The sequence below is a fragment of the Paramisgurnus dabryanus genome, chromosome 22 (assembly GCF_030506205.2).
Source record: "Paramisgurnus dabryanus chromosome 22, PD_genome_1.1, whole genome shotgun sequence".
Taxonomy (NCBI): Eukaryota; Metazoa; Chordata; class Actinopteri; order Cypriniformes; family Cobitidae; genus Paramisgurnus; species Paramisgurnus dabryanus.
Genome location: NC_133358.1, coordinates 28,990,005 through 29,990,004, shown reverse-complemented (window position 1 = coordinate 29,990,004; position 1,000,000 = coordinate 28,990,005). Strand labels below are relative to the sequence as shown.

General features: G+C 36.9%; 69 protein-coding genes, 5 long non-coding RNA genes and 2 pseudogenes across 138 annotated transcripts in view; 40 read left to right on the top strand and 36 right to left on the bottom strand.

Moving 5' to 3' along the window:
- Nucleotides 1-4,671: 4,671 nt before the first annotated feature.
- Nucleotides 4,672-40,473, bottom strand: plekha4 (pleckstrin homology domain containing A4). 2 transcript variants are annotated; one of them, XM_065258806.2, is made up of 19 exons: nucleotides 40,336-40,473; nucleotides 36,451-36,523; nucleotides 36,278-36,373; nucleotides 35,585-35,657; nucleotides 34,784-34,884; nucleotides 34,570-34,688; nucleotides 34,203-34,412; nucleotides 24,681-24,903; nucleotides 24,524-24,589; nucleotides 23,842-23,910; nucleotides 15,503-15,583; nucleotides 14,808-14,945; nucleotides 14,306-14,404; nucleotides 14,127-14,235; nucleotides 13,992-14,047; nucleotides 13,156-13,617; nucleotides 12,788-12,903; nucleotides 11,626-11,717; nucleotides 4,672-10,346 (listed from the first exon to the last, which is right to left on the bottom strand). In XM_065258806.2, the coding sequence occupies exons 1-19, from the start codon at nucleotides 40,374-40,376 to the stop codon at nucleotides 9,376-9,378; spliced, it is 3,195 nt and encodes a 1,064-aa protein (XP_065114878.1). In that variant the 5' UTR covers nucleotides 40,377-40,473; the 3' UTR covers nucleotides 4,672-9,375. The 2 variants fall into 2 exon arrangements, with proteins under 2 accessions (XP_065114878.1, XP_065114879.1); XM_065258807.2 differs by lacking the exon at nucleotides 40,336-40,473 and adding an exon at nucleotides 37,563-37,689.
- A 2,985-nt stretch (nucleotides 40,474-43,458) lies between these two features.
- Nucleotides 43,459-46,290, top strand: LOC135740440 (C-reactive protein-like). 2 transcript variants are annotated; one of them, XM_065258804.2, is made up of 3 exons: nucleotides 43,459-43,598; nucleotides 45,047-45,099; nucleotides 45,583-46,290. In XM_065258804.2, exons 1-3 carry the CDS (start codon nucleotides 43,594-43,596, stop codon nucleotides 46,203-46,205), a joined length of 681 nt encoding a protein of 226 aa, XP_065114876.1. In that variant the 5' UTR covers nucleotides 43,459-43,593; the 3' UTR covers nucleotides 46,206-46,290. The 2 variants fall into 2 exon arrangements, with proteins under 2 accessions (XP_065114876.1, XP_065114875.1); XM_065258803.2 differs by having other exon boundaries at nucleotides 43,469-43,598; nucleotides 45,580-46,290.
- Nucleotides 46,291-49,867: 3,577 nt separating this feature from the next.
- LOC135740441 (C-reactive protein-like) lies at nucleotides 49,868-52,128 on the top strand. Its single transcript, XM_065258805.1, has 3 exons — nucleotides 49,868-49,903; nucleotides 50,380-50,432; nucleotides 51,423-52,128. The coding sequence occupies exons 2-3, from the start codon at nucleotides 50,384-50,386 to the stop codon at nucleotides 52,049-52,051; spliced, it is 678 nt and encodes a 225-aa protein (XP_065114877.1). The 5' UTR covers nucleotides 49,868-49,903; nucleotides 50,380-50,383; the 3' UTR covers nucleotides 52,052-52,128.
- An 876-nt stretch (nucleotides 52,129-53,004) lies between these two features.
- On the top strand, nucleotides 53,005-56,346 carry LOC135740437 (C-reactive protein-like). 2 transcript variants are annotated; one of them, XM_065258799.1, is made up of 3 exons: nucleotides 53,005-53,112; nucleotides 53,447-53,505; nucleotides 55,630-56,346. In XM_065258799.1, exons 1-3 carry the CDS (start codon nucleotides 53,108-53,110, stop codon nucleotides 56,247-56,249), a joined length of 684 nt encoding a protein of 227 aa, XP_065114871.1. In that variant the 5' UTR covers nucleotides 53,005-53,107; the 3' UTR covers nucleotides 56,250-56,346. The 2 variants fall into 2 exon arrangements, with proteins under 2 accessions (XP_065114871.1, XP_065114870.1); XM_065258798.1 differs by having other exon boundaries at nucleotides 53,447-53,511.
- A 6,283-nt stretch (nucleotides 56,347-62,629) lies between these two features.
- Nucleotides 62,630-67,010, top strand: LOC135740438 (C-reactive protein-like). 2 transcript variants are annotated; one of them, XM_065258802.2, is made up of 3 exons: nucleotides 62,630-62,782; nucleotides 65,831-65,883; nucleotides 66,305-67,010. In XM_065258802.2, exons 1-3 carry the CDS (start codon nucleotides 62,778-62,780, stop codon nucleotides 66,922-66,924), a joined length of 678 nt encoding a protein of 225 aa, XP_065114874.1. In that variant the 5' UTR covers nucleotides 62,630-62,777; the 3' UTR covers nucleotides 66,925-67,010. The 2 variants fall into 2 exon arrangements, with proteins under 2 accessions (XP_065114874.1, XP_065114873.1); XM_065258801.2 differs by having other exon boundaries at nucleotides 62,631-62,782; nucleotides 66,302-67,010.
- Nucleotides 67,011-72,599: 5,589 nt separating this feature from the next.
- LOC135740436 (C-reactive protein-like) lies at nucleotides 72,600-74,123 on the top strand. Of its 2 annotated transcripts, none has more exons than XM_065258797.1 (3): nucleotides 72,600-72,645; nucleotides 73,248-73,324; nucleotides 73,426-74,123. In XM_065258797.1, the coding sequence occupies exons 1-3, from the start codon at nucleotides 72,641-72,643 to the stop codon at nucleotides 74,034-74,036; spliced, it is 693 nt and encodes a 230-aa protein (XP_065114869.1). In that variant the 5' UTR covers nucleotides 72,600-72,640; the 3' UTR covers nucleotides 74,037-74,123. The 2 variants fall into 2 exon arrangements, with proteins under 2 accessions (XP_065114869.1, XP_065114868.1); XM_065258796.1 differs by having other exon boundaries at nucleotides 72,604-72,645; nucleotides 73,423-74,123.
- Nucleotides 74,124-75,675: 1,552 nt separating this feature from the next.
- Nucleotides 75,676-79,251, top strand: LOC135740435 (C-reactive protein). The gene is made up of 3 exons (XM_065258795.2): nucleotides 75,676-75,776; nucleotides 77,418-77,487; nucleotides 77,577-79,251. Exons 1-3 carry the CDS (start codon nucleotides 75,699-75,701, stop codon nucleotides 78,191-78,193), a joined length of 765 nt encoding a protein of 254 aa, XP_065114867.1. The 5' UTR covers nucleotides 75,676-75,698; the 3' UTR covers nucleotides 78,194-79,251.
- A 29,524-nt stretch (nucleotides 79,252-108,775) lies between these two features.
- Nucleotides 108,776-113,317, top strand: prr35 (proline rich 35). The gene is made up of 2 exons (XM_065259058.1): nucleotides 108,776-110,345; nucleotides 112,579-113,317. Exons 1-2 carry the CDS (start codon nucleotides 108,979-108,981, stop codon nucleotides 113,249-113,251), a joined length of 2,040 nt encoding a protein of 679 aa, XP_065115130.1. The 5' UTR covers nucleotides 108,776-108,978; the 3' UTR covers nucleotides 113,252-113,317.
- A 29,076-nt stretch (nucleotides 113,318-142,393) lies between these two features.
- metrn (meteorin, glial cell differentiation regulator) lies at nucleotides 142,394-147,477 on the top strand. The gene is made up of 4 exons (XM_065258794.2): nucleotides 142,394-142,735; nucleotides 143,337-143,767; nucleotides 144,923-144,982; nucleotides 145,747-147,477. Exons 1-4 carry the CDS (start codon nucleotides 142,635-142,637, stop codon nucleotides 146,058-146,060), a joined length of 906 nt encoding a protein of 301 aa, XP_065114866.1. The 5' UTR covers nucleotides 142,394-142,634; the 3' UTR covers nucleotides 146,061-147,477.
- Nucleotides 147,478-156,772: 9,295 nt separating this feature from the next.
- On the bottom strand, nucleotides 156,773-170,006 carry ccdc78 (coiled-coil domain containing 78). Its single transcript, XM_065258792.2, has 14 exons — nucleotides 169,805-170,006; nucleotides 168,337-168,468; nucleotides 167,814-167,900; nucleotides 167,398-167,730; nucleotides 167,239-167,280; nucleotides 167,055-167,137; nucleotides 164,510-164,588; nucleotides 163,265-163,390; nucleotides 162,999-163,186; nucleotides 162,683-162,848; nucleotides 162,583-162,608; nucleotides 162,444-162,513; nucleotides 159,902-160,002; nucleotides 156,773-159,823 (listed from the first exon to the last, which is right to left on the bottom strand). The coding sequence occupies exons 1-14, from the start codon at nucleotides 169,883-169,885 to the stop codon at nucleotides 159,697-159,699; spliced, it is 1,641 nt and encodes a 546-aa protein (XP_065114864.1). The 5' UTR covers nucleotides 169,886-170,006; the 3' UTR covers nucleotides 156,773-159,696.
- Nucleotides 170,007-171,663: 1,657 nt separating this feature from the next.
- ift140 (intraflagellar transport 140 homolog (Chlamydomonas)) lies at nucleotides 171,664-208,070 on the bottom strand. 2 transcript variants are annotated; one of them, XM_065258790.2, is made up of 30 exons: nucleotides 207,932-208,070; nucleotides 207,196-207,354; nucleotides 204,834-205,058; nucleotides 204,631-204,752; nucleotides 204,283-204,425; nucleotides 204,032-204,207; nucleotides 203,865-203,956; nucleotides 203,686-203,792; nucleotides 203,461-203,600; nucleotides 200,202-200,405; nucleotides 199,629-199,701; nucleotides 199,454-199,545; nucleotides 199,205-199,332; nucleotides 197,846-197,963; nucleotides 197,596-197,711; nucleotides 197,357-197,495; nucleotides 197,139-197,270; nucleotides 196,972-197,007; nucleotides 196,447-196,655; nucleotides 178,694-178,871; nucleotides 178,079-178,269; nucleotides 177,835-177,930; nucleotides 177,607-177,739; nucleotides 177,255-177,527; nucleotides 174,782-174,964; nucleotides 174,293-174,499; nucleotides 173,992-174,204; nucleotides 173,750-173,916; nucleotides 173,529-173,670; nucleotides 171,664-172,355 (listed from the first exon to the last, which is right to left on the bottom strand). In XM_065258790.2, exons 2-30 carry the CDS (start codon nucleotides 207,340-207,342, stop codon nucleotides 172,167-172,169), a joined length of 4,371 nt encoding a protein of 1,456 aa, XP_065114862.1. In that variant the 5' UTR covers nucleotides 207,343-207,354; nucleotides 207,932-208,070; the 3' UTR covers nucleotides 171,664-172,166. The 2 variants fall into 2 exon arrangements, with proteins under 2 accessions (XP_065114862.1, XP_065114863.1); XM_065258791.2 differs by lacking the exon at nucleotides 196,972-197,007.
- tmem204 (transmembrane protein 204) lies at nucleotides 181,546-192,417 on the top strand. The gene is made up of 3 exons (XM_065258789.2): nucleotides 181,546-182,434; nucleotides 184,240-184,395; nucleotides 190,201-192,417. The coding sequence occupies exons 1-3, from the start codon at nucleotides 182,185-182,187 to the stop codon at nucleotides 190,443-190,445; spliced, it is 651 nt and encodes a 216-aa protein (XP_065114861.1). The 5' UTR covers nucleotides 181,546-182,184; the 3' UTR covers nucleotides 190,446-192,417.
- Nucleotides 208,071-208,862: 792 nt separating the features above from the next.
- telo2 (TEL2, telomere maintenance 2, homolog (S. cerevisiae)) lies at nucleotides 208,863-218,413 on the bottom strand. The gene is made up of 21 exons (XM_065258788.1): nucleotides 218,292-218,413; nucleotides 217,890-218,206; nucleotides 214,583-214,863; nucleotides 214,443-214,511; nucleotides 214,219-214,366; nucleotides 214,015-214,117; nucleotides 213,847-213,915; nucleotides 213,387-213,528; nucleotides 213,125-213,261; nucleotides 211,783-211,889; nucleotides 211,625-211,714; nucleotides 211,449-211,537; nucleotides 211,282-211,373; nucleotides 211,088-211,204; nucleotides 210,935-211,006; nucleotides 210,703-210,867; nucleotides 210,513-210,601; nucleotides 210,252-210,351; nucleotides 210,103-210,167; nucleotides 209,902-210,017; nucleotides 208,863-209,817 (listed from the first exon to the last, which is right to left on the bottom strand). Exons 2-21 carry the CDS (start codon nucleotides 218,195-218,197, stop codon nucleotides 209,705-209,707), a joined length of 2,472 nt encoding a protein of 823 aa, XP_065114860.1. The 5' UTR covers nucleotides 218,198-218,206; nucleotides 218,292-218,413; the 3' UTR covers nucleotides 208,863-209,704.
- Nucleotides 218,414-219,654: 1,241 nt separating this feature from the next.
- Nucleotides 219,655-253,289, bottom strand: rab11fip3 (RAB11 family interacting protein 3 (class II)). 3 transcript variants are annotated; one of them, XM_065258784.2, is made up of 14 exons: nucleotides 249,283-253,289; nucleotides 246,562-246,655; nucleotides 242,122-242,195; nucleotides 236,935-237,104; nucleotides 232,111-232,329; nucleotides 228,006-228,140; nucleotides 227,035-227,070; nucleotides 226,863-226,950; nucleotides 226,527-226,771; nucleotides 223,465-223,546; nucleotides 222,343-222,480; nucleotides 222,111-222,266; nucleotides 221,869-222,009; nucleotides 219,655-221,778 (listed from the first exon to the last, which is right to left on the bottom strand). In XM_065258784.2, exons 1-14 carry the CDS (start codon nucleotides 251,869-251,871, stop codon nucleotides 221,662-221,664), a joined length of 4,284 nt encoding a protein of 1,427 aa, XP_065114856.1. In that variant the 5' UTR covers nucleotides 251,872-253,289; the 3' UTR covers nucleotides 219,655-221,661. The 3 variants fall into 3 exon arrangements, with proteins under 3 accessions (XP_065114856.1, XP_065114858.1, XP_065114859.1); XM_065258786.2 differs by having other exon boundaries at nucleotides 232,111-232,296; XM_065258787.2 differs by lacking the exon at nucleotides 228,006-228,140 and having other exon boundaries at nucleotides 249,283-253,288.
- Nucleotides 253,290-253,632: 343 nt separating this feature from the next.
- Nucleotides 253,633-258,660, bottom strand: decr2 (2,4-dienoyl CoA reductase 2, peroxisomal). 4 transcript variants are annotated; one of them, XM_065258781.1, is made up of 10 exons: nucleotides 258,550-258,660; nucleotides 258,228-258,350; nucleotides 258,044-258,112; nucleotides 257,041-257,092; nucleotides 256,831-256,966; nucleotides 256,567-256,691; nucleotides 256,316-256,409; nucleotides 255,402-255,506; nucleotides 255,125-255,313; nucleotides 253,633-254,750 (listed from the first exon to the last, which is right to left on the bottom strand). In XM_065258781.1, exons 2-10 carry the CDS (start codon nucleotides 258,326-258,328, stop codon nucleotides 254,716-254,718), a joined length of 906 nt encoding a protein of 301 aa, XP_065114853.1. In that variant the 5' UTR covers nucleotides 258,329-258,350; nucleotides 258,550-258,660; the 3' UTR covers nucleotides 253,633-254,715. The 4 variants fall into 4 exon arrangements, with proteins under 4 accessions (XP_065114853.1, XP_065114854.1, XP_073669278.1 ...); XM_065258782.1 differs by having other exon boundaries at nucleotides 258,545-258,649; XM_073813177.1 differs by lacking the exon at nucleotides 258,550-258,660 and having other exon boundaries at nucleotides 258,228-258,532.
- Nucleotides 258,661-259,320: 660 nt separating this feature from the next.
- Nucleotides 259,321-267,247, bottom strand: chlsn (cholesin). 2 transcript variants are annotated; one of them, XM_065258777.1, is made up of 8 exons: nucleotides 267,122-267,247; nucleotides 266,646-266,805; nucleotides 266,037-266,135; nucleotides 265,863-265,946; nucleotides 265,337-265,417; nucleotides 260,771-261,009; nucleotides 259,716-259,797; nucleotides 259,321-259,613 (listed from the first exon to the last, which is right to left on the bottom strand). In XM_065258777.1, the coding sequence occupies exons 2-8, from the start codon at nucleotides 266,793-266,795 to the stop codon at nucleotides 259,431-259,433; spliced, it is 918 nt and encodes a 305-aa protein (XP_065114849.1). In that variant the 5' UTR covers nucleotides 266,796-266,805; nucleotides 267,122-267,247; the 3' UTR covers nucleotides 259,321-259,430. The 2 variants fall into 2 exon arrangements, with proteins under 2 accessions (XP_065114849.1, XP_065114850.1); XM_065258778.1 differs by having other exon boundaries at nucleotides 267,037-267,176.
- Nucleotides 262,943-265,325, top strand: LOC135740423 (G-protein coupled estrogen receptor 1-like). Its single transcript, XM_065258776.2, has 2 exons — nucleotides 262,943-263,583; nucleotides 263,744-265,325. Exon 2 carries the CDS (start codon nucleotides 263,815-263,817, stop codon nucleotides 264,943-264,945), a length of 1,131 nt encoding a protein of 376 aa, XP_065114848.1. The 5' UTR covers nucleotides 262,943-263,583; nucleotides 263,744-263,814; the 3' UTR covers nucleotides 264,946-265,325.
- A 112-nt stretch (nucleotides 267,248-267,359) lies between the features above and the next one.
- On the top strand, nucleotides 267,360-270,048 carry uqcc4 (ubiquinol-cytochrome c reductase complex assembly factor 4). The gene is made up of 2 exons (XM_065258780.2): nucleotides 267,360-267,566; nucleotides 268,052-270,048. The coding sequence occupies exons 1-2, from the start codon at nucleotides 267,499-267,501 to the stop codon at nucleotides 268,389-268,391; spliced, it is 408 nt and encodes a 135-aa protein (XP_065114852.1). The 5' UTR covers nucleotides 267,360-267,498; the 3' UTR covers nucleotides 268,392-270,048.
- Nucleotides 269,748-273,576, bottom strand: h3f3d (H3 histone, family 3D). Its single transcript, XM_065258779.1, has 4 exons — nucleotides 273,467-273,576; nucleotides 272,295-272,441; nucleotides 270,349-270,502; nucleotides 269,748-270,264 (listed from the first exon to the last, which is right to left on the bottom strand). The coding sequence occupies exons 2-4, from the start codon at nucleotides 272,420-272,422 to the stop codon at nucleotides 270,136-270,138; spliced, it is 411 nt and encodes a 136-aa protein (XP_065114851.1). The 5' UTR covers nucleotides 272,423-272,441; nucleotides 273,467-273,576; the 3' UTR covers nucleotides 269,748-270,135.
- A 1,352-nt stretch (nucleotides 273,577-274,928) lies between these two features.
- On the top strand, nucleotides 274,929-277,010 carry c22h8orf33 (chromosome 22 C8orf33 homolog). Its single transcript, XM_065258769.2, has 5 exons — nucleotides 274,929-275,190; nucleotides 275,852-276,072; nucleotides 276,143-276,233; nucleotides 276,333-276,479; nucleotides 276,557-277,010. The coding sequence occupies exons 1-5, from the start codon at nucleotides 275,166-275,168 to the stop codon at nucleotides 276,790-276,792; spliced, it is 720 nt and encodes a 239-aa protein (XP_065114841.1). The 5' UTR covers nucleotides 274,929-275,165; the 3' UTR covers nucleotides 276,793-277,010.
- Nucleotides 277,011-277,145: 135 nt separating this feature from the next.
- Nucleotides 277,146-287,230, top strand: anks3 (ankyrin repeat and sterile alpha motif domain containing 3). 6 transcript variants are annotated; one of them, XM_065258763.2, is made up of 16 exons: nucleotides 277,146-277,772; nucleotides 278,151-278,336; nucleotides 278,484-278,682; nucleotides 278,784-278,905; nucleotides 279,013-279,094; nucleotides 279,268-279,385; nucleotides 279,942-280,079; nucleotides 280,175-280,300; nucleotides 280,420-280,532; nucleotides 280,639-280,803; nucleotides 280,886-281,010; nucleotides 281,093-281,234; nucleotides 281,361-281,592; nucleotides 285,127-285,186; nucleotides 285,280-285,372; nucleotides 285,444-287,230. In XM_065258763.2, the coding sequence occupies exons 2-15, from the start codon at nucleotides 278,158-278,160 to the stop codon at nucleotides 285,357-285,359; spliced, it is 1,881 nt and encodes a 626-aa protein (XP_065114835.1). In that variant the 5' UTR covers nucleotides 277,146-277,772; nucleotides 278,151-278,157; the 3' UTR covers nucleotides 285,360-285,372; nucleotides 285,444-287,230. The 6 variants fall into 6 exon arrangements, 5 of the variants coding, with proteins under 5 accessions (XP_065114835.1, XP_065114834.1, XP_065114833.1 ...); XR_010529183.2 differs by having other exon boundaries at nucleotides 277,146-278,336; nucleotides 285,127-285,203; XM_065258762.2 differs by having other exon boundaries at nucleotides 277,146-278,336; nucleotides 285,280-285,368.
- Nucleotides 287,231-287,398: 168 nt separating this feature from the next.
- Nucleotides 287,399-296,462, top strand: LOC135744582 (uncharacterized). Of its 2 annotated transcripts, XR_010530764.2 has the most exons (3): nucleotides 287,399-287,533; nucleotides 288,005-294,105; nucleotides 294,577-296,462. XR_010530764.2 is itself a non-coding variant. In XM_065262808.2 (2 exons), exon 2 carries the CDS (start codon nucleotides 288,153-288,155, stop codon nucleotides 293,799-293,801), a length of 5,649 nt encoding a protein of 1,882 aa, XP_065118880.2. In that variant the 5' UTR covers nucleotides 287,399-287,533; nucleotides 288,005-288,152; the 3' UTR covers nucleotides 293,802-294,570. The 2 variants fall into 2 exon arrangements, 1 of the variants encoding a protein (XP_065118880.2); XM_065262808.2 differs by lacking the exon at nucleotides 294,577-296,462 and having other exon boundaries at nucleotides 288,005-294,570.
- A 235-nt stretch (nucleotides 296,463-296,697) lies between these two features.
- Nucleotides 296,698-305,721, bottom strand: wdr24 (WD repeat domain 24). Of its 2 annotated transcripts, none has more exons than XM_065258760.2 (13): nucleotides 305,651-305,721; nucleotides 304,468-304,537; nucleotides 303,922-304,118; nucleotides 303,275-303,635; nucleotides 301,723-301,900; nucleotides 301,145-301,569; nucleotides 300,753-301,018; nucleotides 300,569-300,678; nucleotides 300,411-300,496; nucleotides 298,059-298,163; nucleotides 297,537-297,871; nucleotides 297,261-297,445; nucleotides 296,698-297,102 (listed from the first exon to the last, which is right to left on the bottom strand). In XM_065258760.2, exons 3-13 carry the CDS (start codon nucleotides 304,021-304,023, stop codon nucleotides 296,934-296,936), a joined length of 2,322 nt encoding a protein of 773 aa, XP_065114832.1. In that variant the 5' UTR covers nucleotides 304,024-304,118; nucleotides 304,468-304,537; nucleotides 305,651-305,721; the 3' UTR covers nucleotides 296,698-296,933. The 2 variants fall into 2 exon arrangements, with proteins under 2 accessions (XP_065114832.1, XP_065114831.1); XM_065258759.2 differs by having other exon boundaries at nucleotides 296,701-297,102; nucleotides 297,537-297,874.
- Nucleotides 305,688-308,015, top strand: LOC135740418 (uncharacterized). Of its 2 annotated transcripts, none has more exons than XM_065258767.1 (6): nucleotides 305,688-305,821; nucleotides 305,925-306,069; nucleotides 306,548-306,641; nucleotides 306,793-306,952; nucleotides 307,070-307,222; nucleotides 307,628-308,015. In XM_065258767.1, the coding sequence occupies exons 2-6, from the start codon at nucleotides 305,927-305,929 to the stop codon at nucleotides 307,825-307,827; spliced, it is 750 nt and encodes a 249-aa protein (XP_065114839.1). In that variant the 5' UTR covers nucleotides 305,688-305,821; nucleotides 305,925-305,926; the 3' UTR covers nucleotides 307,828-308,015. The 2 variants fall into 2 exon arrangements, with proteins under 2 accessions (XP_065114839.1, XP_065114840.1); XM_065258768.1 differs by having other exon boundaries at nucleotides 305,709-305,772.
- Nucleotides 308,016-309,385: 1,370 nt separating this feature from the next.
- On the bottom strand, nucleotides 309,386-348,811 carry rhbdl1 (rhomboid, veinlet-like 1 (Drosophila)). 3 transcript variants are annotated; one of them, XM_065258757.1, is made up of 9 exons: nucleotides 348,632-348,811; nucleotides 343,061-343,185; nucleotides 325,387-325,545; nucleotides 322,213-322,437; nucleotides 321,968-322,116; nucleotides 321,770-321,882; nucleotides 317,827-317,927; nucleotides 316,511-316,571; nucleotides 309,386-312,966 (listed from the first exon to the last, which is right to left on the bottom strand). In XM_065258757.1, the coding sequence occupies exons 2-9, from the start codon at nucleotides 343,064-343,066 to the stop codon at nucleotides 312,695-312,697; spliced, it is 1,086 nt and encodes a 361-aa protein (XP_065114829.1). In that variant the 5' UTR covers nucleotides 343,067-343,185; nucleotides 348,632-348,811; the 3' UTR covers nucleotides 309,386-312,694. The 3 variants fall into 3 exon arrangements, with proteins under 3 accessions (XP_065114829.1, XP_065114828.1, XP_065114827.1); XM_065258756.1 differs by lacking the exon at nucleotides 348,632-348,811 and adding an exon at nucleotides 344,315-344,430; XM_065258755.2 differs by lacking the exons at nucleotides 343,061-343,185; nucleotides 348,632-348,811 and adding an exon at nucleotides 339,112-339,583.
- A 149-nt stretch (nucleotides 348,812-348,960) lies between these two features.
- Nucleotides 348,961-350,160, top strand: h1-0 (H1.0 linker histone). Its single transcript, XM_065258758.2, has one exon. The coding sequence runs from the start codon at nucleotides 349,124-349,126 to the stop codon at nucleotides 349,727-349,729; it is 606 nt and encodes a 201-aa protein (XP_065114830.1). The 5' UTR covers nucleotides 348,961-349,123; the 3' UTR covers nucleotides 349,730-350,160.
- A 2,632-nt stretch (nucleotides 350,161-352,792) lies between these two features.
- On the bottom strand, nucleotides 352,793-367,594 carry rhot2 (ras homolog family member T2). The gene is made up of 19 exons (XM_065258754.1): nucleotides 367,409-367,594; nucleotides 366,480-366,538; nucleotides 366,311-366,392; nucleotides 366,188-366,231; nucleotides 364,262-364,315; nucleotides 364,123-364,175; nucleotides 363,936-364,044; nucleotides 363,285-363,386; nucleotides 363,108-363,206; nucleotides 362,915-363,023; nucleotides 358,751-358,871; nucleotides 357,401-357,485; nucleotides 357,174-357,319; nucleotides 356,619-356,719; nucleotides 356,405-356,535; nucleotides 355,973-356,053; nucleotides 355,778-355,900; nucleotides 354,795-354,994; nucleotides 352,793-354,706 (listed from the first exon to the last, which is right to left on the bottom strand). The coding sequence occupies exons 1-19, from the start codon at nucleotides 367,443-367,445 to the stop codon at nucleotides 354,589-354,591; spliced, it is 1,854 nt and encodes a 617-aa protein (XP_065114826.1). The 5' UTR covers nucleotides 367,446-367,594; the 3' UTR covers nucleotides 352,793-354,588.
- Nucleotides 367,595-367,626: 32 nt separating this feature from the next.
- On the bottom strand, nucleotides 367,627-388,509 carry wdr90 (WD repeat domain 90). Its single transcript, XM_065258753.1, has 41 exons — nucleotides 388,267-388,509; nucleotides 387,929-388,023; nucleotides 387,374-387,550; nucleotides 386,659-386,797; nucleotides 386,407-386,577; nucleotides 386,192-386,318; nucleotides 384,755-384,822; nucleotides 384,343-384,464; nucleotides 384,043-384,258; nucleotides 383,821-383,883; nucleotides 383,610-383,690; nucleotides 383,430-383,540; nucleotides 382,025-382,170; nucleotides 381,885-381,942; nucleotides 381,695-381,813; nucleotides 381,450-381,611; nucleotides 381,243-381,373; nucleotides 381,048-381,164; nucleotides 380,740-380,975; nucleotides 380,500-380,645; nucleotides 380,255-380,385; nucleotides 379,263-379,393; nucleotides 376,593-376,754; nucleotides 376,347-376,475; nucleotides 376,090-376,264; nucleotides 375,874-375,990; nucleotides 375,570-375,802; nucleotides 375,294-375,396; nucleotides 375,059-375,180; nucleotides 372,846-373,002; nucleotides 372,576-372,766; nucleotides 372,271-372,439; nucleotides 372,026-372,155; nucleotides 371,755-371,926; nucleotides 371,552-371,674; nucleotides 371,294-371,474; nucleotides 371,075-371,205; nucleotides 369,014-369,157; nucleotides 368,727-368,846; nucleotides 368,457-368,541; nucleotides 367,627-368,302 (listed from the first exon to the last, which is right to left on the bottom strand). The coding sequence occupies exons 1-41, from the start codon at nucleotides 388,277-388,279 to the stop codon at nucleotides 368,145-368,147; spliced, it is 5,562 nt and encodes a 1,853-aa protein (XP_065114825.1). The 5' UTR covers nucleotides 388,280-388,509; the 3' UTR covers nucleotides 367,627-368,144.
- Nucleotides 388,510-388,860: 351 nt separating this feature from the next.
- On the top strand, nucleotides 388,861-399,702 carry cluap1 (clusterin associated protein 1). 2 transcript variants are annotated; one of them, XM_065258774.1, is made up of 13 exons: nucleotides 388,861-388,919; nucleotides 389,183-389,244; nucleotides 389,449-389,560; nucleotides 389,669-389,753; nucleotides 389,907-390,083; nucleotides 390,185-390,364; nucleotides 392,783-392,916; nucleotides 392,995-393,136; nucleotides 393,290-393,362; nucleotides 398,786-398,896; nucleotides 399,031-399,083; nucleotides 399,314-399,340; nucleotides 399,462-399,702. In XM_065258774.1, exons 2-13 carry the CDS (start codon nucleotides 389,223-389,225, stop codon nucleotides 399,642-399,644), a joined length of 1,299 nt encoding a protein of 432 aa, XP_065114846.1. In that variant the 5' UTR covers nucleotides 388,861-388,919; nucleotides 389,183-389,222; the 3' UTR covers nucleotides 399,645-399,702. The 2 variants fall into 2 exon arrangements, with proteins under 2 accessions (XP_065114846.1, XP_065114847.1); XM_065258775.1 differs by lacking the exon at nucleotides 399,314-399,340.
- A 140-nt stretch (nucleotides 399,703-399,842) lies between these two features.
- On the bottom strand, nucleotides 399,843-415,826 carry nlrc3 (NLR family, CARD domain containing 3). Its single transcript, XM_065258770.2, has 19 exons — nucleotides 415,382-415,826; nucleotides 410,209-410,387; nucleotides 409,837-410,097; nucleotides 407,925-409,746; nucleotides 407,563-407,649; nucleotides 407,377-407,460; nucleotides 406,966-407,049; nucleotides 405,806-405,889; nucleotides 405,639-405,722; nucleotides 405,405-405,488; nucleotides 405,047-405,130; nucleotides 404,879-404,962; nucleotides 404,684-404,767; nucleotides 404,401-404,484; nucleotides 404,209-404,292; nucleotides 404,037-404,120; nucleotides 400,507-400,590; nucleotides 400,336-400,419; nucleotides 399,843-400,105 (listed from the first exon to the last, which is right to left on the bottom strand). The coding sequence occupies exons 2-19, from the start codon at nucleotides 410,297-410,299 to the stop codon at nucleotides 400,015-400,017; spliced, it is 3,444 nt and encodes a 1,147-aa protein (XP_065114842.1). The 5' UTR covers nucleotides 410,300-410,387; nucleotides 415,382-415,826; the 3' UTR covers nucleotides 399,843-400,014.
- Nucleotides 415,827-415,986: 160 nt separating this feature from the next.
- On the bottom strand, nucleotides 415,987-433,364 carry LOC135740421 (uncharacterized). Of its 2 annotated transcripts, none has more exons than XM_065258771.1 (13): nucleotides 433,214-433,364; nucleotides 430,746-431,622; nucleotides 428,962-429,142; nucleotides 428,744-428,886; nucleotides 428,077-428,327; nucleotides 425,631-425,933; nucleotides 425,271-425,538; nucleotides 422,778-422,928; nucleotides 422,549-422,682; nucleotides 420,542-420,616; nucleotides 418,204-418,350; nucleotides 418,020-418,116; nucleotides 415,987-417,136 (listed from the first exon to the last, which is right to left on the bottom strand). In XM_065258771.1, the coding sequence occupies exons 2-13, from the start codon at nucleotides 431,560-431,562 to the stop codon at nucleotides 417,073-417,075; spliced, it is 2,631 nt and encodes an 876-aa protein (XP_065114843.1). In that variant the 5' UTR covers nucleotides 431,563-431,622; nucleotides 433,214-433,364; the 3' UTR covers nucleotides 415,987-417,072. The 2 variants fall into 2 exon arrangements, with proteins under 2 accessions (XP_065114843.1, XP_065114845.1); XM_065258773.1 differs by having other exon boundaries at nucleotides 428,744-428,883.
- A 1,258-nt stretch (nucleotides 433,365-434,622) lies between these two features.
- On the bottom strand, nucleotides 434,623-436,872 carry LOC135740043 (uncharacterized). Its single transcript, XR_010529148.1, has 5 exons — nucleotides 436,765-436,872; nucleotides 435,691-435,816; nucleotides 435,043-435,131; nucleotides 434,890-434,960; nucleotides 434,623-434,721 (listed from the first exon to the last, which is right to left on the bottom strand). It is a non-coding gene; the product is annotated as an uncharacterized lncRNA (long non-coding RNA).
- A 9,896-nt stretch (nucleotides 436,873-446,768) lies between these two features.
- Nucleotides 446,769-458,506, bottom strand: sbk1 (SH3 domain binding kinase 1). Of its 2 annotated transcripts, none has more exons than XM_065258750.1 (4): nucleotides 458,384-458,506; nucleotides 456,096-456,280; nucleotides 455,717-455,919; nucleotides 446,769-450,925 (listed from the first exon to the last, which is right to left on the bottom strand). In XM_065258750.1, exons 1-4 carry the CDS (start codon nucleotides 458,485-458,487, stop codon nucleotides 450,152-450,154), a joined length of 1,266 nt encoding a protein of 421 aa, XP_065114822.1. In that variant the 5' UTR covers nucleotides 458,488-458,506; the 3' UTR covers nucleotides 446,769-450,151. The 2 variants fall into 2 exon arrangements, with proteins under 2 accessions (XP_065114822.1, XP_065114824.1); XM_065258752.2 differs by lacking the exon at nucleotides 458,384-458,506 and adding an exon at nucleotides 457,965-458,311.
- A 4,962-nt stretch (nucleotides 458,507-463,468) lies between these two features.
- gnptg (N-acetylglucosamine-1-phosphate transferase subunit gamma) lies at nucleotides 463,469-466,871 on the bottom strand. Its single transcript, XM_065258749.2, has 10 exons — nucleotides 466,620-466,871; nucleotides 466,383-466,437; nucleotides 466,169-466,291; nucleotides 465,824-465,907; nucleotides 465,621-465,714; nucleotides 464,391-464,505; nucleotides 464,231-464,313; nucleotides 464,024-464,149; nucleotides 463,853-463,934; nucleotides 463,469-463,718 (listed from the first exon to the last, which is right to left on the bottom strand). Exons 1-10 carry the CDS (start codon nucleotides 466,666-466,668, stop codon nucleotides 463,627-463,629), a joined length of 903 nt encoding a protein of 300 aa, XP_065114821.1. The 5' UTR covers nucleotides 466,669-466,871; the 3' UTR covers nucleotides 463,469-463,626.
- Nucleotides 466,872-467,057: 186 nt separating this feature from the next.
- tsr3 (TSR3 ribosome maturation factor) lies at nucleotides 467,058-469,704 on the top strand. The gene is made up of 6 exons (XM_065258747.2): nucleotides 467,058-467,562; nucleotides 467,671-467,878; nucleotides 468,031-468,224; nucleotides 468,379-468,546; nucleotides 469,062-469,116; nucleotides 469,246-469,704. The coding sequence occupies exons 1-6, from the start codon at nucleotides 467,442-467,444 to the stop codon at nucleotides 469,364-469,366; spliced, it is 867 nt and encodes a 288-aa protein (XP_065114819.1). The 5' UTR covers nucleotides 467,058-467,441; the 3' UTR covers nucleotides 469,367-469,704.
- Nucleotides 469,705-471,188: 1,484 nt separating this feature from the next.
- pdpk1b (3-phosphoinositide dependent protein kinase 1b) lies at nucleotides 471,189-481,783 on the top strand. The gene is made up of 14 exons (XM_065258748.1): nucleotides 471,189-471,311; nucleotides 472,924-473,118; nucleotides 473,573-473,615; nucleotides 473,747-473,884; nucleotides 474,273-474,417; nucleotides 475,742-475,839; nucleotides 475,936-476,011; nucleotides 476,193-476,261; nucleotides 476,341-476,437; nucleotides 476,520-476,693; nucleotides 476,887-477,116; nucleotides 477,200-477,257; nucleotides 480,064-480,216; nucleotides 480,308-481,783. Exons 1-14 carry the CDS (start codon nucleotides 471,288-471,290, stop codon nucleotides 480,413-480,415), a joined length of 1,608 nt encoding a protein of 535 aa, XP_065114820.1. The 5' UTR covers nucleotides 471,189-471,287; the 3' UTR covers nucleotides 480,416-481,783.
- An 822-nt stretch (nucleotides 481,784-482,605) lies between these two features.
- Nucleotides 482,606-493,221, top strand: kctd5b (potassium channel tetramerization domain containing 5b). 2 transcript variants are annotated; one of them, XM_065259056.1, is made up of 7 exons: nucleotides 482,606-483,288; nucleotides 486,270-486,378; nucleotides 486,458-486,549; nucleotides 489,666-489,761; nucleotides 489,896-490,006; nucleotides 491,262-491,387; nucleotides 491,596-493,221. In XM_065259056.1, the coding sequence occupies exons 1-7, from the start codon at nucleotides 483,091-483,093 to the stop codon at nucleotides 491,623-491,625; spliced, it is 762 nt and encodes a 253-aa protein (XP_065115128.1). In that variant the 5' UTR covers nucleotides 482,606-483,090; the 3' UTR covers nucleotides 491,626-493,221. The 2 variants fall into 2 exon arrangements, with proteins under 2 accessions (XP_065115128.1, XP_065115129.1); XM_065259057.1 differs by lacking the exon at nucleotides 489,896-490,006.
- Nucleotides 493,222-494,314: 1,093 nt separating this feature from the next.
- On the top strand, nucleotides 494,315-498,024 carry ube2ib (ubiquitin-conjugating enzyme E2Ib). Of its 2 annotated transcripts, none has more exons than XM_065258745.1 (7): nucleotides 494,315-494,464; nucleotides 495,305-495,412; nucleotides 495,557-495,640; nucleotides 495,730-495,802; nucleotides 495,885-495,994; nucleotides 496,957-497,036; nucleotides 497,327-498,024. In XM_065258745.1, exons 2-7 carry the CDS (start codon nucleotides 495,347-495,349, stop codon nucleotides 497,388-497,390), a joined length of 477 nt encoding a protein of 158 aa, XP_065114817.1. In that variant the 5' UTR covers nucleotides 494,315-494,464; nucleotides 495,305-495,346; the 3' UTR covers nucleotides 497,391-498,024. The 2 variants fall into 2 exon arrangements, with proteins under 2 accessions (XP_065114817.1, XP_065114818.1); XM_065258746.2 differs by having other exon boundaries at nucleotides 494,320-494,464; nucleotides 495,336-495,412.
- A 1,199-nt stretch (nucleotides 498,025-499,223) lies between these two features.
- Nucleotides 499,224-510,757, bottom strand: LOC135740628 (uncharacterized). Its single transcript, XM_065259091.2, has 10 exons — nucleotides 510,746-510,757; nucleotides 510,100-510,687; nucleotides 504,742-504,805; nucleotides 504,477-504,597; nucleotides 504,202-504,377; nucleotides 503,978-504,120; nucleotides 503,142-503,310; nucleotides 502,959-503,049; nucleotides 502,804-502,870; nucleotides 499,224-501,453 (listed from the first exon to the last, which is right to left on the bottom strand). Exons 1-10 carry the CDS (start codon nucleotides 510,755-510,757, stop codon nucleotides 501,148-501,150), a joined length of 1,737 nt encoding a protein of 578 aa, XP_065115163.1. The 3' UTR covers nucleotides 499,224-501,147.
- A 1,826-nt stretch (nucleotides 510,758-512,583) lies between these two features.
- cog7 (component of oligomeric golgi complex 7) lies at nucleotides 512,584-524,645 on the top strand. Of its 2 annotated transcripts, none has more exons than XM_065258744.1 (18): nucleotides 512,584-512,746; nucleotides 512,930-513,115; nucleotides 515,894-516,042; nucleotides 516,588-516,704; nucleotides 516,793-516,961; nucleotides 517,178-517,260; nucleotides 517,350-517,472; nucleotides 517,554-517,752; nucleotides 518,758-518,885; nucleotides 521,382-521,536; nucleotides 521,614-521,730; nucleotides 521,804-521,869; nucleotides 521,952-522,132; nucleotides 522,212-522,352; nucleotides 522,439-522,522; nucleotides 523,225-523,339; nucleotides 523,437-523,580; nucleotides 523,981-524,645. In XM_065258744.1, exons 2-18 carry the CDS (start codon nucleotides 512,950-512,952, stop codon nucleotides 524,145-524,147), a joined length of 2,304 nt encoding a protein of 767 aa, XP_065114816.1. In that variant the 5' UTR covers nucleotides 512,584-512,746; nucleotides 512,930-512,949; the 3' UTR covers nucleotides 524,148-524,645. The 2 variants fall into 2 exon arrangements, with proteins under 2 accessions (XP_065114816.1, XP_065114815.1); XM_065258743.1 differs by having other exon boundaries at nucleotides 512,584-512,797.
- Nucleotides 524,646-527,836: 3,191 nt separating this feature from the next.
- Nucleotides 527,837-600,396, bottom strand: kcnc3b (potassium voltage-gated channel, Shaw-related subfamily, member 3b). 8 transcript variants are annotated; one of them, XR_010529182.2, is made up of 7 exons: nucleotides 600,180-600,391; nucleotides 584,669-585,328; nucleotides 561,955-562,933; nucleotides 561,680-561,868; nucleotides 550,485-550,535; nucleotides 542,017-542,057; nucleotides 527,837-532,122 (listed from the first exon to the last, which is right to left on the bottom strand). XR_010529182.2 is itself a non-coding variant. In XM_065258740.2 (7 exons), the coding sequence occupies exons 1-6, from the start codon at nucleotides 600,192-600,194 to the stop codon at nucleotides 542,023-542,025; spliced, it is 1,899 nt and encodes a 632-aa protein (XP_065114812.1). In that variant the 5' UTR covers nucleotides 600,195-600,392; the 3' UTR covers nucleotides 527,837-532,122; nucleotides 542,017-542,022. The 8 variants fall into 8 exon arrangements, 7 of the variants coding, with proteins under 7 accessions (XP_065114812.1, XP_065114813.1, XP_065114814.1 ...); XM_065258740.2 differs by lacking the exon at nucleotides 550,485-550,535 and adding an exon at nucleotides 551,122-551,142 and having other exon boundaries at nucleotides 600,180-600,392; XM_065258741.2 differs by lacking the exon at nucleotides 550,485-550,535.
- A 4,290-nt stretch (nucleotides 600,397-604,686) lies between these two features.
- On the bottom strand, nucleotides 604,687-614,299 carry LOC135740403 (uncharacterized). Of its 2 annotated transcripts, none has more exons than XR_010529181.2 (4): nucleotides 614,188-614,299; nucleotides 607,414-607,500; nucleotides 606,304-606,345; nucleotides 604,687-605,537 (listed from the first exon to the last, which is right to left on the bottom strand). It is a non-coding gene; the product is annotated as an uncharacterized lncRNA (long non-coding RNA). The 2 variants fall into 2 exon arrangements; XR_010529180.2 differs by lacking the exon at nucleotides 614,188-614,299 and adding an exon at nucleotides 607,677-607,804.
- A 1,120-nt stretch (nucleotides 614,300-615,419) lies between these two features.
- On the top strand, nucleotides 615,420-622,168 carry dnaaf3 (dynein axonemal assembly factor 3). 3 transcript variants are annotated; one of them, XM_065259054.2, is made up of 12 exons: nucleotides 615,420-615,729; nucleotides 619,294-619,376; nucleotides 619,569-619,681; nucleotides 619,869-619,962; nucleotides 620,151-620,311; nucleotides 620,381-620,557; nucleotides 620,649-620,771; nucleotides 620,905-621,027; nucleotides 621,315-621,525; nucleotides 621,623-621,737; nucleotides 621,833-621,907; nucleotides 622,005-622,168. In XM_065259054.2, exons 2-12 carry the CDS (start codon nucleotides 619,295-619,297, stop codon nucleotides 622,141-622,143), a joined length of 1,413 nt encoding a protein of 470 aa, XP_065115126.1. In that variant the 5' UTR covers nucleotides 615,420-615,729; nucleotide 619,294; the 3' UTR covers nucleotides 622,144-622,168. The 3 variants fall into 3 exon arrangements, with proteins under 3 accessions (XP_065115126.1, XP_065115125.1, XP_065115127.1); XM_065259053.2 differs by lacking the exon at nucleotides 615,420-615,729 and adding an exon at nucleotides 618,903-619,045; XM_065259055.2 differs by lacking the exon at nucleotides 615,420-615,729 and adding an exon at nucleotides 618,903-619,045 and having other exon boundaries at nucleotides 621,846-621,907; nucleotides 622,005-622,139.
- A 680-nt stretch (nucleotides 622,169-622,848) lies between these two features.
- Nucleotides 622,849-640,192, bottom strand: LOC135740402 (carnitine O-palmitoyltransferase 1, liver isoform). 2 transcript variants are annotated; one of them, XM_073813114.1, is made up of 20 exons: nucleotides 639,929-640,192; nucleotides 638,897-638,991; nucleotides 638,096-638,238; nucleotides 637,185-637,324; nucleotides 636,505-636,676; nucleotides 636,292-636,393; nucleotides 635,563-635,700; nucleotides 635,238-635,315; nucleotides 634,947-635,054; nucleotides 633,541-633,628; nucleotides 632,570-632,765; nucleotides 628,944-629,132; nucleotides 628,743-628,848; nucleotides 628,330-628,446; nucleotides 627,396-627,560; nucleotides 627,090-627,218; nucleotides 626,839-626,994; nucleotides 626,512-626,625; nucleotides 626,052-626,144; nucleotides 622,849-624,796 (listed from the first exon to the last, which is right to left on the bottom strand). In XM_073813114.1, exons 3-20 carry the CDS (start codon nucleotides 638,234-638,236, stop codon nucleotides 624,671-624,673), a joined length of 2,358 nt encoding a protein of 785 aa, XP_073669215.1. In that variant the 5' UTR covers nucleotides 638,237-638,238; nucleotides 638,897-638,991; nucleotides 639,929-640,192; the 3' UTR covers nucleotides 622,849-624,670. The 2 variants fall into 2 exon arrangements, with proteins under 2 accessions (XP_073669215.1, XP_065114806.1); XM_065258734.2 differs by lacking the exon at nucleotides 638,897-638,991.
- A 1,089-nt stretch (nucleotides 640,193-641,281) lies between these two features.
- On the top strand, nucleotides 641,282-653,948 carry fam171a2b (family with sequence similarity 171 member A2b). Its single transcript, XM_065258733.2, has 8 exons — nucleotides 641,282-641,605; nucleotides 642,341-642,568; nucleotides 644,595-644,687; nucleotides 645,120-645,272; nucleotides 647,919-648,098; nucleotides 648,193-648,306; nucleotides 649,627-649,753; nucleotides 649,851-653,948. Exons 1-8 carry the CDS (start codon nucleotides 641,509-641,511, stop codon nucleotides 651,382-651,384), a joined length of 2,526 nt encoding a protein of 841 aa, XP_065114805.1. The 5' UTR covers nucleotides 641,282-641,508; the 3' UTR covers nucleotides 651,385-653,948.
- A 2,326-nt stretch (nucleotides 653,949-656,274) lies between these two features.
- dcakd (dephospho-CoA kinase domain containing) lies at nucleotides 656,275-660,714 on the top strand. Its single transcript, XM_065258732.2, has 5 exons — nucleotides 656,275-656,510; nucleotides 656,884-656,996; nucleotides 657,194-657,397; nucleotides 657,486-657,573; nucleotides 658,245-660,714. Exons 2-5 carry the CDS (start codon nucleotides 656,885-656,887, stop codon nucleotides 658,528-658,530), a joined length of 690 nt encoding a protein of 229 aa, XP_065114804.1. The 5' UTR covers nucleotides 656,275-656,510; nucleotide 656,884; the 3' UTR covers nucleotides 658,531-660,714.
- A 10,783-nt stretch (nucleotides 660,715-671,497) lies between these two features.
- Nucleotides 671,498-684,453, bottom strand: LOC135740398 (C1q-related factor-like). Of its 2 annotated transcripts, XM_065258728.2 has the most exons (3): nucleotides 684,367-684,453; nucleotides 677,967-678,757; nucleotides 671,498-672,606 (listed from the first exon to the last, which is right to left on the bottom strand). In XM_065258728.2, the coding sequence occupies exons 2-3, from the start codon at nucleotides 678,609-678,611 to the stop codon at nucleotides 672,427-672,429; spliced, it is 825 nt and encodes a 274-aa protein (XP_065114800.1). In that variant the 5' UTR covers nucleotides 678,612-678,757; nucleotides 684,367-684,453; the 3' UTR covers nucleotides 671,498-672,426. The 2 variants fall into 2 exon arrangements, with proteins under 2 accessions (XP_065114800.1, XP_065114801.1); XM_065258729.2 differs by lacking the exon at nucleotides 684,367-684,453 and having other exon boundaries at nucleotides 677,967-678,912.
- Nucleotides 684,454-684,669: 216 nt separating this feature from the next.
- On the top strand, nucleotides 684,670-686,957 carry LOC135740396 (UDP-glucuronosyltransferase 2C1 pseudogene; annotated as a pseudogene).
- A 2,245-nt stretch (nucleotides 686,958-689,202) lies between these two features.
- Nucleotides 689,203-694,514, bottom strand: LOC135740399 (receptor activity-modifying protein 2). The gene is made up of 5 exons (XM_065258730.2): nucleotides 694,366-694,514; nucleotides 693,945-693,983; nucleotides 692,782-692,808; nucleotides 692,552-692,705; nucleotides 689,203-690,825 (listed from the first exon to the last, which is right to left on the bottom strand). Exons 1-5 carry the CDS (start codon nucleotides 694,421-694,423, stop codon nucleotides 690,585-690,587), a joined length of 519 nt encoding a protein of 172 aa, XP_065114802.1. The 5' UTR covers nucleotides 694,424-694,514; the 3' UTR covers nucleotides 689,203-690,584.
- Nucleotides 694,515-700,742: 6,228 nt separating this feature from the next.
- Nucleotides 700,743-706,435, top strand: LOC135740397 (C-C chemokine receptor type 7-like). The gene is made up of 2 exons (XM_065258727.2): nucleotides 700,743-700,961; nucleotides 704,287-706,435. Exon 2 carries the CDS (start codon nucleotides 704,289-704,291, stop codon nucleotides 705,486-705,488), a length of 1,200 nt encoding a protein of 399 aa, XP_065114799.1. The 5' UTR covers nucleotides 700,743-700,961; nucleotides 704,287-704,288; the 3' UTR covers nucleotides 705,489-706,435.
- A 4,753-nt stretch (nucleotides 706,436-711,188) lies between these two features.
- Nucleotides 711,189-713,570, top strand: LOC135740395 (C-C chemokine receptor type 7-like). Its single transcript, XM_065258725.2, has 2 exons — nucleotides 711,189-711,664; nucleotides 711,771-713,570. The coding sequence occupies exon 2, from the start codon at nucleotides 711,773-711,775 to the stop codon at nucleotides 712,868-712,870; it is 1,098 nt and encodes a 365-aa protein (XP_065114797.1). The 5' UTR covers nucleotides 711,189-711,664; nucleotides 711,771-711,772; the 3' UTR covers nucleotides 712,871-713,570.
- Nucleotides 713,571-714,783: 1,213 nt separating this feature from the next.
- LOC135740392 (voltage-gated potassium channel KCNC1-like) lies at nucleotides 714,784-717,284 on the bottom strand. Its single transcript, XM_065258721.2, has 3 exons — nucleotides 717,129-717,284; nucleotides 716,514-716,997; nucleotides 714,784-716,315 (listed from the first exon to the last, which is right to left on the bottom strand). The coding sequence occupies exons 2-3, from the start codon at nucleotides 716,967-716,969 to the stop codon at nucleotides 715,515-715,517; spliced, it is 1,257 nt and encodes a 418-aa protein (XP_065114793.1). The 5' UTR covers nucleotides 716,970-716,997; nucleotides 717,129-717,284; the 3' UTR covers nucleotides 714,784-715,514.
- Nucleotides 717,285-717,625: 341 nt separating this feature from the next.
- On the bottom strand, nucleotides 717,626-735,695 carry LOC135740394 (voltage-gated potassium channel KCNC1-like). 2 transcript variants are annotated; one of them, XM_065258724.2, is made up of 3 exons: nucleotides 735,573-735,695; nucleotides 720,987-721,473; nucleotides 717,626-720,801 (listed from the first exon to the last, which is right to left on the bottom strand). In XM_065258724.2, exons 2-3 carry the CDS (start codon nucleotides 721,440-721,442, stop codon nucleotides 720,004-720,006), a joined length of 1,254 nt encoding a protein of 417 aa, XP_065114796.1. In that variant the 5' UTR covers nucleotides 721,443-721,473; nucleotides 735,573-735,695; the 3' UTR covers nucleotides 717,626-720,003. The 2 variants fall into 2 exon arrangements, with proteins under 2 accessions (XP_065114796.1, XP_065114795.1); XM_065258723.2 differs by lacking the exon at nucleotides 735,573-735,695 and adding an exon at nucleotides 721,611-723,894.
- LOC135740588 (C-C chemokine receptor type 7-like) lies at nucleotides 724,945-726,882 on the top strand. Its single transcript, XM_065259052.2, has 2 exons — nucleotides 724,945-725,235; nucleotides 725,342-726,882. The coding sequence occupies exon 2, from the start codon at nucleotides 725,344-725,346 to the stop codon at nucleotides 726,442-726,444; it is 1,101 nt and encodes a 366-aa protein (XP_065115124.1). The 5' UTR covers nucleotides 724,945-725,235; nucleotides 725,342-725,343; the 3' UTR covers nucleotides 726,445-726,882.
- On the bottom strand, nucleotides 733,394-735,700 carry LOC135740393 (voltage-gated potassium channel KCNC1-like; annotated as a pseudogene).
- Nucleotides 735,701-739,334: 3,634 nt separating this feature from the next.
- On the top strand, nucleotides 739,335-769,080 carry fmnl1b (formin-like 1b). 4 transcript variants are annotated; one of them, XM_065258720.1, is made up of 28 exons: nucleotides 739,335-740,037; nucleotides 740,222-740,661; nucleotides 748,372-748,455; nucleotides 753,680-753,760; nucleotides 753,870-753,943; nucleotides 754,038-754,121; nucleotides 756,332-756,454; nucleotides 756,672-756,759; nucleotides 756,847-756,923; nucleotides 757,011-757,104; nucleotides 757,964-758,038; nucleotides 758,461-758,571; nucleotides 759,691-759,840; nucleotides 759,933-760,034; nucleotides 760,116-760,350; nucleotides 760,477-760,617; nucleotides 760,733-760,857; nucleotides 762,668-762,870; nucleotides 762,963-763,197; nucleotides 763,329-763,397; nucleotides 763,486-763,566; nucleotides 764,208-764,337; nucleotides 764,586-764,749; nucleotides 765,235-765,336; nucleotides 765,453-765,560; nucleotides 765,715-765,829; nucleotides 766,072-766,187; nucleotides 766,412-769,080. In XM_065258720.1, exons 2-27 carry the CDS (start codon nucleotides 740,515-740,517, stop codon nucleotides 766,161-766,163), a joined length of 3,090 nt encoding a protein of 1,029 aa, XP_065114792.1. In that variant the 5' UTR covers nucleotides 739,335-740,037; nucleotides 740,222-740,514; the 3' UTR covers nucleotides 766,164-766,187; nucleotides 766,412-769,080. The 4 variants fall into 4 exon arrangements, with proteins under 4 accessions (XP_065114792.1, XP_065114791.1, XP_065114790.1 ...); XM_065258719.1 differs by having other exon boundaries at nucleotides 765,712-765,829; XM_065258718.1 differs by lacking the exon at nucleotides 766,072-766,187.
- A 129-nt stretch (nucleotides 769,081-769,209) lies between these two features.
- Nucleotides 769,210-824,480, bottom strand: srcin1b (SRC kinase signaling inhibitor 1b). Of its 3 annotated transcripts, XM_065258713.1 has the most exons (21): nucleotides 824,216-824,480; nucleotides 803,895-804,130; nucleotides 797,642-797,665; nucleotides 790,568-790,775; nucleotides 790,043-790,335; nucleotides 788,995-789,737; nucleotides 788,836-788,919; nucleotides 788,626-788,666; nucleotides 786,280-786,303; nucleotides 785,302-785,462; nucleotides 783,590-783,765; nucleotides 783,360-783,490; nucleotides 783,109-783,256; nucleotides 782,817-783,019; nucleotides 782,408-782,619; nucleotides 781,998-782,283; nucleotides 781,777-781,919; nucleotides 781,510-781,695; nucleotides 781,300-781,419; nucleotides 779,007-779,150; nucleotides 769,210-772,970 (listed from the first exon to the last, which is right to left on the bottom strand). In XM_065258713.1, exons 2-21 carry the CDS (start codon nucleotides 804,084-804,086, stop codon nucleotides 772,947-772,949), a joined length of 3,543 nt encoding a protein of 1,180 aa, XP_065114785.1. In that variant the 5' UTR covers nucleotides 804,087-804,130; nucleotides 824,216-824,480; the 3' UTR covers nucleotides 769,210-772,946. The 3 variants fall into 3 exon arrangements, with proteins under 3 accessions (XP_065114785.1, XP_065114786.1, XP_065114788.1); XM_065258714.1 differs by lacking the exon at nucleotides 781,300-781,419; XM_065258716.1 differs by lacking the exons at nucleotides 781,300-781,419; nucleotides 786,280-786,303 and having other exon boundaries at nucleotides 769,210-779,150.
- On the top strand, nucleotides 779,371-797,232 carry LOC135740391 (uncharacterized). The gene is made up of 3 exons (XR_010529179.1): nucleotides 779,371-779,448; nucleotides 781,516-781,655; nucleotides 797,057-797,232. It is a non-coding gene; the product is annotated as an uncharacterized lncRNA (long non-coding RNA).
- Nucleotides 805,598-808,157, top strand: LOC135740587 (uncharacterized). Its single transcript, XR_010529218.2, has 5 exons — nucleotides 805,598-805,792; nucleotides 806,051-806,121; nucleotides 806,678-806,774; nucleotides 807,124-807,277; nucleotides 807,568-808,157. It is a non-coding gene; the product is annotated as an uncharacterized lncRNA (long non-coding RNA).
- Nucleotides 824,481-827,683: 3,203 nt separating the features above from the next.
- Nucleotides 827,684-839,281, bottom strand: grb7 (growth factor receptor bound protein 7). Of its 2 annotated transcripts, none has more exons than XM_065258711.2 (15): nucleotides 838,938-839,281; nucleotides 836,817-836,979; nucleotides 834,516-834,651; nucleotides 833,893-834,049; nucleotides 833,246-833,367; nucleotides 833,037-833,111; nucleotides 832,060-832,197; nucleotides 831,855-831,965; nucleotides 831,660-831,758; nucleotides 831,487-831,567; nucleotides 828,963-829,079; nucleotides 828,800-828,872; nucleotides 828,623-828,707; nucleotides 828,454-828,547; nucleotides 827,684-828,352 (listed from the first exon to the last, which is right to left on the bottom strand). In XM_065258711.2, exons 2-15 carry the CDS (start codon nucleotides 836,975-836,977, stop codon nucleotides 828,206-828,208), a joined length of 1,596 nt encoding a protein of 531 aa, XP_065114783.1. In that variant the 5' UTR covers nucleotides 836,978-836,979; nucleotides 838,938-839,281; the 3' UTR covers nucleotides 827,684-828,205. The 2 variants fall into 2 exon arrangements, with proteins under 2 accessions (XP_065114783.1, XP_065114782.1); XM_065258710.2 differs by having other exon boundaries at nucleotides 828,623-828,710; nucleotides 838,938-839,280.
- A 965-nt stretch (nucleotides 839,282-840,246) lies between these two features.
- On the bottom strand, nucleotides 840,247-845,597 carry arf2b (ARF GTPase 2b). Its single transcript, XM_065258712.1, has 5 exons — nucleotides 845,442-845,597; nucleotides 844,636-844,791; nucleotides 844,239-844,349; nucleotides 841,684-841,808; nucleotides 840,247-841,279 (listed from the first exon to the last, which is right to left on the bottom strand). The coding sequence occupies exons 2-5, from the start codon at nucleotides 844,781-844,783 to the stop codon at nucleotides 841,118-841,120; spliced, it is 546 nt and encodes a 181-aa protein (XP_065114784.1). The 5' UTR covers nucleotides 844,784-844,791; nucleotides 845,442-845,597; the 3' UTR covers nucleotides 840,247-841,117.
- Nucleotides 845,598-846,543: 946 nt separating this feature from the next.
- LOC135740373 (uncharacterized) lies at nucleotides 846,544-862,790 on the top strand. Of its 7 annotated transcripts, XM_065258678.2 has the most exons (7): nucleotides 846,544-847,109; nucleotides 851,268-851,485; nucleotides 857,632-857,713; nucleotides 857,839-857,949; nucleotides 858,865-858,926; nucleotides 859,143-859,542; nucleotides 862,331-862,790. In XM_065258678.2, exons 1-7 carry the CDS (start codon nucleotides 846,714-846,716, stop codon nucleotides 862,658-862,660), a joined length of 1,599 nt encoding a protein of 532 aa, XP_065114750.1. In that variant the 5' UTR covers nucleotides 846,544-846,713; the 3' UTR covers nucleotides 862,661-862,790. The 7 variants fall into 7 exon arrangements, with proteins under 7 accessions (XP_065114750.1, XP_065114748.1, XP_065114749.1 ...); XM_065258676.2 differs by having other exon boundaries at nucleotides 846,552-847,109; nucleotides 858,865-859,542; XM_065258677.2 differs by lacking the exon at nucleotides 846,544-847,109 and adding an exon at nucleotides 850,780-851,149 and having other exon boundaries at nucleotides 858,865-859,542.
- A 149-nt stretch (nucleotides 862,791-862,939) lies between these two features.
- On the bottom strand, nucleotides 862,940-873,269 carry map3k14b (mitogen-activated protein kinase kinase kinase 14b). Its single transcript, XM_065258669.1, has 15 exons — nucleotides 873,074-873,269; nucleotides 872,003-872,185; nucleotides 870,248-870,317; nucleotides 868,535-869,711; nucleotides 868,320-868,454; nucleotides 868,108-868,237; nucleotides 867,894-868,022; nucleotides 866,477-866,581; nucleotides 866,235-866,398; nucleotides 865,746-865,896; nucleotides 864,910-865,668; nucleotides 864,676-864,749; nucleotides 864,484-864,598; nucleotides 864,169-864,275; nucleotides 862,940-864,070 (listed from the first exon to the last, which is right to left on the bottom strand). The coding sequence occupies exons 2-15, from the start codon at nucleotides 872,175-872,177 to the stop codon at nucleotides 863,867-863,869; spliced, it is 3,495 nt and encodes a 1,164-aa protein (XP_065114741.1). The 5' UTR covers nucleotides 872,178-872,185; nucleotides 873,074-873,269; the 3' UTR covers nucleotides 862,940-863,866.
- Nucleotides 873,270-873,600: 331 nt separating this feature from the next.
- grnb (granulin b) lies at nucleotides 873,601-884,259 on the bottom strand. Its single transcript, XM_065258673.1, has 16 exons — nucleotides 884,140-884,259; nucleotides 883,298-883,387; nucleotides 881,371-881,514; nucleotides 881,064-881,186; nucleotides 880,890-880,988; nucleotides 880,643-880,793; nucleotides 880,337-880,369; nucleotides 880,109-880,200; nucleotides 879,861-879,990; nucleotides 877,673-877,770; nucleotides 877,259-877,492; nucleotides 876,945-877,187; nucleotides 876,441-876,704; nucleotides 875,676-875,924; nucleotides 875,170-875,391; nucleotides 873,601-875,075 (listed from the first exon to the last, which is right to left on the bottom strand). Exons 2-16 carry the CDS (start codon nucleotides 883,298-883,300, stop codon nucleotides 874,962-874,964), a joined length of 2,199 nt encoding a protein of 732 aa, XP_065114745.1. The 5' UTR covers nucleotides 883,301-883,387; nucleotides 884,140-884,259; the 3' UTR covers nucleotides 873,601-874,961.
- Nucleotides 884,260-885,156: 897 nt separating this feature from the next.
- pus3 (pseudouridylate synthase 3) lies at nucleotides 885,157-888,789 on the bottom strand. 3 transcript variants are annotated; one of them, XM_065258691.2, is made up of 8 exons: nucleotides 888,677-888,789; nucleotides 887,662-888,097; nucleotides 887,188-887,459; nucleotides 886,828-887,011; nucleotides 886,441-886,550; nucleotides 886,151-886,329; nucleotides 885,378-885,574; nucleotides 885,157-885,347 (listed from the first exon to the last, which is right to left on the bottom strand). In XM_065258691.2, the coding sequence occupies exons 1-8, from the start codon at nucleotides 888,724-888,726 to the stop codon at nucleotides 885,300-885,302; spliced, it is 1,476 nt and encodes a 491-aa protein (XP_065114763.1). In that variant the 5' UTR covers nucleotides 888,727-888,789; the 3' UTR covers nucleotides 885,157-885,299. The 3 variants fall into 3 exon arrangements, with proteins under 3 accessions (XP_065114763.1, XP_065114762.1, XP_065114765.1); XM_065258690.2 differs by having other exon boundaries at nucleotides 885,157-885,574; XM_065258693.2 differs by having other exon boundaries at nucleotides 885,157-885,574; nucleotides 888,737-888,781.
- Nucleotides 888,790-889,258: 469 nt separating this feature from the next.
- On the top strand, nucleotides 889,259-894,833 carry naglu (N-acetylglucosaminidase, alpha). The gene is made up of 7 exons (XM_065258671.2): nucleotides 889,259-890,008; nucleotides 890,549-890,696; nucleotides 890,802-890,948; nucleotides 891,101-891,186; nucleotides 892,039-892,295; nucleotides 892,493-893,220; nucleotides 893,366-894,833. Exons 1-7 carry the CDS (start codon nucleotides 889,596-889,598, stop codon nucleotides 893,855-893,857), a joined length of 2,271 nt encoding a protein of 756 aa, XP_065114743.1. The 5' UTR covers nucleotides 889,259-889,595; the 3' UTR covers nucleotides 893,858-894,833.
- A 2,870-nt stretch (nucleotides 894,834-897,703) lies between these two features.
- On the top strand, nucleotides 897,704-905,265 carry coasy (CoA synthase). Of its 2 annotated transcripts, none has more exons than XM_065258687.1 (10): nucleotides 897,704-897,884; nucleotides 899,297-900,010; nucleotides 900,206-900,420; nucleotides 900,496-900,627; nucleotides 902,363-902,552; nucleotides 902,965-903,029; nucleotides 903,113-903,197; nucleotides 903,280-903,377; nucleotides 904,182-904,328; nucleotides 904,794-905,265. In XM_065258687.1, exons 2-10 carry the CDS (start codon nucleotides 899,335-899,337, stop codon nucleotides 904,875-904,877), a joined length of 1,692 nt encoding a protein of 563 aa, XP_065114759.1. In that variant the 5' UTR covers nucleotides 897,704-897,884; nucleotides 899,297-899,334; the 3' UTR covers nucleotides 904,878-905,265. The 2 variants fall into 2 exon arrangements, with proteins under 2 accessions (XP_065114759.1, XP_065114758.1); XM_065258686.2 differs by having other exon boundaries at nucleotides 897,704-897,888.
- Nucleotides 905,266-906,519: 1,254 nt separating this feature from the next.
- Nucleotides 906,520-913,794, top strand: LOC135740380 (uncharacterized). The gene is made up of 6 exons (XM_065258696.2): nucleotides 906,520-907,212; nucleotides 911,854-912,071; nucleotides 912,143-912,230; nucleotides 912,486-912,596; nucleotides 912,871-913,038; nucleotides 913,307-913,794. Exons 1-6 carry the CDS (start codon nucleotides 906,805-906,807, stop codon nucleotides 913,637-913,639), a joined length of 1,326 nt encoding a protein of 441 aa, XP_065114768.1. The 5' UTR covers nucleotides 906,520-906,804; the 3' UTR covers nucleotides 913,640-913,794.
- An 850-nt stretch (nucleotides 913,795-914,644) lies between these two features.
- Nucleotides 914,645-931,870, top strand: LOC135740381 (uncharacterized). 6 transcript variants are annotated; one of them, XM_065258700.2, is made up of 6 exons: nucleotides 914,645-915,080; nucleotides 923,169-923,386; nucleotides 923,582-923,657; nucleotides 923,927-924,031; nucleotides 924,340-924,561; nucleotides 925,323-925,679. In XM_065258700.2, exons 1-6 carry the CDS (start codon nucleotides 914,754-914,756, stop codon nucleotides 925,659-925,661), a joined length of 1,287 nt encoding a protein of 428 aa, XP_065114772.1. In that variant the 5' UTR covers nucleotides 914,645-914,753; the 3' UTR covers nucleotides 925,662-925,679. The 6 variants fall into 6 exon arrangements, with proteins under 6 accessions (XP_065114772.1, XP_065114773.1, XP_065114774.1 ...); XM_065258701.2 differs by lacking the exon at nucleotides 914,645-915,080 and adding an exon at nucleotides 918,343-918,675; XM_065258702.2 differs by lacking the exon at nucleotides 914,645-915,080 and adding an exon at nucleotides 918,794-919,021.
- A 3,164-nt stretch (nucleotides 931,871-935,034) lies between these two features.
- On the bottom strand, nucleotides 935,035-937,813 carry LOC135740385 (uncharacterized). The gene is made up of 4 exons (XR_010529178.2): nucleotides 937,569-937,813; nucleotides 936,759-937,250; nucleotides 936,534-936,632; nucleotides 935,035-935,112 (listed from the first exon to the last, which is right to left on the bottom strand). It is a non-coding gene; the product is annotated as an uncharacterized lncRNA (long non-coding RNA).
- Nucleotides 937,814-940,722: 2,909 nt separating this feature from the next.
- Nucleotides 940,723-948,067, top strand: LOC135740382 (uncharacterized). Of its 3 annotated transcripts, none has more exons than XM_065258704.1 (6): nucleotides 940,723-941,112; nucleotides 945,270-945,487; nucleotides 945,672-945,753; nucleotides 945,887-945,997; nucleotides 947,060-947,293; nucleotides 947,497-948,067. In XM_065258704.1, the coding sequence occupies exons 1-6, from the start codon at nucleotides 940,810-940,812 to the stop codon at nucleotides 947,683-947,685; spliced, it is 1,137 nt and encodes a 378-aa protein (XP_065114776.1). In that variant the 5' UTR covers nucleotides 940,723-940,809; the 3' UTR covers nucleotides 947,686-948,067. The 3 variants fall into 3 exon arrangements, with proteins under 3 accessions (XP_065114776.1, XP_065114777.1, XP_065114778.1); XM_065258705.1 differs by lacking the exon at nucleotides 940,723-941,112 and adding an exon at nucleotides 943,130-943,477; XM_065258706.2 differs by lacking the exon at nucleotides 940,723-941,112 and adding an exon at nucleotides 943,844-944,190.
- A 1,810-nt stretch (nucleotides 948,068-949,877) lies between these two features.
- LOC135740374 (uncharacterized) lies at nucleotides 949,878-961,229 on the top strand. 2 transcript variants are annotated; one of them, XM_065258683.2, is made up of 12 exons: nucleotides 949,878-950,420; nucleotides 952,275-952,498; nucleotides 952,693-952,774; nucleotides 952,927-952,995; nucleotides 953,110-953,313; nucleotides 954,574-954,754; nucleotides 954,892-955,071; nucleotides 956,495-956,557; nucleotides 956,679-956,726; nucleotides 960,132-960,346; nucleotides 960,489-960,648; nucleotides 960,763-961,229. In XM_065258683.2, exons 1-12 carry the CDS (start codon nucleotides 950,250-950,252, stop codon nucleotides 960,921-960,923), a joined length of 1,758 nt encoding a protein of 585 aa, XP_065114755.1. In that variant the 5' UTR covers nucleotides 949,878-950,249; the 3' UTR covers nucleotides 960,924-961,229. The 2 variants fall into 2 exon arrangements, with proteins under 2 accessions (XP_065114755.1, XP_065114757.1); XM_065258685.2 differs by having other exon boundaries at nucleotides 949,885-949,986.
- Nucleotides 961,230-963,104: 1,875 nt separating this feature from the next.
- On the bottom strand, nucleotides 963,105-972,205 carry LOC135740370 (myosin light chain kinase, smooth muscle-like). Its single transcript, XM_065258672.1, has 14 exons — nucleotides 971,955-972,205; nucleotides 971,503-971,598; nucleotides 969,866-969,993; nucleotides 969,079-969,235; nucleotides 968,678-968,989; nucleotides 968,186-968,282; nucleotides 967,898-968,101; nucleotides 965,733-965,950; nucleotides 965,456-965,579; nucleotides 965,231-965,383; nucleotides 964,223-964,352; nucleotides 964,043-964,133; nucleotides 963,824-963,964; nucleotides 963,105-963,685 (listed from the first exon to the last, which is right to left on the bottom strand). The coding sequence occupies exons 1-14, from the start codon at nucleotides 972,100-972,102 to the stop codon at nucleotides 963,480-963,482; spliced, it is 2,205 nt and encodes a 734-aa protein (XP_065114744.1). The 5' UTR covers nucleotides 972,103-972,205; the 3' UTR covers nucleotides 963,105-963,479.
- A 4,582-nt stretch (nucleotides 972,206-976,787) lies between these two features.
- riok3 (RIO kinase 3 (yeast)) lies at nucleotides 976,788-985,355 on the bottom strand. Its single transcript, XM_065258689.1, has 13 exons — nucleotides 985,070-985,355; nucleotides 984,261-984,376; nucleotides 982,393-982,535; nucleotides 982,204-982,311; nucleotides 981,720-981,829; nucleotides 980,786-980,929; nucleotides 980,573-980,700; nucleotides 980,311-980,493; nucleotides 980,041-980,200; nucleotides 979,702-979,782; nucleotides 979,510-979,599; nucleotides 979,326-979,433; nucleotides 976,788-977,422 (listed from the first exon to the last, which is right to left on the bottom strand). The coding sequence occupies exons 1-13, from the start codon at nucleotides 985,103-985,105 to the stop codon at nucleotides 977,312-977,314; spliced, it is 1,518 nt and encodes a 505-aa protein (XP_065114761.1). The 5' UTR covers nucleotides 985,106-985,355; the 3' UTR covers nucleotides 976,788-977,311.
- Nucleotides 985,356-985,733: 378 nt separating this feature from the next.
- tmem241 (transmembrane protein 241) lies at nucleotides 985,734-989,906 on the top strand. Its single transcript, XM_065258709.1, has 15 exons — nucleotides 985,734-985,886; nucleotides 986,076-986,122; nucleotides 986,213-986,290; nucleotides 986,366-986,447; nucleotides 986,659-986,736; nucleotides 986,851-986,879; nucleotides 987,114-987,165; nucleotides 987,518-987,572; nucleotides 987,678-987,723; nucleotides 987,822-987,857; nucleotides 987,938-987,972; nucleotides 988,203-988,272; nucleotides 988,421-988,514; nucleotides 989,472-989,545; nucleotides 989,648-989,906. The coding sequence occupies exons 1-15, from the start codon at nucleotides 985,815-985,817 to the stop codon at nucleotides 989,703-989,705; spliced, it is 906 nt and encodes a 301-aa protein (XP_065114781.1). The 5' UTR covers nucleotides 985,734-985,814; the 3' UTR covers nucleotides 989,706-989,906.
- A 2,470-nt stretch (nucleotides 989,907-992,376) lies between these two features.
- The window catches only part of rbbp8 (retinoblastoma binding protein 8), an 8,748-nt gene continuing 1,124 nt past the window's right edge, over nucleotides 992,377-1,000,000 (bottom strand). Inside the window, exons 3-18 of the mRNA XM_065258675.1 lie at nucleotides 998,348-998,443; nucleotides 997,941-998,038; nucleotides 997,773-997,845; nucleotides 997,477-997,628; nucleotides 997,299-997,394; nucleotides 996,680-996,750; nucleotides 996,222-996,295; nucleotides 995,424-995,703; nucleotides 995,223-995,325; nucleotides 993,890-993,960; nucleotides 993,678-993,777; nucleotides 993,435-993,593; nucleotides 993,249-993,306; nucleotides 993,078-993,165; nucleotides 992,844-992,985; nucleotides 992,377-992,711 (exon numbers count right to left, since the gene is read on the bottom strand). Coding sequence (XP_065114747.1) covers nucleotides 992,608-992,711; nucleotides 992,844-992,985; nucleotides 993,078-993,165; nucleotides 993,249-993,306; nucleotides 993,435-993,593; nucleotides 993,678-993,777; nucleotides 993,890-993,960; nucleotides 995,223-995,325; nucleotides 995,424-995,703; nucleotides 996,222-996,295; nucleotides 996,680-996,750; nucleotides 997,299-997,394; nucleotides 997,477-997,628; nucleotides 997,773-997,845; nucleotides 997,941-998,038; nucleotides 998,348-998,443 — 1,765 coding nt within the window. The 3' untranslated portion in view covers nucleotides 992,377-992,607. The remainder of the gene's footprint in view (nucleotides 992,712-992,843; nucleotides 992,986-993,077; nucleotides 993,166-993,248; nucleotides 993,307-993,434; nucleotides 993,594-993,677; nucleotides 993,778-993,889; nucleotides 993,961-995,222; nucleotides 995,326-995,423; nucleotides 995,704-996,221; nucleotides 996,296-996,679; nucleotides 996,751-997,298; nucleotides 997,395-997,476; nucleotides 997,629-997,772; nucleotides 997,846-997,940; nucleotides 998,039-998,347; nucleotides 998,444-1,000,000) is intronic.

Genomic DNA, 1,000,000 nt, shown 5'->3' with positions numbered 1-1,000,000 from the left:
CCACGCTTACTCCTCCGGTGGGGCCGGAACTATAAATAGACACTCCAAACACGCACAATGATTTCACCTCTGCAACGTATTTACAACATCCCAGCTGTACTCACATGTCAACCCGTCTCATGTTGCTTTCTTCACCCAGTTATCCTCGTATAAATTCCTCCTCACGGTAAACATCCACCTCTTCCGATTTCTTTCTTCCCCAAGGGAACTAGATCGTCGCTCTCCAGCCTCCAACACAGCCAACAGCACACCAAAACTGGCACCACAGAGAAACACAATCAAGAAAAAACACCCCGATGGTGATTTCAAACCTACTTATATCTGCGGCTCTTCCTCCTCGGTGTCCTATCAGCGATCGCTTCAATTATTACCCCCACCTGCACCTAATACAGGCTGATTTGGGCTTCGGGACAAACCCGGAAGTTCCGATGTTTTTCTTCCTTCCGGGCGGAACTCATCCTTCTTACCTCCGGTTCCGCCCTTCAAAACGTCACCATGTGACACGCATCTCCGTGAGACTGGGTTGCATTTATAACAAAAGCTGAATAGCTGCATTACCACCTCAAGGTTTCACAGTGTTTACATACTGTAAATTTGTGTTGCACTGACTAAACACTTCAGGTTAAAATATGTGCAATACATTTTTAACAATTTTAGACTTTAGGCTGTGCTGTAATTTTCTACTTTTGTATAAGTTATAAAGATAGCAACTGAACTTATTGAAATAGTATTACAGATTGATCATAAGATATTGTGAAGTATCATCACTAAATAAAAAGAGAGAAGGCTGCAGCACATATTAAAACACATATTATTTTTTTCTCAAGGAACCCGTACTTCAATTCTTCCACAACATTACTGAATTGTGACTCTGGTGCTGTAGAGGTCTTAAACCGTGGGTTTAGCTCTATAAGGGACCTGGGCTGTGAATCTGAAGATGTGAAGGCCCTGGGCTGTGGCTTTTGTGCTGTTAAGCCATAACTATGCAATAACAATGGAAAAGTGATGGACCAGGGCAGTGAGTGTGAAGTTGAGGTAGACCCTGACCATGGCAATGTCCTGAACAGTGACTCTGGCGCTGTAAAGGTAAGCACATATTCACCAGTGATATTCACACAGTCAAGCAAAAATGGGAAGTTTGAAAACATACAACTGAGAATGTTATGAGTTTCCGCTAAAACAGAGACTTTGAAGAAATTAAACAGACCCAGATGGGCACAAATATATTGATTCTCTCAAAATCTTGGCTTCTGTATGTCAAACATGATTTTTATAATAAATATTTGCATCAACAATTTTTTTTTATTTAGAACAAGGTCTGATATGATTAAAAGCATTTATTTCAAATGAGCAAAATTTTGAACATTTCTTTAAAAAAGGCTTTAAAAATCGATCTTCCATTTGAAACATTCACTATAGCATATTTTTGTTCAAAAAAGAGGCTAAAATAAAATACGCCATAATGCCTAAGCATCTTTATAAAAAATTATAAATGTAAAAAAAAAACTTAAATGTGGTAAACTTCTCGCATCAGTAATGAGAATCATTTAAACGCTCTGAAAAAAGTGAAAGTTGAATAAATTTACATTTTAGGTGTTAATTGAAATAAAATTTTAAGTTAAACCAACTTTTCACTTTTTATAGTGCAGTGTGACAAGAAAATATTAAACTTTTTACTAAAAGTTTATTAAGTAAACTATTAACCTGGTAGCAATTTGAAAGGTACTGGCAGATGCAAAATCAAACATAACGATCAAAAATATGTGTATGTGTGTGCAGTGGCGTAGCAAGTCAGTCTCGGGCCCATATGCAAAAAAATGTACGGGCCCCCTTAAGCCAGCTAGATTTTTCTCTCTAAACAATTTCTTTACTGTTCACTGTTTTAGGATCTTAGTTTTGCATTAATCTCTCCATCCTAAACTAAGTAAACTAGGTTATGTATGTTTTTTTTTGTATGTTCTGTAATCTGTATACACCCCCAGCACACACATGAGTTTTGATGACTTACCTCTACCTGTTAAATTTTGTATTCTCTCTTTGCGAAAGTCTTCAAGTGTCTCTTCAAAAAGAGAACCAGAATCAGACAAAGACCGCAAACTCTAGAGAGACACAAAATAGAAGTGTAGATCATTCAATGCTTTCTTTTCAATAACATCATAATGATAACAAACATTACAGGACCTGACAGAATTAAACAATATTTCAGACACACTTCTAACAGTAAAGGTGCTTCATGATGCTATAGAAGAATCATGTTTTGCTAAATGATTAAAAAAAACCTTAAACATCTGAAAAACATTTCTGTTTCTGTTCATCACTACTCGTCGTACGCTACGTCCTACGACAAAACTTTCTGCTAAACGTGCATTTGGCACTAATGGAAGGTAGTTATTATAGTTTATAAAGTTTTAAATATGAATATTTTTCTTACAAAATCACATTGATTACCCTCAAAAGGCCTTTATTAACCCCTGGAGACATGTGGATTACTTCTGTGAGAGATAGACACAGTTTTTGGGCTTGAAAGTTGTGGACCCTGTTTACTGTTATAACTTTTGGAAGAGCCAGGACATTTACTAAAATAACTCAAATTGTGGTCATCTGAAAGATGAAGGACATATGTATCTCGGATGGCTTGAGGGTGAGAAATCATGGGATACATTTCATGTTTTTGACAAACTATCCCTATCTGAGACCTACTGTAAAAACTTCAATCGATGAGGCCTGCCAACTAAAAAGGGGAAAACTTTTCCACATTTTTGGAGTAGAGAATAATGGTAGACAGATTAATCGGTTTTGCCGATTAATTGGTTTTGCCGATTAATCAGCACTGATTGTTCATTGGTGTAACCATTGGCTTACATTTTTTTGCTGATAGTTGTCCTCAGTTGGACTTTATTTCACAAAGTATTTACTTTAATACCTTATTAAACGATTAATCGGTTATCTGCAATTACTGACCAACCTAGTATCGGTATCAATAAAATCAACTATCGATCAATAATGTTTACTTTTTGACTTATTCAGTATTCCAAACATGCCATGATAAAACATGACTATTTTCCGGATCTTCAAAACTTATGAACAAAAATCTCTTTATAGAAAATTATAAATGTAAAAAAAAATTAAAATGGGGCATCGGTAATGAGAATCAATAAAGTCATGTACACACACTAAAAAAGTGAAAAGTTGAATAAACTTAAATTTTTTGGTGTTACCAATTGAAGTAACAATTTACGTGGAACCAAATTTTTACTTTTATAGTGCAGTGTAATAAGAAAATCTGAGACTTTTTACTAAAAATTATTAATCGGTTATCGGCAAGTACGGACCAATCTAGTATCGGTATCAGTAAAATCAACTAATCCTCCAAACATGCCATGATAAAAACATTTTCCGGATCTTTAAAACTTATAAACAGAAATATAATACATTGTTTTAATTTATCAGTAAATCTGTAAATGTGATTGTCTTGCAATACAGCACATACACAATACCACTTTTGTCTTTTTTGTTACCTGCATTAAACTGATGTGATCACGTGTGGGCAAATGCTTGTTCAGTTCAGCATCTGTGCTCCACGGTTCATTAGTCTCACGTCCCAGAAGTCCTTCGGCTCGACTTACTGCAGACTTCTGATCTCTGATCAGCTGTGTCTCTACATAGTGCTGTTAGGACACAAACTATAAAGTCTCCTCTTTATCAGCTGCTAACTCACCTTGTAAGACTTCACATCTTCTCTTAGCATCTGAAGATTTCTATCTGTCAACTGGATTATTTTCTGGTATTTTCTCTGTGCTTCCTCTAGTTGTTTCTGTTGAGCCGGGAATTACCTTAGGGATGATATTACTTTTCAACATGTAACATGAAGTGTAACAAAAACAATAATAACCATATTAATAATAAAATGTCTTAATACCTGTTTCTCTATATTGTCTGCCACAGCTGTTACAGCATCATGGGTTTTGTTGGGTTTACCGGTGTGCAGTTCTTCATGATGCTCAAAATGAGTTTGACAGAATTACTTCAAACACACTAGGACTTGACAGCTCTGCGTTTTGTACCAATGCAGATGTCACACTCCACATCTCCAGGTCCAGCATGGAGGCGAGCAGGAACAGCGGCCTGGATCTGAATCATCTTCAGGTTCTCTATCATTTCAGCCATAATGATGTTTTTACTTTAAACAGGTTTTGTAGTAAACCTCTGCATGCACAGAGGACATCTGTAGACACATGTCCGATCAGCTTGATTCCAGTGCTCTTTAATACAGATCATACAGTAACTACGTGCAATATAGAGAAACTTTGTTGTGGTGTCTCATAATAAATGTCTTTTATTAAGACCAAAGGTAATGAAGGATGTATTTCCAGTAAAAAAAATACTGTACTGGATTGAAGGTGATTGGTAGATGTCTTGTTACAGTATTGGATGACTTAATTATTATATTACCCTTATATTTACAATAAACCTACACAATGCTAAAGGTTTACCGAAATAAAAAAGTGTTGTTCAAACCACAGGCTTTGAAAAATGATTTAGAAAATTTTCTTAAAAAAGTATAAAATGTTACACTAGTCTGAAAATGTAAAAGCTACAAACAAAACAACATAAAAGTGCATAATAATATAACAATAAAAGTACAAAGTTCTTTTAGTTATCACTTTTTATTATGTATAGACCATTATTAGCCACATATGAGATTACGGAGTTAGACAACATTTTAACATAGTTGTTCACACAGATAACAGATAAGAAATGCTTTATTAAAAATGCTTTATTCCATTTAATCTCAGTGACTAATTATTTTTATTCATTCTGAGGCATTACATTTTACAATTAATATTACATCTTATGAAAATGCTCTTGTTTATTCAACATCAGGGACGTCACTAGGATTGGAAGACGGGGGGGCTCAGCCCACAGAGTATTTGTAACTTGTGTTTGCAAAATTTTTGCACTCACATCTGAGTTACAATTATGTCAACAACCAGTCAAGAAACCAAGATGTTAACAAGTAAAACATGACAGACATATCCTCCTCTTCCATTTCTACTCTGTTAAATAAAAGTTACTGTAATGTTAGCTTTTAGACACATCAAAGCTGCATGGGGGAATTTAGGCCAGACTTTGCTCCTGATTAGTTATTCTATAAGCAATGACTTAAATGCTATCTGCAAATTGGTCACATGAAACATCCAAAATGTCCATAAACAGAGGTCAGACAGCTAAAAAGTTGGTAAGTTAAACAAATGAGAAAAAGCAGTACAAGAAATAGAAAAAAATTGGCATCACTGCATACTTTACCAGGTAAGCTATTGACCAGGGCTCTCAAGTTTTGAAGACAGGCAAGAGTGACACCCCTCCAAATACCCCCCCCCACCACCCCAAATATTATTTAACTATTAGGTTGTATACTACTAACCTTATTGCAATCCACTATTCCATTGTATTCCCTGTGTGTCATATATGGGACTAGAAAATGTTCATTTGGGAATGGAGATTTTTTTACAATGAAGACTTCCTGATTCATTATTCACTGTGTAAATACACGTACACATTTCCAGTACAAACACATCATTTTACTGTTTGCATTTCTATGCTCACATAGAAACCTTAGCCAAGGATTTTTTTTGACAAAATAAACTTTTAACCAGAAAATAAGATAAATGTGTGTGTTCACATAAATGTAAACATAAACCGGATTTGCTAATCTTATAGGTTAATATTATTAGTTGATAGCCACTGTGTTAATCTGGAAATTATACAGATCTAAAATTTAGAAAAGGGGAATGACCAACAAGTGATCTACCTTAATACTGAGTTGTCAAGATGCATTATGATGTGGTTTTCAGGACAGGGTTTAGATTAAGCCAGGACAAGGCCTTAGTTATATTAGGATGTTTATGTAGTTTTTACAAGCACAAAAATATTACAGGTGTGCATCTTGAGACAAAACAACGTGACTGATGTATTTTAAGATATGTTAGTGCAAGCTACTTTTAGTTAAGAACTAAAACTCAAACAGGCATTTTAGTCTTGAACAAGACTTAAGCCCTGTTTGGGAAACAGCCCCTATGTCTATACTGTAGGTCAGGGGTCTCCAACCTTTTTATAAGCAAGGGCTACCACAATGGATAAAACAATCTGGATGGGTACTTACTACTTTCTGATATAGTTTAATCAAAACGTTTTTCTTTTACTTGTTGTTTTATTTTACTTTACTTGTTGATACGTTTTAGTATTGTTTAAAATGTTAAGATAGGTAAACCAAGCCAAGCTAATATTAAAAATACCATGTTGAACCCTCAAAAACTTACTAGGAATACACATTATACTACCATACCAAAGACAAATACACAGGTGCCTTACACTTTTTAAAAGGAAGGAGTTCAAATGTTAAAATATTAATATTTTAAATGAAATGAAACAAACATATTTAATAAGCTATAATTTAATTATATTATTAGATTTTAAAAAAGCTATTTTACTGCAAATATAAGGTGAAATGCCCATTAAAAGCTCAATTTGCACGTTTGATCCAGTTTTTCCACAAAAAAAACTAGTTTTATAAAAGGATACACTTCACAATCACCTGGTGTTTCGCTGCATGAAATGATCTGCCTGATGCGTTCAGTACAACAACTGTACATAATGCAATGCATCACGCCAGCACATGACTTTAAAACCTGTTACGTTAATAAGCAATATATAGACGCGTGCTTTTACTGGTGACTGACCTGCTCCCTTCCTGGAGAATATTTCTGTGATTGATTTTGCAGCATCTCGCTGCGTCTGTCTCTCTCTCTCTTTCACATGTCAACCTGAGACGACTGCACGGCGGGTCAGAACAGCCGCCAGGTCAACATGGCCAGTCCGCCCTGCACACACCTTGTACTACTGATGTTCGCTCTGCTCGGCCCCCTGCGGATTGATAAACGCGCTAAATCCATGCTGCTGACTCAGATCAGGGGAGGAGACGAAACTTGACGCAGCATGACGCCTTTCATTGGTTGTTGCGTTAAATCTTACCCAGATACAATGGTGCTATTTTCTGATTGGCTATTGTGTAGCCTATTTCTTTTTTTTTTGATTGGCTGATAAGTGGCAGGCTCTAGGGGATACGCGCTTGATTCCTGCCGGTTTCCATAGTGAGAGCGGCGCGACCAGATAACTTTTGTGCGCTGCGGGCCTGCGGCATATATTAAATATATTATAAATAGTTTTCTGCGTGAGAAATACAATGTGTGGCGGGAGTGCGTGACAAAAGACCGAAATGAGTGACTGTCACGCTCAATGCGTTACACTTGAGAGCCCTGTCATTTAGGGGGGCTTAGGAACATTTTGGGGTAGCTTCAGCCCCCCTAAAATAGGCCTAACGACGTCCCTGTTCAACATCCTCATTTCTGTAATGTTTTATCTTTAACATTTTTATTCTATAATGCTGCTTTGCCACAATGAAAAATTTTGATTTTTTTTTAAGCTTTTCTTTAATATACAGAATAAAGTAGCTAAGAAATGTTTATAAGTTTTATAAGACAAATGTTTCTCATGATCGTATCTACAGTAAGGAGGCGTGTACACAAAGGCGCTACGACGGCGACCAGCGTTCATTTTAAATAGTTTCCAATGGAAGGGTCGCGCTTTTCAAAAACACCAGCAGTTGGCGTTTTTTTTCACGCTCACAAAGTTTTATTTTTTTAATTTTGGGTGAAACGCTCAGTTCGCAGTGGTTCAGTGGAGGAGGACAAATCATTCAATGGCATATCGTTCAACGTCTGATAAACAAAACAGAAGTCTCTTCAGACTTTTTAGCTGAAAAAACGCTGGCAAGCGCCCACAGGGCAACCTTCCGAACCCTCTGATGAAGCCAACACAGAAGTGACTTAAACTGCAATTCATCAACTGGGCACTAGAGGCTGACTCCAAAAGGAAGTGAATCCCCATAGACCCCCATGTTAAAAAACCCAAATTTACAGCAGAAAATAATATGTTTACAGCCTGGTACAAAAAGTGTTTTTGTTCTATATAGCTAATTTTGCCCTTCATAACAACTCTGAGGGGGGTGAATTATTTTATAACTCATCCATTTAAGTTATATTAACTTATTCGCCTTTTAAAGTTGCCCGTCAGCATTTTTTGTCATTTTTACAAAGGTTTCACAAAACGCATTTCAGGAAAAATTTCCTCTATAAATATATAAGCATACAAATACATCAAATTAAAGAACAGACCCTTTGCTTTCAAACAAACAAACAAAACGTAAAAAAAAACTTTCATCCCATATATTTTATCTCTGCTTATAACTGTTACATATGGAAAATTGCATTTTTGTTAAGGAATTTTGTTAGAGATCAGTTTCAGAACGATTATCAAAACATAAACAGAGTTTAAAATTAGTAAAAAAAAATTGCTTCAGTTTTTTTTATAAATTGGGTAAGTTGCTGTCACTACCGTCAAGCTACGCTGGCTTGATTTCAGCAACCAGTCACCTTAGGCCCACGCACGTTCCGCCCCTTTACCCATTTTCGGTTATCTGCAAGTGATGCATGGTGACCATAGACTGTAAAAAAAATGGACGACGACCGTTCGCTCTCTTCCATTGGTGAAAAGTGAAGCCATCAGTGTCCCCCGATACGGCGCTGACATCTTTGGTCTTAAGTCTGTAAAGTAGCGTTTTTCGGACCAGTCCTGCGCAGTAGTGAGCAGGAAGTAAAACTGTGAAATCAAGGCCCCGCCCTCGCTCTCGCAGACGTGACACCACCATTTTTATATCATTAAATAACTAACTAAAAACAAACTTATATTAAAAACAAACACTTGTATTTACATAAGAGTGATAAAAACTACAGTAAATGACAGAAACCAGCTTCGGAAAAAAATTGAAGTGTAAAAAAATTGTTTTGTTGGTCTCAAGTCCCATTGAATAACACGGGGGAGGTGGGGTTTATGACCTATACTGGGACAAGTAACTGGGGGGCGATCGAGAAGTTTTGGCTTCACTTTTCACTTTTTACAGGACGCTGCCAAGATGGCGATGGCAGGCTCCGCCAACAATTGACTTCAAAAAAGCTCTTCACGTATGGTTGACGTCAAGGACACTACGTCTATATTTTTTACAGTCTATGGTTTAAACGCATTGGTGTAAACGCCCCCTAAACAGCACCTCAGTTATATAACCTGCAGTTCATGAGCTTTCATTTATTCCTCCAAAGTTCGTATGCTTTTCTGATTGATTTACTATTTCACTACACAGTTCACAATAGACGTAAAAGAAAATCTTATTCAATCATTTCACCTTGCTTTGACTTACTGTTCAGACATATTTTTTTTCTCAAACTGATTCTTACCCTTTAACTTTCTTAAGTTAACAGTTTACAGACTGGTGCTTACAACGGTAATCCGTGGCCTGCAATCCCGCACATGATGATTGACAACAGAACTCTTCATGACAGAGCTAAAAACGTTCTGGCCCTTCTCTCGTTTCCATGTGACTTCACTTCCTGTTTTACTCTTTGACACCTCTTGACACCTACTACCTTCTCTATTCAATGTGTTGTACTCTCCATTAACCTTAGTGGCGGATTTCAGCGAGTGAGATTCATCATCTACTGATGTTTGTGTTTCACTAGCATTTTCTGATGTGGGCGAGATCATCTGGATTTCCTCATAGATGCACTGGTCTGGTTTGGATTGGTCAGTGGTGCATGTCGATTGATCGTCAGATGTTGTGATTGGTTGAATGTCTATCGGTCGATTGTGGTCATTGAAGGATTTTCCATTGGTTTCCCAGAGTTTTGTCAATGTGAGTGTTTCTTTAGGACTCTGGTCTTTCTCTAAGTCTACTCCATTTTGTCCCTCATGATCACCAGATGGATGTAAAGGTCCAACTAACTTGCTTTCTTCAGAAGTTGAGGTGTTTTCAGCATTTTGGTTTTGATTGGTTTCTTGGTTTTCCAGAGACAGGAGAGATGCTTGAGGTTTCGGATTCTTACGGTAGACGGGGACGAGCTCGCACCATTGCCTTTTCGACCGAAAGCACTCTGATTTCAGATTAGTGGAAACGCTGAACTTTTGTCCATCAGAGCTTCGGTTCTTCTTTTGAGGTTTGTGTGTTTGATTATTTCTCTGATGTCCTTTAAACACAGTAAGAGTTGAAACATGATTGATGGAGTGGCTTTCTATGACGATGATGTCATTGCGAGAAGATTGTTGTGATGTCATATTCTCTAATTTAGTGGACACTTTTACGTCATCAGACTGAGGGGTTATTGGAGCGCCCGCCTCTGTGCTATTGCTCTGAATTTTGCGTCTGTCAGTGATGTAGCTATTACTTGAGGCAGAATCTGAAAATTAAGAAACAGATAACAACCAGATGAGAAACAATCAAAGGATTACTCCACTTTCATAAGTTCTGATAATTTACGTACCCCATGTCATTCAAGAAGTTTATGTCTTTCTTTGTTCAGTCAAAAATAAATTGTGAACCACAACAATTTACAGTTTCAATGCAGCTTCAAAGGACTCTAAATGATCCCAACCGAGGCATAAGAGTCTTATAGTGAAACAAGGTCGCACCGACGCATCACACTGCTGGTACAAGACGAGACGGTGTGATTTCATTTTTTTTGCGAAAATGAGGATCTTTCATTTGATCAGACCCTTATGCCTCAGTTGGGATCGTTTAGTAAACTGTCAGCTGAAGTCCACTATATGGAGAAAAATCTTGGAATGTTTTCCGTAAAAAACTTAATTTCTTTTCGACCAAAAAAAGACTTAAAGAGCACCTAATGTCCGAATTACATTTTTACATTTCCTTTGGTGTGTAAGTGTGTATAAGTACATGTTAACGATATGCAAAAGATACAAACCCCAAAGTAAACGATGACGCGAGTTTACGTCTCCAATGTAAATCTCTTTTCTTAGACCACAACAAACACACGGATTGTAGGCAACAGTTTACTTCCTGGGATTGGTGATGTAGACAAGACCGACATTATCATAATTCCTCCCGCTTTGTCTTATTTTTGAAAAATGACTTTATGACTTAGTATTTTTGTCTTGTTTTCAGTAAAAATTTCTAAAAATACTTAAATTAAGTTGTATTTTCTTGATGAGCAAAATGACCTAGGAAAATATGTCTAGTTTTTAGTAAATTAGTGCTTAAAACAAGCAACAAAATCTGCCAATGCAATAAAAAAAATGTAAATCAAGAATTTTTTTTCAGTTAAAATTTTATGCAGTGCTGTTAGCATTGCATTGTGAGCGAATCTTTTAAACATGGTAAGGAGCGTCACATTTCCAGCTGACGAAACAGGGAAACAGAGCTTTTTAAATCCATGCGTTTCAGGAAGAGAGTGAAATCTGGAGCTACAAAAATGTATGGTATGTGGAAAATAATGTGTTTTTAACCATAAACCATGCAAACAGATTGTATTATACCAAATACACAAAACAATATAACATTGTTTTTAGCAATAAAATAGGTACACTTTAAAAAAACATAAACATCTTGGATGACATGGGTGTGAGTAAATTATTAGGACTTGGTTTTTTATGAAAGTGTAGTAATCCTTTAACGCTTTAAATTAATACAGATATTGATATCAGGATGATTTTAAACACCTGCTGCGCACTTGTTGGTATCAGTCTCTTTCTCATTGGCTGTAATAAGTCCCAAGCGATGAATGTCGTCTGTGAAGTGTCCTGTGGCCGCACTTGAAGAGAAAAAGTTTATAATATTGTAATTTTAACAGTGGAAAAATGTTTGTTTCTAAATAAATAGTTAACCACAAAAATAAAATGTTATATGTGCTGCAGTGCTTTAATGGTGTATGGCAAACCAAATCAACATTTACAATTTTACTGTATGAAAAAAACAGTGTGATACTGTAAATATTATGGTAAATATCCTCTTTTGTGCACGTGGAAGAAAGTCACACGAGAGGTAAATGTTTGGGTTCACTATGAAAACACTTTTGTCAAGAGGAAATAGAAAATAATTGATTTGATTATGCCATTGTTAGACTAAAACAAAAAATTTACATGTGATCCAGTTTGTGAAAACTCAAGTATACACTGCCAAAAATGATTTTCAATAAAAAAATTCTTAGTATTTTTGACTTGACTTCAGTATAAATATCTAAAAATTCTTAAACTAAGATGTTTTTTTCTTGATGAGCAGAACGACCCAAGAAAATAAGTCTAGTTTTTAGACCAAAAATATCAAATTTAAGTGATTTCGTGCATAAAACAAGCTGAAAAATCTGCCAATGGGGTAAGCAAAAAAATCTTGAAAATTTTTCTTAAACACTAAATTGAAGAAAAATTCAAGAAAAATTTGCTTACCCCATTGGCAGATTTTTTTGCTTGTTTTATGCACAAAATTACTTACATTTGATATTTTTTGTCTAAAAACTAGACTTATTTTTGCTCATCAAGAAAAAGCATCTTAATTTAAAAAAAAATTATATTATTGAAAACAAGACAAAAATACTAAGATTTTTTTTTATTGAAAATCATTTTTTTGCAGTGTATACATAGTCACATAAAATTATCCTACATAATTTAAAGAAAATTCTGTTAAAAAAATATATTGGTATCTTTAATATTGACGGAGTAAGATCATGTCAAAGATTGAAATCAATGTGAAACATTAATGCTACTAATCTTATCATTATATTGAGACTTTCGACTGGATTTCACAGACATGTTATTTATACTTTTGAGCTAAAATGGCATGAAAGCTGAAGAATTGAAGCATCACATTTTAGACGCATATTCATACCTTCGATTTCTGTCCTCACGCTTCTTGTGTCTGACTTTATTTTCTGGTTTCTGAGAGGTCATGGTGAGCTCACCGTCAGACTCACTGTTCGTGAGACTCAAGGCTCCGGGTTCGTGCTGAAACATGCATTCATGCACACAAGCGCATAAACATCTTATTATAATGATTGCTGTTTGCCGAAATAAAAGGAGCAAACATGCAACTCTTTGGTTGGTTGGTTATAGTTGGTTAGCTTCAGGAGGCCATGCTGGTAGAACTAGTAACTACACCTTACGATAAAAATGCTTAATTTCACGTCAACCATAAGCTTCGATAAAGGAAGCAGGATTACACCTATTTGAAAGAAAAAGTTTTTGCATAACTTGTACCTGCTGCTGGTGATATTTCCAGCTCTTCCCATCAGTCACTGCAGGAAATTCCTTCTCTTGAGAATCTTTGACTCTGCAGTTTGGATTTAGTGTTTTCTGCTGTCTCTCCTCTGAAAGATCAGCCCATCGGCAGCGTCTGGTCTTGTCGGTCACCTCGCGGGACATTTTGTTAGGTTTCTTCAGGTTGCTCATCCTGCTGTTTTTCAGACCGGACTGCTGGGGGATTTGTTCAGACAAGGGGTCCTCTAAAAAAATGCGCTCGGCAATGAGTGATGTCGGGAGGGTCGATGTTACCACACGTGTCAAACGCAGTGGCTCGTGAGAGACTTCGGTGGACATGTGCAGGTTGGTGTCATGTTCAGTGTTGGTCTGACCGTCACCGGCAGAGATGTCTCGAGGGCATCTCGTATAGCTCTGGTGAACTTTCGTGAAGTCCTGCTGCTCAAGTTGAGTCATGCAGTCCTGTTACATGAATTAATTAATCTTAAAAGGTATAACATCAAGCACTTTGGTAAAAAAATAAGCATAGTGACCAATGCGAATCATGCAAAGCTCAAACCAATGAACTGATCCTGAGCGAGACACTCACAACAGGTTGCTCAATTTTGGGTTGATCTGATGATCAAACCAGATGTTAACTAGTTTACTACATCCATGTACAGGGAAAATTTGCCCTGACAACAAATTTTATCAATGAAGCCACCGTCATACAGTTTGAACACAGAATATACAGCGACCTCTAGTGGTTCAATGTTTATCAGCGTGTGATTCAGCTGTGCATTTATACATAGATTATTTTTTTATGTTAATGTTCTCTATAGTGAGACTTGCATTACCATGTCATGACCTCTGAACTCTCCTTCAAAGTAGGAAACAGGTTTTGGATGAGGAACTGGAGAATATAAAGAGAGAGAAAACGATGACACGCATGATAAACAAACACATTGAGGGAGTTAAAGACGTGTACACACCTGCTTGTGTCTGTAGACCCATTAATGCCATGAAGCGGTTCTTATTGACTCCCAAACCGCACAAGATGTCCTCCATCATCCAGAGCTGTCGCTGGGATTGAATCTGCTCCTGTGACAGCGATAAACATCATCAGTCCTTTTCTTAGCCTATGAGGTTATGCGTGTGTGTGTTACAGTACCTGTGGTGATCCAAAATGTAAAATGTGTTGGAGATGTGAATGAAACACAGAGAGTTCACTCTCCATTCGTTCATAATCGGTCCATAGTCGGTCCATCTCCTGAAACAAACAACGGCAGACAGGTTACAAGTCATTTGTTGCTTGAATTTTTTTAATTTTATATTAAAACGAAGATGTGACATCATCTTGTGTAAGGCAGCTTGGATTAATGTACCTGCTGCCCTTTACTACAGTTATAACATGGTTATTATTAGTACAAAATAACTATTTTAAAAGGATGGATTTGGAAGTTGTTGTATGCAGTGTGCACTTTTACTTAAATGCAAAAGAATATTATTTATGTTAGATGTCATAACTTTGAAACATGCAATGTGAGGTTGTGTAAAACCAGCGCACACTACAACATGAAATATTAACATTAAACACTGCATTTTATTTCACAAACAATTTTTTAAGCAATGTAAGTGAACATAGCCTCAAAAAGACACAAAGAATACTGTACCAATGACACATCACATATTTTGGCTCTGAGTGTAACCAGTTCCTCCTGAAGCAAAGCCTTCTGGGATACTTTTAGTTCCTCAGGATGCATCTCATTCATCTCAAGCCATCTCATTTCTAAAGTGTACTCGACACTTTTCTAACAAAATGAAAAAGATGGAATTAAGAAAGTAGGTACATGCATTCTGTAAATGCATCCATTGCTTTAGTTTTTCTGTTTATACATACACTTAAAAAAATAAAGGCACTTAAATGGTTCTTTATAGTGATGCTACTGAGGATCCATTTTTGGTTTCTAGTGCAACATGCTTGAAACTGTTCCTTTCATATATTTTAATACATTTCAATTGAAATAAAATGTTATTAATATAGTTATCAATTAACCTTTTAACAATGTCTTTGTAAGTTTGCATTGTCCTCGGAAATCGATTATAATGTAATAAAACAGAATTTATTTTTTCTTTGACTATTGGCTATTTAGTCAACTTATGATGAATAACAGTCATCATATTAGATTAGACATGCCTTCTTACATGAAAATTATATATTTAAATAAACAATTTATATTCTGTAAAACATTTTTCCATTATAAACAAACTTTTGTTTAGATGTTAAAGTATATTTATGGAACCATAAAGCTTAAAATTTTACTTTTGAGAAACCTTTATTTTTAATGTGTGTTTATGTGAGACTGACTTTATCTGCTTGTAGCTGAGACAACTGCTTTGAGAGTGATTGTAAGAGTTTATCACAACCACACAAACGGGTCAGCACCACCTGAGAGAGAGAGAGAGAGAGAGAGAGAGAGAGAGAGAGAGAGAGAGAGAGAGAGAGAGAGAGAGAGAGAGAGAGAGAGAGAGAGAGAATTTTGAATTTTAACAACCACTTTATTATAAAAAACAGTTATTTCAAGAAAAAACCACCAGAAAAAACAAAACAAATTACATTAATTCAGCTATGAAATACAACTCATCATTTGGAACAGAAAACATACCAACATCACTGCACCATTCAATCTTAAAGACACTGATTGCATTCATCAATTTGTAATAGTTGAAATCAACAAAGATTCTTGATTTGAACATATTCTTAAAAATTGTAACTAAGTCTTGTGCATTTTTCTGTTCAATTTCATTTTTCCTAGAAATATAAATAGCCTGCTTAGCTTGACCAACAATGAAATTCATTAAGTGACACCTGTATTTCTGTAGTTTACTGTATTTAAAACCCAATATAAAACCTTGCTTTGTAAAAGAAACACTTAATAATGAAAATAAAAAATCTAAAAGTTCAAAAAGTGGAGAAAGTCTGTCACAATTCATAAAACAATGAAAAATTGTTTCTCTCTGTAAACAAAAAGGACAATTCCCATTTGTATTGGGATTCATTTTTGTCACAAAAGAATTTACAGCTATGGCACCGTGCAAAATTCTCCACTGGAGATCTCCTGCTCTTTTAGTCAATGGTGGTTTGTACAGTACTCTCCACTGTGGTTTAATTTCCTCTGTCAATCCTAAATTGTTTCTCCAAACTGTGTCAGTTCTATCTTTTAACATGTTTTTATTAGTAAGCTTCACAATATATCTGTAAAGCACCTTTCCTTTAGCTGTGCAAAAATCTACAATTTCATTTTCTTTCAAGCACAACAAAGGACTATTAAAACTGAATTCTTCAAGATCAGGTATCAAATGGATGTCTGGAAAAAAAACATCAGCATCAGTGTGAATAAAACCCATGCTATATTCTTCAAGTATGTTTTTTTCTTCAGAATTTAAAACACAACTCAGTTTGTCTAGAAACTTTTTAGCAAATCTCACTGATCTTATACCCAGATGTAAAGCAAGATTTTCAACGTTTTTTAGTCCCGGTCCTGCTTTGTCAACAATATCTTTCAATTGAAACATATTTTTTGACACAAGTAAATCTTTAAGTCCTGGAATGTCATTTCCTGACACATCAAAGCGACTTCCAAAGATCACAGGTTCCTCAAGCAACCAAAAAAGAGAAGTAGCTGACTCAGTCCATTGATGTTTAAAAAGTCTCCACACTTTAAAGAGACTTTTATAAAAGGAAGGTAGTCCAGTTAAATCTAGGTAAATAAAATCCATCAAGAAAAGCGCAGCATGAAGTCCCATTCCATTCACTCTACGCAAAATGCTTTGAGCCAATGGCTTCCAAACTACATTTTGTGGTCCCATGAGTAATCGTTGAATAAATTGTAACCGATATGTCGCTCCTCTACTAACAAGATTTACCAAACCTTGACCTCCTTCCTCTCTTTGCAGAAAAAGAACACTTTGAGGAGTCCAGTGTAGATTGTCCCAGAAAAAATTAACCATTTCTCCTTGAAGTTTTGGTAAAAGTCCCACAGGTGGATCTACGCATGCAAGTTTATGCCATAGAGAGGACCCCACTAAGTTATTAATTATAAGTATCCGACCCCTGTACGACAGTTGCGGAAGTAACCATTTCCATTTCTGGAGACGTCCTCTTATTTTTTCTAGCATGCAATCCCAGTTCTTTTGAACAAAGTCTTCATTACCCAGAAAAACTCCAAGGTATTTTAAACCACATTTCTTCCAAGTTAAGCTTCCAGGTAAAGTAGGAGGTCCTTCATTCCAATCACCCATTAAAAGGGCTTCACTCTTTAACCAATTGACTTTAGCAGAAGAAATTCTATTAAAATCATTAACAATTGTCTCCATTTTTGTAACATCATCAGCATCAGAGATAAAAACAATTATATCATCAGCATAAGCAGATAGATGCACAGAAGCATTACAGTGTGGTATATAAAAACCATTCAACTTTGTTCTTAATTTATGAAGTAGGGGTTCAATGGCCAGTGAGTATAGCATTCCTGACATAGCACATCCCTGTCTAACTCCCCTCTGCACTTCAAAAGGAGCACTCAAACCACCATTGACTTTAAGTATACTTTCAATGTTATTATACATGGCTTCAATCATATTTATAAAAACCTGACTAAAACCAAAAGCCTCTAAAACATCTCTCAAATATGCGTGTTCAACACGGTCAAAAGCTTTTTCTTGGTCAAGCGAAATCAAACCACAATTTACATCAAATAACTTTGCAACCTCAATGACATCTCGGACTAACGATATATTGTCAAGGATTGATCTATTGGGTATACAATAGTTTTGATCAGGGTGTATTACCTGACTCAACACTTTACTTAGCCTAGTGGCTAAAGCCTTTGATAATATTTTGTAATCGGCACATAAAAGCGATATTGGCCTCCAATTACTTATATTCTGAAGATCCCCTTTCTTAGGCAACAAAGTGATAACAGCTCTTCTACAGCTTAACGGTAACAATCCTTTGTTTAAACTATCATTAAGAACCAAATAAAAATCTTCACTAATCACTGGCCATAAAATTTTATAAAAATCAACGGGAATCCCATCAATACCAGGAGTCTTTCCATTTTCCATGCTCATCATAGCCATGTATAATTCGTCTTTTGACAGAGATTGTTCAAGCATATTGTTGGCTTCTTCTCCAATTTTTGGAAGGTCATTCAAAAAAACAAAACTTTCATTTTCTCTTTGAGACAACTCACATGTATATAAATCCGAGTAAAAATTAACAGCATGTTTACGTATTTCACTATGTTCCGTAAGTTCTTTTCCTTGGTTAGAACGCAAAGAATGAATAATACGGCTTTGACCATTTTTTCTTTCTAAGTTAAAGAAAAACTTAGATGGTGCATCCATTTGTGTAATACTTTGAAAACGCGAGCGAATTAATGCACCTTGTGCTTTCACACCTAATAAGTCTGCAAGCATTTCTTTTTTAGATTTACTACTTTCAAAGCAATTACCATCGCCTGTAGAAGCTGTTGTACACAAAAGTTCTACTATTTGATTTTCTAACTTTTTCATTGATTGGGCCATTTCTTTTGTAACATTGAAAGTATATTCCTGACATAACTGTTTAATGTGGACTTTACCACAATCCCACCATTGTTGTAAAGAAGTATAAAAAAGTTTTTGTTCTTTAAAATTTTCCCAAAATACTTTAAAAATCTCTATAAAATTCTTATCTTTCAAAAGTGATGTGTTTAAATGCCAATAAGCACTCTTTAAAATCACAGAATTAATAAAAAAATTCCCAATAACTGAACAGTGATCAGAAAAACTAACTGGAATTATTTTACAATCTCTAACAAGATTTGCTTGAAAGTTAAACACATAAAGCCTATCCAGTCTTGCCATGGAAATAAGATTCTCTCTACTATGTGCCCAAGTATATTGTCTATTTCTATCATGTACTTTCCTCCAAATATCACATAAATCAAATGTTTTTATTATTTGAGTAAGGGCTTTTTGTGATGCAATATGTGGCTCAAGGTGATTTCTATCTAATTTATCATTTATTGTACAATTAAAATCTCCACCTAGGAACAACATTTCTTCTGAATTTAGATCTTTCATAACTTCATTAATTTTTTCAAAAAAGACTATTCTTTCAGCTCCCTTTGTGGGAGCATAAATATTTAAAAAATTAATTACAACATTTTCAACCTTAGCTTTAATTTTTAAAAATCGCCCTTTAACTATTTCCTCTATTTCACAAGAACTTGGTAAAAATTGCCTTGAAAACAAAATAGCTACACCTCCACTGTTAGAAGCCAGATGACTCATATAAATTTGACCATCCCATTCTTTTTTCCAATTTATCTCATTATTTAAATCAGTATGTGATTCCTGAACAAAAATGACATCAAAGTGCTTTTGTTTTATAAATTCAAACAAAACCATTCTCTTCTGACTGTCTCTAGCACCATTTAAATTGAGAGTTCCAATTTTAAAATCTCTCATAATAAATGATTTTTTAAAGAAACAAAAAATAAAAGAAACAGCCAGTAAAGCAAAAACGTTTACCAAAAAAAAGAAATTACACCATCTCTTGTTGTTCATCTTTAAGGATTTTCTTTTTGAGTTTGCTCACAAACTTCCTGAGACGATACACTTCTTTATCAACAAAAGCACCTTCTTTCATTAAAATCTTAGCATCATTAATAAAAGTTAATCGATCAGGAAAGTAATCTTCAACCTGAACTCCAGGTAATCCTTTGGTTTCTTTCAAAAATTTGCAAATGTCATCAACTTTATATAATGTTGTATTATTTTCATTTTCATTTTGCGATGAAAGATAAGAACAGTCAGAGGTATTTGAGTCTGTAGAATCAGCATCATTATCTGAGATTAAACTTTCATTTTCATTTTTGTCTTTTTTTACTTGTTTAATTGCCTTACTCTGACAATTTTTTTTCCTTTTTGTGGGGACTTTGAATATAGACTCTGTTTCCATCTCCAGTTCAACAACACCCTCACTGACCTGCACATCATTAGTTGTCATGTTTTCTGTACCTACAATAATGTCACTGTTTTTATCAGTAGTATCAAAACACATAAGGTCAGGTCCAGAAAGAGAACCTGCAGTAATCTCAGCCATAGTGGGTTTATTTGGTTTATTCACAACTAACCCACCAGAAACTGATGGAACAACAACAGGAGCCCCAACATCCTCTGTAACAGACACAGCTCTAGCTTGATTATTCTCAGAGGTTGTCTGTACAGTAGCATTTTCTTCCATCTTTTCAGGACAAGCACGTATCAAATGGCCAACTTTTCCACAACCAAAACACTTCATTATGCTTTCAGATGATGCATAGACTGTATAGTTAAAATTCTCAACTTTTACATTAAAAGACAGGTTAAGCTCATCGGTATTATTCTTCAAAATCATGTAGACTTGCCTCCGAAAAGACACAACATGTTTCAGCAGCGGAGATTTACAGCCAAGAGCAATTTTCCTAATAGGAGAGACCAGGGGCGTAGGAATGAGTTTAACATTGGGGGGGACACATATCGGAAACCTGACAGATCCGTTAATGATTTGAACAGAAATATGTCATACATTGCAAAACATTCACCGACATACTTTATTCTACTAAAATGATATAATTAACGTGTTCACTTCTAATCATGTTCAAACTTTCCTTTCATGATCAACAATCTAAAATCACCTCACCCTTCATATAACACCTACCTGGAGCTCAGTGCTAGCTCTCCCTGCATTACCCTCACCAGTGTCACCACTGTTAGTTTCCAGCTGAACTTCATCTGATCTCTAATATGAAAGTAGTGGAAATGGACAAGGTATAGAAAAATACTGATGGGAATGTCATGAACAAGCAAAAAACACACATACAGACTAACTCATCATGTTCTTTTACAATCATCATCCTAAATACTGTTTTTAGTGTCAAATCGCTTTTCTCCATTACATTACTGGAAAGTCTGCCATATTTTCACCAGCCTTTGTTGGCTAGTAAGGTTAATAGTAACAACGTTTACCTAGCAAGAGTGTAGCGTTACTAGTTAGATGTTGAATCACAACATCAGCTTAATATCAACAAGTCTAAGGCATGGGTAAAAGTGAAAAAAAAAATCACAACGTGGCAATTTTAACATGATAAATTATCTATATGGTATTTTGAGCTAAAACTTCACATATGTTCTCTGGGGACACAAAAGATTTGACATTTGAAATCTTAAAAAAGTCTTGTGAACTGAAACTTTATGTAAATAGGTGAGACCAATAGCATTTTAAGGAGAGATGTTTTAAACTGCTTTAAAATTGTCAGTTTGCATATTTTAAATGCCATTTTAATCTCTAAAATATACTTCAGTATTTACTTCAGTAAATACACTTTCAGTGCATGTTTATATTTTATTTTCTTCTGATTAATAGTAAGCTACCACTTTTTTTTGCTATTAATGCAATATTGAAGTCTCATGTGGCATATATTGCCAACTGTCACTATAAAATACAGGACCAAAGGTGGGCTACAGCAGCAGTGCAAGTATGGTTTTGTGTGAATATACATTGTATTGTTTTAAGCCATTTGTCAAAATGATAGTTAATCTCCTAATTTATAACTTTTATGCCTACAACATATGGTAGGTTTATTAATAGTTTGTTAATTTACAGCTTTACTTTTAACACAGTCCTTTAATTGAACCATTCCCTTTACTATATGTCTAAAACAAACTTGTGACTCCTGCACTAAGGGTTAAAAAAACGTTATCCCCTTCATGTTAATTTTTGTGACAAACTAAAAAAACATCTTACATAGATTTTGCTATTTAAAACACACGTACAGGCTGTGACTCACGCATGAGAATGTCCAAGCAAAGTTGGAAATGCTTTTGGGGCATTTCAAATTGAGGCGAAACAGCTACAGTAAATTATCCACTTTATAAAAAGAAAATATGAAATCGTATATCACCCCTGTAATGTACACTCGACGGGACGGGGTCTGTGATTGGATGACAGGTGTCGGTGATCATTATCATGTGCCGTGATCAGCAGCACTGCTGCTTATGCTGCGGGTTCGACTTCGAGCAGCGGTGCTGGAACCGACAGGCGGATGACATCAAAGTACCATAAAAGCATTTCGATAGCAGTCTCCTCGTATGTTTTCTTGAATCGCTCTCACAGGATTTTGATGTCATCTGCCTCTAGGTTCTTGTGACGCCACATGAAGTTTAACAAACATGTACAGTCACTGATTAGATCAGCATAGCAGTTAAAAAACGGGACGCGAGTGGTCATGTAACGGGACAAATCCCTAGGCATACAGTGCAAAGACACCAATTTTACCAGCTTAACACACTACAGTCTGAAAACCCGGAGCGAAGTGATTACAGAATGCTTACTGTGAAGAGAAGAACATGCTTTCGCTCCACTCCAGGCTTTGATCAAATCCCGCTTAGCAAGAGGAATACACGTCGTCTTTATGCAAAGCGAATTTAAAAATTTTGCAATTGACGAAGAACTTTAATCCATGGCTTACGTTAGACATAAAATATAATTATCCTCCTGGACAAAATTTATACCAACTAACATTTCCTTTCTTTCTTTTCTTCCCCAGTAGAAAGAAATCATTTAAACTGAACTGCTGCTGTCTCTTCATATTAACCTCAGACGACCTGTCGCCAGCTTCAGACCCCACTAGCCGTTGAGGGGGTGGGGCGGGCCGGTGAAAAGACGCTGTGTTGCGCTTTCAAAATAAAAGCACGCGAGTTAAAGATTTTAAAATCAAATATTTTTCAAATAATTTTTGGGGGGGACAAATGAAACTGTCTTCAATATTGGAGGGGACACGTCCCCCCCGTCCCCCCCGGTTCCTACGCCCTTGGGAGAGACTATTTTGCCAAAAAAAGACAATTCTTTAGCAATATTAGCATCGGCAACAAAAGGGGGGACATTTGACAAGATAACCTTTCTGGAAGGACTACTAAGAGGGAGTACAGGTGTAAGCATATCATTAATAACAACTCCTGTTTGAACAACTTCATTAGCTTTTTCGATTGAGTTTAAAAACAAAACAACCGCGTTGTTCATCTTAGACGCAGAAACAATAGAGTTGCAACCCACCACATTGCCAACCGCTAAAGCACATTCCTCTACACTAACTTTGGACAAAATTTTAATCCCATGACGCCGTGTTAGATCATCGCTGCTCGTAACACCTGGGGTAGCCATGCTACCCGGCAAAAAAACCGCGACGCCGGGGGCAGAACCCCGCAACTTTTTTCCAAGAAAACAACTATTCTTTTACAACGATTACCCACAATACATATAAACAAAACACACAAACAACTATAGAAAAGTTAGAAAAAGATCGCATTCAAACTCACCACACGCTCTACTCAGACGCTCCACAAACGTTCGCACATGCGCACACAGAGAGAGAGAGAGAGAGAGAGAGAGAGAGAGATTCAACATGGCCAAACATCTATACTCTAACACACGCACACACACAAACAAAACAACACACAAAACACGCACACGCACACACACACACACACACACACACACACACACACACACACAAACTAAACAACACAGAAAACCCCACCAACATATACAAACAAAAATCACACATAAACACAAAACACACAAAACACACACACACACGTTTATAAGAGTAAACTCACATCTGTATCATTCTCCAGATCTCTGATTGGTTGTATTTCTCTCTCTATGTGAACGTCTGATTTCCCCATCTGGGACAAAAAAGAAATTTGACTGAAGGTGAAATTTTTCCCGCCATCGTTAATTAAGAGAAAAAATTTGCATAATAAGTGTTTCTGAAAAATTATGTTAATCTGCAATACCACGATTGTCCACTTACCAAATTTATGAAAAAAACTGAAGTAAAAACGTTATTTATTAATTTAAAACTCTGTGTATGTTTTGATAATCGTTCTGAATGTGATCTCTAACAAAATTCCTTAACAAAAATGCAATTATTTCAGTTTTTTGCTTAAAACAAAATACCCATATTTAAGAGTTTATAACCAGACTTATATATAGACTTTTTAATAACTTTCCCCCCATTTTTTTGTTGTTGTTTGTTTAAAAGCAGAGTGTCTGTTCTTTTATTTGATATATTTGTATGTTTATATATTTTTTAGAATAAATTTTTCCTGGAAGGCATTTTGTGAAAAAATGCTGACGGACAACTTTTCAAAAAATGGCTGGCAGGAAATGAGTTAAACATGCACATATTGTGAATGATGGGTGATAAAGTTCTGCTGTGTTTTGTGAAAGTTTTCGAGTTTTGCAGAATTATGTTATAAGATATAATCAGATATTATTTTTGGGTATTTCTCTTACCTTACACAGTGTCATGTGTTCAGCTGTGTGGTAGTTTGAACAGTAACACAATGCACATGGAAAACTCTGAAATTCATTTCAAGAGGTAAAGTGAGTATAAAATGTAGTTTATTTATGATATGATCAGCAGTTTAAAAAATATAATCCTGATCCTCACAGTGTCGGGCAGATGTCTTCTCTCTGTGTAGATGCAGGGTGATAGAGGAGCACTTGAGCAGTTATCCATCGGCCAGCCGTCAATATTACCATGACACTGCAAACCAAACTGATCTCTGGGAAAAGGAGGTAGCGTTCCCAAGGTATCTCTCGGAAGTAGGAAGGTAAAAGGCTCTTCATCTGTTTTTCCCAAACTCTGAGAGGGCTGCATAGCTTCAGGATCACTGAAAAAGAAAATGACAGATGAATAAGGTATGGAAATACTTTCTGACATCTTGTATGCATTTAGGTAAGATGTAATCATTAATATGCATAAAAAAATCATTTGTCCTTGTTTTTATTCATTTTTATAAATACAAAATGTATCTTGTTGTTTAAGCTGTTGACTTTTTAGTTCTTTATATATATAAGTGTAACCCCCTTGAGTTATGCTTGAGTTGTTTAAAACAATGTATACCAATGTTTGTATGTTTGCTGCAATACTACATCTAACCGCTAGGGGGCAGTAAACAATGCAATATGTGAGTGAGATATTCAGTGCAAGATTCAGATGAAGAAGCCAGCTCAACTTGCTTACACGTGGCTGGCAGTAGGTGCAATATATTATTTCAATTTCGTTATGTTCTTTATTTCAAAGTGTATTTATGTTTACTAAGACTCTTGTTGATTGCTCAGGTTGATGTTGCATCTCATCTCTGAAACAGTCAATGCTTCATTTTGAGTGCTTTTGTTTTTGAGAACTCTGGTGAGTTTTTGCTGATTCATGCATTACTTTGGATTAATTGACATTATCTTTCACTAGTTGTTGTCATAGAAAAAAACCAATCAGAGATGTTTATGATGATTAAACGTGTATTTTTATATGTGTAGGAGATTGAAATGTCATTAATTTATGTACAACATTAATTCATCTGTTTAAATTGAATGTTTGCATCATCATTTGTATGTAAATGAAAACAGAAAAAGAACAAATAAGATGTTGTGCAGTGAGATAATAGATTCAGGCACTTTTATGTGGTTAAGTGTGCCTATGTTAACATTGCTGGATTAACAACTGAGCTCATGAACATTTTGTGCACCTGATATAAGATGTCAAAGTATATAGAAATGTTTAATGTGACTTATTTTGTGCAGATTGGTTTTTTTTTAATGTCGATTCTGTTGATCCACGGTTGAACGGCGAGCCAGTGCCTGATCTTTGATTCAAAGAGCCATCGCAATTCCATGCGGATCCGTTGAACTTGAGATAAGCACACAAACACTACCCGGGTAGAAAAAGTAACAGAAAAAGGCCTTTACACATCCACATTTGAACATTAAACCCATACACACACACATAAAGGAGGACTATTGAGACTTTACACTGGACAATTTTTGGGTTCAATATCAAGTTTTGTTCTTTCTGGTTGAGTATGAATCCATTGTGAATTGAGACCATTGTGATTTCATTTACATTGTGGGAATTGTTCATTTAAAACTTTGTATCTGTAATAAAATTGCCGGCTGTTAATTAATTGAATATACTTTAACCCAATTCTTTAATATCTTAAAATCCTCCTAGAGCCGAACCTAGGCTTTACTTTACATTTGTTGAGTATACTATATTGAATACTTACCCATCTGTTTCCGTGTTACATACCTTTTCGTGGCGAGCCAGCCAGGAGGATTTTTTTTTTACAGCCGGTTACAAGTATATTTGGACAGTGGTGAAATTTCAAGTTTTATTTTTTGAAGAATATTTGTGATTGAGCACAATGAGTATGTCTGATATTGAAAAGTGTTACAATGTCAAAGCACAATGTTCATTATGTGTGTTAGGCATTACTGATAATGACACAGATGATGACATTACTGCAACTTTTGAGAAATATGGTGATATTGTGAAAGTAGTGAGAGTAGCTCCCCCTACTGGGCAGACAGGACAGTCCATTATTATAGTTGAGTTTGATGTACACACTCCAGTCACACATCTTGAGCCTAATTTCCCACTGGAAGTTAAGAGTGTGAGAAATCCAGCAGTTACATGGTATGCAGATAGCATCAAAGTACTAGCACAGCGCTCTGCACAGCCCAGTGCCCAAGTGCCAAGTTCATCCATTGAGTCAAGTGATGACAGTGATAATGCTGACCCCGAAGAAGTCCCTTCTGACAACAGTGACGTCATTCCAAAGAGGTATATAAAAAGACAACCTTTTAAGAAGCCAAAATCAAAGTCACGTGTCTTAAGCTCAGACAACATCCCTGATCCTGCTGTGAGGAGAAAAATGACAAAGCCTGCCTCTAACACACTTACCAATGATGACCTAAACCCTCCTGAGATACAGCGTATTGTGGTTGAACATGTCATCAAAAATGATTCTTTTTCTGTGCAGACACACTCCAAATGGCTGCGTTCCTTCTCAGGAAAAGTACCTAAGCCCCCAGGAGAAGCTGATTTTGATACTTGGTGTCTTCATGTTGACCTTCTGTTGCAGGATTCACTTCCCATAGATATCCAGCGAAGGAAAATCTTAGAGAGCCTCTTACCACCAGCTTCAGATGTGGTTAAGCAGCTTGGTTCCACAGCTCCTCCTAGAGACTATGTGAAGCTCCTAGACTCTGCATACGGCTTAGTTGAGGATGGTGATGAAATCTTTGCTCGTTTTCTGAACACCAACCAAGATCCTGGGGAGAAAGCATCTGATTATTTACAAAGACTACAAACACTGCTTAGTACTGCGGTTTGGAGAAATGGTGTAAAACGGTCATCTGCAGATCGTCAGTTGTTGAAACAATTTCAGCGTGGCTGCTGGGATCATTCATTAATACTTACCCTTCAGCTGGAGTCAAAAGCGAAGACACCACCTGACTTTGCAGAGTTTTTGTTGCTGCTCAGAACTGAGGAAGACAGACGTACGGCAAAACTGGACAGAATGCAAAGGCATTTAGGCAGTTCAAAACCTAAAGCTGCCATTCATAGTCGATCTGTCATTGACATGTCTCCTTACGGTGACTCAGGGATGCTGCAAGCCTACATTTCCGAAACAGAGGCTTTGAGAAAACAGGTAGCTGATCTCCAAATGCAGCTTAGATCCTCCAAAACTGAGGAGAAGAAGAAGAAGAAACATGAGTCTGGATTGACAGAATACTCAAAGACTGTGACACCTAAAGTGGAGATGTTAGCTCAACCAGTCACAGCTAAACCACCAAAACCTTGGTTTTGTTTCAGATGTGGTGAAGATGGCCACATAGCCAGGGCATGTGAAGGTTCCATTAACAAAGCGCTTGTGGACCAAAAGTATAAAGAGCTCAAGGTGAAACAAGATGAATGGAAAGTGAAGAATGGAATGCCGTTAAACTGGACGGGGTTTCAGTAAAGGGACATACTGGGGCCCATTGCAGTAGAGGATGTCCCAAAGAAATGAACGAAAAAGAATTAAGATGTCAAGCTCACTCGAATCTTCCTACAAATGAAAGTGAGTTAATCTCTGGCATAATGGGTCCTAAATGCATAGCTCAAATCATTATTGAGGGACAACTTTGCAACGCTCTTCTTGATTCAGGGTCACAGGTGACCACTGTGTCCAAATCTTTCTATGATACATATCTCTCATCCTCTCAAATTCTTCCCCTAGATGATCTTATTGAAGTTGAAGGAGCTGGGGGGCAAATTGTACCATACTTGGGCTACACTGAAGTGAGCATACATTTTCCAGAAGACATTGCTGGAAAAGCCGAAACTGTTTACACACTTGCACTTGTCATCCCTGACTACAAGTACAATGCTGAAGTTCCAGTGCTTGTTGGCACCAACACGCTAGACCTATTATTTCAGTCTTGTTTTGGAAATGACAACAGTTACGCTGCCCCCAAAGGCAAATTCCGATACTCGCCCCTTTTGAAAGCTCTATTGCACAGATACACCCTGGGACAAAGCAATGGTAAAGTGGGCCAAGTCAAGCTACAGGGAAAGAACCAAGTCACCATTCCAGCGGGTCAAAAGATGGTCCTGGATGGGTATGCTAGGAATGTGTCTACAATTGCTGACGCTCCACTCGTAGTAGAGCCATCCACTCCCTCCAACCTCCCTGGTGGTCTGCTTTTGTGCAGCTACGTCCTGACCAGCCCCAGGAGGACCTCATTTAAAGTCCCCATTATCCTCCAGAATGAAACTGCACATGAAATCACACTCCCAGCTAACTGTTGTTTAGCTGAGCTCTATGCTCCATCAGCTCTGTCTACATTAAAGAACACCACAGCTGAAGAGAAAGAGAAAAGTGTTGTGTCTTCCACTACAAAAGTCAACTGCAATGCTGTATGTTCCACTAATCCCAAAAACAATTTCATGTTCAACTTCACAGACTCTTCTCTCTCAGAAGAATGGAAAGAAAGAATCACAACAAAGCTTAACTCCATTCCTGAAGTATTTGCAGTGGGTGAGCTTGATTATGGGCACACTACAGCTGTCAAACACAGAATCCGTCTTTCAGATCCAACTCCTTTTAAACAGAGAGTGAGGCCCATCCATCCCTCAGATTTTGAAGCTGTTAGGCTTCATCTTCAAGAGCTTAAAGATGCAAAAATCATCCGTGAGTCGGAGAGCCCTTTCGCTTCGCCAATAGTTATTGTAAAGAAGAAAAATGGTGCTATCCGCCTGTGTGTAGATTACAGAAAACTAAATAATCAGACAATCAAAGATGCTTATGCACTGCCGAATATTGAGGAAACATTTTCTGCGTTGACAGGATCCAAATGGTTTTCCGTCATGGACTTAAAGTCAGGTTATTATCAAGTGGAGGTTGAGGAGGAGGATAAACAAAAAACGGCATTTGTAACACCTTTTGGATTCTGGGAATTTAACAGAATGCCGCAAGGAGTAACAAACGCGCCCAGTACATTTCAGCGTGTTATGGAAAAGTGCATGGGCACCTTGCATCTTAAAGAAGTCCTTGTCTTTCTCGATGACCTCATTGTCTTCTCAAAAAGCCTGGAGGAACACGAGGAACGCCTTATGAAAGTTTTGAACCAGCTGAAAGAGTTTGGTCTAAAGCTATCTCCGAACAAATGCCACTTTTTCATGAAATCCGTTAAATATCTCGGACACATTGTTTCGGAGAAAGGCGTAGAAACAGACCCTGAAAAAATCTCTGCACTTACCACCTGGCCAAAGCCGACAAACATCAGTGAGCTGAAGTCCTTTTTGGGCTTCACTGGATACTATCGGAGGTTCGTCAGAGACTATTCCAAAATTGCCAAGCCATTGAATGCCCTAACAGTTGGCTATTGTCCACCTCGAAGGAAAGCAAAGGGCTTTAAACCTCCCTCCAATTCTGATTTCAGGGAACCTTTTGGGGGAAGATGGACACCTGAGTGTGACACCGCATTCCAGACACTAATCCAAAAGCTGACCACCGCCCCGGTGTTGGGATTTGCGAATCCAAAACTACCGTACATCTTACATACAGATGCTAGTCTTCATGGTCTTGGTGCAGCCTTGTACCAGGAACAGGATGGTCACATGAGGGTGATTTCATTTGCCAGCAGAGGTCTGTCAAACTGTGAAAAGCGTTATCCCACCCACAAGTTAGAATTTTTAGCGCTAAAGTGGGCAGTGACAGATAAGTTTTATGACTATCTGTATGGGGCAGAGTTCACCATCATGACTGATAATAATCCCCTCACATATATATTAACATCCGCCAAGCTTGACGCTGCAGGGCACAGGTGGCTCGCGGCCCTGTCTACTTTTAACTTCAGCATTCAGTACAGAGCTGGAAGAAAAAATCAAGATGCCGATGGCCTCTCCAGACGACCACATGATCAAGTCGGCCCTGATTTCAGTTCTCAGGCTGAAGATGACCGTATCAATCAGTTCATCTCCAAGTTTTTGAAAGGAGAAAATAAGGTTTCCTTTCCAGAAGAAGCTGTGAGAGCTGTTTGTCAAAAGCATCAACTCTATGATTGCACAGTGGAAAACCAAAATGCTAGCTTACCTGTTGCTCTGGAATGTCTTGCCATTGAAACTGATGCCATCCCAGTGGAGTTCTATCAAGCTGAGTATATTCCTGGTTCCTGTACTCTTCCCAGGATGTCACAGCAAGACTGGGCTGCAGAGCAAGCAAATGATCCTGTCATTAGTAGAGTGACTGACCTCTTAAACACTGGAAAACGTCTTTCTTACCGTGTCAGACAACAAGAAAACAGAGAAGTTCAGCTTATGCTTCGACTGATTCACCAACTTGTAGTCATTGATGGAGTCCTCTACAGGAAGCGTATGAATGGTGGAGAGCCTCTCTATCAGCTAGTTCTACCCCAGAAGTATAAGGAAGTTGTCTTAAAAGCTTTACATGACTCCATAGGTCATATGGGAGTGGAGCGGACTTTGGATTTAGTTCGCACACGGTTCTATTGGCCAAGGATGTCATTGGATGTTGAAACCAAGGTCAATACTTGCGAGAGGTGTATCAGAAGAAAGGCAAAAGCAGAAAAAGCATTTCCCCTTGTTAACATTGAGACCAGTCGACCATTAGAACTAGTCTGCATGGACTACCTTTCTCTTGAGCCAGATGGTAAAGGTACCAAGAACATTCTAGTCATCACTGATCATTTTACCAAGTATGCGTTGGCCATTCCAACAGCTGATCAAAAAGCAAGGACAGTTGCTAAAGCACTTTGGAATAATTTCTTCGTTCATTATGGGATACCAGAACGCCTGCACAGTGATCAGGGTCGAGATTTTGAGTCTGCTGTGATCAAAGACCTTTGTCTTCTACTTGGTATAAAGAAGACTAGGACCACTCCATACCACCCACGTGGAAATCCTGTGGAGCGGTTCAACCGAACTCTTCTCCAAATGCTTGGAACTCTCCAAGAAGAAGACAAGATCAGATGGCGTGATTTCGTGCAGCCTCTGGTACATGCCTATAACTGTACGAAAAATGACACCACCGGATTTTCTCCTTATCAGCTGATGTTTGGGAGGCAGCCGAGTCTTCCAATAGATGTAGCCTTTGGTATCAAACCTGAAGGTGAAAAGAGAGTTAGTCACGCCGAGTACATCAAAAAGCTTCAAGAAAGTTTGCAAGAGAGCTACAAGATTGCTGTGGAATACAGTAGGAAAACAGCTTCTCGCAACAAGCAACGATATGATCTGAAGGTGAGAGAATCCACTTTACAAGCTGGGGACCGTGTTCTCGTTAAGAATGTTGGCATAAGAGGCAAGCACAAGATAGCTGACCGTTGGAGCAAGACCATCTACCAAGTCGTAAAACAAATAAATTATTCTCCTGTCTATGTTGTCAAACCTCTTACTGCAGATGGACCTGAAAGGACCCTCCATCGAGATCTACTCTTGCCTTGTGGATTTTTAAACCCAGAAAAGTGTGATGATGAAAACAACAAGATGGAGGAAGAGGAAAAAGAAAAGACGACTTGCTCTAAGGAACCACCAACAGCTCCAGTTAATGTTGTTGAACAACCAAGTGATGGTGATGAAGAACCAGATTCCTACTTCCCAGAAATCATGCAGGATAGACCATATCCTACAATAACAATTGTCAAGGACATGCCCTGTTCACGGGAGATGGAAGAAAATTTTAGTAAGCCAACCCTAAATCCACATGCACAACCATTTCTGCCTTTTGGAGGTGAAGATAACCTTGACATTGAAATTGAACATGTGCAAGTTGATGAGGAAAACGAAGAGGAAGAGGCAGAGTCTCTAGCTGGAAAGGAAAAAACAAACTTACCTGAGAACACCCTGGAAGAAAATGTGGAACACTCACTTGTGAAGGAACAGGATTTGGAGAATGTTGATGTCAACAGTGATGAGTCTATGGAGGAGTCGGTCAGCCGAATGGAACCTATTGAAGAAAAAAGAGAGAGAATGAGAAAAGAGGAAAAATACAGTGAAATGCTGATGGATGAGAATGAAAGAAATGGAAATACCCCTGTGCAGGAAGTACCAGAGCTTAGACGTTCCACAAGAATAAGAGAGCAACCTGTTCGACTAACTTACCCCTCATTAGGAAACCCCTTAGCATTAGTTATGCAATCCCTGTTAAGTGGTTTAAGCAAAGCTTTCACACAAGCCCTTGAGTCAGATGATTTCCCTGAGGTTAGAATGCTAACTCCTGATAGATCAGTGGTTTTATAGGTACATGCAGAGACGCATGCAAGTTCAGGAGGGGAGGATGTAACCCCCTTGAGTTATGCTTGAGTTGTTTAAAACAATGTATACCAATGTTTGTATGTTTGCTGCAATACTACATCTAACCGCTAGGGGGCAGTAAACAATGCAATATGTGAGTGAGATATTCAGTGCAAGATTCAGATGAAGAAGCCAGCTCAACTTGCTTACACGTGGCTGGCAGTAGGTGCAATATATTATTTCAATTTCGTTATGTTCTTTATTTCAAAGTGTATTTATGTTTACTAAGACTCTTGTTGATTGCTCAGGTTGATGTTGCATCTCATCTCTGAAACAGTCAATGCTTCATTTTGAGTGCTTTTGTTTTTGAGAACTCTGGTGAGTTTTTGCTGATTCATGCATTACTTTGGATTAATTGACATTATCTTTCACTAGTTGTTGTCATAGAAAAAACCAATCAGAGTTGTTTATGATGATTAAACGTGTATTTTTATATGTGTAGGAGATTGAAATGTCATTAATTTATGTACAACATTAATTCATCTGTTTAAATTGAATGTTTGCATCATCATTTGTATGTAAATGAAAACAGAAAAAGAACAAATAAGATGTTGTGCAGTGAGATAATAGATTCAGGCACTTTTATGTGGTTAAGTGTGCCTATGTTAACATTGCTGGATTAACAACTGAGCTCATGAACATTTTGTGCACCTGATATAAGATGTCAAAGTATATAGAAATGTTTAATGTGACTTATTTTGTGCAGATTGGTTTTTTTTTAATGTCGATTCTGTTGATCCACGGTTGAACGGCGAGCCAGTGCCTGATCTTTGATTCAAAGAGCCATCGCAATTCCATGCGGATCCGTTGAACTTGAGATAAGCACACAAACACTACCCGGGTAGAAAAAGTAACAGAAAAAGGCCTTTACACATCCACATTTGAACATTAAACCCATACACACACACATAAAGGAGGACTATTGAGACTTTACACTGGACAATTTTTGGGTTCAATATCAAGTTTTGTTCTTTCTGGTTGAGTATGAATCCATTGTGAATTGAGACCATTGTGATTTCATTTACATTGTGGGAATTGTTCATTTAAAACTTTGTATCTGTAATAAAATTGCCGGCTGTTAATTAATTGAATATACTTTAACCCAATTCTTTAATATCTTAAAATCCTCCTAGAGCCGAACCTAGGCTTTACTTTACATTTGTTGAGTATACTATATTGAATACTTACCCATCTGTTTCCGTGTTACATAAGTCTTCCACTTTCAACTTAAATTTAGTTGTAAATGAATTGTAATGTAATTAAAAGGGGGAGAGGTGTGGTGAAAGATGGTATACACGATACTGTTATTGTCCTTTTAGCTTTTCGATCATGTACCATAGTTTGAATCCGTGTCTTCCTCTCAGCTCCGGTGTCTTCATTTGAATTCCCATCATGTGTTGATCATGCAAAGTTGGTTCTGTCTGTACCCGGGTCAGTTTTCCTGCCATCTGGGCGTTTCTTTCTGGAAACGTTGGTGTCTGTTGGACCTCATCCATTTCTGTGTCATCTCTCATCTGAGTAAAGTCCTGAAAACTGCTACAGCGTCTAGATAAGAAGACAAAAAGACAAACCTAAAATTCGTGACCCGGTCTGTGAAAACCCAGCTGATGTTTTTTTGACTGTTTTCTACATAAATTCATTGTACATAATGTAAAGAACATTCTGTGAAAATATGTGATATCTGTAATATCAGGAAATTCACCTGTTGATGATGTCATCAGCTTCCATGTTTGCCGATTGGCTGAGAGCCCTGACCCAACCTAGCATATCCTCCTGAGTGTCTGCACTTAAGATATACGGGCGCATCCCCTGATGAACAATCTGCGCACATATTTGCATTTACATGATCATACAGAAACCTGTTATTGATGTACATATCCATACATGCAGGTTGCACAGAAGACACCGACTCTCACCTTGAATGCATATTTGCGGTTCCTGCATTCTCGAGGTGAGCAGTACAGAATCCTGTAGCTGGGTAGAGGAATACTGCCCAAGACCGACTCCTCTCTGCTGTCTAAACATTACAGATCAGATTGAGAAGAATGATTAAATACTAATAAATGATATGTGCTAGAAAAACTATTTAAAGGGGACATATCATGAAAATCAGACTATTTCCGTGTTTAAATGCTATAATTGAGTCTAACTTAGTTTTGGTAAACCATTCTCTGCAAGCATGTGGAAAAAATAGGTCATTGAAATATGGCTCCCCTTGTGATATCAGAAGGTAATAATACCGCCTTGAATCTGTTATAATAAATTATCTATATGGTATTTTGAGCCAAAACTTCACATACGGACTCTGGGGACACCAAAAATGTATTCAACATCTTAAAAAAAGTAAAATGTCCGCTTTAATACACTAATATACACATAAGAAAATGTTGCATTTGCTTTTTTGCCTTTATATTTACACACTTGGCCAATGCCTTTTTCCAAAGTGACTAACACTGCATATAAGTTTTAACTACATATTTTTATCAGGATTATACATATGTGTAGTAGAAGAAGCATTAATCCCTTGCCACTCTCTTTGCAATCTGCACTGACCTAAAACTTTGACTATACATAATATTTTGAAGTTTTTAAATAATCCAGTTATTGCAAACCATTGTGGTGTACTGCAATATGCACTTCTGCAATATTTCAATATATCTGAACACAGACCATTGTTTACAGAACATACTATATAAAACAATCATTTAGATTCATACCTTTATAATAATACAGGCAGTAATTTGAGAGAACAAACCATCTTCTCTTCCATAACTTCAACCCAGTGCTGTCCTACAGATATAGAGACAATAAGAGAATTAGCTTTGCATTGAGTTTACATTAAAGGTGCGGCGTGTAAATTTTAGCAGCATCTAGTGGTGAGGTTGCGAATTGCAACCAATGGCTTAGTCCACTGCTCACCCCTTGCTTTTGAAACACATAGAGAAGCTACGGTAGCCGCCGCCAGACAAGCATGTCATCGACAGAGACAACTTAGTAAAAAAGATTGTCCGTTAAGGGCTTTTGTAGAAAAATGGCGGCACAAAATGGCGACTTTCATGTAAGGGGACCCCGGTGTATGTAGATAAAACAGTCTCGTTCTAAGGTAATAAACACATAACGGTTCATTATGAAAGGTATTGTATTAGACACGGCGCTAACTTATGTTATTTTAATGAAAATATTTTAATATTTTTCCTTTTCATCATGTAAGACATCTTTATGTAGTATCAGCTTTTTTACAGAAAATACATTCTTTCAAAAACAAATAATTTATTGTCACAAAGTTTATATTTGCAGTAAAGTCCCTTGAGCTATTATTCATCTGTGCATATACATCATTATCTGGTGATGCTCACAAAACCCAAAGTAAAAAGAAAGATTTTATAGTAGATTTTTATAGTCTGTGTTACTCTTTTGTAAAGCCATCCTCTGATCACCACAGGACAGTTTGGGTCTCTCTTCACTGCCTGGCATCTCTTTCCAAACGTCTGCACCTTTTCATGACACTGTAAGCAGATAATCACACATCAGTGTGCATGAAGTATATACTCGTATATGTTTATGTATGTGTTTTATAAGTGACCTTGTCTCTGGTTGGCATGAAGGACACTGTGGCAACGCTGGATGCCTGACTGACTCTGTCCTGATCCTCCATCCTGGAGAAATGAAACAGAAAGAAACATCAATATCAGGTTAAACAACAACAACGACAAAAATCAAATGAACTCTAAATGAAAACTCAGATTTTAGTTGAAATAACAAGTGCCAAAACAACATTTAACCTTTATTTCAACAGGTGCAAAAATACAATATACACTTGGTACTGAAAAAAAATAAAAAATTAGAGCTGTCGATTTATAAAAATAAAACAAAATGCAAACAACTTAAAATTATAAACTTTTAATTACAACTTAATATTATCAATATTTGCCAAGTAGAAATAATTAGAAAAAGGTTTGCAAATCATTGCATTCTTTTATTTACATTCATATAATTTTATAAGGAATTGGGGTTTGTAAAAAAATGTTTAGTACATAATGTTTATATTTTATGTTGCTTGTTTTATCCAAGGCAATTGGTGATCTTGACACTGAGTAAAGTATTCATATGCAAGGACGGCTTTTAACATGTAAAAATCTTCTAAATAGTGTCAATATGAAAGGCCCCTGTTTACTGTTTGCTGTCACTATTTTTGCAGTTCTGTTTAATTACACTAGTGGTGCAAAACAACATTAAATCAACTAATATCATTCATTTTGGAAGATAAATGAGTGTACATAGACAACTAGTCTTTGTCATTGATTTTAGAAGTGTCTGCTGTCTGTAACATTCATTTTTTTATACCTGCTTTATTGCTTAACTTTCACATTTTTAATAGATTCTACCAAGATTTCTACCAAGCTACTGTGAAACCTACTGCTGATAGAAACTGTAAACCAGCACTGTAATCCAGTACTGTTCAGTAATGGTTGGGAAATCCTGATGCATTTTATTATTCAGACATTCATTTTGTCTACGTCATTTCTTCTAATCCCACTGACATTCTTTAGTCATTTGTTATTTATCAGAATAAGAGAGCTATTGTACAGATGCAAACAAGACAAAGTTCATTCTCATGCAAAGAACACAGCATCAGAAGTGTCAGACATACAGTAGGAGTATTAGTTTACATGCACAAAGACTTTAAATACTGACCGAGCTCAAGGGTTTAAGTGAAGTGTAGTGCTCCAGATATCATTCATACACAAATTCAAGATGTCTTATAGATTCTACTGTGTCCTTATTCTATTCTGGGAACATCCATCCCATAATTTAGAGTGACATATAACAGCTGTTTCCCTGGACACTGGATGCACTCAAAGAGTATGTGAATGTACAGTATGTGTGGGTGTGGGTGAGAGCGAGCGAGCGAGAAAGAGAGAGAGAGAGAGAGAGAGAGATTTAATGTCTCTATTTTATTAATACAGTATATATGGGTCAGTGACAAAACAAGCTACAAAAAATATTTAAAAAAAAAACATCTTTTTAAAACAGATGGAATGAATATTTTGAGTCAGGAATCATGTGTTTTGAAAAGTTTTATTGATTAAACATTTAAGTCCATGTAATTTTTTTATAATTATAAATGTCAGGTGGTACAACAAAACATGGTCTGTTAAGTTTTAATGTGCTCCCTGTATTGTGCTGATTCTTTGTTTACTTGATCGAAAATAATAATCTAATAATTTAATTACTTAAAAGTGTAAAAAAAAATTCAGATAAATCTATAATTTGAGTACAATAATTTTAAAAGTGCATAATAACAATTATAGATCATCTTAGCTTGATTTAGTTTATTATAACTAAAACTATTAGCTAACTTATTCACTTTTTAAAATTATGTATCAATGTTTTTTATTTCATAGGGACGTTCATTGCAGTTCTAACTTGAGTTTTGCAACTAATTAACATTGCAGTCTTCTAGTTGGATGCCATTATAAACTTTTCCCTTTTATACCAAGTTATCATAAATATAATAAAAAACACAATTAAAAGATGTTTGTTAAATATTATTTTTCTAAATTTACATTGGTTGTACCACCTGGCACAAAAACTATACCAATCTACCTTTTGTGAAAAGGCATTGCCTCTTGTGTGTCTTGTGACCGATTGCATCATTACGTCAGCTAAGAATGTGAAGTGCTATTTGCTCTTGTGACTGACTACGTCATGCTGGTTTATGTTTGAATGAGATCTGACTGTGCGTTCTTCATGTAAAGTATTCGTATGGCTTCAGTTCGCAAGGTTTGCACCGCAAATGGTTTGTAATACTTTTATACTGTTTTATGCAATAAATACCTGACTGTACTTTTACTTGTGTGTTGTGATTAATATGGTTGAGAAGTGGTTGGGTTTAGGGTGAGGATGGGGTTAGATGCTCCAAAATATATTTAAAACCAAAAATGTTTATGAAACCATTTCTACATTTACAAATTCATAAAATTAAATGTGTCTAACCTGATGTATAAGGCAAAAACCTTAAAACGTAACAACAGGTTGTATTTATAAGCTACTGCCACAAGAGGACACTAATCCCTTAATACGTCACTTTACGTCGTAATAGGGTGCTTGCACAAGCGACCTATGAGGTTGTTATTTTTTGGAGGACAGTCTCATTTAGGCCCATGAATGTGATTGTACCACCTTGACATTTAATAACATCCAAACTGTTGGACAGAAGGTTTTTATTGATCCCAACATCAACTTATATTTGTGAAATGTGATTTAAAAGCAAAGTATTTTTAATAGTTGTGTTAAACTGATAAATTGTATGGACCTTTGCCCCGTCTGCCATTTTACAAGTTTGATAGGATGCCTTTTAGAGTAAATAATGCCCCTGGACTTATAGCTATACTAAAACTAAAACCTTAATAAGAAATGATGATAATCTTAAAATCTAACTTGTATTTTTAAATCTTATTTATTAACAATAGTTAATGTGTTAGCTAAAACTAACAATAAGCTGTATATGATAGCATTTATTATTCTTTGCTTAAGTTAGTTTATATCATTTCAATATCAGTTGTTCATGTTAGTTTATTGTGTATTAACTAATGTTAAGAGATACAGGTTTTACATATTAAAATAACACAAGCTAAGTCCAAATGATGTAGATATTGTTCAATGTTAGATCATGTAAACTAATTTACCAATGTTAACAAATATTTTTATTGTTTCTTGTAACAAAGAGTCAATGGCCATCATATGTCATTATCATCAGGCTAAGCCTTTCAGGCAACAATTATTTTTTCCTAAATATCTTTTATTTGGTTTCAGCGGAATTGAGTCAAGACTACAGATCATGTCGCTGTTTATTAGTAAAGCTGTTTTCGTTTATCCTTAAGAAACAATTCAAAAGCATTAAAGATAAACTGAAGAATCACAAACATATGAAGATTGAGTATTTTAGGTGTAGGAGTGTGCGTGTCTGAAATATGACTGCACAATGTCTGCTATGTAGCGCACATACAGATGAAGCTTGTGAATGACAAAGCAGGAATTGTTAAAGGTCTCTCTCTCTCTCTCTCTCTCTCTCTCTCTGTATGCGAACACAGAGTGATGGTAGAATTTATGACATTACATTTTTCAATAATTTACACAATGTTATAATCAAATGACGTGATAAACTATTTTGTGTATATATTGAATATCATATGCAACACTGAAATATATTTTAGGTTAAAAATAATGAAGTGGAGTCTTTATCTGCACGACTGAGACTTTCCTTGAGAAAGACCACACAAGTTCACATACACAAAAATACACAGGCGACCAAAAAACCAAAATGACTGAAGCCAAACACATAAGACATTAACAAGTGTCTTAAATGATCAAATAAATTTTACATCAACAAAACAGCTGCAAACACAAACCACTTAAAGTAAAACAATATCAATATTCACCCTGTATGAGATTAAAAACTAATTACCTGCTCTGTTTTTTGTACCTGACAGCAAGTTCCAGCGACATGACGCTCCGAGCATCTCACCCTTTAAGAGACGAACGCACAACACGGCCACACAAACGTACAAGACAGACACACAAACTCTGCGGAGGTTTAAATCTCTCTTTCATCCATGAACACTGAATCCTCTGTTTCCTCACTTCACTCTCAGCATTCAGAAATTAACCTCTCACACCAGATCTTACTTTACTAAACCTAACACTTTTAATCTCACTATACATACAGATGACAATTTTATCATTCAATGTATAGTAAGTTACACAATTAATACACAAGTATATGTTTTTCTGTGTGGTCATTATTTGAATCCTTCATTTATTTTGCGGGTCACATTTACATACTGTATAGGCATTTAGCAGACGCTTTTATCCAAAGCGACTTACAAATATTAAGAAACAATAAAGTGATTTGTCATAAGGAGGCAATAATACAAGAGGTGCTAATTACCAAGTTAAGGTTTATTGCATTCATCATTACATTTAATTGTTAAATTGTCTCTTAAGTCACTACTAAATTCACAACTGTAAGTACATATATGCAATCTATTCTGTGCGTTTCCATTAATACATACATGTATAATAAAATGTCCATGTACATAAAAAAAAATCATTATTTACATACCACAGATAACATTTGATAATTGTGGTGAGATCATAGTAAATTTGTGGTTACAGTGGTTTTACTTGGACTTCTCTTTCGAGGGGTGCAAATTCAAAATATGTGTCATGCGTGTTGCTCGTCATGTCAAAATATGTGTTTCTGCTTCATGTTAACCATGTGCATCATTCATCTTGTGACAATAAGTGCCTGCTGACAATAAGTGCCTGCTACACAGGCGTTAAAAGGATTTATGATAAAAGAGTCAAATTTTGAATGAACTCGGACTTGTCACGCACTCGGGTGAATTTGTACTCGGACTTGACACTTGGACATTTTGGACTCGGAAAATATCCCGAGTACAGTCGAGTCCACGTCATGTGCAACATTAAAAACAGCATGAACTTGAGTTGAGAAATTAATTAATGTCTCGTCTCGTACACACTGCAAACTTTCGAGAGTGACAACCGCATTTAAATGCAGGAGTGAATCCCCTAAATGTTCGTTTCATGTCTGTATGGAACAAGACTCACTCCCGAAAATGTGATGATTGACACAGAAATAACCATAGCAACGTTCTGCCGTCTCGCGTGCTTATCACTTACAGCTTTGACCAAAATAATCTAACAACATTGTGTTTTGCAATGAACCTCCGTCCAGGCCTTTTGTATTGTACGCTTCTTTTGTGAGGCTGCTTCACAGCACGCGGTCTTGCAGTGTTGCCAGGTCCTCTGCTTTTTTGTACGTAAATACCGTAAATTACTGAAGTGTGTGTGTACAGAACAGGATTAAGCATTAAAAGGTGAAGTAACAACCCAATTTAATATGCAGTGAGTACGGGACCGTCTCCCCTCCGATGTCCTCAAAGTCAGCAATAATTTGTTTTGCTAACAAAATCATAGAGAATTTATTTGCAAGACATCTGGTAAAAAGAAGAGACCTTTATATCCCTTTCTTTTCTTTGAAATCAGTTTTGATAGGAAACTAGTTGACATAGAATAAAAATGTTCAATGGCAATGACAAGATGCAATAGAGGTATTTTAATACATTTTTATATTGCCATTGGTTAAATGGGTTGAAGGGTTAAAGTATTAATAGAAAGTAACCATTTACAATACAAATTTTGTATCTTTTTTCAATTTAAATTAACTTTTAAAAAGTGACATTGACGAGCTGAGCATTTCACCCAAACTTTAAAATGTCGCAACTTTGGGTGCTCAATGCCTAACCTCGTCTTGGTGTACATGCCTGCTAACGTTATGTCAAAGATTGAAATTGAAGTGAAATCAAACTTTGCAGCGCCAAATCTCATCATATTATGAGACTTCAGCCTGTATTTCACAGACAAGGACATGAATTCAAAACAAAAAAGCCTTTCAGAAATTTTAGGGACCTAACTAACCAGTTACAAACCTCTGTTGGAGATAAAGTGTACAGTGACGATGTTTGTTAATTGTCGTCTTTTTGTCTAGCAGGTCTTGAAGATAAAGTGCTTCTGTTTCCTGAGAAGACCGCTAACAGCTATGTTAAAATCACTCCAGAAAAACCCTGAGCCTCACAGCTTTCCACTTTTTTAACTAATTAAATGTCGAAGGGGGTCATATAGACCCCAAGGACCAATTGAGGGTTAATAAGATTTTTAATAATCAAGGGTTTAGGTGAAGTGTAGTGCTCCAGATATCTTACATGAAATGTTTGGTTACACTTTATTTTGATAGTCCACTTTAGACATTCTCCTAACTATAAATAACTTTGCAACTACATGTCAACTAACTTTTATTAATTTGCAACCATACGCCAACAAACTGTCATTAGAGTATTAGTAGACTGTAAGGGTTAGGGTTAGGAAAGAGGTTAGGTTTAGTTGAATAAGTTGACATTATAGACAGTTGAATATCTGTTGAGATATCATTACAATAAAGTGTTAGTAGATATAAAGCAGACAGTCTACTAATTCTCTAAAGATTGGTAGTTGATAAGTAGTTGCAAAGTAACTTATAATTAGTCAAATGTCTAAAGTGGACTATCGAAATAAAGTATTACCAAATGTTTTACTCACTTTGTGAATACTGTACATGGGTCTTGGCACATAACCTGTGATGTCATTTTATTAATAACAGATGTTCTTATCTGTTTATGCCACGTATACAGAAATAAAGTTTTTGTTTTAAGACCGCAACCTGAAATTGTCTTTACAAAAAGCCCCTGTAACCTTTACAATAAACTGAGCATTAAGCAACTGCCTGTTGGTAGCTTATTTGTTCCCAGGATCCTGCATGTAAACCCTGGTGCTCTGGTCTATTCAACATAAAGGTGCTATAGAGTTATTCTCACATTTGATAAAGATAATACTTAAATATTTTTTAATAAATAATTTTTCCAAGTACTTATCGCAGTGTAGGAATAGTGGGTTAAGCAAAGAAACTTTGTATAGATGTGTTGCACAATTCTTGCATGCATCAAACTTTCAAGAAAACAGCCTGAGGGGCCTGAACCCCAGTAGAGATTTATGTCTTGCAACGCCCCTGCCAGACGCATTTAAATTCTCAAGACTCGCTCAGTTGTGATCAGATAAACCGTTCACCTGATCCTACTAAACTTCTCTTATATTAATATCAGGCTGTATGTGGTGAGTATTCTGCACTTGAACCTCTTCTTCTTTTATTACCTGTGCGAGACAAAATACTTTTCGTTTTGTAGTTGTAATTGTCAGATTACATTTTATTGTGTGCTCATGTGCATCTTATAAGTGGAGTGCAGACGATCATAATAATTGATTGTGTTATGTATGTTCTTATGTTGGGTTATGCAGCTATTCACGTTTACCAGTCCAGTGCTAGTTTGTTTAGCCTGTTTCTTGATATTAAGTTATAGTAAACAGCTATGTAAGTAACTGTTATTAAAGTTAAGAGATGTGTCATATTATGTGTTTATACATTTTATAGTTTGTATGTTAATGATACATTGTCGTATAATAATGCGCTATTGGTAGCAGATGAGTGTAAAATTTGGTGTTTATTGGGGAATGTTTTGTTGTTTGCTGCAGGCAGGGTGACCCATGGGGTTAACTATGCAGGCTTTTTCTTCTTTGGCTCATAAATTGTGGAATTCCTTGCCCTCAGAGATTAGAAATGCAGAACCCCTGGGTGTTTTTAAATCCCACCTTAAAACTTACTTTTTAGGGAAGCTTTTATGTGATTAATTTGTTATTAATTGGCTTCTATTTATTTTTTGTTTGGTTAGTTTTAGTGCCTGTAGTGTTATGTGTATCTCTTAATTTCATCTTTTATGTCAAGCCCTTTGAGATGATACTTTTTAAGGCGCTATACAAAATAAAGTTTATTATTATTATTAATATTGGGCTTACAATTTGACAAGTGATTAAAACACAAAAAAGTCAGTTTATATATTTAAGTGTATTAACTTATTTCCCGCCAGCCATTATTTGAAAAGTTGCCCGCAAGCATTTTTTTGTGATGCTGTTTTAAACACTTTCCAAGTTCCCTAGCTCATGAATCAGTCTATGAATCCCAATTAGGGATGGGATGATTACCGGTTTCACGATTTACAACAATAAAATGTCCTGAAGGTTAGTATTATCGTTTAAAATTTAATTATCATTACAACCATGTTTGATTACCGTGATTTAGAAAACTCGCGGTAAATCCTGTCCAGCCAGAATCAGTTTGACGCAGGCGCGCACATGCAACATAGTTTTTTGCACAAGAAGGCATTTAAGGAATAATGAATTGTATTCATTCACGGTAAACTTATTAGACATATTTTTTTTACCACAGAAATATTTTTTTCTGAAACTTTTTTGAAAATCACAAAATAAAAAGCTGGCAGGAAACTTTTCAAAAAAGGCTGGCGGGGAATGAGTTAACTATATCACACCCTAGTATGCGTCTTTCCTGATACCATTTAACACAGGACAGCCAATTAAATTAATTTTAACTTTCTATATAGTAAAACTGTATTTTCAGTTGTCCATTATACTTAATTTATCATCAACTATACTGTCATATTGATATTATTTTTTCATTGTTCTTCTCACTCTGTTTTTTTTATCTGCAGCAAGATGCTGGAGTTAGCAGTTTTCCTCCTCGGTTTGCTGCCTATGACATCTGGTAACACATTTTATATTTAGTAAATTACATTCATTTCAAAGACAGAATTTTACTTTACAAAATACAAAACCCCAACATGTGACCCAGTCTGTGAAAACCTAAAGTCATGTTTTGACTTTCAAATCATCCAACATACAGAACAATGAAATATAACCTTGAAATCTTTAATTTTGTAAGATCATGTCAAAGATTGAATCTGAAGTTAAATCAATGACTCAAATTAAACTTTGATGCTTCAAATCTCATGATTATTTGAGAGTTCAGCTTGGATTTCACAGACGAGGTCACAAATACAAAACACACTGTCAGAATGTAACAATTTTGGGGTCCTTACTCATCGGGTATAAACCTCTGTTGGATGTAAACAGTGGAGTAATGATTTTTAGTGAAGGCTTTTTAACTTTTTCACCAGAAGAAGTGCCGTTGCCTAATTTTTGTAGTGCAGTAATGATGTTTGTTAATTGGCATTTTTTTGTTTAGCAGGTGGTCTTGCGGATAAAGTACTGCTGTTTCCAAAGAAAACCGATGAGAGCTATGTTAAAATCAATCCAGAAAAACCCCTGAACCTCAAAGCTTTCACTCTATGCATGCGTGTCGCCACAGAGCAACAAGGACAGAGAGCTATGTGTGTCTTTTCCTACCGTATTCCTGATATGAATGATCTTCGTGTTTGGATTGAAAAAGACAAAACCATAAGCTTGTATATTAGTCGTGCCGATAGTAGAGTGTATTTTAACTTGCCGCCTCTCTCCAACTTCCTGACGCACCTGTGCTTCACCTGGAGCTCATTGACCGGTCACACTGCCGCTTGGATGAATGGACAACGCACTATTTACCAGAAATACGGAATAGGTTGCTCCGTGCGTCCCGGTGGCGCTGTGGTGCTCGGTCAGAATCCTAATGAACTTCTGGGTGGTTTTAATGCGGAGCAGAGCTTTGTAGGTGAAATTACAGATGTGAACCTGTGGGATGAAGTTCTCACTGCGAAAGAGATTAAGGGGGTTTATGCAAATACAGCAACAGTAAAAGTGCCAAATGTAATTAATTGGCGCACAGCTGAATATGACAAACAGGGCAATGTGGACATGATAAAGGAGGATTTCTGATTCCACACACAGATGTTTTTCTATTGATCTGTTTTATCATATATACAGTCATATGAATTAACAAATAAATCTTTCTGAGCATTAACTTGAGTGTTTTTGCATCATTTGGATAAACGATTTTTAGTGCTGAAGAAAAATAACAACTGAAGGGGATCGGATGTTTTAATGATCCTATACAAAAGTACTGTATGCTGTTATTACTGTCTATGAAGTCACTGACGTTGTACTGTATCTTCTTAATAACAATCAGGTGATTTTAGCGCCATTGTTATTTTGTATGGTTTTACGGGCTATGTGACGTCAGAGATCGGAACTGGGAGTACATCGATCTAGTACGAGTTCACGGGTGGGAAGTCACGGGTTTGACTGCCGTTCCAATGCACTTTCACGTTTTAAAGGTTGGAAAAACATGGGTTACAGGTTGCCTGGAGCTTAAATGAATAATAAGCTGTTTATAGCATTTATTATTATCATATGTTAATGTTAGTTTACTGTATATTATTTCTATAGAGGGTATGTATTTACATCACTTTTCCACGTGACCACACTAGAGCTCGCCCTGTTGAGTGGCAAACATTCAACAAAATGGCTGATTTTCATAGCGGCTGCTGCGAAATTGCCAGTAAAACTGACTATTATCCCCTTAAATTGAATTTAGTTGGCCTTAACAGGAGTTTGTGGACATTGACATTCACCGTGTTTTTGCTGATTTCACACTGTATACAAATTCTGCCGCTTTTCTTTTGCCACTCAGTGGGCGTAACCGCAGTCACTTTCGCCGAAGGTGACGTCATGTGCATAACAGATGTTCATGTAAGCTCATTGTGCAGTAATGCTAACAGATACAAAAAAAGTATTAGGTAATGTTAAAAATAACATGTTAGATAACTAATACAAATAAATTCATATAATGTAGAAGTAGTGTTCATTTTTACTTCATGTAAACTTAACTTTAATGATGTTAACAAATGTAACCTTATACTGTGTAAAGAGCCACCCAAAATAAAATAAAGTGTTATCTTTTTTTATTGTTCCTTGTAACAAAGAACCACTGCCCATCAACATTTTTTGTAAATATGATCAAGATAAGCCCTTCATGACGTTTTTCCTAAATATTTTTTATTTGGTTTCATTGGAATTGACGAGGCAGAAGCCAAGCGTGTGCATGTGTGCACAATGTTAACACAGATATTGTCTGTACATAAACCATAAAGTAAATGGCACTTAATATTTTGCAAGGGCGTAGTTTTGATTTGAATTTATTTTTTACCCTCAACACTTATATGACAATGTGGATGTTCTTCTATTTAAATGAAATACATATGTCAAAAGATACTTTAATACTTTGAAAAATATGCAAAATATGCTGTTCCAAATTATTATGCAGAATGCAATTTAACCAAATTTATGACGATATAATGGATTAAAATGATCTAAAAACAGATATCTGTCAAATGTGCTGCATGGAAACAAAACAATCATTGACCAAAAAACAAACACAATGTAAAAAAGCAATGTATTTACACAAGTTAATAATACATGAACATATCTTTGACACGACTTTAACTCTCGATTCATTACAATTCTAAGTATACAAGTATAGATTTTGTCTTTATTTCACTTGAAGACGCTTGTATTGCATCCTTGAGTTGATGTTTTGAATTTTAGTGCTGTCCACCTCATCTTTCATATAATGATGCTCCACAGGCTCTTAAATTGAACTAATGTCAGAGGATGATGGTGGTAATACCTTGATTTCTTTCTTATTTTATGCCCATATGAATTAAAATATGCTAAGTGATGCTTTTTGCAGCATGGGATTGTGTATTATCCCCCACGATTCCCTTTATATCCCACTGTGAAAAACATCTTTTTAGGAACAAATTGATTACATGTGTACTGACCTTTGGCTGTTTTATGGATTATGATTGTGGACTACCATGTTGTGGATTACCAATCAAAAGGATAAGGTATTTATTATTTTTATTCATTGTGTTCTTGCTAAGGCTGTTTATTCATATATTTATTTTGAAATCAGAAAAAATCCAAAGTGCTCAGAAATACCTGAAGAAATTAATTTAGAAAAAATGTTGTTAGGTGCTCTTTGGTATGGGGTATGCAAAATGTGAAAAAGGGAATCCAAGGCACTCTAATATATAGAAAATATAAAAAGCCTTTATTTAGACATGGCTATAACATTAAAAACATTAACATTGGGCAGCAACCCACGCGTAGCGGCATACCCTTCTTCAGAAGACCCTTAATGCTTTTAATGTTATAGCTATGTCTAAATAAAGGCTTTTTATATTTTTCTTATATATGAGAGTGCATTGGATTCCCTTTTTTCACATATATTTATTTGTTTTATTTTTATCTGGTCATTTGGTTATGTGCAAATATAGTGTAGCATTTTAATGATTATTGTCTTTTTTATTATGACTTTGTGTATATTATGGATAGCCTTTATTTTATCTTATCTTAGTAACTTGTTAAAACTTGTTAGCATGCTAATAACATGAACAACTGATATCAAAATGATATAAACCAGGGGTGGGCATTCCTGGTCTTGGATGGCCACTGTCCTGCAAAGTTTAGCTCTAGCCCTAATCAAACACTGACATTGCATAAATGTAATCAAATGATGTGATAAACTTTTATAGTGTGATTATATGACTGATAAGTACATTACGGATTAAGATAAGTTTATTTGGGATTGAATATCATGTGCATCACTGACGGATATATCAGGATATCTATATGCCCAGCTGCACTACTTCCTGAACTTCAGCCAGCTCCTTGTTTCCTGTCTGCCATTATTGGACAAACTGATTAATTCAAGTGTGCCTGACCTCAGTAGTCACAACAACAATAATCAGACACATCTGGATTAATCAGTTTATCCAATAATGACAGACAGGAAAAAAGGAGCTGGCTGAAGTTCAGGAAGTAGTGCAGCTGGACATAAAGCCTATTTATGTTAATAAAGTGGACTCATTGAGAAAAGTCACAAAGCCTCACAATCATAAAATATACACAAAACAGAAATCATAAACTGTTAAAATGGCTAAAGTCAAATAGATAACACAAACACAGATAAGACAAGTGTCTTAAATGATGAAAAAAATTTAACATTAACAAAACAGCTGCAAACACAAACCACTCACAGTAAAACAATATCAATACTCACCCTGATAAGAATAAAAATTCCCAGATCCGTTTTACCTGCTCTTTTTTATATATACATAAAATAATGCTCAAACGTACAACACGGCCACACATACGCACAACACGGACACATTTAAATCCCTCTTTCATCCATAACCACTGAATCCTCTTATTCCTTACTTTACTCTCAGCACTGAGAAATAAACTTCTCACACCAGATCTTAGTTTACTAAACCCAGCACTTTTATCGAGGACAACTTTATCATTCATTGTATCGTTAATACAAAAGTATCTGTGTGCCTCCATTAATAAGTATCATTACATAATGATTAATAAAATAATAATTGTGTCGTAATAATATGTTACATCAACTGCCCATGTACATAAAAAAATTATGACACTTTTGGGCGTCGCTGGGCCCTACCTGAGTTTGGGCTCAACCCCTGATGCATTTAAATTCTCAAGACTCGCTCAGTTGTGATCAAATAAACCGTTCACCTGATCTGACTCAACTTCTCTTATATTAATAACGGGTGAGTATTCTGCACTTATTCTGTTATATATTACGCATTTTACACGTATGAAATATCATTAGCAGTGAATTTCAATTACTATGGTAGCTATTAACAATGTAAATACTACAAAATTGTCTAGTCTTCACCCTTTATAGCCTACGAAACTATTGACATACAAAACGATGTTGGTGCAGGGGTCCTGTTATGTATGACATTATAATTTTTTTCCCTTTTTATTTAAGTTGGGCCTGCTACATGTTACGTAATAACATGAAAGGCAATAATAATTATTAATGTGCAAATATAGATTACATCTCTGAATAACCTATTTTATATAGTATATAATACCATTTAACATTTTAACTTCTAGTAAAACTGTATTTTCAATTGTCCATTATACTTTATTTATTACCAACTATTTACTGTCAAATTGAAATATTACATATATATATTTTTTCATTGTTATTCTGTTTTGTTTTCCTTTCGATCTGCAGCAAGATGCTGAAGTTAGCCGTTGTCCTCCTCTGTGTGCTGCCTTTGGCATCTGGTAACACATTTTATATTTAGTAAATTACACAAAGGCAGAATTTCTCTCTTTAATATTATATAATATTAAAATATATATAGACTGTTTCATCAGAAGCATGCAGCATCTGAACCGGATTGTACTTCCAGTCTGTATTTATTTATTGGTCTGACTAGTGGTTAAACTGATCTCTGAAACAAATATCTTTCGATAATAAATTTTTTGGTTTGCTAAAGATAAGGGAAGATGACGAGCATGGATCACAGCTGTGCTGAGATGTTTGGCAGACAAGAATTCAATGACCTGTTGCTAACACTGTACACTGTACATTTATTTTGCACAGTAACATTAGCTCAATAGTTGATCAGCGTTATGTAGCTTAATATATTAACAAAGGAAATTTACTTGTCATTTATTTCCCTTGTTATAAAAGGACTCTGCTATTATTTATTCTCTGTGGAAGTTTTGTTGCGTTTAATCCACAAAAGCTATTTGTTTATGTTGTTTCTGCTGAAACCGTCTATATATAAAATATTGAAAAATGTTCATGCAAAGGCAATCTAAAAAGCACAAAATTAAGCATTCAGCTCCAGAGGGTCATTCTTTGCAGAAAACTAAGCAAAAATGCAAAACCCCAACATGTGAACCAGTTTTTGAATTGAAACCCATAAAAATGTTTTTTGTGAGTTGATAAAAATCATCCAACATAACGTAAAGAACACTCTGTGAAAATATAACCTTGATATCTTTAATTTTGCAAGATCATGTCAAAGATTGAAACTGAAGTGTTTAATCAATGACTAAAATTAATCTTTGATGCTCCAAATCTCAGTGAATTTCACAGCCATAACAATTTTGGGGTCCTAACTCACCAGGTATAAACCTCTGTTGGATGTAAACAGTAGAGTAATGATTTTTAGTAAAAAAATTTTTTTTTACTTTCTCACCAGAAGTAGTGCCTTTGATACATTTTTGTATAGTGATGTTTATTAATTGTCTTTTTTTGTTTAGCAGGGGGTCTTGCCAATAAAGTACTGCTGTTTCCACAGAAGACTGATTACAGCTATGTTAAAATCACTCCAGTAAAACCATTGCACCTTACAGCTTTCACTTTATGCATGCGTGTCGCCACAGAGCTGCAAGGACAGAGAGAGCTTGTTCTCTTTTCCTACCGTATGCCTGAAGAGGATGAGCTTAGTGTTTGGATTGAAAAAGACAGAACCATAGGCTTGTATCTTGGTAGTTCTAGTGCGGGAGTGCGTTTTATCTTGCCTACCCCTCTCTCTACCATCCGGACGCACCTGTGCTTCACCTGGAGCTCATCGACCGGTCTCGCGGCCGCTTGGATGAATGGACAACGCATTATTTACCAGAAATACAAAAAAGGTCTCACCATCCGTCCCGGTGGCACTGTGGTGCTCGGTCAGGATCCTGATTCACTTTTGGGTGGTTTTAATGCAGAGCAGTGCTTTGTAGGTGAAATTACAGATGTGAACCTGTGGGATCAGGTTCTCACTGCGAAAGAAATTCAGTGGTTATATTCACAAAGCGCATCAGTAAAAGTGCCAAATGTAATTAATTGGCGCACAGCTGTGTATGCTATAATTCCAGGAAGCAATGTGGAAGTGGTGGATTTTTGATTCCACACAAAGATGTCTTTTTATCTTTTTCAAGTCTGTACATCATATACAGTCATATGAATTAACCAATTAATCTTTCTGAGCATTACAACTTATGAATTAATCAATAAATCTTTCTGAGCATTACAACTTGAGTGGTTTTGTATTTTTTGGGGAAAAAAAGTTTTTTAAGGGTGCAGAAGAAAAATAACAAATTCCATCATGCTGACAACTGAAGGTTATGTTTTAATGATCTTATAATTGTAACAGTATAGATTACCTTGTTATTACTAGGGCTCCAACTAATAATTAATTTCATAATCGATTAATCTGTCGATTAATCAATGAATCGGATAATAAAAAGCATTAATTTCCAACCCTTTATTCAAAAATAGAACTGAAATCTTCAGAAAGTGCACAAACATGTTGGTCCTTGAACATCCTGTTAAGCTGTTAAAGTAATAAAAATAAAATAAAAATTGTCTAACACAAAAAACATGCACATGTATGCTGTGCGTGCGTGCGTGCGTGCGTGCGTGCGTGCGTGCGTGCGTGTGTGTGTGTGTACCTGGTAATTATCACATTGTGGGGACCCCACAAAGATAGGAATACCAGTAGTTTTGTGACATGCGTTCAATGAAACCGTCTATAACAGCACAGAGACTTTACAGAGTATCAGAGTATCTTTACAGTGGGAAAGTCAATCGATGCATGTGCGTCCGATGAAATGGTCTATGGATTATTGATTATTATAACAATCTACCATTAACCAAGAACTTTACAATTGTTAATATTCTGAAATACATTTATGAAGTATGCAGCCTACAAATGTGACCTCTGAAGGCTGCAGCCTCCGGGTTGGGAAATGTCCTGCATGTTGTCATTTTTTGTAATATTATGTCAACTGCCCATGTACATTAAAATAAATAATTGACATGTTTGGACATCCCTGGGCCCTCCTACCTGAGTTTGGGCTCAACCCCTGATGCATTTAAACTCTCAAGACTCACTCAGTTGTGATCAGATAAACCGTTCACTTGATCTGACTGAACTTCTCTTATATTAATAACAAGCTGTATGTGGTGAGTATTCTGCACTTGAACCTTTTCATTTAAAGAGATATATAAAGTATTTAGGCATGCATTATCCACATACAGTAGTGATAAAATATTACTATACGGTTACCATAAATAAAGTAAATAGTATTATTTTTTCCTCTATCTTTCCTTTTATAGGCCTAGAAACTATTGGTGTACATAAAGATGATGTGCAGGGGTACTGTTATATATGACATTATAAAATAGCATTTTTTAATTTTAGGTCAAGCTTTTAATCCATTGACTTATCGACTATTTACTGGCAATTTAAAATATTACATTAATGATTTTTTTCATTCTTATTCATGCTGTTTTGCAGCAAGATGTTGATGTTAGCAGTTTTCCTCCTCGGTTTGCTGCCTATGACATCAGGATTTGGTAATGGTAACATTTTATATGTATTATTTAGTAAATCATATTATTTCCAAATGAAGGATTTGACTCTTCTACACAAGAGGCTTTGCTTCAGGACCCATATTTTACATCAGGCATAAAGTGACACAGTACCAAAGTTAATGCTCTTAAGCTTTTCAGGTCATTTTTGGACATACCACAGATAACATTTGATAATTGTGGTGAGATGTAAATTTGTGGTTACTGTTGTTTTACTACAAACAGACTAAAAAGCTTACGCTGTAAAAAAGCAGCATGAAGTTAAAACAACTTTCGCAAGTCAGTTTAACATCCCTGTACTATTTTAAGTTTTAGCTTGTGAAAAGTTGACATAACTTGAAATTGTGTGCAGTTTGTAGTCTAAAAATGTATACATATTTTTATGCAACTTTAACTTAAAAAAAACTAAGTTAAACAACTTCAACTAGTTTTGCTACCCGTTCTCACCAAGATGCGTACAAATGACACGCAGTGTGATTATCGTGCAATAGATACGCCAAATTCCGATTTTGCGTGCATATGATACGCCAGTCCTTCCCATTCACTTATATGGCGAATCGTTTCGTGACGTTTTATTTATTGTTTTCTCATTTGTTTTCTGTTTTTTAAACCATTTTCGGTTTGGGTTTAGGGTTAGATTTCACATTTGTTTAAGCAGGTTATTTAATATACAGGTTTCTCTATGTTTTTATCTATATTTAAGCCATGGTCGCTTGGAGTTGGGGTAAGAGTTGGGGTTTGGGTTAGGATGTCATTTTTATATAATAAAAAGTTGCTCTAACCCTAAACCCAAGCGAAAATGGGAAGAAAAAAAACAGAAAACAAATGAGAAAACAATACATAAAACGTCACAAAACGATTCGCCATATAAGTGAATGGGAAGGACTGGCGTATTATATGCACACAAAATCGGAATTTGGCGTATCTATTCACAAGTCAAAAATTAAAACAGTAGGTGGAATTGACTTGCAAAACCACATTGCACATTAACTTCATGCAGCATTTCTTACAGTGCGCGGATGCAATCTAAAAATCACAAAAAGTGCAGACAATGATATTGTAATCAGGGAAAATTTTGTTAAATACGTGTAATTTTACGAAATGTCAATAAATGAACTGTTTTCAACCATTAAAGTTGTTGCAGTCATTGTTGACCTAATCCAGCTAAGGGCCCCTCGTTGAAGTAGCTTCGGTTGGTTAATTTTTGAAGAAAAGTAAATAAAAATACGAAATCCCAATATCAAGGTTCAAGAAGCTTTGTTATCATTTAAACCTACAGCTGATGCAATACACAGTGAAATGAAACAACGTTTCTCCAGGACTATGGGAGCTACACAAACAACAGAGAGTCAACAGTATATGCCACAGGACAGATAATATGGTGCTGGCCATAGTGCCATGTGACACTGCACTGAATAATGGTAGCAGCAGTAAGGGGGGGGGGGGGGGGCTGGTACACACCAAAGTTTTTAAATGCGGCTAAAAAACGCCAGGCGGACACCGAATGCCAGCTTTTTTTCAACTGACTGCCAGCTTTTTCAGCTGATCATTTTGGTTGCTTTGATACTTCTGCTATGTTTATCAGTCATTGAACGATGCGCCGGTTGGTTGTTGTGATGTTTATCCCGCCCGTCCTCCACTGTGATTGGACGGACGTGTGAGAACTGACATTGACAAGCTGTGCTTTTCACTCAAAAAGTTGAATATTTTTCAACTCTCAGCGCTGAGAAAAAAATTTAGAGACCACTTGATCGCTTTTGTTAGAGATCGCTTGATATGTCCTATAATTGTGTGTAACATTGTGCGTTTCTCGAGCCAGCCTCAAAACCAAGGTACAAATAGACTGTTACTTATTGCTTTTTATGCTTTTGAATGTAAAAACCACGCAAACATCATAAGTAGAGCTCAGACAACAGAATAAAACAATAAAATCGGCTGATGCTCCAAATCTCATGATTATATTTTGAGACTTCAGCTTGGATTTCACAGACAGGGTCATAAATACAAATCAAATAAGGCGTTCAGAATGTAACATTTTTAGGATCCTAACTAAACCTCTGTTGGATGTTAATGATGTTTGTTAATTTTCTTTTTTGTTTTGTTCCGCAGGGGGTCTTGATCTTGATAAAGTACTTCTGTTTCCAACGCAGACCAATTACAGCTATGTTAAAATCACTCCAGTAAAACCACTGCGCCTTACAGCTTTCACTTTATGCATGCGTGTCGCCACAGAGCTGCAAGGAAAGAGAGAGGTTATTCTTTTTGCCTACCGTACACCTTATTTCGATGAGTTAAACGTTTGGATTGAGAGCGACGGACGCATATCTTTCTATCTCAGTGGTGATGGGGTGTTTTTTAACTTGCCTCCTCTGTCCACCTTCCGGACGCATCTGTGCTTCACCTGGAGCTCATCGACCGGTCTCGCTGCCGCTTGGGTGAATGGACAACGCAGTATTTACCGGATATACAGAAAAGGTCACACCATCCGTCCCAATGGCATTGTGGTGCTTGGTCAAGATCCTGATTCATTTCTGGGTGATTTTGATGCAGAGCAGAGCTTTGTAGGTGAAATTACAGATGTGAACTTGTGGGATGAGGTTCTCACTGCGAAAGATATCAAGGGGTTATATTCACACAACACATTAGTATACATGCCAAATGTAATTCATTGGCGCGGAGCTGAATTTGACAAATACGGCATTGTGGAAGAGGTGAAGGATTATATTTGATTCCACACACAGATGTCTTTCTATTGATCTGTTTTAAGTCTCTTTGTCATATACAGAGTCATATGAATTAACCAATAAATCTTCCTGAGCATTACAACTTGAGTGGTTTGCATTATTTGGAAAAACAGTGGTAAATAATTATTAAGGTGCTGTAGAAAAAAAATGACATCATGCTGACAACTATAGGGGATGTTTTAATGATCTTATAAATGTAACAGATACTGTTATTACCCTATGAAATCACTGAAGTTACAATGTATTTTCTCAAAAATAGTCATTTTAGCCCAAAAGTAATACAGAAAGGGGGTAGAGGGTGACACGGGAGTGGATTTTCAAACCTCTCCCGTCCACTCCCACAAAAAAATTCTGTCCCGTCCAAATTCCACGAAAAAACATCCAATCCTGTCCCGATCCCAGAAGAATGACTCCTATTCCCTCCCATTCCCTCCCACTCCCGTGTTGTTGTTTTTTACAGAAATCTGACAATTACAGTAAAAAAAAAACAGTACGGTATGTTTGTAAAAACAACTTAAATGTCCTAATACGCTTCTATATTCTATATTCTGTCTTTTACTGAATGTGCTGTTTTGTTTGGGTTTCGAAATGTTTGTCTGAGACGCGTTGTGTTTGTTGATGTGCATTGCCTCTCCCCTGCGTGTTTCATCAACTCAGCACTGAAAGAGTTATTTCCTCTAAAATAATAATAAATGTGTCTTTTTGAAGACAGCCACTCGTTCGTGTCATGGTTGGGTGGCTAAACCGAAGCAACAATGGTAAGAGAATATGAGAAAACAGTTAAGTAGCCAATCCGTGACATTGATACGGAAAAGAAAGTCTGTGGTACGGCCACAGAAATGTGCGGAGATCCGTGAAAATGATACGGATAAATGAGCAATATATTCCATGACTATACCACAGAAATTCGTGAGATCAGGTTGGGCAAATCATTTAAAGTGCATTATCATCATTATAAAGGGGTGTTTTTTGGACATGGCTTATCCTAGTCCCAGACTAAAATGCATGTTTGAGCTTCATTTTAAAACATCTTATTACACGGCTCTCTGGAATGCTTGATTCTGATTGGTCAGTTGAGACATTTGCAGGTTCGTTCTTTTCAAATAATATCTGCTCCAAAGTAATAACGCATAGCCGGTACTACTTGTACGAGTAAAATCGCTCTGCGCCAATAAAGATCAATAAAGATTACTGTTTGGCGCCATCTTGTGACAAACACTGAACAGCCACAATTAAGAATGGAAAATTTTGACATTAATTTTAACATGTACGGAAAAAACAAAACATTTAAACAGTGGATAGAAGAACGAACAACGACAAGACAAGAGAGCTTACTGAGACTGAACTTGACAAAATAGAGCATGACAGCTACGAAGCCAACACACAAAAAAATACAGAATGGGCATTAAAACTTCTCAAAGACTAAAAGAGAAAAAAATGGAGACAGACAAGTATGAAAGGTATTACGATCATTTTATGCATCTGTGCAAAGTTTCGCGGAAGGAGAAAATTTTAAATTTAAAACAAATATGCCAATAAAATGTTTCAAATTCATATTCATGTCCAGTTTTTTTCTTATGTGGCAAGTAGCCGTGTAATAAGCGGGATAATGTAGAGACAGCCGGTAGTTATCGGGAAATAAGCCCCGGCAGTGATCAGGACCCGACGCGAAGCGGATAACTACCGGCTGCCTCTACATTATCCCTTACTTGCCTCAATGCATCTTAAAAATATCAGTGATATTGTTTGTCTCAAGATGCACACCAGTATTGTTTTTTGTTTTTTGTATGGTACGTTTGTAAAAACAACTTAAATGTCCTAATATAACTTAGACCTCGTCCTGGACTAATTTGAACCTGTCTGGGAAACTAACCCAAAATGTTTTGGGAATAAAAGAGTTCATATGCATTTGCATGGTACTATTGAAAAATTGTCATGCGAAAACGTTCAGACAATTTTATTGTAACTACATCATGAAAAAGTTTGTTAAATACACGAAAAATGCAGCATTTTTGTCAAATCAACATATATTTTAATGTTACTTTAACTTAAAAAAATACTTGATCTTTTAAAGTTATGTCAACTTTTCACAAGCCAAAACTTAAAATAGTAGTTTAAATTGACTTGCAAAACCAAGTTGTTTTAACTTCATGCTGCATTTTTTACAGTGTAGATGTCATTTTAAATGTAAATAATTAGGGTTACAGCTGTTTTAAACCATTAAAGTTGATGCAGTCACTTTTGACCCAATCCAGCTATAAGGGCCCCTTCGAAGGGTTAACATGTAACCGACTAGTCCTTTTTAAGCCAATAGTTAGTGGAGCCTGTCAAAAAGCTCTTCACAAACCTATGGGTGACATCACAGATACTACGTCCATATTTTTAACAGTCTATGATTCAAACACACATCAACATACAGACGTACAAAGGTCACCGGATACAACATTCTCAAGGGTGTAGATTTTGGTTAAATACCGCTGTACACATTTATGCCATTAATGTTACAAAGTTCATAGGTTAAAGAATGGTAGGGGTCTTCTTCTTTGTGATGACTTAACAAACAGCTTTTATGGTTTGTGTTTATTGTGTTCAGTGCTTACTAACCAACAGATGGTGCTGTTTTCAACACTTTGATGCTTTGAATCTTTTTCTCAGAACAGTCAGAAGAATAGTTGATCATACACAGTCGGTGTCTACACAGGTCAGTTTTCCTGCTGTCTGGATGTTTCTGTGTGGAAATGTTTTAAATCTTGTCTACTAAGATGAGTTTAATTGGTCTTTTTTTGAAGGCAGTATATATATATATATATATATATATATATATATATATATATATATATATATGCATTCTTCTTCCCATAATCCATTGCATGTGTTTCAGCGTTCGAATTGAGGGGGTCTGGGGGGTCCCGGACCTTCTATGAGCCTTGAGGGACCCCCATAAAGTACAAAAATATAAATATTAAATTAAATAAACTAATTCAAATGATTTCTGTCTGAAATAAATATAAACTCTAATGTGCGCCTTGTGCTGTGTTCTGGAGGAATTGACAGACGAGTTAATGTTTGTCTGCGTGTGGATTATTTTCACCTCAGTGGTGATATCTTTAGTAATCTTTAGGGTTAGGGTTTTTAAAAAGTATTCTCAAACTAATGTTTCATAACAGTGGCGAGGCTACCCACTCAGATTGACGGCTGGTCCACCCAGTCAAAAGAGACACCAAATATTTTTTTGGGGAAAAGCAGAAGAAATCACGCATAAATGATAATAAATCATAGTCTCTTTAATACAAATAGCTCAAATACGCATCATTCAGAAATAAATAACTTTTTATAAAAGGTTTATCATTTGCATGTGTTTTTTAAACCTTGCAAATGTTAGCATGCAAGCAGTTAGACCGCAAGATGTTAAAGTGAGCTGTTTTGTGTGCGCACAGACAATGATGCACACACACATACTCATGAAAGGACGCACGGAGACGCGCGTTTCCTACAGCATGCAAACACAAAATGATCTTGAAATACGACACCTATTTTCATAAAAACATTCAGTTATGTCTTAAAGTGGGTGCAAACGATAACAGATCTTTGTGGTGGTCTGAAAGTAGCAGTTCTTATCTGCTTATGTTTGTGTCATTTATATTAACAGAAAACAAATAAAAATCGCTTCTGTATCTTTAAAAAGACGAATTAATGTATAAAATGAAGAAGACAGTGTTATTCATTTGATTCTATTTATGTAGGCTACCTTAATACTACTGTTAGATCTTACTTTATTTGTAACTTTGTTCTTTTTTATTTTTGTATGCTCATAATTTCTTAATTTGTTCTTATTTTATTTTTCCACCCCCAGTTTTGCTGATCCGAAATTTATTCGATCTATGACTCAAAAAACGCATTGTAATCCATTTAAAGCAACACTATGTAGTTTTTTTACTTTTAAATAATGTCTCTAAAATTATTTCAGTGATAGAGCAACTTTTAACTGGACAAATTGTACTGTTGCTGCAACCTGAGCAGCCTCCTAGCTGCTACAAGCACACTCTGAAAGTGGCGGTGGAGGGTAGGAAACACAGCCCCGCCCCTCCCCCTGCCTGCAGAAGAGTGTCTGATACCAGGCACTGTTGCGCTTTTCAACCACATGGGGGAGCTGTAAGTCATTTTTACATGGAAACTACATAGTGTTGCTTTAACCAATACTATATAGTAAAATTATGTAATTTGAAAGTAGACATTGAGGTCCACCCTATTTCACCCCATTCTGTTTAAAATGTCTGGCCTTGCCAGTGTTTCATACTAATTTGAGGGATAAAAAATGTATAGGGTTTGAGTTAATGGTAATTTGGGGTTTCTTTGATTAAAACCAGTATCAGAAATCACGTTCACCATTGCGGTCTGTAGCGTTTAATTATTAACACTAAATCAAAACTAAACAATAGATTTGTAAATTAAAAGGTTTAATAACAACACTGACTTAAAGTTACAATTGAAATGGTTACACTATAAATGCATGAAATGGTAAATAATACAAACAATTAATTGTTTCCTATGTATGTGAGATATTACCTGATAGTATAGAGAACAGAGAAAGAAAGAACGTGTAAAAGAAAGAGAATCATTGAGAACTGGAATCTTGGCCTAAGAACTCAGGTGAAGAAGAAAAGCAAAGAGAAAAAGGCAAAATGCCAAAAGGCAAAAGCCCAGAGCTCATGAAAACCTTAACCTTTATCCTCTATCCCTTGACCATGTGACTAAACGTACATGATACATTCAAACTGATCAATCAGAAGACCACCTTTAACCCCCACTGTCTTTGATCACCATCAGTAAGCACAGGAATGCAGATGGTACAGAATGGAAATGGGGGTTGTGACAAGTTGTGACAAAGTAATAAATTACTATATTTTCAACACACAAATACACATATTTGTGGTTCCTATTCTCGAGGTGAGCAGTACAGAATCCTTTAGCTGGGAAGAGGAATACTGTCCAGGACCGACTTTGGCTTTGTGTTTGCAGATACCTTTATCTAAAGTGACTGACACTGCATTTGAGTTATAAAACAATCTTCTCTTCCATAACTTCAACCCAGTGCTGTCCTACAGATAGAGACAGTAAGAGTTAGCATTACATAGCTCACAAAAAAAAACAAAGTAAGGACATTTTTTAGTAAAAGTCTGTGTTATTGTTTTGTAAATCCATCCTCTGATCAGCACAGGACAGTTTGGGTCTCTCTTCACTGCCTGGCATCTCTTTCCAAACATCTGCACCTTTTCTTGACACTGTAAGCAGATAATCACACATCAGTGTGCATGAAGTATATACTCATATATGTTTATTATTAATGTGTGCTTATAAGTGACCTTGTCTCTGGTTGGCATGCAGGACACTGTGGCAACTCTGTCCTGATCCTCCATCCTGGAAAAAAAAAGCATCAATGTTAAACAACAACCAACTTAAAATGATAAACTTATATTACAAATATCAATATTTGCCGCGATCATTCAAATGCATTATTTTATGGTGAGAGATAAGAATTATAAATAAATCGAAAAAAAGGTTTGCAAATCATTGCATTCTTTTGATCACATCTACATAACTTTATTTTGAATTAGGGTTTGAAAAAAATGTTAGTACAACATATTGTTTATATTTTAGGTTGCTTGTTTTATCCAAGGCAAATGGTGATTTTTTTTTTTAAACAAGGTTAACTTGGAATTTACAGTGCCTAAACTTTGTTAGCATTAGCAAGAAGTTAAATACATAGCCTACTGTACAGCACATTTTGTATAGAATAAATAAAGCAGAAAGTGTAGTAGATTTTGCAATAGTGTACTGTATATGCTAACAGTTAAGACAGAAGTACGGTATGCTTTTTACCTGCTTTTATTGCATTTTTAATAATATTTTTAATAATCAAGGGTTTAGGTGATGTGTAGTGCTCCAGATATCTTTCATGAAATGTTTCACCCACTTTGTGAGCTCTTGGCACTGTGAGGTTATTTTATTAATACCAGATGTTCTTGTCTGCCAATATGCCACGTATACAGAAAGTTTTTGTTTTAAGACCCCACCCTGAAACTGTCTTTAAAAAGCCCATGTAACCCCACAATAAATTGAGCATTAAGGAATTGCCTGTCCGTGGCTTATTTGTTCCTGCATGTAAACCCTGGTGCTCTGGTACAAGGTCTATTCAACATAAGAGTATAGCTTTATTCATCCATTAGGAATGATAATACTTAAATATTTTTAAATAAATACTTTATCTTTTCCAGTACTTATCGCAGTGTAGGAATAGTGGGTTAAGAAAAAAAAACTTTGTATCGAAGTGTTGCGCAATTCTTGCATGCAGCAGACTTTCAAGAAAACAGTCAGAAAAATGAGGGGCGTGAGCCCCAGTAGACCTTAAAGTCTTGTAACGCCCCTGCCTGACGCATTTAATTTCTCAACATTCGCTCACTTGTGATCAGATAAATTGTTCACCTGATCTGACTGAACTTCTCTTATATTGATATGTGGTGAGTATTCTGCACTTAAACCTCTTCTTCTTTTATTAAGCGAATAGAAAGCAGATGCTGTTGACGAGTGAATTTACAACCTGTGCGGGACAAAATACGTCCCGTTGTGTAGTTCTAATTGTCAGATTAAATTGTATAGTGTGCTCATGTGCGTCTTATAAGTGGAGTGCAGACGATCATAATAATTGATTGAGTTATGCATGTTCTTATGTTGTGTTAATGTAGTGTAATGCAGCTATTCACGTTTACCAGTGCTAGTTTGTTTAGCCAGTTTCTTAATATTAAGTTTTAGTAAACAGCTAAGTAGTGTATGTTATTAAAGTAAAGAGTTATTGTGTGTTTATACATTGTATGTCAATGAATGAGGGGAGAAGCCATAGTTTGCATATTAATGATATATTATCATATAATAATGCGCTATTGGTATGAGTTGAGGATAAAATAGTGTACCCTAAAATTATTGGGAAATGTTTTGTTGTCTGTTGCAAGCAAGGCCGGCCCATGGGGTTGTGGGGCACTAGGTGAGAGCATGAAAATTGTCCTAGCACTGCAATTTGACAAGTGAAATTCAAACACACAACAATGCCAACTTATATATTTAAGTGTATTGTTGTTAAAGTGCAAAAACTGTGCAACAGGGCTACAGTAATTAATACAAATGTCATGGATATTACTACAAAATAATTACTATCCAAACTATTCCTACGCCCAATGACGCAAATTTGCGCGAATTAGGGTGCGACTTTCTGCGCGTACTGTCACTGAACCGGAGCCGGCATTTTCCATGATGATTATACGGTCATAATTTCATGTATGAGCCAGTGTGAGGATGAAATTAAGAAGTGTACTGATACATCATACGAAGATATATTCAATCGTTTATATGTTGTTCCTCGGGGTGACGGGTCTTCAATGCGCAAATATAAAAGCACGGAAACATAACAGAAAGTATCTATATAGTGGGACAGTCAGTCGAGTGTTTAATACATGGAATATACCGAGACTGTTTTTAATCTATACATGTGATGGTTTAAAATGTAATTTCTGTCCCTTGTGAGTTTTTTTTTTAAACGGCAATTTTTAATCGACTTGTTTGAGTTTTTATGGCGACACATGAAGCTTCACGCGATCTGACAGCAGCAGTAAAGTATGCTTCTCATTCAACACATTGAAAGTTATTTAAACAAACCATAATAAACATATTAAACTACTATTACATGTTTTCAGTATTGTTTTCGTTTTATGGAAATTATTATCCTAAGACATGAGCTTATGAAATGATTTGCTTATTTAAAAAAAAATAATAATTTAAAACATAACAAAAGTAACGTTACGCGCAAACACATCACGAATTATTATAAACATTTACTAATATGTAGTAAGGCTATATATTCTGTACTGTAATCTCATTTTATAATAATATATAGTAGCAGAATTTATAAACAAGCTAAATCAGCATATTTTTATCAGTATAATATTAGTTGTTGAATAACATATTGAATAATTATTGTATTTATTGTTCACTGTCAGTTTCTATTAAATGTTTTACTGGATGGATGTGTGGATACAGTTAATAAATGCACGTGCGCCACAAAATACGTGAAATAGTCACGCATTATTTTGCTCAGTTTTGCGTGGTATTGTCACGTATTTCCATCATATTGGTTACTCAACTGTTTTACTTATGGGGTTAGAACAACTTTCTGTTACATAAAATGACATGCTTACCCAAACCCAACTCTAACCCTAACGTCAGGCGACAATGGTTTATAAAGCATACGAAAAAATATTAGTAACCAATACTTAAAGTGACATCCTAACGCAAACAGCAAATCTAACGCCAAACCGAAGCGACAATTGTTTAAAAATAGGAAAAACAGCCCAGTCTCCTGAAAATGCGTATAAATAGCACGATGTGTAAAACTCGTGCAATACATACGCCAAATTCCACTTTGGCGTGCATATGATACGCAAGTCCTTCCCATTCACTTAAACGGGGCATCTTTTTTGTCGTTTTATTTATTGGTTTCTCAATTTTTTTGCTATTTTTTAACATTTTCGCTTGGGTTTAGGGTTAGAACAACTTTTTGTTATATAAAAATGACATCCTAACCCAAACCCCAACTCTAACCCCAACTCCAAGCGACCATGGCTTAAATATGGACATAATGGTAAAAAAGGACAAAAACATTGAGAAACCTGTATATTAAATAACCTTATTAAGCTAATCTAAAATCTAACCCTAAACCCAAGCGAAAATGGTTTAAAAAACAGTAAAAAATTGAGAAACCAATAAATAAAACGACAAAAAAAGATGCCCCGTTTAAGTGAATGGGAAGGACTTGCGTATCATATGCACGCCAAATGGGCGTATGTATTGCACGAGTTTTACACTTCGTGCTATTTATACACAACCTCAGGAGACACGGAAACGAAATGCGTGGCATGGGCACGTAAAATGGTGGAAATACGTGACAATGCCACGCAAAACTGAGCAAAATAATGCGTGACTATTTCACGGAAAGTTGTGAGATCAGGTTGGTTCTTGTGCATGTATTATAGTTGAAACAAATGTTTTGTAGAGATTTACTGCGTTTGTATCAGCCATTATGGCAACACCTAACTGCCCTAGACTATACTATAACAACATTGCTTAATATGTTGCACTTAATAAAACTCAAACACTAAAATATAGCCTATAAGTTGTCATTTTCATGTGTTTTAATTTCACTTGTCGTGAAACTGCAGTGCTATGACAATTTTAAACCAGTGGAGCCCATTTTCATGGTCTCACATAGGGCCCCAACCCTATGGGCCGGTCCTGCTCTAACTATTCGCTACAATAATTATTAATGTGCAAAGATAGGATTGCGTCTTAAAATAACCTAATACAATTTAACACAGGACATGAAGTTGAACTTACTATATAGTAAAACTGTATTTTCAGTTGTCCATACTTTTTTTATTATCAACTATCAAATATTATTTTTACCTGATTAAATAAATTATTTTTTCATCGTTATTCTTACTCTGTTTTTTTATCTGCAGCAAGATGCTGGAGTTAGCAGTTTTCCTCCTCTGTTTGCTGCCTTTGACATCTGGTAACAAATGTTATATTTAGTAAATTACATTCATTCATTCATTAAGGCAGAATTTCACTCCATAATATTATATAATATTTAAATTTATACAACAGTTACATTTTTTTGCAGTTAAAGTCATGTTTTTGTGATTTATGTAAAGAACACACTGTGAAAATATAACCTTAAAATCATGTCAAAGATTGAAACTGAAATGAAATCAATGACTCAAATTAAACTTTGATGCTCCATATCTCATGATTATTTGAGACTTTAGCCTGGATTTTACATCCAGGGTCACAAATACAAAACACATTCTAGAACGTAACAATTTTGGGGTCCTCACCGGGTATAAACCTCTGTTGGATGTAAACAGGCTTTTTTTAAATGTATACTGTAGTGCAGTAATGATGTTTGTTAATTGTCTCTTTTTGTTTAGCAGGGGGTCTGGCGGATAAAGTACTGCTGTTTCCACAGAAAACCGATGATAGCTATGTTAAAATCACTCCAGAAAAACCCCTGAACCTCACAGCTTTCACTCTATGCATGCGTATCGCCACAGAGCAACATGGAGCAAGAGAGGGTATTCTCTTTGCCTACGTTTTGCCTGATATGGATGATCTTAGTGTTTGGATGCAAAGAGACAAATCCATAAGCTTGCATATTAGTCCTCATTTTAATAAAGTGCGTTTTAACTTGCCTACTCTTCTCTCCACCTTTCGATCGCACCTGTGCCTCACCTGGAGCTCATCGACCGGTCTCACTGCCGCTTGGATGAATGGACAACGCAGTATTAACCAGATACATGGAATAGGTCTCGCCGTCCGTCCCGGTGGCACCGTGTTGCTCGGTCAGAATCCTAATTCATTTTTGGGTAACTTTTATGCCGATCAGAGTTTTGTAGGTGAAATTACAGATGTGAACTTGTGGGATGAGGTTCTAACTGCGAAAGAGATTGAGGGGGTTTATGCAAATACAGCAACAGTAAAAGTGCCAAATGTCATTAATTGGCGCAGAGCTGAATATGAAATACACGGCAATGTGAAATTGGTGGATATTTGATTTCACACACAGATTTCTTTGATCTGTTTTAAGTCTGTTCATCATATACAGTCATGATTTAACCAATAAATCTTTCTGAGCATTAACTTGAGTGTTTTGCATCATTGGGAAAATAACAAATTTTAATCATGCTGACAACTGAAGGGGATGTTTTAAGGATCATAAACAACAGTATAGATGCTGTTTTTATCTTATGAAGTCAGTGAAGTTGCACTGTATCTTTTGAATAACAGACAGGTCATTTTAGCCTAAAAGTGATACAGAAAGGAGGTATGTGTTTACTTTTATCATCAGGGGTTTTTAAACCCCTCCAATAGGTTCTGTGTGGTCCCTAGAAAATTTCAGAGAAAATGGTAAAGAAAACTGATAAAATTTATTTATTAGGTGTTTATCTCTTATTTCTTGCTACATACATTGCAGAATAATTTATATTTGCATTTGGTAGACAGCTTCCAGAGTGACTGACAGTGCATTTTATCAGTAGGCCTATGTGAGATTCTTGGGCATCAAAGAAGCGCTTGAATATACTTTTGGTTGGCAGCTGAGCGCATCGGTAAGAAAATGGAGGGGAGAGCAAATATATTTGAATAAAAAAAGTTTTTAACCAAAATGCATTCTTATGTGGTTCATTAAAATCTTAGGCATATATATTCTTTATTTATTAACAGAATGGGAGGCTGTATAGTAAAACTTCTGGATTTTGTGGGGGTCCCATATAATTGTCACCATCTTTTATCCCACTGCGACAGCCATGTTTGTATGTGTCTGAATTGCTCTAATAGGCTACATTTTTAATTGTGGCATTATGAACTAATATGATTTGACACACACACACACACACACGCATGCACACAATAGTGTGTTTTTATTAACCAACAGATGGGGCTGTTTTCAACACTTTGACGCTTTGAATCTTTTGGGAACAGTCAGAAGAACAGTTGATCATGCACAGCCGGTGTCTGCTGTCTGGGTGTTTCTGTATGGAAATGTTTAAAATCTTGTCTAATATGCCTTCAATAAAGGCAGTATATATGCAGTCTTCACTGACTATAATATCACATAATCCATTGCATGTGTTTATGTTGAAAATTATTAAAAGGCATTGTTTGCAGCATAGGTTAAAAGAAGTAATTTATTAAATTATAAATGTCCATTCTTTTGCATTACTTTAAGTTTCAACACCATGTTTGTAACACATCCTCATCCCATGGCGTCAATATTTGACGCCACTTGACCATGCGTCAATATGTTACGCGGAGGGTATACCCTTCGCGTCATTTTTTGACGAACTGGGGACTTCAATACTATTAGGTAAGCGAAATTAAACAGTTGTCGCCTGACATTGGGGTTAGGGATAGGTTTGGGTAGGGATGTCATTATGTAAATCTAACCCTAAACCGACGCGAAAATGGTAAGAAAATGGTACGAAAATAGGAAAGAGAATGCAACGGACTCAATAGTATTGAAGTCCCCAGTTCGTCAAAAAACGACGCGAAGGGTATACCCTCCGCGTAACATATTGACGCATGGTCAAGTGGCGTCAAATATTGACGCCATGGGCTGTTGTAGTCCTTAAAGTTGCAGTATAACTTTTTGTTTTAACAGCTTTACAGACATACAAAATACATTTGTACGCATTCCTATTCATAAATATTAAAATCGTGGTAATTGGCATTTCTTATTCATATTAATGACAGGTTTTAAGTCGTATTGTCTGATTTATTATTTTAAGTCATTTACCTAATGAAATGTTCATGACTTTCAGAGAATTACACAATATTAAACAAGACTACACTTTAAAACCTTAAAATAAATAACATTTCTGTAATCATTTAACCATTTTGTAATATTTAGTTTGTTTGCCATGACACGCAGAAACAGGTTTTCTCCTACAGTATGATGTATGCAGCCATCTTGATCCCATTTCTCATCAGCAACCTTAAAGGACAAGTTCGGTATTTTACACTTAAAGCCCTGTTTTCAGATTGTTTATGATGAAATAGAACGGTTTTGACTGAAATTTGGACATATGATGCTGACCCGAGAATTTTCAGTTTCTGTGGTATCACCCCCCACCTCTACAATGGCTGCATAGGTGCACTGGAACAATCCTTCTTAAAATGCATTAAACTTTCGTTTACAAAGACGTGAAACTTACTGAGTGGTCAGGGGTGTTCACTGGTATGCTCACACAAAAATAGCTGCAAAAGATGCTTTCCAACAGGTGTTTTAGCATTCGTTGTAAACTTGTGGACCTATTTTTCCAAACGCCTCACACCCGTACATTCTTCCGTTGAGAGCTTGAATAATAGACAGTCCAGCCCAGTTGGTGATGATAATCCACCTTTGCCAAGAATACAAACAACTCCATTTCCGTTCCCGGCGGCGGAGTAATTCCGTACCTCACAGCACATCTAATACAAGTCAATGTAGTTGGATAAAACTACGATAAAACCTGTTGGAAAGCATCTTTTGCAGTGAATTTTCTATGAGCCTATCAGTGAACACCCCTGACCACTCGGTGAGTTTCACGTCTGTGTAAACGAAAGTTTAATGCATTTTAGGAAGGATTGTTCCAGTGCACCTATAGACCCATTGTGAGGGTGGGGGGGGTGATACCACAGAAACCGAAAATTCTCGGGCCAGCATCATATGTCCAAATTTCAGTAAAAACCATTCTATTTCATCATAAACAATCTGAAATCAGCGCTTTAAGTGTAAAATACCAAACTTGTCCTTTAAATGTCAAATCTAATGTTTATAAGTTTGAATTCATATATTGCGCTTCAAGAAGCTTTATGACACATTGCTTTACAGCATTGATATAAAACGCTTATTGGCTCTTGCATGCTACATCACAGATTTGCGACATTTCCGTCTTTCAGTCGATGTACTTTAGAAATTCGAAAACATTGACAGAGAGAAGCTGGATAAAAGGTTTTTGTAGATTAATAACTTTAATGCTTCTGTGTACTTTATATACTCCAGAAAGGACCAACACATCGTCATTTTAACTACTTTTGGTATTGCTTTTGAAATTTCGATAAAAATAAATTATTGTGATTACACTTGCCTGTCTGTTATGCTTTTTATTTCCAACAGTTCATGCTTTTAATAAACTGTTTTGGGTAGGTTCAGAGTGTATTAACAGCTTAAAAAATATTGTAAATGCTATATTGTTACAAAATTTTCCTACACATTTCTGTCCGTTATGTTGCATAATATAAAAAGAATACATTACGTTTTTATTTTATTTTTTTGTATAAAAAGGTTTGGGTTTAATAAGGTAAGGTTTAGGGTAGGATTAGGGTGGTAACATTATCAATAAAAAGGTTAAAGGGAAATTATAAAGCAATCTTTATGGTACAGTATGAAACACACTGTAAAAAAAATCCGTAGAAATTGCAGCTGGGTTGCCGGAAATTTACCGTAGATTTAAATTTATGTTATTTACTGGCAACATTTTGTTCAAAGTTGAATGAACATTTAACATTTACAAGTCTTTGTCTTTACAGAGTAAAACTAAAAAAACAGCATCAAGCAAAACGTTCTGGGAAACAAAATCTGAAGCAAAAAACAGAAAAAGGTTGATGATGATTTCTGGTTCCCATAATGCTTTGCATGAGGCTGTTATTGTATAGTTTTATTCTGTAAAGATAAAGACTTGTTAATATTTAAAATTTATTTAACTTTGAACAAACTCTTGCCAGTAAATAACATAAATTTAAATCTACGGTAAATTACCGGCAACCCAGCTGCAATAACATTGTAATTTCTACGGAATTTTTTTACAGTGCATTTCTTGCTGTAAAAACATAATAATGCTATGATTCAAAGCAAATACGCTTACATTGTACTCTTCAACATCTATTTAAACGTGCAAAAAAGTATGTTTTGTGTTTTTGAAAGTTACGTGTTAATAATACGTATTAACAGTGAGACCAGGCTGTATTGTCAGTGTTGCCTTAAGAAAGATTGTCTAGATTATCTGTACTATCACAGGCCTTAAATTCGCAATAATCCATTGTGTAATCGAGTGTGTCAGTTTGTCTGATGTAGACTTGGGGAAGTTGGACACAGAACCCATCTGATTCAGTTTATCTATGTGGACATACATCAGAAAGACGTCTGTGGTCAAGTTTATCAAATATCACTGACTGTGTTTTATTTACCCTCCGGACATTTTCTTGAAAATAACTTTTTGTTATATGTTTTTATGTAGAGCATTTTTACAGTGTTGCATTGCCTTAAAGCAGCTGTACATTAACAAGAAGACACAGAAAACAGGAAAATTAATTCACTGTGAAAGAATTCAGTAGAAATGACAGTGTTACTTTATTTTTACCATAAATTTAAATTGATGTTATTTACTGGCAAGAGTTTGTTCAAAGTTAAATCAATTTTAAAACTTTTCAGTCAATTTTAAGTATTTATCTTTACAGAATAACAGCCTCATGCAAAGCATTCTGGGAACCAGAAATCATCATCAACCTTTTTCTGTTTTTTGCTTCAGATTTTGTTTACCAGAATGCTTTGGGTGATGCTGTTATTTTAGTTTTACTCTGTAAAGACAAAGACTTGTTTATGTTTAATGTTCATTTAACTTTAAACAAAATGTTGCCAGTAAATAACAAAAATGTAAATCTACAGTAAATTACCGCCAACCAGCTGCATGTAACACTGTAATTTCTCTTGACTTTTTTTACAGTGTAAATAAATAGAATTAATAGAAAATGTTGCATTATTAAAAACATTACTGTCTAATAAAAAGATTGTAATCGACTTGGTACAGTACATAGTTTAAATTTTTAATCAATTAATGTGATAAATAACAGGTATGATCATGACATGGAAAAGGGCCTTAAAAAGAAGAGGAACTGGAGTTTAACATAGAGAAAAATTGCAATAATAATATAAACAGGTATACAAAATCCATAGAGAAAGTGCAGTAGTACCACGAAAAGTACATAAGCATTGCATAAAATGGTGCCTTTAAGAATGTAGTTGTTGGACTTTTATATTAAAAATTGACAAAACCCTGTCACAACGTATGTCTATACTGTATGTCTACAAATTATGTTAAATAAAGTCAGAAAATGTTTATATAAACCATTCAAATTTTTTCAAACCAATTTTCAACCAATTACCCAACCAATTTTCTACCAGTTTTGAAAACTAAATCTTCCATGTTTTGTTAAATGATCCGAACCTCACTCATACAGGCTGAAAACTGCTAGATTCTGGACACCAGCACAGACTTGAAAACACTGACAGTCTCTTATTAAAGGGATAGTTCACCCAAAAAAAATTAATTCTCTCATCATTTACTCACTTTTATGTTTTTACAAACATGTATGAATTTATTTGTTCTGATAAACATAAAGGAAGATATTTTGAGCAATGCAAGTATTTTTTCCAAAAAGTATTGGGGTTTTTACAGACTTGGCATGTATACAAATATAAGTATGAATATTCCGTGTCTCCAGTGAAATAAAAAAGTATATAACAATAATACAAAAACAATTTTGTAATATGTACTTTGTTACATCACTTTAATAAAAAAAATTAAATGACACGCCTGGGCGTCCCTGGACCCTCCTACCTAAGTTTGGGCTCAACCCCTGACACATTTAAATTCTCAAGCCTCGCTCGTTTGTGATCAGAATAACCGTTCACCTGATCTGACTGAACTTCTCTCCGATTAATAACCGGTTGTATGTGGTGAGTATTCTGCATTTGAACCTTTTCTTTTAAAGAGTTATATCTTACAAGAATTGTAGTGATGAAATAGCAACAACAATGTACAGTATCTCTTACTGTACATTTGTCATTGATAATGTAAATACTAAGATGTTGTCAGGTTAAAGGAGGCATTTGCCTTTTTTAGTCCAAGAAATTATTGCAGTATAGAAAGATGATGATGTGAGGGTCTTGTTAAAATTATTTAAAAAAGTCTGGCCTACAACAGTGTTTATGACAATATTTGCAAAACGCAATGACTATTGATGTGCAAAAAGATGACCACATTAGATTTTAATATTAACATGCAGTAGGCTATTGTAAATATATTAAAACTGAATTTTCAGTTGTGCACTAGAAGGAAATCGTTAAAAAATAATTATAAAACAGTTAGTTTCAGTCCTTGATTCTGATTGGTCAGTAGTTGTACTTTATTTCTGATAAAACCCAGCTTTTTATAATTAGGCTATTTGTTTACGATAATGCTAGCTGCTGTTTACCCAGCGACCATTGTCAACTACTGTCAACTATTACACATGCCATTTTTACTATAATTATTCTTGTTTTGTTTTTCTTTTGTTTAGCAGTACGATGCAGCTGATAGTAGTCTTCCTCCTCTGTGTGCTACCTGTGGCTTCAGGAGCTGACATTGGTCACACAGGTAACACATTTTATATGAGACTTGCATTTCACAAACATAGTCGCTTTGTTGATATAAACTGTATGTTAATGTTTGTAAATTGTCATCCTGTTCTTTAGCAGGAAGTCTTGGTGGTAAAGTGTTTATGTTTCCGAAGAAGAGCGATGACAGCTACGTTAGACTCGTTCCACAAAAACCACTGAGCCTCACAGCTTTCACTCTATGCATGCGTGTCGCCCCAAGGTTGCATGCACCCAGAGAGGTTATTCTTTTTGCCTACCGCACACTTCATTTCGACGAGTTGAACGTTTGGATAGAGAAAGACGGACGCATATCCTTCTATCTCAGTGGCGCAGGAGTGTTTTTTAGGTTGCCTACACTCACCTCCTTCAAGACCCACCTGTGCTTCACCTGGAGCTCATCGACCGGTCTCACTGCCGCTTGGGTGAATGGACATCGCACTGCTCACCAGGTGTACCAAAAAGGTCACGCCATCCGTCCCGGTGGCATTGTGTTGCTCGGTCAGGATCCTGATTCGTTTCTGGGCGATTTTGATGCAGAGCAGAGCTTTGAAGGTGAAATTGCAGATGTGAATCTGTGGGATCAGGTTCTCACTGGAAATCAGATTAAGGCATTATATGCACATAATAAACACGGGGGCAATGTGATTGATTGGAACACCGCTAAATATGCGATAAATAAAAATGTGCATGTGCTGAAGGATGATATTTGATTTTACACACAGATGTGTTTTTCATCAAAGTCTGTTTATCATATACAGATTAACATGATTTAACCAATAAATCTTTCTACAACATCAGTGTTTTTGCATCATTTGGGAAAACAGAGGTAAATATGGTACCTTTTTATCATTTAGAGAGCTTTCTAGAATGAGGCATCATGAAAACAACAACAGCATATATACTGTAAATCACACATTTAAAAATACTCTGCTTAATATGCAGCATAGATTTTTTGATTTCAAGGTTGTTTTGAGAGGCATTATTTCCAGTTTATATTAGTAATTTTACATACAAAAATTACCTCATATGGCAAAAAAAAATATTTTTATATACATTTAAATTAATTTTATTTAATGGTTTTGGAATATGTTTATAAAAATATATTTTTACCAATTCACCATTATATTCTTTTTTTAAATTTTGAAATATATATATATAAAGCATTTAAACTATATTTTAGCCCTCCATATATTTCAAGGAAATATATTCACGTTGCATTGAAAGAAAAACTTTGTGTTTATGTTACAAAACTTTAAAAAAAAAAACTAACCGTTTGAATACGTCTTCAAAAACATAATTCTTAAAATTAACATTTATTTAGCATATAAAATATATTTTGACCAAGGATACATTTCTTGCCATATGCACTGTAAAAAATTGCAGTATGAAGTTTTTTTTAAATCAATTCGACCTACTATTTAACCAGTTTTGACCTTGAGTAGCATATAAAAGTTAAAGTAGCATAAAAATATGTTTATTTGATAAAACGCAGCATTTTTACAGTGTGGATTGTAAACTTAAAAATTTATTTGCTTGCACTTTAAATGCATTTTGAAATGTATGTTGATATATGAAGGTTGAAACTAAATATATTTTCAAATTCAAAAATATATTTAATTAGGCTTTATTTAAATGTATTTCGCATATATTTAAAACATATATATTTTTGTCCAGAGAAATGTATTTTTGCCATATGGGACTGTAATAGAACATTAGTAGCATCCTCTTTTAACCAAAGCCACATTTACAATTATGCATTTTACAAAAGGTTTTATCCCAAATGACTTACAAGTGTGTATTTTTTTATTATATCAGTGCATTTAAACTTTTTGGCAAAAAATCAACACATAAAACAATTTTAAACTTAGAATTTGAATTAAAGAGACATGGTTAATTACACGAAGTAGTGCTGTTGATTAGTAGCCTTATTTTCTGATGCTTTATTACACAAAATGTATATAAAAATTCATGTATTTTATATAAAATGACATTAAAGGGTCCCCCTGGCACCACCTTGCATCCCCTAGGAGGGGCCCACCACGCAGTTTGAGAACCACTGGGTACTAATTTTCTGCAAAATCATTTTTAATAAAAACTAATCAACAAATATAATCTGTGAATGTTGCAATTACATGGAACCCTAAAAACTCAATTTTCAAGATTAAATAACAAGGGGTACAAGTTGTAAAATAATTCAGTATTTAGTTCTGGAATATGTATCTACTTTTCATATTAAATGGACTTCAGGACTATATTAATCTATGTTGTTTAATGATTCGATATATATGAAAGTGTCTTTGTGACTTTGGTCTCATGACTGTTTGAATTGACACACAGTATCATCCTTTGTTTGGTTTGGTTTGTTTGAGGCGATGTCATTGTGTCAGGAGGGAAGCAGATCTCCAGTGTCTCTTTACTCTGAGAAGGAAACTAACATTCATCTCCACACAGTAAGTACTTTTAAAGCCATTTGTATTTTACATTATTTTAAAAACATTAAAACATATTAAATGTAAGACTTTTTGTAAAATGTATAGAGTAAATTAATTGTATGCTGAGATTTTTTTATGAATTTATCATCTATCCATTCACTTCAACTAATGTATTGTTCTTTATTTATGATTATTACTTCCACATTACAATAAAAAGTATTATATTTTTAGATTATATAAAATTAAAGTACTTTAGAAAACAAATGGTCAAAAAAATTGTCCCTAGCTGTCACTGGGGTAGTACCCTTTTAAAAACTACACCTTTCCACCTAAAGAGATCATATTAGTCAGAAGTACATATTGTAAATGCATACACACCTGTGTACTTAAATGGTATGTATAGGACCTTTTTTTAAGGGTACTGCGTCAGTGACAGCTGCCGACCATTTTTCTGACAGTGTAGGATATTGAAAATTGTGTATATGGGTGTTGTCTTGAAAATACAATTGTTCCTGTAAAAATAACCTGCAATGTCCACAGGACAGGATTTATGTCATTCGCCAAATACGATCATGTGATCCTTTAAGTTATTGAAATTGTCTTTAATATGTTTTATTAACAGTATCAGTTAAAGGTGCAGTCTGTAAATTGTATGCAATATAATTTACATAACTATATTATCAGTGGTGTATACAGACTTTACATAATGAACGTATTCTTATATTAATGAACGTATTGTTTATATTACCATTTTTATTTGGGTCACCTTATGTGGAAGTCGCCATTTTTAGTCACCTAAATAAAAAAACTGCCATTACGTTGTCTCAGACAATGGCGTGTTCGTCCTGTGGCAGCTACCGTAGCTTCTCTATGTGTTTCGAAAGGGAGGGGTGAGGAAGGGAAAAAGTTGCTAGTTGCAATTCGCAATTTTCCCACTAGATGTCGCTAAAAATCTACAAAGTGGACCTTAAAGGGGGGGTGCATGATTTTGAAAAAACCACTTTGGAAAAGGGAGTTGGGCTGAGTACCAAAACACACTTGTAGCCAATCAGCAGTAAGGGGTGTGTCTACTAACCGACATTGCTGGCTGGGTTGCGTATGGGTCTATCAAAAGAAGGTCCAGATTCTATTAGGGTAGGGGCGCGTTTGTTTAGGTGATTTCAAATATCAACATTGGCTTTCAGAGATCATGCACCCCCGCCTTTAAGGATGCGTGCACACAAAAGCGTTTACGCTGGCGTATGTTTCAATTGTTTCCAATGGAAGCCCCGCTCTTTTCAAAAAAAGAGTTTGAGTGCCAGCAGTTGGCGTTTTTTCAGCGTTTACCGCTGAGCGCCAAGAATTTTAAAAAGTTCAACTTTAGGTGAAATGCTCAGCTCGTCAATGTCACTTTTCACTCAGCCGTCCAATCATAGTGGAGGAGTGTCGGGACAAATATCACAACAACCAGCCGGCGCATTGTTCAACAAATGATAAACAAAGCAAAAGTATATGGCAAATGCCTACAATCAGCGTCCGCCTGGCATTTTCAGCAGCTTTTAAATGCTTTGGTGTACATGCCTCCTAAGAGGAATTTTTTTTAAATCTTCTGCATTGATTCCTCAAACTCTGTAGCAATTGTTATCTTTTAACATTGACATCTTGCTCTGTATCTTTTAGACTTGCATCAAGATGATGTTATCAGTGCTTTTACTTTCCTTTATGTTTTCTCTGACAGCAGCTACAGAAGGTACAGTACCACATTTCACATAATGCATCAAAAGCTTTGCTCTATATCTTTATTTTATTGTATTGTTTTATTGTTTGTTTTTCCTGCAGTGGGTCTTAGTGGCAAAGTCCTGCTGTTCCCATACGAGACAGATTTCAGTTTTGTTAAACTGACCCCTAAGAAACCTCTCGCGCTTACAGCGTTCACCCTCTGCATGCGCATCGCGACAGAGCTGGAGGGCGAGCGTCAGATCATCCTGTTTGCGTACCGCACACCCGATTATGACGAGCTGAACGTGTGGAGAGAGAAAGACGGGCGCGTGTCCTTCTATCTCAGCGGTGATGGGGCGTTTTTCCACCTGCCTCCTCTCTCCACCTTCCGGGCACACCTGTGCCTCACCTGGTCCTCGCGCAGTGGGCTTACCGCCTTTTGGGTGGACGGGAGGCGCACCGCGTTCCAGCTGTACAAAGCGGGTCACAGCATCCGTCCGCGCGGCACCGCGCTTCTCGGTCAGGACGCGGACAAATATCTCGGCGACTTTGAGACTGTGCAGAGTTTTGCTGGTGAGCTCACGGATCTGAACATGTGGGATTACGTCCTCACTGGGAGTCAGATTAAAGCCCTGTATTTTAACCACGCCCAGCGCGTGCCCATCGGAAACGTGTTTGATTGGAGCACCATTGAATATGAGATTCATGGAAATGTGTTGGTGGTGCAAGATGAATAAATCACAGTGGATCTCAACCTTATTGACTTCAAGGCCCCTTCATTGTCCACAATAATATTTGAAGCACTCACTCACAATTCCTTGAGAAATATTATTTTAGCTTATTTTAATGCATATTTTGAATCATTTTAAGTAATCTTGAAGTTTGGCCCATTGGTTGAGACACACTGGTATTACACACACAAAAAAAGTAGAAAAGCTGTCACTGTGGCAGTACCTTTTAAATAATATACCTTTGTGCATATTATACCATGGAGGTACATATACCCAAATGTACCCAAATGGTTCATATTAGGACCCTTTAAAGGGTACCGCCCCATTGACAGCTTTTATATCCTTTTGAAAACATACAACAATGTGCAGTTAGTATAAACAAACATTTAAAAAAATTAAACATATTGTTTATAGTAAGAGCATGTTGGCTAATGCATTCGTTCACTGTTATGCAATTCAATGAATGAATTATTATTGTGAAGTTTTAACAAGCCGCTTTTAACTGCACTTGAGCTGAACTAACCAAATAGCTAAACATTGTTTGAGGTAATGCAGCTTTTCTAAAACTGAAATTATCACCAGTTAATACACTATAAAAGTAATAGCAATAATAGCAAATAGATTTGAAAAAGAAGTGTTACCATTAGGATACATGGAGATATCCAGGAGATGAAGTTCCTCAAAAGTTTGTACTGCTGATGTTAATCCCCCAAAATCCATTGCAAACTCTGATTTAACATTTTCTTATGTTGATTGTCATGTTTCATCTGAAAATACAACATATTACAATGTAAACAAGCATGATGCTTGCATTATTTCAACAACATATAACAATATTGAACATTTTTGTCATGATTTAAAAAATTAAGGGGAAATATGGAATGTACAGTAGACCTAACAATTTATCAGCATTTTATTAAAATATGTATATGAGTATATTATGTTGAAAGTGTTAAGTTACTCATGGTTAAGACTGCATTGTCTGAATGTGACCACAAGATGGCAGCACTAACCTAAAATACTTAAGATGCACTTTCATGTATTAAAACAGGATCAAAACAGTGCTTAATGTCTTATTGTGTGAATTTAGTTCTATTATTTTATGTGTTCTTATACTTTCTAAAATTTAAAAAGAATGCATAAGTTAATGCGTAAGTATTGTATACACACCCAAATAATACACAAAAAAAATGTGTCCAAACAACACTAAAACAGTATCTTGTTTTCCATGCAATTAATCTGTGTCTGACAAAAAAATAAACAAACACCCTGTGATGTTCAAATCTTCATTTTATACTTTACTCAAACATATATATTAAGTCATAGTATGCATTCAAGGCATTTATTTTATCAGTACATCCTGGGATTGGGCTCAGATTATTAATGTCAGTGCTTACGTTACTGACGGCCTGCAGGCACTGAAGTCAGACTTTGCATTGACTAAGCAATAATGATACAGCTTTAGCTCATTGACAAACATAACATGAACCTCCAGAATGATTCGAGACCCTGATAACAGCTGTGTGACTCTAAGCATTACCTATAGATTTGCTTTCTTTTATATTTGTCTGTCAGAAGGGTTTAAATAATGATGGATTGGAGCATGATTTATTAGCTAACCACACGTTGCATTCATGACTTATCAACTATAAAGAAGGCTATGCATTTGATAATTATTAGCAAGTGTTTTTTAACAAGATGTCTTTAGTGCTTGTGTCCTGGAACAATATGTGGCTCTCTAATGCTGAAGATCCCTCTGGTGAGCGGTGGTTTATAGATTGGTTAACAATAGTTAATGGCTTGACCTGCATAAATGTGTTATTGGCGTTGTAATTGTTGTTATTGATTACATCTGTGTTCATCCTACATAAACTACAATACAAGATCAAATGTATGTAAATATTTTTAATGTAGATTCAACTTATATTACCTGTGAATACACTTTTATTGTACAGTACATAATGATGAAAATACCCTTAAAATATGTATTAATACGTACCGTACAAATGTGTATAGGATTTGGTACCATTATGTACCTCTGATGTACTAATATTAACGTTTTAGGCGCAAAACTAGATTTTTTTAAATGGTATGGCCCAGTAACAGGTCAGGTACATATTTTGACCATTTTTTCTGACAGTGTATACAGCAAGTGTAAACTGGGATACACTTTCTTTGTGCAGCTGTAGGCCGGTGTTGTTCATGAGTAATATAATCCAAATCTCTGGAGATTTTAGTGCAAAATAAAGGTAGAATTCATATTTCATATCATGACAGTATTGTGAGAAGAAAATATAGCAGGAAGATAACAAAAGTGTAGTTGAATGTGTAGATGATTTTGTGTCTTTTAAGGATGAGAGAGACAGAGAGATATAGATGAGGGTTATTCTGGGCATGTGTCTGCGTGTATGTGCTGGTATAAAGTTTTCCACATGACAGAAGAGATGAGGAACAGGGGCAGGCCGCTGGGCCAGACAGCAGGACTGTGTGTGTGCGCGCATGTGCATGTGTGTGTGTGTGTGTGTGTGTGTGTGTGTGTGTGTGTGTGTGTGTGTGCATGTGTGTGTGTGTAAAGACAACAGCAGGGCAACATTCTGGAAGGCTTCAAGCAACTCCAAATAGATTTCAAGGCAAAAGATATTTGCATAAGTTAGACGGGGCTCAAAGTCGTACTGGAGCGAGGCATGTGCTCATTGAACAGATGGAATAATCTTTGGGCTCTTCTGCAGAAATTACAACTTATTCAAACATAAAAGTGTGTTTGCGTCCTGAAAAAACCCTTCTGAACTTTGACTTTTAAATGTTCATCTCTGAAAAATAAAGGTGACGTATGAATTAAAAAGTATTTGGAAAATTTAGATCAATGTTAATAAATGCTGGTTTATCACGTCTTATATGGAATTGTATTAACTTTAACCAACGTCATAATTTAAAATGAAGTCATAAATTTCTCAAAAATGATAAAATTATCTGTGTGTTTATGGAGTAGGATCATTTTTAGCAAATAAAACCTTAAGTTCATCTCTTTTCTTCATATAATGTAAATCTACGTGTTCAGAAAACTTGCAACATGAGTTGTTTATAATACTTGTATAACTTTTTCGGTAAGTTTTTGCACTTTTGTCTGTTATATTTTCTGTTGTTGAGAAGTAGGCGGAGTTTCGTATTTGTGCTCTAGAGGGGACCTACCGGCAAACAAGTTTACTGCATGCTTTCAGATTAGTGAGAGAGTGCGGCTTCATGGTTTTTAAATCTGGTTTAAATGAATTAAAACTATTTTAGCCTTAAGTAACCCAGTATGAATAAAAATATTAAGAGTAAACAAATAAAATATGAATTCTTATATTTCTATTTCATTAATAGCTCAGACAAAATCTAAATTGGCTCTGGTTTGGGGGGGGCAGTAACCCCCCCGCCCACCCGAACTCAGCCTTTGGGTACATTTAGGGTCAAGTTGGGGTTAGGTACCCAAAATATCTTTGAAAGTATAAATATTTATAAAATTATTTCCACTTTGACAAATGCAAATAATTATATAATGATCTGATGCATAAAGCAAACAACTTTAAACAATGAAGTATCCTGCATAAAAAAAATGAGACCAAGTGTCACTATGTGATAAGTGAGAATGTGTTGAAAAATGACAAAATATGACAAAAAGTGCCCTGAAAATGATTAAGCATTGCATTGCATTGGAAGCACAGAAGGTCATGGGTTTGATTTTCAGGGAAAAAACTTACTGACAAAATGTTAAGCTTGAATGCACAGAAAGTCATTTTGGATAAAATTGAATTGTTGATTAAGTGATGAACTTCACACAAATCAGTGTTTGCTGGTGTTTCATTAGCCATTAAATGCAACGAAGAAGACAAATATGACAAAAAAAATACTTTTCTGTCTATCTGTCTGTCTGTCTTTCTCTCTCTGCAGTACGATGTTGCTTCCCTCTGGGCAGAATGAAAAATTCACCACTGGGTCCCATTACAGTCAAACTACATCAGGACGAAAGAGAAAAGCACCAACGCACACACAGAGAGACACACAGACGCTTAGCATTTAAAAGCACAGTATTCGAGTGACCGCACTGCACGACACAACCCTCATACCCCGAGCCTCAACACCGAGACCTCGTTGGCATCTTTTCTCACAGCTTTAGTGTCAGGTGATCTTTCAAAGGTGTAAAAGGTCATCTGTAACATGTGTATGTGAGAGATGCTTCATTTGTCCTACAGGACACAGTAACCATAACGACCTGAATCAGGACCACTGGTATGGACATCTGCACAGGGACAGTAGTTCCAAAACTGATAAGCTACTGATAAATGATCTTTTTCGGCTGTTTCACACAATTAAAGGAGTCAGAGGACAGGATTGAGGTTTAAAAGAGTCAGCAAAATAAAAAAAATGTCTATGGTAACTAACAGCTTCATATTCACAAACTTTAAGTTGAAAGTAAGCATCTTAAAGCGCTAACTTAAAAATAATGTGTGGAATATATGAAGATAAAGATGTCAGATAAAAATGATTGATGTAGAAAGGAAACTGCAGTTGCGACTGTGTAAAGCTGCGTTTACACCAGCCGCCGTAGAGGCGGCAAGCGCGGATGATTTACACGTTAAAGGGGACAGAGAATGAAAAACCATTTTTACCTTGTCTTTGTTGAATAATGGTAGTCTACCCACATTCACAAACATACAAAAAGTGCTAAACATGCTAAACATCTCAGTCTCATAGAAATTCCTCTTTTAGAAATGTCATCCAGAAAACGGCCCAATCTGAAAAACTGATGCTTATGACATCACAGGCATCTCACTGCCCCTCCACTTTAAAAAAATGAGAGTGGCAGCAAAGTCAGCCAATCAGTAATGAGATTGCAAGTTAAGCCAGTAGGGGGAGCCAAATAGGTGCAAAACCACTTGTTTAAAATCCCCCACCCTAATGGAGCTATCTGAGAGAGATTTTTAGGAAGCTTCTAAGGCATTACAGACACAAACAAAAAAATTTGTCTACATGTCACCTCACAGAACAAGGATAAATACTCTGTTCAATCATTCTATGTCACCTTTAAGTCAATGCAAAGACGCGATAAGGCATCCTCTTAAATTGAGAGTTGCCGCTGGAAACACGCGAGTTCAAAAATCGGAACTTCGGCAGATTTCCGTGTCGCGTTACCCAATCAGGACCTTGCTGTAGTAGTGACGTGATTACAGGAAGCGAGCGGAGTGGCGGAGTCTCAGCGGAGTGGCAGAAGCCCCTCCTATGACGCGAATTTCCGTGTGAATATCTCGAATGACTAGAATTTCATGCGCTGCTTTCACAAGAGAATAAAGTGAGTGAACTCAAATGTTCAAGCGTACAACTACGCGCGAATAACGTTTTCGTTTTTTTAACGTTTTTGCCGCCTCTACCGCAGCTGGTGTAAACGCATGGTAATACATTACTTGACTTGAGAAAATTAAAAAATAACTTATGAATAAGAATACTTTTATTACTTCAAAATTAAACTAGTTAGTTGAACGTCAGACTAACAGACAGAGAAACGAGCCGAGTGTCTTTCAATGCTGGATTCCCCTGCCGTCACCCCTCCATGATTTCAGAGGTGTTAGTCACTCGCCCTTATGAACATATGCAAGCTGCCAGTGTACAAGAGAGAGGGTGAGACTGGGGGCGAGAGAGAGAGAGAGAGAGAGAGAGAATGAGATGATTAAAAATCACATGTAGAGAGATTATTCACAGTGGGAATGTTGACTTAATACGCCTCATGGCTAAGAGACAGCACACAAACACACACACATAAACATGCATATGATAATATAAGTATTATTCAGTGAGCGTGCAGAAGTGATGAAAAAATGAATAAATAGAGAGACAAAACATATGAAACAAATAAAAATACAGGACATTTGATCATTGTCATTGTTAGTTTTTCCCCAAAACATTGTTCATACAAAAAACCGGGTCACCTGGGTGATGGTGCATGATGTTGAAAGACCTGAAACACCCCAGGAACATAACTATAGATGTGACCCAACACATGGCATAATGTTTCATTAATGTACAGATCAATACGTAGAAATTGTATCTACATTTGACACAATTGTATCTACAACTCGATACTGAACTGAAGATCTGATGCTTGCTTCTGTTGTAGGGTAAAGAATAGTGAGTAATAAGGGTGAGTAGATGATAACAGCATTTTCCCTTTAACACTGAAATGCACATCATAGACACCTTAATAATCCACCAAATCATGGACATCGACAGAGTCGATCTTATCTCTGTGTCATCATCTCCTCTGAAAGTACTTGAGGTAAAACATGGATGCAGGAACACATCAGTGGGGTTCAGGTGTGGACTCACTAAATCGTTTCTATGAGCACAGGGACATTATCATCCTGGGACAGAGAAAGACCAAAACAGTCAGACGGTACGCACTTCATTAACCAGTTTTTTATCCACACAAACAAATCAACAATATTTCAATTTTACTTCTATAGTCATTTTTCCAGAAGCATCACTACAAGAAGACTTCTACTAAAGTCACACACACACACACACACACCGGTTCTTGGTGCCAGTAGGCAAGGACTTGCCTGAAAGATTGAAAGCAATTAAAACTATCATCTGCAATGGCTTTAGGCAGGCCTGTGGCTGCAAGCAAGAGCTGCCAGCCTGCATCAGACTCCAGAGAGAGAGAGACCGGGAGACAAATGAAGGAGATATTATATTTGGCACTAGATGGCCACCAACACAAGATATTAATACAGTGCAGAAGCTGTTTGGATAACAGCAGTATAGATAATAAACTCTGTTTGAATCACAGTTATGGGAATCTCATAAGAGAAACATGAATCCACTGTGACAGTCTAATCTAAATTTGCAAAGGGTTATAAGCTTTTCAACACTAAACCATTGAATTAACCTCTTCTGATAAGCAAACTTACACAATGCAAAAGTGAATACAAATTTTTCGTTCCTCTTCAGGGGGTATAAGAAGTCAATTAAAGGTCCACTGTGTAGATTTTATCTAGTGGTGAGATTGTAAAATGCAACCAACGGCTCAGTCCACAGCTCACCCCTCCCTTTCGGAATGCGTAGAGAAGCTACGGTAGCTGCCACAGGACAAACATGTCATCGTCTGAGACTATGGCCCTGTCCCAAATGGCACACTCGGGACTTATGGACTTCCTTAGAGTCCACACTTTGACGACATCATGTAGTGCAGACCTTAGGGACCCTTGACGCAAGTCCACGAGGGTGCACCGGAGTCGTATATTGGGACAGACTCGAGCGTCACGCCAAAAACAGGAAGAGAAGCACGTTAGTGTAACTTCCTCCCTTCCGTCGTCTGATTGGTCAGATTGCTCTTTCGCATGGACTTCTGGGTTGGTAAAGTGCGCGAAGCCTGCTGCAGTGCGGGACCGCATCAAGGGTGCAAAGGGGGCGCTGATGAGCACACTTCAGAGTGTAAAAATGACAGATGGGACCCTACGGAATCGTAGACTAAGTAAGCACGCGCAATTTAAGTCCACATGAAGTGCGCCATTTGGGACAGGGCCTTTGTAGGGACAAAACGCGTACTGTAGAGCAGTTTGTCCATTTAGGGCTACTATAGAAACATGGCGGCGACTTCCATGTAAGATGTAGATAAAAACGGCTCATAATAAAAGTTCATTTTGTAAGGTCTTTATACACCACTGATAAAAATTGCACCTTTAAATTTTACAAACTTCACGCTATAAACAAGGTACATATCAGCTTGTTTTTTGCTATTTTTAGTGAAATAATGCAAAATACCTCAACATTAACATTTATTGTCATAAGACACATCTCAGTTGGTATTGGCACAAATATTTTGTATCGTTGCATCCAACGCAATCCCATGGTAATTCGTAGGTATTTTACAAGGTGGCTAATTCTTAATAATTCATACAGTATGACCACATTTGTAAAAAAAATGTATGATTTGCCCTTGCCCCTGTGACGTTGGGGTTAGGGGCGGGGTTTCGTTATTGTTTTTTATGATAATTGTATGTTTTTGCATAATTAACTTTGTACGAATTCTTGTGAGATTAAGCTGGTGCATCCTTAAAAATATGTCTAATTTAGTTCAGTAAAATTGTGACTTTTGTAAATAATCAGACTCACACAGAACTTAATTGTGTGTGAACAGAATTAAAAAGTCAGCCGTGAGTAAAAACTGAACAAAATCTAACTGTGATTCCAATTCTTCATATTTTCCTCATTTTTGTTCATTTCTTCTGTCTGCAGAGTTGTCACACTAACTCAGTGTCTACATTATCTCTTCTCATTCTTCTCTGTCTCTCTCTGTTTCTCAGTGACAGGTCGAGTTGTTCAGAGTGACAGGTTGATATCGCATTCCTAATCGCTGTCCGTGCCACCAGCCCAGAACCAGTCGACCCAGCCCTCGGGTGCCAGAACCCATCACTCACACACACACACACAGGCATACACATTTATACACACAGTCACTCATCTCAGTCAGGACGGACCCTGCGGTGCTGTGCCACATCACTGTCCATATATCCTACAGCAAGAAGAGGACAGACAGGAACACTAACCCGTGTGTTAGGTCCACACACTCACATACGACCGTCATGAGCCATCACCTCTCCTGATACACAGACACATATAGATTTCAGTGCAGGGACAATCGAGGACGACCTGTGGTGCCAGACTACATCACTGTCTACATCTGTACTAATATTCAGGGGTCAGACAGGAGAGTACGGCCACAAACACACACACAGATACACACACACACACACAGAGAGAGACAGAAACACAAACACACACAGACACACAAACATACACACACGCAGACAGAGAAAGAGAGAGAGAGAGACGGAAACACAAACACAAACACACACAGACACACACACAGAAAGACAGAAAAATAAATAAACACAGAGACATACACAGACACAAACACAGAGAAACAGGGACATACACACAGACAGACACACATAGACAGACACAAACATAGAAAAAAACACACACACAGAGATATACACAAACATACACACACAAACAGAGAGAGAGAGACACACAAACCCGAGAAAAACACACACAGAGACAAACACGAAAAAACACAGAGATACACAGACACACGCATACACACAGAGACAAACAGACACACGCACAGACAGAAACACAAAGAAACACACCGACACAAACACATACAGAGACAAGCACAAAGAAACACACAAGACACACGCACAGACAGAAACACAAAGAAACATAAAGAAACAGGCACAAACACATACAGAAACAAACACAAAGAAACACAGAGACACATGCACAGACAGAAACACAAAGAAACACAGAGACACACAGACACGCATAGACCGAAACACAAAGAAACACAGAAACACACAGACAGAAACACAAAGAAACACAGAGACACATGCACAGACAGAAACACAAAGAAACACAGAGACACACAGACAGAAACACAGAGACACACAGACATATGCACACACACATACAAACACAAAGAAACACAAAGACCCATGCACAGACAGAAACGCAAAGAAACACAGAGACACACAGACAGAAACGCAAAGAAACACAGAGACACACAGACAGTAACACAAAGAAACACAGAGACACATGCACAGACAGAAACATAAAGAAACACAGAGACACACAGACATATGCACACACACACACATACAGACACAAACACAAAGAAACACAAAGACCCATGCACAGACAGAAACGCAAAGAAACACAGAGACACACAGACAGAAACGCAAAGAAACACAGAGACACACAGACAGTAACACAAAGAAACACAGAGACACATGCACAGACAGAAACATAAAGAAACACAGAGACACACAGACATATGCACACACACACACATACAGACACAAACACAAAGAAACACAAAGACCCATGCACAGACAGAAACGCAAAGAAACACAGAGACACACAGACAGAAACGCAAAGAAACACAGAGACACATGCACAGACAGAAACGCAAAGAAACACAGAGACACACAGACATATGCACACACACATACAGACACAAACACAAAGAAACACAGAGACACATGCACAGACAGAAACATAAAGAAACACAGAGACACACAGACATATGCACACACACATACAGACACAAACACAAAGAAACACAAAGACCCATGCACAGACAGAAACGCAAAGAAACACAGAGACACACAGACAGAGACGCAAAGAAACACAGATACACACAGACAGTAACACAAAGAAGCACAGAGACACATGCACAGACAGAAACATAAAGAAACACAGAGACACACAGACATATGCACACACACACATACAGACACAAACACAAAGAAACACAGAGACACATGCACAGACAGAAACATAAAGAAACACAGAGACACACAGACATATGCACACACACATACAGACACAAACACAAAGAAACACAAAGACCCATGCACAGACAGAAACGCAAAGAAACACAGAGACACACAGACAGAAACGCAAAGAAACACAGAGACACATGCACAGACAGAAACATAAAGAAACACAGAGACACACAGACATATGCACACACACATACAGACACAAACACAAAGAAACACAAAGACAAATGCACAGACAGAAACACAAAGAAACACAGAGACACACAGACACATGCACACAATCATACAGACACAAACACAAAGAAACAAAAAGACACATGCACAGACAGAAACACAGAGAAACACAGAGACACACAGACACATGGACACAATCATACAGACACAAACACAAAGACACACAAAGACACATGCACAGACAGAAACACAGAGACACACAGACACACGCACAAACAGAAACACAAATAAACACGGAGACACATGCACAAACACATACAGAGACAAGCACAAAGAAACACAGAGACACACGCACGCATGCACACACACACACACACACACACACACACACATATATACAGAAACACAAACATCGAGAAACACGCAGACACACACATACAGAGAATGAGATACCTATAGAGTGAGAGAGAGAGACAAACCCAGGGAAACACATAGATGTCAACTACGTCAATTTTAAATGATTTTATGTTTCACATAATTTCATAACTTTTATAAAAGTAACTGTACAGTATACTGTTAACATTTTAAAGAAACAAACTTGTTTCTTTACAAACTATTTTTGCCTTAGAAATATGCTTGTGTTGCCCATGGTAAAATAAACATTTCCTTATCTAATGCTATGACATTTATGAATTTTTACAGTCATTTTTATTGTTCATCCATTTTGTCAGATTTATTTGTCCATACACGTATCTGGACCACCACATAGGAAGACATAAACAGAACAAATGGTAACCCAGGGACAGAGATGTGCTCTTGGGCTTGTGAATTATTAACAGTTACTAATATGTCCTAAAATGTCTGTTTGAAGCGTCCATTAACAACCTGTCATATCTCTGTCTTTCACCTGCTCTCTTTCTCTCTCTCTCTCTTATATACACATATAGTTTAAAAGTTAAAAACTAGATATGTAATTATGTGTGTTTATTTGTATGGAGGTTTAAATGCTTCTAGAGTTTTCTTCTTGAGTTTTCAGTCTGTTATTTATCACTCCACCTCTGTCACACACTTTCTCTCTCTCTCTCTTTATTTTTCTCGCTTGGTTTCGTGCCTGCCGGTCTATCTGCACAGTCGAGCTGGTCGTTGCCGCAAGCGAAGAGAAGCTGTCGTTTCTTGTTAACATCTTTGTGGTGACCATGTTCCATGATTAGAGCTACTGTGTGTGTGCGTGTGCGTGTGCGTGTGTGCGTGTGTGTGTGTGTGTGCGTGCGTGCGTGCGTGTGTGTGTGTTTAGTGATGCTCACCCCCTCTCAACACAACCCCTCCGAGTCAGTCTTAAAGATCAGTGATTTGGTCAATTGGCCTGGCACATCCTATAGCAGTCAAACCCTGTAACACGCCAGCAGACCGGTCACACATCCAGCACTCGCAAACCTCTCCGTGTACACATTTGTGCTTAAAAAACACAGACAGATGAGGAGAGATGGATGGACAGATTTGTTAATACTCAGATAAATGTTATAATAGATAGACAGACAGACAAACTTCATAATACTCAGACAGATAGATTTCATAATAGACAGACAGTTTTTATAACAGACAGACAGGCAGGCAGACAGACATATAAGAGATAGACAGGTCTCATAAAAAACAGACAGATTTAATAATAGACTGACAGACTTTGTAAGAGATAGACAGGTCTGATAAGAGAAAACAGAGAGATAGACAAACAGACAGATTGACAGTTTTTATAAAAGACAGACAGGCAGGCAGGCAAGACAGACATATTTTATAAGAGTTAGACAGGTCTCATAGGAGAAAAACAGACAGACAGATAAACAGTTTTTATAACAGACAGGCAGGCAGGCAGACAGACCAATTGTATAGTAGACAGACAGACAGACAGATAGATTATATAACAGACAGACAGATTTAATAATAATAGACAGCTTGACAGGCAGACAGACAGATTTTTATTGTAGACAGACAAACAGACAGATTTTATAAGAGACAGGTAGACAGACAGATTTGTTTAGTTGAAAGACAGACAGAGACAGACAGGCTGGCAAACAGACAGATTTATCACAGACAGACAGGGAGACAGATTTTAAAATAGACATATTGACAGGCAGACAGACATATTTGTTTAGTTTAAAAACAGACAGACAGACAGACACAGAGACAGACAGGCTTGCAAACAAACAGATTTTATCATGGACAGACATATATTTACAGTAGACAGGCAGATAGACAGATTTGTTTAGACAGACAGACACAGACAGGCTGGCAAACAGACATATTTTATCATGGACAGACAGGCAGACAGATTTTAAAATAGACATATTGACAGGCAGACAGACATATTTGTTAAGTTTAAAGACAGACAGACAGACATAGAGACAGACAGGCTGGCAAACAGACAGACAGATTTTAAAATAGACATATTGACAGGCAGACAGACATATTTGTTAAGTTTAAAGACAGACAGACAGACAGACAGACATAGAGACAGACAGGCTGGCAAACAGACAGACAGATTTTAAAATAGACATATTGACAGGCAGACAGACATATTTGTTTAGTTTAAAGACAGACAGACAGACACAGAGACAGAGACAGACAGGCTGGCAAACAGACAGATTTTATCATGGACAGACAGGCAGACAGATTTTAAAATAGACATATTGACAGGCAGACAGACATATTTGTTTAGTTTAAAGACAGACAGACAGACACAGAGACAGACAGGCGGGCAAACAGACAGATTTTATCATGGACAGTCAGGCAGACAGATTTTAAAATAGACATATTGACAGGCAGACAGACATATTTGTTTAGTTTAAAGACAGACAGACAGACAGACACAGAGACAGAGACAGACAGGCTGGCAAACAGACAGATTTTATCATGGACAAACATATATTTACAGTAGACAGGCAGACAGACAGATTTGTTTAGTTGAAAGACAGACAGACACAGACAGGCTGGCAAACAGACAGATTTTATCATGGACAGACAGGTAGACAGATTTTAAAATAGACATATTGACAGGCAGACAGCTGGACAGATTGTATAGTAGAAAGACAGACAGATTTTATAATAGACAGACAAATTTATATAACAGACAGTCTGCAAACTGACAGATAGACAAACAGATTTATCTCTTTCTTTACTCCCATTAAATATTACATTTGACAGAAGTCTTGTGTTAATAATAGATATCACAGAAACCAGACGAATCAGAAATAATAAATTTTTAAAGCAACAAATTTATGGCATAAAAGTTGCATTTAGCTCTTCATACAGAGATGTTTCTCTCCACAATAAAGCAAACATGCTACAAAAGCACACAAACATAAAGCATCAGGTCACGTTTACAGTTATAGTTTTATAAAAGATAAAGTCTGGTGATTATAGAGAAGGTATTTGTGTGTTTGTTGTGTACATGAGCTGATGTTGTGTTTTATTTCATCAGTCCAGTAATGGGCAGTGTTCGGCCTGAGGCAGACTTACTCAATGTGATGTCATTTCTTAACACCCTCGGCTGTCAATCAAACAGGTTTATCTCCAATAAATGCTGATATAAAGTACATCGAGTTTTTTACCTTTGTGCTGCTAACACTGTTAATGCTGAGGTACAGGAATATGTAGGAAAGGATTTTTTCAATAATGTAAAGAAGAAATATACTGATTGTTTTGGTAATTAATATTGTCTAGTTTTGCTTATAAATTGTAACAAATAATGCAAAATAGTTTATTACCCGATTCTAAACTTTAAAATCTTGATAAACTATATATCTTTGGAAAGCTCTTAGAGTATAGTTTTCATATTTCATCACCATTTTCAAAAAATTATGACATAGTGAGTTTCTAAAATTTCATGGTCCAACAGGTGGGCCCAATTTGTTATTACATATTTATAACACTATAGTATTTTAAACCTAAAACACATTGACAAACTATATATCACTGGAAAGCTCTAGTTTTCATATATCATCACCATTTTGCTGATAAAATGATGTTGTGAGAGTCGTTTTCTAAAAAGTCATGTCATATATGTCATATATTTATAAAACTTAAACCTTATTCTAAACCTAAAAAACCTTAACAAACTATACTGGAAAGTTCAAGGTCATTTGATAATAGAAATGATGTTGTGACAGTTTTTTGTTATGATCCTGCCCCCCATAGGAATGCATATAAATTATATATATATTTTAACACTATATATCCTATTATAAATCTTCAAAAATGTTGCCTATATCATTGGAAAGCTATAAAAAAATATTTTTAATTCATATTTCAAAACCTTTTAGCAGTAATAATAATGCAGTGACAGTATTTTATTAATTTGTGACAAGAGTATGCTGCAAACCAATGACACCTAGTGGCTGCTGTTGGTAAAACCACTAAATAAGTGACACAAACCTAATTTTTTGTTATTTTTAACTTGAAATTGGTATCAAAACTACTTGTGACTAATGGCTTCATGTTTTTAGCATTTTCTGTGATGAAACAATTACATTTTTATAACTTTTTTTATAATTATTGCATTATTTTTATTTATTAAAACAAATTTAAACTGTTAACTGTTTATTATTTTCACCTCATTGAAACAAATTAAAACAAGACCAAGATTAGGCTTCAAGACCAAAAATTGGTGCACATTCACTTTTTACCCCCAAATTCAAAAAAAGAGGTGGTTGACAGTTAAGAGGTTAAACAGTGACAGCAGATGTCTTCTTAACAAACTGTATATGAAGAATTATTCATCTGTGTCCAAAGTTTAATGCCGTACCTACAGTATATGACAGCGAATTTAAACAAATCAAGGTTACAAACCTACAAAAAGAGCAAATACTTAAAGAGCTAAAGCTATTAAAAAGCAAATAAAACCTTCAGCCAGGCTCTTTTAATAAACGTTAGAAACATTGTGCCATGATGAGAGACGCAGACATAAGAGGAGAACACGACTGCCAAAAACTCAAAGCGAATATGAAAAGAGCAAAGGAAAATGATAAAGAGACACAGGGTAAAAGAGAAAGAGAGATGGTGGCAGAGTGAGTAATATTGCAGCGTGGCTTCCCTCTAGCTATGGCTTCTTGACTTGTTTATGTATGGCGGAGAGATGGGTGAACATATGGTGTACTAAAGCGTGGACTTGTCTTCCCCACACCCACAGGGCGCTCTGTCTCACTGTATAACTCACACATGAACACACAGGGCAGGGTACTGCATGGTTCCTCTGACAATGTGCACTGATTATCTCTTTTCTGCATTGTGATAGTGACATTTTTCAATCACTTCTCTATGATATTTCAGATTAAAAAACCTGCGTGTCACTCAGTATCCTCTAATATTCCTGAAAGACTTCTCATAACATCTGAATGGGCTGCAGTTTTCAGCTCACGTACCCTTTGAAACCTGCTTGGGCAAAATCGGCAAATGCACGGTGCTGGAGTTTTCTTGTGGATGATTTTTGCTCTACTTGCATACTGTCTATCCAATAAAGGCCCAAACATAACCTCTTTGTTTTAACATAACCCTGTTGAAACCATGATTTTTGGCAGATTAATTAGCACTATAAAAACAGTTAAAGAAAAACTATGACAAAACTTTGGTTAACCATGGTCTAACGATCACTTTGGTGAAATCATGACTCTTTTAGTAATGAAAGAACATTTAGGGACCATTTTTTAAGAATGTTGCTTTTTGCTTTCAAGTAAAAATATCTAACATTATGCATTTGGCAGATGCTTTAATCCAAAGCAACTTATAGGGCTCTATTTTAACGATCTGAAACGCAAGTGCGAAGCGCAACGCGCAAGTGAGTTTGTGGGCGGATCTTGGGCGCTGTTGCTATTTTCCCGGCGTGAGAAATAACTCTTGCGCCGGGCGCAAATCAATAAGGGGTTGGTCTGAAGTAGGTTCATTATTCATAGGTGTGGTTTGGGCGTAACGTCAAATAAACCAATCAGAACGCTAGCCAACATTCCCTTTAAACGCAAGGGCGCAAGTTCCATGGCGGGTTGCTATTATTATGACGGATTTACCAGGCGCACGCCAGGAGCGGTTCACAGCCGAGGAGACCGACGTCCTTGTACGGGGGAATCCCACGCTTGCCAGCATAAATCGGGCACGCCGTGTAACGGGAGGTGGATCTGCCTCAGGACTTGACGCCAGCAGAGGACATCGCTGCGTCCACCCTCACCGCTGAAAGGGTTTGGGGGCTTTGAAATCGGACCCAAGAAACGCAAGCAAGGTCCAACCCCAACGTACTCTTACAAATCAAGTTCATATACATTAAGGTTTCTTATGAAAACATTTTAACTATTATTTACATAAAATAAACGTAATACAGCCACACAACAAAGTTATGAAAATATTTTAATCGTTATTTGCATGAGAATAAATAAAAAATATCACCACAATGCTCACCACTATGATTCCCCTTATCTCGTGTATTAATATTTTTAAGTGTAACAATTTATGATTTGCAAAAATAACTGTTGCATCTGTGTAGATTAGATAAGCAAAGTGTATGCGCGTTGTGCACGCTATACATTATGGTCAAGCATGCGCCCTTAAAATAGCATAATGAACCACGCGCAACGCGCCACTGACTTTAGACTAGTTTTTTTTGGTTAGTAGCGCAATTGTTTTTTGAAACTGCAAAATAGCATAAGAGATGGTTTGCGCCGCAACACGCCTCCTTTTTGCGCTGAACCGCCCAGGGAGCGCAAGTTCATTCCCTAGTTTGCTGACGTGCATCTGTGGAGGGAAAAACCCCGCTGTGCGCCGGCGCAAAATACGAATGATACATGCGTCACTGACAAAGTCAATTGCGCTGGGTGCAAGATAGGGCCCATAGTGTTACAACTGACCCCGCTGTGTTACAACTGACCCCGCTGTGTTACAACTGACCCCGCTGTGTAAAAATGTTTTCCATCTTACGCTGACTGGTGTTATGTTTTAGGACAAGTGATTGTAACAAGACAGTGATTAAAATAATATAAGGTTGGATTTTGATGAATTACACACCCAACTCAGAAATAAAAAAAACATTAGATGAAGAAATTTACTTTCATGCCTTCAAAACACTCTTTGTTCAATATCTTAACCAAAACACATCAAAGAGATCATCATACAAATTGTATATAAACATTTAATAGTCTTGTTATTGTTTCAGTTTTGTTCTAAAAATGTTTAGATATATTTTTAATAAAATTGTTACTATTTAAAAAAAATATTATGTTAAAATATTGATTATAATTGATTGTTTTAGAACAGGAATGGAGTGAGGATTCACAGCAACACACACTGACACACGCAAGACCGAGCAGAAATTGAAAGGATCATCCAAACACACAGACAAACGTCCCTAAAGGTCGAAGCATTTACAAATACACACGCGCACACATACACGCTCATACACACATTTACTCCCTACAGGTCAGTGAATTCACACACAACAGAAGCCTGCAGGTTGTTTGCAGCACACACACACACACATGACAGCGACACACACACAGTCTGTAGGGAGGGGTGATTGACAGCTCTTCTGATGGCGGGTGGCAGCAGCTGATGTTTCCTCTCATTTCCTCTTCCTGTTGCCCGGGTCAGGTGACACCCACAGGTGCATTGGTGAGCAGCCCTACAGCGCTACTGTTCAACTTACATATGGACTCTTTCTCTCTGTGTGTGTGTGTGTGTTTATGTTTGTGTGTTTGTCTGGGATGAGGCGTAAGGGGGGGTCAGTTACTCATAGATCAGAGTCACAGAGGCAGAAAGCAGATGTTCCCCATCACTGTCACACAAACACATACACTGACATTAACAACACACCCGTTAAAGATCCAGTGCCTCAAACGCTCCTGGACACATATACACCAACACAAATGTCACTCATAGTTCAGACGAGCACACTACATACAAAAGACATTATTTCTGCTGTTTAGGAACAGTTTTCTGGACAGGGTTTAGATTAATCCAGGACTACCCTTATGAAAATTAACCATGTTTTTTTGTGGCACACATGACACACGAAGAGCAAAATGTCTTAAAGTAGCAATCTTCATGTGAAGAGGTTTGGGGATATGGTTGATTATGAAGACGCTACAGACATATGATGTACTTCAAACTCAGATTTAGGGTCTTTCCCACCTTGAAACCGAAAATAATAACTGAATTAAGTAACATTAAAAGTATGTTAGTGTTAAAATGCTGGAAAGTATCACATAACTCGTCTGGGTTATATACTTATGCTGCAATAGTTAGCCTGTTTGGAACTGAGTGGATATTAAAGCACAATACTGTATAACTTGCATTACATGCGAACGGTCCCTACGCTAATAGGATTTTGTTATTCTTTGTTAGTCTCGTCCTTGATCCCGAGGACAATGAGACTAACAGACCCAGTTCTGACTGCCTTGAAGGTCATCACACCACTGATCTACTGGCCTCCCTGCAACATGACGTCCAGCCGATGTCTGACCAAAGACCACTGGCCACCTCCATTTAATCTACTTATTCGTATATACCATCAAATGTATTAAATAGTATCAATTATATAGTATATCCTCTATAGAATCAACTATGTCTGGCTTTCTCTCAAGGGTTTTTTCCCTCCTAGGACTTTTTCCTCCTGACTAAAAAGCCGGAAGGTTTTTTCTCCTAGGAGTTTTTTTCATCCCCTAGGGAGTCAGCTGACATTGGCTTAACTTAGAACCCTCTTCTATACATTGGGTCAAAAAAGGGCTAACCCACCCGTTGGGTTAAATTAACCCAGAGAATGTTTTTGTTTGACCCAACAGAAGCCAACATAGGTTAAATTATAACCCAACGGACTGGGTTTGTCCCTTTTGACCCAACGCTGGCTTGAAAATAATCCAGTATTTTTAGAGAGTATTTTGTACCATTACTAATGTTACTAATAATTTATTAACACTAAAACATTTAAAGTGTTTGGTAACATGTAAATGAGTGCTGTTCCAGACATTATTTCTGTGTTGAGGTGGAAAATTAACACAGTCTCACCCCATGTCGTCAATATTTGACGACACTTGACCATTCGTCATATGTTGACGCGAAGGGTATATCTTTCGCGTCATTTTTTGACGAACTGGGGACTTCAATACTATTACGTCCGTTGCATTCTCTTTCCTATTTTCTTACCATTTTTGCGTCGGTTTAGGGTTAGATTACGCAAAATTAAACAGTGTACGCGAAATTAAACAGTTGTCACCTGGCGTTGGGGTTAGAGTTAGGTACGCGAAATGAAACAGTTGTCACCTGGCGTTGGGGTTAGAGTTAGGTTTGGGTAGGGATGTCATTATGTAAATCTAACCCTAAACCAAATATTGACGACATGGGGTGAGACTGGGTTGGGAAAATATCCTAAATCTGAGTCTAGAAATCAGCATTACATCCAGAAACTGTCTAGGGGTCTGGTGTAACAAGCCTAACACTATAGTGTTACTTCAGTAAAAAAAAAATAACATGAAATTAAAACATTTGAGAGAAACACAGCTCATCAATAAAATTAAATATCTGACAAATATCACTGTACTTTCGCACAATAACTATTATACCTCATGTAGCAAAAAATAATTTTTAATTATCCCACAGGAAACGCTTCCATACGCACACACATTCACATTCTCGCTCTCTCTTTAAAATGTTGTATTGATCCAAAAAACATAAGAAGTGATAAAAAGAGAAAACGCAGGGGAGGAAGGAGTGAGAAAGAGAAAGAAAGAAGGGATAGTTGAATAATTGATATTTGCTGAGAGCTATATGAGTTTTCTTAATGTGCCTCAAAGCATACGCTAAGAGTACTGCTGCTGCTGTTACACCCAACATCACATGACTCTCACACACACGCACACACACACACACACACACACACACACACACACACACACACACTTACTTAGCTATCTAAATAAGGACAAACCATATAATATTTCTCAAGTTATCGTGTTAAGTTAGGCCGGTCAAGATATTCAACTTTCACACAATACGATTATCATGGCTATTGCTTTTGTGTGTGTGTTTGTAATCTTCTTTGATAAATGTGTTGGTATTAAAGTAATGATGTACCCTGTGAAAATGTATAACTGCACAGCTGGATGGGTGTATTGGCCCAGCGGCCGCAGTGCCTGCGTGTGTCTGTCATGTGCCTTGGGTCGCTCTCTCCAACTCATAATGAACCCTAGCTGTCAGCCTCACAGATGCCTCGACATACGGACACACAATATCTACTTTATCTTCAGGTTCACACACTGATACATGAATGCACACTTCATTATCATCAGGTACACACACACACAGAGAGAGAGAGGTTGCTTGTTTGTAGCTCAGGAAACTTCATGTGTTTCTCTTAGTTGTGTTTTATTTAAGGACTTTTAACTTCATCTGAGATGTTTCCATTAAAAGTCTTTGGGAAAAACACAAATTTTAATTTCTTTAAAATGATATCAAATTAGTTAAATAAATGTAGATAATATATATTTTTTAAAAATATCTGTGCAGAGTTTTGATTTTAAAAAAAAGTTTATTGTATGAACAGCCAATTTTCATGATTTGCATATAAATAGCACGTAGTGTGAAAAGTCGTGTATAATACATATGCCAAATTCGCCAGTCCTTCTTGTTCACTTAATACGGCGCATATTTTTGTGTCCTTTTAAGTATTGGTTTCTTTTATTTTTTAGTTTTTTTACCGTTGTCGCTTGGGTTTTGAAAAACGTTTTGTTACATAAAATGACATCCTAGCCCAAACCTCAATTCTAACCCAAACTCCAAGGGACCATTGTTTTTAAAATAGACAAAACATGGAGAAACCTATACATTAAATTACATCCAAAAGCAAATCCCAAATATTTATACGCACTTCATGAGAATGGGTTTGTATGAAACATGCTATACTGGTAAATCTGAGCACAGTTTAAGACATTGCTGAGGTCTATTGCTGAGATATAGTGATAGGCCAATAAATTGCAGAGGCCAATATATGGATTTTTTTAATTATTTTATTTTATTAAATGTGTTGTTTGTAATGAAAAGACACTCAGTGTCACTCAATGTAAAGCCGAAGTCTGACAGACAGTAAAATGACCAATCATTATTCACTTTTTTATGACTTTATGTTGTGTCACACACACAACACCACACTACTTCAACACACTTATTCAAACAGTACCGTGAGATGTCAGATCCACATTATTTATGTCTTGTAAATATGTTGTAAGTACTTTAAAAAGGTATATATATATAAATATTATGCATAACAATTGTTTATTTAGTTTCACCAATTTTCTGTTTGTTTCAGACTGATCTCACAGAAAGTCGTGTAAAAATTTGATTTATTTATTTGTGTCCATGGCACGAAATTCAGCTTTTTTGCCTTGAGCATGAATGTCTTTTTCCATGTCACTCGCACAAATTTCTATAAATAGTTTTTCGTGTCCATTGGACGACTTCCTTTTTTATGTCATTTTATGTATTGTTTTCTCATAGTTTTTTACCATTCACTCTAAAAAACAAACGGTGCTATATAGCACCAAAACAGTTGCTTTGGATCGTAACGATAGAAGAACCATTTTTAGTGCCATATAGCACCGGTGAAGCACCAGTGAAGCACCAGTGAAGCACCTGTGTAGAACCATATAGTGCTATGTAGAACCATATGTGGTGCTATAGTGGTGCTATATGGCCCCTATATGGTTCTACACTGGTGCTTCACTGGTGCTTCACTGGTGCTTCACCGGTGCTTCACTGGTGCTTCACCGGTGCTATATGGCACTAAAATGGTTCTTCTATCGTTACGATCCAAAGCAACTGTTTTGGTGCTATATAGCACCGTTTGTTTTTTTAGAGTGTTGTCACTTGGGGTTGGAACCACTTTCTGTTATATTTTTAGACATCCTAACCCAAACCCCAACTCCAGATGAGAATAGATTTAAAAACGGAAGAAAAAAATGGAGAAACCAATACATAAAAGCGACAATTATTTAAAAATAGGGGCATAAAACAACATTTAAAAAGTTGTGCCACGGACACGAAAAACTATTTATAGAAATTTGTGTGATTGACACGAAAAAGACATTTGTGCACAAGGTAAAAAAAAGCTTCATTTCGTGCCATGGACATAAAATGAATCAATAAATAATAAATAAATCAATCACATTTTTTGTGACTTTACGATTTTTTGTGAGATCATGTTAGTTTGTTTCTTACTTCCTGTAATAACATTTCTTTTAGATTTGCCTCATATAGGCCACACAGCTTTCTTAATATTGACATCGGCCATATCAGTTGACCACTACTCACATATACTGCATGAGATTACTGTTGTTGTTTTTTTTCAACACAGATAGGAGACCTCGTTGTCCGGATCACCAGGAAAGAGCCACATATGAAGATTCTTTATAATTTTTCATAAAACAATAACAGCATGTCAGTTTGAAATGACATAACATTAAATCAATAATGACAGAATACATTTTTCCTTAAAAATTCACAATTTTTTGGTTCCTAACAAACCGTAGTAGGTTTTCTCTCTCTCTCAGCTCATGTCTTAAGCCTCTCGATCTCAGTTGCCCCCCTCCACCTCTCTTTCTACAGATGGTTAGGCCCTACGGATCACGCTGTCACAGTTCATCTTCTCTTCTGTGTGTGACAGCACGTCTGATTCTTCAGGAAAGGTTCACCCCCCCATACACACACACAAACACAATGACATTTCTCTGAGGACCCGTGTGTTCATGAACATCTCTCTCGGTTCACATATACACGGAAAGAAATGTATTGTATATCGGTCACTAAACCCTTTTGGTGGTGTGATTTAAAATATCTAACGTTTTCTGTAATAAGTATTAAACAAGATCGGTTCACTTGCAAAATGGCAAGACTTGTTTAAAAAGTGTCAATGTGGTTTAAAAACATTTAGAGACATTTATGCTTAAAACAAGAAAAACATAAACATTTAAGTTATAATAAAAGAAAAATAACCTTAAAGTGATAATTATAAAAAGAACTAATAATTTACTCACCCTCAGGTCTTTCAAGATGAGGTTTATTCCTTCAGTAAATAAGATTTTAATCTGAAATCGTGCGTGGTCTTTAGTGATTCATGAAAAGCAAGGTAACAAAAAAACAGATGCAAGAAATAAAATAAATCCGCATTGCTCCTGATGATATACAAAGATCATAAGAAGTAAAACGATCAATCTGTGCAAGAAACGAAACATTATTTTCCTGTGAATGAAGCATAAATCAGAATAAATGACGTGATGTAAAGATGGCCTAAAATATACAACAAAACCGAACATTTCCTCAGAGACAAACCGTGAACTTGATGTCATGTTTAACTGTCGTAAATGAATTTTGTGGCTGGTTTGTGTTAAAGATATTTAATAATGCAAGCTGTGCATGGAGACAAACCACTGCATTACACTTAAGAACCACAGACAGACAGAAAACACCACAAAAACACTGATGGGCAGCGGATCAGAACATCTTCAGTACTTTGGATTATTATTTAAATGGAGATGTTCAAGCTTTCTCCAACCAAACCGCATATATGTTATGAATGATTGATGTTTATTTACCTGGACTGTGTATCGTGCACATGAAAACTTTATTCTGCAGCTATATCCAGTCATAAACTGGGTCAAACCACGAATCCAAAGAGGTGACAGAAACAAGCCTGCAAAGAAATACAGCTAAAGACTTTTCAACTAAAGGGATAGTTCACACAAAAATCTTTTTTTCATCCTCATGTTGTTCTGTATGAGTTTTTTATTTTGATGAACACAAAAGAAGATATTTTTATAAATGATGGTAAGCACACAGATGACGGTACACATTGAATTTCATCATATTTGTGTTCCTACTATGGAAGTCAATGGTTACAATCAGCTGTGTGCTTAACAACATTTATCAAAATATCTTCTTGTGTGTTTATCAGAAAAAAACAAATTCAAAAAGATTTAGTACAACATGAGGATGAGAAAATGATGACAGAATTTTCATTTTTGGGTGAAGTATCCTTTTAAAGTAATAGATTGACCAAAACAAAATGGGTAACACTTTACAATAAGGTTCATTAGTTAACTACATTAGTTAACATGAACTAATAATGAACTGCACTTATACCGCATTAATCTTTGTTAATGTTAATTTCAACAATTACTAATACTTTACTAAAATCTTGTTAATGTTAGTTAATGCACTGTGAACTAACATGAACAAAAGCTTTATTTCTATTAACTAACAACTAACAAAGATCAATAAATACTGTAACAAATGTATTGCTCATGGTTTGTTGATGTTAGCTAATACATTAACTAATGTTAACTAATGAACCATATTGTTACCACAAAATGAAATATCTGTCAACATTTACTTAACCTTATTTGGCATTGTTTATTCTGTAGATCACGAAATAGTTTTTTATAAGATTTAATACACATTAATATACAAAATAAAGGTTCCTAAAATGTTTTTTGTAGTGGAAAATGACAATGAAAAGGTAAAAAATAAGTTATTTAAAGAAAGTTCCCCAAAATAGCATCACTGCAAAGAAGCCTTTATAGCATCTTCATTTTTAAAAATGCATAATTTTTTATTTATTTAATTTAATTTAATTTAATTTAATTTAATTTAATTTAATTTAATTTAATTTAATTTTATTTTATTTTATTTTATTTTATTTTATTTTATTTTATTTTATTTTATTTTATTTTATTACTTGTTTAATGTTGAATTCTTTTATTTGACATATTTTGACAACAAAAACATACACTTCTTGTAATGCACATGAATTCAGACATGAGTTTATAAAGTGCTGGCGTCAGATTCCCTGAACTTTCCATCTGTGACTCGAAATTGCACGGCGGCCCAATTAAGTAATCTGTCCCTGTACTCTCTCCACATCTCCTGTATGGACTGTACCGGGCCAGTTTCCTAATTTGGACCCACTTGTGCTTGTGCCAATAGCAGCGGAGGCAGGAGGGGCCTGTGCCTGATTGTACTGCCCCAAGGCATCCCTCCTAGAGAATATATATATATATATATACATGCCTCTCTCTCTCTCTCTCTCTCTCTCTCTCTCTCTCTCTCTCTCTCTCTCTCTCTCTCTCTCTCTCTCTCTCTCTCTCTCTCTCTCTCTCTCTCTCTCTCTCTCTCTCTCTCTCTCTCTCTCTCTCTCTCTCTCTCTCTCTCTCTCTCTCTCTCTCTCTCTCTCTCTCTCTCTCTCTCTCTCTCTCTCTCTCTCTCTCTCGTGTGTGTGTGTGTGTGTGTGTGTGTGTGTGTGTGCATCTCTCCCCTCATAAAACACCAGAACGCACATCATCATCATCATCATCATCTGCCTCTGTGGGACACAGATGACACACACACAGTAAGTGAACATCATCATGATCTGTAGATGAAAGTTGTGATGTAATAGTTTTGAATAGATGAAGCTCTTTATGTGTGTTTGGAGTTATTGCCACTGATTAACTAAAGTTTTAAATGAAACAGCTGTGTGTTTCAGAAATCGCATACGCTTTTGGATAAGAGAGTCTGTTTAAAAGGATTTTATATGTGATGTGTGAAAGTCTGTGGAAGTGGTTTTCTTGTGTTGAAAAGGGGAAAGTTGTCACACAAGTTAAATCTCTCTATATATAGTAGGGTTTTGAGTCAAACTGTTTAATTTTGGTTTGAGTAATGGTGTATTTCTCTAGCAGTGTTTTTTTTTATGTGACAGAATAAACTACATGAAATGCATATTATTCAATTATAAAAAATATTCTGTTTAGTTTATGCACTTTGTACACATATGAGTATATGAAATTAAAGTTTTTTTGACTTCTGCTGAACATATGTGTGTTCAAGTGCCATCTAAAAAATCTATTAAAATAATCAATTACCTGCTGTTCAATTCCAAACTGTTTCATCTGTAATATGTCAAATGAGAAATGTGTATATTTATGATTTTTTAAAGAGTGTTGAACAAAAGTGTCACTTGTACATTTTCTGGCAAAAAAAAGGATAATAATTATTCTTTTAAAGAGAGGATTTGTAAAATTTGTTTGGTTTATAAAATTTTAATTATTTGAATTTTTTCAATAGTAAATTTAGGCTAGAAAGCTACATAGATGTTGCACTGTGTCATTATAAATGTACCACATAACTCAGGACTAAAAATAATTTTTTACTTTTATTCTGTTCTAGACTCTTCATTAAGAGATGCTTTGAGATCTCATGTGTCCAAATTCATTAAATCATTCTGCAGATATATGAGGTACGAGCTACAAACACACACAAACATGCATACTACACAACAATACACAATCAGTTATATGTGTTTATTAGTAGTAATAGTGTGTGCAGTATTAAATTATAAGCTGAAGTGTTAAGTGTGAGCTCTTCATACACTTACCTGCGGGATATTTCAAACCTAAATTATATTAAAGCCTAATGTCTAATTTTATTCTAATGACTTCAAGAGTTCTGTCTCTTCAGAAAGAGGTTAACACTAAATACTGACTTTTACCTAAAGAAGACATTTTGCAAAAATACATGGATGATCATTTAAACTTTGCTAAAGTAACAAAGATGGTGGTGGTCTGTCCAACAAAAACTTACACTGTAAACATTTTCTGTAGAAATTACAGTATTACTGGTAACTAGCTGCCAGTAACTTACTGTAGATTTTACATTTATGTTATTTACTGGCAACAGTTTGTTCAAAGTTAGATGCACATGAAACATTTTCAGTCTTTATCTTCTACAGTAAATTACTGGCAACCAGCTACATAATTACAGCAAATTTTTACAGTGCCACCAAAACTTAAAAATACTGTATATAACACTCTTAAAAATGCTGGGTTGTTTTTAACCCATGCTGGGTAAATATTGAACATTGATGGGTTAAAAATGACCAAACTTTCATCTCTTACAATGCATTTGGTGAAATTTGTCATTTTTAACCCAGCGATGTCCAATATTTACGCAGTGTGTGTTAAAAACAACCCAGCATTTTTTTAAGAGTCTAATATACAGTATATTTTTAAAGACACTCTTTGCTTTCAGTCAATCCATTCATTAGCTTTGTGTGTGTGCACGCATGTGTGTGTGTTTGGATTTGTTAGTATGTCGATGCTTTTAGCAAGAGTCCCTATTTAATTGAGACGATACATATTTAACAAAAACGATCAGAGCGAGTCTATAATGGTCATTACCAAACCCTGAGGGCATTGAAACTCACTTACACACACACACACAGCACAGAGACTGCCCCGCAGTCAGAACAACTCTAAAATCATTTTATTGATTAACAATAACAGCAACATTTCATGTCCAGATAAACCAGAAAACAAGGAGGTGTGGGGGGCAAAACCGCAATAACTGCAAACACAACACAGCTGTTTTTAGGTTTAAAAAAATGACAACATACAAAATCTCACACAGATAGACTGCATGCCGTCGAGATTTAAAAGTATCTTTATATTGCTGGATACAGAATTTTTATGTGTTTTGACGCACCTATAATACAATAATTACTGTAAAATAACCAGATCACAATGTGGGATCCTGTAAAGAGAAAATACCCCTAAATCCTTTGCGAATTCAAAACATAAGACTTATTGAGTTTAAATAGGTAGACAGACATGAAGTTGCAGATATGAACTCATTGTTACTCTGACTGTTGTAAGAGATGAAAGTTTGGTGAAATTTGTCCCCATTCATCTTCCTTAAAGTTAAATGACTGCAGGCTGTAACCGTGCACAAAACCTGGAGATATGAGCAGAAAACTCAAACCTCACAGCAACACATTTCCTGACCCAACCGCTTTTCATTTCTTTTAGTTTTCCTTTCTAGTTTTCTACCTGCAGGATAACGCCAACAGCAAAAATAAATCATCAAGAGGAGAAAACTATTTTAAATCACCTAAACTGCTGTATATTTTTAACTACATTTTGATTTAGTTGTTCCTGTGCTTTGTTGTGCTTTTATAAATAAATTAATTGTTTTCTTCACACTGTACTTTAGTTGATCCTTTATACCAGACTCTGATGTAATAATTTAATATCCAGTTCATATGATCTCCTTGTAATTATATTCATATTTAAAAAAGAATTTTAGCAGATTCAAGCCAACTCTGGGCCAGATCCACATCGGATCTGTCCCGAAGTCCGCAGCTCCGGTGGGGATCCGGCCCAGTCTCGTCTGCTGTATTTATCATAAGGAAAGAAATCACTTGAATTTTAAGCATTTAACTAATATATAGTTGTCTGTATAAAAGCAGATTTTTGTTTCTATGACAAAACATAATAAGAACAGTGAATACAAACTACAAAAGAAGAGACAATAAACACAATAAAAATGTATTGTTAAAAAAAATATGAATAAATTGTAAGATATCTAATAGTGACACAGTAACTTGCTTAAATAGTTAGATAGTTGTGCATCAGAATTAATGTATTTATTTTGTGTATAGCAGCTTCATTTGAGTAAATGATAATGGTTCAATATAAATAAATAATACCACATTTCTTTAACCCCAATTAAAAACCAAATCTGAAAAGTGAATCTGTAAAATGGTAAATCACTGCTTTTAGCAAAGCCCTGTGGCTCGTATTTCATTCAACGAACCGCAGGACAAAAGTAATTCCTTTAGAAAGTCTCAGAACAAAAGGCAACTGCACAGAAATACACAGATATGAGTTAATGAATGAAAGGAGTGAAGGATTGTTGGTGGACGCTCTGATAAAATGAGCAGTCAATCTGTCTTGACCCACATTCTTACACTAATGATGCCTGCCGGGCATGATGCCAATCTCTCATTAACACACATACACACGGGCGACTCGCATCCCTCTGCCCTTTATCAGCATGTGCCTACAGCTGACCTTCAGGGTTAAACTGCAAATATTACACTCAACACTAGAGACAATTCTCAGGTGCAGACCCCTCTTACTGTACAAACTGTACAAACTGTACACACACACATCACTGCAGAAGAAACACACACACACACACACACACACACACCTCTTGCTGGGGTAGATGGAGAACCACACACAAAGTCAAAATTAGTACTATTTATTTTCTTTTTAATATTTTTGGTCTTATATATTGTGAATAATGCATTGTTGCATATCATTTCAAAACATCTCTTTAACTCTCCTCGCCATTGACGAGTTATCTAGTCAATTAAGAAAAAACATTTGCATAAAAAACATGTTCCTGATAAGGTTTTATAATAATCTGTAATACTGCGATTTTCCACTAGATGGCACACTTACCCAATTTATAAAAAACTAAAGCAAAAAATTTCTTTTTTTACTAATTTTTACTATGTTTTGATAATCATTCTGAGTCTAATCTCTAAAAAAAATTCCTTCACAAAAATGACACTTTTTCGTTTTTTTGCTAAAAAATATAATTTTTTAAAACAAATTCCCATATATTTAAGAGTTTATAAGCAGAGAAAAGATAGTATTTTTGTCTTGTTTTCAGTAAAAAGATCTAAAAATTCTTAAATTAAGATGCTTTTTCTTTATGAGCAAAACTACACAAAAAACAATGAGTCTAGTTTTTAGACCAAAAATATCAAATTTAAGTGATTTTGTGCATAAAACAAGCAAAAAAAAAAATCTGCCAATGGGGTAAGTAAATCTTTCTTGAATTTTTCTTGAATTACGTGTATAATTCATTGGCAGATTTTTTTTTTTTTTTTTTTTGCTTGTTTTATTCACAAAATCACTTACATTTGATATTTTTGGTCTAAAATCTAGACTTATTTTCCTGGGTAATCAAGAAAAAGCATCTTAATTTAAGAACTTTTAGATATTACTAAAAATCAAGACAAAAACTTTAAGAATTTTTTTCTTGAAAATCATTTTTTGCAGTGTAAACATTTATTAAACATTAAATATGCATTAGATGTTGAGTTTTTGACCTTATTCAGATAATATTCTGAATACTCATTTTCTAATCAATTTCTTTGTTTTTTCTCTCAACAGCTGAGATGAACACTTTGGACATCTGATGGTTACATATCTGCGTGATTTTCTTTCCAACGTAAACAGTTACTCAACAACTAAAAAAAAGTTTTTCTTTATCCAAACTTGATTCAATAACCCAAAAACCCATTCGGCTGCAAACACAAAAACCCCAAAAGCCAAAGAACCCTGTTCTTCTACAATCACACTATCATTTCCTTACATCCGTGTGACCATAATGTCGAAGGAAGACTGTAAGGTGGGCTGTAAACACAAGGAAAGAAAGCCGAAAAAGCCGCACTACATCCCTCGACCGTGGGGCAAACCCTACAACTACAAATGCTTCCAGTGTCCCTTCACCTGCATGGAAAAATCCCACCTGTACAACCACATGAAATACAGCCTGTGCAAAAACTCCTTATCTCTGCTCATCGAATCAGACTGGCCCTATAAAAAAGGCAGCCCGCTTCAACCGGACCATCTCCGACTCCAGCAGGGAAATCTACGCTCCCGCAGTCCTACCAAGAGTCAATCCGAGCAACCCGGGATGCCCGAAGAACCTCCTCATTCAGATCTGGAGGTGGGTGAGAACGCAGAGGGAGAGACTGGAGAGAAAGATGATGAGGTGATGGAGCCAAACAGATCTGCAGTTCTCAGTCCAGAACCGACTGAGACGTGTCCTAAAGGAGGAACCCAACGTTCCAAGCAGGAAGCGGACCTTGTGATGGCTGACATGTTCTCGCTCGAAGAGCAACTCTTGCGAGCGCGCTCGGTTGAAGTGGAATCCAAACTGAGACACTACAGGTTGTCTAAAACATGCCTCACTGGACCGGCCGCTTTGCTTTCGGAGCAATGGCGCATCCTTAGCAACCAGACGTCTAGTACCAAACCCAAATCAGACACCATCCCATCTTCCTTGTCGTGCTACCCTCCGCCAGCGTCAACAGGACAACTAGAAGGTTCTGACGCTCCGGGTTTCAATCTGTCTTTGCTTGGCGTCGGATACCCGCTGGCCCCCGGGCTCCTCTCGTATCTAAACCCTGCATTGGGCATCCCTGCGACGCCGGGCACAGCGAACCCAACAGCACACGCTCAGATCTCTCCGCTACCCTTCCTGGGATCAAACGCACAGTTCGGTCATGCGCAAAGACAATCAGATCGACCTCTGATTCCTCCTCAACTTTATTACCCTTTCCTTTGTGAGCACAGCTTTGCAGCCACACCTGCCTCAGCTGCTGGTAGCGAGACGAGTAAAATTATCAAACCTACCACGGTAGGTCTGACCTCACCTGGGTCGTACTCCTCCAAACTCAACCTGTGGAAGGTTCCGGCTTTGCGGCCGGTGTCCAATCAAACCTCACCTGCGTCCTGGCTTTCTCCAAAAAGTTCCTCACCTAAACCGAGTCACGGCGTAAAGGAGAGGCTCAGATCGAGAGAGGAGAAGAGCGGCTGGCACCAGGACGCTTCCTTCACCAGAGAGCAAAGTTTAAAGAGGACGACGACATCCATGGACTCTCACGGTGCACCGCTGGAGAAGAAACCAGCTTTTGAGTTTCCAATCGACATTAAAAGCTCTCAGAAATCCAGCAGGACACCTGTACACAGGTAAGACTTTTATTCTTAGAAAGAAAATTATTCAAAAATGGTGTGCACATCCCACAAACCCAAACAGGTGTAAGATAAGAAAGAGTAAAATATAAGAAAAACTAAATTTATATATAACTTATTTATGTTTTCCCCTTTTGTGTTAATGGCCTCAAGCTGGCAAGATCATTTCAAGTTTGTACAAAACGTGATAATATTTCCAAGAGCATTTTTTGTGGTTCCCAACCTGAGGTCAGGGCCCCACTTAGGGGGGCGCCAGAGTTCATGAGAGGGGCATGGGATCCAATTTGCTTTGAGCTCCAATAAATATATATTTAAATGATATATAAATATATTTTAAGTTCAGAATCATATGCTTACAATGCCAAGATAAGGTAGTTAAATATTCAGTTGTGTAAAACAATTATTTCAATTTTCTTGCTCCATCTCAACATGCTTGTCACAGTAATGGTCGTATGTGTACTTGGGGGGCCCCAAGGACAAAAGCTTGGGAACCACTGCTTTAATGGACTCTCCTGTGCTTAGTGACCTACCAAGAAATAGTGCAAAATAACTTTCATTTTCCTTAAACTTTTTTATTTCTATGTTAAAATAGATTTTAAATCCCAACTGTTTCATGTCCATACTTCACTCAATCATTGAAACAACCTAGCATATTTTAGTCCAGCTTTTAGGTGAAATTTTTTGGACCACACTGTGTATGTATTACATATTTAGGGATCACAGAAAGCATTTACAGCAGTCAAACATTGAGCTACATTCTTAAAAATAAAAGTGCTTAAAGGGTCTTCTCACAGCGATGCTATAGAAGAACCATTTTTGGTTCCTTTCAGAACAATTAAGTCAAAGGTTCATAGAGGAACCATTTCTTTTATAACTTTTTATAATCAAAAGACATTTTTACTTTTTGAAACAGGATGTTTAAAGGAATATTCCACTTTCATAAAAAATTATGATAATTTACTCACCCCCATGTCCTCCAAGATGTTTATGTCTTGTTTGTTCAGTCGAAAAGAAATTAAGTTTTTTGAGGAAAACATTCCAGGATTTTTCTCCATATAGTGGACTTTAGTGGACCTCAACGGTTTACAGTTTCAAAGCAGTTTCAAAGGGCTCTAAACAATCCCAACTGAGGCATAATGTTCTTATCTCACAAAACCCTCATTATTTTACCAAAAAAAATGAGTTTTTAACCAGAACTTCTAGTCTTGCACTGACCTTACATTTTACGTAATCACGTCGAAAGGCAGACTGATCTCACTGAAAGTCATTTTATAGCACGCAAAATTTTATTAATTTATTCGTGTCCATGACGAAATTCAGTTTTTTTGTATTTTTCGTGTCACTTGCACAAATTTCTATAAATATTTTTTCGTGTCTGTTGCACGACTTTCTTTTTCGTTTCATTTTATGTATTGTTTTCTCATAGTTTTTTCCTATTTTCTTACAATTGTCGCTTGGGGTTGGGGTTAGAATCACTTTCTGATACATTTTAGACACCCTAACTCAAACCCCAACACTTTAACCCAAACTCCAGGTGACAATGATTTAAAAATAGGGAAAAAATAATGAGAAAACAATACATAAAATGACACAAAAAAGAAAGGCGTGCCACGCACAGGAAAAACGAGTGACATGAAAAAGACATTTGTGCTCAAGGCACTTAAAAAATGAATTTCGTGCCATGGACACGAATAAATTAATATAATTTTTTGTGAATATAACACGACTTTCCGTGAGACCGTTGTCAAACTACCGCTCCAGTGTTCACACGTGTCAAGAAAGAGGAGCGTTCAGATGTTGTTGTATGTGAAATTATACTAAACTGTAAACTGTCCACTAAAGTTCACTATATGGAGAAAAGTCCTGGAATGTTTTCCTCAAAAAAAATCATTTCTTTTTGACTGAACAAAGAAGACATAAACATCTTGGATGACATGGGGGTGAGTAAATTATCAGATTTTTTTGTGAAAGTGGAATATTCCTCCAAGGTTCTTTATGTAAACCCAAAGTGGTTCTTGTATGGCATCGTGAGGCACCTTAATTTTCAAGTCTAGGACTCTCTCTCTCTCTCTCTCTCTCTCTCTCTCTCTCTCTCTCTCTCTCTCTCTCTCTCTCTCTCTCTCTATCTCTCTCTCTATCTCTCTCTCTCTCTCTCTCTCTCTGTTAATCTGCACACTCAGGTTGGAGTTGATAAATGGTGTTTAGTTTCAATTAAACTGTCTTTCCTCAGCGCCCGCAGTGAAGCCGCCTCCCCACTCCATGTGTCTGAACAGCTGGAGGTGAGACAGAGAGAAATGGAGAGAGAGACGGACCCTGCGGCTGCGCTCCTGCAAGATTTCTCCACCCTGCTGCGTGAGTACCAGAGCACAGAGCAGAGAGCCGCATCACTTCCGGAACGGAGCCACCTGTGGGCTCACCTGGGAAAGATCCGCACAGAGCTGTCGCATATTCAACAGGCGCTGGAGCGGACAGCTCGATTCAACGAAGGTCCCCTCGACTTATCCGTCAAAAAGCATCCGACGGGAACGACAAACATGTCAGGAGCTCATGTAGAAACTAAAGACACGGCCGAGGAAAACTACTCGGACACAGAAGAGGATGAAGATGAGGATGATGAGGATGATGGACAGACAGTAAGAAACAAACAGAAGTGTTCTTTGGACTCTTTGATGAAGCTTCATCAGTCACAGATGCCTGTGGTGAAGACTGAGGTGATGTCTGACGTAGGACTCGCGATTCGTTCTGATAGCGCCAATGTTCTGTGGCACAGCAGAACCACGAAGTGTGAAGCCGACTCGAGCGTTCTTCTATGTTCCAAAACCCCAAACAGACCTCCGTCCATACAACATCTAGACACACTGTGTCCGACAAGCCCATTAACAACCACTGATACGATGGTGTAGTTGATATAAATAACCGCACATGTCAGAAAGAGATAAACTTTCCTAATTTGCACAAACACAGGGGTGCAGAAGTCTGAGAACACTCTTTGCTATATGTTTTCCAGTTTTTCATAAAAATTTGAGTGAATTGACACTTAATGATTTATTTTGCTGTAATGACACCATGTAAAAAACATGATGATCCGTGTAAAACTCTTAAAAATAAAGGTGTTTCACAATGCCATAAAAGAACCATTTTGGATACATGGTTCCTTAAAGGTGCAGTGTGTAAATTTTAGTGGCATCTAGTGGTGAGGTTGCAAATTGCAACCAACGGCTCGTCCACAGCTGCTACGGTAGATGCCACAGGACAAACATGTCTACATCAGAGGCAACTTGTTAAACAAAGTTTGTCCATTTAGGGCTTCTGTAGAAACATGGTGACACAAAATGGTGGCTTCCATGTAAGGGGACCCGCAGTGTATGTAGATAAAAACGTGTTAAAGTAATTAAAACATAATTGTTCATTATTTGAGGTCTTTATACACCCCTGATAATATAGTTAGTATATTATATTGCATTTCTGTCAAGAGATTTTTCTAAAACTTACACACTGCACCTTTAAAGAACCCTTAACATCCATTTCTGTTTCACGTAAGGTTCTTTGTAGGGAAAAAAAGGATCTTTACATTATAAAAATATGCTTCTTTGATTGAATGGTTCTCTATGGCACCTTTATTTTTAAGAGAGTATAAATACTGTAGAATCTCAAATATTTCTTATTCATTTTACATCACAAATGTTTTAATTGTTTACATTTATAAAAATTTATAAAAAAGTGAAAGATTGTGAATCACAGATGTTTCATGTGGTCTAAGACCTTGAACTCTACTGTATACCAAAGCACACTGTAAAAAAATTTGTTTTGCACTGACATTTTTTAAGTTTTAAAGGGGACATATCATGAAAATTTGACTTTTTCCATGTTTAAGTGCTATAATTGGGTCCCCAGTGCTTCTATCAACCTAGAAAATGTGTAAAATAACAACCCAGTAACTTAGTTTTGGTAAACCATTCTCTGCAAGCACGTAAAAAATAAGTCATTGAAATTTGTCTCCCCTTGTGATGTCAGAAAAGAATATTACCGCCCCTTAATCTGCACTATCCAACCATGGCACTGCCATTTTTGCTCACACCTACAAAGTGGAAATTTTATCATCTTATACTAAATTATCTATATGGTATTTTGAGCTAAAACTTCACATATGTACTCTGAGGACACCAAAGATTTATTTGACATTTTTAAAAAGTTTTGTGAAATGTCCCCTTTTTTATCAACTTGGATTTACAAGTTAACTATGAGTTGCTGTAACTTCAAGTTCCACACGTAACTTGATCAAGTTACAACAACTCATCACTTGTAAATATAGTTGAAATGACTTGTAAATCCTGGTTGATTAAACCTAAAAATGATTTTTACAGTGTATAAGTTCATTTGTGGACCACAAGATTTATTCATCATGTGAAAGCTGAACAAGTATGCGATTGATGTATGGTTAGGATAGGACTATATTTGGTCGAGAAACAACTTTCTGAATATCTGGGATCTGAGGGTGCCAAAAAAAACTAAATATTGAGAAAATCGCCTTTAAAGTTGTCCAAATGAAGTCCTTAGTAAAACATATTACTAAGGATAAATAAAGTTTTGATATATTTATAAAATATCTACATGATCTTTATTTAATATCCTAATGATTTTGTGCATTTAAAAAATCTATAATTTTTTTATCCATACAATGGCTATTGCTACAAATGTGCAACTTATGACTGGTTTCGTGGTCATAGTAAAATAAAATGATTTCTGATGTGCTCTGATATAAACGTTAAGTACATAAGCAGATCTGAATTAAACTGTATGTAATAGGCTACATGCATTTGATTTTCCACTTATAGACCAACATGATTTACATTCCCTCATTTCATAACGGACAAAACCTTAAAACATAAAATAAACTTCAATCTATGAGCACTGACCACTGACGTTCTCTCATCATAATTATTTTAATCATTATCAATAATTGCGTGAGTGCAAACTTTGTAACAAAATTGTATTATATGTTTGTGATATATGCATGCATTTCTCTTGCATATTTGATTTGTTTCATATTGATTCACACATACAAATTCCCAGAGACACTTCAAATGATATTCCAAAGAGATGAATGTTTCACAATAAAACAATAATGCATAAACATTATTTGCAAAAAAAAAAAAAAAAAAACATAATTTTTGTCTTGTTTACAGTACAAATATTTAAAAATTCTTAAATCAAGATGTGTTTTCTTGATGTGCAAAATGACCTAAGAAAATAAGTCTAGTTTTTAGACAAAAATATAAAATTTAAGTGAATTTGTGTTTAAAACTGCACAAATTCACTTAAAAATTTGACTTTTTTCTAAAAACTAGACATTTTAGTTAAGTAATTTTGCTCATTAAGAAAATGCATCTTAATTTAAGAATTTTTAGATATTTATACTGAAAGCAAGACAAAAATAATGAGTAAGAAAGTCATTTTTTGCAGTGTACTGACATTACTGTCTAATCTGTGTACATTAAAACTGTATTTATGAAAAATACTGAAAATTCTGTAAATTAAAAATAAAATAAAATAAAATGAAAAGCATTATGCCAATATTTTATGGAGATATTTTTATGTTTTATAAACAGATGGACTTAAACGTTTCATGTTTCTATAGCGCAATGTTGTGAGGTAAAATGTGCTTGAAGGTAAACTGGTTTATAGTTAACATCATGTGTGCTTACATGTGCACTGTATTGATCCTGACATGTTGTTGTGCATTGATAAAGGTGAACGTACCTGAGCAGAGAGGTTTCTGAAACTGAAAGGTTAAATCTCCAGAGGGCAACACAGAAGCTTTGAGCGACCCGCACAACACCTCTCCTGTCTGTTTACTTACACACCAACCATGAAAGGTCACCTAAACACAGGTGACAAAGTTCATTGTGGTCACAACAAAGAGGTCAAACCCAAATAAAATCTGTAGTTATCATTTTGATTTTGGCATTTGTGTTGTAAAGTCAGCTCAGATTAATTTTCATATGACATACATAAACAATTATGTAATCTGTGGCAAATGTAATACAAATGAACTTGATATTTTTTTAAATCAAGGTTAGATAAATTCAGATGTTATTATATTTTTTTTAATAAAAGAAAAAGTATAATCATAGGTTTTAATAAAATATAAAAATGATAAACACTCAAGAAAACATGAATAAATTAGATTCATTTTTTATGTGATATCCTTAAAAAAAAAAAAAAATATATATATATATATATATATATATATATATATATATATATATATATATATATATATATATATATATATATATATATATATATATATATATATATATATATATATATTTGCTTCATATGTCTTTCTTAATTCATGAACCACAAAGCTATACCTATAATACAATTAACTAATTAACCTTAATTTCCATAACATTATTTAAATAATAAAAAACATTAGCTTATTTTATATTATTATTTCGATTAGCAAAATATCACATGTAGACCAAATTTGTAAATCCATAATGTATTTCCACTATTTAAATTTTAGGCATTTAAAAGTATTAAAATCTATAAATTAATGATGTATTTTTGATTTTGAAGTAGTATACTCTTAATAATAACATTTCTGAAAGGGTTTTTCCACAGTGATGCCAAGAACCATTTTTGGATCCCCAAAAATCTTTTCTAAAAGAATCATTTTTTTCTTACCATTTTATATCTATATAACATTTCCTACTACAAATAATATTTTGTGCAGCCGATTCGGTGGATGTTAAGGTACTGAACCACACAGCTCGACAAAGTACCTTTAAATAACCTTTATTTTTACGAATGTACTGTAAAATGCAACCGCAATTTCATCAATTAGTGTTAACTAATTGTCCAAAATAGCAAAGTTAGGTCTTTAAACGCGTCATTGAGAGTTAAATGAGGTAAAACATTAAGCGTCACGCTCTCACCTGAGTCCAGCGCTCGTGCAGTGAATGTGTGAAGCTCAATCGCGCCCTCTAGTGGATGTGAAGTAAAGCCTGCTAAAACAAAATCACCAAAAGACTTCGTTACACAATATGCCTGAATATTAAACATATTTATACAACTCTGCCATCTTCAACAAAAACAGAAAAAGTTTTCAACCACAAATATTACAAAAACATCTGACACTTCAAACCAAAAACCTCATATTTACTGAATGATTGTTTCGAGCAGTGTTATTACTGCACGTAACTGCAGGGGGCGCTAAAGATCTTTCTGCATCTGCTGCTGGACATCCACACATCACAGACCTAAGTTTCATTCAGTGAGCACTAATGACAGAAAACAATGAGTTTTTATTGTTATATGATCATCACATCAACATTTCACAGGCTTGCTTTCATTTGCACTTAATGCATGCAATGTTTAATAAACATTACTGCTGTTTTCCTTATATGTATAAAAATACAAGAAAACTAACTCTAAAATACATTTTATTATTAAGCAAAGTGTCCTGCGTGTTAATCTAACACCTAATTTGAAGTATAATTTAAAACATTAATAAAGACTACATAGAACACTGAAAAACAGCATTTTTATACGTCCCTGATCTCTATCTCTATACTTTACCTTTAAATATAAAGCATAAAATTCTTCAGTTGTCTGTATTTTTTGTATTTTTGTGTGTCCATATCCCATATTTGCTTTAAATATTTGTTACCATCAAAAAAGTCATAATATTTCAGATAAAATGCACATTTTAGTCATGTCCCCAGGATTTCACTCAGTCCTGTTACCCAAAACATTCCCCCCCCTGACAATTTAGGAATATACCACAAGTCACATTTTCAAAAGGAAGTTAAATCATCTTCTGAAAGCCATGTGAAGATCAAAAATTACTCATTTTCTTTTCTGTATATTTTATGACTGTGATTGTCAGTCTTAATGTTCAGTTCAGTGTTCAAGTTGAGGGGGGGCTGGGGTGGTCCCGGACCTCCTATAAGCATTGAGGGACCCCCTATAAAGCACAAAAATATAAATTAGGGAGTCCCCTAGTTTTTATTAAAATTAAAATACTACATTAATTTAAAATTCTCATGCTACGCTGCCGCAAAGCAATACTGTCCATTATTTGTCCCAATTTCGCAATAAACTAATCCTAAAGATTTCTGTCTGAAATAAATGTAAACTCTCCAGTGGGTCTGAGGGGTAAAAAATTGTTAGGTTTTGAGTAATTTGGGGTTTCACGGATTACATCTCAATATGTGAAATAATCACAGCAACCCTATAATGATGGGGAGGGAGGACTAGGGAAGCCGAACACTGGTCCTGTTACCTGTATTATTTCTTTGAAGTTATCGGTTTATTTTCAATAAAGAAGAAATTGGTAAATTACTAACATTTTCTCAGTATGTTCATGATATTAGTACATATTTAATGCAGCTATATTTCATGTATTTTTTAAATCTATGCTATGCCCTGTTACTTTCAGTCCTGTTACCAAAATGCCTCCATCCTCCATTAATAAACCATGTTAAAAAATAAACTAGATATCTGAGATTGACCTATACTCATTTTGAAAAGTAAAATATGTGTGTTATTAGGTTTGGTGTTAAAAAAAAGATAAAAATGAACTTTAATTTTGATGAGTTAAAACATGCAAATGGCATTCCCTTTAATATATAACACTGCGAGACAAATAGAAATAAATCTCAGACTTCCTCTGATCTGACATTCTGGACATCCAATCATCCTGGATTTCCAAAAGTATCTTTAAAAACATCTATAGGACTTTAGGATCTAGAACTGGTGAACGTTTTCACATTTCACTTCACAAAATAGCTTACAGATGCCAATTCTGGAATGACTGAAGAGAATCACATCTCTATAGATCACATTAAGATCTTGTGCACAAAACAATTACTGTGTGTGTGTGTGCATGTGTGTTCAGCTCAGTATAGCAGGATTAAGATTGATCCTATAGATAAACATACACACACACACACGAACATAAACATAGACACAGCGCATTACTGAGATCTACACAGCTGTGACGGCCAATCCTCAACAAATCCCATGAAATGAGTCATGAAATCCATAAAAACCCCACATTTACTTCAAAGACAAAATCAAGTCATATAAACAATACAATGAAACCAAAACCATTATTTTTTCATTTGTGAATTACATCTGAATACAGCTGACTTTTCATTTACAGTTTTAAAAATAAATGTGTCTGAAAGGATCTTTGCAGTGCCATGAACCATTCAGTCAAAGATTTTTTTGAATAGCTGTTTCTTTCATAACTTTTTATCATTTCCGATTATAAATTATCTTCAGATGTTAAAGGTTCTTCATGGAACCATTCAGCCAAAATGGTTCTTCTATGGCATCGTAAAGCACCTTTATTTTTATGAGTGTAGCTCAACTGGTAAAGCATTTGCTTTAAAGCAATAGGTCACCAGGGAAGACACATACTGATAAAATGTACACATTGTGTAAAATGTCTGTCAAAAGCATAAATGTAAATAAAAACATTAAAGAAAGGTTTTGTCGGACATGCACGTCTTTAAACTTTAACATGCTAACTGTTTACTTAAAAACCAAGAGACAGTAAAAGAGAACGAGCGTTTCTGTCCATTGGCAGAGTTTCAGGTAATCCTGATCATCTAAACGTGAGGTGACGCTTCAATGAGCAATAGAGACAAAAGCCTTCAGTGTCCTCGCTGTGTGTTTGTGTGTTGGCAGGCTGACAGCGCTCATTCACAAACATTCATTCATAAGTATCGCTTTCATTAAATACAACTCTTAATCCACTTCACTCTCCATTTATAACCACAATCACATACTCAACACTGTATTTTAGTCTGCATGCCGTCGCGTTCATTTTATCCGTCCTGTACTATTTAGGGCCACTCACTGTTGCCCTCAGCTGTGGGGTCAGAGGTCACACACACCCTATAATGAATGTTTCCTGTTTAAGGGGGAATAAAAACACCCTGCCCTAGGGAGACACTTTTCAGTCACACAGTTTGAGCATCATTGTTATTACAGCTCAGACTAACACTTTACTATATATAGTTTTACTATAGTTAAAGCATAGTACAGTTTAATTTATTTCTGTATTGCTTTTCTCGATTTTGCATTGCAGCGAAGCAGATTTACAGTAAGTACAGTAAATATTGCACAGGTATTACTTGTAAATCCAGTTATTATTCTGTGTTAGGACATATATAAGCATCTGTTATGTGAAATAAGCTAGTTTAAGAAAGTACTACATAAAAAATTACTTTATTTATGCTAAATACTAACATTTTGTACAGGGGGTGTAAACTTATGAACTGTTTAGAAATAGAATGTTAACTTGGCATATTGATTACCATTTGTTGAACCAAGGTTTTACTACAAAAACTTTTTTATTTTAATTTTCACAAAAGTTCCACAAAATGCATTCCAGAAAAAAATTATTCTAAAAATATATAAACATACAAACAGACCCTCTGCTTTCAAACAAACAAACAAACAAAACTAGAAAAAAAATTTCATCCTATCAATATTTTTTTATTTTTCTTATAAACATATTAAATATGGGTATTTTATATATATATATATTTTTTTTAGCAAAAAGCTGAAATAATTGCATTTTGTAAAGGAATTTTGTTAGAGGTCAGATTTCATTTTTGTATATTGCAGTATTACATATTAACATAAAACCTCATCAGAAACACATTTTCTGCAAATGTTTTCTATTAATTTACATGATAACTCGTCAATGGCTGGGAAAGAGTTAACTTTATGCTGCATTTTTTTAACAGTGCATTATTTTTTTTTTGTGGAAGCATGTTTTAAAACCATGGTTATTTTTTGTAAGGGTTGTCCAAACTCTTTATGCTACAAACGAACAATACAGGTGTGCTATTACATTTCTAAGCTACTGAAAATTGGTCTTTCAGGTGCTAAAATGAATGAAATGTATAAGATGGGAGCCAAGGGGTATCTAGAGACACAGGGGTGAGGCTCTTTTTAGTAAACTGTAATTTAAGTAACCAGTAAGTAACGGCTTTAACAACTACCCACAATGCCTTCGCAGCCCCTCATGACACTAACAACACCCTATAATGCCCTGACTTTGTGACAGCGAGTTTTATAAAAGCAAACACTACTTTCATTTTCAGAAAATGTAAACGGATAGTATTTCATGCACTTAGTGTTTTCATTCAACAGACAGACATGCAGCTCTGCTTACTCGAATTACACAACACAACAAGTCATGAATAAAGAGAATTCCCTCGAAAATCTGAATCAACCCCCAACACACACAGACACACAACAATATAGAGACCAGGATGAAATTAACTTGTACACTTTAAGTAAAGGCTCTAATAAGAACACAGTCAGGGTTTACAGTCTAATCCTATCTAAACTTTTTTAAGTCCCACAAGAGGACTTTATTCTCTACTGTAGGTTTAAGATGCCTTGAAGAATTTAAAAACAGCTCTCATAAACTCTTTCTTTATTTTATTATCAACAATTTGCAGATTATACAAAGAGTATCAAATGATTTTTGTAGACTATAATTTATAATAATATATATACATTTATTTATTTATTCATTTATTTAGAAAATGTACATTTTATTATTATTACTTTTTATTAGGTAACACTTACAATAAGGTTGTATTTGTTACTGCATATGTTATGCAGTAATGCATATTAGTTAATGCATATGTATTAGCTAGCATGAACTATCAATAAACAATCCTTAGCATTTACTCAGTTCATGAACATTTTATCATTTACTAATATATTATTAAACTCAAGCATTGTAACTTTTAACATTAGTTAATGCACAATGAACATGAATAACTGCATTGGCATTAAATAACATTAGCACGAATTAATACATGCTGGAAACTATGTCGTTTATTCTTTATTAATGCATTACTAATGTTTACTAATATAACCTTATTGTAAAGTTTTACCAATGTTTTTGAAATGCAATAGGCTGCGGAATAATAAAGCAAATAAGTTGATACAATTACCAAATTGTGAAAAGCGCTATATAAATAAAATTGAATTGAATTGAATTTAAAAAACAGAATAGATGCGAAAATCTTCAGTGTTGTTTAAATGCATAGGTTGAGACCTCAAGAGATGCATCTTGATAAAATGACACAAGAACGTATATGCAAAATGTGACTACACTGAAAAATATCAAATATAACATAGTTTTGATCTATTTTCAATTTTCTGTCACAACAAAATTCCTAAAGTTGGATGCTCCAAATCCCAACATTACATTATAAAAGTTTAACCTGGATTACACAGATGTATATGTATATATATATATATATATATATATATATATATATATATATATATATATATATATATATATATATATATATATATATATATATATATATATACACTGTGAAAAATTATTTGCAGCCTTACAGTTTTTTGTTGAATGAACTTACAAATAATCGCAACTTACTATTATTTATCTTGACTAGAGATGAGTTGTTGTAACTACAGATGAGTTGTGTAATGTAAGGCAGCATTTTTTTTACTGTATATATATATATATATATATATATATATATATATATATATATATAAATGATAAATCATTGATTTTAAAAGGAAAGCACTTTTCCTAATTTGTTTGTATATCAGCTGTTTGTAACAAACAATTCAAAGCAGACAGTCAATTGTTCACTGTAAATCTCACAAAGGACCCTCATTCACATCCCAATCTTTTCCCTCTTGTTTTACCCCCGTTGTCTCTGCAGAGGTGAACCCCTGTGGGGCTAAACACACACAAACACACACCGGTGTAATAGAGGCAATGGGGTGTGTGTTTAGCCCCCGAGGGAATTAGATGAGCTGATGAATGAGAAAAGAAATTTTGGAGGGAACTTCTTGTGGAGTCAGGGGACACAACACACCCCCTCACACAAACACAGTGTTGTGTCTGTCCAGACAGGGTGTGTGACCCTAGGGCGCAGTCTTTGGTCTGATGGAGTGGATGTGTTCGTCGCAGATGTGCCATCGGTTTCCCTCCAAAATTTACTGATTTACAATGTATCAATAACAAAAGAGTCACACAATCACCGATCACTCACACAACAGAAGCCGAAAGGCAGAAAATAACAAGAAAAAGGACAAATTAACTTCACGTCAAAGAGCGTCCAGCTGTCGAGTTATAATTTTGACATATAATATGCATAAATATAAAATAAAAGAATAAGAATTCATTTCAGGGATAGTTTAAACTTTCAATTGTCAGGAGATTGGTAACATTATATTATAATAGGTACAAAGCTTCACCTGTAATGTAATACTATTGATGATGATCCTTTTGAAGAGCTTTAACTATATACTATACACTTATAGTTAAAACGGCAGAAACTGCTATTCTTTTAAAAGCTGCTTGACTTACAGTACAAAAAAATTAAGATAAAGAGAAATAACATGCATATGAAACAGACAGAAAAACACAGAGATAGATGAGATCCCAGCAAGCAATTTAGCGTTTTAAAGAAGTTCAAACACAGCCCAAACGTCTCGGCTAAAACTCGGCCTGTCAGTGAAAATTTGATCAACGTCTAACCTAGGGCTGGGCAAAAAAATTGATTTTTCGACTAATCGTTTTTTAAATTGTGGTCGATTAAAAATCGATTCTCAACGAGCAGATTCGATTTTTTTTTCATATTTATTTCCGCAAACATTGAACGGAGGAATGGAAGCATTTTAGATTTCGCTAGCAAGACGTGTTGTGGCTTTTAATTTCTTTTTATTAATTACCCACTTTAAACTGCTGTTCACTGTTCTTTTTTATTAATATAGTATGTGTATTAAATCTATATCCATTGAGTTGAATCGAGAATCAAGTATAAAAACCTACCTGAGAACCGGAATCGAAAATTTAATCGAGAATCGAAATCGAAACAATTTGATAGCTTGTGAATCGAAATCGAATCGATCTGGAACATCTGAATCGATACCAAGCCCTAGTCTAACCATAGCCCAAAAATAAATAAAAATAAATAAAGGAACCCAAACACCTTGCAATCACCAGCTGTGTTTCCATTACCCCTCAAATTGCATAAATGGACATTGCAAATTGAAAAACAGCCAATTGAAACAGGGCAATATCACCCATTTATCGCAAAAAAAAAGTTTTTACGCTTGCATGAGGTGGTTTTTAAGGCAATTCAGAAGAGGTGTATTTCACAAAACTAAAAAAATTAGGGCCTAAACATGCTCAAAACTCATGAAAATTTGCACACTCGTCAGAAGTGTGTAGGTTTCACAATTGGGTGTGTAGAAACAGTTTATTTGCATTTTTAGGTCACCCGATGTATGTCACATAATTATTATTTAAAAATGAAGTGGTGCGTACTGCTCCCAAGTATAAGAGGTTTTCCTTGCCAATAATGTTTGAATAACACTCCTACATCTTTTTTTGATATAAAATAATTGTATTACCTCCAAGAAACACCTATACAAGACTTTCCTTTGCATTTCCGTTTTGATAAAATGCCTACGATTAAAAATAATGCCTAGTGTGGTGGATATAATATTAAGGCTCTTCCCAATACCTCCCCTTCCCCTACATTTTGCCCTAACCCTTGCTTTTGCACGCATGTGTAGGGCATCACATTACTTTAGGAAGCAAGACGGAGTGCTATTTTCCCCTTAGAAATCAACCCTCAAAATGTAGTCAGGACCGATGCAGGCTTAAAACGAAGTGGGAGATGAACTTACCCAGGATACCTTGCGAACCCAGCGAGCTAGTAAAACTTTTCGACCAAGATGGCGGACGCCGCTGGAAAAGAACAACTATATTTTTGCAAATACGCATGTTAAAATTCTTGAAATTGTTGGAATATGTTACTTTGAACACTGGTTTTGAACACTAATGTTAGAAAATATTTCACGAAGCTATCTGACAACGACGTCTCCCGACTGCTTCAAGAGAGTCTGTCCATCATATATACATCTGATCTGGGAAGTTTTGTCAATATTCAGGATGCGTGTTCCAGCGTTCACATGAACACGTATAACCCGGGCTTATCGAGAGTTCAATCATATTAATAATAATCACGCTGGAAAACCAAGTGGAAGTTTTAAGGGGGTAAAAATGGGCCACAGCCTTATAAACCTATCAACATCAGTCGACGTGATGTTTGAAATGACTTATTGCCAGAGGAAAAACTATGTTTTAGCATATCATCGGCAGCATTTTTGTCAAATCAACAAATATTTTTATGTTACTTTAACTAAAAAAATAAGTTAAACAATTTCAACTTGATTTTATAAGTTCTGTCAACTTTTCACAAGTCAAAAGCTGCAATTTACTAAATCAAGCTGTTTAAGTTTTTTAATCAACATTTAGAAAATATTGCATAAGTTTTGTGCAAATCTGAAACAGCTACTTACACTATGGAATATACATCTCACAAGTTATTTAGGCAAAAATTACGAATTTCAATTTTATTTTGATTAGAAGTGGGTGAATAAAATCTAGAATGAAATCTTATATATAAATATATATCCTTATGAAAACTGCCAGTAACCTCCAGTGTCTCAAACTATGTTCTGATTTAACAAAAAGACAAACTAACAAACTCAAGCATGTCTGCAAGGTACGTCAAGTCCTACTATAAGAAAAGACAACAAGTGGAACAGAACTGCAACCACAAGAAATAACCAAACCAATTAATAACATTGCACAAATTGAAAGGATTCTGTATTTAGTTATCTTATTAACAGTCTTTGATTACCAACCTATAGGAGTGGTTTCCCGGACAGGGTTTATCCTAGTCCCAGACTAAACTGCATGTTTGAGCTGCCTTAATTTAAGAACATCTTGCACTTATATATATATCAGTGTCTTGTTTTGTCTCAAGTTGCACATCAGTAAAGTTTTTTTTCTAAGGTATGTTTGTACAAAAAGGCCTAGTCCTGGATTAATCTAACCCCTATCTGCCCCATAGACATCTTCTTTCATACCTTAATTTTTTTAAACGTGTATGTATTTGTAAACATGTATTTATTAAGTTTCTCAAAAATGGTCCAAAATGATCCCTTGCTGTCAACGGCACGGTACCCTTTCGAAAAGTACAACTTTGGACCTAAAAGGCCGGTTTCCCGGACAGGGTTTACATTAATCCAGTACTAGGTCTTAGTTATATTAGGACATTTATGTAGTTTTTACAAACAAACCTTACAAAAAAAATACTGGTGTGCATCTTGAGACAAAACAATCACATTGGGTATTTTGAAATTAGGGAAGCTCAAACATGCATTTTAGTCTGGGACTATAAGCTCTCTCCGGAAAACTGGAAAACCTAAATGGCACATATTAGGAACTTTTGATAGGTTACTGGCCCACTGACAACTTGGGACCATTTTTTTTTAATCAGTGTATGCTTTGACAATGTAAAGACCCACAATGTAAAGTTTGTGTGTGTGTCCTCTCTCTTCTTCAAAATGTGCAATGGTCTGTTTTCTGGTCAGTAATTAGATAAATGAAACCCGGACAAATGATGGTTGTGCATGTGGGCCAATGTGTGTGTATGGATGTGTGTGTTAGTGTATGTGTGCGTGAGTGTTTGACTAATGATCTCTGACAACACAGACTCAGGGGTCAGTTCGGGTCAAGGCAACAGGTCAGAGGGCAGCTTTTCACAGTCACTCAATTGCACCGTCATTAAACCGTGACATGCTACCATTTCCCTACTGTGAGCATGTTGGTCTGTTATGCTTGCAAAATTGACTTCTATATGAAATATTTTAAACCACTTCCCTGATATCCAGAATGCTGATCTAAATCGCTTTCATCTGCACAATCTCAGGTCACACAATTTGCATGCTCGGCTCCATTGTGCTTGTATTGATCCGCACTAACACAACCAAATCCCCGGGGAAACCTTATTTATCCTGGAGCTCCATTCCTGAATTCCCCCGGAATGCTAAATGGTGCTAAAATTGTCTTTTGGGCTCATATTCACTCAGATTGACTCTTTATGTGTCTCGTCTTTGTATCTGAACCTTTCCATACGCATTACCATCACAAACGTCAGAACCTCACTGACCCGAGCAGTCAATTAGAAAGCACATACATATGCAGACACATACACCAGCGCGGCCCTCTATTCTGTGTACGAGGGACTTTTTGTTTGTAAATTTGGTGGAAAACTATTTAGATGAGCTAATAAGAAAGGTGAGCAATAAATGCAGAATATTGCGGGTTCACATCTCTGACCATGGGTAACACTTGTCTTGGTAATGACTATTTCTGTATGTCAGGATGACTGGTTTTAAAGTGATCACTCCCACCTGTTAGATGATCCACTCGCACTTAGTTTTTGTGAGAAAGACCACCAACCCCTAAGGAAGTCCTTATAAGGAAAATATCCTGATAAACATTTAAAAGAACTCCTTAAAATCACATGAATGGTTAATAAACGAATAATGAGTTTCATGCTTTTATAATGTAAATACCAGTGTTGGGGGAAAGTTACTTTTAAAAGTAATGCATTACAATATTAATGCAATGCAATAACTAATTGCATTACTTAGTTAATTTGAATAGAATGTAATGCTTACGTTACTTTTAAGTTACTTACTTTGCAGGGTTTTTTATGACTGAGAAGTTCTGAATTCAGAAATTGAATTTTCCATGGCAAAAATGTTCAGCTTTGGTCTGCCATCTCCATTTCTGACTGAAACTGTTCATGCATTTTTTTTTCAAGTAACTCAAATATTAATGTGTACATTTATAAAGTAATGCTTTACTTTACTTGTTACTTCAGAAAAGTAATATTATTACATAATGCACGTTACTTGTAATGCGTTACCCATAAATAAATGCATAAATTATAAGTAGCCTAAGCCGGTGGTTCTCAAACTGGGGGCCGCGAGATGGTGTCAGGGGGGCCCCAGTTTTATGACATTTTATAAAATACATTCATTTATCATAAAATTCTGTGTAATTAAACCTAAAAAATAAGGCTAATGATCAACAGCACTACTTTGTATAATAATTTTTTTAGTTTAATTATAATTTTAGCATGTTTAATTAACGTTTTAGCACGTTTTACGTTTAGGGGGGCCGCGAAGGAATGCACCGTACATAAAAGGGACCGCACGCTGAAAAAGTTTGAGAACCACTGGCATAAAGAATGCAATGCCTTGCTGATGTTTTGGATTCAAACTATTTCTTTAAAACGTTCATCTAAAGTGCAAAGTTTCAGAAAGCGCAAACTTTCGGAAGTATTGGACTTTTGCAAATCTAAGCACATTGTGAGACACGGTTGAGATGAATCATTTAACTCTCCATTGAACCTCATTGCTGTCTTGGAGAAACAGAAGAGATATTAATGAGATCTTGTGATTTGTTCCTCTTTCGGGTGCGGTTCTTGCTAATGCAGCCTGTTTAATGAATCCTCTTTGACTTTGGTCTGAAAGGAGTGCAGATATTTCAGATGACGGTGCTGTCGGCAGGGGGAGGTGGGACTCTTAAGAGGTCAAACTGCATCGGCATGCTTTCATTGTCCATGAATGCGACTGCGTGAACGTGTATGTGAGAGGGTGTGAGCTAATCATGCTTAATGCGAACGGACACACAATGAGAGAAGAGTCCAGACTGAGGGACGGAGAGAGCAGAGATATCCGTCAATGAAGTAGAGAATGTTGTGGGGGTGTTGAATGGAGGATGGGTGGACACACTTAAAATGATGAGATGCAGAAATACTGCGAGAGAGAGAGACATGCAGGGGGATGGTAAAGACACAAAATTAAATTGAATTTAAAGTGTTTTTCTAAATGCACCTAGTGAGATGCATCCTGGGTAACTTTTAAAGCATCACTGAAGAACAACTGAAGTTAATGAAGAACATCACCAAAGTCTTGATAAAAAAACACTTGATAAAAAAATCACTGGGCTGTTGAATGCTGTATTCTGATTGGCTGAGAAATGTTGAATGGGTGTTGATTATTTTTTAACAACTGCACACCTAACTTGTCAAATTTCATAACCACCTTGGGTGTAAAACTACAATTTGTAGGTTTTTTAACACTCCAGTCATTTGATCTGTGAACAGATCTGTGATCAGTTGAAGTACAGCAGCGGCGTGTGAAAATGTTTCTTTGTGATTGTCAGTGTTGTGCTAAAGGCAAGTCAAATATTCTTACAACATTTAAGAGGAAAAACAATAAATAAACATGACTACACAGCTGTAGTTTAACTGTGAAAGTACACTATAATATATGTGTTAGTATGGATGCGTGTGTGTTCAGCGTCGCTTGTGTTTACGGTAGATTCGCTTTCACGTTTCTCCCGAGCTCTCGTTGACACACTCGCTCATTTTCCCGAAACATCACAAGACCAGGACTGTGTTCTCAAACACAATTACCAAAATGTTACAACTTTAACTTGACTCTTTGAGCTGGGCCAGTAATCGCCATACTCACATCACCTAGAACACCCTAAAAACTACCAAAAAATTCCTAAAAACATAAACAACCCACAACACCCTAATAACTAACAACCCAAAAACTAACTACACCAGCCTAAAAACTACCCCTGTAAAACAAACTAAAAACAGCTTACAACACCCTAAAACATCCAAAAAAAACTCTATAAACTACCCACAGCCCCATAAAAATACCCAAAGCACCCTAACATCAACCTACAACACCCTAATAACGACTCATAACACCCCAAAAACTAACCATACCAGCCTAAAAACTACCCCTGTACAACAAACTAAAAACAGCTTACAACACCCTAAAACATCCAACAAAAACTCTATAAACTACCCACAGCCCCCTAACATCAACCTACAACACCCTAATAACGACTCGCAACACCCCAAAAACTAACCATACCAGTCTAAAAACTACCCCTGTACAAAAAACTAAAAACGGCTCACAACACCCTGTAAACTACCCATAACACCCTAAAACAACCAAAAAAAACTATAAACTACACACAGCTCCCTAATAACAACCCACAACACCCCCAAAACTAACTACAACAGCCTAAAAACTACCTACAACATTCTACATTCAACCCACAACACCCTAAAAACCACACAGCACCCCAAAAACTAACCACAACAGCCTACAACCACAAAACACACTAAAAACATAAACTACCCACAACATCATATAAACTACCCACAACACCCTAAAACAACCAACAACAACAACAACCCTATAAACTACCCACAGCACCACAAAACCACCCAAAACACCCTATATATGAACCCACAACACCCTCAAAATGACCCACATCCCCCAACAACTAAAAACAAAAGCCTAAAAACAGCCTACATCACACTTAAAACTACCCACAACACCCTAAAACAACCAACAAAAACCCTATAAACTACCCACAGCCCAACAAAACTACCCAAAGCAACCTAACATCAACCCACAACACCCTAATTACGACCCACAACACCCCAAAAACTAACCACAACAGCCTAAAAACTACCTACAACATTCTACAATCAACCCACAACACCCTAAAAATGACACACAGCACCCCAAAACCTAACCACAACAGCCTAAAAACAACCACAAAACACACTAAAAACAAACTACCCACAACACCCTAAAACAACCAACAACAACAGCCCTATAAACTACCCACAGTACCACAAAACTACCCAAAGCACCCTAATATGAACCCACAACACCCTCAAAATGACCCACAACCCCTCAACAACTAAAAACAAAAGCCTAAAAACGACCTACATCACACTTAAAACTACCCACAACACCCTAAAACAACCAACAAAACCCTATAAACTACCCACAGCCCAACAAAACTACCCAAAGCAACCTAACATCAACCCACAACACCCTAATTACGACCCACAACACCCCAAAAACTAACCACAACAGCCTAAAAACTACTTACAACATTCTACAATCACCCCACAACACCCTAAAAATGACACACAGCACCCCAAAACCTAACCACAACAGCCTAAAAACAACCACAAAACACACTAAAAAACATAAACTACCCACACCACCCTATAAACTACCTACAACACCCTATAAACTACGAACAACACCCTAAAACAACCAACAACAACCCTATAAACTACCTACAGCACCACAAAACTAAACACCCTATATATGAACCCACAACACCCTCAAAATGACCCACAACCCCCCAACAACTAAAAACAAAAGCCTAAAAACGACCTACATCACACTTAAAACTACCCACAACACCCTAAAACAACCAACAAAAACCCTATAAACTACCCACAGCCCAACAAAACTACCCAAAGCAACCTAACATCAACCCACAACACCCTAATTACGACCCACAACACCCCAAAAACTAACCACAACAGCCTAAAAACCACCTACAACATTCTACAATCAACCCACAACACCCTAAAAACGACACACAGCACCCTAAAAACATAAACTACCCACAACATCATATAAACTCCCCACAACACCCTAAAACAACCAACAACAACCCTATAAACTACCCACAGCACCACAAAACTACCCAAAACACCCTATATATGAACCCACAACACCCTCAAAATGACCCCCAACAACTAAAAACAAAAGCCTAAAAACAACCTACATCACACTTAAACTACCCACAACACCCTAAAACAACCAACAAACTACCCACAGCCCAACAAAACTACCCAAAGCAACCTAACATCAACCCACAACACCCTAATTACGACCCACAACACCCAAAAAAAACTAACCACAACAGCCAAACTACCTACAACATTCTACAATCAACCCACAACACCCTAAAAACGACACATAGCACCCCAAAACCTAACCACAACAACACCCTAAAAACATAAAACTACCCACAACACCCTAAAACAACCAACAACAACAACAACAACCCTATAAACTACCCACAGCAGCACAAAACTACCCAAAATACCCTATATATGAACCCTAAACCCCCCAACAACTAAAAACAACACCCTAAAACTACCAACAACAACCTTATTAATTACCCACCAACTACCCAAAGCAACCAAAAAACAACCCACAACACCCTAACAAGAAACCACAACACCATAGCCTTCAAACTACTTACTAAAACTACCCAAAACTTCCTACAAACTACCCACAACACCCTAAAACTACCCACAGCTTCTAAAAACTACATACAGCACCCTAAAAACTACCCACAACACCCCAAAAGCACCGTAAAAGTACCCACAACACCCCAAAAGCACCGTAAAAGTACCCAACACCATCAAAACAACCCACAATAGCCTAGCATCCTGGCACTAAACTTTGCATGGGCAAACATCACTAAAATAAATTGTAAATAGGGACTAAAAAGCAGGACTTACACATAGGCAATAAAAATATAGACTGAATGTATTCGAGCTAAAGCGTTTGGCAAGATCTTTCAAAGATTGGAAGCCATAACTTTCCACTCTTTCAACTTGAGTATGTCTGCCTTTCTCACAATCTCACTGTCTCAATGTTCTTTCATCTTACCATGGTAATAATGTAAGAAGTGGCTCATTGAGGAAATACACACAATGCTATATTTAGGGACAAACCCCTATCAGAGAGCTGTGAAAATGACACTGTTCTTCTCAACGCTCTTTCTCATGTGTGTGTGTGTCAAGAAGAAAGACTGCAAACACAGCTGGATAAAGATCTTAAGAAGACTGTTCATCCCCCAAACACAGAAAGCAATAACCAGACCGGAGAATCGCTGACCAATCAGTTTCATGGATCACTACATGACCACTGCAAACATTCAGGCAGGAATTAAATCAAATTGTAAGTTCTTCAAACTTGGTTTCAGTATTTATTTCAGTTTAGATAAAGAACATATTGATATTTTATTATCAGATTTATCCACCGCATTTGCAAAACTGTAACGGATATGGCAGAAATTAGACACTATTCATCAAAACACTATTGCAGTAAACACTAAGAGTCAAGATGCATGCATGCATGCATACAAACATGCACAATTGCATGCACACGCACACAAACACGCACATTCACTTTTGCTTTCATGGCTCTGTCCTTTGAAGTGGCCAGCGGAGAACAAAAGCCTCACTTTACACACAGCAGATCAGCAGGGAACACACTACACACACACACAGACACGCACACACGCACACACAAACACACCTCAGCAGGGCTACTGGACATGAGATGTTTAATAAGTCAAAGGTCCTGTCATAACCACATGAAAGACACACTCACATACACACTCATATGTGTACACACAAACACGCACAAACGCACACACTATACATAAAGATAAATTGCATTGACCATACAAAAGAATATTTGATTTGCTTATAATGCAGTAAGATGAAAGAGAGCCACAGCGGGGCCACAACGAGGGCAGGGCAACATGCAGAGAGCTCCATTTACCCCCAACCACCCCATCCATCCCCCTCACATAACTGCAGTGGATTTATCAGATCTTCAGATAAATTAGTTTTCTGCATCACTACAACTTAATCCTAACTTTAACTTTGACTAGATCTTACTGACATTTGTTCATTTAGTGCATAGTCTGCCTTCAGATCAAGATAAGTATTGCAATTAAAATGTAAATGTTATAATGGTGCTACTATTAGGATTGAGTAGATTATAATTATGGCTTTTGACTGCACTATCATTTAAAAGGTCACTTCATTGAAATGTTTCTCATGATCTTATTGATCTGAATGCGTATGCTAAAATATTTTAAATAGATTTATAGAAAAAATATAACTCCTTCAGTATTGTTTGAAAACATCTCACGGAGAGACATTAAGAAGCTAAATGAAAAAATGAAAAGACAAGCAAGTTCAAGCCGAAACATATTAAGTTTTGTTAGAACATGTAATTTCATAGTTTTTTAGTTTACTATTATAATGTCCAAAAAAATGTGAGCCTGTCTGTAAAATTCAGGTTAAAGTCTCATAATCTAATGATGATATTTGTATGCATCAGGTAATATTAAATATATCATGATTATACTAGAATGTTATTTACCTTGTGCACTGTGACTTATATACATATATTAAAAGTTTAATTCTTAAGCATTTATACTATAATGATACTTTACTCAAGGATGCATGTGCATGTATGGTTTAATGGATATAAAGACTTTATAAAATGATTATCATTTGCATGTGAAGCCTAACAATAATAAAACTGACTGAATCTTGTTGAATCTTGTCAAACAGACCTTGCAAATATGTAAAACTAAGTGTGCAAAAAAAATTAACACTGGGGACAAGCCTTGCAAATAAATCAAAAGAAATTGCAATGGTTCCCATTATAAAAGCATTAGCTGTTTACCAATACAGAATTTCTTGATAAACTTATTACATTGTTATTTAATTGTATCCTATTGGTAACACATTACCAGTACAGACCATTATAGTTTCCATTAAAGTCAATGCAACTCACATTATAACCATTAATGTGGACATTTCACGACTTTTTAAAGATGTCAAATAAATCTTTGGTGTCCCTGGAGTGCATGTGAAGTTTTAGCTCAAAATATCATATAGATAATTTATTATAGCATGTTAAAATTGCCACTTTGTAGGTGTGAGCAAGAATGTGCCCAATTATAGCACTTAAACATGGAAAAAGTCAGTTTCATGATATGTCCTCTTTAAATCACAAGACTGGGAAACAATTAATAAGGAAAATGACATTGATAAGGCATATGGTGAATTCTTAAGAATATTTGAACTTTTATATGATAAGAATTGTCCAATAAAAAAATATTACAGTAATTATAAATATAGTGATAGGCCGTGGATTTCAAAAGGATTACAAAATGCTTGTAAAAAGAAAAATACACTTTATAGAGAATTTATTAAACACAGAACTGCAGAAGCAGAAAAAAAATATAAGAAATATAAAAATAAGTTAATTATGATCATGAGGACTTGTAAGAGAGAATACTATAGTAAATTATTACAAAATAATAAAAATAATATGAAGGGTATATGGAATATACTAAATGGTATTATGAGAAGAGGCTCAATACAGTCTAATTGTCCCCAGTACTTTATTGATAATGAAAAGAACATTAATAATGGGGAGGATGTGGTCAATAATTTTAATAGATTTTTTGTAAATGTTGGACCAGATTTAGCTGAAAAAATTCCTATTACACAGATAAATGATAATAAATTTAATGAAATTATTGAAAGAAATCAATGTTCAATGTTTCTTAAAGAAGTTGAAGAAAAAGAATTAATAGATATTGTTAAAAAATACAAAACTAAAGCATCCACTGATTGTAATGAAATAGATATGAAGATAGTAAAGAATGTAATTGAGGGGATTTCAAAACCATTAACTTACATCTTTAATTTGTCATTTCAAACAGGTCAATTTCCTACAAAAATGAAAATAGCAAAAGTAATACCTCTATACAAATCTGGAGACAAACACCACTTCACAAATTATAGGCCAGTTTCTTTATTACCACATTTCTCAAAAATTTTAGAAAAACTATTCAACAACAGATTAGATAATTTCATTGATAAATACCAATTACTCTCGGACAGTCAATATGGTTTCAGAAAAAGTAGGTCAACATCACTAGCATTAACTGAACTTATTGAAGAAATTACTAATTCTACAGACAAAAAGAAATATGGAGTTGGGGTATTCATTGATTTGAAAAAAGCATTTGATACAATTAATCATGTAATATTAATCAATAAACTGGAAAGGCTAGGGATTAGGGGGATAGTGTTGAACTGGTTAAGCAGTTATTTAAAAGATAGGAAACAATTTGTGAAGTTGGGAGAGTATGCATCTGATTGTTTGGACATTAAATGTGGTGTCCCCCAGGGGTCAGTACTAGGACCAAAATTATTCATTCTCTACATAAATGATATATGTAAGGTATCTGATCTACTGAAATTTGTACTATTTGCAGATGACACAAATATCTTTGGTTCTGGTCATAATTTGGAACAACTCCTGGACACAATCACTTTAGAATTAAACAAAATAAAACAGTGGTTTGATATAAATAAGTTATCACTAAACTTGAGCAAAACTAAATTTATGTTATTTGGAAATAGTAATTCAATCAAGCAATATCAGCTAAAGATCGATAATGTGAACATCGAAAGGGTCCATGAAACAAAATTTCTTGGAGTGATTATTGATGACAAGGTTTGCTGGAAATCTCACATAAAATATATCCAAACTAAACTGTCTAGAAGTATTTCAATCTTGGCTAAAGCTAAGTACATTCTAAATTACAGATCACGCTACACTTTGTATTGTTCACTGGTGTTACCGTATTTAATGTATTGTGTAGAGGTTTGGGGAAACACATACCAAAATTCATTGCATAAATTATTTATACTACAAAAAAGAGCAATAAGAATAATTCATAACACAGGATATTTGGAGCATACCAACTCATTATTTTTACAGTCTAAAGCATTAAAACTAATTGATCTGGTTGAATTTCAAACAGCTGTATTTATGTTCAAGGCTAGAAAAAAGTTATTGCCGGGCAATATACAGATAAGGTTTTTTGAAAAAGAGGGGGGTTATGGGTGTTATGTCGTGGAGTGAATGACACGCGTGTAAATACATCATACACCGACACCGTCTTGTAGCAACATAACTCTTTACTGTTGTTAGCAGTAGCAAGCATTACAGACACACTGCGCATGCGCACAGCACATGCGGGAACACATAAGGTCCTTAAAGGGGTAACACCAGCATAAAGAAATACATAACATATTCCTCCCCTTTTACTTTGAACAACAACCATAACAATTTTCATTATTATTATTTAACATTTTCCTACTATTTGAGAAAGAGGGTAGACTACCTCATTTCTCAGGCTAAACCCTGGGGATTATTCTGCCCCAATGCTGTGGGTTAGCCACTAAACTAAAGATCTAACCTCTGCGGTGCTTTCCGCATTCTTGTGGGATAACGTGGAGACACAGGCACCTGTGGTGTTTTTACTGGAGGCTTGATAACAGTTTCTGGGACAGGAGATGTGTCTTCAAGCGGGATGATTTCAGTATCCGTCACCACTGGTTTGCTGGTAAGTTGTGTAGGAGACATTTCAGGTACTCCTTCCTGGCCAGAATTTAAGGATGTTTTTGGTAGGTGAATCTGGGTTTTACACGGAACATCACTGGAGACCGCTGCAGACAACATCTGATCAACATGTCTCTTCCAGGTCACATTGTCCTTCGTTTCGACTGCATAGGAAACAGGGCCTGTTTGCGCGATCACTGTAGCAGGGACCCATTTGGCTCCTTTTCCATAGTTACGAACAAGGACATTGTCACCTCTGTTAAAGCTCCTGAATTTTGCCTTGCATCTCCTCTCCACCTGCTTTTGCTGTTGTAACAGTACAGTCTGTTTAGTTTTCACAGGTCTCAAGAAATCCAGTCGGCTGCGGAGTTGTCGTTTCAGCAATGCCGTAGCTGGAGAGACTTTGGTGATGGCATGAGGTGTGTTTCTATATGCCAAAAGAAAAGCGTTTAGTCTTTGGTTCAAAGAGCCCTTGCCCTGGGATGCCTTTATGGCTTTCTTCAGAGTCTGCACAAATCGCTCTGCAAGGCCATTAGTCGATGGGTGATAAGGCGCGGACCTGATGTGCTGAATCCCATTTAAGCTTAAGAAAGACTGAAACTCATCAGACACCAGTTGGGGACCGTTATCACTTACAATCTGTTGTGGCAACCCAAAACGACTGAAAACAGATCTGAGCTCCTCAATAGTTTTCTCTGAAGTGGTGTTTTTCATGATGGCAACTTCAGGCCATTTACTGTGAGCATCGACCATCACAAAGAACATGTTATTCTCCAGTGGACCAGCGAAGTCGATATGCACCCTTTGCCATGGCTCCTCTGGAAACTCCCATGGATGTAAGGGGGCTGTCTGGGGCATTTTTCGCAGATTCTGACAGTCTGGACAGATTTTGGCTTCCTCTTCAATCTCAGCATCTAACCCAGGCCACCAGAAGTAGCTGCGTGCAATTTCTTTCATCCTCACTACGCCAGAGTGGCTGGTATGCAGTTCCTTAAGCAAGGGTTTTCTCAGTGGTGGGGGTATAATGACCCGATAACCCCAAAGTAAGCAGCCAGATTGTACCGTCAGCTCATTTTGGCGATTCATATAAGGTCTAAGATGGTCAGACATCTTTCCTCTCTTACCCTGTGAAATCCAGTCCATAACTTCAGACAAGACTGGGTCATTTCTTGTAAAACGTTTCACTTGTGCAGCCGTGACCGGTGCATTATGCACTTCTTTGAAGTAGAAGATATCAGCTTGTGAACGTTCTGGAGGTGTATCTGGCAGGGGCAATCTGGACAAACCATCCGCGTTGCAGTGTTGCTCGGATCTCCTATACCTGATGTCATATTGGTGAGCTGACAGCAAAAGAGCCCAACGCTGCATGCGACTTGCGGCCAGTGAGGGGATGCCAGATTTTGGACCAAAAATTGAGGTAAGTGGTCTGTGGTCTGTCAGTAGCGTAAATTTGCGCCCAAAAAGGTACTGGTGAAATTTCTTGACGCCAAATACAATTGCCAAGGCTTCTCGTTCGATTTGGGCGTAGTTACTCTCCGCTTTGTTCAGGGTCCTTGAAGCAAATGCAATTGGTCTCTCATCACCGGACGGCATCACATGAGAAAGTACAGCGCCAACACCATACGGTGAGGCATCGCATGCCAACTGTACTGGCAGTGATGGATTAAAATGTGTGAGTACCTCCGATTGGGTTAATGTGCACTTCACATCTTTGAAAGCCTTCTCGCATTTTTCAGTCCATTTCCATTGTTTGGACTTATTCAACAGCTCATGTAGGGGCCGTAGCTTACTCGCAAGATTTGGCATGAACTTTGCATAGTATGTCAATAGACCCAGAAATGAGCGAAGCTGGCTTACATTCTGTGGATATGGTGCTTCGATGATAGCCTTTACCTTGGATGGTGCTTTGTGAAGGCCAGCGCTGTCGATGACGTGTCCTAGGTATTCGACAGTTGGACAAAAGAATTCGCACTTGCCTTTCTTTACCCGCAGACCGTATTCACTCAGTCTCTGCAGTGTTGCATTCAAGTTTCTGAGATGATCTTCATCATCTTTTCCTGTGATGAGCAGGTCATCGAGATAGCACTGTACTCCATTTAAGCCACTTAAGATCTGGTCCATGGCCCGCTGGAACAAAGCCGGAGCCGAAGTTATGCCAAATGGGAGCCTCTGGTACCTGTATAGGCCTTTGTGGGTTACAATGGTCAGCAGTTCCTGGGAAACAGGATCGACATGCATTTGAAGGTAAGCTTGACATAAGTCTATTTTGCTTAATTTTTTACCGCCTGCTAAACCAGCAAAAAGATCGTCAATTAGCGGCAGAGGGTACTGTTCCACGGTTAAGACAGGGTTGATAGTGACTTTAAAGTCACCGCAGATTCTGACTGATCCGTCTTTTTTCATTACAGGAACAATTGGTGTTGCCCATTCGCTAACACTCACCTTCTTTAAAACTCCTGTTTTCTCCAGACGGTCAAGTTCCATTTCCACCTTTGGCTTAATCGCGTATGGAACAGGGCGGGCTTTTAAGCACTTTGGTGTGCTGTCCGACTTAATGGTCAGCTTTACTGTAATGTCTTTCATGCTGCCAAGTTCCTCAGAAAATACCTCTGCATGTTTCCTTAGGATGTTTTCTAGGCTGGCTGACTCTTTCACAACCAAATGTACTTCTTGCCAATTTATTTTTATTTTCTCCAGCCATGATCTGCCCATCAATGTTGCGTGACTGCTACCTTTCACAATGTAGATTGGTAGTTTTACATTTTGCCTGTTAAGCTCCACAGTCACGTCCATGACTCCTACTAGAGGTACCAGCTCTCCTGTATATGTCTTTAGGGTCAGCTTAGGCTTCTTTGGAGACAGATCCGGCCAGTTCTCTTTGTATGTTGATTCTGCCATGAGCGAAACGGCGGCTCCTGTATCCACTTGCATGGGAATGGCCTTACCATCCAGCAGTGGTGTCACCCAGTATCCATCTGAATTTGAAGACACAGACATTACATGTGCCAATTCATTTTCATCTGAATCATCTGATTGCTGCATTGCAGTATAATCCACTTGATGAATGTGTTTCTTTTTTACTTTTCTGGCATAGACTTTCTTTGCTTCCATAGGCTTGCTTGCGTTCACTTTTTCACTTACATTCAACTTTTTGCTTTGACATGCCCGTTCAATGTGTCCTTTTCTTCCACAGTTATTACAGTCTTTGTCTTTAAACCAGCATTCTTGTGGCAGATGCCCACTCTTTCCACACCGATAACAAGTTCTCTTGCTGTCTTGTTTCGGTTTTTTCCTGTATACTTTGTTCACTTGGGTGAAAGTGCTCAACTCTTGTGCTTCTTTTGCAGCCATCTCCATGGAAACGCTGATTTCCATTGCTCGTTCCAATGTCAAATTACTTTCGCACAAAAGACGTTTCTGGATGGTTTCACTTCGCAGTCCGCACACAAATCGGTCTCTTATAGTGTCGTTCAGCGTTGCTCCGAACTCACAATGTTCAGAGAGACGTTTCAGAACAGCAACAAACTGCGCGATTGATTCTCCCTCTAACTGGTTGCGTTTATGAAAGCGAAATCTTTCGGCAATAATGAGGGGTTTTGGTGCGAAATGTTCTTTGAGCAATGTTACAACGTCCCTGAATGAGCAATCGCTAGGCTTATTGGGCTGGACCAGGCTACGCAGTAGATTGTATGTTTTGCTTCCCATTACACTCAGAAAGGTCGGTACGAGAACTTCGTCTTTAATTCCGTTAGCCTTAACAAAACAATCAAACCGCTCCGTGTACGAGCTCCATTGCTCCGTATTTTCGTCATATGGTCCAATTTGTCCCACTAATCCAGCCATCTTACAAGTTAATGCACTTTTCACTCACTGTTTGTGTATGTTGATTTTCCTTTCGCCGAGCATGTGTCGATCGTCCCTGACGTCGTGCCCTTTTTAACTTTCTCTATTTCACTCGGCGGTGTCACAATGACACAATATCGCGTTCATCCTCGTCGCCAGTTTACTTTGTTATGTCGTGGAGTGAATGACACGCGTGTAAATACATCATACACCGACACCGTCTTGTAGCAACATAACTCTTTACTGTTGTTAGCAGTAGCAAGCATTACAGACACACTGCGCATGCGCACAGCACATGCGGGAACACATAAGGTCCTTAAAGGGGTAACACCAGCATAAAGAAATACATAACAATGGGTTAAGGGGATTGTCACATTTTAAGACTCCTAATTTTCGAACTACAAGGAAAAGTTTTTGTTTATCTGTCAGTGGTGTCAAACTGTGGAATAAATTAAATAATGAATTAAAACAATGTACAAACATATTACATTTTAAAAAGATGTGTAAAAAAATTATATTTCAGAGGTATAAAGACACAGGGTGTTAATAATAATTTGAGTGTATTTGTAATAACTAATATGTGTATAAATAATATTGTGTATGTGTAATATTTGTATGTGCACTTAAAGATTTACAGATTATATATATTTAAAAAAAAGTAAAGTAGGGATTTAAAGGGGTAGGAGTACATAAGTTTTACTTCTTCCTACTCCCTTTTGGACATGTGAATTGAGTTGTTTTATATCTATAACTTTTTATTTTTTGTTACCATGTGTTTTGTTTTCTCTTTTTTTTCTTTTCTTTCAATTTTCTATTTTGTAATTGCATTTACATGTTCAAAACAAAATAAATAAATAAATAAATAAATTCTTTTTTTTTTAGCACAAACGGTTGCATTTGATTATTTTTAATTAAACCACTTCATTGAAACAAACAGCATCCATTGGCTTAATAAACAACGCGTCCTAACGTCACTACCAACTTATGTTATCTTTCAAATCCTTCCTATAAACTCAGAGGAGACTGATTAAATATTCTTCTGTTGTGTGAATAGAAGAGATGTCATTCATTAGACTCGATCTCCACGCCTCCAGCTCTGTGGGTGTGGTTTAAAGTTTTGCCCAGTCCTCAAACTCTTGCTGGTCTGCGGCGAGACTTCAGTCTGCAGCTGCGCGCCCGGTGTCCATTACGCGCACTGGTCACACGGTACGGACTGATCGGAGGAAAGAGAGGGAAAGTTTAGTGCAGACAGGCCGGTATTTAAGATACTTGAAGAGTATGGGATCGATAGATATTTATTGTGTTTAAAACAGAGTTTGGAAGGCAGGAGAGAGAAGGACCTGAAGTGCGTGCGTGCGCTCTAATCTGGATAACCGGAGTATCACTTTACGCGCAGAGATGGCGGTTTCGGGTTTGAGAAGTTTCGCGGTTTGGATTTCATTTCTGACGGGTTTTACGATGGCCAGTTACTCAGAAGACCAGTGCAGCTGGAGAGGAAGGTAAATATCAAACATGCATCGCATCATATATATGCATTCCGTTACGTGTGATCTCATGCAGTCTTGCAATGCAGTTTTGCCACATGGGAGGATTTTTGTAAAATTTTGTAAAAAGAATCTAAATTAATTTTTATTAGTGCAATATGTTCTCATCTCACAATGTATATTGTGTCGGAATAGTGCAATACCCAGATAGACAAGTTTGTCTGCTGGCTGCATGTTTAAAGTTCGTTAGATGTTTGCGCAAATGCAAAAGCGCAAAAAAATTAAGCGAGGTACATAGTTTGTCCAATATATTTAAGTATAAAACGTGTGACTTGAATGTTGAAACCCTTAGGGTATGTTTTCCGTTACTGCAGAGACTTTAAATGGCTGAATGTGCATTAAGAGTAACCAGTAGATGGCGTTTGCTTTTCCTTCAACATTACGCATTGGCCCAATTACTCAAGAAAAGTTTTGTAAGGACAGTTGGAATGATAAATAAAAGCTTTACAGTTTGTATACTTTTTGTGTTTCTGGATCTAATTATTCTTCTGCACCAGAATAAATGAAACCTATTCTGTAATATGCCTAACGTCAAGTCTTCTCTATCTCTCTGCAGTGGTCTCTCTCAAGCAGTCAAAAATGTGGAGCAGGTTTGGTTGAGGTGTGCAGAGGGCTCGGTTGAGTGGCTGTACCCTGCCGGAGCCTTACGGCTCACTCTTTCACCCCGGCTGCCGTGGAGTGCCATGGGTCCTGGCGAGTCCAGCAGCCGTCCGGTTTCAGTCTGCGTCAAGCCGGATCAGCACTGGCGTGGGGCTCAACTCTACCTGGAGCGAGGTGGTGTCCTGGAGCTTCTGGTGGGAGATGGGGATGAGAAACCCAATCCACAAGTGCGCTGCTTCAGTGCCATGCCTGGAGAGCGACCGGCCCTCTTCCTACAGGCGACACCTCACCAAGACATAAGCAGACGCATAGCAGCGTTTCGCTACGAGCTGAGAGGGGATTGGACAGCGCAGCTGTCAGTCAACACAGATCCAATCAGCAGCGAAGGTGAGGTTTCTGCAAGCAAAAACCAGCTGTGATTTTGTGCATCTTTTAAATGAATGAATGCATTTGATTGAATCTCAATGCAATGATGCAGAATTATTTTGCAATGGTCGAGAGTAACATGGGTGATGCCCAGAAATATTTTATAGTGACCAATGGGATATGCAATGCTGATAAAGCATAATAATAGCATAATAAAGTTTTAAAAACTACTAAACTATCCAAGAGTAAAGATTACGTTTATTTAAATGTAATTTTACTTGACAAATGAACTTTTAATAGAGATGATGATGATGGAGATTTAGAGAAACCAAGATAGATTTAAAATTCTGAATCCATCAGATGCTTTCAGACAGACAAAAACTTCATTCAAACTTTCAAAGCTTTGAAACAAGTTGCAAAGTTTTGCAACAAGTAACAAGCCACAAAACTTTACATTCGGTCTGTAAAGTAAATTCTTTACATGTAAAGTTTCTGGGTCATCTCTGCCGGACAGCGACTTCCAGCCAGCGGTAAGAAACGGGGGGTGGGAGTGTTTGGATTTGAAGAGAGGAAAAACGAGGGGGAGGAAGGAGAGACAGACAAAAGCTTAGTATGGGGGGGATCCGTCTCTATAGAGGGCCATTTCAGTGAACTGCATGAGAGCTCAGTCGCCGTGGTTACGGGGGGGTTGGGGGGGAACTGCACAACTTAAAAAGTGGATCTTTTGTTCGGAGTTTTGGGAGCAGAGCGGACAAGGGAAAAGACGTTTAAAAGTTTTAAAGGGCCGACGACATTCTCTCTCACGCGCACCCACGCTGACACCTGTTGCACTTTTTAAACTACACGGTCGATTTTTAATAAGTGGGAACTTTAAGTCATGAGTCAAGGTGGTGGTTTTGTGTCTAAGTAGCATACTATGGTATTACCATTTGATATTGTTACTTTACCACAGCACCACCATGCCTGCATTCACACACATGGTTGAGAGGGAAGTGTTAGGTGTTGAAATGAGAGGATACACACCTCTGTCGTTGGCTTTGATCAGGTGAGATAGGTCACGCCTAACAGGAGCTCATTTACGACTGCGCTGGGGTTACAAAGCTATAAAGTAACAGCTGCACGTTAAATCTACATCTCATGTTTCTCTTCTAACCTTCTCTCTTTCTTCTTCTGTAGGAGTTTGCAGGCCGTGCAACAACACAGAGATTTTAATGGCCGTCTGCACCAGTGACTTTGGTGAGTGCTTAAATTTGTTTTATTTCTTTACATAGCCAAAGCAGGACAAAACACACACATGGTGCAGTTATCCTAAAGCTATCAGTGCTTAAATGCATCGCCCCGGGGCTTTTAAAGTTCACACATTTGCAAATTTCAGATTCAAACTCGGGTATGGGGTGAAATGAAGAATACAATACAATTACGGTACCAAAAGTGCATTGGAGACATTTTCTTAACAACAGCTAACTTATTTAGATAATAACAACCACAACAACTGAGCAATCCTCACCAGACCTTATGAACAATAAAAAGCTCAGTTAAAGGTGCAGTGTGTAAATTGTAGCAGCATCTAGTGGTGAGATTGTGAATTGCAACCAGTGGCTTAGCCCACTTCTCACCCCTCGCTTTTGAAACGCATAGAGAAGCTACAGTAGCCGTCACCGGAAAAACATTTCATCGTCGGAGTCAAAAAGTTTGTCCGTTAAGGGGTTCTGTAGAAACGTGGTGACAAAAAATGGCGACTTCCACGTAAGGGGACCCTCGTGCATGTAGATAAAAACATCTCATTCTATGGTAATAAAAACATAACGGTGCATTATGATAGGTCTTTATACACCCATGATTATGTAGTTTTGTATATTATATAGCATTTTTGTCAAGATATCCTTCTAAAAATTACACACTGCACCTTTAATGTTTATATGTAAGTAATGATATCTATAGGTTTGTCATCTTCTGTACAAATATCATCTTTCTAACATTTCTGTCTTGTGTTTTTTCAGTGGTTCGTGGAAACATCCGGTCCGTTGAGACAGACTCGAATCTGAAGGCGGCGGTGATCAAAGTTAGCGCTACTCGGGTCTACAGACAGAAGTTTGCATTGTTCCCCGAATCGGGGCGTCTGACGCGGTCTGGAGAGATTCGGACGGCGCTTCAGTGCGGCGTTCGGCCCGGACCCGGCAGCTTCTTGTTTACCGGCCGTGTGCACTTTGGGGAGGCGTGGCTTGGCTGCGCCCCACGTTATAAAGACTTTCTGAAGGCGTACGAACAGGCCAAACAATCCCTAATGATTCCCTGTACTCTGGTTAATGACTGATTGAAGTACCGTGAACATGTTTGGATGAAACTTGACTCACAGAAGATTCAGCCGTAAAATCGCGGCTGTGTGAGAAGCACCATTCTCCTGAGGTTTGCTGAACGAAAGACAGATGTTAAGGGTTAATTGGAGGAAAAAACACTGGATGGGAGAAGTGCTTTGGACTGTAGGGTTATCAAGACCCGCTTTTTAACTCAGGAAGTTTTTCTTTGGACACTTTGTGGTATGAAAATATATCACTGAATATCCAAAGTCGACGCTGGACACGGTCAAACTTCGCCTGCGGGTTGAGGTTTTCAATAAGCTGTACGCAGTGCATGTAGCGCAAGTGTCTTTGCAGTATTTAACGGCAACGAAAAACGAGAGTATATATTTTTAAATTCTCATTTATTTTTTAAAATTTGCACTGATATGAAGAAGAGGACCGTGGCGAGATATGAACGCTGCAAGCACTGAGAACCAAAATGGATTTGATTTTATGTAGCATAGCACAGGAAGAGATTTCTATATATGTATAGATCTATATATATATAGTGAGAAATATATATTTCTATAATATTGGATGGTTTATATGCTAACACATGAGAAAAGTAACAAAAAGAGAACAAATAGTCATAGCATATTAATCATTTCATGGTTACAGATAGCGGGTGCAGATTACCTCCAACATCACCTTTACTCTCCATCAGTTATGCATTTACGTTTATGGTTGTTCTGGTCTAAAATCATCATACATTGACATTTACTTGAATAATTCATGGTGGAGGAGGAAAATCGGAGCACTACATGCGTTTGATGGTTTCATTTTGGCGATGTGGCATTGACACGCTGTCCGTGAAACATCAAGCACATTAACTGTCACATTAACAGGGTATCCTCATGGCTGGACTTTATATGTAGTTGAATATATGTATTTACGAAACAATCTATTAAGATAATTTAACTTTAAAGCTAAACTGCCAGATGGTATAGAGTCTTATAACCAGATTCTCTTACATAGACGCTCATGTTGTGATCTTATAGTGACTTTGCTGCTGAATTTCACACACACTGACTTTCATCTCATTTTTCTGTTCATCCACTTCATCGTCTTTATTTTGTACTTTTTTAAAACCAGTCCATCATCGATGTTTGTGCACTAAACGAATGAACAAAAAAGAAACCAAACGTGAGCGAACAGTAATGCAAAGCTGCCATATTTTATGCTGCCTGTGTGTGTTAATGTCGAAACGTCTTTAAAAACCAATGTGACTGCTGTATGTAAAATATATATATATGTATGTGTGTTTAATGTGGATATGGATGTATATAAGATGTTTTAAAAAGAAGAAAAACTGGACAAAGAAATATTCTGTTAACATTGTAGAGTTTGTATGGATGTGTGGAGAAAAATAAATTATAAAAAGCAAAAATCATACCTATTTCAATATGCTTATTACATTTATTAGCACTTTTATTAAGTGTTCCCTGGGGATCGAACCAACTTTTGCATTGCTAATGCAATGCTCTACCAACTAAGTTATGGGAACACAAATATTATTAGTGAAGTGTTACTGCATTAAACGGATAGTTTACCGAAAAATGAAAATTCTGTCATTTACTTACCCTTCAGTTGATCCAAACCTGTAAAAATGTCTTTGTTCTGCTAAACACAAAGAAAAATGTTTTGAAGAATACTTGTAAGACAGCAGATCTGTGGCACCATTGTAGGAAAGCATAATACAATGGAAGTTAATGTTGCCTCTGATCTTTTTGTTTATCAAACATTCTTTAAAATATTAAATAGGTGTATGTTTCACTTTGTTATCATTGCTCATCTAATAACCATAGACTGTAGTTATAAGGTGAACAACAGGAAAGTGAGGAAGGGTGTTGGTGAGCTATCTAGGGTGTGTGTTTGTATTTCAGGTGTACAGTTTGGGTGTCTGCGTGTTTGGATTTGACCTTCCAGACGTTCCAGAGATAGAACAGGAAAGGAGTTTTGACCTGGATACACAACATTGTTATAGTCCATTTATATCCACAAACACATCCATTTATCAAAGAACAAGAGTCTTCATTTAACCCACACTCGTTTCATCCTATTTCTGTTAGGAATAGTAGAATGGAAAACTGTATTTACATTGGTATAGATCAGGGGTTCTCAAAGTCCGGACTCCGGTCCGGATCCGGACCCGACGGGAACTTGATCCGGACCCGCGTCCACTTCATAGTACAAGTGCATTAATTTCTATGTGATTGATTAAATGTGTGCATTTGCTACTTTACAAATGCATATTAAACTTGTAAACCATTCGTTTAGTTTTCTTTTCTTTTTAGATTTAAGAGTATTCCTGGGCCGAAAATAAAACGAGTTATTAAAAAATTTCCTGTGTCACGCTGTAGCCATCACACCCAGATATTATGCACAGCTACTTCATGTACTACGGCTTTTGATCATTAAGTCCTTATCAATCTGAAATCACTGTTGGTTTGAGTCGTTTAAAACATGCATTTGAAAAATCAACACTCGTCAAACATAATCTTTATACGTATTCTTTATTATCATGAAAATACCTGAAAAGGTTTGAAGAACAGCAATATAAATATATCCTTAAGACATTTCCTTGAGCTGCGTGTGTCTAGTTCTTCGTCTGCAGCGCATATTAAGTTTCTGCCCGAGAGCGCCCCCTGGCTTTTGGATGTAGCGGTATTTCACTTTAATTCATTGAGATGCATAGGAAGCATCATCAGCCAATTTATAGGTGCACCCCTTATTTTGGTCAGTGTCTCTGCCTACCAACCACACTTGGCCATGGTTTATGCATCTGATGGAAAACAAACAGTGCCATTTCTCTCATTAGGTTGCTCTGTATCTTGCACCTGGTTACTTTTGGCATATTTCTTGTGTTTATGTTTTTACTTTAAATGCAAAATACACTTGTTATTTTTTTCCCAAACCATTTGTGTTGATTTGTTATATAAACAAATGATTTACATAAAGTTATTACTATGCTTGACAATTTTTGTAATAACCATTTTTTCCGGACCTATGAAAATGATGAGAATTCAGATTTGGACCTTTGAATGTAAACTTTGAGAACCCCTGGTATAGATGAATAATAACAGTTTGTAGATGGTAATGACATATCGTGAGCCTCAAACACGTTTGTTTCATCCTTCTTATGTAAACCTTGTGCATGCAAAAGACCAGAAAACAGACCAATCTCAACATAACACCAACTGTGACGTTACAGTCAAGATGTACGCCACCAACATTAAATTAATGACAATGTTGTTACCGTGGGTTCAAACCAGCCATGTTTAAGGCGTCAAAATCGCGTCTACTGCACTAGTTTGCCTCTTGAACAGATTGAGTTTACTCGGTTCATTTGCGCGTGAAAGCCGCACATGAAATTCTAGTTATCGAGACATTCATGCCGAAATTCGCGTCATGGGATGGGGTTTTGCGACTCCGCTCGCTTTGTGTAATCACGTCACTACTAGAACAAGCTCCTGATTGGTTAATGCGTCACGTTTTTCCGCAAAAGTTCAAATTTTCAACTTGCGCGTTTGCCGCAGCAACGCTCAATTCCTGTTTGTGACTGCTGAGTTAGCGCTATATGCTAGTAAATACTATTTAGGCTGAAGTTCTACTTTTGACGTTACAGTTACGTTTTGCAGGTCCATACTGAAAAACACAAACTTACCACTCAGAAATGTCCATGTCACAAAAGGCATTTTTCGTGCCTTGAGCATGAATGTCTTTGTCGTATGAATTTCTTTAAAAATAGTTTTTTTGTCCGTTGCACGACTTTCTTTTTTGTGTCATTTTCTGTATTGTTTTTTAATTTTTCCCCTAATTTTAAATCATTGTCGTTTGGGCTTGGGGTTAAATTTGGGGTTTGGTTTAGGATGTACTTTTATGTATTGGTTTCTACATATTTTTCTTTTGTTTTAAGAACTATTCTCGCCTGGAGTTGGGGTTAGAGTTGGGGTTAGAGTTGGAGTTAGATTTGGGGTTTGGGTAAGAATGTCTAAAAATGTAACAGAAAGTGATTCTAACCCCAACCCCAAGCGACAATGGTAAGAAAATATGAAAAAAAACAATGTGAAAAAAATACATAAAATGCCACGAAAAGTCATGCCACGGACATGAAAAACTGTTTTTAGAAAAAGACATTTGTGCTTAAGGCATGAAAAAAGCTGAATTTTGTGCCATGGACACAAATAAATTGATCAAATGTTGCATGACTATAACACAATTTTTCATGAGATCAGTCTCGATAAAATGCATAGATTGAATGCCCTGCAATTCACTTTTGATAAAGCATCAGCCAATTATTCAGATTTTTTAATGTTTAGTTTTAATGTTTAACTGATACTCATGTTTACATGAAGTTTGATCTTTTAATGACAACTTTTTCATCTAGGAAAGGTCATGATTTTGGTTTAGACTTACACATGTATAACTCTTAACACTTTAAATCCCATCAGAGAGCACAAGTTCTCCAGGATCACATACTTTTGTTCTGCAGATGGCCCTAATCCCATTAAAATGCGGAGGGAAACCCAAGTGTGTGGGTGTGTGCTACAAGACTCCTCAAGGTGGGGCGGGCACTTGTTCTGATTTCGCGCCAAACCAAACCTAACTATCACTTCTCATACAATTTTCAATTTAAAAAAATAAAACAATAAACACTGTTACCCTTGAAGTTTATAAACACAAGATCTGGTGTATGAGGAGCTTTCTAGATTCACTTCCTTCCACTTTAAACTTCAACACAATAATCTCAGATCAAACATGAGCTCGTACATGTGTTCCCTTATTCCTTGGTTTTACAAAAGTCATTTGAGTGTCATGAGTGCACAGTAAATGTAATGGTCTCTATATATTTTAGTCATGGCTTTTTTAAATATAAATCGGAGAACGTATTTGAAAAAAAATTCATCCAAAAGCTGTGAGCTTGATTGCTTACAAAAGTAATAAATAATAGAAACACTTGTTTCTGCTCCACATTAATAATACACCAATTTAATGACAGGTTGTACTTATTACTGCTTGGTATAAAATAACAGTTATTACTTAAAGTGCAAACTACGTTAGCTGTCGATCAGGTGAGATGAATGATCTCATGGGAAAAGTGTGCGTGAACATGTTTTGTTTGGATATACCTGTATGAGTGTCGATATAAAACATGTCAAAACTCAGCTTGTGAAAACATTACAGGTGTTCCTCGCTAAAATCATAAGCTAGTAATAAATCATACACTCTTACTTAAAATAAAACAAAACTTGTTTTACGTTAAATCTAGTAATATAGACTAATCTAGTTTTATCGGATGCAGGTTACACTTCCGGTCTGTGCTTGTTTATTGGTCTGGTTAGCGACTAAAGTGACCTCTGGAACAAATACAGTTGGATAAAAATGTTTTGGTTTCCTAAGGACAAGGAGAGATTGCGGGTATGAATCAACGCGGTGTGAAGTGAGATTTGGCACAGAAAATTCAAGGATCTGTAGTTTTTACACAATAATATTAGCTCAGTGTAAGAGTTGATACGCTTTAGCTATGATTTAAATGAAGGAAATGTACTTATTTATTTAGCTTGTTATCAGAAATAATCTAAACTAGAGAGAGACTGTGGTTATTCTTTGCGTAAGTCTACCAAAAGTTACGTTTGGTCTACGAAGGTTGTTGGTGCTGAACCAGTTTAAGCAGGTATGTGTGAAGGTTAAGTTTAGGGGATAAAATATTATAATTTCTTCAATGAAAACAATAAAAATATACAATCATGTCTTCGAAAACCCTGCTTAAGTCATTTTATCTTGATTTACTGTTTTTTGCATGAAATCATCCAACATAAAGAAAATCCTGTGTAAAATATAGTCTACATATCTTTAACTGTGGGTTCATACTAGACGCGTTTGAGGCATCAAATTCACATCTACCGTGCCTAGTTGGACGCTTGAACATTTTGAGTTTACTCGCTTCATTTACGTGTGAAAGCCGCATGTGAAATTCTAGTCATCGAGACATTTACGTGGAAATTTGCGTCATGGGAGGGGCTTCTGCGACTGCGCTCTCTTCCTGTAATCACGTCATTACTAGAGAAAGCTCCTGATTGATTAACGCGGCGCGTTTTTCAGCCAAAGTTCAGGTTTTTCAACTTTCGGGTTTCCCGCGGCAATGCTCAATTTGCCCCATTTGTGCGAATTAGACGTACATATTCGTGCCGCGAAACCTCCAGACATGCGTCAACGCATCTTTACATTGACTTAACATTGAAATCACTAGTGCTTGACGCCTCTATCGCGGCTGGTGTGAACGCAGCATAAGACTGAGTAAGATGTCAAAATTTGATGCTCCAAATCTTATCATTAGATTATGAGACTTAAACCTGGATTTCACAGATATATAGTGAAACAAATCTGTGTTTGTATGAGTGCTATCAAAACAGATTAAAGTGCTCATTGTACTTCTGCGTAGGGCCTACGCCGTAGCCTTGACACTGTAGGCTACGCATTGGTTTTCATTCATACTTTTGCATCATTGTTCGCGTTGACGTGCAATTACACATGCAGACCGTTAGTAGGCACTATCCAAGTGTGTAACCCACAATAGCAGAGCAACAGCCGAAGAAGCAGCACTTTGCCCAGTAAACCCACAAATGAAGAAGCAGCTAATAGACAGTATTGTTGCAGTTTGAGTTAAATATCACATCTCAACTTAGCACGTCTTTGTTTTTACTGTCGTAAGCGGAAATGCCTATGAAGAAATGCGATGCAGAATCCAATACAGTGCTTGCGGTCCACGTACCACTGACACGCTGTTACATTTTGGGGAGGTGCACATCAGGCTACACCGTACAGTTGACGCAGAAGTATAAAGGCCGCTTCAAGGGCTCAATTTAGTTGTGTGTAGGTCCTACGGCGTAGCCTCGACAACGTAAGCCCAAAAACTGCCCAAGATTCTCATGCGTATCTCATCAGTCAAGCCAGTTTGGTGATTAGTAGTAAATCGACATCACCTGCTTTCACATGGCGCTACATTTACTACACAGAGCTGTAGTTCACAGCGAAGCTCGGCAAAATCGCGTTCATGATTGTGGACAAATGGCCTCCGATAATGTATGTGATTTTTTCTAGCTTTACTCCTCAACTTAGTCCATCTTTGTTCTTATCGTTGCAACAGAAAAAATTGCTATGAAGAAATGCAATGCAGAATTTTTTCTAGTGGACCACTCACAGCGCTTGGGGTCCACGTAATACAGAAACGTGGTTACATTTTTGGCAAGGTGCGCATCAGGCTACGCATGGCATATGGCGTAGCTACGGCATAGAACCTACGCACGACTATAAATGACACTTTAGAGTCAAGACTTTGTAAAACCCTCTAATATACAGGAGTGCAACACTATAATGACATCGGGTCTGAAAACAGCGATACTGCATGTTCTGTTGGGCAACAGCATGTGAAATACATCAGTTAGACGGACAGATCTGAGTTACGGGTGTTTCCCTGAGGTCCAATCACTTCTGCTGTTAAACTCCTGTTATAATGAAGAAAATGTGCGAACACATGGAAACAGACGGTGAGAACTCTGTGTGTGAAAAAAAGACAGGGAACCAAGCCAAGATCTGCTGTCGTACAGAAGGAAATATTTACACCCAAAGGCCGAATCTGTCAGGTCTGTGAGAACGTAAACGGTTTGTTCATGTGTGTTTAGAGCTGTATGCGTGTATGCATGTGTGTGCGTGTAAGAGAGAAATGCCTTTTCTTTGTGTGAAGGCTGTCCGAATTCCCTTCTAATCATGACAGGATTATAGTAGCGTATACTCACAACAGACGAGTGTGGGAAAACCTCTCCAACACCCAAACCCCCCTTTATTCACCACATCTCTCTCTCACATCAATTTCTTTGACTCTTCATGTAAACTGTTATCTTATTCACTCACTTTTTGTTTCAAACTCTCATGTACACTGTAAAAGGTTCAAACAACTTGGTTTTGCAAGTCAATTCAACCTACTATTTTAAGTTTTGACCTTCAATAAGTTGACATAACCTATAAAAACAAGCTGAAATAGTTTGATTTCATTTTTTAAGTTAAATTAACGTAAAAATATATGTTGATTTAAAATAAGGTTGCATTTTTTTAATGGTGCACTTTCTCGTCTATCCAGAGTTTTAAATGCTCTTTACCTTTTAATTCCTCTTCACCATCATTGTGGTTCATTCCTGAAGAGGTGTTAAGAGATCAACATCTGAAAACAGCAAGCAGGTGCTTTAGATAGAGCGAGAGAGAGAGAAAGAGAGAGGATTGCTGATAAAGCTTAAAATGTACAAATTTTGTGACCACAAAACCAGTCATAAATCACACAGGTATATTTGTAGCAATAGCCACCAATACTTTATTTATTTGTTTATGCCAAAAATCATTAGGATATTTATAAAGTAAAGATCATGTAGATACCGTAAATATATAAAAATGTATTTATCATTAGTAGTAATATGTGTTGCTATAAGGACTTTATTTAGACAACTTTTTTGAGGTGATTTTTCCAATATATGGACTTTTTCCACCCTCAGATTCCTGATTCTAACAAACCATACATCAATGGAAAGCATATTTATTCAACTTTCAGATTATTTCTAAATCTTAATTTAATAAAATATACCCATATGATTGGTTTTGGGGTCGAGGGTGACATTTCTCATTTGATTCTGACAAGAATACGGAATAAAGATTTAAAAAAATTATTTCATATAGTTTTTATCCATGAAGGACAATTTCTAGTTAAGCAAACATATAAAAGCTGTCACTATAAGGCGGGACCCTTTTAGAAAGCACACCTTTGTACCCAAAGGGGTCCATATTAGTACCTCAAAGGTGCATATTGGTAGTAAATGTATATATGTACCCAAATGGTAAATATTAGGGCCTTTTTAAAGGGTACTGCCCCAGTGACAGCTTTTGTATGTTCAAAATTTGTGCGTGCATTTGTATACCTGTAAAGGTACCTTAATTTCTGACAGTGTACATTAACTATAGAAATACTCTATTACTACTTAATAATTCATTTCTGTTACATTTCCATTTGTAAATATTTTACTATTCTCCTCTTTCAAAGGTTAAAATATTGATGAATTAGATGGCTGAACTAGCTTTTCATAAACTTTCATAAACCAAATTCATAAACTACCTGATTATATAACTCATTTCTGTTGCATTTGCATTGCATATAGAGACTATGAAAAGTTAGCACAACAATGCAGTGGAAATAAAATAATAATCAGGTAAAAACAGGTTTAGGACGAAATCTAATAAATAAGTGCAAGCTGCCATTCATTGAAATGTTCATATGGACCAAATTCACACAATCATTAATTTTGACAATGGAATTGAAATCTCTCCCCACTGAAATTCCTCTCTCACGCACCCCACATTCCTTCACTATTGACACCCCCCCTCCACCAACACCACCGGTCTGTTCTCATGAATTACTGCTGCTCACACGACCGGTCCACTTAACTTACACACATACACCTATAGATCAAGCCAGTTCTCAGATTTACACAAAAGGCCACAGCAGGTGTTACATATACAGACTGTGTGCAGGTACGTAACTGTTAGAGCTGCTTATAGATTTCCAGGAGGAAAACGGCATTCCAGGTTTTCCCACTGCTGGTCGTATCCAACACACATTCCAAACACATCTCGCCATCACTAAGGCTTCAGACAGCTGGCGGATTCATGAATGATCGCTGTAAATTTAAACCATGACGTAAACTACTATACAGACATGTTTGCTTGTTTATATATGCGTTATATACTTTATAGATTATCAATTTATATTCAACCTTTCTAGATTCTCGGTAATGAAAAGAACCAAAAATGGATCACTATATATGAAAATATTTTTGTGGGTTTAGCAGTAAAAGGAAAATGTAATTATAAAATATAATATTATTTTGATTCCTGTTTAAATTTTATAGTCTGCTCGGTGTAAAATAATGCCCGAATGACACCGCTGAACCTGCTTTCATCTGCAAAGCATTTCTTCATCCCTCAATAAGTCTTTCTTTCTCCTTCTCTTTGGTTTTTATGTTCTCATGATGTCAACGTGGCTGTGCGGCTGCCACCCAGTGTGAGCTGGCACACAGTCGACCGGCCGGCCAACCCCCCGAAAGCCTCTCACCAATTACCCCCTTTACCCCCCTCCCCGCGCCTGCTCCTTTCCCAGGAGTTCAGGGGCCACTGTACTCACTACAGACCGTTTCCCATACGCATAATCTGGATGTTTTTTATGCTTCATGAAAGAGGCGCTCATAGGCTCTCAGTCTGAAGGCCGTTTCCCAAACACTTTCCTTTATCTGACAAATCCTACGGCCCTCAACTCTCTCCCTCTCTTTCTGTGGGTAATCCATGTCCTTTTTTCTTAATAACACGCTTCCCAGTTTATCCTGCAGCATTTTACTTTAGTTCATGTTTGGATACTTTGATTGAAACTGAAGTATGGCATTACGTTTGAGATTTTACTCTGTCAGTTTTGTAAGAAAGGCAAAAGTTTTATTTAATTTTTATGGTAGCCTACGTTTTGTTGTAACTTCACCTTTTAGCCATCCAAACTAAATTAAAGAAACAAGGGTTTACTGTATTTTTGTCATTTTATTGAACACAAAGTAAATACGAAGATAATCATTAAACCACAATGCGAATCTGATCATTTTAGAGTTTTCTTTTGAAAGTAAAGACAAGCATTTTGTTGATATTTTAAAGTTTTATGTGAGACAAATAAAGGCTTGAATCTAATAAATCTTTAATCTACAACATGACTTGTTTTTTAAATAAATATTGGCCAGTAAAAATATTTTTTAGACGCAAGTCATTAGACGCATTTCCATTACCCTTTAAATTGCACAAATTGAAATACAGCCAATGGAAACGCGTTAATTTCGCAAAAACTCCCATATATTGCAAAAATGTTTAACAATCAGGTGGTTTTAAATAAATATCGCAAAACTGCAATGGAAAGAGTAGCTGTGTTCGAGTTAATGCGGCACTGGGCAGACCGGTCAGTGAGGTTTGCTGCTTGCAGTCGAGGGAGGAGTTAAAGACAAAGTCGGACACCTGCTGCTTGCCGTAGTGATGTGTGCGTCATGTTTCCTTTTTAAATTACGAATGAAGTGAATTAGATGCCGAATTTGTCAAAAAACTAATCTTTTCATAAAAGTTGCAATCAGAAACCCTTTATATTGAATATTTTAGTTGCTGTTTATGCCTGGAAATAATGGTAAACAGTAGGTTATTAAATTAAAGTTATTTATTTTATTACATGGCACAATATAACATATTAAGGTTATATTAAGGAGTTATACCTGTTTATTAGTGGAATTTAAGGTTGGATTAAACATAAAAACGCACGTGTCGTTCTCATCAGTGAGGCGACCAATCACAAAGAGTCGTTTCGTCATCAGTACTCCGTGCAGCCTCTCTGCGCCAGTTAAGCCAGCCGGCTACTCTCGAAACGCTCTTGCGGTACTTTGATGCCATACGTTACAGTCACATGCCATCGCCGCCAGCTCAAATCGGACAAAATTCATGACTGGTTAGTGCACACCTAGTTTTTTCACGTTTACAAGTAATCTAAAGTGCATAAAAGTCACATTATTATAATGCAATATTATGCGGTTAAAGCGTAATTTACGAAATTAGTTTTTCTAAAAACGTATGAAATATGACATAAAAATACCACGAGGAACAACTCGAGAGTCGACAGCTCTGTATGCTTTTGAATCTATTTTGATGATATATGTGATATGTTTTTTGAATAACTCTTTTCGTTAACCGCCATTGAAGAGTTAACTCGCCAATTAAGAGAAAAAGCTTCCCTGCAAACGACGAGTATTTCCGCCAATCCATAATACCGCTATTATCCACCAGGTGGCGCTCTTTCGCAACTTATAAAACCCGGAAGTATCGCCCTAGGCCTAGAGCAAACAGCTGCATGTCCGTGTATGTTTTGAGGATCGCTCTGAATCTGATCTCTATCAAAAGTAATTCACAAGAATGCAATTATCTCAGCTTTTTGCTGAAAATTTGATATTTTTGGAAAAAACCTACCCATATTTGAGAGATGATAAAAAAAGAACTAATGAAGGTAGGATAAAACTTTTCTGTTCTCTCATTTGATATATTGTATGTTTATACATTTAAAGAAGAACATTTTCTGGAACATTTTTATTTAAGCTTTTGTGAAAATCATGCAAACTGCTGGCACTGGCTGGCAACTTAAAAAAAAAATGCTGGCGGGGAAAGAATTAATAAAAATTACGCTTTAACCTCAAAAAATCGTTAATGGAAACGCCAACGCTATCTCATAGCAATTAGTACGTACTTTACAAGGTGGCTAATTTATATTAATTTGTATGACCACATATGTAAATTTTTGCACGATTTGTTTTTGCCCAATGATGTTGGGTTTAGGGGTGGGGTTTGGTAAATGTTTTTTTATGATAATCATAATTTTTATAAAATTAATTTGGTAATACGTACCAATTTCGTGAGATCAAGCTGGAAATGCTGCCATTTTGCATTCGTTTTTTTTATCGACATTTAGAAAATATCGCTAGTTTTGCGCATATCTATAATGAAAACCATGTCAGATGTCTTATATCCCATGTGATTTACTATCCCAGCATTCACCCTAGGAGACTCCTGCAAATAATTGAAGTCTCTTTGTGTTTTAACATGTATGTTTCTGAGAAAAACCATGTGTGTGAACTACGAAATTACTCGAAAGCGTCAAACATTGAATTGTCAGGCAGATTCAATCCTGCAGGCCATAAAATTGACATAAGCTATTTAAACATTCCACACATAGTTTCTCATGAAGAGCAAATTCAATAACACACAGGTTTTTTAAAACACAGCATCAGCCAGCGTGAAGTGATGCTCAGCCTTTTCATTGAATTAGTTATAGTAATAAATTATGAATAAAAAATCTAACTGAATGAACAGTTGGGTAAAATGTAAATTATCCATCAGACTGTGTTTACATATACAACAACATGCTGATACCCATCTAAAAACAGTTCAATTTAAAGTCGTTCTGAAGGGATGCAAATCAATAAACAGGCGTGAAGAGACAGCTGATAAAAATGTTTACATGCAAAACAATATCAGTAAAGTGATGATCAATCGAAAATCTTGCTCATCGAGTTTTACTTAAACCATTTATTTATTCACGTTTACATTAAGCAGATGGTTTTAGCCAAGTAAGGAAAACGGTAGATTGATTATTTAGTATAAATAGTCTTGTGCTGCTTAAAATGCAAAACAACTGACACCTCACTTCTGTCAGTAGATCTGTTTAAGATATCAGCAACCTGGAAGCTCCTCATCTGATATCAGATTTTGTGAATTCCCAGAATTACGCCAAAAAGTCTTCCCCAAGCAAAATCACAGTTAGATTTATTAATGGTCTAACACTGTTTATACTTGTTTTCATTAGCTTATCAAAGATATTATTTTACTATTAGTTATATTTTAGTGTTTTTTGGCCATGTTGTTTTCGAGTGATTTATGGAGGGCTAGGGTTTGTGTACTGCTTGTGTAACTGCTGTTTGTGATAGGAGGAGCTGGTGAACTCCTGTATTATATCTCATTACTGCTGTTTTTGATTGATGTATGGAGAGGGCGGGGCTTACGGACTCCAGCACTATTTGACCTTCCATCTTTTGATCCCAGACGTCTGCGCAGTCGTGTTATCTCCAGCTTATACCTGCACAAAGACGCCACACCTGAGGATCACCTGCAGCATCGCTAGATATTTTAATAACACAGGTGCGTATTGAAATACCTGCCCAGGTGGTTGTCAACATACTCCTTCAGCTCAGACAACTGCTGCTCGGCGACCGCTGCACGGGCGATGAGCTGGGCTCGCTCTCTCTCTTGAGCTTCCTATTAAAATTATAATGCATTTACTACGGCACCCATTCACTTTCATTGTATGATAAACTTCTGCTTCTGAAAACTGATGATTTCTTTTGTGCTCCACAACAGTCATATAGGTTGGTGTTAGTGTGAATAGATTATAGAAAGATTAACTATTTCTTAAGATGGTAACACCGATGTCTCTTTTGCTTAAACGTCACCTAATATGGCAATTTTGAAGAAGTAATATTAGTCCCCAGAATGTTTCTGTAAACTTGCACGTCCAAATACCCCAAATACCATTTTGAAAATGGCCACTTTTGTGTGTGTCTCTTTAAATGCAAATGAGCTTCTGCTTAACCCCCATTTCCCCCCTTACTGTTATCCTTTCCGAAAACATCACCTTATTTTATAGCACATAATGAATGTGTGATAATTACGTAAAATGATTTAACAGAAATTATGGACAGTTGTAGGCAGGGCCTGCGCAAAGTGACATCAGTTTGCACAGAAAATGCCAACAGCTTGTCCCGTGAGACTTAAGGTTGTACTTGGATTTAAAAAAAGGAGTGGGCAGATTTGAATCATTAAGAGGTGGTTGTGTACATAGATAGCACTGCAAAAAATGACTTTCTAACTTAGTGTTTTTGTCTTGTTTTCAGTAAAAGTATCAAAAAATTCTTAAATTAAAAATGTAAATGAATTTTTTTCATAAACACTTAATTCAAGAAAATTTTTCTTATTCCATTGGCAGATATTTCTGATCGTTTTAAGCACAAATTTGCTTACATTTAATACTTTTTTTCTCAAAAAACTAGACTTATTGTCCTAGGTCATTGTGCTCAAAGTAAATACATCTTGATTTAAGAATTTTTAGATATTTTTACTGAAAACAAGACCAACACACTAAGTAAGAAAGTCATTTTTTGCAGTGAGGCAACACAATTAGTTTCAAACTACATATGATGAGTTTGGTTCCAAAACGCGATAAATAGCATTTTAAAAAATATTTGTTACCGCCAAAATAAGTATTGTATATGGTCAGTATTAAAAAGTAAATTCTTAATTTTACGCAAGATCAGATATCTGTCGTGTTATTCTGTCATCTTTTCTCCTTTTTCCAAACCGCGACAAACACCACTCCTCTTTTTCTGCAGAATGCAATAAATCCGCTCAACCAATCACAGCGCACCATTCCACGCATTGTAAACAATAATGGTGGCACTTTGAATACACACGAATCCTAGTTTTCCACATCTACTTTGTACTTTGTGATCAACAAACAAACAAAAATAATGCTTTGATGGCATTGATAAACCTGTGGTGTTTTTTTTGTGGCGGGAAAGAAATATAAGCCATCAAAATCAAATAATTTACGTGAGAGGCACTCGTGCGAAGGAAAAATGCCGGCTGTTGCTTGTTCTCACACAACAGCATCAAGCTTCTGTCATGCTAACACATTGACCCCAGGGGATCTTATGATAAACTTTACATTATTTTACTCGAAATCAACGAAAATCGAGCAGAAACAAAACATTTTACAGCTGATTGCTGTCAAAAAAGTTCAGAGACGACGTCCCAAGGATGACAGCAGCAATGGCACTGTTCCTAACTCTTTCACCGCCATTGACGAGATATCTCGTCAATTAAGAGAAAACACTTCCCCGCCAATGACGAGATTTTCCGTCTTTCCGCAATACCGCTATTATCTACCGCAACTTTTTAAACCCGGAAGTATTGCCCTATGGCAAGCGGCTGCATGTCCGTGTCTGTTTTATAGATCGCTCTGAAAGGGATCTCTATGAAAATTCTGTCACAAAAATGGAATTATCTCTGCTTTTTGCTCAAAATGTGGTGTTTTTGCAGAAACCTACCCATATTCAAAAGCTGATTACAAAGGAACCACTGAAGGTAGGATGAAACGGGTTTTTTTGTTTGAAAGCAAATGGTCTGTTTATTTCATTTGGTATATTATTTTTTAAACTTTTAAAAAAAAAACGCTGGCGGTGAAAGAGTTAATATGACAAAGTAAGTGTTTTGATTAATGTCTTTAATGTTTATTTTTTAATCAGTGTATACCACTAGTCAACTTAATGAATATAACATGGCAAAGATGAATGCACATTTATATATTGATTGAATAGATTTATAGCATTTTGAAAAAATGCAGCAAAAAACAATAAATCTTTGAAAATCAAATTATGGATTTTTAATGTTATTATAAAGTAAAGATGCTATGTGAAAGTTTGTTACAGTAAATAGTGGTTTTGTCACTTGTTATAGAAAACACATTTTTACCCACATTAGTCAAAATGAATTTATTGCGTTTTGGAACCCAACTCTTCATATAAACGTGAATTTCTCATATCAGGTGACCTTTAATGTGTTGTTAATTTGTTCACGCTGTTATGTATGATTTCTTGTAAAAGTGAAGCATCTGTGTGACATTGACGAGGTGTGTTGGTTACCTGTGTGGTGTTGGTTATTTCTCCGAGCTGTTTTTTAACATCATCCCAGGCCTCGGGTGTCAATCCAGCCCTGGGTGTTAAAAACAGCAGATGAAAAATCCATCGGTTCTGTCATTAAACAACAGAAAAACAAACTCACCTCTGAGACTCTGACAACACAGCCATCTGAAATACCAAACACATGATTCAAACCAACAGAACTAATCCATTACAAAACACACACGCTGAGACATACGCACCTGTTCTTGAGCCTGTCTGAGTCGAATCTCCAGTCGGGCTTTGTCCTCTCTGAGTCTCTGTAGTTCTCTCTCCGTCTCCCCTCTCAATTCGGCTCCGGGCAGACTGAAGTCGACCTCTGGTGGTCCGGCATCTAAAGCGTGTGCCGAGATCTGCTCACGTTGCTCTCTAGGATACAAAGCCTCGGCTTACCAATGCGAATCAAGACCTTTGTGTATGTGTGGGCACAGTCACTAAATTCTTCACTTAAATGTTAAAACCTTGTCCAGAAGTTCCTACGTGGACAAAAAGGTCAATTTAAATGTCTTCATGTGGCACCTGTAGGCGATGAGCAGTCTCTGATATGTGTCGTTCAGACTCTGTATGCGTTTGCGAGACGTTCGGACTGCTTTAGTGAGTTGTTCCTCTCTGGAGCGATATGAGGCTTTCATCTCCTCCAGCATTGACTCGACGAACCCCTTCAGCTTGTGTCCCAAATCACCAGCACCTACTGTTGTGACACACTCCTGCAGAAAGAGATTTATTTGTATTATACGCAGGAGATGTTGGGTGTGTAATGTATGTTGGTTAAGGTGTGCACATACTGTAATGTCCTGCATGTAGCGGGCGAGTCGAGCTCTGTACGCTCGGTTGAGCTCCTTCAGATGATTTTGTACTTTAGAGAGTTCAGCTTCGGTTTCCTTCAGCTGGTCTTGAGAAATGATCAACGTCTGAGACACAATATAGTAGAAATATTTAGACAATGAAGCCATATTTAAAAACGTCTGAATGTCACCGGATTTCAAAGTGTTCCTGTGGCTTAATATCTGGTGAAGTGTGGCACCAGCAATGCCAATGGGTTTGATTTCCAGGGAACACATGAACTGATCACATGTATAGGACATGGGCCAGCGTATGTTTTCATGTGTTTCCAAAAGAAGTGCAGCGCTTAAAAAACGCCCGCCCTTTTAAAAAACTGCCAGTGTTTGGTGTTTTTTCCTCGTTCAACGCTGTGTGCCCAAAGACGGAAATGTTTCAACTTTGGGTGAAACACTGAGCTCGCCAGTAGCTGCGTTTCAATTACCATTTAAATTGCGAAAATTAAAGTAGCGAGAAAAAAGTGTGCGCAATGAAAACATTTCGCATAAACTCCGACATATTGCACTCGGGTGAGGTGCATTTTAGGGAATCCGAACAAGGAATATATCACAAAACAGCAATGAAAACCATTTTTCCGCATTTACAGGTCACCTGACGTGCGTAAAAGTCACATGATCATTCTTTAAATATGGTGCGGTGTGTTTGATTGAAAGACAAGACAGGGGAAGTGTGGTCAACTTCATGCAGAGTCACAAGAACCAACAAGTGCATGACATCAATAAAAAAGTGAGCGCAATTCAACTGCTCTGTATGATTTCATATCGCGATATGTTGATGTCATACGCATGATGGTCTGAGCGGCGCTGTATGAGGTCTTATCGCGAGAGGACAAATTACATTTTAGTCACATAACATTTCGTTTTTTGTCGACATTTAGAAAACAGCGCTAAAGTTTTAAGCAAATCTGTAATGGAAACGCAGCTAATGTCACTTTTTATTCAGCCGTCCAATCACAGTGGAGGAGGGGCGGGACAAATACCACAACAACCAACCCCCGCATCGTACCACGATTGATAAACAAAACAGAAGTACCACAGCAAACAAAGTGCATAGCGGAAGAAAAGCTGGCAAGCGCCCACAATTGGTGTTTTTCAGTGCGTTTAAACACTTTGGTGTACACGCCCCCTAAGTCACTTTAGGAAAAAACAATTGTAAAATATTTACCAGACTGTCAATCAAACTGTACTCACCGCAGACTGCTGGGTGAGCTTGTGTCGGGTGTACTGAATGGCTCTTTTGTTTTCTTGTTGCTCCTTTCCCAGAGCAACACTGCAAAAGAAAAATAATAACATAAAAATATTAGCGCTGCCGTCCACACTGTAAAAAAAGACTTTCTTATTTAGTTTTTTGTCTTGTTTTCAGTAAAAATAACTAAAAATTCTTAAATTAAGATGCTTTTTCTTGATGAGCAAAACTACCCAGGAAAATAAGTCTAGTTTTTAGACCAAAAATATCAAATTTAAGTGATGTTGTGCATAAAACAAGCAAAAAAATCTTGAACATTTTTCTTAAACACTAAATTCAAGAAAATTCAAGAAAAATTTGCTTACCCCATTGGCAGATTTTTTTGCTTGTTTTATGCACAAAATTACTTAAATTTAATATTTTTGGTCTAAAAACTAGACTTATTTTCTTGGGTCGTTTTGCTCATAAAAAAAGCATAGAAAAAGCATAAAAAATTTTAGATATTTTTACTGAAAACAAGACAAAAATACTAAGATTTTATTTTTTAATCATTTTTTTGCAGTTCACTGCAAAAAAAAAAAAAAAAAATAGTATAGATAATTCTTCAGCAAAATTACCTAAAAATAGATCTAGTTTTAAGACAAAAAATAAAACATTTAAGTGAATTTGTGCTTATAACAAGCAAATAAATCTGCAAATGGGGTAAAAAAATCTTGAAATAAGTTTAGTTTTTTCTTTAACACTTAATTAAAAAAAAAATCTCACCCCATTGGCAGATATTTTTGCTTGTTTTAGGCACAAGATCACTTAAATTGTATATTTTTTGCCTTTTTGCTCATCAAAAAAAAAAAGCATAGAAAAAGCATAAAAAATTTAGATATTTTTACTGAAAACAAGATAAAAATACTAAGATTTTATTTTTTAATCATTTTTTTGCAGTTCACTGCAAAAAAAAAAAAAAAATAGTATAGATAATTCCTCAGCAAAATTACCTAAAAATAGATCTAGTTTTAAGACAAAAAATAAAACATTTAAGTGAATTTGTGCTTATAACAAGCAAATAAATCTGCAAATGGGGTAAAAAAAATCTTGAAATAAGTTTAGTTTTTTCTTTAACACTTAATTAAAAAAAAATCTCACCCCATTGGCAGATATTTTTGCTTGTTTTAGGCACAAGATCACTTAAATTGTATATTTTTTGCCTTTTTGCTCATCAAAAAAAAAAAGCATAGAAAAAGCATAAAAAATTTAGATATTTTTACTGAAAACAAGATAAAAATACTAAGATTTTATTTTTTAATCATTTTTTTGCAGTTCACTGCAAAAAAAAAAAAAAATAGTATAGATAATTCCTCAGCAAAATTACCTAAAAATAGATCTAGTTTTAAGACAAAAAATAAAACATTTAAGTGAATTTGTGCTTATAACAAGCAAATAAATCTGCAAATGGGGTAAAAAAAATCTTGAAATAAGTTTAGTTTTTTCTTTAACACTTAATTAAAAAAAAATCTCACCCCATTGGCAGATATTTTTGCTTGTTTTAGGCACAAGATCACTTAAATTGTATATTTTTTGCCTTTTTGCTCATCAAAAAAAAAGCATAGAAAAAGCATAAAAAATTTAGATATTTTTACTGAAAACAAGATAAAAATACTAAGATTTTTTTTAAATCATTTTTTGCAGTTCACTGCAAAAAAAAAAAAATAGTTTAGATAATTCCTCAGCAAAATTACCTAAAAATAGATCTAGTTTTAAGACAAAAAATAAAACATTTAAATGAATTTGTGCTTATAACAAGCAAATAAATCTGCAAATGGGGTAAAAAAAAATCTGGAAATAAGTTTAGTTTTTTTCTTTAACACTTAATAAAAAAAAAAATCTCACCCCATTGGCAGATATTTTTGCTTGTTTAGGCACAAGATCACTTAAATTGTATATTTTTTGCCTTTTTGCTCATCAAAAAAAAAGCATAGAAAAAGCATAAAAAATTTAGATATTTTTACTGAAAACAAGATAAAAATACTAAGATTTTTTTTAAATCATTTTTTGCAGTTCACTGCAAAAAAAAAAAATAGTTTAGATAATTCCTCAGCAAAATTACCTAAAAATAGATCTAGTTTTAAGACAAAAAATAAAACATTTAAATGAATTTGTGCTTATAACAAGCAAATAAATCTGCAAATGGGGTAAAAAAAATCTGGAAATAAGTTTAGTTTTTTTCTTTAACACTTAATTAAAAAAAAATTTCTCACCCCATTGGCAGATATTTTTGCTTGTTTTAGGCACAAGATCACTTAAATTTTATATTTTTTGCCTAAAAAGCAGTTTAGCTTAAAAGTCATTTTGCTTATCAAGAAAATACATCTTGATTTTAGAATGTTTAGATAATTCTACCGGAAACAAGACATTAGAAAGTCATTTTTTGCAGTTCAATAAAACATTGAAAAATCAAATATTAGAAAACCTTAAGCTTGAGCATAATGCACATTTCGGGTGTTTTGTAATCAGACAATGTGATGTGTAAACAGGGCCTGAGTGTTTGTGTCTCACACTTTCTCCTCCAGCTGTCGCTGTTGCCCTTCGTAACTTTTCCTCAGTTTTTCTAGCTCATCTTTCATGATATTGTGCACTTCCTACATCAGAAAAAACAACATTACAGTAACAGCAATATCACAAAAACTACAATAAACATTTATTTATAGGTATTACATGACTGATCAATCAACATTCTTACATTTCTCACCAGCGGGACTTTGCTCTGTTCAAAATCCTCAGGCTGTCAGAAAAATAAAATAAAAATATATCACTTAGTGTTGTTAAATACAAAATAAGCTGTTTGTCTATGTAAATATATTCAAGTGATGCGAGTCCTAAATGATTTTGAATCTCATACCCTGACTCTGTTTTGGGATGCCCTACTAAGGAGCGCTCGAACCCTCTCCACCTCCAGCGTGTGTCTGTGTGTGCGCTCTCTCTCCCGCAGGAGTGTGTCGTGTGTTTGTGCGAGGGTGAGCAGCTCGCCGCTGAGCTCTTCGGTGTGTGCACGCTCTCTCTCATAAGCGGCACTCATTGAAAGAAAGTCGGCCTTTAGCACCGTGTGCTCTTCGGCCAGGTCACGTTCACTTCTCTCAATGACTTCTAAACGTGCCGACGATGCCGACGCTTCCTGTCTAAGCCGATCTCGCTCCATCTGAAGAGATGAGATTGTGCCGTCCTGGGATAAAAGCTGGGAGAGAGCATAAAATATATACATCAATACATAGCCATCCATTCCTTTAGGTGAGTCACCATGAATTAAAAGTAGGCTACCATGTTTTTCAGCTCAAAGATCTCTGCTTCATACTTCTCTCTCATTTTATTGGCGTCTATTTGTACATCTACGAGGTTTTTTGAGATCTGAAACACAAAAATATGACATTTTAAAGTAGAGCATCTGATTATGAAGCAGTTACGTTTATGCAATTTAAAGGTGCACTCTGTGTGTAAAGACTTTATATAATGAACTGTATTGTTCTTATTACCTTAGAAAGAGTCGTTTTTATCTACATACGCCCCGGGTCCCCTTACATGAAACTCGCTGTCATGTTTCTACAGTAGATTATCTACAGAGCGCATTTATTACTATATTATCTCAGACGATGACATGTTTGTCCTGTTGCAGCTACCGTAGCTTCTCTATGCGTCTCGAAAGAGAGGGGTGAGCTGTGGGCTAAGTCATTGGTTGCAATTCACAATCTCACCACTAGATGCCGCTAAAAGTCTACACAGTGGACCTTTAATGTATACATTTAATCTCTAGTTGTATTCCATAGGAATCAAACCCATTTCCTACCTTCAGCTTTTCTTCTTCACATTGGACCAGTTTGACGGACAGATCGCTCTTTGAAGCGGCCTGCTGGCCAAGTTTGTTTTGGACCGAGCCAAGCTTACTGAAGAGCACTTCATTACGTTCACGCAGCTGAACCTGTATAGACAAAATATATAGACTGTATATCAACATTACAATGACCCATGACAAGACTTTTATTAAAAAATGTTGGGCTATTTTCAATCCAGCGTTGGGTCAAAAAGGGACAAAAACCCAGCTGTTGGGTTAAATTAAACTAGAAAATGTTTACAATGGGTTAAACATGCCCGCATAGGTTAAACTACAACCAAATGGGTCGAGTTTGCCCCTTTGGCAGATATTTTTTGCTTGTTGTAAGCACAAATTCATTTAAATTTTATATTTTTTGTTTAAAAACTAGATTTATTTTCATCGGTAATTTTGCTCATCAAGAAAATACATTTTGATTTAAGAATTTTTTGATATTTATTCTGAAAACAAGACAAAAATACTAAGTAAGAAAGTTATTTTTTGCATTGTATACACTGTAAAAAATTATTTTGAAGAAAAAATTTCTTAGTATTTTTGTCTTAAGCAAAAAAACAAGCAAAAAAATCTGCCAATTTTTCTTGAATTTAGTGTTTAAGAAAAATGTTTAAGATTTTTTGCTACCCCATTGGCAGATTTTTTGGTTGTTTTATGCACAAAATTACTTACATATGATATTTTTGGTAGATATTTTAACTAGACTTATTTTCTTGGGTCGTTTGCTAATCAAGAAAAAGCATCTTAATTAAAAAAAAAATTATATTTTACTGAAAACAAGACAAAAAGTCTTTTTTTTTGCAGTATAGCATTACGTCCAATTGAGCAAAGTTTTTTACAGGAAAAATGACATAATAAATCCACAAGTAACACATCTATATGGATGAAAATATGAACAAAACATTTCTTAATTAATATTTTGTATTTTTTCATCACAAATATCAAAAAATTCTTAAACCAAGATGTTTTCTTGATTAGCAAATTGAACTAAGAAAATCAACAGTCAAAGTTTTATACAAAAAATATCAAATGTAATTGAATTACTACTTAGTGAATTACTGAAAATTGTATTTAAAACAAGCAAAACAATCTGCCATGGGGCAATGATTTTTTTCAATTGTTTTTAGCACAAATTCACTTAAATGTTATATTTGCTGTCTTAAAACTAGAGATATTTCTTCGGTCATTTTGCTCATCAAGAAATTTTTCTTAATTTAAGAATTTTTAGATATTTGTACTGAAAACAAGACAAAAATCCTAAGTAAGAAAGTTTTTTTTTTAAGTAAAAGTATGAGGCGTAATGACATTTCTATTTAAAAAAATACTGAATCATTTGGTAGCACTATACTGTATGTATGTATTAGTTATACATAAATATATATGGTAATGTTAGCATTATTTCCTTGCATATGATATAAAACTGTCTTACATTCTCATCTGTTAAAGTGGATATCTGCTCGTGAAGTTGGTTTAGTGAGGTTGGTTCATTCACAGAGTCCATCATCATCATCAGGTGTCTGAAGAGAGTTTGTGTACAGTCTGGTTTCTATAAACATGAGTCTCTATGGGAGTAAAGATAAAGACATCGGTCTCTGAGGTCAACAGGAAACACGAGTCAGGACAAAATAAAAGATTTGTTGATGACTTGGTTAGTACACTGAAAAAATGATAAATAAATAGATTGCAACCACTTACCTTAAAAAAAGCATTAAATTGAATGTATAATTTTTTTTCAGTGTAATATACTCAATAATTGATAGAAAAATCATTGTGTTATTTTATAAAGCACTTGGCACACATGGGACAAGTCTGACTGCATATTTTGCACTGTATTTTTGTCTTGTTTACAGTACAAATATCTAAACATTCTTAAAAGAAAAAGAAAATAAGTCTAGTTTTTAAACAAAAAGATAGTAAATTTGTGTAAATTTGTGCTTAAAACAAACAAAGAAAATCTGCCAATGGGGTAAGAAAAAAAATCTTGAACTTTTTTCTTAAACACTTAATTCTAGAAAAATGTGTCTACCCCATTGGCTGATTTTTTCCTTCAAATTCACTTAAATTGTATATTCTTGGTTTAAAAACTAGACTTATTTTCTTACGTCGTTTTGCTCATCAAGAAAATCCATCATGATTTAATAATTTTTAGATATTTGTACTGAAAGTCATTGTTTTTGCATTGTGTATAACAATACTGTTATTATATTTAATAAGTTTTTCAAAGTAATATATAATATGCGAAAAGTAACATTTATGATTATGCAATATTTGTGGTGCATCTATTCAACAGTAATGTTTACTAAAATCCCTTTCATGTGCAAATTAGAAGCATTGCAACAAAACATGACATATAGCCTGGAGTATCATTGCTTGTCAAAAACATGGCTCACAGGACTATCAGCTCAGCTGTGTTGTGGAAACAGGTTTGCTGAATTGGTTCTTCTGTTTGGTAAATGTGAGATGTATCAAGGACTCTTGTGAGAGCTCAAACCCCCTTTGTCTTTCACAATGGAAATGGGTTGTAAATCCACACCAGTTATTGTTTAGCTTGTCTGCATTCCTAATTGTGAAACAACCCCCTGATGCATTTAAATGAAACACTGAATACGCAGAAGAAACTGACGCCTGCTGTAAGTTTTAGTGTATTTATCATGTATTTAACATGCGTTGAAGCATAAGGTGGCATAACTTTTATTGAACTCAGTTCAGTTTCATTGCTTATTTATTGCGCATTGTTTTAAAGCAGCTGTATAGACCAATTTCATTTTTTTATTTTGCTTTATATATGCCGATATGGTGCAGTTAGCTAAACAAAAGGTGACATCCAACATTATGTGCACTGATGAAATGCTTTTTGAAAAAAAATGTACATTTTATAAATATCGTTTCGTTTTTTTTTTTATAAATTTTTACTAAGTTATAACTATGAAAATATATAAATGTTATGAAAATATATGCCAACGTGTAAATGCATTTTGCATGAATAATTTGGTTCTAAACTATGCTGCGTACTCATTTTCATTCACTCATTCAAGTGGACTAAATTCTTGAACTTAGGGATTAGTGAATGAATGTATAGCCGAGCCGATACATAAAATTTGAGAAAAAAATGGCGTGCACTTGCTCATAATGATTATCATGATGTGCTTGTTGAATAACTTCCACACAGAAATCAGCTAAACACAAACGTTTGGCAAATTTATGAGATTTGTAGGGGCTGTCATTTAAATGATTCACTGAAAAGAAAGATAGATATGTAGAAAATTTTATTAAAACATATACAAATATATCCGAACAGGTCTCATCAATTAAATAATTGTGCAAACTGACAAAAATCGTGGTCCCGGTGTGTTCATTCATAAGGCCACACACACTGTAAAAATTATTTGTTGGTTCAACTTAAAAAAGTAAGTTACTTCAAATTTTGAGTTAATTTGGCTTAAAAATATTGGTTGACTTAAAAAAGTTGTGTAAAAATATTGTGTCAACTAATATTCTTGAGTTGAATGAACTCAAAAAAAACTTTTTCAAGTTGAACCAACAAATTATTTTTCACAGTGCACATGACATACATAAGTGCATCTTGTGCATTCACACATGAACTACTCTAGTTAAGGAAAAGTAACTATACCAGTCACACAACTATCCCGTTACACCATTTACTAATGTGTTTAAAGAAAATCTGGCAGTCCCTTAGTAATATGGCATCATTTACAAAAAAAGGTAAATCTTTTGTAGGCAAGAAGTGTGCATTAGGAACCACGGTTATGATGAAGGCAGATATCTGTTCCTCAGTGATTGATGTCCTCATCTTCCTCCACCTCTTCATCATCTTCACCCGCGTGTGTATTTGTTGTGTGTCCGTACGGCAGACGGATTCCAGCAGCGTTCTGTAGCGCCTGTAGACTGCTTTGACTCACATATAAACTCAGATTTACACTGGGACGTGCTGACCTGAGATCCTCCAGTTTACTCCATGCCTGATACACAACAAATACAAATTTGAGAAATTAATTTGAACTTGCAGTATTTAAGATCGGATCCATTTTAATTTTTTTTGTAAATAAATGCAAATATAAACATTGTTTTATTAGGAATTTGGCAGAAATGTTGTCGGTAGTTGGCAGAATGATCATTTTACTTAAAAACATACCTATAAATGTAAAGAAAATTACAGAGTCCCTAAGGTGACATTGGAGTAAAACAAATCTGAAGTTAAGTTTCATGTGCTCACGCGAAATCTTCATGTGCAGAATTTTTTTAAAGTTTAGTTTTGCGCTTTCACGTGAAAAATCGCGGTTTCATGTGCGCATGCAAAACTAAACTCAATAGTTTCACGTGTGCACACGAAACTAAACTTAATTTAATTTTTGCTCCATGTCCCCTTAGGGGCTCCGTAGAAAATTGTCTCTTAAGGGGGACGCACACCGGCCGCGCAGCTCAGCGTCGCGTCTAGGACACCTCGGAGGTATCGTAAACCGGAAGTGCACATTAAATAGCACAGCTTCGTCAGATAGCGTCTACTTCAAAATGCAAATTATACGTTAGCAGCCGGCGCGGACAGGTGCCACCTGAATGGCGTGGCGCTGCGCGGCGCTGAGCTGCGTGTCCTGTGTGCAACCCCCTTTACAATGCAATAAAAATATAATTTTCAATAAAAAAAAATTCTTAGTATTTTTGTCTTGTTTTTAGTAAAAATATCTAAAATTCTTAAATTAAGATGCTTTTTCTTGATGAGCAAAACAACCCAAGAAAAGAAATCTAGTTTTTAGACCAAAAATATCAAATTTAAGTGATTTTGTGCATAAAACAAGCAAAAAAATCTGCCAATGGGGTAAGCTAATTTTTCTTGATTTTAGTTTTTAAGAAAAATGTTCAAGATTTTTTTGCTTACCCCATTGGCAGATATTTTTTGCTTGTTTTATGCGCAAAATCACTTAAATTTAATATTTTTGGTCTTAAACTAGACTTATTTTCTTGGGTCATTTTGCTCATCAAGAAAAAGCATAATAATTTAAGAATTTTTACATATTTTTACTGAAAACAAGACTAAAATACAAAGAATTTTTTTTCTTGAAAACAATTTTTGCAGTGTAATTTTTTCCACGTATTTATGTAAATAGATGTTACACTCGGTCGTTTCATACACATACCTGTTGGAAGTTGCCCTGTTGGCAGTAGTATTCGACTAAAAAGCCATAGACGTCACCCACACGTACAGCAGGGTCCAGATCTTTCTCTTCCAGCAGAGACTCACATAAACGCAATGCTTCACCTGGATCCTCCTCATGCATTCTGAACACAAGTGTTGACAATGAGCAAATACAAAAACACACAAACAGAGACAGAGACAGATAAACATGTTTCACAATACCTTTGTGCCTGAATGAATTTCTTGATAAGCCCGAGTCTGTGTGTTAGTACGAGAAACCTGCCATCAGTCTCGTCTCCGCTGCGACCCTTCATTTTCGACAAACACTTACAAGCTTCTGTCAGAGCGCCGTACGCCTTCTCGTAATTCTGATAGTCGTCAATTTCCACCTATGTGTTCACACAAACCACGTATAAGTCATACAGATCGATATTCTCCAATACTTTTGGATACGTTCTCAGTACCTCAGCGCAGGCCTCATAAAAGCCGGCGAGGAGGTCAAGGGCGCGACCTTTGGTGTAGAAGCCAATGATGTTTTTCATGATCTCTGCGTCGTTCCTCCAGTCCAGAGACTGCAGATAGTTGCCTGCCATGACGTAGATTTCCTTCTGTCTGGACACACCTGCAAAAAACACGATTTTCTCCGTGTCTCCAGATTTTAACAGCGCTCGCATTGCCTGTCAAAGACAAACAAGAATGTATAAGAAAAGTGTAAAAGGTAAATGTAACTAGCACACGAAGCTTGTAGATATGTGCACGTCAAACCTTGATCTTATTGCCAGCTTGTGTGTATTTTTTTGTCGCTAGATGGTAGTTGCCCTGTCGCATACAACAGTCGGCGATCTTCTCCAACAGTTCCTTCCGGACGGTTTCAGACAAATGGGCGGAGTCTCGTGGCACCGTCAGACTTTCAGCCAGATCATCAGTGATGGTCAAACTCTGGTCCAGACACAACTGGAGCGCTTCATTGTACTACACACATGTACAACACAGACCTTTAAAACTCAAATGTGGTTCATTTTAATTTATTTCTTGAGGTTAAAGGTGGGGTGCACGATTTCTGGAACCAATGTTGATCACCTAAACAAACACGCCCCCTACCCCAATAGAATCTGGATCTTCTTTTGATAGACCCGCCCCACACATACGCATCCTCATACCCCGGCTACCCTTTCCAAAGTGTTTTTCAAAAATCGTGCACCCCACCTTTAAAATAAATGGGTGAGAATGACGGTGTGTGGGTTATGCCTTCACCTTTTTGGCAGCCACTAGCAATTCCACTGCTTTCTGGTACTGAGCGTGTTTTATGAAGAAATCTGAGCAGCGTGCGAGTAAGGCAGGATCACTGGTTTCATTTAGGTCCTCTGCAATCAGCTGCAAGGCTCCAAACTGCTCTGTGGCAAATGCTAGCTCCAATGCTTTAGAGACATGACCTGCCTAAAGACGGATTAAACAGAAGGAACGACAAAGAGACAATTATATTTATTAGGGCTGTCAAAAGATTAATCGTGATTAATGGCATACAAAATAAAAGTTTATTATATTTGTGGGTGTATTGTGTGTAATTATTATGTATATAATAATTTAAGAAATTGAATAAACATGTTATTTATATTTATATATTTATATATATATTAAATTTATATATAAAATAAAATAAATCTAAATAAATATATATATAAATTTTTCTTAAATACATAAATACATACATGCATGCATGTGTGTGCATTAAATACAAAATAATTACAAATAAAATACATTGACAGAATTTAATATTTTCATTACTTAAAAAACTTTAAAATGTAAATACCAACATGTAATAATAATTTTAAGCTATAGAGGCCGCCATTATGCTTTATGCATAGTGCATTCTGGGTCAATGACGTTTAATGGTTATTGCGAAACTTTAGTATAGTTTACTAAAGTGAATACTATGGTATCTACTATAGTTTATCATGTGAAAAAGTTTTATTCCCTACTCCTCATCTTTATTTTGATCATCTTTCATTTGTATGTTTTTAGTATTACTCATCACACTGCAAAAAATGACTTTCTTACATTCTCTTGTTTTTAATACAACTATACAAAAAACAAATCTGACTTTTTCCATGTTTAAGGGCTATAATTGGGTCCCCAGTGCTTTTATCAACCTAGAAAATGAACAGCCTAGTAACTTAGTTTTGGTCAACTATACTCTGCATGTGAAAAAAATAGGTCATTGAAATTTGGCTCCCCTTATGATGTCATAAAAAGTCTTGTGAAATGCCCCTTTTAAATCAAGATGTATTTTCTTGATGAGCAAAATGAGTTTAGTTTTTAGAAAAAAATTTAAAAATAAATAAAATTGAAGTGAATTTGTCTGTAAAACAAGCAAAAAAATTATTGAAATTAAAATAAATATAAAAATTATAACACTTAAACATTTAATTCAACAAAAATGTTCTTACCACATTGGCAGATGTATTTATTTTCCTTGTTTTGAGCACAAATTAACTTAAATTGTATTTTTTTGTCTAAAAATAGAGTTTTTATGTCATTTTGCACATCAAGAATTTTTAGATGTTTGTACTGAAAACAAGACAAAAATACTAAGTCATTTTTTGCAGTGAATTTATGTTACTCTCTGGTTAATATTAAATGGGTTAAACTGAAGAGGTTGCTGTTCTTGTATCTTGCATGCAGGTGTCAAAACTACATATCGCCACCTACTGTCTGTGTGCATTTATAACTCTCATCTTCTGTTTCACATCATTTTACCATCTACCTCGCTGTTGCATTAATAATACAGGTTTTGATTGCAACGATTTGACGTCATGTATTGTGATCTAAACAAAATGACGGACTCTGCGTAAAAAGAAAGTTAAAACTATGACATTTGTACTGTTTTTTAAAAGTTTACATTTATATAGCCAGTGTTTATTTATTACCCCATAGACATGTTTATAGTGGGGGTACCCTCCAAGACATAAGTTGGCCTACAATGACCTTTAATTTGGCCCGTCATGCCACGTGAGAAAAGGAAAAAGGATAAATGTCATTAACGCAGATGTTCATATTTCTAATTAAACATTTTTTTTTTATTTGTACATTACAAAAATGTAAATAGAAATTAAATCCAAGGAATTAAATAATAATACTTTTTTAATGTGCATGCATACTTGAAGATGTATAGCATGAATCACCAAACTCAACAAACTTGGGTACTATAAGCTAATAATGGAGAGGTCAAGGCAGTGGCACAAAGAAAAAAGAAATGTAAAAATTATTGGCAAAATTATTTTTTTTTGCAACAGTTACCTTTGTAAATAAAATAATCAGAGTAATGTTTGCTTAGTAATTTTTTTAATATTAGAAAATTATAAATTAAGAGAATCAGGTCAACTTTTATTTTAATATAACACAGCAATGTTTATTTTCAGCCCACGGCCTTTACTCAGATTTGATTTTTGTCCCTTGGTAGGAAAAGTTTGGGCACCCTGATCTAACATATACATTTTATTAGTAAGTGTCTTCCCTAGGAATCAAGACTTTTTTAATAAAACATTTTTTTTCTATTTGACCATCTAGTAGTGCATACAGTTTGGCAATAATGTGAACACCAAGAGAAAGCGCAGTCTTACATTAATCTGTTGGCACCCCCTAGTGGCTAAATGTGTCACTGCATGCATGTACATTTCAACATCCTGGAACACTAAACTTCAGTATGTTTGTACGCATATGCACATACCTTATGATAAAGCATAACAGCTCGATCCATGTGTGTTCCCTTTTCTTCGTAATAAATGGCCGTGTCCATCATATCCTCTGGATTACTGAGCAGCGCCAGATTCATGAGCTGCTCGTCCAGGTTATTCTCTTTACACAGTCGGATGGCGTTGTTATAGGCTTGCGCTCGTGTGTAAAAGTGCACCGATTGGTTGATCTCGTCCTGTCCCTCGTATTGCCGAGCAACGTGATAGGACGCTGCACGGTTCCCCGTCTCATTGGCTATCAGACTCGCCTGTCAAATTTACAAAACAAAAGTGATTAGGATATTTATAAATATTTCCATAATAGACAAAACCCATGCCAAGTATTACCTTTTGAATGTTCCCAAGATAGCAGTGAACGCGCACTTGAGACAGATAATCCTGAGCTAAGTCATAGTAATTTAGTGCTGCCTCCATATCTGATTGGCTCTCCAAATAATGTCCCCACCACTTATACAAATCCCTGTGCAATCACATATGAGAAAACACAAGAATGTTAGCCAATCAGAGAGCAGGGACAATAATCTCAAATCAATTAATGAATGCATGCATACTCACTTGTCTTTCATTTTATTAATGTAGACTTCCAATGAAACATTATCCTCCATTAACATTCTTGGTACTTCGAACCGGTGCGTGTCGGACTTCTCGTAACTACAGAGAAGAATATTAAATATATCACAAAAACGCAATGTTGCCATCTCAGTAAAGATTTCATCTATATATTATTTATCTGCCTTAATGAACAACCAATGACAGTATAGCATTGAGACAGGAGATGATAGCTGGTGTGTAAACTCACTATTGCAGTGCAAGGCTCTTGTCTCCCATGGCTTCCAGGTGTTTGGCGTAGCTGTAGTAAGTCGTGCGAAGATGAATGCGATCGTGCGTCTCTGCCGTTTCGATCGCCTGCTGCCATTGGCCAGATGCTCGATAAAACTTATTCAGTAAGTCAAACCGCCCGCACGACTTATACAAGCGCTCTGCATCCTCCTGTCGAGAGACGGAGAGATGCTGTGAAAAATCTGCATGTTTAATTCTCTTATTGTTAGTAAGTGCGGCTCTGTGTGCACTGGGTTTATTTAGATAACTCTGTGTTTGTGCTGTGTACTTTAAACACAATGTAAAGCTTTATTTGCAATGAATGTAACATCCGCCACGTGACGTCCCAGACTGAGAAGTATTTACAAATAAACACAAATACAATGCACACTAAATGTATACATATGGGAACTGATGTAGGCTTGATTTTATCCTTTTAGTTTAGATTGGATCACTTCCTGTGGTAAAGGTTCACACATTTTCCATAACTTTCTTACCTTAAACAAATGTGCACTGATGAGCTTTAATGTTAGTAGGTTAAAAGTAAAGAGTAAATGTTAATTTCAAGTTGTCTTTAAGAAAGTGTGTTTCTCACCAGCATGCCCAGCTGTGTAGCCAGCACTGCCACCTGCGCCTCCACCTCTGGCTCCTTTTCTGCATCCCTGAGAGCTCGAGCGGCACGAGCGTTACCCATGTTACCCAGACAAACGCGTGCCACGTCCAGCCGTCGACTCTTCACACACATCCGTGCCATGTTCTCCCATACGGCCTCACTAAAATATAAACATTGTTCAATATCAAAAGTGTTTACAAAACATCCAATCAGTCTCATTTTAGCAAAAACATTATGACTATGAAATGAGTTTATGCTTAAACAAGTAGATGGGTAAGAAAAATAAACTCAAAATTCAAGTCAATTTTTCTTACCCCATTTGAAAAGCATGCATCTACAAAACTTTTACAAGATGTTTGGACATAAATGTGTGTCCAAACTTCACAGACACATTTTGGGCACACTTTAGATTTATATTACATCTTGTAAAATGGGCATAATAAAGGTTCTTTATTGAGATGTTTTGTTATAAAATAAAATGTTATTCATACAATCTCAGTGTAAGGTAAGAGTCACTAGGTCTCATTCACTAATAATTGCGTACGTTTTTCTTATTTATACACACACTTGAACTTCTCATGAAAATTTTCGGCCTAATTTACAACACGTGCATATGCACATAAGGTTGTTCTTACGTTAGTGAATTTGGAGAGTTCAAGGTTGGTAAGGTTGGCGTGCACAAGGTTGGTAATTTGCATAAAACACGCCCAAACCAGCTCCATATCAGGGCTTTCCGCAGTGCAACGCTTGTCCACAGAAAATTTTAGAGCAATTTGTCATAGAAGCAAAAGAGCTCGAAAAGAAATCAATGATCATATTTATTATCGATAAAGTTACGCTTTGATGTTTGGACTTCTCGTTACATTTACATGATGTTTACATTAGGCATTAAGCAGACACTTTCACATAGAGATTTAAAAAGTGAGGAAGGAAAGAGGGAAGATTTGTCATTACACGCATCTTCTTTATACCGGTATGTGTAGAAAAAATAAGTAGGCCATAATAATGTATAATAAAAGGTGTATACTGTAATAATAATATAGATAATGTATAATAATATATAATACAGAAAATACTATGATATAAAATATAATCATGTAAATATTATATATAAACATTATCATACACATTATAATTATAGCTTAGTATTTGATTATAGCATACGTTATTATTGCTTACAAGTGGTTTTAGGTTTTCTTAAATTTTTGTGTACATTTAGAAGAATTTTGATATGGGAGTTTTAGTTGAATCACGATTTGTCCATGAAAAAATCCTTACGCACATCTCACGCACAAATTTGTGCGTACGCATTCTTAATGAATGAGATCCATTGTGGACACTTTATACAAAAAACATAACAACACTGCATTAAGCATCAAACCTGTGGTACAACTGTGGGTTCACAGCAACGGCGTTGAAGGCATCAAATTCGCGTTTACCGCGTCTAGTTTGGCACTTGAACATTTTGAGTTTACTCGCTTCACTCGCGCGTGAAATTCTAGTCATCGAGACATTCACGTGTAAATTCGCGTCATGTGAGGGGCTTCTGCGACTCTGCTCGCTTTCTGTAATCATGTCACTACTAGAGCAAGCTCCTGATTGGTTAACGCGACGTGTTTTTCAGCCAAAATTCAACGCACGTGTTTTGCGCGGCAACGCTCAATTTGCGCGAATGAGGTGGAATCGCGTCTACCGTGCCACGCTAACGGTACATTCACACGGGGCGTAAGCGTTAACGCTTAACGGAAGGCTTGTCTGAAGCGTGGCCAACAGCCAATCACTGTGGCCGCAACACAAGCTCCGGTCTTCCATAAACGTAATTGGCTGGCTCTGCCTAGGTTATTTGCATAAGGCGATATGATTGGCTGACGCACGCGTTGCCGCTTGAAAAGTTGAGAAATGTTCAACTTCTGCCGCGAGCAACGGCAAAAAAGTGAATGGGAAGCGTCAACGTTTACGCCCCGTGTGAATGCGCCATAAACGCCTTCGCGCCGCGAGACCTCCAGACATACGTCAATGTGTCTTCAAATAGACTTAACATTGAAATCACTTGCTCCTTACGCCTCTAACGCATCTGGTCTGAACGCAGCTTTAAAGGGATTGTAATAGTATGCTGACTAACTCAATTCATTCATCCTGAATCATTTTACAAAACGGCACAAAACAGCTGCGTCTGGCGTTTAAATCTGCAGTCCTTTTCACCTCATAAGAGAATCACTTCAGTTATGCGTGGAATGACCCAACAACTCTCTCCCACTCGTTCGGCCCTTCATACCCTCCCTCTATTTTTCATCCTCTCCTATCTGGTCTCCATTAATCCAAAATCCACCCAACCCGTTCTCTCGCCCCTTTTCACTCCGTTCAGCTCAAGTAGATACAGATGTGGGCTGTTTATTAAAGTTATTCAACAGGAAATTCCCTCGATCTTTGGGGACCTAGAACTGAAGTAAAGAGCGCAAGAAAAATGTGACCCAGTCTAAGAAAACTCAACTAAAGTCTGCATAAAATCATCCTATATAATCTAAAATACATTCAGTGAAAATGTATGATTTGCCATCATGTTGCCTGAGTTTTACATCTTCCAAAGAAGGTATTCAGAGACATTTCTGCTGTGTGGGGTTTGGGATGCTTGTGTTATGTCATTGCTCACTAGTAAGAGGAAATCTCCAAGAGATTTTGCTGTCTATATATGGCTCAGGGCCCTCCTTCAATGTACAGCTCTCCATTAATAACCAACACACTGAGTAAAACAGAAAGAGAGAGAGAGAGAGGACGGGTGTTGTATGCTGTTCTGTCTGCTTTCCTTCCAGGAAACACATCCTGTAGCTGGGGTAACATATTTGTCCCAGTGAGAGAAAGAGAGAGAGAAAGAGAGAGAGTTTATTCTCATGTACACCCCACGTCCCATCACAGTTCTTCTGGGCTTTCATGGATAGCCACACGTTCACACTCAGACATGAGAAACTAGTCAGGACTTTGTAATTTGAGCCAACAGCACTTCAAAACGAGTCAATGACCAGGAGAGAGAGGGAAGAAAAAACAGAGACCCCATCACGGCGATCTTTCAGCATTCCTCAGCATTCCCAGCAGGGAGAAAAAAGGATCCAGCACTCTGCGCGCAAGGAGAAAGGGGAGGTGCAGACGGACTGCAGAACAACAGAAAACTGAAAACCATTTGGGGGAAATTCAGAAGACGAACGATTTTAAAGCAAGTTTCTGTGTGTTTATGTGATGGCCTTGGAGGTCTACGGTTCAGCCCTACGAGCAGCTTCGGCCCCGGACTCAGAGGAGGAGGGCTAGAGACACCCGGCGCCCCAAAACCTCTCAAAGCACGAGAATGAGCGGTGATGTCCTCTAGCTAATTTCTCACAGTGCGAGAGGAGTGTGCGCGTACCCACCGGCTGGCGTTTCGGCACTTCGGAGGCTCCGGCGGGCGAGGGGGGACGGTGGGCGGCCCGGGTAAAGTGGGGCGTATGGCCGTGCACAGGTTGATAGTGGTGGCTGCAGCGGTGGCCATGCTTTCTCTTCTTCTCAATAACGTGGCTACGTTCAGCTCAAGCTGGGTGCTTCAGGATCTAATGGGTGGGCACAGGCGAAGCGTGGGACTTTGGAGAATGTGTCCACAGGAGGGTACACATCACGCTCAAGCAATGACAGCCTGCAAGTGGCTCAATTGGGGATCAGACACAGCGGGGCAGCAGGAGTCACACAGCACTGTCAAACGTGAGTTTTGCATTTTTACTGCATTTGGCAGACGCTTTTATCCAAAGCGACTTACAGTGCATTAGGAGGTATCGTTTTTTTATCAGTATGTGTGTTCCTTGGGATCAAACCCATGACCTTTTGCCCTGCTAACGCAATGCTTCACCACTGAGCTAGAGGAACCACACATGAATTCAAGTGAAGCATGGTACATTTATGCACATCTTATTGGATGTTAAACTTTTATTAATGAAAGTTATTTAAAATGCTTTAAAGACGACGAAAGAATAAATGTGGGTTGTATTATTGATTATTTTCAGCGATCAATAAGTATAACATTTATTTTCTTGCTTTATAAATTATTTATAAAATGCGCTTTACGTCCTCAGTCGGATTTACACGTGTTGCGCCATCTAGGCGTAGCGTATATCCAAGACTAAATCTTACGTCTAGTCAAAGGTAGGCGTAAGTTTAAAGTGATGACTTGTTTTTGGCAAAATAGAAGTTATTAAATTGACAAGACATTGGCGCATCCAATGCATACGCAAGCTAGGCTTTTATGCATGCAGAGTGATAGACCGCACAAATAAATTCTTATATCATATAATACTTAGATATTTACAGTGACAGAGTATAAAACGTATTGTTTTAATTTAGAATTGTTAGAATTAATCGCCAAATTATTACCTTTTGCGCAAACGAGTAAGGCTTTCGTTCAGGCTTGATGGGTCTACATGTGACGCACGCATTTGTAACCTAACGACGCTAACGGCGTCTCAACTATCAAGGTGGTTAAACGCATACGCGGGACGCGCATCGTCTACGCTGAGCGTAGCTGCGCCTCGTTGTAGTATTAAATGGTGCAACAGGCGTAAAAAATTTTCACAAAGCCTGACATAGCTAAGCCCAACGTAGTTCTTACACCCAATGTTTTAACGTCTAGCTGGGGCCCCAAGCCATCAAAGCTGATGTCATCAGAGAATGATCGTCACAAGTACATATTGAGATTTTGATTAAAGTGTATAAAGGCACATCATTTTAAAAAATGACGAACGCGAATAAATTGTTTATGGTAAAAACTGCAATATTCCATAAAAAAATAAAAATGGTCAGTTTTGACATCATGGGGACTTTAATGCTTGACAGATGTTCAAATGCTTCTCATGCATTCTGGAAGCAAAATGACGGCAGTAATATCCAGTAGGGCCACCAAAGTTATTTACACAAACACGACAAGTGTTTTGTTGTAACTTTCAGATGTCTGCATTGGGATACATCACACATCGGCTAAAAATAAAGTTCGATAACTGAAGCGTAATGAATCCAAGACTTTACATAATATTTCCCATGAAACATGGAAAACCCAGGCACAGATTTGCTTGTAACATGCAGCCTGGCACGTCTGTCCATCTTTCTCCCAATTTAGAAATAGGAAACGGATGGACACAGTGAAGAATTGTGGGTTTTAGGAAGTGACACCCTCATGGCAAAGCTGTGTCTATGACTGCACATCTGCAGCTGGATCTTCCTTGCAATGATTCAGATCCTTTACCGACACATTGACTAAATGTCAACCATAGAATGGTATTTCATTGACTATTAGACATTTAGACAGTTAATATGATGAATAACAGGCATCATAATAAACTAAACATGCCTTTCCATCTTACATTAAAAAAATCATTTATCAAAATATATTCTTTTGTGTTCATCAGGAAAAATATATGAAAAAATAAAGACGGAATTTTCCTTTTTTGGTGAACTATTAATTTAAGTGCAAAGTACAAACCAGCTGATCCCTAATATTTGTGTTCTTCTGATTTCAGTTCAGTTCGACATGATGCGGGCGTGTAACCTGATGGCTACAGTGGCTTTGACAGTGGGTCAACTGATCTTCCTGTTTGGGTTACTTGAGATAAGCCACATTACCCAGGATTCCCAATGGTGGGAGGAAGCCATCGCTGCCCTCTTCCAGTTAGCCAGTAAGTGCACACTTTTATTGAAACCATTTCATTAAAGAAATAGTTCACTAAAAAAGGATAAATCTTTTAATATTTACACTCTGTAGTGCTGGGGTATGCAACGTCGGTCCTGGAGTGCCGATGACCTGCTGATTTAAGCTCCAACCCCGATAAAACCTTGCCTACCATTCCCATTCATCTTCATAAAAAACAGTAACATTCAGCAAAGTTTGTGTTTCATAAAAAACAAACATAGTTTAAGTTTAGAAGTCAAAGATAACTGCAAAATTGTCATTCTTGGCCAAGCTATTACTTGAATTCTTCAATATCTAACAAACCCATCAGTAGAGATACGGTCTCTATTGTCCTGTGTTTCTTGTTCTGCATTTGGGGGAAAGGAAAGATGGAGCTTTGTGGGTCTATAACAGAATAAACACCAACAAAAAACAGCAGACTCCACACATACACACACAATTCAACAGGAAACAACAAGAACTCGAGCCACAGTCCCACTTACAAATTAAATCAAGTCCCATCAGGGACATACGCTGGCATGTCTCTTCAAAATTTGTTCATCTACCATAAAAACATGTTGGCATGGCTAAACATGCACTTTTAAAAATATGATGACGTGCATGATGTTATAGATGTTTAAATAGTCATTATGTTGAAGGCACACAACCATGTTTAAAGATTATACGTTTTAAACAAATCCTTAACAAAGTTTATCAAACACAACTTACAGACATGAATGATCTGGACTTATGAACTCAAATCATGCAAACTGGTAAAGAGATGTGTGCTATTACTTCTCTAATGCTGTGTAAACACCAAAAGCAAAGCATCACATTCCTAGCTGTACTGTAGATTACTCGCGGGATTTTATATTTTTATCTTGAGCAGAAAACGAGTTTGAGGTGAATAGCACCTGTTTTTCGCATCGCATGTCATTCACAGTGCACGTCATTCGCATCTATTCGCATTAACTTTATATAAAACTTACTCATGCAAATAATACAATTTGCTTCTGGTGGCTATACAGCAAAAGCTATCTGACTTTTGAGATGCAATATTGCAAATGTGCATATCGCAATGGTTTGCAAAAAAATAAATGAATGATTTTAATACTTATAAATAAAAGTTGTGTAGTAAAAAAAGTGTAAATAGCAAAAAATTATGTTGGTTATATAATATATATTTCAACATAATTTTAATTTATTCAATTAATTATCGCATCGCATCATTTAGTAAGTTATCGCATTTTATGTTCAATATTATATAGCTCTTTGTGGCAGACGATGAATGAATGAAACTAAAATGGTTAACTATAAAGAAGAGACCTGAGCCATATCTAGGGACCAGTATATAATGGAAAATTTGGGCTGAGCACCTAGCAACCACACAAACCCCCTAGCAACCAACAAACAATGCCCTAGAGACCACCTAAAAGAACAAAGCAACCACTAGGGGGTGTAACGATAAAACGCAACACAAATGTCCGATATCAATTCTATGGCACTTTGAGTCGTTTATAACATTAATTTGAAAAAGCAACACTTGTCAAACATAATCATTATACATATACTTTATTATCACGAAAATACCTGAAAAGGTTTAAAGAACAGTGATACAAATTATGTTTACATGCATTTCTGCACAAGAGCGCCCTCTGGCTTTTAGATGCAATGGCATTTCACCATAATTCATCGAGTAGCATAACATGCAAATCGCACGATTAATCGTTACATCCCTAGCAGCCACTTAGCAATGCCCTGACAACCACCCACATCCACAACAGTTTTGCACAGGGGATAGTCGTGGCCTATTTGTTAGAAAGTCTTGTCCCCCTAAGATCGCCAGTTTGAGCCTCACGGCCAGCAGGTTGCTCACTGGGATGGGTTAAATGAAGTGGTCACATTTTGAGTATGGGCTACCGTACTTGACAATGCTTCTTCCTTAACATCAGGTGCTTTTGTGACGTATGTCCTCTTGTAGATTAAGGAAAGAGTTTTGAGTTAGTTTCATAACTACTGTGCTGTTTTATTGTGATGGCGGTCTGTTGCTACAGTATCAGTAAATCAGTGCACACTGTTTGTGCAAGCGTGTGCTTGTGTGCGTTTTAGGTGACAATAGTTATATTTAGCTAAACGGGGTCCAGAGCACCAGCGGCAGCCGCGTTGCTCCAGAGAGCGACAGTCAGGCGCCAGGATATCCCTGCTCAGGACGAGGAAGCGTCTGTAACTACCTGTTATGCAAACCCACAGCCTCAGAGGAAAGACAGGGGTGTGTGACAGCGTGGAGTGGGGGGGACGGTTGACTGTCAGAGTTTTAGATTAAGACTTTAACTGGAATTTATGATATTTTAAGAAGCAAAAATCAATACAGAGGACAGTAGATTGGACATTTTTTGACTCCAGGGAAAAGCCGTTTTGAAAAGCTTTTAGATGATGTGTGTGTGTGTGTGTGTTATGGGTGGAGGAAGCAAGTGTCCTGATTAACTGTCCCCGCTATACTGCGTCTGTTTACAGTCTCTGGGGACAGACGATGTCTGACACAGTGAAAACAATGATGTCGTCTTACTTCAATATAAATTATAAACACACACAAACTGCTTTCCTGAAGTCAATGGGGAAGGCCAATCAGACGCAGCCAACCAATCAACGCTTCTAAACATCCATACATACAGCATGCATGTTTAAGCAGCACAGATCTGGTCTACCGACTAGTCATAAAGCAACCCAAGTTCAAGTGCAATTCTCTGAAGGCTTCCTGTGGGAATTAAACCAACAACCTATTAAATATATTAAAACATTTCGGGTCATACCGCACAGCATTCGTCAGTGCACATTATTCTACAAGAAAAAAAATGTGTCTTTGTAATCTTTCATCAAAATATAACTTACTACGAGGGCTGCCCGATATTGAAGAAAAATGCAATATGTGATCACTTACATATATGCGATTTATAATAGGCGATATGATAATGCTTTTAAGACTGTATAAAACATGGACGTAGCGTCCGTGACATCACCTGTACGTTTCTAAAGAGCATTTTAAAAGCCCAAAGTGGGCGGAGTCGGCCACCACCATCATGGCCGTGCTTCAACGTGTCACTCCCGGATAACCAAAAAAGGCAAAACGTGGGTGGAGCTGAGGTGCCTGGTTGCTGAAACCACACCTGTCTAGCTCGATGGTAGAGACAGCAGCGGCAATCTACCTGTCACTCAAGTGGCCACGCCCTTAATTATGCAGAACTTTAAGGGGCCGGACACACCAAAGCTTTTTTACACGGCTGAAAACGCCTGGAGGAAGCCAAATGCCAGCTTTTTTTTCAGCTGAGCGCTTTGGTAGCTGTGATACTTGACATTGAAGAGTGGAGCTTTTCACCCAAAGTTGAATCTCTTTCAACTCTCGAAGCTCAGCGCTGAGCACGGAAAACTCGCTTTCAGCACGAGCAAAAGTTTTGAAAAACGCTGCGCTTCCAATGGAAAAAAATTGAAAAAATAAGGCTTAATCTAATTCAAATGGATTACTAAAAAAAATCACCCCCCCCCTAGCTATATAGACTGCTATTAACATATTTTTTCTGCTGTAAAATTAGACAAATTAACTTGGGATTGACTCCCTTAGGGGCCAGTCTCTAGTGGCCCTTCGATGAATTGCAGTTTAAGTCACTTCCGTGTTGAATTCACGAGAGAGACTGTAAGTTTGTTCCTTGATATTACATTATTTCTGGGTAAAGAAAGCATTACTCTCTCTGTCTTACTAGTCTCTGATATCTGCATTGACCTAAACTTTGATAACTTTATTTATTTTTATTTAAATGAATCATTCTGTTATTGCACATCATTGTGATATTATTATTATTGCTGTATTACGGTAATTTCAAGTACGGTATTCGTGGCTCTGAAACATCATCTAGGCTGTGTATACAAATGTGAGTTTTGCAAAAAATTATAATAATAATAATAATAATGTACATTTTATAACCAAACTGAACATAAATCTTACATTACATCTACAATAAAGTACAAGAAAACTTTTTGATGTATATTGCATACAAAGTGAGAGCGAGAGAAAAAGAGAGAGAGAAAAAAACCACACAATGAGAAACTTGTTCCCAAAATAAAATTACTATAGACTGTTTATTGTACATCGTGTTCCAGTTTAGTTGTACGACTGTGGGAGTGTAAGAATAGTGAGATTAAACTGAATGAAATAGAGGGAAGGAAGAATGGAAGGATAGAGGAGAATAGGAAGGAAGAGGGAAGATACCGAGCCAAAAACAGAATAAAAAACACAAGCATGAAATGACTGCGCTCACTTTTCTCAACACTCGCACACATTTAAATGCAATGTGATCCCAGTTCTTCTGAACTCTTTCCATGGCTCTGTTCTCCTTGCCTGAATCATCATCACATCCTCTGTGTTGTGTTTCTGGGAATCTACTGGAGCCGCTATTAATAACATGAGCTCAAAGTTCTTACAGGAAAAGAGAAATCTGTCCAAAACCAACCCAAATTAGTCTAAAATGAGGTTTGGAGCATTTTGCTGGATGTATTAAAGGAATGCTCCTGGTTCAAATTCAGTCAACAGAATCTGTGGCTTGCCATCGATTGCCAAAGACAATCATTTTGATATTTTATTCTTCAGCTTGGTTACAATGCACTTGCATTTACAGTAATGTACTTATAATCAGGTTTTGAAAACAGAAAAATGATGCTCATGTTTCAATAAAATGCAATTATATTTATTTTTCCAAACCAAATGTGTTATTTGAGAAAGTTTGGTTTCTTTTCTACTACATGGATGAACTTTAGCTTAGTGCTTGTGGTCATCTATGAAATTCCTGTAATTTTCCTGAGAGCTGATACACTGTCAGAAAAAATTGGTCCCATGCTGTCACTGGGGAAGTACCTTTTCAAACGTCCAACCTATTCTTGGAACTTTAAAAATGCTGGGTTATTTTCAACCCACAGTTGGGTCAAACAAGGACAAACCCAACCCGTCTGGTTTTAATTTAACCTATGCTGGGATGAAAATAAAATGATCAATTTACATCCGTGAGTCTGTACTTTTACTCGAATGTTGTGTTGTCTATGGTTGAGATTGGTTGGGTTTAGGTTAGGGTTGGGGTTAGACGCTCCAAAATATCTTTAAAACCATAAATGATTATAAAACCTTTTCTAATTTTACAAATGCATAAAATTAAATCTGACAAAAACGGCAACCATACATGGTAACCATACATGGTTATTAAGATGCTGGCAGCTAGAGGGCGCTTGTCCTTAAAATGTTACTGTTGGTCGTAATAAGCTGCTTGCACAAATTATGTTCTAGTATGAACTCCTTAGGTCCAAACATGTAGTTTTCGAAAGGGTAACGCCCCAGTAACAGTTATGGTACATTCATACGGGGCAAAAGCGTTAACGCTTGATTGAAGGCTTGTCTGAAGCGTGGCCAAAAGCCAATCGCAGTGGCTGCAACACATGCTCCGGTCTTGCATAAACTTAATTGGCTTGCTCGCACTGGTTAATTTGCATAAGGGGATCTGATTGGCTGACGCACGTGTTGGCGCTTGAAAAGTTGAGAAATGTTCAACTTCTGTCGCGAACAACGGCAAGGACGCAACGTTGATGGATCCACAATTCAGTTCGGCAACACATGATGTCACCAATTACAAGTAAATGAGAATCCTTAACGCTTTAACCATTAGGGAGCAGCTAGGGACTGAGCTTTCAACCAGAATTTTTCTTTAATTAAGTGTGACTGACATAATCTGTTTACTAGATGATGAAACTTAATCCTCTGTCTCTCTCATTGCAGGTTTTGTGTTGGTGATAGGTCTTGTGACGTTCTACAGGATTGGCCCCTACACTCATCTTTCTTACTCCTGCTATATAAACATTGCTGCATGCTTGTTCGCCACGCTAGCGGCTGCCATGCTAATCTGGAATATTCTGCATCGCCGTGACGACTGTCTGTCTCCGCCTGTCATTGTCATCAGCCGATCTTTGACCACGCCCTTCAGGCCACGACTAGACAATGACTATGTAGAGTCACCTTGCTGACACAACTCGTGCGCTTGAGACTAGAGACGAGCCTTTAAAAAAATACGAGGATTGGATTCTTGACATTTATGTTGATCTCTTTGAACTTTATACAGAGGTAACAATCATGTGATCGTGAAAGAGGGCCTAACTTGTTTTCAGAGTCGGATCGAGTGGAACACTTCTAAAACATTGAAGTAAGACTTTGGATGATCAAGCTGGATCTTGACAGTTTATGTTCATGATAAAGGAAAAGCACCTATGTTATACATATGTATCTATTATAGATCTATAAAATGTAAAACAGCAATATGGATTTCAGAAGGAGTTTATGCATGGTTTTGAATATTGACACGTCCCAGGTTCTTACTGAATTGTATATCATCTTTTCTAAGCACACAGGGAATCGATAAAGTTCACTTACGTCTACGGTAAATCTGTAAAATGCATTTAAATGGTTTGAAAAACCTACGAAACAAAAGTTTAAGGTTTTTTTGCATTGTGGCATTAATGTGGCACATTTTCCTCTTCCATTATATTTTCATTACTGTAATACAAACAAATGTTTCATTTGTTGTAACTTTTTGAATTATTCTCAATTCCATTCTCATGCGATCCTGGACCACAAAAGCAATCATAAGTCATAATTAAATTTTAATTTATAGATCATCTGAATAAATAAGCTTTCATTGATGTTTAGGTTGTTAGGATAGGACAATATTTGTCTGTAATCTGACGGTGCAATAAAATTCGAAATATTGGAAAAAATGACATTTAAAGTTATCCAAATAAAGTCCTTAGCAACACATATTATTAATGATAAATACATTTTTTATATATTTATGGTGGGAAAAAATATCAAAATATCTTCATGGCACACGATCTTTACTTAATATCCTAATGATTTTCGGTAAAAAAAAAAATTTACCCATACAATCTATTGTGGCTATTGCTCAAATATGCATGCGACTTATGACTGGTGGTTTTGTGGTCCATGGTCACATATATAGTGTTTATGTAGCTCAACTAGTAAAGCATTGCATCCGCAAAACATACAGTAGGACATGGGTTAGATTTCCAGGGAACACGCACATAATGACAAAAATTTATAGTTTCAATGGGTTAGGGATAGCACAAGGCAAATGCATAAGTATAAATAAAGTAAAAAGAAATGAAACCAAATACTACCATGAAGTACAAAAATCTATGTACTTGTGATCCAAATAATGTCACAATGCAAAATATCTATATATTTAATTTTATTAAGCAATTGTTTTATATTTACAGGTTTTATTGAGATTTCCTCAAATATGGTTAAATGCAGATCTCATTTATAAAACGTAGGATCCTTACTAAAAGTCTACGTACACACAAAAGCCAAAAATGGCATATGCCAAATATTTTAAGAATTATAAAACAAAGCAATGCTCCCTTTATAAATTCACATGCAAGTGTGTGTACATGAATCATCCTCAGATCCCACCCTGCAAGCCCATTCTCCCATTAAGTTTGTTTTTATAGATCAAAACCTTTGCGTGGGAACTAGCTTAGGCACATTTCCAGCCCTGTTTTTTTGCGTATGCATGCTTTATAAATGAGACCCCTCAGTGTAAAAATCAACAAATATTTATTACAGATACACAAGTCAATGCACAAATTGCAAAGAAGTTGTTGGACTTGTGCAGATTCTCTGCATCCTTAAATATCTGGTACCAAAATCTGTGATTGGCTGTTTGCTTACATGAGATGAATACAGTTTAAGAGTATAATCTGTGACCTGCCAATGACGAAACTCTGACTAGTAATGTAAAATTATGATCAATTTCAGATCATGTCTTCCTGATGTTTTTTAATCATAGTTCAGACATTTCATACGTCTATGTAAGTTAATTTGTAGACACAGAATTTGCTAACCTATGCCTGTGGTACCCATATATATGTTTATAATACAGAGTTATATTAAGTATGTTATTAAAATCACATTTCACTCTTAGCAGGACTGATATAATAATAATGTTAATGTAATAAAAAAACATAAAGCCATTGAATACGTGGGGATTTTGTGTGTATGTGTTTGTGAGATCAGAGTCAAGGACAGTCTGAATGAAGGGAAATGAATGGAGACACACACATTCCATTGGACTATACTGTGACCCTCCAGCACTGACACTTAAAGACGATAATATCAACCTGAATTTATGGTCAAGTCTTTCCAAGTCTTCTGAAGCCTGTTCCTGTAGCTCATTTGGAAGAGGGTCAGGGTCATCATGGGTTCAGGGAACATACATACTGATGAAAAATGTATAATACACTTGAATAAAAGTGTCTGCCTAATGCATAAATGTAACTGAAGCTACGTGATAACTTTATGGGAGAAACAGATAGATTTCTAAAGTAACCTTACCCTTTTATTAATCATTTTACTTCCATTATTGGGTAGTCATACTACGCTTTTCGTTCCATTTACTTCCATTCATAAGCATCAGAACAAAAACGCAACCTTGTGCAAAGATATTTCACTGCATACCTAAGTACAATTAAATCAGATGACCTCTGACCTGCAAATTCGTATCACGTGAAGATATTTGACCACTAAAAAACTGGTACGTCACGGCGTGACCTTTCTCTCTACTAAAAAGCAAAGATAAACAAAGCACTCCCCACCAATTTTCGCAGTAACGTCCGAAAAATATTTGCATGCTCAAAGTCTAGTGTGACCATACCTTTATTCAAACATGGTGTGTCACGATTGACCGTGCTTAAAAAAACCACATTACTTGGAATTTATGTATATATCACTGTTATACAAGATTTTATGGTTGCTTTTTAAGTCTGACAGCCCCAGATCACCTTCACTTTTATTATACAGAAGACCAACTTGACCGACCGCCTAAACATCTTCTGTTTATCACTTAAGGTACTTGAAAAAGTTTTGTTTAAACAAATATCTACTTTCTTAGCAAAAAATGATATCCTGGATACATTTCAGTCTGATTTTAGGGGTGGTCATAGTACAGAAACAGCCCTTTTAAGGGATGTAAATGATCTTTTTTAATCACGGATGCAGGTAATCATGCAGCTCTAATTTTATTGGATCTATCAGCTGCTTTTGATACCATTGATCACCGGATCTTTCTGACTCGCTTAAAGCAGCTTGTTGGCATTCAGGGGACGGTTTTAAAATGGTTTGCCTCCTATTTGGAATGTAGATCCTTTTTAGTGAAGGTTGGTAATAACTACTCCGCATCGTCACCTATCTGTTGTGGGGTCCCACAAGGGTCTATTTTAGGCCCCACTCTGTTTTCTTTGTACATGCTCCCGCTGGGCATGATTTTTAGGAAGTATGGCATTTTGTATCATCTGTATGCCTCTCAGGTCTATGTGCCTTTGAGATCTGGTGGTGAGGATTCAAATGCCACTCTCGTTAAATATCTGGAGGAAGTAAAGCCGTGGATGGCAGAAAATCTAGTCCAATTAAATGAAAATAAAACAGAAATTATTATTTTTGGTCTCACAGCTGGTAGTCAATTGTTAATCGACCGCTTATGTCCACGGAAGGGGCACTTGCAGGACCAGGTAAAGAACCTTGGAGTCATCATTAATTTTTGATTTACTAAATTTAGTAAAGTTAGTAGATAAAGTTAGTAGTACGCAATTGTTTCTTTTATTTAAGAGCAACAGCAAAACTAAAAATAATTCTGTCAGCCAGCGACCTGGAAAAAGTTATGCATGCAAAAGCATATTGCCTACATGCAGCTAGTACAAAATGCTGCTGCAAGGTTGTTGATGAATGCTGGGAAAACAGACCATGTTACTCCCCTTTAATATGTGTTAGGTTGATTACCAATACAATCTAGGATACATTACAAGATCTTGATATATGTCTTTAAAGCTCTCCACGGAATGGAGCCAGAATACTTGGCTGACCTTATTAAGCTTTTTACCTCAGGCATAAAACTAAGATCAGCAAACAAGTTTCTTTTAACGATTCCCTGCGCATGCTCTAAAATGAAAGGTGATTGTGCTTTTGCTGTCGTTGGTCCTAGATTGTGGAACAATCTTCCACTAGACATTAAATCTTCCCTGAATTTTCATGTTTTTAAGGACCGTTTAAAATCTCATTTGTATTCCTTGGCTTTTTAGCATTTTTGTATATGGACGTCTGTATATTTTTGTCTCTTGCTTTGTAATTTTACTGCGTTTGAAAGCGATTTTCCCAATATTTAGATATTTTTGCAGCCTCCAAATAGTTGTATCTAGGCCAAATATTTGTCCTATGCAAACCATATATCAATGGAAAGCGTATTTATTCAATGCTCAGATGATGTATAAATCTCAATTTAAAAAAAATTTTTCCCATGACTGATTTTGTGGTTCAGGGTCACATACTTGCAAGAGAATCAGGGGAGTGAACGATGAGATAATTTGTGGATGAATGATTCCTTAAAAGGTCATAACAACAAACTTGACAGTCTATGACACAGGAAGAGTCCGTTGAGACCCAAAACAGTTCTGTGGTAAAGATAGGAATCAATAGATCACTCAACTCAAGTCTTTTCCTCTCCTATGCGTTTCATCTGTTTCTAAAATGAACTCAAACAATACATGAGGAATGTACAGTACACACACCCCTTTACAGTCATGGAAATCTGTGTCTATTACAGTCACACACACAAACACACACACACACACACACACACACACACACACACACAGAAACATCTTATGGGAAGCTACACACACACCTACATTTAAACATCAATGACCTTACAAGCACGCAAAGTACAATTACAAATCCCATTATAAACATGAAACCAACACACACCCTTCCCAAAGCCATGTCTGTATATTTCATTCAAACAGAGAGACGTGTACATGTGTGTTTATATGATTATATCCTATCTGGAAATAGGAAATGCATGACTAGGAAATGTAAATGACACACATAATATAAGCGCCTAGCTTTCTATTAGCAGATTTATCATCAGGAATCATTTTTACGATGGAGATGGTTCGGATAACACATTGAGTTGTAGATGCAAACACACCCCACATCCATGAATGTAGTGTGTTTGTGCCATCCTGCACGTCTTATAAAGTACAGATGAACTGTCGAGGATATATCACTCACTCGGTCGGTGACTCAAACACTTGCTAAAAAATCATCTACAACATCCTTTCCTTCAATACAAACTGTAATTTCGCATACCATACTAAGAGCACACAAATCAAGTCTTTGGTTTACTGACAGTACGACTTTTGTATATTTTAACAATTTGAACAATTTTAAATGTTTTCAATAATCAGATTTTTTTGGTTTGACAGAAACGCCCCTATTTATTAATACACCTGACACAGTAGGTGTATTAACTCATTCCCCGCCATTGACGAGTTATCTCGTCAATTATGAGTTAATATTTAACTAATAATATGCTTTTCTGGACGAATTTCAAAGTGAAAGTGTAATACCGCTTTTATCCAAAAACCGAATTTATCAAAAACGGAAGTTAAAAAGAAGTAATGGTTTATTTTAACTGCCTTTATGTTTGATAGTCATTCTGAGTCTGATATCTAACAAAAATTCCTTTACAAAAATGCAATTTTTTAAGCTTTTTCCTCAAAATGTTGTATTTTTGAAGAGAAATATCCATATTTCAGTGGTTAAATTAAGTGGAAAAAGTAAATATATAATGAAACGTTTTTTCCCCATTTTGTTTGTTTGTTTGTTTGTTTATTTATTGTTTGTTTGAAAGCAAAGAGTGTGTTCTTTAATTTGATATAATTTGTATGTTTATATATTTATAGAAGATAATTTTTCCTGCAAGGAATTTTGTGAAACTTTTGTTAAAATCACAAAAATGCAGGTGGGCAACTTTTCTCAAAAAGGCTGGCGATGAATGAGTTAATAAACACACTCAAGCGCGTGGTATGTGTGCTTGTCAACGACGGGCATTAAATCCGCGAAAATCTGTGGGCGCGGATTCCGTTTGGGCCTGCAAATGATATAAAAATGTATGTGTACCTCTTGATGAGTTTGATGGCTTTGAATGCTTCGTCCATGTCTCCAATGGTGAGGTAGAAGCTGAAGTTCAGCATGGCATCTCGGGTCGGTTTCTCACAGCTCTCCAACCCGGCAAAATCTCGGAGGGCTCGCCGTACCACCATCTGAGGTGAAGAGGACGCCTGGGTGGGTGTAGAGATCACCTCACCCTGTTCTCTATTCTCACCCATCTGAGAAAACACAGAGAGAAACACTTTATAAGATAAACTGGCTGTGAAATTACCTTTATGTTACACAACAATACATATTTCTGTGCGATATTTATTTACAGTATATCTAGCAACCAAATAACATATTAACATGGTTGATAAAAATACATGTTCAAACTTCTTCTTATCCATTAAGCGTCCAGAATCGCAAAAATTGCAGCACACACGACACACATCACTTTAAATGGCTTGTTTTTTAATGAGAAAATAAAACAGTATTTATATAACTGGAAATGGATCTCACAGATAAGCATGAAGCAGGTGGAGGGTTACTTACATCAGGAATAAAGACTCCTCCCCTCCGAAATAAGAGCTTAGCAACGGCAGACAAACCGAAATGACAAGAGTCAAAAGATGAATGAAAGAAATGAAAAAAGCATAAAGGGGTGAAAGAGCCAGCGGTACATCTAGTAACACAGATGAGCTGTGAGTGTGTGTTTGTACCTTGCAGATATAATAATAATATGGAGTGTCTAGAGCGAGCAAAGACAGCAGTGTTGCTGGTTTAGGTTGCCAGTCCTGCAGGAGAAGCCCGTGTTCCTGAGTCACAAAGAACGTCACCACTGTCACGGCCTCCTGACAAGAAACAAGAAGACTTTAAACATACGCGCACCTTTACTACATACTAAACCATTTAAACACATACAGATGCTGTGATTTACCTTCTCTGCTTGTGATTGGCTGCTGCTGTGGAGGTCAGAGGTCACGGGAACGGTTTCACACACAAACAGCCGTGGCTCATTCTCATCCCAGAACTGAGACACAGGGCATCGGGCAGATAACTCGACCTCACATTGCATTCTGTGAAGTGTCACAGTACAATACGTTATTTAAATGAAGAATTTCATCTTATATCAGATAATACAATGTTCCCATTCACAGGTGCAAAGCCTCGTGTTACCTGTCCTCTAATTGCGTCAGACTGCTTGCTGGTCGTCCCGTGAAGAAGTCGAAATACGTCAGCGTGTCCAACTCGATATCATAAAAATATACTTTGTTGTCAGGCCGCCCATTCACCTACAACACACATACAATTTATTTTGAATAACACATTGAAAAAACTCTACACACTTAAACTTAAAAAGTTCAAATAGGCTTTGTGGATGGACAGTAGAGATTGTGAAACTCTTGTAAGAAGGTCTGATGTGTACCTGTGTTATGAGGACGCTCAGCTGATTGCCGCTAGCATTGCATTTGACAGATCTCAGAGCACCCAGATCCGGTATGAGTTCGGCCAGGTTTTTAGTGACGCCAACAGGTTTGGCCTCCCTGTGCGCACAAGCACATTATAAAAACACACGGTGCAATTTGTGAATAAAAATCAGAGTGGGGATGTTTTTCAAATATTTTTATTTATGAAAATAAATTATATTGATTATTCAGGGAATGTGTTAGCATTTAGCCTAGCTCCATTGATTCCTTAGGATCCAAACAGGGATGAATTTAGAAGCCACCAAACACTTCCATGGCTTCCCTATTTAAAGACTGTTACATGAATAGTTACACGAGTGGGTATGGTGGCACAAAATAAAAGGTGACGATTTTTTAAAGCGGATTAAAAATGAGAACTATATTGTTACTGCGCCCGAGGTCAAAGTGCTGCAAACTAAGTGCTCTTCCGCCATAAAATATAGTTAAAAATTTGTATCCGCCTAAAAAATCGCCACGTTTTATTTTGTGCCACCATACTTACTCATGTAACAGTTTTTAAATAGGGAAAACATGGAGTGTTTGGTTGCTTCTAAATTCATCCCTGTTTGGATCCTATGGAATGAATGGGGCTAGGCTAAATGCTAACACCTTCACGATGCGCTGTACAAAGATTAACTGCACGCATTAAAAAAATACATGTATGTATTAATTCGTCTAAGTTGAGGTAAGAACATAGTAAAATATTGAAAAAACGGTGGTGTTTTCCTTTAACTGCTCAGCGTTCACTCACTATCTGGCCTTCGTTACAGAAACTTAATAAAACAATTACGAAAACCTGAACTGTACCAGAATGCAATCCTTATGCTTTGTGCCAGACATGCAAAAACACTTCGTACACAACGTACTTTCAAAACAACAATAAAAAAGGCTATATATATATCGCTACTTAGACAAGAAGTCACACTAAGAAAATAGTCTGTTTAATGACTGACTTTTGACCTCTTTTTTTGGCAACATTTGGAAAATCCAGGCATGTATTAAAAAAGGATCATGACATAACCTAGACACACCGTCATCTATTGTCACAGGAGCGGAAGCTGACAGTAATACTCCATTCCTTATTTAACTGTTGTTTACACTATTGGGTGGCAGCATTTTACTTATATATTAAATTATCTTTTTATATGGCAGTTTGATGATCATTAATCACCATCACTAATGACCACCGGTGATAAAAAATATTCATCAGAGGCAGAGATAAAAAGTCTAGATCCCCCCCATGCCCCCAGAAAATCGCACCCTGTACACACATATACACATACAGATATGATTGGTTGATTCGTATTCCGTGTGTTCACCTGCGTGTGAGATCAAATACTCTGACATGTGATGCATCAGTCCCGACCGCCAGGTAAGATCCACATACACACAGTAATGTGGGGTTTCCTTCTGCTTCAGAGAACACCAGCAACTGTTTTACTGTACCCTGTTCCCATACACACACAAAGAGTTTTAAAAGTGCATTTAATCATAAAACTAGTGTTTGATCAGACATGTGTGTGTGTGTGTGTGTGTGTGTGTGTGTGTGTATGTATGTGTGTGTGTACCTGTGGTGTGCGGATCTGGACACGGTTTGGTTCTACAGTATAAATGTTCTCCTCGTGTACTGCGAGAGCAGGAGACTCACACTGGAAAGAACCTGAAGAGAAATACAACAGATTTCAGCTGGAGTCATTTGATATTATACAGTATAAATCTTCAGTATAGGTTCTCATGTTTTACCTGTGCTGTGGAGAGTTTGTCCTGATGGCTCGTACACTGTGATATATTTCCCATTCCATACAGTGACCATATCCTTCAAACACAAATGATGGCACATTCATAGAAACATTCATAAAAATTGTGTTTCTTATATTTGTCTTAATAGAAACATATTGCATTTTATAATATGGTTAGTTTCAGTCCTTGATTCTGATTGGTTAATAGTTGTGTTTTATTTATGATTATTTATTATTTATATTTGTGCTGTAAATTATTTTTTCTCTCTCTTTCTCTCTGCACTAAATTGCGGTGGTTGGATAGTGGCAGATTAAGGGGCGGTATTACCCCCTTCTGACATCACAAGGGGAGCCAGATTTCAATGACCTATTTTTTCACATGCTTGCAGAGAATGGTTTACCAAAACTAAGTTACTAGGTTGTTCTTTTTCACATTTTCTAGATTGATACAAGAACTGGGGACCCAATTATAGCACTTAAACATGGAAAAAGTAAGAATTCATGGTATGTCCCGTTTAAAACAGTATGTTATAGGATACAGTTGTCTTTTTAGATATTTCCTGTATCCGTGTCTTACCTTGGTGACCTGCACAGCTCTGATGTGTGTGTCTGTGTGAAAGGTGATGTGTGTGTTGGTGTTGAAGTTGGACAGACTGAGCTGTGTTGGTGAGAGCTGCACTGCTGCCATCTGCTGGCTGTAATGAGAACACATCACATGCTCGGACAGAATCAACACACAACTGCTGCTGCACACTGCCAACAGATGAGAGCTCGAACCCCACTGTGTGAGAGATATAAAGACAAACACTTTATGCTTTATCAGTTACTGTTACCTATAAAGAAAGAAGTGTTGTATAAAGTTTGGTTAGATGAGAATGCTCAAAGCTGGTAAATAGTTATATAAACAGGATGCGATTTGCTGGGGGGGGGTTATATCCCCTCTGGTCTTTATATCCCTGCCTCTGATGATTTTTTTTACATGGGCAAGTCCAAATTATTTTTTCACAAATCGCACCCTGGATATAAACATAAACATATAAAAAACGGTATTATATTATTTTGTTAAATAATTATATATAGTTATATTATAAATATTATATAATTATAAATATAAGAAGAGTTTGGTTCCAAAACGCGATAAACGGCATTTAAAAAAAAATAGTTACCGCCAAAATCAGTATTGTATCAGGTCAGTAGTAAAAAGTAAATTCTTAATTTTATGCAAAATCGGATATCTGCCGTATTATTCGGTCATCTTTTCTCCCTTTTTTTCAAACGGAACAAACGCCAGTCCTCCTTCTCTGCAGAATGCAATAAATCCAATTAACCAATCACAGCGCACCATTCCACGCATTGAAAACAATAAGGGCGGCGCTTTGAATACACACAGAATCCTAGTTCTCACATGACAGCATCAAGCTTCTGTCATGCTAACACATTGACCCCAGGGGATCTTACTGTATAAAAAACGTTACACTATTTTATGCAAAGTCAACGAAAATCGAGCAGGAAAAAAAATTCGCTGTCAAAAAAGTTCAGCGACGATGTCCCAAGGATAACAGTAGCAATGGCAGTGTTCTTAATATGACAAAGTAAGTGTTTTGATTAATGCCATTAATGTTTAATCTGTGTATACCACTAGTCAACTAAATGAATATAACATGGCAAAGATGAATGCACATTTATATATTGATTCTAGGGATGCACCGAATCCAGATTTTTTGGGTTTGGCCGTATACCGAATCCACTGTTTAAGATTCGGCCGAATCCGAAATCGAATACCGAATCCTACTCGCATCCTTATTCCATTAACACAGTAAAACACATTAATGAAGTAAACAACGTCCACAGCAGTGTATTTTTCATTTTGTTTGATTTTAACTGTAAAAAAGAAGGATAGGCAACATGATGACAGGATGACAAGTGGGAAAAACTATTTTGACAATTACCATAAGCCAATGCATAATGAAAGCGATGTGGTGTGATGCGCTAGTTTTTTCCAGGTGCATCCACAAAATGTGAACCCCCCTAAGCTCACCGAAAAACAATGCTTATCTCCACGTCAGCACCCGATGTGTGTAATCAACGGCCGCCTGACGTCGACCAGCATAGCGCAAGCCTAGGGTTCGGTTCGGTGAAAAAAAATCTAAGATTCAGCCGAACCCGAACCCCGTCAAAAAGCCCAGTATTCGGCCGAATCCGAAACCTGGATTCGGTGCATCCCTAATTGATTCAATAGATTTATAGCATTTTGAAAAAAAACTTGTCATGGATTTATTGCATTTTGCAGAAACAATAATCAGTTTTTACAATAAATCTTTGAAAATGTAATTATGGTTCTGAATTTTTATTGTTATTATAATCTAAAGATCCTACGTGAAATTTTGTAACAGAAAATAGCGGTTTTCATCTTGGTATATAGACGGTTTCATCGGACGCACGTGCGGTGACGAGATTACGTGTCTGGTCCGAACTTTACTTCCAGTTTCTGTTTGTTTAATGGTCTGACTAGTTGCTGAAACTGAACTCTTAAACAAATACGAAAATAACAAATGTTTTGGTTTCCTATATAATGTACGTGTTGTTTATTTTGCTTGTTATATAAATAAACTACTTTAAACGGATTTTGTTGTTATTTATTCTTAGCAGAGTTTACCGGAAGTTACGTGTTTTCCACGAAAGCCGCTTGTTTATGTTGTTACAGCTGAAACCGTCTATAGTGAAACAAATTTTTACCCAAATTAGTCCAAATGGATTTATTGGGCCCTATCTTGCACCCAGCGCAATTGACTTTGTCAGTGACGCATGTATCATTCGTATTTTGCACCGGCGCACAGCAGGTTTTTCCCTCCACAGACGCACGTCGGCAAACTAGGGAATGAACTTGCGCTCCCTGGGCGGTTCAGCGCAAAAAAGGAGGCGTGTTGCGGCGCAAACCATCCCTGATGCTATTTTGCAGTTTCAAAAAACAATTGCGCCACTGACCAAAAAAAACTAGTCTAAAGTCAGTGGCGCGTTGCGCGTGGTTCATTATGCTTTTTTAAGGGCGCATGCTTGACCATAATGTATAGCGTGCACAACGCGCACACACTTTGCTTATCTAATCTACAGAGATGCAACAGTTATTTTTGCAAATCATAAATTGTTACAATAAAAAATATTAACACATGAGATAAGGGGAATCATAGTGGTGAGCATTGTGGTGATAGTTTTTATTTATTGTGTGGCTGCGTTAAAAAATTCTCATGCAAATAACGATTAAAATATTTTCATAAGAAACCTTAATGTATATGAACTTGATTTGTAAGTGTACTTTGGGGTTGGACCTTGCTTGCGTTTCTTGGGTCCGATTTCAAAGCCCCCAAACACTTTCAGCGGTGAGGGTGGACGCAGCGATGTCCTCTGCTGGCGTCAGGTCCTGTGTAGAGGCAGATCCACCTCCCGTTACACGCCGTGCCCGATTTATGCTGGCAAGCTTTATTTTCCGCCGGGAAAATAGCAACAGCGCCCAAGATCCGCCCACAAAGTCACTTGCGCATTCGCTTCGCACTTGCGTTTCAGATCGTTAAAATAGAGCCCATTGTGTTTTATAACCAAACTCTTTATATAATAGTTATTATTACTGGTGGTGAATGTAATTATTTTTTATACTGAAGTCCTGTATCATATTGCCGTTGCTGCAAATTCTGTTTCCTAAAGTAATAACCCAATGGTGATTTTGCCACAATAAACTCATGTACTCATGTTCATCCTTACAGTAAAATGATTGAAACACATTATTGTGGGTTGTTATTATTATAGTGGTTGTTGTTGAAGTTAAGAGCAGTGTACTACACCTGCAGCTGTGTGATGTTTCCTTCAACCTCTACTGGTGTTTGGAGTTTCCACTGGGTTTTTGTGTCTCCCTTTTGATCATTCACTGTCACCATGTGCCAAAGGGCCACACGGCCTCTGCTGGTACCTGCTGCAAGAACGCCTGCAGACGAAAACAGACAGAGATCAGTTTAACCAAACACACAGGTAATGCTGTCTTTTCGAGTCTTGATATCCAGAGCTCTTACGTTTAAAAGTGCAAAAAGACACACAGTTGAGCATTTCTCCTTTTTCAAAGCCCAGAGACTCATCCAAAGAGAGGGCGTAGTGATCGTCCAACTCCACATCCCAGAGTCTGCAAGCACACAATAATATCAGTGCACTTGTAAAGAGTGCATTAAGTAAATGACTTCAATCTGAAGCTGACCTGATGTGCTGTTCCCCTGATGCTGTGAGTAACAAACCATCTTCTGTCCACACAATATCTGTGTGCTGTCCACCTCTACCACTGAGTTTTACCTAAACACACACACTCATTTATCTCTGCAATGGTTTTCTGTTTCCTGATCACTGCGTTTTCTGATTGGCTGTTACCTTACTGATCTCATGAGCGAATCCCTCCGGTCCGACACTGAACTGAGAGAGCAGGAGGGAATCTGTTACTACGGCGAGGACGGACCTTCTCTTAGAAAACCACATCTTCTGCACCGCGCTCTCCACGGACAGCAGCGCAACGCTCCGCGCCTGTTCATCCACACTGAACACATTCCCTAAAACACACACACAAAGTTAAAGCAAACTGAAACCAACCATTACATCATCAAACTTTCTGTCGTCATTCTCACCATCCACCGTGCTGATGTAAAACGTCAACCCTTCCTGTGATCCCAGTGCGAAACCGGCTCCTTTATTGCTCTTTTTCCAGTTGAACATGTCCAAAGCGGTTTCATCGCCGCTCACAGCTGCACGCGCCAGCATTGCCACATCTCTGCATTTACACAAATGATGTATTTTCTATGTCTAAGGTTGCCAGCTAACAAAACATGCATATACAGTATGTGACCAGTCTAGTATTACTTTTCAGTGTAAAAATTGACCCAATCACCTGCTAGCATCATAACTGTAAACAAAAACAAGTTGATGACGGTTTTGGTCATGGGAGTGTGTGAGATGTGTGTTAAACTAAGACTCACTCTGCAGGTGCGGCGGATCTGAAGATACAGCACGTCAGTGGTTTACCGTAGTCGTGTTTTAATAAAGGAGATCCCTGCAGTTTACCTCGAGCATCCACTCTCCATACCGCCATAACACCTGCCTGTAACACACACACACATATAAGCAGTTATTACGTGTAACATACATGTTTGAGACTATAAGTAATGTATGTGTATGTGACCTGATCTCCTGTGACCAGCCTGCTGCCGTTACTGCTCCACTCCAGCACTGTGATACAGGAATTGTGGGTATTTGCCGGGAGGGTTGTGTTTTCACCAGATTGGTGTGAGAGGAGCAAGGTCTCGCCAGTCTCCCAGCCCACCGCCAGCAGGGGTTTAGTAGGGTGCCACTGAAGCAATGATGGGCTAAAACCTCGTTCCACATGACACAACTCCACATGCTCCCCCTAAACACATACAAAGAGATAATACATACATTTTTAAGGTATTCGGTTTGTATAAAAGCATCTGCCAAATTCATAAATGTAAATATTTAAAAACCCAAAGCAGCAATGACAAAAAGAACAGTCATTCAATATTAAAAGTAATATTATATCCTAAATATATCCTGCGAAATGTCACTGTCCCACCAGTGGGACGCCTACGTTAACTTCAGTGTTTTGCATGTGAATTCTTATCTAATCATGACATATATCGTTTTTACATTTGTTTACATGTATAGCACTAATACCCTATTCTAAATCTAAACAATCGTGACAAACTATTTATCATTGGAAAGCTCTAAGAGTGTAGTTTTCATACGGTATATCATTACCATTTTGGGGGAAAATTACGTAGTGAAAGTCAGTTTCAGAGGTCACAAGCAGGCCCATAGTGTTTATATTTTTATAACACTAAAACCCTATCCTAAAAATATAAAACCTTGACTATATCATCTCAACTATATAAACACATCAACTATATATCACTGGAAAGCTCTATGTAGTTTTCATATTTCAAGGTCATCCGATGATAGAAATAATGTGATGTCTTGTTACAGATATAAAGAATTCAAATATCGCAATACAACTCACGTTTAAAAGATGTAAGCGGGGCATTAAAAAATTGGATACAAGCAACAAAACGGAATTGGGCATCTGCAGTGTAAACCCAGCCTATATATTTCACTGAAAATGTCTAAGATTATAGTTTTCATATTTCAAAACGTTTTAGCAGTAATAATAATAATGCAGTGACAGTAATTTATTAATTTGTGACAAGAGTATGTAGTAAACTATTGGCATCTAGTGGCTGTTGTTGGTAAAACCACTAAAAGTGGGACACAAACCTAATTTTTTTGTGATTTTAACTTGAAATTTGAATAACAACTGGACTTATGTCTTACATTTTATTTATTTATTTATTTTTATATTATTCATGTATAAAATATATACCTTATTACATTATTTTCTATTTATTACAACAAATGTAAACTGCTTAAAGGTAGGGTAACACATTTTGAAAAATGCTAACGGTAGCCGCCTAGCAATGAAATCCCGATCCCACCCTCAAGTCAAATCACCATCCAGTCACGCCTCTTTCCAAACACATGAACACGCACAGATCAGACGGTCACGTCTCATGTCTCATTCACCAGTGAGAAAACTTTGCAGTACAAAGTGAATAACATTTAAAAAATAACCAACATAAACAACTGGTTTACATCAGAATTAGTTTAAGCACACGTTCGATTGTGTAGACGTAGTAACTATATTGTTATGCTAATCCGGAAAACGAACACAAATTTCATAAGCAACACAATGTTTCATCAAAGTAGAATATGAATCCATCTCAATACAAACATATCGCGTACCTACCTTACCAAAATAAACAGTGCAACGACCCTTTCAGACCCTTTGCCTCCTGCAGCTGTTTGCATCTCGCGGTAAAGCAGTAAAGTTACCGATGTTAATTTGGGTTTTTGCTCTTGCTGATCCAGGCAGTTTTTGCTGTTGTTGTTATAAAAGATGCATTTAGTTTTGTTGCTCCTGTGTAGGTTGTCAATTCAGCAGAAAAGTTTGCTGTTCTCGCTGTTTACAGACAGAGCGCACGTGAACGCGCCGATGACGTATGGTATCTGCGTGGACTCGCTGCGCGGTGGGAATTCAAATTACGCTTACGTATGAGGGACATAAAAGGAAACGTCCGTTCGGACCGAAATCTATGATTTGTTGAACATTTTTTGGTCCTACGCCTTTCACAGATGACATAAATTTTTACAAATACATTTAAACAACTTAACATAGTGATTGCTATCAGAATGTGAGGAGACTTTTAACCAGCATAACTAAAAATGTTTCAGGATCAAATCTGTTACCCTACCTTTAAACAATTTTTATAATTTTTTTACCTCCAGACATTTCTGTGAAAAACTTTAAAGAGTCTTCTTTAAACAAGACCAAAGATTAGGCTAACAAAATATGCCAGAGTTATATAAATTTGAAGGTGTACATCAGGTGTACCCCCACCCAACACAGAAAGGGCTTAAATAAGCAGTGGGAAGTGTAAAGGTATAAACAGAAGTGTATTTGAATGTCTTCTCACCTGTTGCAGATAAAGATCCACACTTCCTCCAGTAGATGTGTTGACAGATCCCACGGCCAGCACACAAACACTGGAGTGCCATGAGATGAGTACAGCATCTCCTCTGCTGTCAGGAGCATCAATGCGATGATCAAAGTACACAGCCATCAATCTACAAATCTATACAATTCAGACTTTATTAATGCACAATAAGACACATACTATAAATGTCCTGCACAAATTTTTGGTCAAACAGATTGACAGCTTTAATATAAATGCTGTGTTGTTTAGAAAATAAGTTATAACTGCTGTGTGGATGTACTATTATATAGTGATGATATATCAGATGATAACACCAGGGTACTGTGATACAAGGATGACATGATGATATTTAAATGAAACATTAAATGAAATGTTTGTTAAAGAATATCATGGCATTATCATGAAGGAGCGTGGTGAAAACGTGGACATACTGTAACAGCACCATGGCACTTTTCTGTAACTATGGCTGCTCAAAGTTAACGGTTCGCTTCTCTGGTGAAGTTGTGGATAAAAACCTGCATCTCAAAACTTAAAGTAACTGCTTTGATGACAGTTGAATAAACAATTTGAATAACAATAACGAAACTTAACGACAGTATTTGTTTGTTTATTATTTTAATGTCTTTAAATCTGCTGCTAGCGCCGTTAGCTAATCCACACTGAGGCCTGTCTCTTTAATAACGTTTAAAATAACGACTGTTCAAACAAAAAATACCTGAAACCTCCTCAAATCCGCACTGCCGTGTCAGGAGCGCGTGTTTGTCTCGCAGCATATGTTTGGTTTATAAAAAAAAACAATATAAAAAGCCCTTCGATGTTTACGAAACGCTTTAGCAGCGAAGCGTCGTTTTCTGTTGCCCAGACAACTCAAGAAGCAGCAGCGCGGGGGGCGGGTCCTGATGACGCGTTCTGTGACGACTGGAATATTTAATGAGGTCCTTGTTTTTAAACTTTTTGTCCTTTAGGGTTAGTTAACTCCTTAGATTTTAAATTAATATTTTAATATTTAATAGCACATTTGTATGTTTAACACCAAACATGGCATTTTTTTTCACCCGTTTTTATCAGTATTTTACATCGTTATTGCTTTTGTTACCTGTTATTGGACTTTCATTTGGTAATTTTTGTTTATTTATATAATTATTTATTTACATTTTATGATTTATTTGTACTTTTTTCAATTTGAATTTTTTTTATCAAACCTCTCGCGAATTCCAGTTTGGATCACGTGGATATGTGACACTTACCTGTATTACAGCATCCATTAATACAGAAGCAGCGATTAAACACTTTGGGTTTGTTTCCCGGACAGGGATTAGACTAGTCTTAGACTAAAATAAATATAAGAGCTGTCCAAACTGAAAACAACTTGCACTTACATGTCTTAAAAAAAATCAGTGCCCTATGTTTTGCCTCAAAATGCACACAAGTAATGTTTTTAGTAAGGCATGTTTGTTAAAACTAGTTATATTTTCTAATTAAACTCAGGTCTAGTCCTGGTATAAGCTAATGCCTGACCGGGAAACCACCCTTATATGTATAATAAATAAATCTTTAAAGTCTCAAAGTGAACAAAATTATTTTCAAATCAAAGACAAAAGTGTATTTTCTAATCAAAAAACAAGTATTTAATCTTTTAACAGGAATATGTTAGCCTTAAAGTCCCCATAAAATTAAATTTACACTTTTTTATTTTTATTATAAATACTTTAGGCTTAAGAATAAATATAAACTGGTATTGTCCAAAACACTGACAAAATTCTTATATAGAAGATATAAGCATTCAAAACCTAATTTGGCATGTGCGCTAAAAAAGGTATAGAATTTTTATGACATCACTCTACACTTTAGCTTCTCATCACATTTCCTGTCCAATCAAATTCTCTTTAGATGCTGAAGCATCCCGCCCTTTACGTTTGTTACAGTGCATCTTTGCTGAACTGTAAAACGTGATTGGTTATTTTTAAAAAGGGGGAGGGTCTTCTCAATAGTTTCGTTCTGACTTCCTGTTTCAGTTAAACTAACATTACCACGTCAAATTTCATGACACTTTATTGGGCCTTTAAGATTGGATATCTATAAACTAATGTGCTCCAAAACACTGCATACAAGACATACCCATTCAAAACTCTGACCTCCACCAATACCGAGCAACAATTTTCATGATGTCATTGTGCACTTCAGCTTCTCATCAGAATCCAAGCTGTGAGGTAAACTAAACGCTATTGGTCATTTTAAAAGAGGGAGGAGCTACTTTTTATGCAGCACCCGAACTTCCTATTTATGTCTACGACTTTTGACACATTATGAGCTGTTTTAATGTTTTGCTATAAAATACGTACAGCTATTTGAGAAACATACAATAATAACATTATCATCAAGACAGCATCATGAAATTCAAACAGATTCTATTTCAGATCAGCGTCTTGTTTTTTCTCTATACAGGTGCTGAGCAGATCCCATAAATACATTTCTTGTCATTTCCCTTTCATGATTCCAGATCTGGTAGCTTCAGTTGAGTTTTAAGGTTTTTGTCCAGTAATATTAAACTCTGTACAGCCAAACTCCTGCAGTCTGCGTCACAGTCGTTCTCGGCAACATCTGCACAAAAAGAAATGCATTGTCTTATCAAAACATCACTTACACACACATACCCGTAAATATACCCATACAAATAATCAGTACCTGCTAGCCAGGCTCGGGTCTCCATCAGATCGTCGCTCAGTTCAGTCAGTAAGTTCTCACTGGGCATGCTCAGTAGCACAGCACACACCGCAAACAAAACACCTCTTCTTACCATCCTAATGTCATAGAGAGCACAAAACATAACATGTGAATAGCACATACAGTGAATTTAAGTGCTTAGATCAAGCAACACAAACTTACTGGTCAGTGTGGAAACGTACGGCCCATGCAAAGTCCAGCAGAGCTCTGCCCATCTGAGAGGCAACCTGTGACACACACACCATTACTTACATACACTGTATACTGCCTACTTTACTAAGGACACAGTATGTGTATGTATGCGTTTATACCGGTGCATTGATGGCGAGGTGCATGAGCAGTCCAAGTGTGTGCAGCAACCTTCCTAACACCAACTGATCAGTCCCTAAAAGATCAAAGGTCACCTGTGGCCTAAAAGCAAGAATATGCATTATAACTCAATCAATGCCGACTACAAGATATACATTTTTATCAGTATGTGTTCGAACCCATGACCTTATGCGCTGCTAATGCAATGCTCTACCACTGAGTATATTTAAACATTTAAAGCAAATGTTTGCATGCAAACAGACCTGTCATAGTTTCTGAGCAGAGGGAAGAAGAAAAACCCGGCTACAGGAGCGTAACGATTGGGAACGGCTTTAGCAGGATGAGCAGGACCCTGAGCAGGATAAAAAAAAATATTAAGCAAACAGCATGGAAATGGTGCCACCTTAAAATCTTGAAATTTTAGATGTTATACATGCCGAACTTGTACCTCACCTTGCTAACGCGTCTTGTTTTGCTCTGAATCCGTTTTTCCACAATCTGCCGCCAGTGTGTGATGTCATCACCCTGCTCTTGGGCAGCTACAGCAGTGATTGGTTGAGCTCTGGTGTGCTTGTTTGTGATTGGCTCAGACAACTCTTGAGCGGAGAGTGCCAAGACCTAGAAAAGATCTTTATTAATTATTTAAATCCTAAGGTTATGGGACACCATTTGTCATCGTACTGACCTCCAGGATGTCCAATCTTTGTCTCAGACTGTAGTTTAGTGAATAAAACTCTGTAGTCCAATATTCCACCACCTATACGGCACAAATGGTTTTTAGAGGATGAAATGTTTATATGCATACCGTATAAGAGGATTATAACATCTGAAGTCTTACGGGTTTGATATCTGTGACAGTCAGAGCCACCATGGCGTTTTGTCGCATTGTGTGAAAACCTTGCGTGTTGTACCTGTCGTCCAGATGTAGCAGCACTTTACTGAACTGAACGCTCACCTGTGACAGATAATCACGAGTGAGCCATGAAAATACAGGTGTTTATTTAATAAGGATTTTTTGTGATGATCTCTGACCTCTTGTGTAGCTTTCACGTTCTTCCTCAGAAGACCTTCTGCCGCCTGTAGACTGAGCTCCACCCGTTCAGCATCATTAGATGACATTAAAGCTACAATAAAAGCGGTCAGATAAAGCAATAGTCAATTGTAATTTCATAAACCGCTACTTTACGTCTCTAGATTACCTTCCAGACAGTCTCGGACGTAACGGGGCGGAGAGGATTTTTTCTTCTCCCGATCAACTGACATGTCATATGGAGTCAGATCATCATCGCTTAAGAAGAGACATAAAGAAAAATCTAAGATTTCAGCCAAAAACTTCCTTCACATTCCTGAAGTTACCATGTGTGTGTTAACGTACCTGTCCAACTCAGAATCACTGCCATGCCCAGACTGTGAGGTCACCGGCTGTGATGTCACTGACTGATCCGTCAAACTCTTAGGCTGGAGGCTGGAACAAAACATACGTCATGCAAATGTCCCATAAACATGCTCATGTGAAAATGTGCGTTTGTTTACCTGCTGGAGGCATCGGGCTGATGTTCAGATTGAGACTGCTCACTTTCTTCAGTAGATGGAGACTCCATAAGTGATTTCAGCTCTCTGGTCTCCTCGTCTGGCTCATACTAACACATAAAACAGTCAAAGTGTGCACCACAAAGCAAATTATACAGACCTTAAATTTAAAGTAATCTGGCTCGATAAGATGTTGGCTTTCCAGGTCCAAGACCCTCAAAGTCAAGTACTAAATGCAAGGACACATTTCAAGTGAGAGCAAGGTTACATTGTGTTACCTTTAAAGATGCATTGGTAAAGTTCCCTTTCGAGAGAACTCGCGCTGCGTCAGTGCAATGACACTTTGGGGACACCTCCAGGGGTAAGTGCGTCTGAATGTGTATATCAAACTCAACCAATGGTGAGGCTTAACAACAAAGACAGGGTGACGTGGAAGCCAGGAAGTATATCACTATCTTTTCATGTGTCAAACACAACTATGCAAAAAAGCATTTTGGTATAATTCAACATTCACATACAGAAGATATAAGAGCATTTAAAGAGAACAGTTTAGCACGTGTGCTTAAAAAGTCTAGAATTTTTATGATATTATCCTACACTACACAGGGAATAATATGGATTTTTTTCCCAGAAAACTTCTTGCATGAAATAGATTCAAGCACTTGACAATGACCTGTATTTAAGTATGTATATTTTCAAAAACTTCCCAGGGCCTTGAATGTTTTCCCCCAGATTCACAAACTTTTAAGGATTTCAAGGACCTGTGGAAACCCTGCACGCAATAAGTCCGTTCAAAAACCATTACGACAGGAGTGTTCACCTTCATATGGTGCCACAAAAATTAGTCAAAAACTCGCTCTAGCTGTATTTTGATGTCATGCTCTTGAGGGTTCTTGTGACGCCACATCCTCCAACCAAACATACCGCACCATGTTTAAAGAATGATCATGTGACTTTAACGCACATCAGGTGACCTGTAAATGCGAAAAAACTGAAAAACCACCTCACCCGAACGCAAAAACTTTTTTGCTATATTTGGGCACATTTTTAGTTTGCGATTTCAATTTGAACGGTAATGGTAAACGTGACAGCTGACGTCACCGCCTATAGTCCGTATTGTCATTTAAAATACCAATGGAAAATCTGTCAAAAGCTATACTGGTGTACCTCTTCTCATGTCTGCAAAACCTGTAAATGAAACACGAGTTTTTAATTTCATGTTTTTTTTATCATCTGCACAAGTCGAGAGCAGACTTTAATGCGTTACTTTACGCTTACGTCCAAGTGGGTAATGGGAAGAAATCTACCTGTGCCAGATTTCGCTATAGCCAATCACACAAATCACCTGGAATTTTAACTGTGATCCAGGGACGTCCAACCTTTGACTAAGACACTCGCCAACCACCATACCCATCCGGCGTATGCGTTCAGTACTGCTGTCGAGTCGACACTGGACACCTCCCAGCATGCATTGCAGCATCTCTGTAGAACATAAAAACATCTTAATACACTAGAAAGAACCTACAGATATTAAACTTTTTTAGTAAACTGATAAACTGGTTTCAATTCAGACACAGGTTTTATGTGTGTTTGTATTCGTGTGTTACCTTCCCGTAGTTCCTTTATCTCTGAATCATCGAGTAATGCAACACACAGCAGTAAAGCTTTGCTGACGTACAGCTGTTGTTCGACACACGTGTGTTTGACAGCACTGCTGTTACACCACACCTGACACACACACCGCAGTACCTACACACAAACACAACACACATACGATACGACTATCAATTCTGTTTTAAAACTTGGTCATCAGTTGCAGGGGTTTTTAAACTTTTTGATGGCAGGGACCCCCAAATATGAGGAACCTTTAGCAAGGAACCACTTTCCTAAAAATATATATATCTATATTTTGTTATAAATAGTAAAGGACAGGAAATTGTATACAAACTTTAATATAAAGCACATCTTTTATCTCTTGGACTCCTTGAAACCTTCTGGGGGTCCCTGGATCCCAATTTGAAAACCCCTTATCTATTGAACTGGGACTAGCAAAAAGAGGAGTGAAACCTGTTTAAGCAGCGGCCTGCGCTCTGGATTCAGAGCCAAATATCCAAGAACAGATTTTAACAGCTGTGTCTGTCATCGAGAGAGAAAAAAACAAGAGAAAATGAATAATATTCATGTTAATTCATGCATATTGAGATATTTAATTAGGTAAAGACATCTGCAACTTACCGGATGCTGATACTGCTGTAACACAAGCTTATGTGTGAGAACAAACTGAGCTTTCCTATTGGTCACGACCAGATTTCCCATCAGCCTGGAAACTGCGGCTGCCCTGGGCGACAAACAGAGAGTTTTAGTCGACTTACAGAAAACTAACTAAAGCCATCGTGAGGCACATAAATGTCACTCACAATCTCCAAGCACACCACTAACCCGCTGAGCTTGCGCACGAGTCCCGTGATGACCGACTCCATGCATCGTTCTGGAATTTTCTCAAGTAGTTTCTGGGTCACACGCTGGCACAACGGATCCGCACGGGTCAGGGAAGAAAGATGAGGTACCAGCGTCTCAAAAATAAGTGCTGTGCACAAACAGATGAGATCAGATTCATAATGCAGTGTTGATTATTTGTGCAATGAACAACAAAATAAACTCACGGGCGTTTCCTTGTATACAAACTTTTCCCAACACCTGAGCCACAAACCCGAGAGAGCAGTCTTGGCCATCTAAAACAAAAAGACGCTTATGAATAATGTAATGTTGGTGTCATAATAATGTGCGCTGCTGTGTGTGATACCTCTGAGAGCTCGGCACGTCTTTTCGAGTATGCTGAGGATGTTGGTAGCGAGCAGTGTGTAGTACTGATGTGGTAAGAAAGCATCAGGCGTTTGTGTCTGCAGACGGTTCGAGGTGATGGAGGGTAAAGCTGCAAGGTGACCAATGAGAGTCTCTGTCAGCTGGGAGGAGTCTGAAGAAACTCCACCCATTTTACACCTGGACCATAACAACACCTCGAGACGACCAACAGAGAGAAACTTCTCTAATACAGACACACATCGCTCCAAACCTGCACATTCCCTGTGTGTAGAAAAGAGAGAGAGAGAGAGAGAGAGAGAGAGAGAGAGAGAGAGAGAGAGAGAGAGAGAGAGAGAGAGAGAGAGATGAGAGAGGGAGAGAGCAGCAAAGGTTATCTCAGAAACATTTAGGCAAACAGATATACAGACAGAAAGATTCACAGACAGACACACAGACTGACTAACAGACGGACTCACAGACCGACAGACTCACAGACGGACTCACAGACGGACGGACAGACAGACTAGCTGACGGACTTGCAGACAGACTCACAGATGGACGGACGGACAGACGGACAGACTCACAGATGGACAGACAGACGGAAAGACAGACAGACAGACTGACATACTGACAGACATACTGACAGACAGACAGACAAACAAACGAAACTCCCAGACAGAGACACAGACTGTCAGAAGACAGACAGACTCACAGACGGACAGACGCACAGACAGACAAACAGACGGACAAACAGACTCACAGACAGACAGACTCACAGACGGACTCACAGACAGACACAAAGAATGACAGACACACAGATTCACAGACAAACAAACAGACAAACTCACAGACAGACAAACTCACAGACAGACAAACAAACAAACTCACAGACAGAGACAAACAAACTCACAGACAGACAGACTCGCAGACAGACAGACAGACGGAAAGACAGACAGACAGACAGAGAGGCAAACAAACACATAGACAGACAGACTCGCAGACAGACACAGACTCACAGACAGACTCACAGATGGACAGACAGACTCACAGAGAGACAGACTCACAGACAGACACACAGAATGACAGATAGACAGATTCATAGACAAACAAACAGACAGCCAGACTGACTCACAGACAGACAAACAAACAAACTCACAGACAGAGACAGACAGACTCAAAACAAACAAACAAACAAACAAACAAACTCACAGACAGACAGACAGACAGACTCGCAGACAGACAGACAGACTCACAGATGGAAAGACAGACAGACAGACTGACATACTGACAGACAGACAGACAAACAAACAGACTCACAGACAGACAGACTCACAGACGGACTCACAGACAGACACAAAGAATGACAGACACACAGATTCACAGACAAACAAACAGACAAACTCACAGACAGACAAACTCACAGACAGACAAACAAACAAACTCACAGACAGACAGACTCGCAGACAGACAGACAGACGGAAAGACAGACAGACAGACAGAGAGGCAAACAAACACATAGACAGACAGACTCGCAGACAGACACAGACTCACAGACAGACTCACAGATGGACAGACAGACTCACAGAGAGACAGACTCACAGACAGACACACAGAATGACAGATAGACAGATTTATAGACAAACAAACAGACAGCCAGACTGACTCACAGACAGACAGCCAGACTCACAGACGGACTCACAGACAGACACAAAGAATGACAGACACACAGATTCACAGACAAACAAACAGACAAACTCACAGACAGACAAACAAACAAACTCACAGACAGACAGACAGACTCGCAGACAGACAGACAGACGGAAAGACAGACAGACAGACAGAGAGGCAAACAAACACATAGACAGACAGACTCGCAGACAGACACAGACTCACAGACAGACTCACAGATGGACAGACAGACTCACAGAGAGACAGACTCACAGACAGACACACAGAATGACAGACACACAGATTCACAGACAAACAAACAGACAAACTCACAGACAGACAAACAAACAAACTCACAGACAGACAGACAGACAGACTCGCAGACAGACAGACAGACGGAAAGACAGACAGACAGACAGAGAGGCAAACAAACACATAGACAGACAGACTCGCAGACAGACACAGACTCACAGACAGACTCACAGATGGACAGACACAACTCACAGAGAGACAGACTCACAGACAGACACAAAGAATGACAGACACACAGATTCACAGACAAACAAACAGACAAACTCACAGACAGACAAACAAACAAACTCACAGACAGACAGACAGACAGACTCGCAGACAGACAGACAGACAGACGGAAAGACAGACAGACAGACAGAGAGGCAAACAAACACATAGACAGACAGACTCGCAGACAGACACAGACTCACAGACAGACTCACAGATGGACAGACACAACTCACAGAGAGACAGACTCACAGACAGACACAAAGAATGACAGACACACAGATTCACAGACAAACAAACAGACAAACTCACAGACAGACAAACTCACAGACAGACAAACAAACAAACTCACAGACAGACAGACTCGCAGACAGACAGACAGACGGAAAGACAGACAGACAGACAGAGAGGCAAACAAACACATAGACAGACAGACTCGCAGACAGACACAGACTCACAGACAGACTCACAGATGGACAGACAGACTCACAGAGAGACAGACTCACAGACAGACACACAGAATGACAGATAGACAGATTCATAGACAAACAAACAGACAGCCAGACTGACTCACAGACAGACAAACAAACAAACTCACAGACAGAGACAGACAGACTCAAAACAAACAAACAAACAAACTCACAGACAGACAGACAGACAGACTCGCAGACAGACAGACAGACTCACAGATGGAAAGACAGACAGACAGACTGACATACTGACAGACAGACAGATAAACAAACAAACTCACAGACAGACACACACAAACAGACATTCACAGACAGACAGACAGACTCACAGAGAGACAGACTCACAGACAGACACTCACAGACAGACAGACTAACAGAGAGACAGATTCACAGACAGACAGACAGACTCACAGACGGACAGACAGACTCACAGACAAACTCACAGATGGGCAGACAGACTCACATACTGACTCACAGACAGACATGCAGACAGACTCACAGACAGAAAGACAGACAGACTCACAGACAGAAAGACAGACTCACAGACAGACAAACAAACACACTCACAAACAGAGACCGACAGACTAAAAAAAAAAAAAACTCACAGACAGACAGAGACAGACAGACAGACACCCACTCTCCGTCCCTCACCCAGTGGTGCTGATGGTGTCCAGCAGAACCAGCAGTGTTTGGTCTGGTGGACCTTTGAACACAAACTCATCCCATAGCCTCGTGATCTCATCATCACATAAACTGCCAAACCATTCAGAGCTTCGCGCGCTCACCAACACCTGAAGCGCGTGTGTGTAGTGCAGGCGGGTGAACTCGCAGTCCTCCAGGAATCGCGTGAGCGCGCGGAGAGCGTTCGAAATCTCCCGGGGGTCTCGTGACGTGGAGAGAGTCCTCAAACACGTGCCCACCTGCAGCCGGACCGGAACCTCACAACCGGCAGATCCCATATTTGCTTACTGTAATATCATTTTCCATATGATATAAATACCATAATGATAACAAACTAAATCATTTGTATATACAGGTGATAAATTCACTTACATTCTATTTTCTAGTTGCATAATTCAGTCAAAAATAATAATTAACATCACATTTTTGCAGCATCACAACTTGCAGCATCAGTCGTATTTACACGTGAGTGCGCCAAATTAAGCGTCCGTCTGGAAGCATATATCTAAAATAAAGGTTCCTATCGACCGTCAGTCAATTTAATTTTTGTCACTAGATGGCGCTACAGAACACATTAAAGTATAAAACATTAACATCAGTGTATCCTTGCAGTAAATAATAAATACATCAAGCTACTTCTACTTTCATGATTTTATCAATTCTCCAGGTCTGGATATTACTATTATTGTTTTGATTTTAACAGGCTTTATATGACCATAAAAAATTCAGGTACTGTCTAGTCAATAATTTTTTATGTGTCAGTGTCTTTATAATGTAATGTCTCTTAAGTACACATTTCCATGTCTGTATGGATGTTTCTTTATACATTTTCATACTGTAACCTTAGGTTAGGTTTCTATTCTATTCTATTTTATGTCTTTGTCTATTCTATTCTATTCTATTCTATTCTATTCTATTCTATTCTATTCTATTCTATTCTATTCTATTCTATTCTGTGACATAGACAATGTTTTTTCTATTCTATGTCTTTGTCTATTGTATATTATTCTATTCTTGGTTATTTTATTCTGTCTTTGTCTATTCTATTCTATTCTGTTATGTTTTATGTCTATTGTATTATATTATATTCTTGTTTACTCTTTTCTATGTCTTTGTCTATTCTATTCTATGTCTATTCTATGTCTATTGTATATTATTCTTTTCTTGTTTACTCTTTTCTATGTCTTTGTCTATTCTATTCTATTTTATGTCTTTGTCTATTCTATTCTGTTCTGTTCTATTCTATTCTATTCTATGTCTATTGTATATTATTCTATTCTTGTTTACTCTTTTCTATGTCTTTGTCTATTCTATTTTGTCTTTGTCTATTCTATTCTGTTCTATTCTATATTATTCTATTCTGTTCTATGTCTATTGTATATTATTCTTTTCTTGTTTACTCTTTTCTGTCTTTGTCTATTCTGTTCTATTTTATGTCTTTGTCTATTCTATTCTGTTCTATTCTATTCTATTCTATTCTATGTCTATTGTATATTATTCTATTCTTGTTTACTCTTTTCTATGTCTTTGTCTATTCTATTCTATTCTGTTCTATGTCTATTTTATATTATTCTATTCTTGTTTATTTTATTCTGTCTTTGTCTATTCTATTCTTATTTTATTCTATGTCTTTGTCTATTCTATGTCTTTGCATATTCTATCCTTATTAAACAGGTGTTTGTAAATGCAATATGCCCAAATAAGCATTAAAACAAAATACCAACAAAGCAGGTATTTTCACTTAATTTATTGGTGACTAATTTCTTTTCAGTTTTCATTTAACCTTCATACAATTATTTGAAAATCTATAAGACCCCCGAACAGTAAAAGATACATCTTAGGGGGTCATCTTCAAAAGAAAGCAAAACATTCAACAGAAGACAATACTGATAGTTTTCCTTTATACAGTTACCTTAACAATTAAGAGTAAACATTTTTACAATTGTATCCTTTGTTACAAGGACTGCCTCTTCAGTTTTATTCTGTATTGACATTTATGTGTAACTATTAATAGGCTTTTAAAGTCTAAGTGGCAAGCAGAACTCCTCCCAAGCTGTGAAATGTTTTCTTTGGACACTGGAAATGTGTGCAGAATTGTTGTTGTTGTTTTTTCTTAAATCATGTTCACATTTTAAACAGGATTTGTTAAACATTAAACATATCAATAGCAATAAATTCAGTTCTTCCAAGGAAATCAGCCAACCTAAATTCAGAGGCAAAAGTGTTTCTTGTAAGTTAAAGTGTCCATCATATATAATTACAGTAGCTCTTAAACAGCCATACAGACGAGAACAGCAGTAGACCATTCGGATGAGAAGGTCAGATCCTTTGGTCAATAATAAAAGCTGAAGATAGCAGACCTATCCTCAACCTAAACCCTATTCTACCATTGTCCTTTACAAAACATCCTTCATAAAGATCTGATCAACCAAACTAAACTTTTGTAGCAGAGAGAAAAACTGGACGTTAAGTGCCGAGTTTGCACAATCCAAACTAAAGAAACAAAATATTTAGATCAACATAATGTGTTATTCTTCATTTAAAAGTCTTGAATCTCGATCCTGGAAGTATCACTGGCCATTTCTTCACTTCACCAGTATCAAAATTCCAAAGTGAGATAATTATCCTTGTGCCAAATGAGAGAGATGTCCATCCATAACAAAACACTGGAATACAGGGAAAGACATCGCTCTTGTGGAAGACAAAATCAAACAGTATCTCACTTTCTTTTGTCCATAAAAATATATGAAGCAAAAAAACACATTCGTATTCAACAGAAAGAGCAAAGAATTGAAAACAAGGAATTACAGGTCCATATCCAGTGAGATTCCCTTCAGTGCTTAATGCCGAGATAAACAGGAACAGTTCATTTCATTTCCCGTTTCTTCTGTTCGCTGCAGCAATAATTGTCTTCATTTTCTTCACCTTCCCTTAAAAGTTTCACCTTTTTAACAAGTTAAATAATAAAGAATATCTTCTGTAAATAAAATAAACGGTTGCTCCAGTGAAATCTCATTTTAAAGAGAGTCTTCTGTACAAGAAATCAAAGTCTTTCTGAATAAATCCAGGATAGAAGAGGCAGACGGAGATATCCAGCAACTCAGCAGAAAATTGCACAGGACCAAAACATTACCCACAATGCAACACTGAAAGATTCATGAACCCATACACTCCCTCCAGTGGGTGTTATTCACTCGTGATCCTTTGCATTCTGCATCATGGTAATAAATAAGACACACGAGTGTACATTATATAACCAATATATAAACAAAATAAATCTGAGCTAAATCGCAATGACAAAACGCAAACAAATATTCACACATAAAACCCTCGGGTCAGCAAATGTCCCTCACATGGGCTGATGGTGTGATTGTTTATGTATTATGCACTGCTATTTAACTTAAAAACATTTACACTGCAAAACTTCATGAATGCGTGTGTATAAGCACGCGTGTAGACTGAAATTCAGTCGATGAATATCACTCATGTTATAACAACACACAGAAATGCAAAGAGAGGGATATGGTCCCTCAAACCCAAATATTGGGAAGTCACAAGAACCATCAAGGCCAATCACACACACACATGCACGCACACACAAATAAAATCATTTTTGTTATGTATGAAAGCGGTGTTGATCAACATAGTGAAATCTTTACATTCATTCCAGATCTGTGCAATTTTATCTCCAGTCTTTATAAGTTTATAAATCACTCTTCATCATTAGACATCATTGCTCTTTTTAATATTTGACCTCCAGGATGGAGGGGTTGGACTCCATGATGGCGACGATGATGCGGTCGATATAATCCTGCAGACGAAAGTTAATCTCCTCTTGTTTGTGAATTGCCTCCATCAACTGCACACACAAATAAGTCAACACAATTAATATTATGATCACTAAAAGCAGAAACGTACAAATTGTTGTACTGCTGTGTGTATTACAGACCTCTCCGCGAGAGACGTTGTTGATCTCGGCAGCGAGAGACTCGGAGAGAGACTCTGTAAACAGACTCTTTGCACCCTGGATACTCAGATTAATAATCTGACCGTTCAATTCGTCGTTCTGTTCCTTCAGACCACGATTATCCTGCAGACGGAACGAGCAAATAACTGTTACTATAATAACTGTTTAAACCTCGTTTACCTGTTTAAGTCTAAGTCTTTACCTGTTTAAGTCTAAGTCTTTACCTGTTTGAGTCTGCGTATCTCCTGCTCCAGCTCATTTTCTCTCATGTGTGTGTTGTACTCCTGCAGACCGTTGCTCGACGATCGGCCTCTTCTCGCCTCCGTCTCCAACTTAAACAGCTGCAGATGTTCCAGCTGCTTTCTCAAGTCCTCTATCAACTACACACAAACACACACATTAACACCGAACACAAACACACAACTACACACGTGATGCCAACACACAATCTCTCACCCCCTGCGTGCACTCCTTCTCTTTGTGATTGGTGTGACGTTCGTGACTCATTTTGTCAGACATTTTTTGTCGAGATTCAGATTCTTCGTTTAGTCGCTCACTTATGTCGTCCAACTCATCCTGGAGCTTCCTCTTCTCCTATAAAGGGAGATTTTTACACAGAGATCAAATATAAATGAGAGAGAGATATATAACACAACAAGCAATTATGAGCTTAAAGGAACATGTCAAACTCTTTGGACTTCATCTTATTCACCGTATCCCCCAGAGTTAGATAAGTCCATACATACGTTTCTCATCTCCGTGCATGCTGTAACTTTGTCTGATGCACCCACCGCTAGCCTAGCTTAGCACAAAGACTGGAAGTAAATGGCTCCAGCTAGCAAACTGCTCCCAATAAGGGCGAAGTGATTAGCGCAACTGCGTGAACTCTCTGCTCCTCAACATGGGGCTTCTAAAGTGCTGTGAGCAAATCACTCTGCCCAAGTACCAGTGCTTCACCTTCTGAGAATATAGTTCCCAGTATGTATACGGTTAAAAGATGGCTGTGTCTTGTTATTTGTACACGCTGTGACTATACAAATCACAATATATAAATAGGAAAACGTTATTTTGTTACTTATTGGGAGCAGTATGCTAGCTGGAGCCATTTACTTCCAGTCTTTGTGCTAAGCTAGGCTAGCGGTGGGTGCGACAGATAGGGTTACGGGTTGCATGGAGATGAAAAGGGTATGAATGGACTTATCTAATTCTGGGGGATACGGTGATTAAGCTAAAATCCCCAAAAGTCTGCGTGTTCCTTTAAAAGACGCCTAATACACACATCGCAGACATCTCGGCTAAGACAAGGCAAAAAAGCTTTACTTTAAATTCTAATGATTTTTGGCATAAAAACAATATTTTTTTTACCCATATAATGTATTGTTGGCTATTGCTACAAATATACTATATAATATATTATGTGACTTATGTGACAGTAAAGTGAATTTTCTCGATTCAGTGTAGATTTAACTAAATAAAACTTTTGACTTTGCTTCTACATAATCCATACTTTTGTGTGTGTGTGTGTGTGTGTGTGTGTGTGTGTGTGTGTGTGTGTGTGTGTCAGTGTGTGTTGTGTACCTCCTCTAGTCTCTCTATGTTGGCTCTCAGACAGGGAACGCACGACCTCAACTCGCTGTTCTCCTCATCCAACTGATGCAGTCTGAACTCACAAAAACACAAGTATCCAAAATTATATTTTCTTTCAGGGCAAAGCACACAATGATAACATTTAAACACAGAGAGAAAACACCATTCTGTTAACACAGCCGGATTTCATTAAAGTGCGTCTTGCAGGTTAACCACCACTGTCGATTAATGGGTACATAAATCACTCAAGATATGTGTATAATTTTTAACATGTCTCAAAAATGGTCTTAAAGACCACTTTTTTTACGTTTTTGGTATTAACGTTTTTTTTACGCAATTCTGCGATGACGTCACGTTGGGGAGAAGTGAAGGAAGCCTCAGCCAGAGCCATAGAGATAGATGAGACATTTATTGCTGTTTAATACTTACGTATACAATTTGGAAATCATATATACATCGTAGTAAATATATAATGTGTTATACTGCAAAGTTACCATGATAATTATTATTTATGATATCTGTGGAAATAAATAAAACTTCGCAAATCTGCTGATTTGATCCATTCATGTCCTGACCACCAGGCTAGAGATTTTTAAACATCCTTAATCCACACTTACTAGTCTATCAAATAATATCTCAAATATATTGTATTGTGAAATAAAAGAATGCTTTGTTATATTGTTTATGCGATAACGAATCACACGATCATTTTATACGCAGCAGTCAGCAGCTGCAGCACACTTGGATCCGACCGCATACATACTGTAATAAACAGGCGTTCGGCGGCTTTTTACATCACGACAGACTATGCCATTTGAGGAGGAACCGCTCATTGATCACCGTATTTTTATAAATCCTGTACATGTTTGGACCTGCCGAACAGGTTGAGCACTTTCATATACTTTGTTGAGCAGAGAGGCTGCACTTTGACCAGCGGGCTGCGGGAACCGGACGCATATCACGCCGCCAGACTGTGTTAACTCGAAATGTATAACTATTATCAGATCGACCCACCGAGAAAGTCCCGACTCTCTCGATTGCCATTCCGCTACTGGCTGTAAGAAAGCGAGTGCGTTTGGGTCGCTGGTCCCCGCGAACAGATGTGACGTGCCTCACTCAGCTTCCAGGATTAGAGACATGCTGCCAAAACCGTTTGTGCTGAAGATCGCATAAAGTTACACCCATTTCAGGCAGGATCATCCCCCTCAAGCCAGCATGCACGAGTATGTTAATTGTTTGTTTACTTTCTACACGAAGATATGCTAACGTTATGCTATCTGGCTGTCTGTCTGCCTATCTCTCTATACTAGCCTATCCATCTGTCTGTCTGTCTGTCTGTCTGTCTGTCTGTCTGTCTGTCTGTCTGTCTGTCTGTCTGTCTGTCTGTCTGTCTGTCTGTCTGTCTGTCTGTCTGTCTGTCTGTCTGTCTGTCTATCTATCTATCTATCTATCTATCTATCTATCTATAATCTGCGCTATCAGAACTGTACTTTACTCGTCTTTCTATAGTCATTCTCAATGCTCTCAATGCGGCTTTGGGAAATTCTCTCCCCAGCGTGACGTCATACAGTGCGTTGTGGGGGAAAGGAGAATCATTGCAAACCGCTGTACTTTTTCATACTTTTTCGGGTTTTGTGATACCCAACAACATAAAATACAATGGATAACACTTTAAATGTTTATTATCAACAAGCAAATTGCACAAATTCGTTGAAAAATTTTACCTGCAAATCGCCCTTTAAACATTGAGCCAAGTGAGAAAAATGAGAGATTCAGCGTCAAACTGTACATCTGCTCTCCTCCAGTAGAAAGCAACACAGATCAAGATATTAAAGTTCACCTAACATGAGAAATTCACTTTGATATGTTGTTTAAACATAATTTTGTGACACCTGTGTGTGTACACAACCACCCTGTAATGATAAAAATTTGCCCACTCCTTTTGTTTAAATACCCGTAACACCTCAAGCGGTAGAGGCGGCAAAAATGCGCTATTTGTGCGTAGTTGGACACTTGAACATTTGAGTTTACTCGATTCATTCGCGCGTGAAAGCCGCACGTGAAATTCGAGCGTCATGGGAGGGGCTTCTGCAACTCCGCTCGCTTCCTGTAATCACGTCACTATTACAGCAAGGTCCTGATTGGTTAACGCGGCGCGGAAATCGCCGCAGGATGCCTAATCGCTTCTTTGCAATGACTTAACATGTAAATCACTCGCACTTGCCGCCTCTACCGGATCTGGTGTAAACCCTGCATTACGGGACGAGCTGTTGGCATTTTCTGAGCAAAGTGATGTCATTTTGCACAGGCCCCGCCCACAACCATCCATAGGGCCGTAAAAAAGATGAACGACGCCCGTTTGCTCTCTTCAATTGGTGAAAAGTGAAAATATTGTGTAATTAAATTGTTTAGTTGGTCTCAAGTCCCATTGAATAATATGAGGGAGGCGGGGTTTATGACCTATACTAGGACCAGTCACTGGGGGGCGATCGAGACGTTTTGGCTTCACTTTTCAGGGCTTGTGCGGCACGCTTGCACAGGCCAAAGCCAGGTCATAATTTCCATTTTAAATCTTCTTTACATAATTCATTACCACACATTCATTATAAACTAAGTAAGTAAGGTGATTGTCTTATTAAAACACTCTTATTGTGTATATTTTGGGAAGCAGCAGCTCATTTGCATTTAAAGAGACACACACAAACAGCACTTTTTCCTGAACACCCAAAACATTTCGCAGGCACATTCTGGGGACACCCAAGCCTTATATTACATCTGGAAAAATTGCCATTTTAGGTGACCTCTAAATCTCTTCTTAAATCTCAATCTGACAGTGCATCTTGTACATGATCATCTTGCACATTAACACATTTAGGAAAGAAATATGATGCCCCTGTCTCTCTTTAATGTCCTAATAGTTAAGAGACATTGCCTAAAATATACTTGCCAATAAAATTAGACACCTCTTTGTTTAATAGTAAGCAGTAAACAGCCCTGGATATGTCCCAGACAATTAAATCAAGTATATGTATAAGTGATGTCTTCACACTGACCTGGCCTGAAGGTTCTCGATCTCAAGATCTCTCTCTCGCTGTAGTTTGGTAAGAGCGTCTCTGTGTTTGCGAGTGAGCGCGAGCGTGTTCTCCTCCGAGCGGAGCTCCTGTTCCTTCAACTGCTCCTCCAAAGCGTTCGCTCGGTGAACCAGAGTCAGATTCTCCTGCCGCAGACGAGCGATCTGCTCCTCGCTCTCCGACGAATCCGTCTCGAGTTCACACACGCGCTTCTCCAGCAGTAACACCTGCCATACACACAAAAGATTTTGATATGAGTCAGGTGTAACAGTAAGTGAACCGTTTATCATTTGGGGCACGATTTGTTTGATTCTCTACCTTGTCCGTGATGTCCCGATCCGCGAGGTCCAAAATATCTTGATTCAGATCGCCCATAACATCCAGATTGGTGGACTGCTGCAGGTGTCTGAAAAATACGCACAAAAATTCAGCGGCCACGCATGGTGTGTTTAAAACAGAAGCTTGATAAATTGAGAGAGAAGTTTCTCACCTCGCTGCTTTTTTACTGGACAGCCTCTTACTGGAACTAAAAATGAAAGAACAAACAGGAAAGAGTCAGGAAGAGAGAGGAATGAGAGGAAAAACTCGCTCTCCATCCGTGACCCGTGAACCACAGGTCAAAAAACATCCAGAAGATGGAGGAGCTCGACTCTGAATCAATGCTTTCCTTTCAAAGCTGATGACCTCACAGCCGATGGAAATAAACACGTTATTTTAACTGAGGTGTAACAAGGGTGTGTGAAAGGAGATGTTGTACTACTTAGTTCCCATTACAGAAACTCCCTCGTCCGTCTTATTCACAACTGTTAAATACAGCCAGTCGAAGTCAGAAAACTAAGCTCTTGTCTGCGTTTCCTACTGCTGGAGAATCCAAGAAGAACCATTAAATATAATTCACTTGTGTTACAACACTAGCCTGTTTAAATTAGCATTATATGACACATTATACACAGAGTTACACGGTTACATTATTGATATTAACTTCACAAACACGCTTTTGTGCATGCATCAAACACACACACAAACACAAACACAAAAGCAACTATAGCAGATGGTTTGCGTTCACCACGACACAAATATTCCTCATATACAAACACTATACGGCAAAACCAACAGCCTTCCTGATTTTGTCAACTCAAATGTTCTTGGATCAACATTACAATCGACCAACAAGACTCAAGGGATGAGTTTATAGTTAATGTGAAGTTTAGGCTTACAACCAGGGTCTGATTTTAGAGATACGCTATTAGGGTTTGGGGTAGAGAAAGATTTTTAACTTGTTGACCCAAGAACATCCTTCATCTGGTAAAATCAAGTCTAGGAAAACCAACACAGGCCATGTCACACTGTAGAAATCTCTGCATGTTAATAAAACACACAATGCAGGCAGTGAAATGTGTGTGTGTGTGTGTGTGTGTGTGTGTGTGTGCAGAACACGCAGGGAAACTCATGGCGTGTTACCTATTCATCTCTAGTAGCTGCAGACGTGTGGACAGATCCTCCAGACGGCTGATCTGCTTATGACAGTGAGTGCAGAAAAACTCCAGTGCTTCAGACTGAAGGAAGCTCTGAAAACTAGCAGGAAAAGACCTGGGGCTGAGGAGAAGAGTGGAGACGAGGAGAAATGAGGAGAAGAGCGGAGACGTGACGAGTAATTAGGAAGAGAGTAAAGACGTGAGAAAAGAGAGACGTGATGAGAAAGGAGGAGAAGAGATGAGACGTGATGAGAAAAAAGTAGGAGAGTAGAGACGTGACGAGAAAAGAAGAGAGGAGAAAAGAGACGTGAAGAGAAAAAGAAGAAGAATAGTAGAGATGTGAGGAGAAATGAGATGAGTGGAAAGTGAGGAGAAAGGAGGAGTAGAGATGAGACGTAATGAGAAAAAAGTAGGAGAGTAGAGACGTGAGGAGGAAAGAAAAGAAGTGAGGAGAAAAGAGGAGACGTGAAGAGAAAAAGAAGAATAGTAGAGACGTGAAAAGAAATGAGATGAGTGGAAAGTGAGGAGAAATGAGGGGTAAAGATGAGACGTGATGAGAAATGAGGAGGAGAGTGGAGACGTGACGAGTAATTAGATGAGAGTAAAGACGTGAGAAGAAAAGATAGACGTGATGAGAAAAAAGTAGGAGAGTACAGACGTGAGGAGAAAAGAAAAAAGTGAGGAGAAAAAAGGAGACGTGAAGAGAAAAAGAAGAATAGTAGAAACGTGAGGAGAAATGAGATGAGTGGAGCCGTGAGGAGAAATGAGGAGGAGAGTAGAGACGTGAGGAGAAAAGAAAAGAAGTGAGTGGAAAGTGAGGAGAAATGAGGAGTAGAGTGGAGCCGTGAGGAGAAATGAGGTGGAGAGTGGAGACGTGAACAGTAATTAGATGAGAGTAAAGACGTGAGAAGAAAAGATAGACGTGATGAGAAAAAAGTAGGAGAGTACAGACGTGAGGAGAAAAGAAAAAAGTGAGGAGAAAAAAGATGAAGAGAAAAAGAAGAATAGTAGAGACGCGAGGAGAAATGAGGAGGAGAGTGGAGACGTGACGAGTAATTAGATGAGAGTAAAGACGTGAGAAGAAAAGATAGACGTGATGAGAAAAAAGTAGGAGAGTACAGACGTGAGGAGAAAAGAAAAAAGTGAGGAGAAAAAAGGAGACGTGAAGAGAAAAATAAGAATAGTAGAGACGTGAGGAGAAATGAGATGAGTGAAAAGTGAGGAGAAATGAGGAGTAGAGTGGAGCCGTGAGGAGAAATGAGGAGGAGAGTGGAGCCGTGAGGAGAAATTAGATGAGAGTAAAGACGTGAGAAGAAAAGAGGAGACGTGAGAAGAAAAGAGAGACGCAATGAGAAAAAAGTAGGAGAGTACAGACGTGAGGAGAAAAGAAAAGAAGTGAGGAGAAAAAAGGAGACGTGAAGAGAAAAAGAAGAATAGTAGAGAAGTGAGGAGAAATGAGATGAGTGGAAAGTGAGGAGAAATGAGGAGTAGAGTGGAGCCGTCAGGAGAATTGTGCAGGAAAGTAGAGATGTGAGGAGAAGTGAGGAGAAATGAGCAGAAGAGGATAGAGAAGAGTGAGACATGAGGAAAAATAAGCAGGAGAGTAGAGACGTGAGGAGAAAAGAAAAGAAGTGAGGAAAAAGAGGAGAAAAATGGAGATGTGAGGACAAATGAGCAGAAGAGTAGAGATGTGAGGAGAAATGAGGAGAAGAGTGGAAACATGAGGAGAAATAAGAAGAAGTGAGAAGAAATGAAGAGAAGAATGGAGACGTGAGGATAAATGAGCAGGAGAGTGGAAATGTGAGGAGGAGAGTGGAGCCATGAGGAGAATTGTGCAGGAAAGTAGAGACGTGAGGAGAAATAAAGAGAAGTGAGAAGAAAAGAGGAGCAGAATGGAGACGTGAATAGAAAAAAAAGAGTGGAGACGTGAGGACAAATGAGCAGGAGAGTGGAGACATGTGGAGAAATGAGGAGGACAGTGGAGCCGTGAGGAGAAATGAGGAGGACAGTGGAGCCGTGAGGAGAAGGAAGGAGGAGAGTGGAGCCGTGAGGAGAAATGTGCAGGAAAGTAGAGACGTGAGAAGAAATAAGGAGAAAAGTGGAGACGTGAGAAAAAATGAGGAGGACAGTGGAAATGTAATGAGAAAAGAGGAGAAGAATAGAGACGTGAAGAGAAAAGAAGAGTGAAGACATGAGGACAAATGAGCAGGAGAGTAGAGAAGTGTGGAGAAATGAGGAGGACAGTGGAGCCATTAGGAGAAATGAGGAGGACAGTGGAGACATGAGGAGAAGTAAGGACAAGAGTGGAGATGTAAAAAGAAATGAGGAGAAGAGTGGAGACGTTTGGAGAAACAAGTACAAAAGTGGAGAGGTGAGGAGAAACGAGGACGTGAGTGGAGAAGTGAGGAGAACAGTTTAAAAATGAGGAGAAACGCAATGTAGATTCATGTAAAGTGTTTGAGTGTTAACATAAGGAGGGGGGAGGAAAGAGAGAAAAACACGAGGAACATTTCATTGAGTTGGTGAAGGTCAGAGGAAGAGATCTACACAGAGGTGAATAATACAGTACAGGAGCAGTGTGTGTCTATAGTGAGTCTCTGTCTGTGTTCATGTTGTGTTTTCATGTTCTTCTCTCTTGTGAGTTTGACAACCAGCACTTTAGTTAAACAATAACCATAATGACTCAACCTTTACCCAGTTTAAAAAGTTATCTCATGAAATACAGAGCGCGATCTGTCTGACCAGTTATCTAAATGCTGTCATATGACTATCCATACACCTGCTCTAAAGCTATTAGGGGTGGCACGGTTCACAAAACCCTCGGTTCGGTTCGTATCACGGTTCTATGGTCACGGTTCACGGTTCAGTACGGTTCTTGTTGTTATTTTTTCTTTACATTTTTAACACTCCAGAAATGTATTATCTTATTAATGTATTAATTATCCATAATTTAGGATACAGTATTAAAAAAAGTTATATCATGTAATCATGCACAAACTGAATTTGACTTTAAGCACATTGGACCATCTCTGAGGAAAGCCAGATGAGATTTTGATAGAGCAAGAGGGAAGACATTGATGATTTCAACATGCTTTTCATTTAATTGGCAAAAAAGAGAATGTGTATTGCCATCTACATGAACTTTATGTGCATTTTTAGCACACAAAGATAACTTGCATTTATTAAAATGCCAACTTCAGTGTAGCTCTTAGATTTATCATTGAGAGGCTGCTTTAATACAGAGAGTTTATGTGGACGAGAGAGAAACATAACCTTTGCACCTGTAATATTAAAATCTCTTTAAGTCTCTTTTGTCCACTTTTGACCACTTCTGATTACTTTGAGGGGCAATTTCTGAAATAAGATCGCGCAACTTTCACACGCTAGCAAAATGAAACTACGCGGAAATCAGCCGCTTTAATTTTATCAATGAAAGGCTAAAAATAGCGCTGAATATGAAAAGACGTAAACCATTGTTGTCAGTACCTCAGATTAGATAAATGGTCGGAGAGAAGGCGATCTCCTGTGGCTGTTAGAGCACATTCAACCCATAGACTGCAGTTCTATCTATTGTTTTATTTCCGCTGTCATCATAAGTAACATGAAATAAAAATATGTTTCCACACACCAAACTTATACGACGCTGGCGCATCCTCCAACTGCGGGCAGACTTCCTTTTCTCTCCCACTTGCCATTTCTACACGTAACATAACCTGCAGTACTTAATACTCCAAACCAGTCACCTCTTCTTTCGCGCGAAAGGGAAACACGCCATCTGAGGTCACATACAGGGCATGAGACTACATTGCGCATGCCATGAACCGTTGAACCGTGCGGTACACACGCGCTCCGAACCGAGACAAGCGAACCGAACGGTTCGGATTTTTTTCATGGACCGTGCCACCCCTAAAAGCTATCTCACATAAAATACACAAGATAAAAACTAACCTATAATATCTCAAGTATAATAATAACATCACCACCTCACAAACATCCACACAAATGTTTCTTTATCATCCACACTGTTTCTATTGACCTGAGACTTGGAGAAATCTATTATTTGTAGGTATTGAAAGTTTATTGTGTGTTACCTAGGTGTCAGCAGCATCAGTGGGCGGGGCAGTGGACTGTCTGGGTGTGGGCGTGACTCTGCATCTCCCTCCTCTTCCAGAGCCTCCCGTCCTTCCTCCTGATCGGCCAGCAGCAGGTCTGATGCGTTGTTACTCTCACCGAAATCCTCAAAGTGCTCCTCTTCGCCTCCAATCACAGCCATCATACTGTGGCCATTTAAATCAGAGCCCAGTGTGAACCTATCAGAAAAACATCACATATACTGTGTTAAGAGTATGTGAACGCTACAGTAAGTACAAGATATTCAAAGAGACTTACATTTTCTTGTTAATGTAATTGAAACTGTAAATAAATTTGTTGTTGTACTCAAATCAGGGTTCCCACACCTTAGTTAACTTTAAATTCAAGGACCTTTCAAGGACTTTCCAGGTCCAATACCCTCAAATTCAAGGACTAAATGTGGGGACACATTTCAAGTGAGAGCAAGGTTACATGGTGTTACCCTTTAAGATACATTGTTACAGTTCCCTTTCGAGGGAACTCGCGCTGCGTCACTGCGGTGACACTTTGGGGACGCCTCCAGGGGTAAGTGCGTCTGAACGTGTATATCAAATTCAACCAATGGTAAGGCTTAACGACAAAGACAGGGTGACGCGGGAACCAGAAGTATATCGCTATCTGAAATATTGCCAAAGACGGCGTTACAGGGATGCAGGAAGTATGGCAAGGGAGACGCAGCGTCTCGTTCCCTTCTCAGGGAACAACAGTTACATACGTAACCCGAGACGTTTTCATGTGTCAAACACAACTATGCAAAAAAGCATTTTGGTATGAATCAACATTCGTATACAGAAGATATAAGCATTTAAAGTAAACAGTTTAGCACGTGTGCTTACAAAGTTTAGAATTTTATGATATTATCCTAAATTACTTACTAAAGGGAGTAATATGGATTTTTTTCCCAGAAAACTTCTTGCATAAAATAGATTCAAGCACTTTCAATGACCTGTCTCTATGTATGTATATTTTCAAAAACTTCCCAGGGCCTTGAAATTTCCCCCCAGATTCACAAACTTTCAAGGACCTGTGGGAACCCTGTATATGTATTTGGATTTGAATAAAGTCGCGTTACCGCTTTAAGACATTTTTAAATAAAACAATGCCCCTCCATCTTCTTCTTCGTTGGATAACTCCTCTCCCGTGATCACGAGATAGCAAGCGTCCACCGAATGAACACTTCGGGATATTGCTGGAAGTAGTAGGTCATCTGGGTACTTCTCACTTACTGTTTGTTTGATATCATGAATTCGGACATTCTCCTCGCTTACTGCTTTTTTGCCTACTATATAGTATGAACGTAGGCAGTTTCGGACGCAAACTCTGGTTGATTGGTGAACTTGTTGACCCCATGCTGTACTATCAAGTTAACATTTATGATTTTTGACTTTTTTTAAACATAAACAGAAAAAACTAATACAAAGAAAATCTCAAACATGTACACGATCACGCACAACATGTAACAAAAATGTAAACTATTACTGATAAACTTTCTTGCACTACATTTCTACTCATTTTATATCCCACAAATTCATATATATATAAAAAAACGTACCCCCCCTCAGAGTAACATTGTGGTTGGCTGCGCATAGCACACGTGAAGACAGTAATCGCATCTTCAAGCGATTCGTTCTGTCTTTAGAGACTCTTAGCAACTGGGGCACACAGCGTGACACAAACCAAACTACCTCGCTCGACAACAAAATGCTAATGACTCCAAATACATTAGCCTTTAACGGTCATTTAATAGTTAAAAGAGGCTTACATAAGATTATACATTTGTGCTCCTGTGACTTACAGAGTTCAATCTCTAAACATTTCAGACAGACATCTGTGACCAGTAAACCTGAATCAAGGACCAAATCTCTGTATGAGCAAAGCTATAAATGTTCACAAAGCGTACAGAGATATGTGTGTGTGTCCATAACCGAGAGGCAGAACCTTAATCTGATTTAAAGCTTAGTAACAGAGACCGAGTGTGTGTGTGCATGTGTGTTTTTAAGAACATGCATTTGTTAAATCTGATTAATCACCGTATGTATGAACATATGTTCAATCTAACACAGAAAATCACCTATAAACAAATACACAAACCCGACTGATACTCCTACATCTTATCAACCTTACAGCAATCACCACAACATTCAGCGGAGGTTATGTCATGCAAAATATACGACAGAGGAACTCACAGCACCAGACAAATATCTGCAAGTTATTATTTAAAGATTATTTCCTGAAAACTTTTGGTGTGACTTTTAGCGAGGTCAGCATTGGTGAGACGGCGTGACCCTGACATGCTAAATAAAGAAAAGAGACACAAGGACACAGAGAATATTGAATTAAACTCAATATCTGCATTTCCATTACCCTTAAATTGCGCAAATTGAGATTGCGGATTAAAAATACGGCCAATAAAAATAAGGCAATATCGCAAACACTCCCATATATGGCAAAAAAAAAGTGTACGCTCGCATGGGGTGGTTTTTCAGGCAATTCGGAAGATGTGTATTTCACAAAACGGAAACAGTTTATTCACATTTTCAGGTCACCTGATGCAAGTACGTCACATAATTATTATTTGAAGATAACACAGTATGTGCTTAAACCTCCCAGAAACACCTCAATACGTGTCTGCTCCCAAATATAAAAGTAATAATGTTTGGATGACACTCCTACATCTCTTTTGGTTTAAAATAATACCTAGTGCGGTGGATGTGAAATTAGTAAACATACCAACATCAGTCGACGTGATGTTTGCAATGACTTATCGCAAGAAGAAAAACTATGTTTCAGTCGCACACCAACGATTAATGAAAACGCCGTCATTTCTTATTGGCAACATAATAAAATAACGCAAATTTTGTGCAAATCTGCAATGGAAACGCAGCTAATGACCAAGTTAGAGAGAAAAAGACCATTGAGGAGAAGTGATGAATAAACTCTGGATGGCAGGAAGACAGAAAGTGCAAACTCCACATTTCCTTGAATCAGGAGACAGGAAAATAAAAACTGACACTGATAACACAAATACACACAGACAGGAAACAGGAACACCTCAGTCAGCTGAGAATAATAAGAATCACCAGTCAGCAGACACACACACACACACACACACACACACACACACACACACACACACACACACACACACACACACACACACACACACACACACACACACACACACACAACACAACTACAATTAAAACAACATCACCCTGCAGAATTTGGTACAAATATAATATGACATGAAAAACACCCATATATTTATCTAAGTTCGTACTGTCCCAGTTTTTTGGTGTTAGAAGCTAAATGGCAGGAAATGTAAGAGATGGATTCACAGAGATCTCATTGTGCTGAGTAGTGTGATATTGTATCAAAGTTATTGTTTTATGTGAGATTACCGACATAAGACAACACTTTAACAACTTGCTGATACATTCAAGGCTATTAAACGTTCAAGGTTTATGAGTTTTGAACTGATTCATGGAATCAAACCCTTTGAACTGATTCACAAATAAATATATTACATTTATTAACACTTTGGATAGTTTACCCAAAATGTTTAATTACCCTATGACTTGCTCACCCTCGGTGTATATGATTATCTTTTTTCAAATTAACAAAATCACAGTTACATTAAAAAGTGTCCTGGCTGTTCCAAGCTTTATAATGGTAGTAAATGGTGCTTCTGGTTTGAAGCCCCAAAAAGTCCATCCATCTCTCACACAAGTGATCCACACGGCTACATGGGATTAATTAAGGCCTTGTGAGGGTTATCGATGCGATTTTGTTAAAAATATCAATATATAAAACTTTACAAACTAAAATAACTAGCTTCCGGTAACGGCTGACATGCGTTCACGAGAGTACTGTATGAGACGTAGTGGTGTAGTAACTACGACGTATGCTACTTTTTAAATATAAAATTTTAAATATTGATATTTTTCTTAAAAAAAAAAAAGAAAACGTATTGATTGGCAGACCAAAACTTTATTAACCCACTTGCACCATATGGATTACTTGTGTAACGGATAGATTGACTTTTATGGGCTTCAAAATCAAAAGCACCATTTACTACCATTATCAAGCTTGGAACAGCCAGGACATTTTTGTTTGTGTTCATCTAAAAAAAGGTAATCATATACATTAAGAGTGTCCTTAGGGTTAGAAATCATGGCGTAATTTTTATTTTTGGGGTGAACTATTCCTTTAACAATAACTGTTTTATACGACTGAAAATTTATTGAGTGTATTAAATATAAATAATAATCCGAAAACGCATAGGGTCATGTAAACGCGTAAAACAGTTTTCATGTCCATAAACGCCTTAAGCAAAAACCCACCGGTACAGGTAGTTTTTTGCTAATTTCTTTGATTTCGTGTGTTGCATGTAAACACCTTAACCAGCTTTCTTGCAGCTTTTTGTTCATATGCGCATGTCTTCAGGTGTAAAAGATAAAGGTCACAAGCGTAAATAAGGGCAAAGAAACGCATAAGTCTCTGCTCGACTAAAGCAGTTGGTAGAAACTGCAAAAATCTCATGTTACATGTTAAAGGTCATGTTACATTTACAGGTTCTGCAGACATGAGAAGAGACACAACATAGCTAAAGACAAATTTTGAAGTCAATGCCTGAGAGAACTACAAATCCCATGTAAACGCAGTTGTCTGCATAGCCGGTCTATTGATTTGCATGTAATAAGCAAATTTTTGATAGTTAACTGCTTATTCTGTGCATGTAAACGCACTCTATGAGAAGTACTACTCAAACTTTTCTGTGTTACCTGTTGCGTTCATCTCCATCCGTGAGTGTGTTTTCAATGCCGCTGTCCGTCTCCACGTCCTCGTGAAGTTCTGGATGAACCAGAGCTGTCGTATCTTCATCCGTGAAGGTTTCACACTCACTGTAGGCGCTCTCTGATCCGAGATAGGCACTGTCAGAGACCTCCGCCTGCTACAAACATACACAAACAGGTTAAAAATACAGTGACGGCAGACAGACTCACGAATGCATTTCATGCAGACATAAACAACACACCCTAAATGCACTTATTTAAAGCACCATTCCACCTGTTCCCACTTTCGCATCAAGTTCATGTTGGTGCATATAGCACATTTACTTCCACAAACGTCTTTTATGTTCCATGCAGAGGAGTCAAACTGGTTTTGATGGTCAGTATAAGGGCGAGTAAACAATGACAGTGTTGTTGTTTTTGGATAAAGTACAAGTTTATCTGACAGATAACTGCAGTAATGTGAAAACATGTCTGCTGTTCCTAACAAACTAATATGTTGCTTTGTTTTTATGGAGACACTTCTCATCTAATGCCCCATTCGACCCAATCCCATTATTTTAATGGAGAGCTGGCCATATACAGCAGCACAAGCAAAAGTGACCATTTCTGACCGGATGGGGCGTATCCAATGATGCACCAAAGTTGATAAACCTACCAATGGGAAAAAAATGGCACTACTTTATTTAAAGTGGACGGAGTGCGAGCCTTAAAGGAATATTCCATTTTCTTAAAAGAAAAATCCAGATAATTTACTCACCACCATGTCATCCAAAATTTTGATGTCTTTATTTGTTTAGTCGAGAAGAAAATGTTTTTTGAGGAAAACATTGCAGGATTTTTCTCATTTTAATGGACTTTAATAGAGCCCAACAATTAACACTTAACTCAACACGTAACAGTTTTTTTCAACGGAGTTTCAAAGGTCTATAAACGATCCCAAACGAGCTATAAGGGTCTTATCTAGCAAAACGATTGTCATTTTTGACAATAAAAATAACAAATATACCCTTTAAAGCACAACTTCTCGTCTAAATACGGTCCAGCGCGACCTAGCGTAAATGCGTAGTGACGTAGGGAGGTCACATGTTACATATATAAAACGCACATTTGCGGACCATAGTAAACAATAAACTGACACAAAGACATTAATTAGTATCAGTTGACATACAACAACGTAGGAACGGTCCTCGTTCTCAACACTTGTAAACACTGGGGCGGAGTTTCACGTTCGTCCTCTGTGACCTCTTGACGTCATGACGTATTGCGTGGGGTCACGTTTGGTGCATCACGACCGGATTTAAACGAGAAGTTGTGCTTTGAAAGTGTATATTTGTTATTTTTATTGTCAAAAATGACAATCGTTTTGCTAGATAAGACCCTTATAGCTCGTTTGGGATCGTTTATAGTCTTTTGAAACTCCGTTGAAAAAAACTGTTACGTGTTGAGTTAAGTGTTAATTGTTGGGCTCTATTAAAGTCCATTAAAATGAGAAAAATCCTGCAATGTTTTCCTCAAAAAACATAATTTCTTCTGGACTGAACAAAGAAAGACATCAACATTTTGGATGACATGGTGGTGAGTAAATTATCTGGATTTTTCTTTTAAGAAAATGGAATATTCCTTTAACTTAAGAAAATTACCTTCATTTTTGCCCGTCTGTTAAAAAATTACACTGTAAATATTAATTACAGCTTTAACTTGGTAAATAACCAAGATATAAGCGGGATAATCCACGGCTAGCCATGCATCTGGTGGTCGGGTGGTTCTTCGCCTCTACGTCGTGCATTAAAACCCTTTAATGCATGGCTAGCCGTGGATTATCCCTTACATAAACAATTATCAATATGACGCGTGATAAATCGTAAATCATTTACCAACCATTTAAAATCTGGCCTTTAGAGCCAAAATGGTTACAAAGATTTTTCTACCTCCCTACTCTTGTCTTTTTAAGTATAATTATTTGATGTAAAAAACAGAGAAAAAACTAAATAAGCAATACTAAAAATCTGACTTATAGCATCCTTTACTTAAAATAAATAAAAATCGCTATTGTGATAATATCACTATTTTGAGTTATTTCGTTCAAGATAATTAGTTAGTGAAAGTCTGACATCACGAAAGCCATAATAAATAAAACCCAGACTGGGTTACACACCATAATGACAACAAACATCAGTACACTAATCCTAGTACATGATACCTAACCTTTAATCATCAGTCAACCTTTAACACAAACTTTGATCGCTCACATAAGGAAACAAATGTTCCAACATATTTGCTGACCATTATAAATTAGTAACAAAATCTCAAAAAACCCTGTAAGCTATGAATGAACCTTTAACCTTCAGCCAGTCACTCCATTAATACCTGTAGCTCAAAACCTGACGTACCTGTGTGAGTCCACGAGGAGCTCGAACAGCAACAGAAGCCATAACCAAAACCATTCTCACTATCAGAGTACTGCCTAACTAACCTTAACAACAACTGCTTCCTCTCGCAGGCACGGTCAACATATAGACAGTGTCAACACAGCGAGTGAGAGCGAGAGAGAGAGAGAGAGAGAGAGAGAGAGAGAGAGAGAGAGAGAGAGAGAGAGAGACAGAGAGAGCGAACACTGTCTGTGTGTTCCTTTGGAAAATAAGGACCAAAGTCTAAAGAACACCGGGACCTGCAATGGGTGGAGTCTGTGCCCAATTCAACATTAATGTGCCAATAAAATTCTCACAACACTATACAGACTGTCTGCATTCTGAGGGTGCGTCTCAAAACCCAGCGAGCAGCCTACATAGACAGCACCTTTAGAAATCAAACACAGCTGTGATGCCCAAACATGACGTCCAGGGCGGCAGTCTGCTAGGATTATAAACACGAGTGTTTTTCATGTGAACTAACAGCAACCGATACCAAGCCATTAACAACACATAAAACACACACAGTGTGTGTGTGTGTGTGTGTTTGTATGTGTGTGCTTTAAAAAAATCCTTCATCAACATGTCCTGTATATTGTCAGCCATGCATGCATGTGTTTGTTCCTCTGAATGAGGTGTTACACTAAACCACCTCAGCCCTGTGTGTTTTGAAAGCAAACATGGGAACAGCACAGCCATTCATCGGTAACAGGAAAAAACACAGGTGTGTGCGAGTTTGTGTGTTTCTTTAGAAGTGATGTTGGCAGTAAAATAAGGAAAGGGAAAATCTGATTCCAAAAACAGGATTCAGGAAGAGTCATTTATACATTTGTACATGTTCAGACTCAATACTGTACAAGCAGCGTGGAAAGATGTCTCTGTGATCATCACTTATATTTATGACCTCATTATAGGGTGTGTTTCTCATATCATATTTCACGAAGGTTTAACCCAAGTTATGTAACTCTCTGTGCACTGGGATACCTTCAGATTGAAGAATCACAGTCAAAATATGTTTATATAGTGACTGCTGAACTATAAAATGTTTGAATCTGTATTTTATGTCGATTTATTCATTTGTAAAAGGGACAGTTTAAAGAAAATTTTAATTCTGTCAATACATTTCTTTGTTCAGCTAAATACCAAAGAAGATATTTTAAAGACGATTTCATTTGTAATGAAGCAGATCTGGGGCACCATTGACTTTCATTAAAAATAATACTATGGAAGTGAATGGTGCCCCAGATTTTTTTTTAAACCTATTATATATAATCCAGGACTGGGCCTTATTTATATTAGGTCATTAAATATTTTTTTTTACAAATATACCTTACAAAAAAACTACAGATGTGCATCTTAAAAATGTCACCGATATATGTTAAAATTAGTCAGGATATGTTGTTTTTAAATTAAAGCAGCTGAAACATGCATTTAGTCTTGGACTAGGATAAGTCCTGTCCGGGAAACCGGCCGTATATATGTTATAACTTATGTTGTTTTTGTTATAAGTCATAGATCATATATTAAAAAACATGCATTTTCAAAAAAGATGCACACATCTTATATCCAGTATTTTGCTTTTAATTACTGAAAACTACTATTTTCTTTTTTTAATATTTTAAAAACAATTTTTCTATAGCAAAGCTCTTGAACTTCTTTTGTTTATAACTGCTCAACTTTTATAAGTTGTTACATTTCAAGTATTCACAACATAGAGTCAGGTTTCTCCTAATGGCTAAAACTGCACTTCATGTTTTCTTTTTTGATATTATAAAGATATACAAGCTAAACCGTCTTTCCATTGTACACTACATTCGGACACAACTGTCGGAGTTCGCCCCCTAGTGGCAGTCGTAATGAACTTTCAGTTTAATCGTTTACGCTTATTCCAGCACAAGAGCCTTTAATCTACAAATATATTTATACTCAATAATTTACTTACAGTAATCAATCACTTTTAAAGGATTCAAGTGCACCTCACGCAGCCCCTTTCTGAATCTCCTTCCAGTTTATCGGCCGTCATTTGTCATATACAGTGGAAAGGCGGCTTTAAAGTAACCAAGCTGATTTTAAATCAGACAAAGATGACCGGCGGGCCAAATAAAGATGATTTGAGGGCCGCATTTGGCCTGCGGGCCGCCAGTTGATTAGCCCTGCTGTACATCATCCCAGAAAATTACTTCATTTCATTAACAAACTAAACTGTAAACGTGATTTCAGCAACCTGCTATTTGATTAATAAATTTGATAAATTCTGAACTGTTTCTTTGGACGTGTACAAGAGTACCTTTCGATGTACTTTAGAGAACCATGTAAATACCATGGTATGTAGTATGTCAAATAAAAAATATGGTGTTCATTTAGAAACATGGTATATCAAAAATTACCATGGTCTAAGCATGTGTTAACATCACTGGACCGTGCCACATGGTTCATGTTTTTGTAAGGAACAATCCAGAGTGAGGCGCTGCAGAAGAACAATACACACACCAGGTTTTCCATTTAGAAAAGTTCCCCTGTGGTTTTTTTAATCTTTTTGGGAATTTGCAGAATGTGCTGGTCTGGATTTTGTGATTATTCAACGATGGCCTCCTAAAACTGAGACTTCATACGAGGAGCTCGGATACAAAACCCCTTTAAGTGCGTCTGACATGTTTTCTTGTAAATTAGCATTTTTTGATCAGACCCTTAATGGATTCTGCCAACAAACTGGTATTTCAGAATGGCCTGAGGTTTGGGATTAAGCGGATTTGTGTGTGTGTGATACCTCATCATATTCCTCAGGAGGTCCACTGGCTTCCACTGAACTGAGCTGAGTCTTGATAAGATCTGGATCAGAACCTGTTAGAGAAGGAAGATAACATTATGGTTATGTAACAGTCTGGTCAAACCATCATAAGTTTGCTTATGAGCTAAGGGTTCACAATAGTGCAAGAAACTAAACACAGAGTACCGGGTCAAATAAAAGGCTAAGGTAAGGTAACATGCATGCACATTAGTTAATATAAGATTCATTACGCCACCTCCTGCTGGTACAGTGTTTCCACCTGTCATGCTTGTTTATTTAGCTGTTTTACACAGAAAAGAATGTTAAAGTCCCCAGCCATTGAATCATTTAGACGATCATTTCACTATAGAAACTACTAGTTCTTCTTTTCGAGTCGTGTAGGTTGACTCATCTGCTAAATTTAACTGGAGAGGTGACGCAACCGTAACATTATTTGGTTGTACCCACATCATAAATAGTGGCCAAACATGAAAACTTTTCCTATTATACTTACTAATCTAACAAAATATATTAATTAAAAGAGAAATAAGGAAAGAGAGAGACAGAGATAGTCAGATATTCCAGTCATTTAAACATTAATGAAGAAAAAGAAACGTGACTCGTGAAACACAGGATGCCCAGCTAGCCATTAGTAACATGACACTTAACCAGCTTATGACTCTGACATCATTCGCTTTACTGAAAATGCTTTCACATTGATATCATTACAAAACCCAAGCAAAGTGCTTTCCACTATTCCACAATCATTACAGCAGATCCGTAGGAAAATGAAGTCCATATCCTCTATCAGTTCATCGAAAAATGAAAATTCTGTCATTATTTACTCACACTCAAGTTGTTTAAACTTGTATGAATTTCTTTGTTTAGCTGATTACCAATGAAGATATTTTGAAGGATGTTTGTAACCAAGCAGCTCTGGGGCACCATTGACTTCCATTGTAGAAAAAAATAATACTATGGAAGTGAATGGTGCCCCGAAATATCTTAATTTGTGCTCAGCAAAACAAAGAAATCTTATGTTAAGGGTGAGTAAATGAAGACAGAATTTTCATTTTTTTGTGAACTATTCCCTTAAATCTTTAATCAGGGTTCCCACACCTTAGTAAATTTCAAAATCAAGGACCTTTCAAGGACTTTCCAGGTCCAAAACCCTCAAATTCACGGACTAAATGTGGGGACACATTTCAAGTAAAAGCAATCGTGTTACCTTTTAAGATACATTGTTACAGTTCCCATTCGAGGGAACTCGTGCTGCGTCACTGCGGTGATACTTTGAGGACGCCTCCAGGTGTAAGTGCGTCTGAATGTGTATTTCAAATTAAACCAATGGTGAGGCTTAACGACAAAGACAGGGTGACCCGGGAGCCAGGAAGTATATCGCTATCTAAAATATTGCCAAAGACGGCATTACAGGGATGCAGGAAGTATGGCAAGGGAGACGCAGCGTCTCGTTCCCTTCTCAGGGAACAACAGTTACATACGTAACCCGAGACGTTTTTAAACACAACTATGCAAAAAAGCATTTTGGTATGAATCAACAATCGCATACAGAAGATATAAGCATTAAAGCAAACAGTTTAGCACGTGTGCTTAAAAGTCTAGAATTTTTATAATATTATCCTACAATACACAGGGAATAATATGGATTTTTTTTCCAAAAAACTTCTTGCATAAAATAGATTCAAACCCTTTCGATGACCTGTATGTATACTTCCAAAAACTTCCCAGGGCCTTTGATTCCCCCCCCCCAGGGTCACAAACTTTCAAGGATTTCGAGGACCGGTGGGAAACCAATGTTTTAAACTTGTATGAATTTCTTTGTTTAGCTAAATACCAATAAAGATATTTTGAAGGATGTTTGTATCCAAGCAGATCTGGGGCACCATTGACTTCCATTGTAAGAAAAATAATACTATGGAAGTGAATGGTGCCCCAAAATATCTTAATTTGTGCTCAGCAAAACAAAGAAATCTTATGTTAAGGGTGAGTAAATGAAGTCAGAATTTTCATTTTTCTGTGAACTATCCCCTTAAATCCTTAATCAGGGTTCCCACACCTCAGTTAACTTCAAAATCAAAGACCTTTCAAGGACTTTCCAGGTACAAAACCCTCAAATTCACGGACTAAATGTGGGGACACATTTCAAGTAAAAGCAATCGTGTTACCTTTTAAGATACGTTGTTACAGTTCCCATTCGAGGGAACTCGTGCTGCGTCACTGCGGTGATACTTTGAGGACGCCTCCAGGTGTAAGTGCGTCTGAATGTGTATTTCAAATTCAACCAATGGTGAGGCTTAACGACAAAGACAGGGTGACGCGAGAGCCAGGAAGTATATCACTATCTGAAATATTGCCAAAGACGGCATTACAGGGATGCAGGAAGTATGGCAAGGGAGACGCAGCGTCTCGTTCCCTTCTCAGGGAACAACAGTTACATCCATAACCAGAGACGTTTTTAAACACAACTATCAAAAAAGCATTTTGGTATGAATCAACATTCGCATACAGAAGATATAAGCATTAAAGCAAACAGTTTAGCATGTGTGATTAAAAGTCTAGAATTTTTATGATATTATCCTACACTACACAGGGAATAATATGGATTTTTTTCCAGAAAACTTCTTGCATAAAATAGATTCAAGCACTTTCGATGACCTGTATGTATTAGGGATGCTCCGATCGATCGACCGCCGATCGGTATCGGCCGATAATGGCATTAAATGACTCGATCGGTGCTCGCTAAATCTGCCGATCTCATAAACCGATCTTTCTGTTTACTTTTGTCATCAAAAGGATCCTGAATGCGGTTGCAATTAAAGACATTTTTTACGTAGCGCGAGCATTTTTACAACCTGTTGCTCATGTGCAGCGTGCAGATTTGTATGTCTCTCTTTGCCTTTACAGAGATATGCGTATGAGGACGCGCTCCGGTAAACAGCGCGAGGCGTCTTCACATCCCCATCAAACAGCGTATACAACACATATCTATCACGGACAATTGCATCCTCATGCCAAAAGTTTCTTATTTGCATGCGTCTTAAAGTTTTGAGCGTTGTTTAAACTTTTATTTTCCTCACAGCTGCTTGTCTGCGTTCAGCCGCCGCCCACACACAGCAGCCTGTCATCAGTGCACGTGAACAGAGCGATCTCTCTCTCTCACGTCTTAAAGCTGCAGTAACCTAATTCATCTCTCAATAAAATCACTCTCTGCTCTTGACTAAAGATTTTTTATACTTCATACGAATGCGTGTATATTTAATTAATACAGTAAAGTCTGTGAAGTGTTTTATTTTCAGTACTTTTAGGAGACATAAGCCTTTGTAAAGCCATATTAAATTTCTCTTTGCAGAATAAATATTTGTTGTGCTTATTTATTTGAGTCTCTATTAAAACAATAATATACCTAATTACTGCAAGTAATATAACAAAGGCAACATCCGTGTTATTATTTTATTTAGAAAGATTGTAACAGTTAGTCATCAAAGAGCTGGCATATCAGCTTTAAAAAAAATCGGTATCGGAATCGGTATCGGCCGATCACGAAGATTACAAATCGGTGATCGGTATCGGCTGCAAAAATCCTGATCGGAGCATCCCTAGTATGTATACTTCCAAAAACTTCCCAGGGCCTTTGATTCCCCCCCCCAGGGTCACAAACTTTCAAGGATTTCGAGGACCGGTGGGAAACCAGTGTTTTAAACTTGTATGAATTTCTTTGTTTAGCTAAATACCAATAAAGATATTTTGAAGGATGTTTGTATCCAAGCAGATCTGGGGCACCATTGGCTTCCATTGTAAGAAAAAATAATACTATGGAAGTGAACGGTGCCCCGAAATATCTTAAAGGAACAGTATGTAGGATTGTGGCCAAAACTGGTATTGCAATCACAAAACGTGTGGCTAAAACTGGTACTGCAATCGCACAGCTGGTGGCCAATATACCAAACGACAACATAAACATCAGTTGAGGGCTGCAACTCCACTTTTTAAATGACAATATCCTGGCTGGAACGCTGTTGTCAGTGATATAAGTATTTGAAATGAAAATGATTTCTTAATGTCTACTGACATAGCAGGACCATTTAATGATTAATTGATATAAATTTCTTACATACTGTTCCTTTAATTTGTGCACAGCAAAGCAAAGAAATGTATCTTATATTAGGGTGATATATTAAAGCACTTGTATGGGTTTTGTTTTGAAAAATTCTTCTACCTTATCCAGCAGATAAAGGAAGTATAATTTTTATCATTGTAATTTATCTGTGTTTGCTTTCATGTCATGAGTAAATCACAGATGGCGTGACTCATTATTGTCCACTGTTTTTCTACACAGTATATCAGACTTTCTTCTTCAGATAATCATTAAATGTCTTCAGACTAATGGTCAATTTTTCATGTACATTTGTGCACCTGTACCTTCGCCACTGATCGCGCTGATGCCTCGGTGGAAATCCTCAAAACTGATCACACCCAGACCACTTGGATCCAAGAACCTGGTTAAATCCTTCACCTGAAACCACAAACACACTTACAAATGACTCAATGACCATAAACTCCCTGACAACAAAATTAAACCCATAAACCCGCACTTCACAAAAACAAAGACAGATGAAGCTTAAAGATAAATAATAATGATTTTATATTGTGAGAGTAAGATATTTTGTGTGTGCATATAAAACAATACACTGTTGATAAGTTATGTGTTTTTCTTCTTTTATCTTCTGTTTAAGAACAAAACATTCCTATGAATTTCATCACTGATAAAAACGTCACATTCACACGCAGAGTAAAGCTGCAATCCAGTATGAAGAAACTGTCTGTGGGTGTTTGTGGCTATAAACCATTGAATACACTGTGTGCGAAAAAATGACCAACAATCAGGAAGTGTCACTTCCATATGCAAACCATTTGTAATGTTTTAATAAATATATATATAGAATATAAAGGTGTAAAAACCAGACACGAACGTTCTCACTTTGATTTCACACATTAAAAAACCCCACATGACTGACTGAATCCTATTAATGACACCTAATGAAAACACGGTAAAAATACATACAGTAGTTGAGAAAACTTCTGATGACAATCTGATGAAGTAAGACTTTTGAGTCGTCTCAACAGCTGTTTTTATTAGTTTGCTCGTACAATGCTGATCTAACTACCTAATACACCAAACTGTTGCTTTTTTATATACTAATACATGTAAAGACAGATGCAAAAAAATATTTGGTCAAGTAACTGTTCAAACCCTTTGTATTTTCCCTTTTCTTACAAGCAACACTGATCTAGCACTTAAACCTCAACACTGAACACCCAAACCTCAATTTTGATAACAATCAACATCATTAACTCGAAACACAACACATTACTAGCCAAGAGAACAGCATAAAGCAAGCCAATAAACACTTAATCCTTAATAATCATTACCTCATAATAATCACCACCGAATTGAACATGCCACAATTCATACTTTGAAGCTTTTATGCTCTTGTTTAATATCAAATTGTTCAGATTATATTGTTTAGTAAGCTGTTGGACTAAACATAAACTAATCTTACCCAGTATAAAGTACACAAAATCCTAATAAAATAATCTTTAAGCCATTTTATTACCTTTGCTGGAAGAGGATTTTGAAGATTTAACACAACATTAGTGTTGGATATTTTGCAGTTCATCTCATCACAAACATTTTTTGGATGAATTCTTCTATATTTATTAATTATTAACATTGTATAATAAACTACCAAAGATTGTTAAATAAATTCCAAAGCATGCTTTAGCATTGGTAGCTAACAGATGTACACACAAACATTAGTGCTCTGTTAGCTCATGTACACCTGCACTTCCTGTAAAACGACACTTCCGAGTAAGAATTTGCATCCACGTCAAAGCAGCTCCATTGGAACCGTATCATACAGATAAAAACACATGAAAATCACCCTTATACTATCTGATACAAACACACTCACACATACACAATAGTGTCTACTAAAAACATAAGATTAAACTAGTCCAACCCTAAAGTGTTACACAAACACACACAAGATTTCACTTTCATTTCATAAATACCAAGATAAACCTTTCTGTATCGCTCTTGCTCAAAGCGTTTATCCAATAAATCATGTTCTGTCTACCTCTTCCTCCATCAGATTATCCAGCTTCACCCCATCAGCTTCCCGTCCATAAACCATCTCAACGATCCAACCTGCTGAACGAGGCTTTAACAATGTAAACTTGTGTCACATGATCAAACACTCCCGTCTGAATTTTCAACCAATCACAATAGTCACACAGACAAAGCAATGGCCTCGAGGCAGGAATAGTGTATGGGTTGCAATTTAATCGGCAAAACTATAAACTACTTATATAGGACACTCAAACTCGCTTATTTATGCAAATGTTTGATACATCACATAACAGCATGGTTAAAGTTTAAACCAAGTCACAAGCTCGTGAGAGACATCATACTTTCAATCTGTTTCACAAAGTACAGAAGTAGACCAAAGCAAATGTAATCCTAAACACGCTTGCCTTGGGAATCACAAGTTACAGGGGGATGAAAATTTATATTTTCAACAACAAAATAACCACAGAGGGATTTTGAGATCAGTACATTTAGTGCTTGACTAAACAGGTATGTGTTGCTTAAGTTTTAAATGTCAAAAACTACATCTATATCTCCATTGTCACTAAACTACTGATCAAGCTTATATTAGTGTAAAATATTTCCACTTAACTACTACCTAAAATTGGTGGTTTTGAAGTTAATAGTCTTTCGTGGTCCTATCTGCATAAATAAATACAAAAACAATCCAACGGACAGTTACATATAATTCTGTAAACCTTATATGAGGTTTAAGACATTCACAAATATACGAAAAATCTAATTTAGGAAGCACTAAAACTGTTATAGTTTGATGCAATAGTCTGTAAACTCACTGTGAAATAGTTTAAAGATAGACCGAGAGAATGAGATACGGGGGTGTGGTGGGGTTTGAAGGTTTGAATAATAAAAGAGCAGCTCTAAAATGTCACACCATGATCAAGTTTCGCTTGGAGCTTTGTGACCCAAAAGAAACCACATACTTGTGAAATCCTAAAACAAACAAACAAACAAAAATACATTTAAAAACTGACCTGTTCAGCTCCATAAGCTTTTGCAAACTCCATAAACTCCTCAATATGGACAAATCCATCTCCGTCCTGATCCAAAGCCTGGAACACTGCACGAAGAGCCGAATGTTCCTCGTTTCCTCTGGTTGTCACCGAAACTACAGGCACATTTATCAAATCTGCAGGGACCCTCTGGTCATGGAGCGATTTGGTCTGCTGAGCATCTGAGGCCTTGCAAAGATCCAGAGTCATTTCTGCATGTTTGGGAATGTTGGGAGTATCAGGATTATTTTCCATTAAGGTCAGGTAAGCCTCCCCGTCCAGACCGACTCCACAGGGAAAGACATTTTTGGGCGAGGGTGGAGAGCTGGGGGGAGAGCTCACTTGTTGCTCCTGTGGCAGGTCTATCTGTGATAGTATCACCTGATTGAAATCCTCATGATGAGCGGGTTGGGCAGAAAGCTCCGCCTCTTTCTCTTCTGTAGCCTCACTTAACTTGTTGGGAACTTCTGTGGTCTCTTGATCCCGCCTCACAAGTCCACCCATCATGGTCAGCTGATCACCTGCAAAGGTAAAGGGAGTGGACTCCGGAGAATCAGGATCACTTGCACGTTGAAGAATGACTTGATTCTGAATGGACGTCATGTAATCTGATATCTCTTCTTTGTGTGAAGTCAATCTGTGAAGTTTCTCCTCAACTTTCGATGGGGTATTGTGATTGTCACGGAGAGGTATTGTGTCTTTTACAATTGTTCCTGCCTTTGCAGACAAACAGTTATTCAATTGGTCCACAGTTTTAAGACTTTCCACCAATGTGTTGTCTGTATTTCTATGAATGGTGATTTGTTCCTGGCATTCTTCACCCATTTTATTTAATTCTTGGTGGTTTTCAGGTATACACCTACTTAGATCATCATTTACTTTCAAACAGTTTAAGTTGCCTGTAAGAGTGGTTTCCTCTTGATCGTAATGGAAATCAGATAAAATATTTGTATCCGTAACTCTGGGTGCGTAAGGGTCCTCTATGTTATCTGTTGTGGTTGGGATGTCTGCACACGGTGTCTCTATAGCCTTCACAACATTTTCAGAGTTGCCTGTATTACTCCGAAATTCATCTCTGACGTCAGATTTGAAATCAGGGGAGGTTGCATCACAATCTTGCGTTGTCTGCAAGTCGTCAATCTCTGATGACGTAAGAGATTTACAAGAATCTGATGACTGTATGGCTTCACAGGAAGCTGTTATCACATTGTCAAACGTGATGTCAGGATTAAAGTCTCCATCATTGTTGTTAGGCAACGCAAATAAGGCATCAGCATCAGTTGGTGATGATGTGGGAGGGCTGTGGTCCTCATGACAGGTGTCAGACTCGGGTGGGAGCTCATGTAAGGCATAATGTTCAGGAGTGCTGATACTTAAGGCTGATGTGGACTCCACTGGTGCCTCTGTCTCAAGTTCATTTAAAGGATTTATTGAGGTGAGATCTGCAAGAGGGTTGTCAGAAAGACCGTTGGCTCTTACCTCCTTACACCCCGGGGATGTGTCACATATTTCCTCACAAGGTTCAGGTGATATGCATGACTCTGGTCTCGTACAGACTGTCTTTTCTTCAAATGTCAGCAGTGTTGGTTCTTCAGTAGTTTTAGTGTTTGTGTCTGTTGTCTCCAGGCTCTGAGGCTCATTGTTACTAGCTGAGGGCTTACAACTCTCCTGTTCAGAGTACAGACCTCCAGCCAAAAGCTCCGGTGACAAAATCTGCATCTTATCCTCTGGAAGAAAAGCACTAGCCTCATAAGATGGCAGTAGAGATGACTCCGTAAATGTCACCGATGTGATGGGCCCATGAGGAAAGTCAGAGGATGAAAGGTTGTCGTGTTTACAAGTAGTTGGAGGTGTCTGACAAATAATTGAAGGCTTGGGATTTGAATGTGTGTTTGTACATGACACCTCCACCAGAGAAACTGACAACAAACCTGAAGATGTCACAGTCTCATGTGACGATGAACTCCGACTCTCCTCGTTAACAAATAACATTTCCATTAGGGAATCATGGCTGAAGTCACAGTTTGTTAAATGTGTTTCTTCTAATAATTTTTCCTCAGTCTGAAACCCAAAGTCATTGCCTGTGTCATCTATGCATATTTCATCTAAAGGATTTACGGCAGCATTCTTTGTGGGTTCCATGATATTCGGTGTCTGTTCTCCTAAAAAGTCGTAAAAGCTGTTTTGACTCTGCACAGGTATGTCTGAGGAAGCGGGTGATGTTGACATAGAATTAAAACTGATGAGATCTCCAACAACATCATCAGAAATCCCAAGATAATCCTCGCCTATAAGGTCTTGAGGATGAGTTGTCGGAGTCTCCCATTCAGGACAGACACACTCCAGATCATTTTCCCATGGATATGACTGTCCTGAATACTGAGAAGCCCAAAATAAGTCATCTATGCTTAAAGCATTATCTTGAAAAATCTCATCAGTAGAATCTTTAACAGTACTGTTATCTTTATCCATGATGAGAAATCCAAGAGGATTCGGGTCAGATTCCCATTCCCCCTTCCCACTCACCTCCCATTCAGAGCAACCCTGAGGGCTGGAGAGAACTTGCTCCATTGAAAAAAAGTTGTGTCCCCTTTAAATATTCCGGAGATTCCAATACTTTTCGTTATGATCCCACAAGGTAATAATGTTCGGAATTCAGCCGCAATTTGTGACCTTTTCCAGCGCACGCACAGAAAGTAATTCTTGATTAAACCCATAAATGTCCACCAGTCTGTAAATAATCAAATGGTCCCGTTTACTTTTGCAAACATAGAGATAATGATTCACTGCCATAACACGACTCCTTTTTGTTTGGATGAGATATTTTTATCCAATATGCAAAATATTGGCCTTATTTGCCTGTTTTACATTTAAACATGTGTCACATCTTGTCATTCATTTTATACTTCACTGAGTATCCTGATCCACATAGCACTCAATACATCATAACAGCATTGTTTAGGAGTACAGTCCAAAAACACACTTGACAAATTAAAAAATTCCTAAAAATGTTATAATCTGTAAAGATATTACAGAATACATAAAATAGAGATAAGCATTAGTAATACAAATATAACATTGCATATCAAAAATCCATTGTTGTTGTTTACTGTAAAAGCAGGCCTAGAGATTTTGTAAACTCATTTAGCAGTGATATTAACAGTGTTAGTTAAGCAAAACTACCAGTCTCATAGGCAAATACCGTGGACCGTTACATTACATACTTATAACGGGCTTATATAACAATGACTATTTAAGTATTAACGCCTAGTTATTAGATTCGTTGTACAAAACTATTTTAGATACACATAAACTAGTTTCATGGCAGTGTTTTTAATCATTTACCTCGATTGTCTCGGTCTCAAATAAAGCTTAACGTAACGAAAATAACACAAAACAACGTTTCATGTTAACCACAGCATACTATGTTTTAACCAGCTGTCTTACAATGTGTTACCAAGCAAAGGGGAATTAAAATAAACCCTTAAATCACAGATTGTACTAGCATCAGCATCCTGCCCATCTGAGGGAAACCCACTAGCCGGTTAGCTGGCCCATCCGACCCTTCTTTTTGATTTGATTTTCCTGTTTACAATAAAATACGATCCTCGATATGTCTCCGGCTGCTAGTCAGAATTGATTTGAATCCCTTCATCTGACTTAATTATTTGCGGTTATTCCTCAATCTTTATCAAAAGGAGGCCAACATCCAGGTCGAGTCGCGCGAGTCATCCACCTGCGCTTGTTATTAGCCTGTTAGCGGGATGAAATCACCTCGAGACCACCGATTTCCCACAAGAAAAAGCGCGTGTCCTTTTATTATAATCCCTCGTAGACAATTTTATCCGTTAATCTCAATCTCGAGAATCGCTCGTGCGGTGATGTTTTTAGTCGACGGATGATGTTACGGTTATATTTATCTCTCTCTTCTCTCATCAGCAGCAATACACAACCACTGCTGCTGTCTCACACGCATACACACTCATCTCATGCACACAAACCGACGTCAGAAACGCGCATGCGCAGCGTGGGCGCCGCAGTCAGACACTTTAAACCACAGCGCGTGGAAAATCATTCTTCGGGCAGTTATATTTGTTCCGTTGCGATGATGTTTATGGAACGCAGATTTATAACGGTTTCTATTTTTGAATGCCACATTCCCGCCTCTGTGGAATAACAATTAAGACGTCATCATTTGCTTTGAATTAAGCAAACTATCTGTCCGGTTTGGCTGGAATTAAAAACAACTGCATCTTGTTTAGATATTTTTAAGGAATTCTCTGGTTTTATTGCACCCCCTTGTGTCAGGACAAATAAGTTACAGACAAAATATAGACTGGAAAACGGTAAAATCATTTATTATTACAAAACGATTTATTACAGCGTATATGTGAATACAATTATTTGTGGGGGAAAATAAAAAATAAACTAATAAAATTATTATCACATATTTTTGAAAGTATGGTTAAACAGGAAATTGTCACTACTGAAGTGGACTTAGTTAAAGGGATAGTTCACCCAAAAATGAAAATTCGTTTACCAAACAGTTCATGATCCCCATTCACTTCCAAAGTATTCTTTTTCCTACTTTGGAAGTGAATGGGGGTCACAAATGGCTTGGTTACAAAGATTTCTCAAAATATCTTCCTTTGTGTTTATCAGAACAAAGACATTTATACAGGTTTATAACAACATGAAAGTGAGTAAATGATGACAGAATTTTCATTTTTGGGTGAACTGTCCCTTTAATACCTTTAATGAAATGATGTTGACTCATTTGGCAGGTGGAAATGCACATTTCAAGGGTATCTGCTGATATGATTTTTTTTTCAATAAATGTTACACTGCAAAAAATGATTTAAGAAAAAAATTCCTTAGTATTTTTCTTGTTTTCAGTAAAAATATCTAAAAATTCTTAAATTAAGATGCTTTTTCTTAATGAGCAATAAGTCTAAACAAGCAAAAAATGTGCATAAAACAAGCAAAAAATCTGCCAATGGGGTAAGCAGAAAAATCTTACACATTTTTCTTAAACACTTAATTCAAGAAAAATTCAAGAAAAATTAGCTTACCCCATTGGCAGATTTTTTTGTTTGTTTTATGCACAAAATCACTTAAATTTGATATTTTTGGTCTAAAAACTAGACTTATTTTCTTGGGTTGTTTTGCTCATCAAGAAAAAGCATCTTAATTTAAGAATGTTTACTTAAAACAAGACAAAAATACTAAGAATTTTTTTCTTAAATCATTTTTTGCAGTGTGCTATGCTGATAAAAGTTGACTTGTTTGTGTTTGATAGACTAACAATACTTAATAAACCATATTAATCATGTACGGCTGATTGATGGTCCTTGTGTATTTTATGAAATGTGCAAATGATCTGGTCAGTCGGTTTATCCATCCATTCTGGTCGAGCTATTTATCCTTTCTTTTTTCTGCGGACCAAACACCTAAAACACATGAAAGAAGAAACGTGCAATATTATCTATTCAGATGTTAATTAAATATCCATTCACTTCATGCCATCAACAATGTACCTTGTTTTTGTCATTCTGAAAATGATTGGCAAAAATTTGATTTCTTGATTCTTTGCTCAATTACAGGGACAAATTGTGTAATTTACAGGTGATAGGGTGGTCATCACATCCAAACCCTTCATGCTATCATCCCTTATTATTTCCCATATTTAATTTTTCATCCCATGTTTTCAATTAATAATTTGTTTTGTCCCATATAACATACAAGAGCCTGTCTTCTAAAGCACACACACACCTGCGTGCGGTGCTGACTTTTCAAAGTTTTGCAGAGCGAGATGAGATTATACCCAGCAGCCGTTCCACATCATTGGCCGAGGTAAGCCACGCCCCTCCGTCAGCGACCAGTATAGCCCCAGTGACGTATGAAGCGGCACGGCTGGCCAGGAAAAGAACCGCATGCGCCATCTCAGTCTTATTGCCGGCTCTTTGCAAAGGGATGCTATGGAACGCTCCTGCCGCCTCAGCATGAGTACCACCTGAAAGAAAACCGAGAAAAACAATGTAATCATTTAAGAGGAAGGAATAACGACTGTAAAATTAGGCTACCAGCTCAATGTATCTTACCCAGTCTACGGTATCCCTCTGTGCCAGAGATGGGACCCGGTGCAACCGTGTTCACCCTCACACCACTGGGGCCCCACTCTACTGCCAAGTGTCGTGTCATGGCATCTGTAAATAATTACATTTATACATAATAAGTCTTTTAGTGCGTTCAGATCAGACGCGAAGGAAACATTAAGCGCAAGTGAATTACATGTTAAATCAATGCAAAGATGCGATAGACATCCTGCGGCGCACGAATGATGCAGCTCGAATTGAACATTTTGGGCGTTTAACTTTGGCGGATATTTATGCCGCATTAACCAATCAGGAGCTTGCTCTGGTAGTGAAATGATTACAACATATCAAGCTGAGGTAAAAATACGAAAACAACAAAGTAGGACAAAATCGTGGCTGTACGACACATCTTCGTACATTTATAGAAACGGGAATAAAAAGGATCTTGCTTGGAATAAAGTGAATGAGGAGGTCATGCACGAATGAAGCAAATTAAATCAAAGTGTCCAACTATGCGCGATTTATTCCATTTATTCGCATCTGGTGTGAACGCACAGTTAGTCTAAAATGGCAAGTGAAGGCATTTCAGGTAAATGGGCTTGAAATCTTAGCAAACAAAACACAACCTGAACATTAAAGGAAATGAATTCAGGTTATATTTGCATTTCCTAGTTGTACACACATAATGTCCTGTTTTTACAAACAACTGACAGTTGTCTGCCCTGTGCCTTATACAAACAACAATAGACCACAGCAAAATCTCATGCTGTATGGTGCAAACGTTTTTTTTTAATTATTGTAAAGTTTTGGCCAATAATTGTTATTTTGGTTCAGGACTAACAAACATTTACACAATCATGACTTTGTAAAGCAGGCATGCAGAAACATATGCTTAAACATCAACTGTAACAGACTGTTACCATTCGCTGCCTTTGCTGACCCAGCATGCACTTGGAGGGCCTGACCTCTGTACCCCAGTGTGGCAGAAATGTTCACGATTGAGCCTCCATGGTCCTAAAATGTAAAGAAACAGCCACAGATTATAAGTAAAACTAACCATTGAATGACCTTCATGTAAGCACCATTAATGGTTTATATCATGATGTGCAAAGCTTGTTGGTGTTACAAATAACTGCATATAGGAAACAAATGGTGAAATATGCATCCTTACCTTGAACCATTTGTCATATACCATTTTACTGGTGTTGAAAGTTCCCATGGTGTCAATCTCCATTACTGTTTTAAATGCATTAAAGGACAGTGATGTAGCAGGGCATAGGAAATTACCTGCTGCATCTGTAAAATAAAAAAACAAAACATACCCAAAAGACATATTATATTGCAATAACTGTAGGTATGGACAAAATTTCTAAATTCACGGGCACACGGTTTGGCCATTGGTGACCACTGGTGTGAACCATTATCCAAACCATACTGTTAATAAGTATGTCAATGCGTCCAAATTCCTTCAGGGTTTCGTCCACGGCAGTAGAAATGGTCTCTGGCTGACGGACATCCATTGCTAAAGGCAAACAGCGTCTGTTTGTGCCACTGGACAACTTCTTTGCTGCCTAAAACACAAAAATACTTCAGTACTTCAATATAATAACATCAAAGTTATTAACAACGCAGCGTAAAAAGGTACCTCAGAGAGTTTTTCCAGGTTTCTACTCGCAATGACAGTGTCACAACCATGTCTGCAAGAACAATAAGACGACATTAAATTAAGAAAAAGCTTCAATCTACTTTTGCAAAAACAAAAGAAAACACATGAAAGGGCCAACATTATGCCCCTTTTACGTTATATAAGTCTTAGGTGTGCCAAGAATGTGTCTGTGAAGTTTTAGCTCACAATTTGTTATAGCATGTCCAAAATGTCCCTATTTTTGTTGGCATTTGTGTACCTTTAAATGCAAATGAGCTACTGCTTTCGGATAAAAATAAATCTGATTCCTGCAAACAATTCCTGCGATCTGGGACAATAGTATTTTATCCGCATTAGTGCTACAACGTGCTAACAAACACATTTAAACCCCATTCACAGAGCACTTTGATCCCAGTAAATTTCCGTAAAATTGTCACATAGGCTTCTGTGTGAACACAAGCACGTACCGTAAATGTTTTAGGATCGCTCCTGTAAAGTGGACCTAGTAACATTGCAGTAACATTTACGGAAAGCGTTGTGTGCGAACAAAGATGCAGAAAGCAATGCCGTAAGGGGCGTGCCGCGTGTCATTATAGGATCTTTACGGAATGCGCGTGAATGCACGGAAAATCATTGGCAGCGTGAATGAACCAAAAATGTAACAATCCTAGTCAAATTTTCTGTGTATTTTCCATAATGTCTGTGTGAAAATGGCTTTAGAACAGTTTTTGGGTAAAATTAACCAGTCAGTCAGTGGGCAGTGGGAGGGGCTTGTTAATGTGACATCACATTAACAAGAAAATATCCAAACACTCTGTAAAAGTACATTTTTGCATAATATGTGCCCTTTAAAATGAATTTGATGGCGTAGGCCATAAAAGTATTGGGAAAATATAACATTTAAAGATAAAAGAGCGTATATAAAGCGTGAATCTGGCATGAACATTGACAACTATAATGCACAGTGAGAAACTGTGGAGGAAAATCTGTGACCACCACCTACCTCATCAGAACCTCTGCAGTTCTGAAACCAATACCTGATCCACCACCAGTTATAAACGCCACCTGACCACTGTAGACACATAGTGAGGAACTACATTTGTTGTACTGTGCATCTACCATTGATATACATTGATTCTGAAAAACAACATCAACCTGACACTGAACCAGGTGTTGAATCTCCTCACCTGAGCAGATCAGGACTGTAGATATGCGTGTATGAGCTCATGCAGTCATCAGTCTGAACATCTTCTGGTGAATCATTGACCAGCTGAGGTTTCTCTGCCATGATTTTAACGTTACTCAAAATACTGGAAAACATCAAAGATCACGTGTGCATATAACAGTGTCACAGTGCACTGAAGACTTGCAGTAGTTTAAATTACAATTCAAAACAGCCTCGTAAGACAACATCGAAAGCTAAAGACATTTATTGAGACATTTAATCGCTAACGTTACTTTTGTTTAAGTGTAAAAAGTAAAGCGTGAAACGTGCTTAATTTACTTTACCCAGCTTGTGAATCCGTTTACTAGAGAGATTCGTGACGTTTATGCGAGAGTTGTGTTCATTCTGCACGCTGGACTTCGCTACCTGGCTGCGGGAAGCGTGTGACGTCATGCGCAACTTTTCAACGCAACGCATTATGGGAAATGTATTTTTACAAAAAATAGCGTTAGCCAGGCTTTTAGTTTAATAAATTGACCTGTATATAATTAGCACTCCTATTTACGTAGTTTAATAATAAATATATATACCTTGACAAAAGCGATTTACCTCGCCAGAATGTTGGCGGTTATTAACAAACCCTGCTACAGTGAGTGGAGGACTTTTAGTGCCAGTTTTAAATTAAATAAAAAATCAGTTAATCAATTTAATAATAATTAAAACATAGAAATAAACCAAACACTTTTAAACTGACAAATTAATAGACATTTAAAACGGTTTTTATGCTATTTATTTTATTCATTATTTAATACATAAATAAAACAATAAAATAGTAAATAAATTGTGGCAAATGGTTACTTACTTTAGTAAACTACTAACATAATAATTATATTCTTTAATAATAATTTAGAAAGTAATAAGAGTAATAGTATTTTATATATATGTGTGTTATGTATTCAATGGCAATGAATGACCATGGTATTTAATTCCCACGTAACACATTAACCAATAAAATATCTACCACAATTGCTTTGTGAGTTGTTTTGTAGAGAAGAATCTGAGTTTATTAAAATGAAGAAAATGTTGAAAATACTGATAAAAAAAGTACAGACATATTAAAACCATCAAATCAATTTATTTGATGTGATGTTGTACATATTTACAGGGTATTACAACTAGATTGCTTGTTTAAATGAGCATAAATAATAGATTCACAGAAAGACTTTCATAGCAGCTGTATGACCAGTTTAGCTCTGTGTTTCTTCTTTTCATCATCTGCCGTGTCTCCATCATCACCCTGTCCTTCCCAGCGCACTATTGCTTCAGCCTTCTGCAGTGATTTTTCTCTTGCTGCTCCCTGAAGACCCTCCAGATATGACAACAACACCTCAAAATAACTATCAGGCACCTTTAAAACAAAGAGAAAGATGAATTAGGGATAAAAGGAAATAACATTTGTTACAATGCAAGCTGTATGTACTGTATATGTATGAATGCTGATGTTTTTTACCTTTACACTGTCATACATGTGCTGCAGGAGCCACGTCTGCCTGGTTTTCTGAAACCTCCATTCATCTCTTCTCTCAGACCAGCTACATAGACGCACATACAGAAGATATCAATTAAAAATATTGTTATTATAATCACTGTTAAAATAAGGAAATAACTGGTACCAAACTGGAATTTTTGCAAAACCTTCTAAGTGCGTCTGACATGTTTTCTTGTAAATGAGCATTTCATTTATGTTTAGGTTCAGTAATTTTACTTTATTGGCAATGAAAAGGTTATTGTAATGCCTTCTTTTCACAAAATTTTATTGTTTTTCTTAAATAAATCTGACTGTCTTTCGCTGCAAAACCCTCTAAGTGCATGCACGTTTTATTTATTTATTTTTTGCAAAAACCTCCACTTATAAAAGCAATCCAGTTCTTTGGATAAGACATAGTAAACAGTTGCAAAATCATTATAGATGCAACTAGAAACACTGCAAATGATGAGAAAAAGTCAGAATGTATAAATGAAGAAACTGAAGCACACATTAGGGGGCGCTGTGATCCATGTGAGTACCAGTGGTAAAGGGACTCAAGTTTGTATGTGATCCACAGTCGTTTTGTGCGCTGTCGGTCATTCAATTAATTTCCTGTGCACTTAAAAATTTAGTGGATTTTGTAAAAAAAGCTGTATTAAGCAGATCTGATGCAAGGTTTTTGATGAAAACGTGCCGATTATCCGATTTTTGATGGAGGTGGCATTTAACAGCTTTGCATTCGAGCTCCTTCTATATTTAAAATATATTTAACAATCAGAATAGTTGTGACAGTGGCAATGTTATCACCAGATATCCTCACTTGTCAATCGTAATGAGGATGCCATCCAAATTAATGCTGTTATTAAAGCAAAACAGCCTGATATTAAAAACTAATAAAAAAATAGTAATATAAACTAATCAAAAGAAATTGTTCATTTATTTTGACTTTTCACTCAGTTGTTGTCTATAATAAAATAGTTCATAAAAAAACGTTGATCTACTACTGATCTGAGACCAAGTTTTTTATATGAAATTACCATGTGAGATACTCCAGCGCCTGCTTTTCAGCTACATTTGTCATGACCGTCTCTGGTTTTGTGCTTATGCCTTCTTCTTTCATTTTCTTCTTCTCTTCCTTTTTCAAGATCTTCTTCAGCTTTCTTTCCAAAACTCGTCTTTCCTCTGGACTGAGATCTTCCACACCATCTGAGCCGTCCTCTTCCTCCTCACCACACTGTTCCTGTGTCGGTGAGGCTTCTTTCACATCTCCAGAATCCTACAAGACATTTATTATTAATAGTAGCACAGTTAATGTGTGTGTTTAATAATCACTATCAAAGTGATGAAAGACTACAGTTGAGCCTAGGGGTGCTTGTTGATCATGTCTATGCAAATACAATTCCTGGAAAATTTGGAAGTTCAAAGCCTTTATAATGCCATCAGCACATTCATTAAACTCAAACTAAAAAAAGAAACCAACATTGTTCATAATGCCATACTGTTTGTAAATCAAAATTGTAAAACATTTTTTTGATGACATAAATTTTGTTTATTTACAATGTACTTTGATATATATACCATGATACAACTACAGTAAATATTCAATATTCAAGACATGAACTTGCTATGGCAATACAAATGAACATATTTGAAAGTGTCTGACTTAACCAAACACTAATACTGTCCGAGTATAAAAAAAATATATTTGAAGTTTGACCTAATAAATGATGTATTCATAATACAACAACTGCATGTGCTAAAGATCATGTTGACTCTTGTAAAACTTTTATTACATTGCATTTATGCATTTGGCAGACGCTTTTATCCATAGTGACTACTACTACTTACAGTGCATTTCAAGGCACATACATTTTTTTATTAATATATGTGTTTCTAGGGCTGCAGTTAAAAAAAAATGACTCTTACTTAGTATTTTTGTATTGGTTTCAGAACAAATATCGAAAAATTTAGCAAAATGATCTAAAAAATAAGTGTAGTTTCAAGTAGGGATGCACCGATACCACTTTTTTGGAATACGAGTACGAGTACTTGCATTTCAGTACTTGCCGATACCGATACTGAGTACTTAATAAAAAAAACATGATTTAAATTTACAGGTAACAGCTTTAGTCATATAATTTAACAAAAAAACAAAGGACTAGTTTTCCAGTTTGTTGTAAACTCTGCCTCTTTGGACAACACGAGGCATTAACCCCTTACACGCCGCTCAAACATAGACATTTCTCAGACCGTGGTATCGATTCCAGGTATCGGGGGACTTTTAACGAGTACTTTAGAAAATGTGGTATCGAGGCCGATACCCGATACCAGTATCGGTGCATCCCTAGTTTCAAGACAAAAAAAAAATGTAAGTGAATTTGTGCTTAAAACAAAAAACAAGAAAATAAATCTTGAACTTTTTTTCTTAAACACTTAATTCAAGAAAAAAAAAAACAAGAAAACTTCTTACGCCATTGGCAGATTTTTTGTTTGCTTGTTTTAAGCACAAATTCACTTAAATTATATATATTTTTTATATATTTATATATATATATGTCTAAAAACTAGACTTGTTTTCTTGGCTAATTTTGCTCATCAAGAGAATAAATCTTGATTTAAGAATTTTAGATATTTCTACTGAATACAAGACAAACTTATTGCAACTAATCTAAAAGCTAAATATATAAATACACACACACATGCATGTATAATGTTAAGAAAAAAAAGTGTATATATTAAGTATTCATATTTATTTATAATATAAAATGATATATAAATATAAAAATGTATATACACATGTAAATATTTCTTAAATATATATACATGCATGTATGTATACACTGCAAAAAATGATTTGCAAGAAAACATTGTCGTAATATTTTTGTCTTGTTTTAAGTAAAAATTTCGAACAATTCTTAAATTAAGATGCTTTTTCTTGAGCAAAACAACCCAAGAAAATAAGTCTAGTTTTTAGACCAAAACTATCAAATTTAAGTAATTTTGTGCATAAAACAAGCAAAATAATCTGCCGATGGGGTAAGAAAAAAAATCTTATACATTTTTCTTAAACACTAAATTCAAGAAAAATGTGCTTACCCCATTAGCAGATTTTTTTGCTTGTTTTATGCACAAAATCACTTAAATTTGATATTTATTTTCTTGGGTCGTTTTGTTCATCAAGAAAAAGCATCTTAATTTAAGAATTTTTTAGATATTTTTAATGAAAACAATAATTTTTTTTCTTGAAAATCATTGTTTGCAGTGTATTTATATATACAGAATTATTAAACACACACATGATGTAAACAGAAACTGTTATTATGCAAACAATTCGTTGTTATTAGTTGTTATGCAGCTCTAGTTCAAACCCATAACCTTTTGCGCTGTTAACACAATGCTTTACCACATGAGCACAAAACGATGCAAAATTTTGATTTTGTCAAAACACAAAGTAAATTTGTCTAGTTAAGCGACTCTTCACATACACACTTGCAACTCTATATCTCCTCTCTTGTAGTTTGCCAGCAGCAGGGGACGTAATGGAGCGTTTATCTATCATATTGTTTAGGGTAAACACAAGCGACCATTGTGTGTGTGTGTCTGTTAAGTACAACTTGATTCTCCTGTACTTACATATTTCTACATAAGACACAGACTTAAGCAGAAGAAACTTCTACAGCTTCAATATTATAAAACCGAGAAGATGAGAGAATGGAAAGCGAATCTAATAAACCTACTGAAAGACATTTGCATTTATTTCTCTGTGACTTTAAAGGACAAATGTTTTGCATATGAGGTCAAACCACAAGGACAATACCTGGAAAAAACTGGATAACAGAATATATATAAGGTAAAGTCTTTCTAACAGCGTTTCATTTTAAACTTCAGCTGATAAGTAGTAACACCTAGATGCAGTTTTGTGTTATTTATTAAAGAAACAACCAGGTTTTGAAATATATGGAGTCACACAGTGTTTTACTAATGCAACGTGTTTATTTTGTGTGTTACAGTATTTGAAAAACAGAAAAGTCAAGCAGAATGTTTTCTCACTATGTGCATGAATAAAGCGTGACAGATAAAGATGACTTTTGACCCCGTCGTTTTCCCTTCAAATCGATCCGGCCCACACCCGTCCATTATTGATGTCAACGTAACAAACTCCACCTCTCAGGACACCTACATCATCAGTCTCGTCCTGTCCTGCATCTACACCATCCTTCTCTTCCCGCTCGGCCTCATGGGTAACATCCTGATCCTACTGGTGAACTTTGACCCTCGACAGCGGATGAGCACACCTGACCTGTACTTCACCAACTTAGCCCTGGCTGACCTAGTGCTGGTTTTGGATTCGTTGATTGAAGTGTTTAACCTGAGTGAACATTACTACGATGACGCAGTGCTGTGCTCCTGCATGGCGCTGTTCTTGCAGGTAAACATGTACAGCAGCGTGTTCTCGCTCACCTGGATGAGTTTGGACCGTTGCCTGGCGCTGACCGGTTTGAGAGCACGAGCGATACCTGATAACGCTCACCGTTCACGAGTCGCCCAAAGGGCTTGCGGGACCATCTGGGCGGCGGCCACCCTGTGCACCCTGATTCCATTCGCCGCGGCGCACATATATCACGGCTGGGGGCGTGGCTTTTGTTTTGCTGGTGTGGTCGAGGTGCAATGGCTAGAAGTGACGCTGGGCTTCGCCCTGCCATTTTGCGTGATGGGAGTCTGTTACGCACTAATCGCACGCGTACTCCTGCGCTCTGAACGCCCGCAACGAACCAAAGCCCTGCGCATGATCGCTGTGGCTGTGACCGTATTCTTTGTGTGCTGGCTGCCAGAAAACGTCTTCATTAGCGTGCATTTGCTCAATGGAGACACGGACACCTCGCGGCGACGTGGAAACCACACGCTGTGGCAACGGTACCCCCTGACGGGGCACACGGTGACCCTAGCGGCCTGCGCCAACAGCTGTTTAAACCCACTGGTGTACAGTCTGCTAGGAAACACATTTAGGCACAAGTTGCATGTGTTTGTCACACACCACGTGTGCCACCTGCATACTCGCATACAGACTACAAACACGACACCTCCCTGTCCTTGTGGCGCATGCATGAACGTCCACCATTCTTGTTCTCATGAGAATAAAGACTCAGAGGAGAAGCGTGACCTCAGGAGCGGAGAGGAGGGCCGGGAGTGTGTTTGTGACAGACTGGATTAAACATTGCATGTGGAAAGATACGACAAGTTCACTATAATGAAATGCAATATAAACCTTATGAACTCACTTAATGAATGCAGTTTTTTCTTGTGTTGATGTATTAAAACAGAAACGGTGGGGCTTGTTTGATTTGAAATAAGCGTTGTGTTGGCTCCCTCTCGACTTTGTCGTTTCTTGCTTAGTCATTTCTTTTTTTAGACTGGTTGTCTATGCCAAAGAAGCTCACAGACGAGCACCACAGTCTAAACTTTAGCTGACGGTAAGAAACACAGCAATAAAAGTCAGAGGACGCTCGAAACCTGTCTGAAGGCCGACTGTCGGCTTGATGTGTACCTAGCTATAGAGTTCCCTTTTATCTTGAAATTGAAGTCAAAAACGATTTAATCATCACCTTATGCTTTCTTTTCTTCTTTTTCTTTGTTTGATCTTCTTGTCTGAGTGCCGTGTCCTCTGTCGGCTCATCCTGTGGGATCTAAAGGAACAAATATATATAAAAGTTACATTTGTCAACTTTAAAAAATACATATAGGGGTGTGGTGGTTTCCCAGACAAGGATGTGGTTTAAGCCAGGACTAGGTCTTAGTTATATTAGGACATTTAAGAAGTTTTTACAAACGTACCTTACAGAAACTGATGTGCATCTTAGACAAAACAATGGTACTGATATATTGCATTGCATTGTATTGAGGTCCACTAAACTCCACTATATGGAGAAAAATCCTGAAATGTTTTCTTTAAAAAACTTAATTTCTTCTCGACTAAACAAATACAGACATAAACATCTTGGATGACATGGTAAATTATCAGGATTTTTTTATTAAAGTGGAGTTATCCTTAGAAACCGATCTGAGAAACCTCTAATATAAATTGCATATTTACATAAAATAATAAAATTAAGAAACATTACTTTTACTTACTTCAGGTTTCTTTTTCTTTTTCTTCTTCTGTGTAATCTCTTCATGGTCTGCATTTCCATTAGTATTTGTTTCAGGCTCCTCTTGCTTCCAAATCAAAGAAATATATTCTCATGAATACAAAACATTATTAAGAGATTATTAAACTAATTCAAAAAATCAAACATATCCTCACACCTCAGACTTTCTTTTCTTTTTCTTATGTTTGTGTTTATCTGTATTTGTTGTGTCCGTTGATTGTATCATCTGTACATTATCCTCTGAAATATCAGACACCTGAGATGAAAAACAGACAAACATTCACATTAAATCAATATGAAACATTACGTTTTTAGTATCTGTGTATATTTATGATTGCAGGTACATCTGGTGTCTATAGTCATTATTTTTTTGAATTCTTATATTTTTCTTTATTTTCATAAAATAAAGTGCTTATTGTTATGGATCACAAGACATTACAGGCCATAACAATGTATTACTTTCTGTAAAAGTGTCTTATATGTCTAAAATTCATGTTCCTGTTGTTCGAATTAGTCTGTTATTAATTACATTATATTGTTAAATGTAAAACATGTAAAAATATGACCATTTAAAAAAGCTGAATAAATACTTTGAACACCAAATGTACCTGCAATTAAAATAAACACCAATATGTGCATAAAATTTTTATTTATTATTATTTTTATTTTAGTGTAATAATATTTTTTAGATAAAATGTCATTTACATGTCAGCTTTTTACATTTGTAATTAATTTCACAGCCACTTCGCAGAATAAAACCACAAACCTCATCATCAGTCTTTCTCTTCTTTTTGGTTTTGCCTTTCATCTCTGTTTTCTCATTTTGTACACATGATGTGAAATCCTCTTTAGTGGGTTTGGATTTCTTTTTTTTGGCAGAATTACACTGGGTTGCTGGAGCTTGACTTTTAGTCATGGTTACAAATCTGGAGTGGAGCAGATTTAAATTACATCATTGTAAACATGACACAAAGTATAAATACTAAGATGACATTTACAGAAATCTCAAAACATAATAGACTGTACAAATTATAATAGTGATCAAACACATTATATCAATTTAAAAATATTATTATTTATAATAAAGGTTAGTAGATTTTGGTGATGCAAAATATGAAAACATGAAACGACAGACGTAATGAATTTCAACTACTCACATAATGAAGCAAAATACTAGTTGTCAAAAGCAACTGCATGGCGAAAATATAAAGATATCTTAACAAGAATAATAAAGATATTTACCAACAATTCCTAAATCTCACGTGTAGATGTGCAGCGCCATTAAACAGGAACCAAGACACACCACGTTTGATGACGTTGCTGCGACAATGCAAAATTCTGTTCGCTGATTGGTTGATTCCAAAACATGTGACCATAGCAAAGTGCCGTAAAAGAAAAAACTATCGATAAATTAAAACTAACTTCGTAGTTACTGATATAACAACGCTATATAATTGAAAATATGATTGTTAAAACACGGCAAACTATTTTCTCTGAAGTGTTTTAGGTAGGAACTAACTTATGTTGCTTCCGGTTGAATCCGATGTCGGGCAGATTTCACCGCTGCACACGAGTTACATAGCCGGGGAAATTCACGCCTGATGTGAAGAAATTTCAAGATGACAATAACAGGACGAATTTGCTCTCAATTATCACAAGTTTCTTTATATCATCAAATTTCTACCAGGCAAGTTTACATTTTGTCCTCGCATAAATTTACGAAACAGTCTTTATTTCACTTAAGAGAGGTTTTGATAGCCAAACTCACGTGTATTACACATGAAACGATAAATTAATCACTAGTAATAGTAAAGATAAATATGTTTCTGTTCATTATAATGTTTATAGATTTATATCTTAATTTTTCTTTACATCTCCTCTGAATGGTGTATAGATTAATAAATGGCCATCTGACCTTGAATTGGGGAATCTGTATCTAAATGACATTTTAAATTTTCTGGTTAAGACCTGTGATCAGTTTTTGTTAATAAAGAATACTATGATGATTTTACCCAAAACTAGATACATTTCTAATGTTTCTTGTAATGAGACTGTCTAGGTTTTTAAGACGGACACATTTGAGGGGAATCAAATTTGTCCCCAACCTTTACATATTTACTGCCATCTTTAAAAGTAATGTTTCAGTAACATGTATTTCTTTCTCATTTATAGACCATGTGCCACAAGAATGTTCTCCATGACATCACAGCTTCATGCAAAGTCCAGAAAACCTCCAGATGAAGATGACGAAGAACTATCAAAACCCATCAAGTTCTCCACAAGCAAAGCCAGCCACAGATCATGGAGCGTGGACCGCTCGCTGGGCAGCACTTCTCAGCGGCCGTGGTGGAAAGTATTACCCATCAGTGTTATAGGAGTGGGCTTTCTTCTCTGGTGTGTCTTCAGAAAAGAGACAGCGATAGATGAGTCTCTGGAGAAAAACCTGTATGAACATTTACCAGAACTACTGCCTGATGAAGAGGAAGATGACGATGTCAAAAACAAACCCTGACAGTGGCTTAAATGGGACATTTTCCATTTGTAATGTTTATTTATTGTTCTGTGAACTGCAACCGCCCAAACTTTCAAAAGACTTAGTTTAAGAACTAAACTAAGTTAAATCAGATACATTTTAGTCGGTGGTTAAGACAATAATGAACTACTTTGAGAAATCATTAGTGAACCAGTGAATTCATCATGGATCTGTACAATAAACCTGATTGTTTAAATTTAAGTCCCATTTTGTACATTTACCTTGTGAATGCCATCAGAGGCGAAAATCTATAACAATTCATTTATATATTACAAATAGGACTTTGAAGGAAAAATGCAAAATGTGATGCTTGCTACATGATGCAAAAAAAACTTTGAACAATAAAATTATTTGAATTTATTAAAACGATATCCCCTTGAAATGTAACATTTTTGAGGGGGCAACAATACAAAATAAACATATTTAACTCCCTTATGCTTCCACCTACAGTTTACAAGTGTATTAAACAGGAGTATGTACACACAAGACGACATACATTTGAGTGAAAAGAGAAAAAATAAAATGCACCCTGAGTGAAGAGAAATAGAAAAGTGAAAAAGATAATTGAGAAGTGTTAATATGACCTGTGACCAACTTCAGTAAAGGTTCTAGGAATAAAGAAAAACGGATACTGCATGGGTCAAATGGGATAGGATGTAAACCAAAATCTTTAAATAGGAAAGTTAGAATAAATGCATTTAAAAAGAAACTGGAACCAGTGATAATGCCTTTGGTTGGAGCCAATCAAATCTACAGAAAGAAATGGGAATATTTAAGAGTTTTAAATTGTTGTTTGAAGTGTTTGGTTAATGCCCACATGATGTAGGGAGAATTAATGCTGAAATTAATCTCACTTGAGCAGTAAAGCGAACTTAAACCACCATAAAAAAATTTTATAAAGGAAATACAAAGCTTAAGGGACTGTTTGTAATCACGCTGGAGACAAAGAATCCAAACAATGGCATCTTTCAAATAAACACTACTACAGGACTTTTGACTTATTTGTTTGAAAACTGAAAATCTTAAATTTTTCAAATTTTTTCTGGGAAAAGGCAAGCCAAACGGTTTCACCATGAATCTGAAATCATGTACTTAAATGAAGTATTAATATTATTGTTATAGCAATGGAAACCATTGTAATGTGTATTGCAATCTACATTTGCAATTTTTCAGCAATGTCACACCTGGCATGGATCTGCTGGTTTTAGACAAGTGACCAGTAGCAAAGTATATGCATGTGACAAAATCAAATCAAATGTTAAGTACTTGTTCTGACTGTAGGTAACATACCATTATGAGCATTTTTTAACTAAAAACAAACCAAGCATCAAAACCTTGAGGTAGTGGAAAGTTTATTTACAACCAAATGGCCACAATAGAAGAGAAACCCAATATAATAACGATAGAAATAAAATGGACACATTCTAATTCATCATGAAGCATGCAGACTAGGCAGAGGTATATGAAAGTCTAAAATACAAACTTTAAAACCCTGAGGAGCTCCCGGAATGTTGTGACGCTGCCCCCCTACTAGTCAAACACAAGATACCCCTCCCCTACCGCAACTACCAAAAAAGAAATACAAAAAAATAAACTACACAGGCATTTATAATCAAGAGTAAGAACCCCAAATGCCCCTCCCTCCCTCCTGACCCACCCACACAACAAACCCCTTCCCCATATAATCCTCCACACAAAAAAGATTGAGTAAATAGTCAAGAGTTTAAGCTCGCTCTCCGCGGATTCGACGGGCCAGCTGGATGTCTTTGGGCATGATGGTGACACGTTTGGCGTGGATGGCGCACAAGTTGGTGTCCTCAAACAAACCCACCAGGTATGCTTCACTTGCCTCCTGCATTCAACAGAAACATTACTTTTAATAACCAAGTTGATCTTTATAAAACCACTCTTTGTAATTCAGAACGGTGAAATTTACCTGCAAGGCACCGATGGCGGCGCTCTGGAAACGCAAGTCGGTCTTGAAATCTTGAGCGATCTCACGAACCAGACGCTGGAAGGGAAGTTTACGGATCAGCAACTCCGTGGACTTCTGGTACCGACGAATCTCACGAAGAGCAACGGTACCAGGGCTAGAGGGAAAAAGGAAAAAGAAAAGTTAATTTTCTTTTAATTGTATAATGAATGCACAATGCAATCTTTGAGGGAAAAACCTGAACACACACTTTATGAAATACTCCACTTTCATAAAAAGCCTGATAAGTAACTCACACCCCCCAGTGTCTAATATGGTTAAGTGAACTTGGGTCAGTTTTATGCAAATTCATAAAACATTTATCCTTCTGACCAACAACACTTCCATTTTGTGTACTTTTTGTTTATAGACAGATTTAAATAACAAAAATGTGCATATTAAAAGGGGAGTTAGTTTTAATGATTTGTTTTGCCAAATAAAACTAACACGGAAGACACTTGTAATTTTGTATCAAGTTAAATTTTATTTGTCTTAAACATTTAGAAAATTATTGTAAAGTGAAAAACATTTGGACTGATCTTGTTGCTTTAACAATTTTGACCTGCAGGTGTCACCAGCGTGTGTGGTGTATTGAACGTCGTAAAAACTGAATCAATTTTTGAAGCAATTGGTTTGATTCGAAGCCCCGAAAAGCTTTGTTTCTCCCATCACTAGTTTCAACACAGCTTCAAAGAGAGCACAAACGATCCCAACCGAGACATAAGGGTCTTGTCTAGCAAAGCGATTGTCATTTTCGGCCAGAAAAAGTACTTTTAAACCATAACTACTTCTCTTGCACCAGCTGCGACGCGTGACCTTGCGTATTGCATAATCATGCAGAAACGCACACTTGAACCATTTTAAACAAACTGATGCAAAGACAATAAAGGAGTAGTCCACTTTAAAGATGGGGTCCATTGACTTTTCATAGAAGGAAAAAAATACTGATATATGTCAATGGGCCCCATCTTTAAAGTGGACGATTCCTTTAATATCATTTCACATACATCTGAACGGTCTTTATTCTCCACACGTGTACACACTGGAGTGGTAGTTTTGCATACGTCACACATGACCTTTCGACGCAATTACGTAATATGTAAGGTCACGCTGGCGCGTCACACGGCTAGTGCACTACAAGATGTTAAGTATTAATTTTATAGGCAAAAACATCTAGCGAAACGATCGTCAAGACCCTTATCTCTAACAATGTTGGGATCGTTTAGAGCCTTTGAAACTGCGATTTTAAATTACGCAAGTAATAATTGACGACGGGCGATTGAATTATAAAAAAATAATTATTCCTCTTATCACAAACATTGCTCTGGTGCCTATTTTTAAGACATTTGACAAGTTAGGTGTGCGGTTACCAAAAAATGCATACCTACTTAACATTTCTCAACCAATCAGAATAATGCATTAAACAGACCCATGGTATAAATTGAAATTAAACCGCTGAGGTCCAATAAAGTTTACTAAAAAAAGAAAAATCTTCGGAAAAAATTAATTCCTTGATTTACAAATAAAGACAAACATCTTGAATGACGTGGGGATGAGCGCATTTTCAGGATTTTTTGTAGAAGAATTCTCCTTTAAAAGTTTTATAAAAAAAGTTTTGCATAATATATACACTGCACATGTAGTCATGATATCTAAAGAAAAGAAAATAAACTTGTAAAGTCAAGCAGGTACACAGGTATGCTCTACAAACTAAAACTATCATTAAGGGAAATAACACAACAGCAGTACCATGGTAAAGTGAAACCAAAATATTACCATGTAAATGGTCTGTACTAAAAACATTATAAAAAGTATACATCATGGCAGTTAAGTGTAGCAGTGATATTAAAAACAAAACAGTTTTGCAAATAATTGCATTTCTTCAAGCACTAAATGAATGCCTTTCTCACCGGTATCTGTGGGGTTTCTTGACTCCACCGGTGGAGGGCGCACTCTTTCTGGCCGCTTTGGTGGCCAGCTGCTTCCTGGGGGCTTTGCCACCAGTGGACTTACGGGCGGTCTGCTTAGTACGTGCCATGGCACTTTATTAAAGTGATCTGAAAAGAAAAGAAACGCATCGATGAATACAACAGTGGCGGGAAATTCCACATGGCGTGACGTCATCGCAACAAAACAACCCTTTCCACTCATAACAAAGTTACGCATTCACATGTAACGTTTATGGGGAAAAGGCACCATGACGACAACGACTCGACGAACCACAACTAACGTGAACCAACCTAACAACCTGGGGGCGCCATTTTGTAAAATGGTAGTTAACGTTATACCGTCTGGGAAAAAATATAAGAGCACAATTAGTAGAAATGTAGCGTTTTAATGTATTATGAAAGTATACGTGAAGTTTACATGGGCACATTGCAGTAAAAATGTGTTCAGGTTTGATTTGCCATAGCAATAGCTCGCAGTGGGACACTGGGTCATACACACACACACACACATACTGACTAAGCTTTCGTTTTACACAAGCGCGCGCGCGCGCAAACAACCTGAAGGCAAAACTCTACACTTTCATTCAACAATTCAGCAACTAATTCAAAATATATCGGCGTTGTACCTTTAACACGTTGGCAAAACAAACAGGACATTTAGTAATATAAAAAGCATGATTAATGGAGACGTGAAGGACACCATCTCATGATGTGACTCAGACACGTTTCTGTCTTTATGTGTAACATGGCGCCCAAGAACACAAATTACAGCCTTTCTTTGTCTACACCGACAATTCAGTAATTCAGTGTCTGAAAGTGTTTAAGCGAAAAACGTTGTACATATTTAATAAACATATATTTTGAACGTAACATGTAAACAAAGGGTTAAGATAAAGTAACAGAAAATTTCAGATATAAACAGAAGTAACCGTCTTGTTCAAGCTCGTTAGCTTAGCACGAAGCTAACGTTACCGCGACAAAAACGGTTCGAAATTCGACGCTTTCTGTTTTCGATGAGAATAGACACAAATCTTAACCTAAACATTGCTCTAAAGTTTAACAATGTGTAATGTCCTACATAAAAGATGTAATATGTTTCAGTTTGTTTAATAAAGAACATAAACCTTACTTACGGTTCTTGTTTCGGTTAATTCGTCAAACCCAAAACAACGAGTGTCGGTCACGCGCAACGCAAGCTGCCCTCTATTTATACAGTTGGTGACGTCTGTGCGCACTGAAAGACACGCCTTTCTCGTCTCTCATTGGCTGACGAATCGAAGCGCTTTACACAGGCTTAAAATGAATACTTGATAGCTCTAGCGCGCTTTTTGATATAATTTGGGGTTTTCTCACATTTCTGTTCGTGTATATAAAAGTGATGTACAATCTTTGTTGATTATACTCTATTATATGTTGTATCAAGAATGTTTCTGGTTATGTGTTAGACACTATCTGTAGCAATGCTGACATCGCGGGCACGCGCGTCGAATTTCTGGGTCGAAGAATCTGTTTCAGCCCATGCAGTACTTTTAAATGTGTGTCATGCAATATCCACTTCTCGCCGCAAGGTTGTAGTATGTTTTTACTAAATACGACAATAAAAAGGTCAAGTCCGACCACCGGAAGCGTTTGATATTTTTAACTTTCAACTCGGAGGTGTTTTTAATTCACAGCAACTGTTTAAACATTTGTGTCAGTTTCAACCGGGCGGTGTGCTTCCACTAAGCTCTGGTCTCTAATGAAAGGTAGATGGACCCAAATAAATATCTTTTATCTTGGTCCTGAAACATTTTACTCATAGTCTATGGTGGAGAAGGTATTTAAATAAACCGCGGAAATTTCGTAGTCGCGTATCTATAAATAGACTACAGTGAACGTTCTGTCAGAACGTCCACTGCAGGTATCGTTCTTAAAACCATGGTTACCATGGGTCTGATGCACATTCCAACTAAAGTTTGATGCCCATTCCAACTAAAACATTAAATGTTTATAATTTATTTTGAAAGTACTAACAAAATTCTACCTTCTGTTAAAATTTCATGCAAATATCTGATAAAATGAGAAAGTTACAAGCAAAAACTTGTGAAAAAGCAGCATTTCGGTCACACACATTCCATAGACATCCATATATAACTTTTTCCCCTGATTTCTAATATTAAAAATATCATAACTTTCTCAATACTCAATAGATTTTTACAATCCTTGTTTCTTTGCAAATGGGAATGTCTGCTCTGTCTAGTGATGTGATAAATTTAGAGTTTTGGGGTTTTTGAAAATTTTGTCATCATACCTACTATCTGGATTCATTTCCTTAGTTTCAAGCTCCGAAGCACGGAAGCAGACTGTTATATAACCACGTAAAAACAACCATGTACGCACTAGTTTCTTTAAATAGTCTTCCCTTTATTTTTTGAGGTTTGAGTGAAGAATTAATTTATTAATAATAATTGTTATCGAATGTAATAATAAATTAACTATTAATATAACGCTTTACTGATTGATTTTTATATCTTATATTTTGCTTCAGTGGAAAATAGTAAATTGTACTCTGCTGCATGCGGAACCTTTACAATGTAGGGTTTGTTCCTATCGGTTGCGGCGGAACCATTTGGCTGTTGCACAGTATATAAGGATATCCACACATGGGTGTTTCGTGTTTATAAATGTCATGTGGATTTATTACAGGCGATGCAGACGTTTTTTGACTGTTACATGTTTCTGTCCGGTTTGTATTGGGCTCAGGTTCTGTACATTTAAAAAGTAAACATTAGTGTTTTCTTAGAAAAGTGCGAAAAGATCTGGTTTTGTATACAAAAATAATCAACTTCAGCTATGACAGAGGAATCAGCTAAAACGGGTAAGAGTTCCCCACACTACAGTTCATAAATCATTCATTTAAATCGTTCATTTACTATCACTCATTTTGCAAAGACTAAATATACAGAAAAACCTTAAGGACAGAAACTGTTTTACTGAACGCAAACAAATCCCTCACCTTAATTTTTTTCCTAAAAAGAATATTTAATTATTTGAGTGTAGTGTATTGTATTGCTTGGTTTTTAAGACGTAAACTAAATGTTTGGTTTTCTTTAGAGATATAGCTCAAATTACCATACATAATTTATTACAGCATCTTAAAATTGCCACTTTGTAGGTGTGAGCAAAGATGTGCCATTTTTGTGTGTGTCCTTTAAAATGCAAATGAGCTGATCTCTGCACAAAATGGCAGTGCCGTGGTTGGATAGTGCAGCTTTAGGGGCGGTATTATCCCCTTCTGACATCACAAGGGGAGCAAAATTTAAATAACCTATTTTTTCACATGCTTGCAGAGAATAGTTAAACAAAACTAAGTTACTGGGTTGATCTTTTTTACATTTTCTAGGATGATACAAGCACTGGGGACACAATTATAGCACTAAAACAAGGAAAAAGTCACATTTTCATGATATGTCCCCTTTAAAAGGTCAGCAGGTAGATACTGGATATGCTTTCAATGTCTAAAGTCAATGTCTTTCTAGGAACACTTGGAATGCTGGAAAATGAAAAAAATCCTGTTGTACAAAGTGGAGAAATAGAGACTGATACGATGCATCCCAATCCGGCAACACAAAGCTCTGAGGCTTCTGCCAATGCCAAAAAAATCAAGAAGAAGAAAAAGAAGGGGGAAGGAAAAGACAGCCAACAGCAAGAGATGAAGGGCACTACTGAGGGGACATCTAAACAAGAAAGCACTAAATTGGTAAGCAGTAATGATAACTTTTACATTGTTAGGATCACTTATAGTTTTTAAAAACAGATATTTTCTTTAGACTCCTGATGAGCAGCTGAATCGAGAGTTGGACTGGTGCATCGAACAGCTTGAACTGGGGTTAAAAACTCAAAAAACGTCCAGCAAACAACGTAAGCACAGAGCTACATAAACGAAATGTATGAATTTCTGGAAAAATTAAACCCGCACAGTTGATGCATTGAATTAGACACAAATGTGTTTGTGTTCAGGGGAGGAGGCAAGTCGTGCTTTGAAGACACTGCGTAGCACCAAAGCTCCCCTGGTGAAGAAGAGGCAGGTGATGCGGGCCGTCTCAGGAGACTACAGAAAAAAGATGGAAGAAGAAAGAACCAGACAGTTTAAACTCATACAGTCAAGTAAGACAAAAATATTTCACAATTTGGGTTTCCTTCTTGTTAAGTGAGATATAAATTACACGTCTCTTTCTCTACAGCAATGAACTCTGCCCGGGTCACTTCTGTTTCTGAGTGCAAACCTGTGTTTCACCGGCAGGCTGAGAGAAAGACGCCATCAACAAGCAAAACGTTTACATCTCAAGAGACACGCACTCCACAAGGTCCTCAGGAGACAAATAAACAAACAGGGATTGTTAAAGAAAGCCAAGGAGAGACCAAACCATTTGTATTCACTAAAACACAAGAGGAGTTTTGCTTCAACTTTAAATTGTGACTGTGAAATCATCCAGTATGATTTGTGACTTTTTGAAGTAGACACTTGATTGAGTATTGAGATCTTGCAATGCATAATGCAGTGCCTGAACTCAAGGTTTTTTGTGCATTTCATTAACTTTACAATGTTGTTTTTAAAATTTACAGATTGCTGTATTTTCCAATCATGGAGAAGACTTAAAAAATAGAAATAAAATAAAAATCACGAGCTTTCTAGTAGTAACTGTTATATTTAATTGTAATACCTTTTTCTTTTATTACACAAATGCAATAATTATACAAAGATTTATAAATAACTATACAACTCACAACAAGTGGAAAACAAATAAACATACATAAAAATGTAAAATAAAAAGGTTATTTTAACAATTTAAAATAACAAAAAGCTTCATAGGTCTTTCTTGCTTTTTTGTTCTTGATTTTGTCTAATGTAGTACCATATTTTTAAATTTATTTTATAAAATGTTCATAGTTTGGCTTAGTTTTCGTCAATTTTTCACATGAATGTGATATTTTCCAAGTTTTTAATACCTTTTTTGAACATCTGGTTGGATGCACGTTGCACAATGAATGTAGTGAGTTGCTATGGCAACGTATTGGGAGATGTTAAACAAATGTCAGCTTATTGCTCGTGCACAATTTTATTTACTAATGTTCGTGGACCATTAATCTTCTACATTAAACGAAACAAGCTTTTGTTGTCAAGTTTGTCTGTAAAAATCTAAAGTTTAACAACAAGCGTGTGGTTGTCATCAGGTACGCGAGATATCAGCGCTGTAACTCGAACGCTTTGGGAAATGTAGTTTCTTATAGAACGCCACCCAATCGGCCTGCATTATAAGGAAAAGACAATAGACTACAACTCCCATAATCCTCTGCACAATACGCCCCGGCTGGAGCACAAAACTTCCTTTGAGTTGCCGATGCAGTTTCTGAAGAAAACATTAAACTGTCGTTTCGGAAAGTTTAATTTATTTATAGGTTTGTACTCGTTTATTTGTGGTGTATTTAGTGGCAGTGATGAGTTTATGATATTTGTTGTATTTAAAGCATTCACGGTTCGGTAATAACTTTTTCGTAGCTTACATAAAAAAGTGCATTTTATCATTAACATTACGCAATTAATTTACAAACTTTAGAGCAATTTAAGTATACGATTAAAGACAACATTTATTTAAAGAGTTTAATTTGTGCACGACTGTTTACGTAAACATCTGGTGCCAGATAACGGAATGCATTTGTTTGATAACCTGGAAGGGAATAAATTCACTATAATTATAACCCTATTACTCGTAAAACGTTTAGTGTATTTATATTATTAACATTTGGAGAAAAATAAATATAAGAGATGTTTTTCAGCAAAAAGATGTCTGAACTGAGTGATGAGGCCAGCAGTGAATCGGATCAGTTAGGATCGAGTCTGTCTGTGTGGCTGGCGGGCGCAGGTAACGCTTTGATCGGTCCAGAAGAGCTGAATGTACCGCTGGATCTTCACACCGCCTGCTCTATAGGACAGTATGATGTTGTGGCCCAATGTATCCGCAGGTGAGCTAGAATAAACACACATTATATTCCCATACACAATACACACACACACAACATGTGTGTGTCCCATATATGTCCTAAACTAAACAAGCACAGTGCAAAATATATACATTATATATGCATCTATATAGTGTTGTGTTATTGCAGGGGTGATGTAGATTTGGATGGAAAGAATATAGGAGGTTGGACTCCTCTGATGTATGCTGCTTATATCGGTCACGATAACATCGTTAACCTGCTGCTAGAGACGGGCGTCAACGTCAACGCCACAACATCTAAAGGCCTGACCCCTCTGATGCTCGCCGCCAGCTGTGGCAATGAGAGCATCGCTTATTTCTTACTGCAGGTGAGAGTCTGCTGTGATGTTATATATCTTCTCATCTGGTGTATAAGTGCAAACTAACGCATGTGATATGATTGAAAAATGTTTGAAAAATGTTTACAAAGCAAGGAGCACAACTGGAATACAAGGATGTGCGTGGATGGACGGCTCTTTTGCACAGTACAGCTAATGGACATAAGCAAATGGTCAAATTTTTATTAGACAACAATGCCAATGCAAACGTCAAGTGAGTACCTTTTGATCTCAAATAAGTTTTTATGTATTCCCTCCCAAATGCACTCGTGAATCTAGTGTTGTTAAGATATATTTAATCTATGACCTCTGCCCTCTCAGGGAGCCACTTTTTGGATTTACACCTCTTATGGAGGCGGCAGCATCCAAACATGAAATCATCGTTCAGTACCTGCTCAACCATGCAAGTGTGAACTTTAATTTTGAGCTAAACGTTGCTAAACGCATTGCACCTTGGGTGTGCATTATTTTCTTATAATTCAATGGCCCGTCGTCAATTATATAAAATTAGGGGTGTAAACGTTTAATGATGCATTAATATATTTGTTATAAAGTCATTTACTTGTATTACGGCAGGGTGTGCGGACGGAGGAGAGAAACAATAAAGGAGAGACGGCGAGAGCTCTGGCTATGATGTATGGACACAGTAACATCGCCGGTCTCATTGACATGCATGTGATGAGAGTCAAATCAGGTCAGTTGCACACAGACACACATCCTTTACATTTGCATTTTATATGGTTATGCTTTCATCCAAATCCACTTACAGTGCAATGAAGTTTAATTGGTAAAGCATTGGGTCAGCAGCGCAAACATCATGGGTTTGGATCCCAGGGGAACACATGTACTGATCTGTATAATTTAAAATGTAAAATTTTGTCATCCTTTACTTACCCTGAAGTCCAAATCTGTATAAATTTCTTTGTTCTGCAGAATGTTTGTAACTAAGCAGATCTGGGGCACCATTGACTTTCATTGAAGGAAAAAATAAATACTATAGAAGTGAATGGTGCCCCAGATCGGTTTGGGTATTAACAATTTCAAAATATTTTCATTTGTGTTTAGCAGAACAAAGAAATTTATACAATTATTTAACAACATGAGGGTGATTAGTTATCAAGTTTTTTTGGCGAACTATCCCTATAAATTCCCTGTAAGTGATATAAGCATGTAATTAAAGAGGCGTTTTTTCCAGACTCTTTCATTAGGATTTACTAATTTTTATTACCTCTCTCCATCTCTCTCTTTAGCTTTGTACGATGAATTGAGTTCCTCCGAAGAGGAAAGTTCGACCCCGAGGGTCCGCTCTGCTCGCAGCAGAACCAGAGGCCCCAGTATTCACGATGGCCCTCAGGCTATAGCGCGCTTCAGAGTCGGCTCCAAGCAGGGTACTTAAATGTTCTCACACTTTGCATAGAACGTCCTACTCAGCCTTTCCATCATGGTTTGGTCTGGTTTAATCCGGTTTGATCATGCCGTACAGAGGTGCCAGTGACGCCACCTGGATACGTGACCTTCCCTGATGTCAGCGATCAGAGCGAGGGAATCTGCAACCGTGATGTCACTTCCCCTATTAATGAACTCGACGGACAGAGCAACAGCAGCAGAGGTGACTTTTCACACACAAATCCGTGGAGTTACCGTTACCTAAACATACATAAACCCTGGTGTTGTCGGATCTGTGATCCGTCTGCTCAGATTGTGATTCTCTGTCTTGCGTGTGTGCAGATGAGCTGTTTTTTGATAATGACATGCCCACCGTGAGGAGCAGTAGCAGCAGTAGTGAGGGTCTGTCCAACCTTCTCGGGCTCAGCAGAGAGGCGTCGCTAGAAAGCAATGAGGTCAGCACATTAATATCTGCTGTTAGATTTTACTATGACTATGAGATAGTATGAGATACTTTGAGATACTAAAGAAACATGCTTTCCTTCTGTTTAATTCCTCCAGGACTCCGATCAAGCCAAAAGAAGTTGTGTCCGGCGAACAAACAAACTCCAGCACTCCAAAAACAAGAGCGTATACAACGAGAGCGGCCCTGCAGCCAGGTACACTTCGGGTTACTGTGAAGGGCCATCTTCCTCTAGACAACATCCTTCATACACTGGACCCAAGGTTTGTTCTTCATATATCCTTGTGTGTTTTTGTTTGATGTGTTGCATCCGTTGAAAACTACGTGTATGTATGTATGATATAGGATCTCGCAGAGTTCCTGGAACAAGTTGGATTTAGAAAATATCTCCCCCTGCTGGAGGAGCAAGACATCGACCTGAGAATCTTTCTGACTCTTACCGAGAACGACCTGAAGGAAGTGGGAATTACGTGAGTACCTCTTTACAAATCCAGCTTCTTCTCTTATTTTGATTTACTACGCAACTGTGATTTATTTATTTCTTCTCTACAGGCTGTTTGGTCCGAAAAGAAAGATGACATCAGCAATAGCCCGCTGGCACAGTAATGCACGGCCGCCCAGTGATGCTTTGGAACAAGCGTATGCAGACCAGCTAGAGGCAGAAATGCAAGAAATGGCCATACAACTTCACAAGGTGCTGACTAGATTCATTATTTTAGTCTTCCTGTAGCTCAGTTGGCAAAAGCAAAATCGCTTTGGATAAAAGCATCTGCCGAACGCATACATGTAAATAAATTCGAGCTTCGCTTTATGCGTTTAGCGTTGTGCAGAGGTGGAGTCTCTACAGGCTCAGGTGTCTCAGGAGAAAGAGTTGCGTGCTGTGATGGAGGGATGTCTGATGGAGGAGAAGATGGTGTGGAAGAGCGTTCAGACTGAACTGCAGGAGAACGTGAAGCACGTTCAGACGCTAAACACAAAACTACACGCTCTACGCAACAGTCAAACGCAGCTGGCGCAGGTCATACAGGAAGACCCTCGATCTGTGGCTAAAGGTGTGTTGATGTTTGTATACAGACATTCTAAAAAGAAAAGTTCAAAGCTATAAACTAAACCAAGGTTTCCCAAACTGGAGTTCGCAAGGAATTGCAGGGGGTTCATGAGTTGATGGAAAAATAATGAATTAATCCGTGGCGGCCAAAAAACCCCAAATATGTGTTTGAGGTGTCGTGTGTGTGGCTCGTCGTGTTAAAATATGTGTTCGGTCCATCATGGAAACTACGTGCCATGCTGCATACGCGTTGAAAGGGTTAATGATTAAAGAGACAATCACATGAGATTAAAGGATTAGTAAATTTTCTTTAAAAAATCCAGATAATTTACTCACCACCATGTCATCCAAAATGTTGATGTCTTTCTTTGTTCAGTCGAGAAGAAATTATTTTTTTTGAGGAAAACATTCCAGGATTTTTCTCATTTTAATAGACTTTAATAGACCCCAACACTTAACATTTTTTTTTAAATGGAGTTTTGATGGACTCTAAATGATTCCAAACGAGGCATAAGGGTCTTGTCTAGCGAAACGATTTTCATTTTTGACAAGAAAAATAAAAGATATGCACTTTTAAACCACAGCTTCTCGTCCATCTCCGGTCCTGTGATGCGCCAGCGCGACCTCACGTAATACATCATCACGTCAAGAGGTCACGGATGACGAATGCGAAACTACGCCCCAGTGTTTACAAGTGTGCAGAAAGAGGACCGTTCCAACGTTGTTGTTTGTCAACTGATACTAATTAATGTCTTTGTGTCAGTTTATTGTTTAAAATGGTCCGCAAATGTGCGTTTCATATATGTAACACGCAAGGGCGTAGGTTTGATTCTGGCATTGGTGGGGACATAAATAAAATGGTCGCATTGCAAAAACTGTTTATCACCGTTTACTTGAAATAAACAACAGACAACTCAGTATGCACTTTACTCAGTGACATCCGACTCGCCACCCCCGGTGCCATCCCAAATTTAATGTACTATAATAAACAATTCGTTATGTCCTAGAGCCTAATAAACAGTAACTGTTTAAGTCTTTGTCAAAAAAATTAAAATCACAACATATATGAATTCATATTTACTGTATAACAATGAAGAATATGCAATTAATATTTAATTCTTAATTTAATTTTGCCAAAAAAATCCCAGTGTTGAAGTTGGTATGTATATCATGCTGTTTCCTGAACAACATTTATTAACGTTTCTGTAGTTCACATTAAATCTTCTTTTCATTAACAGACAGTTAATCAGTGTGAAAAAATAGTTTTAAGTTTAAAATGTAACCTTACATTATGTCTACATCTGTGCAAGTAATGACCACAGTGCAGTTATGTAAAGTATTCAGCAATCATGACATGAATTCACGTTTTTACCATGTTGAGGTTATTTTCTTTCATGGATTAGGGACCCCCTAAATAACCTTGCTACCCCATTTATAAAAGGTTGACAAAAGTTTGCAACTCCTCAGGTTAACATGGGATTGTCGTGTATTGTTGAAAACACTGTCCTTGAATCATTATGTGACACAACTTGTTCTGTATTTTGTGAATGAAACAGTTACAGTGGGTATAATAACACTTTCTTCCTCACTTACCTGTAGCCCGAATAATCACGCGCGTCTTGTTGAGTGAACTTTGGCGCGTTGTACAAAGTGAAACCATCCTATCACACGTAGCGAGTAAAGACTAGCCCATAAAGTGATGTGATTTAGAGAGGCGGGACTCAAGAAATGCTAATCCAATCATATTAGCAATGTGAGTAGAGAGGCGGGACTAAAGAAATGCAAAGCCAATCATATTAGCGATGTGAGTTACGGAGGCGGGCATTTCAGAGAACGAAAGCTGTTAACCGTTTGTGTACCACATAGAGCGTCATTTTTACAGAACGGGATTGCATTCCCGAAAGATTTCTAATCTCATTTAAATGATTCCTGAAAAAAATATAATAAGTAAGAAATAGAAAACACAAGAATAATACGGACATCAGTGGTTATATATAAATACAGATTAATTGTTTGGTCAAAATTATTGCTAGGGACAATTCAGTCTTTCCTGAATATTGCTAGGGACATGTCCCTAGCGTCCCACCCTAAATCTACGCCCATGGTAACACGTGACCTTTCCACTTCACAGAACCGGAGATAGACGAGAAGTTGTTGTTTAAAAGTGCATTTTTTTTTCTTGTCAAAATGACAATGGCTTCGCTAGATAAGACCCTTATGCCTCGTTTTGGGATCATTTAGAGCCCTTTGAAACTCCGTTGAAAAAACTGTTAAGTGTTGAGTTAAGTGTTAAGTGTTGGGATCCATTAAAGTCCATTAAAATGAGAAAAATCCTGGACTGTTTTCCTAAAAAAACATAATTTCTTCTCGACTGAACAAAGAAAGACATCAACATTTTAGATGACATGGTGATGAGTAAATTATCTGGATTTTTTTAAAGAAAATGGACTAATCCTTTCAGAGAGTATCTAGCAAACGTGAGCGTCTCTTTTATCATAACCACCCTTATGAAGCGTCTGTTGCAGGCACGTATTTTGACATGACCATTCGCACAAATGACGATGTTTTGACGAGTTTCGCATTCATGCCTCCTTGGAAAAGAAGTCACTGGAATTCATTACAAAAATAAAATGTAAAAAATTTTAACAAATCTAAATGAAACACTTACTAAGAAAATATTTATAGATTTTATTTGTTTAATCTGAATGCCGTGTTTAACTCTATCCCCGCTATTGATGAGTTATCTCGTTAATTAAGAGAAAACATTTCCATAAAAAAAGCATGTTCCTGATTAATCTTTATGTTAATCTGCAATACTGCGATTATCCAATTTATGAAAAAACTGAAGCCAAAATGTTATTTACTATTTTTAAATTCTGTCTCTGTGTATGTTTTGATAACCGTTTTGAATCTGATCTCTTAACAAAATTCCTTCATAAAAACATGCAATTATTTTAGCTTTTTGCTAAAAAAAATATTTTTAGAGACAAATACCTATATTTAAGAATTTATAAGCAGAGACAAAAATATAGATAGGATGAAACGTTTTTTCCTGTTTTGTTTGTTTGTAAGCGGAGTGACTGTTCTTTCATTTGATATATTTGTATGTTTATATATTTTTAAAAAAAAAATTCCTGGAAGGCATTTTGTGAAACTTTTGTGAAAATCACCAAAAATGCTTGCAGGCAACGTTTCAAAAAATGGCTAGCAGGGAATGAGTTAATGAGAACTCAAAATAGACAAATACAATTTATGCCCCAATAAAACTAAATTACCAGATGAAGGTGTAAAAACAGTTAATATTAACAATAACTATGTAAAAGACTACTGATAAAAACTTTTAAAAAGTCGGGGCCGATGTGGTGCTTTCCCACTTTCGCCGACCCGAGTTCTCGGCTTGTGATCATTTGCTGATCCCAGACTCCCTGTACTTTGATGTCCTCTCCTCACTTTTAGCAAAATGGCTAAAAATATAACATTAAAATCTGTTTATAATTGTGTATTATAGGCACATTCTTTGTGTTTGTCTCTGTTTTAGGTGATGGTGTTAAATGTGCTCAGTTGATGTCAAAGATGGACTCATATATGGGAGAACTCTGTAAGACTTGCTCTCTTGTATGTATATACAGCAGACAATTTCCTAATACATACAAAAACCTGTGAAATGACATTTTTTGTGTGTTTCTTGTAGCTGACGGTCTGAAGGAAATCTTTCAACGTCTACAGGGTCTGAGTTCCCTAGAGAAAAGCTCACGTAGCTGGGAGTCATAGCATCTAACAGTGGGTCGGTCTCTCGCTCTCTCTCAAGATGTATCATTTCTTCACCTTTCATACTGATGTGTCTTCTGTCTGCAGGATTTTAGCTTTTAAACGACGGGGGGTGACAAAGCACCCTGAACACACAAACATCTGCAGGCCAGAGAGAGATATATAGGTGTCGGTCCGGTCTGAAGAGAGTATGTAAAGATGGAGATATATGAACAAGTACCAATAGTACAGACAAACGGCCGGTGACAGAAGACAAGAAACGACAAGCGGGCGAAGAGAATTTCTTATGCCTGTGCTCCAGATGCAAGATTAGAGAATCAACCAATCACAGACAGAGCTGTGTTGGAAAGGGCGGAGCCAGGCGCTGTCTGTCAGGAACAGGTGCACACAGAAAGACTGTCAAAAATGTTTGTATAAACACGAACACTGTTTATTGCTGTACAACACGTTAAACCTCTGAAAAGTCTATGCATTTGGTGTAAAGTTTGCCTATTTAAAGCCAAATATTAATTCAGTTTTATTCCTAAATCTTAAGCTATCTTTTAACTGGGATGTTGGCATAATGTTGTGCTTTTAAAATATGATGTTTGCTGTAAATATATCAATTCATGAAACACACGTAGAAGGATTTTCTGTGTTTACTGTTCATAAAATCATTCTTATGTAAACCGACACATTTCATTCAGCCCGAAAGTTTACATAAGAAGTTGTTTTTAACATTTTAACTAGAGATGCATCAATTCATCGGCCAATAATCGATTTTAGCTGGTATATATATATATATATATATTATATATATATAAAAAAATTTTTTCGCATATGCTGTCATTTAAAGGGATAATTCACACATAAATTAAGATTTCGTCATCTGTCATTTCTTCATTCTCATGTTGTTCTAAACCTGTATGAGTTTTTTCTGTTGAATACAAAAGAAGATGATTTCATTTATATTGGTAAGCACACAGTTGACGGTACCTACTGATTTCCATAGTATTGTTTTTCCTACTATAGAAGTCAATGGGTACCGTCAACTGTGCGCTTACCCAAATTCATCTTCCTTAAATGATGACAACATGTTAATCTTTGTGTGAACTATACCTTTAAAATGGACTGGAAACACAACAAACCACTGTTTGTAAAGAAGAGTTTGCCAGCTTGAAGTTTAGTTTTGATAGTAATTAACTAAATTGTTTGAAACTTAAGATACTATTTTAATATTCAGTGTCAGTTATCATTAATGTAAAATAAAGTTTAAATGGTAAACCACCAAACTAATCGAAACATTTATTGGTATCGCCAGACATCATAATCAACTTTTGCAGAGAAACTTAGTATTGGTGCATCTCTATTTTTAACATTTTGTTTGCTTGTTATTGTGATCCTGTATATTTCTCGTCATGACTTGTTTTATGTATAATTATGTTGCAATATTGTAACTAAACACAATCATGCCGATTATTTACTTTTGGATGGTTGTTATTACGGTTCACACAGAAAATCCTTCTTGTGTTTTCACAAATAAAGCAATTTCTGTGATTATAAGATATATGTCTTATTTTTACATCAACAATGCATTTAAAAGTATTTTTAATCTGGGTCTGTTGAATACTTTATTCTGATTGGTTGAGAAATGTTCCACGGGTATGCATTATTTTTTGATAACCGCACACCTAACTTGTCAAATGTCTTAAAAATAGGCACCAGAGCAATGTTTGTATGGAGGACCACAAGAGTCATGCAAAATGTAATAAAGAACTACCTGGACAATAAATATAGCAATTAATAGGTTTGTTTAAAAATTCATTAATTAATCTATAAATAAATAGACAAAGTTACAAAAAAAATCAATATGTAACATTTTATAAGGCAATAAAAAGTGAGATTATAAAAATAATGTAGAAATGAAATATTAATCCATTAATAAATAGTTCAAAGTAATATAACATGTAGAAACTAAATGCCTAATACATGGACTTTCCCAAACACCCCTACCGTTTCATCAGAAATGGACTGTTCCAAAAGTTCGCACTGGGGTTGCTAGGTTACGGAGCGGGAGAGAGAACCGTATAGCGGAGTTGGCTGCACGTTGTAGATAGTTTATAGACCGAAACAGGTGGATTAAGTGCCAAAGTATTGAAGTGTTTATTGATTATGTATACGTGTGCGTGTATGACGATGTAAGTAATTATATATGTATATAAGTAACTTTATAGGACATTTACATATTATAGTTATGATTGGTGTGATAACATGCAGATGTTTACACTCTAAATATTATTCGATGATATCCAATCAACTATTACTTCATCCAGTTAGCATTCTTGTTATGTGTATATGTTTATATTTATTCATTTAAAATCATAAATGCTTCTTTACATGTTAACAATGCACATGCGCTCTAAGTTTTGCATAATAGCAGCGCCATTGCACGTGCACGGCAGAGACGAGCACGTGAACTGTGCATGCACATAAATAACACACTTTCTACATGTTCGTGTTTAAGTTTCATAATATAAGTAGTTGTAATTATAGTATAAATGCAGAGTTGTTGTGTTTTAGTTATTATTCATTATTAATCTGTTTACTAGTGGATTATTTAACCGTTGTAATATTTACATATTCATGTTTGTACTTTATTTATGTTTCAGAACCACACATTTCTTATTCAATAAACAAACAACATTTCTTGAGATATCGTTGTCTTGACCAGCAACCTGTAGCCTTCAGCAATCCAACCAGTGGTTGAAAAAGAGATTTTACATGGTCCTTCGAGCCGGATGCTGACTGGCTACAGAGATGTCTCAACCAAGGAAAGAAGCACCTGTTGTACGTCCACGACGACAAGTTAAACCCCCAGCTCATTTGGTAGATTACGAGCTTGGTGATCCATTACAGCATCTACAGCCACTCCCTATGACAGGGCGAAGCAGAGTACAGCCCCCAAGCAATGCAGATAATTCCAGATCGACTTCGCCTATAAGTCAGGTGGCAGAGTATGAGAAATGGAGATTAGAAGATGAGTGGTATGCGTCTGATGAACAAGGAGAAGATGTCGAGCTTAAAGCTATATTACGTACAGTGCAGAATGATAGCGCTGATTTACGTCGTCAAACTAGTCAGCTGCCATTGATCATGTCGGCATTACAGGAGATGCGAATGCAGAATGCCATGTTACATCAGGAGCTACAAAGCCTGAAAGCAGAACAGAGAGCTCAGTCAGTAATACCACCACCCGCATCCTTCGTTCCAGTGGCTAGTCCAGAGACCTCATACTCATATCATCCAGTGCCAGCTCCACGGACAAGAGCGCCACCACCTGCTTCCATGAGAGCACTGCACCCAGTTCAAAAGGACGGATACACTGACTTAACTGAGGACTTCAGGAATTTAGACATTTCTTCCTTCGCTCACGAGAGAGTACAATCACGAGTACGACACAGCAGTCCGTTTCAACCCAGATATCCCCCATCTTCTCAGCACATCTCATCTCATCAGTCAAAGTTTGAGACTCCAGTACATGAGCAAATGCCACCTGCTCCTCCAAATAAGACTCAAGATGTTAGTCAGCATTCATTTACACAGGAGAAAACATACAAGGGCCCTGCTCCAACCATTCCCTTTCTAACATCTGCTGATCCTAGACAATTCTCTAGACTAAAAATAGCCCTTGAGAACATTCTGCCTGAGGATGCCACAGAGCATTTCAAATTTCAGATACTTACTGACCACCTGAAGCTGGAGGAGGCACTTCTTGTGTCAGATTCATACAGTAATTCAAGGTTTCCTTTTACTAATACCATGAGAGCACTAAACAAAATGTACGGTCAACCCCACCAGTTAGCCTTACAACGCATCGCAGATCTGATGGATGGACCAAACATTCGTAGCGGTGATGTGAAAGCTTTCCGGCTGTTTGGACTCCATGTACGCTCATTGGTTAGTATGTTGGAACAACTTGGCCAGAATGGAATGACTGAGCTGGAGTGTGGATCACATGTTTCCAGACTTATGAGCAAACTACCACATGACCTCAGGTCCAGTTTTAAGAGGTACATACATCCTCTGGGAGTTACCATTCCTACATTACTGGACTTCGCCGAATGGCTTGAGTACGAGCTTCAGGTTCAGGAAGACCACACTGATTACAGCCCGCAACTCAAACAAGTGTCATCGGTTCAGAGAAAGGAAATGAGGAAAGAGTATAAGCAAAACCGCAAACCCACTGCCATTTTCCTTGGAACAGAGAAACCAAAGGCTGCTTCTGTATCACCAGCTGATCAGAGACCAACTGCTGCTAAGAGAGAATGGGTGAATGCTTACTGTGCATACTGTGATAACAACAGACATTACCTGAATAACTGTGAGAGCTTTAAGTTACTAAGCAAAGAACAGAAAGTGACATGGATTAGGAGCCAGAATAGATGCTGGCGCTGTGGACGCGGTCACCAAGCAGCTTACTGCACTCTGAAAGTTCTCTGTCAAACCTGTAACAGAAAGCACTTGGTTGCACTACATGATGTAAATGAGAAAGGTAGAGAAACAGAAGAATCTGTTCCGACCAGTGCAGTACTATATGTTGATCGTCCCACCTGTGACAACAAGATTCTGTTAAAAGTGACCAAAGTTTTGCTCAGAAATGGCAACAAAGCTATCGAGGCTTATGCTGTACTTGATGATGGGTCAGAGCGAACCATTATCCTAAATGATGCAGTACAGAAGCTAAAACTGAAGGGACAGCCAGAGGACTTAGCCCTTCGCACAGTCAGGCAAGAGACACAGACCATTCACGGGGCGGCTGTAACATTCACATTGTCTTCAATGGATAACCCTCGTAAGGTTTTCAGGATTCGGAGTGCCTTTACAGCTGATAGCCTGGGACTAGCGGAGCACACCCACCCAGTAAAGGTACTTCAGAAAAGATACAAACACCTTGCAGGTCTGCCGCTTCAGCATTTTCACAATGTGAAACCTGTGATTCTTATTGGTTCTGACTGCCCTCACCTCATAACACCCATAGAACCAGTCAGACTAGGCCCACCGGGTGGCCCTGCTGCTGTGAGAACACGCTTGGGATGGACATTACAGGGTCCAGCACAAGATATAACAACCAAATTTTCCCCACAGCATTGTCTCTTCACTAGCCTGCGACCCATTGACAGCCTGTATGCTGATGTGGAGAAACTGTGGAAAATGGACATCCTCCCATTTCAGAGTGAGAAAGTACTAACAAGGTCACGACAAGACCAGGAGTCCATACAGCTACTCCAAGACAAAACAGTGAGAGTAGAAGTTGATGGAGTCCAGCGATATGCAACCCCTCTGCTACGTGTTAAGAACATGCCATTCCTTCAGGCACCCAAAGAAGCTGTACTGCCACAATTACGGGGAATTGAAAATCGGTTGGAAAGAAAACCTGACCAAGCAGCAGCATACCAGGAAGAGATAGTCAGGTTACAGAAAGCCGGCTACATCATGAAACTCAACCCTAAGCAGGTGAAACAGTCCAAGGAAACTTGGTACATACCACACCATATGGTAGAGCATAATGGAAAGAACAGGGTCGTATTCAACTGTTCATTCACATACAAAGGCCAAAATTTAAATGAGTTCTTGCTACCTGGTCCAACACTCAGTCCTTCTCTCCTGGCAGTTCTACTACGTTTCAGAGAACATTCCATTGCAGTTAGCAGCGACATTCGTGGTATGTTCCATCAGGTGCGCCTTCTGCCTGAAGACAAGCCGCTGCTGCGATTCCTATGGAGAGATTTACAGAAAGATAAACCGCCAGAGGTATATGAATGGCAAGTGCTTCCCTTTGGAACTACATGCAGTCCCTGCTGTGTTACATTTGCTTTACAGAAGCATGTTCAGGATCACAGTGAGTCCATAGACACACAGGTTTCCGTGGAGAAATCTTTTTATGTTGACAACTGCCTTCAAAGCTTCGTCTCCAGTGAAATGGCCAAAGACCTAGTAGATAGACTCCGCAGTCTCTTAAGCTCGGGAGGCTTTGACTTAAGGCAGTGGGCGAGCAATGATCCATCAGTCATCAGTCACTTACCAGCTGACGTTCAATCCCAAAGCAGTATTCAGTGGCTTAGTGAAGGTCATCAGAACGCACAGGAGTCAACTCTTGGTTTGCACTGGCACTGTTTATCAGACACCTTGTCATATAAACCTCGCAATCTTGACCACTCCCCACCTACAATGCGGAGCATCTACCATGTTCTAGCCAGCCAGTATGACCCCATTGGCTACATTGTGCCATTTACTACACGAGCCAAAGTAATTGTGCAGAGATTATGGGACAAGAAGAGAGAGTGGGATGACCCTAGATTGCCTGGGGAACTGTTAAGCTCATGGAAAGCCTGGGTGAACGAGCTGGACGAATTACAAAACATCAACTGGCCGAGGTGTTACTGTAGCAAAGAGCTCGATCATCATACTAGTGTGAGGCAGATTCATATTTTCTGTGATGCTTCAGAGCAAGCTTACGGCTCCGTAGCATACCTGCGGACGGAAGACCAGGGTAGAGTGGAAGTAGCCTTTGTTACCGCCCGATCCCGTGTAGCTCCTAAGAAACAGCAGACCATTCCTCGCTTGGAGCTATGCGCCGCTCTGACTGGCGCACAACTTGCAAAAGTTTTGAGAACAGAGCTAACTTTGCCTATCCAAAGCATTACTCTGTGGTCTGATTCCACAACTGTGCTTAACTGGCTTCTGTCACAATCTTGCCGATTCAAAGTGTTTGTAGGCACCAGAGTGGCTGAAATACAGGAGCTCACGGAGTCTGATACCTGGAGGTATGTGCCTTCACAGGACAACCCTGCAGATGACATCACGAAAGGTAGATCTATCCGTGACATAGGCAGTGAAAGCAGATGGTACAGTGGGCCCAAATTTCTTAGCCAAACATCTCATAGCTGGCCAGAGATGCTGTCGCTAACCACCACTAATCATGACAACGAACTGAGAAAGTCAGCCTTTTGTGGTTTAACAACTTCCACTGTGCCTACCCCAGACCTGCAGCAGTACTCAACCTATACAGATTTGCTAAAGGCCTATATTCAACATGCCAATACACCAACAGCAGATGACTATAAAGGAGCAGAGCTGGCAGCTCTTCGTAAGATTCAAACTGACTCCTTCGCAGAGGAACTGTCATGCTTAAGAGCAAACAAACCCTTGCCAAAACATAGTCGACTGTTATGCTTAGCTCCTGTATTCGATGATGTCATAGAACTTATACGTGTTGGTGGCCGCCTCCGTCAGATCAGCCAACTGGAAGAAGATGCCATTCATCCTATCGTCCTTGACTCACGCCACCCAATTACCAAACTAATAATCAAAGAATATGACAATCAATTGCATCACCCAGGGCCAGACAGGGTGTTTGCTGAGCTTCGAAGAAAGTACTGGGTGTTACGGGGACGAGCAGCAGTCAAAAGTCATCAACGGCAATGCACAGAGTGTCAAAGATGGCGGGGACAACCACACCCTCCCAAAATGGCAGATCTTCCTCAGGCCAGATTAAGGATCCATCAACCAGTATTTTATTCCACGGGTGTAGACTGTTTCGGACCTTACACTATAAAAGTGGGACGTAGGAATGAAAAGAGATGGGGAATCATTTTTAAATGCATGACCTCACGGGCAGTCCATATTGATATACTTACCAGTATGGACACAGATTCCTTCTTGATGGCCCTACGGAGATTCATAGCCAGACGCGGCAAACCCTTTGAGCTCTTGGCAGACCAGGGTACCAATTTCAGAGGAGGAGAAAGAGAACTAAGAGAATCGTTTATGGCTCTTCATCCTGAGTTACAAGCTCACCTCGCCAGCCAGCAGATAAGATTTCTCTTTAACCCACCCAGTGCACCTCACTTCGGAGGATGCTGGGAGAGAGAAATACGTTCTCTAAAGGCAGCGCTTCAAGTCACACTTGGGGCCCAGACGGTCAGTGAAGAAGTACTGAGAACAGTCCTTATAGAAATAGAAGGTATTCTCAACTCCAAACCCATTGCCTACACCTCTTCTGACATTGCGGATCCAGACCAAGTAACTCCAAACCTCTTGTTGATGGGGCGGCGGGATGCCTCATTACCTCAAGTCACATACCATGATTCTGAACTCTTGAGCCGTAGAAGATGGAAGCATAGTCAGCTCCTCGCTGATCATTTTTGGAGACACTTTATTCGTCACTACTTACCAAACCTTCAGATTAGGCAGAAATGGAAAACAGGAGGACCTGATCTGCAGATTGGAGATACCGTTATGATCATAGACCAGCAATTGCCACGTGCTTTGTGGCCTGTGGGAAAGGTTGTTCAGGTACATCCTGGAACTGATAAGAGAATTAGATCGGCAGAGATACAGGTGAAAGACAAAACTTACACCCGACCTGTAGCCAAGTTAGTATGTCTGCCCCCTCTCCATGATTAACTCCCATCCTGGACAGATAGAAAGATGAGCCACTTTTAAGAATCAAATTCACAAGGTGAATTTGGGGGCGGCTGTAGAAACTAAATGCCTAATACATGGACTTTCCCAAACACCCCTACCGTTTCATCAGAAATGGACTGTTCCAAAAGTTCGCACTGGGGTTGCTAGGTTACGGAGCGGGAGAGAGAACCGTATAGCGGAGTTGGCTGCACGTTGTAGATAGTTTATAGACCGAAACAGGTGGATTAAGTGCCAAAGTATTGAAGTGTTTATTGATTATGTATACGTGTGCGTGTATGACGATGTAAGTAATTATATATGTATATAAGTAACTTTATAGGACATTTACATATTATAGTTATGATTGGTGTGATAACATGCAGATGTTTACACTCTAAATATTATTCGATGATATCCAATCAACTATTACTTCATCCAGTTAGCATTCTTGTTATGTGTATATGTTTATATTTATTCATTTAAAATCATAAATGCTTCTTTACATGTTAACAATGCACATGCGCTCTAAGTTTTGCATAATAGCAGCGCCATTGCACGTGCACGGCAGAGACGAGCACGTGAACTGTGCATGCACATAAATAACACACTTTCTACATGTTCGTGTTTAAGTTTCATAATATAAGTAGTTGTAATTATAGTATAAATGCAGAGTTGTTGTGTTTTAGTTATTATTCATTATTAATCTGTTTACTAGTGGATTATTTAACCGTTGTAATATTTACATATTCATGTTTGTACTTTATTTATGTTTCAGAACCACACATTTCTTATTCAATAAACAAACAACATTTCTTGAGATATCGTTGTCTTGACCAGCAACCTGTAGCCTTCAGCAATCCAACCAGTGGTTGAAAAAGAGATTTTACATAACAATTTACAAAAACAAAATAAAACACTCAATAAGTTCATCATTTTAAATTGCATTTATAAATTCTTAATTTAATAATGGAATTTCAAAATGTATTTCAAAAAGCGAAGAAATAAATAACTGGATTTATAAATTGAACTACAAATACAGGTTTAAATGAGGCATTTAAAAGGGCATTTCCGTTTAACATTTCTGTTTTCATTTTCCCGATGGTTCTCCTTATTCTTTTCGCTATTCAATTTGCATTTTAGCCTCTCTATTTAGCTTTTCCGTGACTCTTTGGGTCCTCATCCGAGATCTATAAATCTGTGCATGATGTACAATCAGAGCCAATCAGCGAGCTTGTTACATCCACCTGGCCATAGCTAATTTGCATTTCTCATTTGACCATTTGCAAGGACCCACAAACAAATCTATTAATTGCTATTTTTATTGTCCAGGTAGTTATTAAATATTGAAGTTCTTTATTACATTTTGCTTGACTCTTGTGGTCCTCCATATATTTGTGGTAACTGTGGTCTAAGAGAAATAATTGACTCTGGTCCTTTGAATTATTTGAAAATAATGCACACGCACGGTGTAACGGCACGACGCAAATTACCACCTTGGTTGTGCATTATTTTCTTATAATTCAATGGCCCGTCGTCAATTATTCCTTACGAATACTACCCTAACATCATTTAAAGTAAATAAAAATCAAACGATTGTCTTATTTTCCCTGTCGTGACGTACATATCTGAGAAAAGGCTTCTGAAATGAGAAAGAAGATAGGGCGGGACTTTAATTATTCATCCATTGAATTGATTGGATCGTTGAAAGTTGGGTCATGTTGCTAATTGCTGTAATCTTTTCCTGGACCCCACCCTCCCGCGGCTGCCGTTCCTTGTGACAATATTCCCAAAAAGTTTGTACATTTATTGTGACTTTAAATGATCGTTTGATGTTTTATCATATATTTTTAGATCCAGATTAAAGTCTCATAATCTAATGATCATCAAAGTTTGGTTTCACATTCATTTAAATTTTTACATGATCTTACACAGTCAATATTAAAGATATCAAGGTTATTTTTAACAGAATAATCTTTACGTTATGTAGGATGATTTTATGTAGAAAACATTCAATCATTAAAATGACTTTAGCTGGGTTTTTACACACTGGGTCACAATTATTTGTCACAAATCGTCAGTGATTATTAAAATTTTAAAGGTGCATTGTGTAACTGTTAGCAGGATCTCTTGACAGAAATGCAATATAATCTGCATAACTATATTATCAGTGGTATATAAAGACCTTACATAATAAACTGTATTGTTTTTATTACCTTAGAATGAGACGTTTTTATCTCCATACATCGCGGTTCCCCTTACATGGAAGTCGCCATCATGTTTCTACAGTAACTTCTCTACAGAGCGCATTTCGTCCCTACGTTGTTTCAGACGACAACAAGTTTGTCCTGTGGCAGCTACTATTTGCGTTGAAATTGAGGGGTGAGCTGTTGGTTGCAAATTGCAATCTCACCACTAGATGGCGGTAAAGTTTACACACACCACCTTTAAAAGAGCCACTATGGTCTGATTCATGATTTTACATTAACTCCTGTAAGCATTGCATTGTGAGCGAATGTTTCAAACATGGTAAGAAGTGTCACATTTCCGACTGACGTCAGAGGTATTCAGGCCAATCACAACGTACAGATTAGCTGGCCAATCAGGGACACAGAGCTTTTCAAATTCATGCGTTTCAGGAAGAGAGTGAATTCTGGAGCTACAAAAATGTACGGTATGTGGAAAATAATGTGTTTTAGCAATTAAATAGGTGCTCTTTAACAAAGCAGATTATAAAAACAATAAAAGTCACTACTATCAGAGCATCAAACCATTTGTAAAAAAATACTGCATTTAGGAAAGTTAAAGTCCCACTTACCTGAGCTTATGAAGTCACATAAATCTGTATCAATGTTGCATTAGGTGCCCTTAAGTGTCATCGAAAACACAAGATACTGAATCTCTCCTCAAGATTTAATTTTAAATAAATCTGATTTCAACACAATGGCATATTCTTCCATTTACACACATACAGAATTGTAGGGCAGTGGTTCTTCATTCTGATCCTTGAGGACTCGCAGCTCTGCACATTTTGTGATTGTTTTCGGCACACATTCAAGTGCGTTTACTCTCCCGATTATGATACTGGATTTACAGCAGTCTGATTGTTTGTCCATACAACCATCGATCTGTTCATCAGGTGTATTCACACAGGTGTCCGCAGCCGGCCGGACAGTGATCGGACTGCTTCAGCCAATCCATCAGATGCTCCAGATGCCCACCGTGACTGCAGCCCTGACACCACACGAACAAACCCTTCACTACATGATGACACACGGCACAAACACTCGCACACTGGTGACACCTGCCGAGGAGAAGAAACAAACGCATTACAATCCCGATAATAAGCACTGTGTCCTGGAATATTGTGACTTGACGAATTGTGAACTCAAATGTCATTCACTAGGAGTGAACCAGCAAGGGGATTCAGACAAAGCACAGATTGTCAAGTAAAAATCTAACCTGTCACAGATCCAGCCCTTGTTGCTCATTGGTCGTTTGCAGTTGCTGCAGTTGATGTGTAAGGTGGTGGATGCTTGATTCAGACACATGATCGCTCCGCACGTGCTCAGTTTGATCACCTCATTGCTGACGTTCCACAACTCGAAACGCTGCAACAGGTCAATGTAAGACATGTACCAGTGCTCCTGAAACACAAACAAATCATCATTTTATCACATTGATAAAAGACCACATACACACACACAAGACTCAAACACACGCACACTATTGCTCTACCTGTGTGAGTTCATCGATCTCCTTACGAATGCGGTCGCCCAGCACGATCAACACGGACACGGCCATCTGCACGTCACCCTGCTCGGCGTAATAACACAGCATCTCCTTCACGATGGGACAGAAGAACTTCGGGGGCAGATGAGCAGAAAAGAGCAGCTGAGAGACAGAAATGAGACTGAAAGACTCCATAGGAGTCAGACACATGCTCTCCGCCTCGCTCCCGCTCACGTGAGGGGACTCCGGCTTCTCCTGCAGCGGTTCGGGAGCCGACGGGTGATCCATGATCTCGTGGCGTAACGGGAAGGCCTCCTGTGGAAGAAGATACTCCGGTTCCTCTGCTGAAGAGAGAGATATACACTTGACCCAGCATCACATGTAAGGTAATCCCAGAATGCATTGCAATAGATGTGCACATGAATATATTGCTTATTGATTTATTTATCTCAGTTCCCTTAGAAGACAGTTCCCTACATAGACAGCATGACAGCTCACTAGGAGCAGGTGAGTGGTTGTTTTACCGACCTGGCTGGTTTTCATGTTCCATGCTGTACAGATCATCATCATCCAGTTCGGCATCTCCAAACAGATACTCGGCTTGACCCTCGCTGCCCTCCGTCTCTTCGTTCTCTGCACAGAAGCACTTGATTTGATTTCTCTCCACACTCAACAGCATTTAGGTTTGGCAGATGAACATCTGGGCAAAAAGCCAAACAGACCGCCAAACCACTAAAGCATGAGCGAGCTATTAACTTACTCGAGTAATAATCCACTTCGACAACAACTGCGCCCCTGGGGCGAAATAATAACCCTGAGCTGTTTAAAGCATTAGTTTCACTCAAAAATAAAAATCTTGTCAACATTAACTCTCCCAGGGGTTTTTATGTGACTAAAATAAGTGCTGATTTCGGGATAAAGACCACCATAAATCTCATCCATACATTTATTGTTTATAAGATATGCAAGAATCAATAACGTCTGTGGTCACGCAGCTTTAGTGTTGGGTAAAGTAACTTTTAAAAGAAATGCATTACAATATTAAGTTACTCCTCAAAAAAGTTACTAATTGCGTTACTTAGTTACTTTTTATAGAAAGTAATTCTTACGTTACTTTTAAGTTACTTTTTCTTTTCTTGGCTTGATCTCTTTCAGACCTTGCACACTGCAAAAAATTATTTTCAAGAAAAAAAAATCTTAGTATTTTTGTCTTGTTTTCAGTAAAAAATATCTAAAAATTCTTAAATTAAGATGCTTTTTCTCAAAACGAGTCTAGTTATTAGACAAAAAATATCAAATTTAAGTGATTTTGTTTTGTGCAAAAAAATCACTTAACTTTAATATTTTTGGTCTAAAAACTAGACTCGTTTTGAGAAAAAGCATCTTAATTTAAGAATTTTTAGATATTTTTACTGAAAACAAGAGAAAAATACTAAGAATTGTTTTCTTGAAAATATTTTTTTGCAGTGCAGGTGTTTTTATGATCGCAAAAATGTCAAGCTATGGCCTGCCATCTCCGTTTCTGACTCCAAGTGTTCCCGCTCAGGCGCACATAGTGCGTAATTCCACGTTAATATGTTTAATTCAGTATATTATTTTATTTTTAAACAAATTAATTAAACTGAAAAGTAACTCGCATTACTTTTTTAAAAAAAGTAACTCAAATATTAATGTGTACATTTATAAAGTAGTGCATTACTTTACTCCTACTTAAGAAAAGTAATATTATTACGTAATGCGCGTTACTAAAAACTATTCTTAGTATTTTTGTCTTGTTTTTAGTAAAAATATCTAAAAAATTTTAAATGAAGATGCTTTTTCTTGATGAGCAAAACGACTCAAGAAAATAAGTCTAGTTTTTAGACCAAAAATATCAAATTTAAGTGATTTTGTAAATAAAACAAGCAAAAAAATCTGCCAATGGGGTAAGCATTTGTTGTTGGGGTAAGCAAGTTGTTTTTCTTGAAAATAATTTTTTGCAGTGTACCCACAACACTGCGCATCTTTTTATTTTAAAGGGATAATAATAATAATAATAATAATAATAATAATAATAATAATAATAATAATAATAATTTACTCACCCCCAAGCTGTCCGAGTTGCATATGTCCATCGTTTTTCAGACAAACACATTTTCAGATATTTTAGAAAATGTTTTAGATCTTTCAGTTGATTAAATGGGAAGTTATGGGGTCCATGACCTTCAAGTCCAAAAAAAGTGCGTCCATCCTTCACAAATTAAATCCAAACGGCTCCAGGATGATAAACAAAGGTCTTCTGAGGGTAATCCGCGCGGTGTTGTTGTAGAAATATCCATATTTAAAACTTTATTAACGTAAATAACTACCTTCCGGTAGCGCCGACATCTTAGACTCCTCTGTACTCAGGAGAGAGTATTAGCGTAGTGTACGCACTTTTCTTAGTGACGTATGACAAATTCAGAGGGTGGGGGCACAGAGCAGCAGCAGAGTCGCCTCCGTAGGCTGCGTAAGCTCTCATCCCGAATGCGGACGCAACTAAGATGGCGGCGCTACCGGAAGGTATTTATTGACGTTAATAAAGTTTTAAATATGGATATTTCTACAACAACACCGCGCGGATTACCCTCAGAAGACCTTTGTTTATCATCCTGGAGCCGTTTGGATTTATTTTGTGAAGGATGGACGCACTTTTTTGGACTTGAAGGCCGTGGCCCCCTAACATTACATTTAATCAACTGAAAGATTTAAAACATTTTCTAAAATATCCGAAAATGTGTTTTTCTGAAAAACGATGGACATATGCAACTCTGACAGCTTGGGGGTGAGTAAATCATGGGTTTAATATCATTTTTGGCCGAACTATCCCTTTAAGGTGAACTCTGAGCTCGTGCGTCTCACCATCGTTGTTGTTGTTCTCCAGGTTGTCTTGTCTGTTTTCTTTGTTTCTTTCGTTCAGAGCGGCGCTCATCTCCTTCATACTGAAACTACAGAGAGACAATTGAGCGATGCTGATCCAGTCAAAATTCAGCTGGGATTCAGACATCAAAGGTCAATACCTGTTGACGAGTGGGAGGTTCCCTGATTTATTCAGATTGTGATTGGCTGACAAGCATGGATTGGCGGGCTCTGAGAACATGATTCGCAGCATAGTCCATGTGGTCGATTCCTGGACACATAACAGTTCAAAACAATCCGTTGAAAGTCAAACAGATATGAATATTAAAACAAATGGGTTTGTACCTGAGGTCTGTTAAGCCTCTTGGCAACTTGAGCGTTGTGCTCGCAGAGTTCACCGAAGGGTTTCCCGCTCAATAGGTAACTCTGTGCCGTCTTAATAAACCAATCCATCCCGACACTGCTCCCCGCCTCGCTCTCAAACACGCTGAGAGCGCTGGATACCTGCGCAAACTGCTCCGTCACATCCGGCTTCTTGAAGAAAAAGATGGGGTACCGCCGATCTCCGCCCGGGTACGTTTTACGCCCAACGTCACCTACAGATGGGGGAGCTAGAAAGAAATAGGATTAGACTTTTTCAAGTGTGCATCCATTTTTAAGTTCATTGTGTGCTGTATATTAATCTAATCTCTATATGTCAGATATTCAATGTGTCCTCCTCCATGCTCATCACTCACCCGCCATCAAACTCTCCTTAGCAGCGAACGCCAGGTCACCAAACAGCCCGAAACAGAGTCCCTCCGGGTTGGCGCGATCCACTGGCCTGCTGGCATCTTTAAACCAGTGCTGATACAGCGTGCTGTCCTTTGACCCTGACAGCAGGTAATAGGGGTCGTGCTGGTTCCTCCACACGATTCCCGTGGTCACGTCTTTGTGTTCCTCGAACGTAGCAAATGGAATGAACGGTCGGCGGACGTCCCACACGTAAATGTTGTGATCCACCATCATGGAGCAGGTGGCCAAGTGATGACGCCGCTCCGGGCGCCACTTCACCCTCGCCACCGACGCGATGGTCTGGACGCAGTAGATTTCCTTCACGCGATTGGTCGACATATCCCAGACCTTCACCATCTTATCACGGCCGCCAGTTGCAAGCCATCCTCTTAAAAACAGTGATGTAATATGAATATTAACCAGTGATATTACGGCATAACATGTTTTGATCAAATCTCACAGATTAAATAACTCCCTGCGCTACATCTAAACATTTCGTACAAATAATTGGTGTAATGCACACAAACAGAAGAAAACACACCTGTCCTCAGGGTGCCAGTCGCAGCAGAACACAGGACCCGTGTGTGCGGTGAACATCCTCTCGTACCGGTCGGGTCTACGGATGTCCCAAAGCTGCACGTTTCCATTTTCAAATGAGGCCGCAAAGGTGAAATAATCCTTCATACTGAACTGTACATCTCTGACGCTCTCAGACTGACCTGAGAAACAAACACCCATCTTATTTATCTATTATTTATTTAATCAGGGACAATGCACATTAATAATACATAGATATGTAAAATGTGCCATATTTAGCCAGTATTGTCTGTCACTTTTGTTTGCTTAAACTATCCATTCTACTTTACCATCCATCCTAGAAATAAAAATTCCTGTCCTGAATAATGGTATATTAAAAACAGCATACCAAAAGGTACATAGGCATGCAATACCAATGGATTTCTGAAGTATGCAAAAGTAGGCAACCAGCATGCAAATGAAAGCAACCTGCATGCAAAAGTATGCAACATGCATGCAAAAGTAGGCAACCTGCATGCAATTCCAATGGGTTTCTGAAGTATGCAAAAGCAGGCAACCAGCATGCAAATGAAGGCAACCTGCATGCAACAGCAGGCAACCTGCATGCAAAAGTAGGCAACCTGCATGCAAAAGTAGGCAACCTGCATGCAAAAGTAGGCAACCAGCATGCAAAAGTAGGCAACCACAATGCAAATGAAGCCAACCCGCATGCAAAAGTAGGCAACCCGCATGCAAAAGTAGGCAACCCGCATGCAAAAGTAGGCAAACCGCATGCAAAACTAGGCAACCCGCATGCAAAAGTATGCAACATGCATGCAAAAGTAGGCAACCTGCATGCAAAAGTAGGCAACATGCATGCAAATGAAGTCAACATGCATGCAAAAGTATGCAACCTGCATGCAAAAGTAGGCAACGTGCATGCAAAAGTAGGCAACGTGCATGCAAAAGTATGCAACGTGCATGCAAAAGTATGCAACGTGCATGCAAAAGTAGGCAACCTGCATGCAAAAGTAGGCAACCTGCATGCAAATGAAGGCAACATGCATGCAAAAGTATGCAACCGGCATGCAAAAGTATGCAACCTGCATGCAAAAGTAGGCAACCTGCATGCAAAAGTATGCAAAATCCATGCAAAAGTATGCAACATGCATGCAATAGTATGCAACATGCATGCAAAAGTAGGCAACCTGCATGCAAAAGTATGCAACATGCATGCAAAAGTATGCAACATGCATGCAAAAGTAGGCAACCTGCATGCAAAAGTATGCAACATGCATGCAAAAGTATGCAACCTGCATACAACAAGCATATTTTTAGGGATATCATTGCTTACAACTCACTGAATTATGCAACTGTTCTCTGGTGTGGTATTAATATGCAAGTAAAACCGCATGTAGTATGCCCTAATATGAGCACTTTGTGTTAAAAAGCATGTACTTATTCTGCTTTAGGAAAGTGTGCAGATGGGATATACAGCTCATGCAGCTGTTACTGTAAAGGCAGAGATGGTCATCTGCATATATCTGTGACCATAAAGTATGTGCTTGTGGGTTTACCTGAAAACGTGCTGACGCTCTCTTTCTTCCTTAGGTCGAAACACTTCATAAATCCATCCTGAGAGCCGGACAGCAGCATGTGAACTTCAGTAGGATGAAAACAGACTTTATTCACAGTGCGCTTGTGCTCTGTAAACAGCTGCTCCTGTTTGTTTCGGCACGGCCGCGCTAGGTTCCAGGTGACCACCGCTCCGTTAGTGGCAGCAGTAGCCAGCAGATTTTCCTCCATCTGATGCCACATGACATCTGCGCAGCTGAAGTTCAGCGAGGGTTTCCTTCCCACCCGCAGGTTCAAACGCTCCACGAAACCATCTTCCTCCAGACCGTATATCTTAAAAATATTGCGCCCTGCAACCACCACCTGAGGAAAAGGTCACAAGTGACCAATCGTAAGCAAGCAGGAGTGATCTCAAAAGATATTCACGCCTTTTAATGTAAATGTCATCTATTAGATTGAACAGACACAACTTACTTAACTTTTTGTAAATTTAAGTAAATGTATGAAGTTTACACAGTAACATGTATGACATTTAGGTTCTCATGCAATGATTCTTAGACATTTTAAAGTGTGGCTTTAGTATCCAAATGCACTGGATATCTAATATGCTCTGCTGAAGGAAAACAAGACAGTGCAGGTGTATTTTTACCTGAGTAGCGTCTCGGCACACGCTGATGGCATTGGCTGGAGCATCAAGGTGGCAAAACATGGTACGGCCAGTGATGGTGCTCACCCTGGTCATCTTCTCCATCTCAGGCTACAAAATAAAGGCAAAATAGAGAAGATAGACACAGGTGCAGCGAACTGCTGCAGTCCCTTCTTTGGCCAGCAGGTGGTGCACTGGACCTATTTAAAACAAAACAAGATAAGCATTAAATTCAGCTTAAACAACTAAACATCATGTCTAAAAATCATCTTAGTGCTTGTACATATTAGTGCTAGAATATTTTATTGGGAAGAAATTGTGAGTAGGGAGCTTCAAATATTTATTTAAAAATATTTGGCTCCTATTTTATTTATTTATTTATTTTAGTTTTTATTATTTAAATGTATTTAATGTTGTTTGATGTGTGATTGAATTGTATTTTTTATACATTTAAGCCTTCTTTACCCAAGACAATAATTGATAGACAATAAAGTTTTTTGAATTGAATCATACATGAATGAGGTGAGAGTTTCATATTTGCATACTTACAGTGCACGATAAAATCCAGTGAGTTTCTTTCAAGTTCAAATATTTTCACATTTAATCCAAATCAAGACCTCTGTCAAAATCAGGAGGCAAAAACAGAAACATTAAGTAAAATAAAACCACTCTAATTAAAAGGCCTTCAATTAAATAAGCTCATAATAATAAAGGAATATGTTAATAACTATTACACAACGATATATAAAGATTAGATTTTTGTATCATATTTAAGTAGTCGGATTTTTTTTTACCATAATTTTACACATTATTCCAAAGTGATTGTGCGAGTGGAAAAATATCTAATTAATTCTAATATTAATTTAATTACACAGACTTTTATTACATAGATATTCCCCGTCTGAGTGTCTTCCTCACGCACTCCTCGTGACAGTTGGCTTGGCGCGCTTGACATCTTTCGATGAAATTACACACAGAGACGACGGTGTGTTCGACGTCATGCACACCGATCGGCTCATGGAACTGCGCAGATTGACCTAAATATGACATCACAGTCCCGCGAGAGTGATATGAGCACTATGGGTTTGAGTCGCTCTCGCGGTACTGTGATGTCATATTTAGAACAGTCTATACATTTTAATTGCCAGCGGAGATACAACAATAATCATAAATATAAAACGATATAAAAAATACATGATTTTATCATTACATCTGAAAGAATGAGATGAAAGGAACAATATAACAAGAATAAACAAGCATAACTGAAAAAAGTACTAACCATCTGTCAGACAGAAACTAATGCATCTTTGTAAGTTACTTTATATTGGAAATTACACTGCACCGCAAATATCATTTTCTCCTTTTAGATGTATGCATGCGTGTTTCTCCTCAATAAAACAACTTTCAGCATACACAGCATTCAGTAGTAATGTTCTAGTTTCATATATATATATATTTAAATCAAAGATACGTCTGCATGAGCAGTTTGCATGACCATACAGCTATGCCATCTATCTTATAAATGAAATGTATAATTTGTGGTGCATTACATTATTGCAGAAAATATAAGGAGTTTGACTGTTAAAGCTAGTAATAGCAGCTAATGCTAACAGCACAACTCATTAAAGCAACATTTCTACAACCTTGGTTTCAAATACGGCGCCTACTGTTTGCAGACATAAATGTTAATTCCTGTCGTGAGTTTATATATTGATAAAATAACTGAACTCACCCTTTTAAAAACAAAAGTGTGGCGTTCACGAGGAGCGGAAGTAGAATCATTGTTTACGTTTTCTGCTGACGTCACTTACCCCGTATGGCGCGCTGGATTGCAATGCAGCTCTTTGGTGTCTAGTGAGTTGCACTGCAGAAGTTTTGAGTCTTTTTAAAGAGCTAACATTAAGTAAGAGATTAGACAAATGTATATATATATCTTAACAAATGCTAGTATGATGTCTGTAGTACATGTTAACATTTGCTTTAATGTGTCTGTCTGTCTGTCTCAGTCATGTCTGTAAATGAGAGACTGTACAACTGTGAGGATCCTGCTGTTTGGAGAGGGATTTATGGAAAATACTGGACTGTGGTTGAAGCCAAATCAGCTTCTAAGAAGGGGAAGGGGGCTGGAAAATTGTTGGCACTGGACAAATGGTTTGAAACACAACAACACAACACAGTATTTTTAAGATTTACTGACTTTTGGACCCTAATACTTCTGGCCCTGGTCTTTTTGTATATATTTGTATTTATTCAATTGTTGGTTGACAAGGCCTTTAACATTTGGAGCCTCCACTGACTACAATCTAAACAGCTGTTTATTGGTACTGTTGATTCATTTTACGCATTTAAGCTCACAGCGTACACTACATTATCAAGGCTCACGGCATCCCGGACATAGAAATTCATCTTTTTAGTCAGTGAAAAGTCATGGAATTGGACATTTAGAGTGGGAACCCTGTGTCATTCCCAATGGGTGTCTCATCCTGCATTTTATTTCTTGTTTATATTCCAAATGTGTCACATTACTGAGGTTAACAAGTTGCAAATGTTATTTTATGTTAAGGTCTAGGATCCATTTTGGACAATTACCATTGAAATTACATTCTGGTGTGTTGTGTCGTTGTTTCAGGTTTCAGGAAGAGCTTCCTGCAGCGATCTCGGATCGCTCCGAGCGTTCCCTCACACATGCTGAGCTTGCTAAAATCATGGAGTGGAAATTAACCGTAAGCGTAATAAAAATAGAGGTGTTACAATAAATGTGTGAAGATGGCCAAACAAGAACTGAACTAACCTCTCATTGACATCACTTAAGAACTACACATACAGAAACATCAATTATACACCAGTGCTCTCTTTTATGATTGGCTCTCCCAGAAAGGAAAGTTCCGCCCACGTTTGCAGCAGCTGATTGGCTCTAACAGCGAGGAGGAGGTTCATAGTTTGACCAGCGAAGCATTCGGTTTGCTGCCCGACGTCCGTGCAGCAATTACAAAGTTAACCAAACTCAAAGGTGTCGGGCCAGCGACAGCATCAGGTACCTGTGCACATATATAAACATCAGATCATGCATACATATATTTACTGATCAAATTAAGCCGAAACCATGTTAGATCTGCTTTATGAGTCATCTGTCTTTCTTTCGATGGATTAGCCGTGCTGGTGGCCGGAGCTCCTGGTGAAATCGCCTTCATGTCCGATGAAGCGGTGGAGAGCATCGCTGAGCTAAGGCCGGTCGAGTACACAGCCAAACATTACGCTCTTTATCTTCAGAAAATGCTGCAAAAAACATCACAGCTTAACCAAGGTGATGATGTTGTCTCTTACTCTGATTAGTTTTATTCATTGAAGTACAAAAAAGTAGGGCTGTCAAGCGATTAATCGCGATTAATCGCATACAAAATAAAGGTTTGTGTTTGCATAATTTTTGGGTTTGTGTGTATATATACATATACATAATGATTACACACAGTACATAAATTATGCAAACAAAAACTTTTATTTTGTATTCGATTAATCGCGAATAATCGCTTGACAGCCCTACAAAAAAGTAAAAATTAAATCTTTAGCTACTCCTTAAATGTAATGAAAACAAATGGGGGCGGGGCCTGTTAAGCTTGAAAATGATATAGCACCACCAGAAGATAACGCATGTGGTTTTTATACATCCTTTATCAGGATCTTAAAACTTTTATCTCTCTACTGTTTGTAGCTGACGACCAGAAGGACTGGACTCCTCATAGGGTGGAGCTGTGCTTATGGGCGTGGACGGTAGCCAATCAGATTCAGCCCTCATTATTACAGGAATTCAGCCTAATAAATGTTGCAGACAAGGAGACCAATGAGAAACCAGGGAAGAGAAAGAGAAGTGATGAAAAGCCATCGAAGAGAATAAAGACAGATCATTCTTAAAGTCAGATTACAGCGACATTTCTCTTCATGCGTTTATGTGCTGTATCATGAAGATTGTGTTTCTTTGTGACAGTATAACAGTTCCTTAAAATGTTTACTGTTAGTTTGTTCCTGGATCTTATTGTATTCTTTTCTAAATTGTTGATATAATTGTCGTTTAAATGTTTTCAATAAAGCAATGAAAGTGATGTGCGTGTGTGATGCAGTCTCAGATGTACACAGATATCTCCTCACAGTATGATCTTTATTTCAAACAGCTGAGAGCAAACACAAAACTGTACAAAATTAAACTACAAAACCAAAATCGCCCCAGGTTCCAATATTTCAGGAGTACAATACATCATGAAATGATAACCAAGAATTTAATAGAAACTAACAATATTTACATCTCTTCTTTTTTAATTATATTCTTTTGATCCAGAGGAAACTAAAAGCCTTTGAATATATTTGAACTTTTTTGTAAACAGCATATTTTTACTGCAACGAGTCGTCGTCTCTCGTATTTTGGCACCATTTTGAAATCTGTAAATGGACTACAATTCTCAGTAGGACTACAATTATGGCGGCAACACAAGACACCTCGCCGGAATACAGCGATGATGTCAAAGCAACACTTGCGATCTACACCTACAACATCATGGGTAAAAAAGTAACTCACAAGTTCAACACCGTGATGTTTCTGAAGTTAAGCATGAATTACGAGAGCAGCTATTGGCTGAGATAATGTGGGTGGGGTTAAGAAGGAGATCCTTTGAAAATAGGTTTATTTCCTATAGCTTTAAAAAGACATATCCTCAACAAGACTACGTGCAGAATGGCATACTACTATACTATTTTACATAGTATGCAAATTCTCAGTATGCATGGAATTCATTGTGCAATATGAAAACAGAGCCTAGCATACTGTATCCTACATTCAATGTTCTTATCCTTCCACATATTACCAAAAAAATATATAAATTGCTACCTTAAAGTAAAAAAATCTGATGAGAGACAAAAACAACAAATCTGATAATAGCTGGAGGCCACTTGCTGAATTAAAAAGGCTACTGTTTAAAACAACTATATAAGTAGTATATACTCCATAGTATGCAGTATGCTGGTATTTCATTCTGAACGTATCTGGTTTTAGACTGTAGTCTGTGTTTTCTGCACTCATATAAGCACACACTTGACTATTGTGCGATTGTAACAGTCTGATAACCAATCGTACATTAAAACATAATCAGCAGCCAACTAACATTTTCCATTGACCTTCATTTTATCACCTCACTTTTTATCATCCCATTTAATTTGATCACATATCACAACACCGCATTTCTCCCTCTAACTGTTTGTATTAAATATTCATCAGCATTTCATTTATCACCTGTCCAAACGTGTCATCCAGGTAGATTTTACACGAATACTATACATTTTACAATCAGAAAAAGATTTTAAGGTGCAGCGTGTAAATTTTAGGGGGATGTATTAAGAGAAATGCACGCAGTACAATACATTACTATATTTCCAGACCTTATATAATGGACCGTTATATTTTTAAATACCTCATGAGGCATACATACCAAACGTGAATTCAACAATATGCGCGAGTAGATTACATACAAAGTCAATGCAAAGACGCGAATAGATGCGAATTTGCGCGGACAAAGCGAATTAGGCGTCGCGATTGCCGCGAAAACACACGCTATTCACCTTAAACACATCTTCGTCAAGGGAAAAATTTGCATGACACAAAGTTAAATCCCGCGAGTAATCTTTGCGTTTGGTGTGTACGCAACATTAGAATGAGCCATTTTATCTACACACACCGTGGGTCCCCCACATGGAAGTCGTCATTTTGTACCACCATGTTTCTACAGTCATAAATGGACAAACTGCTTTTACAAAACGCATTTTATCACTATGTTATCTCGGACGATGACATGTTTGTCTTGTGGCGGCTATTGTAGCTTCTCCATGTGCTTTTAAAGGAAGGGGTCAGCGGTGGACTGAGCCATTCGTTGCAATTCGCAATCTCACCAATAGATGCCGCTAAAATCTACACAGTGCACCTTTAAAGCCAACATGAAATCAAGATTAACCCCTATTACTTTCTGGCTTTATTACATATAATTCATCACTGCATTGCGCTTTTTTGCTGTATAATGTCCAACATTCACAAACCTATCCGTTTCTGATTATTGAAATCAATTCTTTTTTTCATTGTTGAATATCTTGCGGCACTCAGAAATGTTCATTTTGAAAGTAAAATGGGTCACATGTTGTTTCATGCTGAGTTTGGTATACAGTGGTTCCCAACCTTTATTCTTAATGGGCCCCCTAATGTACATATAAGACTCTTATATCCGACCCCCGACCCTTTAGCATATAACTATACTCCCTTTTATATTTTAACTACCTTATCTTGGCATAGCTAGCATGTGAGTTTTATAAAACATTTTTTATATTAAATTATGAGTGAAACATCTTCTGCATCTGTGTTTGATCTTGAAGGTTGGGAACCACTTCCTCAAACACGTTACATAATCCGGACCTTCGGGCAGAGCACAACCGATGTGAATTTTTTCATTAAACATTTGTTTTATCTGTTCGCACTTTCTGTTTTCAAGGGCGTTTTGGTTTGAGAAAAGCTTTACAAACGCCACGATCCCACAAGGACAACCACTCTGAATAAATATAAATATAGACCTATGGCATTAAAAAATACACAACATCAGAGACATCAACCAAACACACGGTCGTGCTTTTCGAAAATGAAAAGAAACTCAAAGCGATAAGATAGTAATCTTATATAAATGCTTCCTTCGGCAAATTCGGTTTAATTTATTTTAGCAGCTTAGCGAATGATATTTTGGCACTACAGAATTGTGTAATTATTTGCTTTGTGTAAGCGTTAATGGGATTTCATAAAATACCCCATAGCTTCCTTATCCAAAGTTTTGCACGCTTATCAATAATTGATGGTTTATCTTGACTTTATATGAGGTAAATATTCTTAGTCCTAACCATTATTTCTCACTCCAATGGCCTAAAATACAGTCAGGCAGAATTTGTTCAGTTGTAGACATTTGCGTTAGCGCCGCAAAAGTTGTGGGTTCGATTCCAGAGAACGTTCATACTGCTAATATGTATACCTTGTAAAACGTCGGCCAAATGCATAAATGTCAATGTAATGTCATGATAAGAGACCATAACAACACTTGGGGGATTTCCATCACACTTATTTTGAAGTATCGCATAAAAAACGTCAAATTTTGAATAAAAATCTCATAATTTTCGCAAAAAAGTTTATAGAGGATATGCGAATAATGGGAGATGGAAACGCATTTGCCGAGAAAATTCTGACGTAGCGAACATTAAAACCCACGTGACTGATCGTCTAGCTGTTTCCGTTGAAGTTGTCAATGCCCTTGCTGCTAGTGCCTGCATCAAAAATTCTGGATTCCTTTTTCTGTACACATCATTCAGTTTGGCAATTACAATCTACACTGCTAGTAAATGTATAACTTGCCAAATCGTAACTAAACGCAGTCCTGTCTCCATTTTCTAAGCATGTCTTGTTTTATTTACTGTTGGTTACCAATACCACCGTAATTCGCTTGAACAACTTGATGGAAATGCACCTAATTAGCATTTGTCTGTTTTTCTTTTTTTGCGCATTTTAAAAGATTCGCTTCATGTTTCGATGGAAACCCAGTCACTGTCAGCTTCCTTCTTAGCAAGGATATTGGATATAACAAGATTGAGCACTGCTTTTATTATGAATAGGGGACAACGCAACGCTTAAAATGGCAACGTAAGCCCAACCTTCCAGTTAAATTAACCAATCATCAATCGATAAAGACTGTGGGGGAGGAGCTCTGTATAGTCATGTGAGGCGCTGAAACGACCTTGAAAAAAAGTGTTTTAGCGCAATTTGAGCTAAGAAGCGAACGTTTTGGTGTCGTTATTGTCAGGTTTAATTGTTGGTGAGAAATATGTTGTTTAATTGCGATTTTAGAGATATCTGTCTTTCTCCATTCAAGTAGACAGGACTTTAGTCTTGCATGACTGAACAGAGGCATTGCAAATATGGCCGCCTACTGGCGCGACTTCCCCAAATTGACTTTTTTCTTAGGCAGCGTAACAGCGCTATCTTGGTTGGATTTTTCACTTAATTCATCGCATTTCAACTAAACAGACTTGCTGATGTGTTATTTTGGCAGAACATCCGTCGTAAAGATCATTAACTTTCGGAAAATAGCTCATGTTTCTGTCCTCTCGGCTGTGGCATCACAGTAAGTCAAAGAAAAAGTTTTCAATATCAGACCGTGATCTAGAAGATAATTTTGTATCGTATAATTTTCTACTTTGTTGTTAAACTGAATAGACACCGTTAATGTGATCATCAACAAACACTACGAAATAACTTCATCAACCTCTTATACCTCTATGGGCGTAAGGTTTTGCTTTTCTCACTTCGACTGAAGCTATTTCATCTATTACTGATCGTATCTGTAACGCGTAACAGGCTTAGATGAGGCTGTCACATCAAAACAATATAGAAAGGCGTCGTGAACAAGCCTCGGGCTGAATTCACACGCAGAGAAGAAAACTAATTTAATGTTTTGTGTGTGTGTGTTTGTTATATGATACACTGACAGTCCATTCGAATAAGCTCACGGGACCCTTCAGCTGCCTCGGAGTGTTCATAAAAAATACCACACCATATATGTTCACTGTGTCAGTATGGAATGTGAATATGCTTCGCAACGTTCCTCCGTTCTTCCGCTGCTGGTCGAGCGGAGTGGACTGAGCTCGAACCTGTACCAGACTGTTATCGGAGGTCTGGGGGCGTGGCCTTTCACAGCCACGGGGCGTGTCATCAGGGAGGGGGCGGGATTTGTACCCCGAGCAGCTCGTAAGCGAAAATGTTCCAGAAGATGGCGAAGAGGAGGAAGGTGATGAAGGAGAGGATGAGAACCCACCAGGAACACTGTTTATGCAGGGATTCCTCGTAGCTGCGCAGGATGAGCAGACCCATGCTGATTCCCACCACGGCGCCGGACAGATGAGCCATGAAACTGGGCTGGGGTCCGGAGGAGGGGAGGGGCGGTGAGAAACGTAACCATACGGCACGGCCCACTTCTGAACTCACTACAGATGGACAGAAAGATGCATATGTGACCCTGCTTGTGAAAATTTCATGTTACTGTTTTCTACATAAACTCATCTAACATAATGTAAAGAACATTCTATGAAAATATAACTTTAAAGGCAGGGTGCATGATTTTTGAAAAACCGACTACCAAAACACACTTGTAGCCAATAAACAGTAAGGGCCATGTCTACTAACTGACATCGTTGCTTGGGTTGCGTATGTGTGGGGCGGGTCTATCAAAAGAAGGTCCAGATTCTATTGGGGTAGGGGCGTGCTTGTTTAGGTGATTTCAAATGTCAACATTGGCTTTCAGGGGTCATGCACCCCACCTTAAATATCTTTAATATTGACTGAGTAAAGTAAAAAGTATACATGGGCTGTTCGCATATACGCTCCGTTTGCATGACGTAATTATTGTCATCAGGAGGGTTCACGATTGTCAGCACATAGCATCCATAGTCTGAAACTGCCTACTTGCATACTATTAAGTAGGCGAAAAGCAGTAGGCGAGTAGTATCTCAGAATTCATAGTATTCGAAAAACAGTAGATAAAAAGTACCCGGATAAGCTAATACTCTCAGCAAGATCCCCAAGTGTTCATGCACTGGACACTTGCTATCCCCCAGGAGAGGAGTTATCCAATGAAGAAGAAGACGGAGGGGCGTTTGTTTTATAAAAAAAATGCCTGAAAGCGGTAACGCGGCTCTATTGTGTCCTTTGTGTTTATATTGCGCTTGTTTAACGTCCTTCCCGTTAACAATTAACTTATTGTTATGACGACGTATGTCACATGATGTATCAACATGGTAGATGTAGTACATCGAATTCAGTCATATTATCCATATTCATACTTCCATGCTCTTCGTTCCTCTTCGTTTTCTTGTTGTTTGTTTTAAACTTTGTTTGCAATGGTGGACTTGCTACTTTTCTATCCTTTAAATCAGGGGTGGGCAACAGTTTTAGACTGAGGGCCACATTTACTTTGCCAAAGTAAGCGGAGGGCCACACTTGGGAAAACTGCAATTAGACATAGTTACATGACTAATTGGTAAAAATTAATTAATTAAGGCTCCTCTACAGTTACTTTGACAGCCTATTTCAAGGCCTGAAATTTAATTTTGCTAGGCCTGTCTGACCTAGGCTACTCTAACGTTACAATAACTGGATTAAATTTCAAGGATTCATTTCCTACCCTGCATATTGTCCTTACGAAAATAAACCATGGTTTTACTACAGTTAAGACCAAAAAACCATTGTTACTGTAGTAAAACCATGGTTTTGCTCATAGTAATCAATTGACCAAAAAAACATGGTTACTACACTTTTACCACAATAAAACCATGGTTACTACAGCAACAGACACACACACACACACACACACACACACACACACACGATTTATTATTATTTCTTTTATATTTTATATTGACAACCACAGTGTTTCCCACAGGATTTTGAGAGACTGTGGCGGTGATGACGTCACACCCCGATTAGCATATATGTGACATCATTGCGTTGTGTTTTACTCTTTGATTTGTCACATTATATTGCATTTTAACACAACTGAATGCTATTTTTTTTACATATTATCTGTTCTGTTGTCTATAAAATAGTGACTAAACAGGACCCAGTAACTCTTTTTGTTTAATCAAACCAGCTCTTTCTTTAACTGCTGCTAAAAACGCGACATCGTCTGAAAAAATCATCATACATTTACATTGAGGCTGTACTTATGTTGCTCTTCTCATCAGTGTTGTTGTGTTATGAGCGCTTTTTTATTTTAAATACGAGTGGTAGTTTTATTCTATATCGCAGACAATTTGTTGCAAATTCAAAAATATGAGAAAATACACGGTTGCTGTTACTACAGAACATGTGCACGGGCATACCGCATCATAGGTGGGGAGAGAGCTCGGACACAGACTCACACCCGAAGGGGGATATGTGGGAAACAATACTGCTAACCTTTTGTTAAGTCATGATGAATATGATCATCCGTCTTCTCTGTTATAACATCCGTGACTGTTGACGTTAATAACGCGAAAAAGAAAGTACACGCAGGAACGTGGAGTTAAAATACTTTTCACTGTTATGTGAGAAAGCTGCGCTGCATGCAACATGAGAGAGGGGAGGGGGCGGGGGCGCGCGCGCTGTTGAGGCGCTGCACGTAAGGAGAGAGAGAAAGAGAGAGAGACGAGGCACGCTGAGCGCTGGCTGCAATGAATTAAGACGTTTTAAATGGTAAAAAAAGTGTAAATGGGAATCATGAAAAATCTATGTGGCACCCAGTGTTGATTCTGTCACTGATAAATCAATGTATGGAAACACTGCAACCATGACAGTTTCATCGAAATTGCGAGTGCATCGCGAGGGCCGGATTGAAGCCCTATGCGGGCCGGATCCGGCCCCCGGGCCGTATGTTGCCCATGTATGCTTTAAATGTTGAAAATTAGTGCTGCCTTGAAAGTATGGTAGAGTAATCATTTGAATAAGAAATCATTTGTATTGCGTACGTGTCGAACGCGGCCATCCGCGCATAGTATAGACGATTTTAGACGCACGTATGTTGTTGCGGTTACGCGTCTGGGCAAACTTAACTTCCAGTCACTGTTTATTTAGTGGCTAAACTGAACTTTCGAACAAATATCTCGTCAAAAATAACAAATGTATTTGTTTCCTAAAGACTACCTATGCAAAGGGAGGTTTGGCAGTCGATCTGTAGTTAACATTGTATACATTAATTTTACACAGTAATGTTAGCTCAGTGTAGATTTTGATACGCTTTAGCCATGATTTTAACGAAGGTAATTTACTTGTTATTTATTTTGTTTGTTATCAGAAATAAACGACTCTATTGTTATTAATTCTTTGCGAAAGTTTAGCGGAGGTTACGTTTGTTTCACGAAAAGCCGTTTGTTTATGTTGTTACTGCTGAAACCGTCTATACTTTGTAAGCTGAGTGGACGCGTGTGCACGTGAGACAGACGCAGATAAAAAGTATACCAAGCCCTAAAGGTCTTGTCAAAGATTGAAATCAATGATCGAAATCAAACTGATGCTTTGATGTTATTGTTATGTATATCAGTCCCTCCAGAAAAACGCAATTATGCGATCGTATGATTTAACGCATAATCAGCCAAAGTCCACATATTTATGCGGGGGACGCATTTTTTTAAATACACCGCACTTTTGCAGCATAAATTGCAGATTTCGTGCGCAAAATATGTGGGGCTTGCATGATTTCATAATCACATATATCTTAGCAGAAAGTTGAAAAATGTTGCATTTACTTCACACAAGCGCAACCATGTCCCCTGTGCCATGGAAACGTTATGAAGTAATGTGATTATGGGATGTGAACATCAATGAAAAGCTGCAAACAGTCTTTGCAAGTTCCTGCAATTTCAAAGCATAAAATTGCATAAATATCCGGCATATTCCATCGCATTTTTTAAGAAAACGATCAATTAAAAAAAACACGTTTTTCTGGAAGGACTGGTATATGCACATGTATAATGTAAAACTAGTCAAGTTACTTACTGCAAACCAGTGCAAGAATCATCCGGAGCAGCTTGTATGGACACTTCATACCTGCCCAGTTCTGAAAGACACACATACACACACTTTTATTTTACTTCCATCCATTTTTTAGGGGTCAATTATGACCGGGGCAAAGGCTTGGGTACGTTTGGGGAGGGTCAACGTCTTTTGTTGGGTAGGACCCAAAAAATATGTTGACCAAGTCCTAACTTTGCAAAATCAAGACTTGATATGATTATCAAAAATAATTAAAGCATCACTAAAGAGTTTTTGCTCTTTGCTCCCCCTACAGGTTAGAAGCGGAATTGTCCATTACCACTGTCGTAAATACTGCAGCATAGCTTGCTCTGATTGGATTGTAGGTCTGCCGTAAAGCAAGTTTTTGTAGTTTTCACTCGAACTACAGGACCGTGACCCGACGGTTGGAAACTTCTTTAATACGGTTTTAGCCGATTTAGGGCTGCAAAGCGAATGTGAAAGTGCCGTTCACCCTGTTTCGAGTGGATGAACAACTGAAACTTTTTTGGAAACGTTATTTTAAGGTAAAAAAACTCTTTGGTGTTGCTTTAATATGCATAGATAAGATTTCACTAGTCTCGGGTTAGCATAAACGGCCGCTTTCCCGGACAGGCCTTATCTTAGTCTCAGACTAAAATGCATGTTTGAGCTGCCTTAATATAAAATCATCTTACACTGACATATCTTAAGTTAAAATATATAAGTGCCATTGTTTTTTCACAAGATAAGCACCAGTTTTGGTTTATTATGCTATAAATATCCTACTATAACTAAGGCCTAGTCCTGGATTAACCCTGTCCGGGAAACTGCCCTATACAAGTCTTATGCCTAAGCAGTGTGTATTTTATCACTTAAACAGACTTCAATTATAAGTCCATAAATGTAAATAAAATGTTAAATTGTTTATACAAACTAAGAGATGAGTGTAAATGTATTGTAAATGCCAATAGCAGGATGCCACAAAGGAGTGCCAGCTGTGTTCAATAAGAAGCACTCTTTTAATTTCACTTGATACAAATTAAAAAGCACTTAAATTTCCATAATAACACAGTATGAGGGGAGAGCAAACATTTAAACGTTTCCACCGGCACACGGAGGACAAATAAAGACTTTACGACTCTCTCAGGTCTGTTTTTATCTGTCGGCGTGCCAACAATTACAAACTCATAATTCTTCAGGGATGCCGTAATGCAAAGCATCCATCAGGCATCTCGCCGTCTGAATCTCTTCCTCTGCCTGCTCTGCCTTTTTCATTCATTCTGACAGAAGTCGCCCTGGCGACGATTAGTGTTAGTTACCATGACAACGTTAGCGAGATGTGCCGAACAGAGCGCGTAGACCCCTCCGGACCCGCCCACCACCGGAGCCCGCATATCCGTGATGGACACCGTCAATGAACCTTAGTGAACAAACAAAAACAATGATTAGTTGGATTCAGACGTTCACATATTCATATACAGCAATTAATTAGTGATTGATTGAAATGATTTGTCATATTTCATATGCACGTGCACGCTGGCCTGGTGTCCCTGATTCATTTGGAGTTTAATACAAAGTGTTTTACTGGTGCCACATTTATTGACCCATGAGATGAATGTAATGAAGTAGATTAATGTTTATGATGTGGTCACAGGAGGAAACATACTGATTTATGGCTTTACACTCCTGTGTTGCATTACAATTAACTCGGAGAGTCGGAATTTCCAATTTTTAACGATAAAACACCTGGGATGACATATTTTTGTAGGCCAACCCAGAAGTTAGCTTTACACAGATTTCCTTCTGCAAAAAAATTTATTTGGATTTTTTAAAGGTTTTTGGACTATCGCACAAAAATAAGATCGGTGACCAACAAAAGATTATGATTCATGCATGGTTAGACCATCAAGATAATCGTATTAAACCAACACAACTTTTATGAATTATAAAGTCTAAATGCATTTATTAGAAATAGATAGCGTTATCTTCACCAAGTCTTACAGCTCTTTCAAACTTTATTAAAAACATTTAAAACCAAGTTAATTGAAAAGAAGATCCTCTGTGGATGCACTGTTTTTTGGAGGGATTCTTCCCATGTTTGATTGTTTTTGAAATTTTAATGCATGATGACAGTTCAAGTTGCTGTCCCAACATCTGTAGTACAATGTGACAAATTGTTAGCAACCTTTTAAAGACATATAATAAGTAAAAATGTAGGGGATTTGATTTTATCCATCGCGGGAACTGATTGGATCGTTATAATTTGGGTGTTGCTAACAAAACATGAGAATGATCCACTGCAGTGAGTCTCCAATAGCCCCGCCCTCGTGCCATAACCTCGTTATAGGAAGAGAAGTTGTTTCGAGTGGGTTTGGAGGTTAACGTTTCTGATGAAATATTTTATTGATGAAATATTTTTTTATATTTATGTATATATTTATATGAATGTAAAAGAAATTATGTAGTCCATGGTCAAATCATTTATTTAAAAACACTGCAATATTCTAAAAATGTAAGATTGTCATATTTGATTTCATGGCGGCTTTAAATAAACATAAAAACATTAAAAAAAATCATGAGTGGGGTTTCTACTGGTGTGTTTTGTGTTGTACACTGAAAAAAAATTCTGGACATTGTTTGCACATAATTAAATTAGGTTTTCTTAAAATGAAATTAACATAAATTAAAATTAATTTCAGTTTAAGAAAACTTGGTTCAATCATGTTGAACTGGTGTACATAATTACATTACGTAGATCCAACAATTAAAAAAATTATAATTTTAAGTAAACTACTTAAATATATTTCAGCAAATATATTTATATTATTTTAAGTAAATATATATTAGAAGAAAACCTTCAAAAGGTCAAAAGTAAATATATTTTTTAGAATGTAAAAATTTTCAAAAATATACTGTTTTTTGAAAATATTTTTTTTTTCCATATGGGTGGGACGAGGGAACAAAAGTGCTAAAATGCTAACTTGCTTAATGTTTTTGCGTACAACAATACTTCATCATTGCAGCTCTCGATAGTATTATATTTTAAAAATAAATACATGTCTGAGCTATGAAACCTTTCAGAGTAACCTTTGAGCAATAATTTTTTTTTTTATACTGACTTTCTGGTATAAATACATGAATATTTGATTTGATTTTGATTTGACTTTGAAATATTAAAGGAAAAGAAAAACTAAAAGAAAAAACAAATAATTATCAAAATAAACGAAATGTACAACACATATTTTTTCATACCCATTCGAAAAGGGATAGGTAGAAATCATAAACATTAACTATACACCACATACATTAATTCTGCAAGGTCGTTCAAATGCACACATACAGTACATGGTGAATACAGCAGAAACTGTGATAAGATAATGAAATATTGACATATCCTGTATGTGTGTGTGATAGATTGTCTATACGGCTCACAGTACTGTGTGTCCAGTACATTGAACACTGCTGTGATCAGCTCTTCTTCTCTTTCACTCCATCTGCTTTTGTTCTCATTTTCTCATTACTCTTGTGTTCTCGCACGCCCTGCACTCTCACATATTTTTGAAGAGATCAATATAACTCAGTTTACAGATGAATGAAAGACCATTTAATGGCCACGTTTAATTAATAAATAATAAACCTATTATACTCTTGTATAAATGGGAATAAATGCAAATCAATGAAAAAATTTCAAGCAGAGATCAGCGAGCTCCTCACTATACACGCTAAGGGGTCATGTACACCAAGGCGTTTACACCTTTGGTCTGCGTACGTTTTCAATTGTTTCCGATGAAAGTGCCGCGCTTTAAAAAAAAAACAGTGGCTGGTGGGCTTTGTCAGCGCTGAGCGTCCAGAGTTGAAGAATTTTCAAGTTTTGGTGAAACGCTCACTTTTTACTCAGCTGTCCAATCACAGTGGATGAAGGGCGGGACAAATATCACAACAGGGTCAGTGACAAAAATGGTTTGGCAAGATGAGAAATTCAAAAATCTTAAAAAAAACCTTGTTTTAAAAGCACACATCAAGTTTATTTCAATGCACATAGTGTATTCATGTTAATTTTATGCAATAAAAAATCACATTTGCACCATTTTTATGAAAGTTAAGACTGAATGGACCTGAAAATGTCAAATGGTGTAACCGCCAATTATGCCAAAGAATGAGAAATATTAAATATTTTATTCACCTTAATGGCATGTAAGCGTATTAATAAATATTTTTTAAAATATAATTTTATTAGTTATTTCTAAATGTAAATTTTAATGCACTTTTGTAACATTGGTCCTGACATATGCTAAAAACAGTTCTGTTTTCTATATAATCTTTGACAAATTATGTTAAAATGTATGTAAAAAAATCATATTACACTAAACTACATGATTATATTTTATTCCAAAAAAAATTATAAATATATTTATATTTTCATTTAAAAAAATACTAGTTACACCACATTGACATTTTTGCAATTATCCCCCAAATATTCTTTCAAAATTAAATAAAACCAGAACTTTTAGACTTGGACCTCAAAAAAGTGAATCTATGCAAGTAATCAGCAAATTTATTTCGAAATTTTAACCCTTTTACATTTAATTGAACCATACAGACACAAAATAATTAATCTCACGTCATTGACCCAACAACCAACCAGTGCATCGTTCAACAACTAATAAACAAAGTAGGAGTATCGTATTAACCAAAGCGCTCAGCTGGAAAAACGCTGGCAGGTGTCCACAGTTTGCGTCCACCTGGCATTTGGTGGACACGCCCCCTAAAGCTGAGATTATTCGCCAGTTTACAAGAATGCTTTACGCTAGTTTCTGATTGAATCAGAAAAAAATGCAAGAGAGAAAGAGAGAAGAGAAATTGTCTCTTTCTTGAAAAAATTGAGAAATAAGCAAACTTTGGACACTGCAGAAATAACCCATCAAGTGCACAATTACTATTAGATTACATAGCACACCCTGATGTCACGTTTTTACAGGATCTTTATGGGATGTAAGTGAATGCACGCACAAACAAATCCCAAACACACTGTGTGTGTGTGTGAGAGAGAGAGAGAGAGAGAGAGAGAGAGAGAGAGAGAGAGATAGAGATGAAGAGAGAGAGAGAGATTGGGTAGGTAGGTAGGTATATGAATAATTCAGAGATTATCGATTGGGTCATTGGCCTCTTGTGACACGTCCATCATAAATATGGGCACATTCTCCTGGTGATCCTGTCACACGGCAAGGACACCAAGACTTATGTAAAAACACACACACTTACCAGCGACGACTCCTGCCATGTACAACAGACTGATCCTCAAGATACCATGAACCATCTCTAGAGGAACTCCAATCATCAGCTGTAGAAGAGCATTAAAACCCAACTGCTCCAACCTGCACGAGTACAACACACAAAAATACTGAGCTACTGTTATTTCTCATCCCAGAGGACTCAAATCTCCCTCAAAAACAATCTTACCCAACGTGCATGAACATATAGCTGAAGAACCTCCAGATCTGCGCCCGGTGACCGGGGTGATACACCAGTGGGCTCTTCATAAAATCCGGCTGGTATGTTTGCAACACCCATTTATTTAACATCACGCCATAACACATGAACACAATAATCTGCAAAAGACAACACATTTAAGACAAGAACAGATGAGAAATTGCAAAAACGTTAAAAGGAACGTAAGCAAAGTTTATAAGCAGTGGCAGGCGTACCTGTATGATAGTGATGATGGCCATGAACACAGGTGGAGGACACAGTCGGTTCTGATGAAAGTACCATCGCCGGTCTGTCTCGCATGGCAGAATCTCATAAGCCACGTAGCGCACAAAGCGCTTGTACACGCCCAGCCCCGTCTCGTCCAATAGGATCTCTCGCTGAAGCGTGCGACGCCCATTTGCGATGGCTCGGCGAAAACTACTGGAACGTTTACTGCTCAACTGAAAGTGAAAGAGGAAAACAATTATTTTACGGTAGGTAATGTAATTCTCGCCTTTGTGCAATGAAGTTAAAAAGCTATCAGAAAAAAATTAGTCATTCAATTTACTCAATTTTTTAAGGTAAGTGGTTGCAATCAATTTCTTTAGGCTACATTTAAACAAAAAAGATTAGTAAAGTAAAATAAAAAAAAAACTTTTGTTTAAATGTAGCTTAAATAAATTGATTGCAATTGCAATTGAGTAAATTGAATGAATATTTTTTTTCGGTGTACTTGAACTATTAGCTGATTGAAACACTTAAACAAACACTATATAAAATGCACATAAACAATAACACAAAAAGGGAAAAAAGGTTTTTTAAATAATTTCTGGCTTTATACTTTTATCAGGGTTCCCACACCTTAGTTACCTCCAAATTCAAGGACCTTTCAAGAACTTTCCAAGTCCAATACACTCAAATTCAAGGACTAAATGTGGGGACACATTTCAAGTGAGAGCAAGATTACATTGTGTTACCTTTTAAGATAGATTGTTACAGTTCACTTTCGAGGGAACTCGCGCTGCATCACTACGATGACACTTTGGGGACGCCTCCAGGGGTAAGTGCGTCTGAATGTGTATATCAAATTCAACCAATGTTGAGGCTTAACGACAAAGACAGGGTGATGCGGGAGCCAGGAAGTATATCGCTATCTGAAATATTGCCAAAGACGGCATTACAGGGACACAGGAAGTATGGCAAGAGAGACGCAGCGTCTCGTTCCTTTCTCAGGGAACAACAGTTGTATACGTAACCAGAGACGTTTTCATGTGTCAAACACAACTATGCAAAAAAGCATTTTGGTATGAATCAACATTCGCATACATTAAATATAAAACAGTTTTAACACGTGTGTAGAATTTTTATGATATTATCCTATACTACACAGGATATAATATGGATTTTTTTCCAAAAACATTCTTGCATAAAATAGATTCAAGCACTTTCAATGACCTGTATCTATGTATGTATATTTTCAAAAACTTACCAGGGCCTTGAATTTTTTCCCCCAGATTCACAAACTTTCAAGGACCCGTGGGAAACCTGCTTTATGGTTTAATCATGCAATATTATAGTAAAAGTTTAATAGATTTTCACTGTCATTTTTCCTCTATTCTCCATGTAAAAAACCGTACACCATTTCCATAGTGTTTATGTGTACTGTACATATATTATGGAGTTTGAAACACTTTTCACTTTATTTCAGAGTACTCATATATATTCACAATACCCCACCCTATCTGTTTATCCTGATTTTCTCCAGTCTTCCTCCTGCCCCAGATTCACATTTCAGCCAAATCTTTGCATCTCTCCCACTAAACATCATTAAAATCAACATCATGAGCAGAAGGCTCAATGCATTTATCTGTGTGTTTCTTGAGGATTTTAGGGTGTGATTACTGCACATGAAGGTTTGTATCTCTTTGCACCGCAGCCTCCTGTGAATGTGTGCATGTCTGTGTATTAAACGACCCTGCGGCAAAATTGATTCAACTGTCTGTGCCGAAGCCAAAACACTTACAGCCCCTTATATCAAGAGAGAGAGAGAGATCCTGAGATCTTGAGAAGAATATGAATGAATTTGTGTAGGATCCATGTGAAAGTTATGAAAAGCTACGGAGCTGAGATGTGCAGTCAATTATTAATTATTATTAACACACATACAAACATAATGATTAATCTGAGGCCAGTTTTCCTTAAAACCGCGTGAGCGCACAAATACATACTTATGAATTGAGACTTCTTATATGAATGTAAAGAAAACTGTTTTGAGAAAACTTATTTTACCCTCGGGCCCTATGAAATCTGTATAATTTGTTTTCCCAAATTCCGTTTTATTTATTCCCAAATTTCGTGTTTTCCGTTTTCATTTTTTTGGATTCTGGTTTTAATTGTTAAATTAAATTTCAGTTATCAACTAAAAACATTAAACAAATACAAATTAAATGCCCATTAAAGAGCTGTAAAGGTAACCACGGTAACCACTGTATTTCTGCTGCCTTAAGCGCCACCTGCTGTCAGAAAGTGAATTTACACTTTTATTCAGCCCGTCTGATGTTTTTGTTTTATGTGTTTGTTTTTTTTTACAAAGCACAAGCCTTTAAAACCTGAAATTAAAAAAATATATATATATAATTATTTTATATAGATTATAGATCAAATAAATCTAATTTAAAACATAAACAACATGGTAGGCTGCAACTTTGATCATTGTACTTAAGATGCAGTTGTTGTCTCTAATTTAATGTAACTAAAGATATTTTTGTTTAAAGCCAGTTTGACATGTTAACAAGCAAGTAAACATCTTGTTCATGTGCTCTAAGACTAAATCTTTCATCTCTGTTGCTTTTCCCAGTTATCTCAATTAAGAGAAAATGCTTCCCTGCCAATGACGAGTTTTTACGGCAATCCATATTTCCGCTATTATTCATAAGGTGGCAATCTTACCTAACTTAAAAAATACAGAAGCATCCACTGATCCAAAAACAGTAAAAACTGTGTATGTTTTGATAATGTTTTGATCATCACTCTGAATCTGATCTCTAACAAAAGTCCTTGGTGTACAAAATTTGGTACTTTCAAAGAAACCTAACCATATTTGAGAGGTGATAAAAGAAAACAAATAAAGATCGGATGAAACGTTTTTTTTTTTTTGTTAGAAAGCAGAGGGTCTTTTCTTTCATTTGATATATTGTATGTTTATATGTTTAAAGAAGAAATGTTTTGGAAGGCATTAAACTTTTGTTAAAATCATAAATCATAGCAATGCTGGTGTTAACGCTGGTGGGGAAAGAGTTAAACACAGAAAAAAATGAAAATCGAGCAATTCGCTTGTAAAAATTCAGCAACTGGAAATGATGATCAGTGGATCACTAACTATAAGCAGTATGTATGTAAATGTGTCTCACCAGTTCGATGAGTTCCTGGTAGCAGACGTGTCCGTGTTCATTGCTCTGTACCAGGGCGAGCAGCATCTCCAGTTTACTGGGGTCCAACTGTATCTCATGATGCTCAGCTAGACTGGTGAAATTTTCCACTGCTATAAAACCAGTCTGCTCTGGGTCCAGCTGCAAACCAACAATAAAAAAGACTGTCTTTATTTTTTACACAATTAACAGTAACCATTTAATACTAACAGAAATTCTTATAACACCCAAAAAAAAAGTATAATGGCACTGTGTGTGAGATTATATGCATATACAATATTGGGCAAGCATCATCACTATGAGTACTATTCATACTTGGGGTAAAATGTGTAGCTGATTCTAATTCAACTTTTTTAACTACAGTTAGTTTGTAATGTTGCTGTTTGTGCATAACCAACATCAGTAAAGTTACAACGCTTAAAGTTCAATGAAACAGGAAATAGTTGCTTTAACAGAAATCGCTTCACTACAGTGAACGGCTGGATAGCCTGGTAAAGTGATATCACTATCCCCAAAATGTCCAGTACATAAACCATGCATAAACATGCAGCAAAGGGGGCTTTTCCAGGCAGCCAATCACAACACACTGGGACAGCTAACCAACTGGGCATATTGTATATTTCTGAGAAAGGGGCTTTATAGACCCTTTAACTAAACAGCCTGTTTTTATGAGGATGGAAACAGCAGTGCAGATTTATGGTTAAAAATATATATAAAAATAATGCTTTTTTTAAAAAAAGAAGCATGAACACACGTTAAAGTGTACCCCATAAACATTATTAAACTTTTAAAAACTTTAATAAATATTTAATAAATATAAAAAACTCTAGAGGTGCGTTCACACCAGCCGCGGTAAAGGCTACAAGCGCGAGTGATTTCAATGTTAAGTCAATGTGAAGACGCGTCAACACGCGCCTGGAGGTCTCGCGGCGCGAATGAGGTGTTTAGCGCGCGTGGTAGACGCGATTCCGCCTCATGCGCGTGTCTAGTTCGCGCAAATGCCGCAAATTGAGTGTTGCCGTGGCAAACGGGTGAGTTGAAACATTTTTAACTTGGGCGGAAAAACGCGCTACGTTAACCAATCAGGAGCTTGCTCTAGTAGTGACGTGATTACAGGATAGGGCTGGGTACTTTTATGGTATCGAATGAAAAACTTCCATACTTTGAGTATCAAAAAATTATGTATCTTTCGATGCCAAATTTCGATTCCAAAAGCGGCTGTGTCTGTGAGCCTGTACTTGCGTGTAAGGACCTAAAGCGCCGGCGATTGGCTGTCCACCACCACGTGACGGGGAGGATTTCTGAAAATACTCGCAGTCCACCTCGCAGTCACCCAACACAAGTGTAGAAAGGATACAATATGAGAAGAAAGTCTTTGTGACAGTCTTACCAATAGAGTTAGCGCAAGCATGGCCGTGTTGTCTCCGTGAAAGGCACGCCAACCAAAACGGCGCTTCTCCTAAAGTGACGAGGGGTTTCAATTTAAAGCACGTGCACAGCCTGTGTCTCTGCTTGATTTACTCGCGCCTGGTTCCGCCTGGTTCCGCATGGCAAGGCTTTGCGCGCGCGTCTCCCACAACAGTCTCGACAAGGTGTTTAAACTTGACCCATGCGCGCAGCTTGTGTCTCTCAATGCTTATGAAATACTCGCGCCTGTCTCTCCGCATCGCAAAGCCTTCATGACCTCGTCTCGCAAAATGGACGATGCGTTTAAACCTATTTTTTACAGTCTATGGTTTAAACTTGACGCACACACGCAGCCCAAAGCCTTGCTCGTTATTTAAAACAAACTAAAATTCCATTTAACTGGTTTGCTAATTTCACTTGAATGAAATGACATTGAACGCATTTTCTACTCATTTTAAAAATCCCAAATGTATTAATATTTTGATAATTATGAAGTTGAGTATTGTTTACAAAAAACAAACATGCATACAAATCTTCCCAGAAAAACTCAGTCACCCATTTAAATATTTTAACTTTTTGTCAAAGTTACAGCTATAATGAACCCACAAATACTGTTAGTCCAAGCTAAAATACCATTTTATATTTCATAAAATAAAGCAGTGTTAATTATATTCTTAATTTCTTTATTTTTGTTTCCTTATTTTCATAAAAAAACTGATAAGTGTGTCTGCTGGCGCACCCCTATCCAAAAAGCACAACCAGTTTTATTAATGTTACCCTGAGTTAGAAGTGTTACCAGAATTTGTTTAAATTAAGGTGAAAAATAAAAGTTGTGTGTTTAATAGGGGTGTGACGAGACACTTAATCCACGAGACGAGACGAGACACGAGATTGGGTTCACGAGAACGAGACGAGACGATATTTTTACACTTTTTAAGAAGCCCTCGATGATAAAATAAATGAATAAGAAACTGAAATCATGTTATTTTTAAATGTTTTAACTAATCAAGGACTGCCCCTAACAATTATTTTACTAACTGATAATGAAGTAATTTGTTATTTTTGGGTAATAAAAATAGATCCAAGTAAGCAGTAGCCTTTAAAATTACATAATAACGAAGATGCAATAATAATTGGTTCAAATAAAGTATTAAAACCAAGTTACATTAAACAACATTACATTAATAAACACATTACATTTGTGGTCTATAAATAAAAAGCATTATGTATATATTATAACAAATGTCTGCAGGGGGCGATAGTAGACTCGTCTCTCGGATGCTATCTTCACTTTCACTTTCACTTTAGACGGAGAAAAACGCTTATTTTTTAGCCAAACAATGTTTAAATCCATTTGAATATTTAATATACGTCCATTTCTTTACAATAGAAATGAACATGCAGACATTAAATCATGTAAACTCTGTGATGGTTTAATCTGCTGAGACTTCACATCTGACACTGACAACAGACAAACACAACACGTCTCAGACTTCATACGAGCTCCCAAACGAACATTATTGGAAACCCAAACAAAAAAGCAAATGCAGTAAAAGACAGAATATAATGCATGCACTATAAGAGGCTAATTATACCAACCACGCTTTAAACGCTTGGAAACGCAAGGCGCGATGCACTGTCTTTTTAAAAAAAGAGCAGTGCGTGTCGACGCGGCTTTTAATATTGCTAGGCAACCACCTAGTCAGCTGTCTTGTCAATCAAATATTAAAGCGTGCGCTCTTTTGCTGTTAACTGTCATATTAGCAGAAACTTTAAAAAGATGACGCTTGCTCTGACCTTGTTTGAGGGTGAGAGGTGCACAAACACGCAGGAGAGAGTGAGCGAGTGGAGTCCGGTTCTTCAAAGCAACTGTAAACTTCCCTCATCACCACAACGTAAGGCCCGCATCTCCCCTCATTCGAGTGGACAATGGAAAGACGCGAATGACGTCGGGCGCTTCTCCGCTCTCAGCGCTCCTTCAAAGGCGCGTGCTGCGGCCGCCGGCAAAAACCGCAAGGCGCTCAGCTCGCATAAACAGCGCGCAAACGCTCCATGCCCATAGAATATTATTTTAAAAAGGCGCCTGCAACTGCCATAAACGCTCCATGCCCATAGAATATCATTTAAAAAAGGCGCCTGCAACTGCCTCCTCCGGAGGTCGCAAATGCAGGCTGCATACGTCATAAGGTTTATTTCAGATCATTAACTGAGCATCACATTCGCAAGTCGTGAGCATATTACAACAATTTGCGATTAACTAAATTATTAGTAAACTTTATAATTGTTAGTAGTCTCTAAAAAGACAGTCTTTATTAAGTAAATGCAGTTTAAAAATGCGACCTCCGAAGGATGCAGTCTTTTATTTGAGAAACGGCCAGAATTTCACCTACACAAGAAATCTCGCGAGACACACTTAATCTCGCGATACACATTTAATCTCGCGAGATCTCGTCGCACGAGATCTCGTCACATCCCTAGTGTTTAATGTATTTGTGTTAATGTTTCAATGGATTTTAAAACATGGTATCGAAAAAAGTATCGTTAGGAACCAGCATCGAAACGGAGGTATCGAAATTGGCACCGGATCGAAAGATTTTAAACAATACCCAGCCCTATTACAGGAAGCAAGCGCAGAGTCGCAGAAGCCCCTCCCATGATGTGAATTTTCGCACGAATGTCTCGATGACTAGAATTTCACACGTGGTTCAAATGTTCAAGCGTCCAACTAGGCGTGGCAGACACGATTTTGACGCCTCAAACGCAGAGACAGCAAAAACACGCTATTCGCGCATATTTGGACGCTTGAACATTTGAGCCGCGCGTGAAATTCTAGTCATTCGAGACATTCACATGGAAATTCGTGTCATGTGAGGGGCTTTGAATACAACTTTTCCACGGCAACGCTCCATTCGCACGAAACGCGCCTTCCGTGCCATCTGCGCGTACTGCGCTGCAGGATGCCTAATCGCGTCTTTGCATTGACTTAACATGTAAATCACTCGCGCTTGCCGCCTCTACCAGGTCTGGTGTGAACCCTGCATAAGCCTTTAACCCTAAATATAAAACTTTGTTGTGTGACTTGTCCTGCACCGATTGTGCCGTTACCTTCCTAAGAGATAAAACCTATGATTTACACTACATTCAAATAGCTTTACAGTGTGACATTTATCACAAGTTAATAGTGTTAACATGAACTGATACAGCTGCATTTAATGCTCATAAAAATGAAATGAACAGTTGTTCAGCGAGCAGACAGACATTATGAGTGCAATGTGATTGTAGTCATTTAGCACAAATCCATCTGTCTGCTACACACACACACACACACACACACACACACGCGCGCAAACATGCATGCACACCACGCACACACACATGTATGCACATAATGTGCATACACACATACACAGACACATCAGTGCACACACACACATGCATGCGCACACACACACACACACACACACACACACACACACACACACACACACACACACACACACACACACACACACATACACAGACACATAAGTGCACACACACACACACACACACACACACACACACACACACACACACACACACACACATGCATTAGCACACAGACACACACGTGCTTTAATTGAACTATTTCACATTATTGTGTTTAAGTCTCACAAGTCTGAATCTCTTCCAGAAGAGATCCACTCACAACCGAGGGAACACACATGTCTATTTTTACTCTGTCTGTTTATTCTGAATTATTTCTGTACGTGTATTCAAATTTCACAGGGTAGATGAGAGAGAAAGAGAGACAGGCAGAGAGAACAAAAAAGAAAGAAAGAAAGAGACTAACTAAACGAATCAGTTAGTGAAGCGATTCAGCTGCTGTAACCATGGTTACAGATTACAAATCTGTCACCCTGAAAGAGTGACACCACGTCTATACTGAGAGTGAGCGAGACCGGCACAGTGATGTAGTTTTGTCACTTCACATTACAACACATGCTCATGTAGACAGGGTGTCACTAATGATGAAGTATGAACTTCTGGAAAGTACCATAGAACTACTACAGTCATGTACTGTCTGTGGATCAACCTGTGCAACCTTTTTGACTTCAAAACTCAAGTCCCCCAATTGCAATTTTAACTTTTCTAACAAAAAACTAGAATACTAGAAAGATATATATTTGTTTTCAGTTGTTTTGTTTTAATGCTTGTTTTGTTAAGTGATCTTGATGCTTTCTTGCCCTGTCATTGAGAAACACTGAAGTTGATGCTTTGAAAAATTAAACTGATACTCCAATAATCATGAAAGACCAATAACCTAAAGATGTGTCTCAAAGTCAGATATTTTAACATGAAGTCATCACATTCTCATTAAATTTATATCAAATTCTCCAACGACCAAGTTATGACCTCAGTGATAATTGTATAGCTTTATATTCTTATAGTAGACCAACAATTGTCAAAAAAATCTACGCCCTACAGATAACATTGACTTTGGGTCAAAAAAAGATGAACTCACCCGTTGGGTTAAATTAACTAAGAAAGTGTTTATGTTTGTCCAAACAATGGGTTGAAACAACCCAGCAATAGTATAAATTACAACCTAACACGTTGGGGTGTCCCTTTTTGATCCAACGGCGGGTTGTACGCTTTAAAAAATGCTGGGTTATTTTCAACCCAGTGTTGGGTCAAAAGCGACAAACCCAACCATTGGGTTAAATTACCCAGAAAATGTTTATATTTGATCCAACAATGGGTTAAAGCAACACAGCATTTTAGGTTGACACATCCCAGCATAGGTTAAATTACAATGTAAGGGTTTGTCCTTTTTTGACCCAACCCTATACCTGGGTTATTTTTACAATCTTTGAAAACAATGGTTTTAAAAATTTAACTGATACTCCAATAATCACGAAAGACCAGTGTTGGGTGTAACTAGTTACAAAGTAACTAGTTACTGTAATAATATTACTTTTTTCAGTAACTAGTAGTGTAAGGCATTACCCGTCTCAAAATGGTAATATTATTACAGTTTTCCTGAGCTAGTTACTTGAGTTACATTCGCCAGTAGCACCTTCATCACACAAGGCACAAAACACAGAGAACAAAAGGGAAGGGGAGGTGGGCGTGAATGGAACAGTGATTGGTCTAAGTTTGGCACGAGGTATCATTTACCATCACCGATTGGTCGACACCCGGCAGCCAGCAGCACAGAGCGGCAGTGGCACACTCAAAGACAGATCGGGAAAATGGAAGCGTCAACAACGGCAAGCTCTTTTTCAGAGGAAGGTTCCCAGCAACAGAAAGCTAGTTTCGACGGGTGGAGATTCGGTCATATTTTATTACGTTCAACGGAAGGAAAATAACTTGACGGTGAAGTGCACACTCTTTAATGTTTCTCCGAACGCTGTGCCCCACGTCCGGTAGCGGGTAAGGAAGCCAGCATTTTCTTGGCCGTGGATTGCCCAAATCTTGTCCAGAAAAAAAATGTAACTAGTAATATAACTAGTAATATAACTAGTTACTTTCTCCAGGGAGTAATAAAGTAAAGTAAGGCATTACTATTTTTGAGAGTAATATGTAATACGTAATATATTACTTTTTTGAGTAACTAGCCCCAACACTGCGAAAGACGAATAACTTGGTTGTAAAAAGGTGCAGGCAATAATATTTGCATGCTATTTTCAACCCAGCATTGGGTCAACAGGGGTTGAATTTTAATGTATGCTGGTTGTTTGGGTGAAATATAAACATTTTCTGGTTTAATCTTACCCAACGGCTGGGTTTGTTCCTTTTTGACCCACCCAACATGCGGTTGAAAGTAACCCAGCATTTTTTTAGAGTATGCTATACAATATTTACATACTGAAAGGAACTGTCATAGCAGGGTCCAAAGGCATTTTTTTACCATGGTACAATGATTGAAAATACCTTGGTAGTTTTAAAAACTTGAAGGTATACTCCATAAACAATTTTTGTGACAAGAACCAACATATTTTACTCTCAAATGATCGCTCCATTAATACGGATGTTTCTGGTTCCAACATATGTGGTGTATTTTTGGAAACCATGGCAACAGCGAGGTTGTTTTTAGCCAACTAGGCAGAGAAACAGCTTTGTTTTCACGCTCGATCAATGAACGGACCATCAAACAGTCAACCTACACCAGCTGTTTACCTATAACAGCTTGAAAATTTTACTCGATGATAATTCGCCACACATGTAATGTTTGTCTGGAGGTCATGGTGCTGATGGTAAACAGGTTTTGTACTAATGATATACAGTTATCTTCTGTTTTTATTTCTGTTTTAATAAATTACATTATTAAATATGGGCACACATCAGTTTTTTAATGACGATTACATCTCCACTTCTAAAATCATTCAATTACATCCAACTCTTTCTTTCTCTATCTCTTGGTACTATTGTGGTATTTGGACATTTTAATATCTTTGGCTATTAAAAATCCCATGATACATTTACTTTATTCAATACTATGGTATACATCAAAGTACCATAAATGCTAGAGCAGTGTGCTAGCAGCGCAATGGTCACAGGTTCGATCCCCAGGGAACACACATACAACTCCTACATCTCATGGAAAAGTGTTATTTTTTGTGGGTTCTGATGTTTGTTAAAAAAGTGCACCGGTGGGTCAAAAAAGGACAAATTCAACGCGTTGGGTTATAATTTAACCTATACTGGGTTGTTTTATCTCTAGTTGTGACAAACAAATAAACTTTCTTGGTTAATTTTACCCAACAGCTGGGTCCGTCCTTTTTTGACCCAACGTCTACGTCATTTTTAGAGCAAAGATTTTTTTAGACAATTGTTGGCCTACTGTAAGAATATAAAGCTATACAATTATCATTGAGATCATAACTTGGTCTTTGCAGAATTTTATATACCTTTAATGAGAATGTGATGAGTTCATGTTAAAATATCTGACTTTCGCAGATTTGAGGACAGTCTGAGACACGACTTAAATTTAAATTAAAATTTAATTTAAACCCAGTGGAATCTTCCCTCGTTGACCCGACACTGGTTTGAAAATAACCCAGAATTTTTTATTACCACAGTACTCTTTGTACCAAAAAGCATCCAAATATTATTGCTTGCACCTTTTCACAACCAAGTTATAGTCTTTCGTGATTATTGGAGTATCAGTTACATTTTTCAAAGCATCAACTAGATTGTAAAAATAACCCAGGGACAGAGTTGGTTCACAAAAGGACAACCCCAACCCATTTAACCTATGCTGGGTTGTTTTAACCTAAAATTCTGTGTTGTTTTAACACAGAATTTTCTGAGATAATTTAACCCAATGGTTGGGTTTGTAGCTTTTTTAAAAACAACCCAGCATTTGTTAAAGTGTACAACCCAGCGTTGGGTCAAAAAGGGACAAACCTAACCTGTTAGGTTGTAATTTAAACTATGCGGGGTTGTTTCAACCCATTGTTAGGACAAACATAAACATTTTCTGGGTTAATTTAACCCAACGAGTGGGTTTGTCCCTTTTTGACCCAATGTCAACTTCATATTCAGAGCAAAGATTTTTTATGACATTTGTTGGCCTTACTAGAAGAATATAAAGCTATACAATTATCACTGAGATCATAACTTGGTCTTTGATATAAATTTGATGAGAATGTGATGAGTTCATGTTAAAATCTCTGACTTTCGCAGATCTTAGGACAGTTTGAGACACGTCTTTACTCATATGTGAGATTACCGGGCTCTTTTTCTCAGGAGTAATATCTGTGACACTGAGACTTAAGCTCTTCATTTATCTCCGTCTCCATTTAGTCCCTTGCTGATGTTTCTGCTCTTACTGTTTATGTAACTGGTCGAAGTTGAAGAGTTTTACTGGACCAACTGCTTCTATTTTATGCAAATATCATGCTAAATATGGTGCAGTGATGCAAGTATCAAATGCCCTCTTTCTTTCAGACCAGCTGGTGCCAATGACAATACTGATTCACAAACACACACGCATGCACACTAGATGAAATACCCTTTAATTAACCAAAGTTATTGAGACGATTCAGTGTGACGTGTGTGTATATGAACTGTATACGTGTGCATTAAAGACAGAAATGATGTGAACTCAGCATTGCTTCCTACAGCAGAACATAAAAACATGCATCATCAAAAAGGTTAAGCGCATTTATAGAAACACACACAGAAACTCGGTACACTCACACCGTATCTAGGCTAACACACAACACAAACATAACGTCAGACAGACTTCACACAATTTATTGGACTGTCACTTCCTAACTACACTAAAAAAATAATATGAGACACACACCCGCACTATTCAGAGTCACAGACAGTGGTGAGCAGACACTATAAACTGATGATGTGTGTGTTTGTCCCTGATCCACTGAAGGCAAAGATCAATTCTGCCCTTCTGACTGAATGATGGCCTGTCCTATCCATCAACGAATCTCTCAGCATCAGCGTACATTACACAACACACACACATACACGAACATTTTTCATCAAAGCAGTCAATGTGAAAATTTTCTTAGAAAGACGTCAGACACTTGAGAAAGTTTGTAACTACTTTACCAGGTGACTTATGCGTATGATTGTGTAAAGTCTCATTTTGGTTTAGGGGCTGGATAAGGGGCGGGGCTTCATTGCTGCTTTTTCTAATAATCGTTAATAAAAAGTTTTTGTACCATTTTCTTCTTACAAATTCATATCAATCATTTACATTTACACATTTGGCAGACGCTTTTATTCAAAGTGACTTACAGTGCATTACAAGCCAAGGTATTCGATTTTTATCTGCATCTTTTTACAACAAAGTTATTGGTTTTTCGTGATTTTTGGAGTATCTGTTACATTTTTCAAAGCATCAACTAGACTCTAAAAATAACCCAGATATGATGATGGGTCAAAAATGGACAAACCCAACGCGCTGGGTTGTAATTTAACCTATGCTGGGATGTTTCAACCTAAAATGTTTTGTTGCTCTTACCCATTGTTGGATCAAAACATTTTCTGGGTTAATTTATCCCTATAGTTGGGTTTATCCCATTTTGCACCCAACACTGGGTTGAAAATAACCCAGCATTTTTTAAAGTCTACAACCAACCGGTGGGTCAAAAATGGACAAACCCAAACCGTTGGGGTGTAATTTAGCCTATGCTGGGTTGTTTAACCCACACTCTAAAAAATGCTGGGTTGTGTTTAACCCAGGGCTGGGTCACTACTATTGGACAGAACACACTGCTGGGATAAAATGACCCAACTGCTGGGTTTTTGTCAATGTTAAAACCCAGCATTTTTTAGAGTGCATTGTTGGGACAAACATAAACACGTTCCGGGTTAATTTAACCCAACTGCTGGGTTCTTCCTTAATTTACCCAACGTTAGGTTAAAAATAACCTTTTAGACAATTGTTCATTTTACCTTTACACATTTGTCAGACGTTTTATTCAAAGTGAGCGAAGGTATTCAATTTTTATCTGGGTTTGAACCCATGACCTTTTGAGCTGCTAACCCAATGCTTGATCACTGAGCTTTACATCTTTGCTTGAAGCTGCTTGCAGTGACTAGCTAAAGAAGAGCAACGCAATATCATTCATTCCTGCAACTTCCGGCATCACAAGCAATGTTGAGACAGGAAATGGGCGTGTCCAACGACTCAACAAAGTTGAGAAAGTTTAACTTTATGCAAATGATAAGCAACTTTTGGGAGCGACTACCAATGAAAGTGAAGTAGTGGAGCTCACGTCATCTGTTTTTCATTGGTTACTGCTGTAGACGATTAAGGGGTGGTCACACCAGACTTTGAGCATGCGAATATTTTTTGGACGTTGCTGCGAATATGGACGGGGAAGCTTCATCCATCTTTGCTTTTTAGTAGAGAAAGGTCTCGCCGTGATGTACTGATTTTCTACTGGTCTCAGGTGCATCTCTAGTCTGATGCATTTGCATGTGTATGAAAGGAAGTCAATGGAATGAAAAGTGTAGTGTGACCGCCATTTTACTTATTTGTTTGTATTACTAGTACAAACTGAATTAGGATCGCCTCCTGACAACCTCGTTGAAAGAGCTGCCGATGTGCTTTAGTCTTGTCAAAATAAAAGTTTTTGATATTCTGATCCCTAGAGTAGATACAACCAAAGACCCTTTAGGAAGGTCCCCCCACTAGGCGGCCATGTTTTTAACACCTCTGGTAGTCTTACCTCTGGTAAGTCCCATCTACTTGAATAGGGAAAAACAGATATCTCTGAAAGCACCTCAAGCGACTCTGTACAGAGCCCCTACCTTAGATAATCGTCATTCTTTTTTCGACTGCATCGTTGCATTGTCCATATTCATAGTAACAGAAAGGCTAAATCTTATTATATCCAATATCTTTGGATTTAATTTTGTCACCTAACAGGTGTTAATCAGAAGTCTGACAAGTCTGAACACTAAGAAAAGTAGTATCACACCTATCCTTGATCACGGCATGATACATGTCCACCTTCATGTCCATAGATCAAATTATAATAAAACCTGAAGGGGGTTTGTTCATTTAACACGGATAAGCAATAACTGTTGTGTTGTTTCCTTTAACAAGCCCCGCTAATAAGTCAAGAGCACAGAAGTAACACCACAGTATCAATATAATGCAGGATTAACTAAACCCAGCGAAGATTTTCCTCCAAGAACAAAACTAATTTGCATATATTCATGCATATGTATTCAAAGCAAGCTGTAGTTTGAATCTTGATGAATTCAAACCCAAATGAACTACCCTGCCTCAGCGGTGTCAGGAAATTGTTATATTAATATAAATGCTGTCATTTAAGACCTAACATAAGATTTTGGTTTGCCAAGAAACCTCAGCGTGAACTTTTTAATTAGATATACTCTGGGTTAAAGGAAAACAGCACCGTTTTTCAATATTTTACTATGTTTTTACCTAAACTTAGACAAGTTAATACATCTTTTATCAATGCGTGCACTTAATCTTTGCACAGCACCTTGTGGATGTGTTAGCATTTAGCCTAGCCCCATTCATTCCTTAGGATCCAAACAGGGATGAATTTAAAAGCCTTCCATGTTCTCCCTATTTAAAGACTGATACATTAGTAGTTAGACGAGTAAGTATGGTGGCACAAAAAAAAACTTTTGTTTGGAGCCATAGGAATGAATGGGGCTAGGCTAAATGCTAACACATTCAAGAAGCGCTGTAATAAGATTAAAAGTGCATGCATTGATAAAAGATAGGTATTAATTCATCTAAGTTGAGGTAAAAACATAGTAAAATATTGAAAAACAATGGTGTTTTCCTTTAACAGTTTAGAAATGAGCAAGCAATCTCTAAACGTGTCCCGGGACGAACTCTTTGTTCTAGCTTTTACCTTAAAGTTCACGCACACCTCTTTCCATTTGTACAGAGAGAGCAATACACCCTTGCAGGATGAGAATAAGCGCAAAAATAAATCTTGCAGATAGAAATCAAATCTTTATGAAAATAAATGCATGTTTATTGCGCTATTAATTCTTTTCAGATATAAGAACTTTTACTGGGGCCGCACGATTTAAAAAGTTACATCTTTGTACCTAAAGGGTGCATACTGTTACCTTAAAGCTACAAATCTGTACCTAAATAGTAAATTTAAGGGCCTTTTTGAATGGTAATGTCCCAGTGACAGCTTTTGTACCTTATTATCTGAGAGTGTATTGAGTATTGATTTTGACAGACTGATCAGAGATTGATGGATATCTCTCTCGGTTTACTTTCATCAGAAAAGCTGTTTTTTAAGCTTAGAACGACTTAAACAATATTAATGGTTAGAAACACACTGAATTTAAAACAAACAGGTTTTAATCTCTACTTAAACAAACTGAAGTGTTTTTTTAATAACTATATTGCTAAAAAACTACATTAAATGAAATTTAACCGAGATAATCTCAAATAAACTGAATAGCTGGGTCAAAAATATGCATAAAATTATAGCAGCTTTAAATATATAAAAATATATAGTTAAATCTATAATACCATACTGGATCAAATAGTAGATACCAGTGGATCATCTTGTGTGATTTACATACTGTATTAGCACAAGCACCCAACCGGGTGTTAAGCAGTATCCGTGCCAATGTCTCGTGTAGTAGTATCAGAGTAACAGCCAGGGATTGAACATAAGGACCACGCACACATATTCAACCCATTCATTTCTACTGTCCATCCCATCTTACTCATCCTGCATCCTTCAGCATCGGCCTAGAAACACATCAGCACACGCATGCACACAGACGCACAGGAGGATGCAGTAACCATAGCAACCTGCTGCTGCTTCTTACCTGCTCTTGTATGAGCTGAAACAGAGAGCTTCTATCCATATACTGGGCCCTGATGCGCACACATCCACAAAAATAAGGACATATGGGGAAATCACACGGCGAGAGACATACGCACGCCCGCAAACACGCACGTTCGTCGGTCCGTGCGGCACACCTCCCTGATGGGAGCGAGACCACGTGAGATGCACACGCGTAACGTCCAGCGGTGTATCCGCAGGATGAACCTGGTCGGCTCAGCTAGGATAAAATCCAATGCAGGCACCCCAAACCATCCAGATTTATATACTTGTACACCAGAGTGCTTAAACTGCAGATTTTTCCTTGTCAATCTGTTTCCTCTCTTCACTTTCCTTTCTGCCACCCTTTTCTCAGCTCGCCCGTCTTGTTGTGGTCGTATCGCCCGTACCTACAGTATGTGAATCTCTCTCTCTCTCTATTTCTCACCCTCTCCCCTCTGTCCTCCACAAAGACCGTACTACCTGAATACCAATGAGAAAGGGGAGGGAGGTGGTGCTCGCTAGCCAATCAGAACAGAGAGGGCGTGTCTAAAGAGCTGCAGCTCTCCGTCTACCCTGCAGGAGTCTTAAAAAGAGACTAAACACACAAACACACGTTCACTGCAGTGCACACACACATACAGTACACACATACGCACAAACAGCGCGCAGGCGCGTTCTGCACGCCTAAATCGGACATTAATCACACGCACAGCACATACTACAAATCTTATTCACATTCCCATGCAGTTCAGTCACTGGGCACATATGCACTTAACAGCTTGATAATCACATACACACTGTCATTCATTAAATCATTCGGATTGGTCATTTTATCCGTGGACAGTTTAATGGTGGTAACAGGCTAAAGGATAGAAAGAGAAAACTAAAATGTCTCCATGTTATGCACTGTGGTATAAATAGCTAAAGCTTTGGTGTGGTGCCAATATGACAGGAATATTTTACTATATTTTTCTAGTCTTGTTGTTTGAATGTTGCAATCATTTTATATATTTATGCATTTTGGCACTACAAGATTTGTGTGTTCCCTAGGTTCAAAACTGTTATCTTGATAATGCAATGCTCTTCCACTGGAGCATGCATTTATGCATGCATTAGGAATAAATTCAAAGTGATTTACAGGCAGCGCATCCAGCTTTACATTTTATCACAATCAAACCCCACAATCACAATGCAAGACCTGATCTTATGTTCAGCCTTCATGCGAGTATGCTGCACTTCTAGAAATCTGGGTCATATTTGTAGTGCAGTTTGTTTGTGATCGACTCAGTTCACACTAGGCAGTAACTAAACTGCGAAGTTGGATCCTCTCCCAGTCTCTATTAAAACTGTGTCTGTTCCCATATTGTTAACTAGCGGAAGAAAACATCTCTACAGATTTAACCTGAAGCTAAACAGACTGTGAAGATGTTGCTTTTTCATGTGTAGTGTTAATGATAATCTGCTCTAATTGTTTGTAATTTTATGTAGGGTTTACAATGAAAAGTAAAGTGGTGATATATGGTTGCCATGTAAAGGATGCTGTAGGTTGCTGGCAGGGTGCTATGGCATTATAAAGATGTTCTCAGACGTTTTTGCATGCTGTTAAGTGAAATGTTAAAGGGATAGTTCACATAAAAATGAAATGTCATTATTTTTCTCATCCTCATGTTGTTCTAAACCTGTATCAATTTCTTTTTTTCTGATGAACAAAGAAGATGACTTCTTAATAAATGATGGTAAGCACACAGCTGATTGTAACCCTTGACTTCCATAGTAGGAAAACAAATATTATGGAAGTATTGTGATAAATGATGTAGAAGATATTTGGATAAATGATGGTGAGAACACAGTTGATGGTACCCATTGAATTCCATCATACCTGTTTTTCCTGCTATAGAAGTCAATGGTTACAATCAGCTGTGTGCTTACCAACATTTATCAAAATATCTTCTTTAGAACAACTAAACCTAATTTTTGGGTGAACTATCCCTTTAACAATGATCTTAAAAATCTTGTAATCTGAAGGTGTATTGTTAAAATTCTGTAGACAAAAATACAGCTGTGCCAAACAGATTAATTTCTGTTATTATTAGAAAACAAATATAAAAAAAGTTATTTTTAAATATATTTATATATATTTTTTAAATACATGACTAAGACTGAACATTGAATAGAAAAGCAGCCAAAAATAGCCCAGAATTAACTCCTTCGACATTTTTTAAAAACCATCCTTCTGTGAAACTTCAAGAGGTTTCTTGATAAAATGACACGAGTACGGTTTGCAATATCTACGCATAGGGTGATTTCATTTCAGATTATAAAATATAACCGAGTTTTTATTTATTTTGGATGCTTTTAGTCACCAACATAATTCCCACAGTTACATTTGTGTTATGCCATAGTTTGGACTAGGGATGCTAAACAATTAATCGCGATTAATCGTTAGCAGAATAAAAGTTTTCATCACATATGTGTGTAAACTGTGTATAATAAATATGTATATATGAAGAGTTTGGTTCCAAAACGCAATAAACGCCATTTTTGAAAAAAATGAGTTACTGCCAAAATCAGTATTATATCAGGTCAGTAGTTAAAAGTAAATAATTAATTTTACGCAAAATCCAATACCCGCCGTGATATTCTGTCATCTTTTCTCCCTTTGTTCCCAAAATGCGACAAACGCCACTCCTCCTTTTTTACAGAACGCAATAAATCCATTCCTGATATTACAGCGGACCATTCACGCAATGTAAACAAACATGGCGGCGCGCTGAGTACACGGAATCCTAATTTTCCTCATCTACTTTGTACTTCGTGATCAACAAACAAAACAAAATAATACTTTAATAGCATTGCTAAACCTGTGATGGTTTTCTGTGACGGGAAAGAAACGTAAGCCATCAACATCTAATAATTTCCGCGAGAGGCACTCGGCTGCTTGTTCTCCAGACAGCATCAAGCTTCTCATGCTAAAACATTGACCCCAGAGGATCTTATGAAAACTTTATATTATTTTACTCAAAGTCAACGAAAATCGAGCGGGACCAAAACATTTTACAGCTGATCGCTGTGAAAATGTAAAGAGACGACGTCAAATATAACTGCAGCAATGTGTTCTTAATATATCAAAGTAAGTGTTTTGGTTAATGCCATTAATGTTTATTTTTTAATCATTGTATACCACTAGTCAACTAAATAAATATAAAATGGTAAAGATGAATGCACATTTATACATTGATTTAATAGATTTATAGCATTTTGAAATAAAAAACTGTCATGGATTTATTGCATTTTGTGGAAAAAATAATTAGTTTTTATAATAAATCTTTGAAAATCAAGTTATGGATTTGAATTTCTTATGTTTTTATAACCTAAAGATGCTATGTGAAAGTTTGTAACAGAAAATAGTGGTTTTCATCTTGTCACTTTCTTGGTATAGAAAACACGTTTTTACCGAAATTTGTCAAAATGGATTTATTGGGTTTTGGAACCAAACTCTTCATATATAAATATGAACACATTCATGTATAATTTTAAGAAAAAAAAATGTATATATTAAGTATTTATATTTATATATAATATAAATTATACATAAATATACAAATGTATATACACATGTAAACATTTCTAAAACATATACATGCATGTGTGTACATTTATTTATACAAAGTTATTATACACAGTTCACACACATATATGATGTAAACAAAAACTTTTATTCTGCTAACGATTAATCGCGATTAATCGTTAAGCATCCCTAGTTTGGACGAGTTTATTATTATTCTGTAATGTGGAAAAACATAACAATAAATAAGGAAAGAGTGAGTGTTTCAAAACTTTTGACAGATGGTGTCTTGGAATACATTTTACGATCATAAGCATTTATATGGAAATGCCTATTGAAGGTTGATTAAATGATAGTATACAGTAAATATCTGCATGCTGTTTACCTGCATAATGTAGTGATTTACAGTAGCAGCATGCGGGTGTAACTTCTACAGCATCTGCATTTTGTGCTGGGTGAGATCAATAACACCGGCCTGACATCAATCCATGCTGACTTGAACTACTTGACCTTAAAAGGAAGGCAAACAATTTAATAAAATTAAAAATAAAAATTTCTATGGCGTTTTCACAATTTTGCATTGTTGCAAGACAGCATTACAGAATTTTTTTTTCAAACAAATGGTATGGAAATAAGGACAAAATATTATTAATTATATAATGCATGTACATGCTTCTGGCACATCATGAAAAAATATATATATATAACCGTTGTCAGGGCCGGAGCTAGAGAATTATGGGCCCCCTCCACCCATATGATATACTATAGTCGTGTATGAGATATGAGCATGTAAGCCAGCATGGAAACTAATGATAACCTAAAAATAATATAAAAAGATAACTTAAATCAATATTGGTTTTACTGAACATCACTTAACACACATAAACTTTAAAAAGCAATTTTTTTATGAATGTTATATCAAAACAATGTTACTGAGCCATTCCCTACTGAAAAAAACTGCTGAAACCAGCATAAGGTATTAAGCTGGTTTTAGTTGGTCTCCCAGCTTGGTATTGGCTGGTTTTGCTGTAGCAAGTGCAGCAACTGGTCTAGCTGTGTTTTGGTCACGTTTAAGATGGTCTAGCTGGACTTAGACTGGAAGACCAGCTGACCCACCAGCTTGACCATCTTTGCCGGCTGGTAGGACCAGCTTAAACTACCTTATGCTGGTCTTAGCTGGATTTTTCAGTAGGGTTAAAAAACATTGTTTAAAGCCCTATACAAAGTAATTTAATAATAAAATACCACGTTTAGTTTTTTTTTTTATAAAAACTAAAACCATTAACATGACTACTTGTCTGAATTTTGGATGAGGATATTATGGTACGGCATCCTACAGTATTTTATTTATCAAAGCTAATGAAGGTATCCATCAGTGTGTTGCAGTCGTGTTTACTTAATACTGTAATAAATCGCATCAACAGCCGGCAGATCTGTAACGTTAATGCTTTTGAAATGCGATGTGTCCCTATTCCCAGTTTGTTATTCAATAAAGAAGAGGACTTTGACCGCGTAATCCTTGAGGTCGGAGGCGTGGCGCGCGCCGGTACAGTAACGAGAAAATGATGTGATAGCGGTAGCCGCTAATCTTTCTTTTCCCACAAAAGTAAATCGAGCAGAAATATGACAACACACTAACCTGTCTTACTAATGGACATCTTAATAGACGGGAATACAACAGGTCTCCATACATCCCTCAGTCAGTCTCGTGCTCTTCCACTGTAAACATCATCATCACCACATACTTCAACGGCTGCCTCACTCTGATTGGTTCTGTTTACAAGCTGAAGGCGGGACTTATAATTTGATTGGCTCCCTCTGATGTCTGTCACTGAGTGATCTGAATAATTTAAAAACTTGATTGGTGTTGCATTTTTCTGTGTATTTTTCATTAGACATAGAACTTATATATTTTAAATATTATAAACAGAATCATAGGCTTCGGAACCATTTTACGTTTCACTCACTTTTTCTCTAATTTAGCGTATATGTCTGTTCACTTGTCAGAGCGCCGTCACTCAAATCCATTCCAATTAAACTCCGTTCCGAGTTTTAGTTACAACCTTGACGTCCACGCTGCCGCTTCCTCAAATCCATTCCTCTTGGCTCATTTAGAGTCCATATAATTAAAACTCCATTTCATGTTTGCCTGCTTCATGCCTGCGGTCTACGACACAGGTAAGTAAAGCTTTACGCTACTAAAGCAATTGTTTAAAGGGGACATATTATGAAAATCTGACTTTTTTCATGTTTAAGTGCTATAATTGGGTCCCCAGTGCTTCTATCAACCTAAAAAATTAGTTTTGGTAAACCATTCTCTGCAAGCATGTGAAAAAATAGCTCATTGAAATTTGGCTCCCCTTATGATGTCAGAAGTGGGTAATACCGCCCCTTTATCTGCACTATCCAACCATGGCACTGCCATTTAGCGAAGAGATCAGCTCATTTGCATTTTAAAGGACACACCTTTAATTAAAAGGCACCATAATATGAGAAAATGGCATCTATTCCAGTAAATGTTTTGGACCCTTCCCCATTTTTTTTTTGTGTTTTTGTTTTGTTTTTTGTTTCCGATGGCCATGAAAAGAGTGTAGGCCTGTACTTCTGGATTTTGTGGGACGCTCTGGACTGTAAGGGGCCCCTATAAGTGTCACAACCTTTCACCCACTTGCGAAGGCCCTGACCATCGTACTGTTATTCACTGTATTTATGATATGAAATTACACCTTTTACTATTATGTTCAGCATATTGTCAATACATCAGAGGATGAAATAAGTGCAATTTGGTTCGTTATATCTATATATTTATTTTAAATTTATATGTAAATGATTATTTGTTATACCAACTAAAAAAAGAAATAAATCTGCACTTAAACCGTGTGAAAGTTTGGAATATAATGCTTATCAAATCTTTATGGGCTTCACAAGACTGACCCAGCATATGCATCTGTTGGTGGTGTATCATAATAACATGTATAACGTAATGCAGAACAGAGCAGTGCTGCCCTCTACTGGCAAAACAGATGTAAGACATTTTCAATAAGCTCCATTATACATTTGGCAGTCGGGATGCATACGATATTGCTATTCAAATAATTTATCTTACACATTTCTTTTTATTGGCCTACCATAACTGCGGTGCTGATTACATTTTAATAAATAATAAATAGTATATTTAGTAATAAATTCGAAGTATTCATTCAATTAGTTTCAATACAAGAAATAGCTAAAACCAGCATAAGCTGGTAGCTGGTTTAAGATGGTCAAGCTGGTGGGTCTAAAAAGTGACCAAATCACAGCTAAATCATCTTAAACCAAGCTGGTTTAAGTGGCCCCTTTTATGTTATAACCTGGACTAAAATCTTTTCCTTGTTATTATGAAAATAATTATTCTCATAAACATAACACACAACATACACATGTGACTGGGCTACAGCAGTGAGAATTATTATTATTTGAATAAATCAAAAACTCAAAGCTGAGTTCGTGTGAGACGCGCACACACACATCAGATATATAAGCTCTGCATTTGTTCTCTGTCACTCACAATACAGACATATGCACGCGCGCACCCATACGTAATTTAACTGGAAACACACGTGCGCGCGCGCCCATACTTAAATAAACTGGGAGCGCACAATAGGGCGTTCACGCGTACTATAGTCTGACGTCACGAGTAGCTGTGATATAAGTAAATATGTCTCGTGATGTAAAGGATGGGTCCTGTATAAAACTGAAAGGACGACTCAATATTAATAAAAATGACACACCATGGACACACAATGAATGTGCATAATACAGGATCACATTTTGATCGTGAGCATCCCAAAATGTGTTACCTGATAGCTCACTTTCAATTTTTCCATTCATATTTAATCATTCAGCAGACTGAAGGACAACAACAAAAGCTATATAATACAAAAGACAGAAGACAAAATTAGCTGTAAGCCAGCCCAGCAAGCCCTGCTGAAAAAAACAATAAAACCATTACAGAAAATTCTAATGGTTTCCATTAAAATACCAATAGGAACCATTAGCTTTACCATTAAAACCACTACACTGTAGTGTGTTTTGGGCCATATTCCATTAGAACCAATACGTATTGGTTCTAATGGAATATGGCCCAAAACACACTACAGTGTATTGGTTTTTGTTGGTATCTAATGGTATGTATTGGTTCTATATAGAACCAATACATACCATTAGATACCAACAAAAACCAATACACTGTAGTGTGTTTTGGGCCCAATAAAACCAATAGAATTTTCTGTAATGGTTTTATTGTTTTTTTTTTCAGCAGGGAGCACAGCATCGTTTCACCATTTAGGTTAACTAGACCCGATAGTCCCCACTTCTAGCCAAAATAAACTTGAATTTGGTTACATGTTCTCTTTGCCAAGATAGCTTGCGAGATGTATGATACTGTATGTTTTCAATTATTTATTTCATTTTTCATAAAATCTTGCTTAGAGGTCTATAAAATGTTTACTGACAGCCCAAATTTTGCAGTGTTTTAGCCTAGACGTCTGAGCTCTGTTTGGACGGCTATTAGACGTCTTATAAACGCTAAATTGGTTGCTGGAAGCGTAATAACCATGCAGACACGTACAGAAGTGTTGCTGCGTATTATAAAATTCTTAATGCAAAATGTATATCTGTGTATAAGTACTGTTGAATTTCTCTCCTCATAGGATTAATACAGGATGCATCCATGCACCATTTAAGATGATGACTATATTATAAGTTATTAGCCCGTTATTCGTCCATTGTATAGTAACACTGAAGAAATGCGCACTTTGAAGGTGCTGTTTTCAGCACCAGACACCTGCAGACACCTTGTATTACGTCACACACACATTTACAATAGGTGTGTATATAGGAGTGTGTAAATGAAAATAGTAATAGTGTGTAATAGTAATAATAGTAATAGTAATAGTAATAATAGTGTGTTCCAATAGAAAGTGGCACATCTGAAGCCACATCTGTTTTTATAAAAACATGTTTTATTCGTTTTTAAGGAGCAACAAAAAAGGTCATCAGTTTCAGTGCTATGCAGAGGCGCGCGCACGATCACTAACTTCAGCACAAAGTTGAACTCCAAATCGTAAATTAATCTGGTTTATCACTCACGGTTTAATTTCTAATATCCTGCGGGTTAATTAAAAGTTGTGGGCTGGTGAGAAAGGCTTTCATTAGATGGAAACACTAAATCCTTAAAAAGAAGAGATTCAAGATGGCGTTCTGACTGAAACACTATCAGCCCTGAAAATGTACATAACAGAAAAAGATTAGGCTACAGAAATAAAACCGATCGACGACCCGTCTGCAGTCTGATCTTAATCGATGACTTGATAAATGATGGGTTTAGAGATGAGTGAAGATAAAGCGATGGGAGACGGGTTTCCCTGCCAACAGAGATAACAAAAGAACGCACGAGCGTTTAAAGCATCAGACCAGACTTCAAGTGTCAATCGGATCTATAACGTGCATAGGTGTAATTAGGTGAGAATGTTTAACCTGAGCACGGTACTGATGGGTTCTGGTCGGTGAAGCTGGTGTTTGGGTTGCTGGCAACTTTCCTAACAGCCAAGCAATTCTCTCTGAGCACTGAGTGTTGGAGCAGCTCGTTTATGTATTATAAGGTTTAAATCGTTCAGATACAAAGCACATAAATAACACCAACACCTCTTGAAATGTGTGAATATGATCCACAATACGGGAACCACTTTGATTCGCGCACATTTAATTTATAGAAGGTTTAACAATAAATAATCGGAGAAACGTCACGCGGACTCTGTGGCCGGACTGTGTTAGTTCGTCAACTATTTCGGCTTATTAAAAACGAAAACGACGATTTGCATCAATCAAACTCATCGTGTCCACTGAAAGGTTGATTGGGCTTTCATGTGCATTCCGTGTTGTCCGGCTCGGTTTCGTCGGTTTGGGTTAATTTTACCTGAATTCTGCAAAATGCATCACGGCTCTCGTCGGTTTGGGCGGATTTTTGTGGAAAAAAAGTTCATGGCTCGAAGATATGACGCCGAAGCGACACAAGCACGCGAAGCCCAAAGCCTCCCCTCTCGGATCGTGGCGCCGACGGGATCGCTACCGAACCAGGCCGCCCGAATTCGGCCGTATTTCGAGGAGGAAGAAACACAAACCAGCCCGCGCAGGTTTCATGGAAGCTCGCTTGATCAGCTGCTGGCAGTTGGTGTTCTCAATCACGTCCGCTTGGAGGCTACATATACAGTACAGGCGCACTTGGACGAATAATATACACACTTTCCGCAGCGCTTTAAATAAACATTTGAATGCGAAGAAAAAACAAATAGGCAGTCGTGACGTGGCTGTAATCTTATTTGCACATTTTTTTCACCAAGTTTGTCAGAGTTTTTGACAGCTCGGTTCGGTTTTTATTCGAAGCCAAGAGAGACCAAAACTCTTAACCATGGCTGAGACGGCAGCTGCACCCGGTTCCAAGCCCAAGAAGACGAAAAGCTCAAAGAAAGCGACATCGCATCCCAAATACTCAGACATGATCAAAGCGGCCATCGCCGCGGACAGGAGCCGCAGCGGCGCGTCGCGTCAATCCATCCAGAAGTATGTGAAAAACCATTACAAGGTGGGAGACAACGCCGACTCCCAGATCAAACTCGCCCTGAAGCGTCTGGTGGCCAGCGGGCTCCTGCGTCACACCAAGGGCATCGGAGCTTCTGGCTCTTTCAAACTGGCCAAAGCCGAGGACGCCAAGAAGCCCGAGAAACCCAAACCTGCGCCCGTGAAAGTCAAGAAGCCAGCAAAAGCCGCCGCCAAACCCAAAAAGGCCCCCAAGCCCAAAAAAGTGGTCAAGTCCCCGGCGAAAACCAAGAAAGCCGTGGAGAAGAAGGTGAAGAAGGCGGTGGAGAAAAAGAAATCACCCGTCAAAGCCAAGAAAGTTGCCAAGAAGACGAAGGCGAAGGTGGCCAAACCCGCCAAGGCGACCAAAGCAAAGAAGGTGAAAACGGTGAAACCCAAACCCAAAACAGCAGCCAAGAAAACGACCAAAAAGAAGTGAAGAGACTCGGATGCAATCCAGAACTTGGTGTAAATACACTTTTTGAAGCAAATGTTTTTGGTATTTTTGTATGGTCTTCGTGCGCGGACTTCAGCGCATTTCTTTAGAAACTTTTTTTGTGCGCAGTTGTGCATCTGTAAAGAAGAGGATTCAAGATCGAAATTGCTTAAGTTATTTATTTTACATTTCCCCAAATCAAACCTTGTTGGACACTTATTCAGATAAACTAATTCTCTGAAATAATTTGTGAAAATATATTCTTAGGTTATTCTAGGACTGTAAAAAATGTCATTGTTTGTATGAAGAACGGTGCTTTATGCTCTATATGAAGAAGGTGTACAGAATTGAACCAACTTAGTAGACGTTTCATTGCTGTTTAATAAAACTGTTATTACGCATCTGTGCATCATTAAACTTTTCTCATTTATGAACTCTGTCCAGTGTTTTAATGCAGCACCATGGAGAGCAGTAGACATATGATATAACTATGAGTATGTTACCATGACACTAATTACAGGGTAGGATGGGGTCTTTGGGGACCACACCCTCCAGCTCAGCGCTTGTAAGCGCATCTTATGGTTTCAGGTTTATTTGGGCTCATTGTTGCCCCGCAGTGTCTCATAAGTGAACTCCACTGGTTAGCATCAACTTTGGTAAATAGGAATGGGTAATCGACCATTCAATTCTTCTATTTTTTTATATGCAAAGAAAATAACACTGCATATAAATATGGAAATATAGGAATATATAATAATAAAATATAACAAAAAGAAAATTTAGAATTTTTTTTTATTATATATAAAAATAGTTTTATATATTTTTTAATATTATTTTTATATTATATATAAAAATAATCAGATATGCAGATAAAGGAAAGCTCAATTAGTAAGAAAAATTATATCATAATCTTTAAATTATGTTTCTATTCATGCGTTTAGAGATTTTACAGTATAAGGAAAACCTTTAAATTTAGGTAAAATTATTTGTTCTTGTGAATAAAATATTTACAATGCAATACAAAAAATAACATTATATAAACAGTATGATGCAACATGAACTTAGTTTTGCAAGTCAATTCAACCTACTATTTTAAGTTCTGGCTTGTGAAAAATTGACAACTTATATAATCAAGTTTAAATTGTGTAATTGAAAATGCTGCATATTTTTTACACTGATGACAAAAATATTTTTTTGATAAATAGAGATAACTTACATTTTCCCAAAGGGATTCAATTCTTGTATAATTCTTATATACATTTTAGTTGTATGATGTCATTATTTAGGAGACTGCACACTGTAAAAAATATTTTTGTTGAATCAACTCGGATTTACAAGTCATTTCAACTTACTTTTATTTATCTTGACAAGAGATGAGTTGTTATAACTACAGGTGAGTTGTTATAACTTATAAAATTAAGTTGACTTTTCTCAACTATATTTTATAAGTTGTGACAACTCATCTCTATTGACATGACTTGTAAATCTGAGTTGATTTAACAAAAAAATGTAAGGCAGCAAAGTATTTTTTACAGTGCAGGAAAAAAACATTTGCACCATATATAGAGCTTAGTTTACTTCGTTCTTATGTCATTGTAAGTGTATTGCATTCAAGATATGAAAATTTAAAAAATTCATAAATAGCCCTATGCTGTAAGAAATGGATGCAAATTTTGTAAAGGTCCAAATATTTTTAGCATGTTTTAAAGACTTTTTTTAAGATGTTAAATAAATCTTTGGTGTCCCCAGAGCACATATGTGAAGTTTTAGCTCAAAATACCATATAAACAATTTATTATAGCATGGTAAAATTGTCACTTTGTAGGTGTGTGCAAAAATGTGCCGTTTTGGGTGTGTCTTTTAAAATGCAAATGAGCGGATGAAATTCAAACACTGATCACAATGATGGTGGTTTGTTGCAATTAAAACTCAATTGTGCTTTTCTCTGCACTAAATGGCAGTGCTGTGGTTGGATTGTGCAGATTAAGGGGTGGTATTATTATAATAAGAGCTCCTTATGACATCATAAGGAGAGCCAAATTTCAACAACCTATTTTTTCATGTGCTTGTAGAGAATGGTTTACCAAAACTAAGTTACTGGGTTGATCTTTTTCACATTTTCTACGTTGATAGAAGCACTGGGGACCCAATCATACCATTTAAACATGGAAAGAGTCAGATTTTCATGCCATGGCCCGTTTAATAAAACAGAATGTTTTCTGAAAAATATTTACAATTTACATAGCGCTATATAAGGTAAATGCAAAAAGATATATATAATGTGCAATTAGTGAAAGCACAAAAGTCGTTTTTACAAACAAATCTTATAAATAGCAATACTGGTGTACATCTGGAGACTAAGGTATTTTGAAATTAAAGCAGCTCAAACATGCATTTTAGTCTGGGACTAGGATAAGCCCTGTCCGGGAAACCACTGCCTAATCTTGAATCAAAATTAAAAAGTGTTGCTCTTCAAAACTCAAAATGTTTGAGATTACATTGAATATCTGTTTTTTATCATGTATACTTCGATTCTTACTTACATTGAAGCACTCAAAATGCTTTCAACATTCTCAAATCATAATGGGAAAAAGTGGACCATTGGGGTTTTTCATGAACTTTGCCAAGTTCAAGTGCTACTGTCAAGGGGAACATACCAAATACAAAAAAATTCTCCTGTTTTAAAAGCTTTTAACCCAAAATCATTTCACATTAAAGTAATATTAAAACAGTCTCTATATAATGTCTAAGGAGGAAAGTTTATAAACTACAGGCAAGAATCTGCTTTGTTAAACAAATGGCAGAACTGGTGCCACACAAACCCTAAACATCCAATCCACTGCACTGTAAAAATGCAACATGAAGTTAAAACAACTTGGTTTTGCAAGTCAAGTTTAAGCTTAAAAAAGTTGAAAACTCATAAATTCAAGTTGAAATTGTTTAACTTAATTTTTAAGTTAAAGTACATAAGAATATATGTCGATTTGAAAAAAATGCTGCATATTTTTTACAGTGTGCATGGAAAATGCAAGCCATTTATGATGTGAGAGAGCACAATAAACAAGATAAGCAGAAAAAAAGCTAGTTTATTACAAAATATTTCAATCCAAGCATCTCATTTCACTTTCATTTAATGTTTAAGATGGAAGACCAAGGCCGAACAGAGAGAAGCCTGCGGTATCTTACAGTTGGGCCCAACATCACATGTAGATGTGATCAGATATTAATACTGAACAATAAAACTTATGAAAATTAACAAAAAACTAAACAAATACCAAATCGTTTTGTTTCTTAAGAATCTGGTTCCTGTAACAATATGATGGTTCTGAACTATAGGCCAGGTGCATTTTATCTTAAAATATACTTTAAAATATATTTATAAACACTATCCATCCCTACACTAGTTTTAAAATCAGGAATCATTCACAAACAATTTAGGCAAATAACAAAAGCGACATTTTGGAACAACTGACCGAGTTTAACTCCTCACAAATTTAGCTTTGACGTCTCTGCCATAAAAATAAACACATATACACATTTTTTAAGTCATGGTCCATAAATACTAACGTCCATTTGATGGGCTGGAAGGGGTTACGGTTTATTCTGTTTTAATTTAGAAGAAACACTAAACGTAGCTTAATCAATTTAAGAAATTCTCTTGGTTCATCATTACGAAGCGTTTATGCATGCTCTCCATTACCAAAAACATCATTTCGATTTGATCTTCAGTTTACAAAATGAAATTTAGGTCTTGACATGTATGCATTTGTAAGTCTATAGGACAAACATACCTACTTCCAGTGTATGGGTATAACAGGTAATACACTTATTTGAAGTCAGAGAATTATTATTTGCGAGCGTACTCATGAATATTTCTTTAATTTAAAACTAAAAGGGTTTGAAATGATACTCATGTATGACCGAGGCAAAACTCCAGCATTGAGAAGTGTCAACACAATCTCATGGCAATTCCTACGTATTTTACGAGGTGATATTTTACCCTGTGATGTCAGGTTTAGCGGTGAGTTATCAGTAGTGTTTTTCTAATAATCGCACGATTTACATTAATCGTGATTAATCGTTAGCAGAATAAAAGTTTTTGTTTACATCACATATGTGTGTAAACTGTGTATAATAAATATGTATATATATAAATATGAACACATTCATGTATAATTTTAAGATTTTTTTTTTATATATTAAGTATTTATATTTATATATAATATAAATTATACATAAATATACAAATGTATATACACATGTAAACATTTCTAAAACATATACATGCATGTGTGTACATTTATTTATACAAAGTTATTATACACAGTTCACACACATATATGATGTAAACAAAAACTTTTATTCTGCTAACGATTAATCACGATTAATCGTTAAGCATCCCTAATTTACATTGTACGAATTCATTTAAATGAGCCACCCCGCAAAATACATTAAATTCCAGTAAGATCCGATTGGAAGTGTCTACGTATCTCTCGTACATGCTTCAAGAACGTCCCATATTATAAACATTTTTGATTTCAATACATTTCAAGTACTGAAAAACAAACACCTATCGAATCATTGCATTACACCTACACCAGCACATCTGTGGCTATGAGATCAATTTGAAAAAACATCTTTTGAGGTCAACCAGTAAAAACTTCATGGTTTTCATGCTTCAAGCATCATGGTGAAACTCCATCAATCTGTTTTTAATTTATGTGTATGCGTGTAATACATCAGTCCAACGTAATATCTGGTTAGTCCCTGTGATGTTTTGGGCTTTACCTACCAGTTTAGCCACACATGACTCGGTAAAGAAACAAAACTGTATACGCTGCCTGTGAATAGCATGCGTGTCATTATTTGTGTCGACTGAAGGCTCTGTAGACGGCGAATCCCAACATGGCTGCTATCGTGGTACCCAAAGTCACACGGAGCCAGAAGGAAGTGCTGTTCATGTCTGATCCATTCAGGTGTCTGTTGACATAGAGAAGCACGTGAAACAAGATATTAAATAAGAATAAAATGCTTTGCATGTCAAAAGTTTGTGTGTTTATGTACATACGGGTACATGGCAGCCCAGGCGAGTTTGCTGTAGATGTTCGTGTGTGCGTTTGGGAGCAGCGCAGAGAAGCGAAGAGATGAAGGCAGGCGATGTTTGTAACAGAATTCAGATGGGCTCATGCCATGATGCTGTTTCACTTCTACAAGATCCGCTTTAGAGCCGACCACCACACACGGGATCCCGCTGTCCATATAGTGCTGCTACATGCCAAAAAAACAAACACATTTTAGGTCAAAGTGAATTGTGAGTGTAACCCCTTAACTGGCGCAGTACTAGAACAAGCTCCTGATTGGTTAACGTGGTGCGAATATCCGTAAAAGTTCAGATTTTTCAATTCATGCGATTCCTGCTAATCAAGCGCCAAACGCCCGAAATGCTCAATTCGCATCATTCAAGCAACTTTATTTGCGTCTTTGCATTAACTTAACATGTAAATAACTTGTGCTTAACGCTTTAGCCACATCCGATGTGAACGCACCATAAGAATGTGGCTTTCATATTTTAAAACATTTTAGCAGTAATAATAGTGCAGTGACAGTCATTTATAAATTTGTGACAAGTGTATGCAGTAAATCGTTGACACCTAGTGGCCGTTGTTGGTAAAACCACTAAAAGTGTGACACAAACCTTATTTTATGTATAAACTATATAATTGATTGCATTCTTTTTATTTATTACAATAAATGTAAACTGCTATAACAATTTTAGATTTCATATTTTCACTTTCAGACACATCTGTGAAAAACTTTAAAGTGTCTTCTTTAAAACAAGACCAAGATTAGGTTTCTAGACCAAAACCATTGTTATTATTATTTGAAGGTGGACATCATGTATGTAAATAAGAGTGTTTGCAGCAAGTTTAAACATTTCTTTAATAACCCCAAAGCTATTTATTTAGTTATTTAAACAACTTGAATTTTGATGTATTTATAAATGCAAATGAAGCATGCGTGTCAGCATTATATATATAAGTGATGTCATACCTTATATATACTAGCACAGTAGTTGAATGAGTCTGGGTCGCTGACGTCATACATCAGACACGCTACGTCACATGCAGCATCTGCTGCTTTTAAAAACTCAGTTTCCACATCCACCTCTTCCAACTATGGGAAAAAACACACGGGTCAGTTTGGAACTTATAAACGGTGGTTTGTGAAAGTTGAGATGACACTTACAATAAGATATTTCTCCTGATTGGATACAGAGACAGTGTTGATGGCGTAAACCGAGGGAGGACCAGGGTTGCGTTCCTTTCTCTGTAAATAAACACAAATTACCATCAGCATGAATATTTGAAAATATTTTGTATGTTTAACAAGCAAAAACTTGGAGAATTACAAAATGTATAAACTGTTTCCAAACAAAAAATATAAAAAATATCAAACTTAAGTACTGTTATTCGTTAATAAACAGTTGAAAAACCATGCATTTTAATCATTTTCTTATTCTCATCATCCTCCCACAGATCCCACACCAAACATCTGTCATCAAATCTATTCTTACTGGAAATTATTTTGTGTGTCATCATGGTGAAAACAGTAAAATGACCCTGTAAAAAGGACAAAGTCAAGGACAAACTGAAATATTGTGAACCGATTCTTCCTTACCACAACGTTTCGCTTGAGGAAAGCCTGTAGGAAGTCTGTCTTTCCTGTTCCGCGAGGACCGATCACTTTACAGAGGAACACGTTTCGTTGGGTCTGTCTTTTATCCAGATCTATCTCCTTTTCTCTCGTCACTAAAACGCACATGAAAAAGACAAAAACTCTTCAATATGAGCGAGTTTGGGCTTAGCAGAGTTTCACAGTCAGACTCGATTACCGGTGACGGCGGAGGTCTGAGATTCTCGCTCCATCAGAATCGGGTAGCCAAGATAGCCAAGATGCTCCAGACATCGATGGACGTCAAGGTACGCTGATAACCTGCAATCCAAAAGCAACTTTATTTAAATAATGAAATAAATATTTGATTTATTAAACGGCTGCTTTTCATGACAATCATTTTTGTTTCTTATTCATCATCTTTAGACGGTTTCAGCAGCAACAACATAAACAAACAGCTTTTGTGGACTAAACCCAACTTCCGGTAGACTTGCATATAAAATCAGTAACAACAAAGTAATTTTACAGAAGTCTATTTCTGATAACAAATGACCTTCAGTCATATATCATATGTAACGTGTACAATTACTAAAATAATTTACACAAAATGTCGACTAAATGTTGATTAAATATTGATTGACCAACCTAGTTTGTTCTCAAAGATATTTATTACTAGGGATGCACCGAAAAGAACATTCTTGGCCAAAGCCAAATAATTTTTATTTTATTTTTCATTTTCCTAATTATTTTGCCAATTTTCTCATCCATCACTCACATCCACTGGCAGAAGTAGCCGTGTTGGGAGATGTAGCTTTCCTCTGTTATAGGGACATTACTGTACACCGCCGGACCCCAGGGCATGTAGGGTAAAACACCAAACAGATTCTTCAGTTCAGCCGGAGAGAGAGCTAAATCTTTATCCTACAGAACACACACAGATAACCATTAAACTAGACCAAAAAACTAACGCTACCACCTTCTGTCAAGTTCTTTAGTTCTCACCTCATCATATTTATCAAAGAGCTTCTGCAGGAACTGTTGACCCAAATGATTCAACTCTGTCGTACAACCGACAGGAACTCGTAACCTGGAGAGACATGGCCAAATCCGTTGATACCCTAGTGCGATCAAATACAAATACACACATGCACTAGTGGTGCAACGGATCGCAGTTGATCCGTGATCCGTACGGATCACGACCCACGGTTCGGCTCGCATGTGATTCGCGGATTAATACGCAAATTTAAATAGGGAAAGTTTATAATTTGTAAGTGTTATAAAGGTTTGCAAATGTTAACATTCAAGTGATTTTAAACAGTTTAACTGCAAAACGGCGCTAAAGTGATCAGTTTACTTTGCGCACAAACGCACGCGTGCGGTTGAATGCGTCCGGTCCAGCTCGAGTAAAAGCTCTGGCTGCCCATACAACGACGCTTAGAAAAGTTGTAGTGGACGCTCTGACGCTCGAATGCATTCTCTGAACTCCTCTCAGGCGGAGGTTTCCGCCTTCCGATTGGTTGCCGGTGAACATTTCCGCCTTCCGATTGGTTGCCGCCGAACCGCGTCATATCTCATTACCATAAAGTTGAGCTGATTTCAACTCTCCTCGACGCTCACGCTGTACATGACGCGCCGCGCCGCTGCTCGCCGGAGCTCGCTGCCGGCTCTCATTGAAAATGAATGACTTCCGGACACTTTGACGCTCTCGCCGGTGGCGGTCTGAATGCACAGTAAGACGTAATCATCCTTCAAAGATCAGAACTCTTGATGTTTAAATTTCAGAGAGTTGCGCTACTCTCTCTCATACTGTAGTGTATTAAAATACATTTGGCTAATAGAGCAATGAAAAACAACGTAACGTTTTTATGTGGGACGACTGTAATGCTGCGCCGTCTGTAATTCACCCTTTGTCTGTGGCTGTGCGCTCGTTTAAGGGGACTCGGTAGTGCACAAACAGAGAGATGCAGTCTGTGCACATTTGGTCTTAAAGAGACAGTAAGCTCAATTGACCTACTTAAGTCTGTGTCATTAATGTTAATCAAACAACCCAAGACAAAGAGAAAATCACTTCTGAAGCTTTAAAAAAATAATAATTACATTTAATTAATACAATAAATGCAGTGTTATTATTCATTTGATTTCTGTAACTAATGATTTTAGACCTTACTTAATGTGCAACCTTGTTCTTTTTATAAATGTTTGTAATTTCTTGATTTGTTATTAGAATTTTCCCATACTTTTTTTTTTGCTGATCCGAAAAATGACCCGATCCGTGCCTCAAAATCCGTAATATGATCCGAACCGTGAGTTTTGTGACCCGTTGCACCCCTAACATGCACTGCGCATACGTACGGTGGATACAGGTAATCATCGGTCAGGTCCAGTGTGTCATCATAACCAAATTTACGCAGGATGGTCCAGGTGGTCTCATGACGTCCTCTCTGTATAAACAGCGTGTTCAAGAACAGGAACCCTGCAGAACATAAATAAGTATGTAAGTGTTTATGATATTTGATCCCAGGAAACACATATGTGCTGTCAAAATGTATACTTTGTGCTTTAGATAAAAGTGTCTTCCAATCCATAAATGTAAATGGGAAATTGCATGCAAATATCAACCTTAGCATAAAGGTTTTTAATCATAATTTTATCTCAGATGTCAATATTTGGTATTTATTTGGTTTAAATATCCATGCAAATTCTCTGTTAAAGTTATTATTTTATTATATTTCTAAGTTGGGTGATTCTCGCGAAATTAGACTTATGAGGTGTCATGAAACATTTTGATAAAAAAAAAGTAAATGCTATCAAAATAAGAGGCATAAAGTTACAAACAGCTCTTCATGTACTATTTTGCACATGATTTCAAATGACATCGTACAAACCAATTTTGTTGTTTTTTCCACATTTAAGGGGAACATTTTCATTACCGCAACGTGTCCATGACTGGATTTGGGGTTCTTTGACATGGAAATATTTATAATTAAAAAAATCTAAAAAATAAAAAGCTTCAGTGCATGTTATACCAGAAACATTATCAGTAAAGAAACATGTGGTGTTTGGTGATCATCAGTAAATTTAGTGATAATAATAAGGAATATAAATGTGTCCAAGACCAATTTTCTCATCCTCCGAAACAATTTTCAATCATTGTTTAAGCCCTCAAGGAACTAACTTTTTTTTTTTTTAATTGTTGGAAGGGACATAATTGACTGTGACACTCAAGATGGCTACCAGGTAAGCAGTTCTTATGTTTTCTCTTCAGATAAAAGTTGAAATTTTGTTTGTCATAGTACCTAGAAACCTTTTTAGTTCTCATTACCGAAACATGAGTTTGTAAATGCATATATTTAATGTAATATCATGTTGCGGTAATGATCATATTTGATAATGATAATCTAAAAAATGTAAATAATTATTTAGGAAATATTTTTTAAATCCTCTAAAAATAAAATTGCCTTCAATTTTTTTTTAATTCTGATGCTGGACACCTTCTAAATCTGGATTTCGTGAGAATCACCCAGTTAAGTAAATGCACATTTCTGAATTCCATAGGTGTCATTTACACTGGGGACGCTGGGGACATGTCCCCACCAATTTTTGAAATGGCTGATTTTGTCCCCACCACTTTTTGAAAGCATTTGGTTAAAATGTTCTGAAACATCAAGCAATACCTGTGCGACTTTCACTGCTATTTTTGTCTTGCTTTCAGTAGAAATATCTAAAAATTCTTAAATTAAGATGCTTTTTCTTGATGAGGAAAATGACCTAAGAAAATAAGCCTGTTTTTAGACAAAATATATATATATATATAATTTAAGTGAATTTGTGATTAAAACAAGCAAAAATTTCTGCCAATGGGGTGAGAAAAAAAATCTTTTTATAAGATTTCTTTTTTCTTAAACACTTAATTTAAGCAAAAATTTCTCACCCCATTGGCAGATGAATTTTGCTTGTTTTAACTAGACTTATTTTCTTACGTCATTTTGCTCATCAAGAAAATATATCTTGATTTAAGAATTTTTAGATATTTCTACTGAAAACAAGACAAAAATAATGAGTAAGAAAGTCATTTTTGCAGTGTACAATGCAAAAAATGATTTTCAAGAAAAAAAATTCTTAGTACTTTTGTCTTGTTTTCAGTAAAAATATCTAAAACATTCTTAAATTAAAATAAATAAAGTCGTTGTTAGACCAAAAATATCAAATTTAAGTGATCTTGAGCATAAAACAAGCAAAAAGAATCTGAAAATCTTAATTTTTCTTGAATTTAGTTTTCAAGATTTTTTTGCTTACCCCATTGGAAGATTTTTTCCTTGTTTTATGCACAAAATCACTTAAATTTTATATTTTTGGTCTAAAAACTAGACTTATTTTATTGGGTAATTTTGCTCATGAAGACAAAGCATCTTAATTTAAGATTTTATTTTTATATTTCTACTGAAAACAAGACAAAAATACTAAGAAATGTAATGTTTTTTAATCTGATCTTTTGTCCCCACCACTTTTCAACACAAACTGACGCCCCCTGCTGAATTCTCATGTCAATAATGGAGTAATGTCACATTCATAACGCGTTTTCTTCTTAAAAAAATGTGTGCACAAAATTATAAATAAATATTATAATTTCATTAAGGAGCTGTGCCTTCTCCATTTGTTGGGTATTATTGTTTTTGGTTTGTGCATTTTAATTCATAGGAATCCTAAAAAAGAATGTTGTCTCCCAAAAATGTGTGTCCTTTTTGTCACATATCGCATGCATTTTTCCCTTATCTAAAATAAAAAAACATGAGTATTGACCAGAGGTCCCCAAACCTTTAATGCGACCCATTTAGATGTGTATAATCTATACCGGGACCCAAACATATTTTAAAATATAAATATGAGGAAAATAAATTCCGTGTCATGTTTTAAATGAAATATAAGTTTAATTGCAGTATCAAAATGACTTATGGTATATCATATTAAAATCATTGTAGCAAAGCGACCCACAGTTTGAAAACCCCTGATATAAACTGATATCTGATGTCTTGACTATCATCGGTGGTAAGCAAAATATAAACAAAAGGTTTAACATATTAGTAATAAATACATCCTCTGAGAATTTACGTTTTAAGTTTTGACTACAAATGTCACATCCATAACACTGGAATTGCTCAAATGTATATTCACAAAGCAAAACTGTATTTTGTGAAATTACAGCCAAAACAAAAAAAGGAAACCATGAAAACGATATAGCACTGGAATGCCAAGATGAGCTTGAAATAAAAATAAAAATAACCGCTTCATAGTCGCAGCTCGCAAAACTTTGTTTTTCCTTACACTGGAAAAACCGAAGCTTTTTGGAAAAGGATGCTGAATATTTGTTTAATGAGTCACATTCACCTGTTTCCTGTTGCTGTGTCAGGAATCTGAGAGTATGCAGGTTTAACTCTACTAGCACATTTTGCAAAAGTCCTCATATATAAAGATTGATAAATCAAATGCTTTACTTTAAATCTACAGATGTGAACAGGTTCGTGTGAGAGATGTTAGAGGAGAGACAATAACATGTTTCTGCTATCAAACAAATGCATGTGTGTTTGTGTACATGGGTGATGATGATCATACAATTGCAGGTACATTTGACATCTAAAAGCACCATTCGGACAGGATTAGCTTTTCAAATGATGTTTGAGTTGAGATTTCTGAGAAGTCTGAGATTTTATGTACCGATTCGGACGGGAACAAAATTGCAAGGCTATTCCAGAGGTGGGAGTGCCTGTTTCGTGTCTTTGGGTCACATGCTCTGGATACGTGTTTGTGATGTTTGAATTTTTGCTTTAAATGTAAAATTATTACAGAACATGTCATTTACCAATCAAAATAACTTAATCCTACTAAAGTAGCCTACGGGGCGGTTTCACGTTTAGGGCTTATCCTAATCCCAGACTAAAATGCATGTTTCAGCTGCTTTGATTTAGAAACATCTTGTCCTGTTAATTTTTTACATATTTCAGTGACATTGTTTTGTCTTAAGATGCACACCTGTAGTGTTTTTTGTTAGGTATGTTTGTAAAAACTTCTTAAATAACCTTATATAAATAAGGCCTAGTCCTGGATTAACCTAAACCCTGTCTGGGAAACCACTCCTACATGTTTTATATAACTGGCTGCTTATAATAAACCCATAGAAATTAAACGACTTTCTTAATTGAAACGGTGGGTTAACAGTGTACGAGATGTGGCGCGTCTTGAAAAAAACATCCATGTCTGAATGAATGGGACGCAGGAAGTACAACAAACGTGAGTTAGTAAGACCTTACGGCAGATCACTTTGGCCAATACACGTAAAAACGCATATTGCTGGCAAACACAGACATTTGCATTCGGACGGGATTACATTTCTCAGAGGATCTCTGAGTTTGGCGAAAAACAGAAGGTAAATTTTGGAGGAAAAAAAGATGTTCGGCACTAAAAACGTAAAGCAACAGCAGGTCATCTAGATCAATTTTTGAACAATGCTGTGTGTGTTACCATTAAGTGTGAGTCCATTGTCCTGAACTCCATCGCTGGTGTTTTTCCACACAACAGTTTTTACGTCCTCTAGGGCCTGAGGAGCCAGTGGATTCCCAAAACACAGTTTCTAAGCACACAAACATTTTGATCTGATTATACCATTGACACACAAACTTCTGTATTATTACTACAAACATATCCGTAAATTTACCTGGAAACAGTTGAGTTCAGCGTCACTGAGTATGTGATCGTTGTCCTGATCCGAGATACTGAAGATCCGACTGAGAGCTCGGACGCACTGTGGCTTTAGCTACACAAACAACACAACATAAAACAATGAGAAAACATATGAGAATAGGAGAAAAGGTGCAGAAGTGTTTGTGCGTACCTGTTTGTCCTCAGGGTCGTACAGAGGAGCAGTCGGGTGTAAAACGGCCTTCTGGGCGTAATAGAAAAGCTCAGAAATATTCTTCAGATTTTTAGCCGAGCACTGCCGACACACAAACAGTCATGTTATCATTGTAATCTTTCATTGCAAAACGTGTGTGATTAACTATCAAGGTTTCCTAACCAGCTGCTGGAATGTTCAAACATGTCCACGATGATGACAAATATACTAGTTGGCAAGCAGTAAGTTTTTAAACACATCTAGTAGACGATGTATACTTTCGTTAATAAAAACCAACACATACATTACAGGTACAAGTACACACATGCTAATCTAAACATTAAAGGAACAGTATGTAAGAAATTTATATAAATTAATCATTAAATGGCCCTGAAATGTCACTAGACATTAAGAAATCATTTTCATTTCAAATGTTTATATCACTCACAACAGCGGTCCGGCCAGGATATTCTCATTTAAAAAGTGGAGTTGCAGCCCTCAACTGATGTTTATGTTGTCGTTTGGTATATTGGCCACCAGCTGTGTGATTGCAGTACCAGTTTTAGCCACACGTTTTGTGATTGCAGTACCAGTTTTGGCCACAATCCTACATACTGTTCCTTTAAACACTCATATGACAGTGGTCCTGACCTCTACACAGGTCTCAATCTCTGAAAACTGGTTCATGATGGGCAGAATGGCTTCCATTGAGCTTCCAGAACGCATGTCAGACTTGTTGCCCACGAGGATGATGGGAATCCTGTAGGACCAGGAGAGATGTTTTTATAGGACGACTAAAAGCAGATGTACTTACATCGCAGCACAATACAAAACATACTTGATGCCTTTTTCTGCACCTCCATTAACCAGCGGAATCCATTTGGTCCTGATCTGATAGACAATAAAACCAGTTAGGATGAAGAAAAGACGACTTAAAAAGACTGAAATAAGATGAAAAACTCTGAGATAACAGATACCTTGTCAATGGTTTCATCTTGCGTGACATCATAAACCACACAAACAACGTTGGCCTATGAAAAACAATCATATTCATAAACAATTATTTCACTGTTGTGGATATGAGTATTAACTTAATTTACATTGTTTGTACACTTAATAGATGAGTATAAAGGCCTGTTAACATCAACAATGATAAATATAAAAAAGTACATTTAATTCACAAGTTTCACATTTTAAATGTGCAAGTCCTTCAACTCAAAATGGATTTTGATGGATTATTAACTTTTTCCCCACCATTGTCCAGTTATCTCGTCAATTAAGAGAAAACGCTTCTAATGCTGCGTTCAGACCAGCCGCGGTAGAGGCGTCAAGCGCAAGTGATTTCAATGTTAAGTCAATGTGAAGACGCGTTGACATGCATCTGGAGGTGTTGCGGCACGAATTAGGTGTTTAGCGCGGCAGACGCAATTCCGCCTTGTTTGCACGAATGGCACAATTGAGTGTTGCCGTGGGAAACGCGTGAGTTGAAAAATTTGAACTATGGCGGAAAAACGCGCCACGTTAACCAATCAGGAGCTTGCTCTAGTAGTGACGTGATTACAGGAAGCGAGTGGAGTCGCAGAAGCCCCTCCCATGACGCAAATTTCCGCGTGAATGTCTCAATGAGTAGAATTTCATGTGCGAATGAAGCGAGTAAACTTAAAATGTTCAAGCGGCAAAATAGACGAGGTAGATGCGAATTTGACACCTCAAACGCGGCTGGTGTGAACCCGCGGTAATGATGAGTTTTTGCGGGAATCCTTATTTCCGCTATTATCCACTAGGTGGCGCTCTTACACAACTTATAAAACACTGAAGCATTCAGGTTTTAAAAACAGTAAAAACTCTGTGTATGTTTTGATCATCATTCTGAATCTGATCTCTAATAAAAGTCCTTTACAAAATTTTGTATTTTTAAAGAAACCTACCCATATTTGAAAGCTGATCAAATAAGAACAAATGAGGATAGGATGAAACTTTTATTTTGTTGTTGTTTGAAAGCAGATGGTCTGTATTTTCATTTGATATATTGTATGTTTACATATTTAAAACATTTTCTGGAAAGCTTTAAACTTTTGTAAATATCATAAAAAATACTGGTGCTGAATGGTAACTTTTTAAAAAACGCTGGCGGGGAAAGAGTTAATGTTTTACTCGTCACCTGCTGAAAAAATACATTAAAGGGGACATTTCACAAGACTTTTTTAAAGATGTCAAATAAATCTTTAGTGTCCCCAGAGTGCATGTGAAGTTTTAGCTCAAAATATCATATAGATAATTTATTATAACAAGTTAAAATTGACACTTTGTAGGTGTGAGCAAAAATGCAAATGAGTTGATCTCTGCACTAAATGGCAGTGCCCTGGTTGGATAGTGCAGACAAAGGGGCGATATTATCCCCTTCTGACATCACAAGGGGAGCCAAATTTAATAAGCTATTTTTCCACATGCTTGCAGAGCATGGTTTACTAAAATTAAGTTACTGGGTTGTTATTTTTCACATTTTAAAGGTTGATAGAAGCACTATGGACCCAATTATAGCACGTAAACATGAAAAAGATGTTCATAATATGTCCCCTTTAAAAATTATGTCAACAATATTGTTGCCAACAAACACAGCAAATACATTATTTGTTTTCAGACATGCCTTTTAAGATGTAGGCCTACTTTTACAGAACATTGCTCCACAAATAGCCTCAATTTCATGTTTTAAACAGAGATGGCGATAGAGAGGCAAAAGTTACATATTGCAGCTTTAAACATAAAACTTTATAGTTATTAAGCCTGGTGTAAATTGGTCTTTACACTTTAAAACCATCAAAATATTTTTGAAAACAGTAAATTTCCTGTCATTTCATTAAAAGTGAAAACAGATTTAATTAAAAGACATAATTCAGTCTCACCTTTACGATCTCTTCCCTCAACACTTCATCAGACTGCTCGGTTTCTGCAAATAAGCATTAGTGGAGTATTAGTAAAACATTACACGGCAAACAATACGAATCATTTCGACAAGCACAGATTACCTGAATAATCGACTATGTGTGTGGGTACTTTCTCAGGTGTGACATCGGCAGGTATGGTGATCTCTTCTGCACGGAGGGGAACCTGACAGACCCAAAACACTCGTTCTCACTACACAGTAACATACAGGAGTGATGCTGTATTAACAGAGGATCATGAGAAGAAACTCACCTGCTCGGGAAACTCCTCTCCAACCAGAGACATGATCAGAGAGGTTTTACCCACTTTGGCTGAAAGAATGAGAGAAACTGCTATTAGATAATTATTAACCGATTAAATGAACTGTGTAGATGATGAGATATTAAATATGAATTCACAACAATGGAAAGCTTGCAATTTAAAAGAAATGCATGCAGTCACTTTTAATGAAGTTTAATTTAATCTTACTAATGTTAAATCTAAACTTGTCTAAATATTTGGCTGTCAATAGAGACTCTGTGGATACGTGCAATGTGTCACACGTTTTTGATTAGTGATTTATTGACACTTAAAACTCGTTTGATGTTTAACGAAGTGCAAACTCCACGCCCTGATAGTTACCATAGCAACCACCACATAATCCATCATTTAACAGCATTATTGTATAAATTCACATTGAATCAATGTCTTTGTTAGAAACACACGTAAAGTACTACATTTGAAAGATTTTAACAGTATGGTTTTATTTAGAAAACGTTTCTAAACCTCTTAATATGTAAACTGCATGAAAAACAAATAAGTATACATCTAATAAATAAGACGACACAAGGTTTGTTTGATTGTTCAGTTTTGTTAAATTAAAATGTCTGATAAATCAACATTAATACCAATTAAAACTTTATTTTTAAAAACAAGCAATATTTCCTGTCAAAAAAACTTTTAGAAATCCACTTAAGTATCATTAGCCAATAATCTGTAAATTACTTTTTACTAGCTAAAGTGAACCCGATGCATAAACATGACGTAAGCATATCGTAAATCACTAAATAAACTCATAATTCAAGAGCATGTTATGTTTATTTCTGTGTGTGTTCCTGCAAGAGCTCAAGGTTGTGGGTTAGCACTCGTGCCTTCATTAAAATGACACATTTCATTTGACATTACATTTAAAAACAACTTACGTTCCCCCAGCAGCAGTATCCGGACATCACGTTTCATTTCACCGCGATCTTTATTTAACTCTGCGACAGGTTGCGTTTATATTTTGCTAAAAGTTCAAATCAATTCAAAGCTCTGTGCTAGTTTCACGCTAGCCCCATTCCATCCAGAGAAACTGGCGGCGCTGCAGACTTCCGGTTCGAGCCAAAATGGAGCGCCCTCTACTGAAAGACAAGCGACGTGACGCCAACGGGGACCTCTTTATTTCTTGACACATTTATATAAAATGTTTAAAGAAAACATATATTTTCATTGTCTATTTAACATGGACAAGTTTAAAATAATTAAGGATTTAAAAAAAAATACAGCAAAATTGAAAAAGTTAGAAAAACTTTGATTCACAAGAGTTATCAATGTTTATCTAATATTTGTTAATAATTTCACATAATATAAACCATTCCTCTCAAATTAAGGGATTAAAAGCAGACAGCCCAATTAGTGTAGGCTATATATATCCCAAAATTGTTCAAAATTTATTAAAAATACTAAAACATCTCATATTGATAACTTAAAAATCCAAGTTTTACTCATAGAACAAGATGTCAAACTATTCAAGAGTATCAGTCAACCCTAGAAACTTCTTGTGCAACTAACCAACATTAAACCAAAATCCACACCCCTACAGAATAATTGTGAGGGATTAAACTGTTGTGTAACAGTAGTAGTGTCATTTAAATGTGTTGCGTATAGGTGTCAATGTTATAAGCCATGTACAGTCCACAGTAAGAGCTCATTGTGAGCCACGGTAAACAGCCGTGATCCAGACCAGCTGAAGCTACAGACATCAACAGAGTCACTGTGAGACGAGAAATCCTGAAAACGCCCGCTGGAGGAATGGACCAACTTCAGCACACGCTCTGAAACACAAGAACAACAGTCAGATGTTGACCGTCATATATGTCCATTCATTGAAAACTAATCAATGCCGTTATTAAATCAATGGGTTTTTGTAAGGAAGTATTTATACTATATAGTTTAATAAGTAGTGACAATACGCATTTCACACTTAACTATTTGAACCAGCAGCCAGCAATCTTCCAGTAGAACAGAGAGCGAGACACAGCGACCAGTCAGAAAGAGAGATTGTCCTTAAAACCTTTAAAACACAAACACTCATAAACCTCCTTTATAATTTTATGATCCTACTGTCGCTAAATGTCTAAAAATGAAATAACAAAATAAAATTTTACTGGAAGAAAAAGGAGGCACAAAGTCCTAAAGGTTTTGTTTATTTTATGCATCTAAACTTTTTCTCATGCAACAGCGTTTGTATGCAAGCACCTGTTTTTTGTAGAGGCAGTAAAAGATGATTTCTTTTTCCACAGCGTAGCCTGTGTAAACCACCACTCCCTTCTCACTGGGACTGAACGCTGCCAGACTGGGCGGCAATGGGTGCAAATCCTGATTTAATAAATTTTTTTACTAGAATTAGGACACAAAGATTTGAATGATCTAACCAGCTGGATATTATTACAGTGTGTGTAATAATAATAATAATAATAATTTCTGAACTTAAGTTTACACTTATTTTTGGTCTAATATTCATAATTTTTCACTGTGTTGATCACCTCTGGGGGGTTTGGTGCCGGGAATGTCAGCCAATCAAGCAGCTCACATTTATTCTTCGTCCAATCGGCAGCCCAGATGCTGACACGCCTATCTGCACTCACAGCCAACCAGAGCTCATTTCCCTCTAGACCAAACTCTTTATACTAGAAAACAAACACACACATATAAAATTACTCATCAGGGTAATAACCAAAAATCATGTAAGCTACACTTAAACCTGTCTTAAAGAGATAGTTCACCGAAAAAAGAAAATTCTGTCATCATTTACTTCAAGTTGTTCCAAATCTGTATACATTTTTTGTACAGTTTAATACAGATGTACATATTTTAAAAATGTTTGTAACCACAAAGATCTGGGGCACCACTGACTTACATAGTAGGAAAAGATAATACGTTACTATGAAAGTGAATGGTGCCCCAGATCTGTTTGGTTATTAATATTTTTTTAAATATCAACAAAACAATGAAATTTATACAGGTTTGGAACAACTTACGTAAATGACAGAATTTTCTTTGTTTCGGTGAACTATCCCTTGAATGTCATTTCATATCTAAGCATATAAATGTTTAAATATTGATCATTTTTTTCCTGACAACAAATTTCACTTTCTTTGCAATGACTTTTAAATATAAAAAAATAGTAGTTTTAGTATAAAGTCAGTTTCTCATAATGTGTAGTTCATCACAGTGTCCAAATACTTGATTTTTTAATACAATATCCATTGTTTTATAGTTGTTTATGTCCAGGGTTTCCAAGTCTGCGGTTATCCATCAAATTTATGCTACTTTAATACTACTGTCGCAGGCAGTTTTTCATGTCCGGGTACTGAAGAGACCCCCAAAATTTGATATTTAACCCCGGGAATGCAAATTTTAGCAGATGAACCCTCTCAAAAATGCAGATTTTACCCCCAGAACATAATTTTTACCAGAGAACCTCCCTTGAAATGCGATTGGGCTAGTTTTGAGTGGCAACTGGATGGGCTTTGCTATGAAAACCTGGCAAACCTGATCATATTAAGCCCTCTTTAGTTTAACTCTTTCCCCACTAGCGTTTAAAAAAAAAGTTTCCAGCCAGCGCCTGCATTTTTATGATTTTTACAAAAGTTTTATGCCTTCCAGAAATTTTTTTTCAATAAATATATAAACATACAATATATCAAATGAAAGAACAGAAAAAAAAAACATTTAATCCTATCTTTATTTGTTCTCTTTTTATGTTCTTGTTTCATAAAAAAAAAAATTTGAGCAAAAAGCTGAAATAATTGCATTTTCGTAAAGGACTTTTGTTAGAGATCAGATTCAGAGCGATGATCAAAACATACTCAGGGTTTTTACTGTTTTTGGATCAGTGGATGCATCAGTGTTTTATAAGTTGGGTAAGTGCACCACCTAGTGGATTACAGCGGAAATATGGATTGCCGTAAAAACTCGTCATTGGCTGGGAAGCGTTTCTCTTAACTCTTTCCCCGCCATTGACAAGTTATCTTATCAATAAAAAAAAAACATTTCCCTGCCAATGACACTTTCCTGACGAGTTTTTCTTTATTTCCGCTATTATCCGCTAGATGGTGCTCTTACCCAATTTATAAAAAACTAATTTTACAACATGTTTTGATAATTGTTCTGAACCTGATCACTAACAAAAGTCTTTTACAAAAATGCAGCTTTTTTGCTCCAAAATTTGATATTTTTGAAGAAACCTACCCATATTCAAGAAGTTATAAAAAGAGAAGACATAAATATAGGATTTTTTTTAAAGCAGAGGGTCTGTTCTTTCATTTGATATATTTGTATGCTTGTATATTTTTAGAAGAAAATTTTCCTGGAAGGCATTTTTTGAAACTTGCTGAAAAATGCTGGCAGGCAACTTTTTAAAAAAAGGCTGGTGGGGAATGAGTTTATTGACGATATAACTCGCGGGGAAAGAGTTAACATACTCACTTTGATGAATCATGAAACGTGTCCAAATGTATTTTTGGGATACAGAAAACACTCCACAAATGTAATGTTTTCACACTGAACACAATGCAAGTCGTTCACCTTACAAATCCACGAACCTGTTTGCTGGTACACTGCATTGTAGTGATTTGCGCCCCCTTGTGGTCACTGAAGGTACGTACAGTGACTCCAGTTACAGGACTGCTGACTGTAATAAGACCATCACGACCACCAGACAACAGCACATGACCTACACACACACACATACAGTATAGTAAACATAAACACACAATGATCACACACACAACACTGAATCTCTCACACACACATAGACTCACCGTAGTGCGAGTATTGCAAAGCACACACAGCTACAGGATGAGGTTGAAGCTTCAGCTCCATCTCAGCAGACTCCAGACTGAAGATCCGAACGGTGCCATCACTGTAACCGCCCGCAACACACACTCGCCCGCCGGGCTCATAAACACCCCTCGGAGGACTCCAACACACACACTCACAGCTCTACAACACACAGAAACTACTAAACAACGGTTGAATTAAATCATTTCATTAATTAATAACAGGTGTGTGTAACTTACCTGGTTGAGAACTTGAAACTGTACCAATAACTCATGGCTTTGTAAAGCCCAAACTCGTACGCTACCATCCTGCCCACAGGTGACAAAATGATGTTCATCTGGACTACAAACCACGCTGTTCACCTGCATACACAGACACATTCACAGACAGGGTCACAAATACGCCTAATAAGTTCGGCACAAAGCATGTATTCGAAGTTTACCTTGGTCCTGTGTCCACTGATGAGTCTAATGCTGCTGCTGTCTGCCCAGTTGATGTACCACAGTGTTCCAGCAGTCGTACCCACAATCCCCATGTCCATGACATCATCAAACGCTGCACTGATCACTGTACCATCCAACAACAGTTCCCGTTCTAAATGAACCTGTCCATTTCTGCAGGACACAACCAAAATGGGCCTTGGAATAAACATACAAATACTTTCCAACATCCTGAGCTTTTTCAATTCATTGGAAACCAGAATGTTTGCTTACCCATCATGCACTGCACCGCTCGTCTTTTCATTTCGGTTAATAAGATTCTGGACTGAAGCCACTGACCACAGCCTCAGTTTTTTGGTGTTACTTCCAGTGATCAACTTGTTTCCACTGCACTTTAACACACCTACAGACACACACACACACACACACACACACACACACGGTTATTTTTGAGCACTTTCTAGTGACATCATACCACAAAGACGCTATCATGCTACATATTACACAATCACATGTACCTATCTCTCCTTCATCTGCTTCCCAGGTCACAAAGCAGCGCTGCGTGTCGCAATCCCACACACACACGCGGCCGCTGTTTGTGCCCGTGTACAGTATATGGCGTGTGTTATAGCACAGTGATGTCACCTCTGCGTGCTCCACCTCATCAGGTAAGGCCACCTTTTGAACCTACAGTAGAAGAAAATAACATTGATGTACTGTTTTTGTTACCAGTTTAGTGTAAGTCATAGTGTAAATATGTTTATTTGATATATTTATGGTTTTAAACCTTTAAAACATTAACTTTTGTGGTGTCGGTACGCACCTGAAGCTCAGTGCCGTGTTCATTCGTTTGTATGCGAGTAAAGAAAACAGCATCACTGCCGATTAGCGTTAACTCATCAGCCGTAAACGGGCAAAATGCAGCATCGTGCAGCGAGACAGACATCTGAACGGTACAGAGCAGCTCAAATGAACGAGTGCTCCACAGCGCCACCATTGCCTCTGAAAAATCACCTGCAGACGAATATACAGCATCACAGTTACCATGCGATGGTAACACATAAGACATAACCATGACATCACATGCACTGACCTAAAGACAGGAAGTACATGTCATCTCTGGAGAAGGCGAGACTCTGCACAGCTCCTTTGTGGTAAGAAAGGCGGTTTCTACAGGACCCATCTGAAACGTTCCATATGCAGATGAGGCTGTTGTGTGAAGCTCCGCCCCCTGACGTGGATGCCACCATCTACCACGAAAAACAGATCTTGGACCATCATATCATTTGTACACACTGATACAAATGTACAGTAATCTATGTAACTATGTGTAACAATGGTAACAGTCAGTGAACGGGCGCAAATATAAAATATGTGTTCGGAGTAGGGCTGGGTATTGGCAAGGGCCTCCCGATACGATACATATCACGGCTCAATGTGCCACAATACGGTACAATACCGTGAATGCTGCAGTACATTGCAATACCTTTTCTTTTTTTATCAAAATGTAAAAAAAAAAACAGAGCTGATTTTTTTTGTACTTTTTTTTAAAGCCAAAGTGCTTCCACACGTCGGCTTTGAAAGCCGCAGGCGTTTTTACATTTTCTGGCATTTTCTTACTCCCGCTAACTTCTGAGACATTGGCCGAATGGACAGCAACAACTACAGTAGCGGCGGAGAAGGTTGTCTGACGCACACAGAGGGATTTGATGGGTTTTTATTTATATCAATACTAGAGATTGAAATATCAACACACTATCATGGAAAAATTTACCACAATAGTTAGCTGTATCGATATTTTTGCACAGCACTAGTTCGGAGTGTCATGTGTGTTGCTCGTCATGTCAAAATATGTGTTCGTTGCGTCACAAGAACAATATGCTTCATGCGTCATGTCAAAAAAGTCTGCCTTCTGCACACGCGTCGAAAGGGTTTATGATCAAAGAGACGTTCACAAAATACTCCCAAGACACTGACTTAATACTAAACTCTGATTACACATAAGATTAAGTGATTATCTGGCAAACCCAAGCGGTTCTTTTATCATCGTTTTGTAATGACGCATGATGCACATACATTTACATGACGCGCCGAACTCATATTTTGAAATGACAAGCCACACACATGACGGGCTAAATACATGTTTTGACGAGCTTCGCATCGTGCGCCCTTAACTCATTCCCCACTAGCCTTTTTTGTGATTTTCACAAAAGTTACACAAAATGCCTTTCAGTAAAATTTACTTCTAAAAATATATAAACACACAAATATAGCAAATGAAAGAACAGACCCTTTGCTTTCAAACAAACAATAAACAAAGAAACAAAATGAAAAAACCTATCTATATTTTTTTCTCTGCTTATAAACTCTTAAATATTTTTTAAGCAAAAAGCTGAAATAATTACATTTTTGTGAAGGAATTTTGTTAGAGATCAGATTCAGAATGATTATTAAAACCTACACAGAGTTTAAAATTAGTCTCTAATTAGTTTTTACTTCAGTTTTTGATATAAATTGTAATAATTATAATAAGAGTGGCATCTAGTGGATAATCGTGGTATTACAGATTAACATAAAAACTCATCAGGAACATGTTTTTTTAATACAAATGTTTTCTCTTAATTGACGAGATAACTCATCAATGGGGGGAAAGAGTTAAAATCGGTACTGGTAATGCCACTGGTAAAGCCCAATTTATAGTCATGCGTAAGCTCTACGCCGTAGGTTATCCGTAGCCTGTGTGTAGCTCTGCGTAGGCTGCAACATTTTTAACAGCGCGTCAGTTCTACACGGACCGCAAGCGCTGTTATTGGTCCACCAGAATCCCTCCCTTCAGGTAAAAAAAACTGCGTCATAGGTATTTCAGTTTGCGATGGTAAAAACAAAGATGAGCCAAGCTGAAGAGTGATTTAACTCAAACTGCATCAAAAGTCGCTGTTTATTTACTTCCATAATTGCTGGTCTTCTCAAATCATACGCAACAAGTTGCTTTTTCTTCTTCGTTTGTGGGTTAACTTGCCAAGCTTCTTCTTCTTTGATGGTCGCGCTGCTATTGTGATTACATGCATAGATACTGCCTACCAGCGGTCTGAGTGTGTGTTTGCATGTTGACGCGGACGCCGCCGCAAAAGTATAAATTAAAACCGACGCGGAACCTACGCCGTAGGACCTTTGCACAACTATAACAAGCCCTTAAGAGTCAAAATAAGTGTTAAAGGATTGGGGGTGATAAAATAATACAATACATTTTAATTCTGGGGTGGAGTTAGCCTTTAAGTGAAGTGTTTGACTGATCCCAGGTGTTACCTGTGCATCGTGGGTGATGGCGAGGGTTGAGATCTCCTCGGTATGGCCGAACCAGTGTTTCTGTGACCCTGTGTGCAGATCCTCAACGATGACAATGCACCCACAGGAGTACACAAATAAACCTATGAATACACACACGCCAAATAACAGCTGAATGAGTGTATGCACACTTTAAAAAATAACGTAAGCTGGATTTAGACTTTGATCAGTTGCACAAAACATTGGCAGCATTTACCCGTGTCTGGATTCCAGACCATATTGTTACGCCCATTGCCATTATAGCCAATCACAGCCTTTAGACTCAGCCCTGCCTGTCCGGGGGGCGGGGCCACTAGAGTCTTGAGTGAATGTTGTGGAGAAATGAGACACAATATTAAAACAAATCATTTATTTAAGCCAAAAAATAAATAAATAGCATCTTCATTATCATGTTGTCTGTTTACATACTGTATATCAACATATTGTGGATCAACAAATGCAAGATATTAATGAATGATGGCCAAAAATATACCTGGTCTAGCTCAGAAGTCTTAAAACGTGGATTGAAGTGTTTATAGCAATCTGGACGCACTTGTGTGCGACCTTCCCTTGGTGACTGATTGGCTGAGGTTGTGGGTGTGTCCTTATCCCGTACCCATTTATTAACTCTGAGAAAGGAGGCGTGTTTTGGAGGCGGGGAGTGGGTGTGGCCTGTTGTGAGGTTGAGCTGCAGTTCAGCAGTTGAATCACACATACGCAGAAAACCTGTGATGTGGAAAACAAACTTTTAAAGAATAATTCAATGGATAGGCACAAAATTATTAAAGAAGGCACACCTTCATTGTCCTTCCTTTCAATCGAGCGATTTATTAGTGGCAAAGAAGACAGCAGCAATCCCTCTTGAGGTTTCTCATTGGCCAGTGTGATTTTATTCAGCCCCTCTGTGTTTTGTGCTGGACAGAAAAGTTAAATATTAGTCAACAGAAATGATCACATACAGCAGCTGTCCCTTACACAACTACAAATACAGAATAATCATTTAAATAATATACCTGATCTATAGGGAGAGAAAACTGGTGATCTAGTGGGCGGAGACAGTGCCCCATCAGTCTCTTGTGGGTGTGCCAGGAAGTCCCAGAAGAAGAGGGCGTCACCCACAGTGACCACGCCCCTTTGATCAGGTGTGAACCTCACCTGTCTGATCGCTTCAGAGTGACCAATAAACACCTAGAGAAGAAACAAGCACATGCCTGACCTTAGCATTAATGAAAACAGTGTAAATACATTCAATATCTGAGTCAAAACAAACCTGTGAATTAATATCCAGATGCATGTTGTAGTCCCACACCTTCACAGAGTTTTGTCCGGCTGTGAGCAAATAACGTCCATCTTCACTGACAGCCAGAGATACACACTGATGTTTGTGCACCTTAGGCACCTGGAATGATTTTAAACATTATTTCAAAATCTGGGACGGGTTACAATTTGGCTCACGTTAACCTATTGTTTATGTTTTTGTCTAGTTAGAGATGCCAAATGATCCCCGCTCTGTCACCTGTCTGAGCAGCTGTCCTGTTTGAGTGTTGATCCAAATGATCTTATTGGCTGACGTGGCGATGAGCAGGTGTGATAGTGATGTGGGAGAGAAGCACACATTGAGGGCGGAGTCTAGCGTTGTGCTCTCAACATCCAGAATGCTCACATCAACTCGCAGTAACTAAAGAGAGACAAACAATGAATTCTTAATGTGTTGTAATATTTGCAAAAGCAATAAAAACATAATGACAATTATTAAACGTTAATTGGTGGAAGGTTCATGGGATTTTTTAAAATGGCATTATTAAACTTCATTAATGTAGATAAGTACATATATTACCAAATATAGTCTTTTTAGGTAAGTCACGTCACTGTGCCGCAATGTTTGCTAAAGCAAGACCTGTCAGATACGGCGCATGTGCAAAGTCCCTCCCCCAGAGGATGTCATTCTTTAACGGTGGACGATTGTCCCTTTTTACCGGAAGGGGGGACTAAAGCGGCCATATTGAATGTTGCGATCTACCCCGTTCATACCAATAGCAGTGACGCATCTTGGGAAAAATATCTTTGATATTACTGTTCCATGTGTTACTGAGGCATAAAAATTCTGAAGAAATGTGACCCGTGCTGGCAAAATGAGTCAGAATGACCAATGAAATTAGTTATTTATATTTTGACATTCTCTATAAACAAAACTTCAAAATGATGTATGATTTGTTAAAATCTGAGATTTTTTTTTGTTACACCTGTTTAAAACTGACAGAGTCAGCAAAGTCAATTTTGAGAAAAATCGAGTTAAAGATTTTTAAAGATTAAAAACAAAATCACAGCACCCATACCTTAAATCATCGGTAAAACTAATAAATTTAGCACACACAAAGTAAAAAAACAACAATATCTATAGGAAACATATATGTTTGATTGACATTGAGACAGTTTTTTTGTGATCGTTGCGGGCAAAAATCCTTAATCTTGCAACACGTTTTTGTTTTTTTTAAATGCGATGGAATATGCAAGATATTTATGCAAATTTTATGCGATGAAATTGCGGGAATTTGCAAAAACTGCAGGAACTTGCAAAAACTGTTTGCAGCTTTTCAATGATGTTCACGTCAGGTAATTACGTCACTTCATAACGTTTCCATGGCAACAGGGGACATGGCTGCGCTTGTGTGAAGTAAATGCAAAATTTTTCCACTTTCTGCTAAGATATATGTGACTTTTTGCTACGACAATGCAAAGATTATGAAATCATGCAAGCCCTGCATATTTTGCGCACAGAAATCTGCAATTTATGCATCGAAAGTCCGGTGTATTTTAAAAAATGTAGCCGGCGATAAATATCCGGACTTTGGCTGATTATGCATTGAATCATGCGATCGCATAATCATGTTTTTCTGGAGGGACTAACTTTAAAGGGATAGTTCGGCCAAAAATGATATTAAACCCATGATTTACTCACCCCCAAGCTGTCCGAGTTGCATATGTCCATCGTTTTTCAGACAAACACATTTTTGGATATTTTAGAAAATGTTTTAGATCTTTCAGTTGATTAAATGTAATGTTACGGGGTCCACCCATAGTCCACGACCTTCAAGTCCAAAAAAAGTGCGTCCATCCTTCACAAATTAAATCCAAACGGCTCCAGGATGATAAACAAAGGTCTTCTGAGGGTAATCCGAGCGGTGTTGTTGTAAAAATATCCATATTTAAAACTTTATTAACGTAAATAAATACCTTCCGGTAGCGCCGCCATCTTAGTCGCGTCCGCATTCAGGATGAGAGCTTACGCAGCCTACGGAGGCTACTCTGCTGCTGCTCTGTGCCCCCGCCCTCCGAATTTGTCATACGTCACTAAGAAAAGTGAGTACACTACGCTAATACTCTCTCCTGAATACAGAGGAGTCTAAGATGGCGGCGCTACCGGAAGGTATTTATTTTCGTTAATAAAGTTTTAAATATGGATATTTCTACAACAACGCCACGCGGATTACCCTCAGAAGACCTTTGTTTATCATCCTGGAGCCGTTTGGATTTAATTTGTGAAGGATTGACGCACTTTGAAGGTCGTGGACCCCCTAACATTACATTTAATCAACTGAAAGATCTAAAACATTTTCTAAAATATCCGAAAATGTGTTTGTTTGAAAAACGATGGATATATGCAACTCGGACAGCTTGGGGGTGAGTAAATCATGGGTTTAATATCATTTTTGGCCGAACTATCCCTTTAAGATCTACTGTATAATGCAAGGATCTAATATAATGTTACACATCAGATATTTTTCCTCAACAGTTAACCAAACATTAACTTAAGACATAACAGATTATAACTGCGTAATTCTGTGTAGATGTCTATATATATTAGGGTAGCGCGTTTGCGCATATGTAGGGAAGCTTTAGATCTGTCAGTGAACGCAAGTAAGATTGTTTTAATGTCTTTAAGAAAACCTCAATTTCGACCAAAATTAATATTTCTACTTTCTTTTGCCTGTAGCTCAAAATTAGACAGTGCACATTCTGACTCATTTCTCATCCATGCATTTTTTGTGAAAAGGATGCCTTGAATAATTTTACCATCCTTTTTCTGTGTTTACCGTGCATAAAAATATTTTAAAGCCACTTGACAAACGCACCTATTTAAGCTTTTTCAGAGCAAATGCACGAACAGAATTTTGCTTTTGTGTACCTCATTGAGTGACTGTGCCTCCATGATCGTGACCGTATATTCGGTCGGCCCAACCAAAGCTAAACAGCGGCTGTCAGAACTCACTGCCAAAACATCCGGGCCGTGATTTACTCCCTGTGCAACCACATTACCTTCGAAACAAACAACATGATGAATGTACACATCTGTACAGAACTGAAAGAGCATACGCACAACCGGCGCAACGTCATAGAACGTCTCTGAACAGGTTCACGCCCACTTTTGGGGGAAAACTAACTAGACCTCCCATTGACTTCCATACAAAATAACGGAATAAAGCAACGTTCGTACACATCCGGCAGGCGTAAATAACTTAAGAAATCACTCAGATTAAACATGTTGAGTAATTATCTGTCCACCCTGCCTGCCATAGAGCACGAACATTAACACATTTAATTTGGTCAATATAAAAACATGTCTCTTTCATTCTCACAGCGTCAAATTTGTGTAACAACGCTCCCCATTGGTCAGAGGTGTCTTACCCGGACATTTACTCGTACCTCATCGAGTCAACAGGGAAGACAGTGAATGATTTTACTTCGTATTTGAAAGTTACTTCGTATTTATATATTATGTCTTTATATTTACAGTACTGAGTGCACTTTTTCGTCCAGCCATACAACTAACTGGCTTAATGATATTTCCAGCAATCACCTTTATAGCGTTGTTACACAAATTTGACGCTGTGAGAATGAAAGGGACATGTTTTTATATTGACCAAATTAAATGTGTTAATGTATCTTTCGCGCTCTACGGCAGGCAGGGTGGAAAGATAAATACTCGACATGTTTAATCTGAGTGATTTCATAAGTTATTTACGCCTGCCGGCTGTGTACAAACGTTGCTTTGTTCGGCTATTTTGTATGGAAGTCAATGGGAAGTCTGGTTTGTTTTCCCCCAAAAAGGGGCGGTGACGAAATTTACAGTCAAGTTCCCGGATGTGCCGGTAGTCCGTATTGAGGACATTTACTCACCCAGAACACGGACCACATGATGATCCTGCTGAGACACTCGGTACAGGACCAAATGACCAAGGGAACCAGCGCTAAACAGCCATTGACCATCAGGAGAATATATCACGCATTCGATTGAACCACAATGCTGCCTGCAACAACACAAAAACACACACAGATAAAATGTACATTTTACACAATTTGCTAGTGTTGCATCAGACTGTTTAGCAGTGTGTGTGTGTGTGTGTGTGTGTGTGTGTTTGTACCTATGCTGGGTTATTAAGCTGGATGTTTGGATGTCAAACACTCTTACAGTTCCAGAAGTCGAACCACATGTGAAGTGAGGCATGCTGGGATGGAACGCAACTGAACAGGGGCTGTCCTCATCATCATCAGAGACAAAATCATAAAGCTACAGAACAAGCACATGATTAACCATTAACTAATGTCTATGCATGCTTATCAAATTATATAAGTATGAATGGGTGCATGCACATAAAACTGACCTGCTGCATACTGTCCATGTCCCACACTCGTACTGTGCCATCTTTCGACACTGTGGTCACACGTTGCCTAATGCCATCCACGCTGAAGCCCAGAACACTTGTCGTGTGCGACCTCATCAGCGTATGGTAACCCCGACTGCCAACGTTCAGATACCCAAGATTTCCTGTGGTCGTGGCTGCTAGTACTCTCGAGCCATCAGAGGACACACACACCAAACTGACAGGACCCTCGTGCTCTACAAACACACAACTTTTAAAGTCTGCATTACGGTTTCATACAGATGGTTGGCTGAAAAAGTGATACCGACCTGCCTCTAAGAAAACTGATGAGAAGTCAAGAGGCCACAGACGCATGAATCCATCCTCTGATCCTGTCACGCAGAACTCGGCACACACGCTGATGCTGTTCACCGCAATACCAGGACCTGATAGTAAAATTGAAATATGTAGTCTCAGTCTTAGAAATAGAAATCAGAAACATACAAATGTAAAAACATACTCACCTGTGCTAAAAGTTTGTTTCTCCCTGCGGTGGGCGTGGCTTTCCTGAGCTGGGAGGAGCCTCCTTATGTTTTTTATTGCTACAGCGACATAGTCAATCTCCAGGATGTGACCGGCCTTACTGCTGACAAACCTGATCCAATCCCAAAATGAGATCATCAATTCGAGCACGTCCCTATGATGATTTTAACGGATTGCAGTGTACTCACAGCGTGCGGTCGTCCACTGGCCGGTCCTGAGGATAACCCTGCTCAAAAGAAAGGTCAGTAAACTCCAAATTGTGATACTCTCCTAGATTCACTGGACAGGAACGCAAAGAGCCACCACGAACACGCCACAGACGTACGTTACCTAAACCACACGACACCATCCTGCGCACAACATAAACAGGACATATTCAACCTGAGAATATCGGTCTAACCACAGAGCTTGAAGACATAAAGTATGTGCTTACCGTGTCTCGTCAAAGAAGGTGATCTTTATCATCTGAATGTCCACGTCTGTGTGTGCTTTTGCCAAAAGCGGGACAACACCGCCGCCAGCGACACGCCGCGTGTCCCAAAGAATCACAGTCTGGAAAAACAAACCGACACATTAAAACCGACACTCAATAAACATAAAGCTTTCACAGCTGAAAGACTTACAGTTTTGTTGTGACTGTCTTTTCCTACACCACACAGCGATGATCCACTGTGAGAAAAACTGAAACGACATACAACATGATCCAATCCATACTGTACTTGATCATAACACAGCTGCGTTTTTTACTGTGTGCGTGTTGTACCTCAAGAGATGAAGAGTGTGCATTTGTGTTGGAATAATAGTTTGGCACACTCCTTCACGAAAGCTCCACAGACGAATCAGACTGTTCGAGCCAGTCTGAGCTGATGCCAGCAGAGTAGATGTGGCATTGAGAGCCAGCGCTGACACCTGACAAACACACAGATGATGTGACAGACTATAAACGATTATTATATTATTGCATTAAATATGTAGCTGAAAATGAATTTATGTGATAAAATGCAATGCATTTAAGTCAATTAAAGGTGCATTGTGTAACTTTAAGAAGAATCTCTTGACAGAAATGCAATATAATCTACATAACTATATTATCAGTGGTGTATAAAGAACTTATAAATTAACTGTTATGTTTTTATTATCTTAGAATGAGCCGTTAGCTGTTTTTATCTACATATACAGCGGGTCCCCTTACATGGAAGTCGCAGTTCTCACCTCCATGTTTCTACAGTAGCCCTAAATGGACAAACTGCTCTATATAGAGCGTGTTTCGTCACTGTGTTGACATGTTTGTCCTGTGGCGGCTACCGTAGCTTCTCTATGCGTTTCAAAAGGGAGGAGTGAGCAGTGGACAGAGCCGTTGGTTGCAATTCACGCTCTTACCACTAGATGCCACTAAAATCTACACAGTGGAGCTTTAAAGCATCTGTCATAATGTTTAAATGTATTTTATAATAAAGATTATGCTTTACCCACAAAACCTTTGATCCTCAAACTTTTCCCTTGTGTAGGGTGCATCCCTTCGTGCCACCTCCCCAAGAAAATTCATGACATAAAACACTTCAAAAAAATCTTAGAATTTAAATTAAACCAAACATATTTAATTATACAATGTAGTGATATTAACCTTATTTTTCTGAGATTTATTTGCACAGAATTTATGATGAATTAAAAAAATAAAACTGGGGACCATCTCGCCATCCCAGTTTGAGAACCACTGGCCTAAAAGAAAACATTTCATATTGCTGGATGTCCCCAAAGACAGATTTGACATGATTCAATTTACAGTATTAAAACATGAAAGCTTCCAATAACTATGAAAAACATCCCAAAAATATCAATCTTGAATGTGTATTAGTAGTCTTCACGGGTCCACTTAGATCTGAAAACCAAGTTCTGACCCGAGCATGTTCGGGTCTAAAAGTTTCACGTGTGCCTCGGACACGCGAAGAGTATCATAATAGCGGCAACAGGGTCTCGGGTAATTTAAAATGAATGTGATTTTGCCGACCCGAACTCTCTCACATCGAGGGTAGGGTCTAATTTTATCGTGCTTGTGTCGGGTCTTTCTTAAAAAAAAAAAATATTAATGCACATTGTCGGATTCGTGTAAAATTCGGGTCGGATACATTTGTTTGGACTCGAGAAGACCTCTTATGTGTATGACAAACCTTATCTGTGTGTCCAATGAAAAATCGTTGATGTCGTGAGGAAACTGTCATTGCGACGATGATGGCGTGACAGGGATACACAACTTCCTCTCCATCTGAGCTCCACACAGCCTGAACGAGATAGAGAGACAATGTAAGAGAGCACACAACAGTGTGTACATGTGTGTGTGTGTCACTTACACATCTCATTGTGGCTCCTCCAAAACCAATAATTCTGTTTAACTTGAGAATGGGATCTGGAAACAGCTTCTGAAATACAGCCTAAACAAACAGCCTCCATGTGAGCATATCAAACACAAAGCAAAGCCTTGCACATATATACACAACTACATGATTATATGCTCGGTTAGTCTATGCTTTCAATAGGAGAATGTGGGTAAATCTGGTTAACCTGTGGTTGGTTCCCTTTTTCACAGCGCAGGGAGACGGGAAAAGGAGATTCTGCATTGATGATCTAACAGAAACATTCAGAGCAAATCATGAATCAATATACATTTTTAAAGCTTTTTAAAAGTTCACTTTTGATGTAAAATGTTAACCAAAGACATTAATAAAACCAAATCCCCAAACTAGAGATTGATTTTATCAGGCCATTTGTCACCGATCTACTCACGGCAATTTCTTCCTCGCTGTCTGTTATGTTGGAGCAGACCCCATCTTCAAATCGAGCGTACACATGCACACCATCATCATCGGCACACACTACCCTGACTTCTTCATCTGACTGTGACCTTTGACCTGGTGACCCTGGGCTATCTGACACTTCAGATGGAGAATAAATCACCTGAGGCAGGTTGGTTGTCTGGATCGCTGGCCGTTGCTTGGCGCTCTTAACAGAGAAATGATAGAGGACAGTTGAATGACCACGTAAGTATTGATGGAAAAGTCAAAGTTCACTGCCACACACACTCACACATGCAGGTTTGGGGGTGGTTATCTGCTGAATAAGAGAGACGCGGTCCTGGACTGCTTTACTGATGTTTACAGTAGGACTTTGCTTTCTTTGAGGACTGGTGCCTTCAGCTGGTGTCTCCGCTGTAGAGACAGAGTGAGAAATTAACAAAAAGTATCGTGAAGGTATTAGATGGTTAAACAATGGTGCTTTGATATATACCAGGGTACTGATGTCATCCAAAATGGTATTATTGTGGTACTCTAAAGTACAAAAATAACGTTGACTACCATGAAAAATTAAATAAAAAACATGGTGGTACCATGTCTGATAAACCATGGTACTCTTAATCAGACAATGTAATATAACCTTAATGTATATCATTGTATACTGTTGTTGTTGTTGTGTGTGTGTTTACAGCACATGGACTCACTTTTAGTTGCAGCGTTGGATCCTTTCTGTATTGAATCAAACGGTAACTTTGCTCCATCTGATGGAAACCTGTGATGCATAAAAATATTTTTGCAAACAATTACATAATACTGATGTGTAATTTCTTTGTCGGAAAGCAAAGATAATTTGAACATGGAAATTAAACAGACCGGTCATGAACACACAGAGTATTGTTAAAGGAACAGTTCACCCAAAATATTTACTCATCCTCAGACATTTTGTGCAGTATGTACAGAACCGAACTAAAAAACTAGCTGCTGATGAAGTATTTAAGCGTACATGGACATTAGGTTTCCTCTTCTGCATGCAGGGTTCAGAAAATCACATGGAATGAGGTATGAGCGTTAACTTACTTGTGTTGCCAGATCTTGCACAAAAAAACAGAACAGGCCCATGATAAACCGAAATAAAGCCAAGTGCATTATATTAAAAATAACACCAAAATATCATGACCTACATCATACCACTTTATTAACTCCAAAAACTTGGATCGTTTTGAGAGCCAAGCCCAAAATTATAAAAATTTCTGGACATGGCAACACCAAGCAGCCCCATAAACATATAATCATTCCCAGTTGTCAGTCCAGTAACTTTGCAGTGTGAACGGGGCCAAGATGTTTTGAAATCCTACAAAGGAATTCCCAAAAAGTTTTAAAAGAAAGGTTTAAGCTTTTTAAAGTTAGGGCTGGGTGTTGCAACAAATTTGGCAATTTGATTTTTTGGTAAATGGTTTTTATTCGATTTCGATTCAGTTCAATATTAATTTATAATATATAGTATTTCCTAAAAAATAAATTGATTTTATTTTTAAATAATGAAGCTCATAGATAAGTCATTTGTAAAAAAAAAATGCCACAATATTCCAAAACAAATATTTCGTTTTTCATTTTATTTTCATTTTGACTTCAAGCCCTACATGTAAGCAAATACTGTTACGCATGCGTTTTCTTTTTAAATTGCTCAAATTTACACAATATAGACTACGATTATGAGGATAATCATGGCACTATGAAATAATTTTGTATAAAATGACTGTTCAAGAAAAAGAAAACATGAACCAAGTATTTTCTTCACTGTCTGAAGCCTTGAGTTGCAGCTTGCTGGGCGTGCTTCAGACTTTTCAAACAGCGTGTGAGTAGTGCATTAAGATCTGTTTTGCGTCTTCTTTGCTTAAATATTTAAATTGGCAAGGCCTAATGATAAACTTTCGTGATGATGTAGCATTGGCCCGTGCGGGCAAGTTCTGTAAACTGTCCCGAGCATGGTTCACGGTTGCCCTGGGCCATCGGGTACTCCTTACAAGCTCGATCCAGGGATTTCCAGAAATAATAACAGAATTGTTTATTTTTAAGAGAAGTGTTTCTTTAAGTGAGAATTTACCAGAAAGTCTGTAGGTTTGCAACATGAAGTGCCTCACCTAATGTAATCATACAACTGATGCCAGCTCTGGCCTTTTGGCACAGGGAAGCACATTTCTCTGGGCATCGGCGCAGTGCCCTCTGCTAACACCATCCCTGCTTGCCTGAACTCCATGAATGTCAGACCTACAACACAGGAGAACGAAAAAAAATAGAGATGAGAAATAATTCTGTGCGTGTTTGTGTTATATAGCAATTTTGTGATTATGTGTACCAGGGTCGAACAGCAGGTCACTGGTGATGATGTTTTTGACCGACATATTGGCACATAGTTTGACGCTTTTGAGGTGACTGTGTGTTCTGTTCAAATAAACCGACAGCACGCAACGCAGATCCATTACCAGACACGTCCACCGCGGCCTTGGCGGTGCTGGCCCCACTAAACCTAAAACACCCATACTTTCAATTAGTCTTTCTGTAGATTAAATATCCATCAATACATGCAGAAATTTAGCTGAATGCTTGCCTTGTTTTGCAGTACTGGCCGTCTTCTCATAAACTGAACCCTCTGTGGCTCCACACAGGAAAGGAAACTGCAGCCATGTTGCCGTGGACTTGAACTCTTTGAATAAGTTAGAAAACGATATGCGGATCACCTGACCCTCCTGAATGAAAGAAAAACAAGTAAGAGCATAAATAATCACCGCATTTACCCCAACAAATAAACTTCGATTAATCCTTAACATTTAAAGGCGCAATATGTAATTTTCACCACTAGAGGTCACCATACAAAAACAATGGCGTCACTTGATGATGCTGTGAAGTAGAGGTCTTCTCGGTTCCAAAGAAATATACCCGACCCGAAAAGACCCGAATCACTTTATACCTGAACCCGACGTGCATAAATAATTTTTTTTTTAAGGAAAGGCCCGACCCAAGACAAACCCGAGAAAATTAGACCCGAGTCCGACCCGAACTAGTGGCAATTTTTTTCACCCGACTGGACCAGAATGTAAACGGCACTGATGTGTGTGCATTCTGTCCAAGGCACACGTGAAAGTTTTAGATCCGAACCCGATCGGGTCTCGGATCAGACCTCGTTTTTTTTTTAAGTGGACCCGTGAAGACCTCTACTGTGAAGGAGCTTGAAATGATAGGAGCCGAACTGGAAATTTGTCTGATATAGGACTTATAAATCATGCAATAAAATTCAGTTTTATTATTTATTTTACACTTCTTACCTCAGCAGCAATGTCCATGTGAACAATGAAGTGTTTGTTTGGGCTGGGTCTGAACAGCAGATACAGATACCGACCGGTGAGACTCAGAGACTGGCTGCTGGTTTTGGGGAGTAGGATGTAGTTGCTGGCCGGTATGGAGCCGTGGATCCGGAAGACGGAACATTTTAGGGTCTTATCCTTTTATTGCGTCACCATGAAAGCAACATGATACACAACATATATTAACTGTTATGCTGTCTTAATTATGGGTGTGATTACAGAAAAGACCGACAGATGTGTAAATGAAGATTAAGTCTTCAATAACATGTAGGGGCAGTTTCCCGGACAGGGTTTAGATTAATCCAGGACTAGGCCTTAGTTATATTAGGACATTTAAGTAGTTTTTACAAACAAACCTTACAAAAAACAATACTGTTGTGATCATGAGACAAAACAATGGCACTGATTTATGTTAAGATGTGTCATTGCAAGATGTTTTTTTTTTTAATTACAGCAGTTTAAACATGCATTTAAGTCTGGGACTAGGATAAACCCTGTCTGGAAAACAGATTTTACCATATATGTGGTGACATCTCCCTCTTTGTTGACCTTCTTCCACTCTTCTATCCTCATGTGTTTGAAGATGTTCACATAAGGCTGCTGCCACAAAGCTGATGGAGAGAAACATATCAACAACTTCATCTGTGTGTTTCAGCTGCACTCCCCTGCCAGCATCTGTATATAGCTAATAGGACTGTATGATAGTTATTGTACTTTATCACCACTGCATTGCATATTTTGTATATTGTGCTACATTTGTACATTGTATTGAATATTCTTGTACACCACAACGTTTTATTGTGTTGTATGCTCTATTGTATTATATTGTGTGTGTATTGTTAATGTAATCTTACCTTTGGAAGACATCGTTGAGTCCGCAGGGATTCACCTGTTGACAAATAACGGACTGTTGTTTACAAACTATCACAATTTTTTACTTTCGTATCTAACATGACCAGATTGAGTTTGTTCATCGTCCAGAAAAAAATATTCAGAGTGTTTTCGTGTCGTGGAAAGATTTAGTTTAGTTTTACTCGCTGTTTTGTGTTGGTGTGAGTTTGTTGTGGTGATGATGAGCCTCACTCGCGCTTCAGAGACCGCCGCTTTCGAACGGCATGACGACAGAGCTACGTCATCACGCTCTTTACGTAAATTATTGCATACAAATATAAATACATTATTGGTTTTAATTTTTAGAGAGAAATAAATATCATAACATTTTTGCCGTATATTTGGATATTTTTGGTGTTTATAATATCGTTTGTTTTGTTAATGATTCATTGCATTAAAATCGTAATAAACTGTTATTTATATATTTATATCTATATATTAGACAGGCGTAAAAATTATTGTTATTTTTAATACGCTAAAATTAATTACAAGACGTTTGCAGCATGAAACACAAGAAACGCGATTTGTTTTATCGATGTTGTTTGGCTTTCTCGGTACCCGTAGGCCCGTTTCGCTGCCATAGTGACGAACGCAGCAAGAGACGCTAGTGCTAAAGGCAAGAAAATACACGTTTACTTTTTGATTATTTCTCTTATTTATACTCTAACAACACGTTGTCTTATTGTTAATGACACTAGAACATACATTTGAAACGCATATGATGAAGATAGCAAAGCATCGATAAACCATCTATATCTAATAGCGTGTTTTGTACTTGTCAGTATTTATCTCCTTATGCTGAATATGTATGTTTAAATTGATGTATCAGGAATAAAATAGCATCACTTTATGTTCATGTTTGATTGTCTTACCTTGTAGGTGACAGTGTGTATGCTGGATCAAAGTCAGGACAGCAGTCATGTCTTTTCGAGATCTCAGAAGTAAGCCAGACTTTTAATTATATTCATCTATAACACAAATGCATTGTTATAATGTTGCTTTTAACTGCAAGTTCCTTAAAATGCAAGATGGTCGTATATTCAATACTGCTTTAAAATGTTTTACAGTGCACTTTATACTTGCCCTGTTGACTTTGAATATATAAAATATTGGTTCAATATTTATGTTATGGTTTGATTATGTAGATTTTACAGAGATGATGAGAGCACTTGGTTACCCCCGTCTCATCTCCATGGAGAACTTCAGGGTTCCAAACTTTCCTTTAGTGGCTGAAATTCTCATCTGGCTTGTCAAGAGGTGATGTAGGCTTTGATAACCTTTGTGTGATTAGTTTGCACAAAATTTTTATGTGGACACTATATCTGATATAGATGATGTGGTATGTCTATGATTATTCTTGCGTAGATACGAACCTCAGATGGAAATTCCAAGTGATATTGACACAGAGTCAGACAGGGTGTTTTTCATCAAGGCTGTGGCTCAATTCATGGTATATTATATCATATTGTTATGTATCATATCAATAAATATATTAAAATAGTTAATAGTATCTGTGGCATTATTTCAATACGCTGTAGAATAATACATTTGGAAGCAACAGCTATCCGAATATAATGAAAGTTGTTGAAATGTGTTTCTGAAGGCGACTAAGGCTCACGTGAAGCTGAACCTTAAGCGTCTGTATCAAGCAGATGGATACGCTGTGAAAGAGATGCTGAAAATCACCAGCATTCTCTACAATGCCATGAAGACCAAAGAGAACGCCATTGATCCCAGCCAAGAGGAAAACAGCAAGTTCAAGTTTGATCTCGGGTCAAAGGTGGATATAAAATAATTCGTCCACATGATTGATATTGTATATTTCTCTGTTACTCCTAATAAACATGTTGTATTGGATGTTTTGTATGTATTTGTGTGCAGATAGCAGATTTGAAGGTGGCACGTCAGCTGGGCTCTGAGATCACAGCGAAGGGAGCGGCACTGTACGATCTGCTGGGGCACGAAGAGGACCTGAGAGAGAACAGGACAGCGGCGATCGCCCGACCTCTAGAAATCACAGAGACAGAGAGAGCCATAAGAGCAGCTGTGAAAGATGTCACGGTACAAAATAACTTATACAACCCATTTTCAGTAAATAGTCTGTGGAGAAGGCTTTAGGATGTAACCCAGTACTTTAATTTCGAAGGAGATCCTGTTTTCCACATCCTTGGTGGATTGTGCTATGGGGTTTTTTGGGGTCTTATGTAGAGCCCGACCGATTTATCGTTTTGCCGATTTTATCGGCCGATATGAGCATGTCGCAGATATATCTGTATCGGCGTATAAGCCGCAGATATGCGCCGATATGAACGTTTGTTACAGAACACATTAAATGCATTTGAAAGATGTAAGTACTTGTTTGTCCAGCAGAGTGCGCCATACTGGTTGCTAATGGTGACCCAGATCACTCACTGTAGTGACACCATCCAATCCCCCACCCCCTTCACTTCTAGTGATGGGATTTATGGTTCTTTGAGGGGAACCGGATCTTGGCGATCCGTTCCTTTCAAAGAGCCGTTCAAAAGAACGGCTCTTTTGGCTCTTTTTAAATATTTAGTCAGTTTTAAGAAGCCTGCTTGGGGGCGTCTCAGTTTATCCTGGAAATAATCACTGGGAGGAATGATGAGGTGAGATATGTAGTTAAATAATTAAAACTCACACACCAATATCTGAGTTTGAATTATTCTGAAATATTGATTATTACCTCATTTGTCATGTGTAGACTATATTCCATAGGGTTGCACAACATCCCTCTGCTTAGACAGTGACATCACTATTTTGGATTTACCTTTAGTACAAAGTGTGTGTACGGGTAAAGCTACGTTGACTTATGTTATTCATACAATACAATACAAAGCCGGCTGCAATGAATTTTGTGTGCAAAACAGCTTTTACTACAAACACTTACACAAATTAGAATAAATAAAATGGAAATGTCTACATACAGTCCACTATTACTACTATTACTACTGTAAACTTTGCAAATAGGACATCAACCCCTTCAGGTCTTAAATGAACAATAACAAAGTGGGCTGCAATGAATGTCTGTGCAAAACAGCTTTTGGTGAAAAAATTCTATACAAGACCAGTGTCACAAAAGAACATTTTGATAGATAACAAAAAATATTTAAAGTATTAGAGATATACTGTGGATAAAATTAGAATAAATAAAATTGAAATGTCTATGTACAGTCCACTATTACTACTATAACTACAGTACAATTTGCAAATAAGTAAAATTAACTTTGCGCCCCTCCCCATATAACTCTTCTGTCTCGCGGAGCAGCTAATTTGTGTGCATCTGTGAAACACGCATAGGAAAAAAGAACGACAGAAAGAACGGCTCCCCTCCAGCCGCGACTCGGCTCCCATCGTTCATGTTTATGAGCCGTTCAAAAGAATCGGATCGTTCGAACGTCACAACTCTATTCACTTCAGTCAGTCAGTCTCTCAGTTCAGGTGGCTGCAGTCACGCAGTGTCTTCTTCACAACATTTTTACACCTGGTATTAAGACGCGCTTTGGTCGATTGGATTATAAATGGACAAGAGAGACGCATTCCCGCTTACATTTGGTGTTTTTAATCCGTCTCTTTGTCGACTTGCGAGTTAAAACGCAAGCGGGAGAAATGACGCGAGACGGAGAAATTACACGTTTAAACTACGCGCAGCCGTGCACTTATATAACACTATATGAGATTACTGCTGCTTGTGTTGTTAGTTAACACGCTCATTTCAGAGCAATTGATTCAATAAGCTCGCGCAACTCTACACCCTTGCTAAATAAAAGAGGCGGAGCGAAGACGCATTAGTTTTATTAAAGTCTAAAGTTTGCACGGAACCCTGGGTTTGTGTTATAAAAACGTTGTGCACAACATTAAACATAGTGTACATTAGTATGTGCTCCGTCAAGCATTGTCTTCGTAACTGTGAGTGGCTAATTTGTGAAGTACACAACTTACTGTAAAGCTAATAATCAATGACTTCATAAGTTTCTCTTTATAACGTTATTCTCGTCAAAACTGCAAATGATGCAAGTTTTATGTATTTTGTTCTCTTTGTGTTTTAAAGTTATTTATAATAAGTCAAGTTTACTGTTTAGTGCACTGATATCCAACTTATTTTGGATAATAAAGTTTATTGTTAAGTTCTTGCCTATAGTACATATCTTTGTCACATCAATATAAGTGTTGGATCACCACATTTGTGAGTGATCACCACATTTGTGAGTGATCATTGCATTGCATTGTATTTATTCATAGTATATTATGTTAAAGTATATAGTGTATTCTATGTACAGTACTTTAGTATAATATACTGTAGTATATACTGAACTATAATGTACACATAAAGAATATCGGCCGATATATCGTTATCGGTCTTTTTTTACTCCCTTATATCTGTATCGGCATCGGCCCGAAAAAACGCATATCGGTCGGGCTCTAGTCTTATGTACTGAATTGTATTTTGTGTTTGTTCAGGAGAGCATCCAGATGACCAAAGATCTGCTCAATAACGTGTCGTCTGATGAGGCGAGTCTCGAAGCCAAAATTGAAAAGAAGAAACAGGACTTGGAGAGAAACCAGAAACGTTTACAAACGCTACAGAGCGTGCGGTAAGACGCATAAATGGATTTGTGCAAAAACATGTAAAATATCAGAAAAAACTCTCTGACACTGTGTTTGCTGTACAGTCCGGCGTTTATGGACGAATACGAGAAGATCGAGGAGGACTTGGAGAAACAGTACCAGACATATGTGGAGAAGTTTCGTAACCTCAGCTTCTTGGAGCAACAGCTGGATGACTATCACAGAGCTGAACAGGAACGCTTTGAGGTACGGAGAAGACTGTTTAATACAGAGATGCTTCAAAACTACTTGAGTTCGGGACTTAGTCATTATAACATTACATTTATCCAACTAAGTTTTTGTGAACGAAGATGAAAGTCAATGTTCAACCTTTGTGTCTATTATTTATATTTTTGTCAGGAAGCAGAAATGACAATGAAAATGAGACAAAACAAATTAAAAGAGGAGGAGAAGAGACTCATGAGGAGTGGAGGTGAACCACACACACACATATCTGTCACAACACATCCACATAGCTATATCGCTTTAATATAAACCCAAACCTTATATAACAATACCCTAAACATGAATTTCAAAAATAATAAACTTATAAATATGCATAATTTATACCTTTGAGGATGTCTCCAAACTATTTTGTATAGCTATCGATATAGTAGAAATATTTTCTTTTTACACTAAGTGACAATATTAGAATTTTCTTAGAGATACGCTATTTACAGTAGATGAAAATAAGTTTAATTTAATAAATAAAAGTATTACTTTGCATTAATTGTAAATAGTAATTAAATGCTATCTGTACTGACAAATACTATTTGCAGGATGCAGTAATTGACATAAGGGGCCCTATCTTGCACCCAGCGCAATTGACTTTGTCAGTGACGCATGTATCATTCGTATTTTGCGCCGGCGCACAGCGGGGTTTTTCCCTCCACAGATGCACGTCAGCAAACTAGGGAATGAACTTGCGCTCCCTGGGCGGTTCAGCGCAAAAAGGAGGCGTGTTGCGGCGCAAACCATCTGTTATGCTATTTTGCAGTTTCAAAAAACAATTGCGCTACTAACCAAAAAAAAACTAGTCTAAAGTCAGTGGCGCGTTGCGCGTGGTTCATTATGCTATTTTAAGGGCGCATGCTTGACCATAATGTATAGCGTGCACAACGCGCATACACTTTGCTTATCTAATCTACACAGATGCAAGTTATTTTTGCAAATCATAAATTGTTACACTTAAAAATATTAATACACGAGATAAGGGGAATCATAGTGGTGAGCATTGTGGTGATAGTTTTTATTTATTCTCATGCAAATAACGATTAAAATATTTTCATAACGTTTATTTTATGTAAATAATAGTTAAAATGTTTTCATAAGAAACCTTAATGTATATGAACTTGATTTGTAAGAGTACTTTGGGGTTGGACCTTGCTTGCGTTTCTTGGGTCCGATTTCAAAGCCCCCAAACCCTTTCAGCGGTGAGGGTGGACGCAGCGATGTCCTCTGCTGGCGTCAAGTCCTGAGGCAGATCCACCTCCCGTTTCACGGCGTGCCCGATTTATGCTGGCAAGCGTGGGATTCCCCCGTACAAGGACGTCGGTCTCCTCGGCTGTGAACCGCTCCTGGCGTGCGCCTGGTAAATCCGTCATAATAATAGCAACCCGCCATGGAACTTGCGCCCTTGCATTTAAAGGGAATGTTGGCTAGCGTTCTGATTGGTTTATTTGACGTTACGCCCAAACCACACCTATGAATAATGAACCTACTTCAGACCAACCCCTTATTGATTTGCGCCCGGCGCAAGAGTTATTTCTCACGCCGGGAAAATAGCAACAGCGCCAAAGATCCGCCCACAAACTCACTTGCGCGTTGCGCTTCGCACTTGCGTTTCAGATCGTTAAAATAGAGCCCAACGTGTATATGATTATATTTATTAAAGGGGACATTTCACAAGAATTTTTTAAGATGTCAAATAAATCTTTGGTGTCCCCAGGGTACATATGTGAAGTTTTAGCTCAAAATATCATATAGATCATTTATAATACCATGTTAAAATTGCCACTTTGTAGGTGTGAGCAAAAATGTGCCGTTTTTGGGTGTGTCCTTTAAAATGCAAATGAGCTGGTGAAATGCATACATTGCTCGCCATAATGGTGGTTTGTTGAAATTGAAACTCATTTGTGCTGTCAATTATGTTCTCTCTTCTGCACTAAATGGGGCAGATAAAGGGGCATTATTATTATAATAAGATCCCCTTCTGACATCACAAGGGGAGCCAAATTTCTATTTTTTCACATGCTTGCAGCGAAACTAAGTTACTGGGTTAATCTCTCTTTACATTTTCTAGGTTGATAAAAATAAAGACGTCTGCACACTTAAATCCTTAGCAACAGGTTTTAATAACCAAGCTTTCGGTCAAAAGACCATCTTCAGGGTATACAAAACACCAAATGCGGCACATCGCTTAATCATGTTCAGACACATCAAGACAATCAACAATGATTGCCGCACCTGTGAAAGTCATGTGGGAGAGTTGTAGTTCAGTATTGGGAGTTGTAGTTTTTACTTCTGTAATCAACACCACAATCTCCCCATAGTGAAAAAGACATCAATTCACAAAAGAAATGTAAAGAAAGAAACATACAGAAAAATATAAGAATATATACACACTCAATAAGTACAAGAAAACTGCACAAACATCAGTAACACACTTCATAAATTGCAGTATTCAAGACTCAAACTGGTTTTATATACAACTTCAACTATAACATAACACTCATATCAAAATCCACATTTAAACCTTTGGGATGTAAAGTGTCCAGCGTATGAATCCAGTACAATTCCCTTTGACATAACACTTTATCAATGTTGCCACCTCTAGGTAATTTAATCTGTTCAATTCCCTGGAAACGTAAAGAAGAAACTGCATGAGCATACTCAGTGAAATGGCAGGCCACAGGGTAATTAGGATCAGCACGTCTGATAGAACTTTTATGTTCACTAATTCTCTGTTTTAAACACCGCGTGGTCTTTCCCACGTATACCATGTCACAAGGGCATTTCAAAATGTAAATAACATTTTTAGTTTTACATGTGATGAAGCCCTTAACTCCATAACTCTTGCCGGATCTAGGGTGTTTAAAATTACAGGTCTTATGTGTATTATTGCATTGCGCACAATTACCACATGGATAGTTCCCATCTCTAAGAGGTGCTAAAAGTGTTTGGGAAGGAACTGATCTCATACATGCTCTAACCAGCTTGTTACGGAGGTTAGGGCCCCGTCTAGATACAAATAGAGGTGGATCCTTAAACTTGTCTTGAAGAGAATCATCATCAGCTATAAGGTGCCAGTACTTCATAATAGTGTTTTTAATGATAAAAGATCTAGGGGTATAAGTTGTAATGCAAGACACAGAGAATTTTTTTTCCTTTTTAAAACTCTTCTTTAGAAGTTGTGAACGTGGTGTAAGGAGGGCAGTATTATAAGCCTCTTCAATACTCTTAGTAGAATATCCCCTATCTAAAAATCTTTGTTTAATATCTATAGCATTTTCTTCAAACTCTTCAATCGAATGACAAATCCGTCTCAATCTATAGAATTGGCTCTTAGGTAAACCATTTTTTAGGTTGTAAGGGTGTGAGCTACTAGCCAAAAGAAATGAATTTCGGTCAATCTCTTTTCGATAAAGAGTTGTAGTCAATCTCCCATTTTCCAGTTTAATCCACATGTCTAAAAAATTTACACGTTTGGAGTCAAATTCCATAGTAAATTTAAGATCTGGACTCATCCCATTCAGGTGAGAGGTAAATTCATTCAACTCATCATGAGACCCTTTAAAAACACATAGGACATCATCTAAATATCTGAAGTATCTGATGATTTTACTGAAAAATGGATTTCTATCCTCATTAAAAATGAACTGTTGTTCAAAGAATCCAACATACAGGTTAGCATAGCTGGGTGCAAAAGTACTCCCCATACTAGTACCTTTAATTTGGAGATAATATTCTCCCTGATGGAAGGCAAAGAAATTTAATCTGAGGATTAGCGCAGCCAAATCACAGATAAAAGTGTTAGGAGGATTTGTGTCCTCTAAACGATACTGTAAATAATACTCAAGAGCTGTAATACCTCGTTCATGAGAAATATTGGTGTACAGGCTTTCGACATCAAACGTAGCTAAGATAGTATTAGAAGGGAGATCCCGGAGTTCAGAGATTTTGTTTATCACATCAGTGGAATCTTGTACATAAGCAGGTAAATCCTTCACAAAAGGTTTAATGAAATAATCCACAAAGTTTGATAATGGCTCCAGCAAGGACTCATTACTCGCCACTATGGGTCTACCCTTAGGTTTGATAAAGCTTTTGTGTATTTTAGGAAGCATATAGAATACTGGAATAACCGGATGTTGTCTATTGAGGTAACTAAATTCCTCTTTGGTTATCCAATTTAATTCTAAAGCCTGGGTCGTCAGTTCCCCAATTATTTTTTGAAAATCAACAGTGGGATCACCCTTTAGCTTCCTATAAAATGTTTCGTCATTCAATTGACGATATGCTTCTGTTACATAATCAGTTGTATTAAGGATTACAATAGCTCCTCCCTTATCTGCAGGTTTAATAATAATATCAGTATCTTTAGCCAGTTCCTGAATGGCATTTCTTTCATCCTGACATAAATTTAACTGATGGGAGTAAGGCATTGTCTGTAACTTCTCAGAGATCTCTTTTTCAACAACTCTACAAAATGTATCGATAGAGGGATGGTTAACATGGGGTACAAAAGTACTTTTAGGTTTAAAATTAGGTTTAGTTAGACTCTGATTTTCATTCATAGACCCAAACATATGTCTCAATTTTATCCTTCTAAAGAAAAGGAACAGATCAGTCTTAATCTCAAAACAGTTTGTATGGCTTGTTGGAACAAAGCTTAGTCCCTTGCTTAGGGCTGCAAAATGTTGAGGAGTAAGTACCTTGTCAGAGAGGTTCACGACCGGACTCTGGCCTGTTGGCGTGTCACTGGTCCCATCTCCGATCCGTTTCTTTTGTCCTCTCCTCGTCTTCCTTGGTTTCCTATTTTGTTTTTCATTGATTTTCTCCCCTTGCTCCAAGGATCGTTTTTTGAAAACTGACGTGTTTGGGAGCGATCAATGCTACGGGAGGAATCGGAGTCACTAGGGAAGTCACTATCCGATGTAAAGCCAAACTGTTGTCTATGATGTCCCCTCGCTGAATCTCGTGGGGTCTCTTCTTCAGCCAACCATTTATACACCTTGCCCGTCTGGTAATCGTGGGCGTCCCTCCTGTATTTCTTCAGTTTAATGGTCAAAAGATTGTCTTCAAATTCTTTCAATGTGTGTTTGATAGAGTCACAGATATGAGTGAAATCCACATCCAATTTTTCTTTCATTAGTGTTTCTTGTTTTACAATGTATTTTTCAATGTCCTCTTTCTGTCTAGTAACCTCTTTAATAATTAAAAGCATTAAATTTTCTAGGTTGATAAAAGCACTGGGGACCCAATTATAGCACTTAACATGAAAAAAATCAGATTTTCATGATATATTATTTAAAATTATTAAATGGTTGCTGTACTATTGGGAGATTAAATGCCCTCCATACATCGACCCCTAACCATACCCAGTAAATACTTTAATTCTTAATAAACACCCGTTAGGTGCTGTATTTCCAACATTTTCGTTATTTTTTTTTTTCGATAAGATATGTGAGAAGAGCGAGGTCAGCAAAAGGTGGATTCGAACCAGTGACGTTTCATTAAAAGCTAGCTTTTGGTGGGCGGAGCTAGTGTAAATAGTGTTTGCCAAAAAGTGCCGCTATTTTTAGTGAATATAAAAAATGACATCTGTCAAATATCATATGTCTTATTTCCCTGTAGCAAAAGATGAAGACTCAGATGTGGATATCCCAGAAGATGAAGGATCTGACAGTGATATAGAAGATGGACAGCATCCCAGGCCACACCTCTTACGTCACGCCCATTTATCAGGTGATGCATAACTTATAATTACTCCACTGAACCTGAATTCCCAAAGTTAAAAACATAGTAGTCTTTGCAATAATGAGAAAAACTGAAAGGTACTTTATTTTATTGTTTAATATACTTATATTCATGTGCTGTAGGTCGAGGTGGTGCCCGATTCGTTGGCAGTATGAGAGGAGGAGAGAGTGAGGAGGTGAGTACACAAACAGACTTACCTACAGTAATATTTGATCAATAGAGACACTAATGCAATATATTGTACATGTCTAAACAATGATCCAGTTCAATTTTCCGCTTCCCTTTCCACAATCCTTCACGTCTTTTGGAATCTACATTGACTGTTGACTTTTATTTTTCCTTTCTGTCTCATTTAATTTCTCCATTATTCAATCTCTTTCTCAACTTCTGCACTCATTCTTCAAGCCCAAAGCAGAGGAGCAAATCCAAAAGGTGGTGTGTGTGTGTGTGTGTACACGGGGTTGTGTGTTTGTAGAAGTACAGATTAGGGTTAGGATTTAAATTCCTCTTGACCTGTGTTTGTGTATCGTTCACAATCTGCTTTGGTTTGCAGTCGGAGGACAGCGAGATCGATGTGGATGATGATGATGAAGATGGTGAGGATGATGATGAGGAGGAAGGAAATGAGGATCTTGATGGAGATAACGACAGTCTGGAGGGCTCATCCGCCAAACCTGGACGACCAAACCGATCACTGCACCCTCAGATACTCGAGGAGAGCGATAATGATTTTTAACACATGACTCACATGATTATTCAATGACCTGTAAATAAAATCTTATCTTGTTTTGTCACTTTCTAGAAACATTTAATAAGTGAGAGAAATGTTTTTATTGAGGTAATATCTCTGTCAGTACTGTCATATGATAAACAATTTTATTAAATATAATAAATATTTACATTAATGGATGATACATGTTCTTCAAAAAATAAAAGCAAATAAAAAAAATAATTAAGTGCATTACAGTGTTTATGCATTTTTATGATAACTACAATCTCCTTGCTAAATTCTCATTAATGTAATGCAAACAAATTGACTGTAAACTGTAAAGTATTGTAATTGTAAAAAATTATAAACAAATGATATGGTGAGAGTTAACATCATGCTAGATGTCCACCACACACTCCGGTGCTCCTGCTTTGATAGCATCTGACACGACCTTCGCACCCGACTCACCAATGCCGTTACCCTGTAGACTGAACACAAATGAAACATGTTAACACACATCACAGATAAATACCACATTCGCGACTACAACGGCAATGATACATTCTCAAAAACATGAATCTTTAGAGACACTCGGTGTGGCAAAGTGTCAAATCTTTACCACATGCCCCACAATCTTGTGACAAACTGTGGTTAAACCTTTTACACACAGATGGTGGTTTACACGTAGACCCAGACACACACACACATATGCACTGACTTGATGTAGGTGAGTTGATGGTTTCCTCTAAGGGCCGTCGCGATGAATATTGCTCCATCCATTCCTAGAGAATTCTCCTGTAGACTACAAACACATTGTCATGAGACTTTATAATGTCAATTGTTAAAAGATCTGTTAGAGACATGCAGTGTCTGTATGCTTGAAACATACTTTAAACTTCTCAAGCTCCTGTTCTTCTTCAGTGTGCTGGAAAACGCTTTGGCTCCTTCCATCCCAATGGAGTTTCCACGAAGACTAATGCAACAATCACAAAAACATACAGATTCACATACACATCAAAAATTTTCTTTCTAACTAAGTATTTTTGTCTGGTTTCAAGTACAAATATCTAAAAAAACTTAACCCTTTAAATGGTGCAGCCCTTTGTAGTGAAAAGGTGATGTACACCTTCAAATTAATTTAACACTGGCATTTTTTGGTCCGGCTATAAACATAGCCTAGACGTTAAGACTGCGTCTTAAGAATGATTCTGACTAACTAGCAATTAGTTAATCAGTCTTATTATGGGCTAATCAGTCTTATTATTTGGATTTAAATTAGACTGATCTACCTTTCTATGTAACATACTTAAAACAGTTATCAGTCTTGAAAAAAAAAATTCATGACTAACTTTTAAAGCTAGTCTTAAAGTTTTATGCAACCGGCAACAGAAGCCTAATTTCGGTTTTGTTTTAAAGAAGACACTCTAATGTTTTTAAGGAAGTGTCTGGAGGTGAAAATATATTTTTATAGCAGTTTATATTTATTTGTAATAAATAAAAAATGCAATATAGTATTATTTTTAATACATAAAATTATAAAAAAACTGAGGTTTGTGTTGGTTTGCTGCATACTCTTGTCACAAATGAATTACACACTGCAAAAATGATTTTCAAGAAAAAAAATTCTTAGTATTTTTTTCTTGTTTTTAGTAAAAATATCTAAAAATTCTTAAATTAAGATGCTTTTTCTTGATGAGCAAAATGACCCAAGAAAATAGTTTTTAGACCACAAATATCTAATTTAAGTTATTTTGTACATAAAACAAGCAAAAAAAAAAACAATCTTGAACATTTTTCTTAAACACTAAATTCAAGAAAAATTCAAAATTTGATATTTTTGGTCTAAAAACTAGACTTATTTTCTTGGAGTGTTTTGCTCATCAAGAAAAAGCATCTTAATTTAAGAATTTTTTTTACTGAAAACAAGACAAAAATACTAAGAATTTTTTTTCTTGAAAATAATTTTTTGCAGTGTATACACTATGAAGGTAATTTAGCGCCTAAAAGATTTGCATGCGCAGGATAAAATTTGTAAGAATGTACTTAACATTGCAAGCGTAAAATAAATTTGCATGTGCAAATACAGTTTTGTAAAGGTGTAAATCAAGTTGCAAGCGTAAGAAAACAAGTTTTGCAACATACTACTGTTAATCGTAAGTGTAATTCATGTCTTGTAAAACTGAAACTTCATATTTACACTACATAAGTATGAACTGTAGCTGACCTCAGTTTTCCTGCGCTTACACTTTTGCCACGGTTTTTGCGCTGAAATACTGCCAAAAGCATTGCAAGTCTGCAAACATTGGTGTGCAATGAAAAACACACGTTCCTGAACGGCAAATATGAATTAATCGCACAGAATCTGTCTCTGTGTGTAAAATAAACCAGTTGTAAATGACTTATTGCATACGGAGGAAAACTATTTCCTGAAATAACCCGACATCTACTGGTCCCTCTGCGCTTGCAGTTTTGTCACGATTCTCTCACTGATTTGAGTTTGCAAGCGCGGGTGGGAAGGCGGGGCTATGAAATGAGGCTCCTGATGACTCATTGTTTTCTCTATTCTGATTGGTTCAATATAACGCCAGGCGTTCTCACAGTATCGTCCACGAGGCTGCAGGAATACTACTATAATGACTTAAAAAACTGTCATGCTTTGTTGTTCGTTCCCTTTTTTTTCTATTTTATTTGAAGCTGCTTTGGTATGATGAACAATTGTTAAAAACGCTACATAACTAAAATTCACTTTTATATATTTTATATATATTCTTATATTTATATATATTACATTATTATATATTATTACACGGCTCTCTGGAATGCTTGATTCTGATTGGTCAGTTGAGACATTTGCAGGTTCGTTCTTTTCAAATAATAACCGCTCCAAAGTAATAACGCATAGCCGGTACTACTTGTACGATTAAAATCGCTCCGCGCCAATAAAGATTATTGTTTGGCGCCATCTTGTGACAAACACTGGACAATCACAATTAAGAATGGATTTTGACATTAATTTTAACATGTACGGAAAGAACAAAATATTAAACAGTGGATAGAAGAACGAACAACGACAAGAGGGAGCTTACTGAGACTGAACTTGACAAAATAGAGCATGACAGCTACGAAGCCAACACACAAAAAATACAGAATGGGCATTAAAACTTCTCAAAGACAGAAAAAAATGGAGACAGACAAGTATGAAGCAGATGATCTTAATAAGGTATTACGATCATTTTATGCATCTGCAAAGTTTCGCGGAAGGATAAAAATGTTAATTTAAAACAAATATGCAAATAAAATGTTTCAAATTCCTATTCATGTTCAGTTTTTTTTCTTATGTGGCAAGTAGCCGTGTAATAAGCGGCTACGCTTCGCGTCGGGTCCTGATCACACTGTCGGGGCTTATTTCCCGATAACTACCAGCTGCGTCTAAATTATCCCTTACTTAATATTACAAAACACCTGCTTAAAATTCTGAATCAACACATGTCAGCCAGCTTAAAGGTTTATGTATTAAGTATATAGACTAGGATGGAGTATTTGGTGCTACACACAAGCACAGAAAAACTGAGGTCAGCTACAGTTCATACTTATTTAGTGTAAATATGAAGTTTCAGTTTTACAAGACATGAATTACACTTACGATTAACAGTAGTATGTTGCAAAACTTGTTTTCTTACGCTTGCAACATGATTTACACCTTTACAAAACTGTTTTTGCACATGCAAATTTATTTTACGCTTGCAATGTTAAGTACATTCTTACAAATTTTATCCTGCGCATGCAAATCTTTAAGGCACTAAATTACCTTCATAAACAAGAAAAATTCATGAAAAAGAATAGAAGAGCAGATTGATATCTGTTTTGCCAAGATGCATTTATGTGGCTGAATGTTAATGAATCAGATAGTTATCCGATCAGACAAAACACTTGAATTGACATCTTGTAAAAATGGGCATAATATGTGCCCTTTAAAGTAGGGATGCACCGATACCACTTTTTTGGAATACGAGTACGAGTACAAGTACTTGCATTTCAGTACTTGCCGATACCGATACCGAGTACTTAATAAAAAACCATGATTTAAATTTACAGGTAACAGCTTTAGTCATATAATTTAACAAAAAAACAAAGGACTAGTTTTCCAGTTTGTTGTAAACTCTGCCTCTTTGGACAACACAAGAGGCATTAACCCCTTACACGCCGCTCAAACATAGACATTTCTCAGACTGTGGTATCGATTCCAGGTATCGGGGGACTTTTAACGAGTACAAGTACTTTAGAAAATGTGGTATCGAGGCCGATACCCGATACCAGTATCGGTATCGGTGCATCCCTACTTTAAAGATACAGTATGAAGATTTTATTGTCTTTACATTATGTATAAATGACTTATGCATGTATAAAAAACATACTTACTCTAACGTGTGTAGGGTTTCATTGACCATCAGAGCTTCGGCCAGCGCCTTAGCCCCTGCTTTGCACGCCGATACACCCTGAAGACTAAACACAATCAATACACACAAGGTCAGACTGAGATTTAGCAAATGTTCAGACTTGAAGTCACGATCCAAGCTCAAATCAGACTCACTAAAGCACATTGAGAGAAGAGTTTGTCTTCAAAGCAGAGGCCAGAGAAATAACACCATTATCACCCAGAGCGTTTTCCTGTAGACTAAACACACATGCACAGATATCAGTGATAATGAATGATGATTATACAGAACAGAAGATTCACATGAATCTACATGAGGTTCATGAATGAGGATGAAGATGATCTTACTCCAGCAGTTGAATGCAACTGTTGCTCTTGAGAGACTCTGACAGGGCTTTCGCCGCTCCGACTTTAATGAAGTTCCACTGTAAACTATAACACACACACACACAATTTAAGCAAGTTATTGTACTCGTTTCTCACCTAAACACCCTCCAAGTCAGTGTAATAGAAAGAATGACATCACTTCCTGACCTGATTACATCACATCTCAACTATTACAGTCATTGTTTTATTATTATTCTGCCTCAGTGTCGTTTGTGTTTCAAAGGTGAATGTGTGTTTTACTCACTGTAATGATGTGATGGCTCTGTTCAGCTTCATGGCTTCAGCGATGGCCGTCACTCCCTCATCATGAAGAAGATTAGCAGTCAGACTTTAACAAACACACACCCAGAAAGAGAGAAAGGCATATAGAAATGTGGTAAGAATAACACACATAATATACAACGTATAACATGAAATGCTATGTGTTTGCATCACTCACTCGAGTTCTCTGAGACAGCTGTTGAATTTCAAGGCTTTGGCGATGTCTTTGGCACCAGCAACTCCAATGGAGTTCTCCCTCAGACTGCCACACAAAAAGCATTTCAGCTCATGCATGTAAAATATGAGGTATTGAACATATTGACATTAAATGCAGACATGGACATACTTCAGACAGCTGAGGGCTCGGTTGGATTGGAGTGCGAGTGAGAGAGCTTTGATCCCTCGATCACTAACTGAGCTGCTCTGAAGACTGCAAGACATTTAAAAAGACATTCTGACATCATTAAACCTCATATATGACCCTAGACCACAAAACCAGTCATAACGGTCAATTTAGTGAAATTGAGATTCATACATCATCTGAAAGCTGAATAAATAAGCTTTCTATTGATGTGTGGTTTATTAGGATAGGACAATATTTGGCCTATAATATAATATTATATAATGGCCTAATATTTGATATATTTACCGTAGGAAATGTACAACATATCTAGAAATTGATCTTTACTTAAAATCCTAATTACCTGAGTGTGTGGAGAATGTGGTTGACCTTAAGAGCTTGAGCCAAGACCACCATTCCTGAATCACCGATCTGATTACTGGACAAACTGTCAATACAATCAAAAACACGCACATATAACTTAATAAAAGTAATGGTTATCAGCATAAAATTAGGAGGACTGGTTTTTAATAGTTTAATCTGTCTGTGACACACACGCACGCACGCACACACACACACACACACACACTCCTCTCACTTCAGATCTTGTAGAGTTTGATTCTTCACAAGTGCCTCTGCAATTCTTTTCACTCCATCTGGACCGATACTGTTCTTCTGAATACTGCAAAATATAAAGGTTTCTGTTTAGGAAGACACCCGTGTTTATGACACAGATAATGCACATACACGCACGCACAGACTCACTTTAGCATGGTGAGCTTTCGGTTTGATTGAAGAACGTCTGCCAGAGCGCGAGCACCTTCATCCTCTATGTGGTTACTTTGCAGGCTAGACAAAAATGCATGCAAAGCCAGTCACACACCAAAACACACATATCATAACACAATCAAATTAAACATTGTTGTTGGTTGTTCATACTTTTCGATTCAATGTAAATTCTTTACTGTTTCAATTCTGTATGTGTTTAAAAACTTTACGGTTTTGATTTGTATACTGTATGTTTAAAAAGTTTACAGTTTTAATTCTGCATATGCTTAAAAACTTTACAGTTTCAATTCTGTATGTGTTTAAAAACTTTACATTTTCAATTCTGTATGTGTTTAAAAACTTTACATTTTCAATTCTGTATGTTTAAAAACTTTACGGTTTTAATTCTGTATACTGTATGTTAAAAAACTTTACTTTTTGAATTCTATATATGTTTAAAAACTTTACATTTTCAATTCTGTATGTTTAAAAACTTTAGGGTTTTAATTCTGTATGCATTTTAAAAAACTTTACAGTTTCAATTCTGTATGTAATTAAAAACTTAACCGTTTCAATTCTGTATATATTTACAAACTTTACATTTTCAATTCTGTACGTGTTTAAAAACTTTATGGTTTCAATTTTGTATGTGTTTAAAAACGTTACTGTTAAAATTCTGTATATGTTTAAAAACTTTACATTTTCAATTCTGTATGTGTTTAAAAACTTTACGGTTTCAATTCTGTATGTGTTTAAACACTTTACGGTTTCAATTCTGTATTTGTTTATAAACTTTATGGTTTCAATTTTGTATGTGTTTAAAAACTTTACGGTTTCAATTCTGTATGTGTTTAAAAACTGTACATTTTCAATTCTGTATGTGTTTAAAAACTTTACGGTTTCAATTCTGTATGTGTTTTAAAACTTTACGGTTTCAATTCTGTATGTGTTTAAAAACTTTACAGTTTCCATTCTGTACACATACTGTACTGTATACATTTGAATACTTTAATGTTTAAATTCTGTACGTGTTTAAACATTACAGTTTCCATACTGTACATTTTGTAATTTAAATACTGCTCATCAACATACTTTACATATCTTAATACTTTTCAGTGTAAATGTTTGAATTCTGTTTGAAAAATGTTGAAACTCACTTGACTGAAACCAAAAACTGGTTAATTTTTAAAGCTTCACACAATGTCTTCGCTCCTTTTGCGCCAATATTGTTGCCACGGAGACTACAAGAAAAGAGGTCAGTTATATATATTTATAAACAAACAAATGCTTGTAATAAATAAACACTTGATTTAGATTATAAAATCTGCCTAGAAAGCAGACGACTCCAGGCCGGATCCGCACCGGATCTTGAAGTCAGCAGCTCCGGTGTGGATCTGGTGTGGAGTCGTCTGCTGTCTGCTATTGCTCTATATAAATCGATAACGGTTAAAGACTCAGGGAATGGATATTCATTGTGTTATATTTTCAACATGTTTGTAATTGTATAGTATATAGCATCTGCAGATAATAAACCTGCTGGTGTTAAAATAGTAAAAATAGTGACTGACTCCAGAACTGTAAGCGTCCGGTTGACAAGCAGAGCTCGACTGAGAGGTTTGACCCCTTTACTGCTGATCGAGTTTTCAGCCAAACTACAAAAGACAGAAGAGATGAAGGGGGTGTAAAGAAGGTAAATATCATTAATATACAGTATATCAATGGGTATAAAAATGGGTTTGTGTGTGAGTATATACTTGAGGGTCTGAATATGACACTCTTTGGCGCTCAGAAGACTTCCCAACAACTCCATTGCATCTTCTTTCAATACATTGTTTTCCATTCTGTAATAACCATAAACGGTCAACATACCACAGATAAAGGTACCACAGGTAAAAGCCAATCTTATTAGATGGATATAGTATCAGTGCATATATGTAAACAACTGTTTTGTGGTGCTTTCAAAACACTGATTGTTTTTTTTGTATAAGAATCCCAACCAGCCCAACGTACTCGAGCAACAACAATGTAACTTTTGGCTGTGATCCCAGAAATTTTCAATTCTGTTTAATGATACTACTGGGGTAATTACACACTTTAAAAAAAATTGGTGTTTTACCTCAGCTTACTGCAGTACAAAAGTTGGGGGAGGAGTCTTTTCAGAGATGTTGAATCCAAACAGTTTGTCAATTGTGTCTCCTCTGTACATGCTTCTGATACCTGCAACAAGTATGCAAGCACCGCACAAACTCCACCCTTCAGCTTTCCCCGTAGGCTGCAGCTGATAAGATCCTCCTCCACAGACCTTAGCCACTCCCCATGCTGCAACTCTGCCAGACATGTAACCATAGTGACGCTTCGCATGCTGACGGCGTCACCTCCCGTTGCCGCCACCGTATTCTGAAGCAAGGTTGTCGCCGTGTTACGTTGGTTCACCTGCTCCTCACGGCCAACACCCAACGCACCACCAATCAAAGTGCTTATCGTCGGAGCCAGCAGTCCTGAGAGGAACCGCATGAACAGGTCGAGGTTTCCTTGGGCTGCAGCATCCGATTGGTTGGTTTTTTGCAGCGCAGCACGGTAGTGGCTGTGAAAACCAATTCGAGGCCACGAAACGCTGCTTTCTGAGAACAGATCAAACATTCCACGCCTTGATGAATTGTAGTAAAACAAAGCACCCAGGAATTCCTGCACAGACGTGTGCGTGAATTGCCACACCAAACCGTCTGATGACCAGCTAAGTTTACGCTGAAGAATTCGGAAGCCAAGAGTCCCAACGTGGGGCGGTGCGTCAACACCGTAAGTTCGCAATTCATTGTCGCTAAATGTGTGCCGTCGACGCAACAAGCTATAAAACGCCAAACGTCCCAGAGTGCTCAGCGGCTTTCTTACGCCTCCACCGGCTGAGTCTGAATTGGAGAGGTGTGGCCAACAGTAGTGGGCGTAGACTTCTGTTAGAGTTCGAGGAAGGGACGTTGTGTCCACATCAGAAACCTTCAAGATGCGAGACAACGTTGTAATGATAATGTGGCACACAGCAGGCACAGAACACAAAATAAGCAATGCTTTCTGGGAGTTCAGATAAGCCCACACCCGAGATGAGACGTCCTCAGGTATGTACGTGTGCGAATCGCTTTGACTCGGTGTTCTCGATGTTGAGTTTTCGGATGGTAAGGAGTACGCATCCAGAGTGTTCGTATTACAGTGATTGATATAATCCTTTATTTGTGCTTGTGATAGAGGCGGGATCTCCGTCACACGATCGACCAATCCCGCTGGCACTTTCGCACCAACACCAGGTCTTGACAACAGCCAAAGTGCCGCCCCTGGCAACAGGTTACCTCGAACGATATTCGTAATAAGGTCCGATACAGGAACATCCCGACGAGGATCGTTAGTGGGCGGAGCGTCTGTGAAATCAAGTGGCTGGCGAAACTCTTCCAGTCCGTCAAAAATGAGCAAAACTTTGCAGGCTTCATTAGAAATAATTGCATCCACGTTCTCGTAGGGAACAAACATTCGCAGCAACCTTTCGATTGATAAGCGATCGAAACTGCTTAACTCCCAGCACGCAATAGGAATTGCGAGACTGAACTCCGGATAAATCTGCCCACCACTCCATAGGCGGACAAAACGATGGACCAGTCGGCTTTTCCCGCTACCGGCCACACCCACAGTCAATGTCACACGAGGGGCGGTGATGACCCTCGTCAGAGGTGCAATCAGCTTGTCCAATCCCAGTCCTCGGCCATGAAGAGGCCCCGCCCCTCTGTTGACAGACACCTGTACGAAGTCGTGCTCTCGAAGCTGTAGATCAGACACGCAGTCTATGAGAAGAACAGCAGAAGTGTGTGAGTTTTCAATAGCTTGGTTGTAGGAATGATCATTTTCTTCTGGAAGTCGCTGAAGGAGAGCATCTTTATGCTGCCGAACCACAGCATCTGCAGAAAGAGAAATGAACAACTCTTAACTAAAATGACTCATTTTAGTAAAAACTGTATCAGCTTGAACGTCCCTTTACAAATACTTACCATGTACACATATAAGATTATATTCAGTAGGATGAAAACTTTGAAGATATATCTGAAGGGCAACACCTTCGGGATCAGTGCCAGACAGAACCTCGACCAATAAATGCACTTTTTCTTTCAGGGACCCTGTCTCCTGGATAAGCTCCGCCTCCTGAACTCTGAGCTTATCTTCTTTTCTCAGGTGACGGACTACATTAACCAAGATGGAGGTGGATAGAAAGCGCTGCAGCAATATCCGGTGTCTGTGTAACCAACCAGGATCTGGAGACAAAACACATTGCATAAAAATGTAAAATGCATTTTGATATGCCCAACAGGGTCCCCAAAAGCAAACCATTACATTTATTTAATGTTTAGTGGCTGCAAGTTTACCTTCCATTTTTTTGCTCGAATCTTGCTTTGCATTGGACTTCAGATCCATGTAGCAGCATTCCTGCCAGGGAATATGGGAATGTCTGTCCATCCCAGAGCATGCCAGGAAAGTGCATACAGCTGTGTGTGCTATCAGAGCATCAGTGTGATTAAGTCGTTGGATCCATTTTTTTGCAATGCTGAAAAACAAAAAACCTTAAAGCGACCAAAACCAAAAGCACAAATTTCTGGCACAAATGCGGCATTTAGTGGTGGTATTATGATATTGCAACCAACAGCTCACCCCCCAATTTTAAAACGCATATGGACCCTGTCCCAAATGGCGCACTTCATATGGACTTTTGGTCTCGTGGCCTTAAATTGCGTGTGCTCACTTAGTCTACGAGTCCGTAAGGTGTCCCATTTGTCATTTTTATGCTTTAAAGTGTGCTCAACAGTGCCCCTTCTGCCCCCTTGATGCGGTCTCTGGCGAAGCCCGCAATGTAGCAGGCTTTGTGCACTTTACCAACCCAGAAATCCTTGTGAAAGAGGAAACAGACCAATCAGAAAACAGAAGGGAGGAGTTCACACTGACGGGCGACTTCTCTTCCTATTTCCGGCGTGACGCTCGAGTCTGTCCCAAAATACGACTCAGGTGCATCTACGTGGACTCACATCAAGGGTCCCTAAAGTCTTCACTCTATGATTTCATCAAAGTGTGGACTCTGAGGAGGACCACAAGTCCGGAGTGTGCCATTTGGGACAGGGCCATGGTAGCCGCCACATGACAAACATGTCGTCTGAGGTCCTATCCCAAACGGCGCACTTCATGTGGACTTTCGGTCTCGTAGCCTTAAATTGTGCGTGCTTGCTTAGTCTACGAGTCTGTAGGGTGTCCCATCTGCACCCTTAATGCGGCCTTCGACAAAGCCCGCACTTCTGCAGGATCCATAGGCCCTGTCCCAAATGGCACACTCCGTACTTGCAGACCTCCTCAGAGTCCACACTTTGATGACATCATGTAGTGCAGACCTTAGGGACCCTTGACGTGAATCCACGAGGGCGCACCGGAGTCATATTTTGGGACAGACTTAAGCGTCATGCCGGAAATAGGAAGAGTGTGTACTCCCTCTTCCGGCGTCTGAATGCTCTTTCGCAAGGACTTCTGGGTTGGTAAAGTGCGCAAAGCCTGGGTGCAAAGGGGGCGCTGATGAGCACACTTCGGAGCGTAAAAATGACAGATGGGACAACCTACGGACACGTAGACTAAGCGAGCATGCGCAATTTAAGGCCACGAGACCAAAAGTCCACATGAAGTGCGCCATTTGGGACAGGGCCACACACTTTACCAACCCAGAAGCCCTTGCGAAAGAGCAATCAGACAATGGATGGGAGGAGTTCACACCACTTCACTTCTTCCTATTTCCGGCATGATGCTCCGGTGCACACTTGTGGACTCACGTCAAGGGTCCCTAAGGTCTGCACTACATGATGTCATCAAAGTGTGGACTCTGAGGTAGTGTAGAACAGTTTGTCCATTAATGGCTACTGTAGAAACATGACGGTGACTTCTATGCAAAGGGGACCAGCGGTGTATGGAGTTAAAATAATTTGTTAAATTAAAGTTACATAAAAATATATGTTGATATGATATCATTTATATGTGGTTTGTCTAATGTTGATAACATATGACACCTCTTTTGAAGATGGAAATCAGTTCTTAGTAATTTACAGCATAACTGATCCTGTTACTGATCTATATGCAAATGATTAATTGGCTTTCAATACCACATGTTCAGATATGCATTATAAATCATTTCTCGTACTCGATGTCTAATGTTTTAACGTGCACTGAAAGCTCCATTGTAATGGCGACTGTGGTCTCGACATACTTGGCATTGTGCACTTTGTACGCACTTGATTTGGCTGTAGGCATGCTGTCTGGTTTAAATATTCCAGCACACATCAGTTCTAAAGAAACAGATATGAACTCGGACGTGACATCATTGAACCTCATTACCCACATACGCCAACAAATGCTGGGTTCCTATGGTTACAACATGAAAGACGTCCCAGACAGACATATATGCACACGTAAAAAAATTAACCCAGAAAAGGTCGACAAGCTACCAGAAACAGAAGAGTCAGCAGATCTTCACAGATGTTCATCACCACATGTGCAGAAACAAAGAGCAAACAAAAAAAAACTAGAAGATATGAATGCGTTGTCTGGATATTATAACTGAGACTCAATAGACCAGTTATGAGCAATCAACTTCCACCCCTAAATAACCTTGAATGCCGTTTTAGGCAAAAGACCTATGAGATGTACGATATTCCATCATGGAAGCAAAGCCAACGGGTGTTCAAAGTGTTTGCTTTCATTTCTCTTTCTACATTGTCTACGCATCGTCTATTCTTAGATCTTCAATGACAACCCAAATTTGGCTTTCTTTTGGCCAAAATTGCTTGCGGGGTGCTCAGAAATATCCCACTCTAGGTTATTTTCAACTCAGCGTTGGATCAAAAAGGGACAAACCCAACCCACTGAGTTGCAATTTTAACCCATTGTTGGGTCAAATATAAGCAATGTTTGAGTTAATTTTACCCAAAGGCAGGGTTAGTCCCTTTTTGACTCAACGCTTGGTTGAAAATAACCAAGCATTTTAGGGTGTATTGGATAATTACGGATATTCAAAAATAGACTCATAAAAAGGCTCATAGATACCTCACCTACTAATAACTCATATCAATAGTCTATCATAATTAATAATTAGCATAATATAAATAAAACATAAAAAAAACGTGTTTACTGTTTTCTATAATTCAATCTTCTGTTCCCCTCTTTTTCTAAGATGTCCTCGATTTCAGTTGTTCCCAAACATTTCATTTTGTGACCCACTCAAACAGGAATAATCTATACCGGGACCCACCAATATATTTTTATATGAGAAAAACCCATTTTACCTCTTTATAATTGAGTAGTTTTTCCTTGTAATTTTATTAATAATATATATATATATATATACGTATATATATACATATATATGTATATATACATATATACATATATATATATACATATATATACACATATACATATATATATATATATATATATATATATATATATATACACATATATACATATACATATATATATATATATTATTATATATGTATATATATATATATATATACATATACATACATATATATATATATACATATACATATACATATATATATATATATATATATATATATATATATATATATACACATATATATACATATACATATATATACATATACATGTATATAAATTAAAAGTTTAATAGAAATTTCTAAATATAATTTGGAATTTAATATAATAATATTAATAATAATTTGTTATGAACATATAATGGTATATAATATCAAAATCATTAACTGGTTAAACAGTTTTTTTGTGTGTCATTTACCACAACAATATAGCGACCTTATTGTGGGGTTTGACACGCAGTTTAAAAACTCCTTTCACATCAATTTGTCCTTTCTCACTCTGTGTAAATAATACACGCAAATCCTCTTCTCAAATGAAGTCATCTCGATTAACTTCTGCATTTCTGCTGATTACAGGACAATCAGATTAGTCGAGACAATAATTTGCCCAAACTATTTAAGTAAATATATTTGAGTCACTGACTGCGGTCTTTATGTGCAGTGAAAACATCTTTCTGTTTAGCCTGTTCAACATTCAGCATAAACAAAACCACATACACAAATATCCAATCCTCCAATCTATTTCCAATTATGCATCTGGCAGACACTTTTATCTAAAGTGACTCACAATGCATTTTAAGGTATCCGTTGTATCAGTATGAGTGCTGCCTAAAATTAAACCCATAACCTTTTGCACTGCTAATGCAATGTCCTACATTTGTCACGGTACCTTTTAAAACAGTCCTAATATGTACTATTTGGTAGAGATACTGCATGTACCTCTAGAGGATCAAATATGTACCTTTGAGGTACAAAAGTGTACTTTTTAAATAAATAAACCACCACAGTGACAACTTTTGTACCTTTTTTCTGATATTGTTAAAACTGAGCTGCAAGAAAAAATTACCAAATGCAAAAATTAATCTTTTAAAACAATATCCACAAATCAACTCAAACATATGTATTTAACATTTTTCCCAGACTCTTTAGCAAAAACATGTATGTACCATTACATTTACTTTACTTCATTATTCCACTATACCAGATTCATTGATATCAAATAAAATTATACATCAGCTTCTTGAAAAATCCTGTTTGCATTGTATGAGATCCCATCATGTGCATAATATATGGTTTTATGGTATATTATAACTGCATTGTGTGTTTCTCAAACAAAGCGCTCCAACCACTGGATCATATTAACCCAAGTTGGTTAAGTAATTGTTCACCAAGGGTTGCTTGTGTCCATATTTGACCCAACCATGAGTTAAAACAACCAATGAAGCCTTTGTTAGTGTGCATGTTTTTGGCACACACCAAATAAGCAGCGATCTTTATTAAAACCTTTGAGAAGCTTTTATGACAAGCATAAAACAAAACTTTAAAACAAAGCATAAAGTTTTTTTGCAATATTTGACAGCATGATAGGTGACACCATTTTAACTTAAGATGTGTTTTTAGAAGATTGTAAGATCATTTAGTTATAATTTTGGGCTAATTTGGATCAGATTAAACAAATTATGGAGTCATGTCAGCTGAAAAGCAAAATGGAGGGCATATAGTTTACCCAAAAATTAAAATTCTGTCATCATTTTCTCATCCTCCTTTTTGATGAACACCAGAGAAGATATTTTGATAAATGAATATTGACTTTCATAGTAGGAAAAACAAATACGATGGAAGTCAAATCAGCTGGGGTCTCACCATCATTTATCAAAATATCTTCTTTTGTGTTCATCAGAAAAAAGAAATTTATGCAGGATTAGAACAACATGAAAATTAAAAAAAAATTTTTTGGCTGAACTATCCCTTTAAATGTCACCAAAACAGTATGTGCATTGAATTTAATCAGAAAATAATGCAACATAAACACTTCCCCTTGCAATTTCAACATTTCAGACCTTACATGATACTCAAGTCACATTGTTATGTTCAGACACGCTCCTCAAGACAGCTAGTGAACACAAAAAACACAGAGGAGATCACTCACGATTAATCGAATCTCTTTCAGCAGGCCGCTGGTCTGTACAGATGTGATGTTTGGATTACAGCACCATTACACCGTCACTGAAAACCTACAGCTCCTCTTTACCCCACTTCATAAGACACTTTCGGTCTTTGTCTGTCTGTCTGTCTGTCTTTCCCTCTCTTTCTTTTCTTCCTGTCACACCTCCATCACTTCCTGTGCTGTTGGCCACAGATGCACTTTTTAAAATCTAGCATCATCTCTGGCATGCTGTCACTGTGTGAACAAAACCACACACGCACACACATGCACGCACGCACACACACGCATGTCCACAGGTTTGCTTCATACAAAGCAAAAGTACATATTGACACATACATACATTAAGGTGCACCCAATGAATACAAATGAACAAATGTGTGCAATAAATGAAATGGGAATTGATAATAAACAAAGACAATATCTTAAGAAGATGCACTCTGATAGAAACAGGACAGGAAGTGCAAATGAAAGAACAGGAAGAGAGAGACAGAGAGACAGAGAGCTATAAATACTGAATGTGTTCATGCTTTACAGGTGTATATATCCAAATACAGACCTTCATATTCATGACAGTCATGCACAGCCAATAAACAAACAATTCTTTATTTTCAATGTATTTTACAAAAATGCACCAGCCAAACAAGACTGATCATCAATAACCAATAAGAAACAAGTGAAGAATAAAAAAAATCAACACGATATAACTTTTACTTAATAATACAACATGTCAAATGTATAGTTCTGCTCTGATAAAAATAACAGTACCGCCCATCACAGTGACCCTTTGTTTCCTGTATATTTTCTGTTTGGTCTAGACCGCAAAAGTATTCTTCACTGCCGGCTGAACTGTGACGAACCTTTAAAAATTAGTAACAAAGACTATCAGTCCACAAGTGAAACGGTCTGACTACGTAATATACAACTAATGGAGGATAGAGCGGGAGAGTCATACATGAGACTAAAGTTATTCACCCAAATCTTTCGTCTTGTACATACATTGTACCTTATGAACCTGAGAACAATTTACAACACATTAAACACTAGATACATAAAAGCAAATCTGTAAACACACACACCCAAAAACATGATTGTGTGAGCAATTTCTGGAGCGATTACAATTTCCGGCGCTATTTTAAATCTGATGTTTTGAATGGAGGATGTTGAAATCTTAAAATATCGGCATGTCTCGTTTAATTTATTTCTGAATGGAATGATTTGTGAAGGTTAAAGGTGCACTATGTAGATTTTACTGGCATCTAGTGGTGAGACTGTGAATTGCAACCAACTGCTTACCCCTCCCCTTTAAAAAGCAAAGCATTGTGAAGCTATGGTGGCTGTCACATGACAAACATGTCATTGTCTGAGACAACGTAGTTTTCAGCTGTTTGAAGTATTACAGAATTTTGTAACTTAAAAGAACGACCTTATCTTTGCATCACACGCGATGATAACACAAGCTAAAGTACCGTAAGCTGAAGTCTCATGACACTTGCTAGCATTGCTCGTTCATGACAAAATGCACATTAAAGTATGCATGATCACAATAAAAAACAACAACATATAGTATGTATAACGGGTTTCCTAAACACCTTAAAACAAGTCTTTGAATGTCAATATTGCATAATCTTTATAAAACACACAAACATCCACACACACACATTCACACAAATAAACTACAGGTCCAGTGGTGTGTCAGGATGTTCGTTCATCTGCATTGACAGATAATCTGAGGGTCGCCTGACAAAAAAAGATCATTAAAGAAACAATTAAATAGATTGGCAAGGGACTAAAAACCACTATGCATTTATATATTTCATAAATTATTGACCAATAAAAATGTTTCTAATCATTCGTATGCACAATTTTATGCATCTAGTGTAGAGGTCTTCACAAGTCCACTTAGATTTGAAAACCCAAGGTCGGACCCGAGACTCAAGCAGGTTTTGGTCTAAAAGTTTCACGTGTACCTTAGACACGAGTCGGGTATAATAACAACAGCCCGGGTCTCGGGTCATTAGAAAATAATTTGCCGATCGGACCCGAGAAGACCCGAACCCGAGGCTAATTTTTGTTGTGACAGACCTGTCACTCAATTTTCAATGCAGATCTTAGCGGTTACCTTGGTGTTGTCGTCAGATATCAAATGAAAATAAATGGATCAGGAGTTCCAATTGGACGCAAGGCAAATAGGGTTTCTTTCTGTTGGACTGGTACATGCAGGGATGCACGTTTACATTCGGGTCCAATCGGGTGAAAAAAAATTGCCAATAGTTCAGGTTTAGTTTTCTACGGTTTGTCTCGGGTCGGGTCTTTCTTTAAAAAAATTATTTATGCACATCAGGTTCGGGGAAAAAGTGATTTGGGTCTGGTACATTTCTTTGGACATGAGAAGACCTCTAGTCTAGTGTTAAATGTGACTTTATGTGAAAACCCAGTTAAGGTCATTCTATTGTTTTTTTTGTTTGTTTTTTACATAAAATCATCTTATATCATGTAAATATCATTCTGTAAAAATCTAACTTTGATATCTTTAAAATGGACTAAGTAAGATCATGCCAAAGATTAAAATCAATGACAAGTTCACATATGTCCTAAAACACATCCATACACACAGACTCACCTTCTCTTGTACAGGTAGGCAATCAACGCTGCACCCAAACCAAACAGCAGAAACGCTGTGAGCACGAGCCCAACTTGCAGGCCGACAGACGACTCGGCTGCACCAGACAGACAAACAGACAGACAGTTATTCTGACTTATACAAGCAAAATCTAATAGCTAGTGTGTGTGTGCATGATCTGTACCTGCACGAACCGGCTGATTCATTGTACTGTAACATAAAAACCCATTGACATGCAGCGTTTCATTGATTTGCTCCCTCTGCTGGTCTGAAATTGAAACAATAGGCCCTTGTACATGTGTACCACCTGACTCACAGGATGCATTCACATCTGAAACACAAAAGACATGATGGATATAAACATGAGCTGAAGAGTAAAGTCACTTATTTACTGTGTATAGCACTTTTTTTTACATTGTTGCTATAGTATTTTTTTGTATCTGCTGCATTGAAATGTAGTGTACAATGCAACATGTGTAATTGTGATATTGTGAAAATAAACTTGTGAAACTAGTGTCAAAGCAGCTTTACATGAAAAACAATGAAAGGAAACCACAGAAAATGATTAAATATACAGTATATAGAAAATAGCAAATTGTAATATTGCTAATTTCATGTCCTTATAAATAGATTATAATTGAATAAACTGGTATACATTTTTTTGATTGACTATTAAAGGGGTTTCCATCCAAACGTGCAAGTCCAAAATCTTTTCAAAATTCGCAAAAAAAGCGAATTAGGTTAGTTTCCATCAAGTTGTTTGAGCAAATGACGGTGGTATTACTGGTACATACATTGCATAAAATGACTTTCTTACTTAGCTTTTGTCTTGAATTCAGTAAAAATATCTAAAAATTCTAAAATCAAGATGTATTTTTTTTTGTTAAGCAAAATTAGTTTTTTGACACAAGAAAAAAGTTAAAATGCCAATAGGGTATGAAAAAAATCTTAAACTTTTTTCTTAAACACTTAATACAAGAAATATTCTAATAAAAAATATTGTGGTGTAAAAAATGTCTTTCTTATTTAGTATTTTGTCTAAATCTAAAATCAAGATGTATTTTCTTGATGTGCAAAATGACCTAAGAAGGTAAGTCTAGTTTTTAGACAAAAATTAAACAATTTAAGTGAATTTGTGCATAAAACAAGCAAAAATATCTGCCAATGGGGTGAGAACATTTTGCTTTGATTAAGTGTTTCTAATGAACACACACGGCAAAAAATTATTTTCAAGAAATTTTGTTTTTAAATATTTTTGTCTTGTTTTCAATAAAAATATCTAAAAATTCTTAAATTAAGATGCTTTTTCTTAATGAGCAAAATGACCCAAGAAAATAAGAATTTTTAGTAGGGCTGTCAAAAGATTAATCGCGATTAATCGCATCCAAAATAAAAGTTTGTGTTTACATAACATATGTGTGTGTACTGTGTATAATTATTATTTATATATAAAAACACACCCAATCATGTATATATTTAAGAAAAAATTGTTATATTTATATATAAAATATTTATATTTATATATAATATAAATTATAGAAATGTATATACAGTATTTAAATGCAAATATTTCTTAAATATATACATGAATGTGTGTGTATTTATATATACATAATATTTATACACAGTACACACACATATGCTATGTAAACACAAACTTTTATGTTGGATGCGATTAATCGCGATTAATCTTTTGACAGCCCTAATTTTTAGATATTTTTACAAAAAACAAGACAAAAACACTAAGATTTTTTTTTCTTAAAAATCATTTTTTGCAGTGCACATTTTAAAGAAACACACAGGCATAGCTTTAACACACTGTTTACACTGCAAAAAAATGACTTTCTTAGTATTTTTATCTTGTTTTCAGTAATACATATCTAAAAATTCTTAAATCAAGACGTATTTTCTTGATCAGCAAAATTATCTAAGAAAATAGGACTAGTTTATAGACAAAAACTAGACAATTTAAGTGAATTTGTGCATAAAACAAGCAACAACAAAATCTGCCAATGGGGTAAGCAAATTTTTCTTGAATTTAGTGATTAAGAAAGTTGTTCAATATGTTTTTTCTTACCCCATTGGCAGTTTTTTTTTTGCTTGTTTTATCCACAAAATCAATTAAAACTAGACCTTTTTTTTATAAAAATTTTTATAAAATTTTTTAATATTTTTAATGAAAACAAGACAAAAATACTAAGACATTTTTTTCTTGAAAATCATTTTTTTGCAGTGAAAGTGATTAAAAAAAAGAAAACATATTTTTAGTGTTTTTTTCCTTACCCCATTGGCAGATAATTTAGCTTGTTTTAAGCACAAAAAAACTAGACTTATTTTCTTAGGTCATTTTGCTCAACAAGAAAAAGCATCTAAATTTAAGAATTTTTATAAATTTCTACTAAAAACAAGAAAAAATACTAAGTAAGAAAGTTATTTTTTGCAGTGTAAGTCACTTTGAATAAAACCTCCTGATCAAAGTATTAATGTTAATGTAAAATTATAATGTGTTTAATGTGTCTCACCTTCAAGATGTAAACTTGAGATTCCACACTTGCATGACTTTTCCAATAAAACAGCGATGTCTTTTTTGGAACAACCTTGGTGAGACAAAGAGAGACGTTAGAGGAGAAGCTCCCTTGAACACAAAGTAATCTATTAAACAACTATTAAGGAACTCAGATGCAAAAGCCGCTAAACACCACATCCATTTTTTTGCTTGTTTTATGCACAAAATCACTTAAATTTGATATTTTTGGTCTAAAAACTAGACTTATTTTCTTGGGTCGTTTGTCTCATCAAGAAAAGGCATCTTAATTTAAGAATTTTTAGATATTTTTACTGAAAACAAGACAAAAATACTAAGAATTTTTATTTCTTGAAAATTATTTTTTTGCAGTGCATATTGCTTTTATACACTGCAAAAAAATGATTTTCAAGAAAAAAATTCTTAGTATTTTTGTCTTGTTTTCAGTAAAAAATATCTCAAAATTCTTGCTTTTTCTTGATAAACAAAATGACCCAAGAAAATAAGTCTAGTTTTTAAACCAAAAATTTGCAAAAAAATCTGCCAATGGGGTAAGCAAAAAAATCTAGAACATTTTTCTTAAACACTAAATTCAAGAAAAATTAAGACTTATTTTCTTGGGTCGTTCTGCTCATCAAGAAAAAGCATCTTAATTTAAGAATTTTTTAGATATTTTTACTGAAAACAAGACAAAAAAACTACGAAAATGTTTTCTTGAAAATAATTTTTTGCAGTGTAAGAAGTTAAAGCAACTAGACAAACTCATCACTAGACAAAATGTAAAAAAGTAAGCTGAAATCACTTGTAAAGCAAGTTTGACTGCTTTGTTTTGTGACCACACAGAGATTCTAAAGTTTTTGTTCGTTGAAGAAAATGTCATCATCATGGATTAGTTTTTATTTACTTATCGTCTCGTCTTCATCAGTAAAAACATGTTGTTAACAAAAACTATGCCGGTTAACACTGGTTGTTAGTGCTGATACTGTCTATACACTTTAAACCCGATCAGTACAATGTACTCATTTAAACTGAGTGAACTTTACTCAAACCTGTGAAAAAAGTTAATTTATTTCTTAAAAGTTTTATGTGTGTTCAAGGATTTCACCGCTTTGATTTTCAAACAGTATAAAACAATAAAAATCGACACCTTCATTGTCCCTTTAAAATTTTAAGTTGGTTAAAGTAAATGTTTTTAGGTATTCGGTTTCCACAAAAGTTTTGAGTACTCTGAACTTGTTGGATTTTACAGTGTACACTGAAATACATCACTAACAACCAGTCAGGGAGTCATATGCGGTCTAGTAACTCAAGTATTTTACCCTTCCAAAGATCATGTCAGATAAGAAAATTTCACATCTGCAAATGATCACACAACCATGCATCCCCTGTGCATCTTGGCTAAACAGATATTAAACCGATTGTCTATTCCCGTGCAATATGCAAATACACTATTTATTAGTCCGCCTTAAGAAAACTGCGACGACGCTTGTGCAAAAAAAGGGAGTGGGAAAAAAATTAAAAGTGAATATTATCAATAAAAGAGTGCCATCTTTGCTTGTTTCCCTCTTTCCCAGCTAACTTGCGAGTGATGTGCTTACATTTTAAATGTTTAAGGGAGCATTTACACTTGGTTGGATAGCTATAGTGATCAGGTGTAATGCCCCAAATGAGTTTCTGTATCTTTCCCATGATTTCTTAGGGTGCGTGTTCAGGCAGGTTTGTTCATGCATCATGAGTCACGACTGTTGTGTAACAACCTAATACCAAATTACTGAATGATTAAAACTGTAAAGAAACACAAACATACCAAACACCACCCAGTGCGTAAACTTTAGCGGACGTATGTGACGTTTGAAAAGAGGTACCTTACACCTTTTAAGAAGTTGACGTCCTGCGTTCTAATTATTATTTTATTATAAGCAAAGGCCGACTGAGATGTATTTGTGGCTGGTCTGTTTAGGTTTATGTGCGAGCAGACAGGATTTACAGAAGTACTCCAACATACTTTCTAAATGTAGGCAGAGATCCACAGAGATGGAAAGTGAAGGATTTGGACAGAGGTTCGGCAGGCGTGCAGACGTATGCGAATAAATCCAGAGTGGGTGTCCGTCTGACTCGCATCGAGATACAGAATACAACCTGCAGATAAAAACAAACATACAGATGTGTGTGAAGAGAAGACAGCAAGAGATCTTAACTAAACTGATCTACATGTGTAAAAGCCCAACACAAACTTTAAAAGCACATCAACGCGTAGCTCCAGGTCAGTGTTAAAGTTGAAGCGATCTAGACGACGTGAATCACTGCCACATACACCCGAGCCTGACGCTTCGAAACACAACTCCACTGCACTCAGATCAGTCAATGAAGCTGTCAAACTTTGATCTGTCCAGAGACAAAAAGACAAACACAAATAAACAATTTTTTAGTTATATCTATATATCACATGCTAAGTAACACTGTGTTTTATCTGTTTTATTGTAATTCGCAAGTGGTTTGCTATAGAGAAGGTCATGGAAGCAAACAATTTTATTTTCCTTATTTATTACAATTCTTAAAAAACAAAACCACTATGAGCTCTAACGTTATCACATTTTTTAAAACTGTGTAATTTATTATTCACTTTTTTTATTTAATTGCTATGTTCACCCAGTCTTCATACATATAAAGTACTGTTTGATTGTTTAATGTTAATTGACGGAAATGTTTTTATTGATCCTAAAATCCTTGTGATGTCAGAAGTAAATAAAAATATAATTGTGCAAACATTTTGGTTTCATTCATTACACAAAACTAAAATATTATTTATTTTCATCCAGTAATTCTGTGCCATTTCTAAATCTGTGCCATTTCTGTCCCCAGGACATTATATGTATAAAAAAGCTAACTCAAAAATACATTTTATTATGAAGAAAAGTGTGCATGTTAATCAAACACCAAATTTAAACGATATAATTTAAAACATTAATAAAAACTATACATAAACACTAAAAAACTACTTTTTTATCAGTTCCTGGTTTTATTTCTCTACCTTAAATAAAGCATAAAATCCTTTCGATATCTTACATTTTTTCATTTTTGTGTGGGTGCATATCCCATCTTTGCTTTAAAAATTTTTTTTTACCATTGAGGAAGTCATTTTAGTCATGCTGTTAGTCATGATTTTACTCAGTCCTGTTTCCCAGCACATTCCTCCCTCTGAAAATCTAGGACTTTTCCACAAGTCACGTTTTCAAGAGGAAGTTACATCATCTGGATCTTTTGAAGGCCATGTGAAGATCAAAAGTTATTATTGTAAATATTTATGTTTAGTCCTGTTGCCTATATTTTCTTTGATGTTATCTTTTTTTTAATAAAAAATTGGTAATGCACATATTTAATGCAGCTATATTACCTGTATTTGCTAAATCTATGCTTAAAACTCAGTCCTGTTACCAAAATGCCTCCATCCTCCATGTTAAAAAATAAACCAATTATCTTTAGTATTGACCAGTAATCATTTTGAAAAGTAAATAATATGTGTGTTATTAGATTTAGTGTTAAAAAAAATATAAAAATGAAATTTAGACGAATTACAACATGCAAATGGCACCAATTCATTGGAATGGCCAAATTTTAAAATAAATGACATGAGCTACATAACGCAAAGCAGCCAATAAGAACTCAGATTATTTGGGAAATGTAAGCTTTAGCGCAAGTTCTACCAGGAAAACTCTAATGCTACGTCATTCATTTCACAAGATCTGGCCAATCACCTCTGATTCTGGGAGTATTTAAATCCTTTGCTCACCTGTCTCTGCGTTCACAGATACTGTCACCAGGATTCACAACCCACCCTCCCTCCCTACCACCACCATCAGGTTGGCTCCGTCCATAGTCCGGGGGATAGGCTCCGCCCCTGCCTTCATCTTCAGGCAGGAAGTGCATGAATCCACGATCCCCGGATTCAAACTACGGACGGGGTCTACGCCAAAGAACTATATCATTCCACTCTTAAGCTATTGCTGTTTATCACTGTTAAATAAATTCAAATTAACTGTTAATCTGTCTCCTGAGATTTTCTTGTAGAACTGCTTCACTACTGCTTATTTATTATTTAATAATTTTACTTTTTGAGTAAAACTTTTTAATGCGAGAAAATAAATGAAAAAATCATTTTGAACTGAAAAAGCGAGATGCCGCTGTTGCTTTCCAATGTTAAAACTCTTTAACTCTTTTCCCGCCATTGACGAGTTTGCATTTTGACGAGAAAACATTTGCATAAAAAAAGTTCCTGGTGAATTTGAATGAAAATCTGCAATACCGCGATTATCCACTAGATTGCGCACTTACCCAATTAAAAAAAAACTGAAGCCAAAATGTTATTTACTTATTTTAAACTCTGTGTACGTTTTGATAATCGTTCCGAATCTGATCTCTAAAAAAATTCATTCACAAAAATGCAATTATTTCAGCTTTTTGTTAAAATTTATTTGTATATATATTTTTATAGTTATAGAGTTAATAAGCAGAAAAAAAATACAGATATGATGAAAGTTTTTTTTTTTTCATTTTGTTTGTTCGTTTTTTGAAAACAGAGGGTCTGTTCTTTTATTAGATTTTTTTGTGAAAATAACAAAAAATTCTGGGGGGCAACTTTTAAAAATGGCTGCCGGGGAATGAGTTAAGATACATCAATCTATGCATATCAGTTTCAATCTTTTACATCCAAAACATTAAACACCCACCTGCTCCAGAGACATTGCTTACGAGATAAAATCCATCAGCTCCTATGCTGCCAGTTAGCGGGACAGATTTTTTTTCTTGACCTCCTTCATCCAAAAATACCAAAACAAGTCCACGCAGGGAGGTCAACGGTGGACCGGACAACTCCACAAACATACTCTGCTCTGATTGTTTATCTCCAATCTCATTGAAGACGACACCCTTTGGGGGCGGGGCTAAAGTGGGTTTGGACGGACAGTCGTTCGGTTTTCTTGGCGTGGGAGAACCAACCTGTGAAATCAGAGCATGTTGGTTAACATAACAATATTGTGAATGTCACTATGCAAATTCTCATGTACAGAAGATACGGACGGTGTTCTCACCCTGTAAACGCTGAGGTTAAGTCTGTCAGATCCACATCGGGAGAGAGTCTCATCGCCTGGTAAGGCGTTGATGTCCTCCAGCAGGGGGAGCTGTCCCGGTGTTAGAGCATCTGTGAGCTCCCCCGTTTTTTTATCAGATCCACGAGAGCGGTAAACCACTGCGTCCAACAAGCCTTTCTTTGGGATACCTGAACTCTCACTGGAGGGTGAAGACTCGCTGCGGTATATCGCTATGGCATCTGGTCCGTTCTGAATATTGTTTGCTTGAATCGTTACGTCTGCGCCGATCTTACTGCTGCCGATCTGAGAAAAATATTTAAAGTAATAATTTCACAAAGGACAAGTGCATCTTCTCATTCTTCACATAGATTTGACCCTGACTTTCAGGCGTTTGATGCACATTTCAAACTTAGGTGGATTTTCGCACAGCGTTAAACAATCAAGAGCTTGCTCCAGTATTGATGTAATAATAAAGTAGCGAGCTGAAACAGAAATACGAAATAACAATGAAGGACAAAATAATTGTTGCGGTATGTGTACATCCAGAGCTGTACGACACATCTTCGTACTTTAAAAGAAACAGGAATATTAACTCTTTCCCCGCCATTGACGAGATATCTCGTCAATTAACAGAAAACGCTTCCCCGCCAATGACGAGATTTTCCGTCTTTCCGCAATACCGCTATTATCCAACAGGTGGCGCCCTTCCGCAACTTTTTAAAACCGGAAGTATTGCCCTATGGCAAGCGGCTGCATGTCCTTGTCTGTTTTAAAGATCGCTCTGAATGGGATCGCTATGAAAAGTCCGTCACAAAAATGGAATTATCTCTGCTTTTTGCTCAAAATGTGGTGTTTTTGCAGAAACCTACCCATATTCAAAAGCTGATTACAAAAGAACCACTGAAGGTAGGATGAAACGTTTTTTTTTTTTGAAAGCAGAGGGTCTGTTCTTTCATTTGGTATATTGTATGTTTATATATTTAAAGAAGAACATTTTCTGGAAGGCATTAAACTTTGGTGAAAATCATGAAAAACCCTGGCGCTGGCTGGCAACTTTTTTTAAAACGCTGGCGGTGAAAGAGTTAAGGATCTTGCTTGGAAGAAAGTAATTCAGGAGGTCAGATGTTCTTTATATATGATGCAAATTTGACACGCATTTTGAATTTCACGCGCGAATGACTTACATTTTGAATTTCAAGTGCGAATGACACGCATTTTGAATTTCACGCGTGAATGACACGCATTTTGAATTTCACGCCAAATGAAGCGCATTTTGAATTTCACACGCGAATGACTCACATTTTGAATTTCAAGTGCGAATGACACGCATTTTGAATTTCACGCAAAATGAAGCGCATTTTGAATTTCACGCGCGAATGACACGCATTTTGGAATTTCACGCGCGAATGGTGCGGATTTTGAATTTCATGTGCGAATGACGCGCATTTTGAATTTCACGTGCGAATGACGCGCATTTTTTTATTTCACGTGCGAACGACGCACATTTTTAATATCACGTGCGAATGGCACACATTTTGAATATCACGCGCGAATGACACGCATTTTGAATTTCACTCATGAATGACGCGCATTTTGAATTTCACGTGCGAATGACGCACATTTTTGAATTTCACGCACAAGTGACTCGCATTTTGAATATGATGGCATTTTGAATTACAAGCGCGAATGACACGCATTTTGAATTTCAGTCACAAATGACGCACATTTTTATTTCACGTGCGAATGACGCGCATTTTTTATTTCATGTGCGAATGACGCACATTTTTGAATTTCACGCACAAATGACTCGCATTTTGAATATGATGGCATTTTGAATTACAAGCGCGAATGACACGCATTTTGAATTTCAGTCACAAATGACGCACATTTTTATTTCACGTGCGAATGACGCGAATTTTTTATTTCACGCACGAATGACGCGCATTTTGAATTAAGGGAAAAAATTATGCGCATTTTGAATTTCACACGCGAATGATGGACATTTTGATTTTCACTGACGCATTTTACATTTGCAAATGAAGAGAATTTCACATGCGAATGACACACTAATAGCGTGATTTATTTGATATATTCACTTCATTCGTGTCTGGTCTGTATAATGGAGTATTTGTGTGCCGTATGTTTTTTGGCAATCGGGGCGTAAGTGCATATAATGTAAACAAATTTAACATGTAGTGAATCATAAGTTATCCAGAGATAGTGGGATAATATTTTGTGTGTGCAATGGAGGACACAAGCTCCAATTAGGGTATTAATGTTGAATTTTCAAGTCTTGCTACAGATATAAAGCTCTGTTATATAGTATCTAAATATTCTATGCGCCTTTTTTCCTTATTAGACATTATTGGGTCATATCCGATCTGTGCCATGACGTGAGTCACTTCAAACACGTAGTGTAAATGCAGCCGCTTTTACAGTTGCTCACCAAGAAGTACCCATTTTCATCAGTGTAGTATTCACTGAGCTCCAACTCAAAATACACTTCACCCGTCTGTCCATTGATCAACACCAGCCAGATAAAGTCCAAGAACATACGGAAGCCGGATGGATGCCACAACTCTATAAACTCCTCATCTTCTGCTGCGCCGGGTGAATCGGTGTTGATCTCATTGATCAGGAAATCATTATCACTGTGAAAAGGAGGCTTATTCCATCCTGGCGTTGACGTATATGAGGCTAAAACACAAAGACGGATGTGAATAAAACATCAAGACTTCGAAATGCATCATGTTTTGGTAACCGAATGATTATATGCATGACATTAGATTAGAAGATGCAAGGAGTTTGTGTAGCTCAATCGTCAAAGCACTGGTTAGCAATGCAAAGGTCATGGGTTCGATCCCAGTGAACAACACACATACTGATAAATGTATAGACTAAATGCACTGCAAGTCGTTTTGGATAAAAGTAACTGCCAAATGCATAAATGTAAATGTCACTGAGGAAAATCTGACTTTGATGCTCAAAATCTCATCATAAGATAATAAGACTTTAACCTAGATTTCCCCAACAAGGTCACATATTATAAATGTGTAACAAACCTTAAATATCTATGTAAATTAAGCTTTGTTTTACTGTTAAATGACACCTACTTATATTACGTGGGCAGGTCTGAAACCAAATGCAGTCGTTGGGTTTTCCGGGACTTGGGAGTCTTTTTACAAATAGACCCGGATCTCTCGTCCATTCTGCAACTCCACAGCGACTGCCAGATACACCCGACGTGTCAAAACTGCTGGAAAACCAAAAAAGTGTGAATAAACCTACACAAACTGCTCAATAATGCGATTTGCATATACGCCAAGATTACCTTTCTGTGATTATTAATGGTTTTCTCCCAGGTATGAGCGTCTGTGTGAGGTTGGCGCTGGGCATGTACTTTTTGTCACCGTAAACGAAGGCATCAATTGGCTGCTGGTGGCTGAGGGGGCTGCCCTTGGAAAAGTTTGACGCCGGGCCTTTATAAACTGCTAAAGCTGCACTTTGTTTCACTGAAAAATGAAATATTATATTAACAGAGTCACAGCTAAGATCTGGAGTGTTTGTGCAATGCTTTTCAAGCAACACATAACACAGGGTTGCCAGGTTTTCACAGCAAAACCTGCCCAATTGCTACTTTAAAGTCGCCATGAAACAGAAGTAGCGATGGTCTTATTTTCCCCATGGCAAATTTATATCCAAGTGAAACAGCTTCTAAAATGAATAAAGGTAGGGCTAGACTTGAATTTGTCCATCCGGACTGACCAGATCGTTTGAAGTTGTTTTGAGGAGGGGAGGAGAATAAGAATTTTTAAAAACTAATGAAAGGGATGGTTCACCCAAAAATGAAAATATTGTCATTAATGGCTCACCCTCATGTCATTCCAAACTCGTAAGATTCTCTGTTCATCTTCGGAACACAGTTTAAGATGTTTTAGATTTAGTTCGAGAGCTTGTTGACCCTTCATTAAAAATCTACGTACGGTATACTGTCCATGTCCAGAAAGGTTATAAAAACATCATCAAAGTAGTCAATGTGACATCAGTGGGTCAGTTAGAATGTGCTGAAGCGTCGAAAATACATTTTGGTCCAAAAATAACAAAAATTACAACTTTATTCAGGCTTGTCTACTCTTTCTGCGTCTGTTGTGAAGCGCATGCGCAAGACTTAAGTCACGTGACTGACGTGTTATATGGTGCGCCCCAGCTGTTTTTTTGTGCACAAGGGCTTCGTTTACAGTCTGAGGGAGACGCACGCTGTAAGTTTGAAAAGAAACTTGTAAAACATGTTTGGGGATAACATGTCATCCGCGTCACTGCAGTCACGTGACTTTAGTCTCACACATGCGCTTCACAACAGACGCAAAAGAGAAGACAATGTTGAATAAAGTCGTCATTTTTGTTATTTTTGGACCAAAATGTATTTTTGATGCTTCAACACATTCTAACTGACCCACTGATGTCTCATGGACTACTTTGATGATGTTTTTATTACCTTTCTGGACATGGACAGTATACTGTAGTTTGGTTTTTAATGAAAAGGTCAACAAGCACTAGGACTAAATATAAAACATCTTAAACTGTGTTCTAAGATGAAAGGAGGTCTTGCGCGTTTGGAACGACATGAGGGTGTCATTAATATTATTTTCATTTTTGGGTGAACTATCCCTTGAAGTTCACAGAAAAGTCAGACTTTAAAATGAGCCCAATCACATTTTGAGGGGGGACCTCCAGTAAAAATCGCATTCTGGGGTAAAATCTGTGCTTTGGGGCTTTTTCTTGTGTGCTAAAATTTGCATTCCCGAATCAAAATATTACATTATTGGGGTCGCTTCAACCTGCATACATAAAAAACTGCCCGCAGTAATGGTATTAAAAGTAGCACAATTTTGCTGAAAAACTGCAGATTTGGCAACCCTGACATAGCACAAAATCTCTTATGCGTCACACATGTGTCCTTAAAAAAAGTTCACCCCAAAATAAAACAATTAGTCCATAATTTACTCGCCCTCAAGCTATCTAAGGCCAGTGTGCATATGACTTTCTTCTTTACATTTGATTTGATTTTGGGTGCACTGTCCCTTTAAATGGTTTGACATATGCAAGCAACATTACCTGCCAAACTACCAGTATCCACAGATACAGTAAAGATACCAGCCCGCGTTGCGTTGAACTCCACACTTGTGCTTATCAGATCGGTGGTGACATCGAAGAGCACCACAGAAAAGAGTCCGGTTGCCATGCCAACATTGAGTTCAACCAATCCCCGCTTCTCCGGCCCACCGAGGTCCACCTCATTGATCCAAATGTGTCCTGGGGACGGCGGCGGGCAATGATTGACCCATCCAGGTGTGGGGGGACCTGTGTGGAATGTCCAGAGATTGTTGGACTGCCAGCAGCGCTGTATCGATTCGTCCCCCTCTAGAGCCTTCTCATCCTCCACGTACGGAAGCGAACCTGGAGTCAGAACCGACGCCAGCCCGTCTGCGCCCTCAGCAGATCTACGAGAAGTGTATACTACTGCATCCAACAGACCCACTCCTGAAACCTTTCCCCCGTCAAGAACCGGGGCCCAGTTGGGACCGTAGAGCGCAATGGCGTCAGGTCCGTTCTGTACCGAGTTGGGTGGAAGAGAGATGGCAGGCTGAGGAGTCAGTTCAGAGGAACCGATCAAAAAGTATCCTCGCGGATCCGTCTGATGTCCTTTGAGATCTATAATGCGGTAGGCAGTGTCGCCATTGCCGTTGTAAAACACGAGCGTGTACCCATCTAGAGAAGTGGGATTCATACCGTCAAAGTACAACTCGACAAACTCCTGGGTGTCCAGTCTGGGATTATCACAGTTCACCTCACTGATCATTAGACAGGCATGCGCCTTATCCAAAACACACATGAAGATCATGCACACCAAATACAGTAAATTTGCACGCATGGCTGCTGTCCTGTTAACAAAGTACCACAATAAACAGGAGCTGCCGGGAACGCTTTGGTTCTGTGGACAAAAAAACTGAATTATTATTATATCACGATAGACAGCAACAGTTGTGACAGCTCATATTATTGAAAACATTAGCTTAAATGATTATTAAACAGCTTGTTCCAGTCCTTGATTCTGATTGATTGGTCAATAGCTGTGTTTTATTTATGATAACCCAACAATTTTGTGTATCACTGCACATCACCCATAGCAATGTAAACATATGTGAAACGTCCCCACAGTCGGTCAGGGACTTCTTTTCCACCAGCTTTAATCTTTGTATTATATGTAATATTTGCTTCAATATATCTATTTATCATCCATCTAAGTATTTAAAGGTACAGTACGATTTATTAACCGGCATCTAGTGGTGAGATTGCGAATTGCAACCGACCTTAATTTCGAAACGCAATGAGAAGCTACAGTAGTTTCCACAAGACAAACATATCTTCATCTGAGACAACATAATTATTATAATATAATAATTATAATTAAATAATTATTAGTAGTCTTTTTAACAGAACAACTAAATTGCCAATAACCTCATATTATATGATAATATTTACATTTATGACATTTTTCCTTTATGCATGGTTGCACATTTAGTTCCAATTATTAAAAGTTTTTCATAACAAATGTGTGATGATGATCATGATGATATATCCTAATGAGATGTAAATGCCCAGGAAATATACAACAGTTATGCTTAACCAAAATGAAAAGTAATTGTTTAAAGCGGTACAAATAAATTTATATTCTAAGGGATAAATTGCACTAAAGAAGACTTGTTCAAAATTTTAATATATCCTCAACAATAGCTGGATTTTCAATTTAGTGAAGAACCTCTGACATTTTGCACCTTTAAAAAATGTATACTCTCCTGTCTCATCTCCTTATATGGCATTGTTTAATTAATATTTAACATGTCATTTGCATACTGATTAGAAATGTCAATTTAAACATACTTGTACATAAAAGCTCAGGATATATTGATCTAAAAGTTACAAAATAAGTATTAATTAATACTTTTGTTAACTAGTAAAGTGAAATTAAGTACTAGTAACTATTTGAAAAAGTACTAGGCCTAGTATGTAATAGATACAGCTGATAGAAATACTAGTATTAGTACTAGTAGTAATTAATCAATAATTACTAGTTTCTAATAAATAACCACTAATATCTATTTTTAGGTACAAGCATTTAGTGCTTAATGGAATGGTAACTAAAAGTAGGCTACTGTCATAAAATGGATTAAGTGTTGATCAGCAATGAATCCATAACCCTGCGGATACTGCATATTAACCACAAGACATCATGAAGTAAAAATACACAACTGCATAACTACACCACATCTGATTTAGCATTAGATCCATAATGTTGTAACAAAAGCAATGCGATGCAATGTATGCATGCATTTAAAATCAAAGTTGCGCCATCAAACGGATTCTCGTAAGAAACTTTGTTTCGCAATCAGCACAGAGATAAAACCGCAACAAGATCTCTGCTTTTGTCATCAATCTCGTCACAACAACCACGATAAAGATCACAAACACGCGTGCAGAAAGCGTCTCATCTGCTCGTTTTAATGTAAAGATATATTGCTTACCGTGACGACCGATTCACGACAGAAGTTAGCAGCAGTTGCGTTTTCTTAAGTTTCGTTAACTTTCCTCCCTGTTGTGAACCGATTTCATCCGGTCGGTCTCATCCACGCGCGCGTGCGTGGGCGCCCGGTTGAGGGGGGTGAATCTGGGTGAGTTCACGCGCATTCCCGGAGACATAAATCCCGTCTTCCCGAAATACGCCTGTGTGAATGGCGTTTACTGGTAAAAGCCTATTTTCTAGTCAAAGACTATTCGTGTATCCAAAATGTATTGTAGTCACAGCTAGAAATGTATTTATTTAATTAAATAAGGAAAAAAGCATTCATTTAAAATAAAATCAGCATGAAGTAAACCATCTGACATAGAAGTAGTTGTTCTTAATGATAAACAATAGAACATTATTCTCTTTTTTATTTGACATAATACAACAGACCAATGAGAAACCTTTCAATTAAAACAAAAGTATACAATTATGAAAATCGAATAATTGTTGAACTCCTTGAACTACACCTGTGGGGGAACGTCACACATGGTCCAACGCTGCGCAGAGCGATCGGAATTTGACCTCATAATACCGCGAGATCACAACTTTCTACTCGCTCTCGCGGTACTTTAATGTCATATACCGATAGGGCTGCGCAGAGCCGCATAAAGTCGAACACGACTCATCATAACTTTTGCTGTAAAGAGACCTTAAGAAAATGAAACTTTTTTCAAATTAGCACCAAAGTCGTTGCAAAAACATAAAAAACTAAAAAAAATTTATTTTAAAGAGCACACCCAAAATCTTTGTTTAATTTACATACCAGTTGGATTACACTATCTATTCTCTGTTTAAGGTATAATATTAACATAAGACTTTTTAAGCAATTAAATCCCCACCCGTAAATAATACACAAATGTACATGTTCGGGCAAATACACGAGTAGTATGAAGCTGCAGACTGGGAGCCTGCACCTAAAGACCCCCGCCAAGAGACCCGCATTCTCAGACCCCTCGTTTTTTGAGACAGCGCCCCCTGCTGTTTGGAAGACCGTATAACACCCTTATCCAAATGGCATTGAAAACAATAGGATGCAATATTCTATATTCTATATTCAATATTAGTCTCGTTTTATTTAAAGTTATCCAAATAAATATTTGCGTTCCCGGCTTAATGCATGTGCCAAAAAACGAATTGTGTTCTCTGACTAACAATTTACCCAGTAGTTATTTTTTTGAGCGTGGGTGTAATTAAAAGAAAATTACTGATGGAAGGGATACAATTACAGATTGAACTATCTTTAGAAAAATATGTAATATTATATTGCTACAATGTTGTTGTTTTTTTTAATTAAAATTCTATTTTTTTCGTTCAGTTCAACCTGTAATGGTCATTAACATCATGCTAACATTACAAAACCTGTTTTTTGATATTTTGAATCCGAAGCTAAACTTAAATAATAATAGACAAAACACTAATAATAAACAATTCTGTACTTTATTGAACAATCACCTAAACATCATCTTGCTGTAAACAGGAGAAAGCAAACAAAAAAGAAAGAATTGTGTTAGTGACTTTACTTTTCATTTTCAATTGCATTAAAAATAACTCCTCATTTATAAGTCACTTTGGATAAAAGCGTCTGCTAAATGAATAAATGTAAAATAATGTAAATTCATAAGGTAAAATAATTACTTCCTGCAGGTGATTTTTTTTCCTTCTTTTTCTGTCTTTTGGAAACTGCTCTGTCAAATTCCTTGACTTCACTAAAATAAAACATGAAGGCCATTGTCAAAAATGTTGTGTAATAAAAATACTATTTTTTGCAAATACAAATTACAAGCATACCTCGAGTGATAAGAAGGGCCACTGAGGAACACCTGCTCAGCTTCCTGCCAGGATAATGCCTGCATTTCACATAGGCCATGAATAATGGCCTGTCCATACACTCTAAAAAACAAACGGTGCTATATAGCACCAAAACAGTTGCTTTGGATCGTAACGATAGAAGAACCATTTTTAGTGCCATATAGCACCGGTGAAGAACCAGTGAAGCACCAGTGAAGCACCAGTGAAGCACCTGTGTAGAACCATATAGTGCTATGTAGAACCATATGTGGTGCTATATGGCCCCTATATGGTTCTACACTGGTGCTTCACTGGTGCTTCACTGGTTCTTCACTGGTTCTTCACCGGTGCTATATGGCACTAAAATGGTTCTTCTATCGTTACGATCCAAAGCAATTGTTTTGGTGCTATATAGCACCGTTTGTTTTTTTAGAGTGTATAAACAAATACATCAATTAATTAATATAAAAACATTGCATATATGACAATAGTAGAAACAATCCAATTGACAAACATGTTGGGCCTACTTCAGGAAAAAAGAAAACTACAAATAAACTCCACTTCATTCTTGAAGTTCAGTTGAGTTTTTTATTTATAAAGCAGAGCTTTGAGGCATTGAAAAAGAATAGCAATTTTACTGCTGCTCACTGTCCATGTAGACAGGCACACATGGCTTTAGGGGGAACCACTTTGATGGTAGTCAAAATCACTGCAGCATTTGTGACATTTTGGAATTTCTGGAAGTGAGTCCCCCGTTTGAATTGTTATATCCATCTTTAAAAAAAAGAGAGAGAGAGTCAAACTCAAATTCTAATTTTAAGACCACTCCACAGAGTCCATACAAGGAACCCAAACAAAAGGCCAAATGACACATTCTAGCTGACATGTTAATATCATAGGCTGGTTAATAAATAGTGAAGGCATAGTACCTTTGATTATTAGTCAATTGTATGTTGTTAATGGCTGGCAACAACTTAATATCACAGTTAAATTGATATTGATTCATTTTAATACTTACTTTTTTTAAGAGCTCATTTTAGTAGTCTACATAAATTATATAAAGTAAAACCATTTTTCCTGCATTAATTAATTTATATAAGTTTAAGTTAATTAATTAAAGTTTAAGGAGAAAAGGCCCGGTAATTAAAAAAAGGTCAAATGGTAAATCTGATTAAATTATTAATGATGACATTCTTTGATATTAACACACTTTGGGGTGGTTTCCCGAACAGGGATTAGTTTATATCAGGACTAGGCCTTAGTTTAATTAGAAAATATAACTAGTTTGATCAAACATGCCTTATTAAAAACATTACTTGTGTACATTTTGAGGCCAAGCAATGGCCACTGATGTATTTTAAGACATAAGTTGTTTTCAGTTTGGGCAGCTCTTATATTTATTTTAGTCTAGGACCGCCCCTTTATGTATTTAATTAGTCTACTTTAATGTCAACAAATTTTAATCAAATTTTTACAATGGCTTGTCTACAAAAAGTCCAAGGTTAAAAGCTAACGTTAGCTAGCTATGTTATTTAGCTATAAATGTTTTCGGGGAAAAAAGGCGAAAAAAACATACATTAACGGCTCGAATTTGTTTACAATCTATCTTTACAAATATTAAATGTATAACTTATATGTTGGGTTATCGATTAGCTAAAGTAGTTTGATTAAAAAAAGAATTCGAATGAGTATAATTCGTTTAATAACATTAACGATACTCACGTTTCTTCAAATGTTTATCCGATCCAATTTGATCGCCGTCTCGAAAAACGAGGGGTCTGAGAATGCGGCTCTCTGGGCGGGGGTCTGTAGCTGCAGGCTCCGAGTCTGCAGCTTCATGATATTGAAATACACGCTCACAACGCCACCAGATGTCGCTGTCTCCACAACATTGACTTGGTGACGTCGTTTTGCAACAGCACGCAACGCTACTATTACTACTGTTGCAGTATATAGTTAGTAGTACATACAGTATATAACATAATAAATAACATTAAAATATTGGATCAATGCATCTGCTCCTATAATGCAGAGCTGGAAATTAGGGGTACCTGTGAGTTCCCATAGTGAGTTCAGGGAATCCATTTCCAATTAAAATGTTAACCATTGTTATTTTTAAGTGGGACATTTTAAAAACCCTTTACACTTAAACTTGCAATGCCTAAAAACTGCACCTCCAAAAACTTGGACCATATTTACTTGTGGCTATGTGTGGGCTGGTTTAGGTGTGTTGTGACAGCTTTGGCAATTTTTGTAGAAGATTGCGAAACAGACAGACACAGTCACACAGTAAGGGTTTATATATCAAATAAATAAATTATAAGAATAAAATACAAGATTACCCAGATAGATGAGGAAAGAAGGTGAAATAAAAGATATAAGGCAGTGTTAAATGAGCCTGTACCTGGATTTAACAAAACCCTTTCATCTATAACACAGAAGTTAACTGGATCTGTGCAGATTGCAGTGCTGGAGACTAATATAAAGTATAAATGCATGTGAATAAAGTCTAGAAATGCCAGGGGATCATTTGCTCTGAAGGTAAATATCATCATGACAATGCTGATGTCACAGGAGTGATGTCACACATTGTCCATTTACTGTGACTAAATACAGCAGACAGGCATGGAGACTTTTAAGAGCCCTTTACATACAACCAGGCCTAATATAATGAACTATATTTTTTATTATACGGTGTTGCATATCTATTTTGAATGGTGGTTAATAAGTTGCTTAGAAGTATCTTATGTTAGACTTTTAAACATACATTGGATTGTTGTCAATAATCCCTGACTTTGTTAAATATCAAATATGTAATTGATCTGTAATCGTTCTTACAGTACAGCTCATATGAGCACAGGGTTTAGCAGCTCCATCTAATTGTTGGACTATCTATTAATCTCTAACACATGTTCTTTGTCTCAAAGCTATCGATGGTAAGATGTCAATCTAAATGATGTAGGATAAGATGAGTCTCTATCTTCAGGTCAGCTCAGTCAGGATACATGTAGCGTGTTTGACAGACCGATTTTAAGAAAGCAACGTAGACTAAAGTGAATTTAGGAAAACATCAGAGGGTATTTGAGGGCGTTTGTCTTGTTTCTAAGCGTGCGTATGCAAGCATCTGTTCATTTATTTGTGAATGAGATGTTGACTCAGTTTTGCACACAGGATGTCTGATTCATCAGCTTGACTTGTAACACATCAACGTCTGTTTAAGTGACGCTCACCCACAGGCAGAAAATGAAAGGAAATCTGAACTGAAGATGTTTACGACTGTTTTTAGCTGTGTTTAGGTTCAAACCTGTTTTTTTGTAGAAAAGCTTAAAAACAATTACATTTTGACCAAAAATTGCAATAACAGTGAAGTGTAAAAATAATTTAATTCATGCATTTGGAAGATGCATGCTTTTATTCATGTAGTCACTTACATATGTACAAAATAAAGGTGCTATAGAAGAAAGAACTATTCAGTCAAAGGTTCTTAAAATTTCTTTATTGTCTTTTTAATCTAAAGGACCCTTCTTTATGAAACCATTTAGCGAAAAACATTTCTTCTATGGCAACATGAAGCACCTGTATTTTTAGGTATTATTTTTATGTGTTGCATTGGAATCAAACTCATGACCTTTGTGCAACGCTCTATCAGCAGAGCCACAGTAACACAACACAGAATAAAAATTAAATAAAATGCATGAAATATAATTGTTGTAAATGAACTGTAAGTGATAATAAGTTAACAAGATGTCTTTTTAAATGTGAACATAATGTTGTTCAGCTGAACAGATGTTGTCTTTGTCTGAAACACATAAAGGAGTTTTTGTGCCAGCTTTAGCACATCTGAACAGACGACTAAATATAAAGTGTTTGTCTATTTTTGAATCTCTATTTTTAGTCTGGAGTAGGAAAGAGTTGTTCACACATATCTGTGTATTCATATGTGTGTGTGAATGCAGTACTGTGTTTGTGTTCATACAAAACATATTTAGGTCTGGTGCAGCATTGGCTGTTGTTACCGTGGCAACAAGGAGTATGATGCTTAAATATTGCACACACATGAAAGAATGGTTAAGTATGTCTGGGAAACAAAGTTCATGTATTGCTTTATGTTGTATTATTCTCTTAAATATATTCAGAGGTATTTCCCTGTCTGTGTGCCTATTTGAGCCAACACAAAAAAAAAATTTATGTTTATCAATAAATTATAACTACGTCTACATATATGATCTCTTATCTAGTCTGTGTGACCTTGCTGACTTTCAAAATCCTTAAAAGAGATAAGGAACAGGTGGCTTGTGTAGGGATACGATGTGTTAATGCTATACTTTCTTATAAAAAAATATATATGATTTGATTTTGGGCCAGGTAAAGCAGATTTATTTGGACACAGCGAAAATCCTAAAATCCTGTTTCCTCTTTACCTGTTCTCTTCTGGGCATCCCACCCTCTAAAATAACCAATCCTTAGTGCTTTATCCATCACTCAGATAGCAGCTCAGGTAATAAATCTTCTGTCTGGCCCACAAGGCTCATGGGAAAACTCTGCTCTATTTTCCTTCGGAGAGGGAGAGAAATAAAAAGTGGAGCAGAGGAAACGAGGAAATGTCAGGTGTGGGTAGATTACAGCTTTTCCACTTTATCATTTCAGAAGCAATTCCACCAAAACTGTTTTGAAATTTCTTTACAGGCAAATGCAAGCTGGTTGGAAGACAAATTTCATTCATGATTTCATTGATCAACAGATTTCATGAGTATTTCCCTTCAGGAGTATGAAGAGGACAACGGTATATTGAAAATAAAAAGTCACTGAGACGGTACCTTTTCAGAAAGTACACCTTTTTACTTAAATGGTACATGTTGGTTCCTCTAAGGTACACGCTTAGAGGTAAATTCTGGTCTCTTAAAGATACATATCTGTACCTAAATAGTACATATAAGGACTCTAACCCTAACTCTTCTTCTAAGGGTGTATGACGTCAACTCCATAAAGGGAATAGTTCACCCCAAAATTAAAATATGCACATATTTTTTCATAGACGAAGGTGCAGTGGACAGTGCTCTGACATACGGTACAGACGCACTTTCTTCGACCCGAGTTTGAATCCCGGTTTGAGGTCCTTCAATCTGATCCTATACCCCTCTGTTCACCCTGTCGTCTCTTTACTGTCTATCAAATTAAGGCAAAAATGGCCCAAATGTATATATATATATGCCCATACTGTACTCAATCTCAAGCCATCCTAGGGGTATATGACTTTCTACTATCCTCCAAATACAGTCAGATTTATATTAAATAATATTCAGGGTCTTTTCAGCTTTATAATGGCAGTGGATAGTGCCCCAGTTTTAAAGGATTAGTCCATTTTCTTAAAAAAATTCAGATAATTTACTCACCACCATGTCATCCAAAATGTTGATGTCTTTCTTTGTTCAGTCGAGAAGAAATTATGTTTTTTAAAGAAAACATTCCAAGATTTTTCTCATTTTAATGGACTTTAATGGACCCCAACACATAACAGCTTTAATGCAGTTTAAAATTGCAGTTTCCAAGGACTCTAAACGATCCAAAACGAGGCATAAGGGTCTTATCTAGCGAAACGATTGTCATTTTTGACAAGAAAAATAAAAAATATGCACTTTTTTCGTTTCTTTTATAGATAAATTATAATATATATATTGTTATGTTTCGTTTCCATTGCTTCACATCAGTATACATACAACTGTATGGATTAGTTTTAGATGGATGGATGTATTTTTGTAACTTTGAAAATGGGGCACTATCCAGTGCCACTATAAAGCGGATGTTATTTAATGTAACACTGACTGGGTTTGGCATAGGAAGAAAGTGACCTATGATTTGATTCTGAGTAAAATGTGGGCTAATTTCCATTTTAGGGTGAACTATTCCTTTAAGCACGCGCTTAGAAGAAGGAGATACTGTTGGGTTCAGAATCTAAAAACAACCCAGATATATGGGCTAACCTACTTTGGGAATAACTGGACAGTTTGTACTTGTACATGTTTATGTGAAATGTTGTGACCTTGAATATAAAGTGAATATAACCCCAATTTTCCTACACTTATAATATTACAGTAATCCAAATCTCTCTCTCTCTCTCTCTCTCTCTCTCTCATTAACTATAACCTTAGTTTCTTAAAGGATGCTAAATAATAATGCTGAGGCAAAGCGAACAAGAGATGAGAGGAAATTAACAAGGACAGCATAACCTCTTATCTTATCACATGGGAGGGGTGTCGCCATATTTAATCACACAAACTCACTAAAGCTAAACTCACTCATGTTACTGTAAGATGGTGTGTTGTTGCCAAGACATTGCTCTGTGGTTGCTAGGGTGTTTGAAATGTTTTTTTGCGGTACTGATTTGTGGTTTTCTGGGTGTTTAAGTTAAAAGAGCTTAAGATAAGAGCATAAGATTATTATTATTGTATCATCCAGAAAATGAAAATCACGATCATGTAGCAAACTCTTCTTAATCACATAATTTCAAACACTTCAAAAACGCAACTATGTCATAATTTATAATACTTAGGGCTAGTTATGAGCAACAGTAATATTTTGTTTGCTTAAGAAAAACACAATGAAAGACAACAGATCTGCTTTAATGAGACGTGTGTGTGTTTGGATGTTTTGTTTGGCGATGCACAGCCGGTGGTTAATTAATGTTCATTGTGAAAATAACACAGCAAGACAGAAGAAGAAGAAAACTAAGAGAGAGATGAAGGAGACTAGAAAGTGAGATTATTATTAAATACATCTGTGAACTAAAACTGGAAGTTGCCCTGCAGTGGTTGCCATGGATATGACAAATGGTGTGTCTGTGTGTTGGTGTGTGGGGGAGCATGGTACACTGATGTTACCATATTATTTACCATTATACTATGGTATATGTATACTGTTTACTATAGTATTCATATGGTAACATGCTATGTGAAATAAGTATATGGTATAGACTGGTTTAGCTTCACCAGAAAAGTGGTCAAAATAACTCGCCTGTGACTGGGGCGGTCGCGGTACGCTTTCAAAATGTACAGCTTTAATCCTAAAAAGTTAATATTGTGAGTATCTCATAAGAGTATTTCAATTGTTACTAAATGTATACATACACTGCAAAAATGATTTTCAAGTAAAATTTCTTAGTATTTTTGTCTTGTTTTCAGTAAAAATATCTAAAAATTCTTAAATTAAGATGCTTTTTCTTCATCAGCAAAACGACCCAAGAAAATAAGTCTAGTTTCTAGACCAAAACTATTAAATTTAAGTGATTTAAATACCAATTGGGTAAGCAATTTTTTTTTTGAATTTTTCTTGAATTTTTCTTGAATTTTTCTTGAATTTTTCTTGAATTTAGTTTAGTGCACCCATTGGCAGATTTTTTTGCTTGTTTTATGCACAAAATCACTTAAATTTGACCTTTTGGTCTAAAAACTAGATTTATTTTCTTGGGTCGTTTGCTCAAGAAAAAGCATCTTAATTTAAGAATTTTTACATATTTCTACTGAAAACAAGACAAAAATCCTAAAGACAAAATCCTTAAAGAAAAAATCCTAAAGAAAGTATACATTGCAAAAAATGACTTTCTTACTTAGAATTTTTGTCTTGTTTTCAGTAAAAATATCTAAAAATTCTTAAAATAAGATGTATTTTCCCGATGAGAAAAATGACCTAGGAAAATAAGTCTAGTTTTTAGACAAAAAAATATAACATTTAACCGAATGTGTGCTTAAAACAAGCAAAAAATCTGCCAATGGAATAAGAAAAAAAATTCTTAAGATAAGTTTACTTTTCACATAAACACTCAATTTTAAGAAAATGTTTCTTATTCAATTGGCAGTTTTTTTGCTTAATTTACTTAAAGTTTACATTTTTTGTCTAAATACTTAATTATTTTCCTAGGTAATTTTGCTCATCAAGAAAATACATCTTAATTGAAGTATTTTTAGATATTTTTATTGAAAACAAGACAAAAAATAATAAGTAAGAAAGTAATTTTTTGCAGTGTATACCTACACTGTAAAAAATGATTTTCAATAAAAAATTCTTAGTATTTTTGTCTTTGTTCAAGTTTGTGTTCATTCAAGTCTGAATTGTTACAGTATGATTCAGTCTTGGTAGACACAATATCACATATATAGAGGTATTTCACTATATATATAACTAAATAAAACTAAACAAAGCCCCTTTCCATTATCAGTCCATGGCAACATGTGCATGCGTCAGCTTCAGTCTCAAGCGAATACAACATGAGTGGAAATCATCAGTAAAGTTTTAATTACATTCATAATGAATCTTTGTGTCTTTCTGTGTGTTGGGTTGAAATGTTAATTATCTGTACAGTTAGCTGTGAGCGATGAAGAAATACCTGGAGAAAAATGACTAAAGGACCACTGTTACCTCCCTTTATGTCTGCATAGGAGAAACATCAACCCTCTATTATTTTTCATAATAATCAATCAGTCAATGTTTTCTCAAAAAATAATCACTTTATTGTTTTTCCAGTGTTGCTTTGGATGAGTGGCGGCCGGTGACTTCTTTTTTGAAGGGCGCACGAATGTAGCCCATCATGTGTGTGGTTCTTTATTTCAAAATATGTGTTCTGCGCATCAAGTGAACCTATGTATCATGTGTCTTGTCAAAATAAGTCCCTGTTGCAGACGCATCTTAAGGGTTTATGATAAAAGAGACGCTCGCGTTTGTCAGATACTCCCATAATATCATGTGTAATCACAGTTTAATGTTAAGGGAGTGTCTTGTGTGTATTTTGTGAATGTGAGCGTCTCTTTTATCAGAAATGGTTTTGATGTGTATGCAGCAGGCACTTATTTTGACAAAACACGTGAATGCACATGGTTCACATGACGCAACAAACACAAATTTTGAAAACACGAGCAACACATATTTTGAATTTGCGCCCCTCGGATGAGCAGTCACGAGCCGCCGCTGCTCCCTAGAGAAATGAAACAGGTTCTCGGTTCCTCATTAGTATTCATTTCATTACTGTGGGATATTTTGAAGGATTCAGAGCGAGGTCCTTTTCCTCTTATCTGCGTTTGTCCTCTTTCTGTTGGCGTTCAGTCTTTTTATTCACTCTTTCATTATTTTTTTCTCTTGAACTCTCTTGTGACTGAATCCGAGCACTTCTTATCACCACAACTTAATGAGCTCCCAAGCATTACAGGCATTAAACACTCACACACACATGCACACACACATCCGTACACACATACACAAGCATCTAGTTATCCACTAAAACTCCCCGCAGTCTAATTGTGCATTTATTCATTTGCTCTCTGCAACAACTCATTAAGAGTTTTATATCAGAGCGAGTGAGATCCAGTTAAATGACCTTCAGATAACCAGCAAAATGCGAAGACAAGTTGGATAAAAGCATGAATTAAGTAAGAAGGTGAAAAAGCCAGACTATCATCAGATGATTACTGTACACAAACAATCTTTAATATATCATCACTTACCCTGCCTGTGAAAACCCATCTAAAGATTGACTGTTTTCTGTAAAATCATCCTAAAGAACATTATGTGAAAATCTAACCTTGATAGCTTTAATATTAACCAAGTAAGGTCATGTCAAAGATGAAAATAAATGATTAAAATCAATATTTGATGCTCCATAGATTATGAGACTTTAACATGGATTTCACAGACCGGGTCACACACGTAGACGCTTCAAATGCAATGTGATGTTTTTCTCCTATACTGTAAGCGATGCTATCGATCGAGCTAAAACTGTAAGGTCTGTTTGTGTCTACGGTATTGAACATGGCTTTGTTTTTTGCTTAGCTGCTTCTTTCCAGATGGTGATAATCTGTAAACAAACACACATCAGGGAATTTAGTGGATGGAACAAAGCCCAGATATTAAATATTTATATTACACCACTGTTATTCTGTAAATATTTACAACATTTACATACCTCATTCAAATGCTACACACAGCCACAAAATGTGGCCAATTGAATCTAATCTAGAAAATGCTGGGCTATTTTCTTAAAGGCCAGCATTGGGTCAAAAAGGGACAAACCCAGCCATTGGGTTAAATTATCATGTTTATATTCGGGTTGAAAATAACCCAGCATTTAATGTACAAATCTGTAAAAAAACGGACAAAGTACTGTGTAAATATGAAGGAATTTTCCGTATTTATGTTGCATTATGGGTGCAATAACCCCTGCTGCAATGTTTCACTTTTGCCTCTCTATCACCATCTCTGTTTGAAACCTAAAATTACAACTTGCTTGCAGAGTTATTTCTAACATGGATGATGTTTAACTTCTAAACAATTGCTGTCAGAACAACACTGTAAAAAAATCCGTAAAAATTGCAATGTTATTGCAGCTGGGTTGCCGGTAATTTACCGCAGATTTAAATTTATGTTATTTACTGGCAAGAGTTTGTTCAAAGTTAAATAAATGTTAAATATTAACAAGTATTTATCTTTACAGAATAAAACTATACAATAACAGCCTCATGTAAAGCATTCTGGGAACCAGAAATCAGCATAAACCTTTTTCAGTTTTTTTGCTCCAGATTTTGTTTCCCAGAATGTTTTGCTTGATGCTGTTTTTTGTTTTACTCTGTATAGATAAAGACTTGTAAATGTTTACTGTTCATTTATCTTTGAACAAAATGTTGCCAGTAAAAAACATAAATGTAAATCTACGGTAAGTTACCGGCAACCCAGCTGCAATTTCTACGGAATTTTTTTTACAGTGAAGATACAAGTGTTCAACTATTCCAGCATCCACACATGTGATTTAGTAGACAAATCTTCTTTCTGATGTGACGTGTAAGTCAAATGGATATTTACCACAACATTTATCACATTAAATCTACAGTTTGTGTTTGTTTTAGATTCTTTTGAAGTCACCACTATGGTGATTAGTGTTCCCTTTAGTTAGGCTTTTGACCCTTGACCTTCACAGACTCTGCTCTTTTAGCAATTGCAACTTGTTTGTTGCTTGAGGAAGGAGAATTGTCTATGATGTCATCTAAGCTTGGTTGTTTTTATGTTATGCTGCCTAAGATTTAAATATGAAATGATAAAATAAGAATAAAGAACTGAAATGTATAAAAGTGACACTCTATGCTGATCTAAAAACACACTGTATTGAATAAGATTCCTGCAAATGTGTCAGCTGTGGTTTTTGCTTCCGAGAGACATCAACACTTTGAATACAAATCTCAACAATGGTGAGAGTAAATGGTAAGAAAGAGTTTTCTACAATCCTGGTACCCAGAATGCATTGCGGCGTGAAGCTTTGTTGTTGATTGTCACCATTGTTGCATGGCAGATTGAAGTGTCCCTAAAGGCTACGGACAATGTTCCGTAAATCTACGGACATTGTTCTGTCAATCTACAGAATGATCAGTTTTTGAATAAACGGAAAAGTCTGTACACATAACGGAAAACGTGCCGGTAATTTTCTGCCAGGACATTATCCGTTTTTTTACGGATTATTTTTTTAGAGTGTAGCTTTAAACCGTAGGCTACGCATGTATTAGGATTTTTTGGCACATTTGCTAATATGACCGCCACATGAGCTGAATCCATCTAGATCACCTAATGAGTTAAAACTTCACACATTTATGATCTTTCAGTTCATGAATTAAGAATTCAGATCATCATTGTAGTTATGCATCATTTCTAACATCTGAAAAGATGACATATAAACTTGAATAGACAGTTTGCTGTGCATTTTAAGAGTTTAATGAGCTGTTTATCAATCAGAACAATTTACAACTCTTACAGCAACTAAATAACATCCAGTTTCATATACAGTTATTTTATATTTATAAAAACATTAACTATTGTTTCTCCCAATCGAAATTTCAAGTCCTAACAGAGCACTTTGTAACCTTATTTAACTATAAACTATTATAAACTATCATTAAAAATGATTCCTATCATAGAAGAAAATTTACCAGCATTAAACTGTCGAATCACAGATTTTTTCATCCTTATATTAACAATTTCATTTGCATCACAGCACATCAGAGCACTCCAACAACACAATCTCATAGCAATTCATACATTTTTTACGAGATGGCCAATTCGTATTCATTTGTACTACCACATTCACATGTTTTTGTACAATTTGCTTTCTCCCCATGATGCTGGGGTAGGGCATGGCCAAAATGTATAAATTTTTTGTAATATATCCAAAATATATCATTTATTTCTCAACAGGATACATAATGAGACAATACCGTCTATATGGGCATATATAAATCTTTGCAACAGATGGTCAGAAAAAAGCTATCCAACCAGCTTACATATTGTGTAGATTTTTATTTTGACATTGATTTTCATCATACGCTGTTTTATTAAAGTTGATCGTGACTTCTCACGTGAGGGTTTGACTTGCATGTAATCATGTTTACCACATATTTACGGTTCACAGTTGGCTACCGCACAATAGGCTTCATGCCCAGCTGCACTACTTCCTGAACTTCAGCCAACTCCTTGTTTCCTGTCTGCCATTATTGGACAAACTGATTAATCCAGGTGTGCCTGACCTCAGTTGTCACAACAACAATATGTGTATGATTCAGATCATATGAATTAGCCAATTCGTACCAAAACACGAATTCCCGTGAGACCAAGCTGGAGCGCTCATGTGCGTATTTCTTTTTGTCTGTCTTTAAGAGTTTATTTATGCTGAGGAAGTTACTTGTGCAACACATTTATCCTCAAACATTTAAAGACTTTAAGAGATCTCTACCACCTAACTCAATATCTAATACACATCCTATGTAAACATACACTTTAAGTTAATACTAAACAAGTTGGTTCTGATATAAAATATGCTACGAATAAGCACTATACCTGACAAAACAATGTCACAATGTTCTAGTGCGCAGATGTTCTTATGTTCTTGAAAAGTCCTCGATGCTTCATTGACCCATTATATGAGAACACAGAAAACTGATCTCAGTTAAGTCATTATAGGATCAAAACAGCAGATCTGAAAACATCTCACCTCCTGATGCATTTCTTCAAAGATCTCATAGAAAGGCTGTGTTTCAAACACAACAAATACAAACACACACACTGAAAAAATGACTTTTTTACTTAGTATTTTGTCTTGTTTTCAGTCTAAAATCCTTAACTCATTCGCCACCAAACATTTTTTTTAAAGTTTCACTGCAAAAAATGATTTTCAAGAAAAAAAAGTTCTTAGTATTTTTGTCTTTTTCTGTAAAAAAATCAAAAAATTCTTAAATGAAGATGCTTTTTCTTGATGAGCAAAACGACCCAAGAAAATAAGTCTAGTCTTTAGACCAAAAATATCAAATTTAAGTGATTTTGTGCATAAAACAAGCAAAACATATGCCAATGGGGTAAGCAAAAAATCTTGAACATTTTTCTTAAACACTAAATTCAAGAAAAAGTGAAGATTTTTTGCTTGTTTTATGCACAAAATCACTTAAATTTGATATTTTTTTCTAAAAACTAGACTTATTTTCTTGGGTCGTTTTGCTCATCAAGAAAAACCATCTTCATTTAAGAATTTTTAGATATTTTTACCGGACACAAGACAAAAATACTATGAATTTTTTTCTTGAAAATCAAGTTTTGCAGTGTGCCCGCAAGCATTTTTGGTGATTTTCACAAAAGTTTCACAAAATGCCTTCCAGGAAATTTTTCTTCTAAAAATATAAAAACATACAAATATATCAAATGAAAGAACAGACCCTCTGCTTACAAACAAACAATAAACAAACAAACAAACAGGAAAAAAGTTTTATCCAATCTATATTTTTTCTCTTTTTCTTTAAAAATACAATTTTTATTAGCAAAAAGCTGAAATAATTGCATTTTTGTGAAGAAATTAAAAAATTAGTAAATCATATTTTGGCTTCATTTTTTTTTCATAAATTTTGTATTGCAGATTAACATAAAAATTCATCAGGAACACGTTTTGTTATTGCAAAATTTTCTCTTAATTGACAAAATAACTCATCAATGATGGGGAAAGAGTTAATTAAGATGCATTTTCTTGATGAGGAAAGTTTTTAGACATTAAACATAAAAATTAAGTGAATTTGTGCTTAAAACAAGCTAAAAAAATCTGCCAATGGGAAAAAAAACCTTTTTGCTCATCAAGAAAATACATCTTGATTTAGGAATATTTTGATATTTGTACTGAAAACAAGACAAAAATCCTAAGTAATAAAGTCATACTAAAATCCCTGTAATCTAAAGGAGACTTACTCTTAAAAAACTACATATTACTAAGGAAGCTTTGAAGAAAATCGCCCATCTATTAGAAATTCAACAACGAGGCAGTGACTCTCCGAGTCTTTGTGGCGTCTAGTTTTGCTTGGTCTAAAACTAAACAAAATCCTGTATAAAATATATCTTATTTTCATTTGCTACACACATATGATTCTGTAATAGGCTGGTTTTAAAGGTCATTTGATGTTTCTCTGCTTTTTAAAGATGGTGTTGGAAACATTTTCCCTCATTTAGTACATTGAACGCTTCTGTTCATAAGATATCAGCGCATCATAGAAAAGTTCAGTGTTTATAATAACCTGGAAAGTGGGAAAGCCGCACATTCCATCCCGAATTAAATTTCCCACCAGGCCACTTCAAACCTTAATGAATTTATAAAGACACGAAATAGAAAATATTGCAGAATGATTGAGCTCCACAAAATAGACCCATAAAAACAGTGCATCTGTCCAGAGTACTTTCTGACTTCAGGGTCCTTTTTTCCTTGGCAGTCTGGAAAATAGCATTCTGCAATATTTCTCTACTTGTCTTCAATGGAAGAAAGAAAGTCACACAGGTTTGGAATGACAGGAGGGTAAATTATTTTGTATGAAGAAATCCATTTTGTCATGAGGTTAATTTCTAAAGGGGAAAATCCATAAGGATTAAAAGATCCTTCTGCAAAGTGTCCAAAATAACCATAGTTTTATTATAGTTCTCCCATCACACTGCTGTCCATATGCAACCCTGTTTTCCCAATAGACATTGGAAGAAATATTGCCACCTTTTCCTTTAAAAAACTTTAGGTCATCACCATGAGACCCATAGGCTTTAAGAAGCTGTGACTCCATTGGCTTCATACACAAATTTCAATGGGCGTGGTCATCATCACTTTACTCTTGTCTTGTCGATTCGGTGATGGGCTTTTGGAGGATTCCTCCCGTGAAGAAAGCGGCTCAGACAAGATGCTACGTTTGAGGGGGGTGGGCCGTAGACAGGCAGTCCCTGAAGGAGGGGAGGGGTCTGCATTTCTGTGGGTGGAGCAACGGCTGGAACCTCCCCTAGATGCCCTGCAGGAAGCTCTACGGCGTTGATGATTCAGCAGATCGTATTTCAGAAAGTAAAACACCTCTTTGACCCCACAACGACGCTCCGGCTCCAACGCCAACAGCCGGCCAAACATGCGTAACGCATCATCAGAAAAGCGCCTCCATTGGGATGGCACGACGCCAGGTGGACACGCCCCTCGCTGCCAACGCTGGAATTCTGCAAAAAATGCGTCGCTAGGCAACGCAGCCTCCCAAGGAAAGTTTCCCGTAAGCATGCAAAACAGCAAAACTCCAAATGCCCAGACATCCTGGGTCGTCGCCACTATAATGCCCTCCGATACGGAGGCCTGGCACACCTCGGCCGCAGTGTAGGGGATTGTGCCGCTGATCCGCTTTATTCTGCTGCCCGTCCGCCGTGTCATTCCCAAATCAGCCAATTTCACACGTCGACACTCGCGATCGAAGAGGAGAACGTTTTCTGGCTTCACGTCCCGATGGACGAGACTCTTGCTATGCATGAAGTCCAGAGCCAAACCCAGCTGTTGAACACAGCGCTTGACCATTTCCTCTGGCAAACCAGACTGAGATGGAATGGAGAGACACAAAGACACAGTTAGGATGAGGTCAGGCGATAATGAGAGTTGATAACATAAAATGAGATCTTCAACAAGCTAAGAATTTTATTTCTTGAAAATACTTTTTTTGCAGTGCATCTTAATTGCTTAAATTTTATATTTTTTGTCTAAAAAGCAGATTTATTTTCCTAGGTCATTTGGCTCATCAACACTGAAAAAAATGATTTTCAAGAAAAAATGTTCTTAGTATTTTTGTCTTGTTTTCAGTAAAAATATCTAAAAATTCTTAAATTAAGATGCTTTTTTCTTGATGTGCAAAACTACCCAAGAAAATAAGTCTAGTTTATAGACTAAAAATATCAAATTTAAGTAATATTTTACATAAAAAAAGCAAAAAAAAAAAAATCCGCCAATGGGGTAAGAATTTTTCTTGAATTTTTCTTGAATTCTTCTTCAATTTTTCTTCAATTTTTCTTCAATTTTTCTTCCATTTTTCTTGAATTTAGTGTTTAAGAAAAATGTTTAAGATTTTTTTCTTACCCCAAGAATTTTTAGATATTTTTAATGAAAACAAGACAAAAATACTAAGAATTTTTTTTCTTGAAAATAATTTTTTGCAGTGCATCTTAATTGCTTAAATTTTTATATTTTTTGTCTAAAAACTAGACTTATTTTCCTAGGTCATTTGGCTCATCAACACAGAAAATAAGTCTAGTTTAAAGACTAAAAATATCAAATTTAAGTAATATTTTACATAAAACAAGCAAAAAAAAAAAATCCGCCAATGGGGTAAGAATTTTTCTTGAATTTTTCTTGAATTCTTCTTCAATTTTTCTTCAATTTTTCTTCAATTTTTCTTGAATTTAGTGTTTAAGAAAAATGTTTAAGATTTTTTTCTTACCCCAAGAATTTTTAGATATTTTTAATGAAAACAAGACAAAAATACTAAGAATTTTTTTTCTTGAAAATAATTTTTTGCAGTGCATCTTAATTGCTTAAATTTTTATATTTTTTGTCTAAAAACTAGACTTATTTTCCTAGGTCATTTGGCTCATCAACACAGAAAATAAGTCTAGTTTATAGACTAAAAATATCAAATTTAAGTAATATTTTACATAAAACAAGCAAAAAAAAAATCCGCCAATGGGGTAAGAATTTTTCTTGAATTTTTCTTGAATTTTTCTTGAATTCTTCTTCAATTTTTCTTCAATTTTTCTTCAATTTTTCTTCCATTTTTCTTGAATTTAGTGTTTAAGAAAAATGTTTAAGATTTTTTTCTTACCCCAAGAATTTTTAGATATTTTTTAATGAAAACAAGACAAAAATACTAAGAATTTTTTTCTTGAAAATAATTTTTTTGCAGTGCATCTTAATTGCTTAAATTTTTATATTTTTTGTCTAAAAACTAGACTTATTTTCCTAGGTCATTTGGCTCATCAACACAGAAAATAAGTCTAGTTTATAGACTAAAAATATCAAATTTAAGTGATATTGTGCATAAAACAAGCAAAGAAATCTGCCAATGGGGTAAGAATTTTTCTTGAATTTTTCTTGAATTCTTCTTCAATTTTCCTTCAATTTTTCTTCCATTTTTCTTCCATTTTTCTTCCATTTTTCTTCAATTTAGTGTTTAAGAAAAATGTTTAAGATTTTTTTCTTACCCCAAGAATTCTTAGATATTTTTAATGAAAACAAGACAAAAATACTAAGAATTTTTTTTCTTGAAAATAATTTTTTGCAGTGCATCTTAATTGCTTAAATTTTATATTTTTTGTCTAAAAACTAGGGGTGACCCCGAATAGTCGAAGATTCGATGCATCGATAGGAGAAGCCTGATTCGACTACCAATCTCATAGTCGAATCGTCGCAGATGTGTTGACGATCATTCAATTTTGGCCGTATATGGGTGCACACATTATCTGATTTCACATATAACAGCTTTCTCACAATATATTAATATTCTGCATATTATGATAATGCTGCAAATAATATGTGAAGTAGCAGCTTTCAATAAATATTTTTAAAATGCGTTAATAAATCCAACAACCCCTGTGACCGGGCTTCACGTCCATAAGAGGTCTCTATGTTAATAAAGCCTTGCCTCTTTGTTTCGACATTTAAAAGACAAAGCTGGCAAATTAAACTATGACTTTCGTTCTTTTAATAATTTCTATATTTTATTTTATTTATAAATCACTTTGGGTTATCTGATTTAACTATTTGGCTTGTGTTTTGTTTCCGTGCACTTGAGGCATTTTGCATATTTGTTCTGCACTTTGCTACTTCTGACCTTATTTTATTAAAAAAATGTATTTATTATAAACGTAAATTCCGATCTAATTTAAGTATGTAAATTTTAGATAGCTTTTCTTGTATCGATGTTGCGCTATTGCGTGCTGGCCATGCTTGCGCATGTAATTTAGCCGAATGGGTGCTCTGCATCTCATATTTAGGAGTTCATCAAACTAAACATTAAAAAACGTTTTTTCGACGAGTATAAGTTTTTAAAATGTATTTAAAACAGAGTGGTTATATTGTCTATCTTAAAGTTAAACTACAAAACAGGTAAGCCGTTTTTTTTTTCGGTGATGAAACGGAAACTAGTATCTGCACCGAACCTATTTCTGCCTGACACGAATGTCTTTCTTGTGATTTAATATTATGGTCAGTCGGTGTTCACTTTCAAATGATAGCAAAGAGATTCCTGAAATAAATAATATCATCCGGTCTTTCTGTATCTAAAGTGAATACAGAGATGATCAAAGTCAAAGCAAGCAAGCAGGTATTTCTGTGCTAAATAATAACGCGTAGTGTCTATAAAATCATTAATTTCAGTGTTTTTCTTGTTATAAATTAAAGTTTAATGAATTGTATATAAAGATTAGTTTTTATCATTTACAGTCACAATCACAAATTATTTGTCATTTCTCGTTTGTCGGGTTTTTTTTGTCATGACTGCTTTGACGCGCTTTCTCCAAATTAAATAAAAACAAGCCGGAGTTTCCAAGGCAGGATCACCTTTGTTATTTTTTTAGGTTTAGTTAAAAATCTATTTTTGTGTGATGTTCTGTAGATCGTGGCTTTAAAATGTTATGAGGAATAATTAAACAAATGTTGCCTTACATTTTACCTTAAAAAATATATATATAAATATATAAATGCATTGTCAGTTTTGTCTTCGTTTATTACTTGAAAGACAGTTTTGGTCACTTTATCAGACAGTTGTTTATGTGTGCTGCTTGTGAAAGAAAATAAAAGTTACCAATTTGTACCTGGTCTGGCCCCCTCCCAACCCATGCACACAAACATAGATGATTCGACTATCGGTCGACTATGGAAAGATTCGAAAATTCTGATTCGAATATGTAAATCCTTAGTCGAGGACACCCCTACTAAAAACTAGACTTATTTTCCTAGTTCATTTGGCTCATCAACACAGAAAATAAGTCTAGTTTATAGACTAAAAATATCAAATGTAAGTGATATTGTGCATAAAACAAGCAAAAAAATCTGCCAATGGGGTAAGAATTTTTCTTGAATTTTTCTTGAATTTTCTTCCATTTTTCTTGAATATAGTGTTTAAGAAAAATTTTCAAGATTTTTTTGCTTACCCCAAGAATTTATAGATATTTTTACTGAAAACAAGACAAAAATACTAAGAATTTTTTTTCCTGAAAATAATTTTTTGCAGTGCATCTTAATTTTAATTTCCCTAAAAATAAGACAAAAATACTAAGTAAGAAAGTAATTTTTTGCAGTGACCCAACTGGGTTCAGTTCTAAAAGTTTTACATGTGCCTCGGACACGGGTCAGGTATAATATTAGCGGCACCGGGTCTCTGGTAATTTAAAACAAGTGTGTTTTGCCAAATGGACCCGAGATGACCCAAACTATCTTGCGTGTGTGCATCAAATCCTTTTCAGAGGCTTGCAACATAATATGGCTGGCAGTAAATTCATTTTCATTGAGCCAGACCTGTCAATAAATTTTAAATGCACAATTTAGTGGTTACCTTGGGGTTGTCGTCAGATAACAAATGAAAATAAATGGAGCAGCGGGCCAAATTGGTTGCGGGGCCACTGGGGTTTCTTTCTGTCTGACTGGTGCCTGCGGAGCTGCAGAATGCGCACACGTCAGTGCTGTTTACATTCAGGTCCAGTTGGGGAAAAATTGCCACTTGGTCGGACTCAAGTCTAATTTTCTCATGTTTTTCTCGGGTTGGGTCTTTCTTTAAAAAAATTTTATTTATGCACCTTGGGTTTGGGTAAAAAGTGATTCGGGTCATTTAGGGTACATTTCTTTGGACCTGAGAAGACCACTTACTCAAACTTATAGTATATATATAAGTATATAAGATTATAAGCAACTTGCAGTTGACTTTGGTTGACAGATATTTGAATGTACATCTTTAATTTGCACTTAATCCAGACAAGAAAAAAAATCATTAAAGCTACAATCTGTAATTTTGCCTCTCTATCGCCATCTCTGTCTGAAACATAAACTGCAGGTTACTTTATGTATTAAAAAATTATATATATTAAATATATTTCTTATGAAATCTTACCAAATTTTTATAAGCTTATGGAAAGGTAAGCTTTAAACACATTTTACAGTTTTGATATTCTCATATAATTTCAAAAATATCTAAGTATTTTTCACAAATTTCGTATGAATTTATTAATTTATTTATATATTTGTAAGAAATATATTAATTTGTTCATATTCCTATGCCAAAGTACTAGTTGTGAGGTCACATGAGTGAATGTTTAGATATTTGTAATGTTGATGACATCATACCTGAGGTGGGATGATATCAAACAGGTCTCCCGCAGGTGCATACTCCTGACCAAACACATAACTCTCTTCTGTCTCGAACAGAACATTCAACACTTTGATGATAAATGGACTGCAGCTCAGAGCAGCCGTCAGACTGTATTCACGCAGAAAACTGCGCAGTTTTGTTTTGTTCTTATTCACATACTTCAGAGCCAGTTTAGTGCCTGAAACACACACGATAAACTATGATAAGACACCTTCAATTCATACAAACATGTCAATTATTTCGCTTTTCAAAGAATTTGTCTGACTTGCCTGAGGACACAATGGTGGAAATTTATCAATCACACTTATTGAGGTTTGAACCTGCAAACTTTACATCAGATTCATGCAATCTCACCCTGTTTCCGATGCAAAACCAGGTCGACTTTGCCATAGGTGCCCTTGCCCAGAGGACCAATCAGCTCGAATTCTTGCTCGACCTCGGAGGCGGACAGAGAAGTGATTGACAGCGCCTGCATGTCCTCGACAGGGGCCCCGCCCACACTGCTGCCTCGCCCCGCTGGGAGGACCCCAACCTGGGCACTGAAAGACGTGCAAATAAACAATAATGTGACAAACACATGTGCATGTTCTCCTTTTCTCGCATTACTCTGCTATGCTTCATGTTGGTGATGTTCTCAGCATTCAACCTTTAGAAATATTTTAGTAAGGACACAAGCTCCTGATGTCTAAGAAAGCTCACGGGAACAAACCACTGACCTAGAATGAGGCGTCAAGTTATCAGCATCATGCGTAGTGACAGCGTGCAGGGCATCATTGAGAAACAAGACCCTCATCTAACCAACCGTGTTATGTAGAGAACAGCAACAACAGTGGCTGTCTCAGATTTAAATGTTTGTGTTTAGGAGACCGTCCTGAAAGCTGTGGGTGCCGAAGCTCCAGTTTAGCCCCTGACTGAGAAATAAATAAGAAAGTGCTCCATTTCCTCTAGAGGTCATTGACTGCTTTTGCTTGATACCATGTAGTTTTACATTGTATCATCAGTCTTTCTCCCTGTCCCTACTTACCGTGAACCAATTAAAACGAATTATTTAAACTGTGCATTTAATATCTGATTGTTTTACGTCACATACTGTAGATGCATCAGTGTGTAGATGTGTTATTGTTTATTCAGAATTCAATGACAACCTAAAATAATCTCTTCCTCACCGACCCTTAGTTCTTAACAAGATCTGAAAATGACCTTTGACCCTAGATTTCCATTGTAAAATATCTTCAAAATTTCCAATTTGAACACCATGTAGCCAATATCTAGATCAATATTGCACACAAACTGAACATACACTGCAAAAAATTATTTTCAAGAAAAACAATTCTTAGTATTTTAGAAGTCTTGTTTTCAGTATAAATATATAAAAATTCTTAAATTAAGATGCTTTTTCTGGATGAGCAAAACAACCCAAGAAAATAAGTCTAGCTTTAAGACCAAAAATATCAAATTTAAGTGATTTTGTGCATAAAACCAGCTAAAAAAATCTGCCAATGGGGTAAGCAAAAAAATCTTGAACATTTTTCTTAAACACTAAATTCAAGAAATTTTTTTTGCTTGTTTTATGCACAAAATCACATAGATTTTATACACAAAATATTGTGAATATAGCGAATTTGTGCTTAAAACAAGCAAAAAAATCTGCCAATGGAATAAGATTTTTTTCCTCAAAAACACTTATTTCAAGAAAATCAATTTCTGCTTGTTTTAAGCACAAATTCACTTAAAGTTTATATATTTTGTCTAAATAGAATTGTTTTCCTATGTCATTTTGCTTATCAGGAAAATACATCCTAATTTAAGAATTTATAGATATTTTTGCTGAAAACAAAAATTAAAAGTAATTTTTGCAGTGTTGTCAGTGTTCCTGTATCACAGCTGGTAGAGAATTGCATTATCAATGCAAAGGTCATGGGTTCAATCGTTGTACTGTTCACACTTTGGATGTAAACATCTGACAAATGCATAATATCAATTTAAGATGTAAATGGATTTATTTACCTACAATTTCTTCAGCAGTTTTCCTTTTTAGTGCAACACTTTTTATGCTTTATATGCAAACAATGAAATTTGCATAAATTAATTATGCAAACATTAAGAACTGAATAAGAAGTCTCTTTTGGTCAGCATATTTAAACCAAAGAAATCAATCCAGATGTCAGGGTTGAATTTGGCACAGTGATGAATAAGAGCCATCAGAGATGCTCCTGAACTCACCTGCCGGTGCCCTGCTGTCTCGTGTCCTCATGTTCCTGCATCCAAACGCTGCGTCCAGATTTCTGCTCTCTGATAATCAGGCTATGATGAATTCATTTCTTATCTACTAGACATCTTTATAATAAACAAACAATGACTTAAATAAACACTCGGGTCACTGGAGATGGCTGAATCAATGCTCTCTTAAACAAAACACACTCAGCATTGCTCTAAATCCTCAGCTTTTCTTTAACATCCTGAATAAAAGGTCCTTTTGTGGTTTCCCTTTCTGGTTCCTTGTGCGCTCCGGAAAGATGCTGTGCTCAGTGCGCGCGGCCAGAGTCTGTGATGAACAATGTGTGTTTGTGTGTATGTGCGCGCGCGCGCGCGGGAGAGAGAGAGAGAGAGAGAGAGAGAGAGAGAGAGAGAGAATGACCTACTTCGTTGCGTTTCCGCTGCTGGATGTTGATATGATGATGATGCCCGACGTATCTGTCTCGCAGTATCCAGGGTCCCGCTCATCCAAAGCCATTCTCTCATTCATGTGATGGCAGAGACCCAGTGCCAAGTGCATCCCATAATTTATGCAGGTTCAGAGAAGGACAATAAAAGAGTGCGCGCGAGCATGCGCGCGCGCGCAGTGTTTGGGTTGCTCTGGAGTTTAATTCACACCACACGCGAGTCTTGACATGTTATGCTTGGTGAATCTCCGGATGAGCATATTAAAGCATTTGTATTCAGGTTGCATTGGAAGGAAACCTTTTTACAAACCTGCAAACATAACAGGTTTGGAAAGATTCAAATGTAATTTTTTTTCAACTGCAAAAATATACTTATAATTTTATAATTATACACTCACCTAAAGGATTATTAGGAACACCATACTAATACTGTGTTTCCCTTCAGAACTGCCTTAATTCTACGTGGCATTGATTCAACAAGATGCTGAAAGCATTCTTTAGAAATGTTGGCCCATATTGATAGGATAGCATCTTGCAGTTGATGGAGATTTGTGGGATGCACATCCAGGGCACGAAGCTCCCGTTCCACCACATCCCAAAGATGCTCTATTGGGTTGAGATCTGGTGACTGTGGGGCCATTTTAGTACAGTGAACTCATTGTCATGTTCAAGAAACCAATTAAAAATGATTCAAGCTTTGTGACATTGTGCATAATCCTGCTGAAAGTAGCCATCAGAGGACATGGTGGTCATAAAGGGATGGACATGGTCAGAAACATCCCCCACAACATTACACCATTGCATTAATGAGAAATTAAACAGGTGTTCCTAATAATTCTTTAGGTGGGTGTATACGCTAATATGTGAAGGTTAAAACTAAAAATATTTCAAATTCAAAAATATATTTAAGTAAGCTTTACGTTCTACAGAATGTATTTAGCATATTTTTGGCTAAATAAATTTTTTTTGTATGGGTTGCTGTACTGGTTGAACAGTTTTGTCCTTTTTTCACTTTATACAGGTATATCTTTTATATATTTTAGATATTTAATTTGGCTATGAAAATATTTATTATTTTACTAATCTTAACACAATATAATGTTAAGAGCAGGGAACAGGAATGGCTGAATTAATCTTTATCAAACAACTGAAGGAATAGGCCATATGCATATATGCCAGATTCTGTATATTGTTCAGAAATGGCATTTGCATTTGTGGCAGTGTTGCTGAAAAGCGAAAAACCTCTTCCACACTCAGCTGAGCTCATCAATGGCTCTATGAATGAGGATTTTTGTGATTCGCTGATTATTTGAGAAGCCCTCAATTGCCTTTCCTGGCGAGAACGAGAGTGCCCAACATCACAGCCGACTGCCTATACAGTACATAAGCAGCATCGCGACCAATCTGAAACATATTCAACACGTGCACCAATAAGACACCTACCCAAGCCTAACAATACAAAGCATCTAGAAACGCTTTTATCAACACGTCCTACTTTGATTCGTTTTGCACTCAGAGTACTGCAATGCATTGTGGGATTTGGGTATGATGATGTCTTAAAAAATCTTAAGAGAGTCAGGCAGCATGATTAAGTTGTTCACCTTTGGGAACAGCCTTCAGTCAACATCTCCCGTAATGCTGTAAAATACCGCTCAGTAGTCGCTCGCTGAGCAATTGTCAATAATTGTTCGTACTGTTACCTTCTTGATCTCCTGGGCGTCCTCCACCACAATTTACAGCCTCTGTACATCAAACAAACAGCGTTTGAATGTGAACTTCACGGATTTCACGTTGAATGTCATCACTGGTTTTTGTTTTGATATAATTAGACCGAGACGTAATTACCCACCCGAGGTTTGAGTGACAGCATCTGAAGATCACATCCATCATGGCTGCCACAAAACCTTGAGCAAAGGATGGCAGCTTCAACACTCACACCTTTTTATCTTTTTTGCACATTTTCTCTTATTTACATCAAAACTGGTAAAACAACATTTACATTCATGCATTCGGCAGATGCTTTCATCTAAAGTGTCTTATGGTGCATTTAACAAAATGAATAACCAATGTATCACCCTCAAGTTGTTACAAATTTCTTTGCTTGCTGAACACAAAGGAAAATATTTGTAATCAAGCAGCAAACAGATGCACCATTGGTTTCCATAGTTGAAAGTCAATAGTGCTCAAAAACCAGTTGGTTACAAACATTGCTCAAAATATCTTTCTTTGTGTTCAGCAAGATGAAGAAATTTATATCATTTTCATTTTTTAGTGAACTATCCCTTTAAGGCATACATTTGATCAGTATGCGTGTTGCATGGAAATCAAACCCAACCCTTTGCAATGGTTAACACAACCAGCGGAGCTACAGGAACAGCATTCAATGACTTTCATGAGTCATCTGCAATTCTTAAATGACTGATGATCTTAAGTATAAAACAGTGATATAAATATCTCAAACCCGTTGCACCCTTTCAGTGCGTCATTGAAAGCGGATGCCCAGCAGGCAGGAATTGTCTCTCTTGAGTTTTGAAATAAGGTCACTCTTTCTCTCTCACAGATCACAAATGCCCCATCTGTAGTTGTGCACATCCTATGAGACTTGAAATAGTTGTTATGCTTTCAAAAGAATTTTCTATGATATCCAATGCTGCCGTTCCTTCAAATAATCAGCATCGGCCACATCTTAACAGGAGACAGCTGACTTTAGCTTATGGTTTTGTCCATTTTTATGAAACATTTCTTGTACATCCGGCTACATTCTTAAAAGAGTCACTGTTATAGTCTAGGGGGGTGGTGCTGGGGAGCACTTAATAATGTTGATTTCATTTCTATATCCTTTATCATGTTATTATTGAAAATTCCTTATGTAATGTCAAACTCTTGCGCTTATATAAATGTTTTTCTTATTTTAAGGGCCATCTTCATGTAAGATGCAAATGCACACTGCAAAAAATAGTATTTTTGTCTTGTTTTCAGTAAAAATATAAAACAATTCTTAAATTAAGATAATGACCAAAACGACCCAAGAAAATAATTCTAGTTTTTAGAGCAAAAATATCAAATTTAAGTGATTTTGTGCATAAACAACAAGCAAAAAGAATTCAAGAAAAATGTAAGAAAAATTAGCTTACCCCCCCATTGGCAGATTTTTTTGCTTGTTTTATGCAGAAAATCACTAAAATTTTATATTTTTGGTCTAAAAACTAGACTTATTTTCTTGGGTCATTTTGCGCATAAAGATAAAGCATCTTAATTTGAGGATTTTTAGATATTTTTAATGAAAACAAGACAAAAAAACTAATTTTTTTTCTTGAAAATCATTTTTTGCAGTGCATGTCTAGTTTAACGGTGCCTGCTATTTATTCACGGCAAAAATTACTTTCTTACTTAGTATTTTTGTTTTGTTTTCAGTTCAAATATTAAGAAGCATTCTCTCGATCAGCAAAATGACCTAAGAAAATAAATTTAGTTTTTAGACCAAAAATATAAAGTGAATTTGTGCCTAAAAATATGCCAATGGGGCATTTAAAAACTTGATTTAAAATCTTAAATCAAGAAAAAAATCTAGAAAAAATTCTTACCCCATTGGCAAATAATTTTGCTTGTTTTAACCACAAAATCACTTAAATTTTATATTTTTATGTCTAAAACTAGATTTATTTTCTTAGGTAATTTTGCTCATCAAGAAAATGCCTCTTGATTTAAGAATTTTTATATATTTGTACTGAAAACAAGTCAAAAAATACTAAATAAGAAAGTCATTTTTTACAGTGTTTTTACTATAATATTTTTCTGTATTTAAAGCTGCTTATAAGCAATGAATCATTGACAAAAGTGCTTAATAAATAAATGTGACTTGACTGATCATGTTATTGGAGATAACTATTGGAGAGGACATGAGTGATTCATCAAATTTCTGTCTTATTCAGAAGTGCTGTGTTTATTTTTCCAAGTAATCAGATTTATATCTCCAGTTTTAGACTTATTGAAGGAACCATAGCAACCACCTAGAACATCCTAATCTATTAACTGCATGGCAACACGCTAAGAACACCCAGCAAACACCTTTACCCTGGCAACCACCACAATGCCCCATCACCACAGAGACAAATTTAGCATAGAAAAGCATCACACACACATCGCTAGCCGGTGGTCTAGACCGTCTCTGTATTACAGGATTCCTCTGCTCAGTTTTGCTTCTAACAAGCTGTTTGGTGTCTCGGCAGACCGAACATTCTCAGTTATTACAACTTATTAAGTGTCGAGGGGGACACTGCTCCCTATGCTTCAGTGACTTCTTAAAGGGATAGTTCATCCAAAAACAATGTAATTGTTTACTCAGTGTATTTCTTTGTTCTTCAGAACCCAAACGCAGATTATTTGTGTTTTATTAGATACTATGGGAGTGGATGGCAACCACCTCTTCAATCTTAAAAAGGACCCAAAATGTTAAACAAGTAACTGCACTCATGCCGTATTTTTTTAGTGTCTCAAAGGCACACAAAACTGTGAAAAACAGTAAAATATAAATTGATCTGTCTCTATTTCAGTGCACATTCGGTGTCTGAGCCGTTGTTAGGGTCATTTCAAAGCTCGAAAGGTTTACTATGGGAGTGGATGGTGACCGAGGCAGTCAATAACCAGAAAAACCCCAAACAAATCTTTTTTCTATTTGTATTCTGAAGAACAAAGAAAGACATGAGGGTGAGTAAATAATGACAAAGTTTTAGTTTTTAGGTGAACTATTCCTTTAAGGGTCTAATCTGATCTGATGGTTGTCGCTGGACGTCCACAGCAAGTGGTAATGGACACTGGCTTAAATAATGGCTTATTTATTCAAAACCGAAAGAAGTAAATAGAGAAAAATGCATTTAGGATGCTGCCATCTGGTGGTTCAGAAAGACAAATGATTGGTTTTAAAGTGGACATTTCACAAGACTTTTTTAGGATATCAGATAAGTCTTTTGTGTCCCCAGAATGGGTATGTGAAGTTTTAGCCCAAAATATCATATAGATAATTTACTGTCAGCCCAAAATATCATATAGATAATTTACACACTGTCCTGTCATAAAACCTTTATTTGTCACAAAACATTGTCGATTTGGACTGAATCAACTTAAAAACATTAAATTCCATAATCTCACAGTATTTTCCTGATTCTATGTTTAGTTCGATTTGATTCCTGGGAATCTGGTTTGCTGAAATACCGCATGACATTTCAGTTCAGGTCAGCGATGAAGCCAGCATCACCGCGAAGGTACTGGTTCTGGACCTGTGAGCGGTTCGGACTGCTCCGGTCCTGTGTCCTTTCTGAAAGAGAAGCGAGTACTATTTTCCATCAGGACTAGTGTACTGTTTTGTTTATAAGTGTTACATAATGTTCTCACAGGACATAATGTTCAAGCTTCCCAGTATTGTGAGCAGAGAGTGGGTTTGTGTCTCACCTGTGGTTGTCTCATAGGAGATGTTATGTTGTGTGAGAAGTGTGCGTAGTCGTTCAATTTCAGCTCGTTGTTTTTCAAAGTCCTGTTCAAATAAACACAGAATAAACAAAATATGTACTGTTTGCTAAAGCCAAACACACACACAGATCATGGTGCATGGGTATTTCTGACCTGTGTGCACTCCTCCAGGTTGTGATGTGTGAGAGATGTGATGCTCTCCTCTGGTTTCTGCTGCTGTTGAGCTTTTTTCAGAAGACCGGCCTCTTCAAACAGCTCCTTTAGCAGTTTATTATAACCCTAAACACACACACACACCTGTTAGTATTGCCTTAGGTGCATTGTGCAGTGTAATGATGACAGCTGTGTGTGTACCGTCACCTGTTCTGTGATCAGTTCGTCATATCGAGCTTGCTCGATCTCATCCCACTCCTTCTGCAACCTCTCAGTCAATACCGGATAAACTACAAACACACAACCAGACTTAAAAAACTGTCCTAAGTACACTGCGATATAATATAAAATAGGCTATATTACCCACCTAAAAGAGAGTGAGAGTGACACACTAGTGGAGTTTCAAATGTAACCAAGTAAATGCACGTCTGCGGTTCAGAAACACTCACTAGTTTACTGCTTCCACCACAGACCATCAGCACCTACAATGTCAAAAAATGAGTTGATTGTTCACAGCAAGATTATACATACAGATGATGCATTAACTATACATGCAATCTACTATAGTCTACTTTAAGGAATAGTTCACCCCAAAAAAGAAAATGAGCCCATATTTTACTCACCCTCAAGCCATCCTAGATGTACACCGCAAAAAAATTATTTTCAAGAAAAACATTCTTAGTATTTAAATTCTTAAATTAAGAAGCTTTTTCTTGATGAGCAAAACGACCCAAGAAAATAAGTCTCGTTTTTAGACCAAAAATATAAAATGTAAGTGAATTTGTGCATAAAACAAGCAAAAAAATCTTCCAATGAGGTAAGCTAAGCAAATTTTTCTTGAATTAAGCGTTTAAGAAAAATGTTCAAGAATTTTTTTCTTACCCCATTAGCAGATTTTTTTTGCTTGTTTTAGGCACAAAATCCCTTAAATTTCATATTTTTGGTCTAAAAACTAGACTTATTTTCTTGGGTCGTTTTGCTCATTAAGAAAAAGTATCTTAATTTAAGAATTTTTAGATATGTTAACTGAAAACAAGACAAAAATAATAAGAAATATTTTCTTGAAAATCATTTTTTTTTGCAGTGTATGACTTTCTTCTTTTAGCCTAACGTAGTGGTAGTTATATTAAATAATATCCTGGCTCTTTTCAGCTTTATAATAGCATTGGATAGTGCCCCAAGTGGTGAGTTTTGTAGGCCCATTGTTACAGAAACCCATCGCTTCACCTCAGAAAACATTTAATAACTATATGGATACATTTTTGATAGATTGAGTGCTTTTTGAAGCTTTAAATATGGGGCACTATCCAATGCCATTATAACTCTGACTGTGTTTGACTGAAAGAAGAAAGTCACATACACCGACAATTGGTTGTTGGTGTATATGAAATTGTGTATACATAAAGAGTGTATAAAATATAGGGCTGGGTATTGGCAAGGGCCTCCCGATACGATACGTATCACGATACATGGGTCATGATACAATGTATCATGATACAATACGTTGCATGTTGTTTTATTTTGTAGAATTTTCATCAACTATTTCTTTGAAATTGTGTCTGTATATGAACACATACAGTATGAAGGCTTATTGTACCTTGGTCTGTCTGTTTTTGTTTCCGCATGCATCTCCCTCTCGCATCCACATGCCGGTAAACGTGTTATTCTGAATCTCCCATTCCTGCCAAATACTGCAGACACACCGGACACAATCATTTTGAATACTAAAGAGCTACTGTATGTTAAATAGAAAAGATTCATAATCTTTTCAAGAGACATGTTTTGTTAAATGATCATTACCCAAGTATACCGCTGTATGCGTTCCATCTGAAACTCTGCTCATGTTGGGTTACATTATGAAATGGGCAGAACACATATTTATACCTGTAAAAGAAATAAAGACTCTTATTTGAAGATTTTAAAAAGTGTAAAATCCAAACCCAATACCATAAAAGGCAAACTATACTATTTAAAGTGTGCGTGTGTAATAACCTGATTTACATAAATACGCTTTTGTTAATGTTTTAAAGGCACAATATGGATAACAAAGACATGACACCATTGACAAGCGACCGTATGAACGGAGCGCTTTGAATTCTCTGCATTCAAACATTGTTGAAATATAGTGTCAGATGTCCTACTGACGTGGCTTCAATGAGGTTGTAGCATCTTCCTGCAAGTCTGTGCAGATGTTGTGGTCCAGACACAGGAGAAGGGTTAACTCTTGCCTGAAGTCGATTACCCTGAGCCACAAACTGATTATTTAGCCTAAAAAGCAGAAAGGAGCAGAGTAGAAACAGAAAGAACTGCTGTCATCTGGTATTTGGTTTTTCAAAACACGGTTTGTTGGAAAACTCACCCAAATGTATTTGGCTCCTCCACTATCTTCATCTTCCCTCCCGATGTGACAACCACTAAAACATTTAAAAACACCATATTTAATACTAATATATATATATATATATATATATATATATATCCAAAGAAAACAATAAGCAAATTAAAACTCTGTTCAGTGTGCAAAACAGCATAACACACAACAGCATTCATGAACTTTAATAATACAATAAAACATGACCCAGTCAGGTACACTTACCCAACGCTGTCAAACACACCATGCAACATTTTAAAGATCCACACTCCATCTCTTCAACACACTAAAACTCTTTAAATCGAGGTTCAAAAACTAAAAACTACATTGCTTTGTATTTCTTCGTTATGCTGTTCATGTGACCGTACAGATGATAGGAAGTGCACAGCTAATAAAGATTTTATGTTTGACGTACCGGATGATGATAAAATGTCAATGTTCTCGCAATAAACAAAACTGTCTTATAAAAATATTGAATAGATACATTTATATTCAATCTACTTATACATATATATTTGTTGATTAAATGAAACACAAAGGAAAACGTACAGAAACTTTGGCGCATGTAGGAAACGCGGCGATGACAGTAAACAAAAAAATATTATGGCTATTTCCGGGATGTAATTTTTCTAAAATAAAAGTCTTCTTCCGTCGTTATTTTATGAATCATTCGACTGTCTGTTATTTAACTTTAAAACGTATAGCTAGAAATATTCTTTATGATATAATATTTAATCGTGACAGTAAAAATAGTTATATAATATAAGCATATACATTTATTTTGTGTTTAGTTTTCAGCCATGTTTTTATTACGTCACTGTGTTTTAGCCTCACATGGAAGAACGTGCGTTGCAGAATAAATCTTAGATTTGATCTAGAAAGCACATAAAACTTTAAACGTATGATGTAAATCGCGAAGTAAATACAACATGTTAAGTACAACAAAGTGGTCGGTTGGTTTATAATACAGGCACTGAAAACAGGCGAATACGTACTTATGAAACGTTAGCATAATTCCTCTAAACAAAATTAAGGTGGAATTTAGACATGGGGCGGAAAAAACAATGTAAAGGAGATCGACCGGTTCATAAGGGCAAAGACACGAGACACAGGATGAAGGGAAAATCTCTAGAGACTTTTACAGAGGAGATGCATGAAGTTCTGCATGGTTTGTTGTGTTCTGTCTGTCCAGATTTATTTGCAACTATATTAGTGAAATTGTTATGCATTCAATTGTGATCAAGTTTGTTTGACATGTGGGTTTGTGTATTTCCAGCCAGTGAGGATGCAGAATCAGGGGCTGCTGGAGGTGTAAAATTGCCCTGTCCACTGGCCATGTGGGAACTGGGTCACTGTGACCCTAAACGCTGTACGGGGCGTAAGCTGGCAAGAAAGGGGTTTGTGCGCTGCCTGCGACTCAACCAACGCTTCAATGGCCTAATACTGAGCCCAATGGGTACCAAATACGTTACACCTGCAGACAGGTGTGTCAGACTCTTTATCCTATCTATCCTATCATATAAAATGATAACACAACCCACAGACAGCAACCTCAGAGATGTATCACGCTTAAGGCCATAAATACCCTCATAGTACAAAAATGCATCACATATATAACATTTTTGATATTCTTCAGGGAGATTGTGGCTCAGTGTGGACTAGCCGTGATTGACTGTTCATGGGCACGTCTTGAAGACACACCCTTCAGCAAAATGATTGGTTCACATCCCAGGCTTTTACCTTACTTGGTTGCAGCAAATCCTGTAAACTATGGTAAACCTTGCAAGCTGTCCTGTGTTGAGGCATATGCTGCCACCTTCTGCATTGTGGGTAAGCAGGATTTTGTATGTCTCCAAATACAAGTCAGTCAATATTGCCACCCTGTAAAGCTGATACATGGACACGTGTCCCAGAGGGCCCAGTCTATAACAAAGTGTGGATACTGATGAGTCTGTGTGTGTGTGTTTATGTGATTGAACATCAGGATTTCGTGACCTTGCTGTGCTTCTGCTAAGGAAGTTCAAATGGGGTTTGGGATTTCTGGAGTTGAATAAGACTCTTTTAGAGGGTTATGCTTCCAGCCAATCAGAAGAGGAGCTGCTGGCTGTGGAGAAAGAGTTTCTGACCTCCACCCCACAGGAAGAAGATATAGGTATGACCCAACAGGACAGGTCAGATGTGCTTAAAATAGACAGCTGTTAGGATGATGTATTTTTGTAGGCCAACCTTATAGTTAAGTTCAACCAAAAGTCAATGACATTTTTCCATAAGCTTTTGGATTATCACAAAAAAATAAGCTCTGTGATCAACAACAGGTTATGATACACAAGATAATTTTCACATATGAACACAACTTTATCAGTTTTGAAATCTAAATGCATTGACTAGAAAATGAAAGCTAACCTAAGGCTATAGGTGAACTACACCACGGTCTCTTGACTTGTCAACACCAAGCTTTTAACAACTCTTTCAACTTTCCTCATGAGTTGGTGGTAATACCTGTGTGTTTTGTCGGAGTATCTTGTGTCTACCACAGATCTTATTTAAGACTTTAACCAAAAATCCATTAAATTTGTTTTAGGGGTTTTGCCTACACAAAAATATGTCATCACTGCAGCTGTCTTTAAAATAAAATCGCCTTACAAATATTAATTTTGTGTGTTTTAGATCCCTTTGATGTGGATTCAGGCAGAGACTTTGTTAACCTCAACAGACCAGTCCAGTAAGATTCATTTTAAATTCTGTGAATTTATGTTTTAATCACTTTAACATCTGTAAAAACGAATGACCTGAGAAGCTGGCCTAGTTTAAAATAAAAGTTATTTCTGTGTGTGTTTGTGTGTACACTCAGAGCTGAGGAGTGTGACAGTGATGAGACATCAGAGGAAGATGATGATGATGATGAAGAGGAGGAGGAAGACAAGAAGAGTAAAGAAGCAGACGATGAAGATGGAAGTGATCAGGAGTCTTGAATTTCTAACCTTATAATGAACGATCAGAGAAAGCGTGATGTCACTGATTCAGTAATCTGATTCAGTTAGCACTCAGACATTGACCTCTGTGTGACAAAGGCAAACTTCTATTTTATGAATGTTTGCAAATGTAAAAAAAGAAAATATGTATGAAACTAAAAGAAAAACGAATCAAGTCATAATTTCAGAAAAACATTTTTAATATGGTGTAAAAAAATAAACTCTTTGTATGAAAAGGATGTTTTTGCACTGTTATTATATTTTAAAAGCAAAATAAATATTAACTGTTCTTTCTACACATAATTAAAGGTCAAAATAAATATTTATATTATGTTTGAGTTTAGTTGGCAAGGTGTCAGTTTGTGCCCAGGGCTTTGTTTACAAACCATTTTTAAATCTGCATGTGTAATTAAAAAAGCCTCATCTAACAAAGTGTCTGCCTGTGAAAATTGGGCTCAACAGGCATAATGCTTGTTCAGAGTATTCAACAGAAAAAATATGACTTCAGTTTAAGAGAACAAATGGCCAGAATTTACTATAATTAAGTGATCTTGTACCACTGTTATTTGATCTAAACTAAATATAAATCTTGATGAGAGGTATACACTTTACACAATTTTGGAGTTATTTGGTGCAAAGATGGTATCAGATGATAAATATAGTATACATATAATCACTGTACTTTAATCTAAACAAATCGAATATGAGCAATTCCAGCATAATGGATGTAACATTCTAAATAAATTCTAAGAGAATTCTAAGAGAACTTATTACCAATATGAACTATCGGTTTATTTTTTACTTAACCCTTGATGATAGTCCAGACATCAGAAAAATAACAGTCTATAATACTGTTATAAATAAATGTGCTATTTGGGGAAAATAACACGTTTTTGGGAGACAACATAGCCTACTTTGTTTTAATTCTGTGTAGCAATAATACCCAACAAATGAAGAAGGGACGGTTCTTCAATGAACAAATAAAATGTATTTTTATTTAATTCTGCACATTTAAGTTTATGGATGTGACAATTCTGAAAGCTGCACTTAGGCCATGTTTACACTGATGCATTTACGTTTTAAAATGTATTACTCTTGCAATGTTTACCCTTTTATTTAAATGAAAGGCATAAACATGGCAAAGGTAATGTGCTTTAATGTAAACATGGCATAAATGTTTAAAAACATTTAAGCCACTAAATATTGACATCTGAGATATCAGTATGGTTAAAAACTTTTGGTAAAAACTTAATTTTTTATGGTAAGGTTGACATTTGCTCATAAAATTTTATAAAGGGTATATGCTTTACAAAACAGAATTTTTGAGTTATTACAGAGGTATTTATAATACTGCATGATATATACAATGAAATTAAATGATTAATACATGTAACATTTTGTTGTATTTTAGCAATACTATAAAAATGTATGTCATATATATTCTTATGGGGCAAAAAACAGACAATAAGTTTAGTAACGCAAAAATGCATTTCTTTAACCAATAAGAAGCAGCATTTAACAAAATTCATTAATTTAACATACATTTATGATAGTGGAATTTATTTTTATGCAGGGTTCCCTCACCTTGTATCATAATTCACTGTAGGCTACTTGCCATACTGATATACCATGGTAAATGTCTAACCACATATATTTCCTCTGTGCACTTTTTAATAGACTGTTGCTTCATTTTCTATAGCAATTGAAATTTAAGTGACACCTAAGGTCCCTTGATACCTCTACCACATGGATTTTTTGGGATTTACCGTTTGGGGGCGCGCATCTATTTTTTTCCCCTTGACTGCAGTAATGTTGTTGTGGCGTGACGTCACAGCCGTGAAATGAAGGCGCAGAGAGGGCGGCCATGACTCTGGTCTCCACAATTATTTAATCCCAAATAAATTACCCACGGAAAACTTCCATGGCAAGAGCCACGAGTCAGATCGTGAGTACCGCCGGTGTCTCAAGAGCGCGGGCTCGAAGCCGCCTAGCGCCTCGTCGCACGCGCCGCTCGTTAACGCGTTTTTTGTTGGTGGCGGCGCGGGACGCTAGCACTGCTGCCCGCTGTTAGCTGTAGCATCTAGCTTTAGCGTTGATAGCACCATTAGCATGCTAGTCCCCAAAACAAGCGCAAGACATTAAACCAGGAAGTGTCAACTTGAGATATTTTCGTGTTTTGTACAGGAATTTCTGAATGAATGATTAGGCTCGATGTTTGTATTTTTTAAGGTATATTGTAAATAAATATTGATATTATTGTCCTTAAGCCTCGCGAGCTAGTTCTGTCAACAAATGAAGTTGCTTGTTTTCTTACCCGTTAGCCTGACCGCTAACTCACGACACAGGGCTTTGATACACCCTGTGTAAAACTTGCTTTCAGTCAGCGTTATTTTTATTTATCTTTCGACATATTAATTCATCACATCAATGCAATATTTGAGGCATGTGTTTAAGTCTTGAAGTAAATATGAAACTGGCTTGACTTCAGGAGTCAGGTAGAGCTGCTAGCCCAAGTCGCCTTGGGTTGTTTCACCTCGTTTGCGTTTCAGCTGTTAATTTTTAAATCATATTTAAGGGAATATTTATTAATACTACCTGTCAAAAGTCTAGACATTGAGTTTTTGGCAATATCATTGGTTTATTTAGGTGTGTTAGTTGTAAAATCAACAGATTCACAGTCTCGAGGCCTATACAAGTGGCTTAGAGGTTTACCTTCTTGGGTGCTTTTGACAGTCTAGTGTTAACATAAATCATGCTGTATATATGATTTTATTTAGACTAAACCTTGATAAATGTGATGTGTGATTGATTATCAGATCTGCTGAGATCTAGCATAAACATTAAGCAGATACCAAATAGTTGGCTTAAGGTTTATCAAGATGTAAGCTGGCTTTGATCCAGCAAAGGTTGTTTTGGGTCTTGTTGGTAGCTGTTATTTCTCTGGTCATTTATAATAAGTTAGGTTGGGTTTAAACTCATACGTTTAGGTGTGTAGTTAATGCACTTGTTCAAGAAGGCACATGCCAAAGAAAGATGTTGTTGACCTGGTTCATGTATAGTTTTATGGTGTTGTTTTGAAGCTCATTATATGTAGGAATGCTGATTACGAGTACAGTAAGTTACAGTAAACTGGTGATTATATTCGGCTGTGTGGGTGGGTGTGGGAGAAGGAGCGTGGACAAACATATTTGGACGTTTTGCGATGTAGTCTGTATGGTTCCCTTTTACAAAAGTTTCACAATTGCCCATTTTAAAAGCCTTAAATGTTAGTAACTTGGAAATAATAAAGATGTAATGAGAAGAGTGTTTAAATCTTTTTATTTACAGATTTTGTGTTTTTGTAAACACTTGGCTTTGTGTAAATGGTTTTAAAATTGTTAAAGATTGTTAATACTTAAACCAGTATTAAAGCTGTGTCTCTTCATCTGTTAGTGATGTCATCACACTTGTCACTTGCTGTTATGTAGCTCCAGCGATGACATCATGCAAACAGGCATTACATCATATGTGTTTTAAGGCCAAAGAGTGACCAAGGTTCTCTCTTTCTTTCTTGTCAGTATGATGTTGCATCCCTCCACTCCTCTGTTCTCATCTCCTGTCCATCCATGGTAAGAGGCCAGCAGGACACGCCCCGTCTCCACGGCAACAGCATGGAGGGACAGGTCCAACCCCCCCAGCCGACTCAGCCTCGCAAGAAGCGACCTGAAGATTTCCGATTCGGCAAAATATTGGGAGAAGGCTCCTTCTCTACCGTATGTCATGTGCACACACAGGAACCTTTTGTGCGACCTTAAGAGATTAAAAGAGTTAAAATCTCAGTTTAATTTTGTACTTAACAACTTTGCTACAGCTTAGGAATTTCATGGCAGTTCGTACATATTTTAAGAGGTGGCTAACCACACATATTTTTTACGATTAGCTTCCTACGAATTAGCTAACTCGTAAAATACGTACAAATTCCTGTCAGGCTGGAATAAATGTTAAAGTGATGAGTCACAATCAAAATGTAATTTCAATGAAGTCTTGCATGATCAGACACTTAGCCTAAAAACTTTACATCCATTAAAAAAAAAATGTAACATTAAGCAAGGCTCACATACAAATGTGATGTGATATGATTTATAGTAACTGTTAACTATTTTAAGTACCGTTTATTGCAAAAATGAATCAAATTAATGCACTACTGTCCGTTTTTTTTGCTGACAGGTTGTCTTGGCAAAAGAAACTTCAACGGCGAAGGAATATGCAAGTAAGTCACAGCATATGATATACAATGATTAGTTTGAGTTAAACTACATACGTGTAATTTAACATTGTACAAGCATTTGGATTTGAAATTTGTACCGAGAACTGTTTATGTGCCAAAATGTGTTCAAACAGTTAAGATCCTGGAGAAGCGCCACATAATGAAGGAGAATAAAGCTCAATATGTCAAGAGAGAGAGAGACATCATGTCGCACCTGGATCATCCGTTCTTTGTTAAGCTTTATTTCACCTTTCAGGACGAGGAGAAGCTGTGTATCCTTCACTCACATACTCGCCTGTCATCAACCAGTATGGACATTTTAATAGCTGGTGTTGACGTAGATAGCAGGTGGCCAAAATAATGTCATAATGTGATATAAAGCCGTGCATGAGATATTTTTTAAAAACATAACATGCGGTTAACAGTAGATATTTTTTAAACTCTAGCACAGGGGGAGCTAGCATTTCACTTCATCTGCCATGGTTATTGGCCATTTTTATTAAAATAGTCAAACTTTAGCTAATTAATCTATTACAAATATAATGCGTAATGGTTGAATTGTTCTCATGAACTTGTTTTTACAAGCACGATATGTTAGGAGTTCACCTTAAATGAGTTTAATGTTTATCATCTCTGATATGTTCCTGAACATACCCATAGATTTTGGTCTGAGCTATGCTAAAAATGGCGAACTGCTGAAATACATTCGAAAAATCGGCTCATTTGATGAGACCTGCACGCGGTTCTACTCGGCAGAGATAGTTTGTGCTCTGGAGTATCTGCATCAGAAAGGCATCATACACAGGTCAGTCCTAAACTTATTATAAAGTTAAAAAAAATTCTTGTTTGTCATCTGATGAACACACTGCAACAGATGGTTTTCAAGAAAAAAATTCTTAGTTTTTTTGTCTTGTTTTCACTAAAAATATCTAAAAATTCTTAAATTAAGATGCTTTTTTCTTGATGAGCAAAACGACCCAAGAAATAAGTCTAGTTTTTAGACCAAGAATATCAAATTTAAGTGATTTTGTGCATAAAACAAGCAAAAAAATCTGCCTTTGGGGTAAGCAAGTTTTTCTTGAATTTGAGTGTTTAAGAAAAATGTTCAAGATTTTTTTTTTGCTTACCACATTGGCAGATTTTTTGCTTGTTTTATCATCAAGAAAAAACATCTTAATTTAAGAATTTTTAAATTGTTTTACTTAAAACAAGACGAAAATAATACTAAGAATGTTTTTTCTTGAAAATCATTTTTATGCAGTGTATGACTTTATTATTTGAGCCAAACGTACACTGCAAAAAATGTTTTTCAAGAAAACATTTTCTTAGTATTTTTGTCTAGTTTTCAGTAAAAAATATTAAATTAAGATGTGATTCTTGAAAATCATTTTTTTGCAGTGTAATGGCATTGGATAGTGACCCAAGCGATGAGTTTTTGTAGGCCCATCGTTTCAACTTTCTTACTTAGTATTTTTATCTTGTTTTCAGTACATACTACATATATATGAAAAATTCCTAAATTAAGATGCTTTATCTTGATCGCAAAATGACCTAAGAAAACAAGCATAGTTTTAAGACAAAAAATATACAATTTAAGTCAATTTAAACTTAAAACAAGCAAAAATATCTGCCAATGGGGTGAGAAAAAAATCTAAAAAAGTTTTCTTTTTTCTTAAACACTTAATTTAAGCAGAAATGTCTCACCCCATTGGCAGATAATTTTGCTTGTTTCAAAGAGAAATTCACTTAAATTGTGTATTTTTTTGTCTAAAAACTAGACTTATTTTCTTAGGTCTTTTTGCTCATCAAGATAAAGCATCTTAATTTAAGAATTTTTAGTTATTTCTACTCAAAACAAGACAAAAATACTAAGTAAGTCATTTTTTTGCAGTGTAAACATTTCCCTCAGAAGTACTTTTGATACAGGTGCAGAAAAAATTAAGAGACCACTTCAAGATTAGTTTCAGTTTTTCTAAATTTACTATTTGTATATATCTATACATAAACCTTTGCATATACATGTGTTCGCAGTGCATTGCTGTGAATGACATGCTTTCATCTTTTCTATTAATGTACAATACTTTAAAATGAATTTTTTTTAAGTTATTAATATTGTGATTTTCTTACAGAGACCTAAAGCCAGAAAATATTCTGCTTAGCGAGGAGATGCACATTCAAATAACAGACTTTGGCACGGCCAAGCAACTGTCGTCCGAGAGCAAACAAGGTAAAACGCTTGGATGCACGGCTGAAAAACAACTTGCGTAGTATCCTGACAGTACTTTTATTAAATGATATTGTCATTGTAACGTTTCCCCCGCAGCGAGAGCAAACTCATTTGTTGGTACGGCTCAATACGTCTCGCCCGAGTTACTAACTGAGAAATCTGCCTGCAAGAGGTAAACACAGATAATGAATGTCATGATTTCATTGGCCTAATTCACAAAGGTTGTGTGTGTGTTATTTACCAGTTTGTCTTGGGAATCCAGTACAAATGTCTACAGAAGATTTATAATCACATTTAGATGAGTGTGATGATTATGTTTGATGATTTATTTATTGTAATGTTTCGTATGGCAGTTCTGATCTGTGGGCATTAGGCTGCATCATCTATCAGCTCGTTGCTGGTCTGCCACCATTTAGAGCTGGGTAAGTTAACTTTCAGCACCCTATCTAGTGTATAAGGAAACCCTGGTTGGACTAACCCTGTGTTTTTAATTTGTTACAGGAATGAGTATCTAATATTCCAGAAGATTATAAAACTGGAATATGAGTTTCCTGAGAAATTTTTCCCTAAAGCAAAGGACCTGGTGGAGCAACTTCTGGTCAGCCTTTAATTAGTTAGTTTGTTAGTTTTTGTGTAGGAGCCGATCATTAACCACATTATCTGATGTCTTATTTTTACAGTCATTGGAACCGTGTAAGCGGATTGGCTGTGAGGAGATGGGCGGATACGGGCCGCTGAAGTCTCACCCTTTCTTTGAGTCAGTCGGCTGGGATGATCTGCATTTGCAAACCCCACCCAAATTAACGGCATATTTACCTGCCATGTCCGAGGATGACGAGGATTGCTATGGAAATGTGAGTTAACACGCATCACTATATTGATGGTTCATACTTCAAAAATTGATTCTTGATATGATTTATCCAGAACGTTATATATCTAGCTTGAGCTAGTATTCTACCAGCAAACAAATGCATGCTAATCACCTTGGCCGATTTGCACATTTCTTTCACAAAATATAAGCTATTTGTAATCTCTTTTCTCTTTCAGTATGATGATCTCCTGAGCCAGTTCAGTTTTATGCAGGTGGCACAGCCTGGCCCCACCCCTTTAGTTCCCTATACAGTAGAGCCGAGTCCTCCAACGTATAGCCCCCCCCTTAGCGTGGATCAGTTTATACATATTCATGAGTTGGACAGTAATAGTATGGAGCTTGACATGCAGTATAGCGAGGAGGAAAAACGCATCCTGCTGGACAAGCAAAGTGCCGCCAACCCATGGTAAACATTGGACTGGACACAAACAAAATTAGTTTGACTTTATTCATGCATGCCTTCTGTAAATCTGTCTTGATTTCTTACAGGCACCAGTTTGTGGAAAATAACCTCATCCTAAAAATGGGTCCAGTCGACAAACGCAAAGTGAGTCACTGTTGATTTTGTTTATAACTACAAATTACCCAAATTTGATTTCAAAATGTAATGACGAATTGACATGTCTTTTGAGGAAATATTAAACAATATTTCATGGTAAAAAAGTCATGATGTGCATCCAGGTTGTACAATATTAAGCTTTCACTATATTCACAATAATAAAAGGTTGCTAATAATAAAATAACATTTTAATGAATAATGTTGTTCCTAATATTTTCAAAAGCAGTTTTATGGCATGCTATGCAACAGAAATAAAGCTCTGCAATAGGGCTGCGTATTGCGTTCAGTTTGGTAAACCGATTTGAGTCTTGTTTTATTAGATTTTGACTTGATTTTAATTAGTCCAATATTGATTAGTTATCAATATTTAATTTAAATATTTAGTTTTGCAGACATTAAATTTATTTGGTTTGTTGTCACCAGAGATGTAACGATTGGCCGTTTAATTTTTAACCGCAATAAAAACCCTTGTTTATGTTTATGCGAACAAAGGTTCACTTGTGTCACTCTGTCAACCGCGTTTCAGGCGTCAAAATCGCGTGTACAGCACCTAGTTTGTCGCTTGAACAGTTTGAATGCATTCGCGCTAGGGGTGTGCCGGTTTCAGAATTGGTGATGACGGTTATGACGTGAGTCAAATGTGACGGTTCATAACATAACCGTCTGTGGGGGGCGTTTTGCTCGTTTAAATGCTTGTGGATTGACGCGAAAGTGTCATTTTACCATAAAATCATGAATGTGATTCCAAGTGTGTTTTAAACAGTAATGACTTTAAGCAATTTAACAGAAAGCAATGAAATATTTAAAAACACACTGTTGACAGAAGACTGCGCTGTCACTCTCTGCTCAGCATAAATGAATCCTCTCTCATATTTTGATAATCTTCAGAGAAACAGATTTAATTGTGTCTATATCTGTCATTACATGGACCAGAATGTGGGTTAAAAAGCGTCTTGAAGAGGTTTTGCTCATAAATGCATGTAAAGTAAAGTAATATGAACTTGAGATTTTTATACTGTTATTAAACTGCACAGTATGCGCAGCAAACGCAGCCGACAATGGCCACGCGCGGCAAACGCTCTCCACATACAGTACGCGCTCTTCAGTGCTCACACTTGCGAAGTAAACCGGCGTTTGAATAAACAAGACACTGATTAGCTACTTACTCTACGTTTATTTAAAATTAACAGCAAGACAAGCAGTGAATCTGCTTTCAGGAGAGTTAGATTAGCATGGGAGGATTTGAACTTGAAAAGAGGAGTGTACTGACGCCTTTCCGCGGTTAAGACAACATTCCTTCTTATGGTCATTCATGTTTATTTGATGCTATAAATTAACTAGAAGGAAGAGATGATTTGAAAGGTGAGACTTGGTTTAATACGTTTAATCTCAAAAGTAACCGAAAAGTAACCTGGTCTGTCCTGTATGTCAGCGCGTTGTCAGTGTCTGCTCCGCTCTGTATTTTTCACTGCGTGAGAACATGGTGGGGCGTATAACACAGACTGTTAACAATTGTTTTAAAACGTATTTAAAAATTCTTTATGATAAAAATGTTTTTTAAATATTTTAATAACACGGTTTTGCCGGTTATATAGTTCTAATGACGGTGTTCAACTATAACCGTCGGTCTCACGGTTATATAATGACCGTCACAGCCCTAATTCGCGCATTATGAGCGAAGTAGATGCGCGGAAAAAGCAAGTTTTTGACGTGCGTCAGAGGCAAAATCCGCTTCTTGTGGGAGGGGCAAGTGCTGTGCGGTTGTCCGTTTGCAGGGTGGCTGATGTTGATTGTGCATTTATCAAGAGAGTTACTGGTTTGTATTAGGTCACCTTACTATAGGGGGAAAATAAACGGCACGGGTCAATAAACGTCACGTGACTCAAAAGTGAAATGTGTATTTACAACTTACCAGGTTGCCCAATGTCCTCACTGACACTCTTCCAAGCGAGGTCCTTTTTATTCCTGTCTCTATAGAAATAAGAACTTGTGTCGTATAGCTCCGGGTGACTGCTCACGGACAATATCAAGCCTTCATGCTGAATGAGTGACTCTGGGCGGGGCTGCCGCCACAGCAGCAAGCAAGCTCCTGATTGGTTAACGCGGCGCGAAAATCCGCCAAAGTTAAAACTTTTCAGCTCTGGTGTCAGCTGCAAATTCGTGTCAAACGCAAGATGAACAAAAAGAACCATTCAGGCATACTGCGCCATGCGCTAAATTTGCGCCGTTCATGCGAACTAAAACTAGAAGCGTGAATAAGTCGAAAATGCGTCTTCAAGCCGCGCTAAACGCCTCATCCGCTGCCTGGGACCTCCAGACGCGCGCAATTTTCCGAATCTGTATTCTTTTTTTTTTAATTGAAGATTGATTAAAATCTCAGAATCCTATTTTTCACCCAGCCTTATGGGTCATACACAACAAACGTGAATTCAACGATTTGCGCAAAAATGACAGGACGCAAACAAACGCAAACTAGTGCGAGTGATGTGAATGACGCAAATTGGGCGGCACGGTTGCTATTCACCTTAAATGCCGCTTCGCGCAAGCTGAAAATATTTAACTCTTTGTATGACACAAAATTAAATCCCGCAAGTAATCTAGAGCGAGAACTCTGATGCTACGCGACGCGTGTTGGTGTGTACGTAGCATAAGTTTGCAATAGGTACTGCATAGGGATGTAGTGGACATGCATTATTGCAGTTAACGCTGTGTTGACGAATACGCATTCAGGACTAAAATGATATATTTTATAATCATGATTCTATAACAAATTCACATCTATGTATCTGTGTAGGGTCTGTTTGCACGGAGGAGGCAGTTGCTACTGACAGAGGGTCCTCACTTGTACTACGTGGACCCGGTCAATAAAGTACTGAAAGGGGAGATTCCTTGGTCACCTGAGCTCCGACCCGAAGCAAAGAACTTTAAAACTTTCTTCGTTCACACGGTAATGGCATTTCTTATATCTACATTCATGAAATCAGTTTACACATCAGTATTGCAAGGTAGAAGTTGAATTAATTGTTTTTTCTTCTTAGCCAAACCGGACGTACTATCTAATGGACCCAAGCGGCAACGCTGATAAATGGTGCAAGAAAATCCAGGAGGTGTGGAGGACGATCTATCACAAACACCATGGTCTATAGAACTACAGCTTTTCTCATTCGGCGACACCACCCACAGCCCTCCAACCAATCACAGAGCAGGGACACGCCCCGTAGAGACACCTCTCCAGCTATATATTGTCTTTCTGTCTCTTCATATATCAGTCCCTTCTCTCCCTGGCACTTTCGGATTCAGTTGTTAAGCACCCCGACCGAGGGTGTCTTTGCAAGCAAAAGCAGCAAGGCCATAGTAGAGCCACAGAAACCTTTATCACATAGTCAGATCACTACGCAAATCGTTCCTTTGATTTTAAGCATCATCGACTTGTGCAATCTCCAGAAACGAGTGCACACTTTCTTTTCTTTTTTTTTGCTTGACGCAAACACACACACGCCAACCCCTCACCTGAAAAAGACCTAAATGCTTCTCTCCAAAGTGTCGCTTTAGTTTGCGTTTAGAATTAAGGCGGGTCCTTTTACCCCTTATTGGCTACAGTAACTGGTCTTGCTGATTCTGATTGGAGGTTGTGTTGTCGAATGTTGTTGAGGTGTTCCTCAGCACGTCCCGAATAAATCTAAAAACGCAAGACAGCCACGTGAAAGCCGCATTGGTAACGTGGGTTAAGGGGGTTGTATATCACCCCTGCCCGGGCCCTGAACTAAAAGCACGACTGAGTTTCCTGTTTAGCTGTTTTCCTTTCAAGTGCTTGCAATGTGACGGTATGCATTGCTGTTTGGGGGCTCGTGACGGAGGGGCAATCTGATTGTGTGCGTGTGTGTGTTTGGCTCCTCTCATTTGGCCGTTTTTAACAGGAAGTTTGTAAGACCGCGATTTGATTGATTGATCGAGCGAGCGAATGAGTGCGTGTGTGTCTTCCTGATCGGTAACAAATGACTGTGATGTACAGTTGATGTAATATTGAAAATGGGAGGCGACTTATGAGGTGACTCTAGGATCCAGGTTTTGTATTTTTATTCTTGTATAAGGTTATTGGGCCGTTCCGTTCTGGCCTGGCTTCTCTGTGTTATTTAAATTCTAATATATGAAAGCATATTTGGATTGAAGTCATGTTCCAGGGCCTTGCTGTGTATGTAATGAATATGTAAAGCCTTTGAATGTGAAGAATTATTGTAAACTATGATATTTTACTGCTTTTGTTTTCTTACTATATCATATACATTTTCTATTTGCGCAGTGATTGGCTCATTTCTGATAATTTAATGCCTGCGTGCGCACGGCCCCGCTCGTCTGTGTGTGTGCGAATGCGTGTGTCTATGAGTGTGATAAAGTGTGCGTGCGCGTGTGGGGCCTTTGTGCATTTAGGCAATGTGTGTATTCTTCTTGTCGAACTTTTGCGCTCGGCAAAACCTAGAACTGAAATAAAGCATGTAGAGTTTTAGGTCAACAAATCCTGTCTCATTTTTCTCAGTGTTAAACGTATGGTCACGGATGATTGGTTGAGCAAAAGATGATTGGTTGAATGGTGATGATGCTCTGGCCATCTAAAGTGAAAGCAGTATTTTTGTATTTATTGTCATAGTGCGTTTAGCTTAAATTATATGAGATGAAGAGACTGAATGGGATGTGATCAATAACTTACAACCCTTTAAGAGTAAAACCTGCCTCCCTTCACAATACTTTCATGTAAATACAAATTGACACCAACTTGTCATGTAATGTAGCATCATACCGGGTTGCCAGATCTGCGTAATGAAACCAGACCGATGGCCTTAGTACAAATACCAAAACATGAAAGTAACACTCCCATACCTAAAATATGTGTTTTACATTCACATTTATGCATTTCACACAATGAACACGCACCATTTTAAAAATTAAATAATCACATTATGAATGACAGCAAACAGTTAAGGATCTTTTAACCTTTACAGGTTTTTTCGATCAGAACAATTTTTTTCAATACTTCGGTGACTTTTGCAAAACTTTTGACATAGTGAAGACCTAAACATTATTCTGTTACGTAATCTCAGTATCATCTATAAGAGGAGATAACTTAAAGTAACTACCAAAAACTAAAAAATAATATATTTGTCTTTGTGACCCTGCACCACAAAACCATAAGTCGTACAGGTATATAAATAGCCAACAATACATTGTATGAATTATCAATTTTTATGCCAAAATCATTAGGTTATTAAGTAAAGATTATATTTTGTTAACTTCTTAGAGTAAAAATATCAAAACGTTATCATTAGTAATATGTGTGGCTAATGGCTTCATTTGGACAACTTTAAAGGCGATTTCCTCAATATTTAGATTTTCAAATAGTTGTATCTCTACCAAATATTTTCCTATCCTTACAAACCATACATCAATGAACAGCTTATTTATTAATGTGATGTAGCATACAGCATCATGTCTGATTCATTCCTGCATATTTCCGAAACATATTACTCCCATTTTATGTCTTATTGATAATCCTGTACATTCAAGCCAAACGTTTTGAGAATCGGTTCCACTGAATCGACTCAATTCAAGCGAACGATTTGTTCGCGCAACGAATGCGCTGTGGGAATTAACAGCACGCGTCTTTCAATACTTGTACCTAAAATAGAATCCCGATGTGTGTTTCTCATGTAAATTAAACGGATCATCTCTCTCTCTCTCTCTCTCTCTGAGTGCCCTGCGCTCTTTGCGCGCGCCTCTGTTGGTTATTGGAAAGGCGCGCGGTCTCCGTTACGCATTTGGGCGCAGGATGGCGGAGAGTCACGCCGAGATAAGCAGCCACGATTGTCGGCGACCGTTAACAACTTTCCACCACAGATCATCCAAATGGGTCCGTCTGAACGTCGGTGGTACTTATTTTCTGACCACCCGACAGACTCTGTGCCGGGACCCCAAATCATTCCTGTTCCGACTGTGCCAAGCGGACCCGGATCTGGATTCAGATAAGGTAAAGTAATGGTGCGTTCCAGGCAGGTTTTTAAACCCGTGAGTTACGACTTCAAAACCACGACTCACGACCTTATGCGTTCCAGGCAGCCCGTAACTCGTGTTTTTACAACCTTCTACCGGTGAAAGTGCACTGGAACGGCAGTCAAACCGGTGACTTCCCACCCGTGAACTCGTACTAGATCGATGTACTCCCAGTTCAGAGTCGTGAGGCGTGGTTTTGAACTCGTGAGTTACGGGTTACGGGTTGCCTGGAACGCAGCATAAGATTTCTTGGTTTGGTAACTGCTGCTACTGGCATCACATCACAGGCAACATTTTTTAAGTAATTTATAAATTTGTGTAGGGATGAAAAGATTGCAAAAAAGTTCTTGAATTTACCAATGATTTTTTTAAGTTTAATATTATTATAGCATCATTATAATAAACATTGTTTATATAATACATTTGTATAAACTATTATGTAAAGACAAAAGAGTATATCAATAAAAGCAACATTTTGTGCATTTAAGAATCAATGTCTTAGATTACCATTTAACTTTTTTCTAATCATGTTTAAATTCGTTTGTGTCTTTATTGGCATTTTGGCTGCTCCCTAAAATGGGTCATCATCATAAATCTATCTTGTTGTTTGACTTCATTCAAGTTCATTATTATCCAAGTGTGTTTGATCATGTATATTGTTGTATTGCTTTGTGATGTTTTATGGTATTTTATGTTTGTCTATATGGTTAAATAAACACATATACTTTAACTGTCCTCCTCACCCCTCCTCCCAGCTCCGGGAACAAGGTCTCTACTGTTCTGTCTGTGTGGGATAATTTCCCTATATCTCCAATTCATTCACTTTAATGGGAAAGCTTGTTTGTCTGGCACCCTGGGGAACCCATGTCGATGACATCATCAGCATCGTGCACACACATGTGCCCCAGTTTTGGCCTGGAATCTGGATACAAACCCACTTGTGTCACATGAGCTGTGTCAAATTTCAAAGTTACTGGGTCAAACAGGGCAATGAGACAGCGTCAGCTAGTGATAGTTTTGTGTCTCCAAAATATCATAATTGATTTAATTTCATAATTTTATTCTTGTGAAGTCAGATCTGATTTAATTAATTGAGCTTAAATAATATAACAACTGTATTTTATGGTATGAAAAAAGAGGTGCCAAAGCACTTTATTTAGTCTGGGTTTCCATCTAAATGTGAAGCGAATCTTTATAAAATTAGCAAAAAAGAAAAACAACCAAATGCGAATTAGGTGCATTTCCAAGTTGTTCGAGTGAAAACAGTGTTATTGGTAACCTCTACAGTAAATAAAACAAGGCACATTTAGAAAATGAAGACAGGACTGCATTTAGTTATAATTTGGCAAGTTATACATTTAAGTGCAGCTTGTATTTGCCAAACTGAATGCTATGCACAGAAGAAGGAATGATTTTTCACATAATGCATTGACAGTACAAATCTTATTGTGAGGTTATGATGTAAAATGATGATAGACTGTACAGTACCAAACTCTACTCTATTAGTAAGTGTCTAAAAATGACCATTTTGACATGACACCATTGAATGTTATATTGCAGTACAATACCTCTTGATGTGCATTATATCGTCCGCGGGAAGACACATTGATAAGTCTACACACTAATCTTGTGATCGAAATAATAGCATATGATTACAAACATTTCTCTCGTCTTGTTCCAAACTTTTCTTGGGTCGTTTATTTGGCCTGTACGCTTACGGGAGCTGACTTTGCTGACACAACCAGCGGCAGACGGTAAAGAGTAATCTTAGACCATAAACAAGCGCGTAACCCGACATGCGCTAATGCATACTTCCGCATTTGTCCACCACACTGTTGTCATGTGGTTTTTACGTCAGTAAAGGCGGTAACAAAGGGTCACGTGAATATTAACGTCATTGACAGGCGACAGCACTGCCCTGTGTCACTGTTTAGAATGGCATTTTTCTCACGATTTACAGGTAGTTGAAAACATTAGAGATATTGATAGTAATCAGCTGGACAAAATATATAACACCGGACTAGTGGTTTTTGGAGATTTTACTGCAAATATCTTACAAATTGCACCTTTAAACAGATGAAAATATGATGCTATAATTAAATCACAGATTTTGTTGTCATATAACATTACTATCATTGCATGTAACTGTTTTCAGTGAACATTTCATGATATCATTTCATTATAACACATATAATACATTATCTGCTCTGTCACGGCTGTCTCACCCCCTCTCATCTCTAAATCTCAGACGGTAATCTCAAAATAACCCTAATCCAGAATAATCCTGCTCTCTAGAGGCTTTAACTCTGTAAAGAGCAGGAGTCTCTCTCTCTCTCTCTCTATTTCTCTCTGTGTATGTCCCAGATTTTGCATTTTTATAACGCATGATTTTAGCATCACTCCCTTGCTTAGAATAAGAATTATTTTTTAGGTTTACTTTTGAATCTGGAAGTTAGAGAGGTAGAAAGAAATATTGATGTCATTGTCACACCAAGTGTGTGTCGTGTGTGTGTCCATGCATGCAGGTGCATTTATTTTTTTATGAATGTGGCCTGTGTGCCATTAAAAAAAGTGATGCTGAACACAGTTACACAAGCATCATAAATATTTAAGATCACTTTCCTTAATGGTTTTCTTCTCTTAGTGCCAAGGATTCAGTCTCACAGAAACACTAACATAAAAAACTCACAATTTTTGCTCTCTGTTTTGTTTATTTCCCATGTGAAAGTTTTTACATTTTCCAAAGAGCTCTTTGACCGAAAAGATACTCAGGTGTTGAGTTTAGTTACTTATTAATCCAAGTCTAATGAGCCTTTTAAAAACCTATGATAAGCCATAAAACATCAAAAGCACATCTCTCCTCAACATGCCACCATCTGTGGTTATTTTAAACAAATCAGGTCAAGTGGAACTCACGTGTTAAGATTGAATACATTTTGTGTGTCCTCTTTTACACAGGACGAGACTGGGGCATACCTGATTGACAGGGATCCGATGTATTTCGGGCCGGTATTGAATTACCTTAGGCATGGCAAGTTGGTTCTCAACAGGAACCTGACAGAAGAGGGTATGAGACATACAACATACATGACTCATGATAAACCAACGACTGTTACTGTAAAGTCATGCGATCATTTGTATTTTAGGAGCTCTTGAAGAGGCGGAGTTCTACAACATCACATCTTTAATCAAACTCATTAAAGATAAGATTAGTGACAGAGATGCCAAGACTACACATGTAAGTGAACACACAAAACCCATCTGCAGTAAAGCATTTATTTTAGTAAAGCAAAATAATTGAGGTCCTATCACACAGGCTGTGCATCATACAGATGGCAACAGTGATATAAAATAATTTGCTTAATAGGGACATACAGTCTTGTTCAAAATAATAGCAGTACAATGTGACTAACCAGAATAATCAAGGTTTTTAGTATATTTTTTATTGCTACGTGGCAAACAAGTTACCAGTGGGTTCAGTAGATACTCAGAAAACAAATGAGACCCAGCATTCATGATATGCACGCTCTTAAGGCTGTGCAATTGGGCAATTAGTTGAATTAGTTGAAAGGGGTGTGTTCAAAAAAATAGCAGTGTGGCATTCACTCACTGAGGTCATCAATTTTGTGAAGAAACAGGTGTGAATCAGGTGGCCCCTATTTAAGGATGAAGCCAACACTTGTTGAACATGCATTTGAAAGCTGAGGAAAATGGGTCGTTCAAGACATTGTTCAGAAGAACAGCGTACTTTGATTAAAAAGTTGATTGGAGAGGGGAAAACCTATAAAGAGGTGCAAAAAATGATAGGCTGTTCAGCTAAAATGATCTCCAATGCCTTAAAATGGAGAGCAAAACCAGAGAGACGTGGAAGAAAACGGAAGACAACCATCAAAATGGATAGAAGAATAACCAGAATGGCAAAGGCTCAGCCAATGATCACCTCCAGGATGATCAAAGACAGTCTGGAGTTACCTGTAAGTACTGTGACAGTTAGAAGACGTCTGTGTGAAGCTAATCTATTTTCAAGAATCCCCCGCAAAGTCCCTCTGTTAAAAAAAAGGCATGTGCAGAAGAGGTTACAATTTGCCAAAGAACACATCAACTGGCCTAAAGAGAAATGGAGGAACATTTTGTGGACTGATGAGAGTAAAATTGTTCTTTTTGGGTCCAAGGGCCACAGGCAGTTTGTGAGACGACCCCCAAACTCTAAATTCAAGCCACAGTACACAGTGAAGACAGTGAAGCATGGAGCATGATATGGGCATGTTTCTCCTACTATGGTGTTGGGCCTATTTATCGCATACCAGGGATCATGGATCAGTTTGCATATGTTAAAATACTTGAAGAGGTCATGTTGCCCTATGCTGAAGAGGACATGCCCTTGAAATGGTTGTTTCAACAAGACAATGACCCAAAACACACTAGTAAACGGGCAAAGTCTTGGTTCCAAACCAACAAAATTAATGTTATGGAGTTGCCAGCCCAATCTCCAGACCTTAATCCAATTGAGAACTTGTGGGGTGATATCAAAAATGCTGTTTCTGAAGCAAAACCAAGAAATGTGAATGAATTGTGGAATGTTGTTAAAGAATCATGGAGTGGAATAACAGCTGAGAGGTGTCACAAGTTGGTTGACTCCATGCCACACAGATGTCAAGCAGTTTTAAAAAACTGTGGTCATACAACTAAATATTAGTTTAGTGATTCACAGGATTGCTAAATCCCCCCCCAAAAAAATGTTTGTACAAAATAGTTTTTAATTTGTACAGTCAAAGGTAGACACTGCTATTTTTTTGAACACACCCCTTTCAACTAATTGCCCAATTGCACAGCCTTAAGAGCGAGCATATCATGAATGCTGGGTCTTGTTTGTTTTCTGAGAATCTACTGAACCTACTGGTAACTTGTTTGCCACGTAGCAATAAAAAAATATACTAAAAACCTTGATTATTCTGGTTAGTCACATTGTACTGCTATTATTTTGAACAAGACTGTATGAATGTTTACAATACAAAACTCAATCCTAGACCATTTGTGGAAGATAAACTGCAAAAACATTCAGAATGCATAACAGTAATGATGTTATGCTGCGTACACACCATTTGAGAAGCATCATGTTCCTCGCTTTAGATTAATCGCGGGATTTAACTTAAGTTAAATATTATAAATATTATATTTATATTAAAGTATAAATATTTTCACGAAGACACACTGGAGGCAAATAGTGCTTTTTTGCGTCATTGGCATCGCCCTGTGTGAATTCCCGTTTATTTGCGTCTTTGCATTGACTTTGTATGTAATCTACTTCACATTGATGTACGCCCCATTAGAACTAATAGCTCATTAGCATATATTTACATAAATTATGCTATTATCCAAACACACGTCATTTTTTACAAATTTAAAAAGCGTGTCTTATTTCATCTAAAAAAAGCAACATTTGTTTTGATGTTACACTTAAGAATAAAATCCTAGGTTTTTTCAATTTATGGTTGGGTAAAAAATGGACAAATCCAACTGTTTGTTTAATGAACCTAGAAAATGTCCATATTTTACCCAACCATGGGTTAAAAGCACTGGTTGAAACCAACGCTATCCTTTAGCAATGCGTATTAATTTGTAAATTTTTGTGCAATTTGCTTTTGCCACTTTGACGTTGGGGTTAAGGGCGGAGTTAAGGTGGGGTTTTGTTATTGGTTTTTTATGATAATCTCATGGTTTTCTAAGATTCACTTGATATGAGTTCATACTAATTAGCCAATTTGTAAAATATGTATAAATTCTCGTGAGAACTCAATTTATTTTGGTTAAAACAATCCAGCTTAGATTAATTTAAAACCCCATTCAGTTGGCTTTGCACATATTTTTCCCAACCATCTGAAAACAACCCAGCATTTTGTATAGACATAAAAATGAATAATTAGCATAATAGGCTGTTTTTGTCCAAACAATATATATTTTTATCAAGTTATACGAACATAAATGAGCAAAACATTTTCTTTTCTGTTGATCTGATCGCTTAAGAAATTTTAATGAAAAAATGTAATATTGCGATACAATACTGATGACATTTCTTTCAGACATAAACAGACATCATGCAAAACTACGACTGACATTTAATGTAAAAAGTAAAAGTTAGATCAACTTAAAAAAATGACTTTATTTGATAACGCCAATAATATTTAAACATTTTCAAAAAGTGAGAAAATATAGGTTGAAAAAAATTCAATTTTTAGGCATAACCAATTTAAAGTCTATTGATCCAACTTTGACTTTTCACACTGCAGTTCAGATTTATTTCAATGTGAATAATAAGGAAAATGAATAATAACATTGCCATGTCTGTCTTTGTAGACACCAGTCAAACATGTTTACCGAGTGTTGCAGTGTCAGGAGGAAGAACTGACTCAGATGGTCTCAACCATGTCAGATGGATGGAAATTTGAGCAGGTATATACATCAAAACAATGTTCTAGTTCTTTCTGACCATTTCAGCTCCACAGCAATCAGAAACGCTACTGCTGGGTCACCTGACTTTTGCTGAGTGATTCAGGACCTGCTTATGCTCTGATTGGTTGTTGCAGCTTGTCAGTGTAGGTTATGGGCGGGCGCAGAAGTCAGAGTTTTTCCTGATTGTGTCTCGGGAGGTGAAGTGGGAGGAGTCGAGCCAAACTTGCCCTGCCCACAGTGGAGAGGTGTGTCCCACAATCCCCTCTCCCGTGCTAACCGCTGCATGCAATGCACCTTGGTCAGCTGCAACACTGGGTTTTATTGCAGTAATTACAGTGGATATTGTTTGTGACTGTGTGCATGTTTTAATCTTTTCATCTGAGTGGCCTTTTTTGCATGTCTTGGTGAAAGAAAGGGTAAATATATTAATGCATTCCTGAGCATGTTGACACTGTTGCATTATTGTGTATTTGGTGTGTGCTCATATTGAAAAATGTAAACACAAAGAGCAACTTCCTCTACATTAAAGGATCAGTTCACCCACATGGAAAATCTATGATCTTTAACGTACCTTTACTCCGTTTCAATAGTTTCTTTGTTGTGCAGAGCACAAAAAGACATTTTCTGCTTTGAACAACGTTCTTTCTTTCTTTACAGTAAAAGTGAATGGCCATAGACACTGTTTAGCGTACTGTCTAGACCAGTTGTTCCCAAACTGAGGTACTGCAAGGTGACCAGCCTTTTACGAAATTATAGACTAAAATAAAATTTTAACTAAAACATTCAGCTAGTAAAAAAGAAATTAACAGTAAATTACTACTTTGATTTAAATTTACTTCTGTATACACTGTAAAAAAATGCCATGTTGCACTAACATTTTTAAGTTTAATCAACTTATAATTCATTTAAACTTTCTTGACTAGTGAGGAGTTATTATTATAAAAATAAAGTTAAATTAGCTCTAGTTATTTCAACTTTATAATATAATTAAAATATATATAAATGTATTATATATATATTATATAAACTAATTGTAAATTCAAGTCAATTAAACTTAAAAATTTGAGTGCAACAAGGAATTTTTACAGCTTTACAGAAAATAAATTTTAAAAACAAACAGTAGAGACATACGAAACAAATACAGAAAATAATAAAGAAAAAGTACCCATAAAAATTAAGAAATATAGAATACATGGTTATTGCAAATGTTTTATAAGATTTACATTAGCAATACTAACTGTAAGAAAATTCTGTAGGATTGTAAATAAAAGAAAATTAGCCAGTTAATCTGACTTTTGCAATAGAAATTAATTGAAAAATTTCCTTTTCTATAAGCTGTTTTTTTTTTAAAAAGGGCTTAAATGCAAAATATAATATATGATTTGAAAATGCTTTTCGTTTTGGGTGAACCTTTCCTGATGTTTTGTGATTAGTTAATCATGACACTTACTTAACTATTTATCTAACTCTATTTCTCTTTTTATATTTATTTTGTTGTAGTTGGTCAATATTGGCTCCTCCTACAATTATGGTAATGAAGATCAGGCGGAGTTTCTGTGTGTTGTTTCCAAAGAGCTGCACAATCAATCATACACTGGAAACAACCAACCTAGTGAGAAAGCCAAGGTGTGTATTATCAGAAAATTCATATAAAATGCACAGTATACTATATTAAAAACATAAAGATTACACTCTTATAAATAAAGGTTCATACAGTTAAAGAATCTTTAAAGCTTTTATTCTGAACATACAGTAGTTGTGTGGTAGAGTTTTTATTATATTAAATTTGAATATATATATTAGTAATGCATTGCTGTGCTATGCTTTCTTCTAGATTCTACAGGAACGAGGTTCTAGAATATGATCTAGATGTTTCACAATACAGCTTTCTTTCTTGAACATTCCAATAACTTGTTCTCTTCGCTCCAGTAAGAGCATTAGATGGACACATCCGACATCAGAAGCACACAACACATGAGGAGCATGTCCAGTGTATTTTAATAAAAATGGAAAAAGGACACTGTTAAACTGGACCCATGTAAATCTCAGGGATCAAAATGAAATGCAACAATCAATCACTCTCAATACACGTTTCTCTGTTACCAAAACCATATGGATATTAATAACAATGTCCGGGTCCTATTGTGCATATACAACAAAGCAATTATAGTAGTAATGTAATAATTGATTTTAGTTTAGTTTGGTTTACATTTTTTAAAGTTGGATATAGAATCTCATACCCTCTAAAAAAAATGATGCTAAATAGCACTAAAAGTGGTTCACTGGCTCGTAATTATTGGAAAAATTTTTAATGCTAACATCACCAAGTGATCTCTCTAAACGATCCCAAACGAGGCATAAGGGTCGTATCTAGTGAAACAATCTTCATAAATAAAATAAAATGGCATCACAAGAATAGTGCAAGATGCGAAGTTTTAGTTAAAAGTACTTTTATTTAATTTTTTCGAAAATGATGATCATTTTGCTAGACCCTTATGCCTCAGTTGGGATTATTTAGAGCCCTTTGAAGCTGCATTGAAACTGCAATTTTTAATTGCATTGAAACTGTGAACTGTTGAGGTTTACTACGGTCCACTATATTGAGAAAAATTCTGGAATATTTTCTTCAAAAAAAAAAAAAAAAAAACTTAATTTCTTCTGACTGAACAAAGAAAGACATAAACATCTTGGATGACATGGGGATGCTTAAATTATCCAAAAAATTTTTATGAAAGTGGAATAATGTTTTAAGATTATTGCTCTATATACATAAAAACATGTTTTACTTACAATATAAAACTACTACTACTATGTTATTACTCCTTTATAATGCAAAATTTGTTGCTCTTGCACTACTGTATTATTATTATTATTATATTATTATCTTATTATTATCAGACACATTTGATATATTGACAGTGTTATTCTGCAATGTTTGTATTTCTTTCTTGTGTTTGGAAATCTGATCTTATGTCAATGTCAAATTCAAACAGACAACTGTAGCCAAAACATTCACATAGCCTACTTTAAAAATATAAATCAATTTTTTTTTAAATCAGTCCATGTGTCTGTGTTTCTTTTAAGTTTTTGAGAAAGTAGATCATTGTCCATTCCATAAGCTGGATATAATTACCAGTTTAGTCGCAATTTATTTAAACCAATTAATCTAATCCCTGTGTTCCTGTATAGCTCAGTAATAAAGGTAAATATGTAAATATAATCAATAAACTATATATGTGCTGCATCACTATTTGATCCTAAATGTAATTTGGTTGCATAGTATTTGTCAAAGCCTGGCATGCAGAGCATTATAAGATCATATCATGATTGATAAATTACACTTTAACAGCATCATTGGAAACATTATGTAATTATGGGCTTGGGCTATAGTGTAGTGCACTTTTTGATTTTAGGGTTACATTTTTTACTTTCAGAGATTAATCCATGGCTCCAGCTTGTTATTGAGGCTTCACCATCTGTGCACATGAGCAGAATTTCAATTTACAGTGATTGCTCTGTAAAGACAAGAACCAATGAAATTAAATATATATTCACTTGTGGTGTTGTTCATTAGCAATTTAAAGAACAGAATCTGCTTACTGATAATATTAAAGAGTGACCAAAACTGTGTTTTGTGAAATTCATCAGGCATAACAGCATTGATAAATAAAGCAGCTCATTGATGAAATTATAAACTCTTTATAGTTTATACCTGTTATAATATATATATATATATATATATATATATATATATATATATATATATATATATATATATATATATATATATATATATATAATAGTTTTTTGTAATGATATTGCAGTAAAGCATATCAGCTAATGTTTCAAACATCATGTTTTAGTTTTTTTATCAAGTGCATCTTCACACAAAAGACCAGCTATTTATCTAACTTAAAGTTTCCTGTTTATGAGTCTCTGTGTGTATTTTTTCCAGTTTCATTCTTTTTTACAATAACATAAAATACGAAATGTTAACTCTGCTAACATTAATTGGAATGTTTGGCTAATTTTACAATTTTATTTTCATGGACAGACAAACAAATTGATAAGTGGACATTAAAATGGTTTACAGTTCAAGATAGATAGATACTTAGACATAATTGGGTGAATTCCAATTGGAAGTGAACATCCCTATTCCCTCCCTTTGAACATCGGAACTCTTCATATGTAAACTCTAGGAGGAGTTGTAAAATTGTGTCTCAAATTGTGTCCGATTAAAATACACTTGGCGAATAGAGCAACAAAAAACAGCGTTCTCTTTATTTGAAGCGACTACGACGTCCCCTTCCCGACGTGCCCTTCAAGGGGGCAAAAACGCAGTTTGGAATTCACCCATTTAAATTGGGTTACGGTCCCTTTAAATGTTAGGTGTCTGAGCGAATGCCTGTTGTAAATATTTTCCACAAGGCGAAGTACAAATTCTCACATTTCCACACACAGAGCGTCTGTATTTTTAAGCTGAAGTATATGAACCAATCGATCGATTAAACTAATGGCGTTAGTATAATTGTAACTGATTCTGAATTTCTTTTCAGGCGTTCGTCGCGTAGTGTCCCTGGTCCTGATTAGACTGCTTCAGAACCGAATGTGTTTTCGCGAGGGAAACTTCACGGCTTTGGTTCCGAGTCAAACACGGTTCGAGGGAGCGGACCCAGAATTCGTATAACACTGGGAATCAATAGGTAAGGGGCTTTTATCGGAATTGGTCAAGGAGCTGTTTGTTTTCGTGGCCGGTAAACGGTCGCATCGGTTTTGTTTGGCACGGTTGCTGTGTGAACGCGCGTTCGCGTCAAAGGAAGTCGAGTTCTTTGTCCTGCGCGCTCATGAACGGCGTTCGAGCGCTGGACTGGATTATGATGTCATAACGTAGAATGAAATAAACCTTGATTATGATGTCAAATCGCGAAGGTTAAACCCTTCATTACGGTGTTGTACCGTGGAGTTGAAACCTTGACTATGATGTCACTTGATTGTGATGTCATAACGTTGAGTTTAAAACCTCGATTTTGATGCCACAGCGCGATGTTATAAACCTTGATTATGACGTCATAGCATGACGTTTAAAAACCTTGATCGTGGTGTCATATCGCAAAGCTAAATTTCTTGAGTGTGGTGTCATAATCAAGGTTTAACTCCACATTATGACGACTTAATTTGAAGTAAAAACTTTGATTTTGATGTCATAATGTGAAGTTTAAAACTGTTTATCTATGGTAACATGACTGTGACGTCATATGTGAGAAGTCCTTTATTATGCCATCATGTATTAAAAATTCTGATACATTTATAATATCACCAAATTATTAAAATGCAAATAATTACAAATTTAGTTTTCTAACATCATAAAGAGTTTAGAGAGATCTAGATTTTTATTAAATGCAAACATTATAGATACATTTATTTTATAAGGCATTTGAATGTTGTATTATTTGTGATTCAGTGCTTTTATTGTCGGCCCCTTTTTGTAAGGGCCCAAATTGCATAAACTCTTATGAAATAAATTAAATTATATATGTTTTCAGATAACACACACTGAGATACATTTCTCCGTAGAATTAGTTGTCATGTCTGGAATTGCTCTCAGTCGACTTGCGCAGGAGCGTAAAGCATGGAGAAAAGACCATCCATTCGTAAGTCACACGTCCATCTACAAACAGCACTTACAGTCCACACAGCAAACATCTATTTATCCTCTACATACTTAGACCCTACACATGTTTTTATATATTAACCAATAAATCTTTCTGAACCCTGTGAAATCTCTGCATTCCCAGGGCTTTGTTGCCGTTCCAACAAAAAATCCAGACGGTACAATGAATCTTATGAACTGGGAATGTGCCATTCCAGGAAAGAAGGGGGTGAGGCTGCTATTAATTAAGCATTTATTCAATTATACAGCTATTATTGATACACAACACTGTGTGACTCTAAATCTGTCATTCTGTAGACTCCATGGGAAGGAGGGCTGTTTAAGTTAAGGATGCTATTTAAAGACGACTACCCCTCTTCGCCCCCAAAATGTGAGTTATTTACAGACACGTTTCAACCCTTGTGCCTGAATTCATAGCTGTGATCCATCACAACGTCTCTTTCTTTTTTTAGGTAAATTTGAACCACCATTGTTCCATCCAAATGTGTATCCATCAGGAACGGTGTGTCTGTCCATCCTGGAAGAAGACAAAGACTGGAGACCTGCCATTACTATTAAACAGGTAACTATTGGACCCTGACATTGCTCCATGTCTCAAAGTTTCATGAACCTAGAAAGGCGAGTTAATGTAGCTGACAAGTCAATTAAGATTATTATGTAGTCTGTTCCTTACACAAAGCTGATGACATTACATCATGAAACGTGGAATTTAGTACACAAGGTTGATCATATTCTCATTGACTTTTTAAAAGCACTTCATTGTCATTTTGGTACCTGTGCTAAAGGTCTTCACAAGGCCAAAAAAATTTACCCAACCCGAGAGGCCCCGCATCACTTTTCACCCGAATGCGACATGCATTTTTTTTAACCTGAATGTAAACGACACAGACGTGTTTGCAGTCTGCAGCCCCACATGCACCAGTCAGACAGAAAGAAACCCTGGTGGCCTTCCAACCAAAAATTGATTGACAGGTCTGGCTCAATAAAAATTAACTTGTTGCAAGATTTCTTGACAAACAGAGTTTGGTCTTCTTGGGTCCGTTTGGCAAAAACACATATATTTTAAATTACTCGAGGCCGCTAATATTATACCCGACCTGCGTCCGAAGCACTCCGATTTTCGTATCTAAGTGGATTCGTAAAGACCTCTAACCTGTGCCTTATGAAAATATTTGCAAGTGATGTCCTTTGGGTACAAACTGTTTAGATGTTGGTTTATTTGGCATTTCCTGATATCACCTTTAATTTAGACACATTTTCACACCTTCTACATCTGTATAATAATGTCTTCAGTTTCACTACGGATATATTTTAGTGCTTTACGCGTGCAAGTCAGTGTTCCTGTTTCTTAATTGCATTAGCAACTCAGAGGTCTTAGGCTCGATCCCCAAGGAACACACATGTCGATAAAATATAAAGTGCACTGCAAGTCACTTTGGATATGAGCATCTGCCCAATGCATAAATCTAATGTAATGTTCTGAAAATATGAAATAATTATCTTTTATTGTCTTTTCTTTTTTAGATCCTGTTGGGCATTCAAGAGCTTCTAAATGAACCAAACATACAGGATCCAGCTCAGGCAGAGGCTTACACTATATATTGGTATGAAAAATGTACCAAACTCTAATGGTCTGACTCACTGTCTACATATTTGCATACCTTTTGTGTCACTATCCTAACCCAAATAAAGCTTCAGAAGTGAAAAATCTAATATGCTTTCACAGGCATCTGTTAAAATGCTGTCATTTTATTGAGAAACTTTCAGAATGCATTGTCAGTCTTTTAAAGCAGTAGCAGTTTGTGTGCACAACTAAAAATGTATCTTGTGAGTTTTTTTAACCGCAGCTAAAAATGTTTCAGGTGTTGATTTGTCTCTGTGTTTCTGTTTGCAGTCAGAATAGAGTGGAGTATGAGAAAAGAGTTCGTGCACAGGCCAAGAAATTCTCCCCATCGTAAACTAGAGGGAGAGTCGGAGGAAAGGAATGAGGGATTATGTGAATACTCGTGCTGTCCTCTCACTGGGACTAAAAGGACTTAAAATATGACGTCTGTGCCATCAACCCAAATTCATACTTTACACACTCATCTTCCCTTTTACGTTCATATTCTTTCCGCCCAGAATGATGCCACAAATTCTCTACCCACAGGTCCCATCGCGTTCCCAAACTAGAAATGTGTCTCAGACTGTTTGGATTTTAGCTCTCTGTTCGTCTGTGTGGGATGTCATTTTATTATGTTTGTGGATTTTCTTTTTTTGAAGTTTGTGTGTGCGCGCGAGTGTGTTACGGTGTCTGTTTTTGGATGGTTTATTATGTTATGTTATGCAAGATATAGTACTTCATGGTAAAATTTCCCCCGAAATGTTGATTTAGGACCAGTTTGCACTTCATCGGACATGTAGATACATCTAGGAGATGTTGATATGTCCAGATAAGTCCAGAACATTTGCTTGTGGGAGCAGTGGAACCAGAGTTCAGTTTTCTTCAACATGCTGTATGTTTCTTGTCTGTTGGATGGGAACATGTTTCCTGTGTTCACACAGATTGTGTCTGTATGTTTAATAAAAGTCTTTCTACAAAATATGCCTACAGACTGTGTACGTGTGTCCTGTTTAAACACTCTTTTGCATGCGAAACACAACAAAAGCGCTACAGAATACCATGTTTTAAAAGCGTTAACTTGACTCACTGTCTTAAAGGATGCAAATAGCCAAACTTAACATCTATGCAATAGAGAAGATATCAAGTAACTTCAGACAAACATGTTTGAAAATTCATGTTATAGGTCATAGGGTTATACATTTCATACATGTAGGTTTATACTGATAATAACAAAAATAAGAGTGATCGGCTAAAAACAGAATTACTAAGAAAATCATGTATTTAAAGTGTGTGTAAAGTAAATTCAGATAATTATTTCTAAACGCATTATAAATGTTAGAAATGTATTGCTAAAACATGTAAGAAAGACTGAATTGTGGGGTTACACGGTTTCCTCATTTCTGTGATTATGATTATTTGGGCGGGGCTAAAGGGTGGCTCGATGACACACTGAAGCCAGCGAGCATGGCCCCTCCCCTAACACAATCAATCGCTAGCTTCCATTCAGATTGTAGCTAGTATTTTGTATTTTTTTAAATCTTATCAGATTTTCAAAATGTGAGAGACCACAAAAATGATGAAAAAATCTACAATTCACCACATTTTTAAATTTCCTTTACATAAGTTTACAAACAACGCCAGTCTCGACAGATTTTTTTTGCTTTTTAGAATTTTTTTACTATTATTAAATATAAATATGAATATTCCACGCTCCATACTCCGATACAGTAGGTGGCAGTATTCACCTGATAAGTCATGGTTGCAATCCGCCATAAAACTAACAAGAAGAAGAAGTCTCGGCAGAGAACACTGGAAATCTCGCGATGTCTCTCATTGTCAAACGTGACTTCACAGTAAACAAAAAAAACGACGACGGACGACAGGCATAAAGAAAAGTTAGTGGACTGCTTTTTACATCTCTGATGTCCATCTCACGTTGGACGGTGTTATCATAGACATTATATACCTATGGGTGTTATGGCTTCGTCTTTCTCAGCTCGCTTTCTGATTGGGTGTCTTTAGTTTCACGTGACAATCGTGCCTTTGCGTTTGTTTTAAGGTTCCGCCATAGATTATATATTTTTTTATTCAAAATTCAGAAATGTCATATATGATATACAACTTATTACATAAAAAAATACATGTATTACATAATATGTATTAACAATACATTCAAAGTCATGTAAACAAAAATAAAATTAAAAACAGTGACAGAAGAAAAAAATTACGGTACACGAAAGATCTTATCATATTTCTTCAAAAAAGAAATGCATTTTTTATTATTAAAAATCTATAAAATAGGTATTTTCTTAAGAAATCTTTGTTTGTGAAAAGAAAACTTTGCCACAAGGATCAGAAAGTTAACAATTTGTTTTGATTTTCAAAAAAACTAACCACATCCTTAATGTTTAAATTACAATTCACAATAATTTTTGAAAAACAATAGGAACTCAAATCTTTCCAGAAAAGTGCTGAAACATTGCAAATCTTACAAAAAGTACATATATCAGCTACATCACAAAATGTAGATAAAAATGCATTACACGAGTATATATTATGCAAAATTTTATAGTGCACTTCTTTCACTTTATTTGGTATACGGTATTTATATGGCAATAACAAATGTTTTCATCCATTCTTAAAGTTATCTATTTTAGAACCCCCCAAAGTTGCGAGTTGCGAGATTGAGAAAGTGACGAATAAATGCATTATTACATTCTTTACTTAAAATCGAAACACCTCCCAGACATAACTGTGAAAGTTGTTTTTCATGACTCATGGGCAAGGGAAGCTTTCATTAAACATATTAATCCATCAGGAAAATTCTTTAAACAGGACATGACATCAATGGATATTCATAAAGCATTCATAAGATAATAGATCAGCAACAAAATTATGTTTTTCTTAAACAATTGATAAAAAAATTCTAATTTTGATATCCAAATTATTCCATAAAATGGTTTTGTGGGGGGAAAAGTTGTGGTTGTAAACCAGTTTCCAGGCTAACAAAGCTTGTTGATGGAATCAAGCCAGTTTATTAGGTTATTTACCAGTGGCGTAATTACATTTCATCAAAAATGAAAAGCCACCTGCCCTCTTAAATATATGATTAGGAATAAAATACCACAAAGAATCTGACCCAATCACCCCATATATGGACATAGTGTCCGTGACGTCACCCATAGATTGGTTTGTAAAGACCTTTTTTAAAACCAATAGTAGGCGGTGCTGGACGTCGCCATCTTGGTCTCGCGTCACAGCGAATCATTTGCAGAAAATTGAAAATGGGACGTAGGTAAAGCTGAGGTCACTGGTTGCTGAAACAACGCCCGCCTAGCTCGATTGTAGTAGCAGCAGTGGCCGTCCACCTGTCACTCAAGTGGCCTCACCCTTAATTATACAGAACTTAATATTATTTAAAAGGATGAGTAACAAAAAAATAACAAAATGACACATAATGTGTTAAAATTACACATAATGTGTTAAAAGCTTAACACAAAAAGATGTGTAAAAATAACATATCCTTTCTAAGAGTGTATGCTCTTAACACACCACACACCACATAAAAATCTGATAAGTTAATCGGTTCAACCATGAAGACGATTGGGACTTTACTTAGGATTGTGGTAAGGGCCCCAAATTCAGCCTGATTATCTTTTGGTGTGATCCGGGCTTAAGATAGACAGCAGCTTTAAGCGAGTGGGTGTGGTTTGAGAGTAGAGAATCCTGCCTGTTTTTCAAGATTTTGACAAAATAAGAATACATTTCATATCAGACTTTATACGGACTTTAAAGACAGAAATATAATAGCAATATAAAAAATAACAATAGTAGCAGTAAATGTTTAAGCAAATCTCTACAAAAGGTCAAGAAAATTACAATCTTTAGAAAAGTTTGTGCCTTTTTACCTGGCTTTAGTCAATTTTCCGTTTTATGATATGCATTTTATTTATTAAATCTCAATCACGACAACTAAAGTAACTTTTTGTGGGTTTCACTATCGTTTACCAATGTGCAAAACGCTTCACAAGATCATTTCTCATTTGCCACATCCTTATTACTTATGAACGTCACCTTGCTTTCAAATTTTCAGCTGTATCCATGAGTGTGTGTTAGACACCATAAGTATTTAGAGACTGAGAAAGCGTACAGTATTCTTCACTGCATGTAATGCTTCCTCTCTGTGTTGCCATGACATCACGAATCCAGCAGCCCGAGTCGACCTCTGACCCCTCGGGAGAATGTGGCATGCTGGGAGAATTGGTTGTTGAGTTTTGCTCGTCGGTCGTTTCCATCATCTCATAATCCAAAGTGGTGAGTGGAGGGGGCGTGTCTTTGTTCTCTATCAGAATGTCAATTTGTAAAGTTTCCTCCCCCTGCATTATATCGCTCACCTTCTGTGACAGCAATGTTTGGATCTGAAAATATCCACACGCGGACATAAAATATTATTGAGATCAGTCTTATATATTATACCACTACTACAAACCAGCAGGAAATTTGCCGTTGACATTGTTCAAACACAAATGTGACCCTGCAATTCAAGTCTGTAATAATGAAGTTTGATTTCACTCATTTATTTTTAAATTGATTTCAATCTTTAACATAATCCTAGATGAGTTAAAGTGTAAAATGTCAGAATCGCATTTTATATCTGATAATATCTCAAAACAATATTTATAAAGCATCTGAATTCTGAATATGTGACCCTGGACCACAAAACCAGTCATATGGGTAGATTGTGTGAAACTCAGATTTATACATCAGGAAATTGATGTTATTTACTGGTAACAGTTTATTTAAAGTTAAATGTACATTAAACATAAACAATTCTTTATCTTTACACAATAAACAAAAATTACAGCTTGACTGCAAAGCATTCTGGGAACCAAAATCTAAAGAAAAAAAACTGAAAAATTTTGATTTCTGGTTCCCAGAATGCTTTGCATTAGGCTGTAATTTTAGTTTTATTCTGTAATGATAAAGACGTGTAAATATTTAATGTGAAAATTTTTGGCATAAACAATGTATGATTTTGACAATGTTGGCTGGCTATTGTTAGTAATAAATGACTTATGACTGGTTTTGTGGCGCAGGGTCACATGGTAACACTTTACAATAAGGTTCATAAGTTAACATTAGTTTATTAACATGAACTAATAATGAACTGCACTTATAAAGCATTTGTTTTATCTTTGCTAATGTTAATTTAAACATTTACTAATACATAATTCAAATCTTGTTAACATTAGTTAATGCACTGTGAACTAACATGAACAAACCACGAACAGCTGTATTTTTATTAACTAACATAACAAATTAGACCTTATTGTGTTGCGCATATATTGCAGTACTGGCTTAGTAATTCTAATTTTTATTTTTATTGTACTTATAGAAAAACCCATCTCAGTCTGTTGGCGGTCTACGGCAAGATTATTTACTAGGCGTGTCGCGTATGTCTAAATTTATTTAATTACTAGTGATCATAATTAGGCTCAGAGGTTACAATATCAAATAAAGCAGCATGAGGAGAGATGTGTTGAAATTTTTCAGTGATCAGACGTGAGCTTTTTACATAGCAAAACAGGAAAAAATACTTACTTAAAAAAACGTACTACCCAACAAGCAATTTTGCATTTAAAAGACGTCTAATAGGCTCAAATTTGGCCTGTTAGTGAAATTTAATAGACTTCTTACCATAGCTCAAAAAATAAATAAACCAAACAACTCAGCATCAGCATTATGAATGTGCCGTGCCATTCGAGTACCTGAGCATCTACGTTCCAGGCCCTCAGATATGGTGCAGGTGATGGGATATATTCCTGTTTTTTACATCTGCAACACAAGCGTGCCCACATAGTGAATTTAATTGAAAACAGAAATGTAAATGCAGAAATCAAAGACATTTTAAAATCATTCTTACCTGGAGTATGAGAAACAGAACAGAAGGGCCAACGATATCGGCACTATCAGAAGATACATGATAGCGTGGAAAGAGCCTTGTGAAGAGCTTTCTTTAAAACACACACACATGTACAAAGTAAGATTTAGTATGTATAGTCGCAACCAATGTTTTTATTTTTTGTAATCAAGCAAATGGACATACCGTGAATGTTGCCCGAGCTCCAGTGAACGGGAGAACTCCAATGACTCCAAACGCCATAATAGTAGGCTTGATTCGGACGTGATCGCACACGCGCTGTATAATTTCTGCGAGGTTGAAATCTAGACGTCTCCACAGACACCACCTGCTCTGAGACTTCTACGTTATAAAGCTGTAATCACACAAGCCAAGCTAAAATTTTACATTTAAAACTCGAAAAATTGAAATGTAACATACCCTAGGCCAGGGGTCTCCAATCTTTTTGTGAGCAAGTGCTACCGCAATGGATAAAACAATCTGGAGGGCTACTTACTTAAAACTTGTTGATATATTTTATCATTGTTTAAAATGTTAACATACATAAAAGAAGGTAATATGTAATAAATAAATATTAAAATTAAGGCTATTAATAGAATGTGCTTTGGCGGGCAACTCACAGACTCTGTGCCCCGCGGGCACCATGTTGGAGACCACTAGACGGAAGTGTAATGCAGTATGGACACATTTTCACCAGATACAAACAGAAATCATTTTAATCAAATATTACAAATACAAGCAATTTTTACATAAATGTGAAATAGCATGTATGGATTAATTCAGGAAAGTAAAACAAGGCTAGTTTTGGTTTTATGTTGGTAAAAAGTGACTAAATGTATTAAATCAAACAGTGTCAGAAAAAATGTCCTAAGCTGTCACCGGGGCAGCACCCTTTAAAAAACTCCTAATCTGTACAATCCAGATACAGATTGGTACCAATATTAACCCTTTAGGTGGAAAGGGTAACTCACAAATGACTGCTAGGGACCAGCAGTGAAAGTTTTAGACATTTTTGTTCATACCTCCAAATCTTTGCTGTATATGTTGAGCTGGTACTGGAGGTAGTCTATGAGAAAGTTTTCTGTATAATTTTCCACTTGCCACTGAAAAACAGCCTCAGTCTTATTCCAGAGCAATGACAGGTTATGGGGTTCAACCGGGCGTACTGCAAAATACACAAATCATTAATTCGGACAAGAAATTAATTACAGTAAGCTCGGCTCCTGACACGCCAGCATCTTCTTACCGTGTTTTTTAGGCATGTAGTCGTCATTCAGTGCAACAGAGCTACTGTTGCCATGGTAACTCGAATGGAGGGAGATGCTGTAGCTGTCCGTATCAGTGAAGATTTCATCTGGACCTAAAACCAAGTTGCACACCAGTGACTCTTCTCTCCTTGTCAATGTGCAGTCATGGTGTTCACTGCAAAAACAAATCATCAAATGCAACTACATGTACACAAAACCTTAACCAGATGTGTGATTTGAGTAAATAATTGTGATAATGTGCAGGAATTCTCACTTGAAGGAACTGAATCGTAGCCAGTATGCCGTTGTGTTGTCCACGGAGTCGGCAGAGACGTTCAGAGAGCAGCTTATGGTAGATATATAATCATTGAAACACTCCAGATTATATCCATCACCTAAATATAACACATGATCATAAATGATATGTTATGAGGTGTCAGAATATATATATATATATATATATATATATATATATATATATATATATATATATATATAAACAAATATGGCATAATGAGAAGATTAAGTGACTTTCTTACCTGAAGTCCCTGATATAACAGAGAAACAAAGTAATGTGAGGAACCAATGCATGTTTACTTTACCCTGTTTATAACAAACACAAAGAAAGAAAAAGGAAAATTATTATTACTTATATCACAGATTACAGGTTTTTAATGCATTGTTTCTGACATTTGACACATTTGAAGAACCTCTCATTTCTAAAGTGAAACTTATTTTGCTAGTAAATATCTTGGAGAATCACCAACAAATGTGCATCTTTTATTTAAGTGATTCTAAACCTTTTTTGGATAAAAAAAACTATGAATACAGAGAATAATATGCAATGCAATTAGCTGAAGATATAATAAAATAATATATATATATATAAAGTATTTAAACAGTTAAACCAGTTAAAAAAAAATAACACAAAACAGACAAATGTTAGTGCACATCTTAAAGGAAAATAAAGAAAGTGGATTTAAAACATCAAAAAGCAAGAGTACCAAAAAGTTTACCTGCAGTTTCAGCGTTTGTTACCGGTAAAGGACAGCAGATGTCTAGATGTGTAGCTCTTTCTCTTTCTCTCTCTCTCTCTCTTACACACACTATCTTACTCTCTCTCTCTTTATATCTCAGAGATAGATATAGTCTATCAGTCATCTAATCTGTTTCTTTTATCATCTTCAACATTTTCACACTTGAGTATTCAGATCAGCAAATTCTGTGACACGTTGGTAAGTTTCCTAAGCACTCGCATTACATTTCTGTGTGTCTCACAAGACTTTGATGGTTATGATATGCAGTGGGTAACTTCAGCTACTGATCCACGCTGATACGCACAAAACACTTGTGAAGAGATCATGCACATCACAACCCACAGCCCAGAAAGCAAGAAATCAACAAGACGTCAATAATTCACTACTATAGGCCTGTAAAAAAAGAAAACGTGGTTCATTGCATGTATTTATTAACCACTGAAATGAATGAAAACCTTTATGGTTTCAGAGCAAGCGTGCAGCATGTGAACGTCTCAATGAAACTGTATGATGTAGACCCGAGGATATGTGTATGGTCTTATTATTATTCATGTGAGACAAACTTGAGGTTAAATGTGAAACTGCTCACTTCGGAGCCCCATGCGCTTGTTGATAATAATAATAATGAGGAGTTTATTTATTCACGTGGCCTTTATTCAACCTAACCAGTTTTGAAGGTTTTTTCCTTCCGACCTACAGGTTTTGCACAATAGTTCGAATAGTTTTCGCATTACTGATGTAATGTTCTGCCTCTTAGAGTTTTGCAATATCTAGATGATATCAGTCTCTCTGAGGCCCGGAGGTGAACTGAACCTGAAGTCTCGTTTGCCCTAAATAACATCTATTTATGACAACACCTTATTCTGCATCATGAGAAGTGCTGCCCTGTCGTGTCCTACTTTTAAGTGTGCCCTCCAAAGTAAACAAGTCTCGTAAGGATAGTGAATATATGGCAAATGGACGTTTCAGTATTCAGGAAACATGATGACGAATGTAATATCACACGATTTGGTGTTCTGTCACTAGGTACCAAGCCACGTGTTTGTTGTCTGTGGTTTTTTATCTAAAAAAATATCTGATTTGCTCTGTCAAGTGCTAAAAGATAAAAATAAACTGAGCAAAACCTGATCAACATGATGGGCAGTTTCACTATAGGTCTGCAGTTTGATGCAGAAATAAAAACAGGCCTGAAATTTGGGGTATTTGTATGTTTTTTGAATTTTAAGCATTTGCATTTTATAATTATGTTTATTATCTGGGAATTGAACCCAGTTGCAATGACAGAATTTTAAAGAAATTGTTAAAAATATCAAGTTTGCTAAAGCTATCGGTTTATCTGTCTTGGGTCATATACAATATATAATGTTTACATTCTCATCAGTAGCTTATAGAAATCTTTTCTTTATAAGAAAAAATATTATGTAAAAAACAAACATGAACGTAATTGCATTTATATTTTAAATTGAACTTATAACTATGCGTGTGTGCGTGAGAGAGAGAGAGAGGCCAGATAAGTTCAGTGTCAACACATCTTATCTACTGCACAGATAATGATCATTTTAACGTTTTTCTACATTTTTAACAATTTTTCTTTATAAGAAAAATTATTATGTAAAAAACACATGCTGAGCGTAATTGCATTTATATCTTATGTGTAACTTATAGCTATGTGTGTGTGAGAGAGAGAGAGAGGTCAAAAAAGTTCAGTGTTAACACCTCTTAAACAGATAATGATCATTTTTCTACCTTTTAAACCATCAGTTAGTGATGAGATTAAGATGTGTTTGAAAGATATATACAGGATGTTGAAACATGCTTAAAAAATTAAAAAGACATTCTTTAAAAAAAAATCTAAACAGAATATTCACCGAACCAGTAGTACCCTGCAATAAAATTATTCATTTGCACAGTGCGTTTAGAAATCTTAGTAGTTGTATTCTGAATGGCTAAAACACTAAACCTCAATCTAAACTAAATTCACAGTGGCCTACACCCATTTTAAAAATCATGCACTTTTTTTTGCAAAACTCTTACACAAACTTCTCACTAAAACAAACATTTTACAATGCAATGCATTTTTAAATGCTAAACACAAGCAACTAAACTTGTGATTACAGTAATAGAGATTTTTAACAATATTTGTCAAGTGTATTGTTATAAACAATAAACATAAGTAAAGCTATTTTTCTGTAAGCAGATACTGGATGTTGTGTTTTCCATTTTTTAAGGTTAGAATCGGGGGTTCTGTGCATTTTGATTTGTGTTTAAGGTAAAATGAGAAAATGAATGATGGTTTCGAAAAATGTGTTTTAGCAACACAAGATGCTTATTTTTTTGAAGGGATGATAACACAACATTGACCTAAAGAAGTAATTCAACAGAAGCCAGCAGGGGGCAGCAATGAGCTTGCATCAGGTGGCTAACACTAATAAAATCATCACATCACCTTTGTGTATTACAGCACCTATTGAACTTCTTGGTCTGGGAAATTGTAATGCAATAAGTTATTTGTAATAAGTGATTTTATTCCAGTATTTTATTTAATATTATGTTGTGTTTATTATTAGTTTTTTCCTTTAAAAAATAAATAAATAGACTTTTAAACAAATGTTTTTTGATATAACATTTACTTTTAGTCATTTAGCAGACGCTTTTGTCCAAAGCGACTTACAAGTGAAGTAAACAATAGAAGCAATTACAGAAATACATAAGTGCACTGGAAATAGTCTCATCAAGTCCAACACAATATACATAAACAAGGGTTGGTTAGTATTTATTTTTTTTAAATGTAGAGATAAAGGGAAATAGAGAAAGATAGTGAGTCTGTTATTAGGAAGTGTAAGTGAGGTAATGGTGGAAGAGATGGGTTTTTAGCCGAGTCTTAAATACAACTACAGAGTCAGCAGATCGTGTCACGACCGGCAGATCATTCCACATTTGTGGAACAGCTCCAGAGAAGATACGCGCTAGTGTTTTTTTCTCTGTTTTTGAGATGCCACCACAAGCCGTCGCTCGGTGACAGAGCGCAGGGATCGAGAGGGTACATAAGGCTCTATAAGCAAGTGAATGTAAGGGGGTGCTGACCCAGTGGTGGTTTTAAAGGCCAGGAGCAGAGCCTTAAATTTGATGCGAGCTGCTATAGGAAGCCAGTGTAACTTGACAAAGAGAGGAGTGACGTGCACCCTCTTTGGCTCATTGAAGACCACTCTTGCCACTGCATTCTGAATCATCTGTAGGGGTTCGGTCGTGCAGACTGAAAGCCCTGCCAGTAGTGCATTGCAGTAGTCCACCCTGGTAGCTCGGACTAGGACCTACGTAGCGTGCTCATTTAGGAAAGGTCTAATTTTCCTAATATTGTAGAGGATGAATCTACAAGAGCGAGCGGTGCTGGCAACATGCTCCGTGAAGCTAAGGCGATCATCAATGACCACTCACAGGTTTTTGGCCATCCTGGAAGGCGTGATGGTCGAGGAACCTATCTGAATGGAAAGGTTGTGATGAATCTTGGGTTCAGATGATATGACAAGCAGTTCTGTCTTCGCAAGGTTAAGCTGGAGATGGTGATCCTTCATCCAGAGTGAGATGTCCGAGATGCGAGCAAAAACCGTGGGATCATCAGCGTGGAACGACAAGTGGAGTTGAGTGTCGTCCGCATAGCAGTGGTACAAAAAGCCATGTTTTCGAATGTAAGAGCCCAGGGATGTCATGTATATCGAAAAGAGCAGCGGTCCAAGCACAGAGCCTTGAGGCACCCCGGTATCAAAACGTTGGGGTCCAGAGACGTCACCTCTCCAGGTTACCCGAAATGACCTACCTGAGAGGAGGTACGACTTGAACCATAGAAGTGCTGTGTAAGAGACACCCATAGACATGAGGATGTGGTGATTGACCGTGTCAAAAGCGGCAGATAGATCCAGTAAAATCAGCACAGATGTTTGGAGGCTGCCTTTGCCTGCCTTAGGGCTTCAATGACTGAGAGCAGCACAGTCTCAGTGGAGTGACCGGTTTTAAAACAATACTGGTTACTATTCAGGAGGTTATTTTGTGTGAAGAAAGAAGAGAGCTGGTTGAACACCACACGTTCAATAGTCTTGGCAATGAAGGGAAGAAGAGAAACGGGTCTGTAGTTCTCTAGCATAGCAGGATTGAGAGTGGGTTTCTTCAGCTGTGGGGTTATCCGAGCCTCTTTAAATGCTACGGGGAAGGTGCCAGTGGAAAGGGATGAATTGATAATGTGGGTGAGAGCAAGGATAACTGACGGAGAGATGGCCTGAAGGAGATGGGTGGGTATGGGATCTAGCGGGCAGGTAGTCAGATGGTTAGAAGCCAAGACCTTGGAAACATCCGCTTCAGATAGGAGAGAGAAGGAGGGGAGGGAGCATGTCTTAGAGGTATTTACGTGCAACCTATTGGAAAGCGCGGAGGAGTCATTGGGTTAGTAAAATAATGAAATTATAGCTTTTAAATAGAAAAAAATATATTTATGTAAAGAGATTAAAAAAAAAAAACTCTTCTTAAGTGGAATAAAGCTGCTTTTTCCCCTTATGTGCAACCTATAGGAAAGAGTTGGGTTAGTAAAATAACAAAATTATAGCTTTTAAGTACAAAATAGTATTTATATAAAAATATATATTAAAATAAAAAGTGCACAACTCTTTTTAAGTGAAAGTAATAAAGTAAAATAGCGAATAATAATAATTATATAATAACGAATTATTAAATAATTAAATGACTGATATCATCATCCATTACATAATCATTGTCAACTGCCAATTTAGGCGACATCGCCCAACCCTAGTGACCTGGGTGTGGTAAGTGTAACAGCAGCATGTGTAGATAAGATCTAAAAGATTACCAGACCTGTGGGTTGGTGAAGTAGGGCGTAGTCAGGGTGTTGAAGTCAGCTGCCTGTGGTTTCTCAAGGTGGATGTTGAAGTCACCAAGTACTACTAAAGGAGTACCATCCTCTGGGAATGAAGACAGTAGTACATCCAACTCCTCCAAGAAGTGTCCAAGTTGACCTGGGGGGCGATAGATAACTAGAAAATGAATTTTAGTAGGGTGGATGATAGTAACAACGTGCGACTCGAAAGAGCTGCTGTCACATGAGGGGATTTGCTGTTGTAATTTCCAGTCCTTTGGAATGAGCAGGCCCCTTCCTGTTGTGCGAGGACTGTGGGAGAAAGTGTAGTTGTTGGAGAGGGCAGCCGGAGTGGCAGTGTCCTTTGGTTTAATCCATATCTCAGTAAGTGCTAAAACTGAAAGGGCAGATTGTGAAGCAATGGCAGGAATGAAATCTGCTTTGTTGACAGCAGATTGGAAGTTCCATAAGCCAATGGGAAAAGTGAGTGAGGCAATAGTGGAAGGAGGAATAGTATGGAGGTTATTAACATTCCGCCCGCGCCCTCGACGTGATACAACAGATTTACGAGTTGTAATGATTTTTTTCTAGGCCAAATAAGTTCAGTGTTAACACCACTTGAACAGATAATGATAATTTTTCTACCTTTTTAACCATCTGTTAGTGATGAGATTATAGATGTGTTTGAAAGATATATACAGGATGTGTAAAACATGCAAAAAAAAGAAAAAAGAAATTCTTTAAAAAAAAATTTAAGACTCTCTCTCTCTCTCTCTCCCTCTCTCTCTAAAAAGTAACGGCTGAAGGGGTTGCAGGCACGACGTGAAGCAGAGTAATAGTAATAGCACTTGAGCAATAGCATGAAACTGCCCTACTGAAAAATCCAGCTAAGACCAGCATAAGCTGGTGAGCTGGTTTTAGCTGGTCTCCCAGCTTGGTTTTAGGTGGTATTGCTGGTGTAGTAAGCTGGTTTAGCTGTGTTTTGGTCACTTTTTAAGATGGTCTAGCTTGACTTAGCTGGTCATGCTGGAAGACTACTGACCTACCAGCTTGACTAGCTTTGCCAGGCTGGGAGGACCAGCTTAGACCAGCTACTGCCACCTTAAACCAGCTAAAACCAGCTTCCAGCTTATGCTTGTCTTTGCTGGATTTTTCAGTAGGGTGCAGGATCTCTTAAACCTAATTAAAATTAAATCCTGATTTCTTTTTACTTCATTCTGCTCAAAAAGGCTCAAGATGTGTTTAGTGCAAAGAGAGGTAACACTAAACAACGACGATGCCTAAAGAAGACATTTAGTCCTGAAAATTTAATTTTTTTTGTACATATTTCCTATATTTTCTGGTCGCATCTTAATAAAATAGATAATAAAATAAATAAATAAATATGGATGGACATATTTATTTATTTATATTTATTTTATTGTCTATTTTATTAAGATGCGTACAGAAAATACAGGAAATATGTACAAAAAATAAAATAACATTTTCAGGACTAAATGTATTCTTTTTGAGTTGTTGTCTATTCTTTTCATTTTATTTTATTTTTGAGGTTCAGGTCATATCACACTTTTAAGTGGCCATCTAACAAATAAAATAGCCAATTATTCACCCAACCAGTAGTAGCTTACAATAAAATTATTCATTTGCCCAGTGAATTTTTAGTAGTGTTATTTCTTTAATATTTAAATATTAAATATCTTATAATAAATAATAATACTTTTTTTTGAAGGGATAGTAATGCAACATTGACCTAAAAAGGTAATTCAGCAAGAAGCCAGCAGGAGGCATTAAAGAGCTTGCAGCAGGTGGCTAATACTAATAAAATAATTACACCCCCTTCGTTTGTTTTACAGCACCTATTGAACTTCTTGGTCTGAAGAATTGAAATGCAATAAGTTATTTTTAATAAAAGATTTTATTCCAGTATTTTATTTAATATTATGTTATGTGTTTATTATTAGTTTTTTCTTTTTTTAATAGACTTTTAATCAAAAGTGGTACACGTTTTTTGATATAAAAGTAATTGATCATAATTTGCCATTAAAATAAAATCACAAGATACATTCAACAGTTAACCCCGTTCAAAAAAGCAATTAATAAAAACGTATACATAGTGTTAAACGTGTGAAAGAGCCTTAATAAAATTAAATGTACTTAGACTTTTATAAAGCGCAGAACATAATATAATTTACATTTTGTTTATTTAGAACCACAAACAGTATTGTATTTATTTTTTATTTTACCTAATACACATGACATCCACCCGAGCACCATAAGAGGCAACACAGCCACGTCACTCAAATGACTTAATATTTTCAACGTAATTTACGTGTTTATCTACATGAACATAAATAGTATCTGTATAACGTGTTAGTCAAATTCCACACATGGTTGTTTTATATCATCATTTTATCTTTCAAAGTAATTTCTCCCTCAAACATTTAACAGCGGAACGTTTCTTCGCCGTTTTTGTTTCTCACAGGTGCGCGTTAGGACGAGCCCAACCCGGAAACACTGAGCTCAGAATCTGTTTATTACAGTAAATGTTTTATTGAATCAACGCTGGAGGAGGCGATTTTGCTGTTTGAACTGTATCTCGTGGTCATGGTTATATCTTTCTCCTGGGCTGTTTATTTTATGTTCGTGGTAAGGCTCGTGTTGGCAAGAGTTATGGTGAAGAACTGAACAGACATTTCAGTATGTTGCATAAAAGAATCTTAGTAAAGCCTCAAAAATAACCTCTATATATAAGACGTGTTACTTTCCATCCTTCTTTCTTTTTTTGCAAGTGGTTCTTGTTTTTTTAAGATAGTGAATTTGACTCCATAGGGTTTTAACAAGGGTTGAACATGGACTTCTCCAAGTTCCTTGCAGATGATTTTGACGTGAAGGATTGGGTGAATGGAGCCTTTAAAGTTGTTCAGAAAGAAGCACCTGGAAAAACAGATGCACACGCTTCTACTTTGGTCATGAAACTGCAGCTGTTTATTCAAGAGGTCAATAACTCTATAGAGGGTAAGTTGTATCATTATATATACTTTAATATTTCAATAACTTTATAAAAACGACTGATGTAATTATTTTCACATATAAGTCAGTAACTGTATAAGGCTTTGAGTGATGTCATAATGTAGACCTCTATGCATCAATAAATGTATAGAGGATGAGAGATGTCATAATGTACACATCTATACGTCATTGACTGTATAGGGTATGAGTGATGTCATTATGTGGACTTCTATATGTCTATAACTGTATAGCAGATGAGTGATGTCATTATATACATTTCTATACATCAATAGCTGTATAGGGGTTTGAGTAATATCATAATACAGTTTATACTTTATCTCAATAATTGTATGAAAAACAAGTATGCTAAACAATTAATCGTGATTAATCGTTAGCAGAATAAAGGGTTTTGTTTACATCACATATGTGTGTAAACTGTGTATAGTAAATATGTATATATATAAATATGAACACATTCATGTATAATTTTAAGAAAAAAAATTTATATATTAAGTGTTTATATATAATATAAATTATACATAAATATACAAATGTATATACACATGTAAACATTTCTAAAACATATACATGCATGTGTGTACATTTATTTATCCAAAGTTATTATACACAGTTCACACACATATATGATGTAAACAACAAAAACTTTTATTCTGCTAACGATTAATTGCGATTAATCGTTAAGCATCCCTACATTATGTACACATCTATACGTCAGTGACTCTATGGGGTTAAAGTAATGTCATTGTGTGGACCTCTATACATCAATATTTGTATAGCGGATGAGTGATGTCATTATGCACACATCTATACGTCATATATATATATATATATATATATATATATATATATATATATATATATATATATATATATATATATTAGGGGTGTAACGGTACGTGTATTCGAACCGGACCGTTTCGGTTCAGGGCTTTCGGCACGGTGCACGCGTGCACCGAAAGGCCGAATGCATTTTGTGTGCGCCTGTGCGGAACATAATACGTGCGTTTCCGCACGAACATATTAAGTGGCGGAAGTCTCCGCGTTCAGCGCAAGTCTTCTGTCAAACATATAACATAATTCGGCCCGCAGAAAGATTTTTATTTACTTAGTTGTATATCCGTTTGATTATTGGTGTAAACGTTTACGTGTCATATCTAAAAGCGCATGTTAAACGCGTGTCAACGCGCTGCTTTGTTCTTTCAAAAGTGCGTGAGAGGATGCACGTCTTTCGTTGCTACGCATTCATGAGACGCGCTTTCTGTGACAGCGAGAATAAGGAATGCGTGATCAGATTTTTCATCTGCACATCACGTCAATCATATCATTGTCACAATGCGATCAGCTGGTCGGGACAGAGAAGAGCTGTAACCCAGGCTTACTCAGTTGTTACTCAGCTACGGAGGGGTTCGTTAGTAAAGTCACAGGCAGCTTACATTGACGACACAAGCAAAGATTAGGATAAACGTGCAAAAGATCAAAGATGGCTATGTATGCAGCTCACTAATCTCAAAATGAGTGTATAATAAGTATATCATCATGTTGCTTGCTATGCAGTTACACATAGAGCAGTAATATTATTTTTTATACAGAGATGGTACATAGCCAATTCAATACTGTGAGTTAAACAATCCAAAATAAATCAAAACAGAAAATTTTTGGTGGCAAAAATGTAGGCTAATAGTTCATTAATGTATTCAGGAATTGAATTTGTTAGTTCAAGGTTTTAGTAGAAAAAGTTTAAGAGAAGGTTAAGAAAAGAGTTACCTTCTGTTATAAAATAATGTAAAAAAGAACTTTGCAGTAGTATTTTATTTATTATTTTTTCATTTTATATATATTTTATATGTTATATTTTAATAAAAACTGTTTAAAAAAAAAGTGTAAACAAATTGTAAAAAAAAAGTTATAGTAATAAACAACCTGCAGTTTAATGTTTGCATTTTTCCCTTACTGTACCGAAAATGAACCGAACCGTGGCTTCAAAACCGGGTTTCGCACCGAACCGTGATTTTTGCGTACCGTTACACCCCTAATATATATATATATATATATATATATATATATATATATATATATATATATATATATATATATATATATATATATATATATATATATATATACACATCTGTAAGTCAATAATTGCATAGGGGATTAGTGATGTCATAATAATAATAATAATACTTTTATTTTATATAGCGCCTTTCTACAAACCCAAGGACGCTTTACAATCAAAAATCTAAAGCATAAAGGAAAAATAAATATACAGATGCATTTACTGAAACATACACACAACTAGAAACAAAAAATGTGGATCTTTATATGTCAATAACTATATAAGGGATGAGTGATGTCATGATGTACAACTCTATATGTCAGTAACTGTATAGGGGCATGAGTGATGTCATTATATACACATCTGTAAGTCAATAATTGCATAGGGAATTAGTGATGTCAAAATAATAATAATAATAATAATAATACTTTTATTTTATATAGTGCCTTTCTACAAACTCAAGGACACTTTACAATCAAAAATCCAAAGCATAATGAAACAAGATAAATATACAGATGCATTTAGTGAAACTTACACACAACTAGAAACAAAAAATGTGGATCTTTATTTGTCAATAACTATATAAGGGATAAGTGATGCCATGATGTACAATTCTAGTTATGTACAACTCTATATGTCAGTAACTGTATAGGGGCATGAGTGATGTCAATATGTATATTATGTTCTCTCTCTCTTTCTCGGTATAGAGAGCAGCAATCAGGCTCTGCAGAATATGCCTCGAGTGTTGAGGGACATTGAGGCTGTGAAACAGGAGGCTTCATTTTTGAAGGATCAGATGATTTTGGTTAAAGAGGACATAAGGAGATTTGAACAGGATACAGTGCAGTCTATGCAGGTACTTGAATAATAATATGCACATGCATTATTAAAGGGACTGTAAGTAGGATTTTCCCCCATCTAGTGGTGAAATTGTATTTTGCATTCAAACGAACAGTGCTCTCTAGTGCCTTGCCTTTCCAAATGCGTGTTGCAACTACGGTAGCCGTTATGAACTCACTGATCTCCGTGTCCGCTGCAGCTGGTTCACGTGTTCTGAAAGAAAACGCGTTGTTGAAACGCGTTGGTAGCCTAGTGCTTTTTGTCCCTCTTTGCTATTATAGTTTATCAATACGGCGAAACGACATGGAAGCCTCCTTGGACTTACCCGTTCAATGTAAGTAAAGAGAAGAAATTCTAAGTTTATAAAGAAAAGTCAGATTATAGGCAGAGGTCATTTGACACCAATGAGGACATATTTATGAATAAAGACATTGATTTTCATTAATAAAACACTTAAAATCCTACTTACTGTCCCTTTAAATAGATTAACAGTGTTTGCATATCAGATATTCTTAAAGGGTTTAAGCCTGATAAAATAACAAGTTGTCTTGTGTCTGGCAGGTGTTAGTGGAGATCGACCAGGTGAAGTCTCGTATGCAGTTAGCAGCAGACGCTCTACAGGAAGCAGATAAATGGAGCACTCTCAGCGCTGACATCGAGGAGACCTTTAAAACACAGGTAAAGTCTGCTTGAGTACATTGCGTGTGTGGATGTCACCGTATTCAACAGGAACGAATGTAATCGTTATCCGTGTGTTTGCTCGCAGGATGTAGCTGTGATCAGCGGTAAACTGGCTGCCATGCAGGGTAGTTTGGCGATGTTGGTGGACACTCCGGATTACAGTGAGAAATGCGTTCAGCTGGAAGCGCTAAAAAATCGCCTGGAAGCTCTCGCCAGCCCACAGATCGTCTCTACGTTCAACTCAATGTCTACAGGTGACGTGATAATGCACACCTTGTGTCAAGTTTAAAATATTAATGGAGAAAATAGTGTATGCATGTCTTTTAAAAGAAATGCATATTGTCACTTTTTGCATTTGTCTATAAAAACGAACATCAACTATTAGAACAAAAAGTTTTTAAATAAATTAAAACAGTTTTGTTTATTCAGTTTTATGGAATAATAGTCACTGTTTGGGTGTCCTATTGTAGATCAAGCCAAGGTTTTTGTAAGAGTTTTTACAGAAATGGATCGAATGCCGCAGTTGCTGGCGTATTACTACAAATGCCACAAGGTAAAATAAGACAATTTTTCTTATCAGACTGTTGTAAATGCATCTTTAGAGTAACACATCTTCATCTGATTTGTATTTGGTGCATTTAGGGGCAGTTGTTAAACATTTGGGAAAGTTTGTGTCAGTCAGACGCCCCTCTAAAACAGCAGCTCTCTGCGTTTTACGACACGCTGCTGTCAACATGGCACACACAGTTACAGTGGAGCACTCAGGTACAATCACGTTTACACAAATATCATCATCATCTCTGTAGCTGTTAATGTTACAGTCACCAATGTCTCTGTGTGTGATAGGTGTTTAAAAACCCCTGCGAAGTGGTCACCGTACTGCTGATCCAGACATTGGGCGCGATGTCACCATCTATCCCAGATTGCATTGCAGCGGCACTAAAGGGTTGCTCTGGCGACTGTCGTCTCGACATCTTATTGGAGCTCCATCAGACGGCGGCTAACTTCGGTCGCAGTCTTGAAGCAGCGATGCAGCCGCATCTTGGTGCGTGTTTGTCTGAGAATATACACACACACGTTTGGTGAAGTTGGTTACTGTAAAAATTATTATTTTTTTAATTGTAATGTGAAAAAATACATTTATAGTTAATTAAATACTTGTCTAGTGTAAAGTGCCAGTGTAAGTGGCATGCAGAAATTATACAGGATAACATCATCCTATGTGCATAATTGCAATTAAACAACTCTTATGTGGCATTCACACCAGATGTGGAAGAGGGGGCAAGCTCAAGTGATTTAGACGTTAAGTCAATGCAAAGACACGAATAGGCATCCTGAACTTTGCCGGATATTTGTGCTGCGTTAACCAATCAGGAGCTTGTTCTAATAGTGACGTGATTACAGGAAGCGAGCAGAGTCGCAGAAGCCCCTCCCACGACGCGAATTTCATGTCTCAAATGACTAGAATTTCACGGGTGGCTTTCATGCGCGAATGAAGTGAGTAAACTCAAAATGTTCAAGCGCCCAACTACGCACAAATAGCGAATTTTTGCCGCCTCAACTGGGTCTGGTGTGAATGCCACATTAAAGGCACAACGTGTAATTTTCACCACTAGAGGTCGCTAAACAGCAACAATGGCCACAGCTTGATGATGCTGTTAACACTTTCCCCGCAATTGATGAGTTATCTCGTCAGTTAAAGAGAAAATGCTTCCCTGCTAATGACGAGTTTTCGCGGCAATCCATATTTCCGGTATTATCCACCAGGTGGCGCTCTTACACTGAAGCATCCAGTGATCCAAAAACTGAAAAACTCTGTGCATGTTTTGATCATCGTTCTGAATCTGATCTCTAACACAAGTTGTTGAAAACATTTGGGATAATGTAGGTACACATGTAAACAAAACATAACAATGTGCTAAATGTCACATGTTGTGCCTTTACCATTTTTTGTACACATGTTTAAGGTTTTGAAAAGTGCAATCTTTTTATTTTTTTGTGAAATTGTGAGATTATTGCCCATACTGTTGTTGCTTTATGTGTGTGTTAGGGGAGTGTAACTTGTTGAAGGTCGGAGAGCTGGTGTCATTTGTATATTCACCATATAAGACTTATCAGATGCAGTATGGAGACCTGGAGGAGACAAATCTGCTGGTCCAACTCAGTGCTGTTCCACTGGTAAGAAACCTTTGCGTCTATCATCCACATACTTTTTTGTGTCATTTTTAAAATTATATTTTCCCCGAGTTGCATCTGAATTGAATTATAAGAAAGGCCGGGTACTGAAGTTTAACATTAAAGGTCCACTTTGTAGATTTGAGCAGCATCTAGTGGTGAGATTGCGAATTGCAACCACAATCCACAGCTCTTCCTTTTGAAATGCATAGAGACGCCACAGGATAAACATCATGTAATCGTCTGAGACAATGTAGGGACAATACGCACCTTATAGAGCAGTTTGTCTGTTAAGGGCTATTGTAGAAACATGACTGCGACTTTTATGTAAGCGGACCCTAGGTGTATGATAAAAATGTCTCATTCTAAAGTTATAAAAACAATACAGTTCAATATGTAAGGTCTTTACACACCCCTGATAATATAGTTATGTATATTATATAGCATTTTTTTCAAGATATCTTTTTAAAAGTTACACAATGCACATTTAAGCCAGTGCAGAGAAGACATGACTTTCTATTGATTTGACTTTACTCGCTGTAAACATACAACAGAGTGTATGTATTGTACAAAAACAAGCCCCAAAAAGACATATACAAATTATTTAAAAAAAAAATAATTGCAAATGTGCACATCACAATACACATATAGCAATTGTTAGGAATTACTGAATAATTGTACTACTTTAAAAAGTAAGTACAAAGGTTGATGCATAGAGACTCGTGAGACAGAAGCTTCGTTTCCATTGCAGGTTTGTGTAAAACTTTAGCGTTGTTTTTAAATGTTGACAAAAGACTATTGGGAAATGAGGGCGTTTTCATTAACCAATGATTTGCGACTGAAACTTAGTTTTTTCCTCTTGCGATTTCAAACATCACATTTAATATAAATAAACAAATAAACAAATAAATAAATAAATAAATAAATATATATATATATATTATATATATACATTAATTTTTTATTTTAAATATATATATATATATATATATATATATATATATATATATATATATATATATATATATATATATATATATACATATACATATACATATACATATACATATATACATTAATATAAATATAAATTCCGAATTGCCTGAAAAACCACCTCATGCGAGCGTAAACCATTAACCAATGATTTGTGACTGAAACTTAGTTTTTTCCTCTTGCGATTTCAAACATCACATTTAATATAAATAAATAAATAAATAAATAAATATATATATATATATATATATATATATATATATATATATATATATATATATATATATTAATTTTTTATTTTAAATTTATATATATACATATATATACATATATATATACATATATATATACATATATATATATATATATATATATATATATATATATATATATATATATATATATATATATATATATATATATATATTAGGGCTGTCAAAAGATTAATCGCGATTAATCGCATCCAAAATAAAAGTTTGTGTTTACATAACATATGTGTGTGTACTGTGTATAATTATTATTTATATATAAAAACACACCCAATCATGTATATATTTAAGAAAAAATATTTATATTTATATATAAAATATTTATATTTATATATAATATAAATTATAGAAATGTATATACAGTATTTAAATGCAAATATTTCTTAAATATATACATGAATGTGTGTGTATTTATATATACATAATATTTATACACAGTACACACACATATGCTATGTAAACACAAACTTTTATGTTGGATGCGATTAATCGCGATTAATCTTTTGACAGCCCTAATATATATATATATATATATATATATATATATATATATATACATATAAATATACATATATATATACATTAATATAAATATACATTCCGAATTGCCTGAAAAACCACCTCATGCGAGCGTAAACCATTAACCAATGATTTGTGACTGAAACTTAGTTTTTTCCTCTTGCGATTTCAAACATCACATTTAATATATATATAAAAAATATATATATATTTTTATCGCCATATTAATATAAATATAAATTCCGAATTGCCTGAAGAAACACCTCATGCGAGCGTAAAACCTTTTTTGTGATAGATGGGAGTTTTTGTGAAAATGGTGTGTTTTCATTGGCCATATTTTCAATTTGCTCAATTTAAAGAGTAATGGAAACGCAGCTAGAGAGAGGGATGTTTTATATCATTTTTTAGTTTTTAAATATATTTTATTAATATTCTAATTGATTTTAAAAACTTGAAGTACTTTCGTATCGCATCTTTAGCTATTCACCTATATTGTGAAGCCTGGACTGTGAAAGGAGTCATTTTTATTTAAATGATTCGGTCAGAAGATTTGTTATTAATTTGAATCATTCTGAGTGATTACTAAATTAATGTATCTTAAATAGTATTGTAATTAAACAGTTAATCTTTTAACTTCTTTTTTTTGTGTGAAAACAGAATTCGTGATGTAAAGCAACAACATTCACTGTGTGTGTGTATGTTTTATTGTGTATTTTAGGAGCGTGGTGAGGTGTTGGACTGTGTTTTGGAGCTCACACACTCCGTGCAGAAGGTCTTTGGTTTGGCAGCCGCTGCTGTCGATCGCTGCGTTAAGTTTACCGATGGTCTCGCTGTGTGTGGGCTGATCAAAGCCCTCCGAGGTCTTTTCAACAAGTATGAATCATCACACAAATTTATCCCACCAGCGATGGTCACGGTCTTGTATTGATCGTTGTTTTGCTTTCTTTCAGGTACGTGTCAGATTTTTCTGTCACTCTCCAGTCCATCAGAAAGAAGTATAAGTTGGAGGACACGTCAACTTCTGAAGTCTTCACAGAGGATTGGACGGCATTCCAGAACTCTGTCAGGTGGGCGGGGTTTCGTTTTTCCTGTTTAAGGTTGAGTTTACTTTGCAAAATTAAACTATTTGTGTTTCCTCAGGATCATAGCGACCTGCGGAGAGCTGCTCAGACAATGTGGAGCTTTTGAACAGCAGCTTTCAAACAAGTAAGAAATGCAGATGTATTTATGTATGCATTATTTAACATATTTCTTGCCTTGTGTTATTATTGTGCAATGTTATTTTCAGGATCTTGGGGAGGGCGGGTCGTTTCCTGTGGGAGGGGTTTAACCCCAGGAGTCTGACTGGCTTACATGAGGGCGTGGGTGAGAGGCGGAGCCAAAAGAACCCATGGCAGGAATATAACTACCTCCAGCAAACAAACACAGCGGAGTATAACAATCTACTGGAGACGCTGCACTCGCTTAAGGTTTTACTTTTATTTAGTGAGAAGCTTTCATATTTTTTAAGCATAATGGACAAACACATAACTGTTCTCTTGTGTGCAGGAGAAAGGAACAGGAAACTCGAGCCTATTGGCCGAGACACGCGCCGCTCTCACGCGTCTGAACCAACAGGCCAATCAGCTCGCTTTTGACTCAGTGTTTCTGCAAATCAAACAGCAGCTTTTTCTTCTCAACAAACCAGAGGTGCGTGCTCAGCATTTCAGGTCATTTTGGTATTGGCGTGAGGTTATAGAGACATTAATGTCTGACTCTGTGTTTGACTATTGAAGGGTCGCAGCTCTGTCGATTTGAGCGAAACACTGGCTGATGATCTACCGGCATTCAGTTTGTCACCGCAGGAGTACATCACTAATGTAAGGCAATATTAATGTCATCAAAGATCAAAGTTTTGGTAAACCATTCTCCACAAGCATGTAAAAAAATAGGTAATTGAAATTTGGCTCCCCTTGTGATGTCAGAGGGGGATAATACCGCCCCTTTATCTGCACTATCCAACCACGGCACTGCCATTTAGTTCTGTGACCTACAAAGTGGCACTTTTAACATGTTATAGTAAATTATCTATATGATATTTTGAGTTAAAACTTCACATACATACTCTGGGGACACCAAAGATGTATTTGACATCTTAAAAAAAAATAAGATTTTTTTTCTGCGGCTTAAATATGAAAAGATTTCATTCATTAGTTATTAGTATTTGGGCTGTGAATAGTCATTTAGGCTAGTTTTGAATGTACATTAGGCTGGTTTTGAAACGCAAATCTGGCAACCCTGGGTGTGCGCAGACGTTTAGTTCAGATTATATAGAATGATTTGAATCAGATTGCAATGTTTAGGGTACATGTAATCTGTACTGTTGTAACCTGCAATCGTATTAAATTCAGTCGGATTGACAAATGTTGTGCATGTAAACATAGCCAATGTGAAATCAAACTTTGTTGCTCCAGATCTCATTATTAGATTATAAGACTCGAATTTCACAGACAGGATTACTTATATAGTTTATAGATTGGACAGTATATAATACCTGTGTTTGTGCATATATCTATTTATAGATTGGACAGTATATCATGTCTTTGCCTTTGCATTTGGAACCATTTGTGGCTCAAGAGGATCCAGCACTTGAACTTGCCTTACATACCGGCAAACTCCCATACCCACCAGAACAAGGTTAATATAAAAACAACGCACAAGTACACCACACCCAGCAGAATAGTGCATTCAGACCGCAAACTCACAAATACACACTTTTTTATCCTCCTGTTAGGTGATGATGTTCCAGAGCTTGAAAATACTGCAGACTATTGGCTGGGGTCTATCGCCAGGGCAACCATGCAGACCTATTGTGATGTCATCCTACAGATTCCTGAACTGAACCCACATGCGACTAAACAGCTTGCGACTGACATCGGTGACATCATCATTACATCATTGCACTGTTGTCACAATCAATAACTGATGCATATATTATACAGTGGTGTCTTAAAGTATGAGATCATTAGAGATGCTTTTCAAATGTTTTTATGACATCATGCACTTAACTCCGTATGTTTGTACAAAACCTGATGATCCATAAAGATCTCGACATGATGTATCTCAAACTTTTTACATGCAAAAATATTTTCAAAAAAAGTTTTTTACATTTTGAGTCTTAGATATTCAGTAATGTTTCATATATTTGGCCACTATATATTTGGCAAAGATTTATTATACTGAATAATAATTTATGGAGGCTTAACCTTTAATGAACTGTCAGTGTTATAATACACAGCTTGTCTTTAAAACCGCTTGTTTTTCTTTTTCCCTCATAGATTACTTGAGTAACGTCGTTGATTCATTAGGTCTGCAAACTTCCAGAACCCTGCAGAATATCCTCACCCTTCTCCGTGCCAAACCGGAGGAATACCGTCAGACGGCCAAGCCCCTCCCACGCAGACTCTCATCCTCAATCGCCGGCATGCGGGGTCTGGAGTACTGATACAGGACTTTGAGATGAGTAGATGGGTGCATTTATGATGAAGGATCTTTGTTGATGGAGCATTAACACCAAAATGTGAAACCAAACTGATCTGATGTACCCAGCAAATACAGAGTAAATCTTTAAATGGGAAACTTTTGTAACTAAGCTTTTAAAAATGTTCTTTCTTTCTTTCTTGCGTTCTTTAAACAAATGCTTATTTTAATTGTCTGTTTGGGGGAAAATGCATAGAATGTGCAGAAAATAAAAATGTAAATACATTTTGAATGTGCTGAAATTTATCAGATCCTGGGATTTAAAGGTTAGAAATGTTATGGGATCAGGTTTTGAATATTTACTTTAAAGTTCAGCATGTTTACTACTAATCTTGATTAAGATGAAAGCCTATAGGTCACTGTAAATATCTGACTTCATATTTCTGTTCTTTGCTCATCAGAGAAGTTCATTCAGAACTTATTTATATCTGTCTATTTAACAAAATAAACCATCTGAAAAGTTTTAAGGACTTATTTACTAGTTAAAAATATGAAATTGAAAAAAAGTCACCAATATTAGTTGAACTAATTTCATTACCTCCCTCCTTATAAAAAGTCTGAATGTCAGACACTGGGATATATCAGTGATTTGTGTTTGGAGACTGTAATAAATTTATATATATATATACATTTCCAGGTAAAAAAGTACAGTAAAATACATGAAGTACACTTAGTAAATGTATTATTTTATGCACTATTTTAGTTTTTAGGTTAGATTAAAATGTATTTATTATATGTAAACAAAGCAACAAAATGCAATGTACTTAATATACAAAACATTATACTTAAGATAAACATACACAAGTATACTCAAATATGCTATTTTGAGACATCATTTATTTTAATAAACTAAAATTCAATTGAAGTATTACTGATAATACTAACTACGTTTTAAAGGTACTTTCATCTTTTAATTAGTACAATGTAAAAAAATTGCTGTAGTTATGCAGCTTTTTGCCAGTAAGTAACTTAAATGTATGTTTTTTAGTATGTTATGTATGTTAATTAAACAGTTTGTTCAAAGATAAACATTAACAAGTCTTTATCTTTAAAGATTAAAACTACAAAATAATAGCCTCATGCAAAGCATTCTGGGAACCAAAAATCCTTATCAACCATTTTCTGTTTTTCCTTTCCTTCAGATTTTGGTTCCCAGAATGCTTTGCATGAAGCTGTTATTTCAGCTTTATTCTGTAAAGATATAGACTTGTTAAAGTGCCCATCTTATGACTGCTTTTCCACAAGTTATATAGGAGTATGAGTTCCATCAAGCATGTTTCAAAAGTTGTTTGCTCGAAATAGCTTGTAGGAAAAGATTGTTACCCATCTCTAGTAGCCTCTGTTTCAGGGCAGTTCAGATTGTGCCGTTTTGAGCTAGTCTTACATATTTATGAGCTACTGCTCCTTTGATCACGCCCCACTACTAACGTCATGTGATCGTGCGCATGCTCAGTGGTCTCGTGAGCAGTACAGACCATACTGTGTTATTATTTTATATATTATTATTATTATTAACGGTTTATGTTGCCAACAGACAATTCATGCAGAAAAGTATAACTAATAAGTACACTACAGGAGAAGAAACTCATGACACACAATGATTCCTGAGTAAATTGTGATGTTACGTTAGCAGTCACAACAATAAACTCGTTTTCCCTGAACAATGCGAACATATTCCCATTATAAAACATTTTCAAACACATTATTTTCGCAAATTACATAAATTAAGACCCGGCGGGGGATGTATACTGCTTGTGGACCGCGTGCTAATTGCTAGAAGCTAGCGGGAGGTCCGGACCGTTAAGTTATAAGGCTCGGGGGTTAGCATCGTCAGAAAAGCCGGGGCTGTAAGGCCCGGTCTCGGTGTGTCAAACTCATCATGACACACAAAGATTCCAGCGTAAATTGTGATGTAGCAGTCTGAACAATACACTCGTTTTCCCTGGACAATACTAACATATTCCCGTTATAAACATTTTCAAACGCATTATTTTCGCAAATTACAGAAATTAAGACCTGGCGGGGGATGTATACTGCTTGTGGACCGCATGCTAATTGCTAGAAGCTAGCGGGAGGTCCGGACCGTGTATATATCTATGCGGACCGTAAAGTTATTAGAGGCTCACCTCGTCAGAAAAGCCGGGGCGTAACAGTTACGGTCTCGGTTAGTTTGGCAAAAAGCTTTTAGCTCTAGCATCATAAATGTAGTATTTTGTGACAGAAGATGACAACATGCAAAATATAACGTGACTTCTTACCTTTAACGATGAAACAACGCGATCGCGAATCGAATCCAGTCTGTTTCAGATGTGTGAATGATCCATGAAAGTCCAATAAAATACATCCATTTACCATTTTTGTCCACAAATGCTTATAATCCGTGAAATATAGATACATAGTCTGTTGTTTACATCAGATTTCGCATGAAGGTCTTATCGCCTACAATCTGAGGACTGTTTGCGTCGTAACACACTGTAATTATATAAGATACTCCGGGTTCCAATAACCACGCGTTGAAACTTTGTTTTTAAAAGTAGGTGGAAGTATAATCCATAATATCCAAATAGCGCTGTTATTTCCGTGAGACATGATAACAGCACAGAGGGTCTCATTCAAGTGACTGCTCTATGCTCTCTAGCTACCTGGCTGGTGGGTGGAGACCTGCGAGTGGGGTGGTGGGCGGGAAAATTCAAACTGAATGTGACGAAACTTTTTGTTACGTCACAACGGAGCTGAGTTTTAACTCGCGCAATCTGAGACTCAAGGCAGAGGACATTCAGAAACCTGTATCTCACTCAAAACAGCATGGATGGATTTTTTTCCAAGTTTGTATGCGTGTGGGAGCATCAGAGACACAAAATAACACCCCAAAACCCAGAAAAAGTGAGTTTTTCATAATACGGGCACTTTAATGTTCATGTAACTTCAAACATACTGTCCCATACGGAAAAAATGTATTTAAAAATATACAAAAAATTTATATATAAAAAATATATTTTTCACAAATATATTTTTTGGCCATTTTTTGTATATTTTGAAATATATTGTAAAGCATTTAAAATATATATTGGAAATATATTCACGTTGCATTGGAAGAAAAACATTGTTTTAAATTCGTAAGCATAACAGGTTTGAAAAGGTTAAAATTAAATAAATATTTCAACTTCAAAAATATACTTTATAAAATTAGCATATATTTAAAATATATTTTGGTCAAGAATACATTTCTTGCCATATCATTTGCAAAATTTGAAATATATTTGCTTGCCCTTGATATTTATTTTAAAATATATGTTGATTGTATAAAGTTTAAAACTAAATATATTTTCAAATTCAAAAATATATTTAATGAGGCTTTATTTCTACATAATGTATTTAGCATATATGTATTTTTTGCCAAATGAGATCAATAAAACTAATTTAAATCTACAGTAAGTTACTGACAAACAGCTTCCAGTAATACTGTAATTGCACCAGAATTTTTTTTACAGTATATAATTGTAGTGTGTGCCTCTCATTTAGCACAAAAATAATGTACTATTAATGTACTCGTTCGTATTTAATAATATTTTTAGTACATTCAAACATACTTTTATTTACCTGGGTTGTATTTTGTGTCAGTATGAATGCGATGTGTAAGAAAAAAAGCACATCAAGGTTGTTAATCACTTTAATCATATTGATTATTGATCGGGATGATTGGCAGTGGTCAGAGAGGTGGTGATTGCATATCTGTAATTCAAGTACATCAAATAAAACTTAATTCACAAGAGAGGAATGATCGATCAGACACTGAATACAAGAGCAGGCACAAAGAAAGAAATGCAGACAGATCTACCATTCCAGATCATTAAAGAGGGCAGTGTGGTTTAAAATGTACATCATAACATAAAAAATTCGACCATTTCAACTTTAAAGAAAATGAAATGAATGAACAGGTATAGGAATAAAACAAAATCTCTCATGATGTGACACGTCAGGCCTAGTGCGGATATGTGTTTTTGCTGGAAGAGCATGCTTTTAAAATATTTATTCTGCATTACTTTGTGACCCTTGGACCAAAGTGGCCTTAATGCCTTCTAAAATAAAACCAGCAGGCTTTTTTATTTATATTTATATATATGTGTGTGTGTCTGTGTGTGCGTGTGTGAACATAGTGGTCATAAAAATATGAACAACCTCTGATATGGGAAAAAGCGAAGAACGAAACTCTGTAGAAAATATAAATCATTTCAATAAATCAGTAATTATAAACAAAATAAAGTTTATAAAACTATAAATATGCACAACTCTGGAAATGTAAAATAAAGACCTATTTAGGCTATAAGGTTTCATTCTGGGGTGGGAATGAACCCAATGACCCAACAACACGAAGACATCTGGTTTCCGCTTTCAAAGGTTTCGAAAATATAAGCCGTGTCATATCGTCTTCCTCCTAAAGATCAAATTCTCATCTCTGTCCTGTGCGTTTCACATATCAATATCAGCAGACCTAAAAACTCAAAGTGTCCCTCTGCTATGACACCAGACCGCTGCCTGCTTCAACCTTCACAAACTCTCTCATATTCATCTTTTCACCTTTGTTCATCTTTCACAAACGCTTTTCATATATAGTAACAGTATGCTGACCACAAAGACGCGTATGTACTGTGAAAAAAGCAGCATTTTTATCATATCAACATATATTTTTATGCTACTTTAACTTAAAAAATTAAGTTCTGTCAACTATTCACAGGTCAAAACTTAAAATTAGTATGTTGAATTGACTTTCAAAACCAAGTTGTTTTAACTTCACACTGTATTTGTTTTTACAGTATGGGATAACAAAGTCAGGTGATTTATTCAAGTGTATGCGTATCTTTAACTTTCTGACCTTTCATATTTGTGACCTAATCTGTGAAAACCCACCTAAAGTCATTTTTACATATTAACCATCCTACATAAAGTAAAGAATATATATAACCTCGAGTAAGAGCAATAACTGAAATCATACTAATCTTTAACCTGGATTTCACAGACATGGTCACATTTCACTTTTATATCCACTAGCACCAATATCTCTGACGCAGACAGCAGACAACTCCGGGCCAGATCCGGTGCAGATCCGGCCCGGAGTCGTCTGCTGTCTGGGAGTTCTGCTTCTCTTTGATATTCACATCTGCAATGTTTGTTACATAGTAACTTATTCAGCAGACACCTTTATCCAAAAGCGACTTTAAAATAAAGAAGGATTCAACATTTTTTTCAACGCCAACAATATGCAAAACGTTACTGAAAACGTGTGTCACATATAATTTGCCCTTCACATATGCTACCGTGCCTTGCATAGGATCTTGTATCTCATTTAAGATTGTTTTAAACACCCTTATTTAAAGTTTCTACAAATAAATCAGCATGTGATGCTATCAATCGCTGCAGTGCTACAATGATGGATGTAAACAAATGTTTAGGAATACCCAAAGACAATACCCATACTCAAATCATGGCTCAGTGCTGTGTATTCGTTCGTCTTATGCTTACGCATCACATACTTTCCCAAATAACATTGGATTTATTCATTGCTTTAGTTCAGCTGTGATTTTGCAGGCCTGCATGTGTCAAAAACCTACCGCACGCAACCTCCTGCTTCAATGAGAAATCCATCAACACCCAAGAGATAACTGTGCTTGTCCAACCGTTTATCGCGTATTTAAAGATGTGAATCAGAGAGACGAGCAATGGCAACCAGGCAGGCAGAAGTCTGGTGCGGATCTTTCTCATATTTCACCTGAGATAATAGTACGCCGGTTTTCCGTACTGTATCCGTTCGTAAGGAAGATGCTGAGATTATTACGATTCTCCTCTTTGCCGTGCTACAAAATCCATTGAGAAGATCTCTGGATCATCATTCGTATTATTGCCAATGAGAGAAACTGAAGTGAAACCGAGACGTGATGAAACGCTATCGGCCCCCAAGCATGCTGGGAAAAGAAGCCGTATCCCACTTACAGAGGGGCACGGTTGTTACCATGGCTACAGAGGAAACTAAGACGAACATTAGCAGGGATTAAAAATGAGCCCCCTTCTGCATACACAACCCAATGGGGTAGGGTTTTGATGGTACAAATGAAACATGTAAGGCAAACAGGAACGTTACATGGGGCAGTATGTAGCAGAACAGATTTAGGTGGCATTTCGATTTCTTTTTTTTTAACTAATAAAAGCTCGCAGAATTTATTCACATTTTCTTCCTATTTCAAAACAAAATATAGCTCTTTTAAATATATTCTTTTTCTTAAATATCCATTGCATATCATGATTTTTTGTATTTTATTAACATATTTATTATTAATATTTTTTATTATTTTAGCCCTCCTCACTTCAACTAAGGGCTCGCAGAAAATACACTCATGCAAAGGTTTCATGCTGGTAAACAAAGTTACAAAAATGCATTTTTTTCTATCTCCATGTTGGTTTTTTATATTTTGACATCCATTTTCTCACAGTCTATGAGGAAATCTCTTTTGATGCGCATTTATTTTTTCGTTATTCAAGTTCTTTGCGCAAGGCGAAACGATCGCATTTGTCGCAATCCGACATCTGCGACATCACACCTGCGAACCATGGAGATGTTTTGCAACTACATATCAAAATATATAAATATGTTCTTTTTGTACATTTATTCTCCTTGATTGGTTTGGCGTGACCTCGTAGAACGCTCCCCCCTCCGATTGGTCAAGAAGGAACAACAGTGAGAGACATCAAGCCAATAGGAGACGAGACGATGACGGAGGGAAACTCTGAAGGCAGTTATAGTTTTAAGTCTTACGTAGACGATATTTTTTTTAGAAAGGGAGCGTTTAAGAACATCTTTGCGTACCCTCTTTCGAAAAACACGAAACAAAGTAAACAAACTTACGCTTGTTATTGGTCCAAGCACTTTTGCGTGTGCACAATCTATGGCAGCATTAGCTCGACTAAATTACAAAAGAAATCATACAATTACAAAAAAATAATTCTAGGAACAAGAGAGGCTTGATATGGAAATCGAAACTCCTCAATTTGAGGTTTTGGGGGGGTTTACCCCGGCAGTACAGCCAATCTCTCTTCATATTTAAAGGGACATACCCTACCTAAAATTCGCCAGAACGTTAAGATCCGACAGGGATAATCTGTGCCGTTTTACTTTCGTACATTATTTGGTCATAGGAAGTGGGCTTTGGTGTGTCGGGTCGCAGTGTGTTTTCGACGTCGCCTTCCCTAAACTCGCGGGAAAAACTGGAAGACTGTTTTGGGAATAGATTCGCTTCCCCCGTTTCAAATAGAAAAAAGCTAATCTAAGACTTGGACGTTTTTCTCAGACAGCGAATGGAAACTACCACACGGCAAAGCACGAACACGTTTTGCTGCTAAAATGCTGAGTGGGGACGATAAGAAAAAAGTTGTGCATGACTAAGCCATGTTTAGTCATTCTGTGCAAACGGTCAATGTCTTTAAAAAGGTTGTTGGAGATTCTCCCAGCCAAGAAATGCTACAGGGTCTTAGCAGAAATGCTACATAATTATTCTAACTTGGTCCTTCATTCTCACATATAGATGAATATACAGAAAGTCAGGGCCCAGGTCAGTGTGGCAGTCAAATCATCTGATGTTTTGATCCTAAACGGCAGATGAGAAACACTGGAATGTTTTCCTTTCGAGTCTTTTGTGTCGGTGCGGTGTTCAGAGTCAGAGTCTGTCTTTAGGAAGAGGAGCGATCCGGAATTTCGGTGAGGTTGCTTTGGTTACCGTGTGAAGATCCGGCCGTTCTCCTTATTTTTTCCAGTCACTCGCGTCCTCTTGCCACTCCGACATTCCTCACATGTCCAGTGTGGATGGTGCGGCCCGTCGGCAAAATTTTCAGGATTCAGCGACTAACTGTGTGTCTCCTTAAAAGATTTGCCAAACGCTAGAAACTTAACACTGCGGACAAAAACAGAAATATAACGCAGCTGTTAGACAAAAACACTACATTTGATATAGACTGAAATAGTCGATAAAAACTTAAAATTGAAAAATGTAAGAACACTGCACAAATGCAAAACTATGAAGAATTGAGACACGACATGATTACAGTTGATCTACACACAGTGAACGTAAATCTCAAGATGAACTGCATGCATTGAACATCAATGTGCAATGTATCTTCTCAGGGGGTGAAAAAGTCCAGTCCCGGACGCACACGCGGACATTTATTATTAGTTTTTAGTGTATGGTGCATAAATCTAAGGATGAAAGATTCAACTTGACTACATGTAAGATCAATAAATTTATAATACCTTAAAATCTAAAGAAGTTTTTTTTAAGCAGGAATGGAATAGTCCACCCCAGATACATTTAAGATCGATTTAAAATACACTATTACATCATCGCTGAGAAAGGAAACTTAGTGATTAAGACTGAGAACAGTAGAAAGCTGGGGAAGGTTTACCTGTGGATGGCTGGGAAAAGTTAAGCATGTGTAAGAATTTTGTTAACAGATGATGCAATTGTAAACCTAATCACTTGTTTGTACTGTAAGTTTGTACTATTGAGATCAAAAGTGATTTTCAAACACAAAGTGATAAAGCTGTTTTGTGACTGCAAGACAATGACATTTTGTCTAATCCACTATAGAAAAATCTGTTAAACTAACAAACAATATAGTTTATCATCATTGACTAATCTTTGTTAATGCCAATACAGTTGTTCATGTTAGTTCATTGTGCATGAACTAATGCTAACAGTTATAACCTTTGTTATATAAGTGAAAATAAAGTGAAAGTTTGATCTACATAAAAAATGGTAACACTTAAAAAAATCTACTTAAATTTTCTCACTTTAAGTGAAAACATTAAGGTAAAAAAAAACATCACAAATTTAATCTTTATTAACTTAAAAAATTCACTTAAATTGAAAAAACAAATTAGTTGAAACAATAAACTTTTTAGGTGTAAATGCTGATACATGAATTAAGATTAATGCTGATGAAGTATTGTACATTGTTAGTTGAACTGTAAAATGTAAAAGTTGGATCAACTTAAAAAATTACTTTAAGCCATTAATTTTAGTTAATAATTTAAATTGATAAAGATTAAATTTGTTAAAAACTTTAAGTGATGTTGAAAAAAAAAACAGTTTTAAGTGTTACCAATTTAAATATTTTTTTAATGTAGACCAAACTTTTATTTTATACAGTTTAAATGCTGATATTAACATGAATTAAGATTAATGCTGACAAAGTATTGTTCATTGTCAGTTAGCACTGTAAAACTTAAAAGTTAGATCAACTTAAAAAAATTAAATAAAGTTTTTTCAACTTAAATTTTCTCATTTAAGTTGACAAATATTGCATTTTTTTAAAAAGATTTTTTATGTAAAAGTTGGATCAACTAGTGTTACCAATTTAAATATTTTTTAATATAAGTATATCAAACTTTCACTTTACACAGTGTAAATGCTGATATTAACATGAATTAAGTTTAATGCTGACGAAGTATTGTTCATTATTATTTGAACTGTAAAACGTAAAAGTTGGATCAACTTAAAAACATAGTTTAAGTGGTATCACCTAAAATTTAATTTTTTTCAATTTAAATTTTCTTAATTTAAGTGAATAATTTAAGTTGATAAAGATAAAAATTTCACCTGAAGTAAAAAAACGTTTTTAAGTGTTACCGATTTTTTTTTTGTAGATCAAAATGTAATTTTATACAGTTTAAATGCTGAAATTAACATTAATTAAGATTAATTCTGACAAAGTATTGTTCAGTGTTGTAGTGTAAAAAATGACTTCAATTGATAACATCTACAAAAAAAAAATTTTTTTCAACTTAATTTTTCAATGAAATAGTTTTTCACTTAAACATATAAGGTGAAAAAACTTAATTTTTTAGGTGTTACCGGTTGAAGTAATTTTTTAAGTTGATCCAACTTTTACATTTTAAGGTTCTTTCAACTTCAATTTTCTCACTTTAAGTGAAAACAATTATGTGAAAAATCTTAAAGTAATATTTGTCAACTTAATTAAAAAACTTTTTTGAAGTAATTTTTTTTAAGTTGATCCAAATTTTACGTTTTACAGTGCATGAAGTAACAATGAACAATACTTGTCAGCATTTATTTTATTTCATGTACATATCAGCATTTAAAAAATATGTTTTTTCACCCTAAATGTTTAAGTGAAAAACAATTTTATTGAAAAATTTAAGTTGAAAAAAAAACTTACTTTTTGAGATGTTACCAACTGAAGTAATTTTTTAAGTTGATCCAACAATTCACTTTTTACAGTATGTTTATTAACTAACATTAACAAATACAACCTTATTGTAAAGTGTAATCTTTAAGTTAAAGCGTATTGATATCATAACGTGATTCTCAAATACATAAGTGGTGTTTGATCTTCCATAGAAAACAAAAATTTGAATTTATCATATGGTGTCATGTTCTCAGATTTAAACATTAACAGGTTCAAAAGTGTCTGAATGCATTCAAAAATGACAATATATACAGTTCATTATCTGAAAAACACAAACAACCACACACAACATTACACTCAAACACATATATATGCAGTATAACAAAACGCTCCTGGCTGTGAATAAATATCAATCTAACACACACAACAAATACTGTCAAGAACAACAAGTCTACGTAAAGAGAAAAGCATTAGAGATGAGTTTAATGGGCATTCACACATGTAGATATACAGACATGTACATATCAAGTGTACGAAGCTTCGCATTGACGGGTGAAGCTAGTTAAATCTAGCTAGCAGTGTATGGGTCTCTAAAACAACACTGTTGCCTAAATTATCCTCATAGAGGGGTCTTGCTTTTTTAATATAAACATGTGTTTTAGTGAGCTGACCGTGTACAGTACAACTATATGGAATACACTTCACAGAAAGAAACATCTAAACATCTGTATAGTACAAGCACAATATAAACATTAACATTGACTCACAAATGGAAGACAGAGATTATTATTGATCTTCTTGACTAACTAATCACTAGAGATCTATAACTAATGGAGACTCAAATATTCTAGGAAAAGAAGTCTCTGGTTTCACAGTGTGTTTGTGGAGGAGACCTGGCGTCCCACTACTTGCATGGTAAAATACATTAATGTCGCCGGATACATCGTGGGATCCAGGTTTGCATGATAGAGGTGCCATGTTTAAAACAAAATGGCTCCTTATTGATTGATTTGCTGTCTTAGCAGTGACCTGTTCTCCATTGGGAAACTAAATATCATTTAATGAAAACTAGTAACATACAGTTCCCTATAAACTACTGCTTTGCAATTATTGCAACATATTTTTCTTTTCGCTATTTCAGAGAAAGTATTTTCTCATGGCTCTTTTACTTCGTCTTTTTTGTTCGATTCTGGAAGCACTCGGTCACGTAGACCTTAATATATATATAGAGAGAGAGATATTTTTTGTCTATTTCTATTATCGAAAAAAAAAAACACAGTAACACATCAACGTATATATTATATACAAATGAAACTGTCGTGTAGTGTTTTTGAAAACAAAAACAAATTGTCTTTGAAAAAAATTCAAAATATAATAGAAAACAACATTACAATAACAATCGATAAGACACACAAAAATGCCCGGTTTGATTCTCTTCATTCTTCATTCCTGCACTGAACCTTCATTTAATTAAGATTAATCATACGTTTGTTTACACATATAACTATAAACAACACGTGCATGTAAGTTTTATTTGCAGCAATATGAGTCCCACGTTTTGCATATATATGTATGGAGATGGACATTTTGTGCTCAGTTTTCCTTTTTTCCAGAGCATTTAAAAGTCAAACACTTTGACATCACCAATGCATGTGCACAAAATGAATTTTGGAAATGATCTATTTCAGATTCTAGTGACTTTTTGCTTCTTGCATGACATGAATTTGGCAACAAATTAAATTATAATGAGATACTGTAAAAATCGAACATAAACAAACAAACAAACAAACATGACCAAGCCAATGCACAAACAAAAACAGAACAATGCTCATGTAAATGACAACTAATGTTGAATTAATAAAGTACTTTGGTCAAAAAATTGGTCAATAACAAATTACAGGTGCACTGTGTAGATTTTAGCGGCATCTAGCAGTGAGATTGAGAATTGTAACCAACGGTTCAGTCCACCACCCACCCCCGCCCCCCATAAAGCTACGGTATCCGCCACAGGTCAAACATTTCGTCGTCTGAAGAAATGCGCTCTGTAGAGCAGTTTAGGGCTACTGTAGGAACATGGCGGCGCAAAATGGCGACTTCCATTTAAGAGGACTGTAAGTAGTGTATGTAGATAAAAACGGCTCATTTAAAGGTAATAAAAACAATACAGTTCATTGTGTAAGGTCTTTATACACCACTGATAAAATAGTTATGTACACTATATTGCATTTCTGTCCTCCAAAAAGTTACACAGTGCACCTTTAAAATATTTGGAGAGCAATGATAATTCAATGATAATAGGTGTGAGATACATTTTTTTACCCTATGAAAGTTACTATGTGCAGAATAACGATTGCATATACACAATATTCTTGCATTAAAAACTCTGGTATGACACTTATTCACAGTAATATTCATCAGGGATAATTTGGTGTTTCAGGCGTAAGCACAAGATCGAAGGATTTAGCAAACAAACACTGCAAAAAATGATTTTCAAGAAAACAATTCTTAGTATTTTTGTCTTGTTTTTCGTAAAAATATCTAAACATTCTTAAATTAAGATGCTTTTTCTTGATGAGCAAAATGACCCAAGAAAATAAGTGTAGTATTTAGACCAAAAAATATAAAATTTAAGTGATTTTGTGCATAAAACAAGCAGAAAAATCTGCCAATGGGTTAAGCAAAAGTTTCTTGAATTTTTCTTGAATTTAGTGTTTAAGAAAAATTTTCAAGATTTTTACTAAATCACTTAAATTTTATATCTTGGTCTAAAAACAAAACTTATTTTCTTGGGTCATTTTGCTCATCAAGAAAAAAAGCATCTTAATTTAATAATTTTGTAGATATTTTTACAAAAATACAAATTTTGTTTTCTTGAACATTATTTTTGCAGTGAAATAAGGTTAAAAAAATCGAATGTGAACTTGATATTAATATACATCCCAGAACGAAAAATGAAATATTCAAATTATTTACTCCCGTTCATAAACACACACACTACTGTACTGAGCTTTGACCTGGTAAGCTACTTTAAGTTCATTTTAACATGACCCGATATCATTCGCAAACATGACTATTTAGTTTGCATGTGTTGACGTGTATCTACTGACAGTCTCGGTTGTTATTGCTACGAATGTCAGTATGAGTATGAGGCCGTCCTGCCCTTCTTATCTCCTTTCCTGAGTCGTTCTGTCTCTTTCTCTGCTACAAAATGGAGGGAATGGGCGATCGGCAGCGGCGGAGGGGTCCCGGGGCTTCATAAGGGTCAAAGGGCGTGCTGGTGATGGGGGTCAAACGCAGCGCTGACCCCGTCATTCCTGATATGTTGTTTAGGCTACGAGATTTCTCGTAGCCAGTAGCTGGCAGACGTTGAGTGGTTTATTGGGTTTATAGATGAATTAGGTTGTCGTTTAATCATATGTAATGTTTATGTTAGTGATAAACCAAAGACATTTTTAAATGTGCAATGGGTTCGTCATATGAGTTAACAGTTGAAAATGTAGCCAACGAAATGTGAATTATGCGAAATAAATGCAAACATGATTGCAAAACATTTATATATAATAAGAAGCGAATGGGAAATTAAAAGTGAAGAGACATATAAACAGACACACACAGAACAAAGACAGGACAGAACAGGAAAATGAGAGTTATGAAAATTGTTATACATTTGTATCTAAATATTGCACAACATAAAAACAAAAAGTCTCCACACAAACATGTTCCCACTGGTTAAAAAACACGGCTCCATGTTTGCTAAGAAGTTTAGTTGGTTCAGTTAACCAGTGGTACAGTAGTCGAGCAGGGCAGGTTGTTGTAAAGTAGACACAAATAAGAGACGCTGATTGACATCAGACCATATAGGAGACGGTTAAGAAAACCACAGCAGCCATTTTGAGACAACCTGATCCTGAAGTTTGACGAAATATTTTTAGATATTAAAGAATAACGCTGCTTTAAAACCTAGTGAGCCACCTTGCCGAATATAATTATAATCCACCATTGTGGACATTGTAGAAATGTATTTTATTGATTTATAATAGAAGCACACATCTATGACGTCTTAAGATGCTGTCTTGGTAGGCAGCTCACAAGGTTTAAGAACAGAGCTAATAAGGAAGTGGCCGACATGAAGTCATTATGGAGTTAAAGGTCAATGACGCCAATACATTACATTAACAGATAAGACTGATCAGAGAAAGACCTCTGGCTGGTTTCCTTGACAACCTCCTTAAACATCCTATTACACTTCACCTGACTGTGATGTCATAGAAGCCTTCATTTGCATATTATAATTATGGCATTGTGTTTTTTAGTGATGATAAAGAGTGTTGCATCAGGATTTGGGTGTTTGTAAATCAGGCTTGTAAGATCAGACAGTCAAGTGAAGTGAAGACACGAGCAGCGGCCTTCTGCCCACATATCAGATCTGTATCTCTCTTTCTCATTTACTTTAAATGTGTGTTTGTCTGGGAGAGAGAGAGAGAGAGATGTGAACGTGGGAAAAGTTTGCTGCATGTTGATCACAGAAAGAATCTGCAATAAAAACAAGCACGAAAAAAAGTTTGCCTTGAAAGTACTGTGGGACAATGACCTGCACACACACATTCAGACAAAGAAAGTGCTGAGTCAAGTCTGTTGTAATATGCACGCACGCACACACACACACACACACACACACACACACAGACAAAGAAAGTGCTAAGTCAAGTCTGTATAATATGCACACACGAATGCATGCACACACCTATAGTTTCTCTATAATTTTCCCACATATTTACAATCAAATATATATATACACATCCATAATAAAACACAATCACACACAAATACAGTACACATATAATAAAACTTTGGCCAAACAACAAAGCTGGTGGTGGCTTAAGACTTTTGCAAAATACTGTACATCTAAACCCAGACAGCAGAAGACTCTGCACCGGATCAGGGACAAAGTCAGCGGATCTGGAGCGGATCCGGCCCAGAGTCGTCTGATGTCTGGGAAGTCCAGTAAAGTGACTTTATACTAAACAACAATCAAAGCTGCATCTTTTCAACCACCACAGGACGGATGTTTGCATTAGAAACCTTTTAACTGTTATATTACGCACTATAAGTTACTCCACAATAGCTGCTGTCCTCTCAGCACTCACTTTCACTAAAGTATCGTCCAGTCTGTGTATACCACAGTGACCACACGTACATCACCTGTACCTTCATTTGCCGGTCAGTACACGCCTACAAACAAAAACAACTTTACTTTGATGATTCTTTTACCGCCCTGCCTGGTCAACAGCACAAGTGAGACAACCACACCCCCTTTTTATTACGTTTGTCTAGTAAGAGCTTTTAAACGGATTCCTCAAGAGGCAGAGCGCATTAGCAGGGGTGGAATAAGACAGGAAGAGTAAATACATTTAATGGAATTGATGGATGCTCGATAGAGGAACGGTGTGAGAGCAGAATTGGATAGACGAAAGGGAAGATTGTGTGACGGGGGTTAAAAACTGGGTGAACATATTTCTTAAAAATGTTGAAGACATTAGCATGAAATTACATGTCTAGTTTTATTATAAATTTGTTAGGTTTATGTGCATGGTTTACTAATGCAGAGCACCCCCCTTTTTGTAGGGTGTATCCCTTCGTGGCCCTCCCAAAGAAAATTTATGACATAAAACAATCTTAAACTTAAAATCTGAATTAAATAAAACATTAATTGATGCAATGTAGTGCTGTGTGTTGGTAGCTTTATTTTTCTGAGGTTTGATTACACAGCATTTATTATAAAGTATTTTATAAAATGTCATAAAACTGGGAACCACCCGCCCCAATCTCAAGGCAAGTCATGGTATAGTCACAATTTATATTCGATTTAATTATTCCTGTTCATGGACACAATTTTCTGCTTTTTTCATTGAGCATGAATTTCTATAAGTACTTTTTCGTGTCTGTAGCACGACTTTCTTTTTCGTGTCATTTTGTGTATTGTTTTCTTATTTATTTTCTATTTTTTTTACCATTGTTGCTTGGGGTTAGAACGACTTTCTGTTACATTTCAGACATCCTAACCCCAACTCTTACCCCAAAATAGTTTAAATCAAAAGAAGACATGTAGAAATCAGTACATAAAATTACATTCTAACCCAAACCCCAAATCTAACCTCAACCCCAAGCGACATTGATTTAAAAATAGAAAATAAAAAGGAAAAAACAATACATAAAAAGACATAAAAAGAAAGTCGTGCTAAACTATTTATAGAAATTTATGCTGAGTGATACGAAGAAAAAAAAAACACATTTGTGCTCAACAACACGTAAAAAGCGGAAAGTCGTGTCATGAACATGAATAAATAAATCAAATATTGCTTGACAATATTTTCGAAATGCCTTAAGGCAGTGGTTATCAAACTTTTTCCGCATGCGGCCCCCCTTGTGTACGGTGCATTCCTTCGCGGCCCCCCCAAAGAAAATTTATGACAAAAAAACTTTTTTAATTAAACAAAACATATTAAGTTATACAAAGTAGTGCTGTTGGTTAGTAGCCTTATTTTTTAGGTTTAATTACACAGAATTCATGATAAATGAATGTATTTTATAAAATGTCATAAAACTGGGGCCCCCCTGGCACCATCTCGCGGCCCCCCTGGGGGCCCCGGACCCCAGTTTGAGAACAACTGCCTTAAGGTAGCACTACTGTACACTGCAAAAAAAATTTTTCAAGAAAAAAATTCTTAGTATTTTTGTCTTGTTTTCAGTAAAAATATAATAAGAAAATAAGTCTAGTTTTTAGACCAAAAATATTAAATTTAAGTGATTTTGTGCATTAAACAAGCAAAAAATCTGCCAATGGGGTAAGCAAATTTTTCTTGAATTTTTCTAGAATTCAGTGTTTAAGAAAAATGTTCAAGATTTTTTGCTTACCCCATTGGCAGATTTTTTTGCTTGTTTTATGCACAAAATCACTTAAATTTGATATTTTTGGCCTAAAAACTAGACTTATTTTCTTGGGTCAGTTTGCTCATCAAGTTAAAGCATCTTAATTTAAGAATTCTTAGATATTTTTACTGAAAATAACAAAAAGTACTAAGAATTTTTTTCTTGAAAATAATTTTTTTGCAGTGTACTGCATTTATATTTGATTTAAAAAAAAACTTTTATCAAAAATAACTTTCTCCTTTAAAAATGACTTTTGTCTATGCAATAAGGAAATAGATCTTTTGACCAAAAATATCAAAGTAATAAAATACTTTCATGAATCAATCCATCAAAACCCGATGTCCCAACAACGCAAAACAAAGCAACTCAACCAAAGTTCAAACCTTGCACCTGTTTAGTCAATTAAATTTTTCCTAGTTCTTTACTATTAAATACATCATGAAATATAAATCATTACATAAATCAATGCAAATATTTCACCAATGAAAAGCATTAAAAAGAGCTTGGATTTTAAAACCTCGTAACTCCACCCCATCTATTGCAAACGAATGTAACCAGCTTTCATACATTTTGTGAATTTGAGAAGGCGAGTACATGTTGTTTGGTATTTTGTAGTGTTCAATGTACAATAGGACCTTACTACATATTTACTTACTATATGACAGGAATACTTCAGAGAAACAGATTTAAAACAGAGATGATATACCTACCCACAGTCACGCATTAGAAACACTTGCGCTGCAATGGCGGCCTGGAGATATATGAGGGATGAGATGAGTGTTAGTTACACAGTGAAAAGACATGAAAGTACACACATGCAAATATCACAACCACATTTAGATGCCCTGACGTTTTTTATACATTGCGACCATCACAGCATCAGCGTCATTCAATGGTTAATGATTATGGCAAATGCATTTTTACAAACAGGAAGTGACATCACATGATATGCTGACAGACGATAATGAGTAGTTTTGTGTGTTTATGATACACTGTATAATGCTATGAAGGTCTCATGTACACAGCCACCAATAAAATGTGATTTCAGCTCGGTCTGTTCTGGCAGTTGTTGGCGTATCGACCGACGGGCTGCTAGAGTTCACATTACCCACAATTAAGCTGTATTGATCGGCGTGTGACCATCGCAACCGTGGCAAGCCGCTCACGACGCTGGAGTGTGCAGCTTTGTAACAAGAGAGCAGATCTGCAGCTTTGATACGATTCAAACTAGTCTTTAAACTTAAACAATGGCGGTTATGCCACTTGTTACTGTTTCAGCAACATGACACCGGTCACAATACTGTTTGGATGTTAAACAGGACGCTTTACTGACACATCCGGGGTCTCTAAATGATCAGTTATGATATTTGCAAAGGTTGAAAATGCACTTGCAGCAGAAACACAGACATGCAGGTCATAAACACATGGAAGAAGCGTGTTTGTGATGATAAATGGAGATTGAAAGAGTGAGAAACTAACTATCATTTGGTATATTTACTGTATACACAACTAGGATTTTAAAGACTAAGAAATATCAATATTAGCTTAATGCATTTACAGTAATGCAAATGTATCAAGTTTACTACATTTAAAACACCAGTAGGTCTCTCCAGTTCAACATGATCTCACAGAAAGTCGTGTTATAGTTACGAAAAATTTGATTAATTTATTCATGTCCATGGCACGAAAATCAGCTTTTTCATGCCTTGGGCGTGAATATCTTTTTCATGTCACTCACACAAATTTCTACAAATAGTTTTTCTTTTTTGTGACATTTTATGTATTGTTTGTTTTCCTATTTTTAGATCATTGGTTGGGGTTAAAGTTGGGGTTTGGGTTAGGATGTCTAAAAATATAACAGAAAGTGATTATAACCCCCAAGCGACAAATAAATTAGAAAAAACTATGAGACAACAATACATAAACAATACATAAAATGAAACGAAAAAGAAAGTCGTGCCACGGACATAAAAAACTATTTAGATAAATTTGTGCGAGTGTCACGAAAAAAAACATTTGTGCTCAAGGCAGGAATTATTACGGGGCCCCTAAGGGGACATGGAGCAAAAATTAAATAAAGTTTAGTTTCTCGTGCGAAAGCGAAAGTGTCACGTGCGCACGCGAAAGCGAAAGTTTCACGTGTGCACGCGAAAGCGAAAGTTTCACGTGCGCATGCGAAACTAAACTTTTTAAACCAATTCTACACATGAAAGTTTCGCGGGCGTGAGCAAATGAAAGTACACGTGAGCACGCGAAAGTTTCACGTGAGCATGCGAAAGTTTCACGTGAACACGCAAAAGTTTCACGTGAGCACATTAAAATAACCTTACGTTTTTTTACTCCAATGTCACCTTAGGGGCTTGGTAGAATTATAGCTGAATTTTTAAAGCTGAATTTTGTGCCATGGACACGCATACATTTTTGTGACTATAACACGACTTCTCGTGAGATGAGTTTTATTGAGTTTTCCAATGAGTTTTATTGTATGAATAAGAGCGGACCGATCGTTTTGTAACACTTCACAATAAAGTTCATTAGTTAAGGTATTAACTAACATGAACAAACCATGAGCAACACATTTGTTACAGTATTTAATAATCTTTGTTAATGTTAGTTAATAGAAATAAAACGGTTCATTGTATGTTCATGCTAGTTCACAGTGCATTAACTAATGTTAACCAGATTTTAATAAAGTATTAGTAATGGCTGAAATTAACATGAACAAAGATTAATAAATGCTGTGTAAGTGCAGTTAACTAATGTAGTTAACTAGTGTTAACTAATGAACCTTATTGTAAAGTGTTACCAATCGTTCTTTAGAAATGCCATATTTGAGTAAACTATTACCCTTAAAGGGACACTTCACTTTTTTAAAAAATATGCTCATTTTCCAGCTCCCCTAGAGTTAAACATTTGTTTTTTACAGTTTTGGAATTCATTGAGCTGATCTTTGGGTCTGGCGGTAACACTTTTAGCATAGCTTAGCATAGTCCATTGAATCTGATTAGACCATTAGCATCGCGCTAAAAATAACCAAAGAGTTTTGATATTTTTCCTATTCAAAACTTAAAGTGCCCGTATTATGAAAAACTCACTTTTTCTGGGTTTTGGGGTGTTCATTTGTGTCTCTGATGCTCCCACACGCATACAAACTTGGAAAAAAATCCATCCATGCTGTTTTGAGTGAGATACAGGTTTCTGAATGTCCTCTGCCTTGAGTCTCAGATTGCGCGAGTTAAAACTCAGCTCCGTTGTGACGTAACAAAAAGTTTCGTCACATTCAGTTTGAATTTTCCCGCCCACCACCCCACTCGCAGGTCTCCACCCACCAGGTAGCTAGAGAGCATAGAGCAGTCACTTGAATGAGACCCTCTGTGCTGTTATCATGTCTCACGGAAATAACAGCGCTATTTGGATATTATGTATTATACTCCCACCTACTTTTAAAAACAAAGTTTTAACGCGTGATTATTGGAACCCGGAGTAATCTTATATACAGTGTGTTACGACGCAAACAGTCCTCAGATTGTAGGCGATAAGACCTTCATGCGAAATCTGATGTAAACAACAGACTATGTATCTATATTTCACGGATTATACGCATTTGTGGAAAAAAATGGTAATTGGATGTATTTTATTGGACTTTCATGGATCATTCACACATCTGAAACAGACTGGATTCGATTCGCAATCGCGTTGTTTCATCACAAAGGTAAGAAGTCACGTTATATTTTGTATGTTGTCATCTTCTGTCACAAAATACTACATTTATGATGCTAGAGCTAAAAGCTTTTTGCCAAACTAACCGAGACCGTACGCCCCGGCTTTTCTGACGAGGCGAGCCTGTAATAACTTTACGGTCCGCATAGATATATAAGTTACACGGTCCGGACCTCCCGCTAGCTTCTAGCAATTAGCACGCGGTCCACAAGCAGTATACATCCCCCGCCGGGTCTTAATTTCTGTAATTTGCGAAAATAATGCGTTTGAAAATGTTTATAACGGGAATATGTTAGTATTGTCCAGGGAAAACGCGTGTATTGTTCAGACTTCTACATCACAATTTACGCTGGAATCTTTGTGTGTCATGATAGTTTGACACACCGAGACCGGGCCTTACCGCCCCGGCTTTTCTGATGAGGCTAACCCCCGAGCCCCTTATAACTTTACGGTCCGGACCTCCCGCTAGCTTCTAGCAATTAGCACGCGGTCCACAAGCAGTATACATCCCCCGCCGGGTCTTAATTTCTGTAATTTGCGAAAATAATGCGTTTGAAAATGTTTTAAAATGGGAATATGTTAGCATTGTCTAGGGCTGCACGATTCAAGCTAAAATGTGAATCACGATTTTTTTTTCCATGGGAATTGAGATCCCGATTCTCTCACCCGATTCTCTTTTTTTTACAAAAACATTTATTATGCACTTAACTAAAAAAAAAAAAAACGTGCTACAGGACTTTCAGTTATAATAACGTGTCTTAAAAGTCTCTTTCTTATTTTAGACCCCTTAAAATTTAGAGTAATTTAAAATTTGTTAACGTAAGCTGTTAAATTGCACCTGTGCTTTTTGTACTATCAAACTGGCCAACCTTAAAACTTTCAAAACACTAACGTTAAACCTTTAAAAGACTAAACGATCAACATTTTGAGGCATCAGAGAGAAACGCAGACATGTAACAATGTTCCCCTCATGCTAAAAACCCTTTCTAATGGAGAACTTGTGGCGGTGACACAGAGGCCGTTTCTCAATCTGAAGGCTGCAGCCTCTAACGTTATGGAGGTCGCATTTCTAAACTGCGCATCATAATTTCAGAATATTAACAATTAACGTTATAAAGATGACTAATATTTTTAGTTAATAATAAATTGTTGAAGTATGTTTATGACTTGCGAATGTAATGCTCCGTATACGTTTGCGACCTCCGGAGGTTCCAGCCTTCCGATTTAGGTAGGTCCTGAGGTAAATAATTTCCTTGCCTTCTTTCGGAACCATTTTTGTTGCATCTTCAGTTTCTCCGTCGCCACCAGGATTTTCCACAATGACGCTCGTTAATCCTCTCTTTTTGGTGAAAATAGCCGCTCCAAATCCACCAAGTAAACGACTGTGTTTAGGTCTGCCGCCTTGTTATACGTCACGCGAGTGACAGCGGAAAGCCGCAAATGAGATGAGAGAGAGGAAAGAAACGATCGGGTCTGATTGGTGAATGAATAGGGTTTGGTTTTACCCTGTATGAGCATAGATATGTATAAAGGCTAGATGGCTTACCGCTGAGTCCCTAATGGCATCACCTGGCGGCCATCTTAGGACAGGACGCTCGCTCACTCGTAGCATTGAGTTTAATGGTGAAGGTACTTTTAAATGACCATAACTTGCTCAATTTTCTACCGATTTTCAAACGGTTTGGTTTTTTACAAACGTTATTAACGTGGCTATAATACTGGATGCTTTGACATGTTTCATGATTTTTTTATATATTTTTAGTATAGGTATGCAGTGTCATAGTTACATCTTTGACGTTTATAATAAACCAAACCGTTTGAAAATCGGTAAAAAATTAAGCAAGTTATGGTCATTTAAAAGTACCTGCATCATTAACTCAATGCTAGGAGTGAGCGAGCGCCCTGTCCTAAGATGGCCGCCAAAATGCAGACGTTCCACTCAATTGGCCAGCAGGGCGGGCGAGCCATCTAGCCTTTATACATATCTATGTGTATGAGTGTGTGTTAGCAAGTTTGACTGATATTCTTGGATTGTAATCTAAATACGTGAACACGTAAACGCAGAATCTGAATACAGGGAAATACTGTATATGCAAGTGAATCGCCGTCATTTAAAATGAAGATCGCATACATGTATGAATCGAGATCGTGATTCTTTTTCGATTAATCGTGCAGCCCTAGCATTGTCCAGGGAAAACGAGTTTATTTTTGTGACTGCTAACGTAACATCACAATTTACTCATTGTGTGTCATGAGTTTCTTTTCCTGTAGTGTACTTATTAGTGATACTTTTCTGCATGATTTGTCTGTTGGCAACATAAACCGTTAATAATAATAATATATAAAATAATAACACAGTATGGTCTGTACTGCTCACGAGACCACTGAGCATGCGCACGGGCACATGACGTTAGTAGTGGGGCGTGATCAAAGGAGCAGCAGCTCATAAATATGTAAGACTAGCTCAAAACGGCACAATCTGAACTGCCCTGAAACAGAGGCTACTAGAGATGGGTAACAATCTTTTCCTACAAGCTATTTCGAGCAAACAACTTTTGAAACATGCTTGATGGAACTCATACACCTATATAACTTGTGGAAAAGCAGTCATAAGATGGGCACTTTAAATCTTCTGTAGTTACATTGTGTATTACCCAGCGCCTGAAAATAGTCCTCTGCTATTGAAAGTTATTATTGAAAGGGGTCTATTTTCGGGTAGTGCGTATCACTACGCCTGCTGCAGTCATGTTACATCAGCAAAGTCCTTGATTTTTACGCCAGCATGAGAGTAGTTCCTAGCCATATCTGCCTAGAAAATCACAACTTTTAATTTTCCCTCGGCCTTAGTACACAATGTAACTACAGAAGAGTCAAGTTTTAAATAAAAAATCTAAACTCTTTGGTTAGTTTTAAGCGTGATGCTAAATGGTCTAATCAGATTCAATTAATTATGCTAAGCTATGCTAAAAGTGGTAGCGCAAGACCCGGAGATCAGCTGAATGGATTTCAAAATGGTAAAAATCAAATGTTTAACTCTAGGGGAGCTGGAAAATTAGCATATTTTCAAAAAAAGTGGAGTGTCCATTTAATATCAGTTATATCCTAAGAAACATATGTTGTTCTTCATACAGTATGGGTAGATGTTTGCTTCCTAGTGTTGACCAGAATGATAGAAAACACAACACTCAAACACAAGAGTATAAACATATAAACATACAAGCAAAAAGTGGGAAGATGGAGGAAGACAAAAGAGAAACAGACAGAACTCACGATGGCTTACAGAGATCCCAACAGAGACTTCCAGAAGTCCGATACTGAGTTTTACTGAGCAAACAGCCTCATGCAAACAGCATTAGCACAGGACAGGTCAGTGCGCTCATCATACACACCGCAGCTCTTTCTCTCACACTCCTCTTAAAACATGTGAATAGCATTTAGGGATTATATTGCACAGGAAAAGATCACTTTAACGTCCAGAGCAATGTGTGTGTATGTGATATCAAGATCTGGCAAGTGAACTCCAGAAGTATATATAGATCTTAAATTGACTCCCATTGGTAAATTGGACACACTGAGTATTTTATTCACTCCCGTATCAGCCCGAATTAACAGAGTGATGTCCATTTCACTGAGACGGTATGGATCCGTTCCAAACTGCTGCGAGCTGCCTCTCTGTCTGCTGTCTACACAGGCAGCGAGCTTGCTGACTGAAACCGAACCTTATAAGTGACTATAAATGGGCCCTTCATGGACACTAACCCTGTTACTGGTCACTTTACTGTACGCCTCCGACAAATAACACTGAAGCAGAGAAGAAAATCAACTAAAGTGGCTAAGATGACTTTAATGCAGAAAAATATGAATAAAACAATCTGGAGGGCTACGTTTTATTATATAGTCTACTGAAAACTTTTCATTTTATTTTACTTGACTTTTTTATCATTGTTTAAAATGTTAACATACATAAAAGAAGCCAAGCTAATATAAAAATATGTAATAAATAAATATTAAAATTGAGGCTATTAATAGAATGTGCTTTGGTGGGCAATTCACAAACTCTGTGCGGGCACCATGTTGAAAACAACTGTTTTAGATAATTTATATTGAGATATTGAGTTCTCAGATGTTTTGCTTAGGAGAAATTAAAAGTTAGTTTTCTCTACACAAATAAATGTAAACAAAATAAATCAAATTCAATTGTGTGGAAATAAAGTACGTGCCATAATTTTAAGTTAAACCAACAAGCTATTTTATACTGTATGTATAATTCGGTGGTAGAGCATTGCATTAGCAGTCCAAAAGGTCATGAGTTTGATCCCCACACATGCTTGTAATGCATTGTAAGTCACTTTAGATAAAAGCTTCGCCACATGCACACAAAAAAAAACTTAGCAATGCACTGTAAGTCACTTTGAATGATAGCGTTTGCCAAAGTGTAAATGTAATATATTCCAAGTATGGAGCTGTAAAACTAATGTTAATAATGTATAGATACAAATAATTTGGAGGGGGAAATTATCTATTGAGAAATGTTTCAGTTCATATTAAAACTATCAATAATATTGACTTAGCAAATCTGAGCGCCCTCTTTAATCTCACTGAAATTATATTAAAGAAATTATTTTTCTTTCTTATGAGTGACTATGTCGACTTGTATTGAAGTTTATTTAAAGGAACAGTATGTAGGATTGTGTCCAAAACTGGTACTGCAATCACACAACTGGTGGCCAATAAACAACAGGACAACATTAACATCAGTTGAGGGCTGTAACTCCACTTTTTAAATGACAATATCCTGGCCAGACCACTGTTGTCAGTGAAATAAGTATTTGAAATGAAAATGATTTCATAATGTCTAGTGACATATCAGGGCCATTTTATGATAAATTGATATAAATTTCTTCCATACTGTTCCTTTAACTATTTTAAGGAGAAGCATGGTCATGTAATCTGCGTAAAGAGGTCAATATAGCTGTCCCTCACCTCTGTCCCATGAGATCTATTCCTCTCCCTACAGTATAATAAATCCTATAACGCTCAATAACATGAACATCTTGGACTGTAATTGGTAATTGTGCTTGTCGCAATGCATTCTGGGATTGTGTTCAAAAAAGAAATATCTGATGCTACTTGTGCATGGTTTTGCAGCCTACTGTTCATAACAACCTTTACATCAGCAAAAAATCTACGATGCCTAAAAATGCTGTTTATGCGGGAAGCTCGCTGGGTTTTGGAACAGAGCCTTGCCGGGCAGTTTGTCTAGACAAGAGTTCACGAGCCGTCTGTTTTACACAAAACAACAAAACTCACACACAACTGAACATTCACAAAATGTCTTGATGAGTCAGCTTATCATCAGTAAGTGTGCTCTGGATTTTATAGTGATATATAGGGACTTCCTGTAAGGAGACGGTGCTATGCTCAAGCCCAGGGTCGTGTTACCGCAGTTCATTCTTACCTTCCCAACGTCAGTCTGTCTGTGAGTCTGTCCAAATATCCCAGTGTCTGTCTGTCAACCAGTCAGTCACACGTCAGAATGTTACACAACACCTCAAAACAGAAGCTAACACACACAGTCATACAGTACACACATAGGAGTTTCTGGGCTACGCTAGGAACTAAAGCAGGTTGAGGTCGTATGAGCAGATTCTCAGAGCCGTGCCGCACAACAACACTCTGTGTGTCTCTGTGTCGGGTCTTTGACTTTTGCTCTTTTACGTTTATTTTTTCTTTTAATATGTCAGTGGCGACAAATGCGTGGCGTTGGTCGCGTGGCACAGAACTGAGAACTTCTGCTCATTTGAATTCACCTTGATCTCTATCGACCCCTGACCTTTAACCCCGGTGGGATGTTTCACAGTAACGCAACACAATGGACACCTTAACAACTTGCATAACATTCAGCGAGTGTTGCTTTGATGTGCACGTGTGCCCGTCCTGTATCACGCCAGGGTTAAAGGTCACCGGTAGAGTGAGGAAAACACATTGAAAACACGATAAGCGACGTCACCACGAACACACGCGCACACACATACAGCGAGGAGGACGGGGTAGACAGTAAAACAGTGAGAGAATATATGAAGAAGCCAACATACAAACGCGGGATATGACACAACCTGAAGAGAAAGACAATACAGAACTTGTGAGATCCCACTGAACACATACGCGCACACACACGCACACATGGCAGCAGGTTCACTTCCATTTGTAAATGCAGCGGATCTCAAAGGACAGTCAAATATCTATGTTACACAACTACAGTGTCTGACTTTGTCCCACATACACCTTCTTGTTATTACAGTATGAGGTTAGTGTAACAGATCTGAATAATTCTGAGGTAAGATTGGATTTTCATTCTCGTCTGATCAACATAGGAATTTCCTAGTAATAAAAGAGACGGCGTGTATACGTCTGTTGTCAATGCAACACGCCTGCTTGAGAGGGAAATTCCAGGTAATTTTAGCAGATTTGCAATACTAAAATAAGTTATTATCTGTTATAATATTTTTTATATTTTTGCATTTATTTGATAGACCGTAATTGAGGAGATGACAGTAAAGTACAGGGTGGAGAGTGGGGTATGGGATCAGCAAAGGACCTAATGCCAGGATTCAAACTCGGATCGCCGGAAAGTGCATCTGCAAATTGGAGAAAAAATTAAGTAAAGTTTAGTTTCGCCGTGCGCATACGAAAGTTTCACAAAACTGAAGCAAAAATTAAGTAAAGTTTAGTTTTGCGTGTGCATGCGCATGCGAAAGTTTCACAAAATTGGAGCAAAAATTAAGTAAAGTTTAGTTTCTCGTGCGCATGGGAAAGTTTCACAAAATTGGAGCAAAAATTAAATAAAGTTTAGTTTCGCGTGCACATGCGAAAGTTTCACAAAATTGGAGCAAAAATTAAGTAAAGTTTAGTTTCGCCGTGCGCATACGAAAGTTTCACAAAACTGGAGCAAAAATTAAGTAAAGTTTAGTTTCGCGTGTGCATGCGCATGCGCATGCGAAAGTTTCACAAAATTGGAGCAAAAATTAAGTAACGTTTAGTTTCGCGTGCACATGGGAAAGTTTCACAAAATTGGAGCAAAAATTAAATAAAGTTTAGTTTCGCGTGCACATGCGAAAGTTTCACAAAATTGGAGCAAAAATCAAGTAAAGTTTAGTTTCGCCGTGCGCATACGAAAGTTTCACAAAATTGGAGCAAAAATTAAGTAAAGTTTAGTTTCGCCGTGCGCATACGAAAGTTTCACAAAACTGAAGCAAAAATTAAGTAAAGTTTAGTTCCAATTTGCAGATGCACTTTCCGGCGATCCGAGTTTGAATCCTGGCATGAGGTCCTTTGCTGATCCCATTCCCCACTCTCCACCCTGTACTTTACTGTCATCTCCTCAATTACTGTCTATCAAATAAATGCAAAAATATAAAAAATATTATAACAGATAATAACTTATTTTAGTATTGCAAATCTGCTAAAATTGGAGCAAAAATTAAGTAACGTTTAGTTTCGCGTGCGCATGGGAAAGTTTCACAAAATTGGAGCAAAAATTAAATAAAGTTTAGTTTCGCGTGCACATGCGAAAGTTTCACAAAATTGGAGCAAAAATTAAGTAAAGTTTAGTTTCGCCGTGCGCATACGAAAGTTTCACAAAATTGGAGCAAAAATTTAATAAAGTTTAGTTTCGCCGTGCGCATGCGAAAGTTTCACAAAATTGGAGCAAAAATTTAATAAAGTTTAGTTTCGCCGTGCGCATGTGAAAGTTTCACAAAATTGGAGCAAAAATTAAGTAAAGTTTAGTTTTGCGTGTACATGCGCATGCGCATGTGAAAGTTTCACAAAATTGGAGCAAAAATTAAGTAAAGTTTAGTTTCTCGTGCGCATGGGAAAGTTTCACAAAATTGGAGCAAAAATTAAGTAACGTTTAGTTTCGAGTGCGCATGGGAAAGTTTCACAAAATTGGAGCAAAAATTAAATAAAGTTTAGTTTCGCGTGCACATGCGAAAGTTTCACAAAATTGGAGCAAAAATTAAGTAAAGTTTAGTTTCGCCGTGCGCATACGAAAGTTTCACAAAATTGGAGCAAAAATTAAGTAAAGTTTAGTTTCGCCGTGCGCATACGAAAGTTTCACAAAACTGAAGCAAAAATTAAGTAAAGTTTAGTTTTGCGTGTGCATGCGCATGCGCATGCGAAAGTTTCACAAAATTGGAGCAAAAATTAAGTAAAGTTTAGTTTCTCGTGCGCATGGGAAAGTTTCACAAAATTGGAGCAAAAATTAAATAAAGTTTAGTTTCGCGTGCACATGCGAAAGTTTCACAAAATTGGAGCAAAAATTAAGTAAAGTTTAGTTTCGCCGTGCGCATACGAAAGTTTCACAAAATTGGAGCAAAAATTTAATAAAGTTTAGTTTCGCCGTGCGCATGTGAAAGTTTCACAAAATTGGAGCAAAAATTAAGTAAAGTTTAGTTTCGCCGTGCGCATACGAAAGTTTCACAAAATTGGAGCAAAAATTAAGTAAAGTTTAGTTTTGCGTGTGCATGCGCATGCGCATGCGAAAGTTTCACAAAATTGGAGCAAAAATTAAGTAAAGTTTAGTTTCTCGTGCGCATGGGAAAGTTTCACAAAATTGGAGCAAAAATTAAATAAAGTTTAGTTTCGCGTGCACATGCGAAAGTTTCACAAAATTGGAGCAAAAATTAAGTAAAGTTTAGTTTCGCCGTGCGCATACGAAAGTTTCACAAAATTGGAGCAAAAATTTAATAAAGTTTAGTTTCGCCGTGCGCATACGAAAGTTTCACAAAATTGGAGCAAAAATTTAATAAAGTTTAGTTTCGCCGTGCGCATGTGAAAGTTTCACAAAATTGGAGCAAAAATTAAGTAAAGTTTAGTTTTGCGTGCGCATGCGAAAGTTTCACAAAATTGGAGCAAAAATTTAATAAAGTTTAGTTTCGCGTGCACATGCGAAAGTTTCACAAAATTGGAGCAAAAATTAAGTAAAGTTTAGTTTCGCCGTGCGCATACGAAAGTTTCACAAAATTGGAGCAAAAATTTAATAAAGTTTAGTTTCGCCGTGCGCATGCGAAAGTTTCACTAAATTGGAGCAAAAATTTTAATAAAGTTTAGTTTCGCCGTGCGCATGTGAAAGTTTCACAAAATTGGAGCAAAAATTTTATAAAGTTTAGTTTCGCCGTGCGCATGCGAAAGTTTCACTAAATTGGAGCAAAAATTTAATAAAGTTTAGTTTCGCGTGCACATGCGAAAGTTTCACAAAATTGGAGCAAAAATTAAGTAAAGTTTAGTTTCTCGTGCACATGCGAAAGTTTCACAAAATTGGAGCAAAAATTAAGTAAAGTTTAGTTTCGCCGTGCGCATACGAAAGTTTCACAAAATTGGAGCAAAAATTTAATAAAGTTTAGTTTCGCCGTGCGCATGTGAAAGTTTCACAAAATTGGAGCAAAAATTAAGTAAAGTTTAGTTTTGCGTCCGCATGCGAAAGTTTCACAAAATTTGAGCAAAAATAAAATAAAGTTTAGTTTCGCCTGCACACGTAAATCTAAACTTTATTTAATTTTTACTCCAATTTTAATAAACTTTCGCTTTCATGTGCGCATGCGATGGTTTCTCATGCGCACGCGAAAGTTTCACGTGAGCACGCGAAACTAAACTTCTTAAAAAAAATTCTGCACATGAAGGTTTCGCATGAGCACATGAAACTTAGCTTTAGATTTTTTTACTCCAATGTCACCTTACGGTACAATAGAAAGCATAAAGTTACCAAAAAACATGATGGTTTGCACTGCTGCAAGCTGTTAGTAAATCTGGCCCTTAGTTTTTTATTAACGTTAAGAAATAACGCAAACGTTTTACACAAATCTTTAAAGGAAAGCCGGCTACTGTTATATATTTTCCCTATTTTTACTATTTTATTATTGTATATTACAATTATTATATCTATATTTATTGTCTTTTTGTTCAACCATGTGTTGTACAGTAGAAATAAACTTGAATTAAATATATATAGCATTTTAAATCACAATCAATACCGCTAGAAATGGGTTTGTAACACATAACCAGAACTTATTCTACAAAGGTTTCACTTAGATAAAATCACAAAACTTGTCATGCTTTTGACCTCTATTACATTGTCCTCCACACCACACAGTGTCTGCCAATGTACGTCTGGGGTTTTGGATATTTTTGCAATCTCAGTTCGGTTTCTGCTGAGTATACTATAGTAAATGCTTGGTTAAAGTGGATGATAAATGTTCCCCAATAAACAGACATATCTGTCACTGACTGTCAGGAGTGGGACAGTCAGCAGTTTGACAAATAAACAAATCTGTTTGAATTTGCAAAAACCGAGCAAAAGTGTCTGTCAGAGAGTGCATGAAATCCAATCTTAACTCATATTCAGTGACATCATAAAACATTCGAATCATTTTTCTTTAACGGACAAAATTAATGACACTTGTTAGGATAACAACACAACATCAAGACACTTATCAACAATGACTCAGGGTACCCGCGGAGTCTTAAAAGTCTTGAAAAAGTATTGAATTACATATAACTATATTAAGGCCTTAAAAGGTATTGAATTTCACCTCAAAGTCTTGAATTTTTCACGGAGGTCTTAATTTTTTAAATGATCAATAGATTTATATGCACGAAAACCATGCGCGATCGACAGATACGAGCACAGAACACTATTCGCGCGGGAAAGCATCCTCGCGTGTTCACAGAACATTATTTGCGCGCAGAAAAACGTCCTCCCGAGAGCGCACCTCTGCTCAGAGCGCAAAAACACAGTCACGCAGGCAAACGCTGGGATGAGCACTCGCTCGACTCTTTCTATGCGCTCGCAGCTGCACAACACGCACTTGCTCGATCAAGATGACTTGGGACTGTGGGGGCGGGACAATGACGGGTGTCCAAGCACCTGTGATCGGTTGTTTGATTTTTGTTTGATTCAGTGACACACACTATCTTCTGTTCCACAATCCGTCTCTAGTAAATCTAGGTAGAGAAGACACGTTTTATTATGATCTGTATGTCGGAGAAGGTAATTTATATGTTAAACAATAGTCTTGTGTGATCCATGCAATAATAAGCTTTAATTTTTAGACTATTATATATTTTGTTTACTGTTTAATTAGTTAATATCATCTTGCAATATATACTATAGGCTACATATTGACATTGTCACACTAAGTTAGTATTAGAAAACTTTAGTATGGTCCTGTAAGATTAACAGAAAAGATTAACAGAAATATATCTATATAATATATGAGCTTGTGTCCAGTTTTTTGTCTGGTGCAGTGAACAAATCGTATGTCTTTTAAGGGTCAAAATAGCATTAAATTTTAATTTGTTGTTGTGTTTGAGGGGTTTTTGTTTCATTTGGCTTAATATGGTTAATTTGTTTGTCAGTATTGTTCTGGTTCAGAGCATAACTGATGAGTGTTATTAGATGCTGTTGTTGTTATTATCTTAACTATATTAAACAGCAAAAAATTAATACCTTAAAATTGGTGTTATTGTTTGGTTTGCAGCTTATGGCATGGATCAAACAAAACTATTGTTTTAACATAAATTACCTTTTCCGACATAATGTTCATATTAAAATGTGGCGGACTGCACAAGATAAAGAGGAGGGCCTGGCCCTCCAGTTGCCCATCCCTGATTTAGGGATTTTTTTAATTTATAATAAATGTATAAATGTACATTTAAATCTATTTGATTGTTGGTTTTGATTTTTGGGTAAAGATAAGGGTTAGGCCAGGGGTTCTCAAAGTTTACATTCAAAGGTCCAAATCTGAATTCCCATAATTTTCATAGGTCCGGAAAAACTTTATGTAAATCATTTGTTTATATATCAAATCAACACAAATAGTTTGGGAAAAACATAAGTGTATTTTGCATTTAAAGTTAAAAAAATAAATAAATAAACACAAGAAATATGCCAAAAGTAACCAGGTGCAAAATACAGAGCAACCTAATTAGAGAAATGGCACTGTTTGTTCTCCATCAGATGCATAAACCATGGCAAAAAAAAGTGTGGTTGGTAGGCAGAGACACTGACCAAAATTAGGGGTGCACCTATAAATTGGCTGATGATGCTTGCTATGCTTCTCAATGAATTACGGTGAAATGACGCTACATCCAAAAGCCAGGGGGCGCTCTCGGGCAGAAACTTAATATGTGCTGCAGACGAAGAACCAGACACACGGAGCTCCAGGAAATGTCTTAAGGATATATTTATATTACTGTTCTTCAAACTTTTTCAGGTATTTTCATGATAATAAAGCATATGTATAATGATTATGTTTGAGGAGTGTTGCTTTTTCAAATGCATGTTTTAAACGACTCAAACCAACAGTGATTGGTAAGGACTGATCAAAAGCCGTAGTACATGAAGTAGCTGTGCATAATATCTGGGTGTGATGGCTACAGCGTCACACAGGAAATTTTTAAATAACTCGTTTTATTTTCAGACCAGGAATACTCTTAAATCTAAAAAGAAAAAAAACTAAACGAATAGTTTACAAGTTTAATATGCATTTGTAAAATAGCAAATGCACACATTTAATCAATCACATAGAAATTAATGCACTTGTAATATGAAGTGGACGCGGGTCCGGATCAAGTTGCCGTCGGGTCCAGATCCGGACCGGAGTCCGGACTTTAAGAACCCCTGGGTTAGGCCGTTTGGCCTTGGACTCAGCCTTTCAGAGGCATGTTGTCATGAATGTTCAAACACTTGTAATTATAGTAGTAAAAATAGTAATTATTTGAGGTATATTACATTATTTAAAATGATTTATTTTACCCGAATGGTGCGATGTAGGTATTACATTTCATTTGAAATTGTATTAAAAAGGTCTTAAAAAGCCTTGAATTTAGGTTTGACAATCCTGGGGGTACCCTGACACACATGCAGATTTGGGGTTTGTGTGTAGATGTGTTTCTATTTGTATGAGATGATTGTGTTTTGGGTCATTTCAGTGTTTTATGTGATTGCTAAGGTGCGCCAGAAAGATTTGTGTGGCCTTTGATGGTGACAGAACCAGGTCACAAAACATTTTGAGGAAGGTTATATGTAGCAAAAGGTTTGTATTGTTGAGAATAATGAAATAATAAACATAAGATAAAAAGAAATAAGAATGAATGCAAGAGGGAGGTCAGAATTAAAGGTTCACCCCCCCATAAAAAGAAAATTACACCATAATTTACTCACCCTTAAATCAGTCAATTTAAAATTAGAAAAAATCCAGATAATTTACTCACCACCATGTCATCCAAAATGTTGATGTCTTTCTTTGTTCAGTCGAGAAGAAATTTTGTTTTTTGAGGAAAACATTTCAGGATTTTTCTCATTGTAATGGACTTTAATGGACCCCAACACTTAACAGTTTTAATGCAGTTTAAAATTGCAGTTTCAGAGGACTCTAAACGATCTCAAATGAGATATAAGGGTCGCATCTAGTGAAACGATTGTCATTTTTGGCAAGAAAAAAAATATGCATTTTTAAACCACAACTTTTCGTCTTCCACCAGTTGTGTGACGCGCCAGCGCGACCTCACGTAATACGTCATGACGTCAAGAGGTCACGGATGATGTATTAAAACTACGCCCCAGTGTTTACAAGTGTGGAGAAAGAGGACCGTTCTGACATTGTTGTACAACCCCAAAACAGAAAAAGTTGGGACACAGTAGAAATTGTGAGTAAAAAAGGAATGGAATAATTTACAAATCTCATAAACTTATATTTTATTCACAGTAGAATATAGATAACAAATTAAATGTTGAAAGTGAGATATTTTGAAATGTCATGCCAAATATTGGCTCATTTTGGATTTCATGAGAGCTACACATTCCAAAAAAAGTTGGGACAGGTAGCAATAAGAGGCCGGAAAATTTAAATGTACATATAAGGAACAGCTGGAGGAGGACCAATGTTTAGGAATAGGAATGTTGTCCTATTCTTGTCTAATACAGACTTCTAGTTGCTTAACTGTCTTAGGTCTTCTTTGTCGCATCTTCCTCTTTATGATGCGCCGAATGTTTTCTATGGGTGAAAGATCTGGACTGCAGGCTGGTCATTTCAGTACTCAGATCCTTCTTCTACGCAGCCATGATGTTGTAATTGATGCAGTATGTGGTCTGGCATTGTCATGTTGGAAAATGCAAGGTCTTCCCTGAAAGAGACGACGTCTGAATTGGATCATATGTATCTAGAACTTGGATAAACCTTTCAGCATAGATGACACCTTTCCAGATGTGTAAGCTGCCCATGCCACATGCACTCATGCAACCTCATACCATCGGAGATGCAGGTTTCTGATCTGAGCGCTAATAACAACTTGGGTTGTCATTGTCCTCTTTAGTCTGGATGAAATGGCGTCTCATTTTTCCAAAAAGAGCTTCAAATTTGGATTCGTTGGACCACAGAACAGTTTTTCACTTTGCCAAAGTCCATTTTAAATGAGCCTTGCCCAGAGAAAACGCATGCCCTTCTGGATCATGTTTAGATATGGCTTCTTTTTTGACCTACAGAGTTTTAGCTGGCAACGGCGATTGACACGGTGGATTGTGTTCACTGACAATGTTTTCTGGAAGTATTCCAGAGCCCATGTTGTGATTTCCATTACAGTAGCATTCCTGTATGTGATGCAGTGTCGTCTAAGAGCCCGAAGATCACAGGCATCCGGTATGGTTTTCCGACCTTGACCCTTACGCACAGAGATTGTTGCAGATTCTCCAAACCTTTGGATGATATTAGGCACTGTAGATGATGATAACTTCAATCTCATTGCCGGTTTTCTCTGAGAAACTCAGAAAACTTTTTTTCGCTGCAGCATTTGGGGAATTGATGAATCTCTGCCCATCTTGACCTCTGAGAGACACTGCCACTCTGAGAGGCTCTTTTATACCCAATCATGTTGCCAATTGACCTAATAAGTTGCAATTGGTCCTTCAACTGTTCCTTATATGTACATTTAAATTTTCTGGCCTCTTATTGCTACCTGTCCCAACTTTTTTTGGAATGTGTAGCTCTCATGAAATCCAAAATGAGCCAATATTTGGCATGACATTTCAAAATATCTCACTTTCAACATTTGATATGTTATCTATATTCTACTGTGAATAAAATATAAGTTTATGAGATTTGTAAATTATTCCATTCCTTTTTTACTCACAATTTCGACAGCATCCCAACTTTTTCTGTTTTGGGGTTGTATGTTGAATGATACTTATCAATGTCTTTGTGTCAGTTTATTATTTAAAATGGTCTGCAAATGTGCGTTTCATATACGTAACACATGACATTTTGACGTCATTACGCAATTACGTGTGGTCGTGCTGGCTCGTCACACAACCGGAGGAAGACGAGAAGTTGTGGTTTAAAAGTGCATATTCTTCTAGCCAAACATAACACAGTTTTTCGCTAGATAAGACCCTTATGCGTCATTTGAGATCGTTTGGAGTCCTTGAAACTGCAATTTTAAACTGCATTAAAGCTGTTAAGTGTTGGGGTCCATTAAAGTCAATTAAAATGAGAAAAATCCTGGAATGTTTTCCTCAAATAACATTATTTCTTCTCGACTGAACAAAGAAAGACATCAACATTCTGGATGACATGGTGGTGAGTAAATTATCTGGTTTTTTTTTTAAGAAAAACTGATCCTAACCCATGCTTGATAATAGTTTATATGATTATCTTTTTCAGACAAACACAATCAGAGTTAATGTCAGAGGACTTCGATATTAGACAAAAGGATATTACGTTGTTTTTTTGTCTTCGTGTTTGTCATAATGCCTCTACGTCTCGTACGCTATGTCTAACTGTGCGTCATACCATTTACTACCATTAAAAAGCTTGGAACAACCAGGACATTTTCTAATATAACTCTGATTGTGTTTGTATGAAAAAAATTAATCATATACATCAAGATCGGTTAAGGGGGAGTACATTTTATTTTTAGGTGAACCATCCCTTTAAGAGGTTAGTTCATGTGATGAAAAACAGGACTGCAAGGTTGCATTCGAGATAAATAAATTATTATTATTACAGAATAAAAATAATTCGAACTAAAGAAATGCAAAATTCACAAATGGATGTAGAAAAATAACAAAAAATAGAGTCAATGGTGTTGAATTGTTTTGTGCGTTTTTAAACGTTTTCACACTTGAGTTGCTTTAAATGAACCAACCTCAAGGCACATTAAGTGAACCAAAAAGTGAAATTCTCTCAAGCTAATTTTAATACTAATCTGGTTTCAGTATAACTTTTATTAATATATATTTGTGAACAGAACAAATGTGAACAGAAAAAATTTAATTTTGCTTTAAAAAGTCACAGCCCAGACGTCTAGGCTAAAGCAGGGCAAAATTTGAGCTATCAATGAAAATTAAATCAAAGCCCAAAAATAAATGAAATGAAATAAAATAAACAATGCACTTTACCATTACAGTTCATAACCTGTGAAGGAGGGGTCTATCTAGTTGGTGCATTCACATTTTTACTACATTAAAATGTTTTGTTTTTAGACCCAAGTGTGTCTGACATGATTTTTTTGAACAATTTGGGGATGTTGAATGAGATGTTGGTCTGTGTAAATGCGTGTCAGTATGTGTAAGTAGCGTATAAAAGCACGCAAACGTACCTTTCCTCACATTCCCATCAGCGGGTCGAAACTCTCTTGTGTTGAGGAGGAAACAGGCTCGGTCCTGCTGATACCGTTCTCTCGTTCGGCCCAACGGGCTGCGTTCATCTGGACTTAGTACCTGATCGATCGTCGGACAGTCTTCGTTCGCTAAAGCGGCACTGGCAGCGTCACCATTCTGCTTTGAGTCTAAAGAGAAAAATGATACAAAATTTTAAGGTGTTTCCTTATGGATTTTTTTGCGTATGTGGTCCGAACGTACACGTATACCTTACCTCTGTTAATCTCTATGATTTCCTCCTGAGCAAGAGGGCATCCTATGTCTCCTGTAAGTCCACCTAATCCACCCAGCACATTACCCAGGATCCTCTGTGGCGAGGCCGTGGCCATGGCGAGGGCATCCGGCTTACAGTAATTGGGCGAGCCGGGTTGGGGTGCTCGCGGGATGTGTTTATTCTTCTTTTTGGGCAACTTCTGCTTGGCCATGGCCAGCGAATAATACATGCCAAAGTTATTCACAATCACGGGCACGGGCATGGCAATAGTCAGCACACCCGCGAGGGCACACAGCGCCCCCACCAGCATCCCCGACCACGTCTCAGGGTACATATCTCCGTAGCCCAGCGTAGTCATGGTCACCACAGCCCACCAGAAACCAATCGGGATGTTTTTAAAGTTGGTGTGCGCGCTCGCCGTGGGGTCGTCCGGACTCGCTCCTATCCTCTCGGCGTAGTAGATCATGGTGGCAAAGATGAGAACTCCGAGGGCGAGGAAGATGATTAGAAGGAGGAACTCGTTGGTGCTGGCGCGAAGCGTGTGTCCGAGAACGCGCAGGCCCACGAAGTGACGGGTCAACTTGAAGATACGCAGAATTCGGACGAATCGCACCACCCGAAGGAAGCCCAGCACGTCCTTAGCCGCTTTGGAGGAAAGGCCGCTCAGGCCGACCTCAAGGTAGAAGGGCAAGATGGCCACGAAGTCGATGATGTTCAAAGCGTTTTTGAAGAACTCTGCCTTGTCGGGACAGAAGACGACACGCGTGAAAACCTCGATGGTGAACCAGATCACGCACACGCCCTCCACGTATGTCAACCAACTGTCCGTCACCACTTCGTACACGATCTCCTCTTTCGTGACGTTCCCCTCTGTAACGTTCTCAGTTCTGTTGTAGATGGTGTTGAAGGCTTCGTGCGTCTCCATGCAAAATGTGGAAATGGAGATAAGGATGAAGAGTAGGGATCCAAACGCCACATACTGAGGAATGAGAAGGAGAGAGAAAGTTAGACAGAGAAAACAAACATCCATCATTCCAGTAAGTAGTCATTTAGCAGATGCTTTTATCCAAAGCAACTTGCAGTGGGCTTATTACCGGGACAACCGCCCTGAAGTAACTTGATGTTAAGTGCCTTGCTCAAGGACACAATGCTAATAACTCATGACTCCCTACTGATGGGGCTCAAACGGGGAATGTGAACGCTTTTGCGTCTCTGCCAAACCATCTTCTGTTTTTACTCAGAATGTTTGTAATCAAGTTTTAGAGAACTATTGACTTCCATAGTATTACTGATTGGACTAAAACATCATTAATGGTCTTTCATTTAGATGTTTAGACATTGATTACTTATAAGATCGGTTTTCATGCCATGGTGACAAAAAATAGTTTCAAATATCCATGACACAAGATGGACTCCAATGATATAGTCGTCCGATGTTATACATTGGTAAAACAATACCCTTTCTATAATTGGAGACCTAGCTATATACTGTAATGCCAGGAAACAGACCTTTTAACCGGTGCAATTTGGTTAAAAAATGATCGTACATATTCCCAGACCGTTCACAGAGCTACATGTCCTCTACAAGATCATAGGAATGTTGTCCCCTACAGATAAAAGCGGATGATGTCTCCAGATGGCTATTTAGGTTAGTCTGTTTTTGTTGAAGCACCCATGTGTAGTTTTGACCTCTATAACTGAACACATAACAGTACACACAAATGGCCTCAAGGTAGTTTGAACACGGCCGTGTATGACCTGAACGTGTTTCAATAAGATGACCTGGTCGTTCACTTTAAAGACGTTAAACCTAACCACACGCATCGATCATTTCACATTTGTCTTGAGTTTTATTGATTTTTTAAGTTGACCTACACTGATGTACAGGTTTCTGGATGAGGGTTAAAAGGATGGAATGTCAGGGCAGAATGGTTTTTTATGTACCAATTCTCATTTTTGTCACTACTAATATGAGGAGATTATTGAGAAGGGTCGGGAAATCTCAGGGAATATTAAGGGGAAACATGTATTGGACACAAGGGGGTAAAATGGAAAGCATAACAATTTGGTAACAGGATGGTGTCTGCTAATTGGAAGACCGCAGGTCTAATAAAATGTAAAATCATCATCTTTTATCCAATTTTTGTTGTATTCTAACAATTTTCTATTTAAGGTTTTGATTTTATTTATGTGAAGCCCTCATGATATTCTAAACAGCTGACAAATGCAAAACGTATCATCATCTTATGCTCCCCAGACACTTTCACACAGTCTTTCCTCTCTATTTGGTCCATTCAAAACTGTGCCAGAACCTAAACTAGGTCTTGGTGTACAAACGTTTAAACACACAGATCTTTTTTTCATTCAGCGAAGTAACAGAAAAAGTCTAGGTTAGTCTTATACATTACACTAGAGGTCTTCTCGGGTCCAAAGAAATGTACCCGACCCGAATCACTTTTTACCGGAAGACAGCGTTCATAAATCTTTTTTTAAAGAAAAACCCAACCGAAGACAATCCTGAGAAAATTAGACCCATGTCCGACACAACCCACGTGGCAATTTTTTTAACCCGACTGGACCTGAATGTAAACGGCACAGATGTGTGTGCAGTCAGCAGCCCTGCACGCACCAGTCAGACAGAAAGAAACACGGTGGCCTCGCAACCGATTTGACCCACTGCTCCATTTATTTTCATTTGTTATTTGACAACAACACCAAGGTAACCGCCAAAATTGATTGACAGGTCTGGCTCAACAAAAATGAACCTACCGCCAACCACACGATGTCAACAGCGCAAGGACTCACACACAATATAGTTTGGGTCTTTTCAGGTCCGTTTGGCAAAAACACATTCATTTAAAATTACCCAAGACCCGAGGCCGTAAATATTATACCTCGACTCATGTCCGAGGCACACATGAAACTTTTAAACCCAAACCCACTCAAGTCCAACCTCTGGTTTTTGGATCTAAGTGGACCCGTGAAGACCTCTACCTTATACATCATCTCTTACAGTCTTACAGTTTAATTTACACAACAGTCACTGAAAGGTCTAGCGGAGGATTTTCTCGAATTTTAGAAACGAACCGCCTTCTCCACTTTTTAAAAAAATGCAATTGCGCAACACTCCTGATTGACAACTAGGAGGACCAATAGTCTTGATGATCCACCCGGAAAAAGAAAATCCTCCGCAATACCTTTAACTAAAAGCCTGCTAACATTTTTAGATTTTTAGTAATAAAATATTCAAAAAAGACCTACTTGCAGTGTGATTTTTTTTAAAGCAGCTAGGTACTTACATTATTCCAAAAGTTCCCAATGATTTTTAAATCCATATAAATTTCAATTTAACCAATGGCTCCTATCAGTGACGTAATATCCATGTCATCCTCGGTTTCCGCTTGCACAAATGTGTTTAACAAATGTGGAAGTGGTAGATATACAGCATCTAGCACGCCACTGTTGTGTCATCAGTCATCATAAATCACGATTATCCATTGGCAAGTACAGAAAATCCCCTCCAAAAAAACTTAATTCATTAACTCATCCATGAACATGATTTGTGATTTCCATACATTTCGAAATAGTGAAAACCACGTCTCGTATCATTCCATCTTTAAGGTTTGGTTTTGATATTGTTTTTTAAATGGGACCTCTAGCGGCGGAAACGTATTGTGACTTAAACAATTTTTTTTTGCCAAATTGTGATCCTTTCAGTTTTCTAATGTAAAAATTGTCCTTTACAACCTAAGAATGTGCTCAGTGACATAAAACACCAAAATAGGAATATAATAAGTAAAAGATTATATAAAGGAAAGGGAAAAATAGCAGTAAACCTACAGAAGAATGCATTTACTGTTTAATAAAATCACGTGTAACTTCATGTGTGTTAGATGTTACGGTCATTGTGAACACGGGGTTAAAAGCTCCTCTTCACTTCAGCCTGAAGATCTGCTTGCTCCATATATCCCTCCATCTAAGACAGTTGTTTTACAGGCCACAGACTTTACATTAAACCTTTACACGCACATGTTTTCTTTTTGTGGGTTGAATTTCCAGACAACACAAAATGTATACCTTGATGCACTTGGATAAAAGCGTCTGCCAAATGCATACAGTAAATTTAAAGGTAAAATAAATCTTACACAAGACAGCAATTTAGCAAAAAATCTCCCATTAGTCTCATATATCACAAAAAGTTTTTACGCCAACATAATGCAATTTAAAAAAGAAACAATGGCGCAAAACTGGTAAATGTCACATGATCATTTTTTTAAGAAATTGCATACTACATCCTTCCAGAAACACCTCATACGTGGCCCTTAATGCTTTTATGCTTCCTTGCCATTAATGCTTGGATAACACACCTGCATCTCCTATGATTTAAAGGTGCAGTGAGAAATTTTTAAAAGGATCTCTTGACACCAATACAAAATAATATACAAAACTATATTATATGGGGTCTATAGACGGTTTCAGCAGTAACAACATAAACACGCGGCTTTCGTTGTCATCACGTAACTTCCGGTAAACTCTGCGAGGAATAAATAACAACAAAGTCCTTTAAAGTAGTTTATTTATATAACAAGCACAATAAACAACACGTAGGAAACCAAAACATTTGTTATTTTCTACAAGGTATTTGTTTAAGAGTTCAGTTTCAGCAACTAGTCAGACCATTAAACAAACAGAAACCGGAAGTCAAGTTCGAACCAGACGCTTATTGCGTCACCGCATGTGCACCCGATGAAACGGTCTATGAAGACCTTTCATAATGAACCATTATGTTTTTATAACCTTAGAATAAGACATTTATCTTCATACATCGAGGGTCCCCTAACATGGAAGTCGCCATTTTGTGACGCCAAGTTTGTACAGAAGCTCTTAACGGACAATTTTTTAACCAAGCTGTCTCCAACGATGACACGTTTTTCCGGTGGCGGCTTCTCTATGCATTTCAAAAGTGAGGGGTGAGCAGTGGAATGAGCTGTTGGTTGCAATTCACAACCTCACCACTAGATGCCGCTAAAATTTACACACTGCACCTTTAAAAAAATGACTAATGCAGTGACTGGATATACATAAACCTACCAAGGACCAACATCAGTCGCCATCATTTTTAGAATGACTCATAACAGTAGGAAAAAATTATGTTTTAGTCGCATAACTTCATTTAATGAAAAAGCCGTAATTTCGCAATAATATTGACTTTGAGAAAATATTGCAAAACTTTTGCGCAAATCTGTAATGGAAACCAACTACTATGTTCTTACATGGCTAATTTTAAGATTTTAAAGAGATCTCCTCCCTAGAAAGTCCTCACAGAACTGTTTCCGCATATTTTGCATTTTTATTATCTATACAGTTTAATGCCGTTTTCCTTTAATCTTAAAAAGGTAACTATGCAATCAGGAGAACATGAACAACAGTGACCACAGGTGAACATAAATGACTCAATTATGTAAAATACCTGCCTCATGCCATAAGCCCCCCCCGTCTTTCTCAGTCTCTCTCTCTCTCTCTCTCTCTCTCTCTCTCTCTCTCTCATCTCAACCTGACCTAGTTACAGACTGCTGCAGTAGCCAGCTTTCTCAGGCTCTCTCTCTCTTTCTCTCAAAGGCTCCATATTGGCTAAACTAGGAAGCAAGCAGTTGATACACTGGTTACACATTTGTACCCAATTTGACCCTTTCTCTATACAGAAACAACATTTCTGTGATGAAGGTGACACCTATGAAGTGTGTCTTTAATGTCACTTCATGCACATTTGTTATCCAACAAAATAGTTTGATAATAAAACACACATACATGGACAACCCATAACACTAACACTATAATAGTACTACGATTGAGTCTTACTGCAACAGCATTATGGTACAGTGGTATTTTCAAAAGGACCTTGCTAATGTCCTAAAATGTTTACGTGGTACCCCAAGGTGAGTATAATAACACAGTAATAACATGGTATGGTTAAAAGCTGCTCTCGTCCGATGTCTGTTTCTTTGGTCTTTACTGCAGAAGGGATGCTAGCGCAGTGGTTGTCATGGAGACAGTGGTGAAGCTGTGGTGCGGTAAACAGCTCGTCATTACAATCACGTTGACACTCGTGTGCAGATTCTCACACATCTACGGAAACGCAGAGAGGGTCGTACGCTACCGTACAGTGTGTGACGAAAAAAAATAAAGAGGCGATGGCTCACAGCGTGTGTGCAGAAGTCAGTCATCGCTTTAAACTCACACAGTCTACGTTCGTCTCATTGAGCCGATCGTTTATTTCTATATTTCTCTGCGAAGTGAATAGTTATTAAAGTGATATGCTAAAGTTATTTCCATATTGTGAAACACTAAAGGAGTTTGGGAGACCTTTTGTCCATGTAGTGAAAGTGTGAGTTGACTGTGATTGTTAAATTCAAGAAGCACAAATAAAAATCAACACGTGCATGCATTTTTCTTTCAAGACCTAATAAACCAAGCTATGCTACTGACTTAAAAGCTATAACTTTACTGGTAAAGTGCAAATCATGTAACCTCTACTACATGGACTCCTACTAGTTATTGCTGCATGATGTCACTGATCACTTGCATAAAGTTAAAACTCTGTTGCATCACTATGAACTATAATCATATTCACAGTCATATTTCCCTATCACTGCATGAGTTCATCTTCCCAGTCTTTTTTGGTCAGGAAAGGACCACAATTCGAACTAGGGTTGCCCAAAGCACTTTTGCTCAACAGTTCACTGGAGCACCAGCCCTGATCGCTTATCTTGCCTTGACGAAAATAATAGCAAATGAATTTGCGGCCTCAGCAGGACCCGTCATAAGCTCTGAGCTACTTCCTTGTGCCATGAAATTGGATAAAATTGCTCATACTCTTTATCCTCGTCCACCGCCTCTTCCTCATACTCTTCCTCCTCATCACCACTGTCTCTTCCTCATATAGTAATCTTCCTAATCACCACCTCTTCCTCATACTCTTCTTCCTCATCACCACTGCCTCTTCCTCATACAGTAATCTTCCTCATCCACCGCCTCTTCCTCATACAGTAATCTTCCTCATCCACCGCCTCTTCCTCATACTCTTCCTCCTCATCCTAATCTTCCTCATCCACCACATTTTCCTCCTCATCCAGTTTGTATAAATATTAAAAAACATAAATAGAAATAAAGTGTAAACCCTATGGGTCATGTGCAAATGAGAGAGAGAGAGAGAGAGAGAGAGAGAGAGAGAAAGCAAATGAAAGTGATTGGGTGAATAAGAGAAAGAGTGAGTGAGGCAGTGTGGGAGAGAAAAAGTGAGAGACAGCAAAGGAGGGAGTGAATAAAAGACTGAGAGAAAGCAAACACGGGTGAGAGAGAGAAAATAGGTGAAAGATAGAAAGAGTGAGAAGGCAAATGAGAGAAAGTGACTGAAAGAGAGAAAGAAGTGAGTGAGTGAAACGGGTGAAAGAGAGAAAAAGTGAGAGACAGCGAAGAAGAGAGTGAATAAAAGAGTGAGAGAAAGCAAATGAGAGAGTAAGTGAGTAAAAGAAAGAGTGAGATAGCAAATAAAAGTGAGTGAAAAAGAAAGAGAAAGCAAAAGAGAGATTAAGTGAATGAAAAAGGATGAGTGAATAAAGCATATGAGTGAGAGAAAGAGACAAAAAGTAAAAGGAAGCAAACGAGAGAGAGTGAGTGAAAGAAAGAGTACGAGAAAAAGCAAATAAAAGTGATTAAGTGAATAAAAGAAAGAGTGAGTGAGAGGAGGGAGTGAATAAAAGAGTGAAAGAAAGCAAACAAGGGTGAAAGAGAGAATAAGTGATAGGAAAAGTGAGAAGGTAAAACAGTGGGTGACTAAGTGAAACAGCGTGGTTTCAAGAGAGAACAGTGAGAGACAGCGAAGAAGAGAGAGAGCGAGTGAATAAAAGAGTGATGAGAGAGTGAACAAGAGAAAGAAAGAGAGAGAAAAAATAAGAGTAAGTGAATGAAAGAAAGTGTGAGAGTAAATGAAGTGAGTAAAAGAGACAAAAAGTGAAAGACAGCAAAGTAGAGAGTGATTAAAAGAGTGAGAGATGGCAAAAAAGAGAGAGAGAGTGTGTGTGTGTGTGTGTAAGAATGAGTGATAGAGCTATTAAAAGTCAGTGAAAGAAAGAAAGAAAGAAAGCAAAAGACAGTGTAAGTGAAGAAAAGAAATGGTGTGTGAATAAAGCGAACGAGAGAGTGAAAGAGACAAAAAGTGAAAGAAAGCAAACAAGAGAGAGTGAATAAAAGAGTGAGAAACAAACCAAATGAGATGTGCAAAAAGAGTGAGACAGAATGAGTAAAACAAGGGAAGAGTAAGTGAAAAAAAGAACGAGTGATTGAGCGAGAAAGAAAGAGGGAAAGTGATTTGATGTTAACACAGAACACTGCGGGACACTGAAGGTCACAGGGGGACAGTGTGTGTGTGTGTGTGTTAGTATGTGTTAGTGTGTGTGTGTGTGTGTGTGTGTGTGTGTGTGTGTGTGTGTGTGCGCGCGCGCGCGCGAGTGTGTGCGAGTGTGTTGCATATGTGTGTGTGTTAGTGATGATGACAGCCAGTGTTGTATAATAGCAATTCACACTTGTTACAGGTGCTTTTTGAGGAACCTGTGAATGATACCAATAATCACAAGGCTGTTATTTGTAAACTGAAGGATTGTTTTGTATTTGATCTACTGTCTGTGTGTTTTACATTAACAAATGCTGCACACATTCAATATAAACCAATGACGAATGTGAAAATCTATAGTCTATGTGTGTGTGTGTGTGTGTGTAATTTGGTTCCTGTACTGTTGCATGCAGCGTGTGAACTGCGCTCAGGTCCTCTCTGTTTTGTATTCTCTCTGAAACACTGCAGTGTTGCCATGCACGTTTGTCCTTGCGACACAGCGCCCACCCCCTCCTCTGCCTCAAACTCTCTCATCTCATCTCATTCACTCACTCACCTCTTTTACTTTCCCTGTCTCACTCTCTCTATCTTTGTCCTTAATCTATCTGAGAGCTTTTGTGACAAAAATTGCGTTGTAAGAGAAACGACAAGGTCGTCCGCATGCAAACGCGTGTTACAACAGGGGAAAACACTGAAAGTACTCCTAACATACACCTGCATCTACATATGTTTGTATGTGTGTATGTGTGTGCATGAGTCAAAGTGATGAATTCAGCATTGGCTACCCTGGGATCTATCGCATCTATCCTGAACGAGCAGATGGCATCGCACACATGCACGCACACACACAACCAACAGAAACATACAAACAGACATACACAGCCTAATATAGCAGGTACCTACTGTATGCATGCATGCATTTTAGTGTGTATTTATTAGTAATAAAATCTTAAGTTATTAATATCTCTTTTTGGACATCTCTAATGATAAACTGATTCATTCTTGTTTTAAAAGTGCAAATGTTTTTTTATGATTATGGTTTATTCTTTTAGGTTTATAAAAACTTCATGGTGAGATCACTTAACCATACTGAGTGTCCACCTGTCAAGGTTTTGCCATTGCATTGCTATGTGTGTGTGTTGTCATTGTCCTATCCCTGGATATGGACACAGATCTCCTGAGTCAGCAAATAATAAATAAATATCTAAATATCTAAATTTGTAATGCACTGTACTGTATGTCGCTTTGGATTAAAGCGTCTGCCAAATGCATAAATGTACACTAGAAAATTAAAAGACTGAAAGGGTGATTATCAATAAAAGAGTAAAAGTCAATATTTTATTATTAAACAATAAAACTACTGGGGCACTAATAATTTTTTTATTTTTTTGTGCCTTTTTATGCTTTTTCAAACAGTACAATCTGATTACAGAAATTAATGATCTGAAAACATTAGCTTATCTTATCTACTTTTACCATAAAGTGACAAATCAACTTTTTGGTAGAGCACGTTTTTTTGCAAAACTATTATAAACATACAATTTTTTTCATGTCACCAAGTAACATCATTTTGTAAAGTTAGTGCACTTACAGTGTAATATGTAAAAAAATATGCTTTCCTTGCAAAATTTCACCAAGAAAAGTTCACATGGCAGTAGTGATTTATTTTTCTCTGACATCCATCTAAGAAGAAGTGTTGTGACAAGTGCTGTTGATTGACACTCTGACATTTCGTAGATTTTTTGGCATAACATACCTCAACCAGATGGCAGAGATGGCTCAATCAGTTAGATACTCCTCTCAATAAAATATATTGACTAAAAAGGTGCTCAACCATTTGAGCGGTAGTTAAAGGGATGCAGCACCAGTGTGCTCACGGCAACTCGAGTTCGATTCCCGTCTCTGGTGGCCTTTGCCGATCCCGCACCCCCATCTCCACCCAACACTTTTTTGTCTACTCTCAACTATTTTGTCTAAATAAAGGCATAAAAGCCCTAAAACATAACTTAAAAAAAGTAAAAATTGTATCTTATATAAAAGACAAATACAGGATAAAAATAAATTATTTTAGCCAAAAATATGTTTTAAATATATGCTGTGTAGAAATTAAAGCTTAATCAAATATATTTTTGATTTTGAAAATATATTTAGTTTTAACCTTCATATATGAGAGTATATTTTAAAATGTATTTTAGGGGGAACAAATACATTTCTTGTTTAAAGCAACACTATGTAGTTTCCATGTAAAAATGTCTTACAGCTCCCCCATGTGGTTGAAAAGCGCAACAGTGCCTGGTATCAGACACTCTTCTGCAGGCAGGGGGAGGGGGGGCTGTGTTTCCTACCCTCCACCGCCACTTTCAGAGTGTGCTTGTAGCAGCTAGGAGGCTGCTCAGGTTGCAGCAACAGTACAATTTGTCCAGTTAAAAGTTGTTCTATCACTGAAATAATTTTAGAGACATTATTTAAAGGTAAAAAAAACTACATAGTGTTGCTTTAACAACCCATACAGCAAAATATTTTTTTTCTGGCCAAAATATTAAAGTTTGAATAAAATATATAAGTATGTATAAAATATAAAATTATATTAAAAGTATATTTTTGATGTTGAAAATATATTTAATTTAAATATTTTCAAACAGGTTTGTAACATTCAAAGTTTTCTTCCAATGCAATGTGAATATAAATTATTTAAAATATATTTTTATTTTTAAAATATATTTCAAAATATACAAAAATGTATTCAAGAATACATTTTTGTAAACATATTTAAAAAATATATTTCAGCAAATATATATTTTTTGGCTTTTTTTGTATATTTTATAAAATTACATTTAAAAATATATTTTTTGGCGATTGAGATATGAGGAGTTCGGTTGCAAAAGTCGCTAAATGCCACCTCCGTCGAAAATTAGACAATGGGATCATCTCCGCATGCATTATACTGTACGTTTATCAAATACTTTCACTTCAAATCCTCTTAATCCTGGCCTCAGGCCATTCAGAAATAAAAATGCTTATTTACAAGAAAACAGGTCAGACTCACTTAGAGAGTTTGCATTTGAGCTCTTCATAAATATTATAAATATACAGTAAATAGGATATAACTCACCTGATAGCACATTTACAAAATTTTATAGGCATAGAAATTAAGAAATAAAATTAGGACTTTACATCACATATTTTCTAAAAACTAAGATTTACATTTACGCATTTGGTGGAAGTTTTTATCCGTCGCAAATTACAGTGCATTCAAGCTTTACAATTTATCAGTATTTATTGTATTTCTGAAGCTCGATGCATTGCAATAGTACTGCAAAGGTCATGGGTTTGATTCCCTTGAACACACATTCAATTCAATTCAATTCAATTTTATTTATATAGCGCTTTTCACAATTGTTAATTGTTGCAAAGCAGCTTTACATGAGTAGATGTAGAGGAGAACATTGAAAATCAATACATAGTATAAGAAGTAGAATATAGCGGCTAAGGATAAAAAACCGTGTAAGCGAGCATATTAATAATGTAACGTATACAGTAAAGTGCTAAGTTAAGCCAAAGTTGGGACTAAAAAAACCCCCTAGGAGAAAACCCAATGGGAAAAAATCCTAGAAGGACAAAAAAACCCTAGGGAGAAATTAATATTTATATTTATAATATATAGACACGGTAGGGATAGGAAGCGTGTAAGCGGATTAAACTGGTTCAGCCGGTGGCCGTTGGTCGCGCATCGGTTGGGCGTCACGTTGAAGGACAGCCAGTAGATCAGTGATAACTGACATAACACTGATAAAAGAAATGTATATGTGTATTAGATGTGAGCTGCTTTAGATTAAAGTGCATAAATTTAAATGCACTATGTGTGTTCACTGGGAAAGATGTCATATCCTAGTTGTACATTCCCAAAATTTCACATTGTATTAATGAACGGGACAACATGATCCCAGATTATAAAGATGTCAGTCTATGTGTGTCAGACAACAGTGCTGTTTTGATGTGGCTCAGCAGGATATGATCTCATCACCACAGGAACTTCCAATTATCACAGAGATGAAATTACCCAGCAGGTCCAAGCTCAGGTTCCCAGTGGATGAGACATGAAACTAAAGAGATTGACTCACACACACCTGTGTCAGGGAAAACTGAAACGCCTCATGTTGAAACTGTCAAATGTCTGGCGCCAATCATTCACACTTGCCAGAATGAAGAGCGTATGTAAAGTATCCATGACCGATAGTGCACATACTAGTAAATCTGAGTTAGGGTGTGTGTGTGTGTGTGTGAGGATGGAAAAAATGTGTGTCACTGTGTGATAGGATGATAATACCCAATGGGCATCTTTTGGTTTCAGCAGGAGTTATGACAGAGAATAACTCAAACAATGCTTGCAGAGTTACAACCAATCAATAAGATGTGGAGATGTTTGTTTCATTCACAATATTCAACAACTCTTTCGTTTTAAAAATGGGGATGAGCTTGCATCTCACTGGGCACATTGGTTTTTAAAAGACCACTGGATTCATACTAATGAAACATAAATGCTCTGTAAGTCACCTTGGATGAAAGCGTCTGCCAAATGCATAAATGTAAATTAAAGAAAAGACGATAAAAATGATTTGTGAGAGCTTCCACTGCCATCCCTCAAAACATTAAGTTATGAACCTCCACACCAGCTTCTCAATGGAGCCCTGGTGCCAGCACCCATCACTGAAGTGCCCGTCAAGGACATTAGGATGAAAGAGGGGGGCGGCTGTTTGATTCGCCCGTGGAACATGACAGTAAACTTGTCTTTGTCAATTAAGCAACCAGGAGCCTGGATGGCGAGCCTCTGGGAAAAGCCAAATCCACAGGCATCACATAAGAGCAGCTCATCTGCTCGATGTCTAAAGCCACGTCAAGACTGGGAATAAAATATTCATGGAGCAGGGCGCCAGAGTCTCTGAACTCATAGTGGACCTGCAGGTGAGGAATCACGAGACAGATTGGCAAAGAGGTTCAACCAGACTCTATAGACACAACAATTATTTTAAAGCGGGAAGTATCTTATCAATTGGCCAAAGTCAAACCATATCCATTTAACAAACATCATAATCAACTTTTACTTGTCTCTGGATTTCATTCTTACAAAAATGGTCACAAATCTCAGTTGGAACTATGCATGGGCCAATCGATTAAGACTTCTTCTATATGCGTTTTATTTCACACCATAAAAGTGTATAGAGGAGGCATATTTAACAGATATTCAAATCTATAAATCTGGGTCGAGTAACGTGGGAATGTGTGTTTATCAATGTGTGCATGTTTAATGAACACTGTAAAAGATTTGCTGTAGTTATGCAGCTGTTTGCCAGCAACTTACAGTAGATTTATTTATTTTATTTACTGGCAACAGTTTGTCTAAAGTTAAATGAGCATTGAACAAGTCAAACTACAAAATAAAAGTCTCATGCAAAAGCACTCTGGGAACCAAAAATCCTCATCAATCTTTTTCTCTTTTTTTCTTCAAAGTTTGGTTCGCAGAATGCATTGCATGAGGCTAATATTTTAGTTTTAATCTGTAAAGATAAAGACTTGTTTATGTTTATTTAACTTTGAACAAACGGTTGCAATAAAAATCATACATTTAAATCTACAGTAATTGACTGGCAAACAGCTGCAAGTAATACTGTCATTTCTACAGACGTGAATGTTTTTTAAGGTCCAGGGCTGAAAACCTGGTGCAAAATCACAGTGGACGGCTAAAAATGAGATCAGGACTGAATGTACATAGCCATATAAAACTTTTATTGCTCAGACTCTCTTTAAAAGCTCTGGAGATGTGATGCATGCACTTCTCACTTGTGTTTCATTTAAGCATTACAAAAATTTCTTAGGTGAAAATTGGAAACAGATATCAAACAATTGTTTAAATTTATTAAGAGTATGGATCTCCCTCTCTCTATATATATTATATTAGATTATATACTGTAGATAATCTGGTTTCTAGATACCTAATCAAAAGTTTCACAACTCAATGAAATCCAGCTGCTCTCCATTTAATCTCACTGCTGTCTTGGAGAAAAAGGAAATTTAAATGGGATTTTGTACTGTACTGTACAGGTAAATGTTTGATTATTTTGTAAACCCAGATAAATTGAATTTGCTTAATTTTTTAAGAGCAACAACGTTTTTTAAGTAATGTAAACTAAAACAAGAGTACATTTAACTTAACATTTTTAAGTAATTCCAATTTAATTCAGCAAGTTCAGTAAACTTGATTTTAAGTTGATTTAATTTGAACTAATTTGTAACATCAATTGCTCTGTTCAACAATGAGTTACTTTTAGTATTATAAATAACATTAAAACACAAAATTCATGACTGACGATGAATTACTACTATAAGTCAGTATCTACATAAACACAAACAAACTGTGTTTTTCACATGAATTGTCAATATTGTAACTATAATGTGCTAAACAGGGTTCACGTAAACACTGATCACCTGAAGACTTCAACAAAATTATCATTTATAAAATTATAAATATAATAGCTTAAACCTATATGACATTTTATTAACAAATATTTAAGTAGTTAAAGTTTTATCAGTTCTTATTCTGTAAAAAAGCATAAATTGACCTAATCAAAATATTCAGGGAAATAGTATTATGGGTATTCCTTACAGCATGTACTGATAATTTTAAGTTCATTCCACTTGAATGCTTCAGTTAAATGTGTTGTATACACTTAAAAGTTAAAAAATCTTAGTTCATGTAAGTATATGTGCAAAACTCAAAATATTAAGTGACATTTACTTCATTGTTTAAGTAAAGATAATATCTGGGTTAATAGTATATTGTAAAAAAATCCCGTAAAAAATCCTGTATTAGATAAAATCTTACCATAGTATTAAAGGTGGGGTGCATGATCTCTGACAGCCATTGTTGACATTTGAAACCACCTAAACCAACACGCCCCTACCCCAACAGAATCTGGACCTTCTTTTGATAGACCCGCCCCACACATATGGAACCCAGGCAACGATGTTGGTTAGTAGACACGCCCCTTACTGCTGATTGGCTACAAGTGTGTTTTGGTACTCGGGCCGAATCTCTTTTCCAAAGCGTTTCTCAAAAATCATGCACCCCGCCTTTAAATTGTAAAATATAAAAATATAGTTTAAATCTGTACTTTTGCATCAAATCTTGTGGATTTTAATGAAGGATAATTACTTGGGTAAAACATTAAAATGGCCTGAAAATATAGTGAAAAACTGCTACACAAATAAATGTCTGTAAAAGTGCAAATGTATTGATATTAATTGTTTACTTTTTTATTACATTGTGTAGAAATCATGTAATTAAAATTTTATGTAATAATTTCTTTTTTATTTTTAGAGATCATTGTTAATATTAAATATGAATCTCCTTGTAAAAAAAAAATAACCAAAAATTGATATAAAATAATTGTTATTATGTTTTTTGTGTATAAGCATACAAATTAGTGTTCATATAACTTAAGTATGTATAAGTATGCAAGCATAAAAAGTGACAATATGAGTGTGTTTAGTAGTGTTTGTCAAACTTATATTTGTTTGCAAAGCACAATAAGACTGCTATGTTTGGGACAGGATCATCCCGGTGGGATGATTGATGTTCCAGGACCCTGAGGGTGGGCGTGTCTCTGCACAGGATAGGAAAACTGTTGACAGTTGGCAGACTTTATGCCAACTGTACCCTTGATAAGACTGGGATAATCGCATCGTATTGTTAGACATGACCTTCATATGCCAAGATGCTTACATCAGCAAACTTATGCATTATGTGGTCTTCACCAGAGCAATGACATTTGATATCCACAAGAATTGAATGCTGAAACAAGATCCAACACTTCCTTAAATAATGATTTTTCAAAACCAACACGCTAACTGATACTATCTCTTTATACTGTAGATCTCTTTATATAGCAATGCGCTCAAGAGCAATTAAATGAGTTTATCAGACACATAATGGCCAGAATACAACAGAGAAGAATAATTATGTGCTGCTTATATTATTCTGTACATTTTCTGAAGTGTTTTATTACCTTTATGTGCTGACAAGGTATATATATGTATGTGTTAATGCCCAATATTACTGCAAATCTCTGCTCATCACCTTCAAATGTGATATAAAACCCCAGGTGATACATCTACACCTTTTTCACACCTGCTTTCTGATACCTGTACCTGGTTGTTGTAATAAATGATCTCACAGTTACATTAGAAAATACCCTTTCTGTCTTTACAACACCTTTTTTATCGCAGATGAATTAAATTATCAATTGTGGTCTGGTGAGTTAGCACACACACACATTTGCTTTGATTCATACACCAATGTTTCTTGACCCAGCATAGTGCATCAAATGCAAATCTATAAATCTTAGTCTTAACCTTTAAAGTCAACGTTTACTGATCTATTTTAAATGCATATATCAGAGGATTCGGTCTCAATAACCTTCAGGAGTGTCAATGAGCAGTTTCACTTGCAATGCAGTTTGCTGTACAATGCACAGTGTGTGTGTCGATAACAAACAAAGACAGGTCGATCAATAAATGATCAATCAATAGCTGCAAGTGGGAGGAGGAGGACAGCCGATGCCTTCAGTCATAATTGAATACATTAAATCGAGTCCATAAACCATCTCTCTTTTATTCTCCCTCTGTCTCGTCCTGTCCTTTCTAGCCACTCCCACTGTTAAATGTCCACTCGTACTCCATTTATCTTTCTGCTCCATTCCTCAATCACTGTTTTCCCCATATTCCCTCTTTCATTCCCAGTATATCTTAACGTCTCTCTCTAATCTCTTGCTCCAGTGCACAGCTCTGACTGCGTATGGGATTGCGGCACTATGTGTGTGCGTGTGTGTGTGTGTGCGCGCACGTGTGTGTGTGTGCGCGCGGGCGTTTGTGTGTGTGTATGAATAACATGTGGATTATCACTCAGCTCATAAATGTTACACACTTCACCCGTGCTATGAATCGCCGCTAAATCACATCAACAACATCCTTCCAGTCACCTTTCCTTCCCTGTCCTCCAGATGCCCGTTTCACTACAGCTCTTTTTCTGCATCACTCTCTCTTTGTCTGATGTCCTGATAGATGTGAGATCAGTGAAATGTAACTTATGCAGGTTACGTATACGAACAAGTATGACCGCAGCAGAGACATACAGTACTGTTGCATCATAGCACCCATGTGATTTACATGCTTACAAATGCTGGGTTCTGAAAGGGTTCTTTGCAGTGATGTCATAGCAGAACCAATACTTTCTTGCCTTCTTATAGTCTGTAGAACCTACTTTTGTTCATACAGTTCTTTATGAAAACATACAACCAGACAAAGACCAGTTTTGAATGTTCTGGTGCACAAAAAGTGGTCAAAAAAGGTCTTACAAACTGACGAGCTAAAAAAAGAAATGTTTTCTATAAGAACCTTTAACTTAAAAGTTTTTTGGAGAACCTAAAATAGTTAACAAAAGACTTAACTAAACAATATGTCTGTACCATCTACCCTTCCGATACAGATACATATGGATAATTTAGCTTTTTACTCGTCGTTTCAAATTATTATGTCATGAAATTAAAAATATTCACACAGCTTGAGTACGGATGCATTTTTCTGCACTGTAAAAAATACTTTGCTGTCTTAAAATTTTTTGTTGAATCAACTTAGTCATTTCAACTTACTCTTATTTATCTTGACTAGAGATGAGTTGTTATAACTTATAAAATATAGCTAAAAAAGTCATATAAAACACTTCATTTTATAATGAACAACTTCTCTATTGTCAAGATAAATAATAGTAAGTTGACATGACTTGTAAATCTGAGTTGATTTAACAAAAAATTTGAAGGCAGCAAAGTATTTTTTACAGTGTGCTCTTTTTAATTGCAAAAATAAAATGTAATCTAGACTAATCATCGCTATGTGCGTTTCATTGTATTTGGTATATTACAAAATATATTTGCATGGTTTATGGTTCAAAAACAAAATTCACATACCATAAATTTTTGTAGCTCCAGATATTCTGCTATCCTCAAACACATTGATTTTGTACAAAACTCATCGATTTGAAAAGCGCTGTGTCCCTGATTGATCAGCTGATCTGTCCGTTGTGATTGTACGTCCGTGATTTCACAAAGTAAGATGTGACCCTGGATCAACATTTTTTGTTGGTCCTGGATGAACATTTTAATCCAAGAAACCCCAATTAATCCTTAAATCAAACCTTAAACATTTTACCCCTCAAATTAGTGTGACATAATAGTTTAAGAAGAATATTTTAAAAACCCAATCCTAAATCTAAATCTAACAATCTGTCAATTCCTCCAGAAAACATCATGAGGTGCACTTTTATTTTACATACATTTATTATACATATTTTGGATTCGTTTATTGTGAAATTGGGACGAATAATGGACATTATCGCTTTGTGGCAGTGCAGCGCGAGAATTTTACATTTGTGTAGTATTTTAATTTTAATAAAAACCAGGGGACCCCCCTAATTTATATATTTGTGCTTGATAGGGAGTCCCTCAATGCTTAAGAGGTCCAGGACCACCCCATGTGGTACTGATTATAGGCCGATATATCGGTGCATCCCTAATAAGAGTGCCGCAAGGATGACGTATTTTTGTAGGCTAACACGGAAGTTAGTGGGCCCCTGGTTTCCTCACAAAAAAGCTCGTAAATTTGTTTTCAGACTTTTGGATTATCACACAAAATAAGCTCTGTGTTTAAGGGCCCTAATATATGTGTTATCAGCAATATAAAATAGCCTCTGGTATCCCCAGAACGTGTCTGTGAGCGGTCATGGGTGGGGCGTAATCAGTGTGACATCACATTGATAGGGGATCCCAACAGCCTGTTTTTGTGACTGTTGCAGACGGTTTAAAGGAGATAACACAAAGAAAAATAGATGGATTTGTATAATTACAGGATGTTTCTGCGCACACACTGATGAATCGTTTTCTAATAGAAAAACATTTAAAAGTGCATTTTTTTAAGTTGGTGGGTTTTAACAAAAGTTTATGACACGTTTTGTCAAACATATGAACGCAACTTTTATTTTCTTTCTTGTGAATGCATTTACACTTCAAAATTCATAAAATTTGTATCCATCTGTGAAGATTAACTTGTTGGACAAAAAGTGTCATAAACTTTTGCTAAGCAATGTTTTTGCAATAAGTGTTAGAAGAGTCTCTCTAACTTCAAGTTTAGCCTACAAAAATGGCGGCTCATGACTTCTTTTGTCTTCATGACTTCTGAGAAGGCATAAATGCAAAACTTGTCAAAATATCATAATCTGTGTGGCTCATCATGTCAAAATACGTGTCTGCTACAGACGCTTCGTAAGGGTTTATGACAAAAGAGACCCCGCGTTTGCTAGATACTCTCTTAATGTCATGCGTAATGAGTTTAGTGTTAAGTGAGTTTCTTGCGAGACGTGAGCGTCTCTTTTGTCATGAACCCTTTTGACACGTATCAGCAGGCACATATTTTGACATGACACATGATGCACATAGGTTTCCATGATGCACCGACACACATTTTATTTTTGCCTCCTCGGAAGACAAAAACACATCATCCCTGCGGCCCTCTATAGATCCTTTATTTTTAAGAATATTTAGCAATCATGTTCTGTTGTAGCTTTATGTTAACTGTATTAATAGTCCGATATATTGGCTGGGTTAATGAATTAGTCAATATTTGGCTATTTTAAGGTTATCGACAGCTCCCAGTTATTGCGCCCAGTTGGCCTAAAGCTGAAGAGATAATTATCTCTTGTGTCAGTGCTAAAAATCTTCCAATAACCTTGTCAATAGATTTAAATTTTTTTATCAGAAAATATGCTAAGTAAATGTATACATTAGTTGTGTGTACATCTTATTTGCTATCAATACACTGAATTACTTACAGTATACGGCCTCTCACTTTCAGCTCATTAACATCCGTGTCATTAAAAAACCTATTCTGGTTAACCGTTAGATTGTATGTGATCATTTGCATTTTAATGCTTCCGTGCACAAAGCAATGGCTGTACAGTAAAGTGGCTGAGAAAGCAGTGGCGAATATTGACCTGCAAGTGACATTTCAACATATGGAGATGCATTTCCCAAGTGTTCATTGATAAAACTCTAAACCCAGTTTTAAATGCACGCACACACCTGACAGAGATTGGGCAGGTCTCATCTACTGTATGCATATTAGTACACTGCTATACCGTTCAACCATTATGAACATTCTGCATGACAGTGAAAAATATGGATAAAGCAGAGAAATGCTTTTAAGAAGTGCACTGCTTGAAAAGCATAACAAGGCATTATCATAACCACATGTCTTTGGCCTATAAATGGGACGATGTGGACAAATGGACATGGATTTTCAATATATACCAAAAACCCATTTCCTGTAACACAACCTTAAGTTACTTCCTCTATCTCACACACACACACATGAATATACCACCTGATGTGCACCACACTAAGGGATTCAGTTTCAAGCGTTTAACCGTCTCCATGCAAAGATATGAATCACAGTCTATCACGATCTTGCCATATCAACTAGATTTTATTAAATCTATCTGATCTCTGCAGTTTTTCCTCTGTAAAACAGTCTGTATCGGCAGTTATAATCCCGTCGGAAGGAACACAAGCGGACGTTATTAGCTTTTAAAACACAAGCGTGCATTCAAATGAAAATTACCAAGGACACGATTAACAAGCAGGCGACCGTGTTTCCTGTGTGGAGCATCGCACGCATTAAACATTCATAAGAGCGGTGGGTTTTATGAGCTATAAATGTGGTTATGTGTCTGCTACTGTATGGTGCAACACTTAAAGGCTGTGCAGATATGTTGGTGCAACACATGATTCTGGAGACAGATGCCCTAGTGTGGATACTGTAGGTCTGAGCTTCATCATTCAACTTTTGCATGAGCAATTTTTTTTTATGAATCATTTTGCTTTTGTCTAAATTGTCTTGATTTATCTGACTGATTTAGACTCCCTTGAACCTCCCTGAGGTCAAAGTGCATGGATAGATCACAAGTTACTCAGCTTCACTATGATGTATTACAAACACAAATTAATTTGTCTGACACTTTTATCCACAGTCACTTATCATAAACGTATGAAGTGAAATAGCAGAGCACAATGATTCATAGATCAATAAGCCTTTCAGCTGTCAGCCCACGATATGCTTCACTACCTGCACATACAAGTTGCGCTAACAAATGTACATGTTAAAGACTTTTCAAAGAGGTTCTACATTTATTAATGACTTGATTAAGTCATTTCATTGATGCTTTTATCCAAAGTGACTTGAGCGAGGATACTATTACACATTTAGTCTGTCTGTAGTAATCTTACTTTACGTATCTTACTCAAGGGCATAATGATTGCGGTGCTAAACTCACAACATTTTAGTTACCAAACCAAATATAACACTATACTATAAGTATATGCATTTTCAAATACACTACAAAGTTTGTTGAACAGATGCAATGCATACTATGAGTTTTGTATACTAAGGCTGAATAAGCATCCATGCATACTTGACCTGGGTGAACACGGTAAAGATTTAATAATAAAGTACGATAAAGTTCAAGTAAATAGATCCCCTTTGTCGGGTTTGAACCTACAACCTTTTAGTTACCATCTCACTAGGCTGAACCACTTTAAGCTAAACACTAAAAAGCTGTCGATTGGTAAAAGGATGCTAAATATCTATGCATACTTTTTCTAAAAAAAAAAAAAAATAGGTGTCTTTAATGAAGTTCAAGGGATTAGTTGCTATAGGTCATGGGGTTCAAACCTGCAGTCTTTCAGATACCATCCTACTAAGCTGAACCACTTTAAGCTTAACCATAAACACACTATACTATACTAATCCTGATTCATTGATAGACGCTGAACCATCAGTGCATGCATACAGTACCTGGATGAATATGGTGGCTACCAATAAAGCTCAAGGGTTTAATAGCTTTTTATGTCATGGATACTCCTTGTGCGGTTCAAACCTACAATCTTTCAGTTACCATCCCATTAATTGTAAAGCACAAATGGTCATCCAGTGGCTTAATCATTTATACTAAGAAGACGTGATGCTTGCTGAATCAGTGCATGCATACCTGATTGAATACTGTGGTGGTTACTAATGATGAAGCTCAGGGGCTTAATAGCTATCATGGATCACCCTTGTGGGGTTCAAACTTATAATCTTTCAGTTACCATCCCATTAAGTTTAGCTTAGGTAACACTTCTGCATTGAGGAGCTGTCCACCGCTCAGTGGTGCTGAAAACTCACCCGCGCGTATTTGGATGAATAGGGGTCCTCGAAAAGCGCCCAGATCCTCGGTCGCCAAACGCGCCACCAGCCCGCCTTCCTGCCGTCCTCCTGCAGACAAAGTCGCTTTAGATCCTCGTCCCCCGCCACCGCCGGGTCGTCCTCCGGTACCTCGGGCTCGGGGTTCTCGAAGCTGTCCAGCGCCTCCTCCGCGTCCCGATGCTGCCGGTAGTTCATCCAGCAGCACGCCTCCACGTCCGTCTCGTCGATGCCCCAGAAGGCGAGCTCCTCCTCGAACAGCGGCCCGCAGACGTCGTTGGGACAGTGCAACTTGCCCGTCCTGTAGTAGTTGAGGATGAAGGAGAAGACTGACGGGTGTCGGTCGAAGAAGAACTCGTCCGACTTCGGGTCGTAGTCGAAGTTGCTGAACGCGTCCGGCTCAGTGAGCCACGAGAGCCGCGTACCGGGCAGCGTCTTTAGCGTGCTCCGGTACGTCTCGTGCCTCACGCCGCCGCAGTTGATGACGATCTTCTCGCTTTCCGACGGGCAAGTCATGTCGGCGCTGTAACATGCTTTGTTGGACGACTTGTTCCCACCCTTGCGCCCTTTGAATGAGGAGACACACACCGAACTGAGCATAAGGGAGGGAGAAGAGCGGCGAGGGGAGTAGAGAGGAGCAGGCTGGGAGGGGAGGGGGTTGGGGGGAAAAAGGGGAGATGTTTAGTAAAGGTAAAGATGGAGGGTATATATAACATTTAACAAATCTATACCTTAAACATACTTGCAGATGTAAAAAAAAATAAAAAATACTGCAGTGCACACTATGACCTTGTATGTTTTTGGACACGCTTTATGTGCATTGACACAATAGCACTAAAACATTCAATATTCAACATTTAAAAGCTATACATTAAAAAGTAAACATTTAAAACATCAATGAAAATAATGGCATCATAAACACCAGATGATAACCCATGGTTTATCTCAAACAAGATCTTAAGATCACATAAGTAGTGTTTTATTTTCTGAGTTAAGTTTTGAAAAATCATTTATTGTATGAAATTGAAGGATTTGTTTAACAGGGCTGCATGTTACAGCAACATCATATTGACTGTAGATGTTGTCTTTCAATCTGACAGCCTTATTGCAGTCAAATATCCTTTGGCTAACAACTAACAAAGCAATGCCAGTGAGTGCACGGATGCAATTGCGGGTGAGCGACTCTTGCAACTGATTAAGATTCTATCTGTCTCTCTATCTCTTTAAATGAAGCAGCTAATAAGTCAAGAGCTTCACTGCAGCTTCATTGCATGGGAGAGAGAAAGAGAGAGAGATGCTCATTATGCACACACAGCAGTACTGTAGCCCAAGCGTCACCGGGTGGGAAGGGTTGGGGAGCGTGAGAGAATGTGAGAGAGAGAATGTGTGTGTGTGTAATTTTGCTGCAGTAAAATCCTGACTTTCTGCATTTCCTTTTAACTTCTTTTTATTTTTTTACAGCAAATCCCGTCCATCGGTGTACTGATAGTCCCTGTTTCAAATGTATCTGATTTTGCATGCTTTTAAAGTAATAAGTCCATTTTCCTCTCCTTCATTTGTCTACAATATATTCCCCCCACCTCTTCTTTTCTTCTCCCCCTTCACCCCCCACCCCTCGCTCTCCAGTTCCGCATTAAGGAATCACAATTCACTGGGAAGCACTCCGGACTCCTTACTTTAAATCTCTCTTCTTATACATGTGCGTTTTCACTTTTTTTTCTTTTATTTAATCACCTGCTCACTTTATTTATTTTTTGTCTTTTTGTCATCTGTTCTTTCAGCACTTTCTCTCTTTACTCATTTTGATGTTTTAACACTTTCAGGGTTTTTTGCATGTGAAAACTCTTTGACTGTCTTTCTCGTGCGTGAACTCTAAAAGAACTGCGTTGACAAACAAGAAAAACAGCAAAAAAGAAGACAAAATCATAGGTAAGACTTTGTTTACTCACATTTCTGTATGAGTATGCGCAGACAAAACCTAACTATTTTTAGGTTAGTTTTGCTCTTTTAAGTAGTTCTTTTGCATGTTATGATTAAGTACATTTAATGTGTCCTGGTTATTGTGTGGTAAAAGTAGAAATAGTTGGAAACTAAAAGTAGTATAGGGTGCCATTCCTTTCACAAGCTATAAAGTTATACTTTTTCATAGAAATAGTTAAAAAAGTTTCTATTTTAATGTTCTCCTGACACATAAATCTATAATAGGTGTACTGTATGATTTAATGTTTTGATGAGCTGAAAGCTTTTACAGGTTTTATAAAAAGCATTTATAGTATTACACTATATTAAATTGTCTGATTTGTTTTATAGTATAAGCAACTGGACAAGTGAATAAATAGGACTCACTAATAGGATAATTTGAAACTTTAGGACACCCAAAGGAGGGATTAACACAGAAACCATTAAAAAGTCAGATAAGTGAAAATACAGATAAAGATGAAAGTGAGAAATATTGTAATGGATGCTGAGGGCAAATAAATCAAAGCAATAAATATAAAAATATAGAAAAGCAGATAAATGCAGTAACAGAAGTTGCTGATTTCAGCACCATGGACAGCAACACTGCAGCACACTGGAGAGAGAGGGTTGCCAAATCTTAAACCAAAAATAATGTGTGTGAAATTAGTTAAGGGTACGAAAGATACAAATATATATTATTAAACACAGATTACAATAAAAAAAATTACAATATTCACTACTTGAGTGAAAAGAAAAATTAGAGCTAATTTACAAAAGCTTTAAATATGTTTTGGTAATTTTAGGAAATGTTAAATGGGCCTCAGGGAACAATTAGGGAATGTAAATTAAAAGCTGTATTGATCAGATGAAGAAAACCATAAATATTAAACAATGTGCAGAAGTGAGAAGTGAAGAACTAGAACTGAAAGGGTTAATATCTTTTCACTGAACCGTGTGTGTTTGTAAAGCACCAGAGCTCAGCAGAAGCAGTGACGTTTCATTCGAGTTATTTATTTATTTGTTTATTTTTTTCGAAAGGGGGGGCTCTCAAATGAGAAATAAAAACAGAGAAAAGATAAAAGCACGAAAAATAAGAATATGTAGAGATCATGCAAGTGAGAAAGAGTAAAAGGTTAGGTTTGATTAACCAGCACGTGCACTTTCATGTGTGTGAATGCGGCACATGAAACCTGAGCAAAATAAGAGAAACATAGCAAGAGGCAGAAATGCTGTTAGAAACGAATGGGAAATGGAAAGTGGAGGGGAGAGTGAGAGTGAGAGACGGAGAGAGTGAAAGAGAGAGAGAGAGAGAGAGAGGAGGAGAGGGGTGAGCTGAGGAGGACTGCAGTGACGCTAATATACATTAGCAGTAACACTGCAGTAAGAGGGGGAGGGAGAACTGAAGAGATCAGGAGAGACCAACACTGACAGAAACAGGGTGGGGGGGAGAGAGAGAGAGAGAGAGAGAGAGAGAGAGAGAGAGAGAGAGAGAGAGAGAGAGAGAGAGAGAGAGAGAGAGAGAGAGAGAGGCAGAATAAAAGGAGGATAATGCAAGAGATGTGATGACGATGTGAAACGAGTAAAAAAGAGGAGAGCACAAGAAGACTGTGAAATAAAGTAAAACTCAATCAGAGGCTGTTAGGTGTTTGTAGTTTAGCCTAAAACCTTAAAGGAGCAGTATGTAAAATATATAGAGAAGGCTATAAGTGTATATCTAAGCTCACAAGCAGCCTGACATTGAAATCCATGGTATGTTTTTTGGGGTGAGAAAACCGATATCTGTCTAACCAATGGCAGAGTAGAGGAGCAATCGTGTTTTTAAAAACATCTGTGACCTAAATCTAGCCTGATCTCATGAGAATTCGTACATATTTTACAAGTTGGCTAATTCGTATCAATTCATACAAAGTTAATTGTGCAAAATTTTACAATTCTCATGAAAAAACAACAACGAAATCAAATTCCTAACCTCGCACCTAACCCCACGTCACAGGGGTCAAGGCAAATCATACCAAAACTTACAAATGTGGTCGTATAATTTAATATAAATTAGCCACCTCATAAAATATGTACGAATTCTCGTGACATAGCATTGGAAAATCCCTACATAAAATCATCCTACATGATATAAAAATCATTCTGTGAAAATATAACCTTGATATCTTTAATACTGACTCAAAGATTAAAATTAATGTAAAATCAATAACTGAAATCAAACTTTGATGCTCCAACATAGTTTCAGACTAAGCAAAGGATTTATCTTCATCTAACTCGTATTTACAAGTTGAAAACTCTGTCTGTCCGGGAGGCAGCAGCATATAATCTCAGGGTTGCCAATGTTGTCAAAAACAGGTGAGAAAACTGCAATCTGACACAGACATTTTAAAGGGATATACAGCCAAATTTAATGGCACACACTTATCTTCAATATGAAATTACTTTTTAGTTGGCTAATTCGTATAAATTCTTACAAAGTTAATCGTGCAAAATCGTACGATTCTCATGAAAAAAAAAACAACTAAACCGAACCCCTAACCCCGCACCTAACCCCAACATCACATTGGTCAAGGCAAATCATATCAAAACTTACAAATGTGGTCGTATGAATTAATACAAATTAGCCACCTCGTAAAATATGTACAAATTCTCGTGACATAGCGTTGTAAGATCTCTCTATTTACTATTTTGCATAAAATTATCCTACATAATTTAAAGATCATTTTGTGAAAATATAACCTTGATATCTTTAATATTGACCGAGTAAGATCATGTCAAAGAATCATTAAAATCAATGTAAAATTACTGAAAATCAAACTTTGATGCTCCAACATAGTTTCAGCCTAAGCAAAGGATTTATCTTCATCTAACTCATATTTACAAGTTGAAAACTCTGTGTGTCGGGAGCAGCAGGACGTTATCTCAGGGTTGCCAACGTTGTCAAAAACAGGTGAGAAAACTGCAATCTGACACAGAAATTAAAAAGAGATATGCAGGCAAATTTAATGGCACACACTCATCTTCATTATGAAAAAACTTTTTAGTTGGCTAATTGGTATCAATTCTTACGAAGTAAATTGTGCAAAATCGTACGATTCTCATGAAAAAACAACAATGAAACCGAACCCCTAACCCCACACCCAACCCCAACGTCACAGGGGTCAAGGCAAAACGTACCAAAACTTACAAATGTGGTCGTATGAATTAATACGAATTAGCCACCTCGTACGAATTCTAGTGACATAGCGTTGGAAAGTCCCTCTATTTACTGTTTTCTACATAAAATCATCCCATATAATTTAAAGATCATGCTGTGAAAATATAACCTTGAAATTGTTAATATTGATTGAGTAAGGTCATGTCAAAGTGTAAAATCAATGTAAAATCAATAACTGAAAATCAAACTTTGACGCTCCAACATAGTTTCAGACTAAGCAAAGGATTTATCTTCATCTAACTCGTATTTACAAGTAGAAAACTCTGTCTGTCAGGGGAGCAGCAGCACATTATTCTCAGGGTTGCCAAAGTTGTCAAAAACAGGTGAGAAAACTGCAATCTGACACAGAAATTATAAAGAGACATGCAGCCAAATTTAATGGTACACACTTATCTTTAATATGAAAAATGACTTTTTAGTTGGATAATTCGTATCAATTCTTACGCAGTTAATCGTGCAAAATCGTATGATTCTCGCGAAAAAAAAAAAAACTAAACCGAACCCCTAACCCTGCACCTAACCCCAACGTCACAGGGGTCAAGACAAAACTTACCAAAACTTACAAATGATGGTCATATGAATAAATACGTATTAGCCACCTCGTAAAATATGTACAAATTCTCATGAAATAGCGTTGGAAAGTCCCTCTATTTACTGTTTTCTACATAAAATCATCATACATAATGTAAAGATCATTCTGTGAAAATATAAACTTGATATCTTTAATATTGACTGAGGAAGGTCATGTCAAAGATTAAAATCAATGTAAATCAATAACTGAAAATCCAACTTTGATGCTCCAAAATTGTCTCAGACTAAGCAAAGGATTTATCTTCATCTAACTCGTATTTAGTTGGAAACTCTGTCTGTCAGGGGAGCAGCAGCACATTATCTCAGGGTTGCAAAAGTTGTTAAAAACAGGTGAGAAAACTGCAATCTGACACAGAAATTATAAAGAGATATGCAGCCAAGATTAATGGCACACACTTATCTTTAATATGAAAAATGATTGACAAAAAATGACACTATTTGTTTTGGGGAAAAATTGTCAAAATCACAAAAAAAGCTGGGAAAAAGCAACCTGAAGGACAAAACGTAGAGGTCATAAAATAACACACGTTAATGTAGAGGAGAGATGGCAAAAGAAAAAAGCAGTAGGACGATTAAAGACCTTGCCTGCAGCAGTATGTTCTGTATTCCACCACTGCGGTTTACCAAAAGAGACCCTCTTTAGAGGGCTTTAGTGTCTCTAAATGCGGGCAGACCCTCACATGTCTCTGTCTGGTCCAGTGGAGCCCCCCATAGATCATAAATGGAAGCGCAGCAATGCAGGCAGCTGCAGTTGCCTCCCCTTTGCAGTGACACCATATTCAATGTCCTCTATCAACTCATGCAATACACCACACATCCATTCCCATCCTTATTTGATATTTGCACAAAAAATCTCCAACAGTCCACCAAGACATTTATCAAAAACGCACCCGGTCCCACATCATCACCAACTTCTCTCTCTCTCTCTCCTTCAAAAGGTCAAAACATCAGAGTCAATGATGCAGTTAAAAATATAGCATGAATGGGCTGAGAGAAAGAGAGATAAAAGGACAATCTTTCTCCTGCCTGCTAGCAGTATTTTCTCTTACAAATATAGGATTATTTCCTGATCCGAAAATACTCAAAGCACTAAAACAAACAAAAAAACTCATTCATATCGTCATATGATGTTCCATGTCGCATTGCTGGTGTGTCTATATTTCTGCATTTGGGTAAGGCAGTGTGTGTGTTTTCTTATAAATTCACTGATGTGTATGTGACTGCAGTAATGAGGACTCCATAACATTTGCTTTAGCAGCTGTGATGAAAAATGTTTTCTTTCTTAAGGGAAAACTATCATTCTGAGCTTCCCGTGTTTACAAACAGCCTTCTATACTTCACACAAAAGACATCTGCACCTACCACACGTCATTTACTCGCAGCACAGCTCCTTTCTATAATAGGCGACAAAAAATATATATATGGTTTCCGGACAGGGTTTAGATTAATCCAGGACTAGGCCTCATGCAGTTATATTAGCACATTTAAGTAGTTATAACAAAAACATACCTTACATAAAATATTGCTGGTGTCCATTTAGAGACAAAACAATAGCACGGATATGTTAAGATATGTCAGTACAAGGTGTTTTTAAATTAAGGAAGCTCAAACTTGTATTTTAGTCTGGGACTTAGATAAGTCTTGTCTGTGAAATCACACCTTAATGTATTAAATAAAGTACTTGAAATACAGTACTATCGTATTTTATTGTATTGTAGTGCTTAGATCAGTCGATCCCTAATATCTCAAAAACACTGTAACAAAAATGCAGCATGAAGTTAAAACAACTTGGTTTTGAAAGTCAATTCCACATATTATTTTAAGTTTTGACATGTAAACAGTTGCCATAACGTATAGAAAAACAATTTGAAATTGTTTAACTTATTTTTTTTTAGATAAAGTACACTGTAAAAAAATCCGTAGAAATTACAATGTTATTGCAGCTGGGTTGCCGGTAATTTACCGTAGATTTACATTTATGTTATTTACTGGCAAGAGTTTGTTCAAAGTTAAATAAATTTTAAATATTAACAAGTCTTTATCTTTACAGAATAAAACTATACAATAACAGCCTCATGCAAAGCATTCTGGGAACCAGGAATCATCATCAACCTTTTTCTGTTTTTTGCTTCAGATTTTGTTTCCCAGAATGTTTTGCTTGATGCTGTTTTCTTAGTTTTACTCTGTAAAGACAGACTTGTAAATGTTTAATGTTCATTTAACTTTGAACAAAATATTGCCAGTAAAAAACATAAATTTAAATCTACGGTAAATTACCGGCAACCTAGCTGCAATTTCTACGGAATTTTTTTTACAGTGTAGCATAAAATGCATTTTGTTAACAGTGAATATTGGGATTTTTCTTAGAATTATAGAAAAAAAAATGTAGATTACAATATAGATTCACATTGAACTACTAGGATTTAAAACCAACAAAATTTAGTCCTGAAAAGCAAGCATTATAGCTAAGAAAAACTTTATAAATGATCAGTACACTGTAAAAAAATTCCGTAGAAATGTCAATGTTATTGCAGCTGGGTTGCCGGTAATTTACCGTAGATTTACATTTATGTTATTTACTGGCAAGAGTTTGTTTAAAGTTAAATAAATTTTAAATATTAACAAGTCTTTATCTTCACAGAATAAAACTATACAATAACAGCCTCATGCAAAGCATTCTGGGAATCAGAAATCATCATCAACCTTTTTCTGTTTTTTGCTTCAGATTTTGTATCCCAGAATGTTTTGCTTGATGCTGTTTTTTTAGTTTTACTCTGTAAAGACAAAGACTTGTAAATGTTTAATTTTGAACAAACTCTTGCCAGTAAATAAAATAAATGTAAATCTACGGTAAATTACCGGCAACCCAGCTGCAATTTCTACGGAATTTTTTTACAGTGTAGTTACACTTTTCATTTGTGGTCAGGTTAAACTGCCTGCTTCTTATGCATCCTTACAAGAGCGATCTTTAGTAGTACTAACATATAAAGACTAAAATCTAACTACACCCTGGTTATCATGTACTGTAAACCAGTGGCGACTCGTGACTGCTCATCCGAGGGGCACTTATTCAAAATAAGTGTTCGGAGTGTCATGTGTGTTGCTTGTGTTTTCAAAATATGTGTTTGTTGCGTCATGTGAACCATGTGCATCATGTGTTTTGTCAAAATAAGTGCCTGCTGCACACAAGTCAAAATAGTTTATGATAAAAGAGACGCTCACGTTCACAAAATACACGCAAGACACTCCCTTAACAGTAAACTCTGATTACGCATGAGATTATGCGAGTATCTGGCAAACGCGAGCGTCTCTTTTATCATAAACCCTTTAGACGCATCTGCAGAAGGCACTTATTTTGACAAAACAAGTGATGCACACAGCATCTCTTGAGGCGCAGAACACATATTTTGAAATTACGAACCACACACATGATGGGTTACATACATGTTGTGACGAACTTTGCATCGTGCGCCCTTGAAAAAAGAAGTCACCGGCCGCCACTGCTGTAAACAAATAGGGACTGTTTCCCGGACAGGGTTTAGATTAATCCAGGCCTTAGTTATATCAGGACATTTAAGTAATTTTTACAAACAATACTGGTATGCATCATGAGACAAAATTATGGCACTGATATATGTTAAGATATGTCAGTACAAGATGTTTTTAAATGAAGACAGCTAAAACATGCATTTTAGTCTGGGACTAGAATAAGCCCTCTCTGGGAAACCAGATATATATTCCATATTTTAAAGTGAAATCTAAAGTTTTAATAAGTTTGAGGTCAACAGGAACCTCAACTACATGCTGAAATATTTCAAACTTCTAAGAAGAAGAGATTTTTCATTGAACAGAGAAATATGTAACCCACTAATGTTTTAGTGACTCATCACCAGGGGTCAATTTCATACTTTAAGAGGCGGCAAAAAGGCAACGTAAAAATACACAAATTAAACCCTGCACAAGCAACGACTGAAAATGTAAAAGATTACAGGAAAGATGAAGGTCAAAGTTGCTGAATGAGTTAAGTGCATCATTTTACAGTGAGTGAAAGCCCTTTGTCTCCTAAGAGCCCGGCTCTTTCTCTAGTTTAACTGTAATTACAGTAAAGACTGTCTGCGTGTTAAAGAGAGAGAGGGAGAGAGAGAGAGAGAGAGAGAGATGTCTCTATTAACACTACAGAAATGGGTGACATCCCAGTCTGTCTATCTGAGCTTTATATTAATTAGTTGTATTACAGGTCACATCCTGAGAGTGATTACTGACACGAGAAAATCATTCAACAAATGTTTAAGGTGGATTAAAAACTTCATTAAATGTTCCTGTTGCTCAGTTGGAAGAGCACTGCAATATCATCACAAATGCCATAGGTTCAAATCCCAGGGAGCACTTAGACTAATAGAAGAAATGTATACTTTGAATGCACTGTATAAGTCGTTTTGGATAAAAGTCTCTGCTAAATGCGTGAATTTACTGTAAATCTTTCCTGTTCTGAGCAGTGGAGAAACCAGAGAATTTGAATGCTCTGTGGTATATATTATATGACCCAATCACCCTAAAATACTGTATGAACAATATTATAAGTTTAACAGAGGATTGTGAGAATATTAAAGCAGTTTATGGAGCGCATCTGATACAGAAGCTGTCACTGGGGCAGTACCCATTCATGTATGCATGCATGCACACTGAAAAAATCCTAGGTTATTTTAAGACAAACTCAGCCATTGGGTAAAATTAACCCAGAAAATAGTTTTATTTCATCCATGGGTTAAAACAACTTTGTTTTTTGAAATGAAAAAATACAGCATGGGTTAAATTTTGATCCAATACTGGGTTGAAAATAAGCATTTAATACCCCGGTGTACACATTTGGTACCAATATGTACCTCTGAGGTACTAATATGAACACTATGGCCCGGTTTCACAGACAACACTGTCAGAAAAAAGGTACAAAACTGTACCTTTTTTATGTCGCTGGGGTGGTACCCTCAAAAGTTCATTTTACACATTATGGTATACAAAACATTGAAATGTTGTACCTTTTGGGGTAGAATTTCATACCCTAAGGACCTACTGTGTACCTTATGGAACAATTTTAGGGGTACAAAACAGTTAACTGTACCTTTAAAGGTACACAATAGATTATTAAGGTAATGTACCCAAAAAGGTACAACATTGTATTATGTTTAGTATACCTGTAGTGGTACAAACAGTAACTTGCAGGTACAGGTACAGTTTTGTTAGGTAAATTAAGATATTTAAGTCACTTTTAAGGGTGCATCTTACAGGGTTCCCACACCTTAGTTAAATTCAAATTCAAAGACCTTTCAAGGTCCAATACCCTCAAATTCAAGGACTAAATGTGGGACACATTTCAAGTGAGAGCAAGGGTACATCGTGTTACCTTTTAAGATACATTGTCACAATTCCCTTTTGAGGGAACTCGGACTGCGTCACTGCGGTGAAACTTTGGGGACGCCTCCAGGGGTCTGAATGTGTATATCAAATTCAACCAATGGTGAGGCTTAACGACAAAGACAGGGTGACGCGGAAGCCAGGAAGTATATCGCTATCTGAAATATTGCCAAAGACGGCGTTACAGGGACGCAGGAAGTATGGCAAGGGAGACGCAGCGTCTCGTTCCCTTCTCAGGAAACAACAGTTACATACGTAACCTGAGACGTTTTCATGTGTCAAACACAACTATGCAAAAAAGCATTTTGGTATGAATCAACATTCGCATAGAGAAGATATAAGCATTTAAAGCAAACAGTTTAGCACGTGTGCTTAAAAAGTCTAGAATTTTAATGATATTATCCTACACTACACAGGGAATAATATGGATTTTTTTCCAGAAAACTTTTTGCATAAAATAGATTCAAGCACTTTCAATGACTTGTATCTATGGATAAAATTTTCAAAACTTCCCAGGGCCTTGAATTTTTTCCCCAGATTCACAAACTTTCAAGGATTTCAAGGACCCGTGGGAACCCTGGTCAAAGCAATGACACTGACATATTTTAAGAACAAATATGTGAACTAGTTTTTTTTTGTTAAAACAAATCAAACGTTCATTTTAGTCTGGCCTTAAGTCCTGTCTGTGAAACCAGGCATATAGGCACAAAAGTTTTACATTTTAAAAGGATATTGCTCCAGTGACAGCCAGTGATCATTTTTCCTAACAGTGCATGGACATTCGAAAACATAAGAGGAAGTCAGAAATACAAGTAAACAAAAAAATAAGGTGGTAATATAAGACAGACAAAACAGGAACCGTGAAGCTTAAGAGCTTTGATATGTGTTTGTGTGTCTGATGTGACATGAAAGAGTTAAATGCTTAAGCTTAATTGGATCAATGGATTAAATGTTGCAAGTTTATATATAAACTGATATAATGATAAATCATCATTACAATGTCACACATCAAGAAATCATACAAGTACAGCAGACAAAATATAAATATATTAATACAAGAAGTCTAATTTCTGCTTTGATTAGTATTATGTGATGATTTTATTTACAATAAGAGCAATGCTTTGCATGTTAAAATACATAAGTCATGTGTCGTATTTCCAGGTACAGACTTTAAGGTTAGCAACTAGGTTCAACACTCGCTGGTGACTATTCAATTATTTACTATATGTATAAATATAACCTACTGACATCCTCCATTTCTGACTTTTGTGCTTAAAATTTATGAGTTTCACACTAACATCTTTCTGATTTCTAGTCTCCTATACTCTCCCTCTCTCTCTCTCTCTCTCTCTCTCTCTCTCTCTCTCTCTCTCTCTCTCTCTCTCTCTCTGTCTCTCACTCGATTACTCATCCCTGCAGGAAAGAGATACTAGTCTAGTAATATATTGGGGCAGCTTCGACTGGGGCCAATAGATGAAAATTGGGAAAACTGTGTAAAATGTTATTTTATTTTTTTATTAATAATAAATCTAGCTGCATGTGAAAATATATTTTTATATTCTTGTACGTAGACATGTATGTAGCATTTTCTGTGCATCATTTGACACACCTGCTGCTTGTCTGCCATGATATTGCAATGTGTGTCTGTTACAGTCACCTTTGTATCTGTTACCATAAATACACTGGCATTGACACAAAACAATACAATACTTGTTGAATGTTGTAAAAGTAAGGCAATGCTCGCCTTATCTCAAATCATACAGATGAACAGAAATCATTTCAAACCTTAGAGCACAAACATGATCAAATAAAAATGAAAACAGAACAAACAGATATAAAGATACTTTATTTCACTAAATATTTAACAAGTATATGACACTGTGCGCATGCAACATCAGACAGACACAATGAAGAGTTCACAAACATAAACTGCACATAGAGTACTGCACTATACGCACACTATACACAGAGATGCATATCTACACTAAGTAGTATACTCACTTGGCCTAGGTTGAGTTCAGATCATATGTTAATCCATATGAAAAACGCGACGAAAACACGACATGTGTGGTCCAATTTTCCACGGATGTGTGCAAAGGGTTAATAAGACGCGGTGCGTTGGTGCTAATACAGTAAATGACACTGTAGTAAATACGACAATTAACAGTAATGAAAATAACACAGAGAACCACACACACACACACCCTGTCTAAATGCGCGCGTCACACGTTTCTTGCGCGTAAAATAAATTCACCAGCCGGATTTCATCTTTCTCCTCCACTGCGCGTGTGAACAGAGCTCTGACTCGTGCACTGATGAAGACGACGACGAAGATGAGGATATTTTCCCGTTTTGAATCCCCCTCCTTATGTTTTAATGCACGCGCATCATGCATCAGACAGACAGCACACACACATACACACAGACTGGGGAGCGCGCGCGCACACACACTCGCGTGTCCCTGGCGGAGCTGCACCTCGCGCAGTATTTATTTATTTATTTCATCTCTTTTCTCTCTTTCAGGTGCCACGCGTGGGTGGTGGGAGGAATCACGCGCGAGGACAGTGGATGACAATGACGTGGATTTTCAAAAGGCGCATTTCATTCAAAAACATGCATGGGCATTCAATGGGACTCATGGATGCGTTGCAATAAGCAGGGCACAATTCCATGGTGATTATGGGAAATTTTGTTCAAGTGTGTATGTGAGCTGGCATTGCCAGTGCTAAAATAAAGTTCATTAAATGATCAAGTCGGTCACTGGAGTGAAACTGGATTCTGCGCTGGATGGATTTTTCAGTCCCACTCCGCAAAAGTTATTTTCTCCTGCCAGCAAACGTTTAAGTAGCCTAGTATTTTTTTGTTATTTGTTTTACTTGCTTTCCTTTTGAACATAAAAATAAAATGTAAAATAAACAAATGTTTCGTTTTATCTGAGTTACATTTAATGGAATGATGAACATTGACATGAAGAAGGACCTTTTCAGAACGTAGAAATAAAGTCAGAAATAAACTAATAAAAATAATGCAATGAAAAAAAATTACCTGGATTTATCATGGTCAAACAAAAAAAGAGCTACTGCTTAAAAATGTGTGCTGGCTTTTTATTTGCCTTAATGTCCCAAGACTAAACAGAAACTATCATTAATCCTCAAAAATATATAAATAAATTGGACTATTTATATGTTTAATATCTAATTAAATAAATAAAATAAAAATAATGTGGCCATGCAGGAATATATGTTTTTAAACTGCGAGGGCTTCAGATTAATGTTCCTGGCTGTACACTGTAAAACAATGCAGCATTTTTGTCAAATCAACATTTTCATGTTACTTTAACCTAAAAAATTAAGTTAAACAATTTTAACTTGTTTTTAAGTTATATCAACTTATCTCACAGGTCAAAACTTATAATAGATTCAATTGACTTGCAAAATCAAGTTGTTTTAACAGTGTATGTGAATATGTGGCTACATTTGTCGCAGGTAGGTAGTTAACCCCTTCAGACCCTGCATCCACTGGAATGGACATTTGTGGTTCACAAACCAATTAAAATGCTAATCAGCCAATCAAAATAAGGCACACTAATTAAACACCTGAAAAATCAGGTCTCATGGGGCTAAAGAAATGTGCCAAAAAATGCAACTTAAGTTGCAACTCAATTTAAACTACTATTTTGAGTTTTGACCTGTGGTAAGTTGAAATAACTTATAAAAACAAGTTAGACTTGTTTATCTTAATTTTCTTAAGATAGGGATTTGACGAAAATGCAGCATTTTTGTTATAGTGCATCAATGTCGCATACTACTAAAACATTTCCAAATATCAGGTTTTCATTTGCTTGGTTTTAAAGGATCTTCCTTTCTTTATAATCAAACTAATACTTGTACATTGTAAAAAGTGAAAGTTGTAATAACTTAAAAAAATACTTCAATTGTTAACACCTAAATATGTAATTTAAGTGGATAAAGCATGTGTAGATGTTACCAATTGAAGTAATTTTTTAAAAAGTTTTTTCACCTTAAATTTTTCACTTAAAAATAAAATTGGTAAATGTAAATATTTTAAGTTTTACCAACTGAAGTAATTTTTTAACTTTCACTTTCTACAGTGTATCAACTTGCCTTGGGTCATGGGCATCAGAAATGTTGCCTTGGTGTGCTATAGCCATGTCTATATAGTTAGCTTCCACTTTTTTTTTATTATTATTATTTTTTTTAGATAAAATAGTAAATAGTAGATAAATAACCTTTTTTAGTACTTTTTAAAACTTTTTCATTTTGTGGTATTGTCCTGCAAATAAGTTTATTCTCTTACCATCAGCCACCACATTGTCGCACTCGGTTGCGTCAGGTTCTGCGGTAGTCTTGCGGTTGTGCAGGTCTCTTTCAGGGACCAAGAATGACAAAGACACCGAACTGCAGTTCAATAGTTATAGTCTGTATTCTTCTGACAGAGGTTAATTTATATGTAAAAGAGGAATTCAAACTCTCTTCGAAAGGACTGAATCAGCAAAAAGATGGACAACAAATCCAAACTGGTTATAGCTGGTCTCTCCGGAGGACAGATGTTAACAGAGAAGTGAAGCTAAATATCTAAGAGAAAGATATCTGTATCCCTGTTTTGGGATGTTAGTGGTTGATTGCGAAATGTTAGCTGGTGGGGACAACCAGGAACATGTCAGGTCACAAGGACCAGATTGGAAAATATAGCCTACTGAGGAGACAATTGACAATAAATGAATACAGTCAATATTGTACAATGCAGCTTGATTGTATTGAGTGAAATCACATTGATAACCTTATTCATTTATTGTTGATTGTCTCATTTTCCAGTCGGGTCATTGTGTCCTTGTTTCTAGTCACCTTATGTGACCGGTTGTCCTCACCAGCTAACATTTCTCAATCTGCACTAACATCCTAAAATGGGGATACAAACAACTTTCTCAAGACATTTAGTTTCACTTCTCTGGTGACATCTGTCATCCGGAGAGACCAGTTGGATTTGTTGTCCATTTTTTGCGGATCCACTCATTCTGAATCCGCATTTACTTGTACAAATTAATCTCTGTCAAGACTATTGACATCAGACTATTGTTTATGGCCGCTAGAGGGCACTAATCACTTACACGTCACTTTACATCGTAATAAGGTGCACAGTAAAAAAATACTTTTAAAATATGTTTATGTTATTTAACTTAAAAAAAAATACATAGAAACAGAAATATACAAGGGGTCCTTCATTTATTTTGAACAGACAGTGGTGCAAATTAATTATTACCATTCAAATCTCGACAGAATCACTAAAACAGAATGCAGGCTTGCATAGGAGTTTTGTGTGTAGAGCTGATAAAAAAAGTTATATTTCTGCACAGGCATATCTGTGATTCATCTACACAATAAAATCCATAGACTCTGTATCCAATTTTTAAATATGGAAAGTTTAATAGTTAAAATTAGAATTAATTTATGTTTAAAAAACTACAGGAAATTTGTTTTAAAATGCTTTTCAACTTGATTACTTACACTCACCTCTGTCATAACAGCTAAGTTTGTCGAGTAAAATAAATACATCATGCGTTTTAGGAGTTTGTCGTCTTGTCAAGCCCTCGTGGATCCCGCCAATATCATTAATCTACAGTAGCGGAGTAATGCAGTTTCAGGACAGCAGTTTGAGGACCCGCTTTATGTGACAGCGCCATCTACCGAACTGGAGGCTGCACTGCAGTGCCGAATGCTACAGTTTCAGGACTGCCTTTAATGACCTGTTTTTAAGTAAAAAAAAAGTGCAATCAAAGTACTTTTTCCATTAAATACGAACGACTTATAGTTTTTAATGGTTATTCCGTTAAAATACAACTTTCTGGTTTGCAATTAACTTACCTGCAAAGAGCTGCATATACTGGTGCAGTTCACAAGTCTCAAATGTTTAACCCTTTCAGACATATTACATGTTGTGTCATTTGTCAATTTTTCTTTCTGCTGCCAATACAGATGTATTTGTCACATCCTATATGAATTGCAAATTTTTCTGTAGCAAACCTTATGGATACAACATCCACAGCAGTCCAAAAATTCAGTTCTAATAATTGTTGCTTTTCAACCAAGGGAGTGGGCTTACTCATACTTCTGTCCAAAAACACTGCCATGAATAAAGAATTTTATTAAAACGTGAGCAAGACATCTTCTCACAACAATTCGGAAGCAATTTGATGAAGATCTTTGCTTTTTTCTGAATGATTGAGCACTATGTCACAAGGCAAGTGTGATAATTAAGTGGCTCAAAGATCATTATTTTGACATTTTTTATGATTGGCCAGGAAACTCCCTGGATCTCAATCCCATAAAGAACCTGCGGTCAATCCTCAAAAGGCAATGAGTGGACAAGCAGAAGCCCACAAAATGGGATCAACTACTACTAAGGCAACAATGGATTAGCATCAGTCAAGATTTGGCCCAGAAGCTAATTCAGCATGCCAGAGTAAATCACAGAAGTTGTGAAGAACAAGGGTCAATTCTGTAATTATTGACTCTTTGCATAAATTTGAAGTTTTGGCAATAAAAGCCTTTAAAATTCTATGTTTGTCATTGTTTTTCAGTATACTAAAGAAACATCTACGAATACTAAATCAGCAAACTTTGCAAAACACACAATAGCCTACTTTGGCCATGACTGTACAGATATTCAAGAGAAATCTTAAATAAAAAAACAAGGAGTACTTTAGAAAATGTAACATGACAGTATAACATTTATTAATACAGCAGAAGCAAATACAAACAAAATGTACACAGTTTAAAGAGAATGACTAACACATATTTTGTAAGGATATTTTTATAGTTAACTCCAGTGTGCCATCTAGTGCCTAACTGTTCAAAGTTATCGAAGACTTATGTTACACCTTTAATGCTACATACAGAACCTTTAATATTTTCATACAGACAGGGATGGGCAGTATTTCAAATACATGTATTTAAAATACGTATTTGAAATACAAAATAGTATTTTGTATTTTGTATTTTAAAGCCTTTGAAAAAAATGAAATGTAATTTGTATTTAAATACATTTAAGATGAGTATTTTTGTATTTTTAAAATACTCAAAATACTTTGAGCCAGTCAACCAGTCAGGGTGCTGTTTTCATGCATCAACTAGTTCAGACCAGACACCAGAGTTCAGGTAAGCAAATATATCTGTGCAGCTTTTAGTGGGCAATAATTGAAATGTTGGAGTGGGGGAAAAAGCAAGGGCGATTGAATTATTGGGTGTGATGTGATTTGTGTTATTATAACTGTCGTGAAAGGAAATTCAAATGCACACTTGCACGTTGGCAGGTAGTTGCACGTTGCAGTTGCACTTGCACGTTGCACGATTGAGACAGAGTGTGGAAGGCTGACAAATAGGCCTAGACTTTTGACTTAAATGAAAAACAAAATTTTGTAATATTTTACTGTGTTCTTACCTCAACTTAGACAAATTAACCCATTTGCGCCTGATGCTGCGCCGAAACATTACATCTACCACAGGTGCGCACAGCATCAGGCTGCATGGAGGAAGAGCACTTAGTTTGCAAATTGCAGCATTTCGACCTCAGCACGCAGTAAGATCTTCACAGGAGTGATGATGTTACTGCGCCAGAGGTTGAAGTGCTGCAAACTAAGTGCTCTTCCCCCATACAATATAGTTCTCATTTTTTATTCACTTAAAAATCACGTTTTATTTTGTGCCACCATACTTACTCATGTAACTACTCATGTAACAGTCTTTGAATAGGGAAAACATGGAAGTGTTTGGTGGCTTCTAAATTCTTCCCTGATTAGATCCTAAGGAATAAATGGGACTATGCTAAATGCTAACATATTCATGACGCTGGCAAAGATGAAGAGCACATATTGAAAAAAGATAGGCATGTATTCATTCATCTAAGTTGAGGTAAGAACATAGTAAAATATTGAAAAACGGTGGTGTTTTCCTTTAAAGGCCCTTTCACACGTGACGTGGCAAGTGGTGGAATCAGCACACAGTTGCTGATTTCTTTTTATCTTTGTGCAGTTGAAGCCTTGTTTACACGTTTGCAATTCGCATGGCTATACTTTATGGCGTGAACCTGCTGAACCTGCGGGCTCCTCAGTAAACCTACAAGTCTTTTATGCTTGACGTGCTCTTCGTTGTATAATTCTGTAAATGACAGAGGGCGACTCATGAGTAAAACCATCAAAAAGCAGCGATGAATAATTTGTCAAACACTCATCTTGTGAGAAGTAAATACATGGATTTCTTCACATGTAAACTGTTTAGGTTGTGGGTCGACGACACATTAAAAAGTTTTTATGATGTTTTTATAAAACATCACTTTACTTGAATGGGTGTTCATAAAGCTGACATGACATCTTCATAACCATGACATGACACTAGTTTTTTATTTCCTACAGGGCAGGGGAAAGCAAGAGGTACGTAAAATAAAATGAAAGTTTCTAAGCAGTTGCACACATCTAAATGCTTTTTGGCATTCAGAAATAGACCCAGATTTCAGCCTAATAAGGATACTTGCACTGAATCACCAATTTCACATGTATTTTGTGTATTTTCAAAATACAAAATACTGTATTTGTATTTAAATACATTTGTCCTCACAGTATTTTGTATTTGTATTAAATACATTTTTCGACACAGTATTTCGTATTTGTATTTGAAATACATTTCCATGAATTTATGCCCATCTCTGCATACAGATGTAATTATATCTATGAGCTGTGACATAATCTCACTTTTGTATAGTAATCACACAGTCTAAGCAAAACAGGTAGAGTTTGCTAATAGGGCCAAACCTTAAAGGTGCAGTGTGTAATTTTTAGAAGCCTTTTGTGTTTATTACCTTAGAATGAGACATTTTTATCTACATACACAGAGGGTCCTCTTACATGGAAGTAGCCATTTTGTGCTGCCATTTTTCTACAGAAGCCCTTAACGGACAATTTCTTTTTACTAAGTTATCTCTGACGATGACATTTTTGTCCGGTGGCGGCTACCGTAGCTTCTCTATGTGTTTCAAAAGCGAGGGGTGAGCCGTGGACTAAGCCATTGGTTGCAGTTCGCAACCTCACCACTAGATGGTTCTAAGATTTACACACTGCACCTTTAAGATCAAAGTAAAAATAACAAAGATTGAGGTTTGTGTTGTGATCCAATATTACAAATAATCAGAATTGGTTTAGGGCCTCTTGAGTCCAGCATCATTATAAAGCGTTTTATGGCATAGAAACAGACATTTTAAAGTGCAGTTGAAAATGCTTACAAGAAATTTTGTCAGAAAAACTTTCAGACAAACCTAAACAAAAATTTCACACTGTCATACTCTTACATGACAAGAGTTTTACAACAAACAATTTCAATTTTGGACAAACAAAAATTCTCTGTAATGTTGTTTAACCCTAATAGACCAATAGCAATTATATGTTTTAAACTTTAATTACATTTTATTAAATTTTATCATTTTTCTACTTTTTTTCTTGCCATCTTTGAGTTGATTGTGCTTGGGGTCTGGTGCTCTAATGTGTTCTACCTGCTGCAGGTGGTGGTGGTGGTGCTGCTGCTGCTAATATGACTGCTTGTATTGGTACCTTTGACTCCACAGCAGGACATTTCTTTATCTGTTGTGTGGAACTGCTCTCACTTCCCACTGCAATAATGACAAACAAGCTAAGAAATTGGACATGCAAAATATTTAATTTTGAACTAACTAAATGATAAGGTGTCCCTTTATCCAAAAGAAACTTAAAACAAGCATCAATTCTCTGCTTTCTTTGGTGACCATGATAATATTAATAAAATAATAAAATATTAATAAAATAAAATGCTCCGAAAGTACACATATTTCACCAAAATCTCCTTCATGTAAAACATCTTTATAAAAGCCGGATATTAATTTATTCCATTAATTCCATTAACAAGCTAACTTTACTGTAAAAACAGAGGGCTTTTTAGATCAATGACAATAACAACTATTGTAGGTTACAGCTGATATGAATAGATAAATGCTTATGGATGTGATTTCTACGTATTTGGCATCTAAGCTATGCATTTTGTCAGTATGTGTTTTCTGGGACTCAAACCCCAAACAGCATTCACTACTGTACAAACACGTAAAGTGTGTTCGTATCTGTGGAGGACTTTCTACGATATTACTTGCACCACTTTCTTGTCCCACTGCAGACAGTTTCAAGACATTGAGACAGTTATGTCATTCTTTTGCAAATTTACATACAGCAAATAAGAACAATTAACGTTATTCATAATGCTGCAAGTTCTCTTCAGTTGTGACTGTTTGCATGCTGAGCTAATCTATCTATCTCCCCTAAATCTAATCATCACACAAACATTTCTGGATGTTAGATTTTTACTTAAACTTAGCATTTACTATACAATCATCTGAAGTGATTTCTTACTTGTTGGAGGAAGTGCTTCTTTACTACTTAAACGGCTTACACCTACAAATGAAATGAGGCAGACAAAATGAATCAGAAGAAGATTAAAATAAAAAATCTAAACTTTTGCATGAAGTTTTAGACTATCCTAGTTTATTTATAGCTAACTAACAGTGAAAATCAAAACAAATATGACATCAACAGTACACATAAACAATGCAGATATCATGTATTTAACTTTTTTTGTTCAGAATAATTGTTCAACTATTTATTTAAAATCTATTTCAATAATGAGCGATTACATGGAGAGAAAGGATAATGACCAGGGATCATGCAAAACAGTAAACTTTACTAAATGTAAGAGGAACTGAGAGAGTAAAGCATGTACAGCTTATGACACAAACAAACAAACAAACAAACAAAAAATCTAACTGTTTGTACCAAATAACATAGTTTTATGGCAGGTTTTTTCTTCATTAATTTTAATGAAGAGAAGTAATGACATAATTCCTTATGAAGTATTAGAAACCTTGGAATTATTCTCTGGAATCTGCTTTTATGTAGGAAAAATTTCCCAAGAATAATAAGCGAATTAATTGCGTTTTATCTTTCACAAAAATACCAAATAATAAATGTTCTTTGTTTAATACAGGTAGGTCTTCAAATTTAGGAAACAACCAATAATGAAAGTCCTCCCAAAATGCATAGGCATAAATACAGTAAAAGAAAATATGATCTTTCAATTTGATCAGTAAGAACAATTGTTAACATCAAGCCCAATCGACATCTTAAAAATTCTCTGGAGGGATATATTTCATTGATAATTTTAAAGTGAACCTCCTTAGCTTTTGGTGCAAGTGGAAATTTAAAGTATTTCGTTCTTAAAATTTTTATTTCAGTTTTGGAGAAGTACTGTAAGATTAACTGTTTACTCAAATAAAAAGGATATAATTCTTTGACAAAAGCATCCCGAATAATAGTGTTTGGTAAAATCAGGTTAGTGAGAGAAACTCCATTTACCAAAAGCTAGTCATTTATATAGATCAGTGGTCACCCCACATTTCCTGCCATAGATGTTACGTGCTTGGAACGGTAAAACATTAAAAATAATAAATAAATAAGTCAACTTGCCATGTACAATTTTCTTCTCTTGAAATTCAGTCATTTTTTATTTTATTTCTGGACCTCTGAGACACCGATGAAGAAACTCCTGCGAGTCTGCATGCACAATGAGAAGAGGGCGGCATTCATTTCAATTTTAGAAGTCTCTTTAAGATATAACTTAGGCTTTTTAACAAAAATATATTAATACAGATATTGGTTAAATATCAACTTGATAAACTCGAAATGTGAATCAACCCTATCGCACTTTACTAAAGAAATTAATTCGTTACCTTATTCTGTTGACGGAAGTATTGAAGGTTGGGAAATCCCCTGAAACTTGCTTTTGCTTTCATTTACAGGGCTGTTTATTATCACATGTGTAAGATGATATTTGAGCTGAAGGGGAGCAAAGAGGTCTATCTTTCTATACAAGTACTATGATTTTTACTGCAAACTGAAGATAATTAAAATTAATTAAAACATTTTCGTTGAATACATTAAAATATGTTAGATAAAAAATAAAAGATGATCATGGATTTCATTTTTTTGTAACTAGTTATGGACGATCTTAGGATCATATTTGTATTTTTACATTTTCCCTGTAACCGTATATATAAACAGTGATCAAATATCGAAGGGTCCTAAATCTTAATATTACCAGTTTTCAGTAAATCTAAACAACAATTATATTAAAGTTAGGTTTAATGCCTTGCCTAATGTAAATATACACCCTGGAGAAAATTAATTGAAAAAAAACCTGTTTTTTCCCCTTTATTTATTTGAAAGGGACAATGCACATCAATCAACATTTTTTGTTTGCACTCAAAATGTAAATGCGCCAGAGTTAGCTAAAGAGCTATTTTTTATCTGCAGTCCCTTAAAGGAATAGTCTACTCATTTTCAATATTAAAATATGATCTGTTTCGACCTCACTCTGACCGTCACTACGGTCTAAAAAGGAATGATCACCTTCGTTCTGCCTATCACCGAGACCATATGTCAACAAAGTCATGTCCATGACCTCCGGAAGCAGAACGACCCGCGTCTATAATTAGCAGAGAATGCTCCCGGTTCAGTCTCTCACCTTGATCGCCTCATACGAGACCGTGAGTAAGAGACTACGTATTCAGGTAAGAAATTCCTGACTATTTCCTTGTTGCATTCCACTAATTCGTTACCTAAACGGTGCGGGTGCCTTGTGCCCCCGAGAATTGTTGTGGTTTGCGTATTAACTTATTATTTCTAGGTATATACCTTTCATTTAAACTCATATGCACTAGATTTCCGGGGAATTTAAGTTGTTTATCCGTGTGCCTCTACTGCTGTTCGCAGCCGTGGGCTTTGTGCGAGCCCACTAAGTGCGTTCGCGCGCTGGTGTGGGCCGCCATTATACCTGTGTTTGTATTTACTGCTGCTTTCAGCTGGTATATTGTGTTTGCTACTAGTGCTATTTTTTTGTTGAATTATTTAGTTGGGGGCTGTTTTTTTCTAGTACACTATAAACAGCCCTGTTATTATTGTGTTCACTATTTCAGTCTGTTAGGTGCGTTTACGTGCTGGTGCAGGCTGTGGCAGTATTTCCCCACACCCTATACCCCTGTTCACAGCTGGTAAGGGGTCAGTGTGTGCCTGCTAAGTGCATTCGTGCGCCGGTGCGGGCCATCATAATACTGTGTGCTGTGCTTTTCTGCTCTTAGGTACTTTTTTTCGCCTTGAGTGGCGGCTACAATCACACTTTTTCCTGCAATACTCCCCTCTGACACACCCTATACCCCTGTTTGCAGCTGGTGGGGCTAGTGTGCGACCGCTAAGTGCATTCGTGCGCTGGTGCGGCCCACCCTATTACCTTGGCGGATTGCTGGAGGAGGACTCCAGGCATTATATTGGGTTTCTGTGTTGCTGCAATGGCTTCCCACTACTGCAGGATCTGCAACGCCTCCATGAGTGCTAGGGATGGGCACAGGGAGTGCCCCACATGCCTTGGAGCTGCCCACGTGCTGGAAGACGTGGACAATCCCTGTAGTGCAGCCTGTGATCTCTCCAGGGACGAGCGACGACGCCGGGCCAGCCAGGTGCGCGGGCATGTGCGTGAGGAAGGGAGCGGGAAGCGGCGCTCCCCTGACCAGCCGTCCCTCTCCAGTAGGCATGGGCGTAAACACAAGCGCAAGCGTTCACGTTCGCGTGATCGACAGCGGGATTCCCCCCATGGAGTTACCCAGGTTGAGCCACCCAAATCTGTTAAGCCCCCTGCCTCAGCTACGGTGGCAGAAAGCAGCAGCACGGGGTCACTCGAGATCCTTGCGGCTCTCCAGGCTCTGTCACGGAGGTTGGACAAGTTAGAAGGTAACCAACAGGACTTATTACATGAGGATCCCCTCTCAGTCAGGCCCGAGAGCTTCGGCGAGGAGGAACATCAAGACAATGTAGATGTGTTATCCCTATGCGCTTCACACACAGTGGTGGACGACACCACAGGTGGCGACGACCTCGAAGGGGAGCTACATTCTAGCTCTGCTGAGCCAGCTGACGGCTCCACGGAGACAGGAGAGGCCCCTGTCAGTTCCCTGATGTCACGGGTACTGAGCGCTGCCAAGGTTTTGGGCCTTCAGGGGCCTACATCTGCCCCGGCTCCCGCTGGAGGTGTTTGGGAGGGCATCTCCCGACCTGAACCACGGCCTTCTATACCTGTAGCAGATGACTATACTGCAATGCTGAGGTCATCATGGGGTACAAATTCGAAACGGCCCCAGTTTAATGCAGGTTGTCGCCAGCTGGCAAATGCTAGTTATCCGGTTGAAACTGGACTGGGGAACATGCCACCAGTTGAGTCGCCTATGGCTGCATTGACGTCTCTGGGGTTTTCCCGTGTATCCTCCGATCCACGGTGCCCTCGCAAGGAGTGTGCCAAGACGGACCGGCTGGTCACCAATTCCTTCAACGCATCAGCTCGAGCGGCCCGTATGGGTAACGCTCTATCCATCACCCTGGCGGCTCTACGGAAGACACTGGGCCCAGACGATCATGATTCCAGGGCCCTGGTCGACGCGGCTCTTTCTTCCCACTCCCAGCTGACACGTGACGTGGGGGATGCTATGGCCTCTGCAGTGCTGTGTCGCAGACAAGTTTGGCTGGCACAAACCTCCCTGCCAGATGCCATCAGACAGGAGCTACTCAACCTCCCTGTGGTACCAGGACACGTCTTTCACCCTGGATTCCAGGAGGTGCTTGATCGGATTGAACGGACTGCAGCATCTAGGGAAGCTGTCCAGAGGGTTTGCTCTAGGTCTGCTTCAACTGCCGGCCGCCCACCTGTCAGTAGGTATAGGCTGAGGCAGCCTACCCGGCCTCCATCAGCAGGTGACAACCCAGAGGCACGGGACTGGCGATTTCGTGCACCTGACCGACATACAGCCTCAAATTCCAGAATTAAGGGACGACGAGGACCACAGCGGGGCACAGGCAGGGGTGCAGGCCGCGGTGGCGGTCCTGCATAGGAGTCCCGGGTCGCCCGTCGATGGTCCTTCCCAGCTGTCACGGACCTCCTGGGAAGGCATTGTGCCAGACCCTTGGGTCGTGGCTACGGTGGCTCGCGGCTACCGATTACAATTTCGGCGGCGACCCCCAACGTTTTCAGGGATCAAGATAACGTCCGTAAAAGACCCTGTTTTAATGTCCGTCCTCGTCAAAGAGGTCCAGGAGTTACTTTTGAAAGGGGCCATCTCAGAAGTACCGCCCAGCGCACAGCTCACTGGGTTTTACTCCAAATACTTTATTGTTCCAAAAAAAGACGGCGGTCATCGGCCTGTTCTCGACCTCAGGCCCTTGAACCGATATCTCAAGGTGCTACCCTTCAAAATGGTTCACACAAGGGTGGTGATGCAGTCTATCCAGCAGGGGGAGTGGTTCACGTCCCTGGATCTGAAAGACGCCTACTTCCACGTCCCAATCTGTCCAGAACACCGGCCCTTCCTGCGCTTTGCCTTTCAAGGCAGGGTATTCCAGTTTCAGGTCCTTCCCTTTGGTCTTTCTCTGGCCCCAAGGGTCTTTACTCGCGTGGTGTCAGCTGCGCTGTCCCCCCTCCAGGTTCGAGGGTTGAAGATCTTGCCCTACCTGGACGATTGGCTCATGTGCGCCCCCTCTCAGGAGCAGGTAGTACGAGACACGAGCACAGTTCTGGCCCACATTCAAATGCTAGGCTTCACGGTCAACCACAAAAAGAGCAACCTGCAACCCCGCCAACAGGCAGAGTTCCTCGGCATCCTTCTGGACTCGGTAAGCATGACTGCATCTCTCACTTCACAAAGAGCAGACAGCTTGATCAACATGACGAAGCAGTTCCACTTGGGCAGCCTTGTCACAGCTCACAGAGTTCAAAAGCTACTGGGCTTGGTGGCCGCAGCAGCAGCAGTGATTCCTCTGGGCCTGCTGAGGGCACGCCCCCTGCAGTGCTGGTTCAATGCTTTCCATCTTCACCCCAGAGACGACAGGCAGATGAAACTGCGTATATCTCAAACCTTCATCAAAGCCCTACGCCCTTGGAGCAACCGGGAGTTCATTTTACAAGGTGTCCCACTGGGGGGCCTTCCCCACAGGAGACAGGTCATCTCAACAGACGCGTCCCTGACAGGCTGGGGGGCTGTCTGGGAAGGAAGGGCAGTGAGGGGCACATGGCAGCCACTGTGGATGAAGGAGCACATAAATGTCCTCGAGTTGAAGGCCATCCATCTTGCTCTTCAGAAATTCCTGCCAGAGTTGCAAGGCCAACATGTTCTGGTGAGGACAGACAGCACTTCAGCAGTGTATCATATCAATCACCAGGGAGGCACGAGGTCCCAGCGATGCCTCCAGGTGGCAGAGGAGTTGCTGATATGGGCATGGCCTCGATTTTCCTCACTGAGGGCAGTGCACATCCCAGGTGTGGAGAACAGAGCGGCCGACATTCTCTCCAGGACAGGGCCACTCCCGGGAGAGTGGAGGTTGAACACCGACGTAGTTGTTCAGATCTGGATGCGTTACGGTGCGGCCCAGATGGATCTCTTTGCTTCAGCGGAGACAACACACTGCCCAGAATGGTACTCCCTCATGGGGCAGGAGGGCAGTTCGGGCCTGGATGCTCTGTCGCAAGACTGGCCAACAGGCTTGTTATACGCTTTTCCTCCACTCCCTCTCATAGCTCAGGTCCTCCGACGGATCGGAGAGGGCCAACACTCAGTCCTGTTGGTCGCGCCACGGTGGCCGGCGAGGCCATGGTTCCCAGAACTCCTCAGGATGCTGCAGGGTCAGCCATGGCAGTTACCGTGCAGAGCAGATCTCCTGACGCAAGCAGACGGGCGGATTTGGCATCCGAACCCGGGAGCCCTGCGTCTATGGGTTTGGCCCCTGCAGAGCCCATCGATGGACAGCTAGATAAAGCTGTACAGGAGACACTTAATAATGCCAAGGCCCCATCTACCAGAGCTGGCTACGCACTCAGATGGAGGATCTTTTCAGAGTGGTGTTTTGGCTTGGGCATCGAGCCAACGATTTGTCCCGTGCCACAAGTATTATGCTTCTTGCAGTCCCATTTTGATCTGGGCAAGGCAGCCAGTACGATTAAGGTCTATGCTTCGGCCATTTCAGCTTTTCACCAGGGGGCAGATAACACATCCCTGGGTAGGCACCCTCTGATTAGCCGGTTCTTAAGGGGAGCCCGCCGGTTACGTCCAGGTCGCACCTTGCGGGCACCAAGCTGGGACCTGCCTACAGTTCTGACATCTCTCACTGAAGGTCCTTATGAGCCTATTGCAGACGCAGATCTACGGTCTTTGTCTCTTAAGACAGCATTTCTCTTGGCTCTCTGTTCAACCAAACGAGTCGGGGAGCTGTGTGCTCTCTCCGTTAGTGATGACTGTTTGAGGTGGCAGGCAGGGGGCACTGTCGTGTCACTCTGGCCGAATCCAGCTTTCCTGCCAAAAGTGCTTGATCAGCAGTCCATGAACAAGGTGTTGGAGCTGGCCCAATTCCAGCCTTCCGCTGCCTCACAGGCAGAGCATGACAAGCTTAGCACATTGTGTCCAGTCAGGGCCTTGAAAGCCTATCTGATCCGTACACAGGCTTTAAGAAGAATGCACTCTCAACTGTTTGTCTGTTATGGGGCGGCAAGGCAGGGACTGCCGCTTTCCAAACAGAGGCTATCTCATTGGCTGGTGGAGGTTATTTCCCATGCTTATAAGGCTCAGGGGATACCGGTCCCAACAGGTACAAGGGCTCATTCTACTAGGAGTGTGGCTACATCTTGGGCTGCCCTCAAGGGTGTGGCAGCAAGCGACATCTGTGCAGCGGCTTCGTGGTCTACGCCATGCACTTTTACAAGATTTTACCGGGTGGATGTGACTCGACCAGCTCCGGTCGGCGACGCTGCCCTCATGTCTGTGACTGAGCGAGGTTCTAATTGATCCTGGGTTCCTCGCGACTCTGTTGGTATGTGTCATCCCTTTTTAGACCGTAGTGACGGTCAGAGTGAGGTCGAAACAGATCGTAGGTTACGCAGGTAACCATGGATCTGTGAGACCGAGGGATGACCGTCACTATCCTTGTCGCTCGGACCATTCTGAGGCGCTCAAGGTAGGAGACTGAACCGGGAGCATTCTCTGCTAATTATAGACGCGGGTCGTTCTGCTTCCGGAGGTCATGGACATGACTTTGTTGACATATGGTCTCGGTGATAGGCAGAACGAAGGTGATCATTCCTTTTTAGACCGTAGTGACGGTCATCCCTCGGTCTCACAGATCCATGGTTACCTGCGTAACCTACGTTATTACCTTAACTAAGAACTGTTGAATCATCCCTCTATCATCTGTGTGTGTGCACGTAAGCGCTGGAGCGCTGCGACGCTACGATAGCATTTAGCTTAGCCCCATTCATTCAATGGTACCATTTAACTTAGAGATAAAGTTAGAAGTGACCAAACACATCAACGTTTTTCATATTTAAGACGAGTAGTTATACGAGCAAGTTTGATGGTACAAAATAAAACATAGCGCTTTTCTAAGCGGATTTAAAAGAGTAACTATATTTTATGGCGTAATAGCACTTTTGGGAGTACTTCGACTTGGCGCAGTAACACCCTCCCTCTCCCATTATGAGAGTGAGAAGGGGAGCGGACCATCTCTGAAAAGTCCGCTCCCCTTCTCACTCTCATAATCAGTAGCGCCTCACTGCAGAACACGACATCCAGGGAGCGGGGTTGGATTTAGATCCAGGGGCGGAGCTGGATCCCGATCCAGAGATCCCATTGGTCGCCAGTTTTACCACAAGACACGTCATACACGTGTTGCTGCGTTACCATTTCCGCATTTAGTCGTAACTAAATTAAGTTATTATTTTGACATAAAAACTAACTTTACTTATGACTACAATAAAAGTAGTGCCTTTAGGGTGAAATGTAAGTTTTTTGCTATAATGTTTTGGAGTATAACATTTCGAGTAAGCCTACTATGAGTAATCTTACCACATGCAGTTTAAGACCTATTAATGGATACAGTATTAATATGCATAATTATTAAAATATATAGGCTATGGCATGTTATTTAGAAATTAATAAATTTAATGTTTATCTTGTATGGACTTTGAACTTGTTTTAACGCGTCTTTGCTTACAGCCATTAGGAAACAGGTTTCCCTCGTAGATGGTTTACATTTTTTTTTTATTTGCTAATAAAAGATATCAAATAAATTTGTTTATATATTTACTCGTATAGGAATAGCTGTGTAATAAGTGGGATAATGTACAGATAAATCCCTTCAATGATATCAAACTGTCGGGAATGTGTCCTTACCTCCTCTTACACCTAACTGTGATACTTTCTAAATTATGAATCTTTCTCAACTATATTATTAATCAAACGTACACTTAAATTGATAAGAGCAAACGTTGGTGACCACAGGTTGCAACTAATTGCGGGCTGCAACAACGCAAATATACTGGTTCATTTGGCGGAACAAAGTATATAAAGTGGGAGGAGTTGGATCTAGATCCAACCCCGCCCCCTGGATGTTGTGTTGACTTTTCAGGCGAGTCGAAGTACTCCCAAAAGTGCTATTACGCCATAAAATATAGTTCCTCTTTTAAATCCGCTTAGAAAAGCGCTACGTTTTATTTTGTACCACCAAACTTGCTCGTATAACTACTCGTCTTAAATAGGAAAAACGTTGATGTGTTTGGTCACTTCTAACTTTATCTCTAAATGGCAGCATTGAATGAATGGGGCTAAGCTAAATGCTATCGTAGCGTCGCAGCGCGCTCCAGCGCTTACGTGCACACACACAGATGATAGAGGGATGATTCAACAGTTCTTAGTTAAGGTAATAACATATTTTAATATTGAAAATGAGTAGACTATTCCTTTAATTCTATTATTAATATAGTTAATCGTTATTGATTGTGCAGACAATCTTTAACACTTAGTTTACGTCTAGTCCAGTGCGGATATTTAGAAATTAAAAGTACAGGGAGTCATATTTTTGAAATGACATTACAACAAATTTACAATTAAGGAATAAAATGAGGATTAAATGAAATAACATGCTTTGCCTTTGACTAAACTGAAATGACAGATACAGTAACTAAACATGTTACTGTACATTAAAATGTAAACCAATAATGTAAACAAATATTTTACTGTAAGTTCTTTAATTATATGAAGAGTTTCGTTGCAAAACGAGATAAATCCATTTTTTAACATTTTTGTCAAAACATGTTTATTATTATGTTATGTTATTAATTTGTTTTATGGTGCTACCCAGCTGGGTAACACTTTACAATAACAGTACATGAATAATCATGTACTAATACATAAATTAATAATCAGTTTAATATGAACTAATGATGAGTTAAGCTATTTACTAATCAATAACTAACCGTAACTATGTTATGAGTCATATGAATTCATGCATGAATTACACCCACCTTAACTACACATTTATACATGTTTGTTAGTTAATGCATTAACTAACACTTTGCGTACTCCATATCAAACAAGCTCTCTAGAAGAACGAAAATAACTTTTGTTAATGCAAAATGTTTAGGTTTGTAATGCAAAACTGTTTATATATTTGCTCCTGCAGCTGAGCTAAAAACATTGAATGGCACTGGATTTCTTGCAAAATTTACAGTTAACCTTAATCATTAAATGTGCAATTATGGATTAATAATTAAAATTAGTTCCACTGCTGCCATTAAGAGTGACAGACGCTATTCTTTCTAAATTTAAATCAGTGTTAGCCTACAGACGATGGTTATTGTGTGAACTGGCTCGTCTTAATATCAAAATGCACATACAGTATTTGTTTTGTTCTTCTTTTAAGCCATTATTACCCCTTCCAAATGTCTGACTAATTTTCACATTTGCTCCTCTCCTTAAAAACCACCAAAAATTTGGATTTTGATGAGCTGAATTTGTATAGAATGTGTAATTGATAACTTTTTAACAGTGTACCCCTCCAAGAAAAGTCATTGTGTAGTACACAATAATACATTAACAAGTCATTAATTTATGTTAGTTTATGAGTAGTTAACGATGAGTTAATAATGATGTGCCCCTTCAAGTAAAGTCATGACCTAATCATACATTAACAAATCATGAATTTTTATTAGTTTATGAGTAGTTAACGATGAGTTAGTAATGATGTGCCCCCTCAAGTAAAGTCATGACCAAATCATACATTAACAAATCATGAATTTATGTTAGTTTATGAGTAGTTAACGATGAGTTAGTAATGATGTGCCCACTCAAGTAAAGTCATGACCTAATCATACATTAACAAATCATGAATTTATGTTAGTTTATGAGTAGTTAACGGTGAGTTAGTAATGATATGCCCCCTTAGTAAAGTCATGACCTTATCATACATTAACAAATAAAAATATAAGTTACCCAGTGGCGGAGGCAGAAAGTGTTTTTGATAGGTGGGCATCTATACATCTGCGGGCCAGAAAAATTCACATACTTTTTTTAACTTGCGTTAATTGGGAAGATAAAATGACTGTGTTTTTTCCGTCAGTTTTGTACATTTTAGATGGAATTACGTTATTCAAGCTAACTGTATACCGTCTCTCAAACAGAAGGCTGCATCCTCCGGAGGTCGGATATGCAGGCAGCATACGTCATTAAGCTTGGTTTATTTCAATTAAATAAGCATAACATTCGCAAGTCATAAGCATATTACAACGATTTACGATGAACTATTTAAGCATTGAGCATTTATTTAGCTAAACGCCCGTGGCTTACCTAAGCACTGGTTCTGAAACATAGAGGACCCAGAAGCAAAAAATATCAACACTGCTTTATTGAAAATCAACTTAAACAGTCCAGTCAGGCCGTCGAGTCCCGAGCCACCAAGAGCGAGTTAACTTTAGTGTTGCTGGTGTACACCGTTTTTATTTAGAAGTCTTTTCTTTACCACAGTGATCCACACGTTCACACGAATCTGCTTCTCAGTGCAATCTAACCTACCGCGCTCTCTTCAAACCCGCCTCTTCCGCCCTAGATGACAGCAGCGATTGGTGGACGGAAAGCAAGACATTACCGTAATAAACCATATATTGCCAAAAAGCGCAATTTGTTTTCTTTAGGAGCAATTCTAATTTTTTGATAGTTCAAATGGTTGAAGAATTATGGTTTGAATGAAAAAACATAATGTTTTCCATGAATCTGATTGGGTGGGCAAGCTGTCAATCCACCCGTAGATCCGCCCCTGGCTGAACGCTGATCCTGATACAATACGAAAAATTAATTAAACAATAATTAAAATAACATCAAGATAACATTTTAATAGCTTTCACAAATAAACTGGTATGATTGACGGTTTGATGGTCTTTATATGAATACTATACATTTGGCATTGTGACTTTGGTTAATATTTGTCATTTCTGAGGAATAGTCAGAATGATTTTAACTGAAATATTTTGACAGCGCCAAAAGCAGCAGACCACAAGTGTAACGAGCGGACAGCCTGTTGTAGGCCGTAATGTTTACATCCACCTTCCTTTTGATTTTGCAATCTACATTGACAAGCACACAAAAATAGAGAACAATTAGCTTACATAATAAAATACTTTAACTACCTGCTATCTTGGTATTGTGAGCACATGAATTTGAAAAATATCTTTTGTTTCTAAAATTATAAGTGGAACATTTTATGCATCTTTATTTGACCTCAAACAAAGCATCAGATCCTGCGAACCGTTGGGAACCACTGTTCTAGAGCATGTTTGATTTCGGTTACCCAAAGTGTTAATTAATGCATTAACTAACAAACATGTATTAATGTGTAGTTAAGGTGGCTGTAATTCATGCATGAATTCATATGACTCATGACATAGTTATGGTTAGTAATTGATTAGTACATGGCTTAACTTATCATTACTTCATATTAAAGTAATTATTAATTTATGTATTAGTACATGATTATTCATGTACTGTTATTGTAAAGTGTTACCTTCATATTTATTTACACTGTAAAACTGATATTTTAAGTTAAAAAAATGTCAGCTGTTGCTGTAAAACTTGGCACTGCCACAAGGGGGCGAACTCGGACAGTTGTGTTAGCTGCTTGATTGTAGTTGCTTGGCAACCGCAGTAAAACTTCAGCGCGTGTTTACACCGCGAGAGAAAAACAGGTGAGTTTAACGGGGTTTAAGTACATAACTAGTGTATATGCTACATTCTATAACTGATGCAACAGAAAATTTGTGTTTGTTTTAACGGACTAAATATTGCGATGAAGTTAAGCAGTTTAGCGAGATGCCAGCTAACCATACACAAGTTCTCTGGATTGGGAAATAGTTATAAAAAGAAGAAAGCAATAGTGAAAGTGTTGATATTCTCAGACTGTATTATAATAAAAATAATCATATTATTTCTGAAGAATGAGCGCGGGGCGGAGTGTTGAAGGTGCTGGATGTGTTACATGGTGGGGATTCGGACCTGCACGAGACCTGCTGGGCTCAGGTAAACAATTTTAGATCGAATATAATAAACCATCACATATCTGACTAAACACAATAACCATTGCATATCAGTAATAAGGAAGAGCTCAAGCTATGTAATGTTACAATTTACATATAACCTGTAATATATTACATCTAATAAATAGACCATTCATGTAAGATATCTGTGTTTATATGTTTAAAATACTTACAGATATACACACAATGAAGTCACAAGGTGAGCTGAATATTTTGGTGGTTGGCAGTGGAGACCCCAGACACGTCCTAAAAACCATCAGTGGAATGAAGGAGACTGACAGCTTACATGTTAGTAATTCTTTATAAACACATATAATGCTGACATCAAAACCAAACACAACAAACAATATTATGTCCACTAACATTTTGTACATAAGTACATAATAATTAAATGAAAATAATTAACTATGTGAGCACATAATCACCTTATCACACATTACTCTATGTTGTGCATGTGAATGTGTTAATGTTGCAGGTTTGGGTGATAGAGAACAGCATGGAGGTTGTTGCCAGACAATTACTACTGATCTACCTGTCACTTCTGAACCCTGAGACCATGAGTTTACACAGTTTGTACTCTACTGTTTTTTTTTATATATCTATATACAGTATCACGAGCAGATCTGGCCTTTAATCAGCATTGTTTCCTGTTATAAATCTAACTTAGACAACACTTTGAGTATATTCATGTTTGCATACTCAGATAATATTAAATGTTGCTCTTGTGTTGGGTTTATTTTGTGTTTTATGTTTTCAGAGAAGACAGAAGTGTTTCTGGAGATCTTTGGGAACTCTGAGATTCGCAGCGAGACGGAAGAGACTTTAAAACACACAGCAGCTGAACTCACTCTCTCCATCACAAACACACTCTCATCTGACTCAAACACACATCCCTGCCTTGATACAAGCCTACTGAAGGTCCATTATACATTCAATATTTATATTCAAACTAGTTTAGAGATATTTAAACCTGTTGTTTTGTGTTAGTTTAAAGAGAGAGATGATTTGCTCCAGATCTTTAAGTTGTGGGAACGTCCCCCTTCTGTGCCGGCGAGCGTACATAAGGTTTGGGACGCCCGTGTTCGGCAGCACCTGGGAACTCGGTATGACTCACGACAGGGCTGTTTCGACTGGGATCTCACTATGAAACTGCACCAGAGAGGGGTATGTAAAAATACTGTGTCATTATTGTACACCTGAAAGGTTATGATATCAGGACCTTATGATATCAGGATCTTATGATTTTCTCTTTCAGTGTGGGATCATTAACAAACATCAGTATGTAAAATGGAGAGAAAGTGGTGTTGCCTTTGAGATGAGAGAGGGGTTATATCAAACAGCCAATCAGAGCTTGCTCTCAACACGAGTGTTCAACAATGTGAGTTGCATCAAATTTTACCTACAAATCTCTATGATAGTTTGTTGTGTATGGCTCATGATGTGTGTGTGTGTGTGTGTGTGTGTGTGTGTGTGTGTGCGCGTGTGTGTGTGTGTGTGTGTGTGTGTACCAGAGAGGAAACAGGGTTGCAGTTAGAGGATTTTGGGGTGATATCGTCTCCAGTCCATATCTGTCCTTCGGCATAGAGACTGAAGATAAAGATCTGCTAAAGAAACACAACAATCAGCATGTAAAGGTAAAAAAGTTCAGATAAAAACTCCATATACAATTCAAACTTCACACGCATAAACCTCAAAGATATTACAATGTACGTCATTATAATATTGATTAAAGTAACATAAGTTAAAGTGTAAAAATCTAAAAAAGGAGATAAGTAAAAAGGTAACATGTTGTTCCTTCTTTAAATCTGACACGTGTTCATGCCCACAACTATAACATGTATTTACAGCTAGTAATTCACATTGTAGATAGTTCAATGTTCATTTTAAGTTTTACCTTTCTCTGATCATCTTTGCTTTACAGACTGCTCAGGATATTTCTGAAATCAATGTCTTGGCGATGTTTGAATGTCTTGCCAGTAGAGGGCGATCTCCTCTAAGTAAAGATGATTCTAGCATCTCTAGTACCTGTAATCCATCAACGGATGACCCAATAACATCAAAGGAGAAAGACCCAAATGAAGCTGTCTCTCAAACTCACACAGAACTGGAACCACAGATATCACAGCCACATGGTAACATCATGTTAAATAAATACATATAAACAGTGAAATCCTGTAACCATATGAATATCTGCTGTACATTTACTTTTGCTTCTGTGTGTTTTCACAGATTTGATGAATTTAAATGGAGTAAAGGTCTCATTTCTGTCTCCAGACTCTCTCACCAAACTTCCTCTTAAAAATAGATACAGAAACCTGTTTAACACCATCTTCTGTTCAGCCAGGTAACCCATCAGAGACACAATAGAAACCACTGCACTAAACTAGATTCAGTAATGATAACACACACTCTCTCTCTCTCTCTCTCTCTCTCTCTCAGTATGGTTCATCAGATTGATTCATCTCTGAGACAGATTGCAGCACCCGATGCTGTTCTGGTTGTAGAGATGGCAAAGTAAGTCTCTCATCACACACACATACACACAAATAATCCTTACTCTGAAGAGTATCTGTTTCAAATATTATACATCTGATCTTCCTGTTTTCTTTAGCTATCTGTTGGACCTCTCAAAAGAGCAGGTGTCAGGTTTTGTTGAGAGAGTGAAAGAGATCGCTGGAGAATCCGGTTTCACATTGAAACAAAACCAGAGCGATGATGTCTATTCAACATTTACATTGAAACAGGACTGAACACCTGTACAAACTGGTGTCAGTAAAAAAATGTATCACCTACATTGAATATGAATAAAAACAATCCAGTATTTCAGTTTTTTTAATAGAGATTTGTTAATGGAACTATACTAATTTAAACTTTTGACATTTATATTTAAATCTACTAAGTAAATAATAATCTGTTAATGGTTATATATTGTGTATTTTTTATTTTGTGCCAGTTACATTTTTCCTCCATCAAACAGAAAAGGAAACATTTAAAGGTATTAAATTAAAATACTGAAGGAGGAAGAAAATTAATAAAACTGAACAGTTGGTCATGTTAATACAATGACACAAACAACCAGACCTGTTATCAGGGTTCAAATTCCCTGACTAAAAGGTTGAATTTCCAAGGCCTATGTTCAGGATGTCGTGAGCCTGGATAATGTTGTGTACATCGTGAGTTTATAAAAATGTAGCTTAAATGCGTGAAATGAATAAACAGTGCAACAAACAGCTGTTGAAATTGTAGTCAGCTTAGGCTTGGACGTCACAAGTTAACAACCGGACTACATTTTGATAAATGGAAACTAAAATTTAAAGCAACAAACAAAAATCCTTCATATTCCACTTGGACATAAAATATATTAAATTCCCAGACTTTCAATGTCTGGAAAATACCTTTTAACTTTCCATGATATTCCATGACCCGTGGGAATAATAACACCACAAACACACGTGTGTGCTTAAACCATTTTAATTAAAAAAGTGAGCTTGTCTTTACAACTTTCCAATCAGATATAACATGTAAAGGAATGAAAGATTACCAGAGAGAAAGAGTAAAGCTTTGCAATACACAGATGATCTGAAACTGAATCAGAGGAAAAGACAAGCAGACAGCGAATACAGTACTGGCCCAGAACAGAAGAGATCTCTGGATGAACATTCATAAGACAGATGAGGTAAAATATTCGCCTTTCCAGACTAACATCAGCACAAACTCTTGCATTGCTATTGTTTTCAGTTTCAAGTTAATAGAATAATAACAATAGTTATAAACGACAACAATATAAAACATATGTGAGGTTTAAACTCAAGTAAGATATACAGCATAGGGTGTAAAAGCATTATTTCGTAGTAAGATAAGACTTGGATAATACATAGTAATATTCTCACAATGACCATATCTAGGAGTTGTGAAATCAAAAAATCGAAAGGCAACTTCATAACAATGAGTAAGTGCCAAATAAACAAAGCTGAATGCCTTAAGGTACAGCTGCCAAAAGAACGCAGAATGAAACCAAAACTGAAAGGTCAGGAAGCCCTTACCAAGATTTCATTCATCTACGTCTTAATAAAGCAACACTAACATGATGTGTGTCAGTGGTACAGCAGCGGGCGTAACAAATTATTTATTTAATGCAGATTGTGTTTTGCAGGTTTTTGAGGTTATTGATGTACGTGAACCAGCAGTGTGGTTTTACTATAAAATCTCAAATCAGTCATCACATATCCTTCACAAAATATTAACATTTTAAGTGCTGTATGAACGGACGGAAGTGGTTTAAACATTTTTGTTAAATGTCTCTTATCTTAAACTGATTCATTCAACTTTTAGTTTGTTTGTTGCCTTTTTTGTACCACAGTAAACAGGAATTATACCTCACATTATAGTTAAAATAAAAATCTGAGATGTTAACAAACATTTATTAAAGTTAATGCGTTTCCTCCTTGGGTGTTACTGGCTTTTAATGCCATTAAACTTTTTTTGCTGTAACATAATCAACTCAAACTTACTAAACACAATGAATAAGTATAAAGTTATTGGGTTATTTGACTTTATGTCAAAGGTAAATAGCACATTTAAATAATAACGATAAAAAAACACTATAAAACGAATGTCTTAGTGAGATCAACATGCCACAAAAATCAATCATATTCACACTGCAGTCACGTGTATTATTCTGAGTCATAAGTCACTGTAACCCATAATGAAGTTCTGCTCCAGGTTTCAAGTATAATTTCAATCGAGCTTAACATGACCCGTGATGTGATTATAACTGTGTAACAGCAGATTAAAGTGCCTTCATCAGAACATACAGAGGTGAAACGGCAGTGTGATCCTGTTTATACTTGCGAGTTAGATCTTCATCCATTAAACACTCATTATTCTTGTGGTAATATATGCATATTACTAAATCACTTTAAAGCTTCATATAAGAATTAGGGGCAAACTGAATCTAAGTTATCCAGGCAACTGGCCCTCATACGGTTAGAAACATCTTCCTCCACTATTCAACTATAATCTCACTTCTTTTCGCTTTTAATGACGAAGCAACTTCCACCATTGATACATTCTTATGTTGTTCATGGCTTCATGGCATCGATGCATTTTTACATAAGCATGGAATGTAGGGATGCAAAATTGTATGATTTATACATGCATTCGACAAACAAACACACACACACACACACACACACACACACACACACACACACACACACACACACACACACACACTTATATGACCTTCTGTTTTCTTGTTGTAAATCATTTCCACCCCTACAGGTCTTTTTTGCTCTGAAAGTGGTTCTGCTCAGGTTTGGATGGGTCTGACTTTTCTGGTGACAGCAACTTCAGGAGGTCTTTCATGGCTTGAACAATCTGGGATCCAAACTTATGCGAGTCCTTAAATAGAGAAGATGTGAATGCAAAAGATTAGAACTAAATTAGTATATTTTCATGTAAAAAAAATTCTTTTGTAACGCAGTACAGCAATTAATCATTCAAGCTTTTGTTTTAATTCAAAACGGCAATAAAATTTTGTTACTAGATAGCCCCACAGACAAATATTATTGGCCACAATTTTTCACTGATAAATAACTAAAATAAAGGACCTTCGTGTCATTATTTGTGGTCGACCGATATGTTTTTGTACAGCCGATGTGGATATTGATAAAGCAGTATGGCCAACTGGCCGATATGAGGCAGATATAACACAAATGTAATTACAGTAAATGAGAGACATGTTTGTTATGCATAGGGCTGCAACTAACAATTATTTTCATAATCGAGTAATCGGGCAATTATTTTTTGATTAATCGACTAATCGGATAAAAACAATCATTTACAATCATTTTCTCCCCTTATTAAATCTAAGTAAGTGACTAAGTTAAGCTGTTTACGAGTGAAAGTGTACTTTGTGTGTATATATATATATATATATATTAGTAAAACATCTTTAAATGTCACAATATAAATAAAAAAACGAATTGAGACCTGGCACCCCTGCAGACCTAGCAACACTGCTTTGTTTTTAATACAAAGCTGATAAATGTGCAGCTCGCGTTGAATGAAGAAGTAATGCCTGATTTTGAGCCCACAGCTCGCGCTGTATGAAGCGGACATGTGTCCGCGCTGTCCATTGGTCGTGCCAGAGCATGTGACAAATCGATAATGAGATTCGTTGACAAAACAAATTCTGTTATTGATTTTTATCGGTTTTATCGATTAGTTGTTGCAGCGTAACATTTATAAAAATACCATTTTAAAAGTACTTAAAACATAATTACAAGACACAATTAATGTGGATCTAACATCTCACGGTACTGTTTGAATAAGACTTTGCTGCACACCACGAGTGTTATTGTGTAAAAAACAACATAACGTCACGTTAAAAAGTGAATAATGTTGGGTCAATTTACTGTCTGTTAAACTTTGGTTTTACATCTAAGTGTCTTTTTATTACAAACAACAAATAAGTAACAGAAAAACTGACAATACCAATTATAAGATAATATATCCAAATACTGGTCGATATATTAGCCACTGCAATATATCGGTATATCACTAGTCATAATGACAGGAAATATTTTCTGATTGACTTAAAAAAAAAATCAAGTTGCCTTGCTAGCACTTTTAAGGGAAAACTTAATATACTAACAGTTTGAGGGCAGGAGAACTTGCTGGAAATATGCAAGTTGATCATGTTTTCTCCAATGATGATGTAAGACACGCCATAGCCATCATCTGCCACCTGTCAAGAGCACACCAATTCGAATGTTTAAGAGAAGCATGTGCATTATAATTAAATGTAACTGATGAGTAAATTGTAAATTAGGGCTGTCAAAAGATTACTTCAACTGCATACAAAATAAAAGTTTGTTTTTGCATAATATATGTGTGAAATTATTTTGTATATAAAAAAACACACACATGCATGTATATATTTAAGAAACATTTACATATTTTAGATTATATATAAATAAAAAATATATACATAAATAAACATTTATATACACACAATACACACACAAATATACTATGCAAAATTTTATTTTGTATGCAATAAATTTTTTTAAAGCCCTATTGTAAATATATAAAATAGCACAAATTCTGCTCACTGGACCAAATCCTCCACCACAGGTTGTGTATTCAGGGTGATTAACGAAATCGAACAGCTCCACCTGCTGGAGAGGAGTCTGACTGGTGGAGAGACGCCAGGTTTCAGAGAGAACCTTAGGAATAAACATATAAACATTACCAACACATATTACATCAGAACATTTTAGAGACAGACAACTAAAAAGGCATTTGGAGATAAGCCAGATAAGCAGACGACTCCGGGCCAGATCCGCCTCGACTTCGGTGTGGATCTGTCCTGGAGTCGCCTGCTGTCTGGGAAAGGATCAAATAATATAAAACATCTTTATAAAGATAAATTCACACACCTCCTTGAGAAAGGGCGACTCCTCTCCCAGGTATTTGGAGACGATGTAGAGGCAGAACAGGTGTCGGTCTATCCCTGCACCCGTCATAGCCAGCCTGTAGAGATTCTGATGCTTGTCAGCCGCTGTACGGAAAAGACGTCTACACACCTCCTTACTCTACACGAGATGGAGAGATTTTTAGGTCGTGAAAATTTCGTTTATATTTTTAGGTTACACATGCATACATTTTAAAGATTGCAGGCATGCGTTACCTCTCCATTCTCAAATGCTTTGACAAAAGCACAGCTCTCAATGGTGCAGGAACGAACAGTTTCGGTACGACCCTCGCGAAACAAACGCGTCATAGATGCTTCATAAGTCTGAGAGAATGTGCCTCGATTCTGGATTGAAGGAGGAACAAGGAGAAAAGGGAACATTGTATCTATGATTCATCAATGTAGCTACATACAGACATGGATGCGTTAAAATGTTCCTTCTTGTGAAATTTATTTATATTTTTTATCAACTATTATTGCAAACAAAGTACTCAAAATTATGAAATCATGTTTTAGTGTTACCCTGTAATATGCCAGCTGTAGGGCGATCTGAATGAAGGCATCAGGACTGATTTTACACTTCTTGATGGCACCTTTGCCAAATTCTTGTATGGGGTACACATGAAAGTCGATATCGTCGGCCAGAGCCTGCGCCACGGTGAGAGACTTCTCCACACGCTCCTGACACTGAAGCATAATGAAAACATCAATTATTCAGTGGCTCATTAAGTGTCACTATATACTGTACAGAAAGAAGGTAAACATTGGGACATGTTCAGGGTTCCCACACCACTGAAGTTAACTTCAAATTCAAGGACCTTTCAAGGACTTTCCAGGTCTAATACCCTCAAATTCAAGGACTAAATGTGTGGACACATTTCAAGTGAGAGCAAGGTTACATCGTGTTACCTTTAAAGATACATGTTACAGTTCCCTTTCGAGGGAACTCACGCTGCGTCACTACGGTCACACTTTGGGGACGCCTCCAGGGGTCTGAATGTGTATATCAAATCCAACCAATGGTGAGGCTTAACGACAAAGACAGGGTGACACGGGAGCCAGGAAGTACATCGCTATCTGAAATATTGCCAAAGATGGCGTTACAGGGACGCAGGAAGTATGGCAAGGGAGACGCAGCGTCTCGTTCCCTAACAATGCAAAAAGCATTTTGGTATGAATCAACATTCGCATACAGAAGATATAAGCATTTAAGGCAAACAGTTTAGTGTGTGTGCTTAAAAAGTCTAGAATTTTTATGATATTATCCTACACTACACAGGGAATAATATGGATTTTTTTTTTCAGAAAACTTCTTGCATATAATAGATTCAAGCACTTTCAATGATCTGTATCTATTTTCAAAAACTTTCCATGGCCTTGAATGTTTTCCCCCAGATTCACAACTTTCAAGGATTTCAAGGACCTGTGGGAACCCTGCATGTTGCTGTGTTTGCACCTGCGCAGGTATATCCCAGGTGAGTCGCTGAGGCCGCAGCAGAGATGGGTCCACTTCACCTTTACAGTGACCTTCTTCATTATAACCAAGGTGGAAACTATCTGTAGTCATCACATACTGAGAGAGAGAGGGAGAGAGAGAGAGAGGATGAACATCTGCTGTGATCATAAGAGGTTGTGAGTGATGTTGTACAGGATTATAGAGGTTTTACAAGTTGCTTTGGGGCTGCTAAGGAATTTGAAATTGTTATGTGGTTGCTAATATGTTACGAATGGTATTTATGATTCCAGCCGCAGGTAAACAGAGCCCAACCCAAGTATTTATGACCTGCTCGGCCAAATAATGTGACACCCATTAAGTTACGCTTATTAATATTTATGGTTATGGGTGTGTTGTATGTGCAGCAGTAATACCTCCCACAGGTGAGCCATCACAGGTGCATCAGCCCAAGAGTGTTCGGCATTCAGGCCGTTCTTTCCGTTCTTATAAATCACCACAGTGAAGGACTTATCGAACCACCTGATACACGGTGAGCATTTTGCATACAGGTAAATGTTGTGATTAAGATGACATGCAGCACTTGTTATGCAACTATTGAACAGTTTTGAACCCACCTGTCGTAGCACTTGCCGTGTAACAAGGATTTGGCATACCGATCCAGATTACCAGCTGGGTCGTCTCCCATCATGCCTTGCTCATCGTCGTCAAGGGTAACAAAGAACGCCGCTTTCTCGATACAGTCCAGGGATCTCTTATTCACCCCCGAGCTGAAAAATTCCTTCCTGGCCTGAGCCCAAGGGATTCTGGGAAATAAAATGAAAAACACTGAAGCACTGGGTAGTAACCTATATCTGTGGGATTTAATTGCTCTTACATTTTAATTGCACAGTGTCTGCTTTGCAGCCCATTTTAGACCACAGACAGACTGCTATTTTTATTGACCAACCACAGTTTTGATTAGTTTTTGTTAAGGGTGTGTATGAATTCAAATGTAAAACAAATAACATTTTCTGGTGTGATGAACGTGCTACCAAGCAAAGTTGAATGTGTGTCAAAGGTTTGATGTCATCATGACCCTGACAACCTTTAGCAGAATCAGTGAATAGTTTATCATGCAACATGGAAACATGGAAACATGACCTTGTTCACCACCAGCATACTGATAAAAAGTGTGTAGTGTGCATGAAGCAGAACTCTAAATGTCCAAGGGCAGCCGTCTGTTTAACGTTAAAAAAAATTAAATGTTGGAAAAACGCGGACCTGCTTTAAGGTTAGTCAAAGTTATAAAACACATAAAAAGCTCGGATGTAAAACCCTCTAAGTGATATACATATATCCTCAATAGAATCAGCTATGTCTGGTTCTCTCTCAAGCAGGGTTTCCACACCTTGGCTAACTTCAAATTCAAGGACCTTTCAAGGACTTTCCAGGTCCAATACCCTCAAATTCAAGGACTAAATGTGTGGACACATTTCAAGTGAGAGCAAGGTTACATTGTGTTACCTTTAAAGAAACATTGTTACAATTCCCTTTTGGGGGAACTCGCGCTGCGTCACTGGGGTGACACCTTGGGGACGCCTCCAGGGGTAAGTGCGTCTGAATGTGTATATCAAATCCAACCAATGGTGAGGCTTAACGACAGGGTGACGCGGGAGCCAGGAAGTATATCGCTATCTGAAATATTGCCAAAGACGGCGTTACGGGGACGCAGGAAGTATGGCAAGGGAGACGCAGCGTCTCGTTCCCTTCTCAGGGAACAACAGTTACATACATAACCAGAGACGTTTTTATGCGTCAAACACAACTATGCATAAAAAGCATTTTGGTATGAATCAACATTAGCGTACAGAAGATTTAAGCATTTAAAGCGAACAGCTTGGCACGTGTGCTTAAAAAGCCTAGATTTTTTTATGATATTATCCTACACTACATTTTGGATTGGATTTTTTTTCAAGAAAAATTATTGCATAAGATAGATTCAAGCACTTTTAGTGACCTGTATCTATGTATTTATATTTTCAAAAACTTTCCAGGGCTTTGAATTGTTTCCCCAGATTCACAACTTTTCAAGAATTTCAAGGACCTGTGGGAACCCTGCTTAAGGTTTTTCTCCATAGGACTCCCCCCGCCATAAAGAAGATACATTTGTTTTTTCTCCTAGGAGTTTTTCAACCCCTGGGGATTCAGTTGACATTGGCTTAACTTAGAACTCTTTTCTATACGTTACATTATTACTCCGCTTGCAAGTACGGATTTTTCAGTGTTTTTTTCTTGCTTTTATTAATGTAAAGCTGCTTTAAAAATTTTTTAACAATTGTACAAAGTGCTATATAAATAAAATTGAATTTAAATATAATGCCAAAAGCATTTGTTTAAAGGTGCAGTGTGTAATTTTTAGAAGGCTCTTTTGACAGAAATGCAAAATAATATACAAAACTATATTATCAGGGGTGTATAAAGACCTTTCATAATAACCCGTTATGCGTTTATTACTTTAGAATGAGACCTTTTTATCTACATAAACTGAGGGTCCCCTTACATGGAAATTGCCATTTTGTGCTGCCATTTTTCTACAGAAGGACAATTTTTCACTAAGTTGTCTCCGACAGTGACATGTTTGTCCAGTGGCGGCTACCGTAGCTTCTCTATGTGTTTCAAAAGCGAGGGGTGAGCCGTTGGTCAAAAGCGTTGGTTGCAATTCGAAACCTCACCACTAGATGCCACTAAAATGTACACACTGCACCTTTAATATCATTATATCATTTTTGATGGCAGGTGGCGTTTAGCGACTTTTGCATCCAAGCTCCTCATAAAAAACCCAATTTCATAGACTAAGCCAGGATTAGGCCTTAGGTACATTTAAGTACCTTTCATAAACCTAAAGAATATTAGAAAGAATATTACTGGTGTGCATCTTGACACAAATGTACTGGTATTGATATATTTTAAGAAATGTCAGTGCAAGTTGTTTTCAGTTAAGACAGCTCAAACATGCATTTTAGTCTGAGACTAGACTTAAAGGACTAAACCCTGTCTGCCAAACTGGGCCATAGATGCAGATTCCCAGACAGTCTAATATTAGTCTTACAAAATGTCTTTCTAAAACAGATTTAAATAAAAATCGAGTTATTCCTAGTTTAGATCTCTATAGTCTAGGTCAGTGCTCTCCAACATGGCACCAAGTTGCCCACACAGAGTCTGTGAGTTTCCCGCCCAAACAAATTCTATTAATAGCCTGCATTTTGATATTTATTATTACATATTTCTTCTTTTATGTATGTTAACCTAAAAAAAATAAAGAGTAAGACCAACTCTTTTTTTAATTCATGCCCAGGAAACCAACTATAGGTGCGGTTTCCCACACAGGGCTAATTTTAGTCCTAGACTAAAATGCATGTTTGGCTGCTTTCATTTAAAAACACCTTGTCCTGACTAATTTTAACATATAACGGTGACTTTGTTTTGTCTTAAGATGCACACCTGTAGTGTTTTTTGTAAGGTATGTTTGTAAAAACCTGATATAAATATGGTTAACCTAAACCCTGTCCAGGAAAACCACACCATGACGAATTAAAAGCACGCAAGTACATTTTTACATTTTGCATAAATAATTATGCTTGCTTGTATAAAACCAAGACATGATGCTAGGGGATCAAAAGTGTTTAGTTCACTATGCATTTGCTAATAAGTTCAGTGTTTACTGCATTAGTATGCCGTTTCTATGGTGTTTTAAGTTAGGGTTGCACAATATCTCGTTTCCACATCTTTCAGCAACAGATAAGTCAAAGATGTAGTCAAATTTACATGGTGGTAACAACACAGGTTCAAAGAGTTTAAATACCGCAATCTGGTTGTTTGACAAGAGGTATGAAATACAACACACAACTATTTTCCTAAAGGTGCATTCCCAGAGCTATACAAGAAATACAAGAAATGCAAGGCAGAAGTTAATTCCTCTCGAACAGAGCTTTTAAAAGTAATCTAGCAGAGGCAATTTCTTGTATTTTTTTGTATATCGCAATATAAACCACAGGAAACAAAATATCACAATATGTGTCAGGAAAAGCAGGCTTTTTTAGGTGGTTGCTGGTGGTTTCTAGCTTTCCGGTTACCCTTATCGTTGATGTTCTGTCACTGAACCCTGGCTAGACTCCAGAGAAGCTACGTGTTTATTTAAACATACACTGACTGTGCATGTTTACTTCTCTGTGTCATTAAAGCTGTTGATGTACGTCAGTACCTGTCTCCCGCTGTCAGAGCCGCGAGTTTGGCCTCTCCCGGCGCAGGGGGTGACGGGTCATCCATGATAAGCTGAACCTGATGTTCGATCTCTCTGGGCGACAGCATACGACCGGCGTGATACAACCACAGCCGATAATACCGACCTTTGTGAAACACTGCAACATACTCGCTGTCCTGCCAGTGGACCAGTGAATCTAAATGTGCACACACACACAGGACAAAACATTTCAAATCTTTTATTCGGCACAAATTAATTCTCAATTCGGGTTAACACCTTGCTGCAACCAGATCAAAAGTTGCATTCGAGGAAAGAAAGTGGGTGAGTAAATAATGGCTGTACTTTTCCATTAAGACGAGAAGAGAAACAGAACCTGCTGTGTGGGGTGTTTGTGTATCTGGGTCAGGCTCTGTGTATGTTATAAACCAGGACGGTCCCAGTAGGGGTGTGAGTGTGACTGATGTTTTTAAACTTGTGACTCTAGCAGGAATTTAGCAAACATCACACACACTGATATACGAACTGACGAATATAAAAATCACTTCAAATATGACAATATTACAAAAGTAAAGAGAATGAAAAATATAGATGTGGATAAGGATGAGAAGAGAAAGTGGAGGCCGTGTATTTTCCTGCGTTTTCCACATGAGCTTACTGAACAAACAATGTAGATACAAATAATGATTTGAGTTCATTTTGTTTTATACTGTGGGAAGAAAGAAACCAGGGCGTAATAAGATATATGGGACATACTGAAACTGACCAATCAGAATTAATCATCCAGAGGGACGTTTTATAAATATTTAGTAGATATTGAGAAGATGTAACGCTGTTGTTACACAATATGTTACAAGACTAAACAATGAAGTATCACATAAAAGACAAAAACTTTTAGAAAATTTAGCGAAGATATCTTGACCAACAGCTGAAAGACAAAATTAATCGTGGCACACATTGTGTTTGTGTGTTACCTGTCTCTTCTCCTGGAATTCGTGTGGTGTTGAAAATTCTCTCACATTGAGCCGCACACAGAGGAACATTTAAACCTGGTACACGACTCTGATGGAGAGAAAGAGAGCGAGAGAGAGAGAGAGCGAGAGAGAGATTATTTGTTATTCTTTACAGGCATTTTCCACCCTCAGAATTAAATGTCTACATGTAAACAAAGGCAGTAATGACCTCTGGTATGATTGATTACCATTCTTCACATTATATTAACGTGGGTGGTCATATGTTAACACAACAGGGTTCTAGTGCACAATTTATTAATTGATTTAATGCATTATTTTAAATTGGGTTAAAGGTCATTGCATGCTGCGCCCTCTTCTGGACACTTTTAAAGTGCATTTTAAGAAAAATTTCTCACTTTCATTTCATTACTGTGAATATTATGATTCACGGGCGTGGGTGATCCAAAGCATTTACTGATGTAGATGCCATTATTTAGTACAGGGTTTCCACACCTTCAAGGAATTTCTGGGTCCAATACCCTCAAATTCAAGAACTAAATGTTGGGACACATTTCAAGTGTGAGCAAGGTTACATCGTGTTACCTTTTAAGATACATTGTTACAGTTTCCTTTTGAGGGAACTCGCACTGCGTCACTGTGGTGACACTTTGGGGACGCCCCCAGAGGTAAGTGCGTCTGAATGTGTATATCAAATTGAAGAATTGAAAACACGAAATGGAGTTTAATTTATATGGACTCTAAATGAGGCAACTGGAATGGATTTGAAGATGCAGCAGCATGGAATGCAAGGCTGTAGCTAAAACGTGGAACGGAGTTTATTCTAATTTATTAAAGCATTTCTCTTGTGAAATGGATTTGACTGATGACACTCTGACAAGTGAACAGACATATGGTTTAAATTAATGAAAAAGTGAGTGGGTCCAATATCATTGGTCTTAAAAACTGGGTGGGTCTTGTCCCACCCACATATAATAGTTCTGACGCCCATGTAATGATTGCTAAATATCCTCTCTTTGCAGCTTTCCTAAAAACAATCTGAGAGAACTACAGGTACAGACATGATGTGACTGTTAGAATACACTGAACTTTACAAATAATTAATTTGCTTTCTGTGATATATGACCCCTTGAAAACACACATACACAACATGAGCTCAGTAAACACGCACGTGTCTGTACTCAGCTGAATAAATAAAAGATTTACGTCACATCTGCGGACAAATGCGTCCCTAACATACATGAATCTATCACACAGTCTGCATTACTCATCTAGCTTAACCAAATTCAATGCACAGCTAAAACAAGCCATGCGATCAATCTCTGCAATTGCTCGGGGTGACAGATGCAGATTTACCCCCGCCCCCATCCCTACCGACACCATCTGTCAGTGCTGTAATGTGGACTCACAGGTTTGATTTCCTCCCTGTTGAGCTTCCTGCGGTACAAGAGGCAAGCGTGCAGCGTGTTTCCTGCCCGTGCGGCTTGAATCGGTGTTGGTGTCACGTAAAGGAAGTCCTGAGAATAACAGATGCACATTTATGAGATACTAAAACACTGTGGTTCTGTAATAAGACAGCACTTCACTGATGATGTCCAAAAGGTCTTATCTGCTTACATATGCAGTATATAGGTTTATAACAGGACAGCTCATTGGGTTTGATGCAGATGTATATAATAGGAAGTAAGTAAATGTAGTACCATTCCATAGTAGTTGCTGTTGACCATAATTGGGCCACGCCCCCTCAGGTAGATATACTCCTCCCACCAATCGCTGACCTTAAAGATACAGACACAAGAAAAATTAGCTCTCCTTAAAGAAACACAATTTTAAGAAACTCTAAATGGATATAACAGGGTGCGATTTGCTGGGAGGGATTATTCCCACCTCTGGTCTTTATATCTCCGATTCTGATTAATTATTTTTTCGGAATTTTTTTTTATCCCCGGTTGTTCATTTATGCCTTTAGTTGGATTTTTTCACAAATCGCACCCTGGATATATTAAATGTATTAGATGCACTCACATAATTGGAGGCCCACATCGCTTTGAGTTTGAGGTACCATTGGAGACGCTTTCCCAGACTGCTCTCAAAGTCTTTGGCTAGATTGGTCATCCTCTCAAATTCTGAATCGTCCATCAGCGGACGCACGGATTCCAGGTACTAAAGAGGGAAAAATACTTTAACTAATCTCTTCTAATGCTGCGTTCATACCAGCCGCGGTAGAGGCCTCAAGCGCGAGTGATTTCAATGTTAAGTCAATGTCAATACGGATGACGTGCGTCTGAAGGTCTCTACTGCACCACGCTAAACGCCTCATTCGTGCGTCTAGTTCGCATGAATAGCGCGAATTGAGGGTTGCGACGGGTTGAAAAATTTGAACTGAAAAATTTGGCAGAAAACACGGCATGTTAACCAATCAGGAGCTTACTCTAGTAATGACATGATTACAGGATGGAGGCGGAGTCGCAGAAGCCCCTCCCATGATGCAAATTTCCATGTGAATGTCTTGATGACTAGAATTTCATGTGCGCCTTTAACGCGCCAATGAAGCGAGTAAACTCAAAATGTTCAAGCGGCAAACTAGACACACATTTCACGCCTCATGCGCGGCTGGTGTGATCACACAGTAAAGCAAACGTAAGTGGTCCGCTGAAAACTCACCAACATAAGGTGTTTGTTTTAATAACCGACCTCCATTAGGAGGGTTCACAGTGATAAAGCTTGCGGTAATAATGATGACATTGAGCTTACCCGCTTGACCGTGTCCTTCACCGGGGGTACAGGCAGGTTGGGCAGAGACCCCTGATAGCTGTACAACAGAGGTTGCCTACCAGAAAAAATCCGAACCATGCCCTGAAACAAACAAACGTGTTTGATTTCCATTACTGGTTGGGTGGCTGAAGGTCAGGTGTGTCTGATTCAGGTCAGGTCAGGTGTGTCTGATAATTCCACTGTACTACTAACCGCCCAGATTTTGGTGGTGTTGGACACGTTCCCGTGTTGCTCAAACATCCAGCCGTGGTAGGACAGTAACTGCTTCAGGCAAAGTCTCATGGTGAAGATGAGAGATAACCAGAGGAGCGTACTGAACAACACCGCGGACACCACCGTCCGACATTGAATGCTTAGAGAATCACTATAAAGAAAGACAAGAGTTACATTTAGCAGATGCTTTTATCTGAAGTCAAGTGACATTCAAATGAGCAAACGTCAAAATATCTGACTATGATATTATAGCAGTAAAGCCTTTAATTTATAGTTTAACCAAACACTCATAGGTTGGTTAAATAAATATTAATACTAATATATTCTGTTTCATTGATAAACCTTTTACTGTATGTATCAAATGTGACTTTCACGCTTGTTTTTGCTTTTACCCACAATAAGGTGTGTAAAGTATACACACGCCTTTCAGTTTCATGAATGCATGGGTGTGAAGATTAATCTTTTGTAAAGCTTGTAAAGCGAGTCACACAATGACATAATCTATCAGCGTGTGTCACACAAAACTATGTTCTGACACTGCCGATCATTCCCATTTGTTTTGCAATCAAATTTTTATGAAAGATTCATTAAAATTGTAATTTGCATGCAATCAAATAATATTTGTATAAGATACAGGAGAATAATTCATCTTCTTGTACCTGACTGGCAGATGTTCCTGGATTTTAGCGATGAGACCCATGGAGGGGTCGGAGCGTGTGTACATGGTGGCCAGGATAGCAATGACAACAAACAGCCAGGAGGACGGGCTGGCAGGATACACACCAGTGATCACATTGTTCTGTAAAAGAGAAAGAATTACAAACAAACACAAAAAAATGAGGAAAAAGAGCCATGAGTAGAGTTGTAAAAGTTCGAAAATGTTCAAGACTAGATACTTTCCATGAGAATTAACGGGAATATATGGGAATTAACGGGAATAAACTGGGAATTTGAAAAATTTGCAGAGTTGCCTAAAACATCCCCCTATAATATAACATTCCCTTCAGTTTTCCATGCCTTGACTTCCACAGAAGCAAGTCATATTAAAAGTCATATTAGATTTTTAATCAAATAAATCCAGGATTCTTCAAAATTTTTATTATCTTGCATGCATGTCTGCTTATGACCAAACAAAATGTTTATTTATCATTGTATATGATATAGTTTATATAAACTTCCCTACATTTCCAAAAAAATCCAATAATTTTTTATTAAAGGTGCAGTGTGTAATTTTTAGAAGGATCTCTTGACAGAAATGCAAAATAATATACAAAACTATATCATAAGGGGTTTATAAAGACCTTTTTATAATGAACCGTTATTTTTTATTACCTTAGAATGAGACTTTTTTTTATCTACATACACCGAGGGTCCCTTATGTGGAAGTCGTCATTTTGCGCAACCTCACCACTAGATGCCACTAAAATTTACACACTGCACCTTTAAGTTTTCAATTAAAAATGTTTTCCAATAGAAAGTTTCTGGACATTTACTGAAAACTTTCCACCCCTTTGCAACCCCATCACACACACACAAAATGATGTTTTTAGCAATTTGCAGCGCTCTTTACCTTCAGCCGAACGACTCGTTTTTTCCATGAGCGAAGACCTGACAGATAAACCTGTCTCAGGGCCTGATGGGATAGCTGAAGATCGATTCCCTCTGGAGTTATGGTGAACTGAAACGCCACAGCCTGATGGGCTTCAGCCATTTCTAGATGGAGAAAGACGAGCTTATACAACAGCAGAATCAAATAACATTACAGCAAAGTGGCATTACGCAGTCTGTGATCGCCCATCTCACCTCAGTCTTAAATATGTACAGTATGTTTGCTGAATGATCACCACTCAGTATAAATCTATATATGAGACATATTGCATTATCCTTCATGATCAAAACACTGAATGCTGACACAAACTTTTCTGTTGAGGTTTTCATTTAATGAGGAACTACAGTAAAATTTTCCACATCATGAGCACCATGATACTTTCTGGAACGTCCCAATGAACTCTCATTCTTTCTGCTCTTATATAGTAATAGCATGTGTTCAGACAGACGAGACACATTATATTTATATATATCTTCTACATCCAGACAAGACGTATCTATGGCAACAGTGTCGTTATAGCAACCAAGTGCAAATGGTTCCCTCATCTCTACCTATATAATATTCTGCTTACCAAAACACTGCTACAGTATTTGTAAATGCTCGATGTGTGTGATTACATTAAGTAGCTTATGGTAAAGGAATGTTTACATTGTCAAAGAATTAAAAACAGCATGCCTACACATTTATACACAAAATGTATTTATTCAAATTAACCAAAAACAACAAAAATGTAACTAAATGCATCCTAAATATATTCCCTACCAACTTAAGCTGGTTTTAGCTGGTTTAAGGGGGTCCTCCCAGCCTGGCAAAGCTGGTGGGTCAGCTGGTCTTCCAGCCTGACCTGCTAAGTCCAGCTTGACCAGCTTAAAGACCAAAACACAATCTAAATCACAACTAGACCAGCTTGCTAAACCAGGAAAAAAAAGGCTGGGAGACTTTTTTCAGTAGGGTGAGTACAAGCACAAACGTGAAGTAGCTCATTCATTTAAGTACTCTTAAATGATTTATTAGGGATATTTAGGGTGACTTTTGTCTGTGAAAATAAAAACGTGTCCTAATTCACCTTATTTCACACATTCAAATTCAATTACACTGAAGGAAAAATATGAAAACGAGGAACGGTCCTTAAGACGCACTTTCAAAAGTGTCCATAAGAGGGCGCAGCACGCAATGACCTTTCACCTAATTTTAAATAACGCATTAAATCAATTGATAAAATGCACACTAGAAACCTGTCGTGTACTCATTCGATATATAAATGATAAAAAGATTATAACAATAACATTAAAATGAAATATAACAAACCGTGAGGAGCATGTTTTAGACATCAGTACACGTGCTTGTCAACGTAAATGACAAGAAAAACATTGCATAACAGAGATGTTAATCGTTAACTAATCGATGTTAGTAAATTAGATCAAATATCTAGCGGGTAAAACACACACACACAGACGAAAAAATAAATAAATAAATAACACGCAGCCACCAACTATATATTTGAAAGCTTTATAACAAATTCTCATAAATATCTTTTTAGCGGTTAATACAATCAAGATAGAATGCGTGTAAATCAAGTCTAATGCCAGCGAATAGTAATAGATGTGTATCACCATCTTCTTTTACTATAACCAAGGCCAATAACGCGTGATGGCTCTAGCACATCAGCTACAAAATGCAGAACTACCATCATTATTAAAAAAAACACACGTTTACATCCACACACTTCAGTATTCCGCGATCAGCATGGATCAGATGTGCATACAGTAACCACAAGAAAGCATCGCATCCTACCTGCTGTTTACTGGTGATACGGGTGCACTGGGTGCACTGATGACGGGAACAAAGTGACGGAGCTTCTTTTCCTCCCTTGTGCTTTCCAGCAGCACAAACATAAAATGGGGCTAACAGATAAATTTCGCGCGCATGTACTAATCTCGATATAATATCCTGAAGGCGCGCGGGAATGTAACTGATAAACGTGACTGATACAAAGTATCTTTGGTTCTAGTGCGAAAGAATGTAATAGATACAGCGCGAGGGCGGGAATTAACAAGCGGTTCGGAAGTGCGTCCTGATTGGCCGGAAGGTGGTGACGTTTACCGGCCTGACCAATGGGCGCTGAGTGCGATGTAGAACATGACAGGCGGGCTGGCAAATAATCGTGTAGAATGCGACGCGAGGAACTAGAAACGCTGTTGTGATTGGACGACACCGCCGTCAATCAAAAATTATGCATAGGCGGCACTTAAATCGCTTACAATTTGATCTTGGGCGTGGGATGCAGAGTATATTGTTTAATGATAATGCGTAAGCAAACATTGCGATGAATGAGCAGATAGAGACAAACAATTTGTGTAAATCACCCGCCCCCCACCACATAAAACATCAGTGAGCAGAACTTGAGTTCATTGACATAAACAATCGCTTGGTTGTGTTAAGGGTTTATCCAGTTTAGGATTGTTTATAATTTCATGTCGTATAGATATAAAGGACCTGAAAAATATCCCGCGCTCTTGATCCACTCGCAAGCCTATCTACACTTTTAAAAGCTAACTTACTTATCTTTAAATTTACACACTACATATTTATTAGTCCGTCCTTTTATATTTATTGATATCGAAATATTCATAAGGTAAACTACTGAATAAATGTTGACCAGGATTAATTATAATTTATTTACTGAGTAGCAAGTCAGAACAGAATACATTATTTACATCAACTCTCTAGCGCCATCTTACGACGAAAAGCAACCACATTGTTATGCAGCATTCCATGAGGAACATTTTAAACTTCCCCTCAGGCCATATAAAACAAAAAAAAAATTTTGAAGGGCAAATTCAGTTTTTAAATATTAAACTAATAAACTATACTAAACAATACCAGTGTAAAAGCAGATAATGCGAATAGTGTCAAAATTATATATACTTTGCATTTAATAATAATAATAATAATAATAATAATTCCTTACATTTATATAGCGCTTTTCTCAGTACTCAAAGCGCTTTACATATGAACGAGGGAATCTCCTCAACCACCACCAATTTACGCAGCTATCACAAAAATATCAACGTATACATTTTTTTGTTGTATGAGAGAATTCACGATCTGAACATAGTACACACAACGTAATAAATTGCCTAAATGTTTTTTAATCATAAACTATAAACTATTAAAATATTTTAAACGTATAATTAAAGTTGGCCACACGAGGTCGCTGTTTTCCCCGGTACTGACAATAAACTGTGATGAGATCCAGCAGGAAGCGCAGCATCCCGCATCACACAGAGAAGGATGCAGGCAACCATGTCTAAAAACACACAGGCATATATCCATACGGCTGACGAGCTGGAAAAAGCGATGTAGCTTTGAAGATGCCATCTTTCCTCGTCTCTCGTTTTCTCTTCTTTCTCTTTTTGTCCAATATTAAAGGCATAGCTGGTAAATCCATCCCTGACAGCGGAGCTCTCGGTGAGTAGAGAATAAAGGACGGAGAGCGCGTAAGATGTGGGAGTGGTGAGCAATTTTATCTTTAAGCAATCGAGCGGATACTGGTGCAAAAACAGACATCAAAATAATAAAACAAAATGTTAATTTGGTATGCATCTGCCCGTGTTTGTTAAAAGCTAATTTTTGCATTCGGATTCGGATGAATTTTGATCGACCACAAACATGCACGCACTACATGGCTTTACGGGCTGCGAACAATAAGTGCATAATATTGGCAATCCGGATTGATTCCCTGTTTAAATTTCCACAGTATTGCCAGTACCAAAAACATAAATAGATGCAATCTGGACAGCTTTGTGTGTGGTTGTCAATTATGCAAATCTGAGATTTACAGAGGCCTTCTGGCAGCCCATTACGCCAAACAAATGCGTTTATTTATTACTTCGGGTGTCTATGTGATTGCAAGCTATTGTTCTAGAATGAGCTTGGAAAAACCTCATACACTGACTGAATAAAGATAACTTGTGTTTTATATACAGTGCTGTAAAGACCATGCTGCTGCTGTGTGCATGTGTTCAAAGATTTCAGAATGCATTGGAAGTCTATCAAGTACGCAAATAACAGAGTGGCTTTAAAATGCATCATTTATTATGAGGTTAATGCTTCATATTCCAAAATGTTATGGGTGTAGCTGTGTAAGCACTAAACTCTCAGTCTTTTTTATCTCTCATGAACTCATTTTTGTCAAACTTTCAGAGGTGCAGGTGAGAGTTCAGGTGTTTGACGGTGGTGATCTTTCGCCCCTGTCCAACGCTGTTATTGCCGTTCACGGTAACCAGAGTGTGTTGGCACAAAGCAAAGCAGGCAGTGATGGTGTGCAGGTTGTCAGCTTCCTGTACCGCACAGGAACATGGGTAATCATTACCGCATCTCAAAAGGATTACCTCACCAGCTCAGTGCCATGGCACGCCAGCCGTTTACCCTGTGAGTAAACACATTAAACAGTGCATTAAACAGTACATAGATTTAATGATATATTATGATGACATAATGTTTTTTTTTTCAGTTTTAGAAAGTGTGTGCATTAAGGCAAACTCAGTAGCTTAATGAATGACAAAACTTACCTGTGATCAAGGCCGCCTTAATGCACGGGCTTACCTGGGCTGAAGCCCAGGGGCCTCCCAAGTTCAGGGGCCTCCCAAGTTCACGTTCATTTTGTTTTTTAACTTGTCAGGTTGTCTGTCAATCACTCTAACTGCACGTTACATGGCTGCTGATTGGTCCGTGGTAACTTACTGTGAAATAAAATATCAGACGTAACAGATTTTTCTATTCCGTGTAATGTAATTAAGTGCGCGTTGTCAACTTGGCATTCCTGCATGTAAGAGTGAGTGTGACAGAGAAACGGGAAATAATCCACCAACAAATGAAAGAGTGATTTCCGAAATTTCATAATAAGCACTGAGGTGCAGGTCTCTCTCTCTCTTTCGCGCGCGCGCTCACTCTCTCTGTGCTCGTACAGCTGCGTCTCTGGCATGCAGAAGTCTCTCCAACCGTGCGCAAGAAACTGTGCCGCCAAATAAAAAAGGGGTTCCCGATTAATGAACACATTAATGCTGTTCGTTGTTATAAAGTTTAAGTTTACTCGCGTTTATATCAGTGACGCGTGCGCAGCTGGAGCGCTGTAGTTTGACGCGATGTAAGCTCACAGTACAGTACACACATCTGGTTTAGAAAGACGACGCAACGGTAAATGTGCAACTCAAAGCGTGACAAGACCATCTCAAATGATCATCCCCTGATCGCACCATTCATATTTATAATCTCCTTATCTAAAGATCTTATATACATGTTCCCTGTCTGTTTTGTGCATATTCATACGTGTTCGTTTTACATGCGTAGTATGCATAAATACTAAATACAATGCATACTATATCTTCAATAGCCTACAAAATAAATAACTGATTAAAAAACAAGATTCTGTCTATAAAGACTTATCTTTTGTTAACATTAATGCATTTTCACATTAAAACTAACTTTAACTTCTTATATTTTTACAACTGTGGTGAGCATTTAGTTAGTGAGTGGCAATTTTCTGCAAATTTGTATATTCTAAAAACTATATAAACATAAAGCTTATTAACATATATACTTTTGGTTTTATTTTCACCACAAGTTGCTGTTTGTGGTTGTTAAATAAAGTGTCTTGTGTTTATGCTCAAGTGGGCTCAGTGATATGTTATTAATGATAATATGGTGTTTTCTGGGTCAAAGAGGGAAAACTACATTTTGTGATGTAGATTACATAGATATTACACTTTTTTTTTTCAAAATGAGACTATAAATTGAGGGTATGGGGGGCCTCCAAAACCTCTCAGCCCCAGGGCCTCACATTAGGTTAAGGCGGCCCTGCCTGTGATTGTGGAAAAATGTGTCAGATATTTGTTATCATAACATTTGCTCCAAAAGTCTAAAAAAAGGATGGCATGTATATGTAAATATATTTTTTTGTAATATTTGATATGTTCTTAATTTGCTTTAATGAAAAAACCTCCAGGGGTACAAAACCTAATATTATATACACTTTATTTACTTAACTCCAGGGTTTAGATTTAGCCAGGATTAGGCCTTAATTAAATTAAGACATCTAAGTAGCTGTTATAAATGTGTGCATCTTGAGTCAAAACAATTGCATTGGTATATTTTAAGATATGTCAGTGCAAATTGGTTAAGACAACTCAAACATGCTTTTTAGTCTGGGACTGTGAAACCGGGCCTAAGACTCTTAAGAGTTTAAACCCGGTTCATTTAACTATTTAAATTGGAAAAAAACTTAATTTTTTACATGATCCTTACCTTTGGACAGTGTATATCGGTTAGTTATTGAATGCCAAACTGATGATGTACGATATCATTCAACTTTTTTCAATTAGTGTGACATCACACATGTTAGCATCCAACTCATTTTGGTACTTTTGGTAAACAAATCTTTTTTTTCTCTCTCTATCAGTGTATGCCTCTGTCAGTCTATACCTGATGGGTCAGAAACCTGGCACATTGATCCTTTATGATGATGTCATCCAGGTGTTTCATGGCTCCCCAAGTAAGAACAAATAAATAATTTGATACAGAATGAAGCTTTCAAATGCATTTTTTTGTCAGAATATATACATCCATGTGTCTTCCTCTTAAAGCTTTTAGCTTATGTCAACATGACACTTTAATTCCTGTGCCAGTCGCCATAGCAACAGCAAAAGTATTCTATTACAGAATTTCCTGGCATCTAAAACTGCTAATTGCTTTAATTCCCCACTGACGATAGGCCTTTTATTGTGGAGTAAAGACAGACATTAAATTGTAGGGTTAGGCGTGATGTGCCTTGGAGAATTGTACATTTGGCAAAATTAAAATGAAAAAGTGAATTTGGGAATAATTGAACATGTTGCAATGTCAAACGTGCACATTTGGAATGACCGTCTTTGAAACATTAATCTCAGAATGGCACTTTTATTTTACTCTGATTTCTTACCTTCAGGTGGGCGGAGTCAGCCATGGTTGCAGGTTCCAAGGCGGAGTCTACAGTTTAACTCCTCCTACACAGAACTTACAGGGGTTTTAACAACAGCCAGAGAGCAGCATGATATTAGCTCATTCCCTTACCCACTCGCCCTGGAGCCAAACACCACAGGTCAGAAAAAGACACAAAAATATGTGAAAACCCAGCTAAAGTAATTTTACAGTAATTTACTGTTTTCTACATAAGCTCATACTATAAAATGTAAAGATCATGCTGTGAAAATATAGCCTTGAATTCTTTCATATTATTGACTGAGTAAGATCATGTCAAAGATTGAAATCAAACTTTGATGCTCCTAATATCATATTTAGATCAAATAGAAGACCACACCCACATACGGCATTTAAAAAAAAAAACTATAATATCAAATATATTTCAAAATATAGCTGCAAGCAGCAACACGGGGTCAAGCACCTTCGGCGCAATGCACACACAGCACAGCAAGCACACAAAGCACAGCAAGCTCACAATGCACAGCAAGCACACAAAGCACAGCAATTACACAAATCACAGCAGGCACACAAAGCACAGCAAGCTCACAAAGCACAGCAAGCTCACAAAGCACAGCAAGAACCACCACAATGCAGAGCAACAACAGCAAACATGGAAAAATAGAACACATGTGAACTACAGACAGGTTGAGAAGAATTGATGAGGAAGAACAAAACATCATGACTCAGGTGGGATTCGAACCCAGGAACTCAGAATCTCAATGCATACGATTAACTAGATGCGCCACTCAGTTGACACAGTTCATGAGGCAGCAGACAAGAGATTAGAGAGCTGAAAGGATTAACATATGTCAATCACCAAAGATGCAGGAAAGACACAGCTGAAGCAGAAATAACAGAAATAAAATGTAGATGAGCTCAAGTGAGATTGAAGACAAGCAGATCATTCTGTATAGTGATGCTATACAATGTAATATACAGTCACATTAATTTACCATGACAAATAGACAACGTCACAGGCACGGTCAACTTTGGAGTGGTATTTCTAAGAAAAAAACAGAATATCAAAAATCTGTTCAGTCATTTCTGTGCGGATTGCTCCAAACATTATACGAGCAGTACCTGGCATAAAATAAACAAAATTTGTAAAAGGAGTAGCGAAAAAATCATCTACCATATGCTTTACAATAACACATGAACAAAATGTTGGAAAATGACAAACGAGGTATCGTTGCAATCGGCATAAACCAGTGAATACAATTTCACAAAGAAAAAATTAATATCAGACAAAGTATTCAGAAGTTATAAGCAGTTCCATAAGAACTGTTATAGTTTATAACCCCTAGGTGGCGCTGTACTCTGACTTCCCAGGTACCTTCAGGACATCATGTCGAAGCTCCTTACTAATTTTTGCGCGGATATGTTCAATAGTTCAAAAAATATAACAAATTATGTGAAATTTCAAAATGGCGGACAGGCGGTTCAGTCAAACCCGGCATAATACACATCGACAGATGCGGCATGAGGTAAGCAATCCATAGACATCAAGATCATAATTTTCTGACAAACAGTTCAGAAGTTATGGGCAAAAATAGCCTATTTTCATATCTCATGACCCATAGGTGGCGCTGTCACCAAATTTGGCATGGACCCCCAGTTCATGGTCGACATGAAGTGTACCAAATTTCATTTCAATTGATCAAAGAATGACTGAGCTACAGCTTCAGAACCATTTTTGCGTCAACCTCGTTAAGTTTGCGCATTTATTACTTTTGAACAAAGATAAATATCAAAATTCTGTTCAGTCATTTCTATGCGGCTTACTCCAAAGATCATCTGTGCCAAATCTCATAAGAATTTAACAACATTTGAAGGAGGAGTAGCGAAAAAATGGAATACTGTACATTTCAAAATGGCCGCTACTGTAATGGGTGGAGTTTTACTGTAAGGTATTAAAAACAACAAGCATGAGGAGAGCAATCACGTGTACTAAGTAGAATTTTCATAGATCAAGCGGATCAGAAGTTATAACCCTTTGAACATTGAATTTTTGCACTGCTGGTGGCGCTATAGAGTTAGTACTAGAGACCCCATTTTTGGTCACATGACTTTTTAAGACCACCACTACAACTGTGCCAAATTTCATCATTTTCCTATGTACGGTTCATAGGGCTGCCATAGACGCCTATGGCTAAGAAGAAGAAGAAGAAGAAGCAGAATAATAATAATACTAACAATTCCAATAGGTGTCACAGCACCTTCGGTGCTTGACCCCTAAATATAAAAAAATGGCCCAAACAATATATGTGCTAAAATATATTTTGAGAAATGTTTACAAAAAATTATTTTTCACCAATATATTTTTTGCCATTTTTTGTTGTGCCATATATTTTAAAAATACATAAATTTTAAAGCATTTATATTTACCTTGCATTGAAAGAAAAACTTTGTATGTTACAAACCTATAAACATAACAGGTTTGAAAAGGTTCAAATGAAATCTATTTTCAACTGCAAAAATATACTTATAATTTTATATTTTATACATTTTATTCTTTTAAAGTTTGTCCAGAAAAATATATTTTTGCCGTATGGGTTGTAAAATTAGAAATGTATTTGTTGCCCTTGAAATACATTTTAAAATATATTCTCAAATATGAAGGTTAAAACTAAATATATTTTCAAATTCAAAAATATATATATAAAATGTATTTAGCATATATTTAAAACATATTTTGGGCCAGAGAAATAATTTTTTTTGGCAGTATGGGCAGTAAATATATTTATGATGTTGTAACTGTGTTCAGGAGGGGAGAACAGCTGGACAGACCTGACACCCGTAGCTGCCGTCAGCGCACAGCTGTTTGACCGCGAGAGTCGAGCGGTCGAGGTCAGCGAACCCGTTCACATCTCTGTTCCTCTGCCCACCGATTCCCACATACGTTCTGCCACCAGTGTTCCTGTTTGGATGTACGACACCAAGACAGGTAAAAATTATTCCAATTTAAAAGTCTGTTTATATAATGAATATTTATTAATGTTGTAAATCAGTACAGCATCTGAATTTTTTCATAATTTCAGGATTATGGGTAAGAAATGGAACCGGATTCATTACCCGAGAGGGATCGCACCTGTCGCTGGACTTCACCGCATCGCAGCTCGGCTACTGGATGGCTGCCTTTCGCTCTTCAGCAGGTAACAAACGTAAAGATGACTGGAAAAACACACAAAGCCGTACTTTTAAAGATTAAAATTTAAAGGTGTACATTTTGAGTTAACTATAAGGAAGCCATTCATAGACTATTTTCCTGAAAAGTGTAAACAGAGCTAAAATTACACCCTTTATTTTTAATCTATGTTGTGTCGTTTAATAAGCCTTGATTGTAAAACCAGGCCTAATGGGGTGTGCACAGCAAACGGGTGATTATCGCGAAATTAGACTTATGAGGTGTCATGAAACATTTTAAATGCTATCAAAATAAGAAGCATACGGTTAAAAACATCTCTTCATGTACTATTTTGCACATGATTTCAAATGACATCATACAAACCAATTTTGTTGTTTTTTTCACATTTAAGGGGAAAATTTTCATTACCGCAATGTGTCCATGACTGGATTTGGGTTCTTTGACATGAAAATATTAATAATTTAAAAATCTAAAAAATTAAAAGCTTCAGTGCATGTTATACTATAAACATTTACAGTAAAGAAACATGTGCTATTTGGTGATCATTGGTAAATGTAGAGACAATAATAAGGAATATAAATGTGTCCAAAACCAATTTTATCATCATCCGCAACAATTTTCAATCATTGTTTAAGCCCTCAAGGAACTAACATTTAATAAAAAATTGTTGGAAGGGACATAATTGACTGTGACACGCAAGATGGCTACCAGGTAAGCAGTTAATTTTTCTAAAATTAAAAGTTGAAATTTTGTTTGTCATAGTACCTAGACAACTTTTTAGTTCTCATTACCGAAACATGAGTTTGTAAATGCATATATTTAATGTAATATTATTTTGCGGTAATGATAATTTTTTGATAATGAAATTCTAAAAAATTTAAATAATTCTATAGGAAATTTTTTTTAAATCCTCTAAATATAATGGTTATAGTAAGTTCAGACTTTAATCTTATATGTGCAAAAAAAAAGTTTGCTTCAAAGGCTTTTTAAAAATTCTGATGTTGGACACTCTCTAAATCTGGATTTTGTGAGAATCACCCAAACGGAAATTCAACGATTGTGCGAGAAGATTACATACAAAGTCAATGCAAAAACGTGAATAGACACGAACTTGCGTGGGGCGATGCGAATGATGCGAATTGGCTGTTGCAATTGCTACAAAATATTTAACTCGAGTGAAAAATTTGCATGACACAAAGTTAAATCCCATGAGTAATCTAGAGCAAGGGACGCAATGCTTCATCTGCTGTGTACTACGCAGCATAAGTGTACTTAAAATGTATGTTAGTGCACTTTATTCACCTGGCGGGGTTTGTATTTACATCAGGCTCAAGTTTGTATCATCCGGGCCTCAGGGACATCACAGCATACCACACTTTCTTCCTGCTGTCCATCCTTGGATCTCTGGCTCTGCTTGTGTTAGTTTTGCTCTGTGTTCTCCTTTACTATTGCAGGTATGTTCTCTGTTTTTTTCATATGTGCTTATACCGCACAAACTATAGATAAGCGAACGTAGTTTTGAACTGAGTGGGTTGAATCTCTCTTTTCCAGACGGCGATGCCTAAAACCACGACGTCAACAGAAACAAGTCCAAGCTCCATCTGCTTTGAACGGCTCCAAGCGGGACCAAGGCACCTCCATGTCCCACTTGAACCTCATCTGCGGTGGCCATGCTGAATCAGCCGCCTCTATTGGCAATTTGGACGCCAACAAATCGGAAGCGTCGCCCTCTCACGCCTTCAAAAGCGCTCGGGATGAGTTCACCAGACACATTCCTGCCCATAAACTCCGGCATTCGAAGACCAAACAGTCCAAGGGTGCTCAGCGAAATGTGGAGAGCTTTCCCATGAAGGTCCACCGATCCACTGAGACGAGCAGCCAGGACACCAACCTCCTACACGACGACTACGGACGTAACTACAGCCCCGATGACAAAGATCACGAATACCGCCGAAGGCACGTCGTCAACGATAACCGTGGCTATACGTCTGACCCGCCGTCTCCACCAATCGCAGACAAGCCGCCAGAATATTCGCAGGTTTTGCAGGGGCCGGATCACCTCGCTCGTCCAACATCCCTAAACACGCAACCGGGCCAGATTATATTCTGCAGTTCGCTAGATCAGATGAAGGAGAATATGTATCGTTCCATGGTACCTACTCTCGTCATCCCCGCCCACTACATGAGGCTGTCGTCCGAGTTCAGCGGCGCCGACCAAGGTAAGGACGGACAGAACCAGAATGAAAGAGATGGACTGAATTCACAAGGTAACAACGGCGGCGCTCAGAACCAAGGTCACCAAAGCCAGACGCCCGGCCACGGGGACGGCCAACAGTGTACCTCTCCAGATGGCTCAGATGAAAGCGTTTGGAATCCCGGTGGTACACCAGGACCTGTTCACATCCCCGTTCTGTTTAATGACTCCACCATCTCGCAGATGAACGGGGAGCTGCAAGCGCTAACCGAGAAGAAGCTTTTGGAGCTGGGGGTGAAGCAGCACCCTCGCGCCTGGTTCATATCTCTCGACGGTCGCGCCAACGCTCACGTGCGCCACTCGTACATTGACGTAGGAACTGAGCTCGCCCAAAGCGGTAACCACAGCGCCCAGAGCACGCTGAGCGCCCCTGCCAACAGCAGCAAAGACCGCAGCGTGGACATGGGTCACAAAGACACCCAACATGACCGCAAACCAGCATCTGGTCGCAAGAGCAAGGAGGAACACCACGGTGGGGGACGCAAAGGTAACGGAGGAAGGGGCTCCGGTGGGAAACACTACTCCAAACCTCTTTACCACGACTCACTTGATTTAAGCGGAGGTGCCAGCCGCATGGGCGCCAGCTCACCGCTGGAAAATCCCCTGACACCTCTTCTAGACGATGGTCCAGAGGAGCCCAGAGGGTCGTCGATACCTCGAAGGGGTCGCAGTCGCGGTAACAGCTCACGTAGCAGCAACAGCGAGACGCAGCGCGACTCTGTCACCAGCCCGGAAGATGACAACGACCCCGATGATAAAGATGAGAACAAAAAGAGTCCGTGGCAACGCATCGAAGAGCGCCCGCTAATGGTGTTTCATCCCAAGAAGTGACAAAGGAAATAATAAATCCCATCAGATGCCTTGACCAGTTATAGACAAACTAGAGATGTGTTCAAATTGATTTTAAAAGTTTTACTCAAACTTCATTATTTCCAAATGTAACTTAAAACTGTCACTATGTCAGCAGGTGTTTACTTATCAATTTGAATGCATCTCAGGGGTCGAAACACAAATTGGGGGCGTCACACTTTTACAAAGTGTGTTCATTAAAAAAGGAGGATTACATCTAATCAACAGCCGAACAGCGAGTGTGTTAAAATAAAGCACAACACAACATCTATTGGATGAGGATCTTTCTGTTCTCTAGATCTTTACGTAAAACCTTTAGAGACCTGCTTTTTCCTTATTTCCTAATAATGCAGTATAATCCTTCCCACTTTCTCTCTTTTGACTTTGATATTTATTATTTTTACGTCAATTCTTTTTTATACTAATACTCTATGTTATGTGCATTGTAAATCTGAAATGTTCAGTTCAGATTTCAAACATTCCAGATGATTTATCGTAGCCCTTAATTGTTTCATTTAGATTAACACGATTTCATGTTGATTTTAGATGTGATTTTATAGATTATCAGTTTTCGTAAGACATTAGAAAATTATGACCTTGCCATGTGAAAACCGAGCTAAAGTCATTTTTTTATTTACTGTTTTGTACATAAAATTATCCTACGTGATGTTAAGAAAATGCTGTGAAAATATAATCTTGATATCTTTAATATTAACTGATTGAAATCAATTTTAAGTCAAACTTTGATGCTCCAAATCATTTGTTTATGAGACTTTAGCCTGGATTTTACAAATAGGGTCGTAACTATGCATTATTTTTTATTATTATTGCATTATACATTTTTTATTAATTTTATGTGCACCACATGCACTATTTTTGACAGTTTTTGATTCTACTTTTTGATGATGAAACAGGGCTAAATTTAGCACATGTTGTGCCAAAGTGCAAAGTTGTATACAAAATCTGATTCCAAATTAACATCACAATTTATTTAATTGAACCCTGTATAGTGACTATATCAAACAGTACACATGAATGTACAACACTGTAAAACCTAACAGTTAACTTAACTCAAACCATTTAAGTAAACCGGTTGCATTAGACCATTTAAGTTTTAAAACACATACATTTACTGTGAACTTGAGTCATGTGCAATTATGCACTTAATTAGTGTGAACTTAAATATAAGTGCATAACTGCATATGACTTAATTTGTTTAAGTTCACAGTACTCAAATGTAAGTGTTTTAAAACTAATGCAACCGGTTTACTTAAATGGTTTGAGTTGAGTTAACTTTTAGGTTTTACAGTGAAGTCAAAGTCTCCCAGACAGTTTCAGTTTAATACAACAATTTTTATGGCTTACAGGATTTACAACTACATTGACTATGGAGTGTTTTTCTATTTAGATGGTGAAAATCATTTTGTGTATATGTATGATAGCATTTATGTGCATGAGATACAGTAACTAGAATAGGATGAGAGATTTTTTTAATGCCCACAAACTAATGTAGACACTATTCAAGCATGATGGATGCATCTCATTTTGATGCTTAATGGAGAGAAATTTGCCAAAATGATACCGTTTTACAGGCCGGCATTTGGCGAGTGTACGTCCTCACAATTCTTCCAGCGCTGATTGGATTCACACAGGCTGTAGCTTGCATAGACTGTGAAAAGTTTAATAAGCCATTCATAAATTAAATGCTAGTAATTAATGCATTGTTTACTATAATCAAAACACGTCAAGCACATTTTATGAATTATTAAAGACAGATTTACAGGGTACCAAATGCTGAATGAGGGCTGATCCTATTAAAACACCATCAAACCCAAGAAATTACTGAAATGTCTTCTCATGCTCACCAGGTGCCAATCACATGAGATGCAATGACTGTCACAACATTGCAACATGCTGGATGTGTATCACTTGTTTTGTAAGAATTTTTGAAAGCAACTATATGAGCCAGCCAACATCTACAATAACTAACTGGCACTGAGATTAACAGATTATCCAAATACTACAAATCTAGACTAAGCTGTAGCTGTAGAGGATTTCAGTTGTATGTTATATAGGACTGGGTGCAAAACACTTATAAACCTCAAGATAATTATTGAGCAGTCTTAAAAATGTATAAAACATAATTTCACTGTTTTTAAAGCAAAGCTTACAGTCAGTAATGGTGACAAAGACATGAAATCAAAGCCATTCTCTTTCTCTGTTTAAAGTTTGCTCAAACCTGTGGATAACTTTCATAGGAAATCTCTATATGCCTTTGTCAATGTACGTTTATCACGTGACGTGGTGCTCTATGAACACATTTTCCTCTGTACCGTGTAAATATTTCTCTCTTTAGCTCAATATGAATATGAAAGACACTATTATAGACGTTGCTTCCATTGTGCACAACAGCTTTCGTAATGAACTTTTGCAATTTTATAATTTGTTCACATAAAAAGTCCCATGTGAAACGGGTGGAAAACAGATTGTGTCACTTCTGAAGTGTCAGAAAGTCATGTGCTGTTAAATAAAAGGAAATTGCATTTCTTGTGTTTTTTTTCTTTTCTTTTGCTTCTGTTTTCATATAAAACACAAATGAGCGTTTAGCAATCATGGATTTTTCAAACTTGAAATATTCCAAATACAGATTCATGTAAACATGCTTGTATTGTTTTGTATGACTGTTATGCTCAGAAATGAGAACTGTCTACAGTACAGTGTGTTTCAGTTCATCTTTTAAGTCCTTTTTGTTTAATAATATCATACCTGCCACAATAACAGAGCAGGTTAATGTCAGATTTATGTGAAAACTGCATCAATGTGTTGTTTGATAGAAAAAAATGTTCAATATTCTTTCTTCCAAATGAAAATAAACTTGTTTACAGAGTAACATCACATTTATATCATGTCTTTTAAAATGCATTTTTTGCAATGCACTATGTTTTCGTAATACATTATGGCACGGTTTCCCAGACAGGGCTTAAGTTAAGTCCCAGAGTAAAATGCATGTTGAGCGGTCTTAACTGAAAGCAGCTTGCACTGACAAATTTTGTTTCATGATGAAATCCAGTAATGTTTAAAAAAACTACATTAATGATCTAATGTAACTAAGGCCTAGTCCTGGCTTAATCTAAACCCTATCTGGGAAACTGTATCTATAGTAAATAGTGACAAATATTAGAATTTATTTTTTAAATATAATAATAATTATATTATTGAAAATGTACCAAATTTACTTAAAGGAACAGTATGTAGGATTGTGGCCAAAACTGGTATTGCAATCACAAAACGTGTGGCTAAAACTGGTACTGCAATCACACAGCTGGTGGCCAATATACCAAACGACAACATAAACATCAGTTGAGGGCTGCAACTCCATTTTTTAAATGACAATATCCTGGCCGGACAGCTGTTGTGAGTGATATAAGTATTTGAAATGAATATGATTTCTTAATGTCTAGTGACAATTCAGGGCCATTTAATGATTCATTGATATAAATTTCTTACATACTGTTCCTTTAAGATTGTTTGAGTTAAAAGCTATTAATTATTTTCAGAGAATAATTCTTGTATGAAAGTTTTTTGTCTTGTTGGCTAAATGTTTTTTTTGTTTGTTTTAGGCATAAATAACAGAAACTTTATTTACTTTTTATACTTCTACATATACATAACAGAAATCTGCAACATTTGTTGCTATAAAAGTAACCACCATCAGACATACTTCTAAACCTGCTAATCAAGGTCTGAGTGTTTAAATGACAACAACAGGTGTATTATAGCTGGACTAAAACCAGAAGATCCAGTTCTTCAATTTAATGTATGCATACCATCACTTGAGTGTCCTAGTTGAATATCTGCATAACAAACAAAAAGCTTTAATTTAAAAACTCTTACATTCAATTCATTCATTTATTTATTTAATTACTCAAGTCTAAAGTACTAAAGTGGGATATGAACACTGTAAATTAGATATAAAAAATCAACTATATGTCAACAGTCCATGGTTGCACAGTACATGAGATGTTATGATGTCTGTGCCCATACAGCAAAAAAAAATATTTTTTGTAGAAAGTAAGGCTTAATTAAATACATTTTTAAAATGTGAAAATATATTTCGTTTTAACCTTTATAATTCAAAATGTATTTCAGGGGCAACAAATACATTTCAAATTTTTTATATAAAACTCAAATTTTCCTGGATGAAATATAAAAGTTTGTATTAAATGTATCAAGTATAAGTATAAAATGTATAAGTATGTATAAAATATAAAATTATATGTATATTTTTGCAGTTGAAAATACATTTAATTTTTGCCTTTTTAAACCTGTTATGTTTACAATTTAGTAACTTACAAAGTTTTTATTTCAATGCAATGTGAATATAAATGCTTTAAAATATATATTTATTTTTAAAATATATTTTAAAATATACATAAATATCCAAAAATATATATTGGTAAAAATACATTTTGTAAACATATTTCAAAATATATTTTGCACATAAACTGCAGATTTAAAATTCTATTTGAAAAAAAAATATATATATATATATATATATATATATTGCTGTATGGGTGTACATGCATATGCTTTTGATTTTCATGTAAAACAGAATAACATTGATTCATTGCTAAAAAGTTTAGCGTTTAACATTATTTCCAGACTTAAGGTCCATTAGCAGACGAAAATAAAAACACCAAACAGTAATTTAATATATATAAAAACAAGTTTAAAAATAAGTTATACGATTCTACATAGGAGAACAGCTTAAACCAGTAAATGCGGAAGTGACGCAAACCTCCTCTCCAAGCCGTGTGGCGGCGCTCATGCGCGGCGCTGATGTTGCTGATGTTGCTGACTGTACGGCGACGAAGAAGAGAACTATTCCATTGAAGCACACAGGTCAATGTTATGTACACAAAAATTTAGAGATTATTTTTTTTGTCTCACGAAAGCACTGCGCACTCTTTAGATATCATTGACTATTGAGTGTCATTGAAGTTATGTTGTGACGTTCTTCAAGATTCGTCTGTATTTTTGCGCTTGTTTATGCTGAACAGCTTTGACAATCACTGTTTACAGTACATGAAGTAGGTCATTGGTGTTAGGTAAGTACATTTTAGCACCCTAATATTTTTAACGGTGTGTTTAATTTCAATACAGTTCTTATATGGCTAAAAGAATGAAGGGATTAACCCAAGCTCAACTATATAAACTAGACAAGAGAAAATTATGGTTAATGTACAGCTATAAATAAGACAACTATCATAATATTGTTGTTTAACGTCTAAATGTTGTTTAATCTTCACAGTTGTGGTTTTATATGTTTTTCTTGCCTTTATATCATGTTTAATATCGTCTTGCTTGTCCAAATTCTCACTGCACTTTCAGTTGTGGCCGATAGAGGCCGCCAGTGATTAATATACAATGACAGTACTGCATGACAGACACAGTACAATAACAGATTTTTGTCTATTTCAGCATGTTTCTGGTGGGGTTAACTGGCGGTATCGCTTCCGGGAAGAGCACAGTGTCGTCTCAGCTGAGAGAACTGGGATGTCCGGTGATTGATGCGGATGTAGTTGCTCGCAAAGGTGTGAAGCATTGCACATTTGCATGCATATGTAAAATAACTGCCCTTTACATTTCAGTACCATCACATTGTGCACATGTTACCAATGAAGGTTTGAATACACTTAGACTAACTTAGACTAACTCTCATCTGGAAATGTATTATTTGACCTTGATTTAACAATTTAAGTGATGCTTAATGTCTGTCTCTGTCCGTCAGTGGTGGAGATTGAGAGCCCAGCGTACAGGCTCATCCTGCAGCATTTTGGACGGGAGGTTTTGTTAGAGAATGGAGAGATTGACAGACAGAAACTGGGGCAGATCATCTTCTCCAACCCTGAGAAACGAAGACTTCTCAATTCCATTACACATCCATTAATACATAAAGAAATGTTCAAACAGATTCTGCTGTACTTCATTAAAGGTACAGACACACACATGGGCATAGTGAACATTTATATGCCAAAAATACATAAATAAATGTCATCTAATTGTTTCTGTTGGTTTATCAGGCTACAGATATGTGATTTTGGATGTGCCTCTGCTTTTTGAAACACGACGTCTCACTCGTTTCTTAACCCACACTGTTGTAGTTTACTGGTAAGATATTAATTTTCTCTTTTTCAAGTATGTATAATGTTTGCAGAGCATGCTAGTGAGTTACGTTTGATTGCTTTAATTGTCATGTTTAACCTCTGTTTTATAAAACAAACTGTTCAAGCAAAAATCTGATTAGATGAGTCACATTCAAAGCTGCAGTAAAAAAAGCAATACACGGCCTGAGGCCATATGTGACCGTGATTTTATCAGAGTTCTGGGAGGTTTAGGCACCGGGCCAAACAGCCCCTTGTGGTTTATTGCCTCGAAGTCTACATGAAATTCATTTATATATTATAATGCAATGTATTTCTAAATGATATAAGATATTTAAGCCAAACAATGATTTGATTTTGGGTCCCATGTCTGTGCATGATATTAAGGGGTGGGCTTGGTGACATCATCTGAAAAAGAAAGTTGTTTTAAAGAAATGGATATTTAAAGGGTTAAATAAAAAAGCGCCTGCCAAAATGCATAAATGTAAATCAAAGTTTCACTCCAAACCTCTGTATAGTGTTAAGTCACTATTAATTGTATGTATAAAAGCACCATCGAAATTCTTTGAGAAATAAACACATACATGTTTGGAAAGACCCAAGCAAATGTTGTTTTAAGGTGTAAACCATAAGAGGGTGTCAAACCTCATCTTATTCTGCATTTCTGTAAATCCACAGTGATCCAGCAACACAGCTGTCCAGACTCATGCAGAGAGACGGTCTGAGCCACGAGGAAGCTGAACAGAGAATCGCTGCCCAGATGCCCCTCAATGAGAAGCGTGGACTGGCCAGCCACGTCATCGAAAACTCGAGCTCTCGTGAGGACACTCACAGACAAGTTCTCCGTTTGCACACCAAGCTGGAGGACTCCATGGAGTTTTTGGTCGTAAGGGCCGTCGCTTTAGCAGCTGTCGCTGGGCTCGGCGGTCTTTTCTTATATACAGTCAAACTGTTTGTCTCTTAGCAAACGCACAGAACTACTTTCACACCAAGATATCCACGGCGATACATCTGATCGTTATTTTATATTTTAACATTTTAAGTTTTTGTTCCATTTGAATTGTTTTGACTTGATAACCGTCTAAATCACTCTCACTCACAGAGCTGTATTTATAAAACACTTAAGGCTAACTTGGCGGACCCAGGCGTTTCACAAAGCACAGAAATTGCTGTGAATTATACCTCTGTGATGCAAGATGCGCTAACAATGCACTTACAGTATGTTAGCTTAAATACTGTATAAAATATAGGAACGTAATGATGTGAAGTTTTCTTACCTCTACACATGTTTGTTAGTTATTATGAGTTCGAACACACACACACACACACACACTAAAAGTACTGAATGTATCTGCTGCTGTTTATCAGATATATACTGGATGACTTATATAAGAATTAAACTGTCACATCTTGGCCTGTTTTTCTCTATGTTATGCTGAATGACTCATGCAGTAAATATAAGGCAAGGCACATGAGATAAGGCCATCTTGCACATGCTTGACATTAAAGTTGGTCAACATAACTCGTATCCAGAGACTCATTTAATTTAGGCAAGCAGTAAGAAAACCAGAGATTTCTCTATATTTGTATCAGTGAAGAAAGTGTAGCGGTCAACTTTCATGTGCATCTTGTGCAAAAAAATTAAAAATGAGGAAGTAGTGCCATGAACTAACACATGCATGTAAAAAATAAATCTTAAAGGGCGCTTATTATGCAAAATCCACTTTAATCCAAGGTGTTCGGACATTAATGTGTGTTGGCAGTGTGAACACAACAACGCCAAAGTCATTGCCACATGAAGCAGTGAGGCAACAAATCAGTTGCTTTGGGTTTTGGACGCAGCCATGTCGTTTTGATTTTCTTGTTAATGTGATGTCACACTGATAAAGCTCCGCCCACAGCCACTGACTTACAGTCTTGCATTATCATAGTTTAACCTATCATAGGTTGTCTGCCATATCTCAACAGTGTGAGATACTATTGCTTCAGACTGTATTTACAGGAATCAGATCTCTATTTTAACGAAAGCGCTCATTGTCTCTTTTGGTAAAGGGAGTGAGGAGCAGCAGCTAATTTGCATTTAAAGGTACAGACACGAAAACAGCACATTTTTGCTCCCATCCAAATAGAGGCATTTTGGACATGCTATAATAAATGATCTGTGAGGTACTTTGAGCTTAAACTTTACAGACACATTTTGGGACTTGTATGAATGGTCATAATAGGTGCCCTTAATACACATAAATTATATTTAATGCAAAAGTATGATTTGTCTATGCAAGTCCTAAAATCTTTTCAGTACTTTTTTGTCACAAAGGCTACATTTATATGGGTGTAGGGGTATGTAATTATTATTATTATTAGTAATATTATTATTCTAATAGATGGACACACGGACAGATGTGACAGTGAGTTCTTGCTTTATCTTTCTCACTCACTCCACACATCTTAAGGCTTGGCCTGTGGTTATGGTCTCTGTCTTTAATAAGCTTTTCTTATGCTAATACAGAGTGACGCGGGCCAGCGGCTCTGAGGAGTACAGTATAAGACCTCTGGATCTCTTTGTTTGTGTGTGAATTTGATTTTGTGTGTGTTTTTTATGGGAGTCACCCATGTATGTGACCCTGGACCACTAAACCAGTCACACAGCTATATAGCCAACAAAACATTTAATGGGTCAAAATTATACATTTTATGGCAAAAGTCATTAGGATATTAAGTAAAGATCATGTTCCAGGAAGATATTTGTACATTACATATCATAAATATATAAAAAATGTATCTATCATTAATAATATTTGTTGCTAAGGACTTTATTCTGAGAACTTTAAAGACGATTTCTTAATATTTAGATTTTTTTGTAGCCTCAGATTCCAGATTTGTTGCATCTCTGCAAAAATATTGTCAATATCATAACAAACCATGCATCAATAGAAAGCTTATTTATTCAGCTTTCAGATGATAAACAAATCTTAATTTTAAATTTTCAAATACCTTTATGATTGCTTTTGTGGTCCAGGGTCACATATATTCGATCAGTGTGTATTTTAATCCACGCTGGTCTAACACAAACACAATAAAATGGTCCTTATTGTTACTGTAATCTGTCTGGATGTAGTAATTGACCTGTTGTAATTTATTGTAATGTATGAAACACTAATACAATATTTCCTTTTTATTTAAATTATCATTAAAAATGCAAATAAATACATCAATAATTTGAAGATGAAGTGTCTTTTTTACCTTTCTCCTATCTAAGCTTATTCATACTTTCTATGTATTAGGCTAAATGATGTGAATTATTTAAACCAATAGTAGACAGGAGAGAGTTCAACCTGTTGAAACACTATTATTTTCCAGTAATATAATTTTCATATTTTTATTATAAAAAAATGACCCAGTTCCTAACAGATTTGCTCAGGCTCATCATAAAACTGCATGTTATTGACAGGTTTATGAATGATTTTTTATGGAATTGATGGCAATAGTTTAGCATTTAATTCCATAACTGGGCGTGTGTCCTGTAGATATCTCTCTCTCTCTCTCTCTCCTCTCTCTCGCCTGCAGCTCTCATCCACATCATAACACACTGTCACTGGTCGAGTCACCCAGCCCTATCACACTAACTCAGCTGGAAAACACCCTGCAAATGAGAAGTGACAGCTGCTTTGTGTGCGCTTGTAAGCGAGGTCGGATTTTGTGCGTGTGTGTGTGTGGGCACTTTTTAGATGGCGTCTATAAAGAGTGAAGTTGACTTCAAGAATGAGATGGAAATGGACAAAGTGCATGAAATGAGTACATAAACATTTCCATAATGTTTTAAAAACAATCATTTTACTTAATAACAAACAAAAAACAATGAGCTGAATAATGCTAAACAGATCAGTTATATTCATACTACATTTAAATCATGTATACAATAATATAAAGTGGGTAAAATAAGTAAATGTATTTCTAAAGGTGCTATTGACATTTCAACGGATGTGTATGCAATCCACACATTCAAAGATGTCCATAAATTAAGTTATGTTTAAAATGGCACAGGCAAAAGTATTGGACCCCCGAAGAAAAGGAAGTGTAAAAAGGCTTGGAAAGCCAAGACAGTCAGTAAGAAAAAAGCAGTCCTGCCCCTTGTCAGTGGAAATAATAACTGCTGTTTCAGTCCCAACTGATGGCCTATAAAATAATGTCTCATTACCAAGGTGTCACGCAAGAAATATCTTTTGATGGGTAAACCCTAACCCAAACACACAGCCGGGAAACTCTCAATTGGTTTTAGAGGAAAAAAATAAAGCTGTTAGAATGCCCAGCCGATCACCTGACTTGAATCCAATTGAAAATCTATTAAAAGAACTAAAGGTCAGAGTTCATAGAAGAGGCCCACAGAACCTTTAAGATAAATCACACGTGAGCAATGCATGCAACCCCATATGGCAAAAAAATCTTTGACCAAAAATAGGTTTTAAATATATGCTAAATACATTTTAAAATTTGAAGATATAGCCTGTTTAGTTTTACCCTTCATATATTAACATACTGTATATTTCAAAATGTATTTCTGGGGCAACAAATACATACAACCTATGCTGACCAAAATATTCAAGTTGGTATAAAATATAAAAATATAAGTATTTTTGTAGTTGAAAATATATTACATTTTAATCTTTTCAAACCTGTTATGTTTACAACATAGGTTATAACATACAAAGTTTTCTTTCAATTCGATGTAAATATAAATACTTTAAAATATATTTATTTTTACATTTTTAAACCAAAAATTGCCATTTGGCCATTTTTGTATATTCTGAAACATATTTAAAATTACATTTGAACATATATCTCCATACAAGAGGAATCGTGAATCTTTCATTACCAACAAAGTTTTTTTTTTTTTACAAAGTATTACATTTCAGTAAGCATGTTTAATACTTTTCCTTGTGTCATTGTACATGACTACTTATAACTTAATTTATAAACATCTACGGTTTGATTCTTTTGCATGTGTGGATTGCATGGGTTGTTATCAACATCTGGTGAAAATGTCCTGTCATAGCACCTTTAGAAATATGTTAACTAAGAAAAATGGAGACCTCAGACAGCCCAATTAAAAACACCACACTTGAATCGTCACGCTCGAAGTGTTCACTCAAAAAAATCAGTTTTAGTCAGAAAAAGCAGATGAATCATTTCTTCACAAACTGAAATTCAACCTGCTTTTCTTTCCTCTGTACAAAATCATGTGCAGTGTCTACTGTACCTAAGGCAGTGTATATACAGTGGGCCGAAATTTAATTTAGTAAATGTCTAAATTAATTTTCAACTTCTTCTATGGCATCTTGTAGCACCTTTATTTTTTAAAAGTGAGACTTCAAATTGTTTCTACATCCCTGAGGTCAATCCACTGATCTATATAAATGACTGGATTGCGCATAGAACGCTTGACATAACTGCGTGAGGTGAAGCCAGCGCAGAGTTCGAGCCGCCATCTTGGTATACCCAACCGGCAGAGAGCGTCATTGACTTCCATTCAAAATCATGATCAAAATTTACCCACTTTACAGCGTATCAGTTACACAAGGTTAATTTTTAGGATATGTGTACGTTAATTATTTGTTAATTCTGGTGTTATTTGCAATGTTTATGTTTTAATCGGGCAGGATAATGGATTTATAAAAAACCGTTAAGATGAGTGTGTCTGTTGCATTTGACACGGGTATAAATAAAGTTTTTTTTTACATTCAGCTACACTGTGACGGTCAGCGTTATTTCTCTTAATAAATTTAGGTAACTTGTAAGTTTAGATAACATAATTACAAAACTAGCAAATTATTGCATGCACATACAGTACAAAGCATGAATATTTATTTAGATTTCAGAATGAGCACGTTTATTGTCATTAATACTAAGTATGCTGCGGTATGTCTGCTGATCTGATACTGTAATAAAGATGAATATATAATAACTGATTAAAACGCAAAATGTACAATTTTCAGTAAATAACTATTTACATGCTTAGGACGTTTGTGTTGTAAAATTGTACAGGGTAACTTCACATATAAAATTGAAGTCGAGTAGTGATGTTTTTTCATTAAAATCTGAAAACGCCCATTGATTTAATAGAACGTTTGGGTATACCAACATGGCGGCGCGGTGGCTTCACAAGTATGACGTCATGCGCAATCCAATCATTTATATAGATCAGTGGGTCAATCACAACTTCACAGTACTGCTGTATCAAACATTTTCATTTGCACCTTGCAAGACTTGCGAACATCCGAACAGTTCACTGAAACATGGTTGAGATCTTTTTAGACATTCCTAGGAAGAAATTTTGAGTTTAAAATACATCTATTAGTCGTCCAAACATACAGCCCAGACATCTAGGAAATTTGGGCTGGTGAAAATTTAATGGGCGTCTAACCATAGCTCAAAAATAAATGAAACCAAACACGTTGTAATCACTGTTGACTTTGATTACATGATGAAATATCCTACATCTCACAAGTTATTTTGGCAAAAAAAAGAAAGTCACACCCATAAGAACAAAAAGATAAAAAGTTACCTTGTGTTGTTTTCGGCTTTGTTCGTCACCTGTTGCTCTGTATCCTCCTGATGTTACAAACAAGAAGCCAGTGGTGTAGTCTACGTGATACGCAGGTATACGCCGTATACCCACTAGAAATGGTCAAGGATTTCCGTATACCCACTAAAAATAGCGCGAGGATGCGTAACAGCATGGTTTTGTGACATATTTTTAAACTTTTAGTCATAATATAGATGTGAAGCACTGATCATTATGCTACACTTGCCACTTTAGCGGGTTGAAATACATATTAGGCTATATACTTCCTGCCGAACTGCGCGATCCGATCGGCGTATTAATTTCTATGAAATCAAATTACTATAGTGACGCGAAAGTGACCGGGGAGCAGACTGGTGTGACGCCACAGGGAAGTGACAGCAAAGCACCGCGAGAGCGACTCCAGTTATCACATGGAGAAATCTGCTTTGAATCGCTCTCGCGGTACTTTGACATCACCAAGAGGTCTGCTTAGCGCCAAATGAAGTCGAACCTGCAGTGTAGCTGCTCACGCGACACTGAGAAGTGAACGAGTGAAGCAGTGCTGCAACATAAAATCCATAGAGCTTACAACGCACATGTGAGGACAACATTTAAATCATCAGTCCAGTTTATTACTTTATCTGGAGGTAAGGCTCTAAATGCAATAAAATAAGCCCGTGATAATATCCTGATGGTTTTTAACTGCAATTCAGTTCCTCTGCATGTTTGCTTGTGCTTCACAGTGTTAAACTTTCCTTCTCTGTGTTCATTTATATATCTGCGTTCAAGATGTATATGATCTTAAACTTCTGTGAGGAAATTCATGTCTGCGTTGATGTTCAGTTTAGACTTGCAAATTTTAGGCTACAGGATGGTCTTGTAATAATTATTAAGTATAAGCCTATTTTCATTTTTAGACAATGCTTATATTATATGCAAAAAAATAAGCTTTAATATCAATGACTATGCAAATTATAGTTAATTCATGGTCATCTTAAATGTGTATTAATTAAAAACATATAGTTGTCAGATAATATCTATTGAAAGAGTGAATATTTTTTTCTCCTTTAATGCATGTGTTATCCACGGATTGAAGATTGTAAACAGTTTATTTAATTTTAATTAACAGTTAAGTAACTTTTGTTCCTGAGTTAGATGTTGATTAACACTAAACCAGTCTAAAAATCAGTCCCCAGCTGTTAACCCATTGGCTCTAAAGTCTTTTTTTCTTATAATAAACTGACATGTTGAGAACACATTCAGTTTATGTGTTTATGAGTACACTTTCAGAATGCTCTAAGTTACATGAATATCTTTACTCTATGCATCTGTGAGTGTGGTGGTGCTTATGAGGTGTCGTGCTAGGACGAGTGAGCATAAGGGTGAGAGGGAAAAATCACAGTATACTCACTACAAAAATCTAGACTACACCACTGCAAGAAGCTGAAGTTTATGTCCACGCATCCTGATCATTTCTGTTTTATCTAAACACTCAGGGTTTTTTGTGATGTAATACAGTTCTGCTCTCAAAAAAATGGGCAAGACAAACATTTGGCAGACTAGATTTATTTCACCTGTCCACAGGTGTTCACGTAGACTTAAAGGCTCAGCAGAAAAAAATTGGCCTGTTTAATTCAGTCAGATAATTATGGAAATGTAATACTCAATTTAAAGCATGTTAAATGAAAAAATGTACAGTAAAATGATTAAAAATTTGTATTAAGTCCACGTTGTATTAAAATGATAGTTTTGTTAGTGTTTAAGGGAATGACAAAGCTTTAAAGTAGGGTGTTGATAACATATTCAGACAACGTCAAGATCCTGACACTGTACGCTGTTTGTTAAAGCAGGTATCCGGCTGAAATCTCAAATCTGTCTGGTTGAGATAAGAAAACTGAACCCATCAAAGCCATCCAGAAATGCCATCACAATCTCATTACACACAGAAATTACCTTCATCTCTGCTTATCTAAAAAACAACACGTTTACACTCATTCGTACTAACTAATCCATGAAAATGAAATATTTTGTTGTCTCAAATACACAAGCTGCAAATGTATTTTCTGAAAGCTTGTCACGGTCTCTTGAAGCTACACACGACATGTTATTAATATATTTCATTGAAGTTATCACCACAGGAAGCTTGTTTTGGCAAATCTGTCCGTGTACGGATGTCCAGACAGCTTTGTGGATGAAGCACAGACAGTTACCTTTTCTCACCTGTCAGTCATCGGCTGTTTGTTTTTGTTCCTCGGTGTTTTGATGTATGGGACGGCGTGTCTGAAATGACATTGTGATTGTGATGAGTCTAATTGGAGGGTACACATTAACACCCCCAGAGGAGAGGAGAGGAGAGGAGCAGAGACTTATGGGTAAACTGACCTCTCCTTGATGTTTGGTTATTGGCTATTTAGCAGACGCTTCTTGTAATCCACAGTAACTTAGTACAGGGCGAGTCCTGGGGTTAAACGCCTTCCTTGGATCAACTTTCCGGGTCGTTGATTTGTCCTTAAAGGAGTTGAACTATTAGATGCGGTTATTCACAGCCTATTTTAGCAAAAACAAATCTTTACTTTTGAAAACGTGTACTTGATATGAATGAGTATTAGTAAAGTATACTTAAGGTCAATTTTGACTATGAACTGTACATAAACTGAAGCACCTGCTGTTAATGCTACAAAGATTTAAGCTTCATCTCATCTGCTTTGTGTGTGTTTGGTTTTTCCCACAGAGAGTCTTTGAGGTTGTTGAAAGCGATTAGACTTTGACATTATGAGTTAATGATATCATTTAACAGAGAGAGTTTCCCATTAATGAAAGAACAGATACCATGAACATTTTCCATGAGAGTCTCAGAAATGTAATTAAAAACGCCTGGAGGGGACGATGAACTTTTGATATCATCGGGAATGTCTGAGATTCTTCATTTTGTCTTCAGTTACTGACAATGAACCGTGGCGTCTCAGCAGTGGACCATGTCATTTAAACTTCACATGTTGTTTAAAGAACTACACCACTCCTCACCACATTTTTCTCTCTTTCCCTCTCGTTTTTCTCAGATATATAAATTTGAATCTGACTGTTTCCCTTTCCTGTTTTTTCTCTATTTATTTATATTTTCTCTGTCTCATTATAACACAAATCTTTATGGGTAGCTCAACTACTGTAGTACGGCATGGTGCTTATAATTAAAATATTTATAGCTTGAATGCACCATAGTAAATCGCTTTGGATCTGATAAATGTGTATATAAGTAAATGTGTGTATATGGTTAACACACTAAAAATGTTGGATTGTTTTATATTGGGTAATAACAACCCATCATACACTTCAAGAGTAAAAGTAAAAAAAATTGCTTCAATTGGTAACACTTGATAAAAAAAAAGTTTTATCAACTTAATTTTTCCACTTAAAGTAATCAAATTTTGGTTGAAAATAAATTACTTTACACTAAAAATGCTGGGTTATTTTTAACCCAGTGTTGGACAAACTTAGCCTTTGGTTTAAATTAACCCAGAAAATTTCTATATTTGCTCAAACAACCATTTTGGGTTGAAATAAGCAGCATATGTTAAATTAAAACCCAGTTTTGCCCCAGTGCTGGGTAAAAAAGCATTTTTTATATAAAATCGCCAGTAAATTACATTTAAAGTATGCAAGCTTTCGAAGCATTAGGTATGTTCCATATTTTGTCTTTTGTTAACTGTATACTTTTTATTGAGTTTAAGATTTAATTTTGAAAATTAATAGAAAACATTTAAAATATAAAGAAGAAAATGGTGTCATTGTAATTTTCAATATTTATTTATCCCTGTAGCCAAATAGTCATTGGCTATGATAACCAGGGACAAAGTTTCCCCGTTAAGTAAGACCAAATAATCCAAACTTACAATTACACATAATATTTTCATTACATTTACACGTTTGGCAGATACTTTTATCCAAAGTGGATTACAGTGGATTAAATGATATTCACTTTTTATTAGTATGTGTGTTCCCTGGTTCAAACCAATGACTATTTGCTTATGCAATACTTTACCACTAAGCCATACACGCGGCAATATATTTATACAATTATTATTAAAAACATGTTGACCCTAGACCTCAAAACCAGTCATAAGGGTTAAATTTGTAATTGAGATTTATACATCATCTGAATAAATAAGCCTTAAATTGATGTATGGTTTGTTGGGATAGGACAATATTTTGCCGATAGACTATTTTAAAATCTGGAATCTGAGGGTGTAAAAAACTAAATATTAAGAAAATCATCCAAATTAAAGATGCTGTGTGTAAATTTTAGCGGCATCTAGTGGTGAGGTGGCGAATTGCAACCAACAGCTCAGCCCACTACTCACCCCTCGCTTTTGAAACACATAGAAAAGCTACGGTAGCCGCCACCGGAAAAACGTGTCATCGTTGGAGAAAACTTTGTCCATTAAGGGCTTCTGTAGTAACATGGCGGCACAAAATGGCGACTCCCACGTAAGGGGACTCTTGGTGTATGTCACAAGGTGACGATCTTTTAAGGGCGGAACCAAAGTTTAGGGAAGTTTGGTTCCGCCCGGAAGGTTTCCCACCGGGCCGCATTCGAAGACGGACTGTCTCACTTCCTGGTTTCCAGGGCAACATAATCGGGGCTTATGAGCCACAGGTGTAAAGAGTTAAGCGAGTGAAGTGTGATTGGAGGCTGTGTGAGAGGGAGATGAATAAATAGCTCTGCAAGAACACAAAGCAAAGGAGTTCAGACACGAGGGGGGATTCACACGAGCGGCGAGTGACACGGGGAAGCTCCTTTGCCAAAGGCAGATAAAGACACGCACCTTTTGAAGAGCCCGAAGCTCTGTTGATCCGGCGATCGCTGAAGCGGGCGGAAAGAGGACAGAGTCACAGAGGGTGAAAGGAAGGCAAGTCGTGGATCTTTTAAAAAGGAGCACCCCGAAATCGCTGATGTTATCCACTGATGTGTTGATCGATGGAAATGAGGACATCGAAGACCTTAAAGGTGAAGTACTAGCCGGACACTGACATTGTTTGAGAGAAACGGAAGGAGAGGAAAACTTACCACTGTGAGTATATATCTGTGGGAAAAGTGGTGTTTGTGGCTGGAAAGCGCCCTGTCTAGCTGCCTGAGTTACTGTTGGCATGAAGACAACCTAGGACGAAGAAAGATAGAGATCGTGAGTAACCAAAACCCTTGAAGTGAATGTTGATATACATATTGGATTGATTCATTGTTTGAGTGTTCTTAAGAGAGAGATCGAGTGGCCCTACCCCTGGACCAGCGTGGTGGGTGAGCCGAAGGCTTCCGTGGGAAAGCAGCTACAGCAACGATAGCAAACAAACGCTAGGCCATTTACCATCTCCCTAATTCTCACCCAGAGCGACGTGGAAGAGGACGGGTGTCTATTGTGTGCACTGAGCGTGGTGGGGTGAGTCTTTGGACATTTTCACTTGAAGTGGTGCTGTGTAATGCCGTGTATTGCAGTGTGAGTGCTGTGTCCTGTTTGACGTAATCCCGTTTTCAGTCACTCGTCCCGGGGCGATGAAGAGGAAAGAACGGCGCTAGGAAAAACCTGTATAATATGCTGTAGTGTGTTTTCAGTCTCACAGAAATACAGAGTGGCGGCGAAGAACTGTGCGAGTGGCAGTGTGTGTGTGAGTACTGCACCTATTATTGTGACCTTACTTGTGTTCTTTCATCATCACAGAGTAGAGGCAGGAGAGATCCGCTGGCCCGAGGTCTCGACGAAAGCGCGCCCCGGTCCAGTTTCGATTGACCAACGGGTCTCGAGGAAAGCGCAGCGCTCGACCCGGTGTGGTTTTCTCGCCCCTCTGTTCATCAACGAGTTCGCCGAGAGGGTCTCGGCCCCCGGCGTCCCATTATAAATCATTGTAAATCGCTGCATTGAAGAGAGCCAACGTGAACACGGAGATACTGAACTGTGGAGAGAAAGAGAGTCATACCTACCTAGAAGCTGTAATCAGCGCAGAGGTGAGCAAACGACTTGAGAACGATTCACTGTGTCCCTGTATCCTAGCAGCCATCTGTGGAGAGAAAGAGAGCCAACGTGAACACTGAGATATTGAGCTTTGGAGAGAGCCATACCTACCTGGAAGCTGTAATCAGCGCAGAGGTGAGCAAACGACTTGAGAACGATTCACTGTGTCCCTGTATCCTAGCAGCCATCTGTGGAGAGAAAGAGAGCCAACGTGAACACTGAGATATTGAGCTTTGGAGAGAGCCATACCTACCTGGAAGCTGTAATCAGCGCAGAGGTGAGCAAACGACTTGAGAACGATTCACTGTGTCCCTGTATCCTAGCAGCCATCTGTGGAGAGAAAGAGAGCCAACGTGAACACTGAGATATGGAGCTTTGGAGAGAGCCATACCTACCTGGAAGCTGTAATCAGCGCAGTGGTGATCAAACGTCTTGAGAACGATTCACTGTGTCCCTGTATTCCAGCAGCCGTCTGTGGAGAGAAAGAGAGCCAACGTGAACGCTGAGATATTGAGCCGAAGGAGGAGAGCCTAGAGTGGCCGTTATTTTAAGTTCCCCTGTTTCCCTTCCCTATTTATTATTTTTAAGTAAATTAAATAAAGTATATTTTAATTTATGCTTACCTTGTGTGTCTGGTCATTGGGGTGGCTTTGGGAATCTCCTCGAGGTGGAGAAAGGGGCGTGACCTTATTTACATCTGGGTCCACCCCTACCTGTGACATGTACGTAGATAAAAACGTCTCATTCTAAGGTAATAAAAACATAACGGTTCATTATGAAAGGTCTTTATACACCCCTGATAATATAGTTTTGTATATTATTTCTGTCAAGAGATCCTTCTAAAAATTACACACTAAACCTTTAAGTACTTAGCACTGCATCCACTCACAAAAATAAAAGTTTTGATGTATTAACGGTAGGAAATTTACAAAAATGTCTTCATGATCTTTACTTAAAGGGATAGTTTACCTAAAAATGAAAATTCTGTCATTACGTTCTCATCCTCATGTTGATTAACCTATGAATTTCTATATTCTGATGAACACAAAAGAAGAATTTTTGATAAATGATGGTTATCACACAGCTGATTGTAACCATTGACTTCCATAGTAGGAAAAGCAAATACAATGGAATTCAATGGTTACAATCAACTGTGTGCTTACCATCATTTATAAAAAAATATCTTCTTCATTATTTATCACAATACTTCCATAATATTTGTTTTCCTACTGTGAAAGTGACCAAGGAAGTCCACCTTTAATGCAAGATAACTACTAGAAACTTTTAGTATCACTTTCAATCAACCGAAAGACCAAAAATCCAATTTATTTGCAAAAGCAACAATTTATTATCTGTTACGGGTGACATTTAGATACATGTACATCATGTCATGAATATTGTGTTTTATATATAGTAAATAGTTATTAACAAAATTACAGTATGACTGAAGGTTCTTGTACAGTGGTAACTTTTACCCCATCTTAGAGATTTTACACAGCCTTTTAATATTTCGTACCGTATATAAAAATGTTTAAGTATAAAGCTCATAGTTTCAGCTTTATTTGTGATAATACTCCACAGCCATACACCGATCACATACAATGGCTTACAGACTCATGGACATCTGTCAATACACTTAAAATGTTAGGGTACAATTTACTTTACATTATATTAATGAGACACTGAGAAACATCATTGTAGATTTACAGACAGAACATGAACACAGAGACAAACACCATAATGAACCAAACACATACTTTCATTCAATGATGAATCTTCATTATAGTCTTTAACCCTTCACTCACACTTCGTCTGCAATACGTGGCAATCCAGCCATCAAAAGTGCAGTTTTAATACAGATGCAGAAGGTTATAGCTCTGAATCAAAATATTTTATTATCATAATCAATATGCACAGCACTTAAAAATGCTTGATTCTGATTGGCCAGTGGCGACAATCCAAGGTTTGTTATTCCTAGATAACAACTGCCTGAAACTGATGACACAGCCTCACCCGGCCACTGCAAGTCATTCGACAGGTGCAGTTTAATTCCTCAAATAAATTTAATATAAATATGCTTAATAAATAACATCTATTATATTTACAAATGATTCAACCAAGTGCATCTTCATCTTGAATTTGTTTCAATGCATCTTGAACCCTCACTGAACATTGCATTTCTTATTAAGCTAATAATATATATCAGATCATATATTTAGTCGTGTTTCAAGTCATCGACAGACAACAGACTAAATGTAAGGACAACAGACTCCCGTCCATTTATCTCCTGACCTCTCTAGTCACTGTAGAGAATGAAGCCGGCAAAGGTGCTGTACTTGTTGCTGTTTCCTCCGTGTGCCTTTCCACCGTCCAGCTTGATGAAGATCTCATCCCCGGGGTCCAGGTGCAGAATGACTGTGTTTGAGGCATAATCATAACTCTGATCCTGATCCTGTGCGATAGCGCTGGCTCTCACCTGCACAGAGAGAGAGAGATTGCAGAATATATGATTACAGAAAGCAATCGCTTGATGTAAAATAATAAAGTTTGCTTCTAGATGTGTAAAATGCATCTTCATGTTACCCTAACACAGATTTTGATATTTTTCTTGCACTTCACTAACTGTGGGCAAACTGCAGATAAAAACGAAGATTTATTTCAAATAGCCGCTGGTATATACGTCCTACTCTTAATGCAAACCTTTTAAAAATATGATTGATAAAAATGCAATCAGAAGAAACTGATAAGCTTGAGGCAAACCTACGATGGCATTCATTTTAACAGATTCATATCTAAATTGAGGAGTGTGATTTTACCATAAGGCTTTCACTATAAGATTTACACTAGAGCTGTCACTACATAATTATCCTGCCTGAAAGAACTCAGAGTATCGATATGATTGTGATACAGTATGTTGTTTTTTAATAAACTAACAATACAATAAGTAAAATGCGTCTTTAGTATATTGTTAAGTTATTAATTAACCTTTCCATTCAACTGGGTTTCTCGACCATTACGCCATCCAGGAGATCCAGAAACCTGGGAGTGGTCATTGATGATCAGTTTAGGAAACATTAGGAAAATAGACCTTTCCTATCTAAACATGCTCTTGTCCTGTCCAGACTGGACTAATGCAATGCGCTACTGGCCGAACTCCCGGTTGCACAACCAAACCCCTACAGATGATCCAGAATGCAGCGACAAGAGTGGTCTTCAATGAGCCAAAGAGGGCGCACATCACTCCTCTCTTTGTCAAGTTACACTGGCTTCCTATAGCAGCTCGCATCAAATATGTACTGTTTTTGTTATGGGAAATTTGAGTGCATTAACAGAGATGTTTAACAATGATAGTATTAGAATTGGGACGCATGGATTGTTAATTTGACATGTACGTATACACAGACGTTTGACACATGCGCATTGCGACAAAATGCAATGCATCTCAAGGGCTACATACGTTCTCCTGTATGCACATGCACAACCCAGGGGCGTAGCCAGTAATGGGCCAGGGCGGCACTGGCCCGCCCACATAACTCCCTGGCCCGCCCAGGCAAGTTTAACCAAAATACATTTTTAGTTTATTTTTTATTATTCAAATGTATTTAATAAAATATATTAACATAAACCGGCTTTATTATTGACTGGTGTGTGTTTAATTTGCTTTCTAAATAAAATGGAATTGTTGAAGCAAGTTGTAGGAAGCTTCCGAAACGTAATTGGTTGCTTGGTTGCTAGGAGTTCTGATAGATAGACTCTGTGGGAGGCGGCGGCCGGCGGGCTCTGGCAGTCTGCCAGCTAACTTTGCTAACTGCTTTTTTAGCTAATATTAACATTGCCACAATAATGGCTAAAGTTTCTTTAATGTGTTATTTAAAAAAGCAAGATTTGATGAAGAAGATACGCCACTGCCTCCATCTACCGAGTCTTACCAGCCCAGTTCTTCAGACGCTGGTGGCGCCGGCTGCCGCTTGCTCTCTGGCGGCAGTTCCAGTGCTCTCTCCTGGTCAGTCTGACACAGGTTACCCGCCGATCTAACTGCAATTGATGAACCACCTTCACAACCCAATTAGCATCCATGAGTTACTACCCGCCTCAACAACCTTTTGTTTTTTAAAAAAGAACTCTGTGACTCTTTGGACTATAATGAGATCATTTCTGTTTTCAACATCAAACCCAGGCGTTTGCGTCTTTTGTAGAATTAAAACAACAAAGGTAGGCATGCTGTTTAACTAATTTCCTTATTTTTGCTCGTGAAGTGATTTAACAAAGTGGTGTGTTGTGTATAGATGTATGCCAGCCTTATAGGTTAAACTTACATTGTTTAATTTAAATGAGTTGCTATTTTTGGCACAAAAGCTTAATTTCCAACAACATAACTTAGGCAGTGTGTTGTTATTTATTTCAAACCGTGCTCTGCGAAGAGTTTTCGTCATTTCAATTTATTTTTAGCCTACTTTATTTCAGGTGAACTGTTTTTGCCTGGTTTGTTCAGCCTTTATTGAGCTCTGTTGGTTGAACATGTTTAGACAGTGTTTTATTATTGACTTTGCCAAAAATTGAAAAGTAAATATGTCACTGTTTTTGCAGTTTGTCTATTGTTTTTTTCCACTCTAAGGTTTAATTATTATTTAAGTAATTTTATTCTGATAAACTATAGGCCCACTCACTTTTGCTCCGGCCCGCCCAAAATACAATTTCTGCCTACGCCCCTGGCACAACCTACATGTAAAAATTAAATGCTGTTGGGTCAGTGACAAAAACAAGATGAGAAATTTAAAAATCTTGTTTTAAAAGCATGCATCAGGTTTATTTCAATGCACAGTGTATTTATGTTGATTTTATGCAATAAAAAATATCTCGTCAATTAAGAGAAAACACTTCCCCGCCAATGACGAGATTTTCCGTCTTTCCGCAATACCGCTATTATCCACCAGGTGGCAACTTTTTAAACCCGGAAGTATTGCCCTATGGCAAGCGGCTGCATGTCCGTGTCTGTTTGAAAGATCGCTCTGAATGGGATCTCTATGAAAAGTCTGTCACAAAAATTTAATTACCTCTGCTTTTTGCTCAAAATGTGGTGTTTTTGCAGAAACCTACCCATATTCAAAAGCTGATTGCAAAAGAACCACTGAAGGTAGGATGAAACGTTTTTTTTTTGTTTGAAAGCAGAGGGTCTGTTCTTTCATTTGGTATATTGTATATATTTAAAGAAAAACATTTTCTGGAAGGCAAATTACCTTTGGTGAAAATTATGAAAAACGCTGGCGCTGGCTGGCAACTTTTTAAAAAACGCTGGCGGTGAAAGAGTTAAGACTGAATGGACCTGAAAATGTCAAATGGTGTAACCGCAAATTGTGCCAAAGAATAAGAAATATTAAATATTTTATCCAACTTGATGGGATGTTAGCGTTAAAGGAAACGTTGTAAAATATCATTTTATTAGTTATTTCTAAATGTCAATCTTAATGCATTTTTGTAATATTTGTCCGGACATATGCTGAAAACAGCTCTGTTTTCTAAATAATCTTTGACAAATGATGTAAAAATGTATGTAAGAAAATCATATTACACCAAACTAGATGATTATATTTTATTCCATATTTTTATGAATATATTTATATTTTCATATAAAAAAAATACTAGTTACACCAACTGACACAGACCGGTTACACCACATTGACATTTTTGCAATTATCCCCCAAATATCTTTCAAAATGAAATAAAACCAGAAATTTTAGACTTGGACCTCCAAAAAGGAATTTATTGTAAAATTTTAACGCTTTTACCTTTAATTGAACCATATGGACACAAAATAATGGGGAAATTCAGCAGCTATTTTGTATATATATATTATATGTATATATTATGTATATATACAAAATAGCTGCTGAATTTTTTTAATATTATCACTATATTTTTATATAATATTATGATATTACCATTGTAGTATTAATGCATGTTTTGTTTCTTTTTTCCCCACGGTTATTGTTGATGCTGGTATATTGTGGCACCGGCATATTTTAATATCGCGGTATATGCTAATACAGATGTACGCACTTAATTCATACATTAAATAGATTAATTCAAAATAGATTCAGGATGTATAAAAAGTAAAGGTAATCTTAAACTGATCACAGAAATTTAATATTATATAGCAGCCTGATGCTTTAGATTTAAGTGTGTGATAGACAGAGAGGCGTTCAGAGTCGAGGGCATCAGTCTGAAGAGGGCTGTCGCTGCGGGCTGACACTATCTCTGCTCATATGAGTAACAGCTGACTCAAACACACGGCACACGCATCTGCTCATATACATTATGTATGTTGTCATGTGCATGATGGTCCGAGCTTGAGTTTAATAATTAGAGCCTATAGCCTTGCTAAAGCTAAAGAGCTAAATTAAATATTCAAATTAGCCATGTGTGCATGTGTGTGTGCGTAAATCCCCTCCAAAACTCAATGTCACACAGAAATGTGCCTTTGATGTTATATAGGATTATTAAAGTAGCAGCAGAACTATAATAACTTCATGCTTCTTATCGGAAACTTTGGGTGATTTTATGGCGATTGCAAATGTGTGTAGATCTTAATGTCTTACTGAATTTGTGCATGTGTGAGTTTGCAGCCGTGGGTGTTTAAGAAGGACCCTGATTCACAATGACACACCAAGGGATGCCAGAAGATGAGTATGTACACATAAACACACACACAAAACACACAAACATAAAAACACACACAGTCACTTTGCTCACCAAAGACATGACAGAAATTGTTCTCAGACATTAAACTGACATTTGATGTAACCTCCATGCACTCACTGTTACTGTTCATCCTACTACAGTAGACAAGGATATTTAGTTTTGTTATAAAGCAACTGCTGGGATAAATACATTTCTGTGCTGTGTTATGTAATTATATGCATATATTTTCTATTAAAACAGAGACACAAAGTATTGTGCAAAAGTCTGTTCATTTTTTTTTGCAATGGTATTAAGACCATATACAATTATTTATCAGTCTTTTTATTAGAATAAAACCAGAAAATACAGATTTGTCTGTAGTATTAATAACCAGCTTTTATAAATGTCAAGTATTTAGTGTGAGCTCCACTTACACTTAACCAATAGTAAACCAGTGGTTACGGTGCATCCCTATGAGGCCCCCAAAGAAAATATATGACATAAAACTTAATTTTTTTATTAATTAAAACATATTAAATTATACAATGTAGTGTTGTTGGTTAGTAGCCTTATTTTTCTGAGATTTAATTACACAGAAATCCATTTTTTTATAAAATGTCTAAAAAAACGGGGGTACCACTGGCACCATTTCACAGGCCCCAGTTTGAGAACCACTGTCTTAAACATAAATTAAATAAAATCCAAATTTCTAATCTTATTTCAAAAAAGTTTAAGATGTGTTTAGTGCAAAACTGTAAAAAAAAACCTGCTGGTTGAACTTAAAAAGGTAAATAACCTGGCTGCCTTAACATTTTGAGTTAATTCAACTTAAAAATATTAGTTGACAAAATCGTATTTTTTTTTTGAGTGAACTAATATTTTTAAATATTAAATAAATTGAGGCTTTTTTAAATTTTGTGTATTTGTGTATTTTTGTGAATTAGTTTGTATTTTTACAATGTTAAACAGACACCAGTGTGTGCGTGCGTGCGTGCGTGTGTGTGTGCGCATGCATTTACTTTTTTATTTTTGTAAAAAGATTGATAATTGATTACCACATGTTTAAATAAAGTGTAGCAAACTGTAAAGCTATTCAGATTCTTTTAAATATTAAAACAACAGTACAGGTGTGTTATACAGCAGTAAATCTCATCTTACCTGTCCGTTTTTCAGCAGGTCTGCCCACATGCTGGTGCCATCCCCTCCTCTCATGAGGACATTATACGTGAAGAAGTATGTCCCAGGAACCTTGCAGACAAATTTCCCAGTCGACCCATCGTAGGTATTCCCAATGTTTGTCACAACATCATCAAACCTCAGCACCTCATACCCCTCCTGCGGATTCCGCAGACCCGCGTAGAACGCCACACGTGGACCCATGGTATGTACGGCCGTCCCCATTCCTGTCGCCGTTCTTCCACCCAGAGCAAAGGTATCGGGTCGCCCTGTGAGGTTTTTATTTCCTGGCGGACCCATGGGTCCTGGGAGACCTGGCTCTCCGGGTGGTCCCGGGGGTCCTGGAGGTCCCGGAGGCCCTGGTTTTCCTTGGCGGCCGGGCTTGCCCTGCGGTCCGTGGGCATAGGTGGGCAGAGGAGGTCCCATACTGTGATCAGTCAGCGCTTCCGCATCCAACTGCGTGTTAGCGACAGCCGTGCCGATGGCCGCCGTAGTGCCAGATTTGTCCAAGAAAGGGTCGCACACCATGCGGCAGCCGCCCAGCATCTCGTATTGACCTGCGTTGTCGTTGGTGCCGGCCAGATGGACCAGAACAGGTATGAGGACTACCAAGACCAAGACCAGCATGACGGCCACGCCAGCCCCCAGCAGGGTCTTCCGTCCCAGGCTGAATTGGGGAAGAGGCTGGGCCGCCAGCGCGGAGCTCTCTCCACACGCCGGAATATTGACCTCTGGAAGTGAGAGGGAACGGACTCCCTCGACCTCGGGTGCTCCTGAAGATGAAAAAAAAATAAATGAGTGTTTGTCTTTCTTACTTGCAAAAGAAAGGGGAAAATTAGCATGCAGTGGATCTGCAGGTGAGTGAGCACAAGTGCATGGGCGTTGAGGAAGCAAGAAGAAAAGAGCGAAAGAATGCCCGTCTATTCGCTTTCTTTATATGACTCAAATAAAAGATAAGTGGGAGGAGGGAGAGAGCAGGGGAGAGAGAGAGAGATTGAGAGAGAGAGAGAGAGAGAGAGAGCAGGGCTATTTAGGAAAACCCAATGCCAAGGAAATATCAAAGTCTTTTAAGTGTGTTTTATTGTGCAGTCTTTTGAAATATGATTTGATTTTCCACTTGTTGAACTGAAAGACTCAATGACGGGATTTTGGAGATGGTGGTCAAGTAAAGAAAGAGAGAAAATAGATAGCAATGAAGCAGGAGTCTGTTTCTCTGTCTGCATGACGGTCGAGTAAATATGACAGGATGCAGTCTAAGCGTCACTTAATCGAATGGGACGCCTGCTGAGTGCAAGCAAAATGATTTTTCTGCTTTAGGATTCAAATCCGTTTCAACACATCTTCTTGGCATCGTTATGTAATTATGTCATTGTTTATTTATACACTTTTTAAAAAAATGCTGGGTTTGTTTTAACACACGCTTGGGTAAACACAAACCCAACCACTGGTTTACATTAACCTGTCCATATTTGGGGTTTGGGTTCAAATCTTTTATCTTTTGCCGTTATGTGATTAAGGTTAAGGAAAAGAGCCCAATTGTATGGCAATGGTAAGGAAGAGGGCCTGACTATTGCTGTGAGTCACTGAAACAGAGAGAATGCTGATCGGTGACTGCGGGCGGCGAAGGCCGGATGGAGCTCTGAGCGCCGTGACTCAAACCCTGACCCCCGCGCCCTTGACGGCGGGCGCCGTAATGCGACAAGAAGATAGACTTTGCCAGTCCTCTCTCCATCATACACTTCCTCAGAATCTCCTCTCGTCCTTTTGTCACCGCCGGCCGAGTACAACAAACCCCCTGAGCCAATGAGATTAAGCCCCCAGAGAGCCGCACGAGTCCTGCTCATCCTTGAGCGAGGGAAAATCTCTGAATCTCATTCGATTTTACTTGAAAGCGAACATAATGTAGTGTTAAAACCTCAGGCAGAGCTAAAGAGAGAGAATCATGATATAAGCTAGACTGATCTAAAACCACGTGCACGCTGTTTGTTTTTCCTTTGTCTGGAAGGACGCAGAAAAAAAGTGTAGCTTATGAGTGTTAAAAACACTGTCTGTTTGTTTTAACATCACCAGACAGTTAATAAACAACACATTCACACAATAACATTCAAACGTATTACAAGAGCTTTGGGGAACACAAACAAGATACAAGGCACTATTGCTTAAAGCAAATGTGTTTATGAAGTGCCATCCTCAGCCTGTTTCTATACTATACATATATTTATTTATTTATTTACTAGTTATGTAAAAAACATACTGTATTATATATATATATTATGTATTAACAAAACCCGTCAAGTGCATCTGTCATGTTTTTAGTAAATGAGCACTTTTTCTGCCAATAAACCTGTATTTCTTTTTAAGCAGATTTTAATAAAAAGTTTATGATGAGCATATAATACGTGCCAAAAGCATTTGGCTAATGGCTCAATGATGAGATGTTAATTATTTTGTGTCCGTATGGATAAATTAAATGTAAAAGGGTTAAAATTTCAAAATAAATGTGCAAATTTCTTGCATTAATTCTCTTTTTTAAAGAACCAAGTCTAAAATCTTTGTTTTATTTCATTTTGAAAGAATATTTGGGGGATAATTGCAAAAATGTCAATTGGTGTAACTAGTTTTTTTTATTAAAAAATAAATATATTCATAAAAATGTGGAATAAAATATAATAATCTGTAATGATTTTTTTTACATACATTTGTAAATCATTTGTCAAAGATTAGAGAAAACAGAGCTGTTATCAGCATATGTCCAGGCAAATATTACAAAAACGCATTAAAATTTACATTTATAAATAATTAATAAAATTACATTTTAAAATGATTTTTTTCTTCTTTTGATGATTAGCTTACATGCCATCAAGGTAGATAAAATATTTAATATTTCTCATTCTTTGGTGCAATTGGTGGTTACACCATTTGACATTTTCAGGTACATTCAGTCAAAAATCTTTTTAAAAACTAGTTTTAAAAGCATGCCTCAGGTATATTTCAGTGAACATGGTGTATTTATGTTAATTTTATGCAACAATAAATTACATTTGCACCATTTTTTATTAAAGTTGAGACTGAAGTTAGTTTTGGTAAACCATTCTCTGCAAACATGTGAAAAAATAGCTCATCGAAATTTGTCTCACGGCTACACCATAGAACCTAATTGGCAAAAACCATTGTTTTTGGTATGGTCTTAAAAATGAGGATCATCTGAATGTTTGTTACATTTATTGATGAGCTGATTTATTGATGAGTTGATTTCAGTACTAAATGGCAGTGCCGTGGTTGGATAGTGCAGATTAAGGGGCGGTATTATCCCCTTCTGACATCATAAGGGGAGACAAATTTTCGATGAGCTATTTTTTCACATGCTTGCAGAGAATGGTTTACCAAAACTACCTTCAGTCTCAACTTTCATAAAAATGGTGCAAATGTAATTTTTTATTGCATAAAATCAACATAAATACACTATGTTCATTGAAATATACCTGATGCATGCTTTTAAAACTATTTTTTTTAAAAGATTTTTGAATTTCTCATCTCGCCAAACCATTTTGTCACTGACCCCAATATCTCATTTTTGTCAGAAGCAGTGTTTAAATCAATAGTTAATGTAAGTAGCTGTTAATCAAAAAAACAATAAAACTGAATAAAGAAAATGTGGTCTTTAGTGATTTTCGATGTTACGTACAACTAGAAAGCATTAGAAACCATAGGTTATCTGTGGATCTCTTAACTGTTGTTTTTGGTATGGTCTTAAAAAAGGAGGATCATCTGAATGTTTTGTTACATTTATTGTCAATGCCTTGCATCAGAAATTTTATACAGTTAAATGAGGACTTATATATGTGCTGTAGGAGTGATCGCTGTATCAGAGGATCTCTGGAGGCCGGAAATCTCAGCAGAAGATGAGAGAAATCAAGATGGTTTTGGTTTCTATCAGGATGTAGTGTGAACACAGACACACAGTGACATGCCAAGCTTTCTTTTCTGATGTCAAATGGGTACCTGCCCACAGATCTGTGAGTTTCTGTGTATGCATTTGTGTGTGTGTGTGTGTGTGTGTGTGTGCGTGCGTGCGTGCGTGCGTGCGTGCGTGCGTGCGTGCGTGCGTGCGTGCTTCCACCCACCATTCAGAATGATGTGTCAGTCTTAGTTTGTGTTGCAGGCCGTTTGTCAATGCACGCACATATTACTCAATGTGACCCCGCCTGTAAAATCCCAGCTAAAGTCATGTTTTAGTCATTTACTGTTTTCTACATAAAATCATCCAAAATAATGTAAAGAACAATATAACCTTGATTGACTGAGTAAGATCATGTCAATGATGGAAATGAAAGAGTGAAATCAAACTTTTTCTGGGTTTTCCAGACAGGGTGACATATTATGTTCACATATACTGCGTTCAGTATCTGGTGGCATACAGTAGGTTACATAATATTTATGGGTGTTCATTGGCTGTTTATAACTTAATATAAATCATGCTATATCCTTCTACATTATATTAATTTATTACACAGGCTTACAAATTTTTTCCTCATATTCTTATTTTAATGGTGTCTCAAATATATCCTTTCATTAATGAAAAAACTGTACTACTGTATTTTTTTTAAACTGAACTGCCTAAATGTTTTGCTTAATGCTGCCACCTCGTGGACTAGAAGTGTTACTATTAAATACAGGAAAACTCACCAGCATTTAAAAAAAGTCCATTTAAAAGTCCATTATTTCTAAATAAGATAACATTTTTGTCTGTAAGTTGTTCACCTTGTTTTTGCTTCATTGACGCTCACAGCTTCCGCGATTTGTTTAAGATTTTCCTCAGACTTTAATGTAAGATAGCGTTTCCAAACCATTCAGAAGCAGCGCGCTGGTTTCGCGAGGTGGATTATGGGATTGACATTCACACGCCACAGGTGCAGTGCGCATGCGCTAATCATTTGCGCTGCAGTTTTACTTGCAAACAAATCAAAGATATTTTCATTAGTCTACTTCACAATAACATTTGTGAAATGTTACCTTATTATGTTAAGTTATAGATAAAGTTATTATAACATTTTACACACGCACGCACACATACAAATAATAATTTTCAATAAATAATTTTAATACTTTTTAAAATACATATTTTAAATTAAATGTAATTTTTTTATTAAAATGAATATATTTTGTTAAATGCTGACATTAAAGGGGACATTTCACAAGACTTTTTTAAGATTTAAAATAAATATTTGGTGTCCCCAGAGTACGTATGTGAAGTTTAAGCTCAAAATATCATATAGATAATTTATTATAGCATATTAAAATTGCCACTTTGTAGGTGTGAGCAAAATGTGCTATTTTTGGGTGTGTCCTTTTAAATGCAAATGAGCTGAACTCTGCGCTAAATGGCAGTGCAGTGGTTGGATAGTGCAGATTAAGAGGCGGTATTATCCCCTTCTGACATCATAAGAGGAGACAAATTTTGATGACCTATTTTTCACATGTTTGGAGAGAATGGGTTATCAAAACTTATGGTTTGTTATTTTTCACATTTTCAAGGTGTATAGAAGCACTGGGGACCCAATTATAGCACTTAAACATGAAAAAGTCAGATGTTCATGATATGTCCCCTTTAAAGTGATTATCATTACTCATTTGTGCAGTCAACACCAAAACATAGTTACATCTAGCCTAAGAAACATGCTTGACCAATCTCCTATGCAACACACCATGATCAACAACTCATATTAGATAAAGGAGACACCCATATGGCAAAAAATACATTTCTAAATACATTTTATAGAAAGTGAAGCTTAATTAAATATAAATCTGAATTTGAAAATATATTCATATATTAACATACATTTTTAATATGTATTTCAGAGGCAACAAATAATTTTACAACACAAAATGTGATAAATATATTTTTCCTAGACAAAATATATAAGTTTATATAAAAGTATACATATGTATAAAATTCTAAGTAATTTTTGCTGTTTTGCTAAAATATATATTTAATTTCCATCTTTTCAAACATGTTTTGTTTGCAGGTTTGTAACAAACAAAAGTTATCTTCCAATGTGATGTGAATATAAATGCTTTAAAATACATTAACTTTTAAAATATATTCAAATACAAAAAAAACGTCCAAAAAATATTGGTGAAAAACATTTGTAAACAAATTTTTTAAATATATTTCAGCACATATATTTTTGGCCATTTTTTTGTGTATTGCCGTATGTGCAGAGGTCAGGACCAGTCTTGATGATCAGTTCTGAGTGTTTTGTGCTACAGTACCAACCTCAAATACTTCACTGTATACAGCATCCAATCTGTATTTTCTTTAGAGTTCAGTGACTTGACATTTGAGCACATTTTGCTGGAGGAATCTGACATTGAAACATACCACTGTAAGATGCCACCCAATTGGCCCAACGTCGGAATCCAATGGCGTGTTGAAGGGATCACGTGTTTTTTCCGTCCGTAGCGCTTCTAAAAGAATAATTCCATTTATTTAATTTGTTTCTTTGACCTCTGTGGTTAAGTTATAATCTGTATAGTGATTTTCTCTCCCATTTACTTTCATACAAACACACACACACACACACACACACACACACACACACACACACACACACACACACACACACACACACACACACACACACACACACACACACACACACACACACACCCAGCGGTACAGGGTGTACATTTCCATGAGTTACGCAATGCAATCTGGACTTGGGACCACACTTAATTTTCTTTATAGCAGCAGCGAGAGGAGCTTCATGCTAAAGAAACGAGGTTAATCATCTGTTTTCTGTGTACGATTCACCACATCCTGTTCCATCTTAACTTAAGATGGTGTGGCAGTGATCTCCATTTCTCTAGGAATGTATGCCTATGTGCCTTTACTCTTATTGCCAGGGTCTTTCTCTTTTTATATTTTAAATAGTAAATAGCATGATAGAGTAATCTAATAGACATGTAGTTAAAGTTGCATTGGAGCTTTTTGTTGCATTTTACCAAATAGTAGATCTGTGGCCATACTGTGAGCTGCGATCGTGTGTTTTTAAATAAGGTTGACATTATACTGATGAACATGATATTAAGTTGTACAACATCCAGTCAGTCTTACTAAAAAACCCTCACATCTGTGAAAGATTTCCTGTACAGGATTTCTAGAAATACATCTGTGCACTTAAGCATGAAGCAGTCATGTGCTGAATTGTGCAGAAATAAATAGAAAACACTTTTTGTTTCTTTAAGAATGAATTATTTCATTATTATAAATCATTATACATTCATTCAATCTAATAAGCATTGGATTTTTATCTGTGCACCAGGAAACCATGAATCTTCAAGGATCTTCTCATTGTCTTTTTGCCATACTCATCATCACCCTCGCTTCATCTGCTCTAGCTGGTAAGATCCTTGTTTTTCCCGTGGACGGCAGCCACTGGGTAAATATGAAACTGCTGATTGAGGATCTGCATCACGGGGGTCATGAGGTGACCGTGGTGAGGACAACCAGCAGCTGGTACGTCGAAAAGGACTCGCCCCACTACACATCCATAACCGTGACCCTACCGGAAGCCATCAGCATTGAGGACCAAGATTTCTTTGTTTCGTTCCTGAACAAAATGCTCAAGATACAGAAAGCAAAAGGATCCCCGTTCGCCCTAATGCAGTTCTACTGGGAGATGTTGACGGGGCTCTCCAAACTACACAAACAGGCAAGTCAGCTGGTGGTGGAGATGTTTGAGGACCCGGTACTTATGCAACAGCTTTACAAAGCCCGTTACGATGTAGCTCTTATTGATCCGGGCCTACCTGCGGGTGTGCTGGTGGCTCATAAACTCGGCTTACCCACGGTGTTCAACGTGAGATGGATCACCAGCGGAGAAGCGCACTTTTTTGTGGCACCCTCGCCACCTTCATACGTCCCAGCGGCTGGCAGTTCACTCCCCAACCACATGTCCTTCATCGAGAGGGTCCAGAACATGCTCTATTATGGACTGAACAAATTCATAGATGGATTCATCGTAAGCCCGGTTTATGACGAATTAGCAGCACGTTACTTTGACCCTGACACCAATTTTCAGGCCCTGCTGCACAGGACAGACATCTGGCTCATCCGATCGGATTTTGTCTTTGAGTTCCCGCGCCCGACCATGCCCAACATCGTGCACATCGGAGGCTTCCAATGCAAACCGTCCAAGCCTCTACCGGCAGACCTGGAAGAGTTTGTGGAAGGGTCGGGAGAACACGGAGTGATTGTGATGTCACTAGGGACGCTTGTAAAAGGTCTACCTACTGAAATATCCTCTGAGATCGCTGCCGGGTTTGCTCGGCTTCCTCAGCGAGTGATTTGGAGATACCTGGGAGAGCGTCCTGATAATTTGGGGAACAATACTCTGCTGGTCAAGTGGTTGCCTCAGAACGACCTGCTGGGTCACCCAAAAACACGGGCATTCGTGGCTCATGGCGGAACGAACGGGGTTTATGAATCTATATTTCACGGCGTTCCCATTGTGGGTCTTCCACTACTTTTTGATCAATTTGAGAATTTATTGCGGCTTGAGGTACGAGGGGCAGCTAAAGTTCTCGATGTCACCAAACTAGACAGCCAGAGTTTTTATACAGCGGTGCAGGACGTGTTGCATCGTCCGTCGTACAAGGACAACATGAAGCGACTGTCTAGGATACACCTCGACAAGCCTATGCATCCTCGAGACAGCGCCGTTTATTGGATAGAGTTTGTGATGCGACACAAAGGGGCGGCACATTTACGGACAGAGTCTTATAAGATGCCGTGGTACTCGTACTACTCCGTTGACGTAGTGGCGTTTTTGCTGCTCGTGGTGATGGCAGTAGGGGGCGCTGTAATCTTCACAATACGCTTTCTGTGCCTCAGACTGTGTAGGACACAAAAATCTAAACTTGAGTAATGTATGGATCAGTGACAAATAAACCTGGCTATGTTTGTATTCATGTTTTTGTCTTTGTGTGAGAGTGAGGGTCACATTTTCTGTACAGTAATAATGAAAAGACTGTTAAAGCATAGTGCAACATTCCAAACGAATGCTGATACACAAAACCAATCCAAAAATAACTCAAAATGATAAAAAAGAGAGATCTGCACACAAACATTTCTAAAAATAATGTATTGTTCAGAGGCCACAAAAAGTGCAAAACGTTTTTGGCAATGATGAGGGTTTGATCCCGAAACATTTTGAGCACTTTGCACGGCCCCTGGACAATAAATTACTTTGAGCTTTTGGCCTAATTTTTGTTTTTGGATCTCCTTTTCCTGAAACTTCAAAATGCTGCACTTTTAAAGCTCCACCAGGTGTCAGCAGTTTGTGTGTCATGCTGTGTGTTTCACAGCCAGTAAAGGAGCTCAATATTAAAAGTGAAGAGTTTTTTTTTTTGTGCCGGTAGTGTCAGAATTCAAGGGCAAAGTTTTTCCAATATTTATACAATGATTAATTGAAACATGTATAGTGACACTCATAATATACAGTACACACTTCTCATATTGCACAGAATAGAAAGATTGCTATCTTAAAGACTTCCTAAACACTTCATCTGTCATGAATGAATCTGATGTTTTTCCTCAAACCTCATAATAAAGCCGATCTGGGATGCTTAAACAAATAAATGACTTTTATTATTTAAAGTGTCACAGAGTAACAGTGAGTGAACCTTTTGGAGAAATCAACATGTTTTATGTTATATGCATTTTTATTGGCAACTATGCAGCGCTTTACGTTACAAAGCATACATACACGTGACATGTTGTGTATGACTTTGTGGTTTGCACATCTAAGACAGAGGTGACAGCAAATCACACTTTTTTCCAATGAACCACATTCTTAAAAATGACGATGCTTGACGATGTCATAGAAGAACCAGTTTTGGCTGAATGGTTCCTTAAGAACCCTTTAACATCTGAAGAACATTTCTTTACAGAACCTTTGAATGAAAGGTGGAACTAAAAATGGCTCTTCAGAAGAATATTTTGGGGAATTTCCCCAATATTTGATTTAAAAAAAATATATATAAATACGTATAGCGCTGAATGTTTTGGTCCCCCCCAACGTTTAGGATGTGGTTACGGCCTTGATCTAAAGCACCTACATTTTTAAGAGTTTAAAGATTTATTTTTGACTAAACATGCTGCGTTAAAGAAACTACTTTGTGTACAAGACTACATAAATTATATCTCAAGAAATTGAATATTATAATAAATAACTATGAACAATATAAAGTCAAGCAGGATACAGTTTGTGTTTCAAAATGATTAACTTAAAGGATTAGTTAAGTTTCTTTAAAAAAATCAAAATAATTTATTCACCACCATGTCATCCAAAATGTTGATGACTTTCTTTGTTCAGTTAAGAAGAAATTATGTTTTTTGAGGAAAACATTTCAGGATTTTTCTCATTTTAATGGACTTTAATGGACCCCAACACTTAACAGTTTTAATGCAGTTTAAAATTGCAGTTTCAAAGGACTCTAAACAATCCCAAACGAGGCATAAGGGTCTTAACTAGCGAAAAGAGTGTCATTTTTGGCAAGAAAAATAAAAAATATGCACTTTTAAAACACAACTTCTCGTCTATCTCCGGCTGTGTGATGCGCGAGTGCGATCTCACGTAATTGCGCAAAGACATCGAAAGGTCACGTGTTACATATGAAAAGCACATTTGCGGACCACTTTAAACAATAAACTGACACGAAGACATTAATTAATATCATTCCACATACAACAATGTCGGAGCGGTCTTCTTTCTCCACACTTGTAAACACTGGGGTTTCCATACTTCATCCGTGACCTCTTGACGTGATGATGTATTACGTGAGGTTGCGCTGGTTCATCACAGGACTGCAGATAGACAAGAAGTTGTGTTTTAAAAGTGCATCTTTTTTATTTTTCTTGCCAAAAATGACAATCATTTCTTGTTTGAGATCATTTAGAGTCCTTTGAAACTGCAATTTTAAACTGCATTAAAACTGTTAAGTGTTGGGGTCCATTAAAGTCCATTAAGATGAGAAAAATCCTGGAATTTTTTCCTCAAAAAACATAAATTCTTCTCGACTGAACAAAGCAATACATCAACATTTTGGATGACATGGTGGTGAGTAAATTATCTGGATCTTTTTTTTAATAGACTAATCCTTTAATAACAGGGACATAAACCAGGGCTTGGGCAAGAATGCAACCATAAAAAAGTTTTATATTTAAAATGTTTCTTAATTGTTCTTATTTTGAATATGTATTTCATAAATGTGATCCTGGACCACAAAACCAGTCATAAGGATCAATTTATTGAATAAATAAGCTTTCCATTGATGTATGGTTTGTAAGGATAAGACAATATTTTGCAGAGATAAAACTTTTTGAAAATCTGGAATCTGAGAGTGCAAAAATCAAAATAGTGAAAAAAAATCGTCTTTCAAGTTGTCCAAATTAAGTCCTTAGCAACACATATTACTAATGATAAAAACATATACATTAAATACATATATAAAAATAGGAAAACATCTTCATGGAACATGATCTTTACTTAATATCCTAATGAATTTTGGCATTAAACAACAATAACAATAATTTTGACCCATACACTGTAAAAAAAACTTGTCAAGTTAACAGTTGTAACTTAATTTTTTAAGTTAAAGTTACATAAAAATATGTGTTGATTTGATAAAAATTCTGCATATTTTATATAGCTTACAATGCATTGTTGGCTATTGCTACAAATATACCCTTGCGACCTATGACCTATGGTTTTTTGGTCCAGGGTCATATATTTAATTTCTATTCTACATCATACACTGTAAAAAAATCCGTAGAAATTACAATGGTATTGCAGCTGGGTTGCAAAGAGTTTGTTCAAAGTTAAATAAATGTTAAATATTAACAAGTCTTTATCTTTATAGAATAAAACTATACAATAACAGCCTCATGCAAAGCATTCTGGGAACCAGAAATTATCATCAACCTTTTTCAGTTTTTTGCTTCAGATTTTGTTTCCCAGAATGTTTTGCTTGATGCTGTTTTTTAGTTTTACTCTGTAAAGACAAAGACTTGTAAATGTTAAATGTTCATTTAACTTTGAACAAAATGTTTCCAGTAAATAACATAAATTTAAATCTACGGTAAATTACCGGCAACCCAGCTGCAATTTCTACGGATTTTTTTTACAGTGCAATCTTGTAAATTATTGACAGCTTTTTTCATTTTTATATTGATTTTAAATACAATTCCCATAAATGATTGCATAAACAATTAAGTTGATTTAATTATGTAAGTATAAATGAATAGTGTTTTATTTTTAGTAAAAAAAAAACATGCCCCAAAAATTCCCCATATAAAAAAATGTTGACATTAAAATTAGAATATTAAGATAATAGATTATAACCATCAATCAACTATGCTATTATTTTGAACCACCTTTCCTGTCTTTCTTCTATTATTTCTGTCTTAGTCATTAACGTGTGGGAAATCCCAGCCCACTGTGTCTATGTAACAATACTTACATTATTGTCAACCACATAAACCTTATACACCCAGTTTCACTTTGACCTTTCGTCAACTGGACGCTAAATAAATGTTCAGTCTCTTAAACTGCTCTTCAAGACCACAATGTACACCATGAAGGGAATAAGAACGATGGGTAACAGGGTCGCAGTGAGCACCACTCCTGCCGGGGCGTCGTGTAACTCCTCATCGCTGCACGAGTGGAAGTATTGCTTATGTATCATTACAAACAACTCCTCCACGACATGATTTGGGTAATAACAGCTACAAAGCCTGGACAAGGTCTCCAAACAGTCAGTTAACTCGTGGTAACTTCTGGAAAGGAGAAAAGTCAAAGTTATTCATGTGACAAAAGAAAACACACAGAATGCCAAAAAAAAAACTCTTACTTAAAGCAGGACTTCCTTTAACAATCCAAAAACATCCTCTAAGAGTATACCTTTGCTTGAATTGATTTACTAAAACTACTTGCCAATGGGAAATAAAAAAAAATTTCATTAACTTTTACATTTCTTTGAATTAAGTTTTTTATAGCCGGTTGCCAAGTAGTCATTCTCAAAAAACGTAAAAAAATTATTATACAGATTAACAGCAACCACAAACAGGTAGCGGAAATTTACAAAGAATGATTTGTGCCCGCTGATATGACTCTTATTATCACTATTATTTGCATGCATTGTTTAAATGCTGATAAAAAGGAAATATGCACGTCAGATAAACTGCATGAAGCAAATGTATGCAAAGCCACATGATCATGCAATATGTGTGTACATATGGAAACATAGACGGAAATGATTAAGGTTTGGGGGATTCAAGACCCACCGCACCTGATCAGATGAAGTGATTCTTATCGCTTTCATACAGATGATGCTGAGTTATTAATGAATTAGTATTAGTAATGACTCGAGTCTGCCAGCGATTATAACATAGCTAGCCAACAGTAATGGTATGCTTAAAGTTAAGTTCAAAATCTTATTTTGGAGGCTTAAATAGCTTCAAAAACATTAAATAAATATTTAAAGATATAAGAAGATTTGGCTTTTCTATGTACACAAGTAGGTACAATTTTGGCTGTATCATTTGTGTCCCCTTCAAATACATAACGCCCATGTATTGAACACAATACTGTTAGATTTCTGAGCGAGTGATTCACTTTTAGGAGGAGTCAAATATTCAGTTCCTTTGCTGTCTTAATGTTTTCTGATTTATATAAACATTCAACTTTTGCCACTAACCGTCTTATAGATTTATTATAAATGTGACGCAGCTAAAAATATACAAGACTCTATAGCAATATGAGTATTGATATGAGAGGACTGCACAATGTTTCTCACTTCTACTCAGCAGTTTCATATGTTCCCTCTGAAATTTACATGTTTATTTAGATCTATCTATTTGAAAATTTGGTACAAATGTAACAATTCAAATGCATGCAAATTTTTATAATAGCTCACAATGTGAGACACATAATCGACCTGCAACTGCACGGGTACATACAGTACAGTAGTGCCATTGCAATGAATCTTATTTTCACAGAAAGCTTAAAAAAAATGTCTGAAAAAGAACAGCAAGCGCACGTCTATTAACTAAATGTGAAACACATAGATGTAAAATAAAACAGCATGCACAAGTGTTGTTTTTCCAGGGGAAATGTCTCTCAGTGTTTAATGGGCTCTCTCACTGACAGGAGGTCAAGTATACCTCCGATTATTCCCTCACATCCTCCCTTTGTTTCCTCTGCCCATTTCCCGTCTTTGTGCATCGAGTACGAATCTAGCATCGCATCTCTAAGCATACCAGACTTCTTGTTTCGCCTTTAGTTGCTTTTATTGTGTGGTGTAATACGTAATGCATATTCTAAAAAATATGCAACATTAAAATGTCTAAATCTAGCTAATGCTGATTTCACTTGAAGTTGACCTGTTCTGCTTGAAAACATCTGATCGCTCAAGGTGCACCAGCAGGGCTTGACGGAAATGATACTTCTTTAGAAGTTTCTTATTCTAAGTAAAGCCGCACATGAAGAGATGCTCTGGCTTACCTCACGATCATCTTGACATTGCACCAGTTCTCTTCTCCGAGTAAAATCATGCTCTTACTGAAGTTAGCCCAGCAAAAAAACTGACCATAATACCTCAAGTCTTCTTCAGAACAGTGAATAAAATGGTGGTAAAGTTCTTGATTTTGAAAGTTCTCTGAGAAGCACAGAAAAAAGTTTAATAATTGACATAAAAATATAATGATTTAATGACTTTACAGCTCTTTTCTTACCTTGATCTTCATATGTGCTGTTATCGCCTGAAAGAATATCAATGCAAAAAACAAAAAAAGTGTTTTACTTTAAAGTCATCTTTAACAAAAATAAAGACAACATGCAGTATAGAAAGATTAGCATGCCATTAAAAAATATGGTTATTAATTGGTTATTAACATTGGTAAAACACTTGGGATTTTGCTTAGGTTGCTCTTTCAAAAGTTTCCAGTTGTTTTATGTAAATGACAACTTTGTCTAAGTTGTTTCTTCTAAATTTCCATAAGAGAAACTGAAATTTTTGACATACAGTTAAAAAGACAGTTCACATCAAAATGAAAATTAGCCCATATTTTACTCACCCTCAAGAAATCATATCTGATTGATGCTTTCCACATTAAATTAATCGTTTTTACCTTTAAAGGAATAGTTCACCCCAAAATGAAAATATTCATAGACCATATTTTACTCCAACCTAAGCCATCCTATTTGTATATGACTTTATTTTTCATTCAAACACAGTGAGAGTTATATTAAATAATATCCTGTCTCTTTTTTGCTTTATGATGGCATTGAATAGTGCCCCATTTTTTAAGCTCCAATACAGCACATCCATCCATCAAAACTTATTTCATACAGTTAATAAATGTCTTCTGAGGTTAGGTGATGAGTATTTCCTTACAAAAACCCATTGCTACATCTCAGAGGACATTTGATAACTGTATGAATTAGTTTTTGATGGATGGATGCACTTTTTGGAGCTTTAAAAATGGGGCACTATTCAATGCCATTATAAAGCAGAAAAGAGCCAGGATATTATTTATTATAACTCTCACTGTCTTTGGGTGAAGGAGAAAATCATATCCACCTAGGATGGCTTAAAAATTAAGTAAAATATTGATATTATGAATATTTTCATTTTGGGGTAAACTATTCCTTTAAAGTTAAAAACGATTAAATGAATGTGTGAAGCATCGACCAAATATGATCTGGGGTGAACTGAATCGGTAATTTGGGACGAATTAAAAAGTTCATATTAATATCTTTGCAAACTTTTGTATCTTGACAAATCTAACCACAATTTGAAACAATGTTCTGAAAGTCTGTTCTGACACATACAGTGTGAGATCACAGAGACCTGTTCGTCTTTACGTAATTTCACTGAACGAATTTCACTTCCTACCTTCAAACGCTGTTTTGTTCTCATGTGTTGTGTTCTGACCTGTAGAGGAGATCAACAAAAAAGAATCATATATTCATTCATTTTGCATATGCTTTTTTCCAAAGCGTCTTACAAAGTAACACTCTAAAAAAATGATCTGTTAAAATACGGACATTTCCATTAACCCTTAAAACACAACTTGAAGAAATACAAAATAGAAATAAAACAGCTGTAAAACAATACCTTAAAAAAATACCTTAATATAAATAAAGTACATTATGCCCTATATTAACAGTAATAGTTGAATAGTTTATGGAGAGGTTTGTAAGATGATTTCTTGTCTACTATATAATAATTATCATCATAAAGTAAAACTCTATAAACAAGGAAAGATGTTGTAAATGTTTCTATGCAGTACATATATCTTCGAATGATCTCCTACCACATATTAAAGATGCATCCAGCAAAAGCAAAAATACTCCAGAAAGACCAAAAAGCATTGTGAAAACCGATCAAAACTGAGAAAATAAATGGAAAGGTCTTAAGTGAATAATGAAGGTGGTTGAAGAGTGGTTTAAGTTTGCAGTTATTGGGGGGAGAAACAACACAATGAGAGGTAATGAGAAATAAGCGTGGCTAAAGAAAATACCACACCCATTCTTTCCTTTAAGAGCTACTGGATAATGTGGGATGAGGGGCATTTCTTAGGAGCTCCAGTTCCTGGTGTTTATGTTGGAGACAAAAGTATTGACATCCTGTCCTGATAAGTCTCGGTAAAGTGGTTTTCTCTGTGGACTGTGGAAATTATACATCAACACAATTAAATTATTATGGCTTTCGAATGCCTTCTCAACATGATGCTCAAAACACAGTAAGTACACTTAAATGTTAGACCTGTGTTCATTTACATTATTATGCAAAATACAAATCGAGGTATTTTATGGTTTATCCTCAGATCGGAAGACCTGATACAACTGTCCGCGTGAACCTTGATCCGTACAGTAATCTTTAGTCTTTACCTCGTAGCAATTTTGAAAAACAAATAAATGTCTCATTCAGACCACCTTTATTTTGTCTCTTTGTGAGTCACGAGTTTAGTCATTTATTTCAGTAGAAATTGGTTTTACCCACAATCTCAGTGTGTGCTGCCTCATAACTCGTGGTTAGTAGGTGTGATAGAGTTTTACTATCGTCTATGGAAAGACACTGAACATATTACAGAGGCGCACATGTCCTGTATTGCTACTCTACAATGTGTTACTGACGTTGCTGAGGGCAATATATATGATTATATGCTGTGCTTTCTTGAAAAAAAAATGATTCATTCAATTTACAATTTACTATTTTTTTTAAGGTAAGTGGTTGCCATCAATTTAAATAAAAAATAAATATTAATTAAACCACTTACCTTAAAAAAATGAGTTAATTAACAGAAACATTTTTTTCGTGTTCTCAGTGAAGAAAAAAGGTGAAAAATAGGTTGTTGTTTTATGTACTTGTTTACAGTTGCTTGGTTAAAGTCAATTATTTGTATTAAGCTCAGTGCAAAAAGAAAAATTTATTTTATGAGAAAAAAATCATTTTCCACTTTTCCAGTCTTTTTTATGGGCATGTTAACACACATAGGGTAAATTATTAAAATTAATCCAAACTTAAAAGGTTATATTTCATTTCATTTTATGTTATTTAATATTTATGTACACCATACTTAAAACTAGTGTTTATATTTTTTGTTGGTGTCAGACATTATGTGATCTATTAAGACCAGTGTAAGTGTGAAGAGATTGTGTAGATTGTAAGACTGCAGAGATTGTGAAGAGATTGAGCTCAGTGCTCTCACTTTCACGCGTATAACATTCATCAGAAAGAGTTTATCAGAAAGAGTTAACTCTTTCTGATAAAACAACACATATCCGCCCTACAGCCGGCACAGGCACTACACTTTTATACAATGGTAACCACAAAACTCAAAAATATTGCAACTTTTTCAAATCTCCAGCATAAATGAATGTTTAACACTATTGAGTCTTTTTCTTTACTGAAAACTACATCACTTAATATTAAAAATGCTCTCGTATTGCAGGCCCATGCATGCTGGGAACTGCAAATCCTCCCCAACCAATGGTGCTGATTTAACTTTAAACTTGAGTAAATGTGCATTTAGTGCCAGACTCTTTCTTAGCCTTATAACTCATCACCAATAAACGTTTGCAATGATTTGCATTGTTTAAAAGTGAAGCTGTTGTATTGAAATGACTCCGTTTGGAAATAAAAAGCTAAGCTTCAATCTTTGACTCATTTTATTTACTCATTGTGGTGAAATTGTTGAACACACATAAAACTTTTAATTTTAATAAACTTTTAAATTTTACATTTTAAATGAGGATTGTACTGTTCGGGTTTACAGTGTGTACAATGTTTTTATTTAATTTAAACAGTTTAAAGATATCTTTATAGGAAAGTCATTTATGTCTAATCAGCATTTAGTGATGATCCAAATAAATATCCAATGCAAGAAGAAATGCAACATAATTGCATTAAGATCAAAATATTATTTTTGTTTAAATCTAAAAGACATTTATTTTAAAGTAAAATCACAAAGAGAAAAAAAATTTTGGTCAAAAAAATAAGAAAAACATTAATTCATGATTTAATTGCAAGGAACTATAACATCAAAAAACAAATATAATTTACAGTTTAATTGCATTCACCAGCAGACTCTTCCTCTTGATTTTGTTTACTAAAGCAGTTTTTTCTGCATCCGCTCCCATTCGTGCCATCAGGGGATGTTTAAACCATGCGGCTATATTTACAAGACGACATGATTTGGGTGAGGTTACTCGCTGTTTGCAGTAAATCATGAATTTGAGCACACAAGAGGCTCATGTGCATAAAGCCGTGAGGTTGACACAGTTCGCCCATAAGGCATTTAACAGGGATGTCTATTTATAAAGACATATAGGCTAAAACAAAGCAAAATGTGGGTTGCCAGTAAAAGTGTGATAGACCACCAAAACATAGCCTTAAAAATATACATCGAAAAAAACTTGTGAACACCGTTTAACATGATTAAATTAAGTTTTCCTAAAATAAATTTAACATGAATTAAAGTTAATTTAATTTTAAGAAAACTATTTATGTGGAACCTTTTTTTGTCAGTGTATACATAAATAAATAAAACCAAACACCTTGTTATTACAGTTGACTTATGATAGAATATCAGACATCTCGCAAGTTATTTTGGCCAACAAAAACATAACCAAATTAAATTATTTTGGCTTTACATAAAAAAATTGCCAACCGCTTCCAATCAATTCATTAAAGTAATCTCAACAAAAAATAATTTAGTTCTTTTTCCAAATGAAGTTTAAGTACACTTAACAAACTCTTAGTAGAGTCAACAAACCACAATTTAGTTAATTACACACAAAAAAAAATTTAATTAATGATGACAAAAATGTGAATTATGCCATTTTTTTTAACTCCACCCACTTTAATAAGGATCACCTATTTAATAACTCAATAACACTGAATCAATCAATCAATAATAGTTTGGCTGCTCTATTCAAATCATCATATAAACATTTTAACTACAGCTTACCAAATATATTACAAACACATTTCAAATGAAATGTTCATGCATTCTTTCGTATGTATGTTTGTTTGTTTGTGTTATAAAAATATATCAGACAAGTTCATTGACTCATATTTGACCACTTGTTACTCATGTACCCCTAATCGTGCTACTTTTCTGCAAGAGGGTGCCAGAACAACAATTACCCATAATACACTGCAACATCATCAGCAAGTAAAGCTGACAAGACACACTTTTTGATTGAATGAACTCAATTAAATTAAGTTAAATGTATTTTTTAAGTAATCTCAACATTAAAGAATTCCGTAAAATTGGCAAAAGTGAAAGTTTATATGGGTTACTCATACCAAGATTATCTTAGCTATAGTTAACCTAGATGGTGCAATGATGGCTATTGCTTCCTCGTTATGAGTTAACTAGGTGGTGTACTTTTAATTATCATACTGTGTGTCACACAAAACATCCACAGCATCAACAACTCTTAAAACAAACTCTTTAGACACATAATGCAAAAGATGGAATGTGTGTGTGTGTGTGTGTGTGTGTGTGTGTGTGTGTTTGTGTGTGTGTGTGTGTGTGCGTGCGTGCGTGCGTGCGTGCGTGTGTGTGTGTGTATTAAGAGTGCAAGCAAGCATGTGCATTTATGTGCATCCAAGTGTCTGCATGTGTAAAAATTTAAATTAAGAAGTACCAACAACGCAAAACACAGTGCGATAGTGATGATCTCAAAACACAATCTTCCTATGGCATCTGCTGTCTGAGATAGAAAAGTGTGAAATTGTCACCCACCAAATGTTTTTTTTTTTTTTTGCACACTGGTGGGTAATTCTGCTTATCTGTTAATTTTGCTTAACTTGGCAACCTGTAAGTTGTCAGACATTTAACAAGCAATTCCACAGTGCTTTGTATTATAAAGAATTTGTATTATAAAGCTGTCCAGGTGCTTGTTAAAACTAATACTTCTAGGGGCGGTTTCCCAAACAGGTCTTATAGTCCCAGACTAAAGACTAAAGTAATTTAAAAAAACATCTTGCACTTTACATACATCAGCGCTATTGTTTTGTCTCAAAATGCACATCAGTAATGTTTTTTTGTAAGGTATGTTTGTAAAAAACTTTTTAAATGTCCTAAAATAACCAAGGCCTAGTCCTGGATTAATCTAAACCCTGTAAAGGAGTAACTGTTTTCATCCAGCAACAGACAAAAGTAAAGCAATTAAAAAATCAGCAACACAATGAGCCCAATGCAGCAGCATGAAATTAAAACAACTTGGTTTTGCAAGTCAACTGAATGCACTGTTTTAAGTTTTGACCTGTGAACAGTTGACATAACTTATAAAAACAAGTTGTTGAATTATTGTTTTTTAAGCTACAGTAGCATAAAAACATGTTGATTTGACAAAGATTGCATGTTTTTACAGTGTGCAGTGTTACTTTAATCTCTTACAGTACAATCTGGGTAATGATTTTCTTCTGAGCTTCGCACAGTGCATTGTGGGATTGTCTTAACCGCAAAAGATAAATGTGAAACTACCTTAGATCGCAGCCAAGGCATCTTATGAGTGCACCTCTATGATGTCTTAAAATGCTTTTCATGTACTCACAACAGTAGGTTTTGTTATTGAACACTACAAAAACTTTACAATTCAAAGTTTTCTCAGTTCACCGCATATTTGCGGTTCGCAAGCTTTTTTGGTTAGATACTGGGTGCCTTTCAAGCGAGCACAGAGCAATGAAGGTGAATCAGGTCAAATGTGCATGTGTGTGTGCGCTGAACTGTGTACTACAGCATGCATCAAGTAAACATTGTACCCATCAACGTCCTGCCAACCACAAACCACTCAAAACAAAACAGCAAAACGGTGGGAAACAGAGAGTATGGGTAGAGGGTGAGATAGAGAGAGAGGATGTGCCATCTGAGAATCTTTCGAATTGCACACTTTTTTTTCACTATTCACCTGATCTCAACAAACACATCTGAGACACTAGCTTGTATGATTTAAAAATTAAAAAGAGAAAAACACACATTAATAAGCTAAATCACCACAAAATCAAGATATTTCTTAAAGGTACGATTTTGCACAAACTGACACTGCAATATATTTTTTTCCTTATATGCATTTGCCTTGCTTTTGCACATTCTCCGATGTGACTATAGCGGATGCACACTTTGTGATATTGGTGCACAGACAATATACACTTTTGTGCAACCCTAAGCTTCAAATATCGCTGTGCACCGCGTAGGCCTTGAAGGCCCATCGCTGGGCAAGACCACTGCATTACAGTCGAGCATTTTTTTAATTGTATCTGTAGAATCAATGTCACATGAGATTTTTTTCAATGCTTTACAATGTTCTGCAAAGTATGCAAATTCTCGATACACACTAGCATACAGATGCTGTTTTTGTCCCACACTCATACGCCCGAGTAGAGTCGACCTCAGATTCCTCTGATTAAAACCTACATTTAACCACAATATAACCGTGCATGGTCTCTGCACCAAGGGAAACCAGTATGACTTTCTGTTGAACTCAACCGACCGACCCAGGGATCAGAACCAGTTACACAAACATATTTTGTGATTTCAGTATATAATATATAATAATTAAGTATATATTTACATCTATGTGTGTGTACTTGGTGTAATAATTATGTTTAAATGAAAAAAAACACACACATCCATGTATAACTGTATAATAAAAATATATTTATATATATATGAAGTACTTATAATTATATATAATATAAATTATATTTAAATATAAAAATGTATATACACATGTAAATATTTGTAAAATATATACTACACTTGCATGTGTGTGTATTCATACTTAATTATTTTAAATAGTACCCACGCACATACTGTACGATGCAAACAAAAACTTTTAACCGGCAAACAATTAGTCGTGATTAATCGCTTTGCAGCCTTAGATTTCACACTTAAAATATCTATCACTCACACTTTATAGCTAAATTATATTTAATCTAACAACAAATTGGGTCATTTAATTCAAAGCATTTTTTTATGTTTATCATACAGTATTAGGTTTCTTAATGTGTGTTTTTTTGTTTTAAGATTGAATGTAACACTTTATAAAGATTTCTATCAGAAAACTATAGCGTGATTTCTTAAAATACTAAATTAAACAGCAACACAACTTGCAACATCAAAAAGACACAATATATTAATATATATATGATGATTTTACAAGTTTCTTTGGGTGTTGCCCTTAAACACGCCTTCAAAGATGTTTATCACACTCTTTGTTATCTATATGTTTTGGTGTGAAATGTGGAGCAAACGTCAACCTACAAATAGGGTGACAGGCAGATCAACCTTTAAAAGTGGCACTGGCCCCCAAAGACCAGAGAGCTGCAAACACAACCCACTGAGAACTGAATTACACTGAAGACGCTGCAGAGCTTGAAGACTTGCAGACAGAGGTGAGAAAAAAACAGGCTTTGTCCTGCACACATATTATCTACAGTAACAGGTGCAAACTTATGCATGAAAACAGAAATCAGGTGTTGGTTTAAATGGGTTATTATTTTTGTCATTCCAAACCAAAATGATCTGCAACACATATACGGTACTAGTGGTAATTTGGTGAAATATTCTGAAGTTCTACAAAAAATAAAAAATTAAAAGAATTAACATTTTGATCAAGATCTTTACTTGGTTAACACAGCAAGATTAATTACAGAAATCATGAAACTTTATGACAATTAAAATGTCAAAAACTGATAATTTACGAGAAAAAAACCTGCACTAAATATATGCATCTGAGAAAATTTATTTGAGCTAAATATTAAATCTGTGTTTTAAAAGGCAAAGCATAACACCGCCTGTCCTTTACATGTTAATCATATGGTGCCAACAGTTGCAAGTGTAATTAAATAGTAGTAAATAAACGTCATCGCTTATTTTATTATTATTAATCTGATGTAATGATTTTTGCATTTATTTGCATTAGCGACTACCAACATTTTAATTGCAGTAACAATAATTGTAACTGTTATCGTCCTATCCTTACTAAAGTGCATTTTGTAGGAGTCTGGCAATTCTCACTTACCAAAATCATTTTATGTGTATCTGACACGAAAGATCATTTTTAAATTCTTTTATAAGCATTTATTGCATTCTTAAGAACAAAAAATATAATTTGTCATATTACAGGACCCAAAAATGTACACTAATAAAAGCAAAGTTAAATTACGACTGTATTAAACTTATAATATGTATGTATTTTTAAACTATATTAATATTTAACCTAAAATGTTGATGGTTATTTACATAAGTCAGCCTAAACTCTAAAACGGATGTGAACAACACAATCAGTGTTTAAACGTCTCTGTTTTATTATTGGAACAACACATTTTGCATTAGGCTATACTTTTAACACAACACTTATTTATTTTATCACAAAATCAACACTAAATGACACATAATGTGTTAAAATGACACATGATGTGTTAAAGAGCATAACACAAAAAAAATGTGACATCTTTTTCTAGAGTGCATCACACGCATGCGTTAAACCCTACAGTATGGCATAATAATAACATATTGAGAACTCTAATATGTTTGACCTTTTTCTAATATTAATGAATAAATACATCATTTAATTTACTGTACACACATTTTAAGTATTTGTTAAACAGCTTACTTTTATTTCTGAAGAAGCTGTATCTCCATCTCCGCTTCAACTATCAGATCATCATCGCAATCCTCGCCCTCACCTCAAGATAATCCCCACAGGAGAAGATCATCTCGGACCCCATCTCTCCTCATCCACAGACAGTTGTCTCCACAACTGAGCTTATAACAGACACGCGTGTCTCATACTAGGGTTTTAATACTCTTTTTGCACGCAATGGTGACTGATAACGCGAGTGGGAAGTTAGAACTGTCTGGCTGTGACACGCGATCAGTCGCGGTATGAGTCGCATACGATTTCATCTTACACTTTATTGAAGATATTTCGTGCTTTTATTCGCCGCAAAACACACCTGAAACTAAAGGTGACATTTTTTGGTCACACATCTGTCGAGGGTGTGGGGTGTGTTTCCATAGTTACTGAGTTTGTTATTGCCACTAGATTTTTAGACGTTAATTTATAATCTTTACTTTGAAACTGTCTGTTATGGACTTATACAGCTTTTAAATCTATATAAAAATAATAATTTGTCTGTAAAACGACTGTTTTTAATAATTAAATACAGGCTACATCTCTTCAAACGTTATATTTTATACAACTACTTTCTACTGTTCATAACGGCCTTATATTCAGTCATTCATAACCGTTCACCTAATAACAATGCAATTAACATGTAAAATCAGATTGATTAGTAATTTTATTATTTAAATAATTTATTTTAGTTTTAAGAAATATGCATATCTAAAATAAAAATAAAAGTTTTAAAAACGTCCCGTCTGAGTCATGAGTGTAGAGATATGCAGTGGTCTGTGATGACATCGCACGCACGCATGTTAAAAAAAAACAATAATTGAGTTACAATTATTCATATATTATTTATTTGTTATGAGGCAACAATATAATTGTTTTAACACTATACACCTATAAAACTTTTTTTCTAAAAACTTTAGATTTACCTGACAGGTTAAGAAATTGGACAACTCGCTAGTTATCAAAACCCGCAATAAGAGTGTTGATGTTTTAGTCACCTTGGCCCAGTTGCAACAAAGCCCTTAAAGGGACAGTTCACACAAAAATGAAAATTCTGTCATTATTTACTCAATCTCATGTTGTTACAAATCTGTATGAATTTCTTTTTTCCGATGAACCCAAAAGAAGATATTTTGATAAATGATGGTAAGCACACAGTTGACGCTACCCATTGAATTCCATATTATTTGTTTTTTCCTACTATGGAAGTCAATGATTACGAGCTGTCAATCGATTAATCGTGATTAATCACATACAAAATAAAAGTTTGTTTGCATATTATATGTGTGTGATTATTAAATACATACACACATTCATGTATGTATTTAAGAAACAATTACAGGTAAATATTAGTGCTGGGAAAAGATTAATCGTGATTAATTGCATACAAAAAAAAGTGAATTTTTGCCTAATATGTGTGTCTGTACTGTGTGTAATTATTATGTATATTTAACACACACACATACATATATACATTTCAGAAAATGTATATATATATCCATTGTTAATGTTAATATATTATAGAATATATACAAATATAAATACAAATATAAATAAATATATATACACATGTAAATGTTTCTTAAAAACATACATGAATGTGTGTGTATTTATATATACATAATAAAATGCACTTTTATTTTGTATGCGATAAATCGTGTTTAATCTTTTCCCAGTTTATATTTTATATAAATCTAAAAAAAATTCTTAAATGTATAAATGTATGTGTGTGTATTTATATATACATAATAATTACACAAAGTACAAACACATATAATATGCAAACACAAACATTTATTTTGTATGCGATTAATCGCAATTAATCGTTTGACAGCCCTAGATTACAATAAGCTGTGTGCTTACCAACATTTATCAAAATATTTACTTTTGTGTTCATCAGAAAAAAACTAACTCTTACAGGTTAAGAACAACAAAATTAAAGTCCAATTTGTAGTTGTGTGTAAGGTCTAAAGAAAAAATTGTAATTATGAGTGTATACTTGCATTATATGTTTTAACTTTATCTGACACCTAACCTATAGTTCATTAAAACATATTCTGTTTCTCTTCTTTGTTTTACAGGAATGGCAAACTACAATCAAACCACAGACAATTATGTAACTCCGTTTAATTACGATTATGACTCGACCGACAGCACAACTGAACCTGAAATTGTTGAGCTATGTGAAGCCACCGAAAAGCAAGAGTTGACAATCAGGATTGTCCAGACAACACTCTTCGTCATCGTTTTCCTTATAGGCATAGTTGGAAACGGGCTGGTCATTGCCACCTTCGCGCTGTACCGCCGCCTCCGTTTGCGTTGCATGACCGACATTTTCCTTTTCTACCTCGCTCTGTCTGATATGTTGCTCCTGTTGACTTTGCCACTGCAGACAGGCGAAACCCTGATGGGCAGCTGGGAGTTTGGCGAGGGGCTCTGTAAGCTAAACCGTGGCATGTATGCCATTAACACCTACAGCGGCCTGCTGCTTTTGGCATGCATTAGTGTGGACCGCTATTTGGTGGTGGTTCGCACCAGGGCTGTGCGAAGGGTGAATTCTGGGGTGCTGTGCAACTGCACGCTGTCAGCGATTGGGGTTGCACTCACTTCTATCGTGCTGAGCCTGCCAGACTTGCTCTTCTCGTCTGTAAGCAAAGATATGGGTACGAATAACTCCTTGTGTGACATGACCGTGTGGGAAGATGAAGGAAGTAAATGGAAGCTATGGGCCCAAGTGGCAAAAATTGCAGGGTTTTGTATTCCCTGCGTGGCAATGGTAGTTTGTTACGGTGCAATAGGCCGTGTGTTGGTCCGTGCCGGCGGGAAAGGCTGGCGTAGACAGAGAACTCTTCGTCTGATGGCATTGCTCGTGGTCCTGTTCCTGCTGTTTCAGTTACCGTACACCATTGTGCTTTTAGTCAAAATATTCAATACATCACGAACCTGTGACGAATTTACCAGATTCCAACTTGAGGAAAACATCACGCTGAGCCTAGCCTACGTACGTTGCTGTCTGAATCCTCTGCTGTACGCTCTGGTTGGTGTGAGGTTCAGAAATGACATTGCAAGATTGTTGACGGATACCGGGTGCATGTGCCTGTCACATCTAACACCACCTTATGAGAATGGCAGCTCGGTTACGCCCTCCTCACCTGCTCCGTCCACTGTGACGCACCAGTCCTCCGTCTACCTGGCCGCTAAAACCACACCAGCAAAAGTGGCAAACAACGCCCAAACCTTCATTTTTCCTGAGCCTGTATCTAAAATAAATTCAAGTTATTAGAGACATAACTGCATTTGATAGATTTAAAAGCATATTTTTAAATAGTGTGCAATGTACTGTATATATGCTTCTTGGTAATGTTTCAGTAGTTTTGTATTTTCTTTTTTTTTGTAATACAAAAAAGAAAAAAATAATTATTCTTTTATAATATACTATATTGCTGTACAGAATATACCTCTATGTTGTTCTTATGTGTTTTACAGCTTAACATGCTTGCAAGACACATATTTTTTTCTTTCATTTCTTTTTTTCAAATAAGCACCATATGTCCTTTTTTTTATAAAAATGCAAATAAAAGTAAGTCTAAACTTGAGTAGTCTTGTATATTTAAACAGGAACATCTTATAGTTCACCCAAAAATGAAAATTTGTCATCTACTCACATTTACATTTAGCAGACACTTTTATACAAAGATTAGGAAACAATAAAGCGATATGTCATAGGGAGGCAATGGTACAAAAGGGACTACCAATAAAAGTTTTTGCTATTCCAAAACAATACATGTTAAGAAAAAATAAAGAGTTAGTGTACGTTTTTTGTATTTAAAATACTTTAATTATAATATTTATGTAAAGAAATAGACAAAATTTGTACCACCTACCATCATTACGTTCTCCAAAGCGCATTAGGTCCTCCTCAGCCACACCCAGTAAGATGCCCAAATATTGTTTTTCCCTTACGAAAATTAACCATGTTTTTTTCCAATGTAATAAACAAAAAAAAATTGTAATGGTAGGCATTTCAACTGTTACTAAACTCACCAAATCACAATGATTTCCGAGTCATCGTGATATATATAAGAGGGACTCTCTTCTGCCACTCGCTGAGAGGCTTAAAGCGAGATTCGCGAGGGCACAGTAGGTTATAAATCAAATGACAGACCTTTTGGAGCCAACCGACACTTCCACTACGTGGTTCTGATTTGTTGAGCCGTGTTAAAGCGGGTTGTAAATTACATATACTGTACGCCCTCATCTGACATATACATGCGTTGTCACGGACACGCGTCTGGACGGAACTTAACTTCCTGTCTCTGTTTGTTTAATGGTCTGGTTAGTGGCTAAACTGAACTCTGGAAGAAATAACAAATATTTGGTTTACTAAAGACGAGGGGAGATGGTGATCATGGATCATCACTATGTGAAAGGAGGTTTGGCAGCCGACATTGTATACATATATAGTACACATTTTACACAGTAACGTTAACTCAGTGTAGTTTTTGATATGCTTTATTTATGACCTAAGGTACTTGTTATTTATTTAGCTTGTTATCAGAAATAAATCACTTTAAAAGATACAGAAGTTTACTGGAAGTTAACTTTGTTCAACGAAAGCCGTTTATGTTGTTACTGCTGAAACGGTATATACATAATAAACACCTAGACAGGCCGCAGTATTGAACGTCTGAGTTGCATCTGAGAAATATTTATATTTAATTCAAAATATGTGTTTGTTGCGTCATGTGAACCATGTGCATCAATGTTTTGTCAAAATAAGTGCCTGCTGCACACGGGTCAAACCATGATAAAAAAAGACGCTCACGTTCACAAAATACACGCAAGACACTCCCTTAACAGTAAACTCTGATTATGCATGAGATTATGTGAGTATCTGGCAAACGTGAGCGTCTCTTTTATCATAAACCCTTTAGACGCGTCTGCAGCAGGCACTTATTTTGACGAGACACGTGATGCACATAGGATCACTCGATGTGCAGAACACATATTTTGAAAAAAGGAACAACACACATGACGGACTACATACATGTTGTGACAAACTTCACATCGAGCGCCCTCAAAGAAGAAGTCACCGGCCGCCACTGCATGTTCTTGCCAACCACTTTGTTGAATTGCTTCCAAAGAACTATATTGCTTGGTGGAAGATCATTTTTTCAAATATTATATTTTATCTATAATTTTTTTTACAATTTTAATGCTGTGTGTTTATTTTTTGAAACCTTGCCAGGTAACTGCTAAAAAAACAGATAAAACAACACCACGCCAGATTGGCCTTAGTTTCGTTTAATGGTTTTAAAGATTTATCTAATGGTTAGCTGATCTTTCTGCCACCCCAAGACCAGCTGAAGAATGATCAAAACCTCTGTAAAACTAGCCAGTTGAAACCATGCCAATAAGTGTGTGTGTGCCAACAATAACTGAAATTGACAAAATCTAACAGCAGAGGGCGCTGATGATAAGTTGCATACAGCAGTGCTTCCCAAATCTTTATAAATCCTTCTGTGTACTCTTTACTGTACCCCCCATCTCTTAAAGGGATAGTTCACCCAAAAATGAAAATGCTGTCATCATTTACTCACTCTCATGTTGTTGCAAACCCACATAAACTTCTTTGTTCTGCTGAACACAAAGGACGATATATTGAGAAATGTTTGTAACCAAACGGTTTGTGGACCCCATTTACTTCCATGTTAGGAAAAAATAATACTATGGATGTAAATGGGGTCCACAAATGCTTTGGTTACAAACATTTCTTGAAATATCTTCCTTTGTGTTTATCAGAACAAAGAAATTTATATAAGTTTGTAACAACATAAGGGCGACTAATTGATGACATAATTTTCATTTTTGGGTGAACTATCCCTTTAAGACTCGCTGTTTTGTTCTTTCAAAATTGCGTGAGAGGTTGCGCGTCTTTCTTTACTACGCAATCATGAGACGCGCTTTCTGTGACAGCGAGAATAAGGAATGCGTGATCAGATTTTTCATCTGCACCTCACGTCAATCATGTCATTGTCACAAAGCGATCAGCTGATCGGGACAGAGAAGCACTGTAACCCGGGCTTTTTCAGCTGTCACTCAGCTGCGGAGGGGTTCGTTTACATTGACGACACAAGCAAAGATTAGGAGAAACGTGCAAAAGATAAAAGATGGCTATGTATGCAACTCACTAATCTCAATATGAGTGTATAATAAGTATATCATAATGTTGCTTGCTATGCAGTTACACAGAGCAGTAATAGTATTTTTATGGAGAGATGGTACATAGCCAATTCAATTCTGTTAAACAATCCAAAATAAATCAAAACAGGAAAAAAAATTTGTAGCAAAAATTTAGGCTAATAGCTCATAAATGTATTCAGGAATTGAATTTGTTAGTTTAGTGCAAGGTTTTAGTAGAAAAAGTTTAAGAGAAGGTTAAGAAAAGAGTTAACTACTGTTACAAAATAATGTAAAGAAGTATGTTATTTAGTGGAAAACTTTGCAGTAGTATTTTATTTATTCTTTTTTTATTTTATGTATATTTTATATATTATATTTTAATAAAAAGTGTTTAAAAAGTGTAAACAAATTGTAAAAAAAAGTTTATAGTAATAAACAACCTGCAGTTTAATGTTTGCATTTTCCCCTTACTGTACCGAAAATGAACCGAACCGTGGCTTCAAAACCGAGGTACGCACCGAACCGTGATTTTTGCGTACCGTTACACCCCTATTAAGAAGTGTCCACCTCTGGTATCAACAAGGATTGTGGTTTACATGTCACACGAATCTAGTCAGGGCCAACACACCATCAAATAATTGTTAGTTTAAACACTCAAAGTTTTCAGGTAATATAGCAGGTAACCGGACACATAGGCTACCTACATGCTGATATGAAATACTGTATATGTCTTAGTGACCTTGTTGTTTCTATAAAAATGAATTGTTTTTTATGCAAAAAAAAGGCCTGTATATCTGCATTAAAAACTTTTGAACTAGCTAGCTAGCATAGGTACATTTCCGTCACTTACCTTAGCCTCCATATGTTCGCTGGTGTTTTTATATGACGCATTTCATTCATTGGCCCTGTCCCAATATAAGCACTTCTGCCCTTTAGCACCTCAATGCGCGCTCTCGCTAACGGGTGCAAGACCGTAGGGTGTCCCGATTCTCTAATGGTGCTCTTCAGGGGTGATCATAAGTGCACTTAATGCACCCCTTTCGCAAGTGCGCATCAGACCGCACTTTGCTATGGGCTATTACCCAGAATCCTTGTGGTGTCCTGACATTTCGAACAGCTAACCAATGAGGGAGCAAAACGGTTGCTATGGTCGGACGCCGGCAAAACTCTGAGGGAAAACATTTAAAATGTTTACTTCACAAAGATTTCACGACAGCTTTTAAAAACTTATTTACAGATTAAACTTAAAAACAGAATAATACATAAAAGCTGCTGTGTGACAAGGTGTACAGCTAACAATTAAGGTGACCAGACTGAAGCTGTCCCTGGAAATGTCTCCGTTTTACAGCATGTCCAAAACAACCAGCAAATACACTGAAAAACCCGATCAACATAGCGTTTGTAGTACCAGACCGGAGCAATCATGTAATGATTATTTTCACCAGCAGAGGGGGCCGCGAGCTACGTATTACTTGCGCATGCCACTGATTTAGCGATGAACAATTTACTAGACACCATAGATATGTATAAAGGCTAGATGTCTTACCGCCGAGTCCCTAACGGCATCACCTGGCAGCCATCTTACCACAGGGCGCTCGCTCACTCGTAGCATTGAGTTTAATGGTGCAGGTACTTTTAAATGACCATAACTTGCTCAATTTTCTACCGATTTTCAAACGGTTTGTTTTTTTACAAACGTTATTAACGTGGCTATAATTCTGGATGCTTTAACATGTTTCATGAATTTTTTATTTATTTTTAGTATAGGTATGCAGTGTCATAGGTACATCTTTGACGTTAATAACAAACCAAACCGTTTGAAAATCGGTAAAAAAATAAGCAAGTTATGGTCATTTAAAAGTACCTGCAGCATTAAAACTCAATCCTACGAGTGAGCGAGCACCCTGTGGTAAGATGGCCGCCAAAATGCGGACGTTCCACTCAATTGGCCAGCAGCGCGGACAAGACATCTAGCCTTTATACATATCTATGGGAGACACACGAGAAACCGTCATTATCATCAATCAAGTTATCATAAGATATGAAAACAGTTAAAGTTATGTGGGCTTAAGGTACTAAATACTCATGTTAAATTAAAATAATAAACCAATGAGGTGAACTGATCACAGTATATTACGGAGCATTTTTGTGTAGGCTAAATATGTTTACATTTTGCACTATTCCTTCTGTTCTTCACGTTTACAATGTTATGAAATCAGCTGAAGTAGTACCTTAGAAGTCATTTTTGATGATGGGGTATGTCTCTTTTGTAAAAACCGGGAAAAAATAGATTTTTAGGAATTGTTCAATTAATTGAATTACAAACACTGCAAAAAATGACTTTCTTATTAGTATTTTTCTCTTGTTTTCAGTACAAATATAAACAAATTCTTAAGTCAAGATGCATTTTCTTGATGGGCAAAATGACCTAAGAATATAAGTCTAATTTTTAGACCAAAATATCAAATTTGTGCTTAAACAAGCAAAAAAAATCTACCACTACTTAATTCAAGAATTTTTTTTTTTTGCATGTTTTAAGCACAAATTGACTTAAATGTATTTTTTTGTCTTAAAGCTAGATTTTTCTTAGGGGATTTTGCTTATCAAGAAAATGCATATTGATTTAAGATTTTTTTAGATATTTGTTCTGAAAATAAGACCAAAATACAATCAAGTAAGAAGTCATTTTTGCAGTGAACCCACAACAATAAAAAGAAGAAAACTTTCAAAAAAAAAAAATTTCCCCATTTTTTATTCATAGATAACAACAAATGAGATTTTTATGATATTTTGACCATTTAACTAGGAAATGTCCCCGGTTTTCATTTAAAAAATCTGGTCACCTTAGCTAACAAGCCAAAAAAAACAGAAATAAGTTTTTATAAGCTGTCGACCTCAAAAAACGAGCGTTTAAAGACAACAAAAGTGAAAACAGGCAACTTTTCATACAGTACTCATATTACTAGAACAGCGTTCACTAGGGGGAAACGTAGTCGGCGATCCACTTTTTTCTCCTTAAAGGCTGGGTTTTACGGCTCGACAGCTTATAAAAACTTATTTCTGGGTTTTTTGGCTTGTTAGCTCTACATATTGTCACACAGCAGCTTTTATACATTATTCTGTTTTTGTTATAAACCAGAAATGACAAGGAGGCAGCCTCTCGCAATACAAAGTCAATGGAGGGTTTGGATTGTTTTCCCCCCCGGTGGGCGTGGTTTTCATGCTGCGCTCTGACTTTGTTTACCACCGAAATAACTGTGAAGATGTTATATTAAGGTAAAATAACTGCATAGTGTGTCTTTAACTAAGGGACTTTCTTTCAATTTGACACCTAACCTATAGCTCATTAAAACATATTCTGTTTCTCTTCTATGTTTTACAGGAATGGCAAGCTACGATCTAACCACAGACAATTATGTAACTCCGTTTAATTACGATTATGACTCGACCGACAGCACAATTGAACCTGACATTGTTGAGCTATGTGAAGCCAGCGAAAAGCAAGAGTTGACAATCAGGATTGTCCAAACAACAGTCTTCGTCATCGTTTTCCTTATAGGCATAGTTGGAAACGGGCTGGTCATTGCCACCTCCGCGCTGTACCGCCGTCTTCGTTGCATGACCGACATTTTCCTTTTCTACCTCGCTCTGTCTGATATGTTGCTCCTGTTGACTTTGCCACTGCAGACAGGCGAAACTCTGATGGGCAGCTGGGAGTTTGGCGAGGGGCTCTGTAAGCTAAACCATGGCATGGATGCCATTAACACCTACAGCGGCCTGCTGCTTTTGGCATGCATTAGTGTGGACCGCTATTTGGTGGTGGTTCGCACCAGGGCCGTGCGAAGGGTGAATTCTGGGGTGCTGTCTGCGATTGGGGTTGCACTCACTTCTATCGTGCTGAGCCTGCCGGACTTGCTCTTCTCATCTGTAAGCAAAGATATGGGTACGAATAACTCCTTGTGTGACATGACCGTGTGGGAAGATGAAGGAAGTAAATGGAAGCTATGGGCCCAAGTGGCAAAAATTGCAGGGATTTGTATTCCCTGCGTGGCAATGGTAGTTTGTTACGGTGCAATAGGCCGTGTGTTGGTCCGTGCCGGCGGGCAAGGCTGGCGTAGACAGAGAACTCTTCGCCTGATGGCATTGCTCGTGGCACTGTTCCTGCTGTTTCCGTTACCGTACACCATTGTGCTTTTAGTCAAAATATTCAAGACATCACTAACCTGTGACGAATTTACCACATTCCAACTTGAGGAAAACATCACGCTGAGCCTAGCCTACGTACGTTGCTGTCTGAATCCTCTGCTTTACGCTCTGGTTGGTGTGAGGTTCAGAAATGACATTGCAAGATTGTTGACGGATACCGGGTGCATGTGCCTGTCACATCTAACACCACCTTATGAGAATGGCAGCTCGGTTACGCCCTCCTCACCTGCTCCGTCCACTGTAACGCACCAGTCCTCCGTCTACCTGGCTGCTTAAACCACACCTGCAAAACTGGCAAATACCACCCAAACCTAAATTTTTCCTGAGCCTGTATCTAAAATAAATTCATTATTATTCATTATTAGAGACATAACTGCATTTGATAGATTTAAAAGCATATTTTTATTTTTAAAGAGTGTGCCATGTATGCTTCTTGGTAATGTTTCGGTAGTTTTGTAATATTTTTTTTCTTCCTATTTTTAGTATAATGACAAAAAATGTTTTGGTACAAAAATAATAAAAAAAACAAATAATTATTTTATAAAATACTTTCTTGCTGTACAGAATATATCTCACTGTTGTTATTTTGTATTTTACAGCTTAACATGCTTGCAAGACATGCATTTTTTTCTTTCTTTAATTTCCTTTATTTTCAAATAAGCACCAAGTTTTTTTATAGAAAAATGCAAATAAAAGTCAGTCTGAACTTAAGTAGTCTTGTATATTTGAACAGGAACATCTTAAAGGGATAGTTCACCCAAAAATGAATATTCTGTCATCTACTCACATTTACATGTAGGCATTTAGTAGATGCTTTTATCCAAAGCGACTAACAAAGATTAGAAAACAATAAAGCGATATGTTATAGGGAGGCAATATACAAAAGGGACTTATACCAAGTTTTCACTATTCCAACACAATACTTGTTGAGAGAAGAAGAAAGAGTTAGTATGATTTTTTTGTCTTATTCTTCTTCTAGAAGAGATAGAAATACGGTCAATATCTATGTCAAATATTTTTTGGAAGAAATGGGTTTTTAATTGGGTCTTGAATATTGCCACTCATTAAATGTTGTTGGTATGAATGTCTTAGTTCTGGTGAACACAAAGGAAGATATTTTGAGTAATGTTTGTAATCAAACCATTCATGAGCCCCATTCACTTCCATAGTATTATTTTTTCTTACTATAGAAGTGAATGGGGCTCATAATTTGGTTAAATTCCTCAAAATTTCCTCTTTCATGTTCAGCAGAACACAGAAATTTATACAGGTTTGTAACAACATGAGAGAAAGAAATTGATAACTGAATATTTACTTTTGGGTGAACTATCCCTTTAACAGTGAAGAACATCAAACCTTAAAAATTGAAGCACTCTTTTGTTCCTCTCTTCACCTTCTGCTCAAAGCTGTGTGGGAAAATGTTAAACAATACATTTTACTGATATAACTCCACTCAAAACAGTTTAATTATAATATTTAAGTAAAAAAATAGACAATGTTTGTACCACCTACCATCATTACGTTCTACAAAGTGCATTAGGTCCTCCTCAGCCACACCCAGTAACTAGATGGCCAAATCCCTTTACCCTTTCTTTAACCATGGTTTTGCCAATTTAATACACCAATAAATATTTTTCAATTGTTAAACTCACCCAATCACAATGATTTACGAACAAGTCATCATTATTATGAGAGTGCAAACTCTCTTCTGCCACTCGCTGAGAGGCTTAAAGTAAGATTCATGAGGGCACAGTATATAGATCATAGACCTTCTGGAGTCTAATGCATACTTTCGCTGCGTGGTTATGATTTGTTGTGTGTGTTTTTTTAAACCTTGCCAGGTAACTCTGCTGAAAAAACAGCTGAAACAACACTATGCCAGATTGGCCTTAGTTTTGTTGAATGGTTTTAAAGATGGTTTATCTAATGGGTTAGCTGATCTTTCTGCCAACCCAAGACCAGCTGAAGAATGACCAAAACCCCTGTAAAACTAGCCAGCTGAAACCATGCCAATATGTGTGTGTGTGCCAAAAATTACTGAAATTGACCAAATCTAACAGCAGAGGGCGCTGATGATGAGTTGTATACAGCAGTGCTCCCCAAATCTTTACAAATCCTTCTGTGTACTCTCTGTACTGTACCCCCCTCTCTTCAGACTCGCAAATAAATACTAGTGTCACACAAAGGAATATAGCATATGTTTTATGTAGCATATTAATATGATCATATAACACATTTTGTATTTATAACCATCCTTATATGAAAAGGTTTCACAAAATTATAGATTTCTTTAAAGAGCACCTATTGATTCAGGTTTTTATATTTTCTTTGGTGTGTATTAGTACATGTTATCGTCTCCAACGTAAATCTCTTTTCTTGGACGACAACAAACACACGAAATGTAGGCAACAGTTTACTTCCTGGGATTGTTGACGTAGACAAGACAGACATTATCATAATTCCTCACAGCCTATAAGTTAGCATTGCATTGTGAGCGAATCCTTCAAACATGGTAAAGAGCGTCATCAGATGTATTCAGGCCAATTACAACATACAGATTAGCTGGCCAATCAGAGACAAAGAGCTTTTCAAATCCATGCGTTTCAGAAAGAAAGTGAAATCTGGAGCTACAAAAATGTACGGTATGTGAAAAATAATGTTTTTTTTAAAACATAAACCACGCAACACATCGTATTATACCAAATACATAGCGTTTTTAGCAATGAAATAGGTGCACTTTAATAAAATGAAAAATGCTTCCATATATGTTCTATATTCTATATGTTGAAGTTTAGTATGGTTATATATATTTATACAAACAGCACACACTCATGTTTGGTTAGGACTTAAAATTTGACCCAAAACACAACTTATATCAAACTGTACATTTCCCTGATATGTTTAGATACCCAACTCTGCTCTAAGCGGAGATCCTGGAATACGAAGGGTCAACATTTAACTTCTTCATTTTGGGTATTGGAGTCTTTGCCTTGACCAATGAATAGAACATGATGAAGTTATTGACGATGATTGGCACTGGTAGGACAATGATGAAAACCCCAACCGTTGCGCATAGAGCCGCAACAAACCAACCCGGAACACTAATGGGTACCATGTCTCCGTAACCCACTGTGGTCAGTGTCACCACAGCCCACCAAAAGCTGGATGGGATGTCATGAAAGTGAGACTCATCTACATATAGTTCTGTGTAATATATCATTGTACCGAAGATGACGGTGCAGCAAAACATGGTCACTGGAACAGCGCAGAGGGCCGGCGCGCTGGCATGCAGCGTGTGGATGAGGACTCTCACGCCATACACGTGCTGCATCAGTTTGAAGACACGCAATAAACGTATGCATCGCATTACATGGAGGAAACCCAACACTTTGACACAGAGTTCCCCCGAACACAATTGAAAGAATATCGGGAAGAGGGCCAGCAGGTCCACGATGTTCAGAAGATTCATGAAGAAGCGACATTTGCTCGGGCAACAGACGACACGTATCAGGAACTCGAAGACGAACCATATCGAACACACTATCTCGATAGCACCAAAAACTCTGGATTTTTTTCTAGAATGAATCATTTCTTCTGTCCAGCTCGTGTTGTGTGCCAAAGTTTGATTGTGTAGGTACACAGGATTAATGTGTTCCTTGGTGTTAAGAGAGAACGCAATAATGGAGAGCAGGATGAAGAGTAGAGATGTAACAGCGATGACCTGTCAGAAAACAAAAACAACTTTGGTCTATCTAATATTTCACATTAACGCATTTGGCAGAAACTTTTATCCAATGTGACTTACATTACAGTGCATTTAAGGTAAACATGATGTTCCCCATGACCTTTGACATTTAAAAGTATGTGTTATACTTTTTATTGCTTTGGCAAAACCCACAAACCAACACTGTTGCAATACCTTAGCAGCGACAGATGAAAGTGGGTCATCAAACAGCGCCCATAACATCGAGTTATTGGGTTTGTTTCTTTGGTCCATCACCGAAGGGTCGATCTTAGCCAAGCTTTCCATTGCATCTCTATGTTTTCGAAACGCAACCCAACAGCAGGGCTCAACATCTGCAACGCTGATACCCCAGAAATCAAACTCTTCCTCCAGCAGAACCCCACACAGGTTGGTGGGACAGTGCAGCTTTCCGCTTCTGTAGTAGTGAAGGATATGGGTGAATATTTCGGGGTGACGATCAAAACAGACTTCTTTAGGAGGCGTCTCGGTGTCGACCAACTTGGCGAGCCGTGACCCTGGAACGGTCATTAGGGTGCTTTTGTACGTCTCATGTATGACCCCAACGACAATTAGCACAATTTTATCACTGATGTCCTTTGATGGACCCTTTGAGAAATCTGCAGAACTCATAGTGGCGGATCGAGAGCTTGCGTGCTTTCTGAGGTCAAATGAAAGATTTATCATTAGGAAGTGCTAATAAAAAATATAGTTCTTGTTTTTGTATTAGTTAATCACAAGAAAAATTTAAATATTGCTATCAGCATTAAATGAATCACAAGTTGATCTTACCTTTTTTCGTGGGAGTGGAATTTTTTAAGTGATATTCTTGAAGGAGAAAAGTTAAAAGTTTTCCTACACGTTTAGCTTTGTTGGATAGCTTGTGTCTTGCTGTTGTGAAACACTAAGACTTTCTAACACAGACTTTATACTGCTTTGCATTCCAACCCGCATTATTCTCAGGGGTGAAAAAAGATATTAATTTCCCAAAAATGTGTAGCCAGAAAAACACATCTGTCCATGTAATGAAACACAGCTGCAGGGTGACGACATCCGGTCACCCCACCAATGAACAATTACAGCCTCTCAACTTCTGTCTTCAGCTGCAGAAAAACACTCGATACACAGATCACAAAAACAAAATGTGATGGACTTCTTGTTCACAGTTCATAAGGACTTCATTCTTACAGGAATATTGCGGCGTCAATAACACTGTACAGTAATACATGATCTAACATGCATGGCCCAACCCTAACCCCCGGGCCATAATATGAAATGTTCAGCAAGGAAAGAGTGCACACATTTAATTTGTAAAAATGAACAGAACAGTCTTTGACATGTTTTTTTTCTTGACTCAAATGCACACATACATACAGTAGCCACTTACATTTCAAACAATCTTTTGAGGGCAAAGAACCAAAACAAAAGTGTTGACTAACTTTTTTGTCAAATACAAATAGCCTATATCAATTAATTCAATCAGAGTAAGTTACATCTGAAATGGGGTTAATGTTTATTTACATTTTGTTTAATGACTGATTTAATGTGGCTCAATTGTGCCATCAATGCATTTGCACAACAACTGCATAATGTTATAAAATGGTGTAATTTTAAATGCATAAAATATACCTCTAAACACTGAAAATGACATGAACAACAGTCACGTGGTTGATATTAATGTTCAGCGCTGCAAAAGCAATAATGTTGTAAACAATGTTCGAATTGAAGGGGTGCTGGGGTGATCCCAGACCTCCTATAAGCATTGAGGGACACCCTATAAAGAACAAAATATAAATTAGGGTCCCCTGGTTTTTATTAAAATTAAAATACTGCATGCATTAAAATGTCTATGTCAATGTCAATGTCTCCGCCTCTCAGTCAATGTCTCCGCCTCTCAGTGGCATGTAACTTTTTCTATATCCCACAAAAACTTAAAGTTAGTTAATGTATTTTCTTCGAATAGAGCTCTTGTGTTCACTAATTCTTTTTTTTCAATTGGCGTGTAGTTTTACCAACATATTTTTTTCATTTGATTAAAACATGAAAAAAAATGGATCACACCTTCCTTTGTGAAATCACAGCGACCCTATAATGAAAAGGCTTGGCCGTGGGGATCTGAACATAATTTGAACACTGGCTGTAATCTACACTTTTTTTCAATTTTAATTTACTACAAATAAAAACTTAAAATGTGTTTATATAAAATTATTAAAGGAACGCATTTTGCATAAAATTTTACCATACTGTATGTGAAGTCTGCCGTTGTATCCAGAAATGAATCTAAAACAGTGGCGGCCGGTGACTTCTTTTTTCGAGGGCACTCCATGCAAAGTTCATCACAACATGTATGTAGCCCATAATGTGTGTGGTTCGTAATTTTAAAATATGTGTTCTGCGCGTCGAGTGATCCTATGTGTATCACGTGTCTTGTCAAAATAAGTGCCTGTTGAAGTACGCACCTAAAGAGTTTATGATAAAAAAGACGTTTGCGTTTGCCAGATACTTGCATAATCTCATGCGTAATCAGAGTTTAGTGTCAAGGGAGTTTCTTGCATGATTTTTGTGAACGTGAGCGTCTCTTTTATCATAAACGGTTTTGACACGTGTGCAGCAGGCACTTATTTTGACAAAAAACACATGATGTGCATGGTTAACATAACACAACAAACACATATTTTGAAAACACAAGCAACACACATGACACTCCGAACACATACTTTGAATTTGCGCCCCTCGGATGAGCAGTCACGAGCCGCCACTGATCTAAAAATCTACTAATATATCAAGACATCACATTTTTAAACATACCTTTTTAACACATCGAGGGTTTAATGCGAAGTGCATGATCTTTGAAAGCCAATGTTGACTTTCGAAATCACCTAAAAAACAACCCCCCTACCCCAATAGAATCTGGACCTTTTTATTTGATAGACCCGCCCCACACATACGCAACCCAGGCAACGATGTCGGTTAGTAGACACGCCCCTTACTGCTGATTGGCTACAAGTGTGTTTTGGTACTCCGCCCGACTCCCTAGTGTTTTTCAAAAATCATGCACCCCACCTTTAACAGCACATTACCGTACTCGCGTTTGGAAGTGTTATGAGTGTTTCTGATTAGATTTTAATTATTCAGATAATAAAATGCAGCAGCAATGAGCCCGTGCTCGCATTCAAATGCTGGTGACGTCTGCAGTGCTTGCCACCTGAATGAAGCGACATGTAATATGATTAAAAAAAAACTATAAATCTCTAAAAAATTACAAGGATGGAGCACAGAACTGATAGCATTGTGCATATTAAATGACCAAAAGACAAAAGAAATGATTGATGGGAGCTTCTTTGATTTGGAGGTTGCATGCATACTTGGCTCAAAAAACTGCATGACGCCTCTAGCTAACATAAACTAACAACGAACAATACTTCAACAGTATTAATTAATCTTAGTTTATTTCAGCATTTACTAATATATATTTAAAATCAAAAGATCATTATTTAATGCACGATGAACTAACAAGAAAAACGGTATTGGCATTAACAAAGATTAATAAAGGATTTTTTTAATGGGTTGGCAAATGGGGGGAGCAAGAATCAGTCAAGGGGGGACCAAAACACAATTTATATCAAACTGTACATTTCCCTGATATGTTTAGATACCCAACTCTGCTCTAAGCGGAGATCCTGAAATATGGGTCAGCATTAGACTTCTTCATTTTGGGTATTGCAGTCTTTGCCTTGACCAATGAATAGAACATGATGAAGTTATTGACGATGATTGGCACTGGTAGGACAATGATGAAAACCCCAACCGTTGCACATAGAGCCGCAACAAACCGACCTGGAACACTAATGGGTAGCATGTCTCCGTAACCCACTGTGGTCAGTGTCACCACAGCCCACCAAAAGCTGGATGGGATGTCATGAAAGTAATTTTCAGACTCATCTAGTTCTGCGTAATAAACCATGGTACCGAAGATGACGGTGCAGCAAAACAGAGCCAATGGAACAGCGCAGAGGGCCGGCGCGCTGGCATGCAGCGTGTGGATGAGGACTCTCACGCCATACACGTGCTGCATCAGTTTGAAGACACGCAATAAACGTATGCATCGCATTACATGGAAGAAACCCAACACTTTGATGCAGAGTTCCCCCGAACACAATTGAAAGAATATCGGGAAGAGGGCCAGCAGGTCCACGATGTTCAGAAGGTTCATGAAGAAGCAACATTTGCTTGGGCAACAGACGAAACGTATCAGGAACTCCAAGATGAACCATATCGAACACACTAACTCGATAGCACCAAAAACTCCAGAATTTTTTCTATAATAAATCATTTCTTCTGTCCAGCTCGTGTTGTGTGCCAAAGTTTGATTGTGCGGGATCTCAGGATTAATGTGTTCATTGGTGTTAAGAGTGAACGCAATAATGGAGAGCAGGATGAAGAGTAGAGATGTAACAGCGATGACCTGTCAGAAAACAAAAACAACTTTGGTCTATCATTTCCTATTCTAATATTTCTAATTAATGCATTATGACTTGCATTACAGTGCATTTAAGGTATACATGTCCCCCACGACCTTTGACATTTAAAACCATGTGTTATACTTTTTATTGCTTTGGCAAAACCCACAAACCAACACTGTTGCAATACCTTAGCAGCGACAGATGAAAGTGGGTCATCAAACAGCGCCCATAACATCGAGTTGTTGGGTTTGTTCCTTTGGTCCATCACCGAAGGGTCGATCTTAGCCAAGCTTTCCATTGCATCTCTATGTTTTCGAAACGCAACCCAACAGCAGGGCTCAACATCTGCAACGCTGATACCCCAGAAATCAAACTCTTCCTCCAGCAGAACCCCACACAGGTTGGTGGGACAGTGCAGCTTTCCACTTCTGTAGTAATGAAGGATATGGGTGAATATTTCGGGGTGACGATCAAAACAGACTTCTTTAGGAGGCGTCTCGGTGTCAACCAACTTGGCGAGCCGTGACCCTGGAACGGTCATTAGGGTGCTTTTGTACGTCTCATGTATGACCCCACCGACAATTAGCACAATTTTATCACTGATGTCCTTTGATGGACCCTTTGAGAAATCTGCAGAACTCATAGTGGCGGATCGAGAGCTTGCGTGCTTGTTTCTAAGAAATGAAAGATTTATCATTAGGAAGTACTAATAAAAAATATACAATTTGAAATTCTTGTTTTTGCATTAGATAATCACAAGAAAAATGTAAATATTGCTGTCAGCATGAAATGAATCACAAGTTGATCTTACCTTTTTTCGTGGGAGTGGATTTTTTAAGCTATATTCTTGAAGGAGACAAGTTAAAAGCTTTCCTACACGTTTAGCTTTGTTGGGTAGCTTGTGTCTTGCTGTTGTGAAACACTAAGACTTTCTAACACAGACTTTATACTGCTTTGCATTCCAACCCCTATTATTCTCAGGGGTGAAAAAAGCTATTCATCTGTCCATGTAATGAAAGACAGCTCCAGGGGGACGACATCCGGTCACCCCACCATTGAACAATTACAGTCTCTCAACTTCTGTCTTCAGCTGCAGAAAAACACTCGATACACAGATCACAAAAAAAAATGTGATGGACTTCTTGTTCACAATTCATAAGGACTTCATTCTTACAGGAACATTGCGGCGTCAATAACACTGTACAGTAATACATGATCTAACATGCATGGCCCAACCCTAACCCCCGGGCCATAATATGAAATGTTCAACAAGGAAAGAGTGCACCCATTTCATTCATAAAAATGAACAGAACACAAAGACAGAACATTTTTGTCTTCGACATGGTTTTTTTCTTGACTCAAATGCACACATAGCACTATTCAGACGGGATTAGTTTTCCAAACAACGTTTGAGTTTCAACGTGTCCCCGAGGACGTCTGTGATTTTATGTACCGATTCGGACGGGATTAAAAATGATGCAGGCTATTCCAGAGATGGGAGTGTCTGTTTCATGCATTTGGGCGTTTCAAAAGAGCACGTGCTCTGGATACATTTGTAATGTTTAATATTTTGCTTTAAATGTAAAATTATGACAGAACAGGTAATTTAATAATTTAATTTTAACAAATCAAAATAAAATATACAAATCCTACTAAAGTAACGTTAGCCTATACGTGTTTTATATAACTGTCTGCTAATAATAAACCCAAAGAAATGAAGAAATAATGATTAATAACAATTTATTATCTTTATTAATTAACATTAACATTCCGGAGTTGAACAACTTTGAACGGAGTTTCTTATAACGTTACTGATATTACAGTGGTCAGTCTTAAAAGTATTTGATATTCAGCTCGTCTTGATTTAATTATTTTATTTTGCCGAATGCGAAAAAACATCCATATCTGAATAAATGGGACGCATTAGTAAGACCTTAGGGCAGATCACGTTGGCCAAAACACGAAATGAACCGCGTTTTCAAAAGATATTGCGGGCAAACACAGACATTTGCATCCGGACGGGATTAAATTTCTCAGAGGACCTCTGAGTTCGGCGAAAAACAGTAGGTAAATTGCTCTGGAATTCTTACGGAGGTCGTCAGAGAAAAACACAGACATGGCCGATTCGGACGGGATTAAAAACACAGAGGACCTCTGAGAAGCACGATTTTCTCAGAGGTCCCCCTGTAAAACTAATCTGTCCGAATAGGGCTTAGCCACTTACATTTCTAACAATCTTTTGAGCGAAAAGAATGAAAATAAAAGTGTTGACCAACTTTTATGTCAAATACAAATAGCCTATCAATTAATTCAATAAGTAAGTTACATCTGAAATGGGGTTAATGTTTATTTATGTTCTTTTTAATGACTGATTTAATGTGGCTCAATTGTGGCATTAATGCATAGCTGCATTATGTTATAAAATGAATGTAATTTTAAATGCATAAAGTTTACCACAATGAACATGACATGAAGAACAGTGATGTGATTGAATTTAATTTCAGCGCTGCAAAAGCAATAATGTTGTAAACAGTGCTCGAATTGAAGGAGGGGGTGGTCCCAGACCTCCCATAAGCATTGAGGGACCCCCTATAAAGCACAAAATATGTTTTATTAAAATTAAAATACTGCATGAATTTAAAATGATAATGCTGCGCTGCCACAAAGTGAAAATGTCCATTATTTGTCCTAATTTAGCAATAAACTAATTCAAAAGATTTCTGTATAAATGTAAACTCTCAAGTATGTTTCACACTGTTTTCTGGAAGAATTGAGAGATTTATTTAGATTTAGGATTGGGTTAGGGGCTTTTAAAATATTCTTCTCAAACTATTATTTCACACTAATTTGAGGGGTAAAAATAGTTCGGGGTTTCTTTGATTAAAACATTGATCCAGGACCAACAAAAAAAAATGTTTATCCAGGATCACATCTTACTTTGTGAAATTACAGCAACCCTATAATGACAGGGCTTGGCCGGGGGGAGGTGCTTAGCTAGGGAACCCCCCATAATCTTTGACATAATTAAAACACTGGCTATGATTTACACTTTTCGAGTTTTTTTTAACTTTTAAATTATGTTAATATAAAATTATTAAAGGAACGATTTTGCATTACATTTTGTATTACATGTTGTATCTAAAAAATGAATCAAGAAATCTACTAATATATCCAGACATCACAATTTTAAACATACCTTTTTCACACATCGAGGGTTAAAGGCGGGGTGTGCATGATCTCTGAAAGGATATTTGAAATCACCTAAACAAACACACCCCTACCCCAATAGAATCTGGACCTTCTTTTGATAGACCTGCCCCTTACTGCTGATACTTACGACTCCCTTTTCCAAAGTGTTTTTCAAAAATCATGCACCCCGCCTTTAACTGCACATTAGCGTACTAGTTTGAAGAGTTTGGAGGTGTAATGCTGCGTTCAGACCAGCCCTGGTATCGATGTCAATGTTAAGTCAATTTGACGCCTCAAATGCGGCTGGTGTGATTCAATTTTAATTCTTTAGATAACAAAATGCATCCGTAAGGAGCCAACGACCGCGCTCAAATCTTGATGACGTCTGCGCTGTGTGTTTGCAGTGCCTCTGCCACCTGAATGAAGCAACATGTTACATGATCAAAAAACAGACCAAACATTAAACAGACCAAAAGACAATAATGTCTAAAAGCTTTGTGACAATATGTACAGCTAACAAGCCAAAGAACCCAGAAATAAGTTTTTATAAGCTGTCGAGCTGTAAAAAACTGCTTTTAAGGAGAAAAAAGTGGATCGCCGACTATGTTTCCCCCTAGTGGATGCAGTTCTACTAATATGACTCAAAAGTGGAAAAAGCAAACTTTTCATAGTACTCATATTATGAGTACTATGAAAAGTTTGCTTTTTCCACTTTTGTGTCTTAAAACGCTCGTTTTTTGGGGTCGACAGCTTTTAAAAACTTATTTACAGATTAAACTTAAAAACAGAATGATACATAAAAGCTGCTGTGTGACAAGGTGTACAGCTAACAAGCCAAAAAAAAAAAAAACAGAAATAAGTTTTTATAAGCTATCGACCTCAAAAAACGAGCGTTTAAAGACACAAGAGTGAAAACAGGCAACTTTTCATAGTGCTCATATTAGTAGAACTGCGTTCACTAGGGGGAAACGTAGTCGGCGATCCACTTTTTTTTCCTTAAAGGCTGGGTCTTACGGCTCGACAGATTATAAAAACTTATTTCTGGGTTTTTTGGCTTGTTAGCTGTACATATTGTCACACAGCAGCTTTTAGACATTATTCTGTTTTTGTTATAAGCCAGAAATGACAAGGAGGCAGCCTCTCGCAATACAAAGTCAATGGAGACGGTTTTCCCCGGTGGGCGTGGTTTTCAGGCTGCGCTCTGACTTTGTTTACCACCGAAATAACTTTGAAGTTGTTATATTAAGGTAAAATAACTGCATAGTGTGTCTTTAACTAAGGGACTTTATTTCAATTTGACACCTAACCTATAGCTCATTAAAACATATTCTGTTTCTCTTCTATGTTTTACAGGAATGGCAAGCTACGATCTAACCACAGACAATTATGTAACTCCGTTTAATTACGATTATGACTCGACCGACAGCACAATTGAACCTGACATTGTTGAGCTATGTGAAGCCAGCGAAAAGCAAGAGTTGACAATCAGGATTGTCCAGACAACACTCTTCGTCATCGTTTTCCTTATAGGCATAGTTGGAAACGGGCTGGTCATTGCCACCTCCGCGCTGTACCACCGTCTTCGTTGCATGACCGACATTTTCCTTTTCTACTTCGCTCTGTCTGATATGTTGCTCCTGTTGACTTTGCCACTGCAGACAGGCGAAACTCTGATGGGCAGCTGGGAGTTTGGCGAGGGGCTCTGTAAGCTAAACCGTGGCATGTATGCCATTAACACCTACAGCGGCCTGCTGCTTTTGGCATGCATTAGTGTGGACCGCTATTTGGTGGTGGTGGTTCGCACCAGGGCCGTGCGAAGGGTGAATTCTGGGGTGCTGTCTGCGATTGGGGTTGCACTCACCTCTATCGTGCTGAGCCTGCCGGACTTGCTCTTCTCATCTGTAAGCAAAGATATGGGTACGAATAACTCCTTGTGTGACATGACCGTGTGGGAAGATGAAGGAAGTAAATGGAAGCTATGGGCCCAAGTGGCAAAAATTGCAGGGATTTGTATTCCCTGCGTGGCAATGGTAGTTTGTTACGGTGCAATAGGCCGTGTGTTGGTCCGTGCCGGCGGGCAAGGCTGGCGTAGGCAGAGAACTCTTCGTCTGATGGCATTGCTCGTGGCACTGTTCCTGCTGTTTCAGTTACCGTACACCATTGTGCTTTTAGTCAAAATATTCAAGACATCACTAACCTGTGACGAATTTACCACAATCCAACTTGAGGAAAACATCACGCTGAGCCTAGCCTACGTACGTTGCTGTCTGAATCCTCTGCTTTACGCTCTGGTTGGTGTGAGGTTCAGAAATGACATTGCAAGATTGTTGACGGATACCGGGTGCATGTGCCTGTCACATCTAACACCACCTTATGAGAATGGCAGCTCGGTTACGCCCTCCTCACCTGCTCCGTCCACTGTGACGCACCAGTCCTCCGTCTACCTGGCTGCTTAAACCACACCTGAAAAACTGGCAAATACCAACCAAACCTTCATTTTTTCCTGAGCCTGTATCTAAAATAAATTCATTATTATTCATTATTAGAGACATAACTGCATTTGATAGATTTAAAAGCATATTTTTATTTTTAAAGAGTGTGCCATGTATGCTGCTTGGTAATGTTTCGGTAGTTTTGTAATATTTTTTTTCTTCCTATTTTTAGTATAATGACAGTACGTTTTGGTACAAAAATAATAAAAAAAACAAATAATTATTTGATAAAATACTTTCTTGCTGTACAGAATATATCTCACTGTTGTTATTTTGTATTTTACAGCTTAACATGCTTGCAAGACATGCATTTTTTTCTTTCTTTAATTTCCTTTATTTTCAAATAAGCACCAAGTTTTTTTTATAGAAAAATGCAAATAAAAGTCAGTCTGAACTTAAGTAGTCTTGTATATTTGAACAGGAACATCTTAAAGGGATAATATTCTGTCATCTACTCACATTTACATGTAGGCATTTAGTAGATGCTTTTATCCAAAGCGACTAACAAAGATTAAAAAACAATAAAGCGATATGTTATAGGGAGGCAATATACAAAAGGGACTTATACCAAGTTTTCACTATTCCAACACAATACTTGTTGAGAGAAGAAGAAAGAGTTAGTATGATTTTTTTTGTCTTATTCTTCTTCTAGAAGAGATAGAAATACGGTCAATATCTATGTCAAATATTTTTTGGAAGAAATGGGTTTTTAATTGTGTCTTGAATATTGCCACTCATTAAATGTTGTTGGTATGAATGTCTTAGTTCTGGTGAACAAAAAGGAAGATATTTTGAGTAATGTTTGTATTTTTTTCTTACTATAGAAGTGAATGGGGCTCATAATTTGGTTACATTCCTCAAACAGAACACAGAAATTTATACAGGTTTGTAACAACATGAGAGAAAGAAATTGATAACTGAATATTTACTTTTGGGTGAACTATCCCTTTAACAGTGAAGAACATCAAACCTTAAAAATTGAAGCACTCTTTTGTTCCTCTCTTCACCTTCTGCTCAAAGCTGTGTGGAGAAATGTTAAACAATACATTTTACTGATATAACGCCACTCAAAACAGTTTAATTATAATATTTATGTAAAAAAAATAGACAATGTTTGTACCACCTACCATCATTACGTTCTACAAAGTGCATTAGGTCCTCCTCAGCCACACCCAGTAACTAGATGGCCAAATCCCTTTACCCTTTCATTAACCATGGTTTTGCCAATTTAATACACCAATAAATATTTTTCAATTGTTAAACTCACCCAATCACAATGATTTACCAACAAGTCATCATTATTATGAGAGTGCAAACTCTCTTCTGCCACTCGCTGAGAGGCTTAAAGATTCAACGGGGCAAATTATATAGATCATAGACCTTCTGGAGTCTAATGCATACTTTCGCTGCGTGGTTATGATTTGTTGTGTGTTTTTTTTTAAACCTTGCCAGGTAACTCTGCTGAAAAAACAGCTAAAACAACACTATGCCAGATTGGCCTTAGTTTTGTTGAATGGTTTTAAAGATGGTTTATCTAATGGGTTAGCTGATCTTTCTGCCAACCCAAGACCAGCTGAAGAATGACCAAAACCCCTGTAAAACTAGCCAGCTGAAACCATGCCAATATGTGTGTGTGTGTGTGTGTGTGCCAAAAATAACTGAAATTGACCAAATCTAACAGCAGAGGGCGCTGATGATGAGTTGTATACAGCAGTGCTCCCCAAATCTTTATAAATCCTTCTGTGTACTCTCTGTACTGTACCCCCCTCTCTTCAGACTCGCAAATAAATACTAGTGTCACACAAAGGAATATAGCATATGTTTTATGTAGCATATTAAAGGCGGAGTCCACGATGTTTGAAAAACGGTTTGGAAAAGGAGACGGGCCGACTACCAAAACACACTTATAGCCAATCAAATCAAATCAAATGCCGGGTTGCGGTATGTGTGGGGCGGGTCTATCAACAGAAGGTCCAGATTCTATTGGGGTAGGGGCGTGTTTGTTTAGGCGATTTCAAATATCAACACTGGCTTTCAAACATCATGGACTCCGCCTTTAATATGATCATATAACACATTTTGTATTTATAACCAGGGTGCGATTTGCCGGGGGGGATGCGTGGGATTTCCCCCTTTCTGGTCAATGTATCCCTGCCTCTGCTTAATTATTTTTATCCCCGGTGGGGATAAATTTATCCCCCCCTCAAAGTGATCAGTGCTACTACACTTGTGGCGAGACGGATCACAAAACTTATCACTGATCCGTGGTTTGATTAAAGTCAATTTTGTTTTAAAATGCGCTGCTTTGGCTGGCTCTGATACAGCTGCCGCGCAGCCTCTCTGTATTCACCACTCTGCATGCAGACTTGCTCAATGTCCCGCCCACGGCGCTATCTGATTGGTTACAGACCCGGTTACACCTCACGAGTAGCCTATCAACACATGCGAGATGGTTATGGAGCTGTGTGTCGAAACGGTGTAATGGTGCGTTCCAGGCAGGTTTTTAAACCCGTGAGTTACGACTTCAAAACCACGACTCACGACCTTATGCGTTCCAGGCAGCCCGTAACTCGTGTTTTTACAACCTTCTACCGGTGAAAGTGCACTGGAACGGCAGTCAAACCCGTGACTTCCCACCCGTGAACTCGTACTAGATCGATGTACTCCCAGTTCAGAGTCGTGAGGCGTGGTTTTGAACTCGTGAGTTACGGGTTACGGGTTGCCTGGAACGCAGCATAAGGCAGCATATTCATCCGCTTATTATTAAAGCGGGAATAAACATCACAATCTGATTATCTGTTTATGATGACAAGCAGAGTTAGTGTCCCAGTCACACCACTGAGAATGGCCGAAGTTACACGCAGATGAGGCGTTTAGCGAGGCGAGGGCGCGTCCAGTTTGCGCAAATGAGGCTAAGTGACTATACATAATGCATCTGTCTTTTCTATCATTTCACTGTAGCTCCGCATTGCGGTGTAAAGTTAATATTATTACTTTAAAAGCAGCAGTAAAACTGTTTCTACTGTAATGGTTTAACTTTGCAATCAAGACATTGTTCATATTTATATTTAAGTTGACACTACATTGTGCCATACAGTTTTGCCATTCAAGATTTAATTCTTACGCGTTTTTCGTTGTGCATGATCACAGTTCATATGTGTGGGGAAAGATAAGCTATTAGAATAAAAATATTGCGTAAGGCTGCTTCATGAGTTAATAAGAAAAAAGATTTTACAATTCCTGCAAATGCAGTGATGAAGTTAATGTTCTCATGATTTATTTTTATGAATTAAAATGTTTTGAAATGTGCTGTGAACAGACGCATTATGTCAAGAATGATAAAAAATCGTCAATAAGCTCATAATTTGCGCTAAAATAGTCTAAATGTTAAGTTTTAAAACCATTTTAAAAAGCTGGTTATATTTTGATGTTTCTGCGCAAGTTCAGCAGACAGTGAGGTTCGGGTTGTTCCGATCAGAGCTCGTGAGCGGAGAGCGCATTTCTGAATATTAGAAATATTTTAATTAGAAATACATAAAAAAAATAATAATAATATTATAATGGATTTTTGTTAGGTCAGACAATGATTACCAAATTTCTCTCTCATATTGCTCTTCTTAACCACTGAAAACAGTCAAAAAAGTAAAAACTAGTGGTGGGTACAAAATAACCCATACGGAAATGTAATATATGTGAATATATGAAATATCCCTATATGAAATATATGGTAATATAAAGTAGAAACATATATGTACATATATGTACAACCATATATGACACCTATTCGAAAATGGAACAATTTCATATATTGACATATATGTCTATCCCATACAAATATATGTCTATGTGTGCAAAAAACATACATAGACATATATGTCATCTATATAATTATTTATATATGTGACATACATGACTTCACATATATGTCTAATATATGTTGCATACATATACTTATCATATATCATAAAATAATTAAATTTGAACCGTGGTTTTTATCTATTTTTCGCATGTTTCAGATCACAGGTAGGACGTACAACCCATTCACACAACTTAACACACAAACACAATTTATTATTTGTAATGTACCTGATGAGTCCAGTCGGGCCTCGAACCCGGGTCCTCACGTTGAAAGTCGTCCGCGCTATCCACTGATCCACCCAGCAGTTGGATGGGAGGGGCTAACAACTTAAGCTATTTGTGTGTTACTGAAGTAGGCGCTGTTTAGCTTGTATTTTACAGTGTTCGTTTTATTATTCCTCCTGTTTTTATTTTATGCAGGGGTACACAGTGCAAATTTAACCCTTGTGCATTGTTCAAATTTAATACATCCACTAAATTAAACATCTGTAAAAATGTATCAGATTATTTTTTCACTTTTTTTGCATAAATTTGTTAGTCAGTTCTGATCAAAACTACCAAATTTTTACAAAAATTCCATGATTTTAACTCTTTAATTGCCAAGTTCATAAGTGGATTTGGGGAAAATCTAAATGACAAATTTTCAATACAAAAAGTGATTGTAGACTGGATTTTTTTAACCTTTTTCGCAGTCTTGGGCATGTCAAATATAAAGTAAAAACATTGGCTTTTGATTATTGTTTTCTTCCTCATTTATTGTTAGTGGCTGTTTTTGCCCCATTGACTTCCATTATAACCACATTTTTTGATTGCAGAGCAATGACACCTTGTTATCATGCATTTTTGAATGTTGGTGGTTTTTCCTTTTGCAAAGAGGTCAAATTTGTCATTTTTACTGTTGATCACCATGTGGCACCATTAACCCTTTAGTAGACCTGTGCTGTGCAGAGCTTAATTTCTAGCTTGTACATTGAGTAATATGGGGGCGGTTTCCCGGACAGGGATTATCTTAATCCAGGACTAGGCCTTAGTTTAATTAGGAAATATAACTAGTTTTAACAAACATGCCTTACTAAAAACATTACCTGTATGCATTTTGAGGCAAAACAAAGGGCCCTGATGTATTTTAAGATATGTCAGTGCAAGTTGTTTTCAGTTTGGACAGCTCTTAAAAATGTTTTAGTCTAGGACTAGTCTATCTGTCCGGGAAACCGCCCCCATGGAGTATAACTCCATAATAAAAGTATAGTATTGTGCCAAATGCATGCAGTTTGAAACTAGGCAGGGTTATAATGTTATGACCCTAATAATTTTTAAACAATATATTTACAGACCTATATAGGCTATGTTGTTTTAGAAATCTAGACATAAAACATATTGATATCATATGGTTGGAGCATACAGTATCATGTAAAAATCCATCTTATATGGTTGTAAAATACAAACCCATATAAGAATTCATACATATACATATTTTAAATATATGTATTTAAATACATTTTAATATGAGTATTCCATATAGGTTTAAAACATATATCTTCATATATCAAGAGTATCTATATATGTGATATTAATATATGTATTTATATACATTTTAATATGAGTATTTCATATAGGTTTAAAACATATATCTTCATATATCAAGAGTATCTATATATGTGATATTAATATATGTATTTATATACATTTTAATATGAGTATTTCATATAGGTTTAAAAAATATATCTCATATATCAAGATTATTTATATATGTGATATTCATATATGTATTTATATACATTTTAATATGAGTATTTCATATAGGTTTAAAACATATATCTTCATATATCAAGAGTATCTATATATGTGATATTAATATATGTATTTATATACATTTTAATATGAGTATTTCATATATGTTTTAAACCTATATATTCATATATCCAGAGGATCTATATATGTGATATTAATATATTGCATATATATGTAACATATATGCCAAGATCGGTTTTGATATAGGGACATATATGTCATATATTACATTTCCGTATGGGAACTCATGACGAAATATGGTGGGTGCCCACCGCCTATGAAAACATCCCCCCCTCTGTTTTTTTCACAAATCGCACCCTGTTTATAACCATACTTATATGAAAAGGTTTCACAAAATTATAGATTTCTTTAAAGAGCACCTATCGATTCAGGTTTTTATTTTTTCTTTGGTGTGTATTAGTACATGTTAATGATATGCAAAAGGTACAAACCCCAAAGTAAACGATGACGTGAGTTATCATCTCCAACGTAAATCTCTTTTCTTAGACGACAACAAACACACGAAATGTAGGCAACAGTTTACTTCCTGGGATTGTTGACGTAGACAAGACCGACATTATCATAATTCCTCACAGCCTGTAAGTTAACACCTGTTAGAATTGCATTGTGAGCGAATCCTTCAAACATGGTAAAGAGCGTCATCAGAGGTATTCAGGCCAATTACAACATAGAGATAAGCTGGCCAATCAGAGACACAGAGCTTTTCAAATCCATGCGTTTCAGGAAGAGAGTGAAATCTGGAGCTACAAAAATGTACGGTATGTAAAATAATGTTTTTTTTTAAACATAAACCACGCAACACATCGTATTATACCAAATACATAAAATAACATTGTTTTCAGCAATGAAATAGATACACTTTATTAAAATGAAAAATGCTTCCATATAAATTCTTCCATATACAGTGATATACAGTGTGTAGTAATTTGCACCAAAGTGCAATAAATGTACTGACTATATGTTGAAGTTTAGTATTTAGTACATATATATATATATATATATATAATATATATAAATATAAATATAAATATATATAAATATAAATATAAATATATATAAATATAAATATATATATATCAATATAAATATATATCAATATAAAAATATATAAATATATATATATATATATATATATATATATATATATATATATATATATATATATATATATATATATATATATATATATATATATAAATAAATATATATATATATATATATATACAAACAGCACACGTTTGATAAGTTTTTGATCTGGTTAGGACTTAAAGGGACAGTAAGTAGGGTTTTAAGTGTTTTATTAATCAAAATCAATGTCTTTTTTCATAAATATGTCCTCGTTGGTGTCAAATGACCTCTGCCAATAATCTGACTTTTCTTTGTAAGCTTATAGAATTTCATCTCTTTACTTACATTGAACGGGTAAGTCCAAGGAGGCTTCCATGTCATTCCGCCATACTGAAAAGTATAAAAGCAGAGAGGGACAAAAAGCACTAGCCTACCAACACGTTTCCACAACACGTTTTCATTCAGAACACGTGAACCAGCTGAAACGGACAAGGAGATCAGTGATTACATAACGACTACCGTAGTTGCAACACGCATTTGGAAAAGCGAGGTGCTAGAGAGCACTATTCGTTTGAATGCAAACTACAATTTCACCACTAGATGGGGGGTAAATCCTACTTATTGTCCCTTTAACATTTTGCAGCATATAATTCGTGGTTGGGTAAAATATGGACAAAAGGTTAAATTCAATACATATTTTATCCAAAGCACAACTTATATCAACCTGTACATTTCCCTGATATGTTTAGATACCCAACTCTGCTCTAAGCGGAGATCCTGGAATACGGAGGGTCAACATTTAACTTCTTCATTTTGGGTATTGGAGTCTTTGCCTTGATCAATGAATAGAACATGATGAAGTTATTGACGATGATTGGCACTGGTAGGACAATGATGAAAACCCCAACCATTGCGCATAGAGCCGCAACAAACCAACCCGGAACACTAATGGGTACCATGTCTCCGTAACCCACTGTGGTCAGTGTCACCACAGCCCACCAAAAGCTGGATGGGATGTCATGAAAGTGAGACTCATCTACATATAGTTCTGTGTAATATATCATTGTACCGAAGATGACGGTGCAGCAAAACAGAGCCAATGGAACAGCGCAGAGGGCCGGCGCGCTGGCATGCAGCGTGTGGATGAGGACTCTCACGCCATACACGTGCTGCATCAGTTTGAAGACACGCAATAAACGTATGCATCGCATTACATGGAGGAAACCCAACACTTTGACACAGAGTTCCCCCGAACACAAGTGAAAGAATATCGGGAAGAGGGCCAGCAGGTCCACGATGTTCAGAACGTTCATGAAGAAGCGACATTTGCTCGGGCAACAGACGACACGTATCAGGAACTCGAAGACGAACCATATCGAACACACTATCTCGATAGCACCAAAAACTCTGGAATTTTTTCTATAATAAATCATTTCTTCTGTCCAGCTCGTGTTGTGTGCCAAAGTTTGATTGTGTAGGATCTCAGGATTTATGTGTTCATTGGTGTTAAGAGAGAACGTAATAATAGAGAGCAGGATGAAGAGTAGAGATGTAACAGCGATGACCTGTCAGAAAACAAAAACAACTTTAATGCATTTGGCAGACACTTTTATCCAATGTGACTTACATTACAGTGCATTTAAGGTAAACATGATGTTCCCCATGACCTTTGAAATTTAAAAGTATGTATTAAACTTTTTATTGCTTTGGCAAACCCACTAACTAACACTGTTACAATACCTTAGCAGCCACAGATGAAAGTGGGTCATCAAACAGCGCCCATAACATTGAGTTATTGGGTTTGTTTCTTTGGTCCATCACCGAAGGGTCGATCTTAGCCAAGCTTTACATTGCATCTCTATGTTTTCGAAACGCAACCCAACAGCAGGGCTCAACATCTGCAACGCTGATACCCCAGAAATCAAACTCTTCCTCCAGCAGAACCCCACACAGGTTGGTGGGACAGTGCAGCTTTCCGCTTCTGTAGTAGTGAAGGATATGGGTGAATATTTCGGGGTGACGATCAAAACAGACTTCTTTAGGAGGCGTCTCGGTGTCGACCAACTTGGCGAGCCGTGACCCTGGAACGGTCATTAGGGTGCTTTTGTACGTCTCATGTATGACCCCACCGACAATTAGCACAATTTTATCACTGATGTCCTTTGATGGACCCTTTGAGAAATCTGCAGAACTCATAGTGGCGGATCGAGAGCTTGCGTGCTTTCTGAGGTCAAATGAAAGATTTATCATTAGGATGTACTAATAAAAATATAGTTCTTGTTTTTGCATTAGATAATCACAAGAAAAATTTAAATATTGCTGTCAGCATTAAATGAATCACAAGTTGATCTTACCTTTTTTCGTGGGAGTGGAATTTTTTAAGTGATATTCTTGAAGGAGAAAAGTTAAAAGTTTTCCTAAAACGTTTAGCTTTGTTGGGTAGCTTGTGTCTTACCGTTGTGAAACACTAAGACTTTCTAACACAGACTTTATACTGCTTTGCATTCCAACCCGCATTATTCTCAAGGGTGAAAAAAAGCTATTCATTCCCCAAAAAATGTGTTGCCAGAAAAACACATCTGTCCATGTAATGAAAGACAGCTGCAGGGGGATGACATCCGGTCACCCCACCAATGAACAATTACAGCCTCTCAACTTCTGTCTTCAGCTGCAGAAAAACACTCGATACACAGATCACAAAAACAAAATGTGATGGACTTCTTGTTCACAGTTCATAAGGACTTCATTCTTACAGGAATATTGCGGCGTCAATAACACTGTACAGTAATACATGATCTAACATGCATGGCCCAACCCTAACCCCCGGGCCATAATATGAAATGTTCAACAAAGAAAGAGTGCACACATTTAATTCATAATATTGACAAAGACAGAACATTTTTGTCTTTGACATGGTTTCTTCTTGACTCAAATGCACACATACATACAGTAGACACTTACATTTCTAACAATCTTTTGAGCGAAAAAGAACATAAATTAAAGTTTTGAGCAACTTTTATGTCAAATATAGCCTATATCAATTAATTCAATCAGAGTAAATTACATCTGAAATGCGGTTAATGTTTATTTATGTTCTGTTTAATGACTGATTTAATTGTGCCATTAATGCTTTGCACAACAAAATGAATGTTATTTTAAATGCATAAAGTTTACCTCTAAACAATGAAAATGACATGAACAACAGTCACGTGATTTAATTAAATTTCAGCTCTGCAAAAGCAATAATGTTGTAATCAATGTTTGAATTGAAGGGGGGCTGCGGTGACCCCAGACCTCCTATAATCATTGAGGGACCCACAAAATATAAATAAGGGGCCCCTTGTTTTTATTAACATAAAAATACTGCATGAATTTAAACTTATTGTTCTGTGCTGCCACAAAGTGAAACTGTCCATTATTTGTCCTAATTTAGCAATAAACTAATCCAAAAGATTTCTGTATAAATGTAAACTCTCAAGTGTGTTTTGGAATTGAGAGGATTGTTAGATTTAGGATTGGGTTAGGGGCTTTTCAAATATTCTTCTCAAACTATTTTTTCACACTAATTTGAGGGGTAAAATGGTTAGGGTTTGAGTTAAGAATAATCTGGGGTCTCTTTGATTAAAACATGAAAAAAATGTTGATCCAGGATCACATCTTACATAGTGAAATCACAGCGACCCTATAATGACAGGGCTTGGCCGGGAGGAGGTGTTAAGATAGGGAACCCCCATAATCTTTGACATAATTTGAACACTGGCTGTAATCTACACTTTTCGTTTTTTTTTTTCAACTTTATTACAATTAAAAAACTCTTAAAATATGCCGGTGACTTCTTTTTTCGAGGGCACTCTATGTGAACTTCGTCACAACATGTATGTAGTCCGTCATGTGTGTGGTTCATAATTTCAAAATATGTGTTCTGTGCGTCGAGAGATTCTGTGTGCATCACGTTTCTTGTCAAAATAAGTGCCTGCTGCAGACGCGTCTAAAGTTTTTACGATAAAAAAGACACTCTCGTTTGCCAGATACTCGCATAATCTCATGCGTAATCAGAGTTTACTGTTAAGGGAGTGTCTTCCGTGTATTTTGTGAACGTGAGCGTCTCTTTTATCATAAACGGTTTTGACGCATCTGCAGCAGGCACCTTGACAAAACACATGATGCACATGGTTCACATGACGCAACAAACACATATTTTGAAAACACGAGCAACACACATGACACTCCGAACACATATTTTGAATTTGCGCCCCTCGGATGAGCAGTCACGAGCCGCCCCTGATCTAAAAATCTACTAATATATCAAGACATCACATTTTTAAACATACCTTTTTTATACATCGAGGGTTAAATGCGAAGTGCATGATCTTTGAAAGCCAATGTTGACATTTGAAATCACCTAAACAAACACGCCCCCACCCCAATAGAATCTGGACCTTTTTATTTGATAGACCCGCCCCACAAATACGCAACCAGGCAACGATGTCGGTTAGTAGACACGCCCCTTACTGCTGATTGGCTACAAGTGTGTTTTGGTACTCGGCCCGACTCCCTAGTGTTTTTCAAAAATCATGTACCCCGCCTTTAACTGCACATTACCGTACTCGCGTTTGGAAGTGTTATGAGCGTTTCTGATTCAATTTTAATTCTTCAGATAACAAAATGCAGCAGCAAGCAGCCCGCGACCGTCCTGAAATGCCAATGATGTCTGCGACTGCGCTGTTGCGTCTGCAGTACCTGCCACCTGAATGAAGCGACATGTAACATGATCAAAAAACCCTATCAAAATGGCGAAAAATCTCTGAAAAGTGACGAGGATGCAGCACAAAACTTATAACATGGTGCATATTAAACAGACCAAAATACAAAAAAAAAAAACAGATTTGGGCGCTTCTTTTATTTGGAGGTTGCATGCAAAATCTGTTTGGCTCAAAAAACTGGCACGTGCATGACGCCTCTAGCTAACTAACTTCAGCATTTACTAATACATTTTAATGGGGTAAGTAAACAAATCTTGAACATTTTTTTCTTAAACACTAAATTCAAGAAAAAATCAAGAAAAATTAGCTTACCCCATAGGCAGATTTTTTTGCTCGTTTTATGCACAAAATCACTTAAATTTGATATTTTTGGTCTAAAAACTAGACTTATTTTCTTGGGTCATTTTACTCATCAAGAAAAAGCATCTTAATTTAAGAATTTTTAGAATTTTTTTTCTTGAAAATCATTTTTTGCAGTGCACTGTTAATGCATAAATTTAACAAATCTATTGTAAAGTGTTAACAAAAATCCAAGCAAGATAAAGGGGCTGATGACGAACCCCAAACACTATTTTTATCAGCTTCATCCCTATAAAAATTCCTGCATGATGTCAATGTTTAAGAGTGGAGCCTGCTTTTCATGGTCACCGTGGATTCCCAGATTTGTTTAATTTAAAGTTATTTAATTCAAGTGATCTGACAAATATTGATATTTAATGCCAGCAGCAGCATAAATGCATTGTGTCCAATAAAGCCATGGTGCTGTGAATCTGCTGGAGAGTCAGTAGAGGGCGCAATTGCTCAATTTTCCTCAGTAACTAAACTGCAAGATTGTATCATGCTTGAAAACTTCATTTCATTCAGTTTTAACAAAGAATAAACTATTACTTATTAAATCTTGGTAGATTATAACACATTTGTTTTTTACCCTAAACTTAAAGGTGCAGTGTGTAAATTTTAGAAGCATCTAGTGGTGAGGTTGCAAATTGCAACTAACGGCTCAATACACTGCTCACCCCTCGCTTTTGAAACACATAGAGAAGCTACAGTAGCCGTCACCGGTAAAACATGTCATCGTCAGAGACAACTTAGTAAAAAATGTTTGTCTGTTAAAGGTTTCTGTAGAAACATGGCGGCACAAAATGGCGACCTCCACGTAAGGGGACCCTCTGTGTATGTAGATAAAAACGTCTCATTTTAATGTAATAAAAACATAACGGTTCATTATAAAAAGGTCTTTATACACCCCTGATAATATAGTTTTGTATATTATTTTGCATTTCTGTCAAGAGATCCTTCTAAAAATTACACACTGCACCTTTAAGGGTAAAAAATTTGCAGTGAAAAATGAAATATAGTCATAGTTTTTTGTCATATTCTATTACAGAAGTATCCAGGAACAACTTTGTGACTCCAAACTTTTGAATGCTAGTTCATATAAAACAGATCCTCAAAGGGAAAGTAAACTAACATCATTCAGCTGATTCCTCTGATGCGGCTGTTACATATCCTGTGGTTACTATTGGTTACCATTTGTCTTGCAAATTAACTCTAACCCTAACAAAAAAAAAGGCATCTCCATAGTAAAACAACAGGCGCCTGATCATTCCTGACTTTCAATCTGACGTGTTTCATGCATAATTGCTTTGGCCACTATTTGCATCGCCCCTTTGACTAAATACACAAAGCATCCACGATTTACAAAGTTTTTCTGTGACTTCAGAAATGAAGTTCAATATGAGTCCATGTGTGCCGTGTTGTGTGATCGCCTCCAGCATCATAGCAACCGACAGGTAACACGAGACGACGGTTGTAGGTGGATATACGAGTAAGGGACAAGCGTTCATATGACATACACACAGACAGATGATAAGTGTACTAGTACAGCACTAGGACCCAGAAGTCCTTTACTCTTAAGTCCTCCTCTCCTTACAGATCATTCATTTCTCTCCTCCCAACCTGAATCACTCACTCCAGGATGTAGCCCGCAGATGTCGCAGAAGCAGTCTGAGAAGATCAAGTGCTGGAGTATGAGAATAACAGCAAACATCTAAATGTAAGAAGATCATGTGGTTTAACATCTTCTGTGCTGCTGCATTACCAATGTTTTACTTTAAGTCTTCTTTTAGAAACTCTGCATGCATTTTGTCTTTATTCATATTTTTTTCTCTAAAGTGATCTATTGGATCTTCTGAGCATTGCTAACCAATCTCTAAATAACAAATACTGTGTTTTGCCAGGCTGGACAACATCATCAGATCTCTCATTTAGGGACCCTTGGCTTTACAAAAACTTTTCATCATTGTCATCGTTTAAAAAAGCAAGAAATTTAACTTGGATATGCACTGGACATCTACAGGACAAAACCTAAATTCTCATTGATTTGATCTCACCGTTAACCCTTTCGCCAAGTTGAAGTTTTCCGAATCAGTCAGTATGTGAACGGCCCCAGACACAGAGCTTCACTGAGCAAGACCTTACCATTTTCTGGACTGTATATGTTTACATGCGTGTGTAACTTGGGAATACCGCTATGGGGAACGCGGCAGGTAGTTTGGAGATGTCCCCCGGACGGGATGTTAAACGACCTTTGAGCACTTATGGGACGAAACAGCCACCGGCCCCTAAACTCCCCGTCCCACCTGAGGAGGAATTAGAAGAGAGGTTCAGCATTGTTTTGGTAAGCAACTAAATATTATATTTAACAATCATTGCACCGTACCGGGATAAGACTAAACTATGTAAATGTAAAAGCTGTCCAAAATAAAAACCACTTGCACTGACATATCTTAAAATACATCAGTGCCCTTTTGTTATGCCTCAGAATGCACACAAGTAATGTTTTTAGTAAGACATGTTGGTTAAAACTACATATATTTGCTAATTAAACTAAGGCCTAGTCCAGGCTTAAACTAATGCAAGTCCAGGAAACCACACCATTGGGTTATTTCAGGTTAACCCAGTTTACCTAAACTCACTATTTAGATTAACAGCATATGATTTTTTTTTTAAATGGTCCCTAGCTGTCTGTCACTGTATTTTCAAAAGTACACCTTTACACCTAGAGTTCATATTAGTACATCAAAGGTACATATTGGAACCAAATTAAAGGGTACCGCCCCAGTGACAGCTTGAGACCTTTTTTTAAGTGTATGAATGATGGTTAAAATGTTTGGCACTGCGGTAAGATAACCACACACATTTTACATCAGGAAACCGTGACGTGCATCTCTTTGCATGCATGACCAAACATTAAGATCACAAGGAGTTTTTCATAGTGATTCACCACCAGTCCATTCTGCGTATCCCTTATAAGAGACCTGTACTAATGCTTGAGTATAAGATAATGGGTGCACGAAGGGTATAAAGGTTTGTGTGTGTGTCTGACATCAGTCAAATCTACCCAAGCATGAGTGTTATGGAGCAGATAACTGGATTTTTAAAATGCCTGCATGGTGCACGTTTATGTTTTATCAACCATCCCCATCTAACTATTTAGAAAGAGAGAGTGTGTGTGTAAATGAAAGAAGGAAAGAGAGTCTATACATTAAAATAGGATATTAAAAACAATAACTATATACAAAATTTATAACCTACAGTATAGTAGCTTTAGGGTTTTGCTATTATCTAACCCAAAAACATTTTATAATTATAGGGTGGACAAAATAATCCGAACACATTTGTGTAGGCTACAGTGATAAAAAACATTGTGGTTATCTTTTGTAACTTTATATCGTCTAGGTTGCATGCCAAAAATGGTTTAGAGCAAGTTATTTGTGTTCAGTAAGAAATTGGTCAGATCTCCTAAGGTTGCTTATTTAGCAGGTGCATCTGTAATCTCAACATGTAAATATCTTTGTTTAAAAGAGAAATAGGGAGACTCCATACAGTGAACCGGTCTGGCTGTCCGGCTCAGTAAAGTCGAGTGTAAGGTATTTTAGGTTAATTAATTCTGCCAATATCCTTGATGCCGTTTCTAAATCAGATAAGCACTCCACACTTTTCAATCATATACAGAAGCGGTGAGTTATGCACAAATATTAAAATGGCACATATGCATCATTTATCTCAAACCATTTAAATTTCAACGTCTACCTAGAATCAGAGAGATAAAGAGTTTGTGACCTGGTGTGTGTGTGTTTCTATAATGTAAATAGGATGCAAATAATGCAAGAAGCATAATGGTGTATTAATGATATTGCATAAGTAAAATAACACGCGTATACATATACAGTACATTACGGCATAAATAGAAAAAAATCATTGATCATATTTACGTAGTAAAAGCAGTAAGTGTTCAAAACAATTGATGCATATTAATAATAGTGTCCTGAACTCATGCAAATACACTCACATGTACATTTACACACACAGTTTCCTTTGAATTCTGCTCTTATCTGTTATGAAGCTGTCAATGTGTGCATAGTCAAGTCAAATTGATTTCTATATTTAAGTGCATTTTTACTAACAGAGTTGAATAGTCATATGAGACCTCTGCAAAGTCTACAGTCTGTAATTTACAAATGGATCTTTCAGTTATTGATAGTTTGCCCGTGGCCACCCAAGAGCTGAAGCATCCATCTTCATCTGCATTTCACCTTTCCGCTGATTCAGAAACAGTCTGGAGTAAAATATTTTAAATATGCAATTAATACAAGTCGGCTGTTTTTAATACAGAATCAACACTGATATTTATTACGGCATAAAACTAGAGTTAGTTAAAACAACTTTAGAAAAGCTGTAGAAGGTATTCAGTAAATTTGGCAGAAGCTAACGATAAATCAGATTTTGCATTCCTCTGTTTGTTTTTGGTGTACTGCAGTAAACCCATTCGTCCTGCAGATTTGTGCTGCATTGCATTGATCGGCCGTTATTTATCCTGAGCTACAGACAGACAAAGCATACACTCGGTCAACTGTGAGGAAAGGCTGTAAATACAATATATATGTGAGCATGTACAAATAACTAAATATGTGTGAACTTAGGACCAAAATTAAGTGAGTAAGAATATGAATTCAATCCAGTTAGCTCTTATTTGATTTTTAGTGTAAACCTTTGCAGTAACCATTTCTTTTAATGCTATTGTCATGATGTAGCTTATTTCAGAGGAATCCTCCTAAACAATACATAAATAAATCAAACTACACGTAGTTGGTCACTTTAATATACATGCTTTTCAGACTTTCTCTTTCTTTCAAGGTAGGCAGTTCATGGCCAGGATACAGTGTGCTTTTTGGATCAGACCGAATTTTATTTGCATTTAGGCTTCATAGACATTCAATTATTCAAAGGTCTGGCTACATGAGACTACACTGCAAAAAACTTAGTATTTACACTGCAAAAAATGAATTTCAAGAAAAAAAAATCTTAGTATTTTTGTCTTGTTTCAGTAAAAATATCTACAAATTCTTAAATTAAGATGCTTTTTCTTGATGAGCAAAACGGCCCAAGAAGATAAGTCTAGTTTTTAGACCAACAATATCAAATTTAAGTGATTTTGTGCATAAAACAAGCAAAAAAAATCTGCCAATGGGCTAAGCAGAAAAAACTGCCAATGGGGTGAGCAAAAAAATCTTGAACATTTTTCTTAAACACTAAATTCAAGAAAAATTCAAGAAAAATTTGCTTACCCCATTGGCAGATTTTTTGCTTGTTTTATGCACAAAATCACTTAAATTTTACTTATTTTCTTGGGTTGTTTTGCTCATCAAGAAAAAGCATCTTAACTTAAGAATTTTTAGATCTTTTTACTGAAAACAAGACAGAATACTAAGAATTTTTTTTCTTGAAAATAACTTTTTGCAGTGTACGTAGTATTTGTTTTGTTTTCATAAAAAATATCAAAAAAATATTAAATTAAGATGTATTTTCTTGGTGAGCAAATTGACCTAGGAAAATAAGTTTAGTTTTTAGACCGAAAAAATATAACATTCAAGCGAATATGTGCTTAAAACAAGCAAAATGGAATAAGAAAAATATTCTTGAATTAAGTGTTTATGAAAAAAGTAAACTTATTTCAAGAAAAATTGTCTTATTCCATTGGCAGATTTTTTGCTTGTTTTAAGTACTAATTTACTTAAAGTTTATATTTTTTGTCTAAAAACAAGACTTATTTTCCTACACTGTAAAAAAATTCCGTAGAAATTTCAATGTTATTGCAGCTGGGTTGCCGGTAATTTACCGTAGATTTACATTTATGTAATTTACTGGCAAGAATTTGCTCAAAGTTCAATCAATTTTAAATATTAACAAGTCTTTATCTTTACAGAATAAAACTATACAATAACAACCCTATGCAAAGCATTATGGGAACCAGAAGTCATCATCAACCTTTTTCTGTTTTTTGCTTCAGATTTTGTTTCCTAGAATGTTTTGCTTGATGCTGTTTTTTTAGTTTTACTCTATAAAGACAAAGACTTGTAAATGTTTAATGTTCATTTAACTTTGAACAAAATGTTGCCAGTTAAAAACATAAATTTAAATCTACGGTAAATTACCGGCAACCCAGCTGCAATTTCTATGGAATTTTTTTACAGTGTAGGTCATTTTCCTCATCAAGAAATAATTTTTAGATATTTTTACTGAAAACAAGACCAAAATACTACTGTAAGTGAGAAAGTCTTTTTTTTCAGTCTAGAGCCTTGCCAAACTTATACTCCTAAAAATCAAAACTATTTAAAAGCTGTGACAGTCTAGAGTTTAAAAACATTGTCCAAAAACCTTGCATTACTGTTTTGGTATGAGAACACGAAAGAGTCAAGATAGAAGATAAAAGATATAACCTGAGAGATAATAGATGATAGTTGAAGACTAAGATGTGTTTTTGTCCTTGAATGTGTCTTTTTATGGCCTCCTGTCCTCCTTTCATAAGAGAAGTGGGTTGGACAGTGAGAGTTACTATAGGGGATAAACTCAAACTATGCAGATAAAATTGTGACTACAGACAATGTGTTGTTTCTACTCAGACTGTTGATGGAGTGTTAGGAGAGAAAATATATGAGCATTTTGTGCATCAGGAACATGACAGAGAGACTATATAAGTGTGTGTGTGTGTGGGGGGGGGGGGGGTTATTTTGCCCTCGAGCGATATTTCTCCAGATTGCTGGTTTTCCTTATTTGACCCGTTTTGCGAATTAGGACACAGTGGCAATGTTAATGAATAACTGTGAAACTCACTATGCACCAAAAATGAAATGATGCAGTGATAATGGCATGCATTGTTCTGGATTAAACCTTTAGATCGGGGTGCCCAAACTTTTTCCTACCAAGGGCCAAAAATCAAACCTGACCAAGGGCCATGGGCCGAAAGTAAATGTTGCTGTGTTATATTAAAATTTATTGATTCTCCTAATTTATAATTTTCTAATATTTGAAAAAATTAATAAGCAAACATTACTGTTTATGCATAATGCAGTTTTATTTTCTAACTGTTGTAAAAAAGGAAATTATTTTGCCAATCATTTTTTTATTTCCTTTTGTCTGTGTGCCAATGCCTTGAGCACTCCATTATTAGCCTATAGTACCCAAGTTTGTTGAGTTTCATGATGCATGCTATACACCTTAGTATGCATGTACATTAAAAACATTTATTCAACTTAATTACTTGCATTTACATTTTGTAATGTACAAATAAAACAAAAAATGTTACATTTTAGAAAATGTTAATAAGAAATATGAACATCTGCATCAATGACATTTATCCTTTTTCTTTATCTCACGTGGCAAATCACAACTTTGCGGCCCCTAGTTTGGGCACATCTGCTTTAGATACTGGATACACATCCATTCATATAAAAAAAACTTTTAAAGGGTCTTATGTTCAATTTAGGTACAGATATGTATACATTTGGTACCAATATTTACCTTTGAGGTACTAATATTCACTTTTTGGTAACAACATGTATCTGTGAGGTACTATGATCCATGGGGTACTGATATTTAGGTGAACTTTTCAAATGGGTACTGCCCCAGTGACAGCAAGGGACCACTTTTTGACCATTTTGTCTGACAGACAAATTCTCTATTCGCTAACCTTGACACATTTCTGTCTTTTAAAATGATTATTCAGATATTATTTAGTTTTACTTTAAACTTGACTTCAAACTTGATATCAAACATGGTTTGATGTTTAGACTTGCATTTATTCTATGGCAGTGGTTCTCAAATGTATCTGCGTGCCCGCTTGTGTTGGGTGCATTTGTGTTTTCATGAGCACTGGATGTAAAAGCGGTCACAGAAAGGCCAGGATTAGCAAAGGGTTCACGAAGACCTATTCTACAATGTTCTCAAAACAAATGATAAAATTCCTGAGTTATCGGTCGAAAGATACAGATGATGAACAAATACTGAGAATTCCAAACATCTTTTAGAGAAAAATTATCTTTGAGGTTACAGTCAAGAAAATCAAAGAGCTTACTTGCTTAATGCAGGAAGAAAAGCAAACTATACAAATGAAAAAAATCCTATTTTTTGGCCCTGAAAGCAAATACCTAGCAACCACATATTAACTGCATATCAAATGACAATGGCATGTGTGTGTGACACCACATTTAACTTTCATACCTGGATGGTTTCAATATTATACTTTTTGTGAGTTATGTAAACTGGTGTCTGAGTGTTCTCAGTTTCAAGTTCACATGGTAACTCTGTAGGACTATAATTTTGTGTGTGTTAGTCACTTTCTTTCTGCAACCTTGACGACAATCTCCATCATTTTTTAATTTGCAAGTGGCCTGCATGCACAGTGTATGGATGTGTTCAGTATCATCTGATGCTATAGTGAGTCAGTGATGATGTAATGATGTCATTTCAATTGTGCAAACACACACAAACACACACTGTTTTGGCAAACACTCATGCTGGTCATAAATTATTTAGGAGATCGTCATAGCAACAGGACACACAGCACTCATCCACTGGTTTAAAAAGGGACATTGATAGAGTCAGCATAGTTTATTACCCATGCTCACTGCTCGTAAACTAAGTCACACGACACGGCTAAATCGTCAGTCACATGTAACCATGTGCAGACCACAGTAACGCTGTAATAAACCAATGAAACACCCTGCAAGCAATTTTGCATTTAAAAGATGTTTAATAGCCATTCAAACACAGATGTCTAGGCTAAATTGAGGCAATGAAAATTTTATAGTCATCTAAATATAGCCAAAATGAAACGCTGCAAAAAATGACTTAGTATTTTTGTCTTGTTTTTAGTACAAATATCTAAAAATTCTTAAATCAAGATGCATTTCTTGAGGAGCAATTTTTTCCTGAAAGTGTTTAAGAAAAAAGTTAACTTATTTCTAGATTTTTTTCTTACCCCATTGGCAGATTTTTGCTTGTTTTATGCAGTTAAATTTGATAAACTTGATAAACTTTTTAGACTTATTCAGGTTATTTTGCTCATCAAGAATGAATTTTTAGATATTTGTACTTATATAAAAATTAAGGATATTCCACACACTATTAACTTGCAAAATATACAAAATATTTATTGCTGTGACATTTCGATCACAAGATCTTCCTTAGGCATATAAACATGATTATAGTTTCACAAAGTTTTTTAAAAAATGCATAAACCAATCACATGAGACAAAGTTACCAAATTCATGGTTGTTTTGGCTAGAAGTGGGTTGCCAGATTATATGGGGTCTATAATTAACCTAGATGGGTCAAATGACGACTAATGCATGGGACAGCTGTGGTGTAAGAAGATCTACACTGCAAAAAATGATTTTCAAAATAAAAAAGGTCTTAGTATTTTATCTTGTTTTCCGTAAATATATCTAAAAATTCTTAAATTAAGATGCTTTTACTTGATGAGCAAAACTACCCAAGAAAATAATTCTGTTTTTTTTTTTTTAGACAAAAAATATCAAATTTAAGTGATTTGTGCATAAAACAAGCAAAATAATCTATCTTGAATTTGTGTTTAAGAAACATCTTCATGTATTTTTTGCTAACTCCATTGGCAGATTTTTTTGTTTGTTTTATGCACAAAATCACTTAAATTTGATATTTTTGGTCTTAAAACTAAACTTATTTTCTTGGGTCATTTTGCTCATTAAGAAAAAGCATCTTAATTTAAGAACTTTTAGATATTTTACTGAAAACAAGACAAAAATACTATGAAAATGTTTTTTTGAAAAAAACTTTTTTGCAGTGTGGATCTGGTCTATGGTTGTCTGTCTTTGGTTGTATAAAGACTTGGTTGGTTTTATCATCTGCTAGGTAGCAATAATAAGTCCGATCTAACCCAAGAACTCTTTACAGGAAAATGAGAAGGTCCTGTGTGAAACCAACAAAGAACATTAAATGAAATACAGCTACGTTCATGTTTATAAATTCAAACTTAACAAATGATTTCCATCTCTGTCTATATTTGCAGAACTCTATGAATCTTCCACCCGATAAAGTGAAACTGCTCTGTCAATACGACAATGAGAAGAAATGGGAATTAGTTTGTGATCAGGTAAGATCTGAGCATGGAAATACATCACATGAAATTACAATTAGTAAAATATAGCTGCAAGCAGCAATGCCGGGGTCAAGCCAAAAAGGGCACATAAGAAAGTAAAGTTGAATTCGGATGAGCAGTTTAAAGAACCTGGGAAAATCTCTTGATTTCAGACTAAATAATATAACAGTTATCAGCAAAAAAGCTGTGTTTTCATTCAGTGTCATCTCTCCCTCTCTTCTCGAGGAGCATTGACAACTAGAACACTGAAGAAAATGTGAGTGGTGCTTGCAGTGGCAATTCTCAGCTCACAAAATGTTACAGTGGTGTTAATGAGTCAAAAGAGACCACCCCCATGTCTCTACGATGTTCTGATGCAGAGAAAAAGCTCTTGTAAAAAGGATTGATAAGGTATCCTAATTGGTTGCTAAGGAGTTAATTGGCATGCACCAATGATCTCCAAGCCATGAAAGGAATAATACATGATGACCCAAGATTTTAGATGTACTGTTGGAGTAGTTTTAGGCAAAAATACCATATTTCTATCTCAAAACCACTAGGTGGCGCAATGACAAAGTTGTGCATGCAACCTCAGTTCATAACTGTGTTACATCTAGCTAGTTTTATGACTATACACTTTAGTTTAGTGAAGAAATAGTTGTATGACCATAGGGCTTGCTTAATATGAAAGATTTTGTTCAATTATAGGGCCACCTAGTGGTTCAGGCATACCAATTTTTTTGTGTGGCCTCAGACTCTGCTCATACATCAGCGTATCAAATCTGGTGAAAAAATGTCTTTTCGTTGCGAAGTTATAACCATTTATGTATAAAAACACAAATTGTAAAAGGTAATTTTTCGTTTTTTACAATTTTCGTCCATTTCTGATGAAAATTTTAATATAACGCCAATAGAACTTTTTGTTCAGAAGGTAATGCAATGTTCTTCCTATGGTGTTTTCGAGTCGATCGGAATAACGCTCGCGGAGATATTCGCGCATGTTTTTTAAGTGCTGTTTTGCTGCGCAGGGCTAACCGTAAGGTGAAATCTGGCATGTTTGGTATCGTTGGACTCGGCGACTATTCAGGACTCCTAAAAATCAAGTCCCGTCAAAATACGTAGATCACAGCCAAAGTTATAGGTGTAAAAAACATCTGTCTGGCCACTAGGTGGCGCTGCGACGAAACTGTGCATGCACACTCAGTTCCTGACTGGCATCACAAGTACCAAGTGTCGTGTCAATAGGCCAAAGTTTGACGAAGATACAGCCTAAAATCTGTTTTTTTGCGCTCTACGTAAAATTTGTTGACGTGGTTTACGGAAACGGATGGACGAATTGACATGAATTCCATAACTTTTTGCCGTGAGGGCCTGTAGATGCTACATACCAATTTTCGTGGAAATCGGGCAAAAGCTCTAGGACGAGTTCGCAAAAGTAGGTTTTACGAATAATTCAAAATTGCGGAAAAAATTTTATGACGGAAAATGACGTCATAGGGTCAAATCGAATCGTCTTGAGCCAAGGAATCAAAAGAAAGAAGAATTTCGTTTCTAGGACCTACGGATCAGAAGTTATAAGCAAAAACATAAGTGCAAATTTGGACTGTTGGTGGCGCTAGAGGGTTAGAGATAGAGACTCCAAATTTGCTGTGGGGACACATTGGACTGTCCTTTATCAGTGTGCCAAATTTCATAACTTTCCTACGTACGGTTCTATGGGCTGCCATAGACCGCAATGGCGGAAGAAGAACCAGAATAACTAATAAATATAGCTGCAAGCAGCGATACCGGGGTCAAGCCAAACATGGCGAAAAATTATTCATACGTGATGACTGCCATGATTTAACATCTAAGTTTGCATTAGTTTTATGAAAAAAAACATTTTTTTCGTATCTTGAGACCACTAGGTGGCACTGTGCCGAAGGAATAGATGGTGCCTCAGGTCATGACTGTGATGACACCCACCAAATTTGGTGTAAATACAATAAAGCGATACAGAGATATAGCCTTAAATGACTTGACCACTAGGGGGCACTGACCAAAAAATAAATTGTGACTCAGGTCTTGATTGTGATGACACCCACCAAATTTGGTGTGAATACAATAAAGAGATGCAGAGATATAGCCTTAAATGACTTGACCACTAGGGGGCACTGACCAAAAAATAAATTGTGACTCAGGTCTTGTTTGTGATGACACCCACCAAATTTGGTGTAAATACGATAAAGAGATGCAGAGATATAGCTTCAAATCTCTTGACCACTAGGGGGCACCGAAAAGTTTACAAGTCCTCCCATAACATGTTGCTGATGAACCATACCGAGTTTCATAACAATACGCAATTGCATTTCTGAAATACTTAAACTTAAAGAAAAATTCAAAATGGCCGACACACAAAATGCCGACCAAAAACCATTTGGTATCGTTTGACTCGGCATGCCTCACGAAATCTAACAAGACCAGTCTCATAATTTTACATTCAAATTTGCAGTAGTTATAAGCAAAAATAGACATTTTTTATATCTCGTGACCAGTAGGGGGCAGTGTGACGAAATGGTGCATTCACCCTCAGGTCATCACTGTTATGACGTATACCAAGTCTCATATTAATAAGCATAAATTTTGCGAAGATACAGGCTCAAAAACATTTTGGCGTGCTCGCTCTCGCATTCTTTGATGCGTTATACGACAACGGATAGGTCTACCGAAACTCTTTTGATAACTTTTTGTCTAGAGTGTCTATAGATGATGCATACCAAAAATCAAGCCAATCACACGAGCGCTCTAGGAGGAGTTCGAAAAAGTAGCTGTTCAATATAAATCAAAATGGCCGACAGGAAGTAGGTTTGACTCAGACATATTTGGTACAGTCGGACTCAGCATGAGCCAAGGAATCAATAGAGTGAAGTCTTATGTCATAGTGGCAATTTAATCAAATGATATAAAGATTTTAAAAAATTGTTTTACATATCCTGACCACTAGGTGGCGCCGTCCTAAAGATTTATAGGTGCGCTCAGAACATGTCACTGATGAACCATGCCAAATTTCGTAGCGATACGCCATTCTGTTTGTGAAATACTGAACTTAATGAGAAAATTCAAAATGGCCGACACCCAAAATGGCCGACCGAAAACCGTTTGGTATCGTTTGACTCGGCATGCCTCAAGGAATCTAACAAGACCACCTTCATGATTTTAGACTCAAGTTTGAAGTAGTTATAAGCGAAAATAGGCATTTTTCGAATCTCGTGACCACTAGGTGGCGCTGTGACGAAACGTTGCAGGCACCCTCAGGTCATGACTGTAATGACATATACCAAGTTTCGTGTCGATACAATAAAGTTTTGCGAAGATACGGCCTCACGTCCGTTTTGGCGTGCTCGCCGCCTTATATGTTGTCAATTTATACGAGTACGCATTGGTCTATCAAAAAGCTTTTGATAACTTTTTGTCTGGGGTGTCTCTAGATGCTACATACCAAAGGACATGCAAATCGGACAAACGCTCTAGGAGGAGTTCGAAAAAGTAGGTTTTACGGAAAATTCAAAATGGCGGAAAGATGTGCATGACACAAATGACATCAATGTGTGCAATTGAATCATCATGAGCCAAGGATTCAGAGGAAACAAGAATTTATTGTCTAGGACTCACGGGTCAGAAGTTATGAGCATGAACATAAGTGGATTTTTGGACTGTTGGTGGCGCTAGAGGGTTTGAGTTAGACACACCAATGTTGCTATAGTAACTTCTAAGACTGTACTCTACATGTGTGCCAAATTACATAACTTTCCTACGTACGGTTCTATTGGCTGCCATTGACTTCAATGGCGGAAGAACTAGGATGAATAATAATAAGAAAACTAACAATAACAATAGGTGTCTACGCCACTTCGTGGCTTGACCCCTAATAAGAAAACTAACAAATACAATAGGGGTCTTCGCCCCTTCGGGGCTTGACCCCTAAAAAGTCACTTTCTTACTGCAACCTGGATGACAATCCCCATCATTTCTTAATTTGAATCATCTGCACACTGCAAAAAAATGACTTTCAAGAAAAAATTCTTAGTATTTTGGTCTTGTTTTCAGTACAAATATCAAAAAATTCTTAAATTAAGATGCTTTTTTTGATGAGCAAACCTAAGAAAATAAGTCTGTTTTTAGACCAAAAATATCCAATTTAAGTGATTTTGTGCATAAAACAAGCAAAAAGATCTGCCAATGGGGTAAGCAAAAAATCTTGAAATTTTTTCTTAAACACTAAATTCAAGAAAAAAATTGCTTACCCCATGATTGACAATATTTTGCTTGTTTAAGGCAAAAATTCACTTAAATATGATATTTTTTCTAAAAACTAGACTTATTTTCTTAGTTCATTTTGCTCCTCAAGAAAATGCATATTGATTTAAAAAAAATTTAGATATTTTTACTAACAAGGCAAAAATACTAAGTCTTTTTTTTTGCAGTGCATGCACAGTGTATATGTGTTCAGTATCATCTGATCTATAGTTAGTCAGTGATGATGTGCAATGTAATTGCCATAACAGTGTGTGTTTGCATAATTGCAAACACTCATGCTGTTCATAAATTAATTCAAGAAACAGTTGCTTACCCCATTGGCAGATTTTTTGCTTGTTTTAAGCAAAATTCACTTAAATTAGATTAGTCATACTAATACTAAGTCATACAATACTAAGAAAGTAATTTTTTGCAGTGTATCATGTGACCCTGGACCACAAAACCACTCATAAGAGTTAATAAAAAAAAATTACTTGAATAAATAAGCTTTCAATTGCTGTGTGGTTTGTAGGTATGTCAATATTTGGCCGAAATACAATTTTGAAAATCTGTGGGTGCAAAAAAATATCTAAATATTGAGAAAATCACCTTTAAAGTTGTACAAATGAAGTCATTGGCAACACATACTACTAATGATAAATACATTTTTTATATATTTACTACGGTAGGAAATGTACAAAATATCTTCATGAAACATGATCTTTACTTAAAATCCTAATGATTTTTGGTATTAAAGAAAAATAGATCATTTTGACACATATAATGTATTGTTGGCTACTGCTACAAATATACCCATGAGACTTATGACTTTTTTGTGGTTATGTTAATGGAAAAACGTTTTTGGTGTGAGACAATTATAAGTGAATCATGCCTCATTTAAAGTTATGCTTATTTTTCTAATTAGCTTTTAATGTACAAATTAACACACAAAATCTCTCATCAGGAACGGTTTCAGGTGAAGAATCCTCCATCTGCTTACATTCAGAAACTGAAAGCTGTATTAGACCAGGGTGGAGGCAGAAAGGTACAAATCCATACGTCTGTGAGTTTGTTTAAATATGAAATGACGTGTGCTTGTGTGCGTGTCTGAGATATATGGCTTGAAATGTTATCTGTGTCTTTTGAATTAATAGTTTAAGAGGCGGGTGCAGGAGTCCACACAGGTTCTGAGAGAGTTAGAGATCTCCCTGCGCACCAATCACATCGGGTAAATCACATATCTTAAATAAAAACCAGTTTGTCACACATTATTTTATAAGTACAGCTAATAATGTGTGTTTAATTCCTTCTCGTCTCTTTAGATGGGCTCAGGAGTTTTTAAATGAAGAAAATAAGGGCTTAGACGTGCTGGTAGATTTCCTCTCTTTTGCTCAACGTGCAGTCACGTATGTAAAAACACATACACACAAATATACACAAGCAGTGTCTCAGACACAATAAAGGACTTTAAATTCTTATTATGACAAGAACAGATGTGCTAAACAGTGTGTCAAACCTGTTATAAACTCAAAAATACAGGGTTATCTTAACCAAGCTTTTTGTCGAAAAGGGACGAGCCCAGGCGTTGGGTTTAATTTACCTAGAAAATGTTTATATTTGACCAAACAATGGGTTAAAACAATCCAGCATTTTAGGGTTAAAAGGAATTTGGTTGATACCAAAATCTGAGATCTAAATATGGCCTCAAACATCCCAGGCGAAAAAGTAGTACACTTCCATAGTGTACTTAGTATGCAAAAATAAATGACCTTTAATTTTGTACTTAATATACTAAAAATTCATCTTTAGTACTTCTTGAGATAATCTAAGTGTAAGAACATCTAAGTGTACTTCACTGTGCTATTTTGAAACACCATAAATATGAACTAAAATGTGCTAAAAATGTATTTAGGTACCACTGGTAGTAAACTTCTTTGTATGAAAGTTGAGTTCAAGTTTAATACTAAATAAGTGTTAACTAAATACATTTTTTAATACAGAGATTGAATGTTTAAAGTGCATTTTAGTTCATATTCATGGTGTCCCAAAATAGCATAGATAAGTACACTTAGATAATCTTAAGAACATTTTAAGAAGTACTAAAGATGAATTTTTAGTATATATTAAGTACAAAATTAGTGTGCGAAAATAAAGCACTTTAAGTACACTATGGAAGTGTACCACTTTTTCACCTGGGATTTTTTTTAAACTATTCCTAAATTAAACATAATGGGGCAGTTTCCCGTACAGGTTTAGATTAATCCAGGACCAGGCCTTAGTTATATTTGGACATTTCCACAAACATACCACATATGTCCACATATGTCTCTGTCCAAAAATATGTTTTAGATATGCTAAATACATTAGAAAAATACAGTAGAAAGTTTGAATTAGCTTAAATAAATATATTTTTGAATTTGAAAATATATTTAGTTTTAACCTTCATATATTAAGATATATTTCAGAGTCAACAAATACATTTCTAATTTTACAACCCTTAGGGCAAAACACTTATTTTTCCTGGCCAAAATATAAAAGTTTGTATAAATTGTATAAGTATGTATAAAATTATAAATTATACAGTTGAAAATATATTTAATTGTACTTTTTTTAAACCTGTTATGTTTACAAAGTTTTGTATGCAACATTAATATAAATACTTTAAAATACTGTATATTTATTTTGAAATATATTACAAAATGTAAAAAAAATTATCAAAATATATATTGGTGAAAATAAATTTTTGTAATAACAAATGTTTTGGCAATTTTTATATATTTTGAAATAAATATATATATATATATATATATAAAAATATATATATATATAAATATATATATATATATAAATATATATATATATATAAATATATATATATATATATATATATATATATATATATATATATATATATATATATATATATATATATATATATATATATATATATTTCAAAATATATAAAAATTGCCAAAACATTTGTTATATATAGACAGTTTCATCGGACCCACGTGATAAACGTCTGGATCCGAACTTCACTTCCGTTTTCGTTTTTTTAATGGTCTGACAAGTTGCTAAACTGATCTCTTGAACAAATGCCTCGTCGAAAAATAACAAATGTTTTGGTTTCCTAGGTAATCTGTGTTGTTTTTTTGCTTGTTATATAAATAAACTAAGTTTAAAGTACTTGTTGTTATTTATTCTTAGCGGAGTTTACCGGAAGTTACGTGCGGACCGCAAAGCCGCTTGTTTATGTTGTTACTGCTGAAACCATCTATATAATTAATTTAAAAATATATAAAAATTGCCAAAACATTTTGCCGTATGGGACCTTACTAAAAACATTTATAGTGTTCATCCTGAGACAAAACAATGGCACTGATATTAGATATGTCAATGCAAGATGCTTTTAAATTAAGGAAGCTTTTAAGGATGCATTTAAGTCTGGGAATAAGTCCTGTCCGGGATATGTTTTTTTTTTAATATACTGTTTGACACTTGTTGTTGTTTTGACACTTGCCGCACTCTTAAGAAAACAATAAATTGTTTATCCAGTGGTTACTGTTTGTGTGCATACCACAAATCCACACAAGTCTTTGTAAAATATTTTTTCCAGATATGACATGGACAGCTCTGAAAGTGGAAGTTTTGATGAGAAATCAGTGGAAGATCTGACTGCGAGTGCAACAAACTCCCCTACCCACAATTCCCCGCGCTCAGGACGCCCCTTCACTTCAAGGTCAGTCTTTGACAGACACAGATCTGACGAATTAATTCCTCAACAACAACAACAAGAACGTTTTTCTGTTAAACAAACATAATCAGGATCAGCTGTTCATACAAAATCGTGATTAAAATACGTACAAATTGCCATGAGATTGTGTTAATTTATCCCTTCCTAAATTGTTTTGGTGTTAACATGGATTACATTTGTATACTGATGTTTTTTTTAACAGGAAAGCTCTGCGTTACTCTCGTCTGCTCAGTCAGAAGAATCATCTTCATCTGTGCATCATGTGTCTGCGTGCCATCATGAATTATCAGGTACTCTACACTACAGTCTCAATCACGTCTCGTCTCGTCTCATCTCATCTCTTGACTAATGGATTTCTTTCGGTGTGTCTCTATTAGTTAGGGTTTAATCAGGTGATGGCTCATCCCAGCTGTGTCAATGAAATCACTCTCAGTCTCAACAACAAGAGTGCCAGGTAAGAGATAAGTGTGTTTATGTGTGTGTGTTTTAAATATTTTGTGTTTATGTTTAAATCGTGTATGAATATGTGTATGTGATACAGGACTAAAGCTCTGGTTCTGGAGCTTCTTGCAGCTGTGTGTCTGGTTCGAGGAGGACACGAAATGATTATTGCAGCCTTTAATAATTTTAAAGTGGTAAGAAATGTCAACCATCTCTATATCGAATATCGATATCACTTTGTGATGTTTGTGTTGATTTTTTTGCACGCATCTGCCAGTTTAACAAGAAAATCCATCATTAGGGATCAATAAAGTTCGCGTCCCATCCTTTCACTTTTACTTTTTATCCCTGTCTCTGAACGTCTTGATCACTGTCTACTCTCACAGATCTACACGAGTGAATCAGACACCACACAGAGTTCAAGTCTAAATATAAAGACATTTAAACCCAAATTCCTCTTATTTGAATCACGTTGAAAAGCTAAAAGTGCTTTAAAAAAAAATCAAATGTGACCCCATCTCTGACAACTTCTGACGTGTAGTCTCAGTGTAAACATGTTAGCATTTTCAAACGTCTGTCACGTAATCCATGATAATATGATCTGATTATATCCATACACGTGTTTTCTGGCAGAAATACATGTCTGCAGACGTACATACACACATAAGTATTTGTGTTTTTGTCAAAGAGATTAGAATTAGAATAGAGATTAGTAAAGATTTAGATGCATTTCTGGAATACCAGGCGTTCTTATCCTAAAGCGAGCAAGAGTTACTTAAAACCCGAACAAATACAGATTTTATCTTCTTTGGTGTTTCCCATTATCTCCTTGTAGTGTTTGTCAGTTCTTTGTATTTGCATAAGCATTCTTTACATGAAAGTGAAACTGCTTTCCTGTACAGCAAACTAATAAAGTGCATTATCAAGACGAATAAAATAGATTTGTTAATGAAAGACGACAGCCAAGTATTTTGATTGTCAAATAATAAAAATGACTATCATACAATTTCTGTTTAAGTATAAAATGTTATGTATGTGTGTTTATAACATCAGGCGTGTGGAGAAAAGACTCGATTTGAAAAACTGATGGATTATTTAAAAAATGAAGAAAGCAACATTGATTTTATGGTGAGAACTTTCACACTTTATATAGTTTTCTTATATTTCTTTGTGTTTTCTGTTGCACAATAAGTTTTTAAAGGCGGGGTGCATGATTTTTGAAAAACACTAGGGAGTCGGGTCGAGGACCAAAACACACTTGTAGCCAATCAGCAGTAAGGGGCGTGTCTACTAACTGACATCGATGCCTGGGTTGTGTATGTGTGGGGCGGGTTTATCAAAAGAAGGTCCAGATTCTATTGAGGTAGGGGTGTGTTTGTTTAGGTGATTTCAAATGTCAACAAAGATCGTGCACCCCGCCTTTAAGAGTGTTCTTTTTATATGGACATTATTCCATATTATTAAATTTGACTTGGATTAAACTGCTTAAAAAAATGCTGTAATTTTTTTTATCTATTGGTTTTAAATTAAATTGTCTATTTCTCCACTAGGTGGCATGTATGCAGTTTATCAACATCATAGTTCACTCTGTAGACAACATGAACTTCAGGGTGTATTTACAGTATGAGTTTACACAACTAGGATTAGACGGTTGTCTGGAGGTAAGCAACTTGTTATATAAACAAAATAAAAATAAAAACATACACTGTCAAAAAAAGGTCCCTAGTTGTCACTGAGGCAGTACCCTTTCAAAAGTGCACTTGAGGAGTTTATATGTGAGCCTGGACCACAGTCATAAGTCGCATGGGTATATTTGAAGCAATATAGCCAACAATACATTGTGTCAGTCAAAATTATATATTTTAATTAATGCCAAAAATCATTAGGATATTAAGGTCATGTTTCATGAAGATATTTTGTAAATGTCCTACTTAAAATATATTTAAAATGTATTTATCATTAGTAAAATGTGAAGTTAAGGACTTCATTTAGACAACTTTAAAGACGATTTTCTCAATATTTTGATTTTTTTTGCACCCTCAGATTCCAGATTTTCAATCTCGGACAAATATTATCCTATCATAACATATATTAATAGAAAGCTTATTTATTTAGTTTTCAAATAATGTATAAATCTCAATTATCAGATGTATAAATCTCAGAGGTACATATTTGTACCAAAGAGTGAATATTAGTACCTTAAAGGGGACATATCATGAAAATCAGACGTTTTCCATGTTTAAGTGCTATAATTGGGTCTTCAGTGCTTCTATCAAACTAGAAAATGTGAATAAGATCAACCCAGTAACTTAGTTTTGATGAAGAATTCTCTGCAAGCATGTGAAAAAATAGGTCATTGTTCCCCTTGTGATGTCAGAAAGGGATAATACCGCCCCTTAATCTGCACTATCCAACCAAACTCATTTGCATTTAAAAGGACACACCCAAAAACAGCATATTTTTGCTTACTTCTACAAAATGGCAATTTTAACACGTTATAATAAATTATCTGTGGGGTATTTTAAGATAAAACTTCACAACAGTACTCGGAAAAAAACATGTATTTGATATCTTAAAAAAGTCTTGTGAAATGTCCCCTTTAAAGGTGCATACTGGTAACAAATGTATACATATCTATACATAAAGAGTATCGCGCTGTTGACAGACGGGGGCCATTTTTCTGACAGTGTATCAGACAAAAACAATTGCACATATAACCATACCACTCCGTTACATAATTTTGTCTGTTTATGTATATGTGTGCGTGTGTGTCTATATAGAGGTTAAATGCTACTGAAAGCGAGAGATTACAGCTACAAATTCAAGCATATCTTGATAATTTGTTCGATATTGGAGCGATGTTAGAAGACGTAGAGGCCAAAAACACAATAATGGAACATTTAGAAGAGATGCAGGAGGAAAACACACAGGTAGGCACATCCCAACACTCACATATACATCACATACATATAAAATTACTCAAACTTATATTTTATACATTTCTCCTCTGTGTGTGTGACAGTTAAATTTAAGACTACAAGAGTGTGAAAATGAAGCAGAGAAGAAGATATCTGAACTTGAGAAACAACTCATACAGAGCGCCAAAGAAGTCGAACTTCTAAAGGTGACACTGTTTAAAAAATGACACACTCTTGATTTTATGCGTTTTTAACATGTGAAGCTCATCTGGTGTGTGTGTGTTTAGGAAAGTTTGAAGGGAGCGTGCACTCAGATCTCCCAGCTCCAGCAAAGAGAGAAAGAAAGAGAGATAGAGATTGAGAAAGAAAAGGAGAGAGAGCGAGAAAGACAAAGCTCTGCCAAAACTTTGACTGAACTGGAGAACATGGTTCAGATTCTCGTGGATCGAGGTCTGATCCGCATGGAGAGATCAGACTCCGGCTCTCTGGATTTACAAATCATAGCTGCCACAAACACTACTGGTGAGGCTCCACATAATGATATATATTATTATATTATATTATATTAGGAATCATTGCGATTAATCACACACAAAATAATATATAATATGCATAATATGACGTTGCATTCTGTCGTTTCATTTATAGATAAGACTACTACAGAAAATAAGTCCTCACCTCAAGCTCCGCCTCCAGCCCCCCCTCCTCCGCCTCCTCTTCCTCCACCCCCTATGAGTACTGCTCCGCCCTCCTCACCGTTACCTGGAAGGGCAAGTACAGTACTGACAGGTGAGAGCAATTATGTAAAAAAACCAGAAGAGAATTATATAAAATATAAATAAAAAATAATTTTAAAGCTGTATGTTGAAATATTTCCCTGTGTGTATGTCTGTATGTGTTTAAGGCGTTAAAGGTAAGAAGCCAATCCACACCAAGTATCGTATGCCTCTGCTGAACTGGCAGGCTTTAATGGCAGAACAGGTGGCGGGTACCGTCTTCACTGAACTGGATGATGAAAGTGTTCTCGGGGTATGTGTTTGGGTGGGTTTTTAACAGGGCTCATAGAAACATGATAAGTAGGATGAATGGTAATATGAAACGGGTGAAAGTGTTGGGGAGTGGAGACACACAGGTAGATAAATATAAACTGTATGGCAGGGGTTTTCAAACTTTTTGTCACCTCCCTAAACTTGAAATACTCAGAGATTTTAAGTAAATATTTCATTAATGTATTAAACAAATGTGCATGTTTTAAATATTTATTTTTCATTTATTCTATCAGAAGTATTTTACATACACTGTAAAAAAAACTTTGCTGCCTTAAATTTTTTGTTAAATCAACTCAGATTTACAAGTCATGTCAACAGAAATTAGTTGTCACAACTTATAAAATATAGTTGAGAAAAGTCAACTTAAATTTATAAGTTATAACAACTCACCTGTAGTTGTTACAACTCATCTCTAGTCAAGATAAATAATAGTAAGTTGAAATGACTTATAAATCCGAGTTGATTCAACAAAAAAATTTAAGGCAGCAAAGTATTTTTTACAGTGTAACTATTGATATTTTTACCTGTTATTAAACATATCTTGTCTGTTTTGCATTCAGTTCTCAGTTTTCTGATATATTGTAGTTATAAATAATAAAAAAGTTAAAAAAACAAAATATATAATTTTTTGTTAGTAAGTGTTTTATATTTAATTGCAATTAAATCAACTCATAAACCCCTGCAATTCCCTCGTGGGCCACCAGGGGCGCGCAAACCCCAGTTTGGGAAACCCTACTGTACGGGACTAACATATTGATCTCATATTTGAGTTTCTACAAATCTTCTTGAAGTTCAAAGTTTGAATTTTTTGCCATATATGCACAGACAGTATGAATGTAAAAAGACATTTAAAGCAAATCTTTTAAAACAAGATAAATAATAAAATGAGTAATGATAATAATAAATAGATATGAATGAAAAAAATACTAAAGAAAGTACAATAATATACTGTATATGCCATAAAAATCCAATAAGATGCACAATGTTAGTGAATGATAAATAAGTGGTTATTTTAAGAACCTATGACTGGTTCTTTAGGGAACCAAAAATAGTTCTTGGCATTTTGTAGCCCTCTTTATTTTTTTAAAGCAACACTAAAGAGTTATTGCTCTTTGCTCCCCCTACAGGTTAGAAGCGTAATTGTTCATTAGCACTGTCGTAAGTACTGCAGCATAGCTGGCTCTGATTGGATTGTAGGTCTGCCGTAAAGCAAGTTTTTGTAGTTTTCACTCGAACTACAGGACCACTACCCGACGGTTGGAAACTTCTTTAGTGCGGTTTTGGCCGATAGAGGGCTGCAAAGCAAATGTGAAAGTGCCATTCACCCTGTTTTGAGTGGATGAACCACTGAAACTTTTTTGGAAACGTTATTTTAAGGTAAAAAAAACTCTTTGGTGTTGCTTTAAGAGTGTACATTTATGCAATTGGCGTACGCTTGTATCCAAAGCGACTTAAAGTGCATTACAAGATATTCATTTTTATCAGTATGTGTGTTCCCTGGGTTCGAACCCAAAGCCTTTTGGGCTGCTAACGCAATGCTCTACCACTGAGCTGTACAGTGTAAGTATCAATAGCTTATACTTTTGAGTCTATAAACATCTACAGTAAAACAAAAAGTCCTGAGATTTAAGAGACAGTTTGTGCCCTGAAAGCTTAACGTGATAATATTTGCAACCCAGTAAGTGACTGTCACTGTAGTTTGGGAATGAAATCTTTGCAGTTGTTTTTAGCTCATCATACATCACCATAATGTATGCGGTTGACACAAAACCCTTCTGCTCTCTCTGCAGGAACTGAACATGGAAGTTTTTGAGGAGATGTTTAAGACCAAAGCTCAGTCCGCCCCTGTTGATGTTGGAACTATAAAGATAAAAGTGGCACAAAAAGCATCGAGTAAAATCTCAATACTGGAGCCCAACAGGGCCAAAAATCTTGCCATCACACTGCGGAGAGGAGGCATGAGCGGCACTCAGATCTGTGATGCAATTAAAACGTATGCTCCAAAATCTAGCATCTCTTAATATATCATCTCAATATTAAAATTTTTTACTATAGAGTTCTCTAATTCTCTCTCTCTCTCTGCAGGTGTAATCTTAATTTGTTAAACTCAGATTTTCTGGAGCAGTTGGAGCGTTTCATCCCATCTGATTATGAGTTGAAGATGATTCAGAATTTTGAACGTGAGGGACGGCCACTGGCGGAGCTGTCGGAGGAAGACAGATTCATGGTGGCTTTTAATAAAATCCCACGTCTCTCACAGAGAATCAGCACTTTGACATTCATGGGCAATTTCAGCGAGAGCATCCAACTTCTGCAGCCGGTCAGTACGGTCACTTAATAAACCTCCATCAGTGCAAAAACTGACTCTGGAATCTTACCCTGACTTTTCTTTTTAATTTTCATCACTTACATCTTCTGTGTTTCTTGCATTCCTTTACAAATATTTTACAGCAATTAAATGCAATAATCGCTGCGTCAATGTCAATCAAGTCCTCCAGCAAACTCAAGAAGATTTTGGAGGTAAAGAGAATCAACATTCATGCAGTTCATATTAAATTAGTTAGTCTTATGATGTATACTAATTTCAAAAATAAAAACATTTTTCTAGATCATCCTTGCATTTGGGAATTATATGAACAGTGGGAAACGAGGCTCGGCCTATGGGTTTCGACTCCAAAGTCTTGACCTGGTGAGAGAGACCATTTTATATCATATCGATGAGTGTTGTGACCAATTAATTGATTATCGGCATTGATAGGTAACCATGACAACCACTATAGATCCCCAAAATCTGCCAATTTTTTTATAGTGCACACATTGTGTTTTAGAGAATTTTAAGTAGACAATGTGTAAAGTTAGTCTTGATAAAATGTTTGCAATTTTACATATGTGACCCTAGACCACAAAACCACATCATATTTTTTTTTAATTAAGATTTATACATCATGAAAGCTGAATAAATAAGCTTTCCACTGATGTATGGTTTGTTAGGATAGGACAATATTTCGCCGAGAAAATCTGGAAACTGAGGGTGCAAAATATTGAGAAAATTAGCTTTCAAGTCCTTAGACACACACATTATTAATGATAAATATATTTTTATATATTTACGAAAGGAAATGTACAAAATACCTTTAGGAAACATGATCTTTAATTTATATCCTAACGATTTTTGGCGTTAAAAAAAATCAATACTATTGACCCATACAATGTATTGTTGGCTATTGCTACAAATATACCTGTGCTACAATGTACTTATGATTGATTTTGTGATCACGCATCATATTTTTAGTTATATAAAAAGGCATTTATGAAAATTTTGGCTCTCAGCTTCTGGACACAAAATCCACTGATCGAAAACAGACGCTACTTCACTTCATCGTCGGCATCATACAAGAGAAATATCCACATCTCCAAAACTTTCACACTGAGCTACAGTTTCTGGATAAAGCTGCACTGGGTGAGTTTAAGCTCATTCGCAAACACATTTACTAAAACATGCTTGACTAGTTATATCTCTGTTATATCAGTCATAGACTTAACTTATATGTAGACTACCAAAGGGTTATTCTTCCACCACTGACTGTTCCCATTGAGCAAAGCACTTACCTGCAACTCATTGACTAAAAAGTATTGTTGAGTAGCTTTGTCTCTGTGAATTAAAGACTAAATCTTAAACATGTAAACTAACCTGAGTCGGTCTCTCAGTGTCTCTGGAAAGCATCGTAGCAGACGTGCGCTCCCTTGAGAAGGGAATGGAGATGGTCCGAAAAGAGTTCAACCAACAGAAAGACAATGTTGTCCTCACAGACTTCCTGACGAAAAACAGCGACCTGCTGGACAGTGTGGTCCAAGACGGCAAAACTTCACAGGTGAGCATAAATATACTTCTTTATCACATCACATATGACAAATAACGCTTTGCATTAAAGTGGACATTTCACAAGACTTTTCTGAAGATGTAAAATAAACGTTGGTGCTTAGCTCAAAATAGCCCATAGATCAATTGTTGTTAAAATTGTCACTTTGTAGGTATGAGCAAAAATGTGCCGTTTTGGGTGTGTCCTTTTAAATCTAAATGGTAGTGCTGTGGTTGGATTGTGCAGATTAAAAGGTGGTGTATCCCCTTCTGACATCACAAGGGGAGCCAAATTTCAATTACCTGTTTACATAGGTAATTTTTGCAGAGAATGGTTTACCAAAACAAAGTTACTAGATTGTTCATTTTCACATTTTCTAGGTTGATAATAGCACTGGGGACCCAAATACTTAGTCAGATTTTCATGATATGCCTCCTTTAAAATGAAAAGCAATTGACTTGATATACTGTTACTGAATTCTGTCCATCTCTCTGTAGGAAGTCTATCACTCAGTTGTTGAATATTTCGGAGAGAATCCCAAAACCACACCTCCTTCCGCCTTCTTCCCAGTTTTTGCAAGGTTCATCAAAGCCTATAAGGTAATCTGATATTAGCATACTGTACATCAGACTGATTATTAGAAATATAAGATGCACAAACGTACCATAGGTTCTTATTTACAATGTCAGCTTATATCTTCTTTTACTTCATGTAGCTGGCCGAGCAAGAAAACATGCAGCGAAAGAAAAACATCTCAGAAAATGACCACAGTACAGACTTACCCAAATCTGACCATCCTATCAGCATATCTATGAATCATAAGGTAGAAAGTGAAATTTATGCTTTATACAAAAAATATCATTTTTATCAGCATGTTAAACACATAACCTTTGCACTGCTTAACGCAACGCTTAACACCAACTAAACTACAAAGAACACAGGAAGTGAAGTAGAAACTGCTCTGTTCATGTAAGCAGGTGCCCATGTTGCCACGGTTACCACAGATGGATCTGATCTCAGAGCTGAAACGCAGGCAGATGTCACCGCTTCTGCGAGAGGGCAAAGATGGAGCCATTGAGGACATCATCACAGGTTAGTATGGGGTGCTGCACTTCAGGTTTGCATGCTACCCTTCCCAAACAGTATGCAAGATTAGGATTAGTGTACCAAAATACTGTACATGCCAATTTTAAATAATAATGAATCTTTAGGGCAGTGCATGCTCTTGTACGCACTTTATGATATATTGTTTGATATCGTGGGGATTTGTGTGTATTCCGATCAGTTTTGTCATCTTGAATTATTTCCTGATCTCTGTCTGCTTTTCTTCTCAGCTCTGAATGTTGTGCCGTTTGTGGCGCGCTCAGGGAAACGCTCTTCTCGTCTGCTCTGTGATTCTACCTTCAGCGAAGCGACTTCTGTATAACTTTCTCTTTATCTGTCGCTGAAGGTATCTCTCTCTTTCTCTATCCTGTCGTCTCTATCTGCAAATCTGCTTTTTCTGCTCTAACGTTCTGCGAGTAAAATCTGTTTCGATGCCCTTCGTGTTTTGAATATGCTGCTTGTAAATTATGTTGAGTGTTGAAAAGCAGAAAATATTTCTTATGTCTCTATATCATGAGGAGATTCTGACTCTGTGTTTGTGTGTGTGTGTGTGCACGCGCATTCGTGTAGATTTGAGAAATCAGCCATATATCAGAGCAGACGGAGCCAGACGAAGCGCCAAATGGAAACCGGCTCAGCATCTTACCGTGTCCTCGGATATCTCCCTGTGAACTCCAGAAAGAATAATGAAGCCAAAAACAGTTTACAATTATTTCAACTTTCATATTTAAGTAAACTCTAAATTAAGAACAGTTTCTTATTTATGTAAAATTTTGCAGTTTGTAGGGATGTGCCAGGATTAAGGCTGCATAACGATTAATCGCAACTAATTGTTTACAGAATAAAAGCTTTTGTTTACATCATATATGTGTGTGTACTCTGTATAATAATTCTGTATATATAATAAATACACACACATGCATGTATACGTTTAAGAAATATTTACATGTGCATATATATTTTTTTATGTTTATATATAATTTTTATTATATATAAATATGAATAGTTAATATATACTTTTTTTCTTAAAATTATCCATGCATGTGTATTTATTTTTACATAATTATTATGCACAGTACACACACACATATATATGATGTCAACAAAAACCATTTTTTTTCAAACGATTAGTTGCGATTAATTGTTATGCAGCCTTAGTCAGGATATGTTGAGGTCCCCATATTTAAATAAATATTTACATTTATTTTGAAGGATTTAGCAGATTCTTTATTGCAGAATCTAAATTGACAGTATATTAACATTGTGATTCTGAGATTAAAACCATGACCTTTGCGTTGCTAACGTAATGCTCTACTAAGTGAGCTAAATAAATTTTGTACAATGGAAACCTAGTTTTAGATATAAATTATTTTTTATTACTTCCATGACAATTAAGAAATTGTAATGTTTGTTTAAATTACTTTTTATTTATTTCCTTTTAATTTTGGAGGTTAATATGACCCAAACTTGTTCTGTGAAATTTATCTTTATAATCATCAACCACATTTTAGAAAATCTTAGAAATCGATGTATTCTTAAAATGCTTCTGGTAAATGTATATGAGCTGGCTTTGTCTATATGTATATGATGTTTTTGTTTCATATAAATCCATGTTTTGTTCTAAATAAATTTGGCAACATAAAGGTTTTATACTGGATGACAGTGGCGGTTCACAAATAAAAATCTATAAATGGAGGACAAATAGCATGGAAGACATTTGTATAAGATACTCACTTTAATAATCACAAAACATCACGAGAACATTCAAAACCAACAGTCTCTTGTACATACAGAACCAGACGAGGTTTGATCGACATTAATACAACTTTTGCATTATAACATTTTCATATAGATATATTTCTATTGGTCAACATTGCATTCACACCTTTATTGTTATCGTTTGATCACAAGAATTCGTCTATAGATATTTACATTCGTATCAGTTGCAGTAATGAAAAGCGTTTCGGTTTAATCGAGGTTTGGAATGGTTGAATGGTTTGTTATAGATTTGAGACAACAGTGAAAAGGATCTGATGTGACCCATCTACTTACATAGGACTCTATTTATTTAAAAACTCTTTAAATACAGAAATCCATCCATCTTACACATGTAAACAAAACATACAGAGAGAAGATTCTGCATGCAGACTTTAAGATTTCTACATGCAGTTCAGAACTCTCGCAAGTATTTAGATAAAATAAAAAAAGATTACAAAAAATACCCTAAATAAACATGATACAGATTATATACAGCTACACAGTTACACTGTTGTTTGTTTTGTACATATATTCTGGACATTTAGCAGTATGTTAACACATCATACAATGCTCAGAGTTTATTTTTTAGTTCAATAAAATCTTTAATACAATAAATGAGAAAATGAGGTATGTACCAGGCTTCTGATGGACACAACCACCAAACTATAGCATAAACCTTTATATAATATACAGTATACACATAACCTCCTTCTCTTAAAGTGAGGAAAACAATGGCAGTGGAGCCGTTGTATATAAACCCTTGGTTTCATTCACCTTCAGCTGGTCTTTCATTATAGCGCTAATATGTTCGGTCCAGTGACACAAAGTGCTTCACATGTATGTATAGTAAAATGTGTTTTTAATGTAAATTCACTCTCACATATCAGATTGCACAGCGGGAATTTCATTGGATGCATATCAGATCTTGGGCATTGCAAGAATTTACATGAATTATGGACTTTTAGATACAGTTAATCTTTTTTTTAGTATAAAAATACAAAAGCTAATCTCGTATAAAAATCTAGCTTATACTTGATAAATTAATTGGTTCATTTTTGCTAACCGTGTATAGTCAATAGTGTTTCCTTTACTCTTAAAAATAAAGGTGCTTGAAAGATTTTTCACAGCGATGCATTTACGCTTTTATCCAAAGCGACTTACAGTGTATTACAAGCTATACATTTATTTATTTATTTTAATTCAGTATGTGTGTTTTCTGGGTTCGAATTAATGATCTTTTTTGCTGCTAATGCAATGCTCTACCACTAAGCTATACAAGAACTCGATGTCATAGAAGAACCATTTTGGTTCCTCAAAGAACCATTCAGTGAAAGGTACTCATTTCATACCATTAGTGACCCTGGACCATAAAATAAGAGTTAATTAAAAAAAATTTAGATTTATACATCGAATAAATTAGCTTTCTATTGATGTATGGTTTGGATAGGACAATATTTGGCCGAGATACAACTATTCAAAAATCGCCTTTAAAATTAAAGTGCATGGCAACTGCATCCACTCGCAAAAATAAAGTTTTTATATATTTATGGTCGGAAATTCTTCATGGAAAAATATCTTCATGGAACATGATCTTTAAATAATTTCCTAATAATTTTTGCAAAAAAAAAAAAAAAAAAATTGATAATTTTGACCACGACAGAAAATTAAAAGTTGGGATTTTCTAGGCAGATTTGGCTAGGAACTATACTCTCATTCTGGCCATATCTGCCTAGAAAATCCCAACTTTTATTTTTGCGTCTTAGTACACAATGTAACTACAGAAGAGTCAAGTTATAAATAGGAAAAATATCCAAACATTTTGGTTATTTTTTAGCTTGATGCTAATGGTCTAATCAGATTCAATGGATTGTGCTAAGCTATGCAAAAAGTGGTAGCGCCAGACCTGGAGATCGGCTGAATGGATTCCAAAGCAGTAAAAATTAAATGTTTAACTCTAGGGGAGCTGGAAGTGGAGTGTCCCTTTAAATTTTGTAATCTAAGATATCTTTTTACTACAAATTTTGAATTAAAAAAAATTCTTTTTGGGAGCATTTAGACAAAAATGGTTCTTCTATGGCATCATGTAGCACCTTTATTTTTAAAAGGGTGTTTTTAGTTTTGTGCTAGAGATATTCACTATTTCAATAGAGAGAAAGTCTATTATATTTCAACTTAAAGAAATATTCCACTTTCATAAAAAATTCAGATAATTTACTCACCCCCATGTCATCCAAGATGTTTATGTCTTTCTTTGTTCGGTCGAGAAGAAATTATGTTTTTTGAGGAAAACATTCCAGAATTTTTTTCAGAACTTTAGTGGACCTCAACCGTTTACCGTTTCAATGCAGCTTCAAAGGATCTAAACGATCCCAACCGAAGCATAAAAGTCTTATCTAGCAAAACAATCATCAATTTTAAGTACTTTTTAACCACAACTTCTCTCCTTGCACTAGCCTTGTGATGCGCCAGCGTGACATTACGTAATCACCTCGAAAGATCACGCGTGACGTATGCGAAACTAGCGCTCTAGTGTTTACAAGTGTGGAGAAAGAGGAGCGTTCTGACATTGTAGTATGTGGAATAATACGAATTCATGTCTTTGTGTCCGTTTATTGTTTAAAATGGTCCTCAAGTGTGTGTTTCACATATGTAATGCGTCACTTTTTGACGTGACCACGTAATATGTAAGGTCGTGCAGGCACGTCACACGGCTAGTGCAAGACGAGAAGTTGTGGTTAAAAAGTACTTTCTTTTGCAAAAATGACGAAATTTTAAACTGTATTCTCGACGAACAATGAAAGACAAACATCTTGGATGACATGGGGTAAGTAAATTATGAAAGTGAAATATTTCTTTAAGCTTGTGTCTAAAACTCATTTATTATTTTTTTTAGCATTGTTGTACCATTTAAGTGTTTTACATTTCTATGCAAGTTGTACTGTAGTTTGACATTTGCTACTTTACAGTAGATAAATTGGTCAGGGAGCTACACTGCGACCAAAATGGTCGCATATGCGACCTTTTGAACTGCCGTTGCGACCCTAATTTTTAATGGGTCGCAAATGTGCTACCTAATGTTTTAGACAATATGCTATGATTTACTATGAGCATTTATTAAAACAGAAATGTGGATTTTAAGAATACGTTTTATAACGTGCTCTGAGCCATCAACACGTTGGCTTCATTTTGCGTGAAAGCACGTCGTGTCTCTCCTTATCAGTGTGCGTTTGCGTGCTCAGCTGTTTCTCAATGAATTGGGTGGGACGCGCGACGCAAGCGCAGTGTCTTCCTTGTTTCTGAACTTGAGCAGAGGTCTTTCTTCACTGAGGACGCTGGACTCGTATGGTTCCGGGTTTATATTTTAAATGGTCTGTCGGGTCCGGTTAGGTCCTAGTTTAATTACTTTGGGTCCCAAGTCTGATTAATGTTGTGTTTATAACCCGAGTCGATCGGAAAACGTCCATGAGCGCTACCGCGCTAAAGCTCGAGTGCAGTTTCAGCGTGCCTCCGGTGTCGTGAGCAATCCAGTCCCCCCGAGCAATTCTGCCCCCCTAGGACCCCAATTGGTACCTAGCAGTAATGCCTGGTCAAAAACTTGTCAACGCGATATCTTGATGCTAATGGCTAATCGAAGCTGCGTTAGTGGTGTAGCAAGCTAGGTACTTTTTACAAAATAGAAGCATACAAAATATTTTTAAAATAAAAGCTTACAAAAATAATATAATTAATGAACTAATATTCATGTTGCAAACACGTGAGCAGCACGTAATGACACACGTAATCGCCTAAAAACCCAATTAATTGCCTTACACAACAAAAACACATTTCAATTTTATGTTATTGATTACTAAGTTATCTGAACGTGAAACATATTTTTTTAAACCTCAGGATTAAAAAAAATGACATTACGTTATTACGGTGAGTGCAACTGGTGTTTGTGTTAAGCTATTTTACCCGATAGCTGTATGCTAAGCTGGTACGTCACGTTAAGCTAATTAAAAAAAATCTAAGAACGAGATTTGGTAGATCTCACCACCTAGAGCATCAGTTATATACTACTATATTAAACGGATAATTTAAAATAGACCAATTGTAATTTTAACAACATTCTAACGATATAAATCATCACGAAATTTTGAAGGAATTGTAATAAGGCGCTACAAAGGCTACCCATGAGGAGTTTTTTCAGCCAATGGAATTACGCGGGGTCCTAGGGGGGCAGAATTGCTCGGGGGGACTGGATTGCTCATGACACCGGTTTCTATGGCGATGGTTCTTGTTACGACCACGCGCTGCATTTTCTTTCTCACATTTTTTTAATAATCTTATTATTAATTAACCATATATTTTCTAAAACCATATCCATATTAAGTTTGGACAGAGATTGTAGCAAAAAGCAATGCTAATGTCAAGCCAATTGCACTGAACGAGCAAAGCAATGTAAAGTCTGTCACCGGGACAGCAAGTAGACTTTTAAATCTGAAATAATGAGTGGATTAAGCTTTTTAAATCGGCAAGAGAGAAATAGAAAGATAGAGCAGAAGCAGTAAAAGTGCCTTTCTAATAGAAATTATAACCATTATAACATCAGTCACATTTATAATCTATAGACCTACACTGTCTATTAATATACTATACATAGTTTTGTATTATATTGAGTTTGATAAAAGGGGTCTAATTGCTTCATATATCAGTGCAAAAACAGTAAGTCTTTTCGTGGTGCTTTGACAAACAGTGTCAGCTTTGTTAATGGCAAAGAAAGTTTGGGGTGGTTAGATTGATGAAATATAATGTGAAATTAATATTAATTTTCAATGAATCAAAGTATTTTGTTGTGTCACACATTATTAGTTCTACATCACATGTATAGTAGACCATTATTTGTCAGTGGGTAATAATTGCCCTTTTCACCGGCTACCACCACCAAGTAAATTTCAGATCTGTGGGAAACACTGCAACGTTTAAGAAAACAAGGCAACATGTGGTTTAAAAGATGGCAAGTAAAATAAAAAGCATATCTGTATGCAATACAGTTTCATTATTGTTCATTATTATCCAGAGCGCCTTAATATAACTTGAAAAAAATATGTGCGACCAAATCATATTTTGCGCCAGTAACTGAAAAAGTTGGTAGCGCAAGTGCCACCAGTGGAAAAGGTTAGTGTAGTTCCCTGTTGGTTGTGATCCGTAACGTCCAAGCAGCTTTTAATGAGACTTTATTGTGAAATTAGTGTCAGATTCATACCTCCGTCAAAGCTCTTCAGTACTGTGAGATGCCTTGTGCTTTAGTCTCGGAGAGGTTTTGCCTCCATGTGTGATTTAGTGTGGCTCTCCTGGATTTCCAGGGTCATCGTCGCCACGTGGTGGGCACCTTGGATAGGATCAGATCTCAGGGTAAAAGGGGCGTATAGGGACACTCAGGACAGTACCGAAGAGGCTGATAGTCAACAAACGAGATTTATAGGACAGTCTGAGGTAGAAAGGCAAAAAGTAGTGGAGGGTTCTACTATAATAAAACAAAAATGTACAATGTCTTACACAAACAGAATGTGTTGAAATTAATAGGTTTTAATCACAGACAAAACCATTTTGAGCATACTATAGCATAGTATATAATGTTCTTATTCATATCCTGAATATATGAATTATAAACCTATTCATTTCTTACTATTCATAAATTCAAACCGGTTGAACACATCTTATAAATATCTTTACTTACTTTTGTTTCTCCTATTGTATGAATGCACTGTATAGGACGCATATTTATCTTAAACCATATACTTTATATCCACATAAAAGCCTTGATCTATGATAGGATCAGGAAAGGGTTGACTGAGGATCAGATACAAGCAAGTTTGGACAGGTCAGTGGATAAAAGAGAGAAAAACAAAGATTAAATGAATACTTTCTAAAAATCTTTCTGATGTAGTAACAAAAAATAATGCATAGATTTAAAGGAGATCATTTTAATCTTGTGTATTTCTCAAGTTGTTATATCTCTAATGAGCATGAGGGGGCGGTGTTTCTTCATTTTTAGTTACAGTGGTAGTCGCAGTACATAAAGGGACGTTGAGGTTATTGATTCATAACGGTTAATCAATCAACACTCTAACACTGAAACACTGATACACTTATCATGCTATTAACACTTCGTTGCAAGTATAAGATATATTAGTGTGCTATGAAAACACCCTCACATCGATAGTCAGAACTCGTGTTCGATTTAAAATAAAGTCTTGTGAACAGGCACACTATTAAAAAGCTCAGTTTTCATTTTCTGTTGAAACATATGCTAATTCACATCATCACGGTATAGCCCCGCCCACAGTCAAACCATATTGATTAAGAATAAATAGTACGGTGAATATTAAATGATTGGCTGTTTTTGTACTCCTTGTTTGTTTTGTTGTCATATCGCACTTGATAAGGACACAATGTGACATCTGTTATGTAACAGGGTTTCATTTACAACATCTTTAGCAGCATTTATTTTCTTCACCTTCATGATGAATCTTTTTACTCGATACACAGTCAAGATAATTTTTCCTCAGATAAAGTAATTATTCGCCAAATAAAAGATTTGAATCTATCCCTGTCCTAACATCAAGAACACTGCTAACTGTGCTTTGAAAAGCAGGCTGAATCATTTTTCCTACATCGTGTTTAGGGCCGAGAGCTACAAGCAGGATTTTGTTCACCTTATTAAACATCTACAGCAACCTTCGAAACCCTTAAGATACAAACAAACCAGAGAGCGAGGCCAGAAAATGACACCCACTATTCAAACTATTTGACCTTTCAGGAATAAATAATCCCTTCAAACGAAATCTTTACAGACTTTTGTGTTGCACCTTTACAGCCAACAGAGCGGCGCTCTGAACGGACAGATTCATGGCACAGACCTCCTATTAAGCCCAAGCGGACCCCTTTCTGGAAGAGGACGGCCTGTCTGAATCTACGGCGTGCCAGATTAGTCAGATCCTTGCCTGGGAATAAAGCCGGGGCTGTTTGGCACTGACTTTATAATTAACCCTGGGGTGCTGCGGTGTCTCCGAAAACAAAAAACACAAAAAATTATCCACAGCTCCTAACGATATTTAAAGGTCTTATGAAGCCAATCGATCAGTCTGTACCAGAAACTGAGCATCATTTACACGTCATAATATTATCATCATTATATTATTTCAACTACATCTCAGATGACCTGAAGGTGAGTCAATTAACAAAAAACTTCTAATTTTTGGGTTAATGATACTTTTTACAAACTGTTTAACACTTTTTAAAGTGTATTAAGTGCATTCATCAGAGGCATATCTACGGGAATATAATACAAGGCATCTTTTGAAACAGTATTGATAGTTGACACATAACATACTACCCTTTGCAAAATGTGCAGTATACAAAATTCAGAGTGAGATGACTGAATAGTAAACTTTACATGTTTGCCCAACCATGTGTTAAAACAGCCCAATATTGGTTAAAGTAATCCCAATGGTTGGTTTTGTCCATATTTTACCCAAACAGAGGTTTGTAAATTGTATCACAGACTCGGGTGGTTGCTATACAGGAACTGCCTGCCCATCTCTTGTGGTTGCCATGGTGATTGTCCATTAAATTCTTTCAGTCTGTGCCTTAGAAACGCTGAGTGCAGAGTCGTATAATAACAGAGTTACGACACTCACATAGACGTCCGTTGTAAGAATGGAATGCGGAAGTAACAGCGTTTCATGTAGTGACCGGTAGTGACGCATAGTTCCAAACGCAGCACTGAAGCCCATTCATTTCAATGGCACCTGCTGGTAAATCGATGAAATTACCGTTTCTCTTTACATTTTCGGACATTTCATTAATATAGTCAACAGTGATATTTTATGAACTCTGCTGTAGGTAATGATTATCGTTAATAATAACTAGTAAAATTTTTATATTTTAATGAGTTGTGTATAATGTGTGAATAATATAGATTTAATGGTTTAATATTTTATTACTGGTGGCCATCTACTTTATACTTATCTTTTTTATATATTACGAGTAACACTAGGGGGCAACAGCGACAAGCTAAATGCCTTAAAAGAAAGTCACGCTTCACAATGCTGCTATGTGTTTCATTGTGTTTGGCAAGTAATACGAGGGATGTATCCTCGAAAATCATGTATAATTATATCAACATTTAATGTGTACTATAAATACAATTAAATATGAATTTAGTGTGTTTCTGTTATGCTTCACTGTTACAAATAACCGCGTTGGCGATCTTTTTTGTGATTTTAATATAGTAAAAGTGTAGGAATTATGTTTTTAGCAGATTGATAGCCATTTATATAGCCATATTTTGGTACAAAAATAAAAGTTAACTGTGTTGCTGTAGTTGGTATAGATAACCACAGTTATATTTGGGTCACAAATAACTGTTTATCTTTATTAACTGATTTACTGTATTTCCATCACTCCCTAGTAAAAAAAAACGTTATAAACACAGTAAGTATAGTGATCAATTCCCATTACAAGCTAATATTTACCTAAAATAGCTGAAAACCTATGCAAACAGATTGACAGCCCTGCTTGGTTTGGAACTGTAGAACGTTACATGAATCACGTGACCGCGCGGCGGCGAGATCAAAGCGTTTCGTAACTCTGTTATTATACGACTCTGGCTGAGTGATGATGGGTATCCCTGACAACAGACTACAAGACAATTGATTGACAGATGAGGCTTCTTACAAAATCTCTCTCTTTCTGTATACTTTCTTCAGTTTTTCATTAAATAAATCAAACATTTACTCAGCAGTCGTCATTCCAAGTAATTTCTTTCCTACACAAAAGGAGATATAAGTGTCTGATCTATACAATGCAACAGTGTGCAACTGGGTTTTACTGCCACGACAGAGAATACTGCTGAAACACACACAATATAAAGTAATGCATATGCCAAGTAAAGTCGTGCAAAAGCTTTCTGTAAGAAACAAACTGAAACTGTAGTCACTGTTCGCTGAACAGGCTGGCCAACATCATCACTGATCTCTTTAATTGTATGAGAAACAGGAGATATTCTTAATAAATCAAAAAATATTTCATAGATGCAAAGAAATACATTAAAGGTGCTGTGTGTAGATTTTAGTGGTATCTAGTGGTGAGATTGAAAACTGCAACCAATGGTTGCACCCCGCCCTTTCGAAACGCATAAAAAGAAGCTACGGCAGCCCAAACAGGACAAACATGGTGTCATCTAAAACAACGTAGTGACGAAACGCACTGTATAAAGCAGTTTGTCATTTTGGCCTACTGTGGACACATGGGGCTGCAAAATGGCGAATTCCTGAAAATTCCTGAAAACTGAAAATATAGTTATATGTCAAAAGATCCTCCTAATAGTTAAGTGCACATTTAAAGTTCAGTAAATGTTTGAGTTGATCTGTGCCTAAAATTGGTTTGTCTGTAAAATCTCTTATCTTGCACTCGTGTCACTGCGAATTAAAAGAATCACTGTTTTCATTTTTGAGACATTAATTTGCCCTTGAAGTGAAATAACAGGGGAATAAGACAGACTGCAGCAGGCTGGATAAATCTGAAGCGTACAGTTAGCTAATAGCCTTCAGCTTAACCCTGCGGGAGGCAGAGAGAGCAGATGAAGAAGAGAGAGGCATAAAACCTTTCAGTCTTATCTCTTCCTTATCTTTCTGCCTCTCTTTCCAACTAAATGTCCCATCTTTCTCTTCTCTTTCTTTCGGGATACATTTAGGGGAACGCTGAATTTGCAAGCTGTCTTGACTGATAAGACAACACCGTGCAACGCTGCATTAAAAAAAAGCACATTTCTTCCTTTCGCTTCTTGTTCACTCGCTTGTATACATTTTTCAGTCGCATTTTCCTCTTAAAAGGTAAAGTGCCTTCTTTCTCAACCACTATCATCAGCATAGTGTCCTAAATAACTGTTTTCATACTAGAATAAAAGACCACATCAGTCTGGGAAACACATTGCCCCGCGCAACCTCAAACTATTGGCTGATACAATGCAATTTTGCCCAACGCACTTTAATGGTAAAAAAATATACACTTGAATGTTTTAAATGTGGGTCTTCACATTACAAGCTATTGTATATGTATATATTAAGACAGCAGATTACTCCAGGCCAGATCTGGCCCAAAGTTGTCTGCTGTCATGAGATTTGTCCGCATTTTATCCGACTGAATGTACTAAAGCTTTGAAACATTAAATTCTTAGTTTTTGGGTTATGTGTGCCACATTACCTGTAACTACCGTCACACATATAAAGAAAAACAAAAGGGTTCCTTTTGAATAAATGGGCTTTGACTACTTAAATATTTATTAAAATCTGATGGCTCAGACTAGCAAAAAATAAAGTGTGAAGAAATGATTGGTCTCTGAAGGCTAACCCGAAAGACAACACGAGCAGAAACTAGTAATATTTGCAATGAACAACATAGAAATGCCAACTGACCCTCCATGCAAATTAAGCTATAAGTCAAAATGTACCATATTTAATACTTGAAGTGGACATTTTTGGTGTGAGCAAAAATTTGCAGTTTTGTGGTTTGTCATTTTAAATGCAAATGAGCTGATCTCTGCACTAAATGGCAATGTTATGGTTGGATAGTGCAGATTAAGGGGTGGTTTTACTATAAAATCCCCTTCTGACATCACAAGGGGAGCCAAATTTTAATAACCTATTTTTTGCAGAGAATGGTTTACCAAAACTAAGTTACTGGGTTGTTCTTGTTCACATTTCCTAGGTTAATGGTAAACATGGAAAAAGTCCGATTTTAATATTCATGATTTAACCGAGAAGGAATTGATATTTCAAATAAATTATCAAAGTATAACAACTTGATCCAACTCTTTGCATTTCTGTTAAGGTCACTAGGTTGATTGGGCTATTGGATAATGTGAATGAATAGCTGAATAGGTATTAATATCTAGGCATGAATTTGTGAGCTTGCATTCATTCTGACTACAATCTGACCAAAAACACTTAAGTGTCACAACATTTTTGATGGTTAAAATAAATTCTTTTTTTTTAAATCCACTGAGATACATTATTTAACAGAAGTAAGATATGTTGTGAATCCAGTGTCATGTTTTTATTTCCTTTGGCTAATACCTTATATGGTAGACTGGCACTAATACGCTTGAGCTGTTGTCCTGGAAGAAAAATGTACGTGGAGTGAAAGAGAAAAATCTGTAATTGAAATCTGTGAATGTAATGCGATCTGTGTCTAATGAACCCCACTGCACATTGTAAAACACTTCACATCTGTGCAGAAAACAATAATGTGAATCTCTGAAACAGACAGTACAGTCTCTGGAGTCAACACAGCGTGGAAGAGAGGTGAAGTCAATGAGAACGCCGGTCAGACACGATAGCAGGTTCTGTTAGAAGTGAAATACCTGCTGCTGACCCTGTTGAAGTTTAGGAAACTCCTCCTGTTGTTTTCTGCTCTTGCGCTCCAGACTGCTCTGCTGCAGGTGTCGCAGGCGAGAGGCAGCAGACGACTGCATTAGTTTAGCCGAGCCCGGTGGAGTTCCTACAGGCTGAGAAACCAAGAGAACATTAAGAAGAAACAGAAAGTAAGTTTGTTGTTTGATAGTAGAAAACAAAAAAGCTACAATCCGTAACTTTTGACATTCAATCGCAATTTCTATTTAAAAAATACAATTTCAGCAAGAACCGGCAAAAGATGGCGTCATGGTACCGCGAGAGCGATTCGAGAAATCATAAGGAGAAGTCTAATATCGATTCCCTCTCGCGGTACTTTGACGTCATCCGCCTGTCCGTTACTGCTACGCCGCATAAAGTCGAATCAAAGGGTCGAATTAATCTATGCACAAGGTAAGGAGACATTTTAAACACTTTTTTAATGTATTTACTCAACATCTGATTTTTATTTTATTAATAAAGTTATGGATTGCTGTTTTAAAGTTGCTGTTATTATTTGGCCCCGAAACTCAGCGTGGATGAATCTGATGTCTGTGATCACTGCGTCAGAGCGAATCATTATATTAAATACATATTAAATACATCGACATGACAAGTACATCCTAAAACTCTGAAAAAATGTCATCTGGACAAGTAATTTATCTCCCGTGCTTTTTGAAAGCATAAATGTTTCAACATAAATCACGTTGCTGATGTCTTACCCGTTCAGACGAAATTTCTGCTTCAGTATTTAATCCCTACAGATTAGTGATGGGTCGTTCGCGAACGAGCGGCTCTAAGAGCTGATTCTTTGTAGCGAACGAGCAGAGCCGGCTCTTCTAAGGGAGCCGAGCCAGAAGAGCCGAATCTATGAAAAGAGCCGGGCTGCCATCACTAAAATGTAGAGCCGGAGCTTGGGCCGAAAGAGCCGAATCAATGGAAAGAGCCGGACTGCCCATCACTACTACAGATGTTAATACGTTTTAGCACGAGCTCTGTCGCGTTAACTTTTTAACTCGAGACTCCTCAGTTTGAGTTTTTTAACAACAGACGATTCTATCAGATGTAAATTTAACTTACATGACATTCTCCAGATGATCGTCGCTTGAATTTTACAGATTAAACACCGCCATCAAATTGAACAAACTAGAAACATTTCACCATCTACAGCAGCACACAAACGCGATAGTTTTATTCTGTTTACAGACGTAATCATGCAAACCTGACCAATCCTCAATCATTAGAACGTGCAACGCGGCAAGAAGAACCAGCAGAAAGATGACGTCAAGTACCGCGAGAGCGATCCGAGAAATCATACGGAGAAGTCTAATTTCGACTCGCTCTCGCGGTACTTTGACGTCATCCACGTGTCCGTTACTGCTACGCCGCATAAAGTCGAATAAATGGGTCAAATTAATATATGCATAAGGTAAGGAGACATTTTCAACACAGTTTTTTTTTATATATTTACTTAAAATATGATTTGTATTTTATTTTTAAGTGACTAAAGTTACAGATTGCAGTTTTAATTTAACCATAATGAGTCTACATTTGTTAAGATGTCGAAGACAAAAGCTAACCAAAAATCTAGATAAAAGCATGTATAATTTCAAACAGTGAAATCAGGAAATCTTTTATTAAAACTAAATGACTTATTTATTTAAAGAGAGAGAAATAACAGAGAATGTAAGGAATACTGTAGTGTAGCATCTCTTCAGACCAGCACACATGATCAGATGTATTGACAGACAACATCCATGTGTTTCAGAAAACTGAATTAGCACTGTTTCACACTTAAACACTCAATCTGTCATTGTAAGACATTCGGACAACACATAATGCAACTTATTATGTATCTCGGGTCCCTTAAGCAACGCTAATCTAATAGACCGACAGGTCCTGTTAGATCCTTACAGTCATTATAGTTAATGCAACAAATACAACCGATGATGTTAGATGAAGGTATAAACCGTACAAGAGTTCATTTAGACCCCCTTAGCTGACATGTATTTTGTGTTTCTTTTTTGCTCTGGGCTTTTAAAGGTTCTCTCCAATGCATTAAGCTCATTAAAATTGATTCAGTACAACCGTGCCACAGCATACTGTCACTTTGCAGATATAACTAGAGTTTGACATTACAAACAACAAGAGGAGAGATAGAGAGTGCAGTCGGTTAAAAGATTAGTAGGTTGGAAGACAGCGGCAGAAGTTGTAGAAAGCTCTGAGAGGGACAGCGGATGATTGACAGCTGACACATCACTGTACCTCTCTCCATAGAGAGCTGTTGATCCACTGGCCTGCCCTGTCAACACTGTTAGATGAGACCTCTGCAGGGCATCTGGCCTGAACCGCGAGCTTCGCTTTCACTGGGGTTCTCTGAAACGCCTGTCGCACAAACCTTAATGACTAAAAACTGTGCAAATATTGAATGACAAACCGCCCTGTATGACAACTATGACCACCGTGTGTGTTTACCTCCAGCTCGGCCATTATCTTCTCCTCATCATCTTCATCCTCCTTTACTCCAGAAGCTGCGATGGCCGGGGGTGTGGATGAGGGCCGGGGCCCATCGGAGGTCGAGGGTCGTCTCAGTTTGACCGGTGGCGTCTGAGAGTTAATCGGTATGTTTGAATCCTCTCTGTTTTCAGTCTTCTCTAACTTCTACATAAACAAGACACAAGCTGGGGTTAACGAGGTTTTTAGCATTAAGTAAGCCTAAATCTGAATTTGGGAGCATTTTACCTTCACGCTCTTGTTTATGGTGATAACTTCTCCGCTGCTGTTGGTCGTGAGCCCAAGGCCTGATGGGAAACTTCGTCTGGGAGGAGGAGGGGGCGGAGACTTGGACAGCTTTTCTGTTCGATACCGCGGTACGGTCAACTCTCCTAAATAATCGATCCGTCATTAGTTAATCAATCTATTTATCTGTTTATCAACCATTCAATCAAGTGCTATAATGTCACCTGATCCCCTGCGCGGGATGCCATCTTTGCTGGGTGGTTTGGGTGGGGTTTTGGGTTGGTGTTCAGGTGTTAAGGTTGGGGTTGAAGACGCTGAACCTGGCGCTGGGAGAGAGGACAGCTGGGGTTTGGGGGGAACGGCCGGTTTGGTGATCTGCTTGGCGGCAAAGTCCAGATCTGGAATGGCCTTCATTAATTCAGCTTGAGTTTCCTCCAGCAGACGGTTGATGTCTTGAGCGCTGAACTGAGTTAAACTGGCTCTCTTCTCTTCCCAGTCTCGCTCTGCGGCCTTGAGACACAATCACACACTTACTGAATAACAGGTTAAATATTAAAAAGACAACAGGCCTGATGTTGTGGATAGAGGTCACATTTTCAAACATTAATAAGAAAACTTCTAGTATGTTCATTACCAGTCGGACCTCCACGGAAACGCCTTTATCAGATTCTCTGCGTGGAGGCAGATCTTCCAGCACGCTGGTCTTCACTGAACCTGTAGATGTCCCGTTTAGTTCAGGCATGATGGAGTCTGTTGCTCCGGTTGATGCCAACCAGTTACCCAGTGTGGTACTGCCTGTGAGACTACTGGTAGAGCCGAGCACATTAGATAGACTAGTGGTTACCCCTGAAATCAGTCGAAATGAGTCGATTATACAATCAGTAAATCCATTGATCAGTCAATCAATTTAAGACATTATCTCCAAATCCACCCATTTAGTAATCAACAAAAATGTTCCTACAGTATGTCAATTAGAGGCCAATTACAATACTTAAAAAAAAACTAACATATTATAGTATATAATGCGTGAAACTGGTGATTACCAAAACTGGAAGCACTGGTCAGACTGGGATTATTGCCCAATGAAGCAGAGAGTGCAGTGGAGACAGATAACGTGTCAGGCAGATTTAGAGAAGGACTGGTGAGGATATCCAGATCCGAGCTCCTGCTGAAGTCAGTCTCGCTCATACTCGAAACAGAACTGCTGAAGTCATCCGGGGTTCTCCATACACCTTCTGACACCTGCCTGTACAAATCAGCACACTGAAGACATCTTTAGCCGTAGTACTGGAGACTATGTGTGTGCGTGACGGATTGAACGAGCGTGTGCTTTACCTCCGTAGTAGAGCGAGCGTATTGGTGATGTTCCTGCAACGTTTCAACAACGCCTCCAATCTGAGCGGCTCCTCTTTGAGGAACTTGACGGCCTCCACCTCCACCCTCAGCACCACACGCATCTTACTTTGCAAAGTGGGGAACTGATCTACATACACATAGAGTAAACGTGAGTCTTATTTTGTGTGTGTTATGTGCGTATCTAGGTTGCCATGTCTGCACAAATCCATCCTCATTCATTGGTCACTCACTCCTGAGTTCAGTCACTGTCTCTCCGAGTCTTCGGAGTTCTAGACTCTTCTGTTCTATTTCCTGTTCTGTAATCAGGTGATGGTTTAGCCCCGCCCCTGTCTTCATCTCTTCCACCGAGCGCTCCAGATCACTGTAATTTTTTATTTGAAAAGCACATATTAGAGATGGCAATGGGCAGTCAGAGTTGTTTGGTTTATAGTGAGTGATTTCATGTATACTGTACGCTCACTGTAGTTGTTGTATAATAAGTTCTTCTTCATTGAGATAGCGAAGCCTCTCCTCTTCCACAAGAAGGCGCTGGCGTTGTAACGGATCTTCTTGTGTCCGAGACGCCTCGATCAGACACATTCCCAAATCAGACTCTGTCTGTCTTAATAAAGCCTGAACAGAATCCTGATTCTGCAACTATAAGACACACATACACAAAGGCATACAAACTAGTATATAAAGATGGAGACTGGGCCTTGAAATTACATGAAATTTGTCAATACGATTTTAGGTCCTCTGAAGCCATATGACAATTTGTGTTAAAATCACAAATTACATGATTAATGACAGAAATTTTTTTTCTGGGTGAACTTTCACTTTAAAGGTGTAGTGTGTAGGTTTAGGGCCATCTAGTGGTGAGGTTGCGAATTGCACCCTTCCCTTTTGAAGCACAAAGAGAATCTATCAGAACAATTCATTCAAACTGATTCGCGAACCAATTTAAAACGTTTGGCTCATTCGCTTTGTAAATAATCGACTCAAAAGAATCATTTATTTGCAACACTTTGTAAGGAATCGACTCAAACGAGTCATTAATTCGCGAATGCGCCAGAAACACAAGATAGCAATTTAAAAATAGAATACACATTTCGTAATTAATTAAAATACAGTAACGAAGGAACGCTGCATAGTGTAAACGAAGTAAAAGTACAATTTATTTTTTTCCACCTCGGAAGGGCAATTTAAGTCGAGAAGGGCATATGAACAGTTGCCCGGGCAACCTGAGCAACCCCCCTGTGCACGTCCCTGAGCTACGTTATCCATCATAGGACAAACATGTGATAGTCTGAGACAACATAATGACAAATGCACTCTGTAGAGTTTTTTTTTCCATTTAGGGTTACGGTAAAAACATGATGCCGCAAAATGGCGTCCTCCATGTAAGGGGACCCGCTGTGTATGTAGATAAAAATGGCTCGTTCTAAGGTAATAAAAATAATACAGTTTATTTTGTAAGGTTTTGTAATACACCAATAAAAACATAGTTATCTATATTATATTGCATTGCTGTCAAAAGAACTTTCTAAAATTTACACACTGCACCTTTAAGACATATAGGGTGATATAGATTTTTTAACTTTTATATTTATATGTTAATTTAATTTTTTTAGTTTAAATAAAGACTTGAAAGCACACACACAATACACTGCTAAAAATAAAGGTCTTACATACACTCTAAAAACCAAAGTTTGATCAACTTAAAAAATTACTTTAATTGGTAACTTTAAGTGAATAATTTAAGTTGAAAATATATTAATATTTTAGGTGTTACAATTTTTTTAAAAGTAGAGCAGCCTTTACTTTTTACAATGTAGTATTTTTGTCTTGTTTTCTAGTATAAATATCTAATAAATCCTACATTTAGAAATATTAAAAGCAAAGTGACCAAAGAGACGTAGTCTTGTTTTCTGAAAAAATTAAATAATATCAAATTAGTTTATGCCTTAAACAGGTTTAAATATCTACCAGCGGGGTTAGAAAAGAAATTTAATTTGAGTTTAACTTAATTTAATACAGGTTCATTTTTCTTACCCCACTGGCAGATATTATTATTTGATTTAAGCATAAGTGTTGATTTTCTTTTCTTTTTTTCAGAAAACAAGATTTAATATATTGGGCAATTTTGCATAAATGCATCCCATCAAGATTAATTTTTACAATGCAGTCCCTTACCTGTAGTTGTCGTAATTCTGTCAGATGTTTGCGCAGTCCAGCCGTATGTTGCTGGAGGTCGGTGAGATGCAGCTGCATCTGTAAACGGGACATCGCTATTGGCTGAGACACTCCAGTGGGTGGGGGTGGCATCAGGGCCAGAGGCGCAGACGGCGACGAGACTACCAATGCAAGCCGGGAGCAAAAGTCATTAATGTTAAATATGGATGACCTTGTAGGAACTCATGCAACTATGTTGTCTGGCAATAAATAGCCTACATGTTAATAAAACAATGACCTTTGACATTAGACGAGTATTTGTGATTACCCATAAGTCTATTAGCTATCCTGCTTTACGTGTCAGTTTCCAAAACAGAGTACTACTTGATAAAAATTAAGAGTCACAGTAACAAACCCAACACCGAGTGGGCAATCTGAGTTTGGTTGTTTATTCATGCAACATACATTTAAATTCAAATCATATAGACATTTTAAATGTTATATCATTAAAACACACACACACAATTCTTGGCCTTTTGATTATTTGAAAGACTGGAAAATAGCAGACAGAACATACTAGTACATGGACATTCAAGAGTGTTAGTGGGAATTTCCATGAATACAACAAATACATTCCAGGATTATTCATAGGACAAACATATATGCAGTGTTTATAAAAGCATCTCACCTCATTTGACTTTTTCACAGTTTATGCTACTTTATGCTAATTTTTACTTGTCAACACAAAGTACTTTTAAAGAGTTTAAAATTACTGAAGTAAAAAAGTCCAAGGGGGTGAATACTTTTGATACACACTGTATATACTGTACGTACAGTACACAGAGGGTTTCCAAACTCAAGGATCTGAGATCCCTGAACATTAGCATGAAAACATTTCATACACACCCCTGAGGATTTTGCAATGCAAGACAGTTTATAATGCAACACATATATAGGGAAAACCGAGCGTGACAGACATCCACACATACAGTAATATACCTTTCTTTTTTCTAAACCTGCCAGCTGAAATATAAAAAGTCACCAGTTATCTGTCCCAAACAACACACATAATCCTTATCAGGTCTAAAAAACATAAAACTTGCTTACACGATCTATACAGTGTGAACATGAGCAAATTGCTGCATTATTACATATTTTGTTCATTTTGCATAAACAATTATGATCAAGACAGTTTACAACTAGATTTTAGTAAAAGTTGCCACCATAATGCTTGAGGGCACTGGGCAATGTTGCGCTATGCCAGTGATCGCTATGGTTTATGTACAAATTATAAAGGATAAGCTTCCCAAATCTTAACACTCTTATGTATTTGATGCTTGCCTTGGCAAATAAATGGTAAATAAATGGGGGCTCATTGGGCTATGTAACATAACAGCCTATTTACATTAGTGTGTTTACATTATTTATAATCCTCAATAAGCAACTTTGTTACAGAGTTTGTTACAATCACAGAGCTTGCAGTTTGCATAGAATTGACATGTTGTTAGATTTTTGGGGAGCTGTGCATCAGGCTACGGCATACGCCTTATTCAGTCCGCTCTGGACGTCTATCTCTCACAGCCTCGTTTTGAAATCAATATGGCGTCAGGCTGAATTAGACGTGTAGGGTATGCGTATATGCTTAGACACAGAAGTATAAACTGGGCTTAAGTAAATATAAAAATGTAAATAAAACAAAGCACATCTTTGGGAGTAAAACAAAATATTTACTGTATTACCATTCAGCATTTAAACATGGCATACACATACTGTACCATGTGTCCTTGGGTTTAGAAATACAGTATCTATGATATATGCTTCTCTGTGCAGCTCATAAACTGTAAACATTATAAAATTATACTGGCATATCATCATTATAACAAGACCCAGTTGCATCAGTTTAGTATTTTTATCAGTTTCGTGAAGCTTGCTACAAAAGAAAAAATAGCACCTGACCTCTAGGTTAGCCTATAGGGAATGAGTAACCTGTTTTCCTCATTTTATTTCTGGTTCTGTTTGTTGGTGAAGGAATTTTTAAATCATGTAAATTTGGCAAAGTTACAGCGGCGCATTTAACTTTTTTAAAAAGTTGCCCCGCCAGCATTTTTTGTGATTTTCACAAAAGTTTCACAAAATGCCTTCCAGGAAAATGTTCTTCTATAAATATATAAACATACAAATATATCAGATGAAAGAACAGGCCCTCTGCTTTCAAACAAACAAACAAAATGGGAAAAAAGTTTCATCTTCATTTGTAAATATGGGTGTTTCTTCAAAAATACCAAATTTTGAGCAAAAAGCTGAAAAAATTGCATTCTTGTAAAGGAATTTTGTTAGAGATCAGATTCAGAACGATGATCAAAACATTCACAAAGTTTAAAATGAATTAAATTATTTTTGCTTCAGTTTTTTATTAATTCGTTAAGAGCACCTTCTAGTGTATAATAGCGGAATTACAGATAACCATAAAAACTCGTCAGGAATCATTAGCAGGGACATGTTTTCTCTTAATTGACGCGATAACTTGTCAATGGCGTGGAAAGAGTTAATGTGACAATTTGCAGAATCTACACCTAAATCTGTTGGTTAAAGGGATAAATCGGCCAAAAATGATATTAAACCCATGATTTACTCACCCCCAAGCTGTCCGAGTTGCATATGTCCATCGTTTTTCAGTCAAACACATTTTCGGATATTTTAGAAAGTGTTTTAGATCTTTCAGTTGATTAAATGTAATGTTACGGGGTCCACCAATAGTCCACGACCTTCAAGTCCAAAAAAAGTGCGTCCATCCTTCACAAATTAAATCCAAACAGCTCCAGGATGATAAACAAAGGTCTTCTGAGGGTAATCCGCGCGGTGTTGTTGTAGAAATATCCATATTTAAAACTTTATTAACGAAAATAAATACCTTCCGGTAGCGCCACCATCTTAGACTCCTCTGAAATCAGGAGTATTAGCGTAGTGTACGCACTTTTCTTAGTGACGTATGACAAATTCGGAGGCCGGGGGCACAGAGCAGCAGCAGAGTAGCCTCCGTAGGCTGCGTAAGCTCTGATCTTGAATGCGGACGCGACTAAGATGGCGGCGCTACCGGAAGGTATTTATTTTCGTTAATAAAGTGGACTATGGGTGAACCCTGTAACATTACATTTAATCAACTGAAAGATCTAAAACATTTTCTAAAATATCCAAAAATGTGTTTGTCTGAAAAACGATGGACATATGCAACTCGGACAGCTTGGGGGTGAGTAAATCATGGGTTTAATATCATTTTTGGCCGAACTATCCCTTTAAGACACTAAAGACTAAATTGAAAGAATGAACGCACAGGGTGATACTCACTTTCAGGAGCAGAGCAGTCACTCGCTGTTTCAGCTTTTTCACTGCAAGACAAACATAATACACGTCCCATTTATACACTAATAGTCCAGTATTATATATTATTTTATGTAAATGTCCATAACATTGTTTATAATCTGAATTTTCATCAAACCCTTAATTTCAACCTGAATGTCAAGCTACTGATGATGGTACTGAAATAAGATTTCTTACGGGCTGTCCGGTCCACGAGTCAGGACGCTCTGAACCAGACCAGTCAGACTCGCTATCTGCTTCTCCATGGCCTCCATACGCTCTCTAAAGACAGAAAATACCATTAACACACACATTCAAGCACATTACATACTAAATATATTAGTAAAAACACCTCACCTGGTTTCTTCATTAGCAGGTAATGATGAGCTGTAAACCGGCCCCCCATCTGTTCCAGGAGCCCCGAGCATACATATCTGCTCCAGCGCCGGCCCTCCTGGACGGTTTTTGGGGCTTTCTATGTATACTGTGCCATCTTTCCTAAACCCATGTCTTCCAGGTGAACCTCGACCTGGGTGGCTCCCATAAGGATCCCTGCCATCAGACAGTTTCTGTGGTGAGGCTGGGGGAAGGGTGCGGAAACCCACAGTGGCATACGGATCTGCATATATGGGTCCTCCGGATCTGTAGAGGGCGCCCTCGAGCTCACACTGTAACGCAGCGGCAGGGTAGCCGGCAATGGAGCGCACAGAGCCGCGGCGGTACGCCAAGGCCCGGGCATCTTGCACCAGAGCGTACGGGTCAGCGTATATCGCCTCGTTTTTGAGGAGCACCACGCTCTTCGATGAGGAATTAATTTCCTCATCCGGTTTTACATCACGGCGTTCCAGAATGGCACTGGGGGAGGGGCAGTATGCAGGGTGGGGGTGGCCGGTCTGCTGAGGGGCGTGGCCATGGTGTGGGTGCTGATAAGGATGCATCTGGGGCGAAGGATGGGGACCCGAGTAAGAGGAAGGACGACCGCCGGCGTAAGAAAGACGAGATTGTGAGCGAGAAGGAGAGCCAGAGGGAGAAGAGGAAGACGGCATTGTGTTTAAACGTCGCGTGGGAGACGATTCCCTCGAGGTGTACACCAGCTCTCTCTGGAGGAGTTATAAAAAGAGAGAGAGACAGACAGGAAGAGTTAAGTGCACATGACATATGACAAAATGAATTCACAGCATGAGAACAGAAGAATGCTACAGTTTGTTTTTCCAGTCATTTTAAGGAATAAGTGAATCTTTATCATCATAGTATCAAAATATACTATGAAAAATGTTACTACTTATCACCTGTTACTAAGGTGTATGTTAATGTGCATATATGTACTGTATGATTCATCCGATATACATTAAAATTGTTGGATGTAAAGATAGTTGGATGGATTGATAGATACAGCTGTACTTACCCGCATGTCCCCGTTGGCAATATGCCCGTGGTGCATGGGGTTATAATGCGTATCTCTGCAGTAGATCTTGATGAGGCATCGGTCGTGGATGTCACGAGGATCCTCCAATTCATAAAAGATGTTGCGTGCTTCATCTTTCATCAGCAGCGCTGTGGTGGGCGAGCGCAGTGCACCCATCGTCAGCTTTTGTGGGAACATGTGCACAATAAGGGCGTGAAGTGTCTCCATACTGGTCAACTCATGAGTGATGTGCACCCGACGCGTCTCATCACCAAACTGCAGGAACAACACAGCTGAAGAAAGACAGAGAGAGACAATCAAATACAATTTAAGGACCAGTCATCATTCACAAGAAGATAATGGACGTCCCCAAATCCTGACCTACAAGTCCTTATATATATTTTAAAAAGTCATAATCATAATAATAGCTTCAACGTAAGCATTATGTCATTGATTAAAACCCTTGACAAACATCTGGAAATATCCTACATTTGTGTACACCCAACAGCCATTAAGGTGTGGTACCTGGAGCTCTTAGTTTAGCCTGGCTGGGTGATCGTGCTAGCGGCAGGCTTTGTCTGAGGATGTTGGAGCGACTGAAGCCCAGAGGAACCTCAGCGTCGGCCATGCTCTCCAAACTCTCCGCAGACGCATAGCACAGTCGCCCTCCGACCTGTTCACCCAGTGATTGCTGCTGCTGCTGCAGGCCGGCAGCGTTCCGTGGAGTCCTCGCCTGGAGATCAGACAGACAGATCACTGTGCTTCAGGAGGGCGGGATGCCTCTAATTGCTCGTATCACAGAATTAGCAGTTTTGCAAGGGTAATGAAACCTCTGTGATGTGGTGGAAAACACTGTCTGGGGAGATTTGGGATATGTATGTGTGTGCGTAATGTAAAGCTCCTTGAGTTTGTGCTCCTCTAAAGAAGATAAATAGAAACCTAAGACAGAGTCGCACATATGAAAACAGTAGGTGTGCAAAAATCGGAGACTACACTTATATACGCTGGAACGCTGATTATAGAACTTTATTTCATACTGTATTGCATTACAAAATGCAAAGCACAAACATTTGTAACAACAAAAATATTCCACATTAAATTTAAAGAGCTGCATATAAACACACAAATGCACCCATAGTCCAATGGCCAAAGTCCATTAAAGGAAAACACCACTGTTTTTCAACCTCGGCGTACATCACTCCTGGCTACTCCCCCTCTTGCTTAAACTTCCGCCATACAATATAGTTCTCATTTTTATCCGCTTAAAAAAATTGCCACGTTTTATTTTGTGCCACCATACTTACTCATGTAACTACTCATGTAGCAGTCTTTAAATAGGAAAAACATGGAAGTGTTTGTTGGTTTCTAAATTCATTCCTGTTTGGATCCTAAGGAATGAATGGGGCTAGGCTAAATGCTAACACCTTCACGATGCGCTGTACAAAGATTAAGTGCACGCATTGAAAAAAGATAGGTATGTATTAATTCGTCTAAGTTGAGGTAAGAACTTAGTAAAATATTGAAAACGGTGGTGTTTTCCTTTAACTCTACAGTAACATCACAAAACATAAAATCCATTCAAAATAATTTTACACTGCTTATTCAGTAGCACTTGTTTGAACTCAGTTCAAAAGTTTAACCAGTTAAACCAGTTTACCAGACTTAAAACTTACAGATAACAAGAGATTAGAGGCAAATGTTAAACCACTGTATATGCAAGCACATAAAATGTATTTTTAAAAGTATATCACAGTAAATGTAACTACTTACTATATCCGCTTTCCTTTAACACACATGTAGATGTCTGAGATGTGACGTGCATAACACGGAAAGATGCCCGCGTAAAACAATTTCTTGACCTGACCAAACTGTTCCTGCACCTCTGATTGGTTAAGACAGTTGTACTGATGTGTATCATAGCCAATCAGAGCGTTGAAGCATTGATTGACAGGACAGATGTTTGCAGATGGGTGTCTGATGGGTATTAACAAAAGCAATCCTGAAATACCGTTCCAGTGAGATATAATCAGAGGACGTCCCCCAAACACACAACTCATAGGGGTGGTTTCCTGGACAGGAATTAACTTAAGCCAGGACTAGGTCTTAGTTTAATTGGGAAATATAACAAGTTGTAACAAACATGCCTTACTAAACATTACTTGTGTGCATTTTGAGGCAAAACAAAGGGCACTGATCTCTCTGCAAGTTATTTTCAGTTTGGACAGCTCTTACATTAATTTTAGTCCAGGACTAGTCTAATCCCTGTCTGGGAAACCGCCTTATACAGTGTCAAACTTATTCTATATTCACATTATAAATAAACTTCAGTGCACTATGAAGAAAGCTCATGGTTGGGTTACATTTCAAATAAAGACAAATATGGATACTTTCATTGATTTAATTTAAAAGTTGGGTTGTCCATATTTTTCCCAACCATGGGTTGAAAACCAAGCATTTCTGTATATGGACACATGCAGTATTTTTATGTTCGGATTCTCTGCATCATTGACTGTTTGTCTCAGTCTTATTACATTCTTTGTATCCTCAAAATCACTGTTTAGAAAATGCTTTTTGTTTATAAAATGTCTGTATTCATTGTCTTGGTTATGTGCTGATAAAGTCTACCTCTCCCTTGACAAAAATAAGACATCATGTCAGGTACAAACAGAAGTCATCTGGTATGAGTCTCTTTACTCCGCGAGACAGCCTGCATCCGCCATGAGTCATTCCTGAGGTTTCTTGAACGGTTTGTTGTCGCTGACACAGTTTGCATATGTTTCTGAGGTGACAGCTTCATATAGTGTCACTCCTGTGGGCTCTGACACTTTAGTGAGTTACACCTCACCTCAGAGAGAAAATGGAGTCACACGTTTGAGCTGTTACAACTACAATGCTTCAGACTGATCTGAACTTCCATTGAGCTCCTTGACTTTTTCTAGTGCAGATTCACAGACAGCACCGAGTCGAGTCCATGTAATATTGATCAACTTTACATACAGACACAAGACTGCTGACCTCAACGTCTGCGAGCGATTGATCAGGGAAGGAAATTTTTCATCATGAACTGATGGCCGAGCAGTAATATTCAGCTCTACACTTAAAAAAAATATTTTTAAATAATTAATCTGTTGCACAAAAGGTACTTTGATTCTGCAGAATAAAGAAAGAAATGCTTCCTTTAAGAAGCTTTGACTGAAAGGTTCATCAATCAAAAATGGTTCTCCAAGTCCGATATTAATTGTGTTGTGACACTACAGAAAAATGTGATATTAACCACCCAGCCAAATTTAAATGATAAAAACCAGCAAGTAAATAAAATACCAAAATATGGGAAAAATAAGCAGCATTCTCTGCTCTCAAACGCTGGGGGGGTGTCCACTGTCGGCACTGAAACCACGCCCACTCACAGGAAAGCAGCCACCTGTTTCAACTTTTAAATACGGCTACAACCTAAAAGCATGCTCGCAATTCTGATAGGGGTGGGGCCATGCTCGGTGGCTCCAGTGTGTCATCGAGCCACCGTTTTAGCCCCGCCCCAATAATCCTAAACACAGAAATGTGCAAAAAACTGTTTAACAGTGTAATTTCACAATTCAGGATAATGAAATGGAGGGTAGATGGTGATACATTTGGTAACGCTTTAGATTACAGCCCGGAAAGTACTGCGTAAGTACAGGGAAGTTACAGCGTATGTTTCTGTAATTATAGTTTACTAATGAAGTACGTATGTGTAATTATAAGGGAACAATTTATAATATTTGGGGAATAAAGGGGTAACAACCAGGAAAAATACAAATAATATATGCAGTAAAGTACTGCGTAAGTACAGCGAATTTACAGCATACATTTCTGTAATTATAGTGTACTTATAAAGTACATACATGTAATTTTAAGGGAACAATTTATAATATTTTGAGAACAAAGGCGTAACAAGTGCCACTTTAATTTACAGCCCGCAGTTGTTGTATTTACTCTTTAACTACGTGAAACAAGGGGGTAACAGGTGCCACTTTAATTTACAGCCCGCAGATTCTGTACTTACTCTGTAACTACGTGAAACAAGGGGGTAAAATTTTTTGACTTAGACTGTAACAACACAAAACAATGGTATATTTAAACAGTAACAGAAAATACATTCTTAGAAAGGATGTGTTAATTTTTTACACATCTTTGTGTGTTAAGATTTTAACACATTATGTGTAATTTTAACACATTATGTGTCATTTTGTGTTAAAATATAACACAAGTTGTGTTAAAAGTAACACAAAATGTGTTGTTTCCATAATAACACAGAGATGGGTGGATTCTGGGACAACGGATTTAGTGTGTCATCCCAGAATCAACACTAATGTGTTGTTTTTAACACATTTGTTCTAAGAGTGTAGATCTAGTTTTGCTTGCTTTGTTTTCACCATAGTTGCCTTGCCTATTTTTAATTTTGCTTGATGACCCAACAAATTCCTGTACTCTTTTTCTTTCTTAAGGTAAGTAACCTTTATTGAAAATTCTAAATAAATTGTATCGAACTAATAAATAGCATAAACACATTAACTGAATTTCAAGTTTTGTTGTTTAGTAATTTAAAATATTTACTGCATATATTATTTGTATTTTTCCTGGTTGTTACCCCTTTGTTCCCTTATAACTTATAATTACACGTACGTACTTCATAAGTATACTATAATTACAGAAACATATGCTGTAAATTCCCTGTACTTATGCAGTACTTTACTGCATATATTATTTGTATTTTTCCTGGTTGTTACCCCTTTATTCCCCAAATATTATAAATTGTTCCATTATAATTACACGTACATACTTCATAAGTAAACTATAATTACAGAAACATACGCTGTAAATTCGCTGTACTTACGCAGTACTTTCCGGGCTGTAATCTAAAGGGTTACCAGACATTTCAAGTATGTTAAAGTAACCCTCATCACTAAAACTAAAAGTTAAGCACGACACTTAAAGACAATCAGACATTTTCCATGTTTAAGTGCTATAATTGGTTCCCAAGTGATTTTATCAACCTAGAAAATATGAAAAAGATCAACCCAGTAACTTAGTTTTGGTAAACCATTCTCTGCAAGCATGTGAAAAAATAGGTCATTGAAATTTGTCTCGCCTTGTGTGATCAGAAGGGAATAATAACGCCCATTAATCTGCACTATCCAACCATGACACTACCATTTAGTGCAGAGATCTTTTGCATTTAAAAGGACATTTTTGCTCACACAAAGTGGCAATTTAAAGGATTAGTCCATTTTCTTAAAAGAAAAATCCAGATAATTTACTCACCACCATGTCATCCAAAATGTTGATGTCTTTCTTTGTTCAGTCGAGAAGAAATTATGTTTTTTGAGGAAACCATTGCAGGATTTTTCTCATTTTAATGGACTTTAATAGAGCCCAACATTTAACAGTTAACTCAACACTTGAGTTAATACTTGTCCCAAACGAGGCATAAGGGTCTTATCTAGCACAACGATTGTCATTTTTGACAATAAAAATAACAAATATACACTTTTCAACCATAACTTCTCGTCATGTAGATCCGGTCGTGATGCGCGAGCTGACCCCACGCAATACGTCATGACGTCAAGAGGTCACAGAGGAGGAACGCGAAACTCCGCCCCAGTGTTTACAAGCGTCTTGAAAGAGGACCGTTCCTACGTTGTTGTATGTCAACTGATACTAATTAATGTCTTTGTGTCAGTTTATTGTTTACAATGGTCCGCAAATGTGCGTTTTATATATGTAACACGTGACCTCCCTACGTCACTACGCATTTACGTTAGGTCGCGCTGGACTTGACCTAGACGAAAAGTTGTGGTTTAAAAGTACATATTTTTATTGTTCTGGTCAAAAATGACAATCGTATTGCTAGATAAGACCCTTATGCCTCGTTTGGGATCGTTTATAGACCTTTGAAACTCCGTTGAAAAAACTGTCAAGTGTTGAGTTAAGTATTAAATGTTGGGCTCTATTAAAGTCCATTAAAATGAGAAAAATCCTGCAATGTTTTCCTCAAAAAACATAATTTCTTCTGGACTGAACAAAGAAAGACATCAACATTTTGGATGACATGGTGGTGAGTAAATTATCTGGATTTTTCTTTTAAGAAAATGGAATATTCCTTTAAACATGTTATAATATTGATCTATGATATTTTGAGCTAGAACTTCACATCCTTATTTGGGGACACCAAAGATTTATTTTACATCTTAAAAAAGTCTTGTGAAACGTCCCATTTAACTCCGGCATGCTCAAGGGTAAAAATGTTCTGGCAATAAATGCATTTTTAATCACTTAGTATGATGAGTGTCCTCTAAATGGCAATTAATTAAAAAGCTTTCATTTGTAATAGAATCTATTCATAATTGATATTCATTATGAATGTGTATTATTCATTTTCGTATTAATAATAGTGAGATTTAAAATATCTATGTGTAAATCCAACAAGTATGAAGGTACCAGAGGCTCAGAATCACAGAGAGTTCTCATGCAAACCAGCATGCCGTAGGCTTATCAATACACCTGAGATGCCTGGGATTGTCAGACAGCAGATGTTTTTCTTTATATGAATATAAGGACATTATTTCAGAAAAATTTTTTCGAACATGGGTACCCATTATGTATCAGTGACCCCATGTTCCTTTTATGGGCACTTCCCCCGGAAAAGCACGCCCACACGTCAATCACAGTGAGAACAAGGATGCTTATTAGCATATTGTTCCTTCGAGTAGAAGTCACCGGCATCACTTCACGCAACATCTTTGTTTTATATCAAGACTCAACAATGGCACGAAAGAAGAAGTGTGTTTTTGAATGTAAGGAGAAGAAAGCCTTGTTCAGCTTTCCAAGCCAACCTTATGGAAACATTGGATATAGTTTGTTTATCTGAGATGAGCAGAAACAGTGTGTGTTATGTGAGCTTTAAAGGTGAGCTATTTACATTATAGGACTTAGTAATACTTTTGATCTTCATTTGGCACCTTCATCTTTTCACAGGTCTTCCACTCAGCTGCACCTGCTGTCTCATTTTAAGCCTGTCTGTGGTGTCTCAGCCCTGGAAGACCTCCTACACTGACTTGGCTTGAAAAAGACGAAAATGTAGGACAATGGTTTAAAGACCAGCAGAAGTCTTCCGAAGTTTCCTCTATTGGAGGGTGCACCGATAATGGAGATGGGAGGCGGTCTTGTGTGAATAAAATCCCCTGCAGGTGAGCTTTTGCCTCTGAATTCATTTCATCTTAAAAAAAATTTTTACTTTAGCTACTTTAGCTTTGTCCGGTTTGAATTCGTAGGCCACCAAAGGATTCCTGAGTGGACCGTTGTTGCACGTTCATGAACTTGATGACATTATCTTCTATTGTAGTTATAGTTTTCATTTATTTATTGCCAGTCTGTGTCATGCACGTCTAGTTAGCTTTCATTGTGTTGATTTATTGTGATATATTGCGTCTTTTATGTCTGCCGTAGCTGATGTTTTATTATCCGAATTCTCCCTTGAGGATCATTAAATCAAACTGAAACACAGATAAACATGACACACATGCAACCAGAGAGAGAGAAAAAAGAGAGAGTCTAACTTACCTTAAAACTCCAGTAATGTGGTTGCTAGGAGAGAAATAGAGAGAGCAGGAGAATGAGAAAGCAAAAGAGAAATTGGCAGAAGAGAGAGAAACAGAAAAAACAGCTATAAGTTACAGTCTTACATAAATTTAAGCTAAAGCATTTCATCAATGACAACCTGAAGATCTGGGGGGAGAATATAAAAAGAAAACTACAGTAAAGTAATAAAAGGTTTCATAAAACTTCTTGGCAAAAAAGTCTTGTTGGCCAGGTCAGTTTTTATATTAAATCTTACTCCGTGATTAACACATGTATGACCAATCAAAATAACAGATAACATGTTTTAATTTGACAAATGAGATCACAGTAACTTAACAGATGCATGCAGTAATCATCATCATCATCATCATCTAATATTCTTACTCAGATTTGACAAATACGAGAAGAGCTCTGCTGACGTCTCAAAAATTGCCAATGGTTGACTTTTAGAAATGCCGGGTTGGTTTTAACCAATGGCTATAGGTTAATATAAGTTTAAAACAACCCAGCAAACAACATCTTCTGTCCAGTATTAACCCAGCAACTGCTTAGAACTAACCCAGCATTTTTCGAGTGTTGTGTCAAATATGCAAAAAAAATTTAAATCAACAGTCAATATTTTACCCACCCATGCAACAACCCAGCACTTTAGAGTGTAGTTAGTTTTACTAGACATTACTTTTGGGCAGGGAAAGGCACATTTGAAAATTGCATTTGAACTAACAAATGTACCTACATTAGTGTTGCAAAATTATGGGAATTTTGGAAACTTTCCATGGAAAATACACAGGAATATATGAGAATTGTGGCACACAGATGAAGTTGAGTTAGATGTCGTGGAGGCAAATGTTTGTATGTGGTACAGCTTCATTTCCAAATAATTTCCTTTAACTCCTTAAATTTTCCAACTTGGAATATTTCCAAAATTCCAGATTTTTGCAACCCTACCTACAATGCCCAAAAACGATCACACAACGGCATTTGCTATGCATTAATCCACACGCAGGGACGTACTGTCAACACACCAAAACCAGTCGGCCCAGACACATTACAAGAGCAGCAGAAGATTTAAGAAGATTTTAATAAGCTGTCAAGAAAGAATTCAACCTGACCTGCATTACAAGCAATGCACATTCTTCATCTCTCTCTCTCTCTCTCTCTCTCTCTCTCTCTCTGTCTCACTGCGGCAGGCCACACCTGATGCCATGCTTGCTGTACCAACATCTATACTGTTGCTATGATAACATACTGGACTTCTGCAACCAGCCGAGAGTAATGAACTTCTACATGTTTTAGATCTATTTATAAACGTTTCATATGCGCAGGTTATTCCGAAGACATCTAAAATGTTTGTCATGTGTTTCTCTGCATCATATAAAAACAACTTTTCATTTTGACTGACATCATTAAGGAGGTTTGTCCCACTCAGATTCTGACCAATCAGATCTTTCTCTTCAGCCCATCACCTCAAACCCAGCTCCGTTGGCCATGTATAATAAGTGTTACAAAATATTCTGTTTAACCCATGTACGTAAAAGTATGGAAATTTAATGGCTTGGTAACTTGTTTCATATCGACTTAACATTTTACTATTTAAAGTGGTCATAGCATGAAAATCAGACTTTTTTCATGTTGAAGTGCTATAATTGGGTCCCCGGTGCTTCTATTACCTAGCCTGACTACGTTAGACTTCGTACTTCGCTAAATTTCATTACGCTACTGTACTCAGTCTGAGATACCTCCCATTCAAACCGTTTTCCTCCGGCATCGAGACGGCCGTCAAATCAACGAGCAGAGGGCGGGCTGAGAGCCGTGACGTAGACGCATAAGCGCCGAATGTATGGTTGTAGTTTGTAGTGGACATGGAGGCACAGAAAGCTATTTGCTCTGTTGTGGAGAACCGGCACTTGCCAACTTAAGCCCGAACAAGAAGAGTGTTTGTTAAACATTTTGAATGGAGATTATGTTGTTGCCCTACTCCCGACAGGTTTTGGGAAAAGTTTAATTTATCAACTATAACCGATCGTCAGCGAGAAACTGTGTGCAGCATTGCTTGATGTGCACAACAATCGAGATATCATGGAAGGGAATTTCATTGTTCACAGTTAACGGTGGAGGACGCGTGGGCAAACATTCTTTGGTGACGTTCCTGATTAACCAGAAAATAAGGTAGGAAGATTTAATTTACATGTGGTTATGGCTGTCTGGTGGAAGAGTTTAAGAGGAGAGAGGGGCGTTCCTACACTTAGAGGATAGGGTTCAACTAGCTCTGGCCCGATTTACTTTACATAATCTGCAAAAGTCGTTCATAGCCATCTCCGGTATTTCGCTCGATGGGTTTGTTTTCACATCATACGTGTGTTTTACAGCAGAGATTCGATGCGGCTGAGGGGGCGCATAACGCACATCATATCCAAACATTATATGCGATTGGCTTACGTTTAGACCAATGATTTTAAACTTCAGACAAGCCCCTCCCACTAGAAGGAAAACGATTGTCAATTATGCCCAGCCAGACTCTGTCTATGAAGCAAAGCAAAATAGCAGAGGATGGTATTACCAGGCTACCTAAAATGTAAAAAAGACAACCCAGTAACTTAGTTTTGATAAACCATTCTCTGCAAGCATGTGAAAAAAATAGGTCGTTCAGATTTCGCCTCTTTTGTGACATAGGTAGCAAATCTTATTACACTGTCCAACCATTGCACTGCGATTTAGTGTAGAGAAAAAGAGAGAAAAATAATTGACAGCACAATATAGTTTCAATTTCAACAAACCAGCATTAAGGTGGTCAGTGTGTGCATTTCATCAGCTCATTTGCATTTGAAAAGACACACGCAAAAACGCCATTTTTGCTCACACCTACAATTTTAACATGCTGTAATAAATTATCTATGAGGTATTTTGAGCTTAAACTTCACATACACACTCTGGGGACACCAAAGACTTATTTTACATCTTTAAAAAAATCTCATGATATGACCCCTTTAATAATAAATCATCATGCAGGACAGATTGGACACCTTTGTGTGCCGTGTAGGACCCGCGGGCTGTATGTTTGACACCCCTCTATTCCCTTACGATAATTAACCATGTTTTTTTGCTTGTATTAATTACTATTACCAAAACCATGGTTTTACTACAGTAACCATGTTTTTTTAACTGTAGTAAAACCATGGTTCACACACACACAGTAATTTTTCCCACCTGAGCAACCTCATCACCAATCAAGCCCTTAAGCCGTCAGCTAGGGTCTCTGTGTCTCTCTCTCTCTCCCTCTTTCTCTCTCCCAGTCTCAGTTTAGTGTAGATTTCTAATGTGCTGATGAAGTTATGATAGCATCAGTAATTTATTACTTCTATTGTTGGCTGACTCTCTGCTTCCTTCTGCTGTGTCTTCAGCTCTAAACTGTAAATCCTCGCATGCGTCTGATTCATTTTTTCTTGGAGTTTGTCTCTCAGTCTTTCTGTTGTAATTCAACAAAAAAACGCTACACATTCCTGCTAACTAATATAATTAATCAATAATAAGTGCAGGTTACTGTACAGAAAAAAAATTGAATTTTTTATAGTTTGTATAGTTCGTTTATATATATATATATATATATATATATATATATATATATATATATATATATATATATATATATATATATATATATATATATATATATTCTACAAAATAGAATAACTTGCACTGTCTCTGAGACGACTTTTGATTTTTAGGATGATGATGTCACGGCTATGCCGGCAATTGAACATTAAGCAATAAACAAACAGCTATAAACATATATAGACGTATTACTCATGGAGCTTTTTAAAAATCGTTCCAGTAATTTAATGGTGGCTACCAATAATAAATAATTAAAAGCGCTACCATTGAGATAAGTGAAGATGCTCTGGAGGATGAACCTGACCATCAGCCTCCCTGTCGTGGTCACAAAGCCTCCTCAGAAGCGTCTGCAGGTGATGTCCTCCACAATCCAGTGCAAACTCACATTCACTGACTCCATTCTGGTGAGAAACGCCCATTGTTCACGATCCCACATCCCCATGGAGGAAAAAATCAAGTCCCACCCCAAAAGCGTGTCCATCCCGAAACGTGTCACATTACAGACGTAAGTACCATTTCATATTTAGCGATTTCCATCTTTAACGAGTTCCACTGCCTCCCACTACCTTCCCTTGCTTTATGTTAGCTGGCCGATGTGATATCATTGATTTCCCAACATGGGTTTGGTTACCATGGTAACGGCAGACTCCTCTCTCTCTCTCCTTTTCTCTCTCTCTCTCTCTCTCTCTCTCTTTCTCATTCCAGTGGTGTTTTGAGACGGCCGAGGCAGTCAGACGAGTAAATATACAGAGCAAATAAAAGGAAAAGGACAGATTTAATAAGAAACGAAGCTGATGATGAGACAGAAGGAGAGAGGATGGATGTGGGAAAGAGGATAACCATAAGAATTTCTAAATAACATTTCTCAAAACACAGCAAAACGTAGATTGATGTGTCTGGAAGGAAAATTGTAAATATACCTGTGCTGGAGGCAAGACTCTGCTTCCCATAATGCACTGCGGCAAGCATAAATCATTCAAATTATTGCTTTACTGTTTTACTGCGTTATTTATAATGGTGTTGTGTGTGTTGAAGCTTTGATTAGGCAGACCGGCCATCAATCATTCAAGCCTGGCCTTGATCCCGCTGTATACGTTGATGCTAAGGCATCCCTAGTTGGTTTTACCTTGCGGCTGCGTGTTAGCTAGGCTGTGCTCAAAGGCCTTAATTTTCCATGAGATAATATTCCTGTAGCTCAGTTTGTATAGCATTGCAATAACAATGCAAAGGTTGTGGGTTTGATTCCTAGGAAATGCACATACACTCACCTAAAGAATTATTAGGAACACCTGTTCAATTTCTCATTAATGCAATTAGCTAATCAACCAATCACACGGCAGTTGCTTCTATGCATTTAGGGGTGTGGTCCTGGCCAATACAATCTCCTGAACTCCAAACTGAATGTCAGAGAAAGGTGATTTAAGCAATTTTGAGCGTGCCATGGTTGTTGGTGCCAGATGGGCCGGTCTGAGTATTTCACAATCTGCTCAGTTACTGGGATTTCTACACACAACAATTTCTAGGGTTTACAAAGGGAAAAACGTCCAGTATGCGGCAGTCCTGTGGGCGAAAATGCCTTGGTGATGCTAGAGGTCAGAGGAGAATGGGCCGACTGATTCAAGCTGATAGAAGAGCAACTTTGTCTTAAATAACCACTCATTACAACCGAGGTATGCAGCAAAGCATTTGTGAAGCCACAACACGCACAACCTTGAGGTGGATGGGCTACAAGAGCAGGAGACCCCACCGGGTACCACTCATCTCCACTACAAATAGGAAAAAGAGGCTACAATTTGCACAAGCTCACCAAAATTGGACAGTTGAAGACTGGAAAAATGTTGCCTGGTCTGATGAATCTCGATTTCTGTTTAATCATTCAGATGGTAGAGTCAGAATTTGGCGTAAACAGAATGAGAACATGGATCCATCATGCCTTGTTACCACTGTGCAGGCTGCTGGTGGTGGTGTAATGGTGTGGGGGATGTTTTCTGGGCACACTTTAGGCCCCTTAGTGCCAATTGGGCATTGTTTAAATGCCACGGCCTACCTGAGCATTGTTTCTGACCATGTCCATCCCTTTATGACCACCATGAACCCATCCTCTGATGGCTACTTCCAGCAGGATAATGCACCATGTCACAAAGCTCGAAACATTTCAAATTGGTTTCTTGAACTTGACAATGAGTTCACTGTACTAAAATGGCTCCCACAGTCACCAGATCTCATAGAGCATCTTTGGGATGTGGTGGAATGGGAGCTTTGTGCCGTTGATGTGCATCTCACAAATCTCCATCAACTGCAAGATGCTATCCTATCAATATGAGCCAACATTTCTAAAGAATGCTTTCAGCACCTTGTTGAATCAATGCCACGTAGAATTAAGGCAGTTCTGAATGTGAAATGGGATCCCCTAGTATTAGAATGGTGTTCCTAATAATCCTTTAGGTAAGTGTATATGCATACCAAATGCATGCATGTAAATATATGACATGCATCTCTAGACACAACACAGGCACTTAACCGCTAACCCACTTCTGCTCTGTAGACACACACACACACATACACAACGCAACACAATAATAAACAGACATGGCACACGTCCCCTCACACACACGGGTGTTACCTGCTGTCGGGCACAGTTGGTGTTGACAAGGGTGGCAGCGTGCTGCGGTGGGTATTTGTTTCTCTGGTGCTCCACGTCACCGCCCTTGTGGAGCTTAGCGAACGCCTCCATGTCCGGGTTGGAGAGGCGGCGTGTGGAGCTGCCCAGAGTGTGATACCGGCGCTGATATTCTGCATCATCCCCACGCAACATCACAAGAACTGTATCTCTACTCTCTCTCTCTTTCTCTCACAAACCTGTGGGGTGAAAAAGCAGAAAGCAAATGTCAACAGCAGATGTTTGGCATGTTGGATCCGAATCCCAATTCACAAACTGCAAGTACTATGCAACATTAGGATTATTGCGTCCCAAATCATTGTATGCTGGTTATAAAACATGGCTGACATTCACAAGGCCTTTTTACACACACTACGTAGGATATAGACAAATCAAAACTAAATGAGATGATGGAACAGATGTGGTAATAGAGGGAAGAGGAAGTCAGGAATGCAGATAAGAGACTGAGATGGAGGAGCGGAAATTGAGCGATGATGTAAGAGAGGCTAAACCTGATAAAACCCAGCACTGAAGATTTTTGATTTTAAGAGTATAAACCAGTGAGACAGCTGAGCTTTCGCCAACATGATCTCACGAAGTTCCGTGGGATAGTCACGGAATTTTTTGCTCATTTTTCCGTGGCATTCTCACGGATCTCCTCATATTTCCGTGGCCCTGCCACGGACTTTCTTTTCCGTGGCATTCTCACGGATTGGTTACTCAACTGTTTTTTCCTATTTTCAAACCATTGTCGCTTCGGTTTAGGGTTAGATTTGGTGTTTGCGTTAGTATTTCACTTTAATTATTGGTTTATACTATTTTTTTTAATGTATTCTTTTATATTTTCTAAACTTTAATCAATTGTCGCCTGGCGTTGGGGTTAGAGTTGGGTTTGGGTAGGGATGTCATTTTATGTAAATCTAACCCTAAACCGAAGCGACAATGGTAAGAAAATAGGACAAAACAGTTGAGTAACCAATCCGTGAGAATGCCACGGAAAAGAAAGTCCGTGGCAGGGCCACGGAAATATGAGGAGATCCGTGAGAATGCCACGGAAAAATGAGCAAAAAATTCCGTGACTATGCCACGGAAATTCGTGAGATCAGGTTGGCTTTCGCACATGTGTTAAAAAACCAACGCTGTTTGTTTACTTTAATGATCCTCGGCCTGTCTCTCTCTCTCTCTCTTTTCACATCTCTGTATAATAGCTCTATTAAGCTAAGAATGACGCCATGCACAAGCTCACAGACCCAAGCGCTTAATCCATTACACAAACACAAAGAGATCTGTTTGTTAATTTCTGCACTGCATTAACATGCAAATTCACACACAGCTATAATACAGTACATTTACATTACATGAATGCTTTTGCATTTACAATAAGCTTTATATCTTGGAAGACCCTGAGACTCCATTCTTTACCAAGTGAGCTAGCTCAATTAACTAGTTATTTTTTTATTATTTTACCCAAGCTTAAAGATTTACACTGAATAAGAATTTACTCAAAAGGCTTTCTTTTTGAATACATATGAATACTTGAATTAGGGATGCACTGATGTATCAGCCCAATGGCATAAATAGCACGCAGTGTGAAAAGGTAAGTCGTGTTATAATCACAAAAAAATTTATGAATTTATTTGTGTCCGTGGCATGAAATTTGAGACACCCCTCGCTGCAGACTGTAGCGCGGTGACATCACGTACTGACGTCAGGTATGTTCTACGTATCGTATGTCTTTAATGCGCATGTACAAAATATTTCACTTTAATCAGTAGGTGGCGGTAATGCGCCTAAAAGTTTAATGCCAACCTTAATAATACAGCGAAGAAGTAGTTTTCTCGAAAGGGATTAATTCGATTGCGGTAAGTCGATTACATAAAATAAATATTTATGCTTTATGTTTGCTTTTAGTTGTTATTAAACATTATTTCTGTTCAAAATTGTACATTCGAACTTTTTTGCTTATAAAACTCATTGTGTTTCTTCTCCCTAGTAGTTTCATGTTGAGGAATTGAGTTTCCTTTATGAAAGAAAATTTACGTCCATGTGATGGGTAAAACCTGTTTATGTGAGATATACAAAAAGCAAACCTTTAATTGATTGCATATGTGATTTTCTAGATGCATGTTTCTGGATACTGGAAGGCATAACTTAGAGAAAACAGTCACCAAGTACAGTCCAGCTAAGCCAGGTTAGTTATTTTTTGCATAACTGTTTGCTTTAATTTATTATTTTTAGGACTTAAAAAGAGAGACACATAATATTTTAGTGTTATTTTCCAGAGTTGTATAGTACTTAAGTAATTTTACTTTTTACATAAAAGTAAATTTTCAATTATTAATATTTTATTAGTGTTTTTCTTTGGAAAACATACATTCCAAAACATATTATCGTGATTTTTACTCCACTACATTTCATAATTTCAAGTTTTTGGTTTACATTTAAGTACGTAAAACATCTAGTAATTTTTTGTACTTTTAAGTAAAAATTATTTTCGTACTTTTACTCAAGAAAGTAAAAGTACACAATTTTTATGTAATTAGGCATTAAATACATTTTAATATGCGATATAAAAGGAATACACAGTATGATTCTATGCTTTAGAATGGTGTGAACATTTTTTAGTAAAGAAAAGTACATTTTCCCTACACAAACACTTTGATAAAGCACAGATGCTTGGAAAATGTAACTAAAATACTTAAGTATTATACACCTCTGTTATTTTCTAACTAATACATGCCTTAAAGGAAACCGGACCAGAGAATGAATTGATGCCATTTGTTTGAACCACAGTGCTCAGTACGAAGGCTTCCTTGAGGACTGCTTCAGGATGTAAAAGTAACAGTAAGTAACAGCAAGCATACATCTATATTTTTACCCTTTACCCATGCAGTGATGTACAGTAGTATGTGTACTATTAAATATGCCCTTGAATGTTAAAAGATTTTAAACATTCTTCTTTGAATATTAAAAGATTGTTAATGCTAGTCTTTCGGTTGTGAGGGATCTTCTTGAACCACAGGTAATGCTGATTACCTTGATTAAGTATTGAATTGGTTCACTTTTATTTCTTTTATTTATTTATATATATACTTGATAACTTGACCAAGGTATAAACTGTCAATCTAAATGTTTCTCTTTTTATTGTCTAATGTAGTTGCATTTTAAACTGACTGTTGGCTATTTTTGACAGATGTCACCTGAGATCCTGTGGCTGATCCTGATGGGAGTTGTCAAGGTTGATGGCGATGTGGCTGTCTTGAGGCTTGCACTCAAATGCTAGATGTTTAGGGACATTGTCAGTGAGCCCAAATTTAAAGAACAGGCTCACTTTTTGTGGCTTGACAGTAAGTTCTTTAAATCCTTAATAATGTGGAGTACTCTAAAAATTATTTAAGAAAACTCTTTGTCTGTCTACATTTTTATTCTCTGGTAGACTGTATTGCCTTCAAAACCTTTCAACTTTCAGCTAGAAAAGTACCCTGAACTTAAAATTGTATTAAGCATATCTTTGTTTAGCATGTGTAAAGCAATCTCATTTAAAATGTTTTCCTTATATGACTCTGTTAACATGATATGTTAATGCCGTTCTTTATAATAATTGAATATGGTTTGATCTGTATTTTGTCTAAATTAGGTCATGAGAACTGGATTGTGTTCTACAGACAACAGTTTCGGATGCCCTACTGTCTGACTCAATGCTTCCACTGTGGAGAAATCTTCAAAGACTGTCCACCTGGCAATGTTGGGGAAAAAATATTTACACAAGTTACATAATAATATACGAGCATATATTTGACATGACTTTAATTCTCCTATTCATTAAAACTTATAAGTATACAAGTATAGGTTTTGTCTTTATTTCACTTGATACTTGATGCTAGTATTGCATCCCTAAGTTGATGTTTCGAATTAAAGTGTAGTTCACCTCACAGATCTTTCATATTCTAATGCTAAACAGGCTCTTTAATAGGACTTAGGTCAGATGATGATGGGGGTCACACATTGTTTGATTTCTTTCTTATTTTCTGCCCATAATATTTAAAATAGTCAGTGATGCTTTTTGCAGTATGGGATGGCAGTCAAAATCATTACTCTGCCACTTCTCCCTAATGTTACAGTCTTGTTTGAACATAGTGGCTATTCACCAATAATCCAGAATGACATTCATCTATACTATTTATTGTATTTTTGCATGTCAATAAATAAAACTGTTTAAAAATGTCTCTCTGTATTCTTAGCTCACATCAAATGTATTATTGTTTCAAGTTTTGGTTTGGGGAGGGGTAGAAATACAGCTTTATGCACTGAAGGATCCTGTATCGAGAGGTTCTTGGGATTCCAGAGACACCAGCAGGTTTAAGTACATGTTTGCTTCTTAACTGTGTTTTTTAATGATGCCTTTTTCTAATATTTTCCTAAAAATATATTTTAAAAAGCCTTATAGTCAAACCTTTCTGTACTGTGAATCACTCGTGAATCTTATAATAGTTCAATGATTTCTGTTTAGGTCCACCAAATATAAATTGTTATATGAAAAAATTTGCTTTTTTACGAATGCACACTTTTTTATACCCATATTGTATGAGGACCACAACTTGCTCTATAATATGGAACAGCATGTTTTTCAAAGTATTAAAATATCTTGACATTTTTATTTCATTTAAATATAACAGCATCCACACTGTCATATAACTGTTGAGGGTGAAATACAATTTGAAAACTTACTGGCTGTATTGGAAAAATAAACAAAAATTGCATGTGCATAATCATTTGGAACGCGGTGTATTATATATCATTTCATGTGTCGTGTTTATAAAACGAAGCAACATTGTGTTATCATGGCGATTTTTATGTGTTTTCCAAAATAAAGGATGAGGAGACTGAAAACATACTGTACTTTACCATAAATGTCTAACTTTCTTTGAAGGCAAATATGCCCAAAAATATAAAACCCATAAAAGAACCCTATAAGGTGTCATTAATGTTCACTGTTCCGGTATACAAAATAGAGTTTGCTCTGTACACACGCGTTTAAAAAAAAGTAACTTAAAAATACAACCGATAATGCTGAGTTTGCTCTGTAATTCCCTATAATTGTTTTTATGCGTCTCAGAGGCGTGTCACACGTCGTAAAAGGACATGAATATTCAAGACATACCATGCGTCACTCTGCGCATGCGCACCGAAGACATACGTGACGTCAGTACGTGATGTCACCGCGCTACAGTCTGCAGCGAGGACTACTTGTGAAATTTGGCTCTTTTTCGTGTCACTCAGCACAAATTTCTATAAATAGTTTTTCGTCTCCATGGCACAACTTTCTTTTTCGTGTCATTTTATGCATTGTTTTCTCTTTTTTTCTATTTTTAAATCATTGTCGCTTGGGGTTGAGGTTAGATTTGGGGTTTGGGTTAGGATGTACTTTTATGTATTGGTTTCTACATGTTTTTCTTCTGCTTTTAAAACTCTGGGTTTGGGTTAGAAAAATATAACCCCAAGCGACAATGGTAAGAAAATAGGAAAAAACTATGAGAAAACAATACATAAAATGACACAAAAAACAAAACTATTTAAAGAAATTTGTGCTAAGTGACACGAAAAAGACATCCGTGATCAAGGCACGAAAAAAGTTGCATTTCGTGCCATGGACACGAATAAATTAATAACAAATTTTGTGACTATAACACAACTTTCCGTGAGATCAGTCTGGAAATGTTGTGCAATACATACACCAAAATCCAATTTTGCGTGCATATGATACACCACTCCTTTCCGTTCACTTAATATGGCGCATCTTTTCATGTCGTTTTTTGTATTGGCTTTTTTTTCAGTTTTTTACCATTGTCGCTTGGGTTTGGGGTTAGGACAACTTTTTGTTACATAAAATGACATCCTAATTTAAACTTCATTTTAACCCAAACTATAAGCGAATATAGTTTAAAAATAGACAAAAACATGAAAAAAACTATATATTGATGACATCTTAAAGCAAATCCAAACCCAAGCAACAATGGTTTAAAAAAATGGAGAAACCAATACATAAAATGACATGAAAAGATTTGCCGTATTAAGTGAATGGAAAGAACTGCCGTATGTATTGCTCAACTTTTCACACTGCGTGTTATTTATACGCACTTTATGTGAACGGGTTGGATATATAGGCCTATAATCTGTATCCGCAGATAAAAACATTTTTTCCACTATCGGACATCGGCTGATTGTTTAAAGAAAATCTATTTCATTTCTTAAAACCAATGTTATTTTGTGTATTTGGTATTATACGTGTGGTATAATGTGTTCGCATGGGTTACGTTTAAAAAAACAAATTATTTACCAGATACTGTATATTTTTGTAGCTTCAGATTTCACTCTCTTCCTGATTTGAAAAGCGTTGTGTCTCTGATTGGCTAGCTAATCTGTACGTTGTGATTGGCCTGAATACCTCTGACGTCAGCCGGAAATGTGACGCTCCTTACCATGTTTGAAAGATTTGTGCACAATGCAATGCTAACAGGAGTTAACTTACAGGCTGTGAGTCCAAGCGAGAGGAATTATGATAATGTCGGTCTTTACTACATCACCAATCCCAGGAAGTAAACTGTTGCCTACAATCCGTGTGTTTTTTACCTTGGAGACGATAACTCGCGTCATTGTTTACTTCAGGGTTTGTACCTTTTGCATATCGTTAACATGAACTAATACACACTTATACACCAAAGGAAATGTAAAAACGTGAATCGGACAATAGGTGCTTCAATAACAGCCGATGATCAGGGCAGATTATATCCCGGCAATCAAAAGGATCGGAAAAATGCATCAGAACTGTGTGATTATTTTGAATTGAATCATAATGACACTTTTAAGATTTCATAACAATCATTTGAAACAAGAAGTGAATAGCAAAAACTATCGGCATTTATCAGTATTGTTAGATGTCATTCCAAGTAATCGAATATCGGTATTGGCAAAGAAGTTATGTTTCGATGCATCCCTACTTTGAAATACTGAATGCTATTATCTGTTTTTATCCCAGTATGTGGTCTGATGCTGAGAGTTGAACTTAAGAAACCACTGAGGTTGACTTGGACTGAAGCCATGTCGGTGTGTAAACAGTCTATCTGGCTGAGCTAACACACATTTTCCCAGCAGTAGGTCAGGACGCAGATCACAGATCAGTCTGAGATGAGCAGACACGTACTGTACAGACAAACACTATTTAATATTCAAAGCTAATTACAGATCATTTATTCATAATCCTACCTGGAAGAAACAAACAAATCAAGAGTTATGTAAACAACACGCCTGTTACGAAACAGCAGTCCACTGACCTTTAAAAGATAACAAGATATAAGTGCAAAGGTTGTGGGTTCGATTCTCATACTTATTAAATGTATACCCTAAATGCACTATAAGTTACTTTGCATACATTATTTCACTGAAAATAATACACACATACATAAAATGATTTTGAGTGGTGCTTTTGTGTGCAAACAGTAAAGCTGATCTAAAGTAACAACATTATGTAAACCAACCTTTACATCACAACAGATGTGTCTGCATAATAAAGTGCTATAGAAGAAAGTATTTTACTATCATAATAATTACACACTTTACCTAGAAACCCTTCAATAACCAATCAGCAACCAGCACAGCTCTCCATTGACCAATCAGCAGCGATCACCTTTGAAACCTCTCAATTATTAATAATCAATACTATGCTCCACCCCCTTTATTTTAAAACATCTATAATATCCCACCATTATTAACTATAATAAATGAACATCAGCTGAATTGATCGTATTTAATGTGTGTATGAAAAAAAGTTTGATTTTAACACACTTCTCACGCAGACACATAAAGAACGTCAGCCATGACAGGTGTCTCGACCTCCGCGCCCTCTCTGTCTCAGAGCAGGTATAAACGCTCAGGCGTAAGTGTCGAGGGATTCTGGGATTTCTCGGCTCTAAAATGGCCTGAAGATTAATGATCTCTCGTTTAGTGTGGATGAGATGAGAAAAGAAGAAGCAGGGTGAAAAGGGCTGGGAAAAAGGAAACAAGAGGAAGACTAGCAGAGTCATAAATAAAATGTAATGTACATGAACAAAAAACTGCAGTATACTGTAGTATTTTCACTAAAACAAAACTATGTACTCTTTAATATTAAAAGATAAAGAAAATGTTGAGACCTTATGATAAAATTGCTTGCAACCCTTACCCAGGGCCATGTCTAGGCATAGGCAACTAGGCGTCGCCTAGGGCACCACCAGCTGCAGGCCCGTCAAAGAGTGCATCTATATTTTGATTGCTACTTTACCGACTTGAATAAGTGAAAAATGAGCTCTGCAACTAGTGATGCACCGATGTATCGGCCGCCGATATTTATCGGCCGATTTTTGATGAATTTGAAACCGTCGGCATATCGGCAGTAGCACGAGAAAGGCAGATACCGATTGTTTATTAATTAACTGCATAAAGAAATCCATTATATGTAAAAAAAAAAATGAGTTAATGTTGTTAATAAAATAAATGCTGAATAGCAAAAACCACCTTTGAAGGTTGTCATGCTGTCTTATTATATATTTTTTAGCTTAACTTGTGCCTCTCTTATTATGTTGGTCAGTTGAATGTTAATTAGATCCAATCCATGTTCAGTAAAAATTATTTGATGCAGAAATAAACTAGCTAATAGACCAACTGTATAGTATTGTATACAAGTGTTTAATATCGGCATCGGTATCGGCAAGAAGTTGTCTGTTTAAATCGGTATCGGCCTAAAAATATCCTATCGGTGCATCCCTATCTGCAACAAAATTAAAGAGTACCAATGGTCCAATTCACATTTTTTTATTTCCTTTGGTGTGTAAGTGTGTATTAGTACATGTTAACAATATGCAAAAGGTACAGACCCCAAAGTAAACGAAGACGCGCGTTATCATCTACAATCTTTTTTCTTGGACTACAAGAACACACGGATTGTAGGCAACAGTTTACTTCCTGGGGTCGGTGATGTAGACAAGGTAGACATGATCATAATTCCTCCTGACGTCAGAGGTATTCAGACCAATCAGAATCTACAGATTAGCTGGCCAATCAGGGACACAGAGCTTTTCAAATCTGTGCGTTTCCGGAATAGAGTGAAATCTGGAGCTACAAAATTTTTACGATATGTGGAAAATAATTTGTGTTTTTTTTAACCATAAACCATGTGAACAAATTGTAATATACCAAATGCACAAAATAATTTTTTTAGCAATGAAATAGGTGCTCTTTAAAAATTAACTTGTGTGTTTAAAAAAATAAAGCATGCAAAAAAGCACATTTTTTCCCCTTATATAACTTAAATAGACAATAAAAAAACAGATACATTTTTATTTTTACTGCTTTATTGAATTTAATGCATTTAAGATTTGAGTGTTATATGATCACATGATTTTTGTATGTAAAGTTGTATCTGATCTTGTTTGGAGGGGGTGCCAGGGATTTCACATAGGGTGTCCAAATGGCCCTGCCCTTAGCTTACCCAAGGAAAACTGGGGTTTTGATCAAATAAAAAATATATTCAGTGACGGTTGAGATGAACTGATCTACTCCAAGCACAACTGAACAGATGAAAAAAAGGTGTAAGACAGATTTATTTTCTGATTTATTTCTGGCCTGGTAATCGTAAGATTGTATTTTAGGACGCAATGAAAAATGCTTCTGCGGCCTTGGACGTGTCTAGCAGTGTAGATTATGACATCACAGTGAAGAAAGCCATCACTCATAGTAACGCTATTAAATGTCCTCATGGACACAGTACACACTGTGATCTATATGAGAGCGAAAGAGAGAAAGAGGGAGATATCAACACAATGTCCACAGATTTTTTTAGAACTACAGAATAAATACTTAATGTGAGAAACTCAGCACGTAACCACTATTGACAACTGATCCGAGATCAGCACCCCAGCCGTGTCCTCACACATTCATAGAAACACCTCAACTTGTGAATCTCATGATGTTACGAGCTGTTATCAAACTTATCTACTGTAGCAGGGATTCCCATCATCAGATTCATCCTGAATGAGTTGAGGAGTGGGGAAAGATCTTTGAAAGCTTGGGCCAGTATCACTTCATGTCTTGTACCAAAAATATCAAATTTAAGTGATTTTGTGCATAAAACAAGCAAAAAAATCTGTCAATGGGGTAAGCAAATTTTTCTTGAATTTAGTGTTTAAGAAAAATTTTCAAGATTTTTTTGCTTACCCCATTGGCAGATTTTGTTGATTGTTTTATGCACAAAAACTAAACTAGACTTATTTTCTTGGGTCGTTTTGCTCATCAAGAAAAGGCATCTTAATTTAAAAAAATGTAGATATTTTTACTGAAAACACAACAAAAACACTAAGAATTTTTTTTCTTGAAAATCATATTTTGCAGTGTAGACTTATTTTCTTTTCTCTTCAAGAAAATGCATCTTCAGTTGAGAATTTTTAGATATTTTTACTCAAAACAAGACAAAAATAATAATGCTGGGTACACACCAAAAGATAATCGGGCTGATTTTGGGTTGATTTCCCCCCTTCAGTCAAATCTATGCCCGATAACAAATCATAAATAATAAACATGTTTAATATTTACAATCAGAAATCCTGATGTGTGGGGGGAACCCCAATGACAAACACGGGCACGTTCTTGAGATTATCACGTGAAACGAAACAATATCCAATCAGAAAGCGAGATGATGGAAGATGGAAGCAGTCATGGCGCAGCACAAAGTGAAGTTGATGCAAACTAGACTATGGTCCTGCTGTCTCCAGGACTTCACCCAAACCTTTTTTTTCCTTGAATTTTCTGTGAAAATCATTGTAAACATTATTATTAAAATTTCTTCCTGTATATCGTCCGCCATGCATATTCTGAAGTCTCGCAAGACTTTGCAAGATTTCCTATGTTCATAGTTGAGACTCTGGTTGAAAATCTGTAAGTGTGTGGTGTGCTGTCTTTGACACATCATGGCACACCACACACTATAGGTGCAAAACGTGTTTGTGGTCACATTTTAAAAATCTTATGAGATGTAAAAAATCTTTTGGTGTGTATAGGTATGTGACAAAATGACGTAATACGCACGAGCGCTTTGTTCCCACGACTGTGTTCCCGGCAGGTATTCAGCGGCAGACGCGTTGTTGACTTAGGAAATCTGTCATATCTTTGCTTTGTGAATACCTCTAAAGCCCATATACTAGTGACACAAATTACTTTCTCACGTTGATTCTCACGTTCGAATTGCCAAGATCCCTGTCGTAAGAAGAAAGTTAAAAGCGAAGCAAAATTTCTCTCGTGTTTGGCATTGAAATCCTCTATGAAGGCGAGTATTTTTTTGTTTCAAACCAAATACTTTTGATAGAATATACATTTAACTTGAATTAGGTGAAGTTTGGGATTGATTGTAACATTCGCATGTGCTTTTTTAAGATCCGCAAGTGACGTTGTTCAAAAGCAGAATCGCCCATTCAATCATATTGGCTTCCAAAACTTCTCCGTTTTCATCAATCCGTGCAGTATTTTTCAAAGTAATCATACAAAACGAAGGATTAGAATCTCTAGATTACATTATTGGCATGATTTTGTCAAACATATAAATAAATACATGCATGCAACATGCATGCATTTATTGATTTATTAAATGATAAATAACATAATCATCAATTAATGTATTAATAATATATGACCATTTAAATTGCTCGCCAGCATTATTAGTCAATTAAGAAATATTAAAGAAACAATGAAATGTTTTTTTTTAATATATAAAAATATAGCTTTTATTTGAGAGGGCTTTGATTTCATATGGAAAGATATGCGTGGATTGATGCTCTCGGTTTCATTAATTAGTGGTTAATCAAAAATAATAACATTTTTATATATCTCTTTTAAAAAGATGTCAACGTAATCTTGTTGGGCTTTTAATTACCTACAATGTGGTGTTTGAATTATGCAAATAGACCAAGAAATGAGGAAGTTATGATATTTTAAAGTGTGTGGTCAAGCGGAAGAGGTCACAGTTTTTCATAGTTTTACCGTTTTAATTGGGTACAAAAATGCCCCCTAATTTTCGAGTTAAAAAATTCCATAACTTACTTAATAATTATCCGATTTTAATAATTTAAAAACCATGTTAAAGTTCTTTTTATTATCTATCATATGGTTATAATTATTTATGAATTTTCTATTATTTATATTTTTTTGTCACATACCTACCTAGTACACGGCATTATAAAAAAAGCAAAGCGATTTGTCATATGAAGGCCAGAGACATTGTACAGCTTCATAATCCTAATGTATTATAACAATTGTCTCATTTCTTTCTATATTATTCCTCCTAATACTTTCTATGAGAAACAAATGCGACTAAACTGATCAAACATCAAATCTCCTGAGCTTCTACCTCTAAACAATAAAATTTTCTCATGGCTGTGATCGCGTAAAAGTAATGTCCCACTTCTCCTCAACAAGCCACCTCCTGATTTAAAGTGTCATTGATGTCTGAGAATGAGCACAGGATTACATGTCAAAGTTTAATACTTAAGGCTATGAGTAACAGTGAAGCTCGCTTTACCGACACTAAAGCGATCATGTCAAAGAGGAAATTAAACAGCAATCACTAATATCTTTGAGAGCACACGGCACCTGCTGGAAGGTGGAAGTCTGATGAGATGTTAATCAGTAATAGCAGATAAAACAGCAGGACATAAACACAGACTGGAAAGTAATTTGGAGGCAGAAATACTGAGCTTGAACTAATTCTGCTTGTTATCCAGCACACAACATGCATGCACACACACACACACACACACACACACACACACAGTTAACTAAAGAGCTATGTTGCTTTGGGAAAATACTAAAAAACAGTAAGCATGTGCTCTTTATCATCCGGTCTTAATTGTAAGTAATATTTTGTCATGAGACAAACTGACATCACACAAACCATCAGTGCGTCAAGATTTCTCACCAGAGGATTTAAATGAAGCACAAGCTTTGACCCCCATTACTACATTTTCATTAACATCTCTCTCTCTCTCTCCTTTCTGTCTGTCTCTCTCTCTCTCTCGTCTCAGCAACGGCAATATCCCATTTAACCTTTCACCTTGTGACAGATCACCCATTGGAGACTCCAAACAGTCAAAGATTGAGGATTTCCTTTTGTATCCGTTTCCAGGGTGAGACGAGTGTCAGAGGACGTGTTTTAAATGAATTATCAAGCTATCTGCGTCTTTCATCAACAGTAAAACCTGTTACTCTGACCCCAATGTCACCTAGCGGGAATGATAAACATCTTAATGGCTGGATGTGGCCACCGCACCTTCTTTCATCTGCACACATTAAACCATCATCATCCCCTATACAAAAAATACATTTCTCTGACCAAAATATGTTTTAAATATAGGCTAAATACATTTTATAGAAAGTAAAGCTTAAATAAATATAATTTTGACTTTGAAAATTTTCGTATATTAAATGTATTTAGCGGCAACTTACAACCCATATGGCAAAAAATATAATTTTTTGGCCAAAATATAAAAGTTTGTATAAAATATATAAAGTACAAGTATAAAAGTTATAATATGTATAAAATATAAAATTATAAGTACATTTTTGCAGTTGAAAATATATTTAATTTTAGGTTTTTTTAAACATGTTAAGTTTTTCTTCCCCAATGAAGCGTACATGTAAATGCTTTAAAATATTTTTTTTTTGGCCAAAAATATATTGGTGAAAAATAAATTTTTGTAAACATATTTCAACAAATATATTTTTTGGCAATTTTTTGTATATATTTTGAAAAAAAATATTTGAAAATATATTTTTTGCCAAACCACACCTTAATTTTTAAAGTATTAAAATCATTAGTTATTGCAAAACATTTCAATATGCACATTTGCAAGATTTTAGATTATTTTGATATATCTTGACTTGCACCCTTACTGGCAAACTTAAAAGCAAATCTAGTGAATACTTCTTCCTCAAATCCACCTATAATATGAATGTAGCTTTCAAAACATAATGTTGATGTCCAGTGAACTAATAAACACCTGACACCCAGAAACTGAGCTGTTGCTGGGCAGATATTTTTACGATGGTAGGGAATGTTTTTTGGTGGACCATCTGCTCCCCGAACTTTCCTTTTAAAGCGAGAACGATTTTTAAATTACATCCATCATCGTGTTTTTTCATTGTCCATTCATCGTTCCAAACATTTGAAACTCAATACTAATAGTACCACTCAAAAACTCTAACGTTACAGCTATGCACTTAAGATGTAGAGAAGACGTTGAGGAAAAGAAAGAAACATGCCAACTGCCCAACATAAAATCAAGAGTCTGAATGGAAGAAATTGATCATCAAAAAGAGATGAGAGAAGTTATGTAAATGTGAGCTATTGTAGAAGCTTAAGAACGTATGAGCGCTGTTTCAAAATACATTCACAGCTGCAAAAGAGTTAAAACAGAACAAGAGCGATTGAGAGTGAAAATGATGGAGAAGCGAAGCACACAGCCCATTTAGTCTATAGCACACAGCTGCAGGCGCCTTCAAAGGAAACTCTGTCCTGATATGGAAATCCATAATCCAAACAGTAAAGAAAGAGAGAGAGAGAGAGAGAGAGAGAGAGAGAGAGTCAGTCTTCATCTCTGTGGTGTCTTTACTGTCAAGAATGTGAAGCCTCATGGGAGGAGAAACAGTTATGTCAGATAATTGTCTGAACCAAACAAATTTTCCAAAATAACAAAGTACCGCCCTCATCCTCACTTACGCAAGACTTTCATCAGAAATATTAAGTGCTGTTTGCTATGGGGTTTAATCTTAAATATTAAACTCCAACTGAACAATTGCTCAAATGGATGAGGAAAGATGTCTGTATACCTTTTATAAGATATATTACAAGATACAGTTTATGCACACCTGTGATTGCTAGTGATGGGGGCGAGACCGCCTATGCTGAGTCCGAGTCAAGACCGAGTCTTTGAGGAAGCAAGTCTGAGTCAAGACGGAGTCGTTTAGGAGTCAAGACCGAGTCGAGACCAAGACCATAAAAACATTTCAATTTTCATATTCATGATTTAATATCACCTAGATTGGGAATTGTTTAGATGAGCAGTCTTAACCTCTTAATATGGACTATGCTTTTACTATCATTAAAAAATTCCTACCACATGCATCATCTTCTGCCTATTTTTCTAGAGATAAATAAACGGCTCTGATGGCAGTATCTTTGCATTGCACCATGGGATGTCATTTTCAAATAATGCTCCTCAACATGGCAATTTTATTAATATTGTTGTTAAAATGCGTTGGTCTCGAGGACTCGGCCTGAAATTCCGAGTCCTTTTCCTCCCACTGTGGTCCGAGACCGAGTCAGGACAGAGTCTTTGAAGGAAAAGTCCGAGACGAGTCAGAGAAAGCAGAAATCGGTCTTGAGACTACATCACTAGTGATTGCCTCTATTGGCCATATCAACACCTTAGCAACAGCATAGCATAACAAGCTAACAACCACTTAAAACCTGGCAACCCACATCAGTGAACTCAAACAGTGGACAAACCTCAATTACATGTCCATAAGATAAAGTTCCAACTTTGTTTAGAGGTGATGCAGATATAGATAGCAAGACGACAGAAAGGTTGTAGACCTCTTTGACATTTCATTGACCATATTTCAACAGAAATGTTAAAAGGGTGTTGGAGGGGACAGCACAGTGGGTTGCCCTACAGCAAGAAGACCCCCGGTTTGAGCTCCGGCTAAGTCAGGTGGTCTTTCTGTGTGGAGTTTGCATGATCTCCCTGTGTCAGCGTGGGTTTACTCCGGACACTCGGGTTTCCTCCCACAGGCCAAAGACATGCAAGTTTGGTGAATTGGAGATGCCAAATTGCCCCTTCATCAACCTGTGTATGGATTAACTTGTGTATGGATCAACTTGTGTATGGATTAACTGGTTCTCCATGAATATAGCCATAGATGCTAGAATGGCATAAAAGAAAAAAATAAAGAAAAAGAAGAAATAGTGTTGAAAGCAAACGGCGGCTCTATTCCCAGGGAAAGCAATCAAAAAAAGGTGCAATGAGATTGCTTAGCAAGTTTGAGGGATGAGTCCAGAAATTCCTGCTGAAAGCATATTATTAAATATTAAACTACTTTGTCCAATTTATATTGCAATACATTTAAAGTGTATATAAAAATCCCAATAATCCCAATTTCAGTAAAACTGCCAGACAAAATTATTTTGTGTTAACGGTGGCTTTTGCTTAAAAATACAGCAGGAGGAAATTAACAGATGGTTACATTTGGCACGTCTTGCATTCCTGCTTTAAGTTTTAGTTTTTTGTATCTTTCCAAGCTGTAAACACAAAAGCATGCAAAGACTGAATATGAACGACTTCCACTACAATTAAATTTTTTCTAAAACACCTCAGGTTTTTTGTATGTGCATATATTTAAGTGTTACTTTCCTGTCACAATATTGACAGATAAACAGTTCTCCAGACTTTAATCCCATGATTTCAGTCTTTTGTGGTTGTTAACTTTAAAAAGTGAGTACTCTTGACAATACAGCTGACCCAGAAAAGCTGTTTGTGTCGGGTGAGATCACATGACCTTTTCTCAGTACCAAACCAGTTTTTGGAGACTTTTAGCCGTAAAATAAATACATTTTGACAAATTACACACTGTTACTGGAAGTCATATCAGTTATGTCTTGCATTTTAAAGGAACAGTATGTAAGAAATTTATATCAATTCATCATAAAATGGCCTTGATATGTCACTAGACATTAAGAAATCATTTTCATTTCAAAAACCATATCACTTATAACAGTGGTCTGGCCACGATATTGTCATTTAAAAAGTGCCAGCCCTCAACTGTTGTTTATGTTGTCATTTTGTGTATTGGCCACCAGTTGTGTGATTGCAGTACCAGTTTTGGCCACAATCCTACATACTGTTCCTTTAAGTACACTGAAAGAATTCGTTGTTGCACTTACATTTTTTTTATTAATTAAAATTACAATTAATTTCAACTTTCTTGACTAGTGAGGAGTTGCTTGTAAAAATAAAGTTGAAACTAGTGCTGAGCACAGATTAATCCCGATTAATTGCATACAAAATAAAAGTGAATTTTTGCAAAATATATATTTGTGTGTACTGTGTGTAATAATTATGTATATTTAAACACACACACATACATTTCATAACATATATATATATTATCTAAATAAATATATATATATAAACATGTAGCCTAAATGTTTCTTAAATACTTTTCAAATCAAGTTGAAATTGTTGAACTTAATTTGTTAAGTTAAAGTAACATAAAAAAAAATATATGTCGATTTGACAAAGCTGCTGCATTTTTTTTACAGTGTGCATATCGAAATTGTTATTATATTAATTGTAGGATTTGGTGAAGTTCTATTATAAATGCACAATCATAGCGTCTGTACTCAGACAGTTAACACATCACTATAATCCATCTAACCACGGGTGGTATGCACATGCGCCTGAATTCATAATCTATTCAGTCTAGAGATGCAGTGTGTCTCTCAGCTCCTATCATCCTATCTCTCCTGACACTCATTTACTCCTCAGACGAAACCCTCATCCCTCAGTACCTCATTCAGATTCCTTTAATAGGTGGTGCAACGTTACCTCAGCTTTGATTTGAGAGCTTGTTCTTGCTTTATAAATCATGCAGAGTTTATGGGCTTCTGTGTATGACTTGTATGTATCTTGCAAATGTTCTAGAAAAAATGAATAAAAATCTATTTACAAATGTAAAACATATAGAACATTTTAAAACTTTTCAGCCTTGTTGACGATATAGGAAAATTAATTTTATATCCTTCTTTATTAAGCACATACTGATCACCATAACCATTCACCTAAAAATTGCTTTTGTTAACTGTCCCTCACGCTATTCCAAACCTGTGATTTTCTTCTCGGGAACATGTGAGTTTTTTTGGAGTTTGAAATCCCTTGTTTACTTGTATTGTATTGAACATTGTGCTTAATATTTTATTGCTGTTTTTACAGAAGAAGGAAAGCCATATAGCTTTAAAACATCATGAGGTTGAGTAAATGATGACAGGACATTTTTTGAAGGACGACTAACCGTTTAAGTCTGTAAAACAGTCTCTGTCATATTTTTCAAAGAAATGGTTACATGGAAATCTATCGCTTTCTTATTCTGTCTCTATGTAAATCTCTTTGATCTCTCTCTCTCTCTCTCTCTCTCTCTCTCTCTCTCTCTCTCTCTCTCTCTCTCTCTCTCTCTCTCTCATCTTTCTTCTTTGTGTATCTAAATCTCACAGCATCATCTGAAACGCCATTGACAAAGAGAAACGTGTTCATCTTATTTCAGCTCTAACACACACACACACACACAACTTTCTTCGTGTCATAAACCAAACACACACACACAGAATCCCATTGAGACAAGCGCTGTTGATGACTGAAGCGTTACCATCAGATGCTACACAATTCTCAGAGCTATAGGACGTTCAATGAACAAACCACACAACCAGAAACGCTTTAAGTCTTGTGCAGTAAACTACAAATGTTGTTTTCTTACCATGTTACCAGAATCAAGCTGGTGTCATTTACAATCAATTTAGGAAGTTTAGAGAGCTCAACCATAAACATGACGCGGCACAAAGTGAAATGTGATTGGTTGCTTTACATGTCAATCATACGGCATCTGTATGACCATCCTTGAACATTTAAAGCATTCATGGTTCCTAGACCTTTGGAATGAGGTCTGGCTACAGACTATAAGAGATCTTAAAACGTTCAAAGATTGACGTAGTGGAAGCATATAAAGAGAAAATAAAACTGGACCCAGAATAGAACCCTGAGGTACCCCACAAGTAATTGGTACTGGGGATGATGAAAATTCTCCAATTTCTACAGATATGGTCCTATTTGAGAGGTAGGACTCGAACCAATCTAAGGCCGCACCACAGATACCAACCTCATAGTATAATCTTTTCAACAAAATATGATGGTCCACCGTATCAAAGGCTGCACTTAAGTCCAAAAGTACGGTGTAAGTTGACTTAAAACCACTTTTTCCAGGACTTTTAACTAAAAGGGCAATTTGAAGATCGGTCTGTAATTATGAAGTTAGGCAGAATCAAGATTTGGTAAATAAAATATTAAAAAGATCATATATAAAGATTACAAGCGGACACAACATTAGAACATTCCAAATATTGTCTAGCAAACCACACATCAATGGAAATCTTATTTATTCAACTTTCAGATGGTGTATAAATCTCAATTTCAAAAAATGATGACCAAGGTCACAAATAAAGCTTTTTGCAGCACTCTGTTACTTCAATAAAAAGCTGAAGCATCATCTTTAATCGTCTATTAAAATCCATTTGCTCCTGGACGTGTTAAAGTCAATATAGAAGTCACTTAGATGTGATTATTGACTTATCTGTCAGTGTTAGTTATGTTTAGCATGGTTTAACTTTTCTCCTCTTACTTCTCTTCATCAGCTCAGTTCTTTCTCCATGGTCTCCTTCTGTCAACAGCACATCCTCTCATCTTCTCCCTTCCAGCTTACACATTCATCCATCATCATCATCTCAGTCATCTCATGCATGATATTTCAATCCCAATCACAAATATGTCACGTCATCAATACTTCATTATCCTCTTCTTTCCCGATACAACACTATACAATTGCCCGTATGTCTTCATACATCTCTGCAAGTCATCTTGTATTGTGTATTGCCTGCATTTGAAGCACTTTTCCCTTACTGATCACTCAATGAGGTCTCTCGGTCCCGCTGTCTGTCTCTCTCACACACTATCCAATGGTCTCACTCTCTCTGCAGTCCGCAAAATGATGGAGAGACGGCGACCACATCCCATCAGTCCACACGCAAACACTTACAGGAGTTTAAAGCACATCATCTCTTCATATAGCACACCACACACACATCTATAGCTCATATTCAGGGCACATCAAGGATCCATTACGATGCATTAAAATCCACAGCAGCCATGCATCAAGACATGCTGTGTCCACCAAACACAGTGTCAATGCACCTGTCTGTCTCTCTGGCTCTGTGAATATTAGGACAAAAAGTGCCGTATGAATATTGATTGCTTTTACGCAGCATACAGCATCCCTTTAAGCATGCAAAGCTTACAATGACTGAAACCAGATCAGGTTATTACAGAAGTGCTTCATGCTGTCAATGGAAAAGCAGATGAGGATGATGTTGCATCGCCACATACCTGCTGATGCTGGTCTGTCCTCCCACCAGCGTTTGATCTCCTCTGTGTCTCTCAGCCGTCTCACACGGCAGCGGCATCTTCTTCCTTCATCTCTTCTTTAATATCCATCTTGAGCTCTTCTCTCCGTGTTTCTCTATTGCTCAGCTTTTATGGTGGGAGTCTTCACCAGCCTATGGCTGGCCAGCGTGGTGTGTGTGTGTGTGAGTGGCTGTGTGTGTCTGTGTGTTTGAGTGTGTGTGCGGGTCCGCATGGCACAAACCAAGCTCATCTGATATTCATGTAAACCCCCACACCACCAGCGCACCCCCCTCTCCTCTTAAAGGTACAGTGAAACAATACACTGCACATGGGCTGAGCAGGTTCATGGACTGAACCATTGTGAGATTAAAGAAGGGGAGGATTCGGGAGGCTGCAAAAGAGAGAAAGAAATGCAGAAGAGGAATACTCATGCATGTATGAACTAGACGAGCTGATTTGCATGATAGAGGAACATTTTAATAAAGATACACTATAGGTCAACTATTATGAATTAATTTGTTAAATGCACAAAAAAATCTCAAAATTACATTATAAGATCTGGATTTCACGTGGGCACATTTATGTAAAAAAAATTACATATAAAAAAATATAACATTTTGAATTGCAGAATAACAGCATGAATTTCATATGTGCAAAAACTTTGGATCTGCACAGTTTTAGCATGAAAAAAACCCAAATTCAAATATTTCTCCAAATTTGGACTGTCAAAAGATTAAGCCTGATAAATTGCATACAAAATAAAAGTTTGTTTTTACTTAATATATGTGTGTGCACTGTGTGTAATTATTTTGTATATATAAATACATGCATGTATGTATTAAAGAAACTTTTGCATATATATATATAATTTTTTTTATTGAGATGTTGATATATTTTATATTATGTATATATATAAAAAAATATATACATACATAACAATTTTCTTAAATGTATACATGTATGTGTGTATTTTTATATATAATTACAAAATAATTACACACAATAAACACACAAATATATTATACAGATACAAACTTTTATTTTGTATGACAACCAATTTAACATTTACAAAAAAGGCCAAAATGTATGTGTATATATGTACTGAAATATATTTTGAAATACGTTTACAAAAAATGTATTTTTCACCAATATATTTTTTGGCCATTTTTGTATATTTAGAAATATATTTAAAAAATGTGTTATTGTCCAGGAAAAATATATATTTTGTCATATTAATTGTCAATATACAATATGTCATATTGTAAAATCAGAAATGTCTTTGTTGTCCCTGAAAAACATATCTTAATATATGAACGTTTAAACTAAATATATATTTTCAAATTCTAAAATATATTTAATTATTTATTTATTATATATTTAATTAATTATTACTATTACAAAATGTATTTTGCATATATTTAAAACATATTTTTGGCCAAAAATGCATATGGGATAGCAACTTATCACTAGTCAAATATGATGCAGCTAACAATTTTTTAAGTGTGAGGTTTTTGTTTGTGAAAAATTTGAAATTCATCTTAATTTTAACTGCTGAATTTATTTTTGTGATACCAAAATGGTGATGGCAAGGACTTGGGACGGGACAACCGTACCGTAACAGCACCTGAAATTCAATCCACATTGTCACCATGAACCCTCGGAGTCATGTGTCATCTGAGCTTCAGAAGTGAAAACTATTCCATTGAAATATAACATGAACCTCTCCTAAACAGCAGTGTTTTATACTACTGGGACATAAATAAAGGTATTGCATTATGTATTTAATGCAATATATCTCATCAAGGTAATGCTATAGATCTTGGGCTAACTGAATTTCAAGTTTATCATAGGAATGTGAGAATTATTTATTATTAAAACATTGACTTTTTGTGAGGTATTTAATTTTCCCAATCCCTAATCTGTTTTTTGCTCATCCAGCAGCTAAAACTCTTAGGTCTTGTGTGTTTTTCTCGATGTGTCCTAGTTTCTGGAATCATAGCTCACCTTGCAAACACAGCAGATTGGGTCTGCATTGCACGGACGTGCACTAAAACTGTATTTGTATTGTAAAGGTGTGTTAGAGAGGGATTAAGTTTTTATGAAAGTTTGGGAGTACAGTTCAGTCTTAAATTAATCATAACTCATTAATAACTAAGAGAGAAGGGACGGACGGAGTGTCTATGGTTGGTAAGATGAAGCTATGGCAAGATGATTGGGACATAAAGGAAAGCAGACACAAGAGTTAAAGTCGTCATAAAATCAAAATGTGCAACTCTTATTTTTATATGTAATAATATTGTAATGTTTATTATAAATGTGCATTTCATTATTTTTTATAAAAAATTCATGTATTCTCATCTTTAATCAAAAACGCTAATCTCCTTCCCTCCTCGGAACGACCTCTCTTTACTTCCTGTCACAAGGGAAGGGCTGCCAGAGACGTCGAAATCAAACGGTCCAATCAGTTCTCGTTGGACTGAAATCCTCCACTGTGATTGGACAGCCGAGTGAGAAGTGACATTGATGAGCTAAGCATTACACTCAAAGTTGAACATTTTTCAACTCTCAGCACTGACATAACCCGCCGGCAGCTGGCATTTTTGAAAAGTGCACCGCTAAGGGGGTGTGCACACCAAGACGTTTAAGCGCGGGGTGTGTTTTTAGTGGTTTCAAATGGAAGCTTTTTAATTTGCATTTTTTCCATACTTAGCCCTGAGCGCCCAGAGTTGAAAAATTTTCAACTTTGAGTAAAAGCGCCGAGCTCGTCAATGTCACTTTTCACTCAGCCATCCAATCACAGTGGATAAGAGACCAGACAAATATCACAACAACAAAAAAACGGTGCATTGTTCAACGACTGATAAACAAAGCAGATGTATCATAACAATTAAAGCGCTCGGCTGAAATAAAGCTAGCAAGCGCCTACATTCGGCATCCACCTGGCGTTTCAGACGCATTTAAATGCTTCGGTGTACACAGCCCCTTAAACTTGAATACCATCCAAGGACTAATTAGCAAGTCAAAGTGGATATAAAAAATATTTTTTCAAACTGTTGAATATTTAACAGTCCACCTTGAATATTAAAGGCATAATCACCATGGCAACTATGATGTAGCGACATGAAATGGATGTATGAGTGATCTTAATGTAAATGAAGTATACCAGAAGCACCCTCTTGTCTTCAATAGTAGCTCTGCTCATAGAAAAGTCCATAAAGCAAAGCAAATACACTCTTTAAAATTAAAACTATGATGCCATAGACTTAAGGAACCATTTTGGGTTCCACAAAGAACCTTTTTAGTCAGAGAACCATTTTTTCTTACATTTTTATATTTCAAAGAACCTTTGGTGAATCAGAAAGCTTCCTTAGATGTTAAAGGTTCATTAGGGAACAAAAATGTTTTTTCCATGGCAATATGGAACAACTATACAATAAATTAAACCACAGATATAAACAAACTGGCTTTAATTATTTGTGTCATGTATATGCACACATAAGTTAAACATCATAATTTGTCGCTACATTGAAAGTGCGCTCTATACCCTCATAGGTTCATATGCATTTGCACATAACTTTAATAAATGTAACCAGCATTATTATTTAAGGACCAGCCTGTAAGCTATTCAAAGCATCAGTACGACACCTAGTGGTTGAAGCGACAGTAGAAAACTCCTTCAGCTGCATAGTTTCAAAACATACTGGGATCTGGACAGAAGTACAAAAAGTTTGTAAACAAAGAAATAATAAACATTATGGGTTGGACTTACATATACCTCCTACATATTATAAAAAATAAATAATTGACGTACTCAAGCATGAAGCCATTTTACGGCTTGCTCTCGAGGTATATATTGTAAAAAACTTCAGAATGTCCTGACATTCTCTAGGATTCGAGAACTTTAAAAGGTCCGGTGATTTGTGTGAGGTCATTTTAGGGCAAAGGTCAAAGTACAAAGTCAAAGTTTGAGGTTTAGAGTGCAATGCAGGTGCAGGGGTGTTTCAGACACACAGGTAAAATGCCACGGTTAATCTGGTGAAACTCGACCAACTGCAGAAGATCCGTGAAGAGCGTGACACCGTCATCCATAGTGTAGTACTGCCGCAGCCCCTGTACCAACTATAGAGAGAAAGGGAATGGGAAAAAAACAAGATAAAAGTAGTGCATATAGACCTGTTAAACACAGCAGATATGTACCGAAACATGAATCAAGCACTTACAGGAATGATGAGGTAGTGTTTTGTCTTCAGTTTGTGACACAAGGACAACACAAAGCACTGCATGTGCTGCTGACTGTCACGAATCAGAAACATCCTGTAGAGAATATATAATATTAATATACATTTCGACAATAAAAATACACATTGCAATACACCTAAAAAAACATACCCGTCGACTTGCCCCTGTTCCTCCAAAAGTTTTTGAGCTTCGTTACGAGACACACCCCCATGAAACCACGGCTGAGCTCGATGAACTGCTGTGGATATACATAAATGTATAATGTTATATCACTTGGATAAAAGTGTTTGACAAATGCATAATGTAAATGTGCTGAAGGGTACTCACGAGAATGCTCGCGGGAGACGCGCGACCCCGGACTCGTGCTGTTCTGTAAACTATAACGGAGAGCCTCTCGCTTCTGAAATACAATAAACACCTCATTAGAAAACATTGAGTGATCACATGATTTTCTCAAATAGGTATTTACTAAACTAAAAGATTTCCTCACCCTCCAGTTGTGTCCCTCCTCCTGCTCAGCACTTTGGGCCTCATGTGGGTTCTGGATCACCCGTCCACTGTTCCCTGAAAAGTCCATAGCAACCATCGACTCATCTCTGTCTGTGAACTGATGAGAACAGAAGCCCATTAATGTCACTATTAGGACGGTTTCACATTTGGTGCGATTGCCTGGTCCGAACCCGAGTTCGATTGCTTCCCCCTCCCCATGCCCCCCATGGACTGTGTTCACATATTATTTTTGCATCCGAACCGCGGTACGCTTGCATCATCAAGCTGCAGCCGGCACGTTCTCATGTTGCTTGGCAACCGCTGTAAACGAGAAGACAACAAGCGTGATTGACGAACTCCAAGCAGAGAGATGATTTCTGAATACCTCCGCAAAAATTTACGTCTGCGGACAGACCGTTGTCATCGAAACGACTTTAGTATGTTTGGGCCAGATAGACGCAAGTGCGTTTCTGTATTATTTATTTGAAAACAAAACCAAAGGTTTAAAAAAATAAGAACAAAAGTCAAGCAAGAATTCTATGCATTTGGTTGTCAAGGTAAGTGCACGCACACAAACACACACACACGTCTGTTTTGGTGGGACATTCCATATAATACGTAATTAACAGTGGTTCACTTCCGCAATTTGGTGCAATTGCGCCCACATTAGCAGCGAACCGATCTGGAGTTCACATGAACCGGACCCCAGACCACCCTTTTCAAGCGGACTCGAGTACGAACCGCGGGTGCGCACCAGAGTTCGCAAGACAGCGTTCACATCATCCAAATGTACCGAAATCTGATGTCAATCGAACCCGGGTGTGCACCAAAAGTGCTAATGTGAAAACGCCCTTACACACAGGACACCAAAGCATCTGCACATTGGTGATGCAAACAAACGATGCTAGAGTTTTTGCGCAAATACATTTCTTAGAGGCGCGCGTGAAATTTGCGTCATTCCTAAAAGGTCAGTTCTGTTAAAGGGATAGTTCACCCAAAAATGAAAATAATGTCATTAATGACTCACCCTCATGTCGTTCCAAACTTGTAACACCTTCGTTCATCTTCGAAACACAGTTTAAGATGTTTTATATTTAGTCCGAGAGCTTGTTGACCCTTCATTGAAAATCTACGTACGGTATACTGTCCATGTCCAGAAAGGTAATAAAAACATCATCAAAGTAGTCCATGTGACATCAGTGGGTCAGTTAGAATGTGTTGAAGCATCGAAAAAAAAATTTTGGTCTAAAAATAACAAAAATTTCGACTTTATTGTCTTCTCTTCCACGTCTGTTGTGAAGCGCATGCGCGAGACTAAAGTCATGTGACTGCAGTGGCACGTCTGACGTGTTATATGGTGCGCCCCAGCTGTTTTTTTTTTTGTGCGCCCGGGCTTCGTTTACAGTCTGAGGGTTTGAAAAAAAATAAAACTTCGCAAACATGTCTGAGGATAACCTGTCATCCGCATCATTGCAGTCATGTGACTTTAGCCTTGCGCATGTGCTTCACAACAAACGCGAAAGAGAAGACAATGCTGAATAAAATAAATAAATATTTTTCGGCCAAAATGTATTTTCGATGCTTTAACACATTCTAACTGACCCACTGATGTCACATGGACTACTTTGATGATGTTTTTATTACCTTTCTGGACATGGACAGTATACCGTACGTAGATTTTCAATGAAGGGTCAACAAGCTCTCGGACTAAATATAAAACTTCGGAACACAGTTTAAGATAATGAACGGAGGTCTTACGAGTTTGGAACGACATGAGGGTGAGTCATTAAAGACAACATTTTCATTTTTGGGTGAACTATCCCTTTAAAGAAAAAAGCTACCCACAAGAACAGCTCATCACACACAACTATGGACATGTTCAACTAACGTTTGACAACCAGACAATCGCTAAATACCTAAAGGCACAATATGTAATTTTCACCACTAGAGGTCACTAAACAACAACAGTGGTGTAGTTTGATGACGCTGTAAAAGAGTGTGGAATGATGGGAGTTGTAGTCTTTACCTTCACTATCGTTAGGAATCGATCTGACAGGACTCATAAATCATGTTCAGTTTTATAACCCTTACAATTTCCCCTGGCAGACATGAACAGAGGCGTAAAGGGTGTTTCACACGAAACACGGCAGAATCGCAGCACGGCTACAGTTTTCTCGTATAATGAAAGCGTTTTGTGCAGCATTTAGTGCAAATATGTTTATCTTCAACGGTGCCTGTCGTGAAGAGCCGTGTCCACGGAAGGGGCAGGATTTTGGGTGCACAAACAAGGCGTGTGGACCAACTCCTCTTCAACTCTGTAACCGCCCCCATTTTTCCGCACGTCTCCTATTGAAAATTAACTAGACACTCGCAACTTCCGTGTACCGTGTAAAACGCCCATAATGCGAATTCTCTGGATACAAGTATTTGGATAATGCAAGTACACATGTGATTTCTGGATATTTTCATGCAAAAATAATACATAATGTGCCTTTAATTTTGGCGACTTCATGAGTTTACTTTACCTTGGATTCTGGGCGTGATGGTTTGTTCACATTAAATCCGGATAGGGCGATCTGGTAATTGCACTGGAGCTTTTTCCCATGCTAAAACATACACAGACATGCATGCTTACAAACACTATTCTCTATTACTGCGTCTGATCGGTACATGCAAATTAAGTTTGTGTATGACGAACCTTAAACAATCTGAAGGCCGTGATCCAGCACGTCCGACTCGATTCGCTGTCAGCACACATCAGCTTCAGATCCTGAGAGCGAAACCTGTCTTTCGAGCCCTAACACACACACACACAAACCACTGTTGAGGACTGCATGTTATTTTTTATTAAAAAAATTAATCTAAGCATCCTGTCGCTATTGCTATTGGTTACCTTCACGCAGAAGACGTGCTCGCTCGGTGCGCCATAAAGTTTACGCCCATTAAACACTGTAAACACGTTCAGATCCTCCAAATCTGCGATGAATTGCAAGTGTCGAGGTTCCTACAAATAGACATGACACACAATTTATAAACAAGTGTGATTAAAGTCTTACATTATACAGGTAGCAGAGCTATACATGTGTACAATATGGCACCTTTGATTGGCCTTTACTGGAGCAGTACAATCCAGACCGCCGTAAGAAACAGTAAAGTCTCTTCCAGGATTTCTTTCCACCTTCTTTCACATGCAGATACCCTTGGATTTCTGGACATGAGCCACTCTTTACCATATTCTACATGGAGAGAAAAAATGAGAGATACAGGTTTAGTTAAGCAACCTTGGTTGTAGAAGTACAGTACCTTTTCCATATATTGAACAGAACGGGATTAATGCACGTGTTTCACCTTATCCACAAATGCACATCTCCCTTTTTACATGCGCAAAATTATGATATTTGAATACAAAATAAAACATTTGTATTTGTACATTTGTACAAATCGATACACGTTCATTCAAATTCTGAATTTCACATATTCAAATCTTAAGACATTTGTTCGTGGATAATAAAATACATTTGTAACATGCATCCAGTTCACAGATAACTGTGCATGTATTTGTTAATAATTTCTTTCCATACCAAAACCTCTCTTCATCTCTTACCCCGCCATTGACAAGTTATCTCGTCAATTAAGAGAAAATGCTTCCCTGCCAATGACGAGTTTTTCCGGCAATCCGTATTTCCGCAGTTATTCACCAGATGGCGCTCTTACCCAACTTATAAATCCCAGAAGCAACCCCTCAGGTCAAACAGTTCAAACTTAGTGTATGTTTTAAACATCGCTCTGAATCTGATCTCTAACAATAGTCCTTTACAAAAATGCAATTAACATTTTGTATTTTTGAACAAACCTTATATCTGAGAGGTAATAAAGAGAGAACTAATGAAGGTAGGATGAAACTGTTTTTTTTTATCAAAGGCTCTGTTCTTTTATTTGATATATTCTGTTTATATATTTAAAGAACAACATTTTCTGGAAGGCATTAAACTTTTGTGAAAAATGCTGGTGCTGACTAGCAACTTTTTAAAAATGCTGGCGGGGAAAGTGTTAATTGGTTTTAAAACCTTCCTACCTGCACAAGCTCCGCTGATGTCATTCCTTTAGTGACATCAGCACTGTCAGAGATCATGTGTTCGGGGAAAAACAGCTGGATGACATGGAAAAGACAACAGAAAATACATTAAAACTAAAAAAAATCTTTCAAGGTAAAGTGTGTAATGTGTTTAATAAGTCTAAAACATGTCTGAATCCTTCATGCAAACCAAAGGAGAGGTTTCATACCACAGGTTTTTTGAAGAACTCATACTTGGCATAATTCTTGCGAAAGATCAGCTTTGTGTCACCGTCTGGTGGCCAGGAAGACTGGACCTGTACCACACACTCGTGATCTTCCAAACAACGCTCTGGAAAAACACAAATGCGCACACATGCAAGTTAGTATGCAAATGGGCCTTATAAACAAACAGTATAAAGATAATGACTAAAAAATCCTGTTACAAAATGTCTTAAAATGTTACCACATTAAAACATGGTATGCAAAACAATACTTTAAATGTATGCATTTGGCAGACCCTTTTATCAAAGAGCCTTACAGTGCATTCAAGGTATACAATTTACCTGTATATGTGTTTCCTATCAAATTGAAATTCTATAAATGTAACCAATGATTTTGTTCATATTAAATTGTATTTAAATATGCATTTTTAATCATATATAAATTTATGGGTATAGTGCACAAAATCAGTGTTCACTAAATACTTTCCTAGATATTTTGCAGATTGTTTCTGCAACAATCTGAATCAGCAATTGACCTGCTATCATTTCTAAAAAAAAAAAGTGGGACCTATAATACTTAAATTATATTTCTAGATCAAAAAAATTGGCACACTTGAGTTCACTTATATTAGTTTCATATCAAAAAATCTTACCCAGACCCAAAGCAGAATGATGCTCTGTGAGAGCCCAGGTATCCTCATCCATACAGTGTGCCGTCTGAGCCAGCATATGACACACATCACGTGCGGTTGCAGTCGAAGACACAAGGATCGAACGACTGTGTGCGCCATCCCCATATACCTTCACAACCTATACACACACAAAATATCAGACACAAACTCAAAGAAGGTCATCTGCAAATAAATAAAGATGTGCATGTGATTTTTCTGCTCTTAAGTTAATAACTTTTTAGGATTACCAAGAAACTCATATATAAGTGCGATTGCGCACACAAAGCTTTTTATTATTGGGCACAGAAATATAGACAATTTAAGATGCACACAAAAGAAACTTGTGTGTTTCATGAGGTCATGAACTGTTTGTGTGGAAAAAGGTTGTTGTGTAGTACTATTGACTTGACTATAAACTTAACGCCCTGTGATGTCTTTGTGTACACACGCATGCAAACATCAGCTTGTTTTTCCCTAGAGGCAGGCATGTCATGTGCCTGTCACCTATTGTGACTATTAAGAACAGATAACGCCACGGGTAGCGTGCTGACAGTTTGTCAAAGATTAACTGCCACGCAGACAATAAACCATCCAGTCAGTCTTACATGCGAGCTGCTTTCAGTCGGTTCGTCCCTGCTGCTGAGAGACGCGTTCAGCACGGGCGAGTGTGTCGGACAGCATAGTTCTGGAAACGGATTGGGAATCACTGGAGCGGAGAATGCACGGAAATCCCCTCTAGACCTGATGGTGAAAAACAAATGGGGAAAAAAGTATAATTTAAAATATTGGAAATACTAGAAAATACAGAATATATCTAACAGGAAAGATTTTGTGATACGGGACATGGTCATAAGTCGCACAGGTTTAATTGTAGCAATAGCCAACAATACATTGTATGGGACAAAATTATCGATTTGTTTATACCAGAAATCAGGACATCAAAGGATTACATCACTTTCATAAAAAGAAATTCTGATAATTTACCATCCCCATGTCATCCAAGATGTTTATGTGTTTCTTTGTTCAGTCGAAAAGAAATTACGTTTTTTGAGGAAAACATTCCAGGATTTTTCTCCATATAGTGAACTTTAGTGGACCTCAACGTTTACAGTTTCAATGCAGTTTAAAATGGCTTTAAATTATCCCAAATTTTTACATTAAAACCACAACTTTTCGTCTTGCACTAGCCATGTGACATGTCAGTGTGACCTTATGTATTACGTAACCACATCAAAATGTCATGCATGACGTATGCGAAACTACCGCTCCATTGTTTTCAAGTGTGGAGAAAGAGGACCGTTCCGACGTTGTTGTATATGACATAATACTAATTAAGGTCTTTAAGTCAGTTTATTGTTTAAAATTGTCCGCAAGTGTGTGTTTCAAATATGTAACACTTGACCTTTTGACGTGATAATGTAACAGGTAAGGTTGCGCTTGCCGCGTCACACGGCTAGTGGAAGATGAGAAGTTTTGGTTTAAAATTACATATTATTTTTATTTTAGTTGTGAAAATGACAATCGTTTCACTAGATAAGACCTTTATTCCTCAGTTGGGATCGTTTAAAGCCCTTTGAAGCTGCACTGAAACCAGTGGCGGTGTGAAAAAAATGTTTTTGTCAAAATACGTGAGTGCTGCATACGCACCGAAAGCGTTTATGATCAAAGAGACGCTCACGTCTTGCAAGACACTAACTTAACACTAAATTCTGATTACACATGAGAATAAACCCTTATGAAGCGTCTGTAGCAGGCACGTATTTTGACATGACACGCAATGCACGTGGAGATTTTTAGATTATCATTATCAAAAATTTTCATTACCGCAACATGATATTACATTAAATATATGCATTTACAAACTCATGTTTCGGTAATGAGAACTAGAAAGTTGTCTAGGTACTATGACAAACAAAATTTCAACTTTTATTTAAAAAAAAATAAGAACTGCTTACCTGGTAGCCATCTTGAGTGTCACAGTCAATTATGTCCCTTCCAACTATTTTTTTTTTTAAATGTTAGTTCCTTGAGGGCTTAAACAATGATTGAAAATTGTTGCGGAGGATGAGAAAATTGGTCATGGGCACATTTATATTCCTTATTATTGTGTCTACATTTACCAATGATAACCAAATACCACATGTTTCTTTACTGTAGATGTTTATAGTATAACATGCACTGAAGCTTCTTTTTTTTATTAGTTAATAATAAATATTTCCATTTCAAAGAACACAAATCCAGTCATGGACACGTTGTGGTAATGAAATTTTTCCCCTTAAATGTGGAAAAAACAACAAAATTGGTTTGTATGATTCCATTTAAAATCATGTGCAAAATAGTACAAAAAGAGATGTTTGTAACTGTATGCTTCTTATTTTGATAGCATTTACTTTTTTCATCAAAATCTTTCATGACACCTCATAAGTCTAATTTCGCGAGAATCACCCACATGGGTTCACATGACGCACAGAACACATATTTTGACATCACAAGCCACAGACATGATGTTTTGATGAGTTTCGCATTCGTGCCTCCTCAAAAAAGAAGTCACGAGCCGCCACTGATTGAAACTGCAATTTTAAATTGCATTGATACTGTAAAAATCCTGTATTGTTTTCCTCAAAAAAACAATTTTTTTTCAACTAAACAAAGAAAGACATAAATATCTTGGATGACATGATGTTGAGTAAATTATCAGAATATTCCTTTAAGTAAACATTCTGTTCCATGAAGATATTTTGTTAAATTCCTACTGTAAATGTATAAAAAATATTTATCATTGGTAATATGTGTTGCTAAGGACCTCACTTGCACAACTTTAAAATTAGATTTTCTCAAAATGTAGATTTTTGAACCCTCAAATTTTCAAATATTGTCCGTTCCTAACATGAATCATGTTCAGTTACCCATATGTGTTTCTGATGGTCAGAGGGAGAGATCGAGGCGTTGACATCTGAAGGTTCTGGGATGAAGAACAGCCGACCGATAGAGAATTTCTTCTAGACATAATCTTGACCGGTGACCCACTAAAAACTTCCACATCTGGCCTGCAGCCTTTAACCTCCATTACTGGATAACAAAGGAGGATAACATTACGTTGACAAACATTAGTACTGTAAAAACATTTGGCCACCTACACATACATGATTCATGCACTAAAATATTTCCTACTCTGAGCATGTCATAACAATATTCAAAATTTGCACTCGCCCTTCCCAAAATAGGTCTTTGCTCGAGAAGCAACACAGCAGAACCTGCTTTTCAGCCGGATTAATGATGTGTGCTAAATCTGCACATGTTATTCACACCTATTGTTATTAATCTTTTACTCGCTATTGCCCAAGGAGTCGAAACTGTCGACTAGACATTACTGTTGTTGACTGCGTCTGGATGAATAGGTGAGAACTTGTGAACCAGGAAGCTGGCACTGAAACTCATCCGCATAAACACAGAAATATGCAAACAATAACAAACAAAAACAACATCGACACTTGTTGACAATTCTTAAAAAGTCTGTATGTTAACGACACAAAGGTTCAGTGAGGTTAAACAATTAAACTCGCTTAGTTTCTGTGCACTCTAGATATAATGGTAAACTAGGTGTAAGTCAACATTTAACCAGACAAACAAACACTGTTTTGCACCTGTCAAATTAAAGATGATGTCACTCTCAGGGAAATAAAGCTCTATTGTATCTGAACAAGGCTGAGAGCTCCGCTTACAAGAAATAACAAAGAAGTTAAACCACCAAGAACGCCCTTTTCATGTTGAAAGATACAACCGTGCACCAGAAACTAGTAAACTAACAATCCAGTGCTGCTCTAAACATCAACCCTAAAGTAATAACAATTTCATGACAGAAGTGGCGCGCAAATAGGATGGGGAAAATGAAAGCAAGAGGTTGCGCGTGTCAGCTCTTGTTTACCTTGGCTTTGGTTGCTTTATTACCTAAAGCTATTTTGAATACTTTGCAAGTTTTCAACATGAAAGCCACTGTACACAATATTTTAGAATAGCTTGTATTTATGCAGTTACTGAAACACAACCATGATAACCATGTAACACAACCATGACACTTATGGTTTTACTACAGGAGTACCACAGTTTAAAGGGATAGTTGACTCAAAAATTTTAAATTCTGTCTTTTTTTGAAACACAAAAGAAAATATTTTGATAAATGATGGTAAGATAAGCACACAGCTGATTGTAGCCATTGACTTCCATAGTAGGAAAAACAAATACCACGGAAGTCAATGGTCACAATCAGCTGTGTGCTTACCACTATTTATTAAAATATATTCTTTTGGGTTCATCAGAAAAAAAGAAATTCATACAGGCTAAGAACCACATGAAGATGAAAATGTTGACAGAATTTAAATTTTTGGGTGAGCTATCCCTTTAACTGTGACGTTTGTGGTAAAACCATAGCAACTACAAATTTACCATTGCATCACTACAGGATCATAGTTTAACCATGATATTTGTAGTAAAACTGTGGTAATACATTAACCAATCTGACAAAACATGGTTGGTACACGTTTACTATAATTAAACCATTGATTTTCATAAAGGTAAAATTAACCCTCTGTTTGCTAGAGAAAAACTACAGTGGTATAAGCACATTGTAAATACCAGATACCATTGTATTAACATTAAATAAACATTTAAATATAATAAATTCAAATAGTAAAAATACGTATGTTTTGGCAAATTCATTTAATTTGTATTACCACATTTTTCTACAAAAATCATAATTAAACTATAGTGGGACGATGGTAAATTTCTGGTTACTGTGGTTACACAACAAATACCATAGTTAAAGTGTGGTTACTGTAGTAAAATCATTGTTAATTTTCGTAAGGGTTTATGAAAGGAAATTAAAACTTACTTTAAACCTTATATGAACCCAGACAATCGTTTTTTAACATAAGTGATAAGAAAAAGGCTTCACAAGTTAAGTATCATCACTCGTAAAACACAATTGTTGTTAAAGTTTTGTCATGCGTTTACAAGATATAAAGACTCACCAGCTCGCGCTCTTTTGAGTTATTGTTCTTCGATAAGTCGGTATCGGTTATAAAAACATAAGCAGAAGCGTGCGACTGTTTGTCCGGTGTGTTATTTACTCTATCCAGCATGAGTAACATCGTCTTCACTAGTCTAACTTCCAGTTTCCAGAGTTTCGCTTGAAAACACCTCAGCGGTGGGCGGAGCTAACGCGTCTACAGGTGCGCGAGACGTAGCCTTGGTGAGTTCACGCATGCGCCTTGAGTTACAGAGTCTTATTTTGACACCTGTTTCTCAATAACTCAGACGTGTTTAACTACTCCTGTAGGCTATTTCTTTTAATAAACACTACAGATGATTTAAAGTTTTTTTTACAAAATAAAAACGTAGTATATCTGAATGTAAAACGTCGTATTAGGAAACGGCTAGCTGACATGTTTACTACAGTGAATGTAATTTAGGCTATGTCATGATTGGGGTATTTTGAAAGTCAATTCCAAGGACATAGGCTAAAAATGTAAGTCAACCAGTAAAACAAGTATGAAATAAAATTCTTCACGTGCTTTGACAAAGAAAATTTCCAATTAGAGAATTATATAAATAAAAATGAGAAAACAATACCCTGACATTTATGACAAACACCCTTGTTCTGGAAAGAACAACTTAACCTTTCAGTTCAAATCTGTCTTTATTATGTACTGTTGACTCTTGGCTAATGTATGTGTCACTGTGTCTTAGTTCACTTGTTTGCCCATAGGCTATTAATAAATTACAATATTGGATTAGTGTTTGAAGGACAGAGATCAAAAAACATCCCAATTTAGGGCAGTTTTGAACAAATGTATCCCCTCCAGAGAAATAGAAATCTATAAATGCCATTCAACTTTTGAATCTTAATTGTATAGTTACAGATGCATGACTCTTGTGACAACTAGTACCAGTTACCAACTCAAGACTCTGACAAGCATCAGTCTTGTTAGTAAAAATACATACCATTAATATATTAATATTAAACAATGGAAAATCTCATAATTAAACAAATTTTCTAATTGATATTCATTGTTAGTTTACTGTAAGGTGTACAAAAACAAAGATTCTTACAAAACTTCTACCCAGGATAATTATTTTTATTTATTTTATACATATAAACATAACTATTTTATGCAATTTTTTTTCTTAATTCTATGTTTACCTAAGATTAAAGCCACAGACTAATAGACAAAAATTTTGATCCATGTCAAAACTTCAGAATTTACAAAAATACTTATTTTTTACTTTTTCCCCAACTTTAAGGGTTTAGAAACAACAAATAAACATAACAGCAACACGTAATATTTGACGTTTTTAATTCAAATCAAATCCAACAATTTAATGGGGGAATGTTCAGCAGTCTGTGTTTGTGCTTGGGATCTGTGAGGCGGCTGGTTAGCTGGTAGTGTACAGCAGAAATTCTGCTCACAGGCTCCACTACCAACATCTGAACACATTCACAAATTAAAACAAATCTGAAAGCCGAAAATAAAACGGCACGATTTTCAAATGACTCAAAAGAACGATCAAGGATGATGGTGGTGGTGGTCGGGGTGTCTGGGTAAATTGATCCTGACCTGATACAGGTTACAATGTATTTTTTCTAAAGATACACAGGGCAGGCTTAATTTCAATTTAAAACACTACGTGATGGGTTATATACTCAGCATGCTCGTAATACTGAGGACAAGAGGATTAAGTTATTGCAAAGAACAGTTGATTTATATTAACCTTGGTTCTTTCTTTGCCATATGAAAACCATGCATGGTGCAGTATGCTGCGTCAGAACGAGTCATATTACAGTTTGTGAGGTGGAACGACAAGAGAGGTGTGTGTAAAAAAAGGCACGCCAGGGTCATTCCCAAACCAAGCAAACAGACAAGAGAAGCCTTCATACACACGAAAACACGATACATTCTTGCTGACGTGCATACTAAAGATAAACGCTTTACTATGCACACATGACACACACAAACACAGTCTTGAGTCAGCGATGCCCGATCCAAAATGAATGTAGGGAAGGAGGATGTAGGGTTCTTGAGTTCAGTCAAACTCTGAGTCAGTACTGTAGCTGTGTGTGACTCGCTCTCTCAAACACGCACACACACACAATCACATATCTACTCATTCATACAACGAACACACAGAAATTTGGAGGTGGCAGGCGAGCTCATTTCTGATTTTTCAACTGATTGGAGAGCCAGTCGAGCCCCTCATAAAGCCCATCGCCGCTGGTCGCGCAGGTGGCCTGGATGTACCAGTTACGATGACGGAGGGCGTGAAGTCCGAGTTTATCTGTAATCTCAGCTGCATTCATGGCATTGGGCAAGTCCTGTGAGAGAAAAATAAAACAAACACAATATGAAGAACTGATTCATTTATTATTTATGTATTATAGCCACTGATCTAACTGTATATTAATTTCTACAAATATGGCTTGCAATAAACCTCCATAACCAGCAGGTTAAAACCCACATCTTGCTACTTCTGACCAATAAACTTTCATCACCCTTCCAGTAATTTATGATTACTGAATAAGGATGTTTAATAATTTTTTTACTGAAAATTGCAACAGAGCAATGTCATGGCAAGAAAAGCTGACCACACATAAAAAAACAAAGACTAAACCCTAAAATCTATTACTTTCCATGCCTTAAAAATGTGTAATAATTACTATGTCCATGACTATGGGAAGTGTACAAACTAATGCTTAGAAGCACAAACAATGATACTTGCCTGTTTGTTTGCAAAAACCAATAGAACAGCATCACGCAACTCGTCTTCTGCCAACATCCTTGTCAGCTCCTCCCTGGCTTCATTAACTCGTTCTCTGTCATTACTATCCACTACGAAGATCAGACCTAATACAAGGAGACAGTAATAGTGAGAAAAACTCTATGCATGCATTCATTTAGCAGATGTTTTTATCCAAAGCGACTTACAAATGAGTATGCAACATTACAACCTTTAACAACATCACCATCATGAAATTCTAACATAAAACAGTACTACAATTCAAAGTCGCTAGTCCATATGAAAGCTGTTTACTCGACAACGATTGCAGCCATAAATTGGACTTTTTTATGTGGTTTGGCGGTTCGTTTACACAATGATTACTTTTTTGGGTCCTAACAAGGCAAACTTTTACAGTATAACGACAATTATAGTATAATGATTTGGGACGCACATTATTTTGATGACATCATGTGCATGTGTTAATTCGGTCTAAAGGCATGTGGGACTGTAACCAAAATAATGACACCCTACAGGACTGTTTGTGCTGCTCAAGAAGACACCAAGTTTATCACCAATTTTCCATACAAAATTTTGCCGTTTTATAGTCCAGGGTCACATAAACCTACTCAGACTAAATAAAACAGCTTGATGCGTTCGTCATATTGATTGTTTGTATTTGGGTGATAAAAACGGTTTGGTAAGATGAGAATTTTAAAAATCTTTAAAAAACTTGTTTTAAAAGCATGCATCAGGTATATTTCAATGCACACAGTGTATTTATGTTGATTTTATCCAATAAAAATTACATTTGCACCATTTTTATAAAAAGTTAAGACTGAATGGACCTAAAAATGTCCAATGGTGTAACCGCCAATTGCGCCAAATTATGAGAAATATTAAATATTTATCCACCTTGATGGCATGTAAGCGTAATCATCAAAAAAATTTAAATCATTTAAAATATAATTTTTAGTTATTTCTAAATGTAAATTTTTATGCGTTTTTGTAATATTTGTACGGACATATGCTAAAAACAGCTCTGTGTTCTAAATAATCTTTTACAAATTATGTAAAAATCATATTACACTAAACTAGATGATTATATTATATTCCACATTTTGTTATGAATATATTTATAGTTTCATGTAAAAATACTAGTTAGACCAATTGACCCAGACCAGTTACACCACATTGACATTTTTGCAATTATCCCCCAAAAATTCTTTCCAGAAATGTTAGACTTGTTCCTTAAAAAGAAAGGATTTATGCAAATAATCAGCAAATTTATTTTGAAAATTTAGCCCTTTTACATTTAACTGAACCATACGGACACAAAATATTTAACGTCACGTCATTGACCCATTAACCACAGAGTAGACAAACGCGTATATGCGCTAGGGCTGTGTTTCACCAATAATTTCCCGATACAATACGTATCCCGATACAAAGCTGCAATACAAAACCCATCACGGTACCATACAATATTGAATTGTTTTTGTTCAGAATTTTATAACATTATTATTATTATTTTATCATTATCGGTTTATTGTACATTAAATAAGGAGTGTTGTAACAGTTGTGTTTTTGCTACTTATGTATTAGCTCTCGCTCTCTACTCCTAGATACACATTTTATACCTGCAGCTCTTTGTCATGTTTCTTCCCAAATGTGTTAATGTATTATAAGAGAGAGGCTAATAAAGCAGCGTGCGCTTCATTGATTTTAAATGCACACAATAGCTTTATTATGGATTGCTTACGAGACGTGGTAGTCCTTTTTGTGCAACTATAACATCATGACTCAGTTTAGGATATCCATGCTAACTTAATGACTCGCCCTTTGCAGCAGTTTACGTTAAAATATCTGCATTTTTATATTGAACTCATCAATTTTAAATGAGCAATTAGGAAAGGTGTGCAGACGCATACCTGCGTGAGCCGGGCACGGAAAGTTCTACTCTACGTACTCTGCAGGTCACTTTTTATAAAGATCAACTGCCATTCATCATGCTACCTTCAAAAGTGCATTGGAATCGATACAGAAGGTGCTGTATTGATATACGCATCATCAGGAGTTCATGACGATGTATCGTCATATCGATATTTTGAACACAGCACTAATGTGCGCAGGCTTGTAGTCACCATTTACTGGCATGGCATACATCATAGAGCAGATTTTACAATCTTCATGGATCTGCGTAAACGTGGATCTTTTCACAGCGTTGTTGTGTATATGTGAAACTTTTCATAAACACAAAAGATACAACTTTTCTGTTTTTTACTGCAGAATTGTCAAGTAAACACAGCCTTAAACTGCAAAAACTTGAGCACAATTACTTCAGCTCATGTATGAAATGTGGTGGCAACTAAGGCTGTTTATTGTTTCCAATTTGGCAATGTTATTCAATTCTTCTTTATATGGATTCAATTAGATTTAATATCGATAAGTTATCAATATTTGATACCCAGCCCTAGTGACAACTGTAGCAATAAAATGCACTGAAAAAAATGACTTATATTTTCTAAATTCTTGATTGTTAGCATGACTTCTCATACCTTGAGTGTTCTGGAAGTAATGTCTCCAAAGAGGTCTGATTTTGTCTTGGCCACCGACATCCCAAACCGTGAAACTAATATTCTTATACTCTACCGTTTCTACGTTAAAACCTGCAAAACACATTAGATGAAAAAGGATGATTTCAATAGCAAGCCTGTGCCTACATACACAAATTCAACATTCACATCAGCACATATATTGTATGACTCAACTAAAGTACAGTCTGCTAAAATTAAAGTCAGCTAGTAATAATAAGAACAAAGACATTTTGTGCACCATGCAATACAAGTCAAGTGCATGTGAAATGTGTGTGTTCAGGGTGTGTGGCTGAGATACTGCACTAGCAAACTGTGAAAGACAAATAACAATGAAAACAGGTGAAGTCTTCATACGTACCAATAGTAGGAATGGTGGTAACGATTTCTCCCAGTTTCAGTTTGTACAGGATGGTCGTTTTACCAGCGGCATCAAGACCAACCATGAGAATTCTCATCTCCTTCTTCCCAAATAAACCCTTAAACAGGTTTGCAAACATGTTCCCCATGGTTCTCACTGCGAACGAGATAAAAGGCATGAAAGTTAAGGCAAGGTTTAAAATAAGTATGAAGTCTATATGATGTCTGAACAAATACAGATTGCCATAACTCATCAACAGTTTACTAGAGGTGAAATGTTAAATACAAGTTTATCAGGCTGAACACACTGTGGTGGATACAGTAGCAGACAGAGATTTCTAACTAACAAAATATCTAAGCTTTAAAGCAGTCTTCAATGACTTATTTTTAGATCTAAGCCAAATATAAGTCTAACTAAGTTGCTCTTAAAATAAAACTAGTGCGTTATTTTCATGTCAAAAAAATGTAATGCCATAAAACGTCTGTTATAATAACGTTTCAAAATACAGACTTGTCTCTACTGTTAATTACATATAATAAGCTGACATATCTCTTTAAACGTTTATAAAGTATAAAACACTTAATATATGACGTATTTCGGGCGGTTTTCTTTAAACAATCTGATTTTATTGCTTAACCATCTTTAGCAGATTAGCCAACTAGCCACACACAAGATATGAACAGCTAACTGACGCTTTAACTGACAAATTCGGACATTTAGAAATTAAGAAAGAAACTACTAAAGGTCTTAAAACAGTTGTCAACAAAGTAGGGATGTTTATCATGAAAAAAGTCAAATAAAATCACCTCTAAATGGGAACTTCTTGAGCTTTCTGTCTCCACTGCTTTAGCGCACCGCTGTCACTGCAAAATGGCGTATGTCGCAACTCAACGCACCGGCTTCACAAGCTCCGCCTACTGTTCTTAAATATCCAATCGTACAAGGAGAACCAAGCATAATCCCGCCCTCCGCGTGTAAGGTCCAATCAGGATGAAAGAAGGATCCGGGTGGATTTGGGAAATGAGGAAGTACTCACTTCCGATGTATTGACACGCCTTAGTTAGATTATTTGAGTCTTTGCGCACAATATATTAATAATATACCCTAGCTTAATTCAAGAAAAATGTAGTTATATGCTCTTATTCATTTTCAGCATTGTGCAACTTAAAAGGTGGAAAATCAGATATATTATATGACACATACGTAAAAAAACGTAATAAAAACGTACCAGCTCATGTTTGAGTTGAGGGAAATGAGATGGTGGATAAAATGGCAAAGCTGGGTATAAAGGATGAAATCGATATAAAGATACCATTAAGCAAAGTGCATTATAAGGAAATCTGTTATAAACATCTGGCAAGAAAACTGGAATGAGGAGTTAAAAAGAAGACACCTTTATAATTTTCAGGATAAAGTGGGGAGTGCAAGAGGAAACATGGATCCAGAAGGGAAGATACTATTATCTCTAGGCTAAGCATTGGGCACACCAGATTAAATCATTATTTGCACATAATAAGGAAAAGTGATAATGCAATGTGGGGAAAAGAGATCTATTTGTGGAAGAACTAAAAGGATAAAAAGTTAATTTAGCAATTAAAGATTTATTCCAGAGTGCACATGAACAATCAAGGGTTTACCAAATATAATTAAGTATTTGAGAGACACACGTCAGATAATTATTTTTTTTTTATGGTATTTGCCTTTTCCTCCTCCTTGGTATTTATCCCAGTAGGTGGCGGTAATGCACCACAATCCGGTTTGCCACCGCCATTAAACACAAAAGAAGCAGAAGGACGACACTCATCATATTTTTCGCTTTGTTGTTTTTTTTTTACACATCTGCTTAGTAGCTAACCTGACGTTGTCATACTCAAAATTCTAGTAAGAATTTGAGTCTGATTCGCTCTATTGGGCTGTGATTAGGCGTGTTTCCACCGAACCAGGGAAAAATGCCTCTGCACTCAATTGGATATTACAACCAATCAGAGCAACGCAGTGTGTGACGTATGTTAAGCGACGCTTACTTCTTGTCAACACACAGAACTCAACTGCACGCACGTTGGAAGAAGTAGAAGAAGATGAGCGTAAACGATTTTTGCCGTTTTTGTAAAAAGAATTTAAGGAGAAACGGAGTAATTTCCGCATCAAAAATTTTTTTTGAGAGAAATAGTAAAGATGAATTCTTATACGAACAAGTTCTCCGTTTAGGAGTTCAACTCCACAAAACACCAAAAAAATCGTGTCGCATTTGTCGGCGCTGTCATAACTTAATAACACGGTTGGAACGCGACGTGTACGTGTTTAATAAATTGACAGACGACGAAGTAGACCAGGCTGAAGAAGCGTGTTCATCTCAGGCATCAGAGAAAAGAGACCGGGAGCCTTCTCTCTTCAAGACGCCCAGGGCTCTGAAGAAGTTCTGCTCAAATCCGTCAACTTCAACGTGTACAAAAACGCGAAGAAGCATTACAGAGGTAAGCTTGTTGTTGATAAATGTCTAGTTATTATGAAATGACTATGGGAAGGCTTACTTTTCAGGTTACAAGTCAATAAATGGAGAAAGAACTGCAAGCTTGTCTGTATTCATTGAATTTCAGGATGAAAAATTACCAGAAAGAATGGAAATATTGCCGGAGTGTGCAGAAGGAAACAAAGGTGTACAAAATGTGGGGGAGAGCATAGATATGAGGAATGTGAGAAAAATGTAAAGACAAAAAGTTGTAACTGTGGTGGAGAACATAGTGTAATATATGGAGGACGTGAAGTAAGAAAACGGACAGTAGATCCAACAAATTTAAAACAAAGAATAACTTAAGTTATGCAGAGGCAGATAAACAAGTTCAAGAAAAACAAAAACAAAGGAGAGGTTATGGTCAATAATGCAAAAAGCCAGGAAGATGTAAGAGACTCAAGAGAGACTTCTCTGAACATGGAGAATTTGATATTATTTATATGTTATTAATTGTACAGCTCAGGTAAAACACAAATCAGAAAAAATTTAAGTAATTATGAAAGGGACTGAAAAAATTCTTGTTTGTTAAGTGATTTCCCTGGATCAAATTACTAGAAAACTATAGGGGTGGGCAAAAAAATCGATTCTTAGATGAATCGCGATTCGGACGTGGGCCGATTCTGAATCGATTCACAAATGTCAAGAATCGATTCTTAAATGTTAGTTTACAAAATAACGTCACGTTATCAGAACCAAAAGGCGGAACTCAACTGGGGGAGCGGTGATGCACACGGACAACTTAAGAGAGCGCGCCCTGCAAGAGCGCATAGCCGAGCTTACAAGAGCAGAAGAGAAAGAACACTTTAAATGCTTGTAGGACTATACTGCATATATCTCTACATTGAATTTAGGGCTGTCACCATTACTCTATTCTTTTTGAGGAGTTTAAAAAAAAATCCTTGAGTACATGTCGAGTACTCCTTAAAATAGCGGAGATGCGGTTTAGTGAAACTAACAGTATTAGAAGCATACAAATCAGTGCTACACTGCCTCTCTCTCCCTCTCGTTTGCTCGCTCACACACACCGTGCGTGTGAATCAGGAACTGCGTGAGGCAAGAATGCGCATCCATGTGAATTTTGGAAGTTAAAGACGACTGAGCTGCAGTGGCATGGCAAAACACATTTGAGAAGAAAGGCGCAGCAACTCAAAAAGACCTGCATGTTTCACAATTACTCCAAAAGACCATAATGACAATTTTGCGCGTGGAGCAGCAGTTGTGCGATCTACCTGCATTGCCTTTGCAATCAACGTTTTGTACACCCCTGCCCTAAACCATCCGCAGACTGTTTAGATATAACATGAATATACTTCTGTAAAAATATGCACATAGTTTGTTATTCAGTCGCTGGGTGCGCTGCATTATATAAATACAGTAATACTGCCAATCACTGTGTATAATGATGATGATTAGACGCTTAACGTTCGTGGAAGTTAATGCCGGTTAACATATAGAATTAATATGTCACGTTATATTAATATTTTTACTGGTTTTAATGCTTACAACAGAAACAACACATGTATGTATATAAGAATGACATTATTTATCCCTAGTTGCATTAAAGTACAGTATATGACAGTTCAGAGACTAGCAAAAGCGCAAACATTAACCTGGCTTTGAAAGCAAATGTGACGTAATGACGTCACAGATATGCAAATTAGTACGTCAAGAATCGATTCTGAATCGAATCGGGACCCTAAGAATCGATTCTGAATCGATTCATGAGGGTCCAAGCGATTCCCACCCCTAGAAAACTAGAATAGTCCCAGGGGAAGACATCTAGTCAGAATAGTATGGCCTGATGCGTATCCTTCAATGGAATGCAAGACGTCTAATAGCAAACGGTCAGGAATTGAAAGGTGCTATAAATTAGTTAGAAATGTTTAATTTGCATTCAGGAAACTTGGTTGAAATCTTCACTGCATTTTGTAGTGGCTGGTTATAATAGTGTCAGGAGAGATAGGGACAATGGTAATGGAGGGGTGTTAATGACCCGAATGGAGAGGTAATAGAGGAAATAATGGAATTAAAACATTTAATATGTGTAAATAATGGAGATGGTACTAGAATAATTGTTGTAAATGGAATAGAAACAGAAATTGATATCACAATTATGTCTGAGTCTTTAGCAGGGAGATGTTGGTGGGAAGTGAAGAAGGAAAGTACAATGGGAAGTGATCACTACCCAGTTGTTTTAGAGATGGGTATAAGATGTGATATAAATGAAATAATTGGGAAAGAAAGTTGGGTTTATAATAAGGCAGACTGGGTTAAATTAAGGGGAAAACAATGATGAAATGTTTGGATTATTTAATGTTGATTATAAAATGGAGATATTAATTCAGAGTATTAAGTCGACAATAATTGAGGCTGCAAATCAATCAATTCCTAGAAGAAAATGAATGAGGAAAAGGAAGATAGTCCCAAGGTGGAATGAAGAATGTGGAAAAGTAATTAAAGAAAGAAATAAAGTTTTTTAAATACTTATGAGGACTCACCGTTTTGAAGATTTAATCAAGTATAAAATGATACAAGCAAAGGTAAGAACAACTATTTAAACAAGAAGGAAACAAAAGATGGAAGTGGATAAATTGTGGCTTTTTATATCTTTATGCAGATGATGCTATATGGAAGTGAGGAAGGAATTAAGAATTTATTGTACAGAAACTTCAAGAAGCTATCACTGAGGTAGAAAAATTATCATATAAGTGGGGGTTTAAATTCTTTGTAGAAAAAATGAAAACTTTATTGTTGTCAAAATGTAGAAAGTATAAATAGTTTAAATTGAAATAATATGGACAAGAAAGAGAAATGTGTCATGTTTTTAATTTTTGGGTTTGATGAAAAAATCACTTTGAAAATGCACATTCATAAAATTGTAAATGTAAAATAGTATTGAATGTGATGATGTGTTTAATGGGAAGAGAGTGGGGGGGGGCTGAATGGGGGGCCCTGAAAATCATGTATTTTGGGTTGATACATTATAGTTAAATATTGGTGTATAGTGTATCAATCCGCTGCTAGTTTACTAAAAAAGTTGGACAGGATACAGTGTAATGCTTTAAGATTATGTACAGGGGCAATTACAAGTTGAGATGGAATTAAGTTATTGGGTAAATATAAGAGGGTATATCCAAGATCATCCCGCGAAGATTACTACACCATGTTGGGGAAAAGAGAAAAAAAGAAATCAAAAGTTTTGGTTGGGAAGTGCCTAAAGTAATAAAAGAAATGGAAATAAATGAAACCCAAATAAGTCCAGCAGTTCTATGGGCAACAATACCATTGTGCTTAATTTCACAGCCTACAGTAGATATGACATTATTAGATAAAGGAAATGAGGAAGAAACAAAACTAAGTGCACAAACAACAAATAAGTACATACAAGATAATTATTTTGGTTACACACATATATTCGGATGCTTCAAAAGACAGGGAAGATAAGGTGGGAGTGACTTTTATTATAACAGATTTTGATGTCAAAGTCAATAAAAGAATTTCAGATATTTTGTCAGTATACCTTGGTGAAAGTATTTAAAGGATACAGCTAGGATTATTTTAAAGAATATATAGATAGATAGTTCCTGACCCACAATCCTAATCAGTAGGTGGCGGTAATGCGCCAAAAAGTTGTTTGCCAACCGCCAATAAAACACCACAAGAAGAAGAGGAATTGTGCTTTACAGACATCACTGCAACAACTTTGTTTTATATAAAGAATCTACAATGGTACGACAAAAGAAGTGTGTTTTGGGGTGTAAGGAGAAGAAAACATTGTTCAGCTTTCCAACTAACCCTGACGTAAGACAACGGTGGATGCAGTTTATTTTTCCCGGACAGAAACGTAAATGCGAATGGATTTATGTTTGTTCGCTGCATTTCGAAGACAATTGCTTTACAAACAAGGCACAGTTTGACGCAGGATTTGCTAATCGTTTACAACTGATTGATGAAGCGGTCCCAACGTTAAAAGACTCCGTTCAGGAGTCGGAACCACAGGTGGTAAGAAAATCAAAATCGGCGCACGAGTGCATCTTATGTAAAGAGTACTGTTACTCCCTGTTTAAAGACATAACATTATCCAAATGGTGATGTTGTAACGTTTTGTCCCCTGTTATAGATCGTGGATAATTCATGTTTGCTGTCTTCTGGACAGTTTTCTGCTATCAAGTCAATGACACTTCAAACCCCAGAAGGGATGCAAGCGAAAAGTAAAAGTGACAGACAGCATGCAAAAACAACTATTGACATCGGCGAGGCTTTTCCGCTGTGGCGAACTTTCCGAGAAGAAAATGGATTTAGGACTGACACGGAGCTGGCTTTTTACTTACTGAAAAGGTTAGAAATAGATTATTTGACATTATGGGATGATGTGCAAATGGAAATGTGTCGTCTGCAAAACTAATGCACTGTTGGGGACTAAATAAATGTTGCCACAAAAAGAGTTTCAGCAGGGCATGTTTAGAGTATGTTATCCTATTGGTCCTCCTAGTTGTCAAACATTTTGGTAATAGAGGGTATGCACGTGACGTCAGATTCGGCGAAAGTGACTGCGGTTACGCCCACTGATTCATTTCATAAATACAAGTTTTTGGTTTACATTTAATATTTAAGTGCATTAACGTACTTTTACTCAAGTAAAAGTACACAATTTTAATGTAATAAGGTATTAAAGCTATTGTCTACGATTTCAAAGATTGTTCATTAGGGTTCAGCTAGGGTAGGTAATCCTGTTCAGATACATTTTTTATTATACTGGGTGAAATGGTCCTTCTATCCTGAGAGTAGTCAATACATTATAGCCGTTTCTCAAAACCAAGTACGCCGAACTCGGACTTGTGTCCTTCGAAGTTCGAACTTGCAAGTTCAGACTCGGAAGAACGAACTCCTGACGCGAAATGCATTCTGGGAAACTTCGCTGTCATAAGTACACACAAGTCTCCTCTGATGCATCCTCGATAAAATGGGCGGATCAAGAACACATCCGGGGATTTTATGTGAACTTGGGCTTGATGCGAACTTTGAATTGGAACAGTACTTGGGCCGCGGCTGATGACGTTTCACAAGTCCACAAGAACACAAGTAAGTTACATATAAGAACGCATATTGAGAAACGGCTTATGTGTTCAGAAAACGGAATGAAAACAATCAGACCTCTGTAGCAGCTGCACGACAGTAAAAACTCCGACCAATCACTGCCATTCAGTGCGTGTGTAAAGAACCAATCAGATGCCTTCATGTCTCGTGGCCCAGCCCCACTGCGCGCGCTACCCTGCGTGCACTAATCACGTCATCGTTCCCTGAAATATTCAGTCTCACTACACCGAGTAAGCAGGAGTTTGCGGCACCGGCACAATGGAAGATAAAAAGCAGCCAAAACTACCACTGCCAGCTTTGCTGGTAACTGCTCGCCCTAATAAAAAACCTAGAAAAAGAAAATCTGAGGCAGAAAAGGCTGCAACTAAACAGGTACTGGATAAAGCCAGAGGACAAACTCGCGTAAACATCGGTGGAGCATTTGAACGGTGGAGACAACTGAAGGAGCTGAAGGGCCTGAAAAGCGATGCCGAGGTTGCGGTCTTTCTGCTGAACAGGTAATAATTTGTTTTGCTTCGGGTGGATTTGTTATTTCCATGATAAATGTTACGTTAGGCAACGTAGCTATTTTTGTAGCTAGTATTAGCCCAATGCTAACATTAGATTCTCTGTCGGTGTAAATCAGTTGAGTTACAGGTGAATGAGACATGAAGTCGTTTGGTTGATGCCTATAATGTGTTGAAATACTCGGTTTTCCTGTGACCTGCAGCTGACTCCGACTGTGGATGCGCGATCATGTTTGTGGGGGCGTAGCTTTGGACGGAGTGCTAACGAGAGGGGGTGGAGCTTAGAAGAGGTGTCGTTTTCTAATTTTGCTAGCTCTCAAACATTACTAGCTTTAATAACCTTGTTTAGATGCTGGTTATGGTTCTACAGTAAAATCCTAACAATATGAAGAGAAAAAAGAATGAAAAAAATCCATTCACTCTATTGGGTGAACAGCTGCAGGGACGTTGACCAATGTAAGCTGTTCCCCAAAAAAAGCTGTAGTCCTTCGGTGTAGCAGCTGATTTCGTTCCCCTTTGAATGTCTGTTCCCCTTCTCGCTTTTTTTACACAGCTGTTTTTTCTTTTCTTTCTGTAGTTCAGATTGTTGTGAGCTGTATTAGTTTGTACAAACTCTGTACATATGCTATACCATACTAAAACATTAAAATAAATTAAAAAAAAACTCAGATATGCTTAGGTACATGCGCATGCGCTGTCCGCAGAAACGCTTTTTCGACTGGAAGTGGAACAGACATTCCGAGGGGAACGAAATCGGCTGCTACACCGGACAGCTTACATTGGTCAACTGCTCTCATCCAATCCCGCTCCACTTGAAACTCCATCTGGCGTTCGCGGGCAAGCGGCTGACAGTCTATGATAGCTAGCAAAGTAGCATCAGCTCCGCAATGGAAAAACGACAAACCGACAGCAGCAAGCGGCCCCTGCTTGCCCCTACACTCAAGGTTGGACGAAAAAGAAAGTCTGTAGAGGAAAGAGCAGAGATTAAAAAAAAATGCGAAGAACGCCGGACTCGAAGTAGAATCAATATAGGGTCCGCTATTGACCGTTGGAGGAAGATTCAGGGAGATTTGGGTTTGAAAACCGACGCTGACGTGGCTGACTTTTTGTTGAGCAGGTAAGCATTTATTTATACATTTATGGTGTGCTGTGAGGTGTTACATAAATATCTTTATCAGTCTGACAACATACTCATGCTGCTGATCGGCATTGGAATGTTAGCCGTTTAGCATCAGGTAGCACAGAGGGGAGTGTGTGTTTGTGGAGGGGCGGGAGGAATTTAAAACTTCCCAACCGTCTCAGGCTTTCTCGATCGATTTTCAACATCGTAGACTACAGCGTGATAATAGTCCGTTTTACTGACATTTTCGCAGCAGCCGATATGAAAACCAGCCATTTTGTTAAACGTTTGCCACTCAACAGGGCGAGTTCTGACGTCAATGCATACCCTATAAAGGCCGCCGTACGCATAGATATGTATATAAAGGCTAGATGGCTCAAGGCGGAGTCAGCTGTGTCGTCACTTGGCGGCCATCTTAGGTCAGTGCTGCCATAGTGCTGCTCCCTGCTGCTGTGGACGGAAGGTGAGTGACATACGCCAACTAAAATGCTCGTAACTTGCTGAATTCTTGACGGATTTACAAACGGTTTGGTTTTTTACAAACGTTATTAACGTGGCTATAATTATGGATGCTTTAACATGTTTCATGAATTTTTTATTTATTTTTAGTATACGTATTCAGTGTCATAGGTACATCTTTGACGTTTATAACAAACCAATCCGTTTGAAAATCGGTAAAAAATTAAGCAAGTTATGGTCATTTAAAAGTACCTGCATCATTAAAACTCAATGCTACGAGTGAGCGAGCGCCCTGTCCTAAGATGGCCGCCAAAATGCGGACGTTCCACTCAATTGGCCATCAGCGCGGACGAGCCATCTAGCCTTTATATACATATCTATGGCCGTACGTGCCCGTCCCTTTCTGCGCATGCGCACTTTAAGGTGTATGTGTGTGGTGAGCAGCCATTAATTGAAGTTTGCCGTTCTCAGCGTGTTTTTCAAAATGGATCGCAAGAGAAAAACTGTCAAGGAAGTGTATGACAAGAGGAGAAAGACTACTGAAGAAAGAAACAAGACCAGAGTTATTTTGGGAGAATGTTTCACACGCTGGCGTGCGCTAAAAGCACAGGTTGGGCTTCCCACTGATGCTGCAGTCGCGAAGTTTTTACTCGACAGGTAAAGTTTGGCATGCTATAAAATCACGGCTAGAAAAAGTTGATGTAAGCTATGATTTGCAATGCTAGTCCTTGCACACTCACGCTCCGCACGTTAGGTGAATAGCATTATGAACGATCAGCTGTTTACCAGTTTACGTCCAACAACGGAAGCAAACATGTTACCACTAATGATCCATTCCACGCTAAGCCACGCCCGAAAACCGCCCCAGGCCAATAATGTTTAGCAACCGTAACTAGGCGCGGGAGGCAGAGGCGATTCTAGGGTTAGAGCTTTAGGGGTGCTGAGCACCCAATGAGCTCCGCTGCCACCACCCGCTCTTTTTTCCTACAGAAACCAATTATGTCTATTGTTAAATAGCTATCATTTTAACATTGGTTCTACTAACTCCAAAATAAAGATTTTTTTTGGAGACCTTTCAGGCATGAAAATGGGTCAGGGGTGAAAAAGATGAGTAGAATATTACCCCTCTAGGGTCCGGGAGCATGCTCCCCCTTAGAATTTTTTTTAAAATAACATATTTTAAAGCATCAATCTGATGAGTTTTCAGATGCATTTTTTTTGCCAACCTTTTTATTTCTAATTAATGGTGAGCTAGCACATTTTTGCCATTAATGCCATATTATAGTCTCAGGACAAAAGGTGGGCTACAGCAGCAGTGTGGGTATGGTTTTATGTGAATATACAGTGTATCGTTTTAACTAACCTTTATCAAAATGTCAAATCTCCTAATTTATAACTTTTATGCCTACAACATATGGTAGGTTTATTAATAGTTTGTTAATTTGCATCTTTTCTTTTAACAGTCCTTAAATTGAACCATTACCTTTACTATATGTCTAAAACAAAACACTTGTGACTCCTGCACTAAGGGTTAAAAACGTTATCCCCTTCATATTAGTCTACATGTGACAAACTAAAAAATATTTATTGTCTAGTTTGATAGTCAGACAGTTTGTGATTTCACACATAACTTACCGGTAGCCTACTGGTGGTATACAGTGATATGTAGTTTCTTTTCACTCTGTTCCAAACGCCATGTTTTCATGACGACTGACCAGAAAAGACGCACGTGATGTTTACATGACTCCCGATTGTTAAAATGAGTCTCAAATTAACGATAAATCATACAATAAACTTTAACAACGGAGACACACGTATGCAACTTCCCCACTGAGACGCACAAAACTGCATGCGTCTTGCGGAAGAACATTGTAACCGGCGCTACTTCTCTCCGTTTAAGTCTATGGACGAGTCACCCAGGTACTGTACTACTCCGCAGCGCGCGGGTACCCGCCGGACTAAAATAATCCGAAAATAAACACTTATTATACGTGTACCATGGTGATTCATTATAAGACAAAAACACGGCTTGAAAGATTGATTCGTGATGTACTGGCTCATTATAAACATAACGTAAACATTTTGTAAGATTTGAACAAAAAAGTTGCATCACAACACTTTTAACTGATTCTCACTCTGCGTGTGTTTCGCGCTGAATGACGGACGGGGCGATGCAGGTACAGAGAAGTAGAAGAGGATGACACCATTTGCTAAGGGGGGAGGTTTTCATTTTCTACCTTATTATACATTTTAAACCACAAACTACGGAGTATGTTTTGGACATTATTTAACCTGGTCAAAGACGAACGAACATTTTAGAATAATAAAATTTCTTGCCCCAAGTTTTAGGGGTGCTGAGCTCCTTTTTAGGGGTGCTGAAGCACCCTAAAAAGGGGCTAGCCTCGCCCATGGCGGGAGGTCTGTCAAGCTCTCGAGCGGGGGAACATGCCGAAGCGTTGTGCGTATGGCTTGTGTAAATCTGATACCAGGTATCCCAAAAGTTTGGATGGAGGGGTGGAATTTTTTCCCTTCCCGAAACCTAAAACCCAAGGGGAGAAATGCCGGACGTGGATCACGCAGTGTGGAAGGCCACATTCACAACTAAATGTCGACAGGATTAACAAAAACACATACGTTTGCTCCAAGGTGAGAGCACGCTAATGCTAGCTAGCTAACGCAGCACATTATTGCTTGGATTTTTTTTTTTCAAAAAAACGGAGGCTGACTGAAATACTTAAAAAATATATATTTTAGCATTTTGTTAATGGACGTCCTACTCCCGAGGACCCCAATCCGATCGCGGCTCTCCCGGGTTTAATGTTAGTTCCAGAGAGGGGACATCAGGGGGCTTGCCAGAGATCTTCAAGGAAAAGGTTGGTAAAAGGTTGTGTTGTTGATGATGTAACTTGTGGCTCAGCATCTAGCTCTTACCAGGTCCAAGGCGTAACGAGACCCATGACGTGTGAGCAGTAGCCTGGCGCGCCAAAAATATAAACGGGAAAATTTTATCCTTGCAAAGTGGTCAGGCTAATGTCTTATGTTTATTCCATAGACTTATGGATAAGCTGTTTGATTTATAATCATTAAATTACTCTGCTGTGCATGAAAAAAACTCCCAATCCCAATGACTTAACATTGAAATCACTCGCGTTGACGCCTCTACCGCGGCTGGTGTGAACGCAGCATTAGACTTCCTGGATAAGTTTCTATTGTTTTTATTTCGGGAGGGAAACTTGAAACTAATCCTTGCACTATTACATAGTCTGTCTACAGTTAACCAGTTTAATCTCTCGTTCATTTAGATTGCGTGATGAAGATCTTTCAGTTTGCCGTAAAAAAAGAAGATTGGAGACGTTAACTGATGTGCCTGCATTGCAAACAGAGGTACGAGAGAAAGAAACATTTACATGTTTTACTTTCAAATGGTTATTTTATGCAGATCATCAAACTATAAGCAGTTGACCAAAACAACATATTCAAAGCTTTATGTTTAATATATGGATTTTTAGGAAAGTGAGAGAAATTCATCTCAGTCCAGCCAGGACCGTCAGTCCACAGATAAAGATGAAGACATGGAGGTGGCAGAGATCTGCTATGAAGTTCCTTTTCCATCTCAGACAGTAAGTCATCACATACAGTCTAAACTTCGTACTGTTTGTCAAGTTCTTATTACACCTACAGCTACTCGAGGGTATGAACCTGAACCTAAACTATAGCACAACTGAACTTGATGGTAATTTTAAAACCTTACATTGATTTTCACCTTTATATAACAAAGGGTGCGTCTCAACTAGTTCCCTTGTTCAGTAGTCAGGGTACTGATCAGGGAGTCAGACATTTCAAGGGCTGTGTCAGTCACTAAATCTTTCCAGTGCCCTGGAATGTTCGTAACCCCAAAAATTCCCACAATGCAAAGCAAAAACCAGTTAGCATCGATGCCCCCCATGTCCCCTTTCTGGAAATCTCGATAGACATATGTTTCTTAGTACTACTGTCTTTGGTTCACAAAATGTATTTTTAAGATTAGTTTAGATGATAACATAGATGGATAATGCAGTCTTCTGATCTGCAGTCAATGAGTAAAAAGCGCCTATTTAAAAATTTTGTAAGACACATTTATAGTTGAGAGTTTTAGATGCGACCAGCGGGCATCAGTGCTTGTTTATCCTGCTCAGAACAGCCTCATCTCGGCCACTCCTATAAGACGATACTGCAAAAACAGATGGAGGAGCTTTGGGTTAACGAAAGCAAATTAAAGTTTCATTTATTTATATATAACTTTTCACTATATGTATGCATGTAGCTTTTTAATGCTGTGTTTGTATTAATTTATGGGAAAAGTTTCTAGTCAATGATTCACAGTCTATAGAGATAGGGAACTGACTGAGAAACACGGATCTTTTACAAAATCAAAAAATGTAAACAAAATCTACATCCTTGACATCAGTTATGATCTGTATTGCTCACCAACAATTACACACTTTATCAAAACTTCTTATGTCTTTACAAGTAACGTGTGCATTTATGCCATGTAGGATGAATTGGCACAGACTGAACTAAAATCAGAAGTCCAGATAAAGTTGGAAGGACAAGCAAGGTTAGAAGACCAGCTAAAGTCATCAGTCCAGATAAAGTTGGAAGAACAAGCAAGATCAGTGGACCGGCTAAAGACATCAGTCCAGATAAAGTTGGAAGAACAAGCAAGATCAGAAGACCAGATAAAGATGGAAAACCAGATAAAATTGGAAGGACAAGCAAGGTTAGAAGACCAGCCAAAGTCATCAGTCCAGATAAAGTTGGAAGAACAAGCAAGATCAGTGGACCAGCTAAAGACAGAACAGCAGCTTAAGTCGGCAGTCCAGATAAAGTTGGAAGAACAAGCAAGATCAGAACACCAGATAAAGATGGAAGAACAAACAAGGTCAGAGGACCAGCTAAAGACGGAAGACCAAATAAAGTCATCAGTCCGGATCAAGTTGGAAGAGCAAGCAAGATCAGAGGACCAGCTAAAGATGGAAAACCAGATAAAGTTGGAAGAACAAGCAAGATCGGAAGACCAGCTAAAGACTGAAGACCAGATAAAATCAGAAGTCCAGATAAAGTCAGAAGACCAACTTAACCAAGATGTCTGCAATGGTTTTGTTGCTTCAGCATTAGGCAATGGAGATATTAATCCACGGATTTCTACTTTAACCACTAAAAAAGAAATAAAAGTAAGTTCAGTTTCTGTCTTACGATTAAAAGTATGATGATATGGCGCTTTTTTGTTGCATAGTACCCCACGACTTGGTTTGGGTCAGGTCAGCCTTTTGGGAGTATAATTAGGAACACCATAAGTTTTTTTCCAGACTTGCAATTTGTGGCGGCACATTCGTGCTGCCCACGTCTGCATATATGCTTAAATCTAACTTAAATAGAGCTCAGCGGAGCAGGTTGTTTGTATAAAATAGGGATGCACCGATCCGATATTCTGGATCGGTATCGGGGCCGATCCGGCCTTTTTTGCTGGATCGGATATCGGACTAACAGGACTGATCTAATTCCGATACTGCACGTTACCCATGGTTGTCACTGACAAGCGATTAAAACAGGCAAGTATTATAAGAGCACCATAAACGTTTTTATGCACTATAATCAAAGTCATCTTACACGCAATAGCTTCATGTGAAGGAACAAACGCACATTTAAGATATTAATGTTCACAGAAACGCTGTAACTTACTTGCATCTGAGTTAATTCACTGGTGAAGAAGACGGATGAAAACGCGTCATTCAACACACGCAGACACACAAGATAACTGTTACGTTAGGCTTTATTAAAGATCTGATTTTATTAAGTCTCAGTAAGCTGTTGGATGGATGCAATTCAGTATGTGCTGAGTTAATGCACAGGTGAAGCGGACGGATGAAACGCGTCATTCAACACACGAACACACTTAAAAACTGTAGGCTGTTTTAAAGATCTGATTTGATAAAGTCTCAGTAAGCTGTTGGATGGATGCAATTCAGTATGTGCTGAGCACACGATGCATCTAATCTCTTTGTGTTTTAATAGTTATGAACGTAACTTTCCATTGCGGCGCGAGGATTCCCATGTGAAGATGCTTCTAGAGCATCAATGCTGCACCCAGGAAGCGCAGTATGATTTAGACGCACTCACTATGATTTAGGCGCATCAATTCTGCACCCAAAATGTGCATAAAAGGTCCGGTTAAGTGCATAATTCCCAAAATAACCATCTGCACACTAAAGCTTTTTTACTGTGACTTTTTGCGCAATTAAGGAAAATATATTTAGCATACTTATTTAATCAAACGTGTCTATTTTATTTTGTCCTAAACACTGCCATGGTTAATAATTACTAATGTTCTTGTAACTTGTAAATCATTTTAAATTATTGGTTTTTACATTTAAAAGTATAATTATATATAATATAATTATATTATGCTAGATTAAGCAGAAAGCACTATACACATTTATATAGTGTGTGTGTGCGTGTGCATGTGTGTCTGTGTGTAATTTAAATTGTTCAAGAAAAATACAGTAGTATCGGATCGGCAGATATCGGAATCGGCCGATACTCAGAATTCGGGTATCGGAATTGGATCGGAGATGGAAAAAGTGGTATCGGTGCATCCCTAGTATAAAATACACTCTGTGATACAGAGGTAGTAATAAACGTGATGTGCAAACATCTATTTGTGGTGGTCAATTTTAATTTTGTGGCGTACTGAGAAATAAATAAATGTATGGGAATGTACAACGACGCTCTCACTTGTATTATATCACGGCAGCAGGCAGCGCAAATATAACGACACGCCTATAATCCCTCCCACTCCTAAGTGTTACTAAACTTGATGGAAAAGCTAACCAAGCCAAAGTGAGGTGAGCCGACCCGACCTGACCCAAACCGTGGGGTACTATGCAATTGAAAAGCACCAAAAGATTACACACTACTAGATTCAGTGTTTAGAGTTATGCGAAATGCAGCATGTTGAGGACATCTGCTTACACATTTAGGGGCTGTTTACACGTGGTATTAAGATGTGTTTTCACATTATGTTTACACCTGGTATTTAAATCCGTCTCTTTTGTCCACTTTCGAACGCTTCTTTCCTGAATACTGTGAGGGGACGGTTCGTGAGACGGTGGGCGAGTCTCTCTTTGCTGTCATTCAAACGCGAGCGGGAGTAATTATGAGTTTATATGGACGCAAACTAAAATTATGTTGAAGTCCGCTGCTTGTTTAGCAAGTAAACATGCTGCACAGTGTTTTGTATGTTCATATGTTGGAGCTTTCTCTGAATTTTCAGCGCAATTGATGAAATAGGATCGCGCAACTTTCACGCTTTCAAAACGAAACTACGGAGAACACCCGCAGTAGTATTATCAATGAAAGGCTAAAAATAGCGCTGTTCACCGTATGTTCACGCCAGAAGTCAAAAAAAGACGTAAAACTTGTGTTTAATACCTCAGATTAGATAAATGGGCGGAGAGAATGTGTTCGCGTGTGGCTGTTCGAACACATTCAACCACATTTGCGTTCCGCAACTCCAAAGCGATCCGATCGAAAGTGGTTTCGACTACCTCTGGATGTGGTTGAAAGTGGTCGAAAAAACGTTTTGAACACCGTTTACACCTGGCATTAACGTCGTCCACTTGTGATCCGATCGACGAAAACGCATGTTAATGCCAAGTGTAAACAGCGTCTTAGTGACATGTTAACAATTGCAATTTTTTTATTACAGGAAATATGCCGTATTAGTTAATGCCATTGAAGTTTAGTGAAAAAGTGAATTAACAAAGTTATCGTCCAGCAATGTGGACGCTAATATAGTTGTAGTTATCATTAAAGTGTGAACGCCCCTTCAGTTCGTTTTTTTTTGTCATCCCCAACGCAATGCTTTACATTTATGCCTGTAATTGTCAAAAAGGATTAACATGATGATGAGTATTATTATGTGTTTAAAAGTTAAGTCACTCATTCTGTTCTACCTCATAGGAAGAACCAGTAGAGACTGAAGTACAACCAGAAAACAGACTTGAGATCAGCATGGACTCTGTTACTACATCAGACAAAATCACTCCCAGTTTTGTTCAGACTGTAAACCCAGTGACCGTGCAAGTAAAAGAAAAACCCCCAAAAGAACCGCTGGTGCCTAATTTCACAGGACTGTTAAGGACCTGCTTTCAATGTGGGGAGCCAGTACAGGAATGTACAACCGGATCATCCGGGAGTCTCAACCAACTTCAGTGGAAATGTTCAAATGGACACTGCATAATTCTTTTCTCCAACAGCAATCTAACACAGACACATACACATCCGAGCTAGTTTATATAAAGTTTGAGTGTCATTTAAATAAAAGTTTACTTTAATATAACATCTCACCAGTGGAAATGTGCAAAAGTAACAGATGCATGTAGATTTTGTAAAGTTGGATGAAAAATAAAGGTTTACTCTGCTATAACATCTTTTTGCTCTTAATGGGTGGTACTAAGAATATTGTAAAAGTATTTACAAGTAGTATACAACATTTTCTTGGATGCTGGAAGTCATCAGCAACCAGTATGGGTAGCTGCAGGTCATAGTAGGCGTCGAAATGCTATTGAAGTGTTGCAGCGCGCCCCAGCGCTTACGTGCACGCACTAAGATGATAGAGGGGATGTATCAACTCTTCTTAGTTAAGGTAATAACATAGTTTAATATTGAAAATGAGTAGACTATTCCTTTAACTTGCAGGCTGTGAGTCCGAAGCGGGAGGAATTATGATAATGTCGGTCTTTACTACATCACCAATCCCAGAAAGTAAACTACTGCCTACAATCTGTGTGTTTGTTGTAGTCCAACTTAAGAAAAGAGACTTATGTTGAAGATGATAACTCGCGTCATCGTTTACTTTAGGGTTTATACCTTTTGCATATCGATAACATGTACTAATACACACTTACACACCAAAGAAAATATTAAATTGTGAATCGGACCATTGATGCTCTTTGAGAACATTTTACTTACATCGATGTCTATTGGATTAGTATGCAAAGGCTGCGCGTACTAGTAACTCTTTATCTCCGCCCACCATACGCCTCCAAGAGCTCGGCTTTTTCCAGAAAAAAAACTGAAAGGCCGTTCTGTCATTTATAAATCTTGTATACTGGTATTTTGTACCCTGATGTCTTTAATAGCATTAAACTCACAGCAGTACAATCAATAAACATCCATATAATAATATAAAATAACGTAAACATTTATATTTTTACAGTTTTATACTATGTATAACTCTCCAACTTACTGTACATCTTTTATATATTACTTATTTTTAAATTCTATAGATTAAAAAAATCTGTTTGCAAGAACTCCTCCTCCTTAAATATATCAATAGTGTGTCTCAAATAAACCCCCAATGCATGAAATTAATTTAATAGAAATGACTCGCAGCTAACGTTGCATAAAGATAAATGAAGTAAGTATCCTAAAGCTAAAACAAAGAGGTATTGGATGTCTACAACTCCTGTGTTTTGTCTGTTAAGGTCATTCTTGTTAGAGCGGTAATGTTGAACAGGTATCCGAATGTTCATCATATTCCTGGAGCTCAAGTTTCCCATCTCTGACCCTCCAATCCCAGCTGGAGCTTCCATCAGGAGCAGGAACACACTGGAGCCACATGCCCGACTCACAGACCTCCATATCTGGAGGAACCAGACGCCCGTCCAGGGTAGCCAGACTGAAGACTTTCATAGATATCTGTCATATGAAAAGAATGCAGGCTGATATATTTTGATGTACATTTGTTTATGAGCAAACTAGCAGTAAACATTCTCAAATTGCTTTAAAAATCTCACCTGTTCACTGATGCCTACAGCAACATGTCCGATTTTCACATGAGGTCTCTCTCTGATCTTTAAACTCTCACCGCTTATATCTTCAACCCATATATCTACACCAAGACCTGCACACACAGACAGAAATCCAGATGCATTTATCCAAAGCGATTTACGTGCATTCAAGCTATGCTTTTTTTATCAGTATATGTGTTCAGTAGGATCAAATCCTGGATCAAATGCTCTACCGAATTATACACATGCATAAGTCCCTGTAAATTAAAAAGGTTGCTTAAAAGTAAAATTTTTTTAAATAAAACTGAAAAGGAAACTGACCCTCAAAGTAGCAAGAAGAGGTCTGATTGGTTGACACAGACCAATCAACATTGAAGCTTTGAGCATCTGTATTGCTGCATGAGGAGAAAACCCCTGAGCTCAGATCATCAGAATCCTTTAAGGAGGAACAATCAGTTAGTTGTTGTTCTGGTAGACTTCATAAAATGCTAAAACGTTTGTGCATGCGTTTACCTCCTCAGAAAGGTCTTGCTCAGAGTCGCAGGTAACATTTTGTGGTTCATTCGACTCATTTGCCACCTTTTGCTCTGCAAATTCATATGGAAATCTCAAAAAACTTATTTTCTTCTCAACTGAACAAAGAAGAAATCTTTAATTTCCCACTCATGTTTACGATTTTGTTATGGCATTCATAAACAGATACTGATTAAGGAAAATGTGGCATTCTATTTAACCAAAAAGACTCACCGCTCTTCCTCAGTGTGACCGACTCTTCATCAGAATCAGAGAAGGTGTCGTCACTTTGCGGATGAAGTTCTTTAGGCAGATAAAGTGTCTGTAGTTGTAAGAACGGTTCCCTTTCCTCCTGCGTCCAGTCGTTGCCCAGTTCTCTGAGACTCTCCAGATCGCTCTCCACCTCTTCATCGGACTCTTCATCGTCCACAAAGCTTCTGATCTGAACATCGCAGCTCTCCGGTTCCTCTATGAGACCATTTTCACCACAAGCTCTAAACACGACTCTCTTTTCTGTTAAATTATCAACCATGCCACAAGTTTCTCTTTCTATGGCATCTTTTCCATCTTCCCAATCTCTCGTTTGCTTGGAGATCGTGACCTTAGCTGTGTCTGCCTCTTCGAGTCCAGTGTCTCCATTCACATCTGCATGGATTTGTTCAACATTTCTGTCGTTATTCTCCTCACCCCAGTATCTCTCCATCCAATGGTTCATTTTATCTTCTGACCATTCGCCCTCCTCCGAGTCTTTCTCGGTGGAGTCTAAATCATCATCGTCCTCATCGGCTGCTCTTTCTCTCCATGTGCTGACCCAGTGGATTTTGGGTGCAGAGAGGTCCTCTGGGACAGCAGGAGTCGTTGTTTTGACAGCGGACTCTGGGGGCTTTTGAGTCGCCATGTTAGATGAGGCATGAGAATTGTGATAGAAGCACACTTTTGGCCAGTCCTCAAATGTTGGTGTTAAATTTGGTCCAGGACCAGATAGCCCACAAACTAAAGGTGGATAAAATCATTATACTTAGAAAATTACAGACAAAAGTACTTTGTAAACTTCCCAAACCAGTTTTCACCTGTTCTGAGGGCTTTAAGAGTCTTTTGTAACAGTTCGGATGCAGAGTGTCGGTCTCTCGGATCCTTAACCAGTCCGGCTTTGATGACATCACAGGTCAGGGGGTCACAGTCAGGTGGAATCTCCCATAAAGGAGGCGACTCACTCACAATCTACACAACACGTTAGAAACATAGACACAGACTATTTGTACTTTAAGTAATACTTATATGCATTTTATGAAACAATCCCAAAATGAAAATTCTGTCATAATTTTCTCACACTCAAGTTTGTTACAAACCTGCATATTTTTTTGTTTTGATGAACACAAAGGACGATATTTTGAGAAATTATGGTAACCAAACCAATCAGAAGCCCTTTTGACATCAATACTAGGAAAAAAGAGTCAATAGGGCTTCTGATCGGTTTGGAACAAACATTCAAATGATGACAAAATTTTCATTTTGGGTGAACTATCCCATTAAGCATTTATCCAAAAGTTTGTGATTACTTTCAGATAGAGTGGATGAGGAAAGTATCGCGTCCAGGGTTGATGTCCGTTGAGCATGTGCAGTAACATACAACAGCTGCTCCAGACATCCGCTTTAGCCGAGCGCCGATCTCCTCTCGCCACCTCAGGCGGCATATGAGACTCTGTGCCACGCAAAACATTACCTGTGCACACATAACATGCTATGATGTATATGCAGTGGGTGCGGTTATAAAGGATTGCGTGAGTGTATGTGTGGTCACCTCGGAAAATTTTGGTGCTGTATCCACCCTGGTTGAGCGTTTCAGAAAGCCCAAAATCACACAGGTAACACTGTCTACCATCTTCAGACAGTAAAACATTATCAGCTACACAAACACACACACACACGATGAAGAGAAGAAAATGAGTATAAATGAATATAATTTCTTGTGATTATATTTTATGTAACTATATATATATATATTAATCATCCCAGCCCATGTATGGAAACCCATTTCCACCACATAAGCTTTGGTAAATAGTAATTATGAGATAAAAAGTTGAAATTATGACTTTAAAAGTCAAAATTATAAGATAAAAAAACTTTTAAAGTCATAATTATGAAAGAAATAGTGGTGTTTTCAAAATATGTGTCCATTGTGAACCATGTGCATCACGTGTTTTGTCAAAATAAGTGCCTGCTGCACACACATCAAAACCTTTTATGATAAAAGAGACGCTGACTTTCACAAAATTCACGCAAGACGCTCACTTAACAGTAAACTCTGATAACGCATGAAATTATGCGAGTATCTGGCAAACGCGAGCATCTCTTTTATCACAAACCCTTTAGACGCGTCTGCAGCAGGCACTTATTTTGACAAGACACGTGATGCAAAATGGTTCAATCGACGTGCAGAACACATATTTTGAAATGATGAACTACACACATGACGGGCTACATACATGTTGTGACGAACTTCGCATCAAGCTCCCTCAAAAAAAGAAGTCACCCGCCGCCACTGGACAAACTTTTTACCTCATAACTTTGACTTTTATCTCATAATTATGACTTAAAATCATAATTTCAACTTTTTAATCTTATAATTATCTCTTCTTAAAAGTAATAATTCTTTTTTAAAACTCATACACTGCAAAAAATGATTTTCAAGAAAAAAAATCTTAGTATTTTTGTCTTGTTTTCAGTAAAAATATCAAAAAAATTCTTAAATTAAGATGCTTTTTCTTGATGAGCAAAACGACCCAAGAAAATAACTCTAGTTTTTAGACCAAAAATATCAAATTTAAGTGATTGTTTTGCAAAGTGGGTAAGCAAGCTTAAGCTTAAACACTCAATTCAAGAAAAATTCAAGAATAATTTGCTTACCCCATTGGCAGATTTTTTTGCTTGTTTTATGGACAAAATCACTTAAATTTTATATTTTTCGTCTAAAAACTAGACCTTTTCTCTTGGGTCATTATGCTCATCAAGAAAAAGCATCTTTAGATATTTTTACTGAAAACAAGACAAAAATACTAAGAATATTTTTTCTTGAAATTTTTTTTTTAAGTATAATTCTGATTTCCCAAAGCATGATTTTTTTTGGAAATGTGGCGGAAATAGGCTTCCATACTAATGTATGTTAAGTTTTATTATATTTTATGTAAAACCCTTTGACACTATTCAAAACGTCTAACCTTTTACATCCAGATGTACCACACATCTACTGTGCAGATGTTCAAGAGCCCGAACCACCTGAGAATGATAATAAAGAGCCAAACCTTCAGAGATACGACCCCTCATTCTCAGGACCTGAGCTAAAGAGCCTGCACAGACAGAGAGATGTCACCTTACATCCCTTGCGACACATACTGTTCAAATATACACCTTGAATGGACTTCTAGTAATGACCTCTTTTTAGGTCCATGAAGAGCATCACATTGGGTCCTTCCCTAACCGCTCCATACAGCTGGAGGACGTGAGGACCATTCAGTCTGCTCCACGTTTCCACCTCCTCCCATCGAAAACTACACAGAGGAATCTGCACAAGACAGTAACACCATGAAAAACCACGGGAAGTCACAGTTTCTTCAGACGAATGAAAGTAGAAACATGACATTCACCTTCTTTGAGGCGCATGTAAATCCTGTTTGCTTGTCTCGGATGCTGAAGACGTCGCCGTACGAGCCGTTCTGGATGTGACGGAGAACCGAGTATTCAAGACCCTCCCGGTATTTGGAGCTCTTTGCTTGGAGAAACTACAAATTGTGTGCAAATTAAAAATACTTGATTTTGATGATTTTGTACACCTGACCAGCATTATTTATGAATCACATACCTGTTTAGGGTGGAACAGGAATCCCTCATTTATAGAAATGTTCTCTGCGACTTTCTCCATTGTTGCTTCTTTAATCCTCTTACAAAAAATTTCAGAGAAGTGGCAGAGGTCGGTTTGAATAACACCCACCTCCAGCTCCCCCAAATTCAGTTTGGAGCACAATTCAGAATTAAACATTAAATTCATTTCATCCTCTCTATCTCTGCAGACATCTAAGGTATCCGGTGTCAAATCATCACAATCCGGCACAAACTCTTCCTTGTGTTCTGCCGGAGACTCAAAGTGAATCTTTTCAATACTGTTAATAGGCGAGACACAGGGAATCTCCAAAACACAGCTGTCCGAATCAGAGCTGTAGGTGTGTCTGTCTATGGTACAGTACGAGGATTCCTCGTCCCCGTCAGTGGTGTAGCACGAGCTGTCAGAATTGCAACTGGATGATGCTGAACCCCATTCGGCCTCGGCCAGACTGCAACGGTAGTCGCTTACTGTACTCCTGTGTCTCCTATCCCAGTCTGTGTAAATACAATTAGAGTCAATATCACAGTCATCAGTAGTGGTGTTAAACGCGTCACCGTAACATTCTGAGCCTGCCGTAGCTTCTGTACTGCAACCAGAACTCGATTTATTTTCACTCGAGATGTACAAATTCACAGAGTCCCGACTGAGTCTTTCATTCCAGACAGATACAGGGCCTTGTCCATTGCTGTTGTCGACTACGGCATGGGGATCACTGTTTGCTAAAAAGGTAGAGCAAGTCGAATCAAAGCCTTTGATGCTTTCAGCATAAATATACGCAGAGTCGGACTTTGGTTCAGATATCACGCTGTGAGACTCGATGGTTGAAGGAAAGTCTAACTTCAGTCTATGAAGACATAAACAGGTAATGCTAGGGTGGACTTCTTCAGGATGATCCCAGAGATTGACTCGTTGATCGTTTTGGGCGTCTGGGGTTTGAGTGACCTGGACTTTCATTTTGGAAAACATTGGATCATTGCGACGTTTTGATCCAGCACTCTTACATCTTTCTTGCTTATCATCAGGTCCTCTACAGGTATTTCTGGGTTTTCTTACACGTTTGGTCTCCGTTCTGTGCTTTCGGTGATGTTTCCTGAGGGGCCGAGCTGTAGATTTTTTCTCTTCCTCGACTGAAGTGCACGATGTGTCTGAGAGAGACCTGTCAATAACAAAGTGAGATTTAATAATGGATGTACACTGTCAGAAAAAAATGGTCACTGGGGGTGTAGGCTACCCTTTAAAACGGTCATATATGTACAATTTTAGTACAGTTATGGGTACATTTAGTGCCAATATGCACTTTTGAGGCATTCATTTGAACTCTTTTGGTGCAAAGGTTTACCTTTTAAAAGGGTGCTGGCCGGCTCTCCTGATTTTGCCAAGTTTATGTTGACCGTGGGACAACATTTTCAATCAACCAATTAAAATTCAGAAATAAGTTTACTGTTGGTTAGCTGCTTCCAGACCATTGTTTTCACTTATCATTTCCCTCTGATTTTAGGGTTCATTATGGTTAGGGTTGGGGTTTGGGGTCGGTTTAGGTTTTATTTACAAAAAAGTTGTCCTTGGGTCAACACAATATGTTCAAAATCAGTTCGAGCGGTACCGCCCCAGTGACAGGTAGGGATAATTTTTCAGAAAGTCTCTTATTATGTAATTTAAATAAGAAATCACACTGTACATGCATGCATTTACCTATTGCTGATGTAAGATTGAACGCTGCTGTCTTCTTTACTAGTACCGTCAAATGTCTGACATTCCCCACCTTTAAAATGCATAAAAACTCAGATAAAAATGTACACAAATCTACAAAAACTCTGTGCATAACATCAGTGTTTCTGTAGCTCAACGGCAATCCAAAGGTTATGAATTTGATTCCCAGGCTAGTGCTGCACGATAAATCGAATGCGATATCTAGTTGTTTTGCGATATCTAATCACATGTGATTTATCGTGCAGCCCTATCCCAGGCAATACACATACTGAATTTTTTTTTAGCTTGAATTCACTGCAAGTAGATTTCGATAAAAGCATCTGCAAAACACATACATCTCTAATGCTAGGGCTGCATAACAATTAATCGCAACTATATTATATATAATATACATTATATATAAATCTAAAAATGTAAATATTTCTTCAATATGTGTGTGTATTTATGCATAATTATTATACACAGTAGACAAACATATATGATGTAAACAAAAACTTTTATTCTGCAAAAATTAGTCGCGATTAATCGTTATGCAGCCCTGCACACAATCTAAACATTGCTAGTAGTGACCAAACATAAAAAATTATAGCAGTCTAAAAATGCTTCCTCAAGGGGTGATTGTATAATTGCAGGTACATTTGGTTTCCAAAGTCATCATTTTTCATTTTACTTTTTGGAATTTTTAGTTATTTTAATATTTTGGTACTCATTTTCATGGATCACAAGATGTTTCAGGACATAACAATATAATCTTCTCTGTAAAAAGTGTCTTATATAGTTGAAAATTATGATTGGTTGTTGTTCAAATTAGTGTCAATTCTGTCAAACTCTGTTACCAAAGTAGAGTAACGGTGTTGACAGTAACAAAACTGATGTTTCCACCATCACACAGATTATATTCAAATTTTAAAGTATTGCATTAGAAAAAAAGCCAAATTCTGAATAAAAATCCCTTAATTCGCACGCTTGAGGTCGTTTTTGACTTTTGCGAAAAAGGCCAAATGTGAATTATGGGAGATGAAAATGCATTTGCTGACGTAGCGGACATTAAACCCACAGGACTGACTGTCTAGCTGTTTCCGCTGATGTTGTCTTTACCAAATATGGGGCTCGACGTCATCGCAATGCCCTTGCTGCTAGTGCCTGCATCAAAAATTCGGCATTCCTTCTTCTGTGCACAGTATTCAGTTTGGCTGCTTAAAAGCTGCACTGCTAGTAAATGTATAACTTCCCTCATCGTGACTGCAGTCATGTCTACATTTTCTAAGCGCGTCTTGTTTTATTTACTGTTGGTTACTAGATTACCAATACCACCACAACAACTTCAACCGCACCTCATTCGCATTGACACAACAGTTTTTTCAGCTATACAATAGATTTACAGAAAATATTAGATTGTTAGGGTCTTTAACATCTTGTGATCCATGACAATGAGTACCAAATTATTAAAATAATAAAAAATATAACCATTTGACAAAGCAAATAAAATAATGACTTTGACTACAACATGTACCTGTTATCACCCTATAGTAATTCAACAGTAATATACAATGCTGAATATTTTTTATATACTAAATTATGCCGAAAATGGTACCGTGTTGAAAAAAAAAACGAAATGTAATTGGATAGCATCTGATTGCATTGCCATAGACCATCACCACAATATTTTGCTGTAAATAAAGTGGTTGGCAAAGTCTTGTGAACCCATTGCTCTTTAAAGAAACCGTCCTCTCTCACCTTTTGGCTCTGGACTGATGTATAATATTTCATCATCCTCCGTGTCCAACGTCTGAAGTTCATCCAGAGCTCTTGTCTGGACCCCAGGGTGTTTTTTACACTCACTGCCCGACGTTGTGGTCGTCTCATTCACCTCTGTAAGCCTGCTAGAATGAAACATGGTAGGTATGGCCATTCCTCCGTCTATGAAAGACGAAAACAGAGGACAATGAGAAAACTGGGATGTTTGGGAACGTTCCCAAGATAAAGAGTGTGAATGAAATAATTATACTACAACTTTCATCAATCATATCTACTTCCATACATACAGGCACGCTCACAGATGCTCTGATCGTGTTGTGGATTCATTCGAGAGCAGCTGGTTTGTATATTAATAGCATAGTGACATTTGGGCACGTTTAAAGTCTCATGCGTCCTTCTTTCATATCAGCTGTCTCGCTTTTAATTTTTCACACCAGATCATTTATCAAAAACAAGCATTTCTTAATCTTTTTATTCACCTTAAGTTTGTTTTGCTGTTTGGTGCTGTCAAGGTGATGGTTTTCTTCCCTACTGGTTTCTAATTTTAACTAATGCATGCTTGGAGTGCCATTATTATCTACAGTATTCACACCTTTCAGGTTTATGCACACACACACACAGGTTCAATATAGTAGCAAAGATATCTCATATAATTTTGTTTTCATAGCAAGTTAATGATTTTTTTCCATCCATAACTGAACCTACCTCACACAAACCAGCTGACATTATTACATTTAAGGTAAAAGCATAATAAATCTGACAAATAATGCTTTCATTTACTATTAGGGATCACCTAGGTCAGTTATTAAAATGATATCTCTTTTAAATTTAACAGGGAATAATTTTCAAAATGTCGGCCTTCATAAACATAACCAGACTTCGTGTTTAACAAGTTTTCCTATTGACAACAAACACAAATGATCCTGAACATGCATGCAATTTAATTTGTTAAGTATTTTTACAAACCTTATTTGAATTCAACATGCACAACACAAGTTGTGTCATGTGTTGTGTAAGTCCAACATTCAGACACACAAAACATCAACATACCAAAGGATACAGCCAGAAAAGACGTGTGAAAATCTGAAAGCTTTCTCCAAAATGATCTTGCCTTCTTGAGTCCAACACTTGGGGAATAAAGAGATTTCAACCTCTTCAATCTTCGGCTCTGAAGGCAACCGTGTTTGAGCCGGTACGAGTGAGACCTCACACATATAAACTCTCCAAACCGTGAAACCAGATACCATCAGCCGACAGCCATTTGGAAGATCTGTGTCAGCCTTTCTGATTGGTTCAACGCATTTACAGTCTCTCTTAAAACACAAACATCAAATTAATCTTAACATATTTAAGAAATCAAATTTTTATCTGTTTTGTGTGTGCCATTTCAAAGACCCTGGTGAAGGCTTTTTCACAAATATTTGTAAAAATTGGCACCAGATATCCCATCGGTCTTTGTAAATATGGTTCTCGAACCCCAGCAACATTATTAACCAATCTGTGACCAACAGGTGTCACAGCAACCGGACAGAGTTTATCAAAACAGTTACAGGAGAAATGAATGAGTCAACCTTAAATCTATTTTAAAAGAATTTATTCAGTCTTTTTGCTTGAATCATTAACCTAAAAAAACAACAACAAATTAATTTAAGGAAATAAAAGAAAAAAAATCTGAACAAAAACAAACAATTGCTCAGTAAGATTTAACTCACCCTTAAAATATACTATATAGTAAATAATGAGAATGGCATCTGTGTTCCTCCTAAACCCCATATTCATAAATATTTTTAGGCATTGATAAAATGTTTAAATACGTTTAGTCAAAAACGCCAATCTAAATAAAACTTTCAGCATCAAAAGCGAATCATTTTCCTTTAAATCAACCAGAAATGAGATCATTTCACATCCCAGTCGCACCTGGGAAAATATCGAAATCATATTGTATAGGTTTTTTAAGGTTTAGGGGTTTGGATACATTCAGTTTTAGATCTCAGCAGCTTTTTAAATTTACTACAAGATTTGAAAATATTTTCATTGCCAAAAACAAAAATATCCAGAACTCTTCAACAACTGAAAACTGTTGAGTCTATTTGAAAGATTTAAACAATAGTTCACCCCAAAACAAAACCTTTGGTATTTACTCACGCTGATGTTATTTAATCCCCACAATGTCTGTTTTTATTTTTCAGAAACCAAATGCAGATTTTATGAAGTGTTGTTTTGGGTTTTCTGTTTATTGTGGGAGTGGATGTTGATCGAGTTTTCTTGTTTCAGTTTCATAGTAATCAGTTAACCCTTCAAACATCAAAAGTAACCCAAAATGTGTTAAATAAATAATAATAATAATAATAATAATAATAATACCAATAACAACAACAACAACAACTTCGCTGTTGTCACACATTACTTTCAAGCAAACATCCTAAACCTGCCCAAACAAGAGAATGTGCACTAAAAGACAGACACAGGTCAGGAGTTTCTCCAAATAACGGATGATATTTTTGTTAGTTTTTACCAAACCCTTTTGTATTTTCGAGTATTGTTTAACACTTTAGGGTCCTTTTGAAGTTTGAAGATGCGATTAGAGTCCACTTCCATAGTAACAAAAAACCCAAAACACTTTTTTTTTAAATCTGCATTTGGGTTCTGAAGAACAAAGGTATTGGATGATCACACGGCACAAGGGTGAGTAAATAATAAAAGGTTTTTTTTGTTTTGGTGTGAACTTTTTCTTTAATATTAAAATGTAACATTTAAATTTTAATCTCAACTGCAGGACTTCTATTCTGGTAAAAACTAAAACACTGGAAGCGGATTCCCCGGTCCCAGGAAAAAAAAACAATAATTCGGTTTACAAGTTGTATCCTGTTTGCTTGCAGATGAGAACAGCGTCAGTATAAAATCAGTAGGAGTGACTTTTTGCATGCACCATCTTTGCTTAAAGTGTATTGTCCCACCAGCTATCCATGGACTCTTTAGTGCAACCTTTCACTTTCATATCACATTTGTATCCCATAGGGCAACAGTGCTTCATATCTTTACAACACACCGCCTACAAAACGAGAGTGAAAGATGTGTGTGTTAATACATGTGCACTTAAGACAAACATTAAATGGCCTGCATCTATAGATTTTTATGAGCAATACCTCTTTATATGGACAGCAAGCCCACGTGGAGTCTGATAGTTTACAGCAGCTCTGTGTCTTTGAACAGCGTGTGGTTGCATCACACATCACATCTTCATCATCAGAGCGTGTGCGTGTCATTGGGACACTGTCTGTAGTTGAGGGTTTGATACAGGTTGCAGACTGAGGATTACAGGTGTAGCCCTGTGGGCAGCAGTGTATATGATCTTCACAACACACAGCCTAAAGAGAGAGAACATTCAACCAATCAGTGAAGAGCACAAACATCTGCCCATCCCGAGGCCTCAAAGGCAATCAAACAAATGCAAACGTAGGAAAGCAAAAGTGGTGACATCACAGGAATCCAAACAAACAACATGTAAAGTCTGAGAAGAAAAAACATGGTTTGTCTTAAAGCACATTAAAAACACCACACAGACATATAAACAACAATAAAATCTTGATTTTCAACACAGGGGGATGTGTGAAAGTGACTATAGATGGACATTGCTTTAAACAAGATTTACCTCGACAAGAGGGCAGCAGCCCCAGCTCCCTGTGGGTAATTTACAGCAGGTTGATCCTGATGCGCAACTGGTGGTGGAGTCACATTGTACATCTTTGTCTCCAAACAACACCGCAGACTTCTGAGTGACCTTGGCCTCCTGTTTTCTGTACCATGGGATCTCGTGATTGGCTTTAGTGCAGGTCGTTTTTCCTTCGTTACACTTATAACCACTGGGACAGCAATGGTCTCCATCCTTACAACATACCGCCTTAAAGAGCAAAGGATTCAGAAAATATAATATGCTTTATACAGCAAGGAAAATAAGTATTTGACACATCAGCATGTTTATCAGTAAGAGAGATTCCTAAGTGGGCTATTGACACAAAATTTCCACCACATGTAGCCATCAAGACAAATATTGAATGAATACAAAGAAATCAGAACATTTAAGTATACAAGTTGAGTCATAATAAATAAACTGAAAGGACACAGGGAATAAGTATTGAACACATGAAGGGAACAAGGTGCAAAATGGCTTAGAAAGCCAGGAGATCCCCTGAAATCTGTCAGGGGGCAGAGAGAAACATAGTTGCCAACTTGCAACTATAGTTGCTTTTGGGAAATGCACCCATGCCTACAGTATACTTTACATACATACTGAATATGCTACAGAAATAGTAAGCATAGTATAATATGCCACTGCAAACAAAGCCCATTAAAAAGCTTTAGGAGGAATTCATTTCTGTTTAGTGTGTATAGATGCGTTTATGTTTGTATGTCTAACCTTTGGCAGAGGACAGCACCCCCACTTGCTCAGTTTGTTCATATAGCAGCAAGTGTCATCTCGTGGACAGCTGGTGTGATTGTCACACATGTTTCTGTCCTCAGAATGTTTCAGTGCAGGAACCTCAGCATTAATGTTCGGCTGCGCAAGTTGCTTCTTGAACCAGGGCATGCTGGGAAGGCCAGATCGGACACAGGTTTGGTGAGCGACGTCACACTTGGATCCTTGCGGACAGCAGTGCACACCATCGGCACAGCACACGGCCTGAAGTCAGAGAGCGTGCAAATTTAATCTACAGCATACATGGGAAACTTTTGTACACATGGATGACCATTCACATGCATGTTGCAATGCATCATTCATAGAGGACACATGCTGCTTACATTATGGTCAAAGCTCATCAGTTTGCTGTCCACACATATGACCCCTTAAAATGCTGTCTGTAGGTATCAGTGAATTTGTTATATGGAGGTCTAAACATGAAATGCATCTATGCGTGTGTACCTGTGGCAGAGGGCAGCAACCCCAAGCACCAGAGTTCAGTTTACAGCAGGTGTTCCCCGTTGGACAGACAGACGTCTCATCACAGTTTTGGTTTTGGGATGGTGGAGTCACGGCAGTGATCTTCCTCACCATAGGCACAGAAATAAAGGCACCCTGATCGTTGGCGCCATCACAGGTGCTGGCAGCCACATTGCACACAGTGCCTTTTGGACAACAGTGGATATGATCATCGCAACACACCGCCTAGAAAAAGTAAATTAACATCATTTTGTGGCAACACTTCAAAGTGGGTAAACTTTTAAAAAAGCGTTTACCTGTGGCAATGGGCAGCACCCCCACTTTCCAGAGGCCATGCGGCAGCAGGTGGTATCACCAGGGCACGTCGACGTCTCATCACATTTCTGATTGGCCGCTATTGGAAAGGTGGGCACTTTTTCCACCCAGGGCACAGACATGGAGAGGACAGCAGGGTTGTCACAGGTGCCTGCAGCGATGTTACACACAGTATCGTGCGGACAGCAGTGCGCGTGGTCTTCACAACACACAGCCTGGAGGGGTGAAGAGATTCTCATTGATCAAATCATGTCTTAGCTTTTCCCAATAAAATTTAGTTTTGTTACAGGTTTGATTTCTGCAGACTTGCAGTCTCCAAACTATAAAGAGTTATGTTTTTTGTTATTAACTGCATGAAGGATACTAGATCACTTCTATTCTAATCTGTTGAATACCTTGGGTAGAGGACAGCAGGCCCAGACGCCCTCTAGGGTTTTACAGCAGGTAGTGCCGCTTGCACACGCTACAGTTTTATTACAGGGAATGGCTTCATCTGCAGACAGAAAGAGACCGAAAATTTCTAAGTGGACTGAATAAAGTGAAATTTACATTTACATTTAGTCATTTAGCAGACGCTTTTGTCCAAAGCGACTTACAAGTAAGGTAAACAATAGAAGCAATTATGGCAACATAAGAACAGCAATACATAAGTGCACTGGAAATAGTCTCATCAAGTCCAACATGTAATGAGTCTGGTCATGTAGGATCTGCTCTCTGACAGAGACTTCTGCAGCTTCTCTGATAACACAACAGCGTCCTGTATGTGCCAATCAGTCACATGTTTGAGTCATTTCAGCACATTTCTCAGTGATAGAAAGAAACTTTGGGTCAACTGCTATCAGCTTTTTGAAGCAATGAGTCAGCAACCAAATAATCTGTTTGTAATTGTATTGACGGCTGAACTGGATTAAAAAGCCTTCATGTAAACATTTTACCCAATACGATTGAGGTTGATCGGATGCAAATTTCGATTAAAGGGGTGGTGTAGTCCGATTTGTATCAGGAGAAAAGTATGCATATAAACGCGTGAATCGTAGTATTTTCTCAATCAGATTCAAAATAAATTGTGCACATGCGCAGAAGAATTGTGCTCAAGTTCATATTTACCTCATATTTAAGTATCTGATTCAGAAACATGCAATAGCAAGGCAATGCCAACATGCATTATTAACTCATTCCCCGCCAGCATTTTTTGCGATTTTCACAAAAGTTTCAGAAAATGCCTTCCAGGAAAATTTTCTTCTAAAAATATATAGACATACAAATATATCAAACGAAAGAACAGACCCTCTGCTTTCAAACTAACTAACTAACTAACTAACTAACTAACTAACTAACTAACTAACTAACTAACTAACAAAACAGGAAACATTTTTTTATCCTATCTATAATTTTTAGGGCAGTCATCCAAAATAAAAGTTTGTTTAGATAACACATGTGTGTGTGTGTGTGTGTGTGTAAATAAATAAATAAACAAATAAATAAGTGTGTGTGTGTGTGTGTGTGTGTGTGTGTGTGTGTGTGTGTGTGTGTGTGTGTGTGTGTGTGTGTGTGTGTGTGTGTGTGTGTGTGTGTGTGTTTTATATATAAATAATAATTAAACACAGTACACAAACATGTTATGTAAACACAACCTTTTTATCTAGATGCGATTAATCGCGTTTAATTTTTTGACAGCCCTAATATTTTTTTCTCTGATTATAAACTCTTAAATATGGGTATTTTTCTTTAAAATTATTTTTTTTTTAGCAAAAAGCTTCAATAATTGCATTTTATGAAGGAATTTTGCTAGAGATCATATTCACAATGATTATCAAAACATACACAGAGTTTAGTAAATAACGGTTTTGCTTCAGTTTTTTAATTGTAGTTTTTTTTAATAGCGTTATTTCAGATTTTTTTATGCAAATCCTTTCTCTTAATTTACAAGATAAATCGTCAATGGCAGGGAAATAGTTAAGGTAATGGGGTCACGCGCTGTACATTCTGCAGAGTTCATGTCTTTCATAACATTACATAAAGCAATGAAATAACGTTGTACCTTTCGAAAAGTGTGTTTTGTTTGCCTATATCTGAAAACTACTTAAGAACAACTTTCTTTAACTTTGTACATCTTTGTAGCGTAAACACAAAGAAAGATGTGTTGCCAAGTCCTCTGCTTTTTTGCGGACTTTAGATTTGCGGTACTTTTAACAAGTTAAACTGTTTCTGCGCGGTAAAGATGAAAGTTTTTGTTTATTAGTTATTGGTATTTGGGATGCTTTTGGGTAAGTGTTGAATATGCATTGGGCTGATTTTGATACACAAACCTGGCAACTCTGGCTGTGCGCTTGCGCAGACGTTTGGTTCGGATTATATAGAATGTACATGTAAACGAACATTTTTAACAATGTTTGCAATGTTTAGGGTGAATGTAAACTGTACTGCCGTAACCTGCAATCTGATTAAATTCAGTCGGATTGACAAAATTATGTGCATGTAAACATAGCCAGTGTTTTGCCAAAAGGTATTTTAACACTTTGTTTTTTATTTAGCACTGCTAAAAAGTCCATTTTGAATGATATACATAGTAAACAGATTTACCTCTGGAAGTAAGGGCTGGGATTTTAACGGCCATTGGTGTGACCCCACTGTCTGACACACAGGCGACGTGGACAAGGTCACAGGTTGTGCCCTCTGGACAGCAGTGCACGTGATCAGAACAACACACAGCCTGAAAAAAAAAGAAAATTTTGGTGGAAAATAGCAAAATACATAATCAGTAAAATCCATATACAGCATTTTTAGAAGAAACAATAAATTGAATTAGCAAGTCTACGAATATGAAGCACCTTTGGCATCGGGCAGCATCCATAGGACCCACTGGCCAGCTGACAGCATGTTGTATTATCTGAGCAACTGGATACCTTGTCTGGACAGACCACTGTGTACACACAAGCACACATTTGGCAGGTTATATTTAAAAAAAAAGTATATATATATATATATATTTAATTTATTTTTTGCTTAAAATTCGATATTTAAGACACGTATATAAAAAACTTTTCCAAATATCTTACCATCGTTAATGTTACTGGTTTCTGTAGGTGAATCTAGTGCAATAACATAAATACAACATAAAATACAAAATCAACCACATTTTTCTTTTTTTAAGTATATAAAACTAAAAATCACATTTATGCAAATTATACCATTCAAATTCATAAAGATTCATAATCTAATGATGAGATTTGAAAAATAAAAGTTTGTTTTCACATTGATTTCCATCTTTAACATGACCTTACTCATTCAATATTAAATAAATCGAAGTTATATTGCTACAGTAAGATTTTTAAATTATACAAGATGATTTTATGTAATCCTACCTGTTTGTTTATCAATCGATGTCCTGCGGCGGGCAGCAAACTTTCTCCAGAGAGGAGAGGGACCGTAAGTGGGTGACACGCACTTTGAATGCTCGAGGTCACAGGTCGTGCCTTCAGGACAGCAGTGTCGCTTATCTGAACAACACACAGCCTAAATACAAAGACATACACACAATTAACACAATATAGTACACATAGGTTACCATAACAGCATTTAAACAGTTATATGATCAGGCGGGTCTTATACATTTTTCAAAGGACAGCAGCCCCAGGTCCCATCAGGCATCTGGCAACAGGTGGTGTCGTCGGGACACTCAGACACCTGATCTGGACAAACCACAGCCTCCTAGAAACAAAAAGAAGAATTTCAGTATTTGCTAATGCTTATCTGGATTTGTGGCCGGGTAGGTATGCGCGTTACCTGCTTTGTGGCAACTTTTTCCACCCAATCTAAGATATGCGTCTTGTTTACACACTTGGCATGTTCAAGGTCACACAAAGTTCCCTCATAACAGCAATGCAAGTGGTCCGAACAGCACTCCGCCTGCAAATGTGCATAAAATCAAAAAACAAATAAATGATGTGCACATTTATTATATACCTTGTTTACCTGTGATTAAGACCAAGTGAAAGTAAATGATTATTTTTAAGATCTCGAGTGAACAGTTTTATTAATGAACTTCATATGATGCCAGGCATAGATTAGATACACCCTCGAAAACACTTACATTGGGCAGGGGGCAGCATCCGTACCCTCCTGACAGTGTTAGACAGCAGGTGTTTCCGTCTGCACATACTCCTCCATCAGGACAAACCAAAGCGGCGCACACATTCAGACATACACAGAGTAACACTATAACACCTGTGCACACCTAACAAGAAAAAAAAAAAATTGTAATCCAGGCCAAATTCAATTTTTATTTAATAATGTTACTATTATTTATTTTTGGCTACAAATGATTATTAATTCACATACACATAATTAATGTCTATAAATGTTTTGACACAAAAAAAGTCAACAAAGACCAAGTAGTCATGTTTCTTATGGAAAGCAACTAGATTTGGTTTTTAAGAAGATTTTAAAACAGACAGATTGATCACAACAATTTAACAAGTGGTTTCACACATTACCTAACCTGTCTAACAGGTGTGAAGCATACTGCATGTTATTCTGGGCTCAGTTATAATAAGAAAACATTTTGATGTAATGACATTATTAGGTTTATTATATTTATTACAGCATTCCCACCTTGGGTGTGCATAATTTTAAAATAATTGAACGGCCCGTCATCAATTATTCCTTACAAAGCTACTTCCCTGACAGTGCAGCAGACTTTAGACTCATTAAACAGGACTAGACAGTCAAAACATGTGATGAGTCAATAATCCTTTTTCTTTGTTACCAGTTGTGTCAGATTTGATATATGCCCCAAGAAATAAAATGCACTCTCTTAGTCAACCACAACAAATTGAAATTAAATCTGGTCTGCCAAAGAAACAAAGAGGACGCAAACGGAGAAAGAATTCAACGCAATAAAGATGACTTCACGAATACCACAAACCTGATGATTAGGTAAATTAGGCAACAAGAACAGACCAATAAAAGACTGATAAAAGAAATGACAATGACACATTTTTCTATGGAGACAAAAGTGAGATTTGTAACAGACGAGGTTGAAGCTTTAACGCCATCTGAACGTTAAGATCATTTTTGGTACGTCCTGTGTGACCCCTGCCTCGAAAGCAGAAGTATGCAGAAAAAAGTACAGGGCGAGTGACAAACCTATGCCTGGATGAGTTATTTTTTCTTTCTTTGCTAATGTATGCATATGAGACAATAAGTTTCGACTCGATACAAGATACATATATACACTTGCTGTATTACCAGAAAAAGATGTGATGAGTTTGAATCCAAATAAGGAGAGGTCTTGGAAACCACTTTGTACAATCAAGTGTATCTTTGTGAGGCTATAAATGGGGAGGCTACGGAGAAATCTGGGCCGAATATCGTGGTGAATACTGCTCGCTGTTATTTTTGAATTGCTGTTTTCTTTGTTTCGTAAAAAACTTATAAATAAGTCTTTGAAGTCTTAAGTCCTTTAAAATGCAAATGACGTGATCTCTGCACAAAATGGCAGTGCCGTGGTTGGATAGTGCAGATTAAGGGGCGGTATTATCCCCTTATGACATCACAAGAGGAGCCAAATTTAAATGACCTATTTTTCACATGCTTCCAAAGAATGATTTACCAAAACTGAGTTACTGGGTTGTTATTTTTTACTTTTTCTAGGTCAATAGAAGCACTGGGGACCCAATTATAGCACTTAAACATGAAAAAAGTATTTTACAGAATATTATCTGAACCTGAACAATTCATAGATTTATGCTCTAGTGCAAAATCCAGCTGAGCCTGGCACGGACAACACACAAGGTTACCGAATACCTAACAACGCACTAAAGTGAATGGTAAGAAGTGAAAGTCAAAGTTACTTTGCAATGTGGTTTTAATTTATTGAAAATGTACATTTGCTTGGAGATGTGGATGATGAATTTCTGAATCATATGTGCGCTAGGGATTTTGGGAAACACAACCGGTATATAAAATACAACATACCTTTAGGAAGATTGAAGGTGATTACACTTTACAGAACTTACCATTGTGTGTTTGTGTGTAACTGCAGTTGCAAGAAACTATTATTCTTCAAATTCTCAGATGTAATCCCATGGACTCCAACTTTTTTTACACTATAATAGAAGAACATATACATGACTAAATAAAAAAAATGCAGTGTTTTGGGTAACACCTCAGGATTTTAAATCATCTACAGAGCTCGAAATCTCCTCGAGTGATTCAGTTAAAGATTTACTTCTTCTTAAATCACCTTACATGACCCACATTCAGTTTACGCCCTGGCCATTAAACATTTATAACAAAATATCAAAATACATAGAAAAAATATGAAAATCCACCTTATATGGACAGTGAAATCAATATATTTTGGTAAGAAACTTTATTTTGTTTATGAGTTTGCTGACAAAAGATACCATGTTGATCCATGAAGTATCCTTTGAATACTAACAAACAGGACTATGGCATCATTGTTCACAGACTTACTACAGTATTTTTGTTTTAGGTGAAAATATAGTTATAAATTATGTCATAGTATATTTACTTTTACAGATGCTAACCTCATCTCCGAACATTTAAAACATTATCCTAAATAAACATCATTATCTATGATTACAATCACCTGCCGTTTGTCCCACTACAATGTTATTAATATTGAGATGACAAGTATCGTTTCACAGCGTGCACTAAATAAACTAGTTGTATTTTCTTCAGTTTTTGACACAAATGTATCATTTCAGTTTTGTGTTTCTTATTATTGTATCAGACGGAAGCGCGTGAAAATGGCCGGAATAAAGCCAAACAAAGAGCTCACTTCAATAAAAACAACACGATATGAATGTAAAGATAAAACACTTACTGACCGTACCGTTTTTGCAGTCTCAAAGTGAATAAAGTTGAATAAAACTGAGTGATAAATGCGCGTGGCTCCTCTAATGTGAAATATAGCTGTGTCTTTTGACTTTATTTGTGGTATTGTCACGTGACTGCCGGCTCATGTGACACTCGCTTGTTCGACTTCATCCGGCGCCTAAAGAACCGACAGGCGACAGGATTACGTCAAAGTACCGCGAGAGCTATCATACGGAGAAGTCTCTCGCGGTACTTTGACGTCATCCGCCTGTCAGTTCTTTCGGCGCACTCGAAAGCACCTTTTATTGAGCAACAAGAGAAATGTCACGTGCTTTACGTTAGGAAAACAACAAGATAACTTAAACATAGAGGTATATTTTTGACTTTGAAAATATATTTAGTTTTAACTCTCATATATCAACATACATTTCAAAATGTTTTTGAAATATATGGAGGGCTAAATATATATTTAAATGCTTTAAAATATATTTTAAAATAAAAAAAATGTCCCAAAAACATTTTGAAAAATATATCTCCTTAAACATATTCCAAAATATTTTTCAGCAAATATATTTTGGGCCATTTTTTGAATATTTTGAAATTTATTTTAAAATACATTTAAAAATATTTTTGCTGTATGTGTTATATATTACTACTTTATAATAACAATTCATGAATCATTATAAACTAATATATAAATTAATTCTCTTCTTCAATGTGTGTCAGGAAGTCAGATCATGGGAATGAAATTTCTGTGAACAATAACATTGTCTGTACATTTTTGATGTTACATGGCTAAATTGTATATTGTAGTGTCTACCAACACAATACCTTTGGCTTTTGTATGTTATACGATCTATATTTTTATAAATAAACATTTGCCAGATTTCTTTCTGGTTTTCAGATTGTTGAAAAGCTTTAGTTGTTTTTAATTGATGCAGCGAGTTCAACAGAATCAGTACAGCACAAGCTTTTCACGATTTCATCATATAAAAGTACACAAATTAAGTTTTGCTTCAAAAATCAAACAGAACACATGAAATAATCCTTTAATAAAATATGACTTTCTTCAACTAAAAAATGCAGATAATTGTAATTCTTAGAAAAAAACATTTTCTGCTGATGCCTTTGAATTATTTTGCACACATTAAAAGTGAAAGCAAAGTTCATATCCATTTACAGGTTTTGTGATGAGCAATCTTCAGTTTGTGCTTCATTCATCTGCTCCTGCTGTTGGTTTGTTGGGGTCAGATGGGAATGTTTTGAACGTTTACCCCTGAACACCGTGGTCTCCTCCCCGTTCTCTCCTTCCTCTTGTTCAAGTCTTCCTCTCTTCACAAAGTGCTGGATTCTGGACTCCAGACTCTCACAGCGTGGACGCGCCAGCAGTGGCTGGTACTTCTTCTGCCTCGATCCTTCCATTAACCAGCACTGCAGCGAGGACATCTCACCTAAAAAAACACACACAGATTATCAGTCATTCACAACTAGGTTGATCAATACTTGAGTACTGCTTGCTTAATTCTGTCCAGGATATACTGTTAACTATATTTTAGTTAGTATGTAGTACATTTGGGAACCATGCAATGATAACAATGTAAACTTTATGCTAGGGAGCTGTGCTTTGGCAGCCGATATTATAAATATGATAGTGGTCATAACATTTCCGTGACACGCTTAAGGTATTTGGCCAATCATAACACACCGGATAGCTAACCAATCAGAGCACATTGCGCTTTTCAAAACAACGAACTTTGTAAAAATCAACGCATTTCAGAAAGGCCGGGCAAAGTTAAGGAACAATAATATACGATATGTGAAAAATAATTTGTTTTTTAACGTTAAACTTTGTAAATGCATATCATTACACCAAATAATGCTCTTTTTAGCAATGACCCCTTTATTTAATGATCTCTTTTGCATACTGTGCAAAGTATACCTGCTACGTACTATAAAAAGTAGTATGCCATTTTGAACATGAGGATTTTTCTCACAGAGCTTTAGTTTTTGTGTAAGTAAACACAGACCTGTGGTTTTGTTCTGGAGACCCTGGATCATGCCGAGCAGAACCTGGGTCTTGACTGCGGTCTGAACCCAGTGTTGGTGAAGAGAATTCAGGACATAGTTCTCCTCCTCAGGTTCTGTTTCCCAGTTCACACCCTCAAAATGACAGTCATACAGCACCAAAGGGTAATCCACTGCCATGCTTAAGATAAAACACATTTACTGTGAAAGATCTGCTTCATGATTGGTAAAAAAAAAACAGACATACATGCCAACACGATTTTAGCTATGTAAATGCTGAAATGTAGCCCACCTGTACTGAGGCTTCCTTGGGTTGTTCTCTACATCCATAAGTTGATTAATAATTTCTGGAGATTCAAGTTTCTGTCCAATAAGAAGCAGCACAGCCATCATGCAGCGAACCTGAGAACAAGCAAAAAAAGATAAAACTTGAGCTTTTATTATAGGCCACTGCTGAAGTTTAAATAGGATTTATCTATATATATATAAGTTTTATCTTTATTTGCTTGTTCTCAGGTTCGCTGCAATGAAATAAATCATAAGGTCTCAAATAGGAGCAGAGGAAGTACAGCAGATCTATGGATGGACAGCAAAGATGTTTTTCTGGACCAGAACTGGCCTCATTGATGTCAAAGCACCATGTAAAATGACAGGCAGTTAATAAAAATGGGCTCCTGACCTGGTGATAGAGGAAAGCCAGACCCTTGACTTGAAACACATAGAGTTGGTGAGGATCATTAGCGGAGGTGGATTCGAGTTGAGCTGGCTGGACGCTGGCAGACAGGATAGTCCTTTGAAACTGCAAGACTCCGTTACCCACGTCCATCTTACACAAGTTTCTGAAATCGTGTGTATCTTCATACCTGCATAACCAGGATTATGACATAAAATCAATTTTTATTTAGAATTCTGATAGATTACTAAGCAGGTAAGTAACAATGCAAAACTAGATCTCTTTACAACTACTGGAGCACACAAGATGCTCTTTAAATCAATCTACTTATATTAAAGATTATTCAATGACATTTTTTCTACTAACCGTTTGGCTGCCTCGGCCATAAGATCCACGTCCAAATCTCCACGAGGAAAGTAGTACCTGTAGGTTCTTGACTTACAGTCAAATCGTGCACTGAAGCCGGTTTCTACAGGAGCCCATTGCAGAACTCTGATGTCCTGAGGCAGAACTCGATTCAGCATCTTAACGTATGGTAATTCATCTGAAGCAGGCTTGCTTTTGCCCTCCACACCAGCGGGTACTGTCACACCTAAACCTCCATCATACTGGTTGGAGCGCAGGTCAATGGATATAACCTGGAGATGAGAGCAAACATCAGGGTTTCCAAAGTTTTCGACTCTGGGAATCCTAGAATATATAAAAACATTTGTGACCCAGTCTGTGAAAACCCAGCTAACAGTACAGGATTATTATGTCAGAATATAGCCTTGATATCTTTAATATCGATGTGAAATCAATCTTTGATGCTCCAAATTTTGTAAATGGAAATCCCTGTACCTGTGAAAAAGCGCTAACACCTTTATCCGTGCGTCCGCAGCGGTGATAGTTGGAGGTCTGTCTGTCTTGAATAAGTTTTGTTTTTAACAGTGCCTCAAACAGCCGGGCTTCAACCGTATTGTCTGTGTTTTCCTGGACAGCAAAGCCCTGATACTGCCAGCCGAGATATGCCAACCGCAGTGCCGCATGCCTGCGAGGGTGGGCAGAAAAGTCGAAGGGTCTTTCTGCTCCTCGCTTCCTCCCTTTGGGTTTGTTCTCTTCTTCCTTCCGATGGTTTAGGACATCTGGTTTGAGACTGGTAGATGCTTCGGTCTTCTCTTCCATAGATCCATGTTTACCTGCTTTTAGCTGAGATTTTAATCTCTCAACCTCTTCCTCCAAAGCTTTGACACGGGCAAGGAGCGCTTCTTCTGTCATGACTTCACTAAATTCAGATCTGTAAAATACATAACATGATATTTTATGTTGCATGCAGTGTTTGCTGAAGAAACAATACAAATTCTAATGTTTTTCATTACAAATATCATTATGAACCATCAACTGTTTTCCATTAAAACCAGTACAAAATTATTTTATGTATTGAGTTTTGGCCTTTATTCCAGTAGGATATAAAGGTGATCATCTGGTTCCCATCTGACACATTAAATCCCACCAATAAAACCCATCACATTACCAATACAGAACCACAGAGATTACCAATACCAAACCAATACATTCCCATTATAACAAATAAATCCATTATCATTTCTGTGAATGTTTCTATATTTAGCAAGGGTTCTTTTCCATACGTTCAGAAAAATACATTTTAGTTATTTAAATATTAATACGATTAATAGGGTTCAAATATTAGCTTTGCATAGGCACTTTATTTTTTTAGGTGGATACATTAGCTAGACATTTAAAGCGCACATCTCCACGTGTTTGTTTCCTTTAGACATTTTAGACAGCTAGACATTTTATCAATGTTGTAAAACAAGATTTATAAAAGGATAACATCTAATATATCAAACTATACCTGCATCGTTTCTGAATTTTGATTAATAGGTTAAAAACACACTTAATCATGTACCGTAACTTTTAAACACAATGCCGCTGCTGTAGCTTCCGTGACACTGCCTGTCAAAATAAAAGTCCCAACACATCTACACTAATTTATTATTTTGAAAGTCCAGAAACATTTGCACCAATAAAGTGCAATAAAATCACGATTGACAGCGCAATTATTTATTTTTATATCTATTTTAATCAATTTTATCCATTAATGCAATGTCCGTATGTGTAATTACATGTTAATAAAATAAATATTGTGAGCACAATAACATAATATTAAACGCCTTTGCAAGTGCATAAATTTTCAGCTAAAACTTTATTTAAAACTAAATTATAATAAAATAATCCATGTTCAGTCCAAAACACTTTTTCATTATACAATGCAAAATGGCATTTTGTAATACATCATATTTATTATAAAGAGAAAATTACTTTTAGAGAAAAATACCTGTGTTTTATAAAATATTATTTTTATCTAACTTTTTACTTGATGTTAGGGCTAAGTTTGCTCTAACATCTTCCTCCTGGTAAACAACAAGGCGCGCACTGATTTACGATAAATGCTTTGCAGTCATGTTTATCATGGTAAACAGAAAGCCACACATGCCTGAGCAAAAAAAATGCTGATGTTTAATAATTAATTGTAAAGACCATAAACAGAACTGGATCATATGATGAATACAACCGCGTTTTGCCCTTTCCTTTAAATCTGAAAATCTTATTGGTTAAAGCTCTCAAGTGGCCCTTCAGAGAGGCTCGTGATTGGTGGTCTGGTTCTCCATTGACACACACTGCTTCCTGCTCACGCGAAGACCATCAATAGTAGAAAAGTTTAAATAACTTCCAAATGTTGGACCGATACATGTGACGTCACGGGACTCAAGATGATACATTGTAGCCGGGGTGCGATACTCGCGCTTTTATGTGTTACAATGTTGCACTGCATCTTCGGTGAGTTTCACACTCTGGCGCATCTGAAAGCGCGAGCCAGCGATAAAACTCAGTCCAGGGCTGTGGTGGATCTACTCAGACGGCTCCTGGGGGACCGATCCCGAGAGTTCATCGTGTCGGTCAACAGGACTCTATCCAATGACAGTTCAGACGTGTGTGAGCTGCGATCCGCCACAAACGACAAGATTATGGCGGTGGGCTCCACGGGGGTCGCGGTGGCCACCGGTATATATAACTATCTGAAGTACTTCTGTAACTGTCACGTGTCTTGGTCCGGGGATCAATTAAATGTCCCGAGACCTCTTCCTCCAGTCACCGGTGTCCTGCGCATCAGCACGCCTCACAGGTAAATGACGTCACGTGATATGATTTTATTATTTAATAGGTGTATAATTGAATAACACTTTACATTTTGAGGTTCTTTTTTACATTATTCAATCATCATTTATCATTTATTTTATAGAAGTCTTTATTTTAACATGATTTAAATATTCTGTATTGTCTGTACGTATGAGATTATCCATGTTTTGTGTAGTTTTTTATTTATCTCCAGGTATATGCAGCTGATCATTCTGTTGTGTTTGTCTCTGGTACATGTTCATGCACCGATCCAAAACAGGACCGTGAAAACCCAGCATTGTTCAGTGAGAGATTGGCGGTCACTGTTGTAGTAGTCGGATCTTTGTTGTTGTCTGGATGTGTGTTGTTTATCTTGTTACTTCTGCATGAGCAAACCTGTGTTATGTCACTCTCATACATACCACCATCCTGTGAATTCCACACACAGACTATGACACTAGATAAAGCCATGTTTGTTATATAGATAAACTGTGGCAAATACCTCTAAATAACTTTTAATTAAGTGTAGCGTTTGTGTGATCCACAGATTTAGGTATTATCAGAATGTGTGTACCCAGAGCTATTCCACTGTGTGGTGGGACTGGCCAAGATGGCAAAGAGAGATTGACTGGATGGCACTGAACGGTATAAACCTTCCCCTGGCATTTACTGGGCAGGAGGCGCTGTGGCAGGAGGTGAGAGATCTCATCTGAACATCAGAAATGTTACAAATATGGTGTATTATACTTGGGGAAATGGATAATTTTCCAGTGTATAAATTGTTTTTCATGCTGTTGCAGGTTTATCTGTCTCTTGGTCTGAATCAGACAGAAATCGATCGTTTCTTCACAGGTCCAGCTTTCCTAGCGTGGAACCGCATGGGGAACTTATTTCAGTGGGGTGGAAAACTTCCTCAGTCCTGGCATGTTAAACAGCTCAACCTACAGGTACTGACATTTCTTTTAAAAATATCAGATTAAATGATAAACTGAACATTCAGATAATGTTAAAACATTTATGTAAGTAAAGACATGCTTATAATGTTTTTAAACTCTTTTAAATATATGTGTAATTGGATTTTATCTTTTAATTCTTCTAGTTCAAAATCTTGGACCGAATGAGAGCTTTTGGAATGATACCTGTATTGCCTGCCTTTTCAGGAATTGTACCTGAAGGAATTAGCAGGTGTGGAATAGATTTGTTAGTTCGTTCATTCATTCGTTCTTTCTCATTTATTCATTCACAATTTTTTGATGATGTATACATTGCAGAATGACTTGCGTAGTATTTTTGTCTTGTTCTTTAGTACAAATACCTAAAAATTCTTAAATTAAAGGGATATTTTGAGGAATGTTTGTATCCAATCTGATCATGAGCCCCATTCACTTCCATAGTAAGAAAAAAGAACACTTTTAAAAAAAACATAATTTTCATTTTGGGGTGAACTATCCCTTAAAGATGCATTTTCTTGATGCGAAAAATGAGCTAAGAAAATAAGTCTAGTCAATTAAAACAAGCAAAAAAATCTGCTAATGGCATAAGAAAAAAACTTGAATTTTCCCAGAATTTTTTTCTTACACTGCACACTGCAAATGATTTTCAAGAAAAAAATTCTTAGTATTTTTGTCTTGTTTTCAGTAAAAATATCTAAAAATTCTTAAATAAAGATGCTTTTTCTTGATGAGCAAAACGACCCAAGAAAATAAGTCTAGTTTTTAGACCAAAATTTTTTCTTGAATTAAGTGTTTATGGAAAATGTTCAAGATTTTTTGCTTACCCCATTGGCCGATTTTTTTGCTTGTTTTATGCACAAAATCACTTAAATTTGATACTTTTGGTCTAAAAACTAGACTTATTTTCTCTTGGGTCATTTTGCTTTTAAATAATGAAAATAAATATTGATTTAAGAATTTTTAGATATTTGTACTAAAAACAATGAAAAAATACTAAACAAGAAAGTCATTCTTTGCAGTGTATAACTTAATTTATTGTTACTTTGATATGAGTAATATTCCAAACTGTAAAAATGTCTTTCAGGTTATTTCCCAAAGCAAATGTGACCACGTTGAGTCCCTGGAGCCATTTTAACTGTAGCTACTCCTGCGCTCACATGCTGGATCCTCGAGATCCGCTGTTTCAGCACATCGGAGGTCTTTTCTTATCTCAGGTCATTAAGGAGTTTGGGACAGACCACATTTACAACACAGACACTTTTAATGAAATGAGCCCGGCCTCCTCAGACCCCACTTACCTGGCATCTGTTAGCCAGGCAGTTTTTAAAACAATGACTTCAGGTAACTGAGCAATTTTTTGGGAGTTTGAATATATCCTGTGTTGATGCTTATTTTCATTTGGCAGAAATTGGCACATTGAGTTGCTCTGTTTTTTTAACCAACAACTGACCCGGGTAAATTCTGGGGCAGTCTAATGTGTCTCATGTCTGGTGAGTGTTTCCTTTGATTCATGGTCTGTCTCTTTCTGTCGTTGGCAGTGGATCCTCAAGCAATTTGGCTGATGCAGGGTTGGCTATTTATCCATGACCCATTGTTCTGGAAACCAGACCAGGTCAAGGCCCTGTTACATGGCGTTCCCCTGGGACGAATGATTGTCCTGGATCTCTTTGCTGAATCCATGCCTGTCTATTCTTCCACTAACTCCTTTTACGGCCAGCCTTTCATTTGGTGCATGCTGCACAATTTCGGTGGGAATAGTGGTTTGTTTGGAACAGTGGATCGTGTTAACTCTGGCCCCTTTGATGCCCTCCGCTTCCCAAATTCCACTCTGGTTGGGTTGGGTTTGGCCCCCGAGGGGATAGAACAGAACCCGGTGGTTTACGAACTCATGAGCGAGCTGGCCTGGCGCAAAGAACCCGTGAACCTTTCCAAGTGGGCATCGCTGTACGCCTTGCGCCGCTACGGCAGCATGGATGAGAACTTGGCGTTGGCGTGGCGACTGCTGTTTCAGGGCGTGTACAACTGCACTGTTCCTCAATACAAGAATCACAATCGAAGCCCTCTGGTCCATCGACCGTCTTTGCGCATGCAGACGGACGTTTGGTATGAACCAGCTGACTTGTACAAAGCGTGGAAGTTGCTCTTTGAGGCAGCGCCTGGGTTGGTTGCAGTGGAAACCTTCAGATATGATGTAGTTGATATAACGCGGCAGGCCCTTCAGCTCCTCACGACCGAATTCTACAAGGACATACGTGATGCATTTCAGGTAGACTCAAAACTAAATGTTTTATTTGGTTTAGAGGAATTACCCCACATCTGCGTGCTAATATTCACAGTTTAAAACCTTGGATATTTACTATTTCGCTGCAAATTCATCTGTAATAATGCTCTGTCACCCATTTAATTCTCAGACCCAAAAGCTTCCCGACCTCCTGACAGCTGGCGGCGTGCTCCTTTACGATCTGTTACCTGAGTTGGATCGCCTTCTTTCCAGCAACGAACACTTCCTGTTGGGGGCGTGGCTCGAGCAGGCAAAGTCCCAGGCTCTGGACGAACACGAAGCTCAGCTGTACGATTTCAATGCACGAAATCAGATCACCCTTTGGGGACCCGATGGCAACATCCTGGACTATGCCAGCAAAGAGTGGGGTGGTCTGGTGGAGGACTATTATTTACAACGTTGGGCCTTGTTTGTCAATGCATTAGTGGAGTGTCTTGACAGGGCAAGGCCCTTCAAACAGGACGTCTTCAACCAAGCTGTGTTTCAGGTTGAGAAAGGGTTTGTCTTCAATCAGAGAAAATATCCCTCCAAACCAATAGGAGACACTTTTGACATTGCACACCGAATCTTCTTGAAATACTATCCATATGCGATGAAAAAGTTAATGCCAACACATTTTTGAACCACAGAAATGATCCATAAATCATTATATATCAAATTGATATACAATCAAAGTGCAGCGTCTATACAATTTCTTTTAATGTTTTTTGTAAACACCACTGGCAGTGTTTGAAAGGCAACTTGCAGAGCAATTTATAATACATTTAGTTAAGTGGTCGACATGTTTATAGCTTGCTACCTAAATGACATCCGGTTTAAAGTTAAAATTTTTTTAAAGATGACCCCATCACCGTATTGAGGTTGGCTACCACCATAAAAATGCAAGAAAATAACGTAAAGTGCAACTGGTCTGCATGACTGAAATGGATGGTATGCTTGGATGTCTAAGAAGCTGCTGCTTTCTTTTCAGGTTGTTTTGTATGGCACATAAACTGTATATACTGTACATTTTCAAAATGTGAATTTGGGTAAAAATATAATATAGATGCTATATTACATTATTAAAAATTAGATTAAACACATTTTTGTGGTTAAAAAGCAGAAATTGGTAGTTTTAGCCATTCTGTAATTAATAGCTAATGTCTCTTAAGGATAATTTAGACTTTAGAATTTTTAACTGCAATTTAATTTTAGGTTATTGATCTTTGTTTAGACAGAGATCAGACTGAACCTGACTGACTATCTTCTGTTCGTAGTTAACCATCATAGACAAAAACCTTGTTTGCTACAACTGAAAAGCTATTTTTGTATTTTGGAAATAAAAGACAGATTTTTCATAACACTTTTGGTAGTAATATTGTAGAGAAATATCATCAAACTCTCATTAAATTATACAAGACATCTCATACAGAGATAATTTGCTTATGGTTTTAATTCTTTGAAAACATTCCTTAAAAAACTAAATTATATAATCATGCAATATACAAAGACAGTTTCATCCTCACTGTGTTCATATTTCAAAGTAGATTTTGTCTTTTCAGAGGGATTTGCTTTAGACCCCTATCACAAATGAGACCACCAACATAAAGATGACAGCATGCAACATATGTTTCATCCTGATAATAAAATATAATAAAAAAATACACTCACCATAATACGGGATTTTGCGGTTTCTAAAGGGAATGAATGAACAAAGTTTTATAGTATAGTAATAAAGCCTAACTAAACTAAACTAAACTTTTAGATGATTTCCTTATATAATTGACATTTGTGAATCTTTCATAAAAATAATAAAAGATGTCTTTTTGCTGACAATGTACATTTATGAATGTTATATTTGGCAAGAAAGAGTTATAGATTCATTATAAATTTTACAATTGAATGGTCTAATTTCTAAGAGTCACCAAAAAAGCCTTGGATAATAAGTAAAGAATTTTGCCAAAAAATTGTTTACAAAATTTCAAAAATAAACCCATAATAGTTAACAATAAAAAACAATACCAAAACAAATGAAAAGTTGTTTCTTCAGATTGCTCATCAGTGAGAAATCCAGCAGTCTGGGTATTGATGACATCATAAAGCAAAACATATTTAATGTAAAACTTCTACAAAACTTTCAAACTGGTTTCATGGCAAAACGGCACATTAGTTCTAATATCAGGCTTGTGTTAGACCTGTTAGATTATAACCACTTTATTGACTCGGACGCACTTATTTTGTTTTTAGACTTTTATAAGGCATTTGACACAATCGATCATACATTTTTGTTACAGAGTTTACATACATTTGGTTTTGGTAATAATTTCATTGAAACTGTTAAAATGTTTTATGGAGGCATTAATAGTTCAGTTATATTACAAAATAATACTTCTAGAAGATTTCCTATTAATAGAGGTGTGAGGCAGGGTTGTCCAATTTCCCCATTTTTGTTTTTGTTTGTCGTGGAGCTTTTATCTATTAATATAGTTAAATGCCCAAATATTCATGGTATTACTTTATTTAATAGAGAAATAAAAATTTCGCAATTGGCTGATGATACAACTTTATTTTTGAAAGATAAGAATCAAATAAAAAATGCAATTGATTTAATTCAAACCTTTTCTGATGCCTCAGGTCTCCACTTAAATATCACAAAGTGTGAAATTCTTCCAGTACATGATACATCTGAACAATCTTTACTCAACATTCCAGTAAAAGAATGTATTAAATATTTAGGAATTTATATATCCAAAAACTTGACAGTTAGGCAACAATCTAATTTCGAAAACAGAATTAAGAAAACAAAAATGATTTTTGATAATTGGTTAAGGAGGGATTTATCTATGCTAGGTAGAGTTTTGTTAACAAAGGCAGAAGGTCTGTCCAGATTTATCTTTCCTGGTCTTTCTTTGTTTGTTCATGATTCAACATGTAACGATATTAATAAATTACTGTTCAATTTTTGTTGGAAAAATAAACACCACTACCTTAAAAAAAATCTGTTAGCAGGTAGGAAATCTGAAGGGGGACTTGAAATGCTAGATTATGTAGATATAAATAATACCTTTAAGATCAATTGGGTTAAAAAATGTGTTGTTTCTCCTGACTCAATATGGTTTTTTATTCCCCATAATATTTTTAAGATTGTGGGTGGTCTTGACTTTCTTTTGACTTGTAATTTTTTGCCTTCAAAATTACCCCTAAAATTATCAAAATTTCATGAGCAAGCACTCTTAGCCTGGAAATTGTGCTTTGTACACAATTTTTCTCCTCACAAAATGAAAATTTGGAATAACGAATTAATCACAATTAAAGGTAAAAGTATATTCTTGGATAAATGGTTAAATTATGGTTTAATCTATTTAAGTGATTTATTTGATTCATCGTTTAAAATATATTCTTATGATTCTTTTTTGTTGAAATTTTGTTTTCCTGTAAAACCTAAAGAATTTTCAGCAGTAGTCAAAGCTATCCCTTCTGGGCTTATTAATTTAATGAGCAGCCATATGACTTATTATAAGATTGATAATAAAGATTGTAACTTTCTTATAAATGGTAAAAATATTTTTGAAAAAAAATGCACTAATAAAGATATTAGACAAGTTTTTCATGAAAGGAAGAGAGTTACTCCAAGAGGAAAATTTTATTGGAATTCCATTCTAAGAGATGTAATTTGGTGTAAAGCATGGTTGCTGCCCTATAAATTTTGTATTTCAAATAAAGTGAGAGAAATTCATTTGAAGATATTGCACAAAATATACCCAACTAATTTACTACTTTCTAAATTTATGGACATTGGGAACGAATGTTCATTTTGTAATAATACTGAGGAGTCTTTATGTCATTTATTTTTTGATTGCCAAAATGTTCAGGCATTTTGGAATGAATGTTTTTCTGTCCTATCAACTAAAACTAACACAGTCATAACATTTAATATGAAAGATATTATTTGTTACTTTGAGAATGATGATAAAAACATTTACAATTTGGTAAATTTCTTCATTTTGTATGGCAAATTCTTTATTCACAAATGTAGATTGTTAAAATCTCATCCTTTACACCTGGTTTTCTTAAAAGAAATCACTCTTTTAATGAAGTCTCTTAAACTTGTTAAAAATGTAAAAGGTACATGTATTGTTAATGTCTATGAGTCTGTATTTGGCGTCCTGTGAATGTCTTCTATTTTATTTTTATAATTATTTTGTTATTCAACTTTGGAAGTTTCTATTTTGATGCCTGTTTTCTGTATTAATGTTCATATGTTCTCTAATAAAAAAAAGAAAAAAAAAAAAAAAAAAAAAAACTTCTACAAAACAAGCGCAGTTTAAAATATGAAAAGCGTAATAAAGTGCAATAGTTGTCAACAAGTAAAAATAATAGAATGTATAACACAAATACTTTATTTTCACACGTCGATGAAAAGGAAGCCCAATACGAACTGCGTTTCCCATAATTCACCGGGCCAGGAACTCTCGCTGTTAGCCAATCAGCGATCGGTATTTCAGCACATGGCTGCGTAGGTCGACTGGACGTGGTTGGGCTCCTGTGTGAGCTAAAACAAGTCTTGATAAAAGTCATAAGGATGAATGTCGATGTTACGCAGTTGCCTTCAGAGATTTTATTTCGCGTTTAGTGACGCAAAACGCTCAAAAGCAACAATATTACACTAAGTAGGTATGTATGATTTTATAGTAATGTGTTGTTCCGGATCACTTGTGTGTGTGATATTCGCTGCAGTCCAGGATAAATATATGAGATCAGCTGATTTTGTTCATCAGTAGTTATGGGTGTGATTTAAATTTTTATATACTGTTATACAAAAGCTGTAATGTTAAGTATAGATTGAGGTGTGTGCGCGCGCGCGCGTGCGTGTTGTATGCATTAATGTTAAACTTTACAGTCTGTTGTGAAATCTCGTCAAGATCAAGTTACTCCTTTAAGGCATTTAGCTTTTTCTGTAATGCGGTTGGATTTCTATTTTGTGCATTACAGTCATTTATGTCAGATTTTATTGAACATTTTTATGTTCTTTTTGTTATATTGAAATTATCTTTAAATAATTTCATAATGCAAAAACTGCAAAGTTGCAATATGTGGGTTATATATTAAAAGAGGTTGCAAGAGAAGTTAGACATTAAGCTGTATGCATGCAACAGCCTAAATTACAATATTGAATCATTATTTATTTATTCATTTTTATGTTAAAATATTCAGGGATGCAAAACAAATATTTGCGACTAATCGTGTTTGCAGAATAAAAGTTTTAAATAAATTAAATATATATGTGTGTACTGTGTATAATAATTATGTTTACTTTAAATAATGATTTATACATTCATTTCATAATTTATAATTATATAAAGAATATAAAAATGTATATACACATGTAAATATTTCTTAAATATATAGTTGCATCTGTGTGTATTTATATATACATAATTATTATACACAGTATACACACATTTATGATGTAAACAAAGACGTTTATTCTCCAAATAATTAGTTGCGATTAATCGTTTTACATATTCGTTTACTTGTACCTTTACATTTATTTATACATGAATTAAAGGCGCCGTGCTTGATTTTTTTAAAAACACTTTGGAAAAGGGGGTTGGGCCGAGTACCAAAACAGACTTTAGCCAATCGGCAGTAAAGTGCGCGTCTATTAACCGACATCGTTGCATGTGTTGTGTAGGTATGGTGCGGGTCTATTAAAAGATGGTCCAGATCCTAATGGGGTAGGGGTGTGTTTGTTTACGTGATTTCAAATGCCAACATTGACTCTCAGAGGTCATGCACCCCGCCTTTAACGTTGTTTTGCTTACTTTTCTAAGTGACTTTGGGTAAAAGCGTCATTTAAATGAAAGAGCCAACAATAAACAGGGTACAATGCAATGTTTACAAGTAAGAGTATCATGCTAGAAGTTTAACAGTAAACTTTGGAAAGTTAAGAGTTAAGTATTAATCAAGTGGAAACATTTTACTTAAAAAGTGGCTTTGGTTACATTTCAGCAGGTTTTTTTTTTCATTTCGGCCATCCATATTCACATTTTAATCACATCTGTCATTCAATCCTTTCCAGCTTCCCAAAGGAGGAGGTGGCCATATCAGCTGTCAATCATGTCCATGTTCAGCACAGGTGTTCTCGTCCTTACGTCACCACTACATGTCCTTCCTCTCCGCATAGCACCGGTCCTCACCTCGGCCGCCCAGGTGGTTGAGCGCACTCTTTATGTTCATCTCCACCCCGGGCTTAACCTGAGCACAGGTGGGCAGGTGCGGCCCGTCTACATCCCGCCCGTGGTAGATCTCTGCTCTCTAATCTCTCGCCTTTACAGCAATGCGGCCGATATCTGCGGGCACCTAGACGTCAGGGTGCTGCTCACGAACATCCGTTCCCAATCCGGAGTGTCTTCGGCTACTTCGAATGTACCTTTTCCCACCCCGCAGACGCTCTCTCACTCACCAGAGGTCGTGTTGACCGACTTCCCCATCCAAGACCCCGGCCAGTCTTGTCCGGTCACCCAGTGCTTGAAAAGGTACGCCGGTCATTGCTACGTCTGCACGCCAGGTCTCTCTTCTGTCCTTCTGCAACCAACACTAGAAGAAGTTACAAGTGAGGAAGATGATGACAGAGGAGGAAGAAAGGAAACACAGTTACAGTCATTTACAGATGTGGTGGTGGGCGGTACTTTTGATCGACTACACGGCGCCCACAAGACCCTGCTGAATATTTCTTGTTTGCTGGCCAATCGACGCTTTGTCATTGGTGTATGTGACCAAGAATTATTAAAAAGTAAGTACAGAGACTGTTTCTATGTTGTGTTTGTGATAGATTCATATCTGGTCATGGTATTTTAAATAGCTTTGCCATCTCCAGCCACAAAGAAACAGTTAACAGGATTAACTCTACAGGGACAAATTCACTAAATGGTTGCATGACTTTTTTTTTTACAATATATTTGACTTCCCGCTGTATGTTTATGTGTAGATAAGGTCTTGAAGGAACTAATCGAGCCGTACGATCATCGAGTACACAGACTGCGGGAGTTTCTCAACGACGTCAAACCGTCTCTGAAATATGAAATCTTTCCTCTCTCCGACCCCTTCGGTCCCTCCATAAGTGACCCGGAGCTTCAGTGCATTGTGGTCAGCGAGGAGACGAGAAGAGGAGGTGAAGCTGTCAACAGGAAGCGTGTGGAAAATGTGAGAAGTTACGTTACTGGTTGTCATACAGCGTGTATAAATAGATGTTTATCTTATTTTTTGTGTTTTATATAGAGTTTGGCAGAGCTTGTTTTGTACGAGATACAGTTACTAAAAGACGCCCATCACGCTGACATCGAGGAGGAGAAGATAAGTTCTTCCAGCCTGAGAACAAGATTACTAGGCACACTGCTTAAACCTCCGTCTGTATGAACACCACCTTCACTCTTTTATAAATCTTTCATTTTATTCTTCAGTAATGTATGTCCTGAACCACAAAACCAGTCATTTTTTGAAATTATGATTTATACAACATCAAGTTGAATAAATGTTTCCATTGATGTATGGTTTGGTAGGATAGGACAATATTTGGCTGAAATACAACTACCCTGGAATCTGTGGGTGCAAAAAATCCAAATTTTCATAAAATCACCTTTTAAAAAGTTGAGAAAAGTCCTTAGCAACACACATTACTAATAATACATAAATGTTTAATATATGCTTAGTAGGAAATTTACATATCTTTAATGATCTTTACTTAAAGGTGCAGTGTGTAAGTTTTTGTGGCATCTAGTGGTGAGATTGCGCATTGCAACCAACACCTTACTCCACTGCTCACCCCTCACTTTTGAAACGCATAGAGAAGCTACGTTAGCCGCCACGGGGCAAACATGTCATCGTCGGAAACAAGTTTGTCCGTTAAAGGGGAATTCCGCCTTGAAATGATCCTAGGGTTAATAACAAACGTGTACCGAGTTCGACCGTTCACTGGAGTTTGTTTTCATGTTAGTCTAACGTGACCAGTGTTATTGCTAAACGCAAATTAGCATGTTATGGTAGCCTTCGGGGCATCAGTGCATTAAAAACGAAATCGCTATGTCTATACTACTAATAATGCTCAAAATAACCCCACACTTACACTGTAGCACAATGAGGGTCTCTATATGTAAACCGAAGCATTGAGAACTTTGCAAGTGTACAGGCAGTTTATTAAAAACAAACACTTACCGTTCACGTCTGGATCACATATCCATGCGGGCGCCATCTTGGGAAAACTAAACTCTCGCGTGAAACGTTGTTGCCCGTTGTTGTGGAACAGGTGTTGTGCTTTCACGCGAGAGTTCAGTTTTCCCAAGATGGCGCCCGCATGGATATGTGATCCAGACGTGAACGGTAAGTGTTTGTTTTTAATAAACTGCCTGTACACTTGCAAAGTTCTCAATGCTTCGGTTTACATATAGAGACCCTCATTGTGCTACAGTGTAAGTGTGGGGTTATTTTGAGCATTATTAGTAGTATAGACATAGCGATTTCGTTTTTAATGCACTGATGCCCCGAAGGCTACCATAACATGCTAATTTGCGTTTAGCAATAACACTGGTCACGTTAGACTAACATGAAAACAAACTCCAGTGAACGGTCGAACTCGGTACACGTTTGTTATTAACCCTAGGATCATTTCAAGGCGGAATTCCCCTTTAAGGGCTTCTGTAGAAACATGGTTGCACAAAATGGCGACCTCTATGTAAGGGGACGCTCAGTGGATGTAGATAAAAACATCTATTTTCTAAGGTAATAAAAACATAACCGTTAATTATAAAAAGTCTTTATACACCCCTGATCATATAGTTTTGTGTATTATTTTGCATTTCTGTCAAGAGATCCTTCTAAAAATTACACACTGCACCTTTAATATCCTAACGATTTTTGGCATAAAAATCGTTATTTTGACCCATACAATGTATTTTTGGCTGTTTCTACAAAGAGTAGCCCTTTTTTTCATACTCTCAGTTTTTATCATGTTTTCTTGGTAAATGAACAAACTTAAAAAAAGTGACTGGTACTGTTAAATAAACTGTCTATTAGGACACGATGAATAGTTTAAAAAGACTTCTTATCTAAGTTAATTGTCTAAACTTGATCATATTCTCTCGTTTTTCAGCCTCGATCCGATCTCTCTCCGGACCCGTATGTGATCGGTCTGACAGGGGGCAGTGGGTCGGGGAAAAGTTCAATAGCGCTCAGACTGGAGGGTCTCGGTGCCGCGCGGATCGACTGCGATCAGCTTGGCCATGAGGCTTATCTGCCCGGCACATCTGCCTACCATAAGGTCCTGCAGGAGTTCGGATCAGGTATGTTGTATTAGGTTACATTCACACAACACCGATGTAGTAGAAGCAAAAACGTTTTGAAAAATGTCACAAGGTTATTGAAAAGATCCATATTTACATATTGAGCAGTACATACACAGTCCTGTGGGCTGGCGTTGTTGTTAAACTTTTGCATGACTATTAACACAAAGTTTACTATTTGCAGTTTAAACAAAGACGTTTGTGCAAGGCGTTGTTTTCAAAAATGTGCACTTCAATAACACGTCTTTAAAAGTTTTCGTTTCAGGATCATGGTCGTAAATGTTGTTGTCGTAAAAACAAACCGCCAGAACAGGGTTTTTTTTACTATTGCCTAATACATTTATTGATTTATATGACACAGAATCTGTGCCTGCAAAAGTGAAATGCACTGTATTTTTTTATTTCTCATAAGATATCATTAATGAGGATAAGACCATTAACAGACGAATACTTGGCGGAAAAGTTTTTGGTAACCAGGTAAAACAACACTTCAGATAAATCTTATTAAGCTTAGAAAACTGTTCCCATCCTGCTCATGTTGTATATGTTTGTAATTTCAGGAACGTTTGAAAGCGCTGACAGATATAGTGTGGCCGGAGATCGCACTGTTGGTAAAGAAAGAAATCCTACTGGCTAAACAACAAGGTGAGATAAATATGTGCATCTTCTCTTGCATCACCTGAGCATCCTCTTATTTGTTTGTTTGTGATTTATTTTCTGTTTTCAGGTAAGAAGGTTTGTGTGGTAGATGCAGCTGTGTTACTTGAAGCAGGATGGACACATTTGGTTCATGAGGTTTGGGTGGCTACCGTCCCAGAAGAAGAGGTACTAAGCTTTTTTTAAATGCAGTCTGGATATTTTCTTGGTAACACTTTACAATAAGGTTGTATTTTTTATGTTAGTTATTGCATGATTTAACAATGAACAATACTCCTAAGCATTTGTTGATTTTAATTCATGTTAATTTTAGCATTTATTAATACTTTTTTTAAATCAGAAGTTGTATCTGTTAACATTTACATTAACGTACATTAACAAAGATTAATAAATGCCAATAAACTATATTGCTCATTGTTAGTTCATGTTAGCTAATGCATTTACAAATGTTAAAGGAACAGTATGTAGGATTGTGGCCAAAACTGGTATTGCAATCACAAAACTTGTGGCTAAAACTGGTACTGCAATCACGCAGCTGGTGGCCAATACACAAAGTGAGTTGAGGGCTGCAACTCCACTTTTTAAATGACAATATCCTGGCCGGACCACTGTTGTCAGTGATATAAGTATTTGAAATGAAAATGATTTCTTAATGTCTAGTGACATATCAGGGCCATTTTATGATTAATTGATATAAATTTCTTACATACTGTTCCTTTAACAAATACAACCTTATTGTAAGAACAATCGCGTTCAAAAGTCAGTATTTCGAGTCTTGTAAATAAAGTTTTAGAATAAAAAAACAAAACAAAGTTAGGTTTGTATGTAAAAATTGAATATTGAAATATTACAAATTCTGCACTAATATGTCTGATTGGCATTTTTTATTTAGTAATACCTCATAAATGATCAACTGGCATGCCCATGTATAATACACAATACTTCAGGTTTGGTTAACTGTCTGCATCCCAGGCGGTGAAGCGTATAGTCCAGCGTGATGGTGTGAAGGAAGAGGATGCCGTGAGAAGATTGAAAAGTCAATGGCCCAATGCAAAGCTGGTTGAATGTGCTAATGTAGTACTCTGTACACTGTGGGAACCTGATGTCACCCAGAGACAGGTGAGATAATTTATAAATTAAAAAATATACCCAGTCATCCAAGACATAGGTGTGCATCATTCATCTTTGAAGAGTAATTCAGGTTATCTATGCTTATGAAATAAGTTTATTATTTGGTGGTGTTTCAATTAATCAGACAGGTTTGCATCACATAAAAAATAAAAAAAACTTTTGATGTTTAAATAGTTTGATCTTAACTGGTGTAAAATGCACATCTTAGCAGTAACTGATGGACCAGTTAGTATTATTAGTATTGGGACGAAGAGAAATGATGATGATGATGATGATGAGGTAGTATTATCAGAAGTTGTCTTGGCATCTTATTGTCCAGCTTGGAGTAACTTGAAGTGTAACCTAGAACTTGTTTGAGATCATTTAATTTCAAATAAATCAATTACAAATCTTCACATTAGTTTAATGGTTAATAAATGGTTTGAAATAACTCTTTTTGTATTTTTTTTTTAGATATTGAAAGCCTGGAATCTTTTACAGCAGAGGATTCAGGAGACAAAAGAGGAGCACAGATCTACAGAAAACATTCATTCATAAACACTGACCTCAACACAGCAGAGATCCAGAAGAAAAGCATGACTAGAAATTATTTTTTAATACATGATGATGAGCTTTCTTTGAGGAGAATCACATTGTGATTGCTTTTTAAAAATCATTTATAACAAGTATTCGGTACACATCTTTATCTCCATAAGTAAATGATCAAGAATCTGTGGCTCTTCTAATTCTATTAACTATCATTTTTACTTAAAAGTGCATATTGTCACAAATTGTAAAGTTTTTATGTTAAAGTATTTTTTATTTGGTTGTTATTAGGATCATTCACTTGAAGAATGGGGCTATTGTGCAAATTATTTTACATGGTGTTTAAAACCAGTTGTGTGTCTGCATCTATACATTTCTACAATATAATGGTAAATATTCACACAGTATTTTCTTAGTCCTCGTAAATCAGAAGCAGAAAATTGTAAAAAAATTTAGCAGATCATGAACTGAGAATTCAATATTTTTTTGAACTTATGATAGTTATTCTGATGTTATACTATAAAATGCACTGTATAGACTGTGTAAAGGGTAACAACATAATCAAAATGCTTTCATGGAGCGCACGTAACTTCCGGTAAACTCCGCTAAGAATTAATAACAACAAAGTAATTTTAGAGTAGTACAAGCAAAATAAACAAGTAGATTACATTAGTTCATATTTCATATCTAAACCCTACTGAAAAATCCAGCTAAGACCAGCATAAGCTTTTTAGCTGGTTTAAGCTGGTCCTCTCAGCCTGGCAAAGCTGGTCAAGCTGGTGGGTCAGCTGGTCTTCCAGCTAGACCAGCTTAAAAAGTGACCAAAACACAGCTAGATACCAACTAAAACCAGCTTATGCTGGTGTTAGCTGGATTTTTCAGTAAAAAGTAACACTGAGCTAACGTTGCAGTGTAATATGTGTACTAAAATGTATACAAAGTTAACTACAAACCGGCTCCAAACTCCCTTAACATTGTGGTGGTCCATGATCGCCGTCTACCCTTGTCTTTAGGAAACCAAAACATTTATTATTTTTGACATAGTTTTTGTTCCAGGGTACATTTTAGCCACTAATCAGACCATTAATATGAGTTCCCCCAGCCTGTTTATGTTCCCCAATTGGTTTAAAATGGTGATTGGTGTAAACAGAACCCTGGGTGTTATGATCTGCCTTTGAAAAAGGCCAGTTCACATGACCCGTTCAGGAATGTGCCTAGTTGTGTCATCACAAAGAGCGAGATTACCCCGCCTTTCTCTGGTTTGCCCTGGAGCATATGGGCCCGCCCAGTAGAGAGACAGCCACGTGCGCCATTGTTTTTCATTGAGATACAACATCATGACTAGCAAACGAGGAAAGCATAACATTTGCTCAGTGTTTGGATGTCCACAAGAACATAAACATCTTTTTTCTGTTCCATTATCTGAGGATGTCCGGAGTCAGTGGGCTAATTTTATTTTGTCTGTAAATACGACGAGAAAAATCCCTAAAGTTGTCTTCGTGTGTGATAAACATTTCACCGACGACAGTTTCATCAACTTGGGACAATACAAAGCTGGCCTTGCTGATCGTCTGAGGTTAAAGCCTGATGCAGTGCCAACCCTTTTTGGCTCAGCTTACGTAACAAACCTCGGAGAGGTAAGTGTATATGGTTACCTACAGAAACCGAAAGTATCGACCAGACGCGTAATCGCGAGTAATAAGAGTAGCCTACAGAAGAGGCGAAACTCAAAAGAACGTTCCATTGTAACAGACGTACGCATGCGCAGAGCTGCAGCTCCGCCATCTTGGAGTGAACCGGATTTTTTTTTTCAACAACGCGTCATATTACACAACCAGAGGGAGTCGTCTGATAGGCTCAGTGCAGAGTAGTATGTGTTATTCAGTAAAAGCAGTCGTACTCGCAAGTTGATTTGTTCGGTAGTTTTGGAATAATCGTCATGGTGAATCATTGTGTTTGTGGTGGCTGCACAAACTCCAGCCGGTCCGGACATCGAGTCTTTCGGTTTCCCAACAAGACCAAGGACGCCGCTATCTTCCGTGCTTGGGTGCGTTTTGTGCAGTTGAGAAGACGGGATTTCACTTCTGCATCTGTATCGAAAAACGCGGTGGTCTGTAGCGCTCACTTTAGGTCGGAGGATTATCGTGCCGGCGATATAATGGAGTGCAACATGGGATACCGAGGCAAAAACTGCGTGAGACTCAGAGCTGGTGCGATTCCTTGGGTGCACGCTGTACCACCATCGAGTCCGCCCGGTCCGTCGTCGTCAGCATGTGGTGTTGGCGCCACCACCGGCGGGAAGCATGATGATCGTGGATCGGTCAGAAACCTTCGACGAAAACGCAAGGTCTTGTTTTTTAACATCTGCTAACTACCAAATCAAATGAACATAATGATTTGAATAATTAGATGATTCGTGCTTTACAACTTGTGCACACCACGTTTAATCTAAATATTGATATCAACTAAGTTAACTTTATCTGGTACTCTTTGATAATATTAACGTGTAGTTACAGTTTAGTTACTTTGTTTGAATAATTATATTGTTGCTCTTCAAACCTTTTCAGGCATTTTCATGATAGTAAAGAAAATATATATAGTGTTTGACGAGTGTTGCTTTTTCAAATGCATGACTCAAACTAACAGTGATTTCAGATTGATAAGGACTTCCTACTGATCAAAGAGCCCGTAGTACGTGAAAAAGATGTGTGATTTCCTAGTTCAATGGTCAAAATATCATTAAAATCTCATTTGTTGTCATCCATGTTTTTTTTTTAAGTTTTCTTTTTATTGTTGTGGGTTTACTGCAAAAAATGACTTACTTGGTTGACTCTTACTTAATAGTATTTTTGTCTTGTTTTTAGTACAAATATTCTTAAATCAAGATGCATTTTAAATCCCCTAACAAATAAATTTAGCTTTAAGATGAATATAATAAATTGAAGTGAATTTGTGCTTAAAACATGCACAAAATCTCCCAATGGGGTAAGACTTTATCTTGAATTAAGTGTTGGCAGATTTATTTTATTTTTTTTGCTTGTTTTAGCACAAATTTGTTATTTTTGGTTTAAAATTATACTTATTTTGTTAGGTCATTTTGTCCATCAAAAAAATGCATTCTACTTTGAGAAATCTGGATAATATAATTTTTGATATATGGATTTAAAACAAGAGAAAAACACTAGGAAAGTCTTTTTTTGTAGTGTTTCTGTTGCCTAAATCTATTTTTCCCCTCTTTTTCATACAATGCACAAAGACTTACCTCTTCAAGAATTACTTTCAAGGTACTACTTCAGCTGATTTCATAGCATTGTAAACGTGAAGAACAGAAGGAATAATGCAAAAGTAACCCTATTTAGCCTACACAGAACAAATGTTCAGTACCATGCTGTGATCAGTTCACTTCATTGGTTTATTACTTTAATTTATAATGAGTAGTTAGTATCTTAACCCCCGATAACTTTGACTGTTTTTATATCTGATGATAACTTGATGACGCTGTCTCATATCTCTCCATAGATATATACACTAGATGTCACCTTGGGGTTCTAAGCATGCGTCAAAACCGCCGCCATCTTGGAACAGGGTTCTTGTCTTAGGAAGTAGCTAGGTGAAGCTGCTGTCTCCCCCTGTACTTCGAATTCATAGACGATGCTGGACTTTTGTGCTGCGTATGAATGTTAGGCCTACTAGCACTATGCATTAAAGTTAGAAAAGTAGATTTTCATAATATCAAAACTTTGATAATGAAAAATTGAATTGAATTGAACATCAAATCTTAAATTGTTTTCTGGACTCAATGCTAAATACATTTGGCTGTTGAAACGAACCAAAAGAAAACCAAGAAAATCGCATTCATGACGATTTATGGTGATTTTATTTCCGTTAGGCTTCCCTGTTTCAAGATGTCGGCCCTATTTGACGCATTCGGTCCAATGAACTGCCGTAGTGAAGGCTTTTACAAAATATAACACATTGGTGCAGATTAAACTATCCAACCATATGTAAAATTCACCAAATTTAAAAATATACAAAAGCAAAATGCACCACACACAATATTGCAGCAATAATATTAATTTGCATCACTAAAACATCATTTATAATAGTAAAACAGTCACAACTACCTTTAGTTAAATAAAATTGTATATTTTGCAAATTATAGTTTTAAATGTTATATAGTATAAAACAAACCGGAATTATAACTCGAAAAACAATGAATTTTAAAAGCATGTAAAAGGAAATGGCAAACATTCTGGGATTCATATAAAACAGGTAAACACTCTCATAAAGTTCAAAGGAGTATAAAGGGGAGCAAGTTATACTCACTAATTTACGAACAGGACATTCTTATCTTAATTGCACAGGGAAACAACACAGGTTTGTGAGAAATATGTTTAACAGAGGAAACAGTGGAACATGTAATGATTGTATGTAATGTATATCAAAGAGAAAGGCAAAGTCTTAAGGAGGAACTGCAATCACCAGGAAACCAAGATTTTATATAAACTGATGGATCAAATGCAGGGCAAATTATAAATGCAATCATGAGATTTATAAGGATCAGTGGCTTAAAAAATAGAATAGTCTCTATCTCTTTGCACTTGCATTATAAGGAAATCTGTTATAAATATCTGGCAAGACAACTGGAATTAGGAGTTAAAAGGGAGACATCTATATAATATTCAGGATACAGTGGGGAATGATAGGAGAAAATATGGATCCAGAAGAGATGATACATTTATCTCGAGGCTACGCATTGGGCACACCAGATTAAATTATTATTTACACATGTTAGGGAAAAGTGAGACAGATGGGTGCATCCACTGTGGAGTGGCAGAAACAGTGGAGCATGTGCTTGTTCACTGTCAAGGGTATAATAATGAACAAGTTCAACTTGTGGATGGACTAAAGAAACTGAAAGTTCAGTTAACAATAAAATATTTATTTCAGAGTGCACGGGTATAATCAAAAGTGTACCCCATATTATTTAAATATTTGAGAGATACACGGTTGATACACAGGATTTAAGGTGTTACAAAAAGAAGTGTTTAGATTTATTTAATCTTATTTGGTTCAATTATTTAAGTATTATCATTTATTATTATTTTTTTATATATATAGTAGTTTATCCATTCCATCATCCTAGGTATTCACACTCCATCCCAGTAGGTGGCGGAAATGCACCAAAAAGCTGGTTTGCCAACCGCCAATAAACAATAAAGAAGATCTATTTCCACTCCATGACAGTAGGTGGCAGTATGCACCTATGAGTTAGGTTCACAACCTGCCATAAAATCAAAAGAATAAGAACCGAATGAGCGACCGAGGGAACAAACATGCCTAAGAAGATCGCAAAATATTGTGGAGTGCCAGGTTGTGAAAGGACACAGTCCTTTAGATTCTGGTATTAGGAATGCGTTGTTGAAGTTTATTTTTAAAAAAGGTCCCAGCTCGCGTGTGTTCGCTTCATTTCATCACGGATTCTTTTGTAAACAAGCCACAGGTCGACGCTGGATTTGGAGTGAGACTGAGATTAAACAGCAATGCTTTTCCATCTATACTGCATCCAACGAGAATAGCACAGCAATGCTGTGTGAGTGAAACCATATGACTAAAACAATGTGCACTAGGATACGTCACTGTTGATTTGTTTGCAGTGAGTGGTTAACGTTACGTTACTGCCATACGAAGTCTGTGTGTTTTATTTTGGTAAAAACTTTTCTTATTACTTGAAGTCATGGTTAGTTAAATTAGTCATGATGATCCGATTTCATGCTTTCCTTTGCCTTTAGAGTGGTAAACGCTGTCTGTGCATATAGAAAATCTGTAAAGGTGCAAATATTAAAGTTTCAGACCCAACGAGATCTTATTTTTAAAAGTGAAATCTTATCCACGCCTCCCTCAAACACACCCCCACAGTTGGACGTCATACTGGTTGGAACATTTGCGTAAAACCGCCCTAATATATACGCAAAGAAAGGTGTAACTTTCATTCACGTTGTAGCATTGTTGCCGCCATGTCGTACATGTACAGACGCTGTGTTTTCCGTTGCGAAAGGCAAACTACTTTGTTTGGGCTTCCAATAGAGGAAATGATAAGAAATCATTGGTTAAACTTTATTTACAACGCTGTTCCAGACCAGTACAGCTCAAGTGTTCGATTGTGTGCTGCGCATTTTACGGAGGACTGTTTCCTGAACATGGGGGAGTACAAGGCTGGATGTGCGCAAAGACTTCGTCTTAAAACTGGATCAATTCCAACTTTGCATGTACAGTCTGATTCACAGCTTGTAAGTTAGCCAATGTTTTCATAATCATTTCTTAATGTTTTGTTTCTGTTTTGATGCTAAGCTATATAAATGCTTAGCTTATGCCAAGTAAATAGGTTGGGATGTGCATCTCTTTTGGTGTAGTAATACATTTTTAACATTTAGAAAGTGAAACAACCTGTTCCTGAGTAAAGTAACTTCATGCAATTTATTTGTTAATATTAGGGAATTAAATACTGTTTTTGTCATTAATTTTACATTTTATCTAATCTTTTGTTGGAAAAAGGCTGTAATTATTTTATAATTATTATTTAATTATTGCATAAATATCATGTAAAATAAATGTTAATTCAGTTTCACAAATTGTTTGTATGTTTCTCACTTACTATAATTATATATTTATATATCGGCCACATTGCTTTCTTCTTATTGCCATCGGCCATTAAAAAAAACATTATTATAATAATGGAAAGATGACTTTATCCAAATAACAAAGTTTTTCACCGTAAGGTATCAGTTTGCAGATTTGTTTACTTGTAACATTAGCTTTTAAATGGAGCTTCAGCGACATCACACACAACAAACTTGTGTCTGACAAAGACCAATTCTTTTAAAGGATCGTTTCTCAATCATAGCTGTGGGTATGTTTCTCGAAGCGAGTGTCCAAAACAGGATAGTAAATGGCCTTTTCTAAATTTATGTTTTGACTTCTTTTATAGATGGTGAAAGATTTACCTTTGTTGACATCTGGACAATCATCCCTTACCAAGACAAAGTCTACTCAAACCCCAGAAAGGATTCAAGCAAATCCAGAAAGCGACAGACGGTGTCATAAAACGATAATCGACATCGGCAGTGCTTTTGCATTGTGGCAAAAGTTCAGAGATGAAAATGGATTTAAGACTGATACTGAGCTGGCTTTTTACTTGCTGAGCAGGTAAGACGCTAGACTTTTATTTTGGCACATAGTCTGACTGTCAGTGAACCTGTTGAATCTTGTGTTTCAAGGACGGGGTGCTGTGCAGACCTTTCAGCTCGGCGTAAAAAGAGAAAATTGGAGCTGTTAACTGATGTGCCTACACACCTACAAATGGAGGTATTAACATACATTTGCCTATTTAAAGGGATTGGTAATAAAAACAAATGTCACCGTTTGCTCACCCTCAAGTGGTTTCAAACTTGTTTACATTTCTTTGTTCTGCAAAGGAAAATAATTTAATGAATGTTAATAACCAAACATTTCTTATTAACTTCTACAAGTCACTTTTGTTCTATAATGGAAGTCAATGGTGCCCCAGATCTGCTTTTTTAAAAACATTCTTCATAACATCTAAAATGATCTGAATTTTAGGAGTATGAAAGCGATTCATCTCAGCCAAGCAAAGACTATCAGTGCACCAATGAAGATGAAGACATGGAGGTCTCAGAGATATGCTATGAAGTCCCTCCTCAATATCATACAGTAAGTCCTGACATGCAGTTATGGGTGTATTCTGGTTATTCAGTGAATATGCCTCAAGATACTTGAGGTACAGACGAAAAATAATTGTACAGACAATTTATAATTTTTTTATTTATAATATGACACATGTACAGTTTATATTTGCATAGTCAAAAATTCAGACCAAGTCTACGTTCTTGACGTGAACTGACAAGTTGCAGTGTTGCTCAGGAATGGTTACACTTTATTAAACTTATGTCTTACAAATAACATGTCTATATTTTCTGCAATGTAGAATGAACCAGCAGAGATCGAAACGAGGTCAGAAGACCAGCTGAGGTCTGAAGACCGGATAAAGTCAGAAAGCCAGATAAAGTCGGAGGACCAATCTGTTGCTCCAGCATTAAACAATAAAGATATCGTTCCAGAGTGTTCTACTTCAATTATTAAAATTGAAATAAAAGTAAGTAATTTCTGTCTTTATTTCTGTTTATTTGTAAATAATTCTTGTCCACATATTAGAAGTTCTGATGCTTCCTTAAGGAATTATTTCTCTACATATAAGAGTATTGAAATGTCAAAAGCTAGCATATGCAAACCTTAACAGCTTCAGTTTTGTTTTTGCCTGTTAGATAAACATGTCAGGGGTTATTATATAGATAGTTAACTGATAATGTGATTATTACTTATATGTTTAGAAGTTAAGTCACTGATTCTGTTCTGTCTCATAGGAAGAACCAGTAGAGACTGAAGTACAACCAGAAAACAGACTTGAGATCAGCATGGACTCTGTTACTACATCAGACAAAATCACTCAGAGTTTTGTTCAGACTGTAAACTCAGTTTCAGTGCAAGTAAAAGAAGAACACACAGAAGGACCACTTGTGCCCAATAAAACTCATTTCACAGGACTGTTTAGGACCTGCGTTCAATGTGGAGAGCCAATGCAGGAATATACAACCGGATCATCTTGGAGTCTCAACCAACTTCAGTGGAAATGTTCAAATGGACACCTCATGTGTCTTTTCTCCAACAACAACCCAACACAGACTCATCTGAGCTAGTTTATATAAAGTTGAGTGTTCTTTAAATAAAGGTTTACTTTGATATAACATCTTTTTGCTTGTCAATTATGGTACTGAGGATGTTATGAAAGACTTCCATTGTAATCTATCTACATCTGCCTGTTTACATCATAGAATGGTAAATCTATTGCAAAAATGAACTCTGAGTTTCGTTATCAATTTGGGAATTTGAGGAGAATCCCAGTGTGACTGCTTTTTAAAATCGCATTGTGGTTTATGTTGTTATAACTTTGATAAAATTACAATTGATGTTTTTAAATTATATTTTTTTAGATCATAGTATATAACTGAGGTTATAGATTTAATTTTACTGACGGAAAATTAAAAGTTGCGATTTTCTAAGCAGATATGGCTAGGAACTATACTCTCATTCTGGTTTAATAATCAAAGACTCAAGGCTGCAGCAGGGGCAATGATGTTACGCAGCACCTGAAAATATTCCCCTGCTATTGAAAGTAACCAAGGGAACTATTTTCAGGCAGTGTGTAATATCCTTACGCCTGCTGCAGCCATGTTACAGCAGCAAAGTCCTTGATTATTACGCCAGAATGAGAGTCTAGTTCCTAGCCATATCGGCCTAGAAAATATCAACTTTTAATTTTCCATCTTTCTTAGTACATGATGTTACTACAGAAGAGTCAAGTTTAATAGGAAAATATCAAAAATCTTTGCTTCTTTTTTTAACATGAAGCTAATGGTCTTATCAGATTCAATGGATTATTCTAAGCTATGCCAAAATTAGTACATCAGCTGAATGGATTCCAAAACTGTAAAAGTCAAATGTTTGAAGGAATTCTTCACCCAATTTAAATATGAATATATTATTAAATTGGGTCACTTATTTAGTAAAAATGTGTTTCTAAGCCGAGAAAAGCCAGAAATTTTGTTTTTGGCTCGTGTGAATGAAAAACACCAAATCCCAGAATGCATTGCTTCGCTGCTCTACGAGGCCACTGCAAAGTCACGCCTACCGGTTCGAGTGGGCGGGAGGCAAATTCAACTAGGCTAAATACAACTTATACAGACACGTGAGTCTCTTTGACGATTTAGTTGATTTATAAAATAGTAAATACTACCTTTCCCTCCCATCGAAATGGTGAGAAGTTGCTTGGTACCGGGATGTTCACCCAAAACCAGGAAAGGACGAGCAGTAAGTTTTTATCATTTGCCGGTTAAAGATTGGGAGCGGTGTAAACAGTGGCTGCGGGCTATCAACCACCCAAAGTATGGAGAAGACACAGGTGCTGTAAACTTAAAACACATGACAGTTTGCAGTCTCCATTTCAAGCCGGAAGACTGGGAACTTAATGTACTCGGAATGAAGCGAAACGCGCTAAAGGACACCGCAATTCCGTCCATATTTACCTTCCCAGACGACGGACAGCCGAGGCCATCTGATATCAAACGCATTCGTCATAAGGTAAGACTCTTGCTAATACTCGACTCTGTTTGTGATCACACAGTAGCATATACATAGTGATATAGTTGTTAGCCGTAAAGTTAGCAAAGTAACGTTAGATAGACAATGACATATAATTTGGCTGTTCTCAAAATAAAACAACTGTTAGCTACCGAGCTACTTGTGGAGTTACGTTACCAAAACAAGCCGATAGCCAAGTCAATATTGTCTAAAAACAGTAAGCACGACGTTAGCAATGCAAGCTATTACAATAGGCTAACATGGATGTAAACATAACAACCATAGGTCAGCTGACGGACGTGCAAAACAAAACTCACTTTATACTTATGCCAATTCACATTTGGAATCCTGAAATAAGTTTCCAGGACTCCCCTATCCATGTGTGGATCAAAGCTAGGGTGCTCTGTTACACATACTGGCGGTGCTGTTTCCTCGGCAGATTCAGCCATTTCCCAGTATCAGTTTTAACATAAAGTGCATGGCATCTTACGCACAGAAGCCACTGGCATCTTACGCACAGAAGCCACTGGCATCTTACGCACAGAAGCCACTGGCATCTTACGCACAGAAGCCACTGGCATCTTACGCACAGAAGCCACTGGCATCTTACGCACAGAAGCCACTGGCATCTTACGCACAGAAGCCACTGGCATCTTACGCACAGAAGCCACTGGCATCTTACGCACAGAAGCCACTGGCATCTTACGCACAGAAGCCACTGGCATCTTACGCACAGAAGCCACTGGCATCTTACGCACAGAAGCCACTGGCATGTGCCACTATGTTTAGTGGCACTTCGGGTTTCCAGTGGCTCGTCGAGCGGCACTTCCGGTCTGGACATTGACTTCCGGTTTCTGTTTGTTTAATGCTCTGGCTAGTGGCTTATCTCTGGAAAAAATACTTCGTTGAAAATAACAAATGTTTTGGTTTCCTAAAGACGAGGGGAGACGGCGATGATGGATCACCGTTGTGTGAAGGGAGGTTTGGCAGTCATCTGTAGTTAAGATTGTGTACATTATAAAGTAAACGTTTTACACAGTAATGTTGGCTGTGTAGTTTCTGATACGCTTTAGCTATGATTTAAAGAGTAACTAAACCCTAAACCAACTTTTTTGTTTATGATCTGTAAGAATGGGGCTTTATTAGTGCTGTTCATTGATTTGAGGAACTTTTTTGACATTTGGATATAAAGTGTTTCAATGCTACAATATATGGCGTCTGGGTGCTGCCCTCTTCAGGTTGAACGGTGGCTACTGCAGTTGAATTTTCCTATTGGATGTTGCAGTACTAGGTGATATAAGCAGGTTCAAGCTCACCACGCAGGCCCTTGGCAGTATAAAAACATCTTGTTTCATCAAAACCACTGTAGCGAGTCATGAAGTTGGAATTGTGAGTATTGAAAATGATCAGGATAGAGTATTTGAGCATCTTTTTAGCATAGCATCTTTATATAGTTATTTAGAATATTTATTTCTTGTAGCCTGGGTAGTTTTTTAGCATAGTTGTTACTGCATAGCTTTCCAACAGGCTTGGAAATTATGCGGCAGTGGTTGCATGCACTTGGCCTGGAAGACCTCGAGATCTCATCTAGAGCCCAAGTGTGCAACCTGCATTTCACGCGGGATCGCTTCTCCAATGCAATAAAGGTAGAAATGAGCTTCTCCACACAGCTTGCGCTGAAAAGCAACGCAGTGCCAAACACTGATCCTCCACCGCAGCGGCTTCTTAAGGTGAGTGATCATATATATTTAATCACAATTTATGGTTAAGCTAAAGTTAAGGTTCGTCCCCTCTATCTCCGTTGGGGTCTGCCCACTTTCTTGCATTTTTCAAATATTGCCAGTGGGTGGAGTCAGGCTTTGACTCAAATATGGCAGCATGCATGGCGGAAATGACGTCTTTGTTACCCATGAAAAGAGGGTATGCACATGACGTCACCTTTGGCGAAAGTGACTACAGCAGAGGTTACTTTCTACTTAAACTTTTTTTTTTAAGTATTTGTATTTTATTTGTTTTTCTTTGGAAAACATGCATTCCAAAGCATTTTATCATAATTTTTTACTCTGTTACATTTAATAAATAATAATCAGTTTTACTGGCATTATTGCAGCTGCCGCTATGAAAACCAGCCACTTTGTTAACGTTTGCCACTCAACAGGGCGAGTTCCAGCGTGGTCACGTGGAAAAGTGCATTAATGCATACCCTCTATTGCCAGTGGGTGGAGTCAGGCTCTGACTCAAATATGGCGGCGGGCATGGCAAGTGATGTCTTTGGTACCATGAATAGTGAGGAATCAAGTCTCTGATCCATTGCATACAGTCTGATAAGAGTGTGGTTATGATTTGCAGAACTAAGGAGGATAAAAGTAGAAGATTTCCAGTCTTTAAGTTGTCTAATAAGAGTCTTACTGTGTCTGTGAAAGTAAAATACCTGACTTGAAGATGACAGATGATGAGGATATAGAAAGACAACGGCGTATGATGTATATGCAGGCGAATACACTTTTACGCAAGTTTAGTTTCTGTTCAGGAAGCACTATCCACAGAATCAATAAAGTGTTCTATACCTTTTACAGACTTAAAACAAATGATAAATGAACACATCAGAAATAAATGGCAATCAGAATGGGATCAATCTCTAAAAAACATAATTCCTGTTACGAAATCTCAATGTTACGAAATCTTCGGAAAATGAGATTGTTCTGGGTCTATCAAATATAGCGTTAGTACTACACACTATAAGTCAAAGTTTTGGAGACATTGGTATTGTATTCTGTAGCTATTTATTGTGTGTGTTGGATGTTGTGGGTTGTTTATCTTGTCTTAATGTCTTGTCTGTATTATTCTTTTGTTTTATCTGGACTTGGAGTCTGTAATAAAGTTTGATGATGATGATGATGAGTACATGGCTGTAATGCTATGAATAAATAAGCACGAAGAAGAAAACACCCTACTGGTCCGTGTGAGTTTTTGGTATTGTAAAGAGGAGGAATCGGTGGAAAATGTATTATTTAATTGCAAAATGTATATTACAGATAGATAAATATTCAGGAGGACACCACAGAAGTTATTAGATGTAAAGCAAATAATTGGTCAATCAGGAAATTATCATTCTTTAATTGTGTTAGAAAAGGAAACTGGGTTAATAAATATAATAGAATCTCATTAATTTATCTCATTAAATGAAGGTTAATTCATTTATTATTAAGTGTGGGTAGATACTCTGGCCCGACTCCTCACTCCAGTACAGTAGGTGGCGGTAATGCACCTTAACGTTGGATGCCACCCGCCATAAAACATAAAGAAGAAGCAGCAGCAGCCTTCGTAGGTCATCATGGGTCGCCGGTGTTTGTTTAGTTGGTGTAAGAATTCAAAGCCATTGTATGGCTTTCCCCGCGATGCTGACAGGGCTAGACTTTGGCTGTGGGCGGTTGGTTGGCCATTAACTACCGACACGTCAAAGCTCTTTGTTTGTGGCGACCATTTTTCCCGAGAAAGCTTCGAGAACTGGAGACAGGTGGAATTCGGATTTACTCGTGAGGAAAAACTCCGTCTCGGCAAGAATGCTGTCCCGCTTTACATCTTCACAAATACTGTAAGTGCCATTTTAATCACACGCAAGCAGCGCGAGGCGACGCTACAAAAGACTAGAATCAATTTGAATTAAAAACTGGGGCTGGGGGTTTCGTGACACTTTAAGTCTGTTGGGAATGCATAACTTACATCACTTCATGGGCACCAGGATTTAGTAATGTAATTTAGTTTAGATAAATAATTATTTTTTGTGTATACATCTCACACTTTCCAGTAGGCGGCGATAATGCACCGTTTGGTTGATTTGCCAACCGCCATTAAAATCAAGAAAAAGAAGACGAGCTATAATGCCACATTGCGCTGCCTTTGGCTGTAACTTCCAATCAAAAGGAAACACTAGAAGTGATGTAAGTCTTCACAGATTTCCTAATGATGAGAGGACGAGAATTGAATGGGAAATTGCCTGTGGACGAAAGGATCTTCCTAAAGACCCGCGACTGTGTTCTCGCCACTTCTTGATGCATTCGAGCCATTTAGTCGAGTTAAAGAACTAATAGGTGCTAGTAGTTTTAAGCGGAGATTAAAGCCAAATGCCGTGCCTACAATTTTTCTCATAGTAGTAAGACAAAAAGCCTTGGGACAGCGAGTGAGAATCGACATAGGAAACGCGAAAAACTTCGATTGAAACCGATCTCGTGCTCGATTGTAAACAATCCGGATCCAGTGTTGCAGATTTCGACACGTCAGATGCAGTGGCCAGCAGTTCCACATTATCCGGTAAATGTGGACCAGCGTATTCTCATATTGCACATTAAAGGTCCCATACTGTTAATTCTAAAATATGGCTTTTTTCATGATAAATGAGGTCTAGGGGCTATGTAAGTACCATATAAGTTTTAAAACAAGTCATTTCAAAGTCAGATGCACACAGCTTGCTTAAAGTAGCTGTAATTATTTATGAACTGTTGTTACCTTAGTCACCACCCCGAGCACTGTCCACCGCCCCACCCCCTTTTGCAAAACAAACCCCCAAGAAATATCGCACGCACCATGTCGAGAAAACGCTGTTCAATCGATGGATGTCTGGAAACGAAATCAATGCACAGGCTTCCGAAAAACATTAATGTACGAGACCAATGGTTAATGTTTATTTATTCAGAAATTCCACAACAATTTAGTTTGAATTTAGCCGTCTGCTCTAAACATTTCACAAGCGACTGCTTCGTCAATCTGGCACAATTCAATGCCGGTTTCTGCAAGAATCTCCTCATCAAAGATGTTGCAGTCCCTACGTTGGGTCCGACCTCAAATCCACAACCCGTAAGTAAACGTTTCGCACATTTTAAGTTACATTATGGCGGCAGAGAAAACTGAAATTATATATTATAAACGGTTTACAACGTTAACATGTTGCTAACTTTATGCTGGTTTGTTATTTTGTTAACGTTACAGTTTATGGTAGCAACAAGTCCTGATAGAATATCAGTTGGAAACCAAATAAAATACGTTGTTTGTTTTTCTAAGTTACAGACACCGGTGTTGTGTGAAATTCAGTTTCCATGAAAAACTGTTCCAGTGGTCGGGGGATGTATGCATATTCATATGTTCACTCTGCATTGGAGGCGTCAAGTGTGAATGATTTCAATGTAAGGTCTCACGGCGCGAATGAGGCATTTAGCGCGGTAGACGTGATTCTGCCTCTTTTGTGGGTCTTGAGCGTTGCCGTGGCAAACGCACAAGTTGAAAAATGTAAACTTTGACGGGTTAACGTGGCAGGTTTTTCAGTCAGGAGCTTGCTCTAGTAGTGATTTGATTACAGAAAGCGAGCGGAGTCGCAGAAGCCCCTCCCATCATGCAAATTTTCGCGTGAATGTCTCTCTGACTAGAATTTCACGCGTGAATGAAGGGAGTAAACTCAAACTGTTCAAGCGGCAAACTAGGCACGGTAGGTGTGATTTTTGACACCTCAAACGCAACTGGTGTGAACCCACGGTAATGAAGCCAATACGGAAGTGATTAAGGCCCAATCCCATTTCTCTGTCTTACCCCTTACCCCTACCCCTTAGTTTTGCACGTTCACGAGAGCGAAAGGGCTATCCCAATTGGTCCTTGCTCTCACGTGAACATGCAAAACTAAGGGGAAAGGGGTAAGACAGAGAAATGGGATTGGGCCTTAAACTGCAATTCATCGACTGGGTAGAGGCTGGCTCCAAAAGGGAGTCAATTCCCACAGACCTCAATGTTAAAATGGCCAACTTTACAGTAGAAAATAATGTTTACAGCCTGGTACAACATTTTTTTTGGTCTGTACAGCTAAGTTTGCCTTTCATGATAACTGTGGGGGGGGGGGGGGGTGAATTTTTTTGTATCTCATCCATTTAAATTATAATAAGTCTTAAAGTTCTGCATAATTAAGGGTGTGGCCATTTGAGTGACTGTTGAACTGCCACTGCTGTGACTAGAGTTGAGCTAGGTGGGCGTGGTTTCAGCAACCAGTCACCTCAGCTTCACCCACATCCCGCCTTTTTACTCATTTTTGGATATCTGCGAGTGATGCGCGGTAACGAGCGGCCAAGATGGCGACGGCAGGCAGCGCCTACTTTAAGCTTCAAAAACGATCTTCAGAAACCTATGGGTGACGTCACGGACACGTTTGCTTAAAGGGACACTCCACTTTTTTTGGAAAATATGTTCATTTTCCAGCTCCCCTAGAGTTAAACATTTGATTTTTACAATTTTGGAATCCATTCAGCCGATCTCAAGGTCTGGCGGTACCACTTTAATTTCCTATTTAAAACTTGACTTTTTTGTAGTTACATTGGGTACTGAGACCAACAGAAAATAAAAAGTTGCTAATTTTTAGGCATACAGCGGGGAAATAAGTATTTGACATATAAGCATTTTTATTAGTAAGGGGATTTTTAAGTGGGCTATTGACACAAATTTTACACCAGATGTACCTATCAAGCCAAATATTGAATTTATACAAAGAAAGCAGAACATTTAAGTATACAATTTGAGTCATAATAAAGTGAAATGACACAGGGAATAAGTATTAAACACATGAAAAGAACAAGGTGCAAAATGGCATAAAAAGCCAGGAGATCAGGCTGCAGACATGACAGTGTTGTCATGTGTTTTTTTAAGCATAAACCACGTAAAGACATTGTATTATACCAAATACACAACATAAAATAGTTTTTTAGCAATGAAATGGGTGCTCTTTAAACCAAAAAGTGCACGATAAATAAAGATATTGGATTCCTAAGTAGGGAGTCGACTCTGAACTGCATTTAGTCTTTAGTCATTGTGTTCAATCTCCTGCCTGTTCTCTATCTACATATAAAGGCAACACTTTGCATAATCTCCGCCTACAGTCTTGCCCGCGACAAATGATGACCCTGACCTGCCAACACACACACACTTTATTTAATGTTAACATTATGTCGAGAAGACAATGTGTTTTGAGCTGTAAGGGCAAGCTTGGGTTGTTTTCACTGCCTAAGAATGAAAATCAGAAGAGTCTGTGGTTAAAATTTCTTATGATCCTTACATTAGAAAAGCGTGGAATCGTGGATTAATTTTTCTTTTCAATGATATTTCAGACCGGGTCAGTAAGACTGTGTATCTGTTCTCTTCATTTTACTGCGGATTCATTTGTAAACAAAACACAGTTTGACGCAGGCTTTTCAGAGAGACTTAAAATAAAAGACGATGCAGTGCCAACTAAATTGCATCTGACATTGCAAAGCACGAATGTGAGTAACATGTTTGCGTCACTATTGCATGGCTGATACTTATGTTTTTTTTATGTTACTTGTATATAACGTGTCATATTTTTGGTCAATCCAGACTTTGCACCATCCCTACATGTGGGTGTGACATAAATTACAAACACGGATACTTGATTTTTATATTTATTAATTTGTTGTCATTTAGTTATCATTATGATGTTTACAAATATTTAACAATGTGGTAAAAGTAGATAATTAAACAATTCTTACTTTAAATGTATCTGAAGTAAACAAGACTATTGATAAACATGCACTGATGATATAAATTATAACATGACATCATCATCTTTACAGTCATGTTCCCTTTGATGTTACTACAGTGCTGCTGCAGTCAGTCTGTGAAAAGGTCCAAGAGATTTATAGTCTTTAGATATTTCAAGTATATACACCTTTACCATATACAAGGAAGATAATAATATCCAAATACAAGCTTGGGGCAGAAAAATATGCTTGGAGTTTCAACTTATTGCAGTCAACTTATTGATTAATGATCTAATGATTTTTTTTTTTAAATTTAAATAACAGTCCTTGGCATCTGAATTTTTAATGCTAAGGTATCAGCTTGCCAATTTGTTAACTTGTAATTTCTTCTGTGCTCACAGTGACATCACACACAACAAACTCAATGTGTCTGAAAAAGACCGACTCTTCAATAGGATCGTTTATCAATCATAGCTGTGGGCGTGTGTTTTAAAGCGAGTGTCCAAAACAGGAAAGGAAATAAGACTTTTCTAAGTTTGTGTTTTGATCTCTTTTATAGATGGTGAAAGATTTACCTTTGTTGGCATCTGGACAATCATCCCTTACTAAGGAACCGTCAACCCAAACCGCAGTAAGGGTGAAAGCAAATCCAGAAAGTGACAGACGGCTTGCTAAAACGATAATCGACATCGGCAGTGCTTTTGCATTGTGGCAAAAGTTCAGAGATGAAAATGGATTTAAGACTGATACTGAGCTGGCTTTTTACTTGCTAAGGAGGTAAGACTTTTCAATGGGATGATAGTTAGCATTAATATTAAATTAGTCTACATTAGAGAAGATTTAGATGCTAGGGATGATATGTAGATGGAAATGTGAAACCATTAAATCTATTGAATTTTTGGGATAGTTTCTGTAGTTTTATTTTGACATATAATCTGACTGTGAGTGAACATTTTGAATCTTGTGTTCAAGGACGACGTGCTCTGCAGATCTTTCAGCTCAGCATAAAAAGAGAAAATTGGATCCGTTTCCTGATGTGGCTTCAGAGGTATGAAACTAAGAAAACATTTCTTTGTTTAAAGTGATAGATAATCAAATAAGTTAGCTAAAAAATCTGTCATTGTTGTATTCAAACTTGTATACATTTCTTTGAACACAAAGAAGATATTTTAATGAATGTTAATAACTAAACAGATCTCGGGCACCATTCACTTCCATAGTATATTTTTATAATGGGAGTCAATGGGGCCCCAGATCTGCTTTGTTACAAACATTCTTCATAACATCTTACTCGTATCTAAAATATCTGAATTTTAGGAGTGTGATAGCGAATCATCTCAGCACAGAAATGGACATCATTGCACTGATGAAAATATGGAAATCCCAGAGATCTGCTGTGAAGTCCCTCCTCCATCCCAGACAGTAAGTCCTCACATACAGTCACAGTTTTATTCTGGTTATTCAGTTTATATCCCTCAAGCTACTTGAGATAGAGATGTAAACGTAAACAATAGCACAGCTAAAAATTAAAGGCAACTTTTTAAAATTTACCCGGACCTATTTAATGTTTGCACCGTAATATGAAACATGTACAGTTCACATTTCTCATAATCAGATATTCAGAACTAGTATTTGTATTTATGTAATGAGTTGCAGTGTTGCTCAGGAATGGTTAAATTTTTTTTTAACTTATGTCTTACAAAAACATGTCAATATTTTCTGCAAAAAAGGTTGAACCAGCACAGACCGAAATAAAATCAAAAAACCAACTTTGGTCAGAAGACCAGCTGAGGTTGGAAGACCGGATAAAGTCTGAAGACCAGACAAAGTTGGAAGGCCAGACAAAGTCAGAAAGTCAGATAAAGTTGGAGGACCAATCTGTTGCTCCAGCATTAAACAATGAAGATATCCTTCCAGAGAGTTCTACTTCAATTATTAAAAATGAAATAAAAGTAAGTAATTTCTGTCTTTATTGCTTTTTATTTGTAAATAATTCTTTATTATGTTATTATGCTTCCTTAAGGAATTGTATGTTTTCTTACATTTAAGAGTATTAAAACATCAAAAGCTAGCATATGCAAACCTTAAAGATACCATTTGTAGAATCTGCCGATAGAGGGCGCACGATCAAAACAAATACACTGACGTAGATTAATGACGCTCTGAAGCAGCATGGAATTATGGGATTTGTTGTTTATAACTCAACCGCTGATGGCCATCAATCAGACGGAAATGAGAAATCATCTTAACGGATGAGGTAAAGCAATCAAGTTTGATGAGATTGTTTTATTTCATTATGTAAGGTTTTATGTAATGTTCAAAATACAATTGTTGGTCATAGATGTTAAAGTATTAGTCCATTTCCATGGTGTGTTAACACAGCACAGAATTCAGTGTTCAGATGCACAAACTTACCATAATGGAAATTGTCTCATAATTTTCAAGTAGTTGAACGCATTAGAGATATTGTTAGTAATTAGCTGGACAAAATATATAACAATGCCCTAGAGGTTTTTGAATATTTTACTGCAAATATCTTACAAATTGTACCTTTGAGAGCTTTAGTTTTGTTTTTCTGTTTGTCATCACACAGCCAACAGTTTGCTTTTATGCCTCTGATTAAAATGTTAGATAAACATGTCAGGGGTTATTATATAGATAGTTAACTGATAATGTGATTATACTAAGTCATTGATTTTGTTCTGCCTCATAGGAAGAACCAGTAGAGACTGAAGTACAACCAGAAAACAGACTTGAGGTCAGCATGGACTCTGTTACTACATCAGAGAAAATCACTCCCAGTTTTGTTCAGACTGTAAACTCAGTTTCAATGAAAGTAAAAGAAGAACATACAGAAGGACCACTCGTGCCCAATAAAACTAATTTCACAGGACCGTTTAGGACCTGCTTTCAATGTGAAGAGCCAATGCTGGAACATACAACCAGATCATCTGGGAGTCTCAACCAACTTCAGTGGAAATGTTCAAATGGACATCTCATGTGTCTTTTCTCCAACAACCAAACACATACACATTACATGTTATTTAATTAAAGATTTACTTTGATATAACATCTTTTTGCTTGTCAGTGATGGTACTGAGGATGTTGTGGAGGACTTCCATTGTAATCTATCTACATCTGCCTGTTTACATTATAGAAAGATAAATCAATTGCAAAAATGAACTCTTACTTGGAGTTTCGTTATCAATTTGGGAATTTGAGGAGAATCCCAGTGTGAAATCGCATTGTGGTTTATGTTGTTATAACTTTGGTAAAATTACAATTAATGTTTTTAAAATTATTTTTCATAGGCTATAGATTTAATTTTACTGACGGAAAATTAAAAGTTGGGATTTTCTAGGCAGATATGGCTAGGAACTATACTCTCATTCTGGCGTAATAATTAAGGACTTTGCTGCTGTAACAAGGCTGCAGAAGGGGCAATGATATTACGCAGCGCCTGAAAATATTCCCCTGCTATTGAAAGTAACCAAGGGAACTATTTTCAGGCAGTGTGTAATATCCTTACTCCTGCTGCAGCCATGTTACAGCAGCAAAGTCCTTGATTATTACGCCAGAATGAGAGTATAGTTCCTAGCCATATCGGCCTAGAAAATCGCAACTTTACATTTTCCGTCTTTCTTAGTACATGATGTTACTACAGAAGAGTCAAGTTTAATAGGAAAAATATCAAAAATCTTTGCTTATTTTTAAGCGCGATGCTAATGGTCTAATCAGATTGAATGGATTATGCTAAGCTATGCTAAAATTGGTACAGCCAGACCCGGAGATCAGCTGAATGGATGCCAAAACTGTAAATGTCAACGTTTAAACAAATTCTTCACCCAGTTTAAATATGAATATATTATTAAATTGGGTCACCTATGTAGTAGAAATTTGAAGCTTTTTTTAGAAATTGGTGCCTTCTAGGCCGAGAAAAGCAAGAAAATGTGTTTTTGGCTCATGTGGATGAAAAACACCAAATCCCAGAATGCATTGCTTCGCTGCTCTACGAGGCCACTCCCAAGTCACGCCTACCGGTTCTAGAGGGCGGGAGGGAAATTCAACTAGGCTAAAAACAACTTGTACAGACACGTGAGTCTCTGTATCGATAGTTGAGATATTATTATAAATAATACCTTTTCCCTCATCGAAATGGTGTTAAATTGCTTTGTACCGGGATGTTCACCCAAAACCAGGAAAGGACGAGTAGTAAGTTTTCATCATTTGCCGGTTAAAGATTGGGAGCGGTGTAAACAGTGGCTGCGGGCTATTAACCACCCAAAGTATGGAGAAGACACCGGTGCGGTAAACTTAAGAAACCTGAGGGTCTGCAGTCTCCATTTTAAGATGGAAGACTGCGAATCCAATGTAATCGGAATGAAGCGAACCGCGCTGAAGGACACCGCAATTCCGTCCATATTTACCTTCCCAACTGACGACGAACAGCCGGTGTTGTGCCGAAAAGAGGTAAGACTCTTGCTAATACTCGACTCTGTTTCTGATCACACAGTAACTTAGCATATACATGGTGATATAGTTGTTAGCAGTAAAACCGTAAAGTTAGCAAAGTAACGTTAGATAGACAAAGACATACGAGTTACGTTACCAATACAAGTCAATAGCCAAGTCAATATTGTCTAAAAACAGTAAGCACGACGTTAGCAATGCAAGCTATTTTCACATGCAATAGGCTAACATACTCGCTCCACAAAGCACGAATGTGAGTAACATGTTTGTGTCACTATTGCATTGCTGTTACTGATGGTTTTTATGTTACTTGTATGTAACGTCTCATATTTTTGAGACTTGGCACCATCCCAACATGTGGGTCACACAGAAATTATAAACACAGATATACTGGTGTATTATACTAGATTTTAATTTGTTAATTTGTCAGTCGTTTTGTTTCATGATGATGTTTACAAATAATTAACAATGGGGTAGAAGTAGATCATTTAACAATTCTTACTTAAAGGTGCAGTGTGTAATTTTTAGAAGAATCTCTAAAAATAATATACAAAATTGTATGATCTGGGGTGTATAAAGACCTTTCTTTATAAAAGGTTATGTTTTTATTACCTTAGAGTTAGCTTTTTTTATCTAAATACACAGAGGGTTCCCTTACATGGAAGTCGCCATTTTGTGCCACCATGTTTCTACAGAAGCCCTTAAGGGCGATTTATAGTCGTGCGTAGGTCCTACGGCGTAGCAGCGACGGCGTAGGTTCCGCGTCGGTTTTCATTTATACTTGTGCGTCGCCGTCCGCGTCGTCGTGCAAAGACACGCGAAACCGCTGGTTGGCAGTAATCACACGTGTAACCACAGTAGCAGCAGAAGTCGTCACAGAAGAAGAAGCTAAGCAAGTTAACCCACAAACGAAGAAGAAATAGCAACTTGTTGTGTATAATTTGAGAAGACCAGCAATGATGGAAGTAAATAAACAGCGACTTATGTTTTAGTTTGAGTTAAATCACTCCTCAACTTGGCTCTTCTTTGTTTTCACCGTCTGAAACGGAAATACCTATGACGCAGTTTTTTTACCTGACGGGAGGGGTTTTGGTGGACCAATCACAGCGCTTACGGTCCGCGTAGAGCCGACGCGCTGTTAGATATTTTGTGAGGTCCTACGGCGTAGCCGCGTTGACGTAGGTTCCGTGTCGGTTTTCATTGATACTTTTTGCGTCGTTCTTCCGCGTTGACGTGCAAACCGCTGGTAGGCAGAATCAACGCGTGTAACCACAGTAGCAGCGCGACCGTCAGAGAAGAAGCAGCTTGGGAAGTTAACCCAGAAACGAAGAAGAAACAGTAACTTGTTGTGTATGATTTGAGAAGACCAGCAATGATGGAAGTAAATAAACAGTGACTTTTGTTGCAGTTTGAGTTAAATCACTCCTCAACTTGGCTCATCTTTGTTTTCACAGTCACAAATGGAAATACCTATGATGCAGTTTTTTTACCTGACGGGAGGGGTTCTGGTGGACCAATCACAGGGCTTGCGGTCCGCGTAGATCTGACGCGCTGTTAAAATTTATGCGAGGTGCATGTCAGGCTACGCACAGGCTACGGATAGCCTACGGTATAGAACTTGCGCTCGCCACAAAAATGTACACGCTGCATCTTTAAGTCTGAATGTATTTTAAATAAACAAGACCATTGATAAACTGGCACTGATGATATACATTTATAACATGACTATTCAATCATAGCTGTGGGAATGTGTTTTAAAGCGAGTGTCCAAAACAGGATAGGAAATAACCTTTACTAAATTGATGTTTTGATCTCTTTAATAGATTGTGAAAGATTTACCTTTGTTGGCATCTGGACAATCATCCCTTACTAAGGAACCGTCAACCCAAACCCCAGTAAGGGTGAAAGCAAATCCAGAAAGTGACAGACGGCTTGCTAAAACGATAATCGACATCGGCAGTGCTTTTGCATTGTGGCAAAAGTTTAGAGATGAAATGGATTTAAGAGTGATACTGAGCTGGCTTTTTACTTGCTAAGGAGGTAAGACTTATCAATGGGATGATAGTTCGCATTAATGTTAAATTAGTCTACATTAGAGAAGATGCTGGGTATGAGATGGAAATGTGAAATTTTGAATTTTTGGGATAGTTTCTGTAGTTTTATTTCAAAACAATCTGACTATGAATGAACATGTTGAATCTTGTGTTGAAGGACGGCGTGCTGTGCAGATCTTTCAGCTCGGCATAAAAAGAGAAAATTGGATCCGTTACCTGATGTGGCTTCAGAGGTATGAAACTAAGAAAACATTTCTCTGTTTAAAGTGATAGATAATCAAATAAGTTAACTAAAAAATCTGTCATTGTTGTATACATTTCTTTGTTCTGCTGAACACAAAGGAAGATATTTTAATGAATGTTAATAACGAAAAAGATCTCAGGCACCATTCACTTCCATAGTATATTTTTTGTTATAATGGGAGTCAGTGGGGCCCCAGATCTGCATTCTTCATAACATCTTACTCGTATCTAAAATATCTGAATTTTAGGAGTGTGATAGCGAATCATCTCAACCCAGAAATGGACATCATTGCACTGATGAAGATATGGAAATCCCAGAGATCTGCTGTGAAGTCCCTCCTCCATCCCAGAGAGTAAGTCCTCACATACAGTCACAGTTTGATTCTGGTTATTCAGTTAATATCCCTCAAGCTACCTGAGATAGAGATGTAAACAATAGCATAGCTAAAAATTAAAGGCTACTTTAAATTTTAAAATTGACTGACAGCTATATAATGTTTGCACAGTAATATGAAACATGTACAGGTCACATTTCCCATAATCCGATATACAGACCTAGTCTACGACTCTACGTCCTTGACATGAGATATAATTTGTATTTATGTAACGAGTTGCAGTGTTGCTCAGGAATGGTTACACTTTTTTTTTTAAACTTATGTCTTACAAAAAACATGTCAATATTTTCTGCAAAAAAGGTTGAACCAGCACAGACCGAAATAAAATCAAAAAACCAACTTAGGTCGGAAGACCAGCTGAGGTTGGAAGACCGGATAAAGCAAGAAGACCAGACAAAGTCAGAAAGCCAGATAAAGTTGGAGGACCAATCTGTTGCTCCAGCATTAAACAATGAAGATATCCTTCCAGAGAGTTCTACTTCAATTATTAAAATTGAAATAAAAGTAAGTAATTTCTGTCTTTATTGCTTTTTATTTGTAAATAATTCTTGTCCACATATTAGAAGTTCTGATGCTTCCTTAAGGAATTGTATGTTTCTCTACATTAAAGAGTATTAAACCATCAAAAGCTAGCATATACAATAACACTGACGTAGATTAATGATGCTCTGAAACAGCATGGTATTATGGGTAAAGTATTCAAGTTTGATGACATTGTGCTGCACAAAATATAGAACATGGTCCTAGTGGTTTTTGGATATTTTACTGCAAATATCTTACAACTTGTACCTTTATGAGCTTCAGTTTTGTTTTTCATCACATAGCCACCAGTTAGATTTTATGCCTCTGATTAAAAATGTTAGATAAACAGGTCAGGGGTTATTATATAGATAGTTAACTGATAATGTGATTATACTAAGTCGTTAGTCCCTTTCACACATACAGTCTTTACTGGTAATTTACTGGTAAATTGCAGTTAACAGGTCATGTGTGAACAGAACCTTTCCGGTAAATCAGTGCTCCCAATTTACCAGTAAGACAGGTTGTAAGATTACCAGTAATTTACCGGTAAGCGCTATGTGTGAACGAAAAATATAGGATTACCGGCATTTAGAATGGATGACGTCAGACCGCGCTGACAGCTCGGGCCAATCAGAAAGTTTTTTATACAGATGACGCGTTTACCCCCGCACTGTTTACGTTCGTTTCCACAGAATTGCTGCATAAAAATTTAAGCACACCTGAAGTTAACATCCACATTTCTTCACCAAAGTTGTTTAAAACAGCTTACCATCCATTTGCTATATTGCTGACGTCCTTAGCACACCATCTGTGAAGCCTAATGTCCAAACGCAGGTTCCGTTTGACGCCGCCTAACGCAATTTGTTTTGTCACGAGCAACTTCGCGACCGTTTGCCACAGATGTGAAAACAACAAAATACGGACCGTGGATATTAAGTCATAACTCCCCATTGTTTACAAATACGACACGGACGGAGCTCGGCGGCCGCGCGCCACAGGTAACTTCCGCTTTCTCTCCGAGTTTACCGGTATTTTGATACTGATGTGTGAATGATGTCTTACTGGTAAAAAGACGGAACGTCACTGCATGTGTGAACAGCACATTTTTGTATTTACTGGTAAATTCATTCTGGTAAATGTATGGTATTTTACCAGAACTACTGTGTGAAAGAGGCTACTGATTCTGTTCTGCCTCATAGGAAGAACCAGTAGAGACTGAAGTACAACCAGAAAACAGACTTGAGGTCAGCATGGACTCTGTTACTACATCAGACAAAATCACTCAGAGTTTTGTTCAGACTGTAAACTCAGTTTCAATGGAAGTAAAAGAAGAACATACAGAAGGACCACTTGTGCACAATAAAACTCATTTTACAGGACAGTCTAGGACCTGCTTTCAATGTGGAGATTCAATGCTGGAACATACAACCGGATCATCTGGGAGTCTCAACCAACTTCAGTGGAAATGTTCAAATGGACATCTCATGTGTCTTTTCTCCAACAACAACCCAACACAGACACAAACACATCTGAGCTAGTTTATATATAGTTACATGTCATTTAAATAAAAATTTACTTTGATATAACATATTTTTGCTGGTCAATTGTGGTACTGAGGATGTTATGAAAGACTTCCATTGTAATCTATCTACATATGCCTGTTATAGAACGGGAAATTATGAAATCATGATACTACCCTCCATTCAAATCGCCATCAAAAGTCAAACCTCTTTCAAAACACATGAACACGCACAGATCAGACGGTCACATCTCATGTCTCATTCACCAGTGAGAAATCTTTGCAGTACAAAGTGAATAACATTTCCAAAATAACTAACATAAACAACTGTTTTACATCAGAATTAGTTAAAGCACACTTTTGGTTGTGTAGACGTAGTAACTATATCGTTACGCTAATCCGTAAACGAACACAAATTTCATAAGCAACACAATGTTTCATCAAAGTAGAATATCTGAATCCATCTAACAACAATACAAACATATCGCGTACCTACCTTACCAAAATAAACAGCGCAACGTCCCTTTCAGTCCCTTTGCAACTCATGGTAAAGCAGTAAAGTTACCGATGTTAATTTGGGTTTTTGCTCTTTGCTGATCCAGGCAGTTTTTCTGTTGTTGTTTTTAAAGGTGCAGTGTGTTATTTTTAGAAGGATCTCTTGACAGAAATGCAAAATAATATACAAAACTATATTATCAGTGGTGTATAAAGACCTTTCATAAAGAACCGTTATGTTTTTATAACCTTAGAATAAGACCTTTTTATCTACATACCCAGAGGGTCCCTTTACATGGAAGTCGCCATTTTGTGCCGCCATGTATTTACAGAAGCTCTTAACGGACAAACTTTTTTACTAAGTTATCTTCAACAGTGATATGTTTGTCCTGTGGCGGCTAGCGTAGCTTCTCTATGCATTTCAAAAGTGAAGGGTGAGCTGTAAACTGATTTGTTGGTTGCAATTTGCAACCTCACCACTAGATGCCACTAAAATTTACACACTGCACCTTTAAAGATGTCTTTTCGTTTGGTGGCTCCTGTGCAGGTGTCAATTCAACAGAAAAGTTTGCCATTCTCCCTGTTTACAGACAGGAGGTGAGCGCACGTGAACGCGCCGATGACGTATGGTGTATGCGTGAAGGCATTCAAATTACGCTTACGGATGAGGGACAAAAAAGGCAACATTCGTTCGGACTGAGATCTATGATTGGTTGAACATTTTTTGGTCCTATGCCTTTCACAGATGACATAAATTTCTTAAACTTAACACCGTGATTGCTATCAGGATGTGAGGAGACTTTTAACCAGCATAACAAAAATGTTTCTGGATCAAATCAGATACCCTGCCTTTAATATCCCTCAAGTTACTTGAGGTACAGATGTAAACGTAAACAATAGCACAGCTAAAACATGTACAGTTCACATTTCCCATAATCAGATATTCAGACCTAGTCTACGGCCTTGACATATAATATCATTTGTATTTATGTGATAGTGTTGCTCAGGAATGGTTACACTTTTTTAAAACTTGTCTTAAAATAACATGTAAACATTTTCTGCAACAAAGGTTGAACCAGCACAGACCGAAATAAAGTCAGAAGACCAGATAAAGTTGGAGGACCAATCTGTTGCTCCAGCATTAAACAATGAAGATATTGTTCCACAGATTTCTACTTCAATAATTAAAAACGAAATAAAAGTAAGTTGAATGTCGGTCTTTGTATGCCAAATCACACCTGGAAAGACACAAATACAAATGAATATCAGTTGCTTTAGATACTATTATTCCTTGATATTATCATTCTTTTGTACATTTCTGAGCGTAGTCAAACTTTAAAGGGGACATATCATGAAAATCTGAGTTTTTCCATGTTTAAGTGCTATAATTGGGTCCCCAGTGCTTCTGTCAACCTAGAAAATGTTATAAAGATCAACCCCTGAATTAGTTTTAGTAAACCATTCACTGCAAGCATGGGGAAAATAGGTGATTGAAATTTGGCTCCCCTTGTGATGTCATTTTTTGAGCTAAAGCTTCACATATGTACTCTAGGGACCCCAAATATTTATGTTACATCTTAATTAAAAGTCTTGTGAAATGTCCCATTTAAGACACAAGCATGCATGCTTTAGTTAGGCCATGGTCACATTTATATGGGTCATTCATTGGCAGTGTAGATAAACATGTTGGGGTTGATAATATGGATAGTTCAATCTTGATTGTGTTTTTTTATTCTGCTCTGCTCACAGGAAGAATCCGTAGCAACTAAACTACAACTAGAAAACAGACTTGAGGTCAGCATGGGCAAGATCACAGTTTTGTTCAGACCGCAAACCCAGTGACAGTGGAATGAAAAGTAGTAGTATGTAAGCAAAGACCACTGGTGTCCAAAAAAACTCATGTCACAGGACTTTTCAAGACCTGCATTCAGTTTGGAAAGCCAGTGCTGGAATACACAACCATATCATCTGGCAACCTCAACCGGCTTCAGTGGAAATGTGCAAACAGACACCTCATGTGGCTTTTCCCCAACATAACATAAACACATTTATGTCTAGATTTTGTAAAGTGGAATGAAAAATAAAGGTTTACTTTGATGTTTGCTAGTACCCAGCAAGCAATTTTGCGGCTAATAGACGTCTAGTAGCCGTCTAAACACCCCCCTGACGTCTAGGCTAAAACAAGGCTAATTTTGGGCTGTCAGTGAAAATCTAGTAGACGTCTATCATAGCCCAAGAATAGACTAGTCATCAAATAGACGGCTATTAAACGTCTACATATATACGTCTAATAGACGGTGAATGTGGGTCTAGGCTAAAACAAGGCTAATTTTGGGCTGTCAGTGAAAATCTAGTAGACGTCTATCATAGCCCAAGAATAGACTAGCCGTTAAATAGACGGCTATTAAACGACTACACGTGTGTGTCTAATAAACAACAAAAGAATGGCTAAATAATTATTTTTAATCCATTAAAAAAGGTTCTCATAAACATGCAATCATGCAATTTATTACAAAAATATTGTTAATACAAAGAAAATTCAGATAAGACAAAATGAAGAAAAACTACTTTTAACAAAAAGAATAAAAACAGTAACAAAATAAAAGCATAAAGAACAAAATACAATTTTAAAAATGAAATAAACATCTAAACATTAACAAACTATCTTCAGTTCACTTCAACTTATTAATTGTACTAATTTTTATCCCCCCCCCCCCCCGTGCTCCCTGGTGACTGTTTGAAATGCCCCCATTGCATCCTTCACGTCCAGTTCTGTTGCTTCTGGGAAGTTGTTCAACACATCATCTGCCAAATATGAAAAGAATGCATGAGACAAGTATTTTTGCTTTATGTTAAATGTGATAGTCATTCTCTTTTGAAAAAGTTATATATAAATATTGACAGGCAACAGTAATCATACCGTTCTCATTACTACAAACAGAAGTGCATGTTTCTCTGCGTGTGTTTAATGACATTTTGGAACTAGCAAAAGAGGTTTAAAGGCAGGGTATCTGATTTTGATCCAGAGAAACATTTTAGTTGGTTGAAAGTCTCCTCAAGTCTTGATAGCAATCACTATGTTAAGTGGTCTAAATGTGTATTTTTATATATTTGTGTCATCTGTAAAAGGCGTAAAAAAAAACGTTCAACATATCATTGAACCCAGACCAAATGCAATATTTGGACATGGGTATGGGCCAGTTACCGGTTTCAAGGTATACCGAGATTTTCAGAGTCAAGGTTTTAAAAGGTTTTCTGTGATACGGTTTTCAATGTATGAACTGTGTTTACACAAAGTGAATTAAATCATGTAATTGAATTCATGTTTACATTTACAATTGAAAGAATATTATCATTTAAAGGCTTTATTTTTACCTGGCATAAACATTGTTTGTTGCTTAAAAATAAAATGTATTGTGTCCAGTTGAAAAGTTGATATTTTAATACGCAGACATTTGAAAATAACACATTTTAGTGTCACAATGGCAATACCGCAACACCGTGGTATTTTTGCTTACGGTTATCATACTGCCAGAATCTCATTCCGGCCCATAATTGTACGCATTAAATTTTTGCCCCTCTTCTGTGAACGTGTTTTGCATGCCACTTCACAACCTGTTCACGCTCTATAAAAATAGGGAGAATCAAATAAACCTTCCTGCTGAATTGACACAGGAGCTACAAAAACGAAATACATTTTGAAACAACAAAAAACATCTGGATGAGCAAAGAGCAAAAACCCAAATTAACATTGGTAACTTCACTGCTTTTCTGCAAGATGGAAACAGCTACAGGTCTGAAAGGGTCGTTGCAGTGTTTCTTTTGGAAAGGTAGGTATACAGTGTGATTCTATTTTGATGGATTCAGATTGTATTTTAATGAAACGTGTTGCTTATGTAGTTTGTGTTCCTTTACGAATTAGTGTAATGATATTTATCTTTTCAAATTTCTAAACGTGCTGTATGTATTTTGGATTAAAACAGTTGTTTATGTTGGTTATTTTGGTTATGTTATTCACTTTGTCAGTCTTACTGGTTAATGAGATAGGAGTGTGCTTCTGGTTGGTGCGTGTAGGCTAAAGTTAGTATTTTTCAAAATCAAATACCCTGCCCTTTAAGATGCCAAGCATAAAATATTCACAATACAATCTTATTGACATAAAACCTGTCAAATGTCTAAAAATGTGAAACACCATTCAGCCTAAAACTACATACAAACACACTTACCTTTAATAACTGAGAAGTGATGTTTTTTCAAATGCTTGCTTCTGCAGTGGACCACCACCATTCATGTTGAACTTTGAAATTAATGAATTTTAGTGAACTCTAAAATAGAAAAGACAATGTCGTTAACAGTTGCAGACTGAAATATTTTCTGATTTTTTGTGACCACGTGAAAGACTGTGTTGACACCACAATGTCTGATTAATATTGCATGTTTAGAGAATTTACCTGTCCAGCATTCTTCCGGCACGGTCCCAGATAGCAATTACATTTGGCCCGGATCCGTTTTAAGCCCCTTGCCTCCGTTTCTATCTCAGAGACGTTTTCTGATTGTGAACCAGATCCGTGCCAGATAGAGGTTTCAGCTTAAACATCAGTTCAGTATTTATATCATTTTACAGATCTGGCCCAGATCACTTTTCCCAAAGATAACCGAAAGACATTAGCTGTGTCTGACACTGATTTGGTCCAGATCTGCAATTCGAATCTGAGCCGATACTGATGATCAGGCGGTGCTGAATCAGCGCTGGATCGGCGCTGGTACATATCCGCAACAACCCCTAATAACAGACCAGAAACGGCTTCGGCCCGTTGTGCGTTTGGACCCAGGAACGAGTCCGGCTGTATCGTTTTGCGGTTGCGGTCCTGTTCCGTTACAGTGTCCAGTGGCTATCTGGGGTCTCTCAAGTTTCTCCCTCCAGTTTCGCACAGCTTTGACACCTGAATAGCACATGCCTATGTCAGTAATTGTACAGTATTGTATGCTTGTAAGCAACACAGTAATAACTTAGCTAAGTTACTGCTGTTACTAAAAAGCAGCCTACAAATCACTCATGTTGATCTTCAGTGTAACGTTACATAGACTCATTTACCTCCACTATTTTATTACATTGCAGGTTGTACTGTTTAGGTTTTATAAAACATGGGTTACTTACTACGTTATACTGTTAAGTTACCCGCAAGAATGTCGCGATTCCAACAACAAATAAAGTAAATCAATTTTAAACACATGTAAAATAAAATAATAAAAACACTTACAAGACCAAACGAGTGTGGTAGATTGCTTTCCTCGTGGCTGCTCGCTGATGTTGTTGCTTTTCAAACAGCGGAAATCTTTCTCGTGAGATTTGGCCCCGTGTTTGTGTACTGCTGCCATCTAGCGGTTCGGAGTTGTAACTGGATTTTGTTTATCTTTGAAATACGGTCAAATAATGAATGTTATGCGTGACAGCAGATATTCAGATAAGATAAATAAAACCAAACATCTTAATTTCACTGGTGTCTTTGCATGCCTGATGAAATATCATAAATCTTGCAAGTTATTTTGGCAAAAACTAAATTTTATTAAATTCAAGGTTATTTTGGGCTAAACATGGTTTGTTCGTAGTTGGTCTATTTATGAGCTAAATAGTGGCTATGTACGATGGTGCATAAAACACTTTAAAGAAATGGAACAAACCTTGTAATCGCTGTTAACTTTTGCTTACAATGAAATACCATACATCTCACAAGTTATTTTGGCAAAACCACATGTAATTAAATTAATGGTTATTTCTGAGCTAAACGTGGGTTATTCGTAGTCGGTCTATTTGTAAGCTAAATAGTGGCTAGTACAGACGGTGTATAAAACACTTTAAAGAAATGAAACAAAATACCTTAATCGCTTTGAACTTTGTTTACATGATTAAATATCATACATCTCACAAATCATTTTGGCAAAACAACATGTAATTAAATTAATGGTTATTTCTGGGCTAAACGTGGGTTATTCGTAGTCGGTCTATTTGTAAGCTAAATAGTGGCTAAGTACAGATGGTGCATAAAACACTTTAAAGAAATGAAACAAAATACCTTAATTGCTTTGAACTTTGTTTACATTATTAAATATCATACATCTCACAAATCATTTTGGCAAAACAACATGTAATTAAATTCATGGTTATTTCTGGGCTAAACGTGGTTTATTCGTAGTCGGTCTATTTATGAGCTAAATTGTGACTACGTACAGACGATGCATGAAACACTTTAAATAAATGAAAAGAAATACCTTGTAATCGCTGTTAACTTTGCTTACATGATAAAATAGCATCCATCTCACAAATTATTTTTTTTATTCCAAACCACATGTAACCAAATTAAAGTTTAATTGGGCTAGAAGTGGGCTAGGCACAGCCCGGCTATATCGGGTCTATACTGAAACGAGACGTTGAAATGACGGCTATTGCTTGCTGGGTAGTTTACAAGTCTAGTTTTGGTAAGTGCAGGTCGTAGGGGGTGTGTTGAAATGTTTCTCATTCGTAAAATGCTTTGTACTGCGCGTTGCTCAATTACCTATTAACTATAGCCTACAGATATGTCTTTTTTTAAGTAATGAAATGAAATGGAAAACCGTTTTGGAATATTGTGATATATATTTTTTTTTACAAATGACTTATCTGTGAGTGATTAGCAAATGGCAATGTGACCCAACTTCAAACAGTACGTTTTCAGAGGATGAATTTATGTCCAACTCTACCTTTATTTATTTCAGAAGTCGTTTCACTTGGATATGTCACCATGTGGAAGATAAGACAATTTATACTTCAGTTTCATGGGAACTTTAAGCAGAATGAAGGTGACTGTACAGTATGGTAAACATGTTTTAAATGGGTCCGATTGTCCAAATTCACTTTTTATAATGTGTTGGAACAGTAATATGGCACACAAACCAAAATAGCATGGGTACATATGTAGCAAAAGCCAAAAATACATTATGGGGTGGTTTCGCGGACAGGGATTATCTTAAACCAGGACTAGGTCTTTGTTGAATTAGGAAATATAACTAGTTTTAACAAACATGCCTTACTAAAAACATTACTTGTGTGCATTTTGAGGCATAACAAAAGGGCACTGATGTATTTTAAGATATGTCGGTGCAAGTTTTTTTCTGTTTGGACAGCTCTTACATTTATTTTAGTCTAGGACTAGTCTAATCCCTGTCCGGGAAACCGCCCCTATATAGGTCAAAATAATAGATATTTTTATGCCACAAATCACTGGGATATTAAAGGAATATGCCGATTTTTGGGATTTTAGCTCCATACGGCAAATTGTTTTATTTTTAAATATATTTCAAAATATACAAAAATGGCCAAAAAATATATTTGCTGAAATATACTTTGAATATGTTTTCAAAAAAAATATTTCACTGATATATTTTTTGGCTAATTTTTTTATATTTTAAAATATATTTTAAACTTTACAGTATATGATTTTAAAGCCTTAAAAAATATATTTATCCCCCCATATATTTCAATCCAAGAAAATATATTCACGTCACATTGGAAGAAAAACTTTGTTACGAACTTGTAAACCTACAGTTTTAAAAATGTTAAAATTAAATATATTTTCAACTTCAAAAATATATTTTCTAAAATTAACTTGTATTTAGCATATATGTAAAAAATATTTATGGGATGTAAAATTTGAAATCTATTTGTTTGCCCTTGAAATACATTTTTAAATATATATTGATATATGAAGGTTAAAAACTAAATATATTTCCACATTTAAAAATATATTTAATTGAGCATAATATTTAAGTATAGCATATATTTAAAATAAATTTTTGGCAGGATAAATTTTTTCTTTTTTTTTTTTTGCTGTATGGGCTTATTCACCATAACTATTTGAAAATCTGGAATCTGTGAGTACAAGAAAAATATCTGAATTTTGATCAAATCGCCTTTAAAGTTGTCTAAATGACGTCATTAGCAGCTGCGTCTACTCACAAAATAAAGTTTTGTTATGTTTATGGTGGGAAATGTACAAAATATCTTCATGGAACATGATCTTTAACACAGCAACACATCGACTTTTTGGACTTATTTACCATATCTCTCACAGTTAGATAAGTCCATACCCTGTACATCTCTGTGCGTCCTGTAACTCTGTCTGACGTACCCACAGTTAGCTAGCCTAGCTTAGCACAGAGACAGAAAGTATATGGCTCCAGCTAGCATACTGCTCCCAATAAGTGACAAAATAACGCCAGCATTTTAGTATTTAGCATACATGTTGTGATTTATATAGTCACAGCGTGTACAAATAACAAGGTCATATGAGACACAGTGAACCACATACTGGGAACTATATTCTCATAAGGGTAAGCACTGCTACTTGGGCGGAGTGATTTGCTCGCAGCACCTGAGTAGCGCCGTGGTGAGGAGGAGCAGTGACGAGAGTTCGCTCGGAGTTGTAGTAATACAGTCAGCAATTGCTAGATAATAAATGCATTACAATGGGTGTTTACTGTATCGTAAAGAGCTGCAACAATAAACAAGGGAGACCAGGTAATACTATGATGTTTCATAGAATTCCGACCAAAAACGTTGACCTGATGAATCAGTGGCTACTTGCTCTGGATATAGATCTAAACACACCCGTAGCCACTATCAAGGGACATCGTGTTTGCTCCGAACATTTCACGGAGGACGACTATTTTCTAAAAATGCAATTTGCCACACGGACAATGAAACATGTGCTGAAGGATACGGCCATCCCATCATTAATAGTACAGACAGGACAAAGTCGATCACTTGCGGTAAGTGTTCCGTTATGTTTTAAGATAACTAGCCTAACAGTGCCATAAGCTAGATAATGACACTATTACATAAATAGGATGGCCATTACTATTGCAGTTGTTCCTGGGATCTACTACCTAGTCACGTTGGTTTTGTAACAACAAAGTTGCTTCGCTTTCTGAGATTATAGTTCCCAATACGGTTAAAAAGTGTCTCTATATGACCTTGTTATTTGTACACACTGTTAATAAACAAACCACAACATATACATAGGAAAATGTTGGCGTTATTTTGTCACTTATTGGCAGCAGTATGCTAGCTGGAGCCATTTACTTCCAGTCTGTCTGCTAAGCTAGGCTAGCTGTGGGTGCTACTGAGTAAGCACGGAGATCAAAATAGTGTAAAAGCAGCAAGATCTATCCAAAACATTTGACACTTTTACAAAATAATAGCAAGATTGTTTTCAAATCTGTTTTTAAGAAAAATAAATTATTTAATTTAATTAAGACATAATTAAAAGTGTATTCTGTGTTTTTAGTTTTATGGCAAACGAATTATTAAAACAAACTCTCTTTTTAATTATGCTAATTTTGTCATTAAATCTGTCTATAAACAAAAAGTTGATTAAATGGTTGTGTTATTAGAAGGATGAATGTTTTATGAACTTTTATAATAAAACTGACCCGAGTTTACATACACTCACTGGTCATTTGTGATCAACTCCCCCTAGTGGTGAATCATCGGATTTTCGAAACGGTTATGACGTAATGAAGCCACGTTTGCTAAAATCACGTGACTTTGGTCATTTTGAAACAAGCTCCGAAACCAATGATCCGAAACAAAAGATTCGTAAATGTTTCGAAGCCTCATGAAGCGTGCTTCGAACATGCCCATCACTAGGATACGGTGAGTAAGTGGAGAAGGAGGTCTCTGCAGAACAAAATGAGGCGTTTCCCAATTTTGTGGCATCATCAAACTGCCCTGCGTTCCAGTTCGTTTTTTTATAACCTTCCCTCGCTAACTTCCCTCAGTCTCGTTCACTCGGATGTACGTCATTGCTAATGTTGTACGAGTGCCCACTACTGCTGAAACACTTGGTGTAGGTTCAAATGTATCGCCCTAAGCCCTTGATCACATGGAAAGTGGCGACCGCCCCCTCCATGTGCAAAGCGCGAGTTGCTGATGTGACGTCACAATCGTGATGCATTGTGGGATATGGAGCTGCCTTAAGTGTACATATAAAGTAGACTTGCTCCCTCGGCCAAAATCGAGGGAGCGAGGGTCTGTCCATACAAACTTCCCTCGTCCACTTGACAAAGTGGAACGCACTTAAAAATGGTGACCCCCAAGTGGAAGTGTTTAGGGAAGTTTGCGAGTGCGTGTCTAAAACTGGAGTGGAACGCACCCCTGAAATAGGTGTTTTTCCACCTCTTTGTCTGATTGGCTCAAATTGAGGAGGCGATTCCCAAATGCATTTATTTTTTTTATTTTTTTTGAGAAGGTCTCTGCAGAACAAAATGAGGCGTTTTCAGGGCTTCCGTATTTTTTTTAATGGATGGTTAAAAATGTCTAATCCCCATCTGAAAACACCGCAAAATAGAGAAACGACCCTTTTTTGTTTCGCAGAGACTTATACTTTGAATAAGTCCCAAAAAGTTGGCGTGTTCCTTTAAGTAAAGATCATGTTCAATGAAGATATTTTGTACATTTCCCACCATAAATATATCAAAACTTTATTTTGTGAGTGGATGCTACTGCTAATGACTAGTTTAAAGGCGAATTTTTTTAATAAAAATTCTGATTTTTTGTACTCTCAGATTCCAGATTTTCAAATAGTTATCTCAGCCAAATATTGTCCTATCCTAACAAACCATACATCAATGAAATTCATATTCATCCAGCTTTCAGATAATGTATAAATCTTTAAAAAAAGACCCTTATGACTGTTTTTGTGATCCGGGGCCAATCCCAACATAACACCAACTGTGACGTTACAGTCGTGATTTACCCGCCCACTTTCTATGTCAGCCGGACGTGAACGGCCGAATTATCGGAAGTTCTGCAGGTATTGTAAATAAGCAAGCGATAACAATAGCGAAAATGGCAGATCACGGATATAGATGTTATGTTCCAGGCTGTGCAGGGAATGTGTGCACTTTTCATACCCTTCCCATGGAAAGGCAGTGTCAACAGGCATGGTTGATGTTCATCTATAACAAGATACCGCGACAGTTCAACAATAAGTTGTTAGTTTGCTCTGCCCATTTCACTATTGACAGCTTCTCGAACCTGGGACAATATCAAGCAGGTTTCGCTCAGCGTTTGATACTGAAGAAGAGGGCAATACCGACTATATTGCCATCACAACAACCCCTACCGCAATCCGTAAGTAGTGATTGTATCCACTTTTATTGACAGTTGAAGCCATTTCGGTTTACTTTGTGAGCTAAACACATTACCAATAATTTACCTTTACCTGTTAACCTTAGCGTACTACCAAACTATAACTAAGTAAGTAGTATGAAGACCTATTTGTGAGAGAAGGCAACCTCAATTCGCGGATTCGCGGCAGATTGCTTCCTCTCTTTATTCCAGTCTGAGAGGGTTGGGGCTAGTAGGAATACAGCAACTGCTAAAATATCGCCGGATAATCGCTTGTTTTATCCCAATCCTACCCTAACCCCAACGTTTCACCGTATTTAGGCCGTAGCTGTATCACATCTAGCCAAACCCCCGATGAGCGTTTGAATCCGGAAACGGTGTCGTGTGACGTCAGACGTAACAGTCGGATAGCGACAACAATGCCTCCTAACATTCGGCTTAAGCATTCTCGTTGTTTTGTTATCGGATGTAAAAATGAACATAGGAGTATTCATTTACTCCCAACATCCGAGGAACTGAGGACGCAGTGGATTACTTTTATTTTTAAAGGCAATGTGCCTCAAATTATACCCAGATTCGTTTTTGTCTGCGCCAATCATTTCACATCAGACTGCTTTGTGAACGAGGGGCAATACAATGCGGGCTTTGCTAAAAAGTTGCTAATCAGGGATGGCTCTGTACCAACTATTCGTGATCCAGCTTTAGTTCCGGGAGGAGTAAGTATCACGTTATTATTATTATTATTATTTAATGATTTTTTTAGCAAATCGCCACTCGGTCGATGTGCCTGTTGTTAGCCAGTTACAAAACGGTGCTAAAGCTATTGTCCTAGAGACCAGTAGTTACCCCTCACATTAATACAATGTCGTTGTAGTGGTTATCTAACGTTTTGAACGCATTTGTGCGCGTGTGTTGTTTTGCACAAACGTTATCACAATATTTACCGTTAATGTACATGTCTGTGTTGCTCACCCACAGTTGCAAATAGGCTGGGAAAACTCGACATGTAAGTTAACGTTACAAATAACCATTAAGATGTCCTGGTTCATTTTCAGATGTGTTTCTTCTACTCGAGTCTCTCTTTTATCTGGGTCTGACTCTTTGATTTATTTAAATTAATGGCTGGATTGCTCCTATATACGCTAAGTTAAGTAACAGCGGGAGGTGAAGCCTCCCGCCATTGAGCGGCCATATTGCTACGCCTAACCAAGAGGGGGCGCCATTTACTTGGCGTGATTTTTTTTGTCGCGTACTAGGGCAAACAACTTTTGTGATTAGTTGCAAGTTACACTAACTACTACAGTTGGCTTAAAGTGATGTTAAAGTGTGAAAATGCAATGCTTGTAAGTTCTTTTGCACTTTTTTATTAGATAATTTATTGTACTAAACAAGAGCTGTCAAACGCATTAAATCGCATACAAAATAAAAGTTTTCATTTGCATAATATATGTGTATGGGCTGTGTGTAATTATTATTATGTATAAATGTATACATTTAAGAAAAAATTATTTATATAGATTTTTTTTAAATTGATATATAATATAACATATATAAATAAATATATATTTACATATAATTTTTTTCTTAAATATATACATAATAATTACACACACACATGCACACAAAAACTTTTATTGTGTACATGATTAATCGTTTGACAGCCCTATACTAAACTTGTGCTCAGACTGAACTTTATTGTTTTTCTTTAATATATGATTTAGCATTATTTAAAAATATATGACGATTTTGTTTCTAAATTATGGTTTTGTGATTTTTTTTTTGTCCTCTGTTATAGATCAAGGATAATTCGTTTTTGGTGATCTCTGGACAGTTATCTGGTATCAAGTCAATGACACTTCAAACCCCAGAAGGGATCCAAGCGAAAAACGAAAGTGACAGGCAGCAAGCAAAAACAACAATCGACATCGGCGCAGCTTTTCCGCTGTGGCAAGCATTCCGAGAAAAAAATGGATTTAGGACTGACACAGAACTGGCTTTTTACTTACTAAAGAGGTGAGGATTGTTGCCAGGTTAACATAAATGTTAGATTAGTTGACATTAGAGATTAAAATCAATGGGGACAATGTGCAAACGGGAATGTGAATTTCTGCAAAAGTAATGCACTCTGATGGGACTCAAAAATCTTTGCTTCATTACATACAGTGTGTCTACAATTAACTATCTCTCATTCATTTAGGGTGCGTGGTGAAGAACTTTCAGCTCGGAGTAAAAAAAGAAGATTGGAGACGTTAACTGATGTGCTTGCACTACAAAAAGTGGTACGAGAGAAAGAAACCTTTACATGTTTAACTTTCAAATGGTTTTTACTGCAGATTTATCATTCTCATCAAACTGTCAGCAGTTTTCCAATACAACATACTCATAGCTTTATGTTCAATATATGGATTTTAGGAACGTGAGAAAAATTCATCTCAGTCCAGCCAGGACCATCAGTCCACAGATAAAGATGACGACGCGGAGATGGCAGAGATCTGCTATGAAGTTCCTTTTCCATCTCAGACAGTAAGTCATCACATAGAGGCTGTTTACACTTGGCATTAACATGCGTTTTCGTCGATCGGATCACAAGTGGACGACGTTAATGCCAGGTGTAAACGGTGTTCAGAACGTTTTGAGCTCGTCCACTTTCGACCACTTTCAACCACATCCAGAGGTAGTCGAAACAACTTTTGATCGGATCGCTTTGGAGTTGCGGAACCACATATGCGTTCGAACAGCCACACGCGACCGCCTTCTCTCCGCCCATTTATCTAATCTGAGGTATTAAACACAAGTTTTACGTCTTTTTTTGACTTCTGGTGTGAACATACGGTAAACAGCGCTATTTTTAGCCTTTCATTGATACAACTAAAAAAGCGTGTAAACTCTGAAAGCGTGTGAAAGTTGCGCGATCCTATTTCATCAATTGCGCTGAAAATTCAGAGAAAGCTCCAACATATACACGTACAAAACACTGTGAAGCATGTATACTTGCTAAACAAGCAGTGGACTCCGACATAATATAGTTTGCGTCCATGTAAACTCATAATTACTCCCGCTCGCGTTTGAATGACAGCAGAGAGACTCGCCCACCGTCTCACAGACCACCCCCTCACAGTATTCAGGACAGATGCGGTCGAAAGTGGACAAAAGAGACGGATTTAAATACCAGGTGTAAACGTAATGTGTCTCTCTCGTCCACTTGTGATCCGATCGATGAAAACACATCTTAATACCAAGTGTGAACAGCCCCATACAGTCTCAACCTTATACTGGTTGTCCAGTTATTACACCTCCCGCTATTCGAGGTATAAACCTGAACTTAAACTATTGCACAATCAAAGCTAAAGAAACTTTGAAATTTAAAATCTTACATTGTTTACACCTTTATATAAAATTGAGTTTGCATAGTGTTGAAACACTCTGTCCAAAATGAAAACATTTAAACCAAATCTACACCCTTGATATGAGTTGACATGACTTGATCTATAGTGATGCTAAGTTGCAGCGTTGCTCACCCAACAATTACACTCTTTATCGAAACTTCTTATGATTCATAACATGTCAATGTTTTTTGCCATGTAGGATGAATCGGCACAGACTGAATTAGAGTCAGAAGACCAGATGTTGGAGGACGGGCTAGGATTTGAAGACCAGATAATATCAGAAGTCCAGATAAAGTCGGAAGACCAACTGGAAGAAGATGTCTCCAATGATTCTGTTGCTCCAGCATTAGACAGTGAAGATATTGATTCAGCATTAGACAGTGAAGATATTGATCCACAGATTTCAACTTCACCTACTAAAAAAGAAATAAAAGTAAGTTCAGTTTCTCCTTCTATGCCTTTTATGTGGTCTCAAACTCAAGTTAGCTGGAGCTAACTACCCAAATGACCATCACCACTGGAAAGATATAAATACATGTTTGGTTCAGATGTTACTATGAATTCACTCTCTTCGAGTGGACTTTATAAGTGTATTAATGTAGGGAATCATGTCACTGATTCTGTTCTTCCTCATAGAAAGAACCAGCAGAGACTGAAGGACCACCGGAAAACAGACTTGAAGTCGGCGTGAATTCAGATGCTACGTCGGACAAAATCTGTCACAGTTTTGTTCAGACTGCAAACCCAGTGGCAGTAAAAGAAGAACACACAGAAGAGCCGCTGGTGTCTAAAAAAACTCATTTAACAGGACTGTTCAGGACATGAATTTAATGTGACGAGCCAGTGCAGGAATATACAGCCGTATAATCTGGGAACCTCAACCAACTTCTGTGGAAATGTTCAAAGGGACACTGCATGTGATGTGTCTTTTTCCCAAAAGCATCCCGGCACAGACAGCTAGTTTTTATAAAGTGGAGTATCCTTTATAGTCGCAATGAAAAAGTCAGCCTACCTTTTTTCATTTCAGAAGCCTTTTTACTTGATGTTCATCACCACGGGAATCGCTACTTTTGTTTCATGGCGAATTTAAATAAATGTTTACTTTGATATAACACTTATCAGTTGAAATGTGCAAACATAATAGACATGTATGTCTAGATTTTGTAAAGTGGGATGAAAAATAAAGGCTTACTTTGATGTAACATGTTTTTGCTTGTCACTGGTGGTACTAGTAAGAATATTGTGAAAGCCTGTTAAAATTATGAAAATAGTAACCAAGTACAGAGATGGATGGCTGTTTTTAAGAGGAGTTATTGATACTTTGATGTGCAGTGAGCATCAGAAGTAAAAATTAAATTTAATTTTGTAATTAAAATCTGGTATGGGTAGCTGCAGATCGTAGGGGGAGTGTCAAAATGTTTCTATAAACATATACAGCTCACAACAATTAAAACAATAAGAGAAATCCTAAGAAAAACAGGGGTATATGAATGAAAAATAATTTGTTTTAATATTGTTTAATTTCTTTAGTACATTTTCACAATTTGGCTTGGTTTAGCCCACTCCTGTATGAATGTGATACTTACGGAGTAAAATATAGAAGGTTGTATAAGAAAATGTGATAGTACTTTTAGAATCAATTGTGTCTTGTACAAGGAGAAAAAAATTGCATCATAAAGTTAATTTGTATGATAGTTGTAAATAATCTACAACAGAAATTTGAGACCTCAGTCCAAAACAAGCGTAAGCCGTGTGGTGTGACGCGGTGCAGTATTTTTCACCTATTATTAGGACTTAACAGGCTTGGAAAAGATTTGTCATAAGATCACGAAATCAACAATGTCACCAAAGAAACGTGTTTTTGTTTATGAGGGACAAAGGTTTGTACAGCATCACAAAGAATCCAGTGTTTAAGGGGACATACCATGAAAATCAGACTTTTCCCATGTTTAAGTGCTATAATTGGATCCCCAGTACTTCTATCATCCTAGAAAATGTGAAAAAGATCAACCCAGTAACTTAGTTTTCGTAAACCATTCTCTGCAAGCATGTGAAAAAAATAGGTCATTGAAATTTGGCTCCCCATGTGATGTCAGAAGGGGATAATACCGCCCCTCAATCCAATCCATTTAGTGCAGAAATCAACTCATTTGCATTTAAAAGGAGACACCCAAAAACGGCCCATTTTTGCTCACACCCACAAAGTGGTCATTTTAACCTGTTATAATAAGTTACATGTGTGGTATTTTAAGCTAAAACTCCACATGGACTTATTTTACATCTTAAAAAAAGTTTCATAATATGACCCCTTTAACACTAAAATATGGATCCAGTGATCACTGAAACCTGTGGTCAAGGGGCGTAACAGCAGGGTGTAAGTAAAACTTCACATGTCTTTGTTTTGTTTTATAATAATATATAATGTATAAACAACACTTACGAAAACTGAATCAAAAGTAATTCATAGATAATGTGATGAAGATGTACTGTGTGTTTCATATTATATCATTAGTTACCGACGATGTCTACGCAGATGCTCCGCCCCATAGATATGTATATAAAGGCTAGATGGCTCGTCCGCGCTGCTGGCCAATTGAGTGCAACGTCCGCATTTTGGCGGCCATCTTAGGACAGGGCGCTCGCTCACTCGTAGCATTGAGTTTTAATGATGCAGGTACTTTTAAATGACCATAACTTGCTTAATTTTTTACCGATTTTCAAACGGTTTGGTTTGTTATAAACGTCAAAGATGTACCTATGACACTGCATACCTATACTAAAAATAAAAAATAAATTCATGAAACATGTTAAAGCATCCAGAATTATAGCCACGTTAATAACGTTTGTAAAAACCCAAACCGTTTGAAAATCGGTAGAAAATTGAGCAAGTTATGGTCATTTAAAAGTACCTGCACCATTAAACTCAATGCTACGAGTGAGCGAGCGCCCTGTCGTAAGATGGCCGCCCTTGAGCCATCTAGCCTTTATATACATATCTATGCTCCGCCCACTCTTCATTCGCGACAACTCGGCTGTTTTCGGAAAGTGGTACCGCTGTGTCTGTCTTTTGTAATCTGGTTAAACTAAAGTCTCTGGAGATATGAACGATGCCTTACTACTCTATAGGTAATCAAAACTAACACGAGATTGACACAAACCGTTTGTTTACATGAGACCGGAAGTTAGTCCGTAAAGCGTCGCGAGTCGTATGTGGATACGTCATCTGTGGGGTATTTTGGACTAAAACATCACATTGTCCGTTACTGAATGCACACCAGAGGAGTTATACCGAGAAAAATGTCTCGAAGGTGTTCTGTAGTTGGATGTAAGAATGAACATAAGAGTATCTCCCGACATCTGAGCCTCTGAAGACGCAGTGGATTCATTTCATGTTTAAAGGAAGCGCGGCCCTGGATTTACCTAAATATGTTTATGCTTGCGCAAATCATTTTACATCAAACTGTTTTATCAACGAGGGTCAATACAAAGCAGGTTTTGCTAAAAAGTTGATTCTTAAGGATGGATCAGTACCAACCATCCGTCATCCAGATTTAAATCCAGTAAGTATTGTAGTGTAAATGTTTATAAATCAACGTTCTTGTTTTGAATACGGGTCTGCTTATTTGCATTTAAAGAGACACACACACACCAAAACCGCGTTTTTCTCACCCCAAAATTTTTAACATAGCATTATAAATGATCTGTAGGGTGTTTTGAGCTGAAACTTCACAAACCCCCTTATCTTTTTTTAACAGGCTATTTTTATCCTGTCTTTGACCCTAAAGGTTTTGTTGCCTATTTTGTGATTGGGTATCCGTTATGCATATTAAAGTAATTTAAAGGCACAGCATGTAAGATTTTGCATTAAAATATACAAAAACTACTTGCAAAATATATATTTTTTGCACATGTTTGCTGCAATATTTCCTGACTATCGTACGAATATTAGGTCTCATTCAATAATAATTGCGTACGTTTTTCGTATTTATACACACACCTGAACTTCTCGCGAAAACTATCCGGCTAATTCACAACATGTGCGTATCAAATGAATATGTTCTTGTACTTTTTCTTACGTTATGCATCCGTATGCACATCTCACGCGCCAGCATTTTTATTATTTTAACTAGGGGTGGCACGGTTCACAAAACCCTCGGTTCGGTTCGTATCACGGTTCTATGGTCACGGTTCACGGTTCAGTACGGTTCTTGTTGTTATTTTTTCTTTAAATTTTTCACACGCCAGAAATGTATTATCTTATTAATGTATTAATTATCCATAATTTAGGATACAGTATTAAAAAAAGTTATATCATGTAATCATGCACGAACTGAATTTGACTTTAAGCACATTGGACCATCTCTGAGGAAAGCCAGATGAGATTTTGATAGAGCAAGAGATTTATCACTGAGAGGCTGCTTTAATACTGAGAGTTTATGTGGACGAGAGAGAAACATAACCTTTGCACCTGTAATATTAAAATCTCTTTAAGTCTCTTTTGTCCACTTTTGACCACTTCTGATTACTTTGAGGGGCAATTTCTGAAATAAGATCGCGCAACTTTCACACGCTAGCAAAATGAAACTACGCGGAAATCAGCCGCTTAATTTTATCAATGAAAGGCTAAAAATAGCGCTGAAGACGTAAAACAGTGTTCAGTACCTCAGATAAATGGTCGTAGAGAAGGCGATCTCCTGTGGCTGTTGGAGCACATTCAACCCATAGACTGCAGTTCTATCTATTGTTTTATTTCGCTGTCATCATAGGTAACATGAAATAAAAATATGTTTCCACACACCAAACTTATACGACGCTGGCGCATCCTCCAACTGCGGGCAGACTTCCTTTTCTCTCCCACTTGCCATTTCTACACGTAACATAACCTGCAGTACTTATACTCCAAACCAGTCACCTCTTCTTTCGCGCGAAAGGGAAACACGCTATCTGAGGTCACATACAGGGCATGAGACTACATTGCGCATGCCATGAACCGTTGAACCGTGCGGTACACACGCGCTCCGAACCGAGACAAGCGAACCGAACGGTTCGGATTTTTTTCATGGACCGTGCCACCCCTAATTTTAACGTATCCTATCTTCATTTGGACTCATTTTGTCACCTCTCTAATATTGGTAGGTTTCTTCATAAATACCAAATTTGAACAAAATGCTGAGATAATTTTTCAGAGCGATGATCAAAACATACACCATAAGACCGCCACCTAGTGGATAATAGCGGAAAAATGGATTGCTGTAAAAACTCAATGGCAGCGAAGCGTTTTCTATAAGTTGAGGAGATATTTAATCAATTGCAGGAAAGAGTTAAATGGCAGTCACACTAAACGTTTTGTTTCATTGACTTATATCCAAAAGGAAGTTTTTTTCTAAATTATGATGTTTTGTCCTCTGTTACAGATCAACGATCATTCATTTTTGGTGATCTCTGGTCAGTTATCTGGTATCAAGTCAAAGACACTTCAAATCCCAGAAGGGATGCAAGAGAAAGGTGAAAGTGAAAGTGAGAGACGGCACGCTAAAACGACAATCAACATCGGCGACGCTTTTTCGCTGTGGCGAACCTTCAGAGATGAAAATGGATTTACGACCGACACGGAGCTGGCTTTTTACCTACTGAAGAGGTTAGAATAGTTACCTGGTTAATATTAATGTTAGATTAATTGACATTAGAGATTACAATCAATAAGGATAATGTGTAAATGGGAATGTGGACGTCTGCAAAATTAATGCTCTCTTATGGGACTTAAAAAATCAAAGTTTTTCATTACATACAGTCTGTCATACAGTTAACCAGTTTAATCTCTCATTCATTTAGGGTGTGTGGTGAAGATCTTTTACCTCGAAGTAAAAAACGAAAATTGGAGCCGTTAACTGATGTGCCTGCACTAAAAACAGAGGTATTTTAAATTATTATTTACCTCAGATAAAGATTTGTCATTCTCATCAAACTGTCGAAAGGCATCCAATACAACATACTCATAGCTTTATATTCAATATATGGATTTTAGGAGTTTGAAAGAAATTTATCTCAGCCAGCCATGACCATCAGTCCACAGATAAAGATGAAGACATGGAGGTGGCAGAGATCTGCTATGAAGTTCCTTTTCCATGTCAAACAGTAAGTCATCACATACAGTCTCAACTTAATACTGGTTGTCCAGTTATTAGTTAGTTCTTTATCAAAACTTTTTACGTCTTTACAAATAACATGTCGGTATTTTCTGCTATGTAGGATGAATCGCCACAGACTGAATTAAAGTCAGAAGACCAGATAAAATTGGAGGACCGGCTAAGATATGAAGACCAGATAATATCAGATGTCCAGATAAAGTCTGAAGACCAACTTGACCAAGATGTCTGCAATGGTTTTGTTGCTCCAGCAGTGGGCAATGAAGATATTGATCCATGGATTTCAACTGTTAAAAAAGAAATAAAAGTAAGTAAAATGCCTTTTATTTGGTCTCCAAACTCAAGTTATCTGGAGCTCACTAGCCAAATGACCATCACCCCTGAAAGTAATTACTTTTAAATATGTGTTAATATTTACTGCCAGGTAAACCTTGCAAGATATTTGATTTAAATAATCACAATAATGTGTGAAAATTATTTCGTGAATAAGCTAAATTAAATGTCAAAGCATTAAATTCACTTCCATAGTAGAAAAAAGAATACCATGGAAGCAAAAGGGGTCCAAGAACGGTTTGTTTACAAAGCTTTCTCAAAATATCTTCCTTTGTGTTCATCAGAACAAAGAAATTAATACAGGTTTGTAACAACATGGGAGTGAGTAAAAGATGACAGAATTTTCATTTTTGGGTGAACTATCCCTTTAAAGGGGCCATAGGGTGAAAATCATACTTTTGTCAAGTTTAAGTGCTATAACTGGGTACCCGGTGTTTCTGTCAACCTAAAAAATGTGAAGAATATCAACCCAGTAACTTAGTTTTGGTAAACCATTCTCTGCAAGCAGAGAAAAAAATAATTTTCAATTGCAACAAACCATAATTTGCATTTCATCAGCTCATTTGCATTTTAAAGCACATACCCAAAACTACAAAGTGGCAATTTTAACATGTTATAATAAATTATCTGTGGGGTATTTTGAGCTAAAACTTCACACATGTACTCTAAAGGTGGTCGCACACCGGCCGCGCAGCTCAGCGTTGCGCCGCGTCGCGTCTAGGACAACTTCACATCGCGTTTATGGCAAAAAATATTAGTTGTCTGAGTGACATCTGGTACTTTTCATCCCATGTGCTTTATGGGTTGAATGAGCTCCCAGTGAGTGTGCAGTGACCTCATATGGTGACCTTTATATATGAGCAAACCGTGAGTGCGCTGTGTGGTTACAATTTAAGCTCACTGTGACGCACACATTGTGACAACATTTTGAGGATCTTGTAAACTAATGGTGACTTCACTGAGAGATCAAAGTGTTGACTGGGTAAGCCATGTGACTCCAGAATGATTCCCATATGCAAAGGATTTCTGAATCACAGTGAAATGTTACATGTTGACAATGCTCAACTGAGGCATAGAGCAATAAAGACCAGACCAATGTGGTAACAGTTAAACCCCTCATGCATGCAGTTTAATTGTAATGTTATTCATTAATGGGGTTTGCTGTGTTTTATTGCATATTATTACATGATTTTGATCCAAAGACTGTGATTAATATGTTGTGCATCTTTTTCAGTATCGCATTTGTGTATTCTGTGATGGACAGACATCTGTTGTACCAATCAGTTGGATTTTTGAAGACAAGGGAACATTAAAATGTCGATGGACATCATCACTTTCAAAAATTAAAAACAATTCTCCACCAAAGCCCAACTGGAAGGTTTATGATATTGTGAAGATCATTGGACCACCTTTTGGTGAGACAAATTGTATATACAATGTATACAGTGCTTAACATATTTATTAACCACCACACAAATTTATTAGACCATCAATTGTTGACTGAATTTCCATTAAACACATCATTTAATATACATGCATTTTCTACTAACAGGAGACTATGATCAAGCAAATCAGTATATCTCAGATTCCACAACTGGGGTCGAAGCGGCAGAGGATTCACTTTCTTATTTAAAGAGAGACCCTGCAGTTGAGAAACTAAATGAGGAGAGAAAAAGGCAAAAGAAGCCCTGTGATGAAAGTGACCTTAATTTAGAAACATCTTCCTGTAAAGGTGTGTATACTGTACATCCTTTTGTTCACATTTATCAGGCACTTCTTTTTACCATGTGGCCAGCAGACCTGCGTTGCCGGGTTTGTGGCCTTTCAGCTGAGTTGGCTGAATTGGGCTTTTTTTAAGGGGGACATATCATTAAAATCAGACTTTTTCCATGTTAAAGTGCAATGATTGGGTCCCCAGTGCTTCCAACAACCTAGAAAATGTGAAAAAGATCAACCCAGTAACTTAGTTTTGGTAAACCATTCAATGCAAACATGTGGAAAAAATAGGTAATTGAAATTTGGCTGTCCTTGTGATGTCAGAAGGGGATAATACCGCCCATTAATCTGCACTATCCAACCACAACACTGCCATTTAGTGCAGAGTTCAGCTCATTTGCATTTAAAGACACACCCAAAAACATAACTTTTTTCCTCACACCTACAAAGTGGCAATTTTAACATGGTATAATAAATTATCTATATGGTATTTTGAGCTAAAACTTTACATATGTACATATTGGGGACACCAAAGATTTATTTTACATCTTTAAAAAGTATTTTGAAATGTCCAGGTTGATGTTTTTCTGCTGGTTAGAGATGGAGGGATTTGGTTAATTAGTTGTTGGTATTTGTGCTGTGAATAGCCATTGGGATGTGTTAATTTTGAATGGGCTGGTTTTGTTAGGCAGATCTGGCAACCCTGACAGCACAATGACAATGACAGGACAAAAGTTTAATTCTTGTAGGGTTTTCATTAAAATATTGTAATCAACCACAAACTAATCATCTGTTTTAAAGTAAGCGGGAAATCCAGGTTTTATTACTGTAACAGCGCATGTATATCACTTTCATATTATATGGCTTATTTATTTTATTAATAACGAATAATGTTAAAACTCATCATGGTCTAAAGTTAAAGATTAAAATGAGGTTATTAATCTGTGGCTAAATTTATTCACCAGCACATCCCTGTAGACTCAATACATTTTGTTTATTATAATTTTGACATTTAAAGATGTTTTACTATTTAAAGGATGCACAAACATTTTTATTTAAGGCTTAAAATTAAAAAAAGTATATATATATATACATATTATTAAAACTCTGTAAGCTGTAAGTGACAATTCTACATTAATACATTTTCTAAATTTTTATCTGATTAGTCGATTAACCGTAAATAAACGTTCAATTAACCGAGGTATAATTGCTGATTAAGCGAGTATGAAAAACAGTCGTTAGTTGCAGCCCTACTTTTTTTATTTAAATTAAATGTGAACGTCTTAATGAAAGCCCTGATAAAAGTTATTCAAGCTCAGGCCAGCCAGCCGTACCCTGTTTTCTGGAGGAAACAGTAGATATTACCCACAACACATGCTTATCATTCACAAAGTAACTCATAAGATAATTTTGTGTCATTTGCATGATCTATCTTGCAGATTCTCTTCAGAGAAGTGTAGCACAAGATATGGATGATCATCCCAAAAGCTCTGCCACTTCAGGTAAATTATAAATTTTCCTGTATGGGATTTCCGACCTACATTGTGGATGAAACGATTGAGAATTTTTTTTAATTGATTACAAAAAGTGCAATTTAACTGACCTCATGTCTGACATTTTCAGTAACAGAAAAGGAACCACAATCCAAAGTCACCTTGGAACAAATGTTTGGTAGGTAATATGTCATTTGCACATTATTTTGTTCTAAAGAAATAAAATATCTTTAGGTGAATAAGAGTCTGATTAAGCTCAACGTGGTCACATTTGCTTTGGGAAATAACCTGAAAGACATTTTTACAGTTTGGAATATTACTCATATCAAAGTAACAATAAATTAAGTTATACACTGCAGGGCTCCAGACTAACTTTTTTCACTAGGAGCACAGTGGCCCCCAACTGAAAATTTTAGGGGCGCAACCAGAAAATTTAGGGGCACACACCGTAAATCAACATGCTAACCAAATATTCACATTTCTTCTAATTTCCACTGTATTACTAATAAATACTTGATGATAGATGCAGAAAATACAATGTGCTGTTTCAAATTCAGTGTCACATTTTATTGTGCACTTTTGGCAAATAAGGTCAAATTTACTGGTTGCACATGTGCGAGTGGATGTAAAATTCAGTGGCACACTCTCAAATTTTAGGGGCAAAATGCCACCATTTGGGGGCAGTCTGGAGCCCTGCACTGCAAAGAATGACTTTCTTGTTTAGTATTTTTTCATTGTTTTTAGTACAAATATCTAAAAATTCTTAAATCAATATTTATTTTAATAATAATAATAATAATAATAATAATAAGCCCAGAGCAACTGGTAAAGGGGGTGGCCTTGCTGTTGTGTACAGTACCGAGGTCTCTATTACTGAAATTGCTTTTCCTTATGTTTCTTCTTTCGAGAGTATTGTTTTTAAAGTTGGTGGTGCTGCTCCTGTTCTGATTCTGTTTATTTACCGACCACCGAAACCTAACCCTCTGTTCTTTGACGAACTTACAGAGCTACTTGCGTTTGTAAATCCTCTTTGTCCATCTATGATTCTCGTTGGAGATATTAACATTCATGTTGATAATTCTACTTGTAAACATGCTGCTAATTTTATGGAGACTCTGGATTGTTTTAACCTGTCACAACATGTCAATTTTCCTACTCATATCAAAGGGCATACGCTTGATTTAGTGTGTTCAGTTGGAGCAGATATTAATCAACTTGAAGGCAATGATGTGTGCATAAGTGACCATAAGCTCTTGAGTTTTCACTTATCGGTTTCTCTACACAAACAACAAAAGAGGGTAATTAGTTTTAGAAATCTTAAAAATATTGATTTTAATCAGTTTTCATGTATAATTAATGATAGTCCTACTGGTAATACTGTTGATCATTATAATTCAATTTTATCATCAACTTTAGATGTGCTGGCCCCTAGGAAGGAGCGTACTGTTTCATTTTCTAAGTCATCACCCTGGTTTACAGCTGAGCTTAGGGCTCTTAAAGCAAAGAACAGGCAGTTAGAACGTCAATATAAAAAATCTGGGCTCACTGTCCATAAACTTATGTATAATGAGCACTTGGTTCAATACAGTGATGCTATCAAAATAGCAAGAACTGAATACTACTCTCAAGTCATTAATGATGGTACTCCAAATCCTAACAAGATGTTTAAAGTAATCAATAAGCTCCTTAAACCTGCCAATTCACTTATTTGTTCTTCTGTGCAGCAGTGCAACTCATTTTTAAATTTTTTTGCAGAAAAAATTGACAATATCTATTTGTCTATTACTTCTGCTTCTCTGGGTGCACCCCCTGAGATTCAGCCCTTAAATTGTCCATTAACTCGTTTTTCTAGTTTTAACATAGTTACTATTGATTACATCTCTGAACTAATTTTGACAATGAGTTCTACTACCTGTATTCTTGACCCTATTCCAACTCATGTTCTTAAAGAGTGTCTGTCGTCTATCAGTCCTCTCATTTTGAACATTGTTAATGCATCACTTGCTACTGGAATTGTTCCCCAAGCCCTTAAGGTTGCCTCAATCACACCAGTTCTTAAAAAGCCTGGGTGTGATGTTTCTGATCTGTCTAACTACAGACCTATATCTAACCTTCCGTTTTTGGCGAAGGTTCTGGAACGTGTTGCTGTCTCACAACTGAATTTTCATTTGTCCATGAATGAGCTTTTAGAACCTTTTCAATCTGGGTTTCGATCAGGGCATAGTACTGAGACAGCCTTGGTCCGAGTTATGAATGATCTCCTTATCTCTGCTGACTCTGGGGCACTTACTATCTTGGTGTTGTTAGATCTGAGTGCAGCTTTTGACACGGTGTGTCATTCTATACTGATTGAGAGATTGGAGACCTGGCTTGGTATCTCTGGTACAGTGTTGGAGTGGTTTAAATCTTATCTCTCTGATCGTACACAGTTTGTTGTTTTAGGAAACAATAAATCTAACATTGGACAGGTACGCCATGGTGTTCCTCAGGGGTCTGTTCTTGGCCCGATACTATTTATTATTTACATGCTTCCTTTAGGGCAGATTATTAGAAAGCATGGTCTGGGGTTCCACTTCTATGCTGATGATACTCAGATTTATTTGAGTACAAAAACCAACATCTCTAGTATATCAGAAACCCTCCATGACTGTCTGCAGGAAATTAAATCATGGATGTACCACAATTTTCTTAAATTAAATGGTACAAAGTCTGAGGTTCTTTTAGTGGGTACCCCAGCTGCCTGTAATGGTAGACATTTTAGCTTGCACCTTGATAATAAAACAGTATCTCCATCGACTCAAGTTCGTAACCTTGGTGTAATTTTGGACTCTCACTTGACACTTGAAGCACATATTAAGAGTATTTCAAAATCTGCATTTTTCCATCTCAGAAATATTGCCAGGATTAGGCCTTATCTTTCATTACCTGATGCAGAAAGACTTGTCCATGCCCTTGTAACCTCTAGGGTTGATTATTGTAATGCCCTGTATCTCGGTCTACCGGCAAAGTCTATTAAGCGACTGCAATACATACAGAATTCAGCTGCACGTGTTCTCACACATACTCCTTCCCGTCAGCATATCTCTGGGGTGCTTAGGAACTTGCATTGGCTTCCAGTCCATGCTCGTATCGATTTTAAAACCCTTATTTTAACATATAAGGCTGTACATAGAACTGCACCTTCATATATATGTGACTTAATTACTCCATATGTGCCCTCTCGATCTCTTCGCTCCGCAAATTCTTTCCTTCTGAAACAGCCTTCTTGTAAACTAAAGACGATGGGTGAAAGAGCCTTTTCGGTGGCAGCCCCTAGGTTGTGGAATGCACTACCAGTAACTCTTAGGACTGCCCCAACATTAACAAGTTTTAAAAAGCAGTTAAAAACCCATCTTTTTATGATAGTGTAGGTGTCTGATTGTGACACTGGTTGTATTTATTTTATTTTATTTATTGTTGTATTCTCATTTTTCTATGTATTTTCATTTTCTTACTTTTGTTTTATGTAGCGCTTTGGGTATAAGAAAAGCGCAATATAAATAAAATGCATTATTATTATTATTATTATTATAAAAAATTTCAGATCTGAATACGAAGATGCTCCAACATATCCAAATGTTGGAAGAGAGACAAACTTTCATCATAAACGACTTTGCAAAAATGAAAGCTGTTTTCCTAAAGCGAGCAGATGAAGACGTCCTCGAGGAACTTTTTGAACAACAACAGTGCTCCAGTTTTGAAACATTTGAAGCCTTTTGTCAGAGGCTAGAAGAGGACAGATCTTATCGCGAGCTTTATGTTAGTACTACTACACACACATTTATTTATTTTTTGACCAAAAGCTACAGTTTCATCAATCATTTATTTAGTGTGCAGTAGTTATCAATGTAAATAAAATGTAGAATCTTTTAATTTAGTAATATTTTGTATTTTTTGTCAGATAAACTATCTCATCCAAACCCACGGCAGCTTCAATATAGGTGAGATAGTGAGACAGAGTCTAAAAAGCATTGTGACAGACAGCGTCCTCTGTCTGTACAACCGGACGGGAAAAGATGGGAAGAAGGTGTTGCCGCCTGTGCTCCTGAAATGTTTGACGAGTAAGTGTATAAGTTGTGGTTTGTGTATCTGAAAAGTGCTGTAGAAAATGTAATGTCAAGAGCAGTAGTTGTTAATAACTATACCGCATTAAAACATTGTTCTCTGTGTTTCAGGATGTGTCAAGTCTTTTCAAAAGCAGAATGAAATCGAAGTGAAGAAGCAAAAAGTAGTCACGAGAACTACACCTGAAGCTGAATGTTTACGCCAAGTAGAAATTTTTGTGTCAAATGCCAACACCAGGCTGAAAAGACAACAAAATAAACAAGAAAACTGATAAAAAAACAGATTTGTTTGATTTTCTCCAATTGTTTGAGATATGACTGATCAGCTATACAGAAATTTTAGATAATGGTGAACTTGCAACACAATGTGCTATGAGTCCTATGACCTCACAATGTGACCTTAGTATGAGTGTGCAGTGACCTCACGATGGGACCTTAGTATGAGCGCACAGTGAGTGTGCAGTGACCTCACGATGGGACTTTAGTATGAGCGCACAGTGACCTCACGATGGGACTTTAGTATGAGCGCACAGTGACCTCACGATGGGATTTTAGTATGAGCGCACAGTGACCTCACGATGGGATTTTAGTATGAGCGCACAGTGACCTCACGATGGGATTTTAGCACAGTGACCTCACGATGGGATTTTAGTACGAGCGCACAGTGAGTGTGCAGTGACCTCACGATGGGACTTTAGTATGAGCGCACAGTGACCTCACGATGGGATTTTAGTATGAGCGCACAGTGACCTCACGATGGGACTTTAGTATGAGCGCACAGTGACCTCACGATGGGATTTTAGTATGAGCGCACAGTGACCTCACGATGGGATTTTAGTACGAGCGCACAGTGAGTGTGCAGTGACCTCACGATGGGACCTTAGTATGAGCGCATAGTGAGTGTGCAGTGACCTCACAATGGGACTTTAGTATGAGCGCACAGTAAGTGTGCAGTGACCTCACGATGGGACTTTAGTATGAGCGCATAGTGAGTGTGCAGTGACCTCACAATGGGACTTTAGTATGAGCGCACAGTGAGTGTGCAGTGACCTCACGATGGGACCTTAGTATGAGCGCACAGTGAGTGTGCAGTGACCTCACAATGGGACTTTAGTATGAGCGCACAGTGAGTGTGCAGTGACCTCATGATTTGACCTTTGGTATGAGCGCACTGAGTGTGCAGTGACCTTATGATGTGACCTTAGTATGAGTGCACAGTGACTGTGCTGTGTGGTTACACTTTTAGCTCACTGTGACCCACACATTGTGACCACATCATGAATATCTTCACTGAGAGATCAAATGTGATAATGCTACTAGGCTCATAACATAAGTCACTGATTCTGTTCTGCCTCATAGGAAGAACCACTAGAGACTGAAGTACAACCGGAAAACAGATACGAGGTCGGCATGACTTCAGTTGGTACATTGAGCAAGATCTGTCACAGTTTTGTTCAGACTGTAAATCAAGTGGCAGTAAAAGAACAAACACAGAAGAACCACTTGTGCCCAATAAAACTCATTTCACAGGACTGTTCAGGACCTGCGTTCAATGTGGAGAGTCAGTGCAGGAATTCACAACCACATCATCTGGGAACCTCAACCAACTTTAGTTAAAATATTTAAATGGACACCACATGTTGCTTTCGCACAACAACCCCCCAACAGATACACATCTGAGCTAGTTAAAGGTTTGCTTTGATATAACATCTTTTGCTTGTCAGTGGTGGTACTGAGGATGTTGTGAAAGACTTCCATTGTAATCTAATAACATCTGCCTGTTTACATTATAGAACGTTTTTTTTTAAAAAGTGTAATAGAAAAAAATAGCTTAGCATAGATCTGATTAGACTGTTAAGCATCACGCTCAATAAGAGTTTTGATATTTTTCCTATTTAAAACTTGACTCTTCTGTAAGTACATTGTGTACTTAGTCCGATGGAAAAATAAAAGTTGCGATTTTATTTTTTTGCCAATATGGTTAGAGACTATACTCTCATTCTGGTGTAATAATCAAGGACTTTGCTGCTGTAACATGGCTGCAGGAGGCACAATGATATTACGAAGTGCCCGAAAATAGTCCCCTGGTATTAAAAGTTACCAAGGGGACTACTTTCACTCGCTGCGTAATATCATCTCAAATTATGCACGGAAATAAAAAGGGTATGTATGGACTTATCCAACTCTGGGGGATATGGTTAATAAGCTAAAGTCCCAGAAAGTCGACACTTTGTCTCCCTTGGCATTGAAATACTTTTATACTCGTGCATCCTAAACTTGTTTTTATTTGGTTGTCCCCATGACTGATCATTTATTCAAAGTTACTTTTTGTAGATTCAGTTTTTACTTTGATCACTTGTGGACAGATTATAAACTGCATGGCTATGTATCCTTTGTAGAGGAGGAAGATTATACATCTGTACCGTGCCTTTCAAAAACCAAAGAATAGCAAATAGATAAAATAGTTTTAATTAGTCACTCATAAAAAAACATATACTGGATATATACATGCATGTACAACAAATGAAATTGTGCAGTCGGTGGAAAAAACACTCCTAATGTTTATGTACAATCATAAAACTGCTCAAGAAATAAAAGATGAATAACATTTTTCACAGTGTAAAAGAACCTGAACTGGTGAATGAAGGCAACAAGAAAATCGTGAGGCATAAAGTGTACAATTCACAACAGAAACTAAATGAAAGTGACAAATTGTCTAAAAGTGCATTTCTTACCCATGACATCTATTCCAGAGTTCCCAAGTGTTCATAGTTTAAGATCAATAATTGGCCACTTAAAAAATAAAGTACATTTCCAGATCCTTTTTTTCAGAGACTCACAGTGAGTCTGGCCGAACACAGCGCCTGTCCCAGACTGTTGGCTGCACGACATTTGTAAATCCCAGAATCCTCTGGTTGTATGCGAGCAAGGGTGAGCGTGCACACGCCGTCCTTGTCGTAATTCATCTGAACTCGTTCGGTTTTCTCCAGCGGTTCCTCGTCAAACAGCCAGATGACCTCTGGGTCTGGGTATCCTGCAACCAGATGAGAAACACAGTGTGATCAAAACTTTGTCATTTTGTGATGCCTACTCCATATCAAATATGAGTTTAATAAAAGTCTGGCTAGGCAGAGGGCACCATTATTTAAAAAAATGAGCTCATGCGTAATACCGTGTATAGTACAGGTCAGGTGTACGGTGGCTCCACAGTTCTCAGTGCGATCACGCAGGACCTGATGGAAGCGAGGTTCACTTCTCAACTGCTTTTCCAGAGATGCTACGGCTTGTTCGGCCTCCTTCCCCAGCACGTGCTCTGAGATCAAAAGAAAGGCGTTAAACAAGAAATGCATCTTAACCCTGAGCGCTAGTCTAGGGAGCGTATGAATTTTACCATCTACAAAACCAGCAGGAGAATGTGGTCTGTCAGATTTGCCCGAGTTGTAAGACATCCTCTTCAGGGCAAGTAAAGCTTTGCCGGTTTTCTGCAATATGGAAGAGATTTTAATTTAAGGCTAAAGTCAACGAATGAATCTAAAACGATCTTCTCTGATGGTACAAGACTTACTAATACCTTCCACTTTTGTCTGGCCAGGAATCGTCTCATCTTTTCTTTGTTCAAGGATTTGGTTACTCTGCGGTTCGACTCATCAAATGAAGTTGTCCAGGAATGAGATAAAGCTTTATCACAGGATAGTCTTGACCTGCGTGAGAACAAATACAACGCATAGTGAATAACTATCCTTCCAAGGCCGTAATTGATGGCCAATGATGTCACCGTGCCGTGCCGAAGGCTGTCCCAATTTGTAGCCTCCAAATAAGGCCTTTTTTCCCCCGTGATCCATAGATGGATCCTTCACATAGTCCACGACCTTCAAGTACAAAAAAAGTGCATCCATCCTTCACAAATTAAATCCAAACGGCTCCAGGATGATAAACAAGGGTAATCCGCGCGGTGTTGTTGTAGAAATATCCATATTTAAAACTTTATTAATGAAAATAAATACCTTTCGGTAGCGCCGCCATCTTAGACTCCTCTGTATTCAGGAGAGAGTATAAGCATAGTGTACGCACTTTTCTTAGTGACGTATGACAAATTCGGAGGGCGGGGGCACAGAGCAGCAGCAGAGTCGCCTCCGTAGGCTGCGTAAGCTCTCATCCTGAATGCGGACGCGACTAAGATGGCGGCGCTACCGGAAGGTATTTATTTTCGTTAATAAAGTTTTAAATATGGATATTTCTACAACAACACCGCACGGATTACCCTCAGAAGACCTTTGTTTATCATCCTGGAGCCGTTTGGATTTAAGTTGTGAAGGATGAACGCACTTTTTTTGGACTTGAAGGTCGTGGACTATGGGTGGACCCTGTAACATTACATTTAATCAACTGAAAGATCTAAAACATTTTCTAAAATATCCAAAAATGTGTTAGTCTGAAAAACGATGGACATATGCAACTCGAACAGCTTGGGGGTGAGTAAATCATGGGTTTAATATCATTTTTGGCCAAACTATCCCTTTAAGAGATGTGAGACCATGTCAATTTTACATGCGATTGTGTGTTAAACTGCTGTGGTCACCTCATATCCTTCACCAGTAGGCCACTGATAAAATCTTTAGCTTCATCCGTGATGTCTTCAAAACTCTCAGGGTCAAACTCCCATTGTGCTGCAGTTACCAGAGCAAGAGTTTCTGCATCGCTGGCGCCCTGAAACGGAGACTCGCCGCTTAACCTGTTCAATATAGAAAAAGCATGAGCATCGAGTAGAAAATATATCGTCAGTTACATCTATTAAAGCCCTTACAGAATATAGCAGATAACACCAATGCTCCACATGTCAGTCACCAGATCTATAGGCTCATAATTGATGACCTCTGGAGCCACAAATTCTGGAGTCCCTTGTAGCACCGTCACAGGTTTCCCAGTCTCTGCCGCATACAGAAATAAGAAACAAATCCAGACCAAAGAATTTTTGTTAAATTTAAGGATTGGTGAAGGATCAAATAAGCCAAACATTTGAAATGTATTATGTTTAACATCTTGAATCTCTTGTTCTTAAAAAACTAAAATGCTAAACTCACCCAATTTGCAGGCCAATCCAAAGTCAATGATCTTGATGAGCGTTCCAGTGCTGTTGACACAGATGATGTTTTCAGGCTTTAGATCGAGGTGAATGATGCGTTTACGGTGAAGATACTGAACTCCCTCCAGGATCTGTCGCATGTAGTTCACACTCGTGGGTTCTGTGTGCTCGAAATTCTCATCTATGATTCGTTGAAACAGCTCACCACCTGCCACACTATATTGAATAAAAAGAACGACGACTTAAAATTCTTTGCTTTTTTATGTGTGATTAAGTCCGAGTTATGTGCATCAAAACCTTTATATAGGTCCTTTAAAAATCCAATATTTAGATTTGGAAAAAGTTGGTGTTACATTTTAGGTGCCATTAGTATCACTGGATGTTTTGTGCAATAAACCCTATTGAAAAGCCAGGTTTTTGCCGGGGTTGCACGCTGGTTTTAGAGGGGTTCTGGACGTTTTTCAGCCGGGGTCACTCGCTGGTTTTGGAGGGGTGCCAGACGTTTTTCAGCCAGGGTAGTCCACTGGTTTTGGAGGGGTTCTGGACGCTTTTCAGCCAGGGTCACGCGTTGGTTTTGGAAGGGTTCCGGACGCGCGCTGGTTTTTGAGGGGTACTGGATGCTTTTTAGCCAGGGTCTCCCGCTGGTTTTGGAGGGGTTCCGGACGCTTTTCAGTTGGGGTCTCCCACTTGTTTTGGAGGGGTTCCGGGCGCTTTTCTGCTGGGGACGCGCGCTGGTTTTGGAGGGGTACTGGATGCTTTTCAGCCAGTGTCTCCCGCTGGTTTTGGAGGGGTTCCGGACGCTTTTCAGTTGGGGTCTCTCGCTTGTTTTGGAGGGGTTCCAGACGCTTTTCAGTTGGGGTCTCCCGCTTGTTTTGGAGGGGTTCCAGACGCTTTTCAGCTGGGGTCTCCTGCTGGTTTTGGAGGGGTTCCGGACGTTTTTAAGCCAGGGTCGTGCGCTGGTTTTGGAGGGGTTCCGGGTCCTTTTCAGCCGGCGTCACATGCTGGTTTTGGAGGGGTTCTGGGTCTCTTTCAGCCGGCGTCACATGCTGGTTTTAGAGGGGATCTGGACGCTTTTCAGCCAGGGTCGCCCACTGGTTTTGGAGGGGTTCCGGGTACTTTTCAGCCGGCGTCACATGCTGGTTTTAGAGGGGTTCTGGACGCTTTTCAGCCAGGGTCGCCCACTGGTTTTGGAGGAGTTCCAGGCTCTTTTCAGCTAGGGTCGCCGGCTGGTTTTGGAAGGGTTCTGGGTCCTTTTCAGCCGGCGTCGCACGCTGGTTTTAGAGGGGGAAGCTTTTCAGCCATGGTCGCTCGCTGGTTTTGGAGAGGAAAGCTTTTCAGCCAGGGTTCCCACTGGTTTTTGGAGGGGTTTCGGGTCCTTTTCAGCTGGCGTCGCACACTGGTTTTGGAGGGGTTCCGGGTCCTTTTCAGCCGCGTCACATGCTGGTTTTAGAGGGGTTCTGGACGCTTTTCAGCTAGGGTCGCCCACTGGTTTTGGAGGGGTTCCGGGTCCTTTTCAGCCGGCGTTGCTCACTGGTTTTGGAGGAGTTCCGCGCGCTTTTCAGCCAGGGTCACCCACTGGTTTTGGAGGGTTTCCGGGTCCTTTTCAGCAGGCGTCGCATGCTGGTTTTAGAGGGGGAAGTTTTTCAGCCGGCGTCACACGCTGGTTTTGGACACTAGCTAAAAAATTGTGGAAGACCAGCTTTACCAACTTTGCCAGGCTAGGAGGACCAGCTAAGACCAGCCAACCATCTTAGCCAAGCTGGCCAAGCTACCAGTCTGGTCAAGCTGGTTTAAGCTGGTGGGTCAGCTGGTTTTCCAGTCTGACTAGCTAAAACCTCTCTTAAACCAGCCTGCATAACAAGTTAAAACCTGGTTGGGAGACCAGCTAAATCCAGCCACCCAGCTTAGGCTGGTTTTAGCCGTTTTTCTGCAGGGAACAGTCATGATGTGACCATTTTTAAGCACAAATATTCTGAAGTTTATCAATTAATGTGAACAGTGAGAAAATCCCTGTCTTTATCTTATGGAGTTTTAATAAAGGTGATTATGATCTCACATTAGTCTTTGCCTTGCATATTAACATGTATTTCACATTGCAGAAAATACCAAGATATTTACATGTAAATGTTATCAGTCGACTCAAAAAAATGATCTTTAACTTACTACTCAAGAATCATGACGATTTCAGAGCGTGTGTCAAAGGCCGCCAGACACTGAACCAGCTTTGGATGGTGCAGTTCATTCATCAGCTGGATTTCTTTACGGGCTGCTGCTTTATCTTTCGAGACACGGGCCCGGTAGAATTTACCGGCACACACTTGACCCGTCTGCTTATGGGTCATCCTGTACACCTCCCCAAACTTCCCCCTGTGTAGACGTTTCAAAAACATTACCATGTTATGTTGTCCCCCAAAATAATGATTTTAGACTAATAGACAGACTGATACTCACACTCCAAGTCTCTCATGCACATGATAAACATCCCTGGCTTTGTGGGTGCTGTCAATCACAATGTCCGCACATGAGGACACTTCCTGTGGCGGTTCACCTGTAACAATAATGCTCGATCATCACTGACGCATACTCAGAAAAAAGATACAAAAGCAGTCATGGGGTGGTACACATTTGTACATAAAGAGTGCATATTGGTACCCCACAGGCACAAACTGGTACCTTTTAGGTACATATTAGGACATTTTACATGTGTACCTTCCCAGTGAAAGCTTCTTTATCCGAGTATACATAATGTACTACATTGAATGCATGTTTAATTTAGGAAAAATATCACATAAATTAACACATTTCGTGCAAATATACCCAAGTCCAAGGCATCCTGATAAAAAACGGATTGAGAATTTAAAAAAATATATATTTTACTTTTTCCATTTCCAATATGACAAACAAACTAGGTCAAATGCATTGCATTATGGGATTGTGTTGTACCTGCCGTGTCTATCTTAATGCAGTCGGACTCCTCGCTGGGCTCACTGACTCCGGCTGCATTGCAGGCTCGTACTCTGAAGCGATATTCGCCCTGGGGGTCGAGACCAGAGCAGACCCGGTAAGACGTACTCAGGCACCGGTTAACAAGCTCAGTCCAGTCTCCCGGCTCAGTTCGGTCAAGTCTCTGAAGCTCCACCACGTAACCCGTGATGGCCGAACCTCCGTCGTAACCCGGCCCGGACCACGACAGAACCAGAGAGGTGTGGGTCAGCTGGGACACAAAAGGACATGAGGCTGGAGGGTCTGGACAGTCTGGTGAGAAAAAAAAATGGGTCAACAAATCTAATACATGATCAAGAAATGTATATTGTTTAATTTAGACTTCAGTTTTAGAGTCTCACCAATGACACTGAGGTTTATCGTCCAATGAGCTGTGCCTCCTCGGTTTCGAACAAAAAGGGAATAGCTGCCCGCATCTACAGGAAGAACTTTGGAGAGGACCAGACTGCTGCTTTTGTTGGTGCTCTTAACATTTGACCGTAAACCATCCGATACAACCTAGAGAGAGTAACAAACATAAACCGATAGATGGAATATATATGACACATATTTTAGTGCAACGTGATCTCACAAAGTTTCGTGGAATCTAATTTTTTGTCCATTTTGCCGTGGCATTCTCACGGATCTCCGCACTTCTCATGGCCCTGCCATGGACTGTCTTTTTCCGTGGTATTCTCACGGATTGGTTACTAAACTGCTTTTTCCTATTTTCAAACCATTTTCGCTTCGGTTTAGATTTGGTGTTTGCATTAGTATGTCACTTTAACTATTGGTTTATATAAATTTTTCTAAAATTTATTTTCTAAAGAGGTTAGAGTTGGGTTTGGGTAAGGATGTTATTTTATGTAAATCTAACCCTAAATCAAAGCGACAATGGTAAGAAAATAGGACAAAACAGTTGAGTAACCAATCCGTGAGAAGAATGCCACGGAAAAAGACAGTCTGTGGCAGGGCCCTGGAAAAATGTGGAGATCCGTGAGAATGCCACGGAAAAATTAGCAAAAAATTCTGTGACTTTCCCGCTGTTTAGAGAGATGTGTGGATGTAAGCTGCTGTTTTGCAACAATGCAAAACAATAAACTTGAATGGTAAAATGTTAAACGCATAACTAGTATATCTCTTACAAACCTGTTGTCTGTTATGAATCCAGCAGGACGCCACAGGCTCATCGCTCTTGAAACAACACTGCAGTTCAGCTCGGTCACCGACACAAACCACCACCTGCTCCGGAGCATCCAAAAACTCAGCGATTGCACCTGAAATGATAAATGCATACAAATGTGACAGAGTAGCCTATGTGAAATGTTTTCTACATAAAATCATCCTAAAATGTAAAGAACACTCTGTGAAAATATAACCTTTATCTTTAATAATGACTGAGTAAGACCACGTCAAAGATTGAAATCAAACTAAAATGTCATTTTTAAATTATGAAACTTTGATTTCACAGACAAAGTCACAAATACAAGGTTACTACAGACATGTGCACGAGATCATTTAGTCTCAGAGGCCAAATATGTGACTAAACATAATCATAAACAAGTCATAAATAAAGGTAAAAAAATTGTATAGTTGAGCACACCAATGTATCATCATCACATCATCTAAGTCAAAGCAAACACTTTAAGTAAGACATTCACTTAAATTACTGTTCAATGTTTTAATCAGCTTGACATCTGCCGTGAAATACACACCAATTAACATGAACGCGTAATGTGTACATACAGGGGTGGTTTCCCGGACAGGGATTAGACTAGTCCTAGACTAAAATAAATATGAGCTGTCCAAACTGAAAACAACTTGGACTGACATATCTTAAAATACATCAGTGCCCTTTGTTTGGCCTCAAAATGCACACCAGTAGTGTTTTTAGTAAGGCATGTTTGTTAAAACTAGTTAGATTTCCTAATTAAACTAAGGCCTAGTCCTGTTTTAAACTAATCCCTGTCTGGGAAACCACCCCATAGACATGCAAAGATTCAAATAGTCATGTCACTTGCTGTCAGCAAGGCATGACTATTTAACAAGGGCATGAATGAACTGGGCGTGGCTAATGATATGCATAATGAGACACAGGTGAGTACAACACCTGAATGCAGGTAAGAGAAGTCTGCACCAAGCATGTTTTAAACTATATTAAAATGTATGTGCTTTTACCAATATTTTCACCTTTAAATGTGTTATTTATGTCAAGAACAAGCAATCCAAGCTTTAATAACAACACATTTCTTTTTGTCAACATTTGCTGTTATTATTGAATTGATCATCAAACAGGGAGATCAGCTGAATGGATTCCAAAAAGGTAAAAATCAATTGTTTAACTTTAGGGGAGCTGAAAAATTTGTATATTTTCAAAAAAGTGGAGTGTCCCTTTAAGAAAAAAGAACCTTAAGAATTTTAAAAATGATCCTTTTTACTCTTACTAAAAAAACCTTACTGTGGTTCCTGTGCAAAACTTTTGTAAGTTTGTGGTAAACGGTTTTATAGAGTAAAAATACCTTAATTTAAAAAGGTAATGCGTATCAGCTTGGATTTACAAGTCGTTTTAATTTAGTATTTCTTATCTTGACTAGAGATGAGTTGCTATAAAATATAGTTGAAATAAGTTAAGCAATTTCAACTTCATTTTATTAGTTAATGCAACTCATCTCTAGTCAAGATAACAATAACTTGTAAATCCAATTGGATTAAATTTAAAAATGTATGCAACTAATCTAATCTATATTTAGGACACTATATACTTTGCATTGTTTTGTACTACATACCTTTTTTCCTCTTTACAACATCCAAGGTTTTCCTAGGTTTCTCTTGCCTGATTTCCAGCTCTTTTGCTCTCTGATCATTTTTTGTATTAACAGTTTCTGTTTCAAAAGTGAATCATTTTTAGTCATTCACAAATAAATTGTACAGACAAATAATAAGATGAATGATTCAATCATCTGTGTCAGCATTATTTGTGTGGACATTTCATGTGAAACCCAGCTAAAGTCATTTTTTGTGATTTACTGTTTTCTAGACAAAATCATCTAGCATCAAATGAACAGTGAAAAATAACCTTGATATCTTTAATATTGACTGAGTAAGATTGTGTCAAAGATTGAAATCAAGAGACTTTAATCTGGATTTCACAGACAATTTCACATATTTTTCATATTAATTGTGAAAATGTTTCATGCAGAAATCTTATACGTCTGTAATGGCAGTCGCTTTCACATACCTGACAAATCCTTTCCGTTCCTCAATGTGATCCCATTATCTTTCCTCTTTGAGATCTCCAGTGGAGCCTTCAGTCCTGTGGAGGATTTCAGATCAAGTTTAAATGTGGAAATGTAAGTTTTCTTCTGATCCTTTTTAATAAAGTCCATTTTTCCAGTGTGGTCAATCCAGATTCTTCTCCTTACACTTTACCACGCACAACTTGTTTGCGTGTGCATGCCTGTTTTCTCACGAGTTTCTGACAGCAGACGGTTTCAGTTTGATCACATTAATAGAGACAGAGAGAGGGGGCAACTAAACAAAAGAGTGAGGGGGTGGAGCTTCACAACTGAATTAAATCAGAAAACTACATATAAATCAGCAATGTAATATTGAAACAGATACATTTCTTGGTCTTACAGATGGGTTTTAAGATTATAAACAACAAAACTTTTAAATACACAGGCAAGATACAATAGTTACCTTTCTGTGGGTGTGTATCCAAATCTGGATGAGCCTGTTTGGGCCGCTCAAAATGTTTTGGGTTTTTCTGTCTCAAAATAACCTCTTTTTTTCTACAATTTATGTAGAGTATGAAAAAATTAATTTAAATGAATAGTAAATTTATTATCTTTATAAAATGGGCTTTAAAAACGAAGTTTTGATTAATTTGATGAAGGAATGTATAAATAAATGATCAAATCTTTGTTGTTTTATATAAGTGAATACAATGTCCAACAAGTTTGATACGATTTGTTACTATATATTATAATCAGCAGGATTTGATTTGGAAACATGAAGCACTGAGCTGAACAACAACACTATAAAAGCAGTGTAATAAAAGCAGATAATGGCTCAGAATTTGAGAATGAAAATGATACAGGCGGAAATCTGATCAAAAACACACCCATGGGAAAATAAGTCGTGCAGGGAAATATTTTCATACGTGCATTTTTTGTGGAAAGACAAAACAAAATAGAAATTGCTCAATCCAGGAAACCGGCTTCCTTGGAATTCTGGGACGTTGCACAACATCTGATCCCCTAAACCAGCAGTTCTTGACGTTATTCCTGGAGGCCCACCGCTCTGCACATTTTGTTTGTCTCCTTTATTCAACACACCTGATTCAAATCATCAGCTCATTAGAGATCTCCATGAACTGAAGTGAGTCTGTCAGATGTGAGAGAGACAACATGTGCAGAGCAGGAATGGAGTTGAGAACCACTGACCTAAACGAAAAGCTTTTCATGGTATGGCAAATATTTAATTTTATACCACGGGGCTGTTAAATGCTTTATTTTGATTGGCTGAAAAATTATCCACGAGTGTTGATTATTTTTCAGTAAACCACACACAAATATCTTAAAATAACCACCAGAGCAATGTTTGTGGTAACCGTGGTATAAGCAAAATAATTGACATTGAATTATTTGAAAAAAATACACGCTCCGCTTTCCGTCATGCCGAATAACCACCTTGGATGTGCATTATTCTCAAATAATTCAATGTGGCCTGTCGTCAGTTATTCATAACATAATGTTTTAAAAAGTAATTGGGCACATATCTCATAATTGGAAAAATGTATAATGAATTTAATTGTGTAAAAAACAAGGGGCTTTAACAAGGGGTCCGTGCTGGTATTACCAGGAGTCCTCCAAATGAAATTAGGCCAGAAACCAAAATGCCTTAATAGGCTAATAAAAACTTGATTGTGCCAAAAATGATTCTTTTAATATCCTTGTAACATAACCATCATAACCAAGTATGTCAATCTAGTCTTATTTTAACACATGCCCTGGGGGTCCCTCCCTGCTTATCTTCTCTCTCCATAAGGGGTCCTTGCCCTGAAAAAGGTTGAAGACCTCTGGTATAAAACATTGATGGCACCACACTCTCAGAAAAAAAGTTCAAACGTTGCCATTGGGATGGTGCCTTTTATAAAGGTCTGAATATGTACCATTTAGGTACAGCTATGATAACCAATATGCACCTTTTAAAGGTACTTTTTGAAAAGGTACCACCCCAGTGACAACCTTTGGACCTTCCTTTATTCCTTTATGGACCTTCTTGTACATTTTTTTTTCTTAAATCACATATATAATATGAAAGGAATAATTGGGCTGTTGAATTATTCAAAAATAATGCACACCCAAGGTGGTAATGCGGCACAACAGAAAGCGGAGTGCATTATTTTAAATTATACCACGGCATGTTGAATACTTTATTCTGATTGGTTGAGAAATGTTCAATGGGTGTGGTGATTATTTTTTATAAATGCACAACCTGTCAAATGTCTGTGACCGTGGTATAAGAGAAAAAATTGCCTACGATCCTTTGAATTATTTTAAAATAATGCACACCTGCGGTATAATGGCACTTCACTTCACGCCTGCTTGGGTGTGAATTATTTTCGAATAATTCAACAACCCGTCGTCAATTATTCCTTACAAAAGGCCCGGAGTCAATTAATCCACTTATACTACGGTTGCTAAGACATTGCTATGGTGGTTATTTTAAGACATTTGACAGGTCAGGTGTGCGTTTATGGAAAAATAATGCATACCCGTGGAACATTTCTTAACCAATCAGAATAAAGCATTCAAAAGCCCTGTGGTATAAAGATAATTAACAAACAAATCCCTAGTTTTTATGAGAATTGATGGATGGATGAAGTTCACATGGGTGCAGAATAACCAAGTGTGGTGTTAATTTACATTACATCATGCATAAGCATACAACTTCAGAGTAGAGTTCATCTCTGTCTAAAATATTTTATAAATGTTCGAATAAAAAAATTGATGAATAGATGTGTGGGAACTCCTAACTTCTGTTTGTAAACTCTTGATGTCACATAGAGGTAAGATGAGCAGCTGAATCAGCAGATACCTTTGAGTTCTGACGTTACGTTTTGTTTGTGTTTAGCTCTGATGGGAACAAGAGATGCCTTCGTGACCTTATTATTCAGAACATCACCTGATTTTGTTTTCTACACAACCACTGAAAAACACATGAGGATGAGATGAAGGTTATGAGGAAGACAATTACAACTGACCAATTATTTTCTATTCCCAGTTTAGATTATTATAATGTGGTAATGACAAAAGTCAATGTTTAGATACCTTACCACATGGTGATTTGGCTTACCTATTGGAGACTAGGGCTGGGCCGATACCAATTTTCATGGCTGATACCGATGTCGATACCATCATGCCCTTTTTTGAGCCAAATGGATTTTAGCGTCCATTAATCTGTTACTTTCCTTTAATAAGTTTTATATGCACAATATTATCAATTATGTCCTGCATCCTTGTCACTTTTTCCGTTTTGATCGTGTTTTGATCATGTTACATTAAAATTCTGGCGGCAGGCGCTGCAGTCAGCGCCGACGTCAGCGTCTGAACGCGCTCACGAGCTTGCTGTTGCCGCTGCATTTGGCTATCTGAGGAATTAAAACGTGTAAAAAAACGCTCACAACATTTCCAAACCCCAGTACGGTAATGTGCAGTTATAAAAATGTAGGGTTTAAAATGTGACCGTCTCGACGTAGAGACTTCTAGAATCATCTTCTTGGTTCAACGCCAAAGTTCGCCAGAGTTCACGGGGGCGCGGAATCACACATGCTCATGAGGTAAATTTGAATGCAAAAATCCGTTCCTCTAATAATTTTATCTAAACATATTTTTTAAATCATTATTGAACATAAAATCAATCACGTGGCTATAGCTTATGCCGTTTTCGTTGTTTATATACTTTATGGATTTAAAATTACATTAATTTCATAGGATAATGCAGTTGTTGTGCAAAATGCATTAATGACACAATTAACGTTAAACAACGTAAATAAACAAAACATGCCGTTTCAGATGTAAATCTGAATGATGCCAATATGTCATTATTTCGATTTGATATAAAAGTTAGTCAACACTTTTATTTTTTGGAGGTTTTTGCATGAAGGCGCTCAGATTGTCAGCAATGTAGGTCCCATGGTAAAGACTGAAAGCTCTATAATATATTTCGTTTGATGTCTGGCAGGCCAGAGCTTGACTTTTTGCAACGGAAATATGCAATTTCTGAATGCAGAACTTCTCAGTCATAAAAAACACCTGCAAGGCCTGAAAGAGATGAAGCCTCAGACAAGTAGGAAAAAGTAACGCAAAAGTAATGTAAGTATTACTTTCCATGACAAGTAACTAAGCAACGCAATTAGTTACTTTTTTGGGGAGTAACTTAATATTGTAATGCATTACTTTTAAAAGTGACTTTCCCCAACACTGCTTATGCTGGGTTGTTGTTACCCAAAATGCATTGAAATTAACTGTAGGGTTTGTTCATATTTGACCCAATTATGAGTTGGGAAACAACCCAACCTTTTTTTTTAAGAGTGTGTGCTATTTAATGATTGTAAATATGTGTTGTAAGTTTTCTGAAGATTTATTCAGTACAGTTTACCCTACAGACACACGGAGAACCTGATGGATACAGGAAATACTGGAAACTCAATAGCTCATCACGTTATAGCCTGCCAAACAAAAACATACGTCATCCAATTGGATTGTCGGCTATTCAATAGAGAGATATAATAAACTCACGATACACTATACAAATTCATTAAATTCATTCATGCATTATGCAATGCAATCATTTCAATCTATTAATAGTTTAGTCAAATCATATTTCCGTTTTATAATCGCAGGTTTTGTTTTAACATATTAGACAGCACAAAGCAGACAGGACAGTGATAGAGAACCTGATGCATAATGATTGTTACTAACACAGGCAATAATACATTTGAAGAAACAATTGAATGTTAATAATCGACATCCCTGGATGAAATAAACGCAGAACACAGAGCATGTCAATTGTCGTGTGACTTTATTTTAATCTTCACCTGATTCTACAGAAAAACTCAGACACCACAAAGTTAAAATAATAATAATCATCTAACACATAAAATAAACCTTTAGGAAGAGAATGAACCCGTCCTCGGTCCTGCTCATTTCTAAATCTCAAATCAACACACACAAACAGCGAGATCTTTTACTGATCTTTCTCTGCTCGCCGCAGTTTTGGTAACACACAATTACACAAGATTACGTCTTGTGTCCCCATAGTTACTAATTTCATTATTTTTTTAACTAGTTTTTCTTGTTTTAATCCATCTTTCAAAACTGTCTGTTAAAATGACAGCTTGCTCGAATGACTCGAGTGACGTCTGATCCGTGTCACCTTTAGCACCAAGCAAACATGTTAACAGCAGTAATGATGATGATGATGATTTTGACACGGGCGTGGAAGCACTTCTCATTCCACACCTGTTTGTGACTGGAGGTCAGAGGGGATTCCTACCCCTTGTATTTCTGTATGAATATTTTGCTGGTGTTAATCATCACCAGTGTTTAAATGGGGTGGACTGCCATCGCTGGGGTCTATGAAGCTTTTCTTGCTGTGTTTTTGCACGTGGTCTTCATTTCTTTTCTCCAGGGCTTCAATCTGTAAAAAAAGTACAGCATTATCATTTATCAGTTCATTGACGCATTTAGCACATGCTTTTATCTAAAGTGACATTCAATATATACATTTTGCTTTGCATCTATAACAAATGAGCTAAAGGGATACTGATTCATTTGCATTATAATTTACATTTATGCATCTGGCAGACGCTTGTGTGTTCCCTTGGTTCGAACTCATGATCTTTTGTGCTGCTAACGCAATGCTCTACACTGCAAAAAATTATTTTCAAGAAAAAGATTTCTTTGTATTTTTGTCTTGTTTTCAGTAAAAATATCTAAAAATTCTTAAATGAAGATGCGTTTCTTGATGAGCAAAACGACCCAAGAAAATAAGTCTAGTTTTTAGACTTAATCAAATTTATCAAATTATATCAAATTTAAGTGATTTTGTGCATAAAACAAGCAAACAAAATCTGCCAATGGGGTAAGCTATTTTTTCTTGAATTTTTCTTGAATTTAGTGTTGAAGAAAAATTTTCAAGATTTTTTTGCTTACCCTATTGGCAGATTTTTTTGCTTGTTTTATGCACAAAATTTTGAAATTTTTGGTCTAAGAACTAGACTTATTTTCTTGGGTCGTATTGCTCATCAAAAGCATCTTAATTTAAGAATTTTTAGATATTTCTACTGAAAACAAGACAAAAATACTAAGAACATTTTTTTCTTGAAAATAATTTTTTGCAGTGCAATCGAGCTACACTGCAGAAAAAAATGACTTTCTTATTTTTGTCTTGTTTTCGGTACAAATATCTAAAAATTCTTAAATCAAGATGTTGTTTCTTGAATGGCAAAATGACATAGGAAAATAAATCTAAATTTTAGACAAAATGTATAAAATGTAAGTGAATTTGTGAATTAAACAAGCAAAATATCTGCCAAAGGGGTAAGCAAAAAATCTTGAACTTTTTTCTTAAACACTTAATTTAAGAAAAATTTGCTTACCCCATTGGCAGATTTTTTTTCCTTGATTAATCCACAAATTCACTTTAATTTGATATTTTTGTCTTCTTTTCTTAGGTTATTTTGCTTATCAAGAAATTGCATCTTGACTTGAGAATTTTTAGATTTGTGTTTAAAAAAAAAAACACTGCAAAAAATTATTTTCAAGAAAAAAAATGTCTTAGAATTTTTGTCTTGTTTTCAGTAAAATATCTAAATTTCTTAAATTAAGATGCTTTTTCTTGATGAGCAAAACGACCAAAAAAAAAATAAGTCCAGTTTTTAAACCAAAATATAAAATTTAAGTGATTTTGTGCATAAAACAAGCAAAAAAAAATAAATACAAAGTTTTTAAATGTTCAATATTTTTTTACTTACCCCATTGGCAGATTTTTTTGCTTGTTTTATGCACAAAATCACCTACATTTGATACACTATAAAAAAAAGACTTTCTTACCTAGTATTTTTTCTTGTGTTCAGTACAAATATCTAATTTTTTTTAAATCAAGATGCAATTTCTTGATAAGCAAAATAAATCTATTTAAAAAAAAAATAATTATAATAATTTTGAAGTGACTTTGTGCTTAAAACAAGCAAAAATCTTACAATGGGGTAAAAAATGTCTTGAATTATGCATTTAACAAAAATAGATTTTTTATTCTTACCCAATTTGCAGATGTTTTGCTTGTTTTAAGCACAAATTCATAAAATATGATTTTTTGTCTAAAAACTAGAGTTATTTGGTCCTCAAGAAAATCCATCATGATTTAAGAGATTTTAGATATTTGTACTGAAAAGAAGAAAAAAATACTCAGGAGTTTATACAGGAGCATAATAACAACAAAAGCACCTTTAAATTGCTGTTTAATGTGTCAGCCCACAGAAAAAGAAAGATGTTTGATAAAATAATTGACTACGTCACGTCAAACAGACATTTATCCTCACCTGGGCTAAGAAGTCAGCCTCATTATCGCTGTTTATCTGCAGTCCAGACACGGTGTTAAACAGCTCAAACACATCCATAGCCTCCATCACACCGGCTTTCTGGAAGAACTGAAGAGAAAAGGATTTATTCATGGATGTGTTCCTGCTTTAATGCTATCAGCATCTTTCCGGTTTGGATACTTACTGTGGCCACATTCCTGCAATCCCGGAAAAGGAACTCCAGACCGTGAGGGTGAGTGGGCTCGATGGATTGACTCACATCAATAAACCAGACCTTCATGGAGAAAACCATTAAATAAATTCATCATTGAAAGTGAAATATATATTCATTAAACATTAATTAAATAAGTCTTTCTCCGGGCAGAAATGTACAGACCTGTCCATCATGCCAAAGCATGTTGTATTCACTCAGGTCAGCGTGAACCAGATTACAATCTTGATACAGCCGTTGCATCATCTATAAGTAAATAAAACATACAGATCTCTAACAAATGGAAAACAGGGTTTCAAATAAGATGCCATTCTGTTGCCAATAATTTAGGTTTGTAAACAATTTGCTTTCGTTCTTAGCTTATCTAACAGTTTAAATGTTTCTTAATACAAAATATCATGCATATAACATATATATTTATTTTAGGAAAGGGGTCCCTCCATAAAAAGTTAATTATATGTGGGGGTCCCTGCCATCATAAAGTGCAGATCTGAGCAAACGTACATTCAAAACTTGGTAGTAAGCTTTCTTCATGTCCTCAGAGTTCAGTGTGGCATCCTTCAGTTTAGGTGCTGGAACGTGGTCCTTTCCGATGAAAGACATCACGAGGATGTGCTTTTTCAGAATCACCACCTCTGGACACGGGATCCCTGCTTTCTTGATCCTGCAGGTGTGCAAAAAAATAATTTGTTATTCAACTATGCCAACGCACATTTTTGGTTAAAACTGGAGTCACGTGTCATCAAATATCTGGTTTGTATATCAGCACATCACCTGGTGAGGTTGTGCATCTCCTTCTCTGCCCACAGACGGATAATCTTACGGGGGTTCAGCTTGCTGAATCGATCTTTGAAGCGATAGTCATCCTTGATATATTTATCCCTGTTCTTAAATTCATTCAGGGTGGTCTTGAAAACCTTTAGGACGCACTCGTCTGGAACGATCTTTTCCTCAAAGCTACAGAGAAAGAGCAAAGTTAGTAGTGTTGCTTATGTGTACCATGTGAGCTCTTCAACTAAGCAAAGATGTCACCCACCTCCCTCCATTAGCGTGAAACACAACGGACTCCTTCCCTGTGCTAATACAGCCATTAATGTTCTCCAGTATCCTAGCATTCACCATTTTATACATTAGCAGTCTGGTTTTGGGGTCCACAGCTTGTTCCTGTACACACACACAACATAGAAACAGATAGTTAGATGACAGTTTATAGTTACAAAGGCCCAATGCAAATCTCTCGAGTGCTTACAGCAGTGGAGTGTTCCTTCTTCTCATGCAGTCGAGCGCTGCGACGCTGCTCTGTGTGACAGTGACGTTTCAGGGCGTTGTACACCTGGTTGGAGAGCTTCAGGTCCATGCCGATCCCATCTCCCACCTGTACCTCAGGGGCAAACTGTCCGAAACAGATTCACGGATAGAGAAGACAAAACGTGAAGGGTTAGATTTATTTCACTATGTTTTAATTAATGATAAAAATGAAAACCATGTTTACTATATCTTCTCTGTCAAATTGAAAACTAAAATGCAATTTAAGATTTGACATGTCGGCGCTGATAGCCCCATGGTAAGTGCACCGAAATATAGCACCAGTGTGCTCACGGCGACGCAATTTCGTTTCACGGCTCTGAGGTCCTTTGGCGATCAAGCTCCCCTTCCTCCACCCAACACTTTCCTCTCTACTTTCCACTTTTTGGTCTAAATAAAGGCACAAAAGCCCCAGAAACATAACTTAAAAATCTTTTAGGATTTGACATTTCAATTTTACTACAATCTCGAGGCAAGACTGCCAAAATTAAAATGAAACAGCAAACGTGATAAAGAAACTGCAAATACATTTTTTTAAAGGTTTTAAAGGTTTTTCATTAATGCTCACACAATAACTAATTAAATTTGAAGTTTTCTGGGTTTTTTTCACATTTGGCTTTTCATTTTAATATTAGCAGTCTTGCCTCGACATTGTAGTAAAAATGAAATGTCAAATCGTCAACATTTTATTTTATTTGATAAAGATGCATTATCACCTTGAAAATAAAAATAAAATAATTTCTTTTAATTTTCCATTTTTGCACATATTTTGCATAGTTTTCTATAATGAAATGATAAATCTGGTTTAAATTTTCATTTTTATCATTTATTAATTTATTTAAACTTAAATATAGATATTCTCTTGGAAAAAACCTTACGTTGTCCATGCGTGCCGTGTTCTTCCGTCCACAAACCTCCTCGTCGTGTTTGGTGGTGATGTTCTTGCCTTTACCGGTGAAACCTTTTTTGGGGGTAGTTGTTGGCTTATCTATGCAAGTAAATATAAAAAGACATTTAAATAAATAACTTTTATCTGTTCAATGACAACATTTTCAAATATTAGCAGATATTAAGAATGCAGATAATTTTAACAATATATTACAAAACAATAAATAATATAAATCTTCTGAGGAAAAAAGCTTTTTAAAAACAGGATAGGTTTATTTAGTCTACTTCTTAACCCTAAACCTAACATAAGCAAGCTTGCTTTTTGCACCTCACATACATTTGGTATTTTGGGTGGTTTTTGTCCATTTTAATACCAGTTTTGTTCTTAAAATTTCCAAACCCTGCACTGCCACCTAATTTTTCATTATTACATTTTTTTTATTAGTTACTTAATTTTTCTTAAATGTTTCTTACCAGCTCTGTAAGGGTCGTGACGTGTGTCCTGCCAGTCCACCTCATCTTCAGAGCTGTCACTGTCCTCGTATGGATGGACCATACGGTAGTTTTCAAAAGATATTGAGACTGTAGAAATAAACAGGAGATTAGCTGCTCATCTTATACACACACATAAAACAGAAGAAAGACAGCATTAAACGTGATTACCTTTGCTGTCTCCATTAAACTTTTTCTCTTCTATCCGCAGCTGCGTATCAAACTCCCGATCAAACTGCATCTGAAGCATCTGGGCCAATATCAGGTCACTGGATGTTTCTGTTTCTGGAGTGCAGGTCAGCTCCAAATCCGTACTGAAATTAATGTGGGGAATATGCTTACAAAAGACAATTTGTGTGAAGAAATTATGAGACAAATGGACAATCTGTGTGATAATATAATACCACTGTTACCTAAATTATTTTCTTTAGCCCACTACAGAATATTTTAAATAGGAGTTAATGGGATCATAATTTGCTCACCCCTCATGTTGTTTTAAACCTGTATGAGTTTCTTTATTTTGTTAAACACATAAAAAAGATATTTTGATCAATGATGGTAGCACATTGACTGCCAAAGTATTTTTTTCTCCCACTATGGAAATCAATGGGTGCCATCAACCATAATTGATCAAAATATCATCTTGTGTTTAACAAAATACAGAAACTTGGTGCAAGATATTTTGATGTACCAGATCGCAGTTGATCTGTACGGATCACGACCTACAGTTCGGCTCACATGTGATTCGTGCATTAACTCTTTCCCCGCCATTGACGAGATATCTCGTCAATTAAGAGAAAACGCTTCCCCGCCAATGACGAGATTTTCCGTCTTTCCGCAATACCGCTATTATCCACCAGGTGGCGCCCTTCCACAACTTTTTAAAACCGGAAGTATTGCCCTATGGCAAGCTGCTGCATGTCCGTGTCTGTTTTAAAGATCGCTCTGAATGGGATCTCTATGAAAAGTCCGTCATAAAAATGGAATTATCTCTGCTTTTTGCTCAAAATATGGTGTTTTTGCAAAAACCTACCCATATTCAAAAGCTGATTGCAAAAGAACCACTAAAGGTAGGATGAAACGGTTTTTTTTTGTTTGAAAGCAGAGGGTCTGTTCTTTCATTTGGTATATTGTATGTTTATATATTTAAAGAAGAACATTTTCTGGAAGGCATTAAACTTTGGTGAAAATCATGAAAAACGCTGGCGCTGGCTGGCAACTTTTTTTTAAAACGCTGGCGGTGAAAGAGTTAATATGCATATTTAAATAGGGAAAGTCATTTGCATCTATTTCAAAGGCTTGCAAATGTTAACACTTGAGTGATTTTCAACATTTTAACCTAAAAAGGTGCTAAAGTGAGCAGTTTTCTGTATGCACAGACCCAGACGCACATGCAGTTAAATGTGTCCGGTCCAACTCCAATCAGAAAAGCAACAATTTTCACTTTTTGTGGAGCGACTGTCTATGTTGCATCTCCTTTCCGAAGCGCCATTTGGAATTCAAGTGCATACACGGCGAGACGCGTTTCAAAAAGCAAGCAAACATAAAATCTTTCTGTTCTTGACAGGACACATAAAAATAAAATGATCTCAAAATTCCACATTATTATTTATCTAATAAAAACATTTTTTTATATGTCTTAAAGGGGACATATCATGAAAATCTGACTTTTTCCATGTTTAAGTGCTATAATTGGGTCGCCAGTGCTTCTGTCAACATAGAAAATGTGAAAAAGATCAACCCAGTAACTTAGTTTTAGTAAACCATTTTCTGCAAGCATGTGAAAAAATAACTTATTGAAATTTGGCTCCCCTTGTGATGTCAGAAGTGCCTCAAAAACCGTAATGTGATTCAAACTGTGGGTTTTGTGATCCGTCACACTCCTAGTAGCCAAACAGCTGATGGTATCCATTGACTAGACTACTATACTATTTTTTTCTCCCACTATGGAAGTCAATGGCTGCCATTAACCATCATTGATCAAAATATCATCTTGTGTTCAACAGAATAAATAAACTTGGTATGATTGGTGGACTTACTCTGGGCATTCGGTGAATGAGTTTCCCTCCTCATGCAGTTGTTTAGCCAACTGTTCACTCATGACATCAGTGAGAGAACAGGGTGAAGGGGCCAGGGCCGGGGAACCCCAAGGGTTCTGAAGGAACATCAAAACATGATTGACATAAAGAGGCGGTACACTTTGTAATCATTATAAATTCTAAGCTCCACCCCAATTCTCAACCTTAGCAGCTCATTGACAAGTCATATCACCTAGATAAGGAGAGTAAAAAGTATAATAACTCTACCTTAAATAATCTTTTACGGTAACTTAATCTAACACTAAAAACTAACTTTCAACCTTTAGATTAAAGAAACTGCCTATAGGCAATAAAAACAAGTGTTAACTTCAGAGTTTACTGGGATTACAGGTCATATAATACGTGGTAAAAAATTCTCTCTCTTAACTCCTTATAGGAAAAGCAAAGAGAAGTATGACGTATGCTAATGTTTGTTTTACCAATCTTAACCTGGTCATGAATCCTAGAAATGATCAAATAAACTTCTGACACCAGATACAACCAACAACAATTCCTGGTATTATTATTTTTTTCTTTCAAATACATTAAAAAACATGTACATGTCAGAGTGAATTAGTTAGGTCAATCAGCTAGTTAAATCCAACGAACAGACATGTCAAGGCATGCCAGGCAGGTTGACTCATTGAGTCACCCATGACGTAAAGGCCTGGTGTTAAACTACATTCATATTTAACACATGCTACACACTTCTGCCCACATAATCAGACTAAGTTATTAGTTTTAAAACATTATAAACTAATACACCTCACCTTTATTTCTGTTGTAGACACTCCAACTTGATCCATTTTGACTGTCAGAAGATTTTAGTTTAAACAGACTAGGAATAACACAGCCGAGCGACTTTTGCGAGTAGATTTTCTGAAATTCGTTGATATCGACTGGAATCGACTTTTAAAGGTACTGCTACGTATCGCTATCCTTGACGATGATGGCTTTGAACGGTTTAAAACGACTAGTTCAATCGTTAATGACAGACAAAAATAGATCAAGCGACTCGCAAGATACAATGGTCAGTAAGACAGCCCTCGGTGACGTCACACATGTATGCCTTTCAAAATAAAGGTCGCTGACAGTGAACAAATTTGAAAACAAAAAGCACTGAAATTTACGTAAAAGCTTGTATTCTTTATTAATTATTGATTTATTAACTTTTTATTATTTTTTCGGCAGCTTATGGTAATATTGTTACTGTGTACTTCATGTTCTCGTGTCATATAAAAAGGCACTGACAGTATAAAGGTTTACATTTATAACGAATAATTATAATAAACCAACAACAGTTTAGTACTTAAAGCATTATACCTCTGAATGTAAGATTTTAGTTGCCTTTTTTTAATTTTTATGTAGAGGTGCAGTTTAGACTTTTATTAAAAAGTGCAGCGTGTCACAGTAGGCGTGGCCAGCAGCATATAGGAAGTACAAATAATATGACAGTATCAGGATATCAGAATAGCTGTATAAGAAACTTTTTAAGTTATTAATGCATCAAGTCCAATGAATGTAGCTCGAGTGATCCTTGCTTTAGTATTCTGCACTATTTTTACTCTGTCATGTTTCACAAATAAGGTAAATTTTCCACTGCTTAGCAGTCTCAGATTATTATAACTGTTTGTAAATGGTGTATAGTGTTATATCTGTGTTGTGTAGTTTACTACTTTAACCTAAAGGTTTGTGCAGTTTCTGATTCAAAGTAATCATGTGTTTAAGTTCTCTGGCTTTGTTTAGTGTAAATGACTATACATGTGTGTTTTACAGTATGTCCTGTCTGTCTTGAAATTTACATTTCCAACCATTTTTCAGGGGTATGTATACAGAACATCTTTATGGTTAAATCTTCACTGTAAGTCTACAATTTAATTCCTTACATAAATAATATCTCATTATATCTACAGGTGGCAAACCTTAACAGGAGCTCTATTGCTACTGGTTATCTGGAAACTGGGTTTGGTGGAAATCAATGGGTTATCCAGGTATGTAAGATTTGCACCTACATCATTTAACTGAATGGTTTCAGTCTATATAAGCCTGTGCGGGTCTGTGTTTAGATCTGCGGTGTTTTCCCATCTTCCTGGGTCTTTCTTATTTATTGGAAACATTTATGCTGGGTCCAAAGCATTGTCACTTTTGGTAAGTGCAAAAATCGTACTAAAGATACATTTCAGATTTTGCATTTTATGTAGTAGTCATTTTATACAATGTCACGTACAGTACAATACAATACAGTCTCACTTAACATGTTAAGTAAGCTGTCTATCGCTGAAAGATAAGTGTTGCAATATTAAATGATTAAAAGCATCCCAAATCTATCTAAGTTTTCTCTATTGTTGTTTTTATTTAGCCCATTCCTTTCTTCTTTGTGTTACAAAATGTGTCAGAGATCTTTCCGTTTCTCACTGCAATCATTACTCAAAGAGAGGTAAGTATGAATGCTTTAGGGTGAAGATATTTAAATTTTTTCATAATATTTTAGATATTATAATAGTTTTCATGTGCTAATGTTGTTATATTTTTTTTTTTTTGCATTACTCAGAAGGAAGCCTCATGGATGAAAGTATTAAGGTATGTTTCTTTCAAGACTTAAATTGGTTGTACAAAACTTTAAGATTTGGGAATAATATTAATTAATAGTAAACTGAACTATTTGTAAACTAAAAGCACTGAATTTTAATATGAATTTTGAATCAAGAACAGATTAGCTAACTTCAATCCAAACTTATTTTAAATTTTATTTTCCTGTTAGTTTGATCTACGATCAACTTTTGATCTAATTGTTGCATTTTATTCTTTATATAGTGTTTTTATGTTGCTGGGTTCTGCTACCAGCCTGATTTTCTACAATCCTCGGGTAAGTTGTTGAAACACGAGCGAATCTACCGGTGGTGGCATGGGGTGGCAACTGCCATCATAAGAAAAAGCATTGCCACCCCAGCACTGGTATCCTAATGTATAAAATATCAATTGAATAAGTTTCCTTGACCGATTTACAGCAGCCGGTCAAAAGCACAGCAATGTCTCTGAATTATTTCTGTGTCCTGTAAAATAATTAGCACTAATTATTGTATCTATTGTGTCTTTATTGCCTGTAAAGCACATTGAACTTCATTCATTTGTTTGGAAAAGTGCTAAGTGTTGTTTCCTGCTTGCTTGCTGTGAAATAGCAAACATTGCAAGTGTTTAATCTTTATTTCATCTTCTAGTTTGGTCCCACACATGGTGGCTACACATGGGCATTCATTCATCTATTCTGTGTTGGTGAGTGTGTATTTGTTTGATATTCTTCAATAACCTTTTATTAAATCAAAAGTGAGATGCATTACATGAACATCTTGTTTGTTATGTGCATTTTGTCTCATTTAGGCACTTATAAAATCTTCCAGAAGAACACAAAGACCAGCCACCTTAGGTTGCTTGCATTTTTATTTTTATTTTATTTTGCTTATAAACAGATCGGTTAACATCTGGTAATGTTTTTAATACTTTTCTGTGTCTTTTCTGATCCAGTGATTTGGAAGAGCAGTTCATTAACTATGTGATCAGGTAAGTCAACATCATACAGAACAAAGTTTGTGGTAAAACAACTTGTTATACATTAAACAACCTCTTTTTTTTTTTTACAGTGCATTTTTACTCGCATCCCTTGCACACACAACAGGTAATAAAATACTTTGCATCTCTTACAGTATTATTATGATCTACAGCAGAGGGGACACTTGGGGGTCCCTGGTCGTATAACAAAAATTATGTAGATCTAGTGTTAATTTGATATACTGTATCATGTACTAGGGGTCCATGCTCCCCCTCTCTATCGATTAAGGGGTCCTTGGCCTGAAAAATGTTGAAGACTTCTTATCTACAGTATAATTGTAATGTCTCGTTTTTCAGGGGATCTCTCTGGTGCCTTGGATTTTCCTCTTCTGACCTCATACAGCTTTCAGACTGGCTGCTTGGGCAGGTATGAAGATATTTTTTATCATTTATACATTTAGCAAACATACCACGGCATTAAACTGTAAACTTTTAACAATAAAGAAAACAATGTTTTGTTCTTTCATTTAAAGAAATGTATTGTGTTTGCAAATCTGACCTGATGATTTTTATAGTGCTATATTTGGCTTTCTTCTGATGCTGGTGACGGTGAAGTTGAGGAGCGGTTTACCTCAGGAACACTGTGGGCTGTTGTTCTTCCTGGCCAAGGTGAGACAGACATCTGAAACCTAAAGTTCATCCCATTTTTAAATGCATAAGTCTTTAGTTTGTTTAAAGGGGCCATGGCACAAGACTTTTTTAAGATGTCAAATAAAACTTTGGTGTCCCCAGAGCACATGTGTGAAGTTTTAGCTCAAAATACCAAATAGATAATTTATTATAACATGTTAAAATTGACACTTTGTTGGTGTGTGCAAAAATGTGCCATTTTTGGTGTGTCCTTTAAAATGCAAATGAGCTGATGAAGTGCAAACACTGATTACAATGATGGTGGTTTGTTGCAATTGAAACTCAATTGTGCTGTGAACTATTTTTTTCTCCCTCTTTTTCTCTGCACTAAATAGCAGTGCTGTGATTGGATAGTGCAGATTAAGGGGGCAGTATTATTCTAATAAGAGCTCCTTATGACATCATAAAGAGGGCCAAATTTCAACGACCTATTTTTGTATGTGCTTGTAGAGAATGGTTTCCCAAAACTAAGTTAATGGGTTGATCTTTTTCACATTTTCTAGGTTGATAGAAGCACTGGGGACCCAATTATAGCACTTAAACATGGAAAAAGTCTAATTTTCATGCCATGGCCCCTTTAAAAAAGTCAGCAGAACATTACCACCTATTTTTTTAAAACCAAGTTAAACATAAAGGGGTGGTCTCCCGGACAAGGATTAGCTTAAGCGAGCTTTAATAGGAACATAACTCGTTTTAACAAACATGCCTTACCACAAACATTACTTGTGTACATTTTGAGGCAACACAGGGCACTGATGTATTTTAAGATATAAGTTGTTTTCAGTTTGGACAGCTCTTACATCTATTTTAGTCTTGGACTAGTCTTATTCCTGTACGGGAAAGAATGCAAAGGTGCTTGAATGTTTTCCTGTGTAGTTTGAATAGAAATGAAGAAGTGTAAATGAGGCAATGGCTGGTCTTTGTGTTTGGATGCAGGTATTGGCTTCAGGTCTTTCCTCATTTGTTACCACATTCAACACTGTGGTGGTCAGTCCTGCAACATTATTCTGGTGAGCTCATGACAACTTTACGTCACAACACGAGTTTCAATAGACTTAAACAGGACCATGACATAATGAAATAAATGCTATTGTTTTTGTTTCTCTCTGTAGCATCATCTTGAACTACACCGGCGAGGCCTTGTTTCTGTATTCTGATAGACTTCAATAAGATTGCGAGAAGAAAGCATTCAGTGCCTTTAAAGATTCATCCATCAGTCTCTTTATTCTGAACTCTTTCATCTGTAAACTTGACAGTACACGGACCAAAAATGACCAAAATATATGCAGTTCTCGCCTTATGAGATTCTTATATTCCTCAAAAAATCCTAAAATTATAATAAGATTCATAGAGCTTGTCAGTGCTGTATGTAGTTAAAGGAATAGTCTACTCATTTTCAATATTAAAATATGTTATTACCTTAACTAAGAACTGTTGAATCATCCCTCTGTCATCTGTGTGTGTGTACGTAAGCGCTGGAGCGCGCTGCGACGCTACGATAGCATTTAGCTTAGCCCCATTCATTCAATGGTACCATTTAGAGATAAAGTTAGAAGTGACCAAACACATCAACGTTTTTCCTATTTAAGACGAGTAGTTATATGAGCAAGTTTGGTGGTACAAAATAAAACATAGCGCTTTTCTAAGCGGATTTAAAAGAGTAACTATATTTTATGGCGTAATAGCACTTTTGGGAGTACTTCGACTCGGCGCAGTAACACCCTCCCTCTCCCATTATGAGAGTGAGAAGGGGAGCGGACATTTCAGGCGAGTCGAAGTACTCCCAAAAGTGCTATTACGCCATACAATATAGTTCCTCGTTTAAATCCGCTTAGAAAAGCGCTATATTTTATTTTTTACCACCAAACTTGCTCGTATAACTACTTGTCTTAAATAGGAAAAACGTTGATGTGTTTGGTCACTTCTAACTTTATCTCTAAATGGTACCATTGAATGAATGGGGCTAAGCTAAATGCTATCGTAGCGTCGCAGCGCGCTCTAGCGCTTACGTGCACACACACAGATGACAGGGATGATTCAACAGTTCTTAGTTAAGGTAATAACATATTTTAATATTGAAAATGAGTAGACTAATCCTTTAATATAATGAATTAATATTTTGTAATATATATTTACATTTTCCTTCAGTCTTTGTTTACTGTAATCTGGTTACTCTGACCTTTATTTCAGCACCAAACATTCTGGATACTGTAAGTGTTCAATGTTTGTACGTTATCATCCTGCAGTATTTCCTCGTTTTTATCATGAATAATGTTGCATATTCTTTTAGGGTTTACACAGAAATCAAGTATTTGAACAGTATTTTACTTTCCCAGTGGCTGCGTTTTGTCAAATATTAGTCAAGACTTGATCAAGAAGATGCTACAACATCATTTTAATTTCAGTCTGGATGGCGATGTAGCTCAGTGGTAACAGGAAATAAACTTAAATTGGTTTTAATGTAGATGTAGGTCAATATGTGTGATGTTCAATTTACATCAAATCGATATTTACATTTAATGTCAATTTGATATTGTGTTTTATTTACATCAATAGCCCACTGTGCTGAATTGTATTGTTAGGGTTGGACAATGTGTTTTTAGGTGTCAGGGTAACTCATATCCCTAAATAGAAATCTGCCATCTTAAAATTTACATCAAGTACTGTAAAAACAATTGTTTGAGCTCAATGACATTTATTGTATTTTAAAACTACACGGTAAAAAGTAAAAGTTGGTTCTACTTAAACAAATCACTTAAAGTAGTAACACTTAAAGAAATTAGATTTTATCAACTTAAATTTTTTGCTTAAAGTGGAAAAAAGCAATTTTTAGGTTTCCACTTTTTACAGTGTACAGGGCATTATACTGTATTTCCAATACTTCTAATAAGAAATTGCACCTTGCACCTGTAAAATTGCTCTGTCTTTGTAGGTATTGAAAGTCTTTGCACATTTTTGAAAAAAAAAATCATTTCCCAAAAATAAAATTCAATGAAAAAATCCCACAGTATTTATCTTCTATGATCTTCTTAATCTGCATGCATATACAGTGTAAACTCTTAATTCAAATGTGTTGTGCAGATTTTGGTTGTCTTTCGTTTGTTTGGTTGAGGTAAGATCTCATGGCAGATGCAATTAAACCTCAAGTGCTTGTCGTACCCACAATCAAAAAACATTTCTCTGTCCAAACATTATTTTAAATATATGTAAATATAAATTCATTTTGTAGAAAGTATAGCTTAATTTAATATGTTTTTAAATTTGCTAAATATATTTAATTTTAACCCTTTATATATTAACATACATTTCAAATTGTATTTCAGGACCAACAAATACATATATTGTACAACCCACACAGCAAAAACGATATTTTCCTGGTCAAAATATAAAAGTTTATATAAAATGTATACGTAGCCTATGTATAAAATATACAATTATAAATATATTTTTGCAGTTGAAAATATATTTAATTGTAATATTTGTAAACCTGTTATGTTTACAGGTTTGTAACATACAAAGTTTCTCTTTCAATGCAACGTGGATATAAATGCTTTAAAATATATTCATTTTCAAAATATATTGGTAAAAATTAATATTTGTAAACATATTTCAAAATATAATTTAGTACCTATATTTTTGTATATTTTGAAATATATGTATCGCCAAAAAGCCGTATATATACACATAATTTTCAGTACCTGCTATTGTGAGTATCATGCTGTCTCATGTTTTTGATAAAATGCATCCTTATGACTTATGTAATAACATGTTTTCCTTAGTAAGCATGCACTGCAGACAAGTTTATTACAAAAAAACATTTTTATTACAGTATTGTGTTACAGTATAAATATCATTAAGTATTTGCACCAATGACAGGTAAAATGAAATACAAAAGTGTCAACTATTTACATAATTCTTAATTTCCTTGGAAAAGTTAAAGATGATTTGTTTATTTATCAAAATCATTTCATAAAATGTAAAGACAACATTTGACTTAGTGTGACACACACACACACAGATACAAAAAATGAAAAGAAACATACAATTCATACAATTTCTTTTTCATTTAAACTCAAATCTGCTTGTTTTGTGACTTTGCTTTTGGCGAGAATATGGCGAGGTACGGTCGTCTCCTGCGTATCCTCACGTCCGGCTGCTCATCCTCTTTGATATATCCTGTTAAAAGAGACAATCATTCTTTAATGAAGCGTCCAATGTCCATAATAAACTGATCAAATAAATGTTTCATATTTTCGCTAAAAGTAACCATACATAAAAAAAATGACAATGAAAAGCATCTGGCCGTACCTCTCTCCACGCAGGTCTGTGTTGATGGGAATCCCACTTCCCAGAAGTTTTCCGGAGTGGAGGGCGGAATGTACCGGTAACGATGGCGCGAACAGGAAGACAGTTTTTTCTCCCTCTCTTCCTCTGGGAGATGCGCATAATACTGAAAGAGCACAGTTTGGAGTCATACATGAGCTCGAATTGTTTTTTTATTTTGAATGTATTGTTCAATATGAGGATAGGAGACAGACTCACTACTTCACACTCTTTACAATAGTGGCCCTTCAACTTTCTCCTCTCGTCTTTCTTGCGCACAACCTCCACGCAAGCAAAAGATTTATTCCTGGTAAAGTGAAAGAACATGTTGAAAATCTTTTAAATATACGTCATATGTGTGACATTTTAAATCTAATGTAACATACTTACCTGCTAGAAGCATCACCCTTGGGCTTTATTTGTGTCCTGTCTGCAGGCCTGCGAAATTCTTTTAAACAAGCATGACATGTTTATTAAAATGTTACAGAAACTACTGTGAGCAAAACAAAATAAATAAAAATGTGTATGTGTCTTTTACTGTAATATTGAACGATATGATGAAAACATGGTCATTACCTTTAACTTTCTCTTCCTCTCCCATCTCATCTTGCTCTCTTTCATCAGCATGCGTAACGTCCACATCACAGCTCTCATCTTGAGGACATGACTCGTATTGTCCATACGCCGTCTTATCGAAAATGTCAGCAAGGCTGTCGTTCGCTTTCTGTCCGATTCCTGTTGACCAATCACATGTGGACGTTACAAAGCATGCCGTCTACTGTTTAATACATTTTAAAGGACAGTAGATTCAGGTAATACCTGTAGTTTGGCTTAGTTCTGGTCTCTTCTGGCCTCTTAGCAGCATACTGTGGCTCACAAATGTGTAGTCACTGTCCAATGTTTCCAATTCAGGTCTGGCCTAATGCAAATAAAATAAAAACTTTACTTATTTATTTATTAGTAAATGGTTATGTGCTTTAAATTTTCCCAGGAATTAAAACAGAAGTTTTGAGGATTTATGTGGACTGTACCTCTGGTTGTGGAGAGTGTTGTGAATCATATTGATGCAGATCTGCTCCTGGATCAACACTCCAGCTTTGATCTTTAAAAGTGAAAATAGACATTAAAGATCATGGATAAAAGTATTGGGATGACCCCTTCAAACATGTTAAGTAATTCCAATCTAAACAAATATTAACTCTTTCCCCACCAGCATTTTTGAAAAAACTTGCCTGCCAGCACCAGCATTTTTTATACATTTCACAAAAGTTAGTGTTTTATAAGTTGAGTAAGAGCACCTCCTAGTGGATAATAGCGGAAATATGGATTGCCGTAAAAACTCGTCATTGGCAGGAAAGCGTTTTCTTTTATTTGACGAGATAACTTGTCAATTGCGGGGAAAGTTTTAATGCTATACCATAGTAATGAATTTAGTTTTTCATCTTAATTTGGAAGTGCCTGCGTACAGATTTGCGCAAAACTTTAGCATTATTTTCTTAATGTCGACAAAAAAAAAAAAAGATTTCAAAATGACGTAGTTTCCCTAAACAATGTTATTTAACTAAAACTTTGATTATGTAAGAATGATGACTTTTACACGTCAGGTGACCTAAAAATACGAAAAAAAAAAAAAATTCCATTGCAGTCTTGCAATATATTAGTGCTTATGTACGTTTCAATTCGCGCAATTTAAACCAATGTTTAAATTGCGCCATATTGCTGGCAAGAAATATATTTTAAATATATGCTAAATACATTTTGTAGAAAGTAATGCTTAATTTAATATATTTTTACATTTTGAAATATATTTAGTTTTTAACCTTATATTTAAGAGCAAGCAAATACATCTCTAATTTAACATCCCATATGGCAAAATTCTTTGCCTAAATATATTTTAAATATATGCTGAATACAAGCTAATTTTATAAAGTATATTTTTTGTTGAAAAGTTAAAAATATATTTAATTGCAATCTTTTTAAAACTTTTCTGTTATACATTCGTAACAAAGTAGATATAGTAGGCTAGATATATTTTTAATGCTTAAAAATGTACTTATTTTAGAAAATACAAAAAAGGCCAAAAAATATATATCACAAAAAAAATTGTGTAAACATATGCCAAAATAATTTCAGTAAATATATTTTTTTTGCCTTATCATCATGGTAATGGAAACGCATCTACTGGTGGTTTCGGGTGATCGTGTTTGGCTTTAAGCCTGCATACCAAAGGTGCCGGGTTCAGATCTGGGCTTAATGAAGACTGGAAGGGGCATCCTAATACTTCTGTGTATATACTTAATAATAAACTATAAATGACATAAAACTATCCATGATGGGTAATGGTTACAAAATGCATACACACACCGTAAGGAAAAGGTGCGTTGTTCTGGCTCTTTAGGCGAGGAGTTTTGGGTGATGTGTCCTGAAGTGTCTCCAAACATTTCCTCTTTGAAGGAATCTTTGAATCCTAGAAAGAAATAAACCTCTAAAACCCAACTCAAGTATGCTGTAATCATTTTGTTTATGGAAAACTGAACGAAAAGTGTCATTCAGGTCACCACTCACCTGCATCTGAATCAGTTGCGTCTCGTTGTGTCTCTCCTCTAAACGGCGGTTCGCTGGAGTAGAAGCAAACATCATGCTTTTGATTTCGGTCTCATCTGGGTCATCCAGACTGCTATCACAACTCTTCTCTATATTCTTGGAGTTTCTGTGTTTTCTCTTTCCTGTAACCGGCAGGCGTTTGTTGTTGTTTGGGGGTGTGAGCGGGATGTCGTCTGTTGACTTCTGCTGCTCTCGAGAACTCAAAACGGATTGAGAGTCATCATTACTGACCGCATTGGTGCTGGAACGAAAAGGAAGTATTGACCTTTGCAAGTAAATATGTGACCCTGGACCACAAAACCAGTCACGGGTATATTTGTAGCAATAGCCAACAATACATTGTATGGGACAAAATGATCAATTTTGTTATGCCAAAAATCGTTAGGAAAATAAGTAAACATCATGTTCCATGAAGATATTTTGTACATTTACTACCGTAAATATAAAAAAAAAAAAAAGGTATTTATCATTAGTAATATGTGTTGCTAAGGATTTTCTCAATATTTTGATTTTTTTGCACCCACATTTCCAAATAGTTGTATCTCAGCCAATTATTGTCAGATCCTAACAAACCGTACATCAATGGAAAGCTTATTTACTGTATTATTATGAATCTCAATTTCCAAAAATGAAAGGTCTTGTGGTCCAGGTTTTGTTTTATTTAAAGAAGTTTAAAATGTTTTGTTGGGTTTTAGTACACAAGCAGATGCCTAAAAAATGAAACGCAGTCAAAAACTTTTAAATAAAGCGCCTGCTTACATAGTTGTGTCTTGATGTTTACTTATGTCAGTGCATGGTGAAGTTTGAAGGCCATCTTCATCATCCTCATCAAACTGGGGGTAAAACACACTGGACATGTAAACACGCACTGGGTTTAATCTATAGAGATATAAGGGCGGTTTCCCAGACAGGGTTTAGATAAGACCAGGACTAGGCCTTGGTTATATTAGGACATTTAAATAGTTTTTACAAACATACATTACAAAAAAAAAACATTATAGTTGTTATGCATCTTCAGATAAAACAAGGTCAGTGATATATTTAGGATATGTCAGCACAAGTTAAGACTGCCCAGACATTCATTTTAATGCTGGTCTGGGAAACCGCCCCATAAAAAATGTTTCTGTGAACAAAAAACAGTAAAGAAATGAATCACTGAGATACTGTTATTAAGTTTAAGATCAACTTGAGGGACAAAAAAATATTGGCTATTAAACCTGATCCGGCTGAACGTCTATTCTGCAGGTCTCAGGAACCACCGTCCTGTAATGCTTCTTGTTAACCGGCTCTAAACACACAAAACATTCAGGTAATGCTTACCAATAACATCACCGATCAGAAAATGCAATGCTTTTAAATATGAACATATTATATGTCAGGGATAATGTACAGGCAGCAGGTTGTTATCGCAGATATTTCGCTATAACAACCTGCTGCCTGTACATTACTTAGCTTATTACACGCCTATTTACCTCATAAGTAATGTAAGGAACATTAAATATTCATTTGAAATATTTATTAAATGCAGACCTTACGCAAAGAAAACCCTGTTTGCTTTCGGTTTAAGATAAGACAAAACGTTCAAAAGTCACAAGCACAATATTTGGTTCAATAATTTGCAAATATAATGTCATATATGTTATCAAAAGGCATATTTATATGTCTATATTAAACTGTACCAAAATTATTTGCAGCATACGGGTCACCGTGTGTTATTAGTTTCAGGTGGTTGTTATCTCAAAATAACAAACTTAGAAATGTCACGCCAATCAGAGTGCCGTGTAATAAGAAAACATTTACAGGAACTGATTTAAGTTTCATTAACGCTTGTGGTACCTGCAATACAAGTCACGTCCATCTCGCATGTCTCAGCAACTAACACGCCTGTGTCATCGCGAGCAGACAGTACAGAGAGATCTCCTCGTCTGCGCTCTGTTGGAAACAAGAGAAAAGGTTTAAATAGCTTATTCAGAATAACAGTTTTACAGATATCTGAATTCCCTCGGTGTCTGACCGGGGTGTGAGAGCGACAGTGGTTTCTCAGCATAGCGGACGTGATGATCTTTCCGTCGTTTCATCTTATTAACAACAGGTAAAGACAGCGGCCGCAGCGGAGAGTCGGGAATTATGCCGTCCTCCGCTTCAGAAGACACATGCTGAGGAGAACTTCACACAGATGGAGACAAATACACATTTAAAAGACATGCACAAATATGACATGTTTTTAAATAACTGCTAGATTGACATAATCATTCAAATATACATCTTTATAAAATAAAGCAGGCATATTTGTTTCAATTTAAAACTGACCTTGACTTTCGGAGTCGCTCCAATTCAACCCTCATTCTTCTGTTTTCATCTGTAAGACTCTTCCTCTCCGCCTCTAAACACAACAATCCTCCAATTAACACACACTGACTGTATACTGTTTTGCATGCTGATACACAAAACACAAATGCTCATTTTGAAATTTCCCACCAAGCTCAGCGATGAGAATCTGATTTTCTTTATCAGTATTTGTCTTTTGAATCTGCTTCTCTGTTGTAGCACAACGGTCACATGGTCCAGAACGCACCCTAACACGACAAACCAAAACAAAACATTTTGTTAATAATCACACAGAATAGAATAAATGAGACACCATCATTTAAATTATTCATTTTTTTTTTTTTTACATAAAATCATCCTATATAATATAAAGAACATTGTGTGAAAATATAATCTTGATATATTTAATACTAACTGAGTAAGATCATGTCACAGATTAAAATCAATAAACTAAATTTGAGGCTCCAAATCATGCAACTTTACCCTGAATTTCACAGGAAGGGTCACATTTAAAGAGTTAATGGACCCATAAATGTCTTAGCTGAAATATAATGCACCTGTTCTCCAGCTGTCTGATCTTCTCCTGCAAGTCTTTCTGCTGTTCTCTTAGTTGTTGGTTCTTGCTGTGAAATTCACTCAATCTCTGCGCATCTCTGAAAGAGAAAGGGGATTATTATAGAGAGTCTCATTACATTTCACATGATTTTAAACACTGCTATTTCATCCTGTTTATTCTACCATTAGTGTGGGTTAAAAATGAACAATGCGTCAGCACAATAATACAATGCAACAATGATAAATCAAAGTTTTGTGATTCCAGGCAACAGAAGATAAAACATGACCTTGCTTATCATTTTATCAACATCATAATAATGTGAAATTTCTTATTGTTTTAATTGCGTACTCTTTTTCTGACCCTGGACCAGAATACATTGTATGGGTCAAAATTATCTGATTTGTATGCCAAAAACCATTATGATATTAAGTAAAGATCACGTTTTATGAAGATATTTTGAAAATTTCCTACATAATTTTTTTTATTAGGGCTGTCAAAAGATTAATAGCAATTAATCGCATACAAAATAAAAGTTAGTTTTTGCATAATATACGTGTGTGGACTGTGTGTAATTATTTTGTATATATAAATGCACATGCATGCATGTATTTAAGAAACATTTACATATATATATTTTTATATGTAAAATAAAATATTTCAAAATCTAAATAAATAAAAATATTTTGTTTAGATTTTGAAATATTTTATTTTATATATAAATTAAAAAATATATACACATACAACACACACGCAAAAATATTATGAACACACAAACTTGTATTTGTATGCAAATAAATCTTTTGTGTGTGTGTGTGTGTATATATATATATATATATATATATTAGGGATGCTAAACAATTAATCGCGAATAATCGTTAGCAGAATACAAGTTTTTGTTTACATCACATATGTGTGTAAACTGTGTATAATAAATATGTATATATATAAATATGAACACATTCATGTATAATTTTAAGAAAAAAATGTATAAATTAAGTATTTATATTTATATATATAATATAAATTATACATAAATATACAAATGTATATACACATGTAAACATTTCTAAAACATATACATGCATGTGTGTACATTTATTTATACAAAGTTATTATACACAGTTCAACCACATATATAATGTAAACAAAAACTTTTATTCTGCTAACGATTAATCGCGATTAATCGTTAAGCATCCCTAATATATATATATATATAATTAGTTTTATATTTGGACAACTTTAAAGGTGATTTTCTTAATATTTCGATTTTTTGCACAATCAGATTTTCACACAGTTGGCCAAATATTGTCCTATCCTTCAAACCATAAGTCAATGAAAAGCTTATTTATTAAGCTTTCAGATGACGTTTAAATCTCCATTAAAAAACTCTTATGTTTGGTTATTCTTAGTATTTTCCTGGGTTGTTCTTTATTATATATTCATTTATATTTTTGGTTTTGTAATTTATTGCTTAACGATTAATCGCGATTAATCGTTAGCAGAATAAAAGTTTTTGTTTACATCATATATGTGTGTGTGAACTGTGTATAATAACTTTGTATAAATAAATGTACACACATGCATGTATATGTTTTAGAAATGTTTACATGTGTATATACATTTGTATATTTATGTATAATTTATATTATATATA

Excerpts from the sequence above, each read along its gene's own strand:
- kctd5b (XM_065259056.1), top strand. The coding sequence starts at position 483,091 with ATGGCGGAGAGTCACGCCGAGATAAGCAGCCACGATTGTCGGCGACCG. Across the intron at positions 483,289-486,269 it reads CGGATCTGGATTCAGATAAG|GACGAGACTGGGGCATACCT; the intron begins GTAAAGTAATGG and ends TCTTTTACACAG. Across the intron at positions 486,379-486,457 it reads CAGGAACCTGACAGAAGAGG|GAGCTCTTGAAGAGGCGGAG; the intron begins GTATGAGACATA and ends TTTGTATTTTAG.
- arf2b (XM_065258712.1), bottom strand. The coding sequence starts at position 844,783 with ATGGGGAACATGTTTGCAAACCTGTTTAAGGGTTTATTTGGGAAGAAG. Across the intron at positions 841,809-844,238 it reads TTACTTCCAGAACACTCAAG|GTCTGATCTTCGTAGTGGAT; the intron begins GTATGAGAAGTC and ends TCCTTGTATTAG. Across the intron at positions 841,280-841,683 it reads TGGTTTTTGCAAACAAACAG|GACTTGCCCAATGCCATGAA; the intron begins GCAAGTATCATT and ends TTTCTCTCACAG.
- LOC135740380 (XM_065258696.2), top strand. The coding sequence starts at position 906,805 with ATGGTGAATCATTGTGTTTGTGGTGGCTGCACAAACTCCAGCCGGTCC. Across the intron at positions 907,213-911,853 it reads ACCTTCGACGAAAACGCAAG|ATGGTGAAAGATTTACCTTT; the intron begins GTCTTGTTTTTT and ends CTTCTTTTATAG. Across the intron at positions 913,039-913,306 it reads TTATTAAAATTGAAATAAAA|GAAGAACCAGTAGAGACTGA; the intron begins GTAAGTAATTTC and ends TCTGTCTCATAG.
- dnaaf3 (XM_065259054.2), top strand. The coding sequence starts at position 619,295 with ATGAGCGCGGGGCGGAGTGTTGAAGGTGCTGGATGTGTTACATGGTGG. Across the intron at positions 619,963-620,150 it reads TGAGACCATGAGTTTACACA|AGAAGACAGAAGTGTTTCTG; the intron begins GTTTGTACTCTA and ends TTATGTTTTCAG. Across the intron at positions 621,908-622,004 it reads CTGGTTGTAGAGATGGCAAA|CTATCTGTTGGACCTCTCAA; the intron begins GTAAGTCTCTCA and ends TGTTTTCTTTAG.
- LOC135740395 (XM_065258725.2), top strand. The coding sequence starts at position 711,773 with ATGGCAAGCTACGATCTAACCACAGACAATTATGTAACTCCGTTTAAT.
- prr35 (XM_065259058.1), top strand. The coding sequence starts at position 108,979 with ATGTCGAAGGAAGACTGTAAGGTGGGCTGTAAACACAAGGAAAGAAAG. Across the intron at positions 110,346-112,578 it reads AGCAGGACACCTGTACACAG|CGCCCGCAGTGAAGCCGCCT; the intron begins GTAAGACTTTTA and ends GTCTTTCCTCAG.
- LOC135740441 (XM_065258805.1), top strand. The coding sequence starts at position 50,384 with ATGCTGAAGTTAGCCGTTGTCCTCCTCTGTGTGCTGCCTTTGGCATCT. Across the intron at positions 50,433-51,422 it reads TGTGCTGCCTTTGGCATCTG|CAGGGGGTCTTGCCAATAAA; the intron begins GTAACACATTTT and ends TTTTTTGTTTAG.
- srcin1b (XM_065258713.1), bottom strand. The coding sequence starts at position 804,086 with ATGTTGCGTGGGGATGATGCAGAATATCAGCGCCGGTATCACACTCTG. Across the intron at positions 790,336-790,567 it reads GGCTAAACTAAGAGCTCCAG|CTGTGTTGTTCCTGCAGTTT; the intron begins GTACCACACCTT and ends GTCTTTCTTCAG. Across the intron at positions 786,304-788,625 it reads TGACTGCTCTGCTCCTGAAA|CTGGCAGGTTTAGAAAAAAG; the intron begins GTGAGTATCACC and ends TTTATATTTCAG.
- telo2 (XM_065258788.1), bottom strand. The coding sequence starts at position 218,197 with ATGGGATCTGCCGGTTGTGAGGTTCCGGTCCGGCTGCAGGTGGGCACG. Across the intron at positions 214,864-217,889 it reads GACACCATCAGCACCACTGG|GGAATGTGCAGGTTTGGAGC; the intron begins GTGAGGGACGGA and ends TTCTACACACAG. Across the intron at positions 210,168-210,251 it reads ACCTCGCCATCAATGCACCG|GTTGCCTCTCAGATGGGCAG; the intron begins GTATAAACGCAT and ends TGTGTGTCACAG.
- nlrc3 (XM_065258770.2), bottom strand. The coding sequence starts at position 410,299 with ATGGACAGACATTCCCATATTCCCTGGCAGGAATGCTGCTACATGGAT. Across the intron at positions 410,098-410,208 it reads TTCGAGCAAAAAAATGGAAG|ATCCTGGTTGGTTACACAGA; the intron begins GTAAACTTGCAG and ends TTTTGTCTCCAG. Across the intron at positions 405,131-405,404 it reads CACATTCTCCACACACTCAG|TCTTCAGAGCAGCTCAGTTA; the intron begins GTAATTAGGATT and ends AATGTCTTGCAG.
- LOC135740374 (XM_065258683.2), top strand. The coding sequence starts at position 950,250 with ATGTTTAAAGGAAGCGCGGCCCTGGATTTACCTAAATATGTTTATGCT. Across the intron at positions 952,775-952,926 it reads TGCCTGCACTAAAAACAGAG|TCCACAGATAAAGATGAAGA; the intron begins GTATTTTAAATT and ends CATGACCATCAG. Across the intron at positions 953,314-954,573 it reads CTGTTAAAAAAGAAATAAAA|TATCGCATTTGTGTATTCTG; the intron begins GTAAGTAAAATG and ends CATCTTTTTCAG.
- naglu (XM_065258671.2), top strand. The coding sequence starts at position 889,596 with ATGATACATTGTAGCCGGGGTGCGATACTCGCGCTTTTATGTGTTACA. Across the intron at positions 890,949-891,100 it reads TTAAACAGCTCAACCTACAG|TTCAAAATCTTGGACCGAAT; the intron begins GTACTGACATTT and ends TAATTCTTCTAG. Across the intron at positions 893,221-893,365 it reads ACATACGTGATGCATTTCAG|ACCCAAAAGCTTCCCGACCT; the intron begins GTAGACTCAAAA and ends TTTAATTCTCAG.
- LOC135740394 (XM_065258724.2), bottom strand. The coding sequence starts at position 721,442 with ATGAGTTCTGCAGATTTCTCAAAGGGTCCATCAAAGGACATCAGTGAT. Across the intron at positions 720,802-720,986 it reads TTTCATCTGTCGCTGCTAAG|GTCATCGCTGTTACATCTCT; the intron begins GTATTGCAACAG and ends GTTTTCTGACAG.
- LOC135740421 (XM_065258771.1), bottom strand. The coding sequence starts at position 431,562 with ATGCGTGCAAATTTACTGTATTTGGTGTGCATGATCTTCATGTGTGTT. Across the intron at positions 422,929-425,270 it reads AAGCAATGTCTCTGGAGCAG|ATCAAAGTTTGACAGCTTCA; the intron begins GTGGGTGTTTAA and ends GTCTCTGGACAG. Across the intron at positions 418,351-420,541 it reads CTCAAGTTTACATCTTGAAG|ATGTGAATGCATCCTGTGAG; the intron begins GTGAGACACATT and ends TTTGTGTTTCAG.
- LOC135740628 (XM_065259091.2), bottom strand. Across the intron at positions 504,598-504,741 it reads TGTTATATCAGGGACTTCAG|GTGATGGATATAATCTGGAG; the intron begins GTAAGAAAGTCA and ends TGTTATATTTAG. Across the intron at positions 504,378-504,476 it reads CTACGATTCAGTTCCTTCAA|TGAACACCATGACTGCACAT; the intron begins GTGAGAATTCCT and ends TTGTTTTTGCAG.
- pus3 (XM_065258690.2), bottom strand. The coding sequence starts at position 888,726 with ATGATTAAGTGTGTTTTTAACCTATTAATCAAAATTCAGAAACGATGC. Across the intron at positions 887,012-887,187 it reads ATGGCCGAGGCAGCCAAACG|GTATGAAGATACACACGATT; the intron begins GTTAGTAGAAAA and ends CTGGTTATGCAG. Across the intron at positions 886,330-886,440 it reads CCAAGGAAGCCTCAGTACAG|CATGGCAGTGGATTACCCTT; the intron begins GTGGGCTACATT and ends TTTTATCTTAAG.
- LOC135740438 (XM_065258801.2), top strand. Across the intron at positions 65,884-66,301 it reads TTTGCTGCCTTTGACATCTG|CAGGGGGTCTGGCGGATAAA; the intron begins GTAACAAATGTT and ends CTTTTTGTTTAG.
- LOC135740423 (XM_065258776.2), top strand. The coding sequence starts at position 263,815 with ATGACTTTTGACCCCGTCGTTTTCCCTTCAAATCGATCCGGCCCACAC.
- map3k14b (XM_065258669.1), bottom strand. The coding sequence starts at position 872,177 with ATGGCCATACCTACCATGTTTCATTCTAGCAGGCTTACAGAGGTGAAT. Across the intron at positions 865,897-866,234 it reads CTCATCCACTCTATCTGAAA|ATTGTGAGTGAGTCGCCTCC; the intron begins GTAATCACAAAC and ends CGTGTTGTGTAG. Across the intron at positions 864,276-864,483 it reads CTCTTCTTGCTACTTTGAGG|GTCTTGGTGTAGATATATGG; the intron begins GTCAGTTTCCTT and ends CTGTGTGTGCAG.
- rab11fip3 (XM_065258784.2), bottom strand. The coding sequence starts at position 251,871 with ATGGAGCAAGTTCTCTCCAGCCCTCAGGGTTGCTCTGAATGGGAGGTG. Across the intron at positions 237,105-242,121 it reads CTCCTGAGGAATATGATGAG|CAGGCGGAGGTCTCTGACAG; the intron begins GTATCACACACA and ends GTATGTTTGTAG. Across the intron at positions 223,547-226,526 it reads ATCGAGAACCTTCAGGCCAG|ACTGCATCAGTTGGATGAGG; the intron begins GTCAGTGTGAAG and ends TTGTGAGTTCAG.
- uqcc4 (XM_065258780.2), top strand. The coding sequence starts at position 267,499 with ATGACAATAACAGGACGAATTTGCTCTCAATTATCACAAGTTTCTTTA. Across the intron at positions 267,567-268,051 it reads TATCATCAAATTTCTACCAG|ACCATGTGCCACAAGAATGT; the intron begins GCAAGTTTACAT and ends TCTCATTTATAG.
- LOC135740381 (XM_065258698.1), top strand. The coding sequence starts at position 919,572 with ATGAACTGTTGTTACCTTAGTCACCACCCCGAGCACTGTCCACCGCCC. Across the intron at positions 923,387-923,581 it reads GCTTTTTACTTGCTAAGGAG|GACGACGTGCTCTGCAGATC; the intron begins GTAAGACTTTTC and ends CTTGTGTTCAAG. Across the intron at positions 924,562-925,322 it reads TTATTAAAAATGAAATAAAA|GAAGAACCAGTAGAGACTGA; the intron begins GTAAGTAATTTC and ends TCTGCCTCATAG.
- LOC135740370 (XM_065258672.1), bottom strand. The coding sequence starts at position 972,102 with ATGGACTTTATTAAAAAGGATCAGAAGAAAACTTACATTTCCACATTT. Across the intron at positions 968,102-968,185 it reads GTGCATGAGAGACTTGGAGT|GGGGAAGTTTGGGGAGGTGT; the intron begins GTGAGTATCAGT and ends ACGTCTACACAG. Across the intron at positions 965,951-967,897 it reads ATCGTCATGATTCTTGAGTA|TGTGGCAGGTGGTGAGCTGT; the intron begins GTAAGTTAAAGA and ends TATTCAATATAG.
- riok3 (XM_065258689.1), bottom strand. The coding sequence starts at position 985,105 with ATGGATCAAGTTGGAGTGTCTACAACAGAAATAAAG. Across the intron at positions 982,312-982,392 it reads GTTTAATGGAGACAGCAAAG|TCTCAATATCTTTTGAAAAC; the intron begins GTAATCACGTTT and ends TTATTTCTACAG. Across the intron at positions 979,434-979,509 it reads ATTGCAGGAATGTGGCCACA|TTCTTCCAGAAAGCCGGTGT; the intron begins GTAAGTATCCAA and ends TTTTCTCTTCAG.
- LOC135740436 (XM_065258796.1), top strand. Across the intron at positions 73,325-73,422 it reads AGCTGACATTGGTCACACAG|CAGGAAGTCTTGGTGGTAAA; the intron begins GTAACACATTTT and ends CCTGTTCTTTAG.
- cluap1 (XM_065258774.1), top strand. The coding sequence starts at position 389,223 with ATGTCTTTTCGAGATCTCAGAA. Across the intron at positions 389,245-389,448 it reads GTCTTTTCGAGATCTCAGAA|ATTTTACAGAGATGATGAGA; the intron begins GTAAGCCAGACT and ends TTGATTATGTAG. Across the intron at positions 399,084-399,313 it reads GAGGAGGAGAGAGTGAGGAG|CCCAAAGCAGAGGAGCAAAT; the intron begins GTGAGTACACAA and ends TCATTCTTCAAG.
- LOC135740418 (XM_065258767.1), top strand. The coding sequence starts at position 305,927 with ATGTCTGTAAATGAGAGACTGTACAACTGTGAGGATCCTGCTGTTTGG. Across the intron at positions 306,953-307,069 it reads CGGGCCAGCGACAGCATCAG|CCGTGCTGGTGGCCGGAGCT; the intron begins GTACCTGTGCAC and ends TCGATGGATTAG. Across the intron at positions 307,223-307,627 it reads AACATCACAGCTTAACCAAG|CTGACGACCAGAAGGACTGG; the intron begins GTGATGATGTTG and ends TACTGTTTGTAG.
- ube2ib (XM_065258745.1), top strand. The coding sequence starts at position 495,347 with ATGTCTGGAATTGCTCTCAGTCGACTTGCGCAGGAGCGTAAAGCATGG. Across the intron at positions 495,803-495,884 it reads CCCCTCTTCGCCCCCAAAAT|GTAAATTTGAACCACCATTG; the intron begins GTGAGTTATTTA and ends TTCTTTTTTTAG. Across the intron at positions 497,037-497,326 it reads GAGGCTTACACTATATATTG|TCAGAATAGAGTGGAGTATG; the intron begins GTATGAAAAATG and ends TTCTGTTTGCAG.
- grnb (XM_065258673.1), bottom strand. Across the intron at positions 881,187-881,370 it reads GATGCTGCCCCCTGCCCAAT|GCGGAGTGCTGTTCGGACCA; the intron begins GTAAGTGTTTTC and ends GCACATTTGCAG. Across the intron at positions 875,392-875,675 it reads GCTGCTGCCCTCTTGTCGAG|GCTGTGTGTTGTGAAGATCA; the intron begins GTAAATCTTGTT and ends CTCTCTCTTTAG.
- LOC135740588 (XM_065259052.2), top strand. The coding sequence starts at position 725,344 with ATGGCAAGCTACGATCTAACCACAGACAATTATGTAACTCCGTTTAAT.
- LOC135740382 (XM_065258704.1), top strand. The coding sequence starts at position 940,810 with ATGGGTGTTTACTGTATCGTAAAGAGCTGCAACAATAAACAAGGGAGA. Across the intron at positions 941,113-945,269 it reads GACAAAGTCGATCACTTGCG|ATCAAGGATAATTCGTTTTT; the intron begins GTAAGTGTTCCG and ends CCTCTGTTATAG. Across the intron at positions 945,754-945,886 it reads TGCTTGCACTACAAAAAGTG|GAACGTGAGAAAAATTCATC; the intron begins GTACGAGAGAAA and ends TATGGATTTTAG.
- tsr3 (XM_065258747.2), top strand. The coding sequence starts at position 467,442 with ATGGGGCGGAAAAAACAATGTAAAGGAGATCGACCGGTTCATAAGGGC. Across the intron at positions 467,563-467,670 it reads GATGCATGAAGTTCTGCATG|CCAGTGAGGATGCAGAATCA; the intron begins GTTTGTTGTGTT and ends GTGTATTTCCAG. Across the intron at positions 467,879-468,030 it reads TACGTTACACCTGCAGACAG|GGAGATTGTGGCTCAGTGTG; the intron begins GTGTGTCAGACT and ends GATATTCTTCAG.
- fam171a2b (XM_065258733.2), top strand. The coding sequence starts at position 641,509 with ATGCCATCTTTCCTCGTCTCTCGTTTTCTCTTCTTTCTCTTTTTGTCC. Across the intron at positions 645,273-647,918 it reads CCTGGAGCCAAACACCACAG|GAGGGGAGAACAGCTGGACA; the intron begins GTCAGAAAAAGA and ends AACTGTGTTCAG. Across the intron at positions 648,307-649,626 it reads TGCCTTTCGCTCTTCAGCAG|GCTCAAGTTTGTATCATCCG; the intron begins GTAACAAACGTA and ends TATTTACATCAG.
- dcakd (XM_065258732.2), top strand. The coding sequence starts at position 656,885 with ATGTTTCTGGTGGGGTTAACTGGCGGTATCGCTTCCGGGAAGAGCACA. Across the intron at positions 656,997-657,193 it reads GGATGTAGTTGCTCGCAAAG|TGGTGGAGATTGAGAGCCCA; the intron begins GTGTGAAGCATT and ends TCTGTCCGTCAG. Across the intron at positions 657,398-657,485 it reads TCTGCTGTACTTCATTAAAG|GCTACAGATATGTGATTTTG; the intron begins GTACAGACACAC and ends TTGGTTTATCAG.
- LOC135740399 (XM_065258730.2), bottom strand. The coding sequence starts at position 694,423 with ATGCTTTTTGGTCTTTCTGGAGTATTTTTGCTTTTGCTGGATGCATCT. Across the intron at positions 692,706-692,781 it reads CAGCACATATGAAGATCAAG|AGAACTTTCAAAATCAAGAA; the intron begins GTAAGAAAAGAG and ends TGTGCTTCTCAG. Across the intron at positions 690,826-692,551 it reads AATGTCAAGATGATCGTGAG|AAGTTACCACGAGTTAACTG; the intron begins GTAAGCCAGAGC and ends TCTCCTTTCCAG.
- grb7 (XM_065258710.2), bottom strand. The coding sequence starts at position 836,977 with ATGGAGGTTAAAGGCTGCAGGCCAGATGTGGAAGTTTTTAGTGGGTCA. Across the intron at positions 831,568-831,659 it reads CGGCCTTCAGATTGTTTAAG|CATGGGAAAAAGCTCCAGTG; the intron begins GTTCGTCATACA and ends TGTATGTTTTAG. Across the intron at positions 829,080-831,486 it reads CATCACGCCCAGAATCCAAG|TTCACAGACAGAGATGAGTC; the intron begins GTAAAGTAAACT and ends TGTTCTCATCAG.
- tmem241 (XM_065258709.1), top strand. The coding sequence starts at position 985,815 with ATGAATGTAGCTCGAGTGATCCTTGCTTTAGTATTCTGCACTATTTTT. Across the intron at positions 987,166-987,517 it reads TGATTTTCTACAATCCTCGG|TTTGGTCCCACACATGGTGG; the intron begins GTAAGTTGTTGA and ends TTCATCTTCTAG. Across the intron at positions 987,724-987,821 it reads ACAAAGACCAGCCACCTTAG|TGATTTGGAAGAGCAGTTCA; the intron begins GTTGCTTGCATT and ends TTTCTGATCCAG.
- coasy (XM_065258687.1), top strand. The coding sequence starts at position 899,335 with ATGTCCATGTTCAGCACAGGTGTTCTCGTCCTTACGTCACCACTACAT. Across the intron at positions 900,421-900,495 it reads ACAGGAAGCGTGTGGAAAAT|AGTTTGGCAGAGCTTGTTTT; the intron begins GTGAGAAGTTAC and ends TGTTTTATATAG. Across the intron at positions 904,329-904,793 it reads CTGATGTCACCCAGAGACAG|ATATTGAAAGCCTGGAATCT; the intron begins GTGAGATAATTT and ends TTTTTTTTTTAG.
- rhbdl1 (XM_065258755.2), bottom strand. The coding sequence starts at position 339,150 with ATGGATAGAAGCTCTCTGTTTCAGCTCATACAAGAGCAG. Across the intron at positions 325,546-339,111 it reads TTCAGCTCATACAAGAGCAG|CTGGACCCAGAGCAGACTGG; the intron begins GTAAGAAGCAGC and ends GTTGGTTTGCAG. Across the intron at positions 317,928-321,769 it reads CATGGCAGGAGTCGTCGCTG|GTTCATTGACGGTGTCCATC; the intron begins GTAAGTGTGTGT and ends TTGTTCACTAAG.
- LOC135744582 (XM_065262808.2), top strand. The coding sequence starts at position 288,153 with ATGTCTCAACCAAGGAAAGAAGCACCTGTTGTACGTCCACGACGACAA.
- h1-0 (XM_065258758.2), top strand. The coding sequence starts at position 349,124 with ATGGCTGAGACGGCAGCTGCACCCGGTTCCAAGCCCAAGAAGACGAAA.
- decr2 (XM_073813177.1), bottom strand. The coding sequence starts at position 258,361 with ATGTTTTCCAGTATTTTGAGTAACGTTAAAATCATGGCAGAGAAACCT. Across the intron at positions 257,093-258,043 it reads ACTGCAGAGGTTCTGATGAG|ACATGGTTGTGACACTGTCA; the intron begins GTAGGTGGTGGT and ends TTGTTCTTGCAG. Across the intron at positions 255,507-256,315 it reads GTCAGCAAAGGCAGCGAATG|ATGCCATGACACGACACTTG; the intron begins GTAACAGTCTGT and ends AATTATTTACAG.
- cog7 (XM_065258744.1), top strand. The coding sequence starts at position 512,950 with ATGGACTTCTCCAAGTTCCTTGCAGATGATTTTGACGTGAAGGATTGG. Across the intron at positions 521,537-521,613 it reads CTCCGAGGTCTTTTCAACAA|GTACGTGTCAGATTTTTCTG; the intron begins GTATGAATCATC and ends GCTTTCTTTCAG. Across the intron at positions 521,870-521,951 it reads GAACAGCAGCTTTCAAACAA|GATCTTGGGGAGGGCGGGTC; the intron begins GTAAGAAATGCA and ends TGTTATTTTCAG.
- LOC135740397 (XM_065258727.2), top strand. The coding sequence starts at position 704,289 with ATGGCAAACTACAATCAAACCACAGACAATTATGTAACTCCGTTTAAT.
- LOC135740402 (XM_073813114.1), bottom strand. The coding sequence starts at position 638,236 with ATGGCTGAAGCCCATCAGGCTGTGGCGTTTCAGTTCACCATAACTCCA. Across the intron at positions 628,447-628,742 it reads TGATGGCTCACCTGTGGGAG|TATGTGATGACTACAGATAG; the intron begins GTATTACTGCTG and ends TCTCTCTCTCAG. Across the intron at positions 626,995-627,089 it reads AAGCATTTGAGAATGGAGAG|AGTAAGGAGGTGTGTAGACG; the intron begins GTAACGCATGCC and ends CATCTCGTGTAG.
- LOC135740435 (XM_065258795.2), top strand. The coding sequence starts at position 75,699 with ATGTCATTGTGTCAGGAGGGAAGCAGATCTCCAGTGTCTCTTTACTCT. Across the intron at positions 75,777-77,417 it reads CTAACATTCATCTCCACACA|ACTTGCATCAAGATGATGTT; the intron begins GTAAGTACTTTT and ends TGTATCTTTTAG. Across the intron at positions 77,488-77,576 it reads TCTGACAGCAGCTACAGAAG|TGGGTCTTAGTGGCAAAGTC; the intron begins GTACAGTACCAC and ends TTTTTCCTGCAG.
- tmem204 (XM_065258789.2), top strand. The coding sequence starts at position 182,185 with ATGGCCGTGCACAGGTTGATAGTGGTGGCTGCAGCGGTGGCCATGCTT. Across the intron at positions 182,435-184,239 it reads GTCACACAGCACTGTCAAAC|TTCAGTTCGACATGATGCGG; the intron begins GTGAGTTTTGCA and ends TTCTGATTTCAG. Across the intron at positions 184,396-190,200 it reads TGCCCTCTTCCAGTTAGCCA|GTTTTGTGTTGGTGATAGGT; the intron begins GTAAGTGCACAC and ends CTCTCATTGCAG.
- ift140 (XM_065258790.2), bottom strand. The coding sequence starts at position 207,342 with ATGGCTGTGTACTTTGATCATCGCATTGATGCTCCTGACAGCAGAGGA. Across the intron at positions 200,406-203,460 it reads GAAACATCACACAGCTGCAG|TGGGGTTCGAGCTCTCATCT; the intron begins GTGTAGTACACT and ends TCTCTCACACAG. Across the intron at positions 178,270-178,693 it reads CTACACAGCTGGGCATGCTG|GAGGATGCAGAGCGCTTGTA; the intron begins GTGAGAAACACA and ends GTCTCTCGACAG.
- wdr90 (XM_065258753.1), bottom strand. Across the intron at positions 375,181-375,293 it reads GGTCTGGAATCCAGACACGG|GTTTATTTGTGTACTCCTGT; the intron begins GTAAATGCTGCC and ends GTGTATTCATAG. Across the intron at positions 372,440-372,575 it reads AACACGGCACTGAGCTTCAG|GTTCAAAAGGTGGCCTTACC; the intron begins GTGCGTACCGAC and ends CTTCTACTGTAG.
- LOC135740440 (XM_065258803.2), top strand. Across the intron at positions 45,100-45,579 it reads TTTGCTGCCTATGACATCTG|CAGGTGGTCTTGCGGATAAA; the intron begins GTAACACATTTT and ends TTTTTTGTTTAG.
- wdr24 (XM_065258759.2), bottom strand. The coding sequence starts at position 304,023 with ATGGAGAAGATGACCAGGGTGAGCACCATCACTGGCCGTACCATGTTT. Across the intron at positions 297,875-298,058 it reads GGAACATGAAAACCAGCCAG|CAGAGGAACCGGAGTATCTT; the intron begins GTCGGTAAAACA and ends CTCTCTCTTCAG. Across the intron at positions 297,103-297,260 it reads AAGGGCTGGATCTGTGACAG|GTGTCACCAGTGTGCGAGTG; the intron begins GTTAGATTTTTA and ends TCTCCTCGGCAG.
- fmnl1b (XM_065258717.1), top strand. The coding sequence starts at position 740,515 with ATGGGGAACGCGGCAGGTAGTTTGGAGATGTCCCCCGGACGGGATGTT. Across the intron at positions 763,567-764,207 it reads GACTCCAAAGTCTTGACCTG|CTTCTGGACACAAAATCCAC; the intron begins GTGAGAGAGACC and ends TTTGGCTCTCAG. Across the intron at positions 765,337-765,452 it reads GGTTCATCAAAGCCTATAAG|CTGGCCGAGCAAGAAAACAT; the intron begins GTAATCTGATAT and ends TACTTCATGTAG.
- anks3 (XM_065258762.2), top strand. The coding sequence starts at position 278,140 with ATGTTTTTCAGCAAAAAGATGTCTGAACTGAGTGATGAGGCCAGCAGT. Across the intron at positions 281,235-281,360 it reads TGGCCATACAACTTCACAAG|CGTTGTGCAGAGGTGGAGTC; the intron begins GTGCTGACTAGA and ends TTATGCGTTTAG. Across the intron at positions 281,593-285,126 it reads CCCTCGATCTGTGGCTAAAG|GTGATGGTGTTAAATGTGCT; the intron begins GTGTGTTGATGT and ends TCTCTGTTTTAG.
- ccdc78 (XM_065258792.2), bottom strand. The coding sequence starts at position 169,885 with ATGATGATGATGGACTCTGTGAATGAACCAACCTCACTAAACCAACTT. Across the intron at positions 167,731-167,813 it reads TCTTTGAGCTGAAAAACATG|CTTTTATCCCAGGACGGCAC; the intron begins GTAGCCTACTTT and ends GCTCTCTCCCAG. Across the intron at positions 162,514-162,582 it reads GTGTTGTCAGAGTCTCAGAG|GGCTGGATTGACACCCGAGG; the intron begins GTGAGTTTGTTT and ends TTTAACACCCAG.
- plekha4 (XM_065258806.2), bottom strand. The coding sequence starts at position 40,376 with ATGTCGCTGGAACTTGCTGTCAGGTACAAAAAACAGAGCAG. Across the intron at positions 14,048-14,126 it reads GGGTCTACAGACACAAGCAG|TTCCTCATCCAAAACCTGTT; the intron begins GTGTGTACACGT and ends TATATTCTCCAG. Across the intron at positions 11,718-12,787 it reads CGTGAGGACAGAAATCGAAG|TGCGGCCACAGGACACTTCA; the intron begins GTATGAATATGC and ends TTTCTCTTCAAG.
- chlsn (XM_065258777.1), bottom strand. The coding sequence starts at position 266,795 with ATGACTAAAAGTCAAGCTCCAGCAACCCAGTGTAATTCTGCCAAAAAA. Across the intron at positions 259,798-260,770 it reads GCGCTGGAGTATCTCACATG|CTGGTCTGAGAGAAGAGATG; the intron begins GTAATTTCATAT and ends GCGTCTATGTAG. Across the intron at positions 259,614-259,715 it reads ACATGTATGACAGTGTAAAG|GTGCCTGATAGTTATTTTGA; the intron begins GTAAAAAACATC and ends TTTGTTTTAAAG.
- rhot2 (XM_065258754.1), bottom strand. The coding sequence starts at position 367,445 with ATGAAACGTGATGTCCGGATACTGCTGCTGGGGGAAC. Across the intron at positions 366,539-367,408 it reads GATACTGCTGCTGGGGGAAC|CCAAAGTGGGTAAAACCTCT; the intron begins GTAAGTTGTTTT and ends TCATTCTTTCAG. Across the intron at positions 356,720-357,173 it reads GGCTACTTCTGCCAGTGGAT|GTTATCAGCGTACCTTGACG; the intron begins GTGAGTGATGGA and ends TTTGGATTGCAG.
- c22h8orf33 (XM_065258769.2), top strand. The coding sequence starts at position 275,166 with ATGACAGAGGAATCAGCTAAAACGG. Across the intron at positions 275,191-275,851 it reads AGAGGAATCAGCTAAAACGG|GAACACTTGGAATGCTGGAA; the intron begins GTAAGAGTTCCC and ends ATGTCTTTCTAG. Across the intron at positions 276,234-276,332 it reads AAAAACGTCCAGCAAACAAC|GGGAGGAGGCAAGTCGTGCT; the intron begins GTAAGCACAGAG and ends GTTTGTGTTCAG.
- pdpk1b (XM_065258748.1), top strand. The coding sequence starts at position 471,288 with ATGGCAAGAGCCACGAGTCAGATC. Across the intron at positions 473,616-473,746 it reads AACGGCGAAGGAATATGCAA|TTAAGATCCTGGAGAAGCGC; the intron begins GTAAGTCACAGC and ends GTGTTCAAACAG. Across the intron at positions 476,438-476,519 it reads ACCTGGTGGAGCAACTTCTG|TCATTGGAACCGTGTAAGCG; the intron begins GTCAGCCTTTAA and ends TTATTTTTACAG.
- LOC135740392 (XM_065258721.2), bottom strand. The coding sequence starts at position 716,969 with ATGAGTTCTGCAGATTTCTCAAAGGGTCCATCAAAGGACATCAGTGAT. Across the intron at positions 716,316-716,513 it reads TTTCATCTGTCGCTGCTAAG|GTCATCGCTGTTACATCTCT; the intron begins GTATTGCAACAG and ends GTTTTCTGACAG.
- LOC135740398 (XM_065258728.2), bottom strand. The coding sequence starts at position 678,611 with ATGCTGGTCTTGGTCTTGGTAGTCCTCATACCTGTTCTGGTCCATCTG. Across the intron at positions 672,607-677,966 it reads ACCTGCTGAAAAACGGACAG|GTGAGAGCCAGCGCTATCGC; the intron begins GTAAGATGAGAT and ends CTCTCTGTGCAG.
- LOC135740437 (XM_065258798.1), top strand. Across the intron at positions 53,512-55,629 it reads GACATCAGGATTTGGTAATG|GGGGTCTTGATCTTGATAAA; the intron begins GTAACATTTTAT and ends TTTGTTCCGCAG.
- LOC135740373 (XM_065258676.2), top strand. The coding sequence starts at position 846,714 with ATGAGCGTAAACGATTTTTGCCGTTTTTGTAAAAAGAATTTAAGGAGA. Across the intron at positions 857,950-858,864 it reads TTCCTTTTCCATCTCAGACA|GATGAATTGGCACAGACTGA; the intron begins GTAAGTCATCAC and ends TATGCCATGTAG. Across the intron at positions 859,543-862,330 it reads CCACTAAAAAAGAAATAAAA|GAAGAACCAGTAGAGACTGA; the intron begins GTAAGTTCAGTT and ends TCTACCTCATAG.
- metrn (XM_065258794.2), top strand. The coding sequence starts at position 142,635 with ATGGCGGTTTCGGGTTTGAGAAGTTTCGCGGTTTGGATTTCATTTCTG. Across the intron at positions 142,736-143,336 it reads CAGTGCAGCTGGAGAGGAAG|TGGTCTCTCTCAAGCAGTCA; the intron begins GTAAATATCAAA and ends ATCTCTCTGCAG. Across the intron at positions 144,983-145,746 it reads CGTCTGCACCAGTGACTTTG|TGGTTCGTGGAAACATCCGG; the intron begins GTGAGTGCTTAA and ends GTGTTTTTTCAG.
- h3f3d (XM_065258779.1), bottom strand. The coding sequence starts at position 272,422 with ATGGCACGTACTAAGCAGACCGCCCGTAAGTCCACTGGTGGCAAAGCC. Across the intron at positions 270,503-272,294 it reads AAGAAACCCCACAGATACCG|CCCTGGTACCGTTGCTCTTC; the intron begins GTGAGAAAGGCA and ends TTTTCCCTCTAG. Across the intron at positions 270,265-270,348 it reads CCGCCATCGGTGCCTTGCAG|GAGGCAAGTGAAGCATACCT; the intron begins GTAAATTTCACC and ends TGTTGAATGCAG.
- kcnc3b (XM_065258736.2), bottom strand. Across the intron at positions 562,934-584,668 it reads ATTCATCCAAATACGCGCGG|TATGTGGCGTTTGGATCCCT; the intron begins GTGAGTTTTCAG and ends CTCATTCCTCAG. Across the intron at positions 561,869-561,954 it reads AATCATAGAGATTAACAGAG|ACTCAAAGCAGAATGGTGAC; the intron begins GTAAGGTATACG and ends TTTTCTCTTTAG.
- sbk1 (XM_065258750.1), bottom strand. The coding sequence starts at position 458,487 with ATGAATGAGAGAATGGCTTTGGATGAGCGGGACCCTGGATACTGCGAG. Across the intron at positions 455,920-456,095 it reads GGTTTTGCATCGGAAACAGG|GCACTAAACTGGCTCTGAAG; the intron begins GTGAGATTGCAT and ends TGTGTGTTTCAG. Across the intron at positions 450,926-455,716 it reads TTGATATCATCCCACCTCAG|TCTGGTTTGCCAGAGGAAAT; the intron begins GTATGATGTCAT and ends ATTCCATCTCAG.
- gnptg (XM_065258749.2), bottom strand. The coding sequence starts at position 466,668 with ATGGAGTGTGGATCTTTAAAATGTTGCATGGTGTGTTTGACAGCGTTG. Across the intron at positions 466,438-466,619 it reads GGTGTGTTTGACAGCGTTGG|TGGTTGTCACATCGGGAGGG; the intron begins GTAAGTGTACCT and ends TAAATGTTTTAG. Across the intron at positions 464,314-464,390 it reads TCACTCTCACTCTCTTTTAG|TTTATCCGGTATTGACTGAG; the intron begins GTGGGTAATATA and ends GTGTGTTTGTAG.